General features: G+C 40.4%; 1 protein-coding gene and 1 pseudogene across 2 annotated transcripts; both read left to right on the top strand.

The window, feature by feature from the left end:
- The first annotated feature begins 184,329 nt into the window (after nt 1-184,329).
- LOC140492098 (pro-neuregulin-2, membrane-bound isoform-like) lies at nt 184,330-875,174 on the top strand. 2 transcript variants are annotated; one of them, XM_072590830.1, is made up of 12 exons: nt 184,330-184,782; nt 749,768-749,930; nt 756,494-756,612; nt 812,700-812,823; nt 829,123-829,181; nt 853,064-853,087; nt 854,769-854,871; nt 855,087-855,210; nt 856,531-856,658; nt 860,226-860,444; nt 865,940-868,337; nt 874,994-875,174. In XM_072590830.1, the coding sequence occupies exons 1-11, from the start codon at nt 184,377-184,379 to the stop codon at nt 866,586-866,588; spliced, it is 2,118 nt and encodes a 705-aa protein (XP_072446931.1). In that variant the 5' UTR covers nt 184,330-184,376; the 3' UTR covers nt 866,589-868,337; nt 874,994-875,174. The 2 variants fall into 2 exon arrangements, with proteins under 2 accessions (XP_072446931.1, XP_072446932.1); XM_072590831.1 differs by lacking the exons at nt 184,330-184,782; nt 749,768-749,930; nt 756,494-756,612; nt 829,123-829,181; nt 853,064-853,087 and adding exons at nt 772,600-773,701; nt 828,793-828,863.
- Nucleotides 199,906-227,655, top strand: LOC140492285 (BTB/POZ domain-containing protein KCTD5-like; annotated as a pseudogene).
- Nucleotides 875,175-1,009,821: the final 134,647 nt, after the last annotated feature.

Consider the following 1,009,821-nt stretch of genomic DNA (forward strand, 5'->3'; position numbering starts at 1 on the left):
ATTTTGTTCTCTGAGGGTTGTGAGTCTTTGGAATTCCCTTCCTTAAAAGATGGAGAATGTAGAAGCTTTAGATACTTTTAAAGTAGTGATAGATAACCTCTTGATTACCAAGGGGATGAAAGATTGTCAGGATATGCAGAAAGGTAGAATCATAGTATCCCTACAGTGTGGAAAGATGCTATTCAGCCGATCAAGTCAACACCAATTCCCTGAAGATCCCACCCGGATCTAGCTCCTTACCCTAATCTTATAACCCTACATTTCTATTGCTAATTTACCTAACCTGGATATCCCTGGTCACTATAGAGCAATTTAGCAGGGCCAAACCAGCTAACTTGCATATCCTTGAACTGTGGCAGAAAACCAGAACACCTGGTGGAAACCCCATGTAGAAATGGGAGAATGTGCAAACTCCACACAGGCAGTCATCCAAGGCTGGAATCGAGCCCCTAGTGTTGTGAGGCAGCAGTGCTAACTGCTGCCATGCCTTGAATAGTGAAGCAGGCTCAAAGGGCTAAGTGTTCTTGTTTCCTTGTTCATCTATTTGTACAAGAGCAGGTCAGAGGCTGAGAATTCTGTACAAATAACTTGCTGCCTGACTCTGAATCTTTGTCCACCATCTACAAGTTACAAATGTGTTAGAATTCTTTCTACTTGCATCGATAAATGCAGCTCCAACAACACTCAAGGAACTTGATACCATCTAGGGAAAAAACAGCCACTACCTTAAGCATTCACTCCTTCGACCAACTAATGCATAGTGTCAGCAGTGCGTGTTGCATAGAATTTGCAATCCAACAACATGTCAACATTTCTTTGACAGCAACTCCTGAATTCACAATGTTCATGACTTGACCTGAGTGGATTTGCCAATAACAAATCATTATTTTTCTAATCTGCAACTTTAATTTCTCCAGTGTAGTTTGAATGGAAACTTAAAGACATGAACCATTAGAAAATGTATTTCATTGTCATCACTAATAAATTCACTTCACAATTTGAAGTAATGCACATTTATATCTAGCATTGATTAAACCACTAATCACCTCAAAGTACTCAAAGGAATAATTATTGGTATATTTGAGTTTAAGAAACAAAGCCAAAACACTGGGTTGTCTTTTTGAATTGGAATAATCTCAAATTGCAAGTTGCTACTTTGGACTGGCATCACATCTGCCAGTCAAAAGATTTCACACCTCATTTGGGTTCAGATGAAGCAGATCATTTATAACACTGTAGAGTGCCATATCCTATCCAAGTTGTTGTGCATCAACATTGGCTCACAGCCCTGGTTTCTAAAAGAAGTGCTACAGCATTGTTCAGGAAAAGAAATCCATCAGTAGTTTGGGAAAATCAATCAATCAGAATGAGACAGAGGCACACCTCCATTCCTAACGAGAAAAGATCTGCTGAAGTCACAAGGGGTCTCTTTTCCGAGGTGAGTACTGACCTATGATTCTCAGACAGTTTCCATATAGGGTGGAAAATAAGTAAATCTACTTTCACCAAAGCCAGCAATCTTTGTCTTGAATCATGCACGATAAATCAATTAACTACCATTGAAACCATGGGCGGGACCATGATATCATGGGCATTTCCAAGTGCTGACCCCCACACTGTGATGGCAAAGTGCTTATTTTAAGGACTACATATATTTTATTCGGAAAATTAAACTTGAAAATGGAACTTTGGATTATTAGTTTTCTTTACTTACCAATTTTTCAATTATTGGTTACACAAGGTCAATTAACTTTTGAAAACAAACCTGGATTTGTTACAGTTGTGAGACACACTGGCACCAGGTGCCTTTAGTTGCAAAAAGAGGTTCAGCAACCACTTTCTGATTTGTTTTCAGAAGCCTGCAAATGCAGATTTCACTCTCTCTCTCTCTCTTTCTTTCTCCTTCCCTCTATGGAGAAAACCAACAGTAAAGTTGAGGACTACCATGGTCACCAATAATGTGAAAGCATCAGCAAAAATAAAAAGAAAACAAACCATTAGAAAGTCACTTCACTCCTTCGTGGTTTGGACTCTTGTTCTATAAAATGTGTTCCTTTTGCCTATATCTTCCACCCATGATATTTCTGCAGAGTCGGTTTTTTTTATCCTTTTGTGAATGAATGTATGTTTGGGTTTCAGGAGGTATAAATTCACCTTGTACATTAGTAATTAATAATCCATTTCTGCCACTTGTTAAAGGATAAGTTTATTTTAAAAATGTTTATTTTTCTTGTTCATTGATGAAACCTGATTTAAATTTTGTTTATCCTAATTTGTGGTCAAACTTAGGCATATTAACCATCTTAATGATTAAATTGACCAGTGACACATTTGAGATGACTCATGAAGTAGTGTGACTTGATTTCCATCAGGATCATGACAACATGCTGTCATTGTGATATAAACAGTAGAGCCATGGTCTCCAAGACATAGATTGCAATCAACTGGTTGATCTCAGGTACTAATAGTCGATCCCTCTGCTATGCGGCAATCCCTCACCATGTGCATCTCTGACAATTGATCCCTCCACTGGCCTGTGTTCTCTCAGCACATGCACATTGATCGTCATGCTGCTGTACGTGTTCGACACCCAGAAGCAGCACAGCTAGACAGAAATGCATACTCTTGCCAGCTTTGAGTTTAGTTCTGATGGACTATTATTGCAAGGTAAAGTAATGTTGTGGAGGCAATACAAACGAATTAGTAAAAAGTATACCACAAACTGATGTGTCAAGCCAATGTATCACAGTACTAGAAACATAGGCAATTCAGCCCATTATGCCCATGCGGACAGGCTACAAGAGCAGCTCGACTAGTTCTGCTCCACTGCCCATTCTCTGTACACCTGCAGTTTTTTCTTCAGATGCCTATTTAGTAGGTCTGTGCAAAAATTACAGGAACTCTGCTGTGCTCTTCATCCAATACCTAACCAATGCAAGCAATTCAGGGGCCCTGGAAACAAACTGCAAAGGCAGGAGTGACCCTCCATGCCTCCACACTTGACAGTAGCCAGCAATATTCTGGATGTTCCAGAGAATCCAGAGGTGAGTACAATTACAGCATATATAAGACATTTAGACAGGTTTAGAGGGACATGAGCCAATCACAGGCAAGAAAGGACTAGTTCAGTCTAGGAAACCTAGTCGGCATGGCCAAGTCGGGCCGAAGGGCTGTTACCATACTATGCATCTCTAATGACTCTAGGTCTACCTGCAGTGTAACCAGTGGTCGAATGATGCCATGAACAATGAGGTGAAACAATAATGACCTTGGACCATTTAAGAAGAACCCTAAAATGTACAATTTCCATGTGGAATGGGAAATTTAACTTTTGTTCACAATTGTAAATGATCATTTGCCTTAAATGTTATCAAAATAAATTGTTAAGTAAGGGGAATTAAGAATAATTCAGCAATATGCAGTATATTCAGGACTGGTCTTCCTTTGAACAACATGCTTCAGACAGAGAAAGTTGACGAACTGAAGACCACTTTGAAAGCTCAAATCATTTATCTCTAAACCAGCAGCAAAATGTAAGGCCTACACTGACATAATATTTTGTCTTTGCCATCTTCTGGCAAAACAAAATAAATGATTCACAGATAGTGAAGTAATTAAAGAAGCAATTACTGTGGCTGTTGACGCATTATTCAAGAAGAAATAATAACAGAATCCAGTGCACATCACTTGGTATTGCCACAGTAGTAAGTCGAGTGGAATCTTTGTCCTGAAATGTCTTTCAGTGATTACAGCAGGACCTGAGGGATTCTGAATGCTTCCCAATACAGTTTGATGAATTCATTAACATGACAGACAAAGCCAGCCGATTGTTTTTGTGAATATGCTTTTTAAGGATGTAACAACTACATAGAACATAGAACATAGAACATAGAACAATACATCACAGAACAGGCCCTTCGGCCCACGATGTTGTGCCGAACTTCTAACCTAGATTAAGCACCCATCCATGTACCTATCCAAATGCCGCTTAAAGGTCGCCAATGATTCTGACTCTACCACTCCCACGGGCAGCGCATTCCATGCCCCCACCACTCTCTGGGTAAAGAACCCACCCCTGACATCTCCCCTATACCTTCCACCCTTCACCTTAAATTTATGTCCCCTTGTAACACTCTGTTGTACCCGGGGAAAAAGTTTCTGACTGTCTACTCTATCTATTCCTCTGATCATCTTATAAACCTCTATCAAGTCACCCCTCATCCTTCGCCGTTCCAACGAGAAAAGGCCGAGAACTCTCAACCTATGCTCGTACGACCTACTCTCCATTCCAGGCAACATCCTGGTAAATCTTCTCTGCACCCTCTCCAAAGTTTCCACATCTTTCCTAAAGTGAGGCGACCAGAACTGCACACAATACTCCAACTGTGGCCTAACCAAAGTCCTGTACAGCTGCAACATCACTTCACGACTCTTGAATTCAATCCATCTGCTAATCAACGATAATACTCCATAGGCCTTCTTACAAACTCTATCCACCTGAGTGGCAACCTTCAAAGATCTATGTACATAGACCCCAAGATCCCTCTGTTCCTCCACCTGACTAAGAACCCTACCATTAATCCTGTATTCCGCATTCTTATTTGTTCTTCCAAAATGGACAACCTCACACTTGGCAGGGTTGAACTCCATCTGCCACTCCTCAGCCCAGCTCTGCATCATATCTAAGTCCCTCTGCAGCCGACAACAGCCCTCCTCACTGTCCACAACTCCACCTATCTTTGTATCATCTGCAAATTTACTGACCCACCCTTCGACTCCCTCATCTAAGTCATTAATAAAAATTACAAACAGCAGAGGACCCAGAACTGATCCCTGCGGAACTTCACTTGTAACTGGGCTCCAGGCTGAATATTTACCATCTACCACCACTCTCTGCCTTCGACCGGTTAGCCAGTTTTCTATCCAATTGGCCAAATTTCCCTCTATCCCATGCCTCCTGACTTTCCGCATAAGCCTACCATGGGGAACCTTATCAAATGCCTTACTAAAATCCATGTACACTACATCCACTGCTCTACCCTCATCCACATGCTTGGTCACCTCCTCGAAGAATTCAATAAGACTTGTAAGGCAAGACCTACCCTTCACAAATCCGTGCTGGCTGTCCCTAATCAAGCAGTGTCTTTCCAGATACAAAGAGGATATTCTCGCCCTTTGGTCCCTGAAAGAGAGGACAAGGGGTGAGGATATCTACAAAGAATTCAAAAGTTACATGCTTAAGAAAAACATGCCAATCAAGAAACTGATTTCTGTTGCAATAGATGTTGCACCAGCCATGCTTGGTGCAAATGCAGACTTTGTTGCAAAATGATCCTGATTTCCCTTCTTTTATCAATTACTGTATAATCTGCCAGCAAGCATCAGCAGGCAAAGTTATAAAATTCTCTCATGTCATGAAATTTGTTGTTATGGTTGTAAACTTATTTTGAGCAAGAGACCTTCAGCACCACTTGTGTAAACTTTTACTTGATGAACTTCATGCTGTCCATGGTGAACCAATCCTCTATGCTGATGCAAGGTGGTTAAATTGAGGGAAGGTGCTGCACGGATGTTTAGGTCTGATCCTGAAAACATCAATGTGCAGCATGCTATCATGTCTCCCACTGAGACTTGGCAAATAGAGGATAGAGTGGATAATCACGAATGATGAAGGGCTTTTGCGCGAGACGTCGATTTTCCTGGTCCTCAGATGCTGCCTGACCTGCTGTGCTTTTCCAGCACCACTCTAATCTTGAGTCTAATCTCCAGCATCTGCAGCACCCACTTCTGCCTGGATAATGATATATACTTAGTTTTGGTTTTTGTAACACTAAAAATAAACTATTTATTTCATATTTTCTTGAGGGCTGATCCTGGATTGTGTTTGAATTTAAAAGGTGATCTTGCACCTAAAACATTTAGAGACCACTGGCCTAGAGTCATGTCTTTCTCCAAACTAAGAACATAGGAATGTAAAAAAAATTGAAGCAGCAGTAGTTTATTTGGCTGTTTGAGTCTGTTCCGTCATTCTGCAACATCATGGATGATCTTCCACATCAATGTCATTTTCCCGCACTGTCATTCTATCCTTGATATCATTCATATTGAATAGCCTATTGATCTTAGTCTGGAATATATTCAATTACTCAGCAATGCCAGTTCCATGCCCTTCTGGCAGTTCACTGGAGGTGCTGCTGTAAGAAATGACTGATGGAATTCACTGTCCAACACCAAGGACTGTAACAGTTCCAAAAGGCCATTTCTTCTCCAGGACAATTAGGGATCGGCTTTAAACGCTGGGCTAACCAGTAACCCCAGGATCCCTTGATCTAATAAATATAACTCAGCATCGCCATATTTGATGGTTGCATGGATGCGATGAGTTTTCAATACAAGAGCAGTCATCTCATTATTTTAACTAGTGAGAGGATCTTTTGACTGCTGCAATCTCTCCTCACCATCTTCTCCTATGCATCCCACAGAGGGTCAGGCTGACACCCATGGATCAATACTATTGGCCCAATCACAGGACTCGCGGCTCTGAACATTTGGTTATTCCAGCAGGAGAGGTGGACATTGCTGAGTAAGGCCCAGGAAAGGTTAGTGCAAACAGAACCTTCAGGGGGCCTGGGGTCTGGCAGAACCAGCCCTCTCAACTCGCTCCACCACATCGAGATCAATGTGCTTAGAAACAAGTGGAGGTCTCTCTCCGGGACCAAGGTTCCAGTGCTTAAACTTCTATTGTCCTGAGCTGAGAGCCCAAATCCATATGGTGTTTTGTTTTAACAGCTTGAATCTGGCCCTGCCTTAGACTGCATGTTCACCCTTCTGCCCAGGTACCAGTCCACTCTAGGCCTTCTTGTGCTGCTTGCAGAGCACAGACTCCCCAAACTAAGTGGAGGGAAATCTTACATTTCCCTGATGTACAATTGTCCCTGATTTATTATGATGATTTCCGTATTGTTTTAGTCTTTTTGAATTCTTTGGTGAGTGTGGGCTTTGCTGACTGGACCAGCATTTATTGCTCATTCATAGTTACACCTGAGAAGGTGACAGTGAGCTTCCTTCTTGAAGCTCTGCAGTTCACATGCTGTAGGTTGACTTACAATAGTGAGGGTCTTGCCAGTATCTGTTGCCCTTGTCTTTCAAGACGATACCGACTGCTACTACTGAGTGTCAGCGAATGCAGTAACTGAATGTTTATGGATATGGTGTCAATCAAGCGGGCTGCTTTGTCCTGGATGGTGCCAAGCTTCTTGAATGTTTTAGGAGCTGCACCCATTCAGGTGGGCAGATGGTGAGTTACTCGCTGCAGTATTCCTAGCTTCTGAAATGCTCTTGTGCCCACAGTATTTATATGGGTTTAGTTATATATGACATGTAAGTATGGTTGCACTACTGTGATTTCACTCCTGCTCTCATTCTTTATTCCTCTGTATTGTCTCCTAAAGTCTTGTACACTGTCAAATTTGTTTTGTACACCTAGAATTACAGTTCAATTATCTAACACATTTCTAAAATGCTTACTGATTTAACTGGCTATGTGCTTACTGGTTCAACACAAAATGAAACAAAAAAAATGCTTGTCTAAGGCATGGTGCTGCTGGCTCACCCTTCCTGGTCTGATCTGTCCCTTGATGGTGCAGCCTGAGACTGAATGTGCGAGACAGTCAGAGTGTGGCTGTGTGGAGAATGTGTGTGTGTGTGTGTGGCTGTGAGAGAGAGTAAGAGTGTGTGTGTGTGAATTAAGAGAGAGTGAGTGTGTGTGATGTGAGAGACAGTGAATGTGTGTAGCTGTGAGAAAAAGTGTGTGTAGCAGTGAGAGAGAGCGAGTGTGTGTGGCTGTTAGAGAGTGAGTGTGCATGTGTGTCTAGGAGAGAGAGTGAGTGTGTGTGGCTATGAGAGAAATTGAAAAATTAGTTTCTCTGTTGCTTGGCACTTTTATTGGTCACTTTTATTAATTACTAACATTTAAGATTGCCTTTTTATTGCTTTATCAATTATTTTTCTTACCATGTTGTATATGTTTCCTTTTGGAATTGCATGCTTAATGTTTTTACAGATCAGATCTCAGACAGCTGCTGCTGAGGTTCCTGTTGATTAGGAATGAAAGGCTCACAATGAAGTCTGAAAACTGGCAGACGGGGATATTTTTGACCTAGGAGAAGTCAGAAATATTGGAAATCCTCACCATGTCTGCAGGCACCTTAACAAAAAGAACCAGAAATCAGAAATCCTGTCAAAACTGGTGAAGATCATGGAACTGGAGCATTGATTCTGTTTATCTCTCCACAGATGCTGCCTGGCTATTTCCAGCACTTGCAATACTTTGTTCTTCTATTACTTGCTCAAACTGCTGAACATTTTTAAGTATAGTTATTTTAAATTTGAAATGAGAATATATGAATTAGTCAATGCAAATTGTAGTCATTCTGTGAATGAAACCCAACATTTTTAGATGTTATTGTCCAGATCTTCCATTGGTTAAAAACGTGTTGCTGGAAAAGCGCAGCAGGTCAGGCAGCATCAAAGGAACAGGGGAATCGACGTTTTGGGCATAAGCCCTTCTTCTGGAGAAGGGGTTATGCTTGAAACGTCGATTCTCCTGTTCCTTTGATGCTGCCTGACCTGCTGCGCTTTTCCAGCAACATATTTTTAAGCTCTGATCTCCAGCATCTGCACTTTCTCCTAGCAGAGCTTCCATTGAATCTGGTTCAATAAAGTGGAACTAGTTGCAAAATGTGAATGACTATGTTGTGTGTCATTGTCTGACAAAACTGTGGTTGTAAGGTGTTTCATACTGAAACTTGGGCTTTTGATGGCTCTATAAATACTTGATGTGAGGGTGCCATTGTTGGACTGGGGTGGACAAATTTAAAAATCACACAAAACTAGGTTATAGTCCAACAGGTTTATTTGGAAGCACTAGCTTTCGGAGCGCTGCTCCTTCATCAGGTAGCTTTGCTGGGAGCAGTGCTCCAAAAGCTAGTATTTCCAAATAAACCTGTTGGACTAACCTGGTTTTGTGTGATTTTTAACTCTATAAATACAGAAATAGAATACAAAAGCCAGAAAACTTTGTCAAACCCACATAAATAGTCTGACCCACGGTGTCTATGGTTCCCAATTCTGGGCATTCAAATGATTATGGGTTTGGGGGATATAAGGTGTGCAATAGCAGGAGAAACACTAAAACCCATCACTTCTTTCCCTCGTCCTTGTGAGATATTATGTTACAAGATATTATGTTATAGGTTATCTTTATTAACTCACGCACCAGCTCACTATATTCATTAATACCGAGTTCTTGTTCATTCATTCATAACCCTTTACTAACCCGTTATTTACTATAACATGGTTTTATTCATTCATAAAACCATGATTCTGTAGTTTATTTTACCATCCAAATTTAAAACAAATGTTGCTAATCAAAACAGTCCTTTCAACCTATTATTGCACCATATCTGCCCTTCCTACAAGCAGTGTTTACCTTAGCATACAGAATAATACCATCACCATCAAATCCCCACTAACCATTATAATATTAATCAGCCCTTAGCAACCATCTCCTGGACCTGAATAGATTCCCCAATTAGTAAGTACTTGTTAAATACCTTTTAACTGGGCCATTATCCCTTTAAACGTGAATGAATGAAACTCACACTGGCAAATAGTAAATAAATCTCACAACCCAGCAGCAGTAATCAGTTTAATATTCTTTATTCTTCTTTTAAGTACAGGTACACTTTCTAATTTACTTAGAGTACAATAACCTTGCATTTTTACTTAACATTTACTAATTTAAAAGACAAAAGGATTAGCACCTCCTAATTATGCAAGCAGACTGGACAGACACTCTTAATCCCATCAGAAGTAGGAGCCAGCATTTAGCACATTTTAACCCATCTTCTGTCTCCCAGGACATAAACTCTTCAAACCTTTGTGTACTATAGATAAAACAATGTAACACCGCAGTAATGGAACTTTAATATATGTAAGAACTGTGTATAAAGGGGCTCTTATAAGAACTGTATTTCAGGTATCTATTGCCCCCTCTAACTTGTGCTGTGATTGCTGAATAAAATAGGCGATTTTCACCATTCATCAATTTCAGTTGCTATTTGAACACAATCCCACACCCTGCTGCTGAAGTAGGCTAGTGATTGAGAGGGAGCTTCAAAATGAGAACAAAAGAAAGTGGAACAAAGAACAAAAATTGTTGGAGAAACTCCGTAGGTCTGGCACCATTTATATAGAGAGAACAGGGTAACATTTTGAGTCCGGTGGCCCTTCTTCAGAAGGGGGCTTCAAATCTGGTTCAAATCTGCTTTCTCTTGACAAATGCTGCCAGTCCTGCTTTTTCCAGCAATTTCTGTTTAGGCTTCAAATGGGGAACCAACACACAGGCCTCTTTCATTCAAGGCTACCTCCCTCTGGGGTGGTCTTTGCGGTCACAGGAAAGGTGGTGGATGTTGAAATAACTCCACAGGGGCCGGTATCTTGCCACCAATTCACCATTTATTTACACATGGAGGCTCCTTGACACTGATCCAGTTCCCTCAGAGCCACTTCTCCGAGTGAACAGAACTTTTGACTCTCCTGTCAGCCAGGGCTCCCTGATTGGACCAGATTAACAGCCTCAATCAGGGAACTCATATTGTATGATATCCACCTGGTTGACCTCATTACAATGACTATATCACCCCCATCTGACTTGGAAGACATCGGTCAGAGATTTTGTTTTGTAGTTCCTCCTGGGGCACTTTAGAACTGGGTCAGGTTCCTCCAACTCTGCCTCTGATATGGGTGGCATGTAATACACAGTAGGTGCCCCCCAGCTGCACCTTGGAAGAAATTCATTTTCCTCTTCAGGCGGCAAAGGCATCAAGGCATCTCAGATTCAGAATATTTTCTACGCTTGATGGAGAAGGAGAACCCACGGTTTCTGGAACAGTTGGAAACACAGTCAAGGAGCTGGGCATGTTTTTGTTTTGCACTGTTGGCAAGTTTGCAACTTTCATATGGTCCACATGCTTGTTCAGGACCATTGCACCTGCCCGTCATGGGACCTGACCTCACATTAACCATGCCTCTTACCCATGCAGGGCTATTCTCATGGTTCCTACACTAAACTTCATCCCTAAAGTAAATTGTCTCTCTCATTTAGTGGAATCTTGTGTCCAGCACTGACATTCCTGTTCAGAAAGGTTTAACTTGGTGAGGAGTCTTTTCTTCATTAGCAACTCTGCTGGAGCTATCTCTGTAGTTGCGTGAGGGGTGGTGCTATAATCAATAGAACCAGGACAGTTTGGCATTTAGTGAAGATGTCGGCTGTTTCTTTAAGCCTGCCTTCAAAGTTTAGATTGGTCTTTCTGCCAGACCATTGGATGATGGATGGTATGGAGCTGTCCTTATGTGACAAATCTCATTTGACTTTTGGAAATACACAAACACTCTACTGATAAACGATGGCCTATTATCTGTGACCAACACTTCCACGGGTTTATGTATTGCAAAAGATGCATGCAGTCTTTCTGTCAATGTCCCAGTATTTGATAAATGAACTCTAAGCATATCCAGCTGCTTTGAGTGGGTATCCACGATGACTAAGAACATGGAGCCCATGAAAGGACCTGCATTGGCAACATGCAATTGAGCCCAGGGTTTACCCGCCCATTCCTACAAATGTAGGCAGTCTTCTTTGTCCTTGTGGCTCTCAGATATGTGCTGGTTGGACAATGCCCAATGTCCAGATCCAATCCTGGCCACCAGACACCATTCCCACATAAGGATGCTGCCAGCACCAGAGGAACTCTCCCTACAGCAGTTTAGGGACCTATTACCTGCAGGTTCCATGACATAAAGAATAAACCATAAACAGGAAAGGTAATACATCTGTAGTAACTATAATGAGGTCATCCAGGCAGACCTCATAGAATATGAGTTTCCTGATTGGGACTGTTATCCTGGTCCAATCAGGGAGCCCTGGCTGACTGATATTAACAGGAGTGTTAAAGGTTCTGCTCACTCGGAGAGAGCAGAAAGCAGTCTGCACATGTAAATCAAAGGGGACTTGGCAATGGGATACCAGCCTCTGTGAAGTTAGTTCAGTGATGATGACAGAAAAGCATGCTCTTAAAGAAATTCACTCATGGCAGTTGTTTTTGAGCTGGGAGTAAACATTTCTGGCATCATGCCAGAGTTGTGAAATTGTCACCTGGTCAACATGCAAGGTGCTCTTGGCTCCTTTGATAGACCCTAAACCTTCTTGAAAATCTTCTGGGCATTTAATGAGGACTTCACTTAGGCAACCATTTACTGATTGAAACATGTTGAGCCAATCTAGATGAATCTTTCTCAACCAACTTTGCCCCATCAAGCTTGGACCCAAAATAAAATCATTGGTAACTGAACCAACTGCTTCACTAAGAGATTGGGAACAAAGTTGTATCCTTAAATGATAAAGGTTCCCCTGTATAGGTTCTTAGTCTAGCGAAAGTCTTGTATGAATTTTGTTAAAGAATGATTCTGCAATCACTGAAACACCTGCACAGATATCAACCTCCATTAGAATTGGGTGACCAGTTAACCAGATGTTTATGTTGATTGATTCTGATTTGGATGTTGCTAAGCAATTTAACTGTTTCAAAACAAATGTAGGTGGACTTTCCAGGGTGTGCATTCTCCTGGATATTAGCCTCTGGGTCCTTTTACTCAATTTAGAAATCCTGATTCAGATTCCCATGGTTCTCAAATTGCTGAATAAAACTAATAGTTTCTCAGAATTAGAGGAGACTTGGGATCATAACATTCCTTAACTAAATCCTTCAAATCCTGAAAGGTTGTAGTATCTGCTGGTCAAGTTAGTCTCCTAATAAACAAAAAAAGCTGCGGGAGCACAAGGTATCAGGAGAATTAGAGACATAGAGTCATTGAGGTGGACAGCACAGAAACAGACCCTTTGGTTCAACTTGTCCATGCCGACCAGATATCCCAACCCAATCTAGTCCCAATTGTCAGTACGTGGACCATATCCCTCTAAACTCTTCCTATTTATATAGCCATCCAGATGCGTTTTAAATATTGCAATTGTACTAGTCTCTACCCCTTCATGTGGTAGCTCATTTCATACACACACAACCCTCTGGGTGAAAACGTTGCCCCTTAGGTGTCTTTAATATCTTTCCCCTTTCATCTTAAACTTATGCCATCTCGTTCTGGATCCGCCCCACCCCAAAAAAAAGACTTTGTCTATTTAATCTATCCATGCCCTTCATGATTTTATAAACCTCTGAGGTCAACCCTCAGCCTTTGATGCTCTAGGGAAAACAGCCCCAGCTTATTCAACCTCTCCCTCTAGCCCAAATCCTCCAAACCTGGCAACATCCTTATAAGTCTTTTCTCAACCCTTTCAAGTTGTGCAACATCCTTCCGATAGGAAGGAGACCAGAATATTCCAACAGTGGCCTAACCAACATCCCGCACATCCACAACATTACCTCCCAACTCCTATACTCAATGCTCTGACCAATTACCTGTTACTTTAGATTCAATTCCCTACAGTGTGGAAACAGGCCCTTCGACCCAACCAATCCACACCGACCCTCTGAAGAGTAACCCACCCAGACCCATTTCCCTCTGACTAATGGACCTAACACTATGGGCAATTTAGCATGGCCAATTCACCTGACCTGCACATCTTTGGACTGTGGGAGGAAACCGGAGCACCCGGAGGAAATCCACGCAGACATGGGGAGAATGTGCAAACTCCACATAAACAGTCGCCCGTTTCATTTGCCCCAGAATCATTTGCACAACAAATAATCCATTCTTTCCTACAGGCTAGGCCCAGTCTTTGATGGCAGGATTGAATAGTTAGACTTCCCAAATAATGGCATGTTGACAGCAGTATCTCTATGTGGGAAGGGTGAGGACTGAGGGCAGGGGTCCGGTGACGGAGCTTTCTACAGGTTGTAAATGCCAGTGTATGATCCAAATTGCCACCAATTTGACTCTTACCATGGTAATTAGCTTCCTGAAGAAGGGCTTATGCCCGAAACGTCGATTCTCCTGCTCCTTGGATGCTGCCTGACCTGCTGCGCTTTTCCAGCATCACATTTTTCAGCTCTGATCTCCAGCATCTGCAGTGCTCACTTTCTCCTAATTAGCTACACACCCCTGTTCAGCAGGCAGGAGATTTGTATTCCTGTTTGTGCTGGGAAACCTCTCTCCACTGCATTGATATGAGCCAAAATGTATTTCCATAAATTTGCTGAAGTAAATCTTACACAAAACAGTTCATAAATATATGTTTTTGTTGAGCTTTAAGTAACCTTTTCATACCTTAGAATTAACAGCATAGCAATGAGGACAATAGTCAAGATGAACAATATAATAAATACAATTTGCATATCATAAAATTACCATGTCATAAAACAGGAGGAAATGTCAAGCTCAGTTAGGCTGCAGCTGCCAACGTTATTTTCTCCACACGTCATTAAGAATGGGAAAGAGTATAAGCATTGCAAGAAGCATGGAAAATGAAATGCAATTTATTATATTGTGGAAGCATTGCGGAGGCCAGTTGACAACCTCCGTGACTTTTTGTATTAGGAAGTTCTGCTCCAGCAGCCTGTGACTCTGCAGCTTTCAGCAGGGTTTAATCTGTCATAGAGGGTGCATCACTGCAGGGAGGACATGGTGACATTTTCCACTTGAGAAAATCAATCCTGTCACTTACTGATAGGTTCCAGCTGAATCTGCTGATAAGAAAACTGCTGGAGGGGAAAAAAAGCAGCAAAAACACACAGAAAGCATTGGAAAGTACGTAACCTTCAAAGACTCTGGGGGCAGGTTACTATTTTTTGTGTGACAATATAGTTTCCTATAGTTATAAAATATTTTCTATTTAAATCATTGATTTGTTCATTAAGTACTAGTTATAATCTTCATAATATAATTTACCATTTTTTTGTGTTGAAACTAAAAAATGCAATGTTAAATATAACATTTTATCATTGGAAATGTTATTTTAAATTGATTATCAATTGCACGAATCTCTTCCTTGATATATCGAAAAGAAACATTTATGCAATAATCACATATATCCATTTTTTCAATGTATAACTTAATGCAATATCTTAACGTGAATAGTAAAAATGATATTGGAATATTTAGAGGTAAACCTGAATTTCTGAAGCATTTCTTTATAAAACCTTTAAGTAAAATAGGTTTATAAGTTATACAATTAAATAAAAAGAAAGCAACAAGTTTAAGTTTCCACATCTATTAACATATTTAATATCTTGCATACGTACACACTTGCTGGAAATGTAATCATACTTACTGTAACATTCCCACCATTTTGTTAAGTGATAAGTAAAGCAGCAGTAAAGCAGCACTAGAGGGTAGGAAATGTAGAAATCAAAAGTGGATTTAAAAAATCCCACCCAGAAGAAAACGACCATTGCAAACTAACTAGTCTTGCAAAACTACCACTTATTATCTGTATTATTTTCATTTATTTCTTGAAGACCTTTGTCTCTCTCACGAGCCTAGCCTTGGATTTGGTCCTTTTTACCCACAGATGTGATTCTTTTAGCTAAAAGGAGATTTTTTAGACAGAGATAGTACACAATTTTAATGCATCAATAGTAGTTTGTCATCTGAGTTGGAACTGTTTGATTTCTATATTAAACACAATCTGTGTTTAAATAATTGAGGAAAAAGCAAATTTTAAAAGATTTCTTTGGAGCAATTTCTTACTAAATGGGATGAATTTTATGTTGTATCGGCTTCGTTGAGTTTCATGGAGGGTTTCTCTCCAAGAAACCCTGGGGGAGATTTCTTACCACACTTTACCAAGTACACACCATTAACTACCTACTCCACCACCAAAGTGCCGTTCTCGTCCGAAGCTAGCTCCATTCCTGGAAGAACTCACCGCTCATCAATGTCCTCCAAAAGATGCACCCACACAATCTGTACATGGCTGCTGTGCACCTGGGCAGGTGTTGGCAATCTGGTGTGGCCCTCCACCAGAAATGCAGTTACATGGCAGTTACAAAGCCACACTGGTCACAGGGCATAGCTGATCACATGATGCATTGACTCTCCTTCACACATTCTCCCATCTTAGTCGCTGTGTACCCAAGTGTCAAGATCAGCCTTGATGTACTTCTCACACGATTCTGTCACGTTTCTTATCATAGTTCAATTTGCAAGACAACATTCCATCCAATGCTTCTCTTTAAAACCAAAAGGCTGGCTCTGATCTAAAGACAGAGGCACAACCGGCAGAATAGGACTGTTATGACTGTCCATTTGTGACAGCTTTTGTGTATTTTTAACTTTGAGGCTTAGAAGTTGCTAGGAACAAACAAGCATGTTAATGTCCACTAGTATTATTAGTGCACAATGACCCCAGCAATTTGTGGAAAGGAAAATAAATATGTTCTGCGAACTGTGAGTCAAGAAAGTACTGATATTGGACAGGGGCCAGAGGAGGTTTATAAGAATCAATGTACTGTTCCAATCTTAACCTTGCAAAAGCCAGGACTTCACTGTTAACCACATCAGTGGGTGTCAAGTAATTGTTAGATTTGTGATTTGAATATATTTTAAACTAACCACAGAAAGTTAGGAATGTTACTTGATGGTATTAGAGTTGATCAATAATGATTTATAGTCCTGAAAAATCACACAATTCAGAAATCAGAAGGGACAATTGAACTGTGGATATCCAATTCCATAGGCCATGAGAGTGGGTAAAGTGTGGCAAATGAAATATAATGCGGGAAAGTGTAAAGTTTCTATGCCTCTATTCTTTCTCCCACTTAGGGGAGTTAACATATTGATTCATGTAGGAGTTAGGATGGCAAACAAAATGTTAGCAATCATTTCAAGAGGGTTAGAACATGAGAACAGAGATGGGCTTCTGAGGTTGGATAAGGCTCTGGTCAGACAGAATTTGGAATATTATGAGCAATTTTGGGCTCCATGTCTAAGGAAGGATGTACTGATATTGGTGTGGTCCAAATGAGATTTACAAGAACAATCTCAGGGATGAAAAGCTTGTCTTTTGAGGAGGTGAGGTGTCAGAAGACTGGAGGTTGGCTAACATGGTGCCACTGTTTAAGAAAGATGGTAAGGACAAGCCAGGGAACTATAGACCAATGAGTCCGACTTTGTGGTGGGAAAGTTGTTGGAGGGAATCCTGAGGGACAGGATGTACATGTATTTGGAAAGGCATGGACTGATTAGGGATAGTCAACATGGCTTTGTGTGTGGGAAATCATGTCTCACAAGCTTGATTGAGGTTTTTGAAAAAGTAAAAAAGAGGAATGATGAGGGCAGAGCAGTAGATGAGAGCTATATGGACTTCAATAAGGCATTCAACAAGGTTCCCCATGGGAGACTGATTAGCAAGGTTAGATCTCATGGAATACAGCGAGAACTAGCCATTTGGAAACAGAGCTGGCTCAAAGGTAGAAGACAGAGGGTGGTGGTGGAGGATTGTTTTTCAGAATGGAGGCCAGTGACCAATGGAGTGCCACAAGGATCGATGCTGGGTCCACTACTTTTCATCATTTATATAAATGATTTGGATGTGAGCATAAGAGGTATAGTAGGTAAGTTTGCAGATGACACAAAATTGGAGGCGTGGTGGACAGTGAAGAAGGTTACCTCAGATTACAACAGGATCTAGATCAGATGGGCCAATGGGCTGAGAAGTGGCAGATGGAGTTTAATTCAGATAAATGCGAGGTGCTGCATTTTTGGAAAGCAAATCTTAGCCGGATTTATATACTTAATGGTAAGGTCCTAGGCAGTGTTGCTGAACAAAGAGACCTTGGAGTGCAGGTTCATATCTCCTTGAAAGTGGAGTTGCAGGAAGATAGGATAGTAAAGAAGGCGTTTGTAATGCTTTCCTTTATTTGTCAGAGTATAGAGTACAGGGGTTAGGAGGTCATGTTGTGGCTGTACAGAACATTGGTTAGGCCACTGTTGGAATATTGCTTGTAATTCTGGTCTACTTCCTATCGGAAGGATGTTGTGAAACTTGAAAGGGTTCAGAAAAGACTTACCAGGGTTGCAGGATTTGAGCTGGTGGGAGAGGTTGAATAGGCTAGGGCTGTTTTCCCTAAAGCATTGGAGGCTGAGTACTGACCTTATAGAAGTTTATAAAATCATGAAGGGCATGGATAGGGTAAATAGACTAGTTCTTTTCCGTGGGGTGGGGAGCCCAGAACTGGAGGGCATAGGTTTAGGGTGAGAGGGGAAAGATATAAAAGAGACCTAAGGGGCAACTTGTTCATGCAGAGGATGGTATGTGTTTGGAATGAGCTGCTAGAAGAAGTGGTGGAGGCTGGTACAATTGCAACATTTAAAAGGCATCTGGATGGGTATATGAATAGGAAGGGTTTTGAGGGATAAGGGCTGAGTGCTAGCAGATAAGACTAGACTGGGTTGGGATATCTGGTGGCATGGACGAGTTGGACTGAAGGGTCTGTTTCTGTGCTGTGCATCTCTATGACTTTATGAATCGATGCGTAGTTGAGGATTCTGGGTCTGTAGAAAGATGATCAAACTAAAACGTACAGCATACTGAGAGCCTGGGTGGACTGGATGTGGAAAAGATGTTTCCATTAGTTGGAGAGACTAGGATCTGAGGGCATAGCTCAGTGTGAAGGGATGACCCTTTAGAACTGAGATGAAGAGGAATTTCTTCAGCCAGGTGGTTAATCTGTGGAGCTCATTGCCACAGTGGGCAGTGGAGGCCAAGTCATTGAATATATTTAAGACAGAGATAGATAGGTTCTTGGTTGGTAAGGGGATCAAGGGTTACAAGGAGAAGGCAGGAGAATGACGCTGAGAAGTGTATCAGCCATGATCGAATAGCCGAGCAGACTCGATAAGCCAAATGGCCTCATTATGCTCGTTTGTCTTGTGGGTCTTGTAAAGTACATTCTGGGAGATTTTTAACAGTTAATTGTTTCAATTTTTTTTCTTACCTTTTCCTTCTGTTTCTTTCCAATCCCTCTCTTAACCCAAGCATTCTTTCCAAATCCTTTATTTCCCTATACCCCAATTTACCTGAATCCATCCAATTTTTGCTCCATCTTTTACTGTACATTTTTTGTCCTATCCTTAAACCTAATCAGGTAAAGAGATAGCCAATTTATCCTGTCAAGGTCCCAAATACTCTGCAATCAATTTACACTTCCAGTAACTTGCAATACAAAAAGAAAATGGATTTGTAGAGTGAAAAAAAAAGGTTCAATACATGGTGCCAAGCTCCAGCAAATTCTGTTTCTTTATTTCTCTCAGTAAAATAAGCAAACAAGATCTTTGCTTCAATTTGTATATTTTAGAAAGTAATTTTAATATGATGTGGATAAAGGATTTGTATGGGTTTACAATTAAACTTTTTAAAATATCTATCTGGAAGACAGAGACAGTGAGAGAGAAACAGAGATGCAGTTGGATTGAGGTATTAACTGGATACAATGTGAAAGCAAGTCATGATTTATGTAAATCGCTATGGTATGTTAGCTCTGTGACATTTTTCCATATAAGTTTCTGGAAGTGCAAGGTAGAAATGGTACACCTCCTTCGGAGAAGTTATCTCCCTGGGTAATATTAGCCCAGAATTATCCTAGGAAAATAATGTTTGGGCATTATTAGTGCATTTGATTAGATTCCCTACAGTGTGGAAACAGGTCCTTCAGCCCAAATCGACCCTCCGAAGAGTAACCCACCCAGACCCATTTCCCTCTGACTAATGAACCTAACACTATAAACAATTTAACACATTTTTGGACTGTGGGAGGAAACCAGAGCAAATCCACACAAGACACAAGGAGAACGTGCAAACTCCACACAGACAGTCACCCAAGACTGGAATCAAACCTGGGATCCTGGTGCTGTGAGGCTGCAGTGCTAACCACTGAGCCACCATGCCACCCACATTAAGCTTCAGCAATATGTGGTGAGGAAGCAATATGTTGTGAATTGAAAATTTACACCAGATGATTTTTGCCACAACTTCATCCTCACAAAAATGGCAGCTTAAAGTTAACCTGAGTGAACAGGGCAACAGTTGTATATCTTTCATCAATCAGATTGAAGATTTGTGACATTAATAGCACAAAGATGGAGAAGGAAGTTCAAAATGGAATTGTGAATTCAAATAAGGTACAGAAAGGGAAAAAAGACTCGATTAAGAGAGAGATAAAATGGATTGTAATGTGAAAAGAGTAACTTCCTTCAATGTTAAAGATCACACAACACCAGGTTATAGTCTAACAGGTTTAATTGGAAGCACACTAGATTTCGGAGCGATGCTCCTTCACCAGGTGGTAGTGGAGGGCTCAATCCTAACACACAGAATTTATAGCAAAAATTTACAGTGTGATATATCATGACTTTCTTCAATGAGTTTTGTTTATATCTATCATGCAAGTATGTGAGCTGTATATCTTTCAATGTATAGGAAATATGTCTCATTGAGACACAAACAACTGAATATCACAACACAGTCATCATCTCTTTATTTTGCATTAATTGCACATCTGTCCTCACCCAGAATTACTGTGTGATTTCAATATTTGTAAAAGCAAGCACCTTTAACCTCAATTTTATTTTGACAACAAAGTTTGAACCCTGAATGATTTCTGAAGAAAGGTCCAGAAATGTTTGATAGCAAGACTGACCATTCACAGATCTGACTGGTATCAAATGCACACACAGCTCAAAGCCTCTTCTCAGGTTTTCAAAGGTCTTGACTGAATTTTGCTAGTTGATAGTAAAAAAGAATATTTGATTAAGTAGACATTTGTTACTGCAGAAAAACTAAACATCAATTATGCTATATTTACATTTATGAAAGTGAGCTATTTATTTGAAGAAAAATCTTACTTTCTAGAAACCAATCATAAATTACTTAATTCAAGATTTTCAGATATCAGAGAGTTATGAGCTCGTCACATTCAGAATTTCTTCATATGTTGTCAAAAATTTCCTTCCTCTCCTCTTGAGAAGTTTCAAAATTCCCCTTCGCAGTGCTACAAAATGCAAAACATTCCGTTAACATTGAACTGCTTAACATCAGGGCATCCAAACCCTTTGACTGCTACCTCAGCTCTGTTGCACTTGATGATGATCCTTATTTTATTGGTAAAACCTATAACCCCATTCCCCAGTGAGTAAGTGAAGGCAGAAGCCAAATTTTCATTATAGGTTTTTAATTCCAACATCGTGCATCTTTCAAAGCTGATCACATTGGCTCAAAAATTCTAAAATGATTAAGGATTAAAAAATATTAATTTGGTTTGACCAATTTAATGGAATTTTTCTAAGAAGTAACAAGGTGTATAGATGAGAGTACTACATTTGATTTAGTCTATTTTGGACTTCAGCAAGGCTTTTGGTAAGTACTTGCATAGGAAACTGATATCAAAGGTAAAAGCCTCTGAGATCCAAGGAAATGTGGATCCAGAATTGGTTGAGTGGCAGGAAACAGAAGATTAGATTACATACAGTGTGGAAACAGGCTCTTCAGCCCAACAAGTCCACACTGACCCTCTGAAGAGCAACACACCCAGACTCATTCCCCTACACCTAACACTACAGGCAATTTAGCATAGCCAATTCACCTAACCTGCTCATCTTTTGGAGGAAACCAGAGCAGCCGGAAGAAACCCACTGAGACATGGGGACAATGTGCAAACTCCACACAGACAGTCACCCATGGTTGGAATTGAACGCAGGTCTCTGGCACTGTGAGGCTGCAGGGCTAACCACTCTGCTACCATGCCACCCAGGGTGCTGGTCAAGTGGTGTTTTGTGACTAGAAGTCTCTGTCTAATGGGTTCCACAGAGATCAATGTTGATGCCCTAACTGTTGTGATATTTATAAGTGATTTAGACTTGAATGTAGGAGGGTTCATCTGTAAGTTTGTAGATGTTATGAAAATTGATGGGATGGTAAATAGTGAGGAGAATAGCCTCAGAAGTACAGAAGGGTATCAATGGAATGGTCAGATGGGCTGATCAGTGGCAATTGAAACTCAATCCAGAATAGCTTTGAAATAATGCATTTGGGGAGGACAAACAAGACAAGTAAATATATAAAGAGCAGTAGGACTCTGTGAAGTAATGAGGACCAGAGGGACCTTGGACTGTGTCCAATGGTCCATTAGGGTAGCAAGACAGGAACACAAAGTGGTTAAGAAGCACATTGGATACTTGCCTTTTTAAATGAGGCATCGATTTTAGGAGTGGGGAGGTTATACACTAAGCGGATAAAAAGTTGGTTAGGTCACAGCTGGAATATTATGTGTAGTTCTGGAATCCACATCCCAGGAGGGATTTGATTGCACTGGACAAGGTGCAGAGGAGATTTGCAGAGGATGTTGTCTGAGTTGAAAGATTTAGTTATGGAGAAAGATTGGATAGATTGGTGAGTTTTTTCTTTGGAACAGAGGGGCTAAGGAGTACATAACTGAGATGTAACAAATTATGAAAAGGATTGACAGGTATGAACTTTTCAAGTCTAGAGTGGTGCTGGAAAAGCACAGCAGGGCAGGCAACATCTAAGGAACAGAAAAATCGACATTTCGGGCATAAGCCCTTCATCAGGAATGAGGCTGGGAGCCTTGGGGGTGGAAAGATAAATGGGAGGGGCACCGGGACACCCGCACCAATCAAACCCACTGCCCTGTGGCTGAACATTTCAACCCCCCTTCCCATTCAGACATACAGGTCCTGGGCCTCCTCCATCACCACTCCCTTACCACCCGAAGCCTGGAGGAAGAATGCCTCATCTTCTACCTCGGGACCCTTCAGCCCAATGACACCAACCTGGAATTCACCAGTTCCTCATTTCCCCTCCCCCCACCTTACCCCAGTTCCAACTTTCCAGCTCAGCACTGTCCTTGTGACCTGTCCCATCTGTCAATCTTCCTTCCCACCTATCCGCTCACCCTCCTCTCCAAGCTATCAACATTACCCCCACCTCCATCCACCTATCTCACTCTCAGCTACCTTCCCCCCAGCCCCACCCCCTCCCATTTATCTCTCATTCCCTGAGGTTCCCTCCTCATCCCTGATGAAGGGCTTTTGCCCGAAATGTCGATTTTCCTGTTCCTCGGATGCTGCCTGACCTGCTGTGCTTTTCCAGCACCACTCTTGTCTAGACTCTGATCCCTAGCATCTGCAGTACTCACCTTCACCTCGGGATGAAGTTTTCCCCTTGTTGGAGGGATCAGAGTCTGGGGGTATAGATTTAAGTTAATGGGAAGGAAGTGAGGAAAAGTCTTTACACACAGAGTATTTTGGAAACCTGAAACTGCCTCTGTCATCCTTTCACTGCCTTTAAGAATAGAGGCAGAAACCCTCATAACACTTAAGCAGTATGTAGAAGTGCCCTTGTGACACCAAGGTATAGCCAGCTTTGGGCCAAGTGCTAGAAAATGGGATTAGAATAGTTATTGCTTCACTTTGAATGGTGTAGACTCAATGGGCTGAAGGGATGTTTTTGTGTTGTAGATCTCTTTTGCTCTGTAATTGGTTGTTACAAAAACGTAGTCAACCATTCGTAGGATGATAGAAAGGGCTATAGAATTTGAAGTAAGAGATTCAAGAAACAAATAACAATATTTGCATTTTATTTAGTCAATAAACATCAGTCAGTAGCACTGATTAGAAATTTTGAGCTATTTCGTAAAACACCACCATTCCACTTTAAAGTATCCTTCAACTCACCTTGAGATCTGCCAGCACATGAATATAATTTGTAACTTGTTATTCCAAATAAAACTGAATGATTGTCAGTAAGCACATTGCAAAATCTATGATGAGATTATCTTTAATTGTCAGAAGAGTTTTCTTAAAGGATTAAAATTAAAAATTTGCACTTTGGACTGTTAGAGATTAGCACTCCTACATGCAGTGCATACATTCAACATGCTACCTACTTAATGTTCTCTCAGAAAGTCACGGAGCAAAAAATCCATTAAACATTAAATAATTACATGTCACATTTAAACAGACATAATCATCCCTCAGACCTCTGCCCTCCAGAATATTAACCCAGATTTTTCTTTTCTCAATTCGCAACAGAGCAAGATCTTGTGTTCACAGTGATTATGCTGTCATGACCCCGAACCATTTTTAGTTCTGGAAATCATTTCTCATGATGGGAAGGTCTGCCACCAGTATAAAGGAGGTCATCAATGAAAGGCTGCAAATTTCCTATGCTGTCACAGTAGGGCTCGTGATAGAGCAGCTGAATAGGCAACTTTACATTTAAGGGCGAAAGGAGGATGGGAGTGAGTGCAGAAGAGCCTTTAAGAGAAAAGGAGGATCTTTTCAAGGTATGAATTCCTACAGGGTCCCTACAGAGGCAGAGGAAGCCAATACTCACATTTTCAGGTATGTTGGAAGCCAGCACATCTGTCCCAGGGCCTATTACCATATTTCCTTCATGCTTCCTGAGTTGGGGGGGACAAAGGATGTAACTGGTCAGATTTTTGTCAGGGCATTGAGGAAAGGGTGGCCATTATTCTTTCTAAAGCTGTCCTGTGGTCAGCCTTTATTAACCAGATCTTTGCACTTCAACCTGTTTCAACAAGTATCTACTACCTTTCTGTGCAAAGCATTGTAGTCTTAGTTGCTCATTTCTGAATGGGCTCGGTTGCTTATGGTCATTTGGAGCAGTTATTTCAAATGGTTCTGTTGACCACTGGTGACAAATCCACTTATATTAAGGACTAAAGTTTATGAATAAGATGTTATAAATTACTTTAACTTCTATCAGTTGTGCATGTAATATAGTACTCCAGAGTTCCTTTGCAAGCACATGGAGATCATTACCGATTCCTGCACAGTGTGACTGTTTGTAGATGGTGAAGGTAACATTCATTGTCTTTATCATCTCCATCCATAAAGTCTAAATCTCTGATGAGTAGGACGGTCTGCTAAACGAAGCCATCATGAATCATGCTGTTCAAAACTGTATTACTGTTGCAAGGATGTTCACCAAATTAGTTCTCGGTATCCATGACTGCTGTTGAATTTTCCTAATCCTTCTTCACTTTTTGTTGTCCTGGCAAAAAAAAGAATCAGCTTCAACATTTTACATCCTTCAGGAGCACTCAATTTCCATCCTCTCCAACAGCAGCAGTTGAATAATTATCCATTTAACTTATCATCCAAATACTCCAAATAAATTGAGGACTGGTGCAGGAAACACAAGTAGGTTAGTGGAGGGGGTTAGACTGACATGAAGAAGTCACGCTTTATCATCATTTGGAGGAAGTTCCAGTCCCAGAGATCAGTGAAATGCATAACAGCAGTGTATAACTTAAATGACAGGATTTGGTTTCATGGAAGAGAATAACTGATATGAATAGTTCAATACTTTAGTTCTTGGGAAGTAAGCAACAATGCTAAGGCGAACTCAATGTTGCACTAACTTTTTGAACTGCTGAAGTCTTTATGATAGCAATGTTTTCATGATGATACGAGGTAGGGAGTTTCAGAATCTTGATCCAAAAATGATGAGAGAATAATGACATATGTCCAAGTTAGGATAGTATACAACTAGTGGAAGACCAGGTTACTGTAATCACATGTCTCTGCAGTGGTTGCAGAGCAAACAATACCATGGAAGTAGGCTTAGTGACTGAAGTATATGGTGTGCAGTGGTCATAATGTGGTAAATTCCTGAATCTCCTTAGATAATACCAATGTGGATGAACCTACATCACATGGACTGTAGTGATTCTAGAAGGAAACTCACCCTGGAAAATGTTGAAAACACTCTAGATCCAGTATTTTTTTATTTTCATCTCAGATTTTTAATATCCACAATTTGCACTTGAAAGACAGAATCATTTGCCTTTTCTGCTCTCGTCAAAGTATTGACTTTTTCATGGATAGAGCACAAACCTGAATTAATGGTACATAGAGAAAAAGGGCAAATGCACACCAATATTTAATTTCTTACTGCTCAGTATGATATATGATTCATTAGCACTTATCAAGTTATACTTGTATATCATTCTTGGTTATCACAAAAATTAGTTGATGCTTTTTTAAATGTTTGTGTTTTTTTTATGCAGGGAGATTCTGAAATCAACCCTTCTAAACAATTGCCACTATTATATGTGCAATAATTCCCTTACAAGAAATTACCAAATAATTATTAAGTGAATGAGTGTGTGAATATATGCATGATCTAATTAGGATTAATATGAAGTTGAAGGAAAGTACCTTGACCATTTTAAAATCAAATACCCTTTAATAAATGCATCAAATTGACAAGCAAAAAAATATTCATTTCAAACCCCAACAGAAAATTACAATTATATTACAAACAGCAGACTGCTGCGTTATTACTCTAAATAATACAGGCATTGTCTAGCTAAAAGGGTCAACATAGGATCTTCATTAGTTTGTCTGGTTTGCCAATCTCCATCACTTTTGTGACATAAAATGAGTTCCTCAGGGAAAATACAATAGAAACAATCTGTCTGGCCTGATTGTAATCAATATCCTTTATATTAAACTGCAGAGGAATGGTTTCTGACCTACAGCAAGAATTTTCTGTGTATTACCAAAGCAATTCGGTCATATTAAATGGAATTATTCGTACAAAAATACAGCAAATTTTGCCTCTAAGTGAAAGCTTAAGAGTGACACAAGAGCAAGAGTTACATAAAAAGTATAATATGAAGATCTAATTTGATTTTCTTTCTTAACTTGTGAAATTCTGATCAGAGTAGAAATGTGTGACTACAGCTGATGTAAGAAATCTACTCATAGGAGGTAATAGGGAACCAGTTTGATCTCAAAATTTTCTTTTAAAATAAAGAAAAGTTTCAGGCTGAGGCAGTTTGGCAAGCAACATAGAATACGATGGCTCTCGACCAAAATTTGTATCCATAAAAATGGTAATAATTTCCATATATAACCCAAGCTACCTGTCAGGTATGCACTCAACTGCAGTTCAATGAAACAGCTAGATTGTGGACATTTGTTCCCTCAATCTTCTTGCATTTCCAGAACTGTTAAAAATCTCTGCAGTGGACATGGAATAGTGTGATGTACTGAAGGATTTTGTCCTGATTTCAAGCATTCTGTGTAAATGTCTTGATCTCATTCATAGGTCCAGTACTCTGTATTTTTTTGGGAATACCTTATGATCTGCTTGTGTTAGGGGCAGAGATGGCACAGAGAAGGACACATGACTGGAAGATGGTGGAGGAGGAAGTGAGAAAGACTGTCAGCATGTGACCACATCTGTCCAGACTATTCTGGCAGCAATTCTACTTCAATCTGAGGGATACAAAGTGTGTCAGACATTCTTCTTTACTAAGGATCTATTCATTGAACTTTACCACTTTTACAGCTGAAGCCTCAGGGAAAAGCAGGCACAATATAGATCACATCTGTAAAAGTGGTCACAACTATGGATTTTTAGGAGTTTGGCTCCTCCTGGGTTTGATCAAGTGATCTTTGTACCATTTTGCAGAAGGCATTTGATAAGGTGCCACATCAAAGGCTATTGTGGAAAATAAAGGTACATGGTGCAGAGGGTAACATATTAGCATGGATGAAAGATTGTCCAGCTGGCAGAAACAGAGCATATGCATAAATTGATCTATGATTGGCAGGATGTGATAAGTAGAGTTCAACAGGGGTTTTTGCTGGGGTGACTTAGAAGAGGGGAGTGAAGGCTTCATCACTAAATTTGCAGGTGACCCAAAGATAGTTAAGAAACTATGCTGTAAAGAACACAAAGAATTTGTAGACATATCTAGTAGGGTTGAGATAGCAGGTAAAAATATGAAAATGTTAATACAGAAATAAGCAAAAAAAAATATTAAAAACAGCTACAGATTTTGTAGTGCAGAAGGTTATAATACATGAGTTGCAAAAAAAGTAGTTTGCAGGTCTAACACATAATCAAAAAAGCTAATGGTTGCTAATCCTTATTCAGACAGGAATTAGAAGTTAAAGTCAGGATATTATGCTTCAGTTACGCACAACATTTGTGAAACCACATCTTGCATACTGTGTGTAGTTTTAGTTTCATTGTTTAAGGAAGGATGTAAATGCATTGGGAGCAGTTCAGAAGAAGATTTACGGAATCAATAACCTGAAATAAGTGTGCTGTTTTATGAGGAAAGATTGAATAGGTTGGATTTCTTTCCACTTGAGTTTCAAACAGCAAGGGGCCACTTTATGAAAATGTATAAAATGCTGAAAGGTCTTAACAAGGTGAATGTGGAAAAGATATTTCATCCTGTGGGTCAATCTGGAGGGATTTCATTGCCTCCAGGACAGGTTGCTGATTGGATGTGAGACCCTACACAGTTCTTTGAACACTGTAATCCACAATCATGATGGCAGGAGTCTGAGCTTGCCATGAAGCAGGTTGAATGATAACAAACTAAAATGCAGGATCTCCGTTAGAGCTTGCAATGTAACTGCCAGGGATTGCATTTTCTGACCCCGTGCTGAGCCTTTGTTTTGATAAGATGGGATTCAAGGCACTTAAGGTAAAATGGATGCCAGCCCAGCCTCTTCCCACCCATCAACATGCTTCTATTAATATGCTGGATGTGGAGAGGTTCACCTGCCCTTGGGTGTATTGAGACAAGTAACTGCCCAATTAAGAGACAATTAAGCGCCTCACTCTACCTCCACTGTCATGATGTGCTGGGTGGGAACAAACAGGCCATAGTATAAAAGTAGTTTTTAAAATAGATATCCTGAGGAAGGAGGAAAGAAGGGCACATCAGATTTGGGTGGCCTTTGCAAATTGTCAACCCTACACTTTTGTTCCACCCACTGGCCTTCAAATTCCATGTCCCACCCCCGTAAACTGCCTTTTCCCAGCTGCCCGATTCATTCCTGCTCCATGAGGGTACCATGAAATCTGTGAGCTTCCTTGTAGCCCTGGCAGTGCCTACTGCTGAGTCCTACTGCTACTAGAACTGTCTTGAAAGGCAGGACATTCTGCTACAGAGGACTAGACATGATGAAGGGCTTTTGCCCGAAATGTCGATTTTCCTGCTCCTCGGATGCTGCCTGACCTGCTGTGCTTTTTCTTCACCACTCTAATCTAGAATCTGGTTTCCAGTATCTGCAGTCCTCACTTTTGCCTAGTTGATTTTAACCTTACTGTGAATCTTCTTGGAAGGATGCCTACCTTGAGAAAAATCTCAGTGAGTCTCTCTCTCACTGCCATGCCAGGTCATCTCCTGTGCCCTGAAGCTCTTCAGCCATGTACTGAAACAGACTCGCCAACCTTCCAGCTCACCGCCATCCTCATGACCTGTCCTAACTGCCAGTTTCCCTTCCCACCTATCTGCTCCACCCTCCTCTCTGACCTATCACCTCCATCCCCACCCCCATCCACCTATTGTACTCTGCTACCTTCTCCCTAGCACCCCCCCCCCCCCCACCCCTCATTTAACTCTCCACCCTGGAGCCTTCCTGCCTCCATTCCTGATGAAGGGCTTTTGCCCGAAACGTTGATTTTCCTGCTCCTCGGATGCTGCATGACCTGCTGTGCTTTTCCAGCACTACTCTAATCTAGACCCATTGACCTATGGCCTGCTTAGCTTGTCTCCATTATGGTTATTGCTAAGGAACAGGATTTTAAAAAGGCAGTCCCTTCAAGTTCAACATTTCTTCCAGGAAATCCAGTCCTGATGACTTCTGGTGAATGGCAGCTGAAACACCAAGAATTGTATAAATCAGCAAGTGTTCTCATGGAGTTGGACACATTTCCTCACTGAAAAGGATGAGTTCCCAACTCTATGCAAAATCCTGTGAGAAGTCAGTGATGAAATCCTCCTTAAAAATAAACACTCCTGGTTTTTTAGTCGGTCCATAAATACAGTGAGCATTTCTGTATGCATGAGACTGCTTTTAAATGTACTCATCTGAATCCTCCAGTACAATTTGTGGATTTTGGATCTTCAGGGGAGTCAAGGATTATTGGGGGCAAGCTGGAGGTTAGAGGTTAAAGCCACATTCAGGCCAGCTATGACCATATTGAATATTGGAGCAGCCCTCTGGGGCTAAATGGCCTATTCCAATTGATCTTATGATACTAATAATTTGTGTGTGACCTCACTGTTCAGGAACATGATACGTACATTACCCTCGTCCAGCCTGAATTGGAGTTGAGTCATTGAGATTCACAACCTGAACTGGTGGCTATCAGTGCAAGAACTAGTGATGTGCATTTTTTTTAAAGAACATTCTCTTTCACCACTGCCTGGCTACATTGCTGTTCCTGGCATCTGAAAGGAGAATAAATCAAAGGCCTAGGGCTGTTGCAAGGAAGCAGGTGGAGGAACCAAGATGTGCATGTTTATATCTAATGCAAAGATAGATATCTCTCCTGCTCTCTGCCTTCTGATTTTTTAAAATTTCAAAATATACTTTATTCATGTAAATAAATCTCTGGTACTTGTACAATTTTCCATGTTGTTCATAGTTATATACATTGCATGTCTTAACATTACAAAGAACAAATTGAATTAATCAAATTCACAGTTATCCTATTAACAGTTACCTTTATTAACTATCCAGTCCCTTGGTATTTGGCTGTGGCTTCAGCGGAACCCACCAACTGAGTGGGTCCCCTGTTATATGAAAGCAAATGAAACTTCTTTAACCCCCAGTTTATGAGGTTACCATTGCCCATTTGACTGTCCTGTCTCTGGGGTAGCTTTTCTACATCCCCAAGGTAAGCACAAACTGCTGGACCTTCGCTGGGCTGAGGTAGCTATCCAGCTCCTCACTGGGGTCATTTACCCGCTCTGGTGTCATTGAGCCAAGGCAAGGGTCCTCACTGTCCAGTTCTGTGTCTGACAATGGGACTGTCAGAGGATCACAGCTCTCGGTTGCCTGTAGTTGTGGGGCAGTGGGTACCTCCTGGTTCTCACTGGGTGGAGGGTGGACTTCGGGGGGTCCGTTGTTTCCTGGTTGGGAGGAAATGCCCTCCTCTTTACCGACGGCGCACTGTCTCTTCTTCTGGTGGTGATGGCCTTCTTTGTGTCCATCTTCCCCATCCGAAGAGCTGGCCGTCCATCCCTTGTGTAGCTGTCTTTTCCCCTTTTGCTGGGAGGCTTTAGGAGCCTGGCAAGATTTCCTCTTCCTGTTTTTAACAGGTATCCACTCCTATGCCTGCTTGATTACCTCCTCCTCCTCCATTTCTCTGCCTTCTGATTCAGGATCTCCAGTGCAAGGCTGGTAAATCTTGAGGGCTGCTTTCTGCTACTTTGCATCATTCTTTTCTCTTTCGCAGGTAACCTTTACAATGACATTCACATCCTTCTGATTTAAGAGGTACAGTGACTTTAAATAATGCAGGCTAACTGGGACTTGTGTGAGCTTCTCACTATTTTGTGTTCCCTGCTGAGTGGTGTAGTCAATTGGCAGCTGCTGAGCACCGACTGAATGATACAATCATTCAAATGAGCCAGCAGCACAAACGTTATGTAGGCTTATGACATTTCATGGCCATGTTCTCGAGACACACTTCCTTCTTGTGCACAAAGCGCAGTTATTGATGAATGAATAACACTTCAAATGTAATCAAACACTTTAGCAGTGACAATTATTGGATGTACATTTGGATCCCCAACATAAAAGTAATTGAGCTAGACAGTAAACAGAGTGACAAAAACAGAAATTGCCGGAAAAGCTCAGCAGATCTGGCAGGATCTGTGAAGGGAAATCTGAATTAACGTTTCAGGTTGAGTTCTGAGGAAGGGTCATTTGACCCAAAAACATTAACTCCAGACTTGTTGAGCTGCCAGACTTGTTGAGCTTTTCCAGAAATTTCTATTTTGTCTTCAGTAAATTTGAAAAGGACAATACTGAGGGTTATGCAAGTCAGGATAAATGCAATGAAGTACAATCTGCATAACTGACATTACCCTCAATCATTAATTTTATGAAAAAACAAGACCATCCTAGGTGGAGGTTGGTGTGTGAAAAGGGGTTTTGGGTGGAAAGTATGCTTTAGTGCTTCAGCACTGTGTTTAAGCTTTGAAAAAGACAATGAAATAGAAAGAAACCCTTTAGCCCTTACCTCTCACATATCCACACATGCCCCTCTATGCCACCAATGAGACTATCCATCCAGCATCCTTTTTGCTCACAACTACCATGTCAATTTGCCCAGTACCTACAATGGGCAGAACTCTGGATCCAAGCTGAGATTAATTGAAATTCTTAAGCATCTATTGATAAATTCACTATCTTTACAGGAAGCATTCCATTGGTTAAAAACCCATTTACTACATTTGACTTTCTTTAATCCCTTTCAAAAATGGACATTAGAATTCATCAATCTACTTCAAAAGAGCTTATAGGTACTTGGGATTTGTAAAATGGTAAGCATTCCACTGTAATAATGAACAATCAGTCACATAATACTAATCCTGAAATGATAGCTTTCAAACATGTGGGACATCCATAATGAAATGGCAAGATTTTTTTTCAAATGTCTCAAGGATAGTGGTTTTAAATGCCTTACCAGCTTGACAGCTTCTTCTGTTAACAGGACCTTTGTAGCAGGTCCAAATGAGCTTGCAAATTCCAATGAGCTTTTACAATTTTTTACATAAATTCATATCAAATTTCAACAATCCAAAGGAACTTTCTACTTCTCCCAAACAGCACCTGACCTTTCACAAAGGTATCCTGGGATCATATGCAGAAGGCTCCCCAAGCTTTCAAAAAGAGTACCTCATCTCTCCAAAAGGCTCCAGAAGCTTTGTATCTTCTCCACCAGGTCTAAGCTGCTTAAGGTGTGTTCTGGACATCCACGAGTGAGATTCAGAACTAGACTGAGGCAGCTATGCTTTAATATGCTCAGCTGCCTCTTGAATTACAGTTTACAATTTGAAAGCTGCCTCCATTTTTCCCCACTCTCTGCAAATGTTATGGTGCCTTTGATCAGTTGTGTGACTTCTGGTTTCATGTCTCCATTGCCTTTATCTTTGTGAAGATTTAGGCCAGAATATTGCATAAGTAACATATGAACTAAAGCGTTTGCTGATACTAATGATATTTAGGTTGCTTGGAAAACTATTATTGCAATTTTCTTGAATCACTGATCACCCAACAGACATTCCTGTGCTGATGAGCAAAGACAAGGATTCAAATTCTCTGTTCAGCATCAGAACTGCACCATCTGATTCTGATCTGAAGGAAAACTACCCGGTTAACTGGATTTAATGTTTCTGGCCTAAGTGCAGGAGTCCATGGAGAGAGCAGCAGGGAGAATAAACATGCACAAGCCACTCTGCCTTTCTATGGTACTAGCTGCAATACATTAGTAACTGTTTAAAAGTTTCTAGGTTTTTCAAGGTGTTAATGAATGGGTGCATGTGTTAATGAACATATGAATGTGTAGGTGCTTGTGAAGATGTCTAAGTGGGTTGGTGCCTTTGGTAGGTGAGGTAAGTGGATGTAAGTAGGGTGGCAGCTGGGTGAGTGATACAGTAGCAGGTGAATGAGGTATGTAGCTGTGTGTACGTATTTTGGTTGGATAATTAGAGTCATAGATTCATATAGCATGGAAACAGACCCTTCTGACCAATTCATCAAGGCCGACCAAGTTTCCCAAATTAAACTAGTCCCATGTGGATGCATTTGGCCCATATCCCTCTCTATCTTTGCTATTCATGTACCTATCCTAAAGTCTTTTAAATGTTGTAATTGTATTTGCATCTACCACTTTGTCTGGCAGTTCCTTCCAGACCTCTATGTGAAAATGTTGTCTCTCAGGTCCCTTTTAAATCTTTCTCCTCTCACCTAAAAATCATGTCATCCCTACAGTGTGGAAACAGGCCATTAGGCCAACAAGTCCACACTGACCCTCCAAAGAGTATCCCATCCTGATCCATTTCCCTACCCTATTGCTTTACATTACCCTGACAAATGCACCTAACCTGCACATCCCTAAACACTATGGGCAATTTAGAATAGCCAATTCACCTAACCTGCACACCTTTGGACTGTGGGAGGAAACCCCTGCAGGTATGGGGAGGATGTGCAAACTCCACACAGACAATCGCCTGAGTCTGGAATTGAACTCTGGTCCCTGGCGCTGTGAGACAGCAGTGCTAACCACTGAGCCACAATGTGGCCTAAAAATATACCCCCTAATTTTGAACTCCCCCTCCCTGGGTTAAAAAATCTTTTGCTATTCACCTTATCTATGTCCCTCATGATTTTACAAATCTCTATAAGGACATCCCTCAACCTGCAGTGAAAAAATTCCCAAACTATTCAGCCTCTCCTTTCAACTCAAATCCTCCAGTCCCAGTATCATGTTTGTAACTTTGCACTGTCTCCAATTTGGTTGAGGATGTAAAGGCAATTGGTAAGTAATAAAATCAAGAGAATGGCTACAGGAACATCAGTTATGAAGCTATATTGGAAAGGTTGAATCTGTTTTCCTGGAAGAGAACACAAAGAGATAGTGGTATTCAAAATCATCAGGGACTTGGACAGGGTAGATTGGGAAAACTGTGAAGAAAGGATTAAGAATAAGAGGGCACCGAGTTAAAATAATTAACAAAAGATATGAGAAAAAAGATGTTTTCATTGAGTGAGATCAGACAGGTTTGTCAGGTTGAGGTCTAGCTATTAAGTTGAGGGAGAGTTTGATGGTAGGAATCAATCAGTTGTGGTCTGGGGGAGAGTTTGGTTAAGTGGGATAGTCAGATATGATAGGATGGTGTTAGTCATGTTATGGAGACCAGTAAGGTTGGTCAAAGGGCTTAATTGGGTGGTGGTTGATGATAGGAGTTGTACAGGCTCAGAAAAGTTAATCATATTGGGTCAGGTTAAGTGTGACTCAGGGTGGGAGTTGGAGGGTCAGAGCACTAGTAGGTGGTCAGGTGGGGTAATCAAATTGGGTCAGTGTCAGGGACTGGGAAATTAGTTATTTAGTTAGCCAGGACTTGGTCTCGGCTTTTTCCTGTCTAACATTTCCCGGAGACTAAGAATAACCTGGAACCTCCGTCCCTAGCTCAGTCACAGACTTTTTCAGAGGGTCTGGGGCAATAGGGGAATTGCACATCGGAACTTTAAAATTCTCAGGTAATTCCAACAGGATCACTGTTTTGGGTTTTCCATGGAATCCCAATGTACCTATTGGTTTGTACATCCAGAGTCTGACAATCTGGAGACTGGGATATTTGGGCCAATGTAGAAAGAACAGTGACTTCTTGTCTAGTTTCATAGTGATAGACAAATAATTAATTCATCGAATATTACCAATTTCATAAGAAGCAATAGTCATACTGTTTGAAGTAAGAAATATTATACACTAAGATATTTAATGTGCAATGCATAGGGTGGATTGCAGTGTATTTGTAAGTATTTAGAGCTACTTAATTTCACAGAATGGCATTATTTTGAATGTAATTTATTTTGAATTGGTCTGGGTTGGTGCAGAAGATTACAAAACAAAACTCAATTCAAGTAAAATTACATGTTTGGCAAGCAAAGTTGCAAAAGCCAAATTTTTGTGTTGGTGTGACTTTATCAGTTCACTTGATTTTTGATTGATTCAGTGTGTTCAAAATAACTTAATTAAATTAGCACAGTGTTACAAATATGAAGCTTGTGAGGATGCTATATTTTGTTATACAGGATTTGGAGTGTTGAACTGGAGTGGACAAAGTTAAAAATCACAGAACATCAGGTTATAGTCCAACAGGTTTATTTGGAAGCATTAGCTTTCAAACCATCAGGTGGCTGTGGAGCAGGACCATAAAACACAAAATTTAAAGTCAAAGGTTACAGTGGCATATGGCTGAAATATATCAAACAAACCTAGCTTGTCTCTCATCTTTTAGAATGGTTTTGCTAGTTTCAGTTCATTAATATGTAAATTCCATAACTCCTTTTATGTCACATTCTCAAGATAACTTCAGGTTTTCGAACCTAATGTGTCATCTCAGCTCAGACAATGCATTAAAGGTGTGAGGTTAAAGTCTGTCTATGTCCCAATGTTGAGTCGGACTGCTTCTATTTCTAAAGTGGGATTTACAGAGTCTTACATAGATTGAATGTAGATTATGCATACTTTGAGCAAAATAAAATATAATTCTGCAAATACAGATTCACCCCATAAACTTATATATGTGTGCATGCAGGAGAGACAGTGAGTACACATGAGAGAGTGTGTGTATGTGCGTGTGTAAGCTTGGTAATGTATGTGTGTGTGATAGGGTATAAGCCTGTGAGAGGGTGCGTGTATGGATGTGAGTGTGGGGGGGTGTATGTGTGAGCGTATGAGAGAGAGAGCTTGTGTATGAGAGAGGGTTTGTGTTAGTGTGTGTGTGTGTGTGTATGAGAGTAAGTGTGTGAAGTGCAGTGGGGTCACCTGACATGAACCCAAGGACTCGGTTGAGGCCATCCTCATGGGTACCGAACTTGGCCATCAGCCTCTGCTCAGCCATTTTGCGTTGTTGCCATTCTAAAAGATGAAAGACTTAATCTAAGTTTGTTTAATATATTTCAGCTGCATGCCACGGTAACCTTTCACTATAAATTTTGTGTCTTATGGTCCTGCTCCACAACCACCTGCTGAAGAAGCAGTGCTTTGAAAACTAATGCTTCTAAATAAACTTGTTGGATTATAACCTGATGTTGTGAGATTTTTAATTTTTATTTTAGCATATGATGAAATGAAAGAAAGAAGGGAGACATTTGATGTGTTCTGAATGATGCTTGACACAAGCCTGCTGGGCTTGCTTGCTATTGGTCAAGTGCGACCCAAGGCGTTCAACTGGGAAGAATGGGTGCAAAATCTTTCACCTGTGGACAATGGAAGGAACATCTGTGATGACTGCAGGAAGTCTGATGAGGCAGGAGTTTTGTTGCTGAGGTAGCTGACTCAAACTCAGTAAAACTCAGTAAAAATGTGGAGCGTCTGGGGGTTTGTGTGTTATTGAATGGGCGAAACAGAGCAGAGGTGGCCATGGAGTCTGGCACATGATGAGGCAGCCTGGTTAGATGGCGTGCTTTGGCTGTCTGGGACTTTGTCATCGTCATGGAGTCATACCACATGGAAACAGACCCTTCTGTCCAATTTGTCCAGGTCAACCATGTTCCCAAACTAAACCATTCCCATTTTTCTGTATTTAGCCCATATCCCTCTAAACTTTTCCAATTTGTGTACTTAACCTTTTAAATGTTGTAACTGTACCTGCACCTGCCACTTCCTCTGGCAGTTCATTCCACTCTGTGTGAAAAGGTTGCCCTTCAAGCCCCTTTTAAATCTTTCCCCTCTCACCTTAAACCCCTCTAAGTTTTGACTTCCCCAACCTATGGAAAAGATCTTTGCTATTCACATTAACTATGCCCCTCATGATTTTATAAATCTTTACAAGGTCATTCCTTAACTTCCTACAGTCCAGGGAAAAAAAAGTCAAGGACTATCCAGCCCTCTCCTTATAAGATAAACCCTCCGGCGCTAGAAACATCCTTGTAAATCTTTTTTGCACCTTTTCGAATTTAATAATATCCTTCCTGTAGCAGGGCAACGAATACTGCATGCAATATTCCAAAAGTGACCTCACTAGTGTTTTGTATGACCACAACATGACATTCCAACTCCTATACTCAGTGCTCTGACCAATGAAGATAAGTATGCCAAATGCCTTCTTCACCATTTTATCTACCTATGACAAGGAACTATATTCCTGAACCCTGGGTCTCTCTGCTTGACAACACTGCCCAGTAGCCAACCATTAACTGTGTAAGTCCTTCTCCTAGTTATTTAGAACATGTTAGCTCCTAATAATATCTCATCTCATGCCTCTTATCTCCCACCCAGCTCCAGGAGCCCAATATTCTCCTTACTAAGACAATGCTAAATTTTTCCCCCATTTGCCCTTCCATGGTCACTTATATACTGTAATAGCCACTGAAAACTATTCAACATGGGCAGTCCTCAACAGCCATGTGGAAATGAAAGAAATTGTATTTCAAGCGATCTAATATAGCTCTTACGGATATGCAGTTGATACTGAGTAAAAAAAAATCCATCAAAGATTTAAACTTCCTCAAGTTGTTAATCTTTTACAAAAAACAAACCTCTAACCATACCCTACATCCAGGACAGTTAATTTTTAAAATCAAACTTTAAACTAAGAAATCCTTGCTGAAATAATTATAACATTTGAAACTCAGCCAAACATTCATAACAGCATAAGCCCAAATGTTACAATCTTTGGATCAGATAAAACATTACATAGCTAACTTCCTAATGCTGTTAGCATCCAACTGCAGATGCAGGATCGATCCCAGTAGACAATTCAACAAAATTCATGTTGGTAGTGTCAGGGTGAATGTTTGAAGGAACCACATATCCTTTTTAAACAGCAGTAACTGCCATATGTAAACAAAGTTTAAAGGATCCAAAGCCTCTCTCACAGCTACTGAGAGAAAGAAAATATGCAATGTGAGTGAGTGCAGGGATAGGGAGCTGGGTTGGTAAGGGGGTAGTGTAACAGATACGGTGAGGAGCAGGCTGATAGGTTGGTATTGGGGTAGGGTGACAGTTAAATGAGTGATGTAATAAAGTGGAAGGTTGGGGTTGGTTTTGGGGTTGGGGTGAGGGTGCAGGTGGATAAAGATGAGAGTGTACAGTGTCAATTTGAAGAAGGGTAAACGGGTGAGGGATGCTATGGTATATGTTAAGAAATGCACCCGTTAGCCTATTCCACTAATCTTATCATTTCTCATGGCTCAAGTGGAGTGCCATCCACCTGCTGTATGGTGAAAGGCACTATATAAATGCACATTTATATTGTTAGGTGGATTGGCCATGCCAAATTGACCATAGTGTCCAGGGAGGTACAGGTTAGGTGCACTAGCCATGAGAAATGCATGGTTACAGGGACAGGACAGGGGGATGAGTCCGGGCCGATGCTTTTTGGATGGTCGATGTGGACTTGATAGGCCAAATGGCCTGCTTCCCCACTTTAGGGATTCTTTGATTCTAATTCTTTCATTATGATGCACATGAAATGTTAGCAATAAATAATATATCGTACACATTAAATACATTTGTACAAATCCATTTCCTCCTTGATATACCTCCATGGCAATGTGATAATTAGTCAGTTAATATTTATTTTAGTTGCGCACATATGATAGGTGTATACTTTACTCAACTTACATTCCTTTCCTTCCGGGTTGCTGCAGTATCCATCCAAATTAGAACTTAGGACGGAATGCCTGAAGTGTTAACTTAAAGTTTTGCTGAATGAATTAAAATGAAGTGACCCAGTGACATGAATGTCTCACTGGTAATATGTGGGCACTCTCATACTTAAATAATCTGACTGCATACTCATGAGGTTAGCTAAAATAAATACATTCTTCAGTGACAAAGATGGTCAGCCTTTGTGAAAGCAATCGCATTCAAACTTCTGAGGACATTGGCACTGTCCTGAGAGATTACATGACCATCTGACGTTGTTGATTCTCCTTGCTAATGACATGCAACATTGAAACAACAGATGCCATCCGGAGTTATAGATGTATTCCTCTGAAAGGTTTAGAGGACAATGGTTCTCTTTCAGGCTAAGGTCAATTACATATTTGTTCTCTCTGTGAATAAAGTAAATCATGTTTCCAGGCTACAGAGCAAGGAGTGTGTAAAGATCATTTTAACCTTTTGGACTGTGGTCTAAAATTGGGAAAAGATACCACATTAAATGAAGGGATCTTGAAAATAGATCTTGAAGTTTAAAAAGAAAAGTGAGTTATTGGAACTCGTTATGAGTTTCAGCTGCAATTTTTTGCCTTATTCAAGCAGTGAGGTCACCCTTTGTGTTTGTGGGTGTGTTTTCCTTTATTCACTGGAGAGCATTGCTGTCCGGCCAGCATTTATTGCTGATCCCTAGTTGTCCTTGAGAAAGGGATGGTAAGTTGCCTTCTTAAACTAATCCACGTGCTGTAGATAGAGCAGAAATTCTGTCAGGGAAGGAATTCCAGGATTTTGATTCAGTGACAGTTATGGAACAGTAATATATTTCCAAGTCAGGATGGTGAGGGGCTTGAGGAGAACTTGTAGTTTGTAGAGTTGCCATGTTTCTGTTCCCCTTGCCCTTCGAGACAGAAGTAATCGTAGGTTTGGAGGATGCTGTGTAAGGATCTTTGGTAAATTTCTGCAGTTCATCTTGTCGGTAGTACACACTGTTGCTACTGAGCTTTAGTGATGGAGGGAGTGGATGTGGTACCAATCAAGCAAGTGTTTTTGGCCTGAGAATTGTTGGAGTTGCCCTCATCCAGTCAAGTGGGGAGTACTCTAGTACACTCCTATCTTGTTGATGGTAGACAGGTTTTGGGGAGTCAGGAAGTTAATTACTCACCACAGTATTCTTAGCTTCTGACCTACTCTTGTGGCCACTGAATACACATGGTGAGTTTCTGGTCAATGATAGGGGGAAATTCAGTAATGGTAACACCATTGTGTTTTAAGGAGTGGTGATTAAAATACTTTCACTGGAGGTGGTCATTGCCTAGCATTTGTCTGGCATGATTGTTACTTGCCATTTGTCAGCCCAAGACTGGATTTTGTCCAGAACTTGTTGCATTTGAACATGGACTGCTTCAGTATCTGAGAGGTTATGAATGGTGCTGTACATTATGTCATCATCAGCAAACATCCCCGTTTGAGATCTTATGATGGAGGGAAGGTTATTGATGAAGCAACTGAAGATGGTTGGACATAGGACATTATCTTGAGGAACTCCTGCACAGATGTCCTGGAGCTGAGATGATTGACTTCCAACAACCACAAAGGTCTTCCTATGTGTCAGGTATGACTCCAACCACCAGAGATTTTGCCCCATACTTCTCATTTACTCCAGTTTTGCGAGGGCTCCTTGATGCCACTCTAGGCTGAATGTAGCCTTGATGTCAAGGTCTGCCATTCTCACCTCATCTCTGGAATTTGGCTCTTTTGTCCATGTTTGAACCAAGGCTGTGATGAGATCAAGAGCTGAATGGTCCTGGAGGAACCCAAACTGGGTGTCACTGAGCAGGTCATGGTTGAGCAGGTGCTGCTTGATAGCTCTGTTGATGACACCTTCCATCACTTTACTGATAATTGAGAATACACTAATAGGACAGAAGTTGGCTATGTTAGATTTCTCCTTTTTGCACACAGGACAATTTTCCGCATTGTTAGGTAGATGCCAGTGTCGCAATTGTACTCAAAGAGCTTGGCTCAGGGACCAGCAAGTTCTGGACCACAGTCTTCAGTGCTATTGCTAGAATGTTGTCAGGGCCCATAGCCTTTGCAGTATCCAATGCCCCCAACTGAATCACTGGTGGAGGACGAGCTGGATCATCCATTTAGCACTTCTGGTTGAAGATTGCTGAGAATACCTTAGCCTTATGGGCTGCGCCATCACTGAGGATGGGGATATTGTAGAGCTATGTCCTCCTCCAGTGAATTATTTAATTGTCCACTATTGTTCACAACCGGACGTGGCAGAACTGCAGACCCTAGATCTGATCCACTGGCTGTGGGATCCCTTAGGTCTGTTTATCGATTGTTGTTATGTTGTTTGGCATGCAGGGAGCTTCAGCAGGTTGAGACCTCCTTTTTAGGTATGCTTGGTGCTGCTGCTGGCATGCCCTCATGCACACTCCATTGTAATCATGTAGTTTTGCCAGGGACAGACTTGATTAGTTTTTCAAACAGGACCAGTTGTGTAAGTTCAGGAATATTCAGCATAGTAATAACTTCTTGAAAAGTTCCTGGACAAATGGCTTCAGCTCTGTGTTTGGGCAATATAACAGGAATAACCAGCTCATGGAAGAAAAAACACCTAAATATCTCTTTCTCCCCACCTTCTGTTAGCGGAGAAGTAACGAGAAATTCTAAGCAGCTAGCTACTATCTCTCTCTGCAAATTCCACTCTTGAAAAGGAAAAACACACCTTCAGAGACTCTGAAAGGATGAATAATCAACCATTGAATGAAAGATTGGCAATCAGTGTATCGACAGCAAAGAGTCAAAAGAAATCAGGATGGGAACTGGAGGTAAAAACAAACTTATCAATGCTTATCATCCAGACTGGTGCCAGGACTCTGCTTCACTGACTTTTTTGCTCCTTCTCCTCTTGTAATATTTGTGCATTATATTTCCATTTCTGTGTTGGTTTATAAATGTATAGGATTTTTAAAAATGTAGTAGTGTTCAAGTTGTAAAGATTTAAGTTAGCAATTTATGTTTCTTTCGTGTTGTCAGTAAAAACTATTTGATTACAACAAACACCTTGGATGACAACAGAATCTTGATCAGATGGGCCAATGGGCTGAGGAGTGGCAGATGGAGTTTAATTTAGATAAATGCAAGGTGCTGCATTTTGGGAAAGAAATATTAGCAGGACTTATACACTTAATGGTAAGATCCTAGGGAGTATTGCTGAACAAAGAGACCTCGGAGTGCAGTTTCATAGCTCCTTGAAAGTAGAGTTGCAGGTAGATAGGATAGTGAAGAAGGCGTTTGGTATGCTTTCCTTTATTGGTCAGAGTATTGAGTACAGGATTTGGGAGGTCATGTTGCAGCTGTACAGAACATTGGTTAGGTCACTGTTGGAATATTGCATGCAATTCTGGTCTCCTTCCTATTGGAAAGATGTTGTGAAACTTGAAAGGGTTCCGAAAAGATTTACACGGATGTTGCCAGGGTTGGAGGATTTGAGCTACAGGGAGAGGCTGAACAGACTGAGGCTGTTTTCCCTGGAAGTGTTGGATGCTGAGGAGTACCTTATAGGAGTTTATAAAATCGTGAGGGGTATGGATAGGATAAATAAACATAGTATTTTCCCTGGGTTTGGGCAAGTCCAGAACGAGAGGGCATAGGTTTAGGGTGAGAGGGGAAAGATATAAAAGAGACCTAAGGGGCAACTGTTTCATGCAGAGGGTGGTGCATGTGTGGAATCGGCTGCCAGGATGAAGTGGGGGAGGCTATTACAATTGCAATATTAAAAAGATATCTGGATGGGTATACGAACAGGAAAGGTTTGGAGGGATATGGTATGGGTGCTAGCAGATGGGACTAGATTGGGTTGGGATATCTGGATGAGTTGGACTGAAGGGTCTGTTTCTGTGCTGCACATCTCTATGACTCTATGACTAGTGATATTCTTGTTAATGATAAAAGCCTGATATGTATATTCTTGTAGTCTCAATTAGATGTCAGGTAAAATTGGACAATTGACTAGTTTAAACAAGTTTTCTCATTTGTAATGATTGTGGGAATAGTGTGGTTTGATTGCTAGTGTGCTATCCAGGGTGTCATGACAAGAGCTAAAGGAATCCATACGAACCATAAAAAAGAAATAAAACTGTCCAATATGTTGCAAGGATTGAATTGACACATGTTCCTGACGCTTTCAATTTTGAGGAAGGGCCATTGATTCTTTTTAAAAGTAGTAAGGTGCAAAGCAACAATTAAGTATGGTCACAATCTAACATACAAATGGAAATGATCAAAGATATATGAAACAAAAACACTTCCGGATAAAAAGGATCTTAACTTTGCCCTTGACCATTAACTTATGATGGTAATACCAAATCCTCTGCTGCTATCCTTACAAAGATGTTAGATGAATATTACTTTTGATGAAAGTTGGAACTCTGAACTGTTCATAGCATGGAGAAACTGAGAATGGCAGATATTGGAAATCAGAGTTAAAAAGTGTGGTGCTGGAAAGCATGGCTGGTCAGGCAGCATCTGAGGAGCAGGAGAATCAATGTTTCAGGCATAAAACCTCCTGATGAAGGGCTTATGCCCGAAACATCAACTCTCCTGCTCCTTGGATGCTGCCTGACCTGCTGTGCTTTTCCAGCACCACACTTTGTAAACTGTTCATAACATACCTGACTTCCCTTCATTTGACTTGTAGCTAAATTCAAAGTAACAAGGCTACATTTCTAAACCTAATATTTTTAAAATTTCAAAATATACTTTATTCATAGAAATAAATCTTTGGTACCTGTACAATTGGTCATGCCGTTCATATATATACATTGCATGTCTTAACATTACAGAGAACAGATTGAATTAATCGAATTTACAGTTATCGTATTTACAGTTCTGTTTATTAACCATCCAGTCTCTTAGTATTTAGCTGAGGCTTCAGCGGAACCTAACTAAACCTAATTTTTTTTTATTATTTCAAAATATACTTTATTCATGTAAATAAATCTCTGGTACTTGTACAATTTTCCATGTCGTTCATAGTTATATACATTGCATGTCTTAACATTACAAAGAACAAATTGAATTAATAGAATTCACAGTTATCCTATTAACAGTTACCTTTATTAACTATCCAGTCCCTTGGTATTTGGCTGTGGCTTCAGCGGAACCCACCAACTGAGTGGGTCCCCTGTTATATGAAAGCAAATGAAACTTCTTTAACCCCCAGTTTATGAGGTTACCATTGCCCATTTGACTGTCCTGTCTCTGGGGTAGCTTTTCTACATCCCCAAGGTAAGCACAAACTGCTGGACCTTCGCTGGGCTGAGGTAGCTATCCAGCTCCTCACTGGGGTCATTTACCCGCTCTGGTGTCATTGAGCCAAGGCAAGGGTCCTCACTGTCCAGTTCTGTGTCTGACAATGGGACTGTCAGAGGATCACAGCTCTCGGTTGCCTGTAGTTGTGGGGCAGTGGGTACCTCCTGGTTCTCACTGGGTGGAGGGTGGACTTCGGGGGGTCCGTTGTTTCCTGGTTGGGAGGAAATGCCCTCCTCTTTACCGATGGCACTCTGTCTCTTCTTCTGGTGGTGATGGCCTTCTTTGTGTCCATCTTCCCCCTCCGAAGAGCTGGCCGACCCTCCCTCGTGCAGCTTTCTTTTCCCCTTTTGCTGGGAGGCTTTGGGGACCTGGCAAGATTTCCTCCTCCTGTTTTTAACAGGTATCCACTCCTCCGCCTGCTTGATTACCTCCTCCTCCATTTCTTCCATCTGCCCGGCTAGAGCTAGGATCAGCTGCTGTGTCTCTCCACTGGCTGCCGCCTCCTCCACTCCAGTCTGTTCTTCTTTCTGGGTGCCACCAGACTCCGTTTCCCTGCTGTCTGGGTGGACCTTTCTGGTCTTTGGGGGTCTACGGCTCACATTGCCACCTCCAGCCATCTGTGCGTAAGTGGGGCCCCCCGTCTTGGGCAGGTCTTGTACATGTGGCCCGCTCTCCGCACAGGTTGCAGCTCTTTTCTTCCTGACAGTCCTTAGTCAAGTGACCCTCCTGTTTGCAGTTCCTGCAGATGGTCACTTTGCAATCCGCCGCCACGTGTCCCGACTTCCCGCAGGTTCGGCACACTTTCGGCTGCCCTGCATATGTCAGGTAGCCTCTGCTCCCTCCAATTGCGAAGCTCGAGGGTGGGTGGAGGATGTTCCCACTATCATCAGCCCTCAGAGTTACCCTGACCTGCCGCTTACTGGTCCAGATCCCAAAGGGGTCAATCACATCAGTGGCTTCTCCCTCAACTTGGACGTACCTTCCCAGGAAGGTCTAAACCTAATTTTTTTTTTATTTCAAAAATATACTTTATTCATAAATGATTTGATGGTCTGTACATTGGATCATGCCATACATATGTCCATATTTACAAACACAGATTCGACTTTATCCTTGTCATTCGCATTTACAATCCTGTGCATTTTTCAATCTTGTACATATACATATATTTGGCTGAGGCATCAGCAGAGCCCAAAAAAACGTCCGCATGGGCCCCCTGTTCTTCTTTAGGCAGGCTGATCTTACACGGTGGTCTTTCCCCACCGCGCCTTGGCGGCAGCTGCCCCAAGCTTCAGCGCGTCCCTCAACACGTAGTCTTGGACCTTGGAATGTGCCAGTCTGCAACACTCAGTCGGGGTCAACTCCTTCAGCTGGAAGATCAACAGGTTTCGGACCGCCCAGAGAGCGTCCTTCACCGAGTTGATGATCCTCCAGGCGCAGTTAATGTTCGTCTCGGTGTGAGTCCCGGGGAACAGGCCGTAGAGCACGGAGTCCCGCGTCGCGGCGCTGCTCGGGACGAACCTCGACAAGCACCACTGCATTCCTCTCCAGACTTCCTCTGCATAGGCACATTCCAGAAGGAGGTGTGTGACAGTCTCGTCCCCCCCGCAGCCACTTCGAGGGCAGCGTGCGGTGCGGCAGAGAGTCCGGGCGTGCATAAAGGATCTCACAGGCAGAGCCCTTCTCACCACCAGCCAAGCCACGTCTTGGTGCTTGTTGGAAAGTTCTGGCGATGAGGCATTCTGCCAAATGGCTTTGACAGTCTGCTCAGGGAACCGCTCGACAGGATCCGCCCTCTCCTTTTCCCGAAGGGTCTCAAGGACGCTACGTGCTGACCACTTCCTGATGGACTTGTGGTCAAAGGTGTTTTTCCTCATAAATTTCTCCACGAAGGACAGGTGATACGGAACGGTCCAACTACTCGGAGCGTTCCGCGGCAGCGAGGCCAGGCCCATCCTTCGCAACACCGGGGACAGGTAGAACCTCAGTACGTAGTGACACTTGGTGTTTGCGTACCGGGGATCCACGCACAGCTTGATGCAGCCACACACAAAGGTGGCCATCAGGGTGACGGTGGCATTGGGCGTGTTTTTTCCCCCATTGCACCGGTCTTTGTACATAGAGTCTCTTCGGACCCGGTCCATCTTTGATCTCCAAATGAATTGGAAGATGGCCCGAGTGACTGCGGCGGCACAGGTCCTGGGGATAGGCCAGACCTGTGCCACATATAGCAATACTGAGAGTACCTCACACCTGATGACCAGGTTTTTTCCCGCGGTCTAAACCTAATTTTGCTGTAGTAGGGCATTTAACAGTACCTGTCTTTAGTTAAACTTGTGTCCATGATCCTTTGCTCAAGTGGCTGTTGCCCACTAACTTACTCAATGTGAGCTGATAATGTCATAACAAAAGAAACAGGCCACCTGCGACTTCAAGTCGTGTTAAAGTCAAAGATTAACCATTAGCATATTAAATGTACAAGTAGGCTCAAGGGATGTACTGTTGACTGTTATTCTTATTTTTTATGTTTATATGTTCTTACATATGTAAACAATGCATTAATTGTGTAGGTCTCTGTCAAGGTTCTGAACCAATATATTTCACACTATGTTCCAACGCAGAATGTGGCACCACAGATTTCAATTTCAGGTAGCCCAATCTGGATCCACAAAATTGGCAAATTTCATACAACTTTTACCTCACAGACTCGATACTGGGTTTCCTCCAGAACACTCACTATATTCAAGCTATCCTACCGCCTTGTGTGCAACTCCCTCTGCTGGCTCAGCTGAGGTTTAACTTCTCACTCTGCTTCCTGGCTAAGACTGGACCAGGAAGTGGGCTATTGGCTAAAATGTACTTCAGTTAGGAAAAGCTGCTGGCGAGGATATTTGCCTCCTCACTCTCCACAGGAGTCGTACCAGAGGATTGGAAGGAGGCGAATGTTGTTCCTCTTTTCAAGAAGGGTAATAGGGAAATCCCTGGCAATTACAGACGAGTCAGTCTTACCTCTGTGGTCAGCAAAGTTTTGCAAAGATTCTGAGGGATAGGATTTATGACTATTTGACAAAGCACAGTGTTATTAAAGGCAGTCAGCATGGCTTTGTGAGGGGCAGGTCATGCCTCACAAATCTTATTGAGTTCTTTGGGAAGGTGTCAAGATAGGTCAATGATGGTCGAGCAGTGGATTTGGTGTATTTGGACTTCAGCAAGGCATTTGATAGGGTTCCCCATAGTAGGCCCATTCATAAAGTCAGGAAGTATGGGATACAGGGAGATTTGTCTATCTGGATTCAGAAGTGGCTGGCTGACAGAAGGCAGAGAATGGTTGTACATGGAAAGTATTTTGCCTGGAGGTCAGTGTTGAATGGGGTCCCGCAGGGCTCTGTTCTTGGGCCTCTGCTCTTTGTAATTTTTATAAATGACTTGGATGAGGAGATTGAGGGGTGGGTTAGTAAATTTGCAGATGACACAAAGGTTGGAGGTGTCCTCGATAGTATAGAGGGCTACTGCAGGCTGCAGCGCGACATAGACAGGATGCAGAGCTGGACTGAGAAATAGCAGATGGAGTTCAACCTGGATAAGTGCGAAGTGACGCATTTTGGAAGGTCGAACTCGAATGCTGAATATAGGATTAAAGACAGGATTCTTGGCAGTGTGGAGGAACAGAGGGATCTGAGTGTGCAAGTACATAGATTCCTCAAAGTTGTCACCCAAGTGGATAGGGTTGTAAAGAAAGCATATGGCATTTTGGCTTTCATTAACGGGGGATCAAGTTTAAGAGCCGTGAGGTTTTGCTGCAGCTCTACAAATCCCTGGTGAGACCACACTTGGAATATTGTGTCCAGTTCTGGTCGGCCTACTATAGGAAAGATGCAGAGGCTTTGGAGAGGTGCAAAGAAGGTTTACCAGGTTGCTGCCTGGACTGGAGGGCTTGCCTTATGAAGAAAGATTGAATAAGCTCGGACTTTTCTCTCTGGAGAGAAGGAGGAAGAGAGGCGACCTGATCGAGGTGTACAAAGTAATGAGAGGAATAGATAGAGTCAATAGCCAGAGACTTTTCCCAGGGCAGCATTGACTGGTACGAGAAATCATAGTTTGAAGATATTAGGAGGAAGGTATAAAGGAGATGTCAGAGGTAGATTCTTTACGCAGAGAGTTGTGAATGCATGGAATGCGCTGCCAGCTGTAATGGTGGAAGCAAAGTCATTGGGGACATTTAAGTGACTGCTGGACATGCACATGGATAGCAGTGAGTTGAGGGGTGCGTAGGTTAAGTTACTATATTTTACATTGGGATTAAATCTCGGCACAACACTGTGGGCCAAAGGGCCTGTTCTGTCCTGTACTTTTATATGTTCTATGTTCTATGAAAACATTTGATTTGAGCAGTTATTTATCAACACATCTGAATTCACTGCTGTTTTAAATGCTATTTGGTTGAATTGTATACCCACCCTCGACCTCTTAATCTCCAACTGCTGTCATGACATTGACTGCCTCAACCTGCCCACCCCCTCACCCACTCCAAACTCCCACCCTCGCAACATGGAGCCCTCCACTCCTTCCACTCTTACCCCAAGCTCACCATCAAACCAGCAAACAAGGGGTCTGGGTGGGATGCAGTATGATTCACCGACCTCTACACCACTAAAGCCAGATGCCAACTCATGGACATCTTCTCCTACTGCCCCCTCGACCACAACCTCACTCCCATCACCAAACCATCATCTCTCAGACCATCTGCAATCTCATCACCTCAGGGGATCTCCCATTCACAGCCTCCAACCTCACAGTCCGGGACTGACTGGTTCTATCTCTTACCCAAAATCCACAAACCTGACTGTCCCAGTCAATCCGTTGTCTCTGGCTGCTCCTGCCCCACTGAACTTATCTCCTCATATCTTGACACCGTCCTGTCCCCCTTGGTCCAGTATCTCTCCATATACATTCGGGACACCACCCACGCCCTCCACCTCCTCCATGACTTTCGTTTCCCTGACCTCCATTGCCTCTTCTTCATCAAGGAATCCAGTCCCAGCATGCATCCATCCACCATGGCAAAGGCATCCCAGCCGTCCGTATCTTGATCTCCTGCTGACCCAACCAGTACCCCTCCACCGACCCACTAATTTAATTGGCTGAACTGGTACACACCCTCAACAACTTCTCCTTAGAATTCTCCCACTTCCTTCAGAGCAAAGGGGTAGCCATAGGCACCCACATGTGCCTCAGCTATGCCTGCCTCTTCATTGGATATGTGGAACAGTTCACCCTCCACATTTACACTGGCACTATTGCCTACCTTTTTTACCTCTGCTACATTGATGACTGTATCGGTGCCATCTCGTGCTCCCACGAGGAAGTTGAACAATTCATCAACTTCACTAACACCTTCCATTCTGACCTCAAGTTCATCTTGGAGACCCCTCTCCCCTTCCTGGACCTCTCTGTCTCCATTTCCAGTGACTGACTCAACACAGACATCTACTTCAAACCCACTGACTCCACAGCTACCTGGACTACACCTCCTCCCACACCCCCCTCCTGTAAAAACACTATCCCACTCTCCCAATTCATCTGTCTCTGCCGTATCTGCTCCCAGGAGGAGCAATTCCACTCCAGAACATCCGAGATGGCCTCCTACTTCAAGGACCGCAATTTCCCCTCCCACATGGTCAACAATGCCTTCCAGGGTATCTCCTCCACTTCCCTCACTTCTGCCCTTCAACTGTACCCCTCCAACCGCAACAAGGATAGAGCCCCCCAGTCCTCACCTTCCACCCTACCAACCTCCAGATACAAAGGGACATCCTCTGCCATTTCCATTACCTACAGCCAGACTCTACCACCAAAGGTTTATTTCCCTCCTCACCCCTATGAGCATTCCCTAGAGACCATTCCCTCAGTGACTCCCTTGTTAGGTCCATGTTCCCGACCAACCCACCCTCCATTCCTGGCACCGTCCTTTGCTGCCGCAAGAGGTGTAAAACCTGCACCCACACCTCTCTCCTCACCTCCATCCAAGCCCCCAAAGGATCCTTCCACATCCAGGAGAGATTTTTCTGCATGTCCAAACACCTCATCTACTGTGTCTGTTGTCTCGATGTGGTCTCCTTGACATTAGAGAGACAGGACGCCAACTCGTGGAACGTTTCAGGGAACCTCTCTGGGACACATGCACGAAACAACCCCACCGCCATGTGGTTGACCACCTCAACTCCTCCTCCCACTCCACCAAAGACATGCGAGTCCTGGGCCTCCTCCACCGCCAAATTCTAGCCACCCGATGCCTGGAGGAAGAACGCCTCATCTTCTGCCATGGGACCATCCAACCACATGGTATCATTGTTGATTTCATCAATTTCCTCATCTCCTCACCCCCACCTCATCCCAGATCCAACCCTCCAACTTGGCATCATCCTCTTGAACTGTCCCACCTGTCCATCTTCCTTCCCACCTATCTACTCCACCCTCCACTCCAACCTATCACCATCACCCCCCCACCTGCATCTACCTATTGTCTTCCAAGCCATTTCCCCCCCATCCCACTACTCCCCCCCCCTTCCCCCCTGCATTTATCTCTCAGCCCCCTTCCCCTCTCCCACATTCCTGATGAAGGGCTTATGCCAAAAACGTCAATTCTCCTGGTCCTTGGATGCTACCCGACCTGCTGTGCTCTTTGACACAGGAATTGATCTAACAAATATTTGAGGCATAAAGTCAAAATAAGAGGGAACAGCTTCAGCACTGAGTTGAGGAAAAATGACTTCACCGAATGGTTGTGAGTCTGTGGAATTCCCTGCTTAGTGAAGCAGTTGAGTCTACCTCATTGAATGTAAGGCAAGGATAGATAGATTGTTGAGCAGCAAAAGAGTTAAGAGTTACGGTGAGCAGGCTGGTAAGTGGAGCTGAGTCCACAAAAAGATCAGCCATATTGTAATTGAGGGGGCAGATAAGGCTCAATGGACGAGATGGCCTTCTCCTGCTCCTGATGTTCTTAATCATTTATTTTCAAGGAGACGTGTTCCAAAAACCATGGAGAGATCGAAAACTGAAAGAGGGTAAATAAGTATACTATATACAGTATATGAGTTTCTTCAATCACAATAATGCTGTTCCAATGCCAGCAAAAATAGCAATTCACCAGAAGGGGGAGCAAAGTAGAAATTTCCTGGGTATGTCTGTTTGCATTTGAGCAGACCTTTCTTCTGAGATCATTTGTGTGGATAAGCAGTTGAACCCTTAGGAATTTTAAGTGTAAAACAGTGGATCAGTTTAAAAGCATCCAGAAATTGCTGTCTTTGAACAATCTTGTGAGACTGAAATAGATTATTGTATTTCCTACTCAGTTCTGCTCAAATCTCCCCACAGCATCTGTAGCCCCTGTTGTATTCCATGTTCCCTCAGTGCACCCATGGTTCATTCTTCAATCATTCCCAACACCTATTCCGTTTCTCTCAGAAGTTTCCAATGCAAGGAGGAAAGTGCTCTTCTGAATCTTGAATTCAGCTATTGCAAGTATATGTTGGGAGACATCTTTGTCAGACGTCATCAAAACCTTTCTCTGACATAAGGACAATATGTCAATTTATTGTCTTAATTCTCACAATTCATTGCAATGATTTTTCTTTCTTGTTACCACCCACATCCACGGATTGATTTCACACGTATATCACATATTCTTATTCATTAAACAGGGCTGTGCATGCTCTGCAGATGTTCTCTTTTATCTCCCCATTAGCCATAAGAAATGTTGCTATCACTGTGGGTCTAGCATCCAATTTCTATCTGTTCCTTTATCTCATTATAGTTGTTACTCAGCATGGTGAAGGTCTTTAAGTTTTGCAGCTTACATTCTTAGCTAGGTTCCCACAGAATTGACTACATATCCCACCATGCCTGTGGTAATAGCTACATTTCCCAGCATGCTTAGAGAACTTGTCTACAGCTACATTTGTCTATCCTAAGGCTATTAATGTGTATATAAATATCAATCTTAATCATTTTTCCAAAATACACTCGCATCAATCCCCCCTGCTAGCCCTGGCCTGGACACTCTGAGCCAGCAAGGCCACCCACTTGTGAAACATGCCCTGGGATCTTTAGATTAGATTACTTACAGCGTGGAAACAGACCCTTCGGCCCAACAAGTCCACACAGACCCACACCCATTCCCCTACACCTAACACTAGGCTAGTTAATTTAGCATGGCCAATTCACCTAACCTGCACATTTTTGGACTGTGGGAGGAAACCGGAGCAAACCCATGCAGACACGGGGAGAATGTGCAAACTCCACACAGTCAGTTGCCTGAGGCGGGAATTGAACCCAGGTCTCTGGCACTGTAAGGCAGCAGTGCTAACCACTGTGCCACTGTGCTGCCCCTACTCCATGGCTCCATGGGTGTCACATCCTGAAGCATTTATCTTGTTCATCTTATGGCTCAACCTGTCTCCTAATGATGGCAGGGAGAGGGATAATTGTTTTCTAATACGTATAGCTAAGTCTCTTTAGGGCCATTATTGATCCCTTCTTTACTTGTACCTTGGTTACTGTGTTGACCAGCCTGTCAGCCTGCTTTCACTGCTGCCAGCCCAGGCTCTGGAAAGCAGGAATAAATTGCCAAATGTATGTTTGGCAACACATGTGAGGTGATCAATATCTAAAGATGAATTTGTACATTAAATCTTCAATTCCAGTTGGCACAAATTAGTGGTCTTAATGGCCTTAATGTCTAACTTAAGGCCCAATCCATCTGCTGCAAGTTTTAATGAATCAATTGAAATTTGTTGAAGTGCTTGTTACACTCGGGTAAGTGCACTGTGGTACCCCACAGTTGGCATGGTTGCAGAGGTGACCTCTATCATTGTAGAGTTGCAACTGTATATATTCATTAATTCCTTAGACCTATTTTCTATGGTAAAACAGAAAGTTGGGTAACTTATTTCACAGTCTTTATCTTTTAACTAAAAGTCTTTTGGTTGGTAGTTAAACAGCACTTTCCTTCACAAGCATAGCATTCCATGTTGGTTTACAGCAGCAATTAGTTCCATATTAGCATGGACCTCAGTCTTAGTTGTGCTGAACTCATAAGGGTCATGATGAGGTCACACTACAGCCCCTTGGTAGGTGGTGCACTCCATTAAATGCAGATCGCATTAAACTATTTCCTTCTGGGACTGCATGCCATAGTATGTCTGTGTGCAACATAATCAAACCATTTAACCATTTCAATGTCTCAACTTGGGAAAGAGTACAGGATTGGGTCCCAGGTGTATTAGAGAAAGTGAGGACTGTAGATGCTGGAGATCAGAGTCAAGAATGTGGTGCTGGAAAAGCACAGCAGGCCAGGCAGCATCCGAGGAGCAGGAGAATTGACGTTTCGGTAGTACCAATCTCATCCAGGCCAGGAAAGCAACACAACTGATGGGCACAGAGTCAGTTTCTGGTAATCACATGTTATTACATTAAAGCATCTTACATCAATACATCCTGACTTATTAATGATATCAATATACAATTCTTATTAATATTATTCTTCAGGTTCCAGTTCCCTTATGAAGGAAGGTAAACTTGTTGTCTGGGTGAAATCTGAAATATTCCAACAACATCCCTCTTACTTTCTGGAGCCTTTAATGATTGCATCCTTTCACTCCTTTGGGTAGTTGCATGTACTGCCCAAGATGCAGGCAGGTGCAGTTATTGTTATTATACATAGTAGCTGTCTCTCAAGGTTTTGTGGTTACCAGGAAGGTTTTCACTGTTACTGCTACCCACCAGTTAACATTGCTGCTGTGGTTTAGCTGAGACAAAATAATTAAGAGATCTGCTTTGGGCCTTACTATTGGCAGAAACAGAATGTGAGTTGTTTAACTTGAGCTCAGACCATTGGGAGTGGTGTCACCAATTGCGGTATTTCTGGAAAGTAAAGTACCAATTCTCATCACTTCAAGATCTTTCCTCTTTCAATCTATTTGTGCAAGGTGCCATTGTACCTAACCTTTGAGGTGACAGATTGCTGTTGTTTTCATATAATTAATGTTTCCAAACGGATGTTAATTCTCTTTTCAAATCTCAACTACACTTGTAACTTGATGAGAATGAAATGAACAAATTGTGACTGGCACTCACAAGCTGCTGGAGTTCTGTCTGCTGAGGGAAGAAACAGTAAAACAAGAGTAGGAGCAGGCCATTCAGCCCTTGAGCTTGCTCTGCCACTCAATATGATCATGGCTGATCATTCAACTCAGTGCCCTTTCTGCATTCTCCCCAAACCCTTTAGCCCTATCAACTATGCCTAACTCCTTGAAAATATTCAATATGTTAGCTTCAACTGATTCTCTATCCAAGGTAGAGAAGTCCACAGGCTCTCCCCTCTCTAGGTGAAGAAATTCCTTCTCATCTCAGTCCGAAAGTTCACCTTCTCTCATCTTAACAGTCAACAGAACCTGTTACCCTCCTGGTTTCCTTTAATTCCAGAATTCAGTTCCATATACAGAATCTTAAAGTCCCTGACTCAAGGAAAATCTCATCATTTTTCTTAGCACAGCAAAGTGCCCCAATTTGCATCTTTGATACTTGAGTTGTTATTACTATGTTTAGTTTGCCTACATTATCTTTTGACTCTGCCTGTCCTAATTGACAAGTTTAAAGATGACAAGAAGATAATATCACAACTGCTTTTTCTTCCTGACCTTGTTACTGTATATCCACCTTTCTGTATTTTTGTCTGGAGGCCTTGACAGATTCCAGTCTTGCTTAGATATTTTAGAATGAAGAACACTACAGCGCAGAAACAGGCTCTACAGCCCACCAAGACTGCACCAACACATGACACCTTCCTAAATTTAAAACCTTTTCCTCTGCATGGTCCGTAACCCTCTACTCCCTGTCTATTCACGTATCTATCATAATGCCTCTTAAACGTTGCTATTGCATTTGCTCTATCACCTGCTGGCACCCTCAAACACCTACCACCTTCTGTGTAAAAGGCATGCCCCTCACATCTCCTTTAAACTCCACCCCCACCCTCGACCACTTTTACCTGAAACCTATGTTCCCTAGTAATTGATATTTCTGCCTGGGAAATAAATACTCCATTTTATCCATGTCTGTCATAATTTTGTAAACATCTCTCAGGTCACCCTTCAGCCTCCGACATTCAGGTGAAAATGAATCAAGTTTGTCCAATCTCTCCTCATCATCAAAGCCGGTAAAATCCTGGTAAATCTTTGCTATACTCTCTCCAAAGCCTCCATTTCCTACTGGTAATGTGGCAACCAGAACTGTACATTTCGAATGTAGCCTAACTAAAACTCGATACAGTTGTAACGTGATTGGCTAATTTTTATACTCTGTGCCTTGACCGAGGAAAGCAAGCATGTCATATGCCTTTATGACATCCTTATCTACTCGTATTGCCACTTTCAGGGAACTGTGGACCTTTATGCCTAGATCCTCTCTATGTCAATGCTTCTAAGGGTGCTGCCATTTGCTGTATACTTCCCTCCTGCATCAGATCTTCCAAAAAACATCACCTTTGTCTGGATTAATTCCATCTGCATTTCGTTACCTAAGTCTCCAGCCCATCTATGTCTTGCTGTATCCTCTGGCAATCCTCCACACTATCCACAGCTTCCCCAGTCTTTGTGTTGTCCATAAATTTACTAAACAAACACTGGCATTCTCCTCCAAATCATTAATACATATGTAAATGTCTTACAAACAGCAGGGGTCACAGCGCAGATCCCCGTGGAACATCACTGGTTGTAAACAGTATCAGGAGAAGGGTGTTTTTCTGACCAGTGTTGATCCAAGCGATCTGTGCTAGGACACCTGCTGTTATATACATATGTATTTATAAATGATTTGGAGGAGAATGTCGGTGTTTGATTAGCAAGTTTGATCACTAAGTTTCATGGAAGATAGAGGGTATCAGTAGAAGGATGTTTTCTGACTGGAGATCTATCTTCCACGACCAAACCATTTCTGCATCCACCCCACCAATTCACTGTGGATCCCATATGACTTCATCTTCTCTATCAGCATGTCATGAGAGACCTTGTCAAAGGCTTGGTTAAAGTCTATGTAGACAATATCCACTACCTTGTCCTCATCAACCATCTTTGTCACTTCCTCAAAGAGCTCAATCAAGTTTGTGAGACACAACCTCCCCCACATAAAGCCAGGCTGTTTATCACCAATAAGTCCATATTTTCCCAAACATGAGTAAATCCTTCCCCTAAAAATCTTCTCCAATAATTTTCCTACTACTGATGAATGGTTCACCAGCCTGCAATTTCCTGCATTATTCCTGTTGCCCTTCTTAAACAAAAGAGCAACACTGGCTCTTCTCCAATCCTCTGGGACCTCTCCTGTGACGAAAGAGGATACAAAGACTTTGTACAAAGCCCAGCAATGTCTTCCCTCACCTGTCTCAGTATTCTAGGATAGATCCCAGTGGGTTTTCGGGACTTGTCTACCTTAATACTTTACAAAATACGTAACACTTCTTCTTTTTTTGTATATCAATATGCCCTAGAATATCAACATATTCCTCCCTAGACTCATCATTCAGCATGTCCTTCTCCTTTGTGAATACTGATGCACAATATTTGTTGAGGATATCCCCTACGACCTCCAGTTCCACACATAAATTCTCTCCTTTATACTTGACTTGGTCTACCCTTCCCCTTGCTACACTCTTGATCTTTACATATGTATGAAATGCCATGAGATATTCCTTAATCCTGTTGGCCAAGGGTATTTCATGGCTCCTTTAAGCCCTCCTTAACTCCTTGTTTATATTTGTTCCTGTTTTATTTATATTATTCAGGGCTTTGCCGGTCTTCAGTTTCTTAAACCTTGCGTATGCCTCCTTTTTCGTTTTGACCAAGCTCACAATTTCTCTTGGCATTCAAGATTCCTGAATCTTAAATCCTTATCCTTTGTTTTCACAGGAAAGTCCTGGTCCTGAGTTCTAATCAACTGCCTTTAAAATATTCCCATGTGCCAGAAGTGGATATACCCCCAAACCCCTGCCCAAGTCTACATTTCCCAGCTTCTGCCTAATACTTCCCCTAATTTAGTACTTTCACCTGATGACTATTCTTATCCTTTTCCGTAAGTGACTTAAACTTGTGTAATTATGTCACTGTTCCCAAAATGCTCCCCACTGCAACTTTGATCACCTGCCTGGACTCACACCCTAGTATCAGAGCTAGTACGGCCCGTTCCCTAGTTGGCCTATTGACATATTACTTCAAGAGACCGCAACTGGACACATCTGACAAATTTTCCCTCATTCAAGACCTGGCACTAAGGAAATCCTAGGCAATATAGAGGATTTTAGAATCACCCACTATGACAACCCTTTTGTTCTTATGTTTTTCCATAAGCTGCCCACATACCTGTTCCTCCATCATCCACTGGTTGTTGGGAGGCCTGTAGTACAGTACCATCAAAATAATTGCACACTTCCTCTTCCTGAGCTCAACCTATATGGCCTCGCTGGATAAGCCCTCCTAGGTATCCTCCCTCAGTACAGCTGTGACATTCTCCCTTTTCAGTAACGCAGCTCCCTCACCTCTTTTATATCACACTCTATCTCACCTGAAACATCTAAATTCTAGAACGTTTATCTGACAGTTTTGTCTCTCTCAACCAGTCTCTGTAATAGCTACAACATCATAGTTGTATGTGTTAGTCCAAGCTCTAAGTTCATTTGTCTTATCTGTTGTACGCCTCACATTAAAACAAATACATGTCAGACCATCAGTAACCTCCCCCTGTTTGTTCTCCTTCTTAGACATACTGGCTTTAGTCTCTAACTCCTCCTCTGTCATTTTACTTGCTGACCTACTGCTCTAGTTTCCAAACCCGCCACACTAGATTAAACTGTCCCTTAGGCTCTTCTTATTTTTAGCTGCTAAGAATACTGTGAGAGACCCTTTGGTCCTCAGTCTAAATTTCTGTCTGTCATGACTGATGTTACATTTCTATTCTGATGGGTTTTTTTCCCCAGGAAATGGGTCTCCCCTGATTTTTGACAATTCATTTCAATTTACTCTAAGGACAATAGTTATGCCTTCTTGTTTACCCAATAAATCAAACTGTGATTATGGTGTCACACCATGTCTAATTATTACACCCACAGACCCATTCTCTTGTCTGGATTCTCAAATTGGCTTAATGACTGCCCATTTTGACCTCCTTATCTAATGGATGGTAACATACACATACTCACGCATTCTTTGATGTTAATGTGCAATCCGCTGTCACGAACTGATATTTTGAGCGCCCTGCTCACAACACCAAATTGTTGGGGTTTAAACAGCAAATTTGAGCCTTGAATTCAGCTATTGCAAACTTTATTTTGTATTTTGGTGGAAAACTTCACCAAGCTGTCTCCCTTATACAAAGCTAGCATGGTAATTTATAGCCTTAATTCTCACACTTCTTTGCAATATTTTTCTTTCAAGTTGCAGCAGACAGTCGTTAATTGCTTTCACATGTATAACATTCCCTTAATCAATAAATAAAGTTGTCCATGCTCCACTTATGTTCTCTTTTATCTCCCCATTATTCCCTGGAATCATTATTTTCACTATAGGTCTAACATTTTCCTTCTTTCTGTTTCCTTAGCACTTCATGGTGAGTACTCAGCTTTGTGCAGGTCAGTACATTTTACAATTTACATTCTCAGCTAGATTCTCACAGATTTGGTGACATATTCCATTATACCTACAGTATTGGCTACATTTCCCATCATGCTTAGATAAAGTGTTCATAGCTGCTTTGCTTATTCTAAGGATGGTGGTGTGCTTTTAAATATCAACCATAATCAATTCACTGGCCCTTCATCCACCTCTATTCTCATGGCCTTACCATACCCTCAAACATTCCTACCAGGTGAAATAGCTATATTCTTGTACATCTATGAGTATACTGCACTCACTAATAATAATATGATCTCCTGTTCAATGTGAAGACCAAGAGGAGATTGAATCACTTTTCTGAATAATTCCAATTGGTGCATATGATCTCAAATTTCCATATACATTCCATTTTAATCCTCTATCACACTCCCACTCACATCTCTCTATCCTTGACATTCCATATTGTTCCAAAGAACTGAAAACAAGTTGAAGGACAAGTCCTTTACCTTTCTTTTAAACATGCTGCAGCAACAATTTTAGATCAACACAACAAGTGTTAATAATTATTCTGCTGTTATTAATTAAACCATTTCTTACCATTAAGTTATGTTTCTTTATATGTCCCATCACCACCCCTTTTTGCCTTACAACCATTGTCCTTTTTGCCATTTAATCCCTCCTGCCTTTCAGTCTATCACTGACATTCCCTTTTATTCTTTCCTCTCATTTCACTTTTTTCTTCTGCTTCTACATTAGCAAACTCTCTCGCACATTTTAATTTTGATTGTTCTGTTGATAGGCCAATGTCATAGAGTCATAGCAGGGAAACAGACCCTTTGGTCCAACTCCCATGCCGAGCAGCTATCTTAGATAAATCTAGTCTAATTTGCCAGCACTTGGCCAAAATCCCCCTAAACCCTTCTTATTTGTATACACATCCACATGCCTTTTCAATGTTGTAATTGTACCAGCGTCCACCACTTCCTTTGGCAGCTCATTCCATAGGTGCACCGACCTCTGCATGAAAAAGTACCCATTACGTCCCTTTTAAATCTTTTTTCTCTCATCTTAAACCTAGTTTATGACTTGCCCACCCCAGGGAAAAAACCCCGTCTACTTCCCTATCCATGCCCCTCATGATTTTATAAGGTCACCCCTCATTCTCTGATGCTCTACAGGAAATCTCCCCAGCCTATTCAGCCCCTCATTATAGCTCAAGCCCTCCAACCCTGGCAACATCCTTGTAAATCTTTTCTGAACCCTTTCAAATTGCACAACATCTTTCCGATAGCAGGGAGACCAGAATTGCATGCAGTATTCTAAAAGAAGTCTATCCAATGCCCTGTATAACCGCAACATGACCCCCCCAGCTCCTATGCTCAATCCTCTGACCAATAAAGACAAAAATGCTGAGGAAGTTAGAAAGCCACAAAGGGATCAGTTCCATGTTTTACTTCTCTTTCAAGACATACTGGGATTCAAGGGTTAAACATTCCACTACCAAAAAGACTTACTGCAGAATCAATTGCATGTCTGTCCCCTTACAGTATGGACAGAGCATCTCAGTAGGGAGGAGGCTGACTGAATCTTAGAGAAGGAATCCATTGGAGCCACACATGTGGATTCCTCTGCAGCCTCAGGTAAAGGTATTTGTCCTCCCCAGACAAAACAGATAGCCTTGGCCACAACCCTGTTAAATTGCCTCTTGCTCCCATTGTCTTGTTTCCCCTCCGTATTAGCATAGGTATGTGAATCCCCCATTGAGAACAAGCAAAACCCTTCTGTTTAATCACTTCCCATCAATACATGATCATGAAGAATATGATAATCAGTCCCGATAATCCATTTACTTGTTATCACAGGACATCAACATTCACCGGGCTTTGTAATTTATAATTGCCTATCTTAAACTATGTAACGACAATTGACCATGTGACTGATAGACCTTTTGTTTTATTCCTATAAAAAATGTTGTCTTTGTGTATAGGGCAGAATTCATGGAATAGTGTCACCACAAGTAGACACACGACTACTTTTGGGGACATTGAGAATCTCTCGCCGGCTGTCAGATAATAAAGCATCTAGCATTGGACTGAAACTTGTGTCATCTGGGTGTGTGGAACAAAATATACATCAACAATGCCAAATGTCTTCTTCACTATCCTATTTACCTGTGACTCCACTTTCAAAGAACAATGAACCTGCACTCCAAGGTCTCTTTGTTCAGCAACACTCTCCAGGACCTTATCAGTAAATCTTTACGTCCTGCCCTGATTTGCCTTTCCAAAATGCAGCACCTCGCATTTATCTAAATTAAACTCCATCTGCCACTCCTCAGCCCATTGGCCCATTTGATCAACATCACATTGTATTCTGAGGTAACCTTCTTTGCTGTTCACTGCACCTCCAATTTTGGTGTCATCTGCAAACTTACTAACCCTACCTCCTATGTTCACATCCAAATCATTTATATGAATGACAAAATTCAGTGAACCCAGCACCGATCCTGACCTGTAAGGTTCACAGAAGCTCATGGATCTGTTCTGTATTCACAGCCTTTCCCAATTTTAGTTCAAATATTCATCTGCTGTGGCATTTTGCTTCTTTATTTTCCTAAGCTCCTATAGGAGAAATTGGTGAAGAGCACAAGGCAGGCTATTAGAGTAGGCATCCCTAATATTGAGTCTCTTTCACCCCTGACAGAGGAAGGTCAAGGACCTCATGGTCACAGTCTAGCTGTAGTAGAGGAAGAGGTTATACAGCATGAAGGGGTCAAGTACTTATCTCAGTACCTACAATATCATCCTAATTCTTCTAGAATTCATGAGACATCAGATTGCACCAAACCACCAGATGAGAAGGTAGCAAATATAACCCTGCTAGTCACAAATAGGGAGGAAGAAAAAAGGGATACATAGACCAGTTAGCCTGACATCAATAGTAGGTGAATGCTGAAATCAATTATTGGGGGAAATAATAATAGAACATGCAAAATATCATAATATCATTAGATTGAGTCACCACAGATCTTTGAAAAAGTAATATATCTGACAAATCTATTAATGTTTATGAGATTCCAACCAGCCGGATGGATAAAGGGAAATCGGTAGATAGTGTACTTGGGTTTTCAAAAAATCATTCAATAAGGTGTACAGAAGAAGTCATTACACTAAATTAGGTCTTGTGGAATTGCAATAAAACCTTACCCTGAATTGAGGATATTTTAACAGTTGAAAACACACAGTGGACTATGGCAAGGATCAGTCTTGATTCAGTTGATGATGCCACATGTATATGTTTGCGTTGACACAAAGATGTGTGGGAAAGTGAGGAGCAGCAAACCATCTGCGAATAGATATGGACAGGCTAAGTGAATGCACTAAAGTGGCTGATGGAATATTGTTTGAAGAAGTGTGAAATTGTCATTTTGGTAGACAAAATAGAAAAGTGAAATATTTTTACATGGTGTGAGGGTCAGAAATATTGGTATTCAGAGAGAGCTGGTACTCTTGTAAACAACAGTATTAACATGCAAGTAGAACAAGCAATTAGGCTAGCCAGGGACACATTAGCCTTTATTACAAAGAAATTGGAGTATGAGTGATGAAATTTCTTTGGAATAATACAGGGCCATAGTAGACCACACCTGGTGTATTGTGCACAATCTTGCCTCTTTACCTAAGAAAGCATGTATGAGGCTGAGGGAGAAAATTAAAGGTTCACTAGGCTGAGCCGAGGATAAGATAATTATTACGTGATGACAGATTGTGTAGATTTGACCCGTATTTCCTAGAATTCAGAAGAAAGAGAGCGAAGAAAGAGTGAACCATATAAAATTAAGGAGCTTCAGAGGGTAAATTATGGTTGTATATTTCCATTGGCTGTGGAATGTAGAACTAGGGCTTATAATTTCAAAATAGAGGTTTTGCCAATGTCGTGAACCACTGGGGTAGTGTCGTGAAAATCAAACCCTACTATTCCTGAAGTTATCACAAATGTGAAAAAAATGTAATGATTCAAAATCTCTAACTTACCCGACTAATGAACTCAGATTCAAAAAAATGCACAACAGGTTTGTGTAGTTAACAAGAAAGTGATTGTTTACTGTGAACAAAATGGTTCTTTGAAACCTGACATCAAAGGTGCTGTTTAATTGGAAGTTGAGGTTTTCCTAGCACCAGACATGTATAACACATTTTATGGAACTGCACTAGGTTTTTATGAAAACTTGGCCATTTAAAATACTTAATTACTGGATTAGTGGTGCTGGAAGAGCACAGCAGTTCAGGCAGTATCCAACGAGCAGCGAAATCGACGTTTCGGGCAAAAGCCCTTCATCAGGAATAAAGGCTTTATTCCTGATGAAGGGCTTTTGCCCGAAACGTCTATTTCGCTGCTCATTGGATGCTGCCTGAACCGCTATGCTCTTCCAGCACCACTAATCCAGTATTTGGTTTTCAGCATCTGCAGTCATTGTTTTTAACCCCATTTAAAATACTTGTTTATCGATACCTGTGTTTTCCATATTTGTGCATGTCTTGTCATAGGATGTTCCTGCACAACTCATAACATCACCTTACTTGACCTAGTGAACAACAACCCAGCCCTAATCTACAGATCTGTGACAGTGTCCCACTTCCTCATTAGAACTCTATTTTTACTCTTATCACACTCTGGAACTTCTTCAGCATCAGCGCAAACTGACTGTGTTAACTTGTCTAACTTGGAAACTGCTTTCTGAGTTTAAATTAATACAAATATGTTAAATAATTACATAAATTTTCCCCATCTTTAAATGAAGTTTCAGCTACTCTAACATTTGCTTGTGGTATTATTGTGCCCTCTTGTAAAGGACTTTGTTTAACCATTGGTTTGGTCACCATTCATGGTGGAAAAATACAGTACTTGGAACTTGTTCTTATAACTGTTCCACTTCTTATAATCTCCATTGGATGTTCAAAGTTATTGGTGAAGCTCTAACCTTCACTTCAGCCAAATCATTACCCAGGATCAATAGGTAATTTCTTAACTACTGTTACTATCAGGGGTCCAGATAATAAATCACATTCCAATTACATTTTGCAATATATTCCATTTACTAACATTTTAGCTTTCATTGAACTCTTTGGAGGGAAAACTAGATGGTTCTCTAGCAAGATAGTCTAAGTAGCTCCTGTGTCCCTCAATACAGTTAATGCATTGATTGAAGATAAAAGGGGCCATCTTCTCTTTTGATAAAAGCCCTTTGTTTCTCTCGTCTACCCTGTTCACCTCTTATGCGCTTTCAGCAGTGACTGTTTACTTCCAGTTTCTCAGTGATAGTCAAAGCTACAATGTACCATGGCATTTTCCTTTTCAGTTCTCATTTCAGACTCGCTCTTATAAACTCCAAGATGCCCATTGGCTTCTCTTGCAACTTCTATCATTCTGAACAAAACTAAAACTTTATTACAGTAGTTACTCATGCGCCTCCAATTTTTACTTTGTCCTCAGTACTTTACTTTTTGATCTAAGGAGGGCATTTTGTGGTATTCCCAGAGGTCGATTTGTACCTGGCTACTTGCCTTCCTTTCATTCTCCCATTTTCTATCCTTCTCGAATTTACAAAGGTGATGGAAAAAAGATTTAGTTTTATGAATCAGCTCATAATGATAGGCCACTACTGCTGCCTTTCTCGCATTGCAATCCTTTGATCTTCAGCATGGGTTCTCATTCTAAAAGGTAGTAACTTTTTAAGTTCTTCTAAAAGAACGATCTCTTTGAGAACTTCATGCATGGTTTCAACTCCTAACGTTCATATCCACCTGTCAAAATTATTTTGCTTCACCTTTTCCAATTCAATATATATTCACCCAGGCTGTTTCCTTAAATTCCAACCCTGTGCTGGTATGCTTCAGGAACTAAGTTATATGCACCAAGTATTGTGGGTTTTTAATGTATCATAAGCCCTAGAAAGCTCTTCTGACAATGAAGGATAAACATTCTGTGCTTTTCCATTCAACTTCCTCTGCACAGCAAATGCTCTGCTCTCCTTTGGTTAATTCAGTTATTGCATGGTTTTCTCAAAATGCATGAAGAATGCTTACATGTTCTTTTCCTCAAATCTTGTGAGGACCTGGACACACCTAAACAAAGTGTGCAGAAAAAGATTAATGAAGACAAATGCAGGTCTCTTACAGCGAGAAACATGGGAAGTTATAATAGAGAACTAAAAGATAGTCGACCAATTGACTACATAATTTGGTTCTGTCTTCACAAAGGAGGCCACAAATAACATCCCAAAAATACTTGTCAATGCAGGTTCTTGTCAGAGGCAGACACCGAAGGAAATCCGGATTAATAGTGAAACGATGTTGTGGAAATTGAAGAGAATAAAAGCCAATAAATCCTCATGGTCCAATAATCCATATTCTAGAGTACTTAAGGAAGTAGCTCAAGAAATATTGAATACATTTGTGGTCATCTTACAAGATTCTATAGATTCTGGAATGGACCGTGTGGATTGGAGGATAACTAATATTATCCCACTATTTTAAGGAAAGAGGAGAAAACAGGAAATTACTGGAACTCATCTAGTGACAGATTGCTGATTGGATTGATCAATCATAACAAGTTGTGAATGCCAGAAGTCATTTGCCTGAGGACAACTCTCTGGCTTGGGTATTTATGATCGAGGGAGAGAAATAGACCGGTGAAGGATCAGGTCCTATCTCCCTGTAATAAAAGTCACTAAAGACTAAAGAAAGCCAACTATTTTCCTCCCCTCAGTTGATGTAAGCTGCTGCCATTAACCATTAATTCAAAAATTTTACAATACTGCACTAATTGCTAATGTGAAGAAGTGAAAGAATCCAGAAAGACGTTCAGAGAATAGAAGGTTTTTGGGACCAACACGGACATTTTATCAAATGCTGTAGATTGGTGCTATTCAACTGTGTTTTCCCAATACTTTTCTTTTTTCAAAAATGCAATGTTTTGTTTTGTTTGATGTGCCTGTCCATGATGTGCATTATGAAGCGTTTTAAAAGGGGGTTAGAATTTTACCTAGTAGAGTTAAATGTTGATAGTTCATAGTTATGATTTTCCTGTGCTAAGTTTTTTTTTGTAATAAACAGCAGTTCATTTTGAATGCAAAAACCTGGCAATGTTTTCTGAGTCCATCCAACAGGTAAATCTGGGATTTTTGAATACTTTCATTAAATCATTAGCCTTTGTGATGACATCAAGAATAGTGGGATTTCAGTATCAATGTGCTTTCCTAAGTGGGTCAGACAATGGTACATTGGAAAGCAAGCCACACTATTCCTAGAGTCATCATAAGTGTGAAAAGATTTTGTTAAACTATCCAAGGTCCCAAGTTTACCTGACTGCTGAACTCAGCTCAGAAGAAAACACACACCAATTTTCTGTAATTAGCAAGAAAATAACTATTTATTACGAATAAGTTGTCTTTAATCATTGGCAAACAGGAAATAGGATTTGTTATTTTACAACTTCATAACATAAGGTCTACCTTTCTTACATTACATATAAGACAGACAGTACATAGATAGGAAGAGTAAAAAAAAAATCAGGAAAACCCAATTCAATATAAAGTAAAGGTATAAAGTTACCATTATCTCACCAGACCTTTGGACAGCTGGTGGCTGTTTAACCTGAGAGTCACCACACGTCTGGAGAAGAAGAGATTGAGAAGCAGCAGCCTTCACAGTCACCACCGGGTGAACGCAAATTGAATGCAATCTATTGGCATGAATGTTTCACAAACCAGCCATCCAGCCACCTGAACTAACCTCACCACCCCTCCCCAACCCCATTCTATAGCACATACCTACACTACAGGAATCTCATTGTATCCTTTCACTTCCTTTTGATTCTTCAATGATGACACAATTTTCCCACCACAGGTTGAAAATTTGTCATTTCAATGTTTTATTCCTCTTTCAACAGGTTATTCATAGAGAATAGTGAGAGGAAGTCAGCTAGCTGTTTCTGGAGTCTTCCTAAGAAAGAGATTTTTGATGTTTTCTCTCTGCAAGCTAAATGTTTCTGTTGCATTGGCCCCAACCAAGCCATGGTCATCTGACCAGAAGCTAATCAAAATGCTGTCTCAGTTCAAACCCTCAGCTTTGTTCTCTCTGCTTTAGTTCTTACTTTTCTAAGAAAAGGCAATATTGCAGACAATTCACAATATGCTCTGGTAAATTTGGTTTTAATAACTGCAACCATCTCTTTATACAGTCAGTTCTGTTTTAAAGCAGAATCTTTCCTTTTTAGTCTAAAGTCCAAAAATAAAGGCAAAAAACGGTGATCTTTGCACTAATTAGGATTGAAATATGGAGACATTTCTTCAGTCAAAAGGATATCAATCTTGGAATTAGCTGCCACAGAGGGCCATGAGTGTTCAGTTGCTGAGTATGTTCAAGACATGTTAATGGATTTTTTGGATACGTTATGAAGATGTGGGTGTACTGTACCTTTAAGAGAGTTAAAAGCTAACAGTGACAGCACTAAGTGTTCTCAATAAGACAAAACGTAACATGTGGTCCAGCTACTGGGGTAGCTAGGCTAGCTGGTTGCCTAGAGACAAAAACAGATTCGACTGAGGCAATCAGTTTAAATTATACCCCCCAGAAATACCAAATTCCAATTCAGTTTGAATTTAGTATATTGACAATCTTAAAAGCCAATGACACAATCCAATGCTTTGGTGGTATATGACCAGGGAACATTAAACAGTTGGGAGGAGAACTGCCAACCCAACGACATCTGCAAACTGCCCAGAGAATAGCTCTCTTAAGGGTACCTTTATTGATTAGTAACTTGTGAAACAGAATCCCCAAGAAGAAGAAAAGAAGACTGGATTACAGAAAAAAATCTAAAGCTGCCTGGCTTTGAGGTAAAAAGTTTTGTTCTGTAAATCTTAATCGGCGGTTTTATCAGACTAGTGTTGTAGAAGGGGAAGGTAAAAGATAGGTTAGAGGAAGGAGTTGTAAATAGTTGTTAGTTAATAATTCTCTGTTATATATTCAGAAATAAAGTTGTTAATTTTTACTTTAAATAGTTCTTGGCCTCTCTGAAAATTTTCACAGATTACTGCACGGGATAAATCTTTTCTATGTTGCTGGTTTACATTAAACAGGAAAGTTTACCCCGTGTCATAACAATACTAAGGCACAAAGGGATTATTGTATAAGGATGTAAGGATCTGAAAGTGTTAATGCTGAGGAGTGTCTGCAGCATCACCAATACGATGATGCCATGTAACCAGTTTAGGATCTCAATGGTGTAAAATCAACCATTTGGTTGTTTGTGGACTCTTTAACAGCATCTATTACATCAGTGTTCCTTGTACTTAGTCACTATCATGCATTAAATGCAATAGATTACATTTTGTTTAAGACAAAAGCAACTTCTCATTAGATTCTTTCTACCACACTTGACCAAGCAGGCCCTGTAGATGCTTACTGGAAAAGAGAATGTTGGCAGCAAATCTATATTGCAGTGAACAATAATGCAGGCAGTGCTTTCAGCATAATGAGTAGTGGTATGGATTGTTCATACAACGGGAATGGTATAGAAAGGTGGATTTAAGACTGAGAAAGAATGGTGAAGAGCAAAAGAAGATAAACTGTGATGGCATTAAATAGCACAGTAGGCTGGGGTGGACTCAAATGGCTTACCTGTGCTTCTCTTTCTTCTTTTCTTAACTCTAATTTCACATCCACACACATAGCTTTCTCTCCCCTGTTCTTCTTTATCCAAAGCAGGGAGGGATGGGTCAAGCAAACTGTATCACCACTCATTTGAATAGTGCAGAGGAAATCATGCCCTATTATGGCTGCAGTTGTTACAATTGTGAGCATTTAATGAAATTACTGCAAATCTTAATTTGCCTCTGACTGATGTCTACCAAAGATAAAAGCAAATCACACCAGGATGTTGCCTGGGATGAAACGTCTCAGTTATGAAGAGAGATTGGATAAGCTGGATTTGTTTTCCTTGGAGCAGAGAGGTCTGAGGGGGGATCTGATTGAGGTATACAAAATTATTACAGCATAGATAGGGTGATCATGAGAATCTTTTCCGCACAGCAGACGGGTCTAAGACCTAAGGATACCTGTTTAAAGTGGAGTAAGCAATTTAGAAGAGATCTGAGGAAGGATTTTTTTCACCCAGAGGATGGTAGGTATATAGAACATGTTGCCGGGGGTGGGGGTTGTTGGAAACAGGTACTCCAGGTCTTAGTAGGCTATGGGCCAAGTGCAGGCAAATGGGATTAGTGTATTTAGGTGTGTTTTGATTGGCATAGACATGGTGGGCTGAAGGGCCTGTTTCTACGCTGTGTAACGCTATGACTCTATCTCTATGCCACACCAACTTTCATCAGTAAACGTAAAAACTAACTATTTATTGTAACACACTTAACATTACCAAAAAACAGTAAAAGAAAAGGATAACCAATTTGTTTACCTTAAAATTAATCCCTACTAAATTCACCTGCCTCATTACATTCAGATACTCAAAGAAAAATGGATAAGACTATAATGGAATACATGGAAAAATAAAGCCAGGAGAACACAATTCAGTGTCACCAGTTCAGATCACAAAACTGGATGGATTAGTTTCAGAATCTCCTTTCGATTCTTTGATGATTCCATGATGTTATCTGTACAGCGATGGTCAGCCTTTGGTTCTATGGTTGGACTTGGGATCTTTTCTTTTATCTTTGAACTTAAGAATTATTTCTTTCAGAGTTTCTGCATAAACATTTTCTGCTTTTTCAACAGAAAATTGGAGAGAGCAGTTTTACAAGGAAAACTGAGAGAGGAAGATTGAAACAGCTAACTTCTAGAGGTTTCCTCCCTTGTCTATTTTCCATCCCCTCTCAGTTGAGCTGCTTCTTCACTATGCTCTCCTGAATCAAAAACAAATGTTTCTAGGTTGACTGGACACAATTTTCCCAAAAGGTACCATTGTCTCATATTTATCAGATGGCTTTGTGCTCTTCCGAGTTGCATGCAACTCCTTTTAAATTCTTTCCTTATAAAAGTAGTGTTTGTTTTTCACATTTCCAGTCTACAGTCCAAAAGATTAAAAAGATGTGGTCTGTTACAATTGCCACCTGTTGTGCAAGCAAATATAGAAGCTATCATGTGTGCTAGCTGTTGAAAATTCCAACAGTATGAAAGATGGTTAAGTTACGTGAGGAACAAATGATCATTAGAACATGCAAACAATGTCAGTCTTCTTCAAACGTTGTAACAGGACCGTATGCAAATCGTAAATGGGTTTGTTTTCTGTTGTATATTATTTCTTTTGAGCACAGAACTCAATTACATAGCTAGACATTGACAGTTCTAGTGATATGCATCAACAAAAAGCTAATGTACAGGATTAGGGTGTTGTACTGGCTGAACTCCAAGTTTACCTCTCTTTGTCCAAGATCTGGCCAGACTGAAATTGTGTTTGTACATCAATTTGAATGTCATCCCATAGTAAATTTAGTTTGTGCTCATGGCTAATACATTGAATGTAGGTGCAAAACAAAATGAGTCATCACACCATGCAAACCAAACTTTGTTTTGGTACTGGCTTTTTGTTCTGTCTAACTGCAAAAACTAAATAGCAAACAAAATCAAAATTCTGGACTATAGAGAGTTTTTAAGTGGGAGCTTGCATGAGCTACGTGAAAAACACCTTAGAAAGGTTTGGACTGTTTCAACTAACAATATCTGGGAAAAGCTGGAAAGTCTATTTTATTAGAATAGTTAAGAAATCTGATGTTTTATTTTTGAGGACCTTCATTTCGAGTATAGCATTGCATTGTACGACAAAGGCAAGTTGTTAACTATTGCTCGGGAAAAGGAATACTTGGCACCGCTTGTGGATTTCAGTCTCTGGCCAATCTTCATTGTGCCATATGAAATATAGAAGTTAACTTGTGTATTTTAAACAGCAATGACTATGAGACTTGACAACATCCCAATACTGTTGCTGGAAATTTCACTGGGAACACTACTTGGATCTCTAAACATTCCTCATTTGACACCACTCAATATTGAATAATGCCCAGGGATGTCTTTCCAACAAATCATATGCAATCAATTGGCATTCTTTCTGCCAATTCTAATCAGAAACTGTGATCATGCTAGCTTTTATTAACAATACATCAAATATGATAGCTATCACTGTCTAGCTTTATTGACTGTTACAACAGCATATAACCATATGAGTGCTGTTTAAGTGCATAAAAGTGAACTATACTGCACTATCGAGACATGAATGTACATGTATTATGAATTGTTTTAAGTCATTTTGCTTTTTTTATATCAGAGTCTGGCTAATGGGGCCTGTCTTACAGCAACCTTTAATATAAAAGTTCAAGGTTAATTAGATTGGGAGAATGGTAGTTTGATTCACTTTGATCTACTCTGTAGTTTGTGTGGTGTAAGCAAAACTTTAATCAAGATAGAATACTCTCTAGGTTATCTTGCTGCTTGCCAAATGGATATGAGTAAGAGACATCTCAATGAATTAAGAAAGAAGCCAAATACTGTACAAGCTATTCATCTGAGAATATATAAATGGAAACATATATGAAAATAATCTAGCAATAACAATGCTGACATTCAATTATTCATATGTTTAAAAAATATGACTGCAAATAAAATTGGAAAATGTATCCTTAAAAAAATAAATAATTTAAAGATGAAAAGTCACTTTTGAGACTATGTTGAAATGTGTATACTAACCGTAGGGCAGAATCTTCTAAGGGTCTGAGCAACTTGGGCCATAGTGAGATTTGTGGCAGAATTGGACGTGTGTCGCTTATCCCTTGACATTGGAAGCATTGTCTGCCATCTTTTATGAAATTAATAAACAGCATTGCAAATTTCATGCTAGGCTGCAGCAAGTTGCCAGTTATAACTTGTTAAATGACTTATTAAAGGAGTAATTCACTGCACTAATATTCAAGTTCCCATCTTGCTAAATATGTCAAACAAGCTCGACATTTAGAAATCTCAATATGGAAATCATAGCAGGTACTTGGCCACTTCAGCTTGCTGTTTGCACCAAAAGACCTCTGTGTTACTTCATACCAAACAGCATTTCAGGGCATGAGCCATGGGTACTACTAATTTATGGACAATAGGCATATGGCATTTGTCTACCTCTCTTGACTAGGGCCCTCCAAGACAAACAGGGCCTGATTGATGGGGTAAAAAAAATGAATGGGAACCAGATTCTGGATTAGTGGTGCTGGAAGAGCACAGCAGTTCAGGCAGCATCCAAAGAACAGCGAAATCGACGTTTCGGGCAAAAGCCCTTCATCAGGAATAAAAATTCCTGATTTTTATTCCTGATGAAGGGCTTTTGCCTGAAACGTCGATTTCGCTGCTCTTTGGATGCTGCCTGAACTGCTGTGCTCTTCCAGCACCACTAATCCAGGGCCTGATTGATACCCAGTTCTTGTAGATGTGAGCTGGTTGTAGAAGGCCATCATAGGCTGTCAATGTCAAGATGCCACCATTTGTTTCACACTGTGCATGTAAATTGTAGCCTGTATTTAATTTCTTTGTGTCCCTGTGTGCTGGCTATCAATTAAATCTCACGTTTGGACTTATCCAAATATTTGCTTCTATATAATATTCTCCTACTGCATAATAGCAAGATGCAGGTGACCACTGGCATTGGGGAAAGAGTATCAGGGACTCAGAGGATCTTCAAATGAGGTGTTACTAAGGACAGATAAACTGTGTGGTATGGCATTGGAATGGCAACTAGGCTGAGAGGATGGGTTTTACATGAGCCAGAATGTCAACTGTGCTGGCTATGTACAGAGAGCATGTGACTATATGGCTCCTTTTCAGTTATATTGCCAGGGAGGAGCAAAACCAAATTGCCAACATTAATCTGATTTTGCCTTTCAAAAATGCCTTGGAGACAAGGGATGCTTACCTTTCAACGGAGACCCACAGAGTGACGAGTTGTTCTAGGAACAGTGTGTAACAGTAAGATGGGGCTAGAATACAATGAGAGGGATGTCCCAACAGCATGTAGGTGGTAAATGAACGCATTTGGTAACATTGGGTGAGAGATTTCACAGGGCCTCGCAGTGAGAATCCCTCTTAAAATCTCAATGCAACTCTTACTTAGCCAAAAATATATTAGATTCAGCCCAGAGACTTTCATTTACCGAAAACAACTTAACAAATAATAGTTCTGTATGTCAAAACTTTTCAATAGAAATGTGTGTAAAGGTCAGACACTATTAACCAAGAAATGTTCAGAGACTTTGTTCTGCTACAGGCAGGCATATGTTTAACCAAAAAGAAGACTTGCATTTACAGTGTATCTTTTCATCACAATGGGGTAACTCAACTGCCAATGAGGTAGTGTTGTAATGTGAGAAACTGGAAGCCGACTTATGCTCAGTTAGTTTCCACAAACAAAAAGCAACATGATAATGCAGACTTTTTTTTGTGATGTTGAATAAGGGACAACTACCTGCCTTCTTCAAAATATGATGGGGTCTTCTGCCTAAACCTGATCAGCCAACGTGACCATTAGGTTAACATCTTATCTGAAAGACAGCACCAATGGCAGAGCAGCATTGTGCTGGACTATTAACATAGTTATCTGATATGGGAAAATACTAAAGGGCACATGCATACAGTCGGCATATGTGAGTATTGGAATACCTGCTCAATCAATAATGGCATTGCATGTTTATATTTACTAACCCAAAATATAACTAAGCACATCTGAATTCCAAATTCACCATATAATGACATATTGGATAATGCCATGCTTAAAACTATTTTCAGTATCATCAATTAAATCAGCAACACAAATAGATCTGGAATTTCTTCTGAACATAGGAACAGGTGTAAGCTATTCAGCTCCTTGAGTCCATTGTGCCACTCAAAGAGATCATGACTAATCTGTGGCCTAACTCCATATTTCTGCCTTTATTCCTTGGTACCTTTGCTCAACAAACAAAAATGTATCTCATCTTTAAAACAACAATTGATCCTGTCATTTTTGGAAGAGAGTTCCAACCATTTTTTTTTAGATTAGATTACCCTACAGTGTGAAAACAGGCCCTTCGGCCCAACAAGTCCACACTGACCCTCTGAAGAGTAGCCCACCCGGACCCATTTCCCTCTGACTAATGCACCTAACACTATGGGCAATTTAGCATGGCCAATTCACCTGACCTGCACATCTTGGGATCATTGGAAGGAAACCGGAGCACCTGGAGGAAACCCACACAGACACAGGGAGAATGTACAATCTCCACATCGACAGTCGCCCGAGGCTGGATCAAACCTAGGTCCCTGGTGCTGTGAGGCAGCAGTGCTAACCACTGAGCCACTGTGCCAGCCCAACACTGAGCCACTGTCTACCACCCTTTGTTTGTAGAAGTGCTTTTAAAAGTGATACCTTGCAAGCTTCAGGTCACTAAGGTGATGCTGGATGAATGAAACAAAAAAACTGTGGATACTGGAGATCTGAAACACACAAAAACAGGTGTAGTTGGAGAACGTGGCTGAGGATATTTGTTCCCAACATGTTCCCAACTGTTTGTCAGGAAAATCGTATTTTGACCTCTTATGCCTGAGATGGCTGTTAACATCCCCTGAAGTGTATTGGGAGATAAGTCACCTGTCAGCTGGAGACTAGTGTTTATTTGTAGCAAGAAGCAGAGCTTTCTGTATCAGTCTGTATGCCTGTAGCAGTCTGTCAATCTATATCAGTCTGTATGTGTGTAGCAGTCTGTGCCTGCCTACGTGTCTGTAACAGTTTGTCGTCTGTACCAATGTGTCTATCTATACAGTCAGTATGTCTGTACCAGTCTATGCCAGTCTCCATGTCAGTGTTGGTCTGTACCAGTCTGTATCCATCTGTTTGTCCACACTAGTCTGTCTATCTATACCAGTCTACATGTTTATACCAGTCTGTATCAGTCTGTATGTCTGTATCAGTTTGTACCCATCTGTCTGCTTGCACAAGCCTGTCTATATCAGCCTGTCTGTACCAGACTGTCTGTGCCTGTACCAATCTGTCTGTCTGTAACTATGCAACTTCCAGTCAACTTCTGGTGGTTTGTCCATTACTTAGGAAGCAGCTCACCACTGCTGTTCCCTTTAGGCAGGCCACAGACTTAATTTGTTTCCCAGTGGAAGTAAATACACAAAGAATGTGAGCTATCCAAATTTAGACTGGCAGAGTTTTCAGGTACCAGGAGGAATTAACAGAGCATCTGTACAACTCAAGGTTCCAGAAGAAGAAATCCTGTTTCCTTCAATTATTGTGCAGCATGTGTGTGATATCAATCATCTTGTCCTGCTGCACAGGGAGCTGTCACGATATTTTCAACATGTGACAATCTCCTTTCAAAAGCAAGTCATGGAAAGTTGCTAAGCGATCAGAATGTGGCCCTAGTTTATGATACCAATCAGACTTAGGTCAACAAAGGGACAAAGAAATTGAGATCTGAAAAGTGCTGATGTATAATCATTCCGAAGTGTATGTTACGTGCGTAGATAGATTTGCTGGAACCCTTAAATGCAGTCCACTGAAAACTCTGATATCATTATAGCTTGCTATACACTACATAATATTATAATAAGAAAGGTTGTTAATTCTAGAAGCTCAAGGGTCAGATGCTGACGATGGGAGTTGAGGAGGAAGAGGTGGGGAAGTGGTGGTGATTTGGTGAGAGTCATTGTTTCGGTCCACACTATGAATATGGTGCTCTGACAGGAAACCACCCTCCATAACAATGCCGTGCCTGTACCTACAGCGCATGGACTGCAGCTGTTCAAGATGGTAGCTCACAATCACAACCTCAAGGGCAATATGAGATGGGTAATAAATAACAACTGAACCAGTGTCAACCACATTCCATGAACGATTAAATGAAAACAGAAACCATGGAACAAGAGAGCTGTCAATCAGAGAAAGGAAGACACAACTTATTGCCCTGCAGACTCAATGTACAAAATGACACTGAAATAAGTTACTTCACATTCTCTATGTTGTCCATTTTCCCAACCTTAAAAAGTTGCGCGCTGTCAAAGACCTAGATTTCATAACACTATATTCTTCTTGCCATCATCCAATTCCAAAAAATGAACACAGAAACCAATGTAAATATCTAATCAAACATATTTAATTTGCAAAGTAACATTCACCAAAAGGGGACATAACAATTCTTAGAATTATTTTGTAACTCTGTCTGCATTTTTTGCCAGCTAAAGGGCTTGCCCCCACCATCTAGTCTGTTACTATGGATGTTTTGTGAATGAAATGACATGAAACAATGAATTGTGGGAAGATTGCCTTGGATTCTTAGGGGCATGAAATAACTTGTTTCTCAGTAAAATGTTCTTTCAAAGCCCTAGGATGATGATCATCAGGTTCAGAGATATGTCATATTTTATTCTCTTAAATTTCTCCATTTTCGATGCTGATATTAATTACCTGACATTCCTCATTCTTATTAGTTCCTTGGATACCTACATTTGGCAGAATGTTGCATTTCAGAATTCTGACAGTGTGGATGCAGGCTATTTGGCCCATCAAATCCACACCAAACCTCCAAAGAGTGTCCCACCGAGACTTACCCCAATCCCGTAACCATGCATTTCCCACAGCCAACCAATCTAGTCTGCACATCCCTGGACACTATAGTATGTCCAAACCACCTAACCTGCATATCTTTAGACTGTGGGAGGAAACCAGACCATCTGGAGGAAACCCATGCAGACGCGGGGAGAATGTGCAAACTCCACACAGACGGTTGCCCGAGGGTGAATAAAACTTGGGTCCCTGTGCTGTGAGGCTGCAGTGCTAACCACTGTGTCACTGTGCTACCTGGGTGAAGGGTATTCTACTGTGAAGATAGACATTACATTTTTCAATAGATATAATCTTTTGGTGAGATAGGAAACTGTACAATAATTGAGCAGTTTGGGCTATGCTGAGACTTGCAATGAATTCAGATGAGAAATCCAACAAAACTGATCTGATGTTGAAAGTATCTTGTTACTACATTTCTGCTTTTGCTGAGCAACAAGGTGAATTTCTCACTAGGTAGCGGTGAGTTGCCAATGAATGGAAATTAAAGCTTGTTAAACACCTTGTTGATGGCACTGTTTGCCTCAGCAACATTCAGTTCCCTATCTCACCAAACGTATCAAACAAGATAGGCATCAAGAAATTTTGACGTAAAAGTGAGTGCAGGTATTTGGTGAGCTCAGCTCTCCATATTGCTCAGCACAAAAGAGGCATGATCCATGGTCTCCATCCACATGCATCCTTCATCGAGGGATGTTGGCATCTTTGCCCCCATGACTATCATGGTATCTCTCTGATCTACCACCAGAATGTTTTGGAAGCACTGACTTCCATTGCAGGCACACTGGCAGGTAGCATTGAAAGGCTGCAGTGGGACACCACAGGCACAATCAGGCACTCAGCTCATGAGTTGGACCAGGCTGTATCTGCTCACTTTCTCACTCAGCTTTCAGTTACTCAGTATCAACAAGCATCCAGACATTGTCTTGTCTTGAACTGCAGTTTTAACTTGCTAAGTGGGGCCTGGGTAGCTCGGTTGGCCAGATGGCTGGAATACAATACAGGATAATGCCAACAGCATGAGTTCCATTCCTGCACCGGGTGAGGTTACTATGAAGAAACTTCTCAATCTCTCCCCTCATCTGAGGAGTGGTAACCCTCAGGTTAAACCACCACCAGTCATTTTTCTCTTTCTCCCTCTGATGAGGGAGCAGCCACATGGACCAGTAGGACTATGGCATCTTTATCTTTATTAATGTGTTCTTCTGGATAGGCACACAGTCAGGCTGCTTGTCATGCTTTTTAGTTAGGATCTGTCTGGGGAGGGTGGGTACGAGGATGTTGAGCTGTAGGAAGCTCTCCTTGTTCACAGCAGAGCTCAGGTGCTACAAAGCTGTAGAGCCTGATTGACATCTGGTCCGAGTAGATGCAAGCTGGGTGCAGCAGACAGTCAGGACTGTCAAGGGCATGATGCCAGTTTGGTTTGCATTGGGGTGTGATCTGCATTCTCTATTCATTTCCTTTGTGTTACCTTGTGCTGACTGTCAATGTAAGCTCAAGTCTTGTCCAAATGCTTACCTACGTATGATGTTCCCCAGCTAGACAATGATAAGATGTGGGTGACCACTGGACATTGGGGAAGCAGTAGGGGTGACTTGGAAAGGCTGTTTTTATGGGTGGCATCTAAGTTGAAAAGTGTGGTGCTGGGAAAGCACAGCAGGTCAGGTAGCATCTGAGGAGCAGGAGACTTGACATTTTGGGCATCAACCCTTCATCAGGGATGATATGGAAGGGGAAGGGGTTGAGACATAAATAAGGAAGAGTGTTGGGGCTGGGGTTAAGCTAGTATGGAAGGCAATAGGTAGATGCAGGTGGGGGATGATGGTGATAAGTTGGAGTGGAGGCTGGAGTGGTTACGTGGGAAGGAAGATGGACAGGTGGGACAGTTTAAGAGCGTGGTGCCGAGTTGGAGGGTTGGATCTGGGATGAGGTAGGGGGAGGGGAGATGAAGAATCTGGTGAAATCAATGTTGATACCATGTGTTTGGAAGGTTGCAAGATGGAAGATGAGGCGCTCTTCCTCCAGGCATTGGATGGCTAGCATTTAGTGGTGGAGGAGGCCCAGGACTTGCATGTCCTTGGTGGAGTGGGAAGGGGAGTTGAAGTGGTCGACCAAAGGATGGTGGGGTTGTTTGGTGCGTGCGTCCCAGAGATGTTCTCTGAAACATTTTGCAAGTTCGCATCCTGTCTCCCCAGTGTAGAGAGACCACATTGAGAGCAACGGACACGATAGCTGAGATGTTTAGATGTGCAGGCAAATCTCTCCTGATTGTGGAAAGAACCTTTGGGACTTTGGATGGAGGTGAGGGGGAGGTGTGGGCACAGGTTTTACACCTCTTGCAGCAGCAAGGAACGGCTCCAGGACTGGAAGGTGGATTGGTGAGGTGGGGTGTACCTAACAAGGGAGTCATGGAGGGAATGGTCTCTGCGGAATGCTGGAGAGGGAAATATATCTCTGGTGGTGGGGCCTGATTGTAGGTGGTAGAAGTGGTGAAGGATGATATGTTGCATCTGGAAATTGGTAGGGTGAAAGGTGAGGACCAGGGGCTTCTGTCCTTGTTGTGGTTAGACGGGTGGAGTTCAAGGGCAGAGGTGCGGTAAGTGGAGGAGTTGTTGAAATATAGGAGGGGAAATTGTAGTCCTTGATATTATAGGTTATTTGGGATATTCTGGAGTGGAATTGCTCCTCCTGGGAGCAGATACAGTGGAGGCAAAAGAATTGGGAGTGAGATATAGCGGTTTTATGGGGAGGGTGAGTTTGGGAGGAGTTGTAGTCCAGGTTACTATGGGAGTCAGTGGGCTTGAAGTAGATGTCAGTGTTGAGTCGGTCGCTGGAAATGGAGATGGAGAGGTCCAGGAAGGGGAGAGAGGTGTCCAAGATGGTCCAGGTGAACTTGAGGTCAGGGTGGAAGGCGTCAGTGGAGTTGATGAACTATTCAACTTTCTCTTCATGGGATCATGAGGTGGCGCAAATATAGCCATCAATGTAATGGTGGAAAAGGTGGGGAATGGTGCCAGTGTGACAATGGAAGATGGACTATTCCATGTATCCGACCAAGAGGCAGGCATAGCTGGGGCCCATGCAGGTGCCCATGGCCACCCCTTTGTTGTGAAGGAAGTGGGAGGACTCATAGGAGAAGTTGTTGAGGATGACGACCAGTTCAGCCATGCAAGTGAGTGTATTGGTGGAGAGGTACAGGTTGGGTTGGCAGGAGTAGAAGAAACAGAGGGCTTGGAGGCCTTTGCCATGGCGGATGGACATGTAGAGGGACTGGATGTCTGTGGAGAAGATAAGACTTTGGTGGCAGAGAAACAAAAGCCATGGAGGAGGTGGAGGGCATGGGTGGTGTCCCGAATGTATGTGGGGAATGTTGTGGTTCTGTTCGCTGAGCTGGGAATTTGTGTTGCAGATGTTTTGTCCCCTGTCTGGTGACATCCTCAGTGCTGGGAGCCTCCTGTGAAGCGCTTCTGTGATCTTTCCTCCGGCATTTGTAGTGGTTTGAATCTGCTGCTTCTGGTTGTCAGTTCCGGTTGTCAGTTCCAGCGGTCCCCTGCAGTGGTTGGTGTATTGGGTCCAGGTCGATGTGCTTGTTGATTGAATCAGTGGATGAGTGCCATGCCTCTAGGAATTCTCTGGCTGTTCTCTGTTTGGCTTGTCCTATAATAGTAGTGTTGCCCCAGTCAAACTCATGTTGCTTGTCATCTGCGTGTGTGGCTACTAAGGATAGCTGGTTGTGTCATTTTGTGGCTAGTTGGTGTGAGGCATGGCAGAGGTGTCTGTGAGATGGCACCTGGTTTTAACGGTGTACAGGTCAGCGAGCCAAACTACTACAATGCCCCCACTTGTTTGCTGGTTTGATGGTGAAGCTTTGGTGGAGCAGGGGGAGTGGAGGGCTGCGTGTTGCGAAGGCAGAAGATTGGAGTGGGTGAAGGGGTGGACAGGTTGAAGCGGTCAATGTCACGTTGGCAGTCGGAGATGAAGAGATCAAGGGCGGGTAACAGACCAGCACGGGGTATCCAAATGGATGGAGTACGTTGGAGGTGGGAGAAGGGATCCTCAGAGGGTAGGTGTGAGTCCTGATGGATAAAGTAAGCATAGAGGCAAAGGTGGTAGAAGAAAAATTTGATGTTGTGATGTGGGTGGAATTCATTGATCCAGGAGTGTAGTGGGATTAAGGTGAGACCTTTACTGAGGACTGATTGTTCATGGGTTACATGTAAGGACATGAGAACTATGTCGCTTGGTGGATAAAGTGCAACTAGTGTGAGAGAATGAGGCTGTAATTGTGAAGATGTGGCAGCCATGCTGGCTATATACCATGTGTAGAGTGGCTTTATGGCTGCTGGCCCATTACACTGTCACTGAGAGCAATGCTGCCTGTCCAGGTGCACAGCTGCCTTCCAAAGACAGTGTGGGCATGAGATATGCTGTTCTTTCAGGGGGCATCCAGTGATGGTGAGTTGTTCTGGGATCAGCATGTATTAAATTGGAGCTAGAATCAGACATGAGGGATGCCATAGGAATAGGTTTAGCAGATTAGAATCCCTGCAGTATGGAAACAGGCCCTTTGACCCAACAAGTCCACACCGACCCTCCGAAGAGTAACCCACCCAGACCCAATCCCCTACCCTATATTTACCCCAGACCAATGCACTGAACACTATGGGCAATTTAGCATGTCCAATTCACCTAATATGCACACCTTTGGACAGTGGGAGGAAACCGGAGCACCCAGTGGAAACCCACGCAGACACGAGGAAAATGTGCAAACTCCACACAGACAGTCGTCTGAGGCAGGAATTGAACCCAGGTCTATGGTGCTGTGAGGCTGCAGTGCTAACCACTGAGCCACCATGCCGCCCCATTTTTTAAAAAATTAACGTATTTGTTGTCTAGTTAATGAGACACATTTGGAAATTTAGCTGGGTTTCACAGCGAGAACTCCCTGGAAAGAACAAGATGCAATTCTTGTAGCCTAAAAAAGTAAGATTCAGCTAAATGTCTCTGCCATTTCCTTATTCCCTGTGATAATTCCCTTTTATCTCTGCATCTAAGGAAGCAACATTTATTTTTGCTACTTTCACTATTTACTTTGAAAAGCTCTTAAAATCCTTTTTCATTCATAGATAATTTAATCCCATATTCTATTCTTGTCTTTCTATCAACTTTTTTGGTGGCCTTTTGCTGGTTTCTAAAATGCTTCCAATCCCTAGGCTCACTAACTTAACATTACACACTTTCGTTTTAATCTCATACTTTTCTTAATTTTGTTAAAATGTCATGGATGGATTGTTTTTGCTGAGATTTTGTTTTTTTTTAAGTGGAAAGTTTTTACGTTTAACATTTTGAATCATTTCTTTAAATATTTCCCACTAATTATTTACCATCACTGCTTTCAGCATATTGATCCAATCCAGCGAAGCCATCTCTCCACTCACATCTATATAATTAGCTTTGTATAAGTTTTAGATTCTTACTGATGATTGGCGTATATAGGTTTTAAATTTAATAAAGAATTCAATTGTACTTTAATTATTTTTCCCAGAGCATCTTTTACTCTGAAATTGCTAATGAAATGTGCCTCCTTGCACAAAATTAGATCTAAAATAACTTTATCCCTAATTGGTTTCACGACATATTGTTTCAAGAAACTGTCACACAAGTGTTCGACAAATTCATCTACAAGATCATATTTATCAGTTTGCTTGGTCCAACCTACATGAAGATCAAGTCTATTACAAGAGTGTTTGGAACTCTTCTCCTGAAAAGTTGTTAGAGACCTTGAATATTTTCAAGGCAGAAAAAAATTCATTTCTGTTAAGCAAGATGTTGAAATGTTATCCAGATTAGGCAGGAGTGGGCATTTGAGGTTACAATTAGATACACGTTTATTGACTGACAGAGCAGGCTTGAGGGGCTAAATGGCCTTCTCCTGATCATGGTAAATTTGTTCATTTCAAATTCTCCCACAGGTCATGTATTGTCCGTGATACAAATTCTAATGACTTCTTGCAAAACACTCTAGCCAACAATGCAGCCCTTATCTCAAGCAGTGCATCTAACCTTGTTATCCCTGATTTCGACCCTGAAAGGAGGCAGAAACGTAACAATTCTTTGCCACAGTCACCTTGAAAGTGATTGCAAATGCAACCTTTGCATCACTCTGAGTTGGTAGTTACAATTGCAGCAGGCTGATTTCAAAGAGAATGCCCTTACTGAAGTGCAGATGTCTCACACGTTGCCCTGTAATGACTTTCAGCTTGGAAAATTGGTCCCTGAAATTCATGCGGTCTTCTGCTAAGAACCCTTCTTTCCCCATTCTCTTCTTCCATCAGCTTGTCCCATTCTGTTTGACCTCTGTTCTTTCTCTGAATCATGCTGCATTCCAAAAATTGCTATTAAAGCCACATTGACTTGGAGAAATTGGTCTGTGCTGAAGTCTTGAAGTTAGTAAAATGTCCTTTATTATGTGCTACTCCATGACCTGTGGCTTCTACAGGTTAAATAGTTTTAGATTAGATTACTTACAGTGTGGAAACAGGCCCTTCGGCCCAACAAGTCCACACCGCCCCGCCGAAGCGTAACCCACCCATACCCCTACATCTACATTTACCCCTTACCTAACACCGTGGGCAATTTAGCATGGCCAATTCACCTGGCCTGCACATCTTTGGACTGTGGGAGGAAACCGGAGCACCCGGAGGAAACCCACGCAGACACGGGGAGAACGTGCAAACTCCACACAGTCAGTCGTCTGAGGCGGGAATTGAACCCGGGTCTCAGGCGCTGTGAGGCAGCAGTGCTAACCACTGTGCCACCGTGCCGCCCAATCATAGTTATAGAAAGCCCCAATCATCTGTCAAATTGTAGCAGCAACCAAAAGAAATCAACCAACATCTAAACTCTGAGTGGCTGATACTCTCTTGAAATAGTGTTTTTGAATGTATATTCAGCTGTGCAAGGTTAATTGGCTAGAGCATTGAACTTTTGCATGTACTAGTGTTGTATTTCATAATATGCTAACTCTACAGACCTTCAGCAGATATTCAGTGAGTGTTTACATCTGCACTAATATGGTGTCTGATATAACTCACTCCACCATATGTGCAAGCATTACTGAAGTTCTAAGGACTCTTGCAATTGAACTTTAGAAACAGAGGAGCAGAAGTTAGCCATTGAACCACTTGAGTCTGCTGTGCCATTTTAGAACATGGGTGGTCATTTGCTTTAATGCCATTTGTTGTATGATCCCCATATCCACTGATATAATTAGTATCCAAAAATCTATCAATCTCTACTTTGTTTACATAGTGCCTATTATTAGGTCAAATTAAGCCAAACTTTCCAACCACATTCTTTACATTTTTCTATCAAACCTTTTTGTAACTTTGAAACCCTCTGTTATGTCACCCCTCAATCTTCTATTTTTAACTGCAGACCTTGGGTGAGGTTCCCAGTTTGTTACCGTTTTGGCTGGGATGGCCCTATTTGTGTTACTCCCTGGTGAGGTGGGATGAAAAGGCTGCCCGTTCACCTACTCCCTCAGTTGGTCATAATAAGGTTCATTTAAAAATGGGTCCTTTCCCTTGCGATACCTTGCTCCCAGACCCAAATGAACTTATGTTTTAAAAGGAGCCAAACTTAGCCAGACTTCCTTGAATTAACAAAATTTAAAATTACTAAGTGTGAGCAGATTTTGTAAAGCAATACATGTACACAGAGATTGGAAATAAGAGATGAGGCAAAAGATAAAAACAAAGTCTCTGAATGATAGTTGAAGTTGCAGCTGTTGAAATGATGGTTAATGGTAGCATTGATGTTGGTAGTTGAACAGTACTTGATCCTGATTTGGAGATGCTGTATATCCATTTTTTAGATAGAATCAGTCTGACCATTGTGGCGCAGACAGTCTCACACAGGGCAGCTAGTACCTTCAATGCATTATCTGGGTCGATATGACACCAATTATTAAAGCTCACTTGAGAAGTAACTTTTAAATGTTCTGCGATTTACATATGAAAGAACTGAAACCAACATGTTCATTCTAAAAGATGAGAGACTTAACAAACAATCCAGGTTTTTTCCAATATATAATTTCAGTTACATCACACTGTAAACTTTTGCTATGAATTCTGTCTGATGATCTTATACTCCACAACCACCTGATGAAGGAGCAGCACTTTGAAAGCTAGTGCTTCCAAATAAGCCTGTTGGATTTTAACCTGGTATTGTGAGATTTTTAACTTAGTACCTGATCTTTAATTTTGGTTGAAATTCAATTGTTCTAGTTCTTTTTGAGTGTGTTTGAATGCTAACATTCAGGATGAGAGAGTCTTTCTGTTGGCCTGTTTCCTTTTGTCTGGCTGCTAGATAGCTAACTACTAGTACTCAGAGTGAGAGAGAGTTTTTATCAGCAACAAAGGGATTATAAGGAGATTATTATTCAACAGCACCCTTCAATGCTAACGCTTAAACCCAGGCTGTGAATATTCAGGCTCACCAGCACACTCTGGTGGAGTCAAAACTGTCTGTTTAAACTATCCTTTTGTATTCTTCAAAAGAAGAAACAAACAAAAGTATATCCCTAGTTTGGAACATAATCCATGGGATGTGATTTGCTTTTGAACAGAATCGCAGCCCCTTCCTATCTTTGTAGTCACAAGAGATTACAGTCCAGTCTGTTTGAAGTTTCTTTGACACTGCTACGTGTTACATTCCATCTATCTCACACAGAATTGTTCACTAACCACTGAATTTATTAATGCAGTTATTTTGTCTCTGTAGCATTTCTCTTTTAATACAATGGATTTTGGAATTAAGGACGAAAGGCGTCTGCAATATTTTGGGATTCCAACCCTCATCTCAGTCTTAAATGGCCTAGCATGCATCCTTAGGCTATGACCAGTGCTTTAGGACTCCCTGGTCACTAGGAATATACTTCCTGAGTTTACCCTGTCTCATCCTTTTAGAATTTTATAGGTTTCTATGAGATATCCTTCACTCTTGTAAACACCAATGAATTTAATCCTGACCAATTAAGACTCTCTTCATTCATTAGCTCTGCCATCCCAGGTATCAGTTTGATAAATCTTCTCTGCACACCCTCCATAGCCAAAATATCCTTCCTCAGATAAGGAGACCAAAAATTGTCCACAATATCCCAGATGTGATCTCACCAAGACCTTGTACAATTGTAGCAAGCCATCCCTGCTCCTGTACTCAAATTCTCTCGTTATGAAGGTCAATATATCATTTGTCTTCTTCATCACACTTTGGTCCTGCATGATTACATTCAATGGCTGATGTACAAGGACACCCAAGTTTCATTGCATCACCCTCTTTCCTAATCTATCGCAATTTGGACAATGATCTGCCTCCCTGTTTTATCTACCAATGTGAGCAGCATTACATTTATTCACATCATACTGCATTTGCCATTCATTTTCCCCTTAATCAACTTTCCCAAGTTACACTGAAGTGTCTCTGCATCCTGCTCAGACTCCATCCTCTCTGCCAGCTTTGTGTTGTCTACAAACTTGGAGATATTACATTTAGTTCCCTCATCTTAATCCGTAACATATGTATTGTAAATAGCTGGGGTCTAAGTAGCTATCCTGTTAGTCTCTGCCTGGCACTTGGAAAAAGATCTGTTCATTTCTACTCTTTGTTTCATGTCTGCCAATCAGTTGTCTATCGGCACACTATTGCTGATCACATGAGCATTAAATTCTCTTGCTAATCTCTTACGCAGATCTTATTGAAAGCCTTCTGAAAGTCAAACTTAACTACATCAATTGGATTCCCTTTATCAACTCTATTAGTTAAATCCTCAAAAACTTCCAGTAGAAAATGGAGAACATTACTTAAAGGATGACAGTCGATGGGCAATGGTAAACCTTCAAACAGCGTGTGCATTAACTAGCAGAAGAAAGTGATGCCATACCTCTACAAATCATTGGTCAGAACGCTTAGAATATTGTCTTTAGTTCTGGGCACCTTATTTAAGGAAAGTTGCTAAAGCCTAGAGAGTGCACAAAAGAGATTTACTAGAATGATACCAGGAATGAATGATTTTAGATGCAAGGAAAGATTAGAGAGATGAGTATATTCTCCTTGGAGCAGAGAAGATTAAAAGGCAACATTATTGAGGTGTTCAAAATTATGAACAATTTTGACAGGGTAAAGAAGGATATTTTGTTTTCACTCAGTGGTATGACAGTAACTCAAGATTGTCAGCAATAGAGCTCCGAGTGAGAAGAGGAGAAACGTCTTTACTCAGAGTTTTTGTATTTAGAATGTACTGCTGCGAGAGTGGCAGAGGTGGATTCTGAAAGAGACTTCAAAAGGGAGCTGGATATATATTTGAAAATGGTGAATTTAGAGGGCTATGGAGATATGGCTGGAGAATGGGACAGGCTTGGTAACTCTTTTAGGAGCTAGTACAGACACGATGGGTCAATTGGCCTCCTTCTGTACGATAAAATTCTATAATTCTATGATTCTAGATTTGTAAAACATGATTTCCCTTTCCTAAAGCCATGTCAATGCTGTCTGATCATGTCAGTGTTTTCTAATACCTATATGAGTTTTTACCATCACTTTGTACGTTCCATGAAAGATTTGATTGACTCAATCTAAATGCAGATTAAAGTTTTATATAATTTCAGTTGGACCTTTATTACTTTTGTCTCAATTTCCCTGTTTAATGCCTTCCCTAACATTACAACAATAATTTGAGAGCTGACAAACAATCCCACTATTGTTTTCGGCCCCTATGTGTTTCTAAACTCTACTCTTGCAGATTCCTCTTCACTGGAGTTAATAACCTTCCCTAATATTACATTAATTTCTTCTATGAACAACAGTACAACCCCTCCTCCTTTTCATCTTTGTCTGTCCTTCTTAAAAACTGAATGCAAATGGCTATTCTGTTTCCAACCTTGGTCACTCTACAGTCACTTCTCCAGAATCCCAATTGTGTCATACTTGTTCATATCTATTTGTGTGACAATTCCATCTATGTAATTGTAAATGCTTCACCTATTAAGATATAAAGTGCTCGCGCTCATCTTCCAAACATTTTTATTCCCTGTCGCATTATTTTGCACTATATCCCTGTTTGATTCTTCCCTTTGAATTCTCTACTTCTCACTTTCTTATTTTCCATTGGTCTTTAATTTTTATCCTTGTTTCCTGTCCCTCTGGCCCCACATATAGGTTTCCATTCATCTAGCATTTTGTTTAACCCCCCCTGAGCTATTTGAGCAAGTACTTCCCTCAGACATCAGTTTGCCCAGGTGTAACCCATCCAGATTATACTGATCTCATTTGCCCCAGAACCAGTCCCAATGTTCCAGGAATCTACTTATAGTTCCTTTAACTGAGTTCTTGGTATCATCAGTTACTCCCACTATTGTTTATAACACTACTTATTAACACTCATTAGCACTCATGAAATCATTTCACTGGTTGTCTGATCCAACCTGTTTATACTTCACAACTCTGATATTTTTGGAAATACTCCCCTCTGTCTTTAGAGCAACTTCACTGCTGGCAATTGGAATATTAATGCAGAAAGCAGGTTAAAACAAGTAATTAGGTTTTCTGTTTGGTAGACAATATAGTATTCTGCTATTTTAGGAATCGGTTGTAATGAGTTTTGGATAATTGCATTATTATTCTACTCCTGCTCCCATACTGAGGTAGTCAGTTTAGTTCCAGATAAATGTTTTATTTAATTATATATTCAATTGTGGCATTATTGACTTATATTTCCCATCCCTAATTGCCCTTGAAAAAGTGGTGGTGAGCTGAGTTTTGATGTGTCGTAGCCCACTGTGGTGAAGGTATTTCCATCATGCTGTTTGGTAGAGAGTTCCAGCATCTTAAGGCAGTGACAATGAAGGAACAGCAATATAGTTCCAAGTCAGGGATGTTGGAAGAGAACTTGCAGATTCAAGATGGCAGTTTATCACAATCTTGCAAGGAAAATTAGAGACTGTTAGCATGCTGGCGATGTCAGTGACAAGGAGAGAGAGGTAATGTGGTTTAGGGAGAGAATGCCAGAGCTTAGGGCCAAGGGAACTAAAGACATGCAACCAAAGGCAGGGAGTGGAAATTGGAATGTGCCAAGCACAGTGATTCTCAGTCACTGTAATGGGGCTCAAATCCACAACCCTCTATCCCAGAGGGAAGAGTGCACCTACTGATTTGCTGGAACTTTGTATGAAACCTGGGTAGGTTAGTTCAAATTCCTCAGTGACAGCAAGATGATATGTTTCTTCAATGTATTCTCAGAACATAGGTTGTACAGTAGGGCCCAAGGCCAACCTTTATTGCCAACCTCCAGCCATCCAGAAAAGCCAACAATATGAATTTCTTCCATTTTTCTCAGCTCTCTTCGAAATTAACTGCCAATTGGATGTCATCCCAATCTTTTTCAGGTCTCTAACAAAACATTCTTTCTGTCCTAATATCCCCTAAAACACTAGGTGTAAATTTCTGTCCAAATATGCTCCTGTAAAACCCTTTGAAAGATTTTTCTGTGGGAAACACAGAATATTAATATACGTTGTTGTTGTAAGGGAAGGAAGAGAAACTTTGTCCGTACTAATGCTTTGACTCAAAGTCTTCTACATGAACTAGGGGTATGAAGCAGAGATAGGGTGCACTGAATAAAGAGTCCTCAGCAACATGTTAATGACAAAATCAACATGACTGTGTACTGCAGAAAGAGATATGTGAGGTATGTTTCTTATAGAAGGCTGGTAAGGTTCTGTGGCAAAGAAGTTAAGGGCTGTGGATACTAAAGCTGCCACTATCAATGCATGGCACACATTGTTCATCAGGCAGCATGGCTACAGACACCTGCCTTGAGAACAACAGACTCCGGATGCTCTGTTCCTCTCAGATCCAAAAAAACACCTGATTTCTAATCCATATACCCCTTTGCTTCTCACAGCAGTCCTTCTCACATGCTGACTTGGAATTAATGCACAGGGATTTGGTCACTTGGATTGCTGCTGTTGTTCCTCTGCCTCCAAGTGTTTTTCCATACAAATAAATCGCATTGGAAGGCAATAATGTGAAAAGAGTAATCTGGGAAATTCAAACAGTTCGAAGAGTTGCTGACTAGGGCCTCCATAAATACAGGGAGACAGTGTGGTCTGCAGATGCTGGAGATCAGAGCTGAGTGTGTTGCTGGAAAAGTACAGCAGGTCAGGCAGCATCTGAGGAGCAGGAAAGTGAGCCCTCCATAAATATAACAAAGTTGGCTCTAAAGCCAATCCCAGATGATTTTATTGGAGGATTGAATACTGGGCAGAACTTTTGATATTTGGGATTAAAATGGTATCATAGTCCTAATTGCAACAAAGGAACCTGTTCTCTCTATATTCATGCAACCCACCTCTGATGGCACTTGGGTGGATTTCAGAAATACATGGCTAGAATGATAGTGTTTTGGAAACATAGTGCTAAGGTAATTTTCCTCATCCATCTGTTCAGAGATGTTATTGGACACCTCTGAAGCAAGTGGGGCTTGAACCTAGGCCTCCTGGTCTAGAGGCAGAAGCAATACCTCTGTGCCTCAAGAGCCCTTAATGCACTGCTAAGTGCTGTTGTTACAAATACATACCTTTCCTGATATCAACAGGTGAATTGCATTAAAATCAACCCTGATGTTTTTCAGGTTTTTCAGCCATAATAACTAAAATGGTGTGTGTGTGAAGAAATGACATTTGTAATGACAAAACAAAAAATACAGCAATCTGGTCAGAAAGAATTGTTCAAAATCAATTTCATGTTTTCGTTCGCAGTTGGTTCATAAGTGCGGCACATCCAAATCCACTATATACAAAAATGTTTTTCGTTTACCAGTTAATACCTGTGAGCTATGCAGGCTGCCCATTGCTGTACTATTGCAGAAATCGAGAGGTTCACCTGATAATATTTAGCTACTCCATTGTTTTCAAGCTTCCCAGCTCAAGCAGGATTTGTAACTTCTAATAAAAATCTGCAAACTCAGCAAGAGCTTTATTTTATTGTTTTAATTTTGTAGATGGTTCAATTCTCCATTGTAGGGATATCAAGATTCTGCTGCGTCAGATTTGAATCAATATAAAAAGATCAATAAAAATATGTTTTGCGTAATTACTGTTTTTGCTATGCATCTTATTAGTAATGTATCTGATGTAATGTCGTTCAGTAACAAAGCTGAAAAAATTTGCATTATTCACAGATTAACTATACTCCCTCAGACTACTGCAATTCAATGATTAGCAATTTGTTACAATTCACTCTGCAGTTTATTGTTCATTACATTTCAGCTAGGTGGTGCTAGATTTAAACACAAAAGGGAGCTGGGCTGTAAAAATAGGATAATGCAGAAACACATTAATTTACTGCAAATTTTCCAAACATACAACACAATATGCATACTGACCTTGATTAAGGAGAGAGGAGCCTTTTTTGGCAGACTGCAACAGCATCAATATAAAATCACTTCAAAACTTAGCAGCTTAATGTAATGATAAATGTCAGTTTTCTCATATATTTATAATTGCAGATATAAAATACCTTGAAGGGAAAATAATGAATCTGCAATTACATGTGCAAGTACCTTGTCAGTTGTTATCAAATAGCTTGTGAAAAGCCTCTTTTATAATCTGAGGACTACTAATACCTCTCAGAAAACAGAATTATTTCAACTATAGATGTCTGAAAAATGAGAATGGTTATCAAGAATGAGAATCAAACCATTAAAGCCTTCATTATTGTAAATTACTCAAATAGATATTAGGTTGACAACCTGCAGGAATTAGAAATAACAATTATGTTGTCTCGGTCTTCAATTTTGGCATCCATGCTTAACTCAATAGTGAAAAATGTTTACACTCCTTTGCCCCTGCTTTCCCCTGTGAAATAAGCTCTAACTGGTTCATTTAAATCAAGAGTCAAGTGCAGTTTAATAGCCCTTTAATATTTCAAATGAAATGATCAAACACATATTCTCAGCAATAATATTTCATATTTTCAGGTCCAACCACACCTATGTTCTCAAAGTTTACTAATCAACAAATACTGACCCTTCCTTACAGAGGACTTAGTATTAGTAGTCGCCTTGCTATCCTAGTCCCTTGTATAGTTCTCATAGAAGTTAAATAAAAGTTATGACAAAATATTTAAAGTATCATATGTGGCAAAATCTATGGGAGGCAATTCAAGATGATACATTGTACAAACTCTACACCTATCAGCTGCACAAATTGCACTTCTACAGGTATTGTCAGATGGTTAACAGGAAGAAAACCAACCTCCTACCCATACGCCAGTCATACTCCATATTCAGTAATTTGGGATGTTGTACTTAGAGACCACATGAGTCATCATTCCCATAACCCTGAAGGAGCCTTCAATGTCTGTTAGACCTGCCTATTAGAAAATGACGTAGATCTCTTATTTTCTCACTGTACTTTAAGAAAAGAAATGCCTACTCTATCTAAGGCTTTTGTTTCAACCTGAATGAGAAATATTTGGTTGTTTATCAATGCAGAGAAATAATTAAGCTCAAAGGCCACTCCTTAATACAATCCTTCAAAACTTACTCACAACCTGGAGAAGGAAATAAATGAATAAGTGACAAACACTGAAAGACAAAGATCAATCTAATTAGCATCATTATGAATAAAAGATTATGTCATTGATTCTGTTATGTCTTCAAACACACAGTTTTTACTATAAAAAAAATCCATGAGCATCTTGTGCAAGCAGAAAGAAAATTAGGGGGAATGCTGGTGAACAGGACTGTATGCAAGTTAAGGCATAGCCAGATGATTTTTTCATGATCTTAGGTTTACAGACAGTGGTGTGTGCGAAGTCAGTCAGAGTACTTGGAAAGTCTAGATGCAAGAAAAGTGTGAATGAGGGGTTCAACAGCAGATGAGCTGTAATCTACTTGTAGGTGAATGATATTATGGGGATGGAAATAGCTTGCTTTAGTGACAGCATAAATATATATTGTTGGATGCTCATCTCAAGCTCAGACTGAGGTTATCAAATTGAATGCATTAGTTTCAGACTTTGTTAGAGGTGGAATGGAGTCAGAAACTAGGGACAGAAATTTAGACCAGGGACTTAAAATATTTGCATCAGTCTTCCCAATATTTTGTTGAGGGACATTCTAATATGACACTGAATAGCAGCTCCATAATCTGACTATTTAGCAAGAGTGAAGCAATAATGAGAAGCGATGGTAAAGTTGAACTGGACGCCTTCAGAGTACATGTAAAATTGGTCTATCAGTTTAGAAGTGCAAACATGCTCAAGGACTTAGGAGAGGAAAGAGTTGTGGCAATGTGGTAGTCTTTTGTGAGGCCTAATCTACTCAATCTCTTATAATGGGACGATCATCTCTTCCCAGGAATCAGTGTGGTGAACCTTCCTTATGCTCCCTCTGAGGCAACTATACTCCTCCCTGGGTGAAGGAATCAAAACACAGCAAAAAGGATACCCCTCCTCCTGGTCACCGAACGACTGGGTAGTGTGTTTCACATCACATGACCAGCTTATCCACAAGTCTGGAAACAGGCAGGTACTGAAAATGGTTACTTGCTGTCGGCAAGCATCACCACGTGAATAATATAAAAGAGTGCTTTCCAGGCAAAAGTTGAAAATCAGGCCTCTGGCTCCAAGCCAAGAAAGGTCACAGTGAGCAATGACTAACACTTAGCTATTGCTTTTTCTGGAGCAATTATGAAGAAAAAATAAAAGTAATGTTTAAATGTCAAAGCTTATCTATTATATGCTAATGTCTGTTTACTTGATAACAATTTAAATAGTCCTCCGAGGTGCCAAATTCCTAAGAACACTGTCAATGGTAATACATCCAGGGATGTTTAGAGTACAAAGGTCACTAAGAGCAATTAATTCAGTGATAGGTCTGTGTTCTGAATTGTAGTTTTTAGAAGACTATATAAATCATATTGTTTGGTGATTGTAGCAAACCATTTTTACTCTCAGTTATGAATAAGCTGCACCACAAAATAGTTTAATGGCTACATGAAAGTTGTAATAACACGAAGAACTAATTCACAAGTGGAATATAGTAGTGTGTTAGTTTTGTAGTTTATACAATTCCATCACTGATACTAATTTTAGACTGGTGCTCCTGTCCATAAATACCATAGACTAGATTTTATGTGCACTCCCTGGTTGTAATTTCAGCAGGGGGGTAATGAAAAATATATTGGGTGGGTAGCCTATTATCTTCCTGTTCACCCCAAACTAATCCTCTTGATAGGCTAGATAGGTGTATGCTGAAATTAGCAGCCAGCCCATCACATTTGAATAGATAATTACGTGCTTGTTAGACTCTTTGGGAAATCTGAAACAAAAGCAGAAATTGCTGGAGACACTCAGCAGGTCTGGCAGCATCAGTGGAGAGAAACCAGAGTCAACGTTTCAGGTCCAGTAACCATTCTTCAGAGAAGCAATCTTTCTTTTGATGAAGGGTCACAGACCTGAAATGTTCACTCTGGTTTCTTTCCACAGATGCTGCCAAACTACTGAGTTTTTCCAGCAATTTCTGTTTCTGTTTCAGATTTCCCGCATTCTCAGTTCTTTGCCATTTGTTAGCAAGCTTATTGTCAATGTCATGGTCCTAACTCTTGGTAATATTGAATAGGCAACTAACTTGATAGATCATAATTTTTACCTTTCGTTTTGTTACATCATGGTCAATCATTGAAAATATTCATCAGAGGCTGCCAATATACTTTTAGTGTATGAACATATGAAATTTGGAGAAGGAGAAGTAGTTTTGTCACTGGGCCAATAACCTAATAGTCTGGGAACATTGGTTCAAATCCCAATTTGGCAGATACTACAATTTGATTTTCTAAAATTTGGATTTAAATGGCTAATTAAAATAATTGGTCTTGATGAAGAGTCACTGGATTCAAAATGTTAATTGTGCTTTCTCTCCACAGACCTGTTGAGTTTCATCATCTGGTTCATTAATGTCCTTGAGGGATAAACATCCACTATTTTTATCTGGTCTGGCCAAGGTGTGATTTTAGACCCTCAACAGTGTGATTGACTCCTAACTGCTCTCTGAAAAGACCTTGCAAGCCAATTCTCCTGAAGAGTCTCAAAAAAGAAATGAAACCAGATGGACAACCTGGTATTGATCTAGAGATAACAACAGTCAACTAGCCCTGAGTATACTACGAAGTCCTCCTTAATAACACCTGGAGGCTAGCGCCAAAATTGGTAGAGCTGCCTCATGGACTAGTCAAGCAATAGCCTGATATAGTCATACTCACAGAATCATATATTACAGATAATATCCCTGACAACATGATCACCATCTCTGCATATGTGCTGCCTCACTTGCAGGACAGACCTAGCAGAGGTGACAGCACAGGGCATACAGTCAGGAGTAGTCATCCTGGGAATCTTTGACATTGACTCTGGACCCACACAGTCTCATGGCATCAGATCAAACATGAGCAAAAAAAGCCTCTTGTTGATTATCACATACCATACCCCTTGGCTGTGAAAGAAAAATGACATCGTTCTCCATCAAGAGAGTTTGAGTAGCCTTTGTATCCCTTCGTACAGCATAGGCTTGGCCAACTCACTTGAAATAAAAGGGGTTATCTTTCATTTAAATAAAAACCCTTTGTATCGCTCATCAACCTTTTGTATTCTTCTGCAGTCACAGCAGTGTTTACCTCTGGTCTCTTAGTTTAGTTGAAGGTACAATTTGGTCCATGGCATTTTGCTTTGAGTTTGCTCTTTAGACTCACTTTGATGAACTCCAGTAAGTCCCTCTCAACTAACTGGATGTGTCTCAGAGGAGAATGTGAAGCGGGACCAGGGTGTCCTTGTGCACAAGTCACTGAAGGTGAACATGCAGGTGCAGCGGGCAGTAAAGAAGACAAATGGTATGTTGGCCATGATTAAGAGAGGGGAGCAGTTATACTGGGCCTTGGTGAGGCCACACCTAATGGGTGGCATGGTGGCACAGTGGTTAGCACTGCTGCCTCACAGCGCCAGAGACCCGGGTTCAATTCCCACCTCAGGCGACTGACTGTGTGGAGTTTGCATGTTCTCCTCGTGTCTGCGTGTGTTTCCTCTGGGTGCTCCGGTTTCCTCCCATAGTCCAAAGATGTGCAGGTCAGGTGAATTGGCCATGCTAAATTGCCCGTAGTATTAGGTAAGGGGTAAATGTAATGGTATGGGTGGGTTGTGCTTCGGCAGGGCGGTGTGGACTTGTTGGCCCAAAGGGCCTGTTTCCACACTGTAAGTAATCTAATCTAACCTAGAATATTGTGTGTATTTTTGGTCTCCTTTTCTGAGGAAGAATTCTTTTGCTTTCAGGAGAGTGCGGCAAAGGTTTACAACTCTGACTCCGGGGATGGTGATGTATGAGGAGAGATTGATTAGGTTAGGATCGTTATTGCTGGAGTTCAGACGAATGTGGGAGGATCATGTAGAGACTTATAAAATTCTAACTGGACTGGATAGGATAAGTGCCCTGAGGATGTTCCAGATGGTGGGTTGTTCAGAACCAGGGGTCACAGTCTGAGGATTCGGGGTAGACCATTTAGGATGGAGATGAGGAGACCCAAAGGGCGGTGAGCCTGTGGAGTTCATTATCAAAGGAAGTAGCTGATGCCAAAATATTGAAACTATTCAAGAGGATGCTAGATAAAGAACTTGGGGTGAATGGGATCAAAGATTATTGGGAGAAAGCAGGATTAGGCTTTTGAATTGAATGATCAGCCATGATCGTGATGAATGGTGGAGCAGTCTCGAAGGGCTGAATAGCCTCCTCCTGCTACTATTTTCTATGCTTTATGTTTCATTACAATGGAAACAGCTCAGCTTCAGATTTTCACCTTTATCCTCGGCACTTTTCTTTCTCATCCGGAGAGGGGACCTTAAGGCATTCCCAGTTATCCATTCCTGACCCTGCCTCTTTACCTTCCTTCCCATTTTCTTTTGAAGATACATGGGTGACAGAAAAAAGGTTGAGGTTTATGGATCAGCTCAAAGCTATCGGCTATTCTTGATCCCCATCTAGGAGTGGCAACTCTTTGGTCCTCAAAATGGATTCTTATTCTGAAAGGTTTTCAAATACCTCACTTTTTAATGCTCTTATTCCACCTGTAAAAAATACTTTGCTTAATTTTTTCGATATAGGTTTGCTCAGCAGCTTTAATAAATTCTGGAACCTTTGCATGTATGCCTCAGGCACTAATTTATATGTAGCCAATCTAGTCGTTTCTAACAATGTCAAAGTTCCAAGAGACATCCTCTAAAACTGAGGAAGCAATTTAATGGCCCCAATTCATTTGCTTGTCAAGGTTTTTTTTTGTTCCTCAATCTCTCTTCTCTGAGTACTTGTCCCTTCTTCTCAGCATGTACAATACCAAGTCAAATATAAGAGTTACTTTAAGTATGTGTTGCACTAAATAACTATCTCAAATGTGTTCCATGGTCCTTCTTCCAAGTTACTACTACTTATGAAAAGAACGGAAAAGTTTGTTACACAAAAGAAAAGCACAAAATCTGCTATACTACAAAAGAATCATTTAAAATGGTCTCAGCAAAAATATCATAAATAAAAAATCATCCCTTTTATGTCAGGAATAACCTTACAAATACTCAAACCTCTGTGAACTGTCACACATAACTCCTCTATTAAGCTTTTTGGTCAGCTGACACGATTGTAATCAGTTTACTTTTAACAAATTTCTGTATTCACTTGCTGCCATTTTCTTTAGTCTTCAGGCAATCCTTAAAAAAACTGCTAGCTCAGCTGACTTATTGTTTAACATGGGTTTTTTGAACTTTTCTTGACTTAATTTTTGTTTGTTTATTCATAGAAAATGGCCATCCCTGGCTGGACATCACGTATTGCTCATCATGAGTTGTCCTTGAGGAGGTGTTGTTGAGCTACCATCTTGAATTGCTGAGGTCCATTTGGTGTAGGTAGACCCCCGAGGCCAATAAAAAGAGTGTTCCAGGATTTTGACTCAGCGACACATCTCCAAGTGAGGATGGTCAGTAGCTCAGAGAGGATCATGCAGGTAGTGATCTTCATATATTCTGTTGCCCTTGTCCTTCTAGGTGCTAGTGGCTGGCTGTTCATAAGGTTCTGTCTAAGGAGCCTTGGCAAATTTTCCCATTGCATGTTATAGATGGTACACACTGCCATCATGATACATTTGTGTTGAAGGGACTGAAGGGACGGTTTTGTATGTGGTGCCAGACAAGTGGGTTGCTTTACTCAAGCTTCCTAAGTGTTGGAACTACACTCATCCAGGAAGGTGGAAAAAATTCTGACAATTCCTAACTAGCACCTTGTAGATGGTAGCCAGGGCTTGAGGGAGTCAGGGCGAAGGTTACTCACTGCAGGATTCCTACCTTCTTGCAGCCACAACATCTATAAAAAAGGTCAAAATTCTTACTGAGTAGAAAACTAAAACCCAATGCTCCTCCATTTTAGAACCCTGGCTCTCAAAGAACAATGACATATTGTGAACCTTCATCACAATGTTATGACCAGTTCCTGAGTGAAGTTCCCCAATTTGTTACAGCCTCAGACGGGAAGCCACAATTCTTTAAGCTCCCGGATGAGGACGGGTGAACTCGTTATTCTCCTAAACCTTCATGTTGTCACAAAAAGGTTAATTTTCTAAAAATTCCTTCCCTTTTCTCACAGGCCCTAATAAATATAATTCCATCAGTTATTTTTGAATTAACAAAAGAGTGAGCTTATTAATTCCAAATGCAAGAAAAGACAATAATGCTATACACATATTGGAAATGATATGCTTTCCCAAATTAAAAAGAAAACATACATGAACAGTCTCTGAAATATTCCTGAAGGGCAGATCGCCCAACTTTATGACTTTTACAGGAGATATTCCTGGCAAAATTGTTGTTGATAGTTGTGCAGCTGATTTGCAGATTCTCAGCTTTTTAAATTGATTGAAAATCTTTTGACTTATTTCCTTTCAGCAGTAGGACTAAGGGTCAGTTAGCTCAGTTGGCTGGATGGTTAGTTTGCAATGTAGAATGACACCAACAGAGTGGCTTCAGTACATCTACCAGCTGCAGGGATATTTTAGTAGCTGTTGTCATAGCTGTGACCTTCACAGCACATCAGTACACACGTTAGGATATTAAGCCATTAACACATAAAGACTAGTGTTCCAGTTGGTTTTTAACTCATTTGTTTGTATGTTCCTGGAAAGCCACAACAAACAATTCATCTGAAAGAAGAGAGATAATCAGTCCCCTCATTATTTCTTCCCTTCATGTTTGTTTCTCTGCTTGAAGTTTCCTTGATAACTTAAACTATAATATTTCATGAGCCTTACACACAATATTGCCAGATGGCAACTGAGTTTACAACTATAATAATTTTTGGCATTAGTAGACTTGTTTAAAAAAAACATATCTAGTGTTAAAAATTAACTGCCATGGTACTTTGGAGTCCTATGTCATCATCATGACACTAGGAGAAAGTGAGGACTGCAGATGCTGGAGATCAGAGCTGAAAAATGTATTGCTGGAAAAGTGCAGCAGGTCAGGCAGCATCCAAGGAGCAGGAGAATCGACGTTTCGGGCATAAGAAGGGCTTATGCCCGAAACATCGATTCTCCTGCTCCTTGGATGCTGCCTAACCTGCTGCGCTTTTCCAGCAACACATTTTCAGCTCTAATCTCCAGCAAATGCAATCCTCACTTTCTCTTCGAAGTTTTTAACAGTGGGCCAGCTTGCTGGGCTTCTACCAAGGAAGTTCTATTTATTACCTCTTTTGGGTCATTTGGACTCCCAGAAAAAGGTTTCAGACAACTAGACAGAAGGGTCTTCTCTTTGCAGTCCCACCCATCCTCAGTGGCTGTGTTTGTCCGGCCATAGACCACATTACCACCGTCAAGGAAAATATCAGGCACTTTCTCCTGCAACTGTTTGATCTCCGTGAGCTCAATGGGCTTCTTGGAGACCACTGGGGATTTTATTAACATTGATCCTGCCAGATCTTCCATCCCTCTCACCACCTACCTTTTCCCCACCCCCACCCCCACCTTGACCTTTGGATCCCTCCTGGTCATAAACCTGGGATTTAACTTTGTACAGTGACCATCACTGTTGCTCATCCTCCTTCAGGTAATGTACCCATTACTGAGCTCTTGTTCTGTCAGGACTGCCAATTTGCTGGCAGCTGTCATAGGGGCAATGTCCTGCCTTACAGAGGCATATGTCACACTTTCAATCAATACAGCCTAGCCCCTGTTTGTTATGGCTGTGGGGCAGGATTTTTTCTGTTGTGTTGGGTGATGGCTGACCTTTAGAACTGGGGTTGAACAGTCCATCTCCCCTTAAAATGCAGCCCTACATCTAAGTGTGTTATGTTAACTATCCTTATCATGTCTTAAAAAATATTTAGTTGCAATATTTGATCATTTGTGTTTCCAAGAAAAAGAGAAATTGACGTATTAAAAATATTTTCTCTATTTCAACTATGAAATCATAATGAAAACCCAATTTGTTCTGAAAAGTAACTTTCAGTGTAGTGCAAAACCTACAACATATGCATATTTCTCAGTTTTGTTTTTGAAAATTGTACATGACTCTTTGTCCCAGTAAATACAGGCTGTATTTTACTCTGACGTTATGGTGCCTGTCTACAGGACTCAAGCTAAGGGTGAGCCTGCCCTGCTTGGTTGGTTCACCTTGCAGTGATTTAACGGCCATTGCCCCATGATTTCTGTCATCCTTGTTGACCACTGCAGCAGTCCCCAATGGAAATGTGTTTTAATTGAAGCTGGAACTCAAGATAAGTTTAGGTCTTGACAGAGCTAGCATGGCAGATCCTGGTAAGAAGGGACTGAGAACTCAGGGTGAACTGTGTAATGGGGGAGACAAAATTCAGACGCAGAAACAGCTTGGGTTCCGGAGAGTGGAAATACCTCCAATTGGCACAGGAATCCCACAGAGGAGCCAGGTACTCCTCTCTTACGTGGTTCGACTAATAGTACATAACAATTCACTGGGCAATTTGTGCCAGCTCCCAATGCTATGTGTAAAATCTCAGCAGTGTTGGCCCTTAAATTCCTTTTAATTGATTAATGCTTTGATTAATTAATTGGTGCCCCCTACTCTGTTGGTAAAATTGCAATGTAGGCAAGGGGACCTTGCAGAAGTCCTGGACCCGGGCTGATGATGATGAACTCTGAAATAACTCCACAGAGGCTGGTATCCTGTCACCAAGTCACCCTCTATTTTACATATGCATAGTACTTCCAACTGATCCAGCTGCCTCAGAGCCAGCTTGCAGAGTGAGTAGAACCTCTGGCACTCCGGTTCATATCTGTCAGCCAGGACTTTCTGAGGAGACCAGATTAGCAGCACCAATTCGGGAACTTATACTCTATGAGGCTCACCTGGCTGGCCTCATTACAATCGCTACATCCCTCCCTCTCTAAGTCCGGGCTCTTGTTGCCCCTCCTGGAGTGTTTCTGCACCAGGTCCAATTCCTGTGACTCAGCCTCAGATATGGGCGGTGTGTACTGGACCATAACCCAGCTCTTGCACCTGGAGCATCTCAGAGGAAATTCAACCTCTTCTTCAGGCGGTAAATGCATCAAGGCCTCAACATCCGCCGTGTCCATCTCAGGTTCCAAGGTTTCTTCGATGTTTGACAGAGGTGGAGAACCCACGGGTTTTGACAGCCTTTCTGGTTGCTCTCTGGGGTCAGGGATGTTTTGCTCCTAACCCCATTTCTGAGTTTGCAGCTTTCACATGGTCCACGTGCTTGTTCAAGACTGCCCTCCCTGCCCAATCTTTATACATCATGGGACCTGACCTCGCATCGACCATGCTTTTACCTATGCAGGGCTATTTCCATGGTTTTGGCAACAAACTTTATCCCCTGAAGTAAACTGCTTCTCTCGCGTAGAGGAGCGTTGTGTCTGGCATTGACATTCCTGATGCCATTCCATCCTCTACCTCATGTCTGTGAAGGTCAGATTTACCCTGGTGTGGAGTCTTAACCCTATTATTAACTCTGCTGGAGCTGTCCCTGTAGTTGCATCAGGCAGGGTCCTATAATCCAATAGGAACAGGGACAGTTTGGCATCGAGTGAAGATGAAGGCTGTTTCTTTAAGCCTGCCTTCAAAGTTGGGATTGCACTTTCTGCCAGATCATTGGATAATGGATGGTATGGAGCTGTCCATACATGCCAAATTCCATTCTTCTGTAGGAAATACTCAAATTCTCTGCTGGTAAATGATGACCTGTTGTCTGACACCCATACTTCCATGAATCTGTATATTGCAAAAGGTGATCATCGCTTTTCTATTGCCATCCCTGTGTTAGACAAATGAACTCTCTGCACGTCCAATCACTCTGAGTGGGCATCCACAATGACTAAGAATGCTGAGCTCATGAAAGGGCCAGCATAGTCGACATGTAACTGACCAGGTTTTACCGAGTCATTCCCCTGAATGTAGAGGAGCTGCTGATGGTGATTTTTATCCCTGTTGGCACTCTGGGCACTGCCCCACCAACACAGCTATGTCTGTTTCTAATCCTGGCCATCAGACATAACTTCTCACCAACATCTTCATTTTGGAAACTCCTGGATGAGCCTGGTGGAGAACAGCCAGTATCTGGTGGCAACGTTTGCTCGCGACAATCACACTTGCTCCCCAAAATAATATGCCATCCTCTACGGTGATTTGGTGTTGCCAGGTGCAGAAAGATTTCAATTCTGATTGTGACAGCCCTTTGGTTTCCCCCATCACCACCAGCTGTTTCAGTTTTGTCAGAATTGGATCTTTTAGCATCCACAGTCTGGTATTATAAGTGGCGACAGAAGGGTGTCCAGAAAGTATCTGCTAGAAGGAAGCACTCAACGCATCTGCATTTTCTATTAACAAAGCCAGTTGCAATGCCTGTTTGAAGTCTAGTTGGGCTTCAGCTAGGAGGCACTTTTGCATGGTTACATCCTTAATCCCACATACCAAACGGTCTCTCAGCATCTCATTAAGGGTTAACCAAAGTCACATGCCTCTATCAGTTGTCTTAACCATGTCAAAAATCCCAGCACGGATTCTCCTGGTTCTTGAACCGCTGAGTAAAATTGATAGTGTCTCAGAATTAGAGGAGGCTAGGGGGTCATAAAATTCCTTAATTAATCTGTCAATTCTTGAAGGGTTTTAGTATCTGGTGCCTCAGGAAATGTTAGGCTCCTAATAACCAAAGCAAAACACAAGTTCATGAAAGGTCAGGGGAATTATTGATTGCTTTTTATCTGCCCCAATGTCATTTTCCCAGAAAACGTCATGCATTCTTTCCACATACGGCAGGATTGAATGAGTCAAGCATCCCAGATGATGGCATAATGCCGGAAATGTTTACCCCAACTCAAAGACGACTGTTGGGAACGGATTTCTTCAAGAGTGTATTTCTTTTCTCTCATTGCCAATGAAAGAAGGCCGGATCCAACCATCGAGTCACTCTTTATTTACACATTGAGCATCTTTGACACTGATCCGGCTTCCTCAGAGACAACTTTCAGAGTGAATAGAACCCCTGACACTCCTGTTTATATCTCCCTAATTGAACCGGGTTAACAGCCTCAATTAGAGAACTCATATTCTATGAGGTCCACCTGGTTGACCTTGTCATATCCGCTAAGTACTATTTAAGTACCTTTTTTCCCCTTCTCTTTCACCTCAAAATGGTGCTAGATTGTGGCAATAGAACACTTTCACTGTATCTCCCTAGATATATGTGACAATAAATAAATAAACAAACAAATAATTGGAGGGTATTTGATATGGGTCAACCAACTTCATTGCAGCCACCAGCTAACCTGTCTCATAGGAGTGTGCTTTGGTTTCGTCTCAATATTCAGCCCAAAGTTTTGACTTTAAAATTCTAGTTTTGTGAGTCACTAGCACAGTTTAGACTTTTCCACTATTTCTTTACTGTATTTGTCACTTGTTCGGAAAGCCCAGTGGTAAAATTCATTGGGATTGTTCAATTGTTTCCATCCGAATAACTCACTAGGTTAGGTGTGAGACAGCAGGCATCTGGTTTGAAACTTTGTGCTTCAGCAGCATAGCAAATTTAATTACTGGACGTTATTTCTGTGCGGCTAGACAGTGGATTGACTAGTTATTGCTTGCCTTATGAAAATGAAGGGATGGAATCTGACAACAGTAGGTGCTGCTGGCTGCAACTCTGGAGGGTGGGAGTGCTGGAGGGTGTTGTGGGATATGGGAAGGTGTTGTGGGATATGGGAAGGTGTTATGAGGGACTTCTAGCAAGGAAAAATCTCGAGGTATGAGGGTCTCAGATTTTCCTGCTTCTCAGCTCTTAGCTAAATAATGTTTCTTCAAACTTACTGTCAAAAGAAGGAGAGGATTAACAGCAGCAAAGAAGGAATCAAATACCTTTGGAAATGATTATTTCACCTGAATCTTACAGAGAAACAGAAGAAGAAATATAGAGAGTCAGGTGGCTCTGCTTTAACAGGGTTGCAGTAACCAGACTATGCTCGCTTTTGCAACAACAATTGGAGCCCAGCACCATGACATACCCAGGATTGCTCACGACGGTTAAGGTCATCAACTCTCTCAGCTCTCACGCCTCTCAATAAAATCCTTGAATTTATGTAGTTTCCTTTCTGACCTCAAGACATCCCTAAGCACTTTACAGTCAATGAAGTATTTTGTTGCAGTGTAGCCACTACTTTATACATAACAAGGCACAAGAAACAACAATAAATGCTGGGGAAACTCTATTTCAAAAGAGTCATATTGGACTCGAAATATTAACTCTGTTTCTCTCTCCACAGGTACCGCTAGACCTGGTGAGTTTCACCAGCACTTTCTATTTTTATTTTAGATTCCAACTTTCACAGTAGCTTGTCTTTATTCCTGAATCAGCAATGTGACAATAACCAGATAGGTCTCTCTTGATGTTGTTAGTTGAGGAATCACATCTTATTCAAGACACCAAGGAGAATTACTGTGTTCTGGGCGATGTTAAAGCAGACAAAAGCAATTGTAATCACTTTCTTTGTAGACTATAGACTCTGACCTTTGTAGAGATCAGAGATGAACTCTCAACTAAGTTACAAGAATTTTTCAACTCTCCTTGGAAGATGTTGAGTAAGGGGAAGTAACTATTTTAACAGATTCATCAAATTTACATAGGTTGGGGCATCATAACTTTCACCCTTGCAGACCTGCATTATCTTCAACTTTAATCAATAATGATTTTTAAAAATATTTACTTAGAGGGTATAGAAGCCCTTGCCAAGGTTAGCATTTATTGCCTCTCTCCAGATGTCATGAAGAAGATGGGAATGTAGCTTCTTCTTGAACTGTCGCAGTACGGATGATGAAGTTACTCCTGTAGTGCTGTTATTTAGGGAGTTCTATGACTTTAATGCCATAACAATGAAGTAACAACAATAGATCTCTGGTTAAGAATTTAAAATAGGTTGTATTTCCAACATTTGCTACTTTTGGCCTTCTGGATGGTTGAATTTGCAGGTTTGGGAGGTACTGCTGAAAAAACCTTGGTGATTGTCTGCAATGTATTCTGTGGATAAGATAGAGTACAGCAATACTAACCTGATAATGGAGAAAGGTAATGTTTAAGCTGGTGGATAGGGTGCTAATGAAGCAAGCTGCTTTGACCAGGATAGAGTTGAACTTCTGGATTATTGTTGCAATTACAGTCATCCAGGCAAATGCCTTTTGCTTGACTATTGTGTAAAGGTTTTGGAGAGTCAGGTAGTGGAGCACTCACAGCAGAATGCATAGTCTGTGATCTGCTGTAATTACCAATACATTTTTGAGGGCAGTCAGTGAGTTTCATATTAATGAGGGATGTTTGAAGTGGGGGACTACCATTAAACAACAAATGATCTCGGTTAGGCTCTTATTTGTTGATGACAGTCATTGCCTGGCACTTGATGTGAATATTATTAACAATCAAGCCTTGTTGTGGTTCAGGTTTTTTTGAAAATGGAATATGGACTGCTTCATTATCTGAGGAATTTTGAATGGAATTTATACTGTGCAATCATCAGTGAAAAGTCCCACTTATGACTTCATGAAAAAGGGAAGATCATTGCCAAACTGGCTGAATGCTAAGACTTTGCATGAGGAACTCTTACAGCAATGCTCTGGGGTTAAGATTATTGGTATCCAGCAACTACAGCTGCCTCTCTTTGAGCCAGATATGACTACAGCCATTGAAGATTTTCATCCTAATCTGTGTTAATGCCAATTTCACTATGACTTTCGTGAAATCATTAAATTCTGTCTTGGTGTCAATACACATCTGGAATTCAGCTCTCCAAGTATCGTGTTTGAAAATAAAAAGTACAATCAGTTTGGAATACAACAGGAATGACTTTCATTCTTTGAGTATGCAGCTTATGAGTGATCTCAGGCAGAGAATGCTGCAGATGTGCGATCTGTTTCTAAGCAGCAATGTGTTTTGATTTTGTGCTCGTTCTCAATCTGTCTTTGCCTTTCACCCAAACAATTGACTGCCAGGCCGGTTGCTTGGTGACAGGGGATATTCCTTCACCAGATGACTCATGGCACCTGTCAGAGACCTGGCTGCAGATTTGAGAGCTTTCATATAATAAGCTATCCTCTGAATATCCTCAAGCATAACAGCTTGATAGATATTATTCTTATTTTTCTGAATATTGAGACCAATGACAATCCAAGTTGAAGTGTACATCTCAAGTCATTTCAACATTCTTCAATTGGCAACTGCTTATGTTTCAAATGGAAAAGTTAAGGTCACTTTTCATGCACCTTGATATTCAGTGGGGCTGGTCTTTAAAATGACAGAGAGGAATTGTGGTTAGTCGGGAGTCTTAATCCCATGGCAAGGAAGGTAAATTATTGAATAAACTCCCTGGGATGAAGCCAGTCTGAGAGATAGGCTCAGAACCCCATTAGATGGGGAATCTCCAAGAAAGGCTAATAAGCAGGAATGTTTAGGTTTTAATGGTTGCTTGGGGTTAGGAGGTGTAGGCTGTCAGTCATTGGTATAATATTGTTGGGAGGGTTGAGAGTGATCATAGAGGGATGGGTCATAGGTTGCAACAGAGATGTGGGTGTTGAGGAGAGATCAGAGAGAGACAGGGCCAGAAGTTGGGACAGAGATAGCAATTCAAGGAGAGGTGGAACGGGTCGGAGATGGATGTTTGGCGATTGCCATTGGAGTTTTGATGGGGAAATATCAGGGAAGATTGGGGGGTGCCATTGAGAGGATAGGTTAGTAATTATCGATGTTGATATTTGGGAAATCGAATGCAGATTATTTTGAAGTAGGCTTGTTTGGTTTGGAGGAAACACTGCATTTCCTGACCCATAAGCAGTTAAGTGGGATTATTTGTCCAACATGCAGTACTGGATGGGAATAAATATTTTCTAATTTAATATTGGGAAGACCGAATCCATTGTTTTTGGTCCCTGTCACCAACTCCATACCTTTAACTGACATCTGTCTAAGCTTTGGATCATATTTAACCTTGAGATAAGCTTCCAATCCCACATCTGGGCTACCACTAAGACTGCTTAATTCCACTCCATAACTTTGCTTAACTTGCTCACATCAACTTGTCTGCTGATGAATATCTCACCCATGCTTTGCCATCTCTGAATTTGTCTATTCCATTCATGGCAAGCCTTCTATTATATAAACCCGAGGGCATCCAAGTCTGCTGCCCATGCCATAATGTGCAGCAAAGTCCACCGACAGTCATGCCCGTCCTCACTACATTGGCTCCCAGTTAAGCAAAGCTTTAATTTGAAATTTTTCATTCTTATTTTCAAATTCCTCCATGGTTCACCACTTCCTCTAAGGTATCTTCAAGTCTAGTGTAGTCAAAAGCAATTCATGTTCAAATGCAACAAGATCTGGACAATATCCAGGCTTGGGCTGCCAAGTGGCAAGTAACAATTACGTCACACAATTGCCAGGCAATAACCATCTCTAAAAAGAACAATTTAACACTACCTTGACATGCAATAGCACTACCATCACTAACTCCCCTTCTATCAACATTCTGGGGGTTACCATTGACCAGTAACTCATCTGGACTTGCCAGATAAACACAGAAGCTACAAGAGCAAGTCAAAGACCTTACTCCCCCAATCCTATCCACTATCAAGAGTGCAGAAGTCAGGAGTGTGACTGGCACCACATCCACAATCACCCACTCTCTCCACCACTGATGCTCAGTAGCAGCAGTGTGTACTATCGACAAGATGCATTGCAGAAATTCACCAAAGATTCAGAGACAGTGCCTTCCAAACCCATGATCACTTCCTTCTAGAAGGACAAGGGCAGCAGATGATGGGAACACTACCACCTACAAATTGTCCTCTAAGCCATTCACCATTCTGACTTGGAAATATATCACCATTCCTTCTTTGCCACTGGGTCAATTCCCTCCCTAAGGGCATTGTTGGGTCTATCTACAGCACGTGGACTGCAGTGATTAAAGGCAGCAGCTCACCAGGACCTTTTCAAGGGCAATTAGGGACGGGCAATAAATGCTGGCTCTGCCAGGGATGCCTAAGTCCAATAAGAAAATTAAAAGAACTCTCAAGAGCCTCTGATTTTAATTACTCCATCATAAGTGGCCACACCTAAGCTTCTTCGCACCCCCACTTCCTGTCTTCCCTCCTTATATTCCACCTCTTTAATTGGGCATTGGTTACCCTATCTCTTTATTTGGCTTAGTGTTAAACACTGTTTGATGGCATTCCTCTGAAGACCCTGAGGCTGCTTCACTGCACTAAAAGCACTTTATGAATATACGTTGTTGTTATTATTATCAGTAGATGGCTCACTGGAACCACTACAGAAGGATAAGATGAAAGTGAGGAAAGTTAATTGGGTCTTGAGATGCTCTTCAAAATCAACCTTATACATACATATATGCGGAGGTACAGCTCCCTTAAGAATGCAATGCATCGTTCTGGTTTTTGCACTCTATCAATGATAACTAAATAATGAATGTGGTGCAAAGAGGAACAATCACATTATAGCACTTCAGCTATGAGCAGACCCTGGGATTGTTGACTCTGAAGAGAATGCTTCCAGAAGATATTATCTGAGACTCTTAAGAAAACAGATTAACTGATCCTGAAAATGTGCATGTTGTCACAAACTGTCAAACTGGAAAACATAGACTCAAGCTTAGAAGAGGGAGATTTAAGATGTTTGTTTTTGATTTAACTGTTTTATGCAGTGGGTAATAAACATGCACAACAAAACCCAGAGGTAGTAAAGGCAAGTAGTGCATTAAGAAAGAATTAGATAGATTTTTAAGAAGGATTGACTAATAGTCATCTTTAGAACTGATCAGAGAAGCTGAATCTTATTCTGGTCTTGCACTTTCTCTTGTTTGAACATCTCAAGAGGCATAAAATTAAATGCTGCAAATAAAGTCGATTGATTCCAAATTGATGCTTCTCCTGTGGGAGCAGAATTGATCATGACAGACATATTTTCATTTGTTAGCTTCTACAGCTATAAAGATGCAGATTCTATCCCTATGCAGCACTGAATGAAGTAGAACATTGCTGGACAACACTGCTTCAACACTTCATTTGCGTGGCTTTAAAGTGACTGCGGTTAGCACATTTTGTAAGCACTGGCTTTTCTAGTTCATTTTGTCAGACAATTATATAAATAGAATATTAATTCTGCAGTCCCATACAAGGCATGTAAATTTATGTAGACTTTCAATAGTTATGCATAATAAAGAATGGAAAATTGGGAACTTCCTTTCTTGGAAGAAGGTTGAGATGGGAATCAAGAGAGATATATAAAATCAGGAAGGACCTGGACAGAGTAAACAGGGAAAGATTATGGCTGCTGGTGGAAAGATTGACAATACGAGGACCCAGATTTAAGTTAATTGGCAATAGAAGCAATGGATGCATGAGGATAAAAATTTTCACACAGCAAATTGGTTGATATCTTGAACATGTTGCCTAACATTGTGGCATAAGTAGGTTTAGTTAAGCTATTCATACAAAAAATAATGGATATTATCTGCAAATGAAAATTGTGCAGGATTTGGGGACAAGGCAGAGGCATGAAACTCAGTGAATTATTCCTTTGGGGTTAGGACGGACCCAATGGGCCAAATAGCTTCCTTTCCTGCTGCAACAATTCTGCGAATCTATGCTTTTTTCCAGAATAGTAAGTCATTGGTCTGAATTTTCCTTTTTTTTGGCAAAGTATGGTTTTTAGGAAGATTCATGTATGCTGGTCTGCCATGATCCATGTCAACCTTCCTCTCACTAACTATGCAATAGGCATCACAGCTATTGGAACTTTACAACACTTGGTCCGCTAGTACGCTATTCAAAGAACAGTCCCACACCACTTCAGACATTGAAAGCCAGGGTCTGTTCATCATATTTTGGTGTTTAACGACTATCACTGAGGACATTGCACAGAAGGGTAAGCTGACATTGTGCTTTTTGGACAGGGACCTGAATGTGCAGGTTAACAGGGTGGTAGAGAAGAGGACCACCCTCTATCCTGGAGATCACCAAAGGATGCCATTGGATCCAGCCAACCTGGACTCAAATAGTGGCCCAGATTGCTGTTCTTTCTCTGACAGAAGGAAATGCCCAACACTGCAGGAAGAAGTCTTTATCTCATTATAGAGGAAACTGTCACATGAGGAGAAGATCCTGCAGATGGCTAGAGGAGACTGAGACAGCTCATGTAGGGATAATGAAAGGCCCATGTCCAGTCAACCAAGTTAGTTGTATTGAGCTCTGCTGTTTTCCCATTACTAGCAATGCTAACTCATTCTTAAGATTATCAGCTTTCTACCCCTATTGCAAAGCAGATGCTGTCTCTGCTCATATACAACCACCAGAAGCCCCCATACAACCTCTGCCCCAAACAGGTCAGTGCCTGAACACATCAAATTCCCCCCAAACCCAGACATTGAGAAGTTAACCAATAATCATCAGAGGATGTACGGCCAAAGCTTTTATCTGTGCCCTCCACCAGCTTAGAGACTTTCACCTCAGTGGGTATTCTGTTTAGATGAGGCTTGGGAACACCAACTGTTGAATCCATTCCTACCACTTCTCCACAGCTGGTCAAGGAAGCAATGCCCAGGTCTTTTGCTCCCAGAGGTCTGCTGGAAACCAGAGGGTTTGCTTTGGTCCAAACCAATAGAGTTGGCCACTAATAACTTATGAAAATGCATAGACAGGGATGGGGGCAGTAAGTGGTTTTGACAGAGACACAGTAAACTGGATCAAAGGTTGGAAGAGTTCATCATTGTTATCAACACCATCCTTGTACATTGCCAATGCAGTTGCAGCAGTGAAGAGAGCATTAGCCCTGCTGCAACTATTTGGCATGGGTATATTGATACCACTGATGCAGACCAGAACAGCTTTTCAATGTTACTCCCAAGTTGTCATAGCAAATAAAAATGAGGTTTCATACTAGGCCATGATACACAATAGCAAGGAGGGCAATGTAGTTCCTCTATATCATCCTCTGAGTGATTCCACCTTATTTAGATCTATGTAGCACAAGTAATTTCACCAAATAACATTGGAAGGATGGCAGGACCTCCCCAAGAAAAAAACCCAGGAAATGCACCATTGACTGTAAAAACCCATATTATTACATATATCATGAATCACTATAAGATATTGCAAATTATTTTTACTCCTCTATTGTATCTAAGATTTGTACCTGGGTACAAGATGGAGCCATGACAGGCAACATTGTAAACTTTTTTCTGTACTCCTGTACTTGAGTACACATGACAATAAAAGATATACAACTCACTGTTCGGAAGAAACCAGCTAAGAGGCACTGTGCAGTAATGAGACTTTTGAATGGGTTTATCAATTGGCAAATGCAGGTGACACTTTCAAGTTCCCCCGAGATAACATTATTAAAGATCACACAAAACCAGGTTATAGTCCAACAGTTTTATTTGGAAACACTAGCTTTTGGAGCGATGCTCCTTCATCAGGTAGCAGTGGAGCAAGATCATAAGACACAGAATTTATAGCAAAAGATCACTGGACTATAACCTGGTGTTGAGTGATTTTTAACTTTGTTCATCCCAGTCCAATGCTGGCACCTCCACCTCATGTGGTAAGATTAGTTTTGCAAAGATGTTAAGGATTCAATTATGAGAACAATGGAATAGTGACTGCTTGAGGCCAAGATTTGTAATATACACTGTCAGTCAATGCACAAGATGCACATGAAGGGCAGCTTGATGATAGATGTAAGGGCATCACTGAATCTGTAGCAACCAGATTAATGCAATCATTCCAAGCTGAGCATCTCATCACAGGCATGTCAACTGAACCCCTGCAGACCAAAATAAATCTTACTCTGCGCATTTTGAATATGTTGGCTGCCATTTCTCCTCAGTGTGTTTTTGGTTTGATCAAAGGTGTCAGTGATTACTCATGTGAGTATGTTACAGGCCCCACCATAATCTTCCAATTTGTGTTGCTGTTTGTGTCACGTTTCAAGTTGGGAATTAATGGCGTTTCATTTCTCTGGGAAGAAGGGAGAATGTGGAGCTGCACAGAGCTTATATGAGATTAACTATTAATGAGATGCAAATGTGTTGAAATAAGGTGCTCACTTCTCCTTAGTGAGATCCAGGAATCCTCATTAAAGCTTTAAGGGGAAAATTAGAAATTTTTTTTTCAATATTGAACATTTGGTTTTTTTCCTCTCTCATTGTATTTTCCCAACTATTTCACCATTGTCCTCATTGCTCAATGTCTGGGAAAATCCCACGAATAGTTCTGTTAAGCAACATCATTTAAATCTGTCAAATAAAATGATAATCATCAAGACAATTTTCAAAGATAAGGGAATAAGTTTAGTCCTACTTGTTTTTCAGTTAAAATTGTGGAAGTTATTTTCCTTTTGATAACTTGCCAGGAATTCACCAATCTGAATTTCAACCTTTTCCATTGAACACATGACAAGGGAATCCCACTGCTGTTGGGATCCTTCATTCCATATGAATGGCATGTCGGGTCCTAATGCTGTCATAGGGAATCAATTGTAATGTTAATGGTAGCCTGAGTGAAAATGACTATGTAGCCATCATACTGAACTAAGGGGTTGGTAGCTGGAATGGACATAAAGAGGTTATTTTTACCAACTTTGTGGGGCCAAGAGGAACAGGTGTAGTCTTCTGGGTTCCTCAAGGAAAGTTTATATCTGCACTGATGTGTACTTAACTTATAACATGAAACCCTGTCATAATCAGCCACTGCGATGTGGGCTTTTCCAATGAGGTGATACTTATGTTATTCTATAATATAAGGACTAAATATGGGTAATGTGGCACTGAAAGATTCTATAGACGTTTATTACAACTGCTGGTATATTCATATGTTACACTCACAGGCACTTCAACGTCTGGTCTAATAGTAATATATTTGTTTAGGGGTGCCATTGTCTAAATATTATTATCACTGGATTAATAATCTAGACACTCAGGTAATGCTCTGGGGCACCTGGGTTCAAATCCCACAAGCCAGATGGTGACGTTTGAGTGCAATAAAAATCTGGAATTAAGAGCTTAATGATGACCACTAAACCATTGTTGATTCACTAATGCACTTTAAGAAGGAAATCTGCCTGGTCTGGCCTGTATAACTCCAGACCCACAGCAATCTGGTTGACTTTTAACCATTGCCTTCTTGGCAATAAATGCTGGCCTAGCCCGTGATACCCACATCCCATAAATGAATAAGAGAAAAAAATGGTTACAAGCAGTAGCATGCTTTTATCATTGTGTCACACTTCAGGCGGCTACAGTTAAGATGAAGTATGCGATCTTTATGCTGTCAGCTCGTAAGCTATGATACAGTGATGGTATCGTGTCTTTAAATACATACTGCATCCTGAGAGATATAACGCAACACTGTCACAGATGGCCCCTGTTAATCCCAAGTCTTGTCGGCTTTCTATTTTCTAACATTTCTCTAACTTTCCGCAGAGAATGGATTGAAAATCAGCCACAGGGGTGGAGGTGAACTCTGAGAATTAATATGGACCATACCTCATTTAGAGATAATAGATAGACTTCCAATTTACATCAATCTCTTGACCACCAGATGTGCAGTTAAAATCTTTATTAATTACAATTTTTGTTTCAATTTTAAAATTATGGAATTTACTTTTCCATTGAGAGAATTGTCATTAATAATAATAACAAAAAAAGTCATCTAACCTGATGATGTCTGTGGTGTGCTCACTAGAGTGAGTTCCCAGTTCTACATACCAACCCTTTGTGGACCATATGTGCATATATCTGAGCCGGTGGAGATGGTTGATGAGTCAGATAATTGTTCTCCGAACGGGACATTGGCTTCTTTGCCCATACAGATTGAATGTTCAGGTTGCTACTTGGCTGTGGCCTGAGCATTGGTTGCTGATGACCTGTTGTGGAGGACAAAAATAATCAGATTAGAAATTATTACAGTTTAAGGATGTCACATTTCACTATGTGCATTCTTGTGTCTAATTGTCACCACCAGGGAGTTTATGTAATTCTCCTTCTATCTGGCCTATCCAGACTCGCCATCTGCCATGGATCAACTTCCCTCCTCTCCAGCAATCCTATCACCACCTCATCAGTTGATGTGAAGCACTCCATCTCCTGTGGATCTACCCTCTCATGTGATGTGGGTCTGCTTGTCCTGCATGACAATGTGCAGAGATAGTGACATGCCAAGTGATACCGTTCTCTGTTGTATGTACACATCTCCCGCAAATATGGTCTTATTATTCAAAGGCTGCATTGAAGCACATATAATATACAAAACTTTTGGATGCTTTGGCCTTAATTTCCACATGACCTTGAGGCTGCTTATGCATGCACTGTCCTGACACAGCTGCCTAGTCTCGTATATACAATGTTCCTATAAGAGACTCCTATTGTTGATATGACACTTGCACTTGCATCATGGAAGGCTGCTGACTCATTTCCTGCACTGAGTCCAGTTTTACCTAATTATGCCATAGTGATTCATCTCTCCTGCCACCTTGATCCAGGTTTAACAAGAGGGCCTTTCTTACACCAGCTTCAGGAAAAAGCACCTCCCATCTTTCCCTGATGGCCCAGAGAAGAACCTGCAGGGTCAAAGAGTCATAGAGTCGTAGAGATGTACAGTACAGAAACAGATTCTTCAGTCCAATTCGTCCATGCCAACCAGATATCCCAAGCTAAATTAGTCCCATTTGCCAGCACCCTGCCCATATCCCTCTAAACCCTTCCTCTTCTTATACCAATCCAGATGCCTTTTAAATAATGCAATTGTCCCAGCCTCCACCACTTCCTCTGGCAGCTTATTCCATACATACGCCACCCTCTGCATGAAAAAGTTGCCCATTAGATCCCTTTTATATCTTTCCCCTCTATCCTGAACCTATGCCTTCGAGTTCTGGACTTCCCCACCCCAGGGAAAAGACCTTGTCTATTTACCCTATCCATGCCCCTCATGATTTTATAAACCTCTATGAGGTCACCCCTCAGCCTTCGATGCTCCAGGGAAAACAGCCTCAGCCTGTTCAGCCTCTCATAGCTCAAATCCTCCAACCCTGTCAACATCCTCATAAATCCTTTCTGAATCCTTTCACGTTTCACAACATCCTTCAGATATTGAAGAAGACCAGAATTGTACACAATATTCCAAAAGTGGCCTCACCAATGTCCTGCACAGCCGCAACATGACCTCCCAACTCCTATACTCAATGCTCTGGCTAATAAAGGAAATCATACTAAACACCTTCTTCACTATACCATCTACCTGCAACTCTACTTTCAAGGAGCTATGAACCTGCACTCCAAGGTCTATGTTCAGCAACACTCCCTAGAACCTTACCATTAAGTGTATAAGTCTGCTAAATTTGCTTTCCAAAAATGCAGCACCTTGCATTTATCCATCTGCCACTCCTCAGCCCATTGGCCCATCTGATCAAGATCCAGTTGTAATCTGGGGTAACCTTTTTTGCTGTCCATCACACCTCTTGAAATAACGTTTCATCTTCAAATGCTGGAACATTTGTAGTGATGCATACCCTCCCTGTTTGAGGAGAAGGCAATTTAGTAGGCTGCATTTGAATGTATTTTTTTCAATTGATGGTGGGTTTCACCAATTAAAATCTTGCCCTGCTGCTAAATTGCATATATATTACATCTATGTTGCTAGCATTTAGAATTTTGATTATAATAATTTGGGAAAGGCAAAATGCAACAAAAAGGAAATGACACAGTTCTGGTTATAGCAGTGGAACTGACACCATTAATAAAATATTTAGCAAAGGTCTATTTAACAGTGGTTGGGAATAAGCTAATAAATAAAAGCCTGGATACACAGTTTTGGCTGGCTTTAAATTTAAAAATAGCACTGAGTTATCCTAAGTGCACATGTTCTTGCGTGTTGCCTATTTTCATTATTGATATCCCCTGACTAAAAACACTGAAAATGTTGATCCATGTTTCGAAGGAAGAGTGGCCATGAATTATGAAGAAGCAGCAGAGATGCTAAGTATGTGACTGCAATGATAGGGCAAAAAAATCTCTTCAGCAATGTTTATCCAGTGTCTATCAAACTAAATCCCATTGCTTTGCAAATCTACTGTGCAACTGTATAAAAAGACCCAACAATCACAATGGAAATACAAAAAAATTGGACCTTTACTTAATAAGGTGATTGGGACCATTTTGTAATGCAAAATAACGTAAAACAAAAGCATTAGCAATAACAATTATTACTATTTCCTTATTTTCTAAACAAAAAGATAGAAACCTCAATTGTCTGTGGATCTTTTTGAACAATATTAATAATAAACTTGTGAATTTATTCTTAATTGGAAAGAAGTTCATTTAGTGAAAGCGTGCAATTTCTAGGTTATTTTCCCACAAATACCAACAGCTATTTTAAAGAAACAGAAATCTCATTTCACTATGAATTTACATTTTTATGCAGTCTTTTCAGAACATTTTTGAAAACTGCAAAATTTTCCACTTTTTTTCTATTTTTATTCCCTGTTTCTAAACAAGACCTCTCAACATTTTCATGTCTGATGGAAGTGTGATGCATACTCATGCTGCTCAGAGAATTCTTTATATTTGGGGGGAGGGGGGAAACCAGACCATGTAAAGATTATCCTTCTCTCAGCTTCACAACTAATAGCTTGGCTAGGAACTGAATAAACACATTCCAACTGCGACAGATGGATTCATGAGACTACAGTTCTGGGACTTGAAATCTGTGGCCATCTGGTTCAGATGCTGTGTTGTTACTATTTTTTTTGTTAAAAAAAGTCTTATTGGCTAGGACTTTAACCTACCTCACTCGGTGAAAATGACACATGGGAGGAGTTAAAATTAGGTTGAGTCAAGTTTTTCGGAATCTAAAGTTTCGCTGTTCTCACCTGTCACCATTTTATCTTCAGCAACTTTCAAGTCAACGAAGGACAGAGGCAGGGATAATTCAAAAGTCATGCCACTAAGATATCTTAGCTACATTTCAGGAGGAGCCCAACACTGTTGCTTAATATCAGTAACATACCAGGAACATCGATCTGCCATTAAATCAAGGTAATTTGTATAATGTTACTCAGGTCTGACTTTCCCATGGGCTAGGTGGAGAAGGGGTACTTTGTTCAGACTCTGCAAGGAAGACTTGTGTCTCCCAAGTTTAGTCTCTCACTAATTGTCTCCAGATCTCTGCTCTCATTGATTGATAAGTATATGTCTGTGTCTCCTCTGGTGCCGGTTTCCTAGCATCATTTTCCACTGGCTAAGAAGGGGATCAAGATCAGGGTGACTAAATTTGTGGAAAAAAACTAAAGGACACTTGGATGGTGATAAGTGGGGTGCAACAATGGTTTGCTGGCGAGTCCATTGACTGGGATTGATGAGGCATAAGACAGAGCTGTTACTTGCAGAACCAGAGATTTGGTGAGTGGGGAAGGGGGTTGCAGTCTAGGTATGAACAATATATAGCCACACCAGGATTTAGGAGGCCCAAAGCAGTTGCCCCCAAAAAAAGAACTATGCCCTTACATAATTCCAAGTATAAAATACTTTGAAGTCTGCCTCCTTGACCCCACTGATGCTATGTGCACTGCTCACTTGAAGCTCTATGCTCTGCCCAATTCCCCCACCCTGACAAATGTAGTAAGTAATCTCTCTCTTCAGCCTTCCCACCCCTCAATCACTCACACACCGCTCTTCCCACTTAATCACCCTTTTCACTTTATCAGCTGACCTTCTACTCCATTCCTCAGAATTGTCAAAGCCTTTTCACCTACACCATTATCATCAGGCTTTCAGACAAATCTTCCCCTCACCATCCCGTCACCTCAAAAATACCACTCCCTCGTCAAGGCTGCCATCCCAGCTTGGGTCTGCTGAGATGCTGAAACCCAAAGGCCCTGCCTTGGCTTAGGCCTACTACTGGACATCTCAGCTCAGGCCCACCAAAGAAGACTGGACCTATTCCCCAGCCCCAATACAAACACCCATCAGCTGAATAACTTCATTTGAGCACAGTGTACTTAGATAAACAGCAAAGATGCTCAGGCAGTGGTAAGAAGAGACTGCAGCAACTTCCCAGTCTCTGCCTAGAGAAATCCATTGGGAAGCCATTAGATGGGACATGTGACAGCAAGGAAAATTCCAGGAGAATCTTATAAAACAGCATATGGTGAACTCAGATGATGTTGACCATGATGCCTGAAACTTTTTTGTTAGTGAGGCTTGATTGTGCAGGGCCTCCACATCCCAAGATCCTCTAGGTCTGCTCCCTGCTTTGGGGTTCACTTGCACCCCTCTTAAAATTGGTGCCATGAATTCCACAATAACTTGAGGACAGCAACAGCAGGATTTGAGAAAAAAAGGAAAATCACAAATTCTGACAGCATTTCTTGAATATTCCAGGAATGAGGCTTTATGTTGGGCAGTTATTAAGAAAATTAAACATTTGAAAATCTTTTCTTTCATTTTTCAGACCTTCACGTCTGTAAAGTACCATTGTAATTTAGTTAAATAAAAGATAGCAATTGCAAGTCTGTCATCGTAGTTGGTCCACCAAGTCTTTAAATCCTGAAGCACATTGTTGTTGGTGCAATGCATTTGTCCAACAACATGTTTTAAGACATTACCTTGAATTCATAGTAATAAAATAAACTGATTTTCAATGGCTTTGCTTGCGGTTAGTTAGTTGCAAATGGCATTGGGACTAAATTGTTGCATACATCAATAAACCAGCTCCTTACAGTGATTCTGTCCTTAACATTAGCAACAAATAAAAAGTGAGCAATGAACAAAATGTGTTTCATTGAATCAATTTAATGCTTCAATTTTAATGCTAGTAGGGCAAACTTGGGGATGTGTTCTAGTATATTAACTCAAAACATACAAGTAGCTGAATATTAATTAATAAACTAAGTTCTTCCAATGGAGTGATGAGGCAAAATTCCTACCCTCCGGTCAGCTTACTTTGTTGTCTCACTTTCGAACACTTGACTAATTTCTCTTGGGTCCGTATCTCTGTTCCAGTGCCCAAATAGATAAAACACCATGATGGTGACAATATAACAGCAGCTGTTGATCCAGAAATGGTCTGCAGAATGATTAGCCTTCTCCTTCAAAGTGCCCCTGTGATATAAAACCAGGAAAATCTTGTTTAGCTGTACACACAAACAAGTAAAGTGAATTGAGCGGATGGTTTGGGGTAGAGGGGATATACAAATGCTGAGGAAGAAAGGCTATTTTAAGAAACAGAGTAAATGAGCTTGTTTGACCTGAAGATGTTACTTGGCACCAACAAGTAGACTTCTGTGGACATTGAAACGTGGAACCTTGTTTTGCATTTCATGGTCAATTTTGGGGTAGTAAAGCTTTCCATAACTTACATGCTATTTTCCTCAAGAAAGCTTGTACTTTATCCTTATGGGCTTTCTCTCTTCAGGTGATCTCTCCTCAGCATCCACAGACACATCAGAAAATTCTGAGCCTTCCAGTTGATGACTCCTATGGCAATACCACCTCTCTGAGAAATACTTTTAAATGTAAGTTCCCGCACTAGACTTACCTTTTGTTTTCATGAACTTTGGCATGCTGTAACAATATCCTGCGATTTTAAAAAATCCTCTCCTTCTCCCATAATTGCACTGGAATTGGTATGTTCCCAAAATATTGAAATTTGCCTGAATTCAGAATTTCAAAATGTTTCAGAGGCTTGGACCATGAGCGAGTAAAAGTTCCATCCAACCCACACCCAAGAATTCCCTAGATTTTGTGTTACATGATTATTTTGCAACAAAGATTAGCAGAAGACAAATGTTTATCCATATTGTTTTAAATTAATATTATAAATTCTTAGGAACAGTTTTCAAAATATTTCTGATGCATTTTCAATCACATGAATGTATGTTTCATAATCTTAGTGACTAATGGCTAATCAGGTGGAAATTCATAACTTGAAAGGATCTATTTTTTTTTTACCAAACTCAGAGCCTGTTCTCCCACAAAAACCATTTAAAACAAATCATGAAGATCAGATAAAATGAATTATGTCAATTATTCAGTGTCTTAAAGCTGTCAGAAGTGTAAGTGGAAAATAGAAATTCACAGATGAAAATTGCAGGTTGTGATGTTCTCCATCTGTGGTGTAGACTGCTGCCACAATTTTATTTTAATTTTAATTATAGCATCCTGCCATTTTTGGTGAATCTGATGACATTTTCTTCTCTTTCTATGATTCATGTCTCTTTATGTACTAACAGCAAAGTTGACAGTGCAGAATGTTGGAATTTCTGCACTAAACTTCTTGACCTGGTAACATTGTTGGCTACACCACTGCTGTTAACATCATACTTTGCTAATACCTAGACTTTCTATCTTCCATTATCAAATTTTCAGACTGTTGTATTGTATCCCACATACTGTATTTCAGAAACAGCCCAGACTAAGAAGTTTTACTTTGCTTTGTGTGGATTTTTAGTCAAAACATAAATGATGGAGCCAATCTCAAGTGCTTTTCTCTGTAACAATAATCCTCACTATGGCATAGGCGATGACGAGATACATGGGACAGTGTGGGAGAAAGACAAAATTAGATCTTCAGCATCAAGAAAATGGACTGAGTTTCCACTTAACATTAAAACACAGTTAGATAAGAATCTCACTACTATGTGGCGAATGCCCTATTTGTATGCATTAATATCTTATTATTGGTTAATCTTGCTTCATTTCAGTACAGATCACAATTGGCCCAGGGGTATCAGTGAGAAACAAAGCCACACCAATTTCTGAGGTGAATGTTTGAGTTGTTATCTGGTAGCTGCAGCTAACTGGTGTGTAGTCTGGAGCTCCATGCTGACCGTGGGCTGCATCTGCCTCTACTCTCTGTCCAGAGCAGTCAGCATCGGCAAAACGGCTTTACCACAAGATCATGGCTGATCCAGGGCTACCTTAGACGATACTTCATCATTTCATCATTGCTCTTCAGCATTCACCAATAATGTTTACCAAGAGTGAGCAAGCCTATGCAGAATTTCAAGGGCTGACAAAGTAAGGGAGATTCATAGTTAAACAAGAGTTTGATAGGAATGTGGGGTGTCTCAAAGCTGAGAGGGTTGACAGGTACAGATACATGAAAGGGTATATGAAGGGAAATGGGGCAGGTGAAAAACCTTCACTTTAAGGCAGAACTTGGAACTCATTGTCAGGAGCAAGGCCTGGATACCGTTCCATCTTCTACGAAATCTCAACAGTGCAATATGGATGAAAAGTGGCTTTCAACACACCTACAGTGGGTGGAGTAAGTTTTTTTTTGGTTGGGTGGGGTGGGTTTGTGGCTGAGATGAGGCCCTTCAAAGGGCAATTGAATTAATCAAGTATTCACAGATTCAATGATGACACATACACCTGGCAACAAATTGTTTGCCTGTGCAGATCATAATCGACCATTTAGGCATATTACAAAAAATTGGCCACAAACCAACAATCATGGCAATGTAATTGATTGTGACAAATTTATTCAAATAAGCTTTGTGAAGCAGATGAACATAAAAGTATCATCCACAGAAACCCATTTCAAAAATCTCATAGTCGCACAAGGAAAAGCAGCTGATCTCCTTTCAAAAAGAACTGGAAGTATGTAAGAACATGGGCTTGGATATTCAATCTTGCATTCTGCCTGATTGGGGTGGTGGGATGCACGAAAGTAGTATTCCTACCACACATATAACATCCCAAAGTATTTGCATGACACGATTTGTGTTCCATACATCTATATTAGGTGTACAGACACCCATACAGAATCCTTTCACGGGTCTCCTTTTAAGGCCATAAGACATAGGAGTGGAAGTAAGGCCATTTGGCCCATTGAGTCAACTTTGCCATTTAATCATGGCTGATGGGCATTTCTATGCCACTTATTCGCACTCCCCCCATAGCCCTTAATACCTTGCAAGATCAAGAATTAATCAATATCTGCCTTGAAGGCATTTAACGTCCCGGCCTTCACTGCACTCTGTGGCAATGAATTCCACAGGCCCACCACTCTCTGGCTGAAGAAATGTCTCCTCATTTCAGTTCTAAATTGACCCCTCTAATTCTACAGCTGTGCACATGGGTCCTGGCCTCCCCGTCTAACTGAAACAGATTCCCAGCGTCCACCCTTTCTAAGCTATGCATTATCTTTTAAGTTTCTATTAGATCTCCCCTCAACCATCTAAATTCTAATGAACACAATCCAAGGATCCTCAGCCATTCATCGTATGAGAGACCTTCTATTCCAGGGATCATCCGTGAGAATCTCTACTGGACATGCTCCAGTGCCAGTATGTCCTTCCTGAGTTGTGGGGCTCAAAATTGGACACAGTATTCTAAATGGGGCCTAACTAGAGCTTTATAAAGTCTCAGAAGCACATTGCTGTTTTTATATTCCAACCTTCTTGAGATAAATGACAACATTACATTTGGTTTCTTAATCACAGACTCAACCTGCAAATTAACCTTTAGAGAATCCAGGACTAGCACTCCCAGATTCCTTTGTAATTTGGCTTTATGAATTTTCTCACCATTTAGAAAATAGTCCACGCCTTTATTCTTTTTTCAAAAGTGCAAGACCTCGCATTTGCTCATGTTGAATTTCATCAGCCATTTCCTGGACCACTCTACTAAACTATCTAAATCTTTCTGCAGCCTCCCCACCTCCTCAGTACTACCTGTCTGTCTGCCTAACATCATATCATCGATGAGCTTTGCCAGAATGCCTCCCAGTCCCTTCATCCAGATCATTAATATATAAAGTGAACAGCTGCGGCCCCAATACTGAACCCTGTGGGACCAGCTGCCATTCCGAAAAAGAACCTTCTATCCTAACTCTCTGCCTTCTGTCAGACAGCCAATCCTCAATCCATGTCAGTAGCTCACTTCGAACGCCATGGGCCCTCACCTTACTCAGCAGCCTCCCGTGAGGCAACTTATCAAAGGCCTTTTGGGAGTCTAGATAGATAACATCTACTGGGTTTCCCTGGTCTAACCTACTTGTTACCTCTACAAAAGAATACTAACAGGTTTGTCAGGCACAACCTCCCCTTACTAAATTCATGCTGACTTGTTCTAATCTGACCCTGCACTTCCAAAAATTTAGAAATCTCATTCTTAATGAAGGATTCTAGAATTTTACCTACAACTGACACTTAACTAATTGTTTCTATCTTTTGTCTTGATCCTTTCTATCTTTTGTCTTGATCCTTTCTTGAACAAGGGGATTACAACAGCAATTTTCTAATCATTTGGGACTTTCCCTGACTCCAATGATTTTTGAAAGATCACATCCAATGTCTCTGCTATTTCCTCAGCCACCTCCCTCAGAACTCTAGGATATAGCCCATTAGGGCCAGGAGATTTATCAATTTTTAGACGTTTTCACTTTTCTAGCACTTTTCTCTTTTGTAATGGCTATCATACTCAACTCTGTCCCCAACTCTCCTTAATTGTTGGGATATTACTCATGTCTTCCACCGTGAAGACTGACACAAAGTATTTATTAAGTTCTTCAGCTATTTCTTTATCTCCCAGCACTAGCCTTCCAGCATCAATTTGGATAGGCCCAATATCTACTTTTGCCTCTCATTTGTTTGTTATGTATTGAAAGAAACTTTTACTATCATTTCTAATATTATTGGCTAGTAATATTTCCTTCATATTTGATCCTCTCCTTCCTTATTTCTCTCTTTGTTTTCCTCTGTTTGCTTCTGTAGTCTTCCCAATCTTCTGATTTCCCAGTGCTCTTGGCAACTTTATAGGCTCTCTCTTTTTCTTTGATACATTTCCTGACTTCCTTTGTCAGCCATGGGTGTCTAATCCTGCCCCCCGCACCCCCAACCCCTGGATAATCTTTCTTTTCTTTGGGATGAACCTCTGTGCTGTGTTCTCAATTACACCAAGAAACTCCTGCCATTGTTGCTCTACTATCTTCCCCACTCAGCTCTGCTTCCGGTCGATTTTCGTCAATTCCTCTCTCATGCCCCTGTAATTACCTTTATTTAACTGTAACACCATTACGTCCGATTTTGCCTTCTCTCTTTCAACTGCAGACTGAACTCTACCACATTATGATCACTGCCTCCTAGCTATTCCAAAAAGCCATCTTGTAAGCACTCCATAAAGTTTTTTGGGTCCACTGGCAACATTATTCACCCAGTCCATTTGCATGTTGAACTCCCCCATGATCACTGTGACCTTGCCTTTCTGACATGCCCTATCTATTTCCTGGTACATCTTGCGCCCTTGGTCCTGAACACTACTGGGAGGTCAGTACATAACTCCCATTATGTATTTTTTGCCTTTGTGGTTCCTCAACTCCACCAACACAGACTCTACATCATCTGACTCTATGTCAGTCAGTGCCATAGATTTAATTTCATCCTTAACTAACAAGGCAACCCAGCCGACTCTGCCCACGTCCCTGTCTTTTTGATAAGTTGTAAATCCTTGGATGTTTAACTGCCAGTCCTGAACCCTCTGCAACCACATCTGTGATGCCTACCACATCATACTTCCCTAATTTTCTTATCCCTATGTCAATTAGCACATGGCTCTGGCAGCAATCCAGAGATTATGACTCTTGACGACCTGTTCTTCAATTTCCTTCCTAGTGCTTAATACTCCCCACACATGTTCTCATTCCTAGCCTTGCCTATGTTTTTAGTGCCAAAATGGACCACAACAACTGGACCTTCTCCCTCCCGCTCCAATATCCTTTCAAGCTCGACCCACGTCGAGACGCTTCCACGTCATACTGTGGCTCATGGTAAAGTTTCATTTATGTTTGGTATGAGTGCTCAGGAATCACATCACTGATATGGTGTTCTGACCCTGAAATCTCTGACTAAGTTTCAAAACATCCAAGATGGACCCAGCAATGGCAGGTGCTGTCATCACTGTCACATTGGAACAAAGACAATGTTAGCACATTAGACAGGATCAGAAAGCCTAGACACAACCTCCAGTGGATGCCAAACACCCTCTATGAAAAGATAGTGCATTATTCCTGCAGGATGTGGAGGAGTTGTTGAATGCCAAGAATATATCTAGCTGGCTGTCGTATACTCCAAGTGATTAAAGCTTGATGCAGGCACAGACAAGGATTCCCAGGATCAGAACAGAACTATGTCATCTACTGAAGCAGTATTTGCGCTCTGAAGGTGTGGTTGGCCATCCCATTATCAAGATAACAGCAACACTTAAGTTATTGCCATTGGCCTGTTCCAAACATCCACCAGTGATGTGTGTGGAATCTCCCAAATCTTGACCCACAAACTCATCAATGATGTTATGAATTCAATTTGTGCAAGATCACATTGCTTCATTTCTTTTCTCCATGACCAGGTTAGTACTACAACAATAGCAGTGGGATTTGCAAACGTCATTGGTTTCCCTCAGATGCCAGGTGCTATAGACTTACAGAAGTAGTGTTGAGAACATCATATTATAAATTCATTTTACAGAAAGGTCCAACTCATCTGTGATCATTGCCATCACATCTTAGAGGTCTGCACTGGGTATACTGGAAGCTGTCATGTTGTCTATACTCTTCCTAACTGACTTGTTCCTGCCTCATTTGAAGAGTAGAATTGCACAGCTGCTGGGAGATGTAGCTGATAACTCCATTAAGGAACCCTTTGACTACTGCAGAACACAGATACAATTCAGCCTTCCCTTCAACCATGGCTACTCAAGATTGGACACTGAGGAACTGGAAGAAGGTGGAAGTCTTCTGAGGGGAAAGATGAGGACATTGACCAGAAGCTACATCATTTTCACTATGATAGAGTGACTCAGTGTCAAGCCAGATAAAACTTAACTAATAACCACTTTGAAAACATATCAGTTGGGAGAATACATCTTTCAGTGAATGTAGATTTGTTGTCACAGAAGCAGCCCCTGATTATATGCAAAAGCAGAATGCAATTTCTTTGCTCCCTTTTTTCTTTTCCTTTCCTTCATGCAATAAATATTACCAGTATCAACTGTTTAAAGTCTTCCCAGCATCTGATGCTCCTATTTTCAAGAATGAGAAGATTGTTTGTTCTGTTCAGTATTAGGGATAGAATGGAAGTCACATAGGCACAGTTTAAATATCACATAGCACAAAGTAAAGTTAGCTTCTGAGGCTTCCATCATGATCAGGTGTATGAGAACTGGATGAGTTCTGCATGGCTATTATCAGTCTAACAAACATCCTGACACAAATGCTTCACATCACTCACCACTGATTTCACACACATTGCTAAATGAACATGCAATGTTTTGGTAGTCTTCACTGTGTTACGGACTAGGCCAGACCACTCAAAACATTCTTAAGCAGGCAGCCCAGACCATAACTTTGCAATTTGTTTCAGTAAGTGTATAGTGAAAATTACCCAGAGTATGTTAGCTAGGTTAACTATCAGGTTTTAAAACAGACAAAAATTTATTCACAAAATTACATAAGGAAACATAGAACAGAATAAAGAACCTCTACAGAACTCAATCTTTCCAAACTAGACTTAATTATGCTGTTCTGAATATACACAACAGTCCCAATAAGCAAATCCACTTAAAAAGACAATAAAAACGGAACAAATGCTTACACATTGAAGTTAGAAGGGCAGATGGAGAGGGAGAGAGAGAGAGAGAGAGAGAGAGAGAAAGAGAGCTCACTGTTGAACTCCCAACTAGTTCTGGACTGAACTGCTCAGCTAGAGAGCTGACACTCCCCTTTCATTATACAGATCTCTTCTAAAACATGACTACTTTGGCCTGAAGTCTCATCTGTTTACATATTAGCAAAAGGCCTCTCAAAATCCTTTTTCATCTCTGTATTAAACTAGCCACCTTGGATTCGGGAGAGTTTTATGACCCCTCTGAAAAAAGCCAAGGACACAGTATCCTTGAGAGAAAAAAAAACCTTTTAGAAAAAGGGACCAGCTTTGTGACAATTACTAGGTTGACCTTTCTGCAGCCAGCACTTAAAAATTCTTCTCCAACTGACATAATGCACTATGAGCTGGAGTTTGGATGGTAATGGGATATTGGATACCATCCACATTGAAATGATCACAAGATCCCCTCTGAGACACAGATAGAAGAACCTTTGTACCTAGAGAGGTGTGCAGCTATGAATGATCACGTCGTCACACTAGAAAGGGACCATTCGTGTGGAATGAGAGAAGGTAAGGACCTATCACAAAGCATTCCCATTATCTTTGCAATCAGCAATTACCTCAAAGTATTTAGTTTTGGCTGCAGTCATGAGAGCTAGGGTTGAAGGGTATTTGAAATCTGCAGTCATACAGCTGCTTCTTCAAGATAAGAAATGCCAATTGTCTTGTTAACTTCTAACCTCCTTGGGATGTTTGAAAATGCTACCTAACTCAGACACTGTGCCCAGTTAACCATCTCCCTCCAACTAAAATAACAGTTGAACAGACAGGTGAGGATTGAATGTCTACCTGTTTACAGATATGAGACTCTCATTACATTGCAGTGCCACCCAGGCCACTGATGTACTCTCAGAAGATTTTCTTTTTCCTTCCTCTCTCACCATATTGAGGTGCAGTCCTATGGTCTGGATTGGAGGGAACATGCTCTTCAGCAGAACCGGTTGGCCTGGAAGATTTGAACAGATGACACAGGGGGCATCTGTGTCTAGACAGGCCAAATGTGCTGAGAGTGACCTGCCCAGATGTAGGCTTGCATTGCTAGACTGCAATGTCCACAGGGTTGCAGATCCCAGGCTAGGTGATGGTTGAGGGGTCAGAGATCTCCATCGCATCCTGAGAAGAGACTTTCAGGGGTTTGTATGTGGTGCCTCCTTATCACCAAGGAGCTCTTGAAATGGGATCAAGATCGCTTGTTCCCCACTTGTCTTGCTGCTGATGCTGAGTGCCCATGGCTAAAGTGGAGTGCAGGCATGCGTGCATTCCTGACTACTACTGAGCAATCTGCAGGACCTGGCTTTCAAAAGTGGCTGCTGCAAGGTCAATGGAGACAGCCAGAGGCACACAATGCTGATAACATTGGTGAACTTCTCCATCCCGTGTATTGAGTTTTTCTGACAAACCTGTCTGCTGTACTTGTACCTGTCTATGCATTTACACAAAGTTATTAATGGCCAACACCATGGGATCATCTTCTGTCTGGGGCTTAGCAGGTGCCTGGTATTTGGCAGTACTGAGTGCCAAAACCTGGGGTGCTTCTTCTTCACCCAGCTGTGGGGATGTATCAGTGACACACTCACTGGAATGTATCCCTGAGTCTAATCTAGCTAACGTAGTCACTGAGGTGAACGTATTTGAGATGGATGGGGCAGTAGAGAACTTTGGCAGTCCATTCACAGCTGTGGCTTCTTGCTCGAGGTGAAACAGGACCTAATCTCTGCAGGGGCTCATGTCTTTAGCGTGGAGACCGTGTGGGCACTGCTGGTGTCATCAGATGAGAAATAAGAGCAATGAGTTGCACATCAGGTGTAAAGGTTTGAGCATGTTATGAGCATGTTCACGGTGGTAGTAATGGGGAATAGCATAGCACAACACAATGATACTTACTTGGTTGCCTCAACACAGAGGTCTAAGCATCTGCACACGAGTGGTCTCAAAATTTACAGATAGCCAAAATGCAGGAAGATTCAGCCTAATGTTTCACGTGCAATGAATAACTTTCTATAATGCTAATGGTCTGTTTTCCCAATAAATGGGTACAAGTGCCAGTTGTAGCAGAGAACTTTAAGAGTAATGGATGAGAATAGTTGTGAAGCCTTGTGGCTCTTGGCCCTCATTTAAATATAAATGCAAGCTTCTGTTTGGCAGTCTGACAAAGCTCCTCATACCTTTGGGGTCAATATTTGATGCATGCCTAAACTAGGGGTGCACTTGTTATTTGTACCCTCTGCACCTTGTTTAGGGGAATCCTCAGTGAATTCTTAAAATAAAAGTTAATAGAACACAATAGAGAGGTGAGCAGAAGAGCTGCTATCAGTTCCCTGATCTTGTCTTGAAGGATTTAGTTGAGGAAAGGAGGGAGGCCCACTTCCCCACTGTCCATATCAGTGCCTTGAAGACAACTGAGTTGAGAAGTGCAAAGAGGTCCCAGGCAGGGTGAGTTCCACTCCAGCCCACAACATAGCTGAAAAAAGTTCAGTGATCCTGGAAAAGCTCTGAAAATAAAGTGCAGCTTTCATTGTTCCATCTCTCTCAGTGGCACTTTATAATACTCCTTTTAGCCCTTCTTCATCACTCCCGACAATTTCTTCCCTCCCATCCCAACTTTCCATTTCCGCAACAAGTCTCGAACTATTAGAAGCACACACATGTCTTTCTTTCCTCACCACACATTCACGCTATTCTCTTCTCAACTACAGACAGTGGTTCACTGGATGGTAAAATTATCTTTCAGCTCAGGTGCTCAGCCAATCAGAGCCATGGCTAAGAGAATGAAAGAGTCCTTGGTCTATCTGAATTATATTATCTTACATGAATTCAACATTCGGTCATTAAAACCATTTAAGCAGAAGGATAATGCAGCCAGACAAGAGACCAAACTCATTCACATTAGATGGTTGGCTCACTTAGAACTTCTTGTTAGACAGAATGGATAGAAGCTTTCAATGAGTTCTTCACCTTATGTCGTCTATTCAATTGATGGTCAGTAAAAATGATAAGTTTAGAAACCTAGTTAGGCCAAACTACATCAGCTGTTACATTCTCATACATCAAGACTGACTGGTCACAGCTGTCATTAACACACCTTTTTACAAGCTTTGCTTAAGCCACTCGGGGTGTGTTTTGGGGGAACTGCTCCCATGCACCAATGTCAATTTGTCCTCTTTTACTCTCTATGCATAAAGACCTGTAGATCCAGGATTAATCCACTTGTTATTTATTGGGCTGAAAAGGACTGAAAGGGTTAATACTTGATTGTGTGGTACACAATGTGGTAGATTAGCAATCCTTTCTATTTTCTGCCATTTGCTAAAATTAAGTGTATTTACAATAAATAGAGTTATTTTCTGTTATTAACAAAACCTGGTGTGACTTGCTTTTTTCCTGAATAGGAGTCAGTGAGGCAAATTGATCACCTTGGTGGTTTCATTGGACTTTTATACATTTTGTGACAACTTGGAACAGAGAGGCATAATTATCTGCACACTCTTCCTAGTTCTGATGTGATAACAGTGTGGTCAGAACTAGAAATCCCTGCTGAAGAAAGGAAACTTTTCAATGGTGTAGTAATTCAGACTGAAAGGGTGATAATTTAAAAAATAAATTGCAGCTCAGACCACATGTCTCCACTATTGCAAATGGGGCAATGGCACAGTTGAGGATAAAACACAGAACTGATGGGGCCTAGAGAGAAAAGCTCACAAAATCTCTGAGCAGAAACCTGAGAAAATCACAAAACCTGTCACTTAAAGTAAATGGGCAATTTAAAGAAATAAGTGAGGTTGATCTAACACAGGCAAATATTTCAGGAGAACTCTATTACATTAGTGAAAGACATGATATCCTCACATAGAGTTATGAAAGGCATAGAACCCTCAACACAGCTACAAAAAGTGCAAGAATCTTCTATTAAAACTTCAAAGAGTGGGGAAATCCTTCAGAACAGTAAGTGTGTGAAACTATCAGTACTGTAAAATAAAAGATTTTAAATAGATTAAAATACATAATTGTATTAGGAACCCATTGCATCAGAAATATTATTACCTGAATACTTAATTTCAAAGTTGGCAAAATGGAACACAAAATTGGATTTGTCATTCTAGAGAAAACATTTTTGAGGTTTCTAATAGTTTCAAATCTGGTAACTAAGTTAGAAGCTGAACAAATAAAAGTACTTCCACACACAATTGGGAGTTTAGCAGGTACTGGCATTGCTTGCCAAGGGGTAAAATAAACAAGAGGAAGAGATTCTGAAAATATTTGACAATGATTTCAACCTCAGAACAATTTAATTGTTTGAAAAAGCAAGACTTAACAAAAGAATGCGACATCTGAGGGAATGATTTGATGGTGCCATTAATGATTTTTATAAATGAATGGAAAGATGCAACTATGACAATGGAAAGTCAGAATTCATAAAAGATTAAATTGTTATAGGAATACTGCTGAGTCTTTATTGGATTTACTACAGTTTACTGAGGACCTGACTCTAAAGAAAGGTATTTAGATCATGAGCAAGGCAGAATTTGAGAAGAAACACAAACCAATCCTAAGAGGAGAAAATCAAATTGGCGTAGGAGATTTTCAGAATTCATTCAATCCTTAAGGTACAGAATCACAAAAGACATGTGAGAAGTCAATGTAGTGAGTACTGTAATGCCATTGAAAAGTTACAGGACAGGAAGAAGCAATTTAACATTGGCAATGGGTAGGACAAACATCAGTCACTGAAGGACCTTGTCAATACCATGGAGCAAGAATACCTAACAGTCACGAACAGTACTTAACTATTAAAATGGAATGTTAATAGGTCACTTTCAGAAAACATGCCGAATCAGAACATAGCCACAGAAAAGCAGAAGAATTACTCATAAAGATGTAAATGCGATAGGACAGACTCTAGTTTAAGACAGACACTAAGTTTTCTGCTGGGACATCAGTGACCCAGACCAAACATTTTGGATGGCTGACAATTAATTCAATGGACATCTCATAATTTCAAGTTAGACATGGAAGCAAGTGTCATGATATTATCAGCAAGTGAACTTTGGTTGACAAAATAATACTTATGGTACCAGAAGTTCAACTACATGGTCCGGGGGAATTGCACTTAACATTAAATGTATGTTACAAATAATGCTCCAAATAGGGGGAACACTGAATACCAGAAAATCTCCGTATGCTTCATAACTTGGAATTATAATTTCTGAGTAAAAGTAAGTGTTTTGTTTTAATTTCATTTGAAACGTGAAAGAGCTAAAGAGTTATTTTCAGAAGGAATGTCTGAATATTTTTAAATGTTAGGAACATTAAAAACTGAATTATATTGAGGAGAAATGAAAAATTTTGTGTCTTTATCACCCGGGATGATATTGCATTTGTAATGAAACAAGTTGAAAATCAACTTTCAGAAATGACAAAAAATATCATTATTTCCTTCAACACAAAACCAACAGTATGGTGCTCCTGTACTCAAGTTCACCAGTACCATTCAAGTTTGTGATTAACTCACATAGTGAAAGTTGCTATAGTCCAAGAAGAGAATTTAACCTGCGGGTAAGCTCATCTCAGACAGGAGGTGAGTCAAGAAGCAGGACCTTCAGGGTGATCTCAGTTGGTAGGAAAATCAAACGCACACTGTTGCCATTGCTTTGCATTGCAAACTAACTGTCCAGATCACTGAGCAAACTGATCTTAAAGAACTCAGCAAAATAGTAGCTAGGAAAATTCATTCTAGGTCCATGGTTGAAGGCAGTTGAGCAAAACAGTCCAAAAGCAGAGTTTTCACAAAACTTGATGTAAATAGTGGATTCTGGCAAGTCATAGGATGAGCAATCAATGTGTTTACCACATTTATGACTCATTTGGAAGTTTTTATTTTAACAGATTACCATTTGGAATTGCATCTGCCTAAGAGAATTTCCAATGAACTGTGTCAAACATTTTGGAGGAAGATTTTCATGGAGTCATGCCACCTGGGTGACATATTGATCCATGGAGAACCAGTTGAAGAGCATAATCAGAGAGCAAATGCAGTACTTACGTTTTTACAAGAAGAGGGCTTCATGCTCAATAATGTGTGAATTCTCAAAAGAATTCATTTGTGTTCGGGACAGATTATCAACAGGAAAGGCATAATGGCTGATTTCCCGAAGATGAAAGCAATTATGAAGTACCCCACTCCAAAGCCAGTTTAGGATCTTCAAGGTTCCTGGGTATGGCGAGTCAGGTGGCAAGATTTTTTTTAGCAAGCACCACAGAGTCCTTGAAACAACTTCAAGAAGACACAAGGATAGTGCTGGCAACTTCATTAAAAGACTGTGTTTCAGAAGGTTAAAGTAATATTGACGTCTAATGTCTTAGCATATTATAATCCTTCATCTACAATGATAATAGTGGAAATGCATCAACAGCAGTTTTAAGAGCAGTACTCTTCCAGGAGTAATTGGAAGGCATAGCAAACCAGTCCATTATGCCTCATGGCTATTATCTGATAAAGAAACACAGTATGTTGTGATTGAAAAAGAAGATGTCTCAGTTATACGGGCTTGCAAGAGACTTTCAGGTTACATAATTATTTCCAAAATGGTCATTGATACAGATACTAAACTTTTAGTTTCTCTACTAGACAAGGAGCTTGCAAGAATACCTCTATGAATACAAAGATTTCAACTTCATCTCTGCATCTGATATGATCTATGTGCAGAGAAACTGCAGCCATTGGCAGGTGCACTCTCCGGAGTGACATTTGCCAGCTTTACCATGTATGATGTTAATCTCATTTAAGAAATTCCATCACACCAGGTTCACAGCAACACAATTGTCAGCAGGTCACAATTAACTCAACCAGATTTGACAAGAAAAGCCTATTTTCAATATCTGCTGGTATTGCGTCTGTTGACTGCACCAAAGGCCCCGAAGTGTGGCCATGCAAAATAGTTCAAACACAAACAATCTTTTACCATTGTTGATGGTATAAGAGTGACTCTTCATCCCAGCTTCAATTTGTGAAGATGTCCTGAGGAAACCTTAGAGAAGGCATTTTGAGTCACCAAGTGCAGGACTGCAGCTTGGTCAACAGTCCAGAGATATTCAGTAACATTGTGAAACTTATTGCCAATTGTGCCATTCACAGGCCAGAACAAAGTGAACCATTAATACCCACCAAATTCCAAACCAGACCTTTGGAACTGCTTGGGATGGATTTATTTGTGTTTGATGGAAAGTCTTACCTTATTATCATTGATTATTTCTCCTGATTAATTGAGGCTAAGAAATTGCACACAACAAGTATCAAGGTAGCTATTCAAATCTCACATGAGATATTTGCGAGACACAATATCCCTGATGTGGTTGTTTCAATGGGCCACAAATGTGAATGATTTCAGCAACTTGGCTGCCAATTCTGGAAATGAACAAATCACAAGTGCACCCTCTAATTTAACATGGGTTCAGAATAGTTCATTTGATTCTGTAGAATAATTCCAATTTCTATATAGCATTCTTGAATCATGGGTCCACTCAGGTCCAATCTGGTCTAGTACCAGCCGAGATGCTGATGGACACAAACTGAAGATCCATCTCCCTATCCTGCCAAAGAAACTGGCTGCAAATGCACTTTCATGATTACCAAATGTACATGAAAAAATAACTCCCTTTATGATCAACCAGCTACACATTACAATAAATGTTAAAGTTAAGGAAATTGCCAGAGCTAGGAATTGTGGATTAGAGAATTGAACAGAAAAAAGTACAATAATGCATGGAGATACAAAGCAACAGAGATTGTACATTGTCATGCCGCTGAAGAGGCCATAGGAAGGAACTTTCGGAACCTTATTCAATTATAGTTGAGATGTCCTTAGATTATTGACTGGAATGGACTGAATAGTGAACATAGAACAAAAGAGTACATCAGGCCATCAGGAAAACAATCCAAAACAATTACCTTCTAACTCATAAATTACTTTTTTTTCAAGCTTGAAGAGAACATGTTCATGGAAAGCTGAGAAACTTGCAGATTACCAAAATTTGTATGAGCAAAGACTTGGGGGAAAATAGTATAGTTGTAAATGTAATTATAGAAACAGATGTATAATAGTAATCAGATAAAAGCTTGGTGGTAAGATGTTGTATATGAAGATGTTGAAAGGGTCCAAATGGGGTAATATTTGATTGCGTACAATAAGCACCACCCATTGTGATTGTGCCATGAGCACTTTGTGGGAGAGGTCCTCTCTACAGTCTTTGGAGTAATAAAGAGTCAGCTTTTGTTCATATGTCTCCATGAAGTGATGTGCACAGTGTGCAAGTCTGGTGAAACCTGGGAGAAATTTAAATGTTGTCAGTTGGAGAGAAAGTGAAGGTGATAGAGCAAGTGGAAAACCATGGTATTAAGTGGAAAGTAGATATGAAAAAATGCAAAATTCTGCCATCAGGTTTGTCCCATTTTCTCAAATAAATGGCATTCTTTCCAGCAAGCATCAGAGTTAGAACCGCTGTATACCCTACCAACAAAGAGGTTATGCTAATATAGCTCAAGGCAGCCCAAGCAGAGAATGCTCTCATCTCTAACTCAGGAAAGAGACATCACCATGGTGAAGAAGGTAGGACACATGGAGTTCACCTACAACAACAAAATATGGCTGCTGACCAATTCAAGACAGAGCAAGACATCATGTCCTGCCTGGTGAACAGTGAAGGTTCCACCATTATGAAAGTAATCAAAAATGACTGGCTCCAAACTAGTTTTGTCCATGTCTTGAATGAGTATACTCAGAGATATTTTAACATAGATTGAACTGAACTATTTTGCTATGTTTAGCCAGAACATTCTTTGATGTTTGGAAGGTGAGGGAAGGAGGAGGTGGGGAAACACATAATGGTGGAATATAGAGCAAGGAAAACATCACTGTCATGGTCTGCATTGATATTAATGGTTCGAAAAGCTTAGATTAAAACCCAAGAAGCCACTGTGTTTTACTAAAGTCAAGACATGACAGTTCAAGACAAATAAACTTGCTCGGATGACCTCTGGCATTTTGAGACATGGGTCAATAAAATGTACAAAACATATTCATAGAAATCAAGGAAAATTGGTAAATTTGTGGACAATTGCTCCATCCACACCAACATCGTTGACCTGAAGAATATCAAATTGATGCTCTTGTCTCCAAATACCATAGCCGAATGTAACCAATGGATCAGATAATGATTAAGAATTCAAAATCCATTATCAATGGCAGTTGGACTCAAAGTTTATTGAGGCCATTGATAAGAAGCGGAACGAGAACCCCACTGCAGTAGAAGTCATGTTGATGCTAAACAAAGGCACAGAAGGTAGCAAAGGTAACCATAAACGTAAAGTGTTTCAACCACACTGGTTTCAAACAGGTTATGGTTGGACAAGAATGCATCGAGTGATGCCAACCTGATTGTTAGTTACTTTTCACCTGTTACAGGAGGCCAGTGTGGAGATGTTCACAGAGACAATGGAAACTTATTTGGAAGTGTATAATCCTACACAATGCATGGCAGAATTAACAGACAATGCCATCATCATTCATTCTTCAGCCAAAGAGGCTGTTGATCCTGAAGAGTCCAAAGAATGCCTGTTCGCATGCCCATCTGTTTCCCTGTACGATGTTGTGAAGGATGAAGAGATGCTCCTGGATTTCACATTGCAGCATGAAAATGCCAAAAATACTTTTTGCTGCATTAACAACATGGCAGACAAAATCACACATGTCTGAAAATCACATGCACAGCAGAATAAGATTATGAGTTTATCTAGTGCTATCTGCCATTTTATTTCAAATGTTCAATTGTGATTTTTTTCATTCTTTTACTGTTTTTTATAACACAATATTTTTACTTGGCACTCAAATCTGAGATGTAGAAATACTTGTTAAAATGACTCAATGTGTCCAAATATTATAGTACACTATAAACCGCATATATGGTGTATCACGTTCCATAGAGACACATTTTTGTGGCACATTAGACACCCTCAGCTATCACAAAGCCCTGCTTAACCTGGATTAGAAGGTGATTACCCGAGTATTTAACTCATCCAGAGCTTCCTGTATTGTGCTTGCCTAATTCCTATGTCATTTTCAAATACAAGCCATTTAGTATCGGTAAGGTAGGGAGGTTTTGGAACGTATATCTATTTCTTCAGCTTCTTCATGAGTCACAGTATTGGGAGCCCCCAAATCTATTGTGTGGTGTGAGCCTCTGCTTCAGCATCTCTTGGAGTGTTTAATAATGATCCTGGTGGCTCCAAGGCTTTGATTACACCTGTGTGACTCAGGAGATAATTAGCTAAGAGATAATTAGCAATAAATGAAAGCAGATAGAAATGAAGGAAAGGTGAAAAACTAAATTGGAAAGTTACTGTAGGTAGGAGACCAATGAGGTAGGGATAAATATAAGGATCGCGTCTGATTATCAGACATGTCCTGAGCTCAACTTTTTACCATATTTATCAATGACTGGAATGATAGAATAGAGAATTGTACATCCAAGCTTGGAGAAGATGCTAAGTCTGGCAGCACTCCCTTCCAGTAACCTCACAGTAAATTGCAGAATTGGAATTAGGAAGACAAAGGCAAATTAAGAATGGTGAAAGCTGTTGGATATGAAGTTCTATGTGGGGAAGTGTGACATAGAACATAGAAATGTACAGCACAGAACAGGTCCTTTGGCCCACAATGTTGTGCCGAGGTTTAATCCTAATGTAAAATATAGTAACTTAACCTACGCACCTCTCAACTCACTGCTATCCATGGGCATGTCCAGCAGTCACTTAAATGTCCCCAATGACCCTGCTTCCACCACCACAGCTGGCAACGCATTCCATGCATTCACAACTCTCTGCGTAAAGAACCTACCTATGACATCTCCTCTATACCTTCCCCAATATCTTAAAACAATGACTCCTCGTACCTGCCAATCTTGCCCTGGGGAAAAATCTCTGACTATTGACTCTATCTATTCCTTTCGTTATCTACATGATCCACTCTGAACACAAGAAAGTTTCCTAAGTAGTTGGAAGATCAGATTGTGGACAAATAAAGCAATTTGGGTATCCTTGTACCTAAATCCTAATAACATTAAAAGCTGATGAATGACTTTTTAATTAATTCACAGGATGAGGATGTCACTGGATAGGCCAGCAGTTATTGCCCATCCTATTTGCCCAGAGGGCAGTGAAGAGTTAACCACATTGCTGTGGGTGTCACATGTAGGCCATATCAGGTAAGATCATAAGAACCAGGAGCAGGAGTAGGGCATCTGGCCCTTCGAGCCTGCAATAAGATCTTTTTATGGCCTCAGCTCCACTTACCTGCCCTCTCAATATAACCCTTAATTCCTTTACTGTTCAAAAAGTTATCTATCTTAGCTTGAAAAACAATGATGAAGCCTCAACTACTTCACTAGGCAGGGAATTCACAACCCTTTGGGTGAAAAAGTTTCTTCTCAATTAATTCCTAAATCTGCTCACCCTAATTTTGAGGTTATGCCCTCTTGTTCTAGTTTCATCTGCTAGTGGAAACATCTTCTCTACTTCTGTCCTGTCTATTCCCTTCATAATTTTATATGTTTCTATAAAATTCCACCCTTTAGTTTACTAAATGATGCAGTTTCCGTCTCTAAAGGACATTAGACAACCAGATGGGGTTTTCCAGCAATCAACAATGATCATCATAAGGCTCTTAATTCCAAATTTTTAAACCTGAATCCAAATTCCACCATGGCAGACTTCAAACCCAGGTCACCAGAGCATTACCTGGTTCTCTGGATTAACAGTCCAATGATAATACCACTGGGCCATCAACTCCCTTTAAAGTAATTAGCTAATCAAAAAGGCGAAAGAAATGCTAGCCTTCATCTCAGGTGTATTAGGTTACAATGACAGAAATGTATGCTTCAGGTGAGCAAAACTGTTCAGGTCTAATCTCAAGTTCAACACTCAGTTCTGGGCACAGCAATTGTCTTTAGAGTAGCTACAGTGTACATTCATCAGAAAAGATGCATGATTTAAATTCTAAATTTTGAGTATAAGTTATGTTCATATCAACTTACACTAAAACTTTAAATTATGAAGTTACATTGAACTTGACTTGAATTCCCCTGAGTACAGGAGTTGATGGGTGGTCTAATAGAGGTGTTTCCAACATTTCCAAAAGTTGTTCCCATGTATCCACTGCCCTGATCTTCTAGAAGTAATGTGTTTGGAAGGTGTTGTCTAATAATCTTTAGTGAATTTCTGGTGTGCATCTCGTCAATCATAGACTCTGAGCTTTGGTAGTGGATACTTATGGATGTGGTGCCAATCAAGTGTGCTGCTTAGACCTGGATGGTTTCAAACTTCCTGAGTGTTGTTGGAGCTGCACCCATTCAGGCAAATGGGGAACGTTCATCACACTCCTGACTCATGCCTTATATGAGGTGGATAGGCTTTGGGGAGTAAGGAGGTAAGTTACTTGCTGCAGTATTCCTAGCCCCTGACCTGCTCTTGTTAACACTGTGTTTATGTGACAAGTCCAGTTGAGTTTTTGGTCAATGGTAGCCCCTAGGATGTTGACAGTAGGGGATTAATTGATGGTAACACCATTGAATGTCTAGGGCTGGTTGGTTAGATTGTTCCTTTTTGGAGATGGTCTTTGCCGGGGTTTGTGTGGCGTGAATGATGCTTGCCACTTGACAGCTCAAGCCTGGATATTGTCCAGATTGTTATGAAGTTGAAGGCATATACTGTACCTTTAAGAGAGAGTGGATGCTGTTTTGAACTGAGAGATAACAAGCATCTGTGCATGTGACTAGATGACAATCACAGAGTGTACTGGAATATTGAAAATATGTAACATTTGGCTGTGAAATGGATACGTGAGTTTTGGTTGCTGTTTTGACAATAATTCAAACTTAACCAATCAGTTTAAAGTATGCCCCAGGATACTAAAATCCAATCAAGTTTGAATTTATTATTTTGCCAACATCGAGACAATCCAATATTGGGAGTACAAAAATGCAGGCATTTTGAAAATTGGAGAGAGAGCAACTGCCATCAAGAGAGACCCAAGAAATTCGGAAACACCCGTCTATCAAACATACCTTTTCATATGAAACATATTCACAGTAAAAAGAAAGAAGGCGACCCAGGGTGTTCAGCAGCCGGAAGAGTTAAGTCACAGAAGAATCAGCAGCTGTGTGGTTTTGAAATTAAGTTGACGTAATTTTAATAAGTGTCTTATTGAAACAGCATATTGTTATAGAATTGGAGGCAGATAATAATCAGTTAAGAGAAGGGGGGGGCTTAAGAGTTCTGAAAAGTTGCTGTTTAATGTTCGCTTTTAGAGTTTAAAAAATAAATTGATATCATTTTCTTTAAATAATGGAATTTGGGAGTTTTCTGTTGCTCATATTTTAACAAATTACAAGGCAAGGTGAACTTTTCTTGGTGTTAATAGGCATCTCTCTAACTTTTATTGATATTCAATGCATTTTACTATATCAACAAATAATTTATCAAAGCTAAGGAAATACTGTCTACAAACTATAACAGTGTAACTACAGCTGTACATGGTTTGGGAAGTACAATACTTAAGATTAAAGGTAAGTTACAAGCAACTCTATAACATTGATGTTGTATGATATTGTAATGGATAATTTTTGTATACTTCACAAGCAAGACTTCTCACTCTTGAGTGGGAATGCATGATTTGACCCAAATTTTCTATAAGTGTTGGTAAGAGTCAAATTAGTTAAAGTCAAGAAACTACTGGTCACAGAACAGCCAGTCATGGAACAATTGGTCAAAATTATTAGATTACTGAACAGCCATGGAACAGTTCATAAAAGTACAAATGGTAGAAGATTTCATTGGACTCCTGAGGGCTTCATGATAGAAACAAATCAGAAGGTAGATTCCATTGACATTAGCTATCTCGTTACAAGATATTTATTTTATACTGTTGATATGAGATAGTTCAGCGAATCACAGTCAGCTTTATGAAATATAATAGATACGGAAGAATGTCACCTTTTGTTAGTGTTGTGTGAAGAATGGCCAACCCAAAGCTCCAGTAGGTTGGCAATGAATGAACGTTTTGAGGCAGACTCATTCCACCATTGTAAATGGCTACTAGTATGTGATGGAAGACTGGTCATTCTGGCTGCACTTTGAGAAGAAATCCTAGCTAGGAAACACTTAGCGTTTACCCAGTGCAGGACCAGAGTTTGGCTGATGCCGTGGTGACATGGGATTTCCAAGCACATTAGAGATTTCATTACACTTTGCAAAACCTGTAACTACAGAGAATTGGCAGAAATGTTTTCTATTGCTATCAGCATGAAGAGAGTTCAGTTTGCAAGTATCAGAAAACTTTGTGAGACAACTCATTTGCAGTATATGTCACTTGATGAATCTTTAACTGATATAATTCAGCAACATGGTTTGGTGAACAAATGATGATAACAGCTTTATCTCTGATGTCAGATTTTGAGAGGGTGCAATTTCAAACTGAATGTTTCATTCCTTATGATGCCCAGGAAGAATCATCAGAACCTGTCATGGTGGTCATGGTAAGCAAGGCGCAGTCCTCAAGAAGCAACTGAAGAAGTTAACAAAAACAGAAATTGCTGGAGAATCTCAGCAGGTCTGGCAGCATCAGTGCAGAGAAATCAGAGTTAACATTTCAGGCTCAGTGACCTGTCTTCAAAACTGACGAAGCTAACATGTTGGTTCACCAGTAATGTAACCACTGAGAGTGAATAAAAGCATTCAAGTTAATCAATAAGTTAAAGATTGCACAGATTTCAACACATATTTTCTGGCAGATTTTGAATAAAAATCTTGTCATGCAGATTGAAGTGTTAGCAATTTTTGTACCTTAGGTTGAGTTTCTGGATGTAAGTTTGTTCGCTGAGCTGTAAGGTTTGTTGTCAGACATTGTCACTATACCATGTCACATCATCATTAAACCTCCAGTGAAGCGCTGATGGTATGTCCCGCTTTCTATTTATGTATTTAAGTTTCTTTGTTTGGATGATGTCATTTCCAGTTCTTTCTCTCAGAGGATGGTAGATGGGGTCCAAATCGTTGTGTTTATTGATAGAGTTCTGGTTGGAATGCTGTGCTTCAAGGAACTCACATGCGTGTCTCTGTTTGGCTTATCTTGAAATGGATGTGTTGTCCCAGTCAAAGTGGTGTCCTTTTTATTCTGGATGCAAGGATACTAGTGATAGTGGGTCATGTCTTTTTGTGGCTCATTGATGTTCATGTATCTGGCAGCTAATTTTCTGCCTGTTTGTCTGATGTACTGTTTGCTACAGTCTTTGCAGTGTATTTTGTAAATGACATTCATTTTGCTTGTTGTTTGTATAGAGTCTTTTAAGTTCATTAACTGCTGTTTAAGTGTGTTGATAGGTTTGTGGGCTACCATGATGCCAAGAGGTCTGAGTAGTCTGGAAATCATTTCAGAGATGTCTTTGATATAAGGTAAAGTGGCTAGGGGTTCTGGGTGCATTGTGTCTGCTTGTTTAGGTTTGTTGCTGAGGAATCAGTGGACCATGTTCATTGGGTACCCGTTCTTCTTGAATACGCTGTATAGGTATTTCTCTTCTGCTCTTCATAGTTCCTCGGTGCTGCAGTGTGTGGTTGCTTGTTGAAATAATGTAATAATGCAGCTTTGTTTGTGAGTGTTGGGATGATTGCTTTATAGTTAAGTATTTGGTCTGTGTGTGTTGCTTTCCTGAAGATGCAGTTTTGAAGTTACTTATCGAGTGTTCGCTCTACTGTGACATCTAGGAATGGCAATTTGTTGTTGTTTTCCTTCTCTTTTGTGAACTTAGCCAGCGAGGATATTATTGCTGGTGTTGTTAGTTTCTTTTATTTGTTCTGTTTTATGATGACACAGGTGTCATCCACATAGTGGACCCAAAGTTTGGGTTGAATGTTTGGGAGAGCAGTTTTTTTGAGTCTCTGTATTACTGCTTCTGCTAGGAACCCTGATATTGGTGATCCCATGGGTGTTCCATTGATTTTTATTTGTAGGTCTTGTTATTGAATGTGAAGTGGGTGGTAAGGCACAGGTCCACTAACATGACAATGTTATCTTCGCTGATGACATTGGCACTGTCTAGTGTTTGTGTCTTTTGTTCTTCTAGCAGTGTAGTCAGTGTTTCTTTGTCAGGTTGATGGTAATGAATGTAAATCTCAAAGAAGACCATTATTTCATCCTTATCTATCTGGGTATCTTTGATGGTGTTCAGGAATTCTTGGGTGGAGTGAATGGAGTGGTGTGAGTCCTCTACTAAATGTTTTAGTCTTTAGTGGAGTTCCTTGGTTAGTTTGTATGTTGGTGTCTCTAGTAATGAGACTATGGGTCTGAGGGGGGCTTGTGGTTTGTGTACTTTGGGTAATCTGTAGAAGCGTGGCACGTTGGATCCATCTGGTTTTATTTTTTGGAAGTCTATCTTGTTTTAATTCTCCAGATTTCTGAAGGTTTTTGAGTAAGGCTGTGATTTGCTTCTCTAGATGTGGTGTCAGATTTATCACCACCTATTGGTGAGTGTCGGTATCTGTGGGCAGTACATTTGCTTTCTCACAGTAGTCTGTTCTGTTTAAAATGACGGTCATGCATTCTTTGTCTGCAGGTAGGATTACAATGCCTTTGTCCTTTTTTAAGTCCTTCTAATGCTTTTCTTCCTTGTATATTGAGTGTGTTTCCTTTCTTTTTCCAACTTAATGTTGGTACAACTATCTGTCTGATGGACTATTGGATTTCCACGATGAGTTCTTTGTCTTGTGGACTCCAACTCCGAAAATACAATCAGGAAATTTCGCGCCAAAAAACTTTACTCACTAACGTGACAAACCATGAATAGACAGACAGACTACAATGAACCGTTAGCATTAAACAGCAGCATAAAAAGAAAATGAAAAAACTAGATAGGCTCACACAAAAGAACAACATAGACAACACAGAGGATTGGACAAAAAACTTATCAGACAGACCTCTAACACACTTAGAAAAAGTTGTCTTAGTAAGAGGATTAAACTGCAATTACTGCAATTACAGAGACGTGGACAAAAAGGACTTCATATCAGCATGAGAATCAACACTGAAAGACAATGAAGGACTCAAAAGGGACAAAAATATTGTAATCCTACTTGCAGACAAAGGACGCATGACTGTCATTTTAAACAGAACAGACTACTGTGAGAAAGCAAATGCACTGCTTACAGATACCAACACTTACCACAGGTGGTGATAGATATGACTCCACAACTAGAGAACCGAATCACAATCTTACTCAAAAACCTTCAGAAATCTGGAGAATTAAAACAAGATAGACTTTCAAAAAGTGAAACCAGATGGATCCAACACAACACACTTCTACAGATTACCCAAAGTATACAAACCAAGAGCCCCCCTCGGACCCATAGTCTCACTACTGGAGACACCAACATACAAACTAGCCAAGGAACTCCACTGAAGACTAAAACACTTAGTAGATGACTCACACCACATCATTCACTCCACCCAAGCATTCCTGAACATCATCAAAGACACCAAGATAGATGAGGATGAAATAATGGTTTCCTTTGAGGTAATAGCCCTGTTCACACCCATTAACATCAACCTGACCAAAGAAACATTGACTACATTACTAGAAGAACCAAAGACACAAACACTAGACAGTGCCAATGTCATCAGCGAAGATAACATTGTCAAGCTAGTGGACCTGTGCCTATGAGAATTCCTTGAAGCATGGCATTCCTACCAGAATTCTATTAAAAAACACATCACTTTGGACCCCATCTACCATCCTCTGAGAAAAAGAACTGGCAATGACATCACCCACCCAAAGAAACCTAAGCACATAAATAGAAAATGGGACATACCACCAGAGATTCACCGGAGGCTCACTGATGATGGTACCTAGTATACTGACGAAACGCCTGCAAATGAACCTTATAGCTCAGCGAGCAAACTTACATCCAGATTAATGTGTGGTACATAGAAATCCATGAATGCCACTTTTGAGACAAGATGACCAATCCCACAGATTCAGCATACAGTCAAGAAGAAATTTGTTGGTTTGGAGGTCTGGGATATTGAAAGATAGGAAGCACCTCATTCCACAGTATAGCTTTTCTTCACAAAGGAAACTCATAAGATAAACCTCCAGATATTATAATGCAGGAAGGTTTCAGCAGGAAGGATGTTCATGGTGAAGGAAGTACAAGAAATGAAAGGCCCTCCAGTTTAATAGACCTCACACTGTTAAGAACAGAATCAACATCAACAGTCTTCAACTTTCAACTCACCTCCAAGTCTGAAGAGAACATGGTTTGGGAGAATAGTGGAACTTCTAGATCACCTAGATTTGTGAATCAAAGATTTAGGAAGCAGTTAGAGTAGTGGTAAAAATAGTTATATATGTAAATATTGATAATTTAAAAAAGAACTTGGTGAAGATGTAGTATAAAGATGTCAGGGTCTGAAAGTGTTAATACTGAGCCTTAAATACTATCCATTTTAATTATTTTATATAGGCTTGGTAGAAGAAAAACCTGTCAAGTCAGTTCTTCCTTATAGTCTCAGTAACAAGGTCTGTCACAACAAAGTAACTTGTTCCTAATTGCAATGAAGCAATAAGCGACATCTTGTTTAAGACAAGAGACCCTTCTCATTAAACTAGCAAGTGGCTTTCCTTGACTGTACCAGACCAAGTAAGTCCTGTAGATCCCTACCATGAAAGAGAAGGTAGCGCAAGTCTTCTAGATAATTCAAAGGAATTGATAGACAGGACGACCTCCGTATCCACAGGTCCAGTTTCCACAGTTTCAGTTACCCATGCTTTAACATGGCCCAAACATATTACTGGGAACCTTCCAGAATCAGGGACCGGGGGCTGCCGGGAAGGCAAATTTCCCATTTAAATTAATGTGTTCACTACTATCTGCTGTTTTGGCTTCCGCAGTTGGTCTTGGAACGTATTCCCCACGGGTCCGGGGATCTATTATACTGCATATATCAGCTCATTATATTTTATGAGTTATCAGGATTCACTTTACACCACAAACCCACAACTAATCAACATGTTATTTAAAGAGGGTAAAAACAATGACTGCAGATGCTGAAAACCAAATACTGGATTAGTGGTGCTGGAAGAGCACAGCAGTTCAGGCAGTATCCAACGAGCAGCGAAATCGACGTTTCGGGCAAAAGCCCTTCATCAGGAATAAAGGCAGTGAGCCTGAAGCGTGGAGAGATGCTTCAGGCTCCACGCTTCAGGCTCACTGCCTTTATTCCTGATGAAGGGCTTTTGCCCGAAACGTCGATTTTGCTGCTCGTTGGATGTTGCCTGAACTGCTGTGCTCTTCCAGCACCACTAATCCAGTATATGTTATTTAAAGATACTGCCAACCATCTTGATTTTCTTCTGTTGCTGCATAATTAATAGAAGAACTACACACTGTCTTCTTGGAAGAGCACACCCACAAATTCTTTGAGTCAGAAGAGAGTGGCAGAACTTGCAAGGACTGGATGGACTTTAAAGGTCAATGAACGGAGACCTGCTGTCAGTTTTATGGTTTATAATCTTAATCTGAGAGCTGTAGCATGATATACAAATGCCGCAGAAGCAGAGGCAGGACGTTGTGTGCAAAGAAAAGAGTTATCAGCAAAAGACTGTACTCTAGAGTCTTAGAGCGCACCTCTCTTTTCTTCACCTCAATCAGGAGCAGAGTCTGAGGTGGTTGTGACACACCAAGGAGGTGGTCACTATTTTCTATGCCTAAGGATCCTTCGAGGCTTGAACTGACATTGGGAATGTTCCTCAGTTTGTTGCAGTCAGGTGGTGACCAAAGCCCTCCACTTAAGGAGAAAGACCTTCAATATCTTACTGAGTGGGGAGAAAGGAAAGGTGCAGAATGAAGCTTTTCAATGGCAGTGAGCTCCTCAATGGTGCAGAGAGCTATTGCTTGCATGCATGTAGCTTTCCATATCTCAATGGCGATCTGTGCTGGTACCACAAAGGGTTCCACTCTCCTAAGTGTGAAATTGCTGTGTGACCATCCAACATGTTGGCGAATGGCTGCTATCCCAACAGCAGACACCAAGCTTTTATTCTGCACCAGTCAGCTGTTCCAACTAACTGGGAATCACCACAACAAACCAAAGGGTGGCAGCTCAGCCCTTGAACTCCCTCCATGACAAAACTCATGTGGACAGGAGTTTTACAATGACAGCTGTTGTCTACCCAGGACCATCTTGTTGCAATCATGAGAACAGAACTATGGACAGCACTCAAACTGTGGCCTCAGCAATGCTCTATATTTTTAAAATAACTTTTTTTGGTTTTGAATTCTATTCCTTGAGAAATAAATCCCAGTGCTTCATTGTACTTTTTATAGATTTGTTAACCTGCTTTAATGATTCATGAATCTGGGTATCCCTGAACACGTTTGTGCCTTTATCAAAATTAGACACTTATTTACCAAGGTGCAGATGACCTGCTTATTCCTCTTATCAACAACAACAACTTGCATTTTGTTAGTGGCTTTAAGATATGAAAATATCCTAAAAAAGACTTTACAGACATGTTGTGAGGAAAAAAAATGAAATTGACAGCTGGTCCACATAAGATATTCTGGAAGATTACCAAAAGGTTGGTCAAAAAATTAGGCTTTAAGGACCTTCTGACGGAGGCAAGAGATACAGAATAATTTGTGAGGGAATTAGAGAGCCATAGCAGGTGAAGACATGCTCACCAGTGGTGCAACAATTAAGATCAGGAATGCTAAAGAGATCACAATTATAGCAGCACAGGTATCTCAGCAAAGCTGGGGGAGATCACAATGACTGGGAGCAGTGAGGCCAGGGAGGGATTTGAAAATGATGATTGAATTTTAAAATTAACACATTGCTTAAGTAAAGGGCTGATGGGTGAATGGATCTTGGGGTGGGTTAAAATGCAGGCAGCAGATTTTGGAATGGCCTGAACCTTATGAAGGATAGAAATTGGGAGGCCAGCCAGGAATAAGGTGGACCTGTCAAAATTCAACAACTCACACTTAGGCTGAAATTAATTTGTCTTTTCTACTCTCAAATTGTAAATTTGTTCATGTCTTGTGTTTTGCTGTGGCCTTCCATAATATTAAATCCATTCCCTAATGTGGTGTGAAGGGATATGGAGCAAAAGTGGATGGGATTTCATGTACCAATCACCAAGATCTAACTAAATGAGAGCACAGGTTAGATGGCTATGTGACTACTCCAACTCCAGTTCCAATGTTGCTTTGGATAGGTTCATTAACAAGTCATGAATGGCATGCTCCTGGTTCTGTGATCAGCTACTAGCTGATATATTGATGGAGTGACAGCCCTTTCTATTTATTAATGTTGTTGCTTAGTTTAGCCATGCCTTCATGATTATATCTGTACAATCAATAATGTTCTGAACATGTGGGGAGTTGCCCACTAAAGCAAATCAGAGATTTCTCATGGTGGTAGAATTCAATAGGTAAAGTCAACCTTGGTGAACAGGACATTGGTATCTTGCATAATACAGCTGCTTTCTGAATCTAGGATGTCCCTTGTTGCAGGGTGGAAGAAACCAACTAATTGCAAGTTTAAAGTAGTTGTTACCCTCAAGCCATTGTTAAGCCATGACCCTCTCAGTCTGGCAATGCCCAGAGATCTGTCTTTGGCTGTCTAGAGAAAACAAGCTTCCCAAAGCATTGCTCTTCCACATAGATCTAAGAGATTGTCTCTTGGCCTGTTTAGCTTATTGTGTTGAGCTTGGCCTCGTATCTGTCTTCTGAGGAGTTTGGGACTCTGAGCCTATTGAGGACACTGAACCTGCTGAGACAACAACAGCTGCTGTTCCTAGAAACAGAAGAAATGAACAATAATAGCATGCATGATTCTGAGATGAATAAAACAACATAATGTTTGATTAAAACAAAAAGAGTGCTGCACATTGTGTTTTTGAAAAAACAAACAAAAACTGATATTGTATGTGGATAAGTGGCCCCTTCTGCTCAGGTTCAATGCCTTTTTTAGATCCCAACTGCTCCAGTTTTTATGAAGGTATTTGCCACTGCACTGTAATTTGTAGCAAATAGTGCACTCCAGCACCATTATGTCATTGTATTGACATTCATATTTCATTTTAGACCTCCCCTGAAATTATTGCTGTGAGAATTGTGAAGGGGCATGACAGCATCAGGAAAATGTAAAAATGTTCTGGCACTACTTCTGCCATATACTGGATGACCAAATAGCAGTGGGGAAAGAAAAGGATGCTTTGCTCTGAGCTGAAGAATCATACGAGTGGGGCTGAGGTTGTGCCACATATAACCTGTAGGCGTGAGTGAAGAGGTGTGGCGTCAATACCATAGCAGGGTGTAAAATTGTCCACATCATGTGGGGGGAGGTTCTTGCCACACCTTAGGGGATGGGGCAGACAGTTCTTGATCTTGGATTCAGGACCACATACTCCACCCTTGGGTCCACTTCTGGATGGATTCAATATGTCTACCAGCAGGCACCATCTACTGTCAGTTGTCTGCCCATTCAATTTGGTGTTCTCGTGATATGCTTGCACCATAACTCCCTTGGACCAAAGGCCTTACCCAAATACCCTTCCTCAACTTAAGTAAAAATGCAATGAATTCCAGCACTGAGGCCATACTCCAGTGCTTTTCCCCCATGCTTGGCTCCTGTCTAAGACAGACAAGCATGGCTGACCTCACAGACTTTGTTGCACAGGACAAATAAATAAAAAATGGGACAATCCCATAAAATACGGGATGCTTGGTCACCCTGATCATGCGAGTTGAGAAAATTCACTTCATGGTTTGGGGAATCAAGTCTTCCACAAATGCTGGTCACCATATTGTGAATGTAATCCTTTCAGTAAAATGATTCAAATATTATATGAAGAGTAAGATTGGTATTTTCAACACGACTTCATCCACATTTTTTGTTATGGTTAGATCAGTAGTAACAGCACATAGCAGCATGAGTATCAGTCAATTGTGAACTTAAAAAAGGTCTTAGGGTAAGAAGGTTGTCATTGGTTATACCAGCCTCTCAGTAGATTTTGGTTGAAATGTTTTAGATATGTAGGACAGCAGTCCAATACGATACTAATTTTAGTTATTAAATGTCATCTCATTGTGCTATCATAACATCAGTTCTCAATAGGACACATATAAATAGAACACAATGTACAAATTCCATTTAAAATACTCTGTAGAATTGTGTGTAAAACATTCACGATATTGCTGCTAGAAGCATGATATAAATACTTTAAAGAAGATTTGTGGAAATTTTAGTAGATTTGCCTGAGATATAAAGCAATAGACCAAAAATTGCTGTTGTCAGTGATGGTTATGCCAACAGCAATTGTATAGAGTAGCCATAATGATGAGAGGGTGGATTTTCACATATTTGATATCCATTTTCTAACAATGGAATATAAAATGGTCACAGGGCAAAGCATATTTTACACATCTAATGCTGACTTGTTTAATCTGTCTCACGTAATTTAGCCAGTTATTGTAGTTGTTGAAGGCATTATTGTATATTAGAGGGGAATTGCACATGTAATGCTAATCTGTTGCTTGAAAGTTTTGTAGCTGAGTTTGTTGAGATTGTGGAAGGAAAGTTATTTCACTAAGTTTTCAATGATAGTAATTCCACTATACTAGAGGCTCTACTTAAAATTACCCTGGCACTTATTATAGCTGAAGACAATAAGTGAAAAAGGGTTGACAGCGAAATTAGGTCAGTCCAAAAATGTCAAGATTTAACACTACACCACCCATCACATCCAATAGTCCACAGAAAGCTATCTGGTGGTGCTTAAGGAGCTTTATTAATGAACATGAAATTCAACAGTAAGACAGTTACTCAATACTGCATCCTCTTCCAAAAGACACAGGCTGTGGTGAATATGGGGACATCATTGATAGATCCAACATTTACTGCCCACCCCTAATTGCCCAATGTGTCAGCCACATTGCCATGGGTATGGAGTGACACTGTACCAGACCGGGAAAGGATGGCAGATTTCCTTCTTCAATGGAGGTGAACTAGATGGGGTTTTATGACAATCAATGATGCTTACATGGTCGACATTAGGCAATTTCTTTATTCCAAATTTTTAAAATTCAATTTAAATTGTACCATCTTCCATGGTGGGATTGGAATCCATGTTCCCAGAACATTGCCCTGGGGTTCTGGATTGCTGGTCAAGTGTCCAGTGCAGGTCAGGATCATCTTCAGACTTTGCTGATGGTAACAAGGTAATAACAAACCTTATTTTTACATTTCCACTCGAGCCCAAAACGCATCCATGATATAAGTCATTTTACTCTCCACAAATGCATCAAAAAGGTGACTAATGCTTCATCTTCTTTCCTACTGACCAGCAATCACAGTGTGACAAGCACGTTCAAATCCAACAGACACCTGATTTTCTGAGAGTGCAGAAGATGATTGATTTTACACTCCTATCCCATTCCACACTGCAGTAAAAAGATTGCTATTCTAGCACTGTACACCTAGTCTATGATCATCAGAGCTGTATCATGTAGGCTTCTGAGTTAATGGGTGGAATTTCCTGAAATCTGCTCTGTTAAGCTTCACTTTTGCCATGGACTCCTCCCATTACTGTATAGAATTTGTGTCACCAAATACAAACTTTTCAAGTGCTTGTGAAAAGATGCTCACTGATGACACCATCACACTGTAGCTAGCTCCCGTAACATGAGTGGAAAATATGGGTCTTGTGCAATTAAAAGTTCAATGAACTTTTATTTTAGCATCTGGTATCTGCATACATACATTACAATCACAGCAACTCGAGTATCTGGGCTCAAGCTAAGTTATTCAAATGTACTGTAGCACAATTGCCTCAGTGTGTCATGCTGCAAGAGGACAGAGCTCAGAAAGATGGGGACAGCATGCTTTATACCATTTGTCATGATACTCTGATGACATTTAAACAGATTCCTTAAAGGTACAGCATACGTACACTGCAAGACAAAACACAATGACTTCTTCACATGCTGATGTTTTCAGTCGGGAAAGATGGAAGAGGTTTGAAGGTTAGAAATGGTGTTGGTAAGTTTCATGGAAATGAAGCCACACGCATTATATTACCTGGGCCTTAGGCCTATTCATCACAATTTAAAGATTGATTAATTGGTCACAGACGAGAATATTTAGGTAAGCACTTGAGTTTATTTCCTTTTAAAAGGAACTTCCACCCAAATATATTAATATCTTTTGTTGTATTGCACCGTTCTTTGCACAATTCTCAGCACAGAATTCAAATTTACTGGGAACAAATTATTTTTCTCCATTGTGTGATGTGAAGTTATGTTTTTATCAAAATAACAGGTGCATTATCACCTCTATGTATGTAGATTGTTTGAAATACCTATGTTCAAACAATTTTTCTTAATGGTTAGTTATCATCGTTTCATGTGTACAATGGCAGTTTTCCAAAGATCCTTGGGATGTGATGTTTCAACTCTCCTCTGCTGTTCTCTGGATAATCTTGATTGCCTTAGAATTTTCTTATTCCATTATTGAAAAAAGATGCTGAGTGGCTTTACAAATATGGTATTGGGTATGAAGGACTTCAGTTATTGAAGGGACTAGAGATATTAGAATTGAAGAGAAGGGATCTGTAATACAAAAAGTACTCCAAATTATGAAGGGTTTTGATAAAGTAAATCAATATGAATGGTTTCATTTGGAAGGAAAGTATAATGAAGGGACAAATACATGAAGCATGCATTTGCAAACTCTGGCAATATTTCATTTGTATCTAATTCCTATAGATATATAATACATGCAAAATTAATATGATTATATGTCAAATGTTGGTCAAAGGCAGAGTCCACCATGACATTGGTGCTACCTAAACTAATAGTGTCATCTCAGTGGAGCAGACTTTAGCAGCGATAGCTTAAAAGGAGGTGAATGTTGACCAACATGTTCCCACAGTTATGGAACTTCCAGGGTTGCTTGGGATGAAGGGAAGAATGCTGCTTCATGTGTCATGCAAGCATTTGATGGACTCTACTGAATGTAATGAGAAGTGGAATGGTTGTGAGTGTGGGATGGGAATGAGTTGGAACATATCAGGTGCTCCCTTTGTGATCTAATGCGTTGCTCACTCAGCCAGTGTAGCACCTTCATCAAGTTGGTGCACATGCTGTGACGAGGGCCACAGTGGAACCGATGACAATGCTGCAGAATATTCCACAGCTTAGATGGATCTGGGGTTTGCCCATCCTGTGTAGCCCAGGCAGTGTGTGCTCCAACATCCTGGTGTGTTCTGCACAATTGATGTGCTGGATGCTGAGGACGTGGGGAAATGGGAGCAGTCATCCTGGGAGGAGGATGAGGACATTGGGGAAGAGGAAGCTCTCCTTGTGCATGACAAAGCATCAGGCGTTAAAAAGCAGACAGGACCTGACAGACCCAGTTCCAATAAATGAGAACTGAATGCAGAAAACAATCACAGACTGCCAATGTCCAGCATTTGGTTCACATTGTGTGGACAATGTGCAGCCTAAATTTATTTCCTTTCTGTTTCCTTTTACTTACTGTCGATCAGAGTTTATGTTCGGATTGTCCAACTGCTTGCCTGAATGTGCTGTTCCCCTTTCTGGAAAATATCAAGGTGGGTGTGCAGTGGGCACAGGGAAAGAGTAGAGGTGACTTAAGAGGGTAATCAGATGAGATGTACTTAAAACCAGATAAATTGTGTGGCTTGCTGGTTGAAAAGTGACGAGTGTGAGAGAACAGTGTTGTCTCTGTGAGGGCATGTCAGCCATGACAGCTATGTGCTATGGACAGCATGACTTTGTGGCCACCAGTGAGTGGCAATGCTGGATTGCTATCACTTGTCCAGCTGCAGAGTTGGCTTTCAAATGTTGCGTGGATGCAGAGGCTTGGGCAGCTCGCTGACTCAATGGTTAGCACTGTTGCATCACAGCAACAGGGATGCAGGTTCAATTCCAGCTTTGGGCGACTGTCTGTGTGGAGGTTGCACGTTGTCCCCATGTCTGCATGGGGTTTCTTGCCAGGTACACTAGTTTCCTATCACAGTCTGAAAATGTGCAGGTTAGATGGATTGGCCATATTAATTTGCTTCTGGTGTTCAAAGGCTGTGAGGGCGAAGTAGATTAGCCTTGGTAAATGTGGGGGGCTATGGGAATAGAGTGGGGGACTGGGTCTCTGTGTGGGATACCTTTTGAAGCGTTGATGCAGACTCAAAGGACCAAATAGCCTCTGTCTGCACTTAGGAATTCTATGTTGTTGGACATTTGGTAGATGTCTGATGGATGGGTGTATTGTTCTGGAAATGGCGCATATTAAGATGGTGATTCAATCATATGTGAGCAATTCCACAGGGGAGAGGTTGGAAGATAATGAAGTGCAATTTGTAAGATACAGCAAGAAATGTCACTCACTGGGCCACGCAATGAGACTACCTCCTAAAATAGAGGAGCAACTTGCACTTCTCGCAAGTTACAAACAATATTTTCAGAAACATTTCTCTGTAGAGGTATATGAACAGTTGCGAAAAACTGTAATTTACCAACTGGTTACTTTTTCTGTACATCCGAAAGCATCAAGAATTCTACATTGCTAACTTTATTTTGATCCAATTAAAAAATGTTTCTAGTCCTTTAAAAACAATGAGTGGATTTTAATGTCCTCCCTTGAGGTGAGTTTGGGGTATTGAATTGGTAGGAGTGTGGCAGCTGATGTGTGTTTGCCACTGGCAATATATTTTACCTGCTGCACAATGTTTATCAAAGAGGCTATTGACTTTTCCAGCTCTTTGAAAGAGCTATGCAATTTGTCCCACTTCCCAGCCTGATTCCCTACAGCCCCGCACATTCTCTTCAAGTATAAGAAACTGGGCATGGATAATGTGATATTAAGGAACCCAACAATCGCTTATTACAACAAGCTATTATGTTCAAACGTTACATCCACAGGCACACCAGTGACCGGGCTCACATTTAGCTATTCAGTTAAAAAGAGGAACATGCGTCCATTTATGTGATTGTTTTTATTCACTTGTGGGATGTGGGTATCGCTGGCTGGCCAGCATTTATTGCTCATTCCCAGTTGCCCTTGAGAAGGTGGTGGTGTGCTGCCTTCTTGAATAATTGCATTCCGTATGCTGAAGGTAGATCCACAATACCCTTAAGGAGGGGAACCTGGCAAAGATGGAGTTGAAGATCTTGAGACCATTAGTTCACGAGTGATGATATTGGGAGCATGTGTCTTAAAGGTATCATGCATACTAACTGTGAGACCTAATGAAATGTTGGCAAGACAAAAACAATGACCATTGACTTCAGAAAGAAAGGAGGAGACCACACTCCTATCTACATCACCGGAGCTGAAGTTGAGAGGGTGGAGAATGTCAGGTTCCTCGGAGTGATGATAACCGACAACCTATCCTGGACTTCCAACTTAGATGTGACGATCAAGAAGGCTCAACAACACCTCTTCCTCCTCAGGTGTCTCAGGAAATTTGACATGTCCATAAGGATACTCACCAGCTTTTATAGATGTACCATGAAAGCATACTGTCTGGCTGCATAGCAACCTGGTACAGTAACTGCTCCACCCAGGACTGTAAGATATGACAGAAGATGGTGTGCACAGCCCAGACCATCATGGAAGCCAACCTTTCATCATGGGCTCCATCTATATAACTCACTGCTGCGGAAAGGCTGCTGACATCATCAAAGACCCATCGCACTCGGGTAATGATCTCTGACAACCTCTTTCGTCAGGCAGAAGATACAGAAGCCTGAAGACATGAACCAGCAGGCTCAGGAACAGCTTCTTCCCAACTGTTATTAGACTGATGAATGGACTAGATTAGAGTGTGCTGGAAAAGCACAGCAGGTCAGGCAGCATCTGAGGAGCAGGAAAATCGATGAAGGGCAAAATCCTTTCATCAGGAATGAATGGACTCTCTAGCCTCAATAAACAATGTAACCTGCATGCCACTGACTAAGTCTTTTTGATCTGTACATCCTTGCTTCCTATGATTTGCCTGCTCTTAGCAAGTCTTCTCACTGTACTTTGGAACATGTGACAATAAATCAATCAATCAATGAAATTTGTCCCAGTTAAGTCCACAGCCATTGGTATTCACCCAAGGCAGAAATTGTGTTTGAAGGTTCAACAGAACACCAGAAGCCTTGGTGCAGGAAGTGAACAAAAGGAGAGACCCTCTATCCACTGCAACCAGAAGGCCTTATGACAGGCACTGCGAAAGGAGGGGAGCAGATATCTATTACGATTGATGCCAGCAGCTTAACCCGAAAGAACTAGGCACAGCCTTTTTGCAAGTTGAAGGAGTTCAGGAGAAATGAATGGATCTTGAAATGCCACATACTTACGGATGAACTATTAGCCTCACACGCCAGTTTATCCAACCCTCTCCTTTCACAAAACTGTGAAAAGTCTCTACCAACAACTCACACACCACATTCATTGGCTGAATGTTTGGGTTCTCCCCCTTGTCCCAAAATGAGGAAAAGAGGTGTGAGGCAAGTAATGCAGGAATCACAATCTCCTGCCATTGAGGCCACTTGAACTGGAGAGCTTGTAACAGGGAAAAAAGGATGGGGATTTAATGAGAGCAAACTCTTAATACATAATCTACCATCGAACATGGAATTACTTAGAGGTGACTGGGAACCAGACTTTGATCTCCAGGTAAGTGGTCACAGACATGGGTGTCTTCATTGCCAAATGTTCACTGGTCGCCATACCATGCCGGTGCTTGTCGGTCACTGTGGCCTTGAATTTCTGCCTCTCTCCAAGGATCAGCTGTGTACTCTGAAGGCATTTTGCAAAGCATAGAATCCCTACCATGTAGAACCAAGCCATTCATGCTATCGAGTCCATACTGACCTTTGGAAGAGCATCCCACCCAGACCTACCCCATCCCTGTTACTCTGCATTTCCCTAACCTGCATATAACCTGGACACAATGGGCAATTTAGCATGACCAATTCACCTAACCTGCGCATCTTTGGACCATGGGAGGAAACTGGAGCACTCGGAGGAAACCTGTGCAGACATAGGGAAACAGTTGCCTGAACGTGGAATGCGTCCCTGGCACTGTGAGGCAGCAGTGCTAACTACTGAGCCACCATGCCATCCATTGACTGCATACCAGAGCATATTGCTGGTCAATGATGCCCTCTTCACCAATCCTGGAAGATATAGTCATTTAATGTCAGGTTATGGCCTTGCAGGACAGAGGGCACTAGATTTTGCTTCTTTTACTGCATTCCCTAACTCCAGGACATTATTTGTTGCATTCCATGTGGAATACAAGGGATCTTACAGACAGCCAGTGAAATTCATCAGTTCAAAAGGCTTCTAGTCCCTCATCTGAATGATCTGTGATGACAGCAATGAGCTTTCTCCATATGTTTGCTTGCTTTCCAGACAGCTGCCATAATGCTTTCATCTACTTCTAGTCAGGCTGCCTCAGATCTTCACATAAACCTCCAAAGTGTCCAGGTTGAACCTAAAGATCTCATGAAGGGATTGTTATGCTGCAGTCTCAAGCTGAGGCAGAGACACAATATAATTAATGGCATCTACTCTGTAGGATAATCTTTGATCTGGTACCTGATGATGTGAACCTGTTGGGTGGAACCTCTAAAATTCTGCTGTAAGACCAATCCGTGGTCTTCCACAGAGGAGTGGATCTTGAAAACAATGAAGCATTGGAAGGAGGAGGTTTCACCTGAGGGGGAACAGGAGATGGAGAGATGGACGGAGAAGATACTGAACAAAACACTGCCCCTACGGTATGATGACGTTGCCTCCTCCTGTCACCTTTTTGGATGGGATGTCCCTCCTCTCCCTCAGAGCTTCCAGCATTACATCCAGGTCAGCATTGATTAAGTGAGGACCTAGCCTGCCCTAGGTGCTAGGATTCTGGTTCGCCTAGGATGTCCTACTTCCGCTCGTGCAGTCAAAGACTTTGACAAAAACTGCAGCTCTCTCGCTTAAGGACAAAGCAACCTCCATGATGGCTGCTAGAGGGAATTTGATTCAATCCTATGCTTCATTTGACTTGCATTCCTTCCTGCCTCCATTGGCTCAAGTGGACAAGAAACTTATTTCCCAATCAATTAAATGTTTCCCACTGGAAAAATTTTTCACCGGTTTCTCTCTGGTAGTGGGTCTCTGACCCGAAAACAGGCTTGCTTCCAGTTTCCTGATTCTGTCTCAAAACTCAACTCCTTGTTTCATCAAACCTCACACAACTAAATCTTTCATAAGGTCACACATCCACATCTCAGAGCTTGCATATATTGTCAACTATTGAACTGCATTAGCCACACTAGCAAAACATATTACATTATGCTCACTGACATTAATTCTGTTTCTCTTTAAGTAAGGGTCACAGATGATAACAGATAATGATATCTAACCAGCAAGGATGGACAAGGCCACCTATCCTGATACCCATGGGAAACATGATTTTGGCCATCAATGTAGACATTATGACTGAAGATGTGGTGAATGATGAGGCTGAAACCTTTGATAGAGATGAAATACTTATAGCTAATTTGTTCTCTCAGAAGAACTCACCCACATCTGTCTCTTCTGATTTTCAGGCTACAGGTGGTTTAATTAGACAACTATGTCATGGCAATATTACCTTTACACTCTCTCCTTTCAGGTATCCAAGAATTATAACTGATTAGATGGTGCTAGTGGTACAGCTGGTGGAAGAGCAAGAGACAGAGAAGGTGAAGAAACAATATCACCCAATCTCACAATTGCAATGATCCATCCTAATGCTGAAGGAGATGTAAATATGGCTGTCTGTTTTATTCTGGATTTTAGGGACTTAATTGTCTTGAAGTTTTGTACTGACTTTAAAATTTTGCTGATGTTCTGATCGAGCATAGGCTGTGCAATTGGAATACAGAATTTGTTACTTTATGATTATGCAAATAAGATGTCTTTCAGTTCCCCTGATGTCATCAATTACATGGAAGGAAATACAGAAGCCAGACAGTTAGAATGGAAGATTTATTGCACTATTATTCAGGAAATGAGAAAGAACTCATAATTCACCGAAGTGGTATAAGTATGGACTTTCAGTGCTCTGCATTTGGAAACACTCAGTAGGATGGGTTGCATTAGTATAGAGGGAAAAGAAGAATTAGCCTTCACGTTGACAGTCTTTCACTAAAGGGTTCGGATGAACATCATGAACCGAAAGAAAGAATGACTTTTTTATGTGCTGCCTTTTTCAACCTCGGAGTGTTTCGAATTGTTTCGATATTGATGAAATATGTTTGAACAATAGTCATTGTACTGTAGGAATATAAGATTGCCACAATTTTTTTTTCTTTCTGTGCAGACCTCTGAGATTTGTGCACAGCAGCAACTTCTGGAACCGGACATCAACGATGAGAATGGTAACAGTACACTGATCAGCGTGGGTGGATCCTCAGAGCTTTGACAGAAAGTTGTTATTGGAATGTTGGTGCTACGTTCTGTCAGGTCCCACTTGGCTTGGTGAGCATTTTTGCATTTCCTCTTTTTAGTTTGGATTCAATATCTTCAACAGTATTTTGCTTCAGTGGGGTATGGGAAACAGGAGCTCTGCTTTCCCACGACTTAAAGTCTATTTCAAGTACCAAACATTCAAACAGACATCAGCTGTGATGACTGTCTGAACAGGGGTCTGGGTTATCAAGAACATCATGACTTGACCCAGAAAATGAAGAAATGTCTGGAAGCAGGACAGACAGCACAGCTCTGCCAAGTTTATGTTTATTTATGTAGACAGATGCTGGCTGATTGGCATATAAGTGTGGCATGATTTTCTGAATTCACAATGAAGCTCTCATTTCACCGTATCGGTAGTGGGTGATGGGGAAGAGGAAGGATTGTGAGATTCTTTCATTAATATCTTCTGTGGTTTTCATTTGACTGTTTAACTACTTAATAATCCTGATTCACAACAAGAACTATGAGGCAGAAATTTATTTTTTTGGCTCAGTGTCAGTTTTGCCGAGTGTTTTGGAGGGTTTTCTCTCCACAAGGCCTAACCAAGTCTCTCACCACATTTTACCTCAGTAACAACCTACCCTCCCTCTTTGGCAGCCCTCTCGCCTGATTCCAGCTCAATTCTACCACTGGTGATCATAGAAAAACTCGCCACTGTAAGGGTATCCTGGAATTGATTGGCATTCCTGGTGCTGGCAGCATCTTTAAAATGTCACTGTACTCTAGGAAAAGCACTATTCATCCAGTGTTGCCCTGCATGGTACCTAGCATTTGCCTTAACATGGCAAAGATAGGAAATTAGTGTCCCCACTTTGTGGGGATGGACTTGGAGGTCCTGCTGGAGGGGGTGGTTAAGAGGTGAGGCATTCACTAATCCCAGAACCAATAGAAGAGAACACCGAAACCAGACCATGCCAGTCTGGTCAAAGGACAAACCTCCTGGGTCAATGCCAGTTCTTCGGACAAAGGCACAGCACTGTAGGAAGATGACTAATGTCCTTTTTCTACTCCATCAGCCTAAGTGCCACTATCCTCTCTCTGACATCTCACACTCGCTCTATCTCTATTAGTTACCAAACTCACACAAAGCCTCATGCTCTACCACTCACACTATTAAGTCAAAAATCACATGACACTAGGTTGTAGTCCAACAGGTTTATTTGAAACCATAAGCTTTCGGAGCCTCATTCCCTCTTTAGGTAACTAGAGAGATTGGATACATCAGACCCAGAATTTATGAGTAAAAAAACCAAGGGTCATACAACTGACGCGAATGTTTTGAACAAACCAAATGGCTGTTAAGTCTCCTCTGCATCATCACTCTCATATTGCCTGCAGCAGCGTCCCCACTCACTGTCACCCCTATTACCACTAACCCTGCCTGCCCTCTGCAATGCCCATTCACTCGTTGGGGACACCTCTTGACCTGTACCAAAAGTAACAGGTATGCCACCCACTTTCATCTCCCTTAATAACTGTCTCTCTCTCTCTCTCTCATCCCAGAAAGAAATAAAGCAGAAGAAGTTAAGATTGGTTGTGTGTTACCTGACATTCAGCTCTTCCTCAGAAGAGGATCCTGAAGCTGACTACCCTGAGGAGTTGACTGAGCCGTGTCCAGGTCCCTGAATTGGTATCAGAGGCTGCCCTTGACTTACCATGCTGGGATCCTTGGCCAAGGGCTATCTCCCTTGATTTAACTGAGGACTGCTGACAACCAAGACAAACTTCTTCAATATGTGCTTGTGTTAAAGAGCACAGCAATTCAGCAGTGCTGTGAGCTGGTATCTCTGGCTGAGGGGCAAAATGGCAAGGAAAAGCGGACAAGGTAATGATGCTGTAAGCATCCAGAATGGCTGGGGGTGAGTAAGCACTAAGAGAGCAAGCGAACAAAGAGATGCAGCCTGATACAATCCATGACCTAGATGGTTCTCTCAGCACAGTGTCCTTGCTGCAGCATTACAATGACAGTTGGTATTTCACCCAAGCTGCATCATTGAAGCACTGAAGTGGACTGGATATATGCCATGAGGGTACATGTTGAACACCGATGTTAATGCAGGTGGGGCATGTGGCTGGCCCCAAGAAGTCTGCCCTGAGATATTGGTGCCCAGTGTCCATTATGGAGGTTCTTTGGAGAAAGCAGTGAGCTGAAGTTCCCAGGTGCCAATCTATTTTCCATGTTGAGAATTCTTGGCATTTAGTTTGCTCACAATAGGTGATAGGTTAGGGAGCTGCACATTAATGAAGGGAAATATGCAGTTAATAAGGTTTCCTAACGAGCAATTAACCCCTTTAATCAGTAACTTGGCACTTCCTGGTGAGAATATTGCCTTGGAACTTAGTTAAAAGCTGCAGTAAATCGCCTTCAATGTCTAGATAGGCCTCACTGAATCTCTTGTGTGATTCTGCCACATATCCTCTTCTTGCCTACATATTCAGGTTCCTATAAGATTCTACCCAGAGCACTATTTGTCCATAGGATGGAGAATTGAGGAGAGACTAAAATGGTTAACAAAAATTTTCATTAAATTTTTCATCCGCATAAGGGGTTTTGATTCTGGGCACAAGACTTCTCAGAAGAGTTCATTTTAGTTCTTGGGAATTGTAGTCTTAAATGTGAAAATGGTCCTTCGTACTAAGCATGAAGTATATATAACTTGCAATGTCAAAGTTTCCTAGTCAGCTAAAACCATGTGGAACACATGCACGCACACACCCCTTGGGATTTCACGTAATGTTCACAGTTTAAGATACTTTAAGACTGTTTCATCATTGTGTATTATATCAATTGATCTCTTATGGCATTGCTTGCAGTAAGTCACATGTCTCTGTATTACATGAACAAATTAGAACATTTACTGTCTAATTTAATATTCTGAAAGGTTAGAGCAATGCTCCATTAAGGCATCAAGGCCTAACACTTCTCTAAGCAAATACAAGTTCAATGATCATTTAGAATTGAAGAACAGGTGTTTCAGTAAACTGATAGGGTAGGAGTTCCTATGACATGTTTAAATCAATATGTTATTTGCATTGGAAAAACATTCAACAAAACCAGAGGGAAAAGTCTGACATGGGTGAAGGAATATTTAGCATTAGATTCCACAGTTTATTCACAATGAAGAATCTTTGTATTTCCTAGGAAACATATTATGGGAGAGGGAGAAACTGAAAGGAGAGTTGTCAGCTACTGGTTGGTGATGCAATGCAAAACTTACATAATTGTGAGGTTTTGATGTCCACAGATGTTCTGATGAGTTGGAAGGCCTTCTGCTACTGCTGAAGTCCAATTTACATGTTAGACAGAACCTTATTAAAAGGATGATCTTTTGTATCCCATCCAGCTGCAGGATAAAAACACTTGACAAGCAGTCTAACACCTTCAACACTTTGATCCACTCTGTTAGGGCACCTTATCTTTTCATTTTCTGACTCCAATAAAATCAAGAACCTCTTGGGAAAAGCTACTCATGATAAAAATGGAGATATAACTGCTTGCATTTCAGAGAACCACAGAAGCAAATGAATCTTGGGAGGAAATGATGAATGCACAAATGTCTCTCCAACAGAAGGGGTAGAAGCATTTAAGCTTGACTGAAGAGTCCAAGGACCAAAATTTAAGCTGCCTACACTTTAAAGGATCTCTGATTCAGAAGCATATGTTTTACTTACTGTCAACAGACATAGTCTTATGTTGTGGTAGAAACACTGAAGGAATCTGCAACCTGCATCTACAATGTTATAGTAAAGGATGACATGAGGACTCCTATTGACTATGGTAACAGTGGAGCTGAATGCAGATTCAAGAGCACTCACTAAGGGAATTTGTTGCTTCTGGATTGTTAGCCTAAATACAACTCTCGTTATGGGCTCTCAGGCCAATATTGGACCTATATAACTGCCTTTCTGACAAACTATTAGTCCGACTGGGATTTTGCTGGTGGTCTTCATGAAATAAGAGCAAATGATGCTGATTCTTATAGAAGAGACCAAACATCAAAGTGACTTCTTCCAAAGTCAACAGAATCAAAATCAAGTCCTTCATGGTGTGACTATCATGTCTTCTGTCCTTGAGCATTCCTTCAAGACACTGTCAACACTACAGACAATTACAAAGTCAGAAGTTATGGATTCAAGATGTTCAAAGGAAAGTGGCTGTGGTTGTTAGAGGTGAATCATCTCAGTCCCAAGACATTGCTGCATGAGTTCCTCAGACTAATAGCCTAGATGCAACTATTTTCAGCTGCTTCCTTAAAAGCTTTCCTTCCATCATAATGTCTGAAGCGGGGATGTTCCCTAATTGCACAATGCTCAATACCATTTGTGACTCCTCAGATAGTGAAGCAGTCCATGGCTCTATGAAGCAAGAACTGAACAACTTTCTGACTTGAACTGATAAGAGGCAAGTCCCATTCTTGCTGCACAAGTGCCAAGCAATGGCTATCTCCAGCAAGATAGAAACAAACAATCTGAGCATTATTTTCCATGGCATTACCAATACTGAATCCCCCACTATCAACATTCTGGAAGTTAAAGATAAACTGGACAGCCAACCTGTGGCTACAAGAACAGGTAAGAGACTTGGAATGCTCTGGTAAGTAATCATTTCCTGCTTCCTCACTGCTTCCTGACCACTACTTACAAGATACAAATCGGAAGTGTGATGCACCACTCAAAAAACTCAACACCATCCAGGACAAAGCAACATGCTTGATAGGCCGCTGCCTTAATTAGATTAGATTACTTACAGTGTGGAAACAGGCCCTTCGACCCAACAAGTCCACACCGCCCCGCCGAAGCGTAACCCACCCATACCCCTACATCTACATCTACATCTACATCTACCCCTTACCTAACACTACGGGCAATTTAGCATTGCCAATTCACCTGACCTGCACATTTTTGGACTGTGGGAGGAAACCGGAGCACCCGGAGGAAACCCACGCAGACACGGGGAGAACGTGCAAACTCCACACAGTCAGTCGCCAGAGTCGGGAATTGAACCTGGGTCTCCGGCGCTGTGAGGCGCTGCTAACCACTGTGCCACCGTGCCGCCCACCTACCACCTCAAATTTTCTCTCTGTCTACAAGAGTGCACTGTGGCCATCCACATGATGCATTGCAGCAACTCACTAAAGCTCCTTCAAAAACATTTCAAAGTCTGCATTTTGTGCCATCTAAAAGGACAAGGGCAGCAGACACAAAGAAAAACCACTACTTGCAAATCATTACTGATTAACAAAACATCCTGGCTTGGAATCTTTTATCCATTTCTTCTCTGTTACTGGTTCAATATCCTGGAATAGCTTCCCTACAAATACTGGAGGTGCATTTACATCAATAAACTGCAATGTGTCAAGGACCTGTTGAAGGATCCTCCGAGCCAATCCTACTTAATCACTGCTCCAAATGCTTTCACAGTGGGATCTTCTAACGCACTATCGTGTCCATCCTCAGGAATGATCTGCACCTCTTCTTTAGCAGTGAGTAAGGAGGTGACCTGTAATTGGCTTCATAAAAATTAGGAGAAAGTGAGGACTGCAGATGCTGGAGATCAGAGTTGAAAAGTGCGATGCTGGAAGTGCAGCAGGTCAGGCAGCATCTGAGGAGCAGAAGAATTGACGTTTTGGGCATAAGCTCTTCATGAGGAATGTGGGGAGGGGGGAAGGGGACTGAGAAATAAATAGAACGAGGGTGGGGCTGGGGAAAGGTAGCTGGGAAAGTGATAGGTCAATGCAGGTGGGGGATGATTGTGATAGGTCAGAGCGGAGGGTGGAGGTGGAAAGGAATATGGACAGATGGCGCAACTGGGATGAGGTGGGAAGAGGGAGATGTGGAAACTGGTGAAATTAACATTGATGCCATGCAGTTGGAGGGTCCCAAGGCGGAAGATGAGGTGTTCTTCCTCCAGGCATCAGGTGGCTAGGATTTGGTGGTAGGGGAGGTCCAGGACTTGCATGTCCTTGGCGGAGTGGAAGGGAGAGTTGAAGTGGTTGGCCAGAGGGTGGTGGGGTTGTTTGGTGCATGTGTCCCAGAGATGTTCTCTGAAGCACTCTGCCAGTTGGCGTCCTGTCTCCCCATTGTAGAGGAGATCACATCGAGAGCAACGGACACAGTAGATGAGGTGTTTGGAGGTGCAGGAAAATCTCTACTGGATGTGAAAGGATCCTTTGGGGCTTTGGATGGATGTGAGGGGGGGAGCTGTGGGTGCAGCATTTACACCTCTTGCGGTGACAAGGGAGGGTGTTGGGAGTGGAGGGTGGGTTGGTGGAGGCATGGACCTAACAATGGAGTCGCGGAGGGAATGGTCTCTGCAGAATGCTGATAGGGGTGGGGAGGGAAATCTATCCTTGGCGGTGGGGTCTGACTGGAGGTGGCAGAAATGGCGGAGGATGATATATTAAAATTCCTTAAAATTAGGCCATTGGGTGCTCATCAAAAATGTGCTGGGTTAAGACCAAGAAATGATTGCGATACTAAATTCCAAATAGCAGTGAGAAAATTTTGTCTTATCATTTATTAAACGTTTGACATATAAAAAGGTAAGCAAAGGTAGGAGAAGGTGATTGGATGTTTCTTCTGCTGATTTCAGGATCCACAGGAGATTGATTGCCATGATGCATTGGGAGATAATGTTGTAATTGTGATGTCAGTAAACAAGTAATCAGGAGGCGCAGATTAATTCTGTGAGGGCATAGGTTCAACTCCCACAAGGGCAGCTGGTAGAATTTAAATTCAAACATTAAATCTGGAATATGAAAATAGCATCAGTAATAGTGACCACGAAATCATCATCAATTGTTGTAAAAACCTATCTGGTTCACTATGTCCTTTCAGCAAGGAAATCTGTTATTCTGGTCTAGCCTGACTCCAGATGCTGAAGGGTATGCTTGACTCTTAACTGCCCTCTGAAACTGGAAGCAAACCTCTCAGTTCAAGGGTAAACAGAGAGAGTTAACAAACATTATCCTTGTCAGTAATGTCCAAATGGTACAAAAGAAGCATGTTTAAATATAATGTAACTAACAGGTTGGTAGAAGGGAAATAAAAGGACCTTGGTCTTTTTTGTTTAGCAACTCCTTTGTTTGTATTACTTTTCTGTCTGTGATTGCAGCAATTGGTTTTCCTTTCTCCATCTGGCTTTTCAATCTTACTAATAGGTTTGCTTATCTTTCAATTTTCAGTTATGGCACACAGTTTCACCTGAACATTGACCTTCATATTTTCTTCACAGATACTGATTGATTGCTCTGTGTTTCTAATATTTTTGTTTCAGGCTTCAAGCATCTGAATTTTTTTAACCTTTCTCTATATAACATGTTAACATTCTCTATGTGAAGATTCAACATTGTGTACTGAATTTATATTTTGAGTTCAGCTGCACCAACAGACTTAAAACACAATAATTGGCAGTGAATTATGGATGTCTGTCAGTTGAGTTTATTTTTGGTCAGAGCATTCACAAGGACAGAAAACAAAACACATCTATGTGATGGATGTGTACCAAATATTTGCAAATCTCCCAAAAACATGAGTTTATATATAACGCATCAAATGCTAATTTTTCATTGGTTTCTATTCATCATGCGTAATGTTTTCCCTAAGTCTAGGGGGATTGTATAAATAATAGTCATAAACATATCTTAATGAAGAACAGACATGACAACAAAGACAATTTTCAATAAACGTGAAAGTTATTTATATTGTACAGAATCACTGTTTTTCTTCTCTTTAAGCACATTCTAATAAGTTACAATTTTCCTCAGAAGTGACTGGTACCTAACAATAGATGAGTTGCAATAGTTCAAAAGATCATTATTAAATTAATAATTTACAAGTGTCCTATAAAATAATAAGAAAATTGTGGCATGGCAACTTAATCTTAAATCAGTTCATGCAATGACTGTTTCTTTTTAAAAGATGCTGTGGACTGAAACGAGAACTACTTTAACCAGGGACTTTCAAGGATAGTTGCATGTTTTCGAAAGTAAAAAAAACCTATGATGCACACTGTGTAGCTGTGGGTTTCAGTAATGTGCAGAGAAATTGGAGTCATGTGGTTGTTACAAATGAAGCTGATTGGTTTGTAGATTAAAGACCAATTATCAATGACAAAGGTCCTCTGGAAATTGGTTGTCAGGTAGCTGAAGAGGAAAGGCTGTGAATAAACTAGATTAGATTAGAGCAGAGGAAAATGAAGTAGATCTGGAGCAGCCAAAATCTCTCTCTGTCAGTTCTCTGACTGAACACTTTAACCTGAAGAAAACAGTTTATGTTTCCTTCACCAGATGCTGCCAGTAATGAATTGGATAAAGCAGAGACCTTTCACAGCTACCCTGTGATGCTTGCAAACCAGTGGAAGTATTCAGAAAAAGGAAGGTCAAGAGAAACATTCAAATCAGCAAGAATCGAACTCAACGGATCTTCAGAACAAAGATTACGGAACAGATTTTCCGGCTTTCCCTCCGCTCATGTGTTTAATTTTTCCTGCTTCTGTTGTCTGTCTATCTATGTGTAGGTGGGAGTTTATAAGGGTTTAAAATTTTAATTTGTTGATTTTACTTAATTTAATTTGATTGTTTACCTGTAGTTAGAACGCAGTGATGTAATAAATATGTGAAGTATTTTCTATCAAGTTGGATCTAAAACTCAGGTAATTTGGGGATATTTATTTTTATTTAAAAAGTTCAATTTTTGTGATGACGTCAAGAATAGTGGGGCTACATTTCCAGTGTGCTATCTCAGTGAGTTGTGACATTTTGAATGATTCTGCTGAAATAGCATTTGTTCTTTATAATTTGTCATTGATGGTCATAAAAGCCTGAGACAGGAAAAGGTTCTACTTTATAATACATGTACCAAAAGTGTTTCCATCCATAAGACCATAAGGTATAGGAGCAGAATCAGACCATTCAACCCATTGAGTCTGTTCCACCATTTGATTGTGACTGTTATGTTTCTTAACCCCATTCTCCTGCCTTCTTCTTGTAACCCTTGATAGCCTTAATAATCAAGAACCTACCTAAACCTGTCTCAGATATACTCAGTAACTTGGCATGCATAGCCTTCTGCAGCACTGAGATTCAACACCCTCTGGCTGAAGTAATTCCTCTTGATCCCTTCACTCTGAGTCTCTGCCTTCAGATCCTGATCTCTTACTAGTGGAAACTTCTTCCTCACATCTACTCTATCCAGGCTTCTCGGTACTCTGTAAGTTTCAGATCCCCCTCATCCTTCTAAAGTCCATCGAATACAGATTTAAAGTCCTCAACCGCTCCTCATATGATAAGCGCTTCATCCTGAGATCATTCTTGTAAACCTCCACTGACCCTCTCCAATGCCAGCACACACTTCCTTAGATAAGGGTTTCAAAACTGCTCACAATATTCCAAGTGCTGTCGGACCAGGGCCTTATATAGGTTTAGTAGTACATATCTATTTTTGTATTCTAGCCCTCTTAAAATGAATGCTAACATTGTATTTGTCTTCCTAACTGCCAACTGAACATGCATGTTAACCTTAAGAAAATATTGAATGAGGACTCATAAGTCTCTTTGTACTTCAGATTTCTGAAGCCTATCCCCATACATAAAATAGTCTATGCCTCTATTCTTCATACAAAAATGCATTACCTCACACTCTCCGACATTGAATTCCATCTGCCACATCTTTGCCCACTCTCCTATTCTGTCCAAGTCCTCCTTCAGCGTCCCATTTCCTCAATATTATCTATCTCTTCATCTATTTTTGTGCCATCTGCAAATATAGCAATAATGCCCTCAGTTCCTTTGTTCAGATCGTTACTGTAGTTCCAACAGAGACCCGTGCTGAACACCACTAATCACCACTGATATCCTGAAAAAGACCCTTTGTTTCCACTCTCTGCCTTCTGCCAGTCAGCCAATCCTCTATCCATACTAGTACATTGCCCCTGATACTATGCACACTTAACTTATGCAGCAGCTTCATGTTTGGCACCTTGTCAAAGACGGCCCCTGGAATTCAAAATAGATCATGTCCAATGCCTGTTCTTTGTCTAATTTGCTCATTATTTCCTCAAAGAATTCTAACAGATTTGGTAGATATGACCTCCCCTTGACAAAGACGTGCTGACTCAGCCCTATTTTATCATGCACTTCCAAGTACTCCGCAATCTCATTCTTAATAATGGACTCTAAAAGTTTACCAATGACCGAGGCCAGGCTAACCGGCCTGTAGTTTCCTGTCTTCTGCCTTCTTCCATTCTTAAATAGGGATGTCACATTAGCCAATTTCCAGTCCCCTGTGACTCTCCCTGACTGTAGTGACTCCTGAAAGATCACTACAAATTCCTCTACAACTCCTCAGCTATCTCCTTCAGAACTCTGAGATGCAGCTCATCTTATTCAGGTGATTTATTCACCTTCAGACTTTCAGCTCCCCCAACACCTTCTCCTTCATAATGGCCACCAGACTCACCTCTGCCCCCCGACTCTCCTGAAGTTCTGGTATGCTACTAGTGTCTACCACAGTGAAGACAAATGCAAAGTACCCATTCAGTTCTTGTGCTATTTCTTTGTTCCCCATTACTACTTTCCCAGTCTCATTTTCCAATGATCTAATGTCCATCCTTGCCTCTCACCTACCTTTTAAAAAAATTCTTGCAATCTTCTTTTATGTTACTAGTTACTTAGTCTCATACTTAATCTTCTCTCCCACAACCCTCATCCTCCACCCCACCATTGCTTTTTTAGTTATCTTCTGCTGGTTTTTAAAGGCTTCCCAATTTTCTGACTTCCCACTAACCTTCACCACATTGTGTGCTTTTCCTTCTGCTTTTATGCTGTCCCTAACATTCTTTGTCAGACCTGGTTGGCTCCTCCACCCCCTTAGTACGTTTTTCTCTTCCTTGGGAAATAGTTCTGCTGGGCCTCCTGAACTACCCCAAGCAACTCCTCCCATTTCTGTTCTACTGTTTTCTCTATTAGGCTCCTCTTCCTGTTGCCATATCCTGTTGCCATCTCCTCCCTCATGTCTTTGTAGTTACCCTACACAATTATAATACTGTTACATCTGATTCCAGTTTCTCCCTCTCAAATTGCAGAGTGAATTCCATTGTATTATGGTCATTGAACCCGAGCAGTTCATTCACCTTTAGCTCCCTAATCAGTCTGCCTCATTATACATCACCAAGTCCACAATTGCCTGTTCCAAAAAATGTAGACATTCCATAAATTCCTTTTCTTGGGATCCGTAACTAACCTGATTTTCCCAGCTGCATATTGAAATCCCCCATGATTATTGTTATAGTACCTTTCTTACATGGCTTTTCCATCTCCTGATTAATTTTCTTCTCCACATCTTGACTACTGCTATGAGGCCTGCACGGTCTTTTTTCCCTTGTAGGTTCCTCAACTCTCCCCCCACAGATTCTACACCTTCCAACTCTGTATCACTTATTCTAACAATTTAATTTCATTTCTTATCAAGAAGGATATCCTGTACCCCCCTCTGCCCATCTGCTTGCCCTTTTAATAGGACATGTATTCTTAGACATTTAGCTTCCAGTCTAATCACCTTGCAGTCATGTCTCTGTTTATCCACAACATTGTACCTGCCAAATTCAATCTGTGCTACAAGCTCATTCATCTTGTTACATATACTGTGTATATTTAACTATAACTTGCTCAATCCTGTGACTTTCCTCCTTCTCATGGTTGTCCCCATATCTGCTGTGGCTGAAGTTCGATACCTGACCCTTGCCAAAATCTCTATCCCATTACTTATCCTGAAATTTTAATAACCCCTGCTGAGCCCCCCTGCCTGTTTAACTTGTTGCATAACTTACCATGCAAGTGAACCCACCCACCCCCATGATTTAGTTTGAAACCCTGTCCATGGCCCTAGTTATATGGTTTATCAGGTCTCTGGTCCCAGCATGATTCACGTTGAGCCTGTTCCATCAGAACAGCTCCTCCCTTCTCCAATACTGGTACCACTGTCACATGAATTCAAAACCATTTCCCCTTATCCATCTTTAAGGCTCCCACTCCAAGTTCCTCTGCAGCTCAGCTGAGGTATCCAGAAGCTGGACACCAGATAGGCAACACAGACTTCGGGATTACTGGTCCTGGCCACTGAGAATAGCATCTACTCCCCTGTCTATAATATTCCTGATTACAACTAAATTTCTCTTCTCTCCTCCCTCTTAAATGGCTCCCCGTATCAAGGTATAATGGTCTATTTGTTCATCATCCCTATAGTCCCTACCTACCTCTAAAAAGGAGCAAGAATCTCAAACTTGTTCAACAAGTTAAGGACTGAAGCTCCAAAGGCATTACCTCCTGCATCTCTCTGCCTGCCTTGCTCATAGTCATACCCTCCTGTCCCTGACACTGACCAAATTCGAGATACTTAATCAAAGGGGTGTGACTGTCTCCTGCAAGATTACGGCCAGGCAATTCCCCTTCCCTGTTTTATTGCAATGTTTGATGCTCAGTCTCCAGCTCATCAACTCTGAGCTAGAGTTCCTCAAGCAACCAATACTTGCTTCAGATGCAGTCGCTATGAATCTCATGGGGTCCACCACTTCCCACGTCATGCAAGCACAACAGATTGCCTGGTCAGCACCTTGATTTGATTTACTTAGTTCTTTATTTGATTTTTATGAAATGTCCTAGTGGTCTTTTAGTTTGTAACATGTAAATATATCCCCGATTTACTTCCAATCTGAAAGTGACCTGAAATAGAGAGTTAAATAGCAGCCATCAATGAACTGACAGTTTTCCTATAATGTTACTCTTTTTCCAATGGGCTTCCAATCTTGGGCTTCAATTTATACTGTAAAAAGACCTCATAAACAATGAGCCAAAAAAGCAAGCAAAAAGCACTTCCTTCCCACTGCACTGAATTCCCATATTGCCTCTAAATTCTCAACTTTTACACTATAATTCAGACATAAATATACAGCTGAAGGGCTTCTTCAGGCCAAATCCAAATCCTGGGACCATGCTGTGAGGTGCTTCAAGCAAAACAAGGAGTGAAAGTTCAATTTCTCCTTGAGCATGATTTAGTCTTATGAAGTATTTCTTTATCAGTTCTTCTTTAAGAAGACATTGAATCTGGCAGTTTGTAGGGAGTAAGCTAGTTCAAATAATTACATGTAAACATTTGGAACATTAGGATAGCTATCAGATCACAAACTAAGATTGCTTTCCACACATTTGTCCATAATTAATGAAGAAACTCAGCGGTTTGGAAGGCCATACTTGAAGATTGGACCATGCAAATCCACTTATATTGTTTATTTATGATGACTGAATTACAAAAAAAAAAGCAAGCCACGAAAACATTGGAGACCCATTGCTGCCAGGAAAATGCATCCACATAATTTATGATAAACAGTGCTGTCCACTGTACTGCTGGTGGACAGTTCCTTTTATCTGCTGTCCACCTTGTGAAGGTTCAAATTTATGCTTGTTAGTTTTGTAACAACTAGTCACAATCCTCCTTGGTGGTAGGGAAGTGTTGTCTGTTTGAGGCTGAACTGGCTCTAGGACAACAACCCTGCTGAAAGAAAACTGGACTAGATTCAACCTTAGTGTCAGACACAGTATACAAGCACTTGAGCTCAGCACAACTGCAATACCATTGGGTGCTGTTGTTGGCTACCTAACCACTTGCATTCAGTGATGTGATTCTCACAGGAACTAACATTCTTTCCCATTGTTTCTGGATTACACTGGAATACAAACTCCTGATGTAAAAAGTGGTCTCATTACGATAATCATTTGAAAGTCTACTGGTGCTCATGATTTTAACTGATTAAACTTTGGCTGTAATTCTACAGCACTTTGGAGCCCTTAGGTTTTGGCTCTCCCTATCATGATCATAATTCACTGGCTAGTAAACAGAATGTATTGCTACAGGGAGAACTTGCATTCCATATTAGACAAATGGAAAACTCTGCATATATTAATTTCTCAGTACACTACTTGTTTTGGAGATTCTTAAGCAACTCAGTTGATTTTTATCACGAACTCAGCTAACCTTGGAAATCTATCTTCTCCCTTCATCTGTAATCTCTCTTAAAAATGCTTGCTGAGAATTCAATGATGCTGGGAACAAATGTTGGAATCACAATTTGCAATTAACTTGGACCTCTTTCTTCCAATATAGGCAGTGTACAAACTTTGTTCTGTTTCCTCTATAATTATTGCACAATGTATACCAGCACTAACATGATGCTCAGTAGCTTCAAGCCTGATCAAGGGTTGCAAAATTATCAGATGTTGGCACCATCTAAAGCTGACCTGCACTACTTAAAGGCAGCTTGCACCTCTAAAAAGTAAGGAGTACTTTGAGTGGAGTAGTTGCTTGAACTGGGTTTGAAATAGTGTTCAGGAGCAATTTCACTCAACAACATTCTCTATCAATATCATTCACATGTGTAGCACTGTTACAAACTTCAAACCCATATTTCACACCTTGTACTCAGTACCACTTATTCAAATCTTAAAATCACATCATTCAAGCATATTACACCATAGTTACTGGCAGTTCATTTCTTTCATCTCAGCAACTAATGCAGTCAACTGTTCTGTATCACCTCCAAGGCATGTATATTTTTTCTTAGTTGTGGTGATCAAAATTATACACAGCATTCCAGATGCAGTCTCACCAAAACCCTGTACAATTATAGCAAGATATGCTTGTTTTTGTAATTCAAACCTCTTGCAGTTAGGATCTTCATTGCACCAATTACTGGATTGTTTCCTGTACCTATGTGATAACTTCCTGTGTTCCTTGTATGAGTATTCCCAAGACCTCTGCACATAATAATTTACAAGTGTTTCTCACTATGTTTCTTTGGATAGTCCCTTTGTGTCTTCCTCACAGTTTACATTCTCAGTCAGCTTTCTATCATTAGCAAATGAGAACAAATTATTTTTTATTGATTTGACTAATGGATGATAGTAAATAGATGAGACCAGCATTGATTCTTATAGCATTCCACTAGTCACAGCATATCTGCTTCAAAGTGCTCTGTTCATCTCCTATCTTTTCTTCTCATCTTTAAACTAGCCCCTCTATCCATATTGATATATTATCCCTGAATGTTATCCAACCCTTATCTTATGTGAATCTTGCAAGTGGCACCTTACTATGTGCCTTTTTGGAAATTCAAGTATATTATATCTACTGTTTCCTCTTTCTCTAGTTTCTTTTTTAATGTTTCTCCAGTTGTACTTTTCTGCTGATATTAATTTCCGTCCTCATTATTATGACTCCTTGGTTACCTCCTACCACTGGTGTGTCTTCTACTGTGAATACCTCTGCCATTTCCTCATTTCCCTGATTATTTCTCCTGTCTGTTTCTGAGAGACCAACATCTATTTTAGCTATGCTCCTACATTTCATATACTTGCATTTATCCTGTTTTTATATTCATGGCTATTTGCTCTCATTTTACTTTTCTATTTTTATCAAATTATAGGTGACTCCTTGCTGCTTTATAAAACAGTCCTGACCCTCAGTCTCACTGCTATTCTCTTCAGGAGAGCTGCAATAGTTCTGTCAGGATGATAGCATTCATTTTTCCATCATTGGCACTCCCCCAGTGCACTTGTTGTTGTGAAGCAGAATTAGGACAGGCAAAGGCACACAGTACATAGCCATTAGGGAATGCACGAGGCTGATTGCTTCATGTTTGACTTGAAGAATTGCTCATGCGATTGATAAAGTTGGTTCAGAATGTTTCTTATGCAGTAGTTTCTATTTCAGCATTGGTAAACACCAACCAAAAGATCAGTGCAATTCTCACTCAAGGTGAGTGGTGAAAGTGGCAAGTGTTGGCATTGAGCTTGGTTTATTAGTGAACTAGGAGAAAGTGAGGACTGCAGATGTTGGGGGTCAGAGTCGAGAGTGTGTGGTGCAGGAAAAGCACAGCAGGTCAGGCAGCATCCGAGGAGCAAGAGAATCAACATTTTCACAGGAGCCCAATCTGTCGGAATAACAAAAGTTGTGGTAGGTGGTTCTCCTTTTCTTCGTCCATTCTTTTTTTTCCTTTCACTTCTCCTCCTCCTGCTCAGTAGCTCACTATTTTTCTCACATCAAGGGTTATGTCCAGATGATGTCAAAGTTGTGCAGGATGGGTCTGACAAATACTTTCAGAGTCTCCAAGCAGTGGAGGTGTTTCTTAAGATCCCAATGATCTTCTTAATGACATTTCATATAGCAGGACCGCTGTTGTTCTGAGCATGCTACCCACACATGATTGGGTTGCACACTGGAGTTATGAGTCAGTGGATAGCCTAAAAAACAAGTTTATTGACAGCGCAGTGTCCTTCCACAGAATTAAGGCATCATGACTGCAGCCAGGATACCAAGCATTGATCTGCATGATGAGCTAAGTACAGACTTTGTGGGAGTGAAATCCTTTTGAGATTGTAGAACTCTGATCTCTAAGTTTTTGTGCAACTCCTGCAATATGATGTGCATGCAGGCTATAACTTTTTGCATAATGGGCAAGATTATGATTACTAACAAATGAGGACAGATTACTCTTCATCAATCTGACTAAGGAATGTGGTAAATAGGTGAGACCCCAGAATTGAGTTAAAAATCACACAACACCAGGTTATAGTCCAATAGATTTAATTGGAAGCACTGGCTTTCGGAGCGCCGCTCCTTCATCAGGTGGTCGTGGACTGATGAAGGAGTGGCATTCCGAAAGCTAGTGCTTCCAATTAAACCTGTTGGGCTATAACCTGGTGTTGTGTGATTTTTAACTTTGTACATTAGCAACAGCAAGGGAGCAGTCACCTCTTTAGGGGTTTACTACAGGCCCCCCAATAGCAGCAGGGAGATGGAAGAAAGCATAGGTCAGCAGATTTTGGAAAAGTGTGGACATAGTAGGGTTGTTGTAATGGGTGACTTTAACTTTCCCAATATTGATTGGAACCTCCTTCAAGCAGAAGATTTGAATGGAGCTGTTTTTGTAAGGTGTGTTAAGGAGGTTTTCCTAACTCAGTACGTTGACAGGCTGATGAGGGGCGGGTCAGGCCATTCGAGATTTAGTGCTCGGAAACGAGCCAGGGCAGGTATCAGATCTTGTGGTGGGAGAGCATTTTGGTGATAGTGACCACAACTGCCTCACATTCTACATAGCTATGGAGAAGGAGAGGATTAGGCAAAATGGGAGGATATTTAATTGGGGAAGAAGAAACTATGATGCGATTAGACATGAGTTAGGAAGCATTGACTGGGAGCAATTGTTCCATGGTAAAGGCACTATAGACATGTGGAGACTGTTTAAGAAACAGTTGTTGCAAGTGATGAATAAATATGTCCCTCTGAGACAAGCAAGAAATGGTAAGATAAAGGAACTTTGGATGACGAGAGTGGTAGAGCTTCTCGTCAAAAGGAAAAAGGTAGCTTACATAAGGTGGAGGAAGCTAGGGTCAAGCTCAGCTCTACAGGATTACAGGTAGGCAAGGAAGGAGCTTAAAAATGGTCTGAGGAGAGCCAGGAAGGGGCACAAGAAAGGCTTGCAGAATGGATTAGGCAGAACACAAAGGCATTTTACACTTATGTGAGGAATAAGAGAATGGTTAAAGAAAGAGTAGGGCCAATCAGGGATAGCACAGGGAATTTGTGTGTGGAGTCTGAGGAGGTAGGGGAAGCCCTAAATGAATTTTTTGCTTCTGTCTTTATGAAAGAAACGAACTTCGTAGTGAATGAAACCTTTGAAGAGCAGGTGTGCATGCTGAAATGGATAGAGACAGAGGAAGCTGATGTGCTGAAAATTTTGTCAAACATTAAGATTGACAAGTCGCCAGGCCCAGACCAGATTTGTCCTCGGCTGCTTTGGGAAACGAGAAATGCAATTGCTTTGCCACTTGTGAAGATCTTTTCATCCTTGCTCTCCACTGGAGTCATACCTGAGGACTGGAGAGAGGCAAATGTAATTCCTCTCTTCAAGAAAGGAATGGGGAAATCCCCGGCAATTACAGACCAGTAGGTCTCACGTCTGTCATCTGCAAGGTGTTAGAAAGGATTCTGAGGGATAGGATTTATGACCATCTGGAAGAGCATGGCTTGATTAAATGTAGTCAACACTGCTTTGTGAGGGGCGGGTCATTCCTCTCAAACCTTATCGAGTTCTTTGAGGACGTGACTAGAAAGGTTGATGAGCGTCGAGCTGTGGATGTGGTGTATATGGACTTGAGCAAGGCATTTGGTAAGGTTCACCATGGTAGGCTCATTCAGAAGGTCAGGAGGAATGGGATTCAGGGGAACATAGCTGTCTGGATACAGAATTGGCTGACCAACAGAAGACAGCGAGTGGTAGTAGAAGGAAAATATTCTGCCTGGAAGTCTGTGATGAGTGGTGTTCCACAGGGTTCTGTCCTTGGGCCTCTATTGTTTGTAATTTTTATTAATGACTTGGGTGAGGGGATTGAAGGATGGGTCAGCAAGTTTGCAGATGACACAAAGGTTGGAGGTGTCGTTGACAGTATAGAGGGCTGTTGTAGGCTGCAGCGGGACATTGACAGGATGCAGAGATGGGCTGAGAGGTGGCAGATGGAGTTCAACCTAGATAAATGCAAGGTGATGCATTTTGGAAGGTCGAATTTGAAAGCGGAGTACAGGATTAAGGATAGGATTCTTGGCAGTATGGAGGAACAGAGGGATCTTGGTGTGCAGGTACATAGATCCCTTAAAATGGCTACCCAAGTGGACAGGGTTGTTAAGAAAGCATATGGTGTTTTGGCTTTCATTAACAGGGGTATTGAGTTTAAGAGTCATGAGATCTTGTTGCAGCTCTATAAAACTTTGGTTAGACCGCACGGGGAATACTGCGTCCAGTTCTGGTCGCCCTATTATAGGAAAGATGTGGATGCTTTGGAGAGGGTTCAGAGCAGGTTTACCAGGATGCTGCCTGGACTGGAGGGCTTATCTTATGAGGAGAGGTTGACTGAGCTCAGACTTTTTTCATTGGAGAAAAGAAGGAGAAGAGGGGACCTAATTGAGGTATACAAGATAATGAGAGGCATAGATAGAGTCGATAGCCAGAGACTATTTCCCAGGGCAGAAATGACTAACATGAGGGGTCATAATTTTAAGCTGGTTGGAGGAAAGTATAGAGGGGATGTCAGAGGCGGGTTCTTTACACAGAGAGTTGTGAGAGCATGGAATGCGTTGCCAGCAGCAGTTGTCGAGGCAGGGTCATTGGGGACATTTAAGAGACTCCTGGACATGTATATACACAGAAATTTAAGGGTGCATACATGAGGATCAGTGGTCGGCACAACATCGTGGGCTGAAGGGCCTGTTCTGTGCTGTACTGTTCTATGTTCTATGTTCTACATCCCAGTCCAACATTGGCATCTCCAAATCATGACCCCAGAATTGATTCTTGTAGCATTTCAATAATGACAGTACATATGAATAAAATGCTCTGTCATCCCCTATCTTCTTGTTGTTAAACTAGTCACTCTATCTACACTGATATATTATCCCTAAATGATATCCAGCCATTAGTTTATGTCAATCTTGCATATGGCACCTTATTATATGCCTTTTTGGAAATCCAAGTATACCATATCCACTGTTTCCCCTTTATCTAGTTGTTTTTATGTGTCTCCAATAGTATTTTTCTGCTGATTTTAATTACCACCCTTGAAATCATTAACTTCTTGGTTACCTGCTATTACTAGTGTCAAGATTAGAGAGGTGCTGGAAAAGCACAGCAGGTCAGGCAGCATCCAAGGAGCAGGAAAATCGACGTTTCAGGCAAAAGCCCTTCATTAGGAAGGGCATCCTGATGAAGGGCTTTTGCCCGAAACACCCTTGGATGCTGCCTGACCTGCTGTGCTTTTCCAGCACCACTCTAATCTTGACTCTAATTTCCAGCATCTGCAGTACCCACTTTCGCCTTGCTACTACTAATGTTCAACTTACGTCTTCTATTGGGAAGACTAACACAAATTCTTTGATTAATGACTCTGCTATTTTCTTATTTCCCTGATTATTTCTCCTGGCACTGTTTCTCGGAAGCTAACATCTACTTTAGCTACTCTTCTAAATTTCAAATACTTGTAAACTTGGTGATTAACTATTGAGTTTTTGGGTGAAATTACGTGCTCATTTCGTGTGCTCTTTCTAGGAGGAACCTGATGCAACAAAGCTCATAGTGACCATTGTCACCCCTACAACCACAGGCAATGACCTAAAACAAACAACATAAAAAATATTGGAGAAACTCAATAGGTATGGCAGCATCTATGGAGAGAAGAACAGTGTGTACATTGAGTCCAGAATAACTCTTCCTCCAAACTCAGGCCTGCTTTGAGGTTGCATGTCTGCCTGTTAGAGGTGGCAGAATTCAATGCTCACTTCCTTAATGAACTGAAGAATTGCTTGCAGAAAACCCTGGCTAGATATGGCCTTCCTCAAGTGTCCTCCTTCACCTCTTTCTCCCTCCTCTTCAATCATCTTGCCCTCTTTAATGTCATATCTTGTCAATCTCCCTGTCATACTGAGGCCCAGAGCTTTGGGAGCTACAATATCCATGACTGAGAGCAACTGGCCAGAGGAGAACCTTCGAAATGAACTCAAGGCATCCAATACATCCAGCATCAATTCCTGTAAGCATTGGTAACTTTGTGTAGCACTAGGAGCAGTCTTGCAAGGCTGCATGGGCTACTCCTGGTCCTATTTCTTATTGTCTCATGGTCTAAGCACTTCTACGTACTTAGAAATGTATTACTGTCAATGTTGCAAATGTGAAAATAAAATCAGAAAATGATGCAAGTACTCAGCAGTCATTAACCTGCAATACTGGTCTAGATAGTCTGGTCTGATATACTTATTGGATTAAAAATGACCCATCTGCATTTAGATACACTGGTCATTCCTTGATGGGGTCTTTCTGTTCGAAATCTGTCCTGGAATCCACAAAGCCAGCTGTGCAGGAGATCATCATCAAAACAATGCCTTCTTTTTCAGTAATCAGCCTGGTGTTGGGGGAATTGTTGGAGGCGATGGTGAGGTGTGGTTATGAGGGAGAATTTTTGGGATAGGCTAGGGTTCAGTGGGGTCTGAGTAGTGCCAGGTCCAATTGGGGAGATGGGTAATTGGGTGTGAGGTGTCCTGCTTTAGGGTGCAGCAGGTGAGGTCAAGAGATGTGGGCAGTGTGTGTCAGGTCTAGGGAGAGGTCAAGCTTGCCGGGAAAGAGGGGGCTTTGTCAGGTAGGCTTAAGGTTCAGCAGGGTTATGTCAGAAAGAGGTAGAATCAGGTCAGAAAAGGGGGCCTAGTTTAGGATAATTGTCACCTGTTTAAGGGTTAAGGTATCAGGGATGTCAGTGGCCAATGGGCTGAGGAGTGGCAGATGGAGTTTAATTTAGATAAATGTGAAATGCTGCATTTTGGAAAGGCAAATCAGGGCATGACTTATACACTTAATAGTAAGGTTCTGGGGAGTGTTGCTGAACAAAGAGACTTTGGAGTGCATGTTCATAGTTCCTTGAAAGTGTAGTTTCATGTCAATAGGATAGTGAAGAAGGCGTTTAGTATGCTTTCCTTTATTGGTCAGTGCACTGAGTATCGGAGTTGGAAAGTCATGTTGCAACTGTACAGGGGGATGTTGGTTAGGCCATTTTTGGAATATTGTGTGTAATTCTGGTCTCCCTCTTATAGGAAGGATGTTGTGAAACTTGAAAGAGTCCCGAAAAAAATTACAAGGGTGTTGCCAGGTTTGGAAGGTTTGCGCTACAGAGAGAGGTTGAATAGGCTGGGGCTGTTTTCTCTGGAGCGTTGAAGGCTGAGGGGTGACATTACAGAAGTTTATAAAATCATGAGGGCATGGATAGAGTAAATAGACAAGGTCTTTTCCCTGGGATGGAGGAATCCAGAACTAGAGGGCATAGGTTTAGGGTGAGAAGGGAAAGATAAAAAAGGAACTGAAGGGTCAGCACTTTCACATAAAAAGTGGTGTGTGTATGGAATGAGCTGCCAGATGAAGTGGTGGAGACTGGTACAATTACAACATTTAAAAGGCATCTGGATGGGTATTTGAATAGGAAGGGTTTAGAGGGATATGGTACACGTGCTGGCAAATGGGACTAGATTGAATTAGGCTATCTGGTCAGCATGGGCGAGTTGGACCGAAGGGTCTGTTTCCATGCTGTACATCTCTGTGAGTCTGATGAGTAGGGGAGAGATCAGTTGAGTTGTTACCCTGAAGTTAGAGTAGGATTTTAATCACCTAACTTTCCCTGGGTAGCGAGAATCAGTAGACTTCTTCAATGTTTCCTACTTTAAGGGTTTTTTTGGAGGGATCCAGTTTCTGGGCAATAGCTCATCAGAATTTTCTTTTTTCCATGTATTACAACAGAGAGGGCAGTATCGGGGATTTCATATGATCCCAATCTGCAATTCCTATCTACACTGCTCAAATAACGTTTTGGTTATCCAGATATCCAAGCCATTGATTCTACTTCTTTCTCCACAGATGTTGGTTGATCTGCTGAGTAACTCCAGCACTTTGTGTTTTTACCTCGACTGACACAGCAGCAGCTAGTAGAAATCTATTGAAAAGTCGTTGATTTAAATAGTGCTGGTCAGTGTAGGGAAGGGTCCTCCATGCTGCTGACCGATTGTTCCCTGTACAGCATTGGGAAAGAATGTTAGCTTCATTGATGAGGCCGAGCAAGGAACCCGCACATGTTACCCACTGACTGCTGCCACAATTTGCCCCTTCACCTTCCTTCTGGTGCACTCTCCAAGGGCTTGTGTTGATGATCGATTCAGAATGGTGACTATGTGGCTGAGGTCAGAAATATGTGTGCCCTTTGCAGATACCATCCTAGACCTGCAATGACCTCACCCCCTGTGATTCCATAAATTTGGAATGCTATACAGAAAAATGTTGTGATCATAAAATCTCTCAGACTCTTTCTTTGGGAGTGTCCTTGTTCCCTAGTCGAAATGGCTAGTGTGTGCAAAAAGGCACAACCTGGTCTGACATTGGAATCTGCCTCTTCACTTGGCTTCTGAGATTGGAAGGTGATGGTTCACCTCTCCGGAAACAAAAAGGAAATGGCCAGAGATGAAGCAACAACAGACAACGAGTTAAGGAGCTGGTTTTCAGGAAGGCATACACAAGCAGAATTCTCTTTATCACCATCCCAAACACTGAGAAGTTTTTGGGGGGGGTGTGGTCGTGCTTTTTTTCTCGGACTGTTGAGAATTGGCAGGAAACATTTTGCTATGAAAGCCGGCTCCAATCTAAACGCTTGGAGTCGCTGTACATGACGAGGAATACCTCACTGGTGGGTCCGCAGTCGGGTGCTGTGGAACCTATCAGACCTCAGCTCCAGACGACACTGTGATACTCAACAGTACATGCAGAAATACGACTCCTGATTAAAAGCAGGCGGTGATCTTAGATGCAACAAACACATGTAGACTGTTCATGGAAAGTCACACACACCTGTACAGAAGGGTGCACCGCGCTTTCACGTGGTCAGTGACAGTATACTCTGGACCTGTGGTTTGCGGATGTTCTGTTGCATCTTCTATTGCTCCTCCTATTCCTGTTCAGGTTGTTTTCTTTCGCTAGTACCGCGGTTTCTGTTCAGAATAGGTGTGCAGGCAGCAGTGAAGATCCTCATACCCAGAGGTCTGTAGCACAAAGTGGATGTGATCGGAATGCAGCCAAGTTGTGAATAGATCAAAGCGAGAGAGAGAGAAAAAAAAACATATACATACGTGAGAATAAAGACTCACTGAATGTGCGGAGGTACTGGCCCTTGTTGGGACTCGCGCTCAAATTATTAAAACGTTTGTTTTTCATGTCTCTGCCTCCCAGAGAATGATCAGTTAACTGTTTCTATGCAAAGCCTTTGAATCAGGCTACCTTCGTGGGAAATGAGATGTGTCTATGCAGAGCTGCAGGGCGAGCACTCGACTGCAAAACCCCAATGTAATGTACACAGAAACCATTGGCTGCCCCTGAATGGAGGGATAGGTTTATGGAACATACAAGCTGCTGGTCTCGGCAACTAGTTTTCAGTTTAGTTACTATAGCGACAGCATTATTAACATCATATGAACTTCGTTAATAGACCTGGAAAGCATAAGGCGATGTGTTAGGTGTTCGGAATCTCAGTGGGATGCAGAAAGCTGCGCCTGTTGGATGACACATATTGCGATGGAGCCGCCGCTGTTACCGGATGACGGTAAGTGCTTTATGTTCGATTAATAAATAAAGTGGATTTTGTTGATATTTGCCGGTCGTTGCAGTGACAGGTTTAGGCAGCAGTACTGTATTACGCCGTTTCCGCTTCCGAGCGGTGTTTCCCCATGCAAACAGCCAAATGCCATGGACACTTACGCAAGGTCTCTTGCTCAGCCGTGCAACTCGAGGCGATTTGCGGTCCACTTTGCCACAACTCTGCCTCCCAACTCAGCACCGCTCCACACCTCAGTGCAGCCGAGCGCGGCCGTGCCTTTGAACCATGCAGCTTGGTGCTGTCCATTTTGCCCTACTGGTCGCCGGGGTGTCGTTTGCCTGCTACCCCCCGAGCTTGAATTCTTTGCAGGACCAAGCCTATCGTTCAGCGGTGGTGATCGAAGGCAAGGTGCAGTCAGTCCCAAATCATACCACCGAGCCTTACAGTGTTCATGTCAAAGTGTTGGACGTGTGGCCAGTTCATAGCGGGGGTCTACAGACAGACCAGCTCATCACGGTCGAGGATTTTGGATCAGAAACACCATGCATCAAAGTAAAGAAGAATCAGAAATATATCTTCTTCATGGACCCAACAGATGAGCCGTTAGTATTCAAGACATCATTTGCTCCACTAGACACAGGCGGAAAGAATCTAAAAAAAGATGTTGGGAGGATCTTGTGTGAGGACTGCGGTAAGTTATTTTCCCTCATGTTTTGCTAAGACGGGTGGAATTTCTTTATTGCATTATGACAGTTGTGATCGCATGTTGAAGTGCCTGCAGGTTGCTTTAACCTCCAGCGCTGTTGAAATGGTAACCTACATTGATCCAGGATGAAATGGTTATTAGGGCTCTAACAAGGAGCTTTGTGTTTGCGGGCATTTTCCATATCAGCGTGTTGGTATAATGTCAATTTAATGACTATACCAAAACTTCAGCACTATTCCCTTTGTGTATTTTGGTCCCTTCCTTTACGATCTTAAGATCTGATGATGGCAAAAGACTTCATTATGAATCATTGATTCGGAAAGTATAAAGAAATAGCTACCTCTATTTTCTGCCTTAGCATTTTAAAGAAAGGCTACTTTTCGATGTGATAAGTTTTGCAGTGCATGACGCATGGTTTTTGATACCTTTTTGTAAGAACGCTGTGTGAGCTGCAGCCCGCGAGGTTTCTGAATTAGCTTGACAACAGACTGCATCTGGTGTTTGTATCCGTTGTTTATCATTATGCAGGTGGGTGGCTCAGGAGCGCAAAACAGACCGTGAGCGTTCAAATAGCTCATCAGTGGCTGTAGGTAATTAGCAATTGGTGGTGGGCAAAACAGTACTGGACAAGGCGGGAGAAATCTTGCTGCAGTTCTGCTTTATGGATTTAGTTTAGTGCGGTGTAATTCGACATCATGAAGGCATTTTCCGAATGTTTCGTTGCAGTCTTTTGCATGGTAAGAGGCAGGTTGTTTGTATTTGGGCAGTTAACAGTTTTGATCTACCAGAGTGTAGCCTTGTATTTTTAGCACTTTCCCCCTCTTTCACGTCTACATTTATGATCGTTCTCCAGGAACAGGGTTTATTTTAGCTTACACTCTTCGTTGTGTTTGTGAAGCTTATCTTAACATTTTTACAAAACGTTCTTTTGTGTTACTTTTTCGGGAGTCATTTTGGCACATAAAATAATAAAATGGAGCTGAATTACTTAAAAGGTAACCATTTAAGTCAATCTAAGGCAATCGATTGCATTTCATTGGTCAAGTTTAGACGTTATCATCATACTGGGTACCCATGGCACTCAGTGAATGGAATTAACATCTTAGAGGGATGCTTTATTTTGCCACACAGTATATGAATTCCCCCTAAAGCTTATAAAATTGTCCAGAATACCAATTTTGGGTTTTAATTGGCTGGAAATGTATGAGTATTATGAAGACTGGCAGAATATAGTTTCCTAACTTTTATCATGGGAAACTCAAGCTTTCTGTGATCTTTTATTTTTAGATAAACTTCTTGGTTGCAATAGGTTATTATTCAACTATTAAATACATGCTTGACATGCAGGCCATCTCTTTTTGTAATGGCTTAGTTATAACATTTTTCTTGTGTTTAAAGAAAACCTAGGAGTCGAAGATCTATAGACTTGAGTGATACTCACTTTCGTTTCGGATTACAGTGGTATGTATAAATGCTGCTTGCGCTTAGCCAATGAATGTGAAGTATACACAGTTACTAACTGTGTGTTGGTACGTCTACATGATATGGTATAGTCTATAAATGCAGTCCATACTGCACTAATGTTCAAGGTATTATTGCAGCTGGTTGACGTAGAGTCAAATTTTCTAATGTTAGTTATCAAACTTCTTGGTGTTAGTAATACTATGCTATAATACACCTCATACCCTATGGGTACTTCTAACAGCTTAAGTGTTTACACCAGGTGTGGTATGACTTAAAGGAAATTCATGGAAATCTTTATTCAGTGCTCTGGTATTTGTTAATCACTTTCTAAAACCAAACTGGATATACTTGCATTGTGATAATTAGCTCAAGGTTGTCAAATTAAGATAAATGATGCTGAAATATTAAATAGCTTTGGGACATCATTTGTTGATGGAATGCAATGTACAAATCAGACAGTTTTGCCACTTCCTACTCAACCATATAACTTCAATTTTTTTCATTTTAACATCTTCACAACTGCTTTCAACATTTGTCAAATAGCAGTGGGAGAAGAGTCTTTAGGCCCTATTGTGTTTGTTTCTCCTAAGATCAAAGAGTTGTAAGAATCATATCACCTTTAAGATTTTTTCTGGTTTATTTTTATGCTTTTTCCCTTAAATTTGTGTTGTGGCAGAAAGGTTATATAAACATCTGAGGAACCTTGAGGTGATCTGCTTGGAGTTGGAAAACAACATTCATCTGGTCCTCATAACCTTTAATCCCGTAAATATTTGTAATGGATGGTAAATATTATACACCTCATTGACAGTTATACCTTCTGGATTTTCATCTTGATGGTGTGAACTAGCTAAGTTGATATTAGGTGCTGTATACTCACAGTTGGTTCATAACTGCTCTAAAGCTTGTTTATATGCGCCTGCAAGAATCATTTGCACATATTATACTGTTGATTCTGTACATATTTGGCAGTGTGTATTCTACACAAACGTTTCGAAAATTCAAGTATAACATTGCAGGTCAACCTTAATTGAAGATTTATGCATTGCCCTGTTGCCAGCCAGTGCTCATGAATACATGTAAACTAGATGCAGGTATTTCGCACAAAGGGTGGTGAGTGCCTGGAACATGCTGCCAGAGGAGATGGTGGGGATGCAGACACAATAGCAGCATTCAAGAAGCATCTGGACAAATGCATGAATATGAAGGGAATAGAGGGATAAGGATCTTGTGAGTGAAAACAGTTTTAGTATGGAAGGGCAAAATGTGTCGGCATGTGCTTTGATGGCCGAAGGATCTGTTGTTGTGCTGCATTTATTGTTCTTTGTTCTTTGAACATTGTTCAAATGCCATTTGTTCGAACAATACGTTTATTCGTGAGTACTTTGTGGCATTTGAGAAAGTCATTAACATATAATCACATAAAATGCAATGAATCAGTGTTGTCTTTTCTGTTCTTCAGGTGGGCCAGTCTTTTGCTAACAGAATGTTATGTTGCTTGGGTTTGTAAAAATAATTCATTCAGTTGATTCTTATTAGGCTGCAGGCAATTTTTCTTCATCTGTTACATTCCTTATTAACATTAGACATGTTTTAATTGCGGACAACACTCTTTAGATTTACTTCAAGGTGACAGACTTGTGTAATGCTAAACATATGTTTGCTTTTTTTCCTTTCGACCCAACTGTTTTCTCAGAAACATCGTGATAAAGATGCCAACTGCCATACTTTATTTTCTTCTTCTGATACCTGTTCCCACATAAAGACTTGATAAAATTGATGTGAAAATGTGTTCCCATGTTTTATCACTCCCTCTTGCCTACAGTACGCATTGTTGGGGTCATTTCTGGCGATTTAACTTTTTCAGCAAAAATGTGAAATGAAAAACTATTGAAATATTCAATATTTTAGCTGTTTTAAAATAGGTATGAGTGTTATCATGAGCACTACATTAGGAAATATCAATTTCAATATACTTTTTGAATACACTTTCCTATTACTATAGATATCCACTTTTTTCAAACCAAGTAACGCTTACAGTTTCAGTTAAAGTCCAAATAAAAATCTTAAAATTGTGTTTATATCAAGGATTTAACCATGTTACTTTTACTGCTTGGATACTCTTTTATACTGCTGAATTAATGACTAGATCATATTCCATTCAAAATTCTGACTCAGTCCATGAAGTTTTCTTTCAGTTGTCTAATGCTTTTGTTGGTGAATCAGTAGAAGCTGTTCTGCCTAATTTCACTAGTGAGTTTATTTTATTTAAGTTAACTGCTAGTTAAAATGTTATTTCCATGCTAGAACAGTAAGGAACTTGACTTAAAACCTTTATTGTGGTTTTCTGTTTGTGCTTGTCAGATCCTGATTTTTCCCAGATTTTCCAGCGGGGCAGCAGACTGTTCAGCCCAAGTACTCCGTGCCAGTGATTGTGCTCCGCATGAGGTTCTTCTCACCTATTCTACCAACTCTATTAACATAATCCATCTAATTCATTCCCCCTTGTGTTTATCTAGCTTCTCCTTAAATAATTCTGTAATTTACCTCCTGCATTCTATGTAGTGGCAATTTCAGTTTTAAAGAAGCAAAGTAGCAGAGAAATTCCTCCTGAATTCTGATGGGCATTAAAAATCCAATCTTCTATTTCTGGTTTTGTGGCATTTCTCACAAGCAGTCACATCTCTATTTCTACCTTCTCAATCCCTTTCACAATGTCAGACCTTATCACAACACTCTCAGCCTTTTCCTTTCTAAAGAAAAGAGCCTGAATTTATACAACGTTTCATGAGAGATATAACCTCCCAGCTTGGTATCATCTTTGTCAATCATTTTTTCTCTCTCCAATTTATCTTATAAAATGTAAAGCAGAACTATTCATACAAATAATTTATATAATATTAATCTAACTTCCCTGTATTTTCTCACCCTTTTGACTTTCTGTTCACTTTTTTTCTCTCTGTCTTTTCTTTCTGTGTCTCTCTTTGTGCCTCTTCTCTCTCTCCAGAAATGGATGTCAATGCTTTGCTATCTGTGACCCTGTTAATCAGTATCACTATTTTAATGCTTTTTTGAAAACCTGTTTCCCCAGAGCTTTCTGTTACTTTAATGGACTTTGATCCTAATTTTCGAAGAATCAGTTGACCCCTTTATTCTTTTTTCTATAATGTACCATTTTATTCTTGTCCACACATTTTTCAAGCTTGTTAATGTTTAATTTTGTTGTAGCATTTATTGGTATTAACATTACTCTCCAGTTTGATATAATCAGCAGATTGTGAAATTCCAATCCTCATTCCCAAGTCAAGATAAATTATGTTATTGGCAGACAACAACAGTATAACAAGCATTATTCACCTGTTTAATGTTTTGCAGATAGTTTATTTTTCATCCATTCTACAGCTTGTCACTCAAGTCCAACAGTTCTGATGATGGTCATGCATCAATTGTTAATACCCTACCCAAAATTCATTTGGGCTCTTGTTGTGTCCCTATTTCTGATCCAGAAGGTCCAAATTCAAATCTCACCTGCTGTCAAGGTACATCACAACATGTCTGAAGGGGTTGTTTGAAAAAGTTTCCATGCATATTAGATTTGCCACATTATCCTTGTCTACTCTACTACTACTTAAAATAAAATGTAATGAAGCGTGACTTTTCCTTTTTAAATCCATTTTATTACTTTACACTTTATTATATTATCATTTTCTGATGTTATCCTATGACGTCTTTGAATAACAATTCCATTATTGTTTCTATCAGTGACAATCTCTGGATTTGTTCAGGCTTCCTTTTTCATAATTATAGGAATCACATTGGCTGTCTGACATTCTTCTAAAATTTGTTCCTCACCCGAGTATGCATGTGTGTGAGTTTAGTACTCTGTACATAGATGTGTGTGCAAGTTACAATGTCTCTGCTATTTCTTCCTGAATGTGCACATTGAAAGACAGAGTGTTTATGTGAATGGAAAGAAATTGTGCACTGATTAGTGGAGAAAAATTAGACCCTATTTTTGTCCTGCAGTCTTTTGAAAAGCAGATCAAGAGTGAAGTTTAAATGCCAAACAGGTGAATTTTGGGCTTTGGGCTTCACCATATAAAGATTTTGGAGGTTTCGTTTAGCTTTGATTTGATTTGGGATTCTAATATTTGGGCAGCTTTGAAATTTTAATAAAGTAGTTATGATCATAGAATTTTTCCTGGCCTCAGCCTGGACTTTGAGCAAAAACTGATAATTTCTTTATCTAATTAGATTAGATTACTTACAGTGTGGAAACAGGCCCTTCGGCCCAACAAGTCCACACCGACCCTCTGAAGAGCAACCCACCCAGATCCATTCCCCTACATTTATCCCTTTATCCTAACACTACAGGCAATTTAGCATGGCCAATTCACCTGACCTGCACGTCTTTGGACTGTGGGAGGAAACCGGAGCACCCAGAGGAAACCCACGCAGACACGGGAGAATGTGCAAACTCCACATGTCGTTATTAGTCACCGAAATATCAAAATGGTAAATATAGGGTCTGATTTTTTTCCACTATTCCGTGCACAATTTCTTCCCATTCACATAAACACTGTTGTTTACTTTGTGCTAATTTTTGATGCATGAAAAGTTATTTCTAGTTCAATGAAAAATATTTTGACTATTTTGTCAATTTGGAGCATATATTCTGCAAAATGTGGTGCTGAAATGGCTTAATTTGAAAGTGAGTGTTTAATTTTCAATTTTAATTCAGTGTTACTGTGATCTTAAAGCTCTGAGTTAAGGTTTGTTATGAATATTCATAAATATGCAACAAGAAATCTCAAATTGATGGGGTTCTGTATCACCAAAATCTGCAGATTTTGTGCATAGCAAAACAGCAAACTGTTGTCTTTTGATATCTATAGCTAGCCTCTAGTTACAGGCTTAACTTGAACATAATAAACAGTATTGAATGTATATAAACAATTTTCTGACTCCATGCCTTATCTGGGACATTGCCTGCCAGAGTGTAGGTGGGAAATTCAAGTTTCTGCTGTGCATGTTTTCCTGATAAGCTAAGTTAATGAAGGAAGAGTCATGCACAATTGAGGTCTGACTAATCAGTATTTTATCCTTCAGTAGTGAAAATTGTTGCGAACATTTGGAACTTGGCATTCCAACACTTGTCCTAATGAGTGCAAGATAAAAAAATGTTTTGCAACATGTCTCTCTTTCTTAGCAATATTCAAATTCTGTGCCACTATTCAATAGCAAAATAAAGGTACATATGGCAACAGGAAGTGAACTTGTGAATTTCGTACTGGAAAAACAACATTTTTTAAAGTTCAGATATCTTTTATTCATTTTGTGATGAGTAGCTTCTGGTTGATTTCTCCAAACTCACTGTGCAACACATTGAGTCATGAAAGTAGGTAACCTAAAATGCAATGTTCAGTTTTTTTTTTGAAAGATCAAACAAAACTGGAACTGGATATCTCCAGAGGCATGTACTACATCAAGTTTAAAATAATAGACAAAATCTAACCATATTGCTGCCCATGTTTCTATCCTGTAGAACTCATATAGACAATGTGATTATTAATTTTAGTTTCTTCTTTGAGAATGCGTAGAACGATCTTGGGCTGGTTAATTGCAACTTAAATGCTAATTATGTTTATGAATAAATTACAATGATTGTGACTATGGCAAAGCTTAAGTCTGGACCATGGGACAAAATTACAAAGTCTAGTCTAAGAAGCTGCTTCAGTCAGATTCAATAGTAACAATAAATACACAAATCTATAAAGTACTAACTAATATGGCCTTATTAACCAGCAACAAAAACAGTGTTGGACTAATAACATGTTCACCTTCCTGGTGTGATCTCTAATGTGACAATGTTGCAGTTTGCTAACATTCTGAGCTATGTAGAGCTGTAAACAATATTTTATTGAGATGTCTAATTGATGGGATAATATTTAGCTATACTTAACAAACCAAATTTATGCAGTTAAAAGGATTTTAATTAACAAATTCCATGATTGCTGAGTAATCAGCAGGTTTTTCTCTAATGTTGCTGCTCCATGGACTAAACTGTAAACCCTAGAAAGCATTGACTCCTAGCAATTCTTGAGAAGATTTATAGCTCAGGTTGATGATAAGTATGGAAGTTAGGTCGTTGAGCTTGAAGATTTGTTTTCAGACATTTTGTCCCCCACTAGGTAAGATCATTAGTGAGAGTCTCCAGTGGTATGTCCTGCCTCTCTGTTTAATAGGTCTTGGTTTCTCAAAGTGGGTGATGTCATTTCTGTTTTTTTTCAAGGGATGGTAGAGGGTCTAAATCGATGGGTTTATTGATGGAGTTTTGGTTAGAATGCCATGCCTCTAAGAATTCTCGTAGAATGCCATGCCTCTAAGGATTCTCGTATGTGTCTTTGTTTCACCTGTCCAAGAATGTGTGTGTTGTCCCAGTCAAAGTGGTGTCTTTCTTTGTCTGTATGTACAGAAACTAGTGATAGTGGGTTTTGTCTTTTGGTTGGCTAATTGGTGTTCATGGTGGCAAGTTTCCTGCTAGTTTGTCCGATGTAGTGTTTTTTTATAGTTCTTGATTGGTATCTTGTAAATGACGTTAGTTTTGCTGGTAGTATCTAATGGATCCTTTAGGTTCATTAGTCGCTATTTAAGTGTGTTGGTAGGTTTGTGGGTTACCGTGATGTCAAGGGGTCTGAGTAGTCTGGAAGTCATTTCTGATATGTCTTTGAGGTCAGATAATGTGGCTATAGTTTTTGATTGCGTTAATACCATAAGACATAGGAGTGGAAGTAAGGCCATTCGGCCCATCGAGTCCTCTCCGCCATTTAATCATGGCTGATGGGCATTTCAACTCCACTTAACCACATTCTCCCCATAGCCCTTAATTCCTTGTGACATGAAGAATTTATCAATCTCTGCCTTGAAGACATTTAGCGTCCCGGCCTCCACTGCACTCCGCGCCAATGAATTCCACAGGCCCACCACTCTCTGGCTGAAGAAATGTCTCCGCATTTCTGTTCTGAATTGACCCCCTCTAATTTTAAGGCTGTGCCCACGGGTCCTAGTCTCCCTGCCTAACGGAAACAATTTCTTAGCGTCCACCCTTTCCAAGCCATGTATTATCTTGTAAGTTTCTATTAGATCTCCCCTTAACCTTCTAAACTCAAATGAGTACAATCCCAGGATCTTCAGCCATTCCTCGTATGTTAGACCTACCATTCCGTGTGAATCTCCACTGGACACGCTCCAGTGCCAGTATGTCCCTCCTGAGGTGTGGGTCTCAAAACTGGACACAGTACTCCAAATGGGGCCTAACCAGAGCTTTATAAAGTCTTAGTAGCACATCGCTGCTTTTATATTCCAACCCTCCTGAGATAAATGACAACATTGCATTCGCTTTCTTAATCATGGAATCAACCTGCATGTTGACCTTTAGAGAGTCCTTGACTAGCACTCCCAGATCCCTTTGTACTTTGGCTTTATGAATTGTCTCACCGTTCAGAAAGTATTCCATGCTTGTATTCTTTTTTCCAAAGTGCAAGACCTCACATTTACTCACATTGAACTTCATCAGCCATTTCCTGGACCACTCTCCCAAACTGTCTAGATCCTTCTGCAGCCTCCCCACTTCCTCAGTACTACCTGCCTGTCCACCTAACTTTGTATCATTGGCAAACTTCACCAGAATGCCCCAGTCCCTTCATCCAGATCATTAATATATAACGTGAACAGCTGCGGCCCCAACACTGAACCCCGTGGGCCACCACTTGTCACCGGCTGCCATTCCGAAAAAGAACCTCTTATTCCAACTCTGTGCCTTCTGTCAGATAGCCAATCCTCAATCCATGCCAGTAGCTCACCTCGAACACCATGGGGCCTCACCTTACTCAGCAGCTTCCCATGTGGCACCTTATCAAAGGCCTTTTGGAAGTCTAGATAGACCACATTCACTGGGTTTCCCTGGTCTAACCTACTTGTCACGTCTTCAAAAAATTCCAACAGGTTTGTCAGGCATGACCTCCCCTTACTAAATCCATGTTGACTTGTTCTAATCCGACCCTGCTCTTCCAAGAATTTAGAAACCTCATCCTTAATGATGGATTCTAGAATTTTACCAACAACCGAGGTTAGGCTAATTGGCCTATAATTTTCCATCGTTTGTCTTGATCCTTTCTTGAACAATGGGTTACAACAGCCATCTTCCAATCATCCGGGACTTTCCCTGACTCCAGTGACTTTTGAAAGATCTCAACCAACGCCTCTGCTATTTCCTCAGCCACCTCCCTCAGAACTCTAGGATATAGCCCATCGGGGCCAGGAGATTTGTCAATTTTAAGACTTTTTAGCTTTTCTAGCACTATCTCTTTTGTAATGGCAACCATACTCAACTCAGCCCCCTGACTCCCTTTAATTATTGGGATATTACTCATGTCTTCCACTGTGAAGGCTGACGCAAAGTACTTATTAAGTTCTCCAGCTATTTCCTTATCTCCCATCACTAGCCTTCCAGCATCAGCTTGAAGTGGGCCAATGTCTACTTTTGCCTGTCGTTTGTTTCTTATGTATTGAAAGAAACTTTTACTATCATTTCTAATATTACTGGCTAGCCTACCTTCATATTTGATTCTCTCTTTCCTTATTTCTCTCTTTGTTATCCTCTGTTTGTTTTTGTAGCCTTCCCAATCTTCTGATTTCCCAGTGCTCTTGGCCACTTTATAGGATCTCTCTTTTTCTTTGATACATTTCCTGACTTCCTTTGTCAGCCATGGCTGTCTAATCCCTCCCTGGATAATCTTTCTTTTCTTTGGGACGAACCTCTGTACTGTGTCCTCAATTATATCCACAAACTCCTACCATTTTTGCTCCACTGTCTTCCCTGCTAGGCTCTGCTTCCAGTCGATTTTCGTCAGTTCCTCTCTCATGCCCTCATAATTACCTTTGTTTAACTGTAACACCATTACATCCGATTTTGCCTTCTCTCTTGCAAACTGCGTTGTGTCTGTTTGTTTGGGTTTGTTTCTGAGGAATCGGTGGATTGTGTTTATTGACTACTGCTAACAGCATTCCTAAACATTGAATGTTGTATCCATGGTCAGTAACAATTTTTTTTAAAGACAGAAATGTAGTTGAGACATTGAAAGTAGAGGAAAAAGCTTCCTATCAGTGAGCTATAACTGATATGGTAATTTTCATGACATAGTCATATCACTATGAAACGTGCATTGTACTAGAAAAATAAAGAATATAACATGGATCACTAGCCAGATATGTGACATATTGGCCAATCATTTTCATGTTATCCTAGTACACTTGAATTGTCTGATGATGACGGAGATAGCGACATCTTTGCACCCAATAAATCTTCCTATTTTATAACAGTGACGATGTACAAATAGATCAGAAAAATAAAGTACTTAATATTCAGTGCTGCTAACCTTTCTTTTAAGCTGCCATTCCAAATTTTTTACTTCAGCATTTTGGACAATTGCTTCAAGACTGATTCCTCCCTGGCCCTGAGGTATCTTGTTTCCCCTATAATTGTTTGCTGTCATATTCACATCATGTATCTATCAATTTTGCATTTATTGTCAAGTTTTTTTTAAAAAGATCGTCATAGAATCCCTACAGTGTGAAAACAGGCCAGTTAGCTCAACAAGTCCAAACTGACCCTCCCCAGACCGATTCCTTACCCTGTTGCTTTACATTTCCCCTGACTTATGCACTTAACCTACACATCCCTGAACACTACGGGCAATTTAGCATGGTCAATTCACCTAACCTGCACTTCTTTGGATTATGGGAGGAAACCGGAGCACCCGGAGGAAACCCACACAGACATGGTGAGAACGTGCAAACTCCACACAGGTATTCACTTGAGGCTGGAATTGACCCTAGGTCCCTGGCACTGTAAAGCAGCAGTGCTAACCACTGAGCCACCATGCCAAATGAGAATTGTTATAAGGCTTGCATTGAAATGTTTCCTCTTTCGAGGGGACTATATTATATTTGAATTTATTACACCCTTTGTCCAGAACTGCCAAGGTGAAATTGAACCACTGCCCACATATGTTGAGACAGAGATTTTCTTTCTCACTGCTCATTTTTTGCAGGATTAAAACCAAGAGAATGGCAAACTGCTTTAATGCCACCCAAAAACATGGTACCAACATTATCTTCCTAGAAACCTAATTATCTGCAGTACTGTACACTGTCTTGCCTATCAACGAGAATAGGCTATTGCTTGTTTTACTCTGGAACTTTTTTGAAGACTTCAAACAGCTTTGAGAGCAAAGTAATTTTAAATTACACACTAAAATGGTCTTGTGTGCAGTATATCCTCTGAAAAATAGCTAAAGCTATCCCATACAGAGGCAATGTTGTCAGTTACCTGGAAATATTAGCTTTTCATTTCCAATTGAGATGCCTCTATTCTTGTGTAATACGGGAATATGAAAGAAAATGGATTGAAAGATACAAGACTAAGCATCAAATAAGATGTTTGATTCTAATACATTTGATAACTACTCCACCGGGTTTACAGGACCAGCAGGCATTGCAGAGATCCATTTTACTATAAGTACGTCAGAAGGCCTGAATTTCAAACTTCTTGAGGCTATTCTGCTGGCTGTTGAGTGAATGGTGAGAACCTATTTAGATTTGGTGAGCAATGTTGAAGCAAGCAAAGTGGCCACTGACATGAAATATCTTGTACTGTCTTTTCCAGGCAGATTTAATCCTTTTCAGTCAGGTAGTAGAACAATGTGTTAAGGAAACTTTAATGATTTCCTATTAATTGAAATCTACGGTTTTTAACTTTTCCAATGGCACACTGCCAACAGGAATGGAATGACTTGATCCTCTGTGAGGCCAGGTATCCAGAGATGTAAGGAAGAATGGGCAGAAGCAAAGCTGAATTTCTTTAATCAAAACATTTTTCGTTCACTAAATATTCAACTGGTGCATTGAATTATTTTGAGGTGCCGTGATACTTCTGTGCTGCAATTATTGAACATAGCAGCCGTGATAAAATGGAACTTTTTATAGGAGTCATTAGTGATAGGCATATCTGTTGCAGTATGGGTAATTACTCTAAACCAACAACCTTGAGTAGAAAACTGCAAGTGGGCCCATAGAGTAGATCATTGACATTTTGAAGTGTCACATTAGATGCCTGCTAGCTTGGGGCAGCTGCCGCCAAGGTACAGTGGGGAAAGACCACCATGTAACGTCTGCCTGCCTAAGCACAGGGGGCCGACACAGTAAGGGGGATCCGCTGACCCCACAGCTAAATATGTGGGTAGTAATGGTACAGACCTGAATATATAAATGATTACTCTGTCTCTGTATGCAAAGAAATGGAATATTTACATATGTATGGCATGACCAATTGTACAGATCATCAAAATATTTTATGAATAAAGTATATTTTTGAAATAAAAAAAAGTTAGATGCCTGCTGGAATCCTACAGTGAAACTCAACAAGTGTGTTGAGAGATGAACTCCAAAAGTGAAGTGAGAGAGAATGACTGATTGCTATTGACATCAAGGCATCATTTGACCAATCATGGCAACAAACATTCAAAGGAAAACTGAAGTTAGTGGGGTTGTGGAGGCAATAGGAAATTCTCTGCTGTATGGAGTCACATCTAGCAAATGGGAAGATGGATGTGGTTGTTGGAGGTCACTCATCTGAACTGCAGGCAATCGCTGCAGGAGTTCCTCAGAGTAATACCCAGGCCCAACAGTCTTCAGCTTCTTCATCATTGACCTTCCCTCCATCATGATTGCGATGTTCAGTGACTATTACACATTGGTCAGCAGCATTTATGATGACTCAGATATTGAAGCAGAAGTGCCCAAGTGCAGCAAGACCTAGACAATATCCAGGCCTGGATTGACAAGTGGCAACTTATGTAGCATTCATGCAAAATAAGTACCAGTCAATGACTACCCCAATAAGACAGGATCTCACCATCTCCCATTGACATTCAAATGGAATAACGTCACAATTCCCCCACTATTCATATCTTAGGGGTTATCATTGACCAGAAACTAAATATGTCTGGCTATGTAAATACTGTGGCTAGAAGTGCAGGTCAGAGGCTAAGAAACCTGCAGTTATGTAACTCATCTGACTCCTCAAACCTTCACCACATCTACAAGGAACAAGTTGGGAGTAAAACAGAATACAGAATCTGCACATGAAATCTCTGAGGATTTCTCTATCTTTCTGAAGATGTTGAAAATGCACTGCTGCATTCTCAGTTCCTCATTCTCATTGTTCAGTGTTCCATCCCATACAAACCTGTCTGAATTGCAACAATAGCTTGCAATTATAACGAATGTTTAACATTGCAAACTATCCTGAAACACTTCACAGAAGAGTAATCAGGCAGAAATTGGCATCGAGCCAAAGAACAGGACACAAGGATTGATGATTAAAAACCTGGCTAACGAAATAGGTTTCCAGATGAATATTGGAGGTGGAAAGGTAACAGGGGCTTTTAGAAAGAGACTTCCAGAGTTCAGAGTTTGGAAAGCTAAAAATGACTTTTAACTGCTTCTGCACTTCCTTTATCACCTAATCTTGGCACTTTGTCTTTAATTTCTCTTCATAATTATATAACCTTTGTTTGCCTTTCTAAGACCCGTAAAATTTCCTTCCTATGATTTAACAGTTTCTAGATTGAAACTGCACCTGTAGTAGCAGTTCTTTGACAGTTTTTTTTCACCTTTACAATTGAATAATATATAGCTGAAGGAATCCGACTGGCACAAACACTTACATTTACTGGTATCACCCAAATGTCTGCATGCGTACTATTATTACATCTTTTTAAACATTTTTCCTTCAAGGTTAACCAAGTCCATTCTGGCTGGGTGGGTGAGTTCTTACAGTGATTTACAATTAAAAATAATTCAGTGTGGTTTTTAGTGAAGAAGTCAATTCTCCCATAATTTATTTGGAGGCCATGATGTTCATTGAACACAATGCCCTAACTTACCCGACTAACCAAGTCATGTCACTGAGTAACAGCCTCCATCCCTTCTTTCATAAGATCTTTGACCACTTATGAATGGAGTTTCCCATTTTCAATACTCTGACGAGATCCTCTTCTGGGGCTTTCTTCTATTAGAAGAAGACTTAATATATCTAGTTAAAAATCATGCAGCAAGATGGCGGCGATTCTGTAGAACTGCTGTGGACAGCTCTGCCTAACAGCCAAGGCATACTGGTATTTTTTGCCATCCCTGGCCAACTTATGTGGTGGAATTATTAGTTTAAAACCTTACAGAACACATATTTGTTAATATTTGGGAGTGGGAAGGATGCCAAAGGGAAAAGGAGCCAGCAAACAGCAGCAAGGAGTACACTCCCCTGCAGCACTAGGCATACCACAGACTGCAGCAGCAGCAGCCTCTCCTGAACCCCTCGGGGACCTGACAGACTCACAGGAATTGGCTGCAACGATGGAGAGACTTACCTTGAAAGTTTGGGCTGCAATTGAGGAAATCCGTGGGGAGATTCGTGCCCAGGTCCAACCTATCGCATCCATGCTGCAGAAGCATGAGCAGGAAATCCAGGGCCTCGGGGAGAGGCTGGAGGAGGTGGAAGGTTGAACTAAAGCCTCGGAAGCTGCGATGGAGTCCTTTTCCAGTTGGATCCATGTGCTGGAGCGAGAGGTGCGGGCCTTGCGAGAACATATCGATGACCTCGAAAATCGAGGTCAGAGGATAAATCTCCGAATTGTTGGGATCTCTGAAAGTGAGGAAGGTGAGCAGCCAGTCAGCTTCTTTGAAAGCTGGCTGCCAAGTTTTTGGGCCTTCACATTGAGTCCAGCAAGCTGCAGATTGAAAGGGCTTATCGGGTTACAGTGCCCAAGTCAGGCCCAGTACAGCACCCCCACCCGGTCCTAGTGCATTTCCACTCATATAAGGACAAGCAAAAAGTCAAAGAAGCTTCCAAATCCCTGGGAAAAAATCCACAGGCACTGCTGAACAAGGGGCCAAAAATCATGTTTTTCCAGGATTTCTCAGCAGCTTTAAAGAGGAAGTCCTTCGATGAAGTTAAAAAGAGGCTGAGGAACCTGGGTATCCAGTACTCTGAGATATCCTGCAGTGCTCCATTTCAGCCATGAGGACTCAGTTTATACATTTGACTCAGCGGATAAAGCTAAAAACTTTGTAGACACTTTAAAATAGACAGATTAGCCTGAAGAATACAGTTAATGTTTGTTCTCGTTTCCTTCTTTCCCCATGTTTTCCCTTCCTTTTTTTATTCTTTTCTTTCTCCCAAATAATTTCTTTTTTTGGAAAGGTGGGAATAGCCTTGGAATAAGTTGTTCTTATTTTTTTAATAACTGGATTTTCTGATGGGAAATTTTGTGGATGTTCTTTGTTGTCTCCCCCCCTTTTTTATTTGCTTGTTTTGTTTCTCTTTTAGTCACAAGTTGGGGTGACATGAAGCCAGGGTTGGGTGGAGTGCTCATCCTGACTTTGTCTGTTTTCTGTTGATTTAAGGATCATCTCCTTGTTTTTTTTTCTGGCCTAAGACTGGGGCACAATCTGGGTGTGAAGGAGCTATGAAGGAAGAGATGGGTAAGGTGAGTGCCCCCTATGGGCAGGGGGAAGAGTCTTCCATTCCAAGTTTTATAGTTGGTTTTCTTTGTAGCTTTTTGGTAGTAATAGTCATTTATAGTTATGATGGAGTAGTTTTTGTATATATAGTTCTTCGACTCTATGAATCTTTATTTGTGCTCGGCACTTTTATCAGGGTTCTCCCTTCAAGGGGTTCAAGGGTCTCTGAAAGGAGATATGGCTAAGTGTCTTATTAAATGGTGCACCTGGAACATTAAGGGAAGTCACTCGCCTGTTAAAAGGAAAAAAAGTGCTTTCTAGCCTTAAGAGGGAAAGGGTTGATATTGCTCTGTTGCAGAAAGCCCATCTTGATGATGGGAAACACCTGAAATTACAACAGGGGGGGTTATGACCGGGTATTCTTTTCATTGTTTACTGCTATAAGTAGGGGAGTGGCAGTACTTATCCAGAAAAATCTTCCATTCACATTATTAGAGCAGGTGAAAGATGAGCAGGGTCAGTTTGTGATACTTAAAGCCCTGATACATGGGAGGAATATGGCATTTTAAATGTCTACTGTCCTCCGGTGCAACCCCTCAAATGTTTGATTAGTGCTTTTAGAACACGGCACATTATTATAGGGGGGGATTTTAATTGTCTTTTGGATCCAACTGTGGACAGGATGCCTTGTGGGCCCTCAACTATTTCTTCACAGGCCAAGCAGGTGGTTGACTTATGCGAGGAGTTGGGGCTGGTGGACATTTGGAGATGTCTTCACCCTACCGGCAGGGACTTCACCTTTTTTTTCAAACCCACATAAATGTCACACGAGGATTGATCTCTTTCTGGCTCCCTTGGCCCTTCTGGATTCGATTATGAATTGTAAAATTGAGAATATAGCTATCTCTGATCATGTGATGGTATATTTGGAGGTTAAGGCCAAGAGTGAAGGACTAGGTTTGCGGCACTGGCATTTGGACCCTGTTCTCCTTAAGGATTCCAAATTTGTGAAATATGTTTTGAAGGAGTTTCAGGAATTCTTGACTGTCAACTCAGGCATGGCTAGTAGTCCATCTATGTTATGGGAGACTGCTCAGGCCTTTGCTAGGGGATTGGCTATTTCCTATTCGGCTAGCTGGAAACGACAGAAGGAGGAATGGCAGTGTCTACTTGAGACGCGGTTGAAAGCCGCCCAGGCGGCACATTTTGCGTGGCCTTCGGTGATGAAGCTACAGCAGATCACAGCCCTCCGTGCTGCCTTGAATTCAATACTGACACAAAACGCAAAGAAAGCACTTGCTTTTGCTAGACAAAGGCTGTCCGAATATGGGGATGAGCCAGGGAAGTATTTAGCGTACCTGACTAGGAAAAAGGGTGCTCCCCAATCCATTACTGCAATCAAAGACAACACTGGGGTCCTTACATACGATGATAAAAAGATTAACGAGGCTTTTCGGAGCTTTTACTCTGAATTATATTGGTCTGAAGGTTGCGAGGACAGGAGGGCTAACATGGAGACCTTTTTTAAGAACCTGGATCTCCCAGGGTTTAACCTTGAAACAGGCCTCTCTCATTAATGCCCCGTTGACAGATCAGAAAATACAAGAGGCAACTAAGCAACTTCAGAGTGGGAAAGCGCCTGGCCCTGATGGCCTCCTGGGTGAGTTTTATAAGGAGTTTGTCAGGGCCGTTGTTGGAGATATACAATCACTCCTATATGCATAAATACCGACCACCATCTTTGAGAGAAGCTAATATTTCCTTAATTCTTAAGAAGGGGAAGGTTCCTGGGGATTGTGCCTCATACAGGCCCATCTCTCTATTAAATTCCAATTTCAAGATTCTGTCCAAGATCCCTAGTGCTGAGATTGGAAAAGGCGTTGCCCCATATTGTTAAAGAGGACCAGACAGGCTTTATAAGGGGCCATAGGTTCTCTAATAATATTAGAAGGTTGCTGAATATAGTCCAAGTTTGTTAGCAATGATCGATCCAGGGGTTGGTGATTTCCTTAGATGCAGAGAAAGCATCTGACTGGGTGGAATGGCAGTATCTTTTTTATGTCTTAGAACAGTTTGGGTTGGGTGGGGTCTTTGCTAGGTGGGTGGAGGGTTTATATCACCACCCTCTGGCCACAGTCATCACTAATGGGGTGAAGTCTGGGAATTTTATGATTGGTAGGGAGAGTCGGCAAGACTGACCCCTCTCTCACTGTTGTTGTTTACGTTGGTGATAGAGCCGCAGGCAGAGGCCATTCGTCAGAACGTCCACATAACCGCTTCGGAAGTAGGATCGAGGGCACTCAAGATTGCACTGTATATGGATGATGTTCTCCTGTTTTTATTGAACCCGATGACCTCCGTACCCCATTTAATACAATGTATCAATTCATTTGGGGCTATTTCAGGATATAAGATCAACTTCGCAAAATCAAAGGCTATGTCTTTGGGGAACCTTAAGGATGTGCCAGAAGTTGAAGGTGGCTCTAAGTGCCCTTTTAAGTGGTCACGGGCAGGGTTCTGATAGGCAAGTTTCTGGTATTGAGACTAACTCTAATGCAATGAGGGGTACAACGGCTTCCAAGAGATCGATTGTGTTAGGGGATTCTGTAGTCTGAGGAGCACACAGACGTTTCTGTGGCCAGCAGAGAAAAAGCAGAATGCTGTGTTGTTTCCCTGGTGTCAGCATCAAGGATGTCTCAGAGAGGGTGCAGAATGTTCTCATGAGGAAGAGGGGCCAGCAGGAGGTCATTGTCCACATTGGAACCAACGACATTGGAAGGGAAAAAGTTGAGATTCTGAAGGGAGGTTACAGAGAGTGAGGCAGAAATTTAAAAAGGAGGTTCTCAAGGGTAGTAATATCTGGATTACTCTCAGTGCTACGAGCTAGTGAGGGCGGGAATAGGAGGATGGAGCAGATGAATGCATGACTGAGGAGCTGGTGTATGGGAGAAGGATTCACATTTTTGGATCATTGGAATCTCTTTTGGGGTAGAAGTGACCTGTACAAGAAGGATGGATTGCACCTAAATTGGAAGGGAACTAATATACTGGCAGGGAAATTTGCTAAAACTGCTTGGGAGGATTTAAATTAGTAAGGTGGGGGATGGGGGGGGGGCGGTGGTGGAACCCAGGGAGATAGTGAGGAAAGAGATTGATCTGTGATGGGTACAGCTAAGGACAGAAGTGAGTCAAAAAGTCAGGGCAGGCGGGGACAGGTAGGACAAATAAATTAAACTGCATTTATTTCAATGCCTAAGGGGCCTAACAGGTAAGGCAGATGAACTCAGGGCATGGTTAGGAACATGGGACTGGGATATCATAGCAATTACGGAAACATGGCTCAGGGATGGGTAGGACTGGCAGCTTAATGTTCCAGGATACAAATGATACTGGAAGGATAGAAAGGGAGGCAAGAGAGGAGGGGGAGTGGCGTTTTTGATAAGGGATAGCATTACAGCTGTGCTGAGGGAGGATATTCCCAGAAATACAACCAGGGAAGTTATTTGGGTAGAACTGAGAAATAAGAAAGGGATGATCACCTTTTTGGGATTGTATTATAGACCCCCCAATCGTCAGAGGGAAATTGAGAAACAAACTTGTAAGGAGATCTCAGCTATCTGTAAGAATAATAGGGTAGCTATGGTAGGGGATTATAACTTTCCAAACATTGACTGGGACTGCCATAGCATTAAAGGTTTAGATGGAGAGGAATTTCTTAAGTGTGTACAAGACAATTTTCTGATTCAGAATGTGGATGTACCGACTAGAATAGGTGCAAATCTTGAGCTACTCTTGGGAAATAAGGCAGGGCAGGTGACTGAGGTGTCAGTGAGGGGGGCACTTTGGGGCCAGCAACCATAATTGTATTTGTTTTAAAATAGTGATGGAAAAGGATACACCAGATCTAAAAGTTGAAGTCCTAAATTGGAGGAAGGCCAATTCTGACGGTATTAGGCAAGAACTTTCGAAAGCTGATTGGGGGCAGATGTTCGCAGGTAAAGGGACGGCTGGAAAATGGGATGCCTCTAGAAATGAGATAATGAGAATCCAGAGAAAGTATATTCCTGTCAGGGTGAAAGGGAAGGTTGGTAGGTATAGGGAATGCTGGATGACTAAAGAAATTGAGGGTTTGGTTCAGAAAAAGAAGGAAGCATATGTCAGGTTTAGACAGGATATATCGAGTGAATCCTTAGAAGAATATAAATGAAATAGGAGTATACTTAAGAGGGAAATCAGGAAGGCAAAACGGTGACATGAGATAGTTTTGGCAAATAGAATTAAGGAGAATCCGAAGGGTTTTTACAAATATATTAAGGACAAAAGGGTAACTAGGGAGAGAATAGGGCCCCTCAAAGATCAGCAAGTTGGATTTGTGTGGAGAAAATGGGGGAGATACTAAGGGAATATTTTGCATCAGTATTTACTGTGGAAAAGGATATGGAAGATATAGACTGTAGGGAAATAGATGGTGACATTTTGCAAAATGTCCAGATTACAGAGGAGGAAGTGCTGGATGTCTTGAAACGGTTAAAAGTGGATAAATCCCCAGGACCTGATCAGGTGTACACTAGAACTCTGTGGGAAGCTAGAGAAGTGATTGCTGGGCCTCTTGCTGAGATATTTGTATCATCGATAGTCACAGGTAAGGTGCCGGAAGACTGGAGGTTGGCAAACATGGTGCCACTGTTTAAGAAGGCGGTAAAGACAAGCCAGGGAACGACAGACCAGTGAGCCTGATGTTGGTGGTGGGCAAGTTGTTGGAGGGAATCCTGAAGGACAAGATGTACATGTATTTGGAAAGGCAAGGACTGATTCGGGATAGTCAACATGGCTTTGTGCGTGGGAAATCATGTCTCACAAATTTGATTGAGTTTTTTGAAGAAGTAACAAAGAGGATTGATGAGGGCAGAGCAGTAGATGTGATCTATATGGACTTCAGTAAAACGTTCGACAAGGTTCCCCATGGGAGGTTAGATCTCATGGAATACAGGGAGAACTAGCCATTTGGATACAGAACTGGCTCAAAGGTAGAAGTCAGTGGGTGTTGGTGGAGAGTTGTTTTTTCAGACTGGAGGCCTGTGACCAGTGGAGTGCCACAAGGATCGGTGCTGGGTCTTCTACTTTTTGTCATTTACATAAATGATTTGGATGCGAGCATAAGAGGTACAGTTAGTAAGTTTGCAGATTACACCAAAATTGGAGGTGTAGTGGACAACGAAGAGGGTTACCTCAGATTCCAACAGGATCTGGACCAGATGGGCCAGTGGGCTGAGAAGTGGCAGATGGAGTTTAATTCAGATAAATGTGAGGTGCTGCATTTTGGGAAAGCAAATCTTAGCAGGACATATGCACTTAATGGTAAGGTCCTAGAGAGTGTTGCTGAACAAAGAGACCTTGTAGTGCAATGTCATAGCTCCTTGAAAGTGGAGTCGCAGGTAGATAGGATAGTGAAGAAGGCGTTTGGAATGCTTTCCTTTATTGGTAAGAGTATTGAGTACAGGAGTTGGGAGGTCATATTGCAGCTGTACAGGACATTGGTTAGACCACTGTTGGAATATTGCATGCAATTCTGGTCTCCATCTTATCGGAATGATGTTGTGAAACTTGAAAGGGTTCAGAAAAGATTTACAAAGATGTTGCCAGGGTTGGAGAATTTGAGCTACAGGGATAGGCTGAACAGGCTGGGGCTGTTTTCCCTGGAGTGTCGGAGACTGAGGGGTGACCTTATAGAAGTTTACAAAATTATGAGGGGCATGGATAGGATAAATAGATAAAGTCTTTTCCCTGGGATGGGGGAGTCCAGAACTAGAGGGCATAGGTTTAGGGTGGGAGGGGAAAGATATAAAAGAGACCTATGGGGCATCTTTTTCACACAGAGGGTGGTACGAGTATGAAATGAGCTGCCAGAAGATGTGGTGGAGGCTGGTACAATTGCAACATTTAAGAGGCATTTGGATGGGTATATGAATAGGAAGCGTTTGGAGGGATATGGTCCGGGTGCTGGCAGGTGGGACTAGATTGTGTTGGGATATCAGGTCAGCATGGACAAGTTGGACCGAAGGGTCTGCTTCCATGCTGTACATCTCTATGACTCTATACCTCCAAGTTTGATCTGTTATTTCCGACTAACTTTGCTCACTTGCTCAACAAATTAGGTGAGATCTCCAGAGATGGGACGCTCTTCCGCTTTCACGGCTGGGCCGAATATCTCTCAATAAGATGAATGTTCTTCCTTGTTTCCTTTATCCCATGCGTATGCTCCCTATACTTTTATCTAGGTCAACGCTGCGGAAGCTAATGGGATGGTTTGGTTCCTTTGTCTGGCATCATGGGCGGCCTCTCATCAAGCTTACTAAATTGTAGTTGCCTCAAGGAGGAGGAGGAGTTGATTTCTCATCAGGAGGCATCAAATGAGTTCCCTGCTGTCCTTTGTCTGTGAGTGAGTAGGTAACAATTCAAACTCAATATGGCTGGATATTGATGCCTCCCAGGCAAAGTGACCTCTTATTCATCTGTTGTTCATGGATAAGAGAAGGACAGTTATGGACCACTGCCTGAACCCCATTGTCATTAGTACAGTCAAGGCATGGAGGGTGATGCATCAGAGTGAGGGTTGCTTATCCAAGACTTCACCACTTACGCCTACAGTAGGCATGCCAGGGTTCCGACCAGGGATGATGGACTCAGGGTTCAAACTATGGGCAGCGAGAGGAGTTTCTAGTTTGAGTCACAAATACGGGTTGCCCAGCAGAGATCGTTTACATTTTTTTCAGGTTAGAGATTTCATCCAGAAGAAGACCATGCTTCTCACTAAGACCTATAAGCCCGATGCAGAGAGATTGTTGCTACATTCGACAAGCACCTTTTTGGATAGTGACCTCTATCACCTGCTGGGTGGCAGGACCTGGCATGATATTAACCGGTTATGTGAAGTCTGGGAGCAAGAGCTAGGAGTGGAGATCTCTTGTGAAACATGGGAGAACAATGTGAGAATGCTCGAAAGATCTCAAACTGTAAAAGGACATGCGCTATGCACAGGGTTCATCTGGCACCAGTCCATCTGGTGAAGTTTAAAAAAGGGGGATCTTCAGTGTGCCCCAAATGTAAAATAAGTATAGGCACTCTTACCCATTGCTTCTGTACATGCCACAGGCTCCATGTTTATTGGAGCACTGTGGTGGGAGAGATAGGGAGGGTATTGAGGACTGAAGTTAAAGTAGACCCAGTATCTCTCCTCTTAGGTCTACCAAATTTACCATTTTTAGACGGGCATGGGAAGAAACTATTTAATATTCTTGTATACTGTGCACAGAAGAATATTCTGATGAACTGGGTGTCTGAGAACCTGCCGGGCTTGCTGGGATGGCAGAAATTAATTATGGAGCACATTCCCTTGGACCTTTTTTGCAAACATGATGCACCACACAACAGACCATTTTTATAAGACATGGCAGCCCTACTTGAGTTATTTGGATATAGATTTGTCAGTTATCTTAACTAGGGCATTTGTTTAACCAGGATGGTTAGGTTTGTCAAGCCCCGGACCCTAAAGGGGGTCTCCTGAGTTAATGCGGGTATATATACAATGCTCCTGTTCCTTTGTTTGGGAGCTTTGCGCCGAGCATAGCTGTTCTGTATTTTGTGTCTTTTTTTGTTTTTCTTTTGCTTTTTTTTTTGATCTATTAGTTATTTACTTATTTATTAGTGTTGCTTTGCACAGTGTTTGGGTTTGTTTTGTATTATAGGGTAGGTTAGTAGTTAGTAGACAGTAGTTATATTGTAATTTGTGTTTTTTTTTTCTTTTTATTATACTGATATTTGTTATTGATTGTATTTTTCAATAATTTTATCGTTCAAAAATTTGCAAATAAATATATTTACAAAAAATAAAATCACACAACACCGCGTTATACTCCAACAGGTTTATTTGGAAGCACTAGCTTTCAGAGCGATGCTCCTTCATCAGGTGTTTGCAGCACTTCGAAAGCTAGTGCTTCCAAATAAACCTGTTGGACTATAACCTGGTGTGTGATTTTTAACTTTGTACATCCCAGTCCAAAACCGGCGTCTCCAAATCAACATATCTAGTAAGTTTTATGCTCTTGGCACCCCCTCTCCTCAGTTCCTGTTATATGCCTCCTTGCCAAAACAAATTGTGCCCATTTAATTAGCTGCAGTGCTTTAAATGCTGCAGTGGCATTGAATTTCTCAACCTCCTAGTGATGGTAAGTCAATAAGTAGCAGTATAGAAGCATTTTGTGTAACTAATAAAAGGCAGTCCAGAAAACTTGAGTTACATAGTAGACAATAGGAGGCGAATACAATCTATCATGTGTTAAGTAACAGATAAACAAAGATGAATCTTGAAGAGCTAGATAGATACATCTTACTTCCAAGAAGGGACATCAAATAGAAATACTATAATTGAATAGACTGTGATCTCACATCGGGTCTGTAGTATAGTAAAACATTGTTAGCAGACGGTAATAGGGACCAATATGGACTTTAATTATTTGGTTATAAATGCAAATATATTTCTCAGACAGATCCAACCAGACAGAAATAAAAAGTAACTAGCACAATTTCATTTAAGTACTATATGTAATATTTCCATTAATATTATCAGATTATTTTCAAAACAATCAGCATTTTATCAGGTATCTCTACAAACCTTTAGATGTGGAGTTGATTTCTTGATTATCAATCAATAAAATTACATTGCATGATTGCACACTGCTGTAATTGAAAAGCGACAATAAGACCTAAATTGCTGTGAGATTTTGATTCTCAGAAATATTTTGTCGTGTGCATAAACTTGCCTAGGCACACATTTACACTTGCATGGCTTTACAATTAAAAAAATGTTAAAAACGATCAACCAAAAACTATTAGTTTCAGTTAAATGTTTATTTTAAGGAGAGTTTTTTTTGGTTGCAAAGTGAAATTTTGAGTGTGTTGATCTTTCCTGTGGAGGTCATGGAAAATAAGTCTTGCATAATGCCTATACTGTGGTTTAAAAGATCGACATAGCAGTAGAAAAGAAAACTCAGTAGAATATTATTCTCTAAAGTATGCTGCAGACAAAACAAATGCAAAATCCAAACCAAGTTTGGCCATTCTTGCAAATCTTTACTTTTAAAGATCTTTGGATTTTGTTCATCATTTGCCACGTGTAATTCTACACTTTATGAAAATGTTGAATTTGTCCGTGGAGCATAAATACCTGGCAGCTATTCATTCCACTTATAGTTGTGCTGCAAGATTGCTCGAGTAAATAGCACCGAGAACAGCATCCAGCTTTGATTTTTGGCTTTGCAGGTTGATTAAAGTCAGGAATTCAGTAGACTGAGGGAAGAGGTGCGATTCTATCTTTTGTGGATATGAACAGTCTGCACAGAGACTCTCATGACTGACTCTGTTTCAAGATTAGAGTATTGCTGGAAAAGCACAGCAGGTCAGACAGCATCCGAGGAGCAGGAAAATGGACATTTCGGGCAAAAGCCCTTCATTTCGAGTCAGCACGTTGGGGTACTGGATAAAGTTTTTAATAAGCAATAATGGCACCTCAATCAAACCTTATAAGCTAAGATACTGCTACTCTTGTATGAGACAGAAATTGTAATGGACTGAGAGACCACAGATTGATAGACAAAGTGATCAGGTGACTTGTTGCTGAGTTTAATGTTTCATTTTCCTAAGGCAGTAATTTAAATGAGGACCATGGAGATACGAATTTTAATTTTAGAGCTTAGTTAGCATTATGACCAGACTCTAGGTGAGGTTCCCTAGTTTTAACAGTTCTAGATGGGATATCCAAAATTGCCAAACTTTGAGTGAGATGCATGAAATGATTCTCTTTCTTTATGTACCCACCCCTTGGTTCGTTCCAACAAAATTAATTTATGGAGGATCCCTTCCCTTGTGGATACCTTTTCTCCCTAAACAAATGAATTTATATTTCAAGTGGAGCCAATTTAACCAGACTTTAAGTTAATAAAATAATTTGAGTTATTAAATGTGTGAATGGATAATAACAGAGCAAACACATCCAAAAATAAGGAGTGAGAACAAAAACAAAACATTAAGGTACACGGTTCAGTCTCTGGGTCATTTGAGAAGAAAAATATAGTGAAACATTATTTGGAGGTACCAGTGTTGGACTGGGGTGTACAAAATTAAAAATCATACAACACCAGTTTATAGTTCAACAGATTTATTTGGAAGCACTAGCTTTTGGAGTGTTGCTCCTTCATCAGGTGACAACCACCCGATGAGGGAGCAGCGCTCTGAAAGTTAGTGCTTCCAAATAAACGTGTTGGGCTATCACCTGGTGTTGTGTGATTTTTAACTTAGTGAAACATTGAGAGTTAATTAGTTGATTTTAAGATTTTTGGCTTTGCAGGTTGATTAAAGTTATTTGGACCTGCTTCCTATTGACTGGCTTGCTTACTAACTGGCTTCTAGTGTTCCAAGATAGTAAGTCTTTTACTGTGAACAGCGGGATGTCTAGTGGGTGGATTTTTTGATTGTCACCTTCACAGCACATTAGTACTTCAACCCAGGCTGGTACACATGAATGCCTCTCTCGTTAGCACAATCTTCTTCCACTAGTGCACACAGACCAAGATTGAACTGAAAAGTTGAAAACTTGCCTTTTGCATGAACTGCAATCTCTGCTGTCATCATGTTCACAGTCTGACGTAAGTCCCAGGAAATTACAGTTCTGATTGTAGGGCATTTTTCCACTTTTTAAATTCATCTCTTTGAAACTTTCTTGACACCACCTCCTAAAGTGAATGTCTCCAGCTTTTTGAACTTAGGTGTAGAGTTGATCAGCTGAAGTCTGAGTTTCAGATGTTGTGATGCTTCAGGAAGGAGTAGGTTACGTGGTCACTTTTTGTCTGGAACACCATCCAAAAAGAACTTGGCATATGTTTTTCAGATTTGGCCTTTGATCAGAAGCAGAAGTGTGTGCAAGTAAGGAGATCTAGAAGGTCACATTCAGGAGATGAAGCCCTTACAGTTCTACAACAGGTGGAAAGTTCTTTCAGCCTATGTAAATGGCAACACAGATCACAGGGAAGTTGAACAATCTGACCATTGTATGGAGGATTTTTATGTTAAGAATTGGTGAGAATTAAGAATTGTTTTATAGTAATGAATAGTGTAGTTATAGGAAATAGATTCTCTTCTCAGCCCAAAGTGAGAGTCCTGAAGGCTGAGTTGCCAGCCTAATGCCAAAGTTACAGATATCTCCATGAGACTAGAAAGGAAAGGTTCAATATGTGAAACATAAGAGTGCATGAACATATGAGATCAAAGGTTAAAAATGGTAAAAAGGTAGAATTAAATGCTCTTTATATGAATTCACATGCTATTCTTAGCAAAACGGATGAATTGGAAATAATGGACATTTCCCAAATGGAGATAATTAATGTGATATGTGAGGTCAGAAGGCAATCAGGACTTGAAATGAAACATTCAAGGGCAGTTGATATATTATAAAGATAGGAAGAAGGAAGTAGGTTGTGGAAATACCTCTGTTAATGATAGGAGAAATTAGAAATTAGTGAGAATAATTGATTGTTTGTAATGGTCAAGATGCAGAATAAGAGTGGAGGGAACAAACGGCAATAGAAGATGTCACTGATAAAGTGGTTTATAGGTCCTCTAGCAGTAAATGCATTGGAAAACAAGCATAAAACAAAATATAACCAGGGTTTCTTAGAAGAAAGGTACTACAAAAACTTTGGATGAGTTAAAACTTCACACAGATTAAACAAAGTGTGTTCATAACATAATTTGGACAGTTTCACAAAACAATATGCTATGGAACCAACTACAAAAGAGACCATTTTAGACTGCATAATGATTTAAGAGTAATTATTAATTTTAGAGTTAAGGATCATTTTGGCATGGGTGATCATAACATGGTAGAATTAGACATCCAGTTGGTATCCCAAATCTTCCAACAAAATGGTAGGGCCCTGATGGATTGGAAAGCTGTAAATATAACTCCAACATTCAAACAATATAGATAGGAGGTTTGAAATGTTGGCCTGATGTCTATTGTTGGGAAAAAGTGATGGAATCCATTCTAAAGGAAGTAATAGATGGACTTTGAAAATCATAAAACTATTTTGACTCTTCTTAATTTGCATGATGAAAGAGAAATTATATTTGATAAATTTATTGGAACTCTTTGCATATAATACAAACAGGTTGTCATGTAACAAAGCAGAACCTGTGGATGTGGGAAGTTAGATCGTGTAAAGGTATTTGCTAAACAAGGTAACTACATCAAAGCCCATAGTGTTGAGGATAATATATTAGTATGGCTGGAGATCTGGCTAACAAGGAACAGAGTGTTGAAATAGACTATTCTCAGATTGGTAAACTGTAACTAGTGGATTGACACAGGTTTCCTAGCTGGGACCTCAGTGATTTACAATCAAAGTACTGACTTGAATAAAAGGATAATCAAAGAATGCATTCATAGCCAAATTTGCTGATAGTACAAAAATAGGTGGGTAAACAAATTATGAGAGGGACCCAATGAGTCTGCACAAGGATTATGATAAAGAAAATGTGCAGACAAAAGTTTGACAGATGGAGCATAATGTGGCAACATGTGAGGTTAATCTCTTTGGTTGGAAGAAAAGAAAAGCAGAATATTACTTAAATAGTCAAGATTACAGAGTGCTGCATAAAGATCCGGAGAGCTTGCACACATCCAAACTAGATCCAGGGAGAACGGTTTCAGAACCAAGGAGCATGGTTTCAGACTCATTAAAGATAGAGATGAAGGAGAATTTCTTCTCTGAGGGCCAGTAAACATTGGAGTTCTCTCGCTCGAGAGCAGTAGTGGCTATACTATTAAAAATATTCAAGGCTGGGTTTAACTGACTTTGATCTACCAGGTGAGTGAAGGTTATGGGGAGGCAGACAAGAAACTGCTGTTGAGGCTATGATCAGATGAATCATAATCTTATCAAATAGTGAGATAGACCTGAGAGGCTGAATGTTCTAATCCTGCTCTAATTCTGATATTCCATTCTTATGTGAGATAGATGTCAGAACCTATCACTTGCAGACCAGTGATGATTTTTCACTACCATCATGGAGGTATGATTCATTTATGTTGCATGGCATATCCAATGAGTGAGAGGTGCAGCGCTCCAGAATAAAATGATTAAGTCCATCAGTGTGGTAAATGTATAAAATTGTTGTGTTTGATGGAAGATAAATCAGTACTGATTATCTACTGCAGTAACAAGAGTAAGAAATTTGGCATGGTCTACCAGTTGCCAACTTGGACTAAAGATCAATTGAACTCAATCAAATCTGTCAAGGTTCATTAAGGGCTTTGAAGTGTGTTAAAAATTCAGAAGAAATGCAGATTTAAAAACATTGGTAGCATAGATGTTAACTGAACTTAGCATGTGCAATAATTTATTATATTATGGGTTGGCTGTAAAATGTTGAGTTTTACTACATTAAAAAGCAATCACAGCCTCATTTATTCACCTACATGCTGCAGAGGTACACTGCCTCAGTAATTATTTGTATATTAAATATTGCCTTAATTATTAGTTTAAATTTTAATATATATTTAAAATAACAAATTTATGTTGGAATGATTTCAGGATTGGATATGCTTTAAAATAACATGTAAATGTATGCATCTCCATCCTTTTAAATGTTTCTATTTATCCTTTGATGTATATTTCATATTAATGGTTTCATTGAGAAACATTTGGTGAAAAGTGAGTACTGTATTTGCCATAGAGAAGATCACCAAAGTTAATTACTGTATGAAAATAGGTGCAACAGATAAAGTCAATGATTCCACACTTAGATTTAATAACATTGAACGAGAAAGTAAATACAAAGGGAACAAAACAAAATCCATAATTATCAGGTACTGGGATGCAATTAGTGATGATTAGGAGATGGGTGATTACAAGGATATCAGAGATAGAAGAGTTCAAATATCGTAAAAAATCTGAATGGACTTGGACCTTTTTCTTTAGAGAAGAGAACACTGAAGGATAATTTGATAGCAATCTTTCAAATGATTAAGCGATTCAAATGGATGGTTAGGATGATTTTCATGAGCATTGGCCCCAGGGACTATTTCAGTCAAATGACCTGAATGATTCCAAGACGTTTAAACCAAAATGTGTTATTATTTGCCTCTAGAATGAATAGAATGAAGTGAGGGCATGCATGCCATATTTTACCCACAGTTCCCCATGTCACCTGAAAATCAGATGCTTGAATTTGTAATCAAACTTATAAGCGTGTATCACTGCAGAATTTGTCTGTGATTGATGTATTGAAGAGCATGGAACCATTAAAAGATAATGATTGTATTCTTGCCCCACCACAGGAAGAAAGTTGAGTGCCCCTAGGATATGCATTTTTAAGGAAATTGATGAATGGATTGGGAATTATAAGCAAAGGAGTTTGTATAGTTGAATTGATGACTGAGAAGGCCACTGGTATGAAGAGAGAAGTCTTGCAAAGAGAAGGAATTGGTCGCATAAGACACAGGATTTAGTATCTGCAGCAACACATTAAGAATCATTTGAGAAGAAAGTAGGTGATTTTGAGCAAAATTAATGAAATACCAGATGCAATGTTAATTTTCCTGGACCCTGTCTCAGGCTTTTGATTTGTCAGAAGTAGTGACTCAAGGAATGTTCAAGAACAGTGTTCTCACTTGTGCATGAGGAAATTAAAACCCAATGGTTGCCTAATGTGAAAGAAGAAGTTTGGTAATTGTGGATTATGATTTTTGATACTGTCGTTTTACTTTAGAGGAAATATTTTAATCTTACTGAGTGACTCCTGGCAGCAAGTGATGCATTTACAGTGACCTTGTGTGCCTCTCGGATGAATGTAGTCCATTACACAATACTGTTATTTCTGGAATGGTTTCCACCATTAACCTCCCCTGCCTTCTCCCCACCACCCCCCGCCCCCAACACACACACACACACACACACACACACACACACAAAACACACACATACATCATATGAGCTCAAAGTTCCTATGTTTACAACTGAATTCAAAAAATCAGGAAGGGATATGTTAAGTTGATCGATAAACTCAGACATGGTTTTAATCTTTTTTTGTGGCAAACCTCAAGACTTGCTGTTCTGATTCTTAACTGGGATCCATTATGATTAATCAAAATCAGTGTTGAAGAGTTTACCTCAAAATATCAGTTCATTAATTCTGAGAGTCTCACTGTTTTCTTTCTGAAGTGGACCTCTTTCGCATGGGCAGCTGGAGTGCTTGTCTGCTTCTTGCAGTATGTTGGTCTTCAAATAATGCCGATTCAAGCTTGTTTTACATTGGTAGTGGTTGCTATTGACTCCACATAAAGCCCCTGAAGTTTTTCAAAGTTATAATTTCATTCCAGGCTGCTACCAGTACTCATTCACTCATTTCCACTTTGCTTCCCCTCAGAACTGACCTGCATTACAATAACCCAAAATGTGGAATTGTAGTTGTTTAGAAATGAGACTGGATACTTAGCACATTTCCCAAAGAGATTTTTAAGGTTCAGGTTTTCTGTCGTGGAAATGGGATAATTTGTGTGCAGCAAAAGTTAAACTAATACGTCTACCCTCTAAAGCAAAAGTGCTCTCGTTGTTGAAAATGATTTTGGTAGTAAATTGAAAACAAACAAAGGTTTAGAATTCTTGCTAACAATATATTCAATGCAAGGTGGCCCACTCTTATGAGATTGTCATCTCTTAGAATCTATATTCCTCAAGTTATGATACCCATATCAGAAATACTTGCATATGTGATTGTATATACATAATTGTTCATGGAGTACTTTTCATATGGACTGGTTTATCATTTTCAGATTGATATCCAGTGTGATTTGCTGATAATTGCCACAAGACAGAGGATCAGCAGAAATTTACTTCAGAATACTCAACTTGTCTGACTCAATTATTATTTAAAATCAAGGTTAGGGTGTGACAGTTGACTCTCGACAATGCTGCCCTATTTAGATTTTGTTAACAATTTGAGAGAATCAAAATTTGAAAGGGGATGTGAGGCAGAGTCTGGAAATCAGCTCAAGCCTGAAGCCAACAGTGGGTATGAACTGCAATGCTGAAATCAATGTGAATTGCAGAAGAATCGGTACACCAGTCTTGAAGTTAATGGAAGCTGATTGATTGGGATGCAATGCTGGACTCATGGTAATTCTGAGGCTGTGAAGGAAGAGAGCTGTGGCCTCCAGTTTTAATTTGAAAGCAGGGGGATTAACTCTTCACTTATCATCTGTTTGGTAGTCTCCAGCAGTTTCTTTATAAAAACTGTTGGAATGGCTGTGGTCAGTGGGAAAGCAATTTGATGAAGAGGTCTCAATTCCTAATTAGCATGTACAATTAGCCTAATGCTACTTTCAGAAGGACATACTGAGTGACCTGTATATATTTTAACTGATCTGATGTATGGCTGATGGAAACATCAGGCATATGCAGGCGTATCATTTCTACAGAAGCATTAGGCCCATCCCTAACACTGTTCAGTTAAACTGTTCAGTTTTAAAATCTTACTCTTCCCATTGTATGTTGGCAACTACATTGCATGATATCCACAGAACCTAAATTAATAACTAGAGTTGATCAGATTGAAAATACACAAATCTGTTTTGTACCTGATAACTAATTTACTATTGAGGCCACAATGGCTATCACTAAATGTTTCCTTCTTTAGCTAGATAATCATTTTTGTTAATCCTTAATGGAGTTTTGCACTTTTAATGAATAACAAATCAATTATTAATGGGCTGTTTTATATTTAGAACTTTAAATATAATATCAGAAAACCAAAAGTCACCATCAAAAAATCGACTAAAAGAACATGTGCTACATCTTCATGAGGTGAATCTTTCTAGGAACAGTTATTCGATGGTAAGTAATCCTGACCTCTAGTTTTTACATTGAATTAAATTTGACACCTAGATAAAAATCATCCTTTGTCATCACATTCTAAGTTTGGATTTTGGTTTATGAACATTCGATGCTTTCTTAATTCTTGGGCATGTTGATGCAAGAGTGGTCACTGAAAGCTTCCTGAAATAACTGCACGGAATCACTTTTTATTACTTGTGTATGGTACACTGGCTGTGACCAGCCAGCTCAGAGTCAGTCCCCTGAAATGAGGAGATTCTAAATCCCCGTTTATATTTTTTAATTTTTTTCTCTAAATCTCCTGGTAATATGTCTTACCCTTAGGCAGTAGTGTTTATATTTTCCGCAGCACCTATGTTGTGTGTGCAGGTGTGAGATACAATGAAAAACAATAGGTGTACAAATCTTTATTCAATATCCGCCGCTAGGAAGACAGGAAGCTCCAGAGTGGCCAAAAAAGTGAAGGAGAGGGATTAATCCCCTTTTTATATTTTTATTAGTCCCCTAAACTGAGGAGACTCTATATCTCCTGGTTATACTTATTTTTATCTCATGTTTGTACTTTTTTTCTTTTCTTTTTCTTACCCCTGCACTACTGCTTAACTGCAGTAGTGCTTATTTTTGCCCAGCACCCATGTCATGTGTGTGCAGGTCTCGGACTCAGTGAAGACCAACAGGCGTTTAATTCTTTATTTGTATTTCACCATCAGGAAGAAAGGAAACACCTGAATGACGAGTGACAAGCAATGCCCTTCTCCTCAAAGCGCAGTGCTGCGTGATCAAAAAAGTGAAGGGGAGAGCAGGGATTAATCTCTCTTTTATGTTAGTGGGCCAGGTCTTCCTGATTTTTCCAGGTTAACAACCCCAATCAAGGACCTCATACTCAACAAGGTCGACCTGATTCCAATCACTACACTTCTCCTTTATTCCTCATGCATTTTAGGATGGGACATGCATTAATGTCAAAGGTATCACTGGCTGACTAAAATAATTATGCTTTTTCTATAACAATTAAAATGTTTGACTATGATTTTGTGGTTCATTTTGAGTGACTTCACAGAATCTCAGTGCACATCAAGCCATCCAATATGTGAAGGTCTTAAAAGAGAATAAAGTAATCAATTGCATTTTTTTGCTGTAAATTTATTTGTCAATCAACTGTTCTTTTTTTTCAGTGCTTAGGTTACAAGTCATGGTGAAAAACAGCTTTCCCCCAGCAAACAGTAGTACTTCAGTATCAGCAGAAACAACCCATTACGACAGTGAGTAATCCACAACATAGATCTCTCAGTTCAAAACAAGAAAAATGTTTTAGATGCACAGTCTGTATCTCCAAAATCAGCAAACTTCTTGAAGGAAGAAAATTACTCAGATATTGATGAAGCATTTGAGTTTTGAAACAGAGTGAACATTAAACTGAATCCAACATAGCACTCAAGCCTGCTGAACATCTAATTATTTAATTTTCTAAAAGTTCCAATTATAAAGTAATTCATATTCAATAGCAACATGCATCAGATGACATTTTATTAAATCACTGTAGCACTTAGATTATCAGTTGAGTCCTTTGAAAAATCAAATGTGATATAGATACCAAAAATTCACAAGTTTTCTTTTTCTCCTCTGTGCTGGTTACATAAATATTGTACACCAGTTTTCTATGCAAATTGCTGACAATGGCTCTGCATACACTAGGAACTGACTTGGCCAAACTCATTGCATTCAGGACACCTCTCAGACAAGATTAGTGTCCTGAGAATCTGGATTGGAAGATAGCCATAATGGGAATAATGGATTAAGATTTATGTTTGTGTCTAAGATTTATTGTGACACGAAATTTGGCTTGGCTCTTGAGTCTTTCTACATAACCTAATATAATTATAAGAACTTCCAAGTCATAGTTTTCAAAAAGATATGTTAATATAATAGAGTTTGATGTATAATCAAGATTTTAAGTGTTCAAGGATATAACAATTGGTAAGTGAATGATGATGAATAAACAGTTTGATCCAAGAATTCAAAAAGTTCGACTTCTAAATTGGAGTAAGGCCAATTTTGATGTTATTAAATTGGAACTTCCAGAAGTTGACTGGGGGAGGCTATTGGCAGGTAAAGGGACAGTTGGAAAATGGGAGGCCTTTAAGAATGAGTTAATGAAAGTTCCTATTAGAGTGAAGGGCAAGGCTGGTAGGTGTAGAGAATGCTGGATGGCTACAGAAATTGAGGCTCTGGTCGAGAGAAAGATGGAGGTATATAGCAGGTATAGACAGCAGGGATCGCGTGAATCCCGAGAGGAGTATAAGGGATGTAGGAGTATATTTAAGAGGGAAATCAGGTGGGCAGAAAAGGGACATGAAATAGCTTTGGTAAATAGAGTTAAGGAGAATCCAAAGATATTCTATAAATACATTAAGGGCGAAGAGTAACTAGAGAGTGGATCGGGCCCCTTAAAGATCAAAGTAGCATCTATGTGTGGAACCACAGGAGATGTATGAGATACTAAACAAATATTTTGTGTCAGTATTTACTGTGGAGAAAAACATGAAATCTAGGAAATTTGGGGAAATAAATAGTGATGTCTTGAAAAAAGTTTATATTCCAGAAGAGGAGGTGCTGAAGGTCTTAAAAGGTAGACAAATCCCTGGGACCCAATCATGTGTTTCCCAGAATTTTGTAGGAAGGTAGGGAAGAGAATGCTGAGTCCCTTGCTGAGATATTTGTATCTTTGATAGCTATGGGTGAGGTGCTGGAAGACTAGAGGTTGACTGATGTGGCATTATTTCAGAAAAGTTGTATGGAAAAGTCAGGGAACTATAAACTGAGGAATCATATGTCACTGGTGGGTAAGTTGTTGGACAAACTTCTGAGTGACAGGATTTATATGAATTTGGAAAGGTAAGGACTGATTAGGGATAGTCAGCATGGCTTTGTACATGGGAAATCATGTCTCACTAACTTGATTGGGTTTTTTGAAGAAGTGACAAAGAAGATTAATGAACATGATTTGGAGATGCCGGTGTTGGACTGGGATGTACAAAGTTAAAAATAACACAACACCAGGTTATAGTCCAACAGGTTTAATTGGAAGCACATTAGCTGTCGGAGCAACGCTCCTTCATCAGGTGATAGACTATCACTTGATGAAGGAGCGTCGCTCCGAAAGCTAGTGTGCTTCCAATTAAACCTGTTGGACTATAACCTGGTGTTGTGTGATTTTTAAGATTAATGAAGGCAGAGTGATAGATGTTGGCTGTATGGACTTCAGCAAAACATTTCACAAGGTTGCGCAAGGTGGACTGCTTAATAAGGTTAGATCACATGGGATCCAGAGGAGCTAGCCAGTTGGATACAACATTGGCTTGAAGATAGGAGACAGAGGATAGTGGAATAGAGACCTGTGACCAGAGGTGTGCCACAAGGATCAGGAGTGGGTCCAGTGCTTTTTGTTATTGATCTAAATGATTTGGATATGAATATAGGAGGTATGGTTAGTAAGCTTGCAAATGACACCAAAATATGTGGTGTAGTGGACAGTGAAGAAAATTATCTCAGAGTGCAACCGGACTTTGATCAGGTGGTCCAATAGACCGGGGAGTGGCAAATGGAGTTTAATTTAGATAAATCTGAGGTGCTGCATTTTGGTAAAGCAAGCCAGGGCAGAAGTTATGCAGTTAATGGTAGGGCCCTGGGGAATATTGCTAAACAAAGAGACGTAGGGGTGCAGGTGCATAGTTCCTTGAAAGTGGAATTGCAGATAGACAGGATGGTGAAGAAGGTGTTTGGTAAGCTTGTCTTCATTGGGTAGAACAGTGAGCACAGGATTTGGGAAGACGTTGTGGATGTACAGGACATTGGTGAGTCCACTTTTTGAATACTGAATGTAATTCTAGTTGCCCTTCTATAGGGAGGATTTTGTTAAACTTGAGAGGGTGCACAAAAGATTTACAAGGATTTTGCCAGGGTTGGATGGTTTGAGCTATAGAGAGAGTCTGAATAAACTGGGCATTTTTCCCTGGAGCATCAGAGGCTAAAGGGTGACCTTATAGTGGTTTATAACATCATGAGGGGCAAGGGTAAGTCAAATAGCTAAGGTCTTTTATTTCCTGGGTAGAGAATTCAAACTAGAGGACATAGGTTTAAGGTGAGAGAAGAAATATTTAAAAAGGACCTGAGGGGTAACTTTTTCACAGAGAGGGTTGTTCATGTCTGGATTGAGCTGCCAGAGGACATGGTGGAGGCATCTGGATGGGTATACGCATAGGGAGGGTTTAGAGGATAGGGACCAAATGCTGGCAAATGGGACTAGATTAGGTTGGGATGTTTGGTTGGCACAAATGATGTGGACTGAAGGGTCTGTTTCGGTGCTGTCTGACTCTATGACTAAATACAATAATAGAGCCATTATATTTAGTGTAGCATATTAATTTAGGAAATGCAGCATGACAGTCTAGTTACTCAATTTAATGTATAGATCATAGTTTTGAAGCTTAGTTAATATATCTGCCAAGCAATATTAGCCCTTTTCATCTTGTAGGGCAAAGTAAGATGTACCATATTATCTCTCTTAAATCTTCACATAAAGTTGTAGTTACATTCTTAAAAAGTGTGACTTTAAATGCATTACAATTGGCAGCCAGGAAAGCTCAGTGTCACTGGTTATGAGTTCTGTGGATTCTTGTGTGGCTGACGAGCCCGATCCTGGAACCACATCTCTCATCACATATTTGGCAGCTGCTTCTGGGAGGTGGAAGTGATCTTTGGCCTTGTGATTGTTGATATTCTTTCTCTGGTTCCTTTCCCTTACTTCCTCTTGCTGATGGATGTTCTCAAAGAATTATGTCCCTTCATCCAAGAGTTTCCCCCAAGTTGGTTTCTTCTGAATGAGGAACTCCCATGTGTTGACATCTGTTACATTTCCTAAATGAATCTTTCAGGGAGGCTTTTAGAAACACGTCCTTTGTCCTCCTCTCATTTGAGTGCCTTGCTTGAGCTGGGCGAAGAATCGGTTTGATAGTAGGAACTTGGCTCCTAAGCATGAGGCCTTCCCAGCACAGTTGGTTTCAGATGATTACGGCCTTAATACAGGTGGTATTGGATACTTCAAGGACAGTATTATTAGTCCACCTGCCCTCTCAACTGATAGAGAGAATCCATCTCAAGCAGCATTGATGGTACTTCTCAAGGGTCTTGAGGTGGTGTCTAAACATTAGTCCAAGTTTCAGAGCCATCTAGAAGAGGTAGATGGATGACTGCTATATGTATAAGGATTGTGGTATCAGTATCGATGTCACAGTTGTCAAAGGCTCTCCTCCTTAGGGTTCAAAGCAGTGCTTACAGATTGAATGCTATGTTGAATCTCTGCATAAACATCAGTTTCAGAGGAACTTCCCATATTTGGGAGGATTTCTCGATTGATATTAATGGAGAGATGGTTCGTCACTTGACCTGGGATGGGGGTTGGTGAAGAATTTGAGTTGTCTTGAGGTTGAGGCTGAGACCAATTCTTCAGTATTCTTCCTCAAAGGCGTTAAGTGAGGGTGGAAGGTTGTCTTCCAAGACATTCTTGTTTGCATACTCAAAGTTCCACAAGAGAGGTCAGTGTCATTTTCATTTTGGATTTCAACTAGTTGAGGTTGAAAGATTTGTCCTCCATCCTTTAGACAATGTCCACATCACTGGGAAGCATATTCTTGACAAGAAGAATATGGAGAAGAGAGTGGGGGTGATGACACATCTCTGCTTGACTCCCACCTTGACCCGCAGAAGAATCTGTCATATTACAGTCAGTGAGGACGAACACTGACATCTGGTCATGGTGCAGTCGGAGGATGTTGATGAATTTCACTGGACAACCAGCCTCTGGCAGAATCTTTCATAGCTCTTCCAACTGACTGAGTTAAAAGCCTTGGTCAGATCACTGAAGAGTAGTTGGCATTCCTCTTGGAGTTGGCAAGCAGGGAAACTCATGTCCATAGTTCCACGTCTTTGTCAGATGCCACACTGGCTTATCAGGAAGGATTTCCTCTACGACCAGAAAAATATGCCTAGCGAGGATTTGGCAGTGATCTTCCCGGTGATGGAGTGTGGATAGAATTCCTTGGTAGTTCCCAAAGTCCACTTCATCCCTCAACTACCCTTCACCTGCTCCTTCAAGTCTCCTTGATTTGCCTGAATTCATGGGCAACTAGGGCAGTTCTTTGTTCTTGATGATTGTTTTGCTCATTATCCATGAGCGATTGTATAGTCCAGGTTCTAGGATTGAGTTTGACTGTGGGTTTCAGACCATGGGTAAACTAACCTGCTGATTTATTTTCTTTCCATGTATAGTCAGCTTAAGTCTTTGCTCCCCGATAGTAAAGGATTTTATAAAGACTTATAAATATGACAGGTTGGTCTATTTTTAGGGCACCTTTTTCAAGCCCCTTCCCTATGTGGCATGAGCAGAGTGCCTACTCAGTCATGAAGAGAACTACCAAAATGCTACCCTGTCCCTACTCCAAGAGCAAAATGACTGAGTCAAACTCTACTGCCTACGTGCTGGTTTAAAGTTGGAGACGTTCAGATCTCACAATTGTTGTGGCGGGATGGGAGGAGTGTAGATTTGAATTCCTCTCGATAGCTGCCTTGTGTGGGATATCTTTTTAACATGGAATGGTGTTGCAGATCAACAGACACACTGTTCTTGACAGAAGGTTACCCAGTTCCAGTGGCAAGGAATTCTTGATGACTGGGGCTCTCCCTACTACTGCAGCCTTCATTCATTGTCACTGTCATTGATATCATACAAGTATCTTTCACCTGGATTGCTCTTGAGAACTTGTTTTCGACTGTGCTTTGTCTGGTTGCTTCCTTCTGACCGTACCATCTTGGGTAGCATTCCAGGAGTTGAGAATTTGTGATAGCACCACTCTCAGGTTGAGCCTCTCCACTGCAACAAGGTGGCAACCTACAGAAAGGCTCTATTAGTTCAGTAATGGTGAGCTGAATTACCAGTTTTTTTTTTCAGAGTCTTGTGGAAGGACATTAACTGAGGAAAATGGGATCTAGTGAATGTACAGCAATTTGCTGAAAAGAAAGCCAGGTGAATGAGAAATTTTAGTGTGGAGATAGAAGCGACTGTTCTCTTGGGTTTGACTGTCCAGAAGGGCATTACTGAGATAAAATGGATGAATATTTCTGTCATGAGATTAGATCCCCTACAGTGTGGAAACAGGTCCTTCGGCCCAACAAGTCCACACCGACCCTCTGAAGAGCAACCCACCCAGACCCATTCCCCTACATTTACCCCGACTAATGCACCTAACACTACGGACAATTTAGCATGGCCAATTCACCTAACCTGCACATCTTTGGACTGTGGGAGGAAACCCACGCAGACACCGGGAGAATGTGCAAACTCCACACAGACAGTCACCTGAGGCTGGAATCGAACCTGGGACCCTGGTGCTGTGAGGCAGCAGTGCTAGCCACCATGCCACCCTATATCTTTCATGTGTTTTAGTATAGTGCAATATAGTTTTAATTTTATTTTATTTTGTGAGATAAACTTTTTTGTTCAAATTAAGTTCACAGATGATCGTGCATATATTCAGTGACTGACCTCCATGGTAGACCATAGGTGTTATTGCTATCATTTATCAAGTCGGGTTTCACTATGGGATCTGACTTGTCTGGTATTATCACCAGCTGGGATCATAATATACGAGTCAACCAAGTTTAAGCCTTGTCACAGTTATAACTGGAAAAGAATTGAAAAATATTGGAGTGCAAAGATTTTGACTGTGTGCACATGAAATGAAAATAAATACTTTATATTTATATTGTGCCATCTGCAACCTTGGATTGTCCCAAAGTGGTTTGCCAGCTAATGAAGTACTTTTGGAGAGTACTCGCTGTTGTAATGTCAGCAACATGACAGCTAATTTACACACAGCAAGGTCTCACAAACAGCAAAATGATGATGACCTTGTTTTTATATGTTCTCGGTTGAGAAGTAATTAGCCAGGGGAAACAAAAAGCTCTTCTGGTCTTCTTTGGAATAGTGTCGTTGCATCCTTTACATACACCTGAGAGGGCAGAATGAAACTTGCTTTAATTTCTCATGTGAATAACTCCTGCAGGGCTACACTGTAGAGTCTGTTGAAATTTTTTGTTTAATCATTTTGAGGGGGAACTGAAACCACAATCATTTAGTTCACTGTGTTACATATGCCAAAAAGTTATAGTTCATATGTTTTCAAGGTACAGGAAATTTAAGTTTCAGCATTACGTTTTAAATGTCAGTTCAGACAAGGGAGAAAAACCATTGGTACACATCCAGAGACTGGCAAACCACACAGGCTTAAGATAATTACAGTTCAAAAAGTAACTTATTTACTGCGTAATGTCAGACTGAAAGGGTGAGAGTCAGAAATTTGCAAGGTGCTCTTACTTAAGATAAGGGACTGTAGGCGTTATTCCAGTGAAAGATGTATGTTATCCATGTGGGTTCCCAGAATTAAGGAAAAGATTTGGAATTGAAAGTTATTTTATTTACATTTCTACCTGAAAACAGACTTTATGTATCACATAGCTATGTAGCTTAGAGAAATTCTTTATTTTGAGTTTACCTCTGTAAATTTAATAAAAGGGTAGCCAGCAGGCAAGTGTGGTTAATGTTTGGAACAGCAGCTAAGGGAATGTGTCAGCTTTGGAACATGTGTTATTTCGTAGCTTGTTGGAAGTGAAGAGATAAAACCAGACCTACATCTGAAATGCTAGAGTAAATGCTAGAACTGTCACCCTAATACAGCCTGTGAATGGGAAGTGGGATTCAGTACAAGGCAATGTTGTGAAGAGGAAAAATGACTGGAAGGTTTATTTAGCTCTAAAAGAAAGAAATCTACAGTAATCCTCTCAGGGAAAAGCAGTTAACCTTATTGGAGTTCTGTAAGTAATCAGCTTTATTGCAGTTTGTTTTACCCAGAGACCACTGGAGGCTGGGTCGCTGAGTAAATTCAAGGTTGAGTTAGACAGTTTTTTTTTAGCCACAAGGGAGTGAAGGGTTATGGAGGCAGACAAGACAATAGAGTTAAGGTCTCAATCATATCAACTGTGCTTCTGTTGATTAGTGGAGCAGGTTCAAGTGGCCACATGATTTTTTTTTGTTCATAATTTCTTATGATCTTATTGTTTAGATGTTTAGGTTACATGCGTATAATGTGAATGGGGCAGGATGGTCTTTCATGTGGGATAGTAACAAATGACAAAAATAGGAATTGTTTGCCAGTTTATAACACAAATCGAATGGCAAGTATACAAACTATCCTGGGATGTAGAGTATATTTGAAGCAGCCAGGATTAATTAGAAACATAAGCTGAAAAGGACTGTGTCCAAGGAAACCCTGTGAAGGGATCCCAAATCTTTCCTGTGCCATCTGCATCAGGAAGTCTGGACCTCGATTTGGCTAGGGATGAAATTGGTGTCTATCTAATAGACAGAGACCCAAGTTGCTTTGGTTCAATCCTCAACTACTTGCGATATGGCAAAATGATCATTAACAAGGACTTTGCAGAGGAAGGGGTGCTGGAGCATGTGGAGTTTTATAACATTGCATTACTTCTGTTGGTCAAAGAACACAACAGGGACTTGGAGAATAGGTCCTCACCAGGTCCAGTTAAACATGTTTATCTAGTCCTGCAGAATCAGCAGGAGGAATTCACTCAGATGATTTCTATAGTGTCAGATGGTTGCAGGTTGTAGTAGCTCATTAGCGTTAGATCCTCCTATAACGATGGCAATAAAGATCAGGCAGAATTACTGTGCATTATCTCCAGGGAGGTAAATAAATTGACGAATGGAATTGTCATAGAACCCAGAGAAATGTGAAGATTTTGAAAGGCTTGAGAATGTGACCTTATTGAATCTGAATTTTGGTTTCAATTCTGAAGCTTGAGGAGGAAATCTCCACGTGCTGGGGGCAAAAACCTTTGGCACACTCAGACACAATCCTCTTGATGCTTTAGATTCACATGTACCTCCTTGATCAGTGGGCTCGCTTTACTGAAGTACTCAACCTCTCTGCCTTTCTCTTGAAGCCTGTGTAAGGCTTACAGCACTACTCTGAAGAATTAATTGGAAAAGCGGCCAAATTATTCCATGTTACGGTTTTTTGTTGTTGCATAATAAATATTTATTAAACTAAAATGTTGAATTGCTTTTAACAGACCTGAGATGTTGCTCATTCCTTGGTGACTAGGAAACAGAATCACAGTGTATTGTTGTATCGGCTTTGTGAGAATTTGTTTCTGTCCTTCCTATAGATCATTGTGTGCATGGATTTCACCCAGTGACATTTGAAGGGAGGTGAATGATATGTTATAGTAATTATTGAGTAAACAATTACAAGAAATCAAGAAATCCACAAAAGCATGTCCCTTTTTAGGCATTCTTATGAAGGGAAATCTGAGCCATGTGACAGATGTGTCCAATGCATTAATTGGAGCTGGAGAAATATAATTAAACATTGGTATACAGCTTGAATATGTAGGCATCAAACTTGACTGGTGGAATGTAAGTGTACTTTGCTACAGAAGTTAAGGCAGTGTAAGAGGAACTTTAGTTCACCCGGATTGATTATGGTTTTAGCTTCATCCAGGAATGCCTCCAAGACTGTGCCAAGAATTTTACCCCCTGGTGTGGTGTTGAAAATGATGAGAAAGTTAGCTAAGTATGGCAAGAAGGAAAAAGCATCAACTTTTACTTCTTCTTGAGCTTTGAATGGTAAGTTCAGAATCTTGCTTTTGAGTAGTGACTACCTTATTTCATGTATTTTTATCTCATTTTTAGGCCCAGGTGCCTTATTTGCACACTGCCTATGACTTACATCTTCTGCCAGGTTGCTTTGCATGCAGGAGCACACAGAACTGCGTCTTGAGCATCTACACAAGGTGTGCCTCATGACTGTTAGTTTGCTTTTTTAGAACTCACTCATTTTGTGTTTGTTTGGAGGCTGCCAGCCTCTGTGGCCTGCATTATTTTTAATGCAGAGGGAAAAGCAGGCAGCTTGTCAGTGTGAAGCGCTATACAGTTTAGGGGGTAGATATTTCACGATTTGACACTGGGACAAGACAACAGCACATCTGCAGCATGAACTTACTTGGTAAACTGTTTTATTTGGGTTCAGTATCCAATGAAAATCCTGTCTTATTTCAGACACTGAAGTCAGAACTGATTCAAACTCTGGTTGGAGTGTGTGGTTAGCTGGGTATATGGCGTTCATATTTTGGTTCATTCCTTTCTGCCATCCAGTGATCAACAAGAACATTGCTTCCTCTTTATTAATTTGCACCAAGTACCTTATCTTCCAGTACACTTCCAGCAGATTTCCCATATATTTGTAGACTTGATTGGAGGTACGGAGTCTCAGGTCATGAACATGCTCATTTTTCTGAAACCGAGTTCTTGTTTGGTTGTTTAATGCTGACGTTTTTGACTGAAATGGTGTCTTCAAGTTGAATAGCCAAGCTTGGTAGAATCAAACTTAAATGAAACGATAAGTGTCTTCTCATCAAAAACTTCACACATCAGCAAAAGTCTAGCCAGCTGCTATTTGATATTGATATTTGATTGCTGCTTTAATCATCCGAAAGGGTCTTTTAGATGCTCCATTTCATACCACATTTTGAAGAGGAACTAGCATATATTTGATACAATATGAAGAAAACTGAGGGTCATTATTTGAGACTAGCTCCTCCAAGAATCCATGACAAGCAGATTGATTAGTAAGCAGAATCTAGTTAAAGTGTTGCCATGGAGAATGCACCGTGCTTTTGTTTAATTGAAAAAAGGTGCAATGCCTTTTGACATGTTCTTTCTTATTGTAGTGGAAAGGGCCTGTGTGTGAACTTACACTTACTCTAAAGTGGAGTGATCCTTATTGATAATCTTACATTAGCTGTTGGTGGAATTCTCAGCACACTCGGTGTTTCTCAGAATTATCCATTCATTGAATCACATCTAATGCTGGATACTGTGTTCTCAATTTTGCAAGTATATGGTCAGTAAACACCCTGTTGTGAATAGGTACATGAATATGCTCTTTGACGTGATCCATAGATTGTAAGGATGGTTGATCTACCTAAACAGCAGAACATCAGGATGAAAATTACTCATTTGTGTGGTAGGCAGAGCAGGGAGAAAGTGAGGACTGCAAATGCTGGAGATCAGATTGAGAATGTGGTGCTGGAAAAGCACAGCAGGTCAGGCAGCATCTGACCAGCAGGAGAATTGACGTTTATGAAGGGCTTATGCCCAAAACAATCCTTCTGCTCCTCGGATGCTGCCTGATCTGCTGTGGCTTCCCAGCACCACATTCTCATCTCTGATAAGCACGTGGAAAATGCCATTTGTGTTGCCACTGCATAGTAACAGTGTGAAACACCTAGCTTCACCCGTTGCTCAAATTTTGAGTTATGACATTCTCATGTAAACTGAGGTACACTGTGCTTATGAATTGTGTTGGCCTCTTCACTTTCATAGGATCATACAGTGTAGAGAGAAGCCATTTGTACCAACCCTCTAAAGAGATTTCCACCCAGACCCAGCTCCCCTACCCAATCCTTGCAATTCCTAGGGCTAATCCATCTAGCCTGCACACTATAGTCAATTTGGCATGGCCAATCCACTTAATCTGCATACTTTAGGACTCTGGGAGGAAACTGCAGCACCTGCAGGAAATCCATGCAGACAGTCGCCCAAAGCAGGAATCGAACTTGGGTCCCTAGTGCTGTGAGGCAGTAGTGCTACCCACTGAGCCATTGTACCACATATAATTTTCAACTTCAAGTTCCACTGTGTGGAATCTTCACAGACTTTGACCAAAGTAGGTTATGGTGAGAACTCGGGAGGGACAAAAACCAATCAAGTGAGAATTTAAACGAGGACCTTTTCAATGTCGAGACCAAAATGTATTTTTCAACCAAGTGCTGGGGGCATTGGGATAGAATTCTTACTAGTCTTCTAACAGAGATTAGGCTCACTCTCACCCTCATTCCTACCTACTCTTACCTGATTAAGATGCCAGACTCCCATCTTGAATGCCCAGTGCCAAGATCTCCAGACACACTCAATGGGAGCTACGACCCAGTAGTATAATCACTAAACTATTAATTCAGAGACCTGGTCAATGTTCTAAGGATGTGGATTTGAATCTTGTTGTAGCAGGTGGTGGAATTTGAATTCAATAAAAATCAAAATTAAGAGTCTAATGATGACCGTGAAACTATTGTCAGAAAAGCTCATTTGGTTCTCGAAGCAAGGAAACTGACATGCTTATCTGATCTGACCAATATATGTCTTCAGACCCATCAAAATGTGGTTAACTCTCAACTGCCCTCTGGGTAATAAATGCTGGTGTAGCCAGCGACACCCACATCCTGTAAATGAATGAATAAAACAAAAAGACACTGCATCTGGTTCATCAAATGGCCATGTCTGAAAGTGACAGGGGAGAAGACCTTAGTGGGGTTGAGGGTGACGACAGTTTGTCAGAAGATACCACCACAGTCAGCCAAGAGGCTTATTGATTCTGCCCCAGGTGGTTGGCCACGTCAGTCAGGTGCTTAGTCCTACCTGAGTTCAGGGATCCGTGACCTTGCAGTCCAGAGTTGGGTCACCATCAGACCTGCAGCTCAAATGAAACTGGTCTGGGCCTGATAGGTAGGTTAGCCAGGACATCATGTGAAGACATCAGTTGAGAGTGAGGGTGGGGGCACATTTTCCTGCAATGAGACACAGAAGGTTCCAGAACAGTGGAAGTTAGTGGAAGAGTGGTGATGCAGGAGCAGGAGAGATGATGAACTAATCCCAGTGAGAAAGTAGCTAGTGCAAAGTCCAAGAAAGAATTAGTAGTTTGGGAGGGTGAAGTGGATGAAAACTACTGAGTGGACATGAGGCATGTAGTAATGAGAGTTATTGTCTATGACCCTCGGAGGGATGACAGAATTAGAGTGAACATGACAGAAGATGGTGGTGCTTCCCCTATGGAGCACAAAAAAGCATTAATCTTCTTCCCACTTCTGGATGCTCATTTAAAACCAGGAGACAAGACAGACCAGAGATGCTCTCTGAGCCCAGTCCAGCCTGGCTTGGTTTGGTGGCATGGCATCATTTTGGTGGCCAGGAAACAAAAGGATGGGCACCATCACCACCACCTTGTCCACCAGTACCTTCAGATCATTGTCTGCTACGTGAAGAGTGAGTTTTGTGTTCTAGGCTATGTCCTGAATAACAATGATAAAGCACTACAGCGTGAGTGGTGGCTCCTGGCTTTCAGTATCTGTAGTGGTGTGCAGAAGGATTTCAGTATGATACCAGCAATGTGAATGACTGAAGGACCCAGCAGCTGGAAGTACTTCCACCTTTCCTACTGCACAATTCCCAAGAAAGTTGTTGACAAACCTTATTGCATAAGTAATGAGGTGAAGAGTGGAAAGTTGAATGAGCAAAGTCATCCCAGCTATCCTGGACCAGTTACCATGAATGTCAATCAACAAAACACTTTTTAAAAAAATGAAAATAGGAAAATTCCAAACTTGTAAATTTGGAACCAGAAACCTTGGTAACATTTATTAAATGTTTCTAATGATGATAAGCGAGGGTGTAGTAACATCTAAGGAAGCAACTCAGAGATTAAAGCAAGTTGGGCAAAATATGTAATCGGTCGGAGCAATTACAGAAACAATTGAATGCAGAGAGAAGGTGATGGGTTTAGGAACGAACATGTACAGTATGGATGAGAACTAAATTTGTGTTGTCCTATGTGAGAAAGTTAAAAAGTACCAAGACATTTTAAGGAGCATTATAAAACAACATTTGACATTGAATTGCTTTAGTTTTGTATTTAGATCCTCTGTCTTTTCAAAAATACTACTTCCAATAAAGAAGAACATCTTAATTTAATTATCGGTTTCACCTGGCAACACCATATTTTTAACACGATTCTAACTTAATTTTATGTAGTTGATACATTATAGTGTGTGAAATACAATATTCTGAGAAGGGTGTTATTAATCCTCCTATTCTTGGAGTATCTTTGGTTAAGCTATTGTGTGTGAATAACTGTTCCAACCAACAATGTCTCATCAGAGCTATACTTCAGGTTCGGCATTTTCCTTTGTGCATTGAATATCAGTTCAAATTTTAGTCTATCCTACTTATTTTTAGATATGATTACAAAAGTACTAAATGCTAAATTTTACTGTAGTCAAAGTGGGGTAGAAATCCTGTACTTACGATAGACAGGAGTATTGGGCATAGCAAAGCTAAAAATCATGTAGTAACTTGCCATATGAGAGATGTGGATCTCTTGTTAGCTGACTTACATCCATACATCAAATTAAATTGGTTAAGAACTTGAGATTCCTAGATGAATGATGGATAAGAACCACCAGTCTGCCCGATATTGTTGGTGACAATGAGTCGACACTGCTCATCCATATCCCATCTTCAACCTCCAATGTTATAGCCCTTTGATCTTCTGGGAGAGAACATTTCTAATAAGGATGAGTGATGAACCCTTTCAATGATTAAAACCAATAAAAGGAACAGCATTGATTATGGATATGTTAGTTGTTAATCCACTCACCATTTTTAAGTTGTAATCTCTGCCCCAATCATGAAGCATTCCAGCTTTGTCTTGAAAGTAAAAGAATTAATCGCATTTGAAGAAAGTTTGCATATGGCAAAATATGCCAGTCAAAGAAATTGCATTCTGTTTAAAATTTTACACACAAAAATGTCACCCATTGCCAGTTTTGGAGCTGTACTGATAGTGGAGCACATGTCTTCAATACTATAGCAAAGATGTTAGAATTTATGGCCTCAGCAGTATCTAGTGCCTTTGATCTTTTTACTAATATCGGGGGTATTAATCAAATTGGATGAAGCCTGGTATGTTAGACATGGAGGGAACCTCTGGAGGAAGCTAAGATAGGTAATACCCACTGCACTGTCTGTGAAGATGATTGATAACGCTTCAGGCTCATATTTTGTATTCATGTGCTTGAATCACTAGAGTTGGAGATATTTGTGGAGGCTCCTTCTCTAGTTAGTCAACATTCATGTCGAGGTGTTTCACAAAGCTTTGATCTGATCTTTAGTTGTCAGACATCTTAGTCTGTTTACTGCATGTTGCTTCTGCTGTTTAATGTGCATGTAGCACTGTGTTGTCATTTCATCAGCGTGGGACCTTATTTTGAACTATGCTTGGTGCTCTTCCTGGTTTGCTTTCTCAAAAACCTCAAATGATTAATTCCCTCATTTGATCGAAATAAAGAGTGAGGGATACATTGGTTCATGAGATTATAGGTTGTAGTGGAATACAATTTTGCTGCTGCTGATGAATCCAGAGGTTTGAGTTTCTAGATCTGTATTAAGTGCACCACATTTAAAACACTGAAAGGTATTTACAACATTACGGTGGCACTTTGTTTCCATTAGGATTGTGCAACAGTTACTCTTACCTGAACTGTTGTGGATAGATACGTCTACAAGAGGTAGAGCAAAGAGGATGAGAATAAGTCTCGAAAGTTCAATTCAAACAATTGTCTTGGTTACTTCTCTCCCTTCCCCCAGCTCATCAATTCTCAGTTTGATCCAGGTTTTCTCTAATCTATCTGCCATCTCCTGCATGCCCTCTCCAAGTTCAGCTTGCTCATGAGAACCAATTCCTGCTCACTTGACCCAATTATCTCGAAATTTGTTACTTGTCACTAGCCTTGACTTATGCTTGACCTCATCAATAGCTGCCCCTTGACAATTTCATCTTATTTTCCAAATCTATGCTGATATCTACATCACCACCACCTCTCTTCATCTCCTGACAGTCTCCTAAATTGCTTATCCACATCCAGTGCTGAATGCGCAGAAGTTTCCTGCAATTAAATATTGGGAATGCCATAGTTTTTCAGTCTCTCCCACAAAATCCATTCACTAGACACCTACACTATTCTATTGTTCTATCCTTGAGTTCTGAGGAAGGGTCACTCAACTCAAAATCTTAACTCTGATTTCTCTCCATGGATGCTGCCAGACCTCTGAGCTTTTCCTGCAATTTCTGTTTTTGTACTCTCTCCTTTTCCCTGGCAACTGAGCTGATCCAACCTGTTTGAAACCTTGATGTCATATGTTTCTGAAAACACTCACAAGATCAGCAAAACTATACGATCTCACCCTTATCATATCACCTCGCTCCATCATTCCTGCCTCAGCTCATCAGCAGCTAAACCTTCCTTCATGTTTGTTACCTTCAGCTTTGATTATCCACAACTTGAGGTCATTCTGCCTGTGTCCTGGCACCCAATAAGACACAGTCATCTATCACTCCCATGTTTGCTTAACCAAGAGCTAATGTAGGTTAGCAATGTGTCATATTTAAAATGCTCATCCTTATTTTCACCTAAAGGCTTTGTTCCTTCCCACTGTAATCTTTTTTCCATCCTCACAACCCTTTGAGATATCTGTGCTAATGCAATTCTGATCTTTTAAGTGTCCCTGATTTTAATCAGTCCATCATTAGTAACCATACCTTCAGACACTCAGCTCCTGAAGACAGAAAATTCTCTCCCTATCTCTATTCTCCTTTCAGATGATCCTTAAATCTAACTTCCTGCCTAAGCTTTTTCCTATCTGACCTAACACTTGCTTAAGTAGCCTGAAATTAAATTTAATTTATGATGTTAAAGATTATATTTTGGAAAAGTTGTTTGAAGATTTGTTATAAAATCATACTAAACGAATATTTTGCATTAGCTTTTACTGTGGAGAAAAAATGGAGCTGCAAATGTGTTGCTGGAAAAGCGCAGCAGGTCAGGCAGCATCCAAGGAGCAGGAGAATCGACATTTCGGGCATGAGCCCTTCTTCAGGAATGGAGATAAAATGGAGGCTAGGGAACTCAGGGAAATAAGTATTGATGTTTTGAAATAGCCTACATTACAGAGAGGAGGTCTTAAAGCACATAAAAGGTGGATACATCTCTGGGACCTGATCAAGTATATCCCTGGACATTGTGGGAAGTTAAGAAAGAAATTGCAGGGCCCCTTAGCAGAGATTTTTGTATTATTTACAGCTTCGGGTGAGGTGCTGGAGTACTGGAGAGTGGCTACAGTTTTGCATTTATTTAAGAAAGGCTGCAGGGAGATGCCTGGGAACTATAAACCGGAGAGTCTGACATTGGTGTTGGATAAGTTGTTGGAGGGGATTCTGAGAGATAAATAGGATTTATGTGCCTTTGGAGAGGCAAGGACTAGTTAAAGATAGTAAGCATGACTTTATGCTTGGGAAATAGTGTTTCATGAACCTGACTGAGATTTTTTGAGAACATAACCAAAAGGATTGAGGACAGAGTGGTGGACAAAGTCTACATGGACTTTAGTAAAGCCTTTGACAAGGTTCCTCATGATGGACTAATTAATAATGTTAGATCACATTGGATTCAGGGAGAGCTTTCAACTGAATACAAAATTGGCTTGATGGGAGGAGACAGAGGATGGTGGTGGAGGGTTGTTTCTTGGATTGGAGGCCTGTGACTAGCAGTTTTCCACAGGGATCAATGCTGGGTCCACTGTTGTTTGTTATTTACATAAATAATTTGGATGAGAATTGAGGAGACATGGTTAGTAAGTTTGCGGATGACACTCAAACTAGTGGTAGGGTCGACAGTGAAGAAGTTTATCTAAGATTACAAAGGGATCTTGATCAATTGAGCCAATGGCTAAGGAGTGGTAGATGGAGTTTAATTTGGATAAATGTCAGACATTACATTTTGGTAAAATGAACAAGGGCAGGACATATACAGTTAATGATAGGTAGTGTTTTCAAACAGAGACCTAGGGATTCAGGTATATAATAAATGGAAAGTTGTGTTACAGGTAGACAGGGTGATTAAGAAGGCATTTAGCATACTTGCCTTCATTTAGTATAGGAGTTGAGACATCATGTTGAGCCCACTTTTGGATTACTGTTTACAGTTCTGGTTGCCCTGCTATAGGAAGGATATTATTAATGATTTTTGAGAAGATTTGTAGCTCAGGTTGATGATAAGTAAGTAAGTTAGCTCGCTGAGCTTGAAGGTTTGTCACCATACTAGGTAACATCATCAGTGAGAGTCTCCAGTGAAGCACTCTTCAATGAGAGTTCCGTTTTGTGATGACAAAGATGTCATTTATGTAGCAGACCCAAAGTTTGGGTTGGATAAATGGGAGGACAGTTTGTTCAAGTCTGCATTATTGCTTCCGCTATGAGCCCTGATATTGGTGATGCCATAGGTGTTCTGTTGACTTGTTTATAAGTTTTGTTTTGAATGTGAAGTGGATGGTGAGGCACAGGTCCAATAGCTTGAGCATGTTGTCTTTGCTGATGAAGTTGGTGCTGTCTGGTGTTTGTGGTCCTGGTTTTCCTAATAGCGATGCCAGTGTTTCTTTGGCCAGGTTGATGTTCATTGATGTGAAAAGGGCTGTAACATCAAAGAAGACCATTATTTTGTCCTCTTCTATCTTGGTGTCCTTGATGGTGTGCAAGAATTCTTGGGTGAAGTGAATGGAGTGGTGTGAATGTTCAACTAGGTGTTTAATGGAGTTCTTTGGATATTATTAAATTGGAGAGAGAGTTCAGAAAAGGTTTACAAGGATGTTTCTTGGGTTGGAGGATTTGAGCTATAGGGAGAGGCTGGATAGGCTGGGACATTTTCACTGAAGCGTAGGAGGTTGAGGGTGACCTTAGAGACCTTAGAGATGTTTATAAAATTAGGAGGGGCATAGATAAGGTGAATAGCAAAGCTCTTTAATCTTGGGAGTGTTCAGAACTGGGGTCATATGTTTAAGATGATTGGAGAAAGATTTAAAAGGTACCTGAGGGGCAATGTTTTCACACAGAGGGTGGTTCGTATGTCAATTGAACTGCCAGAAGAAGTCCGTGGGTGCAGATACAGTTATAACATTTAAAAGGCATTTGGAAAGGTACATGAATAGGAAAGGTTTAGAGGAATATGTTTCAAATGCAAGCATTTTGGGTTGGTTTAGTTTTGGAAAATTCATCAGCATGGATGAGTTAGGGGTCTGTATGTGGTCAATGACTCTTATGTGAGCTACATTTTACTTTAAAAAAGTTTCTTAAGTCCACTTTCGGAATATTGTGTGCAATTTTGGTTTCCTTCCTATTGGAAGGATGTTGTGAAACTTGAAAGGGTTCAGAAAAGATTTGCAATGATGTTGCCAGGGTTGGAGCATCGGAACTAAAGGGAGAGGCTGAATAGGCTAGGGCTATTTTCCTTGAAGTGTCGGAGGCTGAGGGGTTACCTTATAGAGGTTTATAAAATCATGAGGAGCATGGATCGGATAAATAGACAAAGTCTTTTCCCTGGGCTGGGGGAGTCCAGAACTAGAGGACATAGGTTTAGGGTGAGAGGGGAAAGATATAAAAGGGACCTAAGGGGCAACGTTTTCACGCAGAGGGTGGTACGTGTATGGAATGAGCTGCCAGAGGAAGTGGTGGAGGCTAGTACGGTTGCAACATTTAAAAGGTTTTTGGATGGATATATGAATAGGAAGGGTTTGGAGAGATATGGGCCGAATGCTGGCAAGTGGGACTAGATTAGGTTGGGATATCTGTCGGCATGGATGAGTTGGACCGAAGGATCTGTTTCTGTGCTGTATATCTCTATGACTCCATGATAGATTCTTCCAAATACATAATTCTCTCCCATCAAGAAGCGAAGTGAAGCAAAGCAAAGCAGGCATACTGAACATTGTTGTTTCCATCGCTGTTCCTTCACAATTGCTTGGTCAAAAACCTGCCACTCCATTCCTAACAATAGGCAGTTAGGGATGGACAGCAAATATTGGCCATGCAGCAATATTCTCATCCCAGGAAAGAATTTGCATTATGGTCTCAAGTTTTTTTTTCCCTTCTGCCATGGCATTAAGGTGTTAAAACCAGTTTGATGCATATGCAGTTTTTTTTTCCTTGCCCATTAGGCTAAATGCGTTGCAGAATTAGTCATTTGCCTGAGTCAGGTTTATGAGCAAGGAGCCAAGTCATTCAATTCCAATGCAAACAATTATGTGACTGGTTTTCATATCTGATGGATTGGTAGCTCTTTATGAGTTTAACAGACAACCATCAATATTGCTTGGTCTGGTTGTCTGTCTGAAAATAGGCAAACAAGAACACTTTGGGAGCAGTATGAATAAAAGAATTACTCTGTAAGAAATTTTCTCACGTTGTTGTTCATTACAACAGTTATGAATATTTGTTCTAAATACCTGCTTAAGCTTTTAGCAATAGTTTAAAATGTACCCTGTTTAATAGTTACTGCTTACATTTTGTTTTCTGGTTTAGTCTAATTATTTGGCCATTAAAACCCAGGTTCAAGGCTCTACTGCCACTGAAGCCAAGGAAGCAACATAGAAAATAGGAGCAGTAGGCCATCCAGCCCTTCAAGCCTGCTCCACCATTCAATATGGCCAAGACTGATCATCAAATTTAGTATCCTGTTCTCGCTTTCTTCCCATACCCTTTGATCCCTTTAGTCCTAAGATAGATGTGTAACTTTTTCTTGGCAAAGAATTCCACAGGCTCACTACTGTCTGGGGAAACAACATCTGTCCTCAACTGAATCTGAAATGCCCTACCCCATGCTCTTAGACTGTGACCCCTAGTTCTGGACCGCCCAGTCATTAGGAGTATTCTTCCTGCTTGACCCTGTTTGGTCCTATTAAAAGTTTATTGATTCCAGTGTGATTCTTCTGCACAATTCTTCTGAACTGCAGTGAAGAGAGTCCTAATAGATGTAGTCTCTCTTCATGCATCAGTCCTGCTGTTTCAGGAATCAGTCTGGTAAAGCTTTGTTGCACTCCCTCTATAGTCAGAACACCTACATCTGATAAGGAGGCCAAAACTTCACACAATACTCCAGGTGTAGTCTTACCAAGGTCCTGTACAATTACAGCAAGCCATTCTCCTGTACTTGAATCCATTCACTATGAAGGTAAATGTACCACTTACCTTATTTCCCCATCGTCTGCTGCACCTGCATGTTTGATTTCAATGATTGGTGCACAAGGACTGCCAGGTCACACTGCATCTTTCCCTTTCATTATCTGTGCCATTCAAATAATAATCTGTGTTACTGTTTTTGAGACCAAAGTGGATAACCTAACATTTATCCACATTACACATCATCTGCCATGTATTTCCCCACATACTCAAAATCATAGTGGAGCTCTACGTCCTCTTCAGAGTTAATCCACCCACCCAGCTTTGTATCATTTGTTAGCTTAGAGATAATAAATTAGCTCCATCATCTAATTGATTAATATATTCTGAATAGCTGGGGTCCAAGAACTGATGGCTGTGGTACCCCATTAATCATTGGCTGCCATTCAGAAAATGACCCGTTAAGTACTACTTTGTTTCCTGTCTACCAACCAGTTCTTGATCCAAGTCAGTGCACTACCCCCATTCTAATGCACTTTACTTTTACAGGCTGATCTCTTAGTGGGACTAATTGAAAGCCTTTTTAAGATGACTTGAGGACTTATGTTAAAATTAGCTAAAATAAAGTAGTCTGTTCTGTCTCTGAACTTGCCCCACATTTGTGTTGGTATCTAGACAAGTTAGTGTGCTCAAATAACTTAAAGAAGCAGCTGCTGAAGATCTGGAACAAAAGCAGAAGTTATTGGAGAAACTCAGCAGGTCCAGCCATACCTATGGAGAGAAAGCAGAGTTAATGTTTTGAGTTTTGTGACCTTTCTTCAGAACTGACGATACTTTTTCAGACTGGACACATTAACTGTTTCTCTCTCCACAGATACTGCTGAACCTGCTGAGTTTCTCTGACAATTTCTGTCTTGTTGGAAATAATGTTCTATTCAGCAGTGAAATACCAGCAGCAAATTGTAAGATATTCGCTGTTCCAGTGCTTTATGATGGTATAGGAACCCTGACCTGTCATCTGTGTATGATATTGACCCAGGAGGTTTAAAGGAGAAAGTGAGGACTGCAGATGCTGGAGGTCAGAGCTGAAAATGTGTTGCTGGAAAAGCGCAGCAGGTCAGGCAGCATCCAAGGAACAGGAGAATCGACGTTTCAGGCATAAGCCCTTCTTCAGGAAGCCCTTTTTCCTGAAGAAGGGCTTATGCCCGAAACATCGATTCTCCTGTTCCTTGGATGCTGCCTGACCTGCTGCGCTTTTCCAGCAACACATTTTCAGCCCAGGAGGTTTAAACTTCTGCTGGTAGGATTTAAGCTGTTGATAGCATTCTATTAATGTCTCTCTATTAATTATTGACCGTCCTATCGGAAATGAGGAAATCTACTCCAGGACTGTCTCACTTTAAATCTTGGCACAGGTCAGTGATTAAACCCAGGTACTGTGATGGAAAAGACTGGGAGAATGCCTAGAATCCACACACCTTCCAATCTGAACAATGCTCATCCTCTCCCTCTCACTATTTAAAATATTCACCCCGTCATGCATGCACAAACATATACACATGGACTGAGGAGCGATTGATGTCTGGGCTTAATTTACAATTTGCTATCTATCTATAAGTGGATGCCCTCCAGATGATTCACTCAGGAATGGTAGGAAATCAGCTAGCTTCCTCACTGTGTTGGCTGGCTGAGTCCGAATGGAAGAGTCTGAGATCCTTGCATGGCTGGAAAGAACTGGAATCTTCTTATCTTTTGGGCATAGGCTCACGTTCCCTTACTTGTGTTTGCTGCAGGAGGTCATTTTGTTTTGCTTAGATCCTCATCTTCAGAATGAATACATTTTTCATGAGCACTTTAACTCTCCATATGTGTGGAGCGTCAGGAGTTATAAACAAATTGTTTTGTTCATGTGATTAATCTTTCAGTGGATAGCACTATTTATATTTAAAATGTCTGCTATGGTATTTGAAGAAAATGGAGGAAGTATTGTGTTGGTTTGATTAAACTCCAAGATATTCTGAGAATTGTTGTAATTCTGCACCATTAATTGAGTTTCTCTTGACAGCTTCTGGAACTTCATTAACAGCAAATGATTTTGTCCTGGTATATTCCTATGGTTTGAGCAGTCATCAAGTTAAGAACATTGATTTTTGGAAATCATAAATAATTTTATTTGATAGATGCAGGAAGTTGTCAGTGCTTGGTTTCTGCCATGAAATGATAAGATAAAAATGCAGATATTGCACTGGCTCCTTGTGAAAGAAGAATATTGCACAGACTTGTGTCATTTCCTGGGGACAGTGACCTGCTGAGCCCATGCAATCTCCTTCATTGAAGAGAGTTAAGCAGGATACACAGGTGTTGGCCTGTGGCTGTACCTGCTCCTGCAGAGCTACATTTCTCTTCCATATTCATTGAAAACAAATCACAAAGGACTGCAATGTTTCCTTTGCTACTTGACCAGACCTGGGAAACATGCATGACATTGTCTCCAAGTTTCAATGATCATTATAAGTAAGATTGTCTGTGCATGTCTCAGGTGGAACAATTTCATGATTAATGACATTTCAAATATCATCTGAATACAGATGGACAAGATGCTCAGCACCAATTCAGCAAAACCTCTTTGTCAGCATCTTGCAATTCAACAACCTCCATCATTTGGAAGGAAGCAAGGGAAGCAGGCAGATAGATCGCCACTTACAAGTTCTCCTGCAATTCACAAATCATCCTAACTTGGCAGTACATCAATGTTTGTTCATTGCCACTGGGGCAAAAGCTTGGAAATCCTAATTCAATAGCAATGTGAGATTACCTACACAAAAGAGACTGCAACAATTAAAAAATGTGGCTAAGCACTATCTTCTCAAGGGCAGTTAGAGACAGGCAACCACTAATGATATATACGTCCCATGAATTAATATTAAAAAGAAATTACTTTTGCTTTGATATATTTTCATGCAATGGGTGGAATCATATGCCGGTCTGAGCAACATGGGGATTAGTGGCATTTGTGGTTATCTTGATGTCAGGAACATCTCACTCCAGCTTTAATAATTTTGCCAAGGGGCTCAGCAATGGCAAGCTGCCAATTAAAGGTACATATTGCTTGTTAAACCTTGTTAACAGCCCAACTCGTTTTGTTAATATTCAGCTTCCAGTCTTGTCAAATGCAGCAAACTATCTCGATATTGAAGATTCTCACCATGGAAATCAGAGAGAGTACCTGCCAACTTCAGTTTGATGCCTTGCTGGTCAGCCATCAACAGTCAAGGTTTGGTCATCTTACTGTATCGCAGTGTGCTACATCAATCTCACACTTGATCCACATGCCAGTGGCTTACACACAAACACAATGCATATGCAGCAAGCAGGCAGCTTAGTTTCAAAGACTGAGAGGCGTAGTCTGCTTTCAGCTCCATGGAAACATCCATCAGTTGGGGGTCCTAGCATAGCAAGTTAAGGGCTGCCTCTGATATCAGTCCAGGCATCCTATCAGGATCATTTCAGTTGGAAGTCTGTGCCTCTGCAGTCTAGAAAGTGGGAAGCTAGCCACTTCTTGGTCAAGGTACTGGTACACATTGCTCACATTTCATCATTCAAAGTTGTATTCTCTTAGTTGTGTTCATTTGTATTCATAGTAAGTTTCGTTTGCTATTGATTAGTTGATATACAAAACCAGTTAAGCTCTCAAAAGGTTTCAGCTGCCTTCTCTGCAGTCCTTTGTAGCTTGGTATCTTCTACAAATTTAACTACCTTGCATTTGGACTAGAATTTTCAGTGAGTTATTTTACCAGAACATGGTGACACTGTACACCTCCTCACCTCCACTTTCAGACTGCATGTTCTGCTTCTTCACAGCACATGGTTTTTTTGCCAGTTTATTTTACAGCAGAACATATGAACAGCTGTAATCCATTCAACAACTATATTCCAATACTCTCCTCATTATCTCCCTCAGTTTTGAACTCTTGAACTTACTTATTGACTGAGCTTCCACAGCCATCAGGGATGGAAAATTCTAAAGATTCACCACTGTCTGAGCAAAGAAGTTTCTCCTCTTCTCAGTCTTCAAACGTCTTTTTTTTCAATTCTGAGGCTCTTTTCCCTGGTTCTAGACCACACAGCCAGGGAAACAATCTTTCTATATCTACCCTATTGTTTTAAGAAGTCACCTCTCATTCTTTTTTGAACTCTAAAGAAAGCAGACACCATCTCTTCAACTTCTCAATATGGAGGCAGTTACCTCCATCCCAGGAATCAGTCTGATGAACCTCTTCTACACTTCCTCTACAGTAAGTATACTTTTCGGCAAGGGCTCCAGAACTGTGGGCAAGACTTCAGGGATAGTCACTGTTGTTCTCTGCAATTGAAGCAAGATGACTTTGTTCTTGTGCTCAAATCCTCTTGAAATAAAGGTTAACGTATTGCTTGCTTTCCAAATTGCTTTCTGCACTTTGCATGCTAGTCTTCAGTGATTTATAAACAGGGATATCTTTGCACGTCAATATTTTTCAATATACTGTTTCAACTAATTATAATTCATTGACTAATCTTTTTTTGAATGGAGTACTTATAAATTTGATTTTAATCCAAATCAAGCATTTATTAATGTTGGTCATTATAATATAGTTAGCTATCAGATACTTGGTAATCCAGCACTGCCTGCTGTTGGAAAATTTAAAAGTTCCAGCAGTTTATATTTTATGATGGTTACCCTTTCTTGGGCAGGCTAGAGATTTTAGAGAAATAAAATACAGAAGCTAACTAGGTCTAGATATCAGAATGCATCTTGTCAGTGTTGTTTCATGCTGACAAAGTTCACAATCCACAGAAAGGGTGGTGCCAATAATTCTGCATCTTCTTCCATGTTAGCCCTTCTGTGAATATAGATAAGAACATTCCATGCAGCATAAATGACGGGACTTCCAGTCACCAACTGCCGATTCCTCACAGGAGAAGCAGGCAACCTGTGGAAGAGAAGATGGTGGCTACCCTAGGCACCCATTTACCTTCCTGATTCAACTTTCAGGCAGCATTTAGTGAGGTATCTAACACTTGCTCAAAAGAGGTAGGAAGCAAATTAAACATATAGATTAGATTCTAAAATTGGGCATACATTATAATTTTTGTGTACCAATAAGCAGTGTATATCCCACGCATACTGTGTCATTTTACCTGGCATGAAAGGCCTAGACCCAGTCTCTAGGATGCTTCTTGGAGAATGCTCCAGAAACCAAACAACATTTTTCTTTTTTAAAATTTAAATCGAAGTAATCTTTAAGTTACTTGCCAAACTGTTTTAGCACACCATTTCCCATGATATAACAATCTGTTTCCTCATTATTAATAGGCTCTCCTTGCGTGTCACAGTTCAGGTAGATCCCATAGGGTGCTCACAGCTCACTGACTGTATTCTTGGCTGGACTCTGTTGGTATACCTTGAGCATTATTCCAGTTTTAAGACAAATTTCTTGATTGCACAGCCATCAACAATAGGTCTAGTTCTGAGCTGCACTGCCACTTGGTCTGAATATTCCTTATATTTCACTCCTGCCTATCCATGAGCCTTTCTCTGCACCATGAGGCTTTCAATCAGTCAATGTTTTAATGTGCTTTTCAAAACTTTGGTATATTTTATCCTTCTACCCTTCCAGATTTCCTTTAATTGTCTTTGTCTCTTAAGCTCCATCACTGTGCAATTTTTTTATCCGCACCATTAGTGCACTTCTTGCACCTGTCCAAATCTGCACCTGGAGATGCTTCTAATTAATGCAAATGAGCTAACCTCTGAAATTAGAGTGCGATTTGCACATTCCCATTCTAGTTAGATTTTCACCAGTTGTTAATTATTTCAAACTGTTTAGTGCAGCCAGAATTTCTTTCTTAAGCTGCATCTACTGTATGTGAAAGCAACCTCTCACTACATGTCATAGAGTCATAGAGATGTACAGCATGGAAACAGACCCTTCGGTTCAACCCGTCCATCCCGACCAGATAACCCAACCCAATCTAGTCCCACCTGCCAGCACCCGGCCCATATCCCTCCAAACCCTTCCTATTCATATACCCATCCAAATGCCTTTTAAATGTTGCAATTGTACCAGCCTCCACCACATCCTCTAGCAGCTCATTCCATACACGTACCACCCTCTGCGTGAAAATGTTGCCCCTTAGGTCTCTTTTATATCTTTCCCCTCTCACCCTAAACCTATGCCCTCTAGTTCTGGACTCTCCAACCCCAGGGAAAAGACTTTGTCTATTTTTCCTATCCATACCCATCATCATTTTGTAAACCTCTATAAGGTCACTTCTATGTAATCGTAATGGATAATGTTTTATATTTTCTATTAGTCTGCTGTACAGATGTAAGTATAGCAATCATGAACTTCAGTTCCTTTATAGAATGTGTTGATTTTTTTTTGTTTTTCTTTGAACACTAATTGCAGCACAATTTTCTATTCGCAGTAGCTTTAAGTCATTTCTATATTGTTTCACTCGACATTCATTATCAATCTATAGTAGCATTCCTGCACAGACCTATGTTAATTATCCAGATTAGGCAGGAGTACACATTACTCACTATCTGCGTTGTCTGTGCAATATTCTTCAATGATATTAATGATAAATGCTGCTGAGCTGTGTAGGTCTGTGACACTGAATTTCTCCCTCTATATGATTTCTCCATTTTGTATGCAGAAAGATAAAATAATCAATATTCATCGGCACAGAATTCAAATAAGAATATGTCTACCACGTGCCTTTATTGTGATACTTGTATGCTAAAAATGAAAAGTATTGCACTTTATTGAAGATAAGGCTCTTTATTTCAGACAACTGTATCTTAATGTCTATGCCTGTTTACTTTTTATTTTAACCATTTTATTCTAATGAATTTAGGGTGCAGTTGATGCATCAGGATAGTTGATATCTGTGAAGAATATTAGATCATGCAATTTTTCTCTGAAGCCCTGGTTTTTAAAACTGAAGCTGATGTTTTTAAATTCTATATCCTGACAGTTTTCATTCTATGTACTGGGAGATCTCTGTGGTGTTACTTTTGAAGCCAATGCTCCAGCTTTCAATGTTTACTGCAGTCTTACTGCAGTGTAAATGGAAGAGTGATTCTCCCATTGCTCTAATACAGCAGATTTACTGAAGCAGTGTATCACTATACAAAGTGTAAATATTATACATCATACTAACACTGGGAGATACACAGCATCATGAATGCAAAGTGCTCCTTGAATCGATACATAAAGAGTTTTAGATAGAAAATTTGTTAGAGGTCTTGCAAATATCCATTATAGAACTTAAAATAAATGTAATTCAATTTGTTTGTCCTTCCTGACAGCTTACTCAAAGTCTCTTAATTTTTGATGAGAGATTTTTACTCGAAAATATAAGATGTAAGTCCTTTTTGTTTTTCTTTCCCCTTTCCAAAACCTTTTTTCAGTTATTCATTAAAGATTTTTATCTTCTCTTCCTAAGGTGGATTTATGTTTTCTGTGAATTTGCATGTTTTTTTTGAAGGCACCTTGTCTGAATTTTCAATGCCTTGTGAAGATGCCAATGGGGGCAAAGGGGCCATTAAAAATACCAGCACTGTGCAACATATCACCTTCAAGGTGCTGACCTGATACTGGCAAATAATCAGCAGTACAGGTGGAAAGTATGACAGAAATCTCACTCACAAAGCAATTAAGGCCAATTATCTGTATTAAAAATTTCATTTAGAGCTTGTGGAAGAGAAAGCGTGAGTAATTTAAATTAACAGGCATGTTGTAAAAACTGTCAGATTCAGGACAGCTGGGAGGGGGCAACTATGGCTGGCCCCGAGCATCACTCTGACCCCATAAGAGGATCAGTAGGTCAAAAGGCAACTGAGCACCTGGTAAGACCTGTCTTTAGCACTTTGTTATGAATTCATCTGTTGGGATACTGGACAAATCCGATCCTAGAATCAAACCTGGTTTGGTAAACTGGATTTAAGTTTGCACTGTGTTTACCATGAACACATGCACAAGAGGCTATAAATGTAATTTATATAATACATGAAAAGAAAATAAAACTCTTTCTTTTGTACTATAAAAGAAGTTGAAATGGTCTTATTACAAGTATCAGTTAGGCATTGGGCACCGATATTTATATTGTGGCATTCACCATGGGCACCAGCCACATGCACCCCACGCCCATGGACATTGATGCCAAATATGTGCCATCCTCTAAGAACCCGTGCACATCTCTGATCCACATCAAGGATGCTTCTAAATTCCCAATGCTGCATCTCGGGCTACACTGGCAACTATCATTGTGATGCTACAGCAAAGCACAGTGCACTCAGAGGCATGTACCCAACTCATGGACTGGACCAGGCTGCATCTCCAGGCTATTTATGACTGTAATAGTGATCACTCCCTCTGAGACTACCTGCCTTGCATTGCCTTGCCTTTTTGCACTATGTCCCTTCAGCCAGAGATACAAGGCTCATTGTACTTCTGCCTTGTCTTGCTGTTCAACACAGACAACCTGGAAACTTATCATGGATATCAGCACGTCTCAGTCAAGTTAAAGTTCACTCAGGATCCCAGCACGGTAAGGCAAGGGCAGCCTTTTGGAGCAGTCCAAGTACTTGGACTTTGTCAGCCAGCCACTAGGAGTGGTCAGAAACAGGATGCCATTCACACTCGGGATGAGTCTTTCTGCCTTATTGGGAACTGGAATTGAGAGAGAGAGAAGATGAAAGCAGGTTGCACACCTATTACTTTTGGTGTATGTGAGGTGGTGTTCCAGCCAAGTGAGTAGATAGTGCAGAGGGTTAAGCAAGGTCAGGGTTTGGGGTGGATGAATGAGTGAAGAAAAATGTTGCCAACAAGAGTGAGGATGGTAGAGCATAGGCTTTAATGGGATGTGGGTACAGTAGCAGAGACAGCGATCATGAAGTATTGGAGAGAAAATGGTGGTACTTACTCTTTTGTAGTGGGAGAAGGTCATTGATCTTCTTCCTATAATGTTCTGCATTCCATTATGCAACTGAAACCGCTTGAACGAAGGTGGAAACCTCTGACTAGGCTGGCATGATGTGGCATTATGGCATCCACTTTTGGTCCCACCTCTGCATCACCCAATCCAACATCACCTGCCCATACATTAGGGCATCACTTTTCAAATTTCATCTCAGATTTAGCCAAAGAAATTATGACTCACCCATTATTCTTAAACTCCCCTTAGTTCGAGCCTTTCTTATAAGGATCCACACAATTGAGTTCCATCAGGATCTTATATGTTTCAATAAGACCGTCTCTCATTCTTCTAATTTCTAGTAGGCAAAGGCCCATCTGTCAAACCTTAGGTTAGGCTCTTCATCCCAGGATTTAGGAAGTGAATCTTAACTGAATTGCTTCAAACACAGTTAGTTTATTTTTTTGCCAATACGGAGTCCAAAGTTGAAGACAGTCCTCCAGTTGTGGTCTCCCCAAAGATCTATACAAAAGAACAAAACAAGAATACAGCACAGGAACAGGCCCTTCAGTCCTCCAAGCTTGTGTTTTGCCCTTCCAAAATAAACTGTCTTCACTTAGAGGATACATATCCCTCTGTTCCCTTCCTATTCATGTACTTGTCCAGCTGCTTCTTCAAAGCTGCTATTGTGTCTGCTTCCACCACCACTTCTGGCAGCATGTCCCAGGCACTCACTACCCTTTGTGTGAAAAACATGTCTCGCACAGTTCTTTTAAGCATCCCCCCTTGCAGCTTGAACCTGTGTCCCCTAGTGATTGACTCCTTCACCCTGGGAAAAAGCCTCATACTTTATCCACTATTTACGCCATTCACAATCTTTTAAACTTCTTTCAGGTTGCCCTGCAATCTCCTGTGTTCCAGTGAAAATAAGACCAGTGTATCCAAGCTTTCTTCATAGCTAAAATCCCCAATACCAGACATATCCTCGTAAACCTTTTCTTTACTCTCTTCAAAGCATCCACATTCTTCTAGTAATGCGGTGACCAAAACTGTTTGCAATATTCTAAGTGTGGCCTAACTGAAGTTCTATAAAGCTGCAGCATAACTTGCCTATCCTTATACTCAATGCCCCTTTCATTGAAGGAAAGCATGCCATAGGCCTTTTTTACTAACTTATCTACCTGTGCTGCCACCTTCAGTGATCTGTGGACCTGTATAATTTCCACCTGTACTTGACCTTCCAAAATGCATCACCTCACATTTGTCTGGATTAAACTCCATCTGCCATTTTTCTGCCCATGCTTCCAACTGATCTATATCTTGCTGTATCCTCTGACAATCCTCCTCACTATCCACAACTCCATCAATCTTTGTATTGTATGCAAAATTACTAATTAGTCCAGTTACATTTTCCTCCAAATCATTTATGTAGACCACGCACAGCAGAGGCCCAGCACTAATCCCTCTGGAACATCACTACTCACAGCCCTCCATTCCAAAAAGCATCCTTCCACTGCTACACTCTGTCTCCTATAACTAAGCCAGTTCTGTATCCATCTTGCTAGCTCAACCCTGATACCATGTGACTTCACCTTTTGTACCAGTCTGCCATGAGGGACCTTGATAAAGGCTTTACTGAAGTCCATGTACACAAACAACATCAACCATTTTTCCCTCATCAATTATCTTTGTCACCTCAATTCGATCAAGTTAGTGAGGCATGACCACCCCTGCACAAAACCATGCTGTTTATTATTAATAAGTCTATTTGCTTCTAATTGTGTGCAGATCTTGTCTCTGAGAATCTCTTCCAATAATTTCCATCCCACTGATGGGAGGCTCACAATGTAATTGTTTAGGACCTCACTTACCTCTTCTGACACCACATATACATTCCTTCCTTTGTCCTGGAGTTGGCCAACCCTTACCCTGGCTACCCTGTTGCTTTTTCTTTGTGAATAAAAGCCTTGGGATTCTCTTTAATTGTGTTTGCTAATGACTTTTCATGATCTCTTTTAGCCCTTCTAATTCCATACTTAAGTTCAGTTACAGCAAAACTTCTCTCCCATATGTCATTCTTGTTGCAATAAATGCCAACAATCCATGTGTCTTCCTAACCATTTACTGAGCCCGAATCCTAACTCTTAATGATTCATGTATCAGGGCAGCTAGATTTATTTGGTCCCCTGAATTCTGCAATCGCTTTCTGTTTAAATAATATACGTTTTTGGTCTTCCTGCCAATGTGGACGAGTTCACATTTTCCCACATTTAAACTCCATCTGACAAGCTTAGCTCACTCACTTAATCCTGTTATATCTCTGTGCAGACTCTCCACCTACTCTTGACAATGTAGTTTCTTGCTTTATCTTCATGTCATTGACAGATTTAGCTATTGTATGTTTGGTTCATTTATCCAAGGCATTACTATAGATTGCACATGGTCAAGGTCCCAAAACCAACTCCTGTGGTGTTCTGTCAACTCAGAAAAAGTTACATTCGTCCCTTCTCTGTGGTTTTAGTTAATTTTGTTTTAATCCATGCTCATATTAACTATTACACCATGAACGTTTAATTTGTGTTTGATATCGCAGATGCATTTTGTAAATCCAAGTATTCAATGCCTACAGGTTAACTTTCTTTTTGCTTCCTCAAAATAATGAATGACTGCACCTAATCACATTGTGCTTTTTTAAGTGACCTGATATATTTCTTAATGATGAATTCTAGAAATTTTCCGATGACCAATTCCTGAATCTCCTGATTTCTTGCTTGTTATTCTCCTTTCTTGAATAATGATGTTATATTTGGTGTTTTCTAATCCATTGGGTAGTTCCCAAATCTGAGGAATTTTGGAAGATTATAACCAATGCTTGTACTCTGTCTTCAGGCACTCCTTCTAAGATTCATGAAAGCAGGCATCTCATTCGGGGAACTTGTCAGAGATTACATTTAATATTTTTCCCAACACCTTTTCCCTGATAATGGTTTATGATTTATTTTAAGTTTCCTCCATCCTTTCACCATGAATTCCAAGTACATTTGGGAAGTTTTCTGAGTCTTCTACAATGAAGGGAGATAGAAATAAATGCCTGTTCAGTGGCTTTGAAATTCCTTGCTTTTTCATTATCAATGAGCTTTAGTACCTCTTTTCCTATTTAAATATTACTAGAAAGTCTGACTGTCACCCATTGATCACTATTTCTGAAACTGCATGGCTTGCTAGCCCATCTAAGAGGGAAGTGAAGGGTCAACCACATTGCTGTGGATCTGGAGACAATGATGGCAGATTTTCTTCTGTCAAGGATGTTCGTGTCCTCAGGTGTGCTTTTGTAACAAGTGATGGTAGTTTCAAGGTCATCATTACTGAAACTAGCTTCATATCAAAGACTTATGAATTGAATTTAACTCCAATAGCTGTCATTATGCGATTTGAACCAGTGTCCCCAGAGCATCACCCTGGACCTTTGGATCACTAGTTCAGCAACAAAAGACTGGACAGATTTTCAGGGCAACTAGGAATGATTGAGAAAGTAATAAACAGGGAGAACAACGAGTCTATGAGAAAGCTAGGTGGCTGTGCCAGTAACACCCAAATTCAGGGCTAGATGATGGAGCAGAGCTGGCACTTTTTTAATTCCCTTGTGAGACATGAGCATTATTGGCTGTCCAGCAATTATTACCCACACTTGGTCAAATGCAGTATTGATGTTAAGGATCATCATTTTCACCTCTGGAATTCTGCTCTTTTGTCCATGTTTAAATGAGGTCAAGAGCTGAGTTCCCTGGCAGAATCCAGACTGGGTCTCACTGAGCAGGTGCTGCTTGATAGCATTATTGATGACACCTTTCATCACTTTACTGATGATTGAGGGTAGACTGATGGGGTAGTACTCAGCTGGGTTAGTTTTGTACTTTTTTTTGTGTACAGGCAGAGTTTTCCATATTGTTGCATAGATGCCAGTGTTGCAACAGTACTTGGGGAGCATCAAGTTTGGGAGCACGTCTTCAGAACTATTGCCAGAATGTCATCTGGGCCCATAGCCTTTGCACTATCCAACTGTTTGTTGATATCACATGGAGTGAATTGAATTGCCTGAAGACTCATATCTGTGACCACAGGGACTGCTAGAGGAGGATGAGATGGATCATCCTGTTATGGACCAGACCAAACCCCCTCAAAATATACTTAAAAAATAGCCTGGACCCTAATTTTTTCTTATTTTAAAGGTAAGTGTAAAGCGTTGTGTTCTAGTTGCAATTCGACTTTAAGAAAAACACACTTTATTTTTACACTATAGTTAAAATACAAGCAGAAAAAAACAAAAGAAAAGAATTGGCTTAACTGTAACTTTACTGAAATGCTTGATAAAATAATAGATATATTAACTACTACTAATCAACTGTTTCAATACAGTAACATCCCATCAACACGCACTTGGCAAAGGCAATTTCAGTAAAATATATTGTCTCACATGCAATTCTAGCAGCAGGAAGAGAACCCCAGATTTTAGCTGTAACAGAGAGAGAAATAAGAGCTTCCACATCCAGCTTCAAGACCCAAGGCAACTGCAGAAAGCTAAAATTAAAAATCCTGGTTCTTTGGGAGCTTGACCCCACTCATCAGGCTGCTTCCATTGCTCCAGCTTTTTTAAAAAAAACAAGGCCTCACAAGCTGTCTACTGGCTTTGAATATACTGCTCACACTTCTGTCTCAACCTTTCCTCATAAAAAAAGCTGGGACAAAATACATTACTTAAAGCAGTAGTATTGTCACAATCTGACTGAAGGTTGCTGCAAATGCTTCAGCCTCACCTTTTGTGTTGATGTTTTGAGCTCTTCCATCACTGAGGATGGGGGTATTTGTGGAGCATCGTCCTCCAGTGAACTGTTTAATTGTCCACCACCATTCACGGCTGGATGTGGCAAGATTGCAGAACTCAGATCTGATCCATTGGTTGTGGGATTACATAACCCTGTCTATGACTTACTGATTATGCTGTTTGGCATGCAAGTAGTTCTGTTTGTTGGCTTCACCAGGTTGACATCTCACTTTTAGATATGCTTGGTGCTGCTCCTGTTGCAGTCTCCAGTGGACCAAGGTTGATCCCCTGACTTGATGGTAATGGTTCAGTGGGGGTATGCCAGGTCATGAGTTTGCAGATTGTGTTGGAGTACTGTTCTGCTGTTGATGGCCACAATGCCTAATGGATGCCCAGTCTTGAGTTGCTAGATCTGTTTGAAGTTTGGCCCTGTAGCACACTAGTAATGCCACACCACAATGGAGGGTATTCTCAATGTGAAGGCGAAACTTTATCTCCATACAGACTGGTGGCTTAGGAGTGAATCTTAGAACCGTGCATTAACGCGTACTGCAATGTTCAAGTTCACCAAAGTGAGCTTTGAAAATTTCACTGGCTTCCTAACAAACTCTTTAATGAGTTCATGTGGGCATTCAGTGGCAGCAACTGTGTTTCCAGCTTCTCTGTTCTTTTTCCTTTAAATTTGAATTAATTTGGGACTTACTTTTAATTTCTATTTCAAGGTAGTATGTTTGATTGTGTTTCCTATTTGGAAGACTATGTTGCATATATCCTTGCTTTGAATGCTTGGAGGAATTAGTCACTCAGAATGCTTACAGTCAGTGGCCATCTACTGTACCCAGCCTGTATCCATCATCTTATCAGTAAAGCAAGCATTGATTTGCCTCTTTGACAATCTTTCAATTTCAGGCTTTCTTTGCTTGTGATTACCCATTTGACATGCTGTAACACCACAAACATTTTGCATTCTCCTTTCCAGATTGTTGGAGATGATTTTGATTTCTTTACTGATTCATTTACAATCGTAGTTGTTAATTCTAAATGTGCTGAGTTGAAATAGGTTTCAGTGCTTAACCTTATTTTTTGCAAGTACCCCGAATAAATTTACTTCAGTTGTTCATTGATGTCTTTCAAGCTTTATCTTTTTAGATTATATACCTCTGTCTTCATTTTTGACTTTACAAAATCCATAATATGTTGAATTGAATAATCTTCTTGAGGTGTTCCAGGGATGCTATAATTGAAATTTTCTGCAGGTTATCTGTGAATCAGTTCAAGATAAGCATTTCTCCAATGCAGCCGGCCATGAAGCAGTTATATGTCACCTTAACCAACTCTGACTCTGAACCACTTGGGTTTTTTCAGTTTAAGTTTTGTTGATTGAAGTCACTGGAGCTGGTCCAAGAAATTGTTAACTGTTCGATATTGAATTACTAATTTAAAAATAGAATGATGGAAAGGTGTTGTGATTGAATCAAGTTGACATATAAATGTTGAGAGCAGCCAATATTAGGTGGCTCAATGTTACACTTAACATAACCTTAATTTACTAAACTTTATTAGATGTTTATCAAGTTGCAGCAGTGAAAGATGACCATCTAGTCAAAGTATAGTGTGTACTTTCTAGCCAACCTTTATAGTGGTATAATTACCATTCATAAAGGATGAAAAGTGCTAGAATTTATAAAACTTGAACAGTGCATGACAAAATATTTTGTATACATTGTAAATATAATACAAAAACAAACTGGATCAGAATAAATAATGTTACAAAATGAGGACTGTCAGCTTTATATTGATTTAGTTTTAAACCTGATTATTAAAGGAACTGAATTGAGTTGAACATAGACAATAGAAAAGAAACCAAAACATTAGAAAAAGAACAGAAATGATTTTCCAGGATAATTACCTAGATTAAGAGGCTTTTATTATGACAGTGAAACAGGGGCTAAATGAGTCAAGGGGTATAAAGAGAGGATGGGATTATTGCACTGCAATAGAGGATCAACCATAATCCTGTTGATTGGTGGCTCAAGCTTTATGGACTGAATGGCCTACAACTCTTCTATGTTTCGACACACAAGGTTCATTTAATAAATATTAGCATTCAGTGCCTTACTGTTCCTGATTGTTGTGGGTGTTTTAATTGAACAAGTGACAGGAAGCACCATGGAAAATTTTGTTTGCAGAGAACGTTGAACTGTTTGGTGAGGATGATGAGAAAGAGACCCAATATCTGGAGGACTGGAAGATTGGGTGTGAAGATCAATAAACAGAAGGTGCAATAACTGAACTGATAGTTTAGCTAAGGAAAGAAGATCAGAGTCAATTTGTAAAGTAACTAAGTGAAGCTCTGATTGAACAGCTTTAAGTACCTGGAGCAGTGAATGAAGAAGATGCAAGTATGGAAATGGAAACTAAGTGATGGATTGGTTCTGGTTGGCGTAATTGGAAGGAATGTAGTTGTAGGTAGTAGGAAAATATCTCTAAAACAGCTATGAGACTGTGACTGTGAAAAACCCTGGACAACATCAAGGCTATATCCTTGTTAGATATGGATACCTCTGTGGTCATGTGAAAAAAGATCAAGTCAGGAGCTTGAATGTCTGGGCATCAACAAAACTTGTGCATGTTTAAAATAAATAAACTGAGAGGAGAAACTGTACTGTTATGGTCATCTGTTTCTGAGTGAGAGAGGAAATGTAGTGAGGTGGTGATGAACTTGGCAGTGCCAATATAAAGGAAAAGGGAAATGCCAAAGATCAATTGAAGAATTGCACTGGTGAGAGACTTAAATGCAGAATGTTTAGGAAAGGAATGGGTGGCTGATAGAAGGGAGATGGACAGGGATGATAAACTCACCAGCATTCTGGCAAATCTAAGTAAAATGGAAGATTCTGAAAAAGATAACATCAGGAAAAAGCTTTTACACTGTAAGTGAGTTGTTACTTGAGGGTATAAATTCAAGACCACCTACCAAAAGATCAAGATAAAGATTAGAAATAGAGGGAGGTTAGATAGAATAGCTCATTGAATGGAAACAGCAGGAAATATAATAATTTTTAAAAGAATAATGCATAAGTGTTTGGAAAAGGAATAAATGAAAGAGAAATGGAGAGAAGAAGAAAACTAGATAGAGAGCTCTTTCAGAGACAGAGATTCAGTACAATGGACCTGAAGCCTACCTTCTCTGATTCCATCGGGTAGAGTTCAACTTGCACAGCTGTAAAACTGATATATAGATCTTGTCCTTGCCTACCTCTTACAGTTCTCTTTGCCTTTGTAATATTGAAATAATTATTTTATCATTATTTCCTTCGTTTAGAGCGAAACATTTTTTGGGTTTACCTTTGCATCTCCGAGCTTGTCTTTTTGCTGTCCTATACACATTCTCGTTGGGTCTTTGCCCTCTCTCCCTGCAGATTTATGGAGTTACTTTTTCTTCTTTACTTAAAAAATACATATTTATGTCTTGCTGAAAATAGACACTTTTACAAGTTTTCTATCTTGAATTTAGCAGGACAATTCACAAGGAAACAACAATAATGTGGCACAGCCTCCAACTTATACTGTATGAAACAAAAAGCTAACTGGTTTGCAAATGGACCCTGACTGATAGAGGCTTTGTCATAGAAAATATATCAGTGAGGTTAGGAGTGTCAATTAACTGTCAAGCATTGTATCTAAACAACGTTTGGAGATGCTGGTGTTGGACTGGGGTGTACAAAGTTAAAAATCACACAACACCAGGTTGTAGTCCAACAGGACTAATTGCTTCCAATTAAACCTGTTGGACTATAACCTGGTGTTGTCTGATTTTTAACTATCTAATCAACATTTGCTTGAAAAACTGAAAGCATAGGTGAAGCTGACATTGGACAACATTTGTTAAATAATCCACTGTGGAACACTTTCGCACACTAGAAGCTATTTATCTTAACACACGGCTTGCTCTTCTGTAGACAGAATAACATACAAATGCATTGCAAATGTTTCAATTCAACAAAACAGGTGACAGCTATTCTCTGGTTCACTTCTTAAAGGAATTGCTTGACCAGTCAAAGTCAATCTGCTTAGTTTAAATTTAAACAATGCTTGGTAATTAAGTGTCAAACCTCATCTAACCAGCACGGTGGCACAGTGGTTAGCACTGCTGCCTCACAGCGCCAGAGACCCGGGTTCAATTCCCGCCTCAGGCGACTGACTGTGTGGAGTTTGCACGTTCTCCCCGTGTCTGCGTGGGTTTCCTCCGGGTGCTCCGGTTTCCTCCCACAGTCCAAAGATGTGCAGGTCAGGTGAATTGGCCATGCTAAATTGCCCGTAGTGTTAGGTAAGGGGTAGATGTAGATGTAGGGGTATGGGTGGGTTACGCTTCGGCGGGGCGGTGTGGACTTATTGGGCCGAAGGGCCTGTTTCCACACTGTAAGTAATCTAACCGGTGCATTCTACATGACAAAGCCTAAACTTGTCAGAATCCTCTGGCCTACCAATGAGAACACACTCCTCAGAATATAAAATGATTGTTTTCTTGCTACATTGATATTTCTTGTGAATTGTCCAAACTAGTGCAGGCCACAAATCTTTAACAAAGTGTATTTTTTTTAATTAAAGCTCCAATTCTCAACTATGAAATGAAGACTTATTTTAAGTCTAAACATTTCTCATAATCCCATAATCTCATAACTCTCATAATGCGAAAGTGTTCCACACTGGATTATTTAACAAATGTTGTCAATGTCCATAATCCCAGGTTGAAATTTATTTTGATTATTTGTTGTCACTGACATTTAACCCAGAAAGTTTAACAAGTATGTAAAGCAGGTCAAGATGATCGCTAAGGTTTGTGGCTTTCCTTATTACACATCATTTTGAAGCTGTCCTCTTTACAAATACAATTTCTGATTCTAAATAAAAAACCTCAGATTTTTCCATTTTAAGTTGGTTTGATTGAAATCATTCACACACCGTTGTGTCTCTTTGTCCTGCAAAGTAACCTGCATCTAGCATTGAACTTGTTTCACTTACATGCCAAATGCTACAATGCGTATTCTCACAAATATAGCAAAACACTTGAGTTTTCAGGAAATAATTAGAAGTGGTGGTACAATACCATTTTAACTTTATTGAAGTTCTCCTGTTTAAAAAAATCAAAGTTTGGCAAGGTAGTTACACTTTTGGACCATTGTTTTTAGAAGGATTTTAGAACTATGAAAATATTACAGGAGCATTCATCAGGTTATTACCAAAAATAAGAGCCTTTAGTTATGTAGAAAGTAGCAGAGGCTTCACTTCAAAGGATCTTCTTCACTTCAACAGAAAACGGTAACTAGTAATGTGACATCATGAAAATATCTGTGAGGTTAAATAGTAAAGGATTGTCTTCACTGCTGCTGAATTCTAACAAGAAGGTTAGATTTATGGATATGATTAGAAATACAACAGGGGAGTACACTGTATGTTGGAACAAATGGTTGTTGAGGCAGACAATACTGAAAAGGAAATTTCATCATATTTCTGGAGCAAGATTATAAACAATGTAAAAAGTGTGACACATCTGAAAATATGTATCTTCAGTTGAAAGGCTAATTTCAGAGGGATCTGATGAACCAGTGTTTTAATTTCTTTAATCCAAGATTTGAGGATTGTTAATTCCATATGAATATATTGTTAAAAAAAATGAAACTCATTTTACATAATTAAGATTTATTCAACATATTGAGTGCATTAGAAATATGTAAAACAATCAGTTGCTTCACATATGTAAATAAATATGAGCAAATAGTGCACTTTGCTGCCACTGGTAAATACTGCAGAAAATGTTACCTCGAGGGAATTATCTGCCTATAGCTCATAATGGTCATTATATAAATTTTGTATTAATTCTATAAGAATTAATTCTATAGGTTAGGAAATACGATTTTTATAATCCTTCCACATATTGATGCATAACAAAAGTTGTTATTTAATATAGTAAAAGAATATATCAATTGACATAAAATAGTTACTATTTGTGTCTGCTGATTGCTATTTATAGACCTGCATTAAATGCCAAAAATGCTTAGTAGATCTGGCAGTGGTTTTGATGGAAATTCTTTGACCCCAAAATATTAACCTTATTTTACTGTCCAAATTGCTGCCAGATCTGCTGAGTATTTTCAACATATTTAGTTTTGTCTTCAGATTTCCACTTTCTGTAATATTTTGCTTTTATATATCTGAGCTGTTAATTTGTAACTTTGTCCAGTAGATTCTTGATGAAGGGACTTGTATAAATAAGTGTCTTCCATTAATTATTAGAATTCAGTGGAGAATTAGTGGAATTAATAAAAATGAGAATTCTGTTGCCACATTAGATTTTACTTTTATGAATGGAAGTCTCGTTAGACTGGTTTCACTTTGTAACTGAATCACAAGCCAGTTGAACATTCCTTGTTATTGTTCCCTCATTGCCAAGAGTAGCAATATACCTTTCAAGTATCTAGCTGCAATTCCCCCTTCCTCTTGCAACCATACTTCCAATGACTATGGCTCGACATGGCTGCTGTCTTCCAATGTTACGTCGCTTTTGGAATGTTGTGTGCAATTCCGGTCTCTCTCCTTTAGGAAAGATGTTATGAAACCTTAAAGAGTTCAGAAAAGATTAACAAAGATGTTTCCAGGGCTGGAAGGTTTGAGTGAGAGGTAGTGGCTGAATAGGCTGAGGCTGTTTTCCATGGAGGTTGATGGGTGACCTTATAGAGGTTTATAAAATCATGAGGGTAAAATCATGGATAGGGTAAATAGACAAGATCTTTTCCCTAGGTTGGGGGAGTCCAGAATTAGAGGGCATAGGTTTAGAGTAAGAAGGGATAGGTTTAAAAGGGACCTGAGGAGCAACTTTTTCATGCAAAGGATGGTGAATGTCTAGAATGAGCTGCCAGAAAAAGTAGAGGAAGCTGGTACAATTACAATGTTTAAAAGGCAACTGGATGGGTATATGAATAAGAAGGATTTTAGAGGGATATGGGCCAAGTGTTGGCAAATGCAACTAGATTAATTTAGGATAACTGGTTGGCATGGACGAGTTGGGCTGATGGGTCTGGTTCTGTGCCGTACATCTCTATGACTCTATGACTTTGTTTTTCAATTATTTTTACCATTTATGCAGAGCATTGTATCAAATGACAGCCACCACTACTACTTCTTTGCAATGTTTCCCATTGTCAATAATTGATCCTCTTACAGCTTCCAAATTCAAAGTAAGATAAACTTGCAGAGGACATCCCGTGTTGCAATGAAGGCATCTGCACCAATCAATATCTATCACAAAACATTCTGAATTTCCAAAGTGTTGGCTTGTATTTTGTACTTGAAAATTTATTTTAAAAAGCCACTTTCACCATAACTAGTCAATGTTAATGTTATAAATATATTTAATCACTATCATTCTTACCTCAAGCTGTTAACAGCTTTCTGATGACATCACTGCTGATGTGCTATTTGATCAAAGCAAATTATGGGATTCTGTTGGCTGTTGGGCATTTGTGTTCATCCGCCAAATATATGATACTACATTTTCAGGCTTTATTTTACCCAATTAACAACCTCATTATTTTGCAAAACAATAAAGGGTAATTTTCTTGCATTTTTGAGCACTTTTGTTTGAATAGCAAATTACATAAAGCCCTCTTGATGTTTTGAAAACTGGCAAGCAGCCATATTTTGTTTTCTCTTCCAGTGTCACAATTTAATTATGAGCTGGATTCTGCTGTAAACAGTTTCTCTATAATGCAACAAATGGTAAAACTACAGAAAGCACACCTGCCCCTTGGATAAGTACTAGTAAACAATCAGCTGTCCAAATTTTCAATGTGCCAGTATCTGCTGCAGCTGGAAGACAGAGATATTTTCAGAGAGAGACTATCTTTTCACATTAAAATGCAAAGAGCTTTCTCACCCAGGGCTTGACCAGCTTACCTCTAATAGATGGATATAAACCAGACCCAAGTAGTTGTCACAGGGACAGATAATCTCATATTGAATAATTGCTCATATTGGAGCCTTAGCAGACAATCAGATGGGCTTGTTATTTTAAATTTTCAATTGGAATCATTTGCTGGAATTTCATTGCTGTAGATTAGGAAAAACACATGAATTATCTTCATAATATTACTGATGACTAAGTCTGGGATTTTCTGAGTTCATGTGTTTCTGTTTTGACATTATGGTTCTTGGTTAAGCCAGTGCCTCGGATATAATCCTCTTAATGGCTGTTTCGTCTGTTAGTCTCCCAAGAGTTGTTTGCCTTGGAAATTGAGTGGTTCCATTGGCATGAGGGAAGTGTTTTTGGGATGAGAGATTATAAAGCATGAGCTTCCTGGCTATACCATCTGCATTTTGCACAGCACATCACGTAGCAGGTTGAGGGTTAGCTTTGAGTCAAGAAGGGGGCAATCCGTTTTCATCATCTGTAGTTATGACTGGGACTGGGATTAATAAGTGACACTATTGGAGGCCTAGCTATCGCTAAACATTATCCTAAGCATTGACTTCTAATTATGTACAAGAAAAAACTTTACATAAGGCTTCTACATAGAGCCATCTCTGATAGTTTTACTGACACATGATCTTACGTCACAGACGTAGACTATTTTATTGTTACTAACACTTTATCCTAAAAAGAAAGGGCATATGGCATGTACAAACCATCATCTTCAGTATGACTGGTGACACCTGCTCACACCACCATTTTATACCCAGTTCCATGAAACTGACATCCATCGTTGTTCTTGTTTTATTTATTTATAGAATGGGGGCATCACTGGCTTGGCCAGCAATTATTGCCAATCTCTAATTGATCAGGGGTCAGTTAAGAGTCATTGAGTCATAAAGTCATACAGCATAGAAACAGATCCTTCAGTCCAGCCAGTCCGTGCCGAATATAATCCCAAACTAAAGTAGACCCACCTGTCTGTACCTGGCCTATATCCCTTCAAACGTTCCCTATTCATGAATCTATCCAAATGTCTTTTAAATGTTAGAATTGTACCCACATCCACCACTTCCTCAGGAAGTTCATTCCACACATGAACCACACTCTATACAAACAATTCACCTCTTATGCCTTTTCTAAATTTCTCTCATCTCACCTTAAAAATGTGCCCCCTAGTCTTGGGGAAAAGACAACTATCATTAACTCTTACCTGTACCTCTCATTATTTTATTAACCTGTATCAGGTCGCCTCTCAACTTCCTAAGCTCCAGTGAAAAAGTCCCAGTCAATCCAGCCTTTCTTGATAACTCACAACTTCCAGACCCAGCAACATCTTGGTAAATCTTTTCGGAACTTTCTCCAGCTTAACAATATCCTTCCTGTAACTGGGCAACCAGAACTGGACACAGCATTCCAGAAGAAGCCTCACCAATGACCTGTACAACCTCAACATGATTTCCCAACTCCTGTACTCAAAAGACTGAGTAATGTAGGCAAGTGTGCCAAATGCCCTTTTAGCCACCCTGTCTATGTGTGATGCAAACTTCAAGGAATTATATACCTGCACCTCAGGTCCTTCTGTTCTATAACACTACCCAAGGCCCTAACATTATTTATATAAGCCCTACCCTTGTTTGTCAACCATATTGCTGTGATTCTGAAGTCACATGTAGGCCAGAATGGGTTTGGATGGCAGTTTCCTTCGCTAAAGGAAATTCGTGAATTAGATGAGTTTTCCTAACAATTGTTGACAGATCCTTGGTCATCATTTGACTCCAAATTTTGTTTTTATTTAATTCAAATTCCTACATCAGCCATGGGAAAGATTCAAACCCAGTACATTTACTGGGGTCTCTGGATTAATAGTCTAGTGATAATACCACTTGGCCATTGACTCTTTGCTTCTTTCAGACCCAGGCGATGCAGGTGATTTTGTCCTTAAACAGTTCTGCTCAAGTTCTGCTCCAAACTGTTCAGCAGTACCTTGTCTAAGAAAGAGTGAGTAGAATTGACTGTGCAGCACTGTGTTTGTTTGGCTGGTATTCCTGGCATAACTGACTAAATGAAGGTATCAGTATTCAGCTATCAGGTAAAACACAGCTGTGAGGTTTTCAGCATTGATAGATGGATGAGGATGAGGGTCAGTTCCTGAGTGTCTTGGAGGGTTGCTGTGTGATTGATGTGGCTTTGATTCATTCAGCAATCTGAAAGACTGATGTTGTTGTAATATAAGGTGCGTGATTTATATACATTTTAATGTCATTTTATTTCGAGTTTGTATTTTGAACTTGTGGTGTGACAGTTTGATTTTTGCCTATGATGTGGCTTGTGATTAACTTATTTCTGTAGTCATAGGGATTTATATTAAAACATAATCTGAAAGAGAGAGACTTCTTGGAGAGAAATAGAGTTTTGTTCTCATTAGATGGGATTTTCAAGTGAACAGAGTAAACACTTGTGCATTAGGTTTCAGTTAGAAGGTTCTAGAGTCTTTTTTAGCTGAGAGGAAAGACCCACAAAGAATGCCCTTTACATTTCAGTTTTGCAGATGTCTTGGCTAAACCTGCATGCATACAACAGTTGCTTCTGAAGAAAGGGGATAGTCTAGAACAGTTAAGAAATAGGTTACCTCAGTTCAAAGAATTTAGTTTGAAAGTTCCAGACCAAAAGTATTAAAATCTGATCTGAAGGGATTATTTGAAGCTGAGAAAGTATAAGCTTTGTTATATGATCACTCAATGAAGGGTCATATTATCAAGACTAGGAATTGAAGCCACAGTAAAATGAAGCCACATAGATGTGATAGAGAAGGAAATCTCACTGGGTGTGTGCACTTGCCTAATAATACCATCAGCTGGGGTCATTACACTATAGTACAGGCATGGCCACCCTATTCGCATGAGGGGGCAACATTTCACTTGTTCTTACTCTCTATGGGGAGACTGATCAGTGAATTTCAAAAAGGTAAGGATTACTAATATAGGAAACATGAATTTCTTCAAAAAGTTTAAAAGCAATAAAATGGACCATTTAAATAAATAATTAATAGAAATTAAAACGTGCCAAGCAGCAAAGCTTAACAATAAAGCCGATCTTTTTCACTTTTTCATTAAGAAGCAAAAGCTAGAGAGAGAAAAAGCATCAGTCCTAAATCATGATCATCTGGGAAGAGGGTGGCAACTTGTTAGCATTGGGAAAGACATATTAGTCTTGGAGGAAGTACAACTAGGATTACAAGAATGAAATTTGGACTTCAATGGTTAAGTTATGAGAAGAGATTCTACAAATTAGGACTGTTTTCTAGAATTTAGAGGGTTTTAGGGGTGATCTGATTGAAATCTTCATGAAATTAACAGGGAAAGACAGAATAGATAAAGATGAATTATTTCCATTGATTGGAGATTTTAGAATTCGGAGCATAGTTTTAAAGTAGGGCAAAGACCAATCAGTTAAAAACTATCTCTGTACACAAAGGGTGGTAGACAATTAGAACTCTCTTCCACAAACAGCAGTTGAGGCTAGATCGATTATAGTTTTAAGTCTGAGATAGATAATGTTTTTGTTTGCAAAGGTATTCAGAGATATGGGCCAAACAAATACAGAGTTAGGCCACAGATCAGCCAGGATCTCATTGAGTGGTGGAACAGGCTTGAGGGACTGAATGACCTACTTCTTTTTCTATGTTCTTGCTTTCCTATGTTCATCCCGAGAGATGGTTTTGGAGCTAGTGGGTAGTGTGTAATAGAAATTTAGTTCCTTCCTGCCTATCTCCTTTTTAATCTAAGGTGTTCCATTTGCGTGTCCCTTATTCTTTTCCTTATCAGCTCTTCTTCCCTGCCTTCCTTTCATCTTTCCCCTTTTTCATTCCAGTCATCCTACCTTATCTCCTTCTCTTTCTTGAATTCCTCCCTACTCTCTCATCAACCATCTTACTCTTTCTCTACCTTCTACCTGGATCTATCTCTTCGTACTTCTTATATTACATCCTTCCCACTATCATTTCACCTTCATTCATTCTTCCCTTTTTCTCTCACATTCTACTTTCCTCCCTTCTACACTCTAAGTTCCTATTGAACCTCTTGTGCTCCTTGTGCATTTCTTTTCTCTCCTCCTCCTCTCCTGCGCTCTTGTCTATTCTCCTTGTGTTCCACCATCTATTACCTCAGCCTTTCCCTTTTACCCATTGTATGATGAGAATGCAATTTTATTTTCTTCTTCCCAATAACTCATGTTATGATTCTAGTTGACGTTATGAGCAAGTCGGATCCTTGACAGGAATCTGCTTTGCTCGATCATATTTCATCTTGTTACTGACTCAACACAAAGGTCTCTCATAAGCATGCAATACTGCAGCTTTTTAAAAAAATGTAAAGCTAATGACAAAAGAAGTGATCATCAAAAGAGTGACCCATACTACTTATAGATTCAAAGATTTTAATTGTACAGTAAAGATGTAGTCCCATTAATCCCAAATACTACATTATAAATTGAAAAGAAACAAAACAGCATTTGGATAATACCTGGACATACCACTACAGTTCACAAAATGCCATGCACGTAATATTCACACCAGAGGCCCTGTATTTAATATCTTGGTTGGTTTAAGTCGCATTTGATTTTAACTTTTAGACTTTTCCTGGAGCTAATTATATACCTGAGCTTCACTGTACTCAGTTTTAAGTAACCTCTTCAGGGTTTTTATCTATACATTTCTGATCTAAGAATAACACGAACTCTTCACTCCAAAGTAATCTAACTGACTATATTATTGTTCCTTTCTCAGGAACACTGCCTTTACAGCCATCCTGTTTTAAGGATTACCCTATTCAAATCAAACATGAAACTAAAACTACCTCCCTCAGTATGGGCATTTCCTTTAAGCTAAATAAAGACAATTCCAAAATTTGACAAACCTCTGAAGCACCATTAGTTACCATGCTGGGTTACAAAACAATCTAGGTGAACATAAGGCCTCACAGCGCCAGCAGACCCGGGTTCATTTCCCGACTCAGGTGACTGACTGTGTGGAGTTTGCACATTCTCCCCGTGTCTGCATGGGTTTCCTCCGGGTGCTCCGGTCTCCTCCCACAGTCCAAAGATGTGTAGGTCAGGTGAATTGGCCACGCTAAATTGCCCATAGTGTTAAGTAAAGGGGTAAATGTAGGGGAACGGGTGGGTTGCGCTTCGGCGGGTCGGTGTGGACTAGTTGGGCTGAAGGACCTGTTTCCACACTGTAAGTAATCTGATCTGATCTGATCTGATCTGATCCATTTGTAATAGATACCTATTCATTCTACAGCCAAGCTTCAAAAACTGGTTTAAAATAATTGTCATGGTTACAAAAATACTTAGGATATTTATTAACTCAGACACACAGAATATTTAAACAGAGGATTCAGGGGAGGTAACAGAATAAGATTCCTTAAATTATTACAGTGTGTATCCATTGTCACTTAAACCACGGAAGATTATGGGGTCTAATGCCTGTCCAACATAAAATTGAATTATTCACTGCTTGGCTGTGGATGAAGATGGTCAACTTATTTGCACAAGAAATCCACATGACATCAACAGAATCTTTTTATTTCTCAGTGTTATACAGGCATCTGTCCAGTGGCATGTTTTGGCGGTGCTTGTAGTGCATAGTCACTGAATATTAGAACAGTGTTACAACTGAGGCTGGAGGGCTGTACAGTCATTTTCCTCACACTATTCTATTGGTTGCAATATGTATGAAGAGTAATTTTTCCAGTTTCAAAGATGACCGTTTGGATACTTTGTCATAATCAGGTTTTAAGCAAAAAGATCTATCAAACCAGTTTCTTAATAACAATATTTATGGAGTTATTATCAAAACATCAACTTACTAAATCAAGATGCAAGAATTGCTGAATATACTGTCAGTATTATAGAAGTATAAATGCTTATCCTATAAATATTCTGCAAACGCATACACTTATTTCAGGAAGAGAGAGAAGAAAAGTAGGCTGAATCTTACCATATTTTGATTGAGTTTGATGGAAAATTTCTCTCCATGAGACCTAAAGGGATTTTAAGCTTTGGCAGAAACACCCCTCATTAAATACCTATCCTGTCCTTCTGGTGTCTCACTTTACCATTGCAACTATACTGTCTTATCTTTAATGCAGTTTCCCAAGTTCACTTTAGTCAACTTTGCCTTCTTAGTCTTATGATCATTGTTATTTAAAGTTTGAAACTATATCTTAGACTCACATATCTCTATTTCAAACTGATGTCAAATTCTATTATTTATGTTACTGTAAATATATGGCTTAGTTCAAGGCATTCAGAAACCTTTAATTATGTATTTGTTTCAGTACTTATAATACAATGTTATACTTAACCATTAACTAGCACAGTGTGTAGTGTAACCTTTGTATGTACGAACAGACAGTGGAAAAGTACTGAGTACATCTGACTTGTAAAGATATGCTGATGTAAACACACAATCGGAATGACTTTTAATAAAGAGCAGTGTGTACTGGCGGCCTTGGTGGCGGCTGGGAGAGCAAGGCAGGCAGTGGGGGTGTTGCCGCCCTGTGAGTGCAGATGCAGGACATGTTGTAAGCTGTGGTAAAAAAAACAAGAACTATTTTGCGCCACCACCTATAGAAGGAGGTCACATGGGGTCAGATATCCGGGAACGCGAGAAGGCGGAGAATGGAGTCAGGTCAACAGTCAATCAAGAAGACAACCACACCTCAATGCTTGCACAATGTTCTGTGATTACATGACGTTTTGTACTGTATAAAAGACTGGGTCAGGGGCAGGATAGGGGTCAGACTTCGTGAACTGACACACTCTGCTGTTTGTCAGGGATGGGAAGGTCTAGACCCAGAGCTCTGTATACTTTATCCACTTACTGCTAAAATAAACTTAAAAGTGTGAGACCGAATATCTTCTCCTATTGCTTCATTTAAAGAACATGCAGGACTTGGCTCACACATAGAAGAAAGTAAGTTAGGAGATTGAGCCAAAGTCCGACATTACCTACGAGATTCTTGATTAATTCTTTCTTTTGCATGCTACCAGGTCTGGAATGAACTCTCTCAGAAATTATCCAGAATAATCTCAAACTAATTATCCTAGCTACCTTTGGTAATCTGACTCACACACTGTACATACAGCTTGACATGATCCATGATTATTTACACCATTTATTTCTTCCTATATACTCTGTCGTACAGAGCTGAGAGGGCTTCCATAAACTATTCCTGCATGTGAACTCTTGGCTTTCCTATTACTTATCTTTACCCAAACTATTTCTACATGTTGTTCTTTTGACCTATAGTTGCCCTTCATTGCTGCTGTATTGTCATTCTTCATTAACAGAGTGACTCCACCACCTTTTCCTAACTTTCTGTCATCATGAAATGTCAGAAATGCTAATAACATTCAGATCCAGCCTTGTCAACTTGTAATCAAAACCCTGTAATCACTGTCAGGGTTTTGCATATTTAATTTCAACTATACTAACAATTCATCTGTTTTGTTATGAATGCTGAATGCATTGAATTACAGATCTTTAACTCTGCCTTTTTGTCACTTTTGTGATCTCAGGCCATATCTGCTAGATTAAGACTTAAGAGCATCAGTAGACCATTTGGATCTTTGTGTTTACTTGACACTTCAGTTTTCTTTGGAATGCTGTGAAACGAGACTCATTGTCTTCTACGGCTTACTGAAGGCTGTAAAAAGCCATAATGTCCTTCCCACCACTCCAGCATCACATTTCCATGTAAACAGAATTCTCAACTATGTCCTCTGACTGCATTTGACTCAGGGGTAAAGTACTCTTCATGCATTGTTTTACTGTTTAGCTTTTGTCATTTTCGTAAAGTCTCTGATCAGTCACTAGATAGTTTAGATTAACTAACTAAAACCCACTGAACTGGCTGCTTTCTGCTGATTGACAGATACCTACACTGCCAGCTAGCTTTCTGTTTGATGAGGTCTTTTTAAAAACTATCTTGAAATCAGCAAATTCTATATCAGCATTTGACTCTTAATGTAAATTTAAATTTGAGCTAAAATTAACAGAAATTACCAATGAACTGAGTTCCTAGCTATACACTCTCTCCATCTTAATCTAACGTGACCTCCTCCTTAATCTTTACACCCCATTGCCTAATTTCCGAGTGCAGGAGTACTCCAAAACCTTTTAAAATCATACCTCCTTATCAATATGGTCACTTGTTCTAATATCCTTTTTGGTGGCTGGTGTGAAATCTTGTTTAATAGTCACTTTGAGATATTTAATGTTCTTTTACTGCTTTATGGGATGTGGGTATTGCTGGAGAGGCCAGCATTTTTATTGCCTTTGAGAAGATAGTGGTGAGCTGACTTCTTAAACTACAGTTGTCTTTCTCCTGTACTGTGCTCATCTGGGAAATTCCAGGACAATGGAGAAATAGTGATAAAGTTCCAAGTCAGGATAGTAAACAGACGCTCCCAGGTTTCTGCTGCTCTTTCTCGATGTTGGAGCTCACAGGTTTAGAAAGTATTGGTGAGTTGTTGCAAAGAACCATTTTGGTTGTTTTCACTGTAGCTCATTGTCAGTGTTCCATTGGAACAATAATGCGACCAGAAAAGAAATTGGTGTTTATTTGGGATGAAAATTACCTATGATCCTCACACAAAATAGGGACCTCCTCTCATCAAAGTGAGCCATAAAGGAAAAGCCAAGATGAACATGATGTGGAAGCCAATTGGAAAGCCATAGAGTATAGCTAGAACACTTCAGACTGTAATTGTGATCCTAATCTATTTTACTGCAGAATACCCCTGTGCCTGATAGGATCATGATTCCTAGGATGTTGATAATGGAGGATTCAATAATAGTGATATGCTTTACTGTCACAGGGTGATGTTTGATTCTCACTTATTGGAAATAAACTTTGCCTGGGATTTGTGTGGCATGACTATCACTGAGGTTTGTCAGCACAAGCCTGAATGTTGTCCAAATCATGTACGTTGGAATGAATTGTTGCAATAGCCACAGAATGTGGGCACATCAAAACTATGAGTGAGAACAAAGTCTTCATTTTAAATGAATACATGTTTGGAATGATTTACCTCTTGTTTGTTGACATGATTAAGTTCACTGCCAAATCTGTTCTGTTTGAGTCAGTTTATAGTATAGGCATGTTTCAAGTGGGTATTGGTTATGGTGCAGTTCAGCACTAGATGTAATTCTGCTTTGGATAACATTTATTGAAGTTTCCAAATATGCCAAGAATTGCAGCAGAAATCATTTATAATTATCACTCCGGCTCACAGAGCATTTTATTTGTGTGTGCTAGAAGTTTCATATGTTGATACACAGAATCCTGTCCTTTGGAGAACAAAAATGAATTTGTGTCTATGTTTTTGTTTAGTTGAGAAAAGGTACTGGAAACTCCCAATCACTGTTGCTTCTTCACATCAACACCTTGACCAAATGGTGTCCATTTACCTGGTGTGAGGTTAATCAGCTCACTAAGATTAATGGTTAGCAGATCCTGCTGCATTTCTCTGCCAACCATGTTACAACCAATCAGCACCTTCTTCTCTTGCTGTATTAATTGGTGTTCACTTTTAATAGTATGGCTTCTTGATCCCAGTCCTGATGCAAGATAAAAAGCTATGACATGGTGCTGCCCTTTAGCAATGTTAAGTTCTGTATTATCAAGCAATTAATGGTAAAATTGTTCATGAACACATATGAGCATAGGAACGGGAGTGGGCCATCCAGCACCTCAAGTCTGTTATGCCACTCAGCAAGATTGTAGCTGACCTAATGGATGTCCTATTTTTATACATTATCCCATAGTAACCTTGGTTAGCATAAATTTATCAATCTCAGATTTAAAATTAACAATTGACCTAGCATCCACTGTTGCTTGTTAAAAAGAGTTCTAAACTCTTATCACTCTTTGTGTGTGAAATGTATAAAGCTACTGTCAGAGCAATTCCTGCTCTTCATGGAAGCACTTAGTGGTCTTTAATTAAAAGCATGATTTGTTTTGTTTAATGAGATATTGCTAGCTTTGTGATGAACTTGATACAGTAATTTGATTTCTTTTACTCTTAATTTCCTGTGAGACTACTTGTTTCTCAAAAGGCATTGCTGCACAGATATTGGTTGGGTGGGGGTGAGGTGATGAGGGTGAGAGGCAGTGAACTTTACAATTCTGATAATGTATATGTGAAATTGTTACAATGTTGTTAACTTGTTCTTGCTTAAGGAGCATTAAAGGTAATGTATTCCATATTATTTCTGGTATCGTCTCAAATCTTTCAGAGATTGGGATTAAATTACATTTAATGATACCAGCCTACTTCATTATCCTAGATATCTTTTAAAAATGTGGTCATTATCTGAAATTCAATAATTCTCATTAGCTTTATTTTTATGTTGCCTCTGTAGGTTCAGAATTTAGGACAGGTTGCACTAGGCTCTGTTGATCTATGGTAAAACCAGCAGTCGCTTTTTTCCAAAAAAATGGACATTCCAACCTCATCTGGCCATTAATAATTTAACACTTACTGGACCTGTCAAAAATGTTCACATTTGGAGGGTTGGTTAGAACATAGAACAATACAGTGCAGAACAGGCCCTTCGGCCCTCAATGTTATGCCGACCTGTGAACTAATCTAAACCCATCCCCTTACACCATCCCATCATCATCTGCAGGTTACAGGGACTGCCGTTAATGAGATGATTATTCTTGCGATCATAAACTAAATTTTAATGCGCTGCTAAATATTATACAAAATTTGCAGCATGAAGTCATAATTAAAGCAATAAAATATCATTGCTAGAGATATATGAATAGCTGATTGCTTACTCTCTTGTGTCTTTTGTCTAGAATTGCCCTTCTATGTCCAGACCTCAAAATTAATCAGACAAGCATTTATTCTATGCTGCCATGTAGGTACCTTTTACTTTTAGCAAAATTTTCATTGATCATTTACTGATTTCCAAGATCTTGGTTCGTCGTCTCTCATTTTTTCACGATACTTTAGTTTGTAAAGGCATTGTCATTCATCTCTTACAGCAAAGGTTCTGAGGAGCTCTTTTCCTTAGCTGGCAAGTCTGGAATGAGGGGCATGGTTCAGAAAAAGGAGTTGAATATTAAAGACTGTGATAAAGAGACATTTCTTCATTCAGATAATTGTATAACTTTGTAATTGTCAACTGTAGATTGCTGTGCATTCTAGTGGGAAAGGGGAGTCAAGTTTAAAAGTCAGCATGATCTTATTGAATGATGGAACAAGTTTGAGGTGCTACATAACTCACTCCTGCCCCTGTTTCTGATGTTCTTAGATAATACAATTATTCCTCATTACCTGAATCCAATAATGTTTTGTTGCCAAAGTTTGCTTTCCTTTTCCTTTAGATTCTATTGCACTTTCTTGTCTCAGCTGTTTCCATCCCTTTAAATATTTTCATTTTTCTCTCTTTTGTCATTTCGCAGCTTTTTACTTATTTCCTTTGGAGTGGGACATAATGGGTAGCATCCCTGATAGGGAAAAGATAAAAGCCTACCAAAAACCACAGGCTGCACTGAAAGAGTGAGGTTGCAATAACTATATAGCTCCCTTGACCAATTACTTGTTATTAAATCCTATACTGGACAAAGTATTTATCCTATCCATTTTGAAGGCCCTCAACCACGGTTAAAACCATCCCCTGCATTACCCACCTCCCACTCCGAGCACATCATTAGAGCTGATGGGACTGTACTAATGAAACTTGGTGAACAGGTAACTGCTGTGTTTTCAAACTGAACACTTCACATTGCATTCAGTTTCAGTGCAAAACAATTACAAGCCCATACCCAAGTTTTTAAAAGGCATTGAGGCTCTGAAAATAAAACTTTAACAATGGAATTAAAAGTTACACGATGAATACATGTAATCATACATTTCTCCCCATTTTTAATTGTCTTTTTAAACCTTATTTTGGATATTATCAATTTCAATGATTAGGTTAGATTAGATTAGATTCCCTCCAGTTTGGAAACAGGCCCTTCAGTCCAACCAGTCCACACCGACCCTCTGAAGAGTAACCCACCCAGTCCCATTTCCCTCTGATTAATGCACCTAACACTATGGGCAATTTAGCATGGCCAATTGGGGAAACAAGATTGAAATTGTGTGGATAAAGTAGACTGGATGAATGGGTTAATGAGAAGTTAGAGAGACCATAGAATATATTTAAGGAGAAAAGTATCAATAAATGTATATTTCATTGAGGAATCTATGAGAGGAATGCACTTGTGACTTATGAAAGAAGTAAAAGAATTAAAGATGAGGCATTCATTGCTGTGAAAATTACTGGCAAAACAGAAGATTAGGAATTAAAAAAAACAGGATTGGGATTAAATTACAATAATTTATACAGACCTACTTCATTATCCTAGATTTCTTTCAAAAATTTGGTCATTATCAGAAATACAACATTTCTCATTAGCTTTCTTTTTATGTCACCTCAGTAGGTTCAAAGTTTAGGACAGATTGCATGAAACTCTGTTTATCGATGGTAAAATCAGCAGTCCTTTTTTTAAAAGAAAATGAACATACCAACCTCATCTGGCCATTAATAATTTAACAATTATTGGACTAATAAAAAGTGTTTATATTGGATGGTTGGATGGAACATAGAACCTAGAACAATAAAGTGCAGAACAGGCCCTTCGGCCCTTGATGTTGCGATGATCTGTGAACTAATCTAAATCCATTCCCCTACACTATCCCGTCATCATGCATGTGCTTATCCAAGGATTGCTTAAATCTCCCTATTGTGTATGTGTACATTGGCAGGCAGGGCATTCCACACCCTTACCACTCTGTAAGTAAAGAACCCATCTCTGACATCTGTCTTAAATCTATCACCCCTCAATATGTAGCTATGCCCCCTCGTACAAGCTGACATCATCATCCTAGGAAAAAGACTTTCACTGTCTACCCTATCTAATCCTCTGATCATCATATATATCTCTATCAAATCCCCTCTTAGCCTTCTTCTTTTCAATGAGAACAGATCCAAGCCTCTTTAGCCCTTCCTCATAAGACCTTCCCTCCAGACCAGACAACATCCTGGTAAATCTCCTATGCACCTTTTCCAATGGTTCCACATCCTTCCTGTAATGGGGCGACCAGAACTGTACACATTATTCCAATTGCAGCCACACTAGCATTTTGTATAATTGCAGCATGATATTGTGGCTCCGGAACTCAATCCCTCTACCAATAAAACCTAATAGACCGTATGCCTTCTTAACAGCACTATCAGCCTGGATGGCAACATCCAGGGGTCTATGTACATGGACTTCAAGATCCCTCTGCACATCCACACTGCCAAGAATCTTTTCATTAACACAGTATTCTGCTTTCCTGTTATTCTTCCCGAAGTGACTCACCTCACATTTATCTGCATTGAACGCGATTTACCACCTCCTCAGCCCAATTCGGCAGATTATCCAAGTTTTCCTGCAACATGCAACATTCTTACACACTATCCACCATTCCACCGACTTTGTGTCATCTGTAAACTTACTAACCCATCCTCCTGTGCCGGCAACTAAGTCATTTATAAAAATGACAAACATCAATGGTCCCAAAACAGATCATTGTGGCACACCACTAGTAATCAGACTCCAGGCTGAATATTTTCCATCAACCACCACTTGCTGCCTTCTTACAGAAAGCCAGTTTCTAATCCAAACTGCTAAATCACCCTCAATCCCATGCCCCTGCATTTTCTCCAACAGCCTACCATGTGGAACATTATCAAAGGCTTTACTGAAGTCCATATACACCACATCAACTGCCCTACCTCATCGACATGCTTGGTCACCTTCTCAAAAAATTCAGTGAGGTTTGTGAGACATGACCTGCCCTTGATGAAACTATGTTGACTATCTGCAATCAAATTGTTGCTTGCTAGATGATTATAAATCTTATCTCTTATAATCCTTTCCAGAACTTTTGTTACAATAGATGTAAAGGCTCAGTGGTCTATAATTACCTGGGTCATCTCTACTGCCCTTCTTGAACAAGAGCACAACACTTGCAATCCTCTAGTCTTGTTGTACTAAACCTGTGGACAATGACGACTCAAAGATCAAAGCCAAAGGCTCCAACACCTCCTCCGTAGCTTCCCAGAGAATCCTTGGATAAATCCCATCTGGCCCAGGGGAGTTGTGTACTTTCACTCCTTCTAGAATTGATAACATTGGTTAGCAAGGTTAAATCTCATGGAATACAGGGAGAACTAGCCATTGGGATACAGAACTGGCTGAAAGGTAGAAGACAGAGGGTGGTGGAGGGTTGTTTTTCAGACTGGAGGCCTATGACCAGTGGAGTGCCACAAGAATCAGTGCTGGATCCACTACTTTTCATCACTTATATCAATGATTTGGATGCGAGCATAAGAGGTATAGTTAGTAAGTTTGCAGATGACACCAAAGTTGGAGGTGTACTGACAGCGAAGAAGGTTACCTCAGATTACAATGGGATATTGATCAAATAGGCTGAGAAGTGGCAGATGGAATTTAGTTTAGATAAATGTGAGGTGCTGCATTTTGAGAATCTTAGCAGGACATATATGCTTAAAGGTAAGGTCCTCAGGAGTGTTGCTGAACAAGGAGACCTTGAAGTGCAGGTTCATAGCTCCTTGAAAGTAGAGTCATAGGTAGATAGGATAGTGAAGAAGGCATTTGGTATGCTTTCCTTTATTTGTCAGAGTATTAAGTACAGGAGTTGGGAGGTCACATTGCCGCTGCACAGGACATTGGTTAGGCCACTGTTGGAATCTTGCGTGCAATTCTGGTCTCCTTCCTATCAGAAAAATGTTGTGAAACTTGAAAGGGTTCAGAAAAGATTTGCAAGGATGTTGCCAGGGTTGGAGGATTTGAGCTCTAGGGAGAGGTTGAATAGGCTAGGGCTGGTCATCCTCTCCCTTCATGACCCCAAGACACGGTCCAAGACATCACAGACCCTGGCACCTAGGAGGCAACATGCCAACTGTGAGTCTCGCTCGTTCCCAACAAACCTTCTGACACTCCAATGATTGACTCCTCAATGACTAACACTCTCCTTCTTTCCCTCCTTCCCTTCTGTGCAACAGGGACCTGCATCCCACTGGTAAGTCGCTCCCCCCAACAGTATCCAAGCCGGTATACTTGTTTTTTCAGAGGAGCAACCACAGGGGATCCCTGCACTGACTGTTTTGTCCCCCTTCTAACAGTTATCCAGCTTTCTTTGTGCCTAGGAGTAACTGTTTCCCTATAACTCTTATCTATCACAGCCTATGCCTCCTGACATTTGTAGGTTGCGGGGACTGCTGTCAATGAGATGATTATTCTTGCTATCAGTTATCATTCTTGCTAAACTTAATTTTAATGTGCCACTAAATATTATACAAAATTTGGGGGAAAATTGATAAGGGGAAAATTGAAGTATGAGAAAATGCTAATAAAGAATATGAAAACAGACAGTAAAAGCTTTTACAAATATATATTAAAGAAGAAATGAGAGATAGTCCCTAAAGAGGAAGAGTATGGAGAGTTAATGGGAAATGGCAAAATCTTTGAATAACTATTTCTTATTTATCTGTATTATAGCCAAATTTTCTGATGAAACAAAAATAGACAGGAATTTGATTTATGAGGAGAATATCATCTGCAAAGGGATATTGATGGATTAACACAGTTGGCAAAAAGTTGACAGATGGAGTTTAATGTGAGAAAATATAAGATTGACCACTTTATCAAGAAGAATGGAAAAATAGAATATTATTTAAATTAAGATTGTTTTAAGACAGCGGGATCCACGTGTCCTGGTAATATATGAGCATGCAGTTACAGCATTTAATTAGGAAGACAAATGGACTGCCAGTCTTTATTGCATGAGGGATGGAGTAGAGAAGTAGGCGAAAGTGAGGACTGCAGATGCTGGAGATCAGAGTTTAGATTAGAGTGGTGCTGGAAAGCACAGCAGGTCAGGCAGCATCCGAGGAACAAGTAAATCGACGTTTCGGGCAAAAGCCCTTCATCAGGAATAAGGCAGGGAGCTTCCTGGATGGAGAGATAAATAGCCCATTTATTGCTTCACACTGGAAGCTTCCTGCCTCATTCCCGATGAGGGTTTTTTGTCCAAAATATCGACTTTCCGGCTCTTCAGATGCTGCTTGACCTGTGTTCTTTTCCAGTGCCACACTATTTGTCTGATTCTCCAGCATTTACAGTCCTCACTTTCTCCTGTTGTACTATGCCAAACTTTGGCCTTATTAAAAACAGAAAATACTGAAGAAATTCAGCAGTTCTGGCAGCATCCATGGAAAGAGAAACAGTGTTAATGTTTTGAGTTTGATATTATTTTTCTTTGAAACTGATAGACTGGAAAATTATGTTTTATGCTTTTGACAAGTGAGGCTGTGAAGGAGGAGTATGCTGAACAGCTGGTGAGAATACATAAAAGAAAAGACAAAGGGGGTGCTAATTTTAGTGAGGGAGAGTGTATGAATATTAAATACTAATGGCAAGTGTGATTATTCAAAAATGTATTGGCCTTGCTGAGAGCAAACAAGACAGAGGTGGTTAGATGGAAGGAAGCATAAGGCAAATGGACGAAAGCAGTGTTGAGCCCTGAAAGCTGTACAGTGTCTGTGCAAAGTGCGGAACTCTTCATCACTTTTGCATAGAGCTTCACTAGAGGTCAGCAGCAGGTCTACAATGGAAAATGTTTGCATGACAGCAAGATTGAAATGGTAAGCAAGTGGAAGGTCAGGGTAATTCTTTCAGAAAGTGTGGAATTGTTCATCTTACTTAAGGAGGATATACTTGTGTTGAAGGCAGTTCAGAGAAGATTTATTCGGCTGACTTCTAAGAGAGGAGTTATGAGGAAAGGGTAAGCCCAAACTCATTGGAGTTTTGAAGAATGAGAGCTGATTTAATTGAAATTTATAAAGTTATGAGTGTGTAGATGCTGAGAGGTTATTACCTCTTGAAGGCAGTCTAGAATTAAAAGACACTGTTTCAAAATAAGGTCTCTTCCATTTAAGATAGAAATTAAGAGAAATTTCTCCTCTGAGGGTTGTAATAGTTTGGAATTCTCTTCCTTAGTGAGCTGACAGGCTGGGTTATTCAGTATAACCAAGGCTGAGTTATGTAAATGTTTGATCGATAAGGAAGTAAAAGGTTATGAAGGGTAGACAGGAGAATGGAGCTGAGACCACAGCCAGATCAACTGTGACCTCAGTGAGCAGACCCGAGGGATCAAATGGCCTACTCCTGCTCCTATATCATGTGTTTTAAAACCAATGCCTTGTGCATATCTTTCTTTTCAGATAACAGTTCAAATACCTTTTGAATATCTTGACTGAATCCACCTTGATCATTTTCAGACAGTACATTCAAGATCCTCACTACACACTGCATGAAAAACTTGTTCTCATTTCACTTCTTCTTTTGCTATTTTTAATTCAGCATCCTCTTGTTCTTGATTATTTCACAAGTGAGAATGATTTTTCCCTTAGTACTCTTACCACACCCATCATGATTTTGAAAACCTTTATCTGATCCCCTCTTCACTTTCTGTTCTCCAATAGCCTCGTACCAATTGCTCTGATTTGTCTTCAAAACAGAAGTTCCTCATCCCTGGAATCATTCTCATAAATCTCTTCGGCACCCTTTCAGATGTCCTCAGATCTTACCTGTGTGGCAGTTTATGTTTCAGGAGGACTTCCAAAAGTAGAGAAATTGCAAAGAGTCAGTAATTGATTTGTGAACCTGAATTGTAATTGACTTAATATGTAGCATTGCTTACTGTTTTCAACATTGATGCTGTTCTTCTCTGTGGGCTTGGATATTTCAGTTAAATTAACAATACCTGGCAATCCTCTCTGTGCAGTGCATTAAAGCTAGTGCCACACTTTCAATTAATATTGGCTTAGATTTTATAGTTACAGCAGACAAATGGTGTCCAGTGTTCATTAAGCTGTCTACAGATCTTTTGCAACCTCATGTTGGTCATCAGATGTCTTATCCAGAATGGCATACCTTGTAGGGTATCTGTGCTGTATGTAAATAGGGAAAGCAACAGCATGCTGCTTCAATCAGTCAGGTTTAAGTAATTTAGATTAGGTTAGATTACGTACAGTGTGGAAACAGGCCCTTTGGCCCAACAAGTCCACACCGACCCTCCGAAGAGCAACCCAACCCTACATTTACCCCTTCACCTAACACTATGGGCAATTTAGCATGGCCAATTCACCTAACCTGCACATTTTTGGACGATGGGAGGAAACCGGAGCACCCAGAGGAAACCCACACAGACACGGGGAGAATGTGCAAACTCCACACAGATAGTTGCCTGAAGCGGGAATTGAACCCGGGTCTCTGGCGCTGTGAGGCAGCAGTGCTAACCACTGAGCCCAGTGCATTAATTAAGGGATTGATTAAGGGAGGCAGATGAAAGAAGTAAAAATTCTTTTATAATTAAAAGAAAATCTGCAACAATAATTAAAATCTGATTATATGTAATAAACTATAATTAAAATTATATTTGTTGGAGTTCAGAAAAATCACAAAATCCCTACATTGTGGAAACAGGCTATTTGACCCAACAAATCCACACCAATTCTCTGATGAGCATCCCAACCAGATTCACCCTCCTACCCTAGCCCTGTAACCCTACATTTCCCATAGTTAATCCACCTAATTTACACATCCTTGGACAGTATGGGCAATTTAGCATGGCTAATCCACCTATGCTGCACACCTTTGGACTGTGGGAGGAAACCCACACAGACACGGAGAGAATGTGCAAACTCCACACAGACAGTCACCCAAGCCTGGAATTGAACCCAGGTTCCTGGTGCTAAGAGGCAGCAGTGCTAACCACTGTGCTCCCTTAATGTGGAACCTCATAGAAACCTTTAAAGTTCTAACAGGAAAGTTGGTCCTCATGGTGGTCAAATCCAGAACCAGGGTCACCATCTAAGAGTATAGGGTAAACAATTTAGGACTGAGTTGAGGAAAATTTTCATCCCCCATAGAATGGAGAGCCTGTGGAATCCAATACCACAGAAAGCATTCAAGGCCAAAACAGTGTATAAGTTCAAAAAAGAGTTAGACATAGCATATGGGGCTAAAAGCATCAAAGGATATGGAAGAAATGCAGGAACAGTCCATTGAGTTAGATGATTAGCCATGAACATAATGAAAGGTGAAGCAGACTTGAAGGACTGAATGTCTACTCCTCTCCTAGTTTGCTGTTGCTATTTTCTTTGTGTGTGATTGTACAATGTGAAGTATTTGACAGGTTTATACATTTTTTCACACATGCTATTGTCTCCTTAGTCTGTTCATTTCTTTAAAAAAATTATAATTCTTTATTTTTCTAATTTTTCCTGTTGATTTTTCATTGCTAAGACAATATATACTCAATTTCAATAAGTGGATGTCATCTGAAGGCCATGCTCCAACTGGAAAGCAATGACATAACTTTACACATCCCGGGCTGTCTCAGACGTGTGCTTTCATTTGCACAAATGTAATGGAGAAGAATTGCCTTGCCTGTATTGTTATGGCAGGCCCAGTGGCAATCTGAGCAATATAACCATCTTTACCAATGCTCCTGTACCCAATGAAGTCAAACAGTGTAACTCCTACCAAATGTCTCCTGTCCAATGCCAGAGTCATGTCAAAACACAAACTGCAATTTAACTAAAGAATTCAAATAAGTTAATTGAAACGTTCCCAGCAGCTGAGAATGATTATTCAGACTCTGAACAAAATTAAGGTGGGGAATGCCTTCAAATATCACATTTTCACTGTGTGTGTTCACTTCCATTGTGGTGGCATTACAAATCTGAAGGTAGGTGGTGGATGGGGCCATGCTGCCTTATATTTCATCTAACCTTACTTCAGAGCCTCTATCTCTCACTCTTTGTGTATCACTCCCTTCCCTTCATCTTTCTCTTACCAGCTGTGCCTTTGGCTGCCTAGGCCCCATGCAATGATACCTCCTGTCTCAATGCCTTCACCTTTGTCTGTTTCTCCTCTTTAAAGACCCCCTTTTGAACAACATTTTATCACTCCTACTAATATCTCCTTTCACTTGACAGTTATTCTTTGATTATGATTCTGTGAAATGCATTAAGATATTTTCCTACCTTCCAAGGTTATGCAAGTACAAGTTGTTGTTGTCATAGGTACAAACTTGCCAAAGCAAAATGATGCCCTTTGAATGTCAGAGACTGGTGATCGTTTTTCCTTAAATCACACATCTCCTTGTATTCAAATACCATCTATTATGTACTTACATTCTGTGGAAAATGAAAGCTTCTATTCCACGTCTACAACTTCAAGAACATTTGCCCACAAAAAAACACAATAACAATTAATTATTATATTTTAAGGAGACTATTCAATTAGTTATGAATATGGCAGTGGTAAATTTGAAATTAGCATTTTCTAACTCTGGTGAAAGGCCGTCTTGGTGAAAACATAAATGAGTGAACAAAAGACTTGTGTCCAAGTAAGCTTAAACTTTAAAGTGAACTAAAATATATAAAGTGATGTGCATTACTCTAATCACTGGCTAAGCTAATCACTGTTGTGTTTTGTAATATTAACTCCTTTTACATAAACTTCCCCCATGTCTTTTCTAAAAACAGGGAAACTAATTAATGTGTGGTATGAAAATAAAAGATGCCTTTTTGAAGAATCAATGTATGCTATGGACTTTGATTTATTAGTTTACAATTATTTCTGTTTTTAATCAAACTGATATGTTAGAGGTTTGTTCTTATGGAACTATTTGTTCAGTTTCTTTATTACATCATCCGAACACTTGCATTGATGAAACGAAAACAGAGATTGTTGGAAAATCTCAGCAGATCGGACAACATCTGTAGAGACAAATTGCTGACTTGGATTTCCCTCCATAAATGCTGCCAGACCTGCTGAGATTTTCCAGCAATTTCTGATTTTGTTTCAGATTTCCAGCATTTGTAGTTCTTTAGTTTTTCTGTCTTACTTTGATGACTTTGATTGAATTAGTTGAACTGTCCTGACCACGGTTACATGGCATTGTTTGGGAGGAGAAAGTGAGGACTGCAGATGCTGGAGATCACAGTTGAAGAGTGTGGTGCTGGAAAAGCACAGCCGGTCAGGCAGCGTCTGAGGAGAAGGAGAATCGAAGTTTCAGGCATAAGCCCTTCATCAGGAATGAAGCTTGTAGCCCAAAGGGGCTGAGAGATAAATAGGAGGAGGGTGGGGCTGGAGGGAAGGTAGACGGGAATGTGATAGGAAGATGAAGGTGGGGCTGAAGGTGATAGGTCGGAGAGGAGGGTGGAGCGGTTAGGTGGAAAGGAAGACGTATAGGTAGGACAGTTCAAGAGGGCAGTGCTGAATTAGAACATTGGATCTGGGATAAGGTTGGGGGAGGGGAAATGAGGAATCTGATGAAATCCACATTGATCCAGTTTGGTTGGAGGGTCCCAAGGCACAAGATGAGGCATTCTTCCTCCGGGCGTCAGGTGGCTAGGAATTTGCCGTGGAGGAGGCCAAGGACTTGCATGTCCTTGGTGGGGAGAGAGAAGGAGTTAAAGGGTTTGGCCACCAGGCGGTGGGATTGTTTAGTGTGAGTGTCCCAGAGACGTTGTCTGAAATGTTTCGCAAGTAGGTGTCCTGTCTCCCCAGTGTAGAGGAGATCACATTGGGAGCAAAGGACATAGTAGATGATGTGTGTGGAAGTGTGGGAAAATCTCTGTCGGATGTGGAAGGCTCCTTTGGGGCCTTCGACGGAGGTAAGGAGGGAGGTGTGGGCGCAGGTTTTGCAATTCTTGCGGTGGCAGGGGAAGGTGTCAGGAGGGGAGGGTCGGTTGGTGGGGGGGCGTGGACCTAACAAGGGAGTCATGGAGGGAATGGTTTCTCTGGAAAGCAGATAGGGGTGAAGAGGGCAATATTCCCCTAGTGGTGGGGTCTGTTTGCAGGTGGCAGAAATGGTGGGGGATGATGCGATGTATCTGGAAGTTGGTGGGGTGGAAGGTGAGGACTGTGGGGGTTCTATCCTTGTTGTGATTGGAGAGGTGGGGTTCAAGAACAATGTTGCAAGAAGTAGAGGAGATACGCTAAGAGGGCAATATCAACCATATGGGAGGGGAAGTTGTGGATTTGAAGAAGGAGGCCATCTGGGATGTTTTATGCTGGAATTGGTTCTCCTGGGAGACAGAGGAATTGGGAATAAGGGATAGCGTTTTTACAGGACGCAGGGTGGGAGGTGATATAGCAAAGGAAGGGACAAATTTTCCAATTAGTGGCAGAATAGATTAGACAGAAAGCAGTCCTCTTCATGATTTACCATTAATTTATCTGAGATCTTTGGGCCAGATTTCCAAGTATAGCCAGTCCCAAATGCACCCATCAGAGGAATTCAGGGGAGAAATCCATTCACTGCAACAGCCCTGTTGCCAAGCCATAATCCTTTTGTACAGCACTTTCTTCCATGGTTGGGGAGTCAACTTTGTTTAAATGACACAAAGCAATGTTAATAGCAAGTAAGGAAAGATATGTGTGTCAGACAAATATGGGGTTAGGTAAGTGAGTAGGCTGCCAGGAGGGTAAGAGGGAAAGGTGGTAGAAGGGTGTAAGGTTCAGGTGGATGAAGGCTATGGTGGCATGTGGATGATCTGGCTAGGATTCGAGGTGGGTGAAGTACTTAGGTGCCACTGAAGTAATGAGTGCTTATTGTTTGTGAACCGATCGGGTTGTGTTGAGCAGCTTGTGTCAGGGTTGGCTTGTTGGGTGGTGGCTATTAGGTCAGTGGTTTGGGGGAGTATAGAGACAGGCTCAGGTTGAGGAGGCAAGAACGGCTGGATGGAGTTGAGGGCGGGGGAGGCTTGTTGGTGGTGGAGTTGGCTTATGGCTGGGTCATTTGGGGTGAGAAGTCAGGTCGAGAGTTGTATGCGGTTGGGGTGTTTTGTGGTCAGTCATGATTTCAGTTTATAAATGACCCAAGAGTTACAGCTGTTTTTAAATTCTCTGCCCTTTGCTAATAACAATAAGCGTAAGTGAGATGGAGCCCTCAGAAATCCCCAACTTAGGCTTTTTTGGTGGTTTCCAAATACTGAAGAATTGCCAGCTGGAAATTCCCACAAAGTCCCGCATGCAATTCATCATACACTGCAGAAATGACTATCTGACCATTGGAAATTCTGGGTTAAGAAATCTTTGCACATTAAAACTTGGTGAACATTGTGAATTTTCGAATTCTTTGTATTATATTTAAATAACTTAATGATTACCAAGTATGACTTTTTTTGTTACTCTTGATGCGTCAGCAGATTTTCGTTATAAACACAAGATTTCTTTTCTTTTTTTTGTGAATTCCAATAATTTTCATTGCATAGATGGTCAAGGGACATAAAATATGAAAACAACTAAAATGCTAATTTTTTTCTAACTTAAGGTATACATATTCAAGAAAATTGTTTTGCATAAAATTGCAGTAATTTGTATATATTCATGCTGCAAGTGTAATCTACATTCCCTTTATTTCATTTGTTTCATGGTTGGCATGCTTTTATCATGACAGGGAGTTGGAGAAATTTCCTTTATTATGGAAGAAACAATGTGTTTTTTGCCAATCTGTACTAAATATCATGTTAGTGTCTAATGTTGGCCTTAATTCTTGGAGGATTTGAATATGTGAGTAAAATTGTCTTGGTGAAATTGTGTAGAGACTTGGTGAGACTGCTTCTGGTGTGTTGGGTACAGTTGAATGGAGTTGAATTGAATTGAACTTATTGTCACATGTACCGAGGGACAGTAAAAAGCTTTGTCTTGCGAGCAATACAGGCAGATCACAGAGTTAATTAGCATAGATAAGTAAATAATAGGTAAACAGCGGCAAAAACAAAACCACAGGTACAGGCGAATGTTAAGAGTTTGTGAGTCCATTCAGTATTCTAACAATAATAGGGTAGAAACTGTTTCGAAACCAGCTGGTGCATATGTTTAGGCTTCTGTACCTTCTCCCCAATGGTAGAGGTTGTAGAAAACCATTGCCAGGGTGGGATGGATCTTTAAGAATGCTGGCTGCCTTTCCTTGACAGCGGGCCTGATAGATAGATTCTACAGATGGGAGGTTGCCCTTTGTGATTGTCCGGGCTGAGTTCACCACTGTCTGTAACCGTCTCCTATCTTCAATGGTACAGTTGCCATACCAGGTAGTGATACATCCAGACAGAATGCTCTTGATGCCACACCTATAAAGGTTGGCAAGGGTATTTGCTGTCATGCCAAATTTCCTCAACATGCCTGAGGAAGAAGAGATGTTGTTGAGCCTTTGTAACCAGTGCGTTCACATGAAGGGTCCAAGAAAGCTTGTTGTGGATGATCACTCGCAGGAATTTGAAACTCTCCACTCTGTGCTGTTAATATGTAGAGGGGCATGAAGTAGCATCTCACCGAAAGTCACTAATGTGTTCCTTAGTTTTGCCAGCATTGAGAGCTAGGTTGTTCTCAGTGCACCATTTTTACAAGTCTTCCACCTCCCATCTGTAATCTGTTTTGTCACCATCTGAGATTCGACCGAATATGGTGGTGTCATCAGCGAACTTCTAAATGGCATTAGTATGGTATTTGGCGATGCAGTCATGGGTATAGAGTGAGTACAGTAGGGGCTGAGTACGCACTGAGTTTAGGTCTTATTAAGGAGGATATACTTGCAATTAAGGGAACAAAAAGGTTTCACTAGACTGATTCCTGGAAAAGTAAGAGAATTTTATAAAGGGAGATACAGGAAACTGTGCTTGTATTCTCTAGAATTTCAAAGACTGAAGGGTGATTTCCTTAAAAAGTTCAAAACCTCACAAGGATTGACACAGTAAATACAGGATGAATATTTTTCTTCACTGAGGTAACTAGAACCAGGAGAGACACTTTCAGAGTAAGAGGCAAGCCATTTAATGGTATTTCTTCATTTATAGGGTGATTAATCTTTGGAAATATCTGCCCCAGAGAGCTGTGGACTCTCAATCATTGAGCATGTTCAACTTAGAGATTGATAGATTTCTAAATATTAAAGATATTAAGGGACATGGCATTAGTGCAGGTAAATGGCACTGAGATGGATGATTAGCCATAATCAGTTGAATAATGGGGCAGACTCAAGGAATTGGATGGCCTACACATGTTCCTACTTCCTTTGAGCCTATGTTGACCTCATCACTCTGAAGGGGATAGCAGAATGTGCAGGCTCAACTGTCTACGATCACATTGCCACAATCACTCTCAGCAGGGCAGTTGAAATTTAGTAGGCAGTGTTCCCTTGAGTTTTCCTTCCAACTGCACAGGGCTCGAAGGCCTGTGTTTGGCAGTGACTTCTGCCACAATTGGCTTGCTGACACTGATCACCATACACGGAAAAGCAGAGTGACTAGGAGAATGTGCAAACTCCACACAGACAGTCGCCTGAGTCGGGAATCAAACCCCGGTCCCTGGCGCTGTGAGGCAGCAGTGCTAGCCAGTGAGCCACCATGCTGCCCTTGCAAGTGAACTCAAAGCCTTGCCAGGAAGCGTTCTAAGATGGACTCACATTTGGTGTATCATAAAACAGCCCTTTAGGGCATTCATTTTCATATCTTGACTTGATGTCTCCAATACTAAATGCTCCCATTTCACTCCTCCGTGTTTCCAGCCTCACTCATTGTCCCCTCACCCCAGATTTCTTTTCAACTGTTCCACTTCCAGCCACTCTGACCACTGACGAATGTCTGCCGGTCTTGAGCTGACATGCTCCCCACCCTTGTGCTGAGATGTGAAACAATCGTGAACCGTGTGCCATGAAACCTTCAGCTGACTTTGTCTTGAAAGTAGGATATAATTTAAAAAGTTTTATGCTAATAGGTGTTCACACCATGAAAATGTAGTACAAACCTGCCAGTTTAAGACTCGATGTGTAGGAGACACACTACTAATTTTGTTTCTGTATCTCAGCACACCATTGGTAAATCAACATTTTATACCTCCTATAATTAATTCACTCTGAACCCCACATTTTCCATTCTTGTGGACTCCATAAAATATCACTAAAATGTACAATGAGAAACTGTAACTGTATGAGCTAGTCAACTCTACCAAGGTTAACTGGTTTTCTAGGATTATTGTGTTGTTTAAAAACATGTACAGGTTGATTAAAAGCTCGGAAATAACACTTGCTGGTATTAAGAAATGCACTCACCTTTTAAATTTAAATTTAAAATTGTTTATCTATATTTTTTCTGTTAATCCTTTTTCTGAATTGGCTAAGGGAAGAATGATATTGCAGCAAGAAAAGGTCAGCATGCAATAAAAATACAGTATGACATTTAAAATGTTAGCCAATGAAGGGTGTATACTAGCAGCATTGCCATTTTCAGATACCAAGCAAGCCTTTGATCATGATAAAATATATAAATCCTGATGTATAAATACATACACTACGTACCTATTACATTTTAACCTTGTACTTGATTGCTCTTCGTACTTTGCAACAAAAAAGTTACACCAGATTAGGATTAATGAGATCTTATTTGCTTTGCGATGCAGCCAAGAGCAAGTACAATTAATGACAGCACTTCAAGAACCCGCTGAGATAGGAATTAAAAGTTGCCCTTTTCGTTAGCTAGTCATTCAAAGTTGCAGTTACTTAAACGCTACATCATTGGTGATAGCAAATATTCTGAGTCCTAGATCATCAGTGAGAAAGTGAGTGCAGTCCTTGTGTGTAAAAGATGGCTGCTCACACAAAATGGAGCAAGTCCACACAACTTTGTAAACCTGGCACTGATTTTTAATTGACAGCTCCTAATTGCCTATCCGAAAGTGTTCCAGTAGTACATCATTTCATAAATTTAAATATAGCCATTAAATTTCCTTTTAGCTCCCTATGTGTCAGTGGAATCAGAACCAGTCTAGTGAGTCTCTTCATAAAATTATAGGCTGGAATTTTATGGGTCCTTTAGGGATAGGTTTGGAGGTAGGAAGGGTGACAAGACGATGGCAGAAGGGTTTGGGTGACGAGTCCACCAGAGCATTAAATGGCCATTTAAGGGCGTCCTCCTGTGTCAGCAGAAATTTTAGAAAATAGAAATTAAGAGCAGGGGTAGACCACTTGACCATTAAGCTTACTCCATCATTCAATATAATCATGACTGATCCTCTGACTCAACGCCATAATCCTGCATCATCTTCCCCATACCACTTGATACCCTAAACCATGAGGGCAAACTAATAACATACAAAAAACACAGTAAGAGCTTCTGCAAATATATATAAAAGAGAGAGAGAGAGAGAGCGAGGCAACAGTGGCAACAACAAACATCGGGTTCTTATAAAACGAAGCTGGGAGTATAACAGTGGGAAGTCAGGAAATGACAGATGAGTTGAACAAATACTTTGCATAAGTCTTCACGACAGAGATTACTATTGGCATTTCCAACATATTAAGTAATGTAGATGCTAAAGTGGATGAGAAAATAAGGACCATAACTATCACTAGAGCAAAAGTACTAGGGAACTAATGGAACTAAAGGCCAGTAAGTCCCTTTTATCCAATGCATTAGATGTTAAGATTGTAAAGGAAGTAACTACAGAGATAGTGAATGCACTGGCAGTATTCTTCCAGGAATCCTTTGATTTCATAAATATCGAAGAGAATTGGAAAACTGTTCATGTAACCCCTTTATTCAAAAAGGAGTGAGACAAAAAACACAGGTAAATATGGGTCAGTTAGCTTAATGTTGATTATTGGGAAATGTTAGAATCTATTACAAAAGATATAATATCAGAGTATTTAGAAATTCATGGTATAATCAAATAGTGTCAACATAACTGTGTGAAGGGGAAGTAATGTCTTACAAATTTACTACAAGTAGGAAGCAGCATAGTTAAGGGGAAACAGTCAATGGAATATATTTAGATGAACAAATTACTATTAATAAGGTCACTGCACATAAGGCCACTGAACAAAATAAGAGTTCATCAAGTTAGGGTAGGACATTAACATTGATAAAGGATTGGTGGGCTAATAAAATATAGAGTTAGGATAAAGACGACATTTCCGTGATAGCAATCTATAACTAATGAAGTGTCACAGGGATCAGTGATACGGCCACAATTATTTGCAATGCATATTAATACATTGGATGATTGAAGTTAGTGTACTATTGACACAAGTTTGCAGATGATATAAATGTAGGAGTGGAGGTAAGTAGTCAGAATGACCGAATCAGATAGAGTTATACACAGGTTAAGTTTAACTCAAATAAATGCGAGGTGCTGCATTTTGGGAAAGCAAAGCTTAGCAGGACTTATACACTTAATGGTAAGGTCCTAGGGAGTGTTCCTGAACAAAGAGACCTTGGAGTGCAGGTTCATAGCTCCATGAAAGTGGAGTTGCACGTAGCTAGGATAGTGAAGAAGGCGTTTGATATGCTTTCCTTTATTGGTCAGAGTATTGAGTACAGCAGTTGGGAAGTCATGTTGCAGCTGTGCAGGACATTGGTTAGGCTGCTGTTGGAATATTGCATGCAAATCTGGTGTCCTTCCTATTGGAAAGATGTTGTGAACCTTGAAAGTGTTCAGAAAAGATGTACAAGGATGTTGCCAGAGTTGGAGGATCTGAGCAATAGGGAGAGGCTGAACAGGCTGGGGCTGTTTTCCCTGGAGCATCGGAGGCTGAGGGGTGACTATAGTGGTTTACAAAATTATGAGGAGCTTGGATAGGGTAAATAGGCAAAGACTTTTCCCTGGGGTCAAGGAGTCCAGAACTAGAGGGCATCGGTTTAGGGTGAGAGGGGAAAGATATAAAAGAGACTTAAGAGGCAACTTTTTCACACAGAGGGTGGTACATGTATGGAATGAGCTGCCAGAGGATGTGGTGGAGGCTGGTACAATTGCAACATTTAAGAGACATTTGGATAGGTATATGAATAGGAAGGATTTGGAAGGATATAGGCGGGGTGCTGGCAGGTGGGACTAGATTGGGTTGGGATATTGAGTCAGCATGGACGGATTGGACCGAAGGGTCTGTTTCCGTGCTGTATATCTCTATGACTCTAAGTCAGTGGGCGAAAACTTGGCAGACTGAATATAATGTGGAAAAATATGAGTTTATGCACTTTGGCAGGGAGAATGGAAGAGCTACATGTTATTTAAGTGGGTAAACTCTTCAGGAAACTGCAGCATAGAGAAATGTGGGGGTCCCATTGCCTGATTCATGGAAAGTTGCCATCAGGTTCAGTAGTAAATGAGAAAACAAATGGAATGATGATCTTTATTTCAAAGGAAATGGAGTTTAAAAATAGGGAAAGCTGGCTAAAACTAAACGTGTCACACTGCAGCTGGAATATTGATGACAGTTCTAGTCCCTTTACCTCAGGAAAGATATAATGGCATTTGAGGCTGTCCAGAGAAAATTCACTTACTTAGAGCCTATCCTGGGATGGAGGGATTTTTGTCTAAGAAGCAGTTGAGTAGTTTGGGCTTGTATTCACTTTATTGAAATGTAAGATTTTTCAGGAAGTGGACAGAGTAGATGCTGAGAGGTTGTTTCCCCTTCTGGAGGCATCTAAGACCAGAGTATAATCTAGGAGGAAGGTGTTATCCATTTAACGTAGAAATGCGGATATTCTTTTTTGAGGGTGTTGAATCCATGGAATTCTTTCACGCAGAGGACTGTAAAGACTGTGTCAATAAGTATATACAGATTTGAGATGCAGATTTTTAAATCAGCAAAGGAATTAAGGATTATGGCGAATATTTAGGAAAGTGAAGTTGAAGATTATCAGGTCGGCCATGATCTTATTAAATGGGGGAATAGACTTGTTGGAGCTAAATGACCTACTTGAGCCACCGCATTGGGGGTTTTCTACAGACCACCTAATAGCAGTGGAGAGATTGAAGAACTCCTAGGCAGGCAGATTCTGGAAAAATGCAGAAGTAGCAGGGTTGTTGTTATGGGTGATTTCAACTTTCCCAATATCAACTGGAACCTCCTAAGTGCAGATGGTTTGGATGGAGCCGTTTTTGTCAGGTGTGTTCAGGGGGATTTCCTTACTCAGTAGGTAGATAGATCGATGAAGGGAGAGGCCATTTTGGATTTGGTGCTCGGCAATGAGCCAGCACAGGTGTCAGATCTCACGGTGGGAGAACACTTTGGTGACAGTGATCACAACTGCCTCACATTTACCAAAGCCTTGGCGAGGGAAAGGAGTAGTTACCGAGGGAAGATATTTAATTGGGGAAAAGGAAATTATGACGCTATCAGACAGTAGTTGGGAAGTACAGACTGGGAGCAATTGTTCCACAGAAAGGGCACAGCAGACATGTGGAGACTATGTAATGAGCAGTTGTTGCGAGGGATTCACGAATTTGTTCCTCTGAGACAGGTAAGAAGGGGTAAGATTCAGGAACCTTGGATGACGAGAACAGAGGAGCTTCTTGTCAAAAGGAAGAAGGCAGCTTCTTTAATGTGGAGGAAGCAAGGATCTAGCACAGCTTTAGAAGATTACAGGTTTGCTAGAAAGGAGCTCAGAAATGGATTGTGGAGAGCCAGGAAGGGGCATGAAAAAGCCTTGGCAGGAAGGATCAGGGAGAACACAAAGGCATTTTGCTCATAAGTGAGGAATAAGAGAATGATCAGGGAGAAGGTAGGGCCAATCAGGACTAGTGGAGGGAACGTGTGTGTGGAGTCTGAGCAGATAGGGGAAGCCCTAAATGAGTTTTTTGCTTTGGTTTTCACCAAGGAAAGGGACCTTGTTGTGATTGAAAACTTTGAGGAGCTGGGATACAGTCTTGACCAGATCAAGATTGATGAAGTTGATGTGCTGGAAATTTTGGAAAACATTAAGATTGATAAGTCCCCAGGGCCAGACCAGATTTATCCTAGGCTGCTCTGGGAAGTGAGAAAGGAGGTTGCTAAGCCGCTGGTGAGGATATTTGCCTCCTCACTCTCTGGGGGAGTCGTACCAGAGGGTTGGAAGGAGGTGAATGTTGTTCCTCATTTCAAGAAGTGTAATAGGGAAATCCCTGGTAATTATAGACCAGTCAGTCTTACATCTGTGGTCAGCAAAGGTTTGGAAAAAATTCTGAGGGATAGGATTTATGACTATTTGGTAAAGCATAGTGTAATTAAGGGCAGTCAGCATGGCTTTGTGAGGGGCAGGTCATGCATCATAAATCTTATTGAGTTCTTTGATGAGGTGGCAAGACAGGTCGACGAAGGTTGAGCAGTGGATGTGGTGTATATGGACTTCAGCAAGGCATTTGATAAAGTTCCTTTGACACAAAGGTTGGAGGTTTCGTCGATAGTATCGAGGGCTACTGCAGGCTGAAGCATGACATAGACAGGATGCAGAGCTGGGCTGAGAAATGGCAGACTGAGTTCAACCTGGATAAATATGAAGTGATGCATTTTGTTGACCACAGATTGTTCATCCTTTTCAAAGTTCCTCTTTTTGACTTGAATATATTGGAACAATGTGAAATATTAGCTCAAATGTCTGCTACTGCTCATCTACAGATTTTTCCCTTAGTTTATAGTTGTAAAGATGCATCTGCTTCACTAATGTTCTTCCGGGAAAGGAAACTGTCATCCCAACTTGGTCTGGCCTATATGTGGCTGCAGACCCACATGCGGTTAACTGTTTACTGCTGCCCTACTGGGAACAACCACATCAAATTCTCTCATGTTCAGATTTGTTTTCCCGAAAGAACCATGCACACCAAGATTATTTGATAACTGTTTTCACAGTACCAAATCTAGGGTAGCCTGATCCTCAGTTGGTTCCTCTCCCAGCAGTATCCAAAATGAATATTCTGCTTAGAGAGGGACAAAGATATACACATGTAGATACAGTACTTCCTGCCTAGTGTTTTCACATAATCTGGTGGTTAGCTGTTCCCTTTCTAGCTAAGCACACTTTGCTTGAGATGTGACCATCTCACTGTACATGCTATCCATGAAAATCTCAGTCATCCATATACTCTAGCTGCTGTTCTATGTGCAAAATGGATACACTTCCTGCACATGGTCACCCTAGACACTGGAAATGTCCCTCACTTCCCTCATTGTACAAGAGGAACATTCTATGTCGCTGAGCTGTCCTGCCATAACTAACCTTTAAATTGCTCCCTAAAAGGGGTTGGTTTAGCTCAGTTGGCTGAATAGCTGGTTTGCAATGCACAGTGACAGCAACAATGTCAGTTAACTTCCCACATTGCCTGAGGTTACAATGATGGATTGTCCTTCTCAAGTTCTCCCCTTGCCTGAGGTGCCATCAGTTGGCTCTCAGTAATGCAAATGTAGTCCTATGGTTTGATAGTTTATGAGGACTTTACCTTACTTTCTCTAATTTAAAGAATATTAGTATATAATGAGGATATCCTTTCTTTGCCAAGGCCTGCCTGAATGCCAATCAACTGAGAATTCACTGACTTTGAGGGTGGACATACATTGAGGTACTCTCTTTTTTTCCGTTAGCACTGACTCCGATGAGGCTGCTGATCTCTAATTCTATTCGTCCCCTGATTGGCCCAATCATTTTTGAATCCTAAATAGAATGGCAGACATTTAATAGTAAAATGTAGTTTCCAATGCTGCTTCCAGCTGAAGCAGGTTTGGAACTTCCTTTTCATAAATTCTGATCAGAGTTTCTTGTCTTTAGCATTATTATGTTGAATCTACACTATATGGCTGTCTCTATAGCTTTACTGTCTTTGCTATGATAGTCCAAGACGATTGACACTGCATCTGACCTTTATCAAGTACCAATTTATCATGAACTCCATATCCTTGCATATCAATGATAAACGCCAAAATACTGCTCGCTTCTTTTATGATTTTACTTGAATTTTTAAGAAAATATGGATCTTTATCCTATTCCAGGTAATTAGTTAAGTCAGTTTGTGAAATATAAAACTAAAGTCCAATATTGCACATTTTATATTTATTTATAGAGATGCATATTACAAGTATATATTTGTTAAACTTACAACCAGATTCAGCCTATCCGTATTTATAAAGAGCATAAGTGGATTCCCAGTTATTGTCAACCACCTTTCTACAATTAATATATTTTGTATACAATTAACATTTTATCAAGGCTTAAATCCAAATATTTAGAAATCTTTTCTTTGAATACATATTCCCATTCTTCTTTAGGCCGCCAGGATTTATCATCTCCTACTTCTCCATATTAAATTGTATCTTTTCCACATTTTGCTATCCTAGTGATTTACTTCTGGCATTGGATTGTGGCAATAGTATGGGACTAGGAATGGAGGCAGTCAGGTGATCAGCATCTTATTAAATCAATTAAATGACCAATTAAAATCATTGTACAGAGTCTGACTGTCAGATGGGCTGGCTTGGTTGGAAGCCCACAGTCTGCAGTACAGAATCTTCACCTTTGAGAACCCTTCTGCTTCCTCTTCTGCCTTAGGCCACTAATTAACCAATGTTGTAAAGTTCAGTGTCAGATTATCATTCTCAACATGATACAGGCCCATGGTCTCCATTTGACCCTGATGTCAGAGTCACAACATTTGTTCATGTAAATATTAGAACTAGAGCAAATCCTTGCTTTAAGTCAAGTTAATGCCTGAAAGGACCCCTTTGAAATTGATGATGACTTTGGGATTTAGTGCAAGTATAGTTTAACATGGAAATCCTGATTTTTCTGGTCACTCATTGCTCCATCACAAGCTGTACACTGTAATGTTGATTCCGATGGAAACCAATATTTCACTTAAAGATATGATTTTAAGGAATAGAGCTAAAACCTTAAGAGAAGACTTACTGTAATTTGACTCCTTGCATTTGACCTTGAAGACTTTCAGTCCAGAATGCTGTTTGTCCAGCTCCTTTTTCTGCTGTCAATAAATGTTAATTACTTTCCCTTAGGATTAGGTCCAAATCATCTGTGTGTCTGGATACAGAACAGGCACTGACTCAACACTGTCCATTTGGACACTTGCCATTTTTCTCCAGTCCAAGCAGTCCCATTAACCCTATTCCTTTGTTTTTTGTCCAGACGAGGATGTGTAGATGCTTGCCCTATACTCAACCCCTATCTCCCAAGCAGTTCCTGTGCATAAAGTGAGAAATCCTGGCTTAGGATTTAAAAGATCCTAATTAGAGATAGTGTTGTTGGAAAACTGGGAAGCAAAAGGTTCCTAATATACTTCAGAGAACAGACTAAAGCAGGCTGGAATGTCTGAGAGGACTTGGTCCTTGAGGGCCTCAAATCCATGTTGCATAATGATTTTCTGTCTTACTCATGAAAGAAAACTTAATCTTGAGCTCATTTAGTGTAATACACTGAGACTTTATATAGTACTAATTTCATTTTGGTAATACATTTAAATTTATGGAGAGAGGGCCGATGTAACTGATCTGTCCATATTAAGTATATATCCATACAAAACAGATTCTTCAGGTTTGTCCAAACTAGGTATAAACCATTATACTTGGTCACATGACCTATATATTAGGTCTATTGTAACATATAGGTTTCATTCATGATATATATATATGACTCCCTATTAATGTTGGGCCATTTGTGCATTCAAAAATGATAGGGGAATCTGAAAAGGTCTTTATAATATGCTAAAATATAATACAGTGCCAAATTACTACTTCATTTGATATTCTCAGATGATAATGTTTGAGTCTTTGTAATGATCCAGATTTTACTGGAAGTTTTGACAGTGAACAATCAGTATTTGCCTTTATTAACTTTCTCAAACTAACAGAATCTTTAGGATTTAGCACGTATAGTTGAACATAGAAATCCTGGCGTTCTGGTCACTAATTGCTCCATCAGAGAATGTGCTGTCCAGGCCTCTCTGGAACCCAAGCAATAAAATCAGTTGACGTGTTGAGAATCTGCCCTTTTCCATTCTCATTTTATTGTTTTAAAATCCTCTTAAAAATTACATGACAATTTGAATTATAACTATTGCTGATAATTGATCTTGACAAAGTAATTTGATATTTTGTTTTGTTCACTGGTAAGCATTAAAATTACTTACTTGATTTCTAAAACTAACTTTTAAAAATCATTTTAAAAGTCTTTTCATAGTATTTCGCCTTTTACTGTCACTCCAGTATCCAAATCTTAATTTAATTCTTTGCAAATTGACTTGATTTTAGTTTTCTTGTTGACTGTGAGAATTCTTTAACGTGACTGGCTGTTTGACAAATTTGATGACATCATAGGAGCTCCCTGTCAGGAGCTGCAATTAAAGAACACTCACTGAAATTGATTGCCCAGGGAAGGGAGGTAAAGCTCTCAACACGGAAATTGCTAAATCTTTCAGCCTGGCTTTCATTCAAATGTTACTTCAGGAATGACTGGAAATTCCAGGCCATTGAGTTGGCTTGTTATGGCTCTGAAGTTTACACTGATTTTTCCTCCCTCTTCCTGTTAATATTCGAAAATTGCTGAGATACTGACCCTCACTGTAACCGAAGTTTGAAGATCTATAAGAAATACACTCAACTTGCATGACTTTAGTGAGTTGGGTTCAATTTCAAAAAAAAAGTTTACGTGATTAATGTGGAGATGACCAAGCAATGATCCTGGTCTTGACCTCAGCATAGAACCTGTTTGCTCCAGACATTCACCTGACATTCCTGGCCAGCAATAGCTGGACTGACTGTCTGTTAACCTCTGTTCAGACCCAAAGTAGCAGAAAGGCAATCTTTATAATTTCTGCTTTTGCTGCCCTTTGCACTGATAACTGACTCACTGATGTCTGGATTAGGTTTATATTTGAAAGTTTCCAGCAGTTCAATGTCAGCAGGAGTCTTTGCAAACTGTTGTGGAATTTGTTTGTGATTTGTTTGGAAAAGCAATCATTGAGTTTTTACTTAAGATCTTTTTGTGGTTTGTGACAGAATAGTTTCTCTTGATTTGCCTTGAGAGAAGTACCTCACGAAAACTGGACAGGTAGTTGTTAAAATTCCCTGTTATTTACTCACCCTCAAGCCATCAGGAATCCAGTATCCAGAAAGTTAACTTGATGTCTGGAGCCTGCACCAAGGGCACCTGAATGCAATGGTGCCCTTCCTTACAGTTGTAGGATGTGAGCACAATTTTAATTGATCTGCAAGGGCATTTTGAGGCAGAAACTGCCAGTTTAGAAAGAGATTGCAGAAGCTTCCTTTATTTCCCACTGTGGGATGTCAGGAGTGGTCTTACTGACACATTCTGCAAGATTAGGCATCCCCTGCTTTGAACTGACCCTTAAACCCAAATGTATGACTTTAGTGTGTGTTCCCATTTACCTTGGGTTGTTACATAGCCTTCAAGCCACATAATTGATCACTGCTTTCTGTTCATGTCCCATCTGTTCATATTGACAAATAAACTGATGGGATTTAAATCTTAAAATTGGTTAATAGATGGCAAATTAACTTGCCAGTGTGATTCTAGCTGAAAACCATTTGCAAGTTAAAATACAAGCAATATCTCATGTTTAAATGATATCTTAAATTTTTTTTCTGGAAGATTATTTTTCACTTATGTATTGAGGCTTTATAGAATTTCAAATCTGCTATCTAGTGACTTGTTTCATATTGCCATTTTGCAAACTGTCAATCTTGAAATACATTTTTTGTGAAGCTTCAATGATGGATGAAAAGTTCCATTATGTATTTACTAAATGATCTTGATTGCTTGATCTTGGGCAGTTTGATAGCTGTGGCCGTGATGTTTTGGGCTTCTGGCCAGACCATTGGATTTTGAATCTCAAACCACAGAACTATTACAATGCAAGTCACATTGTCATTACATCCATCACTCCACTTGCCGTGACCATCAATATAGATCTCTGATGTGTTTAGTGTAATTGCAGTTCCTGCCCCAGCTTTAATTTAGTTTCATCTGCATCTTCAATGTTCTACTAGTCTCCATTAAAACCAGTACTCTCCCTCAACCTGGCTGTTATTCTCTGGTATGGCCCTCATCTGCCCTCGGGGATCCCCTAGGGGATCCAGACTTGAGATATAGGATGTGACAACTTGTTCAGGCATTCACTGTGTTATGATTCTAGCTGATGGTATTACTGGACAAGTCAGATCCCAGAGTGAAATCTGACTTGATAATTTCTTTTTAAAATGTATTTAGTAAGTGTGGTGGTTTTTCACTGAGACGTACTCACATGTAGATTTTCCTTAACACCAGACATTCTACTAAAGAAGAATTTTTAAAAATCTATCTAAATACTGAAGTATGTTACCAAGATCTAAGCACACAGCAAAACAAAGCATCATTCCAATTCCTGATATTATCCATTAGAGACTCCAGAGTTGAGTTACACCACACCTCAAATTTTCATGGGTATACTTAACTGTCTCTTGACAATTTCATTGCCAAAGACTAACATCAATTTGATGAATCTCTTTCCAAATCTGCCAATGTGAACTTTTCAAGAGTAGAGCCTAGAAAGTTAGACTTTCTCAGTTCTAATAACCTGTATATTTCTAACTAAACTTTTCTGGTTTGAAAGCTTCACAAACTAAACCCATTTGCTGACTTTCTCTTTGAACTATACCCTGAATCCTCCTTTTAGGAAAGAAACTAAGCTTGCTTCTAAACTCAACATGGATGTCTTCTGAACTGATTTTAAAAAAAGTGTTGATCAAACCCACATTATTCTGAAGTGCAAACAGAACCAAAGACCTTACATGTTTACTCTACCTATCATGAACACTGTATACACATCTTTCCATTAACACCAGAAGAGTCCACAGTCATCTGTTCTCTGACATAATATTGGATTTAAATCACTGTTCTGAAAAGACTATTTTACGTTTGCTGAGTTTCTCGAGCAACTTTTTGTTTTTCTCTCCGACCTTGTTCTGTTTAAAAAGAAAACCCTTCACAGAAGGAACCAAAATGACCTGCATCTATTTTGAAATCCAAACCCCAAGAATGATAATATATACAAATAAAGCATCTTCCAAGACAACTATGAGATCCAGCAGACCACCTGATATAGTTTAGGCTCTTGCTCTCACCTATGAACACTGTTCACAAAGTGTTCACAAACAGCTCACAATTCCAGGATTTCCCTGCCATGAATCAGCAATCCCTATCTCTTCAAAACCACAGCTTCCAATCTTTTTGCATGCCATCTTCTGAAATATTGCTCCACAGTCAAGCAAAGACATGCATAGTGGCTTCACAAGTTAGACTCAGCAGCCTTTGTGAAAGAGACAATACAGATCTGTAGCTAGATCTGCAGCCGCTGATGAGATCACCAGTGCCTCAACAAGATTCCTCTGATTCTGAAAGATCTGTTGAATACTTATAGTATTTGTTGTTATTGGTTCAGATTTCTAGAATCTTTATTACTTTATTTTCTCTTTAAAGTAAGCCTGAATTCTGCGAGTTAATGTCTAAGATTTCCTCCACTTGATCACAAATTTCTTCATATGTTGTCCAAATCCAATCAATGGCCATTTCCAATGGCTACTGCAAGTTTTGCCAAGGGCAGGAGACCAGAGCCAAGTGTGAAGCTCAGCAGCTATCTCTGTTTGGGCTGCTGGTGACTCAGATCAGGGGCTGATGGGGTTGGGGGTACCTCCTTTATGTGCACCTGGGACTCATTTGAGTCCTCCCCTCCTTCTCCAGCCTTGTGTTGCCCCTGACAGTATCTCCCCCACATCTGTCCTGCTGCCCTATGCTCCTCATCTCTCCAGCTGAGGCCTGCTTTTCTTGCAATAAAAGATTAAACTCTGGAAATATAAAAACGCATTGGATAATAAATAAACAGTTTATTTTATTGCTATTGAAATCATTGATCAAGCAAATTTGTCTCACAATGTAAAAGAAAATAGCAGGTTGTGAATCTGATGGGCTGAATAGCCTTCTTCCATGCCAAATTGATCCAGTCACTTTCTTTTAAAATGGAAGGGTGAATATTGATCCTGAGTCAGGGTGAGGATCAAGAGTGGTTTTATTTTGTCTCAGCTAACTTTTGAGGAACTGTAATTTTATATTTGGATCTAATTTCTGAGGCAATACCATGTGTAGCAAGTGATTAAATAAAATTGCAATGAAGATGATGACATAGGGCTCCTGTAGTATAGGATGTTCTTCATCATGGTTATGTTTTCAGTAAATGTGAATGAATTAAGTTTGGCTGATTTATAGAATAAATAGCATGCATCTGCAGTGTAACAGGTTATTAATGTAGACCATTGGACTTTGAAGCATTATTTGAAAACTCCATTTTTGAATTTATTTTAATGATACTTTAACATCAAAATATGAAAGATATCTATGTTTAATCTTGAATATTCCCTAAGAGAGGATAAATTCTCAGGTGTGAGTGATGGGGCTAGTGGAAACTTTTAGTTCTGTAATTTAGTTCTGTAATTCAGGACTTAGTTGCTGTCAAGAAACTGTTACTCAATGTTTCGGTTTTATACAGAATTACTGTCTGCTTCTGAGGGACTATTAGGGAAAGTTTTCAGTTCGGGCCCAAAACCCATCTGTTCAAAATCCACCATGTTTTAGAGAATAACAGCAAGCTGCACACATCCACCTCAGTGCGATATCTTCAACACAGAGTCAACTAAGAGACAGGGTCCATTGGGGGAATGGGGTGGGAGGAAGGGAAAACAGTTTCCTGGGTACAATTAGAAAGGATCTTTTTTGGGGCTAGGAGGAACAGTCCCACTACGTCTTCTGAAGAAAGCAAAGCAAATTGTATTTACGGATGATTAGCTAGACCTTGGAATCCTGAGAGAAAGCAGTCTCACATGTTGTTTGTGCGCTATCATCATTTCTCCATAAAAACTACAACTGGGATGCTAGAGCAGGCAGAGGATCCAATCGTATGATGGGAATACTGGCCATCCATTGAATGGATAGTCTGAAAATTAATTCGGGTAAACAAACATCCCTGGAACTGTTGTGTCCAATGTATGACCTCAGGTCCAGAATTTGGCCTGCCATTCCTGTCTATGTGGCCAGCATATAGTTAGGTGCAGGTGACAGATCTGTTATTTAGGCTGTTTCTTTCCCATCTTTGTTATTGATAGTTCATTAGTGAGTGAATATACGAGAGAGTGAAAGTATACGTGTGATAGGCTTTAAGAGTGAGTGTGGACCCTGAGACTGGAAGTGAATCAGACAGACACAAACACCCTCCCTATTCTTCCCTCTGCAAAACCCACTCCACACAGCAGACTGGGAGAGGAGGAAAACCCCAGCTGAAGGACACTCTTGTGTAAGTTGTACTGAAGCCAGTCCAGAAAGGTGAACAGAAAGTTAGTGTTACTTAAGCTTAACTCCTTAACTGGGCCCTGGTCTCCTTCCCCTTCCATGGTGATCAATACTTAGGGCCTGGTCAATCTATATTTGCTTTTAAAGTGAAGAGGCAGGAATGGTTTCTTTAATTTTTATGGTTGGCACTTTTAATTTTTGTACGTCATTATTAAAAACAAGTCAGCTTATTGCTTGGACGCCTTTTGCTCATTAATTGTTTCATTTCCCTCATACCTCAACTTATATTTGAAATTCATGTTTGACATTGTGTCAAACATTACATTTCTGAGATTTTCTCATCAGCTGTTTGAATAAGGAAAAAACTGAAATGTGGGACCTCATGAGAAAAACGTTGGACAGCACTAGTCAACAATGATCAGATTCTCCTCTGTTAAGTATTTGTCTTTCAAGCAGTTGATAATTACACCAGTCCCTTAGTTTGTCTAATCTAGTGAGGAATTATTCAAACAAAAACTGAAGTATTCCTGACAATTAATTTGGTAGTGATTGGAACACGATGAGGTGCTATGCATAATCAGCAGCAGCAACAGAATTGTATTCAACCACCATCTATGAACTCATGGCTCAGCATATTCCTCACTGCACCATTTGAACCAAGTTAAGGGAGCCACCCTGGGTCAATGAAGAGTACAGAAAGGCATGCCAGTAGCAGCATCAGGCATATCTAAAAATGAGGTGTCACTCTTGTGAAGTTTTGCTCATTAATCAGTAGTCTTCTCTCATAGATATTATGAGACATTGACACATTGACACATCTTGTGAATTATCCTGATGGATGTGGGATGAAAACTTGACAAAGTGTGTCTTTTTCAGCAATACTCAAATTCTGGACTATTGATCAACCATTTTCATCTTCATCTGCTTCGTTAGTCACCTTCCTTCAACAGTAAAGTCAGAGATGGGCATAGTTGAAATTTTTTTTAACTATTGTTGAGCACCGTTCCTCAGATACTGAAGCAGTCCACATCTAAATACCACAGCAAGACCTGGACAAGACCTGGCTGACAAGCAGCAATTATTGTTCACTCCACACATGTGCCAGGTAATTATCATCTTGAACAAGAAAATTCCAACCATTGCTCCATGACATTCAATGCACCACCTCGTCTATCAGCATGTCCAGGTCCCTGCTTGCAAAGTGGGGTACTGATATCCCCCCGTCTACCCAATGTTGGGAGCCAGGCAAGACAGCTCTGGATCAATGGTGCTTTTCTAGGTTCACAATGGGCGTTTAAGGATAGTGCTCAGTTGTGAGATGTTGTTCTTGGATCAAGTCAAGATTGTTGCACATTCCCTACTGAGTCACTGTTTTGACAGTATTCCAAGGACCCATTGTTTCCACACTGCTAGTTTGCTTTGACGTTAAGCTTTACTTTAAATCTATGCTACTTTTCAGGTGGATCTTTTAATTAGTTGGCAAACTGTCTGGAGTGATGCATGGACAGATTGTGCTATTGTTGTAATGACAGTGTTTAAGCCTCACTAAAAATGTTATTGTGTACTCTCATTTTTACCAGGATTATTATGATTGCATGCTAATATTTACTTTGTTATAGCCAGTTGCATAATCTACCATATGTGCATGTTTAATTTTAAAAGTTTGGGATGTTCAAGAAATGCAGTTCTGAAAAAATTTTGGGAAAAGCATTCATCCAAGGTTTCTAACTAGGTCCAAGATATGAAACTGATATTAAAATATGGATTAATAGTGTTGTTTCTTTCATCCCAATGGTAAAGCTGAATGGATATTTTCTGGAGTTTTGTCTGCAATAATGTCACCTCATTCTCTCAGTCACACTTCCTGTAACCTTGGATCCTTCTTGGGAGGTAAACAGAACTAATTGTATAAATCTGCACATTGATACCAGCCAGCTCAACTTCCCCACTACCTTAGTCCAACACCATCACAATCTCTGATTATCATACAACTTGTCTGATGAACAGAAATCTCATTCAGCTTGCTATAATGATGCTTGACAGCATTGTTTTCATTCTTGGATTCCCAGTGACTGACAACATCCTCTCCCGGCAACTCTGAATCTGAACCAGACTGTGTGCAAAACGTGATATAGTTTCCCTGGCTCCATGGTGAGCTTCCACAATCTCATGACCAAGACCATTTACATCCTCCTCATTTCCTTATCTGTCTTATATCATTTGATGCTGAAATGTTTGTCACCTGTAAAGTTGAATATTCCAGTGTTGACTAGCCCCCACCTCCAAGCCTCCATTAATTTGGACGTAACCAAAACTCCAAAAGAATGAAAGACTCCCATTTGAACAGTGTTTCTTATGTTCACGGATCAGGAAGCCTTGTGCTTAATGATGTTACTAAGCTATAGATCCTGCACAAATTTAAGTTTTGTGTTGTTTTCAAATGACGTACTTACTGATGTCCTTTTTAAAAGAAACTTTAATGTATTCAGCTCAGTATGTGGTGAATTATACACATCATTATATTCCAAGTGAACACTCATTCAATAGCATGTGTGGCTTCTGAAAACTAACTAGTCTTGATTTTAAATTTGCTTCAAAAATTGTAGTGGCTCATTATTCATTTTAATATTCTGCATGCATGCAATTTGCAGACGGGATCAAACAGAATAATGTTGAACAATTTTGTTTAAACTGGATTGGGAAGGCAGAGCGGCTATTGCAGCAGGCTAGAAAACAGCTTTGCATCTCCTGAAATTTGCTGCTAATGACAGCCTTCTATCGGTACAAATTGTAAGGGCACATTGGCAAATCTATCATTACAGCAATAATAGATTTTGTTTATGAAAAGCTGTTGCGACAACATAATCAGCTTGGCAGTTCAGTGACTAAAAATATGTTGCTTTATTGGAAGATCACCTCACTCGACCATCCAATTTTCTTATGAGTTTAAAATAAGTCAAAGCTATAATCCTAATGAGCAAGCAGCAATGCAGAACCGCAGCCTGGGCTAATCCAGCAAGTATGTGTTTTTGTGTATGTGTGGGTGTGACAGTAGATGTGTTTGTATGTGTATATACATAATATATGTATAGAAAAAGATATGTAATATACTCAACTTGAAAAGCACCTTCAAAAGATACTGTTGAAGCTATTTACTAAGGAAATTTCTTTATTATGCAACAGCTACTGTCTCATTTAATTGCTGTACTAAATTGCACAGTAATTGTGCATGTCTGTTGAGGTGGGTATTCAATTATTAAGCATCGGATTGCTTTGATTTATACACCAAAATGCTAGACTTGCCATTTCCAATTGCAGAAATACTTTTGGTGTGCATTGAACATTTATACATATTTTATGATATGCATTTCCATGTAGAAAAATTGTTGTAATTATTTTAATTTGTTCTGTTTTTAATCTATATTAATTCGAATAGAGCATTTGAAAATAAACACTTCATTGTATATCCAAACTTTCTTTTAATCCTGAATGTTCTCTGTCTTGTGTATAAGTGCTTTTCTTTGATATTTTGCCTGAGGGAGAGCTGGTAATTTGTATCCAAAGTGATTATTTTCTCCATGGTTAAAAGCTCATCCTCAGTTAAACTAAGAGTGATGCTGCAGTGAAATAGTAAGGATCTTGTTAACAGATTGGAACACCATAAGTGCCAGCTTTTGAGGACGTATTGCAGAATTAGAGCTTCTCTAAATTGCAAAATATTTAGATCAATTCTTCTTAGCAAGAAGGTGGCTTTACTCTTCCCAAATTTTGAGAAGCATTAAAGCACAGTATGCAAGAGTCTTTCAAACTGTGGATTCAATACTGTGTCCCCAGTGCTACGACCTGTGCTCCCTTTGGCACAATTCCATGTTGTTTTTCCCTTGTGTGATCCACTGTTAATGAAGAATAGCTACATTAGTATTTCAGTTTTTCTGTACTATTTGTTTAGATTCCACAACTTGTGTTGCAACACAAATTCCCAGCTCGGCGAACAGAACCACAACAACGAGCACCCGAGCTACAAATCTTTTCACAAACTTTGAATTCCACAACTCTCAGACAGCGTTAATTAAAGCATAAAATTGCCTTAATATTACATAATTATTGAAAATGTGAATCTGGCAGTTTTTTTGTGTTTTTTTTATTTCTGATGCAACAGCAATGTATATTATGTATATATATCACAGAAAGAACTGTGATAAATATAATGTATAAAGTCCATTGAAACACATTAAACTTAGATTTTATCTTGATAAAGCGTACTTAAAGAAATTGCTCAATTCTGAATGTTTCTCCACTCATTTGCCATTTGAATGTCTCAAAATATTTTATACTTATTCCTATATTAATAGAGAAAGGGACTGCTTGAGAAGAGTCAGTTTGATCTGACCTTTAATGTTAATTGATGATATCTCCTTTGAATATCAAAGAATAATTTCTCTGCAACTGAACCTCATCGTGTTGCCATTGTTGAGAGGAAGATAAATGAATAACTCTGAACAAGCCTGCATTGCCTCCATGATATTTTACGAATACCATATATTTTCTAGGCTTCCTTTATGATGCTCTGAATTCACACTGTCAGGGAATATGATGGGATTGTATGGGGATTTTCCTTGTAGTGTGTCTACACTTCATTGATGGCAGTGTGTACAGTCTCTGTTCTAACTAAAGGAAAGCCATTCTTTCACATTACTTAAGGTCTCTACTGGGCATTTCTTGAAACATACAGTTTAGCTCTTTGTTCTGATAGATGGCATTTATCACTAAAGAATGGAAATCCCATTTGCACTTATTAACTGAGAACTAGAAGCCCCCGAACTGAGGTAAGCTACTAATGGTATGTCGTAACAGCATCAAGCTTACATGAGCACCTTTTTGTGCAACTATTAATATTGGTTAACTTGCATGACAAGTATATGATCTAAAATGATTAAATTATGGACAATTTTTATGCTGGGTATGTTATAGCAAATGGAAGATCAAGAATAATAGGATCTATTATCAGAAGCTGTCTCTTGCCACTGTCCAACATAACTCAAGTCTTTAGAAAGCAAGTCAGTGTCATAGAATGCCTAATAAACCACTTTAATCATCTTCTTCTGATATATTTATGAGTGAACTAGTTTATAATATTCAAATATTGCAGTTTTGCTTCCATTGCTAGTTCCTAGAGGAAAAATAATTTCACAAACTGTAAACTCAAGATTCAGAAATGGTCACATATCAAACAACATTTCTATTGGTGCAAACAGAATTTTACAACTCAGATTCTGGAATATGAATTGAAGCAGAAGGCCCCAATTAGTATAAACATGGTTTTAGAGCACTCAGGGGAGCGATTGCAGATGGGCACGTGGAACTCAGTAATCAGTGCCAGTATTGACTCCTGTGGACATTTTTATGAATCTTTCATTAATGTTGCAGAGATGTAAACTTTGCACAATTCCATGAATCAATTAACCTTCATGTTCCACAAAATATATAGCAGGATGTGAAAAAGTCAAAGACCATTTGGAGCTCATTTTTGTGAAGTAATTGAATCTTTAAATATTCAAGGACTGCATTTCTAGTTACCCCTGTTTACTCCAGGTAGCGTGCTTCTGTGTATTAGAAAGGGACCAAGTGACTAACTAAAGCAAAAGTTAACTAATTGTGGCATGCAAATAAATAGTAGAATAACATATAAGACATATGTCTTTGTCTTTATCTTTTTAAACTTTTTATTAAGCATTTTGTTTTTGGGAATCATGATAAAGTAATTTGTAATGAGTGAATATATTATTGTGGAAAAAATGTTTAGGAATGTTTCTTTATAAATTACGTTGTGGGAGGAATAATATAATGAAATATTAAAATTTGGGGTTACAACACAGAATAACTTAATTATTAGTTCAAATGAGATGTGTTCTTTAAATTATTCAAATGATACTAAACTATTGCAAGATATTGTTTCCATTTTTAAGATTAAACAGGCAAGGCATAAAAGTCCTCCAAGATTTTCCTTGTAGTGTGTCTACACTTCATTGATGGCAGTGTGTACAGTCTCTGTTGTAACTAAAGGAAAGCCATTCTTTCACATTACTTAATCACTGACTGTACTGTCTTGTGCAGTGACTGCGTGGCGTACAGTCCACTATGAGCACATCTCAGCCACTTGCCAGTCCCACATTGCTAGAAGTTGTGACCATTGTTTCCCACTGGAGGGCAGGGAATCCCTGATTATGGATGATCCATGATCAATTCATTTTCATTAACTGTCACCTGAGAGTCCATGAGTTCATCCCTGGCTCTGTGCTCTGAGTACAATCCCATTATGGTGCACTTAGACTGTACAAGAGGTTGGTTTGTCTGCTGGCCTCCAAACATATGTTTAAGATCAGGGAAGTTGAAAGAATATTGCAAAGAGTCCACATTCCTGGTGCCATTCTTCTACATTAAATTTTAATGTTATTTTCCTTGCCCCAACCCTTCCTAAGGATATTTTCACCATTAAGACTGCAGTACCTTTAACTTCAATCCTTTAGAAGGGCATGACTTCCTGGAGAATATGGAATGTGGAAGGCACAAAGACACCTTTTCACAACCCTCCATTCAGGAGGGTATCCAGTGTGATTACTAGGAAGCAGATAGATCTCTCAGTGATAATCTAACAGAGCATCTGTTCCTGTGAACTGTAAAATGGTCAAATTAAAGCCAGTGATGAGAATAATTAGCATTTGGCCAGGCCAAGCCAGCAGATTTTTTTATTGCCAAGTCATCCAGTTGAACCATTTCTTTGCTCCTTGTTTCCAATGATTAGTGGTTCCATTGTTGGAGATGGTGTATGTGCAAGTGATGGAAGATATTGGAGAAGTAGAGTTACTCCTACTAGATGGATACTTAACTGGCTGAAACTGTTCTTCCAACTGTTCTATTAACCAATCTTAACCGTACGTTAAGGATGGCATACTTGAATTTCTCATGTCTTTGCTTCCAGAAACACACAAAATTATAGCACAAATGGATTTGGCAGTTCAAAAATTTTAATAACTTTGATTATAAATAAGTCAAAAACTTCTTTGTATCCAAACATTCATCCAATGCTCATCTGAAGATACCTTTGGTCCCGCTACAGTTTATAGCTTTGCAGGGATTTGGAAACTCTATTCAAAATGTAGCCAGATCATCAAGCACTTTGACCTCAATACATTTGAAGCATTTTATGATCTTAGCAGAGACCACTGCATGACCACTGAAAACTCAGTATTTCCGAAATGAATGAAGCCACAAGGTTCGCAGTTTAGAGAAAATAATTTTACTGGACAGCAATCAAAGAACATAAATAAGAATAAGTGTATTCTATCTTCAACAGTTGGTTATGTCAGAGGTAACAAAAATACATTAAATACTGTTACTTACACTCAACATCAAATGACTTAACTCCTTTCCTTCTACATGTGTTAAGACTTACACCCCAAAACCCTCAAGTCAGAAACTTATCAACACTTGTAAGCTTGAAGTAAATGTCAAAATTTATATATTGCATGAAGTTTCTTGGGCCTTCTATTTACTTCTAGGAAGGTGGTTGGTCACTTTTTTTAAAATCTAAAACTGTCTCTCCTAAGCTTGTCTTTACCAGAAATTTAACTCCCTGTTGACAGAGAAATTCAATGAAGAAAGACGTTATATCTTTTTAACAAACAACCAGAGTTTCAATTGAAAAATATGTTTTTTTCCCACTCCATCCCATTGTAAACTCTCAAACTAAACTGTATGTACCAAGAACCATTACTAAGGATCAACGAACCCCAATAGTTAAACCTGATGACCATTTTTCTTTAACCTGTTGGACTATAACTTGGTGTTGTGTGATTTTTTACTTTGTACACCCTTGTCCAACACCGGCATCTCCAAATCAAGGCCATTTTTCTTGCTATTCTTCATCTCCCAGGCAACCTGGTCCCATGATAGTTTACTGAAACCCAGATTCTTTTTTTCAACCAGAAATCTCATCCAAGTCCCTAAAAGAGAGTACCACCGCGCGTAAGCTATGTTTTTCTCTCAAAAGTGCATGGGTCATCACAGATTACTATTCAAGTGTAGTAATAGCAATCAAAGCATTAGCACATGTGTTAATGCAATCAATCATTTTAATTTTAGAGGTTGTAAATGGGTTTATTTTTGGCTCCCTCCCTGGTGTTTCTGATAATGGTGGAAAAAGAATATGAGAAGCAGGAGGCCAGAGGTGAGACACTATCAGCAATGAACCACCTCTTTGTAGCACTTAATCTATATAGCATCTGGACCTTGACTGCAGTTCAAGGAGATGGAGCTGTTTGAATGAAAGCATGGTTTTATAAAGGAGGCCATAGTGAGCTATGTGGCTTTAACTGTGAAGAATTCAAACCCCTACTTCCTACGTTGCAAAGCTTCAAGAATACAAATGAAGATGACAACAGCCCTAGGAGCCTCTGCATGATACTTGGGAAGGAGCATGCGAGAGGATGTCAGGACTTGTGTCCAGCAGGAAACTGATGTTGGGCTGGGAGTTCACTAAACTTCTACAGAGAAGCCAGGGTAGAGGACAAAAAAGCCTTTCCATGTTTTCTGGTTTCCACAGACTGCAGATATTTAAGGTGATTATAGATTTCGTAATGCTGCACTTTGTTCTGACCTGGGCAGATAAACTTTGTGAATGAGTCCTGGAGCATGCACAGAAGCCTCATTTCCGAGCATGAATAATTTAAGTCAATTTATCCATACAGGTAGATTACAGCTACCTAATTCCATATGTCAACGTATCTTTCTCATCTATTAATAAAGAACTGCCAATGAAACTTTTTCTTTCAGCTAGCTACTACATTCACCCGCAGTTAAGATTCTTGAACGTGATTTGGAAATCCACTGTTCTGTGTAGCAAACAACAAAGACTTATTTTTAGTTTTGTGGAACTGAGCAGCTGTTAGCATTGCTGGGTTGTTTCCCTTTGCAGTTTGGCTGATTGAAATTTTTTGTATAAGAATTGTAATGCCAATAATACTGTGAATGTAACAGAGGATTAACTGGTTGAATGGAATCTTTTCTAAAACAATCAGAGGATTTAATTGGCTGCTAAATATTAATGCACATATATCCCCACTGATGTTACTGAGCTATCTGTGGAGTATGTTAAGTTGTCAGAGCAGTGGTAGATAAATCACTGGTCCATCGACCAGATCCGTTGTTACTTGACAAACTCATTATCATAAGAACTTTAGGATTTATAAATGCTGTTATGATTGCAATGTCCAAAAGGAAGGCCTGTCTAATACTTATTGATGCATCCAGTCAGCTTTTTCTTTGTCCTTGTAAGCATCATAAATAGGCCAGGATTTAATGTGAAGGCATTTTGGATTGGATATTCCAATGTTGTGGGATTTCTGACAGTATGTGAGAAGGGTGGCATTTCACCTACTGCAATCAACCAGTGCTGCTCTTGGGATCACAATCCTTTTGAGGTTTGTAGGTGGACTCCCATCAGTAAATGAATGCCTAGTATTGTAGACAGTGGAAATCTGAAATAAAACCAGATGGGAGTAGAAATGGTCAGCAAGCAAAGGGAAACAGAGATAATGTTCAGAATTGTGACCTATCATCAGGATACTTCTTTCCTGTTTCCTTTCAGACAGTGATTATTCATAAACCTAGCACTCGTACTTCCAAGACAGATTTTTTTTGTTTGTTTTTTTTTTACTTGCCCAACTCCCACTCTCTTTAACCTTGTATAAGAAATCATTTATCATTTAACCCTCTCTGTCCTCCTCTCTGTTAAATACCCCCTATTTTGTTATTTTCCCACTGCCCACTACCACCCATTCTCACTTCCACAAAACCTATAACTTTTTTTCCAGTGCTACTGAAAGGTGATTTGTAGGGAGGTAGGAAATAGGAGCAAGAACAGGCCATTCAACTGGATCGTAGCTGATCCTAGCCTCAATGCCACTTAGCCACGTTATTCTAATATCTCTAGGATCTTTCATATCTAGGCATCTTTTGATCTCTGTCTTGAATATACTCAATTATTAAGCTTCCACAGCTGAGTGAGATATAGAATTCCAAAGATTCGCCATTCTCTGTGTGAAACAATTCCTCTTCATAGCAGTCATGAGTAGTCTATCCCTTAGGTCCTTTTGGATCTAGACAGTCAGGCAGGGGGTACATCATTTCGACCCTGTTGATCCCTGTTTGAACTTATATGGTTCAGTGAGATCACCTTTCATTCTCCATTAACTCGGTTTCTCTCTCGCAGACCTGAAGCATTTCTAGTACTTTCTATTCTTATTTCAGACTTGTAGTCATGTTTCATCCTTGATTCTTTGGAGTCTTGTAGGTGGAATATCATGGTTGTTTTAATTAGAATTGTGTGTGAAAAAATATGTTACAACCAAAGGTTTAGCACCTCTGTCATCCCAATAAACCATAAGGTTACAACATAAATTAAAAATGCTAATTCTGGTTACCAAGATGACAAATAATCTATAAACAACAAGATGCATCCATCCAGTTTCCTTCAACACAATTAATATGAAGTGAGTGAACGAGGCATTTTGAGTTGGGATCATATAAGCTCAGCCGCAAGGTCAATTAAACCTAGGACTGAAGTGCGTGTATTTGTTGCATATCAAGTCTAAATCTATAATTCGTGCAAACCTGACTTAGCCAGATTTAGTTTACAATTGGCATTGAGCTAAGGTTTGCAGTTTAAGTTTTGTACCTGCTGATCTTAAAACATTTTCAAATATTTCAGTGAAGGAGCAGATAAATTAAAGACCAACTGAAACAGAATTCTCGGTAAGTTACTCACATAGACCCTTTGTGTTGGGAACATATATAAGTAGCCAACTTTGTGTGACTTTTCGTGCAGTGCCACAGTTGACCTTTTCAAAGGGTTAAGCAGAGGAAAGAGAAAGTTGTTTAGTTGTGCCTGTCTAAAAAAAAGCAAATAATTGGTGGATAGGATTGGGAGTATTTTTAATATTCCAAGTAAAAGTAAGATCTTTAGTTTGTTTAGGTCTTCAGTCTTGTTCTCCTCTATTTCTGAGTTTGTTTGGTACAAGTTGATACTAGTATAAAATAATTACAGTAAAATGTAAATAGCAAGGATACTCAAGCAGATTAATTACTAAATTAAACAAAATACTGTAGAGATAGTGGGTTGCATGGTGTATAACTGTTGCAGCATAAGGGAGCTGCTCATCACCAAAGTGATCCAGAGTAAACACATCCATAGCAAGAGTTTGTGGCTTGACAATTTTGAATTTGAGTTGAGGAGCTGGAGTCTGAGCTGCTGACATTGTGCAACATCAGGGACAGAGGTGGTCACTTCCCTTAGTAAAGAAAATTCAAATTTGGTCTGTGATTCATGACATGAGTGTGTGAGTGAAGTTGAGGCAAATATGTGGTTCCTAGGGGTAGCATTCAAGGAGCTTCAGTCCCTTATAATTATCCAACAGCTACAAGATTCTTGCAAGCTTTGTGGATGAGAGCAGGCACAGCAGGGAGAATGAGTAAAGTGACCACAACACCATGGTACAGGGAGCCATTCATGCGGCCAGAGGTAATGGGAATGTAGTAGTGCTGGAGGACAGTGTAATATTGGGATGGAGATTGTAGCTGTGAGCATGAGTACTGAAGCTGTATTATCTTCCTGGTACCAGGGCATCTTCTCAGGCTGAAGAAGAACTTGGAATTGGAGAGGATGGATCAGTAGTCATTGTCCATGTTAGTACCAACAGTATCGATCAAATGAGAAAAGAGATTCAGTTGAAAGATTTAGAATAATTCGGAGCTAATTTTAAAAAGCAGAATATCAAAGGTAATAATCACTGGATTAATCTCTGGGCAAACTGGAATATGGTAATTAAAATCAAGGAGTTAAGTGTGCGGCTCAAAGATTGTTAAGGAATGGATTTCAGTTTGTGGGACATTGGTCGCAATACTGGAGTAGAAGAGAGCTATTCTGGTTTACCAGTGTCAGGGCAAATCAACTAACTCGGGCTGAAGAGACGGCTTTAAAATAATTAGAGGAGATCAGTTCTGAAGAAGGTATAGGAACATTTCAAGGCAGTTACTAACTAATGATATATAGATTAAGGCAAAAAGAATCAGAGTGTACAAACATTAAAAAAAATAAGTAGGATCAAAGGGATAAAAAGGCAAAATCTATGGTTCTTTACTTAAACGGATGTAGAATATGGAGCAATATAAATGTTCAAAGTTTGTGTAAAGATTTGTAACTTGGGTGCCAGTTGTCATGGTTGTGAGCTGGGAAGTTGATAAATCCCAGAAGACACAGTGCAGCAGTGCATCACAGGAGGCTCCAAAGCACTGAAGATGTTACCGAGGCAAGAAATGAAATGTCTGCTAATCAACTTCCCAGCTTGGCGAACTTAACCATAACCACGACAATATAAATGTATGAGCAGCACACACAGAAGTTAACAGGCGTGGTCTTGCAGCCACTGTGGAGTTATAGTTACAAGGAGATCAAAGCTGGCAACTAAATATTCAGGCATACATGATTTTTCAAAAAGGCAGGCAGGATGGAAAGAAGGTGCGGTACCTTCATTTGTGTTTGGTAACAAGGAATGACTCCATTCTTTTTGCCTCTCGCTTTACCCAATGAATATTGTTGGTTAACATTTTGAGATTCAAAGACTCCCAAATTCCACTGTGCTGTGCCTTTCTGCAGTCTTTCTCTACTTAAATGATGTAGGAAAGAATTATACAATATGGAAGAGGCCCTTTGTCCCATCAAGTCTACACTGTCAAAAATCTATTCTAAATCTAGACTAATCCCACCTTCCAGTATTTGGCCCATAGCCTTTCACTTTTAAAAGTATGACCCTGTTATTGACCCCTCAACCCAACCCACTTTCTGATGATCTGGTGCCTCTAAATCAGGTGTCCTTTCAGCCTTATCTAGTTGAAAGAAAACAACCGAAGCTTATCCAGTTTCTCTTCATTGCCAAACTATTCATCCCAAGCAACACTCTGGTGAATCTCCCCTGCATTCCTTGCAGTGCAATCACATCCTTCTTATAATGTAGTGACCAGAGCTGCACACACTGTGGCTTAACCAAAGTCCTGTTCACCTCCAACATACCTTCCTGCTCTTATAACCCATACCATGACTGATAAAGGCAAGACTCCCATATGCCTTCCAATCTACCCTATTAATCCGTTCTGCCACTTACAGGGACCTGTGGATAAACACCACAAGATCCCTATGTTTTTCTGAGCTTCTTAGTATCTTGCCATTCATTCAGTAATCCCTTGTCTTGTTATTTCTTCCAAAGTGCATCACCTCAAATCTATCAGGGTTAAATTCATTCTGTCACTGATTTGTCCATCTGACCAATCTATCTATAACCTCCTGTAACCTGAGATCTTTTTCCTTTGTCAACTACCTGGCCAAACGTCATGTCATCCACAAATGTACTTATCAATTCCCCCACATCATCTTCCTCCTATTCTACGTTGTTTATGAATATCAGAAACAATAAGGAGCCCAACCCTGATCCCTGTATTAGGGATACTCGCCTTTAGTCACAAAAATAGCCTCTGCCACCACTGTCTGTCTCCTTCCACTAAACCAAAGTTGGATCCAACTTGTCAAAATACCCTGGATATTCTTTATTAGTCTCTCATGTCGGATCTTGTCAGAGGTTGTTCTGAAATTCATGTAATCTACATCAACTGCAGTATCCTCATTTTCACACCCGGTCACTTCCTCAAAACATTTAATCAAATTTGTTAGGCATGACCTCCCTCTGACAAAGCCAATGCTAACTATCCCTGATTGAATCTTGCCTCTTCAAGTGGAGATTAATTATTTCCTTCAGAATTTTCTCCAATAGTTTCTCTTGCAATGATGAGGGACTCAGTGGTATGTATTTCCCTTGGTTTATCCCTCCCACCATAACACCTTCCCACCCTTGAAAAGTGGAACCATGCATCCTCCAATCATCTGACACCATCCCGTGGCCAGAGATGAAATAAGCATTTCAGTCAGCGACCCTGTAATCTCCTCCCTCATCTCGCACAACAGCCTGGGATGAGCCTGCCAAAACCTCCAGTCATTCCTCACTCCTTGTGTTAAACTGCTCAAGAATTTCACAGACCCTCTTGCCCAAATTCTCCTTCTTCAAAACGAATTATTTGTTTTGCACCCAAACAAAGAAAAGGTTATACACTTTGGCAGGATGAATAAAAGAACTGAATATTATTTAAGTGGAGAAAGACTGCAGAAAGGCACAGCACAGTGGAATTTGGGGGTCTTTGAATCTCAAAATGTTAACCAACAAATTCATTGGGTAAAGTGAGAGGCAAAAAGAATAGAGTATAAAAACCAGTAAGCCTTGCTAAATTTATATAATGGACTCATCAGACTATACCTTGAATAGAGTGAACAGTTTTGGTCTACTTTTCTGAGGAAAGATATATTGGCATAGGAGCCAGTCTAGAAGAGGTTAACTGAGTTAAGGACTAAGTTACTACAGGAGATCTGCTTGTAGACTAGATTCCCTACAGAGTGGAAACAGGCCATTCGGCCCAACCAGTCCACACCGACCCTCCGAAGAGCAACCCACTCCCCTCTGACTAATGCACCTAACACTATGGGCAATTTAGCACCGCCAATTCACCTGACCTGCACATCTTTGGACTGTGGGAGGAAACTGGAGCACCCGGAGGAAACCACGCTGACACAGAGAGAATGTGCAAACTCCACACAGACAGTCACCCGAGGCTGGAATTGAACCTGGGACCCTGTTGATGTGAGGCAGCAGTACTAACCACTGAGTCACCGTGCTGCCCAAAATGGGAGAGGTTGAATAGTTGGCTTGTACTCATTGAAATTTGCAAGAATAAGTGGAGTGCTTATCGAAACATATAAGATTCTTAGAGGCCTTAACAGGCTGAGAGGTTGTTCCCCTTGTTGGAGAGTCAAGAACCAAAAGGTATAATATCAGATTAAAGGATCACCCATTTAAAACAGAGATTATGAAGAATTTCTTCTTTGAGGGAGGAGATCAGTGTAAGTTGTTTATACAGAAGACTTTTGAAGCTGGGTCTTTAAGAATGTTCAAGGCAGAGAAAGATAGATTTTTAGTCAGTAAGGGAAGCAAGGAATGTAGCGAAAATTCAGCAAAATGGAGTTAAGGATTATCAAAACAGTCATGATCTCACTGAATGGCAGAAGAGACCAGATAGCAAAATGGTCTTCTTCTGCTCCCATGTCTTACGGCCTTATTGTAGAAGCAAAACCTATTAAATAAAGTTTTAATGATTGGTTAATATACACAGTAATGTTGAAATATTTATGTTATACCCCTAAATATCCCCAAAGCACGTGCAAGCAGACATCATTTTCAGGAGAGAAAGGAAAAGAAAACAAACAAAAACAGATTTATCACAAATTAAGTTTAGAAAAAAAAACACTTTCTTCTTCATGGTCAAAGGATAAAGCAACGGATTGTTGTGAGTTAGTTGCTCTGATATTCTGTCAGGTACAGTTTCACAGGTGTCCATGTTGGGACCACAACTATTAACAAAAAACATTAACAATCTGAATGAAGGAACCGAGGGCAATGTGGCTACGTTTGCAGATAACACAAAGGTAGATAGAAGGACAGGTAGTGTTGGGGAAGTGGGGAGGCTGCAGAAGGACTTGCACAGGCTAGGAGAGTGGGCAAAGAAATGACAGGTGGGAACTGTGAGGTTGTGTACTTTGCTCGGAAGAATAGAGGCATCTACTAATTTCTAAATGAAAAAGACTTTGGAAATATGAAGCACAAAAGGGCTAGTGAGTCCTAGTTCAGGTTTCTCTTAAGATTAACATGCAGGTTTAGTTGACAGTTAGGAAAGCATTCATTTCAAGAGACTATAATACAAGAGATGTACTGCTGAGGCTATATAAGGCTTAGGTCAGACTGCATTTGAATATTGTGAGCAGTTCTGGGCCCTGTATCTAAGGAAGGATGTGTTGGCCTTAGAAGGGCTCCCGAGGAAGTTTACAAGAATGATCCTGGAGATGAAGAGCTTGTTACATGAGGAGCAATTGAGGACTCTGGATCTGTACTGTATGGAATTTTGAAGGATGGGGAATGGATCTCATTGAAATTTACAGAATACCAAGAAGCCTGGACAGAGTGGACGTGCAGAAGATGTTTCCACAAGTATGAGAGACTAGGACCTGAAAGCACAGTCTCAGAATGAAAGGATGACCCTTTAGAACTGAGATAAGAAGGAATTTCTTCAGCCAGACAGTAGTGAGTCTGTGGAACTCATTGCTGCATTGGAGGCCAAGTCATTGAATGTATTTAAAACAAAGATAAATAGGTTCTTGATTGGTGAGGGGATCAAGGATTACAGGGAGAGAGTAGGAGAATGGGTTTGAGAAACATATCAGCCATGATTGAATAGTAGAGCACACTCATTGGGCCAAATGGCCTAATTCTACTCCTCTTTCTTATGGTTTTATGGCCAAACTAAAACAGAAATTGCTGGAGAAACTGAGCAGATCTGGCAGCATCTATGGGGGAAAGCAAAGTTAATGTTTCAGAGCCAGTGACCCCGCTGCAGAACGTATCTCTTTCATCTCAGAAAACAGTTTATTCCAAAAGGAGTTATTGCTGATTCTTTTAATCCCTGAACAATTGTTAACGTTTTGAAGTTTACAGTATCACACCACAGTGAACTTTCAAAGACCCCTTTTACAGAAACGACTCTAGATATGTCCACATTTGAAATTAATCAATTTTCCATAACCTTTCAAAATTTAAATTCTCCCAACAATATTAAATACAAACCATCTTTATAATAGAGTGGTTTACATATGTTTTGGCCATACTGTTTAAGTAGTTAATCAATATTTGAAAGGTTTGTAACAGAACTCAAATGGAAAAACTCAGACAGTATGTAGTTGAGTATGTGGAAAATACTGGGCTGAAATACTAGCCTTAAAAAGAATGTAGTGGTTTAGGAGACAAGACAGACTCGATGACCTACATTTTGTCTGTAAAAATGACCTCAAGCTTCCAGTTGCCTGCCGCTTCAACACTCACAAAGATCCCTGGCCAACTATTCTGTCTTGGGCTTGCAGCCTTCATTATGCTCAGCATAAACTAGAATAACAATATTTCATCTTCCACTTGGGGATGCTGCAGCCTTTGGGACTTATTATATAGAGTTCAATAATTTAGAGCCTAATCACCTCCTTCCAAGTTCCTTACCTCCCCCACACCCCAGGCCCTGTTATGACTTGAGCTTCTTTCAGCACAGCAAGTCCATTTTTACCAATGTATGGTTCCCAGTACCAGCTTTTCTCCTTCCCTGGCTTACTATCCTTTGTCTACCTTCCTTTCTTTCTGCCTGGGCTCCATCTACACCAGTCTGCTCACTGGAACCCCCGCCTTACCCGTCTGTCATCAGCATAAATGCCACCTTTTCCTCGTTACTATCAGTTCTGAGGAAGGGTTGAAGTTGTTGGTCCATTCGCCGAGCTGGTTAGCTTTCTTGCAAACTTTTCATCTCCCTCCTGGGTGACACCTTCAGTGCTGGGTGGCGCTGTCATTGTGACCTGTCCCAAACTTAACTGGTTCTGTCTGTTGTGGCAGGTGGTTCTACTTCCGGTTTTGTACTGTGGTGGTCTCTAGATGAGGTCTGTTTATGAAACTATTGGATGAATACCAGGCTTCCTGGAGACCCTGAACTTGTCTTTGTTTAGCCTGCCCCATGTCATGACATTGCCCCAGTTGAATTGGTGTTCTTCATTGTCACTGGGTATTGATATGAGGGAGGACTGTTTGTGTCGTTTTTTTGCAAGCTGATGATCCTGTATTCAGGTATCGAGTTTCCTGCCCATTTGTCCTATGTAATGTTTCTTGCAGTTGCTGCGTGGTATTTTATATATCACATTCATCCTGCATGCTGTGGGTATGAGGTCTTTTGTCCTAGATAGTCAGTGGCGAAGTATGGCTGTTGGTTTGCATGCTGTAATTATTTCCAGAAGATGAAGAAGTCTTGTTGTTAGTTCCGAGATGTTTCCAATGTAGGGTAGGGTGGTCAGTGTGGTGGGGGGCACAGTGTCTTCTGGTGTTACTTGTATGCCAGGTGTCAACGGGTGAAGCTGAAGCTGATAGGGTACCCATTATTGGCAAAGACTTTGTACAGGTGTTCCTCTTTTTTTATGGAGTGTGGTTACAGTGTGTTATGACTTGCTTAAACAGGTCTTAACACAGCTTTGTTTGTGAACGTTGGGTGGTTACTGTTGTAACTGAGGATTTGGTCTGTATGTGTAATCTCTCTGTACATTCTGATAATGAATTCATCATTGTTGGTTCATTTAAGAACAGAAGTTGGTTGTTGTTCTCTTCTTTCTGGTGAACCTGATCTGGTGACTATACAATTGATGAGATGGTGTGCACTTTCCAACTTGGACCATTTAATGATAACAAAGGTATCATTCATGTATCTGATCCATAGTTTGGGCTGGATCTGGGGGAGGGCAATGCTTTCTAGCCTTAGCATTACTGCTTCAGCAATGAGCTCAGAGATGGGTGAGCCCATGGATATCCCATTAAGTTCTTCCTATATCCGGTCATTAAAGACAAAGTGTGATCAGGCATGGGTTCAATAGTTTCAAAATATTATCTTTGCTGATAGTTTTGTTGTCGGTTTGGTTTGAAGTGCAGTGACTGTTTCCTTTGCTAGTATTATATTGATAGAGGTGAACAGTGCTGTCACGTCAAATAAGACCATCATTTCATCTTCATTGTTTTTTGTACCTTTGATGTTGTCGAGGAATTCCTATGCTGAATTCTCTCAACAAACATATTGAAATGACCCCATCTACAGACCACCACAGTACAAAACCACAAGTAGAACCGCCCACCACAACAGACAGTAACATATAAATTCGGGGTAGGTCACAGCAACAGCGCTTCATCTGGAGGCCACACTGCACTGAAGATGTCACCCAGGAGGGAGGCAAAATGTTTGCAAGAAAATCAACCAGCTCGGTGAACAGACCAACAATGTCAACCATAACCCGAGCTCCAGATCTTCACTAAAACCTGAAGAAGAGTCATTGGACATGAATCATTAACTCTGCTTTCTCTTCACAGATGCTGCCAGACCTGCTGGGTTTCTCCAGCAGTTTCTATTTTTGTTTCAGATTTCCAGCATCTGCAGTTCCTGGTTTTGTTATAGTTGTGACAGTTCCCAGGTTGAACTGCCTTCAGATGATGCTGGGTAAGAAGTAGTTGACAAGATGCACAATCTGTTCATGGAGGTGTCAGCCAAACTTTTGGGAAAGTTCAATAATGCTGGGAATTTAAAGCAAAACGTCCTATTGTCATGACAAAAAAGAATGTAAGGAGAAAGTTGGATGGTCACAACAAATCATGGGCAGTGAAAAGAGTCTGATTTGTTCCTGGAACAAAGCTAATCTCTGTGTTCTGTTGGTTAACAGAGTGCAGCCCTGTGTCTACTTATGACTGCAGTCATCTCGCTGCTTAACTATGACTTGAATTCTGGCATAAAGGCTCACTTTACTTTTTTGAAACGTGCATCTGTTTTCCTCTTGGATTTGGTATGCCTTTGGTATATACCAATATTATATTTATATATAAAAGCCAAAACATCTACAGATGCTGTAAATCAGAAACAAAAACAGAAATTGCTGGAAAAGCACAGCAGGTCTGGCAGCATGTGTAGAGAGAAGTCAGAGTTAATGTTTCAGGTCCAGTGACCCTTCCTCAGAATGGCTAGACATGCTGCATACAAATTGATAAAATGTCCAACAATAATTCTGTAAAAAACAAAGGAAGATACATATTGATGGATACATGAAATGATTAATGTACAAATCACAGATCATTGCTGAAATAGAATCATGTTAATTAAATTTGAAAATTGGCGTTCTACACTGATTATATTTCCTGGGCAGAGATAAGTAGAGCATTTTTTATGCATGTTTTGCCCATTTATATTTGGTAATGAATAGTTTAATCAGTACCTTTTAAAGAGACCAGTGGAAGCTGTTTACAAACATCCCAGGGAAATCACAACTGAGACGAAGAGGAATAGCAGTGCCTTTTGGGTGCACAAATAGATCAGAGTTGACTGAATCCACACCCAATCACATCCCTGCAGCAGTGTCCAGTCTGGGACTCTCCCCTGGGACTTACATCCCACACGGCAAGTCTCCAGTTTGGGACTCTCCGCTAGACTCACCTCCCTGTGGCAGTCTCCGGTCTGGGACTGTCCCCTGGGACTCGCCTCCCTGCGGCAGTCTCTAGTCTGGGACTGTCCCCTGGGGCTCATCTCCCACATGGCAGTCTCTGGTCTGGGATTCTCCCCTGGGACTCACCTCCCTGCGGCAGTCTCCGGTCTGGGACTGTCCCCTGGGACTCACTTCCCTGTGCCGGCCTCCAGTCTGGGACTGACATTACATTAATGCATGTCTCATATTTATACCATAGAAACAATGGTCAACTGTGCCAAAGATGTGAGTTTCCAACTTTTTTCGTTAGTTTCAAGAAGCACTTATATCAATAATGCAAATTAAACTACCTGTATTGACCTGAACATTCCCACTAATACCAAGTTGATTAAGAATGAATATTCCAAGCAGAATATCTGCATGTCCTTTTTAATATATCAATGTTTTGCTTTACAGTTATAGTTGATGATAGATAACTAGTAAACCAAAACCTGCTAGTGATGCAGCGTTCCTGTTTGTGATAAGGTGTCATAATGGTTCAAGTTGGGTTCAAACCTTTTGCTTTTTTAAAAGAGTGACCTTGAATTGCACATAGGGTGTTATCAGCCAATCACAATTACTCAAAGACCAAATGTTCAACAAACTATCCTAACCCAACACAGGACTCTAAAACTGACTAGGATTAAGAAAATCCCGCGTGCGGGAACTATGTAATTCCTCACACTCCCAACAATGGCGAGATGCTACAGAGTGTCCATTTGTATCTGCAGCTCACCAGTGGCAGTGAGACATGCTCAAAACTGTAAATATTAGGGTCATGGGGTCAATGCCCTGTGGGTGGCAAGGATATTCTGTAGACTTTGCCTCAATTTCATGATGAAGCTGAAAATCTAACCTACCCCTTCATGCAAAATTATTGACAAACGTTTTGTTTCTATTCGACAGAGACAAAGCCACAAAAGCACCTGTTTCATTTTGGTGGTGGTGTTTCACATGTTTTTTGCGTGATTAGCTGCTTTGTTCTTTCTCAAATGGGGATGAGTTTGTCAGATGTTTTTTGTGATCATTTTCTTTACAGCATATCTTTATAAACTGAATGACACACATGCTATTATAGAACAGTAATTAGAGTGCAATTGTACTGTAATTAATGAAATACAAATCACTGCCAGCTCAGCCTCTTCCTTCATAGTTTTCAGATCTGAACTTGTAAATAATTAGCAGTCATATATTATGGGAGATTCAGTGCTCCACATATTTACCTTCAAGACAGATGGCTGGATATCTTCTACTAAGGTGGGCAACTCCTGACATAGTTTTGGCTTAAGCCATCTTGATTTAAATGATCCCGTTAGACCTCATTTTTGCTCCAGTGAGGCAGGGGCAAGATTGAATTGGGTTTAACAACCCCAGAAGTGGATCATGTGTGGTTGTAGGGTTGGACCACTTCTGAAGTAGTCTGGTCAGAAGACCCATCTCACTTCTCAGGGACATCAGCTGTTACTTTAGGCAGTCTTCAGCCCGGTTATAATTCAGTCCTTCCTCGACTTCTAACCAACCCTTTGGCACCATAAACCTCATGCCACTTCCATGCCAACACATACCCTATCATACCTCTTGTGCTATTTTCATGGCCACCCACCCAATATCAACAATGACAGACAGCAGGAATCATTTGGAGATGAAAAATAGGTTCCAAAAGTCTAATATAACTCCCATTCCTCGACACTGTATAGCGATGGAAAAAAATTCATTGAAGAAAATTACCCAGTTTTTATATCTCTACAAGTGCTTAATCTTTTTGTTTAAAAAAGCTTGCGTTCAGAGTCCATGCCAAAGGCAGTTGGTCCTGCAATAACTCTATGCATTGTGAATTAAGCTGTAAACTCAGAACCTCCTGTTGGGATAATTGTGACTTTTGAAACTCAGCCAAACATTTATAACGGCATAATAATAATTCTCAGAGAAGTGTCTTAAAAGACCTTTGTTAAATAGCTAAACAGATATCTTTCTTTTAAATCTGTACCAAGTAGCTTGGCAGTCAGAAGTCCAGAAGAGGATTTGTCTAACTCACTGACAGTTTTACCCTGATTCTTTGTTCATCTTTTCATCAAAGGGTATGACATTTTAAAAAAATACTTAGATCGTTCCAGTTATAAGACATTATCTTCCCTTCAATCGTGTTATTGTCTACTCTACTAATTCATGACTCCCACACTGTGGGTAATGGTCCTTGTAATAGCCAAGAGCATCTGTTTAAACTCGGCACTCCGGACATGTTCAAATGGCTGAATTGAATTTGGATTTCCCTCTTGAGGAACTCGCATTCCACATCCTTCACCCATCCAGCAAAAATGATTGCAAATGATTGCATCTGAGTAGTTGCTGCCATTTTTAACAATCCTCCTTGAAAGTGTGGGCCTGAATATCCATGTCTCATTAAGACCTGAGTGACCTTGAGCTTCAGCTCAGTTGCGCTGATCATTTCGGCCAAATTAACATGACATCGGCCAAACTAACATGACATCTGCACAAAAAAAATATATATTTTACACCAATTTGACAAATTCTTGAGCTAGGTAAAAGAAAACAAATTTACACTGGGGTTAGGCCCTGCTGTGACACCTTGGGTGAATCACTTGTTGTTGGGAGTTTCCACTAATTGCTCTTGTTTGCAGGCCTTTGAGGAGGCTCCAAAAATTAACCTGGATTAATGGAAAAGATTCAACCTGTTGCATATTGGGTGGCATTAACCAAGAAGGAAGGCAGCAAGAATGGACAGTTTATGTGAGTGTTGATGACACATGTGCAGTGCATAATGGTGCATATTGTATCAATACATTATATTCCATCTCCTAAAAGAAAAGTACCTTTGTTTCTACATCTGGAACTATACCTATAATTGAGAAACCAATTTACAAAGCCTTGATCTCTTTGTCGATTTTGTTGTAGAATTAGGTTTTGGACTGTTTGGTTTGGTTCAGTATTCAGTGGTAGTCCGGTATTCGTTCACAAAAGTTTTTATTTCAGACATTGAAGTCAGAACTGATTCAAACTCTGGTTGGAGCTTGTGATAAACTGGATGGATGGTCTTTATGTTTTGGTTCATTCCTTTATGGGATGCATGAACTGGATCAACAAGAAAATTGCTCACTCTCTAATAATTTGAACCAAGTATCCAATCTTTCAGTACACTTGCAGCAGATTTCCCATATATTTGTGGACTTGAGTGGAGCTAGGAGGCTCTGAACATGAATTTGTTTAGTTTTTTTCTGAACCATGTTCTCGTTGTTTGTTTAATGCTAACATTTTTGACTGAAATGGTGTCTTCACCTTGAATAGTCAAGTGTGAAAGAACCAAACTTAAATGAAACTATTAGCACCTTCTCATCAAAAACTTCATACATCAGCAGGAAACTAGTCAGCTGTTGTTTGATATTGAAACCTGAATGTCGATTTTGCCCGCGTACAGTGCCTCTTAGATGATCTGTTTGATGCCAGGTCTTAAGGAGGAATCAGTATATTTTTGATACAGTTTTGTTATATGAACAAAACTGAGGGTCATTATTTGAGACTACCTCCTCCAAAAATCCATGACAAGCCGAAATAGATTGTGACTTGTCTATAGTTCATAGCGTATTGCTATTTAAGCCCATGTACTTCACTTTGATTCACTTTGACTGGCTGCCAATGAAGGTAAAGAAATTGTTATTTTTGTTTTCACAAGAGTCTATATACAATCCTTAAAATGGTTGAGTTGACCATGAACATCACATCAAATTGGTTATTGGCTGCTTGATTTTATAGTTCTTGCTTACCAGTATTTAGAGGTCACTGTTCAATCCAGGAAAATGAACAAAATTTCTTGCTCTCGGTATTGTACTGGCAATTCCTGAATACTCGGGCTTGAGATTGCTAGTATCCATCCGTCAAGGATCTAGGCATTAGCACCATGTGACTCAACTTGACACAGCATTTCTCATATACCATTCTTTGTGATAATTGCAGAATGGATTTAGTTCCTCTTTTGTACACTGGTTGGATTCAGTCTATCTATTAAATTGCTGTTTATAAACACTTCCCAATGCTGATTCTTTCTGAGTTCCATTTGGAATTTCAGTTCCCGCAATTGATAAGTCATCATCTACCCTTACTGTAAAGATTGCACTTTTAAGAGCTCATGCAGCATTAACAATACTACTCTCTTTTGAACAGTAATGTTCAGTGTTGTAGAGGTACTCTGAAAAGTGTGCCACCGCTGTTTCCTTGACCCTGCCATTATTGTAGCTGATGCCATTGAATAGCTACTAGGGTCTTACAAATAGTCAGTTGTTATACAGAATTTTAGTAATGCTGGTAAAGAGAGATGCTGTTGAAGATGACAGACCCATGAAGCCAAGTAGAAGAATACCGAATTTCAATGGCAGCAACAATTTATATTGCTTGAGCAAAGGATACTGATTGGTTAGTTGGAAAGTGAACTCTGGTTGATCAAAGTGTTGCCATGGTGAATGCACTATGCTTTTGTTTAATTGAAAAAAGATGCCGAGAATCCCTGACATGAAAGTATGAGCAGATACAGTTCTCCAGTTGCTCTTCTGAACTTCCATCTTGAGCATCCAGCACCAACATCTCTGGGCATGCTCCATGGGAGCCACAGGGGAGATGATGATCTGGTGTATCATCACCAGACTATTAATTCAGGGACCTGGTTAATGTTCTGGAGATATAGATTTGAATTCTGCTGTAGCAGATTCAGTAAAAATCTGGAACTAAGATTCTAATGATGACCATGAAACCATTGTCAGTAAAAAGCCCATCTGGTTGTCTAAGGAAAGGAAGGAGCCTGGTGCCCTTCCCTGGTCTCGCCGACATATTACTTCAGACCCACCAAAATATGGTTAACCCTTAACTGCCCTCTGGGTATTAAATGCTAGTGTAGTCAGTGATGCCCCCATCCTGTGAATGAATGAATAAAACAAAAAGACACTGCATCTGGTTCATCAAATAGCCATGTCTGAAAGTGAAAGGGGAGCAGACCTTAGTGGGGTCAAGGGTGACAACAGTTAGTCAGAGCGTACCATCATAGTCAGTCAAGACCCACATCCTGCGAATTAATGAATGAATTAAAAGTAAATGGGCAGCAGACCCATGCACCTCATGTCCAGAGATTGGCCTCTGATATGTATTTGCCTCATCACAGCATCATTCCACATCTCTGATTAATTTCCAATACTGTTGATCTTTCACATTTCAGCAAGACAATTTGCAAGAGTACCAATTCAAAGAGAAAACCAGCATTTAGTGGGCATGAAAGGAGAGTGCTGATTGATTGACAAATGGACTCTAACTGGTAGAACATTGTCATTGACTATTCAATGATGATTGACAAAAAGCAGCTGAGTTTTATGCAAATTTTAAGCCAGGCAGGGTGACTGTGATCGGTCAAGGCACTATCCTGAGAAAATTGGTATTCCTACAAGTGTAAGATGAAAAGCTTCAACAAAATGTGTCTTTTTCAGCAATGCTCACTTTCTGTCCTACCAAACAACAGTATTTAACATAAGTTGATTACAAATATACCTATGTTTAGCACTTTCCTTTAAGTATGAATCTATACTGAAAACCCGCATAGAAATAATGAACTGTCCGCACACTAACAACCTCAGATTGACGATAGATGAATTACTCATGCACATCGATGTAAATCGTTGGGATTATTGAGATGTGGTTACAGGGTGACCAGTGCTGGGAAATGAATATCCAGGACTATTCAGTTTTTAGGAAGGACAGACAAAAATGAAAAAGGAGGTAGAGTAGCATTGCTAGTTAAAACGTCAATTAACGCAATAATGAGTTAGGATATTAGCTCCAGTGAAGTGGAATCCATCTAGGAAGAGCTTAGAAACACCAAGGGACATAGAAAGATAGTGGGGATTATGTTTAGGCCTCAAAACTGTTGTGGTAATATTGGTGAAGAAACAGGAAATTAGAGACAGAGGAAATAAAGGTACAACAGTAATTATGGGCGACTTTCATCTATATATGGATTAGGCAAATCAAATTGCTAACAGTATCATAGAGGATGATTTCTGAAGTGTGTATACGATGGTTTTCAGGATCAATACATTGAGGAACCAGTTAGAAAACAGGCTATCCTAGACTCCATGTGGTCTAATATGAAATGAATGATTAGCAATATAGCTGTTTGAGGCCCCTTTGGGTAAGAGTGATTATAATATGATAAAATTCTTCATTAAGATGGAGAGTGACATTTTTGATTCTGAGACTGGGGTCCTGAACTTAAATAAAGAAAACTGTGACGGCATGAGCTGGCTATGGTAAATTGGGAGTCATTACTTAAAGGGATGACAGTGGATAAGCAATGGCAATCATTTAGAGAACTCATGGATAAATCTGTAACAATTATTAGCTCCTATCTCTCTCAAAAACAAAATTGGAAGGGCAGCCCAACTATAGTTAAAAAGGGAAATTAGGAATAGTATTAGATCCAAGGAAGTGGCACACAAATTGGCCAAAAAGCAGCAGAGCTGAGGATGGGAACAGCTTAGATTTCAGCAAAGGAGGACACAAGAATTAATTAAGGGGGAATAGAGTACAAGAGTAATCTTGCACAGATTATACAAGCTGGTTGTAATAGCTTCTATGGGCATGTGAAGCGAAAAAGTTTAGTGAAGACAAATGTAGGTTCTTTACAATCAGAAACAAAGGAAGTTATAATGGGGAAAAAGAGATGCTAGACCAGTTATCTATATATTGTGATTCTGTCTTCACAAAGGAAGACAGGAATAACAAGCTAAAAATGTTGGCCAATACCAGGTCTAGTGAGAGAGAGGAACTGAAGCTATTTAGTATCAGTAGGGAAATGATCTGGAGAAACCGATGGGATTGAAGACTAATAAATCTGCAAGGTCTGATAACTTACATGCCAAAAAATACTTAAGGAAGTGGTCCTAGAAATAGGGGATGCAGTGCGATCATCTTTCAAAATTTTGAACAGCTCCTATGGATTGGTAAGTAGCTAGTGTAACCTCACCTTTTGAGAAAAGGAGGTGGCGGTATTAAAGGCCAACTGGCTGCACATCAGTAGTTAGGAAAATGCTAGAGTCCATTTAATGGCAGAGCACTGGAAAACAATGGCAGGATCGGACAGAATCCGCATGGATTTACAAATGGGAGATCATGCACGACAAATGTACTGGAATTTTGATGCTATAGCTAGTAGAGTTGAAAATGGATGCCTTTGGATGTCATTTATGTGGACGTCCAGAAGGATTTTGACAAGGCTCCAGGTAAGAGATTAGCCTATAAAATTAAAGTGCATTGGATTGGGAGTAGTGTACTGATGGAGAGAGGACAGGTTGGCAGACAGTAAGCAAAGAGTATGAATAAACAGATCATTTTCTGAGTGACAGCTAGTGATCATTGGGGTAATTCAGGGCTTGGACTCCAGCTATCCACAATACATATTCATGATTTTTAAATGAGGCAAATAAATGTAGAATATCTAAATTTGCAGATGACACTATATTATGTGGGAGGGTGAACAGTGTAGAGGATGCAGAGTTGCTTCACTGTGATTTGGACAAATTGAGTGAGTGGTCAAATGCACGGCAGATGAAGAAAATGTGGATAAACGTGACATTATCTACTTTGGTAGCAAAAACAGGAGATGGATTCTTAGCCAAAAGGCAATAGATTTTGAAAGATGACGGTGCAATGAGACCTGGGTGTCCTTGTACATCAGGCACTGAAAGTAAGCATGCAGGTGCAACAGGCAGTGAAGAAGACAAGTGGTATATTAGAGGAGGAATATCTTCCTATTACTGTATAGGGCCTTGGTGAGACCACATCTGCAATATTGTGGGCAGTTTGGGTCTCCTTATCTGAGGAAGGATGTTCTAGATGTGGAAGGAGTACAACAAAGGTTTACCAGTCTGATTTCCGGGTTGACAGTACTGATGTATGAAGAGAGATTAGACTGATCAGGACTATACTAACTGAAAGATCACCAGCTTTTGTCCCCCACATCCTCTGAGCCTAACATTGCCACTGAGGTGTCAGTACGTGAGCTTGTTGGGGTGTAGGTAGCAACCTTGCTGATATCTCCCCTAGAGCCAGCATACACTTGTCCTCAGAGGTTAAGGCGGTAACTCCTGGGGAAGTCAGCTGTTTCTCCATGGTGCCTGTGGACATATTTGTAGTACCTGCAAGCCTTGTTGTGTTGGCTTGGCAGGTATGTTCATGTGATACAAGGAGTGTGAAGAGTTTGTTTTTGAATTGGTAATTATTAGAAAAATTTGGAAGCAGTCAGTTTGATCATTCTATATTTAGACAGTGGGAATCTTGGCAAGTCCATTTTAAGAAAGAATTTAGGTAAGAAGGATAGATTTTGGGAAAAAGAACCTCTCTCATCTTTCCTTCTGAGCATTACATTTCCAATGGCTGAGATAGGCAAGACACACCTAGCTAAAGGAGCAGCACTCCGAAAGCCAGTGCTTCCAAATAAACCTGTTGGACTGTAACCTTGTGTTGTGTGAGTTTTAGTTTTGTACATCTAAAATACTGGAATACTTGCTTAGTGCTTTGTTTATTATAGTTTAATCTCTGTTATTCATCACACATAATTTTAATGTTCAATAAGCTGTAAATATAACTATTTTCATGGCAATAGACTTTTACATTTATTTGATTATGTTAAAATAGGCTTACCATTGAAGTTTGGATTATTAGTATCCTGATGGGCAAGTGATAACTCATGATATTAACAATGCCAATATCTCCTTGTCCATGCCCCAGCTCAAGTTCAACTTACATTAAGTTAGGACAGATCTGGGTGTTTCTTCCGAACCATTTTGGCCTGGTAATCTTTTTAACCTTTATGTTTAACCTGCCTTTTGCCCTTGTTTGTTCGCCATTGTTCGTTTATGTTCGGACATACAGAGAGACAGTCAAAGCTGGCTCAGCTAAATTATTCAAAGCTCTGACTTGGCAAATTGAAAATGAGGGCCCCAATTTCTTACAACAGTCACATAGCTATTGTGCAGTAGAATCCAAGTGATGTTCATCAAGCCATCAAACCAAAACAACATTCTGTCTCTCACACAAATGATATAAATTTCAGTGCATTGTAATGCTTGGCCTGCAGGCCTTATGTTCAAAGACTGACACATCATATCAAACAGCATATCCCTCAGCTGTGAGCAACAGGCAAGGTGCAAAACATCCTTAACCAGTTTGTACTTGCAGATTACACACCACAGAACCCCACTTTAAATCATTTTGGGATTGGGCAACACATGCTAAATAATCTAGAATGTGCTAGCAATTATGCTGACAATCAATTTAAGATGGTTAGTCACGCCTGCAGTGTGGTCCACCTGTGGCAGTACTCTCTTTGTAGACAGGAAAGACAAAATACACACCATATAAAAGGTGACAGCAGTTCCCTAGGTCACTTCTCAGAGCAATGCCTTGACTAATCAGGGTAAATCTGACTGGTTTAAATTAACCAGAGCTTGGCAGTTATCTCCTTCCTGAAGAAGGGCTTATGCCCGAAACGTCGATTCTCCTGCTCCTTGGATGCTGCCTGACCTGCTGCGCTTTTCCAGCAACACATTTTTCAGCTCTGATTTCCAGCATCTGCAGTCCTCACTTTCTCCTTGGCAGTTAACTGTCAGTCTTTCTAACAGGTACACACTCCCAGTTGATAATCAATCAGCTTCTCCTCCTTCAGTATAAAATGTTGTTTTCCATTTACTCTAGTAATTCTTGTGAATGATCTCGTGATTGGTTACAAGACAAAATGTGTCTTTTGACCCATGTCTTAAAGAAAAGTCATGACTTGGAGGTGCCGTTGTTGGACTGGGGTGGGCAAAGTTAAAAATCACACAACATCAGGTTATAGTCCAACTAGCTTTCAGAGTGCTGCTCCTTCATCAGGTGCTTGTGAGTATAAGATCGTAGGGCACTTTTGCTATAAATTCTGTGTCCTATGATCTTATACTCCATAACCACCTGATGAAGGAGCAGTGCTCCGAAAGCCAGTGCTTCCAAATAAACCTGTTGGACTATAACCTGGTGTTGTGTGATTTTTACCTTTAAAGAAAAGTGGTTGACGTGCCCACTCAGTACATTAAGAAAACGCTAAGAAGAATAATACTTTTTTTTTAGAAACTGCAGAATATTTTATTTTGGATGAATAGGTGATTGGAATATCATTGCCAGCCCTTCATCCACAAATTCAAACAGTACAATAAGAGTATTACCAGTTTATCTTTTCCCAATAATCTGGAATTTAGTTTGTGCTTCATTTTGTTTGCTGATGATGTTTGGGTTAATAAAGCAAGTGTATTAAACTTCAATCTTTGAATTGTAGATGAATTCAGGCACGTTGGGGTTGCTACTAACATGAAACTAGATGAGGCACATAACCTGTGTAGCTCCAAATGCAGATCAGATGCTGTGAATTCTGCAGTGAACATCTTGCCTCCAAGCTCTCTAAAGATCGTCCACTACCTACATGCACATGTTGAGGGTGTGATGAAATACTTCTCATGTGCCTGGATGAGTTCTGCTCCAAAAATAATCAAAAAGTATGGCAACATCCAAGAGAAAGCCTTTTTGATTGCTGCCTCATTCATCACCTTGAACACTAGTACACTGTGGTAGCAATTTGTAACATCTATGAGAGGCACTACAGTAGATTACCAAAGCTCTTTTGGCAACACTCTTCAAATCTTCAACCATTTAAAAGGGCAAGGACATCAGGTGCCTGGGAACGTCCCTTCAAGGTACTGTTCAAGATTTGGAACCATATTGCTGTTCCACTACTGTCAGCTGTTCAAAATCCTTGAACTCTTTCCCTAACAGCACTGTGCCTGTACCTACACCTCAAGGACTGCACTGGTTGAAGAAGGAAGCTCACTAGATTTTCTTGAGGGCAGTTTGGTAATTTGGCAGTAATTGCTGGCCTCAGCAGCACTGTTCACATCCTCTGAACATGCAGAAGAAAACAGAAACAACAAAAGTTTTAGATCATTTGAATTAACATGAACAAGCCATTTTGCACAGAATGTACTGCCATAGAATTCAGAAAAAAAGGTACAGGATTCTTATGCTGCATTCAGTTTAAAGATACTTGAAGAAATATTGTGCCCAGTCATATCCTACAATCTCCCCAACAACTCTGCACCAGCTCTGCCTTACTTACAAGCCTGGGCACGTAAAAGGAGGCAAGTGCCTATACTTCCACCTTCCTGTCTAGCCACTCGCTACCTCCCACCCCCAATTTGAGGTGCCTGGGTAAGTCATCAGCTAGTCCTGCCTGCCCACTCTTAGCCATTAAATGTCCTCAATAAGCTTAAGAAAAGATCTGTCCTGCCTCTTCTGTAGTACTGTATATTGCTGGGGGAGGCAGTGCTAAAGAAGTCAGCCCTTACATTCCAACTTGAGCGAAATGACAGGAAGGGATATTTCTGTTGGGGGACAGAGTGTATCCCATGAAGATCATTAATGGCCCCCGCTTCCCCACCCAATTTGTGTTTCCCCTCTCAGTCTTCAAAACCTGACGACCCCACATGTCTCCTTCCCTCCCTAGTATTCCAGACCCCTTCCCAGCCAAAAACCCACATTATAAGCATGGTACTCAGGAATGTTCTTCTTGAAATTACTTGTAGTCCAAGCAGCAGCCACTATAATGTTTTGCACTCAATCAAATTGGCTAGCAGCTCTATAGAGTGGGGCTTCCTCTCCTGAAGAGGTTAAAGTTGCACTCTCAGCTCTTTAACTATGTCCCTAGCATATCATTGCTGTGGGGTAGCTTCCTGAGTTTTCCCCAAATATAAGGTACCAATTATTTTATCAGACCATTCATATACTGGTCCATTTTGATGGAGGTTGAGGACTACTATAAGTGATTCCATTCGGGGAAAAAAGTGTAGATGCAGACGTCTTGCTACAAAGTGAGCATCCTTTCACTGAGTTCTTTAATCAGAAATTAGTGATTTTAGATCTGCTTCGAGATAAGATGGTAAGAGGTCACAAGTTTCTTAAAGGCAACAAATGATTATGTCAGCAGGATGATCTTGACTACTATAATAAATTCAGGTAATACTAAATTGAAGATTTTCCTGTATTTTCCTTTCCATTATATATGTTATTCATTGCATCGCCTTATATAGCAACGTCTAATCCAGATTTGGAAGTCTCTGATTGCCAGTGATAGTCTAATGGATAACAAACAGAAAGGCTGAATCAGAGAATGAACTTCAATACATCCATTATTAAAGTATTGGAGCTTTGTTCCTCCTCACAAAAGGAACATTGTACTTTAGTTGTCTCCCATAGCAGTAATAAAGCAATAATAAATGGAAGGATGACATATCATTAAACAGAAAGAAAGGATGACATGTTCTCTACACAAGGAACCTTGTTGGTGAGATCATGATCTAAACAGTCTCAGTGCTGAGAATCAATCTTAAGCCAATTTGATTAAATTAGCTCGGCTGTCTTTTTCAGCGACTATAAACAATGATGTGATGAGCTTAGAATAAAATTGATATTGTCAGCTCATCTACTAACAGCACTGATGAGATAATATTATCCTAGCTGTAAAATACACAGCTACATACTTTTTGATCCCAAAGATAAATGAGGGACTTCACTTATTGGCAATTGTATTGGGAAAAGATTTAAACAATCTTGCAAATGGTTGAAATTTTGGATTCTTTGAACTTTCCAATTCTTGTACTTTTTCAACATAGAAATAGCAATTAGCAGAGAATAACGTGATACTGAATTCCTTGTCAGAAGACAAATCTTGCTAATGTAGTTATTTTGCCAGAGCCTCCATACTGTTACACAAGTAAAATAATGTAAGGCAAAATTCAAAGAGCTAGGGTGGAAGCTTAGAGCTAGAACAAACAGAGTTATTGTCTCTGGTTTGTGCCATGTGCTAGCGAGTCGAGAAATAGGGATAGAGAGCAATTGAACATGTGGCTACAGGGATGGTACAGAAGGGAGGGATTCAGATACCTGGATAATTGGGGCTTAGTCTGTGGTAGGTGAGACCTCTACAAATGGGATGGTCTACACCTGAGCTACACCTGGTGGGGGAAATTTGTTAATGCTGTTCGGGAGGGTTTAAACTAATTAGCAGGGGGATGGGAACCTGAATTGTAGCTCCAGTGTACTGAGAGTGGTGAGGTCATAAGTAAGGTCTAAAGGTCGCAGGAGTGTGACAGCAGACAGGAAGATGGTTTAAAGTGTGTCTACTTCAATGCCAGGAGCATCCAGGGTGAGTGAACTTGCAGCATGAGTTGGTCCCTGGGATTTTGATGTTGTGGCCATTTTGGAGATATAGATTGAGCAGGGACAGGAATGGTCGTTGCAGGTTCCGGGGTTTAGATGTTTCATTAAGAACAGGGAAGGAGTTAAAAGAAGAGGAGGTGTGGCATTGTTAGTCAAGGACAGTATTATGGTGGCAGAAAGGACTTTTGATGAGGACTTGTCTACTGAGGTAGTATAGGCAGAGTTTAGAAACAGGAAAGGAGGGTCACCCTGTTGGGAGTTTTCCAAAAGTTCCAGAGATGTACAGCAAAGATGATTCTGGATAGGAGTGAAAGTAACAGTGTAGTTGTTGGGGGGGGGGGGCTTCAACTTTCCAAACATTGACTGGAAATGCTATAGTTCAAGTACTTTAGATGGGTCAGTTTTTGTTCAATGTGTACAGGAGAGTTTCCTGACCGTATATAGATGGCCCAACAGGAGGCAAGGCCAGATTGAATTTAGTACTGGGTATTGAACCCAACCAGGTGTTAGATTTGGAGGTAGGTGAACACTTTGGTGATCGTGACCACAATTCAGCTATGATTTGGAGATGCCGATGTTGGACTGGGGTGTACAAAGTTAAAAATCACACAACACCAGGTTATAGTCCAACAGGTTTAATTGGAAGCACAATAGCTTTCGGAGCGACGCTCCTTCACTATCACCTGATGAAGGAGCGGCACTCCGAAAGCTAGTGTGCTTCCAATTAAACCTGTTGGACTATAACCTGGTGTTGTGTGATTTTCAACAATTCAGTTACATTTACTTTAGCAATGGAAAGCGATAGGTATATACTGCAAGGCAAGAGTTATAGCTGAGGAAAAGGCAATTATGATGTGACTAGGCAAGATTTAGGATGCATAGAATGGGGAAGGAAACTGCAGGGCACAATTGAAATGTGGAGGTTGTTCAAGGAACAACTACTACGTGTCCTTGGTAAGTATGAGCCTGTCAGGCAGCGAGGAAGTGGTCGAGCCTGGGAGCTGTGGTTTACTAAAGAAGCTGAAGCTCTTGTTAAGAAGAAGAAGGAGGCATATGTAAAGATGAGATGTGAAGGCTCAAGTAAAGCACTTGAGAGTTACAAATTAGTCCGGAAAGACCTAAGGAGAGAGTTAAGTACAGCCAGGAGGGGACATGAGAAGTCTTTGGCATGTAGGATCAAGGAAAAATCTAAAGCTTTCTATAGCTATGTAAGAAATAAAAGAATGACTAGGGTAAGGTTAGGGCCAGTCAAGGACAGTAGAGTGAAGCTGTGCGTGGAGTCCGAAGAGGTAGGAGAGGCGCTAAGTGAATATTTATCGTCACTGGAAAAAGACAATGTTGTCGAGGAGATTACTGAGAAACAGGCTACGAGACTAGACAGGACTGAGGTCCATACCAAAGAAGTGTTAGCAATTCTGTAAAGTGTAAAAACAGTTAAGTCCCCTGGGCTGAATGGGATTTATCCTAGGATTCTCTGGGAAGCTAGGGAAGAGATTGCAGAGCCTTTGACTTTCATTTTTATGTCGTCATTGTCTACAGGACTAGTGCCAGAAGACTGGAAGATAAAGTTTGGTTATGGATAAGGTTTTGGAAAGGATTATAACTCTTAGGATTTATAATCATCTAGAAAGGAATAATTTGATTAGGGATGGTCAACATGGTTTTCTGAAGGGTAGGTCGTGCCTCATAAACCTTATTGAGTTCTTTGAGAAGGTGACTAAACAGGTGGATGAGGGTAAAGCAGGTGAAGTGGTGTATGTGGATTTCAGCAAAGTTTTTGATCAGGTTCCCTATGGTAGGCTATTGTAGAAAATACGGATACATGGGATTGAGGGTGATTTAGCAGTTTGGATCAGAAATTAGCTAGCTGAAAGAAGACAGAGGGTGGTGGTTGATGGGAGATGTTCATCCGGGAGTTCAGTTACTAGTGGTGTACTGCAAGGATCTGTTTTAGGGCCACTACTGTTTGTCATTTTTATAAATGACCTAGATGAGGGCATAGAAGGATGGGTTAATACATTTGTGGATGACACTAAGGTTGGTGGAGTTGTGCACAGTGCGGAAGGATGTTGCAGGTTACAGAGTGACATGGATAAGCTGCAGAGCTGTGATGAGAGGTGGCAAACGGAGTTTAATTTGGGAAAGTGTGAGGTGATTCACTTTGGAAGGAGTAACAGGAAAATAGAGTACTAGGCTAATGGTAAGATTCTTGGTAGTGTGGATGAGCAGAGATCTCCGTGTTCATGTGCATAGATACCTGAAAGTTGCCACCTAGGTTGATAGGGTTGTTCAGAAGGCATATGGTGTATTAGCTTTTATTGGTGGAGGGATTGATTTTCGGAGCCACAGGGTCATGTTGCAGCTATACAAAACCCTGGTGCAGATGCATTTGGGGTATTGCTTACAGTTCTGGTCACTGCTTTACAGGAGGGATGTGGAAGCATTGGAAAGGGTGCAGAGGACATTTACCAGGATGTTGCCTGGTATGGAGGGAGAGTCTTATGAGGAAAGGCTGAGGAACTTGAGGCTGTTTTTGTCAGAGAGAAGGTTGAGAGATGACTTAATAGAGACATACAAGATGATGAGAGGATTAGATAGGGTGGACAGTGAGAGCCTTTTTCCTCAGATGGTGATGGCTAGCACAAGGGGACATAGCTTTAAATTGAGGGGTGACAGATATAGAACAGATGTCAGAGGTAGGTCCTTTACTCAGAGACTAGATTAGAGTGGTGCTGGAAAAGCACAGCAGTTCAGGCAGCATCTGAGGAGCAGGAAAATCGATGCTTCGGTCTTTACTCAGAGAGTAGTAAGGGCATGGAACACCCTGCCTGCAATAGTAGCAGACTCGTCAACTTTAAGGGCATTTAAATGGTAATTGGATAAACATATAAATGATAATGGAATAGTGTAGGTTAGATGGGTTTCAGCTTGGTTTCACAGGTCAGCACAATATCGAGGGCCGAAGGACCTGTACTGCGCTGTAATGTTTTATGTTCTATGTTGTATAAGTATTAGTGGTAAATGCTGACTAATTTTGCAAGCAATCTAGCTATTTTGATTTACACTGACTCTTGTACCCTTGAAAAGGATTCATGCATTGAATTGAATGAATTGAATAAATTGAATTTATTGTCACATGTACCGAGGCACAGGGAAAAGCTTTGTCTTGCGAGCAAAACAGGCAGATCACAGAGTTAATTAGCATAGATAAGTAAATAATAGGTAAACAGTGACAAAAACAAAACCACAGGGACAGGTGAATGTTAAGAGTTTGTGAGTCCATTCAGTATGCTAACAGCAGTAGGGTAGAAATTGTTGCAAAACTGGCTGGTGTGTGTTTTCAGGCTTCTGTACCTTCTCCCCAATGGTAGAGATTGTAGAAAAACATTGCCAGGGAGGGATGGATCTTTGAGAATGCTGGCGCCCCTTCCTTGACAGCGGGCCTGGTAGATGGATTCTACAGATGGAGGCTGGTCTTTGTGATTGTCCAGGCCGAGTTCACCACTCTCTGTAACCATCTCTGATCTTACATGGTACAGTTGCCATACCAGGTAGTGATACATCCAGACAGAATGCTCTCAATGGCGGACCTATAAAGGTTGGCAAGGGTATTCATGTCATACTAAATTTCCTCAGTTGCCTGAGGAAGAAGAGATGTTGTTGGGCCTTTGTAACCAGTGCATTCACATGAAGGGTCCAAGAAAGTTTGCTGTGGATGACCACTCCCAGAAGCTTGACACTGTCCATTCATTCCACCTCTGTGCTGTTAATGTGTAGGGAGGGCATGAGTAACATCCTGCTGAAAGTCAATAATGAGTTCCTTGGTTTTGCTGGCATCGAGAGCTAGGCTGTTCTCAGTGCACCATTTTTCCAGGCCTTCCACCTCTGTAGTCTGTTTTGTCGCCATCTGAAATTCGACCGACTGTGGTGGTGTCATCAGCGAACTTGTAAATGGCATTAGTCTGGTATTTGGCGACGCAGTCATGGGTATACAATGAGTCCAGTAGGGGGCTGAGTAAGCACCCCTGGGGGGCTCCAGTGTTGAGTGTTAGTGTGGATGAAAAGTTGTCCCCAATCTTCACTGATTGTGGCCTGTGGGTCAGGAAACTGAGGATCCAGTTGCAGAGATTGAGGCTTAGTCCGAGATCACTAAGTTTAGTATTCAGCCTTGAGGGGATAATAGTGTTGAAGGCTGAACTTTAATCAATGAGTAGGATTCTTATGTAAATGTTCTAGGGAGGAGTGAAGGGCAAGTGAAATGGCATCTGACAGGGATCTGTTGGTCTGATAGGCAAATTGGAATGGGTCAAGAGTGGTGGGGAGGCTGGAGTTGATTAATGCCATGACCAGCCTTTGAAAGCACTTCATGACCACCAAAGTTAGGGCCACTGGGTGGTAGTCATTGAGACATGGTGCATGAGCCTTGTTAGGCACAGGGATGATGTTGGCCCTCTTGAAACAAGCAGGGACAGTGGCCTGCTGCAGGGAGAGGTTGAAGATGTCCGAAATGACCTCTGCCAGTTGATCTGCGCATGCTCTGAGTGAACGGCCTGGACTCCGTCTGGTCCCATCGCTTTCCTTGGATTCACACGAAAGAAAACTGTTCTGACCACTGATGCAGTGACCATTGGGATAGGTTCGTCAGGACTTGTCAGAATAGGTGTTACCTCTTCACCGACATTCTGCTCAAAGTGGGCATAGAAGGCGTTGAGACGATCTGGGAGGGATGTGTCATCATCTGTTATCTTGCACTGTCTCTTTTTAGAACCTGTGATGTCATTCAATCCTTGCCATAATCGCCGGGCATCTATCTGGGTCTCTATTTTGGGTCGGTATTGGTCCTTAATGGCTCTGCTAAGGTCATATTTGGATTCCTTATATTTGAGTGGGTCTCCTGCTCTGAAGGCCTCACGCCTGGTTTTTAGCAGATTCTATATCTACTGATTCATCCAGGGTTTCTTTTGGGGAACACCCAGATTGATTTCCTCAGTATGCAGTCCTCCACATACTTGCTGATAAAGTCTGTGATGATGGTGGCGTACTCGTCCAAGGTACCTGGAGACTGTTTGAACATGGCCCAATCAGCTGATTCCAGATAGCACCAGAGTTGATCCTCCACCTCCTCCGACCAGCACTGGACCCGCTTGAGCTTTTGCCTGTAAACCGGGAGAAGAAACACGGCATTGTGGTCGGAGTTCCCGAAATGAGGGTGGGGGATGGAGCGGTAGGCATCTTTCACAGTGATGTAGCAGTGGCCTAAAATGCTCTGGCCCCAGGTGGGGCAGGTAATGTTCAGGTGGTACTTGGGCAACACCTTCCTTAGATTGGCTTGATTGAAGTCACCAGTTACAATAAACAGGGCCTCAGGGTGTTCTGTCTCCATAGTGGTGAAGATAAAAGTGGTGCTCACTATCAGGGAATATTATGGAATTGTTGATTTTGATTTGACATTCAATCAAATAGAATGAGGGTACTAATCAATATTTAAAGGAAGTGGATGACATATATACAAACAATAGTTCATTGGTGGGGCAATGGCTCAATGGTTTCAGAGTATGATTCTTGCTTTGCGGTGTGTACATAGACAGACATGCGAGAGGTCCTGAGTTCAAGGTCCTGATAAACCCTGTACTGCGCTGTAATGTTCTAAGTTCTATGTTCCAAATAATCGACTACCTTTTACCTAGGATCATCTGAAGGCAGTTCAATCTAGGAACTATCACAACTAAAATAAAATCACAATTGCAGATGCTGGAAATCTGAAACAAAAGCAGAAACTGCTGGAGAAACCCAGCAGATCTGGCAGCATCTGTGGGCAGCACAGGGGCTCAGTGGCTAGCATTGCTGCCTTACAGCGCCAGGGAACCGGGTTCCATTCCACCTTCGGGCGACTGTCATTGTGGAGTTAGCACATTCTCCCCGTGTCTGCATGGGTTTCTGTTGGGTGCTCTGGTTTCTTCTTACATTGTAAAGATGTACAAGTTAGATGGATTAGCTGTGCTAAGTTACCCATAGTGTTCAAGGATGTGTAGGCTACGTGCATTAGTCATGGGAAATGCAGGGTTAAAGAGTAGGGGGTGGGTCTGGTTGGGGAGCTCTTCAGTGGGTCGGTGCGAACTTGTTGGGCTGATGGCCTGTTTCCACACTGTTGGGATTCTATGCGTCTATGAAAACACCAATGCCTTAAAGTCGAGACCTAGGAACTCAGCTCATGATAATGGTGCTATACGACATCATCTATGGGCAGTTGTCAAAATCGTTTGAAGGAATGAATAGTGACCATTTGGAGTTTACAAGGTCAGGGAGATAACCCTTCACTTATACAAGATAAATATGAGATATGCTAAAGTATTGGGCTCCTTTTCACCTCTGTTCTGGGATTGTTTTCAGATGTACTATCCAGAAAGGAAACATTGTAGTAGCAGACAAAGGTTCAAATGTCTCATTATCCTAAATGTGGCCAATTTTGGACCATAAAAATGTTATTATTAAGCAACAATTGCAATAATATCTAATAACAGTCTAACATAGAATTTTTGCTTGAGGATACCTTTTGTACAAATTACATTGCACCCCACTTTTATTTACCAAATAAGAAATGTATTCTAAGGTTAAATCTTGTTTCATTATCATGATAATAATTTGTCATAATAAGATTCAATTCTATTTGTAGATCTTGGGATTTATTACAAGTGCCACATAAATTAATTCTGATGACATGTTCACTGCAGTGTAATTGTATTTAACATTGTAGTTTTCAAATGTTTTATTTCATTTGACAATAATTACTTGATGAAAGACTAGTGATTTTCATCAAAAATTGTATTATTGCACAGTGCTTAAACAGAGTTTCTAATTGCCAAAAGTGATATTGGATGATTGTTGCAATCAACAGAGTATTAAAATTCTAGTACAATTTCTTGCACAAAATTCTAATCTTTCATAATAAAGTGAATAGTTTACTGTTGACAATAATCACCTGGAATGTCCAGAGGAAAATGTTTCTCTTTCTCTGTAATTCAAATCTCTTTATGAAGATTGTTATTTTGTGTGATGATACTATGAGTGTAAGAGGTGTCGTTTGTCCTTTGAAGAGAGGTTTTGAGTCAAAGCTAATAAAGCTTCTTGTGACGCTCCGGGGGTTTTTTGAAAAGTTAGAACAACATGAATGGATGGAGTCACGCTCCCATAGAACCAGGACCATCTATTTCCCTACAGTCTATATCTTCCATATCCTTTTCCACAGTAAATACTGATGCAAAATATTCATCTAGTATCTCCCCCATTTTCTACAACTCATGGGTGCTGGCAGGTGGGACTAGATTGGGTTGGGATATCTGGTTGGCGTGACAGGTTAGACCGAAAGATCTGTTTCCATGCTGTACATCTCTATGACTCTATGACTTTAGTTTAGTTTTCATTTGTTGGGGTTTTGAAGTTGAGTTTGGAAGGTGCCATACATTTCTGTCTGCCAGAATTTTCTCTTGGTGTTCTTTTCTCCTGGACTAGAGAAACATCACCTGTGAGACAATCTATTTTACTGAATTTGCCATTGCCAAGGATGTATCACTATATTGGAACAGTTGATGTTTTGTAGTTAAATATTTTTTTATCCTTTTAAGTTTTCCAATGGAGTTAAAGTTATACAAATTCTTCTTTCTTTTATTTGTACTTTAACTGGGTGTGAGAATAAATGTGTTTTGCTTAAAGCCAAATAGTGTAACCAATCGAATTACACCCGAACATGGCTTCTTACACTTGCCTTTAAATAAGATAAAAGGATCTAGGCTATCTCCTTGATATATTTGAAGGAGGTTTAGTTTGGTCTGCTTTCCTTACTCTCATAGTAAAGCAATGCTAATTTCTTGGCTAGGGTGATCTTCATTGCAATCAGTCTGGACAATTGAAATATTATACTAAAGAAAACATGATGAAAGAATGAGTCACTGCCAATGAGTTACAATTCTCAAATAATGTAAGGAATAGGAGCAGGACTGGTGCATTTTGCTGAACAAAGAGATCTTAGAGTGCAGGTTCATATTTCCTTGAAAATGGAATTGCAGATAGCTGGGATAGTGATGAAGGTATTTGGTATGCGCTCCTTTATTGGACAGACCATTGAGTATAGGAGTTGGGAGGTCATGTTGCAGCTGTACAAGATGTTTGTTAGGCCACTTCTGGAATATTGCGTGCAGTTCTGGTCCCCCTCCTATCGGAAGCTTGTTGTGACACTTGAAAGGGTTCAGAAAAGATTTACAAGGATGTTGCCAGGGTTGAAGGATTTGAGCTATAGGGGGAGGCTGAACAGGCTGGAGCTGGTTTCCCTCGAGCATTGGAGGCTGAAGGGTGACCTTATAGAGGTTTATAAAATCATGAGGGGCATGAATAGGATAAATTGACAAAATCTTTTCTTTGGGGTGAGGGAGTCCAGAACTAGAGGGCATAGGTTTAAGGCGAGGGAAAAAAATTAAAAAGACCAAAGGGGCAACATTTTCACGCAGAGAGTGGTGTGTGTATGGAATGAGCTGCCAGAGGAAGTGGTGGAGGCTGATACAATTACAACATTTGAAAGGCATCTGGATGGGTATATGAATAGGAAGGGTTTAGATGGATATGGCGAAAGTGAGGACTGCAGATGCTAGAGATCAGAGTCAAGATTAGAGTGGTGCTGGAAAAGCACAGCAGGTCAGGCAGCATCCGCAGAGCAGGCAAACGATGTTTCGGCAGGAGCCCTTCATCAGGATTCCTGCCCAAAACGCTGATTTTCCTGCTCTTTGGATGCTGCCTGACCTGCTGTGCTTTTCCAGCACCACTCTAATCTTGACTTAGATTGATATAGGCCAAATGCTCACAAATTGGACAAGATTAGGTTCGGATGTCTGGTTGGCATGGACAAGTTGGACCGAAGGATCTGTTTCTGTGGTGTACATCTCTATGAGTCCAGTTGACCCTTTGTTCTGACTTTGCCAGTAAATAGGATCATGGCTACAATGATTGTGGCCTCAACTCTACTTGCTGTTTTGCAATCTGCCCTCCACTGCCCCCCCCCACCAATTTTGATTGACTCCCTTATCAAGTTGATTCAGCCTTGAATAATTTCAGTGATCCACCCAGCTTCCACTGCTTGCTGGGAAAGAGAATTTCAAACACTGATAATCCTGTGAGAGTTAGAGAGTCACAGAGTTATACAGCATGGAAACAGACCCTTCAGTCCAACTTGTTCTCACTGACCACATATCCTGAACTGATCTCATCCCATTTGGCCCATAATCCTCTTAAACCCTTCCTGTTCATGTACCCATCCAGATGCATTTTTAATGCTGTAATTATACCCACTTCCACCACTTACTCTTGCTCTATTCATGTACCACCCTTTGTGTGAAAAAGTTGCCCCTCAGGTCTATTTTAAATCTTTCCCCTCTCAGCTTAAATCTATGCCCTCTAGTTTTGGACTCCCCTACCCTGGGAAAAAGACCATGGCTATTCACCCCATCCATGCTCTCATTATTTTATAAACCTCTCTAAAGTCACTCCTCACCATCCAGTGGTCCAGAGGAAAACTCCCCAGCCTATTCAGCCTCTCCCTATAGCTCAAACTGTACAATTCTAACAACATGCTTATAAATCTTTCTGCACCTTTCACATTTACCATCTTTCCTACAGCATGGAGACCAGAATTGAATGCAATACTTAAAAAGTGGCCTAACCAATGTCCTGTACAGTCACAACATGATGTCCCAACTCCTATACTCAAAGTTCTGACCATTGAAGGCACGCCTGCCAAATACTGTTTTAAACACACCGTCTACCTGCAATTTCACTTTCAAGAAGCTATGTACCTGCACCCGTAGGTTTCTTCATTCAGCAACACTCCTGGGGTCCTACCTTTAACTATATAAGTTCTGCCCTGGTTTGCCTTACCAAAATGCAACACGTCACATTTATCTAAATTAAACACCATCAGCCCATTAGCCCATCTGATCAAGATTACATTGTACTCTGAGGTAATCTTCTTCACCTTCCACTTCACTTTCAATTTTGGTGTCACCTGCAAACCTACTAACCATTCCTCCTATATACACATCCAAATCATTTATATGAATGTCGAAAAGCAATGATCCCCAGCACCAATCCTTGAGGCACACTGCTGGTCACAGTTCCTCCCAGTTCTGCCTTAAATGGAAGACCCCTTGTTTTAAAATATTTCTACCACTTCATTTTAGATTTCAGCATGAGGGAGCATCTCTCCCTTTCAAAAATCATTCAATTCTGAAAGAAATTAAATCTGAATAAAAATCAGTCTCAAGTGTTATTGATTTGGTCTCTCTCCTATAATTGCACTCTATATGATTGCACAATGTTCAGCACCAATTCCTCAGATACTGAAGTAATCTATGACCAACTGCAGCAAGACCTGGACAATATCCAAGCTTGAGTTGACAAGTGGCAAGTAACATCTGTGCCACACAAATGCCTAGCAATGACAATCTTCAGCAAGGGAAAGCCATTGTCCCTTAGGTTCAATGGCATTGCCATTGTTGAATCCATCACTATCAACACTCTGGGTGTTACCAATGACCAGAAATTGAACTGCACCAGTTATGTAAATACTGGGCTTACAAGAGGCCATGAGTCGTGCAATAAGTAACTCATTTTCTGACTTCCGAAAGCAGTGTAATGGAATACCTTCACTTACTTGGATGAGTTCAGTTCCAACAACACTCAAGAAGCTTAATTGGCATCATTTCTATGAACATTGACTCCCTCCACCATCAATGCTCAATATCAGCCATATGTACAATTTACAAAATAGACTGCATAAATTCTCCCAGGCTCCTTTGACAGTACCTTCCAAATCCATGACCACCACCATGTCGAAGGACAAGATCAGCAGATGCTTAGCAATACCACCACTTAAATGTTCCTTTCCGAACCACTTACCATCCTGACTTGGAGATATATTCCCGCTCCTTCACTATTGCTAGTTTGTAATATCCTCAAACTCTTTTCCTAGTGGCATTGCAGGTACATCTACACCAAATGGACTGCAGCGGTTCAAGAAGGCAGCTCACCATTTTCTCCTCATGGGGCAATTAGGGCTGGGCAATAAATGATGTCCCAAGAAACAAAGTCCACATCCCGTGAATAAGTGAAAGAAAAATGACCTGAAATCTCAGCAGATTGCTAGAAAGGTTACTATTGGTAGGCACAACTTTTCACCTTTTCCAACGATCTAGCTCAATGCAACATGTGCTAAGATAATTAACCATACAGTGAGAGTTCAGAGCCCCAGTGAAGTGCTTCCTGGATTTTGTTGCGGTGAAACTTCTAGATTTTCTGTTACCTATATCAAGTTAGAATGGTGGCATATGCATTCCAAAATTGGAAAATCAGTCATGTCATTGTCAAAATAAAATATTCACTGAAGACGGTAAATCTTTGCTAAACTGATAATCAGGTTTGGCTTATTCTGTGTAACTAGTTGGCAATAATACACTCAAGCACAGTATAAAATATTGGAGAGGAAATCTCAACCCAGATGCTTGTGTAAAGACTCAAAATTGTAGTAAAGTATCTAACATTATCCAGCGGCATGGACATTAGCACTGTTGGATCAGAATTCATTGACCCTACCCCTCCCAGTCTTCTAAACTCCAGTGGAAACGTAACCAGTCTGATCCTTACAAGATAACCAGGCATCACTCTAATAAACCTCCCCTGAACTGTATCAATACATTTACAGCCTTCCTTAAAGCATAGACCAAAACTGCACACCTTAAAGGCGATGTGATCACCCCTATACCCAGTAAAAGTGAATCATAAGATCCTCATTTTTTTGTTCAGTTCCTTTTGTAATAAGGGATAACTTTCTAGTGGCATTCTTAGTTACTTGCTGTATCTGCATGGTGACATTTTGTACCACATGCAGTGGAACACTTGGATTCCATCAGATCTTAGAATTATATTGTCAATTTCCATTTAAGTAATTATCTACTTTTATATTCTTCCTGCCAAAGTGACCAATTTACTATTTTCCCAACTATACCCCATCTTTCAGATTTTTGCTCAGTCACTCTAACTATCCATGTCCATCTGCAATCTCTTTATGTCACCTTCTGTGATAAACTTACTACCTATCATGGTGTTAGCTGTAATTTTTGTTGCTATGCCTTCACCTTTTCATTGATGCTAATTGTAAAAAACTGAGGTCACAGCATAGACCCCTGTGGGAGTCCACTCATCACATCCATTTTGCATACGTTGTTTTATACCAGCCAGCCAAACCTTTAATCATGGTAATATGTTACCGCTACACTATCAGCTCCTACTTTGTGCAATAACATTTTACCTGGCATGTTGTTGAATGCTTTCTGGACATCTAAATAATGCAGGCTAGGCTTTTAAAAAAAATTTAGCCTATTTTCCCTAATCAACCAGTTCAGAGATATTATTACACACCTCTGGAGCAGGTGGGACTTGAATCTAAGTCTTCTGGTCAAGAGGTAGGGATACTACCACTGTGCCACAAGAGGGCCCTTAACTGCAGGCTAGATTATCTGTAACACATTATCCACAACACATGTTACTCCTTCAAAGAACAGCAGTTAGTTAAACCTGACTTCCATTTCATAAAAGTTAGATTTAATTCCCTACAGTGTGGAAACAGGCCCTTCGGCCCAACAAGCCCACACTGACCCTCCGAAGAGCAACCCACCCAGACCCATTTCCCTCTGACTAATGCACCTAATACTATGGGCAATTTAGCATGGCCAATTCACCTGACCTGCACATTTTTGGACTGTGGGAGGAGACCGGAGCACCCGGAGGAAACCCACGCAAACACGGGAGAATGTGCAAACTCCACACAGACAGTTGCTTAAGGCTGGAATCGAACCAGGGACTCTGGTGCTGCGATGCAGCAGTGCTAACCGCTGAGCCACCGTGCCGGCTTCTGCCACCTCCACTCATCAGCATGGCCCCTTATAGTCCCTATTTGAAGTCTTGCTAGCTCATGACCTACCGCACTTTGCCCTTATACGCTCCGTACTCAGGAGACAGTGGGACAGATGCTGGAGATCAGAGTTGAGAGTGTGTTTCTGGAAAAGCACAGCAGGTGAGGCAGCATCTGAGGTGCAGGAAAATCAATGTTTCGGTCCGGAGCCCTTTCTCAGGAATGACTGAAGAAGGGCTCCAGCCTGAAATGTTGATTTTCCTGCTCCTCAGATGCTGCCTGCCCTGCTGTGCTTTTCCAGCAACACACTTTCAACCTTCCATTCTCAGCCTGTACACCAATGGAAAACTTTAGCAGCCATGCTAAGATTCAATAAAGTTCTAATAATCTGTTATGTGTTGCACTAAAAGCTTTCATTGATATTATCCCCTCAATATATTTAAATCCCTTCAATTACTTAATGCTTTACTGGAATAAATGTTTGTATTTATAGCTCCACATCAAAGATAACTAATCATTTGATAACCTCTTTGAGCTATCAAAGTGTGAACTTGTACACCTTCCCACCCACCTCCTGACTAAGTGTGACAATGCTAGGTTGTGAAAGCAGTTGAGCAGCTAAGCAGTAAAAGCACTATAATGCCAGCCATTAAGTAATTTTTCAAAATTTAAAGAGCAGATGATTTTCATAACTTGACAGCTTGACAGTTCCAGAGACCTGACTTACCTTTTATACACATTTACACACTCTAAAAGCAAGATTCACACACTATGAGAAACTGACCTTATTCCAGCAAAAATGGGTTTTATTTGCATTCCCAATGTTCCTGCTGGGTTTACATTTCCCATGTGTAAGTCAGACCCCTCTCCTGTTCCCTTCTCAATGAAAATGGGGTCTGTCAGCAATGGGAGCAAGACTTCTGGTTTTGGGGTACTGCCATTAAGGCTGAAGTATGGAGTCTCCACGAATCTGGGTAAAACTAAGCTTAACAGTCAGATCATAAGCTTAAGCCATTCATATCTTGGCTGTTTATCAAGCAGGAATTGTGAAATAAATATCCAACTGTTGTAATTGGTATACACAGCACATCCCAATAGCACAAAATAAACAGCAGTTTTTGACAGTGCCAAATGTGACAAGTGGAAAAAAATATATCATTAAAGTAAAAGAATCGCACGTCCTTCAACAGAATTTTTCAGTGTACTTATCTTTACAATATGAATAGGAAATCAAAAAAGTATATATTGGACACATTTGACATAATTTAAAGCTGCAACACCTTGTTGTATTTGCCTAGTTTATTTTCTGCATTTATGATTGTCCAAAGATTTTTGAAGCAATCTTTCTCCAGTCTTAAAAAAATGCTGTCTTTGACTTTAATCATTCGGATGTTCTGCAGTTGAAAGAGGAAGCAAACACAAGTGCTACTCAGTGTGTCTGGCAGCATCTGGAGAGACAGAAACAGAGTTAATGTTTTGATGAGGAAGAAGCATACTGGACTTGAAACATTCCTCCACAACAGCTGTTAAACTTGCTGGGTTTCTCCAGCATTTACTGTGTTTGTTTCATGTTTTCAGAATCTGCAAGATTTTACTTTTATTTGAGAGAGGAAGCGAGCTTGTTTGCAGACTTTGGTGTTGCAGCCTCTATTTCCCTCAGTAAAATGGTAAGATATTGTTGTTTGAACAAATTGCTTGCATCTCACTCCACAGCTTGCAACATCAAGCAAAAATACTGCTTCCAACTACCAAGATGACCAATTAAATATCTCATCCATATCAGATCTGAAAGAAAAAGATCTATCAACATGGCTTCTTAATAAACACAATTATGGGTTTATATTCAAAGCAAAACTTATTTTGTAAGGGTTCAACAATTGATTAACATACAGAGTCAGTAATATAGAAGTGTAAATACTTATCCCTGTCGGTATTCCCAAAACACACAAGCAAACACACACAGACTCTTCCAGGAAAAGTAAAAAAATTAATCTGATTTCTGTGCAGATATTGACTTTCTGAAAAAGAATGGTTGATGGGTTATTCTTGAAAGAAAAAAGGATAAAGCCATTAGATGCTCAGGACTCTGTTGCTCTGTTGTTCTGGCATATGTGGTCGGGTCACTAATCATGCATGAATATCTCTGAAATCTTGCAGATGCAGGTTTATTCTTAACAGCTTCCCTCCAAAATCGCTTGTTCTTAGAAGGCTTCCTTTCGACTCAAACAAGTGAAACACAACCCTTTAAGTTTTCACTATTTAAACCAAAAACCAAAAGAACTGCAGATGCTGTAAATCAGAAACAAAAACAGCTGTTGCTGGAAATGCTCATCAGGTCTGGCAGCATCTGTGAAGAGAAATCAGAATTAACATTTCAGGTTCTGAGGAAGGGTCACTGGACCTGAAATGTTAACTCTGAATTCCCTTCACAGATGCTGCCAGACCTGCTGAGCTTTACCAGCAACTTTTGTTTAAAATGATCCGAGCAGGGTCTGTGGTCAAGTTAGCAGTCCTATGATGTCTAAGAAGCCTTGGAATAAAAGCTCTCCGATGTCCACAGTGAACTTTGAACGATCACTTCTAAAGAAACCACTCCAGGCACATCCACAAAAACTAAAATAAGCTCTTTCCACAATCCTTCAAATTTCTGGACGTTTATGAAATATTAAATATAAGGTACCTTTGAAGGCAAGTCTTACCATTACACTTATCACTGTTAAGACGTTCATACTTTTTAATCATTTGGTTGTATCTTGTTTTACAGTTTTGAGAAGCTGGCAATTTATGTCCCTTGAGAGCCAGAACCCAAGAAAAGCAAAACCTCATCTGAAATATGTCAACGAAGTGCAAAACTGCATGCAGTTAGAAATAAAAGTCCAAGCATGAAGGTGGCCTGGCCATGCTAAAATGACAATAGTGTCAGGGATGTGCAAGCTCGGTGGATTAGCCATTGGAAATACAGGGTTATGGGGATAGAGTGAGTCTGGGTGGGATGCTGTCTGAAGGGGTGGTGCAGATTTGATGGGCTGAATAGACTATCTGTATTGTAGAGATTCCATGATTCTATGATTAAAATATTAAATGAAGACAAACATTTCTTTTTAAATTCAATTTTTGTGAACGTTATACATTTTTAATCAACAAAAATGTAAGAGTTACCTGTTATAAATTAATTTTAAACCTCTGCAGTGATTAATATTTACATTGGGGGGAATTTAATGCCTGTCCCTGAGGTGATTTTGCAGGTGGGGGAGTGTATTCCTTGAGAGTAGAGGGTGAAGTTTGGTAACCTTGCCACTTTCCGTATATATCCAGATTAAGTCATAGACTGAAAGCCTCATGGGAGGCCTATCAGCACCAATGCTAATTGGAGCCTAAAATGGAAAAATAATGTCCATGTAAGGGCCTCATTCTGATCCTGCTGGCAGAGCAGTCACCGGGTGAAAAAGCAAATCCCTGTGGGTTTGCATGTAGATGCCTGAATTTAAGGGTTTTATGTTGTTAGGCATTCACTGCCTGATTGAGGGATCCAGCACTGTTAAGCAACAGCCACTGACAGCCAGCTCCTAACCTCCTCTCCCTCACTCTACTGTCAGTCAGAATCCCCTCATTAGCATATAACATGATAAACCTTCCCCAAAGGAGGTGACCCCAGGCTGTTGTTGGCTTTTAAACGGCATATGAGAATCTCGTTACCTGTATTCAATTCTGCCCATTGTCCTACATTATCTCTGAAACAACAACAGAATCCTGATATCTATCATGGATATGTTTTGAAAAAAAAAATTGCAGAGATTCATTACAAAATGCCACACAATTTAATCCGGAATATATCTTACCAGAACATACAGTTTCCTTTCTGCTTTCATCAGACTTTTAAACGGACCTCTCATATATTAGAGTTAATCTTTCTCTGCACCTTCTCTGTAGCTGCAACACCATATTCTGCGTTCTGTTCTATTACTCTGATGTATTTATGTAAGATATGATATGCCTGGCTAGTACAATAAATCATAATGTGATGCCAGTGTTGGGCTGGGGTGGACAAGGTCAGAAGTCATACGACACCAGGTTATCGTCCAATAGGTTTATTTGAAATCGCAAGCTTTCATAGCACTGCTCCTTTGTCAGTTGAAGTCACTGATGGAGCAATGCTGTGAAAGCTTGTGATTTCCGATAAACCTGTCGGTCTATAACCTGGGGTTGTGTGACAATAATAAATCAAACCAGAATTAATGGGTATTCATTTGACCTTCAGCAGAAAATGATGATTTAATTGTGTCTGATAGTACGTTACATTTGGGTAATTAAACGATGCAACATAAAGATGTGTGACAAATTAAAGTAAACGCCCTGAACCAAATTGATGAAGCATCACAAGTACATATACTATTGGCTTCACAAGTTTCTGGAAGGTTTAATTTGGACGAATCTCACCGTGACTTGCTGAAGTATTGTCTATAATAGCTAAGGTTTGACATAGTTTACAATTAGCATTTCTCATCAATTAAGGACAAGTGTTGTTTTGTGATATATTATTTTGATATGTTTTAGTTTTACCGTTTATGTTGATAAGGTAATGCATTTAATCAAAGTTAAATATACTCTGTTGTCTTGCCTGTTGGAAATATGATTAGTCAGATAGGATCGCAGATATAAGAGGCAATAGACATAGAACATGGTCAAATATTTAATGCTTTGATTAGAGTTCATTGATTTCTTTTAACACATGAAAACATTTTCAGCCCTACTATTGCACTGTAACCTGGCATTACAATGAATCCGCTTTCGTTTGAGGGATACTGCCAAAAAGATAATGTGATTTCTTTATATTTCGTTTTTTTGTTGTTTCTCTCCTCCTCAACAACGTTTATCCTTTCTCATGATTCTCTGTCCAATTTTATTAGATTATTATCCATTTTCTTATCTTCTGCTCTTGTTTTGAAGCACAGTGGTCTTGTAAACAAAAAGCCTAAAAAGGAAAACAGTACTCAGGATGCATGGAGGTGATATGATGTTGAAGCCAGGAAAATCGCAAATTACTGGATATTGCACCATTAAGTTTTCAGTTATTGTCAATCAAAGCAAACATCTAAGCTTGGATTTTGTTAGTTGGCAAAGGAGCAGCATTTGCTATTCACTATGCTGACAGTCGCTCACTGAGGGCTTGCTGGCTTTCAGTGGAGACTTGTTCTCATTGGGCATCTGATCCAGCAGTTTGCCCTCTTCAAGGGATCTGTGGCAAACAAGGTTCTGTAACCAATCAGACAGAAGAATCCTCACAGAGATACAAGGGAATAAATTAATTAGTGTTGTACCATTATCTATTTGGTCGTGAGCCTTTCTGGTATGTTTAGTCAGTGGCAGTGCTGCAATTGGATGCCGTTATGTTAGCTGTTGTCGGGTACTGTTATTGTGGAGTCTCTGGAGGAGCTGGAAATCTCTGTCAGCAATGTTCACCTGTGTGAATGCTGCAAGTTACTGTGATGCCAGTGTCGCCAATATTATCTACACAAAATCTGAGTGCTAAGTTAGATATAAGTGATAGTAATGTCTGTTTATTGGAGATTGATTCAACAACTTCTGATTGCACAAATCCAGCTACAGAGTGAATATTACTGTTTAACTCAAGAAAATACCAGTCATTGATATTAGCAATTACAGAAAGTGCAATATGCTCAGAACATTTCAAATAACTTTAAGAAATTTCAGATCATTTTAGCGCATTACCACCTTTGCTATTTTATTTGTATCTCTTCAGTGAATGATGTGTAATTTAATACATTTTCCGAGATTGCAGTTGGACGGAGAGAGGAGAGATCTGACTGGAATGTGGATGCAGGAAAATACAGTATTCCTGGTCTGCTATGCTGCTAAAGAATTGTTAGAATCCACTAATGCAAGGAAAACAATATTATTTAAGAAGTATCTTACAGTGACGTCATTTTCCTCATGGCTTCACGAGCAAGCATAATCACATTGCACTTTGTGTGTTGATGTATTGTGTGTTTTATTGGAACATCACACTTAGATTATACAAGAGAATCAAGTCTAGAACTTATTTATATAAACATTGGATTGGTTTGCAAAGTTTTAACTGAAATTCCTCTCTTAAAAATAAGTTTTATTTAACATTCCCAAAATTATCCTCTGCGGCATGTCCCTTTGTATTTTACATCAGGAAGCAATTGGTGATCATGTAAACAAATAAGTTGAATTTGCTTTCCCTCTGAGCATCTAAATATCAGGATGAATGTTTGTATTCAAAAATGAAATAATTTTTCTCCTCCTTACATTCAATATCACCATCAAGCATTTCTCAGTCAGCTCTGTAGCATAGCACAGGTCAAGCTTGGAGTTGCACCTGTATAAAGCCCTTATATCCATCCTGAGTGGAGTTATATTTATCAATTTTATGCACAAACTGGCACTGCCAACCATTCCAAGAATATGGAATATTTCATACTTTGTACTCAGTTATTCTGGTGTTCCCATAACAGGTAAAAACAGTCATAGAATTAGAGTATTGTGTCCAGTTTTGGGTACGACACTTTGGGAAGACAGGAAGGTTTTGCAGAGGGTACATCACAGATTTACTTGCATGATTCCAGTGCTGAAGAATTATAGCTGCGTGGATAGAATAACAAAACTTAGAGTAAAGAAAGCTAATAGGAAATTTGATAGGGTTGTTTCAAGTTATTGCAGGTTTGGGTAGAGTAAATAAAGGGAAACCTTTCAGCGATGTAAGGGTCAGTATCCAAAGGGCACATAATTACAATGATTAACAAGAGAATGCAAGTGAGATTAACTGAATTGCTCTTCAAAACAATTGATGCAAACACAGTAGGCTGAATTACCCCCTTCTAATCTAGGATTCTCTCTTAACTATGTTGTAATCGTGTAATGGTGATACTATTGGAATAGTAATAGAGAAAACTGGAATACTCATTAGGACAATATTAGTTCAGGCCCCAACATGGCAGTTTGACGCTGTATTTCGAACAGGCCTAAGGGGCTGTTTCATTTATTTCTCTATTTGTTATCAAAACCCTTCTTGATTTTGCAGCACTACTATCAAATTTCTATTCCCTGTTAAAAGAAAAGGAAACTGTAATTTCTTTAATTTTCTTCTCTGAGTTTGCTAAGAATTACACTGACAACTAATTTAAGATTTTATGTTAAGCATTTGGTGTAAGGCACTTGACTGGAGTCTACATACATTAAAATGTAAGATCTGTTCTTTGCAGACAAAAGCTATTGAACCTGTCCCAACTCAATAAAATAGGTGACAGCCATTCTCTGGATTAATGCCTCCACCAATCAGAGTCAGCATGCATGGCTTAAATATAAACAGAGTTTGGCAGTTAACTATCAGTCATCATCTGTGTGATGCATTCTTTTTGGCAACAACTCTACCAAACAGAGTTCACTTGTCAACCAATTAACATTCTCCTCTTGTACAGAATAAAAGTGTTGTTTGCCTTTTGCATTGGTATTATTTGTGGATTGTTCTGATTAACTCAAATTTAACAGTGTCAACATTATAGGGAAAATATTCCCAGGCACTGAAGGACATGGACCATGATGAGAAAGTTGGGAAAATTTGGTGAAACACCCAGCAAGGAGCTTCTCAACACTGAGTGCAGAATGTCCCATTGTCCAATCGAGTGTTCAATGTGTGAGAAGAGATTCCCACTGGGGACTGGCAGGAAGTTTACTTGCATGGATTATCATGTATTAGCAGCTTAATTGTGGCATAATCTCACCTCATTAACATCTTGGTTTCTGTTTGTGCACCCAAGGGACAGAAACAAGACATTGAGAATTCCAAACCTGAAAGACAAAACAGTTACTGAGGACCCATCTCAGGGAATAGACCAGGGTATACCTCAGACATCCATGCTTGCTCTCTTAGTAAACATTCAGTTTATGCAGACTTTGATGCTAACAACAGCCCTGCCTTGCTTTGTCTTGTTACATTTTGTCCCCTTAACCTTCCCCCTTAGCCTTAAAAAGCTCATAGTACTTATGTTGTCCCTCTTAGGAAACTTCTTATGGCTGTGATCAGTCAAGAGTGTTGACATGTAGGCGACACTGTTCTACATCAGTTTCGTACCTACTCCATTTGCCAGCAAATAAATTGTATTTGCTTCAAGCAAACTGCCATTTCACAATGTCTAACAGGCATAGTTTGTGGGGCGGCACAGTAACTCAGTGGTTAGGATTGCTGTCTCACAGCCAGGGATCCGGGTTCAATTCCACCCTCACTGTCTGTGTAGAGTTTGTACATTCTCCCTGTGTTTGCGTAGGTTTCCTCCTGGTGCTCTGGTTTCTTTCCACTGTTCAGAGATGTGTGGGTTAGGTGGAGTGGCCATGCTAAATTGCCCATAATGTCCAGGGATGTGCACGCTGGGTGGATCAGCCATGGGAAATACAGAGTTACAGGGGTAAGGTAGCGGGGTGGGTCTGCGTGAGATGTTTTTGGGAGGGTCAGTGTGAACTTGATGCCCTGAATGGCCTGCTTCCACATTGTAGGGATTCCATGATAGTCCTTAACCAGGTCCCTTCAGGCAGAGGTCCCATATCAGTGAGTCAAGGGCAGCCTTTGATATCAGTCTAGAGGCTTGAGTGTGATCAGTCGACTACTCAGGGAGATCATGATCAGGGGCCTATATCTATACAGTCTGAAGAGTTGGCTACAGTCAACCCTATGGGTCTAGTGGTCTCTGGGACTACAATTGGGGACCAATTCATATGTCATTCAGCAGTCTGGTTACTCATCATTTCAGGCTGTCTGTTCAAGTTACTCAACGAGGTGGTTCATAATCAATTCTGGAAGTTTGTCCGCTCAAGGTTAAGGGGGTAAAATCAGTTGTTGTAGGAGGGAACCTGTGGAAGCTACTTGTGGGGGTTGGAGGCAGCATGCTGGGATGCAGAGGTGATTACAAGTGTGAAGGGGCAACTCCATAAATGGGGGTTTGGGGGGGTAAGCAGGATATGATAGATCATTGAAGTGAAAGTGATAACCTGCGGCTGGAGAAATTCATTGACAGTCAGCAACAGCCTGGCTTCTGTGGGTCACAGTGTCTTACTGTATCCGGCATGTTTATTCAATGTGCCAGGGATTAGGGGCCTAAGTGTGGAGAAGAAGACTGGAATAGACAGATTGGGTGAGGACATGAGGATTTTCAAGCTTGCTTGGGAATGCCCACAAGATGACAATGTGTACATTTGGGTGTTCACCAATAATAAGCCTGAGACTCACTGATTGAGGAGTGGTAGATGTTTCCTTCATCATGCAGTAAATAATCAGTGCACAATAGAGTTCTGTGTGTATTCCAATCATTGCTTCAAACACTCTTGACTGCATCATGTAATATTATGAATCAATGCCTCTTGTGGCTGTGAGGCAGAAGCCTCACAGAAAGATAGATCCGAGTTGCCAAAATCACAAGCACATTTGCAGGAGCTGCTCAGTTTCCTCCTTGGACCAATAAAACATTGTGTAGCGTTAAGGATGGCTAGGCTCTGTAGCTTTATTGGTGTATTGGTGACTAGGAACACATCTGCTGACACGGCTGATGAAGTAATGCAAAGATATATTTAGAAATATACTTAAATTGAATTATGTCTTGTGCCGTCAGAATGGTGGTCTTTTCCTTCCACTAGGTTGATTTATGGGATTTGTGATTACAGTTACCTATTACAGGCAGTCTAAGATTTGTAAGAAATGTTTAGGTAATTTATTGAGTTTGTTAAGCAGCAGTTTAGACATGATACATTAGTTAATTAGATAAATAAACAATACAACCATGATACTTGGGGATGGTTCACAGATACCACAAGACATATAGGCTGTAGATGCAGAATGTTTCAGTTTTGGTAAGGTGGTGAGATAGCATTTTGCTCTCTGGCCAGGGTGTTAGGTAACTCTTCCCTCGGTCTTTGTCCTGGTCCATCTTCCATCTGCATGGTGAGACTGCTTGATGAAGACTGCTCTTTGGAGTTCACCCAATGAGAACTGCTGCCAACAGTCTGCTTTCTGAGGGCCTTCCCTCTGTCCCTGGGTCTACATTATTCTTGGTCTTTGCATAGATCCATCTATGTGGAACCTACTTAGCCTCAGAACGGTTACTCCAGTGCGCAATTTGGCTGCTGAACTCTTGTTGTCCCCTAGTAGCTTTTCTCCTGCAGATTTAGCTACTCTAACTCAGTTGGCCCCAGCGTGGATTGAGCCTGGCCCCTGCGGTCTTTCCATGATACTCCTAAGTGCTTCCCTCTGAGCTTGTAACTTATTGTTGTATTTTATTTCAAGGGACAGGTAACTTATGCTATGTCAATCCATTGTCTGAACCCCTCTTGACCATTGGCCACAGGATTCTGGATTAGTGGTGCTGGAAGAGCACAGCAGTTCAGGCAGCATCCAACGAGCAGCGAAATCGACGTTTCGGGCAAAAGCCCTTCATCAGGAATAAAGGCAGTGAGCCTGAAGCATGGGGAGATAAGCTAGAGGAGGGTGGGGGTGGGGAGAGAGTAGCATAGAGTACAATGGGTGAGTGGGGGAGGAGATGAAGGTGATAGGTCAGGGAGGGGAGGGTGGAGTGGATAGGTGGAAAAGGAGCTAGGCAGGTCGGACAAGTCCAGACAAGTCAAGGAGACAGTGCTGAGCTGGAAGTTTGAAACTAGGATGAGGTCGGGGAAGGGGAAATGAGGAAGCTGTTGAAGTCCACATTGATGCCCTGGGGTTGAAGTATTCCGAGGCGGAAGATGAGGCGTTCTTCCTCCAGGCGTCTGGTGGTGAGGGAGCGGCGGTGAAGGAGGCCCAGAACCTCCATGTCCTCGGCAGAGTGGGAGGGGGAGTTTTAATGTTGGGCCACCGGGCTGTTTGGTTGATTGGTGCGGGTGTCTCGGAGATGTTCCCTAAAGCGCTCTGCTAGGTGTCCAGTCTCCCCAATGTAGAGGAGACCACATCGGGAGCAACGGATACAATAAATGATATTAGTGGATGTGCAGGTAAAACTTTGATGGATGTGGAAGGCTCCTTTAGGGCCTTGGATAGAGGTGAGGGAGGAGGCGTGGGCACAGGTTTTACAGTTCCTGCGGTGGCAGGGGAAAATGCCGGAATGGGAGGGTGGGCCGTAGGGGGGTGTGGACATGACCAGGTAGTCACGGAGGGAACGGTCTTTGCGGAAGGCGGAAAGGGGTGGGGATAGCCAGTCATGATGTTAGATGATTGTCATGCCCTTGCCCACCTTCATCTGACTGTCAACTTACCATTCTTTCTGAGAACACATAGTTATTTTTGACAACAACACACTGATAGAATGGTGCGTTTGGCACCCGATAAATTATTGACACTACTTCATTGGGCATCATGACATCTATGTCTTTCGTAATACTTCCCTTTGTTTTCATGTGCTGGAATTTTGGAAAGTTAAGTGTTTGTTTATTAACTGTTTAAATAAAATCCCATGTTATTCAGTAAACACTAGGAAAGCTCAATTTTTTATCAACCCCAACATTCAATCCACTACATCGCAGTGCAGTCCCAGGATCCATGGCTGGGGTGGTGGGAGCAGGCAGGACAGTGGCACTGGAATTTTGGTCAGGCCACGTGGAGGTTCTTCTGTCTCAAGGACCCAGGCAGACTGGGTATGTCCTACCCAGTGGCAAATATATCATCTTTGGCTTGACCTCTCAGAGCTGAGGTTGGAAGACCCAGCCAACTCTGGCGTGAGCTGAGAAGGGACTTCTAGAAGGCCTGTATACAGTTCCTCCTCTGGCTAGAGCTTTAGTGGTGCTGCTGTGTCTCCTAGTGAGGAGGGGGCATGAGGTGTGAGATCAAGGTCCCTTATTGCCCTGTTGCTTTACCAATGACACTTGAGAGCAGAGCGATAGAGTGTAGGTCTCTGCACATACTCAGCAGACAGCAAGATAGGTGGACCTGGCTCTGCATGGCAGTTACCTACCTGTTCATGGACACAGCCAGGCACTCATATGTCTCAGGCAGCAGGGTGCCAATAACATTGCTGCAGTTCTGTAGCTTATGTATCAGTTTCACTAATGACCCTGACAAAGCTGCCTCTTTGCCCCTGGGTCTACCTGTGCGTATCAATGAAATCATGAGTGCTCAGCCCCCTAGGGTCCTTTCCTGCCTGATGCTGAAAAGATGCCAGGTTTCTGGTAATCATTCAAGTGCCAGTAACTGAAGTGGGGGGTGGGAGAGTTCTTCCTTGGCTTGTTGAGGAGATGTGAGAGTAATGTGCTCACCAGCAGGTACTCTTGACTCTAACCTTGATAAAATACCCCCCAGGGTATCTACATCTGAGCGAGTGGTGGTGCAGAAGTTAAACAAGGCAAAAGTGAGGACTGCAGATACTGGAAACCAGAGTCTAGATTAGAGTCGTGCTGGAAAAGCACAGCAGGTCAGGCAGCATCCGAGGAGTAGGAAAATCGACGTTTCGGGCAAAAGCCCTTCATCAGGAATGGAGGCAGGGAGGCTCCGGGGTGGAGAGATAAATGGGGGGATGGGGTGGGGGTGGGGTTGGGGAGAAGGTAGCAAAGAGTACAGTAGGTGAATGGGGTGTGGATGGAGGTGATAGGTCAGAGAGGAGGGTGGGGAAAGGTATCAAAGAGTACAATGGGTGGATAGAGGTGGGGATGAAGGTGATAGGTCAGAGGGGAGGGTGGAGCAGATACGTGGGAAGGGAAATTGGCAGGTAGGACAGGTCATGAGGGTGGTGCTGAGCTGGAAGGTTGGAACTGGGGTAAGATGGGGGAAGGGGGAATGAGGAAACTGGTGAAGTCTACATTGATGCCCTGGGGTTGAAATGTTCTGAGGTGGAAATGAGGCATTCTTCCTCCAGGTGTCGGGTGGTGAGGGAGAGACGATGGAGGAGGCCCAGGACCTACATGTCCTCAGTAGAGTGGGAGGGGGAGTTGAAATGTTGGGCCACGGGGTGGTGGGGTTGATTGGTGTGGGTCTCCTGGAGATGTTTCCTAAAGCACTCTGCCAGTAGGCGTCCGGTCCCACCAATGTAGAGGAGACCACATCGGGAGCAACGGATACAATAAATGATATTGGTGGATGTGCAGGTGAAACGTTGATGGATGTGGAAAGCTCCTTTGGGGCCTTGGATGGAGGTGAGGGAGGAGATGTAGGTGCAGGTTTTGCAATTCCTGCGGTGGCAGGGGAAAGTGCCAGGACAGATGGGTGGGTTATTGGGGGCCAGGTAGTCACAGAGGGAACGGTCTTTGTAGAAAGCGGAAAGGGGTGGGGAGGGAAATATATCTCTGGTGGTGGGGTCCGTTTGGAGGTAGCGGAAATGTCGGCAGATGATGCGGTTTATGTGAAGGTTGGTAGGGTGGAAGGTGAGGACCAGGGTGGGGTTTCTGTCCTTATTAAGATTGGAGGAGTGGGGTTTGAGGGCGGAGGTGCGGGATGTGGATGAGATGTGTTGGAGGGCATTTTCAACCACGTGGGAAGGGAAATTGCGGTCTCTGACGAAGGAGGCCATCTGGTGTGTTCTGTGGTGAAACTGGTCCTCCTGGGAGCACATACAGTGGAGGCAGAGGAATTGGGAATGCGGGATGGCATTTTTGCAGGAGGTATGGGGAGAAGAGGTGTAATCCAGGTAGCTATGGGAGTCGGTGGGTTTGTAAAAAAGTCAATGTCAAGTCGGTCGTCATTAATGGAGATGGAGAGGTCCAGGAAGGGGAGGGAGGTGTCAGAGATGGTCCAGGTGAACTTAAGGTTGGGGTGGAATGTTAATGCTTCAGGGTTACTGGTGAAGGTGATGAACTGCTCAACCTTCTTGCGGGAGCACGAGGTGGCGCCAATGCAGTCATCAATGTAGCGGAGGAAGAGGTGGGGAGTGGTGCCGGTGCATCTACAGAGGATGGACTGTTCTATGTAGCTAACAAAGAGACAGGCATAGCTGGGACCCATACAGGTGCCCATGGCTACCCCTTTGGTCTGGAGGAAGTGGGAGGATTCGAAGGAGAAATTGTTGAGGGTGAGGACCAGTTCAGCCAAATGAATGAGAGTGTCAGTGGAAGGGTACTGTTGGGGACGTCGGGAGAGGAAGAAACAGACAGTTTGCAGGCCCTGGTCATGGCGGCTGGAGGTGTAGAGGGACTGGATATCCATGGTGAAGATGGGGGGCCAGGAAAATGGAAGTCTTGGAGGAGGTGGAGGGCATGGGTAGTGTCTCGAATGTATGTGGGGAGTTCTTGGACTAGGGGGGATAGGAGAGCGTCGAGGTAGGTGGAGATGAGTTCGGTGGGGCAGGAGCATGCTGGGACAATGGGTCGGCTGGGTGGTCAGGCTTATGGATCTTTGGAAGGAGGTAGAATCGGGCAGTGCGGGGTTCCCGGACTATGAGGTTGGAAGCTGTGGGTGGGAGATCTCCTGAGGTGATGAGGTTCTGTATGGTCTGGGAAATGATGGTTTGGTGATGGGGGGGGTGGGGTCATGGTCGAGGGGACGGTAGGAGGAGGTGTCTTCGAGTTGGCATCTGGCTTCAGCGGTGACATATTAATAAGCCTCCACCCTGGAGGCTCCCTGTCTCCGTCCCTGATGAAGAGCTTTTGCCTGAAACGTCGATTTTCCTGCTCCTCGGATGCTGCCTGACCTGCTGTGCTTTTCCAGCACCACTGTAATCCAGAAGGTAAACAAGCCAAGGCATCCTCTGAGGACTCTGAACTCTCTTCCTCAGAGACTGGAAAAGGATGTCTTGTGGTTACCCTGTAAAGCCTAGGATACCCTCTGCAGGAGATTGTCCTTCTGCCTCTCTGAGAGAGGAGAACAATTAGCAATAGTTTTCTGTACCTTTAGTTTAATGAATGTACAAATATAACCAATACTTTTATAGATTACTTTAAAACTAATACACAGAGGAAAACATCATTGCATATTCAGTAAATATTTTAATTTGCTTTAATACAGGAATTTTAATATTGGATTATAAATAATATTTCAATGTAAGTTTGTATGTCCCTCTGAATCTGTTTCTAATTAAACTAGAATGAACATAAAAGCCAAAAACATTAATATTTCTGTGAGTAATGGTTAATGTCTTAGTGGTCCCCAAATACACCTTGACATATGAATATATTTTCTTAATATATCTCAGCTTTGTCTATCCATTATTTGACTTTACAGAATGGATGCAAATCCTCATGCCATTAGATGAAGCAATCTTCATAAATTTGCTGCTTTAAGACTAGTCACAGACAGTATTGACTTCGCATATTACATGATCTCTGGAGTGATCATTCAAGGATTAAGGATCATTCCACCAGAGAACACATTTTTTCATTGACATAAAAAGAAACATAAGCAGAATACTGTGAATCCTGAAAATCTGTAATGATAACAGAAAATGGTGCAAATGTTCAGCCGGTCAGGCTGTACCTGTGGAGAGGTTAATGTTAATATTTCAGGATCACTGGAACCAAATAACTTGTTTGTGCTGAGAGGATTCAATTGCAACGCTAGCAGTAGCCATCCAGTGTCTGAGTGCTGCAGTGGAAATGCAGTTTATTACCCTGCATTCAGATTGCAGCTAGAATGGCTGTGGATTGTAATGGACCTAGGTGGTGTGCCCAATTGGAAGGCAAACCCGGGAGCAGGCTGTTGTTGGCCACCTCCTAGAGGTTCCCTACTGACTCAAATGGGGTTGGATCTATACACAGTTCTGATGCCTGAAAATGTTAAAAGTGCAGAAGATTCCAACTGAAGCATTAGACAGAAGGAATCAATTGCTGACTAAGTGTAAATTTAGTTTAAATTGTGCTTGTGGAGAATTACTTGTTGTATTCTATCACTTGGAATAAGAGCTTTGAGTTCTCAAAATAAAAACAGAAAAAGCTGTACATACTCAGTTCAAGTAGCATCAGTTAATGTGTAATTTATTATTTGCTCCAGTGGTAGAGTGGGGTGTGGATGTATAAAATGGGACAGAAAGGTGCAAGCTGGAGACTCTTTTCCCATCCTGACTCCTCTTAATTAAAGTCTAGAATTGGACAGGTTGATAGTGACCTTCCAGTGTAGAAACCAGTTCAAGTCCCAAAGTAGCTATTTAGGGGTTCTCTGTTGTTGCCCTGACAGGTGAGAGAAAAGCCATGTAAACAAACCACGTAGGCCAAATAAACTCTGCGAAGGTCTGCGGTCTGACGGGTGTTTTACAGGAAACCTCTTTTCTTGGGAGGGATTTTGACAGTGGAAGGGGAAATGCCCTCAGGGAGCCACATCCCTGCCCTTCATAATGGCCCACTCTATACCTTGTCAGTATCTTTTTGACTGGTCCCAGCAATCTCAACCAACTCGTCTTTATCTGGGAGCTCCAGCAATGATCCACCTGCCAGTCTGCACTGCTCCACTGACAATGGCACCATGTCTGATAGCACAGCTGTTGCTGGAGAGCTGGCAGCAGCTGATTGGAAATTGTCCCTGGTGGAGCTAGAAATCCCAGTAATAGCTAGTGAGCTGCCTAAATGGGATTTAACCCCAACAGGACTCCTGGAAATGGCTTTACTTGGGGACCGCCACCAATTCTCCAGCCAGTGACTGTTCCACGGCAGTAACTGTTAAAATCTACCTATTGTTTCAGTTCAATATCCATTCATCAGAACAGAATGTTGTGTTAGCATAAAATCAGCATTGCATGTTGACTAATACTAGGATCTAAAATCAACAAGGTAAAAACAATGACTGCAGATGCTGAAAATCAAATACTGGATTAGTGGTGCTGGAAGAGCACAGCAGTTCAGGCAGCATCCAACGAGCAGCGAAATCAACTTTTCGGGCAAAAGCCCGAAACGTTGATTTCGCTGCTCGTTGGTGCTGCCTGAACTGCTGTGCTCTTCCAGCACCACTAATCCAGTAATACTAGGATCTGCCAACTCTGCATACTTTCAGTCGACATTCACTGTACACATGCTAATTCTGGTACCAGTATACCATCTGTCATGATTCAGCCCACAACATGTGCATCAGGGTTGCAATTTTGGGAGTTCTACAGCCATTTACAGCAGCCAATAAATGAATGCTACCAAACTCAATTTTTTGACTGAACCTACTTTTGTTACCTACTTCTAATCCTATATGTGCACTGTGCTATTTGAATTCCAGTTTTCTTCTGTATTCCCTTCACAAGTTAGTGTTATACAGGGCTGACAACTACAACACCCCCAGGAAGAATAATCTAGGAATTAATAAAAATAGCAAGAAGAATAAAAAAAGCTTTTGAACTTATGACAGGTATTTATTCAGAAACAATAGTGGGAAGCTGTCACCCAAAGCAATAGATACAAATGTAGAGTACAGTACATTCACCTGTTATGGTAATTATCTATCTACTGTCAGTTCTCACACATTTTCCATTTACAATGGATCTTGTGACCTTGTACTTTGATTTTGTTTTAAAAACATCAAGATATTTACATCCAGAATTAGCAAGTATGTTTGGAATTAGCTCAGGATCCAGCTTACCACTCCAGCTTTATAAAGCAATTGTCCTAACCAATTTCTGATATGAATGTAAATCACTGACAGTGTATAAAGGGTAGTGATAGCAGCTGGTGAAGTTTCACGAAAGCCACTTTACATTGTATGATGTGGCAGAACAAGATTGCTAACAATGGAGTGCTGGAACATGCTGACACCACCAGTATTGAGGTTATAATAATCAATACTCAGCTCCATTGAACTGTAAATGTTAGGATGGACGATGTAAAGCTACCAGAGTAGCTCATGGAGAACTGATAAATGGAAGAAGAAAGGACAGTGAACAACAAAGGCCTTACAAGGACACACTGAAGATTCACTTGAAGCCATATGATATGTCTGTTGATCTGGTCAAAGATAGATAACAATGTGCACTGAAATGAGAGAAGGACCTTGAGCTGCAACTCCATACCAATGTAAATGTGAAATGCGAGAGAGAGAGAGAGAGAATTATTGATGTTGGACTGATCAACAAGACCATTGTTACCTGAGGTTTATTGTAGACAATGTCCGTAGCCTGCATAATCATCACTGAAACCACCCCACATTAATTTGTGCTACATTGTTGGTTATCTTCAAGTAAAAAGGATATATAGTTACTGTGACAGTACACCATCTTGCTTTTGACAGAATTTCTAGTGGAATGGATTCTGAGAATACCTGATCTACTTACAATGTCTTTAAAAGTAAGCCTTCACAGTTAGCTCCTCACAGAGAATTAGGTATAACTGTTTTGCTTCCACCTCAAACAATACAATGAATTACAGTAATTAGATTCTATCTGTGGAAGCAGTTGAGAAGTGGAGCTGATGATATCGCATGTCATATTTCCAGAGCTAAAGTGCTGTTCATTAGGAATTTAGTTTTTGTTTTCTTATAAAGTGTGATAATCTAATTATTACAGTGTTGGCCTAACAATCCAGGGGCTCAAATTCAAATCTTACCATGGCAAGCAATGGAATTGAATTTGCTAATTTGATAACTTGTGGACCAACACCTAAAAAAATAACGTAGAAAGCTACTGAATTATTTCCTTAATTTTGTCAAGAAAGGGAATGTGTCATTTCTACCTATTTTGGTCCATTTTTAAGCCTTATCTCACACAAAGGTTTGCTCTAAATACTCTCAGGGCACTTTGAGATGGACAACAAATGCTGCCTGTCAGTACTTATAGCTGTAGAATAAATAATAAAAAACTGTAATATTTGGATTGTGATATAGTTTGATTCTTGTGTTTAATATATTTGTTGGATCATATTGCTGTAAAACATAGCTGATGCATAGTTGTTTTTAATCCTAACACAATGCATAAAATAATTTAACTCTGTTAAAGTTTAAATATTATTTTAAAGATCCCTACCTAAATTGTTCCATTTTGAAATATTGCCACCATTTATATTTGGGGCAAGTGTGTAATAACAATGAAATATACAGCCTTAATCATAAGAAGGTAGTAAAGTCAGTTTGTATGAGGAGTTAGGGTGAGGAGAGGAATGAGTGCACATGTTTTAAGCATTGGGAGATCCTTGTGTCAGTTTGAAATTCTGACAAATATGAAGGCAACCCGGTTTTGCTTATCTAATTTAGTTGAGAAGTTTAACTTTTGATCCACGTTCAAGAAATAATGTCTTTTATATATTTGAAAAATTGGTCACCACTGCCATTTTGTTGAAACATCATAACATTAGACTTTATTGGCTTTGATAAAAACTCAACTGTTTATTGGTGTTGCTTAATAGTAATTACTTTTGGAAAATGGGTCATTCTGACGCAGAATCAGTTCAATGGGGGATGGATGACTTTTTATCAACAACAGGTAAGACTACCACATAAAAGAAAAACTTTCTCATCAAATTCAGGTCATTTACAGAATGTAGGAATGGTAAAGAGCTTAAAGGCAATTAAATCTGAATTTACAGTTTTTTAAATTGATTATAGTATTTGCATGACGATTCAATGTTTTTGCAGAACATATGTCAATTCCATTTTGCACTAACCTACATGAAAGAGAGGAGCAATCTACGGTTTACCACTATAGACATATTCCAGTGCTGTCACAAAAACTTAAAACACTATTAGTAAATGTTGATTGCAAAAATATACATAGAGACTAACCTAATCTCTCACTTAGTAAAATATCATGGTAAAGAAGCTTATTTAAAAATCTATAGAATCTTAATACTGGATTTATATTTAATATCAGATTTTCTGAGTTGATAAGACAAATCTAAATCTCTTTGCTACCTTGTAAACTGCACTTGAATTTTCTCTTTTTGTCTTGTTTGCATCTCAGTAGAAAATCGAACTGACACTTTTATTATTGTAAAGGGGAGGGAGAATAAAAATAGGAAAATCCTATTATATTAACGGGCATTGGTAAGACATCAACTGAAGTGACAAACGGCATCCGTCAGTCTGTGAAGATGATGGAGATGCAGCAAACAAATCTCTTTCAGATTGGGTATCTTCATAAGGCAGTCCTTTGTTGTTGGCTGAAGAAATCAACCTTTGAAAGGCAGGTTCTTTTTTGTAAGTGCCATTCATGAAGCCATTAAGTTTCATTGTGGATTGCTTTTGAGGTTGGCATCTAATTTCAGTCACTGGTCATCTTGGTGCTTCATGCCAGTCCATCAGAATTGTTGCCATTTTCCCATGATTATTGATCACATCTAGGAGTAATTAATGTCATTCTTGCAAGCATCCTTAGAGCCCAGTTCTTGCAGTTTAGTCATCACTAGAACATTGAAAGTGTGCCTCAGACAATGAAGTTTATCATTACATTTGGCATCTTTGCCTTTTAAGGGACTACAACCTTGACGATATCCTGCTAGGAAATGCCAATATAGAACTACAAATAGTGAAGGTGGAAATTATTGTGCTTTTTTTTATAACTGCAAGTTACCTGTTTTCTACATCCATACAGAAAGCCCTTAGAAACCATTATGTTGATCCTAAGGATCATCTTGATGTTATTAAATGCATGTTTTGTGAGTTAATCAAAGGTGGTAATTGATTTCCTTCCAAGTTTGTCAACTTCTTCATCAATGGAGAAATAGTCTGTTTGTTTGTCTGCCTGCAAGAGCAGAAGAATTTGCAAACCACTTCTGGTGGAATTTATTTGGACTGATTAGGTCAGAGATGAAACAACTTGACCCATGATCATGATTTTCTTCACGTTTAATCAGAGGGAAGAATTTACAGCCATGTGAGAAATAGTCCATGAGTCTTTGAGGCTGAGTTTCCATCTGGGTGACCAACACAGTATTATCAGTGTGGAGATGTTCCCAGAGCAGAAAGTGAAGAACCTTTTTCTTCACTTGCAGTCCTGACAGATTGCACAACCTGATGTATGACCTAGTATGCAAGTAACTTCCTTCCAGATCTTCAGGGAAAGCATCGGCCAAGAATATGGGGAGGAAGATGCCAAATAAAGGGGGGGAATAGGCTACATTCTTGTTTCACTCCAATAATCATTTTGAAACTGTCTGAAGTTAAGCTAATAAACTGTTAAGTTCAGTGCATATTGTCATCAAAGGAATGGATGAGACTGAGGAGAATTTTTTGGACAGCCAATTTCCCCCCTTATCTAATCAATTTCTGCTCCAATAATGGTGTTCAATATATTATTGAAATCTATGAAGCCAATGTAAAGAGGTATAACCTGATCCTTGTACTTCTGTGTATCTGGTGTTTGGAGAAGTTCATATCCACAGTAGTTCTGCCAGCATGGAAACCATCCACGTTAACTCAGTCTCTAAGTCAAACTTAAACATGTCCAAAACCTTGCTGGCAGTATTCAATCCTGCAACAAACCAAGTGCTCACCAGTATACATTGAATCCAGATCCTCTAATGCCTCAAAATTAAAGTTCTCACCTTCCTGGTTAAATTTCTTGATGATTTCTCATTTACCTCTTAAACTTCTTCCAATCCTGAAACTGTCCAAGAATGTGACCATTCCACCTCTTGTCTCTAGTTCATCCACAAAGCCCTTTCTCCTAAATATCAGCTATGATTTAAACCACCTAGTGTCTATACCATGAAATCCATTATAAAATCACTGCATTCAGTCGCTTCCCTCTCCTGCTTCCATGATATCCTTACAATCCATCTATTTAACTAAGTCAAAGTAGGACATTAACCTAACTGTTAGGGTCGTCTGCTGGAGGAAGACTGAAAGAGAAGGAAATGGTTAACAAACCAACAGTATCCTGAGGCACAATACTCCACATAAATTCTCAAGTACCACACTAGGATTAGGTACAGCATACAAAATGAAAACAGCAGCTTTAACACATTGATTTGAATACTGATTTATTTGTCACATATTGATCTGCAAGACAGTTGATGAGCCTTCCACAATATTGCCGAGTGAACAAAGTAGTGGCAAACTGAACTGGTGTTACAGTTTTAAAATAAATTACAGAAGTATTGCTCATGATTAGTCAAAGAACAGACCAAGAATTATCTTTGTGACTCAAAAAAACTCAACGCTTTGAATTGATTCAATAAAACTGCAGTGATTCAATTTAATTAGAATCTGGTGGAGTTCAATTCTTACCTTAGAAGAAGAGATGTGAATATAAATAATGTGTTACTCCATAGGTCAGGATCCACATCAAACTGACACTGACTGAGTTATTAATATTAGAGTAATGAGATAGATATTCAAGACTGCTTAGCATAGCCCCATACCCCTCTTAGTCAGCCCCTCAAAATAAAAGCTGACATGTTTCTAGTCTGGTTTGATGGGTTCTGAGATGGGTTCAGTGCATGGTCTGGAGATCCTGGCTACATGTGGTGTAGGTAGTGCTTAGAGGGTTGGGTAGGTGAGTTGTTTTGGGGTTGTGTCCTCTCTGGCAATTCAGTTTTGCCTTGATGTGTTCCCAGTGAAGTCTTTTGATTTGTTGTGTGCCTTTCCAAATGAACTTCCTTTATTTTAATTGATCACAAGCCATGGACACCCTTAACTCTGGCAAGATGTTTTGATTGCTTCAGGAATGCCTTGAGGATATTCCCAAAATATTTTGTAGTTTCCTAGAAGTCTCATTACAGGACTTTATTTTAAATAGAGTGGCTGCTTTGGGAGTCAGATGTGCCATCAACAAGGCTTGCCTGGTAGGACTGGTTATCAATGACTAATACCTTGATACTGGCTCAGTGGTTAATACTGCTGCCTCACAGGGACCCGGGTTTGATTACTACCTCGAATGACTATCTGTGTGGAGTTTGCACATTCTCCCCATGTCTGCATGGGTTTCCTCCAGGTGCTCTGGTTTCCTCCAACAATCCAAAGATGTGCAGGTCAGCTGAATTGGCCATGCTAAATTGCTCATTATGTTAGGTGTATTAGTCAGGGGTAAATATAGGGTTGGGGAATGGGTCTGGGTGGGTTACTCTTTAGAGGGTCGATGTGGACATTTTGGGCCGAAGGGCCTGTTGCCACACTGTAGGCAATCTAATCTAATCTAATCTAATTTTGCCATGGAATTCTCTGTTGACCTTTCCTGCCACTGGCTTTGGGGAATCTTGGAAAATAACTGCAGATGGTACTTCTCCAGTCTCTGAGCTGTTTTCCAAAGATTATCCAAGTCTCCAAAGCTCATAGGAGCAGTAGGATCATAGCAGTGGTGATCGTAGACTGCTCTGTTGAAAGGTTATCAACCTGAAACATTAACTTTGTTTATCTCTACCGATGCTGCTTGATCTGCTAAATGTTTCATGCATTTTAGGTTGTTATTTTATTCAAACACCATCTATTTGCTTTTTCCATGCTATCCAGCGAAGACAGCAATATATTATTATTATATATAATCACCCAGAATTTAATGCATCAGCTGCTTTATTCCCTCGACAGAAACAGATTCAAAACCATTCCTATTGTTTCTGATATAATTGGGAATCAAGCATAAAAGCTGGACTGGTCATATTACATGAAGCTAAAATGCTATAGGAAGGTCTGTGTCACACTGGGTAGTGAGGTTGACCATCAACAATTCTTCATTTGACCTTCCCATGAACTATCTAAGAACAAAGAATGTTTGCAGGTAGAATTAGGGTTAGATTTTTCTTTTCATTATTTATTTGGGTTAGATCTTTGTCAATCTGATGCAAAAGGTGGTTAAGTAATTAAGAGCTACCAGTTTTGGAGTAAAGGGTTAATGTTACCTTTGCTCTCACAACAACTATTGAGCCTGACCATAACAATCTATAATATTGTTGGGAATACGTATCTCCATTTCTGGACTATGTGGAGAATTGGAAGATATGGAGGGAGGACAATGAAAATTCGTAAAACTAATTCCTGGGATGGTGGGATTATCCTATGAGGAAAGATTAAATAGCCTTGCTCTTTCTTCTTTAGAGTTTAGAAGACTGTGAGGTGATATCATTCAGATAGCCAGAATTTTTTCTAAGGCTGATAGTATGCAAGCAGGAAAGAAATTTCCCTTGGTTGGGTGGGCATCTTGAACCAGGGGACCAAGCCGCAGAATTAGAGACAGGCCATTTACACTGAGAGGAATTTCTTCACTCAGATGGTGGTGAATTTTCAGAATTCTTGGCCCCAGAATGCCAGTCAATGTCTGTTTAAGACTTAGATTGATAGATTTACACACAATAGAAACATCAAGTGTGTGGGATAATGCAGGAAAATGGCGCTAAGTCAGAAGGTCAGCCATAATCTCATTGAAAGGTAGAGCAGACTCGAAGGGCTGAATGGCCTACTCCTATTTCTTACGTTCTTTTGTTCTAACTATGCAAATCAAAGTCTCTTGTCATCATTGGGTTCCTCCTACAAAATGTACTACTCCTGAGTGGAGAACCTGCGCCAGCTTTCCTGCTCATGAAATGAAAATCAAAGGTGGAAGAGATTGTTCCAGATGAGTTACTACTTTTTTTTTCTTTGTGATGCATTTCTGATCCAGGATGCATAAGTGGTTATAGCCTCATACAGACCACCCTTTTCTACGCCCCAAATTGTCACATGTGTCACATGTAAGTAACCAAATGTCAATGGACTTTTTGTAAGTCCATTTATGCCTCACACTCAGTTCCTGCTGTGTTCTAGTTGTCAACTTAGCTAAAGGGATGGTTAAAATCATTCTCCTCAGAGTAAGTGGAAACCTCACTTGAACAACCCCATTGTCCACTATAAACCATCACAAATTGAAATTCACATTCATCCCAGGATATGAGCAGTAAGGTAAGTCCTCAGTCACACAGAGTTCCCATTGATGACAATTGATAGAAAATAGGACAGATGACAAGCTGTACCCTGCCAGTGAAAATCTCAACTTCTCATTCGTCATTTGTGCACCGACCAACAATGTCCTAAGAACTTATTCTGAATCTGATACCCCAGTGCACACAAACAAAAATTTAAGAATTGTCTAAATGATATATTTATTGATCTGAAAGGTTTTGATCTGACAGTGATAATTGCAGCTGGGAGTGTAAACCAGGTATTTAATACTGCAGCCACCCACACTGCTGCTGACGAGTCTTCTGGGATTGCCTGAGAACTTTGACAACCAAGTTTGTCCCTGCACTGGATCTTTATGAATTGGGTGCAGTTTTAACTTGCTGATCAACAGAAAAGGAGCAAAGTAACAAATACACATGATTGTGGGCATTATGGACACAATGATTTGCTTCATTGTGTTGATAGATGTGCAAATGCGAAACAGGCCAAATGCATACATTGTCAACTGAATGTTAGCCCATTCCTCGGCACAGGCAGGTAAGGCAACAGTGTGACCATCTAATGTTCTGATGTAAGTTCAAGAAGAACTTTGCTTAGGAAGTGTTTTGCAAAATTATTCTGCTGCTGGAAGCCTACTTTCGATGGCAGCTGGCAGTCTCTGGCCTTCTTAATTTTTGCACTCTCCCTGTCATCTCCCAGTGGCCAGCTGCCACCTTCTGCTAGAAGGCATGCCATGATGAGGCTGCCTGTGGATTGTTCTCTGTTCCTGCTGCTTCACATCGGAAGTTCAAATCCCTGTTTGTTCACTGCAAGGACAGGTTGAATAGTGCAACTGTAATACTGCAATTTTAATACTGAAACTCTAATATTGGTATCGGTGGTTATTTTTCAATTATAGTTTTAATTTGTAGCATTGTCAAAATTTGCATTAACACACAAGGGGCTTCTGTTTTATCCAAATATCACTTCTTATAAATCACCTTCCTTCTTCAGCACTGTCAGCATATTATATGAAACATGTGGTGATGACATTTAAGTGCTCCAATATGAGCAAAATGCGCAGTTATCAGATGTGAGTACTTCTTTTAATTGCTGCACTCCATAGAGTAGTATTTTTCCCAGGATACTGCATAAGATTACCAACATCCTTGTTTTTTTAATCTTAGTATCCGAATAATTGGAAGGGAATCCAATGGAAAATTTAGATTTAGACAATTGAACGTGAACTGGAGTAATTTATAATGATGAATTAATATGTCATGTTAGTTATAGCCTAACCACCTAGTACAAAATTGGTGGATTGGATCAGGTGCTTGTTTTATGCCCTGATTTATTTAACTTGGAAATTAAAATTAGTCAGGATGTGAAACTGAATTCCATCAGTTCACTGCTGGGAAAATTAGATTAATATGTCACCTACTAAGCAGAATTCAATAGTAGGTGGTGAACCCATCAGAGAGTTGATAGCTGCCCCAGATGCCATGTTAGGAGTAAACTGACTACTGTTGGGGTTCCTGGGTCCACTTGGACTAAGCTCCCATTGCATTGTCTGGTGTGGGGAGGAAGTCCTGCACAGAAGTGTTGATGGCCAATCAGAGACTGACAGCAGCGTCAGGAGTGGTGGACATTGCTGGAGCTGCAGAAGAGCCATGGCTGAGAATTATCATTGGAGCCCCTCAAAACAGGTACGTGGGGCAAGAATGCCAGAGCCAGTCAGGGAGGCCGTGGTGACCAGTCAGGGAAGATGCTGTTGTGAAGAGCAGCGGCTTCCAATGGTTCATCAGGTGGAAACAGGATGTCCAAGAAGCAGGGACGTGCCACACATGTCCACAGACATGCCTGCCAAGTCTGCTGTTTGCTCATATGCCTTGACCCTTACCTGCTATTGGTTGAATATACATAAGGGCTATAGTAAACTTCCTGTGTGAATGCTGTTCTTGACCCTTCCGATCTCAGACTTAATTGGGGGTTGTTGGGGAAGTGATAGGCCCTCCACCCTGTGCATTGACTCCATCAGTATGGATTAATTAACAGAAAATAACGTTGAACTAATTTGCTGGACTTTTTTGTTTGGAGTGATAACAAAAGGGAGTGATGAAAGTAATGTTGTTGATGAGATGTACAAGGACTTCCAAAAGGTATTCAATACAGATCCACACGACCGGCTGTGTGGAAGATTATAGACGTAGAATTAAACGGACAGTAGCAATATGGGTACAAAATAGGCTCAGGAATGGGAACCAGAGGGTAATAGTTAATGTATATTTTTCGGATTGGAGGATGATTTGCATTTAAGTTTCCCCTGAGTCAGTATTGTGATTCTTGCTTTTCCTTTGGATGTAAGTGATCTAGCCCTTGCTGTGGAGAGGGCAATTTCAAAGCTTATGGATGACACAAAACTTGGAAGAATTGTAAACTTTAAGAGGACAGTGTGGAACATCAAAAGCACATAGACAATTAGGTGGAGTGGCCTAAAGGGCAGCAAATGAAATTCAATGCGGGGAGGTGTGAAGCGATGCATTATGGTACAAAAAACATGGAGAGACAGTACAAAATAAAGAGCATTGTTCTAAAAAATGTGTAGGAATAGAAACACCTGAGTGTATATTTATGTGAGGCATAAAAACTGGAAGGATAGGTAGACAGAGCTGTTAATAAAGCTTATAGCAATCAAGGCTTCATATGAAGAGGCAGAGAGTACAAGGGCAGGGACGCTATGCTGAATGTATTTAGGGAACTGTTTAGACCTCATTGGTATTGCGTACAGTTCTGCTTGCAATGTGGGTATACATCCAGTTAAGAAGTTGCCGGACAGGATTTCGAGAATTGAGACATTTCAGTTATGAAGAAAGTTTGAGAAGTTGGAACTGTTTTCCTTGGAGAGGCTAAGACGAAGAGGAGATTTAATCAAAGCTTGAGGAATCTGAAAAGAGTAGAAAGGGAAAATCTGTTCCTGCTCACGAAAGGAAAAAGAACCAGAGGATACAGTTTTAAAGTGTTTTGCAAGTGAAGCAAATGTAAAGGAGAAAACTTTTTATACATCAAATAGTTATGGTTTAGAATGCACTGGCTTGAGGTCTGCTGGAGGTACATTCAATTGAAGCATTCAAGGGAATATTAAATTATTACTTAACTTGGACAATGTATATTTACAGGGAAGAGGCAGGACATTGGTAAGAGTTTGAAATCCTCAGGCTGCAAGGGCAGACGTGATGACCTGAATGGCACCATTCGGCAACGTAACAATTCTGTGATTGTGTGATTCACATCATTTTAAGGCCTCCTATCTCATTGCAGTTCTGAGGGGGAACAGTAAATTCCATTCCTTGTACCTAATGAGACATTGCAATTGCCCTCAATGAACTGAGTTTACCATAGGCTCTGGAACTCAACGTCAGACTAAAAGGTAGACCTTCTGTCTGTATTTGTTGCCAGCAGAACAGCCCGTGAGATTTTACAGCAGACAGGATATTCATTGGCAGCCTGTGGACCTGCTGTCCAATTACAGGCGATGGATGGGTTCCTGATATTGCTAACCAAATCAAAAGCTGGGAGCTCTGAAGTCACAAACGTGGAGAGGCAGTTGTAGACAGGAAAGGACTGATGAAAATGTAAGGATGCAGGGCTGTTGGGCCCCCACAGGACATAAGCATACACTCTCAAGTGTTGGGATGGTATCATGGGGAAGCAGAAGCTGCCTTTCATGTCTGTGGCCCTCTTGCTAGGCTGTGGAGCTTCAGGGTCCAATAGATGCTCCTTCTCTCCAACCTGTTCCATTGTTGGCAAAATACCACTGGCCTGATGTAACTAGTGACTTGGACATTAGCAGGAGTGGTTAGCTCATCCACCTCACTATCTGCTGCTGAGAAACATTGCTCAACATGGCTCCCTGCTATTTGTGCTGCACCCTCCCACCCCATCCATTCCCATTGCTTATGAACATGCAAGGCTATCATTTAATAAAACTATTTTGGCAACGAAGCCTTTGGCTGCAAAATATAGCTCCATAGTCCTGATGGTGTTGGTGTTTGAGATGTTAGGGCAGTGAAGCTTTACTATTGACACTGAACTTCCACCTCTAAGACATTGGTTGTTCCAGGATACCAAAATGCAAAAACAAATTTAATTATGTCCCACAGAAGAAAAAAAATCGTAAAGCAAAACAGTAATACTTGGAAATTAATGTATGGTCAAACTGGACCTCCATGTTATGGTATATGAGTCAGATCAATATTCTTCATTCATATGTTTTATTGATCTTTCCTCCTGTGGTGGTTGATGCAATTAACTGGTCCACACTGATCAAGTTATTACATGTTTAATTTACTTGCTGATCTGTGGACTGAGATAATGCCTTTAACTGCTTCAAGCAGTGCCTTCCATTGTGCTCTCATTGCAGTTTAAATGGTTTCTGTCTCTTTAAAAACAATCCTTGACTCTTTTCCTTTATTAGTTTAAAGAGTATCTCCATCTTGGCATTGGTGATGCTTTCTCTTTCCTGCAAATTTTATTGTATGTTGAGTAACTCAAACATTCTCCATTAAGCTGCTGCCAAAGTGCTTTATTTGATTTGATTTATCATTGTCAGAGGTACTGAGATACAATGAAAAATATTGTTTTGTGTACTGTTCAGGCAAATCATGTTTCACATAGGTGCATTAAGGTAGTAGAATAAAATGCAAAATATTGTTTTACAGTTAAAAGAAGATGCAGTGAAACGTCAACTTTAAATCCTGTAGCAACATTCATATGTTCATGCTGAGACACTTGACTGGTGGGCTTCCAGCAATATCTGCAAATATTTTTCATCCAACAGTATAGATGCTTGTGTTTAACAACATAAAAGAATACTCCGTTGCCATTTCTAATGTGAGCAGAATAGTTTAGTAGATTTTTTTTTAAGTGTTTCAAACGTAGTGCACTATTGATCCCGTATGTTCGACCACTAACTTGTGGTGCTATGGAATCTATGGTTGAGTTACAGCCAGCATTCCAGCTGCAACAGCTGAGTCTGAGTATCATCGCCAGAAGGATAGCAATAGGTTTATCTGTCTGAAGCTACACCGCAATAGATCATTGCTCTTGGAAACCATGAGATGTGGAGAAAATAAAGTTCCATATGTGACAAAACATTAGCTGCAGGAGAGCAAATTGCACAGGTGTGAGGAAAGAATGGATGCAACTGAATTGCTGTTCATAAGAGCTGTGTCAGATTTGCAGGGCTGAATTGCCCCCTTTTTATTCAACAGTTTTATTTGAGTTTTAGGCGCAGAACTGAGCTCTGAGCTTCTCCTTCTGTTTGTGAGAATGATTTGAACCAGTCTTGCATTATTGTGTATTCTTTCAAGAAATTCATTATCGTTTGAGGCAGTTCACCAATAATGTCAAACTGTGAGACGATGCATTGTAATCAATGTACCAAGTCCTTCCCACATCCAAGAACACTACTAAGGTGTACTTTTCCTTGTTAAAAACTTGAATGTGCTGCGATAATGTCAACTTCTTCTTTCATTCCAAATTCCTGAGTTGAAACTGGTATCTTGAAGTTGAAGTAGGAAGTGCAATGATTTTCTCTGATAGCTCTTGTAAGCAGCCAGCTGGCTAATAAGTTATTCACCAGTGGCATATTCTATCCTGTATATATCCTATATAACATCCTGACCACGGGTGACTTCCAACAACTTGCGAGGTGGCCGACCAATGATCACAGTCATCATGTTGGTCATTGCCTTGTTAGACATGAATTTGGTGATATATGTTGACAAAGACTTAGCTTCAGAATGGGTAACTGGGTGGTAACAGTTTGAGTCACATAATATAACCTACATCAGAATGCCTTGGAAAAAGCGGCAGATATATTTGGCTAGAGAACTTGGCTGTTCAATTTTAAATGTTTTGAGAATGGAAACATTCATACTGTGATTAGTTAATTCAAAAAGTGTACACAAAGTTCATGGGATTCTCACAAGCAATCTTTAAACCCATGTTTGACACAGCACTGGTGCCTTGTACCACTTCTCTGTGGAGTTAGGTCAGTATCAGAGACTGATTAATACAGTGACTTCAAGGTCACTATGAACTAGAAGCTGCTTTGCAGCAATGCTAATATTGCAGTATAAGCACACTCTTAATCTTGTTCTCTACAAACTGAAACGACAGTTCAACTTGCCATGCCACAGAGCCTCAAATGCATTTTTAAAATCCTGTTTTAGTTTTTCCCTCTAGGACTGAGTATGCTGGATTAATATTCAATATTGTCAATTGCCTGATTGTAGAGATTCTTGGAGTGACAGTGAAATATGAGGTTTGAATTTTAGTATCATGGTTCGATGACATTATTCTGTTTATGGAGTATTTTCCAGTATTGAGTATAAATATCAAAATGTAGAACTGCAGTTGGCATAACCATATAGAAACCATTACAAATTATAAAACTCCAAGTCATTTCTCTTTGACTTCTGTTCACCTTGTAGCTTTGCTCCTCAGTTGTTTGGCACTTTGACTCGGAGAAGGTGAGGACAGCAGATGCTGAAGAGTCAAAGTTAATAAAATGTGGTGCTGGAATAAAGCACAGCAGGTCAGGCAGCATCCAAGGAGCAAGAGTGTTGATGTTTTAAGCATAACCTTTCTTCAGGACTGGTCACTCTGACTATTCTTGCTGACAGTAAAACACAATATTCATACAGAACCCCTACAGTGTGAAAACAGGCCATTTGGCCTAACAAGTCCACACTGAGCCTCTGAAGAGTATCCCACTCAGACCTATTCCCCTAACTAATGCACCTAGCCTACACATCCCTGAACCCAATAGGCAATTTAGCATGGGCAACTCAACTAACCTGCACATTTTTGGACTGTGAGAGGAAACCAGAGCTCCCGGAGGAAACCTGCACAGACATAGGGAGGATGTGCAAACTCTACACAGACAATTCCCTGAGGCTGAAATCAAACCCAGGTCATTGGCTCTGTGAGGCAACAGTGCTAGCCACTGAGCCACCTTGCCGCCCTGTATACCAAAATTCCATTTGGGGCAACATACAAAACTGCCAAAAAATCCTAGACTGGCACACTTGCAAACTTTGTAACCTTAATTCCTTCTTGCTGATTGAAACTTGCCTGCTCCATTTTTGAAACTCATTATTGTTCCATTTCCCCTGTTAACCATCTCTTCTTTGTCATTTTAACAGGAAAAAATGATTAATTGTTCTTTTTATTTTGATTACCTTAATTTGAAACGTAATATCTATGCTGCATCCAAGTTCTTATCTCCTCCCCCAGATTTAATGGACAGCACTAATTGCTGACGTGAAAGTCAGAGCAGTAGCCTGATAGTGGCAGCTCACTGCTTGCTTCTCTTGGTATTCATCCATCTCTGCCTTCACCAGAACATCCTGAAATGTTTCAGGGACAGCATCCACCTCCACTCTTTAACATGTCAGCATTAGCAAACCACAAACCTCACCACATCATCATGCCTACTCTCAGAGCAACTCACACATCACTTTAGCCCTTCAATTCTTCGTGATAAAGCTCTCAGATACTCATGCTTTGCATATTTCTGCCAGGTTGTTTTGCACACAGGGATATACGTGCGTCTCATGCAGCTACCCAGCATACATCTTATGGTTCTCAGCTTACTTAATTAATGCTCACTCACTATGCAGTTCCTTGCAGGCTGTTAACCTCTGTTATTTGCATTGATTTTTAGTGCATAGCTCCTTTTCCTTTCCTACATTTCTCATTCACTGGACGATGATGGTGTCAACACTGTCAGCGTTTGGGGCCCCATTTGTTGTCCATTGCTAATTATCATCAAGCTGAGTGGCTTCCTTGGGCTTTTCAGTGAACAGTTAAGAGTCTATCACATGGATTGACAATAGGCCAAACTAGGTAAGGATGACAGATTTTCCTTCCCTAAAGTACATTGGCACCTAAAGGACATCTTCAATCCTGGGTCACAGGCTGCCAGTTCCTGAGATTTGTAGGGGGAAATGCAGGCAGCTTATCACAGTCTGGAATGCTGAACAGTCAAGGGGACAGACACATTACTGCATGGCATCATGCTCCATCCATGCCAAAGTTACAACATGTGCCAGAAGCTTATGCAGCAAACACACAGCATAAGCTTTAATGAAATAGTCATGTTTGATAGTCAAAGAAAATCAGTCCTTAGTCGGGTCAAGTGGAACTAGAGAATTAGGGGCTACCACCATAGTCAGTCAAAGGGCTGTCTGATCTCAGTCCAGAGTGTTGCCCAATGTCAGTTAGAAGTATGGCCGTACTGTCTATGTCTTTGCAGTCTGAGGAATTGAGCCATATACAGTCTTGCAGGCCAAGGGTAATCAGGCTGTGGTTACAGGTAGGTCAGCCCTGGAGCTGAGAGACATCATTTAGGGGGTGGGCCATGCTTAAGGGGTTGTACTCCCAAGTCAGTCAGGGGACTGGGCTACTGGCTTTAATGGTAATGGTGATAATTGAGTCTGGGGAAAATGGAAAATTCATGTCCTAAGAACCAGCTTAATTGGACTGAGTTGCTAAAATAATGATAGCAGTGAAAAGGGGCAATTCAAGATAATAAGGTGGGATCTTATCTTGGATAGGATGGGCTCACTGTTCTTACTTTGGACTTTTGGAGCTTTTGGCATCACTGTTAGAAGGAAGGTGGAGTGACCAGACATTTCTAGAGTGCCTTGAGAGGAGGTTTCTGGGAACCATGTGTGTGGAACCTCCTCCCCTGCGAGCACCATTCTGTCTGTCCGAGAGGAGAGGGCACCTGGTGGTAAGTTGTAGTTCCTTGTCCTCTCCTGCCTGGTCATACAGAGAATCTATGACTGCAGTGATGGAGTGTAGTTCCAGTCACCGATTTTTCTATGGAGACAGACTAATGTGTGCGTATCAGAGCCAGAGCAGCACTGATGACTTTGGCAGACTTTTCCATCTGTTAATCCAGTATACCAGTGCCTGTGACAAGCCTGCCTACAATTCCAATGCCTGCCCTTGGACTTTAACATAGTTATTACTGGCCTAGATCATGAAATCACTATCTGCCTTGGGGTTGAGCAGATGCCTGGACTCTAGCAGTCCTCTGTGTGCCAGTCAGCTGGGGCATTTCTTCCTTGACCTGCCATGGAATTGCACCAATGATTGTGCTTCTCTGAATGTGTTCCTGAGCCTCATCGAGATAGAGAATTCACTGAGATGATTATCTCTGAGCTGGCGCAGGGAACATGTGAAAGCCTTGCCAGTGCATCCTCGGAAGTTGAGGGACTTCAACCTCAGAAGTTGAGGGTCACTGGCACAAGCCTCATTGGGGTGAGGTCTGCTGGGTGCAGAGAGTACCTGTGTAAGTGAACAAAAAGAATCACTTTTGTAAAAAGGATAAAACCTTGAGCAAGTTCAGAGTGACTTAACATTGGATGGTAATGGGAGGGCAGTACAGCACAGTGCAATGAAGATTTCTGAGTAGATTGCCCATGGATTGCATCCTCACATGAGGGTCATGTTGTCCTGCAGCCAAATCCAACAGCTCTTCCTTATGTGCAACACATCCCCTACCCTCCAGCCTTTACCCTCTCGCCCACATTGTGAGACATAGTTTCCTGTAGTTAGAGCAAAGGAAGATTTGAGTATGATGGAAATAAAGGGAGACATGTTGGTGCTGATGCAGAGGAAGGAGAGGTGGTGAGATGTCTCCAGTGAATGAGTAGGAAGTGCAGAAGACAAGAGAGATTAGTAGTTTAGGAGGATGAGGTAGGTGAGAGCCATTGTGAGGATGTGATGCATGACTTGGTGAGAGCAATACAATTGCAGAGTTAGAGTGAGTGTAATGAAGTGGGAAAAATAAGGAAGCATTTAACATTGTGGAGCACAAAGATCATGAAGCTCCCTCCTGACTTGGGACATTGCATTGACCCAGGCCACTATCTCACTGCTGAATCTGGTGGTGTGGCCTCCTTTGCTGGTCAGCAGGAAGAACAACAGCCGTCCTTTCCATCATCTTGTAGACCATCGCCTCCAGGTCCATGTGATGAAGTGAACCAGTCTTTCTGGGCCTTTCTTTGGGGCTCACAGTACAACATCGTAGCATCCAGGCCAGTTACTGGCTTGGTGAGGTTTGAATATGTCACCAGCAGAGTGTGCTTTGCAAATTCCCTGGCAGTGGCAAACACTTGCACCTCTTCTGCTAGGCAATGCTATGAGTTGGGTAAATAATTAATGAGATTTACGGTGTATAAGAAAAGTTGACATAGGTTGTGGTGCATTGGGTACCATGAATCTTACTGGAAAATAGATTTTGCCTAAAGATGAGTAAGTTCAGCCATGAGAATTCCTGTTCTTGAATTTTGTACATGATAGAAAGCTTGACAAAATCCATTTCTGCTGAAATGATACAGATTTGAAATTCTAACTTGGTTTCTTCCTGCAGAAATGATATCCTGAGTGTTGTCCAGTGTGTGACATTTTTATTTCAGGTTTCCAGATTTCTTAAGTTGTTTTGCTATCAAAATCTGATTTCTCCAACTGTCTCAAAATGCTCATTACTTTGAATAAATCACACCTCAATATTCCTCTTTCAGGAGTGAAGAATCTCATCGTTAAGTTTTTTAATAAAGATTTTCAAAAAATATACTCATAGGATGAGGCTGTTGCTGGCTGAGCATGCATTTATTGCCCATCCCTAGTTGCTTTTGAGAAGGTAGTTGGAGTTAGCTACTTCCTGAAACATTGCAGTTCTTGTGCTGTAGGTAAACTCACAATGCCATTAGGGAGGGATGTCAGTCATTTGTATAAATGATTTGGATGTGAACATAGGAGATATAGTTAGTAAGTTTGCAGATCATACCAAAACTGGAGGTGTAGTGGACAGTGAAGAAGGTGACCTCCAATCACAACGGGATCTTGATCAAATGGGCCAATGGGCTGAGGAGAGGCAGATGGAGTTTAATTTATATAAATGTGAGGTGCTGCATTTTGGAAAAGCAAATCAGAGCAGGACTTATACACAATGGTAAGGTCCGAGGGTGCGTTGTTGAACAAAGAGACCTTGGAGTGCGGATTCATAGCTCCTTGAAAGTGGAGTCGCAGCTAAATAGTGAAGAAGGCATTTGGTATGCTTTCCTTTATTGGTCAGAGCATTGAGATTAGGAGTTGGGAGGTCTTGTTGCAGCTGTACAGGACGTTGGTTAGGCCACTTTTGGAATATTGAGCGCTATTCTGGTCTCCTTTTTATCGGAAGCATGTTGTTAAACAAGAAAGGGTTCCAAAACAATTTACAAGGATGTCGCCAGGGCTAGAAGATTTAAGCTATTGGGAGACATTGAACATGCTGGGGCTGTTTTCCCTGGAGCGTCGGAGGCTGAGGGGTGACCTCATAAAGGTTTATAAAATCATGAGGGACATGGATAGGTAAACAGGCAAGGTCTTTTCTTTGGGGTGGGGGAGTCCAGAACTCGAAGGCATAGGTTCAGGGTGAGAGGGGAAAGATATAAAAGGGACCTAAGGAGCAACTGTTTTACACAGAAGGTGGTACGTGTATGGAATGAGCTGCCAGAGGAAGTGGTGGAGGCTGGTACAATTGCAAGACATTTAAAAGGCATCTGGATGGGTATATGAATAGGTAGGGTTTAGAGGGATATGGACCAAGTGCTGGCAAATGGGATTAGATTAGTTTAGGATATCTGGTCAGCATGGACGTGTTGGACTGAAGGGTCTGTTTTTGTGCTGTATATCTCTATGAGTCTACGAATGATGAAATATTTCAAGTCAGAATGAGTCTGTTGGAGGGGAACTTGCAAGTGCTGTTGTTCCCATATATCTACTACTCTTGTCCTCCTGGAAGGAATTGGTCATGGGCTCAGAAAGTGCTATCTAAGGATTTTTGCAAAATTTCTGAAGTGCACCTTGTAGATTGTATGCACTGCTGCTACTGAACGTTGGTAGTGAAGGGGGAGTATGCTTGTGGGTGGGGTGCCAATCAAATGGACTGCTTTGCCCCAGTTGTTGTCATGCTTTCTGAACATTGGTGGAGCTGTATACATTCAAACTAATGGGGAATATTCTATCATACTCCTGACTTGTGCCTTGTAGAGTGTGGATAGGTTTTAGAGAGTCTGAGGGTGAGCTAGTGTCACAACAGAATTTATATGGCTAGTCCAGTTCATTTCTTGGTTGGGTAACTCCCATGCTGTTGATAGTGGTGGGTTCAGCAATGGTAATGTCATTGAAGGTCAAGAGGTGGTGATTAGATTATTTCTTATTGGAGGTGGCCATTAACTGGCATTTGTGTGGCATGAATGTTACTTGTTTAAAGTTGATCCAGTAATTCATTTGTGCGCTTCCTCCAATGACACAATTTTTAAATAATGAGGTCAGAACTACTCACAGTACTGAAAGCTACACATAATTTCATTCTTAGCTCTCTCAGTTTTTATACTATATAAGTTATATACCTAACCTATTTACAGTCATTTCTAAATAGCCTGTAAATATAATGAAGGTTTCAGTGGTCTGTCCGTCAAAACATGATTTTTTTTTCCATTATGGCACTGAGAGCACATTTTCATTTAATATTTAATCCATGTCATCCTTTCCACTGTTGAATCTCATGAGTTCATACTTTTCAATATTTATTACATATTCATCATTCATTTGGCTGTGAACAGTAGCATAATGGTTATGATACTGGATTAGAATCAAGAGGCTTAGATTAATTATTTCAGACATAGGTTCAAGTCCCACTACAGCAGTGATGGAATTTGAATTCAATCAATTATATTTTAAAAACTAGAATTGAAGACTGTATCTGTAATGTTGATCATGTAACTGCCACATTGCTGTAAAATAATATCTAGTTTACTGGTGCCTTTTCAAGGAAATCTGCTGTCCTGACTGTCCTGGCCCATATATTACTGTAAACTCACAGTGTCTAAATCTTACCTGCCTTGTGAAATACCCCATTAAATCAGTTATTTGGATCAAATCACTACTATCACTGTGACAGAACTTTCACATAACACTGCGGCAGTTCAAGAAGATGGCTTGCCATCTTTTCAAGGTAATTTAGGTTGGACAATAAAATAATGCTGGCCTTAGCAGTGATACCCACTTCCTTCAAATTAAATAGAAAATTTACAGACATAACTTCTGTATGTCTTTCATATTTATGCACATTGATCGCGATCAGTCACAGTGCTCAATGTACCCAAAGAGCTGCAAACGTAGACACCTTGAATAAGATTCAAACTTCCAAATAATTCCTGAACGTTATGAACAACAGTGCACCTAAAACTAACTCCAGTACAACACCTGCCAGACTCCCATATGGCTCCCCAGACACCACATTTCATTGCAATCTTTCAAAACAAACAATTTTTAATCCAGTGCATTATTTTTCATCTATCCCACAGGACTGAACCTAATTCAAGATTTTATTTTGTAGGAATTGTACCAAATACTTTTTGTAAATCCTGATTTTGTTATTATCTAAATTACTTTAGAAAATTCCTTAACATTGCATTTGATGATCTTTATAAATGTCCCTTCCCTAAATTTCTGTCAGTTTCAATGCTATTGTATTGGTCCCATTGGATTTTCATGAAATGTTTTGTTGAGATACCATTGTGGAGGAATATTTGTGAATATTGAATCAGGTGTTGGGTATGACCCATCTTGATTTTAGTATAAGTACATATCTTGGAAATGCAAGCATAGGTTTGAGCAGGGAACTTTAATTCATTTTCTTAAATTTCTTTAGGAGTAAGGCTGGCAACCTGCGCAAACACAGTTCTCAAACAACTTAAATATTGTTGTGGGTAGTTCAAATGCATTTTAAAAATGGCTGATGTAAGTTTAATTTTTTTTGTAAATTTTGCAACTTTATTTCTTCATTATTTTACTTTCTTTGTAATATTAAATGCTCCATTTAGTGGAGGAAGTAATTTAGCTGATGTAAACATTTGATTGATTCAACTTTTCATTTCACAAAAATTCTCCTGACTATGTATGTTTGATTTATATTTTCAATATATTGATGGTACTTTTATATTGAAAGTTTATCTGCCCACTTCCCCATGCTTCATTTCTATTTTCTGTAGCATTTCATTCCTGATTTGCTGTTTTATGAATATTAAACTTGAACCACTGAAGTGCAGTTGTGACAGGCACAGTCTGATATAATTGGTAATTTCAACGTTGGTGATGATGTGGAAAGGGCAGTAGTGATGGCAGTGTGTTATGTACCCTGTCATATTTTTGACCCAATTGAAATCCTCAGATCTGAGGATACTGCTTGAATCAACAATAGATAGACAGCTTGCTGTGTTTTTGTTATCATCTGAGCCACAGGGATCCAATAACGCAATTTTTTTTCATCCTTGTCCACCAACCTATTTTCTTAGTGTGATTTTTCCATAGTTCCATTTTTTTCTTCTTCTCATGGCTTTATTAAAGGACCAAAAGTGAGTGCTGGAGTAACTTAATTTCCTAGAACTCGCTTGATTTTTCTTCTCCTTTTGAGAGGAAGTAGATATGATGGAATTGCTTTGACATGGACAAAGATTACAGCCTCCCAACCGTGTCACTTTTCAAGTTCTGGATGGGCATGATTGCCATTCAACTAGTTGAGGATTAATGCAGGCAACGGCTTTGGAAGTGGTGATCTATCTGTATTCAACAAAGAATTAATGGGTGATCCAAAGTACATAACTGAGAGAAAATGAAAAAATCTGACTTAAATATTACCCCTGATCAGAAGTGGTTTAAAAAATCCAGAGAAGTGGGTTTCCTTTGGCTCCTGTTGTGTTTAAACCTGATTCCCATTGTTGGTATCTGTTTCCTGGTCGAGGACAAGTAGCCCTGTGGCACCAGATTGTAATTGGTGAGCGACCCAGCGAGTTTGGTGGGGAATAGGGGATGACATTTTTGAGATGGAAGAGGTGGGTAGAAATATTGTGGGGTGGGGCTGATGGCATCAATGAGGAACCTGGATGAACTGGGGGAAAAAACACAAAATTTAGGCAGCGAAAGAAGCTGACTACATTCAGGAGGATGGGCTAGTGGTGTTGGGTCCTCTGTAGGATAGATCACAACAGAGGAGTGGAAAATATTGCAGTTTATGGGTTAGGCTTAAATGGCTACTGTTGGAGCAGAGAGAAGAGCTGAAGTTGCTTCTGGTCTGTGTGGAATGGCAATTACCTGTTCCAGCCAGCAGATGCATGTCCCTTCAGCTGCCAGGTTTCCTGAGGCCTTTGACAACCAGATGCTCAGTTTTAACGTTTGACAAATCCTATATTTGCAGCTTCATTAAAATATTTAACTAACTGACACAGCTCCTGAGAATGTATCCCTCCAACCTACATGCATTAACTTTACAAGTGGCTTTGTTTGAGGAAGGCTGTCTTTGAGTTTGAAAATATGTAACACATTTGACTTGCCACCTGTTCAAGGGTTAGGGGGGAGATTAAGAGTACCCAATTATTTCCATAAGATAGTTTTAGGCAAAAGCCTAGTTTATGGTTATCTATTACAATTAGATCACTAATGGTTGGATGCAAACAGTAAATATACAGTACATGAAAACTCTTAAAGAAGTTTACATTGTATTTAATTATTATCCCATGTGAATTTATGAGTTTCTTTCCAAATTAGTAAATGCCAATCGTTTTTAGAAATAGTGAAAGATATTTTAAAAATCTATGTAATATTCTGTTAATTCATCTTTTAGATTAGAATCAGTCTAAACATTATGGCACAGACAGCAGTAGAGAGGGGTGCTCATACCCAATACATTGTCTGTGCTGACACCAATTGTTAAAGTTCACTTGAGAATGTAACTTTTAAAAAAATGTTTTGCGATTTACATATGAAAGAAGTGAAGCTAACTTGGTCATTCTAACAGATGAGAGACTTAACAAACAATCAAGGTATTTTTCAATGTATAATTTCAGTTACATCACACTGTAAACTTTTGCTATAAATTCTGTGTCTTACAATCTCATACTCCACAACCACCTGATGAAGGAGCAGCGCTCCGAAAGCTAGTGCTTCCAATTAAACCTGTTGGACTATAACCTGGTGTTGTGTAATTTTTAACTTAAAAATTAAAGAGATATATTTTGTTAGTTTGCTTTTTTGTGCAATTTGAATTCACATTGTTAGCAGAGAATTGCATCTGGGTACAAGCCTCATCTTATAATGGTTCAGTTCATAGTTTGGGCATTGCTAAAGAGGAGGAGCATGAGGAGATGTCAGGGGTATTAGCACTTTATCAAATCAATTAGGACTCATTATTTGAAAGCTAGCTGGATAAAATTATCAAACAACTATTTATAGCTGTGCAGCAAAGACCCGGAGATGAATACTCTTCTTCACAGCCTGCAATCTTGGAATATAAACTGACTGGGTTCTGTAACTGGCAAACAATGTGTTCCATCAGATTACTGACCAGGTGGTGTAGATGCAAATGTGTCTCTGGGATTCTTCACAGAGGTCATGCCTAAACTTTATAGCAGCTGGTAACCAGATTTCTAAACCACTTCAGTGGCTACTGAGGTAACTGAGGCCTTGGATGATTGTGCTACTGGGACATTCTCTGAAACAACAGGAGTTATCTGCCAAATTGTCAAACATCAACAGATTTCTGAATCAAACAGATTTGCATCTATACCACCTGGTCAGTAATCTGATGGAACACATCAAACAGATCACCGTAGCCTTGTTTTCCTATGGAAAATGGAAAGTAACATAATGCTGATCTTCACTTTGATGATCCGGCTGGATTCCAAAAGTGTTGGGCACCATTGATGGCAGATTTGTGGCTATACTCTAAAGCTCTGCCCTGGTTTCAAAGACTTCATAAATAGAAATAATTCTGTTATGTGATGTTCAGCTGGCCTCTAATCAAATGTACACATTTATGCATTCGAACACCCAAAATTAACAATTGCTGCCATTCATTCTATTTTCACCATTTGAAGGTGCTAACTTTAATAACAAGCCTAAAGTACTAACTAGATAATTACTGGAGGAACAAGGCTCCTGGACCACTACTGCTCACCTTATATTGAAGCTCAAAAATCAGGAATTGGGGAAAGAGAATTGAGTATAAGAGTATGGAGTTGTGCTCTATTTATACAGAGCATAGATGAGACCACATCCAGAGTATTGTAGAAACATTGAATTTTACAATACTGGAGGAGGCCATTCAACCCATTGTGTCTACCAGATCCTGAAAGAGCTACCTAGCTTGTCCGATTCTGTTGCACTCTAACTTCATCACTTTGAAATAAATATCTAGCTTTCCTTTGAAACCTCCTATCGAATCTGTCTCCATCGATCTTCCAGGCAAGCATTCCAAATTCTAACAACTCTGAGTAAAGAGGTTTCTCCTCATTTCACTCCTAGTTCTCTTGCTGACAGCCTTGAAATTATGATCCCTAGTTACTGACTTACTAATTAGTGGAAAGAAAATATCCTTCTTTACCCTGTCAAAATTTTTCATAATTTTGAACAACTCAATAAGATTACCTCTTAATCTTCTCTGCTCCAAGAAGAATAAGCCCTACTCCTCTAATCTTAGCTTGTGTCGAAAATCCCTCAATCTTGGTATCATTTGAGTAAATCACCTTTGAATCTCCTCAGGGCTTTTACATCCTTCCTTAAATAAAGTGCCCAGAACTGAAACCAATACTCCAGATATGGTCTCACCAATGATTTTTTGAGATGTAGCATCACTTCCTTGTTTTTATATTCGATGGCTTTATTTGTAAACCAAAGCAACCTATTCGCCTTCTTAAAAACTGTTTCAACTTATAACCATGAACCTTGAGGTCCCTCTGCTCCTGTACTCCTTTGAAATTTGTACCATTGAGCCTGTATTGTTTCTCTGTGTTTTTTCTAACAAAATGCATTACCTCACATTTCTCTGCATTAAAATACATCTGCCTGCGCTTTATGGAACATCTCCGGGACACCTGCACTAACCAACCCCACCACCCTGCGGCCGAACACTTCTACTCCCCCTTCCACTCTGCTGAGGACATGCAGGTCCTGGGCCTCCTCCATCGCCACTCCCTCACCACCCGAAGCCTGGAGGAAGAACGCCTCATCTTCTGCCTCGGGACCCTCCAGTCCCATGGCACCAGTGTGGATTTCACCAGTCTCTTCATTTCCCCTCCCCCCCATCTTATCTCAGTTCCAACCTTCCAGCTCAGCAATGCCCTTATGACCTGTCGTACCTGTCCATCTTGCTTCCCACCTATCCACTCAAACCTCCCCTCCGACCTATCACCATTACCCTCACCTCCAACCAACTGTTGCACTCTCAGCTACCTTAGCCCCAGCCCTACCCCCACCCCCTCCCATTTATCTCTCCACCCCTGAGTCTCCCAGCCTCATTCCTGATGAAGGGCTTTTGCCCGAAACATTGATTTTCCTGCTTCTCCGATGCTGCCTGACCTGCTGTGCGTTTCCAGCACCACACTCTCAACCCTTTTGCCCAGCTTAAACATCAGCCAGGTGATGAAGATGATGGACTGGTGGCAAAAGTGATTGGGGTCAGAATGGCCTACTCCTGCACCTATTGTCTATTGTCTATTGGGTTGGCCAAATGGCAGTCCCTGTTATCTTCACACTAAGGGATATTTTCAAACAAAATCTTTTCGACTCATCCCTTGAAGTCTGCTATTGAGGTTGAAAAAGCAAAGCAAGCATCAACTACTTCAAATGAATTCTGTGAAGGTGTCAGAAATAGATGCGTGAACTTTATTTTAATATCCACTTCCTCCTCTGTTAATCTTGGTTATCATTCCAGTGGCTCTGTCGAATACCGGGTTGGACATTTGCATCAAGTCAAATATGTCTTTTTCAATTATCACACATTTTTCTTCATGCATGCAGTGTACTTCACTTATCATTTAAATTATGTCAACCATTACTCTGCCTGCATATATATCTTATCTTACTGAACAGCAAAGTCATGTTTATTAGAAAAGATCATTTTCAGTACTTCCTGCTGATCATAAAACTGGTGCTTGAAATTGAAAGCAGAGGTCAGTCGTGTGTGTCAATAAACTGGGAATTGAGTTCTGTTGAGAAAAACCAAATATCTTAAAATGAACAATTCCAGAAGAAACCTTTTATTATAGAGGTAGGCCTCTTCAGTGTGTCTTTCTAAATTGAAAAAAATATAACTACAAGCCACTGAGACTTTAATGGTACAAAAATCACATATGTACTTATTTAGTGCCTTTATTTCATTACAAATAGAACATTTTGAATAATTTTGACCTGCAGCATTATAAGAGATATCGAAAAATTTTATTTGGTTTGCTATATTTCCCCAGTTGAATTCAAAGTTTTATATTGTTATGACCAGGCAAGAAGGAGTCACAGTTTTTCCTTTGTTAAACGCACAACCAGTCAGTCACATTTCCATTTAACTTCGTTAACAGATCACAACTGAATCATAGAATCCTGCTGTGTGGAAACAGGCCATTCAGCCCATCGAGTCATCACTGCCTCTTCTTCCCAGAAATACACTATCCCTGTGACCCTGCAACTCCCATGGCTAATCTACCCAGCTTGTAAGCTAGGGACAATTTAGCATGGCCAATCCACTTAACCTGCACATCTTTGGACTACAGGATGAAACCGGAACACCCAGAGGAAACCCAACCAGAAACAGGGAGAATGTGCAAACTGCACACGGACAATTGACTGAAGTTGGAATGGAACCTGGGTCACTAACTGCTGAGCCACCATGCCACCCAAATGGAAGGAGAAATATTTCCAAATCTTCCTGATTGAAAGAGAACAGAGTTTTATTGTCTACTGCCCTGCAAAATAATATCTATCAGACTCACAAACATACAGATAATGAGCTTACAAAGAAGCTGGTGGTGGTGGTAGTGGTGGGTGGGGTGTCTAGTACCGACAGGAAGAAAAGGTAGTTGCAGTTCCAGATCTTAAAGAGTCCTTTTGTTTCAAGAAGAAAAAGATCTGACTGCAACTGTTTATTGCTGTCTTGTTTCTTCCATTAGGGCAAAGCTGCAGATGTCCAGGAGTTTTCAGTGAATCTTGTTGTTGTTCCAATTTGCTTTTCGTCAGTTAGTTCCAAGGTTTGAGAAAGAGAGACAAGAGCTTCCAGTCCTTGCTGCCAACAGTCCATGTAGATTCCTCTTTGTGGCTCAAAGCCAACTGCTGAAATATGTTTTGTTTGTACATTCCAATTCTAACTCCGTTGTCTTTTTAAAAATGAACACAGCATTTTATCTGCAAATGTGAATAAAACAAGTAATGCAAGTTTTTGATGCCTCATAAAATATCATTGCCTCTTGCTTAAAAATGGTCATTCTCGTACAATCTGGTATGTACATTCCATTTGGGTTGTGCAGACTTCTCTGGGTCACAACAGCCATTTTGGATTAGCAGTGTCCTTTATAAAAACATTTTTTAATTCCTTGAAGGCCTTGTGTATTAAAGTCAAATGATGAAAATTGAACATTGATCATCTGTATTCAACAGGATTGCAGTAATATGCGTTGTATGCTGATTGGCTTGATTAGTATTACTCTGAAGTGGTTCATACCTGCTATAGGAAGGATGTTGTGCAACTTGAAAGGGTTCAGAAAAGATTTACAAAGGTGTTGCCAGGTTTGGAGAGTTTAAGGTATAGAGAGAGGTTGAATAGTCTGGAGCTATTTTCCCTGGAGTGTCGGAAGCTAAGGGGTGACCTTATAGAGGTTTATAAAATCATGAGGGACTTGGATAGGATAAATAGACAAGGTCTTTTCCCCAGGGTGGGGGAGTCCAAAACTAGACAGCATACGTTTAAGTTGAGAGGGGAAAAATTTAAAAGGGACCTAAGGAGTAATTTCTTTCATGCAGAGGGTGCTGGGCATATGGAATGAGTTGCCAGAGGAAGTGGTGGAGGCTGGTACAATTACAACATTTAAAAGGCATTTGGATGGGTATATAAATTGGAAGGGTTTAGAAGGACATGGGCTAAATGCTGGCAAAAGGGACTAGATTAATTTAGAATATCTGGTAGACATGGACGAGATGGACTGAAGGATCTGTTTCCATGCTGTACATCTCTATGACTCTATATGTCTATCATGCAAAATAAATTAACATACTGAGAGCTATCATAGCAAACACTGGGGGCAGGTGGAACTTAGGGCTTTCTAGTCTAAAGGTAGGACTGCAGCATAAGCACCCCTTACATCCATTAAGTATGACAGCAAAATCTTGACCACAATTCATGAGGGGTATATTACCATTGTGTCTAATTTTCAATTGCATTTTAAGCAAGTGAAGAACACTACATCCTAATATACTTCTGCTCTGGATAATTGATTTGACTGCAGTTGGTCATGACTCTGCGGCTTACTTACTCACGGGAAAACCTAAACATTTTAAGCAGAGCTTAACAATCCAATTCACTTTGTTAAGGGAATGATGGTTATTATCTCGATACAACAATCCAGTATCTTGTTATGTTAAACACTACAATCAAATCCATTTGGCTAGATAGTGTAAAATTGTTTGATATCACACAAATTCAACAATTTTCTATACATGAATAAGACTGATAGATAAATTTGAGCCAAGTTCAGTTCACTCAATATCATTGTACCTTTTCATATCACATGGTTCAAAAAACAAAGTGGCATTGTCATAGACTACTTCTCATGAGACTCAGGCAATGTTCTGGAGTCCTGGATTCAAATTTCGCCATGGCGGATGGTGAACTTTGAATTCAGTAAACAAAAACTGGAATTGAAAGTTTAATGATGACCATGAAAAACCTCATCTGGTTCACTAATGCCCTTTAAATAAGGAACACAAAGGAAATTATTTAATCTGACCTTCAGACGCACACCAATGTCTCTTAATAGTCCTCTGGAATGTCCTGGAAGCCACAAGAAAAGAATAAAATTGGAAGGATCACATGACATTGACATCCGAAACAACAATGGCAAACTCAGCCCTGTCCACCCTGCTATGTCCCCCTTAATAATATCTGAGGCCCAGTGTAGAAATTAGGAGAATTGTTTCAGAAACTCATCAAGCAACAACTAGTCATACTTATGGAATCATGTCTTCCACACACTGTCCCATATGACACCATTATCAGTCCTGCAGAGGTGGTGGGACACTTGCATACAGTTAAGCAGGAGTTGCCCTGGGAGTCCAAATATTGACTCTGGACTCCATGAGGACTCGTGACATTGGGTCAAATATGGACATGGGAAGTTTCTGCTGATAACCATGTATTGCCATTGTCCCCTAACTATCCCTCACCTAGGCTAAATCAGGACTCTTCCATTTTGAACAGCACTGAGGACGGCAAGGATGCAGGATGTATTTTGGGTGGGGGACTTCAATGCCTATCACCAAAAGTTCATAAGTTTATAAGATATAGGAGGCAAAATTAGGCTATTTGGCCCATTGAGTCTGGTCCGCCATTCAATCATGGCTGATCTGCTCCTCACCCACATTTTCCTGCCTTCTCTCCATATCCCTTCAACCTATTACCAATTTAAAGATCTGTCTAACTCCTCCTTAAATTTACTCATTGCCCCAGCACTTTGGCAGCACTAATAATTGAGCTGGTCAAGTCCTAAAGGACATAGCTGGTAGTCTGGGTCTGCTGTAGGTTGTAATGTAGCCACCAAGAAGGAAAAATGTACTTCACCTCATCTTCAAAAACTAGCCTGCTTCAGATACATTTGTCTGGCAGATACCAGGTAATGATCCTTTGGCATTCAACAGCAAAGGGATCAGTCATAGAGTCGTAGAGATGTATAGCATGGAAACAAACCCTTCGGTCCAACTCATCCATGCCGACCAGATATCCCAATCCAATCAAGTCCCACCTGCCAGTACCCGGCCCATATCCCTCCAAACCCTTCTTATTCATATACCCATCCAAATGCCTTCTAAATGTTGCAATTGCACCAGCCTCCACCACATCCTCTGGGAGCTCATTCCATACACGTACCACCCTCTACGTGAAAATGTTGCCCCTTAGGTCTCTTTTATATCTTTCCCCTCTCACCCTAAACCTATGCCCTCTAGTTCTGGACTCCCCCACCCCAGGGAAAAGACTTTGTCTATTTATCCTATCCATGCCCCTCATAATTTTGTAAACCTCTAAAAGGTCATCCGTCAGCCTCCGACAGTCCAGGGAAGACAGTCCCAGCCTGTTCAGCCTCTCCCTATAGCTCAAATCTTCCAGCCCTGGCAACATCCTTGTAAATCTTTTCTGAACCCTTTCAAGTTTCACAACATCTTTCCGATAGGAAGGTGACCAGAATTGCATGCTATATTCCAACAGTGGCCTAACCAATGTCTTGTAGAGCCGCAACATGACCTCCCAACTCCTGTACTCAATACTCTGACCAATAAAGGAAAGCATACCAAACGCCTTCTTCACTATCCTATCTCCCTGTGACTCTACTTTCAAGGAGCTATGAACCTGCACTCCAAGGTCTCTTTGTTCAGCAACACTCCCTAGGACCTTACCATTAAGTGTATAAGCCCTGCTAAGGTTTGCTTTCCTAAAATGCAGCACCTCGCATTTATCTGAATTAAACTCCATCTGCCACTTCTCGGCCCATTGGCCCATTTGATCAAGATCCTGTTGTAATCTGAGGTAACCTTCTTCGCTGTCCACTACACCTCCAATTTTGATGTCATCTGCAAACTTACTAATTGTACTTCTTATGGTCACATCCAAATCATTTATATAAATGATGAAAAGTAGTGGACCCAGCACCGATCCTTGTGGCACTCCACTGGTCACTGGCCTCCAATCTGAAAAACAACCCTCCACCACCATCTTCTGTCTTCTACTTTTGAGCCAGTTCTGTCACCAAATGGCTAGTTCTCCCTGTATTCCATGAGAACTAACCTTGCTAATCAGTCTTCCATGGGGAACCTTGTCGAACGCCTTACTGAAGTCCATATAGATCAAATCTACTGCTCTGCCCTCATCAATCTTCTTTGTTACTTCTTCAAAAAACTCAATCAAGTTTGTGAGACATGATTTCCCACGCACAAAGCCATGTTGACTCAATCCTCCATTATCATTTCCTTGGGGTTTATCATTGACTAGATACTGAACTAGACTAGACAAACAAATACTTCAGCTACAATATCAGTTCAGAGTCTACAAATCCTGCAGTGCATGACTCATCTCCTTATTCTCAAGGTCTGTTCAGAGTCTACAAGACATAAATCAGGAATGTGTTGGATCATTCTCTACTTCCCTGGGTGAATGCAGCTCCAACAACAATCAAGAAACTTGACACCATCCAGAACAAAGCAGATCATTTGATTGGCATCACATCCACAAACAACCACTCCCTCCACCATCAATGCTTAGTAGCAGCAGTGTGCACAATGGCTCCATGGACAGCACCTGCCAAGCTCACTGTCACTACCATCTAGAAGGACAAGAGCAGCAGATACATAGGAACACCACAAGTAGCAAACTCCCCTCCATCCTGACTTGGAAGTATAATGCTGTTCCTTCACTACTGCTGTGTCAAAATCCTGGAATTTCCTCCCTAACAGCATTCTGGGTCTACCCAGAGTACATGGACTGCCGCGATTCAAGAAAGTAGATCACCACTACCTCCTCAAGGGCAACTAGGGATGAGCTATAAATGTTGGCCACATCCTATGAATGAATTTTAGAAATAGTTTTGTGAACTAACTTGATCCACTTTTAATAACCACATACCTGCCTGTATTACCCCTCAGGAATGACAGGACTTCCTGCTGTTTAATAAAATGTGACTCACAGACAGGAGGGTGTCAACTGAGGCATTGCTGATTTCTGTATCCACCTGTCACATTCTTCTTTTGTGCTCCTGGCACCAGACTTTATACTCAATCTTAATTTGTGAAATAGAGCCAGAGAAAGCTCACATTATCTTGTCCTGATACTAAAACAGCAATCTATTTAGCCTCAGTTCATTAACATAACTGTTTGTTACTGATGGCCAAGTTACCATATGGTGATATAATGCCATTAACAAAGCAGAATGCTGCTGCCTCATCTTTACTCTGCAGAAGCTGAAGAAAATGTCCACTTGTTGCAGTTGTGAAATCTGCACAGAACAACATGCTTCCTTAACATAATTTAAAAAACAATTATGTGTTTATGAATTATCAATTTTCTATTGGAAGAGTCATAATAAATTGGGATAACTTTCATTTCAGCATTTCAATATGTGAGGAAAGTACATGTTCTGAGATCATACTATAAATACCAAGATTTGTTCATGCACATTAATGGCAATTTATGGTGTATGACCTGGATTTTATCCCTTAGCACATTCTTTAATTTGCAGTGTTGCCCAAATTTGATAGAAGCTGAGTGCTTAAGATAATTGAATTTAGAAGCCTCAGAGTGAGTTAATTGCGGTTTTCAAGGTATTAAAAGAAACATTTTAGGACGATGGAGAGATACTTCTCACACTAATTGCAGACTGTAAGAAGTAGAGATTTTTAGGGGTGAGATTTGGGTTTGGATGAGACTGTCTCATCCCAGGAGGTTTGATATTGGGGCTGTCAAAGCCAACAAGCTGACTACCTGGAATTCCTATCCCAACACAATTACATGAATGGTAAGGGTCACATGAGGTGGCTCACCAAGATGGTGGAGGAGTAGGGGAGCTGAGCGTGGGGCTTGTCTGCTCCTGTTGGCTTTCTTTTTTTTAACCTCCTTTTTACTTTTTGCTGTTTTGTTTTGTTTTCATTTCTTTAAAGCCTGGAGAGTGGCAGGTGAAAGAGAAGGCCTCGGCGGCAGTAATGCCAGAGCGAGCCCGACACAGCTCCACTCAGCCTGGAGTCTCCTTTCAAGCTAGGAACAGTCCTAGACTAACTCCCCTGACCCAGACCTGCAGGCTGGGCTGAAGTTCCAAGTCCACAGCTAGGCCCTGGTGCTTGAGGGAGTGGAAGCGTTGGCGAAAGGGACAGACAGCAGATCAGCAGTAGTGTCTGGAGGAGCATCAGATGGGGAATAGGAGGCTTCTCCTGACCCAGTGACCAGGTGGGTTCCAATGTCTCGGCATTGTGGTCTTCTTTGGGTGTAGGCCTCTGGCCTAGTATTCCAGCAGCCCAGTGTGGCTTCATGTTCTTTTTCTTAAATTCACGTTTCATCGTCTGCTGTGAAGGGATTCTATGGACCCATGTCCTCAGAACATTAGCCTGCAATTCTGGATTAATTAGCCAATAACATTACCATGATGCTAGCGCCTCCTCAACCGGGTTTGCTTAATTTTTTTGAAGTCCAGAAATACAATCACACACAACTGGATGTTTTTTTCCAACACCAAATCATTGCAACCTTGTTTCTTTGTTTCTAAATGTTAATTGCCATCAGTAAATACCCATAGCATTTGGATCTTTACATGCAGTATATTTTTACCCTATTCCTCACAGTGCCCGCCGCTCTCTAAAGGCATCAAAGGCATTGTGGACACCACATGCTCCTTCTCCAATGACACATGGGTAGAAATGTAACAGCAGAAGAGGGGCAGACAGTCAGTAAAAATGACCCCCTCCACACCCCACTGCCTGGACCTGTTTTTTGCAAGCTGGGCCAGGCCCAGGAGCAGATCCATGGGGGGGTTTTTGGATCTGCCCATACCTGTCCACACCGGGTGCCCAAATCTCAGGAGCATGGTGCTGAAGTGCAACCAAAAACACACCAAAATATTTTTCAAATGACACCAAAGGGAGTGCATTTGCCCACTACCAACATGTAGATGATCCATGTCCTCCACAGCATTGCAAAATAAACAGTTGGGATGGGAGTTCATGAACCGGCATGATCTGAGGTTGTAAGGAACTGCTGTATGCAACACCCTCCACCTAGGTCCCTGATGGAAGGCAGAAAAACCCGTACACGGAGAGGCCCCCACTGGGGATCATTGCCGCCCGACCATAAATAAACATGCCAAGGCGTAATGTGGCAGCGGACAAAGAGTCAAGGTGCATGGTGCGTGGCAGCAGTTCACACATAAAGTGTCTCTCCCAAGAGGCAGCTCAGGTTGTAGGGATGAGGCTGCTTCATTTTTTTTCATATACCCAGAAGTGCTGTCACACGCAATGACTTTCCCACTACCAAATTCATCATAACTCTTTTTTAATGCTGTTTTTATGTTTTCCTTTCTAAATACTAATGACTATCATTAAAGCACCCCTGTAAATATTTACAAGCAAAGTCATTATGGGCAATAGAAACCAGCAAAAATGAAGGGAATAGCAGGAAGTGTAGGGAGAAGGGGGAAAGGACTAAATCAAAATGGAGTTGGAGAGTGACCCTTCTTCAGAAGGAACATTGACTTTGCTTTTTCTTCCCAGATAGTGCAAGATCTGCTGAGTTTCAACAAAAAATTATGTTTTTGTTTCATACTTCTACACATTTTTGGATGCTCTGTATTATTACATCCATTTGACAGGATTATTAGTAAATGCAAAATCAACTCTACATGTGTTGGATTGCCTCTCTAATATCAAGCTGCTATCAAATAAATAATTGTGAGAGAAGCCATCCTGTTTTTTTTTTGTTGCCAGGGAGCTACTCCTTGTCTCCATACACTTCTCCCAGGCTGATCACTCAAACTGAATCCAATATCATGCAACCTGAATGTCCTTCTCAACTCTGAGATAAACTCCAAGCTGAACTATCCAGCTCATCAGTTAGATCACTCCATGCCATCTCTGGACCTTGAGGCTCTCTCCAGCTTCATTTTCATGCTGCTGATTCCCTCATTCAGCCTTTCCTCTGACTTTCTAACCTTATTCTAAAGAAGGACTAATCTGTCTCCTGTCTCCTATAAACTGCTGAATCCTCATAACCTATCACCTCAATTCTCAATGTAATCTGCAGACTCTGTTTCCCCAGGCATATTGATTTCAAATCATCACCCTCACTTATAAATTCCCGTGAACCCGCTTTATCCCCATTATGAAATCTCCTCCACTTCTATGCTTCCATCCATCTTAGCCTGGGCTATTCTGTGCATGTCCCTCTAACTATTCCTTTGGTTAATGGTCAGGTCATGTGTCATGTTGGCTGTGAAATCTAGAATTTCTTCATCCACAGAACAAAATTCTGTCTCTACAATCAGGTCTTTAAACTTCCATCCTAACTTGTTCTGAGCTCCTGAAAGAGTGTCAGGAACTTCCTGTGAATTACCATGGATTGCTTTACTGCATTTATGATGTTAATACATGGAAAAAAAAACATCTGGGAGAAAACAGATTGAGAAGATTGCTAATTGTGACATTAAATTTTATGATAGAAACATGAATACTAATACCTGGTGACATAGTAGAGAGAGAGAAAATAATTTAATAAAAGTAAGAAAATTGGTACAGTATGTGAACATGGTCAGTGATATTGACTGTGTCAATATTCTATTGAAGATCATGGTACGCATGTGCCCTGTTTGATCATAGTGTGTGATTTTGAAGGAATAAAATAAATCTTGATAGCATTGACTTTGTTGAAGACCTTTAGATTTCAGAACAGGAAGCTGGGAGTTCTATGAAGGAGGGCTATATATTATTAATATTATACCCTGGAGTGCAGGAGAATCACCCATTTCTGCCACTTTTAAGTTTTATTATTAAAAACAGTTCTGTAAGAACAAAGAATTTAACACAGAACTTTTGACCACTGGAGCTGGTTTAGATTTAATAATCTCTTAAGGATTACAACATTAAAAAATAAAACTACACAATTTTACAGCTTTGACATCAGAATGAGTTAAGTAGCCAATAAAACATTCAATTTGGAATGCTGCAGCCTTTGCAATCAGTTATTTTTATTAAATAAAATGTATGAAAGTGACAGGGTTAGGTGATTTCTAGCTCAATCTGAGATAAGTGAAATATAGTCAACCTTTGTCTGAACTTCAGGTTTTTGTTTATGCAATTCTGTATGACAGAAGGAGGCTGTTTGACCCTTTGTGCCTATGTCAGCTCTTTGGAAGAGCTAACATTAAAGTTCCAATTTTCAGATTCTTTTTCTCTGGCCCTCATGTTGTGGAGTCAAGACAACAGAACCATTGAGCTGAATTTTTCCAGGCCCCTGAATGACATTGGTAATGGTGGATGAGCTGGAAAAATATGGCAAAATCAGAAATGAAACTCTCAACAATGAAATAAACAGGTCTGATTTTCCATTCAAGATATGAATGGCAAGCTGACTGGTGAGTGATGAGACACCTATTTGAATGCATTTACATCTTTTTAGTACCTGACCTTGCATCATTAATATGCAATTTCCTAATTTTCCTCATGGGAGATTGAAACTAGAAAGTGGAAATTCCCAAAATGAAAGTCAGAGTGGGTTCCTGTCAGCTTTAGCTCTCTATTTGCTCCTGTAGGCCTCCATCTTGGCCAGCAGTCCCCAACATCACCATGGGCAGTGACAGCTTGCATCCTTCATCCATGGAGGCATGTATTGGATAAGCGCTAGCCTCACCACATCACGGTATATTTCAGATTAACATGGAGTATAGTTCACTACTTTAATATTGCACTTGAAGCACACCTGCACCTTACATTACAATGTTTCTTTCAGGCCATTTTCTGTAGAGAGACAGACACCCAGCTTATGCATTGGAGCAGGATGCATCTCAGGGCTCCTCAGTGGTTTTCTTAATGTTCATGTACTCTTCAACCACTTTAATGCTCACAGCAATTTAGCCTTACTTTTCCTTTTGAGAATTTCGTTGTCATTCAGAACTTACAGGCTCACTGTATGTGTCTCTTGCCTTGCCTCTTGGCACAGACGTAAAATGAGGCAACATCTTATATTTTGGCAGTAACCGATCAAAGATGTTGACACATCACTATGCAGCTCTTTGCTATGTTAATCTCACACCTGCAGCATGCACCAGCAGCTATGTGAAAAATACACTGAATGTGCTTCAACCAATGGTGTTGTTTCAAAGTCTGAAGGGAGTAGTCTTCAATTAAATTAAGAGGGATTATCATTAGTCAGAGATTACTGGCACAGTGAGTCAAGGGCATTGGTAATATCAGTCCAAGGGTGTGGACATGGTTTGTCAATGTGAGAGGAGGTCAGGGTTGAGCTTCCATATCATTACACACCAGGAAGTGGGCGATGGTCAATCCTGGACAATGATGCGATGTTATGCTGAGGTGTTAGGGAAAGAGTATCACTTTCTCACACAGGGTTCTAACATTGTAAAGAGGGGTATCCTGTTTTCTTCAATATCACAGCTAGTTATATAATGTCAGTTGATCAGACAGGTGATAGTGTAAAGGGGCAATACATTTATAAGTATGAGCTTCTATTTGCTATGAACCCCCTATGTGTCCTCAGGAGCTTGCCTTTTTGGTTGCCGTCTCACTGTGTGTATGTGAGGGGCTACTCTAGTTGACAGCATTTGACCACATGCTTAGCCAGGTTTTGAATATGGTGCCATCTGCAGAAATTCTCCAACATTCCAGGCAGCAGTGACTGCGCCTACTGCTGGTGAGCACAAGACAGTGCGAGCGTGGCACCATAGAGGCATAGACAATGGGATGAGCTCAAAAAGTTGAGGGAGATAAATTGCTAAAGTTCAGTGAGAGAATTTGTCCAGGAAATGCCAAACGATTGACAATCAATTTTGGTCAAATTGAGCTCATTGTTACTTATTATTTTCAAACACCTATAAACATGTGAATTTGAGGTACTTTTGGCTTATCACATTCTAATACATAACCAATATTTAGGCATTGCTACATCATGCTCCGTATGGGGTCTGAAAAATGCATTACAGGAATGTATATAGGACTTTGCAAAACATTAGACCCGACTTTCCAATGGCCAGTTGTCATTTCTGCAGGAGATAGAAGTTTTGCATTGGGACCTGATATATCAGACCCCAAGGAATCCCCATGAAATTAAAGCTGTTTTGGACAATGCCTTTCTACCTTAAACCCTCCAAAAGTCCCCATCTAAATTGGGGAATTCAAAGGCTTCTGCTGCTGTTAAGTAACTAACTCCTCAAGAAACGTTAGATTATTAAATACCTAGTTTAATTCCTTAGTAAGTATCAAACCGACTTGCCAATGTAAACACAATTCCTGATTTAACCTCCCTGAGATACCTCACACATGTCCACTGACACAACACTTCCCACACACTAGAGTCAACTTCCATTCCCCATTAATCCTCCCTGGAAGCCAATGCACCATCTTCCATTGATGGTGTGCCTGCAGCATTGGAAATCACCTCACACTATGTCTGGTACTCCATACCCCATTCCCTTTGGGACCTGTTACCACCCTCTCTGCTTGGAACCCCAAACCTTTCTCTACCTTTTGGACTCAATAAACCCTTCACCTGCCTGGGATCTGACATAACTCTTGCTTATCCCTGAACCAGTCCTAATAACATATCCAGAGATATTCAGTTTTTAGGAAGGAGAGACAATGGGGAAAAGGAGGTGGGTTGTCGTTGCTGGTTAAGGAGAGCATTAATGCAATACTAAGGCTTCCAAGAGATCAATTGTGTTAGGTGATTCTGTAGTTAGAGGTACAGACAGACGTTTCTGTGGCCAGCAGAAAAAAAGCAGAATGGTGTGTTGTTTCCCTAGTACTAGGATCAATGATGTCTCAGAGAGGGTGCAGGATGTTCTCATGGGGGAGAGGGGCCAGTAGGAGGTCATTGTCCACATTGGAACCAATGATATTGGAAGGGGAAAGGTTGAGACTCTGAAGGGAGATTACAGAGATTTAGGCAGAAATTTAAAAAGGAGGTCCTCAAGGGTAGTAATATCTGGATCACTCCCAGTGCTATGAGCTAGTGAGGGTAGGAATAGGAGGATACAGCAGATGAATGCATGGCTGAGGAGCTGGTGTATGGGAGAAAGACTCACATTTTTGGATCATTGGAATCTCTTTTGGAGTAGAAGTGACCTGTACAAGAAAGATGGATTGCACCTAAATTGGAAGGGGACTAATATACTGGCAGGGAAATTTGCTAGAACTGCTTGGGAGGATTTAAACTAGTAAGGTGGGGGGGGTGGGACCCACGGAGATAGTGAGGAAAGAGGTAGATCTGAGACAGGTACAGCTGAGAACAGAAGTGAGTCAAACAGTCAGGGCAGGCAGGGACAGGTAGGACTAATAAATTAAATTGCATTTATTTCAATGCAAGTGGCCTAACAGGGAAGGCAGATGAACTCAGGGCATGGTTAGGAACATGGGACTAGGATATCATAGCAATTACGGAAACATGGCTCAGGGATGGGCAGGACTAGCAGCTTAATGTTCCAGGATACAAATGCTACAGGAAGGATAGAAATGGAGGCAAGAGAGGAGGGGGAGTGGCATTTTTGATCAGGGATAGCATTACAGCTGTGCTGAGGGAGGATATTCCTGGAAATACATCCAGGGAAGTTATTTGGGTGGAACTGAGAAATAAGAAAGGGCTGATCACTTATTGGGATTGTATTATAGACCCCCCAATAGTCAGAGGCAAATTGAGAAACAAACTTGTAAGGAGATCTCAGCTATCTGTAAGAATAATAGGGTAACTATGATAGGGGATTTTAACTTCCCAAACATCGACTGGGACTGCCATAGTGTTAAAGGTTTAGATGGAGAGGAATTTCTTAAGTGTGTACAAGACAATTTTCTGATTCAGTATTTGGATGTACCTACCAGAGAAGGTGCAAAACTTGAGCTACTCTTGGGAAATAAAGCAGGGCAGGTGACTGAAGTGTCAGTGGGGGAGCACTTTGGGGTCAGCGGCCATAATTCTATTTGTTTTAAAATAGTGATGGAAAAGGATAGACCAGATCTAAAAGTTGAAGTTCTAAATTGGAGAAAGGCCAATTTTGATGTTATTAGGCAAGAACTTTCGAAAGCTGATTGGAGGCAGATGTTCGCAGGTAAAGGGACGGCTAGAAAATGGGAAGCTTTCAGAAATGAGATAATGAGAATCCAGAGAAAGTATATTCCTGTCAGGGTGAAAGGGAAGGCTGGTAGGTATAGAGAATGCTGGATGACTAAAGAAATTGAGGGTTTGGTTAAGAAAAAGAAGGAAGCATATATCAGGTATAGACAGGATAGATCGAGTGAATCAGGATAGATCGAGTGAAAGAAAATAGGAGTATACTTAAGAGGGAAATCAGGAGGGCAAAAAGGGACATGAGATAGCTTTGGCAAATAGAATTAAGGAGAATCCAAAGAGTTTTTACAAATATATTAAGGACAAAAGGGTAACTAGGGAGAGAATAGGCCCCCTCAAATATCAGCAAGGTGGCCTTTGTGTGGAGCCAAAGAAAATGGGGGAGATACTAAGTGGGTATTTTGCATCAGTATTTACTGTGGAAAAGGATATGGAAGATATAGACTGCAGGGAAATAGATAGTGACATCTTGCAAAATGCCCAGATTACAGAGGAGGAAGTGTTGGATGTCTTGAAACGGTTAAAAGTGGATAAATCCCCAGGATCTGATCAGGTGACCCTGAGAACTCTGTGGGAAACTAGAGAAGTGATTTCCGGGCCTCTTGCTGAGATATTTGTATCATTTATAGTCACAGGTAAGGTGCCGGAAGACTGGAGGTTGGCAAACATGATGCCACTGTTTCAGAAGGGCGGTAAAGACAAACCAGGGAACTATGGACCGGTGAGCCTGACCTGAGTGGTGGGCAAGTTGTTGGAGGGAATCCTGAGGGACAGGATGTAGATGTATTTGGAAAGACAAGGACTGATTCGGGATAGTCAACATGGCTTTGTGCGTGGGAAATCATGTCTCACAAACTTGATTGAGTTTTTTGCAGAAGTAACAAAGAGGATTGATGAGGGCAGAGCAGTAGATGTGATCTATATGGATTTCAGAAAGGCATTCGACAAGGTTCCCCATGGAAGACTGATTTGTGAGGTTAGATCTCATGGAATACAGGGAGAACTAGCCATTTGGATACAGAACTGGCTCAAAGGTAGAAGACAGAGGGTGGTGGTGGAGGATTGTTTTTCAGACTGGAGGCCTGTGACCAGTGGAGTGCCACAAAGATCGGTGCTGGGCCCTCTACTTTTTGTCATTTACATAAATGATTTGGATGCGAGCATAAGAGGTACAGTTAATAAATTTGAAGATGACACCACAATTGGAGGTGTAGTGGACAGCGAAGAAGGTTACCTCAGATTACAACAGGATCTGGATCAGATGGACCAATGGGCTGAGAAGTGGCAGATGGAGTTTGATTCAGATAAATGCAAGGTGCTGCATTTTGGGAAAGCAAATCTTAGCAGGACTTATACACTTAATGGTAAGGTCCTAGAGAGTGTTGCTGAACAAAGAGACCTTGGAGTGCAGGTTTATAGCTCCTTGAAAGTGGAGTCGCAGGTAGATAGGATAGCGAAGAAGGCGTTTGGTATGCTTTCCTTTATTGGTCAGAGTACTGAGTACAGGAGTTGGGAGATCATGTTGTGGCTGTACAGGACATTAGTTAGGCCACTATTGGAATATTGTGTGCAATTCTGGTGTCCTTCCTATGGGAAAGATGTTGTGAAACTTGAAAGGGTTCAGAAAAGATTTACAAGGATGTTGCCAGGGTTGGAGGATCTGAGCTACAGGGAGAGGCTGAACAGGCTGGGGCTGTTTTCCCTGGAGCGTTGGAGACTGAGGGGTGATCTTATAGAGGTTTACAAAATTATGAGGGGCATGGACAGGATAAATAGACAAAGTCATTTCCCTGGGATGGGGGAGTCCAGACCTCGAGGGCATAGGTTTAGGGTGAGAGGGGAAAGATATAAAAGAGACCTAAAGGGCAACATTTTCACGCAGAGGGTGGTACGTGTATGGAATGAGCTGCCAGAGGATGTGGTGGAGGCTGGTACAATTGCAATATTTAAGAGGCATTTGGATGGGTACATGAATAGGAAGGGTTTGGAGGGATATGGTCCGGGTGCTGGCATTTGGGACTAGATTGGGTTGGGATATCTGGTCGGCATGGACAGGTTGGACCGAAGGGTGTATTTCCATGCTGTACATCTCTATGACTCTATGACTCTATAATTGCTCATTTCTGTCTGGCACAAAAATAAAGCAGAAAAGGTGGCCAAATCATGGCTAACAATGGAAATTAGGAATAGTATGAGATCCAAGGAAGGAGCATATAAATTGGCCATAAACCACAGCAGACCTGAGGATTGGGAACAGTTTAGATTTCAGCAAAAGAAGACAAAGGGTTCGATTAAAAGGAAGAAAGTATAGGTCAAGAGTAATCTTGCAGGGAACTTGCAAACTGATTGTAAAAGCATCTGTAGGTATGTGTAGAGAAATCTAGATCTCTGACAATGAGAAACAAGAAAAGTTATAATGGGGAACAAAGAGATGGTTGATCAATTAAATATATATTTTGTTTCTGTCTCCACAAAGGAATTCAGAAATAACACCCCAAAAATGTTGGAAAACGGTTGAGAGAGAGAGAGAGAGAAATTTAAGAAAATCAGTCCTAGTAGGGAAAGGGTCTTGAAAATTGATGAGCTTAAAGCTGACAAATCCCTAGGAACAATAATATAATTGGCAGAGTACTTAAAGAAGTAGCCCTAGAAACATCAATGTATTGCTGGTCATGTTATAAGATTCTGTAGACTCTGGAACAGTTCCTATGGATTGGAGGGTAGCTAATGCAATTTCACTATTTAAAACAGGAGCTGGAGAGCAAACAGGGAATTATAGACCAATTAGTCTGACATCAGAAATAAGGAAAATGCTAGAGTCCATTATAAAAAGTTTAATAACAAAGCACTTGGAAAACAGTGACAGAATTGGACAGAGACAGCATGGATTTAAGAAAGGGAAATTATGCTTGATAAATTTATTGGAATTTTTGAAGTGGGGAAACCATTGGATATGGTTTACTTGGAATTTCAGAAGGCTTTTATAAAGTCCCATTGAAGAGATTAGTGTGTAAAATTAAAGTACATGGGATTGGGGCTAGTATACTAACATGGATAGAGAACTGGTTGGCAGACAGGAAATAAAAAACCCACCACAATTGTAACGGGTTATTTTCAAAGTGCCAGCCAGGGACCAGTGGAGTACAACATGTTTCAGAGTTTGGACCCCAGCTATACATAATACATATTAATAACCTAAATGAGGGAATTAAGTAAAATGACTGCAAGATGATACAAAACTGGATGGGAGAGTGAACTGTGAGGAGGATACAGAGATGCTTCATTGTGATATAGACTGGTTGACAGAGTGTGCAAATGCATGGTAGATATGGTAGAATGTGGATAAATGTGAAGATATCAACTTTAAAGTTTAAACACATAGGAAGACAGATTATTATCTGTATGGTGGTAGTTGGTAAGGGCAAGGTACAATGAGACCTAGGTGTCCTTGTTCACCAGTCACTGAAACTAAGCAGGTGGAGCGGGTGGTGAAGAAGGCAAATGGCAGAACAGGAAGATTTGAGTACAGTGCCTGTTCCTATTTTCTATGTTTCTATGTTTCTCACTCTCCTCAGGAGTTAACAACCTCTCACTTGTCATGGAACCCAGCAACCCCAATTGCCAGTCATATCTGATATCTCCCATCTCCCCTAAACACTCCATCACCTGCCCAGCCCCATTTCCACCTTGCACTCTGGCATTCTACCCACCTGGCACCCTACTTATATAGCACCCTTGCACTTCCCTTCAACTTGGCACCCACCCATTTGGCACCCTACCCACCTGGCACCCTACCTTCACTTACTTGGTTACCTTTGCACAGGAGCTTTGAATTTGGTTGTCTGTATGCTCAAATTGAAGTCACAATAAGGCAACCGATTTCTGTGAAAACGAACACTTTGTTAGCCTTCCTCCAATTATCCTGCACTTTGAGTGACTTGTTAGAATTAATTTTTGAAAGAGCCTGAGTAGAACCTCCTTTCTGAATGTGAAAAGGAACTAGGTGACAATCTGAGTGTGATTACCACTCCTTGGAAAATTATTATTGTATTATAGGTATGGCTTTATAACAACAGGTAATTAATTTCCATTTAATGTGCAGTAATTCAAAGTTATACTAACTTACTTTGCCTTTTTGAACCTGATGTCAAAGCAAAACCAATTGTAGATACCATATTGGCTGTCATTTTATAACTTTCAAAATATTCTAACTACTGCACTTGCAGTATTTGGTGTTCCACATCTGAAATTGCTGTCTTTCCTACTTTTTGCTATCAGCAGATTTTGCAATTTGGCTGTCTGTTAATAAATGAGAACCGTAATATCCCACCTTCCTAATGTATAGATATTGGCAATTAAGATTTAGTAAATGGACATGTTGCAGGGATATTCAAATGCTTACTTACCTTGAGATAGCACAGGCCAAATATTTATGAAAAAAAAGAGATGTTACCTTTTTAAGTCATCATTCATTAGAGAATCAGACATAGCTCTTTTTTAACCAATTTCATGAACTGAAATTTTCTGAACTTATTTTTGTCAATTCATTACAAAGAATATAATAGATAAATACCACATCATGCAGGGCAGTTGTTAAAAAATATTGGCTTCCTTATGCAATTATAATAGGTTGGAGTGAGCTTTCTCTGCCTGCCACAGATTCCTGTCACCTTGTCTGTTCTGGTGATTGTATATTCTTACCTTATCTGAATTTGGTGGTGATGAAAGGAGATAAAAATTTGATTTAAATTTTAAACTATTAATATTACCTTGAACACGTAGGATGAAGTTCCTGCTTTGCATATTATACTGATTAATTTCCTATGCTCAATAAATGTTAACATTTTTAAGTACATATTTGAATTAATGGTTCTGGTTGAAAAACCTTGTTTATAAGGGCATTGATCTCTAGACTAAATTAATGGCTCATTTTATTGTACAAGGAAGGTTGCTTAATTTGATGAATATGAATTACTACCTTGAAGGTGTTGGTGTAGAATTCCCTTTTGAGATTCTCTGACCTCCCCCAGAAATTCAGCATAAACCTGGACAAAGAGCATAAATTGGAATTCCAGTCAGTGAAGTGTTACAATGACTTTATTAATGGGTCACATTTCTTTATTCTGGTAAAAAATAACTATGGTGGTGAACTAAATAATGCAGTAGATTTTCACTTCTGGGACCTGAGTTTAAACCCAGCCTGAAATAATGAGATGATCGCCTCTCATGACAATAAGGGTTCCATGTGCAATAAGTTGGGCCAGTCTCAATCATGTGTTGATGGGCATATTTAAATGGAAATCGATCTAATGGCAACTCTTTACTTGATCAGTATGGAAAAAAGCTAAGGTGGATCAATGTAAGAATAGATACAGCACAGGACAGGATTGCCTCATTAAAAACTGTACAGAGATGGGTGAATACTTCATGTAAAACAACATATGTCAATTCTGTCAGCAGGGAAATGTGTATATATGGAGAAGAATATAAGTTGCAGAGTGAAGGTTACTGTTACTCCAGTAAACAGTCAATCTTTGGGAAAGATTGAATTAAGCCTTCTAAACAAAAGAATCTTAGTTAAGCTGTATTATAAGCAATGATATTGGCGTCCCACTGGATATTAATAGAGAAGAATTAGCATTGAGCACAACAGACCTGTTCATTTATGTAGCTATCAGTAACATTCAGCTCTTAGAGCAAGGTTAAATCCTAAAACATTGTTGTTAGTACTATATTTTCTACTGCAATATTTGTAGCTGTTGATAGAGGAAATCAGCAATTCTTTTAACACTGTTAGCAAATCGAAGATGGAGCAGATCTGCAAGGGAGCAGTGTTAAATGCATGCAAGAAGAAAACAAAAAAACACTTTGGAATTCCAACAGATCTTTACTTTATACCAGTATATATACAGCATGGATGAAGTGAAATATGTTGCGGCATGTTGATTTTTTTTAATGCCCTGGTTGTGATCTTGCTGAATACCAAATTGTGTGTCTGGCTGAATTTTTGTGATGTCAGGTGGGTTTCAGAGTAAGGCAAGACAGTGAGGTGAGCTGTAATGGAAGACATCAGCTTGCATTGTGTGGCCAGTGGCAATACTGAAACGTTCAAGCAAAGAGTCTTGGAATGGTCATCAATATAAAGAGAGCAATTTAACACTTCATAAGGCCCATGATGAGCAGAGGCATCTTTCTCTAGGAATTCTGTACTCAGTGGTCAGACTGTGCTTCATTATTTTCTATCAGAAACATTTTGTAAACAGTTGTAAAACTGCCTCGACCTCCAGCTGTCTGACTGCATCCTGTCACTTGGCCGAGTCTGAATATAGCGGAGGGAAAATGTGATGCCAGCAAAATTTGTGCTGCTGAAAATGGAAGGTTATTCACTTTGGCAGGCAGAGTAGAGCTAATGAGGGGAGAGAGCTGCAGTACAGGGAAATTTGGGTTTGGGGGTGGGGTGGGGTCATGTTCTTGACCATATATCACAAAAAGCTAACATCGAAGTTTGTCAAGTAAATATGGAGGGCGAATGGACTGTTAGCCTTTAGTTCAGAAGGAACAGAGTACTAAAAAGACATTTTGCTAAAACCATACAAGGCACTAGTTAGAATAATGAGCATTTTAATCCTTTATTCATGGAAACATACACTGGTATTGGAGGCAATTGACCGTAGATTCATGAGGTTGATTTTCCAGGTCTGCAGCACTCTTCTTATGAAAAGAGATTGAGTAGGTCGGACTTGTTCTCATGAGAATGTAGGAAAATGAGAGGAGAACTCATTGAAACAAACAAAGTTCTTCAGGGGCTTGAGAAGGTAGTTTTAGAGAGGTTGTTTCCCCTTTTAGGAGAGTTTAGAATCATAGGGTATATCCTCAGACTAAGGGACCACCCATTTAAGACAGAGATGAGGAGGGATTTCTTCTGAGAGTATTTAAACAGCAGAATTCTTTTGCTGCAGAGGCCTGCTGAGGGAGGGTCATTATGTATATTCACGGCGGAGCTAGATTTTTAAGTCAATAAGGAAATGAGGAAAAGGCAGGACAATGGATTTGAGGATTATGAGCTCAGCCATAATCTCATTGAATGGGTGCAGCAGATGTAATGAGCCAAATGCCCTACTTCTGCTCATTCACCTTATAGACTGTTGGTTTTAAATCATTCTATGCAAAGCTTACTGAGGTTGTGCTGAATCACAATGTTGTTTATGATGTAGCCTTTATAAAAACTATATACTGAATTTCATTCATGAATGTTTTCTTGCTCTTTAGGTGACTTTGTTCATAATATCTCCAGAAAATTACACTATTAGGTGGGAAGTGAAGTTTTTAATGTGGTAAAATGAGGCTTCTGTCTATGTTTCTGTCTTACATCCCACATAAGATACTGCTAACCAAGCTTAAAGCCCACTGGACTGAGGACAAATTACTGACATGGCTGGGAAGTTGGTTGAGTGGCAAGGAACAAGAAGTATGGATAATTGGTAGATACTGAAGTTGGCAGGATGTGACCAGCAGTGTCCCACAAGGATGTGTTAGGGCCTCAGTTATTTACAAGATATACTAACAAGTTGGATAAACATAGAAGGTCACATATCCAAATTCTGCTGGTGACACAAAGTTAAGTGGCATTGGAGACAGTGTGGATGATGGCATAAAATTACAATAGGATGTTGATAGACAAGGGGGATGGGCTAAAACATAACAGGTGGATTTCATTGTAAGCAAGTGTGAAGTTATTCAATTTGAACCGAAAAATCATAAAGCAGGGCATTTTCTAGTTGGTGTGAAGTTAAATATAGTAGATGTCCAAAGAGGCTTGGTGGCTCAAGTGCACAGATCTTTAAAATGACATGAACAGGTGCACAAAATAATCAAGAAGGCTAATGGAATGCTGGTCTTTACATATTCAGTACTGGAGTATGAGGATGTAGAAGTTATGCTGCAGTTACCCAAAACCCAGGATGGACCCCATTTGGAGTACTTTGAGCAGATATGGGTACCGTACCTTAGGAAGGATGTACACTGTATTGGTGTTGGACAATGTACAAGAATGATAGCTCGATTGCAGGGTTTAAGTTATGAGGAGACATTATACAAATTAGGCCTGCTTTCTTTAGAAGTTAGAAGGTTAAAAGGTGATGACACCAACAGGAAAGACAGGGGAGATAAATATAAACTATTTCCAATAGTTGGAGATCCTACAACGGGGGGGGGGGGGGGGGGGCATAGTCTGAGAATTAGGGCCAGACAGTTTACTTCTAAACAAAAAGGTGGAGGTTTAAAATGCTCTTTCAGGAATGGCAGTTGATGCTAGATCAGTTGTTATGTTTGAGATTTAAGATTGCTTAAAAAAAGCAAACATATTGAGGGATCTGGGCCAAAGGCAGGTATGTAAAGTTATGCCACTGATCAGCCATGATGTCATTGAAATAGATTCAAGGGGCTGAATGACCAACTCCTGTTCCTTTGTCCTTTCTTTGGAACAGTGTTAACAAAAATATCAAATATGCATTTCTCTCATGTTTCCCTCCCCCTTTTTGTTAATAGTCAGACCTCCAAATAAACACAGATGAATATATTTTAGTTCCCCTAGCATGTTGGACTAAAATTAATTGCTATAGCCACAAACCTTAAGCATCCAAAAATAAACCTGTTAATTACTGCCAGTTGAGTGTGGGCTTTCAAAACTCAAAATCTTTTTTATTTTCGATGACTCGCATTACTTAGCCATTAACCAGATGCATTACCATTCCTATAATCACAATTTTACCACATCGGAAAACAAATTATTTGGCAATTGTGCCACTCAAGAGCAATCCAAAATTACTTCCTTACACTATTTCTATCTACATATATATGTTTTTGTGTGTGTGTGTGTGTGTGTGGTGAAAATCATTTTATTTTGTTTTAAATTCTGCTTGAACTTTTCTCAAAGCTATTTCTGATTTTTGGGGGCTGTGTTTTAGTTATCAGGGACTCCTAATTAATTCTTATGAATTTATTTATTAGACGATACATTCACGTAATAAGTATAATCTCTTTGTATCACATAATAACAACCTCTCTGTTTAACTGTCACATGCCTATACACAAACAGCCATAATCCAAGGCATGCCTTCCACAGAGTGGTGAGGTCACAGCATACGTACAAAAACTGAAATATTTTAACAAGGCAGCCACTATCTATTTTAGTTAATTTTAGATGTCAATCTCAGATTTAAATTGAACAATTCGCATCTATGATGCTGAGGATCTCAGTTTGGCTGAAGATCTTGCAAATACTTGAAGTTTGACTTTTTCACTGATGTGTAGGCTCCCCTTCATTGAGAATGGGGATAGTTGTGAAACCTCCTGCTGCAGTTAATTGTTTAATTGTCCACACCATTCACAACTGGATGTTGTAGAGCTGTAGAACTTAGATCTGATCCTTTGGTTGTGGGAACCCTTATCTCTGATTATTGCATGCTTCTTATGCTGCCTGGTATACAAGTAATTCTGTGTAGTAGCTTCATAGTTTGACACCTCACCTTTAAATATGGCTGATACTACACCTGGCATGCCCTTTTGTCCTATTCATTGAACCAGGGTTGATCCCCTGGAGATGGTAGAGTGGGAGATGGTCCAGGATTACAGATTGATAGCAGTTTTGAGAAGATTTGTAGCTCAGGTTGAGATTCTAGATGTAGGTTTGTGCATTGAGCTGGAAGGTTCATTTCAAGACATTTCGTCACCATACTAGGTAACATCTTCAGTGAGCCTTCAGATGAAGTACTAGTGGTGTAGCCCACTTTCTATTTATGTGTTTGGGTTTCCTTGGGTTGGTGATGTCATTTCCTGTAGTGATGCCATTTACTATGGTGATGTCATTTCCTGTTCTTGTCTCATCCATGAGAAAGAACAGGAAATGACATCACCCATGAGAAATGGCATCACTAGCCCAAGGAATCCCAAATACATGAAGATGTTACCTAGTATGGTGATGAAATGTCTGAAAATGAACCTTCTAGCTCAGTGAGCAAACTTACATCTATCACAGATTGTGTTTGAGCTCCACTGTTCTTTTGAGCCTCCTTCTGTCTTACACCCTTCTTTCAGTTACTCCTGCCAGCAGCAAAAGCAGGAGAAAAACAGCTTACTATTGGAGAAGCAGTTCTTCACTGATTCTATCAATTCTATTTACCAGTCTGACCTTTCTACAATTGTCCCTGGCATCTTTGGAGGCAAATTCATCTACTGTCCTGTGTAATTTGAGTACTGATATTATATGTGTGTCTGTAGAAATATGATTGTATATTTAGATTTATAGATATAGATGTATTTGCATCCTTTCCTACTTCAAATAGTAATTGAAGTACTTTTTCAATAAATTCAATGGCCTAAGCTTTAACCATTCTCTGTGACAAACGTATTGGAGTTTAGCCATTACTGTTTATAAATTTATCATTATTTCTTTTCCAGTGTGGTCGTAATTTGAAATAAGGCATGAAAACAAATCCATTAACTTTACATTTAATCTTTGGGAGGGGTTAGCTTACTTGTACATGTTCAATTTCTTTGCAGCAAGCAGTTGTTCAACATAAGTTGTATCTCTTCCAAATACTTGTTGGTATCAGGAACAAAAACATAAGCACATTACGTATAGGGTTACATTTTGTCATGATAAAACTTCAGAGTACAATTGTTTTGTCAAATCATATAGAATTATAGAATCCCTACAGTGTGGAAAAAGGCTCTTCGGCCCAACCAGTCCACACCAACCCTCCAAAGAGTGACCCACCCAGACCCATTGCCCTACCCTATGACTCTACATAACTGAGTTCAGTTTATGAGTTTCATTTGTGCATGTTTGACTGGCAGTTTTGAGTTTCAGGGATATATATTCAGATATTTTATATGGTTGTCATTTTTGTTGCCATTGTTTTTAAAACTGTTTGAAGCTATTAGAAAAAGAGAAAAGTAGGGCAGAGTGTGCCAATGGATCATCAGAGATGAGAGCTAACTATATCTACCATTGAGGTTTAGCATAAACAGTTTCTCTTTTATTTTCTATCTTCCAAAGGAGAGATAGTTAAGCCCCAACCATGCACGTATACAGAGTAATTACTTCTGTTTATTTAATGCTTAATAAATCTGTTTTGCGTCTAATCTTTATTCTGCTACTTTCTGAAGTCGAAGCAATATTGCTATAACTAGTAAGCTTACACACAGTGACAAGAGTTCTTTCTTTGATCTGTTAGCTTGCTACAAATTGCCTTGATATTGTGCAAGTAATTGCATATTCTGGGTCGTGGAGAGCAAAAGCTTACAAGTGGTTTGCAGCGGTGAATCCAATAGCCAGAAAAATACAACAAAAACATTGGATAAATGATTTATATTTTTATATTGATTTGCAAATATTTATTTGATTGCCAGAATTGTGTTTTTAATGAATTTGACCATTTATCCCATGCCCTTTTCTAAAGCTATGCAACGTGTATCCCACTAATTGCCTGAATGCTGAATCACAGATAGAAAAACATCTCAATGGTAATTATTTTGTAAACATTCAGTCAAATCTTGATTATTATCATTGATACAAGTCGTGTTTAGCTTCCAGCATATTTTCAGTGCCATGAGACAAGTGTTATTTTTAGTTGAAAGTCATTAAAATGTTTTTTTTTAGCAATAACGATCATTTATGTTATACAAAACACTGTTAATTTGAGCTTCTGGCATTCTTCAAGAACTCGAAAATAATAAACTACTTCATTCTGGTATGAAATTAACTTGGTAGGAAATGCATATTTCTGTCATGGGAAGCTCAATAATGCTTGATTAACTCATAACATACCAACACCTTATAATATGGTAGAAGAATGCTAAATGCTGCATAACCTCAAGTTTTAACCTCGCCACAACTGGATTAAGATCATAAGTACATCAGACACAGCAGCAGAAGTAACCATTCAGCCCATCGAGTCTGACATCCAAATGACCATTGATGATCTGACAATCCTCAACTGCACTTTCCTGCTTTTACCCCATAGCCTTTAATTCCCTTACAGATTAAAAATCTGTTGGTTTTAGCCTTGAATATATTTAATGATCCAGCTTCAACCCACTCTGTGGTAAGGAATTCCACAGATTCACAACCCTCTGAAAGAAGAAATTCCTCTTCATTTCTGTCTTAAAAGTGCAACCCCTTATTCTGAGTTTAGGTCTTCTCGTCCTCGGCTCTCCACAAGGGGAATCAATCTTTCTGCAAGCACTCTGTCAAGTTTTCCAAGAATCTGGAACATTACCAAATTCTCGTTCATCTATATTCCAGTGAGTACAGGCCTAATCTACATAAACCTTCCTCAGAAGACAGTCCCTCTGTAATTGGTATCAATCTGGTGAACCTTCTCTAATGCTTCCAATGCCAGTGCATCTTTCTTAAATAAAGAATGCAAAACTGATCAGCTGTGGTCTGACTGGTGCTTTGTATAGTTTTAACAAAACCTCCCTACTTTTATACTCCATTCCTTTGAAGGCTATTCTGTTTACCTTCACCGTTACTCACTGAACTTGGATGCTAGTTTTTGGTGATTCATGAACTAGGCTTTCAAAGAAGCCAATGAAAATACCGACTGAAATGTAATTTGCTTGTGTCTGGAAATGGAGACCAGGTGATGCATTCTTTGCTCATGGGAGGCTTGGATTTGGAGAAGATAACCACATTTTTAGGAAGGAGCAGTGGTGTGGAATTTTATCTTTTCTCTGGCCCCTTCACTAAGGCTACACAGAGGTTTCTCCATATATCACCTATGGATGGTATTGTATGTCACTTTTTCACAATCTTCTCCTCTGGTTGAGTCTTCCACCTCTTCTTTTTTAAGATCTGCCTCCCTATGTCGCTTCTAAACTATGAAGAATTAAAGATCTAAAATGGTTGCCTTTATCTTATTGAAATGATAAGATCAATCTTGTTACATAAAAATCAGGGCACCATTCCCTGCCATTAGTAATGATCAACTATCTGTCAGTCTCTGTGACTCAGCAGCTGTCATTTTGTGACCTTCTTGAATTGCTCTTCCACTATATTCAGTTATTAGCCTCTTTTGCAAGAGACTGGAGGCGGAATTTCTCTCAGCTGTACTTCCAGTTTTGTCGTGATGTTACAGCTGAGATGCACACCAGGATGGAATGGGATGGCACAAAATTGGAGCTGTCAAGTCAACTGTATTTAAGAAAAAGGGGAAGAAATATTGAAAGCATAGTAATTTCTTTTTTCATAATTTTTCAACTGCTACCTGGAAATATTCTTCCCATCCAGAATGCTGCATGCTAAGGCTGAAGTCTTGATACCCTCCAAAGAGCATTGTTAAATGGTTGCTGTTCCCATCCACAGCAAATTCATAGAGCTCCAACCTCTGCATATATCAGACAAAAGTGAGTGCACACATATTACTCCAGAACTGGCAGTTTATTGCTTCATTTTCATCACAGCCTGGATGGGACCATTGGCATCATCCTGCGTTCCTTCTGGCTTTCTTTCTGAGTGCATATTGGAATGTTACCCACCTCCTCCTCTTCTGTTTTTATCCATACTTGGCGAACTTTCTCTCTCTAACTGTACTTTGTAATTTTGTTAATCTCTGAATTTATATTTTTGATCAAATCCAATCATTTGTGTTTCTGTCCATCTGGCTGCTTCTGATTATGCTGCACTATTTGAGCATTTCAGAGGCTGTTAATCTCCTTCTCATCCTCTTTTTGTGGAACCATCCGCCTCCTTCTTCTGCAAGATCCAAATCTCACCTGCATAGCATGCAACTCTCTACATTAGTGACTGTGCTGGATGATTTCTCATCTTCCTGCTGGTTTGGATTTCCAGACTCGAATGAAGTCAATTGCTCACATCTCCGGGTTAACTTTCCTATTTATCATTGAGGCAAGGTACTTGAAATTGTCCACTCAATATCAATATTTCCAATCTTTACATTTCCATTGCCACTTAGAGCCATTGCATTGGTGTTTATCTCATTTATTCATTGCAAAAGTCTCACTAAAATAATGTGAAAATGGTATGGTGTACATGGACTTCCAAAAGGTGTTCAACAGGCTTATGAATAATGGAATAACAGGGACAGTAACAATGTCGGTACAAATTGGCTGAGGAATAGGAAACAGAATAATCGTAAATGGATATTTTTGGGTTGGAAGAAAGGTTATAGTGCATTTCCCCAGAAGTTGGTTTGGGACCCTTATTTTCCTGAAGTATGTAAATGATCTAGATCTTGGTGTGCAGGGGACAATTTCAAACTTTTTCAAATTCCTACAGTGAGAAGAAAGTGAGGTCTGCAGATGTTGGAGATCAGAGCTGAAAATGTGTTGCTGGAAAAGCGCAGCAGGTCAGGCAGCATCCAAGGAGCAGGAGAATCGACGTTTCAGGCATAAGCCCTTCTTCAGGAATGAGGAAAGTGTGTCCAGCAGGCTAAGATAAAAGGTAGGGAGGAGGGACTTGGGGGAGGGACGTTGGAAATGCGATAGGTGGAAGGAGGTCAAGGTGAGGGTGATAGGCTGGAGAGTTCAGGAAGAAGATGGTGGAAGAACCCTCCAACCACAAGGGATGAGCTCAGATTTCTCCAGTTTCCTCATTTCCCCTCCCCCCACCTTGTCTCAGTCAAATCCCTCGAACTCAGCACCGCCTTCCTAACCTGCAATCTTCTTCCTGACCTTTCTGCTCCCACCCCACTCCGGCCTATCACCTTATGCCCGAAACGTCGATTCTCCTGTTCTTTGGATGCTGCCTGACCTGCTGCGCTTTTCCAGCAACACATTTTCAGCTACATTTCTACAGTGTACAACTTCAATAAATACACTGGTGAATTGGACGGATAAATGGCAGGTGATGTTCAATGTGAAAATGTGTGAGGTGATACATTTTAGTACAAACAACATGTAAAGACAGTGCAAAATGAAAGTGTGTTGTAGGAGCTGATAAACCTACATATAAATGCACATCAATTATTAAAGGTGACAGAACAGGTGGACAGAGTTGATAATAAAGCACACAATATTCTAGGATTTTTAAAATAGGGGCAAGAGCAGGAACGTTATAATCGGCTTGTACAAGATTGGTTAGGCCTCAACTGGTATATTTTATACAGTTCTGTGGATCAGACAGAATTCATAGCTTACACTGAAAGGCTGAGTAGGCTGGAGCTGTTTTCCCTGGAGCATCGGAGGCTGAGGGGTGACCTTATAGAGGTTTACACAATTATGAGGGGCATGGATAGGATAAATAGGTAAGTCTTTTCCCTGGGGTCGGGGAGTCCAGAACTGGAAGGCATAGGTTTAGGGTGAGAGGGGAAAGATATAAAAGAGACCTAAGGGGCAACCTTTTCAGGCAGAGGGTGGTACGTGTATGGAATGAGCTGCCAGAGGATGTGGTGGAGGCTGGTACAATTGCAACATTTAAGTGGCATTTGGATGGGTATATGAATAGGAAGGGTTTGGAGGGATATGGGCCGGATGCTGGCAGGTGGGACTAGATTGGGTTGGGATATCTGGTCAGCATGGACAGGTTGGACCGAAGGGTCTGTTTCCATGCTGTACATCTCTATGACTCTAGTATTATCAGGATTACTCAGAGTGCCATGTGATGTGAGCATAAGAACCGGAGGGTTAATTGATTGAAGACTGGGAAATTAGTAGGACATTTCTGAGAAACTGTGACCAGTTCTGGGAATGTCATATTCAGGAATCCTCAGTTTTAGACAGGACAGGTGAAAAGAAAAAGGAGGTGGAGTTGTGCTGATGATAAGGGATGGGGTTAGCACATCAGTAAGGGCGGATTGCAGATGGGAAGAACAATGTGTAGAATCCATTTGACAACAACTCACTCAACTACTTTCAAATGTCCCCCGAGCTTGGAATAACAGAGACCCAATGGGCTGTTGAATTCACTGAGTTTTGGTTTCAGATTTAGTATAGCTCAGGTGAAAGTATTCTAAATGTCAATGCCTCTTTTCAGAAAAACTGATCACGCTTGGTTTGTCCATTTCGCTACCCAACTCGGATTCACAGTGATCTGACGTGCAACTTTGAGAGCAAGATCTATCAGGAACTTTGCAAAGTCTAGAGCGTTGCCAAGAGCTGCACCACTCTCTGTCAACCAGATGGTATTAGGTGATGCAAATAATTCAACTGGATGCCACATGACCATGTGTGCACCTTGTCTCCTGAAAGTGAACAAAAGTGGCCCGAGTATCTTGAGGGGGTGCTTTATGTTTATAAAACCCCCTGAATGTATCCACATGCTGTACTCCACACGTGTGTTTGGACAAGATCCAAGCCTTACTATTGTCCATCCCCTTAGGCTCAGCACATTTTCTGATGAAGATGCCCAGGACAATGAGTGGATTACTGAGCATCACATAAGGCTAATGGTCAAGATGACATCCAAGTGGACTCACAGAGAAGCAAAAAAATTAAATGATCGCAAGGTTGGCAGAACTATTCTTGACATAAGGAATATTACTGGAAGAGGAGAATCAGAGGTTCGAATAAGATACAGGATGTATGGGAACCTGAACTCCATCGAGTGGCTGGGTACTTGTTTCATAACAAATCTGAATAGTTGATTAAAACTATCTTGCAGTAGACAGTGTGGAGTCTTGTGGTGCAGTCGTAGTGTCACCAGCTCTGACCAGAAGGTCCAGGTTCAAGTCCTGTCTGTTCCTGAAGTGTGTCTGAACAGATTGATTTAAAGCCATTAGAAATAGACACAGACTAATACTACATTTATTGAGAGTAGTGTGTAACACTGTAAACTAAATGTGCCAAGTCTCGTATTAGTTCTATCATTTGTCAACTGGCTTTTGAGAGTAGAACAAACCATTCCAACTTTAAATCTCTCTTTTTCTCCTTTAAAGCACCTGCTCATGTAAGTCAGTATCAAATTTTAATTTATAATACTCCTGTGAAGTGCCTTGGGATATTTGAATGCATTAGGATGCTATATAAATACAAGTGTTGTTTGTTTATTAAATGTTACTAATTTTAGATGTTTGTGTTTAGTTGTTTGCTTCCTTAATACTTTGTGCTGGTACAATGATCTCAAATATATTATGAACTTCTTTAATTGTTTGTGGATATAATTTGGTGTCATAGATTTTTTTATGCATTAATGGGATGAGATGCTGTGGATCTGGACATACATGCAGGCCAGATAAGAATGGTAGTTTGCTTCCCTAAAGGACATGAGTGAATCAGATGGGGTTTTCCTCCAACAATCAACAACATATTAATTAGACTTCAAACTCCAGATTTTGCTTGAATTCAAATTCCAACACCTGCTATGGTGGGATTTGAACCCAGGTATCTCAGATCACTACCTAGATCTCTGAACTAATAGTCTAGCAAAAATACCACTAGGCCACATTGTTACACAGGAACAGGATATTTCACTAATGTTACTTTTTTGTTCTGAATTAGTGGGTCTAATCGAACATTTTGAACAAATAAGGGCATGCACGGTGGCTCACAGCACCAGGGACACAGGTTCAATTCCAGCCTCGGACAACTGTGTGGAGTTTGCACTTTCTCCCCATGTCTGCGTGGGTTACCTCCAGGTGCTTCAGTTTCCTCCCACAATCCAAAAAAGATGTGCAGTTTGGGTGAATTGCCCATACTAAATTGCCCATAGTGTAGTTATTGGTCAGGGGTAAATATAGGGTGTGGGTATAGGTTACTCTTTGGAGGGTCAGTGCAGATTTGTTGGGCCAAAGGGCCTGTTTCCACACTGTAGGGATTCTAATTCTAATTCTAAAACATGTGTGACATCCACTCATTTTGATGACTCTTCCTGGGAGTTACTTCAACCTGTTCTTTCACCTTAAACTCTGGTTCAACTTCAGACTTCTTCCTCTCATTTGACTACCATGTCATGGCTATCTTTCTGCCGGGATTATTTATCTTTTTCTGATGGTTCATGGCCTCCTCATCATCTGCCAGTCTAGGCTGCTTCAGATCTTCAGTCCAACCCCAAAATACTTGGAAGATATCAAGGGACTAGGGATACGCCTCGAAAAGATGGCTTCTTTTGTTGTTTGATTTTAGCTTTGGAATTGTTAGACTTTAGTATCCATAAATTAGTTTCGGCATCGGTGACTGCATTTAATTTTTTGCTTTTTAAAAGTGAATTGTGTAGCTGCATGAAAAAAAAGGTTCTGATTTCTGGTTTAACAATGGCTTGAGGCAGAGGTACAATCTCCAAATATCCTTTGTCTATATATTTCTAATAACTGCCCTTTAAATCTAATTGTAATTATTTTAAATTTCGCTCTGCTTTATTGCTTCACTGATCACCTCTTAACGCATCGCCTCTGTCAGGTCACTCCTGAAACTGCCTCAGTGATGGTAGAATATATCTCCAAACTCTGGCATCTCTTTATAACTAGAACCACTACTACCTGGTAACATTTTGGTGCATTTGCATTGAACTATTTCTTTTATTTTCTTCCAATAATAGACTTCTGGAATATGTTGCAGGACAGAAAACTGGAGCTCCAAATTGGGGTTCCAATTCTCAATCGTAACTGGTTTATTCTGGTTTGCTTTTGGCACACACATGCATTGATATGTACACATACGCAAATGGCCATAGGAGGGTGCTATTACACTCCTCCCTCCTTAACAAAAATGTTACACAAGTCTAAATTCCAAACAACTAACATAAATTTATTGTTTCTCATTTATTACTGTTTAAAAAATAATCACTTTTCCTAAGAGGATACCTCCTTTCTTGATTCAAACTTTCAGAACTGGGAAATAACCTTGATCCATTTTGGCCAGAGGCTGAGGAGATATTTTCTTCAGCAAAGATTGATTTTGTCCTTGATGTTCCATTGAATATCGTCAGACATGTCTGTCCAAACTGGTATCTCACATAGCTTGTGTTGGAGCAACCATTGTATGCGATTTCCATCCCAACAGCCCACTTCAAACTCATTTGGTTCTTTTCAACTTCATCCATCTTCATGAACATCTGAAGAAGAAAACACAATGTACATAGGTTGAATTTTCCCATGACCAACATTTTGACCAAATATGTGTGACACCCACTCATTCTGGTGACTCTTCCTAGTAGCTACTTCAACCTGTTCTTTCACCTTAACCTCTGGACCAACTTCAGACTTCTTCCTCTCATTCGACTACCATGTCATGACTATCTTTCTGCCGGGATTATTTATCTTTTTCTGATGGTGCATGGCCTCCTCATCATCTGCCAATCTAGGCTGCTTCAAATCTTCAATCCAACCCTTGGATGATCTCAAGGGACTAGGGATACCCCTTGAAAAGATGGCTTCTTACAAAGTTTGGGAGAAGCTTTGTAGCTCGGGAGCTCGTTGTTGTGGTTCTGTTCGCCGAGCTGGGAATTTGTCTTGCAAACGTTTCGTCCCCTGTCTAGGTGACATCCTCAGTGCTTGGGAGCCTCCTGTGAAGCGCTTCTGTGCTGTTTCCTCCGGTATTTATAGTGGCCTGTCTCTGCCGCTTCCGGTTGTCAGTTTGAGCTGTCCGCTGTAGTGGCCGGTATATTGGGTCCAGCTCGATGTGTTTGTTGATAGAGTCTGTGGATGAGTGCCATGGCATGGACTCTATCAACAAACACATCGAGCTGGACCCAATATGCCGGCCACTACAGCGGACAGCTCGAACTGACAACCGGAAGCGGCAGAGACAGGCCACTATAAATGCCGGAGGAAACAGCACAGAAGCGCTTCACAGGAGGCTCCCAAGCACTGAGGATGTCACCTAGACAGGGGACGAAACGTTTGCAAGACAAATTCCCAGCTCGGCGAACAGAACCACAACAACGGCTTCTTACAAGTTCTACACTTTGAGGAAAGTCTCTTTTTGGCTGTTTGACTTTAGCTTTGGAATTGTTAGACTTTAGTGTCCATAAATTAGTTTAGGTATAAGTAAATGCATTTTACTAATTTTGGATTAATTTACTTTGAATTTAATTACTGTTATATTTTATGTACCTTGACATACAATATGAATGTGCTAGATTTTGGATTCAGAAGTTGGTTCTGCCACTTTTGGAATATTGCGTGCAATTCTGGTCTCTTTCCTATCGGAAGGATAGTGTGAAACTTGAAAGGGTTTAGAAAAGATTTACAAGGATGTTGCCACAGTTGGAGGATTTGAGCTATAGGGAGAGGTTGAATAGGCTGGGGTTGTTTTCCCTGGAGCTTTTGAGGCTGAGGGGTGACCTTGTAGAGATTTATAAAATCATGAGAGCCATGGATAGGATAAATAGACAAAGTATTTTCCCTGGGGTGGGGGCGTCCAGAACTAGAGGGCATAGGTTTAGGGTGAGAGGGGAAAGATATAAAAGAGACCTGAGGGGCAACATTTTCATGCAGAGGGTGGTACGTGTATGGAATGAACTGCCAGAGGAGGCTAGTATGATTGCAACATTTAAAAGGCATCTGGATGAGCATATGAACAGGAAGGGAATCGAGGGATATGGGCTGGGTGCTGGCAGGTGGGACTAGTTTGGGTTGGGATATCTGGTCGGCATGGACAAGTTGGACTGAAGGGTCTGTGTCTGTGCTGTACATCTCTATGGCTCTATGAAAGCGTACTGCATTACAGTTTGTCCATTAATCCCTAGCTACAAGCTTTGCACTGAAGGTAGAACTGGGTAAAAATCTAGGATACTCAAGTGTGTGTTTATATTTTATATATTAGTAATGTGTCTAGATAGAAATGCTGATTGGGTGTTTATGAGAGCTAAATTCTCTTACATCTCGGAACCAAATAGACAACTGTTTACAAAGTTGTTTTCTGGGTCTTTGGTAGACCTTCAGTCTCAATTTTTAAAACACATGGCAGTATGTGTCTCTGAATGAACTATCTTATACATTTAATAAAAGTAAATTACTGCGGATGCTGGAATCTGAAACCAAAAGAGAAAATACTGGAAAATCTCAGCAGGTCTAGCAGCATCTGTAAGGAGAGAAAAGCTTTGACAGACGGTCAGTTAGACTCGAAACGTCAGCTCTTTTCTCTCCTTACAGATGCTGCTAGACCTGCTGAGATTTTCCAGCATTTTCTCTTTTGGTACCTTATACATTTTCCCGAATAAAGCAATCAAAGTCTTCCTTTGATGTATAAGAATTAAACGACCCAGGCTTATTTTTAAGCAGATTTCAGACCAGGTCATATTAAATTTATGATAAAATGAAGAGTGTAAATACATAGTTCACAAACATAACCATGCTGTGGATTTTATAATTGTCACTCCACCATATACCATTTTCCTGAGAGTGATGGTACGAGATCATTAAGTACATAAATTAGAAATGTTTGGAGGGATATGGGCCAAGCACAGGCAAGTGTGACTAGTTTAGTTTAGGATGATGGTTGGAGTGAACTGGTTGGACTGAAGGATCTGTTTCCATGCTGACTTGACTCATGGCTGTCACTCAGTGCTATTCTGCTCATGAGGATTAGTCAGCATATCAAAGTGCTGCAGGTGCTCAAGTTGCTCAAAACAGTTGTGTCACAACACTCACTTTGGGAAGCAATTGTTTGTCTCAAACTTTGTTGTATATTTAAATCTTGATTTGAATAATTTCCCTGTTGCTGGATCATTTAAAATTGTGCAACATGTAAGAAGACTCAAGAATTTGAAGCCATTCAATAAGACCATGGTTGATCTGTTTGTGGCTTCAATTCCACTCCCTGGTCTACTCTCCATAACTTCTGACTATCTTAGTGATCAAAACTCTTTTTCACGCAGCCTTGAAAATATTCCATGACTCAGCCTGAGCCTCCACTGCCTCTGAGAAGAGAATTCTACAGATTAAAAACGCTCTTTGAGAAAAATACTCCTAATCTCAGCCTTGAGTGGGAGACTCCTAACATTAAAACTGTAGATTCTAGATTCTCTCACAGGGGCTGGATCTTGCATTCCGTTGGGTTTTCTGAGTAATTCTTGCCTGAAGGGTCCCTGAGATTTTATGCTGTATCTTACCATATGGGCTTCATTAACTATCTGCCCCACCCTTATGGCATCCCTCTGATCCAGTTCTAGCCCCATCTTTGCACATGCTATTCCTGGAACAAGTTGCTACTCACTGGATAGCCTCCAAAAGACTGATATTCCTCTTGCCTGTGCTGTGAGATGCCACTGTGCACCATCCCAAGCATTGGCAATCTGCTGGTGAGGAGCAATGGCAATATATTAGCATAGCAACTACAAAGCCATGCTGCTTATGGCTGACACTCCTTCACATTCAGACACATTCTCTTACTCCAGTAGCTGTGTAACTATCACATCATACAGTTGACCTGTTCCTTGCTACATCCCATCTAAACACCTTCAACTGAGTGTCAGTCAGGTACTGTCTGTTTTGTAGACCCAATGCAGCTGAGCTCTGTCATGTATAAGGACAGCGTCATTCACCTCAATGTCCTCATTCCTTTCCTCAGATCACTGTTCCTGTTTTCACTACTCCTGACATCTATCAGGACGTCCTGCCTAAAGATGCCAAGTACATGTCTAAGACAGCAAGGGTGGAAACTATTCAGCCTGTATGACATTATAAGGGAATGTGCTGAGGACATGGGCTTTTGACCAAATGAAACATCAAGGAATTCTGGCAAAATTGAAGTAAATGAGAATCAAGAAAAAACTCTAGTCTCGTTTGACGTCACCATCTAGAAGTTTGCCGATGACACCAAAATTGGAGGTGTAGTGGACAGCGAAGAAGGTTACCTCAGATTCCAACAGGATCTTAATCAGATGGGCCAATGGGCTGAGAAGTGGCAGATGGAGTTTAATTCAAATAAATGTGAGGTCTGCATTTTGGGAAAGCAAACCTTAGCAGGACTTATACACTTAATGGTAAGATACTAGGGAGTGTTACTGAACAAAGAGACCTTGGAGTGCAGGTTCATAGCTCCTTGAAAGTGGAATCGCAGGGAGATATGATAGTGAAGAAGGAGTTTGGTATACTTTCTTTTATTGATCAGAATATTGAGTACAGGAGTTGGGAGGTCATGTTGCAGCTCTACAGGACATTGGTTAGGCCACTGTTGGAATATTGCATGCAATTCTGGTCTCCTTCATAGACCAGGTGGAAATAAATACTGGCTTACCACTGATACCCAAATACCATGAAAAATAAAAAGAAAATCCTGACTTGGATCTGTATCCCTTTCCATGCCTTCACTGTTGCTGGTCAGCTCCTACTGGGGGCCTACCTGCACAAGATGGTCTACAGCAGTTTGAAAAGACCACTCAACATCACCTTCTCATCGGCAGCAAATGCTGGCTTTGCCTATGATATCCATGAGAGACTAAAAAGGGAGTTTAAAATTCTCAGGTTGCTGCTCCACACTCTTTTACTCAGCTTGGTCATTGGCAGCTGCAGCTTTTATAAACGTATGTTGATTTCAACAGCAAGTGACATACTGCTGGTGATTATGGGGCTTAGATATGAGAATCTTAGAAACAATTTTCAGTGTCACATTGTCAATGCTGATAGATGGCAGTATGGCCTCACAATGTCACTTAACTTCCTGATGCTGATGGTCAGACCAAATACTTTACACGCATGAGTGAATCCATCCATTTGCCACAATATCTCTGTTCTTCAGAGTGGAATGCTAGCACAGTATTCTCAGCAGAGTGCAATACTCTGTGAGAACTTGGTGTATCTTTGTCTTGGATATCAAATGAGTACGTCTGAACAGGTATGTAAGCAAACACTGTCCAGAGACCACCTGAAGCCCATGTTAACTGTGATATAGCTCACTCTTTTGTGCAGTAGTGTAAGAATACAACCCTGGGAGTCTACACCTTCAGCCATACTACCTAACGAAAAACCAACTGTTCCTTGAGATGATTAAATATATGCCCTCTGGGTTCCCACTCAGCACGTACAAATGAAACTTTGAGACACCATCTAGCTTGTAAAAATATGAAAAGGAGAATCAAGTATCTCAGTCTCTCTCTGTAAGTAAACAGCCTCCGCTGTCTTCAGCTGTGCCTCCTCATGGTCATCCATGGGATCTGGTTCCTTTGCAGACTTACTCATGTGTTACTTCTGATGTGTCCTCAGAACAACCTGTAACAATTTTCTTTCAGTGATCTTGGGTTTCACAAGCCTGGTCTTTTGAAGAGAAGCAATGTTGATAATCAGTTAATCAACATTCCATGTTGAGCTTAACTGTCTTGTGTGTATTATTGAACAGCGACAAATTGTCTGTTACTCACGCGTAACAAGTCCTGATGGTCCAGTTCACAAGCCAAAGAGTTGACACCTTGTTTCTTTGTTTATTTTGACTGGTTGCTTGGTGTGGTGGATTCCATCCTCTTCTTGAGTAGGTGCTCTAAAGTTCCAGGCACCCATTGAAACAGATGGATTATGGAAGACTAATACCTTACTATTAGGGGCCGCCTGACTTGAAGTGGACGGAAGCTGACTAGTGAGGCATGATGGTTCATTTTGCCAACAGAATTAGCCTGTAGCACCTGTTCTCTAGTCAATCAGGTTGAACTTAGCTTGCATAACTGCTGTGGTCCTGTGATGTGTTAACTTACTGCACTGAAACTAGAATGTATTCCCCAGGGCACAAGTTTTCTCAAAATATCCCAGTTGACCACTCTACCTTCTTCGTTGGGTTTTAAGGAATGCAGACCATGCTTAGCATAAATTGCACTTCAGCAGTTACTGGGATGCTGACCTATTTTGACATCAGTCCATCTTTGGCCTCAAACTAAGACTTTTTTTTAAAAGATTAGATTGCTTACAGTGTGGAAACAGGCCCTTCGGCCCAACAAGTCCACACCGCCCTGCCGAAGCGCAACCCACCTTTTGTCACTCTCTTGGTCTTCAGCTTCCTGAAGTGTCAACAGAGCAGTAGAGCTATTCACCTATAGCTGGGAGTTTGTTTTATAAACCCCAGGACATTTCCACATGCCAACAGACCTGCACATGGTATGTCTGAGGGCCAAACTTCTCCAGGTTCCTCTGCAACCTTAATCTGGGGCAATGAGGCATCCAGTTTCTATGTGTCACCATACAGAGGCTCAGCTGGGGACTTGCTGTCTGGAGAAGCTTACACATTTGGCTGTCTCTCTCATATTGTTGCTAGCCAGTTACATAGGTTGAAAATGGGAAGTATGCTGGCACATAAAATCGGAAAGTATGCTATCTCTACTCACCCACACAGTAGATTCATCACCTCAACCTTTTGGCCATATAGCTCATTAGGCAGCACTTGTAACAATATTAAAATGATATAGAGAAGATTAACATGATTTCTGTTCAAGATAACACATAAGCTGAAGAAGTGTTCCAGAGATAGCAAGAGTAAAGAAAGGAAAGAAGCTGTTTTCAGAAAAGAAATAGTACTGGAGAAATAGATAAGATTCATGTGTAAAGGCTTCCGTATCTAGTTTTAATAAACGTTTGTCACCATGACACTAAAGCCTGTGACCTATGGCCTTTTTTTTAAAAAGAGGACACCTGCTTATTTTTAATGAAAGCACAACATGTAAAGTAACACATGCCAGTGTAAAAATTGCCATTTTCTTTGGTGCTATTCTCTGTTTTGGCTGCTTTTGCCAGGTCAGGAATATTAGGGTATTTAATAGGTACTTTGCTGACCCCTATTTTCATGGATTACAAAATGCATACATTGGAGATGAAAGATCAGGCAAGCGGTAGGGAGCTTCACTCACTTTATCTTGGAACTTTTAAATCCTGCAACTTAGTTGGGAAAATGTGCTGATAATCACAGTGCACTATTACACCAACCATCACACCAAAGTGATCAATTTATCTGATTCACTTCCATTCAGGGCAAAAGTAATTCACACCAGGTTTCATCATTAACAGCAAAATAACTATTTATTGTAAGCAAACTTATTCTTTAACAAATGTCAAACAAAAATGGATTACTCATCACCACTATGCAACTTCAGCTTTAGCTTTTTAAAACCCCAGGCACACACTCCACAAATATTATGGATATAAGAATATAGATAGGGATAAATAACTTCCACACCACAGGGTCTTTGGGCATTTTTTAGCGATGGCAATGGTGTTCTGTGCAGAGTGATGGTTGATCTTAGATCTAGGTCTTTCCTGCATTAGATCTCTTTCTTTTCAGAGTACTTTTAAAAAATTAAGTGCAGAAAGAGATGGTCAGAGATGCTACCTGTATGCAAGCTTCTGGATGTCTGAGTGCATCATCTGCAACAAACTGCAGCTGAACCAATCCAAAGGTTGTTGTTAGGCTGTTTTTCTTTAATTTAAAGATCCCTGGTTTCACTTTGCCCCATGAAGTGTCCAACTCATTGCTTCAAAAAGTAGCACAACCCTGTGCAGGTAAAGTGCTTTGTAGATAATTAGATTTCATTTTCAAGTTACAAAAGCTCTGGTAGTTTTATCAAATATGTAGTCTAATTTCCATTTTCCAGTTTACAGTTCAGAAGAAGAAAATATGTGGAATCCTTACACAGTTAATTTCCTTATTAACAGCATCATTGATGATGACTCTCGGAATGGTGAAATTAGTCCTGGATTGCTCATGTTGGCATTTCCATTTCTATTAAGTCGGTGGCATTTCATTTGGAAGAAAATAATTTTAAATAAGCTTTTTAAAATAACTTCTTTCACATTTTGACAGTTCAAACTAAACTAACCTAGGCCTTTGTTTTTGGGTTGATTGCTTTCAGCAATAATGGTAATAGATATTTTGACAGCATATATTTGAAATGACACAGTACAGTTTCAGAATACATTATAGATGTATTTCTCTGGTTGTTACATCCATAGTTCTATATTAACATGCCTGCTGTGATCTCCATCTTTATATTCCTGCATTGAATAATATTTAATAAATTGAATTTCTAATGGGAGAAAAGACAAGTTAATTTTTCTATTCAGCAAAGTGCTTTTTCTTGTCACTTACAAAATCTGTTTGTGACTGATGCTGTGGTCCACCCTCAGCATCAAACCTAAAACAGAAAAGAATTATCAATACCTTATTTCAAAGTCACCGCCGTCACTCACTCATCATTCCTTAAATGTGTGACTATTTTTAAATTCCTGAGTTGAATTATGAGGGAAATATGGGCATCTTCTAGTAGTTCATATTGACAAGGAAAGATTACTTCTAGGAAGGAGCTTGTTCTAAAACAACCTTAAACACATTTTTTATGGACTGAATTGTTTTCTAAAGCTTAGTATCTAGAAAGAGTAAGACAATGATGAAAATTAGTAAAATTAATGAAGTGATATTCTTAGTCAACCTCGAATGGAGGTCTTAACATAGTACAATGAGTTGAATTGTGAAGTTACATGGATGAAAGAGCCGGTAAATTAATGCCCAATAATATTGGATTTGTGGACCAAATTTGTGAGAGAGCTATGCTGACACAACTCAGATATTTCAAGGCTATAACATCTCAGGAAAGCAATACCAACTCCAGGGGAGATGGTGGTGTCGTGGTAATGGGACTGAATTCAAAGGTACAAAGTAATGGAATTTAAATTTATTAAGAAATCTGGAATTAAAAGCTAATCCCCGTAATGGTGACCTTGAAATTATTGTCACTTGTTTTAAAACCACATCAGGTTCATGAATAACAAAAACAGAAACTGCTGGTAAAGCTCAGCAGGTCTGCCAGCATCTGTGGAGAGAAATCAATTAAGGTTTCAGGTTGTGTGGGAAAAAAAATGTGGCTGGGACCAGAGCACAATAACCTGTCTGTGGACTTTTCTAGTGGATCTAAGCAGCCATTCAGTTCTTGGGCAGTTAGGAATGAGCAACAAATGCTTGCCTTCCCAGTGATACCTGAATTTCAAAAAAGAATTAAGAAAAATAGATTAATTTGAAGATTTACTAATATTACTTTCTTTAATTGAAATTTAAAGAGCATTCCTCATAATGAGTAAGCATTGCAAGATTTGATTAAGAGCCAAAAACATACTAAGGAGACAACAGGAAGATTAAATACATTAATCAGACCTAAAAATCAATGTCGTTTCCACCAGTATGCAGCTGTCATTCAGGTGGTAGATTGGCAAAATACCCCTGAAAATTGCAATTAAAAAGGTTCACCATTTTTTGCCATGGCTTGTATCCCTGAAGGGTCCTTACAAGGCAAACTGTATTCAAGGTCGAGAGAGTGTTGCTGCAAAAGCACAGCAGGTCAGGCAGTATCCAAGGATCAGGAGAATCGACATTTCGGGCATAAGCCCTTCATCAGGAATGAGGCTTGTGGGCCAGGAGGCTGAGAGATAAATGGAAAGGAGTTGGGGGAAGGTAGTTGAGAAAGCGATAGGTGGATGAAGGTGACGGAGAAGGTGATTGGACAGACGGGGGAGTGATAGACAGGTCCGGAGGGCAGTGCCATGTTGGAGGCCTGGGACTGGGATAATGTAAAGGGAGGGGAAACGAAGAAGCTGTTGAAATCCACATTTATCCCATGTGGTTGCAGGGTCCTAAGGCGGAATATGAGGCATTCTTCCTCCAGGCATTGGATTTTCATTTCCCCGGCCCTACGCCTCATTTTCACCATGGACATTCAGTCCCTCTATACATTGATGAAGCGGAGGAAAGGTTGGGGGATGGTGCCAGTGTAACTGCGGATGATGGACTGTTCCACGTATCTGACAAATAGGCAGCATAGCGGGGTCCCATGTGGTTTGGAGGAAGTGGGAGGATTGGAAGGAGAAGTTGTTGAGGGTGAGGACCACTTCATCCACCATGACGAAGGCCTCCAAGCCCTCCGTTTTGAATCTGATATTATCCTCCTTCAAAAGTCAGTTAATCAAGATGCAGATATGCAAACATATATACAAGATTTCAGATCAGACAGACAAGAACCAGAATGACTGCACTGAGAGTGTTAATTCCCTCCCTTCCCAAGAAAATACAATAATCCACACTGATATCTTCTTCCTTTCACGCCAAACACAATCAGTACCCTTCCACCGACACCCTTATCCACCTGGTTGAACTGGTCCTCCCCCTCAACAACTTCTCCTTCCAATCCTCCCACTTCCTCCAAACCATATGGGATCCAACTATGCTGCCTGTTTGTCAGATACATGGAACAGTCCATCTTCCGCATTTGCACTGGCACCACCTCCAATTGTTCCTCCGCTACATCGATGACTGTATTGGCACCACCTCGTGCTCCATGAGGAGGTTGAACAGTTCATCAACTTTACCAACACCTTCCACCCTGACCTCAAATTCACCTGGACCATTCCAGACATCTCCCTCCCCTTCCTGCACCTCTCCATCACTGTCTTTGGTGACCGACTAACCACAAACATATACTACAAACCCACCAACTCCCACAGCTACCTAGGCTACACCTCCCCAACCCTATCTCTTGTAAAACACCATCCCTTATTCCCAAGTCCTCCACTGTATCTGTTCCCAGGATGACCAATTCCACCCCAGAAAGTCCCAGATGGCCTTCTTCTTCCACGATCGCAACTTTCCTTCCCACATGGTTGATGATGCCCTCCAGCTCATCTACTCCACTTCACACACCACTGCCCTTGAACCCCACCCCTCCCAACACAACAAGGACAGAACCCCCCCGGTCCCCACCAACCTCCGCACACATTGTGCCATCCTCCACCTCCAAACAGACCACACCACAAAAATAAATATTTCCCTCCCTACCCCTATCAGCGTTCCTGAGAGACCATTCCCTTTGCGACTCCCTTGTCAGGTCCACGGCCCCCACCAGCCCACAACCAAATCCTGGCACCTTTCCTTGCCACCACAGGAAGTGCAAAACCTACGCTCACAAAATTCCCATCACCTCTGTCCAAGGCCCCAAAGTATCCTTCCACATCCATCAGAAATTTACCTGTACCTCTACCGATGTCATCTATGGCATCCATTGCACCCGGTGTGGTCTCCTCTATACTGAGGAGACAGGACGATTTCTTGCAGATCATTTCAGAGAACATCTCTGGGACAGCCGCACCCACCAACCCCATTGCCCCATGGCTGAACACTTCAACTCCCCCTCCCACTCTGTCAAGGATATGCAGGTCCTGGGCCTCCTCCACTGCCAAACTGTTATCTAGATTAGATTACTTACAGTGTGGAAACAGGCCCTTCAGCCCAACAAGTCCACACCGCCCCGCCAAAGCGCAACCCAACCATACCCCTACAAATGTGCCTGGATCAGATGATCCTGAATGCCAATCCTGAATACCTTACCTAACACTACGGGCAATTTATCATGGCCAATTCACCTGATCCGCACATCTTTGGACTGTGGGAGGAAACCGGAGCACCCGGAGGAAACCCACACAGACATGGGGAGAATGTGCAAACTCCACACAGAGAGTTGCCTGAGGCGGGAATTGAACCTGGGTCTCTGGCGCTGTGAGGCAGCAGTGCTAACCACTGTGCCACCGTGCCGCCCTAACCTTATCACCTGATGCCTGGAAGAAGAAGGCCTCATATTCCTCCTTGGAAACCTGCAATCACATGGGATAAATGTGGATTTCAACAGCTTCCTAATTTCCCCTCCCCCAACATTATCCCAGTCCAAAGCCTCCAACTCGGCTCCCACTCCGCACCTCTGATCTATTACCTTCTCCCTCACCTTCATTCACCTATCACTTTCTCAGCTACCTTCTCCCCAACCTACTCCCTCCCATTTATCTCTCAACCCCAGCCCACAAGCCTCATTCCTGATGAAGGGCTCATGCCCGAAACGTCAATTCTCCTGCTCCTCGGATGCTGCCTGCCCTGCTGTGCTTTTCCAGCAACACACTCTCGACTCTGATCTCCAGCATCTGCAGTCCTCACTTTCTCCAAAATTGTATTCAGGACTGAGGTGGTAAGATGTAGGGGCATTCCATACCAGAGGCTCCAGCTGTACTGGAGCTGGAGCTCTGGATGAAACCAGCCCATATACAAATGAATGTGGAGTCACATGTACACCAGACCAGGTAAGGACAGCAATTTATTTCTCTAAAGTACATTATAAACCCATCTGGTTCATTAGTTGCAACGGCTGTTTCCACAGGTTGTAGGGGTGGGGGTGTCATCATTTAAAAAAGAAGTGTGAACATATGGTAGAAAGTAATGATGTTTATGTTTCTGTTGAAAATTGCCCATAGTGTTCAGGGATGTGTAGGCTCGGTGCATTAGTCAGGGGTAAATATATGGTAGGGGATTGAGTCTGGGTGGGTTACTCTTCGGAGGATTGGTGTGGATTTTTTGGGCTGAAGGGCCTGTTTCCACACTGTAGGTATTCTATTCTAAAAATTCTAAAAAGTATCTTTAAAAGTTAATTACTTTAATGAAAAGCACTATCACTACTTTAACACTTTATGGATATTTGTATTGTTGACCATGCATTTACTATTAAACTGAAGGAAACACATTGAAACATACTCACTGAGAGACTGACGGTTGTGCTGTGATCAGTGGTATTGTATGAGATAGTGATAGGGCTGTGGAAGATGATAGTAAGGACACTGGGGTCTGTGTTCCTTCACACAGTGCACTACCTTTGACCTTGACATATTCCCCTCCTTGACGTCTGACTTATTTTTATTTATTTGTGGGGAATAATTTATTACCCATTCATCACTGCTCTTGAGAAGGTGATGGCGAGCTGCCTTTTTGAATCACTGCAGTCCATGTGGTAAAGATACGCTCATAATATTATCAGGGAGGGTATTCTTGGGGTTTCAGGGATTGTGGAAGTCCAAATGTAGGGTTGGGAGTGGAATACGATGGATGATGTTCTGATTGAAAAGTCTGTTCCAGAGGGAGACCTAATCCCCAAACCAATTGGACAGATTGCATCTCAAGAGATGATTGATTGCTGGACAGGGTAGATTCCAATAGCTGGGGTGAGGTTGACTTGGTAAGGGAGAGAGTTGGGATCTGATTGTCAGAGTTTGGAATACAGGAGGCAGTTAGGAAAACCTGATTGGCAACAGCTTTCCAATTACATGTATGTATATAAAATGCTAACTACCTGCTGCGATCCGATTGGTAAGTTACCCTTTGTCCCAGCTCAGTAAATCCCAGAAGTCAATGAGTTGGACCCAGCTTTCTGTTGCACTCAGGACTTCTGACCATTTAACTCCTCATCACATTCTCATGTTAACATCTCCCCATTTAGTTTAAAGATAAAATACATTCCTGCATGAGATTTTAAAAATATATTGTAGCAAAGTGGTAGATGTCTCGTAAAATCCTAAAACAGGTTCCCTCTGGCAGGTAAAGTTTCAACTGGAACTTGAAATACAAATTGTTGCCTTCTTTGGAAAGCGGTTATGTTTATAAAAAACCTTCACGTCAATCATTGGACATGCAAATCCTCTAAACAAAGTAAATTCCTTGGGATATAGAAACACTAACTCAAATCTTATGAAGATGTTGAACAATATGTTTCTTGCTTCATAATTCTATTTGCTTTCTTAGTTATTTCTTCAATTTGTTTTCTCTCTTTTCTCTAAAATGCTGGCTGTTCACTGAGGGACAATATGGCTGTGTACAACACTGCTGCTAACTCGCATTCATAACATACCTGCCTATCCTCTCCAATGTACCTTCGAAATGGTGTAGAAGTGGGATGCTGTTTCCTTAGCCCGGAGTAATTAAAGCTGAGCACAATACTACTGTGAGAAACTGACTAAGCTCAAATCAGGCATTTAATTGGGAATCTGCCTAATCTGTATGGCTTCAGTTCCATACTGGGTAATACTAAACAATTCAGCTGTTTGCTTCATTTTCTTACCAAAAAACCATCACTTTTAATGATTGTTTAAATATAGCAGGATAATTTGCTGATTAACTGAATCAAATAGCACTGTGCCATAAAATAATCTTGGTATATACTATTTGATACAGATTTTATGATGGGATCCAGTGGAAAAATGGTTGAATGCAATGGAATGGTAAAAGCATCTATACTTTCCCAGTGTGCCATCAGCAGGGCATCCCATCAGCAGAAAGCTACTCTTTCACTGTCTAGTCTCTGAAATTTCTTTCTACATTTGACAGGCCAATAATTGTTCTGCAACCATAATGATTCTGACAAAGCCATAGTGCAACACATTAGGAAACTTAGTAAAACAGTGTGATGAAAGCATAATCTTGTCCTCATAGCTTAGTGATCGCACTTGTTTTGTCAGCATCATCAGAAGATTGTGGGTTCAATTCTGACTCTGTTATTTGAATATCAGCAGCAAGGCCAACACTTCAGTGCAGTGAGTGCATTAATGTTAGAGGAGCTGTTTTTTGGATGAGATGTCTAATCGATCTCCCTCCTCAGGTAGAAGTAGAAGGTCCCAAGAAGAAGAGGAGCCATCATCCCCAGATGTTCTTGTTAATTTTGTTTGCCTCATGCAACATTACTCAAACTGTTTACCTCGTCATGATCATTATTGGAGAGAGTTTGTTGTCTGCAAATTCTCTGCCACAGTCTTACATTATTTTAGAGACCACAGTTTAAAAGTACTTAATTGGCTTTAAAACCCTGATATACCGATGATAAGAAAGGTGCTATGCAACTCAAAGTTTCTCACATTGCTTAATGCTGAATATTTTAATGTATTTGTGTGAAGCATGTTGTTCAAAATAACGAGACTGGCCAATAATTAGGATGAAGGTATTCCATAACTTTTAAGCAAATACATGTACATTTGAAGCATTGTATAACAAATAAACACATTAAAAGAAGATCTGAGTACTTTATCTTCAAAGAAGTAATTGAACTCATTAAGATGAACTTTAAATAAAGACTATGCAAAATTAAAACCTTCTATTCACTCTCCTGTCTCAATTTTATAAGCATATTTAATTGTACATGAGTATATATTGCTAAAGTTAAAAAAATTCAATTCTCTCATCTTCTGAAGTCTTCTGGTCCGTTTGACCCAATTTCTGATCCACTTATTGTTACGATTGAGACATTGTGGCATTGTAGTAATGTCACTGGATAACAAATTTAGAGACAGAGACTAATGCTCTAGGGACATGGGTTCAAATGGCGAAATTTGGATTCTATTAATAAATCTAGAATCAAAAGCTAGTCCTTTGAAACTACTGAAAATTTGTCAGTCATGCTATTTAGAGAAGGAAATCTGCTGTCCATGTCTGTGCTGGCCCATGTGGAATGTCATTGACTCAGTTGTATAAAACCAACACAATGTCTAAAAAAAGGGATTAAACTGGATGGACCATCTGGCATCAATATGGGCATTGGAAATGATAGTGGTTGACCCGGCCCTGTCAACCCAGCAAGTTACACAGGCTTGTCAAAATTCAGAGAGCTGTATCATAAACTTGTAAAGCAACAGACTGACATAGTTACATTCACCAAATCAGACAGACAGACAGACAGACAGACACACAATGTCCTAAACACCACATGCCATTCCAGAGCTGGAAGCACTGTGATATAAAAGTCAGGAACCCTAATCATTAACTATGGACCCCAAGACTTCTCGAAGCATTAGGTGAAATATGGGCAAGGAAACCACTTACTGATTTCTACTACCATCCACCCCTTTAGGTGATGAATCAGTGCTCATGATGTGTTTCTTTAAATTGGTGTTCAAGGCAAGGGTGAAACTCCAACTGGTGACACTCAGTGTCTATTACCAAAAGTGGCTTGGTAGTTCCACTCCAGATTAAGCTGGTTGAGTCTTAAAGGGCTGAGCTTCTAAACTGGGTGAATTTCACTTGACTTCGTCTTCAGTGACCGATGTGTTGCAGATGCATTTTAATAATAAGTGTGACCACTACACAGTGGTTGGAGAAAAGATTCCACCCTCACATTAAGGATACCCTTGTGCAAGTTATGCAGCATTACCACTGTGTTAAACAGTATAGATTTCAAAAAAGGTCTAGCGACACAAAAAGTAGGCATCAGTGAACTGTTGTGGGCCTCAGCAGCAGAATTGAATTCCACTACAGCTGTAACCTCATTGCCCAACATATCCCTCATTTACCATCTTTAGTTCAGTGAACGTTGTAGGAGTAACCAGGCAAACCCAAAAATGAGATGAAAATCCAGTGAAACTATAACACAAGACCACTTGCATGCCATACAACCGAATACGCAGTGGTCAAAGTTAAGCAATCCACAAACAATGGATCAGATCGAAGCTCTGCAGTCCTGCCACAGGTACTGTTGGTAGGTAATTAAACAATTTATGATAGGAGGAGGCCACAAAAATAGCCTCATCCTCAGTAATGAGGGAGACCAGCATATCAGCACAAGATAAGGCTGAAGTAGTTGCACCGATCCAGGTCAAATGAACGATTCATCTCAGTCTGTTTCTGAAATCCCCAGTTTCACAGATACCAGTCTTCAGCTATTTCAGTTCACTCTGCACAGTAGCAAAAAATGACTGAAGACACTGTATACTGCAAAGGCTATGGGCCCTAACAACATTCTGGCAAAAGTACTGAAGACATGCTCTAGAACTGGCTGCACTTCTAGCCAAATTGTGCAGTTACAACGCTGGCATCCAGGGGCATTGTAGAAAATTATCCAGTTTCTTTTTGCACCACCAGTTTACTGTCAATCATTAGCAAAGAGATAGACAGGGTTCTTAATAGTACTAACCAGTAGCACTTGCTCAAAAATAGTAAGAAATTTGAAACACTGTTTGGGTTCTGCCAGGCCACTCAGCTCTTGACTTTATTATACCCTTCATCCTAACATTCACTAAAGAGCTGAACACAGAGGTGAGATAATGAAAGTGTCATCAGTTTGATTGTCTGGCATCAAGGAGCCCTGTCAAAACTGGAGTCAGTGATAGATAAAGAGAAAACACACTCCAGTGTTCAGAGTCACACCTGGTACTAAGGAAGTTGTTGGGGTTGTTGGAGGTCTATCATCTCAGCTCTAGGGCATCTCTGCAAGAGTACCTTAGCAGAGTGTCTTAGTCCCAAGCATCTTCAGGTGCTTCATCAAAGGCTTTCCTTTCATTAGAAGTGGGAAAAATCACTGATATTCATCACCATTCACTCTTCAAACACTGCAATATTCTGAGTTAATTTCGAGCAAGACCTATGCATTATTCAAGCTTGGGCTGACACATGACAAGTAACATTTGTACAACATTGTCTGGCATATAATAACCATCCCTAACAAACAAGAACCTAGCCACCTCCCTTGCTATAAAATTCCAATACTCAATCCCCAACTATTAACATCCTGAGGATTTTCATTGACCAGAAACTGAACTGGACAGGCCATATAAGTACTGCAGTTACTAGAGCAGGTCAGACGCTGGGAATTCTGTGGTGAATAACTTGCTTCCCAAATGTCCAAACCCTGTGCACAAACTATGAGGCACAAATCAGGAATGTGTTGGAATATTCTCACTTGCCTGGATCAGTGCAGTTTCAGCAACACTCAAGAAACCCAACACCATCAAGGATAAAGTAGCCACTTAATCAGCATCTCACCCACCACATGCAGCATTTGTCACCTTCATTGTCAAAGCAAAGGGAAGCAATGTATACCATCTAAAAGGTGCACTATAGCAAATCACCAAGATTCCTACAGCAACAACAACACCCTCCCACAGTCCAAAGGTGTGCGGGTTAGATGAATTGACCATGCTAAATTGCCCATAGTTCTGGATGTAGGTTTGCTCGCTGAGCTGGAAGGTTCATGTTCAGACATTTTGTCATCACACGAGGTAACGTCTTCAGTGAGCCTCCAGCTGAAGCATTGCTGATGATTCCTGCTTTCTATTTATATGTTTGGGTTTCTTTGGGTTGGTGATGTCATTTCTTGTTCTTTTTCTCGGGGGTGGTAAATCAGGTCCAAGTCAATGTGTTTGTTGATAGAGTTCCAGTTGGAATGCCATGCTTCTAGGAATTCTCGTGCGTGTCTCTGTTTGGCTTATCCTGATTGAAGTAGTGTCCTTCCTCATCTGTATGTAAGGATATTAGTGAGAGAGGGTCATGAGAGGAATTGCTGCTGCATGGGGAGACTGCACAGTGGAACTTATAGAATAAAGAATACAATAAAGCGAAAAGCAAAGACTTGCATTTATATAGCATCCATCACCACCACACACGTACCAAAAGATTTGACAGCCAATGATCTCTATACTTTTATAGATGCTTCAATGTACTGTATTTCATCACCACTCCCTCCATTGCCCCTACCTTTGTCAGATATCTTCTCCAATATAGAGTCCCATATGAACCATAATTCCCTTCAGTTTAACATTGGGAAAATGTAGGGGGCCTTTGGCCCTTTCCACAAAGGCCTTTCCCTTGACACTCAAGTTATCTTCTCCTTGTCACTGTCTCATGCAGAATCAAATTGTTCTCAGTCTCCTTATCCTGTTTGACACTGAGTTACGCTTCCCAGCCCTCTGTTTGGTCCATCATCAAGATCACTTAAAAGTAGTTCTGCTATTCTGCCATATTTGCAATTCTGAGTGACCCCTCACTACACAAAAATTGTGCTATACAAATCACATTTAAAGTGTTGGTGATGCAATCGCACTATAGCCAACACGGTTTAAAAGTTTGCGCTTTAGAATCAACGTCCCCTATTCATCAATTGCGTCAAATTCGTATTGACAAAAATGTGTATTGTAGCAAAACGACCTGTATTTGCAAATCCATAACGTTGCCTATCTCCACCTCTGCTGCTAAAACACTCATCCATTCTTCTATTATCACCAGACTCCAGACGTGACTCTTACAGTACTGCCCTACTGGATAACTATGTTCCATTATTCATCAACACTGCTTCCCATACATTAACAAACACTGTATTGAAGTTCTACCATGACCTTGAACCTTCTAATCTCTGTAATAACCCACAGACTTACAACCATTCAAGAACCTTGCTCCTTGTGCATTCTCCTTTTTTCTTTTCCCTCAACCTTAGTAGCAGTGCTGTCAAGCACCTTCGCCCCAGGTTATCAGCTATCCTCCCTAACTCTTTCTCCTCTTTTAAGTTGCTTCTTAAAAATCTACCCTCTGACAAACCTTATCTTGCATGCTAATATCTTCTTTTTGGGTGTAGTTGCAATTTTTATCTGATTATGCTCCTGTTAAAGTACTTTGAGACATTTCACGATATGAAAGAGTTCAGAAAAGATTTACCAGGGTTGGAGGGTTTAAGCTAGAGGGAGAGGCTGAATAGAATATAGTGAACCTGGAAAGACATGAGAAGTGTTAATACTGTTTTCCCTGGAGCATCAGAGACTGAGGGGTGACCTGATAGCAATTTATAAAATCATGAGGGGCATGGATAGGATGAATAGAAGAGTTTTTTTTCCCCTGGGGTGGGGGAATCCAACACTAGAGTGCATGTGTTTAAAGTGAAAGACGGAAGACTTAAAAGGGACCTAAGGGGTGACTTTTTCACGCAGAGGATGGTGCGTGTATGGAATGGGCTGCCAGAGGAAGTGGTGGAGGCTGGTAACATTACAACATTTAAAAGGCATCTGGATGGGTGTATGAATAGAAAGGGTTAAGAGGGATGCTGGCAAATGGGACTGGATTTCTTTAGGATATGGCATTGATGAATTGGACTGAAGGGTCTGTTCCCAGACTATACAGCTCTATAACAATATTAAAAGGTGTGATCTAAAGTGAGTTATTGTAATAGTACCATTGATTTTTACATCTTAGTTGCTGAACAGTTGTATTCAGACAACCTTTTACAAGAAATTTAATTGCATTTTGAACAACATTGGTAATTGTTGCACTAGCACCACAATGGAATAAAATGACCAATTAAACACCACTTTGTTGTTACCTCCCCACATGCCCCATCCACCCTCCAGTTTATTCCCATCAGTTAATCTGTTGGGAGTAAATTATATTATTTCATAATCCAAGTTGTTTAAACAAATGAGCAATAGTACAACCCACAAATTTTACTACCAATCACAGGGGGTGTCAGAGACAGGGGAGCAGTTTCCCACTCAAGTAATCTTATCCAGCATTTAAGTTGTACATGGTTGATTTAAAATCTTTTTAATGAAGCATGAATGACTGATTAGTCATGTAAATAATGGTGGTACTGCTGAATGAGGGCAAGACTGTAACATTTTTAAAGGAAGAATAACTGAACTGTATTAGAGGCGTTCCAAGGTCAGATAGTAGATAGTAGATAAGTTGGAGGAAGGCAACACATCAGGAAAAAAAAACTGTGATGTAGAAATACAGATTTAGTGTAATACAAGAGACAGACCAACAGGGTGAGACTGATTAAATGGAGAGTGTACGCTTAAAAGATCTGACGTGGTAACCATTGCAGAACCCTGACTTTAGACTGTATATGACTGGGAACTAGCTGAAAATAAAATGGTAAAGTAAGTAAAATCACTATAGTCCCAGAAGACCATAGAACTGCTCTCTCATTAAAGAGAGACAACTGGTGGTGGTTTAACCAGAGAGTCCTTCATGGTAACCTCAGCTGGTCGGGGAATTAAACCCACATGGTTTAGTATTAGTCTGCATCAAAAACAAGCCATCCAGCCAATTAACAAATTAACTAGCAATATAGTGAACCTGGAAAGAAATGAGAATTGTTTATACTAGTAAAATATACTATTTCAATTAGTACAAGAAGAGGTACTATTAAGGACGGGAAAGATATGTGAAAGGATATATTTTAGAACCAAGAGCAGAATATGTCATTCTGGATTTAGTGATTAGTAACGGACTAGATCTAGTTAACAATCTGAAAAGAAGGAAATTCTTGTGAACAGTGACTGTAAGATTATTAAACTATTGTTTGTGGGGGACAAGTGAAAGTCACTGCCCAAAACTGCTTCTTCAAGCACCAGCAATGACTTCAATAATGCAAAGTAATATCCCAGTGTTTTATAAAGATTTCTGCCATCCCTAAAATAAACATAGTTTTACTAAAATAAATATAAATCTTGGCCAAAGTACTGTTATCGTAATTTCACATGGTGGCATTAGCAAACATAAGATAGCCTTGGTGAGCCAACTAGAGGCTTATGTATGACATTTGCTCGTTTACTTCCTTCTATCTCCTTTCACTAATGCTGTATCTTACTTCATTGCACTGATTGTACGTACAGTGTGAAAGTGCCTTTAGGAAATTACTGAAAAATTCTTTCTGTAAATGAAATACAAAATACAGAAAGAGGAAAAATGGGTCAATATAGTTTAAAACTAAGGAAGGACTCTACTGTAGTGGTAAAATGTAAATCAGGAATCACTTATAAGCTATGACCTGGCCCAGGTGCTGAACATGCATTACTTGTACATTACTTTGGAGATGTAGGGCTAACAAAACAAACATATCTTTCATTTTTGTCATTGGACAGGGTTCAAAATGCTCAACAACAGTTAAAATATGTTTACAACTGAAATTCATGCTGACAGTCAGCTTTTAACTGAAGGTTTTGAACAATTGTTATATTTCTCATTACAATTTATTGTTGCCCTCTGGCCAACTTTAAAGGGAATAGAATTGAGAGCTCAGTATTAATTATTGACTGTTGCAGACTGGTGTTTCAGTTGCAATAAATGAGCTGTAAATAGATTGGAAGAATTGTTCACATTGAGTTGTGTGGGTGCATTGGTGGAATCATTCAAATTTGGTCATCTCATTGTTCACTGCTTCTACAAAGCAATCACTCAAATTAGCACTTGTAAGGAGGCATTTTAATAATTGTTTCCTATCAGAGGGAAAAAAAAGCTTTCTTGAAACTCAATCATTTAACCCAGTCGTATTTTTGTTTGGGGAAATCTATATGCTGAGTGAAAAGTTCCCTTTGTAACATTTATTAAATCTACCTTGACCCAGATATTTTCATTGAACTATCCAAGCAGTGTATTGCATTTTTGTGATAATTAAAATGGAACAGTAATGTAGAGCAAAGAAAAATGAGCAATTTAGTTAATAAGTTTCCATTTTAGGTTGACTGGATTTCATAATTTCACTTGTAACTAGATTGTTATTGCTATGAAATGTCATCAACTGATCCCCAGCACTTAACTAAATAACATTTAGATGCCAGTCTTTTGGAAAATTAAATTGTTGAACTGTGAAAGTAAAAATACATAGATGAACAAAGTAATTTTGAATGAATTTGACCCGATTTTAAATTAAGGCTTGGAACGTTCTTCTGGTTGATGAGCCACCCTTTGAATAGACTGGAGGAACTTGGCTCTGTTTCCTCTAATTTCCACCCTAAATCCTTAGATTGAGCAGCACAGTAATATTCCCAAGGCAGACACCATAATGGGCTGAATTTTACCAAAAACTGGTTGTCAATTTTGGAGGGTTTCATGGACGGTTTCTCCCTGTGAACTCCAGTGAGTAACCTCAAACAGTTCTCTGCTGCTCACCTCATTTTGTATTCACTGCATCATGCTATCTTGCAGTCTTGAGTGGCAGAATCGTCACCATTGTTGGTACCTTCTGAGATGAATGTCACCTTTGCCATATTTAAAATCCAGCACAGCTGGGGTGCCCTGTTGACACAGCAGATCAGGATTCTATCGTCTGTGATGCTATTTCCCTCAGATGAGCAAATAGGTGTTGCTATAGACAGTGGATGTCTGGGGCACTGTCACAGAAGAATGTTAACTGCTGGAGTAGGACTTGTGACACGAAGTGGATGGCCACCCTGTGCCAGTGGGCATCAAGGTTACAGCTGCACATTTATACAACTGGTGCTTCTAAGGTGTCACAGGGGACTTGGGTGGGACCTCAAAACCCTTTACCTACAAAAGTATCAAGGCTATTACCTAGTAAATTGTGCCAGATCCCACTTCACCTCGCTTTCCCACACGAAGCAATGGAGCTTTGCCATGAGGTTAGGTGCCAGAATGGACTGGATTGGAAAGACTGATATTCTGAAGTTACCTTTGTACCTAACACGGTGCTGTAATGCAGTGACTGTAAACATTTCACTGTACTCATTGGAGTACGTGACAATAAAGCTAATTCAATTCATATCATAACACAGCTGCCATCATCAATATAAAGGTATTCTATTCCATCATTATGGAAGTTATCTGCGATCATCGGCTCCACATCTTAAAGGCTCATGTTGAGCACCTTGAAAGCCTGTATTATTGGGAACTATCATGTTCCTGGTTCATTTCAAGCCTAGGTGCACTTCCTTTAAAGGCAAGTTTCTTGGAGAAAGGGCTTCCCTTTCTATGGCTGATGACTCCATAATGCAACCCCCTGTGTTTGACTGTAAATACAATGCAACCCAAAATTCCACCAGAACCTTCATTTAGAAGATAGGCCTGCTGAAGATGTGGTTTGGATGCTTGGATTAGTCTCAGGGTCAGTTGGAGGGACAATGTTGTTGGAAGGGTGGGGGGGGAGGGGGCGCGGTGGCACACAGTCACTGTGTGTGTGGGCTTTCCAATATACTCTCAGTAGAGTGTTCCACATAATCCTTTCCATACTGTGCTCTGCACAACTGGAGCAGGCAGAGTGGGGATGTGATGGACACTAAGAGCTGTGACAGTGGTAGCATTCTTCTGAAGAGGAAGATGAAGACATTGAGCAGGAGGAACATCACTCCAGTGGTGCAGTGTTGAGTGCCATAAACTAGATGACACCCATTTCCAATAGATTTGAATTGGGTGATGTCATCATACATGGATGATCAACTTGTTGTGTTCAAAAGGCAAGCAACCCAGTTTTATTTCCAGAAATAAATGCAGCTTCTTGTTGTTCTTTCTTCACTTTCCTGTTGCTCAATACACATGATTACCAACTTTTTGAAGGCTTTCAACATGACACACTAACATTGAACAACAAGGTGTTATGCCATAGGGATGTTAAGTGGATAGAGTTCTACATTAGTATGGTGCTAAGGATGGGTTATTTCTGTAACTTCATTCTTGCAGGTGCAGTTACAATGACTGTCGATGATGTAGAAAAACAATACATTTACGATTGTGAGATTCTACTTCAAAAAAAGTATCCCTTATGCCAGCTATGTGTTCTCAGTAGCTTTTCTTTGTATTTTCTTTCCCATGATGTATTCTATGAATGACATTTCCTGGTTGGCAGTGGTTGACCTGCTGTACAGTATGGCACCATTGGCATGAATCCTGGAAGGTTGCAGCTGCCACAAGTACGTCTACCACTTAAGCAAACAAAAACAAACATGTATCCACATGAACATTATACAAACATAATGAGGCTAGGGCAGGAGAATTACAGGAGAGAACTCACTTCAGCTGTTTTTGTACACTTCAGCTGAATACATTTGCCAGTTTGATTGCTCAAACCAAAGGTTTGTATTACTTTAGCATTTGCTGTTTGGAGATGAAGTGGTCCTGTTATCTCTTTGTGGCTCATTTAGTCAGTACTGCAGAAAGTATAATTTGGATGGGTTCATGGATTTTCCAAAGGAGTCATTCTAGTGGAGCAGATTCTTCCGAGTGTGGGGCATTCTAGGACAAGAGGTCAGTCTTAGAATGAAGGAGCAGCAAATTTAAAACAGAGCTGAGGAGAAACTACTTCTCCCTAAGGGTTGTGAATCTGTGGCATTCTCTCCTCCAAGATGCTGGGACAGGGAGTAAGTTTAAGGAGCGTTAGATTTTTTAATTGGTAATGAGTTGAAAGGTTATGGGGAGAAGACAAGAAAATGAGAAGCATATCAACCCTGATTGAATGGCAGAGCAGACTCAATGGGCCAAATGGCCTCATTCTGCTCTGATATTTTATGGACTTAACTGCGTTTTAAAGAGGATGACCTTTTTGCAGTCAGAACAAGAAAGCAGATGTAAAGAAAACTATTAAACTCCAAGAATGGTAATGAGTATATCCTCATTTCCTACTTATTTCCGAATTCTCAATTCAGAGTTAATGTGCAGGAAATGGGAATGAGATTTTTGGAAGGATGATTCCAATGCAATGTGCTCACAACAAACTTTAAGCAATAAGTTTCATTATCCTACTTTATTCTGTTTTGTACCCTAAGGTTTAAAAAAATGTGTTCATATGAAATAAAATGCCAATCTCTTATGAGCCACAAAGATTGGAAGAGATCTAATTTGTAAATGTAGCCATAATGGTAGTCTGTACCTTGAAGGCTAAATATGACCATTACCTTGGTAGTGTGTGACATAGTTAAGTATGAGAGATGGCCTGGTGTCTGTTAACTTCCGCAGTCCCTGCAGAAAATTGCCTTCTAAATCAGAGAAAACAGGAAAGTATGATGCTTTATTACACTGACAATAGAAAGCAACATTTATAGAATAGATGTTCAGATCTTATAAATTATTAGTGTCTGAGTTAAACCTTTAATTTTGATGTTGTCAACAAAGTTAAACCATAATTGTCAGTTTTGAATAATAGCACTTGAATCTATTCTTAGAAAATCACTTAAATTTTAAATAGGTTAATTGTATCTGCCCAGTGGCTAACCAGTGGATTTCATTGACACTTTGCTCTTTCTAGCAGAGAAAGAGCTTGAATCTGAACTTCATTGGTTCTATAACAATGAGCTGCCAGTCATGAAGGACTATCACTTTTGATTCTCTTGGTCCAAAAATCTATTTGAAACTTAACTTTTAGGGACCTGTCCAATAGCATCACCTGTAAAACTATTGGAGATTGTCAGTGCTATCCTAAAATGGTACTGGGGGTCTCATCTATGCCACTTGAAGCCAGATTCCTGATTGGCATATGAAACAGACCTGAAAATGTGTTGCTGGAAAAGCGCAGCAGGTCAGGCAGCATCCAAGGAACAGGAGAATCGACATTTTGGGCATAAGCCCATCTTCAGGAATCGGGCTTATGCCCAAAATGTCGATTCTCCTGTTCCTTGGATGCTGCCTGACCTGCTGCGCTTTTCCAGCAACACACTTTCAGCTCTGATCTCCAGCATCTGCAGTCCTCACTTTTTTTCCTCCCATATGAAACAGACCAACTACCTGAAACAAATAGGGTTTTTGTTTGTTTGCCCTTAATTGTCCATAAACACAGTCTAAAGAATATCCATTTTTAGGTGAATAGAGCACATCTACATTAATGTTAACCCCTAAGGAGGCATGGAAGACTGTTATTGGGTGCCCACAAGTGATTATAAAGATGTTGAAGTTGAATAGTTTAATGCTGCACATGAGGAATTCCAGGGTTAGAAAGAGAAAAATAATGACTACAACAGATGCAGAATATCCCATTAGAACAGCAGCAGAAAAGAGTTCTACAAAATGTGCTGCTGTTATTGGAAGAGAGGGATTCAGAGTAGGGAAGGTTCAGGTGTGTTGGGGCTGCATGTGCTGAGCAATGAGTAAGAGACAAGTTAAGAATCTTACATTGGCATCTTTGGTTAAGTCACAGAATTTGATGTTTAGGCTGGGCCCTTGAACAATACACATATTCCATTGTAGTCACCTAGGGTTATTGCGATTGCATTACTTACCTTGGCACTCTTTCCACCTTCCTCTGGAGGGGAAACTCCCTTCTCTTGGTAAATTCTCCACAAGAACATCCCCAGTTCTGCCTAAGAATATTGGGACCCTTAGAAGTGTTAACTTGCTCATATACCCATTTGTCTGTCCTCTGCATGCTGCAACACTCCAGTGAATCACAGCAAAAATTGGAGGAGCAAAACTAAGCAGGCTACAAACTTCTGGATTCAATACCTTCAAATTTTAACCTATTTCTTATTTTTCTTTTAGCTTTGCTTGTTACATTGTCCATCACTATTTCTCCCCCACCCCAGTGGGACTGTGTTCTTCACTGTTTGGTAGTTAGACACACCATTGCCTTTCTTACACTTCAGTTTCTTAATCTGAGTTATCAGCGTCCTTTCTCCCCCAGCACTCCAAACACCCCTCACCCCTCACCCCTCACCCCTCACCCCTCACCCCTACACTATTGCACAAATACTGTCCTCCTCAACATCAGCTCTGAAGAAGAGGCATCTATACTCAAAGTGTTAGCTTACTTTCTCTCCATGGATGATACCTGACCCACAGTGATTACCAGCATTTTGTTTTCAGCTTAGATTCCAGTAGTCATAGTAACTCGCTCCCACAACTTTGAAACAATGATCGAGAGCCATTGTAGATGTTCGGTAAGGCTTTCTATGCTGTCAGTGAAAGCTAGTTTTCCCTTCATTTAAGATGACAATTGCTAGATGCAAGATGTGAGTAGTTAATGCTGATGACTCATTTAATTAAAATCAGTGAGCTGCCAATGGTGTACTTGTTTTTTATTGGTACCTCTCCAATTATAATAAAATGAGGAGCAGACAGCATTTTTTAATGCTGATGTGTCAACATAATCAGGTGTGTGGTTTACTTGCTAATTCTGCTTCACTTTGGTGCAGACTGATTACTTTCCAGGTATTTTATAAAATCAGTCACAGAGGGGTATGGTAATGTGACATTTCCATATATGATTTTTTTTTTCTGTTTGTTTTGTGCTATGTTATGGGCAATTTTGGGGGTAGTACAGGAGTTGGGAGGTCATGTTGTGGCTGTATAGGACATTGGTTAGGCCACTGTTGGAATATTGCGTGCAGTTCTGCTCTCCTTCCTATCAGAAAGATGTTGTGAAACTTGAAAGGGTTCAGAAAAGATTTACAAGGATGTTGCCAGGGTTGGAGGATCTGAGCTACAGGGAGAGGCTGAACAGGAAGGGGCTGCTTTCCCTGGAGCATCCGACGCTGAGGGGTGACCTTAGAGATTTACAAAATGATGAGGGGTGTGGATAGGATAAATAGACAAAGTCTTTTCCCAGGGGTCGGGGAGTCTAGAACTAGAGGGCATAGGTTTAGGGTGAGGGGGGAAAGACATAAGAGACCTAAGGGGCAACTTTTTTATGCATGTATGGAATGAGCTGCCAGAGGATGTGGTGGAGGCTGGTACAATTGCAACATTTAAGAGGCATTTGGATGGGTTTATGAATAGGAAGGATTTGGAGGGATATGGGCTGGGTGCTGGCAGGTGGGACTAGATTGGGTTGGAATATCTGGTTGGCATGGATAGGTTGGACCGAAGGGTCTGTTTCCATGCTGTACATGTCTATGACTCTGACTGACTAATTTGGTTGAAACCCCAAGATGAGCTTGCTTAAGCACCTAAAACTACAAAAGAAAGTATCTTATCCATTAGTCAAGAGTGCATATAAACTTTGTGATATGTTTTGTTCTACCTCTTTCTGAGTGGATCTCTGGATCAATTTTCATATTTTGATTTGAGGTTTCTGGAAGATGATAATGCTTTGTAAAGGTTTAAGTCAAAGAAATGGAGGAATAGAGAGTCGTGTAATTTGTTATGACATCTCAACAAGAAGCCTGTGTAACTTGCTAATACTGAAATTAAATGACCTTATTAGCATTAGCTATTGCAATGTACATGCTATATCTTACAGTTGAAAACCAATAGCAAGACAATTGAGCAAACTATGGATTGGCTCTGTCTTCTAAGATTTGTTTAGACTGAGCAAGTGGGTTGGGCAGTTTCACATCTGGGACCCTCCACAGATGATATCAACTGTAGGGAAGACTGCAAGTCCTTGACGACCTATTGGGCAGAAAGAGGGATGGGGGATAGTTGTTAGTTGAGGAGATACATCTCATGATAGCCTAATCTTTTAAAGATTTGTTTGAGCAAAGTTGAGCAGAGAAAACCCCAGAGTGGGCCTTCACTCTGTGAATTCTCTGGAAACTGAGGAAGGTGAATTGTTATGACCTGACCTGTTGTGACCTGCTATAAGATGTCACTGACTATGAATTGTTTCCTATTGCATCTGTAATCCTGTGGAAAATGTGATGTAATGTGTAAATATTTGGTACAGTTTTTATTGCAACTGATAAACCTGTCTTTTTCTATCGTTGTGAGTATTAGCTAACTACTGGGTAATGTTTAGTCCATATAACTTGTAGTTTGTGTTATGGTAAAAGACTTAAAAGAACTATGATTTAAATTTGAAAATTAAATTTAGCCACAGGAAATTAAAATTTCTTTACCAAAGTTAACAGATTTTAAAGGGATCATAACATTTTTATAATTTGACTGACTGGTTATGTGACTTGCTGTTAGATCTTTGTCAAATATTGCATAACCAATTTCTTATTTGTGCATAGAGTAGCCAGGATAATTTTGAATAATTATGCTTTGATTTGAATTCAGGTTTATTTTTAATAGAGTTGAATTATATTAATTATATTTGTTAAACTTTCAGGATACAATGAAGATTCTTAGATTAAACAACTTGTGTTTTAACAAAAACAAATCGCTGGAAAAGCTCAGCAGGTCTGGTAGTATCTGTGATAAGAAATGGGTTAATTGTGATCCTTCCTCAGGACGTTAACTCTAATTTCTCTCCACAGATGCTGCTGTACTCACTGATCGTTTACAGCAATTGTTTTTGTTTCTGATTTTACAGCATCTGCAGTTCTTTTGGTTTGTAACTTTGTGTGTAAGCAACTTTAAAATAAAGGAAAATGTATCAAGGTTCTTCACAATTGGGATAGGTAAGAAAATGAATGCTCAGAAATGGAAAGGTAAATAAAAGTTTAGTCTAGAAAATGAGGACATTTTGTCAAGGGGGAGAAGAAGCAGATGTTTTAGTAAGAGTTGTAAAGACTAAGGTCAAAATAAATGAACCTTTTATGTTGGTATAAGCTCCACAAGATTGGCTGTGTTTTTTGTCATGCATTTAATTCATATCATTATTCTGGACTACTGGAAATATTAGAGTAAACCTTTTTGGTGCTGAAAATCAATATCCATTAGGACTAACAGAACTTTTTTATACAAAACTGTTTTATGCATAATTACAATAATAAATCATAAATCCAAGAGGGAATTATTGTAGGACTTTGTGGTTGGAAACTTAAATGGCTTGCTGCCTCCTATTAATTTGTTTTTTTTTCTCTCTATATGATTTCTGACTCTTACAATAGTTTTGCACTTGGACATATACTTTTATATAGACTGACCGGTTAGTTGTGGATGAGATGCAGTATGATCCAAAATTTCATAAGATGATAGACAAAAGGATTGGAAAAAATGAGTGGCCTGACAATTGTTTGACAGGGTCAGCTAAACCGAAGAAAACCGCTTTTGAATGGTAAACAAACTCAAAAACAAAACTCTATGCCAAAAATAACTTCATTAAAATCCAGTTTTCAGCAGTAATGTTAAGAAAACCATCAATTGTGTGTCAAGTAACCACGCAAAACTAAATTGCAAATGACTTCTCTTAACAGCATATGCCATGCATATAAAGTTCAAGCTTTCAAATCAGGCCTCCGACTGAAGTCTTTGTCCCCTTTCAACTCCATTTTGATTTAGGCCCTTCCTCCTCTCCCTCATTTTTGATAGCTTGCATTGTCCTCAATTGGCTTTGCATTTAAATTAATCAATTGGAAAACCTGAGCAATTTACTGATACTTCTTAATAGATAAAAATAAATACTTTGGGTGATTTGCTGAAGAAAAATCAAAAAGATTTGCTGGGGAAGTAAAAAGATGTTTGGTTGTGCGTAAGAGCACTTTTGGATATAAAACACGATGCTTTTAATTGCACATGTGGATTGTACCTCACATTTTGTGCTGGAAACCAAATTAATTGAACTTCATCTCGTATCTTTTCAACATAGTCAGGTCAGCAGTGACCGTAGAATCCCTACAGTGTGGAAGGAGGCTATTTGACCCATACCAAGTTTCTGAAGAGCATCCCACCATGACCCACCCTATTCCTGTAAGTTGCATTTCCAACGGCTAATTTACCTAGTCTGCACATCTTGGACTGCAGGAGGAAACCGATGCAGACACTGGGAGAACAGCTGACTGGCTGTATGGAGTTTGCACAATGGTGGAATTGAACCCAGGTTCCTGGCTCCATGAAGCAGCAGTACTAACCACTGAGGCACTATGCCATCGTGATGGGCTAAATGTTGTGCCTTTTTGTGCTCCCTAAATAAAGGGCACCTTGGCTTCAGCATGATCAGATTAGCTTCGCATTGTTTACTTGCTCAAATGTTGTATAAACATTTAATTTTGTCAAGCTTTCATAAATATTTGAAACTATTGAGCCATGATCTCTTTTTATGCTAAATTGATTTAAATGATTACTGCATTTAAAGTTCAAAGAAAATATGAAAAGCAACATGTTCAGTATAAACTGGTTAATTGTTCTGAGTGTTTAGAAGATTTGAATGATTCGTTGATTAAGTCATTTATTCATGTGTAAAGGGGATTGTTGTAGCATTATTGAGCAGGAATGTCAGGGGTCAAGTCCTATCTGTATGACAAGTTGGAAAAATAATCTTCTTTCTGGAAAAAAATTACTCAAAGCCCAAGAAAACCATTGTTCAATTTTCCAGTATTTTCCATAGCCTAAACCTAAATCATGCAAAAGTATGGAAGGTAATTTCTACAGCGTACTGATTTTGGGCTAGGGTTGAAACTTGTTAATTCAGAGGAGTAGGGTAACCAGCCTAGAATTTACATTGATTGCAATTCATCAATTCATGCCAATTCTTGTTTTAACTTCAAAATATGGGTAGCGGTGAAAAATGTAAGGCTTTCACAAAACTAAGTTAAATATACATCGAATATTTAGTTAATTGGCTGCTTAAACTTGGGAATTAGAGGGCTTCTTTAAACAAAAGTCATTATCTTTTTGATTTGAACATCTCTGTGAAGCACTCTAGGATGTTTTCTCTTAAAGAAAAGTGCTGCAAAATGATGATGACAAAATGGCAGCATTTGCCACCATTACTACAGTAAAACTGAGGTCAGCCTCTGCAGGGAATTCAGAAGTTACTGTCAATGCTTTTTCATAGGATGTGTTATTAAAGCCCATGCACACAGCATCACTTGCGAACTTATCCTTTTTTATACTATTAGACCAGTGGAAAAACCCACAAAAATATTGTAACTTACTGAATGAGGTGACTGAAATTTTATTGATGTATTAGGTTAATTACTTCTGAGCAATTTTGTAATTGTGGAGTGTCAAATTCCTCAATTTTGTTTCAAAAATAATTTAATTCCAATTTTAATTTTTAAGTTTGTTTGAGATTTCAAGTTTGACCTTACTCTTTTTGTGCACATCTCAATCATTGTTATTGCTGTAAAATAACATTAAAAGTGAAGGACAATTAATTCATTCACTTTCCGGCTTTCTCTGTTGCTGGATATCACATTCAAATTAACATCAGGAAAGGGATGCTCACGAGAGATTGCTTGTGGGCAGCCTTGTCCGAGGTCAGTATTGTTACTTCACTGCTGACTACAAATTCCTGGCCAATGTAAATACAAGGGACAGGATTTGACTCTATTGAACTTTATTTGACTGAAATCAGTCAAAAACAATATCAAAGATCATGGAACATTAACACAAGTAGAGTTTTCATGATCCCTTGCATTAATTTTTAAGAACAAATTGACCTGGGTTTTCCAATGACCAGAAACATTTCTATTAGGTAGATAGGAGTTCTGGATCAGAAGCTTGAGAATTGTCAGGAAATTGAAGTTTCTACCACGCAATTACCCTATTGGAATCCTCCAAAAGTATCCATTTAAATTGAAAAATTCCAGAGAGTCCAACATGTGAACCTCCCACCTGCTGCCAGGCATGACAAACCCTCTCCCGATACAGCACCTTACACACTGTCTTCCTCTGGGACAACACTTCCCGGAAGCCAGACTGAACATGGACGAGTACGCGCACGTGCGCACATGCACACCATCTTCCCAGAACCCCTTACTCCGGGACCAGACGCCATCTTGCCACCTCCACTGCTACCAAAGCACATGCTCAGTTGTCTGGTTTGCTATACATGATGCTAACAGCCTGAGTTCAGTTACAGTACCAGATGAGGTTGCCATGAAGGACTGTCTTTCTGAACCCCTCCCTTCACCTCAAGTATGGTAACCCTTGGGTGAAATCGCCACCAGTCATCTCTCTCCAATGAGAGACCAGCCATTGGACTATGATGATTTTACTTTTTGATCCAATGTCAAATTATTTAAAAATGAAGTACTTTAAAGGCTGTGAATTATTCAAAGTTTGGGAGAAGATTTGTAGCTCGGGTGCTCGTTGTTGTGGTTCTGTTCGCCGAGCTGGGAATTTGCCTTGACAGGGATAGACAGGGGACGAAACGTTTGCAAGACAAATTCCCAGCTCGGCGAACAGAACCACAACGGCTGTGAATTATATTTAATTTTTTTTATAATCATAGAATATCGGCATCACTGGCGAAGCCAACATTTATTGCCCAGAAGGCAGTTAAGAATCAACCACATTACTGTGGAAGTCTAGACCAAATATTTTTCAATATTTATCCTATATTGAAACAAATATGTATATCTATGTTTCAGTATCATGCCAGTACATAAGTTGGAGTATTTAAATTAAAAAATACATTTTTTAGAAAGATATATAGATTTTCTTCTGGGTGAAAACAAAATGATTCTAAAAGATGATCAAAAATGTTGGAAGAAACAGCGTCAAAGTGTCGTGATTATATTCCCCAAGATTTTCTGGTGGAGCAATAATGTTTCCAAGTCTTCAAAGAGCCTGCTTCATACTTATCCCTTTTTGAAGAGAACCTGGAGAAACCTAGCTTCATTAAACACTCAGAAATAGAAAATAGGAACAGAAATAAGCTATTTGACCTGCTCCACCAGTCAACATGATCATTACTGATCCTGTATCCTGCTCTCTCCCATAACCCTTGAGCCCTTTTTCACCTTGAGTAATCTGTTTAGTTGTTTAAGTATATTAGCCTTCAGTGCTTTCTCTATTGAATCTGGAATTCCCTACCACCCTTTTGAGTGAAGAACTTGCTCCTGCCTCTCTCTGAAATGGCCTACTGTATGTTTTTTTTGTAGTAATTTCTGGTCGGCATGGACGGGTTGGACCGAAGGGTTCATCTCTATGACTCTGAGATAATCCTGCCTTTGACAATTTAACAAACAAGTAGAAGAAGTCTGCCCTCTGGTGCTGATTGAGGCTATGGAGTTAATTTTAATACATTGGCATTGCCAATGATCTTGGAAAAATAAGGCTAATTGTCATAAAATGGCAATCTGAACCATTGTGGGTGGCACGGTGGCACAGTGGATAGCACTGTTGCCTCACAGCACCTGAGACCCAGGTTCAATTCCCATCTCAGGCGACTGACTGTGTGGAGTTTGCACGTTCTCCTCGTGTCTGCGTGGGTTTCCTCCGGGTGCTGAGGTTTCCTCCCACAGTCCAAAGATGTGCAGGTAAGGTGAATTGGCCATGCTAAATTGCCCGTAGTGTTAGGTAAGGGGTAAATGTAGGGGTGGGTTGCACTTCGGTGGGTCGGCGTGGACTTGTTGGGCCGAAGGGCCTGTTTCCACACTGCAATGTAATCTAATCATTGGGAAGGTTGTTACTGAAATTCCCTTTCCTTTTTGTGTGAAACGGAAGTCAGTGTTCTTTACTTCCTATCGGAAAGATGTTGTGAAACTTGAAAGTGTTCAGAAAAGTTTTGCAAGGATGTTGCCAGGGTTAGAGGATTTGAGCTATAGGGAAAGGTTGAATAGGCTGGGGTTGTTTCCCTAGAGCATCGGAGGCTAAGAGGTGACCTTAGAGAGGTTTATAAAATCATGAGTGGCAAGGATAGGATAAATAGACAAAGTCTCATCCCTGGGGTGGGGGAGTCCAGAACTATAGGGCATAGGTTTAGGGTGAGAGGGGAAAGATATAAAAGGGACCTAAGGGGCAACTTTTTCACACAGAGGGTGGGATATGTGTATGGAATGAGCTGCCAGACGAAGTGGTGGAGGCTAATACAATTGCAACATTTAAAAGGCATCTGGATGGGTATATGAATAGGAAGGGTTTGGAAGGATATGGACCGGGTGCTGGCAGGTGGGACTAGATTGGGTTGGGATATCTGGTTGGCGTGGATGAGTTGGACCGAAGGGTCTGTTTCTGTGCTGTACATGTCTATGACTCTAAGCTGATGTAACCTACAGCCAGATCAGTATTTGAATCCATTTCAAATGGAGATGTAAAATAATGCTTTACTATCAGCAAGAGGTTACTACAAGGTCTGAGAAACTGAAAAATTTCCATATTCCTCCAGATTTAATGAGAATTTTCTTGGCTAGGGTGTATTTAAGTGGTAGAATACAAAGATGTTCAGAGTACATCACTATCTCTGAGGATAAAACTCCAGAAGTTTGCATACCTCAAAAGGTATGGCATTTTTGTTTTCTGAAACCTGTTCCTGCTACAGTTATCTCTTACAGATAGAACTTGAATTGGAGACTTCATGCAATTTTGTTTGACAAATAAGCAGAGACCACTCAAAATTAACAATTCAGTGGTTTGAAATTATTGTGGTAGTGGAGGCCTGTGACAAGCGGTGTTCCATTGGGATTGGTGCTGGGTCCACTGTTTATAAGTTATAACGATTTGGATGACAATTTCAGAGGCATGGTTAGAATGTTCGTAGATTACACCAAAATTGATGGTATAACCATCAGTGAAGAAGGTTATCCAAGATTACAAAAGGATCTTGATCAATTGGTCCAATGGGCTGTGGAATAACAGGTGGAGTTAAATTTGGAATAATGCAAAGTATTGCATTTTGATAAAGCAAGCAAGGGCAGGACTAAGACGGTTAATGGTAGGGCCCTAGTTAATGTTGTCAAATGGACCTATGGGTTCAGGTACATAGTTCTTTGAAGGTTGCATCACAAGTGGTGGTTAAGAAGGTGTTTAGCGCACTTGCCTTCATTGTTCAGACTATTGAGTATAGGAGTTAGGATGTCATGTTGAGGTTGTACAGGATTTTGGTGAGGCTGCCTTTGGAATACTGTGTACAGTTCTGTTTGCTGTGCTGTCGGAAGGATTTTAATAAATTGCAGAGGTAGCCACGATGTGGAGTTGGTGGTGTTGGACTGGGGTGGACAAAGTCAGAAGTCACATGACACCAGGTAATAGTCCAACAGGTTTATTTTGAAATCATGAGCTTTCAGAGCGCTGTTCCTTTGACAGGTGAAGTGACCAAGGAGCAGTGATCTAAACACTTGGGATTTCAAATAAACCTGTTGGACTATGACCTGGTGTCATGTGACTTCTGACTTAAATTGGAGAGCGTTCAGAAAAGATTTACCAGCATGTTGCCATAACTGGAGGATTTGAATTATAAGGAGAGGCTGGGACTTTTTTCACTAGATTGTGGGAGATCAAGGGGTGACCTTTATAGAGGTTTATAAAATCATAAGGGGCCTGCATCAGATGAGTAGCAAAAGTAGTTTTCTGAGGGGGGAGGGACTTCAAAACCAGGGGGCATATTTCTAAGGTGAGAGGAGAAAGATTTAAGAGACGATTTTTTCCAGAAGGTGGTTTCTATGTCAATTGAACTGCTAGAGGAAGTGGTAGGTGATAAAGTTACTATAATAATAATCTAGAGGCCCAGGACAATATTTTGAGGTCACAGGTTCAGTTCTCACTACAGGAGCTGATGCAATTTAAATATAATTATTAAACTACAGAATTAAAAGCTAGTCTCTGTAATGATGATCAAGAAGCTAAGTGTTGTGAGTGTCTATCATGATCTCTAATGTCCTTTTTAAGGAAGGATATCTGCTATCTTTACTGGTCTGTGACTACATGTGACTCCAGGCTCACTGTCCTCTGAAGTCACTGCCATATTAGCCACTCAGTTTGAGAGTTATTAGGGATATGTAACAAATCCTTGTATTACTGACAATATCCACATCCAATCAAAAATAAATAAGCAAAGGCCAAATGCATTATAAATTTTAATAAATGCTCCTTTCTTAAGTGATCAAACTAAAATGTTACAATAACAGTTCATGAACCATTCCAAATATTTTAATTTTACAATATCAGAATCAAAGTGGATTAAGACTAAGTTTGTTCCAGGATCTTTAAAGCTTACTCCTGAATATTAGTTTATGGTTTATGTATTTTTGTCTCATTACATTTTGAGAATATTGTGAAAGGTTTGTAGGTCGATACATTGCCTTGGCAAGCTGGTTGTAAGAATTTGTTCCGTGGCCTTGGCTACCTTCACTCTACCCAAGGACTGGTTAGTCCTGGAAAGGGTTTAATGAGCTTGGAGCTGGCACCGAACTCACTGGAGCCATCTGAAGCAGGGTTGGATCGTGGCAAAAGTAAATCTAATCATCCTAATAGTAAAAAAAAACATCCTTAACCTAAGTATGAGTCAGCTCCCGACATAGTTAGCAATTCAGCATTTGGACCTGGTTAGAGATCCGCTCACAACCACACCTTACATGTTTCCCACGGAATCACAATCTTTTGTTCAAGTAACTTCTATTTACAGCACAAACTTACTTGTTTCCTCTTGTAGTAAATTAACTAGAGTGGGCTCATGTGAACTCGAGCTTCAAAACATTCAAGGGCAAAAAAAAAGGGAATTAATGAAGAGAATAAATAGGATAATGTTCTGGGAACTGACATTTCTGGTTAAGTAGTTTTGTATTCCTTTTCAATTTCACTTCTACAGCAAACTGTGCAGTGTCATTCCAGAGTCGCATCTTCAGCAAAATGCAGCAGCATCCATAAAGAGATAGGATTATAGCAAGGATCTGTGATTTGAGCAGTATATTGGGATGGATTTTAGCTGTAACACAAAACCAATTAGTTCAGCTTTGAAAGCAGAGAGTCTCATTTTGTAACTATCCATACACTTTATACATAACCATAATTTCTAGCACTCTAGGCTTCCCTCTATGAATAGCTGTCAAGTGTGCTATCCTTTCAAAACCTGCAGAGAGGGCTACGTCATATTGGAGTAGACCATCAATCTGTGCAGTCCCTAACATGAAATTGGCTTTTGGCCAATCATATATAAATCAGAAATTGAGTGAAATCCTGAATTAAAAGGCATGGCAGACTATAAGAAATAAAATGCAAGACTGCGAATGTGGAGGAATAGGAATGTATACTGCAAGCAAATAAGCAACATAATGAGAAGCATAACGAAGAAATAACATAAAAGTATGTAAGTATAATGGCCCAAATTTTCCTAGGAGTGGCAGTCTCCTATGGATTGTCAAATCTGGTCCAGAAAGGTGATGGGCAGTTGGCTTCTAGAGGTATCAGGTCAGGGAGATAATAGTATAGGGTCAGTTTAATTGTTATTCAAGAGTTAGACAAGCTATTTCATAGTTAACTTTTCCTGAGTAACTAATTCTTTAAATCTCATCAGGAACTCTGAATTCTCCAATTTCAGCAAGAGTCTTTCAGAAGGTTCCAGGCACGGAGTAATTGCCCAGCAGAATCATCCATTTCCTAGGCAATTACTTTGGAGCCTGCTGTGATGAGGATTCTGCATGTTCTCCATATGTAACTCCCAGCTCTGTCCTGTTCTGGTTTGCAATTAGTAATTTTCTGATTTTCAGATGGTTTCAAATCACCGCCAGACCCCTGGTTCTAGACGTTGGAATTATTTAGAGAATGTGAAATGAAGAAGGCAGTAAACAGGTATTTCAGAGCAAAGATTTTCTGCATTTATTTAAATTACAAAAAAGTACAATACAAGAAATACAGGTAAATGCAATAGATAGGAAAATTGACACAATCAACTATACAGAGGACAGTAATACTATTAAATAACTATTAGCTCGATTAAACACCATTAGAACTTTAAAGGAACAGTTTTAATCATAGAAGGTTTAATCAGGCTTCCTACCCTTGGGGTCATGGTGCACTGTCACTAGCTTCCAATGCCTCCCTGATGGCTATGTTAGATCTTTGGGTCTTGGGAGTTTCAGCTCACCACTGAAGGAAACACCGTTTTAAAGTGTCCAGTTGCTGTCGGTTCTCTTGTTTGGAACAGACCTGTGTCTGGAAGCTGTTGTTCAGAGAGTGCTTGGTTGGCTTCCACTCCCCTGGATGTCCTTTTTGTTCTGATCATGCTCTTGATTTGGCTTCCTGATTCAGCCTTTGTGGTTCTTCCTCTGAAACTGCTTGTTCCCCACTGCCTGTGGGGAAGCTGTGCGTATGGAAGCTTGTTTTTTGAAAAAAAAGGCTCCCTCCTATGAGCATGGGGATGACCGTTAGACTTGATGCTCTCTTCTAAAGTTAATTTGCTTTTCGATGGTTAGAGAATGTGTGACTGGGTTTTGATGGAGCTTGAATGTCCAGTATCTCTATAGGCCCCATACTGTCTGCCCTGGTTAGCACGAAGTGTAAAAGTTTGGTTTGGATGATTCCCTCTTTGAGGTGTATATTGGAATGCTAGACTGAACAATGGTTCCAGACAGCCACCCCTGGTCTGTGAGTTGTTTGTGTATACTCCACAGAACTCATTCCAGCTTTCATTTACCTTTTTTAAAAAATTCCAAACAAGCCTGTTGGACTTATAACCTGGTGCTGTGATTTTTAACTTGTCTACCCCAGTACAACATTGGCACATCCATATCCAGTATTTCAGATGATGGGGATTACTTGATTCTACCTCTCCAGTGGAGTGGCAACTGTCTGGCAGAAAATCAGGGACAATATAAACAAAGATTTTAAATTGAGTGATGGCAGAGAATTATGTTTCTAGATACGCAAACCTTTTAGAAATACTGCCTATGGAAAACAAATATTAAAATTTATGCCAGTCTCCTAGATATGATCTAATGTTTAATGAACTTAAGACATAGGAGCAGAAATTAGGCCATTCAACCCATCAAGTCTGCTCTGCCATTCAATCATGGCTGATAGGTTTCTCAACCCCATTTTCCCACTTTCTCCCATAACCCTTGATCCCCTTTTACACTCAGGAATCTATCTATCTCCATCTTAAATATACTCAATGACCTGGCCTCCGTACCTTTTCTGTGGCGGTGAATTCCATAGATTCACCACTCTCTGGCTGAAGTTTCTCCTTATCTCCATTCTAAAAGGTCTTCTCTTTACTCCAAGACTCTGTCCTCAGGTCCCCCTAGTCTGTCCTACCAATATAAACATCTTCCCAACCTCCACTCTGTCCAGGCCATTCAGTATTCTGTGTAAGTTTCAATTCCATCCTCTCCTTTTAAACTCACGAGTACAGACCCAGAACGCTCTAATGTTCCTCATCTGTTCAGCTGTTCATTTGTGGGACCATTCGCATGAATCTCCTCTGAACATGGTCCAGGATCAATATATCCTTCCTGAGATATAGGGCCCAAATCTGTACTCCATAGTCTAAATGTGGCCTGATCAGAGCCTCATTGAGCTTCAGAAATGCATCCCTGCTTTTATATTCAAGTCCTCTCAAAATAAATGCCATCATTATATTTGTCTTTCTAACTACTGATTCAACCTGCAAGTTTACCTTGAGAATCCTGGACTAGGACTTCCAAATCTCTTTGCACTTCAGACTTCTGAATTTTTTTCTCCATTTAGAAATAGTCCATGCTTCTATTCTTCCTACCAAAGTGCATAACCTCACACTTTCCCATGTTGTACTCCTTCTGTAATTTTTTTGCCCAATCTCCTAACCTGTCTAAATCCTTCTTCAGCCTCCTCGCTGCCTCAATGCTCCCTGTCCCTTGACCTAGCTTTGTATCATCTGCAAACTAATCTAGAATGCCCTCAGTTCCTTCATCTAGATCATTAAAGTGAAAAGTTATGGTCCCAACACTGAGCCTTGCGGAACACCACTTGTCACTGGTTGCCATCCTGAGAAGGACCCTTTTATCCCCACTTTCTTCTGCCAAACATCTATCCATGCTAGCAACTTGCCTCTAACACCATGGGCCCTTATCTTACTCAGTAGCTTCCTGTGTGGCACCTTGTCAAAGGCCTTCTTGAAGTCCAGTTAGGTAACATCCATTGGCTCTCCTTGGTCCAATCTGCTCATTACTTAGAGTCAGAGATGTACAGGATGGAAACAGACCCTTCGGTCCAACCCGTCCATGCCGACCAGATATCCCAACGCAATCTAGTCCCACCTGCCAGCACCCGGCTCATATCCCTCCAAACCCTTCCTATTCATATACCCATCCAAATGCCTCTTAAATGTTGCAATTGTACCAGCCTCCACCACATCCTCTGGCAACTCATTCCATACATGTACCACCCTCTGTGAAAATGTTGTCCCTTAGGTCTCTTTTATATCTTTCCCCTCTAGTTCTGGACTCCCCGACCCCTGGGAAAAGACTTTGTCTATTTATCCTATCCCTGCCCTCATAATTTTGAAAACCTCTATAAGGTCACCCCTCCACCTCCGACGCTCCAGGGAAAACAGCCCCAGCCTGTTCAGCATCTCCCTGTAGCTCCGATCCTCCAACCCTGGCAACATCTTTGTAAATCTTTTCTGAACCCTTTCAGGTTTCACAACATCTTTCCGAATAGGAAGGAGGCCAGAATTGCATGCAATATTCCAACAGTGGCCTAACCAATGTCCTGTACAGCTGCAACATGACCTCCCAACTCCTGTACTCAATACTTTGACCAATAAAGGAAAGCATACCAAACACCTTCTTCACTATCCTATCTACCTGTGATTCCACTTTCAAGGAGCTATGAACCTGCACTCCAAGGTCTCTTTGTTCATCAACACTCCCTAGGACCTTACCATTAAGTGTATAAGTCCTGCTAAGGTTTGCTTTCCCAAAATGCAGCAGCTCGCATTTATCTGAATTAAACTCCATCTGCCACTTCTCAGCCCATTTGCCCATCTGGTCCAGATCCTGTTGTAATCTGAGGTAACCTTCTTTGCTGTCCACTACACCTCCAATTTTGATGTCATCTGCAAACTTACTAACTGTACCTCTTATGCTCACATCCAAATCATTTATGTAAATGACAAAAAGTAGAGGGCCCAATACCGATCCTTGTGGCACTCGACTGGTCACAGGCCTCCAGTCTGAAAAAGACACTCCTCCACCACCCTCAGGGGTGGTCTTCTACCTTTGAGCCAGTTCTGTATCCAAATGGCTAGTTCTCCCTGTATTCCATGAGATCTAACCTTTGCTAATCAGTCTCCCATGGGGAATCTTGTCGAACACCTTACTGAAGTCCATATAGATCACATCTACTGCTCTGCCCTCATCAGTCTTCTTCCTCAAAGAATTCTAGCAGATTTGTCAGGCATGACCTCCTTTTGATGAAACCATGCTGACTTTGTCCTATTTTACCATATACTTCCAAGCATTCAGAAATCCTTCAAAATGGATTCCAGGATCTTATCCACAACCAAGGTTGGGCTAATTAGTCTGTAATTTTCTGTCTTCCGCCTTACTCCCTTTTTAAACGTGAGGTGCAGGGTTGTCCCATTAGTGTTTTTTTTTTTCCCCAGTTTTCTGGGACCCTCCCTGATTCAAGTGATGCCTGAAAGATTACCATTAACACCTCCACTATTCTTTGGCTATCTCCCCAGAACTCTGGGGTGTAGTCCATCTGGTCCAGGTGATATATCCACATTCAGGCCATTCACGTTTTCTAGCACCTTCTCCTTGGTGATGGCCACTCTATTCAATTCTGCGCCCTCATTCTTGAATTTGTGGGAAATTAGTTATGTCTTCCACTGTGAAGACTGCAAAGTAATTATTCAGTTCCTCTGGTACTTCTTTGTTCCCCTCTAATGCCTCTCCTGCATCATTTTCCAGCGGCTCAATATCCGTTTTTTGCCTCTTTTGCTCTTTATATGTACAGAAACTCTTAGTCCTCCTTTTATATCGCTGGCTAGCTTACCTTCGTATTTAATCTTCTGCCTACTTTTTTTTTGTTGTCCTCTATTCTTTGTAAGCTTCCCAATCCTCTGGTTTCTCGCTGGTCTTTGCTACCTTATATGTTTTCTCTTTTTGTTTTTATTCTATCCCTGACTTGCCTAGTCAGCTATGATTGCCTCATCCTCCCTGTACCATGCTGCTTTTTCCTCAGGATGACTGTCTGTTGTGTCTCCTGAATTACTCCCCAGAAACTCCTGCCATTGCTGTTCCACTGTTCCCTGCTAGGCTCCCCTCCCAGTTATTTCTACCTTGCTTCTCCCTCATATCTCTGTAATTGCCTTTATTCAGGTGAAATACCATTCTCTCTGTTTCGCTCTCGCTCTCAAATTTCAGAGTAAATTCGATCATGTTATGATCACTGCTTCCTAAGGGTTCCTTCACCTTAAGATCTCTTATCAAATCTGCCTCATTGAACAACACTAAATCAAGTATTGCCTGTTTCCTAGTGGACTCCACCACAAGCTGCTCCAAAACTCCATCTCCTAACCTTTCCACAAATTCCTTTTCTTGCAAACCCCCACCAATGTGATTTTCCCAATCCACCAGCATATTGAAATCCACTATGATCACTGTAACTTTGCCTCTTATACTCATCTTTTCTATCTCCTAATGTATCTTGCACCCCAGGTCCTTGTTTAGATGCCTATACACGACTCCAACTGTGGTTTTTTGTTTTACCTTTTTGTGCCTCCTCAGTTCTACCCATACAGATTTGACTCCATCTGACTCCATTTGTTTTTTACTATTGATTTAATCTCATTTCTTACTGATAGGGCAACCCTACCCCTTCTGCCTATCTTTTCGATAGGATGTAATCCTTTAAGATTCAGCTCCCAATCCTGATCCACGTCTCCTTGATGCCTACCATATTATACCTACCAATTTTGATCTGAACCACAAGCAAATTTACCTTATTCCCTAAACTGTCTGCATTCAGATACAACACCTTCCTGTATTAAACGTCCCTCTTCTCATTGTCATTTGTTTGTCCAGTGTAATTGAAGCTTGATTGCTAACCCTTTCCCAGGTACTGTCTTATTTGTGTCTGTCTGTGCTGGAGATTTCAATAATGTCTCTTGTTCTGCTCTCTCACCTCCCTGTTTGAATTTGTGTTTTCTAATTTCTCTCAAAACTGAACCCCTTCCCACCCCTATTTAGTTTAAGGCCCAGTTTATAGCCTGAGTTATGCGATTTGCTAGGATTCTGGTCCCAACATGGATCAGACAGGAACCACCCCATTGGAACAAGTCCCTTCCTCCCCAGTACTGGTGCCAATGATCCATGAATTTGACCCTGTTTCTCCCCCGCCAATCTTTTGAGCCATGCATTTATCTGCTTAATCTTGTTGACCCTGTACCAGTTAGCTCATGGCTTAGGTAGTGACCCAGAGGTTATTACCTTTTTTTTAAGTTAAGAGCTAAGTTTAAAAAGCAGAACTATTCATACTCCCTTAGCAGAACCTTTGCCTCAGTTTTATCCATGCCATTGACCATTACCCTCCCACTCCAAGTTCCTCTGCAGCCCAGATGAGATATTTCGAACCCAAGCACCAGGCAGGTAACACAACCTTCATTCAGGACTCTTCATCCTGGTCACTGAGAACAGTGTCCATGCCTCTAACTATACTATCCCCAGTTACAATCCCCACTTGACCCTGTACGCAGTGCTGTGATCAATTAGCTCATCCTCCCTGCAGTCCCCATTCCTACCCACATAGGGAGCAATAACCTTGAAGCTGTTCGACAAGGATAAGGTCTGACACTCCTACAACTCTATATCTCCTGGATCCCTCTCTCGGCCTCACTCACAGCTACACCCTGTGGTGCTTGACCACTGGCCAAATTAGAGTTAGTTGGTCTAATGGGTACGACTGTCTCCTGAAATACAGCATCCATGTAACTGTCCCCTCCCCTGATATGTCACAATGTTTGAAGCTCAGACTCAGCTCATTGACTCTGACTCTGAGCTGGAGTTTTTCCAGCAACCAACATTTATGAATGCCATGGTCACTGGAAAGTACAATGGGGTCCACAAGCTCCCATATCATGCAGAAACAACATCACCTGCCCTCCATTTTTTTTTATTGTATTTAATTTTGTGATGAATTGGATTTTTAAAAAAAAATTAAACTGTTATTGTGTCTCTACTTATGCAAGTTGTAACCAGTAACTTAACAAGATTCAATTTAGCACCTGTTCAAATTTAGCAGATTCCTTATTAGCCAATCAAACCATAGCCCTCCTGCAATGTCACCTTTCAGCTTCCCATTTAGACTCTGAAACAGGATCACCACATTCCCAAATTGCTCTCCACTCAGCTCCTCTCAAGTAAAGGCTCAAAGTCCACACAGTAAGTTTTTATACTCCCTAACTTCCCAAGCTGGGAAGGTAAACAGACAATAAGAGGACTGATTTTCATTTGAGTGGTAAGGGCCTAATAGTGGGTTGATAGTCTCACTGCCCTTTTTCTGAACCTCCGTTGACTGCCCATAATCTTCAGGGAATCTATTGTTGAGCGACCAAACAACCTCCCTGGAAAAAGAGACAGAGACAGATTTCTTTCTCCTACAAATCAGGATTCTAATGACCTAGTGGGATGTCACATTCAATTTTAAGAGACATATTAATGGTGTGCAGTGTCTGTCCACATCATCCTGGTAAAAATGAGAAGAGCTACCTTAAAAATAAGTCTAAGTGACTAAGATGTCAGAAGTCATAGGTCATGTACCAGACTAGCTCTGTTAATTAGACATTTAGAAGGAAATTGCTGAAAAACTAGGCATTGGTGAAATAATTGTTTTATAAAATGATAAAAGAGCTTTGATTAAATAACTTAAGTTCCTACTTCAAGTTTTCTTTTTACATAGCATAGGATCAAATTTCTCATTTTAATCTTTGTTTTAATTTAAGAAACCAAAGTGACAAACTTTGCTGTCAAGCATTACCTCTGGTTCCCTTATGACTTCTAAATTGTTTTATAAGAACAGGCACATAGAATAGTTTTGAAATAAGAACTTCCTATTTTAAAAGGAATCAAATTATTCCATGACATTAGAACCTTGCATGATGCTTTGAACTTACTGAGGTGATAAGGCTATATTTTGAAACTCAAAGTTTAAATAATTTCTGCAAGAGACTTGCATCAAGGATATTATTGGGAGAAATTGAGAGAACCCATTTCTCATCCAGTATCTGACTCAATGTTTAGGATAGGTAGATGATAAATATCTTCGCACTCTTGAAGCAATTTTAAAAAAATGCATGTTTATAATTTTTTTAAAAGAACAAAGCAATTAATGGAGAGTTGCAAAGCCTAATGGCCTGATCAGCCAAAATCAAAGGTCAAGCCAGCAAACATGACAGCAGCTTCAAACATATTTTAGGTTTAGTACAAAGAGTTTCTGTGTATTCATTTTACATAGTTTAAAAAAAACGTACTTAATGTCAGCCCCTGTACACAACACTGGCCAAGCCACAATCAATTTAACCGCCATGCCATGACAGCTTTCTGTGAGTTGTGCCCCTTTGCAAGCCTTTGAAGAGGTTCTGAAGAGGGATTTTATTTTTAGGATGCAAGGATACGCTGTGCATTCTTTTTAAAAGCTTTTATATTGTTAAACAAAACTCAATTTGTGATGAAAATGACTACTGAATGCAAACAAATTTGTCCTGTACATTTTAAAGTCATTTACTTGCAGATTGGACGAGTTATTTTTGATAAGGCCATATTATGACTGAATATGGTTTTAACTATTCCACTCTCATGTTTAGTAATGCAATGTACTTGTTTTTATTAAAATTACTTATGAAAATACTGTCCAATTGCACTGGTGCATGACTGGTTCTATGAGTATAATAAGAAAATGGATTTGAGTGCAAACCAGAATACAAAGTTCATCTTGCAAAATTAGCACATTTTTTGAAAAGAAATTCTACTAACTTGCTAATGGGTTCAAATCACATTACAATTTATTATGTTTGCAATGGAGTTACATATTTTACGGAGAGAAAGCACCATTTTACATTTTTGTTGCTGTACAAAATTAAATCCATGAATGTGAGGAACTTACATGTATGCCTATACAATGTAGAGAACCAAAGAAAGGTAGAGGCTCAGAAGCACAATCTTTTCAAAATGAACAAGATTTTGTAAACGGTATATTGAGAAATTATACAGAATGCTCAGTTTATAATAGGGATATAGAGTACAAAAAAATGTAAAGATAAAACTTAACCTATGCTCCATTTCAGTTAGTCTTGGATGCATTAAGGAAGAACATCAAATTCACAGAGACAATGCACATAATACCTGGCGGGGCAGTTTTAAAAATGAGTATTTGAAGAAATTTGGGCTTGTTCCATTAGAAAATAAGTTTCTAAAAATAGTTTTGTGTTCATATCCTGAATTTCAAATGCACACCTTTTCATTTCAAATGCCTCCATAAGCTCCATCTCAACTCTAACAATACTATTGGGAAATTATATTATATATGTGCATGCACACACAGTGATGACTCATATATTGAATATAATAAACCAGAGTGAAGATGAAGTATGCAGATGGCTAGCTTAAAACAACAACTTTGAATGCAATATCTTCCGTCCAAGATTTTGGTGATCCTCTATTCTGGATACATGTGCATTCCTGGTTTTAATATCTCTACTATTGACTGGCATGCCTTCAGCTACTGGATGGGTACAGCTTCAACATTACAGAAGCAGCTAGACACCAAGGACAAAGCAGCTTGGTTGACACCAGCTCCTCAAACATTCACTCCCTCCACCACTGATGGGCATTTGCAGCAGTGTGTACAGGTCATTCTGTTCTAATGCATATTTTGTCAATTCAAGCTCCCTAACATGATTGACGAGTGGGGGGACTGTTTCTAAAGCGCAAACTTTGAAAACATGCATTGGCGATTACATTGCAAACACTTTAAGCGCTGTTTCTGAAGCATGATTTTCCTAGAAGGCGGGGTTAAAACCACACAAGAATGCAACCATCGTGTTCTAGAAGAACTGACTGTACCAGCTACAAAATACATTTATAGCAATTCACCAAAGCTCCTTTTGACAGTACCTTCCAAACCCACAACCATTATCAGCCAGAAGGATAAAGGCACCTGGATGGGAACGCCACTACCTGCCACTTTTCCTCCAAATCGGTCACAATCGTGACTTAGAAATATATCACTGTTCCTGCAGATTTTCAAATATGTCCCACTTCTGGAGTATTATTGTCATTTCTAACAGAAGCTATATGTGTAGTCCAGAGAGAAAATAAAAACCTATTTTACACTTTGAACTCTTGGTGTAACTTGCCCAGCTGTGTACTTCCAGGAGTTTGATTCCCATTTTTGCATTTTATTTACAAGATTTTATTGAACTTCATAAATTTGTACTGCATTATTGTGTTTGCTGAGGAGAGCAGCATTATGGTTTTGAAATTTAGTAGGTTTAGAAAGTAGGATGCCACTGATGCAAAAAGACCTGAGTTGGTTTTATTTTTGTTGTTTTCCTTACCTTAACTGAAGTAATCATTCAGAAGGGCAATTAATATGATTGAAATCAGAACCATCACTTTATAGTTCCATAACCAGGCATTATTGTAATCTTCAAGAGACCTGCATAGAAGTTCACAGCAAAGCTTTGCTTTACAGAAATGTAAATCGGTGTAGTCTTAGCGTCATAGAGATGTACAGCACGGAAACGCCCTTCAGTCCAACTTGTCCATGCCAACCAGATATCTCAACCCAATCTACTCCCACCTGCCAGCACCCGGCCCATATCCCTCCAAACCCTTCCTATTCATATACCCATCCAGATGCCTTTTTAAATGTTGCAATTGTACTAGCCTCCACCACTTCCTCTAGCAGCTCATTCCATACACATACCCCACCCTCTGTGTGAAAGGGTTGCCCCTTAAGCCTCTATTATATTTCCCCTCACCCTAAACCTACACCCTCTAGCTCTGGACTCTACCCCCCCACCCCAGTGAAAAGACCTTTTCTATTTACCCTACTCATGGCCCTCTGTGTAAGGTCACCTCTCAGCCTCCGATGCTCAAGGGAAAACAGCCCCAGCCTATTCAACCTCTCCCTATAGCTCAAATCCTCCAACCCTGGCAACATCCTTGCAAATCTTTTCTGAACACTTTCAAGTTTCACAACATCTTATCGATAGGAAGGAGACCAGAATTGCCCACAATATTCCAAAAGTGGCCTAACCAATGTCCTGTACCACTGCAACATGACCTCCCAACACCTGTACTCAATACTCTGACCAATAAAGGAAAGCATACCAAACACCTTTTTCACTATCCTAGCTATGTGTGACTCCACTTTCAAGGATCTGTGAACCTGCATTCAAATGTCTTTGTTCAGCAACACTCCCTAGGACCTTACCATTAAATGTATAAATCCTGCTAAGATTTGCTTTCCCAAAATGCTGCACTTTTCATTTATCCAACTGCCACTCCTTTGCCCATTGGCCTCTCTGATCAAGATCCCATTGTAGTCTGATGTAACCTTCTTTGCTGTCCACTACACCTCCAATTTTGGTGTCATCTGCAAAACCTACTCACTATTCCTCTTGTGCTCACATCCAAATCATTTATATAAATTATGAAAAGTAGTGGACCTAGTACAGATTCCTGTGACACTCCATTGGTTACAGGCCTTCAGTCTAAAAAACAGCCCTCCACCCCCCCCCCCCCCCCCTCTGTCTTCTACCTTTTTGAGCCTGTTCTGTATCCAAATGGATAGTTCTCCCTGTATTCCATAAGATCTAACCATGTTAACTAGTCTCCCATGGGGAATCTTGTTGAACGCCTTACTGAAGTCCATATAGATCACATCTACTGCTGTCCTCATTAATCGTCTTTGTCACTTCTTCTTCAAAAGACTCAACCAAGTTTCTGAGATATGATTTCCCATGCGCAATGCCATGTGACTGTCCCTAATGTGTCCGTGCCTTTCCAAGTACATTACATCCTGTTCCTCAGGATTTCCTCCAACAACTTGCCCACCACCGCTGTCAGGCTCACTGGTCTATAGTGCCCTGGCTTGTCCTTACCACCTTTCTTAAACAGTGGCACCACGTTAGCCAACCTTCAGTCTTCCAGCACCTCACCTGTGACTATAGGTGATACAAATAGTTCCACAAAAGGCCCAGCAGTCACTTCCCTAGCTTCCCACAGTTTTCGGGTACACCTGATCAGGTCCTGGGGATCCACCCTGATTCAATGAATAGTGCAGGACTGCAGGACTTCAGCATTACGGGTCAGTCAGTCTAACCACAATAGTGGACAAATTATTGAGATTACTTCTAAAAGACAGGTTAAACTCTTACTTAGAAAGATTTGGAATCACTAATCACAGCCTGCCCGGTTTTGTTAAAGGAAAACAAGTTTTGACTAACTAGATAGAATTTGCTTCTTCAGGACATCACAAGGGGGAATGATGAGAATGTTCAGTTGACATGGACTTTTATCCAGGTTTTTGGCAAGTCCCATTTTTCAAACTGATTTTATTCCAGAGAGTGCAAACAGAACATTTGGCCCAACAAGTCCACACTGAACCAATTCCTTATATTTACTCCTGAATAATGAACCTACCGTACACATCCCTGAACACTATGGGCAATTTAACATGGCCAGTTCACCTGACCTGCACATCTTTGGATTGTGAGAGGAAACCAGAGCACCCAGAGGAAACCCACGCAGACACTGAGAATATGCAAACTCCACACAGGCAGTCACCTGAGGCCGGAATTGAATCTGGGTCCCTGGCACTGTGCAGCAGCAGTGCTGACTACTAAGGCACCATAAACAATTAAGTCTATGGACTTCAGGAGAATGTAGCAAACTAGACACAAAATTGGCGCTGTGGTGGGAGACAAAAACTAATTGTCCATTGGTGCTTTTGTGAATGGAATGTTATTTCTAGTGGGGCTCTGCAGTGCTCTATACAAATCATTCTGTTACAATGCCATTTTCATCAATGTGAATTCGTTGTAATGAGATTGACAAATTAGGGTTGCTGTTTCTATAGCACAAACTTCAAAAACATGTATTGGCTGTAATACGATTACAATGCCATCGCTTTAAGCACTATTTCTAGAGCACAATTTTTTTATAATAAGCATGTAACCATCGCATTATAGAAGAACTGACTATACTATGTCGACTGTTTGTTTGTGGTATGCATTAGTTTGGTCTTAAAATGTGTGGAGCATGATCAAGAAGTTTTGAAGGTGAGACCAGAATTGGCTGTGTGGTTGATTTTATGGGTAGGAAATCTGTATACTCCATGAAGATATCCAGGAAGATCAGATGGACAGTGAAATGGCAAATGGATTTCAACCAGGAGACATGATGCACTTGAGGAGATCAATCAAAGTTAAGGTATGTACAATTAATGGGAGTATATGGAGAGACGTAAAAGAAATGAGGGCTCTTGGAGTGAATGACCACAGATCCCTGAACGTCACAAGCTGGCGTAGATGTGGAGGAGTTGAAATGTACCTGGTTGGGATCAGGATAAGCCTGAGTCATGTCACCAACAAGAAAGTTAAAAGAAGGAGCAGCGCACCGAAAATTAATGCTTCTAAATTTACCTGTTGGACGATAACCTGGTGTTTGTGTGATATTTTACTCTGTCCACCCCAGTGTAACACTGGCTCCTCCACATCATGACCGACAAGAAACAGAGTAAGTACACCGTTTCAATGCTATGTAGCGAGTGTAAAGGTCTCCACTGCTGAGAGGCTGCCCAGCTATAGGAATGCTGAAGAATGAGAGTTCTTGACCTATGTCTTCAATCATGAAAAAAACAGATGACCTGATCAGTCCCAATTGTGCCAGGATCGGAAGTTTGTGTCCTGTTCAGATCCATTGAGAACCTTTTTTGGAGCAGATTTGTTGGCAAAGAGGAGAAAAAATTGTTTCCAGGAACCTAATGACTTTATGGACATCATAACCATGCCATTTTCCTGACCAGCTACAGGAGGGGCTATGTGAGTGGTCCAGTTTGGCATTTGTTATTGTTTAGTTGCCCTTGTAGTTTGTATCAAATTTTGCATTTAGTCATTGTACTGTTAGCAATTCCTTTGCTGTTCCTAGTTAGTACACATAAAACACCATTTGATAGGTTGAGCACTTTAGTTATGTGTAAGTCTTTGGATCTCTAGCTAGTGTATCATCTGGTTCATATGTCCTTTGTTGGTGCTGTGCTCTTGACACACTTGGTTGGCATCAAGGTTCAGACCCAGATCTTTCCCATTTATTTTAACATTGAGCTCTGGGGTAGTCCTGGCAGTCTACGTGCGATGTCCTATGCTGGGTGATTCTCTTCCTTTTGGGAGGAGAGAGAGGTTTCCTTCTGTTCCATAAATCTAACGTTTGCTAAATATCAGCAGAGGAGGAATGTGGGGAGACGGGGAACTGGGATTGCTTCTCACAAGGCCAGTACAGACTGAGCAAGCAAAATTATCTTTATTCTCTGCTTTAAGGATTCTTTGAGAGTGTGTATTTGTTAAACTTCCAGGTGCATTAACTACTCTCAGGATGGAATTTGGACCCATGTCCTCAGAGCACTAGCCTGGGCTTCTGAACTGCCTCATCCCTAGATCAGTTGAAGGATAAACCAGTTAGGAACTGTTTTCATTTTGAACTCATGTGCACAGAGCAAAGGTTTTAATTAATAACTTTGCAACAAAGGAACCTCAAGAGAAAAGTTAGTACTATGGCAGAATTTATAAGTGGTTTAGTTGATACCAAAACAAGGGTCTTAAATTTGAACAAAGCAAACTACATAGATACAGGGGTGAGTTGTAAATTGGATAATTACATCAAAGGAGATTGGTATTAGAGAGACAGTTGCAAACATTTAAAGAATTAATTCATAGTTCATACCAAGTGTACATCCCTGTTAAAAATATAAAGCCCATGGGAAATATGCTCCAAGTATAGCTAACGAGTAGTTAAACATAATATTAAATTAAAGGAAAAGATTTAAATTCTGACAAAGGTAGCAAGCCTGAGGTTTGGGAGGGTTTTAGTACTCAGTGAAGTGTGACCAAGGAATTTAATAAAAAGAAAGAAAAGGGAATATGTGAGTGCATAACAGATTATACCATCTTCTCTTGAAGTGTTCCTGTTAATTACATTTGAATTGCACAGGTGACTTTGTGTGTGAATGTGTACTCCCTTTTAAATTTTTTTTTGCATGGTCATAGGCACAATACACCTGAAACTTCTCACAGCATTTGTGGAAGGCTTGCGTCATTGATGGTTCCACAGCTTAGAGGGATTCTATCTGAGTAAAATAAAATCTTAGCAGAAGTAACCTGGGTTCCTTAAAAACTGAAAGAGAAAATGTCCAAGACATATAAGCAAATGTTTTAGGGTGGATATTTCTCATGGAAGTGGGATTTGGGAATTTTCTAGATGCTGCAATCTGATCCCAGCAGTGTCAGTGGGAGGATATTTGACTCCTGGAGTGCAGGGCAGCCTGGAGTCATGCCTATCATTGGGTGTAAAGGCAGAAGAGACAGGGACAGGCTGATCCTGCAGTGGCTAAATGTTTTGAACAAAAGGTCCCCAGTGATGACTGTGTACGTCTTCAGCAACATCTGCCTTAACACTCCAATACTTGTTTGGATATTGTAATCCAAAACATCAACTGATTTCTTTCAATCAGTACAAAGCTGTCTTCATCCCTTCCCTCCTCATCCATTTGCCCAGCATTTACTTGAAAAACATACCTCAAACTCCATAAGCAGCTTTGGATATCATTGAAAAGTTTAGTTGTTTATCAACATAACATTTGAATAGGCACTTAAAATTATTCTGGTCAGAAGTACGTAAGTTCATTTAATTCCATGAAACCCAAGACCCTGCAGATCAGAATCAAGGAATCTTTTGGAAGTCAGTATAACCAATAAATTTTCATTCTCCTGGGGAATAAATCACCAAACTCTCAAATGGAAATTGAGGTGGAATTTCTTCTACTTCCAGCAGCCACATTCTTTTTCTAATTCATGACTCTGTACAAACGCAAAATTTGGCCCTTTGAATCTTTTCTCCCCCATATGGAAGGCATATAAACAAACTAACTAACAAACATCCTAGGAATGGGAGGAGCCAAGGATCTAGTGAAAATTAGGAACCAAGAGATACAATAATTAATTAATTAATGCTGGTGCTGAAGCCTGGGCTGTTTGCAATAATCTGTCCACTTCGAGGAAGTGACCAAGTTGGTAGATGAAGGAAGGGCTGTTGATGTCACATACATGGACTTTCGTTAGGTGTTTGATAAGGTTCCCCATAGTAGACTAATGGAGAAAGTGAAGTCATATGATGTGCAAGGTGTTCTAGCTAGGTGGATAAAGAACTGGTTGAGCAACAGGAGACAGTAGTAGTTGAAGGGAGTTTCTCGAAATGGGGAAAGGTAACCAGTGGTGTTCCACATGGGTCAGTGTTGGGGCCACAGTGTTGTTTGTAATATACATAAATGATCTGGAAGAGGGCACTGTTGGTATGATCAGCAAGTTTGCAGGTGACATGAAGATTGGTGGAGTAGCAGAAAACATAAGGGACTGTCAGAGAATACAGGAGGATATAGATAGACTGAAGAGATGGGCAGAAAAGTGGCGGATGGTTTCGATCCAGACAAATGTGAGGTGATGCATTTAGACAAGTCTAATTCTAGAGCAAATTATACAATGAATGGAAGAGCCTTGGGAAAAGTTGATGGGCAGAGAGATCTGGGAGTGCATTCTACTCTGAAGGTTGCTGCACAACTGGATAGAGTGGTCAAGAAGGCATATAGTATGCTTGCCTTCATTGGACGGGGTATGGAGTAGAAGAGCTGGCAAGTCATGTTCGGCCGCATTTGGAATACTGTGTACAATTCTGGGCGCCACCTTACCAAAAGAATGTGGATGCTTTGGAGAGGGTGCAGAGAAGGTTTATGAGGATACTGCCTGGTATGGAAGGTGCTAGCTATGAAGAGAGGTTGAGTAGGTTAGGTTTATTTTTTTTTAGAAGAAAGGAGATGGCGGTGGGGGGGACCTGATTGAGGTTTACAAAATCATGAAGGGTATAGACAGGGTGGATGGAGAGAAGCTTTTTCCCAGGGTGAAGGATTCAATAACGAGAGGTCACGCTTTCAAGGTGAGAGGTGGAAAGTTTAAGGGGGATACATGTGGCAAGTACTTCACATAGAGGGTGGTGGGCGTTTGGAATGCATTGCCAGCAGAAGTGGTAGAGGCAGGCATGGTAGATTCATTTAAAATGCGTCTGGATAAATGCATGAGTTGGTGGGAACAGATGCTTAGGAATTGGGTGACAGGTTTAGACAGTACATCTGGATCAGCTCAGGCTTGGAGGGCCAAAGGGCCTATTCCTGGGCTGTAAATTTTCTTTGTTCTTTGTATTATTGCTGAAGTGGCAAATGTGGCCAAATATGGAAAAACTAGCCCCAAATATGGCTCCTTCATTTAAATCAGTAGCTGCATCCAGTCATGTACTTTTGATTTCCTTGTACTCAAACGTAACATACACAGATTAAACCTGATAGGAGCAGAGCTGAAATTTGCAGATTTGTTTCAACAGCTAGGTTACCCTTTTGAAAATGCACAAAAAAGATCAGATGCTCTTCAGGAGAGAAAAATTGCCCTTTGGTATTGTTAAAAGTAGACATGAATGTCTACAGAATGTGCACTAACTCATTGAAAGTGCCTCCGGTCCTGTCAAAAATGTCAAGGCATTTTGTATCGAGGCATTTTTACAGCTAAGGTAGAAAGAATAGCTCTTGGGAGGAAAAAAGGATAAGGTTTGAGCTGTTGGGGTGGCTGTCTGATGTACTGCACACTGAACAGATGTTATTGAGCACATGCAGTTGTTGCTCAGGCCCTTTGCAGACAAGGTTACCAGGAGACATCAAAGAACTCTTTCTCCGATGCTTCTCATGCAACAGCAGCTGGACCAGGGCTCCGAGTAGCACACTGGAGCCGCAACAAGGCCAGAAACAGGAAGACTGAGCAGTGAAGCCTCTTTCTTTCAGCAGTCTTCTCCCCAATTACTCCAAATAATACTAATGGCAGAAAATCCACTTGGAGAGGCAAGGTTTGATAAGAGAGTCAACATGACTGTCAGCCGTTCTTTCTACCTCAGCTGTAAAAATGTCAGGGAGGGGTCATACCTAATAAATTTGTTTTGACTTTTGAGGGAAAGTGACCAGGTGTATAGTGCAGTTGATGAAGTTTATATGGATGTCAGCAAAGCCTTTGGCAAGGTCCCACATGGGATACTTATACAAATGATAAAAGTCCATGGGATCCTCTGTAACTTGGCAAGTTGGATCTAAAATTGTCTTAGTGATAGCAGACTCAAATGGGGGTGAAGACTGCGTGTGACTGGAGGTCACTGGCATACCACCAGGATCTGTGTTGGGTCCCTTAACTTATATTGGAAAATGTGGTGGTTGGGGAGTTGCTGGAGATGGATAAATTTGCAGATGGCATGAGGATTAGCTGGTGTTTGACAATGAAGAAGAAGGTCTTGGGTTATAGGAGGATATATAGACTAGTCAGATAGACAGATCAGTGACCGATGGAATGTTACCCTGAATGAAGTTAACGCTGAAGCACTTTGGAAAAGTAAAAAGACAAGGGAAAACTAAAATGAATGGCAGGACACCACCAGGAGGATCCAAGGAAAAGGTGAATCTTGGTGGGCTTACACACAGATCCCTGAAAGCAACAGGACAGATTAACAAGGCCTTTGGACACTTTCTTTTATCAGTCATGGCATGGATTATAAGAGCAGGGAGGTTATGTTTGAGTTGTACAGGACTTTGCTAAAACCACAGATGGGGTACTGTGTACAGTTCTGGTCATTGCATTCTAGGAAGGATGTGTTTGCACTGGAGGGGGTGCAGAGGAGACTCTCAAAGATATCGCGTGGCACGAAGCAGTTTAGGCACAGAGAATCTGAATAAGCTTGTTCTTTTTTGTGCAGATAAAGCTGAGAGGAGTCTTGAGTGACCTGTGATGGATTGAGAGGCATATACAAGGTGGATAGGAAGTAGCTGTTCCCCATAGTTTAAAGGTTAATAATTAGAAGTCATAATATTAAGGGGGGGTGGTGGCGACAGGTGGTTCTGAGAGGGAATTTCAGGAAATTGTTTTCACCCAGAAGGTGGTGCGAATCTGGAAGGCACTGCCTGGTGTTTATAGTTGAGTTGGGAAACCTTAAAGTTTTAAAAAGAACTTTGTCTGATCCGATGAAACTGCAATGAGCATTCATGTTGGTATTTAAAACTTTTACCCTTGTTATTGATCAAGACAAAGAAAAATCATGGCTTGCTTCTTCACTCTTTGATTACGGAAACCTAAAACTTTCCAGTACTGGATTAATTTTGTATGACTGATTACACAAATTAATATTATCACAGTGTCATTTCAAAATTACATGAACAGCTCCAAGTGTTCCAAGACTTTTAGAAGTGGCTCTACAAAGAGCCATAGAATTGGATAAAGGGGCATAAGCTGATATGGAGCACCAAGTGTCTTAGAGGTGGGCAGGGGAATGCATGCTAGCACAGATGGGTTGAGGGGTCTAGGGGATGGACAGAGGGCATGTGTCAGTATGATTTAGCTTGGGGAGTGCGAGAGAGATGTTTGATTTGGATGTGAAAGCTGGTAGGATGTCTTTGTTTCCTTGCCCTTTTTTTTAAAACTTGAAAAATGTGTTTGTGCACGGAGACATATCTTCCTTTACTATTCATCCAGGATCGCCCATCTGAAGTACCGAGAAACTTTGCCACCACAGATCACTGGGTCACACAGGCAAAGATCCTCTGACAGCACCTTCCAGACCACTTCCACTTAGAAGGAAAAGGATAGGAGATTCATGACCATCCTTCAAATTCCACTCCAAACCACTTACCATCGTGACTTGGAAATACATTGCTGTTCCTTCACTGCCACTGTGACAAAATCCTGGAATTGCTTTTGTGGGTCAACCCACAACAGGTGGACTGCAGCAGTTCAAGTAGGCAGCTCGCCACTACCTTAAGAGCAACTAGGGATGGGCAATAAATACTGGCCAGCCAATGATGCCCACATCTCACAGAGGAATTTAAAAAATTTCCTGTTGGATTTGTGAAGCTGGGAAGTATCTCTCCTCAAGAGTGAACATTTCACTCGTATTCTTGTGTTTACTGTGCTTGGTAACTACAGAAATAGTGCATTAGTTTTGATCTTTCAGAATTCCTAAGATTGCAAAACAATTCCCATGAATTGAAGGATAGCAACCAAAATCTATTTTCAGGACGCAAAAAGAGAGAATCCAGGGAACTATACAGCAGTTAGCCTGATATCAGGCTTTAATAATAGATTATGACATTTTTTGGAGATATAAGGATGAGCGTTCCCAACCCTTGAAAAATATTGGAAGTGTGAGTCAGTTGATAAAATATAGTTGGATCAGAAAACTTCCATTCTTGTCATTTGAGAAGAAGTTTCTCAAGGCTTCCAAGGTTTGAATGGCACACCAGGAATCTCACTAGTAAGCAATGAGAGGCCTAACTGAATGCATTAACATTTCATCATTACCTATTCTCATGTTACTGCTGGAGAGTTTGCTATTCTCCCATGTGACAGTGTCATTAGATGGTTGCAATTCCTCCACGTGCAAGTTAGAGTCAGTACCTGGCAGCTCTGGCTTCCTACATTCTCCTTTTTTTTTAGTCCTCCATCTTCAACAGCATTTTCCAATATCTCAGGCGACTCCATGGCAGCTAGTATGCATAACCCCCATCCTGGAGGTTGGCATCAGACTCTGACAAGTCTTGCACCAACATCATGGTACATCTCAGACTCATTAGACTTCACAATGTTTGTTTGGCATGGATGACTGACCACGGCTCTTTGTTCTTGCATTGTGGATCAAAACCTAAAAAGGATACTGCTTGTAAACCAAGGAACTGTAGAAAGAAATGTTGTAGCTTTAAACCAAATTACTGGATCCCATTGTAAAATGTATTTACATTGCCTTGTTCAAGGAACTGGTGAGAATTCTGAAATAGTTATCTCTACCCCAAACCACATCCTGCGAAAATGCTTATCATTTTCTTTTTTAATCAATGTAGTCCATTATTAGAGTACATCCTAAACCATGCAAAATGCTATTATAGCACAATGAAAGGCAACAGTGAACGCTCGTCAGCTAATGGCTTTTGGTCTCTATATCAATGTGAAATTGTAGTCCCAAACATCGAGATCCCCTTCTGGTCACCAGAAATGTGATGCCCTGGATTTTCTGCTGGCCAGACCGTTTTTATTCGAGGATGGATAAGAATTGCACGTGGGAACACTGAATTCCCATCATAGCACATTCCAAAGGAATTGCCCAGGAAATTGAAATTTCCAAAGAAATTAAATAAAATGCTACTGAGGAAAAGTTAAGATACATAGTCTGATTCTGAGTAACTATTCCACAGACCTCCATTTATCTGGCACACTCCCAATTATACCTTTCCCCGAATGTTTACAACCACAAACCATGAGTCAACCTCTGCCTGTCCCGAACAAGGGACTCCCGATCCACATTGCTCCAATGTTCTATACCTGGTGATTGGCAGTGGAGTGCTGATTGCAATATTAACTTTCAGTTCCAGAATTTGCCTCTGAGGCCCATGCAACCATTCAGAAAATTAGGGGGAATGCTACCCACTGTCCACTGCCCCTGGTGTACACCTCACTGGGGGCAGTGTGCTGGAAATTTCCTTATCAAGTCTGTCTTACACACACAAACAGAACACAGGAATAGGCATGGGTGTATTGGACAGAGGAAGCCATAGGAAAGCGGTTCAGTGGTTCCCATTGAAAGGATCCACTGTAATGATTGTTATGCCGATTTTAAATGCTGCTTCTTGGACTTGTTTGCAGGAGACACAGGGTGACTAATTCATGCTCTGAAAAGATCTTCAACTTAATAACTAAAAATCATTAGCTTACAGCGACCACTGAAGGAAAGGTAAACCTGTTTTCTTCAAGTTCTAGATGTCTTTTCCTGCAGATGGCAGAGAGTTCCTGGTAGAGATCTGATGGCTTCTCATTGTTGTGTTCACAGCCCGATGTGGTTCTCAGCCAGCTGAACAAATCCGATAGTTGTTGGCAGGCAGAAGGCCTTTGTTATTGATAACTGGTTATGAGCCCTACAAGGTAAAAACAATGACTTGCAGATGCTGGACACCAGATTCTGGATTAGTGGTGCTGGAAGAGCACAGCAGTTCAGGCAGCATCCAAGTAGCTTTGAAATCGACGTTTCGGGCAAAAGAAGAAGGGCTTTTGTCCGAAACGTCGATTTCGAAGCTACTTGGATGCTGCCTGAACTGCTGTGCTCTTCCAGCGCCACTAATCCAGAATATGAGCCCTACAAACCAATCAGCTACCTGTTGCCAGCTGAATCTCCATTTGTACACAGCTCCTGGCTCCAGCTTCTCTACATGCTCTCTGACTACTCGAACCAGCAACCATATAAAGAATACTGGCAATGAATGCAAGATTACTTGCTTTCGCAGTAATCCTTCCACAATATTTGTTTCTAAAACAATACTTTTCCCATTTTTGAACCACAGTTTTAAAAAAAACTCAAATAAAAGGATGCTATCACTGCCCTGAATCTGACCCAACATCAATGGTCAGGCTTGACCTCCCTTTTTTTTCCCCATCCCACAGGACTTGACCTGACATTGTTCCTGACCCTCACTGGATGCAGCACAACACTGTGACTCTTCACCAACATAGCCAACTCAACTGCCCTGAACAGCCTAACCTTACCCCCCACCCCCAATCCCTCAACCAAACCCAAATTCTCCCATCCACTCCAACCTACCTGCATCACTTACCTTACCTCTTACCTTTCTGGCTTGGCATCATACCCACCTGGCACCCTATCCATCTGCAAGCCAATCTAGCTGGCACCCAACCCAGTACTTATGTGCAGCTGAGTTATCTGCACCTTACCTCCTCCCTATGTGGTACCATTCTGAGTTGGCATCCCACTTATCTGGCACCTATTTTCCCAGATCCTAAACACCACTATTTATGAACTTCTTCTAATTTGATAGCAACTGTGAAAGTGTCTGTCAGGATCCATTAGATTTCCGAATACACAGCTGGCTGCTATGAGAAGGACAGGGTAGTGAGGAGGCAATCTGAGAGACTATCGTGCCTTGGAAAAGCCAGACTAACAGTTTTTTTTAGTTGTCATACTTAAATCCAAATAAGGCCTCACTCTTTTCATCTTTGTTTAGTTGCTGCAGCCCCCCCCCCCCCAATGCCTTGTTCCTCTACTTCTTTCTACATTCCTGTCTCTCTCCACCTTCCCCCCCCCCCCACCCCCCACTTAAGATTCACCTTTAAAATCAAAGACCTTTCAACAACCTATTGTTTACATTCCTAATATAGCTGCCTTTTGTGCATCCATCTTTTGGATTATAGTACAAGGAGGACTTAGGGTCTTTTATGTGATTAAATATAGTTTTTTTTAATGTGAAAGAACAATTAAGACCTGTCCTTGTTAATATTGATGACAAAATGGAGGAAGTGGAGGATTAATGCTCCCTCAGTGACATGTATCATGAATGGCTGAAGGGTAGGGAAAATACATCTACATGTGCTGCTTATGCCTCAAAGTTGTAATTATAGAGGAGTTTACTTCCAAGATAGCAGCAGAGTAGAACTTCTGAGTTGGAGCATTCCACTCGGTCAGTTTCTTTTCTTTTTTTGCTGTCCCTTTCTGTGATTTTTTTTTTTCCCTCTTTTTTTTATCTTTACCTCCTGTCCTTGGGCAGATTGTCAATGTTCGGATGAAAGCCAGAGTGGTCACCCAGCCTCAGCCTTGACCTGGGCTGGAGGTGAAGCCTGGTGCAGTCTGGGTTGGAAGGACTGTTATTCCGAATTCTTATTACTCTATTTTTCTCATTTATTGCTGCACCTTTTTATCTTTTTATTTTCTTAACTTTTTGCTAAGAATTTGTACCTTGATATCTAAGGTGGCACCATAAGTGGCGACTTGTAAAGTTTTCCCTGTCCACATATGTGTGTATGTGACAAAGCTAATGCGAAGTCTATCCCCATAGATTACCCCTCTTCTTGTACAGGTTTCCAAAATATTTGCAAAGAAATGCATCAGCAACTTGAACATTTGTGAAGTAAAATTCTAGATTCAACCACAGGAATATGAAACCATGTGGATATGAACACATTAAAGTGTATGTTGAAATTGCCAATAGATCTTCACTGAAGACTTATTTTGCTCCTTTTTTCTCTTGAATGTACTGGCTCTTGCTGGGTGACATTATAGATGCACATAGATAGCCCTCTTATTTCTGTAAAGTGCATATTCTTTATTAGTTTTGTCATATAATGTATGCAACAATGTGAAAATAATATGTATCTTCTATAATATTGAATATTTTATTAAACTTCCACGAAGTTAGAGTATAACTCCCGGGTGCCTAGTAGGTGAATTTCTGTTGCTATTTGAATGAGGAAATTATAAAGGTAAATCTAATTCCGCCTTCACCAACATCCAGAACAGCACATATTCCAGGAGAAGTCGCAGTTTAAGTATCTAAACTGGGTAACATCCAAATAGGTGATATTCAGCCATCGCAGAGGAAGATAGGGTATTGAATATGAAAGCAAATAATGGAGATTAGGAAGAACTATGAACATTCACATCCTGAACAATAATAGAGCTCTTGCGAGTGCAGAAGACAAAGTTGAACCGTTAACTCTCTCCTTCCGCTCGTGTTTCAAGTGGTTGAACCTTTATGGCTTCATTCCAAAATCCCTATTATCACTGCTCTAGTTATTTCTAGTCACTTCATGTGATATCAAGAAATGGCGAATGCACTGAATGGAAAAAAAACAGAAGTTATTGGCCCTGACAATATTCTGAAAGTACTTTGGAATAGCAGAGCCTCCGAGTTGGAAATGCCACTAAGTCTGTCTTTTCTAGTACAGTGCCATGTAATAGATGTTAAAAAAAGGAAGCCCCGTGAATTAAGGAAAACATGACAGTATAAATACAAAGGTGACCTATTGACAGGAAGCAAAGGGTGGTGTTGAGTCAAAGTTTTTCAGATTGGGAGGTGATTCATATTGATATTTTCACAAGGAAACTATTCACAAAATAAAATTAACATTTTAATTTTCTAGACATAGACTCAGGTGTGGGGAGCAGCATACAAGCAAACTAATGTTTTCAGATGATACAAGACTTGGCAAACTTGTAATGAGTATAGTTGGAGATTTCATGGTGATGTTCTTAGAATGGTTAAATGGACAAGAATATGGCCATTCAATGCAAAGAATTGTTAAGTGATACACCTTTAAAGGGATGATCAAGAAAGTATACCATTATTGGCATAATTTTGAAAAGTGTAAATGAACAGAGACATCTTGGTGTCAATATATTCAGGTCCTTAAAAGGTTACAGGCAAATTAATAAATTTGTTCAAAAGGCATGCATGTTATTTAGGCTTCCAAACAGAAGAATCAAATATGACTACAAAGTGATCATGCTCCAACTTTGTAAACACTAATTAGCCCTCCGCTGGAGTATTGTGGACAACATTAGACATCATATTTCAGAAAGAGGAGAAGGTATCAGGAGACTGCACAAAAGAGGTTTACCATGATACTCAAAGTTTGGGGGAAGATTTGTAGCTCGGGAGCTCGTTGTTGTGCTTCTGTTCGCCGAGCTGGGAATTTGTCTTGCAAACGTTTCGTCCCCTGTCTAGGTGACATCCTCAGTGCTTGGGAGCCTCCTGTGAAGCGCTTCTGTGCTGTTTCCTCCAGCATTTATAGTGGCCTGTCTCTGCCGCTTCCGGTTGTTGGGTCCAGGTCGATATGTTTGTTGAAAGAGTCTGTGGATGAGTGCCAACCAGGGAATTCCTAGAGGCATGGCACTCATCCACAGACTCTATCAACAAACACATCGACCTGGACCCAATATACCGGCCACTACAGCGGACAGCTGGAACTGACAACTGGAAGCGGCAGAGACAGGCCACTATAAATGCCGGAGGAAACAGCACAGAAGCGCTTCACAGGAGGCTCCCAAGCACTGAGGATGTCACCTAAACAGGGGACGAAACGTTTGCAAGACAAATCCCTGGCTCGGTGACCATGATATTATTAGAGGTGACTTCAAATAGGAGTTTGGACTTTTCTCTTTAGAACAGTGAAGTTTAAACAGTGACCTAACTTTAGTTTAATGCATTGAAGGATGTTTATAAATAGAGAAACAATAATCCCTTCGGCCACTTGGTCAGTAACTAGATATCATGGATTCAAAGTCACTAAGAGTCATCAGGATACATAATCTGAAGAAAAGTTGAAAACTCATTCTATAAACAATTTTATAATGAATTTAGATAGGTCCTTGGAAGGAAAATTTACAGGGTTAAGAGCAAAATTTTGGAATGTGAGACTAAGCATTTAAAAGTGCCAGCACTGGCAAGAAAATCTAAATGGTCTTCCTTTACATTCTAAGTTTCCATATCTTTATGTTTGAGATGAAAGGTACTGCAAGAGTCTGTTCATTCAGTTGGAAAAACTAATTATCTGCAGAGGTCTGCTTTAAGGCCTTCCAATCAGAAAGAGTGTATATTTTTACAATTAATGCTTTATAACTTAAGTATTTTTCATGGAAGTGCCTTTAACAAAAGTAAATTGCAGCAAATTGTTCTTTATAATGATCTGTCTCATCATTGGGGAAGTTTATTTTTAAGTGTTTTTAATCTGTTACAGTAAAGTTTGGAAATTAAAATTTAGTTGAAAGCTGATAATTTGCTGATAACGTTATTTATCAAGTAGCTACTAATAGCCTTGAATGTATGTTAATACATGAAGCAAAAGGAAAATGATTAAACTTCCCTTTCATCTTCAGTATCGATGAAGGTTAAGGCAGGACAGTACCATTTAACAATTTTGAATTCATTCAGCTAATGCTGTTTTTCTTAATATTGTGTGCATTATCTAACAGTGCATTTCATATTTTATTGCAGTTCCTTTTGATTTACTGATGGACAGACCGTCTGAATGGTAGATTATATAATCTATGTAATAAATGGTTTCTAAAATAACCTAATAGGATTAAAAGTTGTTAAAATCAGAAGTCCACTTGAGTTAAGAGAAAATCACTTAATGTTCTATTTGCCAGAAAGGTCACACTTCTAAATAATCAGAAACTCTACCTTCGTTCAAACATTCTTGCATCTCTCCCACTCAAGTGGACCTATAACTATCCAGTGTGGTGAGAAGTAGAACAAATATGCTAATAGTTCACTGAGAAATTTGTTACCATAGCAAATACTTCAAAGGCTTTTAGGCATCAGGGCTAATTTGTCTTAGCCTTCATAGAAGATTTTGAATAAATTCAAAGGCTGAATTTTCATGTGCAGGCATCTGTGTAAATACTGCTTCATGAAGCTTTTGAAACAAATGCCTGTTGTAAATATTCTAGGAATGTTTGTTTATCTGAAATTTCAGAATAGGGTAATTTGTTCACAGATTGGAGTTTTGGATTATAATTCAGTATCCCATCAGTCTGCCAGAGATGATCAAATGGGTAATTAAAAATAATCTTACACCCAAGTCCAGTTATTTATTTAGGAATCTAGGGTTTGAGCATTCAACGACATAGAAATGATCTTCCTCAAATTGCGAATGCAGTCTTCAAGAATTGTAAACGTTTTGCCCTTGCTTCATGCACATACTTGTCTCAATACTGTATGCTGTGGTACCAACTACAGCTCATATTTGTGATATAATGCTGGCAGCAATCCTTCTTTCAAAAAACACAGCTTTTAATGAACCTGGTCAAGCATGACTTGAACCTGGACTTTCGATTCCAGAGCTAGCGACACTATAGCACCATCAAGGGAATTTTTAAAATAAAAATTTAGCTCCCCTGACCCCCTGCAATCAGAGTTTCAATGACTGCCTCTGTTTTGTTTCGAGTCGATTTTTGTTTGAATGTGTAATGACCCACCTCCATGGCCATCACATTTTGAAGCTGAATTCTGAATCCAAACTTTCTGGCCTAGCGATAGGGATACCATCACTGCATTATACAAGGTCCCTAGTAATTCTCATTTCAATTCTATAAAAAATGAAAGTGGGCAAGGTTGAATTTCCAAAGGTTGAATTTATACCTGGCACAGAGGAAGATGGTTGGACGGCAGTCAACTTAGCTCCAGGACATCTCTGCAGGAATTCCTCAGAGCAGTGTCCTTGGCCCAACCATCCTCAGCTGCTTCATCAATAACCTTCCCCTCCAGCATCAGGTCGGAAGTGGGAATATTTGCTAATTATGCAGTGTTTAGCATCATTTGTGATTCGTCAGATGCTGAGGCAGTCAGGTCCTATGTAGCAATACCTGATCAATATCCAGTTTTGGGTTTTCAAGTGGATAGGAAAAATCACAAGTGCCAGGCAATGGCCACCTCCAATGAAAGATAAATCTAACCATCAATCCTTGGCATTCAATGGCATTACTATCACTGAATTCCCAACAATTGGTATCCTGGGGGTTCCTGCTACCTCACAACTCCAGTGATCCAGGTTTGATTCCAGCCTTAGGTGACTGCCAGTATGGAATTTGTACATTCTCCCTTTCTTTGTGGGTTTCCGCCGGATGCTCTGGTTTCCTCCCACAGTCCAAAGATGTGCAGGTCAAGTGGCTTGGACATGCTAAATTGACCATAGTATCCAGGGATGTGCAGGCGAAGTGGATTAGCCATGGGGATTACAGGGTTACAGGGGTAGTGAGTGGGTCTGGGTGAGATGCTCTTTGGAGAGTTGGTGTGAACGTGATTGGCTGAGTTGCCTACTTCCACAATGTAGGGAATCTATTTTTTCAAAAAACTAAAAGAGCAGATCAGTGACTAAGTATTGTGCAGCAAATAGCTCCCCTTACCCTGCCCATCATCGACAAGGCACAAGTCAAGAGTGTAATAGAATATCCCTCACCTGTCTGGGTGAGTTAGCTCTAACAACAATCAAAGCTCAACACCATCGAGGGCAAAGCAGCCCACTTGATTGGCACCACATCTGTAAATATTCTCTCTCCATCGCCAACATACTGTGTACCATCAACAAGATGCAATGCAGATATTTAATCAGTTTTCTCTGATAGTACCATCTAACTGCAAGACCAGTCCATTTAGAAGGACAAAGGCAGCAAATGCATGGGAACACCACTACCTACAAGACTTTGACACCAGATTTTGTTGAGCCTAATCTATCTCCAACTTTAACCCATTATGCACCATAACCTTTTACAACATGACACATTGAAATTCAAAATTACAGACTAGTTTAAGAGAAATGAAATAAGTTGTTGCTATTGTTGTTTCTGGTTTGCAATTAGAAAATTGCCAATCTGCAAAGAATATTCACTATTTGCAGTTTACATGACCTGAAGGTAGGATTTGCAGCAACTAGTTTGTGTGAACTTTAGTGAACAAGCAAGTGTAAACATCGCTTTATATTAACAGCAGAATAAAATAAAGAAAGTGAGTCACGTCTTTAGTGGTGACACCGAATTGGTGATGGCAGATCAATAGCTGACTGTATCTCAGATGGAGCATTGTTGCACTGTCACTATCTAATTAATTGACTGCCCTCAGGATTGAGCAAAAGAAAGCAGCTTTCGTATGAACATTATGACCATAAATGCTTCACATTTGTCCATCTAGCCCCTGATGTTCACTTGCAGTGCAAACACCATACAAAAGAAAATCCATGTTTACGATAGTCTAAGCAATCCTAAAATGGCAACCACTAATTTCAGAACTTGCAAGTTACCCCAAAGCACTGAGATAGTTGAATTGGGTGCAATTGAATCGTAAGCATCGATCTATGCTTTAAAAAGTTAGATCTAGTTAAATCCTGATGCAGAAATGAGAATTGAAACATTCTCCAGAGGCAGAGATCTGATTTTTCACTAGCCAATGAAGGATGTGGGACAATGGCAGGTAAGTTGGGAAGGTGTTTTGAGGTCGGAGAAATAAGATTCTGAGGACTTGTTCAGGGATTCTCCGGAACTAGGAACCAAATTAAAGAGCAAGTCCTCAAAGGCCATAAGCTCCGGGTTACTGCCCGAGCCATGGGCAAATTGGCATAGGGACACTAATAAGTGAAGTAAACACATAGCTAACACAATGGTGAGGGAAAGAAGGTTCCTCTTTATGAGGCATTGGCATCAGTATTGGAGCAGAAGGGCTCTGTACCATTGGGATGGTCTCCAGCTGAACTGAACTAGGGCTAGTGTTCTAGAGATAAGGGTAAATAGGGTGTTCAATAAGACCTTTAAACTAGGAAGTGGAGGGGAAGGTAAGGTTAAAACTCCAAGAAGTATAATGACCAATGGGAAGCAAAGCTGCAGGTTACCATTTTTTTGGTTTGGATCCTGCATTGAAAATATGGAAAAAAAAAGGAGAACTTGGGAGAGGTTATTAAATTCTCCAGCGCTCAAAATAGGACAGTGTTTGGAAAAGGTTAAGAATCAAAGTTCAAACACACGGGATAAATGAATAACAATAAGAGAGACAGTCAATACAGGACTGAAGGTGTTGTATCTGAATGCATACAGTATAAGAAATAAGGTAAATAGATTGGTGGCACAGATCAAAATTGGCAGGTGATTTGGTGGGCATCACAGAGATGTGACTGCAAGGGGATCAGGACTGGGAGTTAAATGTCCAAGGATATATGTCCTATCGAAAAGACAGGCACGTGGGCAGAGGGGGTGGGGTTGCCTCATTAGAGAAAAATGAAACTAAATCAATAACAATAAACAAAGTTGGGTCAGACAATGTAGGATCTGTGCGGGTGGAGTTGAGGATCTGCAAAGGTGAAAAAAGCCATAATGGGCATTATCTAAAGGCCTCCAAACAATAGCCAGGATTTGGGGCATAAGATACAGCAAGAGATAGATGGGGAATTTCAATATTCAGGTGGTCTGGGAAAATCTGGTTGATAGTGGATTTTGTGGAATGCCTACAAGATGGCTTTTCAGAGCAGCTTGTCGTGGAGCCCACTAGGGAACAGGCAATACTGGGTTTAGTGTTGTGCAATGAGGCAGACTTGATAAGGGAGCTTAAGGTAAAGGAACCCTTAGGAGACAGTAACCATAAAATGATAGAACTTACTCTGCAGTTTTGAGAGAGTGAAGGTGGAATCAGATGTGAAGGTATTACAGTTGAATAAAGGCAACTACAGAGGCATGAGGGAGGAGCTGATCAATATTGACTCGGAAAATAGCCAAGCAGGAAAGACAGTGGAACAGCAATGGCAGGAGTTTCTGGGAGTAATTTGGGAGACACAGCAAAAATTCATTCCAAGTTTAAAAAGAGCTTACCAAAGGGAGGATGAACCAAACATTGCTGACCAGGGAAGTCAGGGACAGCAAAAAAGAAAGCATATAATGTGGTGAAGGGCAGTGGGAAGCCAGAGATTGGGAAGCCTTCAAGACCCACAGAGGACAATGAAAAAAGAAATGAGGAGGGAAAAGATTAAATATGAGGATAAGCTAACCAGGAATATTAGGGAAGATTACCAGTGTTTCTTTAGATACATCAAGGACAAAAGAGAGACAAAAGTGGATGTTAGACCATTAGAAAATGCTGCTGGAGAACTGGTAATGGGGAACAAAGAAATGGCTGAGGAACCGAGTAAGTACTTTGCTTCATGGTGGAAGACATGAGTGATATCCCAAAAATTCAAGAGAGTTGGGCAGAAATGAGTATGGTGGCCATCACCAAGGAGAATGTGTGAGGAAAAACCTGAAAGGTCTGAAAGTGGATAAATCACCTCAACCAGATGGGCTACACCCTAGAGTTCTGAAGGAGATAGCTGAAGAGATAGTGGAGGCTTTAGTAGTGATCTGGAGTCAGAGAGGGTCCTACGGGATTGTAAAATAGCTAACGTAACCACCCCCCCCAGCCAACCCTGTTAAAAAAGGGAGTAAGGTGAATGGTGCCAAATTATAGGCTAATTAGCCTGCCCTCATTCATTGGTAAGGTTTTGGAGTCCATTGTGAAGAAGAGACTTCTGAATACTTGGAAGTATATGGTAAAATAGGGCAAGGTCAGCAAGGTTTCAAGTGAAAGTCAGACCTGAAAAATCTGTTAGAATTCTTTTGAGGAAGTAACAAGCAGGTTGGACCAAGGAGAGCTATGGATGTTTTCTATCTGGAATTCCAAAAGGCCTTTAATAAGGTGCTGCACAGGAGGTTTTTGAGTAAGATAAGAGCCCATGGTATAAGAGACAAGGGGTTAGCATGAATAGAAGATTGGCTGTCTGGCAGAAAGCAGAGAGTGGGGATAAAAGGGTCCTTCTCAAGATGGAAATCAGTGACAAGCAGTGTTCCACAAGGGTCAGTGTTGGGACCACAACTTTTCATTTTATACATTAATGATCTAGATGAAGGAGCTGGTGGCATTCTGACTAAGTTTGCAGATGATACAAAGATAGGTAGAGGGGCAGGTAGTATTGAGGAGGTGGGGAAGGCTGCGGAAAGATTTAGACAGTTAGGAGGGTGACCTAAGAAGTCATAGATGAAATGCAACATAGGAAATTATGAAGTCATGCACATTGGTAGGAAGGTTATAGGCATGGATGATTTTCTAAATGGGGAGAGACTTCAGAAGTATGGAATACAAAGGGACTTGGGAGTCCTTGTCTAGGATTCTCTCAAGGCTAACTTGCAGGTTGAGAAATGTTAGGAAGGCAAATACAATGTTGTCATTCATCTTGAGAGGACTAGAATGTAAAAGCAGTGATGTCCTTCTGAGACTTTATGGTTCTGGTCAGACCACATTTAGAATATTGAGTAGTTTTGGGCCCCATATCTCCGGGAGAATGTATTAGCCCTGGAGTGGACCCAGAGGAGGTTCATGAGAATGATTCCAGGAATGAAATGCTTAACATAGGAGGAACATTTGAGGACTCTGGGACTCCACTCGATGGAGGTTAGAAGGATGAGGGAGTATCTGATTGAAACTTACAGAATACTGAGCGGCTTGGACAGGGTGGATGTTGAGAAGATGTTTCCAAAGGCAGGAGAGACGAGGACCCGAGGGCACAGCCTTAGAGTAAAGGGAAGACCTTTTAGAATGGAGAGAAGGAGAAACGTCTTTAGCCAGAGAACGGTGAATCTGTGGAATTCATTGCCAGAGAGGGCTGTGGGAACCAGGTTGTTGAGTATATTTAAGATAGAAACATGTAAGTTCTTGATTGCCAAGGGGATGAAAGGTTTACTGGGAGAAAAGAAAATGGGGTTGAAAAAACCTGCTATCAGCCATGATGTGGCAGACGCGATGGGGCGAATATCTGCTCCTATGGTTTTACAAAGGGGAGAAAAGGTCATTTTACCCAAAATTTGAATGACTTGATAAGAATTTTGCAAGTGTGTGGCAAATGGAATAATTCCACACATTCACATCATATTAGTACCTCGTCTTGCCTGGTTCATAAGCGATTTTTATTTTCCCATGTGGTAGACAGAAACCAGACAGCAACCATTTCTGATATGAAAGTCAAAACAGGTATCTAGTGGTACCAGCTTGTCACTTGTTCCTCTGGGCCTTAACCTTCGCTAGTAATCCCCAAACTCTTAAGATACATATGATTGGTAGTGACCACCTACATACCCATCCACAGCAGCTAGCATTGGACACATACCTTCCTCACTACATGATCAGTAGACAGGCAGGAGGCTAGAAGAATACAGCAAGCCAGGCAGCATCAGGAGGTGAGAAGTCGACATTTTGAGTGTAAACATTCTTCAAGAAGGGTTTCCTTTTGTCTCTCACTGCATCATCAAGGCACACCTCAGACTAACTTGGAATACAATTGTAAAGACCATTTTTAAATTTTGTTTTAGATTGGATTATGAACCCAAATGGGGGGGAAAAGACTGTTTTAAAGCAAAGACTGTGGAAAACACCTTCTTAAAACCAAGTTACTGGAACTCATTGGTGTTTTAAACTGTTGTTTTGTTCAGGTATTGGGTGGAGGTGTTTGAGATGCCATGGCACAATGGGTGAGTTCAGAGCATGTTTCACCCAGGAGCAAATTGCTGATTGGTTTGTACAATCAGGATTAGTATTAGATGCCAAGAGTCATCAGCAATGACAACAGCTCTGACTGGTTCCTGAGCAAATAAAAAATTATGTATGAACAACAGAGGTAGACTGCAAGGGACAGCATCTCTCCTTTTCTCTCTCTGCAGTGAAACAACCAAAATCTGCGAGTTAACTAGATTTGCCCTTCCACCATTTGCTATAAATTGATGTCTCTAACCAATGATTGAAAAACTGAATAATTAATGTGCCAATTGCTCCATGTCTTCAGCAAAGCACTGAAATCTGGAATTGTGGAGATCAGAGGTCTAAGTAACTTGGAGGACTCAAAGGACACCTCTGCGAATCGTGTAGACTGATGCTATTGAAATGTTACCTCAATATTTCTAACTCTACCCATAACATCCATGTTTGTTCATCTATCTGTGTGTGTATATAGAGGTTTAAAAAGGGCATAGAGCTTAAGCAAGCGGCATTGTATGTTTAATTATTAATCTTTGTTTTCCTGTGGTTAGAATTGATGTGCCTGTAATCGATGTTTTCTCTTTATGTACTGAAACCTAGTTAGATTTTTTTTCCCTGACAGACCAGCATCATCAGGTCAGAAAACTGGGGAGCTTTGCATAATTTGATTTTCGTGATGACCCCAGGAGTGGCAAGGCTCAAATATCAGTGCATTTTCCCATGAAGATCATGACCCAGCTCTCCACTTCAAAGCACACCTTACATTGCAGTGCTGTTGCAAAGCTGCTTTGCATACAGGGACAAACACTCCTCAGATGCATTTTATTAGGCAACATCCAGGGCTGTGAGCTTAGCACTCATTTTGCACTTGCTTGGGTGCTCACAGCACCTCTGCCTTGCCTTGCACACTTTACACATCATCTAGAAGTTAGGGGCTCACTTCCCTTCAATCTTGTCTTGCCTGTTCATAGCCTTGTCATGGTTGTCAGCAATCATCAGTAAAGAGGGTTGATAAGTAGCTGTACAGTACCATGGTATGTCAACGTCCCACCTGACACATGTGCCAGCAGCTTACACAGTAAACACAGAAACAAACAGACAACACACAAAGTTCAATTTGGCAGAGTACAAGGGCCACAGTCCTCAATCAAGGGGATTGTCGTCAGTCACTGGCTACCAGCACAATAAGTCGAGAGTGTCATCTGTTTTTAATCCAGGGGCTTGGGCATAGTTGGTTGGGCACTTGGGCAGTCAGGGTCAGGGTTCCATTATCATTACAGTCCAAAGAAAAAGCAACAAATTTGCACATATGCTTGCAAGTTCTTTGTGAGGGAATGATAGTTCCTCAATGAATCAACTGATGGAATTCTACATTGGTCTACATTTTAGAATTCTACATTTTAACTGCTGATCAAAGCAAAAACCCAATGGACTAACTCATCCATTCCTCTGCTAGAGGCTACTGGCATTCTTAATTGCAATGAACAAATTTTCAAAACTGATTCATCAATACATGGTGCAAATTACAAAATGGTCAGATCAGCACGACATACATTTCTGTCACAATGGATTGTTATTGCAAATAAGGTGTAAATTTTTAAAGGAAGAGAAGTATAAATGTAGTTTATCACTGAGAAGCATTACAGTGTACCATGCTGTGTTATAACTTAAAGGGCTGGCCTCACTAATTTATATGAAGTACTATCTAAAACATTAAGTTTTGATATTTTGGAAAGATCAAAACAAATGGCTGATAACTGAAGGCCTTGGCAAAGTGCTTTGACGAGGTTGCTCTGGTATTCACAGGTAACTCAGCCAAACAAGATTGCAAAATTTCAGCACATATCTTATCAGATTTCTGAAAACTTTTAGACAGATATACTGAAAAAAGCACTGGACTCTATAGCCTGCCCACAAAATTGACCAAGACCCCGAGTGGAATTAATCACTAACAAATTTCACTCATCATACCAACTTGCAGGCTTGCTTTGAGACTCTTAATTAAGTTTTTTTTTTCCTAAGGCACATGTGCATCATCAACATATTTGCAAGTTTTAAGTTTGCTAAGAAACTTGCTACTGTATGCCAAAGTAATGGATAAATAATTCTGTAATCAATCTTTGAAGAAATTTGCAATTATTTAATTCTGATTACTTATTCTGGCATGGTGGACCTGATTGGATTTAAACTTTGCATAATGGGCCTATTTGTCTCTAAGAACCCATATTTAAGTGTATTAATAAAGCTCAAATAGAAATATGCTGTTCTATAACATTGCAGAATTGCATTGATTTGTGGAAAAGTTTACATTTTGGTAATATACAAATAAGTTTGATTGGAACCATGAATAAAATATTTACTTTACAAAGTTAGCATAATCTTGACCACAGTTCCCAGTCAGATCATTGTGCCCGAAGCAGTAATATTCGCCTCTCTTTGTGAATTTAATTACTATTTTCCTGGAACCAAATATAACAACACACCAAAATAAAAATAATCTTTTTACTGTTCAATAGCGAGTCTTTTCTGAATTAAGCTCCTCTAAAGCAACCAGTTTTATGCTTCCTTTCTCTGCCTTTCAGTTTCCCTTGCTTTGTTAATTGACATCTTGTAATGTTCACCAATTTGTAGTATATATACACGGAGGGCCAATTCTTGGATTAATTTGATCTCTACTTTTAACTTTAGCACTGAGCTATCTGCCTCGGTTGCTTCATTAATTATATATAAAAGCTACATTACCCCAAGGTTAACACAATAGTCTCTAGTTCCCAGTGGTTCAAAAATGCCATTCCAATTAATTGCATTTTATGCCTTTCACTTGAAAATCAGCAACATTAATTCTATTAATAAATTAAAGCAGCAATGCAAAAATATATTACACCAATAACAGCTTTTTTTTTGCAATATTTAGCATTTCATACTTTTTCTGCCATTTTGCTGAGATTTTTCACTATTTTCTCCTGCCAGGAAGTGTTTGTCGTATTAAAGCATGATGTCTGCACTAATTCATGTCTGTTCTTGCCATCTGTCTAACGAGGGTGTACTCAGAGCCATCATAGAAGGCATTCAATGGTTTCTAGCTTGCCTGTTCTTCCATGTGGCACTACTTAATGATACCCCAGCATCATGCACATATTACTGTAAAATCCTTGGTGGTGACACTTGCCTACAAGTGGTTGCTTCCTCCTGTGCTCTAAACAATGATTTTAAGGTGGTGCAATATTTGCGTCTCACAGATGTGGCTAATGTGTCCATGGTTTCTTGTGTGTGAATAAACAGTTCAGCCTATTTTTATTTTCTGTACTGCAGGTTCACTGTTTAATCAACACATTTTTTTTTTTAAGTATATTTCCAATCGCCGGTGATAACAATGTTAAAAATGACAGTGTATATAACCTTCAGTCTGTTCAGATGAAATGAATTACATCTCACTGATCTGTCTTGAAAATTCATTTATTTTTTGATCCATATAAATCCCTCTCAAAAGGTTGCCTAATTCAATGGATCACTGAGCTTTCAACCGTTGTTTGAAGCACTTGAGATTGAGTAGGAATTCCATTAAAGGAGTCTTTATCAACAATAGATAGATATATAAACCCTTAATTTTTGATGCCTCTTAGAGAATACTTTCAACCTTCACAATGTTTTTCATACTACCACTGCACTGCCTATTTCATTGATAATTTTGGAGTCCGTGGTCATTAGATTTGGAGTTTAAACAAAGGCTACTGGGATTTTTGAAAACAAACATTTTCCACTTCTCTGTCTGTCTCTTTATCTATTTTCATCTAATTTGTTTTAGTGAAAAAATATTTGCTTGACTATAATAGGAGATTCATATTTTTCTAACTTAAAATTGACAAAATATTGAATACAAATCCTTGTGCACATTTCTTAGTTTATGGCCAAATCACTTATTCTGTAAGTGACCCTTTTATGTATTTTAATCATTTTGTCGTTTGCAGAATGTGTTTAGAAATCACTAGAGAATATACTTTGAAAAAACAAAATTTAAACAGTAGAAAAGTTACAAGACTTAAAATCTTTATTATTAATTTACTTAGTTATACAGGATAATCCACTGTACAAATGTCACTGACAAAATGTTGCTTTGAAATCTCCAGTCAATTTTGAAACATAGCAATAAATGAGATTTCAATTTTCTAAATTACTAAAATGTTGTCTACACTCTGGAGATAAATCCTAGAAACCTAATTCAAAATGGATCTCTTATTATATCAGTGTTCCCAAGTGATCCGCTTAGTGCTAAAATTGTCCAAGCCTAAATGCTTTATGGTGTCTGACATTTAAAGTAACGTAGGTTCACTTTATTTTAACACAGCTTAAAAAAAAATTAAAACTGGTCAATTATTGAAACAAGTGTTTTTGAATATGTTGAATTTTAATGTCATTTTTTTTCATAAAGTACAATATATATTAACATAGCCCAAGATACTCCAGAGAGGTGTTTTGCCAGTGTTTTAGCATAGGTGATGGAAGAGTATAAATACAGGCAGTAACTGCCAGTGTTGAGCTCTGACTTCAGGTTGTCATGGTCACCCTCTAGTATCTGCTGTGTCCCTCACTGTCATTAATGTCTTCCTAAGATTATAGAAAATACTCCTGTATACAGGACTCGCTTGCTGTGTTGAAAGCATGGCAAAATTTGCAGCAGGCAAGCACAATCTGGGAGACTGTATAGACTGAACCATAATCAGACTTGAAATGTATTGCAGACCAAAAAAAACTTTTTGTGCGAAACTTATGCATCATCGTCACTTTAACTGGTACAGGCTAAACATCCCAACTACTTGAATAGATGTAGGTGCTACAACTGGAAGGTGTAACAATGTCTCTGGAGAAGTGGAGCCTCCTAATGGATTTCACCTTAAGTTTAGAGGTAACTGTCATTGATTCTCTAAAGTTTGTATGACCAGGGTAAGAAAACTTATAAAAGTGCTCTTTGTGTACTTTACAAACACCCAACTACAGGTCCCCAATGTTCCCTGATCTGCTATTTCGCCTTTGACCAGAGTGACCAGTGTGTGTCTTATTTTCAGGTCCAGGCTTCTTTAAAAGACTAGAAACCAATAGAAGTGAGGCTGGGACACAATGTAGCCAGGTGATGGAAAAGCATTTCAGCAAACTGAGTACTTCTGGATTAATGCCCCATTAAAAGTACTTGTAAACTCATCATCATTTAAAGTCTCACAACTGCGTGGTGGAAGAGATTTTAACATTGCAGCTTAAAGTTGTGCATGTTTATAAAAACAATTAACTGAAAGAATTGTTGCAGTAATAAATGCAGTTTGCACTCGATGTGATTTACCCCAAAGCAGTAGATCCCATTTTACTTTGTTTCTTCATATCATACTTAACAGGTTTATTTATAAATTCATTTCATCATTGCTTTAACAACTGCCTATAATTCTGTTGATGTAACATCACATACCATTTCACAATAGATACTCAATACGACTTAATCAGCTGAATGTAAGCGACTACATGTCTTCTGAATGTCACAATAGTTTCATTTATCAATGGTTGAGATATAAATAAAGGACGCTGAATAATCATAAAAAAATCGAATCAATTGGACCATTGGGAAAGTTTGCTGACTGTATGACTCCCAGTGGGAAGCCTTAACTGTCAAAGTGCTTATCGAGCATGTAGTGTATAATTCTCCAACTAAATGAATGGTGTGAAAATCATGCACTACACAAAGTTGAAAAATTACTCCGTCTTCTCAATGAAACATTTTTCATTAATGACATTGCTTCGCTGTGAATCACCAGGAACCCAGTTAACATTAAATCATAGCTGCCTGAACATATGAGATTATTTAGTCCATGCCCCTAACAAAGCTATTCTTGTCCAGTTACAACACTGACATCTATTTGAAACATCGAAAGGTTCCCAGACATGTTCTGTCCAAAAATGCTGATGTAAAATTACAATTTTTTCATTGAGATTTGCAAAGGTCTATTTACAGCTATGTTTCAAAATACATATTTTTGCTGTTGAATAATCTCTTGGTTATATTTTCATTGATTACTTCATTGTAAACAGTGCAAATCAAGTCTATAAACATTAAAAACCTTGCATCTTTCAGCAACTGTACTACTACTTGCCACCTTTTTGTCATATTTTTGTGATCTTCACAATTGTAAATCTTGTTGACCATTTCATAATGGAAATACACTAAGTAAATGTGTCACTGAAATTTAATGTTCCTATCAGTTATGCTGTACTTTACCTCTCTGCTTCCCAAGTGACCATATTCTGGATACTAAGCTATAAATAACAATATAAGGTACTTCACATAAAAATGGGCCAAGTATCACTCAAATTTAACTGAACCAACCACACACATACTCTGGCTACAGGTACAGATTACAGGCAATGTATTATGCAATGAGTAAGTCACCTCCTGATTTCCTTAAGCATCTCGACTGTAAATCAGGAACCTGACCATAAAGCATACTGTACTTTTTAAGGTGTTCTATTTCAACAACCCTCAAGATACATAATTTCTAGAAAGCATTGATATGTTGCCACATCAAAGATTATTGCAGAAGATAATAGCTGATTGTGTAAGGAGCTATATATTAGCATGGCTAAAAGAATGACTGGCTAATAGGAAGTAGGAAGTAGGAAGTAGGAGTAAATGGGGCTTTATCAGGCTGGCAGGATGTCATGAATGAGTTGATATTGGTGCCTAAACTCTTTACAGTTTATATAAAAGATTTTAATGAAGGAATCAAAGATATGGTAGCTGTCTTTGCTGATGACACAAAGATAGACAGAAAAGGGAGTTGTAAAGAGGACATAAAGAGCCTAAAGGGGCAAGAGAAATGCTGAATGAGTGCGCAAAGATCTGGCAAATGGAGTACAATGTGGAAAAGTGTGGTGTTGTCTATTTAGGCAGAAAGAATAAAAAAGAAACATTATTATATTAAAGTCCTAAGATGTAGAGATCTAAGTGACCTAGTGCATAAATCACAGAAGGTTTGTATGCAGATATAGCAAATAATGAAAAAAACTAATGTAATGTTATGGTTTATTGCAAGGGGAATTGAATGCAAATGTAGGAAAGTTATGCTTCAGTCATACAGGGCATTGGAGAGATCATACCTGGAGTTCTGTGTACATTAATCATGGCAGGTTGATACAGAAGGTGAGGTTACATGGGTGCACAATGTGCTGGTAATTTGAATACAGAACTGGCTTAGTCATAAAAGACAGTAGTGGTGGAGGGATGTTTTTCTGACAGGTCTGTGGCCAATAATCTTCCACAGGGATCAGTGCTGGGAGCCTGTTGTTTGCCATACATTCTCCTTCAAATAATTTACAAATATATGTTTCCTGACAAACCGGTTTGTGGATGACCCAAACTTTGGGAGAGTTGTGGATAGTGAGGAAGATTGCCAGAAGATACAGCAGGCTGGAGAATTGGGAGGAGAAATGGAAGGTGAAGCTTATTCCAGATGAATGTGAGGTGATGCATTTTGAAAGATCTAATGCAGAAGAAAAGTATACAATAAATGGCAGAACCCTTAGTAGCATCAACATAGAGGGACTTGAGTGTGCAAGTCCACAATGCCCAGAAAGTGGCAACGCCAGTAGATAAGGTGGTCAAGAAGACATGGGACATGTGGTATAAAAATTGGCAAGTCATGTTGCAGCCATGTGAAAAATTTTAGTTGGACCATATTTGGAATATCATGCACTGTTTTGGTTGCCACATTGCCAGAAGGATGGGGAGGCTTTGGAGAGGATATAGAAATATTTTACCAGGATGTTGCCTGTTTTGGAGAGTATTAGCTATGATGAGAGATTGGACAATCTTCATTTGTTTTCACTTGAAGTCAAAGGATGAGGGCAACCTGATAAAAGTTTACAAACTTATAAGAGGCATGGATAGAATGAATAGTCAGTCTTTTTCCCTGGATAGAAATGTCAGTGACGAGGGGGCATGGGTTTTGGGTAAAAGAAGGTAAGTTTTAAAGGAGAGATGAGAGGCAATTTTTTTAAAAACAGAAGGTGGTAAGTGGCTCGTATGCACTACCAGAGGAGATAGTGGAGGCAGATCCAAACAGCAACATTTATATTGCAACAGGTATATTGACAGATGTATGAATAGGCAGGGAATGGAGGGATAGGGACTGTGGAGAAGCAAAAGGTTTGGGATCATGTGTCAGTGTGGTCATAGTGGACTGAAGGGCCTGTTCCTATGTTGTACTGTACCTTGTTTCTTGTTTTTCATACTGGTCACCATACTTCCAAAAGGATGTTAACTGGAAGCAGTTCAAAGAAACAGTTTGCTGGGCTAACAGCTGGATTGAGTTTTGTTGAAAGGCTAGACAGGCTAGGCCTGTATCGTCTGGAGTTTAGAGGAGTTGGAGGTGACTCAATTGAAACATAGGAAATCCTGCATAGTCTTGACTGGGTAGATGTTGAGAAGATGTTTCCTCTTGTGGGACAATTGAGAACTAGGGGTCATAGTTTTAAAAACAAGAGTTGCCGTTTCAAAAAATGAGAGATCAGGACTTTTCTCTCTTGCAGATAGTTGGTAGTCTTTGGAATTCCCTTCCTCAAAAGTGAATGCAGAATCTTTAAATATTTTAAGTCAATGATAGATGCTTGATTACCAAAGGGATGGAAGATTATCAGAGATGTGCAGGAGGTCAAAACCAGTTTGCTTATGGCCTTCTTGAATGCCACTGCAGACACAAAGGGCTGGGTGGCCTACTGTTGTTCTTGTTGCTATGTTCATAGTCCTGCACCATCCATGATATAGGAAGGCTATTTCACTCTAGCCTATCCACCATCTCAAATATTGATTCATCCACTGTGTGTATAGGGGCAGCATTGTTTGTAATCGACATTATATATTGCAGCCATTTTCCAAGGCTCCTTCAGCAGCATTTTTGAAATCAAGGATCTACTTTCAAAGAAAGAGAAGGACAGCAGGCAATATCGCCTGTAAGTTGCACTCAAACTCAGTATCTTTGGATACATATTACTGATGCTTGGTCATATTTGGGTCAAACTGCAGGAACAACCCTACCTCCTCGAACTGAGTTAGCTCACACTGCTTGGACTTCAGAAATTGAAGATGGTAGCTTGAACCACCTTTTAAAGACAATCAGGAATGGGCAATAAATGCTGCCCTTCTCAGACATGCTTATAAATGATTTTTTTTTAACAAAAAGAAAACTGAATTGCATCCACACATCTTAATACATTTTTTTTCTAATTAACCTGTTCAGAGATGTTGCTTTACACCTCTGGAGCAGGTGGGACTTGAACCCGGGTCTTTTGATGTAGGGATCCGACCACTTCACCACAAGAGTCCTATCTTGATACAATTATTCTGTGCTGCTTTGTGTGCTCCAGCTGAAGAATATTGCTTGTGTAGGATTCTAGCTGCAGCCTAAGGGCTGCTGTGACACAGTGGTAGTATTCCTACCTCTGCAGCAGGAGGCCTGCGCTCAAGTCCCACCTGCTCCAGAGATTTGTCATAAATTTTGAACTGGTTGATTAGAAGAACAAAAAAAAATGGCTGCAGCCTCTGATCTTCCTTCACTGGGTAAATAAAGTAGTTTGCTCATCATGAAATGCAGAAAGATGAGTTTCATGTATGTTCAGTAAGATGAGTCATAACATTGTTGATGGATAGCTACATCTTCCAACTCCAGCAATGTGTTTACTAGGTCATGACATCCTGCCAGCTGGTGGAAGTAAAATAAAAGGCCAGGTATTTTGTATCTGTCTTCACAGTGGAAGACAGTAATAACATGCCAGTAGTTGAAAAAGAGACAAAGGTAGGTGAGGATTTGGAAATAATCATTATTACAGAAGAGGTAGTATTGGGCAAGCTAATGGAGCTAAGGATTTATAAGTCTTCTGGCCCTGATGGAATGCATCTCAAGGTACTAAAAGAGATGGCAGTTGAAATATCAAGTGCACTGGTGGTAATTTTCCACAATTCGCTGGACTCTAGGGCAGTCCCAGCAGATCAGAAAACAGCAAATGTGATGCCACTGTTTAAAAAGGGTGGTAGACAAAATATGGGGAATTAAAGACTGGTTAGCATAACCTCTGTAGTGGGTGAGGTGCTTGAGTCTACCATCAATGAAGAAATAGTAGGACATCTCGATAGAAATTGTCCCACTTGGCCGATGCAGCATGGGTTCATGAAGGACAGGTCATGCTTGACATATCTTTTGGAATTCTATGAAAACATTATGAGCAAGGTGGACAATGGGGACCCAGTGGATGTGATGTACCGAGATTTCTGAAAGGCCCTCAATAAGGTGCCGTGCAAGAGGCTGCTGCATAAGAAAAAGATGCATGGTTTTAGGGGTGAAGTATTAGCATGGATAGAGGATTGGTTAACTAATAGGAAGCAAACAGTAGGGGCGAATGAGTGTTATTCTGGCTGGCAATCAGCGACTTGAAGTGCGCCTCAGGGATCTGTATTGGGGCCGCAATTATTTACAATTTGCATAGATGATTTGGAGTTTGGGACCACATGTAGGGTATCAAAGTTTGCGATAACCCTAAGATGAGTGGCAGAGCGAAGTCTGCAGAGGACTGTGAAATTATGCAGTTGAACATAAATACATTGAGTGAGCAAAGGTCTGGCAGATAGAATACAGTGTAAATAAATGTTAAGTGGTAGGAGTAATAGTAAAAAGGATTATTACTTAAATGGTAAAAAGTTGCAGTGTGCCACTAATGCAGAGGGACCTGGGTGTCCTGAATCACAGAAGGTTGGTCTGCAGGTGCAACAGGTCATTAGGAAGGCAAATGGAGTGTTGTCCTTCATTGCTAAAGGGATTGAGTTTAAAAGCAGGGAGGTTATGTTGCAGCTGCGCAATGTGCTGGTGAGGCCATACCTGGAGTAGTGTGTGTAGATTTGGTCTCTTCACTTGAGCAAGGATGTACTAGCACTGGAGAGGGTGCAGAGGAGGTTCACTAGGTTGATTCCAGAGTTGAGGGGGTTGGCTTATGAGGAGAGACTGAGTAGACTGGGATTATATTAATTAGAATTCAGAAGAATCTTATAGGGGATCTTATAGAAACATATAAAATTATGAAGGGACTAAGAACAGAAAGGATGCTTCCACTGGCAGGTAAAGTTAGGACGAGAGGGCATAGCCTCAAGATTAGAGGGAGCAGATTTAGGACTGAGTTGAAAAGGAACTTCTTCACTCAGAGGGTTGTTAATGTATGGAATTCCTTGCCCAGTGAAGTTGTTGACACTACTTCAGTTAATGTTTTTAAAGCTAAGGTAGATTTTTTTTTAACAATTAAGGGATACTGTGAGAGTGCATTTAAGTGGAGCTGAGTCCACGAAAAGATCAGCCATGATCTTATTGAGTGGCAGAGCAGGCTCGAAGGGCCGGGCGGTCTACTCCTGCTCTTGGTTCTTGTGTTCTTAGGTTCTCATCATGAAATGCTGGAAGATGAGTTGTACGTATGTTCAGTAAGATGAGTCATAACATTGATGGAAAGCTACATCTCCCAACTCCAGTAATGTGTTTGCTAGGTCATTACTTCCACCAGCTGGCAGGATGTCAAACAAAAGAATAAATACAATAGATGTTGGATGTCGTCAGATGAGTTATAAAAATTCACCTAATGGATAAATAGGGTAGAGTACCTTTCATACTACTGAAGGATAGTCAAATTATAACAATGTGTAAGTTGTATTTCTTCTTCGTAATCAGCTTGGACCTCTATTGAGATAGCAGTTCTAAAGTCTGTTCCTTTTGCTGGAGGACTTCTGTGGGCTACAGTCCAAATGCCTAATCATTTTGCAAATGCTTGACTGAGTATAGAGCTCTAGGATCTGTTCGTTTATTCTGAGCTTTATGACTACTCAACAGCTTCCAACTGTTATAATAGGACTTGAAAGTTGTGTACTTGAAATGAATAATGGGCAATAGTGGTGATGAGGGTGACTTAATATAGCTGGAAAGTTCAATGATAAGTAAAGGAGTTGCTTATTGCATCAGACACATAAGCCTGGGATTCTTTTGGGAATGAGGCAAGTCTTTTAATCTGTCCACTCTTGATGGGGCCCATCTCAGTGCTGAATATCTGAAAATTCCCATCTTCTTGAAGTCCTAAGAGAGGTGTGAGTAGAGCATGTGATAATTCCAATCTCCTGAATCCTGCATGAAAATAAGGTCCTTTGTGTCACTGGACCATAAGGGCTAAGAGATACAAGATTTAATTCCCAATCTAAGTCATCAGAGTTCAGCCACAGTATCCATAACAATGCCATATTTAGGTGTTCAAATCCTGACAAGAATAAGTTAAAATGATTCAGGGTTTTCAGTTCTGAGATGGTCCTCAATAGTCCAGCCTAGTTTTGCATTGTCATATGTTGCGAAACTACTGCGCAAGTTAAATCCCAAAGTCAAACCTAGTTTGATAGTTCATAAAAGTTCTATTTTTGGCTATTTAGTTCCTGTGGTGGTCAGTTAGTGAACACATTCACCAAGATGCTGGAAATGTAAGTGCTTTTTTTAAAAAAAATGTTTCTTTTCTGTTGTGTAGAAAGCTATTAAGATAATTTGGAAATATCTTACAGTAAAAAATAAAAATTCCTGGCAATATCTTTTATAAACATTCACCCCAGTGAAGTGTCTTCACTTTAATTTCCAACTCTATTCATGAAGTTACAAAGAGAGAGATGAGTAAATAAATGGTGTAACTGTGTTCATAATTAAATTTATAATGGCTAAAAGAGGTGCTGAAAAAGAACTTTTGGGTAGAGTAGGGAGTCATGTAGAGTAAAAGGTATGGCTAATCACGGTGAAGTGGAGCCTGAATTGTAGGGTTCCAGGTAAGAAACCATACCCTGCATAAAGTTTGGTTCAATAAAGTATGTTATCATTCACTTGGAGTGTGGATTTCATGTTACTACAGAGAATAGTCCCAGTTCTTACATGTATCGATATTAACATTGCTTTAGAACAACATGTTGACCACATTGCCACAATATTAACTGCCAGCAGTTCAGGTGTGCTGCAAATTGCTGCTTCTGTTTTAATGCAGAAAGCTGTTTAGCTGTTGATACAGAGAAGATGCACCAGTGAAAATTGGGCCATCATTTGCCTGCATCGTGAACAGAAGACTAAATGAAGAAGGATGTGTTGCAGCAACATTAACAATCATCTCTTTCACTGATTATATTGTTATGGGAATTGCAAGCATTTATTACTTAATCAAAGTACCTTATGAGTTCCTTCCACAATTATTTTGTTGATTAAACCTGCATTTGTCTTTTCAGTCTTAAATTCTTGCCATGAGTGTACAAGATGATTAGGGGGTTAGATAGGGTTGACAGTGAGAACCTTTTTCCACGTATGGAGTCAGCTATTACAAGGGGGCATGGCTTTAAATTAAGGGGAGGTAGATATAGGACTGATGTTAGGGGTAGGTTCTTCACTCAGCGAGTCGTAAGTTCATGGAATGCCCTGCCAGTAGCAGTGGTGGACTCTCCCTCTTTATGGGTATTTAAGCGGGCATTGGATAGGTATATGGAGGATAGTGGGTTAGTGTAGGTTAGGTGGGCTTTGATCGGCGCAACATCGAGGGCCGAAGGGCCTGTACTGCGCTGTATTCTTCTATGTTCTATGCTCTATGAAAAGGAATGCCTGTTTGAAGTGAAACAAATATTTTACCTGACTAAAAGAAAAGAGAGAGCAGAGAAGTTGTAGTATGTGTATCCTATGTTTAAACAATTCCAAAAAAGATTGTGGACAAAAATATTTTATTGGACTTTTTATTTAGATTTAAAATAATTTTCAAGTGCTAACTTGTTGTGGAGTTAAATTGTGTCACAACCAAATTTATTATAGGATTTGGTTGTGCAAAAGAATATGGTGAGCACCAGAAAAGTTAGTAGGTAGAAATATTGATATATCTATACAATATGAAGGACACCATATATGTCATTTTTGTTCGCACGAAACGTTTGAGAACACTTCATGATATCAAGTTGCCTGAACAACTTAATTCTTCTTCATGAAACCCATGTTCTGAATTCACTCATCAACATAGTCACCTTGCCTGCTGCGAGTGTGCTCCGAGTCAAGGAATGACATATATTCCTTTCATTAATAGATGGAAAATTTTGGAGAGTAGATTTCCTCTATGTGCTTTCAGCAAGTTAAGTTCTACATGAGGAGTGTACATTTGGAATATTGCCCCTCTTATGTCTATTCAGAGATCTTTTGGCACAATGGTTGCATCCCTACCCCTCTATCAGAAGTTCTGGGTTTAGGTCACACTCAGGGCTTCATGATCACAGAAGGTGCATAGATAATGGGGCAAAACAGATTGGGTATCAGCTTGTAAATCCTTCCAAAATGCCTGTTGGCATACACATGTCCCCAGGTCAACCATCCTGCAGAAGGTAACAAACAAACACACTTTGCCAAGCTTAATCATGGACCAAACCAACTGAACTCTGGTTGCCAATGCCTTCTTAGGGCATGCTCCCTAATGAGAATGTCTAAGTTTCTGCTCTGAATGTAGCAAGAGAAAGGAAATACTTAAAACAAAAAAAAATTGTATTAATTCTACAGTTTTGCAGTTAATTGTATTTCCTCACATTATGTCACAAAAGTGAGGTCCTATTAACCTGTTTTTGTAAGTTCACAAATAAGGGCAATAAGTGATTTGTTTTATTACTATTTGTATACCAGCTCCAATTATAGAGAGTAAGATTAAAAACATCTTTTGATAACACTTTGAATAATAGAAAGTATCAGCTCTGTTTTTGGTAATTTGCCTTCATTTTGTAGGGAATATGAAGGCCATTGTAGCCAACATATATCAGTCTGTTTGACCTATGAGTGTTTAATTTCCTTTTTGATGGTTCACTGTGTATTGTAATATAAACAACAAACATCCATTCCGCCCTCCCATCACAAGTGCGGGAGACTAGAGGTCTATTCCCATGAGCAAGGTAAAAACAATGACTGCAGATGCTGGAAACCAAATTCTGGATTAGTGGTGCTGGAAGAGCACAGCAGTTCAGGCAGCATCCAACGAGCAGCGAAATTGACGTTTCGGGCAAGATTCCTGGTGAAGGGCTTTTGCCCGGAACTTCGATTTCGCTGCTTGTTGGATATTCCCATGAGCAGTCCTGTGAAACCGGGTGGAGGGTGACATGCAAATACAGTCCTGGGAAGAATGTAATTCAACTTCTTCCTTGTTTGTGGAGAAGTGACAGTCACCCTTCCCCACAGTGGCACAACTGAAATCTTAAATGGCACCTTACATTGCATTGGTCAACATTGTTGTACAACAATGTATTGATTTCACTCACTTAATCTGAACATTTCACAAAGATAAAAGAAAAAGATATTAGAGAAATTGTAGGCTCTTTTGTCTTAATAGAATGTATGAATGAAAACAACTTTCTAAGATGAATATATTTAATAAAAATGTGTAATACCGCCCACAGATCAGAAAACTACATGACCACCAATCGGTGGCATGTAACTGTATTGTGCCACCAAACTCTGAATTAAAATCTTTATAGTTTCCTTTATTCTGTTAGTTTTAGTGGATAATTAAAATTGGGTCATAAAATAATCCTGCTAGATACTATTTTAGAGTATTCCAAAAGAATTGCAACTTATGAATGTTGACAAGCAAAGTTAGTTCACATACTTAACTTATTGTGCAAGCAAATATGATGATCCTGTTTAAAAAGAAATACTTTGCTTTCATTAAAGGTCAGTTCTCTTTATGTACAGTCCTTTCAGTCTTTTCATCATGTTAACTGGCTTAGATAGAGTTGTGTAAAGACTGATATTCATAATGCTGAAGGTATCATGAGGATGTGGATATTCATCACCACTGTTACTTCTGGCTGAAGGTCATCCCAAGTTTTTCAGCCTTGTCTTTTGCAGTGATTTACTGAACTTTGCCATCAAGAATGGAAATATTGCAGACATACTCCTCCAGATAATTCTTTAATTGTGAGCCCCCATTCATGACTGATATGGCAGGACTGAAGAGCTTTGAGGTGATTTGTTGACTTTGGGATGATATACTTCTGCCAATCACGTATTGTTGCTTCACATGCATGTTGAACTGTAGCTTCACCCGATTGACACTTATTCTCAAAGTCTGGAATTGGTTATTCAATAATCTGGTTAGGAATCATTGGAGTGATCATTTAAGGCATTTGCTGTGTTGCAAGTGCAGAGGTAGAAAGGCTGATTTGGTTCAGCTGACTGTCTGTCTCCATGTCATAACAAGTCATAAAATATGAAAGTAAACACTAACTCAGTCAGCTGCCAAAGTAGCCCTCACCATCTGTTTTAAAAAAAACACCATGGCTACAGAAAAGCTTGCAAGTTAATAATTAATTTAGACACACAGAAAACCAACATGTCACTACCTCAAAACTCATGATCCAAAACTGTCAATAAATTATATTAAAAAGATGTATAAATCAGTTTATATCACAACAACCACCACTGTCGACTAAATTCTGTCTGTCCTCACAATCTCCCGAAGATGCAGTGATATGCTTTGTGCCTTCAGCAGGATATTCTTACCTGTTGAGCTTATACTTCGCCTCCATAATGACTCAACCATACATTGATAATGTAGTACTGAAGGTTTCAATAGACTTTTATTACTACTGCTGGATTCTGCATATATTTCAGTCACGGGCATTTTGCATCTATGGGTTAAGGATAGGCAATTCAGATATGGCCTACAGGACACTTCAGTCAGTGTTTCATACAAGAAAACCAGATAATATGGAGACTGAGACTGTTATACCATCAGGTCATATGCCATGACATGTGATGACATAATGAGCATGCCTTTTAGAGGTATATTGCATAATAGCTATGAGACATAACACAACAAAGGAGTCTGGGGCTTATGCTCTAAGGTATGAATCAGTGAGTGTTCTATCAGGCTTTTGCTTGACAAATCAGTGGGCTATCTGTCCCAATTTTGGCACTAGCCTTCAGTTTTAGTGAGAAGTACTTTATAGGGTTTATTACATAGGGTGTGCCTTTGTCAATTTTGATGCCTAGATTGATATTAGGTAGACTATTCAAATTATTTTTGCTCATGATTCTTTTAGACATTTCACTCAACAGAATGACTTTCAAAGCCATTTCAGAGAGCAGGTAAGAGTCAACCGCTGAGAATCTGGAGACACAAGTAGGTCACAACAAGTAAGGACAGAGATTGTCCTGGTTTGAATGACATTGGTTATCCAGATAGGTTTTTTATTAGCAGCTCCAATGGCTTCAAAAATAATTACTTTTGGAAAGTGTAGTATATTCCAGAGTATTTAATTAAATGTAAATTATTTTATGCCCTTAGTCTCGCTGTAGGAACACTTAAAAAAGTTATAGATTATTGAGTGAGGTTTAACCTTATTTTTGATGGCATAATAAATTCATAAATTTCTTTTATCTATTTTCCTGGCTCTGAAAACTAATTTTAAAGAATGTCCAATTTATCCATTATGACAAAAATTTCAGGTATCTTTCAAATAAAATTGATTTGTTAAAAGCTTGTTTATAATATTTCAGCTTTTTATACATGGGAATGTAATGGCTGAGTGATATTATTGCTAACCTAATTAATCCAGACACCCAGAAAATGTTCATGGAACCTGGGTTTGAATCTCACCATGGCACATAGTGAAATTTGAACTGAATAAAGATCTGGAATTAAGAATCTAATGATGACCATGGAATGTCTGTGGTTGTTGTTGGCACAACTCAACTGGTTCACTAATGCTCTTTAAGGAAGGAAACCTCTGTCTTTAGCTCATGACTCCAGACCCGCAGTGATGTGATTGCCCTCTGGGTGGTAATTTCTGACCTAGGCGATGATGTCCACATCCCATGAATGAATTTTTAAAAATCCTAATTGTATGCCGCAACCTTTATTTTGCTTTCTTTAAAATGATTAAGAGGTGAAGGATATTAGTATGTCTTTCTTTCTTCCTGGCTCATTGTCCACGAGAAGTCTTAAATGTACTTTGATTTCTAAGTCTTTTTGATAACATTATTTCTGCTGCATGTCCAAGTTGCATGTGAACGAACAGTGGAGTCAAAGTCAGCAAATTGCTGTGAGAATGTGTTATGTTTAATCAAACTTGGAAAGCCAGTTTTAAAAAAAAATTTGTGTCTTACTTCAAATGGCAGAATAATTTGCAGTAGTAGCTTGTATGATCCATGGCTGAATGACTGACTGTGGCATAAATGCATGTTTTTAGAATCCCACTTCTGTTGTACATGCTGAGACATTAGCCTAGTCTAAAAATAGTTCACCTGCTGTAGGTTACTGAAAATCAGCTAAAGTTGTCAGTTTTGGGAGTATCATGGGAGTCGTTGTCTGTGAGCTCTAGAGAGTTATCACAGACAAACTGCCATGTATGCAGCACACTTCCATAGCATCCAGTTTGTGCTATTGTGTACTAAGCAACAGCGAAGTACTTTTCAAGGCCAGTCCCTTCCAGGATTTACGTCACTGACACCCTATTTAATGCCCAGTTGTGCATCAGGTCGAGTGCTCCCAAAGTTCTCCCAAACTTTGATCAGGTCTAGTGCTGCCAGCAAGGAATAGTCCTTCATTGTACACATTGTGGGATGAAAATTACAAAGAAACGTTTCTGAGGGCACATGGGTGACACATTATTGAAATTGAATCTCAAATTCAGAAACATAATCACCTGGCTGACTGTCTTGGGGACTGTAGCTGCAAGAATGAAGCTGTAGAGGCTACCTGTCCTTTGTATGGTACAATGTTTGAACTTTGTTTAAGGGAGTGCTACTCTTTCTTTAATGCCCAGCAAAGTATGACATCTTGTTGCTGTTCAAAGTGTCAGAGTTGCATGTGTAAAAGCCTTCAAACAGTTGAAAATTTCAGGTTTTACTGAATATCATGAAAAGGAAACAATAGCCCAAATACAGATGTGTACATTTGCTTCTAGGACTAAACAAGGGAAGCCTGTCTTTCAAGGAGCAACAAATTTACAATGAATGAATGATGATATCACCTCACTGACTTGGAAGCAGGTATCAACTAAGTCCTGTTACTACACTACACCACTATATCAGGCTGGAAGGTGATGTTTCTCCTGCTCAATGTCCTCATCATCCTCTTTGGAAGATTTTCGCTGCTCTTCCAGCTCTTCAGTGTCTTTCCCACCCCTATTTGCCTGCTTCATATGCAAAGTTTATGCAGCACTCTGTCTGGATTATGCTGCAAGACCCTCCAAGACTGATCCAAGCATTGAAAACTTCTCTTTTGTGCATTGAGAATTGAGAAATTCCCGAAAGGATCCTAGGAAACACCAAGTTACAATAAAGTTTAATGTAGCTGTCTCTTTGGCTACCCACTCCTTCAGGCCACATTTTCTGCTCTTGCAGCTGATACTGTTCAGTTAGTGTCTCGGGAAATTCTCAGTCTGTAACAGAAATGCTCTGCTGATGGAAGTGGCATCAAGAACAATAGATTTTGATCCTTCTGTTACTCAGCATCATGAAGGACTTTAAGCTGCAACTCCATTTAGAAGCTTTAAAGGCAACTGCTGAAAGTCACTGCTGGTCCTGGGCTTGCTGTCACATTTGTCCCATCTCAGTTTCTCTAAACCTTATTTGCCAAACGGACACAGCAGCAATACATTCTGCCGTGGCTGGTTCAATTGGTCAAGGTATTTTATGAAGCTTTTGTGGGGGAGTATCAGAAGTAGAACAGGTCCTTAAGTAATGTGAGCAGTCAGCATTCACCTCTCACACCAATGACAATTTAACACAGCCCTCAACACAGTGGGACACTGAGAACTCCAACAAGGAGAGGGTGTATATAGACCTTTAAAATCTTGGACCCTGCAGCACAAACCATATCACTCTAATTGGAAATTTGTAAGTGCAGTTAGATTACTGGAACCTTGTTCTGTCAACTACATATCATCCAAGGAATGCATGTTAGCAAAGTTGTACAGTTCCAGGGCAAGATGAAATCAGCTCCAAGCCCTTGTGCAGCTTGTGAGACTTGGCTTGTCTTTGTGAATGGTGGTCCACAGATGATATTTTTAAGGTCACTTGTATTACTTCTGCTTCACAGAGATGAACATGTGCAATTGTTTTAATGACCAATCACATTTTAAGATTGCTTGAGACTGGGATTTGTATTCCATATTGTTGGATACTCCATGCATTCCACACCTTCGTATCTGATTCTTTCATTATGCCTTCACTTTCTACCATGTAAGCCCTGAGCCTGTAGCTTAGTCATGCCAACCATGGTGATGCACTGTTTTCCCCCAATGCTACCAGGATGATGGTGACTGTAGCTGAACCCTCCTCCAGCAGTAACCCATGTTCTCCAATGCATTCCTGTCTCTCATCCTTTATATGTTGAGTAGATCCATTCAGTTTTTGGGCCATGCAGTAAGGGGGCTCAGCTGATGCCTCAGCTAAATGTATGAATGATTACTTGATCTCTGTATGCAGAGATGTTGACGTATGTATGGCATGACCAATTGTACAGATCATCAAAATATTTTTATGAATAAAGTATATTTTTGAAATTAAAAATGTAGATCCATTCAGGTTTTGTCCCCTCTGCATTCCAGTGTGTTGCCTCCAATACTCACAATTGACTTCCCTACCTACAAAAGTGACAAGCCGCCTTAACTTTCAGTGAACAAACCACAGAGCTGACATGACCCACTCCTCTGACTGAGTTTGAAGGACAGCCCTGATTGATGAGAGATCTAAATCCCAAACCGATACCTGTGCAGCTTCCTGACCGATTTACTGCTCATCTCTGGACTAATTGTGCTGGACTGGCATTACTGACAATGGCCCACTTTGCAACTGTTGAGATTTGGACACCTGACACTGACTGTCCTAACCATGGACTGATTATGTCAAAGCCCCTGGACTGAGATCGACAGCTGCCCCTGATTGATGGCAGTCCTCCTTGACTTGACTGTGAACTACTTTCCTTAGGCCCTGAAAGATGGCAATTTGGTTGAAGTATGTTTGACAAGTAGCTGCTGGGATATGATGTAAATATGACATTGACTAATATAGTGCTATACTGTAACTTATCCACCCCCCTGTCTCATTACTGCTAATGATTATGATGAGCCACCTGGCTTCACTTCAATGCTAGAAGCCAAGGCATGACAGAAGTATTTTTTTAAGATTAGATTCCATACCATGTGGAAACAGGCCCTTCAGCCCAACAAATCGACACTGGTCCTCCAAAGAGTAACCCACCCAGACCCATTCCCCTAATGGACCTAAGACTATGGGCAATTTAGCATGGCCAATTCACTTGACCTACATATCTTTGGATTGTGGGAGGAAACTGGAGCACCCGGAGGAAACCCACGCAGATACTGGGAGAATGTGCAAACTCCGCACAGACGGTGGCCCAAGGCAGGAATCGAACCCAGGTCCCTGGTACTGTGAGGCAGTAGTACTAACCACTGAGCCACCATGCCACCCTATGCCATGAAGTTATAAGCTCTGAATGATGTGGCAATGCATAGTAAGATAAGGCAGGGATATAATGAGCATCCAAGTAAGATTGTGAATGATTTTCTCAAAGATTGGGTGGTCTGATCCAAAAGTATGAAGTTTGGTCTCAATGTTTTCTTGCAGCAATGCTTGTGACTCTAAATAGAGCAGCAAATATCTTTTGTTTTTATATATATATTGAGTCAGAAACAGAATGAAATAGCATACTGTCTAAATTCTTATTTTCTGAAGAATGATAATAAATCAATACTGGTAATTTTAAAGTAATAGGTCAGTCTTAAGGTTCTTTTCTGTTGTGTTTTATGACAAACATAACTGCTTTTCCTCGTCTGATAGCTTCTTAACTGAGTAATTGCTTTGTAACTCACTGCCAACCATCCATTATATGGTAAGATCACATTATACTTTGTCACAACTCTCAATTCTGCAGCAGGTTGAGTTGTGGCCTGTTGTGCACTCTGCACTGAAATGGATTTTGAGGTTTACAGCAAGCTAAAGGTTAATGTTTCATTCAATCCTACGTAAAGGGGACCCAGCGTAATTATGTCAATGATATGTCACCTTGCTCAGACTTGGCTTTTAAAATATAATGTCATTTCTATGCAAATGTTTCCAACAATCTGAACAATGAGTATATGCACAGTTAAATGTGCATATCTAAAAGATGCTGAACAAGTTACTCTGCTCCACCATTAGCGTTGAGGAAATGGCAACTTGATGTCTGAATCACCACTGAAATGCATTGAATGATGTGTTTGTGCAGTAGATATAAACTTGTCGCAAGTTTAATCATGTTGGTCCATGACTTTCAGCATCAACATTATCTATCAACATCTGCCATTAATTAGACTCATCCTCTCACTTTTCAGTTTTAAAATTTTTAGTCTGGTAAGTTGCCAGAGGTATTAATTGATCATGTTGCAGTGAATGAAACGAAGTTTCTGTACCTAAGTGAAACATATTCAAATGTTAACTCTAGTTCTCCCTCACAGATGTTACCCAAACTGCTGAATATTCCCTGCATTTCACTTTATCGTTTCACATTTCCAGTATGTGTAGTATTTTGAATTTATTTTAGTAGAACCGATGTGAACAGCAAATCTTAGCAGGACTTATACACTTAATGGTAAGGTCCTAGGGAGTTTTGCTGAACAAAGAGACCTTGGAGTGCAGGTTCATAGCTCCTTGAAAGTGGACTCCCAGGTACTTAGGATAGTGAAGAAGGTGTTTGGTATGCTTTCCTTTATTGCTCAGAGTATTGAGTACAGGAGTTGGGAAGTCATGTTGCGGCTATACAAAACATTGGTTAGGCCATTGTTGGAATATTGTGTGCAATTCTGGTCTCCTTCCTATCCTAAAACTTGAAAAGGTTCAGAAAAAATTTACAAGGATGTTGCCAGGATTGGAGGATTTGAGATATAGGGAGAGGCTGAACAGGCTAGGGCTGTTTTCCTTGGAGCGTCGGAGGCTGAGGGGTGACCTTATAGAGGTTTACAAAATTATGAGGGACATGGATAGGATAAATAGACAAAGTATTTTCCCTGGGTCGGGGGAGTCTAGAACTAGAGGGCATAGATTTAGGGTGAGAGGGGAAAGAGACCTAAGGGGCAACTTTTTCATGCAGAGGGTGGTATGTGTATGGAATAAGCTGCCAGAGGAAGTGGTGGAGGCTAGTGCAATTGCAATATTTGAAAGGCATGTGGATGTGTGTATGAATAGGCAGGGTTTGGAGGGCTATGGGCTGGGTGCTGGCAGGTGGGACTGGATTGGGTTGGGATATCTGGTCGACATGGGCTGGTTGAACCCAAGCTGTACATCTCTATGACTCTAAACCGGGCAATCAATATACATCTAAATCTGTAATGAATCAGATTGTGAAGTAAATAAGTGATAACTGAAAATGGTGCATGTCATGCAGAAGTTAAACAATAAATAGAGATAGCCAGAAGTAATTTTGTGAAAATGATGCACGTAGTACAGGAAAATTTGAGGTTTCAATAAGGGAAAATAACTTCTGTTACATTCTATCTTTTTCCTTAATTACTCAAACTTTGGGAATAGATATTACATCCCCCTGCTGGGGCTCCTTTAGATTAGATTACTTCCAGTGTGGAAACAGGCCCTTCGGCCCAACAAGTCCACACTGACCCACCGAAGCACAACCCACCCATTCCCCTACATTTACCCCTTTTACCTAACACTATGGGCAATTTAGCATGGCCAATTCACCTGACCTGCACATCTTTGGACTGTGGGAGGAAACCGGAGTATCCGGAGGAAACCCACGCAGACACTGGGAGAATATGCAAACTCCACACAGTCAGTCGCCTGAGTCGGGAATTGAACCCAGGTCTCTGACGCTGTGAGGCAGCAGTGCTAACCACTGTGCCACCATGCCGCCCTTCTCGTCAGGGGAGGGAATATGTAAAATAGCGTGGATGCTTAGGCCAGAGATTTCACCAATCCCTAGTTGACCCCCCATAATACAGGGATGGGTGGAAGGTGGGGGCAGGGGTGTGTAGGTGTGTGTCCAGCATATTCAAATAAATATTGAAGAGTCCATTGAAAGTGTGAATAGGTCAGTTATTATGCTGCCAGGCCATATAGTATATTTGATGTGGGGAAAGAGACCAGAATGAGCATCCCATTTCTTTGTTAAAATTTTTTAAAGGTGGGAAGGAAATGGCAGTACAACCTTTGGTTGATACCTTATGTATATAGGGACCAGCCAAAAAATAGTACGCTCCTCCACTAGGTTCCCAGTCTGTGCTTTAAAACCTCCCTTAATGCCAATCCTCTTTTTAATATGATGCTTTTATCTTATCAGCCAGTGACCCCCAACTTATCTGGGTCCAGAGCTCCATCAGAGCTTTCATTGTGGGGTTGTTTGCCAGTCTGGCAATATTCAGGACCAAGCTCTGGCACTGCTGGGTGAGAGATTACCACTACATTATAAAAGTCTGCCCTTGGACAATAATTAAAGGTCTATTAAGGACAGTAGAGTCATTTGAAATGTGGATGTGAAGATACTTCGCTGAAAATTCATACACAACCAACAAGACAATTGAAGTGGTGTTTGAAGAAAGAAGAAGAAGAAATCAAAACAAGCGACATCCATAAAAGAAAATGTCAGTATTTTGGCCATTTGATTCGAGCTGAAAAATAACAAAGGACTAAGTGGAGAACACCACAAAGAAGAGTTAATTGAGGTATTATTAGATGACAGATGCTATAGATCATATGCAGATGGCTTTGAGTGGATGTGTAAGGATGGCACAGGGCAGACCGGTGTGTCATACCATGTCAACATATCTCCTGGAGAAGTTACCTATAAAAAGCAGAAGAAATAACAGGGGAAAAACTAGTGCAAGGACTGAGAAGAAAGTATAATTTAGAGCAGGTGAATTTGATATGAAAGAAAGATTAACTATTAAATTGAGGGGAAAGACTCTATATTGTGATGTGCATCAGAGATACGCAGAAATTATTCCCACTAGGTTTGATTTGTGAACAAGATCATTATTGCAATGCTGCAAAAATATCAACAGCCTGGTTCTCATTGTTTAGTATCAGTTTCAGGAAATATTGAAGAGTCATCAAACACTGTCAAACATTTAACATCAAACACTCAACACAAGAGACTCAGAAATGAAAAGTAAAGAACATTTTAAAGGAATTAAAGTCCACACCTGACATCATTAATTTTCAGTACTGAAGAGCTTGATTGGCAGTAATTAACATATATTATGTAATTTAAACTCTGCTTGCATTTGTATTATTGTAGACATTTTGAAATACTATAGAATTTATTTTATTTTATAGTTTGCATAATGAAGGTTTGAATATTGATGAATGCATGTCCTTATTTTGGGGACATAATATCAATTTGAAACATTCCCTTGTCAGTGATACTAGGCATAAAGTTGCCTCTATTTTGCTCAGTGTGCCTGACAGCAAAGTAAAATTTTGTTCTCTGTTTCTATCAAGTTTGTCTGTCAAGTGTGTTATGTGGGTTCTCAAAGTAAACTCATACATGTACTGATTGACAATACTACTTTCTGTTCAGTTAAATGTAGTTATGTGTTCTAGTCTGCTGTCAATGCACACTTTGGACTGCCCATGTTTATTTAATGGAAAGTGTTGCTGTCCCAACTGATGTCATTATGCAATCTGATTTGTTGAGTACTGAATTCTTACTTGATAGACCATATTTTGTTTATTTTTCTTACTTAATGAAGTGGACTTTCACTGAAACACAAGCACACAGTGCTGCAGATTTGTCTTATCAATAAACAGAACTTTATTTCCCAAAGCATTGTAGATAAAATAGGATGAACCAAGCTCTTTAAAAACGTAATTTGAGATTTCAAATAACACAGTAACAATACAATCCTATCTATTCCAACAGTTTATAGTACTTAACTACAGACAGAATTGCCTTCTCTGTCAGATTTTTAAGTTTCACTTAATTGTATTTTTTTCTTATTTCTACTTTTGAGATCTGATAGCCTCTTAGATTTTCTCAGCTTCAAATAATGCTTTCAGGTTTCTAACTAAACACTTTTTTGGTCTGAAGTATCCAAATAAAACACTTAAGCTAAAGTAATCTATTTCCTAACTTTTCTAAATTATTTCCTTTCTGCAAGAGGAACTGTTTTGTACGCCAAACTTCAACCAGTATCTCTGAAAGCTGAAACCAAAAACTTTCAAAGCGATATATTTTTTCCCAAGCAAAAGAAAATTCCTAATTTTTATAATTGAAAACAAGTTAATGCTCTTCAATTTTATTCTGTTTGCTCATAAAATACTCCCAATTCAAGGAAAATTCCTATTATCACCCAATAACGTTTTCCCTCTTTGATACAGGATTAAATCAAATCATGGCTCCAGAAATACTGACAACTTAACTATTAAACCCTGTCATAGACACAAACCAAAGCTTTACATGTTACTACTTCAAGATACAAACTCTTAAAATAAATGTAATTAATATGTCCATAAATTGTAAGATTCTTGGTACTGCAGATGAGCAGAGAGGTCTCTGCATCCATGTATATCCTTGAAAGTTGCCGCCTAGGCAGGTATATGGTGTGTTAGCTTTTATTGGCAAAGGGATTGAGTTTTGGAGCCATGAGGTCATGCTGCAGTTGTTCAAAAATCTGGTGCGGCCCCACTTGGAGTATTGCATACAGTTCTGGTCACCGCATTATTGGAAGGATGTGGTAGCTTTGGAAAGGATTCAGAGGAGATTTATTAGAATGTTGCCTGATATGGAGGGAAGGTCTTATGAGGAAAGGCTGAGGGACTTGAGATTGTTTTTGTTCAAGAAAAGAAGGTTGAGAGGTGACTAAATTGAGACATACAAGATAATCATAGGGTTAGATACGGTGGACAGTGAGAGCCTTTTTCCTCGTCTGGTGATGGCTAGCACGAGGACATAACTTTAAATTGAGGGGTGGTGGATATAGACAAATGTCAGAGGTAGTTTCTTTACTCAGCATAGTAGGTGCGTGGAATGCACTCCCTGCAACAGTAGAAGACTTGCCAACTTTAAGGGTATTTAAATGGTCATTGAATCGACATAGGGATAGATGGGCTTCAGATTGGTTCCGCAGGTTGGCGCAACATCGAGGGCCGAAGGGCCTGTACTGAGCTGTAATAGTCTCTGTTTTATTACTCCGCTTACATCACAAAAGACAGAAAATTTTGAACCATTCACTTGTGCACTGTGATTCAGTCTCAGAAATTGAAAGACGTTTTACGAATCTTCTGTTTCAGCTAAGCATTGAGAAAATATTCTTGCAAATAATAAACTCAAGTACCTTTAATACTTTGTGATATTCAAGACATTCACAACTCTAATTACTATTAATTTTTTTCATAATATTCCTTCTATTAATGCCAGTGTTGCTATTTGCTCTGCCAGTTAGAGATTAACCATTGGAGCTATAACTGAATGTCTTTCCAAAACAAAGAATCATTAGATGTTCTAGGAAATGTAATAAATGTAGTATTAACAGCAAATGTTTAGCTTCAGGATACAACACAACTGACTGCCTGAATCGAACTTGACTCCATGGAGTGATGCTGCACCCAGGGTTAAACAGCATGGAAGTTATATCTCAACTCAGTCCTGTGGATTTCTCAGCAGTGGCATTGCAGGCCTAGGAGGTGAACAGCCCCTTTGGTCGAAGTTGATGTATATTCCAAAGGACCCAATGGAGTATTTTGTGGAAAAATAAAGAAAGTAGTGGTGGCACACAAAATATTTAGTTCTTTTTGTGCCAGTAGGCTAAGGAATGGCAGATGGTGTTTAATTTAGATAAATATGAAGTGCAGTGCTGCATTTTGGAAAGGCAAATCAGGACAGGATTTATGCACTTAAGGTAAGGTCCTGGGGAATGTTACTGAACAAAGTGGCCTTGGAATGCAGGACCATAGTTCCTTGAAAGTGGTTGACAGGATAATGAATAAGGCATTTGGTACACTTGCTTTTATTGGTCAGTGCATTGAGTAGGTGAATTAATGTTGCAGCTGTACAGGACATTGGTTTGGCCACTTTTGGAATACTGCATGCAGTTCTACTCTCCTTGCTATAGGAAAGACCTTGTGAAACTTGAAAGGGTTCAGAAATGATTAACAAGGATGTTGCCAGGGTTGGAGGATTTGAGCTGTAGGGAGAGGCTGAATAGGCTGGGGCTGTTTTCCCTGGAGTGTCGGAGGCTGAGGAGTGACCTTTGTAGAGGTTTACAAAATCATGAGGGCCATGGATAGGATAAACAGACAAGGTCTTCCCTGGGCTGGGGAAGTCCAGAACTAGAGTGTATAGGTTTAAGGTGAGAGGGGAGAGATTTAAAAAAGACCTAAATAGCATAATTTTCACAGAGGGTGGTGTATGACTGGAATGAGCTGCCAGAGGAAGTGGTGGAGGCTGGTACAATTACATTTAAAAGGCATCTGGATGTTTATATGAATGGGATGGTTTAGAGGGATATGGGCCAAGTGCTAGCAAATGGGACTAGGTTTATTTTGGGATATCTGGTCGGCATGAACGAGTTGGACTGAAGGGTCTGTTTCAATGCTGTACAACTCTATGACTCTATAACCGTGACACTCAAATTATTGAAAATTTGGTGTAGTTGAATTCTTATGCGGAGAGGAAGCAAAATAAATGATTTATGATGTTTTGCTAAAATTGCAAAAGTTATCTACTCCATGGAAGTATATTCAGTTAATTTAATGACACTAACAGCATGGAAAACCTTGGAATTGTTTGACTTTGTAGACTGCATAATCTGCTTCCCTGCAGTAGTAATTGGTATTCATTAAAACTGCACTATTTTTACAATGTTGCTGTGCTGCAGTGTGACAGTTACTTCCAATATTATATACCTTAATATTTAAAAATGCTATTCTTCTTGATTTTTTTTTGTACTATAGTGTTACATGTATACTACCATGTGGTCAATGGACTTAAAATTGTTTAATATCACAGAATATCAGAATTGTTGTGGTGTGGGAGGAGACCATTCTTACTGTTGAGCAGTGTGTAATGTCAATCTCACACCTACACAATGTGTCACAGGCTTATGCTGCAAACACACCGTATTTGCAGCAAAGAAGTAGCCATGACTCAAAGTCTTAGGGGAGTAGTCCATGAATGCACCTCTCTGTCAGGGGATCCTGACACAGTAACTCAAGAGCAGAGTCCCATACCAATCCAGGTAATTGGCCATACTATCAGATGTCTAGTCTGGGGGAGTTCTCAGTCAGGGGATCTGTGCCCCTGCAGTGTGGAAAATGGCTTATGGTCTGTCTTTGGCTCCACACTGGCTTATCTAAAGAGGGGAGTGCGGTAGGGATAAATTGATTAGGGAACATGCATAGCCGTAAAGGATCACTGAGTATAGAAGTTTGGAATATGGCATTGAGATCAAGGCTCATGTTGAATAGTGGAGTAAACTCAAAGGGCTGAAAGGACTACTCCTGTTCCTGGTTTCTATATTTCTATTGTTTCTCATCTGGAACTGCCCAGTTAATTCTCCCAACTGTGTGGACCATAGTCTGTTGGCATTGTCCATGATGGGGGGAGCAGTCAATACTCTTTTTATAGTGACTTCATATGCCAGGGGATAGATGAAGAAGGTAGGCAGCTGCAAGCTCATGTAGAAGGGTTGGATAGGGATCTGGGGAGGTGCAAAGGTTATGGGATTTATCTGAAGGCAACCAAGAAGGAGATTTCGATGATTGGGTTTCATCAAAACATAGAGACAGAGGCTGGAAGCCATTGGCTGAAGAACACTCACTTCTGCATTCCATCCTACTGTAAAAAAACACAATGAGGAAGGAAATGGCGGCAACCACATTCAGTGGGCAAGATAAGTGATTTCTACCTTCAGAGAAACAGCTGACTGACTGCATTGAATGGGATGTAAATGGGATTTATTTCCCCATTTCATGTCCAGAAATTAAGTTAACTTGAAATTAAAAATAGAAGTCGATTGGAATGAGGAATAAGTGGAGTGTTTGGAATTTCAGGAAAAGAGCAACATATTTGGAGACTAGAGGGCTCAGATTTAACACACCTTGCAAAAGAACCACAAGTGAGGTCATTTTTGTCATCACACAGCAATGTGTTATGATGTGGAATAAACTGAATGTAGCATTGGTGGAAACAGGCTGAATTATCATTTTACAAAAGGAATTGGATTAATTGTAAAAAGGAAAAATATGAGCAAAAGCAACAGATTGGAGCTAATTGAACAGCTCTTTTAAAGAACTGGCACAGACACAATTCTGTCCCAGATTTATCTAGGTTCAGTTCGAATTTGGAATAACAAATGTGACTGCATTTTATGTTTGCTTTTTGTAGCCAGTGATAATTGACCAGGAGGTGGCTGTATTTAACTGTACTTTTGTTCCACCATGAAACTACATAGTACATGAAATAGTGAAGCTAAATGGAAGGTTTCTATTCCAGAATATTAAACCAATAGAAAATGGTGCTTTATTTTTAGTTCAACATTCAAACAAAATTTAGTGATGTGTATTTATGAGTGGAAAATTGCTGTTAATGATTTGCAGAGGAATTTACACCAGACTTTTGTGGGGCTACTTCGACATCTATCTGTTAGAATGATGATTGACGTGAAACGTAGGTTGTGAATGTTATGCTGTGCAGTGTTGAAATTAAGAATGCTGCATTTTAAATGCCATTTTGTGGTAGAGATTTCGGCAGCAGGCTGGGGAGCAGCTATTAAGTAAAAAAACGTATTGTATCTATGCCATCTTCGCATTAATATACAAATCCTGGTACATTTCTTTGGCCACTATTTTGCAGGGGAATACAGCAATTCATGAACAGAAAGTGGTGAATAAAGCACTTGGGCCCCTGAACTTGTAAATAGGGGCATGGAGTGCAAATGTAAGGTACTTATGATTATCCATTAAGGTATTTATCAGGGATCTATTAAGGTAGAAAACTAGAATAAATGACTAATGCCAGTTAAGCAACTCATTTTGATTATACACTAACATTTCCTGAACAAGTGGCATTTTTATGGCAAATTTTTGAATGTACTCCAAGTGTGAATGGCTTTACTACAGGAATAGCAGAGCTCAAAGAACCTAAGGCTGTTCCCTATCCGATACAGACTTCCGTGATCAGCCATTACATGCCTTTGAAAGAGGGACCTTCAAAAGGCCATTAGGTTTGCCTGACATCTTCTGGAGCACAGGAAAGCTAGGCCTTTCACAAGTATTCCCTGAACCACCACTGAATTCCACTGGACTTACAATTGGTGTCAATTGCCTCAAGAATGAGGCTAATCGACAACCTGCTGCCAGCGAGTGAGTTTCTACTAGGTTCCCATTCCTGTCTCCAACTTAATCCTGGGAGATTTTCCGAGCATTGGGAGACCGACGCACCAGTGAAATTTAATGAGTCCAGTCAGCACTTTTCTTGCTGTGATCAGCTGAATTAAATCCAGCCCAAATGTAACAATTCCAATGTGTTCACCTTTTATGTCCTTAATGCATCAGTGATGTGCCTTCTGCAAAGGATTAGTCAGGGTTTTCCTGCTAAGTAAGAACATCACCTACCTAGCAGGGCATTCCTCTGAAAAAGCAAACCACATTGGTAGTGTTCATTTTGTGGTACAATGCTGTGATCATTATGGTGTCTTTCTGTACATTTAAAGATTAATGATCCTTTAATGCTTCAAACGTTTATTGCTTTCCTCAAGGTTTGTTGTAGCAATAAAGCTACTTATCCACATTTATTCTTGCAATTAAATGAAAAATATAATTTTAAATTGTCAGATTACTTCGGTGAAAGACCAAAAAAACAAGGTTATTGGCTGAGAACTCATTACTGCTTCACTTTGTTTTAACATATTGTGAATAATCAATTCAGTTAATATGGTAAGGCATCCTTGTTATGTAATGTTTAGCTGACCAAGTGTTTAGAGCAGAATTTAGGTTATAGTTGTACATTTGCTTGTGTTATACAATAATTTGGGTAAAAAGGATAACAAATATGATTTAAAAATGCTTTAATGATTTGGGGTAAGGGACGAAATACACAACATTATAATTACTTTACAAAGTTTACACCAATAGAACCTTTCTCTATTCAATGAGCTTTCAACTGAGCATTTTGAATGGCAGATGATTTACTTTGCAATATTTTGAAGGCTGTGGTTAGTTAGAACCTAAATCACCACAAATTAACATATTGATAAGTTATTACCTCAGTCACTATATGAGTGAAGACATGTGTAGGTGATAATTTAGCTTCTGAGAGTTGATGTATTTTTGACAATTGTGTGGTAATAATTGAAAGCATTCACTACCCCGATGGAGATACTGGAAATTTTGTAAATGCCATAAGTTTTCTTTTAAAAGGGCACTTAGCAGCCTCTTTTCGAAATCTCGATAGGAGTAAGAGGAAGGAGTTTGATCATCTCTGGAGGTAACTTGGAGGTGGCTGCCTAGGAGGGTGAGTGCTGAGGAGGTTGTAAAGTTAAAAGGTTCAGCTTGGTTATCTGTGACTTTAGCCCCATTTGTACTAAAGGATATTAGACCCTCTAACACTCAAACCTGCCCATCTCCATATTCCATCATATCTTTGTGCAACCATTATGATCTCCAGATGGCACGTCATGTCTGTACTCCTGATAGCATCCTCGCAAGCCGAATGGATGAAACCACTTCCATAACCTGCCAAGTATTATCTTCTATGGGCAGGTCTGAAGAACTATGTGTGAATGAATGAAAAACTTTTGATGATCTAAGAGAGCATTCACTCACATGCAGTTGATATTGAAAATACTCTTATGAAACCTATTCAAAAATGTAACTTCTATAAAGTGGTCAATAAGTCACAAGTTTGTATGGACCAAGCTATCACAGGCAATAAATCCTTTAATAACTATTTAAAGCTCTCAATCAAAATATGAATTCTGTCCCCTGCTGAAATAAGTGGTCTTGGAGCTTTTGAAACACTGCCATGTATTCATAATGGGCTCAGCTGTAATAACAATCCTTGAGAAATGCCATTATTGAGTTCTATTGAAATTGCATGAACAGATGGCTAATTTCTTTTACTACCAGATGCACCACTGCAGCAGGAGTCCCTTTTTTTGCTTTAATTGAAAGCTGCAGCCTACTTAAATCACTTCAGTTCATGACATTTAAATGTTCATAATGCATGAATTTAAGGTTTATTTTGAGTGTCCTCCATTATATCATGGGTTGGTCATTGTGGCTAAGGCCCTGGAAGGAGCACAGATGAGGTTGGTTTGACTTTAGCATTGATTTCAAATGGCCCTTCTGACTTTGGGTTTACTGCATTTGTGATTTACACTCATTACCTTCTTACATTGGCAAAAATTGAACATTTTGTAAATGGAAGAGAAATTTTCAGATCGAGATCCTGCTTGTCATTTTTTTTAAAAGGTATTCAGAGTCTAACTGATTCTGTGGAAGTCTATTTCTCTATCTTTGATCAAGGAAGGTAGCCAAAATAGCAATAAAATGACAATAATTAGCCTCACTAACAGTGCATTGACTGTTCCTTTGTGAAATTCTGCCGTCGCAGCTAAAATAAGCAGCTTAAGGAAATAATTTGGCTAAAGAAGGCCAATTACACACGGATTTTAGTTTGGCCCTTAGCTTCACCAACTCTTAAGTTTCAACCTCAAGTCTCACACAATAAGGACAAATAACATTGTCAGCTTCAACATATATAAAAAAAGTTTAATAATAGGAAGCTGTTCATGTGCAGCTTGATCTTTTTGGATTGTGCAGGATTTAATTACACTATTACTAGAGGTGGTGGAAATGACAGGTTGTTATTTACACTTACCTATCCTGACCTCTACTTAGAGATAAAGATAATAGTGTTTCATTGAATAAGGTCAAATCAAAACATTAAATTAAAGGTGCTTTTTCCTGAAGGGAAGAAAAATTTATAACAAAGTAGATTAATTAATCGTTCAAATAGAGATAAATTGACTTGACCTACAATCATTACAGAGATGTATCTGCATTTTAATCAAAATTGGGAACTGAGTAGCATGACGCTTTAAAAGGTAGACAAAATGTAAAAGAACATGAAGTAACTTTGATTATAAAAAGTAGTACAAGGACGGTCTTGTGAAAGAACTTGCGCTTGAGAAAGCAGGAAGTAGGACTGTAACAGGCAGGATTTTCCAGAACTTACCACAGCAAGAAGAATGACAGGTTGATGAACCTAACTGGATCAGAGGCCAAAAATCAGATTCCCACTCTTGAAAGGAACTTGAATGAGGAAGTTCCCCCACTTCAGGCAGAGTATGTCATCACCATCAGATCAAAAGTCTATTTGCACCCATTACACCCACAACTTCATTTTCTCAATTAACTTCTATTCAAACAAGAAACCTGACACTTTAGAGATCTGTGAGCAAAAGCTGCTATGTACCGAGTAAGTTGCACATTTTCCTCCAACTCTCAGTAAGTAGTTGTTGCATTGTCCTTGCAGCAATACGGCTTCAAATAATGTGCAGAGTGATTTGTTCTCCTGCTTCTCCAAGTATAGACATTTTGTCCTAGCAGATCCAGGTATGCTGTCTCCTCAGATCTTCTCTAAGCCCAACTAGCGTACATCAGACTGGGGACAAAGTTTGGCTCAAGGGCTTGCTTTAGTGTGCATTGCAAGCAGGGAGCTGCCCATGGCTGAAACACATGGAACTGCAAATATAAGAAGCAGGGAATGGCATTGTCTGAACAGTGTGGAACTGCAAAAGCAGTAATGCAGGGTGCGGGAGGGGGGGGAGGGTGGTGATACATCAGACAAGGGTGTTCTGCATTCGGTCTGGTGGCTTAGCTCCAGTAAGTCTAAAGGTATTCTGGGGTCATGAAGGGTCTATCCAAAATGTTGTGTAAGGATAGGTCACGGCTGGGGTTTAGTCTGGGGGTTGGGAGTGGGTGCTCATGAAGCAGAGGGAATGGGGGTTGGGTGTTGTCAGCTATTTGGAAAGTCAATTGGACACTCTCTCAATAGGGGACCAGGAGGGGTGGGGTGGTGGGGGGGTGGGGTTTGTGGTGTTGGGTGTGGGGTTGGTGTAGCCAAAAACCTCAGCATGCATGTGACCTCTGTCAGAGGAGGGGAATAGTAGCAGAGACCAGTGGAACCCCAATGTTGCGGGGTAGATTGGTGGATTTCCATGATAATAATGATTGTTGATGCAATAAGGAGGGGAGGATGGATGTTCACCAGAGCAACAGGGATGACAAACCAGCAAAGGTGGAACAGAATAGAGGTGGGGAGAGCATGAACGATGTGTCATAGGGTTGGGTGAAGGCGGTGGCTGTTGAATGGCTCAGCAAGCCAGTTGAGTCTCTTGTCTGAAAGACTCTCCAGCTGAAGTAGAAATAGCTGCCACCAAAGTGAAAGTAGTTTTGTGATGGTTTGGCAGCAAAATGACAGCTTGCTTGTCGTATTTTGGCCAACTGAAGTGCTCTTCTATTAAACAGGGATTGAGTGGATGGGCAATGAGGTGCAAATGCACACAATGTTTACAATGCCAACATATCAATATTCCTCCAGTAATCCTATTCCAATGAGAGCACTCAAAGTTATGGATCCAAAGTCCATTTTATCTGATTGCCAACTCATGATGTCTCCGCCATGTAGAAAATAATGCATCAAGGGAAGGAAATGCAATGTGAGAGTTGCCTCATTGGTTAAAAGTATACACACTGCACCTTCTGGCATAATGACTGGGTGCTTCACAAAAGGAAAAGTGATCAGAGCTGCGGGATAAGTGGGTAATAGGGTGAGTGCTGGCCATGCTATCATCCCACAACCACATTTAATAGGTTCTTTGTTACTTTGAGAGGGTTAGGTAGAAGAACAAGGCAGCTCTGAAGTGCCCTCAGATGAAGTTCCAGGGGTTGCAACTTTGTTGCCCTCTGGTGGCACCATCCCATCTTGAGGAAAGCAGACATGTGGAGTGAGGTCAAGGCTCCTTGTCCTCCTCCTGCATGCCATGGTAAGAGCAATGGAGTGAGGTTAGAGTGTGTATCTGGCTGCTACTCAGCATTCTGCTGGGCCTGGGTCCCAAGGTGAGGCAGCATTTACAAGCTGGAGCCACCACAGTGTACAGAAGATGGATGGACTCCTCCAACTTCTGCTGCAGTCAAATGAGTACCTCCAGCATCCCTGTCTGAGGTTCCTCTGTCCCTGAAGGTTGAGCACATCAGTGATGGCCGAGTACAGAGACACCTTTTCAATGTGGGGCTGAACACAATCTACCTCCGAGTGTTAGAGGTCCTTGAACATTGCTTTCTCCACCAGCTACAGAAATATGACAGGGATTCACCAGACTGTGTCCCCACATCCTCTCGAGCTACTGTACTCAAGATGAGATACACCTTTCTGTGCTGGTGAAGGCTGCAGGCGAATGCCTTGCTAGTGAGACCCCTGAGGTAACACAGTATTCATGTTTAGAAGCAGCTGCTGTGCCGTTTTACTGTTTTCTGAATTTACTCAGTGAAAAGGATTGGGGCTATATTTCTGAGGAGAACAGGTGCTCATTGGTAGTCATTCTGATTTCTTCAGCACAGGACCAGTCATGGTAATCATCTCCCAACTGGACTGCATGTTCTTTGAATTCAGTGAGGATGCACAGATCAAAGCTCCCTCTGCCATCTGGAACTACTTTTAAAATTGTGCACCACTTTGTCCTGCAGTGAGAGAAAGGGAAGGTTTGAGAATGAAGGGAATGTGTGTATGAACACATGGCCTTGTCAAGTGGTGATCTATCCCTACTAAGTAAGCAAGAAAGTGCAGTGCATGGAAGTATGGAAGATTGTCAATATAAAGTAGGTGAAAGACCTTCAATGTACATCATGCATGTGATAGTGAGGTTGGCATGCCTAATTGACCTGGTGCTATACAGTGGCAAAGTTAGACTGAGTGGTCTTATGTGTATGAGGTTGCATTGAGACAATGGGGGATATTAGCTTCGCAGAAGCTTAAACTGTACCCTGCCATGTTGCTATTGAACAAAAACACTGATCCCCTGTGAAACATGAGCTCTGAGCACCTGCGTTTAATGGGACAGCTTCTTTTAACCATCAGAGGGAAAGACCACCTCCCTTCTCTCTCAGCCTACAGCAGATGCTCTAATGAACCATCATTAAAATGGGGAGGCCTGTTTTGATGCTTGACAGATATCATTGGGTTTGAGCAGTTCTTTTGTGGTGCATTTGGGAGAGAAGATCACTTTTTGTTCTGGCGTTTATGGCTCACTGTCAATGAAGAGGTGCCTGCGTCACCTTTATGGCAGCAGAATCTTAGGTCTGAGAAAATATCATTGAACCTGAAACTTTCTGCCCACCGTCTACATGTGATTCACCTTCAGTACTGTGGTAGAACTCGATGGCATGTGAAATGTGCTGAAAAGTGGGTAATCATTTTAAAAAAGCTTGCCACAGGTTATGCCAAAGATGTGACACCATCTTAGATATCCACTGCCAAACCCCAAAATGGAAGATCCCAGCCAATCTCCGTGCAAGTAAGAAATAACAAAAAGCAGAAAACATATGGGGTGAGAGGTTATCAGGCCCATAACTGATAGCTATGATCTACTGGGTTAGACAGAGGTATAAGCAAAGTATAAGGGATATGGAGCAAATGTAATCATGAGATCTTTATTTAATCCTCATAAACGCTGATGAGTTCAAACTGCAAATAGTTCAGACAGCAAGGTCATGGAATTCTTCAAACTTAAATAGAGGTAGTTGCTATAGTATGAGGTGCAAGTCGGTGAATGTAGAGTGGGAAATTAGCTGAAAAGGTGTGGTGAAGATTGGAAATAGAATCATTAGTCTCAATTAATCGAAGGATAATAATTAGATTCGAAGATTGGGTTTCATAATGTTGCCAAGAAGAATGGTAAGTCTAAAAATTGGGAGTGTTCGAAAGATCAGTTGGATGACAGAAAATTCAATGAGAGAAAACAGAGAATGCTGAATAATGTATGGGTTTGCAGCACTGTGTCTCCTCAAACAATCCACATAGTCTGTGTAACACATTGAAACAGTGCTCTGCAACCTAATCATTTTCTCCCCAAAAAGTTTGTAAAGGAATATATGAAAATGGAGTGAGATCTAGAAGGTAGCAGATTAGCTGTAATATAGTATGGGATATTATGAGGTTGTTCACTTTGGCAGGAAAAATAGAAAAAATAGTTTTTGAATGTTTGGAAACCATTATGTCTTTGTGTTCAGAAAGAAGCATTGAAGATTCCTTGCCAAAGACATACAGAAGGTTACCATGGAGGTACAATAAGATGGCAAATGGCATGTTGATCTGATAAGAGAATGGGAAAACCAGTGGGGAAGCCTTCAAATAAAATTAAAATATGTATATGCTGGTATTCTGGAATGAGAAATAGAAAATGTGGAGAAACCCAGCAGGATATGGCAACATCTTTGCAGAGAGAAAGGGGGTCAATGTGTTGAGTCCAGAGAGTACATATTTTTGACATGACATTCTGATCAGAAATCCTTCAGAAATGCAGAGTGCACTTTTAATTCTGACAGGCCCCTCATGGTGCAGGATAGTCAGGGGAAGGCGAACCACACCCACTTTTACATAGTAGTCAGTTGCCAAATTCTTTGACTTCAATGTTAGCATCACAGCTATTTGACAGCTCCCGTCAAAGGATAATTATGTAAAATAAATGAGGCTAGAATGCTAGGTAGATGGAGTGCCAGATTGGTAGAGTGTTAGAGAAGTTTGAAATGGGACCGGGTAAGTGATGGAGTGTTTAGGATAGTTCAGGGTGGGTGGGAGGTATCAGTTTCAGGAGGAAGCCTCAGCTCCAAGGGGCAAGGGAAGGCGGGGGAGGGTGGTGGCATCAGGTGGAGAGGGAAAGAGGATTTGGGTTCCAAGGAGGGGTTTAACAATGCTCGCAATTTACTTTGTAATAAGATCTCAGATATATATACAGTCTGGGTTTTGTGCTTATTGATGTTACATTACTTGAGTGTAACACCGCACACAGATGACTGACTACACAGCACACTGACTCCTTTGCATTGTCACTACTGAAGATTAGACAACTACTTTCAAGCTGGATGTTTCATGTCATACTATCATCAAATTGCATTACAGGTACACTACCATTCTGGGATCTCTACAATAATAAAACAACATTTTTCTTCACTGTCTTTCTACATTTCTCCAGGGGCCACTAATACATCACAAAAACTCCTTTGTGAAGCTGACAGCTTGAATGGTTTGTAAGTGGCAGGATAATGAAAGTGATGATTATAATTATTCTATTACCCATTCCATCAATTAGGACAATTATTAAATTTATCATGAGGAATATACGGGTAAACAAAGCTGTGATGCAAAACCAGGGTAATTGAACTGTGGTAATTATGTAAAGACTATATCTTCTGACTTTTCAACTTTTAATTGTAGACTGAAATTGGAAAAAGATTGCTTTTAAGATAAAAGCTATAGAAGGGATTGTTCTACTTTTTAAAAGCAAGTTTGGGGTGGGACCATTACTCAGTTTGATACCACCCTCCGACAACTCTCTGTGTGGAGTTTGCACACTCTCCCTGTGTCTGTGTGGGTTTCCTCCAGGTGTTCTGGTCTCCTCCCACAGCCTAGACAATGTGCAGGTTAGATGGATTGACCATGCCAAATTGTCCATAGTTTAGATCAGAGTGGTGCTGGAAAAACACAGCAGGTCAGGCAGCATCTGAGGAGCAGGAAAATCGACGTTTCAGGATGAAGGGCCTTTGCCCAAAATGTCAATGTTCCTGCTCCTCTGATGCTTCCTGACCTGCTGTGCTTTTCCAGCACCACTCTGATCTAAACTCTGATTACCAGCATCTGCAGTCCTCACTTTCACCCTAAATTGTCCATTGTGTCCAGGGATGTGCAGGCTAGGTGGGTTAGCCATGGGATATTGGGGTGGGGGGCTTACACGGATAAAGTACGTGAGTGGGTCTGAATGGGATACTCTTTGGAGGGTTAGTGTGGACTCAGTGGGCTGCATAGTCAGCTTCCAAACAGTGGGACTTCTATGATAAGTTATTGTAAGTGGTGTTTACACTGCTGCTTTGTTTTGTCAGTGGGGGAGGTTGGTTGCAGATGGGTTGACACTGGCAGTGAGTACAACAATGAGATTTGGTTGGTAACAGCTAATTGGTTTGTGGAGTTGTGGGCAACTGTGGATGACAAAGGCTATTTGCCTGCCACAACTATGTGGCTGAATCCTGGGTAGTTGAACAGCTTGGGGTTGTCAGCGATATTGCCAGAAGCCTTTGGCACTCCAGAAATGGTGGTGGTGTGTGTCTCTGCCGTCAAAAATGTCTAAAGAATGTGTATTTTCCCCCACCAGTTGCTTTAATGAATATGTCAGACACCTTTATAATTTTGTTAACCAGCTGCTCTGTGTCCCCTGGTAAGGAAGTAAAAGTTACCTGGAGAAGAGATTGTAGAACAGTATGGCTTGACAATCAAAGGAATCACCTCAGTGTCCGCTGAAGACCGAGGTCATTCAATGTCTTCCCAATTGTCTCTTCCACCCATAACAACATTTATTTTGACTGTATGTGTGCAGGGATAGTTTCGTAGAGGTTAGAATTTGGGAAATTGTGGAATTTTGCAGAGTTTGACAAAATCTTTCACTTGTGTGAAAGGACATAGTGGGGCTTGACGTCTAGTGTGCTCCCCCAGTGAGTCATGACAAGTAATCCATTTGCATCAATTAGTGCAGTCTACTCATTCAACAGGCTAATGATGCAGGATTGAGAAACCCCATCAATTCTTACTACGAAGTATTGTACACTTAGGATGGTAAGTCACAGGTTAATGCCATTTTGAAATGAAATTAACAAAATCTATCCTTAATCTCCAGGGCATCCCAAAAACACTTCTGGTGCTGGCTGTGGCAAATACAGGCCAGGATACCTTGACCTGTCTGCAATTGAAAACAAACTTCTTTTAAGTGGTGAAAAATTATTAATAGTGAGTGTTATGAAGGGATTTTGGCATCCCCCAATAAGAAACTGGGCAAGAGACTCCTAGAAGGACAAGGGAAACATTTAAAATCATGTCTGAAAAGTCCAAAGAACTCCACCAACTCATGGAAGCTCCTGGCTTGTTTCCAATCAAAATGGAGAAGGCTCTTTCGGGAACCTAAGAGAACACATGTTGAACTCTATGCTGAACACGTTGCAAGACATTGTCAAGTATACACAGAGGGAAAGTAGAGGCATTTGACAACATAAATATTTCCAAATAATCATTTACATGACCCTTCAACACCACCCGCCTACCATCTGGCAGAGTTGCCAGATTATGCATTGACCTGATAGCCATCTCAGAACTTAAAAGCACCCAAGGCCATGCTGGTTAAATGATAATTCACCACTACCTGCTGTAGCGCTGTTAGGGATAGACAACAAATACAGAGCAGCCAGAGAAAATCCATATCTCATGAATGAATTAAAAAAAAGGAAATTTCTCAAATTGGAGTGGAAGCAAGTCGTCATCAATTCCAATAAGGAATAAAGAGGAAGAAATTAGAAAGGCAAGTGTTGTGTTGGCTTTATTTATAGTTTTAAGTGTGTGTAAGGATCTCTTGCTCTAATTGTATAGCGCTTTGGTGTGACCACAGTTGGGCGACTGCATACACGTATGGTCTCTGTATTTAAAGAAGGACATACTTTCCTTAGGTTTAACAATAGTTCGTTAGATTGATTCGTAACATGAGAGAGTTGCCCTTAGAATAGAGCTTGAGTTGAATGAGCCTACATTCTCTGGAGTTTAGAAAAATTAGATGATTTACCTGGCATAGACTAAGAAAAAGGCTGTGGTTACTAGGGACAAGGATGAGGAGAAATGTTGTCACTTGAGAATATTGTGAATCTTTGGAATTTAAAATTCCAGATGTAGGTGCTCGGTCACTGAGATTATTCAAAGCCAAGGGGGGTAGACATTAAGACTAAGAGAATCAAGGAATATAGGGATAGTGTGAGAGGGTGGAGTGAGGTTGAAGATCAGCCATGTTCTTGCTAACTGGTGGAGTGCTTTCAGAGCAATGTATGGCCTGCTGTTTTTCCTATTTCTTTTTTTCTTATATGGACAGGTTGGGTAAGGCCTAATATTCAGAAAAGTGTTGCACCAATCTTTTTCTTTTTTCACATTCTGTCTGTGTCTTCATTTTATCACATCTATGCAGACTCCCATCTACCTGTTTCACTCCATCTCCATTTCTGCTTAGTTTATATACCACCTGTTATTGTCAAAAGTATGATTCATAAAATATGATACAGCAGTTAATCTAGTACATACAGGAAATATGTGCCATACATTAAAGTTTTATATATTACCTAGGTAAATAAAGATACATATCTGATGCAAATTGGTAGGACTGAGGTTAATTTTGTTTCTGGTATATTTTAACTTCAAGTTATTCAGGTAGTTCAAATTAAATTATTCACTTTTTAATTATGGCATTTATTCTCTTCATAAGTGGAATATTTATTTTGATATTTGCAGACTATGTAACTCAAAATGGGTTGCATAGTACCGTAGAAATTTACAACACAGAGAGAGGCTATTCAGCCTTTATTGGCTCTTTCAAAGATTTGTAATTTACGGTCTCACCTTCTTACTTTTGTCTGTAATCCCTGTGCTTTACCTAGGCGACATGCCATGGCATTGGATTCAAACATGGAATGTCTTGTCCAGAGGTAGGGACACTACTATTGCAGTACAAGCCTGTCTATCTGTTTATCAGCACTTTACAAAATGATGCCCTTATGCTTTTGATGTTAGTCTTTCAAAAAGGCATCACCGCATACCTCTGCATATTGAACTCCATCAGCTATAATTCTGCTTATTTTGCCATTATGTCTATATCATCCTGGAACCTATGACAATCCTTATTGCTATCTATTACATTTTAATTATCTGTAAACAATATGCTAATTCCTATAACCGTGTCTAAACCATTTTTTTTAATACAGTCAGTTTTCCATAACGCGTATTTCTTCAATGTGAATTGGCTTTAACGTGATTGAAGAATTTAGACTGTTATTTATAAAATGCAAACTTTCCTCACCTGAATTTGATATAACATTATTCCGTCTCTTTAGTTTAAATAGCGCTGCTATTACACAATTTCCTTATAATGTGAGATCGGATGAGAGTTAAGCTATCGTGTTATATCGCCTATATTTAAAAGTGTAATGTCCCCATTAAATTGTAATTGCGGAATGTCAATGTAACTACCTCCCATTATGAAATGCATCCATTCAGCACACACTTTTCCTCATTGGGATGGTGTCAATTTTGTGTCTCTATCACTACTTTAGCCTTTATTCTGTATGACTCCAGATCCAGGTTGATGTTGGTTCCTACTTAACCGCCCTCTTAAATGGTCGTGAAAACAATTCCATTGTCAAGGGCATTTGGGAGTTAGGCAACTGTCTGTGGTGCCCACATCCCACGTAAGAATAAAAAGAAACTACTTTGCTACTTTTGATCTGTTACCTTATCAGAGAAATCAATCAAGCTAGTGAGAGATGATTAACCTTTGAAAGCTTCATGCTAACTATTTGTGAGTAACTATATTGTTCCAAATGAACCATTGTCTCTAATTATGGATTTTAATAACTTTCCATGAGCAATGATAAGTTGACTTGTCTGTGCTTTCCTGATCTATTTTTCTCCTTTTCTTGAATGGTGGCATAACTTTAGTAACTATACTGTCACCTGCTCTGACTCATGTGTCGATGAGGATTAAAAGTTTGTGATTAAAGCCTTTGTCATTTCTACCTTTTGCTACTTTCAATAACCTGGCATGTAGTCCACCTGGACTAGCTAATTTATCAATTTTCAGTAATGTTAATAATTTTTAACATAAACATTTTTATCTATTACTAGCTTGCCCATAACTTACCTCTCCTCTTAGCATAACCATTGCATCATCTGTTCCTCCTGTAGGAACAGTTGTGAATTGGGCTTAAGCACTAAATACTTTTATTCCCTGGAGTCTACCACATGAAAGGTGGTCTCCCTGAAGTGCACTAGGGTCAAAAATCTGGAAATGTCTGTGGGTCGGTCACAATTGATGAATTATTTCTGATCCTGCAGAGGTGGGTCTTGAGGTGGATTAGTGAATGACCCTCCAATGTGATCCCACCTCGGAGCACTCTTCACCAAAGCTAGGTTGAACTGGCACCAACTATCTGCTCAGCAGTAATAAGTAGCTGATGAGACTTAATTAAATGGGTGATACTGTGGAAACTTCCTGATGGTGGACAGGTTCCCTGTGGAGACTAAAGCTCACCTGAAGGTGACCTCCTTGTGGCAGACCAGGACATTGTGGGTGACAGTGAAGCCCTCCTTGAAATCATTCCTGTGGACTGACTCCACCCAACCACCCATATCCCAATGGGGGATCTTGATTGCTGTTGACAGACTTTTCTTTTACACCCTCTGAAGAACTTAAAAAGTATATCAAGATGAAGGCACCCTCGTGGTTTCTTTGCTTTCAACAAGCGGGTCCACCTCTTCATTTGGCCTGCCAACTCAGACATTATTCCTGACTCTGCCATTGAACCTTCTGGTTCTCAGGTCTATCACTGTCCTTCCATGGTTGTATTTGGGATGATTGTGACCTACCCACAGACATTTCCAGATCTCTGACCCAGAATTGAGTTCAATGTCAAGGTCATGATGATCTCTGCAAAATCTAACACCTACAGAAATGGTGATATGGCAAGAAAGTGGAGTTAATATCAAAATTTATTTCTAATCTTATTTAATGGCCTGTGCCTGTTTCTGCCTTTGTATGTTATTTCACTATGCCATTGTCTGATCCTTAGTGATGTTCAACTCGTTCCCTACCTAACATCTTGCATTTTATATATTTAACAAAAGTTATAAGGTTCAGTATAATGATGCCTGCTATTCTTTTTCATAAGTTTCTCTGCCTCATATGAGATTTTTCAATTCCCTCCTGTCTGTCTAAAATAATCACTTCTAAAAATAGTAATATTCTGAATTTGGAGATTAAAAATATCAGCTGTCAGGCATGATGTTTTGCACATATTGTCAGTTAAAACAGGTCAGGTGCTTGTAAGATTTGACACTGAGTAGTATTTAATCGTGTGATCCAGCAAACTGACACATGTTCCTCACATTATTATCATTGTAATGACTATTCTCAGTGAAATTGAAAGTAGTCTTATGCTGTGAACTGATGTCCACTAGGAACTGAGTGAACACCATTATCATCATCTTTGACATTAGGGACAGCTGGAAATGATTGTTATTTTTCATGCACATTTTATGCAAATGAATTGGTTAAAATATTAAGTATTTCTGTGTTTTAATAAATTATGACCAGAATGAAACAAATATAATGGACATAGTCTACTTCACTTGTACTATGGCTAAGCATTTAATTTGAAGCAATCTTTCATATTTTGGAAAATACTGTAATCTCCCTTCATTGGAGAACACATACAAATACACAAAATGATCTCAGACGAAGTTTTGGGTTGATAGACTTAGAGTAAGTTGTTAAGGCGATCAATGTGTTGAAAAATTGTATTCCACTCAAGTACATTGGTCTTATTCTGTTTCAAAATCAAGTTGAGATGTTTCAGCAGTATTACTGAACTGTGTCCATTAAAGTAGAAGTCATATATTTACCACCATTATTTTGTTTCTCATATACCAATATTGGCAGTTATGTGAACTAAGTCAACTAATATTTAATGTATTCCAGACATTTATCATAGTTTCATTAGGTTAAAGGCATAAAATAATTAAGATTGTTTTAACACAAGTGATTAACGATCCAAATATCCATTGTAGATTCATGGTCTATTAAGAAAAGCTTTAAAATTTTACAAGTTAGATAATATAAACAGTGTTGTCTGCATTTTTAACAAGAGCAGAGGCATTAAGAATAAGTTTGCTTTAATCTAAAAGTTTAGCCCTTGTATTCTAGTCAAATATGACAACAATTAATTGTCAGTTATTTTCAATTTGAAACAGCTAACCAAAGTTATGTTACAAGCTCTTTATTAACTAAGAAAGATAAATTTTAAATCAAATTCTTCTGCACAAGTTTGAGAATCCCACGTCTTGTGCAGGATCAGAATTGAGTTTTACATTCTGTAATTTTGTGTATGTGCCACACTAAAATTCTTCATCCTGTACAATTTGAATTTTCCTCTTTGCTTTTCTTTGAAAGCATCTTTAGTCAAAGTGACACATGCACATTCCTTATCAGCCACTGCTGTCATTCTGGATGACAGGAACTTGGTATGCTTCACACAAGAAACAACTGTGTGTAGTGACCAAATGGAGCCAGCACATCTTGGCATAATCCCAGCTATAATGCTGAAGACAGCTAGCTGCTCCCCTGATCTTTGTTTCGGCAATGTGATAAGACTTCCATAAAGATCTGGAATTTTGCCTGGCACGTCCTACCCACAAATAAATAGGATAAATCTAACTGTGCCAATTAATATCCTATCAATGTGGTCCATTCTTCAGTTAAGTGATGGCAAATGTCATCTATCGTGCTATCAAGTAACACTTACTCATCTATAACATGCTGAATGATTCACTGTTGGGGTTCTGCCAAGACCATTTGGCTCTAGACTTTATCACTGCCTTGACAGAGACATGGAAACACGAGCAGAATGCTAGAAGAGATCAGAGTTGGTACCACCAATAATCAAGACATAATTTGACCAAGTGAATGGTGGCCTTCCTGACCCGAAGGAATGTGGTTTTGAATATTAGACATCTGTCACGACAGTTCCAAGGACATTGCTGGAGCATCTTCATCTGTTTCATAAGTGAGCTTCCATGTAAGAAAAATAACAGTGCTAGACACTGATGATCCTCTAGCTTCATTACTCTGTTCATGTTCTGCTGTCGGTAGACATAGCCAGCTACATTTTCAATGTCTAGGATCACAAGTTGCAGTTAACATTCACTCCACGTTGGCAGTTGGATATTATCATATTGAATGTACCTTTACTCCTGAAAGCATCCCCCAGTCATTTAAAAAAATCAACAATATCAAACAAAATAAACCACAAGTACACAGTGTGTTAAACTAAATAGTAGGGAAAAGGATCATGTGAGAGGAGATGATATAAATCAAGGAGAAACAATAAGGTAATTGAGCAGAGATGTGATTTTGATCACCAGTGTTATGGACCAGGCCAGACCCCCTCAAAACATTTCAAGATAGTAGCCCAGACTCTAACCTTGTTAGTTGTTTTAAGCAGGTGTACAGCGGATACTCCAGGAGGGATGCAGTTGGTCAAACTACTTAGTTTTAAACAAAACAGAATTTATTTACAAGATCACCAAATGAAACACAAACAAAACAGAACAGAATACTGAACAACCTATCCAAAAACCTAACAGAACATCCCAACTTAATGGTGTTGTTCCAAATACTTGCAACAATCCCCATGAACACCCCTTAGCACAAAAGGTAAAATCCAACAGAGTCTTACAGAGAGATGTCAGAGGGAGAGGAGGAACAGCCTGGCCCTGCTTCTTTGTGTTCAGCAGCTTTTCACCTGCCTGACCACTTTCAGTGAATAGCCAGACCAAACCAAACCAGGGAAAAGCTGAGCTGGGAGAACTGGCTGCTGCCCTTTCATTGGACAAGTATTCTCTTTTAACATGAAAGCCTTTTGCCTGTGGCAGTATCTGTTAGTTATAATCAAACTAGCCCTAAAACCTTTCAAACCCAGAACTTTTGGAGACTGCGTCTTTAGAACCTCCTGGGGAGAAAAAACACAAAGACAATATAACCTAGTTAAAGGAACAGTATCATCAGACCAGAATGTGGCAGGATAGGTCAGAGTACAAATATAAAATGCAGCATCATATATGGCCAGAAGGAAAAGTAGTAAAAAGACAGAGTTAAGGGCTTTATACATAATTGCATGCAGAACTTATAACAAGATGGATGAATTGTTAGTCCAGATTGAAATAAATGTGTGTTCTGATAGATTTTCCAGATACTTGGTGTCCATGGTAATCGAGCAAAAGCAAAATCATGGGATAGCTTTGTTAAGAATTTCATCATTACTTTACTACAGGGTGACTGTAGCTTGAAATAACCAAGTGTAGAATCAGGCTGGGTACAGATTAGATAAAAATAAGAAATAGGAAATAAAAGAATTGACTTGTAGGAGCAGTTTTAGACACCCACTCCTCCCTATATAGTCAGACAAAATACAAAGAAATAAATGAGGTATGTAAGAAAGGAACTGCAATAATCATGGGTGACTTTAAACTACATGTTAATTAGAGGAATCAGGTTGGCAATGGAAGCCTGGAAAATTAGTTTATGGATTGCATTTGTGACGTTCTCTGAGAGCAGTGCATTCTCAAGCCATCCAGGGAGTGGGCCATTCTCGACTTGATAATTCTTTTTCAGTTTGTTCATGGGATGTGGGTGTCTGTGAGTACTCTAGCATTTACTTCCAGGTCTTGATTGCTCATGAGAAGATGGTGGTGACTGTCTTCTTAAACTGCTGCAGTACTTTGTATATAGACACACTAATGGTGCTGTTAGAGTTATAAGATTTTGATCTAACAGCAGTGAAAGAAAGAATAGTATGTGGCTTTGAGAGGAACGTGCAGGTGATGGTGTTCCCATATACATGCTGTTCTTGCCCTTCTGACAGTAGAGTTTGGAAGAAGCCGTTGAAAGAACTTTAGCAATTTACTGGACTGTATATATTGGAGATGGTGCACACAGCTGCCACTTTGCATCAATGATGAAAGTACTGAATATTGAAAGTGATGGATGGGATGCCAATCGAGCAAGCTGCTTTGTCCTGCTTGCTGTAGAGTTTCTTGAGTGATGTTGGAACTGCACCCATCTTGACAGCTGAAGAGTTTTCTATCACACTAATGTCATATGCCTTGTAGATGGTGGACATGTTTTGGGAGACAAGAGATATTTTAGCCTCTGACCTGCTCTTGTTGCCCAGAATTTGTTTGGCTAGTCCAATTCACTGAGGTAGAAATAATAATAGGTTAATTGGAATGTCATAGTGTAAAGGCTTCAGAGGGGCCAGATTTCTTGAAATGTATTCAAGAGAACGTTTTGTACCACCATGTAGAAAGTCTAACAAGGGGCAGTACAGAATCAGACCTAGTTCTGGGGAATGAAGCTGGACATGTATTTGATATGGCAGTGGGGGCATTTGTTATGGAAAAGGAAAAAGATGGTCTGCAAAAAAGGGCTTTGGATTGAGAAAAAGCAGGTTTTATTACTGGGAACAGTATAAATCGACCCAAAGAATTGCAGATGCTGGAAATCTGAAACAAAAATAGAAAATATTGGAAAAACTCAATAGGTTTGGTAGGATCTATTGAGAGAAAAATGAAGTTAACATTTAATGTTCAGTGATCTTTTGTCAGACCCCTCGTCAACTTAAGCTCATGACTTGCTCTGAGGGACCTCCATATTGCATCGCACTAAACAGCATCTCCAGCCATGATCTGCAGGCACTAACCATAATTACCCCTCAACCACAGAAAGTGATGTCCAGTATTTTTCATACATGTCATCATGGCACTCTCTGATCCATTTTCAGGCACTCAGGAAGTACAGACTTGCATTGCAGGCCACAGTTACAGCTAGCACTTAAAGGCTCCAGCAGGGACAATTTGCACTTTCGGACAGTCAAAGGCTGCACAAGCTGCATCTCATGGCTGCTTGGTTGCTTTCTTAGTACTCACTCACTTAGCATCTGCCTGCTAAGGCAAGGTAAAGCATGACAATTATTTCAGTCACACAACCAGGCAGCTTGCCTTGCTAGTCAGCAGTCCACAAACCAGGTTAGATATCCCACTATGCGGCAAATGTACTTCAAGTTCAATAAGCAAGCAGCCATGCCTCAAAGCCCTGGGGAATAGTCCTCACAAAAGTCTGTGGAGACACCTGTGACTCTGGCTCCTGGCACAGTAAGTTAAAGGTACCCTTCCATTCCAGTCCAGGGATCTAGCCACAGTCATGTGTCCACTCAAACTTTTCTTGGTGAAGGTGTCTATGTCTCTGCAGTCCAGGGAGTGGGTCATGGTCAGTCCTGTGGCTCTATAGCAGCCAGTCTTAGGGCTAGGGTCAACACGATTGGGAGACTAGTCACAGTAAGGGGCCTGCACACTTCTCATTCAGGAACTTCTAGTTAAATCACTCAAGGGGGTGACCATGAAATTGCATTCCATTGTGGAATAGTTACATTCATAGCTATGCAGAGAGACAAATGATCAGATGTAAGTGAAAACAATAGCATTTATAAAGTGTGTTCTAAATAATGTAGAGCACATTGTACCCATGCCATCAGATGGCACTCAATACGTTTTCTTTTTCCTCTCCCTCCCAATATACCCTAGTGTAATTGCTGGTTCTGGAGCTGGGGCAGAGGGAGCTTTCTGTGCAGAAAAACCCATAAAATCCTGGCTGTTTAATTGGGTGACCCAGAGGGCTCATGTGTCTGGATGGTCAGGCATGCTGAAGATCTTGTTTCAGTTGTAAGTGGATGCTCGCTGGCAATAGAAGTGCATTCACTATGACCTCAGCAGTGTGAGATGGTTTTTGTATGTTGAAGTGCATTGCAGTTATTTTAAAAATAAACTGCTGTTATGTCAAAGAAATTAATGTTTTCTTTGTGCGTTGTGGCTTTACATTTAATGGAAGGATGATATTTACTGAGCAAATTCTTCTAAGTCTGTAGCTCTGTGAATCAGATGACTGCACATATCAACATGAATACAAATGGTATTGTTACTACATGACTGCATAACTTGAGAAGTAAGTTAGTGAAAATAAAAAAGCTAAAAAATAGAAACCAAATGTAAAATAGCCCTGAGGAAATCTCAAAGACCCATCAAAAAAAAACCTGTGCCCTGACTCACAGTTCTAAGAGGTGATGGATGATACAAGTTTAACTACCAGAAAGCACAATGCGATGTCAGTTTAAATGAGCTAATGCAGTTCAGGACAAAACTGTTTGTGTAGACAATTTTAAAGATGTGTTACAAACAATAAATTGCTTTTTGGTACATTTAGTTGTTTAATGGACACATTAAACAGAGTAGATTTGATAGATTTACCTTTCCTGCGAAACATTTTAAAAAATTGAAAGATGATTCAGATTAAAGAACGATTACACAACTGTCCCTTTTGCAAAATGAATCTGTAGATCTCAGTTTGGCATTTGGCACTATAGTGATGTATTTTTCAAGACTAATAGAATTTTATTTAAAAAGAAAGCTAATAAAAACAAGGTCTTTGTACTCTGCCCCAGCCCTTCAGAACTGTGTTATCCGATCGTTTGCTTTTCTGAGTAGTTGTGGCTCTTTTGGGGCATTTTTTTACATGGCAACCCAGTCTGGTTATTGGCACCAGTCAAACTCCTGTTGTTTTGCTTCACCCCACTGCTCCAATACCCCCACCTCCACCTCCAGCCAACACTTGTAAAATGCCGAGCCTGATCAATGGGCTGTTGTGTGTTTTGTGCTTCTAGCTGTGTCTATGTCCTTGCTGGATCATTTGCCAGCTGGTCACCCCTTACCTGCCCACTTTGTTCGGCCTGCAGTCCTATGTCCCTGTCACTCAATGTCACTAACTGTGACAGCCCTATATTAACAAGCCAGAAAAAACACACCATTACTGGAGCTTCTCATCCCAAATGATCAGCCTCTTGACAGCTTTGTATTTAAATAAGTTTCCCCAGCAAATCCCCCACTTTTAGCTAATTAGGTTTTCTTAGCAAAGCTTGATCTTTGTTTAATTAGATTTCCCAGTGAAGCCTGAATTTTTAATTAATTTTATTGACTGAAGCCCAGGTGTTTGTTTAACTTATTGTGCAAGGGCCAGTTCACTTTATTCATCCCATACAAACATAAAAGAATGTTAGTTAAACAAACGTTCATGTACTTCCCTCAATACACAGGTTTCCTCAAGTCTTCCAGAGCCTTCTCCTGGCCTCTGGAACCACCCAGATGCCATTAGCTACACGGCTGCTCCTTCCATGACTGCCAGGGCGATCAATGATGTCACTTCCGCTGCCAGTGACGCCACCAGCTGAGTACCTAACTGAAACATTGCCCTCGCTGCTCGTGATGCCACTTCCACCTCCATTAACACAATCATAAGCACCACTTCCGCCCCCTTTGTGAGCGTCACTTCCCTTGGTGATGTCACTACTGACTCTATAACCACGTCCACTCAAGCTACTATATCCGCCCCCACCTCTAGCCCCACTCCAGGTCCTAGCCGTGTCTTCACCATTCCCTTAGACCTCCCCCTCACTGAGGATGAGCATTTAGTCCTCCGTAAAGGCCTTACCTTTATCCCTCTACAGTTCCAGATTAATGGGTTTGACACACTGCGACCTTGGACGTTTCATCCTCTGCCTCCGTGCCCACTTTTTCAACCAAAACACCTGCCCACCCACCGACGACCCCTTCTCCCATCTCCAACACACCCCATCCACTTGGACACCCCGTGCCGGCCTGTTACCCACCCTTGGCCTCTTCATTTCAAACTGCCACCATGACATTGACCACCTCAACCTGTCCAACCGCCTCACCCACTCCAACCTCTTGCCCTCACAACGCACAGCCCTCCACTCCCTCTGCTCCAACCTCACTATCAAACCCACAGAGAAGGGAGGCCACAGTAGTAGTGTGGTGCACTGACATCTACACTGCTGAACCCAGGTGCCCACTTTCAGACATCTCCCCCTTCTGCCCCCTCGACCACGACCTCTCCTCCCATCACCAAACCATCATCTCCCAGACCATCCACAACCACATCACCTCTGGGGATCTCCCACCCCAGCCTTCAACCTCATTGTCCGTGCACCACACACTGCCCGATTCTATCTCCTTCCTAAGATCCACAAACCTGACTGCCCCAATTGACCCATTGTCTCAGCCTGCTCCTGTCCCACTGAACCCATCTCTTCCTACCCTGACACCATCCTGTCCCCCTTAGTCTAGGAAATTTCCACCTATGTTCATGATACCACCCACACCCTCCACCTCCTCCATTTTCCTGCCCCCCCCGCCAACATCTCATCTTCACTATGGACATTCAGTCTCTGCACACATCGATCCACCATGACAAAGGTCTCCAAGCCCTCCGTTCCTTCCTCTCAAGCCGTCCCAATCAGTACCCTTCCACCAACACATCTGCCTGGCTGAACTAGTCTTCACCCTCAATAACGTCTCCATGCAATCCTCCACTTCCTCCAAATCAAAGGGGTAGCCATGGGCACCTGCATGGGAGCCAGCCATGCCTACCTGTTTGTCAGGTACGTGGAATAGTCCATCTTCCGCAGTTACACTGGCACCACCCCCCAACAGTTCCGCTGCTACACCGATGACTGTATCGGCACCACCTCGTCCTCCCACGAGGAGGTAGAACACTTCTTCAACTTTACCAACACCTTCTACACCGACCACAAATTCATGTGATCCATCTCGGAAATCTCCCTCCCCTTCCTGAACCTGTCCATCACCGTCTCTGGTGACTGACTAACCACAGAGATATACTACAAGCCCACTATCTCCCATAGCTACCTAGATGCAGCAGGTCAGGCAGCATCCGAGGAGCAGGAGAATCAACGTTTTGGGCATAAGCCCTTCATCACCACTTCCCACCCTACCTCCTATAAAATGCCATCCCTAATTCACAATTCCTCCACCTCAGTAGCATCTGTTCCCAGGATGACCAATTCCACCTCAGAAAGTCCTAGATGGCCTCCTTGTTCCATGACCACAACATCCTTTCCTATGTGGGTGGTGATGCCCTTCAGCTCATCTCCTCCACTTCACACACCACTGCCCTTGAACCCCACCCCTCCCAACACAAAAAGGACAGAACCCTCTGGTCCTCACCTTATACCTGACCAACCTTCACAAAAACACATCATTCTCCACCACTTCCACCATCTCCCAATGGACCCCACCGCCAAAGATATATTTCCCTCCCCACCCCTATCAGTGTTCTGAAAAGACCATTCCCTCCACAACTTCCTTGTCAGGTCCACGCCCCCACCAGCACACTCCCAACTTCTGCATCCTTTCCCTGCATCAGCAGGAAGTGCAAAACCTGTGCCTCCATCCAAGGCCTCAAGGGATCATTCCACATCTATCAGAAATTTACCTGTACCTCTGCCAATGTCATCTACTGCATCCATTACACCCAGTGTGGTCTCCTGTACACTGGGGAGACAGGATGCCTTCTTGCGGATTGTTTCAGAGAACATCTCTGGGGCATCCACACCCACCAACCCCACCACCTAATGGCTTAACACATCAACTCCCCCTCTCACTCTGCCAAGGACATGCAGGTCCTGGGCCGCCTCCACCGTCAAACCGTTACGACCCGACGCTTTATATTCTGCCTTAGGACCCTGCGACCACATGGGATAAATGTGAATTTCAACAACTTCCTCACTTACCCTCCCCCATATTATCACAGTCCCTCCGGACCTGTTCATCACTCCCCCCTCTGACCTATCACCTTCTGCCTCCCCTTCATCCACCTATTGCTTTCTCAGCTACGTTTCCCCAGACCCCAACCCCTTCCCATTATCTCTCAGCCCCAGCCCACAAGCCTCATTCCTGATGAAGGGCTTATGCCCAAAATGTTGATTCTCCTGCTCCTCAGATGCTGTGCTTTTCCAGCACCACACTCTCGACTCTGATCTCCTGCATCTGCAGTCCTCACTTTCTCCATAACTTTATTTGTCAACTTTCCCTCTATTTTGCTTCATTCACTATGATAATTCCCCTTTCTTTGTTTGGTATAATTTCGCACTGTTAAGTGCAGGAACCTTTTCCTGAGTTGACCAGACTCTCATTTTGCTCAGCTGTATTTTGACACAGAAAGAACATGCATTTATACAGCACCTTTTACAAGTCCCAAAAAAATGGACAGGTGAAAGTGAGGACTGCAGATGCTGGAGATCAGAGCCTAGATTAGAGTGGTGCTGGAAAAGCACAACAGTCCAGGCAGCATCCAAAGAACAGGAAAATCGACGTTTTGGGCAAAAGCCTGATTCCTGATGAAGGGCTTTTGTCTGAAACATAGATTTTCCTGCTCCTCGGATGCTGCCTGACCTCCTATGCTAGATTAAAGCACCGCTTTAATCTAGACCCCAAAAAAATGTACAGTCCATTGGAGTCCTTTTAAAGTGAATACCCTATTCAGTTGTCTGACCTCTTACTCAATTTATCCTCACTCTCTGCCCCTTTCCATTCTTCCTCAACACCTAACCTCCGTTACCAATGGGTCTCACTTTTCTGCCCGACTGCAATGCAGCAATTTTGGCCCTTCTGTCTCCTTAAATATTTGTTTGGTTTTAATCAGTAAGGGAAGTAGACACAATAAAATTAACAAAGTATAGAAAGAGCACTTGGCAGAAGAGGAAAGGCAATTGGAGTAAAATGGCTGTTCAAAGGAAATAAACTATGACTTGATGAAATTTAAATGTTATCTCATGTCAACTGAATATTTTCTGTCTCAGAATCTCAGAAGTAGCACTACTGCATTTGCTGCAGTCTGTTACTATTTACTGCAGAATCCTCATGTACTTGATCAAGAGGGATAAACCGAGTCTGTACGTTCGTCTGGAATATCTGGCTTGCAGAACTCAACAGACGAGGTTATTACTGCTGAATATCCAGCAAGATTGATAACATACAAAAGAGACGTGTTCAGGTTTGGGTTTGTGAAGCAGTGTGACATCAATAGTGTAAGTTCAATCCTCACACTGGCTGAGGTTCCCATGAAAGACCCTCCTTCGCAATCTCTCCCCTCACCTGAGGTATGGTGTCCCTCAGGTTAAATCACCAGCAGTCATCTCCCTTTAATGAGAGAGCAACCTTGTGGTCGAGTAAGACTACGGTGACTTGATTTGATTTAAGTTGAAAATCATTTAGGGAGTGAAGTAAACTTTTTGATGTACTCATTTCCAACCAAAGGAAGCAACGCTTTTAATTTTTGTGTGTTTTCCAACTTTCTTTGTGATTGTATTTCTCGCATTTTCAACTCGCCTATTCTTCTCATTTAACCCATCACTGCAGCTAAAGCTGACAGATTATGTCCTGTCAGAGTCAGGGACAGAATAGCCTGTTTCTAGAATTTAAAGAGTGTGAGTGGTGTCTTGCTGACCAGTTGGAGAAATGGTGGGAGCCACATGCCACTTTGCTCCGGGATGCCCTGTGGAATTCCAAGGTAATCCGAAAAGCTTGGATAACGTCTAGCTCCCAACTGGCTAAGCTGCCAGAGTGGTGGAAAACATGCCCCTGAGTGTGGTCTACCAATCGGAGACTAGCAGCTCTCCAGTATCAACAACGCTAGCAGGAGGGGTGGTCACTGCTGGTATTTCCACTCGAGTGTGATTTTCTTTGGGGGGAGCGGGGAGGGGGGGAGGTTGATGGGACGTCATTAGTGATGGCTCCCTATAAAGGTGAATGTGAGTGGAATGGGCTCATGAGACAGGGTGTGGATCAGAAGCAAGGGCATAGGGGTGGCTTTCTCCAAGTACCTCTCCTTCGCATTGCTGATCTCCAGTGACACTATCTTAGCTATAATATGAAAGTGAGGGGCAATATTGTTCTGTCTGTCAGATCTGATGCTTTGGCTTTGCTGATTGAATTACTGCCTTTTTGCTTGGTCATTCCAAGGAAATAAAAGAAAATAACATCTTACCAGATATCTGTTAGCACCTGCATTGCTATCTTCATCATCTTATGTGCAATATCTGTTCAGTTGTTATAGAATCATACAGCATGGAAACAGACCCTTTTGGTTGAATTAGTCCATGCCAACCATGTTCCCAACCTAAACAAATCCCACCTGTCTAAACTTGGCTTATATTCCTCCAAACCTTTTCTGTTCATAAACTTATCCAAATGTCTTTTAAACATTATAACTGTACCTGTATCCACCATTTTCTCTGACAATTTATTCCATACATAGAGTCATAGTGACGTACAGCACAGAAACAGACCCTTCAGTTCAACCCGTCCATGCCGACTAGATATTCTAAGCTAATCTAGTCCCACCTGCCAGATGCCTTTTCAATGTTGCAACTGTATCAGCCTCCACCACTTCCTCTGGCAGCTCATTCCATACACACACACCATGCTCTGCATGAAAAAGTTGCCCCTTCGGTCTCTTTTATATCTTTCCCATCTCACACTAAACCTATGCCTTCTAGTTCTGGACTCCCCCCCACCCCCACCCCAGGGAAAAGACTTTGTCTGTTTATCCTATCCATGCCCCTCATGATTTTCTAAATCTCTATAATGTTACCTCTCAGCCTTCACTGCTCCTGGAAAAATAGCTCCAGCTTATTCAGCCTCTCCCTATAGCTCAAATCCTCCAACCCTGGCAACATCCTTGTAAATCTTTTCTGAATCCTTTCAAGCTTCACAATATCCTTCCAATAGGACACACTATTTCAAAAGTTGCTGAACCAATGTCCTGTACAGCCATAACATGACCTCCCAATTCCTATCCTCAGTACTTTGACCAATAAAGGAAAGCATACAAAATGCCTTCTTCACTATCCTATCAACCTGCGACTCCACTTTCAAGGAGCTCCCTGTATTCCATGAGATCTAACCTTGTTAACCAGTGTCCCATGGGGAACCTTGTCAAACGTCTTACTAAAGTGCATATAGATCACGTCCACTGCTCTGCCCTTGTCAATCCTCTTTGTTACTTCTTAAAAAAACTTAATCAAGTTTATGAGACATGATTTTCCACGCGCAAAGCCATGTTGACTATCTCTGATCAGTCTTTGCCTTTCCAAATACATGTACATCCTGTCCCTCAGGATTCCCTCCAACAACTTGCCCACCACTGACGTCAGGCTCACTGATCTACAGTTCCCTGGCTTGTCTTTACCACCTGTCGTAAATACTGGCACCATGCTAGTGAACCTCCAATCTTCCAGCACCTCACCTGTGACTACTGATGATACAAGTATCTCAACAAGGGGCCCAGCAATCACTTCCCTAGCTTTTCAGAGTTCTAGAGTACACCTGATCAGGTCCTGGGGATTAATCCTCTTTTATGTGTTTCATGACATGCAGCGTTTGGACATTTTTCACGATGTCACCATTTATTTCCCTACATTCTATATCTTACATGTCCTTTTCCACAGTAAATACTGATGCAAATATTCATTTTAGTATCTCCCCATCTCTTGTGACTCCACACAACGCCGCCTTGCTGATCTTTGAAGGGCCCTACTCTCTCCCTAGTTACTCTTTTTAGATTAGAGTACTTAGTGTGGAAACAGGCCCTTCGGCCCAACAAGTCCACACCGACCCTCCGAAGAGCAACACACCCAGACCCATTCCCCTACATTTACCCCTTCACCGAACACTATGGGTAATTTAGCATGGCCAATTCACCTAACCTGCACATTTTTGGACTGTAGGAGGAAACCGGAGCACCCGGAGGAAACCCACACAGACACTGGGAGAATGTGCAAACTCCACACAGACGGTTGCCTGAGGCGGGCTTTGAACCCTGGTCTCTGGTGCTGTGAGGCAGCAGTACTAACCACTGCCACCGTGCCGCCCTTTTGTCCTAATGTATTTGTAAAAACCCTTTGGATTCTCCTTAACTCTACTTGCCAAAGCTATCTCATGTCCCCTTTTTGCTCTCTTGATTTCTGGCTTAAGTATACTCCTACTGCCTTTATACTCTAAGGATTCATTCGATCTATCCTGTCTATACTTGAAATATGTTTCCTTCTTTTTCTTAATCAAACCCTGAATTTCTTTTGTCATCCAGCATTCCCTATACCTACCAGCCTTTCTTTTCACCCTAACAGGAATACACTGTCTCTGGACTCTCATTTATTTCTGAAGGCTTCCCATTTTCCAGTTGTCCCTTTTACCTGCGAAAATCTGCTCCCAATCAGGTTTTGAAAGTTCTTTCCTAATACCATCAAAATTAACCTTCCTCCAATTTAGAACTTCAACTTTAGATCAGGCCTGTCCTTTTCCATCACTGTTTTAAAACTATTGGAATTATGGTCGCTAGCCCCAGAGTGCTCCCCCAATGACACCTCAGTAAACTGCCCTGCCTTATTTCCCAAGAGTAGGTCAAATTTCTCTCCATCTAAACCCTTAACACTATGGTGTTCCAAATGGAATAACCCAGATACTACTAGTCTCGTGGACCTCCTTTTTAAATTCCTGTCTGACTCTATATTCTCCTGTTTCCCTTCCTATGTTGTTGGTTCCAATGTGTACAATGACCTTCAGCTGGGCCCCCTCCTCCTTGAGAACATTCTGTACCCTCTCGGAGACATCCTTGATCCTGTCACCAGGGAGGCAACACACTATTCTGAGTTTTTGCTGCTGGCCGTTGAAATATCTGTCTGTGCCTTGGACTAGAGAGTCCCCTAACACAATTGATCTCTTGGAACCTGATGTACCCCTCATTGCATTAGAGCCAGTCTCAAGACAGAAACTTTGCTATTTGTACTACATTCCCCTGAGAATCCATCACCCCCTACATTTTCCAAATCAGTACATTTGTTTGAAATGGGGATAGCTACAGAAGACCCCTGCACTACCTGCCTACCTCTCTGACCTTTCCTGGAATTAACCCATCTATGTGATCTATATCTGCAACTTTCCCTCCTTCCCATAACTGCCATCCATCACACCCCCTTGCTCTTGTAAATTCCTTTTTGCCTCTAACTGTCTCTCCAACCAATCCATTCGATCTGACAGGATTCATAACCAACGACATTTATTGCAGATATAATCTTCATTAATACATAAACTATCCACAAACTCCCACATCTGACAAGAAGAGCATATCAGGTAGGTAAAAACAAGGGCTGCAGATGCTGGAAACCAGAGTTTAGATTAGAGTAGTGCTGGAAAAGCAAAGCAGGTCAGGCAACATCCAAGGAGCAGGAAAATCAACGTTTCGGGTAAAAGCCCTTCATCAGGAATAGAGGCAGGGTGCCTGCAGAGTGGAGAGATAAATGAGAGGGGGGTGGGGGTGTGGAGAAAGTAGCATAGTGTACAATAGGTGAATAGGGGTGGGGATGGAGGTGATAGGTCAGAGAGGAGGGTAGGGGAAGGTAACAAAGAGTACACTGGGTGAATGTGGGTGGGGATGAAGGTGATAGGTCAGAGAGGAGTGTAGAGTGGATAGGTGGCGAGTCTGTTTCAGGACACGGTTGAAGAGCGTCAGTGCAGAGGAGATGACCTGGGAGTTGCAGTGAGAGAGACACTTACTGAGATTCTTGTAGAGAGAGGAGGAGAACTTCTTCAAGGCAGGCACCCTTGCAAGAGGATTCGCAGTAGGGTTAAAGTCAACTAGGTAAAACCAAGGACTGCAGATGCTGGAAACAAGAGTCTAAATTAGAGTGGTTCTGGAAAAGCACAGCAGGTCAGGCAGCATCCAAGAAGAGCATATCACTCTACTAAAGGCCATTTTTGCTTCTTCCAATCTACGCACACAGAAAATAGCACGGTCTTATTCCTCTACAAAACACTGCTCCAGTTTAATCAAGAGACATACCTCAATAAAACATGTAATCAAGAGAGAACCCACTCAACACACTACTGCAGACTTACAGCAAGGCCACACTTAAAACTGTGCATTTATCTGTTTCTGTGCTGTGACCTCTCCCAAACAGGTTCCTCCAAGATCACTCTGAATGTCACTGTTTGTTAATTTTCCTAGATGCACTCCAATGTCCAGTGATACATGAATTCAACAGCAAAGGCAGTAACTGCACAGGTTCACTGTTGTGTCAGTTAGCATTGTGGGTTTTTCTCTCTCTCTCTCTCTCTATCTCTGTCTTTCTCTGTGTCTGTCTTTGTCTCTATCACTCTGTCTTTGTCTTTGTCTTTGTCTTTGTCTTTGCCTCTCTCTCTCTCTCTCTCTCTCTCTCTCTCTCTCTCTCTGTGTATCTGTATATCTGTCTGTCTCTCTCTCTCTCTGACCATGTGCTGCCTTTGTTCGCTCCCCTCCCTTTTAAAAGTGCTGCTGTTTTGACATTTTTTCTCCAAAATTTTCAAAACAATGCAATAGCATATAAACGGTGATTGCTGCTTCTGGAATTTGAGGAAATCACTTCCCACACCTAAAATACCTCAAAATGCAGCAGTCTGTTACAGTCAGAAATGTTTCCCATCCTCCATCTGGGATTACCCAGAATCCTTTGAATCACTGTGTAAAAAAAAAAAATTGCCCCCATGCCCTTTTTAAAGGAGGCATAAGGGCAGCATGGTGGCTCAGTGGTTAGCACTGCTGCCTCACAGCACCAGGGACCCGGGTTCAACTCCTGCCTCATGCAACTGTGTGGAATTTGCACATTCTCCCTGTGTCTGCGTGGGTTTCTTCCAGGTGCTCCAGTTTCCTCCCACAGTCCAAAGAAGTGCAGGTTATGCTAAATTACCCATAGTGTTAGGTGAAGGGGTAAATGTAGGGGAATGGGTCTGGGTATGTTGCTCTTCGGAGGGTCGGTGTGGACTTGTTGGGCCGAAGGGCCTGTTTCCACACTGTAGGGAATCTAATCTAAATCTTCCTACTCTCAGCTTAAAACTTGTCCCTTATTCATTTTATTTATACCCCTCCTGATTTTATAAACTTCAATAAGGTTACCCTTAGTTTCCTATGCTCCAATGAAAATGTCTCAGCCTTCTCATCTGCTTCCCAAACAGTGCTTTCTGTGTAATTACTTGGTGATCATCAAACGACCATAGCTTCAGCACTTCCACAGATGAGAGGGGTCATTATGCAGGATAAAGGAAAAACCAGTAAAAGAAAATATTCTGAAATAACACACTGGTAGTGCTGGTCCTCTAAATGTAACTTTACAAGATAAATTGGACTGGTATGTCTCATTTGTCAGTTTTACTGTTATTTTTCCTTCTATTGTCATCTCTTCCTCCTCATGGTATTTTGTTTTCTATTTCTTCATTCTTGTGATGTGGGTATTGCTGGTCATGCCAGTGTTTAGTAATTTGCCCCATATCTAGTGTTATGTAGCAGTTTATTCTGCAACAAGATTCATAAATCCGTGAAAGCATCAGCACTTTGAGTTTTTTCTCAATCGACTGTGTCCTGAAATGGGAGAACAAATTCAAATGTGACAGAAATCCATGGTAAGATGTGTGGAAATATTAAGCAGAAGTGTCCATGTTCCATAGGGCTTGAAACAATATCTGAAACCGAAAGAGAAAATGCTGGAAAATCTCAGCAGGTCTGGCAGCATCTGTAAGGAGAGAAAAGAGCTGACGTTTTGAGTCAGCTGACGTTTTAGACTCAAAATGTCACCTCTTTTCTCTCCTTACAGATGCTGCCAGACCTGCTGAGATTTTCCAACATTTTCTCTTCGGTTTCAGATTCCAGGATCCGCAGTAATTTGCTTTTATTTGAAACAAAATCTGTTCTTTGAAACCTGCAAAGATGCTGAACATGAAGCTTGAGGCGACATGAGTTTGTCACTACCTATAGTTGGCAGCTCATTTACCTTTTAATAGAGTTTGAGGCTAAATCAAAGGATTTAATGTTTAGAGAGTTGCCTTACTGTTTCTGAAATTCCATGAATGTCTTGTGAATGGATGTATTATTACAGGAACTGTTCTCTCTTCCCTCCAGTAATCCGATTCAATCAGATGCATACCTCTAAGCTGTCTTCTTATCTGACTCCTAAACCTTTCTGCTCCTCCTGTTTCTTGAGATAACCTATTGATGGGTATCTCATGTCTTTATCATATCCAACATTGTTTAACTGAATTGATGTCAAGAATTTGACATGATTAGTGTCCTGCAATTCAGGCAATTGGAAAGAACGCCCTGTCACCCTCTGGTTGGTGGAGCAGGCATGACAAAGTTTGACCCCTGAAAGTTTCAGTGAGCAATTCTAAATAAATTAAGATGAGAATTGAGTCAGCATGTTAGAACTTGCATTCTGTATTGCATTCTGATTGCAGAAAAATATATCAATACTTAAAGCTTGTAATGTCAGAGATTTAAGTAAAAGAATATATCGTTGAATTGGAAGACTAAAATTCTTATTCAGTTCAATCAGTAACATACTGATTTTGGGAGTATTTTACATTGTTTTCAAATAGGTTTTCCCATTAGTGGAATCTATCTTTTTACTGTAAATCCTCATCTCTCATTATTGTTACTGAGCTATACTAATTAAGAACCAAACTGACTTTGGCTAGTTCGATGTCCAATCTGAGAATGTATTAACTCTCCTCCATCTGTCAGTATTCAATGACAGGCCTGCCAATGTTTCATCAGTAACTCTGTCAATCATGTTCAAGTTAAAAGGAAAAATAATTAGTCAACTCAGAATGTCACTACTAATTTTACATCAATGTGGATGTTTGAATTGGATATGGTATAATGAATTCAGAATCATCTACAAGGTACATTTTAGCATGAACGTGTATTACTCCAGGATGCTTGTTGCTGAAAGCCAGAATTGTAGCCAGTCTTTACAATTGCTATAACCATTTAGTGTCAGAATTCTAAGCATAAACATTCTAATCCAACAACTACAGTCTTTAAATGGTGTCTATTTATAAAGGGAATAAGTGAATTCTGTTCACCACCTGCATACTATTAAACTGAATTAATATACAATGAAGAGAATGATAGAATCTTGTTCAAGATGGCGCTGGCATGCTTGGTAGTTTTTGGGCTTATTGGATCCTGTCTGGTCCAGATCAGTGGAATCATTTTCTCTGTGTTCTTTACATTTTTTTTTCTTTTCTTCTACCTTTTGTACTTCATCTTTGAGGCTGGTGTCATTGGGGCAGTGACTACAACAACAGCAGTGTGGACCGGGACTCCTTGTGGTGGTGACGAAATAAGAGTGACGAACTTAGAGCATGGATCAGTACTTGGGGCTACGATGTTGTGGCCATAACAGAGACATGGGTTTCACAAGGGCAGGAATGCTTGCTTGATGTTCCAGGGTTTAGAACGTTTAAAAAGAACAGGGAGGATGGAAAAAGGGGTGGGAGTGTAGCATTGCTAATCAGAGAGTGCATCACAGCTACAGAAATGAAGGTTGATGAGGAAGGTTTGTCTACTGAGTCAGTATGGGTGGAAGTTAGGAACAGCAAGGGAACAGCCACCGCATTGGGGGGGTTTTCTACAGACCACCTAATAGCAGTAGAGAGATTGAAGATTCTGGAAAAATGCAGAAGTAGCAAGGTTGCTGTTATGGGTGATTTCAATTTTCCCAATATCGACTGGAACCTCCTAAGTGCAGATGGTTTGGATGGAGCCGTTTTTGTCAAGTGTGTTCAGGGGGATTTCCTTACTCAGTGTGTAAACAGACGGACGAGGGGAGAGGCCATTTTGGATTTGGTGCTCAGCAACAAGCCAGGACAGGTGTCAGATCTCTCAGTGGGAGAACACTTTAGTGACAATGATCACAACTCCCTCACATTTACCATAGCCTTGGAGAGGGAAAGGAGCAGTTACCGAGGGAAGATATTTAATTGGGGAAAGGAAATTATGACAGTATCAGACAGGAGTTGGGAAGTATAGATTGGGAGCAATTGTTCCACAGAAAGGGCACGGCAGACATGCGGAGACTATTTAAGGAGCAGTTGTTGTGAGTGATGCACAAATTTGTTCCTCTGAGACCGGTAAGAAGGGGTAAGATTCAGGAACCTTGGATGATGAGAGGAGCTTCTCGTCAAAAGGAAGAGGGCAGCTTACACAAGGTAGAGGAAGCAAGGATCTAACACAGCTTTAGAAGATTGCAGGCTTGCTAGAAAGGAGCTCAGAAATGGACTGAAGAGAGACAAAGAACAGAGACCCAAGAACAGAGCCCTGCGGGATCCCACTCAATACTGACCTCCAGGCAGAATACTTTCCATCTACAACCACTCTCTGCCTTCTGTCAGCCAGCCAATTCTGAATCCAGATCGCCAAATCTCACTGTATCCCATACTTCCTGACTTTAAAAATGAACCTACCATGGGGAACCTTATCAAATACCTTGCTGAAGTCCATATATACCACATCCACTGCTCGACCTTTGTCGATCGGTCTTGACACCTCCTCAAAGAACTCAATAAGATTTGTGAGGGATGACCTGCCCCTCACAAAGCCACAAAAGTCTTTAATCAAAAGTCTTTTCTATCTGGAGAGAAGGAGAAATAGGGGAGACCTGATAGAGGAATGCAAGATGATGAGAGGAATAGATAGAGTCAATAGCCAGAGACTTTTCCCCAGGGCAGGATTGACTGGTATGAGGAATCATAGTTTGAAGATATTAGGAGGAAGGTATAAAGGAGATGTCAGAGGTAGGTTCTTTATGCAGAGAGTTGTGAATGCACGGAATGCTTTGCCAGCTGTGATGGTGGAAGCAGAGTCATTGGGGACATTTAAGTGACTGCTGGACATGCACATGGATAGCAGTGAGTTGAGGGGTGTGTAGGTCAAGTTATTATATTTTTATATTAGGATTAAACCCCGGCACAACATTATGGACCAAAGGGTCTGTTCTGTGCTGTACTTTCTATGTTCTATGTTCTAAATTGAAACGTTCAACACAGATTTCTAGCTTCACTGGTTATTTCTCCATCAATTTTTGAAATTGAGTTTTCTTTGTATGACTCTCTCCAAATTGCTGTAGAATTCACCCATGACCCATCACTTTTAGAGAGGTGAAAGTTTAATACATCTACGTCAGCTTCTTGAGACTGCTAGGAACAGGAAAATGTGTGATTGATGAGGTCACAGCGAAGACACACAATCGCTACCTGATACAAGTATACTTATCATATTTGTACATCCCTATGTGCATTGGCTGGGTGCAAGACACATGAATGTCACAGTGATACAAGAAACCTCCTTACCTGACATATTTGGCTATCTTACAAATGACTTGTAATTTCACCCACTCTCCAACCATTAAGATGTCACTGTCTGATTGCATGTATCAATTCATGTCGTTCACAATTATGGCAACTTCTTAAATCTTAGAACAGAACAACATCTGCATACATAACCTCTATGATATGATTATTTTAACCTAAAGCTCAGCTTTTGTGTTGGTATGTGAGTTGTTTATTTCCCATAAGTTTGACTTGGTGCTGATATGTAAACTGTGAATCTTAGCAATAATCTCAAGGTCCTATGAATGTATTGGATGGTTGCTGATAGGGTGTCTGCATGAATCCCCTTTGGAACAATGTGATCTGAGAAAATTTCTGCTATTTTACTAATAATAGGCACTATCTCTGCATGACTGCTGTAAAATTACAGACCAAATGTTACCATTGAGATCAAAGATGCAAGATGTTGACCTATTTCACAGTCAAACATGCATACTAACTCCCCAATGTCTGTCTTAGGCCTTTTTCAACTATCAGTAGAATGACTGTGTATGTTCCAGGTTAACTGCTGATCTGTGAATTCTACATAAGCAGATGTCAGTAATGAACTCATCCTCTTGCTCCATCATCTGCTGCACAGTCCCAATACCTACACAAACATTTAATGAGAACTTATTGATACAGATCATTGAGAGTTAAACCAGCAAAAGAGAGAGAAGCAGTATGCCATGACTTAGCTTCAGTTTGTATGTTTGCTCCTGCATTGCTATCTCTGTCACCATTCATGACATTCCCTTGTTTGAATTGAGAGATTATTACTATAAGATCATCTGTCATTTGTTCATTTGCCTCACCTCTGAATCTGTGGCGCCTTAAGAGTTATTATTGCCAATCTTTTGCTGTTGAAAGCTGTCTTCTCATTTGAAGAAAGGAAACCGGGACTGAGAACAATATTTTGATCTATGACTTGCGGTAAAAGGCAAGTATCAGAATAAATACTATAATGGGTGGGATAGCATGTAAGTCGCGAGTAACTACATTTCAAGAGAGCTATTTCAGATGTACGTAGGTACTGTGTGAGAGGGACAGAATTCTTCTAGCTGAAGGTTGAGTTGTCAGGTGCACAGGCTAACTCATGGCCACCATGCTGTTCAGCAGGCGAAACATTTTAGAGGTGGCACATGCATTTAGTACAATGCATTCTCAGAAGATGTGGCTGCTATCTTTTATTATGCATGTCTTGTTTAACATATTGAATTAATAAAATTCATTAGCAAAGCACCAAATGGTAGAATTAGGCATTTCCTGCACTGGCCAGTCCCAAATTATATGTTGCAGGTCTCCTTCATTTTGTTACTTCAAAAATTGACTTGCTCCCTAAATTTGACTTCCTGAAACATCACACCATCATCAACCTTCAATAATCAAGAACCTCTGTGTGCTGCAGTAATCTTTTCTGACATATTTATGTGAAATATCTTAGCATGAAAGACTGTGCTTATTAATCCCTATAGATTGTTGCAGCTATTAAGTTACTGCACTGTGCATACTATTTTTCACTTGAAATGTGAAGATCTCAGTTCAGAGGCATTTATAAAACCTGGAGCTCAGCTATAAGTAATGAACCAAATGAATACACAAAATGCCAAAGGGTTCGAAACTCTGTGCTCAGTCCACTGCAAAGACCTGTCCCATCTCACATTCTTATACTCTTGGTGATGATAATGTGATTCTCATTTTGCAATACACATATTAAAGTCAAAAATATGCACATAAATTGACTGAAACCAGTAGCGTTATAATTACTTGAATTAATTTTAAAAGTACTAGCCTGTCATCTTAGACAGATAGGTGTTGAAGTTTGACTCATTACAAAATTAAGCTCATTCGTATGTAAGTTTGTCTAATTAGTGTTAATGAGAATAATTAGCTTTTAGTGCCTATCCTTTTTTAACCAAATTGCTGAATGTCTCAGTCATAAATCAACGTAAATGATTATTCTTTCTACATCATTAATCATTACATTTTCATATTGTAAAATAAGGAAAAACTTACTTTGTTAAAATAGCTATAAATGCATGTTATAATTTCTTCACTTATGAGTATTTAGATTATGTTTTAAAACTCAAATGTAGTGCTACTTTTGCAAAGTCAAACTCTGATTTTTTTTCCCTATTTACATTATGAACGGTGAATACAGTAAAGTAATTGAAATAAATGTTCTCGCCTCTGAGGAAAGAGTGTGAGATCTCCTGTGCTTGCAAGTTGTATGCAAAGAGGATCAAAGTGTTGATGAGTGGACAAGGTTCCAGCATTTTGCAGAGTAAATGGTCTGTTTGTGTTGCTGTGAGGGGAACAGGAGAAACATGTGCTGGTGGCATCCTGCTGAAGGTGCAGAATTGACAGAGAATGATCCATTGAGTACAGAGGTTGTTGGGGTGCTACATGAGGGTAAAGAGAACCCTACTGTGGTTCCAGGGAGGAGGGGAAGAGTTGAGAGCAATACTTCAGCAAATGGGTCAGAAATCTTGTAGAAAACTTCCTTGTTGCACAAGGTTTAGGAACATGGTAAATAAATGACCAGGCTGCTTTTGAGATTAAAGTTTAAAGAGAAAATGGAAGACTCTGATTTATGGTATATGTGATTGTGCCAGTGCTGTGCCTTCATCTATGGACAGAGTTAAAAATCACATAACACCAGGTTATAGTCCAACAGGTTTATTTGGAAGCACAACTTTCAGAGTGCTACTCCTTCATCAGTAGGGCAGGATCATAAGACACAGAATTTGTAGCAAAAGATTACAGTATCATGCAATTTAAATGATATATTGAGTAAACCTAGATTGCTGTTCAGTCTTTCATCTTTTAGAATGGGTTGCAGGTTTCGGTTCATTAATATGTAAATCCCAGAACTTCATTTAAGTCACATTCTCGAGATAGCTTAAGGTTTTATTAAAAAAAGGGAACATCTCAGCTCATGAAAGGTGTGAGGTCCAAGTCTACGAGTATCCCAATCTTGAGTCAGACTGGTTCTATTTTCAAATTAGGAACTTATAAAATGTTATATGGATTGACTGCCGGCATTAACTGCCTGCAGGTTGTGTGCTTTTTGAGCAAAAACAGAATGTATCTGCAAATACAATTCTGTAAAACAAATTCACCCCAAGCATGTGTGCATGTGAGATAGAGAGAAAGAATGTGAGTGTGAGCATGTGAGTGTGTGTGTTTGCGTGCTTGGTAGACTGTGTGCATGAGTGAATGTGGGAGATGCATGTGTGTGTCTGAGAGAGTATGTGTGTGAGAGAGGGTCTGCATGAGTGTGTGAGTATGTAAGAGTGTGTGTTTGAGAGTGTCTAGTATACTGGGGTCACCTACAGTGTGACATGAACCCAAGGTCCCAATTGAGGCCATCCTCATGGGTACTGAACGTGGCTATGAGCCTCTGCTTAGCTGCTCTGCATTGTTGCATGTCCCAAATTCTACTTTGGAGGGTGGTGACCCTGACCGCTGAAAGTGTTCCCTGACTGGGAGGGAACACCTCTATCTGGCGATTTGTGATGCATCCGTTGTCATAGCATCCGCTTGATCTCACTAATGTACCATGCCTCTAGGCATCCTTGCCTGCAGTGTATGGAAGTCACAAGTACCTACCATGTACATGGTGGGTGGTATCCCCATGTGTAATGGTAGTATCCATGTCGAAACTCTGATACATGTTTCTAGCACTAATCATAATAATCCATGATTAGGGGAGGCAATGGTTTAGTGGCCTATTGTTGGACAGTTATTCCAGAGACCCAGGTAATGTTCAGGGGTCTGAGTTTGAATCTTGCCATGACAGATGGTGGAATTTGAATCCAATAAAAAAAACTGGAATTCAGAGTCTAATGATGACTGTGAATCCATCCCCAAGTGTTGGAAAAACCTATCTGGGTCACTAATGTCCTTCAGGGAAGGAAGCTGCCATCATCCTTACCTGGTCTAGCCTACATGTGACAACAGACTCACAGCAATGTGGTTAACTCTTATTGGTCTGTGGGCAATTAGGGATGGACAATAAATACCAGCGTAGCCAGCGATGCACACATCCCATGAATGAATAAAAGAAAAAGCCAGAAAGCTGATTCCATGTTCACTGGGTAATAGAGAAGGCAAATAAAATATTCACTTTTATTTCAAAGAGAATGGAATTTTACTGTAGGGTGATTTTGATAAAGCTTTACAAGGCACTAGTCAGGCAACAGCTGGAATTCTGTGATCGATTTTGGGCCCTTTATTAATAAAAGCTATACTGGCATTGGAGGCAGTGCAGAGAAGGTTCAGTTGCTAAATTGCTCGCAGGTATGGAGGGACTATCTTCTGAGGAGAGGTTGAGTAGATTAGGCCTGTGCTCATTCAAATATAAAAGAATGAGAGGTGGCCTTATTGAAACATGCAAATTTTTTAAAGGACTTGACAATGTAAATACAGGAAGGTTGTTTCCCCTGTGTAAAAGTCAAGGACCACAGGGCAAAATCTCAAATTTGGGAATCACACATTTAAGATAGAGATGAGGAGACATTTCCTCTCTCAGACATTTGTGAAACTGTGGAATTCTTTACAGCAGAGGGCTGTTTGATTGGCTCATTAGGTAACTGTAAGGCTGAAGTAGGCAGATTTTTAATCTGTAATGGAACCAAAGGTTATGAGAAAAGATAGGAATGTGGAGTTGATGATTATCAGGTCATCAATGATCTTGTTAAATGGCAGAGCAGCTTAGATGGGCTGTGCAGGCAACGTATGCTTTTAGGGTCTCATGCTCAGGAGAATAGAGACCATTTAAAGGGAGTAAAATACCTTTGACAATGTAAAGATAATGGCTTGGACTTTGTAGTCAGCAGTGAGGAACTATACTCCGCGTTCATCACATAAGAGCTGACCACAAAGTGTCTTAGTCCTTTGGGGTAGGATTTGCTCCATTCGAGCACCAGGGGTTAAGAAAAAGGATTAAGAAAGAAAGACATAAAAGAGTCCGAAAATGAGAGCAAGCATTAATTTCTATTTAAATCTTAATCACTCATTAATGTTAGACAAAATGTGACTTGTAAAATTAAATTTTCAGAGTCAAGTAGGTGTCTAGCAGTGAATACTATTTTTCACAACCTATAAACTCAATTACAGCTAAATGCATCTACTTAATCTTTTATGGCATCTTTAGTGGGATCTAGTGACCAAATACCACAAGCTTATGCTGTTACATTGATTTTAGTGTCAAGTCTACTGATGGGGATTGTTATGGACAATTACACTTTCCAAAGAGAGCATCAGCAATCCTTCAGCAGTTGCCCCAGACACTACTGGTATTTTGTTTGGGTCAATTTCTGGTTACCTGTGGCAGAGAAAAGCTGGTTGAGCATTTTCTCACTCACATGAGTGTTGTCAATCATGTGTTATGGGCCAGTGAATGGGATGCCAATGTTTTTCTTTCTTGAAGTGGTAATGAGCAAACCTCTATCAGGGTGGGGATCTGGATTAGACTGATATATTTTGCTTTCTGCATAGTGGAGGAAAACTGAGCCCTTGAAATGAGCCTAGCTCAACTATCAGTCAGAAAAGCATTCCAATAATAAAAAAATTTGTATGAGTATACAGGCTAAGCAAAGACATGCCAGAGAATTCCTAGAGGCCTGGCACTCCACCCACAATGCCATAAAAAACACATAGATCTAGATACCATTTATCAACCCCTCAGAAAATGAACAGGAAATGACATCACCACAAACCCCAGGAACCCCATCCAGGACAAACATATAAATAGAAAGCAGGAGCCAACAGCTTCGCTTCACTTGGAGGTCGCCACTGATGATGTTACCTAGCCAAGTAATGAAACGTCTGGATATCAAATCTACAGCTCAGTGAGCAAACCTACACCCTAAAGTATACTTATAAGTTTACATGGCAGTTTCAATTCTCTGTTTGTTGTAACAACAGTGCTGATTTAATTTTGAACTAGTCAATTGTGTTAGTTATCAGATAAGAGAATGCTATCAAGCAGCAGATGGCCAATGGTAGGGTCAAAGGAACAGGCACTGTTAATATTAGACTTACTCGTTGGCAGGTTTGAAAACAGGGCATGAAGAAACCAGCAGGTGGTCTTGCCAGCTGCCCTGGCCTGATGAATATTTGGGTTGTAGCGCAAATGGTTTTTCACGGCCAATGTGCCCTTGGGTCAATTATATGACTATTAATAGCTGCATAACAGCTTCACCCACTTCTGTTAGGGTGCCCCAACAAATGGGAAGCCTCACTACTCACACTTTGTGGGAAGGCTGGGCAAGAGGGCGGATCCTGTTTGAGGCATCTCCCCACCCCTGGCACCCTACAGCTGGTTAACCACCCATATTTTTCTCATTAAAAGGATCCCCTCAAACACCTCCTCAACTGCCCTCACATGCCTTTTCTTTGCCACAGCTTTTTAATTAAAAATATAGTCATGGAGATAGCCAATCCCAATGTCATGCTAAAGCCTGACCAGTCAGTATCCACCTGTCTGATCATTGATTTCAGAAAGACAGGAGAAGAACACACCCCCATCTTCATCAACAGAGCAGATGTTGAGAGGGTGGAGCGCATCGAGTTCCAGGAAGTGACAATAACCGACAACCTGTCCTGGACTTTCCATGTAGATCCAACAGTCAAGAAGGCACAACAATGCCTCTTCTTCCTCAGGCAGCTTAGGAAATTTGACATGTCCACAAGGATCCTCACCGACTTTTAAAGAAGCATCCTGAAACCATACTGTCTGGGTGCATAACAGCCTGGTATGTCACCTGCTGTGTCCAGGACTGAAATTACTGAAGGATTTGTGCACAGCCCAGTCCATCATTGAAGCCAACCTTCCATCTGGGGGCTCCACTTACATGTCTCATTGCCAACATCATCAAAGATCCACCCCATGCCAATAGCGCTCTCCTACAACCTCTTCTGTCAGGCAGAAATGCAGAAGCTTGAACACACTCACCAACAGCTTCTTCCCAGTCATTATTAGAATGGGTGGCACGGTGGCTCAGCAGTTGGCACTGCTGCCTCACAACACCAGGGTCCCAGGATCAATTCCAGCCTCAGGCGACTGTCTGTGTGGAGTTTGCATATTCTCCCTGTGTCTGTGTGGGTGCTCCGGTTTCCTCTCACAGTCCAAAGATGTGCAAGTCAGGTGAAATGGCCATGCTAAATTGCCCATAGTGTTAGGTTCATTAGTCAGAGAGGAAATGGGTCTGGGTGGGTTACTCTTCGGAGGGTTGGTGTGGACTGGTTGGGCCGAAGGGCCTGATTCCACACTGTAGGGAATCTAATCTGATGAATGGACTCTCTAACTTCAAATAATGCTGATCTTGTCAATGTTGATCTTGCCTTGCGCATGCCCTGTGTGATGAAACCTGTATGCTTCTCAATCTTTTTTCACTCTGTGATTTGTATGTCTTTACTTACTATGATCTACCTGTGCTGATTGTAATCAAAGCTTTTCACTGTACTTTGGTACATGTGACAATAAATAAATAATTCTAAATAGTCTGAGAATTAAGATTGACAGGCAATGCTCTTGCTCAATCTCCATGCCAATGATGGCCCAACCAATTAGCATGCTCTTTGCACGCTGTGTAAAATGGTATCCTTTTGGTGAAGTCTGATTCTTATGACAAGCCTCAATTTCCAGCCTCTTTATATTCTATACTGAAAATTTAATATCATAAGAAATCATGCAATTTCAGTGATTATATAAAGAATTTAAATCAAAAAGCTTAATATCTTGAAAAAGAAATGTAACTAGTTATTATTTCTATGAGAGAATCCAGATTCCAACCTCAACATAACACAAATCCAAGACTTGGAAAGAAAGCAGGGTAATCTGTCAACTGCTAGACAGTATGAGACCCGTTAGATTGAGAATGAACGCACGGTAGAGGATATCAATTCCAATGGCTTTTCCCTAATGAATTAAATCATTCAAGTTATGTTGAGATGTTGATAATGAATCCTTATTATGTTGTATAATTGAAAGATGACGTGGAAAATGGTTGGATCAATCAGTCAATAGTGGACAATTTCCATTCATTATCTGAATCAACTGAGAAAGCTTTCCCATTGTAATTACATTGCCTGCTCAGTTTTGAAGATTTTAAAAAAAGATTTATTCTGGAATAGTTGGCCTCCGGTAACTGTTACATTGGTCAAACTATATAGTCATGGTGCACCAACCAGTAAGATAGTAAAACACAGGGTTAGCATTTCATTATCAAATTGTTGTCTTACTAAGCTGAACTCTATGATGCTGGTTGTCATCACAAGGATCCCAGGATATTGGCTTTAGCCACTTGCAATATTGATCAGTAATTTCCATTTTTTTTTATTGAGGGAATTGATCATGTTATTGGAGTTGGCCATTTTTGTACTTAGAAGGGTGCAGTTTGTTGTAGATTTCACCGAAAAGTAACTTCTAACTTAAGTTTTTGTATCCATCCTATGTCTTTTAGCCCTATTTCTTCACACCAACTGTAGAGGATGCTCATCTGTACCATGAAAATGCCAGTGCTGAGTTCTGGGTCCAGTGATGTACTGATAGATGGGAAGTGCAGTTCCCAACCTCACAGGTAGCAGTTTCATTTACCGAAGGCTTTCGAAGTCTGCAGTGATCCACCTGAGATGTGCATCCTCTCTGGGATGAATCCAAGAAAATAATTCTCAGCCTGTGAGCTTGGTATCTTCTTGTAATGGATACAACTCTTCATGATTAAGGCAACTGCTGCTGTTATTCCTCTTTCTGGAATTCTTCCTCCATCTAAAAGAAACTGGCAGACAATGTGATATCTGGCAGCTGGAAACTCTTTGGTAATTCAAGTGCCACAGTTCCACTGGTGATGTTCTAATCTGCTGAGCTGTGGCTGAGTTCTGCTTTGTTTCAGTGGCTGAATCTCATTAGATTTTAGACATTTTGAGCAGGGCATTTTCAGGTTAAAAAAAAAATCAAATTGGAGCCTTGATGAGTCATAGACCCTGATTTACATGCCAAGCAGATTGAAATCATCCATTAACTGTCTGAGCCTAGATTTAGAAGGTGAAATACAAGTGATGAAATATTGCAATTAGAACTTGATTGGAGAATTGAGCTTTTCATAAACAGGTAATCCAGCCTGCAACAGTCATTGCGTGTGTTCTTCCAAATATTTTATTGAGTGTTAAAGGGGAAAGGTGAAGTTACATCAAGTAAATGGTCTCTGTGGAGAGAAATCAGAGTTAATGTTTTGAGTCGGAGGATCCTTCCTCAGAATGGAATCATAAATCTATAAGTTCACCTATCCATGCCACAAAACAATATAATAATTTTTAGCAAATCATGTTTCCTCAATTTTGTTTCTAATTTACCTTCACCAAGACTGAAATATGAATGCATACGGAACGGAAATAATGCAGTCCATTGAGTATGATGTGGGAGTGGTTAAGTGTTTTACTTTCATAGACCCTTGATCAGAGAAACATATCATTAGATATTAGGCAGCGTGGGTATATTTTCTGAATCAGAAATACTAAGTACTGACCGTCGCCACTGTACCAAAGAAAATATTATGACAGGCATGAAAGTTTTAATAATATCCATTTCTCTGATTCAGTGCAAGCCTACTGATTTCAACATAACTGAAACAGATCAGTTTCAGTGGGATATCTTCGGTTTCAGTGGGCTGCTTTAGAAAAGAAAACTTACCAGTTTCAATAAAGATGTGGAATTTGAATAAAAAGTATTGCTTTCATATTAATTATGACTGTAGTAACCAAGTAACTAAGTAAATATATTTATACTCAACTGGTTTTAGTTTCATCGGTTACTATGAAAACGCCTGTTCCTGGGGAATGAAAGTCTGCTTCCTTCAAACATGTGTTAACTTGAAAGAACTTGTATTGGTTTAAGGAAGAATGTACAGTGTGAACAGCAATCTTTCCTACCAAATCAAAAAATAAATAGGTTATAAACTTGTAAGTCAACATGTGTGACAGTGTCTTGGTATCAAACATAATATGCTCCTTAAATAACTATATTTTTATATAATAATGACACTAAGAAAGAAGGAGCAATCATTTCCTAGTATCAGTGTCTTGTTCTGAGTTACTTACTGACTTAGATTGTTGTCCATGCATTGAATATCTGAAACATTTTGAATCATAAATGTTTATTTCATGGGTTTTACAAATTGTCTTCCTTTCCATCCATTTTTCAATATTTTCTGTCAAGCTTTAAGATTCCTAACTGTACCACGACAAAGGGCTGGCAGATATTTCAATGGAACAAAGTATTTGTTTTTAATCAGTAGGTTTCCAATCTTTGTTTTTGTGCTTTTCACAAATCTGACAGCACCTTATTGCACACAGGCACAGGTTAGGACAAGGACTGTATCTCTTGTCTATTTTTCAATCTGAATAATAAAATGTAAATGCAAAGTCATGAGGATGGATCACTGTAAAAACAAAATAATTCCTCTTGGCAGCAAAGGTAAATGCGATATGATCAAATCAGCAGGAATCTAATATAAGTACATGTTCTCAAACATGTTTTTCATCAGATTCGCAACAAGATACTAAAGTGCAAAATTTTGCATTTGTAAACAGAGCAAGAAGACTTTACATACATTTATATAATATGACATTGAAATTAGTTTACTCTTTGAAGCTGAAACTCTGCCTTGGATTTTTTTTTACATCTAGAAATTATATTTATTCCTTTGGACATTTTAACATAAACTGGATTGCATAGTTTTTACATACACATTGTGGAAAGAATATAACTCGAATTTAAAATGTATCTCTTGAATGCATAATCTGGGCTAGAATATCTAATAATGTTCAAGATCTGCTGCTATAACTTTTTTGTACAAAGTCCAGTATAAACTCTGGCAAAATGGCCTGACTTTATTGATGTTCATATTGTTTGGCTGGGGGAATTCAACCAATCTTCTGCCAAAGTTATTAGACTCAATCAGAGAGCTATAATGAAAATCCCAGATACCAATGTACAAATGAAACGAGTATGGGCATAACAAATGATCATTTAGCCAACCCAATTATTAAAAGATCACAAATTTGCTTGAGTATTTTTTTCATTTCACTAGAGCCGATATAAAAATCCATTCTCTCTTGAGTCAAAATTTGTCTGATTCTGTCACTGTTAAACTGACTCCTATTTAGTCCAAAGCTAAGCTAGGCATTGCCAAGTCAGGGAGATATAAATTGCACCAACCTTTTTCCAATTTTCTTTTGAACTGCTGAATTATATTTTCAACAGTTATCATTAGATTGATCCACTTTTAAAAGCTACTTTCCTTAAATCGAACTATATTGCTTTTATGTGAATTTTAGTTGTCCTATTTAAGTGACATAATAAGGGCAATGACCAAGTTAATATATTGCAAAAGAGTGGATGATAAAAATAATGGTGGAACGAAAGAAGATAAACTGAGAGAAAATCTTGAAAATCAAAGACAAATCTCGTGGTAAATTTGTTAAAGGTTAATCAATAGCATTCAAGAGAAATGTATTCCACTAAAATCAATTACAGGGCATTGTGAATGAATAAAGAACTAGGAGAGTATTGAATCTAAAAAAAAACGTATGAGAAGTACTTAGATACTAAAGGAGAGGGAGGCAATCAGGAACACAGACTACTTAGAAAAGAAGCAATTAGGAAGACAAAGAGAAATGAAGAAATCAAATAATTATACTTTTTTTGTTTATTGTTAAAACATTCTGCAGACACATAACTGACAAATGGATGATTACAGTAGGGATAGTCACCAAAAAGTAAAATCACTTGTGGTAGAGAAATGACAGAAGTGTTGATGAACTTGGTTGGAAATAATGAAACCCCTATGAGAGGACAGACTCTATTAAAGTCTAGGATGATAATATAAAATCCTTAGACAACATGGATTTCAAAAGGAATCAATATTATTGGAAACTTTTAAAGAGACATCGGAGAAGGTCCATATTATTAATGTGGTAGATCTCATTTATCGGAGTTTTCAAAAGGCTTTCAACATTACTGACACTTTGAATAGGTGGTATGGAGGACAGATTACTAGAGTGAAGGAAGAGGGTAGCACCAGCCCTTGACAAGACAATGAATGGTCTGACTGGTAGAGTGAAAGACAGCAAGACATGAGAGCTGAAGTCTTGAGCAGATAGTCCCAGGCTGGTGACTGATTATTTACTAAATCTTCAAAATCTCAACTGCTCAAATAAGGAACCAGCCTTCTTCAGAATTCCCCTTTATGGCTTACACAAAAATAGTCTTTTCCTATGACTTACACAACAGTCTTTTCCTAGCTTTTAACAACAGCTATTTCTGACTCCCTCTCTGTCTTTGTTTTTCTCAATGTTCAGAGAAACAACTGTCCCTATTTTGTGCCAAGATGTGACAATACAAGAAAGGCACAAAAGCATCTTGTCACAAATGACTATAGACAAGAAGGTGCCATTTCTGGTGGCAGAATCATGGTTTGCATCTGAAAAATTGGATTTGGGATCCATTAGCCTGGCTTTCATGTGCTGCTTCTGCTGCTTGGCATGGAACAAGTGCAGCTTCATCAGGTGGACATCTCATTTTTAGGTATGCCTGACATGTTTGCAACATGCCTTTCTGAACTCCTTGTTGAACTGGGGTTGGTCTCACGGCTTGATGGCGGAATGGAGGGTACGCCAAACTGTAAGATTACAGATTGTAGTTTACTACAATTCTGCTGGTTTTGATCAGCCACAGTTCCTCAGGTATGCTTAGTTTTGAGTTGCTAGATCTGTTCAAAGTTTGTCTCATTTAGCATTGCTGGAGTGCTACACATGATAGAGGGTATCTGCAATGTGAAGATTGACCTTTGTCTCCATAAAGATTGCACAGTGGTTTCACCTGCTGATAATATTATGGACAGATGCATCTGTGGCACGTAGAATGCTGAGGATGAGGTAAGACTTTTTATTTTCCCTGAAGCTTATTACACAAAAGAATGAAGCCAAACAACGCATCTAAATATAGTTCATATTTAGGAAGTTTTTAAAACACAACGCAAAACAATCTCTCATCCCATTTTCTGTTACTGCCTGAGACACAGACTCAAATCTGAAGAAATTACCCTACCCCTCTTTCTCAGGTCTTTAATTTCGACTCAGTTCTCCTTAGTTCTTTTCTGTAAACTGTGAAATCTTCTTACACAAATACTCACAGAACGGAGAGGTTTGATTTTCAGTTTCTCATAACCTACAGATTTCTAATCAAATACTCCTGGTTTGGAAGTTTCACAAACTAAATCTTTACACTGAGATTACTGTGCTTTCCCTGAAATATCCTCAGAGAAAATATCTGCTTCTGACACAGTCAGGTCTGCTCTGAACTACCCTAAACACTTTTAAACTCTGCTTTGTCTAAGCTAAAATCAATTCTTGATTCTCCTGAACCACAATGGTAGCCTTCAATGCTTACGACCTATAATAAACCACCACGGTAAAAGCTATATTTTTATTCACAGTCAAGCGTCTCTGCTGTTAGACACATACTGGATTGAGTAACTATTATAGAGTCATAGAGCTGTACAGCATGGAAACAGACCCTTCGGTTCAACTCGTCCATGCCAACCAGATATCCTAAATTAATCTAGTTCTATTTGTCAGTATTTGTCCCATCTCCCTCCAATCTTCCCTATTCATATACCCATCTAGATGCCTTTCAAATTTCTAATTGTACCAGCCTTCACCACTTCCTCTGGCAGCTCATTCCATACACGCACCACTCTCTTTGTGAAAAGGTTGCCCCTTAAGTCCCTTTTAATCATTCCCCTCTCACTTTAAACCTACGCCATCTAGTTTTGGACTTGGCTACCCTGGGGAAAAGACCTTGAATATTCAGCATATCTATGCCCCTTATGATTTTATAAACTTCTATATGGTCACCCACATTCAGCCTCCGACGCTTAGAGAAAATATTCAGCATCCCCGTATCGCTCAAACCCTCCAACCCTGACTAATCAATGTCTTGTACAGCTGCAACCTGCCCTCCCAACTCCTATACTCAATGCACTGACCAATAAAGGAAAGCATACCAAACGTCGTCTTCACTATCCTGTCTACCTGCAATTCTACTTCCAAGGAACTATGATCCTGCACTCCAATGTCTCTTTCCTCAGCAACACTCCCCAGGACCTTACCCTTAAGTGAACAAGTCCTGCTCTGATTTGTCTTTCCAAAATGCAGTACCTCACACTTATCTAAATTAAACTCCATCTGCCGCTCCTCAGCCCATTGGCCCATTTGATCAAGATCCCATTGCATTCTGAAGTAACTTTTTGGCTGTCCATTGCACCCCCAATTTTGATGTCATCTGAAAACTTACTAAATATATCTCCTATGTTCACATCATATAAATGATGAAAAGCAGTGGACCCAGCACAGATCCTGTGGCACACCACTGGTCATATGCCTCCAGACTGAAAAGCAACCCTCCACCACCACCCTCTGCCTCCTATCTTCAAGCCAATTTTGTTTCCTTATGGCTAGTTTACCCTGGATTCCATGTGATTTAACCTTGCTAACCAGTCCACCATGAGGAACCTTGTTGAACACCTTACTGAACTCTGTATTGATCTTGTCCACCACTCTCCCTTCATCAATCCTCTTAACTTCTTCAAAAAACACAATTAATTAGTGAGACATAATTTCCCACATACAAAGCTATGTTGACTATACCTATTCAGTCCTTGCTTTCCAAATACATGTAAATCCTGTCCCTCAGGATCCTTCCAACAACTTGCCACCACTGATGTCAGGCTCACTGGTCTATAGTTCCCTGGCTTGGTTGCAAGAAAGTAATCAATTTATACAGTACTAATATAAAATAATATTCTAAAAGTTATATTACAGATATATCAAACACCTTTCATCACACTATTAACTGTAACATAAGCACCTATAAGATGATGATCATACAATAGGAGAAAATAGAAACACCTTAGAAGTTAAATAGAATGGTGTAGAAGAGCGAAGTGATCTTGAGATACAGGTGAACAAAATAGTTAAAGCAGCATCTCAGGTCAGTGAAGAAATTGGACACGCTAATAAAGCTCTGAGATTTATTTCTAGAAAACTCACAAGTATTAAAGCTGTGCTAAACATGCATAGCACCCTGGTCAGGCAGTATTTCGATTAGTGTGCAAGGTTCTGGTCTCCATATTATCAAAAGTACATTTGAAGGTCTGCAGGAAGTTCAAAGATAATTAACAAGGAATGTCCAAAGGAAAAGAAGAATTTGGCCAAATGCAAAAGTTGAATCAGTTGGGAGATTTTTCTGTAGAAAAGAGATTTAGAAATGACTTGGTTTTTAAAATTATGAATGAGGTCAATAGAGTAGATATAGAGAGAACCACTGGGAATTTTGCTAGGACAGAACCTCTCTGCTTTTGGAGAAATTGGTGAATAAGGCCATAAATCTCAAGTGATGAACCCAAACATGACACTTGACATTTTCACAGGGGAAGGAATAGGGGCAGCTTACATTTTACAGAGGCAGCTGCCCCCCACTCAAGCCCAATTTTGATAGTACGGGGGTATGAAACCCAAATGTAAAAGATCTCAACTTGGTGAATTTCTTTAGATAACTAGAGCAACCCTTTGAAGAAATAAGGTACTAGATTGGATATCATCCTGGGACAACACTGGGGAGGTCAGGTGTAAGTAGGTGGAGGTCATGTCAGTACAGCACAAGAACATGCCCTTCAGCCAACTATGATGCCCATCTAAACTAATCCTATCAGTCTGCATATAGTCTGAATCGCTCTTTTCCTTGCCTGTTTGTGTGTCTGTCTCAATGCCTTTTAAACTTTGTTAACATATCTGCTTCTACCAGCTCTCCTGGCAACACGTTTCAGGCATTTACTACCCTCTGTACAGAAAACTTGCCTCGCACATCTCTAGTTAAAGGATTACTGCTTGCCATTTCTCTCTGGCTGCTGATTCATATTTGATGGCATCCATTATTGAAATACTGTGGCATCAGTGTAACCATGCATTATCATGGCACTTGTCATTTCATAGTTTCATTAACATCCACAAGTGGTTGCAGACTGTTTGAAGTGGGACAATGAATTGTGATGCTTCTTGTTATGAGGGAGTGTGCACTTGACTGAAATGTTTGTTATTACATGGATTTAAGTAGATGAATACAAATATAGTCCATGTGTTTTTTTTAGTCTGCATTTAACAGTTAGACCAATATAGTTTCATAGTGACCTTTAGACTATAAATTCTAGATTTGTTTTAAATTCCACTGTGTGCCATGCTGGGATGAAAACCTGAGTCCCCAGAACATTACCTGGGTAACTGGATTAATAGCCAACAGGTCATACCACTACACTATCACCTCCTCTCCCAGATTAATGTTTTTGACCTTTGAGAAAATGATGACATCAAGTGATGATTTGATTTTTCTAGATTTCTGTGGAATTGTACTTCACAGAAGAGGGAAGCTAACTAGCCTATATAAAGCCCAACTTAGAGGCCATTTTCCAAAAGCACAGATAGTTTATTGTCATTGGAGCATCCCTACCTATGTCATGCCACCTTATTCTTTCTCTGCAGGCACTCTCCATTGTGAGGCACCTCACGATTGCCTGCTGTGATTGTAATATGTATCTTTCCCAGGGACTGCTACTGGCCTGATTTCACTGCCAGTGTTTGGGAATCTGCTTGAAGGTTATGCTGGGGGGTACCCTGCTGACATGACTGCATCCATACATGAATCTGATAGCAGGGCCCTAGAACATGCCTGAAAATTCAGCCCTATCAGTCATGTGCTGTCCCATCTGAACTAGCTCGGTATGGGTTCTAATTTTCAGAGTATTCAATGATTCCTTCAATATTTACTCTCTCGATTTCGGCATTATGTTTTATGTGATTTTTTTAACAGCATGATACTGAATTCACGAAGGAGTTGTCAGAAATTTACTTAATGTATCACAATGTAGCCTTGTGACCGCATTGAAAATTAATTAATTCAGATGAACTTCCTCTGATCTTTGAGGGATGTGTCCTACTGAAATGAAAATCAAATTTGGCTCATTTAAATATGGCAACCTTGAACAGTATAAGTGAAAGTGAATTGATGGACTTTGCATTCTCGTTTTGTTTGCTTGTTAATGATTATTAGTATGCCATATAGTGTTTAGAGACTAATATGACATAATCGGTTTAATATTCAGTATTTCTCTCTAAATAATGTTATGATCCACTTGGGGAAGTGTGCTAATTCTTAAGTACCCTTCTGTCAGGGTCATCTCAGATGTTAATGATTTACCTGTCTGTTAGAATCAAGTTAGCAGAAAACTGTACTTCACAAGAGCAGCCATTTTCTACAAATAACTAGAAATTCTAATCACAAGTACACAGCTATGAACCATCAACATAGAGCTCTGTTAGTTAAAACTCTAATCCCCTTTTGAAACACTGACACACACACACACACACTGAGATAAAGACAACATAAACAGATTTTGTGGGTAAAGGGAGAAGTAAACTAGAAAACAGTTTAATAGCACTAATATGTTGAAGATGTTCATTTTACTTGTCAAGGTTTTCTGTTCTTTGATCTGAAGGTTCTTTCACATTTTTGCTGAAAACACGGGTGAATTGGTATACTAATTGTGCAATCTCTTTGTTACTTTTGAAAAGCAATAGTCTACTCCACCTGGTGGGAGAAAATAATTGGATTTCTTCAGGCTTCAGTTATCCCGACAGTAGACAGAGGGAGATCCATTGCTCCTTTCAGCAGTCCAAAGGCTTTTCAATGATTTGTTCACACCTACAAGCTGTTCAGCTGCCCATGAACCAAACAGAAAGTTCTTGTAAGGATGATGACCATTGCCTTCACAACTGGTCATATTGCACAAGCCAATCAGCGACTTGTTGCCAGCCAAGTAGCACTCTGTATATCCTCTGATGCCACTCCATCTACGAACATCTCCCCTCACTGATTAAACACAGCAGCATTGTAAATGAATAGAATTTGTTTCAGAAATTTGCTTTTAAAGTTCAGTAATTCCTTCATTAGTTTTAAAACAGTCCTTTTCTGTTTTAATCCACATTCAAAAATACAAGCATTAAAATGATTTGGTCTTAACAACACTCCAGAATACATTTCAGTAGGTCAATATCAAATCAACTAAGTTGTTTTTTATTTTGCCATTAAAAAATAGTGAAGATTTCTATTTATATAACACCTGGACATCCTAAAATACTTCACAACTATTGAAATACAGAGTCACTGTTTAACTACTTGTTCGCTGGTGTTCGAGTTCAGTAAACTGCTGCCTATTTTAGGCATTTGGAGCCTTTGAAATAAAGGAAGCTTTGCCCAGTCAGGGAGGAGGGATCACCTCCAGAGTGAAACATAGACTGAGTGAGTGCAGAGTTTGGGGATTTTGAAGACAGTGTGGAGATTCAGTGAAGAGGGTAAGATGTGCTTTTTACTTTCTTTTTTTTTAATCACATAGTTTGTAATTTAACAGGATAAATTGAAGCCCAGGATGAGGGGCCCGTCATAAAAGGACAACATCACAGATAAACCGTAGATTCATTGGTTTGTGATAGCTACAAATCTGAATATCTGTTATGGGTTACTTCCACATTGAAGATAAATAGGGGAAATATGTACAGGCTACAAATCGAAGATTAGCATAAAATTTTAAAAGATTAAATAAAGAGCTAAATAATTAAAATTGAGATGCTGAGCCAGTCGATGTGTTGTAACTGTGGAATGTGGGAGCTGGTGGACCCTGTTTTGTTCATAGCGATCACGTCCAAAGTGAGTGTTGGTTGCTTGAGGAACTCTGGCTCAGAGTGTCAAATGTTGTGATATATCAAAGAGGAGAAGAGTTACCTGGAAGCTGTTGTCACAAAGCTGGTCCCTATTTTCTTAAAAGCAGTTCCTTTTCTCAAGGATACTGTGTCCTTTCAGAACAGTTGTATATAGCTCCCGCTTCTGATAAGGCTGCTTTGTACGGAGATTAAAGAATATTGAGAAGCTATACGTAAACAGAGGTGACTTCAGTCCAAAGTGGTCATGTTTTAGAAGTGACCTGTATAATGAAAGGGGGGTGGTCAGTTCTCTAGCTGAGCTGTTCAGTCCAGAACGAGTTAGGAGTTCAAAATAAGTTGTGTGGAAACAGGCGCTCTCTCTCTCTCTCTCTCTCTCTCTCTCTCTCTCTCTCTCTCTCTCTCTCTCTCTCTCCTTGTGCCCTTCTAGCTTCAACTTGTAAGCATTTGTTCCATTTTTACTGTTTTTTAAGGCGTTTACTTATTGGGACTGTTGTGTATATTCAGTACTGTATAATTAAGTCTAGTTTAGATAGACTGAGTTCTGCAGGGGTTGTTTATTCTATTCTTTCTGTTTCATTATGTAATTTTGTGAATAAATGTTAGTCTATTTTAAAGCCTGGTAGTCAACCGAGCTAACTTACTCTGGGTAATTCTTATGTTACTCTTGCCGAAACAAATTGCAGAGTTATGGTCTAGGCTGTCTGCTTAAGTATGTTTTGAGTAGTCTGGCCTAGTCCATAACAGATTGGGAGCTCTTTGCAGGATTTTAAACAGCGAGTGGTAAGTACTAGATTCTTTATTTTGGGGTGTTAGTTTGGTTGAGTCGACAAAGCTTGGGATAGTAATGGCTCTTTCAGTTGCTAGAAGTTTTCTGGAAGTGGATGCAGTGACTTTGGAAGTTTTGCAAAAGATGAATATGACCAAGCTGCAGGAACTAACAGACCAGCTGAGATTGGACGTACTTGCTTCTGTGAGGAAAGAAGAAATAATTACAGCAGTAGCTCAGCATTCAAACTTGCTGGAGAAACCATCAGAATCTATAGAGATGGCAAGAATTCAATTGCAAATAAAGCAGTTTGAGTTAGAGGTGAGATATAAGGAAGGGGCAGCAGAAATGAAAGAAATTGAATTACGATTAAAAGCAGAAGAGAGGGAAAAAGAGGGAGCAGCAGAAGAGGGAGCAAAAGAGAGAGCAGCAGAAGAGAAAGAAGACAGAAGAGCAGAACAGAGAGAAAAAGAGAATGTTTGAACTTCAGAAACAGACCCATAAAAAGGAGTCAGCTTAAAATGCTGGAGATAAAGGCTGGAGGTAAACTTAGTGAGGAAATAGTGCAAACTCACGTGAAAGAGCAGAGAGTTAAAACAACAAGGTTAGCGGTTGCAGTGGATCATAATTATGACCTGGTCCATAAAACACAGGTTGGCTTCCAGAATCTGTTTCAGTCCACGAGAGATAGAAATTGGGGCAAAGAGAAATCCTCATGTGGAAAGGGAAAGGTGGATCTCAGTGAAGATCATAAGGGGTAACTTACCACAGGATAAAAAAGAAACCTTTGAGGGGGACAAAGAAGTTAAAAAACTCTGATATTTTCATAGTAATAAATTGGGCCACACAAAATCACAGGAGAAAGCCAGATGTAGGAAAACCCTGACAAGCCTGAAAGTTTTGTTGGACTAGTAGCAAAAAGTACAAAGGAAGTTAGACAACTGCCTCAGAGTGTATAAGATGATCAGAGGTTGATTTAAGGAGAAAATGCCAGATTTGCTTAACAAAAAATATATCCAAAGGTAAAGTTTTTTCACATAGGCCAAGAGTAGCAGGTAAAGAGGTTACAATATTAAGGGACATAGGATTCTTTCAGTCTGTAATGCTGAAGGATGAGGAGGTATGTACTCCTGAAGCACTATTGCCAGAAAAGATACTGGAAACAGGAATTCATGGTGAGACAAAAAGTGCTCAACTATGTAAAACGAGACTAGAGAGTCCAGAGAAGAGTGGGGAATTTGTGGTAGGAGTACTGGACAAACGCTCAGCTTCAGGAATACAATTTGTTCTTGCAAATGATATTGCTGATTCACCAGTAGGCATGCTGCCTACTCTAGTTGAAAAGCCAGTGGAGATGCAGGCAACTGAAGACATGGAGAATGTTTATCCAGGAATTCTCCCTGATTGTGTGGTCACAAGATCACAGAAGCACAAGTTTAAGCCAGAGAGATCAAAAGGCACAAATAAGAAATCTGACATCATGTTATCCAAAACTTGCTTTGATCAGATAAGTGGAACAGAGAAGGAGCAAATGGGTAAACATGACAGTATCTTTAGCTGATTGAATGACAAAAGAAAGATGAGAAGTCAAAATAGTTGTACCAAAAAGCAACTGCAGAGAAGGAGAGTGAGTGTATCCCTGTGTGTTATTACTTAACAAATGATGTCTTAATGAGGAAATAGAGGCCATCACACAGTCAATCAGATGAGAAATGGGCAGAGATTCATCAAATCATTTTGCCAGTAGTGTATAGAAAGGAGGTGCAAGTGGTGCATGAGCTACCACTTGGAGGTTATTTAGGGATGACGAAAACGCAGGCTAAAATACAAACATTTTTTACTAGCCTCAACTTCACAAGGATGTGGTTACATTTTGCCAGATATGTCATAGATGTCAGCTAATCAGAAAGCCACAGGCAATAATAAAACCTGCACCTTTTAATACCTATTCCAGCATTTGAGGAACCTTTCACAAGATTCTTGATTGGTTGTGTAGGTCCCCTACCTCAAACAAAAAGTGGAAATAAGTATTTATTTACAATAACAAATGTGTTGACTAGATTCCCAGAGGCAATCCCATTACACAACATCACAGCTAAAAGGTTTGTAGAAGAATTACTTAAATATTTTACTAGATACAGACTACCAATAGAGATCCAGTCAGATCAAGAATCAAACTTCACATCCAAACTACTCAAGGAGGTTTTGGATAACTTGGGAATAAAGCAATTCAAATCTACTGCGTACCATCTAGAATCATAGGCGGCACTGGAGAGATGGCATCAAACGCTAAAGACTATATTGAGGGCTTATGGTCAGGATTATCCAGCTGATTGGGATAAGGGAGTTCCGATTGTACTTTTGAGATCAGAGATGCATCGAATGAGTCGAACAAATTCAATCCAGTTGAATTAATGTTTGGGCATGAAGTAAGAGGACTGTTAAAATTGATTTAAGGAGAAATTAACAAGTCAGAATTCAGAGACCACCCATTTGGACTGTGTCAAAGTTTAGAGAATGATTTCATTGAGCTGGAGAGTTGACTAGACAGCATTTAAAAGTATTACAGCATACAATGAAACAGGAAGTGGATAAGAAATCACAAATTCTCAATGTTGCAATTGGGGATAAGGTATTGGTTTTACTTCCAGTAACAGGTGAGCCTTTAAAAGCAAGAGGAAATTGAGTACTTGATAAAGACTCCAGATAGGAAGAAGTCTCACACTGTGTGTCATGTGAATATGCTCAAAAGATATTTTGATAGGGGAGGAAAGCGAGAGGAGAAGGTGTTGATGATTACAGCACAGAAGGAAGAGCCAAGTTCAGAGGATTCTGAATTAGACATTCCTCAAATCGAATTGGACAATGAGGAAGTTGTCAATAATTGGGATAAACTATTGAGCTACCTTCCACAGGAAAATTGAAATGACCTGAAAGAGTTATTACTATCACATGGGGAGATATGCAGAAATAACCTGGGAAGTACTAACCTAATTGTGCATGATGTAGAGATAGGAGATGCTATTCCAATTAAGCAACATCCTTGCCACAGGTTCAGAGGGATATAGAACGTAGGCTCCAAGATGGCATAATTGAAGTGAGTTACAGTGACTGGAGCTCACCCATAGTCATGGTGCCAAAGCCAGATGGTACCAATGGTAGTGTGTGGACTATCGCCAAGTCAACACCATTACAAAGACTGATGCATATTCAGTTCCATGGTTGGAAGACTGTGTCAGGAAAGTGGGACAAGTGACTTACATTTCTAAGTTGGACTTGCTCAGAGGCTACTGGCAAGTACCTCTGTCAGAGAGAGCAAAGGCTATTTTGGCTTTCGTATTGCTAAATGGACTATATCAGCTCAATGTCATGCCATTTCATCCGAAAAACGCTCCAGCCACATTTCAGAGACTAACTAATAAGGTCATTGCCAAGTTGCCCAATTGTGCTGTTTACATAGATGACCTGGTGATTTTTAGTCACTCATGGAAGGAACATTTACAGCATTTATCGGACTTGTTCAATCGACTTCGGAAGGCAGGCTTTGTGGTAAGCTTTACTAAAAGTGAATTTGCCAAAGCCCAAATCACTTTCCTGGGCCATGTTATTGGACATGGACAAATGGCCCCATGAGATGTGAAAACGAAAGTAGTTGGAGAAGGTCCTACACCATCAATGAGAAAAGCAGTACTATGGTTCCTGGGATTGAGTGGATTTTACTAAAGGTTTGTGCTGAGCTTTAGCAGTGTGGCTGCTCCACTCACCGAATTGTTTAAAAAAAAAAGGACAAGAACTTTCAGTGGACAGTGGACTGTCAAAAGGCTTTTGACAGCCTAAAACCCTGTGTTACCCACTGCCCCAGTATTAGCCACACCAGATTAACGAAGCCTTTCAAGGTGGCTATCGACACCAGTGATGTGGGTGTCGATGTGGATGACGAGGGGATAGAAAGACCCATCCAGTATTTTTCCAGGAAGTTGAATGTTTATCAACAGAAATATTCAACAGTGGAGAAAGAGACTTTAAGCTTGGTGTTGGCATTACAACATTTCAGTGTTTATATTACCAGCACTGCATCTGAGACAATCATATACACTGATCATAACCCATTGACATTTGTGAAAAAGTTGAGGACAAAAATGTCAGACTGTTGAGATGGAGCTTGTTGCAGCCGTTCAATTTGACAATTGTGCATGTGGCAGGTCATGAAAACGTGATTGCAGGAGCACTGCACCGACCCCACTTTACTGGCATCGCTAACCACCTTGGTGTAATCAGGTGTGGCTAATACTGGGGCGGTGGTTAACACAGTTTTTAGATGCTGTTGGTCTCGGGATAGTATATTAAGAGGAATTAATACCTGTTTTCTGTGACTAGGATCGGGAGTCCTAAAGGCAGTGTTGCTTGCCTGGTGCTCAGATTCAGGATACCTTATCTGTGCTGCAGAGGAACTTGGAGTGTGCGAGGACAGGTCTAGTTATCATGGTCCACAGAGGTATCAATGATCTAGATAGAAGGAAGAAATAGTTGTTGCAGAGGGAGTATGAGCAGTCGGGGGCTAAATTAAAAGCAGAATCAAAAAGGTCATAATTTCTGGATTACTTTTTGAACAAATAGGCACAGGCTCAATAAGATTAAAGAGGTAAATGTGGGGTCCAAATGAGAAATGAGTTCAAATTCATGGGAGATTAACTCCAGTACTGGGAAAGATGGAGCTGTTCTGATTGGATTGACTCCACTTGAACCATGTTGAGACAAGAGTACTGGCAAGTTGAATAAATAGGGTTGTGGATAGGGCTTTAGACAAAATCATTGTGGGGGGTAGGAGTTCAGTGGGTTCAGTTACATGGATAATTATGGAATAAGTGAAAGGAGGGGAGAATTAACAGATGTTTCCAGAGTTATTAATGTTTGCAGAACAAGTAGTAAGATAGAAAGTATGGAAAGAGTAAGGATTATAACTTCAGGCACAGCAGATGAGGGGACAACTGTGAGAAGGAGACAGTCAAGGCACGACTGAGGGTGTTGGACGTAAATACAGACAATATGGGAAACAAGGTAAATGAGCTTGTTGCACACATTGAAATTGGCAAGTACGATGTTGTAGGCATTGCAAACATATAGCTGCAAGGGGATTAGGGTTGGCAACTAAATGTCCAAGGATATATATCCCTTCAAAAGTCAGCTAAATGGGCAGAGTGGATATGGGGTTTCCTTGTTAGTAAGAAACAAAATTAAACCAATAGCAACAAGTGATATAGAGTCAGAGGCCATAAAATTCATGTGGGGAGAGTTGAGGAACAGCAAAAGAAAGAAAGACCCTGATGAGAGTTGTGACCAGGCCTCCTAGCAGTAGTCTGGATGTGGGGAAAGGAAGAAAATAAATTAGGAGATGGAAAAGGCATGTGCGAAAGGCACCGACACAATAATCATGAGGGACTTCAATATGCAGGTGGGCTAAGTTCGTACGGATGTCAAGAAAAGGAATTTGGAGAATGTCTGTGAGATAGTTTTTTTGGAGCAGCTTTTGGTAGAGCTCACTAGGGAATAGGAGAAAAGGAGGATTGCAGATGCTGGAGGTCAGAGTCGAAAGGTTCGGTGCTAGAAAAGCATAACAGGTCAGGTAGCATCCGAGGAGCAGGAGAATTGATGTTTTGGGCATAAGTCCTTCATCAGGAATGTTGTGGTGTGGGGTGGGGGAGGGTGGGGGGGTGTTGGTTGTTAACTTAACGAGTGAATGATTTCTGTGGAATGCTGTTAAGGGTGGGGAAGGAAATATATCTCTGGTGGTGGGGTCTGACTGTGGTTGGTGAAAATGGTGTGGAATGATACATTGCATCCAGAGATCAGTGGGGTGAAGCAAACTGATTAGGGAGCTTAAGATAAAGGAAACGCTAGAAGGCAGTGACCACAATATGATAGAATTCACTGTGCAGTTTGAGAGGGAGAAGCTGGAATCTGATGTAACAGTACCACAATGAAGGTAATTGCAAAGGCATGAGGAGGGAGCTGGCCAGACTTGATTGGAAGGGGATCCTAGTAGGGAAGACAGTGGAGTAGCAATGGCAGAGGTTTCTGGTGATAATTCAAGACGCACCGCAGAAATTCATCCCAAGGAAGAAGAACCAAAAGTAGGGGAGGATGAAGCAACCATGGCCGACAAAGGAAGTCAGGCACAGCATACAAACAAAAGAGAAAGCACACAATGTGGTGAAGATTAGTGAGAAGCCAGATAATGGGAAGCCTTTAAAAACAAGCAGGGGACAACTAAAAAGGTAATAAAGGAGAGGAAGATGAAATTTAAGACTCAGCTAGCTAGTAATATATAAGAAGATTGCAAGAGTTTTTTTAGATATTTAAATGGTAAGAGAGAATAAGTCTAGACATTGGACCACTGGAAATGAGATTGAAGAAATAGTAATGGGGAACAAAAAAATGGCTAAGGAACTAAATAGATACTTTGCATCAGTTTTCACAGTGGAAAACATCAGCAGCATATCAGAACTTTGAGAGTCAGGGAGCAGAGGTGAGTCTGCCCAAGTCCCTTTGTGCTTCAGATTTCAAGCCTTTCCTCACTTAGAAAATAATCTACACCTCTACTTTTCCTAGCAAAATGCATAACCTCACACTTTCCTATATTGAAATCCATCTGCCATTTCTTTACCCACACTCCACATCTGTTTGTAACACTACCTAACCCTCCACCTGTATTTATATAATGTGCAAATTTCACAACAATGCCCTCAGTTCCTTCGTCCAGAATGGTAATGTATGACGTGAATAGTCGTGGTTCCAACACAAGCTCCTGTGACCTTCACTAGTCACCAGCTGCTATCCTGAAAAAGGATCCTTTTATCCCTACTCCCTGCATTTTTACAATCAGCCAATCCTCTCTTCATGCCAGGGCCTTGCGCTTATCAGTATGGGCTCTTTCCTTGTTTAGCAGCCTCCTGTGAGGCACCTTGTCACAGGAATCCAAATAGATCACATCAACCGGATGTCCTTTATCTAACTTGCTCATTACCTCCTCAAAAAAATTCTAACAGATTTGATAGGCATGACTTCCAAGTACTCTGCAATCTCATCCTTAACATTGGATTCTAAAATCTTACCAATAGTCAGTCACTCTAACTGGCCTATAGTTTCCTGTCATCTGCCTCTCTCCATTCTTAAACAGGGATGTTACATTAGTCATTTTCCAGTCCTTTGTGATTCTCCTTAACTTCAGTGATTTCTGAAAGATCAGTATCAATGCCTCTGCAATCTCCGAGCTATTTCCTTCAGAGTAGTCTATCCAATGCAGGTGATTTATCTATCTCCAGACCTTACAACTTCCACAGCACCTTGTCCTTAGTAATGGCTACACTTAATCCCCTTACCAATCAAGAACCTATGTAATTCTGTCTCAAATACACTGTATGGCTTGGCTTTCACAGGCTTCTGCGACAATGAGTTCTACAGATTGTTCTGTATTCTCTTAAGTAGAGTATTGCAGGTTCAGTTGGCAGTTAGAAAGGCAAATCCAATGTTACCCATTCATTCCAAGAGGGCTAGAATGCAGGAGTGGGAAACAATGCTGAGGCTGTATAGGGCTCTGGTCAGACTGCATTTGGATTTTCTTGAGCAATTTTGGGCCCCATATCTATGGAAGGATCCATTGGCATTCAGAGGAAGTTTACACGAATAATCCCAGGATGAGGGGCTTGTGATATGGAATTTAGAAAGATGAGTGGGGGGATGAATGGGTGGCATGGTGGATCAGTGGTTAGCACTAATGCCTCACAGTGCCAGGAACCAAGGTTCGATTCCAGCCTCGGGCAACTGGCTGTGTGGAGTTTGCACATTCTCCCCATGTCTGCATGGGTTTTCTCTGGGTCCTCTGGTTTACTCCCACAGTCCAAAGATGTGTAGGTCAGGTGAATTGGCCATGCTAAATTGTATTAAGTGCATTAGTCAGAGGGAAATTGGTCTGGGTGAGTTACTCTTCAGAGGGTCGGTGTGGACTTGTTGGCCTGAAGGGCCTGTTTCTACACTGTAAGGGAATCTAATCTAATCTGACTGAAATTTACAGAATATTGAGAAGCTTGGATAGAGTGGGCATGGAGAAGATGTTTCCATTAATTGGAGAAACTAGGATCTGAAGCCATAACCTCAGCCTTTTAGAACTGAGATGAGGAAGAATTTTGTCAGCAAGAGGATGGTTAATCTGTGGAACTCATTCCTGCCAAAGGCTGTGAAGGCCAAATCATTGAGTGTAGTTGAGACGGAGATATAGAGGTTCTTCATTGGGATCAAGGATTAGGGGAGAAGGCAGCAGAATAGGGTTAAGAAACATATGGACCATGATCGAGTGGCAGAGCAGGTGGATCTAATGGCTAATTCTGCTCCTGTATCTTCACATAATGGCACAATATTTAAAGACAGTTCTAAACAAATAACTTAATTTTCCAAATTAACAGGGATTCATTGTGCTTTTGTTTAAAACACATATGATTTGATCATTAATTCAAAATTAGTGCATGAAAAATGGAAGAAAGTAGTTTGATAAATACTTCATAGTCTGCTTTAACCACTAGCCACACCTATACAGGGCTAAGTTTCATTTTTAGTAAAAGAATTAGCAATACATATGTTATGAGTTTCGTTCCTCGTAATGCTGTATTGTGAACAGTATCTAGTATGTGTCAGTAATCCACATAATACATGTCCCTGAATTCTTCAATAAATTGGCTTAATTGCATTTTCAAGTAATTAAAAACAGGGTCACCGGATCCTAAACGTTATCTCTGATTTCTCCTTACAGATGCTGCCAGACCTGCTGAACTTTTCCAGCAATTTCTGTTTTTGTTCAAGAAATCAACGTTGAATCTGTCAAGTTTCATTTGGTTGCTCAATTTGCACTTAAATTGTGCAAGTAATGGTACCCTGTGGTCAATTGAGATATATTTGACACAGCGTTGCAGTTCACAGAATATAATTCTGCAACCTGATGCAATTTTTCACTTTATCATCTCTTTATGAGAAAACTCTGTTATGGCAGGATACCAATCATCAAAGTTCTTTGTGAGCTGATAGTATAGTTGTTCCAAGCAAAGTTTCGGGACTTACCATCTCCCTGAGTTCATAGTTCATTTTGTTTTAACCGCATTAAATAACAAAGTCGACCTATTTGTAAAAACATGCACTGGAATTTCATGTGTGCACATGTGTATATGTAAAACCGATGTACCTGGAAATAAAATTAAGTATACAAGGTATATTGACTTCATTGTGCAATAGTAAGTTTATTCCAGAGGTGCTGCTGCAAATTAAACTGATGTCATTTTGTTTTGTGGTGCCCCATTTAATTTAAAGCATTTTTCTCATAGTTATGAAATTGTAGTCTTGAAAACTTGTTCAGAGAAAATTGTGGAATAAAGTCTTCTGCATAATTAAGACTTGTAAGATAAAACCTTGTCAACTGTCAAGAAATTCCTCCAATTTTCTCTTACACATTGAGGATCAAGACATGACTGTAATTTAGAACATGTGGCAGGCAGTAAAAATACATTGATAGTTAAATTCTTTACCTGAACTTCTAGCTTTAGACAAAACATTTCTGAAAAATAGTGTGCTTATCCTATAGGGAATGACTGAGCAAGAATTAAACAGAACTTGTATTTCTCAATGTCAGGAATGTAGAACAAGAGAGAGCTATGTAAACACAAATCAGGATTCTGTTGTAATACTTCTTGGAGCAATTACTTTCCAAACCCTAAAACATTGCCTGGAGGATGCAGTGCCCTTTGCATTTGATATTAAGTATTTACGTAGCAAATATCCTCATCATTATATTCTGTTCATATTCTCATTGACAATGATACTTCTCATAAATAACACTGCCCTTTGTGGTCTATAAGATGATGTTAATATTACAATAGACTCGTGAATTCTGACTAGCTGCTTGTTGTTACAAGACAGAGCATCATCCAAGATGAGTTTTAAACGATTGCCACCAGATAATTTGCCAAGCAAAACAATTGAATTGCAGCATATTTCTTGGTTTGAGTTGCTGATCTTTTCTGTAATTGAGAATAACATCATAGAGCTGGTTAATGCACTCTTGAATGGTTCAAATAAATGCAATGACCCTCAAACAAATTTTGTTCATCTACACCATATTGTTAATTGGATAAAATAATGAATTTATTTTATCACTGTAATAATCTGGTAACATTGCTAATGTCCTTATTAAACAGGTGAATGAAGTTAGGTTTTTCTCTTTCTTCTCTAGGTAAGTGTTATGTGGTTCAATTTCAGATTGTGCCTTCAGCTTGTTTAATAAATGTATAGTCAGCAAAATCGCCATTAAGTTAGATACAGCAGATTCTTTACAGTCTCATTTGCATGTCAATTGCCTGTTAACTGAGTTCTTTCCAGCTGTTAACTTCATAACCTCCAATCTTTATTGAAGATACATTACGTCCAGTTTGACATCAATGAGTTATTAGCTCTTTGTACGGGGAGGGTTAAGAGACAAATGTCCATTTTAAAGTACCTTAGTCATCAAGAGAGAATATAAATCTAGCATTTTAGAGAAATAGGGACTTTGGGGTATTCTGATTGAAACTTTAGCAATGGTGACAGGACTAGATTATGTTCTTGTTGCTTTCCAATTAAAGATTATGGAAGACTAGAACTTGCAGCCAGATCTAGTTTAAATAGCAGGAAATGGTAGAGCTGGTTGCTGCTCGTTCAGTGGACGTTAAGTTATTCAGTCAAGAATTAGGCCAGTTCCTAGATGGGACTAAGGCCATGTTGTTAAAAAGGTAGGTCAAGTAAACAACAGAAGGCCAGACTGATCTCCTGGACTAGCTTTGATCGCCATATGACGGTACAGGGCTGATTCGTGGAGTATAATTTCCCAGGTTTCTGATGCCAAAAATTGTCTGAATTTATCTCCTTTTTTTATTCCTTCTTTTAGGACATTACATTATTTTGGCAGAATGCAAGTTGGATATAATACGTCACATATGGGGGACAAGCTGGATGTTCAGATGGTCTTTTCCAGTTTGGTATTGCCTTTATGTCCATATGCTTAAAGCAAAGAATTCTGTTAGATATCAAAAAGTTACTTTAATTGGAATCAGGATAGATTTTAATCCAGATTTTTTTAACAAAAAACAAAGGTGATAGATCCCTACTGTCCTGTTGCTGGATTACTTTGACCACTGTTCACACGTTTATTTCTTCAGGGTGAGGTACTCAGGATTATCTATTCACTTTTAAGATATCTTCATACTGGTGAAATTGTTATATAAGGTATATAGTTCAAGATTACTGCTGTAAAGCTATGATACAATAGCGATTGCTTTGTTTACTTAAGAGATAATTGTTGGTTAGGTATTGGGAGTTCGTACCAAAATACTGATGTATAATTTTGATTCAATAAAAGCTGTCTTGGTGCAAATAAATCTTCAATGTAAATGTGCCAACAGTTCAGAATATAAGAAAGGAAATAATAGACAGGCATTCACTGAATTAAATTTGAATTTATTTCCAAGATTGAATAAGTAATAGGATAGACATTACAGTTGAAATGATCAATGGAGAAACATGTTAGTATGAATGTCTTCTATCTGCTATTTAATGAAGTATTAAAATTCTTTAACTGGGTAATGACACTGTTAAAATGATGGAGAGAACTGTTAGATTTTATCGGCAGGAATAACTTTGGGCTGGACTTCACAGAACACAATGGTCTCCATCCCCCACCCCTGCAAACGACTGGAAAGAGTCCACTCGCAACCCCAGTGGCTGCTCTGGAGCAGTGTAATGCAGGGAGTAGCAACTAATGCATTAGTTGCTTTAAATGAGACCCTTCTCTTCTCTTAGAGGTCCCACCATATCTGCATCTGACAGCTCTGTATTTCCAGCAGCATGAAAGGAAGCCGTTGCTGGAACTATAAACTGATGTTTTGGATGCAGCTTTGTTCGCTGAGCTGGAAGGTTCATTTCCAGATGTTTCGTCACCTTACTAGGTAACATCTTCAGTGGGCCTCAGGGGAAGCACTGCTGATAATTCCTGCTTTCTATTTATATGTTTGGTTTTCTTTGGGTTGGTGATATTGGTGATATATATCCTGTGGTGATGTCATTTCCTGTGGTGAAGTCACTTTCTGTTCCTTTTCTCAGGGGGTGGTAGATGGGGTCTAACTCAATGTATTTGTTGATAGAGTTCCGGTTGGAATGCCATGTTTCTCGGAATTCTCATGTGTGTCTTTGTTTGGCTTGTCCTAGGATGGATGTGTTGTCCCAGTCGAAGTGGTGTCCTTCCTCATCCGTATGTAAGGACACTAGTGAGAGAGGGTCATGTATTTTTGTGGCTAGTTGGAGTTTATGTATCCTGGTGGCTAGTTTTCTGCCTGTTTGTCCAATGTAGTGTTTGTTTTAGTCCTTGCACGGTATTTTATAACTAACATTAGTTTTGTTTGTGGTCTGAATAGGGTCTTTCAAGTTCGTTAGCTGCTGTTTTAGTGTGTTGATGGGTTTGTGGGCTACCATGATGCCAAGGGGTATGGGTAGTCTGGTAGTCATTTCCGAGGTGTCTTTGATGTAGGGGAGAGTGGCTAGGGTTTCTGGACGTGTTTTGTCTGCTTGTTTGGGTTTGTTGCTGAGAAATCAGCGGACTGTGTTCATTGGGTACCCACTCTTTTTGAATACACTGTATAGGTGAATATTCAGTGGTAAATTTGTCAAGGAAATGCACAGATATCAGTCAGGGGAATCGGTCACTCATAATTTAGAGCTGTCTTTCAGAGTCAATTGGGGTTGGCCTCAGCCATCTTGGGGCTCTATTCACTGAAAATCAAGAGGGTTATCATGGGTCATTACTGTGGTAGGGCCAATTGGGAAGTAAATAATGAGGATTGGAAGCAGCATTCTAGAATGCATTGGGGACAATAATTGGAGCAAGTTAGCATGTAAGGCTGAGAGATGATAGAGCATGTGTGGGATACTGCATGACTGGAAGTCATTGATATTCACTAACCCCCTGGCTTCAGTGGGGAGACAATGCATAACTACATTTGGCATGACTAAACTGTGGCTGAAGCTTGGGGGTAACTTGGTGAAATGAGTTAACTAAAAGAACTGGGTGGGAATGTGGGGAAAACCAACCCTGACAGGGTTGACAGGGCGGGAAGACAGAAAAGAACATGAAGGTTTGGAGACTCACTGTACACTGAGAAATTGAGTTTGAAATTCATTCTGTGAAGTGTTATCTGTGTTGTATCCTATCCTCATTCAAAACACAAGTGCACAAAACAAAGAATGGATGCCAACACACCCAGAATGGCTGTTATTGTACTTTCTTTTCTCCAAGGGAGAAGACTGTACCTATGTGAGGTTCTTCAAGGTGCAATAGCATCACACAGGCACACCCACAGTACAAGTTAAACATTTCTGTTGTTATATAATGCAGTATGCAAAACTAATACTTTGACTTACAGTTTTGACTAAAAGTCCTGCTCACAAGCAATCTTTACCCAGCACATTTACATTACAAATTCATTCTACTAATGGATGTGAAGTACAAGGAATGTCAGGTGATTCACCCTCATACCAAAAGCTGCAATCACCTTCCAAGGTTTAATATCCTCTGCAAAGTGCAAAAGCTGCTGACTTCATACCTTGGACTATGAAATATTTGCACCATTATGCTATATTTAATGCTGCCTTTCTTCAGGGTTGGGAGTTGTAGGAGAAGTATTCATTCTTGCTGCTACTGTATATGTTCCAATGGCTGGAACAGCATACATCTGAATCAGAGCAATGATGTGAAAGCTTCTTGTGGAAGTGCCCAATTGGTCACCTTGTTGCAATATTTTGGAGATATTTCATTGTTTTATGTGTCTGCTACAATTGTTGAATGTTTGCATTGTTTTGTTTTGTTTTGTTCCTGGTATTGTCTACATTGGCTACATAAGCTCATTGGAACCATTCCCAGTGGATCCAGGCACAGTGCCTTTGGAAGCTCAGCACCAGAATCAACCTCCAGTGGAAGTAGTGCAGCCTCCCAAAGTGGAGTTTCCAGCCATAGGTACCCTCATGAGGTGTTGAAGGTGCAGGAGTACCACAGTCACTTGTCTTTTATGGAATGCTCTGTAGATGAAAGAGGGGCAGCGGCACGATACTCTGTTTAGAGGTGGTAATCAAAATGCTATGTTAGTGTGCTATATCCATCAGCAATGCAACTTTTCTTCCATTGAGACCAATGAGGGCCATAAAACATCTCCCTGACATGCAGGGTTAGTGCGGTTAGGTACTAACAACGCTGCTTAGTCCTTGGATTCTTTGCTTTGGACAATGGAGGACACAGTAAGATTATGTAATAGATGATAATGAGCTGTGAGAGGTGCTGCATTGTACTGAGTGGGAAATTGAAGGCATTATCAGAAGGAACAGCACCTTCAACGTCCTGCAGCATTGGTCAAAACAATGAGGACTTTGAGATTTGATTTTCTGCATTTTTAATTCTAGAATGACTAGAATCACTTTAGTGTGGAAACAGGCCCTTCAGCCCAACAAGTCCACATTGAACCTCCAAAGAGTATCCCACCCAAACCCATTCCCCATATTCTACATTTACCCCTGACTAATGCACCTAACCTAGACATCCGTGAACACTATGGGTGATTTAGCATGGCCAATGCACCTAACTTTGTGTGTTAAAAATGGCAAAGGACTGCTTTACAAGAAAGGACTGAGGAAGCAGTATCTTTACTTTTTAAAATCAAGTTACTGAAACTTGAAATTCTATGCCAATGTTTACATTGTGGCTTTGCAAGCAGTGGGGAGAAGGTGTAAATTGATGGCACAGCAAGAGGCAAGTGTATAAAGTGAGATATGACTGGCAACATGTGGCTGATTGGTTTGTGTAATTGTGACCAATCATGAAAGATTGGTCATTAAAGATCATTAGCCTAATGATAACACTTTGGTTGTCAACTCTCTTGAACAGCTTATGGGTATGAATGATATAATGAGAAGCTGTCAGATATCTGAAAAGGAAACTAGTGTTTCCCCCTCTCATGAGTGAAAATATCTGAAACTAGTTATTTTCTCCCACCAGCTGCTGTAAGTAACTGATTTCAATCAATAAGTCAGATATTTATTAATTCATAAACCCAGTCACATTGTGCCTTCTGTGAAGAAATGAAAGAATCTGAAGAAAAAGCTCAGAGAATTGAAGTACTTGGGAAGTAAAAGCAACACTCCATTGAATCCTGGGGACTGGATCTATTGAACTGTTTCTTCAGTAGTTTATTTTCACTCTATCCGCAACATGTAAAATGTTTTTTTCTGTCTGTATGTGTGTGTGTGTGTAAGCAGGTGAGCTTTAGAAAGTAGAGTTTTAACTAGTAGAGTTATGACAACAGTTCATAGTTGTTTATCCATGATTAGAATTTATTAATTTGCAATATATATTAGTTCTTGTTAGGTACAGAAATCTGGCCTGTGTTTACTGTTAACCTGAGTATAACAGCTAAATTAGAATTATGCATACTTTGATAAAAAGTTTTAATTTTTGTGACAATAACAGAAGTATAGAGACTTGATATCCAGGTGAGATATAACATTTGTAAACCTCATTGAATGGAATTGAGTTGCATGAAGTCACCTTTCACTGAGTGTAAAAGTATTGATGCTACTGAGTATGAATCTCCTATAGAGTCCCAACTGAAAGTACAACTGAAGGGTTTGTTTTTTTTTAATGTTTTTCCTGTTGTTTAATAAAAAATAATTCAACATTCAAAGCTCCCTCATTCAATCTTGACAGAATTTTATGGGCGAGATGGAAAGGATAGTGATTGTTCAGACAGCATCTGTACATTGTGTGCTGCTAATGATGGTGAACCTCTACTTCCAATCTTGCAGCTGCAACTAAAATGCCATTTGCTCACAGATGAAAAGTGAACATAGATTTATAAATGTGATGATGACTTTACAGTGCCACCCATACCATCTATGTACCTTTAGAAGGTTTTCTTTTCTCTTTTCCTCACATCAGTTTGAGGTGAAGTCCACAGACCATAGTGTGGCAGAGGGAGCCTGCCCTATAGTGGAACCTCTTGCCTTTGAAATTTTGGGTGGGCTCCCTAGAGATATTTATGGCAAGACAGCACTGATCCTTGTGGCACATTGAGTGCTAAAGTATATCTGTTTCCCATCTCTGGGGCAATTTTTCTATCCACTTGCAGCAAGCGACCTGGTACACAGCTGGGCTTTAAATATGGTGCTGATGGCATGAATCCCAGGAGCACTTAATACCCCTGCTGCTGGTGAGCACAAAGACAGCATGAGAGAGGTTCCATAGAGGTATGGTGCATCCTTACTGAGGTGAGCTGTGGAGAAGTGTGAATGAAACTCCTTGAAATTGACATAGCCAAATTATGGTAAAATTCAGGCCAATGAGTTCAATTTTTTCTGCTCCCTATGGACAGGGTGAGTGGCAGGAAGGTGAGTAAAATGGCAGCAGAAGTTGCCAGGTGGTGGTCCAATGTTTTCCAGCACTTATACATATTGCTAAAGGCAGGAACATAGCTCCCACTGAGTAGCCAGTTGTGCCAATTCAGTACTCGAATTAAGGACTGTCTCCGACCCCAGCTGACATTTTATTAGTATCAGAATAGATTATTGCCATGTAGGGCAACCACCAAGTGCAGCCTTCTAGCTTCTGATCCGGTTCCTAGGTAGGAGAGAGGTGAGTTGTATTCTGGATTGACTGCTGCTGTGACTACAGCCACTGCCACCGAAAGAGACAAGGCCCCCTCTTCTCCTACCACCTTCCTGATCACCAGAGCCTGCCACCTCAGCCCTGGCACAGTCTTCTCCTCAGTGTGGTGGCTTCTTTTCTCTTTCTCTCAGCCTTGACATTGCCTCCTGTAACTGTGGTGCGGTCGAGGGGCCTGTGGTCTTCCGATTAGGCCATGACCAACGATCCAGATTGTAGCCGATGAATGGGCTGCTGCTGGCAAAATGCAGACAAGGATCCTGCAGTCTACCTGCATGGTCATTTGTTCTGTTCCGACAATGAAGCTGCTCACCTTTGCATCAAATTCACCCCAAAATATTCAAGGTTTTTTTACAATGAAATTCACCATACTTTCTGTTTTATACCTGCTATTTTGGAAGAAGCCTCCAGTTTGACTGTCAGATATTCCCTATCCTGTTCAGATGATTTCATTGCTGATTTATTGGATGATAAAAGTTCTGCAGTTTATGGTTGACATCACATTCAGTCTTTTCCAAAGGCCCTGGGGCCTTTGTAGTTGTCATCCTATTCACACAGTGTAATTTAGAGTTAATTAAGAGTTAGTAGCTTTATAAGTTTTTAAAATAAATTTTACATTATGACAATTATCACTCTTCACCTTTTACTTTTAAAGTAGGCAATCTATACTGCTGGCATCGTGGGAGAAGTAGAGGTGAACTGGATGATTTACCGACCCTGAAGGCGTGAGGAACTGAACTAACGTCAGTTGCAAATACAATTGAACCCAGGGATTTTGATGTAATTTTGCTACGTGGTGTGTTAGTTGAGCTCTGAGACACCGGCAGGTTCAGTAAATTATTCAAAGCATGTTCTTCAAGTAAACAAAATGAGTGTCAAAAGAATGCCAAGGAAAGATGGATCTTTTTTAATTTTTACAAGAAATGACTGAAGGTGTAATAACCTCATTGTAATTTATAGAGCTATTGAAAGCAAGAATGCCATAAAGTAAGCATAGCTAAATTTTACTAACTTTAAAATGAGGTAATTATCAATAATTACCTAGGATTAAATAATGCTGGGGGACAGCATGAAAAATAGAAGCTCCATGAGGAAAGATAGAATTTATCTTTCAATACCTCTCTAATGCTGTTTGTAGCCCTCAGACTGACCAATGCGAGGGGTTGTCCAGGCAAAAAAAATCCAGTGGCAGTTTTGTGAGGGAACTCTGATACTTTGGGTTTACGACTAGGCATTGTACATGAGAATGGTATGGAAAGGATGGGAAATACCTGTTCCCTTCCAACCCTCATTTAATTGCCCCTAGATAAAAATCATTTTCTATATTGTAGTGAAATTCAGAAATCACATGCCACAGAGAGAATGCCATGAGGATCTGGCCTTTTTTTCCCCTGATCTTTATACCTGATATCAAGAAAATCAGTCCCATAATGGAGAGGTAACACAGTCAGAAACATATGTGAAAGTGAAACAGAACATGCAAGCAAAGAGAAAGGGAAAGAAAAAGATTAGAAGTTATAGTTTTACCATTAGAGACAGACCAAGTAAACTAGCAACATTTTCAATCTTCAAAATCTCAGGACATTGACTAAAATATATTTCCAATATTAGACAGCAAATTACCAAAAATATTTATTTTTCATGATTTAATCACATAAAATAATTAATCTAATTAAATTTGTGGACAGTGCAATAATTAAAACTATAATCTTAGCTAACCTTTTGTGAGAGTTCCATAGCTGATTTTTATGTTCTGACCAGACTGATCAGGAAGATATATGCATGGCTTGATCTTATTCCCATTATGTTTGAATATAATATTTTTTCTCTAAGAATAATCTGCTCACTGTCTGCATGACTGAAATTAAAGCAGTAAATACTTTCAAATTCTGCTTTATGCATGCAATTACTTACAAACACATGAGTCTAGCCCTTTAATGTTTTTTTCATTTGAAACCTGTGATATTTCTTGAGAATTATTGAAGTGAGTAAACAGGCAGTTGTTTGGAAAACATCTTGTCTTTCATTCGAAAATATCATAAATGTTTAATGAACCTAAGGCACTAAAATAGTTAACTTCATGAGCTCTAAGCTGATTATATTTTAAAGCCTGTTGCTATAGGTTCCTTTGAATAAATTAATTTTGGATTCAATAGTAGATCTGCTAAGATGCTAAATAAAAACTATCCTAAAGTCACATATTAAAATTGAATCATGAAGATCAAGCTTCTCAAGTTTTAATTCACATTTCCAAATATTAAAATGTACAGGGCTGAACCTGAGCATTGTGAGCTGTAGCGAGATGTTGGCTGAATCGGATGACAAGTCCAACAAGGCACATCTCAACGTCGGCAGCAATTTGCTCCATCTTTTATGTTTTTGACAAGTGGCGAGGCAAGTTTCTTGCGAGATGGCAGCAAGTTGCCAATTAAGGGGATTATTGCTTTTTAAATGCCATGTTGATAGCCCAGTTTGCCTCATTAATATCCAGCTTTCTATCTCACCATACTCTCCAAAACAAACAAGACGTCAAGAAAATTCAGTATGGAAACCTGAGTGGATAGTTAGCAGGTTCAGCTCACTGCTTGCTCTGAATAAACCAACACATTGACGACAACCAAACTGCAATCTCGGATTGTCACTTGTTGCCCTTGGACATTGGCATCTGGCATCTGCCAACCTTCATGACAGTCAGGGCACCTCTTTAATCCACTCAAGGCTGCACATTTGCAGCTAGCATTGAATGACTGCTTCGAGGGCACTTTGCCATTCACAGACAGGTATCCATTTCACCATAAGACCATGTGATGTAGGGACAGGAATAGGCCATTCAGCCCATCAAATCTGCTCTGCCATTCAATGAGATTATGACTGACTCCACTTTCCTGCATTTTTCTTATAACCTGGGACTCCCTTACTGACTAAAAATGTCTATTGGAGTCTTAAGTGTCCTTAACGAGCCAGCCTCAACAACCCTCTGTGGTAAAGAATTCCGCAGACCCAGTACCCTCTGAGAGAAGAAGTTCCCCATAATCTCTATCTTAATTGTGCAAACCCTTACTCTGAGATTATGACATTAAACCAGGCTACATCTCCGAGCCGCTCGCTTGTTTTTGTTTTCAGTGCTCACTCCCTTCGTGCCTACTTGCATGCTCCCAATTTCCCTGCCTTACCTTGCTGTGCTAGTTAGTGCAGCCACCTTGCTGTCAGCATTCCTCAGTCAAGGACTGTCAACTTACTGTGCGACAGTGTACTCAGTCAATCTCATACCTTCACCATGTGCTAGCAGCTTATGCAGCAACCAGGCAACTAGCCTCAAAAACATTGGGGAGTAGACTTCACCAAAGTGTTCCGCCGCAGCAAACAAGTTCAACCTCCGATATCGTTCCACGGATTGGCCATGGTTAGGTGTCTGGTTGAAGTGTTCTCAGTCGAGGAGTCCAGGCCTTTGCACTTTGGGGTGTGGGTCATGGTCAGTCTTGTCACTCTATAAGTGCCAGTCCAGAGGGAAGTAGGGCTAATGATTTGGGGAACTGTATAGCCAACATTTAAACCAGGGGCAAGCAGGGGCGGTCATGTGGGAAATCAGGGGTGGGTGAGAACAAGTGAGGGAAGATGGTGCAGACAATAGTGAGAGTGGCAGAGCATGAGTCTTGCTGGGAGGTGAATGCAGTAGCAGAGATGGAGTGCATATGAGGTAGCAGAGTGAAAAGAGAGTGGCACTTACCCTGGCACAGCTGAGAATGTCATTGTCCATCTTTTGACAGTATTGCCTCTGCATCTGCACCCTGGAGATGGCATTGAGCTGGGTGGTGACCACAGAGCAGGCTGACAGTGTCTAGTGGTGTGGCCTCTTGTATTTGTCCGTTGGGAATAGGACTTCTTTCCTTTGTATAATCTTGTTGAGTGGGATCTCCAGGCTCCTGTCAGAGAATTGCAGTGATATTTTCCCCTTCTCTGCCACATTCATGTTCCGTCCGTCAACAAGCAGGACAGCATCAGAATGCCAGTGAACAGTGGCCTTTTAAAGGCGTAGGATGCGGGTCCTTTGGTGGATAACCACCAAATGCTGAGTTGTTCCCAAAATGGAGGAAAGAAAGGGCCAGAAGCAGATGTGACAGATGCCATTGGGGCAGGGTAGGTAATGGTGAGACAGATTTGGTCAACACAGCGATAGATTCATAGAGATGTACAGCATGGAAACAGACCCTTCAGTCCAACTCGTCCATGCCGACCTGATATCCCAACTTAATCTTGTCCCATTTGCCAGCACTTGGCCCATATTCCTCTATACCGTTCCTATTCATATACCCATCCTGTTGCCTTTTAAATGTTGTAATTGTACCCAAATCCACCACTTCCTCTGGCAGCTCATTCCATACATGCACCACACTTTGTGTGAAAAAGTTGCCCCTTAGGTCCCATTTTTAAATCATTCCCCTCTCACCCTAGACCTATGCCCTCTAATTCTGGACTCCTCCACCCCAGGGAAAAGACCTTGTCTATTTAACCTCTCCATACCCCTCATGATTTTATAAACCTCTCCTGCTGATTTTCTCCAGCAATTTGTTTTTATAGCAGCTGATACTGTCCACATTTAGCTCATCAAAACCCACCATCCCCATATCACCATCCATGTGGTCAATTAGTGAACCAAACGTCAAGACCGTGGATGTTGTCTTGTGTCAAAAAAGCCCTCCAAGGAACTCACTGTAAAGCTAAAAAAATCTAAGCCTCCAAATTTCATATCAATATAAAATTCTGTAGTAATCATTTAAAATTTTAAATGGATACTGTTAATTTCCTACATAATATTCCCCAAATAATAGGAAATTCCATGTTTAAATAATCTGATGATTAAGTTTTGACAAAAACTTGAAATTCAGTTAAAGATTGAGTATAAGAGTCATGGAGTTTTCTTTATTACCATTTAATGTTTTACTGGATTCCCTTTTAAGGCAGTATAGCAGTTACTGCCAGATAAAAATGCCCTAGTGACAAGTAAAGGCTTCCTTCTGTTCAGTTATTTTAAATCAAAGGTCAAAGTGTCTGCATTTTTAACTATTATATAGGTCTCATTCGTGACTTTAATAAGAGCTGATTTGATACTGTGGCAGGACTGAAAACCTCATTGGAAGGTTTGAAACATATTGAATTCCCAGAAGGAAAGGCTTGAATTTTGGAAACGAGCCCTGATTCAGGATTTTGGAGAGGAGGTTGGAAATTACATACAGTTTGTAAGATGGTGGGGTCAAGGGTTATATTTTTCTAGAGAGGGCTGATGTTGGCAGTTTTAAAGAGGACAGAGACAGTGCCTAAAAAGAGAGACTATTCACAACACCATTCTAAAGTTCACAGCAAGATTTGTAACTCTAACTCTTTCACTATTACTTAGCCTCTAGCCTTATTTATGGCGAGGTGGAGACATACAGCCAGATGGAATCAATCTAGTGATTGGAAGTCTCTTGGAGCTGTAGTGTATATTGGATGAGAGGTATGACAAGGCAACAATGCAAAGTAGCCAAGCAGAGGTTGATAGTCAAGTTTGGTACCCATGGTAATGGCCTTAACTGGCAACTTGGGTTCATGTCACATTGCAGCTGACCCCACAGCACTGCACACACACAGACAAACATAAAGACACTCCCACAGACACACACACACACACACACACACACACGCTCCTACAGACCAATACACTCATGCAGACCCTCTCTCATACAAGCGCTCTCTCACACATACACTCCCACATTCACACGCACGCACACACACACTCACAGACTTATATCCCTTTACACACACTCATACACATACACACACACTCTCTCACAGGCACTCATACCCAACCGCAAACACCCACCCACATGCGCACACATACATATAAGTTTGTGGGGTGAATTTGTACTTTGTTCAAAAACTGCGTGAATCCATATAAGATTCTTTAAACCCCTTTTTTAGATTAGAATCAGTCTGAACATTGGGACACAGACAGCCTCACGCAGGGCACCTCACACCTTCAATGCATTATATGGGCTGACATGGCACCTATTGTTAAAGTTTACTTGAGAACGTAACTTTAGAAAAGTTCTGGGATTTACATATGAAAGAACTAAAACCAACATGGTCATTCTAAAAGATGAGAGATTTAACAAATAATCCAGGTCTTTTTCAATATATAATTTCAGTTACATCACACTGTCAACCTTTGCTATACATTCTGTATTTTACAATTTTATACTCCACAACACCTGATGAAGGAGCAGCGCTCCAAAAGCTAGTGCTTCCAAATAAACATGTTGGACTATAGCCTGGTGTTGTGTGATTTTTAACTTTGTCCCACCCCAGTCCAACACCAGCACCTCCAAATCATAATTCATTGATATGTGGCTTGGGATGAGTTGGAGAAAGGGTTGGGGAATGGGAAGACTAGCCTCCTTACATGCTGTAACTATTTTCTGATTCTATGTAAAGCTATTTAGCATGTTCTTTTGGATCCCAAGTGTTAAGGTTACAAATGTGTTTCTATGGCATGCTTTATTAAGTGGTAAATTGTAAATTTGGATCATTAACCATCTCAAATCTAGATGTTTTAAATGGCAAGAACAAGAGTTTATTCAGAACCTACCAAATTGTACAATCTGGGCATTTTTTTTCCCTCAATTTTCTCCTCGCCTTTTTTGCAAACACCATAATCTCAGCAACTTGTCACACAATATTTTGAAAGAATGTGGTTGCTAAGAAAACCACTAAGCACTTCATATAGGCTCACTGAAAAACTAAACGAATGAAAACATACCACAGGAAAAGGCATGCCACTTAATGCCAAGTGCCAACTGCAGGGACAAGTAAGGATTAGTGCTTATGTGCTGCAGTACAGGGTTAGCCTGGGGATAGAATTGTTCTTTCGTGTTGTTTATTATGGGAGTTACCAAGTGGGCAGGTATCAGTGTGTGTTACTGTTCCATCTGACGCCACTTGTAATTTTATCTTTATTTTATGCAACAGCATTCCATAACACATTTGCCAAATTATATTTTGAAGATGCTGTCATTTCACAAAGAGATTTAACCAGAATACCAAAATAGTGAAAGGAATGGAAAATCATTTTCAATTAAGAGTATTACTTATAATTGTAATATTTCTCCTGTCTAAAATACCATTAAGCAAAATGTCATTTCTGGACTTGTGAAAGTTAAAATTTTGCACTGAGCATTAACAAAACTTTGAATGGAGAAAGACTGCAGAAAGCTACAGAACAGAGGGATCTGGAAGTCCTCTTGGAAGAATCACAAAAAGCTGGCGTTCAAGTTCAAAAGGTAGTGGGGATGTCAAACATATCGTTGGCCCTTAATTTCAAGGGAATGGAGTATAAAAGTAGGGAGGGTTTGCTAAAATTACACAAAGCATAATTCAGATCACAGCTGGAATAGTGTGAATGGTTTTGGGCCCCTTATCTAAGGAAAGATATACTGGCATTGGAAGGAGTCCAGAGAAGCTTCTCTAGGCTGATACCAGGTATAGAGGAACTATCTTATAAAGATAGGTTGAGTAAATTACACCTGTACTCATTGGAATTCAAAAGAATGTGAGGTGACCTTCTTGAAGCATATGATTGTTAGGGGACCTGACAGGGTAGATCTGCGAAGGTTATTTCCCTTTGTGGGAGAGTCCATAATCGGAGGACATAATCTCAGAATGATGGGTCAAAGGTTTAATACAGAGATGAGGAGTGTTTCTTCTCTCAGAGGGTGCAGAATCTATGGAATTCTTTACTGCAATGGGCTGTTCAATATATTCAAGGCTCAGATAAATAGATTTTTAATCAGTGTGGGAAACAAGGGGTTATATGGGGGAAAGGCAGAAAAGTGGAATTGAGGGTAATCAGATCAGCTATGATCTCATTGAATGGTGGAGCAGACTTGGACTGATGGCCTGCCTCTGTCCCTACATCTCATGTTCTTATGGTCAAAAACAGCAGATAATATGCCTAAGAAAGACATTTTTTTGGCATAGTAAAATATTGTATACTATCCACGTAGAGCAGGTCAAATACATAATAAGACATAAAGGAAAACAGTAAGATTAGTTTTAAGTGATTATGGGGAGGTTTATTTGTAAAGGCAAAAATTAGCTATGATAGTAGATAGATAAAATTGGCTATGGGACAGAAATGTTAAATGACCAATATTGAAATTGAAGATGTAGTGTATCTTGCGATCAGTCTACGTCAACATTTCCTCTTGCTGCATGTACAGAGTATTTGGTTTTCCGCATAGGAAGCTGGATAATAAAGTTTTCCAGAGAGTCACCCATTGAATTAATGCAAGAATCTGGATTATTAACGGATGCACTGATTGGAGGAAAACACAATCTTGAAGACATGAGTACAGCCAAGAATATGTTATTCAAAATCAGATGATGCAGATTTTCCTTGCTTGCAGATCTAGCTCCATTAATCAGTAAGTGACATTCTTGGCTAATATGGATGTAGCAGAATGCGTCTGTGATTTTATTTGGTTTATTGCTGTTAGTTAGCCACAGTGAAGATGACTGGATGATCAGGTGTGGACTCATCCATAACTTCACATTTTCTAAAGCCTATTCTAAGGCAAAGAGTTGATGTCACTAAACAAAGCAGTCTGATAACAAAGTATGAGTAGGAACAAGTAATGATTGATAACAGCTATCTGTGATACTTTTGTTTTTGCACAGTCAACAAGTTTTGAAGATGCCATCATTGAATATAAATCTCCCATCACAAATTCTACATGGTTTGAACAGAACTGCAGCAAACATTTGGAATAAATTTGCAACAACTGCATAATCTCGCTTCACTCCATTATTATTACATGAGCCATCATGTATTTCATCACATAAGTCTGCTGGGGTAACCAAAATTTAGGGGAATCTCCCACCTGGCATCGTAATATACTAATGCTTTTCTCAAATCAGTTAGAAGCCACAAAGAATCGTTTTTGCTACATGTTTCTTGGAGTTGACAGATTGAGAAAATTGTGTCAGATGTTTTGTGATCATCCTACCAACATTCTCAGTTTGCTGGGAGAAATTGATCTTTTAGTTCTTTGTTTAGTCAGCAAAGAATGTAACTGAAGACACAAACAAGACGACAGTGCATGCTGGAAATTGTTAGCAATCCGGTAGTACCTGTGACAAGAGAAATAGCGATAATGGTGCCAGGTCACAGCATTGATCACATTTCAGTACACTGGAAGGATCTAGGACTCAGAGGAGCATGGTAGAGAGTAACAAATATCACACTTTCAGGTGCCAAGTTCCACACTTTGACCTTCTCAGCATTTTCCTGAAGAGCTATCCACCCAGCAATGTACCTTGCAGCTCCATTCATTCCACCCTCTCTCTTCAGGCATCTCCTCATGTCATCATCAATCGTCATAATCTGTGTTTCATATTCACCCTCCACTAATGATGTTCTTCCCTCCTTTCTACATGTCATAATGAGCACGCTATGCTTTCTCTCCTTTCAGAAGAAAACAACACACGGTGTTGTGGTGAGAGGCAATGAACCGGGAGAAAAGTGGGAAGTGGGTGGTGGTCAGGTGGCCTTCCAGTTACGAGCCTGTTAATAGGCCACTGGCAATCTATGCCCATTTGCTCCGCTGGGAAGGAGCTCCTGTTTCTCAAGTTTGCTAAAGTCAGTATGATCTGTCATAAAAGATTCAGCCTCTGAGACACTGATGTTCATTGACAGAGCTGATCCTTCATGTGTCAACTCTTGGATGGGAGTGTTAATTGGATCTCAGTGTCCTTCCCACTTGTATAGGGGCATCTAGCTGAGGAGAGGCAGCCAGTGCTGCTGCTGCTGCTTGGATAGGTGCAGCTGTATTTGCTGTTGGTGGTTGTGTCATCCCACGATGAAGGCTCACAGCAAGGACATGTAGCTGAATGTGAGTGAGATGCAAGTCAAGGTGCAGTGTCTTAAAAGAAGTTAGCAATACTTGTCAAGCAGTGAAAGCAAGTCTGCTTACACAGTAGTTTACACAGTATTCAATCTATACCAATGGCTGTCTTCTGTGTAACTTAAGGCTTCCCAGTTTGTCAGTTTCAGTAAGAAGCTCTTCCCATAATACTCTACCCTCAGTGAATTGTTGACTAATCAGAAAACAGAGTCCCTGGTCAGTAAATGGAGGGTTAAAACTAAAACAGTTGGTAACAAGAAGTTAAACAGGGATTCACTCCCCTTCAAACCCATCCCATTAAATCCTGAAGATGGTAGGATAATTTCTGTCCTGATGTCACAATTCAGTGGTTTAACCCCGTTTGCAAACCCAAATCTGCCTCCTTATGCCTGGTAAAATCTGCTCCACTCTCCACAGAAACAGCCAGAAAGTATTTCCAGTATTTTTGAGCTTCACTTCAGATTTCCAGGATCCACAATATTAATGTTTCTGCACAAGATTACAGTTTCCAGGATACAGAATGAGGCGCTTAATTGATCTGAATTCTAAGTCATTCTAACTATATGTGTCTATTGAAATAAGTAGAGGCAAACTTCTGTTAGCGGTTTGAGTATCCAGAGCCTGCTGACACTGGAACAGAGAGAATATCAAGTACTGACCTAAAGTTAACACCAAGGTCTGTAAACTGAGAGCTGGGCATTGGGATTAATTCTGAATTGTTCTAGCAAAGAAAAGGGGTTTATGCAATGGATCAAGTGACCTCCTTCAGTGTTACTAGCTTTGATGGTTTATGCTGAAGCAAATACGTTTGAAGTATGTAACTTAAATCTTGGGATTTTTGAGTTGTCATTAAATGGTTGTAAATGTGATATCTTGCTTCCGCCATGTGGTCCTTTATGCATGATGCTGGATGTCTGTGGACAGAAACAGGCTTCTGAGGGCCAGAACTAAAATTGGATACAAATGGTGCACTTTGAAAATGATAAAGAAAACCAGGCTTTTCAGTGTAGAGGTACATTTTACAAAAACTGTAATATCCAGAGCTCATAAATAACATTCTGGTAATTTCCTGCAAAACAATCTGTTTCAGTTTAAAATCGCTGATATTGCTTTATAACAGTGCCTTTACTTTTACCCCCGAGATGTTTAAAAATTTTTTTTTGCTGAGTAAACTGAACAAAATACAGATCAGAACTTCAGATTGTGAACAGTTATTTTTCAATTAATTGTTTGAGATGCGTCATTGGAGTTGGTTTTTTTGGAACCTTATTTCATAAATTTTCTTGGACTTTCAGTCAGAATATTGTTGTAACGTTATTGGAAATGCAGCAAAAAAAAGTCTGTTGATTTGTATTAGTGGAATTTTCACCACAATTGTGATGTTACATTACTTCAGTACAATGACAGACAGACGAATGCAATTTGGGGTCAAAGTAGGTCTTAATTGATTAAATTGCCATCTTGCTGTAATTGTTTTATTTGGTAATCTGGTATTGCGTTCGTATGTGAGCATAATATAATTACAGTAAATTATAACAGATTAGCAGATGCTTGCGATATTACTTTCATATATTAAGCATTTGAAGAAGAATACCAAACACCTTATGCTCACCTTTAACTAGGCATTGTAATGAGGTTAGGTTATAATATTAACCAAGTTTTATATCTTTAACAACTCTTAAAATAGTCAAACAGATATATCGAAGTGATATTCAAAAAAACAGTAAAGTTGTAGTGATTATCCTGCATTGACCTAGGTACAGAATATTTTCCAGTCCATTACCAACCCATCTGTATGCTTGATGGAATTCATGGATAACTCCCCACAGATTGCAGTTAAAGCTTGAACAAAGGAAGATGGTTGTAGTTGTTGGAGGCCAGTCATCTCAGTGCCAGGAAATAAAGCTTCAGCAGTCCCTTAGGGCAGTGTTTTTGGCCCAGTCATTTAAACGTTATTCTTTCTAGCAAGAGGAATGGAGTACAAAAGTAGGGAGGTTATGTTTTAGTTATGTGGCATTGGCAAGACCACGTATGAAGCACTGTGCACAGTACTAGTCTCCTATTTAAGGAAGGATTTAAATGCATTGGAAGCAATTCAGAGAAAGTTTATTACACCAGCACCTGGAATGATTGTCTTATGAGGAAGTGTTAGACAGGCTAGATTGTAATCTGCTTGAGTTTAAAGTGTAAGAGCTAACTTGATTGAAACATTTAAGATCTGAGAATGAGAACAGTGTGGATGTAGAAAGGGTGTTTCTTTTTGTGGGAGAATCTAGATTTAGCAGTCAGTGTTTACGAATAAGAAGCTGTCTATTTAAAATGAAGAAGAGAATGTTTCTCACGTAGAAGGACGCAAACCTTTAGAACTCTCTTCCTCAAACGACAGAGGTGGATAGATTCTTGGCAAAAGTGGGTACTGCAGATGCTGGAGATTAGAGTCAAGATTAGAGTGGTGCTGGAAAAGCACAGCAGGTCAGGCAGCATCCGAGGAGCAGGAAATCAATGTTTCAGGCAAAAGTCCTTCATCAGGAATGAGTCTGGATATATTCTTGATAAGCAAGGAGGCAAAAGATTATTGGGGCTAAGCAGATGTGGAATAATCGAATCAGTCACAGTCTGGTGAGGCAAACTCGAGAAGCTGAGTGGTAATTCCTGTTCCAAACTTGTAGGTTTGACTTCTGAAACTGCTTTAGTCAATGGCCATTTCTTCATCACAAGATCATGATTGCACTGTGTGCAATTTCATTCACAACTCCTCAGATAAAGGAGCAATCTTGTCCACAGACAGCAATAGCTGAACAACATTCAGGCTCGTCCTAATGAGTGGCAGTTAACATACATGTCACAATGCACTAGGGAATGACCATCTTCAAGTGGAGAGAGTTTCATCACCCTAACTGACATCTAAGACATTACCATTGCCAGCCCCCACCATAAATGGACTAGTCACTTAAACTATAAAAAGATGACACTTGCTGCTGGGAATTCAGTAGTAAGTGAATCAAATAAATGATTGATTTCCAAAGCCTATCCATTATTTTCAAGGCACAAGTCAGAAGTGTGATAGAATCCTGTGTGCTTACCTGAATGAGCATTGGAGCTCCAACAACACTGAAGTAGATCAAACCATTCAGAACAAAGCAGCCTGCTGGTGGAACATGCCATACACCATTCCATTCGCTCCATCTACCACTGGTGCATAATTGCACAATATAAATGTAGAAATCCTATCTCTCAGAATGTCATTGGGAAATGTGGCCATTGCCAGTGCTGTGACACAGCCAACACTAGCAGACACCAATGGCTATCTGGATTACTTACAGTGTGGAAACAGGCCCTTCAGCCCAACAAGTCCACATCGACCCGCCAAAGCATAACCCACCCATTCCCATACATTTACCCCTCTACCTAACACTATGGGCAATTTAGCATGGCCAATTTGCCTGACGTGCACATCTTTGGACTGTGGGAGGAAACCGGAGCACCCGGAGGAAACCCACACAGACACGGGGAGAATGTGCAAACTCCACACAGGCAGTCGTCTGAGTCGGGAATTGAACCCAGGTCTCTGGCGCTGTGAGGCAGCAGTGCTAACCATTGTGCCACCGCGAACAGTGGTACCAGCAAAGTGAGAGAAATAAAGGCAAAGATTCCTGAAGCTGGGTTACTCAACCAGACATTTAGTTACTGAAAACCTTTGCCCCCGCCCATACAAACTGCAGTCAAAGACTACACAGTTTACTATGTGGTCTTCTCAGATGTCTCGTTCTCTGCCCACTGCTGTAGTACAGTGGTGACAGAATGAGGTCCTTAGGAACCCCAGCTTCCCATCTCATCCCTGCTTCTGAACTCACTTTCTGGTGAGAGCGGGAGTCCTTTAAAGTCTGCAGTCTCTTACTTTAGAGTAAAAAGAAACAATTGTAAATGGCTGCACTGTAGTAATTACACTTAGAACATCTAATAGTTATACATTAAATAAATACCCTTGCATTGCTCCTCTGTGTTTATTGTTTCTTTTTCATTTGTTTGTGTATTGTCAATGTTGCTGACTAGGTCAGCATTTATTGCCCATCCCCAGAGAACAGTTTAGAGTCAATCACACTGCTGTGGGTCTGGAGTCACATGTAAGTCTGTACAGGTAAGGATGGTAGATTTCCTTCCTTAAAGAATGTTAGTGAACCAGATAGTTGCATTTGTTTTGCTCTTTTTTGGTATTTATTACATATTTCTACTCAGTTTGAGTTTAAACATTGGACCAGCACAGACTTAGAACAACAGAAGTATAAAATACAGTGTAAATTATTTATCTATTCTGACTTTAAGTCAACAAAAATGATTTTCTGAAAATCGTACTGAACTATTTTGGTGGTACTCAGTGGTTAGCACTGCAGCTTCACAGTGCCAGGGACCCAGGTTCAATTCGGGCCTCAGGCAACTGTCTGTGTGGAGTTTGCACTTTCTCCCCATATCTGTGTGGGTTACCTCTGGGTGTTCCAGTTTCCTCCCACAGTCCAAAGGTGTTAGGTGGATCGACCTAACTATCCACAGTGTCCAGGGATGTGCAGACGATGTGGATTAGCCATGTGCTAGTGAGTCTTATAGTAAAGTAAAATAGTTCAAAACCCTTCAGATACTCTGCATCCTACCCACTGGGATCCTAGACACCTGACTCTTTATCCTCCTACCCATCTGGCATTGTGCCCTCCCAGGGCCCTATGCTCAGACTTACATTATAAACTCAACCCTCTCATAGGAGCTGTCAAAGTAGCTGTCTATGATACCAGTCAATTAAGTTATAGAATGTAGCAACTGACTGCTGTGCAAAAGGAGATGTGGTTTGCTTTGCTACAACTATTCTATGCCAAGTGAGAATGAAAGTACATCTCCACGCTGCTGAAATGGAATCTCCTATCAAAAATGCACAGCTCTTTTCTTTCATTAACAAAAAATGAGTGGAGTAGCAATCAGTGAATGATTGCACTCCGCAGAACATCTGACCCAATCTTTTTAAAACTGATGAAAAATATTGTTGAATGTCAATTTGTGTTGTATGTAGTTTGAGCATTAAATTCTATGATCATTTACACCAGTTATGGTGTTATTGGAGTAACTGCACCATTATAAAGCTTCTGTGTGAAGATATGTGCATTCAAGAGGGATTGCCTGTCCTGGTTCTCTTGGTGTTGACTGTTGTAAACCTGGCGCCAAGATATCTGCTCCATGGGAAACAGAGTAAATAGCTCTGAGTTTTTTTTAAACTAGACAAAAGAAACATTAGTGGGAGGAGTCAGGTTCACACAGACCCTGAGTTTGGCTTTCTGTTGTTAAAGCTGGGGTTCTTGGAGTTGAAGGTGCTAAATGCAGCTCTCTCTCTCTCTCTCTGCTGTTGCTGCAAAAAGTTTGAGTTCTGTCTCTGCTATTGGATTAATTCTTTCAGTTTTCCCTTTCTCCTACACTGGAGAAAGCACATGAGTAAATCTGTTTTGCTGAATTTGCCTTTTGCCAAGGGTGTGTTTATGGCAAGCTGCTATACTGGAATAGTTGATGAGGAGTAGTTGTCTTATTTTGTTAAGTATTTTAAGCGAGTTAAAGTTAAGCCAATTCTCTCTTGTTTTGTTTGTATTTTAACTCTGGTTTAAGAATAAGGTGTGTTTTGCTTAAAGCTGAGTAGATTGGATCACAGCTGCAATGCACCTTGCCCTTAAATAATCTAAAAATTAAAGTCTAGGCTATCTCCTTGATATGTTTGAGAGGGTTTGATCTGGTCCATAACACCAGACCAAGAAGGTTTTTGATTTGTTAAATCCAGTACCTTCGCAAATATCATCCTTTCACTGGTGAATAATTGAGGTATGTATCAAATCAAGTAGTCCTAATTGGTAGAATATGTGAAAAATATTTATTCCCTATATAGAGCATATGCTTTCTAAGAACTGGGGCAAATGTCTCATAATATACTTTTCTTATGGGCTTTGAGATGGGTTACCAATGTCAATATAATGACAACATTAATTATTTTACCACAATCAAAGGAAGTGTTTGTTTATGTAATTGATTAACTATCAATGTGCAATTTACAATTCTTAGAATAATGTTTTGATCTCCATTATTCAGCTATAAATTATTTATGTGAATCCTCTCACTATGCTCACAAGCAGTGTATTCTTCTGGCAGATTGAGCAAGGCCCCTTGAAGAATGTTTATTGATCTTGGGATGAATGAGAAACTAGATTGGGCCAGACATTGCTGCAGCAGGGTATTTTACAGTTGAGTTGTATTTTTGTATCTTACTGTCCCGGTCATGTTACTTCTGTGCTACAAATTGCAGAAGAAGTAAATTGATTATGGCATGGCAGCGTCAACAAGGCATCCGAGATTCCATCAGCATCTAGTTCTAAACCAAGAATAATAAAAGGATCAGGGCAAACAACTGAGAAGGAAATGGGATGAATTAAAGACAAATTAGATGTACAAAATCAAATAATTGCCTGATTTCCCAGCCTTGCAATGGACTAGGAGGCGAGGGAGCCAGGAATATTGGGCCTTTTTTGGGAGCGTAGGGCTGCCTCTGAAAAGCTCCCTGATGTACTTCTACCAGCAAGTTTCTTAGGCCTGAGTGGGGACCCGGTTAGCTGCTTGGACCATTGAGACCAGTCATCAGTTCACATGGTTTAGAAGAAAGTGAGGACTGCAGATGCTGGAGATCAAAGTCAAAAAGTGTGGTGCTGGAAAAGCACAGTAGGTCAGGTAGCATCCAAGGAGCAGGAGAGTTGACTTTTTGAGCATAAGCTCCTCAAGTTCCTGATGAAGACTTACATGCATTAGACTCCAACAAGGGGCAAATCTGCAGGCTGGCAAACATTTCCATCTCTCTGAAACTGTCGGCTGTAAAGTAAGAAGTTAATCAGGAAATTTTGCTGTGCTAGTTTTGACGCCATCACGTGCTGGTTTGAGATCCCCATTGGCTTCCATGGTCAAGATCCTAAAGCCAAACAGGGCAGTTCATGTGCAGAATATGGATTTGATTTTCACTCTGCATACACTTTTTAAATTTTTTCATTGACTACAATGAAACATTCATTATCTGTAATCCAATTATTTGCTAAGACTTTGACAAGATATAACCTTGTATAAACTATTCAACTATTGTTAGACCTGCACTAGGAAAAGACTTGGAGAGTCTTCACAGTACAGTAATTTCCATTGTCCAACAGGACAGTTCCAACTCAATGTTGAGTAATTAGATTAGATTACTTACAGTGTAGAAACAGGCCCTTCGGCCCAACAAGTCCACGCCGACCCACCCAGACCCATTCCTCTACATTTACCCCTTCATCTAACACTACGGGCAATTTAACTTGGCCAATTCACCTAACCTGCACATTTCTTTTGGACTGTGGGAGGAAACCAGACCACCCGAAGGAAACCCACGCAGACATGGGGAGAATGTACAAACTCGTGTAATGGAGATTCAACTGTAACACTGTCTCAGGTAAACACAGAACATAGCAATTATCAGAATAATGTAATATTTCTGCTTCCAACAAGATGGAGTTGAAAACTTTCATCATAGCATATTAAATTGCACATACATACATATAGGCAGGGTAATCAAATCGGTAAGACAAACTGCCTGACTGAAGCTGAAGGAATTCTCTCTCCACCTGTGTTTAATACAATGCCTCATAAGAACAGAAACAATTTCAAATTATATAGTGCTTTCACATTCTCAACATGTCCCAAAGTGATTCACCATCACTGAAGCAATTTACAAGTGTACTTAAAGTTATTATGGTAACAAACGTAGCAGTGACTTTTCACACAGCGAAGGGCACACGTAGCAATGAGAGGATGACTAGATAAACCATGATAGGAACCGGAGAAGGCCATTCAACCCATCGAGCCTGCCCTCCCATTCAAAACGATCATGGCCAGTTGAACACTTCAATGTTTTATACCCATGCCCTCCCAGTAACCCTCTGCATTACTGGTAATCATTAATCTATCAATCTCCATCTTAAACATACCGAAAGACTAAACTTTCACAACCCTCTTTTGTAGAGAATTCCAAAAGTTCGTCATTCTCTGAGTAAAAGAAATTTCCTTACCTCAGACCTAAGAGTCATTCTCCATATTTTTAATTTGTGTTGAGACCCTTCAACCATGGAAACACCTTAGCTGCTTCTACTCTGTCTGTCCCTTGAAGTATTATCTAACTTTCAATGAGTTCACTTTGCATTCTGCAAAACTCTAGAGAATGCAGGCCCAGTTTTCCCAACCTCTCTTCCTAGAACAGTCCCACTTTCCAGGAACATGTCTGGTGAACCTTCATTGCACTCCCTCTATGGCAATAATGTCATTCCTGAGATAAGGAAACCAAACAGCACATGATACTCTACCTGCATCTACCTATCGCCTTCCAAGCTACCTTCCCCCCCAGCCCCACACCCCCTCCCTCCATTTATCTCTCAGCTCCCTTCCTCCCCCCACATTCCTGATGAAGGGCTTATGCCCGAAACATCGACTCTCCTGCTCCTCAGCTGCTGCCTGACCTGTGGTACTATTCCAGTGTCACACATTATGACTCTGATTTCCAGCATCTGCAGTCCTCACTTTATCCAGGTGTGGTCCAGTTAGGCTTATATACAATTGAAGCAAGAATTCAATACTTCTGTACTCCTATCCTCTTGCAATAAAGGCTAGCCCATTCCATGAGCCACCCTACTAACTTACCGCACCTAGATATTAACCTTCAGTGATGAATTGGTAGGTCCCTTTGCATAGCTGTATTTTCAAAGCTCTTTAAGAATTATTCTGCACATCTGTTTCTCCTACAAAATTGGGTAACATCACCTTTTTCCAGATTGTATTCCACCTGCTATATTCTTCCTCATTCCCGAAGCCTGTTTGAAATCATCCTGGAGACATACATATATCTTCCTCACAAAACATATTCCCACTTGGCTTTGCATCATTTGCAAATCTGTAATTATTGCATTTGGTCCCCAATTCTAAATCATTGATATAGATAGTAAACAGTTGGGTCCCAAGTATTGATTCTTGTGGTACTCCACCAGTCCCAACCTGCCAACGTGGGAATGACTCAATCATTACTGTTTTCTGTTTGTTAGCCAAATGTTTTGTTTTTACATTCTATACAGACCGTTTTCTTTTGTCAGGTTGTGTTCATAGTCTATTTTCCCTGCCTTATCAGTTTCTTGGTCCGCCTTTATTATAGTCTATTAAACTCTAAATAATCAGAATTCCTTCTATTTCTTGCAACTTTATAAACGTTTTAATCTTATACAATCTTAAACTTCCTCTCTTAGCCACAGTTGACTGAACTTTAATTTTTGTACCTTGAAGGAATGTATAGTTGCTGTGAGTCACGTAATAGTTCTTTAAAGACTATCCATTGGCTATGTACAGTCATGTCTTTTAATGTATTTTCCTGATCCACCTACGTACAGTCATGCCTTTAATGTATTTTCTCAGTTCACCTCCGCCAATTTGTGCCTCATGCCTTTATAATTTAATTTCTCCAACTTTAACACTTTCTTCAGCATGAATCACCCCACTTTCAAACATGATGATTTAAAATATATCACAATGTACTCACTCATCCCTAAAGATTATTTTACAACATAATTAATTATTGTTTTTCATTACAAAATATATTTAAGATCGAATCTCTTCGACTTGGCTGTTCAGTATACCTAACATATTCTAGATATTCACCTTGCACTGCTTTAGTGCTCGTTTGGTTTACCCAGTTCTAATGCAGATTGAAGTCATTCAGGTGTTGCTTATGCTTATCTCATGTTGTGATTAATCCCATGCCCCACATTATCACTACTATTTGGTAGCCTGTAAATAACTCCAGCCAGTGTCCTGCCCCTTGCTGTTTTAATTCCTGGTCACCACACAGTCATGTTCTTGCATTGTTAATTAGACCACGTCCATGTATCTCTAATTGTGCCTTTAGATTGCCACTTTGTTGCTGTGTGCATTCACGGAGAGTGTCTCTAACTTAGTCTTTTAGACATCATTCTGTTTTCGAAGCCTGTTTGATGCTCAGTTTTGTTTCTTCTGCCTCTCGACACCCTAACATCTTTAGATGTTACTAACTTTACTGTCTTCCTATTTGGCTACTCCTCAGGTGCCCATCCCCTGACAAACTAGTTTAAACCAATTGCTGTCTAACTCACATGGGTCCCACCTGCCCCAGAACCAGTCCCAAAGCCTCAGAAATCTGATGTCCTCCTTCCATCACCAATTCTTCAGCCACATATTCAACCAATTAATCCTCCAATTCTTTAACTCACTAGCTCATGGCCCTGGGTGGGAGGAGGGTAAGCCTGAGATTACTACCCTCTTCTAAACTATATCATAAGTGGAATCTACCTTCTGGCTGTTCCCCTTCCTGAAGAAGTATGTCTTGCAGCCATTTCACGACACCCTAGGCCCTGGCACCCGGAAGGCAACACACATTTTACTGGTATTAAAATGGCATTTTACTGGTATTAAAATGCCTATCCAATTCCCAGATTATAGAATTCCCAATAACAATCACTCTTCCATTCTTCCTCTGCCTCATCCCCTGTAGAGCTGAGCTGCCCTTGTTGTCATGGGCTTGGCTCTAGCTGTACTCCCTGAGGAACCATTGTCTTCATGAGTTTCCAAAATTGAATGCCATTACTAAGCAATATAGACTCAGAAGTCCTGCAGTACCTGCATGGTTTATTTATGCTGCCTGGTAATTACCCATTCCTTCTCTGTCTGTATGCTTCTAACCCAGAATGATCACATCCCTACAAGTGGTATACACATTGTCCTCTACCTCACAGTTGCACAACAATGACTACAGCCACAGCTCAAGTTCCAAGCGGAGGAGCTCAAGCTTTGACATAAAGCTGCCACTTTCAAATTCCTAGTTATTCACTCCAGCAAAGTGTTCCTCACTCTGACCACGTGCTTTGAACACACGGTTATATAGACAGCATTGATGAGGCACTTTTCTTCTTCACTTTCTGCTACTGAAATCAAGACCTAATTCAAGCAAATAATTTCAGTTGTTTGATAGATAATGCCACTATTCAGCAGCTGCCTGTTTAATAAGGTTATTTTAACTTCTTTAAAAACAACTGGCTCTAGGTTTGATTCTGACTTTTCCTCTGTGATGAAACTTAGATTTGCCAGTTGAATTCCCACTTTGAGCCAAATTCATAATTACTCACTCTGTTTCAATCTCCCTGCTGTATTCTTCCTCTCTCTGACCATATATCTTACTCTTAATTGAGGAATAGAGTTTGACTAGAGCAACAAGAAAACAGCCCACCTCTTGTTCAAATAGTAGCTTGAGATTCTGTGCATTGGCAATTCGTCATATGCTTTGAGGTGACTGTAGAAAAGACATGGAGCAATCCTAAATAAGAATAATTAACCTGGAGAAAGCTAACTTCAGTGGCTTGAGAGTGGCTCTGAACTAGCTAAATTGAAGTCAAAGAATTGATGCAAAGCTCTAACTGATCAATTAGCCACCTTTAAAGCAGGAGAGAGTTCAGACATAGTCTGAAGCAGAAATTGTATGCTGTTGACAGACGTAAGGTGGAAAATATAACAAATAAACCTGGCTGGATATAAGGAAATTAAAAGTGGAATTGATAAAATAAATAAAAAATGCAAATAGAATGCATGAGAAGCGATTGTCATTTAGATCAGAGTAGTGCTGGAAAAGCACAGCAGGTCAGGCAGCTTCTGAGGAGTGGGAAAATCGATGTTTCAGGCAAAGGCCCTTCATCAGGATTAGATGATGAAGGGCTTTTGCCCGAAATGTCGATTTTTCTGCTCCTCGGATGCTGCCTGACCTGCTGTGCTTTTCCAGCACCACTCTGATCTAAAGTTTGGTTTCCAGCATCTGCAGTCCTCACTTTTGCCTACCTGAGAAGACACTGTCACCTAACATAGAGTGAATTCAAAAGCCATCTCTTGGAATATAGTTAAAAATCACACAACACCAGGTTATAGTCCAACAGGTTTAATTGGAAGCACACTAGTGTGCTTCCAATTAAACCTGTTGGACTATAACCTGGTGTTGTGTGATTTTTAACTTTGTACACCCCAGTCCAACACCGGCATCTCCAAATCTTGGAATATAGTTAGAAAAAGAGTGCTAGAAGGAAGATTTGTACGAATTATAGATTAAAAGGGTATTTATATGTGGAGGCTGATAAATTATTTGAATATTTTGAACTTGTCTTTATGAAGAAAGAGAATGTTGCGCAGTTAATGATGGAAAGGAGGTAGTTCAAAAATCTGAAGTTCTCAAAATTGATGAGCTGGAGACATTAGATTAGTTTATTGTACTTAAAGTTGATAAAGCACCAAGACTAGATGAGTTGAACCTTTTTAGCACCGATGACATGCAGTTGTCTGTAAAGTGATGGTTATTTTTCAATTCAGTTGACCGCATGGATGTAGGTATTTTTTGTTAAAATCTCTTATTTTAGTTTTTTTTTTGGTTTTTGTGTCTTTTCACTCATATGAAGAGAATGGGGAAGAGAAAGGTTTTTTAGTTTGACTGAGGATGACTGAGGTTTCCCTGAACTTACAGCATTCAACAAACAACAAAGCTGTCCCAGGCTGCTGTCAAACAGTCTTTCCTAAATTCTTGGTGTCACTCAGTCTCAGAGGAACAATTGTGCTGCTTCAAGAAACAATTATCTCTTGCACAGCTAAATATGTACCCCACTTCATTTTGCCATGTTACAAAATTCTCCTGGTATTTCAGCGATATAACTGTCCAATTTTTATTTCAGTTTATAGTCCAAAAAAAGAAAAGAAAGTGATCCCTTCCATTCTGCTTAGGGTTATTGATTTAGGAATTCGAAGAAGGTATAATTTATATCAATAAACCTATAAATAATTGTATTAGCCTGAAATATAATGTAAAATGTGGAATATAAAGTGCATTTGCTGTTATATTTTAATTTTTCATATTATATTCAATGTCATTGAATTCTGATTATTGATTACTTTTTTAAAATTTTCCAATCCAATAAACTGCAAGTTTATGGGCAATATTCAATTTTTGTAAAAGGTTTCCCCTCTTTTCTCCTGCAGTTCATCTCATTAGAATAATCTCTGGAAGGCTTGCTAACTTCCTTGCTAATTTATGATTGCATATGAAATATGCATTAGGAGCAACATTAAACTGCTTGACCCCTTGACTCTGCTCCATCAAATTTCCACTTAATCCTTATAACCTTTCACACTCCTGCTTATCAAGAATCCATCTACGTCTGCTGTAAAAATATTCAAAGAGTCTACCTTAAACAACCTAATTTTTAAATAATGAATCCAAGTAATATATTTTCCCATAGTAGAAAATCCTTTGCATGTCAACACAATCAAAACCCTTTGGCATTTTATGTTTTAATCATGCCATCTCCTGCTCTTTAGTGGATAGAAACTTTGCCAGTCCTACCTTTCCTCAGAAGTGAACCCGACCATTCCAGGAGTTAGTCATATGAACCTGCTCTGAACTACTTCCAGCAGTTTTACATCGATTCTTGAAAAAACAGACTAATATTGTACAATGTACTCCAAATATTGTGTCACCAATATTCTGTATAACTGAAGCAGACATTACTTACTTTGGTATTCAATTTTCCTTGCAATAAGCAATAATATTAGCTTTACTAATTGGTTTCTGTTAATACCCTGTCCAATCCTCAGACCTGACTCTCATCTTTGCATTGTTATGTTAGTTTTTGTTTAAACTTGTTACTATCTTTAACTTCCTTTGGAGGTGCCAGTGTTGGACTGGGGTGTACGAAGTTAAAACTCACACAACACCAGGTTATAGACCAACAAGTTTATTTGGAAGCACCAGCTTTCAGAGCGCTGCTCCTTCATCAGGGGAGCAGCACTCCGAAAGCTAGTGCTTCCAAATAAACCTGTTGGACTATAACCTGGTGTTGTTTGATTTTTAACTTTAACTTATTTAGTTAACCACAGAAGTCTGGTCATCCATTTATAACTTTTCTTGCTCATTGGAATTATCTATTCTTTTTATTCTAAAAACCCTTAAATGTCTGTCATTTCATCTCGATGACCTATCCCCTAATTCAGTTTGCCAGTTCACCTCAGCTAACTTTGCTTTCATAATGTCAAAATTGTCCTTACCTAAGTTTAAAATACGAGTCTTGAAATCACTTTTCTTTCCTTAAATATAACATTCAGCCACATTATGCTCACACAAAGTTAAGGTGCTTTCACCATGTGCTAACTAATTAATTAAATCAATATCATTGCACAACATTAGATCTAATATAGCCTGCTCTCAGGTTGACTCCAGAATGACGCAATACAACACTTTTCACTTTTCACATGACAATAAATAAATTAATGCAAAACATCAAATCGAATCTAACCTCCTTGATGCTGGATGAAGAAATGAAAACAAGTTGCGTAATGATTTGATGACAGCAAGCAAATGGTAACAAAATATTCAGTAATGGTCTAGTTTTATAGTCTGGGCCAAGAAAATGGAAAAGAAAATGTGAATGATATAAAAAAAATGGAGCCATGGAAGATGGAATTATATGTTAAAACAACAATATAAGTTATAATTACAAGGAGAAGGCAATTAATGTTTTGAAAGTACAGAAAATCATAGTCGTTATATAAATCCCTGAACTGCAGCCTTGAGTTTTCAGTTCAATCAAAATTATTCTAATAAAGTTTAGCTGCCTTTGTGCGCAGGGAAGCTTGGTGGAATAATGATAATTTAAACAAAATAAATTGCTAATGAATCATGTTTTAAAATAATGAAATTGTTTTAGATATTGGATGGATTATTTTAATTTTGAAGCGGCACCCTATATTAATTGTGCTGTCCACTTTGGATGATAACTGGTTAACAGCATTTTTCTCATTGCATTTCCTGTTTACTTGCTTTTAACTTATCCATTTGTAGTATTGAATAACAATGCTTAGAAAGCATTATTTTTAAATTGTTAAAGGAAAAAAGTGCTGACGTTTGAATAATAAAGCATAAAATTATCTTACTAACGACTGAGACACCATGCCACCCCAACGTTGGGGCAGAATGTCCAAACTTCTTGATCTCACTCCTCACCTGAGGTGTGGTAACCCTCAGGTTAGATTAACAACCAGTTATCTCTCCATCTGAAAGAATGGGACTATGATGACTTGAGGTACTTTAGAAATTTACTCTAGGTAGAAAAGAAAGTTGAAAGGCGATGCAAAGTCTTTGCAAAAAGATGCAGATAATTTGAGTGAATGGGAAAAAATTGGAAGGTGAAGTACAGCGTAGGAAAATATGAGGCTGTCTTTTGAATCAACACTGTGTATGATGGGCCGATATTCATTGGAATTCAGAAGAATGGAAGGTGATCTTTCTGGCACATATAAATCTTTGAGGGTGTTTTTAGGGTAAATTTTGAGAGGATTGTTCTCCTGCTGTGTTAGCTTAAATTATCCTAACAGCACTAGGACAACACCCTGCAAGGAACTCAGCCATGGCTGTGTTAAGGTACAATCCATCTGGCTTGTAAGAATGCCACCTTCCCCAGTGTCAGTGTCCCAGGAACCTAAAGCATTCCTTTCTGCATCATCTCTTCAACCATGTATTCATCTACCTTATCTTCCTATTTCTGTTTGTGACTTGCATGTGGTCAGGGAGTAATCCAGAGGGTAATACTTTGGAGGTCTGCCTGCTTTTTACTCTAGCTCCTCAGATACCAATTGCAGTACTACATTCCACCTCTCTCCCTCCCCACCCCCGACTCCAATTCCTACCTATGGCTTCCAATTGTTTGCTCTCTCCCAGAAGAATGCCTCGCAGCACTCTGTGACTCTCTGCCCTGAGCACGGGAGAGGCACCAAACCATCCTGGAATCAAATTGATGCCAACAGAAATATCTATCTGTTCCCCTAAAGAATCCTCTATCATTACTACCCCTCCACTATTGTGCGTCCTCACTTCCCTCCATCCCTCCCACATAGCTGAGAAATCTGTGGTGTCATGGCATTAGCTCTTGCTGTACTCTTTCCAGAATTTGTAGTCCTCACTGGTATCCAGAATGGAAAACTAGTTAGTGAGTTGGACCTCTGGGGGCCTACACTATCTGCCTGTTTGTGTTGAATTGCCTGGCAGCTATCCATTCCCTATATTGCTTTCTAGCCCTAATGTGTAGCGTGACTATTTCTTCTGAATATGGTAACCACATAGTTCTTTGCCTCACTGATGCACTTCAGTGACTCCAGCCACTGAAGTCACACCTATCTTTGTATCATCACAAAATTTAACAAGCAAACGTTGGGTCCCTTTATCAAAACGTTGGCATGAGTGATAACAATCGAAGCCCCAACACTAATTCCTGTGTAACACCATACATCACAACCTGTCAATCGAAAGGTAACCCATTTATGTCCACCCTCAGCTTCTCATTATCCAACAAATCATCTGTCCATTCAATTATATAACCCATACACCACAAGTTCTGGTGTAACTTTCTGATGTGGCTCTTTTGTCAAATGCCTTCTGCAAATCTAAGCACTGTACTTCCACGGTACCTTTTATCTATTACATTCTTCTTATTTCCTCAAAGCATTCCAATAAATTTATCAAACATGGTTTCCCTTTATAAACCATAATGAGTATGCATGATTACAATAAAATTTTCTAAATGCTATAACATCCCTAAAAGTAGATTCTAGCATTTTTATTATGACACATGTTAAGCAACTGGTCTGTAATTTCCTCCCTTTCTTGAATAAACTTACTATTTTTCAATCTGGTAGGGTTTTTCCAAAATTTAGCTATTTTGAAAAATTAAAACCAACATACCTAGTATCTTAACAACTATTTCTGTTAAGACCTGAGGATGAAGCCTATCAGAGTAAGGAGACTTATCAGGTTTTTGTTCTAATAATTTTGTCAATACTCTCAGTAGGAGAAAGTGAGGACTGTAGATGCTGGAGATCAGAGCTGAAAATGTGTTGCTGGAAAAGCGCAGCAGGTCAGGCAGCATCCAAGGAACAGGAGAATCAAAGTTTCGGGCATCAGCCCTTCTTCAGAAATGAGGAAACGTCGATTTTCCTGTTCCTTGGATGCTGCCTGACCTGCTGCGCTTTTCCAGCAACACATTTTCAGCAATACTCTCAGTACTGAGTTTGTTGCTCCCTTTACCTTCTGCTACACACTATTTCTGGAAAGTAATTGGTATCTCCACAGCGACAGACTCAAAATATCTGCTCAATTCAACAGCTGTTTCCCTATTTTGCATTATTAATTGCTAGACTTACTCCCTAGAGGACCAACATTCACTTATATTATTTTTTCCTTTACAAATAGTAAATCTTATCTATTTTTATTTTTCTACCTCGCTTTCTCTCTGACTCTGATTTTCTTTTCCTTATTAATTTTTTTGTCACTCTTCACTGTTCTTTATATTCTCTCCAATCTTCTGTCCTGCCACTCATCTTTGAGGAATCTATCTCACTCACTAAAGTGTTTCCTACAGTTAAAAGAGCACTTTGGATCACCTTCTAGCCTTTGCTACTTTGTATCTTTGATGTAGTGTTGCAGTTCCTCCAGTAACAAGTCCAAGAGTTGCAAGATCTGCTAAAAGATTTCTGGATAACCAATACTTCTGGATCTCTGGACTGGAGAGATTACAATATATTTCAACTTTTCAGCCAATTTGAATGAAAATCATGTGAGATGTTTATCAGGTGACTTAGTCAATTTTGCATTTTATCTGAAATAAAAATAACTTCCAAGAACTTAAGAATGCGGATTGCAGCGTTCCAGTTGAAATCACTGGAATATCTTCATACTTGTAACAGAGTGGAGCAGGAGATTTTACGTCTTTAGCTAAAATAACAGCTGTACCATCACTGCTGTGCAGAGTTCAAAACAGTTTTACAAGAGGCTATGATTTATGGCAGAAACTACAGAAGTTTGTTCTTCATTCTAGTATTGGTTTTCACAGTCATTTAATTTTAATTTACTTCTGATGGTCACAAACCTCTCAATCTGAAGCTTCTATTTTATGATCTCGTGAAAGCCCTTGAATTATTTTTATCAATTGCTGGTAGAATTTTGATTATTCCATACGTAGCTAAGTTGTTGTGTTGTTTCTTTATCTGTTTGTTTTATGTATGGTCCATGTGGGATTGTCGTTCAGATTTCCAACATTTATGAGAAAAGCAAGTAGCATAAGTAAGATTCCAAAGTAATCTAATGTTCAGGTAACTATCACAACTTGTACTGCAATGACTGTGATACACAAAGTATGAATGTCCAGAGAAATTTACTGTGGTGTCAAGTAAGAGTCAGTCGTAAATCCAGGAACAGAACAGATTAATGAATATGAATTTAAAGATGCATACTTAAACAGATGTTTAGGTATGCATCTTTAAATTCATATTCATTAATCACTAAATCAAAAGCTGTACATTGCTCAGAATAAACAACATGGAAGAGGCTTCTGAATTTTTTTTATACCAAGAAAATAGTTTTGTCCCACTCTGTCAGATCTGGCTACAACGCACTTTCCACTTTCAAGAAATTCTGCAATGCAAAGAGAAACCTGTACTTTAGTTCTGTCCTAAAAACCAGCTAGTTAATCTACTCTCCCTTGTCTTCACCATTCTCACCTCTAACAGTAAAAGCAAGGAATTCATGAACTTCTTTGTCACTAAGATTCAAGGCCACTTGATCAGCTGCCACTAAGCTTAGAGTCAATGAGATGTTGGGCACAGAAACAGACCCTTCAGTCCAAACCATTCATGCTTACCAGATATCCTAAATAAATCTAGTCCCATTTGCCAGCACTTGGCCCATATCCCTCTAAACCCTTCCTATTCATCTACCCATCCAGACGCCTTTTAAATGGCACAACTTCCTCTGGCAGCTTATTGCATACACGCACTACCCTCTGTGTGAACACATTACCCCTTAGTCAATTTTATATCTTTCCCCTCTGACCTTAAACCTATGCCCTCTAGTTTTGGACTCCACCACCCCTTGGAAAACATCTTGTCTGTTTACCCTATCCATGCCCCTCAGGATTTCATAAACCTCTATAAGGTCACACCTCAGCCTCCGATGCTTCAGGGAAAATCGTCCCTGTCTATACAGCCTCTCCCTATCGCTCAAACCCTTCCATCTTGGCAACATCCTTGTGAATCTTTTCTGAACCCTTTCAAATTTCACAACATTTTTCCTATAGCAGGGAGACTAGAACTGCATGCAATATTTCAGTAGTGACCTAACCAATGTCCTGTATAGCCACAGCATGACTTCCCGATTCTGAGACTCAGTGCACTGACCAATAAACACCTTCTTCACTAGGTTAAAAACAATGACTGCAGATGCTGGAAACCAGATTCTGAATTAGTGGTGCTGGAGGAGCACAGCAGTTCAGGCAGCATCCAAGGAGCTTCAAAATCGACGTTTCGGGCAAAAGCCCTTCATCAGGAATAAAGGCAGTGAGCCTGAAGCATGGAGAGATAAGCTAGAGGAGGGTGGGGGTGGGGAGAAAGTAGCATAGAGTACAATGGGTGAGTGGGGGAGGGGATGAAGGTGATAGGTCAGGGAGGAGAGGGTGGAGTGGATAGGTGGAAAAGGAAATAGGCAGGTAGGACAAGTCTGGACCTTCTTCACTATCCTATCTATCTGCGACTCCACTTTCAAGGAGCTATGAACCTGCACTCTAAGGCCCTACCTTCCTTCATCTAGTTTGCAAGGATAAACATTCTATCAGCTTTTCCCTTGATCAGCCCCTGAAATTGCACTACTTTTTAGTTTATTTCCTATTTTTCTTGATACTCTCTCCAAGCTTATCTTGTTGATAAGACTCCCTTTATACTGCCTCAATCCTACTCCCATTAAACTGCTGAACACTCAATTTCCTGTCCAGTCTCCATGTTATGTGACATTGTTAATAGTGGTTCCTTTTCTCCTTCAAATTTAATTTATCTTTAAGTTTATTTTTATCATATCTCTCCTCAAAAGGCCAACTCATGGATCCTCTCTACTGGCGAAGTATCAACCCATCTCCCTTTCGTTTCCAGAGGCCTTGACCCATCGTTGCCTCTCAAATCTCAGTCCAACTTCCCTGGAACTCCATGCTTGAATCCCTTCAATCAGGTTTCCTCCCTCGCACAGTAACAAAATACTTCTTCTGGAAGGCAGAAATGCCATCCATGTGACTGTAATAAAGGCAAATCTCCCGCTCGTTCTTGAGACCTGCTTACAGTCTTTGACATAGTTGACCACATTGCCTCATTCTCCAGAACCTCCCTACCATTATCCAACTGGATTGAACTTCTTTCATCTTATTCCACTCTTATCAATCTGATTATAGCTGCAGTATCACTTCCAGGTTCTGCTTCCACACCATTAAATCTGATGTCCTCAAGCTATCAATTCTTGGACCTCTTCTCTTTGTCATCCATATTTTATTTAAAAACTGACTTATTCATGGGATTAGGACATGTCTGGCAGGCTGGCAGTTTTTTTCCCATCTATTATGGCCCTAGAGAAGATGATAGTGATCTACTTTCCTGAACTGCTGTTGGCCTTGGAGTGGAGGTGCACCCACATTGCTGTTAGTAATGGAGTTCCATGACTTTTATCCGGAAACAGTGAAGGAACAGTGATATCATTCCAAGGCATGATGGTATGTGACTTGGAGAAGGACTTGCAAACAGTAGTGTTATCATGCACCTGCTGTCCTCATCCTTCCAGATTTTAGCAACTTTGGTTTTAGAAGGTGCTGTTGGAGGAGCCTTGATAATTTGGTGCAGTGATTCTGATAGATGGTTCACAAAGCTGGTAATGTGTGATTGTGGTGAAGAGAGAGAGCTTTGATGGTGGTTAATGCAATGTTTTGTCCCAGGTAGTGTCAAGCTTCTTCAACATTGTTGGAACTGCACACATCCAGTCAAGTGGGAAATATTCCATCACATTCTTGATTTGTGTCTTATAGTTGATGAAGAGGTTTTAGGGAGTCAGCAGGTGAATTACTTGCCATAAAATTCAAGCCTGTGACCTGCTTTTGTATTTATGAATAGTCCACTTCGGTGTCTGATTAATGGTAATACTCAGGATGTTGATATTGGGTATTTCAGTGATGGTTATGCCATTAAATGTCAAGAGGTGAGATTCTTTCTTGTTAGATATGATCATTGTCTGCACTTGTATGGTGTGAATATTACTTACCACCTATTAGACCAAGTTGGATGTTCTCCAGGTCATCCTGCACATGGACAGATTTATTCAGTACAGGTACATTCAAGAACGGTGCTGAACATTGTTCTATCAACAGGGAACATCTTCATTTTTGGCCTTATGATTGAGGAAGGTCATTGATGAAGATGCTTAAGACACTTGGGCCTTGGATACTACCCTGTGGAGCCTTTGCAGTGATACCCTGGAACTGTGATGATTGTTCTCCCATAATGATCATCCTTCTTTAATCTGGGCATGATCTGAACCAGTATTGAGTTTTCCCCGATACCAGTGAATCTATTGGTATCCTTGATGCCATGCTTGCTCAAGTACTGCCTTGAAGTAAAAGGCAATCTCTTTCCTCTCACCTTTGGAGTTAAGCCTCTTTTGCCCACTTTTGGACCAAGACAGTAATGGGCTCAGGAGATCATTTCTTTTTTAACAGAACCCAAACTGGAACAATTCGGTCCTTTCATTCCACTGTTTTGTTGATGGTTAAGAATAGGCTATTAGGGTAGTAATTGTCTGGGTTGGATGTGTCCTGCATTTTGTGAACATCACATACTTGGGAAATCTTCCATATTGTCAGCTTGGCTAGGGGAGCAACTAATTCAGAAGACTTTGGTGCTTTCCAGAATGTTGTCAGGGGCCTTAGTCATTGCAGTGTCAGCTGTTTCTTAATATTCCACGCAGTGAATCACATTAGCTGAAGACTGTCATGGTGGGGACATTGTGAAGAGGCTGACTTGGATCATCTGCTTGGCACTTCTAGCTGAAGATGGATGTGAATGTTTCACCCTTGGTTTTGCACTGATGTGCTGGTCTCCCCCATCACTGATGATGGGGATATTTGTGGAGCCTCCTGAACCAGTATTTTGTTTAATTGCCTGCCAACATTCATGGCTGGATGTGACACAACTGCAGAGTTTAGTTTAGATAATCAACAATAGTTACATGGTCACCACTAGAGTAGCATTTCATTTCTTTGTTTTAATTGAATTCTGATGTCACCATCTGATGTGGTGAACCTAGGTCCCAGAGCATTACCTGGAACTCTGGATTAGTAGTCCAATGACATTGATATCCCTGTGTCACTGCTTCCCCACACTGTTGTTCATTAACATCATCGGAAAGGACACTATTAGCTTGTATTTATACGTTAATGACCCAGATCTACATCACTGCTACTCCTCCACGGCAGCTAACTTAGCAAACTGCTTATCAGGTCTGGCTGAGCAGAAATTTTCTCCAACTAAATATTGAGTGGACTGAATTTGCCCTCTGCTCCAAGCCGCATTCTGATTTCCTGAAAACAGTCTGAGATTGAATCAGACTCATTAGAAGATGGTGTCATATTTGACTTTGGGATCGGTTTTCTCTGTCATATTGGCACCACCGCTAAAATTGCCTGTTTCTGCCAAAGCAGCATCATTTGATTTTACCTCAGCCTCAGTTCATTTGCTTCTGAAATGCTACCCATGCCTTTGATACCTCTGGACAAGGCTGTTTCAACACCCTCCTTGTTTACCTCCTACATTCTGAAAACTTGGAACTGTTCTATACGCTCATACCTTTGTCCTTAATTGCACATGATCTGTCACCTGTCACTCCTGTTCTCACTGACTTACATTGACTTCCAGTTAAGCCTTGATTTGAAGCATCTCTTTCTTGTTTTCAAATTCCTCTGTTTTTACTTCCCTTCCCGATCTTTGTTACTACCTGGATCCCCACAACCTTCCAGGAGATCTGTAATTTTGTATTTGAGCACACCAGACATTTGCAGTCAAGCCTTCAACTGACCACATTTATGGAATTCTTACATCTCTTTGCCTCTGTTTTTCCTTTAAGATACTCAATGAGCTTTTCGTTTTCTGCAATAATAGCCCCTTTTGTGGCCTGCTTGCTTCAGAATGCTCAAACAAAACGTCCTGGAATTTTGAAGGTACTTTTACTCAGTTGGCTAGATGACTATGTTGCAGAACAATGTTAATGGTGCAGGCGCAATCTTGAATGGCCTGAGGTTGTTCATGGAGGCCTGCCTCCTCACATTTGATGGAGAATGGGACTCCTCAACCGATAAAACCAATTGTCACTTTTTAAGAGAGAGAAAGAGAAAAATTTGCCCTTTGTGGGCGAAGGTGAATTATCAACTTACCTAAAATTGCTGCCTATGTAAAGGTTGCTTCCTGTGGCACTATGGTCGTGTCGCTAGCTCTAGGCCAGAAGATCAACATTCATGTCCCACCGAACATAAAGATATAATATGTATGAACAGATCATTAAAAACAATTCTTAAGGTTATTGAAATAATTTTTTGTGATCATCTGATCTTGCTGAATGTAAAATACATAACATTGTTTCACAGTGTTTGGAGTAGATATTGTCTAAAAACATGTTAGGTAACATTTCCAGTTAAATTATGTGAAACAATTATAGAATGCACGACAATTTGCTGATGAGCTTCCAGTGCTCATTTCTTCAGGCGTAATCCCAACAGCATCACCAAGCTCACTAACCATGGTGTTGTATAACAATGGGTGGAATGCCAACTCTCTTTCATTCCTTCCTACTGTCCTTGAACCACAATCACACTGCTAGACACCAAGCTACCATTCCACTAATTATCCCTGAGATTATCTCCTCTGAAAATATTCTCACAATATACTATGAACTCACAGTTCTTCAACCCTGAGGAGCACCCTTCCAATTCCTTCACAATAATAGAATGTTTCATTAGTACCATAATTCAACCTTCTTCTATTGCCTGAAACTAATTTCCTGTTTGACAAAAAATGTTAAATTACACTTTCAAATTATCATCTATCTCCAGCACTACCTTAGCCCATCTGCTGTTGAAATGCTCTCATATGCCTTTGTTATCTGCAGACTGAGTATTCCAAATTCTCCTCAACAGCCTGCAGTTGCCCCATCTACACACTGGAACTCATCCACAACTCTGTTGTCTGTATCTTAACTTGCACCAAGCCCTGTATCCCAGCATCCTATGCTCACTGATGTACTGATCCTCGATGCCTGAATTAAAAAAAATTCAACCTTACGTTCAAATGCCCCAAATAGTCTCAGCCTTTCCTATCTATCTTTTCCTTACTGCTACAATCGTTTGAGAAGCCTGTTTCTTCAAATCTAAACTCTTCCCCTATTTTCTCACCTCATGTTTGGTATCTTCAGCTGAAAAAATGTAAAGTTTGATCCTGAAGTTATTCCATGTTTCCACTTCCTACATTATTTAATGGAGATTTTAGTCATCTGTCCCAAAATCTTTTTCTTATGTCAGTTTAATTTTTTGCCTGATTTAGATTCTATGAGTTATCTTGGTATTATTGTTGCCAAAGAGACACCAATAGTTTTGTTGCTTCTCCTTTTCCTCTTTTCATCATTTATCTTCTATCCATGACATTTCTGGCAACATCTACCAAATCCTTCTTTGTCACTTTAAACTCTCCAATGTTTACTAGGGCAGCCTGCGGGACATCCGTTTACTCGTAGAACATTGACCCAACCCATCCACCACCACCCTCCTCTGCCTGGCTGAACTTGTTCTCACCTTGAACAATTTCTCCTTCAAGCTTCTCCTGGATAAAAGCTGTTACCATGGCAATCATCGTAGGTGCCAACTATGCCTGTCATGTTATAGGATATATTCTCTTGTTTTAGTCCTGTTCAGGTCCCTTCCTGACCTTTCTTTTATTTACATGTTGCTTCCTACTCTTGTCCTGATGTACAGAATTTCATGATGAATCCTTAAAATTTTCCATTCAGCATTCACCCCTGTATGGTTTGTTGCTTATTCTTCCTATCCTGGACCTCTCCCTATGTTGAGGGTTGGGCTTTCCACTAACATCTGTTGAAAGCCCACTGACTCACACACGTAATTGGATTATTTTCTTTATCCACCCTGCTCATGTACAGGCTTTGTTCCTTTCCCCAGCTCTCTTTCATTGTTTGTTCTAACAGCACCTTGTACAGCTCAGCTGTGCGGTGGTGGAGCAAGCTCAGTGGACACCCAGTGTCTTCCTCTGGCCCAGGTTTTTATTTCACCCCACTTCACAGTGGAGGTTCCTTCCATTTTCATAGATGGTAATGGATATTATTTCATGATTTCTGTAAGTTGCTCTCACCCTTTAACTTATTGTATAAGCATGAGTGGGTGCACCTTTTCATCAACTTCCTTATTTTAAGCATAATCAGAGCAAAATGTTCAGAGAAATAAATATATCGAAACCCAATCTGAAATTATGTAGTTTGCTGTAATATTTAAATTTCAGTATTAGCGTTAATCAGATTATAGAATCCCTACAGCGTGGAAACAGGCCCATCAGCCCAACAAGTCCACACTGCCCCTCTGAAGAGCAACCTGTTCCCCCACCCTATATTTGTCTGAATAATGCACCCAACCTTCACATCTCTGAACACTATGGACAATTTAGCATGGCCAGTTCATCTCCCTGCACATCTTTGGACTGTGGGAGGAAACAGGAGCATCCAGAGGAAAACCAGACAGACACAGGGAGAATGTGCAAACTCCACCCAAAACTGGAATCGAACCTGGGTCCCTGGTGCTGTGAAGCAGAAGGGCTAACCACTGAGCCACTGTGCCAACCCGTGACCAAATTTTTTATGTATCAGAATGTTATTGATGGAAAAAAATAACTTTTAACTGGTTCAAATGGAAGATCGATGTGCTATTTCTTCTTTCAATTTAAATGGAAAAATAGAATGATTACAGTATAGAAGATGGCTGTTTGGCCTATCATGTCTGTTCCTGCTTTCTATAAGAACATTTCACATGATGTCCTTTCCCCATCAACCTGTTCATTTTTCCTCTTTAGATGTCAATCCAATTCTTAAGAACAAATCCTGAAAAAGAATAAGAGCAGAAGGAAAATATGATTTAACTGTAGATTAAATTCATTGTGCAGGCAATGATGGTCATTATGTTTTAAGGAAAGGCTAAAACACTCCCAAAAGGTTTGCATTGCACCTAATGCAAGTTCTGGGCTTGTACACTTTGTGCAATGCCCTGCCAGTAAAAATCATGGTGGCACCCAAATGAACACAACAAGTATGATCGAATAGGATGGAATGACATCACTGGCAGTACTGACTGGGGTACTGCACTTACAGGTTTTGCACCTCATTAGAGGGACAGTTTTCAAGGTATCAGCAGTCCTAGAAAAATTCATATTTGGTTTCCACAAGAATTACCGGTAGGTAAATCGCTAAGATGTATCACTAATAATGGGAGCCATAGTATGGAGGTGCCGGTGTTAAAATGGGGTGGACAAAGTCAGAAGTCACATGACACCAGCTTATAGTCCAACAGGTTTATTTGAAATCACAAGCTTTTGGAGTGCTGCTCCTTCATCAGGTGAAGTGTCATTTTCACTTCACCTGACAAAGGGCAGCACTCTGAGAGTTTATGATTTCACATAAACCTGTTAGACTATAACCTGGTGTCATGTGACTTCTGACTATTAATGGGATTAGAATGGCTTGATAGTTCAGTGTAATGAAGCATTTCTGGAAAGAAAAAGAGATTTAACCCAATGGGAATCTTGGTTGATGAACAGGAAAGTTCATATTCAATAAATCAGATTAGGTATTGTTTGACGGGATATGATTTGTTTTCATTTGTATTCAGCAAATGAGTTAGCACAATTGGTTTCTTTAGACAGTACAAGGTTAGTCTGTAGATCTTCTTTTCTATTCACCAGGATAACACAACTACCTGCATACTAAGGATCAGTTATGATTGTGGATTGGATAGAACTTAGAGATCATAGACTTGGTGATCTTGCACAGCCACAGACTAACCATACGATGATGTAGAATGTGAAGCTGGATTGTTTCAAAAGCCGTTTCTCCATGTCTTTTCATTTCCCCTTTCCACCTCTTTCACTTTCACAAACTTTACCCCCATCTCTGAGAGCCTTTCTCTCCCTTTCCTTACCATGGGACTCCATGGCAAATATCTTTGTTCTCAGCGAATATGAAGAACAAGAATGACCGAATAGTTGGCTATCCTCCTTAGGAAGGGGAAAAATAATCGGGATCTATCTGGCTCTAAACTAGCTCAAGATTGTTATCTCTGTTCATAAAATACTGGAACAAAATGACTCACTATCTCAGTACTTTAATATCTCAATAATAGTTGATGAACCTGTCCAGCTCATTAATGGGAGAGAGAATTATTTTCATTTGATTCTACGAAACTCCAAAAACCTCAAATTATGGTTGTTCCACCTGACATTTAGCACAAGCAATATTCTGAAAAACAATGCCATCTGAGATGGCTAAACTGTAGAAGTATCCCTGGGCACACTTGGGATGCCTAAACCTTGACTTTAGCCAACTAAGTTCTATGTCCTCATTGGCAGTGTGTCCTTGCTGGAAATGAATACAGACCTGTGGACTCAATGTCAAATGCTCAGAAACACAATTTGTATGGATTGTTCTGTAGGCACATTTAGAAATATATATATTTCATGAATGTTATGTATCTGCTGACCAAATACACAGGTATACACCTTCATTGAGTTGTTGTTTTGCTTTCAGTGAATAGTTATCTAGGTTTTTTTTAAAGAAAGCATCTACAGATGAAATAGAACCTTCACTTACCATTACTACTTGTGTTTCTTTGCCATGAGGAATCCAGCCAGGATCAAACAATATAATATTTCGGATTTGAATCTTCCTTCTGATCAATGTACACTGAACAGAAGTTGCCTGTTACAAATCTTTCTAATACTGGAAATATTTACATTTTTATTCTCAATCCATTTAGAACATTTTTACAAGTGATTGCAAGCCAACATGGATGTTAAGGAAAAAGATTTAAAAAACTAGGATGTTAAGCGAGAAACAAAAAATAAATGTGCAAATTTGTGTGAACTCTTAACCCTACAGTTTTAATTTAGGATTGTTGCCCTTTGAAAGAATGTTTATCCTCCATCTGCACTGTAGGCTGAACCCGGCAGCTATGCATTACTTTTACATTGTTTGACATCGATGATATCTGAGTCAGTGTTTGCCTTGCGGTGATTTATTGGTTTTGTGTTTTTGTAGTATTGAGGTAAAAGCTCCATTGTACCGTCACCAATTGTAATACAAAAGTAAGCTTGCAAGGCAATGTATGATTGAAGTGATTGCACAAGTTTCAGGACTCATACATTTACTATGTATACTTCAAGAGACCACACAATTCTGTCCTCCACAACCACCTGATGAAGGAGTGTCGCTCCGAAAGCTAGTGTGTTTCCAATTAAACCTGTTGGACTATAACCTGGTGTTGTGTGATTTTTAACTTTGAAATAGATTTATTTTTCCACATATGTCTTGACCTCTTTTTAAATGAAGAGCTGCTTATAAATCTAAACCAGTGTATTAACATGCAAACAAATGAAGAGATCATTTGTTTTGAAGGACTTATGAAAGGTCAAACTTTTTTGAATTCAAGTGACCTTTAAAATGATTGTATTCTATAATGATATCAGAGCATCTCTTTGGTGCAACATATAATCATTTGGCAATTCCATCTGTCAAAAAGATTGTGCTGTAAGGTTGAATTGTGCAATGGATTAGGTGTTGGGCTGAAATCTTAGCATTAGCACTTGGCTTAGAATTTAGTTTGGCATCCATCGTCCACTATATGGAACCAACCACAAGCTGCTAATAGCTGAGCTAGAGTGCTGTCACTGATCCTCCCTTCTTGAATATTTTTAATCAACCAGTTCAGACATGTTATGATACTTAGATATGTAGGTTGAACTTAAACATGTGCCTCTGGCCCAGATACATAGATATACCACTGCACTACCAGACACCTATTCTCCTATCTAAATTGGGTTTTAGGGCTTGATTGGTTAACAGTGCTAAATGATAAGGACAACATATCTGATCCCATCAGGATCTTGAACAAGACTTAGCTTTTCCCCACCAAGATTGTAGGATATGATCACATGGAGTTGGGTCCAGTGCAGTTATTAACATTAATTCTTTCAGAACCAATGTCTTATATATTATATTCCACCCAAACACTTCTCCATAGTTAACATTTAAGCAGCCAGAGGGATAAGAAATGTTACATTTACCGCTACCACAGGCCACAGCTGGGGCTTTGTGTGCAATTCTGGTTGTCCCGCTATGGAAAAGATGTGATTGCACTAGAAAGGGTGTAGAGGAGATTCACCAGGATGTTACTTGGCTGGAAAGATTCAGCTATGAAGAGAGATTCGATAGATTAGGTGAGAGAAGGCCAAGGGGAACATCGATTACACAGGGTACAAAGTTCTGAGGGACATAGTCAGGGTAGATAGGAAGAAATGTTTCCTCTTCATAGAGACGTCAATAACAAGGTGACACAGTTTCAAGGTAAGGAGCTGGAGATTTGGAGGGGATTTTTTTTCCACCTCAAGGATGGTGGGTATTTGGAAATCTCTGGCTGACAAGGGTGGTAGAGACAGGACCCCTCAAGACATTTAAGTGTTTAGATGAGCACTAAAATACCATATCATGCATGATTATGGGCTAATTGCTAGAAATGGGACACAATGGACTGAAGGATCAATTTCCATGCTGTAAAAACTTTATGATTCTTTGACTTACTGATAATACCTGTTTAAAAGACCAAGGATTTGAATATTCTTCTTGAATTTGTTTTAGCTCATCAATTTGTTCACCATCCTGTTTGTTTTCTGAACAACTTCATTTGAAGATTTGTCAATGAACTCCAGTAGGATATACTGCTTAATCATGTTCTGAGTATTTGCCTCTTCTGCCAAATGTTGTCAATTTTTGTCTTCTGAATCTTCTTTGATGACAATAGAAGAACATTTCCACCACTCAGATTTCCTTCCTGTTGACTATATGAAACAATTATCTTTTGCCAACATAGATCTTTTTCATCTTTTTGCATTCTGCTGCGAGTCTAGGAAATCCAATGAAATCTTTCATTTGTAGTCCTTTTGCCTTTGGTAAACAGCAGTTTGCCTCTTGACTGAGTTTTTCTCTTGTACAAGCCTGAGAAATTAGTTACAGTGAGAAGAGTCCCCAGAATTGTCCCACAAACAAGTGGCATAAGGAATTTGCAGTAGAATATGAGGAGTCTAAAATTTCCCGAGGACTCAATTCATGATTAGGCAAAAGTGAAGACTGCAGATGCTGAAATCAGAGTCTAGATTAGAGTGGTGCTGGAAAAGCACAGCAGGTTAGGCAGCTTCCGAGGGCCATTCTACTCCTCGGATGTTGACTGACCTGCTGTGCTTTCCCAGCACTACTCAATTCATGATTAAACAGTTTTGGGACCCACATCCCAGATATTTAACATTTTACATAAAGATGACTATAGAACATCAAGCTCATGTTCAATCATTGAGAAAAAACATAACAATGTTTATAAATGTGCTATTTATGAACATCTAGTTTAATTTTTTTGGCATTGCCTATGATAAATCAATGTTTCCTTTTGCCTCTCTTTTTTTGTTCTCATTTTTCTAATTATTTATAAATAATGCAAACTGCAGGAATCTCAGAACAGGCTCCAACAGATATCTACTTGTTCTTGCCTCCTTTATAGCTCTGCACAGTTTGTTGTCCTGTTTGGCCTTGGGGCTAAAGTGCATCAGGCAATCTTTAAAAATGTTAGTCAGGAATTACTCCATTACAGCATCAATAATTTTCAGCAGTGCAGGATAAGGAGGTGGGTCAGGAACCTATACACTGTTGTTGCAACATTAGCAGTACCATTGCAAAAGTGGGCATTTCATACTTGACTCAATTTTGTTGGATCAGGTCAGATTTGGAAGATAGCATGATTCAAATGGTTTGAAGCCAAGATTTGAAGGTGAAACCATATGGTAAGTACAAGAGATGTTGTCTACTTCACATGAAGTATACCTCACATTTCATAATAACTTGTTGGATCATAAGTTATACATTTTTAATGCAAAGTAATACAGTGAGTTATGATGCAGCTTTGTTTTAAAAATGTAAGTGACCACTAATTAAATTGGAATTGACATCTGGCTAGCTGTCAAGAGAGTGATCATCATTATGAAAATATAAGAGTCTTCAGATGATTTAGGGTACATTATCCACCAAATCATGTGTTATTCTACATTGTACAATGATGAAATCCAGATTTCATTGTGTTAATTTTGCCCATTCCTTGAATTTTCCTTGTTATTCCACTCTCAAAACCCTTATGCACAAGGAACCTCCATGCTGTAGCTTTCAGCAATCTTTCTCCATCTAAATGATATTCAGCTCCTGTATTCTTCCTGCCAAAGTGCATAACCTCACATTTTTCTACATTGTATTCCATCTGCCAAGTTTTAGCCTACTCATTACACCTGTCTATCTCCCTGTGCAAACTCAGTGTGCCAACCTCACCACTTTCCTTCCCACCAATTTTTGTGTAATCTGAAAACTTGACTATAGTACATTCACTTTCCATTTCCAAATTGTTTATACATATTTTAAATAGTTGTGGCCCCAGTGAGAGTTCTGGGAGCACTCCTCTAATTATAGGTTACTATCCTGAAAACTCCCCCTTATCCCAATTCTCTTCTAATCAGTTAGCCTTACGAATATACTGCCACCAACAACAAAGGCTGTGATGTTATTAAGTACGCTAATGTGCGATACTTTATTCAACACTTTCTGAAAATATATTTTGTCTGTTACTTACTCTTTATCTATCCTGATTGTTACCTCCTCAAAAAATTCTACTAAATCTGTCAGGCAAAAATATCCCTTCATGAAGCCAGGCTGATTCTGCTTCATTGTATAATACATTTCTAAACACTCTGCTATTACACCCTTTATAATAGATTCTCACATTTACCAAATAGTAAGTGTTAAGCTAACTGGCCTACAGTTTCCTGTTAATTGTCTCCTTTCTTTTATTAAATAAGTATGTTATATTGGTAGTTTCCGGTACTCTCGGACTTTTCCAGAATCTGACGATTCCTTGAAGATAACTACCAATGAATCCACTATCTCTACAGCTCCTTCTTTTAATATCTTAGGATGCATCCCTTCAGGTCCAGGAGACTTATTTATATTTTGCACCATTAGTTTCCTTGGCAGTTTTTTTTCTGGTAATAGTTATTATACTTATTTCATCTACTCCTTTTTCTCCTTGATTATTTAGTATTTTTGAATGCTATTAGTGTTGTCTAATCTGAAAACTGATGTAAAGTATTTATTCAACTCTTGTGCCTTTTCCCAGTTCCCCACTATTTCCTGGCCTCATTCTCCATGGGCCGTACATTAATGGCTTCTCTCATCTTACTTATACACTTAAAGAAGCTCTTGCTGTCCATCTTTACATGACTTGCAAACTTTATCCTCAAAATTTACTTTTTACTTTTTTTTCATCTTTTTGATCATCTTTTGTTATATTTTTAAAATTTTTCCAGTCCTCTGGCTTACCACTAATCTTTGCCACATTTGTTTTGTTTTTCTTTCATTTTGATGCTATCCTGAACTTCACTGGCTAACCAAGGTTGGGTCATCCCATTCCTAGAATCCTTGTTCCTCACTGGAATATATCTTTGCTGTGAGCCATGAACTATTTTCTTAAATGGCTGCCTTTGTTCATCAACCATCTTTGCTGCTAAACCTCTAAACCATTCCAGCCAGCTTTATCCTCATTTCTGTGTAATCACCCTTATTTAAGCTTAGCACTGTCTCTTCTGACCCAAGTTCCTCCCTCTAGAACAGAATGTCACTGTTTCCTGGGGGATTTTTTATGCGAACATTATTTACTAAATCTGCCTCATTACACATCACTAGCTCCAAATAGCCTGATCCCTGGTTGGATCCACAACATATTATTCAAGGGACAGTCCAAAGTATATTCTTTGAAATCTTCCTCATGGTTTCTCCAGCCAACCTGACAATCAATCCACATGAAGGTTAAAGCTATCCATGATTAATGTACTGCCTTTGTTACATGTTCTCATTATCTCCTGATTTATTCGCTGTCCCACCATATTGCTACATAAAGGTATAGCCTACTCTTACCAGTGTCTTCTTTCCCTTTTTATTTCTTGCCTCTACCCATATGAACTTTATGGCTTCCAATTCAAGATCATTTCTTGCTAGAGAACTTATTACATCCCACCCAACAATGCTATGCCAATATCCTTTCCTTCTTGCCTGTCCTTTTAAAGTTTATCAAATGTTATCATAGAGCTTATGAGTTCTGCTTATAGTAGATAATGATTGGAGAAGGGTTGTGGTTGAGGGTCCATGGTGTGGTATGATGTATGGAGGTGTGCAGTGTGAGTGATTAGATGGGTGAAGGTTGGAAGCCTCAAACTGATCGAATGCTTCAGCAACAGATGTGGGCCTTTTAACTGATGACTGCAGCAATGGCTTGAAATTCTTTGCTGACTCCTCCACCTCATAATGAAAAGAATGCTAAAGGGCACCACCAGCTCGGAGGTGCAGATTCAAGAAATCTCCTGACTCCTGATTCACATCATAAAGGTGAAATTTGTGGAAAATATTGCTGGCTGTTTCCTTCTGCAAGCCAATGTTCAGTCAACGTAGCTTACTTGCAAATATGAGAGCATTCAACAAATATATTAATCAAAATAAAATTATGAATTTGCCAACATACATTAATTGTTTTAATTCATCATTATAAGTGTCACAATAGAATAATGTTGAGAATAATAGCTTGTGAACATCACCAATGAAATAAGGACTTGCATTCATATCATGCCTTTCTCAGGATGTCCCAAAGCACTTTACTGTAATTAAGTACTTTTGAAGTGTAATCACTGTTGTAACATAACAAGCATGAAAACCATTTTACACAGAGCACATAAACATCAATGTGATATTTTCCAGATAATTTGTTTTTATAATATTAATGAAGGTAACAACTCTTTTGAATATAGAAGTCCATGGAAGCTGATGCAGTTATTACATGGCCATATTTAACTATGGTAAAATAATATGATCAGTGTTGCAATCAAGAGTGCTGCATCTGGTTTTGATCCAGATTTTATTTATTTAAAAGCTCATGACTTGTAGATTCCAGGATGCTCTAAGATGTAGGATTGATGGAAAGCATAATGGATTTCCACTGCTCAGAAGCGGAGTTCTTTCAGTATTTACGTTTAATATACGTTTGAACTTGAACAAGCCTTTTGCAGATTCATAACCTGATTGATTTGAGCTCAGAATGTGTGCATGCAATGTAAGCATTTGTCCCTACTCCTTTCTATATAAAGCCACAGATTAGTGGTCTGCTTCTTTTCTGAAATCTCTGCTTGAATAACATTTTTCTCTCCTAATAATTTATGTTCAACTGTTTACTGATACTTACAATATTTTTCAGAATGCAAATGATTTTAATTCAGTTGAAAGTACTATTTTCTTCCAGCTGTTTTTGTTGAGCCCTTACAAATTTGAAGTAAACTCTTACAGTTTGCGTCAATTGTCCCAAATTAACTTTCACCCACAAGTGAGCAGGATATGTGCTATAATACATGCCTGTACTCACCCTTCTATTTACTGATGCAATTACGGTGAGTCAAAAAAAGTCTCGTATCATGTTAAGGCTAGCATTTTCAACTCCACCTTGGTGCTGGGATTGTTATAACTTAGGGCGACCATCTAAAAGTATCTCTCTTACTTTGCAATCTGTTGCCTACAGCGGAGTTATGTTCCTTTCTATTTGAAGGGGCAGCACTTTGTGAAGAATGTTGCTAAAAGCATCAGATTAATTAAAGCTCCCCATAGTATGTATGTCTTTATTGAGGATTGGGGGTCATTATTATTGATGTACCGTGGCAAGATGAGATATTCCCAGCAGGAGGAAATGAAGAGCAGTGATATGGGTAGGTGGGTAATTCAGGAAGGCAGATGAGGTTTCCATGCTCTGTGTCTCAGCCCAATCAGAGAGGTAACTTTGCTATCAGGGTAATGCAAGGGTGAATTTTTATGAGTGCACCCCTCTTTCCACCTCTTGGGACAGCCAATTCCTTGGGAAGAGACACAGAGGAAGGAAGGCCACCCTGATTATAGCCAGTGACCTTTCTAGGGGTCAGCTACGTCACCAGCAAACTGTCAGCAGTGCAGCAAAATGGCCCTAAATTGAATCTTTAATTATCTAAATTGGTTACGTGTCTGCAGTTGGTGGACAATTACATTGCTACTGGAAAATCTACCTTCCCAAAGATTTGAGTCACTGCATCTCTGCACCATTTTCCTCATCCCCACCTCCTAGCACCCCACCTCGGGGATAGTAAAAATTCAGTTTGTATTTCTAATGCATTTTATCTGATAAAATAATGCTTTAAATTACCCTTTGTATACAAGAAAAGCCAACATGCTTTTTGTCTGACATTATTTTAAAAATCTTTCAGTACGAGAGCCACATTTTACTCACAGAAAATGAAGAACTGTTTTTAAACATGCTACTTCATTGATCACAACAGAAACAATATCTCATGAAAGCAATGAAACTGGACAGACGACTCAGCATCAACCAAAGCACTAGAAATATCAATGGCAATCTCAGTCCTGTTGTTCTGCAAAGTCCTCCTTACTGATATTTTGGGCCTTGACCCAAAGTTGGAAGAGCAGCCCCAAAGACTAGTCACACAACAGCCTTACAAAGTCACACCTCATGGCTAACTCCCAGACACCACCATCCTTGGGTGTGTGCCGACTCATTGGTAGGTCAGGCCCACTAGAGATGGCAGCACCATATCAAGGAGTGGATTTTGCAGAGTTGGCAAGGCTGTGTATGCTGTTGTCATTTCCAGTGCCTTGATCAATGCCAAGTGGTCTGTCAGTTTTGTTCCTTATGTGAGATTTATTTCCTGTTCTGTCTGTTCAACGTAGTAGCATGTTTCAAAAAGGGTTTAGTTTTCTGTCAGTAAAATATGACTCTCGGAAGAATTTTAAAAACAAGGTTAGACAAAAATGTGTGCTTGCACTTGTGTACAATGTGTGGGGAACTGCCCTCAGAGTTTGCAACATTGTCTCTGTCCCCTAAGCTTCTTGATGTCAGGTCAAACACAGCACAGAAATGGTTTACTTATCACCAACTATTGTGTCCCTCTCAGCTGATGAATCAATTCTCCATGTTGGACACTACATGGAGGAAGCACTGAAGGTGACGGGGCAAAGAATGTATTGCTGGGGAACTTTAATATGCATCATCAAGTTTGGTTTGATACTGCCATTGCTTGAATGAGCTGAGTTCTAAAGGAGGTTGCTGAGCGACTGGGAAAAACATACATTCGTCATATATCGATCTTTCTTTAGCAAATGCATCAGCCCATGACAGTATGAGTGAGAGTGCCACTGCACAATCCTGTGGATTTGGAGACCTATCTTCATATTGAGGATAAGCTCCATTGTGCTGTGTGACACTCCCACCATCATAAATGGGAAAGATTTTAAAATGATCTGGCAAGCCAGGAGTGCAGATCTATGCTGTGATCTACCACCAGAATGTGGAATTATATTCAACCATAGTCATTATTCCATGATCCTAAAATCTGGCATAAACTATTCAATGAAAATATTTAGTGTCTTACCAAAAGTATAACAAGTTACGCTAAGAAAGAGTTGGGAGCAATAGTTGGTTCTCATGCCAAGTGTAGATTAAAAAAGCACTTTACTGTCAGCAGTGTGTAAGGATCATTCAGTGCTGCATAACAGCTAGTCGTATTGACATTGCAGTGAATTTTGCCAAGGCTTTGGATCAGTGGGAATCAAGATCCATATTCCATGGACTGAAGTGAGTTGCATTCCGATAGAAAATCACACAGGGCATGAAGAGTACTGACAGGTACTCAATGATCAGAGCTCTATCAATTGCTTACTAACATAGTTATTTTCTTCTCCAGATTGAGACCAAATATGATTGTCTAATATTCCCAGTTTTCTCTGTTAGACTATTCAGCCTGAACAGTTTTTGTATTCTCTGTATAATGAGAGCTGACAGCACAGGCAGAATTTCCTTGTTTTGTTGTAAATATCATTTTATGATAATTAGACGTTTAGATTACTTACAGTAGTGGAAACAGGCCCTTCAGTCCAACAAGTCCACACTGACCCTCCGAAGAGCAACCCACCCAGACCTATTCCCCTACATTTACCCCTTCACCTCACACTACGGGCAATTTAGCATGGCCAATTCACTTAACCTGCACATTTTTGGACTGTAGGAGGAAACCGGAGCACCCGAAGGAAACCCACGCAGACATGGGGAGAATGTGCAAATTCCACACAGACAGTTCCCTGTGGTGGGAATTGAACCCAGGTCTCTGGTGCTGTGAGGCACTAGTGCTAACCACTGTGCCACCATGCCACCCTCAATGTTATACATTTGGTATGGGCTCAGACACTCAGCATATCAGATATCCTGTCCTTAAGTACACCACCTACATTTGTGCCTGTGTTTAGAAGGCAGTGCAGTAGATAAATAAAAAGGGTCCCACTACTCTTATACAAATCTGCTTAGGAGTTTGGTAACTATTCATATCAGTAAAAAAGAGCAAATTTCATTTCCAAGTTTCATTTTCAATTTACAAGGGATTTCCTCGTATACCTTTGTCATTGGCTGCAGCAACCAGACAAACTAGCACTTTGCTCCAACTCAGCCAGTGTCTATTCACTGAACACATAAATAAAGTTTCCAAATAAAGTGCATCAATTTCTTTCAGCATTTCAATAAATTGCAGATGGTTGAGTACATTGGTGAATTGTAATCTAGAATCCAGTGTTCAAAAGGGAGGCTGGAAGCCTATTCAAAAACAATTATCAAAAGATCATTGAATAAATACCTGAAACGAAAACATTGACAGGACTATCAAAAAAAGTGCAGAGGAGTAAGATTAATTAGATAATGCTGCCAAATAACCAGTACAAACACGATAGTTTGGATGGCCTCTTTCTGTGCTGGATTGTTTTATAGTGCTAAAATATCAGAACCAGGTGTGTAGTGTTTCAGTTGTATGAATACCAACAGCCCTTCTCACTTCAATAGGTTGCTTATGGATTAGACCCCGTATACGAAATTGGCAGTGCAGTCTACAGAACAGGATTCATCTAGTGTAAAAACAAGAGAATCTTTTCATTCCTTTTTTTATTTCCTTCAGGGACCACTTCTGTCTCCAGTCGATATGTCTTTATAAAGAAGGCATGTAAAGTTGACTGGGGATAGAATGGAATAGTTTTGATTGTCAGAAGAGGATATTTTTTCTGTTTTGTTTTAAATCCCTGTATTGGCTACATTTTCATTACAATGTTCTGGCAATGTCTTCATGAACCAGCAGGTCTTTTCCTGTCTATCATTGAACATATATTCTTAGTTTAGCTTTCAGCTGAAATTCAGTGTTGCCAGACAGATGCAACAAACAGTGATAAACTGTCTAATTCACTTGCAGTTCTCATATCTTCTGTAGAATAATGCTTCAGTAGAGGTTTCATGCACTTTTTTTCTTACAAACTGTTCAGGAATTTTCTGCCAAACGCATATATTTAAAAATGTAAGTTCAGTGATCCGTCTTTTTTTTATCAGGAAATGACTGCGTGCAGCAAAAGTCAAATTCCCACAATGACAAACTGAACTTCTCATTCATTGTGAAAATTTCATTCAACTTTTCACCAATATCAACATTATGGACTGCGGTCTCGAATGGCTCAGTGTCCTCTCTCAAAGGAGAATTCACAGACAGCTCTGACATTTCTTTATAACTGTGACTTTTTTTTTTGCAAATTAATTCAACACTTTATTTATTGTTCTTTCATGAAATAAGTCATTTCTACACCTACTGCCCTCCAGAACGGTACTTTTCCTTTTGCCGTGACTTACCTCATTGTAGTTTCTTGTTGCTGCTTGGACTTTTTCTGATCAGAAGCTATTATCCTAACTGATCAGGTAGACCATGATCTCCTCCCATACAAAACCCAAGCAACTACGATGCCAGGCTTTACCAACAAACCCACCACCCCTGAACTCTTCCCAGTGGATTGAAAATTGATGCAGGGCGACTTGCCCTGTGCCTTTCCCAATTCCCAAGTGATTCCACCTGCAGTTCCAGATATAAGGGATCGGCACTCAGTCTCAGAGAAAATTCTGCACCTACTCCTCATGCCCATAACGCCTGCTGTTTCATACCCGATTAGATTCCATGCGTGATGTTTTCAAGAATCTGATTTAGGGATAACACTGGGCCCAGGACAAAGCCAGAGAGCTACATTTGCTCGAGATCTGAAATAAAAGCACAACATGCTTGAAATATTCAGTAGGTAGGGCAGTATCTACGAAGAGAAACAGTGATAACATGTCAGGTTGAAAACCTTTCATCAGAATGACACAAAAAGGTTATTGACCTGAAATGTTAATTCTATTTTTGACCTCAGAGACCTTCACCCCAGAATTTGAATTTTATGCCACTCAACTGTTTCCTAATGCGCACATCCTTTGACAATCTTCTAAATGAGGTGTTTTTTTTTCCAGAATTTTGAAAATGAATATTATGTGCCACCTCATACTTCCTCTTCACCCTGACAACCAATCAAATGGGGAATTTTGGAATATTGCACATAGATTCAAAGCAGCTTTATAGAAGGTTGCCCAGCAATTTTCTCTCAATTGTTGTTTGTTCTGTATGTCCTTTGCACTTCAACACATACCATGGTAGCTGCACGTAGGCAGCTGCCTAAGGAGGATAACGTGTGAGTGGATTGTGCAATGACTTCTGGGTTGCTATGTGGCCAGTCTGCAAAGTTTAGAGGGAACTTTGTTACAAAATCCATCACTCTGGGTTAAAAATTAGATGTATTTCTTTTGAGATATAAACAATGCTTCATACCAATAGAATATTACAAAATTGTCAAAATTGCTGAGTTATTTACAAGATGTTGACCCCAACCATCAATGACTGAAATAGAGCCACCATGAAGTTAAGTTCTGAGTTGTTATGCATGCATGTGGACGTGGTAATTAAAATCTTCTGTAACTATACAGTTACAATGCAGATCAATTACTTCAGAGCTCTGTAGTGTTAATAACTTGGAGATAGTGAGAACTGAGGATGCTGGTGATTCAGAGTGGACACAGAGTTGGGTTGGAAAAAGCAGAAGTGTCTGGGTCCAGCCAACACATTTGATAGAAATGCTAACAGTTGGATACGGATTCAATACGAAGTGCCAATAGCCAAAGCTGCAGTAATCATGCTTCTCAGGAAGGGTGATTAGTGCCCATTACTACAGCAATGGACATTCGCACAGACATTGAAACTGACAATGTCTGCACTGAAACTTGGGTGACCACTTCGGAGTAAACCCCTCCCTGTAAAAGCAAATTTATTCTGGGACTCAGGGTGTAACAGGATAGACTAGAACTCATTGGCTATGTCTAAAACAGTAAAAATCTTGTGTTCAGGGCCAAGCCGTTTAAAATAGTGGAGGGGTCTGCTACAATGGGATGCAATTTGGGGTGACCTTGTTTAGTCCTGTATAATCAATGGTGAGCCTGTAGTTCTCATAAGGCTTCATTACTGGCTATATCCGGGAGTTAGTTGTACTTATGTTTACTTTCAGGATTCCCTGCTGAAAATGTGTTGCTGGAAAAGCGCAGCAGGTCAGGCAGCATCCAAGGAACAGGAGAATCGACGTTTCGGGCATCAGCCCTTCTTCAGGAATCTAATTGAGCAGGCTAGTGGGATGCAGGAGGCATGAAGTCCCTGCGATAAAGGCACGATCTGACAAAGCAGCCAACCGGAATGGAAGCGAGAGCAGAATAAAACTATCCTGCCACAACTGTTTCAGGATTCCCTGTCTCACTCGTCCTTTCACTATCTGCACAAACTGCTTTCGCTGCTTCAAGTTTTATCGGGTATTGCCAGACGGGCTTACGCTCCGGTCTGGATACCATTATCGGGTCTATGTGAACTAGACATGTACCTAACTTTGTTTCTGCCCATACTCTGGGGACGGAGGCGCAGAAGGCTCTGAATCCCCCCTTTTTGAGGTTCCAGTCCCTACTGGTGCCTGTAACCAATTTCATCATTTCAAGGTGACTTGTAAGTTTGCCAATCTCAGTCTTTCGACTGTCCTGTCTGGGTCAAATTAATTTCCCTTTCGCACAATTGATTAGAGCTTTATATTTTCTCATGAGATCATTGCCCATTATGATGCCCTCATTATTTTGGCAGACATAGAATTTCATGGGGATAGATATATTGTTTATTTCTACGAGAGTAGTTTTGCTTAGGTAAGCTGGTGTTTTATCCCCTCCTACCTCAGTTAAATGAATCAGTTTGTTTGTGTGGGATAAAGGTAAGTTTGTGATGGATACAGCCACTCCTGTGTCTACTAGCATTTCACATTTCCTCCCTCCTATTACTGCGGGCACATAAATTCTCCTCTCTCCCTTGCCCTCATGAATAGGGGCAGCTGGTTGTCAGCTCTGCTGACCTTGGGGCTCCCGCCTTTCCTCAGTGTTCCAGGTGGTGTTTGCGGGTGCCCCATACTTTTCCCAGCACACTGCTTCTATGTGTCCTATTCTGTTGCAGTGGCTGCAGTATTTTACATTGTTCCCTGCTCTATTTCCTGCTCGTGTGGCCCTACATTCTATTGCAAAGTGTCCCTGTCGGCCACAGTTGTGGCAGGATAGTTTCATTCTGCTCTCGCTTCCATTCCAGTTGGCTGCTTTGTCAGGTCTTGCCTTTATCGCAGGGACTTCATGCCTCCTGCATCCCGCTAGCCAGCTCAATTAGATCATCATAATCCTGGGACATTATTACTCCCACTTTCAGGATGGCTTGGTGGGCACTAGAGAGCCCATCTCTAAAAGCTTGGATGAATGCCTAGTCCCCCCGATCTGGGTTTGCTTGCCCTCAGTATTTCTGATAGACCCTAAGTAATCGTTCCCTATACTCAGAGGCTCCTTCACCTTTACATTGCTTAGTGAACATGATCTTGCTCCAGTTTGTGGGAGCATTTCCTAGCACCCTCTGGATTTCCTCTTTAAAATTGGCAAAGTGGGCCTGCTGGGCATCTATCTCAGTTGTAAGGGTGACAGCATTTGTCCACCATTCTCCCCTAAAGTCTCAGGCTGCTGTGGCATCGGGTCTACCAGCTACCTGTCTCCATTTGTCCACTGGGCAAGCTGCCCAGACCAGCTGGTGTATGTCTCTCAGGTGTAGTTGGTACCCTACCCATACACTATCCAGCTCTTCCCAGAACCTGGTGTTTATGCTCCAGGCTGTAATTTGCCCAGGGTGGCCATAATTTGCTGCCACTCCCCTCGGGGTGAAGGGTTTATAATTCACTTTAGGCTGTGAGTCTGTTCCTCCTCTGGTAATGGGCGCTAAGTTATACTCCTGTATAGTTCATCCAACAGAGGGAGCAGTTGGTTCCTGCTGAATGGTCTCATAAGGAGGAAGCGAATTCATGTCTGAACTTTTGTGCACCCTTCTCAGCTCCTGCTCCAAGTCTTGTATTCTGTCCTCCAGCTCTTTAACTTGTTCCTGGTCCTTTCTCCACCTACTTGTGGAGGCATCCATGTTCAGTTAGGCCTGCTAATTGGTACACTAACATTACCCCTATCTTTTTAGTTTTATTCCATTTCTGTTTATCTAACACTCTCTCTGTTGTGCTAATGTCTGAGATGGATCCAACCACTTTTGTTAATTTGCTCTGTCAACCCTTGTCTGTCTGCCTGGTATTTCTCAATAAGGGAACTTGCAGTATTCCTCTTAAAACTTTGATCTGTCATTTAGCAGATTGTGTGCCCCCGGATCCCACCAACAGTAAAGTGTTCCGAACCAGTGGGGACTTCTCTACCCCCTGGCCAATAATACCATCCCAGTACCACTCGTACAGCTGTAGATGCCTCCTAGCAAGATGTGCTCTCTACTAGTGGGACTTCCCTAACCTCCTAGCCACCACTACTAGTCTGTACCTACTGGTCGGTTGGAAATGCTGGCTCAATAGGATGTGCTCTCCACCGGGATGCCTCTACCCTCCTGGCTACCTCTATTGACCCAACACTCCTAACAGGCCCAGAAACCTACCTCTAGCCCAGTGTGCTCTCTACTAGTGGGACCCTTTACCCTCCCAACCATTGCCACTATTCATGCTCTGACGTTCTCATAGGGTCATAGAGTCATAGAGAGGTGCAGCAAGGAAACAGAACCTTCGGTCCAACCCGTCCATACTGACCAGATATCCCAACCCAATCTAGTCCCACCTGCCAGCACCTGGCCCATATTCCTCCAAATCCTTCCTATTCATATACCCATCAAAATGCCTCTTAAATGTTGCAATTGTACCAGCCTCCACCATATCCTCTGGTAGCTCATTCCATACACGTACCAGCCTCTGCATGAAAACGTTGCCCCTTAGGTCTCTTTTATATCTTTCCCCTCTCAGCCTAAACCAATGCCCTCTAGTTCTGGACTCCCCAACCCCAGGGAAAAGACTTTTTCTATTTATCCTATCCATGCCCCTCATAATTTTTAAACCTCTATAAGGTCACCCCTCAGCCTCCGATGCTCCAGGGAAAACAGCTCCAGCCTGTTCAGCCTCTCCCTTGTAGCTCAGATCCTCCAACCCTGGCAACGTCCCTGTAAATCTTTCCTGAACCCTTTCAAGTTTCACAACATCTTTCTGATAGGAAGGAGACCAGAATTGCACACAATATTCCAACAGTAGCCTAACCAATGTCCTGTACAGCTGCAACATGACCTCCCAACTCCTGTACTCAATACTCTGACCAATAAAGGAAAGCATACCAAACACCTTCTTCACTATCCTATCTACCTGTGACTCCACTTTCAAGGAGCTATGAACCTGCACTCCAAGGTCTCTTTGTTAAGCAACACTCCCTAGGACCTTACCATTAAGTGTATGAGTCCTGCTAAGATTTGCTTTCCCAAAATGTAGCACCTCGCATTTATCTGAATTAAACTCCATCTGCCACTTCTCAGCCCATTGGCCCATCTGGTCCAGATCCTGTTGTAATCTGAGGTAAGCCTCATCGCTGTCCACTACACCTCCAATTTGGTGTAATCTGCAAACTTACTAACTGTTCGTGGGCAGCACGGTGGCACAGTGGTTAGCACGGCTGCCTCACAGTGCCTGAGACCTGGGTTCAATTCCCGCCTCAGGCGACTGACTGTGTGGAGTTTGCACGTTCTCCCCGTGTCTGCGTGGGTTTCCTCTGGGTGCTCCGGTTTCCTCCCACAGTCCAAAGATGTGCAGGTCAGGTGAATTGGCCATGCTAAATTGCCCGTAGTGTTAGGTAAGGGGGAAATGTAGGGGTATGGGTGGGTTGCGCTTTGGCAGGTCGGTGTGGACTTGTTTCCACACTGTAATCTAATCTGTACCTCTTATGCTCGCATCAAAATCATTTATGTAAATGGCAAAAAGTAAAGGGCCCAGCACCGATCCTTGTGGCACTCCACTGGTCACAGGCCTCCAGTCTGAAAAACAATCCTCCACCACCACCCTCTGTCTTCTACCTTTGAGCCAGTTCTGTATCCAAATGGCTAGTGCTCCCTGTAATCCATGAGATCTAACCTTTCTTATCAGTCTCCCATGGGGAACCTTGTCGAACGCCTTATTGAAGTCCATATAGATCACATCTACAGCTCGGCCCTCATCAATCTTCTTTGTTACTTCTTCAAAAAACTCAATCAAATTTGTGAGACATGATTTCCCACGCACAAAGCCATGTTGACTATCCCAAATCAGTCCTTGCCTTTCCAAATATATGCACATCCTGTCCCTCAGGATTCCCTCCAACAACTTGCCCACCACCGAGGTCAGGCTCACCGGTCTATAGTTCCCTAGCTTGTCTTTACCGCCCTTCATAAACAGTGGCTCCACGTTTGCCAACCTCCAGTCTTCCAGCGCCTTACCTGTGACTATCGATGATACAAATATCTCAGCAAGAGGTCCAGCAATCACTTCTCTAGCTTCCCACAGAGTTCTCAGGTACACCTGATCAGTTCTTGGGGATTTATCCACCTTTAACCGTTTCAAGACATCCAGCACTTCCTCCTCTGTAATCTGGACATTTTGCAAGATGTCACCATCTATTTCCCTACAGTCTATATCTTCCATATCCTTTTCCACAGTAAATACTGATGCAAAATATTCCTTTAGTATCTCCCCCATTTTCTGTGGCTCCACACAAAGGCCGCTTTGCTGATCTTTGAGGGGCCCCATTCTCTCCCTAGTTACCCTTTTGTCTTTAATATATTTGTAAAAACCCTTTGGATTCTCCTTAATTCTGTTTGCCAAAGCTATCTCATGTCCCCGTTTTGCCCTCCTGATTTCCCTCTTAAGTATACTCCTACTTTCTTTATAACTCTTCTAAGGATTCACTCAATCTATCCTGTCAATACCTGACATATGCTTCCTTCTTTTTCTTAACCAAACTCTCAACTTCTTTAGTCATCCAGCATTCCCTATACCTACCAGCCTTCCCTTTTACCCTAACAGGAATATACTTTCTTTGGATTCTTGTTATCTCATTTCTGAAGACTTCCCAGTTTCCAGGCGTCCCTTTACCTGCGAACATTTGCCTCCAATCAGCTTTCGAAAGTTCTTGCCTAATACCGTCAAAATTGGCCTTTCTCCAATTTAGAACTTCAACTTTTAGATCTGGTCTATCCTTTTCCATCACTATTTTAAAACAAATAGAATTATATAGAATTACTACTATGGACTGACTGGGTATCACAGTTACTCACAGTGTCCATGCTCCCCAACATGGTAACATGTGCTCCATTGAGGTTTGGCTCTTGGCCGGAGTGATCAGCTTCTCTTCCTCACCACATTGGAAATTACAAGTACAAACAGCACAAAACTTTTAACCTCAACTCTAAGTGGACTCAGCGTTGTTCATCCCTACAGATTCCAATATTACCTGACTTCGCCACTTGTGCTTCACAACTCCTAGTGCCCTTGGCGCCTCAATTCCCACTTCAAATCCCAACCTTCACGTTGTGGCGGGGGGTGGGGTGAGGGGGGGAGTTGTATGCATGTGTGTAGGGAAGGGCTACCCTCTTAACAACTGATTCAGGGCAGGGTTTTTGAGACAGGCACTACCTCCTCCTCTGGCTATTTCAGCACAAGCAGCAGGTTCTTACTCTAGTTAGTACAGTTAACACTTATTCTCCAAAGATAGGCATTTAATTTTTTTAAAACTCAGTACTGTAACAAGCTAGACATTATAATCGGTTTACTTTTTAAACTGTGTTCTTGGCCCGGTCTGACTCTTCCCGTTTGCAGGTACAAGTTGGTTCTTAACCTGGATCCCCGATCATAGCCTTCGATCAGGGCACCAGTAATAGGAACCCTGCTCACAGCACCAATTGTTGCGAGAAAAATCACCAGCCTCGGTGTCAGAGTTGGAGTTCAACAACAGAGTTTATTGCACAAGGAAATACTGGAGCTCCAAGGAGAGAGAGACACCAACAGCAAAGTGGTCAGCTGTGAGTCTTCTCTCAACCCAGAGCACAAAGATACTTTCATATGTTTTGTGATATACTAGTTCAGTGATGAGGTCTCTGTAACATAGTTTGTTTATTGTAAAAATTGCAGAACCGTTGATAGTTTCGGTGCAGTCAATGCCACTTCCAGTGCAGCCTTTGTTAATTTCAGTGTGGTCATTTTCAGTTTCAGCATAGACATTGTCAATTTCAGCATCTGTGTGGAAGTCCATTGCTGCAGTAATGGGCACTAATTGCTCTTCCTGAGAAGAATGATTACCACAGCACTTTGTATTGAGTCCGTATTAAACAGTTAGCATTTCTATCAAAGGTGTTGGCTGGACCCAGACACTTCGGCGGGGAGTAGATTAGATTAGATTAGATTAGATAATTTACAGTGTGGAAACAGGCCCTTCAGCCCAACAAGTCCACTCCGACCCTCCAAAGAGTAACCCACCCAGACCCATTCCCCTTGCTCATGCATCTAACACTATGGGCAATTTAGCATAGCCAATTCACCTGACCTGCACATCTTTGGACTGTGGGAGGAAACCGGAGCACCCGGAAGAAACCTACGCAGACACGGGGAGAACGTGCAAACTCCACACAGACAGTCACCCGAGGTGGGAATTGAACCTGGGTCCCTGGCGCTGTGAGGCAGCAGTACTATCCACTGAGCCCCAATGTGCTACTCATGTGTATTCTCTCCCCCACCCGCCTTAAACTAATCAGCTACGGTTGTGAGTGCATTGTGCTGGCATTCTGGTAGCTCCAGGCAGTGACTCTGTTTGCTCTGCTGTCTCTCTCCATATTGTGATCCGGCGACCATCTTGTGTGTGAAGTGGTCGACTTATGGCTCAGCGGCCATCTTGTCTATCCGTGTGCCTCAGTGTCTCCTCCCCTGTGCCATCTCCCACTTCAAGACAACATTGACAACAGAGACCCTCACCACAGCGCACAAACTTTATTGCTTTGGTTCCTTTCAAGCCACTTCAAAGATATCTGACATTAAGCAATATTGATATGAACAGAAGATTTGCTTTGTTTTTTCACCATCATAAGCTTAGATAACTGTCTCTTTCCTCAGTTAAAAAAATGTGGATATCAAGGTACTGCTTACAACCAAGGAATCTTGGTCCTGAAGCCATCTCAGCTGTCAGACTGAAGACCTGTGCTCCAGAACCAGCCAAACCCTTAGCCAAGCTGCTCTTCACCTGCAATACTGACACCTATAGCGCAAAATTGTCCAAATGCTATCAGGCCAGAAAAGAACCCAAGAACAAATTCAAACCCAGCAAAGTACCACCCTATCAGCTTACTCGCAATCTCTCAAACATTGGCAAAGTGCTGAAAGGTCTCATTGTCCGGTCGATTGATCGGTACTTAATCAACAATAACCTGGTTACTGATGAATTTATCAACAAGGAACAAGGTCATTCAACTCTTTCAGCCTGCTCTGCCTTCCAATATATTAGAATCGCTACAGTGTGGAAACAGATTCTTCAGCCCAACAAGTCCACACTGACCCTCCGAAGACCCAACCAGATCCATTCCCTTACATTTACCCCGGACTAATACACCTAACCTACACATCCCTGAACACTATGAGCAATTTAGCATGGCCAATTCACCTAACCTGCACATCTTTACATTGTGGGAGAAAACCCACACAGACACGGGGAGAATGTGCAAACTCCACATAGACAGTGACCCGAGTCTGGAATTAACCCTGAGTCCCTGGCGCCTTGAGGCAACAGTAACTAAGCACTGTGCCACCCCTTGGCTAATCTGATTTTAATTCAACTCTATTTTCCTGCATACCCCTGGTAATCGTTAGTTTCCTTGGTAATCAAGAATCTATCCACCCCGTGCTAAAATTATGGAAAGATTCTGTATCCAATGCCTTTTGAGGAAGGGAATTCCAAAGACTAATGACCTTCTGAGAGGAGAAAGAAAAGTTTCCTCATCTCTGTTTTAACTGGGTGCACCCTTATTTTTAAGCTATGGCTTTTAATTCCAGGTTCTCTCACAAAAGGGCTTTTGTTTTCAATATCCATCTGGCCCAATCCCCTCAGGATTTTATATATTTCAATTAAATATGGCATGAACTGCCAGAGGAAGCGATGGAGATCGGAACAACTACAACCTTTAAAAGGTATCTGGATGGACATGTGAATAGGAAATGTTTAGAGGGATATAGGCCAAATGCTGGCAAATTTAGCATTTAATTTAAGATATCTGGTCAGCATAGACAAGTTGGACTAGAGGGTCAGTTTCCATGTTGCACATCTCTGTGACTAAGTCACCGCTGACTCCTATAAACTCCATGACTATGGGCCTAACCTGTCTAGCCTTTCCTAATGTTCAGATTGGATTCCACAAGGGCCTCTTGGTTATAGTAATAGCATTTGTTGAAATCCCAGGTGTGGAAGTGACTGCCCTCGACATCAAGAGGGCTCATTCCTGAAGAAGGGCTTATGCTCGAAACGTTGATTCTCCTTCTCCTTTGTATGCTGCCTGACCTGCTGTGCTTTTCCAGCAACACATTTTTAAGCTCTGATCCCCAGTATCTGCAGTCCTCACTTTCTCCTCGACATCAAGACACAATTTTTCTGAAAGTAGCATCAAGGATCCCTGGTCAAATTATAGTTGATTGGAACTGGGGTCAAAGCCCTCCATTGCTTGGAGTCATGTCCTGCACAGAAGATGGTCGTGGCTGTTGGAAGATAATCATCTCAGCCTGAGAACATTATTGCACGAGTTCCTCGGGTAGTGTCATAGGCCCGACGTTTTCAATTGCCTTGTAAAAGCTTTTCCCTCCAACATAGCATTAAAGGTGAGGATGTTTGCTAATTATTGCACAATCTTCTATACCATTTTCAGATCTTCAGATGCTAATGCAGTTTGCGCCATTGTGGAGCAGAGCGAGATAATATTCTGGTTTAAGGTGATAAGTGGCAAAAGCATTACATCACATGTGTGCCATGTATTGATTATTTCCCATGTTAGAATGGAACAGACCACCAAATTTAAGTTATGAACTTGTTAGGGACCAGTAACGTTTATATTTAAAGTAGAAAATTGTGAAATCTAAGGGGTCTTAAAAAGAGAATAAAGCTAGGAGATTCCATTGAACAAACAACAATAAACTTTAGTATGCAACATTTGAACAGTAATAGAATATATGCAGTGGATTGTAACAGTTAAATTAAGATATGGTAAATATGGATAATAAACCATAATTGACCACCCCATAGCACACGTAAAATAGCAATTGGATTAAAACTGATCCCACTGTCCTCTAGACATCAATGACACGATGAGTCATAAAATCTCATTAAACCCTCTGTTCATCTGGCCTCGGAACTCTCTCCTAAGAGTCATTACGTCATGGACTACCTTAATGACTGTTCCCATTCTTGTCGATCACCACTCCTCCCACCTAATCTAACCTCCCCTGCACTCCAAAACCACACCCTTGCTCATTCACAAGCCTAACTCCAGTTCTTTACTAATGGCTGTCTTTACCAACCTAAAGCTCCTTTTGGGATTTTCACGGAAATTAAATTTTGCTGCAGTTGCATCAAACAGATACTATTTGTGAGCTATTCAACACCTACTCTACTCTGAGCTCCATTAAAGTAATAATGTTCTTCTGAGTCCCTCACTGGTTCCCCAACACAGAGCCAGTCCCCTAACAGTTTACTTCAGCCTTCCTGGCAATACAGTCAGCTACAGCGAACATGGAGTCAGTGTCTGTCTCCCACATCTTTACTCACAGCCTGTAACCTTTAATTCTCCTTCATTGACCACAAACTGTCCTCGGTGACCTATTGCTGAGAAGTATTGAATGGACTAACATTTGAAACATTCAAATGTAGTATCATTGAAACTGAATGTACTCTAAAGGTTACATTCTCACAGATTGCTGGAAATAGATTTCATCATCACATTCTTTAATTGCAGTGCATTTGTAAGAGATATTCCCACTGAATGAAAGATCTTTGCTGGTTGAGAGCAACACAGTAGAGGTAACTTGAGTTTCTGTGCACTCATCTGGAGACAGTATTTCTGGAGAGCTGTTGTACATAACTGCACAGATGTGAGTAATGGACTTCTCTAAAGGGACTGCCAGAATTTGTAGGTTGTTGCACACTCTCAAGTGGCTGCACAAAATGCAAGCATAACTATCTTATATGGGAAGTTAACCAAATCTGTGAAGTGTTTAAGAATTGTATATTATGGAGAGGTCATCTGTTATGCTGGTGGAAGGAACAATAATGTATAAGTATGTCAGGACATGTATTCCATAAATTAATTTCTAATCAACTTGGAAATCAAGGAAAATTAGTTTCCTTGATATATTTCAAGCTCATGCTTTCTTTAATTGTGAGAGCAAACTCTATTCAATGGAGTTAGTTTTTATTTTTTGTAATAATGTGAAATAGTCAATACCAGATCTGCTGGCCATTGCATGTTATTGAAAACGTAAGGAATGTCTAATAAGTGACTGATTAGGCATCACCAGCATACACCAATGCTAGAATTATCCCCAGCAAGTCTTTGTAGAATATTCAATGATGTAATTTTAAAGTTGTGGTGTCTGCAATTTTCCTGTGAAGTACATTGTTTCGAACAAGCATCTTCTGGTGATTTCTAATTGCCTTTGATGATGTTAATGATAGTACTTAAAATCATCAGTATTTCTTTCCCCATGGCAATGAGCCTGATTCATGCCTTGGGTTTGTATGCAAACACCCACAAGTATTGTCAAAACCCCTGCCCTACCCTTCGCTCATGCTAAAACATCTTCTGAAACTCTAAGAATGGTATATTGTCACGAATGCCTGCTGGCACAATACATTGGAAAGTTTTCCCAATAACCAACTTGCTGTGAGAAGTGCAGTTACATTTAATACAGCATACTGAAAGAAAAATTAATCAATTACAACATGTTTCCACAGATTGTTGGCTAATGCAAAACAATGTTTAAGGCAAATGTATGGAGGAAAGTTATAAATCCTGATAATCTGTCAGATCTTTTAAAAAAGGTGTTACACTATTTTTAAGTTTTGCTGAAAATATTGAAGTTAAAACAATTTCTTTTCACAGCAAAAAAGAGAAAAATGAAGATATTAATGTGCATAAGTTAGAAAGAATAAGATAGAAAGAATAAGGAAAACAAAGATGCAAAAACCAAAGCATTGACAAAGAGGTAATGAGTTTACAGCAAAGGTTTCATTTAAAAATGTCTTTTTGTCTGCTTCCTCTGGCTTTGCTCAAAACCACTTAAAATTCCTTATTTTTTAAAATGGTTGCTATGTAAAGTGATTCGTTAGGAAAGATACTGAAAACCTGTATTAATCACTCTGTTGTAACAATTCATGAATATGTTATTGCATCGTGAAAAGTGGGAAATTACAGAACAGGCAGGACATGTGCTTTTTGGAATCGTTTGCAAAAATCAGCACAGCAACAAGAATCAACGCACAAGACCAAAGATCCTACTGAGGCTGAGTGAGGTGTCCTGATCTCAAACAGTTCTGACCGTTACAATTCTGTACAATTTAGTCAATTTTCTTTCGTTCTTGTGAATTTAAATGGGAAAACCAGCAAAAGAATGAAAAATACAGTAAAGTCACCAAGAAAAGTCCGGTAAGAACAGAAGTATTCCAATGTCTTAATACAAACATTTTTTTTTATCCATCTCTGTAAATTTAAAGTGGGCCAAGAGCAATTTAATACAAGTCTTGAGGGCTGAATTTTACTTGCATTTGGCGAAGTGTCAATTTTGGCAAATTTCTGCAAGCCTCAGCAAGATTTCTGGTGCTTTCTTTCCAAACTTGCCTCATGGTCTATGCAGCAGACCCTGTTGCTCCCCACTTGTCATACTCTCCCATTTGCTGCAGGAAGATGCTCCAGACAGTACCAAGAATTCCAGTGTTCCTGGTGCCAGCGCCTCCTTTAAAGCTCAGCCATGTATCTGGTCAAGTGCTGGCAATCCACATTTGACTTGCACGTTCCCTGTCAATTGCTCCAGGACATGTTGGACAGAGGGAAATTGGCCCACTTTGCCAATAGGGACATGGAGGTCCTGGTGGACATGGCAGTGTATGTAGTCACTGCCAATGGCACATGCCCAAAGATGTTGGAAACTGCTGTTCAAGATGGAAGGCAGGATTGGTCATCAACTAACCACTCTGACTTTCATGTTGGGTATTTTCGCCGTCGAGGTTCTATCCACCAGATGGGAAGATGGGAAACTGCATTTCACTGAACCAAGAATGTTAGTGCAACTAAGCCTCTAGCTGCTCACTAGCAAGAATCTCATCTTGTTGTTTGACACTTGGTTGGTAAATGGGAGCTTTTGATCTTGATGTCAGGAATCTCATTACTGCCAAGCTCATACAATTCTCCCAATCCCCATGTCATTAAATGGATGTGCAGGGTCTGCCCTGAGATAGGCTTCCTGAGGAAGAATGATACCAGACTCAAATCAGTAACACTGTTTCTCTCTCCACAGTTGCTGCCAATCCCTGTATTTTCTACAAAATATGCTTTACTTCATCATGAACATTCACGGGAAAGTCAAGTTCTGCATGACTGAATAGGAATCAACTTTACAAACCATTAAAATAAAGTCAGGTTGTGATTTCCTTCTTTGCAGCATCGTTGTCCAAACCAGCATTTATTGCTTATTCTTATTGCCCAATGGGGAGTTCAGTGTTAACTCCTGCAGGTCAGTCCAGGAGCCACATGTAGGTCAGTCCAGCTAAGGATGGCAGATTTCCTTTGTTAAAGGACGTCAGTGAAGGAGCTGGGTTTTTACAACAACCAACAATGGCTACATAATCATCATTAGGCTAATTCTTTATTGAATTCAAATTCAACTATCTGCAATGGTAGGACTAGAACCCATGTCCCAGACATTGGTTTGAGGTTCTGCATTGCAAGTCCAGTCACCTTATCATGGCGCCATTGACCTCCTATCCTTCATTAGTTTGAATATTTTGGACTGCGTGTAAAGGCTCTCCTGACCCACATTTCTTCCAGGGTCTGCTGCTCCCAGTTGTCACAAACATGCACAGTTCAGCATCCCCCAGGGAACTCTGTAAGAAAGGAGCTCTGGGATTACAGGACATGCCCTATATGCCCTATAAGAATTGCAGATGCTGGAAATCAGAAACAAAAACAGAAATTGCTAGGAAAGCTCAGCAAGTCTAGCAGCACCTCTGGAGAGAAATCAGAGTTAACATTTCAGGTCCAGTGACTTTTCCTCAGAACTGATGGTGGCTAGAAAAAAGTTGATTTTTTTATGCAGAAGATAGTGCGGGGAAGAAGGGGTAAAGAGTAAATCATAGGTGGAGGTAGAGTCCAAAGAGAGAGAAGAGTAGTTGGACAGACAAAGGATAATGATAAGCGTGGGAGAATGAATAGTGTTAGTGTTAAACAATGGGCTGTGTGTAATAGCAAGCAATGTTCGAACTGACCTCAGGAGCCAAGGTAAATCAAAACGAGAGCAAGGCCATGTTCTTTGGGAACTGGGCCGACCTATCCTACATTCCCTTAACCGTCAGGACAGATTATCTGAAGGTGCTGGGAATATGGTTCAGATGGACTGGAGCATGCACAAAATCTTGTGAGGAGCGCATCGCCAAAGTGAAGCAAAATCTGGTCTTTTGGGAGCACCATTCTTTCTTGATTGCAGGTAAAAACCTGGTTATCAGGTGTGAGGCACTCTGTCTGTTGTGCGTAGCACAGGTCTGACCCATCTCCCACAACTGCGCTGTTTCAGTCACCCAAGCCATCTTCCATTTCATCTAGAAGCCTAAGATAAACTGGGTCAGCAGGGACTCCATGTACAAAACTCTGTATGATGGGGGGGATTAACCTACCCAGCGTTGCCCTAATCCAGATGACCACCTTTGTATGTGGCTGCATCAAGCTGTGTGTAGACCCTCAATAAGCAAACACCAAGTGTCACCATGTTCTGAGGTTCTACCTGTCCCCGCTATTGGGAAGGATGGGCCAAGTCTCGCTGTGGTGGAACGCTCCATGGACCGTTGGAGAAATTTGTGGAGAATTTCGTGGAGAAATTTGCAAAGAAAAACCCCTTTGACGACCAGTCCATCAGGAAGTGGTCAGCAGGTGGCATCCTCAAGACCCAGTGGGTAAAGGAGAGGGTGGATCCTGTTGTGTGGTTCACTGAGCAGACTGTCAAAGTCATTTGGCAGAATACCTCACCACCAGAACTTTCCAGCAAGCACCAAGACATCACTTAGCTGGTGATGAGAAGGTCACTACCTCTGAGATTCTTCTAGTCAGCCCAATCAGTTTGCCTCATTGCGTGCTGCCCTCGAAATGGCTGAGGAAGGTGTTGTCACACACCTCCTTCTGGATTGTGCCTTTGTAAGAGAGGTCTGGAGGGAAAGGCAAAGGTTTTTGCCAAACTCCATAATGCGGGACTCTGTGCTCTACGGTCTGCTCCCAAGGATGCACACCGAGCCAAGCATCAACTGTGCTTGGAGGACCGTCAAATCAGTGAAAGACCCTCTTTAGTCTGCCCAAGATGTGTTGGTCTTTCAGAACAAGGAGTTGACCTCGACCGTATGTTGTAGACAGGTACATTGCATGGTCCATGACTACGTGCAGAGGGATGCACTAAAGCTCGGGCATCTGCCACCAAGGCGCAGGTGGGGAAAGACCACTGTCTGAGATCTTCCTGCTGAAGGTAAATGGGGGTCCATTCAGTTTTTGGACCTTCCTAGAGCCTCAAATAAATATAATATTGGTATCGTATATATGAGAGAGTTGGATAGAGTCAAAGTCCAATGTCTTTGGTTTGTTTATTTGATATGCAACTGTACAGAACCTATCTGCATTTGTGACAATGTATATATACAAAGTTTTTTTTATGAATAAAGTATGTTTTTGAAAAAAATTAAAATGTGATAACAAGGCCCTACTTTTACATTACATGCTCTACTTTCACATCACCAGCTGCTATATTCTGTCTGGTAAGTTTAAAGATCTGGACTTTGATTACAGGTCCATGAATGAATGAATGAGTGGAGGAAGGTATATGCTGGTGACCTTGAGATGAGATTGGTAAGTTGGTAGTGAAGCAGTCAGGTAGTAGTCAGATCTGGATGATATAATATTCAGGCAGTTGGTGGTATTTTGGAGTCTGGTCAGGAGGGTGGCCAGTCATGAGATAGTTGGGTCATGTGAAGGGTTTAATCGCATAGTAGGAGTTAGTTGAGGATGTGGTCAGGTTGGGATATGGGTCAGAATGTGTAGCCAGGGAGCTGACTGAGGATGTATGTTGTGAAGGTTCCTAGCTCTTAGATAAGATTTCAAACTGTCCTGGATAACATTCAAGTTACAAATCCAGATCTATCACAAGACTCTGACTGTAGATAGTTCCTGAACAATATGGTAATTGCACAGCAGGCATTTGAACTTCCTGCACCCCCCCCAATGGAAGCCCATGCATTAGGGTCTCTGCAGGATCCAGAAGCCCATCTTCTGTCATGCATTTAGCTTGGGATGATTGGGTCAGTATTTCCTGACATGTGCCCTCAGCCTTTTGCCCTGGCTATCCGCATGTTTTCTGCAATAATATTTGAGATGATATTTTGCTGGAAGGAATACTGGTTTTGGACATGGTTACGTTGTATTTAGGTTGTCTTTCCTCCAGAGCTATAAAACAGGTAGCTACTACAGATACATCAGACCCTTAACATCCAATAACCTGTCGACTAATGAATGAATTTGCAATTCACACCTAGAAGTTTGCTCACAATTATCTGTTATGTCACCATTAAATATTGATTGCCTGTTAGTAGCACATTCCACTGCTCAGGTTAGCACTGAGCTGGCCAGGCTCAGCAATTAATAATCTTGAGTAAATTTCACTATTTTTTGCTTTTGAAGAAAAGGCAACAGGATTATAGATCAATGTCAATGCAATACAAACATTCTGATGTAAGTCTATAACCATTAGCCTACAATAACCTTTGAAGTTAATAAATTTGAAGTTATTCTCATTTAATATATGAGCTCTGAGACTGAGTCTTTTACATTAATCTATAACAATAAGTTATTGGCCAAATTGGTCAATTTAAAGGTATGGATAACAAGGATAGCTCAAAAAATGATGTAGATTAACACTGAGATGACAAATTCAATACTTCCCTGAATATTTTCAAGATGTGACACAATATTCTGATGAAACATAATTTCCCATGTTCAAATTCTGATCATACAGAGCTGTACAGTTTCTGGTTATGTTAACAGTTAGGAACGTACTTTGAAATGAGTGTTGGTTTTAATGTTACTGATACTACTTCCATTTGGTACTGGGACTCGCCATCAAAAAATGTGAATACCTTCTTCTGTCCTGCACATTAGAAAATTGAATATCTTATAGGGTCCCACTCATAGAAATTATCATATACTAATTAGAAAATATGAGGATCCTACTGTGTTGAATCATTAGGAAATGGATACATCCTACTGAGTTCCACCAGAAAAAGTCAACATAATGCTAGATTCAGAATTTAAAAACACATCATGCAGGGTTTATCCATTATACTATGTGAATACTATACTAGCTCCTTTTAGAAACTCTGTATTATTCTATGTTCTATGTTCTAAAACTGTCAAATTCACAACAGGTCCACTGTTAGAAAATATGAAGGATCCATCATCATGGATCCTGACCAACAGATAATATTCAAATTGCCAATTAGAGCTTTTCAACGTTGGTACCATTTTCTTTTTCTTCATTCATGGGATGTGGATATTGCTGGCAGGGATAGCAAATATTGCCCATCTCTAATTGCTCTGAAGAAAGTGTGGTGAACTACTTTCTTCAACTGGTGCAGTCCTTGGGATGTAGGGACACCTGCTGTACTATTAGGAAGGTAGTGCCAGGGCTCTGGTGAAGGAACAATGAAGGAACAGTGACACAGTCCAAATCAGGATGGATGTGGCTTGGATGGGAACTTGCTGGTGGAAATGTTCTCATACACCTGCTTACCTTGTCCATCTTGATGGTAGAGGTTGCGAGTTTGGAATATTCTGTCAAAGGAGCCTTGTTGCATTACTGCAGTGAAGCTTGAAGACGGCCCTCACTGCTGCCACTGTGCACAGGAGAGTATTCCATCACACTTCTGATTTGTGCCTTGTAGACTGGGGACAGATATTGAGGTGACAGGAGTTGAAATATTTGTTGCAGAATTCCTAGCCTCTGATCTGTAAGGAGACTGTTTATATAGCTAGTCCACTTCCGTTTGACCAATGATAATCCCCAGAATGTCAATGCTAATTGTAATACTATCAAACGTCAAGAGTGATTGTTACATTCTCCCTTGTTGGAAATGGTAATTCATGTCATATAAATGCCAGGCAATGTTACTTGCCACTTACCAGCCCAAACCTAGATATTGTCCATGTCTTGCTGGCACAGATTGCTTCTTTATCTATGGCATCATGAATGGTGCTTAACATTGTGCAGTCATCAGCGAGCATTCCCACTTCTGGGCTCATAAAGAAGGTAACATGATTGATAAAGCAGCTGAAGATGGTGAGAACTGCAGATACTGGAGATCAGAGTCAAGGGTGTGGTGCTGGAAAAGCACAGCAGGTCAGGCAGCATCCAAGGAACAGGAGAATCAATGTTTTGGCATAAGCCCTTCATGAAGTCCTGACCTGTTGTGCTTTTCCAGCCCCACTCTCAAACAAGAGCCAAATGACCCTGGCACAAACCAAACTGACCATCAATGAGCAGATTATTCCTTTGCAGGCACCACTTGATAGCACGTGGCACTGTTCATTTCTTTGTTGAAGATAGACAGTAGATTTATAGTCTTTCTTTGTATGCATAGGACATACTTAGACAATTTTGCACCTTGTTGGCTTGATGCCAGTGTGAAACTGAACTGAAACAGCTTGGGTATGACAAATTCTAAAGCACAGCTCTTCAATACTATTGTCGCAATCAAGGCTGACAGCATTCGTGATATCAACTGTCTTCAGCCATTTCTTGACATCCACATCATCCATTGCTGACTGAAGGTGGAGCAAAATACTTCAACTTTGCCTCTTGCATTGATGTACTTCGCTTCCCCCAGTATAGAGATAATTGTGGAGGTTCCAAATCCTGTTAGCTGTTTAATTGTCCACTACTATCACAACTGGATATGGTGGGACTGCAGAGCTAAGATGTGATCCATTGATTATAGAATTGCTTAGTTCTCTCTACTGCCAGGCACTTCTTGCTATTTGGCATGCAATTAGTTCTGCACTGTCGCTTCACCAGGTTGACACTTCAATTCTGAGTTTGTGTGCTGCTGCTCTTGATATGCTGTCCTGAACCTTTCATTGAATTAGGGGTCATTTCCCAGCTATCAACTCAATGGTAGAGTTGATAATATGCTGAGGCTACAATTCATAGTTGAATACAATTCTGTTGCTGCTGATGGCCCACAGCGTTTTTGAGTTGATAGATCTTTTCCAAGTCTATCCCATTTAGATATGATCACATGGGAATTTATCTCCACAACAGTTGTGCATTGGCCACTCTTTTGGATACTGTCATGGACAGACACATCTGCAGCAAGTACATTGGTGAGGAGGAGATCAAGTTGTTTTCTTCCATCATATTGCTTCCCTCACTACTTGTCACAGACTCAGTATTAAAACCATGTCCTTGAGAACTCAGCTGGCTCAGTAGTGGTGCTAACAAGTCACTGTTGGTAACAAATATTGAAGTCCCCACCCAGCATATATTCTGCACCCTTGCCACTCTCCAGTGCTTTCTTCCAATGGAGTTCAACAGAGAAGGGTGCTGATTTGTCAGCCAAGGGTGTGGGGATGCAGAAGGTGGTAATCAACAGGAGGTTTCTTTGCCCATGTATGACCTTATACCATGAAACTTCAGGACATTCGGAATCAATGTTGAGGACCATGGGCAGCTCCCTCCTGACTGCATATCACTGTGCTGGTACTTCTGTGAATCTGCCTGGTCAGTGTGATTGGACATATCCAAAGTGGGTAATGGTGTCATCAGGACATTGGAAGTTGTCGCTATGTCAAGCTGTTGCATGGCTAGGCTGCATGACAGCTGTCCCAATTTTGGCAGAAGCCTTCAAATGTCAATTAAGAAGACATTGCAGAGTTGACAAGACTGTATTTGCTATTGTTGTTCCCAGTATCTAGGTCGATACCAGATGGTCTGTCTAATTTCATTCTTTTCTTTAGACTTTATAGTGATGTTGAATAGACTGGTGTTTAAGATTGATTGGCTTTCTGAGCCATTTCATGCGGCATTAAGACTCAACATTATTGCTGTGGGTCTGGAATTACCTGTCGGTATGACCAGGATGGCAGATTTCCTTCCTGTTAGAACCATTTTCTTTTGGAATGTAAACTGGAAAACAGGTGTTTTGGATGATGTTTGTTTGGGAAAGAGTTAACATATGACTTTGTGGAACTCAAATGTAGAAGTTTACAATTCTTTACTTATTGTTTACAACAGGTCAAGTGAAAAGTTAATTAAAAGCAAGACTTTATAGTGGATTTGTTACCTTTGCTAGACAACCAGTGGAAAGCCCCTTAAGCTGTCTAACTCACAGTTCTTGGACTGCTTGTTTCCATTTTTCCACAGACAGGAGAGTAGTGCAGTTATAAAGAGACCTCCAAAAAACCTGCAAAGATAGATCTCTCCTTCTACATTGAGAAAAGCCCCAAACAGTTGTGGAAACATATATAATACAACCATTCTCTCTCTCTCTCTCTCTCCCTCTCTCTCTCTCTCTCTCTCTCTCACTCACGCACACACACACATTCTCTTTGTAAAAGACAACATTCAAAGAGTCTGAAAACTGAACTGTGAACTCCATAAAAGACCTGGGTCTAATTGACTGCGTACCCAACCTAAGGATCTTTCATCACCCTGTAGTCTACAGCATTGTGATTTCATTGACTGAAACCAAAGGAACTGTTTAAAAAAAGTTATCAGATTTCTACTTATGTGGCTTAGACTCTTAATTCATAATATTCTTTTTAACCTATCTTTCCCCACCCATAATAATTCTCAACGCTGTGTATTCTGCCTCATCCTTTCTGTGTGTGAATGCATCTGTTTGGGTTTAAAGAGTATAGTTTTAAGTTTAGTAAGTAATAGTTAATATTGAGTTTTGCCACTTGTTAAAGACATAATAAATACATTTTTGCATCTATTGATGAAATACGATGGAATTTCTCTTGTTCTAGATTACTAAGTAATGCAGTTTAACTATCTTGGTGATTCCAATGGGTTATGCCCCAGGTATGGCAAGCCAAATGAAATCATCCTCACTATCACTGGATTTGCAACAAAATGAAATTAAAACATTCACAATCCTCAAAATTGCCCTATTGTTCCTACTGGGAGTTTATGAATAACAGATTTTGGACACCAAGTTTATAACTTAAGCAAAAATTAGCAATTTACGATCAATAATGTAATTTAAGCAGAACAAAGATAAACATCAAGTAAATCAAATTAATATTATGACCTCATCCCAATCTTTTTTGAACATAATCCCCATTGCACACAGAGATGCACACAGTTGGTGGATAAATTAGGAGAAAAAAAAAGAGTTGTAATTTGTCAGTTCCCTAAAAAGTTTCAAATAATGGATACCAGGCCTTTGAAATGCTTGGTCAATGGACTGTTCAAAGGCAAGTGGAAATGTATATCTTGTTTGAATGTTAAATTCACTGGTTAATGCAAACAGTTTCAGCAGACTTCTAAAAATATTCTGAAGAACAGTCACTAGATCTGACACAGTAACTCTGATTTCTCTCCATAGATGCTGCCAGACCTGCAGAGTTTCTCCAGCAATTTCTGATTGTGTTTCTGATTTTTAGCATCTGCAGTTCTTTGGGGTTATTATTTTCTGGAAGTACTTACTTATTTATTCCATGATGGAATTCTCTTCTCAGAACATTCAAGAGTTTAGTAACTGGGGAAAAACTAGGGAGAGAGAGAGACCAAAAACAAACAAAGCACAATCTCCAGAAGCTTCAAACATCACACTATCAGATCTGTTTTTCTATTTTCAATCAACATTCTTTATGGTTGATTGGTTAGCGCCGGTCCTCCCTTGATTCATCAATTCAGAGTCCAACAAGCTGCCAGCCCTGACTATAGCAACCCTCAATTTGCTGATTTGTCTACCATGTCCATTGATAAATAATGAAATTGCATTATATTCCAGGCCAATTCCCAACAGTAAACTTTGGTCTTTGTTCTCTTCTCTTTTAAAATAAGCTGCTGTTCAAAGTTCCAATCTTAACTTCAACTCACAGTTCCAACCAAAAAATGAGAGAAAAAAATTAAAAATAGTGATGATATTTACATAAAGACTGTTACACATTTGGGAAGTCTCATGCTTGATTACCACCACCGTTATCAGAGTTGTTATATTCCCTAAAGGACACAAGTGAACCAGATGCATTTTTACAACAGTTAGCAATTGGTACATGGCCAAAATTAGACTAAAGATCACACAACACCAGGTTATAGTCCAACAGGTTTAATTGGAAGCACACTAGCTTCCGGAGCGATGCTCCTTCATCAGGTGATTGTCACCATCTGATGAAGGAACATCGCTCCAAAAGCTAGTGTGCTTCCAATTAAACCTGTTGGACTCTCACCTGGTGTTGTGTGATTTTTAACTTTGTACACCTCAGTCCAACACCGGCAGTTCCAAATCAAAATTAGGCTAGCTTTTATTTCCAAATTGTATTGAATTCAAATTTCACCACTTGCCATATGGGATTCAAACTCCTGTTTCCAGAATATTAGCCTGGGACTCTGGATTACTTGTCCAGTGATGTAACTACTGCCTCAACTATAAACCCCAACATGACATTCATATTTTGATGTAGTGGACCCAGTATAATTCCACAATTAAATATGTGAGCACCAAATGGAGTTCCGCCCACTAGAAACTATAAATATCAGACTGGGTCTCACTCACTATAAAATGTGAACATCAAACCTGATTTCATCCATCTGAAAGTGTGAATATCTAATTGAGTTGTATCCATTATAAAATGGCACTATCGCATTGGGTTAGCCATTTAAAGATTTCCAGGTTTAACTGGGTGACACATATCAGGAATGTTCATATTATACTGGGCCCAGCATTTCACAATTTGAATGTCATACCTAGACTCATACATCAGAAAATGTCAATACAGTGTCTCAGCTATTTGAATATATGATTATCATACTATTTCACCATTATAAAAATAGTGTATATTGCTGAGCTGCTCCGGGTACTTTTGTTTAGCAACTACAAATTTTTGCATCCAAGCAATAATCCTTTCATTTGCTGAGTTTAAGGTGATTAGTCTGTCACTTAGTCTCTTTGATAATGCACAGCTTTGTTTGTGTATCTCTATAAGTGCGTATTGGACCTGTACAGGTCTGGGGAAAAGCAAAAAAAAACTAAAATATTAGTGAGCTTTTGTGTGTAAGTACTTCAGAATCAGGTTCTATTAATTGATTGTTCCCTTTTTGATAAAGTTGGTTTAATTGGCTGAACTTTCTTGCTGTGTAGTGTGGGCACATCTTGTACATATAATTTATAGTAAGTACCATTCTATTACTTGTAGCCATTTTGCTATCTCAGACCTGCCTGTCTCATTAATGACAACTTTTCCAAGTCAGCTTTTTGTCATACTTTAAACTGATATTTTTTGCCATGTAATACTCTTGGAGCTTAATTGTACCTGTCAAAGTTGTTCATCAGAAATTAAGCCTTGCTCAAAATTTAGAATATCTTCATTACATAAAATGCCATAGTTTTAAAATTGTAATAATATTGCATAGTTGCTTCAATTTTTATTTAATCATCCAATGTCATTTTCATTTACTCTTAGCGATCCAGAGTGTAAGAATGAGGAAACATTATGTGCTACAAGACATGACTTAGAGGAGTTAGGGCTGAGCTACATGGCACAGTATCATTTGCCAGGAACTCTTATATAGCCTGCCCCTTATCATGTAAATTCAACATCATCATTGTCATCATGATCATCAGTGTCCTCAGAAATAATTATGATCGGAGAAGTTAATATTGGGATACTCCTCCTCAATATGAACTTTCTCTGCAGCATTTCATATGCTTGTCTTATTCATGGCTGTGAATTTGCAGGAAATTAAAGCAGGAGCAAAGAAAGAGTTAGAACTACAAATTAAAATAAAGGGTGGAAGCCTGCAGCTGTGCAGTTCTTCACAGGATTGTTATTGTAATGTTGTTGGTGTTCTGTTACAAGGCATTTGTAGTATGCCTCTGATCGCCATCAGTGGTGACAAGCAGATTTCCACTCCATGAGCTCCATAGTCTCATCTAGGTGAAGCATATGCTGGTGCTTATAATTTCCAAGGAAGAATACTAGAGAGCATGCATTTAAGATGAGGGGGAAAAGTTCAAAGGAGATGTGAGGGGCAAGTTATTTTTATACAGAGAGTGGTAGGAGTCTGAAATGTGCTTCCATGGGTAATGGTGGCGGTAGATACGACAGAGGTGTTTAAGGGACTTTTAGATAAGGTCATGAATATGTAAGGAATGGCAGGATAAGGACCAATGGCAGGCAATTTCATCTAAGAATACTCAGGTCAGACTCTTATGTTGGAGTACATTCCATTGTGGATCTATGCTGTGTCTTGGTCTCTTCTGTGGCTGTTTTTTTTTCTGTGACAGACATTCTTAAGAAGTGGCCTGAAATTATTAATGAGGTAGCTGACAAGGTGAATAAGTATTATCATTTTGTATTCCTCAGCTGCTACTGAAATATTCAGTCAGAACAGATCTTATGATGTTTGCATTTAATTTCCATGCGTTCCAAAAGATCACTCCTGTTTTACACCAATTTTACAAGAAGCATGATCCCAATGGTTATGCAAATGTTCTGTAAATGATAGGTACGTACAAATTATTTTCTATTCACCTTTAAAATGTTCAAAGGGTCGGAGAAGCTATTACAATTTGAATGGAATTGTGAGACTATCAAAGAGATTGCAAAGTTCAACCTGAGTTGGATAATGTGGGTTTACTGCTGAATCTTTCTTGGAAAACTTGTTGCAGCCCAAATTAAGACCTCTTCACAAAAGAAAATGTTTGAAATTTTTAAAAAGCTATTTGATGTACAGACTTTCAGATACCTGTGCCTAATTCCTAGTTGACTGCATAACAGTTGGGAACTATTATAATATGTTTTTTCCAGGAAATCTGGCCACAATGAAAGGCAAAACTGAAGTTGAAATGCAGCCATAAGAAACATTGCAAAAACGAAATTTTGTTTCCTTTTAAATTTACTTGTTGATGCATTTGGCCCTGCAGTTATCATTAAATATTTAAATTTTGTTGCTCTTTATTGGAAACTTGGGATGATAGGAGAAGTTAACAAAAATCATAATTAGACACTTTAGTTTGGTTAAGTTATGAAAATGAAACAAATTTTAGTAACTAGCTGTGGCTAATTCTTTAATGCAAGATATTATTCCTTAATTAGAATTTGCAATTATATACTGATGATTCAGTGATTATATAACCCAGTTCTTTTAGTTGTATCAAAGTTTTTCCAATTTTGTCTTCAGTTGCAAATGGATCCCAGCCTAACCAAAAGGAAGTGACTGTGGTCAAGGGAATATCAAATGTCTTGCAATGCAGTTGCTATCAGATTCTTGATTTATAGGGGATTACACAATCAATTTTTAAGAACATGGGAACATAGGATTTAGGAACATAAGCAGGCGATTTGACCCATTGAGCCTGGTCTGCCATTCAATTAGATCAAATCTGATCTGGTTGTACTGTTGACTTTCTTCTCCACCCCCATAACCCTCAAATCCCTTGTCTAAGAAAATCTAACTCTGTCTTGCATAAATTCAGTGACTTAGCCTCCACTGCTTTTTGTATCTTATAGTTCTAAACTCTTTCAACATTAAAATAGTATAATTCTCTTTTCTTCTTGCCAAAGTAGTAAAGTTCAAATTCTCTGATGTGATGTCTGACCTGCCAACATTTTGCACACTCACTAAACCTACATCGATAACAAGGTTATAGTGCAGAAAGAGGTCACTCAGCTCACCATGTCTTTGCAGGCTGAATACTAGCTGCCCATGTTAATCCCACATTCCAGCACTAGGTCCATAGCCTTGCATTTTACAGTAACTCAGGTGCAGATCTAAATCCGCTTTGCATGAGTTTAGAGTTTCGAAACCACTAAACCAGACAGTTTATCCAGACATCTGCTACCTTCTGGTTGAAGATGTTTTTCCTCATGTTCACTTCATTGATCGCAGGAAATCTGTGCCTACTGGTAACTGACCTCTCAACTAGGGGAAACATATTCCTTGTCAACTCTATTCAAGCTCTTTGTCATTTCGTACACCACAGTTTAGTAATCCATCAGCTTTCTCTGCTCTAACAACTCTTGCTTATCCAATCTTTCCTCATCGCTGCAATTTCCAAACCCCTGCAACATTTTTATACTCTCTCTTAAACTATTATGTCCTTCGTGTAATGCAGAGAACAGAACAATATGCATAATTCCAGCATTATATCTCTACCTTTGTATTCAATGCCTCATCCAAGAACAGCATGCAGTTTGCCTTCGTTATTAACTTATCTACCTGTCCTGCCCCCTTGAGGGACCTGGTGCCATGTACTTCAAGGTTTCTCACTCCATTTGTCCCTCTCAGCACCTTTCAATTTTGGGAGTATTTGCTTGCTTTGTTTTCTATCCCCAAATGCTTAACTTTGTACTTCTCTAATTTGAATTATACTTGTCGTTTTTCTGTCCACTCAATGAAACTGCTGCACTCTTCCTGTAGTCAACAGCTCATCCTCTTCACGGTCGCATACCTGACTAATTTTTATGTTACTTTCAACCTTCCCAATCATTCATCCATACATTGTGTGCATCCACTTAAATGTTACCATACACATTGCTGATAGAATCAACCTTTTCCTGAATCATCCTCTTGTTCTTAATGTATTGAGTCATCTTTGAATTTTCCTTAATTTTGTCAGGCAATTTTTTTCGTTATGTTTTCCTACTTTCCTTTTACACTACATCCCTATGCTTTCTTTACTCCTCTAAGTTTACCTAAAATATTGCTTATTTTGAGACTGTCATTAATTGTATTGTAATGTTTTTCCTTACTGTGTATATTTTCAGATATGCAGGGACTCTAGATTTGGCATTCTCACACTTTTTTGGGGGATTGGAAATGTTTACATTGTGCTACTGGAATCTCACTTTTGAATGTCTCCCAATGACTTGTTACTGAATTTCCTTCCAGTGTCTGCAACCAGGGAATCTCTCAGTTTTATGAAATATTCCTTTCCCCAATCTAAAATGTTTACCCCGTTCTATTGTTGTCCCTTGCCATCAAATGTTAAATCTAACTGTATTATGATCACTGTCTCCAAAATGGTCACCCACTTCTACTTCTTGCCTCTGCCCATCCTCATTTCCTAAGACTAAAATTTAGAATTGTGACCACTGTCTTAGTGGACTCACTATGTGCTGGTGAACAAAGTTCGCTTAAATGCATTTCAAGAATTTTGAGCCCTCTGTTCCTTTTATACAATTGTATGCCAGTTGATATTTGGTGACTTAAAGTCCCAACTATTAGAACGTAGAACCGTACAACACAGGAACAGTTCCTTTGGCCCACCATGTCCATGCCAACCATGATGCCATTAGAAACGAATCCCATCTGCCTGCACAAGTTCCATATCCCTCTATTCTCTGCCTGTTCATGCATCTATTTAAAAGTCCCTTAATACATATTATTGGCCTCTTCTTTTTGCACACAGAAATTTGCTGCTGTAACTTCCTCCCACTGTCTTGGGGTCTACAATTCACAACTAGCAGTGTGGTTGTCCCTTTTTTGTTTCTGACTCCAGCCCATGCAGCCTTATTGATGCTTCCTTTAGGATACCATCCCTCCTCACAGCAGCAATTGATTCATTAACCAATAATGCCACACTTCACCTTTTGCTTTAATCCCCTTCTCCACCCTGCCCAAAACCTCACATGTAGAGATGCTGAATTGCCAACCTTACCCCTTCTTAAACCAGGTTTTCTTTCTAACAATATCATGTTGCCATGTATTTCTGTGCCCTCAGCTTTATTCACAATATGCTTCCTCTTCACCTGCTCAGGATTTGGCTTCAGGCTTCCATCCCACATCAATCGAGATTTAATGCTCTCTGAAGCATTAGTGTATGTCCCTGTAAAAATGATTATCTTGGTCTTCTTCAGATGGAGACCTTTTGGCTTGTACAGACCTCATTTTTTCCCTCTGGAAATCAGATACCCATGTATTCAATCACCCAATTCTCCAATTTCTATGCTCAGTCATACATGGGACTGCTTCAGAGGTCCTGCCTTTCAGTCTTGAACCCAGCACTTTAAAATCTACTTTTAGGACCTTAACCCCAATCTTACTCAAGTCATTGGGGCCAATGTGGACCAAAACCCACACCCACCCACAGCCATTCTCCGTCCCCAAGAAGAATATCCTGTAGCCCTTCTGTAATGTCCTTTTCCCTGGCATGAAGGGAGCATCCTGGAGTCACATTGAAATATGCAGAAATGAATGTTAATCCCTGACTTTGGAATTCCCTAAGATAATTGCACTTCCATTATTCTTCCTCTATCTCTGTACAGCTGAGCCACATAGATTAGATCAGAATAGATTAGCTGCAGTGTGGAAACAGACCATTCAACCCAACAAGTCCACACCAATCCACCGAAGAGTAACCCACCCAGAGCCATTTCCCTCTGACAAATACACCTAAAACTATGGGCAATTTAGCATGGCCAATTCACCTAATCTGCACATCTTTGGATTGTGGGAGGAAACCAGAGCACCCAGAGGAAACCCACACAGACTGTCATCCATGGTGGGAATTGAACCCAGGTCCCTGGCACTGTGAGGCAGAACTGCTAACCAGTGAGCCACCGTGCCACCCCTAGGATGCCACTAACTTGGCTTTGGTGCTTTTTCCTGAGGTACCATCACCCTTATCAGTTCTGAAACCCAGCGCTGAAGCTTGCGCAGCCAGTGACAGTTCTTATAGATGTGTTCAACTGAGACACAAGGTGTGTTTATGACTTCAAATATATTGCAGAATGTACAGTCCACTTGACCAAGCTGACCTGCCATCCCATAATTTAAACAACAATCTATTACAATTAGAGCATCAGAAAAACTTACCGGTACTCACTAATCAGCATCCACCCTGGAACAAGCTAATGGCCGGCCAACCACCCAGGAGTCAACTCCATGATCATGCAGACAAGGCAGTATTAACTGAGGTCTCTATTTATACTTCCTGTAAACATCTGACTGAAGCTTTAAATAGATAGATTAATCCAACCACTAATTAAATTGCTACAGCTTCTCTTAGAGGTTGTAAACCCCTGAATTAAGGTGACAATAAAACTTAACTTCTCATAAAACAATGGGTAGAGTGCAGCTGACTGATAAATTAAAGGAAAAGCTAGACATCAGATTTAAAAAGCACATTTAGGATTCTCTCACTCACCAGCTCTCAATGCAAAGTAAAATATTTATTTAGGTATATTTAATTTCAGTTCCATCAGTTACAATGCTGGTATATGAACACATATCCCCAAAGTATTAGTCTGGGCTTCTTATATTACCACGACACCATCATCTCTAATCCCATAGTGAGACTGCAAACCCTTTGCAGGCTTTCTATCACCTCTTTAATACTTTGCTACCTATTTTGGGTCTTGACAATTTTAGCTGCCATACATTTGAACCCCAGACTCAAATTATGGATGCTGGTTTTAAACAGGTGAGGCCACACTTTTTATCTTTGTAGCACTTCTCCAGTTATGTTTTTTAAACCAGTATAAGATCCATTTAACCTTACTCTCTTCTTCCTGTTATCTAAGCAATCTTTTATCAATGTTCACCTTTACCTTTATAGTGTGAGCTCTTATTTATGTCATAACCTTTGATTGGCACCTTATCAAATCCAGATATAGTATATCCACAGGACCCCTTTATCCACCTCAACCCTGCCCCTCAAAGAAAAGTTGACTAAGAGCTGATATGTCCATTCAACAGCCATAATGTGTTGTGAATGGATTAAATTGGCCAACTGTGGGACTTCTCTCCCTCACTGAGGAGTATGTTTCCACCCTTCGATATTTCCAGTAAATCTGACTGACCAACATGTCCATCATTACCAGCAGCATCAAAACTCACTTGTAGGCACTGCTAGGACTCCAGAAAGAGATTAAAGGAGGACCACAGCAGCCATAGTTACATCTTGAAATGTTGCAGTCCAGGTTCTGCAACATGTAGGACGCCGAGAAGCTAATGGGTGAAAGAGAGGGCCGCATGGCAGGTTGTACCAGGAAGATGGGATAGGAAGGAAGGAAGGAAGGGTGGGTTGGTACCCTACTGTAACATGGATAAGTCTTTGATTCTACAGTGGGCAGGAATTCAACAGCCCAGAGTGGGTGAAAAAGGAGGCTACGGAGTCAGGTTCTCTTGGATAGGTGGCATGGAAAGAAGGGCAGGATGGATGTCCCTCAACTTCTCTCACGTGTTCCCTTCTCTCTGCTGTTTAGTAATATGATTCTGAAGAACACTAGTCACAGCGTGAAACCCAACCCATCTGTACAGTTCCCACTTCCGCAGCAATAGTGCCAGTGCCCCATGAATAGACACACAATTCTCTGCAAGGTTTGTGAAGGTTTGTAGCTCAGGTTGAGGTTTAGGGTGTAGGTTTGCTCGCTGAGCTGTAGGTTTGATATCCAGACGTTTCATTACCTGGCTAGGTAACATCATCAGTGGCGACCTCCAAGTGAAGCGAAGCTGTTGTCTCCTGCTTTCTATTTATATGTTTGTCCTGGATGGGGTTCCTGGGGTTTGTAGTGATGTAATTTCCTGTTTATTTTCTGAGTGGTTGATAGATGTTAGCTAGATCTATGTGTTTATTAATGGCGTTGTGTTTGGAGTGCCAGGCCTCTGGGAATTCTCTGGCCGGTCTTTGCTTAGCCTGTCCCAGGATAGATGTGTTGTCCCAGTCGAAATGGTTTTTTTCATCTGTGTGTAGGGCTACGAGGGAAAGAGGGTTGTGTCTTTTTGTGGCTAGCTGGTGTGCGTGTATCCTGGTGGTTAACCTTCTTCCTGATTGTCCTACGTAGTGTTTGTGGCAGTCCTTGCATGGAATTTTGTAGACGACGTTGGTTTTGTCCATGGGTTATACTGGGTCTTTTAAGTTTGTTAGTTTTTGTTTGAGAGTGTTGTTGGGTTTGTGTGCTACTAGGATTCTGAGGGGTCTTAGTAGTCTGGCTGTCATTTCTGAGACTTCTTTGATGTATGGCAAGGTGGTTAGGGTTTCTGGCTGTGTTAGGTCTGCTTGTCGTGGTTTGTTTCTGTTCAGGTGACTGTATTGAAAAATAACATGTCATCACCCCTTTACTGCATCATGTGTTAGGCTGCTAAAGAAGAGTAGTATTCAGAGGTTACTTTCCCACATCACCTGCCCGTGAAGAAGAATAAATGAAATAACATTATTGAGTTATTATTAACATTATACTCTTTGTCGATTTTGGGGTTCACAGCTGTCCTTTCTATATCTCTTTGAAAGAAAGGCATTTTAAGATTTTACTTTACAATACAACCTGTCATATTATGGTATGAGATAATATCTCACCTTTCTTTTCAAAACTTGACACTTGAGAGACAGCCTTGAGCCTTCTCCTAGCTATTTCATTCCTTTGCAAAATTCTTCACATTATTCTTGTTGCTATTTGAATAATTTAATTCCTGATCCAACGCATGCCTTCCACTATTTACCTGAAAGCTGAAATGTACCAAATGAAAACATGATAATTCTGAAACTCTGGTTTCAGACAGAATAATTTATCTTTCTGGGCCCAAGCAACATGAATAAACAACATGATTTGTATCAAACATCTCAATTTGTCATGTCGTTGTTTAAAGCCAAATCAATATACAAAGCAGTGGAGTGTATTATGCATTTTAATGTATTCCAGCAATTAGTTCTTTTGGTAAATACAAAAATCCTTTTCTGCAAAAATAACCTAAAGCATGTAAATTAATCAGTATATCCTACTTTCATTGTCTGACAGTCTTCCTCTGGACCAGAGGTGTACAGGCACATATATTGATACTAAATAGTCCAGTGTGAAGTAACCTGCTGGCTGATTGAAGGATACCATATTCTCTGATTTGTACCTATGAAATGAAGAGATGAAACTTGCTTTGTGCTTTTAGGGCAATATTGCAATATGCTGCAATTGTACAGGATCACAATGGGGTTGTGCTAATTGTCAAGTAGTCAAAGATAATCAGGTTATAATGATGAGCATTGCGCATCTTTATTTTTCTTTAAACAATGCAGCACAGATTTATATCAAAGCACATTTCTTGTGATGTGAAAAGTCCATATATAAATGCCATATCTAATTGAAGTGGCAATAGGTCTGAGGATTATGGAACAGATATGGCTTTTGGTGAATCGCTATGGTTTCTGATAGTCCAGTGAACAACTGTCCAGAATTCAGATCACTTTCTGGCTGGTTCAGTGGTAGATTTATCTTGTTTTAACAATGTCCTTGTTTAAACCATTTTAACTCTCAAATTGTAAGCATAAGTATAGGAGGCATAATTTAATTAAGTTTTCATATCATACTTAAAATCCAGTTGCCTGAGGCTCTTGTACATAGTGTTTTCCTGTCACGCAGCACACAAATATCAAACACACCCACGAAGTAGTGGTGAAACAGCACTATTAACAAGCTGCGAAATAGGTGTTTTGCCAACATTTTCTTGAATGAGCAATAGCAGGATAAGTGACTAGCTTGTTTTCCAGAACAGATGCAACTGAAGTATTAAGGATGAAGATCGCAATCACAAAAGGAAAAATGACCCAACTTTGCTGCCAAAAGAAAAACTATCAGCTTAATGCATTGTGCCAATATGAATACAGAATTCATTTCAGCAACCTGTAATAAGTAAGAGAGACCTGAATTGTGAATTGCCAAAAGTTGCTAACTTGAAGTGTGTTGCTTGGTCCTGAGAGCCTTGCAAAAACAGCAGCTCCTCCCCAATTTCCCAGTGGGTTACATGAAGTTGCTATATTTGCATAATTGCCAGTCATCATCTATTCCATCCTCTACCATCAGCACATGGTGCCAGTGGTGTAGAGGTCCTGAAGGATGAAACACTGGGGTCTGCACTGCCAGCCAATCCCAGCACCTGGAGTACATGCTGACCTTGCATGTTGTTAGGCCCTCCTTTTGAGCACGAACTGAACACTGAAATCATGCAAATGGGAAGGTAGCATGAAGCCTTTTTGATTTGATTTGATTTATTGCTGACTCGTGTACCGCGGTACAGTGAAAAGTTTTGTCTTAGATGCTTTACAGGCAGATCAAACTATACAAATGTACAGAACATAGTGCAGGATGCAATGTTACAGCTGCCGAGAAGGTGCAGAGAGAGAGAGAGATCAATATTAACATTTAAGAGATCTGTGCAAGAGTCTGCCTGCCTCCAAGGGAACACATTCATGCAAACCTTAAGTGGTGACACCATGCCAAAAAATGGGTGCCAATGTATTTTTAGTCTAATGTTAAGGCTCCAAGGCAATATAATAAAAGGGTAGTGTGATGTTCTTCAATCTTGTATTGAGTGAGAAAGAAAATCAGAAACCTTAGAACTATATGCATCTGTGGAGAGAGAAACAGAGTTAATGTTTCAAGTCCAGTGACCCTGAGGAGGGGTTCTGAAAAAGGGTCACTGAACTTGAAAAATTAACTCTGTTTTCTCTTCTCAGATGCTGCCAGACCTGCTGAGTTTCTCCAGCAAATTCTGTTTCTGTTTGTTTTGTTTCATGGGATTGGGTAATATATTAGCATAGATTAACAATTGGTTAAAGGACAGAAAGCAAAAGGTTAATATTATGTATTATTGTGAAGTCATGTTTGAGAATAAATGAGTTTACAAATTTGCTGATTGGAAACTACTAATTCAAATCTTTGAAAGACTTTAACTACATTCCAGTGAGTTGAAGTCACGGTTAATGACAGCTGCACATTGCGTCACCATATTTCTCACGTTCTGTGCTATTAAATGGAGCCTAATTGTCTGCAAAGCCTCAGCAGGAAAAACTACCTTCAAGATATACTAATGAGGATCATTTTCAACCCCATCAGCAAAGCATCCAGGTAATCACCTGGATATTCAACTGGTAGAGATAAACCATTGGACATAATCTCTTAGACATTGGAACTTTGTCCATAAAAGGCATTTGTCCAGTCATGGTCAAATCATTTATTTGAAATCCACTGTCCCACTGCCATGTTTAAGGTAATGTAAGGTAAGGTAACTCTTTGCGCATTTAAGGACATGTTTTCTCTGCAAATTACAATAAACACACAAGACACTGAGGAAGTGAGATCCATGTGTTGGTCTCACTTTCCAGATAACTTCCACTTTTCAAACCCTGCCTGTTGTTCCTTGACTTTCCATCTGCTGCAGAGAGAGGTTTCAAGAAGAACTAAACCCCAAGGTTGCTATCTTCAGCAGAACAGGTGAATAGTCCATCTTTGGCCTTGTCACCAGGGTCATCTTGCTTCAGGGCCACATGCTCAAAATGTTCCACGCTAACAGTGTTCCACTACAGAGCAGTCTGTCACTAGCCCAGGTGTGAACATTTCTACGTTGTGGGAAGGCAAGGAGAGATAAATACTGAAGGCACAGATGTATTATGGGTGACATATAGGATCATGGAATCACTACAGTGTGGAAAGAGGCCATTCAGCCTATCAATGCTGCACCATCCCTCTGAAAAGCATCACACCCAAACCTATCAACCATCCGCTATTCCCCAACTCTGCATTTCCCGTGCCCAATCCACCTGCCCTTTGGACTGTGGGAGGAAACCGTGGCAAACGGAGGAAACCCACACAGATATGGGGAGAATGTTTAGACTCCACACAGACAGTCACCCAAGGCTGGAACCAAACCCGGGTTCCTGGCACCATGAGGCAACAGTGCTAACCACTGAGCCTCTGTGCCACCTAAATCAGTGTAGATATACTTCAATCTCTAACTATATATGAACTTTCAATTGTCATGTCTCATCAACTGTCATTTTAGCTGTAAGGTCTGATTATGTGACTACAAGTCCTGATGAAGGGTCCTGCCTGAAATGTCAACTCTCCTGCTCTTCCATTGCTGCTTGACCTGCTGTGCTTTTTCTAGCTCCACATTTTATTGACTCTGACTTTCCAGCATTTGCAGACCTCACTACCTCCAACTAACATGTCAGGATTAAGCAATCTCTTCATACATCCTAACAAAGATTGAAGTTATATTAATAAGACATTGCTTATCTCTGAGATAGCAGCCGATGTTAAAGATCCCTTAACCCTTTTGTTCAAGAGTACAGCCAAGATTTAGCAGAGACTTATCACTTTAATGAGGAGATCATGGAGTCCAAAGGTAAAATGAACACCCTGTAATAAGGCTCTGCGAACACTCATGTTCCAGACTTATGACCATCTTGTCTGTGAGCATTCATGGTGATCATTCACGAGTGTTCAGTTCTCTGGAGGCCTATGTGTTTAACAAGTGAGTACACACTCATTCAAGAATAGGTATGACCAATGCTCACTTACTATCCAAACATGGCCTCGTAGTGCAAATATGTCCTTACTCCGCAGCAGATGACAAAAATCTACTCTGTGTACTGTGAATGTGTTGGTAGCCATTCTGCTTCCTAATTACACAGCTGAAGATGACTCATTATCCAGTTCATTCTCCAGTGAATGGATTATAGGCTCTGCCAGATAGTCCAGACTCCACCACACCTGAAACTCTTTCTGTTCCATTTTCTGTTGCTGTCCTATTCCTGTTTATCCTTTTCATGCTTTCCACATACCCTCCAACACTTTTATTTGACAATCATTATGCCCAATTTTCCCCTGCATCCCTGGCTTACTGCATCGTCATGGTCACAACAGTAATCCACTGTCCTCCCGTTGAAATCAGAGTGATTGTGACTTGCAAACAACCCTTTCTCCTGCAATATCCCATGGCCTGCTGTGCTGTATTAGTTTCCATGCTTTTGACAAATAATGCATTTTTTGTTTGGACTTCCTGTGACTGAGCCAGATTGGGAGCAATCAGGCTAATTTTCAATACGTGCCCAACAGCCAGCATTAAGAGGAAACCTCGTATGGTTAATCACAACTAGGAGAGTTCCCCTTTCATGATGCTAAACTGATCTAATCTTGGCAGCTTTGCACCCAAACGGGTAGGCCTAAAGTCCAATATTAGCTTAATAAGTAAACTCATCAGCAATGTCAAACTTTGGAGAATGCCAGTAGCTGCCCTCATGTTGATCTCTGGGGATGGAGCACTTGTGTTGGGGGAGCTCAAATGAGTGGAGATTCTCAACATTACTGAGATATACTTCTGCTCCTCCTGATTTTATCCCAATTTTTAAATGTTTAAAAAATAAACGCCATTTTTTAAAAGGATTCCAACAATCCCTTCAAGGACCAATAGTCAGGCTGCTGTAGAAATAAAAATGGTCACAAGCTTCATCTAATTGTATTTTCTGACCAGTTTCAGAAAAGGGTCAGTAAACACATTATTTACTGAGAGTGATGTTGAGGGATCTGGACTAGAGCATTGTGACTGATGGGACTTAGGTCTCCTGCTGTCAGCCAATACAGTGTGTAATCTACTACTGTGAGGAACAAAGCAGACTAGCTGAATTCCCTGAAATATTTCTTTGCTGCTTTAGATCAAAGCTTTTTACTTCGACATGTTGTCACCATTTATTTGTATGAAGCATTTGGCCAAGTATTTATGTCCTCCATTTTAGTAATCAGACCAGACTTAGCATCTAACGGAAAACTAAACACTGCAATCACTGGAAATCTCTAATAGAAACAGGTGGTACTGAAAATACACAGCAGATCATGCAGCATCAGTGGTAAGAGGAACAGAATTAACACTTTGGTTCTGGCGAAAGGCCATCCATCTGAAATGCTAACTCTTTTTCTCTCCACAGATGCTCCTCACTGCTGCATATTTATAGCATTCTGTGTTTTTATATCAGAACCAGCTTTGCCTGTTCACAAATTTACTGTCAGGGGAATCAAGTATAAATGAACCGAAATCTCAATTATATTTAATATATCATAACCTTTACTAACTTAACAGTTTTGCAAAGGCTCTTGTTAAGTTTACTTGGATATTATTTTAGCAGTGGCACAAGTTAGTGTAAGCAATTGAAAAGAAACAGTAAGCTCCATTAATACATTATTTTTAAAGTTCAGAGTTGTTGAAAATTTGACGTAGAAATTTGAAATTAGTCAACATGCACTCAATTGGTTGTGAGTAACATCCTCCCAATATCTTCATGTAAAATTAATTAAGCTTAGAAGTAATTTGTATAAATACATGGTTGATTTCAATGTAAATTGATGGGATGTATATATATAATATGTATAATTTCTAGTACAATGTATTCTAAATAGCATCAATTTTTCAGGACCTGCAGTAGTGGAAACCACAAAATGATGTATGATTGTTAAGTGGTTTACTTGATAGGTTTGATAAGCTGTTCCAAATTCTGTTGTGAACTTTTCTCACAGCAGGTTAATAATGACACAAGGAAATGGGTATACAATTGTGGGCTGCAACTCCACATGCTTTTAAGAAATATTAGGTAATCAATATTATGTGTTCAACCGCAAGACAAACAACCTTGTATTTGGAGAGCAAGATAAATTCTTGCAAAGGAAAGGTATGATCAATTCATTATTTCAAATATATGAAAACATATCTGCTATTAATGCAGCTAACATATTGGAATTTGTGTAAAATATGGAACAAATAATGCAATATTTTTACTTTATAATGCATTAGTTGAAATATTGCATCCAACCATACTTTAAAATCTTATAAAAGGCAAATAGTAGATTTTTGCAAACTATACAACTGAGTATGACTGATGATCAAATACAATTACATGATTTCTCATTTCTGGTAGTCACCTGGTTTCTTTCTGCTTTCTTTTTAAAATATCGAAACAGTGTTTACAATTTTCCAAACTAAAGACATAATTTATGAATCTAGAGAGCTTTGGAAAATTATGTCCAACTCCACTGTAATTTCCTCCCTTAATTCTCTCAATATTTTCTTCATTATGAAATTTTAATCTCCTAGACTTATTCTTCATTTTTGTTGTGTTACAAATATTTTGTCCCTTTCCCCCGAATGTGCGGACAACTTTAAAGATTTATCCCTACAGTGTGGAAACAGGCCCTTCGACACAAGAAGTCCACACAAACCCTCTGAAGAATAACCCACCCAGACCCATTCCCCTATCCTATATTTGTCTCTGACTAATACACCTTACCTACAAATCCCTATGGGCAATTTAGCATGGCTAATTGACCTAACCTGCACAACTTTGAACTGTGGGAGGATACAGGTGCACCGGGAGGAAACCTGTACAGACACAGGGAGAATGTGCAAACTCCACACAGGTAGTCACCTGAGGCTGAAATCAAACCCAGCTCCCTGGTGCTGCGAGGCAGCAGTACTAACCACTGAGCCACCGTGCCGAACTAATTTATAATTCTTCCATTTTCTTATCATCCATTATAGTGTCACTTGCAGTATGAACTATCCTTGATAAATCTTTTTAATAAACTTGTTTGTAACCCACAGTTGATTTGGGTTTATGATTTTGAACTATAAGTTGACCTTCCCAACTGTGCCAATCATTTACATTTAACTATTCCCCTGATTTTGACCAAGGTTTTTGTTCACAACACAGGGGAGTGGGGTAGGATATGGAAAGGACAGATAGATTTTGGAAAATTCTATCAGTTTTAACTGATTGACATGTTTTAACACTGTTACTATAGGTTTCTTTCCCAGTAGCCAACCTGATTGATGATTTGTCTGCTCAAAGGGCAAAAAGCCTATAGTATATGGATATAGTGGAAAAATAGATAGTTTTAGTGGTGGAGGAGAAACAGGAAATTGCAGGGGATGAAATGGTGTTTGTAACAAAAGTGGAATCAATGTGACTCGGGGGGAAAACACTCTGCGAGTTAGACTCATATTCGGCACATAGGAAGATGGTCGTGGTTGTTGGAGGTCAGTCAACTTAACTCCAGGACATCTCTGAAGGATTTCCTCAGGGTAGTGCCCTAGGCCCAACCATTTACAGTGGCTTCATCAAGGATTTCCCTCCATCATTAGGTCAGAAGTGGGGATGTTTGCCGATGATTGAACAATGTTCAGCACCGTTCATAGAGACACAGAGTCTTGCAGCAAGAAGATAGGCCCTTTGGCCCAAATTGCCAAACAGAATGTCTGTCCATGCTAACCCCATTTCCCTGCACTTGGCCTATACCCTTCTAATCCTTTCCTATCCATGTATTTGTCCAAATGCCTTTTAAATGTTGTTAATGTACCCGTCTCAACTACTCCCACTGGCAGCTCATTCCATATGTGTACAACCCTCACTGTAAAAAAAGGTTGTCCCTCAGGTTCCCCTTTATTCTTTCCCCCAATCTTAAATTGATGACCTTTAGTCCTCAATACCCAACCCTAGAAAAAAAGACTGAGTGCGTTCACCCTATCCATATGTCTCATGATCTTATATACTTCTATAAGGTCCGCCCTCATTCTCCTACGCTATAAAGAAAAAGGTTTTAGCTTGTCCAACCTGTCCCTATAACTCAGACCATTGAGTCCAGGCAACATTCTTGTAAATTAATTCTGCACTCTTTCCCATTTAAGAACATCTTTCTGATAACAAGGTGACTGAAACTGAACACAATACTGCAAGTGCGGCCTCACCAACGTCCTGTATAACTGCAACATAACTTCCCAACATTCGCAGTTCCTCAGATACTGAAGCAGTCCATGTTCAAATACAACAAGATCTGGACAATATCCAGGCTTGGGCTGACAAGTGGCAAATAACATTCATGCCACATAAATGCCAGGCAGTGTCCATTTCCAATGAGAGGCATTTTAAACACCACCTCTCGACATTCAATGTTACCATTACTGAATTCCCCCACTATCAACATCCTGGGGGTTGTCACTGACCAGAAACTCAACTGGACTACCCTCATGTACATAGTACAGGTCAGATGTGAAGAATACTGCAGAGAGTAACTCACCTCCTGATCTCCCATAACCTGTTCACTATCTAAAAGACCCAAGTGAGGAGTGTGATGGAATACTCCCCACTTGCCTGGATGGGAGTAGCTCCAACAACACTCAAGAAGCTTGATATCATCCAAGACAAAGCATCTTGTCTGATTGGCACCATATCCACAAACATTCAGCATCGGCACTCAGTCACAGCAGTGTGTACTATCTACAAGATGCATTGCAGAAATTCACCAAAGGTCCTCAGACAGCACCTTCTAAACTCATGATCACTTACATCTAGAAGGACAAGGGCAAAGATATATCAGAATACCATCACCTGCACTCAAACCACTCAGGATCCCGATTTGGGAATATATTACTGTTCCTTCATTGTCACTGGGTTAAATTCCTGGAATTCCCCCCAAGGGCATTGTGGGTTTATGTACAGCACATTGACAATAGCTGTTCTAGAAGGTAGCTCACCACCACCTTTCCAAGGGCAACCAGGGACAGGCAATAAATGCTGAGCAACCAACGATGCCCACATCCCATGATTGAATTTTCATAAAAAAGGGGAACCCAAGATTGGTGATTGTGGGGATGATATGGGAAGTTGGTAGACTGTGGAATTGAGAGGTCAAAGTTACGAGTTTAGAAGTGATGTTACTGGGATTGGAGAAATCATTTCCACTCAACCTGTCAATTATAAAGTGCCACTTACTTTTTTGACTGAGCCTTTCTTGCTTGCCTTTATCTGCCAGAAGGACAGACGTGCCCAGCTGACAGGAGTTTAAAAATTTAAAGCTTCTAAAAATGAAGGCACTCAACATCTTTAAAAGGTTTCAATGACTGACCTGGTTCCTTGCAATAGCTGATCACTCCAACACCATCCTCCTTCCAGTAAAAGGGGAAATGGGTAGATTTCAGTGGGGTTTGGGGGGAGGTGCTGTGTTCTGGTTTGAATTTATCTTTCCATCTTAGCCCCTCACATCACCCAACACAATCATGTTTTGGGACTAATATGATCCCATTAGAGCCCCTGACGTTCAAGTGTCTTTAGGTCATAATTTAGAGTCAGTCAGTTATTTTCCAATGAATTGACTGCTTTGAAGACAGACCCATGCCATGCTATGCTAACTTAACATTCTTAGAATGAATCAGCTTTTCTCATCCTAACCAATACCATTTAACTATAAGACTGAATTCTTCTTTACTTAAAATAATTCTCAGACATCAGGTCAATTGATATCCAACACTCTGCTCTGAAATCTCTGTACACATGTTTACAGCTATGACAAATTCCAACACAGCAGTTGTGAAGTCCACTACATTTTAAAATAATCAACAACATCCTAAATGAGCCTACCCACCAACTCTTTAAAAATATGTCAACTTGCTCTATTTTGAAATGCTACATTAATACTGAGAGGTAAAAGTTTGAGACCTTGTCAACTCAAAGGCCAAGATTTATAGGACCCTTCATACAACTGCCTCATAAAAGGGGTGACTCAGTGGTTAGCAGTGCTGTCTCACAGTGCCAGGCAGCCAAGTTCAATTCCACCCTTGGGCAACTGGCTGTGTTGAGTTTTCAAGTTCTCCCCATGTCTGCGTGGGTTTCTGCTAAGTGCTTCAGTTTTCTCCCACAGTCCAAAGATGTGCAGGTCAGGTGGATTGGCCATGCTAAATTGCCCATAGTGTTCATGGATGTATAGGTTAGATGTGTTAGCCATGGAAAATGTAGGATTACAGGGAAAGGGTAGGGAGATGGGTCTATGTGGGATGCTCTTTAGAGAGTCAGTGTGGACGTGTTGGGCCGAATGGCCTGTTTACACACTATAGTGATTCTATGAAATCGCAATGTTAAAGAATCCTTTAAAAATTCCAGGATCCAGATCTGCATCTTCACACACAACCAATTGTTAGGCTACATGCCAATAATGTACCAACTAGAAATCCAGCAATTAATTAGCTTTTGAGCAGACAGACTAAAGGCTCACAGACTATCAAACAGTAAATATTGCCTGTACCACTGCAATTGTGCAGGTGGAAGCTCCCACTCTCTGAAATGCTCACACATTATTTGGCATTTCAACAGTATCAAGAATTCACACTGCTGTCAACCTGGCCTGGGGTATGGTGCTGGAAAAGTACAGCTGGTCAGGCAGCATCCGAGGAGCAGGTGAATCAATGTTTCAGGCATAAGCCCTTCATCAGGAATGAGGCTTGTGGACCAGGCAGGGTGGGGGGGCTCAGAGATAAATGGGAGGGGATGGGGCTGGGGAAAAGATAGCTGGGAATGTGATAGCTAGATGAACATGTGGGTGGAAGTGATAGGTCAGAGGGGAGGGTGGAACAGATGGGTGGGAAGGAAGAAAGATGGAGAGTGAGGACCAAGTCAAAGGGGTAGTGCTGAGTTGGAGGCTTGAGACTGGGAAAATGAGGAAACTGATAAAATCCATATTGACCCTGTGTGGTTGGAGGGTCCTAAGGCAGAAGATGAGGCGTTCTTCCTCCAGGCGTCAGGTAGTAAGGGTTTGGCGATAGAGGAGGCCCATGACCTGCATGTCTCGGTGGCGTGGGAGGGGGAGTTAAAATGTTCAGCCATGGCACGGTGGAGCTGGTTGGTGCAGGTGTCCCAGAGATGCTGTCTGAAATGATCCGCAAGTTGGAGTCCTGTCTCCCTGATGTAGAGGAGACCACATTGGGTGCAACGGATATATTAGATGATGTGCATGGAACTTCGGGTAAATTTTTGTCGGATGTGGAAAGATCCTTTAGGGCCTTGGACAGAGGTGAGGGGGAGATGTGGGTGCAGGTTTTACACTTCCTGCAGTAGCAGGGTAAGGTGCCGGGGGTGGCTGGGAGAGGACATGGATCTAACAAAGGAGTCGCGGAGGGAATGGTCTGTCTGGAATGCAGGTAGGGGTGGGGAGGAAAATATATCCCTAGAGCTGGTAGACCTTCACTCTATGTTATCCCAGTCCCAAGCCTCCAACTTGCACTGCACCCTTGACCGGTCCTATGTGTCCATCTTCCTTCTTTCCTACTCATCCACTTCACCCTCCTCTCTGACCTATCACTTCCACTCGCACCTTCATCTACCTATCACATTCCCAGCTATCTTACCCCCCCAGCCCCACCCTCTTCCCATTTATCTCACAGCCCTCCTGACCCACAAGCCTCATTCCTGATGAAGGGCTTACACCCGAAATGTCGATTCTCCTGCTCCTCGGATGCTGCCTGACCTGCTGCGCTTTTCCAGCACCACACTCTTGACTCTGATATCCAGCATCTACATTTCTCCCTGCTGTCAACCTGGCTACAGTCTCAGGTATCTTGTGAACTGATCTCACAATTCTGACCAGTGATATCACAATCATAGAATTCTTACAGTGTAGAAGCAGGCCATTCAGCCCATCGAGTCTGCACCAAGCCTCTGAAAAGCATCCCACCCAAACCCACCCCCTATCCTATAACCCTGCATTTCCAGTGGTCAATCCACATAGCCTGCACATGCCTGGATACTATGAGCAATTATCATTGCCAGTCCACCTAACCCACACATCTTTGGACTATAGTAGGAAAGTGGAGCACCTGGAGGAAACCCATGCAGACATGGGGAGAATGTGCAAATAACATACGGACAGTCACCCAAGAGTGGGACTGAACCCAGGTCCCCAGTGCAGTGAGGCTACAATGCTAGCCACTGTGCCCCACAATTTCAAACTAATATGGTGTTTAGGCCATTTTGTGTTTTTGAGTCATTACTATTACTTTACCCTCTTTATCCAACTTAGTCATAATGATTCATCGGTTTAAATCAGTTCCAAGTAGAATCTAAGAAGTATGAGTATATGTTCCTATTACTTTTACTTTTAACCACAGGTAGTTTGGTAGCTGGATTTTAATGGCACTGAACTGACCCAGTGAGATCATGAAAATCAGCTATCTTATCTTCCATGTATGAATTGTCCTAAACCACCTATGGTTTTGCCAATGTTAAATTACACCCAGTATCACATTATCCTTTGGTGAGTCATTTTTTAATTTAGATTGTACAAAGGAATACAGGCATATTGCTTGCATTGCATGTCTTTGCATGCTTGAAAAGAAAACTCAGATTTTCTGACGTGCATCGGTTTCTCCTTTGGTACATGGACACACTCCTGTACCAGTCATCCATATATTGCCTAATTTTGGAGAATCAGTATTATTACTTTTGTGTTTTTGTTTTATATATATGTTTGATTTAAACTTCTTGAAAGATATAAAAGAAAAATTAAAGGAAACTGCATAAAAGCAAATTGTGAACATGCTCATATGTTACTGACATTTTTGTAATAATCTTCTCTAATGCGAAATGAAAAATTGTAAATTGTGCCCATACTTTTAGGGTTTCAGAAAAAGCTAAATCGATAATGGGGAGCCGGTGGTGAAATGGGACTGTTACTGAGCTACTAATGCCCTGGAGATATGAGTTCAAATGCTGCCATGTCATCTGGTGGAATTTGAACTCAATTAATCAATCTGAAAGTGAATCTAGTTGTAGTCATGGTGATAGTAAAACTGCCAACAATTGTTGTTGAGAACCCATCTGGTTCACTAATGTCCTTGAGGGAAATAAATCTGCTTTCCTTGTCGAGCCTACATTTGACTCAAGATCCATAGAAATGTGCTCAAAAACAAGCCACTCTGTTCGAGGGCAGTGAGGGACAGGAATCAGATTCTGCCTTGCCAGCAATGTGCAGATGCTAAACAGTGCAAAAACCATAGTTCAAGCCATTTTGATAATGTTAGCAATACGAGCCTATGCTATCATAAGATGAGTGCCACATATTATAGAATCATAGAATTTTACAGTACAGACAGAGGCCCTTTGTCTCACATTTCAATTATAATTTGTTTTGTTTGATCAAGAATAGTCAGCTTGGCTTTGTCAGGGAGGTCATATCTGACAGGTTTAGTTGAGTTCTTTTGAGAAGCTAACTAGGTATGTGGATGAGGGTAGTGCTGTGGATGTAGTCCACACAGACTTCAGTAAGGCTTCTAACAAGATTTTACATGCAAGAGTGGTTATGAGTTTAAGAGTCCATGGGATCTAGGGCAATTTAGCAAATCACATCCAAAATTAGTTTAGAGGCAGGAGGCAAAGGAAACTGGTTGAAGGTTGTTTTTGTGACTTGATGTCTGTGTGCAGTAGGGTCCCTTGCCATTTGTAGTGAACTTTGACATGAATATAGGAAGCTCAATCAGTAAACTCACAGATGACACAGGCATTGGTTGTGAGATGATTAACAAGGAGGGAATGCCTTGGAGTATTGAATGTTATATATTGGCTGGTCAGATGGGCAGAAAGTATGAAATTAAATTTAATCCTGAAAAGTGCAAGGTGATTTATTTTGGGAGGACTAAAAAGGCAAGGAAGTGAATGTTGAATAGTAGGATCCTAGGATGTACAAAGAATCAGAGGGACTTTTGTGTAAATGTCCACAGATCCTTGACAGCAACAGGACAGGTAGAAAAGGTAGTTACGAAGGCATGTGGGATACATGCTTTAATTTGTTGAGGTGTTGAATACAAGGTCATGGAGGTTATGATGGAAATGTATAATATGTTAGTTAGGCCACAGCTGGAATACTGTGTACAGTTCTGGTCACGACATGGTAGGAAGGGTGGAACTGCACCAGAGAGGGTGCAGAGGTGATTGACCAGGATGTTGCCCAGGTTGGAGTGTCTAGGCTATGAAGTGAGAATAGATCGGCTGGGGTTGTTTTCGTTAGAGCAGAGAAGGCTGAGGTGAAACCTAATTGAGGACTACAAGGTTCTTGATTATAAATGGATTAAGGGTTACAGGGAGAAGGCAGGAGAATAGGATTGAGAAACATATCAGCCATGATCATTTGTGGAGCAGACTTGATAGACTAAATGGCATAATTTTGCTGCTATGTTTTATGGTCTTACAGAATGATGAGGGGTAAAAATAGCAAGAAAAAATATTTCCCCATAACAGAAGGGTCAATAATCAGGTGCCATTAATTTAAGGTGAGGGGCAGGAGGTTTAAAGAACATTTAGGGAAGAACTTTTATCGTGTTGTTCCTGGTGATGTCTGGAACTAACTGCAGGATAGGGGAGAGGCAGGATCAATTACAACATTAGAAGTAATGAGATGAACACCAGAAGTATCATTGCATAATAGGCTATTGAGCTAAGTTCTGGAAAATGGGGGTAAAATAAATAGAATCTTGATGACCAACACTGACATTATGGGCCAAAGGGCCTTTTTCTGTGATGTAAAAATATTGCAACTCGATAACATTAGTCTGGAGATCATGAAGTCTTCACATTTCATTTCAAACATAACTAATAAAACCACCTGCTGATTACCACCCAAAGCTCTCCTTCAGCCAACGAATGAGTACTCTTCCATGTTGAAGATTGATTGAAAAATGTACGGAGGGTAGCAAAAGCACCAAAAGTACTCTGAGTGGGGAATATCAATGTCCACTACTTGGTAGCACCACCACGAACCAAGCAGACCATGTCCTGAAGATAATTTTCAAATCTTTCTCATGTTCTTACCCCTACTTAATGCTAATCTCTTCCATCCTGACAACCTGTGAAATTTCACCTCTTCTCCAGTTCTCAAATCTGACCTGAATTCATCATTCCTGGGTGTACTTGCATCAATTAAGGCCATAAGATCTAAAGTACACTTCTGAAACTTCTTTTTCTGTCAACCCTGCTACCCCCCTTTTAAATGCCCCCTTAAAACCTACCTCTTTAACCAAGTTTTTGATCACTAATATACTAATATACTAATGATGTGGTTCAACGTTGGGAGTTATAATGATGTGAAGATATACAGAAATGAAAACATTCACTGCTCTTACTCAATTTGATAATTATACCGTGCACAAGATGCTCAGCTGTTTCCTGCTGCAGGTTCCCACAGCTCATGTGCGCTCATTCATTCATAATTACAGAGCGCTTCTATTTATATGAATTGCCTTGAAATGACAGCTTCATTCACCTTTGTTTACCTTCAAGCAGTGAGATTCTTTTCAACTGTATTGGCTAAATAAAAATCCTTGCGATATGATGTTCTGCATTGCTAAGCATGACTTCTATTGAAACAATCTGGTGCCTTCCTTGATATCATTGCATTACTTTCTTGATTTGGAAGTGCCAGTGTTGGACTGGGATGGACAAAGTTAAAAATCACACACCACCAGGTTATAGCCCAACACGTTAATTTGGAAGCACTAGTTTTCAGAGCGCTGCTCCTTCATCAGGTGATTGTGGATGAGTGGTGCTCTGAAAGATAGTGCTTCCAAATAAACCCGTTGGACGATAGCCTGGTGTTGTGTGATTTTTAACATTTCATTTCTTGTTTTCTGGAGTGTCCTTTCTTTGAATTGGATGTATTGGGCTGGATTATCTAAGGAGTTGATCTCATGGTGGGAAGAGGGTTGGGTAGGGTAGGATAGGGTGTGTCGGGTCGGGTCAGGTTGAACAGCAGAGAGGTTCGGTTTGGTGGGGGTGGCTGATCTGGGGGAGTATTGAGTTAAGATTTAGATGGAGTCCGGGAGAGGTGTACTTGGGGTGTGTGACCCAAGTATGGAGTCAGTTTACAAGTTACTCAAGAGTTTGACAACGTATTTAATGATCTAAACTTTCCTGAGTAACTATTTTCCTTAACTTTCATCGAAACCATCAAAATGCTGTAATTAAAATGGAGACTTTCGAAGTGTCCCAGTCATAGTGGAACTGCCCAGCTGAAAATACAATTTCCCTTCAGAGTGTGCCGTGATGCCAATTCCATAAGGTCCCCTTGTGCAACTCCTATCTACATCAAAAGAACAACTGTCTAGCTAAAGGAAATCTAGACCATTACCTGTAACATGAGATTTAAGAAAATGGACTATGAGAAAATTCTAAACAGGGATACTTTATTTCACCAGCATTAAACTTTTATACATTTATTGAACAGTTTGACTCTCAGAAACAAGCTACTTATAATGTATAAAAACCAAAAGAACTTTGGATGCTATAAATCAAAAACAAAAACAAAAATTGCTGAAAAGTTCAGCAGATCTGGCAGCACGTCTGGAGAGAAATCAAAGTTAATGTTTCAGGTCAAGTGACCCTTCCTCAGTCCTCCAGACACACCAGAATACCATCAAGAGCTCAACTCCTGGTCTCAAGTTGTCCAGGTGTCAGAGTTGGTTGTAAAACAGCAGTAACTGTTGATTTCCTTACATGTGGACCATCTTAGGGTTTCTCAGATTCTGATGGGGAAGGTGACGGTCCATACAATCCAGATGGTCTGCTCTGGTCTCCAACTCCTACTCTCGTCACCAATTCTCCAGACTCCACCAGAGGCTTTGGCTGGCTACATTCATGATTTTCACTTCTACTACCAAATGTTTGAAAGATCTTGCTTCTTTCAGCTTATTCGTCATGGGCCTCCTTCCTCCATCTTGCCCCCCACCCCTCACCCCTGCCGGCCAAAGACACCGGCTTCTGCATAAAGGGTCCCACCAATTCCCAAGTACAGCACTCTTCCCACCATTGTTACTGCTGGTGGAGACCACACTACGTGCTTACCTGCTTGATAGTTGCTGTCCCAGCAACTATGTATGTCATACAATTACTGTTAACTAAGCACTTGGAAGGTGTGTTGGTCCAGCCAAGAGCCAGAAGGTGTGTAGGGCCAAGCTGAGATCCAGAAGGCTTGTGGGCTGCCCTGCGTGCTGTCATTCCAGGGAAGGGGACAGCTGTCCTAGAAGTCGCCGGAAGGTGTGTCACGGCAGTCTACAGGCTGATTGGTATGTTGGGGTGGGCGAGAGTTAGATGGTACATAGGGGCAGACAGAGGCTGTCCTCAGCACTGTCACCCTGGGCAGGTATCGGGGCGGGTTATCCTAAGGTAACTAGAAGGTGCGAGAGAATGGTTAGGGAAGGTGCGTAGGCCGTCCTGACCGCTGTTGTCCTGGGGGTATGGTGAAGTAGGATGGACTGTCCTGGAGGTAGCTTGAAGGTGTGACAGGATGGACTGAAAGCCAGAAGGGGCCTGGAGGCGGGGTGCCTTAGAGTGGCTGGAAGGTGCACGGGACGGCTGGCTTGCTGGGTTGCCGAGGTGTCTGTGATATAAGCTCTGTTTTATTGTTCAGTTTTTCAGACTGTCCGTATGTGATTGCGTTTACTGTTATCATCTTGATAATGTTAAGGTGGGATTTGAGATCTGTTATTGTTTCCCTGTGAGCTGATTGTATGGTGAGTTTTGGGGTCTGGCTTTGCTGCCCATTTCCCCTGGAAATTGCTGTTTCTTGTAAACTACTGTTCATTGTTAACTGTTTGTTTGTAATTTGTATGGGTTAACAAAATAAAAATAAACAGGAATCTCAGGGATTCTCCTCACTCTAGAAATTGGCTCTGAGCTAGCTGGTCAGAGTCAGTGTACCGTGCACGTGTAAATAAAGGGTGACTAGGCGTTGGGATTCTGGCCTCTGTACAGTTATTTCAAGTATAGACTGGTGAGATTGAATGGTCTGTTTCTTTGTTTGATATCCTGAACAACCCCATGTAGTAAGTCTACAAAAGACATAGACATGATATAAAAAAAACCCCAGTGCTGGGTGATTTTGTGAACCATAGGCCCAAATTTACCAGTTTAAAAAAAACAAGAATCTCAGGGATTCTCGTCACCCTAAGGGTTGGCTCTGAGCTAGCTGTATGTAAATAAAGGCTGACTTGGTGACAAGATACTGGCCCCAATAGAGCTATTTCACCATGGTAACATAAACTTTTACATGCATCCCATAGTTCCAGCTCTATGAATAGTGATAAAGGTGGCTCCTTTTTTCTTTCCATTGCATGGCTGGTCAGGAATTCATCCACTCTTGTCACCTACCTTTGCTGTATATAGGAAGGATCACACGTTGATACTCAACCAGTCTAGTTATACTACGAACACAGCTTCACTGACCATCAAGTCATAGAGTCATAGAGACGTACAGCACCGAAACAGACCCTTTGATCCAACTCCTCCATGCCGAATAGATATCTCAACCCAATCTAGTCCCATTTGCTAACACTAGGCCCATATCCCACTCAACCCTTCCTATTCATATACCCATCGAGATGTCTTTTGAATGCTGTAATTGTACCAGTCTCCATTACTTCCTCTGGTGACTCATTCCAGACATGCACCATCCTCTGCGTAAAAGGTTGCCCCTTGGGTCCCTTTTATATCTTTCCCCTCTCACCCTAAACTTATGCCCACTAGTTCTGGACTCCCCGACCCCTTGGAAAACACCTTGTCTATTTATCCTATCTATGTCCCTCATGATCTTATGAACCTCCATAAGGTCACCCCTCAGCTTCCGACCTCCTGGGAAAACAGCCCGAGCCTATTCAGCCTCTCCCTGTAGCTCAAATCCTCCAACCCTGGCAACATCCTTGTAAGTTTTTTCTGAACCCTTTCAAGTTTCACAACATCTTTCCAATAGAAAGGAGACCAGAATTGCACACAATATTCCAAAAGTGGCCTAACCAACGCCCTGTACAGCTGCATCATGACCGCCCAACTCCTACATTCAGTACTCTGACCAATAAAGGAAAACATACCAAATGTCTTCTTTACTATCCTATCTATCTATGAACCTGCATTCCAAGGTGTCTTTGTTCAGCAAAACTCCCTAGGACCTAACCATATATAAGTCCTGCTAAGATTTGCTTTTCCAAAATGCAGTACCTCACGTTTATCTGAATTAAGCTCCATCTGCCATTCCTCAGCCCATTAACCCAATTTGATAAAGATCCTGTTGAACTCTAAGGTAACATTCTCTGTTGTTTACTAGAGTCATAGAGATGTACAGCATGGAAACAGACCCTTCGGTCCAACCCGTCTATGCTGACCAGATATCCCAACCCAATCTAGTCCCACCTGCCAGCACCCGGCCCCTATCACTCCAAACCCTTCTTATTCATATACCCATCCAAATGCCTCTTAAATGTTGCAATTGTACCAGCCTCCACCACATCCTCTGGCAGCTCATTCCATACACGTACCACCCTCTGTGTGTAAAAGTTGCCCCTTAGGTCTCTTTTATATCTTTCCCCTCTCACCCTAAACCTATGCCCTCTAGTTCTAGACTCCCCCACCCCAGGGAAAAGACTTTGTCTATTTATCCTATCCATGCCCCTCATAATTTTGTAAATCTCTATAAGGTCACCCCTCAGCCTCCGACGCTCCAGGGAAAACAACCCCAGCCTGTTCAGCCTCTCCCTGTAGCTCGGATCCACCAACCCTGGCAACATCCTTGTAAATCTTTTCTGAACCCTTTCAAGTTTCACAACATCTTTCCGATAGGGAGGAGACCCAGAGTTGTATGCAATATTCCAACAGTGGCCTAACCAATGTCCTGTACAGCTGCAACATGACCTCCCATGACTCCTGTACTCAATACTCTGACCAATAAAGGAAAACATACCAAACACCTTCTTCGCTATCCTATCTACCTGTGACTCCACTTTCAAGGAGCTATGAACCTGCACTCCAAGGTCTCTTTGTTCAGCAACACTCCCTAGGACCTTACCATTAAGTGTATAAGACCTGCTAAAATTTGCTTTCCCAAAATGCGGTATCTCGCATTTATTTGAATTAAACTCCATCTGCCACTTCTCAGCCCATTAGCCCATCTGGTCCAAATCCTGTTGTAATCTGAGGTAACCCTCTTCGCTGTCCACTACACCTCCAATTTTTGTGTCATCTGCAAACTTTCTAACTGTACCTCTTATGCTCGCATCATTTATTTAAATGACAAAAAGTAGAGGGCCCAGCACCGATCCTTGTGGCACTCCACTGGTCACAGGTTCCACTACACCTCCAATTTTGGTGTCATCTGCAAGCCTAGTAACTATATCTCCTCTGTTCACATCAAAGTCATTTATATAAATGGAGTCCTGGAGTAGGACTTGAACACACAGCGTCTGGTTCTCAAGGATGACAAGACTTCTTCTGATATATGTTAAAGCTACACATTTTAGGACAACTATTACTTCTGTTTTCTGCTTTCCAAAATGTGACAAAAGATTAACTATACAATTGGCAACATAAATATATTTTAAAAAGTTGCCTTTTTTTTGCCATTAAGTCTGTTTATATAGTGCAAATCTTCTCTATAATATTTCCATTTCAGCAATTATAAAAATTGCTAATACAATAAAAACATAAATGCACTAGTCTGACTGCAGGCAGGTCACTAAATTCTGTAATTAATCCTAGGCAGCTACACCTGTCTAAAAATGTCACCACTGGAAAACCACTTAAATGGACAATAAAACACACATCAGTTAGGCTAATCTATTTTTATTTTGGCTGCAAGATGTAGGGCAATATATTGAGTGCCCTGTACATTAGCATTCATTATGTATGTTTTAAACACCTTATATGAGCTCTTTACATCCATCTGTGCGCAAGAATAAAAAAAATTGCCTAACAAATATCAAAATAAAAAGTACAAAGTTTTAGTTCTTTTTAGCACTACCAATTTGTCTTTAGAACTGAATCCATGCTATGAGCTCAGCCACCATAAACAAAGTCTGCAGTCAAGATTGATATGCTCTAACGTACTGCAGGTCATTCACTTCTGTTTTTAACACACTTACATTAATAACTTTAATGGCCAAAGTAAAAGAAGCAATACAAATTAAAAGAATTGTGAAGAATAGCTGAAAGAAATAGCTAGTGCAATTTTGAAGGATGACAGGGTGCTATACAAAATGGATTGGAAGCTTTACCAGCATCTGTTTTATCAGATTCTAAGTATTAACCTTTATCCTTGCAAGTTACTTTTATTTCCTGCGCCCATTACAGATTTTCTTGGAGTGTGCTAGGTTTTTAGACCAAGCTATCGCCATGATCTATAAGTTAACATTCACTTTTGTCAGTACCAAGTAGTTAATATCCATCCAAGTAAAATTTGGTCCACTAGTGAACTACTGAAATCTAACTAGTTGAAATCCTAAGATTTTATAGCTGTGAAAATCATGATTTAAACTCATGTTTCTAACATGACAGTCCACAGCCATAAATTAGTGTTACAGTCACTCAAACTGTGATTTTGTAGCTCACATTGTAAACTTTGTTTCACTGATCTGCCAAAATATTATCCAATTAACATAACTATACTGTCCACGTATGAAAACTTTATGAATTAACACTTCAACATTTTTTACTTGTAAATAATTGACAGAAGTAAAACTTATTAATAGTTGAAATGTTTCAGCTATTGGCCAATTTTAGTTATTTTTATATGACAGGATATATTTCCTAGAATAATGCTGTGCTTGATGATTTGTGCTTTTATTATAATAATTGAATTGAATTGAATGTATTGTCATGTATACTGAGGCACAGTGAAAAGTTTGCCTTGTGAGCAATATAGGCAGATCACATAGTTAAGTAGTATAGATAAGTAAATACTAGTTAAACAGCAGCAACATCAAAAACACAGGTATAGGCGAATGTTGAGAGTTTGTGAGTCCATTCAGTATTCTAACAACAGTAGGGTAGAAACTGTTTTGAAACAAGCTGGTGTGTGTGTTCAGGCTTCTGTACCTTCGCCCCAGTAGTAGAGGTTGTAGAAAAACATTGCCAGGGTGGGATGGATCTTTGAGAATGCTGGCAGCCTTTCCTTGACAGTGGGCCTGGTAGATGGATTCTATAGATAGGAGGTTGGCCTTTGTGATTGTCCGGGCCGAGTTCACCATTCTCTGTAACCGTCTCCGATCTTGAATGGTACAGTTGCCATACCAATTAGGACACATCCAGACAGAACACTCTTGATGGCGCACCTATAAAAATTGGCAAGTGTATTCTCTGTCAAGCCAAATCTCCTAGCTGCCTTAGAAAGAAGATACATTGTTGGGCCTTTGTAACAGTGCATCGACATGAAAAGTCCAAGAAAGCTTGTTGTGGATGACCCAGAAATGTCAATAGTGAGTTCCTTGGTTTTGCCAGCATTGAGAGTTAGGTTGTTCTCAGTGCACCATTTTTCCAGGTCTTCCACTTCACATCTGTAATCTGTTTCATCACCATCTGAAATTCAACAGACTATGATGGTGTCATCAGCAAACTTGTAGATGGCATTACTCTGATATTTGGTAACGCAGTCATAGGTATATAATGAGTACAGTAAGGGGCTGAGTACACATCCCTGGGGCGGTCCAGTGTTGAATGTTAGTGAGGATAAAATATTGTTCCCAATCTTCACCGATTGTGGCTTGTGGGTCAGGAAACTGAGGATCCTGTTGCATAAAGTGGGGCTTAGTCCGAGATCACTAAGTTTAGTATTCAGTCTTGAGGGGACAATAGTGTTGAAGGCTGAACTGTAGTCAATGAGTAGGATTCTTACATATCTGTTCTTGGTGTTAAGATGTTCTAGGGAGGAGTGAAGCGCAAATGATATAGCATCTGAAGTGGATCTGTTGGTCAGATAGGCAAATTGGAGTGGGTCAAGAGTATAATTGAATTGAATTGAGTAGTGGGAGGCTGGAGTTGATTAATGCCATGACCAGCCTTTCAAAGCATTTCAGGACTACCGAACTTAGGGCCACCGGGTGGTAGTCATTGAGACATGCTGCATGAACCTTTTTAGGCACAGGGATGACGTTGGTCCTCTTGAAACAGGCAGGGACAGTGGCCTGCTGCAGGGAGAGGTTGAAAATGTCTGAGAAGACCTCTCTCAGTTGATCTGCGCATATTGTGAGTGCATGACCTCGTACTTTGTCTGGTCCCATCGCTTTCCTTGGATTCACACAAAGGAAAACTGATCTGACCACTGATGCAGTGACTCTTGGGATTGGTTCGTCAGGACTTGTCGGAGTAGGTGTTACCTCTTCACCGAAATTCTGCTCAAAGCGAGCATAGAAGGCGTTGAGACGATCTGGGTGGGATGTGTCATCATCTGCTATCTTGCACTATCTCTTTTTAGAAGCTGTGATGTCATTCAGTCCTTGCCATAGTCGCCGGATGTCTATCTGGGTCTCTAGTTTGGATCGGTATTCGTCCTTGGCTGTCTTAATAGCTCTGCAAAAGTCATACTTGGATTCCTTATATTGGAGTGGGTCTCCTGATCTGAAGGCCTCACGCCTGGTTTTTAATAGGTTCTGTATATCCTGTTGGGGAACACTTGGATTGACTTAATATTCTCATAGATGAAGACCATTCAATAATAAGATAAAGAATGAACAGACATGTCCTACCTATGAAAGGGCCATGAGACACAAAAGGAATATTAGCTTTGTCCTATGCGCAAGAAAATTGCAAACTAGTTTTGAAGTTAAAAGCTTCCAATATTGTTCCTCACTGAAATAATGTTTGTTTTTGACCATTAATCCGTACAATTTAAATTGATGAAGGCCATGTCATACAGGAGTCTGTTCTTGCCACCGCTAGTTGCCTTCTGAACTGATCAAACTTCAGAGATAAGTGAGGCTGTGCAGAACTTCCTTCATGTGCATCTCTAAAGAAATAGTTTATTATTAGTGCTTTAATTAATTTAATTAGAGGCAGGGTACCTGCCCCTGCTATCTGAAATATACAAAACAGGGACCATTTTGCTGATATTTCTTTTTGAGATTTAAGTCAAGAGCTGATCATCCCAATTAATAATTCAACCAAAATACTATTAGTATTTCTAAGAAATTATGCATGATCACTAACTTGCAGGATGTCATATTTGGAAGAGGGGAATACAAAATTAAGTTAACTATTTATGAAAGGAAACTGATATCATTATGAATAATTCCAGTAAGACAAGAAATATGGGTTAATTTTGGTACATGCTTGTAAATTCTAAAACACAACAATTTGCTATAAATTTAACAACAATGACAACATACTAATTTTTATGGCATCAACAATTTCAATAATTATTCATAAATTCGAGTATATTTTGAATAGATTTTTTTTCAGAAAATGTGTCTGTCATGAAGTATACAGTTTGTATACAGTGTCTACGATGTAGATGTAGGCAAGTCGGGGTTACAATAATGGTGAGTGTGTGAATGTGAAAATGCAAGGCAGTGATTGTGGGAAGCAGAGGAAATGTGTTTTGTGAACAATGAAACTGAAGGTGATGGAGATCTAAGTAGGATATGGGAGAGGTGAAAGCGTTGGATTTCTTTTGACATTGCATTTATGTCTTGGGGTTATGTTCCTCCAATTGACCTCCTGTCCAACAGCTTCCCACTGGTGATGGACGAGTTACCTGGAGGATTTTCTTCCACTAATGGAACAGGAATATCTTCCCAGTCAACAACCTGAGTGGTAGGTACCAACTCTACACCTCACCAAATTATAGTTCTTCAACCTCAGAAATGTCGCCGTTGTCTGCAGTCAGAATGTATCTCCCCTTCAGGAAGTCCTGACCATGTATAAATACTGTCAAAGATAGTTGATAACCCACACCCTACATTGGCATGAATCTAAAATACTCATGCTCACTGCAACACTAAATAAGCAAAACAAGGTACTGCACCATTACTACATGCTCCCTGGGAAGGTGTGTGCAGGTACAGGTATAGGTACAAATCTTCAGCTACTTTACTTTGTATCTTCCAAGAATATGAGCATTGCTGACAGCTCGGTGTTTGTCCTTGAGAAGGTTTGGTTAACTTGTCTTCTTGAGATGCTCCAGTCCTTATGGCGTAGGTACTGTCACATTGAGATTTGATCGGGAGAATGCATGGGCAATCAAGCCACCTCTTCCATGGGTCACCACAAATGTATAAATGAGAAACTTAATTGCTAAGATAGTTAATGTGCCTGATTTTGACCACTATCTAACATAAAAGAAGCTCTACCAAGTTTCATCAATAAACAAAAACTTGAGATAACACACTTATAATTTAACAATTCAAACCTAATCTACACTCTTTTAAGTTCAAACACATACACATTCATTCACAGAAAAGACAAACACCTGGAGCCAGTTTCAGTCACACGGTATTCAAAATGGTAACTCTGTTTCTCTATAGATATGGCCAGACTTGTTAGAGTTTCCTAACATTCAAAGTATTTTGTTTTTATTATGAAGTAGAGATAGTTCTGCAGATCTGCAGAAATAGCATGGGTAGGAAGCGTAGATTTCAAAATGTCTTTCATTGACAGTTTCAAAGTACTAGAAGACCAATCCTCTCTCCAAAAAACATTTGAACATTACAGATACTTTTGCTGCTTCCTCAGTAAATATAACTCAAAGGTGAAATTTTTATTTTCTTCAATTCTGTAAAGTATCCGTGAATCCATTTGACACCCTACCAGGATCTATTAAATTCCATCATTTTGTAACTATCTCCATGGAGATGCAGATTGAAACCTTGAAGCCCTGAAAATGCAGGGTTATGGAGATAGGATCGGGGCTGGGTTTGAGTGGGATGCTCTTTGGAGGGTTGGTGCAGACTTGATGGGCTAAATGGCCTACTTCCACACTGTAAGGTTCTATGCTTCTACGAGATCAATAACCTTACAGAATTGAACTTATCAAGTGGCCCCAATGGAAAAAACTGATAGTCAAGATTTCAAGCTTATACTTTAACCACCGAGCCAAAATCACGATAAATTAAACATGAATTAACAAACAATTTGCATTCAACAGAAACTATAAGTTACACCTTAAATTGTTGAGATGACAAACATAGATCACACAGATTTATTGACAGTCACCTCAGCATAAACGACTCAATTTTCAGCCACAAATTCCATCATAGCTCAACAAAAACTGAAAGAACTGTGGATGTTGTAAATCAGAAACAAAAAACAGAAGTTGCCGGAAAGGATTAACAGCATGTGTGGAGAGAAATCAGAGTTAATTTTTCGGGCCTGGTGATCCTTCCTCAGAACTTGGAAGAACCGAGGAAGGGTCACCGGACCTGAAATGTTAGCTCTGATTTCTCTTCACAGACGATGCCAGACCTGCTGAGCTTTACCAGCAACTTCTATTTTTTTTCCATCGCAACTCTTGTTTTCCTCAAACTAGAGTTCAACTCTTCTTCGCATGGGATCTGGTCATCAGGTCATCTCCAACGGCAGCTCTACTCCATCAAGTCCCGTGAATACACTCCTCAACAAAAGGAACAATCCTGCAGAACCTGTTCAGCTCAACTTGTGACAGAAGCAATGGCATGGCCACTGCACTGTCTCCTTCATCCACTCATCAATTACACCCGGCTACATTGTGCAGTCGGTTCTGGTAAAATCACTGAAGCTGTCACAGAAACTTTACTTAACCCAGTCTTCAGGTTTCATTCTTTTTAGTTGCCCCAGCCTCACGTAGGCTACCTGCTGAAATCTGATCTCTGAGAGCATTGTGTGGTTTCCTGTGGATTTAATCAGTCTGTTTCCTCAACAAACAAAACTCACAGTCTGATTTCCTGTAGGTGCGATGCTAGCAATGCAAAGTTACCACCAATTCCCCCACTTCTCCAAACCTTCCCCCGCCCCCATATATTCTTTCAGCTGAAGGAAAGTCTAAGAGTTACAAGATTTCAGAAGAAAATGAATGCAGATAACAACTTGTGCATGCTTCCACCCTTGATCTCATAAGCAGCAGGTTTGATCACAACTGTCAGTGACACCTCCATCACTTTGCTGATGATTGAAAGCAAACTGCTGAAGCAATTGCAGGCTTGCATTTGTTCTGTTGCTTTTGAGAACAAAACACACCATGCCTATGCAAATTTATGCATTGTTGAGTGAATGCCAGAGTTGTAACAATGCTACAAGAGCCTGGCTGAGGGCTAATGCTGGGATGTTGTCAGACCCCATGGCCTTTGCTATGTGCAGTGCCTTGAGTCATTACTTGTTATCCGTACACTTCAACTGAGGAGATGATAAATTAGAAACATAGTAGGCATCACACGGTCAAGCTATTCAATCATTAATGACATAGTCATCCCAGACTTGAAGACGATAGACAATTTATTGGGACAATTCTCCAATTTTGCTTGCAGTTGTCTGCACAGATTCAGTCACTGCTTGGTTTTCAAACAAACTGTAGACAATAAGGATATGGAAGTGTCAATTGCTAAACTAATCAGTTTTGCAACACCCATCTGGATTGGTGATGTGCAGAAGTAAATTTGTATTATGCTTTCATGATAAACTGCAATGAATATTTCAGAAACAAGTCATGACCATGGGTTGAGAGGTAATTTTTTTGTTAAGAAAAGTTATTAAGGGATATGGGCCAAAAGCAGGTATACGGAGTTAGACCACAGATCAGCCACGATCTCATTGAATGGCGGAACAGGTTTGAAGGGCTGAATGGCCTACTACTTTTCCTATGTTCCTTTGTACATCTTAGAAATAGGATTTATGTCAAATTTAATGGCTGCTGTGGTTGACACAACTTTGCAACAAGGGAATGTTGCCATTCTCTAGGGGAAATGTAATCAACCACTGCAGCTTCTCATTTACTGATATTTGATAAGATTGGCAGCAGATGTGCTGGTTATTTGTTCTTGGGGTTTTGATTCTCTTATTGGAAGACACAATGCGTATTGCTTTGCAGTGGTTTTCATTGAAAGTACAAATAGATGTGTAAGGGAAGCAGCTGGTTCATCAGATAGGACTTTAAGAACATGAGTAACTGTACTATCAGGCTGTTATCTTAGCCAAATCAAAGTTTCAAAGCTTTGAAGGAAACATTTAATGCTTTCGTGTCTATTCATGATACAGCCTGTTAAAGGACAGGACGCTTTGAAATTGAACTTTCAGTTTCAGATGTCTAATTAGCAAGTATGGTATTGAACACTTCCACAGTAGTATGACACTTACACATAATCTCATTCCTTTCAAGGTGCAGTTGAATTGGGGGAGTCCAAATTTTAGATGGTGATTTGTGTATTTTCTATGAGGTTTTGAGAATTAAAAAGCATTGAAACTAATCTTAGAATCATGATTCTGATGATCTGACGATCACCTGCTTTGATCTTGGAACAAAATAAAGTTAGTAGCTCAGTTTCATGGGATCTGGGTGTGTCTGGCTGGGTCAGTATTTATTGCCCATCCCTAAATTACGTTTATTGATGTAGTGGAGTGAGAACATCAGTACAGAGTCTTACAGCTCTAGGTTCCACAGCAGGTCCCCATACAAAAGATAAACGGGAGACAGGAAGTTACAAATTTCACAGGGAAGTTGTGCTGTTTTGACTCCACATATAATCCAAATATCTATTTCAAACTGTCCTTCAGCAACTGTGTGTAATTAAATGTACCTTCTGTTTTAATTCCGAGCAACATTTTTTAACAGTGTATTTCAGTGAATATGTATTCAAGGCAGATATGCAACAATCCTTTTCTTTTGAGGGCCAAATTAAGACTGCTTTTAATAACTCAATGAACTCTTTTATTTTGTATTTAAAATTTCACCCAATTATTCAACACAATTTTTATTTGAGTATGCTCTATGTATTGAGTTCTGAAAAACATCTGGATCATCGCGGAAAGATTGACATCATCACGGATATAGACTATTCGCTGAACATGCCGTTGCTTGGCAGAAGACGTGATTCTTTAGTCTCGAATGGCTCTTCTTCTTATTTATGCAACATTATCTCTGGTCTTCCTCAAAGGAACTATCATGACCCTTCCCCAATCTCTCTTATACATGCAAGTACTCAGCAACATCATCCAAAAAACACAACATCAGATTCCATGGCTGAATTTTCCGATGGCCAGTTTATCATTCCTGCAGCACTGAAGGGAGTTGAGTGTGGGACCCTGCAGAAACGCTAGTTCCAAAGGCTCCAATGGAACTTCCTGGGAAATTGAAGATTACACTGGGTAGTTCCCTCATATGTCTGGAAGCCTCTGAAATTAGAATCATAAAGTTTTACTGTACACAAGGAAGCCATCATGTCTGTACCACCTCTGAAATTACCCATTTCAATTTGAAGAATTTGGAAAGGTTTTGCTGTAGTTTAAGTAAATTGAAACTCAGGAAAAGTTAGATGATTAAATGTTAAACTGATGCCTACACTTGAATAGACTCCAGCTTACCTCACACACTCACAACTGCACTTCCTCTAGACACCTTATAATCCCCACTCTGTTCCGACACCCTGAGACTCAATCCCCTCACCACTAGACCAGATCCAAACACTGGAACACAAACTCTCTTCCCCCATCACTGGGTCTCAGACCCATTCCTGCTCCAACAGACACATCACTATTTCCACCTCACCACCACCCCCAACACTGCTTCCGTCACCCCTGCCAGGACTTGACACATTCTCTACTCCACACCCATCCCCTGCCACTGAATGCAATACCCGTTCCCTCCCACAGAACCTCACACAATACTATCCCCTAACTCTACCACCTGATCCGATATCTCCCAACCCATCCCAAACTACAATAAACATTTCAACCCTGACCTGTCCACCTTTCCATCTTGTGGCCTAGTACTTTATTTACCTCACTCTGAAATCAACTGCCACATGACTGACCCAGCACTCTACCCCATCTATGTAACACCCTACCTATCTGGCACTCTATCCCTGGCACTCTACATCCTACAAACCTGGCACCCTATCTGGCACTTTGCCTACTTGGTGACCTATTTGACTGGCATTATAACCTATATCCGTTGGCCCCTTACACTCCCAGAATCAAACATTACACTTACCTTATGTACAGGAGCTGCCAAAGTGGTATTCTGTGATGCTGGACCTTTGAATCACAGAATACAGCAACCGACTGCTGAGAAAAAGGGAGATGGTGTGGTTTGCCTTCCTGCGACTGTCTGATGCTGTCTCAGATATGTCAGAATGAAAGTATAACCGGACCATTTCTGAAACTGCGGAGTTCTTTCATTACATAAGAAATGAGTGGAGTAGTTGCTGCTCCTCACTGAATCTGGCCTTGTGTTGCACATTGATGAGCCCTATTTTTAGCTATAGAATCTTAGATCTCACCTCAGTCGTGTTTGATGATTTGAGGGTGGGCATTTAATCAGCAGCAGATTATCAGGTAGGGTCACAACCAGCTTTCCGTCTCCTCTCCAATTAAAGTCAGGGCAAAGTGATGGTTTACAACCTCTAGCAATTGATGATTAATGTAGACTGAAGGCTTCAGCTTATCTAATAGGCAGGAAACCCATGCTGCAGAAGGCCTGAAAAGTAAACACTTGTTGGGGTTGTGTGCAGGGCTGAGGGCAGGAGCTCTTGTTTAAAAGTACTTAATGCCTGATTGAGGAACCTCACCTTGGAATGGTAGAGGAAGATTAAGGTGCTATGGAGAGCCAATCCCTGCCCTTTCCACCTCCTACCCTGAAATCCCCAATCTAGGAGCAGGGACCAACACAATGATCTGAATGTCCCCACCTACTTCAGGAAGACCATTATCATCCTGGTGCCAAAGAAAAATCATGCAGAATACCTCAATAATTACCGCTCAGTGGATGTGGCTTTCATAATGATGAAGTGCTTCAAGAGATTTGTCACCACTCACACCAACTCCAGCCTCCCAGATTGCCTTAATCATTTGCAATTCCTCTACAGGCACAACAGGTCCACAACAGATGCCATCTCCCTGGCCCTACCCTCATCCCTGGAACATCTGGATAACAAGGATATCCATGTCAGGCTCTGACCTATTGACCACCGTTCCACCTTCAATGCTATAACATCAAACAAACTCATCTCTAAAATCTGAGACCTAGCTCTCTGTTCCCCACTCTGTAACTGGATCCTTGACTTTCTGACCTAGAGACTGCAATCAGTAAGAATAAACAATGACACCTTCTCCACCATAATCCTCAACATCAGTGCCCCAAAGGGCTGTGTACTCAGCCCCCGCTATACTCCTTATACACACTCGGCTCTGTGGTCAAATTTGCCCCAGCTCCGTTTACAAGTTTGCTGATGACATCACTATTGCAGGTCAGATCTCAAACAATGAGCTGGTCATTAACTTCAGGAAGCGGAGTGGAGGGCATGCCCCTGTCTGCATCAATGATACTGAGGTGAAGATGGTCGACAGCGTCAACTTCCTGGGAGTGATGATCACCAGCAACCTATCCTGGCCCACCCTCATCGACACGACAGTCCAGAAAGCAAAACAATGCCTCTACTCTCTCAGGAGGCTAAGTAAATTTAGCACGTCCACAATATTTTATGACGCATCATAAAAAACATCCTATCTAGATGCATCACAACTAGTATGGCAACTGTCTTCCCTACACTGCACAAACCTACAGAGAGCTATGAACACAGCCCAATCCATCACACAAACCAGCCTTCCATCCATTGACTCCTTCTTGACTTCCCGTTGCCTGGGAGAGCAACCAACATAATCAAAGACTCCTCTCACCCCCATTACACTCTTGTTCACCCTCTTCCATTGAGTAGTAGATATAAAAGTTTGTATACACCTACAAATAGATTCAAGAACAGCTTCTTCCTTGCTGTTATCAGACTTTTGAATGGACCTGTCAAATGTTAACTCTGATCTCTCTCTCTCTGCACCTTCTCTGTGGCTGTAACACTGCATTCTGCACTGTGTTCTGCTACGCTGATGCTCTTTATATGATATGATTTACTTTTGTAGCATGCAAAACAACATTTTTCCCTGTATCTCAGTATATGTGACAACAATAAGTCAACCAATCATTTAATAAACTCATCTGTGGCTGGGTTCCCTCTGTGATCCCAGGCTTTGGATGGGTGCATTATTGGCAGTAGCTATCACTTCCCCCTCTGGTGGCACCATTGAGCAGCACAGAATTTAAGCCACTGATTTATCAGTAAATCTCAGACAGCAAGATTTCCGCTTCCGGGATTCTTGATCCTGGAGCACACCCAACATTGCCCAGTTAAGTACCCGAGTAACATTTGGTTTAGTGGACCTGCTCAAGAGTAGATTATGCAAGATTTTCACTAACCCACATCATCCACATTAAATTCTGTCCAAATAATCACCAATGTTTCCAGCAGTAGGAGGCCATTCAGCTCCCGAATATGAATCTCACAGGTTCATAAGTCAGTGGAAGAAACTTCATTAACAAGGGCTGTCGGCACATGTGCCAACTTGAAGTACCTGCTTCTCCATGCTGGACTTAAACAGTTACCTACCAGTGGATGGGGACCCTGACACCACTATCTTTAGCTTTGAGAAAAAATGGGCCAATCAGGAGTTTTGAAAAGGTTGCTCAATTTTCTTCCTGGCCTGGAAACAATCAGAAAGACCACGTGCATGTTTGCAAAGGCTCTATGTGCCTCATCTTTCTCATGCCAACTGCCATCATAATATTGTACCACTTAGGTTCAGGAACACAAACTACTAGTTTAAGAAGTCTTTGCCCATGCCCCATATTTAGTCAATAATTTGCCTGATAGTGTGACTGATTTTCTTCCCTTATTTCAAATACCAATGAAACAGCCTATAACTGGGTCAATAACTGGGCATGCTCAATCCTTTTCATCGAGTAGCAAACTTTTGGTATTCTGTGGGTTTTGAAGCCCACAGAGTCCAATGAATGCACCTTTAACTTTGGAAGGTGGCAAAATAATGTTTTGCTTCAAGTAACTGAAGGCTGAGGTGCAAGAAAGAATCTGGAACCATGAAGAATAGATGGTGGATGGGCAGAGCACAATCGACTCATTAACTCAGCAACTACCACAACATGCATGGCTTATTCAGCATAATCAAAGCCATCTATAGTTTGAGTACTCAGGGTCCTATTCCACTGAGTGCCAAAATCAAAGATCAAGGATCTGCTGGAGAGAGCACTTCAAGGACTTCCTCAATAAAGACACAGACTTTGTCACAAGTACCCTCGACACCATCCCATAATACGCGATCCATCACCATCGCAGTGCACCACCATGATGTCAAAAAGCCATCTGATGCTTAAAATCAACAAGGCATCAGGCACAGATAAAATTCCCCCGAAATACTAAATTACATCCGACAAGTATTTTTGCCACAAATCCGCAACCTCATCACTTGGTATGGAGACAAGACAGCATGCTGGGACATCTCAGGTTCTGTCATTGTGACCATCTTCAAGGACGGAGAGAGATCTGACTGTTGAAATTACAGGGGGATTTCCCTATTGATCATCGGGGAAAGGTCATCATGGGAATCCTCCTCAACCGCTTCCCTCCAGTGGCAAGAGGAGCTCTTCCTGAAGTGTCAGTGCAGCTTCTACCAGTCAAGAGACAGAATGAACCCAATTTCCAATGGCAGCCTTCAATCTCACAAAGGCCTTCGATTCTATTAACTGTGAAGGTTTATGGAATATCCTCCTCAAATTCAACTGTCACTGTCTGCCTGCTTCGCAATGTCATGCAAGCCATGATCCTCACCAACACATCCACCACAGAGCTAATACAAGTGCAAATTGGGCCCAAGCAGAGATATGTCATTGCATCAACATCTTTCTCCATCTTTCTCACTGTGCCACTCCACCCCATCACCATAGAGCTCCTTGTCAGAGTGGACTTAACCTACAGGATAAACTTCAACCTTTGACATTTCGCGGTCACAACCATTACCACCCCAACTTCCGTCATCGAGCTGCAGTACTCAGACAATGCCTGTGTGTACACACATTGAGAGATCAAGGTATAAACCATCCCCAACATATCCATCAAAGTTTGTGAGAGAATGGGGCACCGACTAAATACCTGGAAAACTCAGATTCTCTACCATCTCACTCCTGCCACATAACGCTGTCTCCCAAATTAGGCTTTACCTGCCAACTAAAATGATTAAGTTTTAAAACCATAAATGAACATATTGACTTTTAGACACTATTTATTAAGATTAACTGATTCCTCAACATGTCAAAAGTACAAAATTTCCGTGATCATTCTCTAAAGTAACAACATTCTCACATAGCATTTTTTCACTTCTCTTACTATCTACTGGACTATTAGTCCTGGATAGCTCTGCAGACTTCAGAAAAAAAATCCACTGTGAATCAAACATGAAGAATTTCTAGTTTAAAAATACGTTTAAATTACTCTGTTTATATCAGAAAGAGATGCTAACCAAATGGATATTGAAACCACCCGTATAAAATGTTTATGTCTGAATTGAATTGCTTGCCCCAAACATTTGAGATACTCGCATGGGTAGTAAAATGGAATGAGATGTGAAACGGACAACTAATCCCTTCCCATCAACCTCTTGATGGGTAATTTTGATTTGTCCACTAATTCTACAACAAGTATATCTAAGTCAATTAGAGCATTTTTCACTAAGCAAAGTGGCTTTTAACCCTTTGTGTGCTAATGGTATAGCTAAATTAAGAAGTCAATACTATGATTTGTTTTAAAATAAATACTTTATTTGCATAACAAGTTCATTAGCCATTCTTCTCCTACTCAGCATGTTGTTATCAGTTCTGATCTTCACTAAATTTACACTTAGGTATCTCTTAATAGTCCACTTACTGGTTTACTAGCTTTTGTTTGACACATGACCTGACATTGTGAGTAGCCTTTTGATTCTCACAGCAACACGAACTTAGCAATAATGATTTGTATCAATGTATAGATGTAGCATGCATTAAGAGTTAGTGCCAAGTCAGATTGTTCTCTTTCTACTGCAGCTGTGACTTAGACAAGGTTTAGGAAAGAATGAGGGATTGTCTCATCAGTGTTATTGTGCGTCAGAGTAATCATGTTAATTAAATAACCAATTAAAGTTATCTACTTAAAATACTGAGGGAGACGGTGAATATCTAATCTCTATATGCAGGTGAAGTTACTTCTGTGATTTTCATATGGCCAAAGATAATTCTCATTAATTTATCATTATCATAATCAACCTGTTATTTTGGATACATTGTGACCCACCTCTAGAGCACATAGGACTTGAGCCCTGCACCACGAGATCTTGTATTTTTAATCAACCTGTTCAGAGGCAGGGACGGTATCACTGTGCCTCAAGACTTCATAATAACTGACTGCACTTGGTACTCCCAGGTGGATTCTCAGTAAACTCCTAATCAGGCCTGAGTCTACTTAGCTTCCAAGATAAGGCAGTTTTATATGGCTGGTTACTTTAAGCAAAGTTTTAAATTTTGAACACTTCAATTACTTTTGACTGTTTTATAATCTAGGCTAGAGGAGATGAAATGTTGCGTAAACAAGGTAAAGATATAAATGGAGTGACTGATTAACAGTAACCTTTTTTTCAGGCCTGTTTGTGTTAGCAACATAAAGTAAAACATATTCTTAAAACCTTCTCCAGTCCTGCATTGCACTATGTTGGCTTTCACTCTAGGGACGTTTATAAGATAAGTGTTGCGAGCATGGAATCTTTCACATGGAAGTACAAATTGGGGAACCTGTGTGCCAGCTTTGTATGATTTTCTGAATATTTATTGTTATAAACAGACTGTTATGGGCGCAACTCTCTGAATTGGACTGCTGGCAGGTGACATTCCCTTCTATCTGTGTGGTTGCATAAAATAATCCCATTTATCCACTATTGAAGCTACTGTAAATTAAAAACCTTTGCCAATCATACTTGAGTTGAAATGTTAATGTTGTTTCGGTCTCCACAGACATTGACAGACCTGCTGAGTTTCTTCAGCACTTCCTGTTTTTATTTCTGACTCTGGCATCCAAAATACGTTGCTTTTGTTTTATTATTTGTACATAATTTGGGTGAATTCTTCATGGTGCAGTCCCATTGATGCTGATCTGTGACTGAATACATAGTTTTCTCTGTTGCTTATGGTTTAGTCTTCAAGATATCAGATGCCTGTTGAAAATCATGTAAAGTGGACAGTTGAAACTGAAAGAACTGTTTTTAATGAAACAGCAGATGAATGATTATTAGTATCCGTTTGAATCAGTTACAATCAATGTTACAATCGGGCAGCAAGTGAAGTTCCCCAAATGATTACCGATCTAGTCAGGATACCCAGAATTATCAAGCTCGTGAATGAGAGATGAATTGGCTCTCTTTCTTTATTTCTCCACCCCCTCAGTTGGTCACTTATAAAGAATACCTTCCCTTGACAATGTCTTTCTCAGGCCAAATAAATGTATGCTTTAAAAGCTGCTAGGTGTTCTTCAATTAATAGAGTCAGCTTATCAGTTTCACTAAATGTGAAAAGGAATAGTACATAATGCAGATTAGAAATGAGAGTGAATTCTAAAAAGATAAAAGTTAAAAGAAGTATGAATCAGTCACTAGGGAACATTCATGAAGAGTTAAGTTGAAGCTGTTGCATTGGTTACTATTGATAGCATTGAAATTGGTAGCTGAACAGTCAATCTTGAGATTTTTTGCAGATCGATTGAAATTCTTTTGTACCATTTCCTTTTGACAGTGATTGGCTGGCAGCACTCAGAATATTTTCTCTTTCTCTACTTGTGTTGCAGGGGTGTGTAGTGGCTGCTCTCAAAACTGTGACTCCCAGCGCTCAAGTCCAAATGCTAGGGCATCAGACTATTAACACACACAGATCAGGATTGAAAATCACTTTTAAACCATTCTTCTGTATTCCTGAAAGGGTAAAATGCAAATATGTCTCTTGCCCAGACTGCTGTCTTCTTTTTTAAACAATGTGTTCACATCTTGGGATTACAGTTCAGTTTTGTAATGATTGTGGGCCTCATTAACTTTGAGGTTCTTGGTTGGGGTTGTTAACTTGGGCCAATCAGGAAAGCATTATCTCACCAATTGGCGAGGTAAAAACAATTGGCTGGCCACAACCACTGTACTGTGCTAATAAATAAAGGACGACTTGGTGATGGGAACTGGCCTCTGTGGAGCTATTTCAGTGGTGATGAGAGTGGGATTAATGACATAACCATACAGGTGCGCCTATAAAAAATAATCTAACCAGGATATTAGAATCTCCTCAGCTGAGGACTGACTCTGAGCTGGTTGGCCACAGCTACGGTACCCTAGAAAATAAAGGGTGGCTGAGCAACAGGACACTGGTCTCCATGCAGTTACTTCAGTAGCGATGGGAAAAGAACAGGGTGTGTCTGAGGAACATTTGCTTGCACCTGTCATTATGGAGTTGAGGTAAGCATTTCTGGCATCATGCCTCTATTGGGAAGCTTGACTCAATTGACCCTGCTGTCAAAGACTGGGCCTAATATGCTGAGCGAATGCAATATTTTTTCTGCATAAATGTCATTGGGGCAGATGAAAAACAATAAGTAATTCTTATGACTGTGTGTGGACTGCAGCATTTTTGGTTATAAGGAGCTCAACTTTCCCAGAGACACCAGACACTAAACCCTTGCAGGAGTTGACAGAGTTGGTGAGAGATTATTATGACCCTAAACCTTCTCTAATCCGGAAATGCTGTCGGTTTTATTTGGCTGTTAGAAAACTGGGAGAGTCCATATTGGGATTTTTAACGAGATTACAACAACTGGCAGAGGTATGTGATTTTGGGTTAACTCTATATGAGATGCTGAGAGGATGGTATATTATTATGGGAAGCGTTGGATAATTATCCTGAGTAAAGGTTGCCGCCAGATACTGGCTAAACTCTACCAGGGTCTTCCACGGGTTTCCAAGATGAAAATGCTATCAAGTATCTATGACTGGTGGCTGGAGCCAGATGCTAACATAGCTGCATTGGTGGGACAGTGCCCAGAGTGCCAACAAGGACAAAGATTGTCATCCCCAGCAGCACCCTCATAATCTTGGGAATGTCCGGGTAAACCTTGGATTAGGTTACACATCGACTATGCTGGTTCATTCATGGTCTCAATGTTCCTGGTCATTGTGGAGGCCCATTAAAAGGGGTTGGATGTGCTTAAAGTACATTTGCCAAACTCAGGGATGACTTTTGAAAAGCTATGAACATCATTCACAATACACTGACTCCTGGAAGTACTGGTCGCGGACAATGGGCATCTTTTGCCAGCAGGTAATTTGACTATATCCTAAAGTCCTTACGTGCTGAATGGAACTGGACAGCTCCATACCATCCATCGTCCAATGGTCTTCTGGAAAGAGCTGTCCAATGTTGAAGGTAGGCTTAAAGAAACAGCCTACAGCATGAATTGAGATCAAACTGTTCTGGTTCCTGTTCGACTATATGACTACCACACACACAGCAACAGAGATAGTTCCACCAGAGTTGCTGATGGGGAGAAGACTCCGCACTAGGTTAAATCTGATATTCCTGGAACTGGGGGGAAGAGTGAAACAGCAGTAGGAGCACCAATGCTAGCCACATGCTGCTTCTGTGCGAGAGAGACAATTTAATTCAGGGATGAATTTGATGCCAGAACCTTGGAAATGGTCCTGTATGGGTACAAGGCGAGGTTGATGCAAGACCAGGTCCTGTCACTTACAAAGTTTGAGTAGGTGATAGAGTCTTGAACAAACACAGGGATCACCTGAAAGCTGTTACCCCTCAGAACAGCCCAAAAACTGCTGAAACCACAGGTTCTCTCCCTCCATCTAGTATCGAGGAGATCTCAGTCTGAAATGGATGCAGCCTCAATACCACTGCTGGAGGAAGAGCAGGGGTCTCTTCTGAGATGTTCCAGATGCAAGAGATGGGCCACAATTTGGTATACACACCACCTGTGTCTGAATCAGAGTTGGAGGAACCAGACCAGGGGCAAATGCATCGCAAGAGAACCTACAAGTGAAAGACCGGTCTACATCCCAGGACTTGGAGGTGGGGGGTGGGGGGTAGTGGTATGTAGTGATTAGAACAAGGTGGACTTTGTTAACTATGAGGTACCTGATTGGCCCAGGTTAACAACCCCAATCAGGAAATCCGTGGCCGACCATGATAACCAGGAGATTAGAATTTCCTCCGTTGGGGACTGACTCTGAGCTGACTGGTCACAGCCAGTGTACTGCACACTAAGTACATGAAGGGTGACTTGGTGAAAGGACACTACCCTCTGTGCAGTTATTTCAAGTAGATTGTGCATTTCTTCCTCTGTTTTTTTTGACTCCTGTAAATTTGATATTCTCTCTCTCTTTCTGGTTAGGCTATAGAATGGAATAGGTTTTATTGTCATGTGCACTCATTCGAATTTGTAACATCACCACTTTGGCCCCATCTTAGATACAGGGTACCGAGGTACTGATACTTAAAGTGTTTGTTATAGAATTGAAAGAGAAAAAGAAACGTCTAGCATAGGAATACAATATTTTAAAAAGTACTCAAATTACTCAAAGTGCAGAATAAGAATAAAAAGTATCTTTTTAAAAGGTACTCAAATTATAATCCTTTTCACTCAGCCCATGCCTATTGGACTCACTGCTTCCCACTCTGGATTCCGGCCTGGTACTCTCCTCCACGACCCGGCCAGCCTTCTCGCTCCAGATCCCAGGACTCTCCTCCACGACCCGGCCAGCCTTCCCGCTCCAGATCCCAGGACTCTCCTCCATGACCCGGCTAGCATTCCCCCTCCGGGCTCTAGCCTGTAACTCTTCTCCAGGACTCAGACAGCCTCCAGCTCGAAGCACCAGGGCTCATTCCCAGGACTTGTCTCCAGGACCTGTCTGACATGCTGGCCTGGGCTCGGCTTGCCTCCGCTCCAATGCTGGCATGGTCTCCGACCCATCTCCCCCACCGGCTGGACTCCAAACTCTCCTCTCTTCTTTCTAGGTAAGTTTTTAAGAAGTTAAAAGTTGGGGGAGGGGGTGTGGAGAGGGAAGGGGAATGAAAAATGGCAAAGAAAATAAAGAGAAAATAAAGCTGACCAGTCAGCTCAGAGTCATTCCCCAGCGAAGGAAATTCTAATCTCCTGGTTATCATGGTCAGCCAAGGATTTCCTGATTGGGGTTGTTAACCTGGGCCAATCAGGTACTTTTGGAACAATAAGCAGTCCCCTTTCTGAAAATACACATTGGAATTTAACACTGAACATCTTAGCAAGGTTTGAGAAGATTTGTGGCTCAGGTTTAAGTTCTGGATGTAGGTTTGCACACTGAGCTGAAAGAAACATTTTCAGACATTTCATCACCATACAAGGTAAAATCATCAGTGAGTCTCTGGATGAAGCACTGGAGGTATGGCCTGCTTTCTATTTATGTGTTTAAGTTTCCTTGGGTCGGTGATGTCATTTCCTGTTATTTTTCTCAGGGTGGTAAATGGGATCCAAGTCAATGTGTTTGTTGGTAGACTTCCTGTTGGAATGTCATGCTTCTAGGAATTCTCATGTGTGTGTGTGTGTCTCTCTGTTTGGCTTGTCCTAGGATGAATATGTTGTCCCCGTTGAAATGGTTTCCTTCCTGATTGGTATGTAAGGATACTAGTGTAAGAGGGTCATGTCTTTTTGTGGCTAGTTGTTGTTCATGTATCCTGGTGGCTAGTTTTCTGCCTGTTTGCCCAATATAGTGTTTTGTTACAGTTCTTGCAAGATATTCTATAAATGACATTAGTTTTGTTTGTTGTCTGTGTCGGGTCTTTCAAGTTCATTAGCTGCTGTTTTAGTTTATTGGTGGATTTGTGGGCTATCATGATCCCAAGAGGTCTGAGTAGTCTGGCAGTCATTTCCGAGATGTCTTTGATGTAGGGGAGAGTGGCTAGGGTTTCTGGATGTGTTTTGTCTGCTTGTTTGGATTTGTTGCTGAGAAATTGGCAGAAGGTATTCATTAGATACCCGTTCTTTTTGAATACATTGTTTAGGTGATTTTCCTCTGCTCTTCATAATTCCTCTGTGCTGCAGTGTGTGGTGGATCATTGAAATAATATCCTAATGCCATTTCGTTTGTGGATGTTGGGATGATTGCTTCTGTAGCTCAATACGGACCAAATATTGACCATCACAAACTCAAGCAAGTAGACAAAATATGTCCAGAAACACTAGCCACTCTTCCCTACATTAAAGACATCTTGGGAATTACTGCCAGACTACTTCGACTTCAATGCACCATGGAAGCATCCATCTTGGGACAAGCCAAACAGAGACATGGATGAGAATTCCTAGAAATGTGGCATTCCAACGGAACTCTATAAACAAATACATTGACTTGGATCCCATTACCACCCTCTGAGAAAAAGACCAAGAAATGACATCACCACAGGAAATGATGTCACAATGGGAAATGACATCATCAACCCCAAGGACATCCAAAAACGTAAATAGAAAGTGGGCCACGCCGCCAGTACTTCATCCGGAGGCTCACTGATGATGTTACCTAGTATGGTGACGAAATGTCTGAAAAGGAACCTTCCAGCTCAGCAAGCAAACCTATATCCAGACACTAAATATATTTGTAGGTGATCTGGGGTTGTAATGCTGGTTATGACAGTAATAGTGCCAGAAAGTACATTCCTTGTGTTCTAACAGTTTTACTCCAATGTTAGCATATTTAAATGAAGTATTATACAAAATGCCTGGCTTTATTCCACTTTTTCTTTCTTTGAAGGACAATGTTTTCAATATGTCAGAGGTATTGCGATGTAATTATGTTTTAATATGCTGTTGTATAGATTCTTGCAAGATCCAGAGCTAGAACTCTTTCGCAAGAAAAAGAATTGTGACTTTGATTATATCACTTGTAATGATGTAGATTTAATTGTGGTTTTGCACTTGGGTTGCCTAATTAATATTATAGACACAGTTTAAACAACCAAGGTGTTGGGTAGAAACACAACTCTGTAAAGTGGCAATTTCACTCCAAGTGTTTTCAAGACTAATCTGTGAAGATAGCAACAAATTCAGTTTATTCTGCACTAAATATATTTGATTTAGATTGGACGAGTGATCTTGTCTTACTGTGATATGAAGCCTTTGCACATTTTTATTTTCTCCACTGTTATGTAAAGTAATTATTTGTATAGCAGTTATGTACTGCTCTGGATTCCGCATAACCATACATGATGTTGTGAGAATTACATAAAAACACTTTAAATGAAGCTTATGGATGAACAATATGACAAAACCGTCCACCTGATAGAAGACTCGCTATGCTATTTGTCATTATTTTATTGACTCCAGAGAATTGAGAACTTTACTCCCAGAACTTCTCAGCAAGTTTGAAATCCAAGCTTATTCTGTTTTATGCCGCCATAAACTATTTAATTCATACAGAAAAAAACAAATGTTCAAAAGAGGTGATTTGGAATGGCCTGTGCAAACTGACAAAAATCTTTGATTTTTGTTGGACGGGTACATTGCAGTTTAAAACCAGAAGTTTTAAAATTCGAGCACATTCTTTGACACTCACTGCACCTTCTTTAAAATTTGGAAAATCAGCAATATTTGCAGCAAGTTAGTGAGAGTAAGACACACAGGAATGATCAGCAGCTATGGCATTGTTACTCAAAATCAGATCGTGACTGAGTAATGCCAAGATTATCAAGATTTTAGAAAACGTCTTTATTATGTAGATTTGATTATTTGCAGAGAAATGCTTAACCAGAAAAAGCATAATCAAACTTGAGGCTAAGATGTTACATGTGAAAAATTGCATGTTGCCAAGCAATTCATCTTGTTTTTGTTTCTATTACGGCATATCAAATTTGAATGATTTGGCCTAACAATGAATGACATTTGTAACTGCAACTGGACTTGGCATTTGCAGTTCATGAACAAATCACTCGATATGTGTTTATATTTTCAAGTGCTGACATAAAAAATGTTCCAAAAATGCCTTGGTGGATGGGCACACTGTAGAGATGAGTGATATTTTAAAATTAGATCTGTCAACAGTGTAGGTAACAATTAGCTTTTTTAAAGTAAAAGTTTGAAATATTCCACAACATTGATATGATCTGTTTGATGTATGTACATAAACTTAACCTGTGTAGAACATGTTTCAAACTACTTGGCAATGTGCTTTATTTTCTTGAATTCACCATAGTCCCTTCTTGTAGCGCGAGTAAACAGTTTCAGCGGCACCTTAGACGTGATAACAGTTTTCTTTGTATCTATAGATCATTACAAGAGTTTCAGAGTTTTTTTACAATAAAGATGATGTTTCAGTCAAAAGCCATTGCAAGAACTGCACTTTTCAGAGTGTGAGAACTTGCTGAAACCTATTATCAAGTTTCTGTTGCCACCTACATGGAGCATTAGTATCTATGCACAGTTTAATTGAAACTCTTTGTGATTGGGCAACATGCAACAGTGGGAGAAGTTAATAAGCAGCTTGAAAGCACACATACATCCACTCACATGTCCTTGCTTGCTTTTTAAGGGTGGAAGCATTTTTTTCATGGAAGGCTAAGTCTTTGATTTTAACTTGCCGGTGGATGTCTTGTTATGAATGTGAAAGTTTCTGTGCTGATAAAATATTGTTGACTGATACTGACCTTATTTTGTGCAATGTAAATCTAATTATTTTGGATTACCTTTTAATTATGAATGTAGAAACGTATCTGTTGACATTGACCAGAAACGTGTGACTTTTTATACTGTACATATCTTTTCTGCATGCAGCTGGATTCTCTCACCAAACTCAGTGCTAAGATAACTAGTTTAGGCATGAGTCTGAGCCGTTTATAATCCTATAATAGGAAAAGAAGTGTGTGATTTGGGGGTTTACTCAGTCACGAAAGCAAGTGCCAGCCCATTCATGATTCTAAAAATGGTTTAAGGTTTGTTTGATTATTGAGAAATTCTCTAAACACATCCTACTGAGAAAGCTTATTTGTATAAATCCAACTTCAGTGCAATTATCAAAATCTTTCATTTGTGCAGACATTTACTTAAAGTTTTAAAGGAATGTTTAGTTGATGACAAACAACCTTTCTTATTTTCATCTTACTTTATCAATGTGACGTGAATATTATGTGATTCTGTTAATAAGTTAAAGAAATAAATGTAGTATTCATTTGACTGCTTTACAATCAATGTTTTGGCATGAACAATTGATCTAGTTGAATAATAGAATCCCTACAATATACATAGAGGCCATTTGACCCATCAAATCTGCATGACCCTCCAAAGAGCAATCCACCCAGTCACAAAGGGTTAAGAATCTCATTACTTTTTGTTGATGTGCCCAAAAAGGGAATAGGCATGTGGTTCTGTGGCTTTTCTATGCTTATATTAACATTCTACGCAAACATATACAACCATCTATGCACCTGCATTCAGTAAGAATTTTTTTTCACAAAACTGTAATTTAATGAGTGTTCTTTAATTTGTGTTCAGAGGAGGTTGCAGTAGTGTCTTTGCTTAGGAGAAAGTTTAATGCAAATGTCGTTTCCACCCATATTTTAAGTAAGTCACTTGCATTGAGCTTTTTTAAAAATCTCAAATTATCAAAACTGTTCAAAAGTGAATCACATGAATAGCACTGATATTTAATAAGTCCTCCTAATCCACTTCCATTATCCATGAAGTTCTTTTCTGCAATTAGAGTTTTGTTCGGTCATGCTGCATGTTTACTTAATGCTGTGTGTTGAAAATTTGTGACTCCGCATTTAACAATGAATAGTTAGATCAAGATTTCCCAATACATCTATATTTTTGCTACATAAAATGTGTAATATAGAAATGGACTGTTTGATCCAACTGAGCTGTACCATAATTTATGCTTTACACAAGCCCTCTCCTTCCCTTCTTCACTTGACCCGATCAGCAAAATATTCTTCACAAATACTTGCCTTTGGTCTGTTGGTTAAATTAGTTTTCTCCAGAACCTACTCCAGATAACAAGTAGCTTAAATTGAATGAATGGGTTTAGCAGCATTATTTGCTTTGTATTTGAATAAAAGAATTCCTTCAAACAAAGGCTTCTTCAGATCTGAAAAGCATACAGCTACAGCTTTGTATGAAGTCCTGTAATAAAGTGTTGGACAGTATTTGTTTGGTTTGACCATAAAGAACTAAATTGTGGTGAGTTCAATCACTTTGTAAATTTGCCTCTTCAAGGTGAACAGTAATTTAGATTTAAATTTAAAATTTCCTTATTATTGATATTCTCGAGAAAATCCTATAAGAATGAATAATGCCAAAGATAGGACTCCACTACAATCTAAAAATAATCACTGAATCTTTCTTTTGAGTACCAGTTTACAGCAGTGAAAGAATATCATATATTGCTATTTTTCTACATTTGTTTCTCTTAAGAATATGACCAGTTGTTTTTCTGTTAACTGGACTCCACCAAATGCTCTCAAATCTCCACTTTCAAACCACGGGATAGGGTTTTGGGGCAGGACACTGATGCTAGGGTCACAATCCCAGCAGTGATTGTCCCCTAGTGAGCAGAAGATGACCTCCTTAATGAGAATTGATGTGCTTTAGACAAAGCTGCCAATCAGTCAAGGAATGTCTGAAAGCCTGTATGGAACACAGGCCAACTGGTTTTATGCAAGGATTAATGTCTCCACACAGCTGACTAACTCCTCTAAACCTTCAACAGTTGTTTAGTACTTAGTTGGCTGCTCAACAGTTGCTGAAAATGTGTTGCTGGAAAAGCGCAGCAGGTCAGGCAGCATCCAAGGAACAGGAGAATCGACGTTTCAGGCATAAGCCCTTCTTCAGGAATGAGGAAAGTGTGTCCAGCAGGCTAAGATAAAAGGTAGGGAAGAGGGACTTGGGGGAGGGGCGTTGGAAATGCGATAGGTGGAAGGAGGTCAAGGTGAGGGTGATTGGCCAGAGTGGGGTGGGGGCGGAGAGGTCAGGAAGAAGATTGCAGGTTAGGAAGGCGGTGCTGAGTTCAAGGGATTTAACTGAGACAAGGTGGGGGGAGGGGAAATGAGGAAACTGGAGAAGTCTGAGTTCATCCCTTGTGGTTGGAGGGTTCTTAGGCGGAAGATGAGGTGCTCTTCCTCCAACCGTCGTGTTGCTATGGTCTGGCGATGCAGGAGTCCAAGGACCTGCATGTCCTTGGTGGAGTGGGAGGGGGAGTTGAAGTGTTGAGCTACAGGGTGGTTGGGTTGGTTGGTTCGGGTGTCCCAGAGGTGTTCTCTGAAACGTTCCGCAAGTAGGCGGCCTGTCTCCCCAATGTAAAGGAGGCTACTGGACACACTTTCCTAATTCCTGAAGGAGGGCTTATGCCCGAAACATCGATTTCTCCTGTTCCTTGGATGCTGCCTGACCTGCTGCGCTTTTCCAGCAACACATTTTCAGCTCTGATCTCCAGCATCTGCAGTCCTCACTTTCTACTCAACAGTTGCAGGTAGTTGGCTCCAGCACCATACCACTCCCCAGACTCCAGTCTAAAGTCTGTGGTGCAGAATTTCATGACTGACCATTTCCATTCTAATCTCAGTTAGAGACCAACATCCTGTCCCTTGAGGAGATGAGGAAGCAGAAACATTACTGTTTTAACATTCAGTATAAGAGGTGATTTCAGTATAAGAGCTAATATACTATACCTTTAATGCCCATCTGATGACACATTTACAAATGGAGGGGGGGCTATAAAATTTCACGGGCAGCATGTCTACCACCTATAACATGCCCTATAGGCATACGGGGCGGGCTGACCCAGGTTGACCCATACTCCTGAGTCTATTTATCCTGGCTCCCTTCCTCTCACCTCACCGGTGTCTACTTGCCTAGTCGCGGTGCTAGATCCTACTCACATATTTTTTACTCTAACTCTGGCTTCTTGGTAGTGGGGTCTGCTGTAATCCCAGTGATGACCACTTTTTTTTTCTGGAGATCATTATCCCCTCTTATCAGCATGAAATACATACATTCAAGCTTAAAACTGACCACGTTGTGTTGTTCTCAGTGCATAAATGTTGACTCTTCTATTGTCATTTTCTTTCTGCATCATTTGTCAGCATGTACAGCGTTTAGAAACTCCACACCAATTCTTTTTGGGGGTGTCCTGTAACTGTGCAGTGATTGAAAATAATAAAATGTCGCATTGCTGTGTGTTTGTGTTAATGGTTTCTCAGGCTAATGCAATTTAACCAAACTGGTTAAAGCTGCTTTCAAAAGCATGTATCATGAGCATTAGTATGATTTTCTGCTTGGTATAATGTGCACTAAGTGAATAAATCAACTTTGGCAAAATGAAGGTAAGAAAGTTTTTCCATTCCTCTCTGAATAATGTTTTGGAACAGTTTTCTGTACCTGAACAAAAAAAATCCTCTAATTTACAAAACAATCAAAATGTGCAGTCAATAAATTACTGGGAAGAAAACGACTCATTTAGTTAATAGCTGCAAGATGGGAAACCCCCTTCCAGTCAGTCTCAAACAAACGTCATCAGTACTAGGAGGTACTGTAGTGGGTGCTGAATAAACATAAGAGACGAGGAAGTGAAGGAACTCTTCATATGGTAAAGTCTGTTGCGTCTGTGAGGATTAGTTTCTAACAGCACAGAATGTCTGAAAACAAAAAAAAGGGAAGAGGAAAAAAGAAAGGTGACAAACGTGGTAAAGGCAAGGGGAATAGAAAAGGTAATATTGACTTTGAACAATGTTTTTTTAATGTTAGTGAAGCAATGAACATAAATTAATGCTATTCTTCTGACATTTTATGTTGTATCCTTGTGCAAAAACGGACAAGTTACTGCAAATCAGTGTAATTTCTTTGGTTATGATTTGGGTGAGTTTGAACACATAATTAAATGGGCTATTTTGACTTTTAAACGCAAACCTTGCATCATAAATTCTGTACTTTAAAGAATATTTAGAAGTAACTATTTTCAAAATTAAATTTCAAAATAAATGCAGGTATATATTATTAAATTCCCACAAATGCTTCTTGAGCTGTGGGCAGACTTCCGTGTTTAAGAGTAACCTGTAATGTCCATGCTCCATTGTACTACATTGTACTGGCTCAAGTGTATGGATTTATTTTGGGCAGTGTGTTAAATCACAATGCCATCTCTAGTACAAGCCACATTCTTTCATGTGGAAGCTCCTTCAATGTGAACATGCCGCATCTTCTAACTTTTACACTCAAATTAAATTCTTCTGCTATTATAGCCACAACATGAATAATGTAACCTGTAATCTTTGATTTGCAGTAAATCTGAGTAGTAGTTTTCTTGGGAGAGTTTTCAGAGTACTTAAAGGAATGGATTTTGTGTTGCATTTTTCAATCTGCTGGGGCTGCAACACATCAAGTTAAAGATCATGCTGTATGTCTCTTGACAGTCTCCTGGTAGTTGTTTATTAACTTCTGGTTAAAGTTGTTTCGGTACAGTTTCTCAAATTAGTTGTAAGTTATATGCTTTAACAAAGGTTTTTCATCCTGCTTGATATGTCAAGGTGGTTCAGTACTTTTGCTATGAAATCACTGCTTAAGAGCAATGAATCTTCTTACCCCTGCATTGATGTCGAAACCAGTAAATCCCTGTCTGCATTTCTTTAATTTGATATAGAACACTTGCAGTGACGAAATGCAGGTTGGTAAAACATTGAGCTGAGGAGCTAAAATTGTCTTCATGGTCAGGTCATGTGCCAAGTATTACCAAAGGGTAGATGTGTAACCTCTTCCCGGCCCTAAATCAAGGTTGCTGTCAAACTTGTTGCAAGGCAGTAAATGGAAGCAGCCCAGCTCTGCTTGGCTGAAATTGACAACTCCTTATGAATGGCAGCCTCTGACGTCCAGCGGTACTTAACATTGGACTTCAATGGGGTGTGAAACTGTACAGCCTTGTAAACTGTACCTTCAATAGGCATTTGGTAGCTGAAAGGTCAGTCACTTTATTTATCTAATTGCAGCATCTTGTGATGAAACTAGTAAACCAGAAAAAACAATCAAAACTGATTTCTTGAACACAGGACTTGATTGCTGCAGCAATAGATATTCACATACACTCCAGCACATTATAATTTCATGCTATTGAAACAGAATCTGATCCCACTACTCATCACAACATTTCCGTTTTTGATTCAGTCACTGCCAAGTTTGTAGACAAGTTCTATCCTTAATTTCCATGAGAGGCTGCAGATATATCGCTGTATGGGGAACAGTAATCAAATCTGAAACGCAGTTTGCCTGGTTTATGTCCCTCGGTAAGACACAACATACTGAGCTTTGTCAACTCTTATTCCACAGTGTAGAAGTTTTTAGGCATGGGAAGGTTGATTCACAATATTTCTGCTTCAAAAACCAGGAATAACAGCAAGGTTTCTAAATACCAGATATCTATGTCCACAGGCAGTTCAAAATACAACAAGGCAATTACATTACAAATACTTAAGACAAGTCACTGCTCTTAAGGGTTGTAAACTAGGAGAAGCGCATTAGACAGTAATTGACTGGCACAATGTTCAATTTTATAGGGGATGTTTTGGTTGATTTTTCAAAATAATGGTAGTAAGTCATCTAAATATAATACAGTAAATCGAGACATATTTATATTTGTACATATGTGGCACAGTTTTCTCCTCATTCATAGCATGTGAGCATTACTATCTAGGCTAACCCATTTTGCCCACCCATAATTACTCTGGAGAAGGTGGTCTCATGTTGCCTTTTGAACTTAGGCTATTGGGACACCAACGGTGCTATTACAGTATCCCTGAGGCTTGTGATAGTGCAATAACATGCTCACGTTCAGTTCCATCCTGGCCACTCAGCTCCTGGTCTCATTACAAGGGTGGTCCAAAAATGGACAAAAGAGCTGAATTCCAGTGGCTACTCTTGACATCAAGGCAGAACTTGACCAAATAGCATAACATGGAGTCTAAGCAAAGCCAGGGTCAAAGGGAATTAAAACTCTCTTCTGGTTGGAGTCATGCTTAGCACAGAAAAAAGGTCAATAATTTCAATCCCAGCACACCAGTGTAGCAATTCATTTGAGTAATGCCTTCAGCCCAACTTTCTTCAGCTGCCTCATCAATGACTTTCTTTCAATCATAGGGTCAGAAATGGGAATATTGATTGATTGATTATGCAATGTTAAATAACAACATTAACAACTCATCAGATACTAAAGCAGATTTGGTCCAAATGCAGCAAATTGTGACAGCCACCTGATGAAGGAGCAGTCCTCCAAAAGTTAGTGCTTCCAATTAATCCTGTTGGACTGTAACTTGTGTTGTGTGCTTTTTAACTGAGTTAATAAAAGCAGCAAGTAATATTCTCGCCACATTCAAGTGCAAGGCAAGGCTATCTCAAATAAAACTATTTCTCGTTGACATCAATGGCATCGCCATTGCTGAATTCCCCCACTGGGATTACTAAACCGAACTAGCCATATAGATAATGGAACCATAAGGAGCAGGTCAGAGGTTAGCTGAACTGCGGTGAGCAATTCACTTCCTGTCTCCCCTGTGACTACCCACAATCTACAAGACTCAGATCAGGAGTATGATGGAATATTTTCCAATTGCTCAAACTATGCCCTAGGCTCAACACAAAGTAGGGTGAAGCAGCCTGCCTGACTAGCACCCAATCCACTATCTTCAACTTTACGACTTTCACCACCAATGTACTGTGGCAGCCGTGTGCACCATCCGCAAGTTGCAGTGCAGCAACTCACCAAGGCCCCTGCAACAGGACTTTCCAAAACACTGACTTCTAGTATTGAGAAGAAAAAGGGAGCAGAGACATGGGAACACCATCACCTGCAAGTTTCTCTTCAGGCCCTGCACCATCCAGCCTTGGATGGTACACCCAAGAAATACAGCATTTCAAGAAGGTAGCTCATTGCCACCTTCTTTAGGGCAATTAGAGTTGAGCAATAAATGCTAGCCTAACCAGTGACCTTCACATCCCATGAACAAATAAAAAAAAGATCAAGGGCAGATGCTGCTATTGGTATAATTGCCTTCACTATCTTGTCAATAGATAGTGAGATATCATGAAAACAAATGAGCTGGTGCTCATTTTGGGACTTTGCTGTGACCAAATTGGCTGCCATATTACTTCTGATACAGTAGTGGCTACATTTCAAAAGTATTTCATTTACTGTAAGGTGATTCCAGACACCATGTAGTTGGGGAAGGTGCTATATAAATGCATCTCTGCCTTTTTGCTTGCTCTCCTCGGCTCCACATTGAAGTCAGTCAATGTGAATAATTACAATCTTGCTTGCAAGCTGTTGCATAGTCTGGATTTACTGCGTGTAGACAATGCTTGTGTACATGGTCTCCCTCTGGGAAAGTCAGTTTTGATGCAAGGGCCTCAAAAAGGGTTCAGCCCCTTTCTTTTGCTGATGGAAGGGGAAATTGCCTGCTTCAGGTGTTGACCTTGGATGCCAATACTTGGCACTTTGCCGCACGTTCTGCATTTCAGGCCAGCAATTCATAAATTTTTCCTTCTCACCAAAAACTAACTGAATTTATAGACCACTTTGTCGACAGTTTATATGATTAAAAATAGTAATGTAGATTTGTGCAAAGCTAAAATTGAAATTATTTTCATATGAACAGAGGGGTTTTGATAAACTATACATTTATTAAACTTAACCCTTTCTTTACAATATGCCTGCTAACTGCATAAGTGAAATTTAGACTAATTGCTAGTTAGAATGTTGTGCAGCATGAAGTGTCAATGAAAATCCACAGATAGCATGTAAAATTATCAGAGAAATAACATATGTAATATTCTAATCATGTAGAAGTGTTTACAAAGTTGTTTTGAACGCACTTAACATTTGAACCCAGCAATGTCCTACAGGCAGTAATCAGATTGACAACTAGTTAACCTGTTTGGTGATGGTCTTTAAGAGATTTTTCTAGTACACCAAGATAACTTGCTGTTCTTTGAGTGCCACTAGACCTTTTATATACTATTGTTCAAATCAGACTGAGTCTTGCTTTAATGTGGGAGTAGGGTGGGGTGTTGATTTTCAACTGTTAAAAATCACAACACTAGGTTATAGTCCAACAATTTATTTGGAAGCACTAACTTTCAAAGCTCTGCTCCTTCATCAGGTGGTTGTAGACTATAACCTGGTGTATTGTGATTTTTAACTTTGTACATCCCAGTCCAACACCAGCACCTCCAAATCATGATTTTCAACTGAATCTGAATGGCTGGCAGAGTAATGCTATGTGTGGATTCAGTGAAAGATTCTCCCTCCCAATCTTTCCCTTTGACCGAAGTGTGGTGACCCTCAGGATAAACCACCAGCATCTCTCTCTCTAATCAGAGAGTAACTCTATTGTCTGGTACTTAAGACGATGGTGACTTTACCATTATGTTGTATATCACCTGAAAAATAGGCAGCTACAATTGAAAGTTGGCGAGAACAGGGAAGTGGAGTTTTTTTTAGAAGGAAAAACCGTGGCCGCCCCATTGTGTCTTATATCTGACCATTGCCATTGTAAATGGAGGAACAGCATGAACTAGACTGTGCAACATGCAAATCTAGATTCTGTACTAGTCATAGCATCCCACTCACAATTTACAGCTTTGCCAACAACGCTGTCGGTATAAATACCCTGCAAGACTTGGAACAGTTCAAGAAGACAACTACCCTCCTCCTTTTTAAGACCACTGACAGCCAGTAAATACTTAGCCTGCCAGGAATGCTCACTTCCCATTTCCACATAAAACAGAAAGTTACTTGTTATCCAGCAACTGATTAGCTGTTTATTGATATACCCTGAAGGTTCAAGTATTCAAAGTCCTCTAGCCTTTCACAGTCTGATCGGATTGCTTGCTGTGTTTGGGAGTGGGTGAGTTTTGGACAGGTTGTGTAAATTTCTTCCAATGCCAAATCAATTTCTGACCAGTTCAACATTGGCCCTAACGATTCAGCAGCTAGCCCGTGATAATATAGAATTTTCTCAGTGACTCGAGGAATCTGCTTAGATCTTTACATGTCCTGGAGTGATACTTACACCCACAATTCTCTGACTCAACTGAGACTACTGTCGGTGAATCAACTTAAAACTCAAGCAGTGAGATTAGTGGAATAAGAATCAATATTGTTGTTATTTTGCTTGGTCAGTAAAGGGATTTCTGAAGGTATCTCTCCATTGAGTCATTGAAGAAAACCTTTCAGACATTAATGTTACATTTTGAGATATTTGACCATTTGTCCAAGGAAGCATTGGTTGAAATGAATGCAAATATGTTACTTTTGAGTTAAATGCACCCGCAGGGAATTAAATCCACAGAACAGTTTTGCATTGGAGATTCGGGTTAGATTTCAGAAGTAGCATTAATCCAGATTCTTTGGAACAATGGATATTCATTTGAAATGGCTAGCAAATATTTGTGGGCGAGATGTTGGAATGGTTCTGTTCATTTGAAGTCAGTTGGGGCTTGTTGCCGGGGGCTCAAGGGGTGGTCAGTCAGATGTAATTGGAAACCCAGCTGGCTTGTCCAATAAATACACAGCTGGGACTGAAACTGACAAACACTAGAAAAACTCTTCAGGTTGGGCTGCCTCGATGGAAAGGAACAAGTTTAACATTTCAGGAATGTAGCTATTGATCAGACCAAGGCTATCTACCTGAAACATTAACTTTTCATGCTTTTTTCACCAATTTGGCATTTTTCAGTTTTTGTTTCAGACCTTTTACAGTGTCACGTATTTTGCTCCAGGGAGTTAGGAGATAGTCGAATGTGGTTAAGCTCTTGGCATCCTACATTGCTAAAAAATAAATGAGCAAGGAAATGCGACGGAATATAGAAATCATTCCGAGGAGTGACATGAAAACAAACTATTGCAGTGGATGTAAATCTGAAATTGAAACTGGAAATATCAGAAATATTCAGCAGATCTGGTAACATCGATGGTAACAGAAACAGAATTTATGAGCCCGGAGGAAGTAGTGGGCAGCAGTAGTTCATATTAGGAAACTTCTTGCACCTGCCTTAGGAGGAAAATATCCTGAGTGTTGCGACTGCTCGTTCTAGGTGGATAAGAGGATAGGTGTAGGGTGATCAGGCCTGATTCCTCTTGGGCAGATTTAAGATGGCAACCTGGGCTGCCATATGCAAAAGTATGCTCTTGGGAGTTCTGCCTCAGTTCTCTGGGACTTCACCCCATTTGTTTTGTTAGATGTTAGACCGTCTATTTATCACCCCTCTCATTACACCCACCAACTCTCCATGGCCAACCATGCCAACTCATGACCCCCATATGCACCCCATGGCTCTTACACTTCCATGCAACTCATCCAATATCGTCCAAAGAGCCACATTGAGATGAAATAAAATCTAAATATCTCTTATAGCTTTCACCATTATAAACAAGTGTTTCCCATTTTTTTGAAAGTCCGTTAAAAAAGGTGAGTCTCACCTTCTTAAACCCTTCTAAAAACAAGCATTTATATTCATAATCCAATATCAAAGACAGTTCATCCTATAATAATTTCCTTGAGCTGTCAATCAAGTTGTCACTATGGAGACGATTTCTAAAGTTTACAATGATAAGTTGTAGAAAGCAGCCAAATGTTAGTCATACAACAATGATGACACTAAAGAGTTGTGCCAACAAAAGTTTTGAACTTTTGAAACTTTTTCAATGTTTATAGACCGATGTAGGGAGCTTTTTAAAATCAATTTTAAAACACTGGCCATTTAATTAACTTTTCTGTTTAACATTTCTATTAATTCCAGCAGCTCTCCAAGAGCACTTACAATCTGTCTAAAGATTTGCAACTTCTACGCTGTGCATTGAGGCCTCTGCTCCAGTGAAAATGGGATTTGTTGGTACTCAGCACTGAGCTCAAGTGGCCCTGTTGTTCATATCCCATTCCTGTTCAACCCTAATGAAAATCTGTCAGAATAGAGCAGGCCTTTCAGATCCAGGCTCCAACTGTCCTTTTTAAAGGTCCCTAGTATCTCTAGATCTCTGCAAAGATCTGGCCTGATGGTTTCAGGACAAAAACCAGTTCTGAAGTTAATTATGGTTCTCTCTACACTAAAAGTAGTGATACCTGTTAATAATGGCTGAAAATAAAATAGTAAAATCTTAAAAGCGAGCCACGCACTATGGTTTATTGCTAGAACACAATTGAAAAACAGACAACTCATGCTGGACGTGTGCCACATGTTCAATGGACCAGACTTGCAGTACGAACTGGTTACACTGGATAGTGTGCAACAGAAGTCTACAGATCATCTCCGAAATGTGAGTTTATACCTATCCGTAAAGGAGGAAAAGACTGAAACTATTTCTTCTTGAAATAAAAAGGCTGAGGAGTGACTAAATTACAATTTGGCAAGGTTTTTATAGAATAGACAGAGTCTCCACTAGTTGGATTCAGTATAACTAGAGGCCATCAATGGAAGAGATTCAACAGAAGATCCAATATGAAATTCAGAAGAACCCTGAAGTGTGATGAGGATGTGGAACTGGCCATCAACTGGAGCAATCAAGGGGCAAGCTAGAAAAGAATAGAGAAGGGGGTTAATGGGGAAAAATACGTGGAAACTGAGTGGAACACAAATGGTGAGTTGGACCTGTTAGTCTGAATAACCTGTTTCAATGCAGGATCATCTATATACCTCTCCGGTTAAGAAGATAACTGAAAGGATGAAAGCTGTCATCTTATGTTCATGCTTCACCACTGTCAGGATGTCTTCTGTTCAGAAATGTGCACTTAGTCTGCCAACAGGGCCAAGTGCAATCCATCTTCCAAGATTTAGAAAATGTAATTGAAGTGTGGTGAGATTTAATTTCAAATATAGTACTGTTTGTAAAGTGGATCTATAATCATGTCAATAGAATATTTATCAGACTACTTTTTGGAAGATTGAACTAATGTACATAATAAGGCAAGTGGGATTATAATATAAATGTCATGTAACTGGATACTGAGCAGTAACATTGAACTCCTGATTTCAAGGGGCATAGTTTCCCCTTCCAAGAACACTCAGACACTCACTGATGCTAGACCCAAGAGACTATCAAATGCAGATCAGAAATCCTATTTTAAGCACAATCATTTTACTTCTCATCTGTTAAATTGCTTTTTTACACCTTCTTGTTCTGTTCTTTTTTTTCCAATTCTATTTATCTGTAACTTATTAATAATTTAGTTTTGAGAAGGAATCTATAGCAGAAGCATTACCTATCTGTTCTCTGCACAAATGCTGACAGACTGACTGAGTAACCCCAGCATTTTGTTGTTTTTTTTCTTTTAATTGTTTGTAATTATTTTTTCATCCATTCTCCCACATCTTTGGTATTTACCTTCTCTGCTGCACTCACTTTTGTGTATGTGGTAGGTGGAGTAAAGGAGGAATGGAGTAACATGTGAGCAGTTGTAATAAACTGGTCCACTTAAATAATCTTTGCCTTTTGGGAGTGCAGTTGGAGATTTTCTTGAGATAGAATGACTCATTGAGCTGCCTTTGTGTATTCCATATTTGTATGACCATTATTGGGAGACAAGCCAGTGCTTGGCATCCAATTAGTGTGAAAAACTTGTAGGTTGGAAGGATTTTGTACATTTCTGGCTGCAGGTCAGGAAAAAATAAGCAATGACTTCTTATTTTTCCTTCTCCTTTTCATTATGTTTTTGACACTTTGAAGTGTGACTATTTCAGCTCAATATTGACCTTTTAATACGCGTCAGAGTTTGATTTGCTTTACTCCCTGTCATTGAGCTTGATTTCAACAGCCTCAATGAATTGTCAATCAGCCTTTCAGATCTTTGTCATTTACCATAAATATTACCCGCATTCCATTGTAAGAAATCAGCATGTTTTTTCTGCATGCATTTATTTACATTGAATTTATCTGCTGCCTGCCTGGCAAATCCCAAGCATTTACCTATCATCTTGTAATTAATCTTGTGCAGCTTTGGAGCCTACCATCTCCATTTGTTTGTATTGTCTGTAAATTTAGCCACTGAAATTGTGACCCTTAACATTAGATTATCTATGTAATTTATTGCAGGATATTAACAGTTGTGTTTCTCAGGGATCTAGACTGAACCTGAGTATTTCATTATAGGTATTAATGACTTGGATGAAAGAATAGAAAGTGATGTACCTAAAGTGGTAGTCGAAACTCTTGAGGTAGCAAAGTTTGGATGGTACTCTATATAAAAGTGAATAAATGGCAATTTAGTATTGTAGACCTAATTTGGAGTAGTAAGACAGTTTGGAATATCAGGAAATTTGGGTTGATCTTGAAAGGGAATGATGCAGATTCACCAGAATTAACAAACAGAAAATAATGGAAATACTCACTAGATCTCCCAGCACCCTGAAATGTTGACTGTTTCTTTCTCTACAGGTAGCTGGCAGACTAGCTATATTTCCAGTATATTCTGTATTTTATTTCTGATTTCAAATATCTGCTCTGTATGGCCTTTATTTCACCAGAATTATATCAGGACTCTTCTGGATGGTAAGATGTTAATGGTTTGGAATATTACATAAAGCATGCCAGGACAGGCACACTGAGTGAGATCTTATTGCTAATATTCTCCCGGAATGATGACAATTTCTGTGCATTAAGTTCTATTAGTCAATAAATTACATATCCGTTGTAAAATATTTCCAGTAATTCCAGCTGTCTTTATTTTCAATACAAGCCCTCCAAAGAAACCGTTTCAAAGGCTATACAAATAAGTCATGCCATCATGTCACTGTATCACCTCTAAGATCTCCTCTTTTGTGAACCCAGATTAGCTTTGTTTTTGTTTTAATTTGAGATGTGGGTGTCTTTGGCAAGGCCAGTATTTATTGCTCCTGTCTGACTGCTATTGAAAAAGGTGCTGTGTGAAGGCCCCTTCTTGAACTTCTATAGTCCATTTTACTCCTATGCAACTGTTAGTCATTTTCCCGGACCCCGTCACCTTTTCTAGCATTCAGTGACTTCTGGAAGATTTGTTTCAGAATTCCTATTGTCTGCTCCTTTGATTTATTCGTCTTAAGCACAACTATTTGGCAATTATACTGATAGTAATGTGAATAGTATCATAGCATCCCACTACAACTCCCTTTAGTTCCTTTTCCAAGTCAAATAATTTACCTATTCCCTTTAAAATATTTGCAGTCTGTGTAGCATCAGTTGTCATGCTGTCATCTAATTCCACTTTGCGGCCTCACTGAATTGCACAGATGATTTTTTAAAAAAAACTTTTATTATAATTCTTTACTTTTGCTGCCATAGTGAAGTCAAAATGTGTATTTGACAATCTAATACACTTTTATTGCACTCCTGGAATGTCTTTTGACATTGAATCGAGCTTCACTTTGTGTCATTTCAGTGGCTTAAAGTGTATTTTTCTCCAGTCTGTCAGTTACTTTCCTATCGGGTTGTACGGAGCTGAGGTTGCAGTGCCTTTGGACAGAACCTTGTTAAGGTGGCAGGGTTCCTATGCTGCCTCCTTGAGGCAAGGCAGGCCAAAGCACATGCCTCTCCGGCAGTGAGAAGGACATGAGCAGATCATTGTCTGAACTTAAGAACCTCACACTCTCCCCAGTGAGAGTTTTCTTTCAGTCAGGGGCCAGCAGCTCTTTCACTCAGTGGCACTATTGAGGGGGCCTTAGCTGCTATCAGAAAGAACTGCCTTTGCCCCAGAATTGCAGCAGACTCAGGAAAGCTACGTGACTTGTGGAGGGGAAAGAGGCGGTTGTTTCTTGGATTAGCAGTTTGAAGAAGTGAGGGGCAGGAGAATCAGAGGTAAAGACATGGGGTGACTCCCACTCCCCCAGCTGAATGTACAGCCCCTCACTGATTGCATTTTATCAACAGATCATCCAGAATGACAAGCTGCCTATTAATCTGAGTTACCTGTCAGAGCACTGTTGTTAAGGACTCAATGATTGATCAATTGATACCTGGCTGGGAAGGTCAACTATGGACTTCTCTGTCCAGAAGGTGGTAGGATTTGGGGATGGAAACACCTTGCTTAATTAAACAGCTTCCCAAATCTATGAATTGTCTAGGTTCATTGCATTCAGAATTAAATTCTTGAAAGTACTTTATAATCTCTCTATTTATTGCGTATTCAAACCCACCAGGTTCATTTTGACAAGACTACTTAAGTGCATATAGTTGACCTCCTCAAATTTGACAGACTTGTTTAGGTATTTATAACTACTGGAACCTTTGTCATGTCAAATATGATCATCATGATCATCAGAACTTAATGTCGCACCCATCTTTGTGTTGGGGATTTAATTGTCCTTATAATTCTTAATTAAACTACAGATGTTTTCTTTCCCCCATGTTGACAATTAAGCAAAGCGAATCATAACCAGTCTTTCAAACTGTAATTTGGTAGTACAGAACTTGTGCAGCACTGGAAAAAAAATGACACATTTTGTGGAAGTTCTTTTTCTTGCATTCATCACGATATTCGTAAGAATACCAGTGAAATATATTTCTATACTGTATAAGAAGGAAGTGTTGATTGGCTGACAAGTTGATTCTGATTGGTAGAGATGTTGTCATGCAGAATGTGTCAGTTAAATGATAATTGACAGTTAACTGCTAGGCTTTGTTTAAATTTAAGCCAGACAGACTGACCCTGGTAAAGGGCAGGAGTAAACAGAGAATGGCTGTCATGCGTGTACATGCTCTTTCTGACGGCAAAGACCAGGGCCCTGTCTATTAATATATGTAGCTTCCAGTGCATGTAAATACACCACACTATGAGCCTGACTGATGATCTTAGATTAATTTTCAGAACGAGCCTGGCAGGTTTGAATATGTAGAAGTGAATTTGATTCTGAATGCAATGAACTCGTTCAACTCATGGAGCTGAATAGGCACTTACGTTTTTCTAAGTAATTCTATGACAGAATCCCATCCAATGCTGGACGCTACGTGTTGCGTTTTGCAAGCACGGGCAGATTGAATAAAGTTAGTACCTTGCATATTGTGAACCACCAAAGGGACATCTTGTTTAATACGTTTCACCAGTTTTAGGACATATGTCCTATATAGCAGCACAGAAATTCATATACCACATTATTATTACACGCTTGCGTGGGAAGTAGAATGTCCTTTTGGCTTGATTTTTCACACTGAAAGTGACAATCACAGGGCTCATTTGTTATTAGATTATATAAAGCATAAAATGATTTGCTAAGGGTAGCCACTGTCTTGTAGGATGCCTTTGATGCACGCATTCCTGATGAACAGCTTATGCTCAAAGTCGACTCTCCTGCTCTATGGATGCAGCCTGACCAGTTGTGCTTTTCCGGCACCACACTTTTTGACCTGGATGCCTTTGTTGCACCCTATTTCAGTAACGTGTATGTAAAGTGAGCAAATTGCTCAAGACCTATTTATAAAGGTTTCAATAGTGCATCAAGCTCTAAAAATCTCAAAATGTTTACTGACCAGTGAAGGTAGGCTGATAGGACACAGTAGTAGAGAACTCATAGCAGATTTCTCAACTGACACATCAAGGAAATTTGAAGGCATGATGGAGCCCATGAAGATATACAAGGAAATTGTCATATATTTATTTAAACGTTTTTTCCTTTTGTGCGACTAATTTATGATCTTTGTTAAAAGGTTATTGTCAGCTTCATGTGAATGTGTTCAGTGACTGACCACCATAGGAACCAAATTTTCAATCTGAATTTCAATCTGGAATCTGAGTTGTCCAGTATTACCATCTGTGAAGATCATGCAGCAGTGATGAGCCTTTTGAACATTACTGGATCTGCCTTCATTCAAGCAAGTGGAGGCAATCATGTTGTTGACTTATACCTTGTAAATGGTAGACAGATTTTGTGGAAACCGTGAATGAGTTATTCACCACAGAATTTCCAGCTTCTGATCTGTTCTTTAGCTTCACTTTCACATGGCCAGTGAATTTATGTTTCTTTTCAAAGGTAGAAGCCAGAGAATCAATAGTAGAGGATTCAACAATGAATGCTTTTCAATATTGTGGGGAGTGCTTTAGATTCTCTTGTGTTGGGCTTGAGAATATAATTTTCTGTTGCTGATGTGACATGAAGATCACTTGCCACTAATCAGCCCAAACATCAGTGTTGTCTAGGACTTGCTACCTATGGGCACAGACTGCTCCAGCATCTGACATCCTGCAAACAAAGCTGAACACTTTATGTTCACCTGCAAACATTCTTAGGTTGCAGGAGTAGAGGTACTTGGGTGTACACATACACAGATCATTGAGGGTGGCAGGACACTTAAAGAGAGCAGTAAATAAGGCATACAATGTTCTCGGCTTTATTCGTAGAAGCATAGAGTGCAAGACCAAGAGGGTGATGTTGAACTTGAACAAGTTACTCGTTAGACTCAGCTGGAGTATTGTGATCAGTCATGGGCACTACATGAGAGGTAAAAATGAATTGTATTGGAGAGAGTGCAGAAGAAATTTAGAATTAGAATAGATTGAAGAAATTGAGTCTGTCCTTCCTGGAGAGTAGAAGGCTGTGAGGAGATCTGATTGAAGCTTTCAAAATCATGATTGGCCAGATTGAGTAGATATGGTGAAGCAGTTTCCACAGATAACAAAATATAAGAATGAAAGGGTCGAGATTTATGGTGATGTACAAATGAAGCAAGGGTGATCTGAGAAAAGACTTTTTCTCATGTGTTGTTAGGGTATGGAATGTACTGTCTGGAAATGTGGCAAAGGCAGGTTCCATTGAGACATTGAAGAGAGCATCAGATTTTTGTTTTGGATAGTAATGGTGTGCAGGAAAATGCAGAAAAGGCAGGAGATTCACACAAGATAACAGAGCTGCTTCAGGAATGATAGGCTGAATGGCTTTCTACCGTACCATAATAATTCTGTGATTCTGTTGGAGGGAAAAGTATAAATGAAACAACTGATCCTCAAGGAGGTGTTGAGGTGAATCATCCACTCAGCCCCTTTCTTGAAAATGTTTGAAAATGCTTCAAGCTTGTCTTTTGCATTGACATGCTGTGTTTCCCCTGTCAGTGAGGATGAGATGTAGTATTAGTGATTTTATTATCTGATTTACAATAATTCTGTGTGCAAATAGAACCTAGAAAAATAAACAGTGCATTATCTCCAAAGATACCCAGGTTCATAGAATGCTATGCTCGTATGATAGGCCATCGGAAACAGCAGAAATTACACAAATTGCCGCAGAAGGCCATGGAGTCTGGGTCATTGAGTGTATTTAAGATTGAGTTAGGTAGATTCTTGAGTATCAAGCGTATCAATGATTATGGGGAGAAAGTGGGAGAATGGGGTTGAGAAATTTGTTAGCCATGATTGAGTCTGCTCCACCATTCAATGGGCTGAATGGCCTAATTTCTGCTCCTATGGCTTATGGTCTAAGCAAATGATAGACAGGACTAAGTGATCCCACAACCAATGGATCAGATTAAAGACCTGCAGGCCTGCCTCATCTTGTGTTGAATGTTGCTGGATGATTCAACAACAACTAGGGGAGGCAGCTTCACAAGTGCCCCATCTTCAATGATGAGGGAACCCAACATGTCAGCTGCATGGATTTAAGGGAGTTTAAGTATTTTGGAGAGGAAAGGGAGTTTGGACTTTATGCTGCAGTTTACAAGACAGCAGGTTTTATGAGTAACTGGGCTTTGATACCATTGTATGATGTCAGAACATGCAATTGAGTGTTCCAAGCAAGGGCCTTACCAAAATAAATCAACATCAGACTTTGGGAAGTATTCAATTTCAGCAGTTGTGGATTATGTTTGCATTATACATTGTCTATTTTTTTTCTTTCTATGGGCCTCAGCCTGTTTTGTCAATGTTGAATTTAATGTCATTAACTGGCCATTTACCTCATTGCTGGTTTTGAATCACTACTTTGCATGATCTGCATAAGCAAAACAGTAACTCCACTTGAAAAGTCTCACATTGGCTATGAAGAGGAGCCTGAGAATGAGAAATATGATGGAAAAACAGAGCAAAGGAGGAACACTAGTTTGAGCACTGTTCCTGGATGGTCTGAGAAACCACAAGGGAAAGAATCAATATCTGATATTTTTTGCCAAACATGTTCCGAAGGCCATTTCAAATTGTTAACAGTAGCGATACATAATCCATCACGAAACATTCTTTCACTGGGGTTTTTGTTGAAGTTTGAATGGAATGTACATTTCTCAGGAAATATTTCAAGGTTATCTATTTCTGCTGGGGGAGGAAAGACAGTCAATGCATAAAGCAATCAAGCATTAGGGGAGAAATACAGCATGTAAGATTGAATGCTTGAGATTTTTCAATATTCAATTGCTGTAATTGTTTTGCCAGGTCATGTTATATTCACCACACTGTCTTTGAGTACGTTAACTTTATAACTTTATGAATTCCCACTTTTTAAAATTATTGCCGATAAATATTACTCTATTTTTTTCAAACAAGTCAAGATTAACCATATACTTCGATAACAGACATTGTCTCTTTTTACATCATAAATATATTTAATATTAATACAGTTCAATGTTTAGCTAGAAATTTAGCAAGCTGAGAAGCTTGGATAGAAATTTGGCTTGGACAGTGATGCAGAATGGCTGAAAATTGAAGCAGTGTCCCATTTATACGTAGCTCCAGACACTTAATTTCATTGATTGCAATGGGTTTATCACAGAGGGCAGTGAAGACATAAAACAGGTTTACAGTGCCACTGGAGGATGGTTCAATTGTAGTGAAGTTTACATAAACCATTTTGTTATGCATGTCACGGAGGAATTTGTAACAAAAAGTTGACCAAGTCTGCAACAATTTAAGGTTTTCAAAACGTAAACACCTGGAAAAATATTTACACATACAATTATCTATATTGTACACAAAATTATATGTATTGAATTTCTAGTTAGATTGATGGTGTTTAAATCCAGCTGGTGTTGCATGTATTTTATAATTAAAGTCCATTTTTAAGAAGTTTGGTTTTTCATGACCGTACTAGTCTCTATAGTCAGCTCGGTTCAAACTTGCTACAACAGATCATCTACAGGTAAACTAACAACAATTAACCTGACAGTTGCTATGATTCCCATGAAGATCAATAAACTCCAAAAACAAAACAATCCAGTGGAAGAAACCAAGTGACAAGATTTCATTTTCATAATTTTACTTTTAATAATCAACCCACAATCATTGCTGAATCACCAAGAACTATCAGACAAATTATATTTGATAGAAATTATAAGTTACACCTTAAATAGAAGGTAACACAAATTTAGCTTTTTGACCATCCCCTTAGCATTTATTGCACAATATTTTATTGTAAAAAGAACCTTAAAACTCAGAGACCCGGGTTCAATTCCCGCCTCAGGCGACTGACTGTGTGGAGTTTGCACGTTCTCCCCATGTCTGCGTGGGTTTCCTCCGGATGCTCCGGTTTCCTCCCACAGTCCAAAGATGTGCAGGTCAGGTGAATTGGCCATGCTAAATTGCCCGTAGTGTTAGATAAGGGGGAAATGTAGGGGTATGGGTGGGTTGCGCTTCGGCGGGTCAGTGTGGACTTATTGGGCCAAAGGGCCTGTTTCCACACTGTAATGTAATGTAATGTAATGTAATCAACCTTCCTTAGGAGTGTTCAACTCTTTCTCTTCAAGCTATATTTGCTCATTGGTCTCTTAAAATCAGCAGCTTTCCTCCATCTGAGTTGCATAGATACATTTATTGCCAAAAGCATGCATGTCTTTAACTTGCTTGTATCATCCCGATTACAAGGATTCCCAGAATCATTTACATCCTAGTACTTGGACATCTCTGTGTACTGTACAGCAAGTTCTGGTAAAACGCAAGGAATTAAGTGACACGGGGAGTGTGCAGGTAAGTGGCATTGAAATGCCCATCAGCCATGATTGAATGGCAGAGTGGACTTGATTGGGCCGAATGGCCTTCCTTCCACTCCTATTTCTTATGGTCTAAAAACAGTGGTGGTTAGTTTATTTCAATCCCTCTGGTTAAATCCAGACGTGGCTTCCTTGTTTTGTAGTTGTCTCACCTACATGATTTTCCATACCCTGCTTTTACTGGTGCTGCTATAATGTGATCCCAAAACTCTGTTTTTGTCCCATTTGGATTTAATCAGTCTCCATTTCTATGACAACCTGAGTTTTCAGTTTGTTTCCCTGGAGTTTTCATGTAACAGCCTAGAATCCTTGGTCAGAATCCCTCTATTCGCCCACTCACACCCATGCCTCTTTATCAGAAATCTGAAGTTTTCGTTTAAATTTCAGTTCGGGATTTTCTCAAACAAGAAATAGAGCTTTGAATCTCCAATTATTGCAAATTTCAATTTCAAGAGCTTTCTCTTTTGGTCTTGCAAGCAATCTTGCCTCAGTTCTGATGAGATTGTAGGGAGCAACAATACCAGCAGCACTATTGTTTTTGAATTTTCTAAGTCTCTTGACAAAATGCCTTTTTTATATAGATTACATTAAATGTTATTTTGAATGTAAAAAAAATCCCCCAGCTTTATTATTTGTTATTAATAAATTCAATTCATTAATAAGTGAAAATAAGTTGTGGATCAGCGACAGTTGAATATTTTACTAGTTTTGTGTAACGGGCATGTTACAGCTGAAATTACTATTTTCATCCCAAGAAATGGGAAATTCATAATTACTTGTGAAAATATATTTTCACCTTATAACCATCTTAGCTTCATACATGCTAAGTAGTGAAATTCCAATGTGTGAAATAAATCCAATGGAAATTTCCTCAGGAATTCTCTTGATTAGCTGTTATAGCTTTGGCAGAAACATAAAGATGGTGATAAATTATGTCTCTTGTTTCTGTGGGCTCTAACAAAACCAGGCCCATTGTTATCAGACATTGAATATACTTAAAGGATCCCAATTGTGGGTAGCTCATTACACAAGTACCGATATAAATATTTTTCGTGTGGATAGGAGGAGCATAATTACTGTGGCTTGTTGTTAATGTGTCTTCACCATCATTGCCATGACTACCTCTGCCTCCCATGTAACTTTAATTTCAGCTTCAGGTAGGATCCTTCAGAATTCTTTCCTCACACCCAGCTGACAAATACATTGCCTGTGGGTGCTTTACATTTGCTGCTTGCCAACAGTATCTAAGTGTGGTTCAGCCTGTAAAATGACCTGGGCTTCAAGGCTTGAATTGAAGGAATGTATTGTATCTGCTCCTCCCATAGCCACCTAAAATGAACGTTGCTCCAGAGATTTCTAGGAGAAAGTGAGGACTGCAGATGCTGGAGATCAGAGCTGAAAAATGTGTTGCTGGAAAAGTGCAGCAGGTCAGGCAGCATCCAAGGAGCAGGAGAATCGACGTTTCGGGCATAAGCCCTTCTTCAGGAAATGTCGATTCTTCTGCTCCTTGGATGCTGCCTGACCTGCTGTGCTTTTCCAGCCACACGTTTTTCAGTCCAGAGATTTCTGACAATCTTTCGCCAAATCGGTTGTAAATTGGCAGAACAACAAAAAACCTTCCAACAATGGTCGAGAGGAACATCCAAACTATTTGCAAAACCTTCCTGACCTACCTTGGTCTGGATGTTTCAGAAGTTGAACTATTCTGTATTGTGAAGTTAAATGTTGAATTTCACTTATATCTGCTTTTCTAAAATTATACTAAACACAATGATTTAAATTGAAAATCTATACACTTGGGTTTACAAATCTTGTGCTGTAATGTTGGGACTACTGAAATAAAACCTGATTTGGAGGTGCCAGTTTTGGACTGGGTTGTACAAAGTTAAAAATCACACAACACTGTGTCTTATAATCTTATACTCCACAACCACCTGATGAAGGAGCAACGCTCTGAAAGCTAGGCTTCCAATTAAACCTGTCGAGATAAAACCTAACAGCCATCAGCTTATCCCTTTTCTTTTCCCAGTTGCTCTCTAATTTTATCAGCTTATTCTTCTTATGCCATGTTTGTCCATCTTTCAGGTGTCTTTCCCTTTTCGTTTAATCTCATTTGTATCTCTTATCCCATTACTTGTTTAATTGAGCTTCTATTTTGAACGAATATCCAAAATTGACAGATTGAACAACCAATGACTGACCTCTAACTAGAGGTCAGTCTCATGACATTTCTAATCTGTCCTAAACAAAATACATAATGATCTTGAAATTTAGAACAGAGAAGAATAAACAAAAACACAAATAGCAGGAAAGTGAGTATTATGGAAAATAGAAAAAATGAATTTTCCATAGATTTTTGTTCAGTTAGGGTATCCAGGATATGAAGCAAAGATTGGATAAGGTACAGAATAGTTATAATCTAATGGAATGGATAGATTTTTGATCAGCAAAGGAATCCAAGGTTGAGGGGGCACAGACAGGAAGGTGAAGTTTAGGGAACAATAAGATCAGCCAGGAACTTATTGAATGGAAAAATAGATGAGTGGCTGAATGGCTTACCCAGTTTCTATTATTCCTGTTTTACTCCTGCAGCACAACATCCTCAAGTTCTATCGATTTGTATTATGCAGTGATTTATTTTACATAGTTCACATTTTCCATAAAGTAATTTATATTTATCATGTTACTGTACTAAAGGAAACGATATAGACTTTTTTAAAAAGTGCCTTAGTAATTAACATAATATTGAATCTGATGTCGATTATGCAGTCATTTCTGTTCAATTTGCTTATTACATGAATAGTGGTTGAAATGCAACCTTTACAGAATGCAGTATGGGTAGTAGTGGAGCAAGTTCCTGCTATAAATGCTGTGTGTTATGTAATGTTGTGTTATGCAATAGAAAGTGAAAGTGGGCGGGAATTGTTAGCAAGCAGCTAATGCACAACCCTACATTTTGCATTCCTGCCAAAGTGAAGCTTTACCTCACACTATTTTTATATTTTCCCACCAGAGACTTTTTTTTTTGCATGATTCTATTGTCAGTAAATGATACTTGAAAATGTTTTGTACTTCAGATTAACTTGTAGGCACAGGTGGCAACAGAAAACAGAATGCTACAATACAGCTGTACCTGATTAGTCTTTCATTGCTGCAAACACTTCAAACTGGCACCAACAGCTCAAAGTATAATATGAAAAGTAATACTGATAATTGCTGGATAAAATCTATCAAATCACTGCTAGAAATTTTAGGAATTATGTTGCAGTATTTCAGTAGAAATGTACACCTGTGTGAAAAGGTCATTGAAAATACTTCTTTGATAATGCCAGAGATCAAACCTACTTAAGGAATTTTGGCAAACTATCCAGTGTTATACTGAAAGTGTTTTCAGGTAACTGCACTGAGTAGGAGAGATTCCGTACCTGTGCATTCAATACCTGAAACATTTCTTAACAGTAATGTTAGAAACATATGCAAATACAAATCTCCCTCTCGTTTTCTTACGTATTTACTTTTTATCAAGGATTTCTTATACTATTTGGCATTGTATCGATATTTCTGCTACAGCTTTATAGGAGCACAAGCAAAGGAATCCTAAATATTACTCTGGACAACATCATTTGACAGCCATTCTAAGGCCAGATATCTTCTCAGGGTTTCTCCCTACCAATCACCTTGCACATAACCATGGCCTAATATCAACAACAAAGAAAGTTCACATGGTTTATCCAGATTTTTCTCTTGAAGTATTGATGGGCAATTGGGTGAACCTCTGAGAAAATGTTTGGCCACCATTTTGTTTGCAGTAACAATTATTTCAGCTCAATGCATCTTAGTATTTGAAGGCAGTTATTGGACAAACTCTTGCAATGAACTGATTCCAAGATTAATTTGTGTCTTCACAGCTGTTCCTCCAAAGCTGAAGAAACTGAAGAACCAAACTCTTCTGGAAGGACAAAAGCTTTCTCTGAAATGTGAGGCAGTAGGAAATCCCCGACCCACTTATAAGTGGTTCAAAGATGGAAGAGAGATAAAGAAAAATAAAGAAATCAGGATAAAATCTGGGAAGTAAGTTTACAAAATATAGATTACTGTTTTTACATTTGACATTTTTTTTCAAGAATTCATTGGGAATTTAACACCTTTTATTTGAAGCACAATATAACTTTCTACTTAGCATGACTTTTACATTTGATAACAAAATGATAAAGAAAACTTCAGAGAATAATTATGCCTTAGTAGAGGTGAGGAACTGTAGTATTTTAACACAACTATCCTCTTTTCCTATCTGAGCCTGGGACTGAATCCATCTCAGACTGATTGGATGAAAATGACTTCTGTCTGATTGATGTCAAAATTAGATGAAGGGAGTTTAATAAGGGATTTTAATAACTTCCAGTAAACATGACTAATCAGAAAGGTCACTAGGAATATCTGGGATTGAATGAGGGAGCATAAATGGAACATTGTTACCAATATAAAAAGGAGCCTCAGTTTGTCTTGGGATTAAATATTCAGGATCATCACTACCATTTCAACGATGACATAAAAGTAATTGTTGTCTGTTAATGACTCAAGTGCTGACCCTACTAAGCTCCCTGGAGTCAGGCCATTCAGGTATTAACATAAGTATCATGCCAGTACGTGAGACATCTTTAGACCATGTAGGAAAATTACTTGTTAAATTTCTTTGGTCAAATGAGAGTAACAAGGGATGGGCAGCAAATGCTGGCCTTGTCAGAAACACCCACATCCAATGAAAGACTTTTTGAAAGTTCTGAAACTGCAGTGGCATGATAAGGATCTGATGGGCTGGAATATTTCCGTGACTGCACCCCTCCTTTACAGAGCTCCAAATTGTAAATGCTGGCGTCTATCAAAATGCTAGTGTTTTGTGTAGCCAGCCCTTAAAATAAATCTTTATATTGCTAATGGGAAAAACAATTGTGTGACGTATGATGAGTGAAGTGCCATTCCTCTTATGATCAAACTAAGGAGGAAGAAACTGATACAGGAATCTAATCTAATCTAATCATCTCTGCTAATGCTGCTATATAACTGCGTACTGGGCTGTTTATGAGATTGATGACTTACCTTTGATTTTACTTCCCATTTTAGGTAAGTACCTTCCATTCATTGGTATTACTCTCTAATAACACAACTGAAGTCAAAAACTCAGTTTGGTGCATTGGGCCAGAAAGCATAAGTGCCTTTTTCATTTCGTTTTGCAGTTTCTAGTTTATAATCATTAAGTCACCACTGAAATTAAGATCTCATCAGTTGTAAATTTTCACTTCATGTAAGGAGACAAGGTTTGTAGTTGAATGTGAAACTAGCCAATAGGTCTTCATGCAACATTAACAGATGTAGCAGAAAGAGCTCTTCAGTGAAGTTAGACACCTTTGTTCTAAAATTCACTCACAGCTTTTGTTTTACAAATGCAATTTTTACTGAATATGTCTAGTATTTGAAGTCATAAGCAAAGCAGTTTGATCTATCACAATTAGTCCAAGCCCCCTCCAAAATTCTCGAAACATTAGGACAACATAAGAACAAAAGAAATAGGAAGAGGAGTAGGCCATCTGGCCCATCAAGCCTGTTCGGCCATTCAATAAGATCATGGCTGATATTTTTGTGGACTCAGCTCCTCTTCTCCGCCAGTCCATCATAATCTGTATTTTTTTTTACGTTTCAAAAATCTATCTATCTTTGCCTTAAAAATATTCAGTGAGGTAGCCTCACTGGGCATGGCGTTCTCCAGATTCACAATTCACCTTTGGATGAAGAAGTTCCTCTCCAACTCAGTCCTAAATCTGCTTCCCCTTATTTTGAGGCTATGTCCCCTCATTCTAGTTCACCCACCAATGGAAACAACCTCCCTGTTTCTATCATGTCCATTCCCTTCATAATTTTATATGTTTCTACAAGATCCCCTTTCATTTTTGTGAATCTGTGAGTGTAGTCCCAGTCTACTCAATCTTTCCTAATAAGGCAACCTTCTCAACTCCAGAATCAACCTAGTGAACCTCCTCTGCAACCCCTCCAGTGCCATTACAGCCTTTCTCAATTAAGGAGACCAAAACTGTACACAGTACTCTCGGTGTGGCCTCATCAGGTTCCTCTCCAGTTACAGCATTACCTCCCTATTTTTAAACTCCATTCCTCTAGCAATGAAGGACAATATGCCTTCTTAATTATCCACTGCACCTGCAGACCAACTCTTTATGATTCATACACAAGGATACCCAGGTCCCTCTGCACAGCAGCATGATGCAACTTTTCGCCATTTTAAATAATAGTCCATTTTGCTGTTATTCCTGAATGGATGACCTCACATTTACCAACATTGTTCTCCATCTACTAGACCCTTGCCCATTCAGTTAACCCACTCAGAACCCTCTGCAGACTGTGTCCTCTGCACACTTTGCTGTACCACTCCTCTTGGTGTTAGCTGCGAACTTTGACACACTATACTTGGTCCTCAATTCTAAACCATTTTTATAAATTGTAAACAGATGCGGTCCCAACACTGATTCCTGAGGCACACCTCTAGCCGCTGATTGCCAATCAGCAAAGCACCCATTTAGCCCCACTCCTTGCTTTCTGTTAGTTAACCAATCTTCTATCCATGTTAATACACTACCTGTAATGCCGTGGACCTTTATATTATGCAGAATAACAAGTATGAGTGTAGCAATTTGCTCAGCTATCCTAAGATGCTGGTGATAATGTTTTAAAATACTTTTATCATGTTACAAAATATTACAAATCAATTTCAAACGTTCCAGAAATTTTGCAGAATCCTATCTTAAACAACCATTTTCAGGATTGGTCCATTCAGCTACACTGTGGATGTCTAAAAAAGAAGGCAGTGAAACCTTTGCAAACAAAATCCTCTGACCCACTTTCCACATAATTTCAACCACTGCACCACAGATACTTATTAAAACACAGAAGTTGAATCGGTGATTTGACCTTAGCAAGTGACCCATTGACAGGATATATGTGAAAACGTCAGTTGATTTGACCTCCAAATTGTACCCTTGTTTCTTTTTGGCAACAATTCAAGATTGCCTGGGAATGTTCTGGAACATTTTGATAGAGATCACAGCTACCTGGTTTCTTTCTCTCAGGAAATTAGAATAAATTTTTTTTTCATGGTAGTTTTACTGAAAATGTGATTTGCATGAATTTCCTTCAGCGTTTGCCTGCATCTCATATTGCATTTGCCAAAATGATCCTTAGGATGATTCCTCTCCCATGTAAAGTCACTGGAAAATATGATTTTGCTGCAATTACAGAAGCAATATTAAACAACCAAGCAGAGTTTGTGATGGAGAATGTGAGAACTGCAGATGCTGGAGATCAGAGTTGAGAGTGTGGTGCTGGAAAAGCATAGCAGGTCGGGCAGCATCTGAGGAGCAGGAGAATTGACATTTCAGGGAAAAGTCCTTCATCAAGAATCTGAGTATGTGATGGTATTGACGTTGAAATGGTTAGAGATTGCTCTCATAACCCAACTGAAACTGAATCTGGGATTTTTGTTCCTAAATCAGGTAACAAGATCTGTAGACCCCTACAGGCCATTGGCCCAACAAGTCCACACCGACCCATTCCCCTATCCATATTGCACCATATTTCTCCTGACTCACACACCCAACCTACAGAGCCCTGAACACTATGGGCAATTTAACATGGTCAATTCACCTACCCTGCACATCTTTGGACTGTAGAAGGAAACCAGAGCCCCCAGAGGAAACCCATGCAGACATGGGGAGAATGTGCAAACTCCACACAGACAGTGGCCCAAGGCTGGAATTGAGCTGTCAATGGACTGACACTGATTCTGTGCTTATACAGGAAGTGAGCTGTTGAGGCATCCCCAATCTTGCAAACAATGGGAACTCTTATTGACTGATGTGTATTTTCATTCTGTGCTCTTGAGCTCACTGTTTAAATCTTAACATAAATATGTTGCTGAATGAGATGTAACTCCCTGGCACACCGTGCCGCCTGAAAAATCAGAAAACTTCCCAGCATACCTCATGGAGAAAGTTAAGTGGAAATGGGTACTGCAGATGCTGGAGATTAGAGTCAAGATTAGTGTGTTGCTGGAAAAGCACAGCAGGTCAGGCAGCATCAGAGGAGCAGGAAAATCAACATTTCGAGCAAAAGCCCATCATCAGGATGAAGGGCTTATGATCGAAACATCGATTTTCCTGCTCCTCAGATGCTGCCTGACCTGCTGTGCTTTTCCAGCAACACACTAATCTTGACTCATGGAGAAATTTGCCAGGTGCTGAGATATTTGTGTGGGGGAGTTTGGAGTGCTAGTGGCACAAGATGAAGTCAGGCCTACCTCCTCCACACTCAAGTACTGTTGCATGCTAAGCCAGGCTATTTAATGAACCCCTCTTCAGTTCTCATACACTTTATCTCAGTTGTTTTCTTAAACATTTGATGCCCTAGCCCACACTCTTCATGCAACCTCTTATCCACGCTCACTGCACATGCCCATAAATGTCAGCTCATGTTAACCTATGACCCCACTCACTTCCAAAGCCCCCTCATACCTGTCATCCTGACTCATGCTCCCTATCTGTATGTCGACTCAGGTCTAGATCTGTTTCTAACTTCCTCCCCCACCCCACCTTCATGCCAACTCATTTGCAAACCACTACAGATGACTTCTAGAACTGTATGGAGATTAAATAAAATTCTCAGTATTGATTACAGAGTTCTTCATATACAAATTATATTCCCATTCATGAAAACATGCAAAGAATATTTAAATATCCTGAAGTACCTGCTAATGTAGTCAACTCAGCCACATTAGGGAGATTTAAACAATCCTTAGATAAGCGCATGGTTGATTTTGGGATAGTGTAGGGGAACGAGCTGAGAATAGTTCACAGGTCAGCACAACATCGAGGGCCGAAGGGCCTGTTCTGCGCTGTATTGTTCTATGTTCTATATTCTACTTAATCCCATCTTAAAACAAGCCCCCACATATCATTCATCAACCCATAACTGAGACAACTAATGCTACAATAAGCACTTTGACTTATCAATCAAACTGAATTTAAAACCTCCTCCCATTTACACCCAACTGTGCTTTATAGATTGTAAAAAAAAACTACTAACCTTTACTAATGGTCCAAAGATAGCACTTAAGTCTATATCAGTATCTAATTAACTTTCTAGAACAGTTGTTACCAACCTTTCAAGAGCATTTATAACTTTAGAGGTCTACAATTCCCTCATTCTGGGATAGGACCCTTGCTGTGGCACATGTGAGGCCTTTTTGAACTGCACATGGAGTTCAAATATTCCTGCTGAGTACAGATTTCCATATGTGAGAGTCATGTGACACGTGACCCCAAAGTCCTCGTTCTCCACCCCTGCTCCCACCCACACCACCCCACAAGCCCCAGCAAAAACAGAATAAGTCAGAAAGAGGTTAACACTGAAATTTCCATAAGCTGCTTTGGAAGGTCTTTGAAGCCTGTACGACTGTGTCAAAAGAAAGGTCTGAGAGAAATGTTTGGAGTCTGCACATGCACAGTACAATGTGGAAATCCGAGGACTGTCACAGATTCTGTCCTTATCCAGAAAGTGAGCTGTTGAGGCACTCCCAAGCTTGCAAACAATGGGAACTCTTATGGACAGATGCATATCTTCACTCTGTGCTCTTGAGCTCACTGTTTAAATCCTTAATATAAATACCTTGCTGAAAGGGATGTAACTCCCTTTTTAATGGCATCCTAACTTGACAATTATTGCTGAACGCCCTCACTGACCCATTGTACAATGTTAAATGTATCCACTTATGATTTTAAAGAAGTTCTACCTGTCATAATTTTTAGAAGTTTGTTTATATTGACACGTCAGAATCTCCCTGAATCCAGTCATTGTCATTTATTTTGCGATCTAAACATTTAAGTTAAAAGTGATGAATAATTCCTGGTCTGCAAAGGTCGACTACTTCAATCTGTTTATTGCCATCATTGTTGTTGCACACCAAACAATTGCTTTGACTTGGTGCCTGCTTTGAAGAATGGAAAATACCACAAGGATCATGAGATCTTTGAGTTTCTTTCTTCAACGTCAGCACTGAGCACTCTTGTTTCATCACTTCCTGCAATATTTTATCCAATATGTCTGATCATTGCAGGAATTGTGTAACCTAAGTGTGCATTAATGGTACTAATAATCTTTTAACAGAACATTAAAGTAATGCAGTTTGATTTTCTAAACATCTTTGTCTGATGTACTGCTGGCCAGATATGAAAAAGTGGGATGTTGGACTTGTTATTTCAATTAAATTCCAGAAGTTTCATATTGCAAGAAATGAAAGGAATGTTCTAATGGTTGGACACTGATGTTACCAACAGCCTACCAGAATACAATATTAATCAGGACAAATGCACTCATAATTTAAGCTGAAGACTGTCATTTAAACTTCTTGGAACAAGGAAAATGAGTCAAAATATAAGTTGCAAATGGATGCAAATTCTGTTGTTGTGAATCCACATGTCTTTTCCAACTTCTCCATTTCATTCTTCTGAAATATGTTTACAAATATTTACAAATGTATACCTCTTAGAGTCTGCTTTGGTTTCTTTCCGCAGAAAAAACTCAAGACTTCAAATAAATAAACTGAAGGTGGAGGATGCTGGGGAATATACATGTGAGGCTGAGAATGCATTAGGCAAAGACACTTCAAAAACTACCATTAATGTGCAAGCGGGTGAGTCTGTATATGTTCGATAGTTTTTAATGTGTATAGTGGACAGCATTACTATATCAGTATTCTTAGGGGGTCGGTAGAATTTGTGCTGAATATCATCATTTTTTTCAAAAAATATGTTTACGTACAGTCAGAATGTCTTCATATATTCACTTACATTTTATAAAATGACAGCATTGATTGAACACTATCTCAAGAAGAAAGTGCCAATAACCTAAAGCTAATGGAAAAAATTTATGCTGGTAAATGGAGTATCAGCTATTTCATTATGACAAAGTTGTTGTGACCATGGATAGGATTTAAGAAGAGTATTAATTTATTTGCATCTTTTAACAAACAGTTCTTGACAATTATTGTTGATGAAGGACAAATATTATCTGGGATCCTGTTCAGGTTATAAAAGGAGTTAAGTAAGTACTGAAACATCAATTGTTTGACAAGCAATTTGTCCCTCCTTCAGCTGAACTGCTGCCATTTTGCACAATTGTAGAATCAGACATTCTGTAACTTCTACCTGTGATTCCTTTAGTCCCAGCAAAGCTTTTCTTATCTCCCATTTCAGTCTTTTCCCCTAGTACAACCCTAGATTCTTTCCTTTAATTCTAAAGAATCCAGATTTAAATTGTAAACTGGCTTAGACTGTGATCTCCAGGACCACATTAAATACTACATAACTTTTTTTCAATCTTTTGCAAGAATGATACATTATTTAATTATCCTGGAAAGTAGCTCTAAACCTTGATGGCTGTTCTCAGCTTTTAACTACCTTGTTAAACTTATAGTCTTTCATTTTCCAGCTCCGCTCTTACAAGAAGTGCTAGGAGCGCCTCGCCTTTTTTCCCACTTTGCCCCTTACCCTAAAGATCCACTTCCCTACGTTTCTGTCCTGTTCCTCCTCATGTCATCAAGGGTTGAGATGTATTTACTCTGGTAACTCTATTTTGGCTGTATTTGACAACACTCAGCATCCTTTCCTTGCCATCAGGATCACTGTTACTGTCTTCAGTTTTCTCTTCTTGAGTACGATCCCCAGCCTTTTAAATCGTTTGCTCTCAGTCCCCTCCTTTTCCCAAGCCTTTGACCATATTGTTGTAACACAAATTCATACACTGATTTCCCATAACGTCATGTTTGTGTATATTTCCAATCAGGTTCCCACCCGTGCCACACACTGATATGGTCCTGATTCAGAGTCACCAATTACATTGCCTGTAGCTCTGATTCTGCTTCACTGTTAATTCACATCTTTCTCATCCTCTGCATCTTTGACATGATTGGCCACACCATCCTACTTCAACAATCTCATTTCCATTTTCAAGCTGATTAAGATTGTCCTTGCCAAGTAACACTATTACTTAACCAGTCATGGCAAGAGATTCACTTGCAATGGTGTTTCTTCCTGCTTCTGCACGATTATCTCCAGGGTCCTTTGCCATTTCATTTTCTTCATTCACATACTGTCCCTCAAGAGCTTGAAGATTTACAGTACTTCTTCCTTGTGTTGCTGTTTAGCACAGACACAAAACCAGGCAGCTACATCAATCGCACGCCTGCAGCATGTGTCAGCAGCTTATGTGGCAAACCTGTTACACATGCTTCAACCAAATGGACACAATTTAAAGCCTATGGGGAGTAGTCCTCAGTCTGGCCAATGCAGGAAGACTTTGGTTAGGGGATCCTGGAACAGTAGGTCAAGGGCAGCACCAATCCAGGAGCTTGGACACAATCCGTCAGCAGCTTGGAATTTTCAAGGTCAGGGGATCCCTGCCTCTACAGTTCTGGGAGATGGGCTACAGTCAATTCCACGAATCCAGTGTGATCAGTCTGAAAAGTACTGATAAACATGTTAGAGAGCTACGCAGAGATCAGTCAGGGGCCTACTCACCCATCAGTTGGGGCAGTCTGTCCAAGTCAGTCAGGCAGATGAGTCACATTCAGTCTTTGGGAATCAGCTCAATGAAAGTTGAGGGAGTTATCAGGGAGGAGAAAGTGAGGACTGCAGATGCTGGAGATCCAAATAGAGAGTGTGGGGCTGGAAAAGCACAGCAGGTCAGGCAGCATCCGAGGAGCAGGAGAATCATGGGAGCATTTTTGTAGAAGGGAAATTTGGGAAGTCAATTGTGGGGAATGGAGGCACTGTCCTGGGATGTACAGGGGAAAATAATTGTGAAGGGATGCCACTAATAGTGTCATAGAGTCATACAGCACAGAAACAGACCCTTTGGTCCAACCAGTCCATACCAACCATATTCCCAAGCTAAATTTATCCCTCCTGGCTGTGCTTAGCCTATATCCCTCCAACCATTTTTAAAATTCATGTACTTATCTAAACGTCTTTTAAACGTTGTAACTGTACCCACATCCACCATTTCCTCTGGAAGTTCATTCCACGCACAAAGCACTCTCTGTAAAAAACAAATTGCCCCTCATGTCCCTTTAAAATCTTTCTCATCTCACCTTAAAAGTACGCGTCCCATCTTGAAATCCTCCAGCCCAGTGAAAAGGCACCTTCCATTCACCTTACTTATCCCACTCATGATTTTATAAACATCTACAAGGTCACTCCCTCAAACTCCTCAGCTCCAGTGAAACAAATTCCAGTCTATCGAGCCTCTTTCCATAATTCAAACCTTCCATTACCATCCTGGTAAGTCTTTCCTGAAATCTCTGCAGCATAATAATATCCTTCCTTTAACCGGGCAACTAGAACTGGATACAGTATTCCAGAAGAGATCTCACCAATGTCCTGTACAACCTCAACATCACGTCCCAACTCCTGAATACAAAAGTCTGAGCAATGAAGGCAAGCGTGCTAAACACCTTCTTAACCAGCCTATCTGTATGTAATGCAAATTTCAAAGAATTATGTACCTGAACCTCAAGGTCTCTCTGTTCTACAACACTACCCAAGGCATTGCAATACCTTGCATTTATCTAAATTAACCGCCATCTGCCACTTGTCAGCCCATTGACCCAATTGATCAAGATCTCTTTGTAAGTTTAGATAACCTTCTTCCCTGTCCACTATTCCAGCACTCTTGGTGTAATTCACAAACTTACTAACTATGCTTTCTGTATTCTCATCTAAATCGTTTGTATAAATGACGTACAAAAGTGATCCCAGTACTGAGCTCTGTAGAACGCCACTGGTCACAGGCCTTCAATCAGAAAAACAACCCCCACCATTACACTCTGTGTCTCCTGCCATTAAACCAATTTTGTATTCAACTAGCAAGCTAATCCTGAATCCCATGTGATCTAACTTTATTAATTAGCCAACACATGAAACCTTGTCAAAGGCTTTACTAAAGTTCAAGTTAACAGTGTCTACCACTCTTCCCTCATCTGTCTTCTTGGTTACTTTCTCAAAAAACTCAATCAAGTTTGTGAGGTTTGATTTCTCTCCCACAAGACCATGCTGAATATCCCTAATCATTCCTTGCCTCTCTAAATGCATATAAATCCTATCTTTCAGAATAACTGTCAACAACTAACCCACCACCGGAGTCCGATTCACAGGTCTATAGTTCCAAGGCTGCTGCTTCTTACAGGCCTTTTTAAAAAAAGGCACATTAAGCATTCTTCCAGTCATTCAGCGCTTTACCCAATGATGCAAATATTTTTGAATGGACCCCTACAATTTCCTCCCTAACTTTCCATGAACCTTTCACATTTTCTTCCAGCGTAAGACATGTATCAGACCTGATTTCAAAAGAAAAATTCCTGAGTTCCTGATACTTGCATTGCTATCAAACCAGGGTTAAAAACACTCAATTCAATGGTAAGTATTGAATTGTCGAAAAACAAAAGTACATTCGTAGAGGAACCATATTGTCCTCACATCACGACTGGTGCATGCTGACTTTTGTTTTTTTTGAAAAAGACTTGGTCTTCTCTCGCTTGTGCTTTGAATTTTTTTCTTGACATCATAAATTTATGAGAAGCAAGTGGGAGATGTGAATAGTGAATTGGAGGAAAATGGTTATCACGGGAGGGCCAAACCACCCTTGCTTTGACAAGGGGACACAGTGCGATACTATGGTTAGCATGGCTGAGCTATAGGCTGGCTATTAGGGAAGAGTGACATTCCCTTATTCAGGGTTCAAAGATGGAACGATGCTAAGGTTACGTGATCTGTGTTGCTTGGTTCTTAACTAATAATACGTTTATGAATGTGCACTTGTATTTGCAATGGCTTGTTAACCAAGTGACTTATTTGCCCTGAAAAGTATTTCTTTTTAGTTCCCATCCCACTGCATACATGAGTCTATGTATCATCATCAACAGATATCATCAACGGTGCTATCAAGCAGCACCTGTTCAGCAATAACATGCTCAGTGATGCCCAGTTTGAATTCTGCAAGGACTACACAGCTCCCGAACTCATTACATATTTTTTTCAAACATGGACAAAAGAGCTGAATTCCACAAGTGAAGTGAGAGTGATTGCCCTTGACATCAAGGTGGCATTTCACTAAGTGTAACATCAAGGAGATCTAGCAAAACTGGAATCAAAGTGAAGTAGGGACAAAACTCCACTGGTTGGAGTTATACCTAGTACATAGGAAGATGGTTGTAGTTGTCATCTCAGCTCCAGGACATCTCTGCAGGAGTTCCTTAGGATAGTGTCCTAGGCCGATCACCTTCATCTACTTCATCAATGACCTTCCCTCCATAATAAGGCCAGAGATAGGGATGGAGTGATGTTCACTGATTACACAATGCTCAGCACTATTCATGACTCTTCAGTTACTGAAACAGTCTGTATTCAAATGTAGCAAGATCCCAACAATATCCAGACATATTCATAATTGGTAAGTAACATTCACACCATACAAATGCCAACAATGACCATCTCCATTAAATGATAGTCTAACCATGGCATCTTAACATTCAGTGACGTTACCATTACTGAAATCCCACTATACATCTTCTGGGTATTGTCATTGACTGAAGGGAACTGGTTATATAAATACAGTGTCTACAAGAGCAGGTCAAAGATTAGGTATCTTGCAGCGAGTAACTCACCTCCTGACTCCCCAAAGCCTGTTTGTCATTTGCAAGGCACAAATCAGGAGTGAAATGGAATACTCCTCACTTCCCTGGATGGGGGCAGTTCGAACAACACTCAAGAAGCTTGACATCTTTCAAGATAAAGCAGTCCGCTTGATTCGCATCACATCCACAACACCCACTTCCTTCACCACAAATGCTCAGTGGCAGCAATGTGTACCATCTACAAGATGTAGTATAGAAAATCACCAAAGCTTCTTCGATAGCACCTTCCAAACCCATGACTATTTCCATCTAGCTGGACAAGGAGAGCAAAGATAAGGCAATATATTGATGTTCCTTCTGTGCTGGTTCTCTTTCCTGGAATTCTTTCCCTAACAGCATTGAGGGTCTAACTACAGCACATGGACTGCAGCAGTTCAGGTTGGCAGCTCATCACTACTTTGACAAGGGCAATAAATTCTGTCCTAACCTGTTACATCCACATCCATGAGTGAATAACGAGAAATGAAAACTTAGACAACTGAGGACAGGGCCTAGAGAAAACAGAGATCAGCAAATCATGCAGCTGCTCAACCCACTGTTTACCTCTGCAGCAAATCTGTCAGAGACTGCTGAGGGGGAGCTCCCACAGCTCACATCAGGTGATGCTCAATACAAATTTGACCACTAATGTACAAATCGTCATTTTATGAAGTAGATGTCTGCCAAAGACCTACCAGGCCACGTTTGTAGCTCAGTAGCTGCTATGATAGAATGCACAATGGCTTGACAGTAATCTCACTGCAAGGTGTTTTTGTCAAATACAGAGTTGATATTCATTAGATTATTATATAACAATTCACTTCACTTACAATTGGGGCCCCTCTGGGCCTGTATAATAGATCTTATGGATTATTGTGGCTTTTGCTTTTGCAGGAACATTTCAAATTGCTGGTTTCTTTTCACGTTTTAAGTGTTCTATTTGAGTTGAGTCAGGTGACTTCCAACATCAGATTTTCCACTGGCAATTTGAGATCCAAATATAATTATATAAAATATCAGGGAAAAAGGACTTGACTAATTGCAGTGTTCTTCTGTACTGGTGTAAATATTAGGAACAAAGAGGATACAACTGCTGTTCTAAAAACAAAGTACTATAAAAACTCGGCATGTCTAGCAGCATCTTTGAAGAGAGAAATAGTGTTAACATTTCAAGTCCAATGACTCTTTGAAGGATAATATTGCTGTTCTCCCAGTAATGTGTAGTACTGATGTACAGCAGTGTATTAAGGAATCTTAAATGCATAAGGAAAATGATTTAAATAATTGTGCGTATGATCCATAACCCACAGCACTAGTAGTTAAATTAAACATTCATGTAATAATCTGAAAGGAATGTTCTCAACATACAGTGCTCAGATTTAAGTTAGCATTCTAGACAGAGGTCATTTTATCAGTAATGTATTTATTCAAGCAGATTACTGAACTGTCTTCCCTCAACATTTTTAAGCATGGTAGAAAGGATACTGTATTACGTTGCATCAAAGAAGAATGTAATAATTCCACAAGACCTTCCTTATGACAGCAGTTTCTTTTTTTCACTTCACACAAAGTCAGTGGGTTCATAGTGTAGTGACCAAACCATAAAGAAGTGCATTTTAAATCTCTATTTGGTGCCATAAATTTTGCTAAGGCAATAATTCTTTCTACAGTAAGTAGCTGCTGCCAAAACTGGGTTAATTCTGTTTATCTTTGAAATGTTAAAATGGAAAGTTTACAGTCTGAAATTAACATGATCACTTTGTACTGGTTACAGATCTGATCTGTTATGATCAACATCTTTAGTCGTTTTACTAGTGTTCACTGACAACATCAGTAGTTTCAAACAATGGTAGATTAGATCTTTAAGTGGTCATGGCAGGAAACATTTTGTAATTGAATAAACAAAGTTTTGTGACAAATAGCTCAATTTTTAAAACTTAGTCTTTTTTTGAGGAATGTATACATGAATGTTTATCACTCAAATTTAACAATCATTTTAGCCGATGGAACATTATTTTTATGATTTTTAAATGACATTTACTGGATCATCCTTTAGGGGGCAATGTGACAATTGTATGGTACATAGTTTATTATTACTGCATGCCCTAATTGTGCTAAATTGTTAGATTGTTAGGCTTATTGTTGAGTAGGCCAAGAAAAGTAGTGATGCAAAAGATAGCTGCTGTTCCAAATAGTGGTTAACCTGTCCATCATAATGAACAGAACTAAATTATTATAATTGTACTATATATAAATTATAATGCAGCTATTTTAGGCAGGAAGTGCAATTGTTCTGAGCTTTAATATTTGAAAATGATAACATTGATGACTAACTTATCGAATGAGGTGTCCAGTTTATTCACTGAGGTGTTAATGCTCAAAAAACTATAATCACTCAGTTGGCAGGAAGGAAGTCAATGTTAAGTTGCATTGTTTAAATCTCTCAACCCCATAAAATTGCTAACTGTAATTATGTTAACTTACATTGTTAGTTAGACCTGAACTGAAAAATGTGTAAGTGCTTGTTTCTTGAATTGTCATTGTGCCAACTGTTGTGAGGTAAATCACAGTCAATATATTTACAGATAGTAACCTGTGATTAAAAAACACTATTTGTTACCTATTATTCTCTCTTTTTGTCCATTTCTCTCTGTCATGTGCAGTCATCATGACAAGAACAAAGTTAGATTGTCAAATCTACATTGCATGATGGCAAAACTGCGACCTGAAGTAATTCATGAAAATCCACATCATTCAAGGCCAAATTATATTTTTAGAAATGTTAACAATTTAGAGGGGATTCCTACATGACCAAAGCTTTTTTGTGGGTTGATAGAAGTGGGATGTTTGAGCAGGAAGAATGCTATCACTGAGGAAAGCAAACAATTACTTTGTCCTTCAACATACTCTGAAAGCTGGTTTGGTGCTGCTCCAATTTAAAGTCTAAACAGGAGTACTAAGGATGTGTGGTTCATTTTTTTTCCTATCAAATCCACCAAGATCTAATGATGCACATACAACAACACATTGTGTCACTGGACAAGTAACCCGAAGTACGTGCAATAAGTTGATGATGTTATAGCACCGCACAGCACAGAAACAGATCCTTCACTCTAACTCGTCCATGCCAACCAGGTATCCTAAATTAATCTTGTCCCATTTGCCAAAATTTAGCCTACATCCCTCTAAATTATTCTTATTTATATACCTATCCAGATGCCTTTTAAATGTTATATTTGTACCAGCTTCTGGAAGCTTATTCTATATATGCACCACCTTATGTGTGAAAACATTGCCCCTTAGGACACTTCTAAATCTTTCTTGTCTCACCTTAAACCTATGCCCTCTAGTTTTGAACTCTCTTACCCTGGGGAAAAGACCTCTGTCCATGTCCTTCATGATCTTATAAACCTCTATAAGGTCAACTTGCAGCCTCCTGGGAAAACAGCCCCAGCCTATTCAGCCTCTCCCTAGAGCTCAGATCCTCCAACCTTGGCAACATCCTTGTAAATCTTTTCTGAACCGTTTCAAGTTCCACAACATCTTTCCAATAGGAAGGAGACCAGAATTGCATGGAATATTCAAAAAGTGACCTAACCAATGTCCTGTACAGCCACAACATGTCCTCCCAACTTCTATACTCAACGCACTGACTAATAAAGGCAAGCATACCAAACACCTTCTTCACTATCCTGTCTTCCTTTGACACCGCTTTCAAGGAACCATGAACCTGCACCCCAATGCCTCTTTGTTCGACAACATTCCCCATTAAGTGTATAAGTCCTGCCCTGATTTGCCCTACCAAAATGCAGCACTTCACATTTATTGAAATTAAACTCTATCTGCCACTCCTCAGCCCATTGGCCCATCTAATCAAAGTCCTGTTAGATTAGATTAGATTACTTAATGTGGAAACAGGCCCTTCGGCCCAACAAGTCCACACCGACTCGCCAAAGTGCAACCCACCCAGACCCATTCCCCTACATTTACCCCTTCACCAATACTACGGGCAATTTTAGCATGGCCAATTCACCTAACTTGCACATTTTTGGACTGTGGGAGGAAACCAGAGCACCCAGAGGAAACCCACGTAGACACTGGGAGAATGTGCAAACTCCACACAGTCAGTCGCCTGAGGCGGGAATTGAACCCGGGTCTCTGGCGCTGTGAGGCAGCAGTGCTCTGAGGCAACATTACTCACTGTCCACTACGCCTCCAATTTTGGTGAATGTGCAAATGTACTACCTATACCTAATGGTTCTGAATTTTACATTGTTTGTAGGTAGGAGGGCATGTAAAATTCAGTGAGGGAGCTGTCTTAAATTTTATGGGGGCAGAAGGGAAGGCAGCAGATCATCAGACAATGTTACTACAGAAGACCTTAAGTGATAAATTAACAGCCATTTAAGGGCCTCATCCCACCCATATTAACATAATACCTTGTGGGGGAGTGGTCCAGGCCATGCAGGATGTCTTCCAGCTTTAGGTGTGCAGGCTGGTGTCAGCAGGGTTGAGGGAACCTCCTTTCACAAACTTCTGAACCCATCATAGACAGCCCCGCCCCAAGGTCATCAGGCTCTATAATCTCTCCTCTATGACCCAAACACTTCAGCAGTAATGTGATTGTCTCACAACAGTGCTATCAACTGGCCTAGCCAGCCAGGGAGCTATTTTCAAAAAGATGATTCACCACCAGTTTCTCAAGACCAAAAATGTCTGTTCAGATCTGCAGAAAGTCAACATTAATAACATAATTAAATAGAACCAGTTTTCCTGTACGCAAAAAAGAAGTTCTGAAAGTGTTGGGTATCTGAGACAGAATTCCAGCTCCCAGTGTTAGACTGGACCATGTACTACTTAAGATGCCATGTTATAAACATAGTAAACTGTACACATTTAAAATCTCTGAGACCAGTTCCTAATTTACAGCTGACAGCATATACTATACATCCTCTGTCAAAGGCTAGGAATCCTGTAACCAGTATCTCACCACCTGACTCCCTAAAGACTGAGTGCAAGACACAAGTCAGAAATCTGATGGAATTCTCCTTTTGCCTGGATGAGTGCAGCTTCAAGAACACTCAAGGAGTTTGACACCATCCAGGACAAAGCAGCACAGCTGATTCGCACATCCTCAAATTTTCACTCCCCTCTACGACCAACACACAGCAGGAGCATGTACCATCTAAAGATGCACTGCAGAAATGAAAGACCCTATTAATAGTACCTTCCAAACCATGATCACTACCATCTAGAAGGACAAGGGCAGCAGATATATGGGAACACCACTGCTGGCAAATTCGCCTCCAAGCCACCCACTATCCTGACTTGGAACTATATTGCGATTCCTTCACTGTTGCTGTGTCAATGTACTGGAGCTCCTTCCCTTACAGCATTATGGATCTGCCTAGAGCAGGTAGACTTCAGAAGTTCAAGAAGGCAGCACACCCCCACCACTTCCTCACAGGAATTAGGGATGGACAATAAATGCTTGCCCAGTCAGCCAAGTCCATATCATCTGAATAAAGAAAAGTAATGAGTACTTGGAGTTTGCTGTATGTAAAGGGATGCTGTAAAACATGAAATTGGACATTTTCAAAATTGTAGCTAATCTGTACTACTTTAATTGGTAAAATGTTAAGATTAGAGGTAGAAACGATTGTACAGCTGAGACGACCTTCAATATTCAAGAAAACAGTTGTGAAATAATAAGTTTGCTTGGGATTGTCTCACTTTGCTGTGAATCTGATTGATTGGGGATGAGATACGAACATTTTGAACAGAGGGTTTTGGCTGAAGTTATTTTGTACCTCACTGACATGTAAAAGCTAGCCATTTCTTTTGTATTAGTGTCAGTTACAAGCATATGAGCAGAAGAACCTTAGCAAATGTAACTAAAGTAAATTACTCAGTTTGCAAGATCAGTGCCTGAATGTCAAGAGTGCTTTCATTGAAAACATATGTCTGAGTATTTGATTTTTTTCCCCTAAATCCGTAAGTGTCAGAAATGCAGGAGCATGTAATTTGTAAAATGAGATAACTTAACAGGTTTACTGTGGAATGAACTCTTTTGTACTGAGCCAATTTGTTTGCAATGAGTAATAGGATATTCGAACTGAGAAATTGTGTTAGTAACCTTTAGACAGAATCTGAGACCAAATAACTGAAGTCTGCAAGATAACAATTGAGAAATGTACAAATCTCTCCCTTGATGGTTGTCTGACAGTGTGGAAAAGCAAGTCATTTGTTTTCAAAGACGAGGTAAACTTGTTGTTCTGTGATTGCACAAAGCAGATTATAACGTATCACTAGCCTCATTAACAACCTCTCTGATTATTTTTTTCCCAGTAAAGTTAATGGAAAACAAAATTGAGCAGTGTTTAAAATGGATTTCCAATTTGCAATGGTCCATTTTGTACCATCATTAAGACCAATTCACCTTCACAGATTGCTGAAGCATATAATTTACGTATTCTTTGCAACGTTGCTTCTCTGACAACTTCTGAGGAAATTTTAATTAATATGAGCAAAATGTCTGATTATTGATAAAACAAAAAGGGTCTGCCTTACACAAAGATTAGGAAATGGCAGCCAAATGTGAAAAATGGATGATAATTAAATGGGGCAGTCCCAATGCTTTAGTCACTCGAGGAGCTTATTTAATTAAAATGTCTTCATTTTCATTGTGGCATTGCATTGGAGCATTATGTTTCACAAATTCATTCTTTGCGTTTTACTGGAGCTATTATTGTGTGAAAAATGACAATTTGTTCAAACATTCTTTATAAAGCTGATGGCTGTGTATCAAGACATTAAGAATTAATTAGCTGACAACAATGGTTGATATTGACAAGAACATGGATTTCACTTTAACTGTCATGGCAACACTTAGCAAGAATCAACTGAAGTAAAATTAATGCCTTGTTGGAATATTTATGTGGCATATTTATGCCCATGTATAACCAGTAGATATAAACATAAGATCAGCAATGTTAGAGATGAGAGAACTTGTTTTTTTCCAAAATGAATATGCAGAAGTTGCCCAGAAAAGCAGTTAACATTAGGTTAATTAATCCCTTTGAAGGGAGTTGGATAAATATATGTTTAAAACTAGATTAGAATTTAATAGAATAGTCTCACATGATGTTGTACTTTATGGAATACAAGGGTTCGTGCTCTCCTGAGACCATGGATAAATTGTCTATGCACAGCAGCCGGTCAGACTGTATGATTATGTTGTGTGACTGAATTAGTAGCTTGGAACTGTAGCTTTTTCAGTTCATTAGTGTTATAAAAAAAATGTCATTAACATACAGTTTCTATTTGCCAAAATACAGAAAAAGAGTGATCCTTACTAATGAGGATCAGGGAGAAACTGTACTGATGTTGGCTCTTGAATAATTATTTCTGGTGTTTTCTTTGACAGAATAAATGAATTGGGTTGAGTTTTCAGTGGGACAGATTGGTATATAGTTTGTGGAGAGAAGACTTGGTGGATTGAATGACATTTTGCTTATACCTTCCAATTTCTATCAATATTGATTATTTTTTCCAGTCTTTTCTTTCTTTGTTTAGCTCTACAGTACAGTCAGTTCTTCTACAATACAACGGTTGCATTCTTGTGCAATCCCATATTATAGAAAAATCGCACTTTAGAAACAGCATTCAAAGTGTTGGTGATGTGATCGCATTACAGCCAACACACTTTTTAACAGTTCATATTTTAGAAATGGAATCCCCAATTCGACAATCGCATTACAGCGAATTCATGTTGACGAAACACGCGTTATAGCAGAATAACTTCTACTTTAAATTCTGTAGGCCTATTTTGTACATGAATAACAGTTTGATTTAATGAACACCTAATATAGGGGTCCACAAAAGATTCCATTCACTCCCACAACAACAATCCATAATTCTGTACATCCATCTACCATATCCCATCCATAGGCAGTGAAATTTACCTTCAACAACAGCATAAGATACATGGTAATGAATGATTTGGACAGGGTGGACATAGATTATTACCTGGTGTTGTGTGATTTTTAACTAACAGGTTTATTTAGAAGCATTAGCTTTCGGAGCGCTGCTCCTTCATCAGGTGGTTGTGGAGTTTGAGATTGTAGGACACAGAATTTATAGCAAAAGTTTACAGTGTGACGTAACTGAAATTACATATCAGATTGTTTGTTAAGTCTCTCATTTTTTTAGAATTGGTTTCAGTTCTTTCATATGTAAATCCCAGAAATTAAAGTTACATTCTCAAGTGAACTTTAACAATAGGTGCCATGTTGGCCCAGATAATGCATTAAAGGTGTGAGGTGCCCTGTGTGAGGGTGTCTGTGCCCCAATGTTCAAATTGAGTCTAATCTAAAAAAGGGATTTACAGTATCTTACATTACAGAATCCCCTATGGACAAGCCCTCTGCATACACAGGATTTGTTCAGATGAGGAGGAACATGATGGGCACTTGGAAGTACTCAAGGATGCCCTCATAAGAATGGGGTGTAATACTCAACTCAACTCATCAGCTGCCAGTTCTGACGTGCCACAGCAAGAAATTGTAATGACCTCCTCAGGAGACAGACACAAGCTGCAACTGACAGGGTACCCTTCATTGTCCAGGACTTCCCAGGAGCCGAAAAACTACACCATGTTCTTCGCAACTTGTAACACATTATCAATGAGGATGAGCACCTCGCCAAGACCTTCCACACACCTCCACTCCTTGCCTTTTAAACAACCACCAAACCTCAAACAGATCATTGTTCGCAGCAAACTGTCCGGCCTTCAGGACAACATCATACAACCTTGTCATGGTAGACGCTGCATGACATATCAGAATGTCGACATAGATACCACCATTACACATGGGGACACCTCCCACCTTGTACCTGGCAGGTACTCATGCGACTCAGCCAACATTGTCTATCTCATACACTGCAAGCAAGGGTGTCCTGAGGCATGGTACATTGGTGAGATCAAGCAGAGGCTACTGCAACAGATGAAAAGACACTGCACAATCATCAACAGACAGGAATGTTCCCTCCCAGTCAGAGAACACTTCAGCATCTGGCACATTCGACCTCAGACCTTCGGGTGACCATCCTCCAAGGCTGACTTCGGGACACGCAACAACGCAAAGTCGCCGAGCAGAGGCTGATAGCCAAATTTGGTACTCATGGCAATGGCCTCAACCGGACCTTGGGTTCATGTCACACTACAGGTGACACCACTGTACTACACACGCGCACACACACACACACTCCTACAGCCACGCAGACCCTCTGTCATACAAAAGCTCTCTCTCATACGCTCACACATACACTCCCGTGCTCACACATGCACCCTCTCACAGACTTGTATCCCTTTACACTAACACGCATATACACATACACGCAATCTCTCACAGATCATCATACCACCCCGCCCCTGCGCACACATACCCATATGCATGCACACACACAAGTTTATGGCGTAAATTTGTACTTGTAGAATTACATTTTAATTCGCTCAAAAACTGCATGAATCAATGTAAGATTCTCTAAATCCCAAACAATTGGATGAGATATGTAAGAATAGCCAATCCTTTACCACATATCTTCTGATTGGTATAGTTAAAGTTCAATCTTATAATACCCTCAAGACAAATGGAAATACTTTTACTCCTTCAAAATATATAAATTGAATCTTAAAATTCAGCCAACTATGGTAGAAGCCAAAACCCTGTCCCACATTAATACAATATTTAGATTCATAGAGTCATAGAGATGTATTGCATGGAAACAGACCCTTTAGTCCAACACATCCATGCTGACCAGATATCCTAAATTAATCTAGTCCCATTTGCCAGTGTTTGGCGCATACCCCTCTTACACCCATCCAGATACGTTTTAACTATTGTAATTGTACCAGCCTCCACCACCACCTCTGGCAGCTCATTTCAGACACTCCCCCACCCTCTGTGTGAAAAAGATGCCCCTTAGTCCCTTTTAAATCTTTCCCCTCTCACTTTAAGCCTCTAGTTTTGAACTCCCCTACACTGGGGAAATTTGTTGAACGATCTTCAAACAGGTTATTGAAAGAGAACTCAATGCAGTATTACTTCTCATTACTGCTATGTTAGTCGGCCGAGCATTTGTTGTAAAATTTTGTACCCTTAGTGTTTTGATATTTATTTTCTATATGCTTACCAAAGGAGCCATACAATTATTGCAAATTATTGTGTTGAAGCAGCTATTTTGATATGTCGTTTGCTTGTCCTCAACCTTTAATACTACATAATTATTTGAGGGATCTGATGAATGAGCTGTTGCATTACTGGATTCAGCCTGATAAACTGCACTTTCTCTGGGGCTCCATGGCAAACTTCACACCAATTACTTTGCAGTGGTGGTCTTCTGGAACATATTCATCATAATAGACATCAGCTAACAGCTGCTGCAACAGAGGTAAAATCCTCCCCACCCCACCCCCACATATCCACAGCAGGCTAGTTACACAGTTTTACGGACTGGAAGGTTGTATTGGAGCCTGGTGGATTGATGGCTGCCTGTGGGCAACAGTGCAAATAGAAAATCGCACATGGGATTTCAGCTGTATTGTCTTTGGATTAGAAGCAAAAGTAATAGCTGTATTAATGATCAAATACCTGTAGATTTTCCCATAACCCAGGAGCCGTGATACATTTTATTCTAAGACGCTTGTATTTCTTTGTTCATAGTAATTGACTGAAATCTGATCAGCATGTGCATAAATTATGTTTGGTATTCCTCATGGAGAAACACACTGTGATTGTTATTCCCCAGAGCAGTGTCATGTGCTGCCTTGTCAGTTTACCAGCAGCTCTCCATATGCGACTCTTTCTACTAGCCTAATCGATTGCTCATCCTTGCTCACCTAGAAGATATATTGGATGGTTTTCCTTCTACCCTATTATGACGGTATGCTGTTTAAAGAATGTATATAGCTGTTGTGCGGCTTTGACTGGAGTATTTCGATTGCAAGTAGCTTTTGATTGGAGGATACACTTGCCTGTGTAACTGATTAGATTTTAATACAACTGACAGCTGAGGTGTTCAGAGACCTTGTTCATCTGCAGATGCCAGGGATTTCTTGTGAGTTGTGCATATCAAGTAAGAGCAAGCAGTGTTCTCAGCAAAGGGAACTACAATATTTTATCTTGTGGTAAGAAATAGTACAATTTAAAAGCAATATTGATTCTTGTTTCCACTAACTCCATTATGTTAGAAGAAAGAAACAAAGAAACTGCATTATGTTATGCATTTTTGACAACTTCTGTTTATTTTCCTGGATGAAGTGGAAAACATAGATGCTGGTAAAAATGATGTAGTTTCCCCTAGTGTTCCTGTGATAATACCTTCTGATCTACTGGATTTAATTTCTATTCTGAGACATTGGCGATGGCTCAAAATGAGTCTGCTTATTCCTTGACACCACCTATGCACTGCCTTTCTGCTTCCACCCCTATTGATGCCTTAGGTGAGGATGAGGAACCTGAAAGCCAACTCAATGGAGATAATCCAAGCCCAGCAGAAGCTAAGGTTGATTATTTTTGTTGCGTCTGCACAGGGAGGAGCCATGTGCAAAAGTATATAAATTCTGACAAGATCTGTATAATTTTGGTACTGGCATGTTTTATTTGCCTGATATTGTGCATTGCTGGTGCAAAATTATTTCTTGCAACCAGAAAATATGAGAGTGATCTTCCAAATGTACTTGATCTAAAAGGGATCTCACAGAGTTCGACCAGCACATACATCACTAAGACGTCACCTCTGCCTTTAATTGAAGTGACCTCGGAAAGATCAGTTTTTGAGACTGAGAAGCAGGCTACAACTTCCTTAGATGTGCTGCAAGCCATGCCCACTTCAAATTCCTCCTTCAAACGTTCCTACAACTTCAGCTTTTCTAATTTTCCTTCTTCTGCTGTGTCATCAACTACAAAGTTATTGTTGTCTACTGTGAAAGAGATTTCAACGCAATCCTTATCCACTGCAGAACACAATGTGATTACAACACAGGAATTCAGTAAGTAATCCCCTCTATGGTCTACATTGAGAATCATTGCCTATCCTTAAACCACAATTTATTTGTAATACATGTTCCATAAGTTTTTTTATGCAATGTAAAATCAATTATGGCTGATGCTTTATGTATGGAAGGTAATTTCTGGTTTAAGTTAGTGTTGGTACTGAAAACTGTATTAAGTTAGTTGTGATCCAGTGCAGATAATGTTGCATTTTCTGAGGAATTCCTAATCTTTTCATACACTGGCTCGTTACCCAGACCTTGGTTCAGAACATTTCTAATATTGTCGTGAATTTTTCAAAATGTCAAAGTGCCAGATGTGTTTTACTTCATTAGTGTTTAACTTTTAAAAATACAATGAATTTGAAGATAAGTAAACATTTAGATTAGGGAAAATGTCAGAATTAATAGATTACACAAGCCAATCACGAAAGCAGAATTTTTAAAAAAGTGCTGAGTAGAATCTGTTCTTCATCAGCATGTAGACAAAAGGGCACTTGGGTCACTTAGAGAAGTAGAGATTGTGCAGTTCATTCTAACACTGAGTGCAGAAAAAGAAAGTAAATATCCACATTTTGAGAACTTTTAAAGGAATGGCCAACATTCTGCTAAATACACAAATCAGTCATTGAACTGCTATTTTCTAATCTACCTGTAACAATAATGGCAAAAAATAGACAACTTAATGAAGTAGTTAAAATTTACTTGAATGTTATTTGGATACAATAGAGAAAGACAAACAAAGCAAAGATAGAGTATTCAGGCTTTTTGTTAAGGACTGAAATCTTAGTCTGCAGCCTAGGTTGTGCCTTCAACTGCCTGGGCCTGAATTTCCTGTCAGAACATCTCTGCCTCTCTACCAGTGACACAGCACCTAAAGTCAGAGATGCAGGGGAGCCCAGAAATAGAAGAATGTAGATATGTCAGAGTGGTGCTGGAGGGGATTATTGACACTGGGAGGGACAAGATCATAAGTAGAAGTTCAACTTTAAAGTCTAGATGTTGCTTGTTCAAGGGCCAGCATAAGGCAGTGAGCACAGAGGTGATGGGAAATAGAATTTACTGTAAGTAAAGACACAAGTTGAGGATGACTTCTAAGTCTATGGTGGGTAGATTGCATAAGACCTGCCAGAATGCATTGGAATTATTGAGATGAAAAGTAGCAAAGATGTGAATGACGGTTTCAGCAGCAGATGATCTGGGACAAGGATGAGGTTGGTTATGTTACCAAGGTGAAAATCAAAGGCCTTAGGTTTAACACAAATAAGGGATCCAAAGATTTTGAGCACACAAGCTTATTGTCAAACTGTTGCCACAGAGAGGAATGGCTCCAATCTCCTAAACAGTTAATTGGAGGAATGGCCTGTTTCCACAATGTAGGGATTCTGTGATCCTGGTCATTCAGGATTGAGTGTTGCACCAACAGTGTGATAATTCAACAACAGTAGAGGAAAAAGAAATTTCACTAGCTTTTGTTCTAAATCACTCTTATTTCATCTTCTATCCATTACTTGGTAATAATGTTCTGGAAATCATACAATTAGAATGGAAAATGTGAGAATGTTGCTCTGGTAGTCATAGGATCCATTTTGGACAAAGATATACTGTCTCTGTTGTAACACTTATTGCTTGAGTAGATTGTTAACTGCTTAAATTGGAGCCATATCAAGGAAGGTTAATTGGCCTCATCAATTCTCATTGATATCGGCCTTACACCCCTCAGTTGGTTGGATAACTTTGTACATATTTCCTCAGACACCATCTTGTAGGAGAAAGTGAGGACTGCAGATGCTGGAGATCAGAGCTGAAAATGTGTTGCTAGAAAAGCGCAGCAGGTCAGGCAGCATCCAAGGAGCAGGAGAATCGACGTTTCGGGCATGAGCCCTTCCTCATTCCCAAAGAAGGGCTCATGCCCGAAACGTCGATTCTCCTGCTCCTTGGATGCTGCCTGACCTGCTGTGCTTTTCCAGCAACACATTTTCAGCTCAGACACAATCTTGACCAACTTTCTATCCTGGTTCAGCAAGTGAAAGCAATTAATCCTCTGCAGGTGTAAAAAATTAGAAGTGAGATTTACTACAAAAGAAGACGAAATACACCACTATTTTAGTTGCAGCGTTCCATGACTAATTATGAATCTGTGGTCTGTCATCCGAGCTGTAAAGTTGCACCTGCTTGAAAAAGTTCTGCTGGACTTGTCAGGGTTTTCTTAGTTTGCTGTTCTGCTGTTTTGTAAGGATGGGGGTGGGGGGATGGCAGGGAGTGAGTGTTTGGAGGCAGTGATAGAAAAGAAACACTTGCACTTATACAACAGATTTCAGGGACCCCGCAATAAGACAGACCAAAAGGTCCAAGCAGAGCCTTTGGGAAACTATAATACAGGGGTGTGAGACCACTGACATACAAGTAGAACAATGTTTAAAATGGCTAGGCTAATCTGAGATGAAAGTCAAACTTCTGTTTGCAACCTACCTTGTTACCATCATCCCCTAGAGTTATATCCAACGTTCCCTATAAAATTGTGTAATTGTGCACAGACCGCTTCTTTGGGCACACTGCTTTTAAATATAATTGTACAGTTGCACACACATGGTATTTAACATGGAACAAAATCTTCTGTGGAGTCCTTGAGCTGCAATGTGACCGTGGATGTGTTCAAGGTGGAGGAACATTGGTTGTAACAGAATTATTGATTAGCAACATGGCTTTAATTCACAATTTTTGTCATGAATTTACGTGCATAAATTTTAAGCATAGGGAAGATATGAAGGAATTAGAGAGAGTGTAGAAAAAATTTGTAAGAATTGTTCCAATGTAAAAGGAACATCAGTTACATAGATTGGAGAAGTTCAGACTGTTCACCTCAAAGAAGTGATCATTGAGAGGAGATTTGATAGAAATATTTAAAATCTTAGGGATCTGGACCAAGTGGAGAGAGACAAATTGTTCCCATTAGTAGGAGGATCAAAAATGCATATCACGGATTTGAGGTAATTGGTAGAAGAAACAAAGGCAATATGAGGAAAAACATTTGTACATAGTGATTGAGGATTTGGCATGAAGCATGGCAGGGGCAAGTTGAATTTGAGGCATTCAAATTGTTACCTTTTAAAGGAAAAGACTACCAGATGAAGGTGAGAGTGGCACTAGGTAAACTGCTCTAACAGAAAGCTGACACAGACACAATGGGCCAAAAGGCTTCTTTCCATACTTTAACAATTCTCGAATTTGACTGGGTTTCCACACATGACACTTGTCAGCAAAATTCAAGCTTGTGGAATTGAAGTGTTATTCACAGCATGGATTCAAAATTGGGATCTGGCAAAGCGATAGGAAACAGAGGCTTGAATTTAATGATTGGTTTTTGAACTGGAGCAAACAAAGCTTTACCCCAAGGTATATGCCAGTTGATTATCAAAAGAACTGGTGCAGATGTCACGAAACTGAGCAGCCTCCTTCTGTACTATATGAATCTTGTTTTCATTTATTCATGGGATGAGGGTGTAACCGAGTAGCACAGAATTTATTGCCCATCACTGTGTAAAATAAGTTTCCCGATTTTACTGGTCATGACCAAATTCTGATTTTGATATTGTTCACTTTTGCTCTGCAATTTCATTTTCTTTGCTCATGGGATATGGGCATCGTTGGCTGGGCCAGCATTAATTGCCCATTCCTCATTGAACTTGAGAAAATGATGGTGAGCTGCCTTTTTAAACCACTGCAGTTTGTACACTTTAAGTGGAAGGCACAATTCTGTTTGGGAGGAAATTCCCAGATTTTGTCCCAGTGATACTTAGGGAACAGCAATTTTTTTCCATGTCTGGATAATGAGTGACTTGTAGGAGAACTTGCAGGTGACAGTGTTTCCAAGCTGCCCTTGTCCTTCTAAATGGGAGTGGTCATTGGTGTCTAAAGATCTTTGGTGAATTTTTGTGCCCTTTTGTCATTTTAAACAACTCAGTTAGTTCACCCTTCCATCTTCTAACTGTAAGGGAATGCCCTCATTACTTACTACTTTAAATTCCCATATCCCTTTCAAAGCCAATCGAGTTTCAGTGCCCAAAACAAAATGTGGTTCTCCAGATTCCCACTTTTGCTGTCCCCCCTCCCATCCTGGAGGCTGATGCTCTTTGTAACACCTCTCAACTGTAGAGGCAAACACAACCAATATGTCAGTGATAGAATCATGCTGACACTCAATATTCTCCACAATCATGCCAACAGGAGTCGAATCCAGCTCCTCATGCAAACAACAACTCGCTTCTTAAAGTTTCAGAACAACATCCCTTGGGTCTACAGAATCTAACTGATATCCTCAGGTCTTTCCTCCTGTTGATCCTTGCCAAGGCCAGGAGTACATTTTCCTGATGGCACCCTCTCCTGTTTATTTCTCTGTTGCAATTTTAGCCAGCTCCCTCAGGCTGATGTCAGGGTAGAAGATCTGGTTTCCCACACAGCTGAAATGACAACACAGGATGTTAAAGAGCAAGTTGGAACTTTGTGGACAATTTACCCTGTTCGAGGGAACTTGGTTTTGTAATTCATTTTAATTAATTTGCTTTTGCTATGCTCATGGTGAACTTATCAATGCCAATTTGTAGCAGCTTTTTCTTTGACAGATTTATCACTTTAAGCTGCAGATTTTCCAGTTTGCACAAATGTATATTTCTACCTATGGAAGAATTCAGTGGCTGTTGTGATGGAATGATTGCAAAGAAATCTGTTGGGACACATGGCTGATGTATTCTCACCTCCCCATGTGCTTTCACTGGAGGAGGGCTGGGTCCACAGCAGGAGGTCTGCATGTCTGTGGCACAAATCCTATTAAGATACTTAAAGTATCAATTTACAGCCACTTTTGCTGTTTTTGCCAGCATCACTCCGCTCTCCTAGCCTCAACCACAAACTATGTCAGTACACTTGAAAATCAGCAAAGGCATCTTGCACAATAGGAGATTGTGGTGAAGTGAAAGCTTTTTAATGTGTACTGGCAGTAAAATGTATTCCCTGCTCAGAGGCTTACTACTGAATGGTAATCTTCTGGAGCCTGATGTCTGTAAAAATGCTGGGAATGATGCAGTGACAGCGGGCCCTTTGAAAAAGATGATATTACCTTGTCTCCCTGCCATTCCTCCTGCTCAGTCCTCTGCGGTCTTCTCACAGAAAAGACTGATGGCCCAGCAGTGATTTTTTTTTGTAGCCACCATCATTCCAGAACCCCAACTGCATGGCAAGCCAGGAAAGGTTTTCTTAAAGTGGACAATGCTGATAAGATGGCTGTTATTACAAATGTGGTACAGACGTGAAACCAATTTTGATGCTTGAAAATGTATGAAGTTCAGAAATCTTAGCCATGTAGTCCAAATCTGATGGTGGAAGCAAGAAAAACACAAATTGCAAGAACAAATTAATGTAGGAATATTATTAATTAACAATTGCAATACAAGACTGATTGTCATTTGTTATGATTCCTGAGGAGAGTAATAACTTTTAAAAATATGCTTGAATTCCTTGTGACTATCTGAATCAAAACAACATTTCAAATTAAATCTTTACTGTAACAAATGAGTTAAAGGCAATATTGACTGAATGCTATTTAGTAAGCGAGGAACTTTGTTATGAGAGTTCCTATATTTAGTAGAATATATCAAGATGCTTTATTGAGCATGTCAGCAACAAATAAACACCAGTCAAAATTGAAATAATTGGAGGGATGAAGATCAACTTCAAGAAGGGAGTTAAAGAGAAGGAACAGGTAGATGGGTTTGGGGAAGGTTTCTGAGAGCATGGGGCCGAGGAAGTTCAACACACTAATAATGAATGTTAACAAAGAGACAAGTTTGCAAAAAAAGACCCAAAGGTTCAGAGAGTTTGTGAGGATATTGCTAGCTGAAAGATGCAACAGTGAGGAAGGTATGAAGTGACTTAAAAATGAGGATGACAGTTTTTTTTTGATATGAGGCATTAAGGCATCTATACAATAATGAGCAGGGATAATGTCTGGGATAGAATATAAACATGAGGAGTGGAGGACACCAACCTGGAGATGGAAGACAAAATGAAAGTATGGTCAAAGAAGCAACTTTTGAAAATGCTTTAAAAAGAATTCAGGAATGCTATAGGTACCTTGGAGGATTCAGTAACAGCAATCACTTTCATTAGCACACCGTCTTCATTTTATAATCATTGCCTTATGTTGTTTCACATCTATTTATTTGATTGTCAAAGCTAGAGGTGAAACAATAGCATCTGGACTGGATTTTACGTGTGTCTTTAAAAATCCTCAAAAGACTGATGGACCAAATGATCAAATTAAATCTTTCAATGGATTAATTTTATAGTAAAGTGAAAGTACAGAGTAACCAACCTACCATTTATCTTTGCATGACAACACAAAATAAAACCATGCTGCGCTTATCCTCATCTGCAGTTGTTTAGCTTGATTTATACAAAATACCTACTCTGCATTCTAACCATCACGCTGCTTACTCTGAGCCCTGCAGCTGTCTCTGACAAAAATGCTACTTGATTGCCTTTTGTTTGTACATTTTGTCTATCCCTCAGAGCTATAGAACACAATCAAAGGTAGTACAATGGTCATGAGATCCTAATCAATTACCAGCATTGGCTAATTAATTGCTTGTTATTTATAGCCTATGTCAAGAAAATAAGTCATTAGCAACTTAACTGTCATAAATACCTTCTGTTTTTAAATTCAACATATTGAATTACTTTTTCCATATCTTTTCTGTTGAAAAATAGTCAAAGAATTCCAAGATGTGACAGAGGTAGACATCAGAACAAAAACGCTTTATGCTAAAAATCCCAATGCCTAGGTATTTAGTATTTAACACTTTACTAATAGTAGAACAATGTTGGAAACTTGGCTCAGACCTGCCTAAAGAATAGAGGGAATGAGATATGATGTAGGCCTAGACAGGCTTATAGACCTAGAATGGAATGAGGAAATAAGGTCACAAGATCAAGTAAAGGATCTCAAATCTATAAACTGGGGAATAGGGTGCATAAAATTTATGGAAGACAATGGAAAGGAGTGGGTGCGAATTTATGCAGAATTGTTTACAATTTCTAGAGTTCTCAATGAATTAGAAGTTGTGTACGATAGATCTGAGAAAATTAGGAAGAAAAATGTTTGTGAAAGCCTGAGATGACAGAGATATAGCTGAAAGTATTAGCAGCTTATTAGTAGAAATGGGCAATCTTCCAGAGCTGGAAATAAAAGCTTTTAGCAATTGACCAGAAATTCAATTCCAGACCAACAGGACACTGTGGTTGAACCCTTGTGGTTCTGTCTGAATGAAATGCTGAAAAGGAATAAAGAAATGGCATCCTGGGCAAAAACATTTCTCGTTGCGGTCTGAACTAAGCTACATATTCAACCACTCCTTATTGTTTGATAAATAATTCATCTTCTGAACTTAGTCTGGTCAAAATAATTCATTTGAATTTCTTTGAATATCATGAAATATTCCTTTGTGTGCAGTTTGGTTTGGACTGCTCAATCTTGAGTGACAGAAATGCACAACTAATGCTTTGCATTTCTGCAGAGAGTTGGTAAAGCCATCCTCACTGTTGAAGTAAGTGCTCATGCTGCTATAAATTGTAAAATGTAAGATTCAGTGGGAATATGATGACTCAACTCTTTAGTTAAATATCTCTGCTGAAAGGAATGTTATGATGTGACAATGTACGTTAATTGATCTGCAGGTATGCCTGTCAACCACAACTTCAACCTCAAAAATATGTTTCATCAGATTCACTAAACTCTCTTTGTGACTAACTGTTACATAGTACCACCCTAGGGATGAATGGTTAATAGACAACAAACAATTGCCTGGTATTTGTTGTGTGATTTCTGATGAATGTATAATCAATAGCAGTCAGAGAAATTCCATTTCAATAAACTAACAGTAAATTTTATTTCTGTGCCATACGCAATCTGTAATAATCAAGTAAGATATACTCCAACTTTTATTTAATTCATCATTGTTGGCAAGCATATTTTTCACTCTGACTGTGTAGTTACACAGACGATTACTTTTAGGAATCATTAAAAGTGAGGTATTATTGTATCCCACTTCAAGCACCCAGAGCTAGAATTTAACCCAGTCTGATTGACAGGAACTAGTTGAGTCAGAGACAAAAAAACTGCAGATGCTGGAATCCAGAGAAGACAAACAGGAGGCTCGAGGAACACAACAAGCCAGGCAATGTAAGAAGGTGGAGAAATCAATGTTTCACGTATAACCCTTCTTTAGTCAGCAGTGACAGAGCCCTGGAAACCTGGCAGCTAGAAACACACTGAAGTAAAAACAATAACTGCAGATGCTGGAAACCAAATACTGGATTAGTGGTGCCGGAAGAGCACAGCAGTTCAGGCAGCATCCAACGAGCAGCGAAATCGACGTTTCGGGCAAAAGCCCTTCATCATGAAGGGCTTTTGCCCGAAACGTCGATTTCGCTGCTCGTTGGATGCTACCTGAACTGTTGTGCTCTTCCAGCACCACTAATCCAGTAGCTAGAAACACACTGACTGCCATTTTAAGTTTGGGACTGACAGATCAAGTACAATCATGCCCCATGAATGAATTCAAATATAAATTTGTGCAGGATTTAAAAAATCTAATGTTATTTTAATTGCGTGAGTTTAAAGTCACCCAATAACTAACCTACACTGCAAATCTTGATTTGGAGATGCTGGTGTTGGACTGGGGTGTACAAAGTTAAAAATTGCACAACACCAAGTTATAGTCCAACAGGTTTAATTGGAAGCACTAGCTTTCGGACCACACACAACCACCTGATGAAGGAGCAGCCCTCAGGAAGCTAGTGCTTCCAATTAAACCTGTTGGACTATAACCAGGTGTTGTGTGATTTTTAACTCTGCAAATCTTGACTGGCATGATTGAAAGCTAAATGTAAAGTGTTCTCACCAAAATGCACCAGAATTGTGCAGAATTAGAATTTTTGCACTATTGTCAATGTAACATTTCATAGACTATTGTGAAATTTGTATTTCCTTCTGATTATTATCCCCATACTTCAGCTCATTGAACACTCTCCTCTTATGACCCTGACTTTTGCTCCAATTTTCTTTGGACAGATAACCAGTCAGTGGAACAGAAGCAACCTGAAAAGCCAGAAAAAATAGCAGGTGTTTGTTTTGGAACATAGGAGGAGAGGGCTCTGGCTATTGAAGACCTTACTCAATCACAGGATCGATGGGCCATAACACTTTCTTAGATATTGGTGAGGAGCAGCAGCTGGATCAATGGCCCTGGCAACAATCATCAGTGCCCATAAGGTTTCACTGCAGAAGTCTTTGCCAAGCTCTCTCAGTCTGCAGTGTAATGCTCCATCAAACAGGTTAGCAAGGGTTTTGTTGCCAAAGCAACCTAGTACAACATTGTCAAACAAGTGCCAACAAACAGAATGGGAGAACTGAGATGTATGCAGCAGTTGCTGGCTTCTTAATGAACAGGACGTTAATGCGGTGGAGGTGGTAGTATAGTGGTAATCTAGAGGTTCAGGTCAATGTCCTGTATTCACATATTAAAGTCCCAGTCTGGGAGCTGGTGAAATTTAAATGTAGCTAAATATGAAATATAAAGCTAGCATTTCCCTTAGGGGGAGGTAATGGCCTAGTGGTATTATCACTAAACGATTAATCCAGAGAACTGGGGAAAGTTCAGAGGGTCCCATTTCAAATCTTGCCACAGTAGATAATGGAGTTTGAAATTTTTTTTTTAAATCTCTGGATTGAAGAGTCTTATGATGACCATGAAATCATAACTAATTGTTGGAATAGCCCATCGGGTTCATTAAAGCCCTTTAAGAAAGAAAACTCCAGACCCACAGCAATGTGGTTGAATCTTAACTGCTCTCTGGCATTTAGGGATGGGCAATAAAAGCTGCTCTACCCAGTCACCCCCTCATTTCAAGAACAAATTAAAAAAAAATCATAGATTGTATGTTTCTTAACTGGCCAGGCCTGCATGTGAAAGCTTAACTGACCTCTGCAATAGACTAGCAAGCCATTCAGTTTTGGCCTTAGCAGTGAAACACAGGATCCCTGAAAGAATAACACAAGTCCCACAGACTCCGATAGCTCTCAGAAGATTTAGGAGCCAAGAGGAACATTTAAAACAGGAATAAACCAATTATCTTTTGAGAGAAGGCTGAGCAAGCTCAGTCAACATTCATTGGGCTTTACAACAATGAAAAGTGATCTCATTGAAATATATAATACTTTGAGGGGCTTAACTGAATGTTTCTAAAATAAGCATACTCCCATTTGTGAGGGTGATGTTTCTTCCCTCAGAAGGGCCATTAATCTTTGGATTTCTTTACCCAGAGTAAAGTGGAGGCTAGATTATTGACTATGCAAAAATTAGATGTACATTTTTGAACTCAAGGGAATCAAGGATCATTGGATTTGTTAGGAAAATGGAGTAAAGACCAGAATCAGTTCAGCTAGAATCTTATTGAAGAGAATAGCAAGTGACAGCAGGCATTCTGTCAAAAGCCAACCTCCCCACTAAGTAGCACACTGACTCAGCAGTTAACACTGCTGCCGCACAGCACTAGGGACCCAGGTTTGATTCCAGCCTTGGGTGACAATCTGTGTTGAGTTTACATGTTCTCCCTGTGTCTACATAGGTTTCCTCCAGGTGCTGCAGTTTCCTCCCACTCTGAAGATGTGCAGGCTAGGTTGATTGACCATACTAAGTTGCCCCAAATTATCCAGGGACTGGCAGGCTAGGTGGATTAGCATGGGAAATGCAGGGTTACAGGGATAGTGTAGGGGGCTGGGACTGGGTGGAATACTCTTTGGAGGGACAGTGCAGACTCGATGGGTCGAATGGCTTCTATGTCCACAGTGGGGTTTCTGTGATTCATCAACCTTGTGAATCTTATCTCAACTGCCTCCAATGCAACATGTCTATGGGGTTAAATGTTCATTTATTGTACTTTCTTTTAAAAGTTGATTCCAAACTCTGACGTTCGTTTGTGTTTCTCCCCCTGTGGTTTCAAGATGTTGCTCCTGTGGGAATGTGTGAGATGCTTGTTGATAGTAGCTGCAGATTGTAGTGATGCAGCAGCTCTTGGGTAGTCTGGCCATGCTAATGTTCTGGCCTCAGCACTGTTTTGAGGACAGCACTATTTTTAGAACAGACGCTGGTGAGGAAGTAGACGACTGAAATCTTGGAAAAGGACACCATATCTTGTGCCTGCTGCAGCACGGGAAACCTATCAGTATTTCCACTGATTTGCAAGAAAGCAAACAGCAGACGATGTGACAACTTTATCCATTTTCTCCAGTACCATTCCAAGGTGAGTACCTGCTTCTACAAGATGTACATTTTGAATCCAGAGGTTGCATGGCCACAGTTTGACCTTTCAAGTTCAGTGAACATTCACTGTTTTTGCCAACAGCAATGCCATAGAGGTGGCTACCATCTGAGGTAGACTGTAGGATCCTAGACCTATAACTTTCACCATTGATGCTTGTCTGTTTTTTGATTATGAACCTGCTTTTAATGGGAAACTTACTAAAAATATGAGCCCTTAATTAATACGGAGTCTGGTTTTCTGTCCACTTAGAACCAGTGGAGGTGGGAATTTATGTGGATCATTTATCTCATGTCGACTCCCCTTGGCAGCCACCAATTAAATGACTGGTTACTCTGAGGGAGAGATCTGCAATTTGAGTCGAACCTTCTACCGAACCAAGAGGGGAAGAAACAGAGGTTGAGCACCTGGAGTAGATCAACTCCTTAATTCTTCAACACTGACCTGGATCTAATGTCAGAAGCCAGGAGGAAGAGGGGGGGATTCCCTATTCCAAAAGGGTGATAGGAGGAGGCACCTTATCATGTAGTATGGACAACTCTCAATTCATGTTCGTTTGCTCCAATTCACCCTCCTCTTGCTCCTCCCCAGTGAACTAGGCACTCGTGGTCCATAGCTTTCCAGAGAGTAATGTTTTGGAGAGTGCAGCAGACCATTGACCATTTCAGTGACTGAAACTTTGGCAAGACATTATTGGAGGGTACCACCGATGGGTGCTGGCAGTGGAATTGCATCTTCAAACACCCACTGACCTCCTTGATGATTGTCCTGCTGAGCAGGTGTGATTGGTCTTCTGCCTCTGCCTGAGACTCCACTAAAGGGTTCAGTTGATATTTTATGTCTCCTGGAATTGTTTGAGGCTTGTTGGTGGCTTGGATTGAAGATCGTTATTAGCCTGGACTATGATTTCTATTGCTTCCCTGATCTTCTTGCCTATCCTATACCCTTTTGATGTCAGGGATCTGTCTTTTCTATAAAGGGCATTCCCCTTCATTTTGGACTCAAGATCTTGCAGTCATGTCTCGGTTCCTGGTTGGAGTCTCCCTTATGGACAGTGGCCATCCAGGAGTCCTTGTCAACCTCGTCCTTGCTCTAAATTTAGGTGCTGAGTAACCATCTCCATATCAGGTATGCCCGTGTCAAGGGTCTTACCAACACTCCAGTCTTCTTTGCTCCACTGACACTCTCTCTCTCTCTCTCTCTCTCTCTCCTGTGGGACCTAGGTGAGACCCTGGGGCAGCCATGACTACCTCTCCGCCCTTTCCTTGTCTCCCCTCATCTGTTCGAAGACCAACAGTTTCCACTCTTTCAAATATGCTATCCTCCCCCTCCCACAAGTTGTAAATGAGTTTCTTAACAGATATAACTGGCCTTAATAAGAGTGAGAGCAGGAACCCCGTCTCACTCTCCCTCACTTTAATAATTACTGCAGGTACTGGAACATCAGAACCTTAAAACCAACATCTTTCCAAGTCTGAGATTTTCAGGGCATCACCCAGCCTCTGTTCTTGTCTTCAGGAATTGCTGAAAGTTCAACCCCTGATTTCACCTTCAAACACCTTCAAACACCTTTTGTGTAAGGTGTCACAGAACATTCTTCGTCAAAAGGCAGTATAAGCAGAGTCTTTGAATACTTTTAAGGCAGAGTTATTTAGATTCTTATAAGCAAGGGGGTAGGCATAAATATGAAGTAATCAGATCAGTCACTATCTGATCGTATAGCAGAGTAAGTCAGAGGATCCACATGATCTATTCCTGCCTTTAATTCAGGAATTATATAATGCAGGAATTCAGTAGATTTTGAATTCTAGATATTTTTTCTTAAATGCACATTTCAACATCTGCCAGTGTGTTTAAAACCTGAATCCTCAGAGCATTATCTTTAGTTTCTGGATAACACCACTAGGCCATTGCCTTCCTTGTTAATGCTCAGAGATCCTGGTTTCTATTGGGAGACTGCAAAGGATGCAATCTGTACACACCCTTATCAAGGGGAGTGTATTAGGAAAGAACATGTTGTTAACGAATCAATCCCACTTTACAGGGCCTTGAGACCTAGTTCTATTAAAGGCCATCATGCAAAACAGATAAGACATGTATGTACTGCCATCTATCATAGAATCCTTACATTGTGGAAACAGTGCACCTATGCTACACTATGGGTAATGTAGCATGGCCAATTCACTTGACCTGCACACCTTTTGGATGTTGTGAGGAAGCTGGAGCACCTGGAGGAATTCCACACAGACATGAAGAGAATGTGCAAACTCCTCACAGACAGTCACCCAAGGCTGGAATTGAACCCGGTCCCTGGCATTGTGAGGCAGCAGTGCTAATCACTGAGCCACAATGCTGCCACTATAAGGGAACAAAAAGTCTGGCACTGGAAAAGCACAACAGGCCAGGCAGCATCCAAGGAGCAGGAGAGTTGACATTTTGGGCAGAAGCCCTTCATCAGGATTTACATTCCTAATGAAGGGCTTATGCCCAAAACATCCACTTTCCTGTTCCTTGGATGCTGCCTGACCTACTGTGCTTTTCCAGCAACACACTTTTTGACTCTGATCTCCAGCATCTGCAGTCCTCACTTTCTCCCAATCAATAAGGGAACATATGAGCACTCTGGGATCCATGAGGTAGATACAAGTTCTGAAGATAAACATGAAATATTTGTTAAAGCTTCTGGATTGTCCCTCTTCCACAACACTGAAAAGGAACTCTATAAGATGTCAGTGGGATGTGAATGCCTCCCATGAGGTAACCAGATACCCTGGCTCAATGTTAACCTGGCATCCTTCACCAGCATTGACAGGTGCAGTCTTCTTGTAAATACTGGGATTGTGGCCTATAGCAGTGGAGGATAGGGATCTTAAAACTTGCTGTTGTAGGTAGGATCTAGCATAATAAAATATATCAAAACAACTGTTGGTGCAGTATTGAGATAAGATTTTATTATTTTGTGGTTTTGTTTAGCTGTTTTAGCATATTTTCTCGAAACTGCAATCACCGCTTATTCTGTCTCTATTATTTGTCTGTTTTGCGGAACTAAAGGAACACTTTTATTGCCACAGAGATACTGTCCCTTGTTCCCTCTACTCAGTCAAGCCGCAGCTCTGCCTCCCCCTTTATCTGCACTCCCCCCACACTCCTGAAGAAGGGTTACATCTGAAATGTCGACTTCTGCATCTCCTGATGCTGCCTGGCTTGCTGTGTTCTTCCAGCCTCCTGCCTATCTACTTCAATATTATTTATGATTTGGAGTTGCCGGTGTTGGACTGGGGTGGACAAAGTTAAAATGCACACAACACCAGATTATAGTCCAGTAGGTTCATTCGGAAGTACCAGCCTTTCGAGTCGCTGCCTCTTCATCGGGTGGTTGACCATTTGATGAAGAGACAGCACCTCTGAAGTTAGTACTTCCAAATTAACCTGGTGTTTTGTGATTTTTAATTCAATATTATTTGAGCATGTACTAAGAAGGAAAGTACTTTAAAATAACCGAAGTTAGTTAATGTTGTATGGGCAACTTACAAATTCACTGACTATGGAATGCTTTTAAAAGAAGTGATATATTCATGATGATTGAGTGCTTGATAATAGGGTGTGGTATTTGAAAATTTACATGGCTGTGAGATTGTATTGGGAAACCTATTCCCATAGAATAAACCCAATGTCTAGGTGATGTTGAGCTCCAGGCAGTCTTTCACTTGTGTAAAAGACCAGCGTGACTTACTTGTGTCTGCATGCAATACATATGAGTAAGGGTTTCTTGAATGCAGGCAGGAACTACCTTTGCTCCAGGGTTGCTTACAGATGTAAATACATTAAATCTCAGAATGTGTGCGAGAATCAAACTGGTGAAATGTTCTTTCTTGTGATAAATTGGTGCATATCACCCTTAGAACTGCATGTTTTATATTGCTGCCTATGACAAATGCTTGAATGGGGAGAGTAAGGATTTTGAATTGGGAAAATCGGAGAGTGGAATGGTAGAGTGAATCTCGAATAGAAACTAGTAAATTTGATTTGTTTCATTTGTTTCATTGGTCACAAAGAGCAATGATAAAAATGATGGGCAGTTTGGAAGTGTTGATGCAAACGTTGTGGCTGGGAACTGTTATCCTGACCTTATCATTGGGCAGCAGGAGCATTTCCTGTATTGGGAGATATGCCCATTTTAAATTCTAATAGGGGTTCTATGATGTACAAGATAAAAATGTACAGAAACTATACGAGCATACAAAAGTGAATAATATTAGACTGGCAAGTGAATACAGTAGATTAAAATTTTTGTTAGCATTGTAGGAAAGATAAGAAGGTTTCTGTGTTGCTAAGAGGTTATGTTAACAAACTGACACTAGAGCTCTGTTTACCAGAATATAGTGGAATGAGATCTCAGAAGAGACAAATCAAAAAACAGAGATGCTAGTTTGTGCTGAATAAGCTACTTGGACATTTCGAATGTTAAAAAATAAAATCCAAGGTAGCATAAGGTTTCATGCATCCTGGTCAACTTAAGAAAGAGGAAAATTTGCTTGAGCGAAAATATGAATGAGAAAATTCTGCTGACTAACCCCACAATACCACTCTCCCACCGTCCCCCCCCCCACTCCACCCCAGATCAAGCTGGAGAAGCAATAGTTAAACGAATCATGATTAGCTTTTTTTCTTCAACACCATATTCAAATTTCAAGTATAGCACAACTTTTCATTTGTTTAACCCATGGACTCAGCTTGGTTGGCTGCTTACTCCCCAATTTGGAATGTGTCTGAGGGAATCTTATGATCTTGAGACTCTTTAAAAATTAAAGGGCTTTTGGCTGTGTTTTCTCTGGCAGCAATGTTTTATTACAGAATTCAGTTTATAAATGTTTGCTTATAGTTTCATGATTTTTTTTCTTTCTCTGAAACTTTCTATCTAAATAATCTAAACAAACTGAAAATTATTTGCCAAATCACTGGGAGAAGTGTAAATAAAGTGTGCTCTTGGCAAATCAAAAGAGCTGAAAAAATAGATCATACTGAAAAAGAGAACTGAACAAGAGAAAGCAACTCCTACAAGACCAACTTGTATGAAAACTTTGGAGAGCTATCTGACCATTAGCACAATGTACCATCTATGGTTAACTAAGGAAGTTAAGAATGGTAACTAATTTAATGAAAAGGTGTGCACTGTTGTGGAACTTAGTGGTATCCTAAATATTGGGAAGATTTTAGAAACCAATAAAGGATGACTTACAAAAAAAGAGGAAAAAATTATTGTATGAAACAAAATTAGCAAGCCACATTAAGCAGGCAATCAAAGCATCTAGACAGATATAAAGGAAGAGAGTAGCTAAAATTAACATTGAACCCTTGGAAGGTGTGACTATTAAATAATGATGTAGAGGAGCCAGTGTTGGACTGGGTGGACAAAGTTAAAATCACACAATACAACTGGTTATAATCCAACTGGTTTATTTGGAAGCACTAGCTTTTGGAGATGATAAAGGAGCAGTGCTCTGAAAGCTAGTGCTTCCAAATAAACCTTTTCAACTATAACCTGGTGTTGTGTGATTTTTAAATTAGTAATGGGCAACAAAGCAATGATGGAGAATTGAAGTAAATATCTTGTATCTACATTTATAGCAGAAGTCACAAAATGCTTGAAGTAGAACATTGAAAGGTAAAAAGGTGAAACTAAAAATAATCATAATCACTTCAGAAATTATATCAGGGAACTTAATGAGACTAAAGGCTGAAACATCTCTTGGACATGATAACCTTCATCCTAGGGTCTTAAAAGACACAATTGCAGAGATAGTTGATGCTTTGGCTGTATTCTTCCAAAAAATCCCTAGATTCAGGAAAAATCCCAGTGGATTAGGAATCTACCAATGTAATACCCCTACTCAAGAAAGGAATGAAACAGAAAGTAGGAAACTAGGTACCAGCCTAATGATTGTTATTGGGAAAATTCTAGAATCTAAAATTAAAGAGGTAGTAGCATCATATTTTGAAAGTCATAATGCAATCTAGCAGAGTCTATATGGTTTTATTAAAGGAAAATTGTGTTTGAAAAACTTATTAGAGTCATTTGAGGATGTGATATATCGGATGGATAGAGTTACTGGAGTGTGTAGAGTGAACTTCCTCAGGAAGTGATGGATACGGGTACATATACAATGTATAAAATACATTTGGATTGATACATGAATAGGAAAGGTTTGGGAGGAATATGGAGGCCAGTAGCAGGTAGGTGGGACTAGTTTAGTTTGGAATTATGTTTGACATGGACTGATTGGACCAAAAGGTCTGTTTCTGTGCTGTATGACTCTGTATCTCTATGACTCTAAGATGTGGTACATTTGGATTTTGAAAGGAAAGGTATATGAGAAGGTGCCACAAAAAGGTTACTGCACAAGAGAAGAACTCATGGCTTTGAGGGTGTTATGCCAATATCAATGCAGGATTGGCTAATTGGAAACAAGGAGTCAAGATAAATGGGTCATTTTCAAATTGGCAAACTGCATTTGTAGATGCCCACAGTGATCAATACCATGCTTGGTTAAATGTCCAGATGCAAAGAGACTTTCTAAGTAGGAACAAAAACAGAAATTCTGGCAAACCTCAGCAGGTCTGGCGGCAACTGTGGGAAGAAAGCAGAGTTCACATTTCAAATTCAGTGACTCTTCATCAGAACTGATAGCAGCTAGAAAAGGTTGGTGAAAAAAATCCCAAAAAGCAAGCTCACTAAACTTAACACGTTACCACTGCCTTCTCTCCATAGATGCTGTCAGACCTGTTGAGATTTTCCAGCAACTTCTGTTTATTTGTTGAGGAAAAACTAATATTTATAAGAGGAGGTTGAGTTGATTGTGCAGGGAGGCTACAATGCAGGGAGGGGTGAATGGATAGGTGGAGATGGAGCCAAGAGAGATGAAAGGAATAGGTAAATAAGGGAACTCTGGATGACAGGTCAAGTCAGACCAGAACCTGAATAAGTGATAATGAGAGCTGAGGGAGACAACAGTCTCTACTGCAAGCAAACCATGTACTATGATAATAGGCCTCAGAGTGAGGGAAAATGGATTGGCTGTGCTAAAAGCAACTCATTTCATAACAGGACTGGGTGCGGGGCTGAGTAATAAAACATAACTTTAGAGCCAGATTCTAATCTTTATCAAAATCAATGAGTCCCAGAGGTTGCTGGGTTGCCAGCAGAAAATGATCTTTGAGCTTGTGCTGAGGCTCACTGGAACATAGGCTTGTGACAGAAATGTTGGCATGGGATCACAGTGGTGTGTTGAAGTGTGTTGCACAGTGTCTGAGAAGGAAGTTGCTTTGACAATTGGACAAAACTTGACTTTGTTTGATTCACATCTCAATTGTTGGAGTAAGATTTTTTTTCTGTGATATTGTTTGTCAATATAGTACACAAGACTAAAGCATATAAAGTAATTTAAGTGTCTGTTATCGATTTTATAGTGACCTATTTGTTTGACACTTCAAAGGAGTTTGTAAAATCAGCAGGCTTTTCTCAAAGTAAAATTTGTAAATTTTATTTGTGTAGTTTTATATGTAACATTGTTACTTTAGGGTTCATTTGTTCAGTCCATAGTGTATACTGGCTGAATAGAGAGAGTTGGATAACTCTTTCAGGATCTGGTACAGATACAATGGGTCAAATAGCCTCCTTCTATTCTGTAAAATTCTATGTGAAACAATCTATCTTAAATAATTAGGAAATAATTTGGTTTTCAATTAATCTCTACTATTCCTATTGAACCCGAAAAGTTTGTATCACACTGACTGTTATATCCTTCTGCAAAGGCCTTGTAAGTATCTGACTGAATCTTCTTTGCAGGTTTGCCATGTTGCCATGTTGTCATTGTATTCCATCAAACTGTAGGGAAACAGTAAATTTCCATGTATCCAAATGGCAGCCTTTAAGCTTTGTTACAAATAGGAGAAGTATTTGTCCAAGCGAAATGTTTCCGAAATGAAAAAAGCTACTGTCACAATTAAGAAGATTCCAAAATGTCTTTTGTCATCTGGTGACATTCAAAGTACAAAGTGTCCTGTAGAAGTGTCAAACATATGGATCACTATAGAATCAATAACAGACACTGAAAATACTTGACACATCTTAATCTTGTGTAAATATACATTGCGACATTGCCAAAAAAAAATCAGTGAAAAAAGTCTTGCATCGACACCTAAGATGTCAATCAAACAAAGTAAAGTTTTGTCCATTTGTCAAAGCAACTTCCTTCTTACACGCAGTGCAACACACTTTAACACACCACTGTGTTCCCATTGCCAACATCTCTGCATATTTTGTGCTAAATCTAACAGCATACAGGCACTTCTGAAATAAATGTTTGAGACAAAATCTCTTAAAAACTAATTGTCAAGAACTTTAAGCTACCTGCATAGGTTTTGTACTGTCCTTAAATTTTCCATAAAGCACCATTTTTTCATGAATCTTCACACATTATTGATATATTATTTGCAGTATTTAGTTTCAAAGTAAGCTGTTCATAAACCTTGCTGTAAGGTCAGACATAGTAGCAAGAGTAATGCAGAACGATTCTCTCTTCTAAGAGCACTAGAACACCAAGAGAGAAACAAAAAAATGTTAGAAATACTCAGCAAGTTAAGTAATAACAATGGAATGAGAAACAGAATGACATCTCCGGTAAATGAGCCTTCATCAATACTGGAAAAAAGCTCGAGATATGATAGGCTTTGAGCAAGCATTTGGTGAGACAAGAACAAAAGGAATGTCAGTGATGGTTAGGAAAGATTGCAATAAGATTTTGTTTTCCAGGGCCAAAGGAAATGGTATGCAGCAGGAAGAGAAACAATAAAACAAAGGGTTATTATCTGAATAAAAAATAAGAAAAAAACCCAAAACATGCAAATAAAAGCATACAAAATTGGTAGAACGTAGTTTATGGCTAAAATTGTTGAATTTAATTTTGAGTCTAGAAGGCTGCATAGTGCCGAAATAAAAAATGAAATGGTGTTTATAAGGCCTATACTGAGTTTCACAGGAACAGAACAGGAGGCCAAGAACAGAGATGTCAGCATGCGAGCAAAGTGAAGAATTAAAATGACAGGCCACCTTAAGCTTGGGTTACTGCTTGTGAATTGAATGGAATGTCACTCAAAGCAGTCACACCATCAGTGTTTGATATCCCCAATGCAGAGGAATCCATATTGTGAACAATGAATGCACTATATTTAACCACGTTATTTCTCAGTGACATTATCCAAAAACCATCATTAGTTGCTATGTGTATGCTAATGACATTTAGCTCTCCCTAACTATGACCTTGTCCTCCAATATCATTAACTGATCAGAATTCTTGTCTGGCATGTAGCTAAACGACCACACATTTTCTCCAGTTAAGTAATAGGAATATACTAAAGCCATTGCCTTTTGGTCCTCTTTGCTAATTCTGTTCCCTAACCCCTTGCTTCAGAACTCTCAAGTAACTGTCCATGTGTGAACCATAACTTCACAACCTAAGAGCTATATATGATAAGGAGGTGAACTTCTAATTAGATATCTATGCCATCTATTTTTGCCTCTTTAACATCAGCTAATTCTGCTCCTGCGTCAGCTCCTTTACTTCTGAAACTCTCATTCATGTCTTCTGTTCCTTGCCATGGGTGACATGATGGCTCAGTGGTTAGTACTGCTGCCTCACAGTGCCAGTTTGCACATTCTCCCCAGTTGCTGTGTGGGTTTCCTCTGCATGCTCCAGTTTCTTCCCACAGTCCAAAAATGTGCAGGTTAGGTGAACTGGCCATGCTAAATTGCCCATTGTGTTCAGGGATGTGTAGGTTAGGTGCATTAGTCAGGGGTAAATGTAGAGTGATTGAGTAGACTCCTGGCTTGCCTCTCATGTTCTACACATAAATGTGAGTTTATCCAACATTTTGCTGCATGTGTTCTAATTTGCATTTAATCCAATTTACTCATTATCCCTGTGCCCACAGCTTATAGTCACTTCTAGTAAAGCAACATCCGAATTTTGAAATTCTCATTCTTCAGTTGAAATCGCTTTATGGCCTACCTCCTTCCTATCTCTCACACTAAAACCCTCAACTATCTGAATTTCTCCAACTTTGACCTCTTGAGCTTTGCTGGTTTTGATTCCTTCATCACTGGGAACTGAGGCTTTCATTGTCAGGACCATAAGCTTTTTGGCCTTCTAGAGCAAGGAGTTGACCTCAAACGAGTGTTGCTGACTGGCACATTCCAAGGTCCAGGACTATGTGATGAGGGACATACTAAAGCTTGGGGCTTAGCTACTGCCAAAAAGCAGTAGGGAAAGACTACCATCTTAGGTTTCTCAGCCAAAGTTTAATAGGGGCCTGTTAAGAATCAATCTCCAATGTTTGTTTGTTTCTTTATATGCTAGTGTACAGAACAGAATTGCTCAGTGACTGCATATAAAGATATTTTTATGAATAAAGTATACTTCTGAAATGAGAAAAAAGCCTGTAAGCTCCGGAGCACCCGCCATGAACCTTTCTGTCTCTTTTCCTTGGTTTCTTCCTTAGAATGTGCATTTGAGCTGTTTCTGTGACCAAGGTTTTTGTCGCTTGTCATTGATAACTTCTCATGTGGTTCAGTGTCACATTAATGTTGCTGTAAAGCACCTGGGGACATTTTATTATTTGAAAAGTGTTGTTCTTGTAAAGGTTGTTGTTTGTTTTCCATAATCGTATACTACTGTCAATAAAATAAATAATTCTCACACTCCTAATTCTACAGCTAACTTTGTCTTGACTCCTTATTTGTGTCTCCCTTATTAAGAACTTGATCAGTCCCAGGCAGAAAGGTCATATGATAAGTGGAAAGAAGAAAGGACAAATAAAATTAGCCTTCAAAGTATAAACAGACAATTATATGGAGATTTTCTTTGCCCCTGAGATCCACTACATTTTCCAATAATTTGTTTTGCTTGAAAACATCTGTATTTTCTCTGTGGAATACCAGCGTAAAAATACTTAATGCAATCAACCAAAATTTCTCTCTGTCCATTTTAGCTGTGGTATTTAGCAATACTCTTTCAAAAGGTGAGCGCCTTCTCAAAGGCAATAAAGGATGGACATAAGTGCCCCCATCTTGTGAATAAATAAGAAAAAAAACATTCAAATAGTGTATGAAAACTATCAAGTGAATACTTGAAGTTTGTTGGTATCTCACAAAAATGTTTTACGACCTATTTGTCATCAAATAATGCAAATCTAATTACTAACTAATTTCTGTGGCTCAACTCATGCTGCTATCTGCCATTGTGTCAATTCCTCTCATTCCAATCATATATCCAGAATGATGTTTATGTCTTTTTTGGGTTATCTGATAGCACTTTCTTTGTCTTGAGGAGTTCAGGATCAAGTCCTTTCAAACTATCATAACAAATCATTTATACCATACGTGCTTAATCATTTTAAATTCAGACTGACTATCTTCTGTATCTGAAGGTGAATGATATGTTTTGGCTTTTTGCCATCAATGCAAGATAACACTCTGTGTGGATGGTTTGGAATTATGTATGAGCAATGATTCCTGTACTGCATATTTATAAAGTCTATATTCTTGCATTGTACCAATTTCTGTTGGATACTTTAGACTTTCAACAACAACACCTTAAAGGGATTTTATGGATTCTACAGAGCAGGAATGTGGCATGCGGTATGACCTAATTAGGTGAGATGCAAAATTTAAACTTCTTAACAGTGGTTAGAGGGAGAGAGATAAAGTCAGTGATGTGCTTGTGGTTGTCAAAAATTATGCTGGCCTGTGTTAGTATCATATTTCTAATATATTTGCATGGCACAGATACTGATTAACATGAACAGTTTTCAATAAAACTAACGCCTCAGAAGAATTTTGCAGTATCTGTTTTGTAATAGTTTAAAGATGGTGTGCACCAGTTGGCTTTATGAAGTTGTGTGTAAGGTCATTGGTTTTCCTTGGTTAACCGTCCAGCACACAGGAGGGAGGCAGGACTCTTGCTGCTTCAGGACTAGCAACGATGAGTCAGGAGAAAAAGGGGTTGTGGAGTAGTGTTGGGAGCATGGAGGATTGGAAAAAAGAACCAGAGCTGGATAGAGGGTAGGTTTGCAGGCCTGGAGGACTGAAATAGGAAGGGCTTGGCATCCTGAGGATGGACGATGGTGAGAACAGTCAAGGTTGAAGGAAATGTGAGACCTAAAGGATTGTGTCAGTTTGTACTGTCCATCTCGGTTTTTGTTTTATTCATTAAAGGGATCTGGACATCACTGGCTAGGCCAGTACTAATTGCTGATCCCTAATTACCCCAAGAGGACAGTTGAGAGCCAACCACATTGCTGTGGGTCTAGAATCACATGTAGGCCAAACCAGGTAAGAAAGGCAGTTTTCTTCCCTAAAGGGTATTAGTGAACCAGATTGTGTTTTTCCTGACAATCAGTAACAGTTTCATGGTCATCATTAGACATATAATCTGACATTTGTTTCTATTGAATTCAAATTCTATCATCTGTCATGGCAGGATTTGAACCCAGGTCGCCAGAACAATAATTACTTGGGTCTCTGGATTAATAGGCCAGTGATAATACCACTAGGCATTGCCTCCCACCATGGTGATGCTAGCTGGTGGAATCCTCCAGGAGTTCACTTAAAAAATTTCAGTTACTTTCCCAGAGATTGATCTCAGACAATGTCCTTTGCAATGCTTAGAAGGTAGGGCCAATTAATCCAACAAATTCAGCCATATCTCAGACTGGTATGTACAACACTGAACACTATACTATGTATGTTCAATAAACATTGAATACAAGAATACCAGTTTCTTCCACTAAAGGAAAAGCCCTTAACCCCTCATATAATCATCAATGCATTGCCAATAAGTATAGCTTTTCGGCTTAAGAGGTCTCAACAAATAAGAATAAGGCACATATATAAAGTGAAACCCAAACAGTGTAGAACATTTTGGAAATTTTACTTTGAAAAACATCCGTGCTACCTTTGTGATCTCAAGTTTGTTTGTGGCAATGTTGTTGGGTAGGAACATTGTGACTGTGGTGCTGAGACTCTCAGTTTGACCAGGAGGTTCTTTAATAGGATGCCCATAGATTATCTGTAGGGCCAGCAGTTGTAAGCTCTCATTGCACTGTGCACCTACCGAGCTGCCAGATGTCCAATTAGCCAGAAGCTCTCTAAAGCAGAGCCTTCTCCCAATTCAGGGGCAGAGGTCTCAAGTTAAAGCAATCAATGTTCTACCCACTTGCTATGGGACAGCTGTCAGGTTTATGGGCAGACTCCCACCAATGTTTTACAAAGCACAATGCAGGACTCAGGCTTGCACAAGACTCACGGCCTGTGTCCAGCAAAATCTGTTTCTGAATTTATGCAGCTGCCAATAAACATAACAGCTTAGGTGTCACATATGTTGAATAGTGCTCCTCAAGTTCAAAGGAGGAAGTCTTAGGAAAGCCTAGTACATTCGTTTTCCTTCTTATGTTACTAAATCCACAGCTAACTCTGTCATTTTGTCCACTTCCTTGATAAGCAAGAGTTACAAGAATGAGAAACTTTGGAGTGGCACGGTGGCTCAGTGGTTGGGGTGGCGCGGTGGCTCAGTGGTTAGCACTGCTGCCTCATAGCGCCAGGGACCCACTTTCAATTCCGACCTCGGGTGACTGTCTGTGTGGAGTTTGTACATTCTCCCCGTGCATGCGTGGGTTTCCTTCAAGTGCTCCAGTTTCCTCCCACATTCCATGATGTGCAGGTTAGGTGAACTGGCCATGCTAAATTACCTGTAGTGTTCAGGAATGTGTGTGTTATAGGCATTAGTATGGGGAATGGGTCTGTTTGGGTTACTCTTCGGAGAGTCAGTGTGGACTTGTTAGGTCAAAGGGCCTGTTTCCGCACTGTAGGGATTCTAATTCTAATTCTTTTAGTTATAAGGATGGATAGGACTCCTCCTTGAAGAGAAGAAGGCTGAGAGGAAATTTGATAGAGATTTTCAAAAATATGACAAGATAGGGAGAGCTACTTCTATTTGTAAAATAAAAGGATAAGTGTGCAGAGATTTGAAGCAAGTAAGTGTGAGGAAAAAACTGTTCACACAGTGAGTAGTTTGAGTATGGAATACACTGTCTGGAAGTGTGCAGGAGGCAGGGTTAATTGAGGTATTCAAAAGAGGCATTGGATGATTACTTGGATAGAAATGGTGTAAAGAATAAGGGGAAAGGCAGAAAAATGGAACTAGGTAACAGAACTGACGCAGCCATCTTGGGCCAAATTAGCCTCCTTCTATACTGTAACAATTCTGTGATTCTGTAATGAAGCTCTTCCTCTTTGCACACCTTGTCAATGTTTAATGATTTTGGTGTAAAATTGTGCATTTGTGAAATGCTTTGGAAAGCTTCACTATATTTATATGGAAGAAAATGTGTATTAAGTTTCAAAAGGTAATTTTTGGCATCAAAATAGAATGTATTTTTGGTTTTTCAACTGATAACCAAACACCCTGAATTCCCTTGCATGTCTTCACCCTTCTCAATCTGTGTGCCCACTGAGTTCTAAGGAAGCTTGTTTACCTGTATTTTTAGTCACAATCAAAATTCTAAATTATGATGTTTCAACTACTTCTCCATGTACAGGGATTCCAGGCCATAGACTTCACCCACTGTGGTAAATCACACAACAGTTACAGTAATGCACAGAAAATATGAAGCAATTCATTTGGATTCTGGTTGATGATTATAGGTTTATTACCAAATTTCACCACAGCAATTGGAAATGCTATGCACATAGGCACAAATTAAATTTAAAATAAGCATTATGGTTTAATAATACAGAGATTAGGTCTAACACTGATGCTTTTCAGTTTCATTTTATGGCAGATGGGCTTCAAGTAATCTGGATCAGCAGCTCGTTCATTATTTGATGTGGTATTTAAATAAGTAATATAAAATTACCCACATCAAGCAAGTGAGCGGAGCTACAGCTTCCGATTGTTGTGTTGACATCCTTTTGAATTTGAGAGAATGTACTAGCAATCAACCATCGCATTGAACCAGTTCTCCCGGTAGGGAGTTTTGAGCCAAGTTAATAACCTGTCACATAAATGGAGACTAAGTTACAGAAAGATTAGAGAGAAATACCTTCTGCATGTAAAATAGTGAAAGAAATGAGATGCCTTGTCTGCTTTTGGGTATGGAAGAATGTGAAATAGTGAGCAACCGAAGCAGCAGGTGGCAGCATGTAGGACAGAGAGGGAGAGGGAGAGGGAGAGGACAAGGGGGAGCATATGAAAATTATGAAAAGAATATGAAATTTCACCAGACAGTGTTAAGAACTTTTAATTGACAGAAGTTGCAAACTAATGAGTATCACTTCTGCAGTTCTCCATCACACATCTCTAGAAAGGTCTGTCTGTATATTATGGCCCATTGTCAGACATGATCTCTTCGATGTACCGAACTGGTTGAGTATCATATCCATTGTGTCTGGCACAAATATACTTAAGGTGTCCTTTAATTGTCTGACTGTTTGAAAGATGGGGAAGTAGGCAGTGACAATGAGGGCCTTGTTGCAATGTATGGAAAATAAATCTATTGTGATCTTGGATCAAGAGAACAATGAAATGTAAAGGTGTAGAGGTTCTTTGGATGGCTGTGGTTAGTGACTCTGGTCTGCCTTGAATATCTTCAGTGTTCTCAATGCCATTATTGATTTCCATCTAATACACAGTACCCTGTGCCAGGTATTTTGTTTGCTCTATGCCCATACATTCTTCATGTAATTGACAATACGTCCTGTCAAAGAGCTTTGGGTACAAGTCTATGTTTTTGTTTAAAAGTTGCATCCTTGAAATGCCTGTTCAACCTTGTACAGCCAAAAGCATCTCTTGTACAATGTCAGCACTTTCTCCTCCAGTTATTTTCCATTGTGTCTTCAGTCATAATTTGCACTTGCTGTTTTTTCTGGAAATTGGTTACATTTGTGCTGTGCAGAATTCATCCAAACAACCTTTAGCACATCTTCTACTTTGATGTCCCTATCTACTTGTTAGTCCTAGTGGAACTTTAACATTCCTATTCTGAGTTGGTATTCTGCTCAGTGTGGTTGAGGTAACTACTCTGATACTGGGCTTTTAGCAGACATCCAAGTTGTACGCCCCTTTTTTTTTTAACAATGATTCATTGCAGTCTGTTCAGTTTGCACCAGATCATTTTTCAATGGTTTGTGATCAGTTTGCACAGTGGTTTGTACAACAAACAGGTACATATGGAATTTTGTGATAGCAAATACTAAAGTAAGTGCTTTATGCTCCATTTTGAATAATTTGTCTTTGTGATAAACATTTTAAAATTCATTCACAGGTTGTGGGCATTACTGGCTTAGCCATCATTTATTACAACCACCTAACTGCCCTTGAGAAGGTAATGGTGAGTTACTTTCTTGAACCACTGCATATGGTTTCAGCATTCGCATAGTATGATTAGAGAGGGACTTCCAGGATTCTGATCCAGTGATGGTGAAGGAACGGTGATATGATTCCATGTCAGGAGGGTGTCGGGCTTGAAGGAGAACTTGCAAATAATGCTGTTCCAATGTACTTGTTCTTTTAGACAATAGATGTCATGGGTTTACAAAGTGTTATCTAAGGAGCATTGGTAAATTTCTGCAATGCATCCCATAGATGTACAAACTATTCCCATTTTACATCAGTGGTGGGGAGAGTTGAAAGTGTTTAGATGTGGTGCAAATCCAATAAGCTGCTGTGTCCTGGAACTAAGCACAGTTGGTTTCATCTTGTTTGATGCACACTCTCAGCCCTCTTTGCGACATATTGACTTTTTCCTTGGAATATGTTATTGAAGGATAAATGTTTCTGAGACAACCCTTGTTTGAGTGACTTGAAGATATGTTGATTATCCTCCTGATATATAGGTGGAATATTTTTCTTTAAGAGCTCCTTGAATGATGATTTTCTTTTGGGTATGGTTTGGTGTGTGTAGCATTAGGAAATTCAAAAACAGATTCCAAGATATCTTTGTTTTGGGAATGTGCAACTGTTTACATCTTCAAATTTGTCTGGGTTGAGCTGGAACCAAAAAATACATCTGACCTCAATTCACCTGTATTTCTTGCTGTTGTAGGTGAGTCCTGGATGATGTGCTGCCACCATCAGAGAGTGCTGATCTCAAAACATGTCGTTCTTTAGTTTTGCCAGTCATGACAATGCATACACATAGAATATTCCTCAATGTAATTATGTCCTTTTGCTGCTAGAACAGATTATGACTCTCAAATAGACTGAAAGGTAGCCTCCGAAAGCAATACTTGCTAAATTGTGTTCTGAAAGCATTGATTTCTTGAGTTTCCTTTGTCAGTGAATGTATCATTTTCTATATTTGATATCCCTCGTGATGAAGAATTGAGCTGTTGTAATTTTTGGATTCAGTTTCTCCAATGTTGGGATTTTATATGGGTGTCTCATTGAAGAATGATTTTGATGCCTTTGGGACAAACACATCCTGCTCGTGCAAATGTTCTTCTGAAGACATGTAATAGATCTGCACTCCTCTGTGAGTTGATGTGCATGACTGATAATACTATTATATTTCACATTGTCCAACTCAGTCTTCAATTTCACTTGTATGTTAACACTACGTTTTTGGATGTCAACTAACAGTATTGCATCTTCTCTGAGGTGTGATTTAGAATCACCATTGATGATGCAAGGGATGGATGACTCATTATATGCAGCTAATTTTGTATGTTGTATCATTGACTTCCAACAGTCTAGCTACATATCTTTTGAGACTCTGACAGGTGTGGATTAGCTCCTTTCTAGACATTTGAACTTGCATTTGTGTTTGCCAATTTTCTTTGGGCATATGTTAATATTGGCAAAAACTGCAAACAGTTTAACTTTGTCCAAAAATACTGTTACATTCCCAGCACAGAGAGCCTGTTCAGCTGCTGGTTGAAGGTTCTTCACTCTGGTCCCTCTTGCCGCTTATGCAAGTCTCTGGGAAACTCCCTCTTATTGCTGCCAGAACCTTGCAAATGTTTTTTTTTGGATGGATCCAATAGTAGCTTCTTCTCTGAAACCAGAACACTTGCAATGGTGAGCCCAGTGTGCTTTTATATTGAATCATTGACAAAGACCTTGGGCAGGACAATTTTCTGATGGGTGCAACAGACTGATTTCCCACAGAATATGTTTCCTGTCTGCATCCTGGTTATTACATTAATACTGGTAACTGAATCTAATGCTAGCATATATTATTTTCCAGCCACAGTAGCACACTATTTTCTGCCACCTTTAAGCAACATGTTAATGTTAATGTTGTTGCCTTTATCTTTCTCCATGAGGTCTTTTTAGTAGGCTTTAATAAGTCATAGAGTCATAGAGATGTACAGCACTGATACAGACCCTTCTGTCCAACTTGTCCATGCCGACCAGATATTCTAACCTAATCTAGTCCCATTTGCCAGCATTGGGCCCATGTTCCTCTAAACCATTCCTATTCATATACCCATCCAAATGCCTTTTAAATGCTGTAATTGTACCAGCCTCCACCACTTCCTCTATCAGCTCATTCCACACACACATCACCCTCTCTGTGTGAAAAAGTTGCCCTTTAAGACCCTTTTATTATCTTTTCCCTCTCACCCTAAACTTGTGCCCTCTAGTTCTGGACCCCCTGCCCCCAAACAGGGAAAAAAACCTGTTTATTTATAGTATATTTATCCTATCCATGACCCTCAGATTTTATAAACCTCCATAAGGTCCCCCCTCAGCCTCTGATGCTCCAGGGAAAACAGCCCGAGCCTATTCAGCCTCTCCCTATAGCTCAAATTCTCCAACCCTGGCAACATCCTTGTAAATCTTTTTTGAACCCTTTCAAGTTTCACAATATCCTTCCGATAGGAGGGGGACCAGAATTGCACGCAATTTTCCAGAAGTGGCCTAACAAACATCTTGTACAGCTGCAACATGACCTCCCAACTCCTATACTCACTGCTCTGACCAATAAAGTAAAGCATACCAAACACCTTCACAATTCAATCTACCTGCGATTCCACTTTTAAGACGTATTGAAGCTATAGTCAGCTCCATTATCTGTTCATCTGGGGTAGATCATTCTCTTAAAAATGAATCTTCACCCTTGTTGCAGCACCTGTTGGCAAACTGATTACTTGATTTTTATGGTTGTTGCTTGGAAGACATTAGCTCCAAATGGTGAATTCTGAAGTTCACTTTTGTACAAAGTTGATTTTTCCAGCATTTCCCAAAGCTAAGCAGCATCATTCTGCTCCATTTGTCAGGGCTGAAATGCTGACTCTGCTTAAGTGCTCAGTTCCAAGTGCTTTATTTTCATGACTTGCTTATCCAGCTTTGCAATGGCTAACGCTCAGAAGCAGAGCTCCATCATTTGTTTGAAAAGCCTAAATTCAGATAAGGTGCCTGTGGCCTTCTTATTTACGCGAGGGAGTTTGGTAATCAGCTCTCTGACATTTCTCGGCTTTTGCAAATACTCATAGAGAATTTTAGCTTTGCCGGTCCATGGACAGCATTCAAAAACAGTGCAGTTACTGTGCTTTGTTGGGATGTTTTCTTCTCAGCTGCACTGCTTCTGACTGTTGCTCAGGGTTTTCTTTTTGCAGGCAAATGACAACCAATGTCGTCACCATGGTCTTTTACAATCCAGTTTGGAACGGAGTCACTGCTTGTATGAGCCACTAATCTAGTCAGTCCACAGAGCATGTACTTTCTATTCAGAGAGTGTAATGACTTTTGTTTTCTCCTGAGCTTTCAGTGTAAATACAACTTCTGTACTCCCTTGAATCTTGTTTGAGTCTTTTTCCTGTGTGTTTCAAGTTCACACTATCTTCATTTTTCAAAAAGAAACACCACTTATTACCACATTGTGATTGTGTATTGCTCATCTTACACAAAGTTCCCGCTTTCACACAGAATAGGTTGTGTTCAATTGCAAACCTGCAATATGTTTACTCACAGCCAGAAAGATTACAGACATTCAGTATTTGTAGTTATAGAAATATTACACCGGCACACTGAAACTCGGCTCACATGGTTGCTCATCACAATATCTTATAGTCTCTTGCTTATTACATATTCAGCCCTTAAAAGTGACATTACAACAACCATAGTCAGGCAAAACATTTTTCAGAATAAGAGATAGTCAAACATATCTGAATGTGATGGATTGCATTCTCTTTGTGGCGGGGAATTCATAGAATCCCTAGTGTGGAAGCATGCCATTCGGCCCATCGAGTCCACACTGAACCTCCAAAGAACATCCAACCCTGACACCCCCCCACCCCCAGCCAATTCATGTAGCTCTGCATTTCCCATGGCTAACTCACCTAGCCTGGACATCCCTGGAGACTTTAGCATGGCCAATCCATCTAACCTGCACATCTTTGCTCTGTGGGAGGAAACTAGAGAAAACCCGTGCAGACACAGGGAGAATGTGCAAACTCCACACAATCACCTGAGGGTGGAACTGAGCCCAGCACCTTGGTGCTGTGAGGCAACAGTGCTAACCACTGAGTCACCGTGCTGCCCTAATTGGGCAAATGTATTTGGAATTGTCCTGCCGTGAGGGAGGTGGATACTTTGTCACTAATGCAACCATTGATCCAAGTGAGGGACAGAGACATCCTCAGGACTGTTGTGATATTGAGAGAATAAGGTGATGAGTCACATAAGTCATGATATGGGATCACTGAGGAACATGTTTCAGTGTCTATTTATTCTAATCTAGCTGCTCTTAGCTAGCTCTGGATATTCTGAAGTCCGCTTTACAAAGCAAGGCATTGTCCACTCATGCAGTATGTGACATAGTGGCAGGTGAGCAACCAAGCCAAGGTGAGACAACATGTTACATCATAAGGGCTTCTTTGAGCAGGTTTAAAGCATGCTAATCTCCAGTAACCCATAAAGGCGACTATGTGGGCATAAAAGATGAACTAACTGAGGTGAACTAGCATACTCAGCTCAGGAATAAATCAATAGGTACACAGTGGCAGGCAGTTATGGGGATATTTCAGAACACACAGAATAGGTACTTTCCTCCTGTAAAGAAAAAGTACAAAAGGAGGACTCACCATCAGTGGTTAACTAAAGAAGTTAAGTAAGGCATCAAACTTAGGGAAAAGATATATAACTATGCAAAAGGATGTGGCAGTTCTGATGACTGGACAGAACAGAAAGAAGATCAGAGAATGCTAGTCAGCCCACGATGTAAATAATTTAATGATTTCATGAAATCTCATTGGAGCATGATGCCATGAGATCTGGAGTGATGCTGGCTCAATGGGAGCCATGCCCAACTGAGAATGGTTCTCTGACCATTTACTTTTGATTAATGCAATGCCCTTCTGAATGCTAAGTGTCAACTTCACCCAACCAACCAAAAAATACCTTTTCATTAATGCCTGTGACTCCTTAGGAAATGAAAGTGGATTCCTTTTTACCTTGAGGACCAATATGTTTGATTCTTGCCCTCACCCACCACCTCTTATTATCCTATACCCACTACTTCCCATTATTCTATACCCACATTACCTTGCCATTCCAGTTGCCATTGTTACCCTTGAACCTCCCCCATTTCCATTGATCTTATCCATATTTGTGCAGACTTCACTACTCTACCCTGAGCCCATAACTATCAAGGTTGCAATGCTCATCCCTTCTTTCCCAACTCTACCTAAATGCTCAGTTACCATGACCCACTTGTATGGTTCCCACCCATAGCATTACATTTCCCATCCTACCACATCCAACTCTCCTCATAACTATCGATTTTTCCTCTGTCACACAATACCAATAGATGTAACCAAGACATAAACTTCCACAGCATTGATCATGCCCTGGACACCCAGCTCTAAGTGACATATCCTTCCCAATCATCACCCTCAATGGACTAGGACAGACCAAAGCCATGTTGCAGTGTCTACCCTTCTACCCTTACCTGGCCAATTCTCCTCCTTTCCCTGCTGACCTCTCACCTCCCCATGCCACTTTTCTCCAAACTGTCTCCCAATCACAGCAACTGCTCCACGTATGACTTTTGCTCCACATGACCACCCTCTTCCTCATACCACTTTCATTCCAGTTGGAGAATCTACAACACAACTCAATCACTAACTTTGATAGAAAGTCATATTGCGATAAGGACAAAGCAGCAAGTACTTGCTCTGAAGTCTTGGAAGAAGTTGAGCTTGCTAGGTACATACCAATTATATGCAGTCAGGTATCTGAAGGCATATATTGCTTTATTAGATAGGATTTAATTGGGAATGAGCACTTAATTGCAGCAATTGTGTTTTTAATGAGATGCAAATTTTTGTAAAATAAATTGCTTTTCAGATTGCTGAATTGTCCCTATAGATATAAGTTTGCTTTTTAATTAAACTTTCAGCCACCACATTTTAATGATGTTAGTAGCTTACTGACTATTCAGTAAGTAAGAATAAAAACATTCTTTGGATCACTCTGCTGCCTTCGTTAGAAGAAATCAAATCTTTGTATTTATCCTATTAGAATAAATTTCTGTGTTTATTCTTCAAAGTTGTCCATACATCTATCGATTAAATTCTACAGGTAGAATGTCATAAATGAATGACTTAGTGCCTACAAGCTGAATTTTTGAAAGTTACAAGGACCTTTACATTCACCAACAACAGATGGGCATTAGCGTCATCTGGTAACTTGTCTATGGTTAATAATTCTGGTTTAATATTTTTCATAATCTGTAGGCATTAGCAGATTTTTAATGCATGTGATCAAGTTAACTGTTAATTAATAATAAATGAATGTGTTCTACATGTGTTACAAGGATTTAAATGGATAATTGTTTAATATTTATAATTAGTTACTTATTTAGATGAGATAAAAGTGACAAAATAATTTGCTCTTTCAGTTACATGATGTGACATTCTTATTTTTCTTGGGTGTTACTGTTGCTTTTTCATAATTCAAAGAATATCAATGTTAGTTAAGAAGATAACAGCAAGACCATATTCTATGAACAAAAACAATGGCACTGATAGCTTTTATTGAAACTTGGTCTTGAATGAAAGTGTCTTGACTCTAGCAGGCTTGATCAAGCAGCACTTATTGGATCAATTAACTGAAAGTTTAGTGAACAACATTTGTAGAAAGAATACAAAAGAATTCTTGATAGTGGCTCATTTATGTCCCACAATTATTGATGCAGAGATTAACTATCAGACATTTAAACAATGGAAAAACTAGAAGGACAGATAATAGTTTTGGCATGAAGACTAATCTATGTTGAGGAATGAGTCTAATTAACATTCATGTGGCAGACTTTAGGCAGCAAATAATCACCCCTTGCAACATGTTGCCTCTAATGGTACTGACGGTTGAATTATGATTGCAGAGATGGTGAGGAAGCCTCATCTGGTAGCAGCCCATATAATTCTGTGGAGCCTATATCAGCAAAATAAACGTAGCCTTTACTTTTTTGGGGCTGTTCTGCTGCACTGCCAATGTTTACTGAATGTAATGATCCTCATTGAGATAAATAACATTTAAGCAGAGACATGACTCTCCTGGCAAAAACAAACAAAGGATTGCATAAGCGTTCATACTTTAAGATTTGTAGTGTAATAAACAAACTAAAATCAACATCAACTAAATGTTACATAATAGGTACCTGATTCCTTAAACAGATGGAAAATATACTTTGCCCATTAACTAATGAGCTCCACAAAATTTAACTAGGGCTTCACAAGCATAATATCAGCCACTACCATGAGGTGGACAGGGTACCAAGTGCTTCATTAACTATTGTTCTGCCTGAAAGTCATCCCTCATATAATCCACACTGTGTAGGAGCAGGCCATTCAGCCCACCGAGTCCACACTGACCCTCTGACAAGCATTCCACCCAGACCAAACCCTTACCCTTTACCTGTGACCCTGCATTTTCCAAGATTAATCCCCACCTAACGTGCACATCCCTGCACACTATGGACAATTTAGCGTGGCCAATCCACCTAACCTGCACATCTTTGGACTGTGGGATAAAAACAGAGCATACAGAGGAAACCCACGCAGACACAGGGAGCAAACTCCACACAGATATTCGCCCTAGGCTGGAATCGAACCTGGGCCCCACTGAACCACTATGCTGCCCATCAGGTCTATTCCAGCCCCATTTTTCCTCGCACCATTCTCAAAACAACTGTGTTCAGCGGATAACTGCCAGCATCACTTGCACCCACAGCATCTTTGAAAGGCCACTGTGCACCTAGACAAGCATTGACAACCTAGCATTGCACCTCACTGGCAATGTAATGGCTTCACAGCCATGCTAGTCATGGCACATAGCCAACATACTTGACACTGCTTCACACATGCAACCCTATTCTCTCACTTTAATATCATACATAAACAAGCAATCAACCAAATGCAAACGTGAACATTTCTTTACAGGCAGCAAAGGTATCCAAGAGCAAGCAAGCAGCCTTGAGATAGAATTGGGTCCAACCCTTGAATTGAATACCTGCCAATGCGTGTCCTTGTTGCACCCTTTCAATGCAAGTTGCTGCCATGCTCTGCAATGTGGATCAGTGGTTCCTAAGTGGTCTGCCAGTGGATTCGAGAATGCCGTGATGGTCACGAGGGCAAATGCAACATGGTAGCCATGGATTATGCCCTGACATGCTGGCTAGTCATAAGCAAAATGGTGGTTCTTTTGAGTCGTGAGCTGAATCCAACTGGTCTGCTCTGATTTCCGTGTCGGTATTTCTCGACATCTAGCTTATTTGGTCTCTTTTGTAGGATAGGGAACTCCATATTATTGAGGCAAGTTAAATAGAATAGTACAGTAACTTATTTCACTTCATCAACAAAGCAGTTAACAATCTGTAACTTCTCCTTAATTGGCAATTCACCACTGCCTATGAGAAACTCGCCACGCCATTTGACAAAAACAGAAAAGGTGGAGCAAACGGGCACAGTTGAAGTCACATCTGTCTCAGACATGTATATTGACATGCCTGAACAGGTTGATTCGAAAAACCTAAAAGATGGAGTGAGATGCTCTCAACATTGAGATGGGCCTCACTGGACTTCTCATCCAATTCGACTATAAGTTGCGCCATGGCTCATATTGGTCAGACTGCTATAAGATTTTCCTGCTCCTCGGATGCTGCCTGACCTGCTGTGCTCTTCCAGCACCACTCTAATCTAGACTGCTATAAGATTCTGTTCATTTACTCTATTTCTGACACATATGCTGTCAGACCTGTTGAGTTTTTCCTGCATGTTCTGTTTTTATTTTAAATCCCTAGCATTCACAGTATTTTGCTCTTATTTGGAAGTTATTTGAAATGCTTAATATTCCTTTTGAAATGGCATCCTTCAAACAAATAATTTTGTTAAAGGATTCACAATAGTGACTGATCCATCATCAGTCACTCATTATGTATCTTTGGACATTGGGCATGTTTTCAATATATTTCTTTCATACACTTTAATTTTATCTTCATGCAAGTAATTGTTAATAAAATATTTAAATGATATGCAATTGCATATTCATGATTTTTGGAAAGTAACTATTACATTTTTCTTAACATATACAGTTTTCACGCGACATGAAACTTTACTCCAAAATGTTTAATTTTAATATTTAATTATATATTTTCAGCCTCATATTAGAGCATAAAACAGATATTACGAATTGGTGATAGAAATGGAACTATCCGTAGATGGGAAGGAAAATTGGGCCAACGCTCTAATGGGTGGTCAATCCACAATACCAGAGTTACAAAATGCAGCATGTTGAAAATCTGTCCCAGGACAGTTCATATGTATTCTTGAAGCAGAAATCTGTAATTTAAGTGACCTCTATATGTTCTTGAAGGAACTTTTAAAAGTAGAACTTTGCAAAATAACTCATATTTATAATGTCAATTTTAGGATTTCATTTCCAGATCAGCAATACCATCCAGACTTTAAAATAAATGTACTAATTAATGAAGAAGGGCTTATGCCCGAAACGTCGATTCTCCTGCTCCTTGGATGCTGCCTGACCTGCTGCGCTTTTCCAGCAACACATTTTTCAGTTCTAATTAATGTACTGACTTAAGGAAACAAATTTATGTTTAGCCCATCATTTACAATATTGCTAGTCAGCGAAGTAAATAACCAACTTTGAAATAAAATGGCATCTTCTCAATGTCGCTCACAGCTCAGAAATACAGATGAAAGGGCAGATCATCTGTGAATACAAGTATTATAATTTTAAATCATTAGATATTACAGTATCACGAAGGCAAATGGAATAATGACCTCTATTACAAGAGGATTTGAGTGTTGAGGTAGTGATGTCATGCTCCAGTTGTGTAGGAGCTTGGTTAGCCAACATTTGGAATACTGTGTGCTGTTCTGGTGTCCTTATCTCAAGAAAGATAGTGCCATAAAGGTAGTGTAACACGGAGTCACGTGATATGTTCCCAGGATGGCAGGACTGACCAATGAAGTGAGATTAGGCAAAGTGGGCCTGCACTCTGTCGAGTTTCGAAGAAAGAGAGGTAACCACATTGAAACTTACAAAATATTTAAACTGATAGGCAGAGTAGTGCAGGTAAGATGTTTCCCCTTACTGCGGAGTCTAAAACCATGAGGTCCAGTTTAAAGATAGAGGATACCATAAAGGTCTGAGATCAGGAAAAATTATTTTACTCAGGCTGTGAACCTTTCGAGTGCTCTACATCAGCGGACTGTCTCATCTTCTAGAGAATGCTACTAAGGGTTTAGGAGGGGAGGAGCTGTGAATGAAAACACAGCACAAGTTTAGAATTCAGGGGGTTCTTTTATATGAACTCAGAACATCAGAACTTTGTGAATAGTTCTGATGAAGGGTCACTGGACTAGAAACATGAACTCTGTTTGTTTTTCTCTCAACAGATACTGCCAGACCTGCCGAGTTTCTCCAACACTTGTTCCACATCAAACAGCATCCACAGTTCTTTGTTTTAATATAAGAGTGTGGGCAGGTTGCTTAGGATGATTGTGGATTAGTGGTGCTGGAAGAGCACAGCAATTCAGGCAGCATCCGAGGAGCAGTAAAATTGACATTTCGGGCAAAAGCCCTTCATCAGCATCTGCAGTCATTCTTTTTGCTTAGGATGATACCAGGGATAAGAGGCTTTAGTTGTGAGGAGAGATTAAGGAAATTATGACTCTTGCTAATAGAAAACAAATAAAGAGGATATTGGATAAATATTTCCAACTTCATGAGAAACTTTAATAAAATAAAACTTGAGTCAATGTTGGTGAGACAATAACTGAACAGCATGAAGAAGAAAGTTTAGGAGAATTATTTTTGACATGAGGATTATTAGGTAATTGGATTTCCTACTTGATACTTTGGTGTAAGAAATTAAGTTGATAAATATTTAGGAACAAATGTAAGGCATTGTAGAATGGCTATGAAGTCAAAGTGAGTAGTTAACTGTTTCAGGCAATCAACATGAGACTACATGGAATGAATGGACTGATGTAATTCTTGATGTAGGAAATTCTGAACTTGTGCTCTGTTTTCATTTGCAGCTGCTACAACTACACTCTCACCTGAATCTGGACATGCAAGAAGGTGCAATGAATCGGAGAAATCCTACTGTGTCAATGGCGGTGTGTGTTATTATATTGATGGTATTAATAAACTTTCTTGCAAGTAAGTGAGTGCATTTTTCTCAGGTGTTTACTTAGTACTTTCCTTGTGATTAAGCATGTTTAATTTTATAATATTAAAAATGTTTTGTCTTTTGAGTACTGAAGGTTGGTTTGATGATTGACAAGGGACTGATTATACTAGTCGGACTGTTCAATCACAGCACTGCTCCACAGGGGGCCCAGAAATGTAAATGTGGAAAAATTACTGAAGTTATCATTACATTGTATTGCGAAATCAATCAACTATTCAATAATGACAAAAAAATGTTTATACAGCACCTTGAACATAGTAAAATATCCTAATATGCTTCACATAAGTATTATGGCCATAAACCAGATGAGGACTATCAGATTAGCTATAATCTCATTGAATGGTGGAGCAGACTACTTCTGTTATTACGGTTTACCGTTCTGGGTATTCAGCCAGATGCATAAAAAAACTTGGAAAGTGCAGAAGGCTTTAACAGACACCTTAAAGGAAGAAAACAAGTTAGAGAGCCAAAGAGGGTAGGATTTTGACAATTATAATCTGGGATGCTCAAGTGGAAAGAATTCGAGGAGTGCAAATAATTGAGAGGAAGGTGAAAGCCTAGTGGTATTATTGCTGGACTGTTAATCTGGAGATTCAGTTAATGTTCTGGAGGCCCAGGTTTAAATCCCATCATGGCAGATGAATTTGAGTTCAATTTTTAAAATGTGGAATTGAGTCTAATGACTATGAATCCATTGTCAACTGTCAGGAAAAACTCATCTGGTTCATTAATATCCTTTAGGGAAGGAAGCTGCCATCCTTACTTGGTCTGGCCTACATGTGACTCCAGACCCACCACCAATGTGGTTGATCCTTAGCTGTCCTCTGAGCACTTGGGATAGAGAATAAACCCCAAGAATGAATAAAAATAAATTTGGATTGCTATGGATTCAAGAGGTAGGAATGAACAAGGCAATGAAGAGATTTTAAAATGGGGTGAGAATTTTAAAATATTATTAAAACAAGGGCCAATGTAAATCAACAAGCACAGAGGTGGTGTGAGTTGGGAAGAGTGGCATAGTTGGATGACCTCAAATTTTTATTGAGGATGGAATGTGGGAAATAGAGCCAACAGTCCATTGGAATTATTGGGTCTGGGAATAACAAAGGCATGGATGGCAAGGAGCGTGAGCAAAGGCATTGGGCAGCAGCAATCTGTGGTAGAGCCAGAATTGGACAATGTTACAAGGTAGAAGCAGACTTCCTTGGTGATGGTGCATATCTATGGAAGGATCTTATTTTGGCAGTAAATCTGGCATCTAAGCCTCAGATTGTTGCCAGGGAGAGAGATGCAATCATTCACTAATTAACAAAATATGTAATTGGAACCAAAGACAATGGCTTGTGTCTAATATTGTTGGGAGATATTTCTGATCATCCAGTACTGGATGTCAGACAAGCAGTCTGAGGATGTAGTAACATCTGAGGAGTGGAGAGAGGTGGTGATCTGGACGGCTACAGAAAGGAGGATGGTATGGTCAACAGAGACCAAGGCTGCAGACATGTCAAAGATAGCAAGCAGGAGTTGTTTACATTTATCACATTTCCCTTCTTTCAACATTTTGGAGGGTTGCTATTACCTAGTCATATAAATAATTTGACTACAAGAGCAGGTCAGAACATGGACATTTTATGATAAGTAAATCACCTCCTAACTTTGCAAAGCCCAAAAGCTCCATCACCTTAAAGGCAAAATTCATGATGTCCTAATGAAGGCTTTTGCCCGAAACGTCGACTTTCCTGCTCCTCGGATGCTGCCTGACCTTCTGTGCTTTTCCAGCACCACTCTAATCTTGACCATTCATGATGTGATGGACTACTCTTCACTTATCTGAATGAGTGAAACTGCAACTGAAGAGGTTGGTCAACATGTAGACCAATGCAGTCCACTTGACTGGCACCCAATCTAACTATCCTTTAACATTCACTTCCTCCACCACTGCTGTGCAAGATCATCCATAAGACCCACAGCAATAACCCACCGAAGGCTCCTCAGTCTGAATCTTCCAAGCCCATGATTTCTACCACCTTAAAGGTTAAGGCAGCAGTTTCATGAAAATACAACCCTGCAAGTGTCTCTCAAAACCTTGACTTGGAACTATATTGGGAGGCTATTCCTTCACTACCACGGGATTAGAACCATGGAATTTCTCCCTAGCAGCACAGTGGGTGCCCCAAATTATAACTTCAAGAAAGCAGCTCACCACCACCCAGGCCCATTCAGCATGGGCAGTAAATGCTGGAAGCCTAGTCTGAGACATTCCCAGCCTGGGAATGAATACAAATACAATTCTGGTGTTATGGCAGAACTAAAAAATTGATTTGAGGAACCCAACCATGAAGTTCTGGAAGAGATGAGCAATAGCTATGATGGTGACAACATGTTCAAGGACCTTGGAGTGGTAGGGCAGGTTGGAGATGGTCCAGTAGCTTACAAGGAAGAGGGGCTAGGGTTGACTTTTTTAGAAGAGGCCAGATGATGGATGAATTCAGAGAGAGAAAAAGGGACTAACTAAGGAGGAGGAATTAGTACCAATATCCGTTAACATGAGAGCCAGGACAGAAGCAGTTGAATGAACAGGAAATGGGTCTCATGGACAAGATTCAAAATTGTATTCTGTTATGTAACTGGCCAGCTAAAAATACAGCTTGAAATAAGATTCTTTCATTTTGTGTGACTACTAAATGAATACTTATCTGAAAATGGTCCAGGTGTAGGTGGTGTTTATTCTGATATAAAACTAAAAACATTTACAGAAAAGGCACCTTCAGTACTCATTGTGTAACATCTAAATATATGCGCTTATATTATGCAGAGGGTATATGGATCTTAACCATATGCAGTATGGCATTTATGATTTCTGATTTTGGCTAAGTGTTGGAAGAAATATTCAAGAAATATGATACAAATTGAAACTAGCAATTAGTTACCCTTCATACCCACTCTTTATGGAGTTTATTCACGAGGGAGATAGCAAGAGACAACAAATCAGATAATACAATTGATGCCTGTAGGGATTTGAAGCCTAAGCTGTAATGTTGAATAGGTACATTCCTGCTGCATACTTATTTATCATTTTACAAGAAAAAAAGGCAGCTGTTTCTTATTTATTGTTAAATCTTTCACTTTGAAATATAACACTGTTCAAAGGTTTTGTTAACAAATCATTCTGTGCAAACTAGAAGCACTTCTTATCTGAAGTGATTTCAGGTAACATCTATATTGTTTGTGAAATATTTCTCAAAAATGTTAATTCATTTATATGCTATAACAGTTCCCTCACCAATACAATTTACCTTGCATCAATTTAATATTTTTAGTTCTGAGCTAAATTCCCCACTGTGCATTTTGCCAATCCAAATCATTGCTACTGTGTGATTCTGAGATTTACACAGGCATGAAAGATCATACCTCTCTAATCCTACGGGTGTAAATTTTCAGCTTATAAAATGAATTAACTAAATTTTGGGGCTTCTTGTAGCTGCTTTTTGTATCAGTGGCTGGTTTTCAAAATCTTGTTTGGATCAGCTACTCTAAGTTTCCTAACTGGTTTTATTTATTATGAATTTTGGTATGTTTCAATCAATGTTTTTATTCTGCAAGTATCTTCTCATTATTTCAGCCTTGTGGAAAAGAAATGTTTCAAATAACCTTAATATAACTAATTTCATTAATTCATGAAGATGATAATGAGAGTTATCTTTGATGATTCTATAACTTGGTTAATTGGACAAGAATTGTTTTCCTGATCACAATACACTCTCACTTTTGTTTAAACTTTTGGCTTGTGTATGTGAGTGAGAGTGTTTAGATGTCAGGAGAAGATCACGCTGTGTTGACTAAGATGATCGGGGAGGAAATAAATGATCTACTAGCATAGTATTAAATATTGTAGGTGCAAAGTACTGAAGTATGGTTCATCAATTAAACAAGATTTGAAACGTGCACTAAAAAGCAAAATACTTCTGATCTTAAAATCTAAATGAAAGCAGAAAATGCTACAGACACTGAGCAAATCAGATAAAAAGAGAGGAAAGTAGAGCATGATAGATTGGATTTAATGGTACACTGTGGTCCTGTCCCCAGAGAAGAATCAGGGTTGAGCCTGGACCCACTCCAGCATCACCTTCTAATGTGATCTAACTCCAGAGAACCATTATTTGTTTTAAGACAAGACATTTGCCCAAATCTGGGCCAGAGATACCCCTTCAGTCTAATGGTTGGTAGCACTCTGTTTCTCGTAACACTATCAAAAGCAGTGATCAGGGCTGGGACTACAAAACTCTTGGAATGAAAGTTAGGTGGGAGGGCAGTATCAGAGGAACTTAGAGGGTTGCGTGGGAGATTGGGTAGACTGCCTGGAGGGAAAAGCAACATGTGGTGAAAAAGGAGGCATCTTTGGGTATCCTACCATCAACCCATACAGTGAAAGCTGTTGATTTGACATGGGCTTCTTGTACCGCTCGTTAAATTTAAACTGTAGCATGATAAGGCTTTTAAGTGGTCATTAATTGGTCACTTAAGGGGCTTCAATCATTCTATACATGGACTGACTCACCAATGCCTCCCAAGTAGCAGGTGAAATTGTTGTGGAGCAAGTAGGTAGGTAGCGGACATGACACTCTTTCCAGAATCCTACCAGCAAATCTTTTAGCTGGTAAAATCTAATCTTATGTTTTGGGTCACTAGCCATTTCTTAGAATAGGAAGTGTAACAGGTTCAGCAGCTTATAAGAAAACAAAGCCTGGGAAACTGGATATGTGATTAAATGGAGGACAGGAGATATTTAAAAAATAGAACCTATAATGGAGTGACAACAGAAAGCAGTAATCACAAAAATGTTGAGAAATAATATATACAGGCCCCAGAGGTTTGCTTCATGGTTACAGCAAAATAGCAGGTTGCAGCAGTTTGGGATAGATGTGGGGTCTTACTTGACTATTTAGCTTCTTTAATCTTTCCCTACAGATATTGAATTTATATTTGCATAATTCTCTTGCTTTCAGATTTTTTATTTAACAACAGTGTTATGAATTCCCTATTCCCTCTGCATAATAGGAAACCTTTTTTGCCTGGTCCACATTCACCAGACAACGGCTTTATGTAATCCTTTGAATGGTTGACATGTTTCTTATATCTATAGATCTGTTTCTGATTATGTCAGCCTTAATGTTAATTAATAGATGCCAGTTTGCAATGCCATATTCGAAAATCAAATTTTAAGTAAGGAAAGACAATGAGAAAAAGACAATGAGACAAGAAATCTTTTAAGTCTCTGGAAAATGTATATTTCCTAAACACAGTCAATAAGTGACTCTTGTAAATGATGATATCATGAAACCTTAGCTGCTTAGACTGAAAACAATTCTATTTATATCAATGCTGGTCTCTCACCAATTTCTTGAAGGCGCTAATGAAATGCCACCCCTTACTTCTTTCTCTGTCTCTCAGACTTCGCATGGAAAATCACACAGGAAAGCAGCATCCCATATTACAATGACAAACATACAAGCAATGACACACCAGAATTATGATGAAAATTGTTCACAAAACTACAATTATTTAACAATTTTCCAATGCTACATTCTAATTTTCTCTCTATGACTATGTATAGAAGAAAATACACATGTGACTTCAGAACTCTGTCTCTCATTATAGAAGTTACACTTCAAAGGGAATTGTGTATATTAATTAGTTCCAATAGTAATCATTTTCCCTTATTTATATCTTTTGAAAAGAACATCATAAATGTTATTTGCATCACCTTCAATCTGGTGATTGATTAGCCTCGCAATCCTATCTATTAGATCCTTCATGTTGATGGAAACTAGCTACCAATCTTGTCGAATTGTTAATGATGTTTCTTTATAAGATAATCACGAAAACTAATAAGGACTAATTCTTAGATACACAGTAGTGAAACAGAACTCTCCTAAAAAATATGATCAGATGTGTCCAGAGCAATACACGACGTGTGCAACAATATATCCATTTGTAAAACAAGGGGTATGACCCACAGACTAATCAAGTAGTTCATATCGATTTATAGTTCTGGTACCAAGCAGTCTTCTCATGTTTTTGCAATAAAGACGAAATGGAATGTTTCCATGTCTTTGCAGCAAATATTTTCATCTAGTTATTTAGATTCAAATTTAAAGATAGATACTATCTTTCAGTAACTTTGTTTGAAGAAGGCACTTAAGAATTTCAAATTCAAGTACTTATGATTGCGGCAAATAGATTGGTTAAAAGTAGGTTTCTCTCTTTATATAGTTGATAATCAATTAATTGTAGTACTTTCAGAAAATCACAAACTGACAATGCATTAGCCTTTTTAAAAACTCTTTGACCCATTTTGCAGCAGTATTTTATAACTGGTATTGCCAGGTTGACAGCCTTTTTGACATAGGATCCGTTGACATCACAGAAATTGATCTACAGTGCATTGCTTGTGTCCATAGCCATACTCAAAAAAGGCCATTGGCTTTACAGTCATAGGACTTGCTATTAAAATGAATACCAGCATTTAGAGACATTTAGGAGATTTGGATTTATCATTCAGTTGGAGAATGTATTGTAATTCAATATAACCTCATGATAGCCTTGTTAATAAGGATGTTTCCACAATTCTGCAAGACATTATAAACTGACCAAATATCAATCAGCACCTTTTAATCATTCTGTGTTTTAAATTTACATGTGTTTTGCCATAATTTCCCTCTCTCTTATCACCCGCCCAACCCCTTCTCAGTATCTTTGTTAGTATCACCAGCAACATCCTTTTGACTTCAGCTCATGAAGAAAGACCACCTGATCTCATAGGTTTACACTGCAGATTTGTGAAAGAAGGTGGTATGTTTTCTGTGGGAGAGGACTATTAATCTTTTTATCCCTAAAATAGAATTGTTAACCATTCAAAGCTTTCAATCTAATAATCTGGTGGACTGTTGATAAAACTTGTTTTTGAATGATTATCAGGAACAGGATTTAAACTCAGGCCTATCTGGTTGAAAAAAACTGATACTCTGCTGCAGAGTTCTGTGCATTTCAGCTATAATATTCTTCTTTTAATGGACGACATGGTGGCTCAGTAGTTAGCACTGTTGCCTCACAGTGAGAGGGACCCAGTTTTGATTCCAGCCTTGGGTGGCTTACTGTGTAGAGTTTGCATATTCTCTTTGTATCTATGTGGGTTTCCTCCAGGTGCTCCAGTTTTCTCACACAGTCCAAAGATGTGCAGGTTAAGTGGATTGGCCATGGCAAATTGGTGATAGTGTCCAGGGAAGTGCAGGTTAGGCGGATGAAGCAGGGGAAATGTGGGTCTACTGGGATGGGACTGGGTCTGGATGGGATGCTATTCAGAGTGTCAGTGCAGACTGAAGGGGTGAATGGCCTCTTTCTATGGGGATTCCATGATTCCATTGGCCATCTAGTTACATGATGTGGAGAATGGTACACAGCTTCTTGTGATAATTTTTTGTTTTCTGTTTTTAATCTTATTTCTGTGAGATATGGATCTTCCACTGCTAACAGCAATCAATATACAGTAAATCCTCTGTTTAAGTAACCCCACTTAACATGGTTTCATATTAACATTCTTTTATTTTTAAGGCCTGTTTTGTCAAATTTCATTGGCCTTTTACAGTTTAACATTGTTGTCTCCTCTCTACCCATCTCCCAGCCTTGCCTCCTTGAGTTTCCTGCTCCCTACATTTGCTTCTTCCCCTCTTCCTTTATTTAGAGTCTTGGAGATGTACAGCATGGAAATAGACCCTTTGGTCCAACCCGTCCATGCCGACCAGATATCCCAACCCAATCCAGTCCCACCTGCCAGCACCTGGCCCATATCCCCCAAACCCTTCATATTCATATACCCATCCAAATGCCTTTTAAATGTTGCAATTGTACCAGCCTCCACCACTTCCTCTGGCAGCTCATTCCATACTCGTACCACCTTCTGTGTGAAAAAGTTGCCCCTTAGGTCTCTTTTATATCTTTCCCCTCTCACCCTAAACCTATGCCCTCTAGTTCTGGACTCCCTGACCCCAGGGAAAAGACTTTGTCTATTTATCCTATCCATGCTCCTCATAATTTTGTAAACCTCTAAAAGGTCACCCCTCAGCCTTCGACACTCCAGGAAAAACAGCCCCAGCCTGTTCAGCCTCTCCCTATAGCTCAAGTCCTCTAACCCTGGCAACATCCTTGTAAATCTTTTCTGAACCTCTTCAAGTTTCACAACATCTTTCCAATAGGAAGGAGACCAGAACTGCATGCAATATTCCAACACTGGCCTAACCAATGTCCTGTACAGCCGCAACATGACCTCCCAACTCCTGTACTCAATACTCTGACCGATCAGAGAAAGCATACCAAACGCCTTCTTCACTATCCTATCTACCTGCGACTCCACTTTCAAGGAGCTATGAACTTGCACTCCAAGGTCTCTTTGTTCAGCAACACTCCCTAGGACCTTACCATTTGAGCCAGTTCTGTATCCAAATGGCTAGTTCTCCCTGTATTCCGTGAGATCTAACCTTGCTAATCAGTCTCCCATGGGGAACCTTGTCGAATGCCTTACAGAAGTCCATATAGATCACATCTACCGCTCTGCCCTCATCAATCCTCTTTTTTTACTTCTTCAAAAAACTCAATCATGTTTGTGAGACATGATTTCACATGCACAAAGCCATGTTGACTATCCCTAATCCGTCCTTACCTTTCCAAATACATGTACATCCTGACCCTCAGGATTCCCTCCAACAACTTGCCCACCACCAAGGTTAGGCTCACTGGTCTATAGTTCCCTGGCTTGTCCTTACCACCCTTCTTAAACAATGGCACCACATTAGCTAACCTGCAGTCTTCTGGCCTGTCCTTGCCACAGCTTGGCCTCCCAACTTGTACCTGGCCCAGCTTTCTTCCTACCCAATCTGTCCATGTCTCCCTCCAAGGTTGCTCCCTTCCTTGTTGATTCCATTCCCTCCTCCTGACTATCCTGTTCCAATCTCATACATTAGTGCTCCATCTGGTGGCAGGAGTTGGCCAATCCATGTCTGTGAAGCTCCATTCACTGACTAACACCTGCCACTAGTTGGACCCTGGTCAATCTATAAATACAGGTGAGATTTTTTTCTATATTTTAATGTAAGGAGGTATGCTGTATTGTTTTTTATAATTAGTGATGAATTTTGTTTTAAGTTATTTAATTTAGAAATGCACAGTGCTATACATGTATGCTGTAGTCATTCAAATTGTACAAATTGTTTTCTTCCTGGTAAAACAAAATGGCTGAATGGTCCTAACTCTGACTTTAACACTGATTTCTACGGATACCTCTGATTCACTTACAGTTACTTACTACATAAAAGCACTGAGCATTTTAAAACTGATGACAGATAGAACCTTGCTTATGACTTGGTTTAATATTTGAAAGTAAAAACCATCTGCTTGAAATCTTATGAAAATGGAAAACCTTGCCTCCTTGCTGGTAACTCTTTTTTTTAGCAACTCACTGTTAAAATTATAAGAATCTGAAGTGTTCTAGTACTGAAAAAGTAAATTTTCAGTTTTTCATAGAAGAAATGTCATTATGTATTCTGAATTTGTGTAGCTTATTTATAAATACTGAATGCTGACTGAAGAGGTGATGGAACCTGTGTTCTTTTTGCCGTGTAACTAACACCATTTTTCAAAGGTTGTTGTTCTGATTACTGGTTTATAAAGAATAGGTGTCTGGTCTGATTGGGGGAATAATAACAAAACAAACAGAATGTATGACTACCACAAAACCAAGCATGACATCTCCCTGTACATTGCTTTCTCATCGCTGACCTTCTGATAGGGACTGGACACATGTCACGCATTAAATGAAAAATGGTCTTCAAAAAATTTAGTTGATGTCATTTAACTAATTTCAAAGAAAATTAATTTAAGTTCAAGCAATAAAAAATAAACTGTGCTGGTACTTACTTTTCATCGCTTCCTGTTTACCGATATAAAGAAGCATCTTTGATTTACTCCACTAGCCAATATCACAACTATCTTAATAAATTAATGAGGCTATTTAATTAATCAATTTGAAGAGCAGTACTAGGAAGTACATACGTGATTAAAGAAAACAACGCCATTGAGTAAGATTTAAGCCAAATCTTGCAAAGATGAGCAACAAATCAATATTGCTCCACAGAGATAAATTTGCATTGATAGTATGATTCATATACATTTTTTTTAGGTCCTGTCTTTCAATATACCATTGTTGAAGGTAGGAACAGAGCACTGAATTACAAGCCAATTCTACAATGTTTCTGTCATTGGCCAGACAGTCTGTTTGATTAAGCAAGTAGATTTTGATATTATGTCACCAAATGCTATTCAAAGTTATGTCTACTCAAGATTTTTGAAGGCTTGTATTTCAACCAAAAACAGCTAATTCCTCAGAAACAATGTCTTATGTCAAGGCCTGAAAGTTTGCTTCAATAGAAAATTAATATAGGAACATAGCATCACTTAAATCCCTAATAATTCCTGAAGATTTTACTTCTTGTCTTGACTTGTGTCTTCCCAGTTTGAAGTTGTTGATTTATGCTAGTGTAAAACCTAACTGACAGTGGCAGTGTATTGCTGAAGTTGACATGTTTAGTTTGGAATTCAGATCATTGAGCTATTTTATCAATATCAATGTATAATTAATGAGAAATGCTCAATATCAATTGTGACAGGGTAAAATGTCACAATCATCTTGCCCATTTGTTAAACAGTCTGACCAATGACTAGAGATTTGGTACAAGCATTTTGTAATTTAATGATTTCGTGCTATTCTTAACTGTGGCGATATCGGAGGTCAGGACAAGATCATGCTTGAGATCATTGAGCCATACTCAAAACTAATTCTGTGAACACCTGACATCAATAATTTTAACTGGGGTCTCTGGGTTAAAATAAAAAATCCTGGATCTTTCAAAATACCTGCACAAGCCACAAACCAAATCTGTCTTTTTTGTTTGATTGGATATATCTTATGATATTACATAACAGTGCATTTAGTCACTCTATTTGCCGCATAATTCCTCACTTTTTATAAAACAGTGGCCAACCTACAATGAATAACATTTCTTCTTCTGATTTTTTTGATATTTATTCTGTATATCTTTTCTTCAGAGCCTATTAATTAGATATCTATCACGACTCTGGATTCAATTGGTATACTGCCATAATGTCAACAGAAATCCTGCACCAAAGGCATAAACAGCTATTTATGGCAATTCTCCAAGTTTTCTGTTGAAGTTATGCCAGGTGACTGGGAGAAACTCCACAGAAATGTACTTTTCACGCACATTGTAACTACTTTTCCATAGAATCCTTTGAACATATCATTCATTATGTGGATAGGTGGGCTAGAGAACTGAACTCAGGATATACCACATATTTATTACTGCTTTTTAACTGGCCAATGCCAGATCTTGTGAGGTTAAGAACCAGCCCATTAAACTCTGTAACTTCCTGGGATGAACCTCCGTACTCCTGCTTGATGCCTTCCATTATGGAATAGCTGATCCTTGGAATTTCCCATGTGGTAAATCAAAATGGCAAAGGCAGAATGTCAACATTCTGTGACAAAATGGATTAATAAATGCTCCATAGTTCCATGTACCTAACCAAAGACCTTCAAAATATTTGGACTTGGCCTTAGTAATGGTGAATGAATATCTCAACTCATAGAATGTCTTTGACAGAATTACCAAAATGAACATTTTTGTAAAGTTTGGAGAAAAAGTAAATAGCATACTAAACTGTGTCCAGTCACCTCAGCAATGTTTGTGATGAGCATTTATCATAAAATATTATTCTGCATTGATGGCTTTCCATAAACTTCAGTGCTCCTTGGTTTGAAAAGATTTCGTACTTTAATTCACATGCTGTCAACTCACACAAAGTTTTTTGTTTTTCTGAAGATTAAATGTCCTTTCCTCTAGTTTTCACATTTTTCATCTGCAGTTTTCTTGAATTTAATATTTCTGTAACATGCTGCATTAATTGGTAGCAGGAGCAGGCAAGATCGGCTTCAGTTGGCTTCTTGAATCTCTGATTCCATCAGTCTATGCATGTTTTAGTCACTGTGGCCATCATGGTTTTTATTTCACCAATATTAACTATGACTATATACTTCATAGTTACACTATTTTCTGATCTTCTGCATATGTGAATGAAAAAGAAAGGCAAGCAAATGAACTGCACGATTTGTGTCAATTAATGTGAATAACTAATCTAATACAAATCATAACTCATTGAATTTAACAACGTTTAATTGCAAAGATTTCGAAGTTAGAATGAGTGTCTTGAGAATTGTGACTCTGCTATTCTCCTTAAAATGTAAAAATAATTTTCAGTTCAGAAAGTAATAAATTCCAACAGTTTAGTATACAAACCTGATCCTCTGCCAGGTGTCTGCAATTGTGGAGAAATCTATCCTACATGCTCAGAGGTGATCTTTCAAAATAAGAAAACATTGGTAAACAAAATAAAATAGAACTAAAAGAAACATGATTTGGAAAGAAGCTTCTTCTAGACTTGTACAATAACCAGTGCAAAGCCCCAGTTGTTATCTTTCCGAGGTATCTTATAAGTCTTGTTTTAGCTTGCCAATCAAATTCATGTTCTCATTGAATTACATATAAAATTATTTTATGTGTTAACGCAGCAGTCTAATAGGTAATTCAAACATTTTTTTTTGAGGAATGTTACTCAGCAACATCGTTAACAAAAATAGTTTTGAGGTGAAATATACTTGACAGCTTGTCTCAACAATAGTATAATTACATAGAAGGATGTAATGTACAATCAGAACAACATGGAATGAGGGTGTTTAGCCAATTGAGTCAATGCAGCACTTTCTAAGAACAGTTCAAGTTTCCCCCTCCATGCTTCTTTTTACCATACCCTTTTAGCTTTCTTACTCCTTCAAATATTTATCCAGTTTCCCTTTGAAAGCTACTTTTGAATGTGTCAGGCATCATTAATAAATCCTGAACACTCATTATTTTAAAATGCCAGCCTAAAGCCAGCCAGTTCTTTTGTCAATTTTCTGACATCCCTCACTTGATTGGTCATTGATCTTTGATTCTGCTGTTGGAAACAGTGGTTCAAATTTTCCAGACACATTGCAGATGGGCTGGGAAGTGCAAAGGATGAAAAAGTAGCACAGGAAGGGAATGGGATCACCGATAGCTTTCTGTCACCATGCCATTTTGTCAATGGCAGAAATGTTAATGACTAGATTGCCCATTGTGTGACCAATTAAGTGAGCTGGTTAAGTAGATAATTATGAGCCACGTCCAGCTGTTGGGCATTTTGATCATGACTGGAAGTCCGACCATCACATGAGGAGCCACCTGTGAAATACCTTTGAGAACCGCCAGCCATTGAACACACCATATCCCTCCAGTTACTGCCTTAGCAAAGGTCTGGAGCACTGTGGCACTGTTGAACAGCTTGCCCTTGATTCAATCAGCAATCCTTCAACTAATATGCCCCACTCCAGAACCCTCTCCACAGAAACCTACAGTTTCTCTTCATTTGCTTCATCTAAGCCCTTCATAACTTCTTTTCTGCTTGAAGGAGAACACATCTCAGCTTCTCTAATTTATCTATGTAATTGTAATCTATCATTCCTGTTTCAATTCTACTAAATCACCTCTATAAATGATCTGAAACCTTTATGTTCTTCCTCAAGCATGCTGCCCACTGTATTCCACCTGAGGCAGAGCTCATGTTTAAGCAGATTTAGCATTACACTCCTGACTTTTACACGTTATGCCTCAATTTACAAGTCATAGGGTCTCTGCTTTCTGAACCCGCCCCAATAATTTCAAAAAAAATTTCAAAACACTTCTAGAGCTAACTCTTTCTGTGCCATAGTCTCCCTGCTCTTCCCATCAAAATGTGACATTGTTCCAGTTGAATTTCACCTGCCATGTGTCCAGCTGTACCATCCCCTGCCTAATTAAGGCGCATCATTATTTTCTTCAGTGTTCACTGCATTTCCAATTTTTGTGCCGTTTGCAATTTTTGAAATTCTGTCTTGCACATTGAAGTTCAATTCATTATTCAAATCAAATTCACAAGAGGTCCCAGTGCTAACCCAGCCATTCACATCATCTCTGTTATCTAGCCCTTAACCGATTTTGTATCTATGCTATTACTGGTCCCTTACTCCTTGGTATAGATTTTGCTAAACATCTTAATTTGTGACACTATATTAAGTGCCTTTTGCAATTTCAACTGCCAACAGCCACCATTTCTATTTTTTAATAGGACAATGCAAATGGTTATTCAAATTCTCACTGAATTATTGTATCTATAAACTACTTCATCACTGAAAAATTGATAATAATTTCCCTTTATTGAACATGAACTTTATATTAAGTCCCATATAAAATCATTTTATTCTGGCAAAAATACAGCTAAGAGCAAAAGTTCTTTGTAATATGATTCAGCTCATGAAATTTGATACTGCAAATGTTAAATGGTTAGATGGAAACTTTCACAGACTGAGGTTACTAAACCAGATTGAAACAGTCACTTCCTCAACCTGTTCAAATTAACTGATGGTTTTATTTTGTCACTCTATAGAATGAGTTCTCCCAATATATTTATCATGTCTTATTTTAACTAAAGGATAACTTGATCCAGATTTTTCATATATTAGGAAATTATACAGGTTATATATTATACAGGTTAGATAAATTTGAATTGGGAAGGAAAATAAACAGAAAGAAGTTAGCAAATTACTTGAAATTAGGCAAAAGAAGATAAAGAGCAAATGAGCATTTCTAGAGGTCAATAAGGAAAATATAACGAACAAATAATGTTCTGAGATTACAAGATTCGGAAATCTGTATTTAGTTCATAGTTTATCCACTCTGTTCATCTACAAACATATTGCCTGGAATATATGGGCCACCATTATCTTTCTAAATAGATTTTCAGCAAATTAAAGGATGTAGGAAACAAAATAATGTGGAAATATATAGTGAGAGAGATTACAGATAATATAACATTATCACACCCCTCTGAACTTTGACCCAGAGTACTTGGGGAAAGCAAAGAAGTGTTGTTGATCACAACTTTCCATGTACCAAACAGATTTCTCCACAATGTGATGAAACTCAATTCAGAATCCTGCAAAATATATAACCAATGATTTGAATGACTTCCCTTTGAAAATCAGTTTTATGTAGCTGGTTATTACAAATGATTGTTAATACAACTACTAATTTGTACCCATTATAAAAAATCCGCACCTAATGCCTAATTAATTTGCAAAACTATATTATGAAACGTGTTAATACAATTTCATGAAACCATACGTTGTGTTACTTCAAATCATATATGTATTTTAAGTATTTATTTAAACCTTTAACATTATTAAATGCTATTTATATTTCTAGTACATGATGTATGGTAACTTCATTCATTCAATTATAATAACTTCATATATCAGTATCACTTTCAAGGTGACTGGTCTATGCAGCTTGAATTACTTCAAATTCCATAATTTTGCTTGTTCTTACTTTTTTACTGCAGTTCTCAGAAATATATAGTGCAGATTTATCAGTGTTATTTTGGTAAATTACTTGTACCACAACACAAAATATTTACTTGTGTTTATCCAAAATTAGTCATCATATTTTATTGAATTGGAATAAAAATTATTGACTCTGTATGTTTTCATTTCTCATTAAAATAATCTGAAATAATCTGTTCCAACCGTTAGTGAACCTACCAAACTAGCGGTGGAAAAAGGAACATACTATTTCAGCAGCTTCTTTGCTTTCTCATTATAACACAAATGATCCCATTGGGGAATGAAGTTATTTTGTAACTTCGACCTAGCATTTGCCTACATTTGTTTTGTGATTTGTCCCCTTTTCCTCCCCTAGATGCCAACCTGGATTCTTCGGACAAAGATGTTTGGAGACTGAACCCTTGAGAACATATAAACCTGATCTAAGTATGTTATTGTAAGGAAGTGTTGCAGTACTTCTAGGTATCCTTGGTGACAGCACTGGAGTTGGGGATTTTGATTGAAGCAGCATATAAAGACCACTACATTTTTAAAAAAATGTTATTTTGTAAAACATTTCTACTGCTGTTGAACAATCCAGTGGTCTCATCAATGTTTTTGGGATATGTGTCCTTGAATGCTCTGTTCTAATGTTAAACCCTTTCTATCTTGTTTCTTTCTCTATGGTTTTTGTTTTTCTTGTCAGGTGTCCAAATGAATTTACAGGTGATCGCTGCCAACACTACGTAATGGCCAGTTTCTACAGTACGTCCATTTCTTCTCTTCTTAAACTGAAGCATGCTATTGCTGAAACATAGCATGCTATTTCTGCTGCTGCTTTCTGTTGATAATGCTATTACCTGTCTTTCCTGTATCACCATCCCATATGTTCCCCCTAAAACTATTAAACCCAATTATCTTCAGAGTAGAATAAGGGAACTAAATTCGGAGGATAAGGCCACTTACTGGACATGTAGAATTCCTATTTCAATCAAACACTAGATTAGGAATCACAATTGCCTGAATAAAAATAATAATAAATAATCCTTGCCCATTTGAAAATGTTGTAACTGTGAATATTCATAACATTCAATTTAAATACACTTTACTATAATATGCCCATAAATCTAAATCTCTTGAACTCAAATAAATCTGATGCAAGATTGCACTTGCAATTGCTTTGGCTGACCATTTAGTCAAGTAAAATACTCATGGATACATATCAATTAGTAGTAATAATGCCTCATTCCTTGCCTTGACCATGAAAGACAGCAAATGTTAGAGAAAGCAATACCAAAAGATAGCACTCTGACTTCACTGAAATAATAACACCATTTGAGAGACACGGTATATGAGTCAGACACTAGATTCTCCAAATAATGTTTGGATAAAGATTTTCTTTTGAGTTGAGGTTAGAGAGAGCCAGCATCTATGACTGAGAAGTGAAATCTTTCCATGCCATGAATTCCAGATCACCTGCATGTTTGTGCCAAAGCATTTGAAAACAAAAAAGGTAAAATGTTTGTCAATTTTTCATGCAAATTATACTGCTTTAATAGATATCTTAAGATGATTCAAACCAACTTGTCATGCAAAAATAGTCAAATGACTATGTTATACATGTGATCAGTAATGGAAATAGAATTATACTTATTGAAATGAAAGAAAAATTATAACTTTAAGCATCAGAAAGCTAACATACAGATAAACAAACTGAATATTTCCATTTCTGAGATTTGTATGCAATTTCTCTTCAGTGACCTTCCTATGCAAAAATATTTTGAGAATGGGTTACTGTATATTTATTTCTCATTAATTATTTGTGCAATTTTCTTCTTCATTCTGCAAATGAAATAGAAATATTTTGCAAGTGTATTCATCCAATTTGAGAGATGCTTTCATCCAAAGCAGAGGGAGACAAGCTATTTTTGGTTAGATAACATTCTAAGATTAATATAATGGCAGGTGTAAATTACTTTGCAAACAAATCAATTTTATTTTTTCTAAGATACTTCTGCACTAACAGAAGAACTAACTTATGTAAGACTTTGTCATTCTAATTATAATCTGAGTTAAATTGATTAGTTGGAACATGTTGTAGGCTAATGTCTATAAGAAATACAACATAGATAAAACCTGGAAATATTATTGAATTTTGATACGGTCATGAAGAAATTATGGAAGAATATATTAACTGGGAAAAATCACTCTAAGATGAGTCAGTATTTACAATTCCAGTTTAAGTGTTCATTTAGTTTCCTTCTGGGTTTAATTCTAGTTGCAGTATTGTATCAAGTATTGTAGCAATTTTCCTCGTACGATATTTGCTTAATGAAAGTGAATCATTTTACTTCATGAATGAAAAATAATGTTGCTTGAGTAAAATGGTTAACTCCTAACACCAGCCCTGAACTTCCATCAGATCCAGACAAATGAATAGGCTTGTTGCAGGATTCCAAATTACCATGTCCTAAGTCTCTGTGCATAGAAATTGTGAAACCATGTGTTAGTCTCTATTGAAATCCAATTGAAGGATTCAGGAGAGTATTGAATAATTATTTGGATAGAAATAATGTGCAGGGATATGGGGAAACTGGCAGTAGGTAATGATGCTCATTTGAAGAGCTGGTGCAGACACATTGGACCAAATGAGCTCTTTCTGTATCATAACAGAATCTAACCTTAACCTACTTTTGTATGTTGCTTGCTGTTCTGCACCCGAGGTCACTAACCTTACTGCTACCTTTTTACCCTTTCAATTTATAACATACATTTTTGCCCTGTTCACTGCTACTCCTTGGTGTTCTTTCATCATACTGTCATATTATGCTCATATCTGTCTTTACCTGGCATATAACTCTCTGTACTACCCAAGTGTTACCCCTGCTGCACCCACAGTGCTACTCATTCTTGTCTCTTGTAGAATTCTTAGCTCCTGATCTCATATTCATAGTGGCTATTCCTTCCAACTCATTCACTGGTGGTTTATTTGTTTAACAACATCCTGTTCTCAATCCATGCCTTTACGACGACTACATGGGTGACCAAAATTCAGCTCTCCGTGGCTTTCCAGAATGTGCACTCTCTGTGACGTTATCCTGGCTGAGTTTATTGATACCCATGAGCTGGCAGCAATCCAGCTACAAGACAATGATTGCTTATCCTTTACCAAAATTATCTAATCTGAAATGGCTTCCACCATGCTACACCATACCATATAATCCATATGTTACTGATATCTTCTTTGTCAATCAAGTCTCCCAATCTTCCAGCATTCTTTTTTTAATTCTTGCACTTTCTACTCTACTTGCCAAGGTTTCCTTTTTTAGCCTTTGCATGGAGTAACTTCTTATTCCCAATCTTAATCCAATTGCACCTAATTCTCCCCTGTCCTCTCACTCAACGTACCCCATTCACACACTTCACTACCCATTTGACAATGCTATCCAAGGATTCACCACCTCAAAGATTTTAATTGGTGACAAGGTAATTTCTGATCACCACTTTATCTTTTTTGCATGCAACACTTTGGTTATATCACTCGCCTATATCACTTTTGTCATTCACTTTGGGAAAATACTTTCCCTCCCTGCTCCAGGACCACTACCCCATGTAAATCCTACTCTGCACCCTTTGAGTTTCCATCTGCAATAATATTACTGCCACTGCTGAGTTCTGAAAAAGGTGCTTGAGTTCCACCTCTGATCACAACTACCCAATGTTGCTTAATTTTTAAAAATCTTCCATTCCAACATGCTTTGTGTTCCCAAATGTGAAGTTTGCAGACTTGAAAGCATCTCCATCTGTTCACTCTCATTGACCATTCAACAGCACAAGGAGTACCACATCTCTATAAGAGAATCATATAAGTTCAAGATTATTCTTGAGTCTAAGAGTGATCCCAGAATCCTTAATTACCACCACCTCTTCTGACATCCTACTTTGATATTCTCTGTTCTTATCTCTCATGTTCATTGCAAAATCTTATGGACTTGGTTATGTCCAGGATCAAGACATTATGGGAACTGCCTTTGCCTCCACTTTCCTGATCATTTGCTCCACTAAAAGATCCCTTAACTCCCCAAATCTTCCTTCTTGAATTTATTAGAGTGCATTATTCTTGTACAATTAAAAGCTTATTACTCCTAAAATTCCTTTTTCCACCCCTAAAATCTGATTATCAGCTTGTACTTTCAATTATACCTCCAGCCAATAACACAAATTATGCATTTGTGATGAAAACCATATTGCATTATCACCCCAAGGTTTCAGCTATTCAGAAGTCCTTTAAGGTAGATCATTCTATCATTCTCTACCATGTCTGCTCTGTGATGCATCTTCAGAAGAAAGTTTATTCTTGGTTCAACAGCCACTCATCACAAGAGCGCCACATATATCTGACAATAAATATTGCCCCCTGCCCTACACAGTCACATCTGCAGGATCCCAAAATATAATCTTTGTTTCTTCATCCCAGAAATTTCAGTTTCGTCAACAAATGTGATGGTAGATACAAACTTCACCATAAACTACAGGTGTAGGCCTTCATATGATGTATCAGTAATAGTCTTGTGTGAATATATATTTTTATTCTATGCTGAACATGACCTTGGATTATTTGAAATTGTTAGAAGCCACAAGCTTCAATTTAAATTTGAGTTAAAATATTATTTCACGAAAGGAAATCAAAAGAAAAACAAACAATTTGAATTTAAAGCACAATGTCAGTAGGGTAAGTGATTTTTTTTTATTGGTATTGTGGTGTTAGCTATAGAGTAATACATATGTATGAGCGTTTATGAGAAATTGAATTTCATGTCTTTCATTCTTATGGAAATTTTTCTGGGGCATTTCAAATCTCTGCTGTAACTCAGCATTAGCATCATACCTGGTATAAACTGTATTGCCTGGTTCAGATATCTCTTCAACAAAACAGTGAAGTAAGTCCTTCCAGTGCCACTGCGACCCACTGAGGGACTGAGGAAGAATGAAGCTAGTGAGTCAAAGAATCCTAGAATAATTTCCATACAATATCAAACACAACAAAAAGGCAGAAATGTGATTTATCACATATAGTCCTGGATGAATGAAAAAAAACCCTTTATAACAAAATAAATGAAATGTTATGCAGACATAATTATGCATTGCTTGAATCGTTTGATATGCCTTTGCAAAATTTAATCTCAAATGAAAGGTCAGTTGAATAGACTGGCAGAAAGTTGACTTGAATTTTTACTCTATGAAATTGTTAAGTAGGAGTTTAAAATCATTCCAGCTGCTGAATGAACTCTAAATCTCACGCACAAAATTTTCTTTTGATCTTTATAGGAGTTGATTAGTTTTTTTTGAAGATGAATATCCCGACAAAGTCCACACAGTAAAATTTGGTGCGAGGAACCTAATTACTCATATTCTGCTTCATCATTACTAGTTGCATGCACAAACATGTTGAACAAAAACAAATGAACAAAGCAAAAGTAAAGGTCATTGAACTCATCATGTTTGTTTTGTCAAACATGTTTATACAGCGTCTAAAGTATTCCTCTTATTTTCAGTATCAAAGTCTCAAGTTTCTCTGAATATTAATCTGTGGCAGGTGATTACTTTCCTCTGCACATCCTTCAGCAAAAATATTAGTAAATTTCCTTAAAAGTATTAATCAGTGGTATCTTTCACTGCACTTTAACAAGCTCATTAAAAAAGCTATGCTGAGCACATTGGTACATTTCTATTTTAAAACATTAACCCTTGGGTTTGATTCTGGATTCAGTTGAAATAACCTGCTGGCTTGAATTCAGAATATAGTTTTCGTGAAGGTGGATCATACGTTACTTATTTGCTTACTACAGGTATAAGTTTAATTTGCAGCCAGGAATCATTATTCTCGTTTAATTTTGCTAATGTATAATGCAAAATGTGAGTTAAAATCAGTTATGTGGTCCTGGGTAATCTGATTCTCACCATATATTTTAATGCTGAGTTCTCATTTGTTGCCATCTCATGACTTAAGAGATGTTGGGCTGAACCTTACATTTTTTTTGGTGAAGTGCTATATTAATCAATTTTCACTGAGAGCTTCTTTCCCAAGACCTCTCTCATGCAACCCATTTTCTCAACCTAGTTGTTTAATCACCAGGCTCTAAGGTTTACTGTCCTTTCCTACGTCCTGCTTAAACATCTTCTCTGAGTCACCAGTACACTGTCCCCAGTGCCTCCTGTATACCCTTAGTTAGTTGTTGGCCGGTAGTGGAATATCACATACAGGCAAGCAAGCAATTAGACAATTCTAAACATGAGCTTTTATTCACAGTCAACGAAAGCAAGTACAAACAAAATGAATAGAGTCTGAAGTTTGCCCCACAATGCAAACTAAACGATGGCATGGTGATCACTGACTATTTTATAGACAATGTTAGTTGCTTCAGCCAACTGTCATCTACTGGAACCAGGAGTCATTCTGGTCTTGTCGGGCCTGTAGTGACCAATACAGCTGAGCTCAGCTATATACAAGGAGGGTTTACTCCTGTCAAATATCTTTGGGAGACTGCTGACCAGCCAAATCCTCAGCATTCAACACGTTACCTCATTTCCAGCTCGAATTGTCCAACACCCATCATGATAGATGGTGAAGCACACGCTCTCTGCACTATACAGTAAGGTTCCTGCAACTCATCCCGGCTGGTCCAAGTGGCAAAACCAAATCTTCGGCAGCCCTGTCCTTTGCTCTATCATAATGGGCAGCATTGTATCTGTGTTACACATCAGTTAGAGGATTGCACAAAGCTGCCATGAGCCATAGTCACAGTGGGTAGCCCTTGTAGGCCAGTAACCAGCCTTGCTAGGCACCTGGACCCTCAAGCAATCCAAGTACAAAAGAGAGCTGTAAGATGTAATACCAGGGTAGTGGGCATACACCTCCCGGAAGTCGTACCAGTGATCACAGACCACCTGGATGTTAATGGAATGGAATCCCTTGCTGTTGATGAATTCTGCAGTTTTGTGACATGACTCTCTGACCCCTTGTGTGAAGCCAATGGCACCTGCACCGTTGGCAACCCAACTACTGAATCTACTACCCGGGCTGCAGAACTAACCTCACCATGGAGGGAAACAACGTGAACTGGCGTGATCTTGTACAGATGGCATCAGTCATGATCCTGATAAATTTTGTGGGTGCGTGACAGTGAGATTCCACACAGGTCACCTGTCACTCTCTTGAAGGAGCCCATCCCATGGAAAGCAGAAGTCCCTTTCACAGCCAGCAGGATTTAAAGCAGCGAACAGCTCTCCAACAGCTGGATGCATGACTCCTCCTGAAAATGACCTGTGTTAGGAACACAATGAGCAAAATAGCTTCTTAGCTGTGAATGACATACCTGCAGATGTTGGCTGCACACACCCCCAGACAGTGAGGCATGCGGCACCCCAATAACAAGGGCTATGTCTCTGTCATATATGTAGCTTCAGTGTCAGAATCCCAACATTGTTAGAGCACAGAAGGATGCTATTTGGTCCATCGTACTTGCATCGATTCTATTACCTGGTGCAATTCTCCTTTCTTTTTCACATATCTCTGTGCACCATTTCTATCCAGATAATCATCCAATGTTCTTTTGGATGTCTAATTTAACCAGCCTTCACCACATTTCCAGGCACTGCATTCCATGCCCTACTACTTGCTGTGTGAAATTTTTCTCTCATCACCTTCGTTTCTTTTGCACATTGCTTTAAATCTGTACCCTATTGTTTTTTTTTCCTTTTAATGAGCAGGAACAGCCATCTCATGATTTTTCAAACCTCTATTAAACCTCCTGTCAGCCTGCTTTGCTTCAAGGAGAACAGTCCCTTCCTCTTCAATCTCCCCTCACAACCAAAATGTCTCACTCCTGGAAGCATTCTTGAAAATCACTTCTGCACTCTGTCCAATGCGTTCACATCTTTCCTATTACAATTGTGCACAATAATCTAGCTGAGGTCTAACAAATGTCTTATATAAGTTCAACATCATCTCCTTGCTCCAACCTCTCTTTTCCTATTAATAAAGTTGAGAACATTGTATGCTTTATTAACTGCTGTCTCCACCTGTCCTGCCACCTTCAATGATTTGTGCACATATACATCTGGAGCCCTCTATCCTGCACCCCCTTTCGAATTGTACCCCATAGTTTGTATTGTCTTTTAGTGATCTTCCAACCAAAGTGCACCACTTCACATTTCTCCACATCGAACCTCATCTGGTACTTGTCTGCCCACTCCACCAACTTGTCAATATTCTTTTGGAATTCAACACTATCCTCCTTGTAGTTCTCAATTCTTCCAAGTTTCCTGTCATCTGCAAAATTTGAAATTGTCCTCTGCACTCCAAGATCCAGATCATTAACATATATAAAGAAAAGCAAGGATGCCAATACTAACCCCTAGGGAATTCCACTAGAAATTTTATTCCAGTCTGAAAAATATCCATTGACCATTACCTGTCACTCAGCCAAGTTTGTATCCACTTTCATACCATGAAGTATAACTTTTCTCACAGTGTCTGTTCTGTGATACTCTAACAAACAACTTCTGGAAACCATTATGTACTATATAAACAGCATTACTGTCATCAACCCTCTCTATAACATCTTCAAAACTTTCAGCAAGTTAGTTAAATATGATTTCCCCTTTAGAAATCTGTGCTTGCTCTTCCTAATCAACTCACACTTTTTCCATGTGACTCCTAATTCCATCACTAATAATTATTCCTTGAAGTTTCACCACCGTTGAATTGGTCTGTAATCATTAGGATCATCCTTACAACTTTTCTTGAGCAAGGTCGTGATGTTAGAAAAGGCTGAAGATTATGGCCAGTGCCCTCACAATTTCTACTGTTCCTTTAGAAACCCTTGTATGTGTCTCATCTGGTCCCAGTGTTTTGTCAACCCAAAATGCCAACAGTCCATCCAAGACTTCTTCCTTATAAATTTGAGCACTTGTAGTGAAATGGTTTCTTCCTCTGTAATTATGGCCTGGGCACCATCCTCCTCTTTTATAAATACAGATGCCATGTATTTATTTAACACCTCAACATGTAAATCCTTTTTTGGTCTCTGATTGGCCCTACTCCTCCTTTAAAACTGTCTCTTTCTGTTTATATGTCGGTGTGTGCACAACTTGGTGAAGGCGCTGTGCCAGCAGAGTCACCCTCATATTCCATCAAAAAGGGAGTGCCCACTGAGTTCCAACCCCTTTTGCATCCCAGACCACAGCAACAATGAAATTCATTCAGTTGAGTTCATTCTCATACCTACAAGATGAATGATGAAACAAATCATCTCTGCCTCCCACATCACCCTTCCAATTTTCAAAAATTGGGAGTCACTTTCGGCTGGCATTTGCTTGTTTTAAAGACATTGCCATCATCTTCTACATTATTGAGCTCAATTTGCAAGCACCAATGTCACGGTGCAAATCACCTTCGACCAGCACTTGAAGTTTAGCACATTCACTCTGCAAGAATTGCAAATGAACGATGAAATTACTGGAAATTATGTTTAATTGTTTTTTACCAGTCAGTGACTTAGCCTCCAACAGACAGGAATCCTGCACCTTCGCCCATCAAACTGCTCACCTTGTCATTGTTGCTGCCATTTCCGGTTTCATTAGCGTCTAGTGAATGGCAAGTAGTGCCAGGGGATGCAGACTACTGTGGATACCATCAGCATCTGGATCCACCTAGTTGCCAAGTACTCACTCCCCAAGCCCAGAGCTTCCATGCCCACTTTAACGTTACACTACTCCGACAACCCATTTCCACTCATTCTCACAACCCACCATCAATGTAGAGACCCATCACATTGAATTTTGTTTCCAACTGCACTTTCTGTGTCCTCAGCCCTGACATTGTAACATAATGATGGCGACCTGACTCCTCTGTACTCCCCCACTGGAGGCTATGGTGGTGGTCACTGGCAATTAAACTTCCCCCCCTCCACTGTAGCCTCTCATATGCTTTAATGCAGTTCTGCATTACCCCATTATATCTTGATATTTCCCTCATCCCAATCTACTATCACCACTGCCCAAGCTTTGACTGCCCCACCCATTTGTGACAATGAGAGTTCTTCAGCCTCTACACTCCATTCCTCTTGCACCCTGCTCAAACGTCAATGCACAAAACCCTCAGGACTGTATTTGCTACACATCTCTGACCAACATCAATAAGTAGTCCCTCAACAAGATCGACCAGACCCCTCATAGCTGTCATTGCTGCTCCTTGACTGATGATGATGACTCCCTTGACTGTGACTGCCAATAGGCCTGACCATTGCTAAGCCCCTGGACTATGTCCAGACTCTGCCCATGAGTGACACAATGGGCACCCTCATGACTGACTGCAGACTTCTCTTGACCAGACTGAAAATTAGTCCCACATACTTACTAAAATGGCCATTTGTTTGTATGAGAGTGCAGCGTGTGAGTCTGTGCATGGGCTGTCATTTGCGGTAGATATTAGATTGATATGTCAGATATTAGATTGATATTCCGCAAGATATCCCTCCCCGTCCATTAGACAGATCTCTGACAAGTATGACATGTAGTCTGTCAGTGTATCTGTGCAAAAGTGCATAGGAGTATGGCCATACTGATAACCTTTCAACTCTGATTGGTGTGAAAATGCAAGCAGGTGCTAACTCAAAGTGCTAAGAGATCAAGTGAGCAACCTTGAGTTGCAGCCTGGTCCAAACTGTGGGCTGGGTGCTGTCTCTGTATGCAAAGTCTCCTTGCAGCAGCCTTTCAATGCTAGTTGTCAGAGTGCCATTCAATGCAGACCTGTACTTCATAAGCATCCTGCAGACAAATCAGAGGTGCCATGAGGATCCTGAGTCGCTGGTAAGAATCCGATATCAATGTCCATGGAAGAGGGATGTGTGCAGTCACTAGCCATGGTTCTGAGCTGCTGTTGCAGGCAGATAACAGGAAGACTTTTTCCAGCCAGTGGTAAGCTGACGTCTCCAGGTACTTGCGCTGACCTCCATGTGGAGAATTCCCAGGATCGAGCTTACTAAGGGTAGGATAGGAAGTTGCATATTAATAAGGTAAAATCTGTAGTGAATATGGTCACTGGCAAGTAATAAACCCCTTAATATGTAACTTACCACTCCCTAGCAGAATGTCCCATTGACACCCGGAACATAATTAAAAGATACAGTGAGTTATTCTCAGCATTGAGATAGCGCTCGCTGGACTTCTTGCATGATCATGTGATCATGTGACATTGCTCATTGTAGCCTATTTTATCCAGGCCCCTTTACGATAAATGAATGAATGAATGAATGAACGAACAACTGAGTTAATGCCACATACATCTGGGGAGCTACAGCAAAAACTGTTCTGTCACCTCAATCTAGTTCCATTTTGAGGTATGAAAAAATAAAAGGAAAGTACTTAAATGGAGTTCATCTTCATTGCCTGGAGTCGTAAACGCGGCTTCAATATTTATGCAAGGTCTCTGCAAGGTCCCCACTCTGGGCCTACCATAGCCAGGAACCCCCACTGCACCATTGCTTGATTTCACACTTGCAACTAGACAGAGGGTGCCAAAGATAGAGAGCCTTTATGTGGTGAGACATGTTGCTTGAGTAAGCTGCAACCAGAACAGGTGGGGGGGTGGGGGGGTGGGGAGGGGGGGGGGGGGGGTGGTGAGGGGGGGTGTGGGGGGTGGGGGGGGTGGTAGGGGGGCTGGTGGCAGGATAACACAGGTATCAACTCACAGGAAGTTGAAATTACCCATGGGTTTTGCTGCAGAAGTCATCAGTAAAGATTTTGATATAACTGGTGCACAATGAGATACTTAGTACTTCGACAGATCTGACAGAAAGTCCTTCTGCAATGTTTTGATTGATTGATTTGTTGCCATGTGTTCTGAGATGCAATGAAAAGCTTTGTTTATGAGCAGTACAAGCAGATCATAGTAAGTGAGGGTGTACAGATTAAAAAGAGTTAGGTAGAGGCATACAGGTTACATTGCACAGAGTAGGCGCTAGTGAGATCAGCTGAGCCTTTGTGATGTGATTGCGGTGACCAACTACAATCCGAAATGCTGGCCTAACCTGAATGAGATGGTGTAATGGCTGATGTCTCAGCTTTTAGCAGCAAAAAGGCACCCAGTGACCAAGTGGAAGGCAGGATTACTGCCATCATGATTGTCTAAACAATGTTGAAAGGGGTATGCAGAGTATCACAGAATTCAGCAATCTCAGCTGCTTTAAATTACTACCGTGGTTAAGGTACCATCCCAGGAAGTGACGATGGCTCCATGGATCATGAACATGCCTTCCGCTTTCCAGATAACAGCTATCATCTTTCCAATCCATCTAGGCTGCTGCCATCAGCATGCCAAGATGGTGTCGTCGAAGGCCATGCCCTCTGAAGTCAATGTCCATCTCCAGTCTTCCTCCTGCTGAAAATAACTCCATACTGCAACCATCAGGGTAACACAATGGAGGCACCTTAGGATGGACAAAAGCTTATGGAAAGCAGACCCTAAATAAAGCACAGAGGTAAATATTGACATTTGTACAGAATAACACAAGCTTGCACTTACAAATTCATTTAAGAATCCTCATTTTGTGGTGGTTTCTACTTATATGCTGTGGCCAAGTGGACTTCCTGTTATTCAACAACAGAGGGAAGGTAACATTGAGAATTAGGTTTGAAGTTGCTGGTATCACTGTTTGTTGAGTTGTGATTGGACAACCTAACAAGCGAAGAGTTATCTAGCTGCTTTCTGCCTTCCTCAACAATGGTTCATCAGAAAGCTATTGTCAAGGCCAATGTTGTGCTGCATGCAACAAGCTGCCATGAAAACAATTCTGTTGAATCCTGCATGGATTGACTGCAGCGGTCCAGGTAGCAAAAGTATTGTGTCAGCACCTCGTCCTGTCTGACAGCATGCTGAGTGGTGTCAACATGTGCACAGATTGTACACCAGGGTCATAAGCAATGTCCTCATAGCCACGTTCTTACTTGTTGCCATTGCTGAAGTGCTGATAAATGAAGGCATTATGATTGCTATATGGATCTGCATGATCGGCTCTGGTCAGGTGGACATTGAAGACATGGAATTAGTTTTGACTGTGGTATAGGACGGAATTCTCATGCAGCTTTCTCAAAGCAATGTGTGTGCTGTCAATGACACACTGAAACAAATTCCAAACGAGCAGCAGCATCAACATCTTCACTAAAATGACTCTGACTCTGCTGCCAGTAGGTGTGGAGAGAGTGAGGACTATAGATACTGGGGAGTCAGAGTTGAAAAATGTCGAGTTGGAAAAGCACAGCAGATCAGACAGCATCCGAGGAGCAGGAGAGATTCAGGCATAAGCCCTTCATCAGGAATGCCAGCAAATGTGTACATGTCTGCCATAGATGCTAAAAGTACAGCTGCCAAGGAACCATCTTTTGCAACCATTGAGTTTGATTCTGCAGGAGAGATGAATTATTGTTAAGACTTAATTGTTAACCACAATACTAGGGAGTATCCACTTCAACTAAACACGGTAGAACTCACTGACCTTGCAATATTTCAGTTGCTCTGAGGAACAGAGGGCTTGGAAGTAGGAGTAGACCACTGGCCTTTTTGAGTCTCTGCTCCACCATTCAATGTGGCCATGGCTAATCTGACTGTGCTTTCAACTTCACTCTCCTATCTCCTCACCATCCCACTTGATTTCCTTGTCTCTCAAAAGTCTCTTTTACTCAGCCATGAATAAATTCAATGACCCAACCTCCACAATTTTCTGGGGAAGAGAATAGCATAGACTAACAGCTCTGTGTGGCAAAATAATTTCTGTTCTTCTCTGTCTTAGAATGAAGACTTCTAGGGTGTAGGTTTGCTCGCTGAGCTGTAGGTTTGATATCCAGATGTTTCGTTACCTGGCTAGGTAACATCATCAGTGGCGACCTCCAAGGGAAGCAAAGCTGTTATCTCCTGCTTTCTATTTATATGTTTGTCCTGGATGGGGTTCCTGGGGTTTATGGTGATGTAATTTCCTGTTTGTTTTCTGAGGGGTTGATAGATGGTCTCTAGATCTATGTGTTTGTTTATGGCGTTGTGGTTGGAGTGCCAGGCTTTCTATCAACCCCTCAGAAAACAAACAGGAAATGACATCACCACAAACCCCAGGAACCCCATCCAGCACAAACATAGAAAGCAGGAGACAACAGCTTTGCTTCACTTGGAGGTCGCCACTGATGATGTTACCTAGCCAGGTAATGAAACATCTGGATATCAAATCTACAGCCTAAACCTCAACCTGAGCTACAAACCTTCACAAACCTTACAAAAAGGAAGACTTCTAATTTTTAAAATGTCAGAACTACTTCTAGTCTCAGCACATGGGAAGCATCCTCTCAGTATCCAACCTAGCAAGTTTCCTCAAGACCTTGCATGTTAAAATACAATCATTGTCTTAATCTCCTATAATATAGGCCCAATGTGTTCAGCCTGTCCTCATGGGATAATCTTTTCATCCCAAAACTGAGTTGTGTGAATATTCTCTGCATTGCTTCTAATATAAATGTATTTCTTTGCAAGTAAGGAGACTAAAATCATAAAGAATGCTCTAGATGTAGTCTCATTAAGACCTTGCACAGCTGTAGTAAAGTTTCCCTAATTTGTATTTCATTTCCCTTGCAATAAACACCAACATTTAATTTGCCCTGCTAATCTTTTGCTGTACTTGCACAGTAACTTTTTGTAATTCGTCTACCAGGGCACCTAGATTCCTTTTTAATATGAAGTTCCGTAGGCACTCTTTGTTGAAATGCTACATTGTCTTTCTATTCTTCCTGCCAAAATGGACAAGTTCACATTTTCCCACATTAAATTCTATCTGCCAATTTTCCCCAACTCACTTAGCCTTTTATATCCCTTTGTAGTCTATTTGCCTTCTCTTTCAAAATTACCTTCTTACCTACTTTACTGTCACTGACATACATTCGGGTTTTTCCTCTAAATCATTGATAAAGATTGTAAATCGTTGCCAACCCAGCACTGATCCCTATGGTAATGATACTTATGATACTTACAGTCTGCCAAACTGAAATGACTCTTTTATCCATACTTTGTGATTCCTGTTAGTTAACTAATCCCATATCTTTGCTGATGTGTTACTGCTTGTGGGAAAAGTTCTTATTGGTGTAGTAACCTTTGATGTGGCACCTTACCAGATGCATTTTGGAAATTCAAGTACAGGTTCCCCTTTATCCATCTTTCTTGTTACTTTCTCAAAGCACTCTTGAGTAATGGTTGCTATTTGCCATTTTCCATTCCGTTGGGACTGTTTCTGAATCTAAGGAATTTTTAAATTTTACTGCTTCAATGTGTCAGCCTTTCGATCCAACAGTTTTCTCACTTTTTCCCTGGTGGTGGTATTTATTTTAGCTTAAACAAAAAGTTGTCTTATACAGAAATATTTCAGAAAACCTTTCTGAGGGAGAAATAAACTGAAGCGATTGAGGGAAATCATTGGACAGTATTGTCCAGTCTGAGACACTTTTGCGCATTGACTGAATGGCTAGCACATGATCACATGATGACTGACTAATTAGATAGACACATGTAAAGAACTTGGCAAATCACACACATGAGTGAATAGGTAGTTGATGTCTCCGCTGTTATTTCATGGGGTGAAAGATGTAGATGTCACCCAAGTGGGCATTCATTCCTTGAGAGCCAGAAGCATTATTCTCACTGTCCCCATGATTCAGTGAAACCTCCCTTCAGGTTTTCCTCCAGACTGTATGAGAACAGTTTCCTGTGGAAGACAGCAGAAGGCCCTCCCTTCTGTCCAAAGCTTTTTTGATCAATGGACATTTACATGGCAACAGCCACACTTTGGTCTCTACACATGCTGTCATGGTGAACTCCATCCTGGGGATTCATTGGAGAGAGCACATTGTGTGAACACAGACATATGAGTGGACACTCACACATTGATTGGAAGCTGCCACCCTCAAGCCTCCCTCAATCATCTTCGAACTTCTCTGAATCAGCCTCAACTTTCACTGTATCACTCTTGCTTACTCATAGTGACTGTCGACCCAAACCCATTAGCCTTCAAAATCTATTATTGACTCTTGAGCCTCCTTCAGCAGAATTGAATTGTGCTGTTATCCTCAACCCTTTGGCAATTTTGCCAGGGGCAGCTTCCTAATTAACCACCATTAGGTGTTCCATCCTTTTAAGGATGGTGTGCTGAATTCTGATGCAGCCAACCCAGTCAGAGGGCTAGGAGCTCTGAAGCTTTGGCAGTTCCACCAGCAGTGAACGTTAAAGGCAGAGTAATTTTTTGATGGTCAACTAAAGGCCACATCGTTTGGAGGGCAAGACCCTCCTAGTGGAGTTGCAGCACTGTCTTCCCTGCCCACACCCCTCTTGCTAGGGCAAGGAGCTTCTGGTTTCAGTGGTCTCCTTAGGCTGTATTTCCATGAAATGGGAGGCATGCTCACCTAGTGGTCATAATTGTATTGCAAGTAGAGTTTAGTTACATTTAAAGATCATGAGTGTGGTTAACTATAAATTTTATGTCAGCAATTGACTTTTTATAACCAATTGTTGATTTCATATCCTGAAATCCCTACAGAAACAGATTTCAGTACTCTTGCAACAACTATATGCAGGAAAGCTGTGCTTTTCAAGTTTATGTTAACTGATCAAGAGAACTTTGAGGAAAAGTCTGGAAATTATTGCTACATGCTGCTTGTTTATTAGTGGAATAATAATTAGGTGGTACACTGATAATATATTGGGTCTGTTTGTTTAAGTTTCACTCTGATTTCTCCCAGTACTTTCATAGTCTTGATCAGTCATGTTCTAAAATGTAGTTCACAGGTCATTTAATAGCAGGTGCTTTGCGAACTTGCCATGTTTCTGTGTAACACGTCCATGGGGAAGGATTTCATTACAGCCTAGTCAGTTTACATTGGCAGTTCCTATTATAAATATAGACTTGGACATTTATAATGGAAATATGTTTTATAGAAAGTGTGTGGAAATTTAAGATTGTTAACACATTCAATCAATCTCCAGTGAAATTGCACACAGGAGGTCAATATCAGGTGTAACCATCAGGTGAAATGAGAATAGAAGGCAATGGATTATTAGAGTAGAGATGTAGTCCTGTTGCTTTGAAAAAATTTTTTTTTATATTGCACAATAAATTCTTAATTCAAAATACCAATATAAACTTAGCACACTGTAATTACACCCTATTGTTGCTGTTACAGGGGATCACCTGAAGGGAAGAATGGAGATTTATAATTGCATACTTTATAAATGGGGATATCACTTTTATGGATGTAGTGATTTATATTTTTATATAAAGGAATTTAGCTGGATAATGAACATCATTCTTGTGCTTATGAAAGTACCACATTTTATGTTTTTGGGTTTTATTTCTATAGGGATAGATTTCTGTCAAATCATACACCATCAAATTTAGTGTTTGTGCTTCACCTTTAGAAATGCCTGGCTATTCTTGATGCACAGATTTAACTTATGATCATTGATCAGTAATTCAACAGAAATATGTAACAGTGCAGTTATAAAGGATGAATGTGTACTTTTATACATTCTTCCCCTCTAATATTGGATTTGTCTCTGCTTAATTTGTTTTTTATTTGAAAAATCCATAGGGACCAATTAACGTATGGATAGAATTTCCCATATCATTCCTAAGTGTGGGAGAAGTGTAAGTTGAAAACTGACACATTGCCCTCACCGGTGAAATAACTCCCCTGATCACCCATCAGTTAGCTCATTAAGGGCTGAATACTGAGTGAGGGTGAGTACCTTTGCCTCATCACAGCACTAAATGCGGATGTCTCGGCTCACCAGAAACTGACAGGCAATCAGAATTAACCATCATCTGGGTCCAAATGTCTGCTGATTGAAGTTGACTCTTTTGGGGATCCAGTGACCAGAAGGTAAGTTTTTGAGTTTTGAAAAAAAATGTATTTTGTCAAAGTTTTTCATCTTGCACTCATCAGGGCAATTTGCAAGAATATCAGTGTAAAGAGAAAGTCACATTTATGAAAAGAGAATGCCGATTGTTTGGCATGTGGACTCTGATTAGCAAATACAATCAGTATATCTCTGGTGAATCACATCAAATAGCATGTCCCTTGGCTTTTTGCAGCAAACAAGGTACTGACCAATTAACCTGCATTGGTAAAACTCACAACACATGATTAGGCATCATTAACAGAATAATTCTAAGTATGCAAATAATTACGCTGACAAACAATTTAGGATTGCTAGTCAGATTTAGTGTGCTTCAATAGTGAATACTGGAATTTACATATATCAACACAAAAGACCCTGTTCTATTCAGACAAAAGGAACATGCACTGTGCAAGTCTCAACTGAACAAAATAGGTGACAGTCATTCACTAGTTACCTACTCGGGGCAATGTCTTGACCAATCAGAAAAGAAAGTCTGCCTACTCTAAAACTTAAACTAATGTTGGCATTTAAATGACAGTCATCACTAACTGGTGCATTCTGCATGGAAACATCTCTATCAGTCAGAATCCATTTGCCAATTAATCAGCACTCCCCTGATACAATACAAACATTGTTTTCCCTTCTCATTGGCATTTTTGAGAATTTTCCTGAAAGATGCTGCTGAATTCTGATTGCCTGTCAGTTTCTGGTGAACGGTGAAAATCTTTTTAAAAAAGTGTTATTTTTCAGCAAAACCCGAGGTAAGTTTTGTTTTGTTTCCTCTTGTGTGATGAGCATTGGGAGGTCATATGCCCAAGAGGTGCAAAGGCAAACTGGCCAAAAATATAAAGGAGGATAGTTAAAGCTTTTTTAGGTATGGAGAAGAAAAGAAATGGTTAATACGAAAATTGGGTCCTTGAAAATAGAAACGGGTGAATTTATTATGGGTAACAAGGAAATGGCAGAAGAGTTGAATAGGTACTTTGGATCTGTCTTCACTGGGGAAGACACAAGCAATCTCCCAGATGTAATGGTGGCTTAAGGACCTAGAGTAATGGATGAACTGAAGGGAATTTATATTAGGCAGGAAATGGTGTTGGATAGACTGTTAGGTCTGAAGGCTGATAAGTCCCTGGGACCTGATGGTCTGCATCCCAGGGTACTTAAGGAAGTGGCTCTAGAAATCGTGGATGCATTGGTGATCATTTTCCAATGTTCTGCAGATTCAGGATCAGTTCCTGCAGATTAGAGAGTGGCTAATGTTGTCCCACTTTTCAAGAAAGAATGGAGAGAGAAACTAGGGAATTATAGATCTGTTAGCCTGACATCAGTGGTGGGACAGATGCTGGAGTCAATTATAAAAGATGAAATTACGACTCATTTGAGGAGCAGTGACAGGATAGGTCAGAGTCAGCATGAATATACAAAGGGGAAATCGTGCTTGAATAATCTTCTAGAATGTTTTGTGGATGCAACTATGAAGATGGGCAACGGAGAGCCAGTGGACGTAGTGTACCTGGACTTTCAGAAAGCCTTTGATAAAGTCCCACATAGGAGATTAGTGAGCAAAATTAGGGCACATGGTATTGGGGGTAAAATATTGACTTGGATTGAAGATTGACTGGCTGACAGGAAGCAAAGAGTAGTGATAAATGGGTCCCTTTTGGAATGGCAGGCGGTGACCAGTGGGGTACCACAAGGTTCGGTGCTGGGACTGCAGCTGTTTACAATATACATTAATGATATAGATGAAGATAATAAAAATAATATTAGCAAATTTGCTGATGACACAAAGCTGGGTGGCAAGGTAAAATGTGAGGAGGATGTTATGAGAATACAGGGTGACTTGGACAGGCTAGGTGAGTCGACGGATGCATGGCAGATGCAGTTTAATGTGGATAAATGTGTGGTTGTTACTATCTAAATGGAGTCAAGTTAGGTAAAGGGAAAGTACAACGAGATCTAGGTGTTCTTGTACATCAGTCAATGAAAGCAAGCATGCAGGTACAGCAGGCAATGAAAAAAGCTAACGGCATGCTGGCCCTCATAAGAAGAGGAATTGAGTATAGGAGCAAAGAGGTCCTTCTGCAGCTGTACAGGGCCCTGGTGAGACTGCACCTGGAGTATTGTGTGCAGTTTTGGTCTCCAAATTTGAGAAAGGACATTCTGGCTATTAAGGGAGTGCAGCGTAGGTTCACGAGGTCAATTCCCGGAATGGCGGGATTATCATATGTTGAAAGATTGGAGCGACTGTACTTGTATACACTTGAATTTAGAAAGATGAGAGGGGATCTGATTGAGACGTATAAGATTATTAAAGGATTGGACCCTCTGGAGGCAGGAAGCATGTTTCCGCTGATGGGTGAGTCCAGAACCAGTGGAAACAGTTTAAAAATAAGGGGGTAGGCCATTTAGAACAGAGTTGAGAGACTTCTTCACCCAGAGAGTGGTGGATATATGGAATTCTCTGCCCCAGAAGGCAGTGGAGGCCAAGAACCTGGATATTTTCAAGAAAGAGATGGATAGAGCTCTTAAAGATTGTGGAATTAAGGGTTATGGGTATAACACCGGAACAAGATACTGATTGTGGATGATCAGCCATGATCATAATGAATGGTGCTGCTGGCTCAAAGGGCTGAATGGCATACTCCTGCACCTATTGTCTATTATCTATTAAGGCCTCCACCCTCCCACCATTTACTTGTTGAAGCAGTGAAAAGGATATGAGTTTCTCTGGAGTCAAGTTGCTCAATTGTTTCCCCTTCGCCCCATTTATCTCACCAGTTCCAACTTAAATTTTCATTCTATCACACTCTAAAGACTGGTTCCATTTACAATCTTATGTCCCTAAAAGGCCATCAGACATTCACTTGGCAACATTCTTATATCTAGTTAAAAGTTTGTGTATCAAGCCCTATTTAAATGCCTAACAACCAAAATCTAGATTGATACTCCAGTTTTTAGCACTGTTTTAAAGATAAGTAGGGATCTTTTCCCTTTTCCCCTTAACTAACTTCCTAAGTCAACTTATCTGGTCATGATCATTTTGCTGTTTGTGGGAGCTTGCTGTGCACAAATTAGTTTTTTGTATTTCCTACATTACAACTACAATTATATTTCAAAATTGGCTGTAAAGTATTTTGAAAAGCCAAATTTCATGCAAAACACTACATAAGTTCAAGATTTTGTTTTGAAAGTTTTAAAGATTTCACAAAAGCAGTATATAGCAGTCAAAGTTGATATATTGTTGAGACATTGAAATAAAGCAAACCATAACAGAATACTGCAAATTAAAACAGTCAGATAATCTACACTTCATTATTCCCATTGTTGAATTTGTGGGCACCATATTTTTGGTGTCACAGATAGATTAATTAGCAATATTTCAAGAGCTCCTTTCATTTTTTTTTATCTGAACCTGAAAAACATGCCTGCTCTTCTTCACTCATCATCAGTCCCAAAGACCATTTCCATTCATCACTTGGCACCCTGTCAAATGTCTCCGTTTCTCCTACCTGGATCTCAGAGATTGTCTGATGTCCTCAGTCCATCGATCTGAGGGTAAATTCCGAATGGGTCTCAGACTGACCTGTTGTACTGACTGGTGTGTTCTCTGCTGAACATGATGTTAACTTCTCACCCTGTGCAATACTGCTTGTGTTTCCATGGTGTTGATGAGCAGAGTTTTCACCCATGTTATAAGAAAAATTAACCCAGGAAGTAAACAGAGATGAATTAAAACCAATATACATAGTGTATTTTCTCTCACCATTTTACCAGCAAATGTTAATAAAACTTGGAATACACACAACTCATATTCACACAGCAAATATGAGTTTTGAGGAATGCATACATACAAAAATGGCCCAGTCTTCTGGTCAGCATTGGAATCTTTTTATCCAATGCTGAACTATCAAAAAACCATCTATTCACTGTTCTTTGATTTTTCTGGCCTATTTTCTAATGGGATCCTTCCAAATTCAGTTAAAGCAGGGACTCTTAGAGGGATGCATGGAGAGAATCTGGGCAGAAGCCATGCCCTTTGTTTTTAAATGCTAGCTGCAGTATTCTGGAAAAATTAAATATCCCAGAATTTCTTAGTGCGTTAGTGTAAAAATGCATGGGTATAGGTGTGAGTGAGTAAAATGGTGGGGTGTCTGAGAAACGAAGGCAGTGGGAAGATTGGTGAGATTGGGTCAGGTTGGATTGTATGGTAGAATAGTGAAGGGTTGAGAGGGTGAAGCAGGGTACTGCCAGGGTTGGGGGAGGCTTGGCTGAGAATTGGCTTTGAGGTTGGATCAGATCGTATTCAGTTAGGGAGTTGTGGTGTTGGAGATTTGTGGGAGGTTAGAGGATCAAGGGAAAATCGGGGCATCAAGAGGGGTTTGTGGGTGGAAGGGAGTGCCATGGGAAGAGAATTGGATGGTAAGGAGTTGGGGATGGGTGGGCGCAGGGGGAGTCACTTATACGGCTAAGAGGGTTAGATGAGGTTTTAATCTGTCCAACTTTTCCGGGATAATTATCCAGGTAAATAAGTCAGATCTGACACAAATGTCCTATTCTAACTCCAAATTAGAGTATCCCACAGAGCTGGGAAATTGCCATTCAGAAATTTAAACTGTCTGCACAAGCCTCACAACGTCAGTACATCAGGAATTCCGAAGGGTCTGACTCTGGAAAGCAGAATACCTGGGTCATCAGTCTATTACCGGTTTCATTTACTGATCAAAAATATAATTAGCCACAATTAGCTGTATGTGGTTGGTAGCTTGTGTATTGAACAATACGAATTCAGAAGACTTTGTTCAAAGGAATGGCAAAAAGTGGAAGATAGGCACTAGCTGATGATACTCAAGTGAAAAGGCAGTGCGGGCACGATGGGTCCTATGGCCTCTTACTGGGCCAAAAAAATTCTGTGATTAAGAATACAGATTTAGGGATTATTCAATTGCTGTTATACAATAATTTTATTGTTAAACTTATTTCCTTTCATAAACTTAGAAAAAAAGAACTGAACAAAGACATGCATTCCTTTCACATTTCAATTTTGTAGCCCTGCTTCTCTCATTTAATTTACGAAGATTTGCTTAATAGTACAGTTTTCTTTTGACTGTGAATGCCTGTCCATGAGCCATTATGCCTCCAGTGATATCACATCAGGTGTGGAATAATTCTGATATTCAGATGTTTTAAGGTTATTCAATATATAAACATATTGACACTGCAGTGTGTGTAACAAGAACATGGGAATAAAGACTGAAGAGTTTGTAAACCTTAACCATAGTCTTCAATTCATACTTTGCTATCCATTATTTTGTATGGTAATTTCATAGAGTTTAAAATTAATTTTATTTGAAATTAGGTAAATTTCTATCAAGTTTCTCCTGGACATGTAATGAAACATTCAATATTTCTGTGGATTGTCTGCCAAAAGTTAAGCTGATGAATGGGGAAACTTTATGAAATTTACACACACAGCTTTTGTTTTTTTTTTAGTTATCAATAAAGCTATTGTGCTAAAATCTTGTAATATTCTTAACCCACTCCTGTGGTTTCAGCATTATACTATACTAGCTAATAATTTTACAGACTAATTCCGAGAAAATCTTTTATTATAAATAGTGATTTATCTTTGAACAATCATCTTTGGATTCCCTAATTAGATAGCTCAGAGAATTTAATGGACATTAAACTGAATCATGGAGGTCAGGACATTGTAAAGAATGTTCTTAAGTCTGTGCTATTCCAACTGACCTAAGTCAATCAATGGATGTGATGCCACAATTGAACCTCTTTTCATTGAGGCAAAGAAAGTGCAATTGGATCAGACTGCTGATCTTTGCTGCTGTTGAGTGACTGAACATTAGATAAGGACAGGATCAAGTTCAGTGCCACTCGCATTATTTCCTGCCTATAATCGCTTTCAAGTCGCAGACATAAATAGTAGGCATTTGGTTTGGGTACTGCAGGGCAATTAAGATCTTCAGAATTGTATCTTCAGATAGCAATGTCTTAAGGAAAAGAGGGAGGGGAGAAAATTGACAAAAAAAGAAACAATAAAAAGTCCAGTGATAAAATATTTTATGGATGAGAAGATATTTCTTTTCACCAATGTTGTTGGTCTTTCATATCACAACACATTTATTGCCAATTATAGTATATCAGGCTTATTATTCATGAATAAAATCAAAAACACATTCAAAAAATATCTAGGTTCAACTGGTAGTAGGATTTTCAGCCCTCTTTTAATGCACATTAGTCTATGCAAAAACACAGACTTAATGCCACCTCTGAACTAAACTTGATAAAATCATTAATGATAACTGTCATTTGACTCCTAAATAATTACCTATGACTTTCATAATATTTTTCCTTAGCCTTGGAAAATAGGAAACAATTGTTTGTAACCAACTGCATTCCACCCATTCCTGTCTTGTTTTGCATGTGTGAAACGTTTGCCTGTAATGGTAGTGCCCATTGTCCGAGATGGAAACACTTCCCTGAGCACTATGTTATATGCTAATGTTACATCTGCCATGTTTCTATACCAAAGTTTGAGCTAACCACATAACATGTATAATTTTGGTATGTTTTAAATATTTTTCTCTGAAACTGTTCTCCTTTTTCTTTCTTTTTTGTCAACTTTCTGCATTGGCAGAGCATCTTGGATTTGAATTTATGGGTATGGACAACCATTCATTTTAATCTGCAAATGTAAAAGGCTGCCTTGGATTTCTAGCAACTACTTTTGCTTTGAAGGGATGATCTCACTGCAGCTGTCTAATTGTACTAATCCATCCATTACCAAAATAAAGGAGTCCAGTACCTAATGATGACATTGAGCTACAGATAAGCAAAGCTTTTCTATAGCAGGACTCTTTTTGACTAGAGATGAGCTACAGCTGGCCCAGGAGAACTCTTGCCAGATTTATAACTGTTGTAAATAGACAGCATGAAACTACTGCTTAAATGTTTGACCTATAAATTTCATGTTAGCTCCAGATGTATGTAAGCTTGTGTCATCTGTTAGCTTTTCAATAAGTGAAGCTGGTATTTAGATTAGGAGACCTATTCTTTGAACTCCAAACGTGGTTTATAATAAAGTTGATTTAATAGTAAATCAAGCGAGGTTGCGGGTCGTAATGTTTTTGCTGAAGTTGCAGCTAATATAAACAATTTTTATGGAACACAGCTAAAAACTAGAGATGGACTGAGCTAAGAAAATCAACAAAACATGCAAGCTAAAGCAAATGAAGTTTATTTACTGAGTGGAATTTAAAACTGTTTCATAAACTTGTACCAAAACTCACTTTCTGTGAAAGTAAACTTGCAATAAGTTTATTTTCATCCTTGATAAGATTTTCCACTAGTTTTCAGCTATTATGACAGGATTGTATACTTTGTTTCATCCTTAGTCATGCACATGATAAATATGATAGCAGTGTTGTCACTGCAGTTCCCTAATCTTAAGCTCAAAAAGGTTAATAAAGAAGTATTAATAATACATAGGCCTGTTCATTTCTCTCACCCTCAACAAAATGAGTGCTGTAGACTTTCTAGTTATTGATCACAAAATATATTCCAACTCCCATGTCTTGTCAGGTCACCATTTTTTAGTGTTGGGCATCCCTTCCTAGTCTGCTTCTTCCCCCAATATTCCCATTTTCTTCTTCCGACCATGCTATTGCCAAGTCTTTGACTTCCCCAATTCTTCCTTCACCACTTCCAACTGTTACCAAATATTTCTTCTAAAACACTTCCATGTCTCCCATTTTTCCATTGTCTTTTTATTTCTTTATATTCTCATTACTGTGATTGCCACACATATAAACAGTGTTTACTTAAATCTGCCTACTGTCAATGTTCAATCTCCATAATGACGAGGTTGTAGAAAAGATGTTTCAACTGTTTTTCCGATAGCTTAAAGTGAATTTCAAAATTAGAATGTTTAATCAAAATGAAAACATCATTCAGATTAGCAATTCCTCCTTAACTTAAATTCTCTGAAGCTTTACCTTCACATCCTGTCACTTTAATTTTACCACACTGTTTTAAGTTTTTAGCTTTTTAGATGAAGTTTGGTTTGTTTAAAGTTTTATTTATGAATCTGCCCTTCATATGTTGGTGGGGTTGGTGTTAATAGTAATTTTATTTGCTGTGTATTAATTGTAGTTAACTTCTTTTTGTTGCTATTTTGTACACTCAGCTGTTATTGTATTTGCAAATATCTTTGATACAGATGTAATATTAGGAATGCTGTAGGCATTTTATGTGAAACTTGTGACTGCAGTAGCTTAAGTGATGCTTGTGTCTAAGTCTGAAATAGGCATTTAACCCTGTTGTACCTGTGTTTCTGTTTCCAGAAGCTGAGGAACTGTATCAAAAGAGAGTCTTGACCATTACTGGCATTTGTGTTGCTCTTCTTGTCGTTGGAATTGTGTGTGTAGTGGCATATTGTAAAACAAAGTAAGATTTTAAATCTTTCAGTTGCTATAATGTAAAGTTTCTTATGACCATTTAAATTAGCTTGTGGTTTGTTGCAAGTTAAGTTAATTTGATTCTTTATTTTAAAATTGCATACAATTCAATAATTTACATTTTTGAGCGCTAATATGTTGCGGCTTTTTGAAGTTACTCTAAATAACCTGTTTTGAACTTACTCTAGTTATTGTATTCTTTAGAAAACAAAGAAAGAAAATGCACAGCCATTTGAGACAAAACCTTTGTGTAGACCATCAAAACCGAAACCTTGCCAATGGACCCAACCATCCTGGTCCTCTCCCGGAAGATATTCAAATGGTTGATGTATGTGCTTCTATTTTATAAACAGTTGTCCTAAAAGTAGTTTATTAGAAGACATTATTTGGTAATTATTTAATTTATTGTTTCACAATTACTTTGGTTAAAATGCTTTTCATCAAAACACTTCTCAGGGTGCTTGTAACAGCATAGTTGTGAAATGCATTACCACATTTGGTACTGAACCATACTGGGACTCGGTTCATTGCAAATTGGCAACAAATTGAATAGGTAAGGCCACAACAATGTATTGAGTCTACCATTAGGCTAGCATGATAATATTGTATTGATGCAAAGCGATTTTGAATGTGCGTTACCCAACCATGACAATATCAGTCTCAATCTACTCAAGTCAAGTGCTCTGTGATCCACCCTACACCTAAACTTACAGAAACCCATCTCAACAGTGATGTAATATAGCAATAGCAGGTTCAAAGTCACATTTGAGAAAAGGCTTAGGTGGTCCAATGAAGTCGATGAGCCCTGAAAACATTTATTAGTTTTTGAGACTAACAAAGCATTTCAGAATTATGAAAAATTAGCATCTAGGATTTGTGCAAACACAAAAGAATTGTTACACAGTTTCTATTGCTGTTGTAGGGTGTTTCGTCAGACTGAAGTTATTATTTGGTTAAATAAAAATCTGCAATGTGCAGTCAATAGAAAATCAGGCAACTCAGGTCAACAGCTGTAATCACCTTAGAGCTAAATGATAATTTTGAATATCTGATTGTTATGGCCAGTGAAGTAGAAGGCAAGATTACTCGACTTACATGTGTCAATTTATTAACCCAATGGAATCCAATCTCCCTTCTCATCCATATTTTTGTGATTTACCCTTTTGGAATGCCTGATAATTGTGAAGAGTGGATAGGATTCATTCTTGTGATGAAATATTCACAATGTGTTGGACTACATGTAGGCTGTCATGGTGGATTAGGCAAAATGGTTTCCTTCTAAAGTGTATTCCTGTGACTGAATGCTGTGCCAAAATCCTTTGTGTACTTGATTTCTTAAATCTTAACCACCCATAACAGGTTAGACATTCTTCTTTAAAAATTATTAGACTTCTTGGAAATACTTTGAGTTTCAATGAAATACACTAAAAAATCTCCAAGAGGAATTTGAAACATATCAACTTTGTCAAAATCTGTTAAAAATGTTGTTTTGAGTAATTGCCATCATTTGCTTTTCATCATTTCCCATGTGAATATTTACCATAGTTTTCTTACCCAATTAATTGTAAAACTAATTATATCTAATTCTTGATGGATGTGAGCCTTATTACTTGACTCTGAAGTTTCTTTTTCTTTCATCCATGTACAGTACATTTCAAAAAATGTCCCAGCTCCTGAACACGTGAGACGACATGAAACGGAAACTTCATTTTCTGCAAGCCAACCATCGTCCACGTCTCATCACTCTTCCACAGCTACACACACATCCAGCCATAGGTAATTAACCACTAATGACAAGCACTGCTATTTGCACAGAAGATGATAATGCAAACAAAATATTTACTACTTTAATAAAGCTATGGTATGGTTATAGAAATATCAGTGCAAACTTGCTGCGTTGCTCTAACATGCCACTGATCTTATCAACGCAGAGTACAAATATTTAGAGTATGCACTTAGTCTATTTCACTAATTCTATATGTAACATCAAACTCTACAATTAATGCTTTCCAGATTCTTCTCCTCGAGTGAATTATGTGACCATGTCTGATTAAATGACCAAATTTTGATTTAGCCCCAGAGAGATGCTCAAATTTAGTTACAATCCCAATAAGAACCAGTAACTTTGTTGTAAAGTAGACAAAAATCAGAATCCCACTTACTTGCTATGAGAATGAAGTCACACAATTTTACAATTCTAAACAACAGAAGAAATCTTAGCATAAATATACCAATAAGGCAAGCTCAATATTTCTATCTTATACTCTAACATCTGGAATCAACATGATGTAAATATGAATTAACAGGTGCATTTGCACCCAGTAGAATGCAAATCCATTTGCACATTTAATAGTAGAGACAACTAGAAGAAATCTCCTCTGCTAGCTACCCGAATTCTTCTTGATGAACAACTTAGCTCCTCTCTTTAAGGATCTAGCCTCCAGATTTCCTCAACAACAGCTCCTACTCTTGTAGGAGGCCTTATTGGCTCTTCATTGGCCTGAACGCAGTTGTCAGTCAACAGGATTAAAACTTAAAATTCCCCAGTGATTGCTCAAGCAGCTGCTCAATCTCATCACTGAAGACTATGTCCCACTGGATTCGCAAAGTTGTATGCCAGCATCAAATCTTTGGTATGATCCAAGCTTCAAATAGCTCCCTGAGGCCCCATTCCCTCAGCAGCCAGGATTCATGACTGCTCAGAGGCCTCTCTGAGCCCCATTAGAGAGCTAACCACAGCACATCAGCTACACAGAGTTGGCAATCATATGCTGCCAAGCCGACATCAAACTAATCCAAGTAACCACTGCTCACCGTGGGCTGATGTTCACACTTACCCTTGAACAGATCTGTGACCTTTAAATATCTCATGTATACAGTGTTTAAGGGATCAACCCTTGGTACATTCTGTACCTTAAATGTTCCAATATCCAGTCAACCAGAGGTCATTTCCACAGATGCTAGCTGACAGTGGTTCCACACCAAAATACACAGAAAAATCCAAAACTATAGATTCCATAACAACAGCTCTAGCTTTCTCAAAAACAGACATTTTTAAAGCCATGAGGGCAATTGTCCATTGAATGCAATGTCCCTCTACAAAGTGTACATTTTGCCTGTAAATGTACAAAGAGTGAGGATTAAAATGGGGTAATTTAGTTAGTAAAACATTTTATTATCATTCATACCAGTGGTTGTGAAATATAATTGGCATATTCTTGTGACTTCCATCTCTAGGAACTTGCTTTGTGATTCTTACTGTTTCTTTATGCCAACAGTGTTTGTTATTACAAATACAGGTTTCATGCTACTGATTTACAATAGTCCCAATTTTATTTTTCTATTTAAATAATTAAACCTATTTTGGACCTTAACCCATTTTAAGGATGCCAGTAACATTCTACACTATGAACATTCTGCTTGCATATTTAGAGGCTGTCCTCCATCTCTGAAAATGCATTTGTTCTTTCATAATGAGTTACACGTGTTAAATTTCCTACTTGTCTATCAGCCATTGTCAACAGAAGTTATATTTTACAGTAAGTTAACAGATGCTTCCGCTTTTATTCTAACTAAATGGATCATTAGCTGTTGACAACTATCGAATGCAGGTTCATTATAATTGCTGTTAGTTAGTGCCGTTTTTTAATGTTATCAATCCTGCACATTTGAAAGTTATTAATTCCTGTGATTTTGTTAGGTAATTAAATAGGCTGAAAAATAGGGGTGTTCTAACTCATTAAGAGTTTGTCAGACCCATCATTGTAAAACAGTATAGATAAATAGGAGAGTTTGAGAATTGCATACATGCAACAATGCCCAGGCAAGAAATCACATTTTATTCATAGTCTCATAGAATTTTACAGAACAGAAGAAGGTCACTTGACCCATCATGTCCCCACCAGTCAACAAATATCTGTCAGCACTAATCCCATCTTCCAGCTTTGGCTCATAGCCATTTGACATTGATAAATACTTTCTTTTTAAAATGATGACACTAGAAATGTGTTAGCAGGACTTAGTATGTAATTCTTCTTGGCTGTAGCTTAGAATTTAAATTATATGTATGATAAAAAAACTTACATAAATAAGCAAATTAATATGGGAACTGGAAATTGAAATAAAAGCAGAAAAAACTAGAAATAATCAACAGGTCTGGCAATATCTTTGAAGCATAAATCAGTTAATATTTCAGGTCTGTGACCTCTCACCAGAATTTATAAATTCAGTGAATTTGCTTTGTAATTAACTCTTACCATCCTGGGTAAATGTTCATGAGTAAAACAAAGCAAGTGTTCTGACTCAGTTTAAGGTTCAGTTAACAAGGCATTTTTCCCGGATTTATGTATTCTGTAAAAGATGAGACAATTTAGTTGGAGTGCATTTGTGACCAACACTCTGGCAATATTGCATATAAAGTTTAAGTATTTAATTGTCATCCTTTTCATATATCATTATATAAAATGGAATGTGTAATATACACTTGATCTGCTGCCACCCATTTTCCAACTGTGCCATGAAATGATATTGGCAACTAAAATAAGTAGATAATAAAATAAAAGTTCGAGTTTATAGGCCTATTTCTAGATATAGATCACCTCTCAGTTCTAAATGAATTTGTTTTTACTCATATATGGGATGAGAGCATCGCTGGCTAAGCCAACATTTATTGTCCATCCATTATTGTCCAAAGGGTAGTTGGGAGTAAACCATATTGCTGTAGATCTGGAGTGGCATATAGGCCAGATCAGGTAAGGATGGTGGTTTCCTTCCCTAAAGGATATTAGTGAATTAGATGGGTTTCTTCTGATAGTCAACAATGAATTCATGGTCCTCATTGGATCCCAAATTCAAGATTTTTATTGAATTCAAGTTTCACCATCTGCCAAAGCAGGATTTGAATACGCCTTCTCAGATCATTACCTGGGTCTCAGGAATAACAGTCTCGTGATGATACCACTAAGTCTTTGCCTCCCCCATTATTTTGTAGCTATGTCCAATAGTTTGAGCCTTTCCCAGTAGTGGAAACATCTTCCCAACATCCAGCCTGTCAAGAACCACAGACTCCTATGTATTTCATACTGGGCAAACTCAGCAAAGGTATGCCATTGATTTTCAAGGGGTGATGGTTAGGTTCTGTCTTGTCATTTCCTGACACTTGCAACAAGTGTTCAACAATAACAATTCTAATTGCAGTCGTCCTACAAGCCAAAAAGTTAGTTTTACTGAGACAGAAGCATATATTAAAACCTCAATCTCTCCTGTCCCAGGTTCCATTTACTGTATACTCAATTAGTAGTGCCTGTTCATCAAGTCTGATAAATATATGGCTGTTTCCATTAGAAATGGTGACCACACATGGAGCATAGATCGGACTGAGAGCGGAACTTCAGAAATGCATTCTGGAATGATGACATCATCATTAGAAACCAGTAAATGTAACAGTCCCCTGGAACCACGAGGCAGATTAAGTGCAGTCTGTAGTCACCATGATACAAGGCATCCAATCTTCCATTGCAGGGACTCAGTGGATTCTCTCAGAGACTCACCTCATAGTGACAGGTATGAAACAAATCAGATTATTCTTCATTGTTGTGTGCTAAACCTTCTTATTCGTGAGCTGAATTATTCCAAATTATTTTGAAACAATTGCTTGGCAGTTTCCAGCTGTAAAACTGGTGGGAGCCCACTGGATTGGCCACATTCCACAAGATCAGAATACCCTAATTTTCTACCTTACATTTACATGAATGGCTCTGAGCATTCTTTATTGGCATTATAGAGTTCCTTGTATGAGAGTCATAGAGTCAGGGAGATGTACTGAACGAAAACAGAATCTTCGGTCTAACTTGTCCATGCAGATCAGATATCCTAAATTAATGTAGTCCCATTGCTAGCCCTCAGCCCATGTCCCTCTAAACCCTTCCAATTCATATACCCATCCAGATGCCTTTTAAATGTTGTAATTGTACCAGCCTCCACCACTTCTTCCTCTGGCAGCTCATTCCATACACACACCACCCCTTGAGTGAAAAACGTTGTCCCTTAGGTCCCTTTTAAATCTTTCCCCTCTCACCTTAAACCTATGCCCTCTAGTTCTGGACTCCCCCACCCTAGGGAAAAGACCTTGTCCATTTATCCTATCCATATCCTGCAGCTCTCTAAGTGAATGGACTGATATTGGCCCATGCAAATCTTTAGCTGCTGTCAAACAATTTGTGGCATTGACAATTTCCTTCAGTAACCCCATGCTTGGGATGTTTACCTCAAATAAACTTCCTAATCGTGAGTCCTATGTAAGATCCCTAATGGAAATGTTAATGCATGGTTTACTTGTTAAGAACGGGTTTGGGCTTGAATAGTAAGTTCACTTTTCACAATCATTGATGAGAAATGCAATAGCCAAGTGAGGAATAGTGAATCAGCTCTTTTCCTTTCAACCTCCTCAGTTGATCACAACGAAGACTTTTAAATTCTTCTTACCATGCAGCTGTACCTCACTGCTGTTTCAATATAGTTAACTCATTCACTAGAACCAACAAGCAGCTAATTACGAGGTTTTCTTGAATGAAAGGAAGAGCTAATTTATTGCTCACTAACCTCAAGAAAAATAAAGACCGAGCAAACACCCGTATAAATGCAGGTACAAAATTTAATAGTTTACAAAAAGCAACGTAAAATAATTTTCAGTTGAAAATACTTAGTTGGTCTTGAGGTTATGTCTGAACCTTAGATCATAGTTGGTTTGAGATGTCTTAGATCAATGTTAGTGGTAAATATTACAGATATCTTTGAATCCTCAGTGTTCAGATGTTCCCTTCATTTTGGGTTATCTCTGGGAGTTATGTCTTTCTAGCTGCTGAGAGAGATCAAGCTTTTTTCCAGTTACAAATCCATCTCCTCTGTTTCTGCCCAAACCTGCCCCATGAAATATAACTAATTTGTTTATTCCAATATAGAATTCCTTCTTTTCATTTTGAGGAATTGCAGGTTTTTAAAAAAAATATATTCTTCAAGATTGGAACTTCTCTTAAAAAGAAAATCAATTGGGAGATACAGGTCTGACAGAGTTGTTTCAGTCTTGTTTAATCAAAACATATTAATTTCAGTTCTAGATAACAGTAGTAGAGAATTCATTAGTTAGGAGAACAGATAGGCATGTTTGAGGCCATCAGCAAGACTTCAAAATGGTGTATTGCCTCACTGCTGCCAGAGCCCATGATATCACCGAGCAGGTGCAGTACCTTCTTCTGGGGGAAGGTAAACAACTAGAGGTTGTGGTCCATGTTTGTACCAATGACTTTGGTAGGAAGGGGGATGTGGTCCTGCAATGAGAATTTAGAGAACTAGCTAGAAAGTTAGCAAGCAGGACCTCAAATGTAATAATCTCCAGATTACTTCCAATGCATCATTAATTGATTCTCTCATTCAAATTGTTGATATACATTGTGAACAACTAGGTTCCAAGCACTGACCACAGTGGAATCTCACTGGTCATCGACTTCCACTCCAAGAATGATAATTCTTTCCTACTTTCTAATTTCTTATCTGCTAACCAACAACCCAGATATTAAAATCAGAGGATGGAAGTTGAAAATTGACAGCCTATATGTGACTGTAATCATGACAATGATTATCACCAACTGAAAACTCAAAGGGCGAGTGCATTTAGTGAAACAATGGATGACATTTTTATTTGGCCATCGATATGAGACCAGAGGCAGATGAGCTAGCAATTTCCTACCTCCTATTGGTGTTCATACTTGCTGACATGTTCTTGTCTTGAGGTCAATTTGTAATAGCCTGGCCATGGAGGTGGGATGAAGGTGATGTGATGATGGGTAGCCAAGTAAGTTCTTTAATGACTCCATTCTACTCCACTTGCAGTCTCTGCCCCCACTCCCAGCCTCAGCCATATACAGCTCCTAGCTCCCAGCCTTGCCAGGTTTTCACTATCCCCCCAGACCTCCCCCTCACTGAAAATGAACGATCAATCCTCAGCAAAGGCCTTACCTTCATCCCGCTCAACGAATTCAATACGCATCGTGACGTCAAACACTTCTTCTGCTGCATCTGACCCCAATCTTACTTTCTTCATTAGGATCCCTTCGCCCGCCTCCAACACACTCCATCCACCTGGACACCCCATGCTGGTCTGTTACCCAACCTCGACCTCTTCATCTCCAACTGCCACTGAGACATAGACCACCTCAACCTGTCTACCCCCCTCCCCCCACTCCAACCCCCCGCCCTCACAACGCTCAGCCCTCCATTCCCTCTGCTCGAACCCCAAGCTCACCATCAAACCAGCGGACAAAGGGGGGGGGCAGTGGTAGTTTGGCACCACTACAGCACTGAAGCCAGTCGCCAACTCAAAGATGCCTCCTCCTACCACCCTCTCAACAATTACCTCGCCCCCCCCCCCCCCCCCCCCCCCATCACCAAACCATCTCCCAGATCATACTCATCATCTCAGGGATCTCCCACCCAGAGCGTCCAACCTCATTGTTCAGGAACCCCACACCGCCTGATTCTACCTCCTTCCCAAATTCCATAATCTTGACTACCCCGGCTGACTCATCATCTCAGCCTGCTCCTGCCCCACCAAATTCATCTCCACCTACCTCGAAATTGTCATATTCCCCCCTTTGTCCCCATATACATTCAGAACACCACCCATGCCCTCCATCTCCTCCAAGACTTCCATTTCCCTGGCCCCCCAACACCTCATCTTCACCATGGACATCCAGTGCCTCTACACCTCCATTCACCATGACCAGACCCTCCAAGCCTTCCATTTCTTCCTCTTACAGTGTCCCCACCAGTACCCTTCCACTGACACTCTTATTCGTTTGGCAGAACCAGTCCTTACCCTCAACAATTTGTCCTTCAAATCCTCCCACTTCCTCCAAACGAAGGAGAACACCCCTATGGGCCGCAGCTATGCCTGTCTCTTTGTTCGCTATGTAGAACAGTCCATCTTCCATAGTTACACCGGCACCACTCCCCACCTCTTCCTCCGCTACATTGATGACTGCATCGGCACCACCTCGTGCTCCTTGAACAGTTCATCAACTTCACAATACATTCCAGCCTGACCTTAAATTCACCTGGACCACCTCTGATACCTTCCTTCCCCTTCCTGGATCTCTCCATCTCCATCAATGATGACTGACTCAACACTGACATTTTTTTACAAACCCACCAACTCCCACAGCTACCTGGATTGCACCTCCTTCCACCCTACCTCCTGCAAAAATGCTATCCCTATTCCCAATTCCTCCGCCTCCAACACATCTGCTCCCAGGAGGACCAATTCCACACAGAACACAGCAGATGGCCTCCTTCTTTAAAGACCATAATTTCCCCTCCCACATGATTGAAGATGCCCTCCAACGTATCTCATCCATGTCCTGCGCCTCTGCCCTCGAACCTCTAACTGCAACAAGGACAGAACCCTCCAGTCCTCACCTTCCACCCCACCAGCCTCCGCATAAATCACATCATCCACTGACATTTCCACCAACTCGAAATGGACCCCACCACCAGGGATATATGTCCTGCCCCATCCCTATCCGCTGTCAGCAAAGACCGTTCCCTCTGTGACTACCTGGTCGGGTCCACACCCCTCAACATCCCACCATCTCCTCCTGACACCTTCCCCTGCCACCGCAAGAATTGCAAAACCTGTCCCCACACCACCCCCCTCACGTCTGTGCAATGCCCCAAAGGAGCCTTCCACATCCATCAAAGTTTCACCTACACTTCCACACATGCCATTTATTGAATCTGTTACTCCTGATGCGGTCTCCCCTTCTCTCAGAGCACTTCAGAGAACATCTCCAGGACACCACACAATCAACCCCACCGCCCCGTGGCCGAACAATTCAATTCCCCCTCCCACTCCGCCAAGGACGTACAGGTCCTGGACCTCGTCCATCGCCACTCCCTCACCACCCAATGCCTGGAAAAAGAATGCCTTATCTTCTGCCTGAGGATGTCATCAATGTGGAATTCACTAGTTTTCTCATTTCCCCTCCCCCCATCTTACCCCAGTTCCAAACATCCAGCTTTGCACTGTCCTCATGACCTGTCCCCTGTCAATCTTCTTTCTCACCTATCTGTTCCACCCTCCTCTCCAATCTATCACCTTCACCCCCACCTCCATCCACCTATTGCACTCTCAGATATCTTCCCCCCCCTCTCCCCCCCAGCCTCACCCCCACCTCTCCCATTTATCTTTCCACCCCTGAGGCTCCCAGCCTCAGTCCTGATGAAGGGCTAGTTCCCGAATCATCAATTTTCCTGCTCCTCTATGCAGCCTGGCCTGCTGTGCTTTTCCAGCACCAATCTAATCTTAATCCCATCCTTAATGATCCTAACAAGCCAGATATGCAGAAACCAACTGGAATTTCCAAGGTAACTGTGGGAGTTCCTGAAGGGTGATGAATGGACGTGACATCCAACTGCAGTTCTGGGCAGATGGAGTGGGAGTTGGCAGTCCATCTGTTATTTTCTTAACATACCCCTTGTTGGCATGATGATATGCTAGCCATAGGTGTAAGCATAAGCTGTCCTGTGGAGGGTTTCCACTTGTTCATAATGTCAGCCTGGAAGGTGTCCCTATTTACGTTATGTCCTTGAAAGGTGCTCCCTCTGTCTGATATTGGAAGTTCCCATATCTGACAGTGGGACTGTTACTGCCACTGCAGCTACATGATGGTAGGTCAATGCAGACTCAGTCACCTGGCCTCCACATTCAATTCTGTGGGTCTGCCGGAGGCCATTTAATTGGCTGGCCCCTCAACAATTATGTCTTGTGACCTGCATATCCCATCGCATGTGGTTTCATCAATGCAAGAATTAGCATCTGCAAATAAACATTCATCACATAAACCAGCATGAGGGTACAAGGAATAATTAATAGAGAGAACATTTGAAAAGATAGTCATAGAAATGAAATACATCCTGCATACTGATGATTTAAAAGGATCTATTTGCACCTGTTTGAACTATCTTGCACTCTACCAAGTCTTGATGCTGTTGATTTTCTTTAGGTATGTGTCTGCTCTCACAACACCAGCTCGGTTATCGCCTGTTGACTTGCATTACTCTCTCCCTTCATATGCACCTGTTTTTGAGATGTCTCCACGTGGATCTACCCATGTAACGACATTGCCTCCAGCAGCGGTTGGATATACAGTGGAAGATGAACAGCCTTTGTTGAGAAGATACCACAAGTACCAACAAGATAACCAGAGACACGACCCCTACAAGCAGCGCCACAGCTATCTTCATGACAGCTTTGGAAGTCTGCCCCCTAGTCCGATGAGAGTGGCAGAGGATGATGAGTACGAGACAACACAAGAGTACATCCCAGCACTAGATAGACCAAAGAAAACGGCAAACAGCAGTAGAAGATGGAGGAAAACAAAACCAAATGGTCACATTTCACACAGATCTGAATGCGATTGTGACTCAAACTCAGAAAGTTGCTGCTCTGACACTGATTCTGATGGTGAGAAAGCAGGAGAGCATACACCTTTCTTAAGCACTCAGAACCCTGCAGCAGCAAACACAGAAACAGCGTCAGTATTCCGGTCTTCTGATAGTAGGACTCACTCATCCAATAGGCACAATGTACGAGAGGACTTACACACCCGAGTAACACGTGTAAAATCAAATCAAGACTCGATCCCTGTGTAAATGCCATAGATCTGCAACTGTAAAAATATTTTATTTTATATAATTATCAAATATTCTAAAATTAAATTAAACATTTTATTTTCATTTTAGCAAAGTTGTCTTACAGCTAACAGGAAAGTCTTTTATAGGAAAACATGTATTTATATGTAAAATATGATTTACAGTTAAAGATGATGGTGTGTCAGATTTTCACATCATAAATAGGATAATATTGTGGTGCCTTTTGCTGTATGCTGATACCAGATTTCCTGCTGATGTTTCAGTTTTTTTAGTGTTTCTATCTTGGACTCGTTATATTATACATTTTCAATTTTTTATTTTATTATTATCATGGACTTTCTTACATTTGGACAGTTATATTTCTTTGAATTCTGGACATGGACATCTGTATCTGATATTATTTATTGATGTACTGGTTCCTGCAACATCAAGTGACATCTTGGCTGAACTCTATTTTGTTTGATTGGGAGGACAAAATATAGTTATATTTATTTTTCTGCCCTCCAACAGATTAATAAATATTTCTTACTTTAAACCAGAAGAATACAACAGTGAAGATTAGATTAATATTTGCAGCCCATCTCAACCTAGGAATTTACCAGAATAAGATCCCTTGGCAGCAGATTGGCAGCATGTTATCTGAGTCTACTGACAACCGCCAACATAAAAATTGAAAGGTCAGTGCAAACCAGACGTGACATTTAGACGTCACTAAAGAGTCTGCAACATTTGCAGTTATTTGGGTTTTCTTTATCAGTAATCTCAACTATTTTCACTAGAAAAAGTACAAAAGCACCATTTGACAAAAACATAAGACCACTTTCATTTTAATGTTATTTCCAAATATATTTTGAAAATGGTCAGATTGGAAACTGGAAATTAATAAGCAACAACTTTGTGGTAATTTGTTTTTGATGGGATTTTTGCAACATGATTTTGCATGTCTTAACCATTCCAAATGGACTGATGCATGGAAAGCTAGGAATGAAAGATTTAACATGTTTTTAATGAACTGCATAACTTTTCATCTCTTGTCCTTTTTAGTGCAGGTTTATTATGGGTTCTGCAAATCTTTTATTGGTACATTTCAATTGTTTGCCATGCAGGGCTGTGAAATATGGAATTAGCATTATCCATTTTGAAATAAACCTATATTCTTTACTTTCAATGAACCCCAATGCTTGGTGTAAAACATTGCATGCCAAACAGTACAGACCATAAATCTATAACATGCGACTGAGGAAACAGTGCCCGCAATTTAATGATTAACTGTTTTCTCAAATTCCCACAATGTTTTCATCTTCAGCAAAATTGTGACCAGGCCCAGCAGCCAGCTGTGAAGATTCCATTTATATTGCTCCTTCTACAACTGATTTGCTTCAGAAATGATAAAGCGTAAGGCATAAATTTGTTGCATCAGTTCTTTTCTTTAAAGAGGAAGGTACAGTGTGTGACTTTTAAATACTTTATTTAAAGTTAATTGTTGCCTTTAGTTCTTCAAAAGACTGTGATCATCTGCATTAAAAAAATGAGCATGAATTTGTGCACTCCAGTGATTCTATGTTTATTGGCACTGAAGCATTTCTGGCAAGACATTTTACACTGCTGGATCTCTATCTTCAAGATCTGTGAATCCAAGTCTGTAGGCTGGTTGTTTTCATAAAACATATGACATACATTTAGCAAAAAAAAACACTGGAAACCAGGACACATTTCATCTTAATGGGGGAGAACTGGAAAAAAGAGAGGGTGAGTAAAATATTTTGCAGAAGGTGAATGTCACATTGTTTTTAATTTTAAAAGAACCAATTATTTAAGGAGAAATCTGCATCACTTCAATCAGTGATGATTGCAGGTTCATTATACCTTTAACTTTTATTTTAACTTTAACCTTTCTAGAAGTCATGTGAAGTGGTATTTTACAACATAACATGTTGTTTACCAAGTAATAATTTTGTTGATAAGTGTTCCAATCTTAACGTTAATATACCTCTGATTCTCTGGAGATTTGTGCTATTGCTTGGTCTATTAAACCAGCCTTCCTATTGTGAATCAGAGTTTAAAGCATTTAATTGTTCTACACTTACTTCATTATTTATTTATTAAAGTGCCCAAACTGATGCTTTACCATAGGGTTAATTAGTAAAATTAGGCCCTAATTTTAGATACCACGGACAATGGTGAGATAAAAATTGCAAAGAGTTACTTACTGACTGCTACGATTTTCATGTTGGTCTCAATTTAAGCATCAATTTTCTTTCTGGAAACAAGCAGAAGTCTGCAATGTTGTTAGAATGCCAATGCTATTTTGCCAGTTGCTAGTATGGCACCAGCCCAGTGTAAAATCTGCCCAAAGGGTGGGAAGCTATTAAAGCAAGGCATTTAATTTAATCCTTGCCTTAATAGTTTCCCTTGCAAGCAGGAACAAATGTTAATTTATTTAACACTTATGTGGCCACAGTGTAGACCTTTATTGCACCCACTGGTCCCTGTTAGAAATTTCCAACCCAATCATCAAAGCAGTTCAGGCCTTGCCAACAATGTTGGATGGATACTATAATTGTTCAGTGCATTGCTACCCAGTATCCTTCAAAGACCAAAATCTGGGCCACAGTCCTAGGACTAATGTGTAGTTATCTGATACAATGAAAGCAAGATAATTTGTTTTTTTAAAATTCCATATATCATTTAAATGCTGCTAAGATGATGCAACCAATCAAAGGTATAACTTACAATTTTTTTACACAATTTGCTTCAATACTCCAATGATTTCCTTGCTTTCTGATTGAAAAATGTCAAACCAATTTAAACACAATGCAATTTAAATGGCAAACCTCTTTTCATCTGGATGATTGAAGATGCCTTGTATGGAAAACACTGTGGATCATAACATTGAGGCTGTTCTTCACTTTGAAATGCATTTATTTTGTAATTCTGTATTTAGAATTCATCAGTTACATTCGTGCAAACTAGATTGTATTTTCTAGTGGTCCTAAGTACAACTGTGTATTTTCATACTACTGTTAATTGTATATCTAAATGCCAAGCTACTAGGTCTTTATATTGTCAAAATTTAAGGAAATTAACTTGCAACATGCACTTCTTTTCTGAAATAAGTTTGCTGATATTTTGGTTCCCCCCCCCCCCTCCACTGTTTTTAGTTCTTTTATTAACTGGCTTTTTCATTTGGAGCCATCTTGATGTTTATTTTGAAATAATCCAATATGATTCTTACACATTAATCTGTGATATATAGCAGGATCTTATTTTGTCTTGAATTCATATGTTGTGTTTTCTTTTTTAGTTTTTCTGTTTTTTCAATATCTCCTCCACCCCCACCATTGCATATTTTATCCCCTGGCATGAAAAGTGTTCAGTAATAGAGATGTGTGTGAAAGTAAATTTTGATCCCCATTTGTCTCAAGCCCTTCTGCCCATAATTATTTCCAGTGGGAATTCACAAGTATTTATGCCTGCTTTGAGTGGGCGATCACAAAGTAAATGGTTCTTGTGTTCCTTAATTATGAGCTTCAATTCAAACCATTATAAAGAGCACTGCATTAAGTTGTGTTTTAATCTTCAAAGCTGCATTAGATACTTATCAGTTGTTGCTCTACATTGAGATTCTGCATTGCCATTTCATGATTTGTTTTGGTCGTAATTCATTATCCCCCTCCAATAACAGCTTTCAGTTCTATAGCATTAGTCAGAAAAAATATTCTTTAATATTTTAGTTCTAATCAGACAATTTAATCTTTGCTTCACTGAGTTAGTCATTAATATGGATATTATGGAGGATCCAATTGCTATTCATTTACAAGAATAAAAAAAAAACTTATTGGGCAAATCGTGACACTAAAAAAATGATTAGAAATGAATTTCAGCAAAGGTTTGCAAAACCTTCTCACTCAAGAATTTCACACTTGAAGTGACAGTTTAGCAGCTATCTCATACATAAGAGGATTTATTGGGCTTTTCTACAAGTGCCACAGCCAAATACTTGTCATATCTGACTGTCACCTCAGAATAAGATAGTGCCCCATCATTTTGTGAGTGATCAGGTCCCAGTCAGACAACTACTGCTAAGATGATTTGACTAAACCATATTCTGTAATGTTTATAATTAAACAAACATTTATATACACTGTTATAGTATAATAAGTAATTGCACATGAAAGCTGCTATTGTCATGAGAAAATGTGGCTGGTTGAAAGCGGACAGAGTACAAAAAGATTGGTTACCGTAGCTGTGGCTGTAGAGTTTTTAAGATTCCTTGTCTATATAACTTCTCCTCAAGCATAACAAGGAGAGACAATTGTGACTGTTTTACTCTGTTGTGTAGGGCTTTTTCGAGTGCAATTTTTTTTGTTTTATATTATAAACGTACATCCTTTATCTATTGAAGTTCAATCATTCTCAAATGTTTTTGACTGAGGACCCCTCTTGAATGGATTGAGAGTTAAGGACACTTCATTTCAATTATAGTACTACATTATACTCATAAGATGCAAGTGCTGCATACAAGGATTGTTTTAATCATGTTTTTCAGGAAAAAAAAGTTTTTTATTTACAGATTACAGTGATCTTATTACCTCCCACTATGAGATTGACAGCCCACTTTGCACTGCAAATGTGGCAACTGCAGTCTACTCCTGTCAACTAGCTTGTACTCTGGCTCCCACCTTGTCCACTATTTGTACTCAGGAAGCCCCTGTGAACCCATTGGAATGACTCTTGGATCCTCACTTAGAGAGCTTTGGGTGCAGTTCTATAAAAAATAAAATGGTCTTCAAGGTTAAAGTCACTCGAGTAAATAAATTTGCAGCTCTGTATACTGCTGTTTCATGTATCCAACAATATATCTCAGTTACAAATTTCACATCTGTAATATTGTCTGGAGTCGAAGATCACTTTTCTATGATGAATAAGAATATTAATTATATAGCACCTTCAACATAGCTTAACAATACTTCAAAGTATTTCACAAGAACACAACCAAGCAAAACTTGATAGTGAGAAAAGGAAGGAAAAAAAAGAACATACTTGGTCAAAATATTAGTTTTTATGGCTAATTTTAAAGTAGGAGAAAGAGTCCAAGAGGTTTAGGAAGGATAATTCCAGATTGCAGGGCCTACATGGCTGATGATACTACTGCCAATGGAAAGACAGTAGTGGGGATACACAGAGGAAACCTAACCAAAGTTGGAGAAACATTAGGATTGAATTTTTCTAGCCATTTAGAGAGAGCCTGAGAGGTGGGAGGGCTGACAATAGGGCAGGGAAAGGCAGTGAGGAGGGATTTGGAATCATAACCATTGCATATATTGCCTGTGATGGGGACATCAGATGCAACAGCCCTCATGCAGCTAATTCAGCCAGTTAAGGGTCTTATGACAAGCTACTGCACTCTCCTGCTGACATTTGTCTGTATCAGGAGGGCCTTTAGATGGGGAGACCATCAGATAACCTCTGATTGCTTCCCAACCAATTGCAAGAGGAAACTTGAGGAGAGCACATTGATGGCCACTCCTGTTCACCAACACTCTTTAGGGAAATTAATCTGCTGTCCATTCCTGCTCTGATCTACATGTGACGCCAGATCCTCTGCAATGCATTTAATTCTCACTTTGCTGCCCTCTGAAATGCCTAGCAAGCCACTCAATTGTATCAAATCACTAGAAAGCTGAAGAAAAGGGATCTGACAAACTACTCAGGAACAACTGAGAAACTGGAAATTAAAATGCCAAAACCAGCCCCTTTGATCCTGTAAAGTTGTCCTGGCTAATATCTCTGGGCTAGTGCCAAACTAGTCACGCAACAGACTGACATGTTCATAGAGCCATACCGTACAATGTCCTTGTTAATGCTATCATCATCCCTAGTTATATCCTGTCCCACTACATGGACAGGCTCCAGAGATTGTAGCACAATGGTAAATATTTGAGAGGGAATTGTTATGGGAGGCCTCGACTTTAATGACAGATCTTAAGAAGCTTTAGTGTATCAGTCAAACATGGTCAAGAAAATATCCCGCTGATTATTGCCCACTCCCCCCTTAGCCCTACCAGTCCATCAACGGCTTAAGAATAAATATTTCTCCATGTTGTACACCACTTGAATGATGCATTGGGAATGGCAAGGGCAGAGAATGTACTCTAACTGCCGGTTCAAGTATCCCTCACCAAGAGGGACTCAGCAGCCCTACTGCTCACTAAGCTGGTTGAGTCCAAAAGGACATAGCTGTAGGAAGTGATGAGGGAATAAGCCAGATGTAAGAACTGACTTGACCCATTTCTCACCAAATGAGAAGATCCCACCTTCACATTGAGGACACTCTGTACTATATTGTGTGCCAATACAACTGTGCTGCATGCAATAGATTTTAAACAGATCTAGCAACTCAAAACTGGGCATCCATGAGGCACGGTGGGCCATTGGCAGTTCAGAATTGTAATCAAACACTGTGTAAACGTCGACCAGACATATCCCCACTCTGCCATCACCATCAATTTGGGAGACCAAAACTTGTTCAGTGAAGAATGAAGGAGGGCAAGCAAAGTGAAGCAGCAGGCAAGACCTAAAGATAAGGTGCCAATATGGCAAAGCTGCAGCACAGGAGTACTTTAATGCCAAAGAACAGAGGAAGCATGTCGTAGACAGGCTGAGCGATCAGCCAACTGATCAGCTTTAAGCTCTGCAGTTGTACCTAATTCAGTAATGAATGGTCATGGACAATCAAACAGCAGGAGGTGGACACTCCACTAATACCCCCATCCTCAATGATTGGAGACCCCAGTGCAAAAGGCACAGCTGAAGCATTTTCATCACTTTACAGCTGGAAAGTCCCCAACATCACAACCAACGTCATTCACTCCACATGAAGAAACAGCTAAAGCTGCTGTATGCTACAACTCCTATGGGCCCTGACAATGTTCCAGCAATAATACTAAAACCTGTGCACCAAGACTAGCTATTTCAGAACATTGGCATCCACCTGGCAAAGCAGAATATCTCCACAGTATTTCCACAAAATCAGAATAGACTCGTTTCAACCTATTACAGCCCTACCAACTTACTGTCGATCATTGGCAAAGTGATAGAAGTAATCATCAAATGTGCTATTAAACAGCCCTTGCACAGCAATACACTACTTACTGATACTCAGTATAAAGTTATGTTATGTCTATTGAGCTCCTTAACTCATTATATCCCTGGTCCAAGTAGGGACTAAATGCTAAATCTGGAGAATAGCTGAGAGGCCGTGAACTGTTCTTGATATCAAGTGTTTAACCATGTGTGGCATCAAGGAGTCTTAGACAATCTGGAGTCAATGCATATAAGGGGAAAACATTTCATGAGCTGAAGTCACACCTCGTGCAAAAGAGGATGGTTGTGGCTGTTGGAGATCAGTCATCTCAGTTTCAGGATGTCATTGTAGGAGTTTCTTGGCATTGTGTCCTTGGCCCAGTCACCTTCAGCTGCTGGTTGGGACATCAGATGCAACAGCCCTAATGCAGCTAATTCAGCCAGTTAAGGGTCTTATGACAAGCTATTGCACTCTCCTGGTGACACTTGGCTATGTCAGGAGGGCCTCTAGATGGGGAGTCCATCAGATAAACTCTGATGGCTTCCCAACTAATTGCAAGAGGAAACTTGAGGAGAGCACATTGATGGCCACTCCTGTTCACCAACATTCTTTAGGGAAATTAATCTGCTTTCCATTCCTGCTCTGATCTACATGTGACTCCAGATCCTCTGCAATGCATTTAATTCTCATTTTGTTGCCCTCTGAAATTCCTAGCAAGCCACTCAATTGTATCAAGCCACTAGAAAGCTGAAGAAAATGAGCTCCCCTTCATCATAAGTTCAGAAGTGGGATGCTCAGCCATGATTGTATAATTTTCAGCACCACCCCACAGTTGGTGAAGCAGCCCATGTCAGTCACAGCAAGGTATGGACAACAGTCACGTTTGGCTGAAAAATTGTAAAATGGTAATGTGTGCCATACAAATATCAGACAATGGTCATCACAATTAAAATAGATTCTAACCATCTCCCCTTGATGTCCAATAACAATATCACCACTGAATCTCCCACTTTCAGTGCAGTGGGGCTTTCCATTCTCCAAAAACTGAACTGGACCACTCAGCTAAATATAGTGTCTACAAGTGCAGGTCAGAGTCTACAAATTCTGTGGTAAGTAACTCACCTTCTATCTTCCCAAAGCCTTTCCACAACCTATAAGGCACAGGCCGGGAAGGTCATGGAAAACTCTTCACTTGTCTGGATGAATGCAGCTCCAACAACACTCCAGAAAGTGAATACCCACAAGACAAAGCAACCCACTCTAGTATCTGAAGAAGGATCACCTGAACTGAAACACTAACTCTGATTTCTCTCCACAGATGCTGTCCCTGACCTGCTGAGCTTTTCCACCAATTTCTATTATTATTTCTGACTTGCAGCATCCACAGTTCTTTTGGTTTCCACTTCATTAGGATCCCTCAACCAACTCCAACATTCATTACTTCACCATCGATGCATAGTGGCAACAATCCTGTTTGACAACACCTTCCAAACTTGTAATCTCTACTATCGAGAAGAACAAAGGCATCAAGAACTCTGGTATAATTGCTGCCTGCAGTTGTAAGAACTGTGTATGTTTTATCTTGTTTTGTTTTTGAAAACAGTGGACTGAAATTGGAAAAAGCTATTTTAAGACCAAAGGGTAGCTGGATGTTTTGAAAGCAAGTAAAATTGACACCTATGCTAAGCATTATGTAAACAATTGCTTGGACAAGCCATAACTGAGGTTTGAGCCACAGACAATTTGGAGTCGAGGGTGTGTAAAAATGTCACGCTTATTGACCACAAGGAACTGATTGATCTATGGATTAGTGGCTAGTTATTGATGAAGGAGATCTTTTGCCTACAGACACTGTATGATTGTTTCTGATGTAACTGAACAGCTTGGAGCTGGAAACAAGTTAGAGAGGACAAAATGTTCAGTTTTTCCCCACTCAGGGGTGGTTTCCCTGTTCCCTTCAGACAAAATTAACTTTAACTCTTAAAACAAACCGATTGCCTTTCCTGCAACAGTCATTGTAGGTTTTTACTTTTAACTGATAAATCAGGGACATTTAATAAGTGAACTAGCTACCTTATGTCTCTTACGAAGCAGTGGAAGTTTCTGGAGAAAAATAACTGAACCAATAAGGTGGCTAACAGAATAATGAGGATCATCTCAACAACAGAAACTGGGAACAAAGATTACTGAACTGCTTTTCCAGTTTTGCCCCACTGCCCAATAACCTGTTGTTGTTAGTGGTTCTATAAGGAGGAGTTTATGAAGGGGTTAGATTTTAAATTAGCAGTGTTTTATTCCGATGGTTTATACCTGTCTACCTGTAGCCAGGTTCTAATTACTTGTAATAAAAAGTGGATTTTTGTTCAGCACAGGAATCTGATCTATGATTTCTATCAATCTAGTTTGAAAAACAGGTAAATTGGGGAACTTTGCATACTTGATAAAATATTGAAATTTTGTAATGTCTCTGGAAATAGTGGGGCTCGATTTCCAATGCACTACCCCTGAGAGTTGAGACAAAGCTCCCCCTTCAAGTGACTCACCATTCTGTCTTAGAACAATATTACAATTCCTTCAATATCATTGGGTCAAAACCCTGGCACTCCGAACAGCACTCTGATGTCCCTACACCATAGGGAATTGTCTCAGAATGCTAATTACCATTACTTTCTCCTACATAGTTAAAGTTAGAAAATAAATGCTAGCTCAACCAGTGATGTCCGCAAAAAGAAGAAAACTGAAGAATATGATCATATTTAGATGGTAGTTGGAGTATTTTAAAAGTAATTAGATTAGATTCCCTACAGTGTGGAAACAGGCCTTTTGGCCCAACTAGGCCACACCGACCCTCCGAAGAGTAACCCGCCCAGACCCATTTCCCTAATGCACCCAACACTATGGGCAATTTAGCATAGCCAATTCACCTGACCAGCACATATTTGGTCTGTGGGAGGAAACCAGAGCACCCGGAGGAAACCCATGCAGACACAGGGAGAATGTGCAAACTCCACACAGACAGTTGCCCGAGGCTGGAATTGAACCAGGGGCCCTGGTGTTGTGAGGCATCAGTGCTAAACACTGAGCCACCATGCCGCCCTCAATAGAGTGGTGTTTCTGATGGACTGCCCTGCATGGCTACCTATAAAGGTTAAAGTGTGGAATTTTAGCAAGCTGGGGTAGAGCAGTAGCATTCATATGAAGCATCTTTGCTTCATAGTAATAGATCTGTTACAATGGGTGATAGAAAGGATTAGGACAATATTGACATTAAAGGAGAGATTACAGGACATTGTTCATGAGCAAATGGTTTATTAAACATGTAGTTGTTGTATTCATAAATGGATGGCAGCAGCAAGTAAGAAAGGCAAGAATCATGGTGCAGAAGCCAATACATAAAGATTTGTTGATCTCTTTCTCTCTTCAACTGCAAATTCTGAAAATCAAAACTTTATTCTTTAAAAACAAAATTCTTTGAAATTAATCCGGTAAACACTGCCAGAAGCTAAACACTTCAATCAACAATTTTGAGAGGGTATACAGCAATTTTATTTGAAGGAACAGATGGATTGCAATACCTTATTGAAATAGTCATAGCAAGTCAATCAAATCAAGTGACAATTAGGAATTAGGAGAAAGTGAGGACTGCAGATGCTGGAGATCAGAGCTTAAAAATGTGTTGCTGGAAAAACGCAGCAGATCAGGCAGCATCAAAGGAGCAGGAGAATCGATGTTTCAGACATGAGCCCTTCTTCAGGAATGAGGATGGTGTACCAAGCAGGCTAAGATAAAAGGTAGGGAGGAGGGGCACTGGGAATACGATAAGTGGAAGGAGGTTAGGGTGAGGGTGATAGGCTGGAGAGGGGGTGGGGGCGGAGAGGTCGGGAAGAAGGTTGCAGGTCAAGAAGGCAGTGCTGAGTCTGAGGGTTGGGACTGAGAAAAGGTGGGAGGAGGGGAAATGAGAAATCTGGAAAAATCTGCATTCATCCCTTATGGTTGGAGGGTTCCTAGGTGGAAGATGAGGCACTCTTCCTCCAGGCTGAACACTTTAACTCCCCCCCCAACTCCGCCAATGACATGCAGGTCCTTGGCCCCCTCCATGGCCAGACCATGGCAACATGACACCTGAAGATCTTGTGTGAAGATTCTGAGGGATAAAAGAAAGAATCCCTGGAAAATCCTTGAGCCCAGTCACGAAGTAGCAACAGTTTGTAGGCAAAAACACTGGTTTAGAATATTTTGACAAGTAAGAAGGAAAATCCCAAGGTCTCACTCAGGTCTGTTGGGCACAAAAGCCTGAAGTGATAGCTCCAGTGGTGATCGTGCCAGTACCTCAATTACCTGATAGTGCAGAAAGTGTACAACAAGGCCAGAGGCAGGAGTTCTGGATGTGACAGCTATGGGATGGGAGTTTCAGACTTATACATGATGGTGCAGCACATTCAGGTCAGTTCATTTTCATATGTTTTAAGGTTCAATAACTGACAATGTTCTGCTAAGACAAAAAGTGGAACAATGCATTCATTAAGAAATTTGGTGCTACATCAAGGGATATTTAATCAGCATCCCAGTGTTTGGGAGAACCAGCAGACTAGATTGGATTTATATCAATTGGAAGAATATTACAGATATAGAGCTTTGAAGAATGAATTATTTTGAATAGTCATCTGAGGGCTGGGAAGTTATTAAATCTTCAATCCATTGAGGGTTTAATGTCAAAACAGGCAATTCAATTTGCTACACAAGCAAATATTATAGATTCCCTAGTGTGGAAACAGGCTATTTGGCCCAATAAGTCTACATCAACCCTCCGAAGAATATCCCATCCAAACCCATCCCCCTACCTTATTATTTTACATTTCCCCTAACCTCCACATCCCTGAACACTATGCGCAATTTAGCATGACTAATTCACCTAAACTGCACATGTTTGGACTGTGGAAGAAAAGCAGAACACCTAGATAAAAGACACAGGAGAGAATGTGCAAACTCCACACAGACAGTCACCTGAGGTCCCTGGCACCATGAGGCAGCAGCACTAACCAGTAAGCCACTGATACCTGGCCTCAATATTGGCCAGTACTATGAAGAAACACTGGGGATGCTTCTGACAGGGTCAGATGGATATGCCCCAAGTTATATCATTGCCAAATTCTTGAAGAATAGGAATCAATGTCATTGACCATATTTAATTGGACAAGACGTGTTCCAAACAGAATCACAAGTGCAATCGCACATGCAACAAATACCCAGCAGAGGGAGAACAGCAAAAGAAAGAGTTCTCAAACAAAATCAGAGAGTGATGGAAAAGTCAGTAGATCTTGCAGTATGGAGAGGGAGAAATAGAGTTAACATTTCAAATCCAATAATTCTTCAAGTGTCTTTAAACTCAAAACCTTAGCTCGATTTCTGTCTCCAATAGGTAAAGTTGATCGCTATAAATGTGGCCATTTGGGATACCTGGGGAAATATTGTACATCAATAGCACCTTCATCAGCTCAAAAGAAATGAAGAAGCCCTGGAAAAGTAATATTTCCAGAGCAATGAAAATCATGCAAGGAATTAGTTCAACAAATTAAAGATACAAAAAAAGAGGTGAAGACAACATTCATAATTGAAGTAAAAGAAAGTCAAACAGACTCTGGACCATCAATGTGAGGGTACAGAATTTAACCTCAGCATAGAACCAATTGTTTCAATACTGGCAGACAGCTTGACATGGTTGAAGTCTGTAAGAGTCAGATCAGGACATAAAAACCACTAAAGTCTAGATCTTTAAGTGAATGGCCAAATCATCCTGCATCTTAGCCACAGAGGATGACATGTCAGGGAAATATTATATATACCAAGGAATCAGAATACCTCATTGTTAAACAAGAATGTATCTATTCTTCTGGGTCTCATAGAGCTACTCAAATGTTTAGACAAACTGAAGCAGGAGTATCATATTACTCAGCAAGAAGATGCTAAATCCATCTGCTTGTGTACTCCCAGGAAAATTCAGCTTACTTTGATAGGAAAAGTAGAACTTTAGTTTCACAGCATGATTGAATGCAGGGCTGTATTGCCAGTTTCAGAACTACTCAATGGAGTTCAAGTCTGGTAACTCTTGCCAAGATAAATGGAAATCTAAAATGGCGTATGAATCTCACTCAGTTAAACTAAAGAATTGAAGGAAAATCCATCTCATTTTGTTTATTGATGATAACTTGGTAAAGTTGGCAACAAGTAAGTTTTTTTCAAAAAGTGTATGCCAACAATAGCTTCTGACTGGCAACCTTAGTTTAAGAGTCAAAATTATTATTTAGGATCTTCATTATATCAGAGATTTCCAATCAGCAATGTCTAGAATCCTGGAAGTAAAGCAAGGAATCTTTTATCATATGGATAACATCCAAGTGCATGGTGAACTGAAAACAAAGCACAATTAGAGGGTCAGCGATGTGTTAAAGCTATTCCAGAATACAGATCTTACACTAAATGAGAAATGTCAATTCTCCAGAATGATTAATTGTATGTCTAGGACACATTGTCCAAAAAAAAAGGCATCACGGAGGATCCAAGGAAGATAAGAGGTATCAGTGAATTTTGGTCCCTGATATAAATGCTGGGTACAAGACTTTAATTAAATTAATTAAATTGTTCCTTCACTGCCGCCTCTATCAAAGGTATAAAAGAATGAAATTTTCTAACACCTTCCAATTCTGAAGAAGAGTCATACCAGACTTGAAAGGTTAAGTTTCTTACTTTCTCCACAGATGCTGCCAGACCTTTTGAGTTTTGTTGAAGATTGTCAGCATCTGCAGTTCTCTGTTTTTACAACAGTGTGTCATGGCATGTCAAAAGATGTAACAGATTACATTTCATTGTGTCAATGTACTATAATTAACCAGATCCATAGAGAACCAATGATTTTATCAACATTTCTGGAAAAGCCATAGGAAACGCTGGCAACAGATTTGTTCAATTTTAAAGGGAAGCTGCTTTTAGTTGTAGTCGACCTCATGCAGCCACACCACATTCTGTGATCACAGTACTGGAAAGGACCACTGTCATGCACAGTTTATCAGAAGAACTGGTGTTGGACAATGGACTCAATTCGTGAAAGAGGATTTCAGAAAATTCACTTTGGAGGCAGGCATCAATCAGGTTCCCCACACCACCCTCAGTCCATCAAATGGAAAGGTAGAAAGAGACTCAAGACAGGGTCCTCCTTGTTCTCACTTTCCATACCCACCAGTCTACACATCCACGCATCATACTTAAACACTTTTTCCACCAACTCCAACTGGACTCCATCACCAAGGACATCTTTCCTTCACAAATCATTCCCCTCCCCTACCTTCCTCAAAGATCATTCCCTTTGCCACTCCTTGGTTCACACCACTCTCCACATCAACCCCTCCCCCCACCCCGAATTCCCCCAGTACTTCCCCTGCAACCGGCACACCACACCCCCCCATCTCCATCTGGGACCACAAACGGTCCTTTCAGGTGAGACAGGGGTTCACCTGCCTGTCCTCCAACCCAGTTTACTGTATCCGGTGCTCCTGATGTGGTCTTCTCTACACCGAGGAGACCAAATGTAAACTAAGGGCGCATTTTGCCAGCATCTCAGCTGGACCCATAAGGGCCAGTCTGACCTCCCAGTCACTGCCCATTTCAATTCCCCTTCTCACTCCCTTTCCGACATGACCATCCTTGGCCTCGTCCATTGCTACAGTGAATTAGACCACAAATTGGAGGAAGAACACATTGAGCTCTCCAATTTCAAATAACCTTCCCGCCCATCCCCCAACTCCATTTCCAGCCCCACTTCCTCCCTTCCATCCCTCTTACTGACCCTTCCCTCCAGCGACCAACTGGATTCATCCTTTCTATCGACCAACCAGGTCGTATCCACCATCTGTGTTCACCTATCATTACCTCACCACTCTACCCTGCTCCCCACCCATAATCCTTCCCCCCTTCTATTTATCTGCAGCTCCCCCTACCTCCCCACCCCAATTCCTGAAGAAGGATTATACCCAAAACATTGACTTTTCCATCTCCTGATGCTGTCTGGCTTGCTGTGCTCTTCCAGCCTCCTGCTTGTCTACTTTGATTCCAGCATCTGCAGTTTTTCTGTCTCTCTCAAGACTGTGAGGCAACTGATACATAAGAATCCAGATACAGACTTAGCTACAGAGCTACACCATTGAATAATAGGTACTCGCCAGTATAATCGTTAACAGGAAGGAAGTTAAAAACAGATGTATTAACTTTAGATCACAACCTCAAACCAAATGGAACAGCTTGATGGTTAAAAATCTAGAGAAAAGCCACAGAAAAAGGAAGTGCTGGAATTCTATACACAGAGCAAAACCTTTACCAATCTTAAAGCCAAGATTAAAAATTTGGTTAAAGGACAGGAGCTCAGAAGTTACAGTCATTAGGAAAACAGAACAACTGAGATTTTATGGTCAGAATGCCTTAAGATGCATGCAGGGGAACAGGAAAACATTGATCTTACTCAAGCCTGGAATGAGACAGAGTGTGACCATCACAGCATGTGTGATTGCCATACCAATAAACATCAGTTTAAAGGGTGGTTCAACTTTTCCAAATATCATATAAGAGGGTTAACAGCAACACTGATAATAAAGATTCTTATACCGGTATTAATGATTACAACAACAATGTAAACTACTGGAATATCATTGATTCTTTCTCATTATTGCAGCCAAGAATGAAGGACAGGCTCCATGGTTGCCGACCACTTCTTCATTCTCCATCCAGACCTGATAGTTCTGCTCTGCTAAAGACTTCCTCCTGACTTCCCCGTTCATTCTTTACTTTCCTCGCATCCCATTTGTACTTCTTCATTTGCTTATGGGTGTCAGGCAGCTTTCAGTCTGTCCAACCTAACGTTGCATGCTTTCAAAACTTCAGTGCCCTGGTCAAGTTGTATCTGCTACTCCCTTTGTTTTTTTCTCTCTCTCCATGTGCCTTCTGTCTTGTTTCTTTTCCATCTTCATTTGATCCCAATATCTGATCCCGCTCTAAGCCTCCTTGCTCCTTCTCTCTGCAGCTTTACTCTGCCCTGCAGTTTATATTCCCTTTTGCTGCTCTTATTCTTTGGCCTAGCTCCTTACCATTTCTGTTTTACATTAAAATATCACAAACAGTAGCTTGACAAAACAATTCAAACACGTTATGTTTCACTGCTTTGTCATGTGTGGAATGCAAAATCATCAATTTCTAACCCATCAAGAACTGCATTTTCCAACCAAATCTTTTGAAAACAGATAAAGTTCTATGTGATTTATTTGAAAAATACATTTAAGTAATGGAGTATAGATTACTTTAATGAGGTTACACAATGGCTTAAATTTACACATCGCAAGATCTTACAAATGGTAAAATTGAACACTTTACAGATGAATTAGCTTTATTGTTATGTGTACACACACGAGTGCAATGAAAAGTTTACAAGTGGCCACTCCCGATGCCATTATAGGTACAAAGCTATCTAGGTACAGATTCTTGAGTACAAATTCTTAGGCAAAGAAAATTAGAAAAATAAGGTAATAAGAAGTACAGAATAGCAGTCCTTCCACAATAATATAAGACAATATTAATTTCTTTTTGAAAAGAGATTTTAAGGCAATGTCCACTTAGTCCATTTCATGACTCTGGGCTGGAGGACCCACCCCACCATTAGAATCCCAGGCCAGACCCACCACGATGCCCAAGAAAAAAACAGGGCAACTGAAGGTGCCACAAGGAGACCCAGACTGCCATCCACGAAAACAGTCATCGAAGCCATCGACAGGATTCCCAGGCTGGGCCAGACCAACCGTGCCACCGCAAAGACACAGCAGAAGACTCAAGTAAAACCTGGGCCATTGGAATCCCGGGCCCAGACTCAGTCCCTGAACTTTGGGTTTGATGAGGTAGAAAATCGATAGCAACTAAAGAAGTACACCAATAACTGTAAACTCTTTTGGTAATGACATTTATTGAAGGATTGATATTGGCTTGGATATTGAAGGAGAGCACCTTGCTCTGAGGTTGGGGCCTCTGCTTGAAGATCCACAAATGACTTCAGAACAGTAACATCTTCCCCCAATTCCCCTGTACTCTGCTGAGCTATCAGCTTAATTTGCATCTTCAAGTCTGTTGAACATGCAGTCTTCTGTCTCGAAGGTGGGAGTGGCACAACTGAGTGAGATTGTGAAGGAGAACATCACACATGTAGCATTCAGCTACAGGCCAAAGTCTGCACTCACTAAAGTTTTCCATCCACCTGCAAATATCCTTTAGGTTGTTTGAACTTTAGCAAGTGCATTATTTACTAATGGGTGTCTGCAAATTTGGATGGTCTCTTATCTAGGGTTTAAACTAACTTTGCAGGGGGTGAAATCCTCAGAGAAAATTCAGCGGAGAAGATGCAAGACCAAACTTAGAAGAGACAGCAAATGAGCCAGGAAAGCATAGAAATTATATGCCAATTGAGGCGTAAGGGAATTGGGCAAGGTTGGAGGATATTTATTTTAGTGCAAGGAATTTGACAAACAAGGCAGATGATTTGAGGGCACAAACTAAAACGGGGGTGGGGGGGGGGGGGAGGTATGATGTAATTGCTACCAGTGAGAGAGGGGCAGGATTAGCAGCTCAATATTCCAGGATATAAGGTCTTCAGGTGAGACAGGGAAGGAGAGAAAAGAGGAGTCAAAGTTGCAATATTGATCAAGGAATTGATTGTGGCAGTAAAAGGGATTGCATCTTAAAAGGCTGCCCAACTGAAGGTGTGTGGGTCAAACATTAAGACCAAAAGGGAACAATCATGTTGCAGGGAGTATATGATAGTCCCCCTCACAGTCAGAAGGAAATAGAGGGCAGATACGTGATAAATTTCAGAGAAAAAATAATGAGGTAGTGATAGTGGGGGATTTCAATTCCCCCAACATTAACTGGGGTAGTCATGTTGTGAAAAGCTTGGAGAGAGCAGAAATCTTAAAATGCATCCAGGAGAACTTTTTTAAGCCAGTATGTAGAAGGTCCACAACAAAGAGCATGGTCCTAAACTTAATTTTAGGTGATAAACCTGGGCAAGTGTTTGAAGTATCAATGAGGGAGCATTTTGCCAACAGTGATCATAACTCTACTGGATTCAAGATTGTTATGCAAAGGACAAGGATGGACCTGAAATCAAGTTTGTAAACTGCGGGAGGCTGATTTTAGTAAGATCCAACATGATTTGGACAGAGTGGAATGTATTATGACATGGAGACTGACAGCCGAACCAAATCAGTCTTTATATCCCTTTATTTGTGCACAATAAACTTAAACCCTCCAAGAAGACCCCAATATTTCCTAAGCAGACCTTTTGAATGACCAATTCCAGACTTTGCGAATAATCCATTCTTGACAGTGGCTTGTGCCTTAAATAAAAGATTTTAATAATTTATTAACAATATAAAACTTTAATGAAGCAAAACGAAAACAAGAAAGTAATCTGATGGCTCTATGCTGTTAACCCAAAAACTTTTATTTTCAGCCCCATTCACACAAAAGATGGAGAGTCAAACAAACATAGTTAAAGGATAAATAATGAAAAAATAACAAAACTGGCCAGATTACTTAAGTGGTTTCCATGATGTGTTGTTCCACAGGCATAGATGATAGGTTCTTGGTTGATTTTCTGAAGGTATCAATCAGGGTCATACTTACAGTTCATACAGATAAAGGAGAAATAGTTATAACTTAGTTTTCTATTCTCTGAGCTTGTAAGAGCTACTCATGGGAGGTTAGACAGACAACTTTCAAATCTTCATGATGTAGCACCAACAGTCAGATTCCTTTTCAATAGAAAACAGACTCCAAAACCCAATTCAAACTTTGACCGCTCCCACAAGATCCCAATTACCATTCAACATCTGCCATCTGTTTGAGCATAAATTCTGTTCCAAACTTGCTGCAACTAATTTCCAGGTACTGACATTGTTACAGCTAACTTCTGCTAACTGTTTAAACATAATGTTCTTCCCCAGTGTTGAAACATTTGCGGAACACTGTTCAGGAACGAACCAGCAAAGAACCATCAGACCTGGCCTCACAAATAAATAAAAGCTTGTTTGATCTGTTTTCCTTTTAGCACAAGAGATAACTGCACAGAGGCTGGGTCCTGTCACCAAGTCACCCTTTATTTACTCATGCACAGTATGCTGGCTGTGACTAGCAGTTTGGAGTCAGGCCTCAACTGAAGAGATTTTAATCTCCTAGTTATAAACGTTTCTTTACCTTTTTTCAGTCCCTTGACCGGAGAGATTCTCATCTCCTGTTTTGTTTTTAAAACCCCTCCACACTACCGCCTAATAGTGGTTATGTTTATTTTCCCCAGCACCCATGTTGGGTGTGTGCTGGTGTAGGACACCGTGAAATACGAGGGCAGGAAACATTATTGACATTCCAGCACCAGGAATAAAAGAAACACCCGAGAGGCCAGTGACAAGCAGTGCCCTTCTCATCAAAGGGCAATGCTTACACGATTGAAAAAGGAAAGGGGAGGGCAGGGATGAAATCAAAATAGAATTGGAGGGGGGAAATAAAACACTCCAAACCCTGTAGTGCCCCCCCTCCCTAAAATCCTTGAGGGTGTTGGTAAACACCACATGCTCCTTCTCCGGGGACACCCAGGCCCCGACATAACCGCAGAAGAGGGTCAGGCAATCGGCCATCTCCTGGTTACTGTGGTCAGCGAGGGCTTTCCTGATTGGCCCAGATTAACAACCCCAATCAAGAACCTCATAGTTAACTAGGTCCATCTGTTCCAATCACAACACCCTCCCACTCCACCAAGTCTGGGCATGTAGGCCCAGACTTTTGCTTGTAGCTTCTTTTGCGACACTTTCATCCCAGGTCCATCTGTTGCATCAGGAACACTTCAGAACAGTCCCATCCTTTTCCTCCAGCTGCAGTGGTATTGAGGCTGCATCCATTTCAGACTCTGAGGTCTCCACGACACTAGGTGGAGGGAGAACACCTGCAGTTTCAGCCGGGCCTTTGGGTTGTTCTGAGGGGCCAGGTTCCTGTTGAAGAGTTTATGCGCGAAACGTTGATTCTCCTGCCTGACCGGCTGTGCTTTTCCAGCACCACACTCTCAACACTGATCTCCAGCACCTGCAGCCCTCAGGTTTTCCTATGTTTTGCTCCTGTCTGGTTTATGAGGTAACAGCTTTTAGGTGATTCACGTGTATGTTCAGGATTGTGTCCACAGTTGGATATTGTCCACGGAGACTGTAAGGGTGTTCAAGGCATTTAAAACCAAAACAAACTCTTCCACGAGAGGCACCATTGGTGGAGTCTCTGCCTGTGGGAGGTGGCTCAAGGCATCTGCATTAGCCACTTGGTTTCCTGGACAGTGATCCAACTTGTACTTTATGCACTGAGAATAAGGGCCCACTGCTAAATTCCACTGGAAGCTATGGGCAGCACCACCTTGCCTTCCTTCAATAGCCCTAGCTGGGGTTTGTGATCTGTTATTATGTCAAATTCCCACCCAAAGGTACTGTTGGAACGTCTTCTCACCAAAGATGACTGCCAAATCTTCCTTCTCTATCTGGCCACTGATGAGCCAACACTACCCCAATACCGTACGGGGAGGCTTCACATGTCAGCACCCCTCTTGCTTCAGATCATAATGGGCTAACACCTTAGATGACGATAGCTGCTTTTGCACACCCCTAAAGGCTGCTTCTTAGCTACACTGTCAATTCCCAGACTGAACCTTTTTCAATAGCAGGTGTAAGGATGCCAAGATGGACGCCATGTTAAGTATGAATTTTCCGTAACAATGCACTAACCCAAGGAAAGACTTGAGCTCCGATACAAATGTGGGAGCCAGGGATCCTTTATCCCCCTCACTTTCTCTTCCAACGAATGTAACCGAAGTAGGTAACCTGGGCGCTTGGAACACACATTTTCCCTTCTAAGATGTACGCCCATCTGGGAGAAATGTCTAAGCATTATGTCCAATATCTCCAAGTGTTCTTTATTGATCTTCCCTATTTTTTGTATTGTCAACCAGATAAATAGCAACTTGGGGTAGCTCTTGTACAATGTTCTCCATGGTCCACTGGAAAACGATGTAGGCTGATGATACCCCAAATGGCAGTCTTGTATATTGGTATAAACCCTTATGGGTATTAATTATAGTATACCTCTGGGACTCCTCATCCAGATGCAATTGTAGGTTGGCGCTGGTCATGTTCAGCTTCGTAAAGGACAGCTCCTCCTCCAACTTTGTATACAAGTCCTCTATGCAAGGGATCAAGTATTTATCCAGCTGCAAGAAGTGGTTTGCCATTTGCTTAAAATCCCCCAAAGATGAACTGAGAGGTCAGGCTTCACAATCGATATGACCGGTGCTGCCCATTCTGCATCTGCACTGTTTTGATGATTCCTTCATTCTCCAGCCTCCTGACCTTTGCTTCTTCTTTTGCCCACAAGGCAAATGGCAACGGGTGGGCCTTACTAAATCTTGGAATTGTGTCCTGGTCAACATGGAAAGTTGCTTTGGCCCGTGTGAGAGTCCCAAGCCCTTCCTGAAAAACTCCTGGGTATTTCAGTAGGACTTCACTGAGGCAGCTGTTTTCTAAATGAAAAGTGTTCAGCCAGTCCAGGCGAACCTTTCTCCATCAATTCTGCCCCAATAGGCCAGGGCCCAAGTCTTTTCCTACCACCAGCGGTAACTGGACCAACTGCTTCTCAAAGAAGACCAGAACCAAAGTCATTTCTTAAGTTGTAACGGTTTCCCAGCACATGTTCTCAGTCTGGCTGAAGTCTTGTGCAAATTCAAAAGTTGGAGTCTTAAGCGAATTTCGTTAAAGACAGATTCTGCAACCACAGAATTCTGCGCCGGTATTGACCTCCATGGGAATTGGGTAACCATTTAACCCCAAACATTAATTTGGCTCTGATTTGGGCATCACTAAGCAATTTAATTGTTCTAACCCACATGTGTGGGAATTTCCAGGGTGTGCACTCGCCCAGGTACCGACCTCCGAGTTTTCCTACTCAAGTCAGGCCTTGTAGGACTCCTTGGCCACCTCAAGTTTGCCTGCTGGCAGCAACTGCAATGGATCGCCAGCCCAGATCCTGAAGAACTGATTAGCCACTTGGTCAAGGCTCGGCTTTATTGTGGGGTTCTGCTGTGGGAAAGCCAAAGGTTCTCCTGCTCAGGATATGCCCACTGTGAGGCTCTGCAAATGCTGACACCCAAGTGGTGTTCCCCAAACTCAGTCAGATAAGTGAGGGAATCCACTTCCATCGGGACACCCTATAGCTCCCATGCTCCACTTGCTGCATTTTCTATTGACAAAGCCAGTTGCAGTAACTGTTTGAAGTCCAGTTGGACCTCAACTAGTAGGCCCTTATGCATGGTTACATTATTAATTCCAAATACCAAATGATCTCTCAGCATTTCTTTCAGAGTTAACCCAAATCACATTCCTCGGCTAGTCATCGTATCCTCATCAAAAATCCCAATACGGATTACCCCAGTACTCTTATGACCAAATAAATCCCATAGTGTCTCTGGATTAAAGGAGGTTTGGGGTCATAATACGCCTTCACCAACTCTGTCAGATCTTGGAAGGCTTTAGTGTCTGGTGCCTCTGAGAAAGTTTAGTACCAAAAATGCTGCCAGTCTGCACACAGTCAGAAGGATTACTCATTATCTTTCATCTGCCCCAAAGTCATGTGCCCGGTAAAAAATATTGCATTCTCTCAACATATTGGACCCAGTCTTTAACAGCAGGGTCAAATGAGCCAAGCTTCTCAATTAGATGCATGATGTAAGAAAGGCTTACCCCAAATCCAAGATGACACTTGCAAGCAAATGTTGCTCAGGCATGTCCTGCTTTCTCCTGTCGCCACTGAATTAACTGTTTGGAGACTGGTGTCCCATCACCAAGTCATCCTTTATTGACTAGGGCACAGTCAATCCTCAACTGAAGTGATTCTAATCTCCTAGTTATATATTTTTTTCCTTTTATATTTATACACTAAAATAGGGAATATGGAAGGTTAATAGTTGGAGTGACGGAAGGATCCAAGATGGCGGTGACCCAGCAAGTCTGAGTCTATAGTGCTCCTCCCAAGACTTGGACAAAGTGGGCCACCCGCCTCCACCACACTCACCAAATCATTTTAAATAGTTTTTACTTTATGTAATTAGTTGCTCAGTACTGAATTTAAACAGTCTCGTCTCCTGTAAATATGACTAAAGGGAAGGGAACCCGCAGTTCTCAGCAGGCAGGAACCCCTCCCCCACCCTCCCCAGCTGCAACAGAAGCGTCCGCAGCTGCCCTGGGGGACTTACAGTGGTGAGCCTTGTGGAAATAATCTCCAAACTTGATGCGAAGATTGACGTCTTCATCAAAGAGTGCTGGAGCAGATGGAATTCACTCTCGGCTGCACTACCAAAGCACGACCAAGACATCAAGGAAATCGAGTGCCGGACCTTAGAGAATATTCGTTTGCTGGGCCTTCCCGAACAGGAAGAGGAAGGCCAGTTTACAGCGTTCCTCGAGCAGTGGCTTCCACAGCTGTTAAATCTGGAGGCTGGATCAGGCCAGGTAAGGGTGGAATGGGCCTACCGGGTTGCAATATGTGGGCCCGACTCGAATCAGTGCCCCCGCCCGGTCCGGTTCCGGCTGCAGAGCTACAAGGAGAGGCAGATACTCTTAGAAGCTACCAGAAATCTTGGGAAAGATCCCCAAGCCATGATTTATAAAGGATCCAAGATTATGTTATTCCAGGACTTTTTCCCAGCTTTGGTCCGAAAGAGGAAAGCATTTGACGAAGCGAAGGAGCGCTTAAAGGATTTAAACATTCGGTACTCCTTGTGCTACCCAGGAAAGCTATGCTTTAGCCATGAAGGGTCCATGTACAACTTCGAATCGCTGGAGAAGGCCAAGGAATTTTTGAAGTCTCTTAGATAAACTGTAAGAGTTAATTGATGTTGTTTTGCCCTCCCCCCACCCCGGTTTACTCCCATTTTTTTTCCCTTTCATAACCTTACTGTTTAATATTATCTCCGGAGGGTGGGGAGAGGGGTTTATTTATTTGTTATTCACTTAGCGATTTTCTCTCCTTTTTATATATATATATATATATATATATAGGCCGGGGGGGGGGGGAGGGGGGGTCTAGTTAATGTAGGTGGGGGGAGGAGGTTACCTTATCCTATTTTATCTTTGTCTTTAGGAGCGGGGTTGTTTTCTCCTGTTATTTTGTATTACTATATTTAATTATTATTTGTTGAGACTGTAATTTTATCGTTATATATGTTCATACATGGTATTAACAATACCAAATATATCCAGGTGTTGGTGTGGGTGGGGGGGGAAGGGGTAGGGTATTCACTGTTAACTCTAGCTCTGTAGTATATTTGAATTTTCTTTATCCTATCATGGGGTGCCTGGGTCAAGGGTGGGGCACTGGTTGGGAGAGGATATGATGGGCTTTTGGAAGTGAAGTGATGCCCCCTGGGAACAAGGGGGAAAATCTTCATTTAAATGTGTTTTTTTAAATTTAGAAATTGTTTTTTATCATATTAAAGAGTGTATTAAAGAGCCTTTATTTTTGTGAATTTTATATGCTCTTTGCTCGGGATGTTCTGGATAGGGTTTCTTCTCCCGAGGGGTCTCGGACTTGCCCGGACAATTATGGTTAATCAGTTGTTTAAATGGTGCACCTGGAATGTCAAGGGGAGTAATTCACCAGCCAAAAGGAAAACAATATTATCAAACCTCAAGAAAGAAAGGGTTGATATAGCTCTCCTCCAGGAGACACACTTATTGGATAAAGAACACTTGAAATTACGACAGGGTGGATTTGATCAGGCCTTCTTTTCTTCCTTCAGCTCAAAATGTAGGGGAGTTGTTATCCTTATTCGGAAGAATCTCCCTTTCAAAATCCAAAACCAGATAAAAGACAAATCTGGACGATATATTCTGATTAAAGCCCTTATAAATGGAGAAGAATATGGAATCTTAAATCTGTATTGTCCCCCGGCACATCTTTTTAAATTTATAACGGAAGCCTTCTGAAAATTGATGGCTCTCGGTACTCGTCATACAATTATAGGGGGAAATTTTAATTGTATTATGGATCCAGAAATAGGTAGGATTCCCAAGAGTACTGCAGGAGTATCTCCCAGATCCAGACAATTGGTGAATTTGAACAAAGAATTAGGATTAGTAGATGTATGGAGATGCCTTCATCCACAGGGCGGAGATTTTTCTTTTTACTCCAATCCATATAAATGTCAAACCAGAATCGATATGTTTTTTGCCTCTTCGATTTTTAAAAATTCCATATCATCCTGTAAAATAGGCAGTATAGCAATTTCCGATCACGCTGCTGTATATATGGAAATCAAGGCAAGGAACAATGAGACATCCCCCCTGCATTGGTGTATGGACCCCTTCCTGATGAAAGATAGTAAATTTGCAAGGTACTTCTCTCAAGAATTTAAAACTTTTTTTAGAAATTAATTCAGGTACGGCTAGCAACCCATCAATGATATGGGAGACCATCAAAGCTTACGCGTGAGGTTGGATCATCTCATTCTCAGTGTCCCAGAAAAAATTAAAGGGAGAACAACAATGTCTGCTCGAAGTTTGCTTAAAAGCGGCTGAAACAGCATACGCTGATAGACCTTCTATTATCAAATTGCAAAGGATTACGGCCATTAGGACAGCTCTAAACACCATGCTTACCCAAACGGCTAAGAGGGAAATATTATTTGCAAATCAAAGTTTTTATGAATTTAGTGATAAACCTGGTAGATACTTAGCATTTCTTGCAAAGAAAAAGAAGGCCCCTCAAACTATCACGTCTATCAAGGAAAGTGTAGGTATTTTGATTCAAGATCATAAAAGGATTAACGCAATCTTTAGAAAATTTTATTCTGATTTATATAAATCGCAGGATTGCGAAGATAGAGCTAGGAGGATGCTGTCATTTTTTAAAAACCTGACCTTTCCGGAACAGGTATCAGTCCTGAATGTTCCCTTAACAAGCCAAGAAATACTTGATGGAATCAGGCAACTTCAGAGCGACAAGGTACCTGGCCCAGATGGATTTCAAGCTGAATTCTATAAAGAATTTACAGGAATATTGGCTGGTCCACTTATGGACATGTATAACTCTTCATACAGTCAGGGCTGTCTCCCGCCCTCGCTGAAAGAGACGAATATCTCTCTTATTCTCAAAAAAATGAAAGGACCCAGAAAATTGTACGTCATACAGACCTTGCTAAATGTAGATTTTAAAATCCTTTCTAAAACGTTAGCATTGAGGCTAGAGAGGGTATTGCCATACATCATAAAGGAGGATCAGACGGGGTTTATTTAGGGCCGTAGATCATCCAATAATGTTAAAAGGGTTTTGAATGTGATTCAAGCCTGCCATCAGGGAAAGATACCAGGAGTAGTAGTCTCATTAGATGCAGAAAAGGCATTCAATAGGGTTGAATGGTCATATCTGTTTTACACATTGGAAAGGTTTGGCGTTGGAAAGATGTTTACCAAATGGGTCTCAACACTGTATAATGATCGCAAAGCAGTTGTGATTATCAATGGATTAGGCTCGGATAGCTTCAGTGTGGATAGAGACTGCCGTCAGGGATGTCCTCTCTCGCCATTGCCATTTACGTTAATAATTGAACTACTAGCAGAAGCTATACTGGCTAACCCTAATATAACAGCCCCGAGGATTGGTACAGGGAAACATAAAATTACCTTGTATGTAGATGATGTTCTTCTATTTTTCAGTAATCCTTTGATGTCCGTGCCTCGCTTAATCCAACTTATTAATATATTTAGTGTATTTTCAGGCTATAAAATTAATTTTTCAAAATCAGAGGCTATGCCAATGGGTGGTCTTGCTAGTATATCCCACCTATTGGACGGATCCCACTTTTCCTTTCGGTGGTCCCTGGAGGGTTTCTTATATTTAGGCATTTTTATCACCCCAGTATTTGGTCAGTTGTACAAGGCTAACTTTGTGCATTTACTGGAAAGGATAAGGCAGGACCTCCAGGGATGGGGAGACCTTCCAATTTCCTGGTTAGGTAGAATAGCACTAATTAAAATGAATGTCCTGCCCCATCTCCTACACCCTATGTGAATGCTTCTGGTGATGCTGCCGAGGCTGGCACTACGTAAATTACATGGCTGGTTGGGTTCCTTTATCTGGAATCATAGACGGCCCCGCATTAAGCTGAAGAAGCTACAGGTTCCACAGGCAAGGGGAGGACTAGATTTTCCAGATTTTAGGAAATATCAGTAAAGTTCCCTCTTAAGCTACGTAGCCGATTGGTCTTGTCTGACCAGCAATCAATCTGGCTGGACATCGAGGCTTCTCAAGTAAAATGCCCACTGATTAACTTCTTATTTTCAGACAAGAGAAAAATCATCACAGATCACTGTAAAACCCCTATAATATTAAATACAATTAAAGCTTGGAATATCATGCAGCAAAATAAGGGCAATTCACAGAAAACATCCCCCTATGCTCCGCTAGTGGGAGCATGGGGGTTTCAACCGGGGCTTACAGATGTCACTTTCAAACTCTGGAGATCCAGGGGTATCTCCTGTTTAGGGGATCTGTTTAAAGAAAGGGTCCTGATGTCTTTTGAACAGCTGCGTCAGAAATTTGGATTACCAAATGGTGATCTCTTTCGATACTTTCAAATTCGAGATTACATACAGAAGAAAACTACGCTATTAGATACGATGTTTTGGGCATAAGCCCTTCTTCGGGCTTATGCCCGAAACGTCAATTCTCCTGCTCCTTGGATGCTGCCTGGCCTGCTGTGTTTTTCCAGCACCACATTTTTCAACTCTGGTACTCCAGCATCTGCAGTCCTCACTTTCTCCTACGCTATTAGATAGTCTTTATAAATCAGTTAGAGAACGTAGAGTGTTATGACCAATGGGAGTATCTTCGGTCAGCACTATTTATAATTTATTACATGATGAAGTATCGGAAGATATGGACAATCTGCTTAAAACATGGGATCAGAATTTGAGGCTGGAAATCTCTATAGAAATGTGGAATGACATTTGGGAAAATGCCAGAAAAATTTCCATCTGCAACAGAACTCAGGCCATTCAGTTGAATATACTTCATGGGGCCCATACAGCACCGGACAGATTGGCAAAATTTAAGGCAGGAGCATCTCCAATGTGTCCCAAATGTAAAATAGAGGTGGGCACTCTTGTACATTGCTTATGGACCTGTCATAAGATTCGTAGATATTGGACTGAAGGAGCAAGTGCTCTGACAGAAATCTTAGGAACGGAAATTAGAGTGGCCCCTGTATCTCTCCTTTTGGGCTTTTCAAACTTACTCTCCCTGGATATGCACACGTAGAGATATTTTCTATTCTCCCTTTCTGTGCAAGGAAAAATATTTTGGTAAACTGGGTGGCTGAGGGCCCCCCGGACTTTCGAATTGGCACAGATTAATCATGGAATATATTCCCCTTGATTTCCTTACAAATATGGTGCACCAAAAAACCGAGTTATTCCATAAAATATGGTAGCCCTTCTTGAATTACACAAATACAGATATTTCAGCCATCAAGGGCTTTTATTTAATTGAGATGGCAAACTTGGCTGGTCCGGGGCCCCTTGGAAGAGGAATCCCGCACGAATACGGGTTCTGTTACATTTGATGTTAATATGTTCCGAGCATGTATCTCACTATTTAATTTCTGTGTTATCCATCGTTTTTTTTCGTGAATAATGTAAGAAATGTAATTATACACTCTGGTTAGATTCGTAGTTAGTTGAGTTTTGCTTTTTTTTTCGTATCTCTTTTTTTCTGTTTGATAGATTTTGGTTATTAGTTATTTAAGATTTAATTGTATATCAATGTTTAGACTTGGGTTTTTTTAATTTGTAAACTTGTAAAAACATGTTAAATTTTCAATAAAAATATCTATAAAAAATTAGTTGGAGTGACAATATAATGAAATCTAGATCAGATTGCAGTGCTACCTGTTATAATTATTAAAATTGGGGGAACTACAGGCATACATTGCTTTGTGGGATTATGATGATGTGGTAATAATGGAGACATGACACAAGAAAGGGCAGATCTGGATGATAAATATTCCACAAATGTGAAAAATTAGGAAAGGAAAAATAATGGAGGAGGTTAGTGTGTGGTTAAGGAGTGCACTGCAGTGCTGGAGAAAGACAATGTTTCAGAAGGTTTAAGGACAGAAGTAAATGTCTCCTAGTTATTTTTTTCACAGAACCTCTGACACTACTGTCGATTCCATTTTCAAAAATAATTCCTCCACACTATCGCCTAATTGTGGTCGTGCTTATTTTTCCCCAGCACCCATGTTGTGTGTGTGCAGTTGTCGGACACAGTGAAGAACAACAAGTGTGTAAATCTTTATATTCCACTACCAGGAAGAAAGGATACACCCGTGTAACCAGTGAAAAATTCTACACAGGCAATCATCATGAAGCTAGATTCAAGCCTGGGTTCCTGGCACTATGAGATAGCAGTGCTAACCACTCAGCCATCATTCCGCCCCTGTCATCTAGTTTTATTCTTTTTTTCTTTCTCTTTTCTTCTTAAAAGAAACAAATATCTTCCTTAAACAAGGTGGAAAAGAAAAAGAAACTCTCCTCCTCAGTATCAGTAGGATCACACTGACTGTGGCCCAGCCATTACACAGTCAGTCCCCTAACTGAGAAGACTTTAAATCTCTTTTTTTAAATATATATATTCTACTTTACCCCCACACGACCACCTAACTGCAGTAGTGCCTTTATTTTTTTCTCAGCACCCATGTCGTGTGTGTGTGTGTGCAGGTGTAGGGCACAGTGAAAGCCAACAGGTGTCCAAATCTTTATTCAACTCCGACCACTGGGAAGAAAGGAAACACCCGAGTGGCCAGTGACAAGCACTGTTTTTCTCATCAAAGGGCAATGCTGCATGATCAAACAGTGAAAGGGAGGGCAAAGATTAAATCAAAATAGAGTTGGAGGCAGAAATAAAACATTCTCTCCCTGCCGTACCCACCTTTCCCTGAACAGATCAAGGGAGTTTGTAGACATCTTTTCCAGAGACACCCGGGCCCGGACGTAACCACGGGAAAGGAGCAGGTAATCAACCCTAACAACCTCGACCACGGCCTGTTGCTTGGACCTATTTGTGGCCAGTTTGGCCAGGTCCAGATGCAGACCCACGAGGAGATTCCCTGACCTATCCTCCCAGCTCTGCACCAGGTGCCCAAAGATCAGGAGCGTGGGACTGAAGTTCAGCCAAAAATAGAGGAGCAGATTCTCTAGAAAATTAAAAAGGGAGTGCAAGCGTCCACTCCCCATATATACATGGTCCACAGACTCCACAACACCACAGAATAAGCAGTTGAACTGGGAGTCCATGAACCACTGCAATCTGCAGTTGCAGGGACTGCTGCATGCAGCCCCCTCCACCCCCCCAATCCCATAGCGAAAGGGGAGGACTCCTGCATAGAAAGCCCTCCAATGAGCATCCTCACTGCCCAGTGGCAAATGGGCATGCCAAGACGTGCTTCAATGTGAGCAAGTGCAAGTCTTGCCCTTTGGAAAAAAGAATACAGACATGGACTATTTTTTAAACGGTGAGAAAATTCATTAAGCCAAAGTACAAATGGATCTAGAAGTGCTAGTCCAGGATTCTCTAAAGGTTGATTTGCAGGTTGAGTCCGTGCTGAAGAAAGCAAATGTAATGTTGTCATTTATCTCAAGAGGGTTGGAATATAAAAGCAGCGACATGCTTCTGATACTTTATAATGCTCTAATTAGGCCCCATTTAGAATATTGTGTCCAATTTTGGGCCCCACCTCAGGAAGGACATACTGGCACTGAAGCGTGTCCAGCGAGATTCACACGGATGATCCCTGGATGATCGGTTGAGGATCCTGGGATTGTATTCATTAGAGTTTAGAAGGCTAAGGGGAGATCTAATATAAACTGACAAGATAATGCATGGCTTAGAAAGGGTGGACACTGGGAGGTTGTTTCCGTTAGGCGGGGAGACTAGGACCCATGGGCACAGCCTTAAAATTAGAGGGGGGTCAATTTAGAATGGAAATAAGGAGACATTTCTTCAGCCAGAGAATTGTGGGCCTGTGGAACTCATTGCCACAGAGTGCAGTGGAAGCCAAGACGTTGGGTGTCTTCAAGGAAGAGATGATTAAATTCTTGATCTTACAAGGAATTAAGGGCTACGGGGAGAGTGTGGCTAAGTGGAATTGAAATGCACATGATTAAATGGCTGAGGGGATTTGAGGGGCCGAATGGCCTTGCTTCCGATCCTATGTCTTATGGTCTTATGGTCCAGGCGGTGGATGAGGGTGAAGAGGTGGATGGTGTGCAGCAGCAGTCTGTACAGGACCCGCCATGATACGTTCCTGAAAGGGATAAAACTAAGATTCCTGAGGCAGCTCAGGTTGTGGGGCACAGTCTCCAGCAGGAAGTATGGGACCGTGGGGCCAATTGAAAAAACGGCAGGCGTTAGAACAAATCTCAGGCAACCTGAGGTGGGACATGAACCAGCAATTCCTGGGAGGTTTAAGTCAGATAGAAGGGCTCAAAGCAGGAGAAGCCCAAGAGGAGTATAGAATGTGCAAGAGAAAAACTTAAAAGGGAAATAGTTCAGTGAAAAGGCAGCATGAAATGATGATGGCAGGTAAATTAGAGGAACATGCAATATTATTTTGCAAGTACATGAAGGTAAAAAGATAACTAGAGAGGAATAGGGCCCATTAAGGACCATAGTGGGAATTTGAGCATGTGCTGGAGAACAGAGGGAGGGTCCAAAAGGAATAGTTTATGTTTACTAGTGAGAGGGATGATGTGTGTATAGAAATCAGGAGAAAGCATAATTAAAGAAATTTGGAGGCTTAAAAATTGATATATCTCTGGGGCTGGCTGAAATGTATCCCAAGCTGTTCAGTGAGGCAAAGGAAACAAAAACAGGGGGAATGGCAATAATTTTCAATTCCTCTCTGGCCACAGGACAGGACAAGAGGACAGCCAATTTAGTACTGAAAAGTGTGTTGCTGGAAAAGTGCAGCAGGTCAGGCAGCATCCAAGGAGCAGGAGAATTGACGTTTCGGGCATAAGCCCTTCTTCAGGAATGAGGAGGGTGTGCCAAGCAGGCTAAGATAAAAGGTAGGGAGGAGGGACTTGGGGGAGGGGCATTGGGAATGCAATAGGTGGAAGGCGGTTAAGGTGAGGGTGATAGGCCAGAGAGGGGGTGGGGGCGGAGAGGTTGGGAAGAAGATTGCAGGTCAAGAAGGCGGTGCTGACTCCGAGGGTTGGAACTGAGATAAGGTGGGGGGAGGAGAAATGAGGAAGCTGGAGATATCTGCATTCATCCCTTATGGTTGGAGGGTTCCTAGGCGGAAGATGAGGCGCTCTTCCTCTAGGCGTCGTGTTGCCACAGTCTGGCCATGGAGGGGGCCAAGGACCTGCATGTCATTGGCGGAGTGGGAGGGGAGTTAAAGTGTTCAGCCACAGGGCGGTTGGGTTGGTTGGTGCCGGTGTCCCAGAGGTGTTCTCTGAAACGTTCCGCAAGTAGGCGGCATGTCTCCCCAATGAAGAGGAGGCCACATCGGGTGCAGTAAATGATGTGTGTGGAGGTGCAGGTGAATTTGTGATGGATATGGAAGGATCCCTTGGGGCTTTGGAGGGAGGTGAGGGGGGACCCCACCACCAAGGATATATTTCCCTCCCCTCCACTATCAGCGTTCCAGAAAGACCACTCCCTCCGCGATTCCCTCATCAGGCCCACACCCCCCACCAACCCAACCTCCACTCCAGGCACCTTCGCCTGCAAAACTTGCACCCACACCTCCCCCCTCACTTGCCTCCAAAGCCCCAAGGGATCCTTCCATATCCGTCACAAATACACCTGCACCTCCACACACATTATTTACTGCATCCGCTGCACCCAATGTGGCCTCCTCTATATTGGGGAGACAGGCCGCCTACTTACAGAATGTTTCAGAGAACACCTCTGGGACACCCGCACCAACCAACCCAATCGCCCTGTGGCTGAACACTTTAACTCCCCCTCCCACTCCGCCAATGACATGCAGATCCTTGGCCTCCTCCATCGCCAGACCATGGCAACACGACGCCTGGAGGAAGAGCGCCTCATCTTCCGCCTAGGAACCCTCCAACCACAAGGAATGAATGCAGATTTTTCCAGCTTCTTCATTTCCCCTCCCCCCACCTTATCTCAGTCCCAACCCTCGGACTCAGCACCGCCTTCTTGACCTGCAATCTTCTTCCCGACCTCTCCGCCCCCACCCCCTCTCCGGCCTATCACCCTCACCTTAACCTCCTTCCACCTATCGCATTCCCAACACCCCTCCCCCAAGTCCCTCCTCCCTACCTTTTATCTTAGCCAGCTTGGCCCACTCTCCTCATTCCTGAAGAAGGGCTTATGCCCAAAAAGTCGATTCTCCTGCTCCTTGGATGCTGCCTGACCTGCTGCGCTTTTCCAGCAACACATTTTTCAGCTCTGATCTTCAGCATCTGCAGTCCTCACTTTCTCCTGGCCAATTTAGTACCACTGTTTTATAAGAGAGGTGAAGATAAACCAGGAAATGTCAGGCCAGTCAATCTTATTTCAGTATTGAGGAAATTATTGGCAGCAATTCTGAGTGATAGCATTAATCAAGTATTATTCAAGAGCAATTCTGGTTTTGGTCAGGGGAGGTCATGTCTGACTCACTTGAATTAAAATTTTCAAAGAGATGGACAGGTGTGTAGCTGAGGGCAATGAATTTGACATAGTCTACTTGGACTTCAGCAAGGCTTTCGATAAGGGACCATAGAGTTAATATCAGAGACAGGTGATTTAGAGGGGACATGAGGAAATTGTTTTTCACCCAGAGATCATTGGGAATCTGGGACTCGCTGCCTATAAGTTGGGTAAAGGCAGGAACCCTCATCACATTGAAGAAATATTTAGATAAGCACTTGTGATGCCAAGGCACACAAGACTATGGACTAAGTGCAGAATAATGGGATTGAAACAATTTGTTGCTTGTCTTTGACCTGCGCTGACTCAAAGTGCCTTTTTGTGTGCTGTAGACCTCTATGACTCAAAGCTTTTATGATTCATACTGAAGTTAAACATGAAGGGTAAGACAAAGAAAATAATTCTAATTGTGTGGAAGTACCAAGATTTGCAGTGCACTATTAATATTTATTAATACATTTTATTGCTGCTGGAAAAGGACTGCAACTTCTGCAACTTAACCAGCATTCTTATTAATTGAAGCACCTTCAGTGTCTATCTGCAATGTAATGTGACAGTTTATACAAAAAATAACTTAGTTGGCATGTTACCAAAGTAACAGTGAAGGAAAGAGAAAATCTCAAACCCATAATGTAAGAGGTGTACAACAACAACAAAATAAAAATAGGAATTAGAAATGTCTAGAGTGCTGATTCTTTTAAAATGTCTTGAGCTTCTTGTGCTTTTTCAGCAAACTGGGTGTTTATTGTCGATTCTAGTTGTCCATAAGAAAGTGATGATGAGTCACTGCAGTGATGTAAATGTTATCACAGTGCTGTTAAGATGACCTTTCTACACCTACTGCCCTTATCTTTTTACATACTAGAAATTGAAGGGTCAGAGAAATGCTGTCAAAGGCACCTTGAAGGATCACTGCAGTGCATTCTGTAGATGATATACGCTGTAGCCACAGTGCGCCGATAATGAAGGATGGACATTAAAGTTTGTAGTTGTGTTACAAATCAAACAATTAGCATTAGCATTAGATGGTGTTGATCTTCCCTTGAGCTTTTACAGTTGGACTCCTATCAGGCAAAGGGAAAATATTCAATCACATGTTCTTTGTCGTGGTGCCAGGACCTGGGAAAATAGGGTGCCAATCATGCTAAGCACCAGAGCCTGGGCTCGCACAGCACCACTCTGTCTCAAATAACTGCCTCATGTCTCAGCATCCTGTGCTCCAGGACAAAGTACTTGAATTTTTATTGCCTTGGGGTGAGAGCCAAAGTCCTTGCAGCTATTTGGCAGCCAAGATGCATTCTGAATGGTGCAGTTTGCACCCATCTTAGGCTGTGTGCCCCCCCTCCTGTCCTGGCACTGGCTCACTAAAGGTCTTCATGTACTGTTTCAGAAAACTGTCAACTGAAATGGGTGGCTGGAGTGAAGGTGACAGCAAAGTATTACGAATTTTACAGTTTCTCATTTCCCTCCAGTACAGTTTGCTCTGATTTAATACATTAGCTTTGGCATTCAGCTCAATGAAGTGCTCAGGAAGGCATGCCAGAAGCAGGACCAGACATACCTAAAAATGAGGTGTCAACCTGGTGAAGCTGCAAAACATGACTGCTTGTGTGCCAAGGCATATAACAGCAAGTGATAGGCAGAGCTAAGCGATCCACAACCAACGGATCTTATCTAAGACTTGCAGCCCTGCTACATCGTGAATGATGGTGGACAATTAAACAAGTCAATGGAGGAGGGGGCAGCACAAACATTTCCATCTTCAATGGTGGAAGAACCCAGCATAACAGTACTGAAGCATATCCAGTAATATTCAGACAGAAGTGGAATGTAGGTGATCCATCTGAGCCTTCTGCAGTGATCCAAATTATCATAGATACCATTCTTCAGCCAATTCGATTTACTACACATAATATCAAGAAACAGTTGGAGGCATGATACTGTGAAACATACGGGCCCTAATAACATTCTGGCAATAGCACTGAAGAGTTGTATTGCAGAACTTGCCGCTCCCTTAGCCAAGCTGTTCCCTTAGCCAAGCTGTTCCAGTACAGTTACAACACTGGCAGCTATCCGACAATATGGAAAATTGCTGAGAGTTCTATACAGAGGAAGAAAGATAAATCCAACCCAGGTTAATTACTGAATAATTAGTTTACTCTCAATTATCAGTAAAGTGATGGAAGTTAGCATCAACAATGCTCAGAAATAATCTTTTCAGTGAGACACAATTTGGGTTCAACCAGCTCAATCAGCTCCTGACAATATTACAGCTTTTGTTCAAACACGAACAGAACAGCCGAATGCTAGAGTTGATCTGAGATTGACAGCTCTTGATATTATGATGGCATTTGACTGAATATGACATCAAATGCCCTAGCAAAATTGGTGTCAATGGGAATTGGGGGCAAGCTCTCCACTGTTGGATTCATGAGTGGCACTAAAGACGATGGTCATGGCTGTTGGAGATTGGTCATCTCAACTCCAAGAAATTTCTGCAAGAGTTCCTCAGAGTATGTCTTAGGCTTAGCCATCTTCAGCAACTTCATCAACGGCCTCCCTCCATTAGAAGGTCAGAAGTGGGAATGTTCATCTCTGATTACATAATGTTCAGCATCAGTCATGACTCCTATGATAGGAAAGCAGTCCATGCTCAAATGCAACACGATCTGGTAAATATCTAAGCTTGGGGGGGGAAAAGCCCTTCCTGCTTCATAGAGAAGATTCCAGTTGTTAATGTGACTTCTCTCTCCATAAATGCTGCCTACTTTGGGTTTAGTATTTCCATTATTTTCTGTTGTAAAATGTATTTTGTAATGCTTAAGTCACAAATTAAAGTTAATTTTAATTTGTCATAAAAGTACATTCTAAATTACCCACGTTAGGAAACATATCTTTAGATATAGAATAACAGAAACTTAGAAAACAATAGTCAGGTGTGCCACCAGCCCACCTATCTCCCCATCTCTTGCTATTTGCTGTTTGTCTGTCCAGCAGTTGAAACAGATCCTCTTGAGAAAGGATTGTCACTTGTGTGACTGTGCCGTCTTCCTTCTGCATGCGTTTCGCCTTCAGAGAAAAAAAGTAGGGTTTGAATGCCCTCTGGCTGCCAAGCCATAATCCCATCATGCTGCTAGTATGTAAACCACCATGGAGCTGTAGCAGTTACATTCAACAGACAATTGTTATGAAGTGAGACTTTCGATATATTTGATGGTGCTAAGCTGGGATTGGTTTGTTTCAGATAGGAAGATGCCATGGCTTCAGTCAAGTATTGTCAGTTTCAAATATAACACTGAAGTAATTAAAGAGTAGCAAAAGCCTTTGTGATTAAGATATTTTATATCTGATAAACAGTGGTGAGCAATATAAACATCCTAACTGATAAAAATCTTTGATTTTTTTTTAACTTTAATTGGTTGTTATTTTACCAACACCAGCCAACCTTACAATTACTGCTAGCAAATTATATTGTCCGCTTTCACTATTAGGTTATGTGTTTTCAGTTGAAATCCACCAAGATTGGGAACAGATTGTACTGAATCAGAGTGCTGTATGCTTTGAAAAAAAATTCATGAGCATTAACTATGTCTCCAAATCAACACAGACAAAACTGAAAATGGTTACATCATCAGTAGTAATGTTGGTAAGTGGATTTTGTGAAATATAACAACCACCATTTGGAGCACCCAAATTTCTTAGCTTAATTCTGGGAAAATAATAGGTTTTGTTCTGTTTATAAAAGAATCATGCAGCAAGGAGGTTCTTTTTTTTCCACATTACATTTATTAATGGGTGTTATGATCTTTGTTGGTTATTTATTTTAAGTTATAGAGTCACATTTTAAGTTTCAAGATTTTTCTTAGCTTTTCTGCTGATCCTTTAAATCAGAATTCTGCCAAGCTACCAGTGTCAATAGTTTACATCCTAAGCAACAATGATCTGAGAATTGGCTTAAGTGTAAGAACACTGATTTGACTGAGGGCACAATTGCCTTTTGTTGGCAACGGATAGGATAGATTATTACTTCATTAGGAACATTCGAATGAAGGTGATAAACAGGCATTGAGATAATTTCACTACTTTTGTCAAGCCAATGGTGACTAGCTAAAATTGCTAGCTAATGTTCTATCTCTTATGATTTCCCTTTCTGCTGTAATCAACAGGAAAAGATTACAAATTGGGTGAAGCGTAAAGTTTGATTCTGATTTAGAGTTTACCTGTTCTGCCAAAGGCCAACAGAAATTGGAGCAGGAGTAGACCATTCGGCCTATCAAGCTTGTTCTACCATTTGATAAAGTATGCCTAATCCACCTCAAATCCAATGAAACTAATATACTGTGGATTCTGAAAACCTGAAATCAAAACAGAAAATATTGAAGAAACTTAGCAGGAGTGACAGCATCTCTGGAGAGAAATAAAGAGTCAACATTTTGAGTCCAGAGATGCTTCTTCATAACCTGAAGGATACAAGGATCAAGTGACTATGGAACCCGAAGAAGAGTCTTTGGAATTAAAATATTAACTCTGCTTTTCTGTCTGCAGATTCTACCAGACTTACCTCAACTTTCCAACTTCATCCTGCTATCCTTTGACTCCTTTTGAACATTCAATCTCTCTCTCCCTTCAACGTTCTCAACAATTGAATCCACAACCTTTTCCAGTAATGAATACCAAAGATTCATAACTTTCTGAATAAACAAAAATCTCTAATTGCATTCCTAAATGGCCCCAGTATTATTAACAAGACCATGATGCCCTTAGTCTTGACTCTCAAATCATTTTAAATGTTCTCCCAATATCTACCCAAACAAGGCTCTACAAATGTTTCTACACTTGCATGAGAAAAATGTGGAATATCAAATTTGTCATTATTCAAGGGTCACAATGCTATAGATAGGCCACGACAAGAGCACAACTGGCCGGAAAAATCCAGGTCATAATTTTATCTAAACTTTACCGAGTAATGTCATACTCCATTCCAAATATGAACTCTTCTTTAACCAGAGTACTCAACTCTTTAGCCACAAACATGTTCAATATGTATATTTTATGGTTGGAGCAAGGTTTTTTTTTGACAAAAGTAAACTATAAATGTATTGAGCATAAAATTTTATTCGAAAGAACTTTGAGTTAAAACCCAAAGTGGCCAGAACAATTTTACATTAATATAAGAGAGAATGCATTCTTAATTAACTTAAACATATGAGATGATTACATAACAAAAGTTTCCCTGACAAAAATTAAATGTCACCATAACCCTTAAGAAATGAACATATAAAATGCTTCATTGTATGACATGAATAAAGTAAATAGCACAAATTTTACAATAACTTCCTTGTTCCTCTGTAAACATTTTTTATCAGCTAGATAATTCTCAGTTACGCACTACATCTCTTCAAAGGTCTGCAACATAGTTTTGTTTTCTAAACATTTTTCTAGTTTTGGTCAATTTGTCTTCTATTTACTAGCAACAGCCTTTTATGTTGAAAGCCAAGTTATCTTATTACCTAGCATTATTTATGTATACTGCTAAACTATGTTCAATTCTGGCATAACTTTAGGTGATCTAAAGACTTTAGTACAAATGTTCCATGGTCTGTTTGGATTGAGAAACACCACAAATACGATGATAATTTAGAGCCAAGGTTTGTCGAAGCATTCATCATCCCTTAAAGATAAATCCGCAGGAAGAACACCCCATAGCTGACTCATCCAGCATTAACCTTTCAGGAGGCAGCCATCTAATTATTGTGCATTGAGACTACTAGTGTTTCCAGAGGGAAGTCCACTTCTTAGAGCTTCCAGCTGCGGAGAGGTCAGCAATTCTACACATTGGTAGTGTCGGTCAAAGTGGTGATCTCTGCCAATGCAGATGGTTGAGCCAGGAAGGTGGCATTGAACAATGACCACAGGCATTCAAGTACATCAGAGATCTCACTATGGTCAGGCTGACAGGCTTCCGCAAAGGAGAGGGAAAATGTAAATTATTATAGTCAAACTAATTATGTTACTCTGACGTCAGCAGAGCATTGTATCAGACTGGAGACATATATGTAATTAGCAGAACATAAACACTGCACAAGAGAACTCTAGTGAGCATTTAGTAACTCCTAAAATTCAAGTTCAAATTAAAAAAAACAAGAGAACTGCCGATGCTGTAAATCAGAGAAAAAAGTAGAAATTGCTGGAAAAGCTCAGTACGTTTTACAGCATCTTTCAAGAGAAATTAAAGTTAACGTTTCAGTTGAATTCTCAGAAAGGGTAATTTTGTTAGGGTCTGAGAAAGGGTCTGAGAAACGCACATTTTGTTAATGCAAATTCACTGTAACATGATTGATAAATTGGGAACACTGTTTAAATGCAACCTTTTAAAGTGTGTATTGGTTATAACACGATTCTGGCCCCATTAGTTTAAGTTGTGCTGCCATTACACAATTTTCTTATAACACAGGGTTACTCAAGAACAGAACTCCCACATTATAGCAGAACCGACTGTATCAAATTAGGTTGCAGCATAATAAACCACGAAGAAAACTTTTTAAAGCAGGGTGGTGGGCATTTCAAGGAAGGCATGAGGTAGCAAGGTTAAAAATCCCACAACAGCATGTTATAGTCCAACAGGTTTATTTGGAAGCGCAAGCACAAGCTGCTCCTTCATCAGGTAACTTGTGGGGTGGGATCATAAGACACAGAATTTATAGCAAAAGATCACAATATCATGTAATTAAAATGATACATGGAACAAACCGAGATTGCTGTTCAGTCTTTCATCTTTTAGAATGGTTTGCAGGTTTCGACTCATTAATATGTAAATCCCAGAACTTCTTGTAAGTCACCTTCTCGAGATAACTGAAGGTTTTACAAAAAAAAAGTGACATCTCAGCACAGACAATGTATTAAAGGTGTGAAGTTAGAGTCTGTCTGTCTCCCAGTCTTGAGTCAGACTAGTTCTGTTTCCAGAGCAGGAATTTATAAAATGTTATATAGATTGACTGCCTGCATTACTTTCCTGCAGGTTGTGTGTTTTTTGAGCAAAAACAGAACGCACCTGCAAATAGAGTTCTATAAAAGTGAATTCACCCCATGGACTTATACGTGTGTGTGTGTGTGTGTGTATGTGTGTGTGTGTGTGTGTGTGTGTGTGTGTGCGTGCATCTGAGGAGGCGAGAGGGAAAGAGAGGGGAGAGGGAGCATATGAGTATGTGCATGCAAGTGTGCGAGTATGAGAGCGAGTGCACATGAGAATGTGTGTGTGTATGAGTGTAAGCCTCTGAGAGGGTGTGAGTGTGGGGGTTGTATGTGTGTGTCTGAGAGAGCGTGTGTAAGAGAATGGGTCGGCATGAATGTGTGAGTATGTAAGAGTGTGTGTGTGTATAGTGGGGTCACCAGTACATAGAACATAGAACATAGAACACTGTAGCACAGAACAGGCCCTTCAGCCCACGATGTTGTGCCAACTATTGATCCTCATGTAAGGTAAACCTAATGTATGAACCCTCAAATTTCTGTGACAATATGCATGTCCAGCAGTCTCTTAAATATCCCAATGACCTCGCTTCCACAACTGCTGCTGGCAACGCATTCCATGCTCTCACAACTGTCTGCGTAAAGAACCCGCCTCTGACATCCGCCTCTATACTTTCGGCCAAACAGCTTAAAACTATGACTCCTCATGTTAACAATTTCTGCCCTGGGAAAAAGTCTCTAGCTATCGACTCTATCTATGCCTCTCATTATCTTGTACACCTCAATTAGGTCCCCTCTCTTCCTTCTTTTTTCCAATGAAAAACGTCCGAGCTCAGTCAACCTCTCTTCATAAGATAAGCCCTCCTTTCCAGGCAGCATCCTGGAATCATCTCCAAAGAATCCACATCTTTCCTATAATAGGGCGACCAGAACTGGACTCAGTATTCCAAGTGCGGTCTAACCAAAGTTTTATAGAGCTGCAACAAGATCTCATGGCTCTTAAACTCAATCCCCCTGTTAATGAAAGCCAAAACACCATATGCTCTCTTAACAACCCTGTCCACTTGGGTGGTAATTTTAAGGGATCTATGTACCTGCACACCAAGATCCTGCTGTTCCTCCATACTGCCAAGAATCCTGTCTTTAATCCTGTACTCAACTTTCAAGTTCGACCTTCCAAAATGCATCACTTCGCATTTATACAGGTTGAACTCCATCTGCCACCTCTCAGCCCATCTCTGCATCCTGTCAGTGTCACACTGCAGCCTACAACAGTCCTCTATACTGTCAATGACACTTCCAACTTTTGTGTCGTCTGCAAATTTGCTAACCCATCCCTCAATCTCCTCATCCAAGTCATTAATAAAAATTACAAAGAGTAGAGGCCCAAGAACAGAGCCCTGTGGAACACCACTCACCACTGACTTCCAGGCAGAATACTTTTCTTCCACTTCCACTCGCTGTCTTCTGTCGACCAGCCAATTCTGTGTCCAGACAGCTAAATTTCCCTGTATCCCATTCCTCCTGAATTTCTGAACGAGCCTACCATGGGGAACCTTATCAAATGCCTTGCTGAAATCCATATACACCACATCCACCACTCGGCCCACATCAACTTGTCTAGTAACATCCTCAAAGAACTCAATAAGATTTGTGAGGCATGACCTGCCCAACACAAAGCCGTGCTGACTGCATTTAATCAAGCCATGCTCTTCCAGATGATCATAAATCCTAACCCTCAGAATCCTTTCTAACACTTTGCAGACGATAGACGTGAGACTGACTGGTCTGTAATTGCCGGGGATTTCCCTATTTCCTTTCTTGAAGAGAGGAATTACATTTGCCTCCCTCCAGTCCTCAGGTACGACTCCAGTGGAGAGCGAGGATGCAAAGCTCTTCGCAAGCAGCGAAGCAATCACATTTCTCACTTCCCAAAGCAGCTGGGGACAAATCTAGTCTGGCCCTGGCGACTTGTCAATCTTAATGTTTGTCAAAAGTTTCAGCACATCAGCTTCCTCAATTCCTATCCATTCCAGCATGCTTACCTGCTCCTCAATGGTTTCATTCACTTCAAAGTCCTATTCTTTAGTAAAGACAGAAGCAAAAAACTCATTGAGGGCTTCTCCTACCTCCTCAGACTCTATAAACAAGTTCTCTTTGCTATCCCTGATCGGACCTACTCTTTCTTTGATCATTCTCTTATTCCTCACATACGTGTAAAATGTCTTTGGATTCTCCCTAATCCTTCCTGCCAAGCCTTTTTTGTGCCCTCTCCTGGCTCTCCTCAGACCATTTTTGAGCTCTTTCCTCGCCTGCCTGTAATCCTCTAGAGCTGAGCAAGACCTTTGCTTCCTCCACCTTATGTAAGCTGCCTTCTTTCTTTTGACAAGAAGCTCCTCTGCTCTCGTCATCCAAGGTTCCTTTATCTTACTCCTTCTTGCCTGTCTCAGAGGAACACTGTCATCACTCGCAACAACTGTTCCTTAAACCATCTCCACATGTCTATAGTGCCCTTTCCATGAAACAATTGCTCCCAGTCCATGCTTCCCAACTCACGTCTGGTAGCATCATAGTTTCCTTTTCCCAATTAAATATCCTCCCATTGTGCCTGCTTCTCTCCTTCTCCATAGCTATGTAGAATGTGAGGCAGTTGTGGTCACTATCACCAAAATGCTCTCCCACCGCAAGATCTGACACCTGCCCCGGCTCATTGCTGAGCACCAAATCCAAAATGGCTTCTCTCCTTGTCGGCCTGTCAATATACTGAGTTAGGAAACCCTCCTGAACGCACCTTACAAAAACAGCTCCTTCCAAACCATCTGCTCGAAGGAGATTCCAATCAATATTGGGAAAGTTAAAGTCACCCATTACAACAACCCTACTACATTCACACTTTTCCAAAATCTGCCGACCTCTACTTTCTTCAATCTCCCTGTTGCTATTGGGGGGCCTGTAGTAAACCCCTACTGAGGTGACTGCTCCCTTACTGTTCCCAATTTCCACCCATACTGACTCAGTAAGCAGACCCTCCATGACAATGGTAACTTCTGTAGCTGTGATACCCTCTCTGATTAGCAGTGTTACACCCGATCCTCTTTCCCCTCCCCCTCCCTATTCTTTTTAAATGCTTTAAACCCTGAAACATCCAGCAACCATTCCTGCCCCTGAGAAGCCCACATCTCTGTTATGGCCACAACATCATAGCACCAGGTACTGATCCATGCTCTAAGCTCATCACTTTTATTCCTGATACTCCTTACATGAAAGCAAACACACTTTAACCGATCCCTTGGTTCTTTCCCAGGAAATTCCTTCCCACTGGCTGTGCTACCTCTTGCTATTGCCTCATCTCCATCAACTCTCACCACCGGTATACAGCTCAGGTTCCCACCCCCCCCTGCCATACTAGTTTAAACCCTCCTGAACCACTCGTGCAAACCTTCCAGACAGGACATCGGTCCCCTTCCAGTTCAGGTGCAACCCGTCCTTCATGTACAGGTCCCACCTTCCCCAGAAGGCATCCCAATTATCTACCTATCTGAAGCCCTCCTTTCTACACCAGTTGCGCAACCACTTGTTAAGCTGCGCCCGCTCCCTGTTCCTCGTCTCGTTATCTCGTGGCACTGGTAGTAAACCCGAGAACACTACTCTGTTCGTCCTGCTTTGCAGCTTCCACCCTAACTCCCTGAAATCACTTTTTATATCCTCGATCCTTTTCCTGGCTATATCATTGGTGCCAATATGTAACACGATTTCTGGCAGTTCGCCCTCCCCTTTCAGAAACTTATACACCCGATCGGAGATGTCCCGGCCCCTGGCACCAGGGAGGCAACATGCCTTCCGGGAATCCCAATCCTGACCACAAAATCTCCTGTCAATTCTCCTAACAATCGAGTCTCCTACCACTAGCGCTTTTCTATTCTGCCCCCTTCCCTTCTGGGCCTCAGTGTCAGGCTCAGTGCTAGAGAACTGATCACTATGGCTTTCTTCTGGTAGATCATGCTCCCCCAGCAGTATCCAAAATGATATACTTATTGCTGAGTGGAATGTCCACAGGGGAATGCTGCATTGTCTGTCTGTCCCCTTTCCTCCCCCTGACTGTGACCCATCTATCCTTATCCCGAGCCTCAGGAATGACCAACTGCTGGTAACTTCTCTCAATTAACCCCCAGCCTCCCGAATGATCTGCAGTTCATCCAGCTCCAGCTCCAATTACCTAACAGAGTTTTCAAGGAGCTGGAGTTGGGTGCACTTCCCGCAGATGTGGCCAGCGGAGACATGTGTCATGTCTCTCACTTGCCACATTCTGCAGGAGGAGCAAGCAACTGCCCTAGCATCCATACCCCACTTATCTGAACACCCACACAATATTAAATAAGAAAGCTTAATTCAATTGTTATAAAATCAAGCAATAAACTTATATTCAATAAAGGAAGTGTGTGACATGAACCTAAGGTCCCTGTTGAGGCTATTCTCATGGGTACCAAATTTGGCTATCAGCCTCTGCTTGGCCACTCTGCGTTGTTCCCATTACTGATATCTGCCATGGAGAATGGTCACCCGAAGACCTGACGCCGAATGTTCCTGATCACTGAAGTGTTCCCCGACTGGGAGGAAACATTTTGGCTGGCGACTGTTGCGCGGTGTCCATTCATCTGTTGTCGTAGCGTCTGCTTGATCTCGCCAATGTACTATACCTTCGAGTATCCTTGCCTGCAGCAGAGGAGATAGAAAACATTAGCCAAGTCACAGAATACCTGCTCTGTCCATAGGGGTGGTGTCGCCACATGTAATGGTGGTATCCATGTCGACACTCTGACATGTCTTGCAGCGGTTGCTGTGACAGGGTTGTTTTCTCCCAGTCGGGGAACACTTCAATCCTCAGATCTTCGGGTGGCCATCCTCCAAGGCAGACATCAGGATTTGGAACAACACAGAGTGGCCAAGCAGAGGCTGTTAGCCAAATTCGGTACCCATGAGGATGGCCTCAACAGGGACCTTGGGTTCATGTCACACTACAGGTGACCCAATTATACGATACATGATACATTCTCTCTCTCACACACACACACACACACACACACACACACACACACACACACACACACACACACACACGTCTATTGGGTGAATTTGCTTTTGCAGAATTGTATTTAAAGATACATTCTATTTTTGCTCAAAAAGCACCCAACCTGTAGGCAGTCGAGGCTGTGGTGCTGAAAAAGCACAACAGGTCAGGCAGCTTCCAAGGAGCAGGAGAGTTGACATTTTGGGCAAAAGCCCTTCGTCAGGAATGACAACCTGTAGGAGTCAATGCCGGCAGTCAATCCATATAACATTTTATAAATTCCTACTTTGGAAATAGAACAGGTCTGACTCAAGATTGGGATACAGACAGAGTCTAACCTTACACCTTTAATGTATTGTCTGAGCTGAGATGTTAACCTTTTTTTATAAAATCTTAAGTTATCTCAAGAATGTGACTTACAAGGAGTTCATATTAATGAACTGAAATCTGCAGTCCATTCTAAAAGATGAAAGACTTAACAGCAATCAAGGTTTGTTCATTTTATTACACAATGCTGTGATCCTTTGCTACGTATTCTGTGTCTTATGATCCTGCCGCACTGGTTACCTGATGAAGGAGCAGCGCTCTGAAAGCTAATGCTTCCAAACAAACCTGTTGGACTATAACGTGATATTGGGTGATCTTTAACTTTGTACACCCCAACACTGGCTCCTCCACATCATGAGGAAGCAAAACAATGGGCAATGGATACTACTTAGCATGAGGGTATGGAAAGAAGCACTTCCCTTTACCCGGCCAGCAGCACCCAGGAGTAATCCTGTCTAAGTGCCAGCCTCACCTGCTGCTCATTTAAATCAGAAATCACATGACACAGGGTTTTCTTCCAACAGATTTATTTGAAACTGCAAGCTTTTGAGGCCCCCATCTCCTTCCTCAGGCAGTTGGTGAGGGAGTACATCAGACATAGAATTTATAGTAAAAGATCAAAGGATCATACAACTTATGTGAGTGTATTGGACAAACTTAGATGGCTATTAAGTCTTTATTCAGTTAGAACGGAGGTGCAGGTTTTGATTGATTAATATGTAAATCCTTGCCCCAAGATAGCTTCTAGTTTTATCAGAATAAAGGTGACACCTCAGGTCAGACAATGCATTTTAGGTGTGAGGCCACACGATCTGTGGACAGTCAGTCAATGTGACAGTTCCTACTTTGGAAATAAAACCAGTCTGACTCCAGAATGAGACACATAAGATTTGGAACAGAGCCTCACATCTAAAATGCAATGTCTGACCTGATGTGTCACCTTTATTCTGATAAAGCCTGAAGTTATCTTGGGGCAATGACTTAAAAGAAATTCTGGAATTTACATATTAATCAATCGAAACCTGCACCTCCACTTTAACTGATTAAAGACTTAATAGCCATCTAGGTTTGTTCAATATATTTGCATAAGTTGTATGATCCTTTGATCTTTTACTATACATTCTGTGTCTGATATATTCTCTCTCACGAGCTACCTGAGGAAGGAACGACGGCAGCGAAAGCTTGCAGTTTCAAATAGACCTGCTGGACTTTAACCCGGTGTCATGTGATTTTTGACTTTGTTCACCCGAGTCCAACACTGGCACCTCTACATCGTTTAAATCAGAACATCAGCAGAAGTAGATACTTAATTGGGTATTAATTGCCAATTTGGCCACAGGCTAGCATGCCCACATCATGTCATCCTGTCATTGGCAAAATTGTGATGGGAGTGGGGTTGGGGTTGCCGACACTGGGTACACTGCTGATGGCTTACAACTCTCAATTGATTTTCTTTTAGTGTGTCACCCATGAAATTCAGACTGTTGGTAAATGTGAAGATGGGGTGTTTGTAATCCCCATTGCACCTCTACACATCTGCCCCAACTGAAAGTGTTCAGAGGACTAGCCAGCCTGCCCTTGGGCCTAATAACTCCCCAGTAGTCTTTCTGGCTGCCCCCACAGGTATGTTATCCAGAATGGGAAGAGGACACACCATATGGAAGCCTGGCAGCTTTAGGTGCATGGACTGGAGGTAGATAACTGAGGATGGGGAGATTTCTTTTGCAGGACACCTGAGCTCATTGGAGGCAAACAGCAAGGTTATACATCTCTCTTTACTCTCCCCTCTTGCCTCTCTCCCAACCCTCTCATGTAGCCCTGATGCTGACATTACCCTGGATTGTCTTCTGAGTTTAGCTTCTTCTTTTTTGGAGCTACATGAAGTCCCAGCAATGACCACTGCTCCCAGTTGGTGCTGCCGGGACATTACTCCTACTGTTCGTCTGATTATCCATCAACTCATAAGTGGAATCTCTGCCTTAGATGCAAAGTTCTCACCTTAAAACAATTAGTTCTGCTCCTAGCGTTAAATTGCTGCAGGCAAATTTTAACAAAACAAAAACATAGCAGGTGCATGGTAACCAGGAGAGGAAAATCAAAACCAATACCAGGTTGTACAAAATGCTGGAAAAGATGGAAAACTCCAAATTAAGCATCTGGAAATTAACAGGACGAATTGGAGTAACGGAGAAAGTAGTAAGGTTTAAATCAGTGTTTAACTGCATGCACAAAAATGCACAGATTATACCGTGCTCACAGAGTTATAGGCACAGATTGAATTGTGGGATTATGAATTTGAGTTGATAACGGAGTCCTGACTCAAAGGAGATCTGAGTGCTAAATATTCCTGGTTACAAGATATTATGAGCAGATAGGAAAGGGAAAAAAACATTGAAGGCTGATGTTTCAAGTTAAGAAAAGCATTGCAGTGGTGAAGAAAGACAATATTTGAGAGCATTCAAAGACAGAATCAATTTGGAGAGAGCTAAGGGTGCAATTAGAAAGTGTAGAATTACATTTCCCCATCAAATACATCAACCATCGACTGGAGGAAGGATGTAGAGCAACAAATTTGAAAGGAAAATACATAGACATGTAAACATGATAGAGTATTTATGATAGGAGACTTTAATTACACGTATATCAACTGGGCTAGTGGTAGTGTACAGGGCAGTGAGAGACGAGCATTTCTAGATTGTATTTAGTCGAATGTCCTACAGCAGTATAAGGTCAAGTCAAATCTAAGAAAGTCATTGCTGTCCGTGTTTCTTGGGAATGGGGTGGACTGAGTAACTCAAGTACAAGTGAGGAGACATATAGTGAGCAATGATCATTGTGTCATACAGTTTAGAGTAGCAGCAGAGAACAACATTGGTCAATCCAGAGTAAGAATAATCAACCAGCAGACCATTTAAAAACAGAGCTGGGTTGCATAGACTGGAATCAAAGGTTATTGGGGGAAAACAGTAGCTAAGCAACAAGCTACCTTCAAAAAGAAATGGCCTGGACGCTGTCAATACATATTCTCTCTGTCTTTACCTATGAGGCAGCTGCTGCTCAGGTCATGGTGACTGAGAAAATTGGTGAGGAGGAGGTACTGGATAACCGTCAGTACTTAATGGTAATAAAACTCCTGGATTAGGCAATATGCATCCAAGGTTATTGAAGTAAATGACAGTGGAAATTATCCTTGTTCAAAAAATTGCAAAAGTCTGCACAACAATTATTGACCAATCCATTTAAATTTAGTGGTGGGTACACGTCTAGAAACAATGATTTAGGGTAGAATTAATAGTCACATGGAAGTGTCAAGAGGGATTTGTTCATGGAAAATTGTGTCTAATTAACTTGCTGGAGTTTTTTGAAGAGATAACAGGAAGGGTCGATGAGGGTAACAGTGTTGATGTGGTAAATATGGACTTCCAAAAGGTGCTCAATATAGAGCCACATAACAGACTTAGGAAGACAGTTATAGGTCATAGAAAAAAAAGGCAGTAACAACGTGGATACAAAATTAGCTGAGGGATAGGAATCAGACAGTAATGATTAATGGGTATATTTTCACCTAGGAGAAAGTTTGCAGCAGAGTTCTGCAGACATTGGTAATAGGACCCCTAATTTTTTTCTAATATATGGGACCCTTGTTTTTATGATATATACAAACAATGTAGATCTTAGTGTACCGGGTATAATTTCATACTTTGTGGATGACTCAATACTTAAGAGAATTGCAGACTGTGCAGAGGATAGTGTAAGAACTTCAAAAGGACATTAGTGGATTGGTCAGATTGCTGGCAGGTTAAGTTCAAAGCAGTGTGAGGTGGTACACTTTAGTGCAAAGAACATGGAGACAATATAAAATAAGGAATACTATTCTAACGGGTGTGCAGGAGCAGAGAAACCTGGGTCTATATGTGCCTAAGTCAATCAAGGTGTCAGGACAGGTAGTGAGAGCAGTTAATAAAGCAGATAGTATTCTAAGCTACATAAATAATGAATAGACTTTATCTGATGAAGAAGCAGCACTCTGAAAGCTTGTGACTTCAAATAAACCTGATTCGGAGATACCGGTGTTGGACTGGGGTATACAAAGTTAAAAATCACACAACACCAGGTTATAGTCCAACAGGTTTAATTGGAAGCACACTAGCTTTCGGAGCGACGCTCCTCCATCAGGTGATAGTGGAGGGCTCGATCGTAACACAGAATTTATAGCAAAAATTTGCAGTGTGATGCAACTGAAATTATATTTTGAAGAACTGATTGTCTGTTAAGCCTTACATCTGTTAGAATACAGTGATAGTTTCACTTCTTTCATGTGTAAATCACAAAAACCTTTTTTTTAAGTTGCATTCTCGGGTTAGCTGTTAACAATGGTGATAGCTAGACAATATGTTGAAGGTGTTAGCCCCCTGTGTTCTCTGTCTATGACCTGATGTTTAGATTGATTCCAATCTAAAAAGTGAGATAACAGTTTTACATAAATTCATGCAGTTTTTGAGCTCAGAGTTTGACATGAATGTATGTGGTTTTTGCGCAAAGTGCAATGTAATTCTGCAAGTACAAAAAAATTAACCACACAAAATATATGTGTGTATGTGGGTCTTTGTGTGTGTCTGTCTGGGGTGGGGGTTGTGAGTGTGAGAAAGTGTGTGTGTGTTTGTGTGTGTAGTGAGTGCAGAGTGTCTTAAGTCTGTGAGGGGGTGCATGTGTGGGAGTGTGTGTGTCTATAAGGGTGTGTGTGGGTGTCTGTGTGCGTGTCTGTGTGTACCTGTGTCCGTGTGTATGTGAGTATGTGGGGGTGTAGGAATATCTGTGTGTGTGTGTGTGTGTGTGTGTGTGTGTGTGTAGTGCAATGGCGATCACCTGTAATATGACATGAACCCAAGGTCCCGGTTGAGGCCCTCCCTATGGGTAAGTTCGGTACCCATAGGGAGGGCCTCAACCGGGACCTTGGGTTCATGTCACATTACAGGTGACCACCATTGCACTACACACACACACACACACTTTCTCACACTCACAACACCCACCCCAGACAGACAGACACACACAGACAGACAAAGACCCACATGCACACATATATTTTGTGTGGTGAATGTTTTTGTACTTGCAGAGTTACATTGCACTTTGCTCAAAAACCACATACATTCATGTAGAATTCTGAGCTCAAAAACTGCATGAATTTTGTAAAACTCTGTTATCTCACTTTTTAGATTGGAATCAATCTAAACATCAGATCATAGACAGAGAACACAGGGGGCTAACACCTTCAACATATTGTCTAGCTATCACCATTGTTAACAGCTAACCCGAGAATGCAACTTTAAAAAAAACGGTTTTGTGATTTACACATGAAAGAAGTGAAACTATCACTGTATTCTAACAGATGAAAGGCTTAACAGACAATCAATTCTTCAATGTATAATTTCAGTTACATCACACTGCAAATTTTTGCTATAAATTCTGTGTTACAATCGAACCCTCCACAATCACCTGATGAAGGAGCGTCGCTCCGAAAGCTAGTGTGCTTCCAATTAAACCTGTTGGACTATAACCTGGTGTTGTGTGATTTTTAACTCAAATAAACCTGTTGGAGTATAAGCTGGTTTCGTGTGGCCTCTGACTTTGTCCACCCCAGTTCAACATTGGCACCTCCACATCATGACATAAATTGTGGTAAGAGTAGGGAGGTTGCTATGAACATATATAAGACACTGGTAAACCTCATCTGGAGGGTTATGTACAGACCGATTGGAAGTATCCATTGGAGAGAGAGTGCAGACTGGTTTATGAGAATGGTTCGGACATTGAGACAGTTATGAGGAAGCTTGGAGACATTCCCAATATTTTCCTCAGAAAGAAGATTTGATAGAAGTTTTCAAAATCCTGAGGGGCCTGACACTGGATGGAGTAGACAGGAAGGGATTATTCCCACTCATAAATGGATCAAGAAAGAGAAAGTACAGTTTTAAGGTGTTTATCAAAAGAAGTGAATTGAGGTAGAAATATTTTCACACAGCGAGTGAATGCATTGACTGGAAGTGATGTGGAGGCGTGGTCAATTGAGGCATTCAAGAAGTGTTGGATGAATATTTAAATAGAAGCAACATGCAGGGTTACGGGGAAAGGTGGAAGATTGGTACTAAGATAAAATGCTTGGAGAGGCAGTGCAGACATGATGGGCTGAATGGTCCCTTTTGCACCTTAACAATTCTATGACTCAGTGAGTCTGGCAGCTAGCAGGTTCATTGGAATTGGGGTGGGTTGTTGCTCTCTGTTTAGCCAGGGTGGGGGTGGACCTTGGCACCCCATTAAACACAATCCATTGGAGTTGCTGCATTTTACATGTCAGTAGATGGAGGAACTTTGCAAAAAAATTTAATATAAAGTACTTAAACAGAATTTTCAGCTACCTAAAGGGACAAATAAGAAATTGAAGATGTGGGGAAAGAATTTTAATCAGAAGCAGGCACTGATAATAACTATGTTTAATTTCCTTTTCCAGTCACCTCTACAGTACAGTATTGTAGCCTTAACCCTAACCCTTTGAATACTTTCAACTTAATCTTCATTTCTTCATTTGCAGACTCGCTGTTGGGAACAGTTGGTGCCGTTTGTCACAACAGTGAACAAATGTGATATTTACAATAATGAATGTTGTTAAATGCAAACTGTAAATTCCATTTGAGCAAAACAGGATCATAGGGAAGCTTATTTTTCCTTCCTTTATTTATTGGGGCAATGGAAATTAATTTGTACTCCTTTCATCCTCAGGGAATGTAATTAGAATTTAAGTTATTCTCAAAGTTTGACATCACTTCTTATTAACAGTTGAGTTGTACAGGTCCAGCTGGGCCTATCGTAGACAAATAAGTGATTTAGAACTGGATGTAAATTGGAAAATCACTGAAAGGTTTTGTTTCGGATGTCAGCCACAAAGAATTGAAAAACTTGCATGATACTGTTATTGCATAGTAAAGCATCGTCATGATTTTAAATAAGCATCAATTATACAAAAGGTTATAACACAACACAAATTTCTCTGTTTACCCCAGTACTCTATCTGATCTTCCAAATTTATGAATAATGACCCAAATATGTTTATTTGAAAATATAGTTCTCTATTAAAAATCTATTCAACATGTGATAGATGAAGACAAATCAAAATAAACAGTGGAGATTAGTGGATTATAGTAAAACTAGCATTCATTATTCATTTCATAAACCCCATCATGTCATAAATGCTGCAAATGTCAAAAATCAGTGCCTTTGTGTATTCATTCTACATATTTACTACATTTAATCCAATATTAGTGCTAATACTAAAGACATGAAAACTGGCTTCCAATTGAAATTCAGCCCAATATTGACCACATTTGTACATGTACAAGTTGTTATTTTTTTTTAATATTTGTTCAATTAGAAACAAAGTATGGGCAGAAAATGTTAAATAAAGATCCATTATCTAATTAGAACTCTCATTAAATGTGTTGCTTATGCAAATATATCATCCAGGTCTTTCTGACATTCGCTGTGCACTTACTACCTAGAAGTAGGTTAGCTCAGTTGACTGGATGCTTGCTCTCTAAGGTGGAGCCATACCAATGGCATGAGTTCAACTCTTACTGCTAGCTGCATTCACCAGGGAAGTGGTGCTTTCTCACTGTCTCCCCTCTCCTGAGACATGGTGACCCTTGGTTAAGCTTGCCACCTTGGTTGTCTTTAATAAGTGACCAGCCCTCAGGGGCTGTTGCAACTTCATTTATTTCTGCTCTGGGGGTTAGCAACAAGTGTACTTCCTAGATTTTTGTCAGTGTGTTGGATCAACCCTTGATGCCACATCTAATCTATCCATTCAGTCACATCACATGATCATAATTAATCTTTGTCGATCTCTAATCCATTCACAGTAACATTTTCTAAATAATGACAAATCCTATTTCTCCAAATAAAATACACTGGATTATTGTATCATCATAATCAGCCTGATATTTTTTCTTTTTTTAACCATTCTTGTTATTACTTTTCAACTGTATGTTATATCACAACTAGTACATCTCCAGTTGACTTTTTACATCAGTTCATGTTTAATATGTAAATAATACTATTGATGATGGTACAGTGCTCTTTATCACTTTGTTTATCACTTTCTTAATGTAGAGTAGTGGGAAGTTTAAATACATGAACAACCTGAAAATGACAAAGCAGTGGATGTATTATTTCACTGCCATGGGGTATTTACAAATATAAGCCAGTAGTTCTTACTTTGTCTCTGTCAAAGCCACCTCTTCTTCAAGAGAGAGTCAATGTGACTGCTTGAACAGATTCTTCAGTGAATGCAAGCTGAGACACTTCAAGCTTTGCTCATATGATATGTGTATAATATGTGTTTCAATATGATAATACAGTTCAGGTATTATTGTCCCCTGAACTACCTCCAAATCATTTACATCCCTCTGTAAATAAAGTGGCCAATAGTGTGCAAAGTACACCAGTTGCAGTATCAATACTACCTTTTTTATTCAATTCCCCTGACAATAAATGAAACATTCTACTAGCATTTCTGATTACTCACCATTTTGCAACTCATACACAAGAACACCAAGATCTCTCTACATCTCTGATCTCTGCAATCTCCAGTAGTAGACAGGCAGAAGGCTGCAAGAACACAGCAAGCCAAGCAGCATCAGGAGGTACAGAAGTCGACATTTCGGGTGTAACACCGAAAACGTCTATTTCTCCACCTCCTGATGCTGCCTGACTTGCTGTGTTCCTCCAGCCTCCTGCCTGTCTACTTTGGATTCCAGCATCTGCAGTTATTTTTGTCTCTGATCTGACTTTGATGTCAGGAATTGTCACCAACCAGTTTCTCTCCAGTGCATGGAAAATGCAAAACCATGGGATGAGATTAAGTACTAATGGAATGAAAATCAATGCAAGTAGGTTTCTTATTGCTGACTTGTTCCGCCACTCAGAATCTGCTTGTAAAATTAGACTGCTTTTCTTGACATCAAGAATTTTATCCCTGCCAATCTTCTCATTCTTTTCTCCCCCTGATTCACCATTACCCACTTCACTCAAGACTGGGAAGATTCCACCTGATTAAAATATTTGAACTTCTCAGAAATAAAAGAATTTAGAGTTAATGGTTGGAACAAGATGATGTGAAAGTACACATCCTAGTAATGTTTATGTTCAGAATTAAACTATCATAAGTGCTTTATTTTCAATTATAGTAGTCATCGGGGTTTGACAGTTACTCATGACTTAATTTCATCCTATTGTTTCACCGTAAAATATGCATGATCTTTGTTATTGTTTATTAGTTGCTTGGATGGCTTTACCTTTGAATCAGAAGATTGATCCTGCATTTTACATTTGCCCAGCCAATGGAGTTTAATCCCAATAATGCACCCTGAATGCAACTCCATTCAATTTCAATTTGAAAGCTGGAGTTTTAAAATTATCTCCACTAATGCCTACAGTACAATCTGAGGCAGAATTATGAGCTGTTCAAATAATTTGCCCTTTATCCTGTCACAGACAACTGCGGCAACTGTACCATAGCTTCATAATTGACATTGAAACCTCTCCCACCTCATGCCTTTTGCAAAATTAATAAGATAACTGTATGAATATCTGCACTCACCTCTTTAAATCTTCATCACAGACCCTTTTTAAAAATTATTGAGGCCATACAGCGCAAACTGCGCATGAGGACATGAAGATTCCTACAGCAAAAAGGGAAAAAATGCTTGTGTGACTTACCAAACTTTAGTGCATAATTTAATAAACTAATCAAAAAATTGCTTTATGTGGCAAAATGATTATATTATTAATTAAGTAGTGCAACAGACTTTAGGAATGGAAAAATGATCAAAAATTAACAAAGGTTAGATAATAGTTACATGATGGAATTCATTATAAATCTTATGATAATTCCAGTGAGATAGCAATGGTGTAGAGTCTCTGAGCCCAGGCTTGTCTGCTCCTTGCGGTTTTCTTTTCACTTTTTTTCTCTTCTCTCATTTCTTTTTTCTTTTATGTTATTTTACTTAACCCTTGGTGAAGAGTTTGGTTGTGGTGACAGCAATGGCAGTGTCAAGTAGGCCTAGCAGCAGGGACTCAAATACTCCCAGCAGCATGGACTCGGATAGGCCCAGCAGTGTGGACTCGAGTAGGCCCAGCAGCAGGGACTTGAGTAGGCCCAGCAATGGGGACTCGAGTAAGCCAACAGTACAAACTTGAGTCGGCCCAATAGTGGGGATTCGAGTAAGCACAGCAGCTTGGGCTCAAGTAGACTCAGAAGTGGGGACTGGAGTAGGCCCAGCAGCTTGGACACAAGTAGGCCCAGCATCGTGGACCTGAATAGGCCCAGCAGCGTAAACTTGAATAGGCACAGCAGGGTGGACTTGAGTAGACCCAGCAGCACAGACTTGAATGGCCCAGCAGCGCAGACATGTGGCCGTTAAAGGTGGTTTGTGTTCCCAGCAACTTCTGCATTGGTGAGGTGGGCTTGTAGCAGACTCTTGGTGGCAGTGGAGTCCAGTTTGGGCTGGTGCAGGATCTGGTAGCATCAGTAGCATCTGCATTGGCAAGGTCCAGTGAGGACTCATAGTTTTGTGGCCATTGGTGAGTTGGAGCTGTAGAGTGGCAACTATCACTCCAGTGGCAGTGGCGCGGCAAAGGGGACTCGTGTCTGATCACCAGACCCATTGCTTTTAACAGAAAGCTTAACAAGAAGGACCATAAAGTTGGACACTTTATTTCTTCATTTTCTGCCTTTATAGTCTATGTATTTTATTTTTCTGTGTTTTAAGATGGCGCTGGAGAGTAGCAACATCATGCAACTCTTTTCATTGTATTTTGTTAACAAGGTACACATGACAATAAATAAATCAAACCAAATCCTTTTAGTATAATTTTGGAATTTAATCATATATTACTCAGTATATTACACTAGTAATAGGTTGTTGTAGTTGTGCATCAGCTGACCAAAAAACAACAGGAGAACAGCACCTAATTTCATCGTCACTTTAACCATCAATTTACTGTTGACTTGAAATACCAAAAATTTGCACCAAGGTGGCATAATATACAATCTTAACTTCCATGTTCCCATACATGCATTTTTTTCATTAGCCATTGTATACTATGAATATTGTGACTGTTACTTGATGAATGATTATAATACTTTCTATACTTCTATTTCCTTTATTTTCTTTATTTTGTTACCTGTACCAGTGCAAACATATCAAAACAATAGATAAGCAAAGACACTATGGTCCATCAAAGCTGTTTACACAGCGATGAATGACATCTGAAGTATTAGATTGAGAAAACTCTTCCACAGGAGCAGTAACTCAACATTCTGCAAGGATAAAAAAAAATTTAATGGCAAACTGATGGACCAACTCGACCAAAGAATTTTCCTATTAGATCTTTGGAGACTAATGACATCAAGGAATATGGAAATAACACTAGAAAGTGGTGTTGAGGTAGGGTAAGCTACTCCTTGTCTTATGTTTCTAAAGTCACTTCAACTCCATTATGCATTGATCTTAATCTATGTTTCATTCCTGTCAGCCATTTAAAATGGCATGGAGATCACTTATGATGAGTAAGTCATATGTCATATGTGGCCTTTTTTTGTTCAAGAATCCCTTTCCCCTGAACCAGTGGGTGCAGCTGGAGGGCATGTATTGCCTGTGGCCATTACAATGGTTATCACTGGAGGCTCAATCTGTCTCTTTCGGAGAAAAAAGATAGTTTTGAATGTGAGAACTGAATTGTGTGATAAGGAGGACTGGCCAACATTACAGAGAGTGGACGTGAGGCATGAGGTCAAGACTGCACAAACAAAAGGGTGAGGGCGATTGTTGCCTATCCAAGTGGAACTTGAGAAGATACCTAAAGGACTTGCAGAGAGGTTGACTGATGTTGCAAGATGTGTTGGTCTGAGCAACGTTCTGTAGAATTTGGGAGGATCAGAGAAAGTGTTATCCTGCTCACCTTTCCTAATTTCCTAATTTCCTGTGATACTTCCCTCTTAGGAAGCACTGCTTTCAGTTTTGATGGTTGTATTCCTACTGCTCACTTCCTTATGCCTTTGGCAACTCAGAAGGCAAAAGCAGTAAAACTTGCAAATGACACAGATAAATCTGACTTACTTTGTGTAGTTCAGAACCTTGTGTACAACCAGTACATTCATCTCCAAGTTTTGTAGTTGTTCCTTGCTGTTTATTCCTCCAGGAAGTCACAGGTGTAATTTATGGCTCCTGAGACAAGAACACCTTTGAGAACCTGGTCCTTTTCTTCCATCTTTCGCGTGACCTCACTTTTGTCCTCAGGCCCCACAGCAGAGTCTTTACGTAGCTAAGCAGCTCACAAAATAAAGAGAGTTCCTGATGTAAACTGATTGTCTCACTGCACGTGAATCTGTATAGACAAAGAACAAAGAGATCCAGGGGTGTAGGTACATAGATCCTTGAAAAGTGGAATTGCAAGTTTGCAGGATGGTAAAGAAGGCATTTGACATGCTTGTCTTCATTTCTCATAATGTAGTGTATAGGAGTTAGGATGTCATATTGCGACTGTACTGGACATTGATAAGGCCATTTTTGGAATACTGTGTACAATTCTGATTGTCCTTCTATCAGAAGGGTATTGTTGAAATTGAGGGTGCAGGAGAAATTTGCAAGGATGTTGCTGGGACTGGAGGGTTTGAGTTATAGGGAGAGGCTGAATAGGCTGGGACTTTTCCCGCGAGCAAAGGAGTCTAGGGGTGACCTTATAGAGGGTGATAAAACCATGAGCAGCATAGATAGGGTAAATAGCCATGGTCTTTTTCCTGGGATGGGGGGAGTTCAAAACTAGAGGACATAGGTTTAAGGTGAGAGGGGCAAGATTTAAAAAGGACTTGAGGGGTAACTTCTTCATGCAGAGGGTGGTTTGTTTCCAAAAGAATGACTCTATAACTGTAAGTCAGCTCACCATTTTAGGGTGATGGGCTTTTCATCAGGCCTGCCTTATTCTAAATGTGTTCTCACCAAGGCTCTGAATAAGGTCAAATGAATGGATTTGCTTTATATGGAATAGTCTTGATTCTTAAAATGGAGAGTGATATTGTTGATTCTGAGTCTAAGTTCCTGAATCTAGATAGAAGAACCTACAATGGATGAGGCATGAGCTAGCTATGATAGAATGGGGTGTTTTTTAAATGGATGACAGTAGATAAGCAATGACAAACTTTTAATGAGTGCATGGAGGAACTGTAATAATTTTTCATTCCTGTTTAGTACAAAATTAAAGTGGGAAAGATGGCCCAGGCCATGGTTAACAAGGGAAATTAGAGATAGTATTAGATCTAATGAGGGGCATACAAATTGGCTAAAAGAGCAGTTGGCCTGAGGATTGGAAGCAGCTTAAATTTCCTCAAAGGAGAACAAAGGGATTAATTAAGAGGGGGAAAATAGTAGTAGTAATAGGAAATACAAGAATAAGATTGCGGGCAACATACAAACTGATTATAAAAATTCTACAGGTATGTGAAAAGAGAAAGATAAGTGAAGCAAAATGTAATTTCCTTCCAGTCAGAAACAGAGGATATTATAATGGGGAACTAAGAGAAGGTAGATCGATTAAATACATATTTTGGTTCTGTCTTCATAGAAGATGACACAAATAACATCCCAAAGATATTGGAGAACACAAGATCTAGTGACATGGAGGAACTGAAAGAAGTCAGTATTAGTAGGGAAATGGTGTTGAAGAAACTGCTAGGAGTAAAGGCCAAGAAATCCACAAGGCCTGATAAACTACATCCCAGATTACTTAAGGAAGTGGCCCCAGAAATAATGAACGGTCATCTTTCAGGATTCTATAAACTCAGGAACAGTTTCTCTGGATTGGAGTGTAGTTATTGTCATCCCACTATTTTAAAAAGGACAGCGAGAGAAAGAGGGAATTATAGACCATTTAGACTGATGTCAGTGGTGGAAAAAATGTTATAGTTCATTATAAAAGATTTAATAGCAGAGCACTTAGAAAACAGTGCGAGGATTGGACAGGATGTACAAAAGGGAAATCTTGCTTGTCTAATATGCTGGAATTGTTCGAGAATGTAACTAGTTCAGTCAATATGGAAAGCTAGTGGATGTGTCTTCCTTGGTCTTTCAGGAGGCATTTCATGAAGTCCCACATTGGAGATTAGCATGTAAGACTAAAGTGCATTGGATTGGGGGTAGTGTACTGACATGGATAAAGATCTGGTTGGCAGACAGGGATCAAAGAGTAGGAATAACTGGGTCTTTTTCCAGTGTCATTCTTTTTTTCAAACATTCTGTACTGCATAGGAATACAATTACTGGTGGCACCAAGAGCACACAGATTCAGAAACTCTAACTGGAAGTGCTATATCACTGTCAACCAATGGATGCAGCTGCTTTCCAGCTGGAAGGATAGTCATTTGAATTAACCCTTTGGCATTCATTAAAGTCAGGATGTGGAGCAACCTTCATGTTGCAACTAAATATTTTGCTAGATAGTGTGAAATATTACTGTGTTGTGCCTAATATTCTAGTTCCTATTATAACTTAAAAATTACAAGTAAGCAGAGTGCAAAAACGAACCTCCAGTTCAACTGATTAACCAATGGAACCGAAAAACAAATATGTTGAAAATATTCAGTTGGTTCACTGCAGCTGTTTCCAGTTGTGACCTGTCATGAACACTCAATGTCAAGTCACAACCTTGAGTGCAAACTCTGATTTTCTCTTACCAGGTGCAGCCAAATCTGCTGAGCACTCTTCGCATATTCTATTTTGATTTCAGACTTCCAGAGTCTGCAGCATTTTATTTTTGGATTAGTTGATGAAATTGTTCACTTGGCTGATCAGGTTTCTTGTTACTGGGCTAATCTTATAAACTGCAATACCCTGCATTGATGTTTCTTTTTTTTCACTTTGTTCAAGTGCTAGTTATCTTAAAACAATGCAAATATTTAATTTGAATGCAGTGATTGAAGATCATTTCTGAATATTAAATATGAATATATATGGAATGTAAATTATGGTGAGGCCAATTAATTACCAACTAAGCCATCGACTGCATTTAGACAACAGAATTCACAAATATGAAGCACAGATAAGTCCAGTGTATGACTTTAATACCAGCCTGTGTTTTACTCACTGTGAATCAGGCATCAGATGCACATGGGTCTGTGCATTTTTTTTTGAAAATATAAATTACTTGCCTGCCTGTACAATACACTCAATCCTCATTTAGGTTCTGCTGGTCTCAAGGTTAACTGAAGACACCTTTGAGAGACACATTCATCTACCTTTCTTGAGACTAAATTGTGTTGCCACAATAATACGTTTACAATAGTGAAGGTGCCAAATGAAGCTGCAAATATTGGATTGTCTGTGACACTTAATCCAACATGGTGTGCTTGATAGAAATAACTTGAGCTACTTAAAATGAGGCTTTTCTATTTTAACAAAAGTATCTATTTCGGTTAGATTTTCTTTACACAGTATGATTTATATTCCATGTTAGTAGCAGAATCAATACAACATTGATCTCTGTTACAGCCAAGAAATGTACCTGTAAGAAATACCTAAATTCAATTTTATTGCAATCCTACTTAAGGTTAATTGTGAAAATTGTATTGAAACCTGTCACTTGTGAAACTAATCATTAAATTGGAAATATTATAAATATGTTAATTTTAATTATGTAAAATCGCCTATTGATGAATATAATCCAAAACATTGCTAAGATCCTTACCAAAAGTTTTCTCCACCTTAACTATTGTGACGTCAGCCTAGCCAGCTTTATAATGACTGTTTTTAAAATTCCATTTTCAAGCAGTTAATTTCAAAATTAATAAATTATTCAGAATACAACAGCAATTATACCTCAAGGTTATCCCCAGAGCAACCCAAGTTCATCAATTCATTGAGACCAACCAAATCCTATGAAATAGTTGTTTACTGTCACTTTTCCAAACTCTTCCAAATAGTACCCAAAAACTTACCAAAAAGGGACAAGAACTGTGTTAAAAACTTACATTCACTCTGAAAAAGGGCTATTGGACTCGAAATATTGACTCCAATTTCTCTCCACAGATGCTGCCTGACCTGCTGAGATTTTGCAACAATCAAGCTTATATGTATTCATGGGATGTAGACACGAGATATTTTAGTGAAGATCCCTTTAAATAGTATTTGTGAAAACTACCTTCTGAGTGTCTAAACATAAATAAATTTAGGAAGTTCAGATGAACACTCTCTCCAATTCTACAGAAGATTCAGGTATATGACCACTATCAACACATTTAATTTGTCACATTCAGTTTTGAAGGTCTTGTCAATAGACAATAGACAATAGGTGCAGGAGTAGGCCATTCTGCCCTTTGAGCCTGCACCACCATTCAATATGATCATGGCTGATCATCCTTAATCAGTATCTTGTTCCTGCCTTATCTCCATAACCCTTGATTCCACTATCCTTGAGAGCTCTATCCAACTCTTTCTTAAATGAATCCAGAGACAGGGCCTCCACTGCCCTCTGGGGCAGAGCATTCCACACAGCCACCACTCTCAGAGATAGGACACTACCATGTTTTTTGCAACAGAGAGCGGCAGGAGCTGGACGGAAGTGAAGTCGGAGCGCAAAGCCGGTTGGGAAGGTAAGTGATTGTTATTTGAGTGGGTGTGTTCTAGACCCCAGGTCCTACAAAGTTGGGCCTCTCTCCCACCCTCCTCCTCTAACCTAAATTAAAAGTCCACAGACTTGCTCCAAAAAGAGGGTCCAAGGAAGTTCCTGTGGATTGAAGAGTGAGGCTTTAGCTCAGGAGTCTTTGACAAGGAGGTTAAGTGATGTGATTATGCCACAGTTGAAGAGGGTGAAGACATGACTGCCAAGCTGGTTCACTGTGCTACGTGCTTGATGTGGGAGGTCTACGACTCTGGTGTATCTGGCTCGTATAAGTGTGGAAAGTGTCAGCACGTTCAGCTGCTGACAGAGTATATTGCAGCACTGATGAAAGAACTCGAGGACTTTAGGCTCATCCAAGAGAACGAGATCTTTCTGGACAAGATCTTCAGCAAGGTTATTACACCAACCATACCAGAAGAGAGCAGAAGGGAGCAGACGATGAGGAAGGCAGAGAGGAGACAGGTGCAAGAGACCCCGGGGGAAGTGCCTGTCAGGAGCAAGTTGAATCTTTTGGAAAGAGTAGAGACAGATAACACTGCCAGTCCGCGAGGCGGCCAGGTCTGTCAATCAAAAGATGGTGTGGAGGCAGAGCGGAAGAGTCGGACATCGCACAGAGCCGTGGTAATAGGGGACTACATAGTGAGAGGAACTGACCGGGGTTTTTTTGTGGCAGCAGGCCTGACTTAAGGATGGCATGTTGCCTTCCTGGAGCCAGGGTTAAAGACATCACAGACAGAGTGCAGGAAATCCTCAAGGACGAAGGTGAAGAGCCAGAGGTGGTGGTACATGTTGGCACAAATGATGTCGGGAAGAAGAGGGGGAACATACTACAGCGGGACTTCGGAGAACTAGGAAGAAGGCTGAAAAGCAGGACGTCCAAGGTGGTTATCTCCGGTTTGCTTCCAGTTCCTCGGGCTGGTGAGGCCAGAAACAGGGAGTTAATGGACTTGAACGTGTGGCTGGGGAACTGGTGCAGGAACCAAGGATTTAAATTCTTGGATCACTGGGGTATGTTTTGTGGTTAGCATAAATTATACAAGAGAGATGGTTTGCACCTTAATAGGTTAGGGAGCAGCATTCTGGCAGGCAGGTTTGCTACTGCAACACAGCTACATTTAAATTAAGTAGTGGGGCTGGGGGTGGGGGTGGGGAAGGGGGGGAGGGGACAAACTGGATGTTTAAGAAAGAAATTGGAGGGAAAGTTAGAACAAGGGAAGTCAAGAAAGACAACTGTATCAACGAGGTAGAAAAGTCAGAAAGGGATCATGCTTAAGGTTGAGTGAAATAGGAGTTGATGGGAAGGGTGAGGGCAGTAACAAATTAAAAATACTATACATGAATGCACAAAGCATTCAACATAAGATGGATGAGCTTGAGGCTCTTTTGGAAATTGGCAGATATGATATTGTGGGGATAACTGAGAGGTGGCTTCAAGTGGTCAGGTCCTGGGAAATGAATATTCAAGGCTACACATGCTATCGTAAGGACAGACTGACAGGCAGAAGACGTGGGGTGACCATGTTGGTAAGGGATGATATTCTGTCCCTTGCACGGGGGGACCTAGAATCAGGGGATGTAGAGTCACTGTGGATAGAGCTGAGAAATTCTAAAGGTAAAAAGACCCTCTTGGGAGTTATCTACAGGCCCCCAAACAGTAGTCTGGATGTCAGATGTAAGTTGAATCAGGAGCTGAAATTGGCCTGTCGCCACGATGTTACTACAGTTGTTATGGGGGATTTCAACATGCAGGTAGACTGGGAGAATCAGGATGGTATTGGACCTCAAGAAAGAGACTTTGTGGAGTGCCTCTGAGATGGATTCTTAGAACAGCTGGTGCTGGAGCCTACCAGAGAGAAGGCAATTCTGGATCTGGTATTGTGCAACGAGCCAGAATTGTTCAGGACCCTCGAAGTGAAGAAGCCATTGGGAAGTAGTGACCATAATACAATAAGCTTCAATCTGCAATTTGAGAGGGAGAAGATACAATCGGAAGTGACAATTTTTCTGTTGAATAAAGGGAACTAAGGAGCTATGAGGGAGGAGCTGGCCAAGGCTCAATGGTGCAATACCTTAGCAGGGATGACAGTGGAGGAACAATGGTGGATATTTCTGTGTATAATGCAGAAGATGCAGGATCAATTCATTCCAAAAAGGAAGAAAGATCCTAGGAGGAGGCATGGGTGGCCGTGGCTGACGAGGGAAGCTAAGAAACATATAAAGTTAAAAGAGAAAAAGTATAACATAGCAAAGATAAGTGGGAAAATGGAGGACTGGGAAGCTTTTAAAGAACAACTCAGTTCCCATGGAGGCAAGGTACATTGGGGAAACTGAGCAAAGGCTACGACAACAGATGAATGGGCACTGCACAACAATCAACAGACAGGAGTGTTCCCTCCCAGTTGGGGAACACTTCAACGGTCCAGGACAATCGACCTCGAACCTTCGGATGACCATCCTCCAAGGCGGACTTCGGGACAGGCAGCAGCAAAAAGTGGCCGAGCAGAGGCTGATAGCTAAGTTCGGTACCCATAGGGAGGGCCTCAACCGGGACCTTGGGTTCATGTCACATTACAGGTGACCACCATTGCACTATACACACACACACAGATACTCCTACACACACACACACACACACACACATGCACTCCTATACACAGACGCGCACACAGATACCCACACACACCCTTACAGACACACACACTCCCACACTCACACATGCACCCCCTCACAGACTTAAGACACTCTATACTCATTACACACACACATACACCTTCTCACACTCACAACCCCCAACCCAGACAGACACACACACACACAGACAGACAAAGACCCACATGCACACATATACTTTGTGGGGTGAATTTGTATGTTTAGGGATACATTGTACTTTGCTCAAAAACTGCATGCATTCATGTAAGACCATAAGACATAGGAGTGGAAGTAAGGTCATTCGGCTCATCGAGTGCACTCTGCCATTCAATCATGGCTGATGGGCATTTCAACTCCACTTACCCACATTCTCTCTGTAGCCCTTAATTCCTCGTGACATCAAGAATCTATCAATCTCTGCCTTGAAGACATTTAGCGTCCCGACCTCCACTGCACTCTGCGGCAATGAATTCCACAGGCCCACTACTCTCTGGCTGAAGAAATGTCTCCGCATTTCTGTTCTGAATTGACCCCCTCTAATTGTAAGGCTGTGTCCACGGGTCCTAGTCTCCTCGCTTAACGGAAACAATTTCCTAGCGTCCACCCTTTCCAAGCCATGTATTATCTTGTAAGTTTCTATTAAGTTTCCCCTCAATCTTCTAAACTCCAATGAATACAATTCCAGGATCCTCAGCCGTTCCTCGTATATTAGACCAACCATTCCAGGGATCATCTGTATGAATCTCCGCTGGACATGTTCCAGTGCCAGTATGTCCTTCCTGAGGTAAAACTCCGTTATCTCACTTTTTAGATTAGAATCAATCTAAACATCATGGCATAGACAGAGAAGACAGGGGGCTAGCACCTTCAACATATTGTCTAGCTATCACCATTGTTAACAGCTAACTTGAGAATGCAACTTTTTAAAAAAAGGTTTGTGATTTACACATGAAAGAAGTGAAGCTATCATGGCATTCAAACAGATGAAAGACTTAACAGACAATCAATTTTTCAATGCATAATTTCAGTTACATCACACTAAATTTTTGTGTGTTAGTTTTGAGCCCTCCACTATCACCTGATGAAGGAGCGACGCTCCGAAAGCTAGTGTGCTTCCAATTAAACCTGTTGGACTATAACCTGGTGTTGTGTGATTTTTAACTTTTAAAAGTTCAACATGTAAAATGAGCCAAATACCAGGATATTATTGTGTGTTCACGGGTACTCTACACTGCAGCAGTCCGGAGATTACTGTGTACTGTATTTATTAGTTTAAATAGGATTGCACCCACTCGAGATCTTCAAGTAAACTGAATCCATATCTATGGAGGAGGAGGTATAATGGTAATATCTTTGGACTTGTAATCAATATCCACAGGATAATGTTCCTGGATCATGAGTATGAATCCCACCATGGCAAATGGTTAAACTATGAATTCAATAAGCTAGCCTAAGGGATGCCATATAAACAGTATCAATTGATATGAAAACCTAACTGGTTCGCTAATCCCCGTCATGGAAGGAAATCTGTCATCCTTATTTGGACTGGCCTACATGTGACTGCAGCCCCACATCATTGCAGTACACTCTTAACTGTCACCTGGGCAGTTAGGGAGGGCAATAAATGTGGACCTAGCCAGCATCCTTCAACAATGAAATTTAAAAATCTACGTACTTTAATTATGTTACATTTCGTTAACATGAGCGTATTGTTACATGGTGTGCATTTGGAATATTTTTCATTTAAAAGAAAATATCAAAAAAGAAACCAGCCTTGTAGGTTTGGAAGCTGAGCTAAGCAGCAGAAAACACAATGTAACAGCAATCCAGAAGTTGCCAAAGCATAGAAATTGAAAAAATACATTTTCTTCATAAACTGTACCTCCAGTTTGGCCAGGTTCATGCAGGTTGTCAGATGAATTCAACTGGTCTTATCTAGCAAACTGGATCTGAAAATCAGGTAAATTAGAAAATTTTATGTACCTATTTTAAAATCTTTAACTGTTGTGATGACTCGAGGAATAGTGAGATTTGGCTTCCAGCACTCTACCCCAGTAAGTTGTGACAAAGTTTGGGGGCCACCCGCAATTAAAAATGAAAACAGTAGCAACAAGGATTCGGGCCTGGTATTAGTAGATAATGCACATGAAGAAACGCATCAAATTTTGTACTGTGTTCAAGACAAGGCAATGGAAACAACAAAGGATTTCCTGCAGGTGACAGGGTTGTATCCTGTCAAACTATGGTTGATTGACTTAGAAGTAAACTAGAGGTAGCATTGCCTGGTGGAGCCAAAATACACGGATACTTGAGGTACTAGTACAGCACTTCACTTTAGAGGGAAAACAGAGCAAGCTTTGGATATTAGAATATTAGAATTTACAATATTCAGTTTGTAAAAATGAAGCAGCTGTAGTGTAAGGAGAGAATGAAGGAATTGGAGAAAGAATTCCAAAGGGAAGAAAAAAGATAAGGAAAGTGAAATGGCTATAGAAATGAAAAGGCAGAAAATGGAATCCAGAAGTTTCACTTTACAGAAATACAAAGTAAGCTAACATGAATATCAGCATAAAGTGATGCCATTGAAACAGTAGGTGTCAGGTACTGATGCAAGCCAGGATGGGGAGAATCTGAGTCATAATTTGAAGTTCATTAATTAAACTTTTAGACACTATTGAAATTTGAGGAACAGGATGTTGAGGCATTCTTCATGTCATTTGAGAAAATAGCTGGGCAAATGAATTGTGCAGAAGAGGACTGGACATTACTCATGCAGAGTAATTGACAGGTAAAGCGCAGGAGCTTTATACTTCACTGTCAGAAGAGGTTTCTTGGGATAATGACACAGTGAAGAAAATTATATTGGCTGCAATTGAGTTATTGCCTGAGGCATATAGGCAAAGGTTCCAAAATTTAAGAAAACAGTCTGGGCAAAGTCATTAGAATTCAAAAATGTCAAACTGGGTAATTTTGACAGGTAGTTAAGAGCATTAGAAGGTGAAACCACAACAGAAGCTCTTAGAGAGGTTATTCTTTCAGGAGAATTTCAAACTCATTATCAATTGTAATAAAGAACTTATATTGAGGGCCAAATAATTGTAGCTGAGAGACAGGCAGAAATAATGGCTGATGATAATGAATGAATCCATAAAACTAAACCTGTGTTTTTCTTCATAAATTCAAAAGTGTTGGAAAGTGGAAGAGCAAAAGAAAGGCAGGTAAGGAATGGATGGCTGGGAATGCCATAAGGTTTGCTCCTCAGATGAGAAAGTGAAAGTTGGAAAAGTGAATGGTGAAAATTGGATGCCGGGGTGTTTCCATTGTAATGAGACAGTACATTTGTTTTGAATGCTGGTAGTTGAGAGGAAAACTGCTGGGGTTTATTGGTGTTCTTAAGAATGAGTAAAAACAGGAAATTCAGAAAGAAACGGTGATTAATTGTAACAGAGAAACTGAAGGTAAACACTGTTCTGATTCCAGAAGAAATGCATAGGGTAGATGATTGATATGAAGAATTTTTGTCTGAAAATGAGCATTAAAGTCCATAATTATGCCAAAGGATGCAGGGACTACATACATTCTCATGTTGGAGAAGGATTTAGTTTTCTTTCCAGAGAGTTCAATGAAAGACAAGGGTTGGTAAATGGGATGGATGGAGACTATATCCCATTTCCCTTGTATGTGGTCCAAATGGAGTATTACTTGTTACCTTGACTAATGGTAGTCAGGTCAGTTTAGAAATTATCAGTGAATTGAGTTAATTTACTTCCGTGGCTGAAGTGAAAGTCCTATAAGTTCAGGAAATCAAGTTGGGCTAAAGAATCAGGACAGTTGCAGGAACAGGTTCCTGATATTTTCCAGCATGTGTAGAGACCAGAACAATGGCTAAACAAAGTCCATCACCACAGATCATGATAATACTACAAGTATATGTTGGGGGAACTGGAACTCTATCAAAGAGCTTGAAAGCCAATAGTTTAAAAGAGGTGCTTGGCATATCTTTGTCAGTTGAGGATCAGGAAGCAGATTCAGAATTAAGTGAGCTTACAAAAACAGCGCATACTGAAGCTGAGGCTGAAGAAGTTCCACAGGGCTAATATATTAAAAATAGAGTTTTGATAAGGAAGTGGAGACATTCTCACAGACCTGCAGATGAAGAATGGATTTTTTTAATTAATTAGTGCTACTGCCCAAATGTTGTAAGGAAATATTACAAAGTGTCTGAGGTTTCTATGGCAGGGCATGTAGGAATATGGAAAACGCAGACATCGATAAACAGATATTTTAGAATCACTACAGTGTGGAAGCAGGCCATTTCATCCATCAAGTGCACTCTGACCCTCTGAAGAACATTCGACCCCCTACCCTATCCCTGTAACCCTGCATTCCTCATGGCTAATCCAGCTGGCCTACACATCCCTGCACACCATGGGTAATTTAGCATGGCAATTCTCCTAACCTATAGCTCACTGGGAGGAAACCAGACCACCGAGAGGAAACCAATGCAGGCACTGGGAGAATGTGTAAACTCCCCGAAGCTGGAATCAAACCCGGGGCCCTGGCACTGTGAGGCAGCAGTGCTAAGCACTGAGCCACTGTGCCACCCCTAAATTTTACATTGCCAGAATTACACAAAGATGTAGTGCTGTTTTGTAGAACAGGTTGTACATGTAAGGCAGTAAGAAAAGCTCAGCATATAGTCAGATCTTTCATGGCCTAACCTACGATATCCATACCAGTTTTTAAAGAGCAATTTAGTTGTGTGTTGGTGGATTGAGTGGGATCATTATCCCCAAAAAAGCAGGTTCATCAGTATACCCATATAATAGTGAAAATTACAACCTGAATCCCAGCAGCTACTCTCTTCAGGATAATTACAACTGAGGTAATAATGGAAAAATGAGCAGTTTGTTACTTGTTATGGACTACAAACGGAAATGCAATCTGATCATTGTTCTATCTTGTTGTCTAAAGTTTTCCAGGAAATCATTCTCAGTTTTGGTTTAAGATAATTGAAGTCAACTACATTCCATCCGGAAACACAGGGAGCTTTGGAAAGGTACCAACAGACTTTCAAAAACGTGATTAAGGCATATTGTTATGAACACAACCAGGACTGAGATAAAGGATTAGATTTCTTATTATTTGCTACAAGCAATTCCCAAAAGGGTTCTATTGGATTTAGCCAGCTTGAATTGGTTATGGTTGTAAGATTAGAGGTCCAATAAGTTTTTTAGGGAAAAATTCTTGGATGAGAATGATAAATCCTTGATGTTGGATTACAAGCCCATTTTTCCAGAAAGGCTCACAGGAGCATATAGAGTAACACAAGCATATTTGACTGTCTCATAGGTGAAAATGAAGGAATGGGCAGATAAACACTCAGCAATTAGAATGATTCAAGTGGGAGATGAAGTATTGTTATTTTTGCTATTATATGGTGAACCTCTGAAAACAAAATTCCATGGTCTGTATAATGTAGTTAGAAGAGTTAATAAAGTGAATATAAAGTGAATCTGATAAATATTCCTGAACATCGGAAAAAGAATTGGCCATGTTATATTAGAATGCAGAAAAGGTATAATCATAGGCAGGATATAAGGAGCAAGTATGTCAGGTGGCAACAGTAGTGAAAATGACAGCAATAATGAGAGTGAGGTAGAGGAGAAAGACAGTTTTCAAAGTGAGCAACTTACAGCTTGGCTAGCTAACTCAGAAATATTGTGACAGCTAGACACAGTGTTCTCATATTTAGAGAATAGACAATTGGAAGATCTTGGAAGATTTCGGAGACAGTATGAGGTAATCTGTTGAGATACGCCTGGATGTACTGCATTAGCTACATTCTGAGGAACCAGCAGCGTCCTCTGCCTTTTGTGGTGCTAGTCTGACCCTCCAGCTATGACCTACATGGAAATAAGATGTTGAGAGCCCTCGGAGACCCCAATGAAAGGTGTTGCATTGGAGATATGCTGTACATCAAGACATGTTGTTCTGACCTCCACCTCTCTTTAGCTCCTCTATTCTTCCCATCAAAGTGCCTAATCTCACATTTTCCCACAAGATATCTCATCTACCAAGTTTTTATCCACTCAATTACCCTAACCATATCCTTCTTGATGCTATCCTCACCGTATGCCCTTCCACTTATTTCTGTGTCAGAAATAAATGTGCTATAGTCTTAGCAATAGTACATTTACTTCTCTCACCTAAATCTTTAATTTATATGTTATAAATAATTGTGGCCTCAGCACAGATCCCTATGGCACTCCATTACTATACAGCTGTAAGAAATCCTCCTGAACACAACCTTGGAATGCTTATCCCTCCCTGCCCCTTACACAACCACTATTGCAGCCTATATATGGGAAATTAAAGCTCCCCTTTAAAACTACTCAATGATGTTTACACCTATCTGTAATTTCCTTGTAAATTTGTTTCTCTATAATCATTCCCACCAGTTGGCAGTCTGTAGATTGCATCAATGTATTTGTACCCTCCTTGTTTCTTAGCTCTAGTCAAATCATGCTGTCCTTAAACTCTGTAAAACATCCCCTTTCTCCAGCACTAGCAGCTTTAACAAAGAACACCACCCTTCTTTTATCTTCCAGTTTGAGATTATCAGTTTTAAAATGCAGCAAAGCATTCAATATGACTACATCCATCGCTGCAAAAGCTTCAAGTTTCATTGCTTGAAACTGGCAGAACTGAATTTCCATTTCAAAGTAGTGTAGCTGCCAATCAGTGCAGGGGAGCACATGCTGATTTTGTTTTAAACTTCAAAAACAAGGATTTTTTTTAACAGTTAGATCTGTCATGAAATTTAAATCAATCCACAAAAATATGACAGAATATGTTTTATTATATTTTAAATATCTTATGGTACTTTCTCCAATAGAAAAGCTAGTATAATGCACAATGTGCAATGTTGGTTAACATAAAAATCAATATACCTTTGGGGGACAGACCCACAAGATAAATCATTGAATTAAAAAGAAATCCACACTTCAAAGCAGCATCTAATAGTGACATTTGACAGTGTCAAACATTTAACACAAATGCTTCCAGCTCTTTATAGAATATTTTCAGAGATCATGAACTCTCCAAGGAGGTAAATTCTTTTAGGGGCTTTCCAAAACTGATAGCAACCCTTGCAATTTATGTGTGTGAGGAAATGTAATTGTCTTGTTGTATTCATAAGATGGACCCTGAGCACGGAAAAGGTTTTTGCGCATTTGGCTCACAAGGTATTTCTGAACCACTAAATTACTACACATGAATGGTGTGAGATCATGAGACAAGAGGAAAATTGTTTCCCTAACAACAAAAATTCAGTCTGTTGCTTCATAACCCAATTTGTACCTCCATTGAGATGGAAATCTGATCCAAAGAGTTTCTCCTTCCATTGTCAGATTAGCAGTGAGGTGAGGACACCGCTTACCCAATGTTATTCCATTGCAATTTTCTCCTGGATTCATCTTTTACTGTATAGGGCATGTTTGGAGTATGATAGAACAAAGGATGACTGATGATAGAAAGCTGAAATAAAAATAGAAATAGCTGGAGAGAAAGCAGAATTAATGTTTGAGTCCAGGGAACTGGACCTGGAGCTGGATGAACTTCGGATCATTCTGGAGGTGGATGGGATTATTGAGAGGTGTTACAGGGAGGTAGTTACACCTCAGGTAAAAGAAGAAGACAGATGAGTAACAGTCGGGGACAGAAAGGGAACCAGCAGAATGTGTAGGGGTCCCCTGTGGCTGTTCCTCTCAACAACAAGTATACTATTTTGGATACTATTGGGGGAGACGACTTACCAGGGGTAAGCAATGAGGCACAGGTCGCTGCCACAGAGGCAGAAGTGGGTACTGCAGATGCTGGAGATTAGAGACAAGATTAGAGTGGTGTTGGAAAAGCACAGCAGGTCAGGTGGCATCCGAGGAGCAGGAAAAATCGACGTTTCAGGAAAAAGTCCTTCATCAGGAAGCCTGATGAAGGGCTTTTGCCTGAAACGTAGATTTTTCCTGCTCCTCGGATGCCACCTGACCTGCAGTGCTTTTCCAGCAGGACTCTAACCTTGAATCTTTGCCACAGAATCTGTCCCTGTTGCTCAGAAGCGAAGGGGGAAGAGGAGCAGAGCATTAACCATTGAGGACTCCATAGTTTGAGAGATAGATAGGAGGTTCTGTGGGAACAAGAGAGACTCACGTATGGTGTGTTGCCTCCCAGGTGCCAGGGTCTGTTGTGTCGCTGATTGTGTTTTCGGGATCCTTGATAGGGAGGGGGAGCGGCATCAAGTTGTGGTCCACATAGGCACTAACGACATAAGTAGGACAAGAGATGGAGATTTAAAGCAGAAATTCAGGGAGCTAGACCAAACAGAGTTGCTGTCTTTGGCTTGTGGCCCGTGCCATGTGCTAGCGAGGCGAGGAATAGGGAGAGAGGGGAGTTGAACACGTGGCTACAGGGATGGTGCAGGAGGGAGGATTTTGGATTCCTGGATAATTGGGATCTTTGTGGGGTAGGTGAGACATCTATGAGCAGAATGGTCTGCACCTGAACCGGAGGGCTTTCAATATCTGGTGGGCAGGAGAAATTTGCTAATGCTCTGCGGGTGGGTTTAAACTAATTCAGCAGGGGGATGGGGACCCAAATTGAGTGAAAGTGTATGGAACATTGAGAGTAGTGAAGTCAGAACTAATATTTCAAGATCGCAAAAAGCAGCAGCAAGCAAGAAATTGGTTTGAAGTGTGTCTACTTCAACACCAGGAGCATCCGGAATAAGGCGGGTGAACTTGCAGCATGGGTTGGTACCTGGGATTTTGATGTTGTGGCCATTTCAGAGAAATGGGTAGAGCAGGGACAGGAATGGTTATTTCAGGTTCCAGGATTTAGATGTTTCAGTAAGAACAGAGAAAATGGTAAAAGAGGGGATGGTGTGGCAATGTTAGTGAAGGACAGTATTGCGGTTGCAGAAAGAATGTTTGAGGACTCAACTACTGAGGTAGTATGGGCTGAGGTTAGAAACAGGAAATGAGAGATGACCCTGTTGGGAGTTTTCTATAGGCCTCCAAATAGTTCCAGAGATGTAGAGGAAAGATTAGCAAAGATGATCATCAAAAGGAGCAAGAGTGACAGGTTAGTTATTACAGGAGCCTTTACTTTCCAAATATTGACTGGGAATCCTATCGTTCAAGTACTTTAGATGGGTCAGTTTTTGTTCAATGTGTGCAGGAGCGTTTTCTGACATAGTATGTAGACAGGCCAACAAGGCGTGAGGCCACATTGGATTTGGTACTGGGTAATGAACCTGTCCAGGAATTAGATTTAGAGATAAGTGAGAACATTGGTGATATTGGCCACAACTCGGTTATGTTTACTTTAATGATGGAAAGCGATAGGTATATATCACAGGGCAAAAGGAAGAAAGGCAAATATGATGCCGATAGTCAAGATTTAGGATGCATAGGATGGTGAAGGAAACTGTAGGGAATGGGCACAGTTGAAATGTGGAACTTGTTCAAGGAACAGCTACTGGGGGCCCTTGATAAGTATGTATCTGTCAGGCAGGGAGGAAGTGGTCGAGCATGGGAGCCCTAGTTTACTAAGGAAGTTGGTTTTCTTGTCAAGAGGAAGAAGAAGGCTTATGTTAGGGTACTTGAGAGTTACAAGTGAGCCACGAAAGATCCAGAGAGAGAGAGCTAAGGGACATGAGAAGTCATTGGCAATTAGGATCAAGGAAAAACCTAAGGCTTTCTATAGATATATCAGAAATAAAAGAATGACAACAGTAAGATTAGGGCCAATCAAGCATAGCAGTGGAAAGTTGTGGATGGAGTCAGAGGATATAAGGGAAGTGCTAAATGAATACTTTTCATTAGTATTCACACTAGAAAAAGACAATGTGGTTGAGGAGAATACTGAGATTTGACTAGATGGGATTGAGGAGCATAAGGAGGAGGTGTTAGCAACTCTGGAAAGTGTAGAAATAAATAATTCCCCTGGGTCAGATGGGATTTATCCAAAGATTCTCTGGGAAGTTAGGGAGGAGATTGTAGAGCCTCTTATGTCGCCATTGTCTACAGGAATAGTGCCAGAAGACTGGAGGATAGCAAATGTTGTTCCCCTGTTTAAGAAAGAAGGTAGAGACAACCCTGGAAATTATCGACCTGTGAGCCTTACGTCATTTGTGAATAAAATGTTGAAAAGGGTTATAAGAGATATGATTTATAATCATCTAGAAAGGATTAAGTTGATTGGGGATAGTCAACACAGTTTTGTGACGGGTAGGTCATGCCTCACAACCTTATTAAGTTCTTGAGAAGGTGAGCAAACAGGTAGATGAGGGTAAAGCAGTTGATGTGGTGTATATGGATTTCAGTAGGTTTTGGATAAGGTTCCCCACAGTATGCTATTGCACAAAATACAGAGGCATGGAATTGAGGGTGATTTAGCGGTTTGGATCAATAGACATTAGACAATAGACAATAGGTGCAGGAGTAGGCCATTCTGCCCTTTCAGCCTGCACCACCATTCAATATGATCATGGCTGATCATCCTTAATCAGTATCCTGTTCCTGCCTTATCTCCATAACCCTTGATTCCACTATCCTTGAGAGCTCTATCCAACTCTTTCTTAAATTAATCCAGAGACTGGGCCACCACTGCCCTCTGCGGCATTCCACACAGCCACCACTCTCTGGGTGAAGAAGTTTCTCCTCATCTCTGTCCTAAATGGTCTACTCCGTATTTTTAAGCTGTGTCCTCTGGTTCGGCACTCACATGTTTCCTGCCTCCAGAGTGTCCAATCCTTTAATAATCTTATATGTCTCAATCAGATCCCCTCTCAGTCTTCCAAACTCAAGGGTATACAAGCCCAGTCACTCCAGTCTTTCAGCATAAGGTAGTCCCTCCATTCCAGGAATTGACCTCGTGAATCTACGCTGCACTCCCTCAATAGCCAGAATGTTTTTCCTCAAATTTGGAGACCAGAACTGCACACAATACTCCAGGTGTGGTCTCACAAGGGCCCTGTACAGCTGCAGAAGAACCTCTTTGCTTCTATACTCAATCCCTCTTGTTATGAAGGCCAGCATGCTATTAGCCTTCTTCACTACCTGCTGTACCTGCATGCTTACCTTCATTGACTGGTGTACAAGAACACCCAGATCTCTTTGTACTGCCCCTTTACCTAAATTGATTCCATTTAGGTAGTAATCTGCCTTCCTGTTCTTGCCACCAAAGTGGATAACCATACATTTATCCACATTAAACTGCATCTGCCATGCATCTGACCATTCACCTAACCTGTCCAGGTCACCCTGTAATCTCCTAACATCCTCCTCACATTTCACCCTGCCACCCAGCTTAGTATCATCAGCAAATTTGCTAATGTTATTACTAATACCATCTTCCATATCATTAATATATACTGTAAAAAGCTGCAGTCCCAGCACTGATCCCTGCAGTACCCCACTGGTCACTGCCTGCCATTCCGAAATAGAGCCATTTATCACTACTCTTTGTTTCCTGTCAGCTAACTAACTTTTAATCCAAGTTAGTACTTTGCCCCCAATACAATGCGCCCTAATTTTGCTCACTAACCTCCTATGTGGGACTTTATCAAAAGCTTTCTGAAAGTCCAGGTACACTACATCTATTGGATCTCCCTCATCTATCTTCAGAGTTACATCCTCAAAAAACTCCAGAAGATTAGTCAAGCATGATTTCCCCTCCATAAATCCATGCTGACTCTGACCTATCCTGTTACTACTATCCAGATGTGTCGTAATTTCATCCTTTATAATAGACTCCAGCATCTTTCCCACCACTGAGGTCAGACTAATTGGTCTATAATTTCCTGCTTTGTCTCTCCCACCTTTCTTAAAAAGTGGTACAACATTAGCCACCCTCCAATCCTCAGGAACTGATCCCGAATCCCGGATCAGAAATTGGCTAGCTGAAAGAAGACAGAGGGTTATGGTTGATGGGAAATGTTCATCCCGGAGTTCAGTTACTATTGGGGTACTGTAAGACTCTGTTTTGGGTCCACTGTTTGTCATTTTTATCAATGACCTTGGTGAGGGCATAGATGGATGGGTTAGTAAATTTGCGAATGACACGAAGGTTGATAGAGTTGTGGGTAGTGTTGAAGGATGTTGTAGGTTACAGAGAGAGTTTAATGCAGAAGTGAGGTGATTCACTTTGGAAGGAGTAACAGGTAGTGTAGATGAGCAGAGAGATCTTAGTGTCCATGTACATAGATCCTTGAAAGTTGCCACCCAGGTTTATAGGGTTGTTACAAAGGTATTCGGTGTGTTAGTTTTTATTGGTAGAGGAATTGAGTTTCAGAACCATGAGATCATGCTGCAGCTGTACAAAACTCTGGTGCGGCCACATTTGGAGTATTACATACAGTTCTGGTCACCGCATTATAGGAAGGATGTGGAAGTTTGGAAAGGGTTCAGAGGAGATTTACTAGGATCTTGCCTGGTATGGACAGAAGGTCTTACGAGGAAAGGCTGAGGGACTTGAGGCTGTTTTCATTTGAGAGAAGATTTAATTGAGACTTATAAGATAATCAGAGGGTTAGATAGGTTGGACAATGAAAGCCTTCTTCCTTGGATGGTGATGGCTAGCACAAAGAGACATAGCTTTTAATTGAGGGGTGATAGATTTAGGACAGATGTCAAAGGTGGTTTCTTTACTCAGAGAGTAGGAGGGATGTGGAACGCACTGCCTGCAACAATAGTAGACTCGCCAACTTTAAGGGTATTTAAATGGTCATTGGATAGGCATGTGGATGAGAATGGAATAGTGTAGGTTAGATGGGCTTCAGATTGGTTCCACAAGTTGGTGCAACATTGAGGGCCAAAGGGCCTGTACTGCGCTGTAATGTTCTATGACCCATCTTCAGATTGGAGTTCTGAAGAAGCATCATTAGCCTCAAATAGTTTGAAGTGTTAATTTGTTTCACTTAAAGCTGATGTTGAAGCTAGAAAGAAAGAAGTTCATTATTGGTGGCTGGAGCAAGTTAAGTTGAAGATTTATGGAGTCCAGAGAGTGGTGGCTGTGTGGAATGCTCTGCCCCAAAGGGCAGTGGAGGCCCAGTCTCTGGATTCTTTTAAGAAAGAATTGGATAGAGCTCTTAAAGATAGTGGAGTCAAGGGGTATGGAGATAAGGCTGGAACAGGATACTGATTGGGAGTGATCAGCCATGATCATATTGAATGGCGGTGCAGGCTCGAAGGGCAGAATTGTCTATTGTCTATTGTCCTCCACTTTCAAGCAGCAGAAACCACAAATGTTCAAAGGTGCAGCAATCTTGGAGGTTTGGGAATAATCCAGGATAATAGATTTGAGGTTTTGCAGATGTATCTGAGACAGTATTGGTTCAGCTAGTGAGAAATAAGGATCTTTAAATAATATGTAACTTTGGGCTTCACTTGGGTATAGCAATACTATAATATCCCAAGTTTGCTGCATAATTACTTATGCCCATGTAACAGGGGAAGATCAGCATATTTTTGCCCAGAGTTATCTATTATAAAGATATTCAGTGTTATCCATTCATGTCACTGATCTCTACCTTTTCTCCCAGGACCTACTTATGATTGAAAAACCAAGAAGCAAAAGTGGAGGTCATTGAGATCACTAAGAACAACATGTATTCCTACATTTGTTCTTATTATAATAGCTGTATAACAAATGCTCTAGGAAGAACAGTTTTAGTACCTGTACATCAAAGGAAAAGGGACTGGAATTTTCTTCTTTATAAGAACTTCAATTTAATAATCCTATTAAGGAGAGTGGGTGAGCTCTGGATTTCGCCAGCCCAGTCAGAGAGCCGACAGAAGGTAGCCAATGCTGAGGAAGGGTGGAGCTAAGTGTTCGTTAATGTGGAAATTCACTCAGAGGTGAAAATTTAAATGAATATTTCAGGGAGAATAAGCTGGTGGTTCCGTCTTAAGAGGAGGAAGAAACCTCCAACAAAGGTGCATGTGCAGCCTTTTCTGCTGACAGCTTTTCATTGGATCATGGAGTCTCTGACTCTGATGTTCACCCAATCTGCAGCAGGGAGGCTGTCTCCATAGCAACCCTCTTAAGTTGCGAGTAATGGGATGCCCTAATGCTCGCAAAATGCCAACCATGATACAAGATCACCCATAAGTGAGGCCCTAAGTATATCATTAACTGGCTTGCCTCTAGCCAATGTACAGTTGATCCATTTCTCAGGCCCCCTTGGAATACAGAAGAAAAGGAGGCTGTTTCTAAAATGGGCAGTTGATTCACTGCCTGTTTAACATTCATGTTTCCAGCTACAGCCATTTGTAACTAAATATTGTGTTTGCAAAGGCACTTTGGAATACACTAGCAGAGTTAGAGATGAAGAGACCATGCCAACATCTAATGATAAGTTTGGTATATTGATGAAAGAAGGCAGAAAGAGATTACAAGACCATAGGAAATGGGAACAGGAGTAGGCCATTCAGCCTCTTGAGCCTGCTTTGCTGTTCAACAGCATCATGGCTGATCCAACATTCATCACACTCACTTTCCTACATTTTCCCCATAACCCTGGATTTCCTTATTGATCAAGAATCTGTCTCTTTCAGCCTTAAATATACACAATGACTTTTCCCCGCAGCTCACTTTGGCAAGGAGTTTGAAAGGCCCATAAATATTTGGGAGAAGAAATGTTTCCTCACACCATTCTTAAATTGGGACTCCTTTGTCTTGAGACTATGCTCTTTAGTCTTAGACTCTTGTATCAAGGAAAACATTCTCTCAGCGTTTGCCCTATCAAGCCCCTATATCATTCAGTTAGATCATTGAGATTCTTCTAAACTCCAATGAATAGATTCCCAACCTGTTTAGTCTTTGCTCATAAAACAATCCCTCTATAACTCACAGTACTCCAGATATAGTCTCACCAACACAGTTGCCGTAAGATTTACAAACTCTTATACTCCAACCTCTTCGAAATAAGGGCCAATATCTCATTAGTCTGCCTGATTACCTACTGCATCTTTGTGCTAGGTTTCTGTGTTTCATGCACAAGTGCCCCCAACTCCCTTTGTGTTGCAGCTTTTTGAAGGGATTCTCCATTTAAACAATACTCTGTTATTATGTACCACCTTCTAAAATGAACAATTTCACATTTTCCCACATTATACTTCATTTGCCAGCCTTTAACCCAATCTCTTAACCTACCAGTGTCTCTCTGTAAACTTGTAAAAAGGCATGTAGAATGAAGGCTACTAAGAAAATCTGTGTGGGAATTAAAGCATATATTGAGGAATAAATAAGATTTTAAGATGTTAGGTCTTGCAGTCAAATATCCTGCCAACATGAACAACTGAAGAGTTAAAACTTGCAGTTATGAGAGGTTAATAAGGCATTATAGAACCATTCCCTACAAGATTCTTAATGGACTTATTCCATTGACTGAATTATTTTAATGTTGGGGTTAACCCATTCATTTTCAACTATCTATGCCAGTATTACAGTATTACCAATAGGAAAATTGAAACTAATGTCTCCAAGAGAGGAAGATAAAAGAGAATATTCCCTTTGGTAAATAAAGGGGGATTTCTTCAAAGCATTCCTGAAGAGATAAAATGCAGGCTCATGGATCTGGCTTGCAAACAACAAAATCATATTCAGAAAAACATTAGATATATTGAGAAACAATGTCAGGGATAAGCAGAGGCAAAGTCAAGGCATCAGTGACAGCAGACAAAATTCTAAAACTCTAAAGTTCTAGATAGCTGGGATCAAATGAATCCCTAGTGAAGTATAAGAGCAGTTGGAGTACACTTAAGAGGGAAATCAAGAAGGCAAAAAGGTGACACAAGATAGTTTGGCAAATAAGGTTAAGGAGAATCCAAATAAATTCTACAAATATATTAAGGGCAAAAGAGTAACTAGGGAGAGAATAGGGCCCTTAAGGATCAACAGGCCATCAGTGTGCAGACCTGCAGGAGATGGGTGAGATACTAAATGAATATTTTCTGTCAGTATTTCCTGTGGAGAAGGATATCGAAGCGAGAGAGCTTGGAGAAATAAAGAATGATATCTTGAAAGTGTCCATATAATGGAGGAGGAGGTGCTGGATGCCTAAAAACACATACAGGTGAATAAGTCCCCAGGACCTGATCAGGTATATCGCAAAACTTTGTGGGAAGCTAGGGAAATGATTGCTGGACCCCTTGCCGAGATATTTGTATCATTGATAGCCACGGATGAGGTGCCTGTAGACTGGAAAGTGTCTAATGTGATGCCATTATTTAGGAAAGATGGTAAGGAAAAGCCAGGGTACTATACACTGGTGAGCCTGATATCAATGGTAGGTAAGTTGTTAGAGGAAATTCTGAAAGACAGGATTTATATGTATTGGAAAGGCAAGGACCAACTATGGATAGTCAGTTTGACTTTGTGCATGGGAAATCGTGTCTCATTAACTTGATGGAGTTTTTTGAAGAAGTGACAAAGAAGATTAATGAAGGCAGAGAAATGGACGTTATTTATATGGACTTCAGCAAGGTGTTGGACAACATTTGAGCGGCACGGTGGCACAGTGGTTAGCACTGCTGCCTCACAGCGCCAGAGACCTGGGTTCAATTCCTGCCTCAGGCGACTGTCTGTGTGGAGTTTGCACATTCTCCCCGTGTCTGCGTGGGTTTCCTCCGGGTGCTCCGGTTTCCTCCCACACTCCAAAGATGTGCAGGTTAGGTGAATTGGCCATGCTAAATTGCCCATAGTGTTAGGTAAGGGGTAGATGTAGGGGTATGGGTGGGTTGCGCTTCGGCGGGGCAGTGTGGACTTGTTGGGCCGAAGGGCCTGTTTCCACACTGTAAGTAATCTAATCTAATCTAATCTAATTCTGCATGGTAGACTGGTTAGATCACGTGGCATCCAGGGAGAGCTAACCTCCAAAATTGGCTTGAAGATAGGAGACAGAGGGTGGTGATGGTGGCTTGTGACCAGTTGTGTGCCATAAGGGTAGGTGCTTTTTGTCAGTTATATAATTGATTTGGGTGTGAATATAGGAGGAATGGTTAATAAGCTTTCAAATGAAACAAAAACTGATAGCATAGTGGACAGTGATGAAGGTTATCTCAGACTTCAATGGGACCTTGATCAAATGGGCCAATGAACTGAGGAATGGCAGATGGAGGCTAAGGCAAACACAGACATGACCTATAAACGTATTGGTAGGGTTCTGGGGAGTGTTGCTGAGCATAGAAACCCTGAGGGTGCAGGTTCATAGTTTCTTGAAAGTGGAGTCACAGATAGACATGGTAGTGAAGAAGGCATCTGGTACACTTGACTTTATTAGTCAGTGCATTTAGTAAAAGAGTTGGGATGTCATGATGTAACTGAACAGGACATTGGTTAGGCCACTTTTAGAATAGTACATTGAATTCTGGTCTCCCTGTTGTAAGAAAGATTGTGTGAAGCTTGAAATGATACAGAAAAGATTTACAAGGGTGTTGCCTAAGTTGGAGAATTGAGCAATAGGGAGAGAATGCATAGACTCGGACTGTTTTCCCTGGAGCATCAGAGGCCGAGGGGTGACCTTATAGAACTTTCTAAAATCATAAGGGCATGGATAGGGTGAATAGTCAAGGTCTTTTCCACAGGGTAAATGAGTCCAAAACTAGAGAGCATAGTTTTAGGATGAGAGGGGAAATATACAAAAGAGATCAAAGGGACAATTTTTTCACACAGAGTGTGTTGTGTGTATGGAATGAGTTGCCAAAGGAAGTAGTGGATGCTAATACAACTACAACATTTGAAAGGTATCTGGATGGGTATATGAATAGAAAGTGTTTAGAGTGATATGAGCCAAAATGCTAGCAAATCAGACTAGATTAATGTAGGATATCTGGCCCGAATGGACAAATTGGACGAAAGGGTCTATTTCCCCGCTGTACAACTCTATGACTGTGTAAGCATATCACTGACTGCATCTGCTGCTAACATTAGACTTTGATAGAAAAAGTGCAGAAATCAGCACTAAAACTAAAATTGCACAGTTAGAAGTTGGTCCTGGAACAGATGGAATGCAATATTCTCTGGTGTCCAATATGGCAGTTTGCAATGCCAGGAATTGTGTCATTGAGGTGATAATGACCTTTTTAATGCTTAGACAGCAGGAGTTGTTTGTCCCCACAGGCATTCAAAACAAATACAATCCAGAGCTTGATCAGCCTTTAGTAAATCTGCACACCACATAAGTATCATGCAGAGGTTGTGATTCTTACATTTGTTGAAACATCAATGTTTTGACTCCTCAGTGCTTCTATTTTAAATGTGAGCAAATTCTTATTTTCATCTAACCAGCTCTATGTAGTGTAAATGATAATTTTACACCATTGAGTTTTTGTTACTTAGGAGAAGCATGAGCACTCTTCAGCAAGCTGCAAAAGAAATGAAGAACCTCCAGCATGATTCATGTCTGCTGGTACACCTCTTTAAAAAAGGTCTTAAAATTTTAAAAAATCCAGCTGCTCCTTCTTTAAATGTCACAGATGTTTTCTTTTGTGTACTTTCATTCAACAGCCAGACTGTGGACTCAGCACATTTAGAAAGCATTAAATCTAAAATGTTCAGATTAGTTGCATAGTTTCAATCTTAATATTGCATCAGTTCAACAATTTAATTTAGCAACAAGGAGGCTGTGATCTCGATGTTTTAATCTAAATCCTGGACATTACGGTTAAATTACAAATTATTAGAATGAAAGGAGTATGTTCTTTCCACAGGAATACTATATTTTTGTTTCCATATATGACAATCCCCAAAATCCTAAAGAAGGTTATTGCAATTTCTTTAAAATTTCTGCGATGCTTTTAAGACAAGTCAGATTTAAGCTTACATTAAAAATATAAATGTATTAAATGTCAGGTAGATCAAATACATATGTATCCTTGTTTTTGTTTATAGTTGAAATCCACTTTCTGATTACTTCCCTCCTTGTGTTCTGATCTTTGGCAAAGGATTTACACATACAGTGTGTTCCCATAAATCTGTTAATGACAGGTTGTAGGATATGGTTTATGGCAGCTGTCCTGCCAATTACCCTAGGGCCCTGCAAAGAAGTGTCTCACCTTTGTCCAGCAACTCACCAGGGACTTTCATCTCTGTCCCACAGTTTCTAACAGTTTCAACTCCTTGATTTTATTAGCACTTGGGTGTGAGGAGTGGCCTATGTTATTTAAATGCAGTGTGTGAGGAAGCATTCTTGCTCCTCATACCTCTGTGTTTAACCAAATATATTCTAAAATCTTACCTTGTTTATTGCAGCCTAAAATCATCTCTTTAAAAATTACATATAGGCCACATTTTCAAGAACAACAACTTTAGAGTAAATCAATCATGATTGCAGGCCTTAAAGAAGCATTAGCCTTCTTATTTACATGCATGAAGGTTCTATCTCACTGATGGTTTACTTCGCAATAGTAGACAAATCATCATCACTATAATCACAATGGTATTAACATTCATTCCTTTTACATCTTTTACAATTATATTTGATCATCCACGCCTTGCTATTTGTTTTGAGACCATTTTGGATATACAGTCAATCTTTCTCTCAAGATTTTTTACCAAATTGATACAAGTCAACTAATCTACCTATCACAAAGGTGTTCACCAATGAGAGCTTGGGTTAGAGTTATCATTGCAAAATCTTTGAGGAGATCAAGTTCAAGGAAGACTCCTTGCACATCTTCTATTGAGGGACATGACCACCATGCTAAAATGAGATACATTAAGAACTGTTACAGTAGTAACAGTAGTAGTAAAATTTGGCATTCAACAGCTATAGAGTTGGATATTATCACAGTATATAACTCCTTGCACTTGAATAAACTCTACCCCTCCATTAACACCACACCAGATGACCAACTTTAGGTTCAATGCAGATTGTAGATGAGCAAAGCCAAAATGAGTGGCAACTTAATGAAGTTACAGGTATTCACTTCTAACTGGATGACCACAGGAATGTAGGAAATAGGTGGAGGAATAGGCCATTCACTCTGTTGGCCCTGTTCCACCATTCAATTAGATTGTGACTGATCTTTGAACTTAATGCTACGTTCCTTCACTATACTCACAACCAACTTTCCCTCAAAGTCATGCAGTTATTGACGACTCCCACACACACATCAATTATTATGCCATTGCATGATTTCCACTTCCAGAAGTGATTGTTGTGCAGAGGTCTAAGAGGTCCATGCAGGAAGAAGAAAAATTAGATGGAAGGTTACCCATCATCACAAATACTAGTCTTCCATTCACTCAGACAGTGTCCCAGCTGGAATGCTGAAATACCAGAATTAACTGTACTTTTTGAGTGACCATTCCTACACACCCAGAATTGCAGCAACAATGAAACAGTGTGGAAAACTATGAAGATATGTTGGTTATTTAAAAAATGGGCAAATCCAACCCAATTAATTGCCATCATTATTAGCCTACTTTAAATCATTAGTGCAGTGCTGAAAAGTGTTATCAACAGGTAAGTCACACTTACAAATAACAGATTCATTGTTACTCTGTTTCAGTTTTGTCAAGGACAATCAGCTTCACACTTCATTCAGTGTGTTCCAAATATAAAAAACAAGTTAAATTCAAAACTTGAGACAAGAGTGACTGCTCTTAATATTAATGCTGCATGCAACAGAAATGCCACTAAGAAACCCTAATAAACTAAAGGGCAGTGGGGTCTAAGAATAACTGAATGAAAGTTTGCTCACTGAGCTGGAAGGTTCATTTTCAGATGTTTTGTCATCATATGAGGTAATATCATCAGTGAGCCTCTGGTGAAACTCACTGATGGCTCACTGATCATATTACTTAGTGTGGTGATGAAATGTCTGAAAAAGAATCTTGCAGCTCAGTGAGCAAGCTTATCTCCAAAACCCCAACCTGAGCTACAAATCTTCTCAAAACTCTCTAAGAAAATTCTCCATTACTTAGAATCATACCTGCTATAGAATAAGATGATTGTGTGTTTGAAAGGTAATCATCTCAGTTTCATGACAACACTGCCTGAGTTCTTCAGAATAGGGTTTAATGCTTCATCAATGACCTTCCCTCCATTGTAAGATCAGAAATGAAGCTGCTCATTGATAATTGTATTGCTTGGTTGCATTTACAATTCTTTGCATAATATAAAAAGGTTGACAGTATTTTACCAAATATAGCCAAATGTCCTGGTGATATTTCTCATACCATTCTCTAAACCTCACCGTGTTACTTATATGCCCACCTTTTGGGCATCCAATTCATCTTGAATTCCTTCTCACCAGAGGTGGAAGCTCCTGTCAGTAGCAGGAGCCCTGGGATTCCCGGCACTATTTCTAACGATCAACCATGTATCAAGTCAAGTGTTGCCAGCCAAGAGTTTCCTTTTACCTTGCACAGTGACAAACTTCACCCATCTTAGGTATTACTCCATTTGAAAATCCTGTCAAATGGAACACTACTCTTCCCCCAATGCTCAGTGTAGCCTATAGCTAAGTCATACCAAAAGCTCATGCTGCACTGTCCTCACATGTAAACCAGGGTGGTATTGACCATTGATGACTCACCACCAGCAGTAACATGACATCCTATGTATTATCATCTTCTCCCTAATACACTATGATTTTCCCTTCTGTTATAACACAGAGACAGACAATTGAACCAAAAAAAGGATGTTTTCACTAGCTCCTGAGTTAGCATTGGTCTTGAATGTATGTTTGCTCATTTCCATGAGGGATATGATGTTAATACTGACAAAACTGTGTGCTTTCATCTATACATTTGTCACATTCACAATCTGGGACATCTGTCCAATTCTGGTTGAATGTACTTTTTACTTAATTTGTTCATGGAATGTGAGCAACATCGACTGGCCCAGCATCCATTGCATATCCTTAATTGCTCTTGGATTGTGGTTTGCTAGTGCCATTTCAGAGGGTAGTTAAGAGTCAACTGCATTGCGTTTACTCTAGTGTCATATGTAGGCTAGACCAGGTAACAATGAGATGTTTTCTGACTTACTGGATGGATTTTCAGAACAATAGACAATGATTCCATATTTGCCATTCACTCAGACAGTGTCCCAGCTGGAATGCTGAAGTACAAGAATGTGTTGTATCAAGATTTTCACTGATTTAAATTTCACCATCATGGAGCATCAATCTGGGTTACTGGATGCTTCGTCCAGTGATAATGCCACTGTACCATCTTTCTCCTTAAATCTTTCATCAAAGATCTTTCAAATCTTTACATTGTCGTACTGGTCAGTTTGATGCTAATCTCACTTACATGGTTACATTTTATGTAGATCCCTGGTAAAGTCTCAGCTGTTGCCGCTAGCATGTTGAACATGCTTTTTGTGTTTCTTGACAGGGTGTTTGAACTGGATATAATTAAGAACAGGTAAACTGTGTGGCTTGGTGATTAAACAGTGAATAGGGTGAGAGAATGATTATAAGCGCAAGAGAGTGTCAGCGATGCGAGCTATGTGCCATGAGCCGTGGTGGTGACTTTGTGGTTACTGAGTCAATACATTGCTGGTGAGGAGAACACCAAATTTCCAATGCTTATCTGGGTTCACAGTGATCTTTCAAAGTTGGCATGGGCACAAGGGATACCATTTTTATTGGCAGATATCTGACGAGTGGTGAACTGCTCTGGGAAAGACACATGGCTAGGTAGGCCTAGAATTGGATGTGAGGGATGCCGTGGGGAAGGGTAGATATTAATGAGAGAGTTTGATAAGCGACAGTGACAAATCTCACTGGGCCTCATTTAGAGAACACTTTGTAAACTCAACACAACTCATACTTAGCCAAAGAAAAGAGATTCAACCTAGTGTATTGGATGTAAGAAATTTTCTCAGTCTGAGAAACAACCAATAATCTGAGAATTTAATGGTGGTTTCTAGACAAGCCAGGCAAGCAGCTGGTTTTCATTGCTAACCAATTCCCTCTGAGACCATCTAGTCACCTCAGTAAAACACTCAAAAATGTCTCTCCCTGTCTTCCAATATTCTCTGCTGCATTTGCTTTATGGTTCCTGATAATAGGTACAGATAGCCTATGTAAGTACTGCAGCAACTCCACTGGAAGATGGGTACAACACTTAGATCTGCCATTAACTGAAATGTTAGACCATCTCACTATAGAAAATAAGAAGCTGAAAATCTCAATACTTACCTGTACCTTCCACCTTCGGTGAAGATACTTCAATGATCCACATGAGGGAGAAACTGCTCTGAAATAAAGGACATGATGCTTTTCAGTAGGTTGGTGCCCTGAATGGTAGATCAAGGGCATAGCCAAGGAAGGATGCATGTTACATCACCCAAAATGTACACTGGCTATCAAAACAATGCCCTTCAGGACTCAAGCTCTTGCTCCCAAATAATATGAACTTAATGGCTGGAACTCTTGCTCCCAAATAATATGAACTTAATGGGTGGAACTTTGTATCTGAATGGAGTTCCCACTGTATGCTTATTTGCAAATTTCTTATTGAGGCCACTTGAGAAGGTGCGGTGCTGCTGGAGATTGGGTGCATCACAGGATTGGGGCCTGGTGATTAGCAAGTTTTACACACCCTTTTCTGGTCTCTGCCATGCAAGGCATTGACATTTCATGATTACCACAATAATATTGTAAAAATTCTTAGATATGACATTGATCGTTTGTGATAAAAATAATTTTGTGATCAAAATCTGTTCAACAACTAAAGCAACACATGTAATGCTTCTTATAACCATGAATTTGACAAGAGTGTAACAATTCAAATGTATTGACCAAACTCTCACACTGTCAAAGTGGAATTGAAGTACTTATTCCAGAAAATAGGACAGTTTCACTGTGCCATAGTAACAAGCTCATGGTAGTTCCTCATATTCCTAAGGCTATAAGTTGGGAAAATACTTCATCTGAGCTTCTCACTTGCATTACATTGTACTTATTTCAGGTATTGTTAATGAGAGGTGGAACTTTGACGGATCTTAATCTGCCATAAAGTTCCTCGCAATGCTATCCATGTATTCGAAAGAAACGTCTCTCCCTGTTCTCTAATATTCTCTATTGCCTTTGCTTTATGGTTCTTGATTGTAGATATAGAAAAGACTTTGTAAGCCCTGCAGTCACTCATCCTGGTGCCTCTGAGATCATGTTCCAAACCCACAACTTCTATTATCCAGGAGGACAAGGGTTGCAGATGCATTAGCACATCACAACCTGTAAGTTTTCCTTCAAACAATTGGAATTGTGTCTTGTTCCTTCACAGTCGTACAGTCAAAATTTTGGAATTCCCTTTCTAATAGCCCAGTAGGTGCTCCTACATCCCAAGAACGACAGCAGCTCACTATCACCTTCTCCAGGGTAATTAGGGATAGATAATAAATGCTGGCCCAACCAATGAAGCAAAATCCCATGATTGAATTTAAAACTGAATGACTGAATTACAAAATAATTCTTAAGTAAGCACAATCCTGGTACACCAGTCTGCATTGGCAATGGTAAATTTTTCATCTTCCAGATGATAATCAGTCCAAATGTTCATTAGTAGGTTTACATTCTGAGGGCCAAGATGTAACTATGCAGTTCACTGCATTAATGAACTCTGATGACTGTTTTTCAGTAAACACTAAGGTTTGAGTACATCTTGCTCAATTTTCTAATTCTCCAGCTTTGGCTGAAGTACATACCCCCCCCCCCCCCCCCCCCCCCCCCAGCTTCATTATGAATACTGCTTATGTTCTGGGCTTCCTTTCCTGCACAGTGCTAAAACAACACTCAGAGATTAATATTTTCATCTTCCAATTAACTAAATCTATGAATTCTTTATCAAAATATATTTATAAACCCAGAATTTCTGTAAACAATGTCACAGGCAATTTTAACAAATCTTCCCAAGAATCTTTATGGCACACACCAAAATATAATAAACAACGTTCAATAAACAGAAATCAAGAGTAACAACAGAAGCATTGGAAAGTGGCAAAGTTATAACATATTTGACTTTTACTTCTGTCTTTATACTTGAAATTAAAGTTTGAAACCAGTAAACCATTGTGTATGCACAAGTCACAGCATACTTAATAAAATCCTGAAACGATTTAATTTTTAATGTTAATCATTCTGATGCCATAATATGCATCCAAAGATACAAAAGGGAAACAGCATCGATCTCAATGAGCAAAGAGAAAATAGCTCAAAATGTGGTCATGAAAATCAGTGACTTCAAGCCCTTTAGTGCTTTAAATTTAATTTATAAAGTCAAATAGTCATTCAGCATGGAAACAGACCCTTCAGTCCAACTCATCCATGCAGACCAGGTTTCCCAACATAAACTAGTCCCTGTTTTTGGCCCATATACCTCTAAACTTTCCTATCCATGTACCTGTCCAAATGTCTTTTAAAGATTGCAACTACTTTCACTTATCACTTCTTTTGGTAGTTCATTTCACATATGTACCACTCTGTGTGAAGATGTTGCCCCTCATGTTCTTTTTGAAATTTCCTCCTCTTACATTAAACTTATGTCCTTTTGGGAAAAGACCTTTGTTATCCTTCTGATCTAGACCACTCTTGATTTTATAAACCTCTGTAAGATCACCCCTCAACCTCCTATGCTCCAGGGAAAGAGGTCTGAGCCTATCTAGCCCGCTCTTAGAATTCAAACCCTCCAGTTCTAGTGACATCTTTGTAAATCCTTTGGGCACCAAAATTACAGCCCATTCAGAACAGTAGAATACTTATCATTTTTAAAAAAATCTACACTTTACAGTTGGTTGCAGTTATAAAATGGCCTTTTTCTGACCCACATCAGACAAAAAGTTATCTTTTTACATTTTTCCTGACTTCAGATGACAAGCAGAATAGCAGGGAGTCTTCACATAATCAGTGCCTCATTTTTTTAGGGCCTCCAAATTCCAGTAAGTATACCCAGTTTAAATACCTCAAAGCCTCTTTGACATGCTGCTGAGAGAAGCAATTTGTGTTGGGTCAGTGGGATGGGGGGACTGGGGGCAGATGGAGAAGGGATTGCACATGGCAAGTAAGTTGATGAGAGGACAGGGTTGGTCAGGTGTTGGGTGTGTGTGTGTTGTCAAGGTATGGGGTGAGAAGGAAGTCTTTGAGGGTATCAGCGGTGAGATGGAGGGGGTCAGTTTTATTATCATCCAGTTAGAGCAGTTTGAATCCCTCAAAGTTTTCCTTGATGACTATTAAGGTAAGCAAGTTGGACGCTCCTGAAGTCTCTGAAATGGGGTCATGTCCTGAGGGATCACGAGCTGGGGTAATTGTCCATCAGATGTTTCAGCATCCTGGGCAGTTACCAAATAGTCAGCATATCAGAACATGTAAGGAGTCTAACATACACCTTTCAGAGAACCATTGATGTCTGATTGGTTATGCTGAGACTGGAATATCTGTGAATATGTTTTTTAGCAATGAATATATGAATATCTCAACACAGTTGGATTAACAATACTTAGACATTAGTCAAAAAGTGTGGTGCTGAAAAGCACAGCCTGTCAGGCAGTACCTGAGGAGCAGGACAGTTGACATTTTGAGCATAAGCTCTTCATCAGGAATATTTCCTGATAGTTAGACATTAGTTGAATATTTTGGCCTAATGTTTGCTTATACAGCATAGATGGGAATTGTGCATTGGGATGTATGAAATCCCCAGCGTAGTAGACTTTGAGGGGATTGCCTGAGGAACTGAATGCCTGGAACCCTTCAAAAATATTATTTTGTAGAGACTGCAGTTTTTCATTTTTCTGTAATTTTGATTGTTTTCAAAGTGTTACAACTACTTTAAAAACCAAGAACTGTTGAAGGATTGCTGCACATTTAACAGCAAGTAAACTGCCACTCATTGTAGGCAGTGTTTACAAAACAGTGGAGGCTTTCTGTACTGATGAGCTGGAAACGAGGATTGTGTTCAAATTAAATTTTGCCTGGCAACACGTAGCTGATTGGTCTGTGGACTAATGACCAGTTACTGATAACAAAAACCTTTTCCCTGCAAACAACTATGTGATTGGCTCCCGGGTGAACAGCTTGGGGTGTGAAAGTACAGGTAGAAGCAAATGGATCTCCACAAAAGGTAGGAGCTGTCTCTTTTTTCTGGAGTAAAAAGCATCTCAAGCCTGAAAATAGCCAAATTAAATCCCCTTTCCAATTGCTGTAAGCAGTGACTTTTAATTTGATAAGTCAAAGTCACTTATGAGTAGAGTCAGTCAACCTGTGCCTCCTACAAAGAGATGAAAGTACCTGGAGAAGGAAGATTAAGAAGATAAAGGTTCTAATCAGTGCAAGAATCATTTTAGCAAGCCCAATGGGCAGAGACCCTAGTACTGCCTTCCCAGGCCAATAACAGGGTTAGAGATTTAACTAGTAGAGTTATATGTTGATGGTTCACAATTGTTTACCTGTAGCTAGAATCTGTTTATTTATAATAGGTAGTCATTCTTAGAGACTTTGTCCATTTATCCTATCCATACCCTTCATGATTTTGTATATCTCTATCAGGTCACCCCTCAGCCTCCAACGCTCCAGGGAAAACAGTCCCAGCCTGTTCAGCCTCTCCCTATAGCTCGAATCCTTCAACCCTGGCAACATCCTTGTAAATCTTTTCTGAACCCTTTCAAGTTTCACAACATTTTTCTGATAGGAAGGAGACCAGAATTGCACACATTATTCCAACAGTGGCCTAACCAATGTCCTGTAAAGCTGCAACATGACATCCCAACTCCTGTATTCAATACTCTGACCAATAAAGGAAAGCATACCAAACGCCTTCATCACTATCCTATCTACCTGCGACTCCACTTTCAAAGAGCTACGAACATGTACTCCAAGGTCTCTTTGTTCAGCAACACTCTCTAGGACATTACCATTAAGTGTATAAGTCCTGCTAAGATTTGCTTTCCTAAATTGCAGCACCTCGCATTTATCTGAATTAAACGCCATCTGCCAGTTCTCAGCCAATTGGTCCATCTGATCAAGGTCCCTTTGTAATCTGAGGTAACCTTGTTCGCTGTCCACTACACCTCCAATTTTGATGTAATCTGCAAACTTACTAACTATACCTCTTATGCTCACGTCCAGAACATTTACATAACTGACAAAAAGTAGAGGACCCAGCACCGATCCTTGTGGCACTCCACTGGTCACAGGTCTCCAGCCTGAAAAACAACCCTCCACCACCACCCTCTGTCTTCTACCTTTGAACCAGTTCTGTATCCAAATGGCTAGTTCTCCCTGTATTCCATGAGATGTCATGCTTTCTGCCAGTCTTTCTCTGAAGGACAGGTAAATTGGGGAATTCTGTGTTACTTTTTATAATCTTTAACTTTTGTAATGGCTTCAGCAGTACAAGGGCTTGATTTCCAATATATTACCTCAGAGAGGTGTAACAGTTCAAAATAGTGAGTTCAGAGGTTTTTACTGCAATTAGGAATATAGTTCATGAAAGGCTGCACTAGTAAATATCTAGTCTGACTCCTGGGTAACTATTAAATTGATCCCCAACTTACCTCACACACCCCCAAGCTCATCTCCCCACACTGCTTCTTGTCCTCAAACCCTGACCAATACGCCTGCTCCTCTCAGAGCCTGACAGTCCAATCACCTGGCCCAACACCCATTCCCACTGGGATGCAACAGACTGGATCACCAAACTGCATGCTCCCCTCTTCTCTCTACCTCAGCACCTGATATCTCCTAATCTCTGCCTGGGACATGACATAGCCCCACTCTATCCCAGGGCATGACAAAGCCCCTGCTGTTCCCCATAGCCACTGAGCCTTGGTCCGCCCCTTACCACTCCACCACCAGACCTGACATCCCCTGCTCCTCCTGAGACTTGAAAACCACCCATCCCCCAAAAGACCACAATCTCCATCTCTGCCCAGTACTTCAAAGCTCCTACTATGAGTGGTGAGTGTGGGGATCAGTTTACTATTTACCCTGGAGTTATTGTCAGCTTTTAATCCTCTTAGTTTTCCTGGGTAACTATTCAGTAAGTCATAACTTTTTGTTTTCTTTGACTTTAATGGGTTATTTTAGAGGATTCCAGATGCAGGGAAAATTGTCAGAAAATTTGAATTCTTAGGAAATTCCCGTCAGGTCAAGTGTATCAGGGATTCCTCGTGGATCAGGTATGCATCTCCAATTTATGCAACTCCAGTGACTCTCTGACCATAAGAATATCTAAGCCTAAAACAAAGAGTTTAGTTTTCCTGGTCCCATGTGTTGCCTGTACTGTTCAATATGACTAAAATCCTTTTATGTTGCTCTGGATTCATACCAGGTCGCAGGAGGAGACAACAGTCTCATGTGTTTTTTTTGCCAATGCTTGAATAATACCTTTAATTACAGGTCACCTCTCAGTCAACTCTTTTCAGGAGAAAGGGGACCCAGCTGTTGATGTTTTTCCTTTAAGGTATAACCTCAAAGTTCTCATATCATTCTTTTCATTCTTTTTCGTGCTTTTCATTACCTGTATGTCTTTTTTTAAGTGATGACCAAAACTGTACACCCTGTGACAAATGTGGCCTAAATAAGGTGTAATACAAGTTTATCATAATTTCTCCACTTTTCTTGAAATAGGCATTCGGTTTGTTTTTGTTTGTTCACTTAGATTTCGTTTTTTTGTGTGCTTTGCATGTTTATGCTTTTCCCCAATACTCCATATAGATTCTTTTCAAAAAAGTGTGACCTTTATTTTTCTTACTAAAATGCAGGATCTCACACTTATCTGCAATGAAAATCATTTGACCAAGCCTATTATTTGAATTCTGCTGCCTCACAGCGCCGGAGACCCGGGTTCATTTCCCGCCTCAGGCGACTGACTGTGTGGAGTTTGCACGTTCTCCCCGTGTCTGCGTGGGTTTCCTCCGGGTGCTCTGGTTTCCTCCCACAGTCCAAAGATGTGCAGATCAGGTGAATTGGCCATGCTAAATTGCCCGTAGTGTTAGGTAAGGGGTAGATGTAGATGTAGGGGTATGGGTGGGTTACGCTTTGGCGGGGCAGTGTGGACTTGTTGGGCCGAAGGGCCTGTTTCCACACTGTAAGTAATCTAAAAAAAAAATTATTGGAAATTTATTGATGTCTTCTTGTAAATTCTCCTCAATTTCAATTATCCTTTCCAGACAATCACAAAAGATTGAAAGTTGTACTTTTGTTTCCAAATTTTAAATCAATAATATGAATGTGAACAATAATGTTCTCAGCACTGATCCTTGTTAGTCTCCACTTTCCAACTTCTACTTCTTTGAACAGCCACCCCTTACTCTTATTCTCTGCTTTCTGTCTTCATGCAGTTGACTCCTGAACATTTTCCACCTTTCCTTTCCTGAATCTAGGAATCGGCAATAAATAATGAACTAGCCAGGAACACCCACATCCTGTGCTTTCCTTTGGGATGTGACAGTGTTCTGCATAAAATTATCAAGAAATTCCTCTCTGCTTTATATTTCAGAGTGTGTCTAACCTGTGCCCCCTCAACAACTCTGAGCCAGAGTGATTCAAAGCAGTGTAATTTCCTGCAGATGTGAAATTCCAGAACTGTCTTGCTTCCCATAAAAACCCACAAACTACAAGCTCTCCAAACAGCCTGTGTTGCCATCTCGAGTTGTTCATTACCTAAAGTTAAATTGTACTGTTTGACTACTCTTGTTAAGAAATGTACAAATTATTCACAAACAGCGAGTAAAATCATGCAGATGCTGGAATTCTGAAATGAAAACAGAAAATGCTGGAAGAAAACCAAAACTGTTTGGCAGCATCTGTATAGAGAGAGAGAGAGAGAGAGAAACAGAGTTCAGATCCTGGATTTTCACTGACTTAGGATGATTTCAGTGCCTTTAAAAAATGTGTGTGCCCAGATTGTGGTGTTCTTGACCTTATTCCCAAGGTTTCTGATTTCCAAAATAACCTTCTGAGGGTGCAGACTGCTCACGAGCCCACACTAGGCCATCCTGACTTTGCTACCTATATTGCTGTGATAGGCATGGCCTTGTCTTATATAATTTTGAGCCAGGCCAATTTTAACAGCTGTCATAGTTGCTGCACCACAGAGCTGTTATGAATCTTTTGAAAGCCACGCAGGACCATAACAGGATTGCACTTATCTTTCTGCCATTTCAGTATGATGTCATCTGCTCTTGTTTCCTTTCACCATTCAAAAAGAACATTCCCTCCATGATACCCTGGTCCATTCCTCAGTAATGTCTAACACCCATCCCCTTCCCATGAAAGTGCAGGATAGAAAAAGGCTGGCTCAGTGGTTAGCATTGCTACCTCATAGTACCAGGGACCCGGGTTCAATTCCACCCTTGGATAACTGTATGTGTGGAGTTTGTATATTCTCCTCACATCTGTATGGGTTTCTTCCCATAGTCTGAAGGTGTGTAAGTTAAATGGATTAGCCATAGGTAGTGCAGTGTTGGGTCTGGCTGGGATGGTCTTCAGAGGGTCTGTGTGGGCCAAATGGCCTGCTTCCACACTGTAGGTATTCTATGTTTCCACTTACCTGTTTTTTGCCTTCTCTCTCCTCAAGGTCTAAGGGCTCGTACAATCCTCAGGAATCCTGACGAAGGACTTCTGCCCAAAACATCAATTTTCTTGCTCCTCAGATGCTGCCTGACCTGCTAAACAGCTTGATATAGTCATTCTCATGGAAACATAAGCCGATTATCCAAACACCATTATCACCATCCCTGGATATGTCCTGACCCATCAACTGGACACACCACCAGAGGTGGTGGCTCAGTGTTATACAGTCCGGAGGGAGGACGTGTTCTCAACATTGACTTCAGACCCCATGACGTCTTGTAGCATCAGTTGAATATGGGCAAGGAAACTATCTAAGGAAAGAGAAACAGAGTTAATATTTCGAGTCTGGTCGAAGAGTCGCACCGGACTCGAAATTTTAACTGTTTCTCTCTCCACAGATGCTGCCAGATCTGCCGAGTTTCTCCAGGAAATCTATGTTTGTTTTAGATTTTCCAGCATCTGCAAAATTTCACTTTGATTTGAACAATATTTTATGAGCTTTCTAATTTGGAATAATGATATGGAACATGCAAATGCATGTGTCGATGGAGATGCAGGATTAATCTGTGAATCCTCTACTGACACCACATAGAGTCATAGAGATGTACAACATGGGAACAGACCCTTTAGTCCGAACCGTCTATGCCAACCAGATATCCTAACCCAATCTAGTCCCACCTGCTAGCACCAGGCCCATATCCCTCCAAACCCTTCCTATTCATATACCCATCCAAATGCCTCTTAAATGTTGCAATTGTACCAGCCTCCACCACTTCCTCTGGCAGCTCATTCCACACACGTACCACCCTCTGTGTGAAAAAGTTGCCCCTTAGGTCTCTTTTATGTCTTTCCCCTCTCACCCTAAACCTATGCCCTCTAGTTCTGGACTCCCCGACCCCAGGGAAAAGACTTTGCCTGTTTACTCTACCCATGCCCCTCATAATTTTATAAATCTCTATAAGGTCACCCCTCAGCCTCTGATGCTCCAGGGAAAACAGTCCCAGCCTGTTCAGCCACTCCCTATAGCTCAAATCCTTCAACCCTGGCAACATCCTTGTAAATCTTTTCTGAACTCTTTCAAGTTTCACAACATCTTTTTGATAGAAAGGAGACCAGAATTGCACACAATATTCCAACAGTGGCCTAACCAATGTCCTGTACAACCGCAACATGATCTCCCAACTCCTGTACTCAATACTCTGACCAATAAAGGAAAGCATACCAAACGCCTTCCTCACTATCCTATCTATCTGTGACTCTACTTTCAAGGAGCTATGAACCTGCAGTCCAAGGTCTCTTTGTTCAGCAACACTCCCTAGGACTTTATCATTAAGTGTATAAGTGCTGCTAAGATTTGCTTTCCCAAAATGCGGCATCTCGCATTTATCTGAATTAAACTCCATCTGCCACTTCTCAGCCAATTGGCCCATCTGGTCAAGATCCTGGTGTAATCTGAGGTAACCTTCTTCGCTGTCCACTACACCTCCAATTTTGGTGTAATCTGCAAATTTACTAACTGTACCTCTTATGCTCGCATCCAAATCATTTATGTAAATGACAAAAAGTAGATGACCCAGCACTGATCCTTGTGGCACTCCACTGGTCACAGGTCTCCAGCCTGAAAAGCAACCCTCCACCACCACCCTTTGTCTTCGACCTTTGAGCCAGTTCTGTATCCAAATGGCTAGTTCTCCCTGTATTCCATGAGATCTAACCTTGCTAATCTGTTCTCCCATGCGGAACCTTGTCGAACACCTGACTGAAGTCCATATAGATCACACCTACTGCTCTGCCCTCATCAATCCTCTTTGTTACTTCTTCAAAAAACTCAATCAAGTTTGTGAGACATGATTTTCCACGCACAAAGCCATGTTGGCTATCCCAAATCAGTCCTTGCCTTTCCAAATATATGCACATCCTGACCCTCAGGATTCCCTCCAATAATGTGCCTACCACCGAGGTCACACACCGAGGTCTATAGTTCCCTGGCTTGTCTTTACCGCTGTTCATAAACAGTGGCACCACGTTAGCCAACCTCCAGTCTTCTTACACCTCACCTGTGACTATCGATGATACAAATATCTCAGCAAGAGGCCCAGCAATCACTTCCCTCGCTTCCCACAGAGTTCTCAGGTACACCTGATCAGGTCCTGGGGATTTACCCACTTTTATGCATTTCAAGACATCCAGCACTTCCTCCTCTGTAATCTGGACATTTTGCAAGATGTCACCATCTATTTCCCTACAGTCTATATCTTCCATATCCTTTTCCACAGTAAATACTGATGCAAAATACTGCTCCACCTTTATTTCAATTTAATGAATTTTTAGATACAATGATCAATCCTCCACTGTTTTTTGTCTCTCTGCTTTTCAGATCATTGTGCTAATTATGTCCAGGGTTTGGTTGGGAAGAGAACTTTGATCAGATCTTCAGAAGGATGTATAATCAGAAGCAGTATGTATCATCACAGTGTGATTATATCAGCAATGCTATATTGGTGACATGCAGGTGCTGCTGTATTCCTGCATATACATCCTCATCTGGGGTCGGTTAGCTCAGTTGGCTAGATGGCAGATTTGTAATACAACATGATACTAGCAGCATAGGTTCAATACCTGCACTGGCTAAGACTACCATGAAGGACTTTCCCCTCACCTTAGATGCAGTGACCCTCCGGTTAAACCAACACAAGTTGCCTCTCTCTGATGAGCAAGCGGCCCTATGGTCCAGCAACATTATCGTGCCTTTTCTTGCTCATTTCTCCAACTGATGATGGTGTCCATAATAAATGTAACCAAGTTATAGAACATAGAACATAGAAAAATACAGCGCAGTACAGGCCCTTCGGCCCTCGATGTTGCGCCGACCGAAGCCTACCTAACCTACTCTAGCCCAATAACCTCCATATGCTTATCCAATGCCCGCTTGAATGACCATAAAGAGGGAGAGTCCACCACTGATACTGGCAGGGCATTCCATGAACTCACAACCCGCTGAGTAAAGAATCTACCCCTAACATCTGTCCTGTACCAACCTCCCCTTAATTTAAAGCTGTGTCCCCTAGTAACAGCTGACTCCATACGCGGAAAAAGGTTCTCACTGTCAACCCTATCTAAACCCCTAATCATCTTGTACACCTCTATCAAATCTCCCCTAAACCTTCTTTTCTCCAATGAGAACAGCCCCAAGTGCCTCAGCCTTTCCTCATACGATCTTCCTACCATGCCAGGCAACATCCTGGTAAACCTCCTCTGCACCCGGTCCAGTGCCTCCACATCCTTCCTATAGTATGGTGACCAAAACTGTACACAATACTCCAGATAAGGCCGCACCAGAGTCTTATACAACTGCAACATGACCTCAGGACTCCGGAACTCAATTCCTCTACCAATAAAACCCATTACGCCATATGCCTTCTTCACAGCACTATTTACCTGGGTGGCAACTTTCAGAGATCTGTGTACATGGAACCAAGATCCTTCTGCTCATCCACACTACCAAGTAGCCTACCATTAGCCCAGTAATCCATCTTCTTGTTACTCCTACCAAAGTGAATGATTTCACACTTAGCTACATTGAACTCCATTTGCCACCTTTCTGCCCAGCTCTGCAACTTATCTATATCCCGCTGTAACCTGCCACATCCTTCTTCGCTGTCCACCACTCCTCCGACTTTCGTATCATCCGCAAACTTGCTCACCCAGCCTTCAAGCCCCTCCTCCAGGTCATTTATAAAAATGACAAACAGCAATGTTCCCAAAACAGATCCTTGTGGAACACTGCTAGTAACTGCACTCCAAGATGAACCTTTACCATCAACTACTACCCTCTGTCTCCTTCCAGCCAGCCAATTCCTAATCCAAACCTCTAATGCACCCTCAATGCCATACTTCCGTAATTTCTGCAGTAGCCTACCATGGGGTACCTTATCGAACGCCTTGCTAAAATCCATATACACCACATCTACTGCTTTACCCTCGTCCACTTCCTTGGTCACCTTCTCAAAGAACTCAATAAGGTTTGTGAGGCACGACCTGCCCTTCATAAAACCATGCTGACTATCCTCGATCACATTATTTCTATCCAGATGTTCATAAATCCTATCCCTTACAATTCTCTCTAAGACTTTGCCCACAACAGAAGTGAGACTCACTGGCCTATAGTTACTAGGGCTGTCCCTACTCCCCTTCTTGAACAAGGGAACCACATTTGCTATCCTCCAGTCTTCTGGCACTATTCCTGTAGACAACGACGACATAAAAATCAAGGCCAATGGCTCCGCTATCTCCTCCCTAGCTTCCCAGAGGATCCTAGGATAAATGCCATCAGGGGACTTATCTATTTTCACCCTTTCCAGTATTCCCCAGACCTCTTCCCTACATACCTCAAAGCCATCCATTCTAATCACTTGTGACTCAATATTCACATCAGCAACAGTGTCCTGTTCCAGAGTGAATACTGACGAAAAGTATTGATTTAGTGTCTCACCAATCTCCTCTGCCTCCACGCACAACTTCCCACTACTATCCTTGACTGGACCAATACCTACCCTAGTCATCCTTTTATTCCTGACATACCTACAGAAAGCATTAGGGTTTTCCCTAATCCTACCAACCAAGGACTTTTCATGTCCCCTTCTCGCTGCTCTTAGCTCTCTCTTTAGATCCGTCCTGGCTAACTTATAACTCTCAATCGCCCCAACTGAACCTTCACGCCTCATCTTTACATAGGCCGTCCTCTTCCCTTTTACAAGGGATTCCAATTCCTTATTAAACCACGGCTCCCTCACAAGACCCTTTCCTCCCTGCCTGACTGGTACATACTTATCAAGGACACCCAATAGCTGCTCCTTGAACAAGCTCCACATATCATTTGTGTCCTTCCCTTGAAGCCTATTTTTCCAATCCACACATCCTAAGTAATGCCTCACCGCATCATAATTTCCCTGCCCCCAGCTATAACTCTTGCCCTGCAGTGCACACTTATCCCTCTCCATCACGAGAGTAAAAGTCACCGAGTTGTGGTCACTGTCCCCGAAGTGCTCACCTACCTCCAAGTCTAACACCTGGCCTGGTTCATTACCTAGAACCAAATCCAGTATGGCCTCACCTCTTGTTGGCCTGTCTACATATTGTGTCAGGAAACCCTCCTGCACACACCAACCCATCTAACGAACTCAAGCTATAGCTTTCCCAGTCAATATCTGGGAAGTTAAAGTCCCCCATAACAACCACCCTACTACTTTCACTCTTCTCCTGAATCACCCTTGCAATACTTTCCTCTACGTCTCTCGGACTATTAGGAGGCCTGTAGAAAACTCCTAACAGGGTGACCTCACCTTTCCTATTTCTAACCTCAGTCCAAACTACCTCAGTTGGCAAGTCTTCCTCCATCGTCCTTTCCACTGCTGTAATACTATCCTTGACAAGCAATGCCACACCTCCCCCTCTTTTACCCCCACCTCTGACCCTACTAAAATATTTAAACCCTGGAACCTACAATAACCATTCCTGTCCCTGTTCTACCCACGTCTCTGTAATGGCCACAACATCGAAGTCCCAGGTACCAACCCACGCTGCAAGTTCACCTACCTTATTTCTTATTCTTCTGGCATTGAAGTATACACACTTCAAGCCATCATCCTGTTTACCGGCACCCTCCTTCGAGATCGATGCCTTGTTCCTAACCTCCCTACACTCAAGGTCCTGTACCCTAAAGCTTCAGTTCAGGTTCCCAAGCCCCTGCAGAGTTAGTTTAAACCCCCCCAAAGAGCACTAGCAAACCTCCCCCCAAGGATACTGGTGCCCCTCAGGTTCAGGTGGAGACCATCCTGTTTATAGAGGTTCCACCTTCCCTAGAAAGAACCCCAGTTGTCCAGAAACCGGAATCCCTCCCTCCTGCACCATCCCTGTAGCCACGCATTTAACTGTTCTCTCTCCCTATTCCTCGACTCTCTATCACGTGGCACTGGTAACAGACCAGAGACAACAACTCTGTTTGTTCTAGCTCTGAGCTTCCAACCTAGCTCCCTGAAAGCCTGCCTAACATCCTCACCCCTCTTCCTACCTATGTCGTTGGTGCCAACGTGGACCACAACCTGGGGCTGCTCCCCCTCCCCCTTAAGGACCCGGAAAGCACGATCAGAGACATCATGTACCCTTGCACCTGAGAGGCAACATACCAAACGTGAGTCTCTGTCGCCCCCACAAAACCGCCTATCTGTGCCCCTCACTATTGAGTCCCCAATAACTATCGCTCTACCTTTCTCCGTCCTTCCCTTCTGAGCAACGGGGACAGGCTCCGTGCCAGAGGCCTGAACCTTGTTGCTTACCCCTGGTAAGTCGTTTCCCCCCCCCACAAGTATCCAAAACGGTATACTTATTATTGAGAGGAACGACCGCAGGGGGTCCCTGCACTGGCTGCTTCCTCCCAGTCCCCCTCACTGTCACCCATCTGTCTATAACTTTGGGAGTAACTACTTCCCTAAAGCTCTGATCTATGACCACCTCTGGATTAGTGGTGCTAGAAGAGCACAGCAGTTCAGGCAGCATCCAACGAGCAGCAAAATCGACGTTTCAGGCAAAAGCCCTTCATCAGGAATAAAGGCAGTGAGCCTGAAGCATGGAGAGATAAGCTAGAGGAGCGTGGGGGTGGGGAGAGAGTAGCATAGAATACAATGGGTGAGTGGGGGAGGAGATGAAGGTGATAGGTCAAGGAGGAGAGGGTGGAGTGGATAGGTGGAAAAGAAGATAGGCAGGTCGGACAAGTCCGGACAAGTCAAGGAGACAGTGCTGAGCTGGAAGTTTGAAACTAGGATGAGGTGGGGGAAGGGGAAATGAAGAAGCTGTTGAAGGCCACATTGATGCCCTGGGGTTGAAGTGTTCCGAGGTGGAAGATGAGGCATTCTTCCTCCAGGCGTCTGGTGGTGAGAGAGCGGCGGCGAAGGAGGCCCAGGACCTCCATGACCTCGGCAGATTGGGAGGGGGAGTTGAAATGTTGGGCCACGGGGCGGTTTGGTTGATTGGTGCGGGTGTCTCGGAGATGTTCCCTAAAGCGCTCTGCTAGGAGGCGTCCAGTCTCCCCAATGTAGAGGAGACCACATCGGGAGCAACGGATACAATAAATGATATTAGTGGATGTGCAGGCAAAACTTTGATGGATGTGGAAGGCTCCTTTAGGGCCTTGGATAGAGGTGAGGGAGGAGGTGTGGGCACAGGTTTTACAGTTCCTGCGGTGGCAGGGGAAAGTGCCAGAATGGGAGGGTGGGTCGTAGGGGGGTGTGGACCTGACCAGGTAGTCACGGAGGGAACGGTCTTTGCGGAAGGCAGAAAGGGGTGGGGAGGGAAATATATCCCTGGTGGTGGGGTCTTTTTGGAGGTGGCGGAAATGTCGGCGGATGATTTGGTTTATGCGAAGGTTTGTAGGCGCAGCTACCACGCCCACGCTGAGTGATGATGTCACTTCCGCCCCCATCATGGCCACTCCCACAGCCACTTCCAGCCCTCACATCATCGCTGATGCCACACGCTCAGTGACTTCCGCCACCCCTACTGCCATGATCACCACCACTTCCGCCCCCACCAGCGCCACTCACCTGCATTCTGCTGACACGCCCCCCACAGACCCCACTGTCACTATCCCCACACCCCAGAACCCCGAGGGCCACATTACCCCAGCTCATGCCTCCACCCCCATTCCCCCCACCATCACACCCACTCCAAGTACTGGCTCCGACCCCATTCCCAGCTCCACACCCACACCAGATCCCAGCTCCCAGCCCTGCCAAGTTTTCACCATCCCTCCAGACCTCCCACTTACTGAGGACGAATGATCAGTCCTCAGCAAAGGACTCACCTTCATCCCCCTCCGTCCACGCATCATGAATTTAATACACGACGTGACATCGAACAATTCTTCCGTCGCCTCCACCTCCGAGCTTACTTTCACAATCAGGACTCCCGCCCACCTTCCGAGGACCTCTTCGCCCACCTCCAACACACTGCATCCACCTGGACACCCCGCGCTGGCCTATTACCTGCCCTCAACCTCTTCATTTCCAACTGCCGCCGGGAAATTAACCGCCTCAACCTGTCGTCCCCCCTCCCCCACTCCAACCTCTCACCCTCACAACGCGCAGCCCTCCAATCCCTCTGCTCCAATCCCAACCTCACCATTAAGCCAGCGGATAAAGGGGGCGCAGTGGTAGTCTGGCGCACTGACCTCTACACCTCTGAAGCCAAACGCCAACTCGAGGACACCTCTTCCTACTGCTCCCTCGACCATGACCCCACCCCCCCATCACCAAACCATCATCACCCAGACCATACAGAACCTCATCACCTCAGGAGATCTCCCACCACAGCTTCCAACCTCATAGTCCGGGAACCCCGCACTGCCCGGTTCTACCTCCTTCCCAAGATCCACAAGCCTGACCACCCTGGCCGACCCATTGTCTCAGCATGCTCCTGCCCCACTGAAGCCGCTCCCCCACCACCAGACGCCTGGAGGAAGAATGCCTCATCTTCCACCTCGGAACACTTCAACCCCAGGGCATTAATGTGGACTTCAACAGCTTCCTCATTTCCCCTTCCCCCACCTCATCCTAGTTTCAAACTTCCAGCTCAGCACTGTCTCCTTGACTTGTCCGGACTTGTCCGACCTGCCTATCTTCTTTTCCACCTATCCACTCCACCCTCTCCTCCTTGACCTATCACCTTCATCTCTTCCCCCACTCACCCATTGTACTCTATGCTACTCTCTCCCCACCCCCACCCTCCTCTAGCTTATCTCTCCATGCTTCAGGCTCACTGCCTTTATTCCTGATAAAGGGCTTTTGCCCGAAACATCGATTTCGCTGCTCGTTGGATGCTGCCTGAACTGCTGTGCTCTTCCAGCACCACTAATCCAGTATTTGGTTTTCAGCATCTGCAGTCATTGTTTTTACCTATGACCACCTCTGCCTCCCGAATGATCCGTAGTTCATCCAACTCCAGCTCCAGTTCCCTAACACGGTCTTGGAGGAGCTGGAGATGGGTGCACTTCCTGCAAGTGTAATCAGCAGGGACGCTAATGGCTTCCTTCACCTCAAACAAGTTGCAAGAGGAACATTGCACTGCCTTCGCTGCCATCCCTCTAAAAGGTAAACTTTAAAAAGAAAACTGGATCTAAAGAAACAAACAAGCAAAATGCAGCACTTACCTGCTTACCACAATGGGTCTTATTATTAGGTTAGAGGAGGAGGGCGGGTGGGTGGCTCTACCCCTGTAGTGCCTCGGGTTCCTCGCCTGCACGCTTTTATAGAGAAAAAACACCTTCCCAGGTAAGCTAGCGCGACACCAGCTTCCGGGTCCGCTAGGCGCTTAAAAAAAACTTTAAATTTTAACCGTTAAAAAAAAACAATAACTGGACTATACCGCGACTTAAAATAAACACCATCAGACAGCCGTTACCTGCTCCGCCGAGAGAGTTTGTATATTGTACCTATATACAAACAATATGTGATTCACGTACTCAGAAATCCAGATCCCTTTGTATCTCAGAGCTTTGCAATCTCTCACTTGTTTAGTTAGTATGTTTTTCTCATTTTTCCTGACATGAGCAATTTCTAATATTGTACTCCTTTTTCCAGATCTTTGCACTCACTTAATCTATCCATATCTCTACATCCTCTTTACAACTCACTTTGCTTTCTATCTTTGTATCATCTGCAAATTTATCTTTACTCCCATCATTCAAATTTATACCAAATATATACATACATAGAGAAATTCTAAAAAAGGAATTCTAATACAAGATAAAACTTAAGTCCATCTGATTGGCTAACAAATCGAAGAGTGACAACCGATCTTCATAGAAACATTGAAAATAAGAGCAAGAGTAGGTCATCAGTTCTTGGAGCCTGCTCTGCCATTCAACATGGTCGTGGCTGATCATTCAGCTCAGTGGCCAGTTTCTGCTTTCTTGTCATTCCCTTTGATCTCTTTAGCTCAAAGAAATATGTTGCCAGGGTTGGAGGGTTTGAGCTATAGGGAGAGGCTGAACAGACTGGAGCTGTTTTCCCTGGAGCATCGGGGGCTGAGTGGTGACCTTATAGAGATTTATAAAATCATGAGGGCATGGATAGGATAAATAGACAAAGTCTTTTCCCTGGGGTGGGGTAGTCCTGAACTAGAGGGCATAGGTTTAGGGTGAGAGGGGAAAGATATAAGAGAGACCTAAGGGGCATCATTTTTACACAGAGGATGGTACGTGTATGGAATGTGCTGCCAGAGGAAGTGGTGGAGGCTGGTACAATTACAGCATTTAAAAGTCATCTGGATGGGTATGTGAATAGGAAGGGTTTAGAGGGATATGGGCCAAGTGCTGACAAATTGGACTGGACTAGGTTAGGATGTCTGGTCAGTATGGATGAGTTGGACTGAATGCTTGGTTTCCATACTGTACATCTCTATGACTCTATAACATTTTATTAACCGGCACCTAGGGGACGAGGAGTGTGTTATTTAATCAAATATTCTAATCATTAAAAGGTCAACATAATCAATGTAAAAACACATAGTACATAATAGAAATGTAATGCAGGGGTATACACTTTACTATTATACTTTATTTATAGCATAAGTCACTTCAGTAATATTATAATGTTGCTTTAAATAAAACTTACAGGCAGACAGCCTTCTCATTCAAACCCTCAACTGTCTACTCGGACATTGTGGAGATTGTGATAATATGGTAAACTTCCAATATTTGTGGGGTTTTTTTGTCAGTTTATTGAGAGGTGCCCTGAAATGTAGTTAAAACTAGATTTGCTGTATATCCCATATCTAATTGAGAAGAGTTGGTACAATGTTTTTCTGTGGTTGGTGGAGAAGCATGTCGTGCAAAGGAAGGGAGTGCTGGTGTTGTTGTGGGAAAACTCCAGTGCAAGACCTTACACAGGGAACTAAACTTTGGACGGCACGGTGGCACAGTGGTTAGCACTGCTGCCTCACAGTGCCAGAGACTCGCGTTCAATTCCCACCTCAGGCGACTCTCTGTGTGGAGTTTGCACATTCTCCCCGTGTCTGCGTGGGTTTCCTCCGGGTGCTCCGGTTTCCTCCCACAGTCCAAAAATGTGCAGATTAGGTGAATTGGCCATGCTAAATTGCCCGTAGTATTAGATGAAGGAGTAAATGTAGGGGAATGGGTCTGGGAGGGTTACGCTTCAGTGGGTCGGTATGGACTTGTTGGGCCAAAGGGCCTGTTTCCACACTGTAAGTAATCTATTCTAATCTAATATTCTCATCCTTTCTGCCAAGTTCAGGTTGGTGAAGCAGATACTAAATACACTTCTTGAGGTGATTGACATTGTCTGTCATTTCCTTCATGTCTGCTGCCATTTAAAGGGAACAGAACCTATATGTGCAGCTTGACTCATTCCATTGATGCCTTGACCTGAGGAAAGAAGCTGCCCTTGACTGAGATGGTTGAAATTGAAGAATTCTAATAGTTGCAGAACTAAATTTAACTGAATGAACTTTGTTTATTTGTTTATGACATGTGAACATCACCAGCTAGGTCAGCATTTATTGTCCATCCCAAATTGCCTTTGAGAAGGTGATGGTGAGCTGCCTTCTTGAATCACCAATAGGTACATCTAGCGAGCTGTTAGGAAGTGAGTTCTGGAACTTTGACCCAGTAATTGCCAAGGAATGGTAATATAGTTTCAAATCAGGATGGTGTTTGGCTTGAAGGAAAGCTTGCAGGTAGTGATGTTTCCATGCGCCTGATGCCCTGTTTCGGTGATATAATTTGGGGGTTTGGATTGTGCTGTTGAAGGAGTTGTGGCAAGTTACTGCAGTGTATCTTGTGAAGGTACACACTGCTGTCACTGGTGGAGTGAATGTTGAAGAATTAGGTGACATAACTGCCAGAAATCCATAAGACCATAAGACCTAGGAGCAGAAATTAGACCATTGAGTCTGTTCCGCCATTCAATCATGGCTGTGTGGTTTCTCAACTCCATTCTCCCCGTAGCCCTTGACCTCTTGACAATCAAGAACCTATTTATCTCAATGACCTGGCCTCCACAGCCTTTCTGTGGTAGTGAATTCCATAGATTTGCCACGCTCTGGCTGAATCCTAATTTCCTAAGGGGTAGATCATCTGTCGTCATGAAAGCTCATGATAAATTCAAAATTAAATGTAAGCAATCTTACCCATGATTCATCACCCAATGATTATCCTGATAACATCAGTCTTCTGTTTCTATGGTTCTCCACTAAAATGTCTTCTTTTAAATTAAGTTTTTTTGTTGTCTTAAAATAATCTTTTCTGTATTCAACAAACAGTAGGTTGCATTTCAAAGTTATACTACCTCACTATAATTATTCATTGTGCAGCGCCTGTGAAAATTACATGGTGGAAGACAGGAGGGAAGCCTTACCGAGTACTTATCAGTCCATAGTTATCACACTGAATTAAAGCAGCACACTGTATGAAGATATTCGCTAAAACAGTGATAAGGAACCAAACTTAAAATAATAAATTAAGTTGACATTTGTCGTGTTGAATTCCCTTGTAACATTTTGCTCTACAAGCTGCAACTGAAATAAATTAATATACTGTTAGCATAAGTCACTTTTTCCAATTCTTAACATTGTGTTTAGAACTTCCCCTTTTGTGTTGCTTGTTCATTGTAACTGTTAATTATTCTTTCTAGATGACTTGCAGGTCAAGATCCAACTGGCATTGACAGAGCAAATGCAGCTGTGTTCTTTTCTTCCCAGAAAATAATTTCTTACTGTTATTTGCCATCTGTTAAATGCGACTTGAAATCACCCTGAATTCACAAACTCTGCCTACCTCCTGCTATGAAGGAAATTGCTTTAAAGGTAATCACAGACCAAAAGAAATTTTGAAGGGTTATTGCTGATTTTGCAATGCTTTGTTTGACAGGAGATTGCCAGAACAGAAGTATGCCATTTAACTCCTCAAACCTAGTTTGCCATTCAATCAGCTTATCAGCAGTTTGTGCCCCCTTTGGTGCTGAATCCCTTAACTAAACAAAGATTTAATTGAGATTTGAAAGTTTAAACTGAACCAACATCCACAGCAAACAAATTTTCACAAACAACTGTATGATAAAACAGCAATTCCTCATTTGGCCATTAAAGATAAGCTCCAAATTTCCATCATACCCTTTGGTTTTGGCTTCCACCATCCACAGGAAAACGTTCTTACATTTTTATTCCTTTAAATCACTTTGTAATTTGAAATATTTTTAATTAGATCCTTTAGGTCTGTATTGAAAAATTACAAAATATTCTGATTTGTTTAAAGTTCTCAGTGATAAACCTCACATTTCCATTTGCTGCATTTCTGCCCACTCACTTGGTCTGTGCCATCGTGACAATGGATCAGAACCCCAAAGAATGTATGGACATATTGACATTTTAATTCCAATATATGTTTTTCAAAAGAGTACTGCTGTAGCCAAACACTGACTGCAGTTATAAATTTAGTGAGCATCTGGCAGAGTTTCATGTGAACCCATGGAATTTCACTCACACCTGCCCAGAGTCGGGGAAACTTCAAACAGAATGACTGAAAAGGAAGAGCTATTTAGAGGCTGACTAGCCACTCTTCTCCCAACAAGAAGCAAACTCGTGTAGACATAGTTAAAAATCACACAACACCAGGTTGTAGTCCAACAGGTTTAATTAGAAGCACTCTAGCTTTCGGGTACCACCTGATGAAGAAGCAGCGCACTGAAAGCTAGTGTGCTTCCAATTAAACCTGTTGGACTATAACCTGTTGCTGTGTGATTTTTAACTTTGTATAACCCCAGTCCAACACCAGCATCTCTAAATCCTGTAGACATGGTCGTATTTTAACCCATCTAAGGATGTCCAGATTAGGGGTTAAAAACCAAATGCAATAGCTGGTCTTTGTGTATTCAGTGGTCTAGCATACGGGTGTGTAGACCATCCTGCTGTGAAACGTACAGCTTGGGAACAGTCACTAAATAGCTCTGCACAAAAAAGGAACGAATTCTCTCTTTGTCTGAGTGCTGGCAGCAGCTATTGTCAAAAACAGAAAGTGAGGACTGCAGATGCTGGAGACCAGAGTTGAAAAATGTGATGCTGGAAAAACACAGCAGGCCCTGAAGAAGGGCTTATGCCCAAAACGTCAATTCTCCTGCTCCTCAGATGCTGCCTGGCCTGCTGTGTTTTTCCAGCATCACATTTTTCAACTATTGTCAAAAAGAGCCAGGGTAAAAGAATTACAGTCAAGTTGCTATATGCCAAGATCTCAAAATCAAGTATTCAATGACTAATGCTAATATTACCAGTATCACCAGTGTAATGTCCACAATGTAATGTACTCTTTACAAAAGACTCAGAGACTGATTGGTACATCTATCTTTTTGCATCTTTTGATTTTTAGGGATTCACCTTATATGCCTAATTTGTGTACGAATATGTTGTTATTTTTCCTCATGGATGGTAATTAATACTCATTCTTTTGAAAACTCAAGAAAGCCCAGCAAAATTGACTCCTTATTAAACATTAATTAACAAACCTAGACCCCAAGTGAATGGGGAAGGTGAATAAAGAAGGGGAGACAGTTCACCTCTCCTCACATGGGGCTTCATGAATTTGAGGTATCCCATCTGGAACTGTAACAAATTTGGTATCCCTGCCCAGGCGTATCAAATTGAGGGCACATCTGGGATTTGAACCCAGAGAGAGGTTAAACTGTCACTTTGAAACCAATTTACACATAAAATGCAAAAGTCTTTCTTGAGCTTGCAGTGCTATAGGCTGAAAATGTCCACCATCAATGTCTGTGTTCCTAACAGAATTAGGGAAAGTTACTTTTAAGAATTTAAAAGTTTTGACTCTGAGACAGTTACAAGATCTAGTGAGGTACTAGGATTAGAATCTTGCCCAGAAACCAGAAAACACAATATTTTGAAAGATATGGGCAACTGTTCACAGATGGAAACTAACGACAATGAAACAGAGAGATTAGCATTGAAGAAATTAGAGTGAATTTGAATTTTAATAAAAAGAAGGAACAGAGAGAGGGGGAGAAAGTGAGCCATTGATGAAAAGGGAAGAGAAAGGGAGATGGAAAAATGAGACATAATGAGAAGGAGATGAAAGAGAGTAGAGATAAAATTTCAGGAAAAGCGTCATGACAGGGAGTTTGAGTGAAGCCAGCATGAGGTCACTATTGGTGAGAGGCAATTCAGTTTGCTCACTTAGTTCCTAAGTTTGAGAAGACAGAGTTGAAGAGGGCGGAACAGCATTAAAAGTGGCCAACACTGGTCTTTTTAAATGCAGAGTAAAGTTTCAGGGAAAGTTCATAAAGTTTACTCCCTCTTGCCAGAGAAAAAAAATGAGGCAGTAAAAAAGGCTATGTTAAGTGCATGCCACCTAGTGCCAAAGGCATTTGGTTAAAAATTTGAACTGGCTGATTATTATGAGCTGATCCACAAACCCCTAATCCAGTTGAAACCTGCCATTAGTCAATCCTGACTAACTGAAAGGGTAGAGGTAGGCAGTGTGATCAGAAACTGATCACCCATGGGAGAAAGGGAAATTCTGGGAGCCCTCTTCAGATAAAGTGACATTAAGATGAAAAGAGAGGCCAAGTCACCTGTATGCTTTAACTGCCAAGGAGCAGGGCATGTCATGGGCAATTACTGGAGGCTACAAGAAAAGCCAGTGGGATTTATGTGTTCACAAACAACTTGTGCAGAGGCAGAGCCATGTGATTCACAACATCTTACACAGGCACCACTGGTGAAAGTCTTCTAAGTTATGTGATACCTTTGTTACTTTTTCCATGTTTTCGATGTACCTGCAAGCTTTGTCTTTCTAGCTGGAAGTGGTCATGGATTTGGAAGGTGTTGCCAAAGAAGACTTGATGAATTTCTGCAGTGTATCTTAAGGATAATACACACTGCTGCTTCCAAGCATTGGTGGCGGACAAAGTAAATGTTTATGGATGTGGTGCCAATCAAATTAGCTGCTTTGTCCTGGATGGTGTCAAGCTTAAATATTGTTGGAGCTGCAGTCACCTGGATAAATATGGATGACCAAGGCCTACAGCCTGATATAGCTGTCTGATTGGCTCCTGTGTGGCTGAACAGCTTATGGGGTGCTTGATACTGGGAGCCTTCGGACTGCTGCAAACAAAAGATGGTGTGTTCTTCTCACCATGAAATATCTAAAGCCTGAAGAAAGTCAGCTTATTATCCCTCACTAGATGCTGTGGCCCTTAGCCAATATCTGAGAGACTTTGCAGTTAATGCATAAATTCCTGTGCTCTCTTGAAATAAATGAAAGGAACCTGGAGAAAAGAGATTGAAGAATAGAAAAGTTGAACAAACAAAAGGATTGTCAAATGGAGTTTAATGTAGATAAATGTGAGGTGCTGCATTTTGGAAAGGCAAATCAGGGTAGGACTTGTACATTTAATGGTAAGGTTCTGAGGAGTGTTACTGAACAAAGAGACCTTGGAGTCCAGGTTCATTGCTCCTTGAAAGTGCAATCACAGGTAGATAGGATAATGAAGAAGATGTTTCGTATGCTTTCCTTTGTTGGTCAGAGCATTAGGTATAGGAGTCATGTTGTGGCTGTTTAGGACATTAGTCAGGCCACTTTTGGAATATTGTGTGCAATTCTGGTCTCCTTCCTATTGGAAGAATGTTGTGAAACCTGAAATCGCTCAGAAGAGATTTACAAGGTTATTGCCAGGGTTGGAGGGTTTGAGCTATAGGGAGAGGCTGAATAGCTTGGGCCGGTTTCCCTGGAGCTTTGGAAGCTGAGGGGTGACCTTATAGAGGCTTATAAAATCTTGAGGAGCATAGGTAGGGTAAATAGACAAGGTTGGGTGAGTCCAGAACTTGAGGGCATAGGTTTATGGTGAGAGTAGAAAGGTTTAAAAGGGACCTAATGGGCAATGTTTTCTCACAAAGGGTGGTGTCTGTATGGAATGAGCTGCCAGAGGAAGTGGTGGAGACTAGTACATTTACAACATTTAAAAGGCATTTGGATGGGCACATGAATAGGAAGAGTTTAGAGGGAAATGGACTAAGTGATAGCAAAAGGAACTAGATTAGTTTAAGATACCTGGTCAGGATGGATGAGGTGGTCTGAAGAGTCTGTTTCCATGCTGTACATCTCTATGACTCTATAACTCTATCTTAGTCAACCCTGTGCACTGGGCCATTGAACTGAAACCCCAAGGTTGGTTTGCACATCAGCTGGAGAAAACTAATTAATGATGCTGGTTTAATTTACTTATTCTTTATTCTAACTGTGGCGGCACGGTGACTCACAACACCAGGGAATGGGTTTGATTCCAGCCTCGGGTGACTGTCAGTGTGGAGTTTGCACATTCTCCCTGTGTCTGCATGGGTTTCCTCCAGGTGCTCCGGTTTCCTCCCACAATCCAAAGATGTGCAGGTTAAGTGAATTGCCATGCTCAATTGCTCATGGTGTTCAAGGATGTGGTTAGGCGCATTAGTCAGGGGTAAATATAGAGCAAAAGGGTAGAGAAATAGATCTGGGTGGTTACTCTTCGGAGGGTTGGTATGGACCTGTTGTGCCAATGGCATTGTTTCGGCACTGTAGGGATTCTATGATTCTAACTGTCACTGAGCTCAATCTCACTTCCCTGTCTTTAGCTTTGCCATTTTCTTCACTCAGCCAAGGGTGAAATAATAAATTAAAGCTTTCATTTTTCAAAAACCTTTATTTTGTTAGCTCATGCTGAGTAACTAATGAAAGAGGTTATAGAAAGCAAAGTTTCGGTGGAGATTGGTTATGATACTAATTGCTAAGGAAACTTCTATTCTGAAGTAGAATACAAAAGGAATGCAAGAACTCACAATTTAAATTGCAGTCAGACAAAACTCGTCGTCTTGATTCCTTCTTCACCTGACATGATTCAGAAGTATAAGATTAATGACTTCTTCACCAAAACATGCACTATTTGATTCAGAAGTATTGTGGGTATTTTCTAAATAAAATATTTAAAATTATAAAATAGGCTCAACAATTACATTTATCACAATAGTTCATTGTTATCTAATTTAGATTTGTTTTAAATCAGATTTGTTCCTGCTAAGAAGCCAGATTTGACAATGTTAAAGTAAGTTCTGGGTTAATGTACCTTAAATCAAATAGGTGAGAGTAATAATATAAGCATTTTCTACTTCTCATAAATAGTTTCTTTAAAAACACCAAAATATAAGCAATGGAAGCAGGAGGAAGGCAGTTGACCTGTCAAACCTATTCTTCCTTTCATGACTGATCAGATTATGACATTAACTCCATTTTCATGCATGTTCCCATTGTCTTGACTCCATTGTCAATTAAAAATCTGTCTCAGCTTTACATATATTTAATGATCCAGTCTTGACAAGGCTAAAGATTCCAAAGATTAATGACAGTCAGCGAAGAAATTCCTTTTTTCCTTTATCTCAATTCTTTTCAGAGAATCATAGAATTCCTACAATGTGGAAGTAGGCCATTTGACCCAACAAGTCTCTGAAGAGTAACCCACCCGGTCTCATTTCCCTACATTTACCCTGAACTAATGTACCTAACCTACACATCCCTGAACACTATGGGCAATTTAGCATGGCCAGTCCACCTAACGTGAACATCTTTGGATTGTGCAAGGAAACCAGGGTGCCCAGAGGAAACCCACACAGACACAGGGAGAATGTGCAAAGTCCACACAGACAGTTGCCTGAGGCTAGAATTGAACCCAGGTCCCTGGTGCTGTGAGGCAACAGTGCTAACCATTGAACCACCATGCCACCCTTTTATTTTGAAATGGTGCCTCCTGGTTCGGGATTCTTTCAGAGGGGTGACATTTTGTCAATATCTGCCCTATTAAGCTCCCTCAGAAACATAGAAATGTGTGATATAGAAGAAGGAATAGACCATTAAGCTCTGCGAGCCTGCTCCAGCATTCAGTATAATCATAAATGATCATCCCAACTCAGTACCCTGTATATCCTTTGATCTCTCTAGTCCTAAGAAAAATATCTACATCTTCTTGAATGTTTTCAAGTTTTAGTCTCACCTGTTTCCTGTCGCAGAAAATTTGACAGGCTCACCACTCTCTGGGGGAGAAATCTCCTTCTCATATCTGTCCTAAAAGGTCTTAGCCCTTATCCTTAGACTGTGACCCCTGGTTCTGGTCTCTTCTGTCACTTAGAACATCCATCCTGAATCTAACCAGTCTAATTCTGTCAGAATACTTTAGGTTTAATGAAATCTCCCTATATTCTTCTAAACACTAGTCCAATACAATCCAATCTCTCCCTGTATGTCAGTGCTGTTAGCCCAGGAATCAACCTGATTTCTTTGCATTCCCTCAATAGCCAGGATATCCTTCCACAGATAAGGAGATCAAAACTGCACACACCTTTCCACTTAAATGCCTGTCATCTGCAAACTGGGAAAAATGACATGCAGCTTCCTCATCTAAATCATGAATATATGGATGTAGGTTTGCTCGCTGAGCTGGAAGGCTCATTTTCAGATGTTATATCACCATACTAGGTAACATCATCAATGAGCCTTTGGGCGAAGCACTGGTGGCATGGCCCGCCTTCTATTTATGTACTTAGGTTTCCTTGGGTTGGTGATATCAATTCCTGTGGTGATGTCATTTCCTGCTCTTTTTTCTCAGGGGGTGGTAAATGAGATCCAAGTCAATGGGTTTGTTGATAGAGTTCTGGTTGGAATGCCATGCTTCTAGGAATTCTTGCACATGTCTCTGTTTGGCTTGTCCTAAGATGAATGTGCTGTCCCCGTTGAAGTGGTGTCCTTCATCATCTGTATGTAAGGATACTAGTGAAAGAGGGTCTTATCATTTTGTGACAAGTTGATGTTCATGGATCCTGGTGGCTAGTTTTCTGCCTGTTTGCCCAAGGTAGTGTTTGTTACAGTTCTTCCAAGGTATTTTGTCAATGACATTTGTTTTGTTTGTTGTCTTTATGGGGTCTTTCAAGTTCATTAGCTGCTAGTAAGTTTGTGGGCTACCATGATGCCAAGGGTCTGAGTAGTCTGGCAGTTATTTCTGAGATGTCTTTGATGTAGAGGAGAGTGGCTAGGGTTTCTGGTCATGTTTTGTCTGCTTGTTGGAGTTTGTTGCTGAGAAATCAGTGGACTATGTTCAATGGGTACCCATTAATACATTGTACAGGTGATTTTCCTCTGCTCTGCATAGTTCCTGTGTGCTGCAATGTGTGGTGGTTCATTGAAATAATGTTTTAATCCAGCTTTGTTTGTGGGTGTTGGGATGATTATTTCTGTCGTTCAGTATTTAGTCAGTATATATTATTTTCCTGTAGATGCTAGTTTGAAGTTCCCCATGGCTGTTTGCTCTTCTGTGACATCTAGGAATGGCAGTTTGTTGTTGTTTTCCTCCTCTTTAGTGAACTTTATGCCATTTATCGCCCCCGAGAAAAAGAACAGGAAATGACATCACCACAGGAAATGACACCACCAACCCTAGAAACCTAAACACATAAATAGAAAGCAGGCCATGCTACCTCCGCTTCATCCGGAGGCTCACTGATGATGTTACCTAATATGGTGATGAAATGTCTGAAAACAATCCTTTCAGCTCAGCGAGCAAACCTACATCCAGAACATCTGCCTGAGCTACAAAGCTTCTCAAAACTCACTGTCATGAATATATATTGAAAATAGTTGGGTCCAAGCACTGATCTCTGCAGTACCTTACTCGTCACTGCCTGCCACTTGGAAAAATACCCATATATACCTATTCTGTGTTCCCTGTCTGCCAACAAGTTCACAATCTATTTTAGTACACCACCTCTAATCCCATATACTTTTATTTTGCATTCTAATCTCTTATTTAGATACATTGTCAAAAGCCTCCTCAAAGTTCAAATAGATCACATTCACTGCCTTCCCCTTATCCACTGTACTGTGTTGATCCTCAAAACCTTCCAGCAGATTTGTCAAGCACAACCTTCCCTTTGTAAATCCATTGTAACTCTTCCAATCCTGTCAGTATATTCCAAGTGCTCTGCTATTACATACTTTATAATGGACTTTAGCATTTTTCCCACTACTGATGTCAAGCTAACTGGTCTGCAACTCATTGTTTTCCCTCTGCAACCTTAACTGGGAGGCTATATTTGATTAGACTAGGTTAGATTAGATTAGATTCTCTACAGTGTGGAAATAGGCCCTTCGGCCCAACAAGTCCACACAGCCCTTCCAAAGAGAAACCCACCCAAACCCATTGCCCTACCTTATATTTACCCCTGACTAATGCACCTAACACTGTGGCAATTTAGCATGGCCAATTCACCTGACCTGCACATCTTTGGATTGTGGGAGGAAAGCGGAGCACCCGGAGGAAAACCACGCAGACACAGTGAGAATGTGCAAACTCCACACAGACAGGCAGGAATCGAACCCAGCTACCCTCCAATCCAGAAGGACTATTTCAGAGTTTAAAGAATTTTAGAAGATGACCACTAGCACATCGGCTATTTCTAGGACCACTTTATTGGTTACTTTGGGATGAAGGATTACGAGGGGGCATAGCTTTAAATTAAGGGGTGGTAGGTATAGGACAGATGTTAGGGGTAGATTCTTTACTCAGCGAGTCGTGAGTTCATGGAATGCCCTGCCAGTAGCAGTGGTGGACTCTCCCTCTTTATGGGCACTTAAATGGGCATTGGATAGGCATATGGAGGATAGTGGGCTAGTGTAGGTTAGGTGGGCTTGGATCGGCGCAACATCGAGGGCCAAAGGGCCTGTACTGTGCTGTATTTTTCTATGTTTCTATGTTATCAGGACTTGAGGATTTATTTGCCTTTAATTCTGTTTGTTTCCGCAATATGATTTTCTACTAATAATAACAATTCCTCCTTCCTATTACAGACTATATTCTCCACATATCTGGCATCTATTTGTTTCTTCATTTATGAAGACAGAACTAAAGCATGCATTTAACTGGCCTGCCATCTGTTGGCTTCCCATTATAAATTCCCCTGTTTCTGACTAGGGGCCAATGTTCACTTTTATTAATCTTTTGCTCTTCACACTCCTATAGAAGCCTTTACTGTTGGTGTATATGTTCCCTGAAAGCTTACTGTTATGGTCTATTTTGCTCCTCTTAATCAGTCTCTTGTCTCCATTTACTGGAATTTAAACTTTCCACTCCTCAGGTCTGTAGCTGTTTTTGGCCAACTTGTATACCTCTGCCTTAGAATTATATATCTCAATAAGATCACAACTCATTCTTATAAAGTTCAATGAATACTGGAACATCCTCACTCATAAGACTACCCTTTCCTCTAAAGAACAGTACATTAAGTAGGTCAGCTAGGCTTTTTATCTTGGCAGTAATCAATTCATAATAAACCCCATTGACCTAGGACTTCATTAGAGTTAGGGTGAGTGCCTGAGGTTGGTGGGTGAGAAAGTCGAAATTATTATTTTGCACAAATCTAATATTGTTTGTCATTTGTAGTTAGTATTTAACTGAAATCTACAGTTGAAATTCTGTCAGACTTAAGCCGAGATTTCAACATGTCCTCCAATCAAAAAGCAATTGGTTTAAGTTAAGAAGCATCAAACTAGTCTATCTGGGTCAGAGTCTCAGAATGTCAGAAGCTTTTGGAACTCTTCCTGAAAATGTATTGGAAGTTGAGTCCTTGAATATTTTTAAGGCAGATGTAGAGAGAATTTTGTTAAGCAAGAAGGTAAGAAGTTATTGGGGTGAGCAGCAATGTGGATTGAGCAGGGTTAAATGTTCTATTCCTGTCCCTTGTTTATTTGATCATGTGATCCAGCTGCTATCACTCCTTAAGTCAAGAGATAGTAGCTGTATAAAGTACACTCGTGCTGTCAATTGTTCAATCATAGAAAGACTTGCCCTCTGATGAACAGTCGTCTAGCCTTAAAAATTTAGTTGGCTCTCTCCATGGATGCTAGCTGACCCACTGTGGTCTCCAGCATTTGTTGTTTTCTTGTCAACTTTATGCTCCACTGCCTTTGCATTGAAGGTTAACAGTGTCTAGATTAGAGTGGTGCTGGAAAAGCACAGCAGTTCAGGCAGCATCCGAGGGGCAGTAAAATTGATGTTTCAGGCAAAAGCCTTTCATCAGGAATACAGGCAGAGAGCTTGAAGGGTAGAGAGATAAGTGAGAGGAGGGTGGGGGTGGGGAGAAAGTAGCATAGAGTACAACAGGTGAGTGAGGGAGGGGATGAAGGTGATAGGTCAGGGGGAGGGAGGGTGGAGTGGATAGGCGGAAAAGAAGATAGGCAGGTAGGTCAAGTCACGGGGACAGTGCTGAGCTGGAAGTTTGGAACTGGGGTGAGGTGGGGGAAGGGGAAATGAGGAAACTGTTGAAGTCCACATTGATGCCCTGGGGTTGAAAGGGGTTGAAGGTTAACATGCCATTTACCATTATAATAACTTGTTTTTTCTGTGTGCTTTTTGTGATTCATTTACAAAGCCACCAGGATTCTTCTGTATCACTGTTTTAACTCACTGTATCAGTTAATAGTGCTCAGTTTACATCTTGGTCAGAATTCAACCTCGACAATAGATATATATATAACAATGAAGTTTCTTCAGTGTGGGTACAGATATCTGCAAAGCTACTTGGCTTTCTCTTCTCACTTTGGGTTGAAGTCTTGATTTGCTGCAGAGTGACATCTAGTGCCCCAGCTTAAAGGAAACAAGACCAAATATGATGTCAACATGTTTTGAAATGAATGAAAATTGTCAGACCCAATTATTCAATGCTTTATTTACTGTATTATCAGGTTATTTCATTTATCAATCTAAATTCTGCAGCAAATTCCAAAATAAAAGGCAACAAACTATTGCATTTATAATTATAATAAGAACAATAGTTACATATACAACTGAGAGATAGCATAACATGGAGGTGCTAAAGATCCGAGGACAAGAAAGGGTACAAGCAACAGTGACACCTGGGGGTGATAGTTGATGAATCTTAACCTAGCTACAGTGGAATTTTGCCAAATGTTGCAGATACTTCAAGTTTTGTCTTCAGCTGAAACCTACATTAACTGTGACTAACCTCATCCTATCTATGGTTTACCCCTCCCCACAGACTTACACCTCATAGTCCCCCAAAACAGAAAATCTGCTGCTTTTTTCTTCAGGTCTGCCCCATTGTTTCAATCTGTTTCTGCCCCACAGAACATATTTCTTCCTCCCTTGACTCAACATTTTTCTCTTCTTGTCCAGTTTCTTCCCAATTACATCTGTGATTTTTCTGACACTTCATGTCAGTTTGTGGGCACTAACCATGTCCTTTTCACCATGGATGTGCAATCCCTTTCCGCCTCATCTATTCCCCTTAGGATGGTCTCAGGGCTCTCTGCTTCTTCCTGGGAGGAAGACCTGAACCATTTCTACCTTCCACCACCCTCCTCTACCTGGCTGAGCTTGTACTTAATTTAAGCAACTTTTCCTTCAAGTCCTCCCACTTTCTTCAGTTCAAAGGGGTGGCTATGGGGACCTGCATGGGTCCCACGTCTCTCCCTCTGTGGGAACTTTCCTTGTTCCAATCCTATTCGGCTTCCTCTCTGGTACATCAATGGCATTAGTGCTGCTTCAATTTCTTGTCTGGAATTGGAAAATTTATCAATTTCACTTCCAATTTCCATCTTTCCCTCACCTTCACTCAGTCTATCTCCTTAATTTTCTTTCTTCTTTTTACACTTCTAAGGATAAATGACCACGAATATCCATTGCAAAGTCCACTGACTCTCACAGTTGCCTTCATTATAAACCCTCATGCCTTATTTCCTGGAAGGACTCTATTCTATTCTCTTCATTTCTAAGTATCTATTACAATGTTTTGATCTTCTGTAGATGGCCTCAGAAATAGTTACTTATTTTCTTCACCAAGAATTTCCTACTATCATGGTCAATGAGGCACTTAGTTGTGGCCAACCCATTTCCTGCAATGTGCCATTTCAGTACTTGGTGTTCCCGTGCTAATATGTCTGTCTTAGAACTGTTGCACTTGTCCAGAAAAGCTCAGTGCAAACTGGAGGAATAGCACCTCATCTACTACTCGGTACCTTCCATCCCTGAAGACTCAATATTAAGTTTAACAAGTTTCAGTTGTGAACGCCCCCTTCCATGTATGTTACCAACCCTCGCATCCCCTGGTCTTGTTCTGTATGCTTTGTTCCCAGTGCAGCCAATATATTTTCAACTATTTACAGTTCCAGTTATCACCTATTCAGCATTCAGTTCTTCCCTTTATTTTCTTCTCTCTCTGGACACAGTCTTCATCTAACTGTCTGATTCCTATTATCAACATAAATAACACTTTAATCCCAGCTGGTTTCAGTTCTGATGAGGGATCACTGAGTTGAAATGCTAACTCTGTTTTTACCTCCACCAATACTGTCAGACCTATTGCGTTTCTCCAGCATTTTCTGTTTTATTTTAGATATCCGGCATCTGCAGTTCTTTGTTTTATTTTTCTTTTCTTCTATCAAATGAAAGGTATTCAGGGGCATTGCTGGACTTTCTGGGAAGATTCCTCCCAGGGCCTGCCCACCATCTACACAGCACAAGTCAGAAATGTGATGGAATACTCTTCATGTGTCTAGATGATGTAGTTCCAATGACTCTGAAGGAGCTTGATATAATCCAGAGCAAAGAGCCCACTTTGACTGGCACCCCATTCACTACTTGCAACATTTACTTGTTCCATCACTGATGCCCACTAACAACAGAGCATACCATTTACAAACTGTGTGAATGTCCCTATGTCTGATATTTTGCATGGGATCAGGGACATCAAGGGTTCTGTTCTACCAGTAAAGCAAGTGGAGGCAATCCTTGCACTAGGGAGTGTATAGTTTTGAAGTTCCAATTCATTCCAAGATTCCTTCTTTGGACAAAGGACTAGTAATTGGACAGATACATTTTCTACATGTAGACATCTGCATTTATATAGCATCTTCCATGACCCATGGGGCCATCTCAAAGTATGTTACAGCAATTAAGTCATGTAAGAATGTGGGAAACATTAAGGAAGATCAGGGTTCACCTGCCCAGGAGAAGTAGCATAAAATATCTAAACAAACTAATTAAAAACCATTTATACTTATAGAAGAAACCTGCTGAAGCAGGTGGGACCTGAACACAGATTTCCTGTCTCAGAGATAGGTACACTATCCACTGCACTTCAAGAAATCTTGAAAATTTTTTTTTAAAACCAAGTATTTAAAACACAAATATTAACTGGAAGCCATTGAGGAGGTGATGGCCTAAAGATGTTATCAGTGGACTATTAACCCAGAGACCCAGGTAATGTCCTGGGGACCTGGGTTCAAATCCCATCATGTCAGATGGTGGAAGTTGAATTCAATAAATATCTGGAATTAAGAATCTAATGATTACTATCAATCCATTGTCAGGATAACCATCTGATTCACCAATGTCCTTTAAGGGAAGGTGACTACCATCTTGCCAACATGTGACTCCAGATCCACAACAAAGTGGTTGACTCTCAAATGCCTTCTAGGCAATAAATGCTGCCTAACCAGCAATGCCCCATCCTGTTACATAATAAAAAGGAGTCAGCATTTATACTGAAGTGCATCTGACAACTGTGCCTCACCCCCTTTGCCACAGTTTTAAAATATTTTGTTCCAGCAGTTGCACACAGTTTTCTTGGTGAATTGTACTAGGCATCTCCATAATTGCATGGACACAACAGTTCATTAGTGTTCCTGGTCAAGGGCTCAAAGTTACTTGCATTGATTTGTCCCTGTTTGGAGTTTATCATGAATCTGGCTCAGAATGCCGAGGGAGATATGAGGGCACAGTGGGAAGGCAATATAAGCCTGATTGTTCCTCGCCCCTGAAAATTGTGCACTGTGGCAAGTCCGACGGGAAATATGGCAGGATCTGAAGAAATAAATGTTGAGAAGAAAAAGTTAAATTTTCCACACAGAAGTTTAATGAGATGTAAATCTCACGAGTGAACGACAAGAGGCCTAATTAGAAGTGTCTTGTCTCATTGAGGTGCAATTTGCTGTTCTCCCACATGAAGGAGAGAAACTAGATGGTGAACAATCAACAAAAACTGAAATAGCTGTAGAAACTCAGCAGGTTTGGCAGCATCAGGAGGAAGAAAGCAGAATTAGCGCTTCTCATCCAGTGACTGATGAAGAGTTTCAGATCTCCAGCATCTGCAGTTCTTTGTTTTATTATAGTCGTTAGCAATGCCTGACATGAAAGTCTGAGCAGGTAACTGATACCTGCAACTTTCTGCTTGCTCCTTGCAGGCCCCCATTTGGCCAGCAATACCAAACATCTCAGGGCATGCTTAATGGCCAGGGACTGATCATATTCTTCATTAATGGAGGTTGGCATTGGAAATGGGCCAGCCCCAAAACATTATCACTGTTTCTTTAATTATATCTTTAATTCACCAGTACAGTTCATCATTTCAATACTGCAATTTGGATTGCACTAACACCTTGCATTGAAATGCTCCTGTGATGCCACTTTGACTTTAGGGACAATACCCATCTCATAGACTGGAGTAGGGTGCACCTTCTTTAATTCACTTGTGGGATATGGGCACCTCTGGCTGGGCCAGCGTTTGTTGCCTTGGTGCCCTTGATAAGGTGGTGGTGAGGTGCCTCCTTGAATAGCTGCACTCCATGTAATGTAGGTTGACTCAAAATGCCATGAGGGAAGGATTCCTAGGATTTTGACCCAGTGACACTCAAGGAACAGTGATATACGTCCAAGTCAGGATTGTAATTGGCTTGGAGGGGGAGCTTGCAAGGTTTCTCTCAAAGCTGTTACCTTTCTTTTTGGTGCTCACTCACTTTGTACCTACTTGGATGCTCCCAACATCTCGGCCTTGCTTTTGTGTGTATTGCTGAAAATGTGTTGCTGGAAAAGCGCAGCAGATCAGGCAGCATCCAAGGAACAGGAGAATCGATGTTTCGGGCATAAGCCCTTCTTCAGGAATGAGAAAAGTGTGTCCAGCAGGCTAAGATAAAAGATAGGGAGGAGGGACTTGGGGGAAGGGCGTTGGAAATGCGATAGGTGGAAGGAGGTCAAGGTGAGGGTGATAGGCCGGAGTGGGGTGGGGGCGGAGAGGTCAGGAAGAAGATTGCAGGTTAGGAAGGCGGTGCTGAGTTTGAGGGATTTGACTGAGACAAGGTGGGGGGAGGGGAAATGAGGAAACTGGAGAAATCTGAGTTCATCCCTTGCGGTTGGAGGGTTCCTAGGCGGAAGATGAGGCGCTCTTCCTCCAACCATCGTGTTGCTATGGTCTGGCGATGGAGGAGTACAAGGACCTGCATGTCCTTGGTGGAGTGGGAGGGGGAGTTGAAGTGTTGAGCTACGGGGTGGTTGGGTTGGTTGGTCCGGGTGTCCCAGAGGTGTACCAAAATGCTTGAGCATGTCTGAATCAGATCAATGATGTACAGATTTCATGAAAAGACATCCTAGTTGTCAGACGCCTCCATGTCTCAATTGTTTTGAGAACGCTGTAAATGTTATTTGCGACTGCTGAATGATCACATCACTGAGGAGTTGCCTTGTTTCTGAGCCACATTTGCTCATTAGAACCAGGTAAAGAAGTTTTGACCATCTCTGTGGTTACTGCACAAACAGTGTCTAGTAGGTCTGGACCAGAGGTAACCTGCAGCAGATGTGTGCAACCTCCTAATAGGAGCTTCCGGATAAAGGTGCTCTCATTATTTGTGAAGATGCAGGAGACCCAAAGTCACTTGTTTTCCAGGAAATGCAATGTAGATGAGAAAGGGGCTGTGATATTATACTCTGTTGGGTGGTGGTTGTCAGAGCACCATATCATGAGGTCTGTCATGTCTGCAATGTGATACCTTCTTCCACTGAGGTCAAGAAAGACCATAAGATGTCAGCTCTGTATTGGATCCCCATACATGTCATGTCTGGTGCCTTGTTGCAGTACAGACAAAGGACATTGTTCACTCCTGGGTCCTTTGCACTGGACAATTTGGGAAATAAAATATTCAGTGCCTTGTAGCCAAACTGAATTTAGGCATCAATTTATGCATTTTCTCTAGATCGCAACTTTTAAATTTATTTTTCTTGGTTACTGCCAGAGATACGCTGTTTTTAAGTGGACAGGTTCAACCTGATCAATTTTAATATACACATGTTGCTTTGGGCTCAATTGTAACCTTTTGGATTAAAATATTTTGCGATATAATTGATTAATTCATTATTCTAATAGTTTTTATGTCATTCAGTTTTCTGGAAATATCTGGATGTTTTTCAGAATTAATGTTGCTATTAGGAATCATAAGCAATTATAGCATTTTGAGAATCTGAATCAATATGGCTGGACTTTATAGTCTCCCACCTGTGTGGAGACTATAAAGATGGGTGTGGGCTTGCAAATCTTCAGAAGAGAATTCATATTCTCAAGCTATCTTACCTGAGTGGAACTACCAATTTATTGCTAATTAAAACTACAAATGAAAGTATTTCTCTTCTATGGACCCACATTTATAAGGAATTTGAGTGAGTTTCCTGCTTTTCACCTATTGCAGCAATAACACATCAATATTCAAAAACGTGCACTAATGAAGCTGCAAATATGAATTATTAGCTTTGAGAGTTGAAAAATTTGGGGAATGGAGAATATATGGCAGGGAGGAAAAGGATAATTTTCATGACTGTTATCATTGAAAAGCTTCTTTTAAGATTGTAACTCCAGTCAGAAAAGCTTCAGTATGGTATAAAAATCAACTGAGCTCAAGATGAGATTTAATTTTTAATTTGCTCCTAAGAATGTTGAATACTTGCACTGTTTTTGGAGCATGGGGTATGGGAGTACCACCACCTTCAAGTTGTCCTCCAAGTTGCTCATCATCTAGGCTTGACAATATAGAATCACTATAATGCTTAACGGTATTGTGGTCAACTTATAGCACATGTACTGCAATGGTTTAAAAAGGCAGTTCACCACCTCCTTCTCAAAGGCAACTAGGGATGGGCAATATCCCATATCCCAGCAGTAAATGAAAAAATGTGCTGAGATAATTCAGGTTAGTAATGTTCTTCAGGATTGTGTTACTCAAAAACGGGAGTGCCCTATATGACATATCACCGAGGATTTATGGTTCTAAATGATTGATGCAAAGATATTCACAGCCTTAGTCACATTGCACGATATATTTATTTCCTTCTCTCAATCTTATTATACATTTCAATAAAATGAATTATTTTTAAATCTCAATAATTATCGTGCAGTAAAATGTTTCTGACATCATTATTTACTTACTCCAAAATGTACTCTGTGTTATTTCAGATCCATAGTTTTAAAAATTCCAGAAGGATTTTTGAAGAATTGTTTTAGAGAGCACTCATTTTAATGGTTTAAATTACACAATGTAAGAATCAAAAGGATTTCTTTCCACTTTGGCAGACTTCCATATACATCAAACATCAAATCCATATTATACAGTGACAAAGATGAGACAAACCCTGAAGTGATTATTTCACAGCATTTAAAATATGTATTTTATGTTGTTATGATTCCAGCTGATGTTAATATTGGACAGTGAAAGCTGGTTTGTTTGATTCTAACTTTGGTTTTCATTAACCACTGGGGTCAGTTACTGAACGGTCTAACAAGAGACTGCTACTGTACATTTAACATAAGGAATAAAATGTTTATTAGAGAAACCATGAACTATATAACACTAGTCAAAAAAAGTTGGGAAAGGTTTCTTTACAGACATCAGAAAATGACTTAAGTTCACATAATTCCTTTTATCCCAACAAAATACTGACAAGTGCACAAAAAACATTGAAGAAACATTACTACAGGGGGTCCCTATTTTATAAATGCCCAACTTATGAATGTTCTTACTTACGAATGCAATCTCATACAGGTTGTAATGTTATAGATCCAACATATGAACATTTCCTGTACTTACAAATGTCTCCTGAAAATGCCCTGCATTGTATTTCAACTTGAATGCAAATCAACTTGCGATCAGACTGCAAAATGGAACCCATTTGCAACCTTGGGACTGCCTGTATCTCCACACTAAAGCTTCACACTCAAGCTGGCATCATGGTAGCCAACTTCTATCTGGCAAATTTCTGCACATTCACTAGATGCTGCTTTTCTTTACCGAGAGCCTTTTCCTGAGATACCTGTAACAATTTTGAAACTAATTCACTTTCACTTTTAATTTCAGAGTAAACATGTGAGTTCTCTATTTTCGGTTTTCAGCAGTGTGTGTACTAAAGAGTAACAGATGTTGACTGACTGACTTTTTGGATTGTTTTGTCTATCTATCCCACTGGATCCTGTCACTAAGCAACAGCACAGTCATTTTTCTGTCCTATTGTTGCTGCACTTTAGTATTCACTTCAACAGGTTAAAATCTCATTAAAACACACAAACAAAACAGATCTCATAATTCTTCAGTAATAGTTACTAGACTGTGGAATTGAAAATATGTCTAACATGTAAACAATGCTATGCTTATAGATCATCCACCTATCCTTCACTTAAATATCAGCATTGCCTAATTGGTAGTACTGCTAGCTGAGTATTCAAATTCCATCTGACTCAATATCTTAAGTCAATAAACTAGGCAGATGCTCAGTGCAGTCCTGGAAGAGTGCTGCATAGTTAGTGGTGACAAATTTTGATTGAGATACTAAATTCATATGTTATCTTACTGTTCAAGTAGGTGAAAAGGTCCCACGTGCCCTGATCAATTATCCTTTTCTGAACCAACATCACAAAGAGCTAATTATTTTATCATTCACTCATTTTCTGTTCTTGGTATCTTGAAATTGGCATTTGGAGGTGCTGGTGTTGGATTGGGGTGTACAAAGTTAAGAATCACACAACAACAGGCTATAATTCAACAGGTTTAATTGGAAGCACTAGCTTTCGGAGTGCTACTCCTTCGTCAGGTTGTGGAGTATAAGATTGTAAGACATAGAATTTAGAGCAAAGATTTACAGTGTGATGCAATTGAAATGATATATTGAAAAAGACCTGGATTGTTTGTTAAGTCTCTCATCTTTTAGAATGACCATGTTGGTTTCAGTTATTTCATATGTAAATCCCAGAACTTTTTTTTAAAAGTTACATTTTCAACAGAACTTTAACAATAGGTGCCATGTCAGCTCAGATAATGCACTGAAGGTGTGAGGTGCCTGTGTGAGGCTCTCTGTATCCCAATGTTCAGACTTATTCTATTTCTAAAAAGGAAGTTACAGAATCTTACGTGTATTCATCAGTTTTTGAGCAAAATAAAATGTAATTCTGCTAGTACAAATTCAGCCCACAAACTTATATATGTGTGTGTAGGGGTGTATGAGTGTCTGTAAGAGAGTGTGTGCATGTGTATGTGTGTGAGTGTGAGTGTAAAGTCTGTGAGAGGGTGCGAGTGATTATGCGAGTTAATGTGTGAGCGTATGAGAGAGAACACGCATGTGTATGTGTGTGCAATGCAGTGGGGTTATCTGTAGAGCAACATGAACAGAAGGTCCCAGTGAGGCCATCCCCATGGGTACCGGACTTGGCTATCAGCCTCTGCTCGGCCACTTTGCGTTGTTGCCTGTCCTGAAGTCCGCCTTGAAGGATGGTCACCTGAAGGTCAGAGGTCGAATGTCCCAGACTGCTGAAATGTTCTCCAACTGGGAGGGAACACTCTTGTCTGTTGATTATTGTGCAGTGTCCATTCATCTGCTGCTAGGTCTTGCCAATGTACTATGCCTCTGGGCATCCTTGCCTGCAGCGTATAAGATAGACAACGTTGGCTGAGTCACATGACTGCCTGCCGTGAGTACATGGTGGGTGGTGTCCCCACGTGTAATGGCGGTATCCATGTTGACCCTCTGCAATGACTGTCGTGACAAGGTTGTATGGTGTTGCCCTGAAGGCTGGGCAGTTTGCTGCAAACAATGATCTGTTTGAGTTTTGGTGGTTGTTTAAAGGCGAGAAGTGGAGGCCTGGGGAAGGTTTTGGCAAGGTGGAAAAGAAGGGTACCTTATCAATTAAAGCTCGTGTCTGTCTCCTGCGGAGGTCATTATGGTTTCTCACTGTGACATGGCAGAACTGGTGGTCGATGAGTTGAGCATCGTACCCCGTTCTTATGAGGGCATCGAATCCATCGACTTTATCACAGAGTGAAAAGTGAAAGCAACAAGGGTTTAAGGAATGAGCAAGATGTGTGAGGGTTCAGTCGAAGACTCCCCATCTCAACACCATGCTCTGGATTGGTAAACAATATTAATTTGCCAATATAATCATCATTGTCACCATCTGTCAATAATTTATGCTCCATTCACTTTTGGCACAATCATCTTCTGGAAAAGGACCACATTGTTATTCTAGTTGGAAAATAAGGACTGAATTTTGCCAGCAATCAGGTACATGTCATTTTTGGCACATTTCATGGAGGACTTATCAGTGGACTACAGTGATGCAGATGCCTTAAACCTGACTGCCTCAGTGGCTGATTAACCGTGCCCATGTCACTGCCCTTCTAACGGACGCTGTCTTTGACTTACTATGATGAGACCCAATGACTGAAGATTGTCTCTGATGGGCTGACTGGCAACTACTCCCTCTGGCCTTCAAAACATTGCCATTGGCTGATGCCCATGCAGTGTAATTGCCTCATAAGCTACTGGCACATTGTCGATGTGAGATTGACGTAATATAATGGTGTACAGCAACATGTCCAGCTTCTTGACTGATCACTGTTGACAAACATATGAGTTGCCTGGCTTTGTGTCTGTGTTAAAAGACAAGACTGAAGTACTGTAAGCCTTTAAACACTGATTTAAGGACAAAGTGCAAAAAGACAAGGCAAGGCAAAGTAAAGCAAAGCAGAAATGCTGCAAAGACCCAATTGATGCAAAATGAATATGTCCTACCAAATCAACTAAAGAGTCCTCAGTTGCATCTTCTTCAAATTTATGTGTGAGTCCACTTGAGTTTCTGGTCAAGGGCAAGCCCCAAGATAGTGTGGAATTCAGTGATGGTAACAATCCTGAATGTCAACGTTGGTGTTAGACTGTCTCTTACTGGAGATGATCACTGCCTGGAATTTGTGTAGCACAAATGTTAATTGCCACTTGCCAGCCCAAGGCTGGATATTGTCTAGATTGTGTTGCATTTGCACACAGACAGCTTCAGTATCTGAGAAGTCATGAATGAAGAACATTGTGCAATCATTGGCGAATATCCCCACAATTCACTTTATGATGGAGGGAAGGTGATTGATGAAGCAGCTAAAGATGGTCAGACTCAGGGCCTCTACCCAGAGAAACTCCTGAAGAGATGTCCTAGAGCTAAGAGAACTGAATTCCAACAACCATAACCATCTTCCTATCTGCCAGGTCTGACTCCAGTCAGCTGAGAGTTTGCTTCCTGCTACCCATTGATTCCAGTTTTGCTAGGGTTCCTTCATACCACACATAATCAAATGCAATTTTCATGTCAACAGTTGTAATAGGGTTAACGTTACTTAACCTTAATCCAATCACTCTCACTTCATCTCTGGAATCCAGTTCATAGAATCATAGCACCCCTACACTGTGGAAACAGGCCATTTGGCCCATTGAGTTTAAACTGCTCCACTGAAGAGTATCCCACCCAGACCCACACCCCTACCCACCTCTGTAACCCTGCATTTCCTGTGGCTAATCCACTTAGTCTGTATATCTTTGGAGCCCATGGGTAATTTAGCATGGCCAATCCACCTAACCTGACATCTTTGGACTGTGGGAGGAAACCGGAGCAACCAGAGGAAACTCACTTAGACACAGGGAGGACATATAAACTCCATACAGACAGTCACTGAGGCTGGAATTGAACCCGGTCCCCGACACTGCAAGGCAACAGAGCTAACCACTGAACCACCATGTTGCCCTTTTGCCCATGTTTGAACCAAAGCTGTAATGAGGTCTGGAGCTGAGTGGCTCTGGTGGAATCCCTGGGTGTCACTGAGCAGACTACTGCTGAGCAGGTACTGCTTGATGGGATCTTTCATCACTTTACTGATGATAGACAGTGGACTGATGATTTGGTAGTTGGCCAGGTTGGCTTTGTCCTGCTTTTTGCCAATGGTGCATACCTGGGCAATTTTCCACATTGTTGAGTAGATGTCAGTATTGTAACTGTACAGAAAGAGCTTTGCTGGAGCAGTAGGAATTTCTGCAAGACAAGTCTTCAGTACTATTGTCAGAATCTTGTCAGGGCCCATAACCTTTGCAGTATCTAGTGCCTCCAACTATTTCTTGATATCATATGGAGGGAATTGAATTGGCTGAGGAATATTATCTATAATGCTTGGGACCACTCGAGGAGGTCAAGATAGATCATCCACTTGGCATGTCTGTTAGACGATTGCTGCGAATGCTTCAGCCTTATCTTGTGCACTGAAGTGCTGGGCTCTTCCATCATTTAATGTTGACTTCGCTCTTTGCAACTTCTCTGCAGCCATAACATTGTATTCCTCGCTCTCTGTATTGTATGATTTGTCTGTATTGCATGCAAAATGGAACTTTTCATTGGGTGTAGGGTACATGTGACAATAATAAATCAAATCAAAATCATTGAGGATGGGGGATATTTGTGGAGCCTCCTCCTCCTCCTCCAGTGAGTTGTTTAATTGCCACCACATTTCACAATTGGATATGGCAGGATTGCACAGCTTAGATCAGATCTGTTGGCTGACGGATCACTTAGCTCTGTCAATCAGTTGCTGCTTATACTGTTTGGCATGCAAGTCGTCCTCATTTTTAAGTATGCCTGGTGCTGTTCCTGCCATGTCCTCCTGGAATCTCCATTGAAGCAGGGTTGATTCTCTGGCTTGATGTTAAATTGTGGATATGCTGGACCATAAGGGTGCAGATTGTGCAATACAATTTTCCTGCTGTTGATGGCCACTGCACCTAATGGATGCCCAGTCTTGAGTTGCTAAATCTGTTTGAAATCTATCCCATTTTGCACGGTAATCGTGACACAATACATGATGGAGGGTACTCTCAATGTGAAAGCAGGGCTTCATCTCCACAAGGATTGTGAGGTGGTCAGTCTTACCGATACTGTCATGGACAGATGAATCTGCAGCCAATGGATTGGTAAGGATAAGTTCAAGTATATTTTTCCCTCTGTTGGTTCCCTTACCACTGCCGCAGACCCAGTCTCACAGTTGTTTCCCTTAAGAGCTGACCAGTTTGATTAGTAGTACTTCTGCCAAGCCACTCTTGGTAGCAGACATTGAAAGCTTCCACTCAGAGTAAATTTGGCATCTTTGCCACCCTCAGTGCTTCCTCTAAGTATTGATTCATCAGCCAAGGGAGAGCAGTATATTATAATCAGCAGATGTTTCATTGTCCATGTTTATTCTGAAGCCATGAGACTTTATGGGGCCTGGAGTCAATATTAAGGACCCTGAAGGCAACTCTCTCCCACCTGTATACCACTGTGCCACCACCCCTGCTCAGTCTCTCCTTCTGTGGGATAGGACATATCCATGGATAGTGGTGCTTGGGACATTGTCCGTGCGTATGACTATATCAGGCTGTTGCTTGACTAATGCTGTAGCATTGTAATGCAGAATTGTATTGTAAGTGTGGTGGAGATGCGCCAGGAGGATGTGGTGAAGCTGGTGTGCTTCTGATGTTCATGTCTATGGATGGGACACATGGGCATCTGCTGAGATGATGGAGTTTGCTGTCAAAGATGGAGGCCCAGCAGAGCAAGTGACAAGCTGGAGTTGCTGGCTATCGACTCTGACTTTTGTGACAGGAACTGTCACCATCTAGTTCCTCTCCAGAGAATAGGTAACTACATATCAATGAGGTGGAATGTGATAATAATGGCATGTAGTCCATGTAAATGGTTATAATTAACTAACGAGATTTTTGTCTTGCCCTGCAAAACTTGATCAGATAATATCACTTTTTTCTTATTTTGACAATCTTATTTCTACCAATCTCACTATATTTTTCCAAGTGACTCGCAATGCTCATGTTGTTCAGGAGCTGGGAAAATTCTACTCTAAGATTTTTAAAGTTAACTTAAAATTATAGCCTGCAAAGGTTACTACTACATGTAGGGCAGAATTAAAAATAATTTCAGTCACATTGCAGCAAAAACATCCTAACACTCTCTGTGATTACACATTTATATGCCCCCTAGGGACCTCAAGAACTTTTTTTCTTTTGTTGTTGATTATTAGCAACTTTTTAAAGTATTCCTCTGAACAGAATGGCAAAACAGAACAATGAATGTTGTTTATTAAACTTCCTAGTGAATCCCTACAGATTTTTAAAAAAATTTGTTGTTTGAGTACCTGATGTACTGGAGGATTGGAAGGAGGCGAATGTTGTTCCTCTTTTTAAGAAGGGTAACAGGGAAATCCCTAGCAATTACAGACCAGTCAGTCTTACGTCTGTGGTCAGCAAAGTTTTGGAAAGAATTCTGAGGGATAGGATTTATGACTATTTGGCAAAGCATAGTGTGATTAAAGGCAGTCAGCATGGCTTTGTGAGGGGCAGGTCATACCTCACAAATCTTATTGAGCTCTTTGAGCAGGTGTCAAGACAGGTCGATGATGATTGAGCAGTGGATGTGATGTACATGGACTTCAGCAAGGCATTTGATCGGTTTTCCCATGGTAGGCTCATTCATAAAGTCAGGAAGTATGGGATACAGGGAGATTTGACAATCTGGATTCAGAATTGGCTGGCTGACAGAAGGCAGAGAGTGGTTGTAGATGGAAAGTATTCTGCCTGGAGGACAGTGTTGAATGGGGTCCCGTAGGGTTCTGTTCTTGGGCCTCTGCTCTTTGTAGTTTTTATAAATGACTTGGACGAGGAGGTTGAGGGGTGGGTTAGTAAATTTGCAGATGACACAAAGGTTGGCGGTGTTGTCAATAGTATCGAGGGCTACTGCAGGCTGCAGCACGACATAGACAGGATGCAGAGCTGGGCTGAGAAATGGCAGGTGGAGTTCAACCTGGATAAATGCGAAGTGATGCATTTTGGAAGGTCGAACTCAAATACTGAATATAAGATTAAAGACAGGATTCTTGGCAATGTGGAGGAACAGAGGGATCTGGGTGAGCAAGTACATAGATCTCTCAAAGTTGCCACCCAAGTGGATAGGGTTATTAAGAAAGCAGATGGTGATTTGGCTTTCATTAATAGGGGAATCGAGTTTAAGAGCTGCAAGGTTTTGCTGCAGCTCTACAAGTCCCCGGTGACACCAGGGAATATTGGAATATTGTGTCCAGTTCCAGTCGCCCTATTATAGAAAAGATACAGAGGCTTTGGAGAGGGTGCAAAGAAGGTTTACCAGAATGCCACTGGACTGGAGGGCTTGCCTTATGAAGAAAGGTTAAGAAAGCTTTTCTCTCTGGAGAGAAGGAGGAAGAGAGGAGACCTGATCGAGGTGTACAAAATAATAAGAGGAATAAATAGAGTCAATAACCAGAGACTTTTCTCCAGGGCAGGATTGACTGGTACGAGAAATCATAGTTTGAAGATATTAGGAGGAAGGTGTAAAGGAGATGTCAGAGGTAGGTTCTTTACGCAGAGAGTTGTGAATGCATGGAATGCGTTGCCAGCTGTGGAAGCAGAGTCATTGGGGACATTTAAGTGACTGCTGGACATGCCCATGGATAGCAGTGAGTTGAGGGGTGCATAGGCTAAGTTACTATAGTTTACATTAGGATTAAATCTCTGCACAACATCGTGGGCCAAAGGCCTGTTCTGTCCTGTACTTTTCTATGTTCTATGTGGAGGAGCCAGTGTTGGACTAGGATGGACAAAGTTAAAAATCACACAACACCAGGTTATAGTCCAACAGGTTTATTTGGAAGGACTAATTTATGGAGTGCTGCTCCTTCATCAGGTAGCTGTGGTGCAGGAGCATAAGACACAGAAATTATAGCAAAAGATTACAGTGTCATGCAACTGAAATGATATACTGAACAAACCTAGATTGCTGTTAAGTCTTTCACCTTTTAAAATGGGTTGTAGGTTTTGGTTCATTAATAAGTAAATCCCAGAACTTCTTTTAAGCCACATTCTTGAGATAACTTAAGGCTTTGTTAAAAAAAAGGTGACATCGCAGCTCACACAATGGATTAAAGGTGTGAGGGTTAGCGTCTGTATCCCAATCTTGAGTCAGACTGCTTCTATGTCCAAAGTAGGAAATTAAAAAATATTACATGGATTGACTGTCTGCATTGACTGCCTGCAGATTGTGCATTTTTGAGCAAAATAAAATGTATCTGCAAACATAATTCTGCAAATACAAATTCACCCCGTTGACTTGTTTGTGTGTGCATGTGCATGAGAGATAGAGAGTGCTTGCATATGAGTGTGCACATGTGAGTGTGTACAAGTGAAAGATTGTGTTTGCATGTGTGCATGTCTGGTAAGGTGTGTGTGCATGTGATGGGGTATGAGCCTGTGAGAGGGTGTGTGCATGGGTCTGAATGGGGGGGGCGGGGTATGTGTGTGTGTCTGAGAAAGAGCATGTGTATGAGAGAGGGTATGCATGAACGTGTAAGAATGTGAAAGTGTGTGTGTGTATATATATAGTGCAGTGAGGTCATCTGTAGTGTGACATGAACCCAAGGTCCCAGTGAGGCCACCCCCATGGGTACTGAACCTGGCTATCAGTCTCTGCTCGGCCACTTTGCGTTGTTGCCTGTCCTGAAGTCTGCCTTAGTGGATAATCACCTGAAGATCCAAGGTGGATGTCCCTGACTGCTGAAGTGTTCCCCAACTGGGAGGGGACACCTCTGTCTGGTGATTGTTGCGCGGTGTCCATTCATCTGCTGTTGTAGCATTTGCTTAGTCTCACCAATGTACCATGCCTCGTAGCATCCTTGCCTGTATGAGATAGACAACGTTGGCTGAGTCACATGAGTATCTGTTGCGTACATGATGGGTGGTGGCACCCTTAATTACAGATGTTCCTTTATTGCATGTACCTCTGATTTCTTGATTGATGTCATTCCCAACACCCTACTGTTTTGGTGTCTATATACGATCCCCACTGATCTTTCTTGCCCTTTGATGTTTCTCAGCTCTACCCACACAGATTCCACATCATCAGAGCTACTTTCCTTCCTCACAATTGCATTAATCTCCCCTTTAACCAGTACTACGACTCCATCTTGTTTATCTTGCTGTCGGTTCTTCCTTAAAACTGAATATCTCTGGATATGTTCAGTATACACCTAGTCATCCTGCAGCCATGTCTCCCTAATCCTGACTGTACAATATCTATATGTGTGATTAATTCATCCATTTAATTGCAAATACTCCATGTAATAAGGCACAAAAACTTGAGGCTTGTCTTTTTAACATTAATTGTCCCATTCCCATTATTTTTCAATTTGACCCTGTTTAATTCAAACAGTTGATTTCTTTGTCTATTATTTTTCTTATTTCCCTCCTGATTCCTTGCATTGGTTCCCATTCCATTGTCATTTTAGTTTAAAACCTTCCTAATCACTCGAGTAAATACTCCCCCTCAGACTTCAGTCTCTGTTCTGCCCAGGTGTAAGCCATCCAGTTTGTACTGGTCCCATCTCCTCCAGAGCCAGTCCCAATGCCCCAGGAATCTGAAACTCTCCCCCTTGCACCAACTCTGTTACCATGTATTCATCTGATATATCCTGCTATTTCTACACTGACTAGTACATGACATTTGTAGTAATCTTGAGATCACAACCCATGAGGTCTTACTTTTTAATTTACTTCCTAACTCCTTATATTCTGCTTTTAGGGCTTCATCCCTTTTTTTAAACTGTGTCTTTGGTACCAATATGTGCCACAACAACTAGCTGTTCACCCTCTCCTTCCAGAATGTCCTGTAGTTGCTCTGAGACATCTTTGACCCTTGCACCCTAGGGAGTTAACATACCATTCTAAGTCTTGTTTGCAACAACTGAATGACCTGTTTATTCCCTTACAATGGAATCCCCTATAACTATTGCATTCTCACACTTTTTACTCCTCCCTTGTGCAGAAGAGCCAACCATAGCACAATGACTTTGGCTATTGCTGCTTTCCTCTGACAGGCCAGTATGCAAAGTGGTATTCCAATTTCGCAGGGGAGTGGCCACAGGAAACCCCTGCACTACCTGCCTAGTCTTGCTCTGCCTGGTGGTCACATGCTCTCTTCCTGCCTGTGGAGTCTTAGCCTGCAGTGTGACCATCTCTCTGTATGTGCTGTCTATGATACTCTCCTCTTTGTGTGTCCTCCACAGGGTCCCCATCCAGGGCTCCAAGAGCAGCAGCTGGAGACACTTCCTGCACACATGTTGGCCCCAGTCACTGGCTGCCCACATTAAGCAGAAAGAGCACAACATAGCATTGAGTTCTCCTGCCAGTGACTTACCCCTTTAAATCAAATCAATGTCATAATATCATTTTATGTGTGTGGTGGTGTTTTCCTGTACCTGTTACCCATATTCATCTATGGTCATGGGTTTGGAAGGTGTTGTCTAAGAAACTTTGGTGACTTTTTGCAGTGTACCTTGTAAATAGTACACACTGCTGCTTTCAAGAATTAGTGGTGGAGTGAATGGATGTTAGTCGATGTGATGCAAATAAAATGGGTTGTTTCATCCTGGATGGTATCAAGCTTCTTGAGTATCATTGGGTGAGATACACATCACACACACTGTGATGGAAGAGATGCAACATGATGCAATCAAACCAGTCAATGGTTTCAAACACCCATACCAGGTAGATTTGATGTGTTCAGAAACTTTAAAGGTGATGCAGTATTATACCTTATAGATAATGCAAACCTATTTATTAATCCTACTCAAAGTGGGTTTTGACTGCAGAGAACAGAGAGACAGCTCTTATGTTGGCAGAGATCAAAACACTTCTCTCTGTATCCCATTCCAGCCCCATGCTGTTTAGATGAGTGAAGACCAATCACATGGTTGTTGGCAGGAAAATGGCTTTTGTTATTGATAACTAGTCACTGGTCCATCAACCAATCAACTTCTTGTTGCCACCCAGCTGCATCTGTACGCAGAATTCCTCAGCTCCAATTTCTCTGTAACCACCTCATTTGGTTGTTCAGCAGCTGTTACACAATGTTTGTGATAAGTATCAGTATACTTGCTTTTCAAAACATGCAGCAATCCTTTAAAACCCTGGATTTCTCACAGTTTTCTCTCATTCAGTCCACATTGTTACAAAGCACAAAATTTAAAAAGGCACATTTTTTTCCACAAATACCAATGAGAACAAAATGAAGCTTTTACAAATGGGTACAGGATCACGAGATCAGAACGAATTTCTTGTGATACGTTGCAATTGGAAACATTGGTCTTACTAACACTGGTTTCTCTGTAACAGTAACAAATTGATCATGGGTGCACAGGATAAAATTTTATCTTTCACATAAAGGGAACATTGTGTTATGTTTCGCAGAATGCCAGTATGACTTTGAGAAACATGTTCATGATATCATCAATGCATCATAGCATGTGACCTAAGAAGTTTGAAAGTCTCATACATCATCTTACTCCAGGATCATTTCAAGTATAATGTGATATAGAGAGCATGCTCCTCTGTTGTAATGATAAGCCTCAGCTTATTACCCCTGTGAATAAGGTTAATGCATCATAGTTACATATAATAAATGTCTGTTGGATTCTTCAATATCATAATATCCATGCCCAATTTCTTATGTGCGATTACGTAAGTATTACCACAATTAGCAAAATACTCCATTTTGATTATTCAGAGAAGGTAAATGTGTATGGTAGAGTATAGGGAGTCAACAGAGGAGAAGGGGATAGAATGACAAGTAGATGAGGGATAGGGTTCTTTGGGAGGGGTATGGCATCAAGTAGATGAAGGGGATGGTGCTTTAGGTCACAGGTGCCAGATGGATATGGGGAGAAGTGTGCTACATGACTCAGCAAGTGTTTGTCAGTTGGGTGCATGAGGAATGTGGCAAGTAAGCAAGTGAGGGCAGAGTGTAAATCAAGGAGAGCAATCAGGGCAGGGTAACAGAGATCTATCAGGGTGGGTCTGGTCAGGGAGGGTGGCTCAGGTCAGGAAGGGAGTTGGGGGGAATTTGGGGTTGTGGGTTGATGTTGGGAGTTGTAGGTGATGGGGTGTTGTTGGCTATTCATAGTAGGGAAGCAATGGGTACCCATGGTGTTTCAGTGTGACGTGGCAGTTGGGCTGTCAGTTTTGTAGTTCATCAGGAATTAAGAGTAGCTTTTACATCCTCTAACATTTCCTTGATTAGTGTTCAAATGGGTTGGAATTCTCCAACTATAATTCAGAATTGGAGATCTTTCTGGAGGGCTTTAGATCTTGGGAAATTGCCCATCAGAGGTTTCAACTTCCTGGGTAATTCCTATTCAAACAGGAGCATTGGGATGTCTGCAGAATCTTGGTATGCAACTCCTGTCAATGCTGCTGTAATGGCTATTTTCCGAACGGAAGATTTGTGTCTGCTTGAGACAAAACCCAAATGGAGAATTGTTGCTAATTAAGGATAGCTCGCGTGGATTTCCTCAGGGAAAATAAATTGCGAGAGTTTTTTTGAAAGAGATAACAACAGTGAACAAAATAGAACAATGCTATTGATGTGGCCTACATGGACTTCCAAAGGATATTTGATATAACGTACCTGTAAAAATAAATTCAAGCTCATTACTTAAAAGGACATTAGTAACGTGAATATAGAAATGTCTGAGTGACTGGAAACATGGAGAAGTGGTAAATTAATACTTTCCTGGCTGAAGGGACATGTGTAGTGGAGCTCCCCCGGGGTTTGTATTCAAAACTGGCTTTTTCATTTTAATAACCAAGAACTTGGTGCGCAGGATACAAGTTCAGAGTTTATGGATGATACAAAATTTGAAGCCATTGCAAACTGTGAGGAAGATAGTGTAGAACTTCAGAAGGATACAGACAAGTTAGTCGAATGGGCAGACAGTTGGCAAATGAAGTTCACTGCAAGGGGTGGGATGTGATTCATTTTGGTTAGAAGGACATGAAAAGACAATAGATAGGGTACAATCCCAAAGGGGTGCAGGAGCAGAAGGACCTGGATTTATATGTACTTAATTCTTTGAAGTTGCAGTGACTCATAACACATTCTATATTCTGACCTTTTTAATAGGGGCATCGATTACAAGACCAAGGAAATTATGTCGAACTTGCATAAGGCACTAGTTTGACCCCTGCTGGAATATTGTCTTCAGTCCAGGCATTGCACCTGAGGAACGATATGAAGGCTTTCAAGAAAAGATTCACAAGGATCTCGAGTTGAGGACCCTCAGTTATGAAGATAGTGTGGAGAAGGTGGTATAAAGAAAGCTTGGAGTAAGGAAGGCTAAGAGAGCATATAATAGAGATATTCAAAATCATAAGGGGTCTAGATAAAATCACAGAATTCCTACAGTGTGGAAACAGGCCATTCAGCCCATCAAGTCAACACTGATCCTCTGAAGAGCATCCACCCATACCTGACCTCCTACCCCTGCATTTCCCATAGCTAACCCACATGAGGCTGCACATCCCTGGACACTATGGGCAAGTTAGCATGGCTGGTCCACCTAACTGGCACACCTTTGGACCATGGGAGGAAACTGTAGCATCTGGAAGCAAGTTATGCAGACATGGGGAGAATGTGCAAACTCTACACAGACCGTCATTCAAGGCCACAATCTAATCCAGTTCCCTGGCACTGTGAGGTAGCGATGTTAACCACTGAGCCACTGTTCTGCCCTGGAATAGATAATGAGAAAGCACTTACACTCATGAAAGGACCAAAAATGGAAGGGCATGAATTTAAAATAATTAACAAAAGGAAAAAACATGATTAAAATAATCTTTTCATTCAGTGAGCAGTTGAGCTGGAATGCATTTCTTGAGAACATTGTGAAGTTAGGAAATATTGAATGTATTCAAAATAAAATTGGACTGTTATCTGAAAAGCAAGGATGTGCAGAGCTATCAGGAGACGGTGGGATAATGACACTAAGTGAACTGCTAATTCAGCGAGTTGACAAGATGTGTCAAATGTTTCAGTGTTGAAACAATTCTGTGAGTCTCTCTTAATAAGGTACCATGACAGGCACAATGCTAAAGATAACCGCATAATGCCACAACTATTATATGTGATATGTCCGGATGTAATTATCCAACATAATAGAGAAATTGCAGAAATCACATGATCTTCTGGGCCAATGGGTACTGTCATCTCTCAGTCCTAATCCCACTCTAAGATTTGATGCCCAAGGAAGATGTGTTTACAATACAGACATACAAATTAACTTGGAAGGATGGCAGGCAGTAGGAGTGGAAGAGATTCCCAATAAACCATGTGATGGAAACAAACTGTACGCAGGCGAAAGATTGCATGTCACAGCAGGTTGGTGGTTGGCAGTTCACTAGATGGCTTGTTTGGATCAGCTTTGTACTAACAGCATGAGGTTCGATCTCCATTCAGATTGGGCAGGGACCTGCATCCTTTCCCCACCTGTGGTGAAAGTTGTGGTGTTTCCCGTCTGCAGGTGGACAGCTCAATCAGAAAAGGAATGCAGAAGCCATGTTATGTAACAGTTTCTATTTGATGTAAGTCAACTTCAAAATCAACAGCATGTTTCTACTGGACTATTGTGCAATATTCATCAACCATAAACTATCTTGAACATCTATGGGTCCATCAGCGCATTTTCAGTGCAAGCTATTGATTAAAGTTGTCATTTAGAATTGATGCAAAACAGTTAACTGTTCTTTCCACTATGAACCAGAATAAATCATGTACACTCCTTTTGGAATAGAAATGAATGGTAGATTTAAACATTGATGGCTAACGCTATTGCTTGAAAACGTTACTTTAAGGTAATGGACTAGACTT

Source organism: Chiloscyllium punctatum, chromosome 20 (assembly GCF_047496795.1).
Source record: "Chiloscyllium punctatum isolate Juve2018m chromosome 20, sChiPun1.3, whole genome shotgun sequence".
Taxonomy (NCBI): domain Eukaryota; kingdom Metazoa; phylum Chordata; class Chondrichthyes; order Orectolobiformes; family Hemiscylliidae; genus Chiloscyllium; species Chiloscyllium punctatum.

Excerpts from the sequence above, each read along its gene's own strand:
- LOC140492098 (XM_072590830.1), top strand. The coding sequence starts at position 184,377 with ATGCAGCTTGGTGCTGTCCATTTTGCCCTACTGGTCGCCGGGGTGTCG. Across the intron at positions 756,613-812,699 it reads TACCATTAATGTGCAAGCGG|CTGCTACAACTACACTCTCA; the intron begins GTGAGTCTGTAT and ends TTTCATTTGCAG. Across the intron at positions 860,445-865,939 it reads GACTCACCTCATAGTGACAG|GTATGTGTCTGCTCTCACAA; the intron begins GTATGAAACAAA and ends GATTTTCTTTAG.